This window comes from Lissotriton vulgaris, chromosome 5 (genome assembly GCF_964263255.1).
Source record: "Lissotriton vulgaris chromosome 5, aLisVul1.2, whole genome shotgun sequence".
NCBI classification, from domain to species: domain Eukaryota; kingdom Metazoa; phylum Chordata; class Amphibia; order Caudata; family Salamandridae; genus Lissotriton; species Lissotriton vulgaris.
In genome coordinates this window covers 135,131,666-136,089,953 of record NC_141693.1, presented here as the reverse complement: position 1 = coordinate 136,089,953, position 958,288 = coordinate 135,131,666, and the positions used below count along the sequence as shown (strand labels likewise).

Here is a 958,288-nt window from a genome sequence, read left to right as displayed (position 1 = left end):
GGTCCCAGAGCCGTCAACTCACCTGCAAAGAGGTAGAACAACACCCCCACAAGTGCTGAGTCTTTCTTCATTGGGCGTAAACCAGCCCTCTGGTTTGATGGAAATAGGAGTCTGAAGGAGGAGGATAGAGGAGCATGTTCTTCTGAACTTGTGAACCTGAGGAATGCAGACTGCGGCAACTTCAAATCAATTAGCAAACCAGTGAAGACAGTTCTGCTGATGGGCTTGTTTTTGTGATTATCTGATTACAGTTTGAAATATATTAACTGTGCACAACAAAGAAAGACAGACACACAGGAATAAAAGTGAATAAGGACGAAAAAGAAAGTTATTGATTCGTTGTCTCATTTTCAGGGCTCAGTATCACGGTCCAGGAATGAGAATAAGGGTTCGTCATCATACTCTGCGAATTCAGGCAGGGTGAGCTCAGTGTCACCTGACAGAGTAGAAATTCCCTCATCTATGTTGCTGGCCACCTCGTCTTCACCCGGCACGATTTCTCGTACTCTGAAATCTGGTGGTATGAGGTGCTGATTCATCTTGATCATTGTTAACCTCTCCACATTTTTGGGCGAGAGGCGGCTCCGTTTGGGAGTTACAATGCCACCAGCAGCACTGAAAACACGTTCAGAAGACACACTTGCGAGTGGGCAAGACAAGTAGTTTAAAGCCAGGTTGGTGAGCTGTGGCCACAATTCTTTTTTCCCATGCCAATACGCCAATGGGTCAGAATTAACATAGACCTCTGTTGAGTCATTCAGATAGTCCTTCACCATCGACTCAAGGTCCTCATCCAAGGTTCCTCCACTTTGCTTAGCTCTTGCTGTGCCTCTGACCTTTTGAGAACCAAACCCACGCAGAGCTAGCCAATCCTCTTCAGCCTCCAATGTTTCTGTTGTGTCTGGTGCAGATGATCCGGTTGCCGGTGTCTTTAACGGCTGAGAGGTCACTTGTGCCACAGCCACAGGTGCAGAAGTGGATTGTTTTGACTGGGGATGGCCTGCTGATGTACTGCCATTTCCTTCAATTTTCAGCCGTTCTCTTTCAAACCTCTTGGCTGACAAGGCTAGCCAATGTTTGTACTTTGGAACATGTTCATCATCAAAAGGAAAGAATGCTTGGCCTGCCAGCGCCTTTTTGTAGCGTGGATCCAGAATAGTAGCACAAATGTAATGCTCTTCTGAGTGGATCGTTTTAAGACGTTCATCACCTTGTAGGAGCTCTAATAATTTCTCAGCCAGAACAAAAGAGTCTTGATTTTTTACATCTTTTTCAAACACAGAACACACCTCCTTCAGTTGGTCCTCCAGCATGTACAACAATGGGATAGCTTTTCCCAAATTACAGTCCTCCTTGCTGACTGCACGCGTGAAGAACTCAAAAGGACGAAGCATGCGTGTCAGGCTTTGAACTATGTTCCATTGCGCCGCACCCATCCTCAGGTCCTCTGTACCCTCTGTCAAGAAATATTGATCGAGTACCGTATACTGCTCATACAGACGCTCAAGCATGTAGAAGGTTGAGTTCCAACGTGTTACCACCTCCTGGATGAGTGCTTTCACTGGCATTTGACGTTGATATAGCAGGCTTCCGGGCCTTAAAAGAATGGCTGAAATGGTTGCACATTTTTCGGCAGGTGTCCAATACTCTGTACGCTGCACTGCCTTTATTACCCAAGAATTTTTGGGCAACCAGGTTAAAACAGTGCGCCAAACACGGCACTCTGAAATAGTCACCCTTCCTCATGGCCTTAACTATATTGGCGCCATTGTCCGTGGAAACATAACCAACCTGGCGTTTTAGTGGGGACAGCCAGTTAAGGACCTTTGTGTTAAAGACATCCAAAATGTTTTCTGCTGTGTGACGTTTCTCCAAACCAAACATGGCTAGTGTTGCATGTTTCCGAGCAGCTTTAAAAACAATGTCCGTGTCAACACCTGTGTTTAGCTTTGCTTTAGCCCCTGGAAAAGAGATCCAGTGTGCAGTGATGCACATGTAATCAGAGCCTGCGCCACTGGTCCACATGTCTGTTGTCAGATGTATAGTGTGAACAGCACTCTTCTGCAAAGCTGCCCCAATCACCTTCAGAACATCTTCATGTAGTGCTGGAACTGCAACTCGGGCAAAATAGAACCGGCTAGGAACCTTCCATTTAGGGCAGAGCTCTGCCACTAATTCTAGAAAACCAACCCCTTCTACAAAAGAAAAAGGGAGAAGGTCCAGAGCTAGCATTTTAGCCAGCTTAGTGTTATACAGACGCGTCAGTGGGTGGTTGCGTTCATATTGCGCTTCTGTAAACAACATCTTTTTAATGTTGCCCTGGACCAAGGATTTAGGGGATGATGATGATATCTTCGACCCAGTTGCGCTCGCTGATGAACTTTTCCGCATTGATGTCTCACTCTCTCCCACACTCTTAGTGTGCCTCACATGGGGTGTGCTGCTGACAGGGGTACTGGGTGTAAGTGAAGTGTTTGAATCGTCTTCTTCCTCCTCGTCATCATCAGATGAAAATTCAAAGTTTTCATTACGTGCAATTCCGGCTTCCTTGACCGCCTCTAGGTGCGGAAACCATTGGACAGGGTGCGCTCTCCTAAGATGACCTCTCTGGCCTCCGGTACCATAGTTGGAACCAAACTTACCACGACTAACTCGAAGCTTACAAATGCTACAAATGGCTACGTTTTCCATTTTTGGGCAAACACTAAAGAAGTCCCAAACTGGAGACTTGAAATGTCTTTGGGGGCCGGAGGAGGCGGCGATACCGGTGGTGGTGGTCCTGCTGCTAATGCCAGATGAAGTGGAGGATGTGGATTGCCGAACTTCAGTACGTTTTGCACTTTCACCACCACGAATTGAGGTCGAGGTGAATGGAGGTCCCTTCTTGCGAGGAAGAAATATGGAAGCGGTAGGTGTTGGTGTACTAGTTAACTCCAAATGTAATGATTGTTGTGTTTCCATTTCCATTGCCTCCTCGTCGACATCATCATCACGCTCAGCAGCTTCTCGGGATAGGGTCAAAATGTCTCTTTGCTGCATGCTCGCTGGGGCTGCAGTGACCTTTATGATGACTGGATCGTCGTCGTGAGAGGCTTTATCAGCAGCAGTATCCGCCACTTCTTGTTGAGCCTCATCACACTCCATAGCTATAAGTTTTTCGACGACCTTCCTTTTACGCTTAAGTACCTTTGTCAGATCATGGTGTGCCTCACTCTCAGACGGCCGTGATGGTTCCCAATTTTCATCCAGTTCATCAGAAGGAGGTGGGCTTGAAGAAGATGTATTTCACAACAATAGTACCTCTGACACCTTGAATGAAAAGTCAATAGTATCACAGAAGTCCCTTTTATTGACGCTGCGTTATCACTCATTTAATTTTACTTTGTATTTTTTGTATATATTGGTATCCACATTCGTTTCAAAAGCTCTCCTCTTATACACAACAAATTATATGAGGTTATTACCACAAAAAACGTGTTTGTATCACAAAACATATAACTAAATCCGAGGGTCATATATCTCTACCCCAGATTTAGCACTTGTTAAAGTTTATACAGTAGGATGATTTGAAATGATTTGATTGTACCAACTAAATGAAATGTACAGATGAATTTAATTGACCGCACTGAAATTGTATATATGTTTTGTGTAAAGTTATATGTTTTGTGATACAAACACGTTTTTTGTGGTAATAACCTCATATAATTTGTTGTGTATAAGAGGAGAGCTTTTGAAACTAATGTGGATACCAATATATACAAAAAATACAAAGTAAAATTAAATGAGTGATAACGCAGAGTCAATAAAAGGGACTTCTGTGATACTATTGACTTTTCATTCATGGTGTCAGAGGTACTATTGTTGTGAAATATTGTTATAGATTCCACCTCTGATCCCCTTAACTGAATCAACCCCCCCATTACTTTAAAACTTGAAGAAGACGTAGACACCCCCCTTGATCTTTTCCTTGCTAGGGATGTAGAAGACAATGAATGATCATCAGGAGGAGTGGCTTCCTCAAATGATACCTCGGCTTGATTGTCGATTTCCTGATGTGCTCCAACTTCGGGAGGAACAACTATTGTGGGCACTTGTGACCCTCCATGCACCTCTGCTTGCGCATCTCCTTGCGCTGCCTCTCCTTCCACATGTACTTGGGCTTGTACTTGCACATGTGGTTGTTGTTGCGGCTGTGGTTGTTCAACACTTGTCAGATGAGTTACAACAACCTGTGTTGATTCAGGGACATTGCTGCTACTTTCTTGCGATGAGCCAACATCACTGGTCGATGGTGATTGGAGAAGTAGACTGACTGCCTCTGAAGCACTCAAGGGCTTTGACTTAAGTTGGCGTGGTGGTGGAGGCACTGAACCCAATGGAGCGGGGGTGCTGCTCCCAGCTTGGTCCCCAGCAGATCCTGCTGCTGCAGGCGTACTTTTTTTTTTTGCTCCCAAAAAACGTGGCGGTTGGCACACCAGCCTCCTTGGTAACTTGCTTCTTCTGCTCCTTACTAGCAACTTTCTTGCTAGAGGAGCTACGGGGAACTTTTTTTGGGGCCATCTTCTTCAGAGCAGGTCAGACAGCAGGCCGCAGTTGCACGAATTGTAGAGTTGTCTGAGGCCAGACGTGACGTCGCGTGACGTTATGCTGCACACACACACCGCTGCAGGACTTCTTCCTGGCACTGGTGGTTCTCTTGAGTCTTGCGCACCTAGAAACAATGGAAGACAGAGGAACATCAGTTCAGTTATACACCCCAAAAAAATCGAAACAAAACCCAGAAAAATCAGCACAATCCCATTCCATCCATGCCCTCCATGATGTTTAAGTTCAAGACACCCCACAGAAAGACTAGGCCCATGCTAGACTCAAATACCCCTGGTGAAAAGGCCACAAGTACAGCCCCAAAAAACGAAAATCACTGAAAAATCAGCACAATCCCAATCCATCCATGCCCTCCGTGATGTTTAAATTCAAGACAACCCACAGAAAGACTAGGCCCATGCAAGACTCACTATCCCTGGGCATAAAGGTTGAAAAGTAGGCAAAATGGTTGCAGGCCTAACAACAATGCCTGCATTCAAAATGGCCACTTGCCTCCCAGCACATGGCCAGGGCCTGTAGCAGCACTCAAAATGGCCCCCAGCCACATGGCCTGTCCCTCCCCATGAACACCCCCAAAAATCGAAAAACACTGCAAAATCAGCACAATCCCATTCCATCCATGCCCTCCATGATGTTTAAGTTCAAGACAGCCCACAGAAAGACTAGGCCCATGCTAGACTCAAATACCCCTGGTGAAAAGGCCACAAGTACAGCCCCAAAAAACGAAAATCACTGAAAAATCAGCACAATTCCATTCCATCCATGCCCTCCATGATGTTTAAGTTCAAGACACCCCACAGAAAGACTAGGCCCATGCTAGACTCAAATACCCCTGGTGAAAAGGCCACAAGTACAGCCCCAAAAAGAGAAAATCACTGAAAAATCAGCACAATCCCATTCCATCCATGCCCTCCATGATGTTTAAGTTCAAGACACCCCACAGAAAGACTAGGCCCATGCTAGACTCAAATACCCCTGGTGAAAAGGCCACAGGTACCGCCCCAAAAAACGAAAATCACTGAAAAATCAGCACAATCCCAATCTATCCATGCCCTCCATGATGTTTAAATTCAAGACAACCCACAGAAAGACTAGCCCATGCAAGACTCACTACCCCTGGGCATAAAGGTTGAAAAGTAGGCAAAATGGTTGCAGGCCTAACAACAAAGCCTGCATTCAAAATGGCCACTTGCCTCCCAGCACATGGCCAGGGCCTGTAGCAGCACTCAAAATGGCCCCAGCCACATGGCCTGTCCCTCCCCATAAACACCCCCAAAAATCGAAAAACACTGCAAAATCAGCACAATCCCATTCCATCCATGCCCTCCATGATGTTTAAGTTCAAGACAGCCCACAGAAAGACTAGGCCCATGCTAGACTCAAATACCCCTGGTGAAAAGGCAAGAAGTACAGCCCCAAAAAACGAAAATCACTGAAAAATCAGCACAATCCCATTCCATCCATGCCCTCCATTATGTTTAAGTTCAAGACACCCCACAGAAAGACTAGGCCCATGCTAGACTCAAATACCCCTGGTGAAAAGGCCACAAGTACAGCCCCAAAAAACGAAAATCACTGAAAAATCAGCACAATCCCAATCCATCCATGCCCTCCATGATGTTTAAGTTCAAGACAACCCACAGAAAGACTCAGTCCACCCACCACTGAGTACCCCTGGGCAAAAGGCCCCAAAACAGCCCAAAAATCGAAAATTCCAAAATTTTAGTTGCAGCAACTGTAATGCCCCAAACAAACTTACTTGTAAAATTTCTAATCCGACAGTGATCCAAAGAAAGTCAAAAAGGCCTCAAATCCAAATATCCAGCAGCATCCACAAAAAGTAATCCTTCCAGCTCCAGATCCAAATGAAAAGTGACCAGGAGATGGACAAAGCACTGGGAGGAGCCTGCTGGACAGGAACAGGAAGTTGAAGACTGTGGGGCACTTCCTTCCTCCCACCCCCCTTCCCCCCTCCCCAAAATGGACTCCTCGCTAAAAAAGTGCAGGCAAATGTCAACCTAAGGAGTTATTCAGATAAAAATCATCATTTCAAGAAGGTTTATGCTGCTTGCTGGTGGATTTCTTGTGCAGAATTGCAAATTTTATATTTTCGCTTGTGCGAGATTGTTGCTGCTCGCCGCATCTCAAATCTCGCAATTGCGAAGTACCGCGAGACGTGATCTCGCCGTACTCGCGTTGACAAACTCTCGCTGTGCAAGTTGGCAAGCCGCGATGATGTAATCGCGCTCGCCAAATTCCCGCGGGATCACACAGCAAGATCCAAAATGGCACAGCACTCGCAAAATATCGAGAAAAACAACTCGGCAAACGATGATAAACGCCGCGCGCCACAAAAATTGTATCACCAACGCCGCGCGCCGCAAAAAAAATCTGCTGCGTGCGAATTTGCGGATTTTGCGGGAAATTCGCAAATCTCGCGGATTGCGAATTTCCCGAAAATCCGCAAAATCTGCGAGCGTAACGGATTTTCCGCCCATACTTAGCCATAACATCAATCATTTTGATCGTGTCTAGGTCCAATCCATCGTCCATATGGATATTGAAATCACCAGCCAATATACAGTGCTCGGATCTCAGCACCAGTGCCGAGACTATCGACTGGAGCTCTTCAAAAAAGGAGCCTGTCGGTTCCGGGGGCCTATAGACTAGAAGTCCTTTAAAGGATTGATGAGGCGATAGTGCTATAGAAAAGGCAAGAGATTCACATCCCATGATAACATCCATAGGAATAGTGGTACAGGTGGCACGTTTGTTTACCACAAGTGCCACACCACCTCCCCGCCCTTTCAATCTATCTTGCCTAATGATATTGTAATCGGGGGGAATCGCTATGGCGATATCGGGGTTAGAGAACTCCCTTAGCCACGTCTCAGTCAACATCAAGCAGAGAGGCTTTTCTGTTACCAGGAGATCATAGATATCCAAAGCATGTCTGCTCAGTGATCTAGTATTTAAGAGCAGACAGAGATGCTTCACACTGTCTTCCTCCCTGTCTAATACGGTAGTCCGGGTCTTATGTGGCAGCCATCCACAGCAGGATACCGTCTCTTACCCTTAGGAACATCCCAAATTCAATCTCCACAAGCCGGACAAACCCATAATTGAAAGCACAATGCATGTAAAGAAGGAACATAGAAAAGGAAACAATGACAGATAACGAGTAAGGCTGGGCATAGTGGGTGTAGTGGGGCTTCGCGAAGTGGGCAAAAAACTACGTCCACCCACGCACTTCGCGTAGCCCCACTACGCGCCACCCGCCTCCCTCCCGCCCTCCCTAAATGCTTTAAATGAATATATAAATGAATTATAAAACCACTTACCTTGTCTGCCGCGTCCCCGGGGCTCCCGCTCGTCATCGCGCCGCCGGCGCCGCCATCTTAGATACTAATGCGCATGCGCGTCCGACTGCGCATGCGCATTTCTCACGAGAAATGTGCATGCGCGGTCGGCCGCGTATGCGCATTAGTATCCAAGACGTGCGCGCCGGCAGAGCGATGACGAGTAGGAGCCCCGGGGACGCGGCGGACAAGGTAAGTGGTTTTATAATTCATTTATATATTCATTTAAAGCATTTAGGGAGGGCGGGAGGGAGGCGGGTGGCGGGCAACTTCACTACGCCGACTTTGTGGGCGTAGTGTTGCCTGCTTCGCCTACTTTGGAAAGGGCGAAGTAGGCAACACTACGCCCACTTCGTGGGCGTAGCGAAGTTGCCCGCCCAGGGTTAATAATGATCAAGATAAAGCATGTGTAAAGAACCTAAAAGTTAACAATGTCCTGAACTTTGATTGGCAATCTCAGACAACAATCAACCAAGGAAATTGGCTTAGCGAGGTCGGTTTCAAGTGAAGGGGTCAGTTTCTTACAGTTCACTTTAGAGGCAAGAAGAGGCCTGGTTAATAAGTGCATGAACAACGAAGCCCATGCAACTTTGTTCGTTTGGCTACCTCCACGGGCCCACGGGCCAACGTGATGGCAACACAAAATGGAGGCACAGACCAAATGGAACCCATATTCGAGACAAGGTCTCTGAATACGTAATGAACTCGCTAGTTAACATGACAAATTCACTCAATATTAGCCGCACTTACTAAATACGGTATAACATCACCAAAATCGTGACGGAACCATAACCTCACGAGACAAGACAGAATTTTACAGAACCTCAGCACTCAGGCCAGGGTACTGTGCTGAGTGGGCCCCCTGCAGCTCAGTGGCCCCTTCGCACTGAGGGGGCCTATGTTACACCACTGAGGTAAGGTTATATATATTTTTTTGCAACCTTTATTTATTCATTTGCTTTTTTGTTCATCAAAAATACAGTACAATACAAACAGCCACGGAACACATTCCAGTACAACAAGGAGGGGACAATACCAACTCGGGGGTCAGGACAGCGGACAGGAGTTCCTGGCAAGCGCCAGTATTGTAGCGGAGTTAGACCCTGTCTAGTCATTCAGTTCAAATTGGCTGTCCCCCTAGCTAATACATAGGCTTTCCTCTTTTCAGTTTCTATTTTTAGTAAATTCTGGTGGTGTTTTTTCAGTGTTTTCCAGAGATTTCAATACCTTAAAAAAAACAGTGCTTTTCAGTGGTTACTCATTTTCGCGCCAAAAAAAATCAACTGAAACAGTGTTTTACCTGTGTTTATGGAACGCTTTGCTTTTATTATTGCTTTTTCCATTTTCTTCAGAAATTGTATACTGCTCTACATTTCAGAAGTTAATACAGTCATGAAATACTTTTCATTGTCCTTTGATTCTGCAGCTCCCATTTAACAAGCATTTGCAATGCAATAGGTCTCGCATTTATGCGAGTTTAAGCTATTGGCATTGTAAATGACAAAGCCTTTTATTTTATGTTTTAAAAGCGAAAACAAAACTAAAAGGCATTGTTATTTGCAATATCAACAGCTCAAACAACCATGAATGCGAGATCTATAGCATTGCATCACAAGAACAACTGCAAACTATTCAGAATGAATGCTGTTCAGTGAGCTAGCGGAAGGACCTAGAGAAACAGCAACTTTACTGTGCACATTTTTTTGGGGAACAGCAAGAACAACCATGGAAATAAAGAACATGACTCTGTGCTTCAGAAATAATGAGGAGTGAACATGCAAGCAGGCCGATCCATTTTGAACAAGATGATACTGAGATATCACTGAGGCCTAGTTAACAAAAACCAGGAAAAGATACTTTAGTACGTCACAGCAAATTTGTTTCAAATAAGATAGTACCATGTCAGTATACACAAGTAAATTCTGTTGTAAATCAACTTTCTGCACGTTGTTAATAATGCACAAAAATATAAACTGCACAAAAACTCTGCAATAGGTCACAGTAATTGGCACTGAAATAATTTAGAGTCCCTTAGAGAAGTTTCTTTACTTAATGGGTGCATACAAACATTATGTATGTAGTATGACCTCAATAAATAAATAAATCAGATCCAAAGTTTTATGCAAAGTTTTTTTGAAGTTTAATGAACATAAGTGACTTCAATACTCACAACTGCAAGTGTAGCAAAGTAAAATACGTTGCCAGCTTCACTAAGGTGTGACCAGTTCCAGACACTTGGATACAAAAGAAAACAAATCCTAATTTTGCACACACCTTTTTATCCATTCGACCTAAAAAAATGTGATTCTTAGCAGTGAAAATTGGCTTTAACTGCAGCAGACGTGGTCACCTTCAGAGCATATATTCCTCCCTTTATTCTACGTGCGAAATATTAGAACCTATAATACAATAATGCTATATTTGTTTATTAGTACTGATGGCAGTAGGTGGAGGGCACCGTTTTTAGGGAATGGGGGATTGTTTTCATTTTCTTAAGCTGGCAGAGCTGAAAAGAGGAAAAATCTTAAACTTAGGAAAGAATGAGGGAGATAAAGATAGGAAAGAGCAGTGACAAATGGACAAAGCCAGGATGAAGCATTTGCAAGAGTGAGATGAAGAGACAGCAATTGGACGGTTTGGGTAAAAAAAGAAATGAGGTGGAATGAAAAGAAGGCAGCCTCTGTATTCGGAAACTATGAACATATGGCAGGAGGGAGTAGAGCTCCTAAAAAAATGTACCTTTGTAGATAGGGTTTGTACTTATTTATAACAAATGATGTACTAGTTTGTAGATTGTTCGACTGTGGAATAAATGTATAAGGGTTAGCGGTAGACATTCTACCGCCACCCCTAAAATATATCAATAGTCGATCCCAGGTTTACACCTTGGCAAGGTACCGCATGCGCCTGTCGCCCTCCCAAAGATGGAGGCATTATTAATGATGGGTAGTATTGACTCTGTGTGAGGTTTTGGTGCGGGCACAAATATGTGGTGTGTACAGACCTGACTAACCACTCACATCTGACAAGGAGCCGATTCCAAGGTAATAACCCGGGGTGTTGATCGAGGACGCCAGTCACAGGAGCTGCTCCGCCGCAGCATGGAGTCCGCCGAGAGCAACCCACAGGTAGGCTGGAGACCCCCAGAGCCCTCCCACTGTGCTAATAGCGCCACTTTATTTCAGCGTGGACTCTGAGGCACTGTGATTTGTAGCTTTTTAAGATTGGAGACTTAGAATGGAAGAGAATTAAAGATGAGGGGACAGAGAAGGGAATGTACTGGTCGGGACGCTTCTGATTCTTATATTTGTGTATATATATAAATTATATATTGGCCTGAGTCAGTGATGGGGAGCAGAGGGAGGGTAGTGAGAACGAGAAAGTCAGACAGAGCGGAGAGACAGGAAGTAAAAGTTTGAAAAATTTAGCTTGACAGAAAGGTAAAAGAATGTGTAATTTGTAATCAACACGTAGTATGCCACTTAGATATCATTATTGGCATTTGTTGTGTGCAGGTGTGTACGTACATGTGTCTATTTGCACATTTAAAGATATTAAAAGTGTTACCCTTGATGAAATATTGAAAGGGGGTTTACTGAAAGCTTTAAACTAGTTTTGTATTACTTTGCCGTGCAGAACTCAGGCATGGATTAAATAACGAGCAGCTTTTTATTCCAAACGTGTGTAATGTTTTTAAAGGTGAAGGAAGATCTCTTTCCAAGGTGACATTGGTTTAAAACCTAACCCTGGCATCATTTTCAGGGCTTGGCAGACCCTCCTGCCTTATTTTTTTAAACAATTTTAAACATTGACGTAATCCTCAAATTACGCAAGTGAGGTTCATTGGAAGGAATAACCTCTTGCTGTATACGAGGCAGGTTATTACCAGTTGATGCCCCATTACAGATGAAGCATTAGCATTAGGGTCTGCTTTATGACACCTCGGAGTTCTCCGTTGAGGTTCTGTAAAATTCTGTCTTGTCTCGTGAGGTTATGGTTCCATCACGATTTTGGTGATGTAGTACCGTATTTAGTAAGTGCGGCTAATATGGAGGGAATTCGTCACGTTAACTAGCGAGTTCACTACGTATTCAGAGACTTTGTCTCAAATATGGGTTCCATTTTGTCCGTGCCTCCATTTTGTGTTGCCATCACTTAGGCCCGTGGGCCGGTGGAAGTAACCAAATGAACAAAGTTGCATGGGCTTCGTTGTTCATGCACTTATTAACTAGGCCTCTTCTTGACTCTAAGGTGAACTGTAAAAAACGGACCCCTTCACTTGAAACCGACCTCGCTAAGCCAATTTCCTTGGTCGATCATTGTCTGAGATTGCCAATCAAAGTTCAGGACATCTTTAACTTTTAGGTTCTTTACACATGCTTTATCTTGCTCGTTATCGGTCATTGTTTCCTTTCTATGTTTTTTCATTACATGCATTGTACTTTCAATTATGGGTTTGTCCGGCTTGTGGAGATTGGATTTGGGACATTCCTAATAATTAACCTGTGGGTTGGGACAATAAAAATTGAGGTTTTTGCTATGTGATACTTTGTTTGAAAATGTATCTTATTGGCTAGAATTTTGCGCAGTGGGTGTCCATTTGTAAAGTGAATATTGGGTATAAAAAGGGATGTTTCGCCTTACAAAATTGAACAGTTTCCTGAGTTGTACACCGTGTTGTATTTCTAGGACTTCTGTTACTAGCTGCAGCTAATAAATTTGGTCTCTGACGCCACCCAGAAGTATTCCGTGTCTCTGTATACCAAGACAGGTGAATCCGAAGACTTTGGGCGTGCCCCTGGCGCCGCTGGGTTCAAAACCTGGTTCTTCAACTGGCACCCAACGTGGGGCGATTTCAGCGGTACCGGTCCAAGACCAAAGATTATGAGGAGCTTTGTGAGGAAATTCTGGAGGAGGGCCCCCACTTCATCGACCCCTGTATGTCGAGTGTGGACCGAAGGTCTTTACTGCGAGGCTTCCCCTTTCCGACGGCTACGAAGGACTGCTGCCCTGACTGTTGCCCTGTCTTGGACCCTCTTGTGATGATTTGTAAGGCGAGACGATAGACGGTCTTCTGGTGGCGTGACAGACATTTTGGTTAAGTACAATAGGGTCGCTCCCACGACTTTGTTTGGTTTCTTGGGTTTCTTTGAATTAGTTACTGCAATTACCAAAGCCGAGGGGCTCGTATATTTGCGATTATATCATTTTTGATAACCCCTTGAAGTTTGAGGCTAGATTAGTGAGCTATAAGATGCCTGATCTTAGCAAATGTAGGAAATGGTTTTGTTGTAGTTGTAACAGGGATTCCCGATTGGAGGACTCGTGTTCGATACCTCCGGTTGGAACTCCAACTTATGAGCTCTATTCAAAGCATGGCCTGGGTCCAATTACGTTTAATAAAGTATGGATCCGCTATACAAAGAAATATGGTGTCTTACGATGTCCCCAACATGGTAGTTTTGAATCAGAGGTTTTAGATAACCTAGAAGTTGCGCTATTTCGGAAGACAGCCCGGCCAGCGATGTTTGACTCTTTCCGCCCCTGGCGTAAGGAAGCCAAACAGCGAGAAATTAAGCAAGCTAAGAGAGATAGGAAAGAAAAGAATATATCGATAATGCAAGCTGCTAGGCAGTTTAAAGAAGATGAAGAAGATCGTGCGATTGAGGTGTCAGATAGACAACATTGCATGGCCATTGACAAATGTTATCCGGCTTTGCCACCTCTTCTTCCGAATGCAACAAATGACCCTGAAAAGGATCCTTTGATGTCGCATTTGTTGAGATTACCACCCCCTTATGTGCAGAGTGCTACGGCACCTCGGCGACCCCCAGTTGTTCAACCCCCTGGTGTTGTTCAGCCACCAGCTCTTCCACAGGTGGTTCTTCCTCCATTGGCGCAGCCTTCTCTAGGGCTGCCAGCTTTGCTACCAGTTCTGCCTCAAACTCCTTTGCCTTCCTCTCCTTTGCCTTTGACTTCCTTTTCTACTGACCCTACATCTTTGTCACCTCAAAACACTTTGTCTCCTGTTCTTATGTCAACTTCTTCTCCTTCTACTCGAAAACGAATGACTGAGACTGTTGTTAGTCTTTTGTCTCCACTCTTTGGGTCACTGAATATGACCCCGGTTTCGGAACGTAAGCAGAGTCGTAGTCAGTTTCCTGGTCCCAAAGAGCTGGCAGTGTTGGATCTATTGGCCCGTAGATGTTTTTTAAATGTTTCTAGGTATAATTTACAAGCAGTTATGGATGTTTTCTTAACTTGGGATCCGCCTAAGCAACGGTATGTTTTTGATGTAATGTGTACTTTCCTTCATGAAGAATGGGAAAATAATGAGTTGGGTCTGATTCCGCAAGAAGTGCTTGATGTTCAGTCTGAATTTGCTAAAGGAACGATAGTGGGTCCCGATGTTGAGGAAGCGGTAGAGACGCTCTTGCGTTTAGGTGTAGACTTCCTTCTCAGTCGTTGTTTGAACCTGATCCTTCTGTTAGGAGGAAAGTGAAGCAGTATCCTATGAGAGAGGTTCCCCCTGTATGGAGAGAGGCAGTTGTTGCTGATCCTAATAATGGTATTGCGGCTCTACCGCTCATTTTCAGCGAGTGTGGGTACATGTTCCTTGGAAGAGAGCTGAGAAGACTTTGCCTGATCCCCATAAAAATCCTGCTGGTTACTACAAGGAGTTGTCCCAGACAGTTGATGCGTGTGCTATGAATTTAGCAGACGTGGATATGTTGTTGGGTAATGTAGTCCCTCAACCTTTGTGGGCGAAGATCCGTCACGAGGATCATTTTTTTTTGGTAAACGTTTTTTATTGCAGAACTAAATGCGCAGTACATTTATCAATATGGGATCGTAGCAGTGCAGATTTCTCCTCCTCTTATCCCCGCACCCGTTCAGTATACACAGCCATTCAGCCCACATCCCGAAGGCCGGGCGGCGTCAATTGCGTTCTCGGTGCATTGTACATTTTCTACTATATATAGTCCCCGTATGAGGCAATCTGCTGTCTGCTTTTCAACTTTTTCTCCCCATCCCCCTCTATCACCAAGCAACATTCCTCCAGCTTCGTCAGTTTTGTACCCCTGAACTTACCCTCCCCCCTCCCCCCTCAGTGTCTCTGCCTTTGCCTAGCTCTGAGTATCACGATCCTGTGGTGGTGGACAGAAGCATCTTATTGTTTACTGGATGTGTGTGTCTGGTGAGGGTACCGGCACCGCGGCCATCCCAGTTGGGTCCCCAGGTTCCTCTGGCTCCACCTCCCCTTCCTCCTCCACTGAACTATCTCGCAGTGCCTGCACCAACATTTCCCATGCCATCGCTGCCTCCCGGGCTCGCTCATCCGATCTACGACGGGCTAGTTTTTACCTGACCGTGCTCTCGCCTGCCGCCCATTTTAGAAATTTGTTCAGCCATCTCCGGTGTGTCGGCCCCGTTTTTGATTTCCATCCCTTGGTCAACTCCCTTTTAGCTAAGATTAGGCCCATGTCAATGAATTTGCTCGATATTTTATTTTTGGGTGTGTGTGGGAAACAATGTAGTATGCTGACCGCTCCATTGTACTGCAGGTCCCTATCCGCCACTTCGTTCAACGTGTTGCTAATGTCCCTCCAATAATCCTGCAGATGAGGGCAGTCCCTCAGCATATGCACTAAATCCGCTCCTATCTTATTGCATTTGGGGCACGCGCCGTCCTCTGCTCCGAAGTATTTCGCAATTTTGCTCGGGGTGAGGTAGGCCCTATGAATAATATAGATGTGTATTAGCTGGAAGCGCGCATTTCTAGTGCTCTTTCTAGCCCTCCGTACTAGTTGGGACCACGTGGTGTCCGGGATTTCCATCTGCAGGTCCGTTTCCCATTTGGCCTTCAACGCCGCAAGCGGCTGCAAGGACTCACTCAGCATTCTTGAATAGAGGCACGTTACTGCTTTGAAGGTGCCCGCCGACATCATTGTGTACTGGCAAGCCAGTGTCGTCGGTGGTTCGAGCAGTCCTTCCCCCCAATGTGCCTGAATGGCTCTCACCACAGCTGCGTGCAGTAGGTAATCCCCTCTCGGGAGATCGTAGCGCTCCTGCAATGTCTGGTATGGGGTCATCACGCCATCATCGTAGAGATCCCCCACCATCTGCAACCCTGCTTCCTCCCATAGCTGGAGCCTCGACCAATCTCCACCGTGTGGGAGTGCTGTCACCATGCCCAGTGGTATTTCGGGCGCATACGGGTGCTTGACTCCCGCTCGTTTCTGCGAGCGGTTCCAACATAATCGGAACGTCCGTTCTTCTTGGGACAGGTCTCAGAGCACTAGCTTTTGCTGCAGGGCAATATAAGCCAACACATGGCAGGGGGTGCCGTTGTCCCTTTCCTGTTCCGGTCCGCGGTAAACTCTCGCAATTTCTTGCGTAAAGGTTTGCAGTTGGGCAGCCAAATAGTAGAGTTCGAAATTTGGGACTGCTAGGCTGAAACACGCTGAAACACGCTGAACTCACCGCCCTTCTGAAAAAACCAACAGCGGACCCCACCGAACTCAAAAACTACCGCCCCATCTCGCTTCTTCCTTTCCCGGCCAAAGTCATCGAGAAAGCCGTCAACAACCAGCTCGCCGCCTTCCTCGAAGCCAACAAATCCCTCGACCCCTCACAATCTGGCTTCCGAGCAAAACACAGCACTGAGACCGCCCTCATCGCAGCAACAGACGACATTCGAACTCTACTGGACAATGGAGACACAGTCGCCCTCATCCTCCTCGACCTCTCTGCAGCATTCGACACAGTCTGCCACAGCACCCTTCTACAACGCCTCAATAACATCGGAATCCAAGGAAAAGCACTTGAATGGATCACCTCGTTCCTCACCGGAAGAACCCAGAGAGTCCGCCTTCCTCCATTCAAGTCCGAGGCCTCTGAAGTCATCTGCGGCGTACCTCAAGGATCCTCACTCAGTCCTACCCTCTTCAACGTATACATGAGCCCCCTCGCGGCCATCGCCCGCCAACACAACCTCAACATCATCTCTTACGCGGATGACACTCAACTGATCCTTTCTCTCACCAAGGACCCCAGCACCGCCAAAACTAACCTACACGAAGGAATGAAAGAAGTCGCCGAATGGATGAAACAAAGCCGTCTGAAACTGAACTCAGACAAAACAGAAGTCCTCATCTTAGGTACATCCCACTCTGCCTGGGACGACTCCTGGTGGCCGGAAGCCCTCGGAAAAGCACCCATCCCGACAGACCACGCATGGAACCTTGGCGTCATCCTGGATTCTTCACTCTCAATGAACAGACAAGTCAGCGCCGTATCCTCTTCCTGCTTCAACATTCTTCGCATGCTCAGAAAACCATTTCGCTGGATCCCCTCCGAAACAAGGAAAACAGTCACCCACGCTCTGGTCACGAGCCGACTGGACTACGGAAACACCCTCTACGCAGGTACCACCGCTAAACTCCAGAAGAAACTCCAACGAATCCAAAACGCCTCAGCCAGGCTCATATTAGACATCCCACGCAACGAACACATCTCTGGTCACCTTAAAGACCTCCACTGGCTACCCGTCAATAAGAGGATCACTTTCCGACTGCTTACCCACGCACACAAATCACTCTACGACATCGGACCAGATTGCCTCAACTCTCGACTGTCCTTCTACACCCCCTCCCGCCAACTACGTTCTTCCAGCCAAGCCTTCGCCACTGTACCTCGCATCAACAAGACCACCATGGGAGGCAGATCCTTTTCATACCTGGCTGCTAAAACATGGAACTCACTTCCCGCTTACCTTCGCCTCACCCAGAACCACCTAGCGTTCAGAAAGCAGCTTAAAACGTGGATATTTGACAAATAATCCTCCCCCCCTTCCTAAGCGCCTTGAAACCCTCTGGGTATGTAGTGCGCTATACAAATTTTATGACTTGACTTATGACTTGACTAGGCCTCCTTCGTCTCTGGGGCGGGTCAGCATTGCTAACGCAATTCTGCGTCTGCCCTTTCCCCATAAGAATGATATAATCGCCGATCTCAACTGCCGAAAAACCGCTCCAGGCACCCAAATGGGGAGAGTCCTGAAGTAGTACAGCAAGCGCGGCAAAGCTACCATTTTTAAAAGAGATACCCGACCGGCTACCGACAGAGGCAGGGTGGCCCAAAAGGACATGCTGTTCTGCAGAGCGCGGACACATCGTCCCACATTGCCGTCCAGCATGTTCGCTGGTTCGTGGTATATTCAGGCAGTCAGGTTCCCATCTAAGTAGTGGGCGGGCTGGGGGTTGCTCCTCTTCCTTCCGTAGGGGGAAGAGACAGGTTTTAGCCAAATTTACTTCTAGGCCTGACAAGGCTCCGAAGCGCGCCAGCAGTCTCTCTGCGCCCTCCACAGCTCCCTCGGCATCCTCCAAATAGAGGAGGATGTCGTCTGCATAGAGTGAGATGAAGTGCTGTACTCCTTTGAATTCCAACCCTTTATAATAGTCACCCCGCCTGGCCATCACTGCAAGAGGTTCCACCGCTAGCGCAAATAGTAGGGGAGAAAGTGCACATCCCTGTCTGGTACCCCGATTCACCTCGTACTGGTGTGAGACCAGAGTGCCAATGCCAACCCTCACTCTTGCTCTCACTGACGCGTATAATACTTTTGTCCAATTTATGTACCCTTCCCCTAGGCCGAAACTCCGCATCACTCTATATAGGTACTCCCATTCTAGGCTGTCAAAGGCCTTCTCTATGTCAACAGCCAACACGAGGGGAGTCCCTGCCCCCGGGGGTGGGTCGTCCACTAATCTGAGCAGTCTTCAGATGTTGTGCGTCATGTTACGGGTGGGTATAAATCCGGATTGGTCCTTATGGATTAGGTCTTGCATGTGGGTTAATAATCTGGAGGCCAGCACTGTGCTCAGGATCTTGTAATCTGTCGTCAACATGGATAGTGGCCTATAGGCTGCCGGGTCCGTGCTCTCCCTGCGTGGCTTTAGCAGAGGAATCATTATGGCTTCACACATTGATTGGGGGAGCCGGCCTTTATCCTTGGCTTCATTGTATAATATTTGGAGCTTTGGGGCCAATTGTTTCAGATATCGTCCGTAGAACTCAATGGGCAGTCCGTCTATACCCGGAGTTTTGTTACGTGCCATCCGCTTCACCGCTCCCCTTATTTCTGTTAACTATATTTGGCCCCCTAGGGCGTCTGCCTGTTCCTGTTCAAGCCGCGGTAACTGTAGCTCACTTAAAAAAGCGTCTATCGCCTCTCCCTGGTCCCCTAGCGCACTCTTATATAATTCCTCATAATACGACCGAAAGCTGTCTAATATATCTGGTTGCGTGCTACAGACGCGGCCCCCTTCCCCCTTCAAGGCCAAGATCGGGTGACTGCTCCTAGTGAGGTTCGCCAACCAAGCTAGGAGTGTTCCAGTTTTATCCCCTTCCGCGTGCGATTACGTTAGGTACGTTCTATAATCAAAACTGCGAAGGCGCTCCACCTCCACTGCCACCGCCTCCCTCGTTTCGCTAACCTTCCTCTGAAGCTCGGGCCGGTTGGGGCGCGCTAGTTCGGCCTCCCTCAGCATGCGCTCAGCTTTTTCTAGGTCGTCCAGCAGGGTCCTGCGCACCCCCGCATACTTCCCTATGCAGTGGCCTCTTACTATAGTTTTGAAGGCGTTCCATTCCACTGCTCTGGTAGTAGCGGTACCCTCATTCTCTACAAAGTATTGTGAAATCCTCCATTCCAGCTCCTCTCGGAAAGGTGGGTCATCTAGCGTGTCCGGCCGCAGCCGCCACGTCGGAATCCGCAATATCTCAGTCATCCAGTTCAGTGTCAGGAGTAGTGGGTTATGGTCGGATATTGTGTGCGCCAGATACTCAGTCCTGGCTACTGCAGGAAGCACCGACTGGGAGGAAAGTGTCAATGCGGACATGGAGGTCATGCAGGCTGGAGTAAAACGAGTAGTCTCGATCCGCTGGGTGTTGTGTGCGCCAAGCGTCTGTCAGTTCCCATTTTCCCTGCCAGTCTGACCTGCATCTTGCTAGCCTATGTCCTGGGGATGTATGCAGTGGTGGATGCGACCTATCTAGTACCGTGTCTGCTATGGAATTGAAGTCCCCCCATCAAGACAGGACCTGTGAGATAATTGGCTAGTTCCCCGGACAGCTTTGCAAAGTAATTTGCCTGGTCTACATTGGGTGCGTAGACACTGCTGAGTACGATGTGTCGGCCTCTAAGTTTACCCTCAACTACCACAAACCTCCCTTCAGGGTCCACTATGTGTCTGGTTACTTGAAAAGGAGTACCCGCCCTTATCCATATTAACACCCCTCTAGCAAAGGCAGAATATGTGGTGTTGAATAAGTGCCCTCTTCACCTACGCTGTAGCGCGAGTCCATCTTTCTTTGTCAGGTGGGTTTCCTGTAGAAACGCTATGTGTACCCCTCTTCGAACCAGATAAGCATGAATCTTGTGCCTCCTTGCCATAGTGTGCAGCCCCCTCACATTCCAAGACACACATTTTATCGATCCCGCATTAGCCATTGTCCCACAGTGTTCGGTTCAGTTCAATGATGTCTCGCCTCCTGGCATCAGGCGTGACACTGTTCCCTCCCCCCCCTCAGAACTTCCCCTTCGCCCCCTTCACTACGCCTTGAGTCACCCCAACTTCTCTAGGCCCCCCCCAGAACGGGACCTAACCCCAAAAGAGCTGCTCCCATCCAAACTGTGTACGAGCAAACGTGCTCACAAGTTCTTCTAATCCGCAGTCTGCACTACAGAGGCCTTATGGGCGCTAGGGAGCGTGAACTAGGCTCAAGCACTTTAAGCACAGTCCCATTCCCCCCGCCCCTCAATACGCAGTGGAACTCACGATGATCCAGTCTTACAGCTGCCTGCTCAGGTGTCCAGGCGGCGGCCCCAACAGCCTCCATTCCAGTAAGAGAGCCACTGCCCTCTCTCAGCTCCCAAGTATTTCCCCCGATGTCTGTGGCGTGATCGCTGGTCCCTTCATGCTGCCAAACTCCGATAGTTCCGTCTCTGAGCCCGTTCCCTGTTCATCCGAGCCCAAAACTCCCCCCGATTGGGCGAGCGCCGAGCCCGAGACGTCCATTACTGCCTGCAGCACCACTCTCCTCTCGTCTTCCGTCTGGGATTCCGTAGGCCTCCTGGACCCCTGTCTGCGCCCTCGGACCCTCCACGATTTCCTCACCGGTTGCCTCTGCCATTCCTCCTCCGCTCTAAACCGGGCCCCGTCCGTGCCCGCTTTGTACGTGTCCCACCAGGCCCATGCCTCCGCCGCCGTGGGAAAGAACAGTGATTTCTCGTCCACTACTGTCTGGCCAGGAAAAGGAGTGAATACTGTATGCCTTCAGTTCGCAGTTCTTTCTTGATGGAGAGGAAAGAGGCCCGCAGCTTTTGAGTCTCAAATGTGTAGTCCGGGAATAGCATGACTTTACTATTGTCCACTTGGAATGGGCCTGCTTCCCTGGCTCTTTGCAGAAGCCAGTCCCTGTCCTTATAGTGTAGCAATTTGATGACCACTGGGCGAGGTGGAAGGCCCGGTTTCGGGGGTTTGGCTGGTACTCGGTGTGCACGCTCCAGTGTGAAAAAGGGCGAGAGGCCCTCCGGGGCTACTGCCTTCTTCAGCCATTCGCTCAGGTAACCCACCATGTCCGAGCCCTCTTTTTTCTCTGGAAGGCCCACTAGGCGCACGTTGTTCCGCCGACTGCGTTTTCGGCATCCTCTGCCCGTCTCTCCAGGGTCTGTATGCGTTCTAGAGCCTCTGTGAGTCGCCCCTCCATGGTCTTGTGTGCTGGCACCATATCCTTCAAAGAATCTTCCGCAGATTTGACCCTATCCGCCAGCTTCCCGTGATCTGCCCGTAGGAACCCCAGTCCTGTCGACACTTGCTCAATGTCTTGATGTAGAGCATCTTTCGTGGCAGCGATAGCCTCCAGGATGCGATTTTACATCTGTTGTAGTTCCGTCGGGGTCTGCGGAACGTCGTCAGGCGATTCCGTGGCTGGGTTTCCGTCTCCCTTCACCCCCTTGGGCTTCCCCATCTTGTATCGGGGTGGTTGTTCTGGAGCCCAAACGAGGTTCGCTGGTGTCAGGCGCACCCCACCACGGCAACCAGGATGGCAACGGTCAGGCAGGCCTCCGTCCGAGCCTTATCTCGGGTCACTCTGGGTCTCACAGCCCTTTCACGCTCTCGCTTCCCTGCGGGGCCCGGTCAGGCTGACGCGGTGTCGGCCCTAAGCGCAGGCCCTCCTTACCGGAGCGGGCGATCTCCGTTTCCTTGCCTGTGGTCCAGCTCAGTGTTCCCCTGCTGGCGCAGTTCAGGCAGGCACCCAGGGTCCAGGGCCAGTGTACAAGCACAAGGGCGGAGGCGCGCTGGACCCTCAGCGGACCCACCGCTCCCAAGGACCCACCGCAGTCGTGAGGTACTCCCGGTTCCACAGGGAGACAGCAAGCGCCAGCGCCGAGAGGGCCCAAGAGACGCGCAGGCCGGAGGGACCACATGGCAGTCCAGGCCCGCAAGGCTCGACTAGCATAAACGTCCAGGCGGCGAGTGAGTTCCGCCGTGTGTAGTAGCCCCTCGGAGCACTAAGCTCACCTCAGGTCGTCGCCGCACCGCAGCCCCCGGGTTCCTTCAGTCTGCTTAGTAGGGAGGCAGGTCCGCCGCCACCGTGGAGTTCTTCCGAGCTCCTTAATTGTCGGCAGTGATCAAGGCCAGTGGGGCAGAGAGTTGGGGCTCGAGGTGAGGCCCCAGATTGAGTTCGGGGCTCCAATGGTGGCTCTCCGGTCCAAGCAGGAGGTGTATCCGGGTCCCCTCAGACCCCCGGTAGCCGGCAGGGCCCGGGTCCGCCGTAGGCCCCAAGCCCGGGGGTCGCGTAGTTATGCGTCCCGATGGTGGGGCACCCAGCCGGGCCAGGGCGTCACTCGCCAGTTGGTTCCCCATGCAGCTCCCTCTTCAATGCTGCCCGCAGGGTGAGCTCTATCAGCGACAGGACGCAGCCCGCTGAGGGCCCGCTGGATGCACGGGGGCGGCCGACCCCTAGGGCTAGGATCCGCTTGGGCCCAGAAGCCGGGGAGTTCCGTAGATCCTCCGGTCAGGTGAGGGGCCGCACAGAGACTCACCCGGAGCAGGGAGCCGGATCCGTGGTTCCTGGGCCGGGATGTGCCTCCGCCGAACTGAGCCGCACCGGACAGGGGTAGGCCGTGGGCACCGCCGGTCGCGCAGTCAGGGCCTCGATGCGGTCGCCATTTTGCTCGCCTCCGAGTGCACTCCTTATCACTGGTTTCCAGCCGTTTCTCAGCGGCTAGCAGGGCGCCGCCGGCTCCAAAGCATTTTTTTAAAAAAATTTTTATTTATTTATTTATTTATTTATTTATTTTTTTGTTAAACAACGGAGTTTGGTCCTGGGACTGGAGGGTAGCTGGACCTAATGATACTGGAAAACGAAGAAGATGCTAACCCTCACAATTATTTTTTCTCTAAAGATTTTAGAGAATACAAACAAGGGAAATCTTTTGTTTGTATGGGTTACTTTATTTCAACCCTTTTAGAATTTAAATCACTTTTTTAGGTATATTTTATGGGTGAGAAAAACACTTTGTACAAACATTTACAATATTTACAACTATCATGCAACTATCATACAATTGACATATATACAAATAAACCAACATTTATATACAAACTTCTTTTACAGAAAAATAGCGATTATGTATCCACAAATAATTTTTCTTTGCGGGATTTCCAACCACTCAAGTGCCCCTAAAAGGGTCAAAAACAAAAACAGGCAACAAAGAATTGAATTTTACTTTTCAATCAGTTTCAAATAACGAGTAATCAACTAAAGAATTAGTGAATCGTATATCATGAAGCCTATTTTCCGTTTGCCGACGCGTTTCGAATCTGGGGACAATCACAGATTCTCCTCAGGGCTCTTTCAATGTGGTAATCTAGAAAATAAAGGAAGCTTGTTTTAATCACTGCTAGTAGTGATTTTCGTATCCCCCTAGGTATACTGATAGTCACTAGATTATGTTACCTTCATAAATTGGTGACGCGGTCCCGTGGTCCAATTGTTCAGATGGAAATGGGGGCTGAGGGCTTTTTGGTTTTTGGCGAGGTTCTGTTAGCAAAAAATATATACAAGATGGTTACTAGACCATCCAGAGCAGCACAGTTGGTGTGGCTCTACTACTGCAAAGCTCAAATGTCCTACCTTTGGATGTTATGACGGTGAGGCTATTATTGTTCTCACACTGAAGTCGTTCTGCTCAAAGGTCAATACCGGTGATTTCTGTAACGCACAAACAAAAGTTTTGCTTAGTGGCCGTTACTCTGATATGTGTAAAAGATTGTATTTAGGGTGAAATGCGTGGCGGGACATACCTGTAGATATTAAGTTGGAGCAGGAATTGTTGACATTACTCTGAGCTAAATACCGCCGTGAACTTTACTGGAAGGCGGGAGATGCCTCCGCGGCGTGTAGAAAGGCGTGCTTCACTCGCGCTGGATTAAAAAAAGAAAATTTGTGTTGAATTGTTTATTAATGCGTAGCGCAGCGTTATCTGTGTCATTAGCTTGGGCGTCAGTGACACTCACCTCTCTCTTGGACGGCTGGACCAGGAAATGCGAACTCATTGGTGGAGAAACCGCCATGTGAGGCTCCTACATCATAGTAAACGTGCCGCTCGGCATTGTGGTTACTGTAGTTTTTCAGGAGACGGACACATCTGGGTTTTACAAGCGAGAAATCTCGGATAATGAATTCAGCCCCGTTTGGGTGCTATTGAATTTTAATATCAGGTAGGCCTCTTTTCTCAATAGGATTTGCTCAGTGTTTGTACCTGATTTGGATTGATTAATGTTAAACAACACAGTCCATTGGAACTCGTTCTCTCCATGCTTGTTGTCAATGAAATGTTGGACCAGGGGCGCAGTGAGAACTTTGTTCTTAATACGAGACCTATGTTGTGTCATACGTGTGTTGACTTGTTGGTTCGTCTTGCCCACATAAATTTTGGGACAGGGGCAAATGATAGCATAAACCACGTTTTTGGTTCTGCAATTGGTGAAACTTAAGTGGGTCCACGTCATGTTATTGTGATGGAGGGTTTTTCCTTCAATAGTTGTGTCACATGCAATGCAATTCCCGCATCTGTGGTGTCCCTCTATCGGTTTGAGGCCCCATTGAGACAATAAGTCGCTTTTAGGTTTAATTGTTCTGATATCTGCACGGACTATTTGCTGACCAATATTTTGGTTTTTCTTAAATGCAAATATAGGACGGGGAAAGGGTATTTCCAATCCTTCTAACAGATGCCAGTGTTTCAAAACCATTTGTCTTATTTTGTGGGTCTCTGCACAAAACGTCGTGACGCAGACCAAGCTCTCTAGTTCACGTTTACTTTTTGTTTCAAAGAGACATTCTCTGGGTGTACATCGGGCTCTCTTGAAAGAATGTTTCAATAATTTTTTGGGGTAACCCCGCTGAACCAATTCATCACAAAAGTGCTGCCCATGTTGCTCAAACTGTACAATCTCTGAACAGTTTCTCCGAATCCAGAGGAGTTGCCCATATGGCAAATTTGCCCTCAGGTTTCTCGGATGTGAACTGTCATAATGAAGGATGGTATTTTTATCCGTTACCTTCTTGAATAATGACGAATTTAGGGCCCCTCCAACATTTTTTATTTCTACATCAAGGAAAGTCATTTTTACATTACTTGAGTCCAGTGAAAAATGTATGTCCTGATGTCTAGTGTTTAACCACTGGTGGAAGTTACTCAACTCCGCGTGGCTCCCCTGCCACAGGAGCCACACGTCGTCAATATAACGATACCAGTGCATTATGTGTTGTTTGAAAGGGTTATTTTCCTCAACAAATCTTTTCTCGTATTCGGCCATGTATAGTACGGCCATCTCAGGGGCATAAGGGCACCCCATCGCGGTGCCCTTGATTTGCATAAAGAAATCGTCATTGAAGCGGAAATAATTCCTTTTCAATGTTATTTCAGCAAGTCTCAGTATAAAGGATGTGGGGACTCTATGAGGTCTTTCTCTAGAGTCAAGATAAAGTTCAATCACCTCTAACGCTTCGTCCTGTGGGATCTGCGTGTAGAGTGACGTCACATCCATAGTCACCATTAATTGCGATGTGTCATCAAACAAGCCACCCTCCACTTTCATTAAAAAATCAGTAGTATCCCGTAAGTAGGCTTTTACTTTTGCCACAAAGGGCTTTAAGAAAAATCCACATATTTGGACAATGGCTCGAGGCACGAATCGCACCCCGAGACGATTAGTCGTCCTGGGGGATTGGACAGATTTTTATGGATCTTGGGCAAAAAATATGCCACCGGTGTTCTCGGGAATTTTTTAATTAAGAAGTCACTTTCTTTGGGGCCCAAGAATCCACTCTCTTTGCCAATTTGAACAACCTCTAGAATTAGAGACTGTATTTGTTGTAATGGGTCTTCTGTAAGCTTTCGGTACCATTCTTGATTATTGACCTGGGACAATCCTTCTGCTAGATATTTCTCCCTTGGCCAGATGACAACGGCACCGCCCTTGTCGGCCTGCTTTATGACCACTGAGGGATCTTCCTTTAGATTTCTCAGTGCTGTCCGTTGTCCCTTTGTGATGTTTGGTTTCACAAATTTCTGCTGTTGTTCTAATTTATTGATCAATGACAACAGGATTTGTTCGAAAGCATGTACTTGTTTTGGGATGTTCTGAGTGGGTACAAAGGTGGACTTGTTTCTAAGACCCGTGGTCTCCATGTTACTGATCAAGGGTTGGTTGGCAAAAAAGACTTTCAATCTGATCTTACGACAGAATTCTATTGCTTCCAACTTGGTCTTGGTGAAATCTGTCCGTCTAGAGGGAACAAATTTTAGCCCCAGATTCAGGACTGACTCTTCTTCCCTTGACAATGTCCGAGCGGATAAATTGACTATGGTGGAGGGGCTTTTTACGATTTGTAATAATTTCTCCGGGTTCGCATTTCCCATGGTGCTTTGAATCTTACTTTTGACTGCTGGCCTTTCTCTAAAAAAGGAGTTTGTTTTTTGTTATTACCTCCTCTTGAGTCTGATCCTGATGACTCAGAAGACGAAGTCTCCGAGAAAGTTTTAAACCTATTCCTAGATCTTCCTTGGAAATTTGTAAGTGCTCCTCGAGATTCTGATTGGGAGTAAAAATCGTCTTTGAGGAAGGGATAAGCCCTCTCTAATGTAAAGGATTTCGAATCCCTTTCGTACTGGGCTGTCTTATTATTGATGGTATTATCTTTGAAATACTGTATCTCTTTATCTATTTTCTCTAAAAGAGCTTTAGAGTCAAGAACCACCTGGCTGTCCCTGATGGCCGTAGTAAGTTCCTCAATTTCTTGTAGTTCCTTCGCACAAATTCTCCGAGCTGTTTCTATGGTGTGGACCATCAAGTCCCTGCTGCACTTCGTATTTATGCAGCTAAAGCCCTTTTTATAGTCCGCATCATCAGTAAAAATTACCGGGACATTCTTCACCTGGAGCCCCCACGGGATGTTCCCACCCCTTAGGTGCTTCAGGAGAAAATGGCCGTGTAGTTCCGTACGAATCTGTTTTTTACGGAGTCTAGTCAGTTTATCAGTTTCGTTTTGCTGCTGAGCTGAAGAGCTCAAGGTGACTTCTGCAAAGGGGGATGCAGCCAACAAATTTTGAATGTGACTCTCAGAAAAAGACAGAGTGTCTTTCTCACCCATTACTTAGGAGGGACAAGGAAGTCTCTCCAAGCCGTGAGCTGAAAACAACTTAAAACATGGAAAAATCCAATGCCCTTAAAACTCTCGCGAGTGTGCACTCGCTCTAAAGTTTGTTAAACAACGGAGTTTGGTCCTGGGACTGGAGGGTAGCTGGACCTAATGATACTGGAAAACGAAGAAGATGCTAACCCTCACAATTATTTTTTCTCTAAAGATTTTAGAGAATACAAACAAGGGAAATCTTTTGTTTGTATGGGTTACTTTATTTCAACCCTTTTAGAATTTAAATCATTTTTTAGGTATATTTTATGGGTGAGAAAAACACTTTGTACAAACATTTACAATATTTACAACTATCATGCAACTATCATACAATTGACATATATACAAATAAACCAACATTTATATACAAACTTCTTTTACAGAAAAATAGCGATTATGTATCCACAAATAATTTTTCTTTGCGGGATTTCCAACCACTCAAGTGCCCCTAAAAGGGTCAAAAACAAAAACAGGCAACAAAGAATTGAATTTTACTTTTCAATCAGTTTCAAATAACGAGTAATCAACTAAAGAATTAGTGAATCGTATATCATGAAGCCTATTTTCCGTTTGCCGACGCGTTTCGAATCTGGGGACAATCACAGATTCTCCTCAGGGCTCTTTCAATGTGGTAATCTAGAAAATAAAGGAAGCTTGTTTTAATCACTGCTAGTAGTGATTTTCGTATCCCCTAGGTATACTGATAGTCACTAGATTATGTTACCTTCATAAATTGGTGACGCGGTCCCGCGGTCCAATTGTTCAGATGGAAATGGGGGCCGAGGGCTTTTTGGTTTTTGGCGAGGTTCTGTTAGCAAAAAAAATATACAAGATGGTTACTAGACAATCCAGAGCAGCACAGTTGGTGTGGCTCTACTACTGCAAAGCTCAAATGTCCTACCTTTGGATGTTATGACGGTGAGGCTATTATTGTTCTCACACTGAAGTCGTTCTGCTGAAAGGTCAATACCGGTGATTTCTGTAACGCACAAACAAAAGTTGTGCTTAGTGGCCGTTACTCTGAAATGTGTAAAAGATTGTATTTAGGGTGAAATGCGCGGCGGGACATACCTGTAGATATTAAGTTGGAGCAGGAATTGTTGACATTACTCTGAGCTAAATACCGCCGTGAACTTTACTGGAAGGCGGGAGATGCCACCGCGGCCCCAAAGCAGGCACTGGGGTCCGCGGACGGAGCTCCCCCCGAGTTTCCGGGGGTATGTCCACATGTACAGTGGATTGTATGCAGGATTAGCGGGCGGAGGTCGGGAGCCGCTTCAGGCAGCGACCATCTCCGTCGGCTGCTAGCCATGCCCCCAGTCACGAGGATCATGCGGTAGAGTTAGGAGATACGTGGGTTAATATTGTTGCTGCAGATGGTCGACAGGTAGGAGGTGCCAAACCTGAACCTTTAGTTGCAGAATTACCTGGTAGGATTATTATTTAATGAAAACCTTGATGCCTCCTATGCGAGTGAATTGGGACAAGTTAGCAGCATGCAAACAAAAGAAAGATGAGAGTGTGTCTGATTTCTTCACTAGGTTTGAGGAAACATTCATTGATCGCAGTGGTCAGGACATGAGTACAGAAGGTGGTCAAAGGTTGTTTGTAGACAAGTTTGTTTTTAATTTGCTCCCTGAACTTTGTAATAAGTTAAAGGACTCTGAGAGTTTATGGGCTGTTTCTTCCTCGGCTCAGATATTGGCTACTGCACAATATTACGAGAATAGAGATAAAGATGAGAAGGATAAAGCAGAGAAGAAGACTAAAGAATTGAAACGTGGGTTGTTTGACAGCAGGCGTATCCGCCTCGCTCTAATCAGCATCAGCAACCTTCCCAGTATCAGCAGCCTCCACAGTTTCAGAGATTGTTGCAGAAGCCTGAGTCTTTTCCTCCGCGACTTTCGCTAGGCCCTAATCAGTGTGCTCACTGTAGGGAAGAAGGTCATTTCAAGAATAGTTGCCCGATTCTGCTACAACGTACAAATGGTGTGTCTGGTCAGAGAGGTCCTGGTGGTTTTCAACAAGCGCCTAGGGGTAGAGGACGTGGTGCGTTTCCTCAGAATGAACGTTCCTTTCCCCCTCAGAATTCTATGAATTATTTTGATCAACAGAATGTTCCAATTGTTCAGTCTGCTCAGTACTACATGGATGACTATTATGTTGAAAGCGAGACTGCTGGTTTTAATGATAGCTAGGACAGCCATGGACAAATGGAGGGAGTAGTGTCAGTTCCAGTACACCAGAGTGGACCTTATGTCTTTTGGATACTGGTGCACTCTAAACTCCCTGGCGCACCTTTGTCTGGCTTGATGAATGTCTCGGTAGGATTTTCTGGCGCCCCAGTTCGTAATCCGGTTTCTAGTCCGTTGCCTCTTTCTATTGGTCCTTGTGAATTTGGCGCACCCCTTATTCTAACGACAGGTTGTGGGGAGAATCTGTTGGGTTTGGATTTGTTGAAAAGATTGCATGCAACATTACATTGTTCTCCTTCTGGAGTATATCTTAGGTTGGGTAAGAGAGTGATCTCTCCGATGTATTTGTCTAAAGATCGGCTTCCACTGGAATTGCGTTCGCTCCCTGATACTCTTTGGGCTACAGGTCCAAATGATGTTGGCCTTTTGCAGATTCCACCCTATGTTGTTACCCTCAAGTCGAATGCTAAGCTACCTCGCATTCCCCAATACAAGATCTCTAGTGATGGTGAGAGAGCTCTTTTAGCGATTATCTATGATTTGGTTGAGAAAGGTGTGATTGAAGAAACGAGAGGTAATGTGTGTAATAGTCCTGTTCTGCCTGTCCTTAAGCGTACTGATTCTTCTCAGCCACCTGTGTATCGGTTTGTGATCGACCTTCGAGAGGTCAATAAAATTGTCGTGCCACAGTTTCATGTTGTTCTGGACATTACTGCCTTATTGACTATGATCCCTGCTTCAGCTGCTTGGTTTTCTGTTATCGATCTGAAGAATGCTTTCTTTAGTATTCCGATTGCCGAAGAAAGTAGGGATATTTTTGGCTTCTCTTTAGGAGGCCGAAGCTTCCGGTTTCAGCGCGGTCCTCAAGGTTATTGTGGGAGTCCCTCCATCTATAGTCAGGCTTTGAAAACTCAGCTTGATGCTTTTGTCTTGCCTCCTGGTGCTACTCTTATACAGTATGTTGATGATTTGTTGGTCGCTGCTGATGATGAAGAGATTTGTATAGCAGTTACGCTTTCTTTGTTGCGACATTTGTCTGACCTTCAGCATAAAGTGTCACCTTCAAAGTTATAGTATTGCCGCCAAGAAGTGACCTACTTAGGTCATCTCTTGTCGAAGGAGGGAAGACGATTGACCCCAGAGCGTATTCAAGCGATTGCTCAAATGACTGTGCCATCCACACAGAGAGAGGTGCGTGCGTTTTTGGGTATCACCTCGTATTGTAGGCAGTGGATTCCGAATTTTTTGTTGTTAGCGAAACCTTTGTTGGCACTTACCCTTAAGGATACACCAAATCCTATTCCTTGGTCTGACGAATGTCAGAAGAGTTTTTCTGAGTTGCGTGATGCATTGTGTTCTGCTCCGGTGTTGGGTACTCCGGACTACAGTAAGCCTTTTACACTCTAGGTACACGAGAGAGACGGTTGTGCGTTGTCAGTGTTGACGCAACAATTTGGAGACAAGCAGCACCCATGTGCGTATTTTTCAGCTACTTTAGATCCAATAGCTAGGGCGTTGCCGAGTAGTTTGGGAGCGGCAGCGGCTGTTTCTATCCGACAGTCTGCTGGTTTGGTATTGGATAATACATTGATTGTGATGGTCCCACATGCAGTGGATACTTTATTGAATACAACAAGGATTCAGCACCTTACTAGTGCGCGTTTGTCAGGTTATGAGTTGACGCTTTTGGCTAGTCATGTGCACATTAAGCGGTACAACACGTTGAATCCAACTACATTGTTGCCGATTTCTGTAGAGACAGATGCTCAGGAATAGCATGATTGTTTTCTCCGGACAGAGGAGGAAACAAAGGGTAAAGTTGATCTGAAAGATACTCCTCTTGCGAATCCAGATGGTACCTTATGGGTAGATGGTTCATGCTATAAGCTTCCGAATGGCGAGACGACTGCAGCGTATACGGTTACGACTTTGCACGGGATTGTTGAAACTGCACGTATTGCACAGAATTCAGCTCAAGCAGCAGAGTTAATTGCACTGACGAGAGCGTGTGTGTTGTCGAAAGGAAAGAGAGTGAATGTATATACTGATAGCCAATATGCATTTGGTGTGGCCCATAGTTTTGGACGTTTGTGGAGAGAGAGAGGATTTCTTACTTCGCATGGTACAAAAATCTAGCATGGACAATTAGTGAATGAACTTCTTGAGTCACTTACTTTGCCGACACAAGTTACGATTGTGAAATGCAGTGCACATAGGAAGGTTAAGGATGATGTTGGTCGTGGTAATGCGTTTGCGGATAAAGTAGCGAGAGAAACGGCGAAAGATGTGACGAGTCGTATGTATGTTGCAGGCCCTGCTAGATGGGTTATGGCAGGAGGAATGTGTGAAGACACAATAGAAAGTGTGAAATCGATTCAGGCAGAAGCTACAGAGAAAGAATTGAGTGTGTGGAGAGAGACTACAGGAATTTTGGATTCGACTGGCTGTTGGGTTGAATTGTCGGAGCACCAGCGATGGTTGTTGCCTGATGCGTATGTGCTCCCAGTGGTTACAATGGCTCATGGATTGGCTCACATCAGTTCAAAAGGGATATGTAAGTTGTTGGCTCCAGTATGGCAGAATGCTGGAATTCCTAAATGTGCTGAGAATTTGGTTAGAAACTGCATGATTTGCTTGATACGTAATCCTGGCAAGGGAACCCCCAACTCCAGCGGGTCATTTTGCTCCTCCAACGTATCCGTTTGAGGTGTTACAGCTGGATTTTATTAAACATAGAAAGATGCAACAACCTAAAGTATGTCCTTGTGGTGGTTTGTGCCTTTTCAAGATGGATAGAGGACTACCCCCTCAAGGATAATACTGCTTTATTTACAGCCAAGGTTTTGCTCAAAGAATATTTCCCTAGGTATGGTTTGCCGAGAATGGTATGGAGTGACAACAGAAGTGAATTTGTGGGTCAGATTATGAAGAAAGTGTGTGCAGGTTTGGGAATCAGACCGAAATTTCATGCTGCGAATCATCCCCAGTCAGCTGGTGCGGTCGAGTGCTACAATGGGATTCTTAAGCTTAAATTGGCCAAGATACAAGCAAACACTGGCCTTACATGGCCCGATGCTTTGCGGTTGGCACTTTTGTCAACAAGGACGACAGTACATTCTCGTGTGGGACTTAGCCCATACAAAATTGTTTTTGGTCGCCCGGCGAATGTCTGGAGTGTGCCGAGGCCGAATGAATATAGCAACATCGAGTATCCTATGTTGGTTGATTACTTACATGACTTGACTGCTAAATTGCGTGTTCTTCACCAACAGGTGCACGATACTTTACCTTCAGCTTCTGTGGATGCAGGTCACTCGATTCAACCTGGAGATTGGACTCTCGTAAGGAATTTCCAGAGGACAAAGAATCTGGAACCGAGGTGGATGGGTCCATACCAGGTGTTATTGACAACTCGGACTGCTGTCAAGGTTTGCGGCAAGAAAAATTGGGTGCACGCCACCCATTGTAAAAGGATACCCTTACCCTTACCATATGACCAATGGGTCAGAGATGGTATTGCTGATTCCAAGACTGAAAGGGTTCCGAGATTTGTGCCTTTTAGTGACGCATGTTTTGAAATGGACTCAGTCGGAAGGTGCAGATGACGAAGTTCTGCAAGAAGCTGTGCCATTGCATTTGAGACTTGATACTACGCAGCCAGAGACGCTTTTCAAGGATCAGACGGTAAGAAAGTTATAATCTGCGGTCTCAAAAGGACAAACAAAATTCTAATGTTTTTTTGAGAATTATACTCTTTCAGACAAGAAACTTTTTTGTTCTATTTTTCTTTTTTGAGCTACCATCCGAGCTCAGCTGCAGGGTCACGGTATACGTTCTTAAGGGGTGACCCGCGTACCGACAAAAGGTCTGCGGTTCTAAGGACGTCTAGGACGCCTGGACGCACACTTAAGTGAAGAAGGAAAATTGCTGTGAGCAGCATGTTAGAGGATGGAGTTCTTTGTAACTGAGAGAGTTGTTGATCAAATGGATTTTAAGACAAGAATCTATACATTAATATGTAGCAAATGTTTTATCATATTGTGTTCTTTTATGTTTTTAAGTATCACATTAGCTTGTGTGGGTTGTATTGTTTATGCTACACCACTGAAATCTGTACCCACTTCCCAACCTATGCTTTCCTTTTCTACTGTTTCTTTGCACCAATTTTACACGTTGCCTGAACATGAACAGACAAGGAGGTCAGAATATGTTAACAATTTGTCCATACTGCTGTTGCATCAGCATCAGTTGGTAGTAAATACCACTAATTGCTGGGTTTATGGTCTTATACCTCATACGACAGATAGAGGTATGCCTTATTTGGTTTTGCCTTTTTCTTTCAATGGGTCTGTATGGGCTTTTCAGACTATGTTCATCTATGCAAATGAGGTATATCCCTTACGTTCCGTGAAAAACAATCCGAGTAATAGTGCCTTGATAAAGGGAATAGTAGATATGATTCGAGATATTGATGCATATAATGCTATCCCTAACGATGAGGTGCAGGCTTATGTTGGTTGGAACGTGACTGGATACAGTACTAGCTTGACAGAGAAGGAGAGACGAAAAAGGTCTTCCCCAATTTGGATTTTACCCCATTGAGGCCACTTTTCTTTGCAAGGTAGTGGTCGAAATCTGAGAGTTTAGCTAGGTAAGAGTGTGTGTGCTTTGTGTGTGTGCAAACCTATGTCTATTCATCTCAGACTTCTCCTCCCTTCCTGCCAGCTAAAGGCACGTATTTTGTTTGTCACGACAGAGCCTATACATGGTTGCCACCTGATTTTTCGGGAACTTGTTATGTAGCATTTTTGCTTCCCCCTACATACACTACCTATGTCTATTCATCTCAGACTTCTCCTCCCTTCCTGCCAGCTAAAGGCACGTATTTTGTTTGTCACGACAGAGCCTATACATGGTTGCCACCTGATTTTTCGGGAACTTGTTATGTAGCATTTTTGCTTCCCCCTACATACACTACTACTCCAGACTATCATAGGACAAGATATGGTAGAGGTGTCTTCGATCAGGAAGATACTGCAGCACAGGAAGTAGGAGACTTTTTCAAGGGTTTCCTACCGTTTTGGGGTCCTATGGCCAATAGTGGGAATATATGACAACTTACGAGAGTGGTTGAGGCCATTATGCTTTCCTTTTCTACTGTTTCTTTGCACCAATTTTACAAGTTGCCTGAACATGAACAGACAAGGAGGTCAGAATTTGTTAACAATTCGTTTATACAGCTGTTGCATCAGCATCAGTTGGTAGTAAATACCACTTATTGCTGGGTTTGTGGTCTTATGCCTCATACCACAGATAGAGGTATGCCTTATTTGGTTTTGCCTTTTTCTTTCAATGGGTCTGTATGGGCTTTTCAGACTATGTTCATCAATGCAAATGAGGTATATCCCTTACGTTCCGTGAAAAACAATCCGAGTAATAGTGCCTTGATAAATGGAATAATGGATATGATTCGAGATATTGATGCATATAATGCTATCCCTAAGGATGAGGTGCAGACTTACGTTGATTGGAACGTGACTGGATACAGTACTAGTTTGACAGAGAAGGAGAGACGAAAAAGGTCTTCCCCAATTTGGATTTTACCCCATTGAGGCCACTTTTCTTTGCAAGGTAGTGGTCGAAATCTGAGAGTTTAGCTAGGTAAGAGTGTGTGTGCTTTGTGTGTGTGCAAACCTATGTCTATTCATCTCAGACTTCTCCTCCCTTCCTGCCAGCTAAAGGCACGTATTTTGTTTGTCACGACAGAGCCTATACATGGTTGCCACCTGATTTTTCGAGAACTTGTTATGTAGCATTTTTGCTTCCCCCTACATACACTACCTATGTCTATTCATCTCAGACTTCTCCTCCCTTCCTGCCAGCTAAAGGCACGTATTTTGTTTGTCACGACAGAGCCTATACATGGTTGCCACCTGATTTTTCGGGAACTTGTTATGTAGCATTTTTGCTTCCCCCTACATAAACTACTACTCCAGACTATCATAGGACAAGATATGGTAGAGGTGTCTTCGATCAGGAAGATACTGCAGCACAGGAAGTAGGAGACTTTTTCAAGGGTTTCCTACCGTTTTGGGGTCCTATGGCCAATAGTGGGAATATACGACAACTTACGAGAGTGGTTGAGGCCATTATGCTTTTCTTTTCTACTGTTTCTTTGCACCAATTTTACAAGTTGCCTGAACATGAACAGACAAGGAGGTCAGAATTTGTTAACAATTCGTTTATACAGCTGTTGCATCAGCATCAGTTGGTAGTAAATACCACTTATTGCTGGGTTTGTGGTCTTATGCCTCATACCACAGATAGAGGTATGCCTTATTTGGTTTTGCCTTTTTCTTTCAATGGGTCTGTATAGGCTTTTCAGACTATGTTCATCAATGCAAATGAGGTATATCCCTTACGTTCCGTGAAAAACAATCCGAGTAATAGTGCCTTGATAAAGGGAATAATGGATATGATTCGAAATATTGATGCATATAATGCTATCCCTAAGGATGAGGTGCAGACTTACGTTGATTGGAACGTGACTGGATACAGTACTAGTTTGACAGAGAAGGAGAGACGAAAAAGGTCTCCCCCGATTTGGATTGTACCTAAGCATGAGCGAATTTTGCGAATCTGGCGTTTGCGAATTTTGCGAATTTGCAAACTCGCAATCCGCAAAATCCGCGAATTCTCGCGAATTTGCGGATTTTTATTTATTTTTTTGTTTGCAAGGATTTTTGCCAGTTCGCGAGGGTTTTGTACCAGTTCGCAATTGCGAACTTACATGTCGGCTCGCAACGGTCGCGATTATATTGTTTCTACGTCTGGTTCATCATCACTGGTTCCCAGCACTCTCTGTTTCACCCCTGCCACCCTCTGTTTCACCCATGCCACCCTCTGGTACATCAATGCCACCCTCTGGTTCATCATCACTGTAGATTATGGGGGGGGAAAGCAAGCACACCTGCCCTGCTTCAACTGACATGAATTAATTTGGGGTTGATTTATTAATGTGTCACTGTTTTAAAATTCCAGTCTGGCACCTGCTTCCTTATCTGTAATTTGCTTTCTGTTGCAGTGTAATTTTTTTTCCAGGACCTTTGTGGCCTACTTGTAGCTATTCTATGAGCCTGCTGTGAGGGTCAGAGCAGGGTCATACAATTGTTGCAACTAGCAACTGAACTCTGGAGGGGCCCCAGTCAGGAAGCACTACAGGGAATGGTTACTAATGATGAGTTTGAACTTTTGAACCTGCTGAATGCTTTCACTTTTGCAAAACTCGTTTTTCTGCAGAACAGCATTACAGCAACTGTAATGCCCCAAACAAGCTTACTTGTAAAAGTTGATTTCTAATCCAAAAGTGACCAAAGAAAGTCAAAAGGCCTCAAATCCAAAAAAGTGCAGGCAAATGTCAACCTGAGGAGTTATTCTGATAAAAATCATAATTTTCAGAAGGTCTATGCTGCTTGCTAGTGGATTTCTTGTGCAGAATTGCAATTTTTGTAATTTCGCGAGTGCGAGATTGTTGCTGCCCGCCGCACCTACATGTTCGCAATTGCGAACTTACACCGAACGCCGCAAAATTGTATCACCAAGAAAAAAAAAATCCGCTGCGTGGGATTTTGCGGATTTTCGGTAAATTTGCAAGCGTTCGCGGATTGCGAATTTACCGAAAATCTGCAAAATTCACGAGCGGAACGGATTTTACGCCCATGCTTAATTGTACCACATCGAGGCCTCTTTTGTTTGCAAGGTAGTGGTTGAAATCCGAGAGCTCAGCTAGGTAAGAGTGTGTGTGCTCAAACCTATGTTTATTCATCTCAGACTTCTCCTCCATTCGTGCCAGCTAAAGGCACGTATTTTGTTTGTCACGACAGAGCCTATACATGGTTGCCGCCTGATTTTTCGGGAACTTGTTATGTGGCATTTTTGCTTCCCCCTCCATACACTACTACTCCGGACTATCATAGGACAAGATATGGTAAAGGTGTCTTCGATCAGGAAGATACTGCAGCACAGGAAGAAGGAGACTTTTCAAGGGTATCCTACCGTTTTGGGGTCCTATGGCCAATAGCAGGAACATACGCAACTTACGAGAGTGGTTGAGGCCACTATCAATGAAACTGCAGGTGCCCTTAGTAATGTTACCGCTGAGCTTCAAGCGGATCGTCTTATGACGTTACAAAACCGTATGGTTTTTGACATTATACTTGCAGATAGAGGAGGGATATGCAAATTGATCCGATCTAGTTGCTGTGTTTTCATACCAGACAATGCCCCTACAGTATACCAAGCCATTTCTAGACTGCATAAGGTTTCTGAGTCTATTCATGTGGATGAAGGAGACTGGTTGTTGACTGGATGGTTTTGGGGACTACTGTCCAAATGGGGATGGAAGATTCTGATGTTCTTTGGTATGGTTTTAGCTATCCTCTTCTCTTGCTGTCTTTGCATCCAGTGTGGTCCCGCCATTTGTAGTCTTTGTGCTACCTTGTGTTAGCGGAGACCTGTCTCGAGAGAAGTAGAGAATAGTAGGATGATGCTCCAGCAACACCTGTAGTGTAGTTCCTAGTTTCCCACTAGGCCCTGCGCATTGGAATAACAAACAGTAGTATCGACGTGGAACTGCGGATATTCCAGGCCTCCACTGACTATGCTAAACTTAATTAGGTTGTGTTACCAACTAGCTCAGAGGTCACTGGAAACTTTCTTCTCTGCATAGGAAGTGATCAGCTTCCCTGGCACAGACAAGAAGGGATTCAGTTTTCCAACAACCGTGCAACATGACAACTTTGCTCCTCAGATCAAGAGTCAATCTCTAGGGTCGTGTGAAACAATAGACATGTATTTCACTCAGTCAGTCTAGTGCAGTTTACTTTCACGAGATGTGGAGAATAGAGACGGGCGTTTGTCAATAAAGGGTTAACATTTATTGAACAGTCTTTCTTCTCGTACAAGAGAAATGTATTGCCACAATTGCAATAATTGTTATTATAAAAAGTATGTACAGTAAGATAAGTATTGCGAAATAGAACTGTAAAAGCATTGATATGGTTTCTTAGCCATACAATGGTTTAAAAGTAATAAAACATATATACAGTCATATATACATTAGGCTAACATACTCAACTGGTGCTTCTAACTAAGCCTACCCCAGTGTGCCTGACCTAAGCCTAACACGTGGAAGGGGAGTAAGTACTTTAAGTTAAGTTGGTTTTGCCAAGGTTTGTTTCAAGAATTCTCGTCTAAGGGTTTAGTCAACACCATACCTCTGAATAGAATGATGGAGGATTGGTATCTCCTTCAGGGGTCTCTCTCGATATCCCAGTCACCCGCGAGGGTAAACCGGAAGCGCCAGGACTGGATTTCTCTGCACGAGAAAGGCAGCGGCTTCTCTTTCAGCGCGTCGAGGAAGGAGGGGGGACAGCGTCCGCGGGCAGCTGGAATCTGCTGGATGTCTTCGCAGAGGGACATCTGTTCAGCTCCTTAAGCGTACTGCACCATAGTTCGCGCTGTAGCGGCGATAATGGTAATCAGCAGCTTCACCACCACAGGATAGCAGGCTGCAGCGACAGAGTGCTAGATTTACCAACACAGGGTCATGCAGGCAGCCAGCATCAGTAGCTCGCAGCTCACAACAGCTCACAGTCGGGGATTGCTTAAGGCAACGTTGGTAATATTTATACCTGACAGGTGCCGGGTTTGACGCAAGTTTGCTGGACATAAGACGTCAATTAAAGATGTCACTAGGAAGTGATAGTTATCAGTTGCTCATTAGAGTTCCATTACTAATCAAAACATAGCAAGCGGGGATTTCCAGGTTTTTATCTTGTTGAAGAACTCGGAGTGTTATCTAGGAATATCAGATAGTGACTACTGCTCTGTCATTGCACTAATTGGTCGCAAAGGAAGTGGCAGAGGGAACTATGCTGGAATGTGGCTCTGTTCGTGTGAGGCCAGAGATGACTTTTCAGAAAATCGCACTTGAACGGTTATGCCAATATAGGGAATAAAGGGCTTTATAGCCGAATAGGGGCATAAGGTCACAGTATCGATCAGGAACCTAGATAAACACGCAACACCCACTCCACGGGTTAATGTCCATCAAAATTACTAAAACTAAGCAATTTGATGCATGTGTAACATTGCCCACCCCAAAATACATAAATGCATTCGAAATAGGCGTACTTGTAATACATGGAATTTAGGTACTGTACGTTTTTTTTTTTAAAAGCATAGAAATCATTCACAAAATTATTGCATATGAAATCAATGAACGATTATGCAAAAGGAATTACACATGAAGTATCTCTGACAGAAGAAGGGCGAGATAAATCATCACATAAAATTGTAGTGTAATAACATGTGTGCTAGAGGCTGGTGTAATGTTGTTATGTCTCTAGATGTTTTTAGAAATAGAAGTGTGAAGCTTCTGTTCTCTAAGAATAGTTTCTACGTTAAGCAAAGAATTGTTCGTGCCAAAAAGAAGGTCAATATTAGAAAAAATTGTCCAAATTCAAAAAAAATAGATTTCCAAAGCTCTTGGCAGTTTTTGTTTATCAAAACTGAAGGCCGAATTCAGAGTTCATGGGAACACTGTGTGTCGGAAAAGCTTCTAAAAGTTATTGTTTCTCTACGGGTGAGAACATCGTATCAGACAGGCTCTCAAAGAATTGGTCTACAAATTCAGGTGATAGTTCAACCAAATTAGATAGCGCTGTAACTTGGCAGGTGTGAGAATGATTGCTGTCATCGAAGGCAGGACCAGCAATGCTCACAGAACGTTGTACCTGGATGATGTTGCTTTTATCACTCGCTCCACTGTTACCACTTGGCTGTAGTACAGGAGTCTCCACGAATGCCGTCATCAGGATTGGTAGCCGCTGGGGACAACACAATGCGTGAGCCGTTATTGGACTGAGCAAAGTATCGACGTCCATTGGTACTGCTGATGGAAGTGAAAGACAGATGTCCAACACGCATTCATCGCCGCAAAGCATACACCGTAGCACAGGTAAAATGCAATTTTGCCATATCGGTCTGAATGAAAGGAACCAGGTCATGTTTAGATCTCTCAGCCTGGCCAATCCAAGGACGTTAGTTATCCTGTCCCGGTAGCGCATTGCTAGGATTGTCTCTTCCATTCCCATGGGAGCTATGTCTGAGCCGAGGCTTGCCATAACGTAGCAGGAGGGTCAAAAATAAAATCCCTGCGACGAGTCCCAAAAATAATGGTATGCCGCCAAAAATGGAGTGCACAAAATTAGGAAAGATTCCCAAAATTGCCTGGAAGGGTGTTAGCAGTCCCGTAAAGACTGTCTTAAATATGCCTGGGATGCTTGTTGCACTAGACATGTTAAGGAGTTGGCTGAACATTTCTACGAAATGCACGGGGCAATTTGTTGATAAAAGGTCATGAACCTCAGTAGCCGTCCTTGCGACTAGAAGATCATACGTCTCTTTAGATGACGTTACAGGCACTGTTGTCTGTAAAAGTACAGATTTCATTTTGCTTAATGTATCAATTCGTATAGAATAGAGATTCAGACGAGGCCAGAGGGGAGTCACTATGTCTGGAGGCCCGCTCGGAAATAATGCTTGCATACAACATTTGACCATGGACGTTACTTGTACTAGATAACTTTTCCCTGGCGTCAGGCCACAACATCTGTGATCCGTTCTAAGAATGTAACTCCCGTTTGCGCGTTGCATAAAGAAGGGCTCTATCTGAGTTGCAGGTGTGACTAGCTGGTGGCATGAAAGGTTGTTTGAATTTCCATCACATGCTCCGTGTAAATTAATACCCTGACACAAAAGTATACCGCTTAGTGAATGTTTACAATTCTCACCACTAAGAAATACATTTTTGTCACTGTCACTATAGCAAGAATGAGTGTATGGTAATTTCCATTCAGATTTTACATATCCTTTACCCAATTGTTCATACTGGCCAGCAGGTATGTATTCAAGGCACTTTTTAAATCGGAAAGTCGTTATCGGAATTGTGATAATTCCGTGTATTATCCATTCAATGACAGGACTCTCTGACATTGTCAATGGTAATCTCTCGAGTTTTTCGATGCTCAGGATTGTATAGTCTGCTCCTTTCTGTGCCAAACTGATCTGTTTATCAGTAAGGTTAAAACTGGAAAATAATGACGTTGTGTTTATCAAACGCCAAGGCACATAGCCTGAACGAAGATTTTGCAGCGTCCAGCCTAATTCTATAATAGAGCGTAATTGAGACTGGCCCTGTTGTAACATAAGCAAATCTCTGTCTATCACATCAAAGGCAGAGGATACAATATTGTCCAACGAATATATTCTGGAAGATAGAGTCATTAACCCATTGTCTACTACAGAAAGTGATTTTTCCAAATTAATATGATCAATTTCTCGTATTTTTTCAGCAGTTTCAATTTGCTTTACTTTCCAAGCCTCGTTGTAAGCAGCATAGATGCTGGTCGCTATGAAACGCTTTTGACGCTGTTTGCGTGGTCCAAGAATGAAATCGCGCAAATCAGCACCATCTTTTAGTAAAGACAAGTGTTGCTTAATTTCAGCCAGTGTGGATGTTTTTAGCCATTCAAGGCAGAGCTTCCCTACACTGTATGTTGTTATTATTCCTGGATGTTGTCTCTGGGAATATCTTGAGTCTAATCTGGTCATTTTTAAACCCTGTGTTTTGTTCAGGAATCTATCTTGACAGCTATTTGTGTCTGTAGGCCAGATTAACCACTTTTTCCAATCAGGATGTGTTCTGTTGAAGTGTAAAATTTGTGACACGTCTAACTCAATATCTGTGGTTGTATTCTCAGGTATTGGCTTTGGTATAGACGGTGTTCTAAGGTCTTTGATCTTAGCTAGGCCAAGACAAGATGTTTGGTGTATTGTGTCATTTAAAAATAACATTTGTTCTGGTATCATGCAGGTTCTAAATAGTGCTTCTATGCCTTGCACCTGCCAATCTTTTGTACCCCAAATTGTTTTCGTTTCAATATTATTTTTCCAATAATCAAAACCAAATGTCATCATTTTGTCATAAAATGCTTCTGAATATATCAATTTAGAATTTGTCAGCATTGTTTTCATTCCTGTTTTATCTAACAGTTTGTAATAAAACGTTTCTGCATCACTGGTGTTAAACCCTGAAAAATATTTGAATTTCTCAAAAAATGCTTCAGAACTGCTTTTAGGTGGTGTAGAACAATGTTCCCATTGATTATACATAAAAACATTTCTAGGCTGTGCAGATTTATGCAAGTAATGATCCCCATAGTGGGTGTAACAGAATAACTGCTCATAACTAGATGAACCTTGTAAATAATCATGATCTGTGAATCTAGCTGACATTACTAAATCAGACATCATGTCATTAATACTGTTAAAGTCCCAATCATCAGAGAATGTACTAGGTGTCACAAAGTCACTTAAGGAAACCTTTAGTTGATGAGGATACTTCAGGATTTCGACCGGACCATAGATCTCATAGTCTGTTTTCTCCCATACTACCCCACCAGGTATTGGAATTGCTGTGACATTTACTGTTGACAGTTCTCTTTTCTTCATGTGGGATGATCTGTGTGGTTTCAGGACTAGGTTGATGTTCTGACTTGCTGTGTCCATTGTAATATATTTTCCTTCAATGAATTTTCCCAAACACAGTACCATGATGAGCCAAAGCAGGAGGAAAAATACACCTAGACCGAACCAGAACTCTAGCCAAGGGGAAATAAGGTAGATTTCCTTCAGTTGAGGAAAGAGTTCCGTTGCTTTTTCTTTAAAAGACTTTTTTGTTTCTGGCATCACTTCGGGGTCGTTTTGATCTTCAGAGAAGTTGTCGAAGTTGATGAAATAACCAGAGGCAGTTCTGTCAATTGATGGGATTGTTCTTTCAATCTGTCTCTCGGTAGCACTTTCTGATGCCACATTAGTGTAGACTGGTGTTGTTTCTTGACGAACTGTTTCAATCTGTGTTTCAAGAGGCACGAGTTCCATGGTATTATTGCATAGTCCTTCATTGTGCACTGCAGGCTGATCGAATGTGATTAGTCTTTCAGTTTGAACCTCTTGGATTGTTGCAAGTTTGGGTATTCTGTTGTTTCTTGGGAGTCCACTGGGCCTACTGTTGATTATAGGCCACATGCTTGTGGTTTTACCAGATCGATGGACACGACTCTGTTCTCCTTTTTACCAGCAAGGGGCGGTAGCACAACTGATCTTGTTCCGGTGACTGCCAAGACAGGTACTGCTTTTCTGTAAGAAGGCCCAAACTCCTTCTTCACCGCGATCTTTTCTCTGACTAGATCCCCAATCTTTGGAATCCAGACAGGCCTTGCTGGGGCTGTTGCGGGTGGTGCCTCGTCAGTGGTACCTGGCTGTTGCTTTAACTTTATGTTGCTTAATGATTTTCTTGTTTCATTCAGTTCCTGTAAAACAGCCAAAAGATCCTTTACATCAAAGTTCGTTGTTTTTTCTTGTACCACTGACATCTGACTATCGAGGTCCTGGACTCGCATTCTAATTCCGAACAATAGTTCGTATGGGCTGAAACCTTTTAGAGAATTTCTTGGCATGTTGTTAAGACTAGTCTGGACACTTATTAAATGTTTGACCCACCCAGCGCCTGAACCTAATACCTTCGCTGTTATAGATTGCTTTATGCCCCGGTTTTTTCTTTCTATCACACTATTCCCTTCCGGGGTATGACGGACAAGAATACCGCAACCCAATTCCCATGCTAGCCATGGCCTCCTTATAAGCTCGAGAGCTAAAAGCAGGACCCTGGTCAGAATGGAACGTGGTAATTGCGTATATGCCGATATGGACTCGCAAATCTTTTATAACCGTTCTAGCGTCAGCCTCATTTTTTTTAGTGCTTTTCGTCTTAACTATTAATAGGACGCAGGATGGGGTGTAGGCAGCGTTACGCTCTTTCTGATTGGTAGCCGGTAGCAAGGTTCGCTACTGCGATCCCTATTACAGTTTTCACAGTTGTTTGCATATATTTGGTGTTCTACACTCATTCCCGGCCACCAGAATACTGATTGTAATTCAGTCAGTGATTCCTTGATCTCTCTGTGCCTTAGACCCAAACCCATGTGTGCGTCTGCTATTAAAAATATTCTCCTGTTCATGTTTGGAATTACTCTGTTCCCCACACCAGGGATTCGAGCAAAAGGAACGGAGTTTGCATCGATTATGTATGCATAATTGAGTGGATAGTTTACGGGTAGTGCTGCACAGTCGCCTTTTACGGTCGTTTTTACTGCTAGCATGGTTTCCCCGTCTTTATACTTATCTGTACGCTTTTTTGTGGCTACGGAAGCCGGTTTAGTTGCTTCCGCAGTGGCTGTATTAGCCAATGAATTCCCTGCAATGTGAACGCCATCACGTCGAAGACTCTGTGCGTGAATCACGTGAGTCTTTTGTAGTTCTTTGTGTAAAAGAGCTACTTGTTCCCAAAGCATTTTATGCTTTATTGTGGCACCTGTGTCATCTTTGTAGTCGTTTTCGATCCAACTCTGCAGTTTATTGTTGTAAGAGTTGACGCAAAAATGAGAATCGCACACTATAAGTGTCGGGAATTCGCGTTCTGCATTTTCGAGCGCCATCTTTAAAGATCTGATTTCAGTTCTCTGAACCGAACAGTTTCTTACAGATTCAGTTTTTGTTACTTTCGGTCTGAATTTACCGCACAGCCAACGACCTTTAATGATCGCACATGCTGCATCGTAGGATTTTCTCTCTACGTTGAAATGCTGTACAAAGCTATCTGTATATATTATACAGGCGTATTGTGGGAGAGGCAGAATTTCGATTGGCAGAGGATATTCTTCTTCATATTCTAAATCATTCAGTTCTTTGTATTGCGGGGCGAAATAGTATTTCACATATTCCGCTCCTAGAGAATCTATGCACTGTATCCATTTCGGATCCAGTGACACTGTAGGCAGGTTTACTGGGCTGAATAGCGCTTCGAAGGCGGATTCCGCTGTGAGGATATTAATCCTTTTGCCGTGTGCTAGTTCTCGTTCATTTGCTAATGCGATTTGCACTGCGTTCACAGTTCTTTCTGTGTGACTGAATGCTTTTTCTGCTTGTGTGTACAAGTGAGATTTAATTGAAATTGGTACCTTTTCTCCCTCATTAGAGGTTAGGTACGTGAATCCGCATCTTCCTTGAATGACTCGGATTACAAGATCACGTGTGTTGTCACGTGTATCTAATTTTGTTTTTGCTAACATGTCTGTTTGCAGTGATCCCAAAATTTCTGTGTGTTTTTGAGTCCAATTGATTTGTTTAAAATCAGGTTTAATTAGTTTGTAGAGAGGTTTAACCCTCTCTGCGTAATTTAGAATGTAAGTTCTTCCGAAATTCAGAAAACCTAGTATTGATTTAAATACTTCAGCGTTTTTGGAGCTTGGAGTACAGCGCACTTCTCTAAGAAGTTGTCCGCTAGGCTTTTCCCTTCACTTGATAATTCGTACCCTAAAAACAGTACTGTCAGATGGGCAATTCGGGACTTTTTAAAGTTGAATTTGTAACCCTCTGCTGCGAACCCAAGTATAATGGTGTTCACTCTTTTCAAATGAGTATCCAAGTCGTCATCTGTGAGATAAATATCATCTACGTAAGACAATGCTTCATCATCATAGATTTGTAGTAACTCTGTTACCCTAGCTGAGAATAGTCCTGGGCTGTTCTTGAACCCCTGTGGGAGTCGACAGAATTTTTTCTGTGACCCAAATGCGGAGAAAGCGGTCAAATATCTGCTTTCTGGTGCAATGTTTTGACAAAAGAAACCATTAGATATGTCTAATGTCGTTTTATATTTTTTCCTAACTATATTATTCATTAGGGCTGCACTATGCGAGTTTTGTACTGCAAAAGTTTTGCAACATGTATTAAGATGTCTGTAGTCCAAAACTAGACGATATGAATTGTCTGGCTTGGAGACAGGAAACAAAGGATTGTTCATTTGAGAGGTGCATGTTTCAATCACCCCCTGGTACTCAAGTTGATCTAAGATCTCCCTGACCTGTTTTTTAGCTTCTTGCTTTATGGGGGTAAACAGTCAAAATATCGAGTTTTTAATTTCGACCTACACTTATATCGAGTTGCTAATATCGATGGGACAGAATATCGGTGTCCAGAATATCGATGGCCAGAATATCGACCCTAAGGTAAGTAATATCGAAATTACTAATATCGATAGCATATATATCGAAATTACTAATATCGATAGCATATATATCGATGTAAGTAATTTCGATTTACTAATATGTGTTAGAAATATAAGTTAAGTATTTAAATTAATTGTTATAATATGTGTTTAATATGTTTTTATAATTTAAAAATATATAAGAGTAAATAATATGTTTTACTACCACAGCGGGTTGTGGGTTTATAGGGGAATAGGGTGGGAAGTAATTTATTTGTAATTAAATAATTATTTTTCAATGATTAATTTATTTTGCAATTAAATATTAATTGGCAATTATTTATTTTAATTGATTAATTGATTAATTAATTGATAATTTATGTATATTTTTAACTAAATTATGTTTTACTACCACAGCGGGTTGTGGGTTTATAGGGGAATAGGGTGGGAAGTAATTTATTTGTAATTAAATAATTATTTTTCAATGATTATTTTATTTTGCAATTAAATATTAATTGGCAATGATTTATTTTAATTGATTAATTGATTAATTAATTGATAATTTATGTGTATTTTTAACTAAATTATATGTTTTACTACTGGAGCGGGTTGTGGGTTTATAGGGGAATAGGGTGGGAAGTAATTTATTTGTAATATTAATTAATTTTGGGTAAAGGGGTATTTTTAGGGTTCAGGGTCAGTTTTCAGTTTTTGGGTAAAGGGGTATTTTTAGGGTTCAGGGTCAGTTTTCAGTTTTTGGGTAAAGGGGTATTTTTAGGGTTCAGGGTCAGTTTTCAGTTTTTGGGTAAAGGGGTATTTTTAGGGTTCAGGGTCAGTTTTCAGTTTTTGGGTAAAGGGGTATTTTTAGGGTTCAGGGTCAGTTTTCAGTTTTTGGGTAAAGGGGTATTTTTTGGGTTCAGGGTCAGTGTTCAGTTCTTTGGTAAAGGGGTATTTTTAGGGTTCAGGGTCAGTTTTCAGTTCTTTGGTAAAGGGGTATTTTTAGGGTTCAGGGTCAGTTTTCAGTTTATGGGTAAAGGGGTATTTTTAGGGTTCAGGGTCAGTTTTCAGTTTTTGGGTAAAGGGGTATTTTTAGGGTTCAGGGTCAGTTTTCAGTTTTTGGGTAAAGGGGTATTTTTAGGGTTCAGGGTCAGTTTTCAGTTTTTGGGTAAAGGGGTATTTTTAGGGTTCAGGGTCAGTTTTCAGTTTTTGGGTAAAGGGGTATTTTTAGGGTTCAGGGTCAGTTTTCAGTTTTTGGGTAAAGGGGTATTTTTTGGGTTCAGGGTCAGTTTTCAGTTCTTTGGTAAAGGGGTATTTTTAGGGTTCAGGGTCAGTTTTCAGTTCTTTGGTAAAGGGGTATTTTTAGGGTTCAGGGTCAGTTTTCAGTTTATGGGTAAAGGGGTATTTTTAGGGTTCAGGGTCAGTTTTCAGTTCTTTGGTAAAGGGGTATTTTTAGGGTTCAGGGTCAGTTTTCAGTTTATGGGTAAAGGGGTATTTTTAGGGTTCAGGGTCAGTTTTAGGTTTTTGGGTAAAGGGGTATTTTTAGTGTTCAGGGTCAGTTTTCCCTACTGTTGCACCCACTGGAGTGGGAATAGTAATTATTGTTAAGTAATTATATATTATATATGATTTATTATTATTTTTTATTAAATATGTATTATTATTTTTTTTAACAATTATTACATATATTTAAATATGTTTAAGTAATTATTATGTATTTACAGTTTTTTTTATGTTATTTTAAATTTTAAAAAAATCGATATATTTAACAACGATATTTTTTACATCGATATTAATTTTTCGATATTTTGGTACTTACCATGTTGTACATAGGGCGTCGATATTTTTGCTATCGATATAATTACGCCGATATTTGTGTAGGTCGAAATTCTGTCTGTCGAAATTCTGTCATAGATCCCTTTATGGGATACTGCCGTTGGGCAGTTGGTTCACTTTTTAATTGGATTTTGTGAGGAGGTGAATCCTCATCCCATCCTACATGATTTTTATACAATGCAGGTGCCTGGGCCACTGCCCATTTCCTCGCATATGTATATTTTTTGTGAATCGGTATGTGATTCGAGAAGGCAGGCATAATCACTTCTTCGCCACGAGGGCACTCCCTGACAAACTCTGGGGGCCAATCTTTTTCAGCTAACAGAATATCATAGCCTTTTGAGAGCTTATCCCAAAATAGACCCTTAATTTTCCTAGTCTTATCACCCTCCATACGCAATGTTATTTCGTATATTTTATGGGGCTCGCTAAGTCTGGCGTCGGCAGTTTCAACCTGAATGAATTCATTTGTGTCCACTGTCTCCAGATGACTCATCAAGATCTTGCGCGCTATACTGATTTCTGCTGCACTGTCCAACATTGTCAATGCCCACTCCCCGTTTTTCAACTGTGTCCTCAGTATTCTCGGCATGGTTGATTACTCTAATACTGGCTACCTTCTTTTTCTGAAATTGAGATTTTTTACTCTGAGCAGGTTCCTTGTCTTTGGACTTGGTGTGCTCTCCTGGGTCTGACCGTCCTCTTCTTTCCGAATTCTGTGGAAGAGATCGAGAGGGACGTGTATCAATACTTTGATATCTATCAGGTTTTTTCAGATTATCCCTATTTCTAAGGTTATATCTTTTCTCAGAGGGCTCCCTCTGGGGAGACTGGCGTTCTCGAGTCGGAGTTCTTTCCCTCCGTCGAGGAGACCTTCCTCTGGACTGGAAAACTTTTTCCTTGGGAGTGGATTGTTTATTTCTATTCCAGCTCTTTTTAGGAGTGTTTAAATTATTTTTAATAAATAATTTTTCAGGATTTTCGAGCAGTTGGGGCTTAACTGGTTTTCCACCCAAGCTGTCTCTACCTAATTCTTCATAGCATTTTTCTATGATTTTTGCTAGCTCAACAGGATCTTTTATATCTGTTTCCTTCAACTTCTGGCGGATCGCCGCAGATGCTGCTTCTCCTCTTATGTTGGCTAATAATATAGCCGAGACCTGCTTGAAGTCTTTCAGTAATTTCATACCTAGATTTAAAGCGGGCTCTGGACCGAATTCATTTTGAATCTGTTTTAGCACTTCTGGTATTACCGCCATAGACGGAACACCGTGTGTTTTTGTGTAGATGGAAGCAAAGACTGTACCCCAAGTGTCGCAGTCCTCCACGTGTGGTGCGATTCCCATAGGAAGGCAGATGGTCAAGATTCTGTGTTTCTCAATAGGGGTAGTATCAGGACACACTGCCTCTATTTGAGTGATTTTCTGTGCTAACCAGAAAGGAATTTGTTCCAGTTTTACGGGTGTTTTACCAAGACATGACTGTATGTTCTGTGGTGTAATTTTATTTGTGTTCCCCTGATGAGGGGTCAGCTGTGGTACATTAACAGCTGGTTGGACTGTTGCAGTCCGCAGTACATATTGGACTAATTGCCTATGTATTTTTATTAATGTTTTTAGCTGTACTAACAGCTCATCTCTAGACATTTTTACAATGTCCGGATGTGGTGTGTAGCTGGCTAGAACCGGCCACGATGCTCCTGGTCTACCTAGTGGACCGAGCCTAGTTATGTGATCATTGTGTTTTAGGGCGCCATTAAACCAGAGCAGGTGCTCTTGAAATTTAAGTGGAATTTCAATCTCCTCGAAAGGAGCGTACTCTTCCGGAGGTTTCTCTATTTTGTAATAGTGAAACTCTTTTGTTATTGCGTTTACCGCTGGAAAGTTTATCCATGAATAGAATACCTCTGTCTGCCGATACTCGTGAGCCTCTATCACGAAGACAACTGTACCACCTAGAGGTGTCAGTCCGTTCTCTATAAGTTTTAAAGTTATAGATCTTCTTAAGTGTACTGGGATGTTAATAGCATCCGGGTCTGTGTATTCGGGACCCTGCTGAGTCGCATCTACTGCGGCCCCAGGAGTTCCGTTTTCTGGCATTGTAAAAATGCAAGGTTTGCAGAGTAGGTCTCCAAGGAGACAAAGATTAGGTGCACAATATTTTGGAACACTGTATCCTTCAACGTTGAATAAACCAGAGCTTTACATAGGAATCTCTTCCTACTAAGGTCGGGCGGATTTTAACCTTTCACCCACTCCAGACGTCTATTGGAGTATTTACGGGAGAAAGGGGTGTGAAATATGCACGACTGAGTTACTCTAAAAGTCTTGCGTTAGTTTATCGCCTTACCAAACGTTTGGGCGCCATGTAGTGTAGTTCCTAGTTTCCCACTAGGCCCTGCGCATTGGAATAACATAAACAGTAGTATCGACGTGGAACTGCGGATATTCCAGGCCTCCACTGACTATGCTAAACTTAATTAGGTTGTGTTACCAACTAGCTCAGAGGTCACTGGAAACTTTCTTCTCTGCATAGGAAGTGATCAGCTTCCCTGGCACAGACAAGAAGGGATTCAGTTTTCCAACAACCGTGCAACATGACAACTTTGCTCCTCAGATCAAGAGTCAATCTCTAGGGTCGTGTGAAACAATAGAAATGTATTTCACTCAGTCAGTCTAGTGCAGTTTACTTTCACGAGATGTAGAGAATAGAGAGACGGGCGTTTGTCAATAAAGGGTTAACATTTATTGAACAGTCTTTCTTCTCGTACAAGAGAAATGTATTGCCACAATTGCAATAATTGTTATTATAAAAAGTACGTACAGTAAGATAAGTATTGCGAAATAGAACTGTAAAAGCATTGATATGGTTTCTTAGCCATACAATGGTTTAAAAGTAATAAAACATATATACAGTCATATATACATTAGGCTAACATACTCAACTGGTGCTTCTAACTAAGCCTACCCCAGTGTGCCTGACCTAAGCCTAACACGTGGAAGGGGAGTAAGTAAGTAGCTTTAAGTTAAGTTGGTTTTGCCAAGGTTTGTTTCAAGAATTCTCGTCTAAGGGTTTAGTCAACACCATACCTCTGAATAGAATGATGGAGGATTGGTATCTCCTTCAGGGGTCTCTCTCGATATCCCAGTCACCCGCGAGGGTAAACCGGAAGCGCCGGGACTGGATTTCTCTGCACGAGAAAGGCAGCAGCTTCTCTTTCAGCGCGTCGAGGAAGGAGGGGGGACAGCGTCCGCGGGCAGCTGGAATCTGCTGTATGTCTTCGCAGAGGGACGTCTGTTCAGCTCCTTAAGCGTACTGCACCATAGTTCGCGCTGTAGCGGCGATAATGGTAATCAGCAGCTTCACCACCACAGGATAGCAGGCTGCAGCGACAGAGTGCTAGATTTACCAACACAGGGTCATGCAGGCAGCCAGCATCAGTAGCTCGCAGCTCACAACAGCTCACAGTCGGGGATTGCTTAAGGCAACGTTGGTAATATTTATACCTGACAGGTGCCGGGTTTGACGCAAGTTTGCTGGACATAAGACGTCAATTAAAGATGTCACTAGGAAGTGATAGTTATCAGTTGCTCATTAGAGTTCCATTACTAATCAAAACATAGCAAGCGGGGATTTCCAGGTTTGCTAAGTTTTTATCTTGTTGAAGAACTCGGAGTGTTATCTAGGAATATCAGATAGTGACTACTGCTCTGTCATTGCACTAATTGGTCGCAAAGGAAGTGGCAGAGGGAACTATGCTGGAATGTGGCTCTGTTCGTGTGAGGCCAGAGATGACTTTTCAGAAAATCGCACTTGAACGGTTATGCCAATATAGGGAATAAAGGGCTTTATAGCCGAATAGGGGCATAAGGTCACAGTATCGATCAGGAACCTAGATAAACACGCAACACACCTTGATGATCTGATGAATATTGATATAGACCTAGATTCAGATTAACGTGAGTTTGGGTTATTGCCTACGTAATGGCAAAAGGAGGGGCTGAGGTTCTGTAAAATTCTGTCTTGTCTCGTGAGGTTATGGTTCCGTCACAATTTTGGTGATGTTGTACCGTATTTAGTAAGTGCAGCTAATATGGAGTGAATTTGTCACGTTAACTAGCGAGTTCATTACGTATTCAGAGACTTTGTCTCGAATATGGGTTCCATTTTGTCCATGCCTCCATTTTGTGTTGCCATCACGTAGGCCCGTGGAAGTAACCAAACAAACAAAGTTGCATGGGCTTCGTTGTTCATGCACTTATTAACTAGGCCTCTTCTTGACTCTAAGGTGAACTGTAAGAAACTGACCCCTTCACTTGAAACCGACCTCGCTAATCCAATTTCCTTGGTTGTTCGTTGTCTGAGATTGCCAATCAAAGTTCAGGACATCGTTAACTTTTAGGTTCTTTACACATGCTTTATCTTGCTCGTTATCTGTCATTGTTTCCTTTCTATGTTTTTTCATTACATGCATTGTACTTTCAATTATGGGTTTGTCCGGCTTGTGGAGATTGGATTTGGGACATTCCTAATAATTAACTTGTGGGTTGGGACAATGTAAATTGAGGTTTTTGCTATGTGATACTTTGTTTGAAAATTTATCTTATTGGCTAGAATTTTGCGCAGTGGGTGTGCATTTGTAAAGTGAATATTGGGTATAAAAAGGGATGTTTCGCCTTACAAAATTGAACAGTTTCCTGAGTTGTACACCGTGTTGTATTTCTAGGACTTCTGTTACTAGCTGCATCTAATAAATTTGGTCTCTGATGCCACCCAGAAGTATTCCGTGTCTCTGTATACCAAGACAGGTGAATCAGAAGACTTTGGGCATGCCCCTGGCGCCGCTGGGTTTAAAACCCGGTTCTTCACCGTGACCGCCAACACTGCGGCAACTCTCTCCTCACACCAGGGGGGCGAAGCAGGGCCCTGTAGCCCCTGCAGTGCCTGTCTTAACAACATAAAAACCTTGTTAAGGAAATGGTCTTTTTCAAGACCTGTGAAGTACTCGGGAGCGGCCTGCCGCAGTAAGAGAGCAGAGCACAACAGGTTATCTCCCCCCACGTGAGCCAGGCAGGGGGCCTGGTGTTGCTCTGGCCCTCGGGCCATTCACACCACGGCTCCCCATGTGCTGGACCGGCCCAGAAGCACTGTTTTCGCCTGAAACTTCCGCGCCAGGCACCACAGTTTATTATGCTTGGCTCCCTCAAGTGGCCAAAACCTGCAACAACAATGAAAATCAGTGACACTCAGTTTAAACCTGGTCAGCTGATTTTCATCCGGTAGGGTACTGTCAAGTAGAGTCGGTTTTAACCGAATTCCGGACAGCCTACCAATGCAGCAGATTTGTTAGTCTTAATGTCCATCCCAGTCAATTAAAGGGCAAAAGAAGAGCGAAAAACGGGGGTGTTTAAGGTGGGACCACAATCAGGAGGTGGAGGTCAGGACCAAGGAAACCAGAGGAGCCAGAACATAAATGGAACAGCCTGAACAACCTGAATGCAGTGATGGACCAAACTATCTAAATCCCAGTGGGTGGCGACCTTTATACCATTGAGTGTAGTGTACAGCTACTACAATTGTAAGTAACAAAAGTAACAGCAACGTAGATCACCAAAAATACAACTAAACCAGAACAACAGAGGCATATGCCCACATACCATATACTCATGGTAACTGGTCTCGAATGAGCCCGGCGGTAGAGGCCTCCACCCTGCGGGTCACTCCAGTCCTGGAGAGTGAGGCACGGCATATTACGCTTGCAGGCATCATGGACATTGTGATAGAAGAGCCCAGTTGTCATGTAGGACACTTTGCTGTAATTTGTTGGAGGGAAGAAATCTGCTGATATGAGGGAAGGACAGGATGATACGGGCATGTATAGCGTACATTAAGAGAGATAACGCCACAGCAGGAAGGAGGGCTAGTGACACAAGAGGGTCCAGTACCGTCCCTGGGACGAAGATGTCAGTGGCAGAATCCAGCACAACAGGGGTGGGGTGTTATACCATAACTTATACAGAGACATCCGCCAGAAACTCTCCACACACCCACTCATAGGCCTCCAACTTGTCATTAAGTTTATAGGTGAACTGTTCATGGAGCGCCACTTTGTGAAGTTCCATGAACCATTCCACATGGGTAGAGCATGAAGGCTGTCACCAATGACAGAGGGTACAGAGCTTGACGACAGCTATTGTAGGAGCTAGCCACGGGTGGCTATGAATAACCATATAAGGGACATCAGCAATATCATGTGGAAGGGCCTAGGTGGAGAGAGGGGCATACAGCATGTGAGCACTACCTTCAAAGGAGCACCCATACCTCTGTTCAGTAGGTTGACTATCTTGACAGCTCCAGAGGATGTGGTATACATCACAGTTTTCTTCCGAGCATCACCAAAGCAACTGTGGTGTAAAAGCTTTGCCTGACAGAGTCTCTTCGGGGTCCAAAACCACTCATGAGAAATCTTGAAATATAGGAATTTGAGACGGGACTCTCGGAGGACCCTGCCATAGATCTTGAAGCAGGTTCACCTAGTTCTCTTGTGTGTAGTCTCTAACTAGCATCATCTGCAATTTGGTGCACCTCTGGGCGAGAGTACAGCCAGAGTGGATTCTTTTGAGAAGTACCCCATACAGACCAGAGATCAATCACCCGATATTTGCTCCTGAGCTGTAAATATTGTAAAATGGGGTAAACTGGTAAGTCAGGGGGCCCAACGCTGGATGAAGGCAATGGGTCAGCTGTCAGTGCTTCCAGTAATTAGACTGGAAGAGTGCAAATTACGTCCTAAGCGCCGGGAAGTGCTCGAGTGTACCCTCACTGACGAAGGGATCAATGTGACACAACCCCTTACCGGACCATTGAATACAACAAAACGGGGCACCTGCGATACAAAAGACGGTGTTAGGCCACATACAAGCTTGATTGTGGAGTCACAGAAGGATGCACAGGAGTATGTGGGCCTCCTCCAACACAGTGAGATGTCACTTTTATTTAGCGTTTGATTCACCCCACACTATTTGGCGGTTTACTTTCACCCTAACGCTTTGGTTCTTCAATCAAGCACAGGCTAACACGTTCTTTTCGGGTGCTTTTTAGTTGTCTTACATCCTGCACACTTTAGGTAGAATAGACACTTATAATCGTGGTAATTCATGTAGATACTTACTTGCCTCTGTGGATCATACTTAGTTTGTTTCATTATGTTGTAGGATTCCCCTGATGAAGGATCTAGTATCCGAAATGCATTGGGATATGATGCCTATTCATACACTGTGAATTTGGATTTACCCATGATATGGAATTTCATTAAGTTTGAAGAGAATTTCATGTGGAATTAAACATGGAGAACATGATGATGAACTTGGTCTAATTTTTTGATGACATTCGGAAGAATTGATTAAAGAAACTTGTTTGTTTCACTAGAGGTTGTGCGCAGAGAGTTGGCATCTATCCTAGGTGTCACTAACCATTCATTGATTTCCACACCTTCTTGTCAGGGGGTGATATCTCTGAAGCACACCCCAAATTACTAACTTACTCACACTGAGGAGTGCGTGACCCATACCCTTTTTTTCCTCCTCCAACACCCACAACCTGGCCGCAAAAACCAGGTTGCCCAGCCAGGAATGGTGTGAGGGTCACCAGCAGCATGGTAGTGAGAGATAGCCAAGTCCTGTGAGGTGTCGCTCAATCTGCACCCACGTCGAGGTCTCCACTGAGGTGTGCCAGTAAGTAGCCAGCTGAGAGATGTGGAAGAACATGCTGCAAAGGGACATGTGTGGGGGGGCACAAACAACACACTGGGGTGCCCACCCACAGTTTAGAAGCTCTCAATCTTGGACAATGACAACTCCAGATGTCAGTTTCAATCCCCAAAAAGACGGTGAACTCTGACGGGCAGCAAACCAAGGACATCATTATATCGCAGGACTACCATCATTTTTATAGTTTGCACTCTGCCCTACATGGACAGGTTCAGGTCCAGCCGCAGTCACTCCGGAAGGAGGAGGAGGTTGTCCTCTACCATTTTTTCAAGGCCCCTAGTCAACCGCATACCAAGGTATTGGACCACCCTTCATGACCCACTGTATGTCCCAGGCACCTAGACATGCACTGGTAGAGAGGGCTTAATTCTTGGATCAGTTAATTTTGTAGCCAGAGAGGCCTGAGAAATGGTCTACAGAGGACATGACTGCTGTCAGGATGTGAGAGGTGAAGAATAATATCATCGGCATACAGGAGCCCCTTCACCTCTGTGGCACCAATGGTTAAATCATGTACCTCCCCCAAGAGACGCATGGATGCGGACAAGCATTCCAAGGCACAGTAGAGGGGAGAGCAAACAGCCATGGTGGGTGCCCCTGTGTATCTGGAACATCTCAGAAACAAAACATCTGCACATGACCTCTGCCGTGGTGGAGTTATAAAGGAACAGGACCTTTTATTTGATATTTGCTCCATGCCCCACCCTAGACATTACCCTGAAGAGGGAAGGCCACTCTACCCGATCAAAGGCCTACTCAGTGTCAAGTGAGATCACAAATATTTCTTGCTCATCATCCTGGACATGCCACAAAAGGTGGGCAAGGGTCTTTTATAGTTGCTGGAGGTACGACCCGGTATGAAACGGACCTGAAAATTGTTGCTCAATTGAGGGATACCCTTCCCCAGCCTAGCCACCAGGATTTTGGTAAAAATGTTAAGATCTACATTAATCAACTAGATCGGGTAGTAGCTGGTACAGTCCAGGGGGTGTTTTCCCTCTTTGAGGATGACAGAGATTGAGGCCTTATTGGAGATCATTCCCAGTGTACCATGGTCTGAGACCTCCTTAAATATTTTTGTCAAGAAGGGTGACAGTGCCGCTTTACCCGCCTTGTAAAATTGTCCAGGAAATCCATCTTCGCAAGGGGATTTTCAAATAGATAGTGATAATAGGGCCTGAATAATTTGGACTCCATTACCTTCTCTTCTGTAATATCACCCTCCAGCAAAGGCCATCCGTCGGCCGTGATAGAGGGTAGATGAAGTGGTGCAAGGACATCCCTGAACATAGTCGCAGAGGTGGTTAGGTCTGAGTGGCAGAGCGAGGAATAAAAAAAAGTTGAATTGGTTCACTATATCCTCGGAAAGAGTCAGGAAACCTCCAAATGCGGCTCTAAGAAACTGCCACCTGTGATTAACGCTGATGCAACTGGGCAGCAAACCGGTGTAGTTCCGTAGTTTGAGGGTCTGGATTGGTGGTTCCGAACCCGTTCAATAAAGGTCGTCGGAAATAGACGATTTTGGTGTCAGCGGACCGCAAATCACGAGTGCGGTATGTACGAGTGTTTTCACATTAATCGATCAATGAGAACACTACGTATTTAGGGATTTCGTTTGAACCCTCGGGTTCCATTTTGTGAACGGCAGCCATTTTGTGTGGTTGCCCTCACATAGGCCGATGACTACGGCCGAACGAGTCCTTGGGACACGTACACCTTAGCTGACTTCTGAATGACCTGGCCGAACTGACTCCCTTGCCCGAGGCTGACCTCGCTGAGCCAGTTCCTTGTTAAGCAGCTGGTCAGATAAAGATCAAAGAGCAGGACACGCCGAAGTTTATAGTACACTGCACCCACCTTTCTATCTTGCTTCCAATCTGTTTCTCCTCCTTCCTTTACGACATGATTACTGATTTGGGTTGAGGTTTTATGATGGATTTGTCCGGCCTGATCGAACAAGAAACTGGAATGTGCTTGGTCATTTCTGGTGGGCTGGACAACGGAAAAGGGGATTGTTGTCATGCGCTATTTTTGAAATGTCACAAACTGATTGGTCCTTTTGTATGTAATTGATGCTAATTTGGAATGTGATTTTTGGCATAAAAGACCATGCTCCGCTCATTGAATTTGTGCAGTCGCTAGCGAACCACCCGTGTTGTTCTTCGTAGACCTCTGTTCCTGGTTGTAGCCAATAAACTTTGGTCTTTGACGTCATCAAGAAGCGTCCCGTGTCTCTGTTTGACAAGGCAGGGGAACTCTAAGGCATCGGGCGTTTTCCCTGATTCCGCTAGGTTCTAAAACCTGGTCCTTCACAGGCGACCAGCTTTTTTGCCCTGATCACACTAAGCCATTGATGTTTCACTAGCGCCTTTTCGTCAGCTCCAGTATAGAGGGCATTTAGCCGAGACTTAGTCATCTCCAAGGCTCTGCAGGCAGGTTCCATTGGGGATGCCGTGTAGTGGCGATGGAGAGCTTGTACCTCAACTCTGCTCCCCGGAGGTCAGCCTGGGTCTTGTATTAGCATTGGCGGCATCCAGCATCAGGACTCCTCAGTGGGTAGCTTTCCCCACAGCCTAGAGTCCTGGGAGAGACCCCAGATCCCATGTTATCCTGTAAGTATTCATGTGCCCACGAAGGGTCTCCTTGCACTCTGGCAGAGCATAGACAAAGGCGCAATCTGTCAACATGCTTGTGGCAGAACACTCAACCCAAGGTCCAGGTCCAGCCAGACCATACTGTGATCCATCACAGCCGCCTCCAGAAATGTGCAGTCCTCTACAAAGGGTAGAAGCAGATGTTGGAGCTGTAAATTATGAATGTGCGTGAATTAGCGATCTGTGGGATGTAGGAGGCTTTAGATGTCTACAAAGGAGTGGTCAGACAAGAGGTCACTGAGAAACGCTCTATCCGTGTGTTGTTGGGGTCAGTTCTACCAGTCCCATCTAGAAACTGTCCCGAAGATAAATTCCATTCTCCTCCCAAAAGGATTGGGATGTGGCTAAAAGTCAAAAACATCCAGGAGTGGCTGGCAAAAGAGCTGGCCTTCTCAGTGTTGGGGGCACAGATCGAGCCAAGTATCAGCGTTTTAGCTGGGAAGCTGATTTTGGCATCTCTATCCCTCTGTGTCTTGAGGACTTAGCAAGAGAGAGTCTGAGGGAGCAGAATGGCCATGACACATTTCTTGGAGCGCCTTCGGGTCGCTGAGAGTGTCAGCAGATTCCAGTTGACAACTACTGTTAATCACTGTGCCCGCCCAATCCTGTTTACGTTGCAAGGATTCTTCAGGGAACAGGTGTGTTTCCTGAATAAGTGCAACATCAACCCGCAGTGACCAGAGATAATGCAGGACCTTTTTGCCCTCAATATTGTGGGTCATGCCATTGACATTCAGTGTGGCTATTGAAAGGGGCAAATGCATCGTCTAATAATCACTACAAGAGCAGCACAGTAAGGGGTGAACTCTGGGTAGTTACCCTCCGTGTTCACTGATTTGTGTTCAAGGTTATCCGGTTGACGCCAGGGAGATGTGGGCAGCAAGAGGCAGATTTCAGAAGAGGAAGGAGAGAAAGGTGGACGATGGAACAGAAAGGGGAGAAGAGAAAAGAATACACCTCTCTAGCGTCTTGAGCTAGGACCTGCACCCCATGGTGTAGATATCCCCTAGGGCCCAAGAAGGTGTCAGCAAATGTAGTATGGGGAGAAAAGGGAAGCAGTGAATGAATCAGGGCACTAGAGGGTTAGAAACCGGGGTCTCTAGTTGGCAGGGGAACGTACCCTAGTCCAAGTAGGTACCACCGCTTCCGACAGGGTAGCTAGGCGCAGAGCAGGAAGGCTATACTTCAGAGGCAAGGTGTAAAGTATTTGTGCAACACACCAACAGCTCACAGTAAAACACACACAAAAGAAAAAGACACTACACCAATGAAGTATAAAAATAAGGATATTTTTATCTAAGTTTCAGGCTGATCATTAATCAGATAAATGCAGTTTCCAGGCAAGGTCAGATCAATACAAACGAAATGAACATATGCTCAGGTCTTGCCTTGTGCAGTATAATCATAGGAGCACAGGCCTGGGTAAGTCTTTGGTAAAGGCCACTGACCATAAGGAAAGGAAATCACCAGTTCAGTCTCTTATGCCTGCTATGGGAGCACTGGCTCAGTCTCTGAGATTTGTAGGGGTTAGAAGTCCAGTGGGAACAAGTTGTGGGCTGAGATCAGGAGTTAGGGCGTCTGTGTCTCTGATTACAGTCCTGTGTCCACCACGCGCTCCGCTGTGTGTTACAAGTCAGGGATCCCCTTTGACTGAGGGGAGAGCCCCCCCCCATGCAGGAATGTGGAGAGGGAATGTGTCCCGTAGCCTCTGGGCAGAGTTAGTGCACTTTTTGCATTCCACAATACCTCTACAGGGGGGTTCAGGCTGGGATTGACACTGGGGAAGAGGAAGATAGTCCTGCTAGCAGGTAAGTGGCCCCACAATAGCCCCCGGCCCACCAGCGCTCCGGTGCAGTCCCCGGCAGGCCCGCTATTCAGGAAGACTACCCACCCGGTAAGAGGTGCCCCCCGGAGACTTAGCGCCCACCGCTAAGTCTTACCTGCTATTGGGGGTGAGACAGGTATCAGCATGGAGCCCCTCTGTTCCTCTGGGGGCTTGAACCTCACTGCGGCTGCACGGGGGAACAGGAGGGTTCTCTTAAACTCAGGCAGGGCTCTCCACTTCGCAGACGGAAAGCTGACGTCCTGCTGGGAGGTTCCTTGCACGACGGCTGCACGTCCCAGGATGATCCTGGTTGCCGGGCAGCCCTCCGACGCCAGCACCTATCCCTGCGCGGCTCTCACTATGATGCGCCTTGGATTCCCAATCCAGTCTGGCTGCCAACATGGGGGCACTTTTCAAGTCCGGCCGTGGTGCAGATACCCACGCACAGCACTGCAGGGGTGTTCCTAGTAGCTGGCCCAGCCCGGGCCAGTGGCAGTGATTTCTCTGGCACAATGCTTCACCGCAGCGACTTCAGGGGCAGCGATCTGCAAAGGGCTCCACTTGCGCCCAAGTTGGGGAAATCAACATACCCCGCACCTTTCCCCGGTCCCGGGTGGCGGTGGTGATAATGGCCCACAGCACTTCTGGCTCACAGCACCTTCAGTTCCCAGGGCAGCGGCGGTGATAAGAGAACACTGCACTAAGGGGCTGCTTCCAATGACACGCTGGGCCCCCAAGTGTCCCTTTAAACCGGCAGTCCAGATGATCACGATGCCTGCAGTGCAGAATGCAGCTATAGCGCTACAGGATAAGTCCTGGGGGCGTCGTGGTTCCAGGGGGCAGTTGGTACAATGTTGTCCTTGGAAATCCCCCACCAGGCAGGGGGACAGCCAGTAGCAGATTGTGGTGGAGACACTCTCGGGATGCTTCTTTAGGGCTCCCTAGCAGGGCAAGATCAGCAGGCAGTATGGCAGCGCAGCAGCTTGGGGCAGCAGTTCCTTAGAGCAGCCAGCCTCCTTCCCAATGGCAATCCTTCCTGGCGCAGCAGTCCTCACTCCAGCATGGATTCCTCCAGGTCCAGCAGTGTAACAAAGAAGTGAGGCCAGGACCCTCCCTTATATATCTTTCAGTATATGGGATGGAAAGTGGCAGAACTCTCTGGAAGGGTCTGGGGGCAGGGGCTTCTGGAAGAGTCCAGGGAGTTCTGGGATGTTCCCTGCCTTTCCTGACCTAGTTGTCACATTGACGAGAGACAGGCCGTTAAGGCTACAGTGGGCAGCCGATCACAGACCATCCCAGGGAAGAAGGTGTGAATCACCACTCCCACCTCCCAACCCTAGGCAGGCTATCAGTATGCCGAGGAGAGGGGGAGTCTACAGTGCCCAGGCTAAGTGCAGGCAGGAAATGGTCACCTTTCTAAAAGTGGGAGCCCTAGCGTAGTAGTGCCCAAACCCCATATATCGTTGGAAAGGTTTCCCCGCCCGAGTCCAACAAGACCAAACATGACTGACTTATTAGGTCTCTGTCAGAAATTATCCCATAAGGGGGGTTCCAATGCTAGCCTATGGAGAGTTAAGCCTTACTGCAGTAGCAGGGGCTGGTGGCAGATATGCCAGCATCACAAGGTTTTAGGGGAGAGCACCTGCACCTCAGCACTGTTTAGCAGTGGTGAGGCGCCAGAGTCCTAAGTCCAACAAAAAGGTACAGTGAAAATGGGAGGCACAAGGGCAAAAATGTAGGGGGAAGACCACCCAAAGGCTGACAGGTCCAACATAGAGCAACTGAAGAGGGTAGGTGTCCCGGGACCAACAGCCTTCAGTGACAGAGAAAGCGTACGGACAGGGAGAGTGGAACAAGGGGATCACATGTCCTTTTGGTGCCCTGGGAGTATTTACTACCATGCAGTGATTATCATCCAGTATTCCAATAAGCACGGGAACTCGTGAGTGGCTGGGGGGGGCTAATCAAGGAGGCAATGGGCTGTACCCAAAATGGAAACCCCATTGCCCGTATAACATCAACATCTTTATGCAGAACATCCACCACCTGGTTGAGGCCCATGCAATCAGATTCCCAGCACCTCATGCTGTTAGGTTTCACTGTTTCAGATGGGGTCCATGTGGATGTCTGGTGGTATCAACAGCAGAAGAAAAGGTGAGGGCATCCAAGGGGCCGTCGTGTCCATCCAGGAGTCAGCTTACATGCCTAAGAAGGTTTCCAGGTCACTAGGTTCAGTGAACTCACTAGACCTTCCATCAATAGCGGTCCACATACAGGCCAGGTCCAATTGTCTATATTTAATGTCCACGCGCCGGTGTTGGGGCCGTAGAGCAAGGAATTGCTTGCGTCTGCTGTCGGTAGCTGAAGAGTGGTCTGCTGAGATGGATATATGATCGGTATCAAAGAGCAGCAGGGTCGAGGTGTATTTTGCCACTTGTATAATGCCCCTGGCGTGTTGATGGCAGAGAAGGCAGGCAACAATTAGGCAGGAGTTGATCTGGCGCTGAGAAGCAAGAGCTGACCCTGTGAGCTCTTTAGAATTCCTGGGGTTCCAAAATGCAGAGCTCAAGAGTCTAGGAAGTACAGTCCTGAGGAGGGCCATCACGTCTTCCCCCCTCAGCACCATCAAGCACATCAAAAACTTGAATGTTGTCCCGTCTAGACTTGTCTTCCTGGTCCATGACTTTGTGGAAGAGAAAGGAAGCATCTCGGTCCCAGCACCGGAGGGCCACACCACATATTGAGATTTCACTTCGTCTACTGTTAGAAGGTGGTTCTGACACTAAGGGCCACCTGGATTTTTTGCTTTTTGAGCACCTAATTGTTGAGCTTTTACTTTGGGGGAACCTCATAATCTGGGACTCAACCACAGTGAACTCATAATGAAGGAAACTGCATGGAGATTTTACTGGTGTCCCCCTGGCTTGGCTAGGCCACTGTGCAGCAGCTGGAGTATGGGGCACCGGGCTGGTTACATGCAGACACCTGTGTACATGCGTGTGCACACGTGTGGGGGCTGGGCATGGGAGATTCCTAGCGTGCGCAGTTCAGGAGCAGGTACAAATGGAATGGTGAGGCACAACTTATGCAGAATTGGGTGGTGACATGGAATAGGCTTTATACACTGGAAAGAAACATGCCAGGGAAAGTCAGCGTGCTTTACTGTGTTTTCACTTCATTATTCCCCTATGGGGATGTGGGGCCCATGGCTAGAATGACTTCCACAAGGCCTACAGATTCCAGACATGCACTAAAGTCCATTGAAGTGGAGGTGAAAATAAGTATTCTGCAGAGTCCAACGTCATATTAGTACTCATTTTGGGTCAACCATAAATGTCATATTTCTCTGAGTCCCTGGCTGGGGTCTACCCTTGGCAGGTTAGATGATTGCCCTTTCTTCCCAGAACAAAGATCTTCCCTCTAAGGAAGGGAGATAAGTAGAGCTACAAGCCAATCCATTAACTGCTGTCGCTGGGTGCCAGGCACCAAGCTGAACCAAGGTGAAGGCAGCACTGGGGAAGGGGGCCATGTGGCCAGAGACACTGCACGACTCCATTTTGAACAACCCAAAGGCTGGACAAGAAGGAGGGAGCAGGGAAGTGATGTGTCGCTGTTTGATAGGACACACAGAGACTTACTGCCAGCTCCCTACTCAACATTTAAAAAGTACTTGCACAGGAAGAGAAGCTCTCTCGGGGTGTGGTCTGCTGAGACGGAAGGTGCTGGAGCCTGGCAATGGGCAGTTGGAAGGAGAGACTCCCTGATTGTCACCGAGGCCCCTAACAGCACCAGAAGAAGCGCCCAGGACTGGTGAGCAGGGAGCCAGTGAGGACCGCTCCCTGCAGAATGCACCCTCTTGGAGACCCGAATGGCGAAGGACAGAACTCCCAGTGGCTGGTTGATGCCACCAGGAGCAAGAAGACGCATAAATGGGGCAGATTGGACCCCCAGGGGCTGAGATATGGCCCCCGAAAGGTAGGCAACCTTTGACCCCTAGGAAGACTGACGACGAAGCGCGTGGGGCTCCGCCGCCGGTCTCAGAGATGCCCCCAGGGTGGGTCAGGTCCCGGGGGCAGCCCCAGGAAGAAGCAAAGTCGGGGTGCGCCGCCGTGCACCCCGTGAAGGTGCCCACCCTGGCCCCCGCTGAATCTGAGGCTGGGGAGTGCCGTTGCGGTCCCTGAGAAAATGTGCCCAAGGGCCCGGGACCCCATCCCCTGAAGAAAAGCTGGGTGCCAGGAGCCCACCCTGGCCCCCACGAAGAAGGGACAAGATGGGGAGCACTGCCGCGCTCCCGACGGAGCGGAGGAGGGGCTCGGGACCCCATTTCCAGGCACCAGTGAGAACGGGGAAGTGGGGGGGGGGGGGGGCGCTGTCGCGTCCCCCCCGTGAGGTTGACCTAAGGGCCCGGCCGGGACCCCATTCTCGGTTCCTGACATGTGGCTAGAGGAGGGGGGAGTGCCGTTGCACTCCCCTGAGGCCGGAGCAAGCTTCCGTGTCTGCCCGCTCCAGCGGGCAGACCACAACTGCAGGGCCAGCTTCTGTTGCAGCATGCGAGAGTGCTAGCCGGGCGGGGAGCCGGCGGGAGCAGAAAGGGGTGGGCTTCCCATGCTGCCCTCCACCGAGTGGACATGGGGTATCCTGGAAGGGACCGGGACCCCCAAGAAGAGCACAAGAGGTGTCAGGGGCCCCAGTGGGACTGGCCCCCAGAAAATCGGTGGATCAGCCGAGGGTGGGCTCACCTGGAGGTCCGGGTGGGACCAGACCCTCCCGCGAACGTCTGAAGCGGCGCGGCGCACACATCGCGGCTCTCCCCGGCACAGCCGCTCATCTAATATGCGCAGAAATCGGCATGAAGTTCCCCAGAATGCCTTGCAAGGCATTAGAAAATCAGCTGTTTTGGGTGCTCGTGGCCCCCAGAGGAGGGTGGTCACCATCATTTGTTGACGGAGAAGCATGGGGACCTGCAGGAGCAACACAGCCTCCCCCAGCCCAAAGAAGAAAAGTCCAACCCTAGGTGTCCTGGGGACTAGAAGAAATAATCCCTAAGGGCTCAGCTAGCATTAGACCATCTCCTGATCTGGAACTTTCGTTCTACCGATGGAGGTGTGTGGTGAATGTGCCAAGGGATGAAGAGCTGAGTCAGGAATGTCTAGAGAAGGGCATCCCCTGGAGGTGAAGTGGAGCAATTGCAGGAGAAGGATATTTTAATGGAATTTCTGTGACATGCATTGATTAAAGTTAATTCATTGTAAGTGGGACTGAAAGTCACATATGTAATGTGAAGTACATGTGTAAAATGGAGTCATAAGCAAAGTGGATTTAAGTGGCTAGACACTCCTGCTAGGGTGTCTGACTGTATTTACTTAATCCTGTGATCATCTGTGATGCCTTTAGGGGCTGTAATTGCAATGCATTTTTAATGATATCCAAATGTTATGATGAGTACTATCATTTTAAAGTGGTGCTTAAACATGTATTCTTGCTGCTACAGTTAGGTGAGGAACAGCCCAGACTGTTAGCCCTTAAGATGTAGAGGTGCATACTTTATGGTCATTAGGAGATGCTCAGTCAGGGTTATGTGTCACCAAGGCAAGTGTACCCATTTTTAATGCTGGTTGATGTAATGGGGGGTCGCCACTGGGATTGTGCCAGTGCGCCGGGCCCTCGTTCCAGGTTAAGTCCAACTCACTGCATTGGGGGCAAGATGATGTGCATACATGGGAGTGGTGGCACTTGACCCCACCCCACTGCGGGAGGGGTGGAGAGGTTACGCAATGTCACAAAGTAATTCAAACAGCTTATGTATATTTGTAAATTGGTGCATAGTATTGAGTAGTGTGTGTGTTTCATAAATGTACTCTTACTTTTCTAAAGTAATGTACAGACTGAACAATCAATTATTGATTGCTATTTTTGCGCACCTGCAAATGGCGATTACTAGCCCACACCTCCTCCTGTGAGTAAGCCTCAGACTGCTCTGCAATGCTACCCTCTGAGAGTCAAGCGCTACAATTCGGTGTTTGGTTCCCAGTGAAGGACAAAAGTAGTCATGTTATTTGTGCAGGCCTCACAGATGCTGCCTCGTTTTCCAACATCCACCCACTGGTCTAACGTGACCAGGTGGGAATGAAAGTTGGTCTGTTCCTGGCATAGTGACTTTGCATCCGAGCTGAGGTCAGTCATTTTTTCCATCCATAGTTGTGAGGGTGGTCCCTGTTGCATAAATCTCCTTCAGTATTGCCTCCATGGATACCGCTGTACCCACAGTCTTTTCCTCTGAGGGTGCAGGTGTGGCCTGGAGCCCGGAGCATGTGACTGCCTCCGAAAAGAGTAGTTGGAGTGCCACAGGCTCGGACTGTGGCATGTGGGGGCAAGAGAAAGACCAGCAGGCAGACTGTTGAGTAGTAGACTAAGAACAGGTCTGTGGGCAGCCAAGGCTTATCCATATCCTGAAAATAGATCCCGAACTACGCTGGGGCTCACCGTTGAGACTCAGGAGGGGTGGGGTCCCCACACATGAGGTGAATGTACAGGGCCATAGGTTGGGGGGGGCACCAGTCTCTCGTCCCTGTGTACAGGCTTGAAATGTCACCAGTTATCCACGGGATGGCAGTACAGGACCCTCAAAGCAAAATCTGTAGTGAATCCCTGGGGCGGAGGGGAAGTCAGTGTCTTATCGAGCTGAGGGTTCCCCAGTGGATCTTGTGGGAAAGTCCAAAGACCACGCAAAGTTTTGGTGGCCCACAAGCTGGATAAGGGACCACCCCAGATGATACCAGGGGTTCGAGCAGAGCCTGCAACCCAAGGTCGTGTGGGGCAGTCTCCAGGTTCCCTGTGTATGGAGCAGATGAAGGGAGGGACACAGCTCACCTTGGCAGGGCTGCTCAGACTCTTCAGGGGTATTTGCATCTCTCCTCCAGAAAGGGGAAAGGCAGTGTTGGGCCCCAGCGGTCCTTAGTATTTGCCAAAGGAGAAGCAGACCCAAATTGTTCTCTCGCGACTCAGGAGGCCATGCCTCTTGCTTGGCACTCATTAGTCACGGTACTCTCAGCAGAAGTACACTCAATACACTGAGCCAACCCTCACCTGGTCACTCCTAGGCTTCGGCTGGTGGGTAAAGGGGTCCCCAGGCATCTTACCCTCACTGGAAAGAGTGAGAGGAGGGAGAGGCCTGAATGAGCCATGCTAGTCAGTCCACTTCTTGCCATGTCCGTAGTGATTTAGGGGCCTGAAACGCACTCCAGCAGCCAACGAGGAGTCATAGGATCACCCGCCCTAGCTGAAAAGCGACCTCTAGGTCCCCTAAATTTAAATGAATAAAAAAAGCTTAACTTACCTTCGCCAGCCCGGTCCGGTTCTGCGTTGTCTCTGCTCCTCACAGGAAGCAGGCAGCCTCCCTCCCCTAAGCCAATCACAATGTTTCAAGGGCATCGTTGTGATTGGTTGGGACGTCAACCACACAGGCGTCTATGGGAAGGCCATTTTCTCCATGTAGGCTGCATGCAGCCTGCAGGGAGAAAAGGCAGAGTGCATATGACTGGTTTGGTCTGCCCTGGGCCAGGCCAAACAGTCAGCGCCCTCAAAGTGGGCAAGCCGCTCCTCCCTTGCCCTAGAGCAGGACCGCCCACACCCAACCAAACCCTTCTGCTTTCTCTCAATGCAAGCAGCAGAAACGTAAAATGGTATTCATAATACCATTTTATGTTTCTGCTTCTCGCACTGCGAGAAAGCAGTGGGGCGACACTCCTCCACCAACAGGGAGGAGCCGACCCTACCTGAGAAAGGAGCCATTGTGTGATGTTTCACTCAGTAATGGCATGTTGCACACCTTGGTTTCAGATTCTGTTTTGTTTCCACTGTCCGCTTTACTCCCAATGGTATTTTGGCTCCTGCTTGTGGATCGCTGTGTGGGGCCTTTTTGGCACGTTTTTGAGTGGCAACTTTGTGGTGTGGGTGCAGGATGTCTTGAGACCAACGAGTGTCGGAGGTAAAGTTGAGGGAGGAGGGTTTGTTCCTTTGGCAGCTTCATATGCTCATGCCGGTGTTCGGGGTCTGTGGACACAGTGGGTGCTAAAGAAGCATTTTCCGAGGCTTTTTCATCACCTGATTCAAGGGCATGAAGGGCAGGATAACAAGTTTGAGAGCAGGACAGTGGTGGGATGAAAGGTTATGGGCGAGCAGAATGAGCAAGGTTTGAGAGCCTGGAGCTCTTTACTGATGGTCAACCTTTGTAATGCGCAATTATAGAGCCCAAACTAAGAGGCGTGGTTAGCATACTTGGAATGGGCATATGTGAAGGAAAGGGGACATAGAACAACTATGGAGACCGTGGCAGTGCGGGAGGGGTTGGAGCTGCTTTTCCTGGACTATGTGAGAGTCTGATCTGTATTGTGAGTGAGCAGAGTGTGAGAGACAAAGGACAGTCACTGCCACCCACTGTCCTTGGAATCTGCAGCTTTTCCTCCCAGGACCACCAGCTGCGTCTACAGTCTTATCATGAGACTACTGTTGAGAAATCTGTTGAGGGGGTGAGCAGAACAACCCTAGGAGAGCTAAGGATGGAGGGACTAGAGTTATCCAGTAAGGGGTCTTCAGACTCCTCCTGGATATTCTCGGAAGCAGAGTTTGGCTCATCTTCTGGAGCATCACCATCCATATCCAAGTTATCCTGCTCATCTGACCTTTCTTCTTGGTAGCAATAACTGTTCCCCAAAGATTACTTCACTGTTAATAGCCAACTCTCCAAATGTCACTTTTAAATAAATCATCATAGTCTTGAGCAAGGCCTCCACACCTTCAATCATTGTATCAATAAAAATGCTCAATATTTTGGCTAGAAAAATCCTAGCATGAGGCATATTTGCTAGTTTAGTTATTTTTATAGTTTTTGTGAGACTCTCAAATAACAAATGTTTTGTGCTTTATTGCATCCCACTCACTACTCATTTGTGAGCTTCCACCCACTGTATTAATTTGTAAGCTTCACACACACAAACATTGTTTCTGGTGTTCATCACTAACAGTTCATATCTGAGCTTTGCCACACAATTCATTCTGCATATCTAACTATATCTATCTTTGGTGAGCATCTCAATTGTGTCTCTCACAGCAGGCTGTTTTACATTGGTAAGCATCTCTCTTCCACAATAACACTGTAAATCTAATTTCTGTGAGCATCCCAGACAAGGATAATTCTAATTGCAAATTTATCTTATAGCGTGTCTTATATTCTTATGCAAGATAATGCGGTTTGATTGCACTCTACGCTTATATCGTCCATCTACATTAGCGCTTCTCATAGATTAGACAACAAAAGTATTTGTATTGTTTTTTATACTTTGCGATGCACTGAGGGTTTCTCCACCCTCCAGCCTCAGGAATGCAGACGATAAACTTAGTGTTTGAGAAACTATTCTCGCTCTCCTTCCCTTGCCCTGCTACCAGGGGCTTTCAAAAGGGATCCCACTGAGTTCAATACAGAAACAGACACACATAATCCTATACCATACTCTCAGACCTGTCAGCCTTAGGAGGGACTTCCCCCAAACTTTCTTGCCTGCTTACCTTCTCTTTTTGTGATTCATTTTGTTGGCCTTAGACTCTGAGCACTTTATCTCTGCTGACCAGTGCTAAAGTGCATGTGCTTCTCCTTTAAAAATTGTAACATTGGTGTATACACAATTGCCTTTTATATTTACTTGTAAATACCTTGTACAGTGGTACACTATATACCCAGGGCCTGTAAATTAAATGCTACCAGTGGGTCTGCAGCACTGATTGTGTCACCCACACAAGTAGCCCTTTAAACATGTCTCAGGATTGCCACTGAAGAGCCTGTGTATGTAGTTTTACTGCCATGTTGACTTGGTATTAAAATCCCCTTGCCAAGCCTTAAACGTCCTTTCATCACACATACGTCACCCATAAGGTAGACCTTAGGTATCCCATGGAGCAGGGTGCTATGTTGCTAAAAGGTAGGATATGTACTTTTATGTTTTGCATCTCCTTGTAGTGAAAAACACCCACTGTCCTTGGAATCTGCAGCTTTTCCTCCCAGGACCACCAGCAATTAATTTTTAACTAATGTGAGGCCTATTCTTCTCATAGATTGACATTGAGAATTCCTTAATTCACTCTTTTAAGGTGTAATTCCTGATTAGAAAGGAGTAGCAGAGGCAGGCTTTAGAATTTTGGAATGGCAATGATAAATCCTTTTTACTGATAAGGATGGATTGCACATTACTATTTTAGATATACCACTTTTAGAAAGTGCAAAAAAAAAAAGTTTGCCTGGATCTCTACTTTTTCTAAGCCTTCATAATTTATGCTCATTAGCCAAACACATTTCTTTATGTATGTACCTCTATTTTAGTTATACCTTTTTCATTAATCTTATTTTTGTTTTTTATGCTCTTTTTTATGAAAAGGAAAAGATAGTGCATAATTTACATATATTCCAAAAATACTTTCAACCAATTTATTTACATTCAAATACATAAAACAAACTATACATATTACATCACAGTACACGCGATTATATAAAAAAACTCAATAAACCAATTGTGACCTTAAGTGCAACTCATACATTGAATAAATCAATCACATAGATTCAAAAAAGAAATCTCTATGTATCCATAAGAGCATGTAATCATTAAACAAATAATTCGTCAATATAGGACAAAAATCCCTTATTCTTCTATGCTCTTTTTGATGTGCCGACGCGTTTCGAATCTTAGGTTATCATTGCCTAGATTCTTATCAGGGCTCTCTGATTCTCTATACAAGATGTAAAAAATAAATAAAGAAAATTTAAGTGAAGGGAAATAATTTTATTCTACAAGCAATATGAATAGCTCTCAATTCTAATCTCTTAGTACCTTATAAAATGTAAATATTCCTCATTTGCTTTGTCTCATATATCGCTGTTTTTCTTGGTTGAGGGTTTCTTTTTTAGACTGGGGATTCTCTGTCTAAAGACACAGTAATTCAATCTCAGTGGTAATAACAGAAGATGCTCATCTTTATATGAATAACCTATTAGGCCATATCATACCTTCTGCACTCCCATGTTCCACATTATCACTCTTATTGCTATGGCAAAGTTAAGATGTTTCTTTTTGCTCCAATATTATTGGCCCAAACGTTTCCTATTCGCGATGGAAAAAACTTTCTTTAGTTTATATTCCTGGGCACAGAGTTTCTATTTTATGAAATATCGGTAAAATACATTTCGGGCGAGGTATTACCTTAAATTTGTTAGTTATTAGAAGTTTTGAAAAATGGATATGTTACGCTCTCGAACGTATGTCATGAGACGGCGTTCGTCTTTCTGTAACTGAACGGAAAACCGGCAATTACTGGTTTTTGCCTTGCTACTTAGTTTCTAACAGTTTAACATTTGCCACATTGTAGCGCGGACCTCGATCTTTAGCAGACTCGGGTCGCGTCACCTTTGTTTGCTTCAGAAGATTAGGATTCACGGTTCCTGCAACAAATGCAGAACATAATTTCAATTATCCCGCGAACATATTTCGGCATATTTGAATTGTACATTCAGAAATTTTGTCAAACACTCGTTTCCTTACCACCTAGTCGTGTTCCGTATTACTGTTGTTGTCCTCGATGTCGTGGCAGACATCTTGCGAGGAGGAGTTTACTTTTTTAAGGATCTCATAGATCATTACCATTGGTCACTAGTTTGCAATGCATTTTGGGGACTGTAGTGAGTGTTAAACTATGCTCAAAATGTAGACATTGATAGAGCACTGCTCCAAAAAGAGGCATATTTACTTCTAAAATTCAATAGTGCCATAACTGGTCTAAACAATATGTCAGAAATTACAAGAATATGAGGAGACCCTGGAATGCATGGTTATAAAATTCCTCTTTGTTCGAAAACTGCTAAAGAGAAGGCAGTTAAAGACAATTGTAATGCTGACAATAGGTGAAATAGCTTCATAGAAATATGTTGGGCGCCCAAAAACACAAGAGTACAATTTACTGAATTAATTGATCATAGCTGACAGATCGAGTAAAATCTAAATGATTCACGCCTTTGAATATTATAAATACAAGACCCATAATGTAATGCGAGGAATTATTAACAAGACCAGACAGGGAGGACGTGCTCTTTCGGTTATGGGCCCGCGCCTGTGGAACAACCTCCCCCTCACCCTTAGACAGTGCTCTAATCATCTAGCCTTCAGGAAAAGCCTTAAGACAACCCTATTTCAGTTTTAGTGCCGGTCAGACCTGTTCCTCTCAGCACTGCGCGGAGATACACCTTCGGGTGTGATTCCGGCGCGTTATAAACCCATAAATAAATAAATAAATAAATAAAATTTTCAACAAGAGGAGGAGATACGCCAATAAGGTTTCGGTATGAATGAAATAATGATTATAACTTGAGTGTAGTATAATATCCACTACATGCCCTAAAATGCATTGCAAACTAACGCCCAACAGTATTGGCTGTATATGGGTTAAATAATAACTACATTTTGAGCATAGTTTAACACTCACTGCATTCCCCAAAATGCATTGCAAACTAGTGACCAATGGTAATGATCTATGAGATCCTTAAAAAAGTCGATTCTTCCTCGCAAGATGTCTGCCATGAGTCGACATCGAGGACAACGAGAGTAATACGGAACACGCCTAGGAGGTAAGGAAACAAGTGTTCGGCTAAATTCCTGAATGTACAATTCAAATATGCCGAAATATGTTCATGGGATAATTGAAATTATGACCTGCGTTTGTTGCAGGAACCGTGATTTATAATCTTCTGAAGCAAACATAGGCGATGCGACCCGAGTCTGCTAAAGATCGAGATACGTGCTACAATGCGGCGAATGTTAAACTGTTAGAAACTAAGTAGCACATTTGTGCAAGTTTTTGTTTAGTGAATTTTCCGCACAGCGCCTGTTCAAAACTTCCGTGTGCATTTGACAAAAAAAAAATCACTTCCAGTGCTTGTATTTTTTACATTGTAAATGTGCTACTGTTGATATGATTGGGACACTTTTTAGCGAGTCTTTTAGTCATTACATAAAATGAATTACTTGTTAATGCACAAAATACTTATTGAATAAAAAGTGGCTATTTATTTGAGTTTTCTATTTTTATTCCTGCCTAATTTTAGACAGTTGGTGAAGAATTAAGGGTGAATATTTGGATACTAAATTATTTTCTTAATGAGAAGGTTCCTACTTTGAAGAAAAATTTATTTTCAAAATGTGTGTAATGTAGAGAGTCTTTACATGATGACTTTTAGACAGCATTTGTGCAATTTATGGTGTGTTTAAATTCAAAACATTCATAAATTAAACACTGATGTTCGAAAACATTTTTTATTTTAGTTTTTAATCAGGCGCCGCATTACAAAAAACTGCTTTTTACGTGTAAATAAGGGTTGTACAACATAAGTCGAGATAGCCCAGGCTCATGTCAAATTTTCAGTGTAACCACTATGTAAATGTGGACCCTTTAAACAGACTGTTTCTATGTTTATCTCAGGTAAACATGAGAACTAAGCAAGGATCGGGTCCTCCTTTACCTGTGTTGGGCATCCCTGATGTAATCGTAAATACCCGTTTTTACGGCTTCTTTGTGGCTTCGACTTACGCAGCGTGAACCAAACTATAATACACAAGCAGTTTTTATGAGGTAAGTTAAGGCAGCAGTCTTAAGCGCCACCTCCTGACCAAGAGAAATCATTGAAGAAATCCAGAAAAAAGATCTATTTTACAGCGCTTTATCACTGCTCACCCAGGCAAACATTTCTTTTGCCTCAGGCACGGAAAATCACTTCCAGTGCTTGTATTTTTTACATTGTAAATGTTCTACTGTTGATATTTTTGGGACAATTTTTAGCGAATCTTTTTGTCATTACATAAAATGAATTACTTGTTAATGCACAAAATACTTATTGAATAAAAAGTGGCTGTTTATTTGAGTTATAAGGTGAATATTTGGCTTCTATATTATTTTTTAATGAGACGGTTCATATTTTGAAGAAAACTTATTTTCAAAATGTGTGTAATGTAGAGGGTCTGTACATGATGACTTTTAGACAGCATTTGCGAAGTTTATTGAGTGTAAATTCAAAACATTCATAAATTAAACACTGATGTTCGTAGACATTTTTTATTTTAGTTTGTAATCAGGCGCCTCAAAAGAAAATCCAGCTTTTTACCTGTAAATAAGAGTTGTACAACATAGGTCCAGATAGCACATACTCATGTCAAATTTTCAGTGTAACCACTATGTAAATGTGGACCCTTTAGAGAGACTGTTTCTATGTTTATCTCAGGTAAACATGAGAACTAAGCAAGGATCGGGTCCTCCTTCACCTGTGTTGGGCATCCCTGATGTAAATCGTAAATACCCGAATTTACGGCTTCGTTTTTGACTCCGACATACGAAGCATGAACTAAACTATACTACACATTCAGTTTCTATGAGGCAATTGAAGGCAGCAGTCTTAAGCGCTACCTCGTGACCCAGAGAAATCATTGCAGAAATCCAGAAAAAATATCTATTTTACAGCGCTTTATCACTACTCACCCAGGCAAACATTTCTTTTGCCTCAGGCACAGAAAATCCCTACACTGTGGTCCTGTGTCCGTAATAAATCGCCTTCACTTGTCTACATAATTAAACTAAAGAAGGAGAAATGTAGCATTTGTGGAAAGAGAGACAGGAGAGACAGGCCTACTGCCTCTGCTTAGATATTACATACTTGTCCCCAGCCTCCCCCACGATTTTGTCTAAATCCCATCTGCCAATCGCTCTATCGTGGTCCTCTCCTGATACCCACTTCACCTAAAATCTAGTTAATAAACAAAAACATGTGTTATCAAAGGCAGGGAAATAACTTTAGTAACTCGAGGATGTCAGGGTGTTGATAAATCCTATTTCAGAGGGTTGGTGCGTGCAAGGTCATTCTTCACAGGACTTCGCTGCAGACAGCCACTAACGTCTTGATGAAAATGTGGTGTCTGCACTAGCAATCTGGAAACATGGCATAGGGAAGGGGCTAGGAAAGGACAGACATATTCTAATTGTGAAATAGCCTTGTTGGCCTAGACTCCAAATGGGTAAATCGACAGATGAGTCAAGGACATTCAACAAAGGTGAACTCGGGATTAGGGGTGGATGGAATATTCCGTTCCACCCGTGGAATTCTCAGAATGTTGTTGACTCTGCGTTACTCTTGTAAGGTGGACTTGCTGGCAAATTGTACCAATCAACACATGGAGGAATTTATTCTCGCACATGGCTTTGGGGGGTTAAGTTGGCGAGCGAGATTTGGCGTCCCCTAGTGCAATTTCCGGTCGCCAGTTGGACATCTGGCAAAATTTTTCCAATGTGTACGGTCACCGCCATTCACGGCCAGAAGGCTGCCACTCAAGAGGAAAATCTACTCAAGCAGCAGCAAAATCAACTCAGTTAGATACGCCCTGTTGTGCACTACATGGTGCAGTTTGCGCACATTTAGCAGTGTGGATCGCGATCCCGGTACTAAATCAAATGCGAGCAGCACAATCTGACTATTTCCACCGGTTCTGGAGACAAATTCTGTGAGTTCCGCCCACTTCTACTCAGGATACAATTTATACATTTATTCAATAACTATGAGTTCAATAGTGCTTTAGACAACCAAGGAGATGTGTGCAAGAATATGATGCTTACATGCAGATTCCCCATTATTCAGAGAAAATGTTTACTATTATCGGAACAGAACTGATTGCAACGATTAGGAATAACAATGGATCCTATCACCATTGCAACGGATGAGACCGGGCTTCTCACTCAGTCCCTAAGTTAATGGCAAGGTAACCCTAAAGTAATCTATCTAGCACAGAGGCATTTTTTGATATTGCAGAACCAAACCAACTAGCATCAAGCAACTGAGACTGGAACAGTCCAAAGAACGAGGAACAAACATTTACTCTTGGTGAATGTCTAACCAATCAATAAAGGATCAGGTCAGTGGCCATGACTCCCACTTTCAAGCCTGGTATCAAAACTACCTAGACACTTAAGCATATAGTTTCTAGTCCGTACTGATTTCTTCAAAGGTGCTACTGAGAGTAGAGTCGAGTCTAAATACCCAGGGGATTGTTACGGCCATCCCATTGAACCAAATGTACACAGGTTCAATTTTGAGAACCAATGGAAAGTGAACAGGCAATCTCTGGAGAACATTGGTGGCACCTCAAAGTTTAATGTACTGTATCTAAGAATGGGCCAGGAATATACAAATGAAGGAGGATTCCAGAAACTTCACATAGCCCAAAGATGGTAGGGGAACTCTGCTGCATTACACGCTGAACCAATCATCTTCCAGGAGGTACCTTGAGTCGAGCCAGGTGATAGGTCTGGTCACTGGAGTATTAAGAAGACATTTGGACCCTTGCCCTGCGTAGAGATTGCACATTTGGGCTGTCGGTGGAGCTGCGGGTAGAAGGGTTGGATCTTCGTAGACCCTTTGTAGAGGGTGCATGCTCTTCAGAGCTGGCTGCTAGAAGCAGTATCTACCAATATTGGAGGCAGCAGGCCCCCAACAATGGGAGGGCATTCACTCTGGATTCTGCCTACCTTTTAACCCTTGCGGGTCATACTGCTCTGCCGCGGTGCAACAATCAAACAACGTGATACACCCTTCATCAAGCTGTGATACAACAGGGGAAAATTTAGGACTGCATAGAATATAATGAACACCGCAGAACCCTAAATAATGCAAGTCCTGTCAGGAGGGCACCGGATATGTGCTATGAATGTTCAAGTCCCCACAATTCCCTAAAGGACTGGAAAAGCAAGAAAGATGAGGCAGTTGAGCAGGCAGATAGATGATGCCTACACCCCCTCAGCATACAGTTTTACCCCTGCCCGAGACCTTAGTCATCCAACTGAGAAAACCAGATTGGACAGCAAAATTGCCTATTGGTACCTAAAACACAGAAGAGGGAAATGGGGAAATTGTGATAATGCATAGAAACACATGTAGGCAAAGACCGGCTAAGGGCCAGTCCACTCATTCCTAAAATACATGTACCCCCCAAACGAACATACGGAGTGCAAGATATTTTTGAAAACCAATGCAACAGTTAAAACCGTTTGAAGAAAAACATGTTTTATTTTTAGTACAAACTGGGGGTGGGAAATTTCAAAAATGTATGTAGTAAAATTACATATGACTATTTTGGTGATTTTGTTTTTCAATAAAAAGTAACATATCCTGCCCCTCCTAAAATAATCCATAAACCACGTGCAGTTTTTTAAAAAATTTAGCAGCCACTGTTCTACCAATCCAGCAACACAAATGAACTCCCAAACAAAACCCCACTAAACCAAAAAATAGAACTTTCTTGCAAATAGGGCCCTTCCTTTCACCCAGGATAGGGCAGTGCAAAAAATAAAGACATTTTACATATTATTTTGCTACTTGTTCACTTAAATGTTCAACTTCCTCACCAAGAACTAAAATATGTACACATTTCTTCCCATCATAAAACATTGCCTTTATTATTCACAGATATATATTCAATTAGAATTAATTACACAATAATTTCAATGAGTTTCTTACAACAATAAAACACAGCTTCCTTTCAACGCAGTGGTGGCAGATTTGGCTCTTAGTTTCGACTTTCCATTGCGGTGCCAATGCCAGAAGTGTACAGTCAAAAGGCATTTTGTTGTGGCTTCCTGGCACATGCACGACAAATACCTAGAACACATTTGATACACACACCGTATTTGATACTTGAATAATTGTTAGCTTGTTGAATTTTTTTAGTTGAATTTTTGGCACTCATGAAAAAGACCTTGAGATCATGAACAATAGCAGACTTGAAACAGAACTGAAGTCTCTGTGGTGACACAACACAAAATGTGTCTATCTTTTTGGGTGGAACTGAACAAATGACTTTGACTCAATTTTCTATAAATACATGTTGGATACTCCATAGATTTGGCTAATAGATTAAAAATACATAATTAACAACATCATACAGAATGAAATTAAATCCTAACTGGAATTTTCTTTGGTAAACGGCTGTGCCATTAACAAACAAATAATAGTTTTCTTGGAGAATGCAATTGCATTTACAAATGTTTGTTGACTGTCTTAATGGCAGAATCCAGTAGAGAGAACACAACATTGCAAAATTCTTGATTTTGTATTATTTATGTAAAACCTATTGATCTTGTTCAATTGAGTTAACTACAGCTCAATCAATTACAAAATTAATTTCTCCATTCTTTATCATGTATTGAATGATATCTCGGATTTTCAATGGGGAAAGAATGCACTTTAAACTTTGTGTGTTACAGTGTACATATAGCAAGCTGTGGCTAGAAAATACATTGTAAACTAAATAACCAGTTAAGCAATGTGAGGAATAATCGATTTTACGGTAATGTGTTGCTTGACTGCTTCTATGTTTTAACACATTTAGTCATTATCTGAGGGTGAATGTCACTCTGTTGCAGCTTAACAACAGATCACAGCCTATTTCTGTAATTACAAATTGTGACTTCTATCTCAGAACTTTAGGCCATGGCATTTAGATTTCAAATACCTCAAAGATTAATAAGCTAGAACAAAAGGTTCCCTGAAAGTTCAAATTTAAGTCTTTATCAGAACAGAGGGAATCTAAAAATGTATTCCACTTGATTTTCTCTTTTTGTCAACAGATCTTTACTGAGACAGAGGGACTCACTACATGTTTGCAAAGTGGTACTGTTGTCTCACAATTCCTAATCCTTCTCTGGTTTGCATTCCATATTGTTTTCTTTCCTAGGTATAATATAAAATAAATTCACAATCCAGGGAGGAATTCCTGAACACCATCCTCTACTCCCAAAAAAGTTAAGATTCAATTAGAGATCAAATCCATTCAATAAATAAAAATTGTGAAACCCAGCTACATCATGGGAAAACAGACAGCACCCACATACCTTCATGTTTACTTGGGACATTACCCACACCTTTCACAAGCAACGCAAGAAGTTTCACTCAGTACAGCTGTACGAACAGGGTAATTACGTTTTAGTGTATGACATTAAGAAGCGTTTCAGGCATATAAGGAAAACCTTTTTTCATACATAGAAATTTTCTAATTTGCCAATCAAAATCTCTTTACATCTATTTTACTTTGCACTTCATAGTGAAGTGTTTTCTTACTTAGGAAGTTCTCCACTTCATGACTGCTTTCAACAGTTGAAACATGAAGTAACCTGGAGGAGAGGTACTGTGATAAGCATATCATTGCATCTAGTACAGTGTAAAGGTATGTACTTTCCTTTGCTTTCCAACAATATTTAAAAAACTTTCGACTTGACAGGTTTACTATTATGATAGATTTATCGATGACACTTACTGTCTTCCTCTCCTGACACTTCTTAACAAAATGAAAGACATTCTTTGTAAGACAAAAGCTTACAGAAAATTAGACAAATGCAATTGAAGGAAAGCAAAATTAAAAATGTAATTTATCTAAAGGGAAATCTGTCAGAAGTTACAAATAATGGGGTAGATGAAAAGGGAAATCTGGCAAAAGTAAAAATATTATTAGGGTGGCAACATATTTTAGTTGTTTGAAAAGAGGTTATATGCCTAACAAGGAAAATCGTCTCACATTAATTTGAAAATTGATTTGATCCTCTGAGAAATCTAGCCAAAAAGGTTAGCATTAATGACAAGGATTCCGACATAAATGGTCCTCTGCTGATTGGACGTACTGCGATTAATCTCTAGGATACATGGCCTCACAAAAAGGTTACACAATGATGTAGGGCCACTTTTCCCAAAAACACATACATTTTAGAGAGAATGGAATTACCAAGAGTCATTGCTGTTCATTTGTCATCACACCAAAGTTTGGAATGTTAGATATATTGCATCTTGCCTAAGATTAGGGTCAAAAGAAGCTATTAAGGAGTATTGTTGGAGCGAAGCCAAACACACTTGAAGGTTGTTCCAATGCTGGTGAGTGAAGTGCCATGTAAGTGCATGACGATGCAGATCACTTGAGATGAGGTACACTGTGGCTAGCATGCTTATCGATGATCACAGGAAGAAGACGGGTCTTTAAAAGATGACTAGGCTAATGGCTAACTGCACAGCAGCTGCCAAATGACACTCGCCTGTTCTTGGATATGTAAACTTCAAATGGTATTCAATGTGCATAGAAATATCACTTGTATTTTGTTACAAATGTTCTATTTAGAACGTACGCTATTAAAATTGCAGATAAACATAACTGTTGTCTTTGCATAGCACTGCTCTTTATAGAACGCCACATACAAGTTGCAGACCTTTTTAATGCACCAATTAGAAATGGTAAAATCTTGAGTCCACTGTTCAAAGATAAGAACCGGAACCACATGGATCGAACAGATCTGGATGTTTGATTGACCTCGCAACTCCACTTTGGGTTCACGCCACTTCATGTAAACTCCAAACAAGGACCGTATCATTCCAATGGACTTTCCAGGAAATAAGGTTTGCAGGACGCCATTTTGTTGTGAAGCCTCCGTCTGCAGGAGCGTACTCACTAAAGGGGACCCCCACTGTACAATTCCTACTGAAATAATTATGGTAAATTATGGTTGTTTACATGAAAAACCCACAAGAATGGCTGGAACAAGCAAGGAAGAACTTAAACTAGCTCAATTCTGTTGATTCCATTGACAATTTGTGTTAGTAATTAGCTGCCACAATCCATACCACCAAAGAATCAGATTATCTTCTGACTGTTGAGAAGGAAACCTGGGAGGAGTTTATGTCCATCATTGTAACAAATCACCAGTTCCACTGTGGACATATCCAAATCACGTTCGAAGTACACTTTTTGTAAAAGTTCATATAACCGATTTATAAATCTTATATACATGTAATACCATTGACGACCAGCATCCATCCTGTTCGGCAAACAGTTTTTACATATCTTTAAACATCTGTTCTGTTGGATTCATCAATAGTTAATACTGGAAGATTTGCAAGTCTCTTGTCTCTGGGTTGGGGCATGGGCTACTGTGCAAAGGAGTGGCTTTTCCAGGAGAAGAATGTTTATTGGCAACATGGACATCACTGCACACCTTCCTCTTCCACATATGTTGAAGGAAACCAACCAATCTGAAATGCAAATCACAATAATGTCAAATATCTCCTCTCCAAGGACATCTAAGTGGCTACATGTCAGATATTTAGGCCTGAACATTGTCACCCAACTCCCATCTCCCTAGGACATTCAACAAGACATGGTCATAATATGGGCTCCCGCATAACAAATCCTGCACTGCATTAAAAAAATTAAAAATCATAAAATTACATCATAAAACAATTATACATAACTCATGATATAGGATTCCATCTTCCCATTCATGACAAGACTTTAACCATGACCACAATTGCACCAGAGAATTTAAACTGAATCAATAACATTGCTCAATCGTATGACTATACTCAAAAGTCCATCCTGTTTTGCGGGTTTCTATATCATAATGTTCAAGCTACTCCCTTTTAGAATAGTTCCAGGTGCCAGCTTGGATGCAGAGACTTTTCTAGCGATAAATCCTGCGCCCTGGTATGTTGCACCACAAGGTTTAGAGGGGACTTCTTGCTGCTCTGGAAGTCACAGAGCGGAGCCGCATAAAAGCACAAACCTTGCACATAACGAGCATCAAGTCTAGATTTAGATCCCACTGAGGCATGATGAATGGCTTTGAGGAACATATGAATCAGGCCCTTGGGAAAATGCAAACAACTGTGGCCACTACAAAACAGATCTGGGCCAATGGCAAAACACACAATAAAACTTAAGAGAGTTTGGCCTTAAGAGAGTCTAGATGAAATACATCAGACTAGGTCACAAACCTTTCCTAGCATTCAGTATAGATGGACTTCGGGGATGGATGTGTGTCTGTCTGGCTGCAAGAATAACATCTATCACTTCAGACGATAAGTCAAAAGAATATTATTGTTGCCACTCAATCTCCATGCATTGCGACGTAGGCTACAGAGATTATGGTAGTGGGCCTCTCCTGTTGCTGAGATCCTCCTGAAGGGGAGCTGTAACAGAGGGTAAATGCTCTGGCTACCACAGAGTCTCCTGGTCCAGTCCTGGACTATTAACATAACTTAGGCCCAGTCTGTCCCGACTTTCCTACACACAAAAAAAGGCAAGTTTCCCCTTGCAGGCTCAATACATATTCCAATGGCCTTTTTGAAGGGAATTTGAGCATGCAGAAGCTGTGACACTGCACTTTCTTGATGGCAGAACATAGATCTAGCAAGGGCATGCCCCATTGATTGAAGATGTCTTGCACAACTCGTTGTCCACTAGCTGCCATCTGCTCTGGAATTCAGGGACCTTGCAAGGTAGCTGCCTATCAGAAATGTGTTCTGCTGTTCCGGACACCTCAAGAGATGAAGAATCTCCTTGCATATGATCCAGGACCCACCCCAATCCTCCAGCCACTTGTTGATGTACCACATGGTGGTGATGTTGTTCATTAGGACCTGCACCAGCCTTCCCATGATGATCTGTAGGAATGGTTTCAGCATGAAACAGATCAGCCTAAGCTCTAAAAGCGTGATATGTACCTGGCCCTCTTCTAGAAACCAGACCCCTCTGATGTCCACTTCTCCCATATTGCCCCCCTGCATCTGCCTCCCCTGCGGGGATGTGCCTGTCACAACTGTGAAGTCTAAGCAGGCAAGAGAGAGTGAGCTGCAGCAGGTCTTGATTGCACTTGATGTCCGGATATATCTCCTGTGAGATTTGGACAGCATTGGAGATGCAACCCCAGTGCTGGGCCCATTGAGGGTTTTGTATGTGCCATGTGGCGAACAAGACCTTGAGAATGCATGAGACCAGGATCACAAGCAAATCAGAACCATCATCACCAAGACCCAGGACTGACCCTAAAATGTGAGATTGGTATCCTGTAAGTCCCGGACAAACTGTAGCGATGAAACCTCCTTGAATGCTACTGTGTGCTGGACAGCCACAATGAAGGCAATCCTTTGCGTGGAGCTCAGGTGGGACAAAGGCTTGTTGATGGAAACACTAAAGAGATAACAATCCTGAATCTTGCCTGGAGGTGCTCCATGGTAGACTGTGGCAAGTCCACAGTGAGCAATATGCGAGACAAACAATGACCCCCTGATACCGTTCGATTTCCTGGGTCAGGACAAATAGCATGTGTGAGTAGATTACCCAGGCAAATTTGATTAGGAAAAACTAGCACATAACGAGTGGCTTAACCACAAGCAAGAAATATATAACACTATTGTTTGTACATATCAAAATACAGATTTAATAGATATTATAGATACATTCGATAAAATTGGTACATCATTATACACAAAAGATAAAAAAGCATTGTAGCATATGCATAACTTCAATCATATAAGTAATCTCTTAGTTAAAAATTGTTGGATGGTTTCCTGTCTGTTGTCTACGCGTTTCGACACTCTTAAAGTGCCTTCCTCAGGACTGTACCATCATGCAATTATTCAGACAGAACCGAATACAATTCAGATGTTATAGCCGATTGATGCCAAGATACCGCAAAGTTTGATATGATTATTGATGTAGACCAGATCTTACTGCATTTGTAAGACGGTTGCTTATATTTGCTGTTTTCAAGATGCACTGATCACTAAGTAGCCGATATGGTTATAGTACATGTGGTCATATGTTCGGGCGCAGGGGTAGTGTAACGCTTGCGCAACAGCTATATTTATTTATTTTCTCCTCAGCGGACCGGCTACTGCGGCGTCCCGGCGTTTTCCGTGTTTGCCTGAACACGGAAAAACGCCGGGACGCCGCAGGAGCCGGTCCGCTGAGGAGAAAATAAATAAATATAGCTGTTGTGCAAGCGTTACACTACCCCTGCGCCCAAACAGCCTACACCACTGAGACGTTGTTCCAGCCGGTGTGCCTTTCCATAACAATACAAAAACAGATTAAATCATTCTTTTAGAAACACTGGGACTAATTTTTGGCGCATATTACAGCAGGTCGTCCATTTCGAGAGATCATTTAGACATATGACCACATGTACTATAACCATATCGGCTACATAGTGAGCAGTGCATCTTGAAAACAGCAAATATAAACAACCGTCTTACAAATGCAGTAAGATCTGGTCTACATCAATAATCATATCAAACGTTGCGGTATCTTGGCATCAATCGGCTATAACATCTGAATTGTATTCGGTTCTGTCTGAATAATTGCATGATGGTACAGTCCTGAGGAAGGCACTTTAAGAGTGTTGAAACGCATAGACAACAGACAGGAAACCATCCAACAATTTTGCATATGCTACAATGCTTTTTTATCTTTTGTGTATAATGATGTACCAATTTTATCGAATGTATCTATAATATATATTACATCTGTATTTTGATATGTACAAACAATAGTGTTATATATTTCTTTCTTGTGGTTAAGCCACTCATTATGTGCTAGTTGTTCCTAATCAAGTCCACAGTGAGCAGCCAGTAGGGAAGGTACACAAACACATGTATCCGCGACCTTTGAAGATGAGCAACCGCCATCACCATCACTTTTGTTGACACCCCAGTAGCTGAAGTAAGACCGAAAGACAGCATGGCAAATTGCAAATGTTCCAACCCTACCATGAATTGCAGGTAACAACAGTTGTATTGCAGGATGTGCATATAAAAACAAACCTCCTGCACGGTCTCCAGGATCTACAGCAGATAGGATCAGGGCCAGACTGAGCATCTTGAATTTGCCCTTCTTCACAAAGGTATTTAATGGCTGGAGATTTCATACAGACCAGTAGTCTTCGTCCCAGTCAGGATAGGGAGTAGCACAAACAGCATCCCTTGCTGAACTTTGAGTTTGGCCCCTGCTCAATGGCCACCTTGGCCAGGAGGAGATTGACTTCTTGCATCAAGATAGCTGCATGGTCCGCCAAATACTTATTTGGTTATGGAGGCAATAGGAGCAGGGGATGAACTGAAAGTCAGAACATAGCCCCTTGGATACTTTCTATGACCCATCAGTCTGATGTGATGGATCTCCAGCCAGTAACAAAATATTGTATACAGTCCCCTACCAGCTGGTGGTGTCCCTGGGAGGAGAAATAAAAGTGGCGTGGGGGCCGTTGCAGAAGTGGATGAAGAGTTGACGGATAGTGGTCCCTGTTGTTTCACATGGCTTTGGGCACAAGCACGTGCTCTGTCCTGAAAGTGATGCGTTCGCTGATGCCATGGACGACTGGTGACTTTTGAAAGTGGTTGGCACACAAGTAAAAGTTAAACATGCTTATGATTGAATGTAACAATAGTAATCAGCATTAAAGCAAGGCCAGAATTGGCTAGGTCATGAAAACACAGCGGTCCATCTGAGATAGGTGGGGCTGTCTCTCTTCTTTTCAAACTCCCTGGTAGCATTATGTCTGAAGCCTGAACTGCCCATGTTAGGCTGGCCAGAGCAAAAACAAAAGTTCAGATAAATGCTCCTGGTTTTCAAAATCAATCTGAACCGCTTTAGCCCCACCCCTAATGGGGTATACATGGCAGGACGTTAGGAGAAAAAAAGGAGTGTGTCTCTGGTGTTAGGCCTTGCAGTAGGGGGGTCAACGCCCCCACATCGCTATAAAGGAACCGCATATGGCTGCAAAGGTTGACAGTGCCAGCAAGCCAAGCCACTGGGGTGACTTTGGATCATTTGAGCACAGTCAGCCTTCTCTTTATACGACTAGGTCCATTGAAGGGCATGGCCATAAGGAATGCTTGGAAACCCCCTGATAGTCCAGCTGAAAATATCCTGGCGTGCCTTCTAAGTGCTTCGCTGGTGCCAGTAGCATACCCTATGCTGTCCACACCTGTGCTGCATCTAGTCCATCCTGGATTGTTTGGTCAAGTATGTTTCTGAGGTCCTTCAGAATGGCGACACAATTTCACTGGCCATTTCCCATAAGGCATGGATGTGCCTATGGAAAAAGGCACACTGCATTCAAAGACAGTAAAGCCATGCTGGCTAAGGAAAACATTTTCTTTGCAAATAAATAAATAAATTTCCACTCCCTATCCAGGGGTTCAAAGGAAAACCCTTCTGATTGCCTTTTCCTGTCAATGCCTTTACAAGACATTTAGGCAAGCAATGGGTGTCTTGTCAAAAGAAAGTGCTTATGAGAGTATATGCAAAGGGCTTGTTAAATGGTAACAGTGGGTCAGATGAAGAAGATGGTTGAGGAATTTCAGTCAATCAATCTGATTTGGTTTCCACAGTGGGCAATTGCAGATCGAGCACATCTGCTGCTCTTCCCACTACCTTCTTCTCTTGGTGGAACAGGTGGTAACTCCGACTCGGTCACTGCCCACATCTAGCCCACTGGCATTTTACATGTCAAATTCCATTCCATCATTATTAATGAGGGGTGAGCAAATTGGGTGCCTCCCCATCATTATCACTATTTTAAGGGGCATTAGCCGTGCCCTGGACCACTTCGCAGTCAGAGCTGACGAAGGCGCCTAGTATTGGAGTTGAGCGCCAGGTCAAGGCTGAAGGCATGACTGCACAACCACTGGCGGCACTGTATTTACTTCATAGCATGAGATCGGCTCATGCTAGTTCGGGGTCAGAACTCCGCATTGGAGCTGGATCCAGTGCAGGGACCTGCATGAAACAAACTGGCATGGACCTGACTAGCCAAAGTCAGTCAATCAATCAATCAGGGAATTGTAAGCATGCTACTCACCCGTGAGGGTCTCAAGGTACTGGGCAGGGGCGGACCGCAGATCCTTTCAGTTAAAGAGCCAGGTTTTGTTAGCCTTCCTGGAGGTGTTCAGGGAGGAGGCGCATCTGATGTCGATCAGGGGCTCATTCCAGGTCTTGGCCGCGATGTTCTTGGCTGTTCTGGCTCTGCGGATGCGTGGGGTTTTGGCGAGTACGAGGTTGGCGGATCAGAGGTTTCTCTTGGGTGGGTGGAAGGAGATTCTCTCGTTCAGGTATTGGGGTCTGGTGTAGTGAAGGAATTTGTAGGCGCGGTTGATTATCTTGAAAGTGACTCTCTTCTTGATGGGGAGCCAGTGGCCTTGAGGACAGAGGTCTGTGGGGCCCAAAGGCGCACCAGACGATGCTGGTAGCAGCTGGAAAATTTGCAGCATGGGCCTCCAAGAAGACCGCAATCTACTGTGGAGTTGACGATAGCCCAGGAAATTCAAGGTGCACCAAGAACCAATGAAGGACTGGCTCAGAGTCAGAATACACCAGACCCTTGCAAGTTCTCGGCTGGTTTTCACTGGAGTTATGGAGACAAGTCCCACTTGGGTTCTGTGCACTTATGGTGAATTTTTTACTTTCACTTATCGGAAGATTTAGAGTGGGACATCACACAAGACCAACCTTTGCACATGACCATGATAGAGAACATACCAGTGACTTGATGTAGGACCGCTGTTTCAAAAAATGGGCACTTATTATTCTCAAATAAAGCTTTGACTCCTACCCCGTGACTGCCTTTGGGTGCATCACTTATTGTACCTCTTTGAGTCATGGCCAGAGCCAAGCACCATAGGCAAATGTTGTGCAGGTCTGTGACTGACATCTATTTCTTGCAATTGCTGCATGGCTTTAATCCTGCCGTTTTGGGGGACACAACCTCCTAGGCACGCCGTCTTTGCAACAAAGTTTGTATTAATTGGAAAAATAGCAAAGTTGGGAGTGGAGCTCTGGAATAGTATCTGAGGATTTGGAAAGAAAGAACTGATGTGGGTGTGCAGTGGTGGAGCTTGTATGGCGCTCCAGAGCTTCCAGGGCAGTATGAAGTCACCGGGTAGCCATATGGCACCACCTACTGGCATGTGCGGAACAATGCTGGGGACATTTCTGGATCCAGTTTGACACCAGGGAATATATTAAAGGAAAGAAATCAGTTAAAAGCATCCATTAGAAAACAAATGGAATGAAAATGCTTCAGCAGATGCTTGATTAACTAGCCTAATATTCCATGCCTTTAGAAAACGAGATAAGTATTAACTACTCTTTCTAATTAAAGTAGGAGAAAATGGCATTTTCAAATCTTCTTGAAAATACCCACCAAGGTTTGCCTTTAGTGTCTACTCAAATGCCGCTAACCTCGGGTATAACATTAGTACGAAATCGACTGATGATTGGGGGCAGCCGGCAAGGGTGATTGATTCTGGAAATATCTGCTCCATTAAGGGCCAGATCACAGTTGTTGAAACTCTACTACTTGGTTAACTCTCCTTGAAAAGCCTCTTAGATCCATCTCTTACTATTGAGCACCAGTGTGCTACAGTCCTTGGATGCAGCATCTCCTCATCATATTTCAATATCAATGCAATTCTAAATATGCAGGGAATTTTCAAAAATACACATTTTTCATTCTCCACAAACTGGACACACATGACACTAGGTACCATAATTCAATATGCATCCACTAGTAAACTTGTGTATAAACTAGTAGCATTTGATATGTTATCCCTGTGACCTTAGGCAATGGATCAGACATTGGCCAGCCACAGAGTTAAACAACTTAGAATATTACTTTGAATGCTCTGTGCCTAAAAGTGAAGCTGTAACCTGCAACTCCCCACGTTACTCACCCGTCCATTTGTCTCCCCTTTCCACCACCCCTGGTCACCACCGATCCTGCTGTAAATCTTCACCACGTCACCCTCCCGCAGGGAGAGTTCTCGCATGTCACGGGCAGCAAAGTTGTATCTTGCCACTGCAGTTCCTACAGATCGTGGTGTGAAGACTAATGGGAGGAGAGAAAAAGACCAGCAATCACACTGGTGCAAAAACAATGTACATGGTCACAAACAATGCTTAAAGGTGGTGCCTGGCAATGCAGAGATCAACCTTAATGCCACAATCCATTCTGCCTTTAAATGTAATTTCATTGATCTCAAACAGATTTAGTCATGTGAGATTACCATCTTGTACACATTGTTATTTAGGAAATGGTGGTGTGTGGCTCTGGGTAGTCAGAAGTACAGATGTGTCATTATCTAAACTTTCACAAAAGACTACTCATTGAAAATAGAGCTGGTGAAATGTGCTTTATTGTCTGTTACCAGTTCGTAAGCCCTCGCCTAGGGCTAAGACCCAGAAGTCAGGTACAGACAAATCACTGGTGCAGCAGATTAGTCAACACTGCTATCCTGTAAATAAGAACATCTGTGCAAAGCAGCTGTCACGCCATCCCTTGACCAACCATCATGAGCGGAGAAAGGTGCATTGAATCAGCCTGGAGCAAAGGAGTGAGCCGGAGGAGTTTCAATGCGGATCTCTCGTCATATATTTCATGTTTTGGTGTGGGTGTATGGTCATTGAAAGGCTGTCACCACTAGTTGCAACAGAAATGCAACCATGCACAGAGAAACTAAGGTTGTGTGTCAAAGTGCCTTGCATTATAACACCCAGGTTGAACTCTGCTAAACACGTTGCCCGGCATAAACATGAAGAGATGGAGATGGGACTTTACGATGATGAACAACAGATGCAAGAGGAACACACCACATCACTTGATGTTACTGGGCATGCTGGAGCTGATGGAATGCGGAGCACGACCAAGGTATGAACTGTTCATTCGAATGTCCTCACTTGTCCCCTCTATTTCTTGATTACATTGATTGGTTTGGTCTCCAAAACATGTTCCCTAAACCAAACAAGGATCCAAACTGGATTGTAGCAAGAGACCCATGGGTGAACATGTGCTTTAGAAATACAATTGTTATGTTAATCTATGTTTAACGTCTTGAATGAGTTACTGACAGTGGGTTCTTTACAGACATACTTTAATACCTCTTCTCCTGTTTTAGTGTTTTTCCAGGTTTATGGTTATGGTTAATTTATAGTTGCTTTGATGCAAAAACTCTAAATGCCTTTCTTTATATAACTCTTTATACTACATGGTTTGCCCACTGTCTAAGTGTTCTAAAGTTTGGCAGAAAGGGCTGGATAGCCGACTTCGATTTCCCAGGATCATGTTATTCATTTGCAGAAATTATATGAGAAAACAGCTTTACTGGTCCCAGTTCATAGACAATTGCTTAGCCACCAACACACGTCTAGACTAGAGTAGTAGCCAGCACAGGTATAAAATATCACTGTGGAATTGTAAGCACTGCCGTCATTTCGCCTGGGCCATCGAGAGCACTACCTCGCTAGTGCTGCGCATGTCCGTTGGCCGACGCGGCCCCGCCCAATCATTAGAACCCCCGCACCACAGCAGAATTTGTGCCGCGGTTAAGGAGTTCATGATAACAAAAGAGAAGCCTTGCCCCTACCTTTCAATTTCTGCTTGCAGCAACAGAACTCACTGACCCCATGAAATACCAGCTGACAAAATGCCCTTTGTTCTTTGATGTCCCCAAAGAGATTTAAAAAAATTCAAAATCTAAAAGGATGTTAAATTGTTTCGGAGCCCCAAGGCTTGATGTAGTTACTGAACGGTGTTAAGAACAGGACTAGTGGAACTCAAGACCAGGCTCAAAGTAGTTTTATAGTCATAGGTGCTTTGCTCAATACTAGAAACATTTCGAGGTCACACAGTGGAGTGGTGTGGCTCACTGGTTAGAGGCGGCAGACCCGGAAGCAGAGAACGGCCCGGGACCAGGGTTCAATTCCCGACGCGGCAGGGTCGAGGACCAGGGTCAGCGGACTCGATAATTCTCGCCTCGGTGCCTACTCTAACCAGGGATCACACTCTGGGCATTAGCTTGCCTCATCTCCACAACGGCCCCCCACAAACGCCGGGGATGCCTGGTTTCACCTTGGAGATACCCAGTAGGGACCATCTCACAGGGATAGCCAGGACGGGTTCCCCAGCGGTCTACAGCGCCACGACACCTCAGGGCAGCAGTGCGCTTTACAAGACACATTACATTACATTACAAGGCGGGGATAACAGCTTTGGGAGGATCATTTGTTTAAAACCTTTGCAGCATAAATTATTTAATTACTGTACTCCAAAGAACAAGCAGCCAATGGAAGTGAGAGGAGCCGTGAAATGCAGCCAGGCACAAGCACGTTGTGCTCGGTCTACAATAGCAGATACATAGTTGATGCTGCAAATAATTATTCATTAAATCCAGCTATTTTATGTCCACACAAACTTTTGACATAAGAATTACTTAATGAGAAACTTAAAATTCAAAGATATGTGTTGTTAGTCTATTAGTTAGCAAGGGATCTAATAATAAGTGGTTTAGAAAATCAGATTGTGCTAATGTTGACTTACTAAAAATAGCTTAGCTTAATTTTATTAAATGTCTATGGTGTATATCAATCGAAACACAAATCTCCTAAATCATTTAATCATATCATCTAAATTAGATTCTTGCCACTAAATATTGCACCCGGTTCATAAAAGCGACTTTTGTTGCTCGCAAAATGTGGTCTTACATTTATACAGAGATTTAATAGCTAATATCACCCTGCAGTGTAATATCTTCTCTTAGGGGTGGGGGGCGAGGGGCGAGTTCCCTAGCAGGTGGGGCCATCCAGAAAAGGGCTTAGATCCCCACAATACAATTTTCAATATATTACAAATATTTTTCTCGGCCTGCTCCTTTACTGGGAAGGAAGAGAGCGATAGTCTTTTAAAGAACATTCTTAAATCCATTTTCACAGGCATGAATGAGAAAGAAGCAATACCAAATTTTGTGGGACCTAAGGGAAGTTTCCACAGGGGTAAAACATTTCCTCCATAGAGGAAAAACAGAACTAATCCTTCGAATGGACATACATGGGAGTTCACAAAGGTTTTCAAGGATTACTCTCAGAAACTGGTGGCTGTCAATCCTACAATTTTGTAAACCTGCACCCTAATTTGGGAGTAAATCTATGAATGCAGAATTTCAAATCTTAAAACTGGTGGTCTATGAGCTTGAAAGAAATGATCCCACTCCTCAGGAAGCCATGGTCACAGCAAGAGGGCTCATGGTCAAGCCGTGTTGGAGAATGGACAGATCAGACGCCTTCACTTCAGCGCAGGTGCCTGGAACAAATGCTCAGGCCTGTGACATACTAGGATGAGTTAGGCCATGTTACGATCTGTCCTCCAGTTATTTATATGGCCGTGTAATGTACTGGACACAAAGTGTGTTTGTTACTGTGATTGGGTAGGGTAACTCTATGCATCAGACATTCCCTGGAAATCAACTGCACAAGAAGCAACATTGTACGAGCCATTTTGCTGTACATGGGACACTTAAAAGACATTTCGTTTTTATAATCGTTGGTATTACTAAGAAATAAGTGGGACTGTTTGCTGGCCAAAGTGACACAAGCCTACATTTTAGAGTCATATGTAATCTATATGGACCCGCGGATATTGTTGTCATCACTCTGCGTGCCGCTCTACGTGTAGTAAAGCACCATCCCATATGGGAACCAATGAATTAAATATCTTACCGTGGAATTGTATGGATTTTGTTTGTTTTGTCTACATTGCTTCTACAGATTCTTAAACGGGTATATAATGTGATGCATTACACACAAAATCTCCTGCTAGGATGTCTTGTGTACATCTAGGCTTCAAATAAAGTGTCATGAATGCTTAATATGTGATGATTATCATACAACTTGGCAAATCACCAGCACGGTGAGGTTATAACAACATAAATACAAACAACTTCCTTGTCTAATAGACAGACTGGCGTAAGAGTGGGGAATGTTATATAGACATTGTATTTAAAGTGTTGGTAGAGCACAGCATATTTTTTTTAAAGTTGAAATTGAAAAGTATAACTCAGACTTTGTTGATGATTTTGTTTAAAACAAGGTTTGTCTTTAAAAAAGTGATGTTTTATTGGTCTTTGCCCACAATATTGACAGCAGTGTTAAATGTGTAGCAATGAAGAAAAACAGAATTTTCTGGCCAAAGTTCATCTAAATACAAGGTTTCAGGGCACAGCTCATCTATAGCCTGGCTTCTAGAGATTTGGTGTTGCTCTGGCAGACTAACAAGTGGAGGTCTGTTTTCTCGCCTGTGTGTAAGACATTCAAAGCAGCTGTATCCTCTTGTCCACTTCACTCCTGACATCAGAAGGAGGGATCTGGGTGATTGCGAAGGTGGGTCATTGTACCATGTGTGTGCCCTTTAAGTTAGTTCAAAATGGAGAGTTTAAAAAGGTGAATGTTGGGAAGGATAGGAGCAGATACTCTAGCCGGGCCGCTTGGATAAAGGGGGTCTTCATGCCATCTTACAGAATCAGAAGACAGTTGCCCCCTCAGAAATAAGAGCCATCTTCCTAACAATTTGATCCTGCAAGAGCGGTCTTTGATGTGTGGACTTCAGCTGTAGAGTTGAGCTCGACAGACGCTGCCCGGCCTGCACTGGATGGTAGGATTACACACCATGGGATATTTGGGGGGAACAGAAAGCAAATCTGGAGCAGTGATGCAAGAGTAAGGGGGCCCCACGGCATTTCAAAAAACGTTGTGAAAGCGTGTGCGAGAAAGGAGGTGGGTATCAACATGGAGGTAGGCCCCAAAAGCTGATCCAGGTTTCATATGAAGATCAAAGCACAGCCCCCTGTGGCCATTGGTGGATGCCATCCAGGGTTCATTGGTGCCAGTGGTGACAGATGATGGGCACAGCCACTCGTTTTTGAGGATAGGGACTTCATTTTGGAGATCGCACTTTCAGAGCAAGAGAAAGAAAGGGGAAATTATGAGGGAGAGAAAGGAAAACAATGACTAAGGGAGAAATCCTGGATGGAAAAGGGGCTGTGAGAGAGGGTCAGAAAGTGCAGGGTGAAGAACAAAGGGGCATGAGATCGATTCAAGACTAGGCAGCCTTGGTAGATGTTAATCCCGTCATGCAGTAGAACCAGCGCTGGGTGGGTTCTGCCGCAAATCTCTGGAACCCCATCACTCATCTTTTTACACATCAAAATCAACCAGAAAAATGTTTCCTGTCTGAATCATACAGGGGATTCATTGACACATTTTAATAGAAAACTCTGTCCTGAAGAAGGTGGTTGATCCTAATCTCACCGAAACGCTGCGTCGACTTTTGTGTAGTTTTCTTGTTTTCATGATCATCAAGTGTATTACAATAATGGATTGTTTTTTTAATATGTTTTTTAAATGTTTATTTTTAAATATAATGATGAATAAAAATTGATTTGTACATTTTTAAGAAAAACCTTGTTGTCTGCATTTATGTCTCTACTACATTTACATGTCACTGTGATCTTTCTGTAATCACTATATGGCAGAGAAGTATTTTATAATTACTGCATTTCTGTGAATGTATTTATTTGGTTTAACCCCACTGAGACTACAAAGCAACACATGATCCAAATTTTTAGTTAGGGACTTATTTTACTTTCTAGGCCACTCTTTCCCGTACAACACAAAAGAGTTGTGAGGTATGGGGGCAGAATACAAAGGTAAGGGAGGGGTTAAGTCAAATCCTTATCAGACACCGGCAAGTGGCTGGCACAGGACACTGTTCCACGGCGAAAAGTGATGGAATCCTTGTGTTCACCATTAGCACCCGACATGCGACTTTTTCAATGGGCCCTTAAATGTCTTTCCTTTTCCACATGACTTTATATCATAATTGCACGGTTCTCAATCCACCTCAATATGGGCAATTGCATTGTTGTGAAAACGAGGCGCGAGCTTTAACAGGTGCAACCACGTCAGCAGCATTCGGCTGCTATTGCTAAAGTGGTCTGGGGGGAATATACATTTCACACTATTGCAGCAGCTGCTCTTCCCTAAACTTAGATGCACTTAAATACATATATTAGACATCATCGATTTCTGTTATTATTTATAAAGACACTGCATAAACCTTCGCGCTTTCTCCAAAATATGGCCAAAACAGGTCGGAGACTCTAGTAGAAAGCATGTCAGTTGGTATGGTTAATTTGCCTGATATGTGTCAACTTAACGAGTATTACAACATCAATGCCTACTCAAGAGGGAAAACTCTATGTTCAGCATAAGTGGGGGCCATATTTGCATAAACACGCCAGCACAAGCATAGTCACGAATGTATCTTAGTGTGTCTGTGTAGGATTTCTTTTGTGTCGATATTACCAATGGATCGGGAAGATTTGCAGATGGAAGGAAAATGAAAGAGGCTATGTTCCTAAATAATAAGCCTGTTCTGTTTTTCAGGAAAAGTGTGTTTTGACTAACACTGTGAGGACTATAATGGTCTGCACAACAAACTGAGCAAGATGCAAAATCTTTCTTTTCCAAATGCTTGTGAAAAGTAAGCTGCTGAACAGTCAGAGAGGACATAGATTACAGAACTGCAATTTACAATATGGCCGCTAGGTGGTAGTACACCCCCAATGAAAACACAGTGCACAAGAAAGAGATAGTACCTGACCAGAAAGGAGAGGACGAATTCTGAGAAGTAAAGTTGAGGCCCTGAGGACTAAGAAAAGAAAAGTTGTAGGAAGCGCAGGAGGCTGCAAAGAGGTTAAAGAAAACATAAAAGGTAGAGGAAGAACAGAAAGAAATTAATGAAAATAGAGAAAGGCAAGTAATCAAGCAGAACAAAATCAAAAACAGAGGAGAGGCACGCACAGCACAGAATCAAGCATCACACAATCATATCAAACCCTAAAAAAACAATGAACATTGAAAGAATCATGCTATCCCCAAAGAGAAGTGCCAAGCAAACAACCATCAAAACCAGACAACAGGCGGTAGAGCACTGCTGAACCTGCAGTCTGTTCCTGACATCGCCTTAAGGAGCAAAATACATATGTGACGTTAACACACCATTGTATTCCAGGTGGACAGTCAATAAACACTGGCACGGGTTACAGGCTACAAATTGTAACTATCTCAGCAGAGGAAGGTCTGGAGGGAGAGTATTTGTAACACATGAATTACAGCAGAGGAAAGAATAGTTCTCCTGTACCAGGAGACGTGAGGCCTGTACGGGGTTTATGCAATCAGAGTAAGAAAGAAAGCACATGAAATTAATATCCACCAATATCCCACGACACATACTGCCCGTATCATCTAAATGTGCTGCTCTTACCTGGCGACCGTGGCGAGGACCGCGCGGGAGGGCGTTCCCGCGACTTGTATGGATACTTTAACGTCGTGTCCAGCTGTTTGAAACTTTCCTTTAACGAATGAACCTGATAATATTCAACCAGTTCCTGAAAATATAAATCAGACATATTATCAGTGGAGCTAGAGGTCTCTGGAACCTCCAGGATGGACATCTGACGACATGATGATCTTTTCTTAGGTTTAATATTTAAGTTACTATCCCTCAACAAAATTAATCTACTGCCGTGCCAGGTTAATTACATCACACAATGCTATTGAGAAGCTAACCTTGCTGGCTCCACAGAACGCAGCAATCTGCTGACACCCTAAGGTGGGAGAATCTAAAGACACAATGCAGCATGCCTTTGTGCTAGAATCAGTGCACAGAGGGTCTGATCTGTAGCTTCATGAGCTGCAGTCTTTACTTCAGTAAGCCACCATCTACATCCAACAGGGCCCAGGCCACACCTTTCTCGGACCCACCTCACACCTCTGCTGAGAACCCCTCACACCTCTGTTAGCCTCATGACATACCTCAATCAGCCACAAGCCAATGTCCCCACCCAATACTGGTCACCCACATACAATACCGCCACATCTCTGGGCACTGTAAGCCAACACTCTGCTTGTCCCATACATTACGTCCACAAACCTGCACCTCTAACGTAACTCCCTTTAAAGGCTCTCTGCAGAGATCGGAGAACCCCTCCACAAAAACTGCTTATGTACATTCATCATCATATTTAATATTTTATAAATGCATACATATTTAGAGTGCATGGCGTACTTTTACAAGAATTAGGAGGACTATGTACCTAAATGAACATTAACTTAGATTTCTGTTTTATCAGTTTATGAGAAGTCTCACGACAAGACTACACCTTTGATAACTTTCATTGCTTTTCACCTGGCCTTCTAGGAATGTCATGGAAACATTCGCAGTACCACCAATAGTGCCTGGTTAAGCACTGCATCAGAACTAAAAACACAAATTCTCATGTAAATTTAACAAGAACACTAACTAATAACAGGGCCAACTTCCAATATCATTTTCCATAGGATCTAAGAAAAACATGCAAAGGGAAGGCTTGATGAGAGGGACAGATATGCCCAAGCGTGGATCCCAAGCTCACCGTGCCACTGGAACCAAACTACACCCAATAAGAACAAAATCTTGAGTTGATCGAGTTCTGTTTCAGGAAGGACCAGGCCTGGCACTTCCTGTTGGAGCAGGATCAAGAATTTTTGCATATGGCTGGGTCCACACTGAGGTGGTGATATGTGCAAAATTACAATGGAATGGGGATACGGGCAAAGTAAAAAAAATGGGAAGTCCTTTTGCATACTCCTCTAAATGAATGGTCTTCCCAAGATTGGTTTGGGCTGACAACACTGCTATGTGGTTGACTTCAATCCTCTCCAGTTTGTGCTGTGGGAGGTTTCATTTAATCAAAAATCTTAATTCAATGGTGAAACTTTCCTTGGTTCCATAAGATTTGACCTTTGCCTCACTGATAAACTACATACCCTGCTCTGTTCTTGCTTTTGCATTCTACATGCATATTTGATTTCAAAGCAATAGCACCTATCTAGACAGAGTATTGTAATTGCATTTATACTGCACTTACTACCCCTGACAAGGCATCAAAACACTTTTTCGGCAAGTAGCACGTTACTCCGGAACCCATAAAGGATTAGTGATGAATTAGTATAGTGAAATATGAAATTAATTTGAGCGGTGGGTTTGTTAGTCTGTTATTTGGATTGAGAAGGATAGTGGAGGGATAGAAGAGGGAAAAGGTTTGCATTTATTTGGTGCTTGCTATAAGTGCTCATCAATTTCCTACTTTCAAACGTGTTGAAATCTACCTTTTCCTTCTAGGTATTATTTGAATACATACTCCATATGGTAACTGCACCATTTAACATAGAATTTCTATAAAAATAAAAATTATATGAAGGCATGCTTTCCCCTTCATAGTTTGCATCTTTTATTAAAAAAAGAGGCAGCAGTGGAAAAACTAACAACCACACAAATGCCTCCCCATAAGTATGGTCAATAATAGGAACGATATTACACAGTGCAAACACAGACTTCACCCCTACTGCCGCGAGGTGCGAATATGTCCACTGCCAAAGCAAAGTTCCACTGAAGTCTGGAGTTTGTATCTATCACAGACCGAAACAGTACTTCAAAAACAACACACAAACCACCTTGGCGAAAATCACACAAAATCTAATTCCAAATAAGGCACAACATCCCTATAAGATGTAGGCATTAAAGTAATGGACCTCGGATTGTGGCTCCAAAAGGAAACAAAAATAAGCATTTGCAATGCAATAGGACTCGCATTTACGCAAGACATATTGCATTGCAAACGGGAAGGCGGGCGGTGGGCGAGAAGGCACGAATATTGGGAGTGCGTTTGGGGGGACAAGAAGGCACGGACTGCAGGAGGGGGAGAAGGCATGGGCAGTAAGAGAACCTCATTAAAAAAATAGTGCTCACAATCTAAATAATACATACCGTGCAACACTCGAAGTAAAGGGGCCAGTAGACATGGAAGGATATAAGTGACGACATGGCCGTCATAAGGAAGGACTAACAAGCCTATAAACCCATCAGAACGCAGCATTTAGGAAGGATCCAGACACAAGCCAATGGGGAAGTGGGCGGGGCTTCCCTCACGTAGTGAACTACCACAGATAAACCCCAGAGCAGCACTTGTGCGCTGGCTCGGGGCTCAACCTAAAAAAGAGGCAAGGGTAGAAATAGTCTAAAATTCTTCATTTGTTATTGAAGACCACACAGACTTAAACCACCAAAGCACTAATGTTTAAAATGTATTCAATTTTTACCACTACTGCTTTTATCAAGTTGTTGTGCTGCATGCAAAGATGGTGTTCTTGGTATGACAGACAGAGGTAAGCAGAGTATATTGCACCCATTGGCGTCCATCACTATTTGACAAATAAGGAGTGAAGAGCACCCCATATTTTATGTCGAGCCAATAATCCATCAGACTCCCAGGTTTCAGCCCTAAACTCATATCTTGCCATATCTTCAGATCTGTTGCAAGTCAATTCAGAAAAGTACTGAGCAATTTAAACACACTCTACCCAGCCCACATTCTGTGCATAGGTGCAAGATAAAGCACACAAACTAAGCAGAAAAAAAATTCTTTTTCGAAACTTACCAACAAACTTTCAAACTTTTTTGCCTCTGTGATGTAGATCCAGTTGTCCTTCTCGACAACCTTTATGTGCTTCACTTCGTCATTAAATCTGCAAAGCAAGCAAGGAAAGCAGTTAGATGAGTGTTGCACAGGTTCATGATGTTGAATCCACCATAACAATAAAAATCAATTAGATTACATGGGAATTCTTTTTATTCTACGGGATCAGCGAGTACAATTTGCTGCTTGCGGTCAATAATGGATCAAGCCGATACTCCTAGTGGCTGTCGCTCTATTCTCAAACTTACTTCCCAAGCACCTGAACATGGAACCTGCCTACAGGAGCATCGAAAACTGACAGCTCACCTATTCCTCGACACAAAATGTCACAACATAATGTCACAGTAATAACTGGAACGTATCTGCTTTAAGGCATCTGGTCTGATTTTATCTGCAAAACTGACCTTTGTTTTCTCCTCAAGCCATGTTAAGCCCTCAGTAGGACGGGGTGCAAATTCTGAGCATTATATACAACCCCCAATTGAAACAAAATGAAATACATTAAATAAAACAATGTGGTTTTAGTTGGGTCCTTTAGGAAGGACAATATCAAGGAGTTCCTAAATGAGATCTTAGACAAATACGAAAAATGGCAAAATCAATCATTCATAACAATATTCAAAGTAGCATATTTTTTTAAAAGGTTTTCCAAGTGAGTGGCAAAGCTACAACGAGTGACCAGCCAATACACAAAAAGATGGATCAAACACATGGCAGTTTTCAGTCTAAGATGATAATCCAATTAAAACTGCTACCCCGATTAGGTTAAGATAGCTCAGGGGATTTAATATGTGCAAAAGATTTGGAGCTTTGAATCCCCATTTCATCGTTTTAGGATCAAAGCAATGAGTACTACTGAGCTGGGTAATATTATCATTAGGCCTGGGCGGTGAACTTCGCTCCGTTCGTGGAGTTTGTGGAGTTTTCTGCACTCCGCGGAGCTGGCGAAGTGCGGAAAACTCTGCTTCACGATTGCGGAGTTTTTTATCCGCTCGCGATTGCGAATGGTAAGTTTTCGAGCGCCAGCTGCTGCTCGGGTAGAATTTCTACCCGAGCAGGAGGAATACTAGCACAAACTGCAGTTCACACTGCACTCCGCCACTCGTGGAACTTCGCAGAGTTTTTTTGTAACTTTGTGGAGTTCCGCGTAGCAAAACTCAGCGAACTACGGCCTGATTCAGGCTACACTAGGAACTTTACAAAAGGAATCGATGATAACTCAAAAAAAGAATTTCTGATATGAAAGATTGCAACCTTATGCATCGGGGAGGGCAAAAGGAAAAAATCCTGGGACAAATTGCAGAATACTAAATTGTTTTGACATTCATAGGAAGATATAAACCAGAGTATATACAATGTATCATGGATTGAATAGTTAAGTATATTGTAAGCATCACTGTGGAGAGCAAACTAATAATATTGTAGCTGTGCGAAAGGTTTGTTGTTGCGTGGCATAGAGTGGTTGCCTGGACCCATAACATATTAGACAAAGATTGTGCAAGGGGATCCAGGATTTTTTTTTCTCAATATGTACCTGAAGTAGCTAAGATTCTCCTTCCTAAATGAGTGTGCACACTTACGTTGTTTTTCAATGCATCCTTTCAGACCGAAAAGGGCAGACCGCGGCAATGTTATCTTATCGGCTGGAGTATCTTCTCTTAAGTGTATGTTATCAGACCAGTTTAAAGACACAGCTTCACTGCTCATTATTCTTTCCTAAGCCCCTTTATCATGGTATTCAACTGCCTATGTTCTCTTGGACTGTAAAGAAAAAGTCGGTGCAATCGGAAGTGACGAGTGAGGATAAGTGGTGATGCAAAGTTGAATTCTGAAAGCATAATTTTAATTACCAAAAGGATTTACACTTGAACGGGTTTTGTATTTTTCTTTCAGTTGTATTTGAAAATGCAAGTTCTGAATGAAGACACCTAACCTTTTGGACAAAGACATGAATACATTCTTCATGTAATGGAACCCTAGAGGAATTTCCGATTGGTGCCCTAATGGTATTTAGAAACGGACCAGTCTCAAAATCTCAAAAGTTATTGGGAAGGCAAATTCATTTCAATGAGGAGGACATTTGTGGCCTCCTCATAAAACTGGGGGGAGCCCAACCATGCTCTGCAGATGTGCCAGTAAAACTAAAGGATACAGAATCGGACATGCACCCCTCCTAGACTTCTGCAAAAGGTTTCCTTGCTGGCCTAGCCTGACTACAATCCAGGACCCCTTGCGGAGTCTCAGGACTTCCAAAAACAAAACATGAACCTGTATCCAAGGCTATCCTACTTAAGGTAGCAGCTCCCTCGGCGGCTCTGTCTGAACTGACAATGCATGTCAGTCAGCATGACCCCGGACCGCCCACCCACTTCAGAGTCTGAAGGGGGTGGGCGGTTCGGCGTCATGCTGACTGACATGCATTGTCAGACCAGGGGGTGGCACGGAGCGCACAGCAGGCAGCAGCACAAGTGCGCATGTTGGGTTTAGGGCAGAGAATTTTTCCGACCAGCTCTTTCATGTGCACTAGTGTTTGCTCTGGCTGGCAGCTGCGCATTAGGAGAGCTAGGGTTGATCAACGACGCAGCCCTTGGTATCCTAATGGGCGGCAGGGCGGCAAGTATCCCTGCTAAGCCAATCCTGGTGCTTCTGGAGCAGCGTCAGCATTGGCTGAGAGGGGTTGCCAGTGACGCGGATGTTCCTGTTGACAAGTTGAAGTCAGAGTGCCAATGCTGGAGCCCAGCCCAGGAGCAAGAGCAGCGCGGACCCGGTCAGGTAAGTTTCCATTTTATTTTTAAACTCCACTGGCCCCTACCCCCGGGCGACCCCCCCTGCCCTGCGAATATTGCAAGCCGCGACTGGTGGTTTGGCCTAAAAACACCATTTACAGCTTGAATAACGAATATTCCCCATAGTATACCTTTTGTGATGGTAATCTGAAAGCTGTCTTGGTTTTTTATTAATGAATTGTGTGTTAGTGGTGGAACTAGGGAAGTTACTCTCTCTGGAGTGAAGTAGTAAGTATGTCGCTAAAAAAAGATCAAAGCATAATGTCAGCCTTTTTATCATCCAGAACTATTTTGTGTTTCTAAGGAGGGCATGTCCCAAATTAATTTTTGCAGCAAAATATTAAATTAACTAAATGTTATTCTATTTTTAGTGTGCTGTGTTGTTACATACAGCTTCCGAGTTGGACGTGTGGACAATATGAGGCAGGAGTCCGAACAGTGGAATTGCGCTCTCAAATTTGCTTGAAAATGCACCATTTGCTCACTCTTTTTTCGAAATTTTCTCAGGGGAGAAGCCCCTCCAAGCCCCCATAGGTGGTTCAGGCTCACTTGCTTGCCGCAGCGGAGTACGACAATGATTTTACTTCCTTACCACTTTCAAATGTCACAAGCCGCCGCTAGTGCTTAGATGGTTGTGCTTTGAGTTAGTATAAGGGACCAGCTGGCTTCTCCTTTGACAGTGTATTGGCCTACATGGTGTGACAAGGTAGCGTAGTAGCTGAATCCACACACAAATCAGGAATCAGTTTCAAAAATATATTTTTCATCACTTGCTGGCTTGAAGCTATTATTCGATTAGAGGTCTATGGGAGGCAAGCGCTCTCCTCAAAGCCATGCTTTCAGCATCACCTAGACAATATCAGCTATATATATTGGAGTCTTGTTTGGAAACACACAAAGTGTCACTGGTGTGTTGGCAGAACCCAAGCACATCAGGGACATTACTAATATGAGCTCTGGAAATGTATCCCAATTGTGGGGCAGGAAACACAAACCCAATAGACATGTTGGTGATGCCAGTTCCATCATTCCCTCAACCATGAGAAAAGAGATGCCATATGCGGATAAATACCCACTGCCATGATGAAAAACGATAAGTAAGTTGCCAAAGCCTCACGACCGAAAATCCCGGACATGCACCCTCAGATGAGGCCCTGGCCACCTCTGCAGGACTCCTGTGTCTTAACCTCTTCCATGTTGATGACGGCCAGGAGCTGTCATGGCACACAGTGCTTGTGTGCTGATGACGGCTCCCGGCCGTCATGACCGCACCCGCGATCGGAATGTGCCGCACAGGAGCAGAATCGTGGCCGCGCCCAAGGGGTTAAGTGCTGGTTTGGCCCAAATATATGTCCTTGTAAACAGTTTCCATTCTCTGGAAGTGGTATTTCTAAATTTAGACAATTTCTTGTCTGCACCCTTTCTATGTTTGTTCCTGGGGTGATTGTTTATTCTGAGCCTTTATTATGCCAAACACGTTTCTCTGAAATAATATTTCCAAGTTGGTGGAGATCTTTCGACTTACCCTATGACCCACATCAAGTTTCAATATCTGACAGTACAACTCAAACACAATGCCACCAATCTCATTAATAAATATAACACATGGGGTAGCTTACTTTATGCTGACAGCATACCGCTCTGCATCATCCAGCCTCTCCCTGATTAAGTATGTGCCGGTGACGTACGACTTGAGGAGGTTGTCCGTCTGCGGTCTCTCCATGTTTCCAGCGAACCTACAGAAACAGTTTAGTTAGCTGAATACTGTGTTTCCTTCCTGCCCTTTATCCAGCTATTCACCTCTGTTCATCCACCCCTCTCCAAGAAATTTCAAGCAACATCTCCTGGCAATGTCAAGATTGAAAGAAAATCTCATTACATGTCAGCAAGCATGTGCTTAAGACCATTGAAGCAGAAAAAATGGCTATTCCATTCCCACAGCTTGCATGTTATGAAGGGATATTGGAGATAAACAATTTGAGTTTCTTCTGCAAAATAGGGAGGATGTTTTTTACTTAAAGTAATTTTCCTTGAAACAGCTTTAAATTAGTTACAAATGTATAGGTTGAAGGCGAACTGATGTTCCTTTCATGCTCTTTTTCTCTGGATGGATACCAACTCTAAACTATACTTATACCTACACAGGCATCTTATAGTTTCACGTGCATAGAATGTTCACTATTTCTTTTTGATGATCTGCTTCTACGAAGGTAGATTGCATCTTCTCTTCTGTGTGTGTATGAGTATATTGTGCTGGTACCACTTCACACCTAACACTTCATAGCCAGTGCTGAATTTGTAAAATATTAAGTGCCAGGGCTCTGACCAGGAGGCCACTGCAGCTTGCCCTACCAATCACCCTTGTCATCAATGCCAAAACAACTACTAACTATCGCTCTCGCATGTAAATGCGACAGTTTAGATTATTCCAGGTCCCCAAAGCTAAAGGTATGGCTGGAGAGGCAGGTGTTAGCAATTTTAATGCATATTGTATTCCTAAACTACTGTTGATCTGCTCATCTCTATATTAGATGAGCAGCGCCACCATGTGGTAGACTGTTGGAAGTATGGTGTCGACAATTAGCTACTGGTGCTGAGCACCAGAAACCAATTAAGTGCCGGTGCTGAGCATGGGAAAGCACCGGCTCAAATTATGCACTGTTTATAGCCATCTCCACTATATATTTTATGCAATTTGTCACAGATGTAAACAAGATTTCCAATAAACATAATGAACTGCCTCCACCTTGCAAACGTTTTTGTAAAGCGCACTGAGAACCTTAGCGTTTAGTAGCACCATCCTATGAATTAAAAAATAAAATAAATCATTAAAGCCACAAAGTATCAGCGTGCTACACAGGCTTGTTTAGAATGGAATTAAATTACCAAGGCAGTTTCCATGAACAGCAAAGAAAACATTAAAATGTGTTTATTTTGAAATCTATGCATTATTAAACAATTAAATAAAAGAAATACCAAGTCATTTTTCTGTTAATAAAATAGGGACAGTTGTTAAGCAGGAAAAGACACAAACATGAAGAGAGAGGAGCTAGGTTGGGGATTTTGGCTAGTGTATTAGACATAGGGCTGACATGGCGTCGCTTAAAGGCCGGCTCACCAGGGGTAGGCGCTGTAGTCTATTTCTCTCGATGGTGGTCTGTTGTTTCCAGGCTAAAAACGAAAAAAGTTTGCGTATTATAAGCACGTCATGTCGCGGTGACACCGCCCATCCAATGTTAGTTTTCTGCCTTGACAGCACTGAGATCTCATTGCCATTTAAGAAGCACTTCTTGGCTGATTTGTTCTAAAACACCAACTGAGCAAAGGGAATGACCAACTAATACATTAGATCCAGCACAACCAGCTGGCTTTCTTTTTTTATGAGACACACACACGTAAACACAGGTACACACTAAATCTAAATCTCTTACTTGAATGTGTTACTAAGGCGCTTTTTAGATGTCTCCTACCCACATGCCAGGACAGCAATACCTGCCTTTGCTTATAAAGGGCATGACAAAAAATGTGGCCGAAGTATTTCAAGTTCAAGTTCAGGAATTTGTATAGCGCACTACTCACCCAGAGGGTCTCAAGGCGCTTGGGGGAAGGGGGTGCATTATTTATCGAATAGCCAGGTTTTAAGTTCCTTCCTGAAGGAAATGTGGTTCTGGGTGAGGCGGAGGAGTGTGCAAGGAAATGCAAGTTTTAATCATGGCCTCAGCAAGAGTTGTAACAGGCAAGCTCTGGGCCTTAATACAAGGAAAGAGAATATTCCTGCTTTGTCAAGGCTGGGTTATAATGTAATAAACACACCATTAGGGTGCTGTGGGCACCGCTTACCCCATTGCACCTTCTGCACTAATTAAAGATACGACCCTGGCATCAGCACCATTTAAAGTTAACCCCTCTTTCAGGACAGGACGCATCACAGACCGGGCTGGACGGCCTCAAAAGAGTTACTGAAAAACATAGGTGCGCTGGGGCGGTGATTCTGCAGCCCACCCAGCTGTCCTGGGGGAGCATCACACAATTTTCATTTAGCCACCTACATGATTGGTTGCTGCAGAGAAACAATGATCTGTGTAGTGTCTAACACCCTGCAGAATAGTACATTTTCATGAGATTCTCTTCAGATCTGTCTCTACAACTTCGGCTTTGAGACAATATATTTAGAAAATAGTAAATTTAACTACATTTTTCAAACCCTGTTTATCAATGTCCAGGAGATCCTGAACCAAGCTAGTTTTTCATAATAAAATGGTTATTAAATTATGTTAATTGTTCACAGTATGTACATTTATTTTAGATGACTACCATATAACTAATTCTTCCATGTGTTGGATGCTGGCATCTTCCTCTTCGGGTGCACTGATAGAAAATCAGGCACAAAAACCTTCCAGGGGAACCACCATAACAGCACAACATTGGGTTTTCCCGGGTAGATGTGGCACTTGGTTCTGAGATATCTCCAATGTAATGAGCAGGCCCGGGCGAAATTTTAATTATACCAGAGTAATTCATTTAATTTTGGGCATTTTCTTTTTTAGACTTGGTATGCGAAATTCTACCATAACTCAGCCTCTTGCAATTAAACGTCATTTGCAATAAAACTTTAACACAAATATACCATTTGCAGTAAAAAAAAAATACCGGAAATGCACAGGAACAACAGAATGCGGTTGTTTGCGGTGCTTTTTTTCTTTTGTTTTTGCATGAAATACATTCTTACATCCATAATTGGAGCATTTTAATTTCATGTAGTTTCGCGTAATTTTGCCACAATTTTACATAACTCCGAGATAGCAAATTATGTGAATTTCGCACGTCCACAATCATGTAAAGCAATATTCACCCATGGTCAATGCTTTCGACACTAATGCAAGGTATTCCCTTTTTGCCCTGTTGTTGCTATATAAAACCCTCCACTTATTACCAAGAGAAATTTGCATATGCAAAAAAATTATACGTTTGTGTCGATTTGCATGGGACGTATGACTTAAGACCAGGCACATATACCACTGATTTTAAACATACTGCAGTACTCAGAATTAGGCTTTAAATGGATACAGAAAAGTGAGAGTTAGAGAGCACATACTTGCCATGTAGAAGGCTCACTCTAGCTACTATGTCACACATTTAAGACAGAGGGCAGCTTCCACAACGTGGCAGGCCCAGAACGTTGGCAGTGTCTGCCCCATCAGTACTTACCCTTCCATCGACAGGACATGGTTTCACAGAAGAACTTGGGAAATAGCCGGACTTCTTGGTCGGGATTAACCTTCCCTGTAGTTAGATAAAAATGACCTCAGTCAGAGGCACAAGAAGATGGTTGCTTTCGCCTCAAAACACAGCAAAGAAGACCCACAAATTTAAAACTACTGTGATCCTCAACTTTCATTGAACCTTAGGACAACGAGACATTAACTTCAATATCTTCATCAGGGAGAGAAAACTATTGAAATATGCATGCATTTTTGGCTGACCTACAGGCAACATATCACATGACATCAACTTCGCCATACCCTACAAACTACATTACCCAGACGAAAAGAACAACCAGAGTCCTCACCCTTAGAGAACAGGTTGCTTGAAGAACACATGACTCAAAAGGCAATCTTGTTAACATGCAAAAAGCTAGTAAACAATGCCCCAACACGTTAGTAAAACTGTGGGAAAAATGGAAAAAGGACATCGCAGATATGCAAGAGAACGAATGGCCTGACGCCCTGTTTTCACCTAGGTAATTAGCCATTAAGTCCCGATTGCGCCTCATGCAACTCAAAGTGCTCCAGAGAACCTACATCTCGCGCAAAGCGTTGGTGAAAATGAGTAGGTGATCATATTCACTCTGCAGAAGGGGATGCAGTCAAGAGGGAAAAAAATTTCATGTAAAGTGGGCGTGTCTCAAGATCCAGTCCTACTGGGCTAAGATAACCCCTTGCTTAAGCAGTTTATACGGAGTGGAGGTGCCATTATCGGCCAAACTATGTTTACTTAAGGTATGGGAGGTGAAAGACCTGGGAAAGGCGGAGGGAATAAGAGTGACTTTAGCACTGGTAATCGCCAAAAGATATAAAGGACGCAATTGGGGAGTGGAAATAACACCAATGCTCGGTGACTGGAAAAAAAATATGGACTGGTGCATGGTGGCAGAAAAAACGATATACCTGAATAGGGGCGGTCCTCACAAGTGGGATCGGTTCTGGGCAACTTCTGAGGACTTTTGTGTACTGCCCCAACAACTCAAGCCCAGCAAAGGGGGCTAGAAGATGGAAATGATTAAATGCCAATTGGGGGGGGAGGGGTGGTTTGATGGAAATTATGGGGAAAAGCAATACAGATAATTGATGTAATGTGCTGATATGCTTTTCGGAATGATGGTTTATCAATATGTGGTGTGTATGTATTGTTGCTGCAATACTAAATAAAAATAAGTTATAACAAAATATACATGCATTAAGCCAAATGTTTATTTCATTTATGAATTTTCATTGGAATTCCCACTTCCAACTGCAAAAGCTTTTCCTGAATATTTTTCATTTGCTGTGCATTATCAAATGAAAATTCATTTTTGTATAGAAAATATTACTTTTCATTAGGGTGCATAATGTAAATGTATATATGTACACACACATATGTGCAGAATGTAATATGCAATTTATTGCCATTGTTGATCTTGGGAAGGGGCCGTGAACCATGAGAGCCAATGGCTTGAGGAAGCGATGATGCCCTTATATCAACAATGGTAATGAACAGCATATTGCACTCAGCGCATCAACATGTACAGTTAACCATTAATGAAATTTTTTGAATAGGTGTAAACAAAGAATTGCAACCAGAACAGGATTGGTTGAACCTGTTAATTGAGATAAAACCACAATTACTAGGGTGTTAGTATAGTCCAAGTTGATTTTGTCTGTAAAGCCATAAAGTTACAAATATTAAAAAATCTAATGAAATTCAAATGTTATGGTTAAGTAAACTATCCATAACGCGCACCTCTGTCCTACACTACTTACTACTGTCATGTAGTTCCCATTAACCTGTAGGACATGCGTGTTTGTGGACAACATAAACTTTGGCTGAGGTGCCTAGACTGATTCCACGCACCCCGTAGTATGTGTTGACCAAGAGACCAGCTAGCTCACAGTGCCACCACAACCACCCCTAACCTAAACAGAGAGCGAATGGTTTCTGGCAACCACTGAACGTGACTACCCTGACCCCTCAGGGATCATGGTAACAGTTCTAAAACCCTTTCACTCAATCACTTGTGCACTCTTGTACTTAGAGACGTATACAGAGAATACACAATCGGATGTTTTCAATATATTTATTGAACCAACGTTATTCTTGTATAGATTGCATGTGCTGGGATAATCAATAGACAGAAGCATATGAAAGTGATTACAAGCACCAGAATAGTAAATAGCAGGTATAGTTCCACCATGGCACTAAGAACAGTGTATACATGCAGGCATATAAAACGAAGTGGTAATCAGACGTACTCCTATTAAGTAATTGTGTGTCTAGAGTGCATGGCCAAAAATCCCCCCAGAAGATGATTCAACCCCATTACCTTTGGGTACAGAATGTAGGACTCTGTCTTTCTTCATGAACTGAGCACCCATCGCAGAGATGTTAGGTTGCTGCTTGGATAAGCATGCAGGGACCTCATGATGTCAGCAGAAGTGTCCCCTCTGGCTAAACCCCGGAAATGCTTATTTATAATAAAAAGCAACCTCATGTAATACTTTAAATATATACATTTCCTGCTTAATAAACTCTATGGAATAAAAGCTATCATTGTTGTGAGATTATGTGTTTTTTTTTTTTATGTCGAACTTATAAGAGGTGCTACATATTTTATTAGGAAGGTGTGAGAAATAGATTCAAGCCCAATAAATCTCCCTGGATTTTTCTCTTTTTGGGCCACCCAGTTTATAGAATTCTGTCATGAGTTTCAGTCACTGTATGTTCTGCTCTTTTATAATGTATTGAGAGTGCAAACTGCCAGTACCAACCTTTTTAGATAAATTACGCTAATGTAATGATAGATTAGGAGGCTCAGGGCTGGGTACACATGAACAAGTATGCACATGCGTGTGTTTATGGGACCTGGCTGAGCACTCGCCAATCTACTCACGCCCTATGTGCCTTCGAGATCCTTGAGATCTGAGGGGCTTCATTTGGCTGTCTGTCCACGCTTTAAGTTGAGCAGAATGGGTGGCCGTTCCTTTAGGGTGCTAGCGGCAGGCTTATGGAATTCGCTCCCGGTACACATCCGAGCTCTTGAGGATTTGCTCGCCTTCAGGCAGGCGATTAAAACTTTCCTGTTTCCAGTGTCTAGTTAATTTCTTTTCTTTTATTGTGTGTTATGTTACAGCGTCTGTCAAAGCGCCAGGACGCCCCTTTGCTGGGGCAGCTGCGCGCTATAAAAATATAAATAACATAACATAACATAACATAACATGTGAAACTACAGTCTAATTCAGCCTGGAGTCTGTTGACGGGTTTGTGAAGGGGCCGGTCGCAGAAGGACCCCTTCAGGGATTGGTGCTGACCTGTGCAGGCCTTCCAATACGAGTGAGCATTATACTGAAGTATGTAGAGCGCTTTACTGTGTTATACACTACACTACATCTGCACCAAAATACCATTTCACCATACTTAGGCCTACAGAATTATGTGATGCACGGATCCCTTGGTAAACCAGGATACCAAATGCAGATCCGGCCCTTATTTCCACTTATCTGCACTCCTTGTGCCATGCAAGATGAATCACTTGTCTTTGACTCAACTCCTAATTAGATTCCGACCTTTGAATCACCCTGCTGGGCCACATTAATTACTCTGCTGGCCAACTGGAGGATCAGAGGTCACCACACAATATGGCTCTTTGCCAGTAAGAAGGCCTGATCGTGGGAGCGGAGTGGGTGGGAAGAGAAACTGCAAGAGCAAATTACTGTTCATAGTGCACCTAACTTGGGAAAGCTCAACACCACAAAATCAAATGAGAGAAACCAGACCGCCCAAGGCAGTCACAAGAGAGGAGAGGTTGTGGTGGGAAGGAACAAAGCAGTGTGGTGATTAGGGGAAGGATGTAGGTTCTCAAAGAAGATCTTTAAAAAGGCCACTTATCAGTGCCATATTGGAAATTCCCAAAATGCTGTGCAGGAGGGTTCGGACAGCGGTAGAAATGTCACTCTGGGATAGGGCAGAGGTTCCTCACTTCTAGAACTTTCCACCCCCACTTAAAAATCCCTGTACAAGGGAGAGACTTTGGAGAACAATCTGGACCTGCGGGAAGCATCGTCAGAGGAATGTCCAGCAGGTGAAGCAAAGATACTTGACCCGACTATAAAGATGAACTCAGGGGCTTTTGGTTCATTTGGCATCCAGGGACTAGAATTTGTTTCTCCGGAGCCGGTGGCGCTGCTTCCCCTACCCCCTCTGCATCAAAGTTTTGGGATGAACCTGCTGGGGGAGACTATGGAGGGGTCTGTCGGATCTTCTGTGGACTGGAGGAGTGTGACCTCCAGAAGGAGGGGTCCTCGTTTTAAGATTACATAGGTAAGTAGTCAATGGTGGCCGGGGGATCTGAAGGATGTAGAGGAGCTGTTGGTTCTGCTGAGGAAAGTACCAGGCCCAGGAGAAGAGTCGGGTATAGAGACAAGAGACAGGTCCTGTGCAAGGAAGGAGAACATTAAAAATCAAGCTCCCTCTGAAGTCTTGTTGGCTAGAGCACACAACCACTAGCAAAATGGAACTTTCCCCATGTAGTGAATCAATACAGGTATTAATGAACCACATTGTAAGAGGGGACCCTCCTTAGCGATTTTATTGGTGTGGTATTGGTTTTCTCATGATATTTTTCTGCTTTTATTAATGCGGTGATGCCTTTACAAAGTTTGCCTTTTGACAATTACACCCCATTAGATTTAGTCTACTTTAATGGGGGCATCATGGTCTTACAGTTTAGGCTTTGCTAAGGTGTGCATATATTTGTAAATAGGACATTTCTGTCCACCTTGCGCACCGTGGAATTTACTCTCGTGTTCCAGAGGATTCAGTATATCAGAAACCAAGCCAGGCCAGCCTATCACTCACAGGATGGCCAATATCACTCATTAGTTTCAGATAGCAGGTCCCATTGACCCAGTTTGTCATTACGACCAGAAGCCCCTGCAACTACACTGAGGACCATTAAGGTGTGGGATATTTGTGTGAACTTAATGTGAAATGGGCATAGTTTGAGACATTGTATCATCCTGATGGACAATGAGGAGATGTGGCCTACCGGCTAGAGAAGCCAACTCTGGAACTGGGGAAACATGTTCGATTCCTGACGTCTGCTCAACATCCTGTAATTCTGGACAAAGCACTTACTCTCCCCACGCCTAATGTAATCTGTAATGTGTGTCTAATGCAATCTAGAGCTCATGTAAAGTGCTTTAATGCCATTGGGCCAGGTGTGCAATACATTAAATTGCAGAAATAAAACTGTAAAATTAACATAAATATCACTTCATTCTGACACTGGAGAAGCATGGCAATGGCATTGCACTTTCTTCGCACAGGTAGGAAGCGCTTCTTCAGACGAACCATCTTGTGCAGTGATTGAAGCATGAGATGCCATGTGGAAGGCGGTACCTGCTCAGAGATGGAACAGGGAACGTCAGCACTTTGCGGGACTTTGTTTCATCGGTGTAAGTAATGATGTATTGAGCAGTAAAAAGAGGTCTCTGCAAAATGACTGCCCCAGGATATTATCTACTGCATTCTGTTTAAGAATCCACAGTTCATCAATCTTCAACCTTTTTACCATAGTTTGTTCCACTCTATCATTTACCTCCTTTAAGTTGACCAAAAGAGGCCATGGTCACACTTTTGACCGCTGTAATCTAAGTTAATGTTTATATAATACAACTATCTAAGTTAATATGTCCATGTTCCTTAATTTGCTTTATTCACCTCAGCAAGCTCTAAAAGAAGTAGCTGGTTCTTACTAATAATTGTTTTTGTGCAGGGACTAGGTGAACGTTTTTGGAGAGGGAGAGGTATCCTAACAGTGTAGCGAAGTAATGGCATTATTTTTGAGTCTATCAACTATTATTTTTCCACAGTCATCGCCCTGTCCAGCTGTGCTGTATGGTGCATCATTCCCTGAAACATGATGTGCATCTATCTCCCTGAATACTGTGCATTAGTATAAATCAGTCCACCACACATGGATAAACTCCTCGATATGCTCAGATGGGTACCACATTATATAAGGTTCTCTTTGCCGGCACCTTGGTACGCAGTTGTCTGTGAATAGGCGGATATGGCCACCAGTACCACCAGCAGTCCAGCAGGCTGAGTGAAAGACAAGCTAGCACCCTTACCTCCCACCACTGGGAATCTGGATCGCCTCTCAGCAGCTCAATGGCATCGCCCATCTGGAATGTAAGAACCGGTTTTCCCGGAGGTGCTGGGTTGCCATAGTAACCGTGGACTGCCACCATTTTAGGACCTGGAAAAGAATACAAGAGAGCCACAAATATAAACATGCGTTCTCACAACTTATTGCTCTACAAGATTCGTGGGGTGAATCTTTCATTCAAGGGTGGGGTGGAATGGGACGCTTAAGACCCCCCGAGAATGTGTGACATCACACAGCATGATGACATTTTACCAGAAAAAAGCCCAAGCTTTTTTATTTTATTTTTTTATTTTTCGAAAGCGTAATAACGTCATCAGAGTGGGCAGATGTGCTGCTGGACAGTGGCGTCACTAGGGTTGGTGTCACCCGGTGCGGGTAACTCATGGTGTCACCCCCTCACGACTTACCGCATGGACCTTCTCCGGTGGAACTGCACTGAATAACACAACACCAAGCATGGCACTGTGGTCACACCACACCAGACTACATGGTGGCACTGCACTGAACAACATACCAGAGCATGGCACTTCGGTCTCACAACACTGCATGGTGGCACTGCACTGAACAACACAACACCAGAGCATGGCACTGCAGTCACACCACACCGGACTGCATGGTGGCACTGCACTGAACAACATGGAACCACAACAGACAACAAGACATCACATTAATCAACAGAATGGAATATTAGAAAACATGACGTAACACTGTGCAGTATGGTACTAAAGTGCGCACAGCATGGCAGCTCCACAGAGGACTACACGACAGCACAACACAGGACAACATACAACATGGTACTGTGCTGAACAACATGACCTAATACAATGCCATAACACTAGACAACATGACACCACACAAGACAACACAACATGGCAGCATGCCACCAAGGTCAACACCAGAGATCCACATTATAGCATTGCTTTGGACAACTTAAAACATGGAGCCACAACACACAACACAACATGGACAATACACTAGAAAGTATGAAGCCACAGTGGGAAACGTGATGGCACCATATTAAACAACATGGCACAACTTTGGTTAACATGGCATCACAATGAACAGCACAGCATCACACTGGAGAGAAGGACACCACAATAGAGAAAACATTACCACACAAAACGCAATGGCCCAGCAATGGATGATATGACACCAGCTTAGCAACATGACACCACACTAGACAAAATGGCACCACTCTGGATACCCCGATGGTGCAACACTGGTCAATAGGGCACCAGACTAAACAGGGTGGTACGAAACTAAGTAATACAGACCCATAGTTGGCCTCAAGAACCCTCACTAAACCATAACACTAGACTGCACCCCATGTTCTGTGGCAGTAGTCAAGAAAAACAGCACCACGCTGCACAGGCAGGCGCAAGACTAGACTGAAAGACAATACACTGAACAAAATGGCAGCAACATACTTGACAATATGATGACAACACGGCACACTCTGGGCGAAACTAACTGCCACGTTAAAATGTTGAGAAAGCTCCTAATACAGTGCCTGAAGACTGACAAAGGAAATAGGAACGTAGCTGTTCTTAGTACAGGGGCACCGGGGCTCTGGGGTGTAAAGGGCCCAATCTTACGTCAATTGTCACTATTTTCTGCTCTCGCACACGGAGGTGGTGGTCACATTTCCTCCTGCTTGCACTAGGGCCCATAGTGTCCCACGAAAGCAACAAAAAAACTGTAAATAGCCTTTGCAAAAAGTCCAGAGTTTTAAAGCGCAGCCCTTCCTGCGGGTGGAACACACACTTGGCAATCGCTGTTTGTGGAACCCAATATCCATCTAAAACTGTTTCTTTTCTAATCACTCTGCTAATAGTCTAATCGTACGGCGTGCTGCAAAAACTGCAAGTTAATGGGTGCCCTGTCTGAGTGTATTTGCGTGCATAAAAAAAACACACACATCACGGAGGGCAAAGAGAAAGAGAGGGGGGTGGGGAGACGCAGAGGGCTCGAGCCAGCAGCATCCTGAAAGGAGCCCAGGCTGCCCCCCTCCCGCACTTCAACGAACCCCACTGCGCACCAGGACAGAAACTGGGAGGCGGGGCGGGGTTACTGTGCGCACGAGAGAGAACTTCCCACAAACTCTAGACAGATGTTGTGTGCAAGAGAGGAGGAATCTTATTGCCCCATGTATGTGCACCATACTGAGAAATACTAATATTTGCTGAGAGAAAACATTATGTTTATACAAAATAAGTTACCACAAAAACGAGGAGTCCAGTTCAAGAGTATCAATCTGCATCACGTAGGCATTTTTTCAGTCACCAACCTGCCATTCTGAAATGGCGGTACTATCCTATGAAAGGCACTGAAGTCCGATAAATTACCATCCACATGGTATACATATCGCTGTAGAAAAGTTTTAAAGAGTGTGCCAAAACTCTTGCTCAACTCACAGTGACATCTTGCCTTTTCTTTAGGCTCCACTGTGGTGATGGCTGGGCCCCTACCGTAGGGGTTCTGCAAATCGCCCAGCAGCACTCCCCTGCCGAGACCGTCTCCACTCAGTCTAAGCGCATGGTGGTGGCGCGCGTCAGAGGAGCACAACGCAGGTGCTGGCCCAGGGCCGTCATGGGTAGCGCTATAAGATTGACAGCCCTGGGACCCACAAACTGGGTACGCCGCTGCCATGCATCGCAGCATCACCACTATTATAGTAGGTGGTGCGTGCGTGCGTGCGTGGCGTGTACTGCAGTATTTGTTGTAAGCAGGTGCACTTACACAGTGCACTAATAACTGCACGTAATGGTCTGGGGCGGACCACACCCTCCCCCCCCCCCCAGCTACGCACTGCTAGTTGTCGAGTGGTGAGAGCCAGGAAGTAACTGCTGGTCCAAACTCCCGGTCCTAGACAGTGAAGCAAGCGTTATGTCCAAGAGCCCCAGTCAACTAATGCATACAGTGCTAAAATTAAAACAGCTAAGAAATCCGAAGTCTTAGTAAGTAAAAATATGATGGATTTAGCACAGATCTCTTAACTAGGAGTGAATGTTTGATTTGCTCTGCATTCCGTCCATCATCTGTGTGTCTTTTGCTAAAGGGCAATCAGGCAGTGCCCAGAGGCTGCTCTGACAGGTCAGTGTGTGGCCTGTTTTATGGTCTGCTGGGCCGACTTTTGTTATTTATTAGTTATTTAAATAATCATTGCCTACAGTGAACACAAATCCATGCAGTATTCTATATCTTGCAAAATACCTACAGAGCCAGTCTTCAGTGCTAAACTGCCCCAATTTGAAACACGGGCCGCTTTTTTTAGCTTTCTAACTGACTAATAGAGGCCGCTTTTATTTTGGTTCATGGGCATATTTTCTGCCCCATTCCAACCCTGCATGTGTTTTATTTATTTCTATTGTGCCTTTTTAAATAGCAAACTGGATTGTCGTGTCTCGCCGCCGTTATTCATTATTGCATTTGTCTTCTTCCCTCAGTTACACCAATAGTTATTACAACACACATTGTGGAACGCTTCTTAAACAAGGCGACTTGCCAACAGTTCCAGGTTGTGTTAACTCCGGGGCGCCCTTCTGTGTTCCTCCATCCTGTGTGAGTGTCGGGTGGAGGGCAGTGCATTTGCATGTGTGGGAGCGGTGCGTCCGCTTGGGGCCTTTTATGTTGATTCATCACCAGTCCAACCCTGCGACTGTCACATCGATCACAGTTGTTCCAAAATGCAAGAGAATTTGAGACAGAGAGACTGCGTAGTGCGTACTGAAATCGTGCCCATATGAAACTATTTCCTTATTCCACTGACTGCTCAGAGTCTGGGTTCCTCCTGATTATGAAGCAGGGCAGATGGGAGGCTGCAGAGCTGTTACACAGCGAAACCAGTTAGTCAGTCAGATTGGTGTCACCCCATGTGATGGGTGTCACCTGGTGCGGTCCGCACCCCCCTAGTGACGCCACTGCTGCTGGACTAACCATTTAATGTTCTGGCATCATAAGTCAATAACCCTGCAGTTTGATTATCTCAGAGGAAACAGAACAAAATATATATTATATAAACTGCTGTAAAGGAAGTTAATTAAGCTAAATTGAAAGTTTTCCACATTACATCATAACTTTACACCAAAGGTTCCTGCATCACAAACACACAACGAAGACACAAAATGTTAACACAGGGGCCAAGTTGCATGTTCGTGAAGACTGCATCATACATATCAAACCAACAGAAAAGGCCTTACCAGAGCCCATGCTGACTGGATCCTGTAACAGAAAGAAAAATGCTGGATTTAATACAAAGTAAAAAAAAGAAATATTATTCTTTGCAGATAGAAGATAGGGGCGACGTTGAAAGACAATGCAGCTGGTATTGTATGTTATCAGCACTTGTACATGGCATATCTGGCCTGGTTTCCTCTTTGTAGGGTCTTTCCGCATTGTTTCTGAGTGTCTATACCTCAGCTGATCATACGGAGTTGTGTTATTAGTTGGACAAAGTATATGCCCCAGATGTGGTGTGTATGCAAGCGATCGGATTTGATATTTTAGGATTATGGGTACTTTGAGGCATGTGTTGTATCATTGTGAAGCATCCCAAACCCAGGTATACGACACTAGAGCTGTGTGATCTGACTACAGGACAGACTGCCATGTAGGTGAAGCAGGAACCAGGTACCTGAGTTTGCAATAAAGATGATCTCTGCATGTTAGATGGGCATGGCTTCCTTGCCACACACTCAAGGAAAGACCAAGGCCCCAGCTAATTCTTATAGAAAAGGAAACTATACTTAGAAATGGCCGAGTTATGTTTGACTTTATTTCTAAAGGTCTCAAGAAGCAACTGAGACTTTTCTTGGCAGACATAAAATCCGTACAATATTTCAGCGGTACAGAGGCAAGCGGCAAAAATTAATGGTGAAGTGGATCACCCTTTAACTGGTCGATGAATATTAAAAAAATCAAGGCACCTTTGAGATCCTCTAAGTTTTAGTGCAATGAGACAAAACTGACTGATCAGGGGCCCCAGATGCTTAAAACACGCACACAATTCTCAGACCTACAACATATGGCTGTGTTCACATCTCATGATAATGAGCTATTTACAAAAATTAAAATCCACTTACGAGATCATCTGGAGCGACTGAAACACAAAATGGAACAGAATAAACTGTTAATATCAGGAGTGATTTAACATAAAATATGTTTAAACAATGAAAGAATGAACATGTCATTTGAAGCTATCTTTCAGTAGGCCAGTCCTGCCAGGCTACAGATCTAACTTTTAAACCCCTTTTTGCATTTACATCTACTAGCATTTGAATGACTGCAAACAGAAGAACTGCAATTAAAGTTACAGGGCAAGTCACCACACGTGTGCATATGGCATGATACAGTAGCTTTTTGGGGGTTCATTTTTTCTCAATTTATCATTTTAAGATGGTGGGTACCCATCTTGGTGAGATGAATTAAAAAATAAAAGGAGTTTGAAAGCACATTTAGGGAAAGGAGAGACCAGGCTGCAGCTGCTAGGGTCAGCCTAAGAAAGTTAAAATAAAATTGAAAATTAAAAGAAATACAAGGAGGGTGATGGTGCAAAAGAGTAATGCGGCTAGGAGAAGCAAATCAACACCACCAATAGGCAGCAGTGAACAGGGCAGCAGAGAAACTGAAGAGGGCAGGAGGGTATTAATAAAACTGCCAGGCAGAATGGGGATGGGTCGGGTGGTGAGAGCAATGGACGAAGTGGGATGAGAAAGCTAAACAGAGTGCAGGGGGGTAGGTGGTGATGAGAAGAAGCAGCAACACACAGGGGAGAGGGCGAGCAAGAAAACACATGCATTTCACTAAAGTGCAGAAAGAAAAAGAAAATATAGTTCCTCTAGTATATGCAGAGGAAGGATACCCGTCATCTAGTTAAAAGGATGGTGAAGGAGCTATGCTCCAAGAGAAGGGACAAACACAGAGAGAGGAAGGAAAACTACTGAATAAAAAGCAAGCAAATGAAACTGACAGGAAAGTCAAACAAAAATAAATAATGAGCTACTTCAAAGCTCACTTTAACAACTGGTATTTTCATACAATAAATCCATTCAACCAAAAACAGTTAATACTGTCTGTGACACCAAAAAGTGCAGGAGCAGCGAACTACGGAGTGCAGAATCTAAGGGAAATACGTTTTACATATCCAAGCTCCTCTTTAGATGCAACTGTCTTTGCGAAAGGCAGCTCTCTATCACAGAAGTAGGTACTGTGTGCTTTTATGGGGGTGGATGAAGATTATAGCTCTGCAAAAACTTAAAGTGTTGATAATTGTCCAGAGTCAGAAGTTCAGAGTTAGGAGTGGGTGGTCCCTTAGAAGGGCCAGAGCTGAGTTTAGAGAAGACAGTGAACACAGCAAGTACTAACTAAGGCTGCTCACAAAAACCTCCTACACAATAACATGGCCTGAAGCATTCTCCCTTAGAACACTCATGCCCCCCTTTTTTATAGTGTAATTAAGACAAAACCTCGGCAGCATCATCCTTTACTACATTTATAAGAAGATCCTGCAATTCCTTCTGCAGTTAAAAACAACACAGGCTTCGACTAACATTTATTTTTATTGTTCAACATATTTTTCCACAGTAAATACACATTACCATCCCAGAGGTATTCACCTGGTAAAAAACACAACCACATTAAATATTAATGTTACAACGTAAATGGATTAGGACCAAAAATCGCCATTGAAAACTATTTTATATTTGAATTTCGTAATTATACTTAGTTGTGCGACCCTTATTTTCTCACATATTTTATGAATATTACTTGATTAAAAAAAAAACAAGCAAGCAGGCACAACATATTTAACTTCCTGTCGAAGGCCTGGCAAATGGGAGGGAAAATATGCATTGAATCAAAGTCTAAGGGTTTTTCGCTGTTCTCAATACGGTCTTAGGCTCTGTGATTATTCTTTCTAAAACAATTATAAACCAAAATCTATATATGCAGGCTCAAAATAAATTACTTTCTCATAACATTCCACCTCTTGCTCACATGCCTAGAATCCTTCAAAATACCTTTTGACGGGAAATCCTTGCGGCCAAATTTATTAGCATAAATATTCATCAGTTTCAAACGCAAAAAGAGCTTGGCGTGAATGTTAAACACTTCCATGCGCCCCGCTAACACCCACTGTGCTGTGCTGAATCCCCATTAACGCGTAATGGCAGTGATATTTCTCACTGGCAGCCATTTTAGATAAACGAAGACACCTAAAACATAATAATGGAGGGATCTGAGGGCTCAGAGCACAACAGGAAGCTTTACTTGGCCTCATGGTCTCCAGCTTGAATCCGTGTAGGTCTTCTCAGCCATTCACCCTTCCAAGGTCGATAATAGGAGTACCATTGTGTTGTCTAACAATAAACAACTTTTATACAGCACCAAGATACTCCTCGGCGTAAATGTGCACTTCACAAATATAGTTGTTTTGATGAGAGTCCTTTTTTAACCAACATTTTAAAACATAGATGAGCATTAGACTTCGGTTTGGCGCTAGTTTCATTTTAAGGTTTAGGGCCAGTTTTAGATTTTGGGTTACAATTGGGCTAATAGCCCTGGGTAAATGAGATGTTGTTATTGTTATTAGGCTGAGGCACAGGGCATGCTGTAGGGTGAAGGTTACCATGAGTCATAGCCTCAGAACGAAGAGGTTACCTTTATTATACTGACACTGTACAGGGAGTATGCACTAGCCTTAGTTCAGGCCTAGAGTCAGTCTTACGGCTAACATTAGTCATAGGTGTGGGGCTGTAGGGCACCGTTTATTGTAGGCAGTGGTTAATTTGTAAAAAAACAAAAATGTAAATGCCGGGACTCTCGTCAGGAGGCAGCTTGCACCAGCCCATTTCTCCTGTTAGCACCGCCTAAAACAGAACCAAGTACTAACCATGAAAGTGGGGAAAGGATGTGGCATAATTGACAGAGCTGTCAACTTCGGAGCCGGGGAACCACGTTCGAGTCTCAGCGTTGGCTCAAAATCACGTAATTTCCCTGTGCCTAGCAGAAATTAAAATGTCCTTACTTGGAGCTCATGAAAAGCACCAGTGTTGATAATTAAGTGCTGGTACTGAACACCGGACACCACAGGCTCAAATTAAGCACTGATTGTAGGGTCATCTCAAAGGCTTAGGGTGAGTGTTATATTTGAATTAGACTTTTAGGACAGAGTTGGCATGAACATTAGGCTATAAGGGCAGGGGTTAGAGTAAAGCTTTAAGGTCATGGCTAGTGTTGATATAACGATGATGGCCATAGTTAGGCTTACATTTCTTTTTATTTTCCTTTATAGCCATTTCATGGTAACACTTTGGGATTATAGTCTTCCACTTTGTAATCACGTGTAGCCATTTATCTAAAGAAACAGTCAACTGCAACAGAGCAGAGCCAGTGGGTACTGGCAATCTGAAGAAGCACAAAACCTTTTGCAACCATAATTCCAAACTGGAAGGTGGTACCTTTCAACTTTGCCTGGTGTTGTGTGAGGTTTCAAAGATTGTCAAGAACCTTTTTTCACCCTCAACTGCAAAAACAGCAACATAACCTTCTGATACGCAGTTTGAATCTCTCTCCTCTTGCTCAGTTTATACCTTATTTGTCCTTTATTTAAGCACTCCATAATTTAAGAGGATAAATCTTTAGTAGAGTTCCCATAGATTAAATTTAATTGCTTTTGCCATTTTAACTCACTTAGATGTCAAGATAATTTCTTAGCTTTATATATTTCATATTCCATATGCCAACCTATACATCTCAAATATTTCCTTTTGAAAACTCTGAAATGATCTGGAAGATGTCCTCCTATGCCCCCCCTTCCTCGTGTGTTCCCTGGACAGTCCCTAGCTTGCAGACTTTGCCCACGCCAGGCTTTGCAGTAACACAAGCTAAAGGGGAGGGTTTAAAAACTTTTCGGTCCAGATTTGACGTGGTCATAGCAGTGAGCTAGCTTCAAGCTTTGTACTATATCTCTTTGGGGAACTGGAAATTGCGATCTGCAAAATCAACTGTAGCTTCATTTTAATTGCATGAACAAAATAGCAATTACAAATTAATTAATACATCAAGATGGTGTAAAATAAAGGCATAACTCTTCTAACTTGATGGGTCCTAAAGTCAGTGACATTGTTAATCCATTGTTGGATTGTAAATATACATTTAGATCAGCATTTGCTTTCCTTTCTAACCAAGATTGGTTGTCACTTTATTTCAATAGCAATAATAAAATTAATCTATATTCTAAATGCTATATCTAGTGTCTCTGCAGTGTTAAAGTAAGTATACATCTACTTTTCTTAACTCTACATCCTGGCACCTAAACCTACATAACAATGCTGTGCTAATGTAGATAATATGGGAAACAACCATTACAACGCAAGTATTACAACGCAGTGCTTTTACAACGCAAGTATTACAACGCAAGTTCAATTACAACGCATGTTTTTACAACGCATGCTGTTACAACGCAAGTGCTATTACAACGCATGTTTTTATATCGTAAATTTATATTAATGAATATAATTTTTTTTGCGAGATTTACTCAGGTATTCTTTAATTTATTTTTTGGTTTTACTATTTTTATTATAAATAATATTTAATTTTTATTTTTAAAAAATATATTATTTTTTAAAATAATACTCTGGTAATTTCTAATATTGGAAATATTGTTTTAAAAAAAATAACTAATTATTATAAATTTTCAGATGAAAATTATGGATTAAAAAATAAGTTTTTATATTTATTATATTTATTTTAGTTATTAAAATATTAAGAATTAATTTTGGTAAAATGTATTTCATTTGATGTTTATTTATTCAGTTATCTTTTTGGGAAATATTAAAATTTGAAGAAAGAAAATCATTTATATTTGTTGGAAAAATGGATATTAATAGTAGTATTAATACTCAGGTATTTATTTAGAAAATGTATATATTTATTCTATCTTTTTTTCTAGGTATTTTTTAAAATTTAATCTTTAAAAAATTTCATATGTAATGTTTAATATAAGAAATATAATTTAAAATAAAATATAATTAGCTTTATATATTAGTTTTTTTTATTTTATAAAGTAATATTCTGGACATTTTTTAAATTAAAAAAAAAATAAAAAATATTTATTTTGATTGATAAAAATATTAAAACATAATGTTATTATTTTTAGAAGTTTTACAATATTTTGCATTTTTAAAAATTGAAAGGAAAATTTTTAGATGTATTTTTTGAAATTTTCCCACGGTTTTACATTGATTACAATGAAGGCTTTAGTCCTTCATTTATTTCAATGACTACTCTATAGTAACCCGCGGAACTGAATTGTAAGGTCGAAAAACAACAGAAGCAGGATGGAGAAGATGGAAACAAGATTAGCATATTGGTAAGTGATAATAAACATGCATTTTAGTACTTATACAATAATTTAAAACGTTATATTTAATCAAAATGAAAGTGGAAAGACCATGAGTTTTTTTTAATTATTTTATTTTGTAAAAAAAATGTATAAAAAAATATATATTTTTATTTACATTTTAAATATTTTTGTAACATTTTCACTTTTCAAATAATATTTTTAATACATTTAAAGATAAATACAATAAAAGTTAAATAAATAGTCCTTTTTTTGTCTTGCTAAATTTTGATCACGTCGTTACGTTAACGTCGACGTAAGCGGCCATCTTGGATTGCATCGATTGCTGGAAGCAGCAGGAAGCTGATCTGCGCTCAAGGTAGTAAACTTTTATAACTTTATTTAAAGTAAAACATAGATACAAAATATTCTGATTCATCGTTATATCGGTGAAATATGTCAGTTTTCATAAATATGAGTATTTTTTTTTGTTACTCGAGTACTTATTATATTACTCGCGTATTAATTTGAATATCTCTATGATTTTGCGGTATTTCCGTGCAGTTTCTTACATTTCAATACACTTCCCCAACTAAAACCCCTAATTTTCCTGCATCCCGTCTCAGTATTTATTTTACTATTTTTTATAAAATTATTATTTATTTAATTTATTAAATAAATAAATTAACTGTTATTAATTTAATAATTTTTTAGAAAATCAGTGCTTTTTCGTGTAGTTTTCCCCCACATTTTAATACACTTCCCCACCCAAAACCCCTAATTTCCCTGCTTCCCGTCCCAGTATTTTTTTAACTATTTTTTTAAAATTATTTATTTATTTTAATTTATTGAATAAATAAATCGTTAAAAATGTAAATATTTTTTGGGGAAAATTATCTCGCTCAAATATGTCAATTTTCATAAATAGGAGTATTTTTATTGTTACTCGAGTATTTATTGTATTACTCGAGTATTCATTTGAATATCTATATGATTTTGCGGTATTTCCGTGCAGTTTCTTCCCCACCCAAACCCCCTAATTCCCCTGCATCCCGTCCCAGTATTAATTTCACTATTTTTAAAAAAATATTAATTTATTTAATTTATTAAATAAATAAATTAACTGTTATTAATTTAATTATTTTTTGGAAAATCAGTGCTTTTCCGTATAGTTTTTCACCACATTTTAATACACTTCCCCACCCAAAACCCCTAATTTCCCTGCATTCCGTGCCAGATTTTATATTACAAAAAAAAAATATATATATAATTTAAATGCGTTGTAATGGTATACGGTTTAATAGATTTCGTTGTATTGGCACTTTTTCATTAGTAACACTATATTGCGATGTAATAGACTTTGCGTTGTAAAAAATACGTTGTAAAAGCATGCGTTGTAGTAACATGCATTGTATCATCATAGATCCAGATAATATGGATGCAATATTTTTGTAGGTCATGCCTGGAGGCATATGCATTCCCCACAAGCTAGAAGGAACACACTACACTGCACAGGCGGCATCGTGGGCACGTCTGGACTATTTCTTCCTGTTCAGGGGGCTGTGTCCAGCCATTTCCCAAGCGCAGCACCTGACCGAACTTACTCAGACCATGCCCCTGTCAAACTTGCCTTATCCTCGGCAGATTATGGGCCTCCGCGCAGCAGTTAGAGATTACATGCTCCTATCCTACTAGCTTCAGTGTTTCGGGAGGAAGTGTGCGGCTTCTTTGTGCGAAATAAAGATTTAGTTGAGAGTGTGGAGACCATTTGGGAGGCTTTCAAAGTTACGCTTGGGGGCTATTGTATATCTAAGGGGGCTGGAGTACTCAAAGACATCATGAACACACTGCGCAAGCTGGAAATAGAACTCAAGGCGCTGTAGACGACACTAGCTAAACACCCAGATAGCACCACATGATTGAAATTCAGGGAGACACTCACAGAGTACATGTACTCGGCATGTACTCGGCATGCAGAGAATCCAGTTTCAGGGGTAGATATTGGGTGGCTCGACGGTATGGGCAGGGGGAGAGACCGGGCAAAGCCCTGGCAGACACAATTAGAAAACCACGCTATTCCAACTATGTGTTGGAACTTGAGGGGCCGGGTGAGGTGGTATACAGAGACACTGCGTACATACTTAATGCCTTTACCGCGCACTATGCTAAATTGTACACCACGCACAGGGTAGATGAGTTGGATTTGGATAGTTATTTGGGGGATGTGGCATTGGGGTGGCTGAGTGATGTGCAGCGAAAGTTTCTATGTGCCCCGTTTGAGCTTGATGAAGTGAGGGAAGCAATCATGCACATGCAGTCCGGGAGGGCCACCGGTACAGATGGCATTCCCATAGAGTTTTACAAAACTTACATCAATCAGATGGCCCCCATACTGAGTGAAGTCTACGAAGACGCTTTGGATACGGACTACCTTGTGCCTTCCATGAGGGAGGCCCTCATCATCTAACTTTTGCAGCCGGGGAAAGTACCCCCATCAGTGCGACTACTACAGGCCACTGTCTCTCCTTAATTGTGATGTTAAAATACTAGCCAAACTCATTGCCACCCGGCTCGGCTTGCTGATGGAGAATTTGATTCTGCCCGATCAATCTGGCTTTGTACCCGGAAGAGCTAGTTCCCACAACTTACGAACACTTTTCACTGTGTTAAATAACGTCTCCTCTGAACTGCCTTTGACGGCCGTCTTTTTAGATGCCAAAAAAGGCTTTTGATTCAATTGAATGGGACTATATCTTTGGGATGATGTCGCGAATGGGCTTTCCGACCCTCTTTCTCTCCTGGATGAAGTCACTGTACTGCTCGCCAGTCATGTGTCCCAGGCGTTCCCAGTCACGAGGGGCACCCGTAACGGTTGCCCTCTGTCGCCCTTACTTTTTGCGCTCGCAATTGAACCGTTAGCGGCAAAGCTGCGGCAGCACCATAAGGATAGGGCACTGCGGTGTAATATGAGGCAGATGTTAATAACCTTATATGCGGATGACATAACGCTGTATATTTGAGATCCGCAGCACAATCTAAATCCAGTCCTCAGGGAGTTCATTGTGTTTGGGAAACTTTTTGGGATTCAAATCAATTGGGGTAAGTCCTGTATTTTCCCCTGATGGCTGCGACGGTTCGCTTCCCGTTAGATTATCCGTTGGAGTGGTGTGAAGAAGAGCTGAGGTATCTGGGCATTCGTGTTCCCAGAGATAAAGACGACCTGATGCGCCTTAATTATGGCACTGCCATGACGCGCAAAACGGATAACGTCTCCCGCTGGATCACACTCCCCCACTCCATGGCGGGACGGGTGTCCCGAATTAAAATGGTGATACTACCTCAACTGCTTTTTCTGTTTTTGAATATACTGTTCCACCCGGGGACTTATTTTTGTAAAGCGCTCAAGTCTGAGCTGATGCGATTGGTATGGGGGGCAAACACCCGAGACTGCAGTGGAATGTTCTCAATAGACCCTACTCGCAAGAGGGATTTGGGGTACCCAACTTTGAATTGTATTATACCAGCGTGCAGGCCCACTATGCATACTTCTGGGTGCACCAACCAGGATATATGCCAAAAGTGGTGGCAGAGCACTGGCTCGCACATCCCGTTCCAATTTAGGGCGCGCTGTATGACACACCTGCCGTCAGGGAAAAGACGCAGACTACTGTCACCTGCACAATTGCAGCGTGGGCACACATAAGTCGGTTGTTAGACACCCCCCTGCCATATTCTCTGCTGCTGCCTCTCGTGTATCATCTCACTATGCCCCTTCTGCAAGAAGCGGCATTTCAGAATTTTTTGGAGCGTACACACATTAAAACTTGGGGGCACATGTATCATGAAGGTCAGTTTCGAAAGGTTGAGCATATTTTCCAGGGCTTGCAACAGACACCGCTTGATGTCTTTCTATACATACATCTCAGCAGGGCATCCGCTTCCTTACCCCGGACTTCCTGGCTGAGCTTCCAGGCCTGGCACTGCTGCAGCTGACTCTTAAAAGTGTGACGGCCAAGTATCACTTTTATACTGCACGGTGCACACACAGAGAGAGGAACCGCCTGCACTAGCTAGAACGCACAGGGACTCGAAATTGGGATTTGCAATGACGGACGAACAGTGGGAATACTGCTCTTTGCAAACAGAGCAGGTCTTTCCAGCAGCAGGCTACACACTACAAATGTCTACACAGATTGTATTACATCCCAGCCCGGATGCATAGGTATAAACTGAGGGATACAGATAGGTGCGACAGGTGTCGGGCCCCAGAGGCAGATTTCTTACATCTAGCCTGGGAATGGCCGGGGGTACATGACTACTGGAAGCTTGTTTTTGAGGCTCTGAATTTGATGGTAAATGTTCATATTGAGCCCACACCATTGCTAGCCCTGTTGGGATATGTTAAGCCATTGCAGGCGGCGCATCGTAAATACGTGGCCCTTGTATTACTGATGGCAAAAAGGCGGGTGGCATGCGGCAGGGGAAGGGCGCCCAAGTTCAAAGTATGGATTGACGACTTGGTGTATTGTCAGGAACAGCTCACTACATACACGGAACTATTACCAAGAACATCCAGGCCTAAAGACATTTGGGCCCCCCGAAGTGTTATTTGTTAGAGCATCCACAGAGAAGCCCCGCAACAGAGCAATAGGTGACCACATCCTGAGAAGTGCTGCACACACGCATCACCAATACATATGTGTTTCTTGAGGGGCGAAGTGCTATTGAACTAAGTTAAATGCATTGCAGTCGTAGCCGTTTGGATTGCCCGAATATGCCTGAAATGGAACACAATTGGGTTCAGTAGTATAGTACCTTATTATTGATGTAACATGTTGAAAGTATTTAGTACTACTTACGTATCTGTGGGCATGTGAGATGCCTTGATCAATTGTCTGCTAAATCTTGATGAGTAGATAAACGGTCCATTGACCTTTGCTAATTACCGATGCGCAATCAAATGCTCTCAGGCATCATGAGATGATTGTACCTATACTGTGTCTGTTATTATAAGTGTAAATGGCATACATGTGTAAATTGTTTGAAAAACAAACAAAAGTTTAAAAATATATATATTTTTGTAGGTCGATATTTCAGACAGATATTTAGATACTAAAAACACTCCCAAAATCTCCTATTCTTCACAGTTTTGTTTCAAATTCCCACAAAGACCAAAATAGGAAAAGTTCCAAAATTCGCACTATTCTTCGCAGTCACCTTCTCTCATAAAACATATGGAATGCTCAACGAGGTGTCAGTTGGGAGTCAATAGAAAGTCTGCACTGCACATTCCTTTTGAAATAAAAATCTCCCAGGACTAGACAGTGAAAAATGTTCCTATAGTAAAGGAAATGCATTTCAAAACAGAGAAAATGATTTAACTACAATGATCTCCCCGTAACAGCTGTATCAAGATCGATGCACTTACTTATTTTGCATGGGGGAATAATTTCGAGACATTCTTTATGGGCTCCAACTCCACATTTCGGACAAAGATATCCCTGATAGAACGTCCCTCTGGAAAAAAGATGCAAAGCTATCAAACTAAATAGAGGACATTAAAATTTATATCTGAAACAAATTACGTTCTCTGTAAAGCTAACCTTTTCAGCCTTTGTTTCTGTATGGAATAGATTTGTTCTGAAGGAAAACATTTTTTAAAGAAAAGAAATAAGAAACAAAGTAGTGTTAATGAAGAAGGAGGAACTAAAAACAAATAATGGTGGGTGAGTGAAGATGCAATCAGAGTTGTACAAATGAAAATAAGGAGGAAAATCTATTTAATTGGAAAAGAAAAAAGAAAAAGTGAAAAGCAAGAAAAAAGTATTAGAAATTAAAAAGTATAAAAATGTTGCTAGAGGTTTGCTATACAGACAATTTCAAAATATGTCCTCAACAATTAGTATTAAACATTTGCAAGAAACTACTTTTAAATACTATTTCGGTACAAGTTTAAGCACAAATTAAGCATATTTAAGTCATCGGCCTATAACCCAGTTTGAAAATTCAAGCCTCAGTCTTTGGTGATTTAGAAGACGACAGTGGACTTGCATTCCAATTTTAATTTTGCATTTATGTGACTCACGGCTGACAGCCAGAATAGTAAGTCACAATATCAATGCTGAGCCAGTACAAAGCAGACTAGTGTTATTTTTCCAGATGAAACAGATATCTTATTTTCAATCAAACACTTCCTTCTATTTTGAATTGCCATTCCCAGTTTCAACACAGACTACAAATGTCAGATTCCATAAAACAAATATACTGCTATCTATATCCAAGTATTACATCAATTCGACTGATCACTCATTTTTCTGACATTTAATTTAATCTATTAATATAGAAAACGAGGTTCAAAAAATAAACATAGCATGACAAAAGAGCAACAACATGGCTTATAGAGAAAGTACACAGTAAGTAAGGTGGATTTCTTAAAGCACAATTTGAACTCATTATGTGAGTAGACACCCACGAGAATTTTACCTACCTTAAAAACTTTTTGCATGCTTTGCAGTTGGTGGTTTTCTCAAAAGTGAACATCTGGAAGTTGTGGTGATTGGCATTTGCTTTATCTGGTTTAATGTTGGACCTAACATTTAAGAAAAAAAAAATCGAGAATGTGGATGCATTGTTGTTGATGATGAAAATAAATATTGGAGAACATTAAACCATCTCTCCTTCACATACAAAAGGGCATTCAAGAGATTTCTATATAATGCTCTAGTTTTCTATTCTGTACATTTTACAACAAATATCAGCTACCTGTTTGATGGAAATTAAGTAATCAATGTACAAGGCAGAATCTACTTAAGTTATGCTATTTACTTTAAAACTTACAGAAACCTGAGACTGAGGTGCTGGATTTTATTTTAAATAGTCAATGATGTTAGTATTATGCAGCACTTAAGGTTAGCTGAGTAACTGCTTGCACAAGACATGTTAAGGAGGGGTATTGACGGCTGAAATAGACACTTGTAAGACCCTGGATGGATATGATACTCCTCGTCGGACTCGATAGAAGGCTTCATGCCTGGCTGTTTACCTGTATGCCCAAGGAAGATAGGCCTTTGCCACTTCTAATTGGACCCCACACAGTACACACCTAGGGGGTGCTAAACTGTGCACGCTGTGGATTAGAACAGATGCAACATGTTTGCTTTGTGGTGCATAGTGGGTGTTGCTTTAGGTGTCCTCATGTAGCTTAACCCCTTCGATGATGGTGACAAAGGCAGCTTGTCATGGGCGTTACCTGTGCTGTGCGCATGACGAGCTGGCTTTGTCATGTAACGCGGGTTTTTTCAAATTTCAGCGCGCAGCGGGAAAACCCGCTAGCGCGCATGCGGTTAAACACCTAAAACTGTGGATATATACACTGTGTCTATTCATACACTCTCTAGAACACCTCATGCTTATGTGCACTGATGTTTAAAGCACCATGTTGGAAGTACAAATATGAACCTCACACAACTCAGTCAAGACCTTTGTGATATGATACAAAACATCCAATTCCCTTCCAACGATCAACTACAAAAACGTACCCGGGAGCCCGATGCAGATCAGAGACCTTTTATACCCCCATCAGGAGTATAAATATACATTACATAACTCCTACTACACAACACAATTTTGAGAAAAGCACATACAAAGATTCCTTACATGGCCATCTCAAACTGCTCCGTCCACCTCCTCTTCATGTCTTCTGTTTTGCAGAGAAACTGGAAACCCTGTTTCCCCTGGAGATGAATTAAATAGAATCCATAGGACCACTGTGAAGGGAACCAATAAAACAGAACATGTTTATTCTTTTAAGTATGCATACGCAACCGTTCCAGAAATTACAATTAGTTACCAAACGCATTCCTCAACCTGTCTCATATGCCCTATACGAGCGAGGGTAGCGGCATTGTTCTATATCAGGAGAGCACAGTTGTTCTTGTCCTAGCCTATACTTTTGAAAATAATTGTTAAAAGGAACACTAGTCCAACTGGTTCAATAAGAGAAAAGTAAAAACTAAAATTCTCAGAAGGCATCGATTTGATAAATGAAAGCCCAAAACGTGGAACTGCAGGTTGTTGGCACAGCAAACTCTGGAAACCTTTAATTCCCATCATTATCACCTTGGCCGCGGCGGTAATTCCACTGCGGCGCTGGGGGGGAGGGGGGGGGGGGGGGGGGGGAGGGCCGCGCAGCGCCTCCATGCTGGTGACGGAACCACTCCGTCACCAGCCACGGGCGCGCTGTGCTTGTGACGGAGTGGTTCCGTCACGGCCCCGCCCGCTCAATGGAACGCTCAGCGCAGGTGCGGAATTAATGCCACGAAGACGCGGCAGGCGTGCCGTGACGGAATCACTCCGTCACCAGCACAGTGCGTCCGAGGCTGGTGACGGAGTGGTTCCGCCACCAGCATTCTCGGGGTTAACCACAGGATAGGAGGTTCTATTTACTGCTACAGACAGGAAGGTTACGAGCAGTAGCGGCTCACCCCCCCCCCCCCCACCCCCCCCAGCGCCTTACGACCCTTGCGGGTGAGTAGCGCGCTTTACAAATTCCTGATTGATTGATTGAGTAAACTACTGCTTACAATAGGTTTACATTGGATTAAAAAAAAAAGTAGTCCCGCTCAAGAAGCAGTATTTACTCTAATAGTGCAATGCTTTTACGAGAATGCATTTTTTACACACCTCTCCTGGCTAAAATAGTGTAAATTGCAAAAAACTGAAAACATCACAAGGTACTGAATATTGAGTCTAGCCTTTCTTGTGACTGTGCTGCAGCAGTGACGTCTGCACGTCATTGGCTGTCTCATAGTAGCCCGATGTCAGTCTAACTACCCCAATTACACTTTCATCCCCTTACATCACTTTTATTTATTTCCATTTATTTATTAAACTTGTACAGCGCGGCAGCTACCCAAAAAGGGTTTTGCCGCGCTGGACGGACTAAGTGCAGGTCATAGAATATTTATACCAAAAGACAGAGCTACTGGTTATATAGCAAGGTCACAAAAGCAGGCTTGAGTGAAAAGGAGGAGAATCGAGCACAATAAGCAGTGAAAAGGTCTTTGCTTACCATTTTCCCATGAGACTAGAAGGCATAGAAGGAACAGATTGAATAGTTTTGATTAAACTCCAAGCTTACAAATCAAGGTCATGCAGATTAGCTTTTCACTCATTCCTCAGGCATGCAATCCAATATCACATATCACCAGGTAACAGCAGAAACAGGTTTTGTAAACTAATATAATACCTGCTTTTGGAAACCATGACAAAGTCTATTTAGTATTAAAGTTCTATAGATATGAATTTCAAAGAAAGATGGAAATGAGTGACTGATCCTCTGAGACCGCGAGCTATGAATGAAAAGGTTCTTTAATGCTGGGGTTTATACTGATATGCCCTGCAGTGGTTGAGGCCAAAGCTTTTGCAATTTGTAAGAATACCACACTTGCTTTTGGGTGGAAGCCAAACATTTGTAGACAATATGGGAAGAGACGTTTTAAAGGCATGGGCAAAATGGCAATTGCCCAGGGGCCCCACCTTCCAAGAGGCCCCCTGAGAAAGTTCATTTTCTCCCTAGCTCACTTCTGTGTATCTTAATCTTAAACAAATATTTCAATATTTTTAGACAAAATAGGGCTTGAATTAGCAAAGAATTGGGTAATAAAATGTAGTTATTCCAAACAGGGGCAAACAAAATATTTTGTCAGAGGCGCCTAAAATCCTGAAGATGCAAAAACAACAGTTGATGGACAGAATGCAGAACAATGTCATACATTCACCCCAGTACAGAGATCTGGGCCTAAATCCATCGTTTTTTTGCACACCACACCACGCCAGCTCAGACATTGCCATATGCAAATCAGCCTTGACCCTGTGCCTCATGGGAACAGTCCAGCCGGAACTGCCAAGCCATGTCTTCCCTGGACCAGAATCAAGCACCCTAGGAGCGGTTTCTGGCTATCAGCCGTCATCAGCCAGGATAGCTTGACTCCAGTGGTGTGGAGAGCACGGGACTCACATCTGAGCATACCCGTCCCACTTGGGGTGACAAATGCAAAAACAACAGTTGATGGACAGAATGCAGAACAATGTCATACATTCACCCCAGTACAGACATCTGGGCCTAAATCCATTGTTTTTTTGCTCACCACACCACCCCAGTTTAGACATGGCCATATGCAAATCAGCATTGACCCTTTGCCTCATGGGAACAGTCCAGCCCGAACTGCCAAGCCATGTCTTCCCTGGACCGGAATCAAGCATCCTAGGACCGGTTTCTGGCTATCAGCTGTCATCGGCCAGGATAGCTGTACTCCAGTGGCGTGGAGAGCACGGGACTCACGTCTGAGCATACCTGAAGATGGCACTGCACATGGGCCGCATTTTAGGACAAAATGAAGCAATTGGATGTTGTTGAGGCTGGAGGATGGAAGTCTTCCCCTGCCTTGAGAGTTGGTGGTAAGTTAGTGGAAAAACATTCATTTTATTTAAAATCACATATTTGTGTATTTAGGGTGTAAACATGTTGCGTGCTATACATGTCCACACAACAACTACAGAGTGCTCAATATTAGTGGCTCTATCCTTTAAGAGTGCCTTTCAGTACAGTGATACACATACAATGGCTCAGAGACAGACCATCACAACACCAGTTAAAGGTTCCCGTTAATAGTGTGTGGGGCAGGAAATATCAGAGGTATAGGAGAACTCTCTACAGCGGCTAGGTACCTTAGATGAGCAGTGGTCCCAGTCAGGCAGAAGTAGTCCAAAAGCATATTAGAAAAGAGTAATTTTGTGGCCTTTTATAAATCTAACATGGTTTTCATCACAGAGTTCGCTCCAATTCATTCCAAAGTCAGGAGCACAGTTTTTTAAGGGTCTTTCCTCTGTGTCTTGTCTTGGATCTAAGGTTAGTTCGGGTAAACAATAACAGCTGAAAACAGTAGTCCACAATCAAATCACATCCCACCAGGAAATGGGCAACGCAGCAACGATTGGCGTCCCATAATGCTCGCTAATCAAGTTATCACGGATTTCCACTTCACTGCATGACTGATCATCCAAGAAAACATTGGATGACTACCACCTTATTCTGAGAGACCACCAATTCCTCCTCCTGGAAGCTGGAACAAAATATGCATAATCGCATATAAACAGATCAGCTTAAAAATTCATCCTTCTAAGGCCAAAGGGACTCCCGTGTCCGTCTGTCAGTGAGGTCTTAGGAGCAAAAACTTCAAACACAAGACCCTCCCAAGCTTTGAAACACCCTTTGTCAGGGAATGCATCAAACCTAAGGAGCTCTAAATCTCACACAAGAACTAAACCTCCTTTCTTTGAGGACACTACTCAAACACCATCTTTCCTATCTTCATCTACACATATATGACTATGAAGATCTCCTGATTTCATCCCACTAATCAGTATCTCTCATCATTACTTGCTACATTAATATTCTTGCAGCTCCTTAATGTTTTTTGTAAAGGGCCTCTTTGGTGGAGTCTTACTACAAAAAACTTAACTACATGAAAAACAAAACAAAATGGAAGGTCCAATTTTGTAAATTAAGTGGGTCCCATTTCTTAAAGGCTTTATGCTTGGTATATATGATCTTTAACTAGATTTCATGTAATCGGATACAGTGGAGTAATTACCCAGCAGGGCGTCCGTGCTTATGCGTTGTGAGAGTCAAAACATTCTGGCCACTTAACTCCGAATTATTAGCAATTTTTACTTTTGTCGTTTTGGTAATCCACATAAATAATGTTGCAGGTGATGTTAAGATACTCATTTTTTCTTATCCCATTTTTTTAATTTAATCATTTTTCACATTGTTATATCATTTTGTTATACCATTTTATATTTCTAAAACGATGCTTGATCGCCAAATATTAGGATTTTAGTGCAGTACAAGAAATAAAAAAATTATAATAATATAAGCAGTGTATAATGGTTAAAACAATAATATACTGAGAGGTATAGAAAAAGGAAAAAAGCCAACCCTTAAATAAAATATAGGTAAAAGGTCAAAGAACTTCGAAACACCCGCATTAACTTTGGCCTGAGTTTTAATACTTCAAATATCGACTCCAGTACGTTTATGTCCACATTTGGAATAGATTTTTCTACTTCTAGTATTCACAAATATTCACAGGAGTACACATGGAAAGGTACACAAGTAGAACATTTTGAGGTGTTCTCCACTGCTTATATTTTTAGACAAGCAAAATTCCTCTTAGGTGGAAACGTCTGCATGAGTACATTTCTAGGAAAACTGCATTAGAACATAATAATCAACTGCCCCCACAATAGTAAAACATTTTCACTGTGGAGCAATACCTTTTCCTACATTCCATCAAAAAGAAGTCTATAGGCAAAGGATTATTTTCCTTTCCGTGGTGAAAACTGGGAGGAAACATCAACATTATGTATAAGCTACTCTTACGTTTTCAAACCCTGTTAAGTCACTTATTCCTAGTTTTGATAGGAAATGATTTGCATGTAATTCCAGGGTGGGAAACCTCCCGCAAAGGTATTCAGAACACCCACTATTCGGTGCCCACTGCACTTTACAGTACACTTTGCAACCAAGAACCCAGCCACTACGAATTTGCAATTTCCTTATCCTGGCTGTTTGTTTTTATTTGTGGTGTTTGATTGAAATATTCTGATTCTGTGAATGAGGATGCGATATTTGCAATCATAAATTGTTCTTTCTCCGCACCTTTGTCACAACTACCTGGTGAAAAAGCTTTGTGAATTGGGTCCTTAAAATCCTTAATTAGAATTTTTAGTAGCATCTTAAGCAGAATGTAGATTATACAGTCTTACAATAGAGAGGATGCCGACTTAACATAGATTTCCAGTATTTATTAAACATTCCATCGTATTATAAATTATTTATATTAAAGTTGTACACGGCTAAATGTTGAAAAACAAAATCCCATAAAAAGAGCTAAGTCTCAAAAACACCTGATTAAAGGATGTATTTTCCACATGTTCCAAAAACGAAACTGAGAGAGCCCTATACTCATAACGTCATTCTTGTGGGAACCATGAACAGAGAACTAATAAAGAAAATAAGTGGATCTAAATTCGTGTGGATTTTCAGAATCCTGACCAATGCGGACTGGATGGTCCAGTTAAATAGAAGTGTTATTTGTTACTATATAAACTGAGGCTACAGGTCAAAGTAAAAAAAAATACACACCGGTTAGACATGTGCGTCTTGTCGCAAAAAAAGTCATGCATAGCAAATCTCTAAATGCTTCAAAGCCTCCACTATCTGGGCATCAATCTGCAATTTCATTGATGGATTTCATGCAACAAATGTCGTACCAGTACCACTGAGGCCAACAAGTGACACGCCTGTCTTGGAAGGTGTAAGGTAGCGAGCTTATGACCAAGCCAGGATAATTTCAAACTTTATATTTGAACATAATTGGTGACAGTGGGAGCAGAAACAATAGAGTATTCAAATGTTTACCTTGACATCAAAATAGCCTGAGTGATGATATGAAAGCTAGTCCTAACTAGACTAGGTCAGAATTCCAGCTGGAAAGTCATATTTTATTTGAGCGTCAAATCAAAGTCTAGGACCTAAACAAGGAAGGTGTTGTCATGGCCAATGATTCAAAGGAAAGTTAAGTGGGTAACTAGTTTAGACTCGTTTAACTTTAACAGAGTCAGTCAAGCGAACACCAAACACAAATTTAGTCTTAACATGACCAGTCCAGCATAGTACGCCTGGTAGATACTAGTGGCTAAACAACACAAAGAAACCATGTAAACAGAACAATTACATTGATTTCTGGCATGCAAACTCCAAGAATAAATCAAGTAAAAAGAGAATATACAGATATTAAAACCAATGGGATAATTCAATGGATTAGCACACCACTGAAGAGACTGCACTATTCTCTTGGAGGCAGTTCACTATCTTGTGAACTAAGCCCAACTCATCCATTAATTTTTTATGAAATAATATGTGCATGCCAAAGTACTGAATGTTAGATTTTTTTATGTAAGAGATTTAGGAATAATAACTGGGGGGCAGCGGGTAACAGAAACAATGGGGAAAGGTTGTACAAGGGAACTAAGATGAAGAAGAAATGTTACGCCAATACATTTGGTTAGTGGTGAGTATAGGAAACTAGTGACCTACAAATGACCTTCAGACTCACAAAGAAGGGGGACACGTTTTCTCTCGTTCACAGCTTCCAGTCATGATGGATTTTCGGTAGCGTTAAGGGGGTATGTCAATGGGGATTTCTGAGATGCAATCAAAGACAACAGAGGTGGCTGCACCAACCACAGTACTGACCATATGTTCACTACACTCTGAAGATGCTGTTGCCTGGAAACGGACGGATGCAGGACAAACCACAGGAAAAGAGCTGCTAAACTCCAGATCCTGACACTCATGGCTGAGAGAATTAATGAAGTTACATATATAATCAAAACTGTTTATGCCGCAAGCTGCATAACATTAAGAAGCATATGGTGAAACGAAGTGGCTTACATGGTCCATCGTGGCATGGAAATAGTCATACCCCAGACAAACCACTTACTTGACCAGGATGATTGCACAAGGTTTATGCGATTAATTAAACTTCAGAAAACATCACTAAAATGCTATGAATGGGCCCAGAAGAGGTTTGCAGCCCGGGAATGGGATTTATTGCATCAAGCATGGTGAACGGGGGCCAGGTAATGAAGTCCAATGTGCCCCATCAGGGACCGCAAAGAGCAGCCTTAGGCATGGGAATCTCTACTCTGTTCATTAAACAACATGGCAGAAGATCCAGGAATTACGCCTTGGTTTTTAGCAAATTTAACAAATGACCAACAGTTGGCACCCCCACTCAGGGAAACAGAAATATGGCATAATTTTTAAAAAGGCGCGGAGAGGTGGTAACTAATTTGCAATTGCTGCCATTGTGAATGCCACCCATTCGAAGCAGGGAATCCCTGCCACACAGCAGAGGATGAAAGGTTAGTGTTTAAAGCCTAGCAGACCTGAGGGGAAGGTCTAGGTTTCAGGATCTTTAGTTGCCTAAAGCAGGGGCGGCCTTAGGCATGTGCAAGCTGTGCACCTGCACAGGGCCGCCAAAACAAGGGGCTGCCAAGCCAATATATCCTCTTAATATAATAATCCTCTGAGGATGAATACATATTTGCGTGGCGGCCCCTGGCAGGGATTTGGTGGCCTCCGGCTCTGCTCCACTTCCAAACACCCTTCTCCCCCCCTCACCCCCCCCCCCCCCGGCACTCTTCGGGCCCCCTACCTACGCTACCTGCCCAGGGCCGCCATGAGCCTAGAGCCGCCCCTGCCTAAATATTGCTAAAACATGTGCTAGGGCAATGATCAAATATGTAAGCTAAATGTTAGAGAGGCCAGGCCTGGCGACTCAGTCAACTCATGATACTCGTTTGAGTAATGCATCCAATTACAGGACTCTGTGTTTAACCGGATGGCCACTGCTTCAAACCATGGAAAGCACACTCAGCCCTTCATCCTTCTAAGATGAATAAAATGAGCACCATTAAGAAGGTAGCAATAAATATGTGTTATTCTGCGGCTACATGCACTAAAGGGTGAACAAGCGCTCTACGAATGCCCCTGTGTTCATGGTAAGGTTCGGACGCTTAGATGAGACTGAAAACCATAAACCTTCAAACACTTCAAAGGCATCTCCATCAAGGATTTGAAGCTCAAACTCATCTCTCACTATGCCTGCGCCATGTCTGGTGTCAACACCTCTAAAGGACGTCAACACATATCTGTGAACACCCATGCTCCAAATAAACAAAGGAGGTGGAAGCTGGACACTTCAGCACCCAAGAAGTTGCTGACAACAAACACTCCATACGCAGATAGGAAAGAAAATGGAAGAAAAAAACACCCACAAAGGTTTCATGATGACTAAAGTCACATTAGATAACACACCAACAAATGGTCACATCTGCCAAACATGAGCACTAATCCGACACCATCAATGAAGCTGCCAACAGAAGCAGAATTTTCTTAAAGACCATCAACCACTGCACGAACCCTGGCCTGTCCTTCACATCCCACACTCCACGGACAAGGGGAATCCCATCAACCTCTTCTTCAATGAAAATATACACAAGACCCCCAGCCACACCTTGAAGTTTCTAAAGAGATTCATTTACACAGTAGCCCCCCCCCCCGCCAGCTACAAATTTTGAAAGATAAAACTCGTTTATAGTCGTTTTCTTTTTCGTTAATTTAATGAGGCTTGGGGGCGGGGCCATTGTGGGGCAAGTCAGGAGGGGGAGTGGTGAGCACTACCTTCAGTGCGCATGTGGGTTTGGCCGGCCAAACCCACATTCTCAGCGAAGCGGTATCCAGTCCAGCTATATTGCTGGGTTAGAGGGCGAGCAGGCAGAGGCGCCCAGTGTCCCTGAGGGTGCAAATCCTAGGCGCTCAGGACAATCCTGACACTGCTCTCGTGCATGAGAGCAAAGTCAGGATTGGCCGCAGTAGAGGCTGGGAGCCACTGCCTGCAGCGAGCAAAAAGCAGAAGAGCGGCTTTTCGGCAGGCGCGATGCAGCAGTTACGTTATTTTTTTGTTACTGTTTTCTTCGCCCCTCCTGTCCCAGTCCCCTACCCCACCCTACCATTCCGACTGCCCACCAGCCGCTACTGCATTTACAACGTCTTAGCCAAGCAACACCAATTTGCTCATACAGGCACCTCTAGATACTAGAAGATCCCTCCAGTGTCTCTCAGCACACCTGCAGCCAGGACACTGTCAGACTGGAGATGAAGAAAGCAATATGGCTACCGGCCTTGGCCAACTATTCACCCAGGATCTGTATCAACATTTTTTGTACCCACCAGGATTGCTCAAACCTGCACACTCACTGGAAACACAAGTTTGAGTAGAGAGGCAGGAAAAAAAATCGATTGGTCGCTTATTGGAGGCTTCAATTAGAGAACTATATGCAGAGGAGAGCACTATACCTCGTCAGGGGTGGTAAGCGCTATATAAATGTAATTACAATACAATACAATAGAATATTCCCAGAAAGATAACAACGGGTTAAATATAGTGTTCGAAATTACAATAGTGTCTAGTGTAAACAACCAGAATTTTGGAGAAAGGCATAGGATTTTAAACATTTAGACCCCGAAGGCCTGGAGGATAAAATAGAAATAGTCCTGTCTTAACACAAGAAACATTCTCTTACAGAGAAGACACGGGATAAGCAGGAAAAAGTATTTTTTGAACAACAATATATCAGAATTCTTCCACTTAATGGCTGGTATTAGAAATACTTATTATAAAAGAAACCCAGGAGACACAAATAGAAGAATATTTGTCAAAGATAGGCAGCTAAACTGGCAGATCACCATTCTAAAGATTGTTTGTAAATTTCGAATGTCTTTCGGCGCAGTTTTCTAGTAATAACGTAATAACCACCTGGAATTTTTTCTCCAGCATCAATTTGGGCTTTTTTCCTGCACTGTGCAGTCGTGACACACACAGGCACCCGCCAGAGAGCCATCTGCAGACTGAGATGCACATTCTAGAACACGGTCATGCCCCAATAACCATGCCTAATAGATGCAAATAGAAAAGTCCCTGGAACAAATCTGCTTAAACATTTTTACTTCTTAACACAAACAATAGTCTGATATTGGAGACTGCACAGAAGCAGGATGAGCACTGCACAGCCAGTAGTTACAGCCTCGCACGCGCCAGTTCACCTGTCCTCAGAACAGGATCCTCATTCTGAGATGATTACTTACAAGGGGGGGGGGGGGGTAATATTAGGGCCAGTGTTCCCTATTTCGACCAGTGTCACTACCGCCAAGACCGGCTTTAGGGTAGTGCGACCGGTGCGGCCGCGCTGGGCGTTGACCTGTGGAGGGGGCACCGACCTAAGGAGGGGCGCTGTATTTAGCAATATCTTATGATAGGAGAGGTGAGGGGCACTTTTGCAGGTGGTAGTGAGTGAAGCCGAGGAGGCGGTCATGGGGCTTTTGGGCGCCAAAAGTGTTTGTCGCACCGAGCGCCAGCAGCGCTAAAGCCAGCCCTGACTACCGCAGTTACAGCCACCATGAGTTTAGCCTGGAATGGGGAATAACAGTGGGCCCCAGGAACTATTAGGCCCTCTACTGCATGCTTTAACCCAGATTCTGTGTCCTTTTCGGTGCGCATTTTAGGTCAGCCTAGTGCACCCAGTAACACCTCTAATGGTGAGTGGTAATTCTATCAAAATCATGGAAGATTACCACTTCACACAACTCAGAAATGAGGGCCATATTGTTACCAGATAACTCATGCCGCTGGGATAAAACATTGCAGGTCTGTGCTTTCCTTTTCAAATCCAGTGTTTTACATTGTGGCAGCCCAAATGGATGAAACGAGCTGATCCAACACAGCAACTCCCAGAAACCACTGATTCGTTATATTATATGCTGGTACTGAGAACCAAGTGTCCAAGTGACAGCCATCAGGCCTGCTTCCTCCAACAGCATACTGGAATCTTCAGAACCCAGGCAGCGACTTTTGGTCGAATGTTACCCTTTGCTAAGTGCTAGCCATTTAATATGTTGGACAGGAAAACAAGTACTGACCAAACATAAAATAACAAGTGATGGGATCTGAACCAGTGGTTCTAACTGGGTGTGGCAGCCAACATAGACAATGAAGGGGCAGAGCATTTAAAATAAAAAGGGCCAACCCACAAGCAGCAGTAATGGTCTTTCAAAAGCACAACATTTCACACCCATGTATTCACACCCATGTAATACAGAACTTACAATGTGGTTGGTCTCAGCTATTATTTAAATCTTAGATTAATAAAAGTGCACCCCCCCCCAAGAGGCAAGCCTCACTGGATTTAAGACTAAAAGTAATGATGTCGTACAAATACTTCTAATCCTAATTTTTGCATGTGATCATCTTAAAGTCTGCAGTCGAACAGACTTTTAGATCCTGAAACATCACAGTTGTTACACAATGCATAATGCAGTGGATCTGCAATATTAAAAAACACGGTCAACTTATATTGTGCCCGGAAAGGGGGGTGGGGCTAGACAGTCCAAGTGGTGGGATAGAGAATATAGTATACCACATTGATACTCAAAGTACGGCCCAGGGGTTGCATGACCCTCCGGAGAGTCTCAAGGCGCTGAGTGGAGGGGGGGGGGGAGGGGGGGTGGGGGGGGGGGTGTCTCGGCCAGGGCCAGTTGGGCGGAGCGGAGATGTCTGGCAGGAGTGTAGAAGGAGAGGCGGTGGTTGAGGTAAGCAGTTCCAGCATTGTGGAGCGCCTTGTAGGCGTGGGTGAGAAGTGTGAAGGTGGTTCTTTTGTTGACAGGTAGCCAGTCAAGGTCCTTCAGGTGGCCAGTGATGTGGTTGCGGCATGGGATGTTTAAGATGAGTCTGGCGGAGGTGTTCTGGATGGTCTGCAGTTTTTTTTTTTAGAGTCTGGTGGTGCTGCTGAAGTCGAATCTGCTGGTGGCCAGTGCTTTGGTGACCTTTTTCCTGGATTTGGTGGGGATCCACTTGAAGATCTTTCGAAGTAAGCAGAGTTTGTGGAAGCACAAGGATGAAACAGCGTTAATTTGGCGGTTCATTGAGATCGAGGAGTCCAGGATGCTGCCGAGGTTTTGTGTGTGGTCTGTGGTTGTGGGGAGGATTCTGAGCGCTGCGGGCCACCAAGAGTCATCCCAGGTGCAGGATGAGGACTTTGGTCTTGTCTGAGTTAAGCTGGAGGAAGAAGTCCTTCATCCAGGTGGCCACTGCCTTCATTCCCCTGTGGAGTTCCTCTTGGCGGCTGTGGGTTCGTCTGTGAGGGAGGGAATCAGCTGGATGTCGTCGGTGTAGGAGACAATGTTTAGTCCGTGGCTTCTGACGATGGCTGCAAGAGGGGCCGTGTTGATGTGTAGATGTTGAAGAGGGAGGGGCTTATAGAGGATCTCTGAGGCACCCTGCAGCTAATCTCTGTGGGTTTTGAGGGAAACGGTGGAAGTCTCACTCTATGCATTCAGCCGGTGAGGAAGGAGCAGATCCATTCTATGGCTTTGTCGCCAATGCCGGCATATCAGAGTCTTGCACAGAGGGTGTGGTGGTCAACAGCAGCACTGGGCTGCTCTTAACTCAGCAGGGCACTAACATTAAGAAATAAGTTAAATAAACAGAGAAGGCTTTTTTAAAGGTTAATTGAAGTTAAAGAAAGGAAGTAACTAGGTTATCCTGCACCGCTTATCTTTAGAAACACCTTTATATTAAAAAGCATCTTGCAGCAATAGTGTAAAAATATGATAAGGTCTCTTCAAAATTCATAAAGTGTATTTCTTTAGCATGCAGAAAGGTTTCACCTTGGTATATCTCATTATATCAGTGCACTGCGAATTATATTTTTAAAAGCGATAGCTTTCAAATATGAATTTACAAATATTCATTCTTCACCCCATCCTAGAAACAATGTCAATAGTGAACTAAGATCCAAGTCAGTTGTTAAGTGCATTCTTTCGGATGGGTTCCTATTATACATCAACAACATTATATAGTTTATTAAATCAAACAAAGGAGAAGGTTTTGTACAGTACACATCCTAAAGTCATATAGTTCAATATCCTTTTATATGTGATAATGAAGAAAAAGGCGGAAAACTGAAATAAAACAAAGGGCTAGGATCACACAATGAGGTATAGCGGGGAGTACGGGATTAATCCCAGTTTTTTTTGTTTCACATTATGCAATTCAGCCACTAAATGTATATGTTTAAGGTCCCCTACACCCACCTTACCGGTACCACCACGGATCTCCCCCGCTCCTGCCCGCCACCCTGCTGGCATCAATGCGGCCCTCGGTCACATCACAGACAAAACATTTTGGCCCCCGTGAAAATGTTTATGAGGGCCCATTGTCTAGCATCTAAGGAGGTCATGAAACTCCAGAATCACTCCCTCAGTCTCTGTTGTCCATGTAGTCTATGTACACCATCAAAGCAGAAATAGTATTATTGAGGCATCATTCATGGACACCTGTAAGCCATTGTAACTGAAAAGGTAGTAATGGCTTTGCATAGATTCCTGAAGATGTAAAATGCCCACAATGTCCATGAGAGGTAAAATGCAAAAGCTGAAAAATCTTAAAGTAGAGTAATATTCGGGAAGGAGAAGACACTGGGAATAACAAAAAAAGAACCAAAAGTAATACCTGAATATCGTGAGCCAATACAGCCATTGAATCCACTTGCTCATGAGAAGGTTATGGTGTCCACTGTGTCAAAGGCCACAAAACATTTAGGCCGAACCTGTAAATAAAGATGATCTTCCCAAAAACGACCATGGCTGTCTCCACCCCATGACAGGACCATTTATAAGATAGGGGCATCCAGATAAAGCAAACACTACACACAGACATAACCTGCACAGACAACTCCAATATAGCTTCAAGAAATACCTAAAATACCAACTTTTCAACAATAAATCAGAGCGCCACACCACAATTGAACATCCACCATTCAAGTCATGGTATGAGACATTCAACACAATGCATACGGGTTTGAAGGTTACACCAACACCACAAATACAAAGATCTCAAACACCACAGTAAGTAGGGCAACATTTACAATAGAGCAATAATGTGCTACTTCTACCAGAGCAGGGGACCAGTTTATTGAGAAAAAGAGTGAGTGGTGGATTGTCTCAGTAGGGAAGACAACGAACGCTAATGACAAAATGAGAAGGACAGCGGCAGACTCTGCAGTCAAACTGGCATCACCTGGGATATGGGTACTCGCAAACATTTGCCAAGGGGCCACAAAGTATGGTGTATGGTGTGACCGAGGGCAGAACTGATGCTAGCAGGGTGGCGGTGGGGGTCTGGGTCGGTCAAGGATTGTGTAAGGTCTAAAAAAACATCATATAAAAGGGCAAGCATTTTTTTGGCAGTTTAACAAATTCTTGCCCGTTAATGTAAAAAAAAATCTGAATATTAGTGCTCAACAACTAAACAGCAGCTCGTGCTGCTGTTCACCATGGCGGCCGCATATAAAGTTAAAGAGGGACGCAAGCAGCCCCCGGGCCGTACTTTGAGTATCATTGACCGGGGCATCGGTCAGCCAATGCTGCAGCAGAAAATTTTGGAAAGAACCGTGCCTATTTAGTGCATTCAGGAGTATTGCTTTTACTGCAATGGTCTATTTCTGGTAACACAATTCTTGCTCTCATTGGTCAACCAGGTGATTGAAAGCGCAGCGAAAGAGATGATTTTGTCCGCCTACCTTTTTGATGTCCTTGTTGGTCATGGGATCGTCCGTCATTTTATGGTAGAGCAATTCAATGATCTCCTTCAGTTCGTAATTGTAGCCTCTCCTTTTGCAGACAATCACCACTTTATCAAACAAAAATAAATACCTGAAAGAAAAAGACTTCAGTGAGTGGCTCGCCATTCAAAAACATGTGTCAGGCCATTGTACTTAAACGAGTCCCACCAGGAACAACCATTCCCCGTTTCATGTACACATCAAAAATGCCTCAACTTGTAAAAATAATTCTCACTACAAGGAGTAGTTAAAAGACCAGATGTGAAGCACCTCTCACTGCATGGTTTCAACAGATCTTGGGCTGAGTCATCATGCAATCCTCTCTTCCTCCCTGCACAGACTCATTAAAACCATATATATTTGGCATTGTGCAAAGAATGATGATTTTGAAAAGAAACAGCAAAGCATTTTTAGGTAGTGTGAATTTGTATTTTATTTCAAACAGGGCTCGATTGCGAAGCCGATGAGACGAAGCAATGTCTCAGTGGAACATATTAGTCGTCCAGTTCCAAGTTCACTGGGTGAGGATTTGCACCCAGTATTTTGTATGTTTTAACCCACAGATTCCTCTTCCTAGAAGCAGAACGAATGTTGCACAAAATCATGGCCGGAAAATAGAATAAACTTGAGGGAAAAAGCAACGATAACTTGGGGCCCTTCATATTATTCCCCATTCTGGCTGTTCAAACTAGCGATTGCATGGTACAAAGGAAGGAATACGAGTAATTCTGGCCCCAATATTCCGGTGTCCCCAGCACCTTCCAATTTGGAATCAGGCCCTGATCTTTCAATGAAATCATTTGCCATTTTCCCCCTCTTATGTCCTTGTAATTTTAAGGTAAGTACAATCCACACTATAAACAAAACTGTCTTTCTCAAAATAAATCACTTTACAAAATGATCATTTAAGATGATGAGCTTCAGATGGTGGCATCGTTCTAGCCACGCCCAAAAAGTGCACGCCTATTTATAATGGCTTACTGCACCTCACATGCGCACCTTAACCCCTTCCCACATACCCACCTATCCTGCTTTGTGTGGTTTACTATAGAGCGAACTTTCAGTTCCCCATCAATCATTGGCCGGCCAAATTCTTCCAACTTCACTTGCTGTGGAAAATGAAGAAAATGTTATTTGTTAGCCTTTTTTTAATTAAATGTTTATGTTGTATCTTTTTTAATCACAAATGAGAATTAAACTCCCATAACAAACATGATTATAGGGTAATGTTAGGTGGAGAAAGTGAGAGAAAGAACCGCACCAAGAGTCAGGCAGACGTACAGAGCAATTTGGCAAAGAAAAGTGCCAAGAACATGCATAAGAGATTAAAAAGTCCAGCTGCAGGCAATAAAATAACAATCAAACGAGGCAAGTGCTTGGTGAGCAACCTCAAGTGAAGCAATCTAGTGACAATCGAGTGGGAGACACGAGCTGCAAGAAACAAGAGAATAAGTATGGATGAAAAGAGGAAGGTTTAGGGAAAATAATGAATTCCATAAGAGATGAAGAGGCACACAGAGATGGATGGCAGAGGAAGAGACCACCAATTCATAACAAGAGGCAGATAAACTATAAAGATATAATGATCAATTTGAAGCTACTGGAGTCATTTACTTCTAAATGGCAGTTTCTTACAGTAAAGGCCAGGGCAAGTCTTTAAGGCCTTGACCTTATAGACAGATATCATACAGACTGTTCTAAGCCTAAGGCAACCACCTCGTGGAACTTACCAAGTTATCTATCGAACTCTGGAAATCACTGATTTTCTTTAATGTTTCCTTGTCCCTTTTAACTTCATTTATATACATGGACAAATCCTGCAAAGAAAACAAAAGCAACGTAAATAAATAGCAATTAAAGTTTAAAGATGCGAAAAAGTGAAAAAAACTAGAGAGGTTAACTGTAGACTTAAAATAAAGATGTCCTAATATATCACAACCAGGGTACCCTTCGATCAGCACATATAGACACAGCAAGCACATGGCATAAAATGTAGACATTTTCAGTGTTTGCATTAATTATTGAATTTTATCCGTCGATCTGCCACTTGTTCATGAAAAATGTGCAGTATGCTTTCACAAAAAAAAAACTTGAAACCTTAGTTTGTGCTCATGGTTGATTTTTCCAGGACCCCAGGCTCATGCTGCAATATCCATTTACATATTTTAAAGCAAACGTGCCCTTTTAATTATCAACAAAGCAGCTAGCACGGTTAATACCCCTAAATGACGTCAGATGCTGGATCTGTCGTTCTTTTTCCCAGCTAGACTTTTTTTATTTATTTAAAAAAAAGTCATTGTCTTATTAAAGTCCCAGCTTCAGTTTGATGGCCCCAGCCCCACAACAATGTCTGACATGCCTGTAATTAGTCCTATGAAACGCAGTATCATGATTAGCAATGCATTGATGAACAAAAGTAATACTAGCTGTTCCATAATCATCAGTACAGTCACTTGCCATGCACAGATGAGACAAACAATCAGTAGTATATAGTGAAAGCAGTCCAACGGGCAGCCTATGATGGTTAACGTGCAATTTTTAGTGTCTATGAAAAGTGGCTTGAAGATCAGCTGCAACTCAAAGAGTCTGAAAAGGTAACACTTATAAGGATAAGCCAAAAAATATTGATCCAGTGATATTTAGCTACAATTAGCTGGAGGAAGCCTGGCCGCCAATGATCAACCTTCTCGCAAGAATTTGCAGATGAACACCCCACGAAAATTCAACCCAGAAAGAAGACCCCCAGAACAATCAGCCCTTCAAACAATACACCCAGCACTGATGAGCCCCCAACATTTACCCCCCAACCTTCAGCCCCCTCTATAAAGAGCCCTCCAACACTTATTACTTTTGCCAGCATTACTCGTATTATATCTGCCTTTAATGATTATCCACACAAACCAAGATCTGCCATTTAATTAGGACATTTGTGAACATTACCCACACAAACGTCATTCACGCATCGCTCAACCATAGGCTGGTCCAGAGCATGGGTACTTTACGTCTACCAAATACTGGAGGCAGAACAATAGCCAGACACTGATGAGTCTCAGACCCATAAGAACGTTGTGGGACTGTTGTGGTTATGACTTGGTTCAATTCTAATAACAGGTGTTATTGTCATTCTAATAACCTATGCATTTCACATTGGATGGCGGTGAACTGCCTCCAATGCAATGTGACAAAAACAGAGGTCATGCTCTTTGGCAAGGCAAACATCCTTTGGTCCCCTGACTGGTGGCCAATAGATCTCGGCCCAGTACCTACATCTAAACCTCATGTAAAGAACCTTGGGGTGAAGTTGGACCAAAAGCTGACCCTGAAGGAACACACCAACTACATCGCAGGGTTGTGTTTCCACACCATTGGCCTACTCAGACGTGTCTTCCCATATCTTCCTGCCACCTATAGAAAGACACTTGTACAGGCCTTGGTGACCAGTCGCCTGGACTACTGTAACGGCCTGCTGACATTAGCAAATGCTGATGCAGTAGGTCGTTTGCAGGTGGTCCAGAACACGGCAGCAAGATTGGTCATGGGTGCACCAGCCAGGACTCCCTCCAAGCCCTTGCTGAAAGAACTGCATTGGCTCCCTATACGGCAGCGCATCAACTTTAAAATCTGCTGCACGGTTCACAAATGCCTTTATGGAGCAAGTCCTAAATATCTATCTCAATCCCTGGAGCTGTATCAGCCCAGTAGGTCTCTCCACTCAAGCAATCTAGCCCTTCTAAAACCCCCGGCCACAAAGAAGTCCAGACAAGGAGACCGGGCCTTCTCCTCAGTTGGACCTGCCCTGTGGAACAAACTTCCCACCGATGTAAGAACAACCATCAATCACCTATCCTTCAGAAAGACACTAAAAACCCTCCTCTTTCAAGAAGCGTTTCTCTCCACTTAACTTCTTAGGATGTACTACCTGATAACCCTATAGCTGGCAAAGCGCGGAGATACCCTTACGGGATTGATTCCGGCGCTATAAAAGAAATTAAAATAAAATAAAAAATAAATTTCAAGTTACTGTATATAAAAGTTGTTAATATTGTCCGGCTTCGTGGGCCTGCAGATCACAGGTGGCACTGCAAACATTTACTATGAGCATATAATAATATTTTCGACTTTGCAAACGTGTTGCTCTAACACCAGGAGAGAACGGAAAGGGCGGGAAGTTAAAATGCACACATCTCCCTTATCCTGGTTGAGATGAGCAACTATTTTTTTTAATTTCATCTCCTCTTTGAATGCCACAAAATCTGTTTAGTTTACATTTCAGATGTTCATTGTGAACTAAGAAATTCTCTCCCTGGACACGAGGGGGCAGTATGCTACAATCCACGGGAAAGGAAAACGATTTACAAACGCATGGGGAGCCTAGAAAGTGTATCCAGCAGTTATGTTATTGTACACATTCTGATCTGGTTTAGCACTGATCTCAAATAGTATTTTTACAGACCACACGCGAGGCCCGCCAGACACGTGACACACATATCTGACCAATGACTGTAGACGCTCGTGTCATATGCGACACGTGTTTTTTTCACAATTAACTCTTGCTTATGCACTTTTATGAACACCAACGTGAAAGCCTTTGTCTTTCTGCAGTATTACCCAGCAGTATATTTAGCAGTTTTGTTTTTTTCTATCAGCAGTATAATTACGCAGTTCTGTTGTATTATCTTATAGCAGTATTACTGGTGTATTTAGCAGTTCTGTTGTATTATCTTTAAGTGGTATTACCCAGCAGCATAGTTAGCAGTTCTATTGTACTAGCTTTCAGCAATAACAGGGCAAACAGTTCTGGAGCAGAAAACATGCAACTCCAGCTGTGCCGTCATTCACAGCTCTGGGAGACCAACCAAGGCGGGCCCTAGGCATCCATAGAGACAGAGCATAATGTGTACCCTCCGGCCAAGGGGGCGCTAGGGAGCCTCGTAGTAGTTTAGTAATTTGACGCCTGCCATGGACAAGGGCACAGTTACAGCAGGTACATTTCCAGAACCTTCCTTCACCAACAGCAAAAACATGACAATGGCTGTAATCCAAACAGAGTATCATAACAGTTCACTACTTCGCATCAGATTTGGTAAACAATGATAAAGTTTGTGTTAAAAAATATATATACATATATATATATTCAAGAAAGAAGTGACTCAAACAGATAGATTCACCAAAGAACAAAAATATTTTTCCACTACAACGTTTCAGCTTCCGCCTTCCTCAGGTAGTTTAAAGATGGTAAGCTCAGTGGCTGCACAGATGACACAGCTAAATTTTCAAAAAGCTATTTTTTTTAATTCAGCTGTGTCATCTGTGCAGCCACTAAGCTTACCATCTTTAAACTACCTGAGGAAGGCGGAAGCTGAAACGTTGTAGTGGAAATATATTTTTGTTCTTTGGTGAATCTATCTGTTTGAGTCACTTCTTTCTTGAATATTTTATTTCTTTGTGACTCATTGTATCCTTTGGGACCCAGATATATATATATATATATATATATATATATATATATATATATATATATATATATATATATATATATATATATATATATATATATATATAAATCGAGCAAAAGCACACCTGTGCTTCCAGCAGGCACACATAGCACGCCGTGCCTTCCAGCTTTCAATTGCCTCGTGTCCTCGAGTCTCAGCTTCTCCTTTTAATAATCACTCCATCATGCGCCCTACGCGTTTCGAGGCCCACGCCTCTTCTTCTTGGGGCTGACAAAGAAAGCAGGCTGTGTTTGCACCTTCGAAGATTTCAACTTTATTAAGTTTGAAAGCTGACGCCCTTAATGGGCGTGGCTACACGATCTTTTACAGCCAGGGTAGCTGGTTGTTGTAGTCCAGGCACAAATGTCAACAACCCTTCAGACGGGTATTCCTGGTTTCAGTGAGTTTTAAAAGTGTTTGTTAATCCCTTGAGTAGGGGGAGAATGTAGAGATTTCAGGACCCTTTTTTTGACAATTCCTATACATAGTAAATGACTAAGTATTATTATGAACCGTGTCACTATAAGAGATATGTATATGTAAACAGTTCACAGGCTTTAGAACTGCACATATATAGCAATTATCTGATTAATTTTACACACTTTATTGGCTGGCATCTCATGTAAGTTTTGTTTATGGCAACCTATTTGTGGCAGTGGCAAGGGCACTCAGCCCGAGTAACGAAGGAATTCTGCACACGTGAATGTAAAAACCTTTAATCATTCTTTGTAAATTGGAACATGTTATTTTACAAAAGGTGCAGATTTTGAACACTGCCAGGCTGCCAAAAGTGCAAATTTTGGGACTTTAATTACAATCAAGGCACTCAGCCACAATTGAGACATTCAAGCTAAAAATGTTCTTGTTTGAATTTTATGAATATGAAACCAGTGTAAAATTCATTATATCTAAAATGTCAGTGGAAATCCCACAACTAACTACATGTCCCACAATGCACAGAGTAATTACAATCACTTAAATACGGAAAGTGAAGTAGGACAATTGTTTTATGCCGCCGTGAGAAGGAACCAACAGGTTCGAAACGCGTAGGCTTGTACTTGTGCACTGAATAAATCTAAAACTTCTAATTAACGGAGTGCTGGAATAATTCTTTTGTGTAAAATATATATATATCTATATATATATATATATATATCTATATCTATATATCTATATATATATATATATTTTTTTTTTTTTCACAATAGTCTTTGACCAGTTCACAAAATGATAGCTTCCATTACTGTTCGGCAGAAAGTCGTTTGATTTTTAGACATACAATGCTTGGGAGCAGTTTAGAAATATAAAACTAAATACATAAAATTAATGCACAGTCAATAACAGGGCAAGCAGTTCTGGAGCAGAAAGCATGCAACTCCAGCCATGCTGTCATTCACGGCTCTGGGAGACCAAGGCTTCCGTTGGGACAGAGCAGCTAAAGGTGGCCGCCTAGTGGTGGTACATATAACACCACCGTTCTGCGGAATATACTTGTACAACAAACTTTATGACACCACATTAAAATCAGACATTAGGGTACTGCAACAAAGAAAGATGGATAGGAACAGTTAAAAAAAATATAATAAAAATACTAAATGAATACAGCATCACTGACGTGGCATAGAGCTGCATAGCTATACATAAGACACCTGACTTTTTATGCATGCTATATCAATTATGAGCAATGAATGGGGATGCACGGCACTGTCAGGGCCCGGGATTCTATAAGGTGAAGTGATACAGCAGAAGGGTCGGACTGGCCTACAGGGCAATCAGGCAGGGCCCGATGGGCTGATCTGAAGGATCAGTATGTAGGCCAGTTGTTTTGAGCTGTGGGCCAGTTTTGTGGCCAAATGGGCCGTTTTTTCCTGTTTATTTCGCTGATAACACCAGCAGCGGCTCACTAATGTGGGAAGCCAGCAGTACCAACCCTCCTGGGACCTCCCAGGCTTTCTTTTCGCAGATCTGCATGTAAGGTAAGTTTTATGGGTTTTTTTGTTACGTTTTGTGTGTGCATGTATATGTGCACTTGTTAGTGAGTGTTGTTAATGGGTGTGTGTGGGAATGCATGGGTAGGAGTGTAAAAGTGTGCCCCTCCTCAGCTCCCTCCCTGGTAAAACTACCATCCGCCATTGGATACGACTTTTTTTTATTTAGCTATTTGTTTCACTAACAGGGGCCGCTTTTATTTTGCTGCCTGGCCTATTTTTTTGTCCCATTCCGATCCTGGACAGCAGCTCTATGGATACACAAAGAGATGATGAAAAAAAGAAAAAGAAATCGGCTTGGGGATATGCCTTTTTTGTGCTCTGCAAGCTGTCCAAAAGCAACATATGCAAAGAGAACAGGTGATGGACGGAATGATGAACAAATCAAACATTCACTCCCAGTCACAGATCTCGATTAAATCCATTGTTTTTTTTTGGCACCATTCCATTTTAGACCCAGCCATATGCTAATCAGTCTTGTCCCTGCTCCCCATGGGAACAGTCCAGCCCGAACTGCCAGGCCAGGTCCTCCCTGGACTGGAAACAAGCATCCTGGAACCGGTTTCTGGGCATCACCCTTCATCAGCCAGGCTATCTTGAATCTGACGGCATAGAGAGCAAGGGACCCACATCTGGGCTACTTTCCCACTTAGGGCAACAAATGTAAAAGCAACATAGCATTTTGCCTGGAGCACTGCAAGTATGTGCACTATTCTTAGGGATAGGATGGTATAGGAAAGTGCATGGATTCCCGACACCATGGTTAGGAGCTATAAGCACAGCACGTTGAGATTTACTGGAACAAGATCAAGAGTTAAAGACAAGGAAGTAAAAGAACAAAAAGTGGTTGCTTTGAGGTGAAACGTCTCTCTAGGAGCACAGACTCTCCTTTGTGCCTCATTCACAATGCAGGGGGTGATCACGGCTCCCAGAAGTGGGCCAAGCCCTCTGGCAAAGGAAGCCTCCAGAAGCATCCTTTGTACTAAAGCCAGTAGACGATATTTAATTGCCTTAATTACAACCTTTGTCAATATTCCTGTGTCAGGCGGAAATCTGCTCACCTCAGACAAAGGCTTGGTCACAGAGACGAGGAAGCCCACGGGGCCGGCTCCTTCCTACAACGAAACCACTGTAGGTTTTTGTAAAACCACAGGGGACCTCATCCAGACAAACCGCTGGCACCAGCCTGGAAGTTTTGCCGGAAGAAAGCTACCAATAATGCAAGGTGAGTCGTCATCAAGCTTTAATTCGTGTACACTAGAAAAATAAAAAATAAATGAAGAAGATATTTGCAAGAACTCGTCACTTCCTTTTGATTTATGAGAAGTTGAATTCCCACTTTTAGGAGGCCCAATCAGTTCTCAAGAAAAACATTTAGGTCTCTATTTCACGCCTGGTACATTCCGGCATGTCTGACCTGCTAAAAGGTATCGGACCAAAACATCTGACTGTAGCATTTCCAGAGAAACTGATCATTTTGACACCTGTGCAAACAGTGGTAGAAAGAGGGAGAAAGGTGGGAAAACAAGCAAACACTGGGGTATATTGAGAGGTGGGGGACAGAGAGGCAGAGAGAGAGAGGAGTGAGGTAGAGAGATGTGAGGTAGAGACAGATAAGGTAGAGAGTGACGAAGAAGGGAAATGACAGAGAAGCAGAGAGAGAGGGGAGGTAGAGAGAGGGGTGTGAGGTAGAGAGAGAGATGTGAGGTAGAGAGAGAGATGTGAGGTAGAGAGAGAGATGTGAGGTAGAGAGAGATGTGAGGTAGAGAGTGATGAAGAAGGGAAATGACAGAGAAGCAGAGACAAGTGCAGGATGGTGAAAGAGTGAAAGGTGAGCTAAAAAGTGTTAGAGAGGAAGCAGAGCGGTAGTAATGGAGAGGTAAGCAGAGAGTGGTAGAGGGGGGAGGCTGTGAGAGACAGAGAGAGTGCGGTGGAGGGATACTGAGAGACATGGAAAGCAGACATAATTGAGGCAGAGACGAGATACTGAAAGAGAGTTATAGGTTACAGTGGCTAATTCGAGCCGGTGGTTTCCAGTGCTTGGCTCTGGCACTTAATCATCAACACCGGCGCTTATAGAGTGAACTCGAACCAAAGATATTGGAGCACTTTTCATGAGCACAAGTTAAGGACACATTAATTTTTGGTAGGCACGGTGAGATTCAGTGATTTACCCAGAATCACAGGATGTTCAGCCTACGTCGACACTCAAACTAAGTTCCACAGTTTCAAAGTGTGGAAGCTCTGGCCATTATGCCACACCCTCTCACCACTTGTAGGGTTTCATGGTTAGTAGTTAGTTCTGTTATAGGCAGCGTTGATAAGAGCAAAGGGCTGGTGCAAGCTGGCTTTTGACAAGAGCCCCAGCACTTTTTTTCCAAAAATTTACCACTGGGTAGGTACACAGAGCTATAGTGATAGGTAGCGAAAGGGATAGAGAGGAAGTGATGAGGTAAAAACGTGGAGAAACTAGGGAGAAACACGAGAAAGACTCCTTTTTAGGTCTCGCGCCTAGCGTTGCACTGCGCAGGAGCGCTTCGCGCAGCACGAGGCATTTAGTAATCGAAAAATGTGGTTTCAGCAGTCACCTAGGAATCGCGCACGCTCGTGCGTGTTTCCTTTTCAGCTCCCCCATTGGCCTTTGAGTGCGTCTTATTGTAAAAGACTGCACGCAATTGGCCCGAAGCACGCGCATAGCTCCTCCCATGGCCTATTGGTGTCTATTACTCGCATCAAGCGTGTAATCAACACCAATAGGCCGTGGGAGGAGCTATGATTGTGCTCACACCGGCGTGACGTGCAAGCCACTTGTGTGTGCATAGCGTAGATCTGTATTTGTATGTGCGCTTCCGCAGCAGAAGTTTGCTGAAGGCTGCACTCAACCATTGTTTTAAAATGTATTTCCATTACAATTATTCAGAGAGGTTTTGTGTACAGCTCCCATGTTTTCGCACCTGGTACGTTCTGTGTCAGGCTGCAGCCGGGGCACGTGTGCGCCGCTGCCACTGCACCCCCTTTGGACAGGCAGGGGCTGCTCGCCGGGAGGCGGGCTCGTGCTGCTGCGTCCCCCACACTCCCTCCGCCGCGGCGTCCTCCGCAGCCTCCGTATCATGGCAGCGCTGCCCGGGATTAGCGGGAGTGTTCCCGCCAGCGGTGCCTGCCGCGCAGGAGCACCATTAGCAGGACACCGGTAGCCGGAGATGGAAGATGGCGGAGAGGTGAGTGCAGTGCACCCGCCGAGGGTTGACTGCTGCAAAACATGCATTCGGCATCTCACCCATCCCCCGCTGTTGCAGCAGATGCGCGCGCCGCCTCCCCTGGACCCCCCTTCCCCTCTGCCGCCACAAATGAGCGCGCTCGTGCTGCCCGGGGACCCGCGGCTGACCCCGGGCACCGCTGACCGCCTCACCTGCAGGAGGGCGGTACGCGTGCCCCCGTCTCCCGGGGACCACAGCTGGTGCAGACCCCTCGAGCACTCGAACCCGAAACCCACCCCAGCAACCGAAATAGTGAAAATAGTGTCTCAGCAGCGAGCAGCCGAATGCCACCTGCTGAGGTCGAGCAGCGATCAACAGCTGTCAACACTGCATGCTCTGGGGGACCGGAAACCACGTCACTGTCAACATCAGGACATGTCACCTCACGGCCCAATACCGAGCCGAGGACGCGGCATTGTCCAGCCACTCAATATTACACCTCACTGTTACCATACATATTCAGGGGGAGGAGTGTACCTCACTTTCTACATTGCTCACGACAGGAGAGCCTTACAGCCGAAAACCACCCGCTAAACGGCAATATAATATAGGGGTGGGTTGGGGATCGGGAGTGAGAATGCAAAAGCACCTTATTACTGCGTAAAGCACCGGCGGGGGAACAGCAGCGATCAACAACTGTCACTATTACATGCTCGGAAAAACACCTCTCAGTCAGCATCACTCACTCAGACAAGAGCCCCTCACGGCCGTATGCCACCTGCCTGGGGGAGATCAGCCTCTACCACTGCTAATACCACATTATTTTGGGATGGGAGAGCACCTCACAGCTGAACAATACCTCATGAGGGGAGAACATCACAGCTGAATAACACCTGCTGAGAGCATCTTTCAGTCACTGTTAGTGTTACATGCAGAGGATGTAGGAGAGCACCTCACAGCGGATACCACATGCTTCAGACACTATCAGTGCTACACGGGGGAGCACCTAACAGCTGAACAACCACATGTCCAGGGGAGAGCAGCTTTCACCCACTGCCAACACCACATGCTCCGGTGGTGGTAGAGCACGCCCCAGCTGTGTTCCACCTGCTGAGGGGGAAGTAGCTACAACCACTGTCAATATTCCTGCTCGGGGATGGGAGAGTACCACACTTCTTAACACCACTTGCTGAGAGGAGAGCAGGTTCAGTCACTGCCAAGACCACGTGCTCAGGGAGTTGGAGGGCGCGTCACAGCTGTGCTCCACCTCCTGAGAGCAGAGCGGCTCAACCACTGCCAATACCACCTGTGCGCAGTGCGTGAAATGGAAAAATAGAAGTGCCAGTACTCTGTAGCAGAGTACCTGCTTGTTACTTCTGTTGTTATACCGCATGTCATATGCAGTCTGTAAGCACTATTTTCTTTAGTGAGTTTCTCCTACTGCAGGCACAACATGCTTTTCTGCACCATTCAGCGCGTCATGCACGCTTTCACTTTCATAGCAGCCCGGGACAATGGCGGCTGCTTCTTTGAAATGAAATTGTTCTCGCATTTACAAGAGTTTGAGCTATTGGCATTGTAAATTTCAATGCCTTTTATTTATGTGTTAATTATAAAAAGACTTAAAAGGCACTGACATTACAATACCATATAGCTTAAACTCTCGCAAATGCGAGACCTATTGCATTGAAAATGCTTGTTTAATTGAATTGCCATCATCTGCCTGAGAGCGCAAGAAGGGGCGTAGCTAGAGCTTGTGGCGCCCGGGGCTACCCCTCAGAGTGCCGCCCCTGAGGGGGAGGGGGGGGGGGCGGGGTGCTTGGGAAAAAGGACGGTGAGCACTTGAAAGATGTCCGAGTCTCCGAGGAGAGACACGTAGTATTGCTGCTAACAGTTACCTCGATCATGAAAGTTACATTTAGTAATTTATAAAGTTTTATATAGCGCGAACTTGAACCCGAAGGATATCAGAGCGCTTTACAATTTGAGGCAAAGGTAACAAATCAGAACATTAGTCTAACATGGGGAATCTAATGGGCATTGAGATGTTTACTCCTCTCAAAATCGGAATGGTTGTTTGTTAGAAATGGGGGTCTCTAGGTAGCAATGGCTGGCCACTGTCCAAGTGGGGACCCTTCTTCCTAAGTCAGAGTAAGGGGGCTACACCCTTTGATAACCCCTGCTCAACCCTGGGGTAGCGTAACATGAGCAGTCAGGATTCTGCTGAAGTTAAGAGGCAGAGTAAATTGTGACAGTCCCTGATAGTGAGGAGGACGGATTTAGTGTACATTTATTCGGTAATTTTCTAAAGGGTGAGTAGTTAGTTATTGTCCCCACCCCATGACCAAACGTGTTAAGCCTATTTCCCTCCTAGCTGTGTACCAGACAATTCTGTTAATCCTCCTTGTCTCTCATTGTCAAAGACATTAAGACAGCATGCTTGATGTGTGAAAACACCTGCGACAAGCGTGCGACACTGGATATTAGCCAAATACCTGAAGCCACACCAAACAAGAGAATCTTGGAACTCCAGGCTAGTTTATAATGATGAAATCTCATTGACCAAAGACAAATTTGCAGTGGTCTTAGAGTCACAAAAAAAGACAAAACATGCATATATCTACAGCTTCAAACAAACAAACGTGAACTTAAGATATGACTTTTCAAATGGTAACTATGCTCTGATTTTGCTTTGCTAGACTCCATTTTAAAGCGACAACAAAAGCTTCTAAGATTAAAGCTCCCTTTACAAATAATTGATACTCTCACTTGGTTCCAGAATCTGTGGGATCTGGGATCAGGCTCTAGAAGCCCCCAGGAAGAGTTTAATTGTTCTTAAAATGAACTGTCAGAAAAAAACACAACAACCTCTCTGCTCCATTTATTTGCAGGAAGTGATTTCAGAGCTTGGTGCTTCAGTTTCCAACATGTCCCAAGTTATCCCCTTCTGTTGAACCAAGACATGAGAGTTTAAAGAAGATTGTGTTGCTTTGAAACCTTGCTACCAGTCTCATGACTCGCTGCCTGAGGTGACAGACAGCACGGGCTCTTCTCTGATTGGCTATCCCTTGCTATTAATCACACATGCAATCCCTTAAAACTCCTCTTGCAACCCCTGGACAATTTCAGGATTGGGTGTGGGTTAACCGCCATTTTAATGAAGAGACAGAAGTAGCCAATTCCCCAGTTATTCTGTGGGCATTCAAATTCATAATTACTTTTGGTGACTTGCCTTAATTTCCACACAGATATGAGGAAGCCCCGCCCTCTACAGAGCCCGGAGTGCAGGATGCGAAGTACCATACCATTACTGACTGAGGTCACGTACCTCATAGTGACTGGATTTCACAAAGACCCCCTGCTTGGCGAAGTCGAAACTGAACACTAATCTGAGTTTATAAGGTGGCTGCTTTTTCCATCATCATCTGCAGTATTGCAGGTTTTGCAAGCCTCGAAACTGTTGTAAACATTTAAAAATGTGTCTGGATGTTGTGGGTTCAAAAACTTGTGTCTGCTGCCTTTACAAGATAAGGTCAGTATGGGAAACGTTTCGTGTACCATGTGCTGCAGAAAAAAAATAAAAGCTTAATGTAGGAGTGAAAGGCGCACAACCAACCCTGTGGTGAATCGGGGGAAGCCCAGAGTGGTGTGAAAATGTGTTTGAAAATAAACAAAATACAAATTCAAAATGTGCAGGTCTGCACTCCAATGATCACAGACTTGTGCAACAAAATCAAATACATGCTTGTGAGTCGCAAAAATAATACTGTGATCACAGGCAGGTTACAAAAACGATTTGGATCAGTAGTTGGCCAGACAAAGAATGACTACAGCAGTAGGTTGCCACAAGGCTACTGAATGCATCAGTAGTTGTTTATGAACTGTGCGGCGCCGTAAACCATTTAAGATTATTTCTGGTTGTGAACAATTCGCAAACTTAAAATTTTTTAAAGTAGAGTACTAACCGAGCAGATTACTGAGGTGAGGAGGACAGGCCGATATAAAAGTCCACTTCCTCGGTGCTGTGCCAGCTGGCCACATGGCTACAGGCTGTGTTCAGCGGATACTTTGGGCAGGAGCCAAAGTTTATCATGAAAAGTTAGAACAATTCACTGAAAAACCTTTGGCCAGGCGAAGATAGGAATAATTACTTAAAAGACAAAATATCGTGTGTGATAAAAATAATATTCTCACCTCAAATCAATTAGCTGTTTTATCGCCTGTCGCGCAGAGTGCCGCCCGCCCGCCCACAGCCACAGCCAGCCCACAGAGAGACAGTACTGAGTACTGTAAAGCCAGCTGAGCAGCAGGGCCAGGCAAAAAGAATGGTGGTGCGTGGTGCCGGTGGTCTCCTCCACACTCCTCGACACGACGGGAGGGGCGCTGGGGCGGTGAGGTGAGCGCGTAACGCGTCGCACTACGGTGAGGCGGCAAGAGGGCTGGCACAAAAAATGTTACACAGAGCCGTCATTGGTTAAGGCTGTGCGCACCGCGCACGTTACCACTGATTGACGGCCCTGTGAACGAGGCTGGGAGGAGTTGGGGGCCCCCCAACAACGCTCGGCTGCACTGCACAGTGCACACTAGTATGATTCCGAAGTCAGAACCGACATTTTACCGACATTTCTAAATTATTTATTGTGTGCTTTGCATGCTTATGCTTACTGCTTATCCTCCTTAGTGCTATAATTACTTAAGCGCCACGGCCACGGGCCACCGCACCGCCGACCGCCCTACAACTAACTGTCACTCACACAGGCCTCCGCGGCCGCAACGGGCCTCGGCCGGGCGGCCTCCTCAGCTCAGTCAGTCAGCGAGTGAGTGCCTGTGTGCCGGCCCGCCCGTGCGACCGCAGCCGCCTCAAAAAAGGTGCCGCCTGGGGCGGACCGCCCCCCCCCCCCCCGCCCCCCCATAGCGACGCGCAAGAGCTAAACAGGGGCAACCAGCATGCACACACAGCTTCTGTGAAGGATTCCAAGCTGGCAAATTAAGAAATTGTAATGATGTACCTTTTCTTCCCCCAATAACTCTCGGAGTCGGGTATCAGCGTTACTCTCTTTATTAAGTAGTAACATACAAGGAGCGCATAGCATGTCCTTCGCCCAGCCTGCTCGCGCTCTAATGCCGCGCTACGCACTGATGCCGCACTACGCACCTCGCGCCCCTACGTTGCCATACGTCACGTAGCCACGTGACGTACCACGTTAGCGCACTCACTACATATCTCCCCTTTTTCCAACAACTATATGTACAAGTCCTGGCTCATGTCATAGTCTCTGAACCTCGCTGGTGGGACCACCGCCCTGCCCCTTCTCGTCAGTCTTACCGGGGATGGGGCGGTTGTTGCTGCTTCTCCTTGACCACCACCTAGCGCAGCTGCGCTGGTCTCTCTCTGATCTCTGTCCTCTTCAGTCTGCTGCTCCCCACTCGCCTCTTGATCTTCTTGCCTTCTCTCGCCAATGTCTAGATCCTCTCCCCCATACTCACAGGGGTTATCATTGCTGTTCTCTCCTCCTTCATTTCCATTGCCTCTCCAGCGGAGTATTTTGTTGCACCTGGCCATGCGGTCCTGTGACCACACATTGCCGTCACTTAGCAAGGCCGCCCTGCCCTTGACTTCTACTACTTGCAGGGGCTTGCTGTATTTACTTTCCCCCTTTTTCTGCAATGTGGCCAGTCTTACTCTCACCCATTCTCCTTTCTCCAAAGCTGTGTCCTTCACATTCCTCCGTGCATCATAATGTTTAGTGTACACCGCTTGTGCTCTCTCCAGGTTGGCTTGCACCACTGCCGGTGACCACTCACTCTTAATTACTCTTTCTTTCCATATTCTGTTGTCCTGAGTGAAGGGCTCCCGGCCTCTAAGGATCTGGAAGGGACTGTAACCAGTGTTCGTGGGCGTTATCCGGTACGCCCACACCATGTGCCAAATCTCTGCTTCCCAGTCTTTGTTGTCTGATATCGCCGCTTGTATCGAGCCCATCACCACTCAATTAAAACGCTCCACCAAGCCATTACCCGCAGGATGATATATGGACGTGTGTTTTGCCACAATTCCGTTTCTCTGCATGAACTGAGACCATTTCTCAGACCGGAACTGAGGTCCATTGTCGCTGAGGACACACTTGGGGATGCCCTCTCTCACGAATGTCTCTGCCATGAAACTCACTATCATTTCCGTGTCCATGGTTTCTTCGATCTTCAATTCCGGCCATTTGGAATAACGATCCATCATTACACATATGTACTTCTGTATTCCTTGTGCGTTTAGCACCGGACCTAGTATGTCTATGGATAGTTCCTCCCACGGGTTTTGCGGAGGGTCTATTTTTCCCAGGGCAGGGCGTAATGGTTTCAGTGTCTTGTCTGCGCCCTGGCACCTTGGACATTCTCGAACGTGTCTTTCTGCCCTTAGGTCCATTCCGGGCCACCAATAATTCTGCTTGGCTCTTAGTTTCAACTTCCCTGCACCCAGGTGGCCTTCGTGTAACATGTCCATTAATCGAGTGATCATTTTTTCCGGAGGTATGACTCTCTCCCCTCTGTAAACAAATACGCCCTGGTCATCCATAGATAGTTCCTCTCTCACTTCGAAGTAGGGGACGAGGCTTCGCCCAGTCTTGCTTTTGTCCGGCCACCCCCGTACAATGTGTGCCTTCACTTCTTCTAGGACGGGGTCCTCTTCGTAGGCCAACTTCCATTCTTGCTTGCTTATGGACGTTTCTAGATCTTCGGTGAGTGCAACCCACTCTTCCGCCGCCTCACCGCATTCTACGTCGGTTTCCATTGCTGCCGCCCGGCTCAGGTAGTCCGCCACCTTGTTCCAATTCCCGGGGATGTGCTCCACGTCATATCGGAATTCCATCAATTTGAGCGACATTTTCGAGATCCTCGGCGTTGCATCTGCGTGTCCGCTGGATGTGAGTACCTTGAGCAAGGGCTTGTGGTCGGTCCTCAACCGGAACCTGGTGCCCCACAGGAACTGCCGAAACCGGGACATGGCCCACACCACTGCTAACATTTCTTTTTCGATCACACTGTACTTTTTTTCAGTGTCATTAAGGGTGCGGGATGCAAAGCATATTGTTTCCACTCTCCCCTGGCCGCGGTCCTGCATGAGAACTGCGCCCAGTCCTTTATCACTGGCATCCGTTGTGAGTATCGTGCTGCCTTGGGGGTCAAACCCTTGTAGAGGGATCGCCCCTGCTACTTCTCTTTTTATCCCCTCAAATTCCTGCTGGGCTTCCTCTGACCACCGGAATTCACTGTTCTCTCTGGTCAGTACCCTCATGTGATGGGTCTTCGAAGCGAAATGTTCTATGAACTTCCCATAATATTCTGCCATGCCCAGGAACGACCTGACCTCTTCTTTGTTGGCCGGTGAGGGTGCGTCGCAGATTGCCTTCACGTTTTCCCTCTTGGGGGTCACTCCTCGTGCACTTATCTCGTGGCCCAAGTACGTCACCTTTTTCATTCCTATGCGGCACTTAGCCCACTCTGCCGTGAGGCCCTTCCTTTCCAGGATACTCAATACCGCTTCTAGTTTCTTGTCATGGTCGGCTTTGTCGCGACCCATCACCAATATGTCATCTTGGAAGTATTGAACTCCCCGGACGTCCTGGAACAACTGGTGCATTAGTTTTTGGAACACCGCAGCCGCCGAGGCTAGCCCGAACGGCATGCGGCGGAATCGATAGCAACCGAAGGGAGTTATGAATGATGTCAAACTGCGACTCTCCGGGTGTAGTGCGATCTGGTGGTACGCCGATGTTAAGTCTATGGTGGAGTACCACTGAATGCCCCTTGTGCTGGCCAGCATTTCTTCTATCCGGGGGAGGGGGAACTTCTCTACCACAATGTTTTTGTTCAACTCGCGCAGGTCTACGCATAGACGGACCTTGCCGTTGGGTTTCTTCACCACCACCAACGGCGCCAGCCATTCGGCACAGGTGATTGGTTCGATGATTCCCCTCTTCTCTAGCTGCCGTAGCTCCTCCTTCACGTCTTCCCTCACTGCCAATGGAATGTTCCTCACCTTGTGGGCCACCGGCACTGCTCCTTCTCTCAGTATGATCTTGTGTGCGAATTTGTCGAGCCTTCCTACTGATCCGCCAAAGACCGTTGGGAACCCCTTCATCCACCTGTTCGTGTCCATCTCTTCTTCCGGCTCCGTCATCAATATCTGCTCCTTGCCACCTGGGTCCAGTTTGATCCCCAGGTCTCCTTGGTCGAGCCACCCCAGGACCGAAGGGCCTTTCTCGGAGACGTATAGTTTACACCTGGCCGCCCTGCCCCTGAATTCGAAGTTCAGTTTTCTGCATCCGGCCATGGGGATTCGATCTCCGTTATACGTGACGGGGCGTATGTCCAGCTTATCCAGCTCGGGGCCCAGTTGCGGAGCAAACTTCTCCTCCCATACCTTTCTTGGAATTATGGTATAGGGTGACCCCGTGTCTGCCACCACTTGGACTTCCACACCCCCTATCTTCATGTCCATGATCGGCTTCATCGTCCTCTTTCCGTCGGTGCCTCGGCTTTGGTTGTTCACGCTCAGAATTTCATCGTAAATGCAGAGGACAGTGACCACCTCCTCTTCGGTCACCTCGTTTGGCTCCTCCGCTTCCTGGTCCACGTACTTGACTGCGTTTTTGGAGGCCTTCTTCCTGCACACTTTTTCGTAATGGCCGACGATTCCACAAAACATGCATTTGGCGCGAAGCGCGGGGCACTTCCGGTCGTGCGCCTCGTGCGTCCAACTGCCGCACCTGTAGCAAGGTCGTTTATTACTTCCGGCTGGTTTGCCGGCGTGGCCTGGGCTGTTTTGCCATTTGCTCGGGCCCTTATCTGGCTGTTTCCGCGCCTGGTGATCCTTGTGAGTTTCTTCGTTGTCCACTTTGTTCACCACCCCGCTGGGCACGTTCTCTTTCTTCGTGGCCGCTGCACACCTTCGCGCCAGTTCGGCTCTCTTGACTATCACTAGTACGTCCTTGAGCGAGGTGTCTCCTGCAGCCCATAGCTTGTCCTGTACGTTCGTGCACGTGGTGTGCATCACCACCTGGTCTTTTATGAATTCGCTTTCCCAGTTTGCGTACTTGCACGGGGCCGCCAGCTTCCTTAACGCCGCCACATACTCTTCCACTGTTTCCCCGGGTAGTTGTTTCCTTTGTTGGAAGTTAAACCTGTCCACTGAGACGCATACTGAGGGTTTAAAGTGTTCCTCCAGGTCTTCCATTGCATGAGCATACACGTCGTCGTCCTCCGTCTCTCTCTTCTTAGGTACCAAGCTTTTGTAGATCCTCAGGCCTTCTGGGCCTGGGTTTAGCAGCAGTATGCGTTTCTTTCTCGGCGGTTTGAATTTCTCCTCACTTTCATCTTCCAGCACTTCTATGAAATTATCTATGTACTCTTTCCAGTCCTCCAATTTCATGAGTGGCTCCCCTGGCCTGGGAAGGAACTGGACTGGCGCTATCGCATAACCTGCTTGTGTGGTCATCTTTTCGCCCCTGGATGTGGGCAGCGTACTTTCCAGGCTTCTCGGGCTCCCTGGTGCACTGTCTTGTTCCTCCTTGTTGAGTAAGGGTGGAGGGCTGCTCCTTTCAGCCCTTTCCTGTTCAGGTGGGGTAGCCAGTGCGGTTGCCTGCGGGCCTTGACCGTGGCTGGTCTCCTGCTTCGGGTGTGTGGCGGTTCTCCGCCCTCTTGATCACCGTGCGCCCACAGTGCTCGGCTCCTCGTGCTGTTGGCTGCGTCGCGCTCCTTGTGGTGCCCGGTCAGGGTGTGGTCGCTGTGCGTTCCCTCGGGCCTTCCTCGCTCCCTCAGAGACTCCGCTCCGTTCCGCCGTTCTCCGCGTAGTCTGCGTGGTGGGGGTCGTGGGTCGTTATCCCACCCTCGTCGCCACTGTAATGATGTACCTTTTCTTCCCCCAATAACTCTCGGAGTCGGGTATCAGCGTTACTCTCTTTATTAAGTAGTAACATACAAGGAGCGCATAGCATGTCCTTCGCCCAGCCTGCTCGCGCTCTAATGCCGCGCTACGCACTGATGCCGCACTACGCACCTCGCGCTCCTACGTTGCCATACGTCACGTAGCCACGTGACGTACCACGTTAGCGCACTCACTACAAAATAATCTGTGTTTTATGCACATCTGAGGATAATTCCTGACTGGCCCCATCTTTTTCCGATTGTGCTCCTCACATGTTGGATGCCCTCGGAGGCTGCCCACTTTGCCAATGCCTTAAATCTATTCTGAACAGTGCTTACATCCACGCATTAATGCTAAAGTGGCACTATATGTATGGAATGAGACCCTGATTAAAATATGAATTAATATAACATTTTCTGCAATATGCGAAATTAGTACATAAGCACTTTATGAGTATATTTTGTAGGTCTTAACAACTCCAGTGATAAATCTCAGGAAAAGGCTTTTCACCTAGAACCCAACAAGCACATGAATGTACCAATTCAGTTAATAACTATTGATTGCTCTGTTGATGCAAAGGTTTTGAGCAGCTGTGCTTTCAGAGAGTGATTTATGTGTGGTCCCCCTCCAACGACGGTGGCTACACAATTTACCTCTCCAGACAATGCAGCTGTAAGTGGCATTTGCAAAACTACAGTCCACCTCCGTGGGGGCAGCCCTCCCAACTGGAAATGCCTTGAAGGGCGTTATTGTGCCATTCAGAACGCAAGGAGCTGAGTCAGGGCCTGGAGCAGGAGCAGGGCTCGAGTCAGGGTACCACATGGGTGGACAGCGTCCCCCCACTTATTTTACCGGGAGCTCGATAACTGGAGCAAATGGAGCCACACAGTCATTCTTTGGCCTCTCTGTGGCAAGATCGGAGCTCATTCGGAACGCTGCTCACGCGCTGGCTTCTCTGGTGCAATCACATCTAAGGGGTGAGCGAGGGGAGGCAATGAGTGATGGTGCAAGCCACCTTTCGTGACGTCACTTCCTGTCATGACGTCAGCGTCCTCCCAATTCTTTTTTTAGGACTTGTGCCCTGGCCTGGAGTAAATCATTGAGGGGAGGGTGTCCCTCCAAACTCCTGTAAAGACATTTTAAACTTCAGTGGTGTAGCTAGACCTTTCGCCGTCCGGGGCGGTCCCGGAGTTTGACGCCCAGGGCAGGTAAGAGCAGTGGGAGGTGGCCATCGTCAGACAACTTGTTCCCGGGGGTAGCCTGGGGTCGACAGAAGACGACTTATTACCGGGGTGGTTGACAGACGACTTGCTCACCTTCGCCTCCCCCAGAAAGAGTGCCGGCCGGGGCGTACCCCCTTACCCTCGCTCCCAGCTACGCCAATGCATAACTCCTTCAAAAGTTCTAACTAATCCCACTAGCTGTGATTGCCTCCACACGCATAGCAGTCCACATTTGCTCTTTCGCCTCGTGTGTGCACAACAGGATTATTTACATAAATAGTCCCCCTCCCTCGCCTTCAATGGCACCCCGATCCCTGGCTCATTACTGGGTGTTCAACAGGATGGTTCCTGAGTAGAATGGGTTAGTGCAGGCCAGGCCCTCTCAGAGGCTTTTGTGAAGGGAAGTTTGCAAACAAACTGGCCAGGCAGCCATTGATAAGTGAGACCCATCCTTCATTTATCAAAGTAAACTAAACATAAATAGATCACGGGGAGGCAAAGCAATGCTGGGGAGTACAATTGTCAATGGTGGCATTTCAATGGGAGCGCAGAGGAGAAGTAGTGAAGTTAAAAAAGTGCAATGTCATTTGTAACACAAGGAAGCAGAGTATAGCATGTTTTATCTGTTGTAAAGTATGAACACTTTTTAAACCCTTGGATATGCTATTGGTACGAGCAGTGCTAACCGTAAGGTGCACATATACATACATATGGGCATACATAAAATAGGCATAGGGGAAAAAAATCCGAGGCTAATGATTAATTCCTAGTTCCAAGAAAGGGGAACTAGGCTTTTGCAATCTACTAATAAAAACGTAATAAATAGTTCTCGTTCATTGATTCAGAAGTAGTTTCCCAAGCTGGAAATGCACACCGATAAGAGCAGAAACCGAGATTGTGCAAGGGGGGTAAAGTGGGGAGGGAATATCCTCAAATGGATGAGGGCAAATGGAAAAAGGCTTCTCCCTGGGGAAAAGTGTGCTCCTTCTGGACAAAGAATATGAATTCAAATGTGAAAATGCACACCTGCCTTGAAAGGATTGTGCCACTGTCATAATTCTGCATACAGGATACAAATTTACGAATGAGTGTTAAAGGAGTTCTACTACGGTCATAGATTTCCTTGACTACTCCCGAATGTTTTGAAAATTCATAGAAGATTGTCAATTTCCCGTAATATCGGAATAAAAGTAAGGTTGCACATCTCGGACTTTTTCCCTAACATTTGTGACTGGTCCCTGGAGGGAAGGTGTAACGGACAATGAAGTCCCCGTGTATATAATATATCAAACAATCCCCATGTATTAAATGGAGACAACTTCAGATGGCTACCGTTGAGGCCATCACTTGATGGAGGAGTGGAGGAAGGGAAGCATTGTCGGGCGACAGAGTAGGCTTGGCCTATAAAGACAATGGCATTAAAAGATGGCTGTAAGAATGGATGAAGGGGTGGATAAAAGAGGCAGGATCAGTGAAGGTAGGATGGACAGATGGAGATGACATGGAACTAGGAGGCAAAGGAGTACACACGGGGAGGATAAAATGAAGGGAGATAGATGGATGGCTGGACAAAGGGGTTCAATTGAGGGGCGGTTATAAGGATGCAGGGCTAGAAGTTGGAGTGGCCAGATAGTGGAATGATTAGAGATTAGAGAGACTGAGAAATGGATGAGTGAAATGAGAAACAACTGTAACACTTTATGGCCACGACAAGTTCTGTGGTTGGAATACAGCACACTCAGCTGAAGGATGTGAAATGCCAGGGAAGATTCTGTTGTTAAATTAAGTTGGAATTAGGAATGGCATGTGCCAAGAAGAGGGACAAATGGAAGCAACTTATATAAAGGTGTGGTTGTCTTGTGTATATATATATATATATATATATATATTTATATATATATATATAAATATATATTTTTTTTTTTCTGAACCTGTAGAACCTCACTGCAAATAAAGTTAACGTGGATTCATGGGACCCGGTGAGTGCGTTCTAATTCTCCTGTGACAAAAAGGCTGTGGCAATTAATTATCGACGTGGCTCTGTCGACGTGAGACGCACCGGGGAGAGAGCGCCAGAGGCCCGTGACTCGGAGCCATTGTGTGAGATATATATATATATATATATATATATATATACACTTTTTAAATTTTTTTATAGGACATTCCCCCAAGAGCTAATAATATAGACCTTCGTGCACACACGTCTAAATTAAAGAGGATAACCTTAAAGTTTGGTGGTTCTACAGTGTCCCAAATATTAAGATTACTTGTATTCCTACAGCAAGAAAAGTGTGGGATATACCATGACCACTTCTGTCACCAAAATAAATAATAGGATAGAAAAGAAAGGTATTGCAGGTATATCTTTCACTCCTGTAAAGCAAGAGTTAACTGCACAATGCAGCTGGACATAAGCCGCTTCTTAATAGCATAAAGTGCATATTTAAAAATCGTAATGCAAATCTAGGAGGTGGCTTCACCCTGACAACTTCAACATGAGATAGAAGCTTCTTAAAAGGTCTTTTAATTATTTGTATTAGTTAAGCCCAAATATGCATCTTTGCCTTTGATTTCCATAAACAAAAGCGGAAAAATGACTAGCAACCTTGCTAACATCAAACTCTTCGCCGTGCTGACACGCATGTGTAAATCGAGACAAAGACAAAGAGTGTAAACAGATTTAAAAAAACTGGCCAGAAAAGTCTGGAGCCAAGGTAAACAAAACAAAAACAACTACATTCTTTCAAAATCTTCTGAATAACTACCAGGCAGTCTAGGTACATAATAATCACACTGGCCAGTGGTTCTATCTTTGCAATCAGTAATAACAGTGAGTGTTTAAGTGAGATTTCTTATTTAAACATCTGAAAGGTCGATACATCATCTGAGAAATCACTTCCATTTTATCACTCGCAACCACAAAAAAATAATCCATAAACTTCTCGTGGGCGACAGCTGCGGTATCAATTGAAGAGTTTCCTAAGTGAAGCGTGTACAGCTTTCAATATATTCACACATTGGGGTAACAAACTCCAGAAAGAGTAAGTAAGAGTCACCTTTTTTGAGTACAGAAGATGAAGATGTACTAATGTGGAGCAGACAGACTCCTCATGACACTGGGTCACTTCGACTCAATTTGGAGTCTGATGTTCTTTGTTAGTCAGTCTATCGGCCAAAGTTTCAAACTAATTGGATCCAAGGCTAAGAGTTCAGTAAATGAGTGTCTAGTTCATAAAGAGAACCTATGCCGAGCAGGGTAGGCCTTTAAAAAATTGGAGCTTGAATGGAGGAGAATGCACAAGTGCTTTTCTCCCAGGAGGGGCACCATTTGTATTTTCATGGTCTGAAGAAGACAACCAGGAAAACTGTGCCTTTCTTTGCAAGGATGAGGGAGAAACAGTGACAGAATTTAGCCTTCACTAACAATTCAAGAGGGGACCTGCAAGTCTAAGTACCAGCAAGACTTGAGTGTGCTTTGGGGAGAAAGGCGTTTCTAGTAAAACAAAGTGGCAGAACCGAAAATGGTCTTTAAGTAGACCACATTGAGTAGTCATCACGCTCTGAAGTCACACACATTTCTTAGTACATTGTATTTGGAGACTTAGTACCCATATTAAAATAACAATTGACTCAATGAATCTCGAATATCAGATTCCTCTGAGGAAGTAGTAGATGGTTGCATCCATTTTATGTATAATATTGACCAGCTGACACATATTTCGCTTGGGAACACAGCATACCTAGGTGATTTTTCAAAGAATGGTATTGCAAGGATGTGAGGTTGAATGAACTGTAGTCCGTTATGATAATATAATAACATTTGGTTGTAGTATGGCCCATATAACTAGACTACTTATACACATGCCGCTCCTCTCCCACCCAAAAGAGTATTTCAGAGTGCTCAGGTCTTGGCCACTATTTATAAACGCCAAAGTGACCCAGTCCTAAAACCACTCATCCATTTGAAGCACCACTAACCTTGCCAAGGGCTAAACTACAAAGCCATGGCAACCGTCTGCTTGCAGTCCTGAGGAGGACAGACAGGTATAACAACACTTGCAAGTCATAGGCCCACCCAGGTAATAAGATGACACTCCGTGGCAACCCAGTGTGGATACACACGGCGGGTAATCAACTTTCATATATATTATATACACAATTCTTTTTATCACTGAGTCTTCTAATAAACTAATGCTTGTGAAGCCTAGCAGCTACTACACAGCAAATACCACAGCAACAAAAGAAAAGGCACTACCTGCCACCCGTTCGCACCTCCAAAGCACGTCAACCACCATATTTGGTCATGGAGGACAAACAAAAATTAAGTAAAGAGCTCTCTTACCTGCATAGCCTCCAAGGCTTCCTTCAACTGCATTTTTTCAGGGCGATCTGTAGAGTGGTTGAGGAGTTCCTAAAAAAAAAGAAAATAATAATGTGAGTTAGTAACCTCTTCAGACGGGGAATGGACCTCTTGGTACTGCTTGGGGCAGATCCGGAGTTCAAAACAACATATTACAGACTTCTAGACCATCCATGACATTGTAAGTTGGAGACTGAAAACAAACTGTAGATTGTCTGAGTAGTCAAAAGTCACAGAAGGCATACAGCTTGTACAACTGCCTCCTGGCAATTTCAGAAAGCACCCTGGCAGTAATTGCATAAGGATGTATGGCACCCCAGGCAACATATATTTTGACTGCAGGAGCCCTCCTCAGTGACGAAAAAACTGGCCATTTTTCAATCCTTTTTGGAACTAACTAATGACAGCACCCTAAATCTACTACTCCTTTACCTCGCCATATCGAGGCCCCGTGCCTTGCCTTTCATATGGGATCCCATATAGATATTCCCAGAATAATGTTTGGATGGGACTGAGTGCTACTCTACTGTATTATACCATTTCTACACTTTCCTCCTACCTCTTGCCGAGGCCCTGAAAGCGCTTTGTTGATGGTAGTGTGATTAGTACACTGCTTCACTAGCATGGGAGAAGGGTGCTTGTTAAAGTGACATTTATTAACGCAGTGTTTTAGTGTTTTGTTTGAGGCCTAAACACTGGAGCAGTGATATATATGAGCATTTAATACATGATCTGTGGGAAAAGGAAAGTGACGACAGGATGGCAAGCGGCACACACAAACTAGACATTTATTGTGGCCCGAGAGTCAACCAGGGCCTAAATTCGGGAAAACCCAGTTCTTTATTTATCTTGATAGTTGTTGAGTATATTTTTTCTCTTTGGCAATATATTCTACAGCTTGCATGTCTGTACTGAGGAGCAGCTCATACCTGGACTTTTTATTTTTCATAAAGTAATGGGGGGATTGATGGTCATTCGGTCTGCCTTGTCGGAGGTGTCTCCTTTGTTATATACGCTGAGTTTTGATATCAGGAAGTTTGGTCCTGTACCCAGAGTGCCATGCAGAGGTCAATGAAGGATATTTTCCTTGCCAATTGTAACCAGTGAAGAGCTTTGAGAGAAGGGGTGAGGTGACCCCATTTGCTTAGGTTGAGGATGTGTCTGGCAGCCCTGATCTGGATTCTTTGAGGATTGTCACTTCATTTTCAAGAGAGTCCAATATGCAGCCCATGTGCATGGTCTAGATGGGATATCACCAGGGCCCGTATCCCGTGCGAGAAGAATAGCTATAGAAAATGTGTTGACGCATTCCCCGCACATAGAACGAGTCTCCTCACTTTGATGAGTTGGGATCATAGTAAGAGTATCAAGTTCATGATCAGGTCAAGGTTTGGTTTGGAGGCAGCTCCCAGAAAACAGTTATCATTTTGCTAAGATTCATACCCGAGTATTTCAGGTTTTGAGAGCTAAGTTTAAAAAGGTTCCCCAGCATCTAAAGTTCACGCCCATTTTATACTCAGTCCAGGGGTTATGAATTTGGAGGATGTTACTTAAAAAATAAAAATAAAAATCTGAATGTTGTCAACATTGTTGTAGCACGCAAGGATGAACGGTTTTACAAAGCCAAGAATAGAGGGGCTAGGCAGACACTGAAAATCTGGGGTGCAGTTGTTGTGCCATGCAAGGTACCTATTTAACAGGTGTAGGGTAATAATTTCAAAGTGGACAGTGAGATCATTTGGGATCCTCCCTTAAAGTAGGATTTTATCCAGTTCAGCACACTGCCCTGGACACCAGCATCAGTCTTAGGGCAGAGTTCTAGAAGTTGCTATAGATAGAAATTAGTGCTCACTCAGTCATTCATCCGGGTCTGACCCTGTTGGCTCTATGTTGTTTGATGAAGGATAAATTAAGGAATTACAAAATTTATTGAGCACGAACAAATGCCCGAAGGGGTCTTGGGGCAAGTTGAAGAAAGGAAGGTGAAACTAATCTCCGATTTCTGATCAAAAAGCCAGATCTGAAAGTATCCAGAGATGGAGCTGTTTTTAGATCCATTAGTATACTATTCTAGAGTAGGGCCGTGGACCTAAAGAAGCCTGAGCCACCCGAGGCGGCGCTCTGAAAAGCAGGTACCACCAAATGTTTGGTGGAGCCAGAGCGAAGGGTCCTGCTGGGTGTGTACCATTTCAAATTTTCTCAAAATGTAAGGGGCCATGCCCATGGAGGGTCTTATAGGCCACACCTCGAGCTTTGAATGCAAATCATTGTTTGACTGGTAACCAGTGCAATTTCTTAATAGCCTCTTTTGCGGACTGGAATTTGGGAATCTTTAGCAAAAAGAGCGCTGCAGAGTTTTGCAGCATCCGAAGTTTCTTCAGTGAGATGTGGGAGAATTCGGTCTTTTGGGTAGCTTTACCTACAAGGGGACAGATCCTGGGCTGATTCTTGAGATTCGTGCAGTCAGTCCTGTCATGTAGAAAATGATCTGCTGAAGAATGATGCAGGTAGCAACTGGATAACTGAATTATATTCTAATTAGATACTTCTGCTGAGTCACCTGATGCTCCCACTCATCTATCCCACATCTGATGGAAGAAACTAATCCTTGCTTAGAAAGCATAAATTACAGGTTCAACATCAAAATACTAAACTGAGGTTCACATAGAAGGCTGTATGCCATGAATTCCTTCAACTAAGTACTTCATTAGAAAGGAGAAGGGCAGCTGTGTTCACACAGGTGCACTTGGCTTGCAACATACAGACCCTGGCCTTGTTGTGCTCCCTCTTCAAGGCTGGTGGGTTTGAGGAATGTAACATGCACGAGACCGGACAGATATTTATAAAACAGAAATTTGATCCAGAATTAAAATAAGATATTGAACTCAACTGTTTGTGTGCAGAAACTAGCAATTAACAACAGATCTATGCAGCTGCACCCTGGATTATCTTCAATCATGTATTCTACAAAAGGGATTTTGGTTGACAGGCCCAGTCTGCGATTTACTCCTTTGAGAACTGGTCAAGAGCACGAAAGCGAAACCATGAACAATGGGAATGGATCGCCTACTCGCCAAGCGGACCGTGTCAGCATGCTGAACGGAGGATGCCTCTCTCACCGCTGGGACATGTTGCTCATTTTATTAAATATATTTGTGTGAGACAAGGAAGGAAGGAATAGTTCACAAAAAATGCAACAGACATTCAATAAGATGCAGTCATTTAAGACACCTGGTGGTCATTTTACTACAGATCCATCTATAAAATGTCAAATTTGATCAAGAAACTGATGCTTCACAGTTTGGGGTAAACTTTCAGGGAAACTGAGTTAACTTTACACAAGTGCTTTTGTTCCATAGGTTTTATAGATCAGCAATTTTCCGACAGCTTTTCTGTTTACTAGGAGAGCAATTCTCTCAATCATGGCTGATTTCAACATAGATTGTCATTCACCTGCAACATTTAGGTAGGTTTCCACCATTCAGATAGAATACCTTTCTTCTGGCTGAGCTTTGATGCTCAGACTTGTATGCTTACTGATGGTTGCATGACATTACAACGAATGCCTCTACCATGCAATGCCTTTACCACACATTTATTTTTCCATGCAAGTCTTTACCACTCATATGGTTGTACAACGAATGGCAAGTATACCTCAGGTAAACGTAAATGTAAATGTAAATGTACAGGAATTTATATAGCGCAAATCACCGAGCCGTTTCTAAGCGCTTGCTTAGGGAACCCGTCCTGGTATTCCCCTGTGAGATAACCCCAGCAGGGTATCCGCAAGGTGAAAGCCAGGCATCCCGCCACGAGGGGCCGTTGTGGAGATTAAGCAAGCTATTGCCCAGAGTCACAGAGTCGGAACCCATGAATCGAGTAGGCACCGGAGCGAGAATTGTCAAGTCCATGGACATTTTTAGGACTCAAGACCCCGCCGAGCCGGGAATTGAACCCTGGTCCCGGGCTGATCTCTGCTTCCAGGGCTGCCTCCTCTAACCAGTGAGCCACACTTCGCCACTCCACAGGTAAGTGAAACATACATATATATATATATATATATATATATATATATATATATATATATATATATATATACACACACACAAACACACATATATACATATATACACACACACATATATACAATATATATATATGCACATATACCAATATATATATACACACACCTATATATATATATATATATATATATATATATATATATATATATATATATATATATATTACCTACTGGCGGTCGCCAGTAGGTATATATAGTTAGGATTTTTTCTCTATGGGACTTTTGAAAATTCTATGTCTAATAACTTTGGCGTTTGTGGACGGAATCGGCTGAAATTTCCAGGAAAATGGCGCATTTTGTTTCTGAGCAGCCCCTGAAAATTTGGGGGGTTTCCGTCAAGGGGGGGCCGAGAAAAAAGGGGGGTCCCAAAACGCGTTTTTTTCCATTCATTTTTCCATAGGGCGTTTGGCCTCACTTTTAGCTCGAACGGCTGAATGGATTTGCACGAAACTTGGCAAAATTGTAGGGACTGTTAGCCCGATGTGCCTTTGCTGGGTCTCAATATATGTGCTCCAGTGGATTTTGAGAAATTAACGTTTTTAAAAAATTATATATCTGTGACAGCGTACCGGATAGCGCACCAGTTCGCGTACTTTTCGCGTAACGGAGCTTTGCGAAGCAAAGCTGATTGGCTCTCCGGTGTCTGTCAACATTCTAAACAGTCCGTAGCGGCCGCCATCTTGTCTCTCGGTAGGATCGAGAGACAAGAGGAGGCCAAAACGAAGGGGGAAATGAAGGAAAGGGGGCAAGGTAGACCCCGTCTGACCCCCTAGGATTGATGAGAGGGATATTAAAGTGCCCCTCGGGGCCCAAAAAAAAAAAAAAAAAAAAAAAAAATCGTTTTTTTGTCGTAGAGGCGCAAATCGGTACGTGAACCGGGCAGCTAACTGGGCAGCTAACTGGGCAGCGTAACGGGAGTCTGAGGAGAAGCTGATTGGCTGTCAACTTTGTAAACAGTCCGGAGTGGCCGCCATCTTGTCTCTCTGTAGGATCGAGAGAAAAGAGATGGTGAAAAACGAAGGGGGAAATGAAGGAAAGGGGGCAGGGTAGACCCCTCCTGACCCCCTAGGATTGATGAGGGGGATATTAAAGTGCCCCGCAGGGCAAAAGGAAAAAAAAAAAATGCGATTTTTCGCTGTAGAGGCGCTTCCCGGTACACCAACCGGGCAGCTAAACGGTAGCATAACGGGAGTATGACATCTTGTGTTTTTGGAGCGTCCGGTTTGCGTACCGGGTAGTGTTCCGGTAAGCGTAACAAGGGGAAAACCAAGAGAAACAGTAAAATAAAATGTAAAGGAATAGATTTCCACCAAACTTGGCAAAATTGTAGGGACTGTTTGTTTAATGTGCCTTTGCAAGGCCTCAAGATATGTGCACGTGTGGATTTTGTCTAATTAAGGTTAAAAAATATATATATATATCTGTAAGCGTGCTCTGGCGCGCTTACGTTACGGGTTTTGTTTGCGCTGCAGAGACGATACGTCACGTTTATGTGACGCGTCATGAGGCGTCTCACGTGGCTACGTGGTACGTCACGTAATAAAGAATATATTTTACAGCTATAGATATTAGCTTTTAAAAAACCAATGAAATTCACTGAAAAAACCTTAGGTTATAGACTATATATAGTTAGGAATTTGCATTTACAAAACCTTGAAAATTCACTGAAAAAACCATGGGTTATAGACCATATATAGTTAGGGATTAGCATTTACAAAACCTTATTTTACTCGCATAAAACCATTGAAATTCGCATATATAGTTAGTTGCGCTAACTATATATCGCGCACCCGCAATCCACTGCTGATGATGTCACATATTACATCATTCATGACATGGTCAGTGACATCACTGATGACATCACTGATGACATCTCAAATGGCATCACTGATGACATCACTGATGACATGTCAAATGACATCACTGATGACATCACTGATGACATCTTAAATGACATCACTGATGACATCACTGATGACATCATTCATGTGATAATACGATGAAGCTCTTCAGACTCTAATATAACCTTAGATCCACTCAGTGTAAACAGACACTCACAGACTGTCACTCATCCATGGAGTTACTCACACACCTAGTCAGTCATGCAAAGTATCAATCACACCTCCATTTCCTCCACTATACAGTTATACACACCTTACTTATTCAAACATATACTAACACATATTTACTCTCTTATACAATCCCTGATACAAGTTCACAATGATCCACACAGCCACTCACACATTCACTGGCTCTTATGCACAGTTATTTATATATGTCAACTCTCACATGTACTGTGTTTTACATATGTACTTACTTTGACATGGTAGCACTGAGATATCCATTCACTCACCAATACACTCATGCACACAGTTAACCGCCCATACAGCTGTTTCCACATGCACTTTTGAACCCATACATCTAGTGAATCAACTGCTCACACATCTATGCACAGAGTCATACACCTCCCAGCCACCCACACACACACTCAGTCTCCCATACAAATACTTGGGCAACCAATCAATAACCCATATAGTTACTCATATAGCTACTGATCAACACATGCAGCAGTTTACAGAACAACAGACATAATGATGCACAAATTAAGACAGTTTAGTCACTAACCCATGCACTCAGTGAGACACATCTAATCACTCTCTCATACAGTCAGTCATGCACCTACTAAATCCTTCATCCAGACACTTATACATCCACTCATTCTTCAATATGTAAGACATATTTTAACTTTACAGAAACATACAGTCACTGGATGATGTCATCAGTGATGTCACTGACCATGTCATGAATGATGTAATATGTGACATCATCAGCAGTGGATTGCGGGTGCGCGATATATAGTTAGCGCAACTAACTATATATGCGAATTTCAATGGTTTTATGCGAGTAAAATAAGGTTTTGTAAATGCTAATCCCTAACTGGTCTATAACCCATGGTTTTTTCAGTGAATATATATATATATATATATATATATATATATATACACACATATACAAATATATATATACAAATAAATATATACACATATATATATATACACACATACAAATATATATTCACACAAATATATATGCACACACACACACACACACACATATATATATATATATACACACCCTTACCACCCAATACCCTTATCCACCCCTAAAATCTAAAATACCTTGACCACTCTATACCCTTACGCAACCCTAAACCACCCTCGTATCCAATGACGAATCTGAACAAAATGCATGCATCGGCCTGACCCCAAACATGTCCCTCCCAGAGAAATCAATTTTCCCCCTCCCCAAAGGCCTGTGCCTCATGTGAACGTGGACATAAAATGCCATCAATGGAACATTCTCTCCTCATCCACACAGTCAGTCCACTGGAGATGAACAATCAATCTATCACCCTTCTGCATGCAGGGTCGTGTATTCCTGGGCTCAGTCCATGCAATTGGAAGGCACACCTTCCCTGTCATTCAAGGTGATAATGTCCCTCCTCTCATTACTCCCAACCAGTGGTGTTGCCCTCCGTTAGCCTTACAAAAAACTCGCGCTCACATCCAGACACAGACATGACACCTGGTCTCGCTTGCACCAGTCGGAAAGACAACCACAGAGCGGCAACAGGGTAGAAACTAAAAACCTAGGACAGGATGGACGTGCCATGCAGGATGCAAGAAAATGCCCAGCAGCCAGACTGCTGCCAGTGCTTGATAAACCATCCTCAGTCCAAACTTCACTGCTGTTAACACACTACCGATCAGAACGGTGGGCAACTCACCTTAAAATATTTGGAGCCCAAATCTTGTTCCTTCTTCATATATTTAAGTGAACATTTCAACTTTCTACTGGCAAAAATCTGTGAAACCTCAACTGCCCTGCTAAGGATGCTCAAACCAGGCCTTTTAAAGAAGGGAGGTTAACTAACCTGTAGTAACTCTGGTACAATGACTACATTTGAAGCCAATCTGAGAGGTATTTTGGTCACCTAACAAGAACAGAAGCTTTATTTTAAAGGTTTTTGTTTCAAATCAGCAGGAAGGGCTCCTAGGCCTGGGCAAGACTAGACTGTCATGTATGTTGCTTCTATCAGGGGTGCTCACTGCCCTCTACAAGATCAAAGGTGGCATCAATGCTGACCAGGAGCAAGGAATTAAGGGGAGAGATAATGTCATTTCTCCAGCCTAGCACAAATATCCTTGCACTTGGGACATATGCCCCACACATCTTCAGTGTTTTTTGCCCCAACACTTTACGTCCCACAGACAAAATACCCGGTCTGGTCTCGAAAAACAAAGAGTGGAGCAGAGACCAATGGAAAGCCAGGGGCAGCACAGGGCCAGACAAGCATCAAGGGGAGTGGCTTTCTATGACTGCATGCCTGGAGCGAACACCTTTACTTCTACATGCAGCCACAGGATAGTGCGTACTGAATACAACTGGAGCTAAAATTGTGACGTACAGCCTCTTGCTATTCTCTTGCACTGTGCCTATAGCACAGAAAATGTAGAAAGAACCGGTGAGTGAGGTGTATCAACCCATTTTCAGCTCTTCTTTGAAACTAGGTATCCTCCAACCAGTCCGACCCAAAACGACTGCAAAATTAATAGAGTTCTTAAAAACAAATCACGGATAAAATGAACATCACAATAGCTCTAACAAAGAAACACAGCAAAGCTTCCAGTCACACCTGGTCAGGTAAAATCAGAAGAGCTTGGAAATGCTCCATACAGCAGACAGATGGGGTGAGTGTGGTTTGGCATCCACAGTTGAGGTCTGCACGCGGTCTAAATGTCTCATTTCGAAACCTCGCATGGCAGATCTTGGCCTTCATGCATCTAAGGTCACAAATATGTGTATTGCTCTGCTTGTTTCAATCACTCCTTTTCATAAGCGCTTAGAATCCATTCAGTTTGAGGAGCATGCAATACAGAGAGGGTCAATAATCAGAAGGAATAAAAACAGAAATGGAAGGATGTATCACTTACTTTTAAGAGGAGGTGATATTTCAGGACTCTCTGCATTGGTACCACTAGCAAGTCCTGCAATTTGAATTTTCCATCTTGGACTCTCAGCGTACACTCCTGAAGAAGGGCAGGAAAGAAGGTTGAGGAGGCAGACATTCAAGGGAAACAGAACATCACACATTTATAATTAGAACAACAAAGATAGCCCTGTCTAGCACAAAATCAGGCAATGATAGTGGGGTAAGATGGTATTTGATTTTGCACATTTCAGATTTCACATTACAAGCATCCCCTCCTCTCCTGTTAGGGAGGATATGCTGGCAACAAGCCACCATTGTTGTCCCTTTAAATAATTTACAGCAGTGCTTCTGTTCTGGCCTCAGCTCACCGCGGCTCCCGGCGCACCCCTAACGTACAAAGACTCAACTCTATTAAATTAGACAGAGAGCAGATCCTGCCATCACCGAGCCTGCGGTTACTATTTCATTACCGCAGAGTAATGGGTCCCACAAGCTCAACACCATTAAGGAGAAATGGATCTTGAGATAGAGCGGGTGGATGGAGTTAGAATGGGCGGGAGGGTGGAAACACACACCATCCAGCATGGAGGCCTTTCATCAGCTAAGCCTCCCGACTCTATTTAATTCCCTTATTGAGTTGTGTTTTGTCTTCTTCCTGTACAGCTCAATCAATAGGATATAATTCATATTCTATGGGGCGCATTTCCCAGCGGTATATAATAAGGGAATCCTTGATGGGAAGACAATGCAACAGAAGAATCAACACAAAATCGAGAAGCAGGAAAAAGCAACATCTTCTGGCCAATTACATTAGGAGGGTAAATTGTCTGCAGATGAGCTAGAGAATTGATACAACCAAATAGAAAAAGGCATAAAAAAAGGAAGGACAGTAAGATTTAAAAAAAAAAAAAAAAAACTGGGCATTTTACAAGTGTAGATGAAGTAACCATCTCCACTTTCCATATTTACCTCTACTTTCTGTCTAACATCATCTCGATTTGCGATCAGTCGGTCCAAACATTTCTGCGCATGCTCCATCTGGCCACAGTAATCACCATAAATCGAAAGCCTGTGAATGAAAATTGGATAGATGTAATGGCCATCGTTTGTTCAGAGCACTGGAGAGCAAAGTATACAGCTTTCCTCCTGGTTTTCAAAGCGCAGCCTCAGCACTTTTCAAGATTTCACTTACACAATTTACTCTAATTTCCCAGATTTTACTCATTTCGCACAAACGTAACTACTTTTTGCTCTGTGCGATAGCTTCGGATATCTCTCCACAGGCAGTCATTCACTGCAGGCCCCACAGATATAGCATTAATGCCTGGTTGTATGACAGAGGCATGCATGGCTAAACCACGTGTGCCTCTAACAAGCAACACGAACCACAAATGTATCTTAACCATGCATTCCTTAACCACACATGCCTTTACCATGCATTTTCGCTGTAAAGGCATAAATGGTAAGGGGGTATGCGTGGTTAAGATATGCCACTACTCCTACTCCCGCACTAGACCCTAAAATTCGAACATTCAACCTCACCCCCCTTGAGACCTAAACCTTCCCTGCCCTTAAAACGGCACCTACTCCTCCCCCTGAGGCCTAAACCATTCCCCTTACCATATACTACCACAACCCCTCTGCGCTGTCCCTAAAAGTACCCCGACCCCCTTTCTGAGCCCCAAAAACCTCCCCCTTTCCAAAAAAAAACAACTCCTTCCAGTGGCCTGAGGCCTACTACCCTGCCCCCAATTAAAAAAATGAACCCAATCCCCCCCATCTAAAATCTCCCCGCTCCTAAAAATCCCCCCCCCCACCCAAAAAAACAGGAACGGCCAGATGACATTCCACCTATTAATTCCATACCTAGATAATAGAACCATGCAGCTCCCCCTTAACAAAAGTATGATAAAAGCTGAAGAGAAAATGATTACAGGAAGGATGAAAGAAGGAAGCAAAGGAACCCAAGAAACAAAGAACTGAAGGAAGACGGGAGAGGGAAAAAGAAAGGATGCAACATATCCTTTAGCCGCTACCCCTCAATAAAGCATTCTACAAGATACACTAAATGTAAAAATCAAGTGGTCTACATGACAATACTCTGGAAGAAGGTGGAAAATGATAACAGGCAAGTACTCCTTATAAGAAAAGCGTGGCAGTCGCTGAAAAGAGAATTCCTATGGCAGAAATGCAAGGCATGCCTGTCGCCGAAGACAGGCGAGCAAAAGAATGCAACAATCCAGCAGGGCAGCCCTTTACTGCCATTTTGGCACCCCCCACCCGCCGCTCTAGTCGTTGGGGGCTCCTGTAGGAGCCCTCTAGCCAGGTCGCCACTGTGGCATCCTTCCGGTGCGCCAGGTGGTGGGAAGGCATATAGGCCTCCCCCGCCCCTCCTGGCGGTCTCTGTTCGCCAGCCACGCCGTCTCTTACCCGGCGTGTTGGCTGATGGACAGGGTACTCTGAATGTTTTAATGTTTTCCTTTTGTGTTGCAGGCGGAGTTACAGGTCGATCTGGAAGCAGACGGGTACAGTAATGGTACCTCTGCGGCAGACCGGTACAGTAAGGGTACCTCTGCGGCAGACCGGTACAGTAAGGGTACCTCTGCGCTGCACAATAGGGGTGCCAGAGCCAAAGACCAGGAGCCTCAGGGCAGGTTCCTGGAAAACCGCGACGGCACCCCGTTAGTCCTTCGGGCGGTTGGGGGCCTGACCAACCGGGGGTTTGCCCTGCTACGCTCCGCCCTGAAAAGGGCATGAGTAGAAGAGACCAACGTGCCACCTGATCCGGAAGAGGATCATCAAAGGTAGCACTGACTGGGTGTCCAACAGTGCTGGCTCACCAGGCTGGCGAGGGCAGCATAGGTTGGCACAGCTGCCCGCCCTTGATTCGCCCGTAAGATAACCCACAAAGTTGTCTTGTGTATTTATTCATTCTTGCATGCTCAGACCTGGGGTGGGAGAAGTTGCAGAAAATGGCACTAAGGCTTTACCAAAAAATGGCCGCCAAAGGGAACACTGAGGTCTTTTTTTTAAGGAGGTAGGGCGTGAAACGTTGCAGGCCTTTCATTTCCAGCATCACTGGCTAATTCCTCAAAACTGCGTGAGAAGTCGGAGTGAGGAAACCACAATGTAAGCTCGCGGTCAGGGTGTGTACAAGGTAAGTTGAAAACTAGGTTGTGTGGGTGTAGAGATTCAAAAGGCACCTTCTTTAACATAAGAAAAGCCCTCCTTTAGCAATATGTCAGTATATAAAAAAGCCCTCCTTTACGAATATGGCAGTACTGTTTGGGCATGTGCATACAGCGCTACTCACTGTGAGTGCTCGTCACTTTGGTGACTTCACAAGTCCGACCTGCATCAGGATCGTACAGGTGATGTTCTGTGCATACCGAGCCCGCCACTCATCACCAAAATATGTTGCAGCCCTCAAAACAACCAGTAGATGTATGAATAAAATTAGGTTTTATTCAAAACAGCACACAACCATTCCAGTGTGTATTCCGAAGTCAGCTCCACAACTGGCAGACTCGGAACCTAGAACGGCCAGATGGCATTCCACCTATAAATTCTAAGGGGAGGCTTCCAGCAGATTTCCCCTCTCTATCGAGCCTGAACTAAAAATTGCCTGGGAGAAAGCGACTACTTCCTCTTCAAATCCAGCCTTCCATTTTTTTTTTAAAGAAGATTACGCCAAAGACCCTGGGTGGTGCGTTTAAAGTTTGGATCCAGGTTAAGCGGAATTTAGTCATTCTGTATTACAGCGAATTTGCTCACATATGGAACTCACCATGGAATGATAGGTTGACTGCAGGATGGAGTAGATGGGACATTTATAGATGCCAGAATAACTAGATGGGGACAACCGAGGGAAACACTATCCCGGCTCACAGACAACAGGCTCTCTAAATGGGAGTTTTACCAGTTGGCGAGCTGGGCAAGTGAACAGGGGTAGGAGATGGAAATACGAAATGGGAAGAGAAACTGCAAAGTACTCTTCCTTAGAAGAAAGAGGTGTCAAAATGGTAGTGGATTCTGGTGCAACGTGAAGATGGCGCCCTTTCACTCCAAGAGGAAATGTGGAGAACAGACCTGCAGTCGCTGGAGTTAAAGCACCTGTGGCAAGTACTTTGGGCAGCTGTAAAGTCTGCACCTCTTAGGAGAAATCGTTTATTTACAACACAAAGAGAGTACTGGTCCCTGAAGAAGCTGCTGCAGCTGGGAGGCCAAAAGATGAGGAATTACAGCTGCTTTTTAATTAGTTTTAATTGTACAAAGAGAAATATGCATGACCGACCAACCAACCAACCAACATGCAGTGACCGACCAACCGACCGACATGCACTGATTAGGGTAGATCAGCACAACGCATTAGTTAGTTGGTCTGTGTTAATGGGTCAAAGCAACAGATTAGGATGTAGGAACCTTTTTTCGGCATGGTACAAATAATAAGATGGGGCGCATAATTTAACAGCGAGGATGCTGCTTGCCTGGAGGTCTGAGGATTAAAGACAAAATCAACTAAGTGAGGAGTACAGAGTTGGGCTTTGGAAACTTCTAAAAGAAATGTTGAACGAGGCCTTGATCGGGATAAGGGCCCCATCGGCATCATACAACAGATTCCTTGCTGCTAGTCTCATATGTGAACTAAAATAAAAATGTTTTTTTAAATGAACCAAGCAAGTAAATGGTAAGTGAGAAAAGCTACTACGGGACTCTACCAAGGCCCAGGAGGATAACTCTAATTGCATCACTTTCACATCTAACCTAGGGGTACTGCTCTAAGAAGAGAGAGAGTGCAGAAAGGTTGACCTAAAAAAAGCCAAGGAAGATGGACGACCTTATCCAAGCTAGAAGCAACCACAATTATTGCTCCACAGGAAAGCGGATGAAAAATGAAGACAGCTGGGCAGGGTCTTCAGAAGGTTGAATTCCACCTCCTTTGGACCACGCAAGTAGTCTGCTTCCTGTAAATTCCCTGGCAGCAAACAGAATTGAGATCTCAGGTAGACAAACAACTCTATCTTGCATCAGCTTGAATATCTCTGCACAGAAAAGCCCAGTCCACGAAAGGCACTTGGTTCAACAGCGCGAAAAGCTCACATCTTGCAAACTCTGACCAGGAAGCGTAGACAAGCTGCCACAGCGCTGAGGTTTTTTTTAATCCCAGAGTAAGTGAAAGAAAAATCACAAACCAACATGCCAAAGTTAATCTTTGTACTCAATGGTACTCAATATTCCAACTCTGTTAAAAAACCTATTACCTTCAATTATATCCCAATGTTCATTTAATGCCCATTCCTGAATGTGAGCGGCAAAGATGAATAGCACTGCAGTCACCAGTAGCCCTGTGTAAGAGGAGGGTACCACAGAGCTGTCATTCCACGCTTTGATGCTCGCACCTACAACATGCATGTTCCAATGCAAGGCATCCTACAGTATGCCTTTCCTCGTGCAGCCCAGTTAGCACTGTTCAGGAAGTGTTTAATGAACTGCAATGACATGTACTGATGTTGTTGCATTGAATTTGTTGTTTGTGGTGAAAGATTATAATGTAGCAAAATCATCATCTAATAGGTTCCTGCAGTGTGCACTATATGTCTTTTTACTCGAATATGATATAAATGTCTTTTGAGCCACGCTAGCATCCTTCCGGGAATGAAAACTTCATTAACTGAAGTGCAGTGTAAATCACTATACGCATAAAATATGCAAATGCAAAATGAAATTGTTTAGTAAAGATGTAAGAGCTGAAAAGCTTCAGTATGAAATGTTGTGCACATTAAAAGAGCATTAAAGCATGTTCTTTTCTAATGCGCAAACAGCATCAAGAAGGAGGAGGTCGAACGTCATGAAGTCCAACACCGCTGTATTAGCACGACCGCTGTCAATACTTCTTCATGGGGTCTTATTGAAATCGTAAGGTCATTGGGACTTCAGTTTGTGTATTGTCTCAGTGTGGTCAAGTTGTCGCATGACTGCAGCGCTACGGTGAGCCCAAGTACCACACTTGACCCTCCCCTTTCTTCCAAAAATGACAGTGCTGGCAATGAAGTTAAACCCCAATTGGGAGTGGGATAGGAAGAGCAGATTTTTTCAATTACGAGAACATCGCCAAGCTCTTCATTTGAGGTTGTTCACTTATTAAAGGTGGGCAGAAAACTGGACCTCCTTGCAGGGTCCTCAAATCTCATGGCTTCAAATCCCAGAAATTTTCAAACAACCAAGTTAGAGCGTACAGTTAGTTATTGATTTGGGTGCTTGTTCCAGTGGTGCCTTAGGAACGAGAAGTGGATGAACAAAAGTTAAAACCATCCCTCCAATGCTTGTAAGTGCTCCACAAACATGTAGCTTCAACACTCATCTGGTTACATATCAAACTGACTCCTCAGTGATCTAAAACTGGGTGCAAATCATGCCTTGGAGTCTCAAATCCACATATTAGTTAACAGATTTTACAGATTCCTAACCAGGTCGTACAAACCGGATACATTGGTCAGCCTTCACAAATGTTGCTGCTGCAAAAACATCCTCTTCAGTCACACCCACTGTGCCACCTGAGGCCTTGAAAAATGCTAATCTGCTTTTGTTGACAGTATCATAGTTAACCGCATAACCGCGGCGGCAATTCCGCGGCGGTTTGATTCAGTGGGCGGGGCCGCGGCGGCCAACGGACGTGCGCAGCACTACTGAGGTAGTGCTCGCGACGGCCGTTGGCCGACGTGCCCATCTAAAGGGATAACCTTGACAGATCCACCTTCGCCTAAACCTTTGGTCTCGAATCAGGATAGATAAAGCCGTACAAAAGCTGTGCTTTTATGCTCCAATACAGTCAAACTCCACCCCAATTAAGCTCAAAACATACCATTTCACTGTGCAACCTGACCTTCCACTCCACTCAGGAATCTGAACTTGGGTGTTACCAATCTGGAAGAGAGGGAGCCAATCTGAACCTTTTGTTGCAAATCTTCTGTGCAGTTCGTCCTTGGCTCCTGATAAGTTCTGCAGGAGCACCCCCACCTCAGACACCCACCAATACATAGTGAGCACTGAGGTACCACATCTAAACAATGTACGTGCATCACCACAGCAGCGTGGAGCCCAGTGCAAGGCAATGCCTCCATGTGTGCCTGCATGACCATGCCTAGACCCACTCTCAAGCCTAAAAATAAAAACCTTTTTTACCTCCAGAAACTCCCATTGTCACAGCACAGTTCAGATTCTTTTACCTTGTGATGAAAATGTCCCTCTCAAAATAAGATGTGCCTCCCATAGTGTCCACCCTTTACACAGTACAAATACATCTCAGAGACTCAACAGAAACATGAAATGAACGTGCGCTTAGCACATGTTCCTTGAGCGGTTTAATGATTAATGTAAAGTGTTGCACTTGACATCATTATTAAAGAGTGAATTCACTGAAGGATTAGAGAATTTACTCACCTTGAGTGTTTTTACCATAACTGACTGATATATTGTTTGAAGTCCTGATGAAATAGGCCATTCTTACTTAGTAGAAAATGTACTTACTATACTGATGAATTCAACTTTCATAACGCGCGCTTCAATATCTTGAATGATACTTATTGATTAGCAAACTACATAGAAGCCATCGTCATAGGAGCAGAATGTGATTTCAATTAAAATGATAAAAAGTTTATGTAATGAGTGCATTAATGCTTCACATATTTCATACATAACATTTAATTGTAGCTCCTAGCCATATTACACATGATGATTTTGAAGATTTATTGTATGTTACATGTAACGTGAATCTAATGCACAAGGAACTTATATTCATTTGTGTTTAAATGTGCACACAAACATTAAATGTGCACCATTGAGTTGATGCTTTAACTTGTCCTGAATAGGCCAGTATTTCACCATGTCACATAAATATTGTTTGGCATTTTCTGATAATGTGACATTTCTTGTAGGTATTCACAAGCATTGTTAGTTGTAGATTAGATACATTATTGCACTAGAGACAGAGCAGGAGCCTGAGAAGAAGATCTCGATGAAAGAACATGAAAAACCAAAGCATCAACTGAATGGCCTATTCCTCAAATGGTGCGATCTACCCTGTGTGTGAGAAGAATATGTCGTTCTCATGTTTGGTGTGGGATATTTCTAAATTATTACAGTCTACATGAGAAATGGATGAGAAAAATCAACCCCTGAGGATACGCACAAATGGGGTGTTACCAAACAGACTTAGTGTGTTATAACTCAGTGTTCACAAAGTTGATGTTCAGAACTCTTCCAGATGTATTTCAGAACTTTTTTTAGATTCAGATGCTTTCAGAACTCTTTAGATGCCCTTTAGATTCAAATGTCTTCCTGACCTCTTTAGACCCTTTTGATTCTTTTCTGAGGGTGGCTTAGGCTAACACTTACTTCCATGACCCAAGAAGGCTCTTAACTGAGCTTTCTGAAATGCTAACACTTTCACTACTGTTTTCACTTGTCTAGTTCAAATTACATTATGGAAATGTCTGATTTGAGACTCTAGATTTTTAGAACCACACGTTTAGGTGGAACTCTACCTTAGGTGATTTAGATTTATCCATGCATGGACAACAACACTTGTGACTCTTTTCTAAGCATCAGATACTTCTTTTAATCTTTTGTGTTGCTGTGACTGAATTGCTTGTATACCTTATATCGGTCCAACCTAATTTCTTCCACAGGTAGGGATTACATCTTGCTATTTTGTACTTCTATAACATGGTTTTAAGAGAGTCGTGTATCTTAATTTGATTTTGAATTTGAAATAAACGATCTTAACTTTGGCTACAGATTCCTTGTCCTCATTGTGTAGCCAAATGGGTTACACTGTTAATTGAATTTGCTTGATGTAAATGTTAAGTCCCCTCACCTCTCAGTGTAAGAAAAAGGTCTGTTGGAGGACCAATAGTAAGCAAGTGTGCCCAGGTTCGCATTTTCAAGGGGGCCTGAAATGAACCTCCTCAAACTCAAAGGGCTTCTCACTTTTACTGCTACCTCTCCCGCCATATTCAGCATCACCTGAGCAATGCTCATAGAGGTCACTTTAATACCAAATATGAAACTGATGAATCATCTTGCACTGACTCAATAACCTACCCACTGCCTTATGGTTATGTTATTATTAACCACTGAAACTGTATATATTACATTAATGCAATATTGTAATCACATTTATTTTACAAATGCATATAAATACAATCAAAAGAAATTCGATGAAGCATTAAAGAATTTTTGTATTCAAACATGTCAGCAGCACGAATCCTACTGTGAAAAAAGACATAAAAGCTCAAGAGAATCATCTCTAAGGGGCATATAAAAAAGCCTCGTATTCTATTTTGTGATGGTACAACAGAAAGCTTTCAATCTGATGTGTGGCATACAGACGAAGAACAATGGTTTACTCAAGGAAGAACAGCAGCTATCCAGAGTTGCAAACTAGTCATAATGTTAAACACTGTCTCTTCCTCATACCGACACGAGCTGATGTACTTGGACCCCCTCTGCAAGCACACTACAAATACCACTGTTCAATGATGTTTCATTTATGAAAAATTCTCTCATTTTTCCAAGCTCTCGCCTTTGAATTTCTTGCTTGTGAATCTTCGCTATTCCAGTCTTGGCATTTTATGAACCCCCATACCTAGTTGGCTGGCCTACGCGGTCTACTACTTTTCAGACAGTAGCCTCGTCTATAGTACGAGGTACAGCATGCTTTAAAAAACATACAAGCCATACGTAATACTACATAGAGACCCGTGGACGGGGAGAACACCACAGTTAGTTAAAGTAATGTCCTCCCGGTTGCAAACCCTTAGTACCCATTTACTGCGTTTCTTCAGATACCTTGGCTGTTGACTTATGGCCATGAATAGAAGTTATTGTAAAGAGGCTTACACCAGCTTTTAGAGTAACGAATGTGTAAATACAGGAAGCCGTAGCTGATCAGACACAGGCACGTATATTAACGATTGCTTTAAGAACAGAGGCTGGTCGGTGGGGCCTAATTGTAGAAAATGAAGGGTTCTGTTTGGAAGTCATCTGCAGTTTCTTAAAATTGTTTTAGAAGCTCATCCCAACGGCTAGATGTAGTTATGGGATGGATCAGCCTTGCCGCTAGAAACATCCCCCCAAACACCTGTGTTGGTATGTATAGGTAAAGTGCAACAAACCTGCAGGAGCACAGGTCGAAGCGAGTGGAAAATGGCACAACACAAACCACAACCTCACCACACCCTGCCACTACTACGCTACATTTTAGAAATGCCCACTACTGGTGACATTCCTTAAAATAATCACAGACCATGTACAAATCAACAAGCATATTCCTCGTCACACCTCCAGATAAATGCAGCCACTACTTACAGGAAAATCTTACTGCAAAGCTTCTGCCATTGCATTTCCAGCACTTTGATGGCTTTTTTGTGCTTTCTCGTGCAACTTTGATGCGTCCTTAAGAAATGCCACATTCCACCGCAAATAATATGAAGAAACACATTTCAATGAAGATAAAAGTTTATTTTAAACCTCTGAGGTCAGTGCGACCCTGTGGTTTTCATGATCAGAACAAATTCCAAATAGGAAAAAAAGAATAGGAAAAAACCTTTAATTTGAACTTTCATTTATGACCGGTTGATTCATATATTAAAAAAATACTGGTTATAAAATGATTTTATATGGATCAGTTCGATATTTAGGATTAACAACCAAATAGAGGGCACATTTATGATTGTAAAAAGACAAGAAGCAACTCGTTCAGCCTTTAGTGCTCTTATGGAGTAATGTAACATTTAAGATTAGATTGAATTACAGAGAAAGTCATTCTGACATTGTCCAAATCATCATCAGGAGAAGCCAAGTGGGACTTGCCAGCAGAGCATTGATGACCTTATCGACAAAGCATTACAAGCATAGGAAATGGCATTAAGAACTTGTAGCGGCAGAGCAAGGACCTCGTGCGGCACACTACTGGCAACATACGGAGGGCTTCACAGCAGCAGACCGATGACCTTCTGGAGGTCAAACAATGAGCAGAACAGCCCTCGTATGACCTTGAGCAGCAAATGGACTTCAGAGCAGCAGACTGGTGACCGTCTGGCAGTACAACAATGGCCAGGTGGAGAAGTGTAGCTCACCGATTAGAGTGGCAGACCCTGAGGCAGAGGTCTGGCCCGGGACCAGGGTTCAATCCCTGTGGCGGCAGGGTCTTGGGCTCAATGTATAATTCTCGCCTCAGTGCCTAGTCTAATCATGGGGTCCACTCTGCAACTCCGGGCAATAGCTTGCTTAATCTCCACAACGGACCCAGCAGCGCTTGGATGCCTGACTTCACCTTCGGGGTGCCCAGGAGTGGGCTCCTCACAGGAACAGACCAGTAAGGGTTCCACAGCAGTATTCGTACAGCGCTTAGAGACCCCTGGATGATAGGCGCTATACAAGTGCAAATTACATTTACATTTACATCACAATTCACTGATCACAGCATGGATTTTGATGTAAATGTTTTCAGACAGTGATGATTTATGAGTTTCATGACAAATGTACTGCTTAAAACGTATTTTACTCCTGCAAAAACCCATTCCCTAAATGTTCTATATTTTTAACTTCCTTCTTCGAAGACAGCCACTGATGTCAGCTAAATGTCCTCGTGAAGAAAGGAACATTGCAGCTTCCTGAAGTGGGCATTTGGCTGGCTTGTGATTGGCGAGGCCATCCCATCTGAGGAGACCATGTGGCAATGTTGTTGCCTTTTTCTTTCATTTTGCCAAGGTGCTTTATCAGCCCAGCATACTGGGATAAAAGAGAGACCAACTAAAGTGAAATCCGTCTTTTTGGGTCTGTTATGACTTTTAATGGTGTTAGGCCAGACCATTGGTCCTGCAATGGCAGGTCGCACCTCTCACCAGCATCTTTAAGACTTACAGGGAACAATCCTTGGCTGTCACTCAGAGACTGGGGATGTCCAGCCTTCTCATCAATAAACAGAACTGGGTTACATTTGTTAATAGGCTGATATTTCCTCTTTGGGTTTTAGGAGGACACAAGAGAATGTATCGTGATGCCTGTAATCAGTGCACACCGCGTGCTGCTGCTCGGTCGGTGCTGGAGCCTGAATGGAGGAGAATCCTGTGCCATAATCTATAACCAGCGCAAGCAACTGGTCTCCTCGTCGCTCTTCAGTGAACCCCATGGGCATTCATCCGGCTGCCTATAAAAAGGGGTGAATGCCATTTATAAGCTAGGAATTAAGCTAGAGCATCAACTGCCTTTTTGCCCTGAATCCTGTTCTCTTTCCAATTTCTCCCTTCACTGTCTCTTCACAACATCTAGCCATGTCTCCACCTACAGACACAATTGGATGTCACCTCAGCAGACTTATGCATCTACCTAATACTTCTCCGGTTAACCCACAAACCTTGGTATCTCGGTCTAGACATCAATGTATCTCCTAGTCAGGGCTGGATTGGGATCGCAAATCAGCCATGGCAATTAGGCCGACTGGCGGGAACACTGCTGCTGTGTGCGCTTTTGTTACAAGTGGCCGATAATGCAGCACTGCACCACTAACAAAAAACGGCCCCCATGGGTCCATAACCAGCCCCCACCCTTCCGGCCCACTGGGGAAAAGTGGGAAACATCCTTTACGATGCAACTTTTACCACGCAGTGCCTTTACAACGCAGTTTTTTTAAACGCAAGTCATTACAACGAATTGCGCTGGGGGCGCTGTAGGATAGGTAATAGTTTCATTTACTATCCAACACCTTCCCTACTATCCGCGGGGACTGGAGTTGGAATAGTAAATTTAACTATTCACTATCCAGCACCCGCAACGCTAGTCGTTGTAACGACTTGCGTTGAAAAACCTGCGCTGTAAAGGCATGCGTGGTAAAAGCATGCGTTGTAACAACGTACATCCGGGAAAAGTCCATTGCCCTCTACGGCCAGTCTGGCCCTGCTACTCGAGACTTACAAGCTCCAGGGTCTAGGACTCTGGTGCTCCTATTTTGACTCCGTAATGTAATTCTTGGTGGCTTAGAATAGTTGCCATCACTGCAGGGTCGATTCATTATTGTGCATCCTTGAGGCTTAGCATCACTACCAGAGGCTGGGATCCTGGCCCTTCTGGGATGGCTGCATATAGCAATACATTGGTAACACTATTACCATAAGGTGACTGTACACTTGTGTGACCTTATGCACGATCAATACACAACTGCATGTGCAATCACCTGACTGCCTAGACGCAAAACTGCATCACCTCTTACACTGTGCTTTAAATGGGCAGGTACTGAGTACCTGCACTTCTTTCATTTGAGAGGGATAGTACCTGCACTTCTCAGAACTGCTGAAATACATTTAATGGGAGAGTGCCGGCACTTCTCAGGAGCAAACAGGTATTCTAAGTAGTGGGTACTTGCACTTCCCTGCTTCCATTTAAAGCACTGTTCTTACGAATGTATGGTATGACAGACTACGTGACAGCTTGTGGCAACTGTATATAACACACACTGCATGACAAATTAAATGGCACACTAGTTACAAAATATGTGTCAACTGCAATTATCAGCATAGGAAGGTTTAACACTGCATGACAAAAACATCTAATGTAAGCTTCGCACAGAGAGGTCTGTTATGTCTAGCCAAAGTGCATCGAAACCTCGATGGTAGAAAGCGCTATATAAATGCCATTACAATACAAAGTAGAAATTCCTAATAGTGTGAATGATGCCATATAAGTCCAAACACAGAACAACTTTCACGCACATATCGCAGGAACCTTTATAAAAACTGGGCTCCCAGAGAGGAGCTTTTAACCCAATACTCAACCCGCTTCAGCACCTCATCAGGGGACACTAGGCATGGCCTGGCTGAGGAGTGTGCTTGACCTTCTTTGTTACTTTCTTTTTTGAGACACACAGTGGGCGGACCGCCCTTCCCCCATCCTATTTTTTTGTTATCCTGTTTTCTTGATTCGTTGAACCATCTCTGACCCTCTCTGTCCTCCCTCTTTCTTCCCCTATTCCCCTCTTCTGCTTCCCCCAACCCTCCTTCGCCGCTACCTCTTTGCTCCTTTATTGTTACTGCTCTATGATTTCCTCTACCCCTTGCCCAGTTATCTAATGGTGCCCCCTATGGGATGGAGTGCATTAGTGCACTGTTGTTTCTTGGGGGCAATGTCAGATATATGTTTTTTTTGGTATATGTTTTTTTCGTTCTGCGTAAGGTTGATATTCTAGTGTGTCCATTGCACTTCTTGACACCTTGGCTATTTCCTGTGTGGACCTTGAAAATAACAATAAAACGTGTACAAAAAACACTTTTGTACCTTATCAAGCAAAGTTGGTAAGTGCTATATAAACACTCATATCGTCATATTGACCATCCCGCAGCATAACGGTGAGAGCGAACGAATGAGCTCTTTGGCGTTTACAGACCAGTCATCACATGGCTGCGCATTGATGGCGGCCAGAGTGCACACCAAGAAGCAAATGTCTGCATGACCTCATGCCGGCACTGTCCCATGATGGGGAGCACAGGAAGCATCATCATAAGTCAACGCAACGGCAGCAGACTGATGACCGCAAACGGATGAGCTGGTGGGAGTGCATGGACGATGGATCTCATGGATGCACACTAATGATAAACCCGATGACGTTGTTGATTCAGAAGGATGATCCAGTGAAAGCACACAACACCACTTTGGGCAGACCTCGGCTCTGAGCATCACCGATGATGCCCAAAAAATTAACTCACCTTTGATGTGTGCGTTCTTGAGTTGTAAAGGAGGGAAGTAACATCATTAAAGAACTTGGTGTATCAGTGGGTCACCACATTGAGGAAGAAAACCAGATCTGGTAGTCGAGAATTCTCCGACATCACTCTTAAAGATTGGAAAAACCGGACGCAAACCATACAAGCTTCCCCCTCACTTCTTGAATTCCCCCTTACTTTTTTGAACTCCGCAAGAAGCCGAAGCACCGGCTCTTCGAGTAACCACACTGAGACTTAAGATTGGCTAGACTCTCACCTGCTCAGCACCGAACACCCTCCCGGGTGACAGTACATTTAAAGGATGTAGTGGGAAGAAGTTCTCATCTTGAGAAACTGGTGAAAAATGAGTGTCCAATGGGAAACTATGAGCAGATACTGACATGGGGTCCACTTTCTTCTGTTGCTTCAAAACATTTAATGTTTATCAATCTGATTCTGCCTGGAGCTCCTATCCTTTCCCAGGCACAGATACCGCTGGCAAGTCAGGGTCCTTTGTGGACATTAATCGAGAGAGATGCCACATTTACAGGATGAAATCCTGATCTCCTGGGTGACCATGGACATTTTAGGACACATTAAATAAGTAATGCTTTTGCGGCCGTACAAGACCGGCTACATTTGCTCAATTGGAAATAGTCCCATTGGGTTTGACTGACTTGTAAGAGTGATTTGTTTACTTGGCTCAGATCCATATTGAGTCTGGTTGTTTAAAAAAAAATACTCAAAGCGATTAACTGACCCGATTAGGATGATTTCATGATTTTTCTTCAAGAGAGAAGCGCAGCTGTATTATCCTCATTTTAGACTCAGTTGTAGCCTCTACTTTCTGCTGACCTGGTTTCCAAAGAAAGAGGAAAATATTGCGGTGTGATATATATGGGAAGAAAAAGAAAAAAAATGAATAATACGTAATGACTATAAATTAAATTAAATGCACATATTTGGCAACCAGCCAGGACATCATCACCCAGTGAGACAGAAAACTTGCTTGCTATGATGACAGAGGCCACAATACCTCAATATGAAGCATGGGCGGCATTCCTTTATGTTATCTTACTCCATTTTATTGGAGTGTACCAGAGTTGGCAAGCACCATGCCCCTCGTCACCGTGCTGTACATTAGTCACTACAGAAAGCCGGCGAAGCCCTGAGCAGGGAGCCGGGGCCGTTAAACGTGAACACAAAGCGGCTAAGTGAATAGGAAGATTAATGTCGCCGCCAATACCCAACGACTCCGCGGCCAATAGAGATCATTCACGGGCTCCTTTCTAGCCTGTCAGCACCTAGACCGCTTAAGAAACCGCTGCATCAATAGGAAGTCCATTCACGCCACCCGTGGACATAACCCGCGACATGCTCCCGCTACAAGCTCACGCCACAGAGCAGCAGCCATCCATCTATAGCTCATTGAAAAACCCCTTGTAAGGTAGCCATGGAGGCGGAACAAAGCACAATACTAGGTCTTGGTTCTGTGTAAGGGATGGAGAAAAGCACTGAAAATCTGACTGCAAAACCCATTCTTTCTCCTCTGACTCAAGTCTGCTCGATTGGCGAGCATTTTTCAAATTCAGCTTGTTGTAATGTAAGCCCAGTGCATGGCCAGTGCCTCAACAATGTAGGCAGTGCGAACGTTTCTGCCTCAACAATACTAACAGCCTCAGTGGTGCCTGTGCAAAGCTACAAGATGGCGGATGGCATACGACTGGAGAACAGACGTTTGGATCTAAGAATCGCTGAGGTCATTGTTTATCGCACATATCTAATACAACAAGAGAGGTACATGTTAATCCAGGAGTGGTCCTCAGTCCATGGTACCTAATGAGAAGAAGCACTAGGCTTGGGTTAATGCAACAACAAGCAGAGATCTCGCTCAATCCCCAACGATTTATACGTAACTACCCTTAGAACGAGCACACGACTCCTTGAAAGAGATAAAACAGACCGATTCTAATGGACGGCATTATTCCCCACAACATATCAATTAAGGCATTTTATAATAAAATAAGAAGGCTGGGAGAAATTCCCTAGAAGTAATTGTATCATTATAGTAAAATCAAAAGTTCTTTGCTAACTCCAGACCTAAGGAAAACATTGTCTAAAAGCAAAAATATTTCTTGTCTCAAATACCACACATTTCCATAGTAGTAGCTGGCACTGGCATCAACTACTCTCAGAGCGGACGTGCTCCTTGTTAAAGAGCAGAATGAAGTCACTTGGTACTGTTAAACAATGGATAAACTGGTCTGACCCATTGCCACATGCAGTTACACTTTTGTGGGTGGAAGGAAATTTGTAATGACACAATACTAGGCCAATAGGTGAAGAGGGCGGGCTAAAATAAGCTCCAATCATTGAGAATATTATATGTATAATTTTTATAAATTCAAAAGGTCTTGACTACCTCCAGGCCTAAAAAAGGTTTGCGTTTTAGATTGGTGCTTGAAATACTTTTGTAGCAGTAACATGACCCATCCCAGACACTTCATGGTGGTCTGAGGAACCAAGCATGCAGAAATGGCAAAGCAAAGAAGGATTTGAACAGTTGAACTCATCAGAATGAGCATTATGTTTCAAGGCATCAATGCTTAAGCACTAAAGGTTCCAGTCAAGCGCTTCTGTGTGTGAGCTAATGCATTCTGGGTTTTGTAGTCTAGGTTTGTTTCCATTGATCTAATTCACACAACAATGATTATAAGTAAAAAGTTCAAGACTGGAATCAGTGTCCGCGCTGACCTGGAATGAGGTGGCCATCCCAAGATGGGCCTGCAAGACTTCAAGAGAAGAGTTCTCTGAAGTATGTCCCTAGCTTACGGAGGCTTTGGGAAACAAGTCCTGCTGGAGACTTTAAGGAATGGCTGTGGAACTGAAGGCCTTCACCCCAGATGCAGGAGTTGGGATCTCATGGCAATAATTTGCATAAATCACTCTACTTCCTGCAACCAAGACCATTCAGAGAGTTAAACCTACAGGTCAAGCCTTAGCATTCTGGCAAGGCTAACTTAGACTTCTATCCTTCCAAGGTTGTTAAACTGAGCATTGGATCATAGTAGCAGATATTCTTTTTAAGCATCTAGGAGATAGCAAAATTATTGTAAAGACCGCTATATTAAAAAAATGTTTAATGTATAAAGTCAACTGAGTGTCGTAACTTCAGGCAGGGTTCTGCTGGAGAGGACCAAGTAGGGGCAGGAAAGCATGCAGGAAGAGATAGGCGGTAGAAAGAGCAAGTATGAAAAACTACACAAAATTGTAACCAACAAATTCCTTGTACATACATTGATAAAGGCCACAGTACCCCAACAAAAGAAGAATGTCTACAATGCGCTCATCCTAAAATGGAGTAGAACCTACAGTGAGCCATGGCGGCCGTTGCCCAACTACCCCAAGTCCTGCTTACCTCTGCCTACAATAAAATATGTTGAAGTGTCTAACTTGCATGTGTTTCTAAAAATGATGCTGGAGCATCCTTCTGATTATCCCGCTACCATCAGGGCCAAACACTATACACATCACACCACCAGGTACGACTGATAAATGCATGCATAACTATGGAGCATAAAGTCGACTGTATTTTTAATCCAAGACACAAGACGAAGGTTCGGCATCATGGCGACTGCAGGATCAGTACGGTTACACGTGTGTTACCGCGAGGATGAGGGTATGATCTACGATTGACACTGGTTGGCCACGCTGAGCTTACTGCGCAGGTAAAAATTTGATGAAAGATGGAATGCAAGAGTGCAACGCTACAACGAGCTATGAAACCAAATGTGTTGTAGACACAGAAACGGACTATAATAGGCTATGATAGGCCCTCCCACAAAACACCTGTGCACCTCCACAAAGCCCCTTACAAGATCTTGGGGCTCCCATCAACTAACCCCTGTCTACTCTAGCCAGGGTACAGCACCTCTGGCAAAAGTGCTGAATAGTTTCTGAAGCAACGACAGATCAGGGTCCAATCAGACGTTTCGGGGTACAAAAACTCACATTTAATCGTCTCTTCAAAAACAGATTTGACACACATGAATAGAGGCGGGTATGCAGGGGGTGTCCCCATTTATTTAATCTTTTTTGAGGAACATTTACAACCGAGGTCCAGTTGCAATTCGATGAAACTGTAATAGTGGCGCACGCCAGGAAGTAATGTACCTTCAGTAAGTGCCACCCTGCTCTCCCACTAACGCTGCCCCATTAGAAACCCCTCTGATTGGAAGCCGGTTGTGTAAATTCGAGGTAAGACGTGCATGTTTTTTCATCTTCATTTTACACAACTGCGGTGCGGTGGTTGCTAATCCTGCAGAAGCATCTTTCGCATCCACATTTCTTTCCAGAAGCGGCAGACGGAAAGCGCGGAGCCCAATTACTCGACTGCCAAACGTAATATGAAATAATTAAAGCCAAATTAGCCGAGATGACAGTCTCCGCTCGTCGGAAATATGTGCGAATTCTCGTCCAATTGCTGGAGCATTCACAGAACGATTCCGAGAATAGCGGAGAAAAACATAATTTGGCACCTGTGCTAAAGGATATAGCGCTTAAGTATTCAAAGCTCCCAGAAGTCGTTTCCAGCCTATAAGGGAGCTGAGGCAGGCGGCGTGTTGGGGACACTGATCTGCCCGACGTCCGGGCCTTCACCTTGGCTATGGCTGTGGCCAACCTTTGAAGGACCTCAACACAAGGGTGGGGGCAAGGGCAGGGGTGCACTGCTCACTCTAACACTGGGTTATTCCCTGGTCCGGTCAGTTTTACGCTCACCGCTGCAGCCGGACACCAGAATGTGTCCATGTGGGAAGTGACTTCCTGTTCCTTTTACTGATGCGGAGCTGGCGTAAAGGCAGCCCTCAACCAACGGGCCCGGCCCCGCAGGGCCACCAGAGCTGGAATGTATTTCCACCCCATTGGAAAATGCGCAACTGTCTGATATTCTAATCCAAATTGAAGGTGTTGACCCTCTTTCTGTATTTAAAACCCAGCGGAACAGGGTCGCTCTCTCGCCTGTATTTATACCCTCAACCCCCTTATTCTCTGGATACACACGGACTGGCATCAAGAAGCAGGTGGGTCATGCTTGTCTCGGTATTTATACTCAACTAGAACAAGCTCACCCTCTCCTCGTATATATACCCTGAACCCCCTCACTCCCTGTATACACACAGGAACCTCCTTCTCTGTATGTATACCCTGAACCGCCTCACTCCCTGTATACACACAGGAACCTCCTTCTCTGTATTCATACCCTGAACCGCCTCACTCCCTGTATACACACAGGAACCTCCTTCTCTGTATGTATACCCTGAACCGCCTCACTCCCTGTATACACACAGGAACCTCCTTCTCTGTATGTATACCCTGAACCGCCTCACTCCCTGTATACACACAGGAACCTCCTTCTCTGTATTTATACCCTGAAACCCTCATTCTCTGGAGACACACAGGAACCTCCTTCTCTGTATTCATACCCTGAAACCCTCATTCTCTGGAGACACACAGGAACCTCCTTCTCTGTATTTATACCCTGAAACCCTCATTCTCTGGAGACACACAGGAACCTCCTTCTCTGTATTCATACCCTGAAACCCTCATTCTCTGGAGACACACAGGAACCTCCTTCTCTGTATTCATACCCTGAAACCCTCATTCTCTGGAGACACACAGGAACCTCCTTCTCTGTATTTATACCCTGAAACCCTCATTCTCTGGAGACACACAGGAACCTCCTTCTCTGTATTCATACCCTGAAACCCTCATTCTCTGGAGACACACAGGAACCTCCTTCTCTGTATTCATACCCTGAAACCCTCATTCTCTGGAGACACACAGGAACCTCCTTCTCTGTATTCATACCCTGAAACCCTCATTCTCTGGAGACACACAGGAACCTCCTTCTCTGTATTTATACCCTGAAACCCTCATTCTCTGGAGACACACAGGAACCTCCTTCTCTGTATTTATACCCTGAAACCCTCATTCTCTGGAGACACACAGGAACCTCCTTCTCTGTATTCATACCCTGAAACCCTCATTCTCTGGAGACACACAGGAACCTCCTTCTCTGTATTCATACCCTGAAACCCTCATTCTCTGGAGACACACAGGAACCTCCTTCTCTGTATTCATACCCTGAAACCCTCATTCTCTGGAGACACACAGGAACCTCCTTCTCTGTATTCATACCCTGAAACCCTCATTCTCTGGAGACACACAGGAACCTCCTTCTCTGTATTCATACCCTGAAACCCTCATTCTCTGGAGACACACAGGAACCTCCTTCTCTGTATTCATACCCTGAACCCCCTCACTCCCTGTATACACACAGGAACCTCCTTCTCTGTATTTATACCCTGAACCCCCTCACTCCCTGTATACACACAGGAACCCCCTTCTCTGTATGTATACCCTGAACCGCCTCACTCCCTGTATACACACAGGAACCTCCTTCTCTGTATGTATACCCTGAACCGCCTCACTCCCTGTATACACACAGGAACCTCCTTCTCTGTATTTATACCCTGAACGCCCTCACTCCCTGTATACACACAGGAACCTCCTTCTCTGTATTTATACCCTGAAACCCTCATTCTCTGGAGACACACAGGAACCTCCTTCTCTGTATTCATACCCTGAAACCCTCATTCTCTGGAGACACACAGGAACCTCCTTCTCTGTATTTATACCCTGAAACCCTCATTCTCTGGAGACACACAGGAACCTCCTTCTCTGTATTTATACCCTGAAACCCTCATTCTCTGGAGACACACAGGAACCTCCTTCTCTGTATTTATACCCCGAAACCCTCATTCTCTGGAGATACACAGGAACCTCCTTCTCTGTATTCATACCCTGAAACCCTCATTCTCTGGAGACACACAGGAACCTCCTTCTCTGTATTCATACCCTGAAACCCTCATTCTCTGGAGACACACAGGAACCTCCTTCTCTGTATTCATACCCTGAAACCCTCATTCTCTGGAGACACACAGGAACCTCCTTCTCTGTATTTATACCCTGAAACCCTCATTCTCTGGAGACACACAGGAACCTCCTTCTCTGTATTTATACCCTGAAACCCTCATTCTCTGGAGACACACAGGAACCTCCTTCTCTGTATTTATACCCTGAAACCCTCATTCTCTGGAGACACACAGGAACCTCCTTCTCTGTATTCATACCCTGAAACCCTCATTCTCTGGAGACACACAGGAACCTCCTTCTCTGTATTCATACCCTGAAACCCTCAATCTCTGGAGACACACAGGAACCTCCTTCTCTGTATGTATACCCTGAACCCCCTCACTCCCTGCATACACACAGGAACCTCCTTCTCTGTATTTATACCCTGAACGCCCTCACTCCCTGTATACACACAGGAACCTCCTTCTCTGTATTTATACCCTGAAACCCTCATTCTCTGGAGACACACAGGAACCTCCTTCTCTGTATTCATACCCTGAAACCCTCATTCTCTGGAGACACACAGGAACCTCCTTCTCTGTATTCATACCCTGAAACCCTCATTCTCTGGAGACACACAGGAACCTCCTTCTCGGTATTTATACCCTGAATCACCTCATTCTCTGGAGACACACAGGAACCTCCTTCTCGGTATTTATACCCTGAATCACCTCATTCTCTGGAGACACACAGGAACCTCCTTCTCGGTATTTATACCCTGAAACCCTCATTCTCTGGAGACACACAGGAACCTCCTTCTCTGTATTTATACCCTGAAACCCCTCATTCTCTGGAGACACACAGGAACCTTCTTTTCTGTATTCATACCCTGAAACCCCTCATTCTCTGGAGACACACAGGAACCTCCTTCTCTGTATTCATACCCTGAACCCCCTCACTCCCTGTATACACACAGGAACCTCCTTCTCTGTATGTATACCCTGAACCGCCTCACTCCCTGTATACACACAGGAACCTCCTTCTCTGTATTTATACCCTGAACGCCCTCACTCCCTGTATACACACAGGAACCTCCTTCTCTGTATTTATACCCTGAAACCCTCATTCTCTGGAGACACACAGGAACCTCCTTCTCTGTATTCATACCCTGAAACCCTCATTCTCTGGAGACACACAGGAACCTCCTTCTCTGTATTTATACCCTGAAACCCTCATTCTTTGGAGACACACAGGAACCTCCTTCTCTGTATTCATACCCTGAAACCCTCATTCTCTGGAGACACACAGGAACCTCCTTCTCTGTATTCATACCCTGAAACCCTCATTCTCTGGAGACACACAGGAACCTCCTTCTCTGTATTCATACCCTGAAACCCTCATTCTCTGGAGACACACAGGAACCTCCTTCTCTGTATGTATACCCTGAACCCCCTCACTCCCTGCATACACACAGGAACCTCCTTCTCTGTATTTATACCCTGAACGCCCTCACTCCCTGTATACACACAGGAACCTCCTTCTCTGTATTTATACCCTGAAACCCTCATTCTCTGGAGACACACAGGAACCTCCTTCTCTGTATTCATACCCTGAAACCCTCATTCTCTGGAGACACACAGGAACCTCCTTCTCTGTATTCATACCCTGAAACCCTCATTCTCTGGAGACACACAGGAACCTCCTTCTCGGTATTTATACCCTGAATCACCTCATTCTCTGGAGACACACAGGAACCTCCTTCTCGGTATTTATACCCTGAATCACCTCATTCTCTGGAGACACACAGGAACCTCCTTCTCTGTATTCATACCCTGAAACCCTCATTCTCTGGAGACACACAGGAACCTCCTTCTCTGTATTCATACCCTGAAACCCTCATTCTCTGGAGACACACAGGAACCTCCTTCTCTGTATTTATACCCTGAAACCCCTCATTCTCTGGAGACACACAGGAACCTCCTTCTCTGTATTTATACCCTGAAACCCTCATTCTCTGGAGACACACAGGAACCTCCTTCTCTGTATTTATACCCTAAACCCCCTCACTCCCTGTATTCACACAGGAACCTCCTTCTCTGTATGTATACCCTGAACCCCCTCACTCCCTGCATACACACAGGAACCTCCTTCTCTGTTTTTATACCCTGAACCCCCTCAGTCCCTGTATACACACAGGAACCTCCTTCTCTGTATGTATACCCTGAACCCCCTCACTCCCTGTATACACACAGGAACCTCCTTCTCTGTATGTATACCCTGAACCCCCTCACTCCCTGTATACACACAGGAACCTCCTTCTCTGTATTTATACCCTGAACCCCCTCACTCCCTGTATACACACAGGAACCTCCTTCTCTGTATGTATACCCTGAACCCCCTCACTCCCAGTATACACACAGGAACCTCCTTCTCTGTATGTATACCCTGAACCCCCTCACTCCCTGTATACACACAGGAACCTCCTTCTCTGTATGTATACCCTGAACCCCCTCACTCCCTGTATACACACAGGAACCTCTTTCTCTGTATTTATACCCTGAACCCCCTCACTCCCTGTATACACACAGGAACCTCCTTCTCTGTATGTATACCCTGAACCGCCTCACTCCCTGTATACACACAGGAACCTCCTTCTCTGTATTTATACCCTGAACCCCCTCACTCCCTGTATACACACAGGAACCTCCTTCTCTGTATTTATACCCTGAACCCCCTCACTCCCTGTATACACACAGGAACCTCCTTCTCTGTATGTATACCCTGAACCCCCTCACTCCCTGTATACACACAGGAACCTCCTTCTCTGTATTTATACCCTGAACGCCCTCACTCCCTGTATACACACAGGAACCTCCTTCTCTGTATGTATACCCTGAACCCCCTCACTCCCTGTATACACACAGGAACCTCCTCCTCCGTATTTATACCCCACTAGAATATGCTCGCCTTCTGCTTCGTATTCACATGTCACATCCATCTGGGCTATAGGTGCTTTATTCTCTGTACGAACATCCTATTGAATCTTAGCATTATCTGCTACATTTGTCAACTCCACTACAACACCTGGACCTTCTTCTCAGCATTTATATCCCTCTGGAATTAACACATTATATTATCTGTATTTATTCTCCACTGTAAATGCGTGCCTTCTCTGCATGTACATGCACACCTTCTCCATATTCACACCGACAGAAACATGCGCACCTTCCCGGGATGTACACCAAATCGAACAGGTACACCTTCTTTGTATACACACAGGCAGGAATATGCACACCGTCCCTGGATGTACACCTAATGGAATATGCACAGCTTCGCTGGATGTACACCTAGTGGAATATGTACACCGTCACTGGATGTACACCTGATGGAATATGCACACTGTCACTGGATGTACACCTGATGGAATATGCACACTGTCACTGGATGTACACCTAGTGGAATATGCACACCGTCACTGGATGTACACCTAATGGAATATGCACAGCTTCACTGGATGTACACCTAATGGAATATGCACAGCTTCATTGGATGTACACCTAGTGGAATATGCACGCCTTCACTGGATGTACCCCTAATGGAATATGCACAGCTTTACTGGATGTACACCTAGTCGAATATGCACAGCTTCACTGGATGTACACCTAGTGGAATATGCACAGCTTCACTGGATGTACACCTGATGGAATATGCACGCCTTGACTGGATGTACACCTAGTCGAATATGCACAGCTTCACTGGATGTACACCTAGTGGAATATGCACAGCTTCACTGGATGTACACCTGATGGAATATGCACACCGTCACTGGATGTACAACTGATGGAATATACACACCTTCACTGGGTGTAAACATAGTCGAATATGCACGCCTTGACTGGATGTACACCTGATGGAATATGCACAGCTTCACTGGATGTACACCTAGTCGAATATGCACAGCTTCACTGGATGTACACCTAGTCGAATATGCACAGCTTCACTGGATGTACACCTGATGGAATATGCACGCCTTCACTGGATGTACACCTAGTGGAATATGCACGCCTTCACTGGATGTACACCTAGTGGAATATGCACAGCTTCACTGGATGTACACCTGATGGAATATGCACAGCTTCACTGGATGTACACCTGATGGAATATGCACAGTTTCACTGAATGTACACCTGATGGAATATGCATGCCTTCACTGGATGTACAACAGATGGAATATGCACAGCTTCACTGGATGTACACCTGATGGAATATACACAGCTTCACTGGATGTACACCTGGCGGAATATGCACTCTGTCAGGTTCGGCTTTAGGCTTCTTCGGGGCTAAGTTGAGAGTCCAATACCTGGCCCTACCAAACCACCTCAATGTTCGATATGCATTGACACGAACATATGAGATAATTCAACGGGGCGCGGGAAAGGAAGGGGACAGCGGGGAGGGAGATCTGTAACGACAAATAACAACAGATTAGCACACCCTATCTCCCTCACTCTATAAAGGGTATTCTACAGTGGTCTTCACTACCCTAGGAACCTCCCACTAAGTGTGAGTTATACCTGTAAAGGAAAATACACAAGGCTTTAATCCTAGCGGAGACACGGATGTGGAGGAGGTAGGAGGACTTGTACCCAGCTGCAAGACAAAACATACACTGTATAACATATACTGTTGTAGGAAATCCTGAATGACTAATGTATAATAGCACGTACCCTACACATACCCTGAATATTGCTTCATATCTACTTGTATGGGTACATCATAAGCCCTTCTCTCTAGACCCCTCCTGTCTCCTGCAGAAACGAAAACAAAAGAATAATAAATTCTGCTTCAAGCGGAACCTCGCCTGAAACCACCCAGGGAAAGGTTCCCCCAGAACTGACTGCAGTGTTGACTCCACACCGCTGTGCAGAATGAGTGGTTGTGCCTTGCTTCGATAAAGGAATCAATGTTTTACTCCTTCTGGGCAAATGAATAGCGAGGCTCAGTGTTTATGTGCAAGAGAGTCCCTTCGCTTTTCTTTTTGCACGTAGTATTTACAAACATATATACACTCGTGTTTGGCAAAGAAGCTGCGCAATGTCTCTGTAGCTCCTACTGCCCTGGAAATGCCAAACACGGATCTGAACCCGTGCACAAAGAAGGGAAGCAGAATTACACTCAGCCGAGTGAGCCTTCCCCGCTTTCTGAGTCAGCCGGCCGGTGTGCTGTTGGGATCGATGGAACCAACGCCTCACACCGCCACCAGAAAGCCCTTACTCACTGTTCAGAAGGACTTGGGAAACAAGTCGGATCCTACCAAAGTTCCGGAGCACCAAAACGCACGTCCCTGTAACAACGGAATTATCGGCGTCTTAGAGCGGTTGAATCCGTTCCTTTATTTCCTGGCATGCGCGCGCACTCGACGTCCTACGTGACCTACGCGCGGCATGCCGGGAAATGTAGTTTCCGTGCTCCCTGCTACCGCCCGGGATCCGTGAACAACTCGGGACATGACAGTACATCCCCCTTCACAAAGGGGCCTGACCCACCCGTGGCTTCGCAGGAAACAAACGATGGAAACGAGCCACCAACCGGGGAGCCCGTACGGCCCTAGCCGGTTCCCAGGAATCCTCCTCAGGCCCAAACCCCTTCCAGGACAGCAAGTATTGCAAGCGCCCTCTCACCCATCTAGAGTCCAAGATCTTCCGCACCTCATACTCCTTATCTTGTTGCACCCAGACAGGCAGAGGGGCCCTACGCACAGGACACTTGGAGGGTTTCAAGAGCGACACATGAAAAACCGGATGGATACGCATCTGTGCCGGTAGACGCAGACGCACAGCCACAGGGTTGACATGTTCCACCACTCGGTAGGGACCGATGTACCGGGGGTTAAACACGCTGTGTCGTTTAAACTTGATGTTTCTTGTGGACAACCACACCAGATCCCCCTTCCGATAGACCGGATTGGGTCTCCTGTGCTTGTCGGCTTGGTGCTTGTATTGTGCTTTGGCTTTGGCAAGATTCCTGCGTGTATCCAAAAGAACTTGGCGCACACGCAGCAGTCTTTCTTTCACCTCAGGTATCTTCACGTTATCGGAAGGTAACAGCATGGGGGTGAACCGGGGGTGATGCCCATAGGAACAATAGAAAGGTGAATGTAGTGTGGATGCGTGTTGGGTGCTATTGTAGGCCACCTCTGCCACCCACAACCAAGTTACCCAAGAATCGCTGCTTTCTTGTACATAACAACGGAGATACTGTTTCAAGGATTGATTTACTCTCTCCGTCTGTCCATCTGTTTGCGGATGAAAGCTCGTGGACACTGACGAGGAGATGCGTAAGGCGGCGCACCATGTTTTCCAAAATCGGGCTGTAAACTGAGATCCGCGATCAGAAACTATATCACGGGGCAGGCCATGTAGCCTTACTACGTTCACCAGTAGAAGGTGAGCTAACTGGCTAATCCTCGGGTGTACGCATGTAATGGCAGCTCTTTGAATAATCCATTAAAATCTGGTTCCAGGGACAGTAATTCCCATCTTTTATTAATGATATTTCTGATTTTGTATGATTGAGTGGTATATTGTTAGGATATCCTCTTTCCTCATATTTCTGTACTTGTCTTTCCAGAGTTTTCACACATGTTTGCGATATCCTAACAATATACTACAAGAACAGATTGTAACGGTATCCACAATGGATAGAGCGAAACTATTGCAACCACGACCAAAAACACAACAAGACAGAATGGTATTTGTAACAAAATATACCACTCAATCATACAAAATCATTAATAAAAGATGGGAATTACTGTCCCTGGAACCAGATTTTAATGGATTATTCAAAGAGCTGCCATTACATGCGTACACCCGAGGATTGAATCTAAAAGAAAAACTGAAACTCCAACATCAACCAGAAACATTTCTCACCAATAAAGGAACACTCCGGTGTCACAATTGCATCAATTGCAATAATGCAATAATAGGGAATACATGCACTCACCCAACAACAGGCAAACAGATACGCTTAAGACACACAAGTGACTGTAATACGCAAAACGTGGTGTACGGAATTAAGTGCCCATGCGGAAGGATGTATATTGGCAAGACGGAGCGTAAAATAAAAGTACGAATATCGGAACATAAAAGTCGCATTCGGAACAACTCTTTGACCTCACCACTGGTACAACATTGGATCCAAGAGAAATACAGCATATCTCAATTACGATTCCAAATTTTGGAACAAGTACATTTGAAACAAGGCATAAACAATCACCAGAAATTACTACAACGTGAATTGTTTTGGATAAAATATCTAAACACCATGATACCCACAGGTCTCAATGACAAGTATGACTTAGCATGTTTTCTATAGGGACAACCATGAACAATATTAAATCCAGGAGGGAGAGATTTTCACAATTATGAACTTATGTATCTTCCATGATTATAATGAATAACAACATTACAGAATAGGGAGATGTACTTCAGTTTTTATGATTCATGAAATATTTGTAATACTCCTGATGTGTAATTTATATGTAACCTGAAAGAGCAACTTGAATCATGAACCCATATACTGTACAATCTGATGAGAGGTTAATTAACACACCAAACCCAAACACTGTTCTCAACCTACACACCACTCAACACAACACGTGACTCGACTAGAGACAATAACATTGAGACACTCCATAGATAATTTTTCCATGGGATTAAGAGTAAAAATTATGCAGTCGGTGTCAATATAAATAGAATCACCAAAGCCTGAACGTGTCTTAGGATACTTAACTTCATAAGTCACAAAGGTGAAGGCAGTCAGCTATGTGTAACTTATCTGGATTCCAGCAACAGGACTGCGACATGGGTGTGTTTATTTATTGATGTTAATTAATAGATTCACACAAGAATAGGCGAGCAGTCAATACATTATTAGCGAAGAATACATGAACTTACTAATAACGTTAAAAAACGGTCACAATGGGGTCATTGTATTACATCAATACGTTAGTGCACCTTTTTAAGATGGCGCCCACGGACACTTAGAAGAAACGAGACATCAAGGGCTAGTCCGTTGTCAGTTGTTAACTCCGCGGAGTTGACGCGGAGTGAAGCGTAGCCATTAAAGTGAGCAACTAGTGAATACGCACGACTTAGCGATTTGCGGGAATTGTTTAAATCGGCAGAAGCACTCGACACAGGTATGGCAGCAGCGCTCAATTTAGAGCTGGGAAGTACAGTTTAAGATCACCGGCGAGGGTGATTGACCTTGTTTAATTTCGACTTTTTTAGATTTCGAACTCACAGAGCAAGACAAGGTAAACACGGCAAGCTACCGCGACCCGTTTTTCAGTTGTAATTTGATCTCAAGTTGAAACTAAGGTACAGATCTGGTTTGTTTGTTTCAGAGGTTCGAGGCACATTCAAATAAGGTATGTTGGCAATGCAGAATGTAAATAGATCGCATTAGTGCACAAGATACAGGAGTTAAGATATATTTTTTTGCCTATTTTTTCAGACAACCGTGATACTATTACTAAAGGTATGTAGGGCATGCTATGGCAAGTTATTATCCATTACACATGAACACATGGATTGATTACATATTGGCTTGTATTTGTGTTTTGAAAAGTGATATAGTGGCAAAATTGGAGGACAGGATTCAGTTGATTTAAAACAACAACCACCAGGTATGCATACATCACGGTTACATATTTATAGAACCCCCCACCTAGACATGACTTTAAATACTTACACTATGCTTTCTCACTTTCCTTTTGTAGATACTGCCCCTGATGAAGGCACACTCGAGTGCCGAAATGCATTGGGCTCATTCAAAAAATGTTGATTAAATGCATTATAATATAAGTGCCAAGTATATGCTGATAAACATGAAGTAAAAATGTATTGTGAATATATGTCACTGATGATATAGTAATGTGAATGCAGAATAATGCAACTATAGCTCATATGAAAAAAGAATATAAGCATGAAATAAAAAGACAAATGAATGGAATAAAACATAAGTGTGGTTAAAACAAAGTTGGAAGTAATAAACTACATAAAGCGCCAGGGCGCCAAGTGAACAGTGCGCGATTGGGTGGTATCTCAATTCCACCATAACCAACTTTAATACCAGGACTGACAACCCTTAACAATCGCAGCACCAGTGTACAAAATTGTTAAATTCAGAAAAATTCGGAGTGCTCCTACAACCCCCTCAGTTTCTGTAACACGGATTTGACATGGGTTATGTGCTCCTCTGTTGAATTCGAATAGACCAAGATATCGTCTATGTAAACGACTATGTGACGATCCAAAAAGTCGCGAAGAACTTCGTTGAGAAAGAATTGAAAAGCGGCCGGGGCATTGCAAAGCCCAAAGGGCATCACCAAATACTCGTAGAGTCCATACCGCGTCTTAAATGCCGTCTTCCATTCGTCACCCTGCCTAATGCGTACAAGGTGATATGCCCCACGCAGGTCCAACTTGGTATAGATACGCGCTGCACGGACTTGTTCCAGGAGTACTGGGATCAAGGGCAAGGGGTATTGATTTTTTACGGTGATGGCGTTTAATGCGCGGTAGTCGATGCAACACCTTTTTTCCCCGTTTGCTTTAGGTATGAAGAATAAGGGAGACGCTGCCGGGGATCTGGAAGGTCTAATGAATCCTAGAGCCAAATATTTATCAAGATAGTCTCTCAGGGTTTCGGTTTCGGGCAACGTCAAAGCGTAGATTCTCCCGTTGGGGATTTCAGAGCCTGGTAGGAGGTCGATGCGACAATCATAAGTTCTGTGAGGAGGGAGCTCTTCTGCCTCTTTATCACTAAAGATCACCCCAAACTCTGCATAACAAGTAGGCTAGGTTACGTCTTTTTCTGCTGCCGTGGCTATCATCTGCATTGAAGCTAAAGTGGAAGCAGGGTTCTTAGAGTTCCTGATACAGTGGTCACTGCAGTACGGAGAAAGAAACTGGATCGTTTTAGTGGTCCAACCTATGTCGGGGTCATGTTTCTGTAACCAAGGGAGACCCAGTATGATTCCATACTGTGGGGCTTCTATGATGTTGTAGGCCAGCGTTTCCTGATGATGATTACCATACACCAGTTCATATTCCATCGTGTGGTAACGTATGGGTCCTGCGTGTAATTCGTTCCCGTCAACGGCGTAAACCGTTTCTGGTGTGTTTTTGGGTACTAGAGTTACTCCTAGTCTCCGTGCTTCAGTGTAATCCATAAAACACCCCGTAGCACCGGAGTCGACCATCACATGTACCTTCTGTTGTACGCCATCTATCATCATGGACATTTGCAGAAACAGATGATTCTTCTCTGCTTCTGTTCTTGGGGAGAGCGAAGGGATGATATGTGTGCTTGAGGGCTTCCCTTCATCCGCCATCAAGCCGTGTAGTTTCCCGAATCTTTGTCTGCCACTACGGCGAGGCTTTGTCCTCCCTTGTATCTGTTGCCTTTTGGTTTCACCGGGCATTCGCGCAGGAAGTGGCCTTTCTTTCCGCAATAGAGACATAACCCTTGTTTGCGCCTATGGTCTCTCTCGCTGGTGGTTAAGGAGGCTCGCACGGCCCCTATATCCATTGCTTCGGAATGAGTAGCCGGTTTTTCGCCGCTACTGGCTTGTTCATAGGGCATCACGGTTTTGTCCTTTTTCTTATGTTCTCCTTTTCTTTCTTTCATACGATGATCCAAGCGTAAGGCGAGCTCTATCAACGCCGTGCAGGTACGGGGTTGTGGATCGATTTGAGCCAACACGTCCTTCATTTCCTCGCTAAGGCCTTGATAGAACAAAGCGGTTCTCTTGGCTTCCGGCCAATCCGTTTCGGCCACGAGTCGTCTGAAGTTGTTGAGATACGTGACAATATCGGCTTCTCCTTGTTTTAGCTTTAACAGTTCTCGGTCCGCCGTGAAGGTTTCAGCCCTCCTATCGAACGTCTTTTCGAATTCCTCTCTGAAATCATCCCAGTGATATAAGAGGGGGTCATCCCTTCTGACTATCGGAACAGCCCACTGAGCAGCTTCCTCACCTAAATATGATATTAGGAAAGCTACCCTCGCCTGATGTGTGGAAAACATTTTTGGTTTGCACATGAAGTGCATTTGGACCTGCGTCATAAACACCTGCACCTTTTTTATGTCCCCATGGTATCGTTCTGGTGGAGCTAGGGGTATTTGGGCCGGCATTTCTACCACCACCGAAGTGGTAGGGGAAGAGCCACCGGTAGCTCCCGTGGTTGTGGAGGCTAGTGGCAATCTATCCACCCTGGCCCGCAATTGAGCGTTCTCCGCTCTTGAGGCGGCTAACTCTCTATTGGACGCGGCCAGTTCTACCTGCACTAAAGCCAAAGCAGCCATGACATCCTCTAAGGTAGTCATGGCGACTCTCTGCACAGCCAAGAAGAGGTAAAATCCTTGGGCCGATAATTCTGTCAGGTTCGGCTTTAGGCTTCTTCGGGGCTAAGTTGAGAGTCCAATACCTGGCCCTACCAAACCACCTCAATGTTCGATATGCATTGACACAAACATATGAGATAATTCAACGGGGCGCGGGAAAGGAAGGGGACAGCGGGGAGGGAGATCTGTAACGACAAATAACAACAGATTAGCACACCCTATCTCCCTCACTCTATAAAGGGTATTCTACAGTGGTCTTCACTACCCTAGGAACCTCCCACTAAGTGTGAGTTATACCTGTAAAGGAAAATACACAAGGCTTTAATCCTAGCGGAGACACGGATGTGGAGGAGGTAGGAGGACTTGTACCCAGCTGCAAGACAAAACATACACTGTATAACATATACTGTTGTAGGAAATCCTGAATGACTAATGTATAATAGCACGTACCCTACACATACCCTGAATATTGCTTCATATCTACTTGTATGGGTACATCATAAGCCCTTCTCTCTAGACCCCTCCTGTCTCCTGCAGAAACGAAAACAAAAGAATAATAAATTCTGCTTCAAGCGGAACCTCGCCTGAAAACACCCAGGGAAAGGTTCCCCCAGAACTGACTGCAGTGTTGACTCCACACCGCTGTGCAGAATGAGTGGTTGTGCCTTGCTTCGATAAAGGAATCAATGTTTTACTCCTTCTGGGCAAATGAATAGCGAGGCTCAGTGTTTATGTGCAAGAGAGTCCCTTCGCTTTTCTTTTTGCACGTAGTATTTACAAACATATATACACTCGTGTTTGGCAAAGAAGCTGCGCAATGTCTCTGTAGCTCCTACTGCCCTGGAAATGCCAAACACGGATCTGAACCCGTGCACAAAGAAGGGAAGCAGAATTACACTCAGCCGAGTGAGCCTTCCCCGCTTTCTGAGTCAGCCGGCCGGTGTGCTGTTGGGATCGATGGAACCAACGCCTCACACCGCCACCAGAAAGCCCTTACTCACTGTTCAGAAGGACTTGGGAAACAAGTTGGATCCTACCAAAGTTCCGGAGCACCAAAACGCACGTCCCTGTAACAACGGAATTATCGGCGTCTTAGAGCCGTTGAATCCGTTCCTTTATTTCCTGGCATGCGCGCGCACTCGACGTCCTACGTGACCTACGCGCGGCATGCCGGGAAATGTAGTTTCCCTGCTACCGCCCGGGATCCGTGAACAACTCGGGACATGACACACACCTTCACTGGATGTACACCTAGTGGAATATGCACGCCTTCACTGGATGTACACCTAGTGGAATATGCACGCCTTCACTGGATGTACACCTGATGGAATATGCACGCCTTCACTGGATGTACACCTTGTGGAATATGCACGCCTTCACTGGATGTACACCTAATGGAATATGCACACCTTCACTGGCTGTACACCTAGTGGAATATGCACGCCTTCACTGGATGTACACCTGATGGAATATGCACGCCTTCACTGGAGGTACACCTGATGGAATATGCACAGCTTCACTGGATGTACACCTAATGGAATATGCACAGCTTCACTGGATGTACACTGGATGTGGAGATGTGGAGAAGTGTGGCTCAATGGTTAGAGTGGCAGACCCTGATGCAGAGGTCTAGCCCGGGACCAGGGTTCAATTCCCCGCCTCCGCGGGTCTTGGGCTCAAAAATTCCACGGACCTGATAATTCTCGCCTTGGTGCCTGTTCCAATCATGGAGTCCCACTCTGCAACTCTGGGCAATAGCTTGCTTAATCTCCACAACGGCCCCCACAACGCAAAGGATGCCTGGCCTCCACCTTGGGGGTGCCCAGGAGTGGACGCCTCACAGGGAAAGCCAGGATGGGTTCCACAGCGGTATTCGTACAAGCGCCTTGAGACCCTTGCGGGTGAGTAGTGCGCTATACAAGTATCAATTTACACCTAGTGGAATATGCACAGCTTCACTGGATGAACAATTAGTGGAATATGCACGCCTTCACTGGATGTACACCTAATGGAATATGCACAGCTTCACTGGATGTACACCTATTGGAATATGCACGCCTTCACTGGATGTACACCTAAAGGAATATGCACGCCTTCACTGGATGTACACCTAATGGAATATGCACGCCTTCACTGGATGTACACCTAATGGAATATGCACAGCTTCACTGGATGTACACCAGATGGAATATGCACACCTTCACTGGATGTACACCTAATGGAATATGCACGCTTTCACTGGATGTACACCTGATGGAATATGCACGCCTTCACTGGATGTACACCTAGTGGAAAATGCACGCCTTCACTGGCTGTACACCTAGTAGAATATACACGCCTTCACTGGATGTACACCTAGTGGAACATGCACGCCTTCACTGGATGTACACCTGATGGAATATGCACGCCTTCACTGGATGTACACCTGATGGAATATGCACAGCTTCACTGGATGTACACCTAATGGTATATACACAGCTTTACTGGATGTACACCTGATGGAATATGCACACCTTCACTTGATGTACACCTAATGGAATATGCACAGCTTCACTGGATGTACACCTGATGGAATATGCACACCTTCACTGGATGTACACCTAATTCAAATTCAAATTCAAATAATTTATATAGCGCGCTACATACCCAGAGGGTCTCAAGGCGCTTGGGGAAGGGTGGGGAATTATTTGTCGAATATCCAGGTTTTAAGTTGCTTTCTGAATGCTAGGTGGTTTTGAGTGAGGCGAAGGTGAATGGGAAGTGAGTTCCAGGTTTTGGCCGCCAGGTAGGAGAAGGATCTTCCTCCCATGGTGGTTTTGTTGATGCGAGGTACAGCAGCCAGGGCTTGGTTGGAGGAGCGTAGCTGGCGGGAGGGGGTGTAGAAGGAAAGTCGTGTGTTGAGGCATTCGGGTCCAAGTTCGTAAAGTGCTTTGTGTGCGTGGGTTAGGAGGCGGAATGTTATCCTCTTATTGACGGGGAGCCAGTGGAGGTTTTTCAGGTGACCAGAAATGTGGTCATTACGCGGGATGTCTAGTATGAGTCTGGCTGAAGCGTTCTGGATGTGTTAGAGTTTTTTCTGAAGTTTTGCGGTGGTACCGGCGTATAGGGTGTTTCCGTAGTCCAGTCGGCTTGTAACCAGTGCGTGGGTGACCGTTTTTCTGGTTTCGGTGGGGATCCAGCGAAATGTTTTTTTGAGCATGCGAAGAATGTTGAAGCAGGAAGATGAAACGGCGTTGACTTGTCTGGTCATCGAGAGTGAGGAGTCCAGAATGACGCCCAGGTTCCGTGCGTGGTCCGTCGGGATGGGTGCTTTTCCGAGGGACTCTGGCCACCAAGAGTCATCCCAGGCAGAGGGGGAGGTGCCTAAGATAAGGACTTCTGTTTTGTCGGAATTCAGTTTCAGACGGCTGTGCTTCATCCACTCGGCTACTTCTTTCATTCCTTCATGCAGGTTGGTTTTGGCGGTGTTAGGGTCTTTGGTGAGTGAGAGGATCAGTTGAGTGTCATCAGCGTAGGAGATGATGTTGAGGTTGTGTTGGCGTGCGATGGCCGCGAGGGGGCTCATGTATACGTTGAAGAGGGTGGGACTGAGTGAGGATCCTTGTGGCACGGCGCAAATGACTTCAGTGGCCTCTGACTTGAATGGTGGGAGGCGGACTCTCTGGGTTCTTCCGGCAAGGAACGAGGTGATCCATTCCAGTGCTTTTCCTTGGATTCCGATGTTTCTGAGGCGTTGTAACACGGTGTTATGACATGCTGCGGAGAGGTCGAGGAGGATGAGGGCGACTGTGTCTCCATTGTCCAGTAGAGTTCAAATGTCGTCTGTTGCTGCGATGAGTGCGGTCTCAGTGCTGTGTTTGGCTCGGAAGCCGGACTGTGAGGAGTCGAGGGATTTGTTGGTTTCGAGGAAGGCGGCGAGCTGGTTGTTGACAGCTTTCTCGATGACTTTGGCCGGGAATGGAAGTAGCGAGATGGGGCGGTAGTTTTTGAGTTCGGTGGGGTCCGCTGTGGGTTTTTTCAGAAGGGCGCTGAGTTCGGCGTGTTTCCAGCTTTCTGGGAATGTGCCGGAGTTGAGGGAGCAGTTGATGATGTCTCGGAGGTATGGTGCTATGATGGAGTCTGCTTTGTTGAAGATGTGGTGAGGGCATGGGTCTGTGGGGGATCCTGAGTGGATGGAGTTCATCAGGCGGATGGTGTCCTCAGTGGAGATTGCGTTCCAGTCATTAAGGATGTTCAAGGGGGGTGAAGGTACGGCGGAAGGTTGGGTGGGTTGGTCTCCGGGTTGGTTGTCGAAGCTGTTGTGGATGTCTGCGATTTTGGTCGTGGAAGAACAAAGCTAGGGAGTTGCAAAGGGCTTGAGAGGGAGTGATGTCGTTGGAGTTGGCAGTGGGATTGGTAAACTCTTTGACGATGTTGAATAATTCCTTGCTGTTGTGTGCGTTGTTGTCAAGTCGGTCTTTGAAAGCGGCTTTCTTGGCAGTCCGGATCAGTTGGTGGTGTATGCGGGTGGCGTTTTTGAAGGCGTCCCTGGTGCTGGCGTTTGGGTCTTTTTTCCAGGCCTTCTCAAGGGAGCGACAGAGTTTCTTGGATTTCTTAAGATCATTGTTGAAACAGGGGGCGTTTTTGTTGCCTAGTTTGATTTGACATTTTTTCAGGGGTGCTAGGTTGTCGGCGCTGTTGGTTAGCCATTGAGTGAGGTTAATGGCTGCTTGGTTGGCGTTCGAAGAGTGGGCAGGGGGGTTTTGAAGAAGCGATGAGGAGATCTGGTCGATGGTGATTTTGTTCCAGTTTCTTCGCAGAGTAGGTTGAGGGTGGTTGTGGGTTGTGGTCTTTTTGTAGATAAAGTGAACGCAGCTGTGGTCCGTCCAATGGAGAACTGTGGTGTGACTGAAGGAGATATGTTTGCTGGAGGTGAAGATGGGGTCGAGTGTGTGACCTGCATTGTAGGTGGGGGTATTAACAAGTTGTTTGAGTCCGAGGTTGGCGAGGTTGTCCAGGAGGGTGGTGGTGTTGCTGTCGATGCTCTTTTCCAGGTGAAAATTGAGGTCTCCCAATAGGATGTAGTCCTCGGAGGGGAGGGCGTGTGGGGTGATAAAGTCAGTGATGTCTTCACAGAATTGTGCACGGGGTCCTGGTGGTCTGTAGAGGAGGGTGCCTCTGAGTGTGGTCTTGGGGTCGGTGTGGATCTGGAAGTGAAGGTGTTCGGCGCTAGCAAGGTTGACGTCAGAGCTGGTTGAGATGCGGATGGAATTCTTATGGACGATAGCGATGCCTCCTCCTGTTTGCTTGGTGCGGTCTTTTCGAATGATTTTGTAGCCTTCCGGGATGGCGATGGTGATGTCTGGGACAGAGGAGGCGTTCATCCATGTTTCTGTTAGGAAGGCGACGTCTGGAGAGATGGTGTCTAGTAGATTCCAGAGGTCGATGGCGTGTCTGTGCACTGAGCGGGTGTTGAGCAGGATGCATTTAAGGTGGTTGGTGTCAGAAATCTGTTTGGTGTTGGTGGATGAGGAGTTGGTCTTGGTGCCGTCATACTTGCAGGAGTTGCATGTGAAGGGTCCATGGGTGTGTCCAGGTGCGGCTAGGGCGCAGTTGGGGAGTCGGCCGGGGTTAAGGGCTGAGAGGGTGGAAACGGCGTATGTAATGCGGGTGGGGTGGATGGTACGGGGGCAGGGGGTCTGGCGCTGAGCGCGGGCTTGGCGCGGACGGGCGTAGACGGGCTTACCTTTGGCGCACCTTCGGCGCAACTGGGGCGCGACCGCTGCGCGTGAACGCTGCTCGCAAAAGCATCTGTCATAAGTGGGTGGGGAAGGGGCGAGGGAGGAGCAGCTGGGAGGCGGGTGCGTGGTGGAGGGGGCGGGCTCCGGGCACAACAACAACAATAATGGCGGCTGCAACTGAAACGCCGACCGGGATGGGGAAATGCTTCAATGTGATGAGTTGGTCAGCGAGGCGCCTGGGGAGCGGAGCACACTATGCAAAGGGTCACAGCAGCAGGTAATAGGGAAAAAAAAGCGATCGGCAATGCAAGCGAGCACAGGCAATTGAAGTTGAAGAGACAATGCAGGCAAAACAATATAGGCGCTTTGAAGTACACAGAACTAATCAGTTAATGCAGGCACGGAAAAGCGCTATTGATGACAGCAAAGCAGCGCTAACGATACCCAAGTGAGCAGAGGCAGTAGTGAGCGACCGCTTCTGACGCAGTCAGGACAGTCACAGTGCTTCGGAGGGCAGGGGAGAAGCTTAGTCTCTTAGTGGGAGGGAGGAGCAGCTGAGAGGCGGGTGCGTGGTGGAGGGGGCGGGCTCCGGGCACAACAACAACAATAATGGCGGCTGCAACTGAAACGCCGACCGGGATGGGGAAATGCTTCAATGTGATTAGTTGGTCAGCGAGGCGCCTGGGGAGCGGAGCACACTATGCAAAGGGTCACAGCAGCAGGTAATAGGGAAAAAAGCGATCGGCAATGCGAGCCAGCACAGGCAATTGAAGTTGAAGAGACAATGCAGGCAAAACAATATAGGCGCTTTGAAGTACACAGAACTAATCAGTTAATGCAGGCACGGAAAAGCGCTATTGATGACAGCAAAGCAGCGCTAACGATACCCAAGTGAGCAGAGGCAGTAGTGAGCGACCGCTTCTGACGCAGTCAGGACGGTCAGAATGGAATATGCGCACCTTCACTGGATGTACACCTGATGGAATATGCACACCGTCACTGGATGTACGCCTGATGGAATATGCACACCTTCACTGGATGTACACCTAGTGGAATATGCACAGTTTCGCTGCATGTTCACCTAGAGGAATATGCAAGACCTTCACTGGATGTACACCTAATGGAATATACACAGCTTCACTGGATGTACACCTGATGGAATATGCACAACTTCACTGGATGTACAACTATTAGAATATGCACAACTTCACTGGATGTACACCTAGTGGAATATGCATGCCTTCACTGGATGTACACCTGATGGAATAAGCACAGCTTCACAGGATGCACACCTAATGGAATATGGACACTGTCACTGGATGTACACCTAGTGGAATATGCACAGCTTCACTGGATGTACACCTAGTGGAATATGCACACTGTCACTGGATGTACACCTAGTGAAATATGCACACCATCACTGGATGTACACCTAGTGGAATATGCACAGCTTCACTGGATGTACACCTAGTGGAATATGCACAACTTCACTGGATGTACACTTGATGGAATATGCACGCCTTCACTGGATGTACACCTTGTGGAATATGAACAGCTTCACTGGATGTACACCTAGTGGAATATGCACAGCTTCACTGGATGTACACCTAGTGGAATATGCACAGCTTCACTGGATGTACATACACCTAGTGGAATATGCAGGCCTTCACTGGATGTACACCTAATGGAATATGCACAGCTTCACTGGATGTACACCTAGTGGAATATGCATGCCTTCACTGGATGTACACCTAATGGAATATGCACAGCTTCACTGGATGTACACCTAGTCGAATATGCACAGCTTCACTGGATGTACACCTGATGGAATATGCACAGCTTCACTGGATGTACACCTGATGGAATATGCACAGTTTCACTGGATGTACACCTGATGGAATATGCATTCCTTCACTGGATGTACACCTAGTGGAATATGCACGCCTTCACTGGATGTACACCTAGTGGAATATGCACGCCTTCACTGGATGTACACCTGGTGGACTATGCACAGCTTCACTGGATGTACACCTGATGGAATATGCACGCCTTCACTGGATGTACACCTAGTGGACTATGCACAGCTTCACTGGATGTACACCTGATAGAATATGTACAGCTTCACAGGATGCACACCTAATGGTATATGCACGCCTTCACTGGATGTACACCTAATGGAATATGCACGCCTTTACTGGATGTACACCTAATGGAATATGCACGCCTTCACTGGATGTACACCTGATGGAATATGCACAGCTTCACTGGATGTACACCTGATGGAATATGCACACCTTCACTGGATGTACACCTAATGGAATATGCACGCCTTCACTGGATGTACAGCTAATGGAATATTCACGCCTTCACTGGATGTACACCTAATGGAATATGCACGCCTTCACTGGATGTACACCTGATGGAATATGCACGCCTTTACTGGTTGTACACCTAGTGGAATATGCACGCCTTCACTGGATGTACACCTCGTAGAATATGCACGCCTTCACTGGATGTACACCTGATGGAATATGCACACCGTCACTGGATGTACACCTGATGGAATATGCACAGCTTCACTGGATGTACACCTAGTGGAATATGCACAGCTTCACTGGATGTACACCTAGTGGAATATGCACAGCTTCACTGGATGTACACCTAGTGGAATATGCACGCCTTCATGGATGTATACCTATAGGAATATGCATGCCTTCACTGGATGTACACCTAATGGAATATGCACACCTTCACTGGATGTACACCTTATGGAATATGCACACCTTCACTGGATGTACACCTGATGAAATATGCACACCGTCACTGGATGTACACCTGATGGAATATGTACACCTGATGGAATATGCACACCTTCACTGGATGTACACCTAGTGGAATATGCACGCCTTCACTGGATGTACACCTGATGGAATAAGCACACCGTCACTGGATGTACACCTGATGGAATATGCACACCTTCACTGGATGTACACCTGATGGAATATGCACACCGTCACTGGATGTACACCTGATGGAATATGCACACCTTCACTGGATGTACAACTAGTGGAATATGCACAGCTTCACTGGATGTACACCTGATGGAATATGCACGCCTTCACTGGATGTACACCTAGTGGAATATGCACAGCTTCACTGGATGTACACCTGATGGAATATGCACAGCTTCACTGGATGTACCCCTAGTGGAATATGCACAGCTTCGCTGCATGTACACCTAGTGGAATATGCACAGCTTCACTGGATGTACACCTGATGGATTATGTACAGCTTCTCTATATACACACCAACAAGAATGTGCACACCTTCTCCATACGAACAGCCAAAGTAACATGCACACTTCTCCGCATGCACACCAAGATGGTGCACACCAAGAAGATGCACACCTTCTGATACGTACGCTACGTATTTAGTGATCTCCATCTGCACCCATAACAATACTGAATGACAATCATTGAATAACTCACCAAAAAGGACTGCTCTTTGGGGTTAAACGAAAAAGAGAAGATGGCAGCATACTGTCTCTGAACTGCACAATATGCAATCTTCCACTCAAATCCTGGCTTCCCCTGAATTGAATTGTGTGATCCGTGGCCCTTCCCTTTAGCTCACTATGTATGTATATAAATGTTTGTTATGCTTAAGTTTTAATAACAGTCAAACTATATAATTAGAGAACATGACAAAATGACACACCTTGGGTAACTTGTGCACCGTCATCGGGGCACGGCGGTATTCAAGAAGGCCTCATGTTTAAAAAATTAATACTTTTAATTAAATGAACTCAATTCAGTGATATACTTGCTTTCATTTAACTGGGTATTAAAAGGAAGAGACTCCACGAAGATGTATGTAGATTGAGCGAATTCTTCTTTATTCGATTTACAGGTTTGGAGCGGTGTGTTCCCTCGGATCACGATCACAAACAGCTGATCGAATCCACGGGAACACACACTGCAAGTACATCATTGCATTCTTATCGAACACATTCTAAATGAGATGACATGCTCAACATTCCCCCAACATCATCCCGCCCTCGTCGCCAAATGTTAAAAGGAAGAGACTCCACGAAGATGTATGTAGATTGAGCGAATTCTTCTTTATTCAATTTACAGATTTCTTAAGTCACGGTGCGGAGCAGTGTGTTCCCTCGGATCACGATCACCAACAGCTGATGGAATCCACGGGAACACACACTCCAACTACATCGTTGCATTCTTATCAAACACATTTTAAATGAGATGACATGCTCAACATTCCCTTAAGCCCCTTAAGACATCAGTCAATTAGACTGGGACAATTAGAAATGTAGAAATATATTTTTTAAAGTCTTTTCTCCTTTATTTTCTTGATATATTTTACCTTTTTCATTTACATCTTTTGATGGCTCGGTTTGTGTTGGTTTTTTAGTGTTGTTTGTGTGTTCGGTTTGTGTTGTTCGGTTTGTGCTGTTCGGTTTGTGTTGTTTTTGTTGGTACGGTTTGTGCTTCTCCTATATTTTCTTGATATTTTTCACCTTTTTTATTTAAATATTTTGATGGTTCGGTTTTGGTTCGGTCTCTTAGACCGAGCCGAGCCAAACCCTCACCCCCTTCAACTCTCCCCATGGCATCCATGTTCCCCACAAAAATGTACTTTCTACATCAGTTCGTTCTCCCTCTCAGCCCTATAAGAGAAACACCACTGGGGATCGAACCGTGATCGCTCAGGCTTCATATAAAACCCTTGTCACAACATGTGCTGCCAATTCCTGAGCACAGAGCAAAGGTAAGCCAGGTGAAGGCTGTCAATCACCCACCTCCCCACCAGTCCCACAGCGGCACGACTGCAGCTGACACGTTTCACCAGCGCGGCGCTGCGGTGCACTGACCCCGGTAGATCTGACACCCTGCCAATCTTTCTGAAGTTTTACAGTGCTGCCCCTCCCCCTCATCCCCTCGCCCCCACCTACACCCACACACACAACATACTCACTAGCATCTCTAGAGCTCTAAAACCACGTTGTGGCGACCCAACAATATGTGTGAGGGCTTTAACATCCTCGAGGATTCTACATCACGGCCCAGGAAACATCAGGTGCAAACTCAGGTAGGCAGATCACCGCTCCTTGACTGCGCAGGTAGAAATCAGTAAAACCAGGGCAGGACAACTTGAAGCTGAGAAAGTGATCATTCAAGACGGTGGCAGAAATATGTAAAACTGAGAGCGGCTGTCTCGGGACCTGCTTTGCAATGCAGAGAGGCTCCCCGCGCGCGCGGAGCTGTCACTCACCGGCTCCTCGCGCCAGCGCCCTGGGCCTGATTAATTCAGCAGTCTGCCCAGCGGGCACCGCGCGGCATTAAAAGTCATCCGCAAATACCGCTCAAAAGTGGGTCAGGAAGTTCACCTGTGCTTAGAAAACACACTTTTTTCCTGCTGCGACCTGCTCCCCCCTCTTCAAGCAGACACTCACTCAAGGACGGCTTTCACCGAATCTGAATAGGCCCCGCGCTGTCTTTTTTCATCGACTTTGCCGGACGGCCTCGTTTACACCCATTCCTTTCACAGGTGACTCAAGAGAAGGCTATGTCCAGCCGGTCTGATGATTGTTCAATGTAAATGGATTTGGTGGAAATGAGTGAATGTTTGTGAGGTCATAGACGGCCTGACGTCATGAAAGCATGCTGTCTTCTGTCCTGAATGATTGAAGAAATTGCACTAAAAATGCACCACGTAACTCACGAGATGTAGTGTTTGCACACATGAATAGTGAAAAGTGTACTAGTGAAATGAAGGGCAAGACTGGAATAAGGCGAATCTGTGAACAGGGCTTGTCCGCCCCGCGGCTGACCTGCTTGGTGACAACAGCACACCACACGTCGACAACATAGAAAAACAGTCTTCATTAAACAGATAGTTCAATCACAGCCAGATTCACCATTATACCTATAGGTCTACACCTGCACGGCACAGAAGGTCATAGTCCCTTCTGAGCCAGAACCACTGGAGCAAAGAGCCACAGAGCAAGGGTGAATAGCCCTCCTGTCTCGAACAAGACCTTGAAATGTGTGCATGTAGGTGGCTTTGGAGAACAGGAGACACTGAACCATGATCACACTTCCTGCCCAGAGTATAGAGGATTGCACTGAGGAAAGCAAACACGTAGTGTCTGGAATGCGTGAATAAATCACAGCAACTGGTAATGACTCCAGGTGCATGCAAGTCCATCGATTGGTTTACCACCAGGCAGCCCCTCAAACAGGGACCAGCCAAATGCAAATCAGCCTTGACCATGCTCCGATAGGACGAGAACAGACCAAACTGCCAGGCCAGGCCCCCTCTGAACGGGAACACAAGCAACCCTAGACCGGATTAGCGATTACAGGACCCACGTCTGAGGATACCTGTCACACTCAAGAAGCAAAAAAGTGACCGGTGGAATGACTGAATCAACCTCAGTCACTGGTAACTATGTGGGGCTGCATTCCACTCCAGCATTTTTGTGCTCACCATAATACCTCAGACAGGAACCACCCAGATGCAAATGAAGCTTAGTCCTGCTCCAGCATGAGCAATCCAGCCCAAACTGGCCGGCCAGGCCCCTCTGAACATGGCCCCCAGACACGAAACTGCAGCTGGAGTCTGCCCAGGCTGCTCTCTTGGGGGGCTGGTGTGCATGACCCAGACAGCCCTTGCAAGTGCTCGATGTTGGGGGCTCAGGAAGCTTGAAGGCTGTATCTGCATCTAAAAACCAAAGTATCCATGCCTATATGTGCATTGCATAAGGATACATTATAAAGCACATATATACCCATACAAGAGCGAAGCACAGTAAAAGAGTGAGGGAACAGAGACACCTTAAAGTGAAGCTCCCTGTAGAAGTGAATGACAGCGGTCTGATCTACACAGGGCTTCGGTTTCAGATCACAGATGTGTAGCAGGAAAAGTTCTGGCAGCCATTCTGCACCTTCTGGTTTCCAGTCTGGCAACATTGCTACTGTGGATGCTGGGTAGATCTTGATTGCCAGGTAAGAAGGTTTGAGGTCTGGGTCCATACAAAGCAGATTCAACCTACAGTCACACCTGCATTGTTCCAGTGAAAACACATGTACATTCAGTCGACCTTCTCGGGTGTGCACACAAATAGACAAAACAAGGCAACTGTAAACATCAGACAAGCTGCAGCTCATTTATAAACAAGGAAGGCTGATATGCACATTAGCAAAGGATGCTCAGAGGACGAGCACTGAGCACACCGAAGCTTAAGAGCTCGAAGGTGAAAAAGTGGCTATGACCGAGCTCCCCATGGAATCCAGCCAGTGGCAGCACCACCCGGGCGTCCAGGGACACTAGAGAATGCACCGCATCGGTCTTGTTGCTCAGATGATATAATTGGCTTCTAGGGGTATTAACAGATTTCATGAACTGCATTTATTTCTTTGTGATCTCTTACCCAAACGCTCACATTCCCACAAGATCTGTGCGAGGGCGCATACCGTGTCAGTCAAAGTGTTTGAAAATTGAGAAACTATTTTATTTAACTATTTATAACACAAAAAGTTAATTTAATTAGATCCTTTTTAGGGTTATCTTTTGACGAAGTTCCACCTTTTAAAATGAACAGACCACTTTTAGAAATACTTCTCAAATTTGCATGCCTTTGTGCGGTGACTCAAAGGTTGCTGTAGATGCAACCCACAAAAGAAGAAAAAGAAGTCATTATAATTTTTATTAACAAAATGTAACTTTAAGGGCTGAGTGAATGTTTACCTCACTGACGCCTACATAGGGGAGTAGGTTTGTATGGGATGTGCAGATGCAAATTAAATCTAGTCATCAAAAAGCTGAAGATTAGGGAATTTATTTTTATTTTGGCACAGAAAATTAATCTACCATACATGAGCCTGACAGAACTCCATTCCATTGAATGCCTTATTCCAAGTGCCCAGGCGTTGCACCAGTTTATCTGATACTTTATATGTGCCCCCCACCCCCTGAAGTTCACTTCTAGGGACACCAAAGATAGTCTGCCTAGCAGTATTTTAAACATTGCATGTAATAAAACACATAGAGAACATAATGCAGATGTATGTAATGGCCCATGCTCGCCTGGGTAATATGGGAAATTGCTGTTTTTTTCTGTCATAGACAGGGCCACTGGAATCATGCGATTCTGTGGATGTGTCGTTTTCCACATTATTATGCATTTGCGGCATAATTCATCATCTGCTGCATAAGCTACAGTTTGTAGCAAAACAAAATTTGGTTTAACTCAAACAGGAGCAAAAGTTACTGAAATCTTTTTTAGGTCTCGGTACTATCCGGTTCGTCAGAACCGGAAGTAGCGAGATCTTATCTTTCTTAGAGGGGCTCTTCATCCCGCCTCTAATTTTGGCTCTCTCCCATTGGCTGGCTTACTAAATGGAGGCCAGTCATTGCAGGAGAGAGCCGTCACTCCAAATAGGCTTCGTCCTTTTCAGATTTGGAGGTGTGTTCGGTGTGCTTCTTTCCACTTTTTATATTTACAACAAGGGGTGGTGAGGGACAGAGTCTCTGAATTAAACAGAATACTCTCACCCAGTCAAGAGATCAGGGCTAGATCCAACACCGTTTTTTAGCTCACTGCACCATCCCAGTTTCAGAACCTGGCTGTATGCAAATTAGTCTGTTCCTGTCCCAGTGCATGATGGGAACAGGGCAAACCAAACTACAAAAGCCAATTCTTACACTGGGAAGGAAACAAGCTACCGGGGACCGGTTTCTGGCATTTCAGCCTCTTCGGCCCGGCTTGCTTGAATCCTGATGGTGCAATGAGCAAGGGACTCACATCTGAGTATACCCTTCCACGCTTAGGGTGGACAAAAATATTTACAACAAGGGGTGGTGAGGGACAGAGTCTCTGAATTAAACAGAATACTCTCACCCAGTCAAGAGATCAGGGCTAGATCCAACACCGTTTTTTAGCTCACTGCACCATCCCAGTTTCAGAACCTGGCTGTATGCAAATTAGTCTGTTCCTGTCCCAGTGCATGATGGGAACAGGGCAAACCAAACTACAAAAGCCAATTCTTACACTGGGAAGGAAACAAGCTACCGGGGACCGGTTTCTGGCATTTCAGCCTCTTCGGCCCGGCTTGCTTGAATCCTGATGGTGCAATGAGCAAGGGACTCACATCTGAGTATACCCTTCCACGCTTAGGGTGGACAAAAATATTTACAACAAGGGGTGGTGAGGGACAGAGTCTCTGAATTAAACAGAATACTCTCACCCAGTCAAGAGATCAGGGCTAGATCCAACACCGTTTTTTAGCTCACTGCACCATCCCAGTTTCAGAACCTGGCTGTATGCAAATTAGTCTGTTCCTGTCCCAGTGCATGATGGGAACAGGGCAAACCAAACTACAAAAGCCAATTCTTACACTGGGAAGGAAACAAGCTACCGGGGACCGGTTTCTGGCATTTCAGCCTCTTCGGCCCGGCTTGCTTGAATCCTGATGGTGCAATGAGCAAGGGACTCACATCTGAGTATACCCTTCCACGCTTAGGGTGGACAAAAATATTTACAACAAGGGGTGGTGAGGGACAGAGTCTCTGAATTAAACAGAATACTCTCACCCAGTCAAGAGATCAGGGCTAGATCCAACACCGTTTTTTAGCTCACTGCACCATCCCAGTTTCAGAACCTGGCTGTATGCAAATTAGTCTGTTCCTGTCCCAGTGCATGATGGGAACAGGGCAAACCAAACTACAAAAGCCAATTCTTACACTGGGAAGGAAACAAGCTACCGGGGACCGGTTTCTGGCATTTCAGCCTCTTCGGCCCGGCTTGCTTGAATCCTGATGGTGCAATGAGCAAGGGACTCACATCTGAGTATACCCTTCCACGCTTAGGGTGGACAAAAATATTTACAACAAGGGGTGGTGAGGGACAGAGTCTCTGAATTAAACAGAATACTCTCACCCAGTCAAGAGATCAGGGCTAGATCCAACACCGTTTTTTAGCTCACTGCACCATCCCAGTTTCAGAACCTGGCTGTATGCAAATTAGTCTGTTCCTGTCCCAGTGCATGATGGGAACAGGGCAAACCAAACTACAAAAGCCAATTCTTACACTGGGAAGGAAACAAGCTACCGGGGACCGGTTTCTGGCATTTCAGCCTCTTCGGCCCGGCTTGCTTGAATCCTGATGGTGCAATGAGACATGAGTCCCTTTCTCACTGCTCCATCAGGATTCAAGCAAGCCGGGCCGAAGAGGCTGAAATGCCAGAAACCGGTCCCCGGTAGCTTGTCTCCTTTCTGGTAAAGAATTGGCTTGGTAGTTTAGTCTGCCCTGTTCCCATGATGCACTGGGCCAGGGACAGACTGATTTGCATATAGCCATGTTCTGAGCTGGGATGGGTCAGTGAGATAAATAACGGTGATGGATCAAGCCCTGATCTTTGGACTGGGTAAGAGTGGTCTGCTCAATTCAGACACTCTGTTCATCACCACCCCCTTTTGTAAATCGATTTTGGCCACTATAGGTGTGGCAGGGTATACTCAGACATGAGTCCCTTTCTCACTGCTCCATCAGGATTCAAGCAAGCCGGGCCGAAGAGGCTGAAATGCCAGAAACCGGTCCCCGGTAGCTTGTCTCCTTTCTGGTAAAGAATTGGCTTGGTAGTTTAGTCTGCCCTGTTCCCATGATGCACTGGGCCAGGGACAGACTGATTTGCATATAGCCATGTTCTGAGCTGGGATGGGGCAGTGAGATAAATAACGGTGATGGATCAAGCCCTGATCTTTGGACTGGGTAAGAGTGGTCTGCTCAATTCAGACACTCTGTTCATCACCACCCCCTTTTGTAAATCGATTTTGGCCACTATAGGTGTGGCAGGGTATACTCAGACATGAGTCCCTTTCTCACTGCTCCATCAGGATTCAAGCAAGCCGGGCCGAAGAGGCTGAAATGCCAGAAACCGGTCCCCGGTAGCTTGTCTCCTTTCTGGTAAAGAATTGGCTTGGTAGTTTAGTCTGCCCTGTTCCCATGATGCACTGGGCCAGGGACAGACTGATTTGCATATAGCCATGTTCTGAGCTGGGATGGGGCAGTGAGATAAATAACGGTGATGGATCAAGCCCTGATCTTTGGACTGGGTAAGAGTGGTCTGCTCAATTCAGACACTCTGTTCATCACCACCCCCTTTTGTAAATCGATTTTGGCCACTATAGGTGTGGCAGGGTATACTCAGACATGAGTCCCTTTCTCACTGCTCCATCAGGATTCAAGCAAGCCGGGCCGAAGAGGCTGAAATGCCAGAAACCGGTCCCCGGTAGCTTGTCTCCTTTCTGGTAAAGAATTGGCTTGGTAGTTTAGTCTGCCCTGTTCCCATGATGCACTGGGCCAGGGACAGACTGATTTGCATATAGCCATGTTCTGAGCTGGGATGGGGCAGTGAGATAAATAACGGTGATGGATCAAGCCCTGATCTTTGGACTGGGTAAGAGTGGTCTGCTCAATTCAGACACTCTGTTCATCACCACCCCCTTTTGTAAATCGATTTTGGCCACTATAGGTGTGGCAGGGTATACTCAGACATGAGTCCCTTTCTCACTGCTCCATCAGGATTCAAGCAAGCCGGGCCGAAGAGGCTGAAATGCCAGAAACCGGTCCCCGGTAGCTTGTCTCCTTTCTGGTAAAGAATTGGCTTGGTAGTTTAGTCTGCCCTGTTCCCATGATGCACTGGGCCAGGGACAGACTGATTTGCATATAGCCATGTTCTGAGCTGGGATGGGGCAGTGAGATAAATAACGGTGATGGATCAAGCCCTGATCTTTGGACTGGGTAAGAGTGGTCTGCTCAATTCAGACACTCTGTTCATCACTACCCCCTTTTGTAAATCTTTCCACTTTTTAGCCACGCCCACCGAACACGCCCCCAAATCTGAAAAGCTTGCCAGCCGCCATTCAATGGATTAGAGACAAAGCAAAGAGAAACGAGCCAGGCTAAACGGCAAGGGTATGTGATGAGAGGGTTGAAGGAAGGTTGGTGAGAGGTGGAAATAGGCGGTGTGTGGGAGGCAAATTAAGAGATAACGTGAGATGGACAGATACCCAGAGACAGGCGGAGGAGGGGGTAGAGTGGTGTGTGGTTAGCAAAGAGACTGCCTGAGACAAGCAAGTGGTGAATGAGGCAGAGAAGAGAGCGAACCTCACTGACCGGCTGGGGTCTTGTCAGACTCCGAACCATCCTGGTGCCCCCTCGCTGCCTCCCCCAGGTCACGTTTGCTCCTTAGAGTCGACATATCCAGTCTGGGTGAAAAGTCCAGGGTCGTCTTTAAAACAGAATAATGCACAGATGGGGCCAGCGGGGCGTCACCGAGGCCTTGAGGGGAGCGAATCGCGGAAATGGTGGCGCTTTTGTTAGGCCATTTCCCCCCCCCCCCCCCCCCCCCCCCCCGTAAGAAGTCGCCTCCTCGCCCCAGCCGGTGAGTGCTTGTTTCCCCCTGCTCCCTGTATACCCTGCTCCACCCTCATTCCCCCAATCCTCCCTCCTCCCAGTCCTCGTTAAGTATGCAGAATCGGCAGTACATCTTTTCCCGGGTCTCCCCGTCCGAGCTATTAAAGATCTGAAGATCCTTGCGTGAGGCTGCAGCCTGTGAACGCTCTGGCAATAAAAGCCTGGCAGCCCAGGGCCGATCACGGGGCTTCCCCGTGCCCTGTCCCAGGACTGCTGCGTTTCCGCAACCTCCTTCAGTGATGCAGAGGTGCCCCTAGTGCAGCGAGGGATCTCCGCCACAACCCCTAGGAAAACTTTCTAACTCTGTGGTATCCTGTTCATATCTGTCCCAGGGAAGCCCACAGCCACGCTGCTCCCATCTATGCTTCTCTTTAGGGATGTTTATGTCTGAGTGAGAGGACATGTGCAGCTGAGCGCGAGGATTGCTGCTGGGAGCCTGAAAACTTTACAGCATGCTGCTATCAAGAACTCCTCGGCTCCCCACACACACGCCTCCCAAATGAATGGCTTGCACAGCAGCCCAGCTGCTCACGTACGGGATCAGCCTACCTGATGCACAGCATCTAATAGACACGTGCGGGCTGGAGATTAGCGCAGCGCTTGCACTCTCACACTCTAGTTCAAAACATTACCGGCAGGATTGACGATAAAGGTTAATTTACTGCACTTACATATCGCTTTGTGCCTCTGAGGAGACCTGGGTGCTTCTTAGGTCTTTTGAAGTTAGTCAGCATTGTGTGATCCTGAACACATTTGTCAATCCCTTTGTTGTATATCCTCTCCCCTGTTCTGGCCAAATGTAGGAGGCTTAAGAACACAAGCATTGGCAAAGCCAATAGGTCTTGCCTTCGGGGCCTGCTGCATACCTAAATACTTATAAGGTCCCAAAGGCGAGACCTATTGGATATGCCAAGGGAGGAAGGGCGCAGTCTGACCGAGAGGGGGCATGGGGCATTCACAGCAGGAACCGCCGAGGAGGCGCTACATGGTGGGACTGAGCGCGGGAGGCGCTTCGTGTGACTGTGTAATCAACGCTCATGCCCCTGACCCCCATACCAGAGTAAGAAGGGGCGCCATGCAGTAACATAATATTAGCAACAATAACACTGTACGATATTATAATGATTAATAGCACAGCTGCCTTTACTATCAATAATGATCTGAATAATTGTAATTCAACTTTTACAATGTTTTCGTTATCGCTATAATGCGTTCCTGTAATATACAAACGTATGCCGGTAGTTTTTTTTATAAGGTGTTAAAATTGTTTGTATCTTGAGAATTAATCATAATATTATTTCATCACGATTCATCATTGTGCGCTCTCTGTGAAACCATAGCTGTATACCACGGCTTCCCCTGAAAGTTGTGTTTAAGCATCACAAATGCGCCCTCTTCCAGTCGGCCCTTTAACGGTGTCCCCCAAGCCGGGGCCTCTCGGAGTTAAACCAATATTTCTTTAAGTCAAACCCTCCCTCTGAGCCATTAGGAGGATGTGTAAATTGGTCTGAAGGGGGAGGGGCGCTGGAGGAGGGTGCGAGGGCACACAGGAATTCGGAGGCGGGGCTGGGGTTCAAAGGAGAGTCTGCCTGTTTGTGTCTCCCCCCCTTCCCTCTGAGCCCTCCCACACCCTGCAAGAACACAGACACAGCTGTGGGGGGGCTCATGGCAGAGACCTCTCACTGTAAATCCCCCTCCAGCATTCCCCCCTGCCCACCACTGCCGCAGAAAGGTGGCCCCATGTCTTTACCGCCCTTTATGTGAAGCTTATACTTTAGCACCCGGATCCTACAGCAATTCAAACCCCATGACTTCCTGCCATTGGTGCAGCAGGTGCAGTAGCACCAGAACCTCGAGGGGGCCACTGAACTCTGATAATTGCTGGATAATACGATGAAAGCGTCATTCCAATGCACCATTGTCCTTGCTCACACAAGGGCCCATGGAATCCAAGCTGCGCTACTGCCAATAGACACACCCCTCCGGGATACACGCACCTTCCATGACCGTATCTACTTTTGATGGTTTAAAGGACTCATTGAATCTCGCATCTCCCTTTTCTGTCCCGGAACATCCCATCCATTTTATCCCAGGCATGGCTGACCTCTGCTTCAAACAAAATCGGTAGTTTGAGCCCCGCACGTGTGAAAGTGACACTCCTTTCCCACAAGAATTGCATACCGCAGCCTAGACATTTAGTAGCACTTTTAAGATGTTACACTGGCTTAATTGCAAAAACAACAAGTGATGGACCGAATATGGATCAATGTCACACATTCCCCCCAGTCCAAAGATCTGGGCCCAAATCCATCGTTTTTTTGCACTCCACACCACCCTGGGTTAGACAATGGCGATATGCAAATCAGCTCTGACCCTGTTGCCCCATGGGAACAGTCCAGTCCGAACTACAAAAGGCGGTCCGGTCCTCGGATGCTTGATTCCGTTCTGGGAAGGACATCACCTGTTGTGTTTGCACACTGGCTTAAGGCACCTGCTGCAGAGATCTGTGTATGTCCAGGGTAGTTTGCATGTTTTAGGGCACAAATGCAGAGATCAGCGTATAATGTGCTAGTCAAAGTGCCGAATCCCCCCTCTCCACCGCCACCTCCACTCCCCCTTCCCTCCCTGCACCTTTACTCCCACCTCCACTGCCACTCCCTCCTTCCTCCCGACACCTCCTCTCCCCCTCCCTCCACTTCCACTCCGACCTCTACCCCCACCACCTCCACTCCTGTTTCCCTTTCCTCCACTCCCACCACCAACTCCACTCCCTCCACCTTTACTCCCACCTCCACTCCCTCCCTGCACCTCCTATCCCCTCCCTCTACTTCCACCACCCTCCCTCAACCTCCAATCTCCCACCTTCTCTTCCCCTCAATCTCTCCACCTCCCTCACTCACCCCATCTCTCCACCACCACATCCACCCTCCAACAACCACATCCTCCACCACCACAACCACCATATCTGTGTGTGTGGGGGGGGGGGGGGGGTGTCTCGGGTGTGTGTGTGTGTGTGTGTGTGTGTGTGTGTGTGTGTGTGTGTGTGTGTGTGTGTGTGTGTGTGTGTGTGTGTGTGTGTGTGTGTCTGTGTGTGTGTGTGTGTGTGTGTCTGTGTGTGTGTCTGTGTGTGTGTCTGTGTGTGTGTCTGTGTGTGTCTGTGTCTGTGTCTGCGAATACTCTCTACTACTCTCTAATGCTCACCTATTGCCATTGTAAATGACAATACCATTTATTTATGTTTTAAAAAAAATATTTAAAAAAATGTCATGAGCATTGCCAATAGCTCTACCTTTAATAATGCCGAGACCATTGCATTGTAAATGCCTGTTTTTAATTCAACAAGGGGTGGTGAGGGAAGGAAACAAGCTCCCGGGGACCGGTTTCTGGCATTACAGCCGTCTTCGGCCCGGTTTGCTTGAATCCTGATGGTGCAATGAGCAAGGGTCTCACATCTGAGAATACCCTTCCACGCTTAGGGTGGACAAAAATATTTACAACAAGGGGTGGTGAGGGACAGAGTCTCTGAATTAAGCAGAAAGCTCTCACCCAGTCAAGAGATCAGGGCTAGATCCAACACCGTTTTTTAGCTCACTGCACCATCCCAGTTTCAGAACCTGGCTGTATGCAAATTAGTCTGTTCCTGTCCCAGTGCATGATGGGAACAGGGCAAACCAAACTACAAAAGCCAATTCTTACACTGGGAAGGAAACAAGCTCCCGGGGACCGGTTTCTGGCATTACAGCCGTCTTCGGCCCGGTTTGCTTGAATCCTGATGGTGCAATGAGCAAGGGTCTCACATCTGAGAATACCCTTCCACGCTTAGGGTGGACAAAAATATTTACAACAAGGGGTGGTGAGGGACAGAGTCTCTGAATTAAGCAGAAAGCTCTCACCCAGTCAAGAGATCAGGGCTAGATCCAACACCGTTTTTTAGCTCACTGCACCATCCCAGTTTCAGAACCTGGCTGTATGCAAATTAGTCTGTTCCTGTCCCAGTGCATGATGGGAACAGGGCAAACCAAACTACAAAAGCCAATTCTTACACTGGGAAGGAAACAAGCTCCCGGGGACCGGTTTCTGGCATTACAGCCGTCTTCGGCCCGGTTTGCTTGAATCCTGATGGTGCAATGAGCAAGGGTCTCACATCTGAGAATACCCTTCCACGCTTAGGGTGGACAAAAATATTTACAACAAGGGGTGGTGAGGGACAGAGTCTCTGAATTAAGCAGAAAGCTCTCACCCAGTCAAGAGATCAGGGCTAGATCCAACACCGTTTTTTAGCTCACTGCACCATCCCAGTTTCAGAACCTGGCTGTATGCAAATTAGTCTGTTCCTGTCCCAGTGCATGATGGGAACAGGGCAAACCAAACTACAAAAGCCAATTCTTACACTGGGAAGGAAACAAGCTCCCGGGGACCGGTTTCTGGCATTACAGCCGTCTTCGGCCCGGTTTGCTTGAATCCTGATGGTGCAATGAGCAAGGGTCTCACATCTGAGAATACCCTTCCACGCTTAGGGTGGACAAAAATATTTACATGGATCAAGCCCTGATCTTTGGACTGGGTAAGAGTGGTCTGTTTAACTCAGACACTCTGTTCATCACCACCCCCTTTTTGTAAATCTTTTTTGGCCACTATAGGTGTGGCAGGGTATACTCAGACATGAGTCCCTTTCTCACTGCTCCATCAGGATTCAAGCAAGCCGGGCCGAAGAAGGCTGAAATGCCAGAAACCGGTCCCCGGTAGCTTGTCTCCTTTCTGGTGAAGAATTGGCTTGGTAGTTTAGTCTGCCCTGTTCCCATGATGCACTGGGCCAGGGACAGACTGATTTGCATATAGCCAGGTTCTGAGCTGGGATGGGGCAGTGAGATAAATAACGGTGATGGATCAAGCCCTGATCTTTGGACTGGGTAAGAGTGGTCTGTTTAACTCAGACACTCTGTTCATCACCACCCCCTTTTTGTAAATCTTTTTTGGCCACTATAGGTGTGGCAGGGTATACTCAGACATGAGTCCCTTTCTCACTGCTCCATCAGGATTCAAGCAAGCCGGGCCGAAGAAGGCTGAAATGCCAGAAACCGGTCCCCGGTAGCTTGTCTCCTTTCTGGTGAAGAATTGGCTTGGTAGTTTAGTCTGCCCTGTTCCCATGATGCACTGGGCCAGGGACAGACTGATTTGCATATAGCCAGGTTCTGAGCTGGGATGGGGCAGTGAGATAAATAACGGTGATGGATCAAGCCCTGATCTTTGGACTGGGTAAGAGTGGTCTGTTTAACTCAGACACTCTGTTCATCACCACCCCCTTTTTGTAAATCTTTTTTGGCCACTATAGGTGTGGCAGGGTATACTCAGACATGAGTCCCTTTCTCACTGCTCCATCAGGATTCAAGCAAGCCGGGCCGAAGTAGGCTGAAATGCCAGAAACCGGTCCCCGGTAGCTTGTCTCCTTTCTGGTGAAGAATTGGCTTGGTAGTTTAGTCTGCCCTGTTCCCATGATGCACTGGGCCAGGGACAGACTGATTTGCATATAGCCAGGTTCTGAGCTGGGATGGGGCAGTGAGATAAATAACGGTGATGGATCAAGCCCTGATCTTTGGACTGGGTAAGAGTGGTCTGTTTAACTCAGACACTCTGTTCATCACCACCCCCTTTTTGTAAATCTGTTTTTAATTCAAGTCATTTTTATTGAGATTTTTTAAGAGCAAAAGAGCACAGACACGGTAGATGGGGAGACATAAATGCAGTAGCGTATTGCATTCTCGATTAATCAAGGGAGGTGACAAGTAAAACGCTGGGTATGTTTATCGTATGTCTGTGAGTTGAAGGTCAGGGTACTGTTGTTTGTGGTGATGGGATCAAGGAGATGAGGGGTGAGTCTCTGCTGTGGATTACCCCAACTGATTTCATTATGAGGATAGAGAGCAAAGAAAAGAGAGGATATAGGGTAGGTGAGAGATTAGTAAGAGTAGAGCTGAGGGAGAGGTATGCCCAGTGGGGGAGGAGATTGGGGGGTGGGGGGGTGGGAGGGGTTGGGTAGGGGTGTCGGAGGGGGATTCAGCAGAAGCAGTTATAGTGATGTGACAAGCATGAAGTTCTCTAGCTTGCACAAGATTTGATCTTTCTTCCTTGATGTTCTTTTAAGGAAAAGGCTCAGGGAATTATCCGCCCTCTGTTGAAGTGCAACTATTTCCACAAAGTGTGGGGAGAAAGTGTGTATAAATCTTTCCATTCTGAGAGAATGACTTTAAGGCCGGTTGTGACATGGATGTCCCTTCCTTGTTTAGCAAGGAGTGCATGTCGGGCGGGAGGATACCCAGGGTAGTAGAGGACAGGGTTGGTGTCCAATTCAGGTTTAGAATTTGTGATATGGTTTTATTTATTTCTGCACAAAAATTAAAATTCTTAGAGGAGATGCAGCCCAGCAGCATGTGATCCAGGACTCCTGGCCCTTTTTCACAGTTCCAGCACGTATCAGATTTTTGGAGACCGAGTTTGAACAGTTTGGCTGGGTCCAGTGGAATATATGAGCCACCCAGCATCTACTCTGAGCTAAGGATGGAGTTATTTTGTTCAAGGTTCAATTCGCCCAGATGTACGACCAGTTCAGCGGTGCCACTTGAGGGCTGTTTGTATTGTGTAGGAGTGATTCCCATTTATTTTGTTTTGTTTTGGTTAGTGCAGAACTAGTAGGGGATAGGAGAGAGTAGAGTTTGGTAGCTAAGTAGCCTCCTTTGCTGTATGAGCATAGAGTACTGGGTAGATCAGAGTTGGCAGGTGATTTGTGCCTGGACATGATTGCTTTAACTTTTAAGAAGTGATAGAAGTATAGATCATTTAAGTCAAATTTGCCTTTAAGATGGGAAAAAGGTAAGGGATTGTGAGTGGTATCAAGGTCTCCTGTTACCAGTATACCTTTTTGAGCCCAAATCTCTAGAAAAATAGTTTTCCCGCCTAGTTTTAGGTGCTCCTTCTGCCATAGTGAGGCAAGAGGTGAGGGTCACATTTAGCCAGGGAGTTTGTTATCGATCTTTCTGAGGGCTTCAGCTGTGCACATAAGGATGCTTGCTGAGTGTCCTGTTATTATTTTCTTAGATGTAATAAAAGAGGTAAGGTAGAGTGGTCTAGCCAGTGCTTTTTCAATCTTGTGTCACGAAGGAGAGTTGGGAGGGAGAGCCAGAGGCTTCCCCGTTTAGTTAGGAAAGCATGCGGATATCGCCTATAATCTGGTAAATTTAGATCACCTAATGTTTTGGTTAGTCTTCGTTTCTTTACGGCAATTCTGGCTTTCGTGGATTACCATAGAAATTCAATGAGGATCACATCTATTTTGGCAAAGAAAGTGCCAGTGAGGTGTATGGGTGACATACTAATTAGAAAGTTGATAAGGGAAATAATAATCATTTTGATGGATTCTATTCTTCCCCACCATGTGATTTATCTATGGGACCAGTTATCTATGGTGTCCTTAATTTTGCTTAGGGTCATATTCTTGTTATGGTTAATGGATTCTCTAAAATTTGGCAAGAACAATAGACCAAAGTATTTTATTTTGTGGAGGGCCCATTTGAGACCATGGTCGTCAACAATGGATCTGTTACAGTGGATATTAAGAGGGAGGACCTCCGTTTTATCTTTGTTAAGACAATATCCAGAAGCCGCAGCATAATGTTGATAATGGACATTATATTAGGCAGCGCTAGATCTGCCAGGGGAGTGAACAGGAGGATATCTTCGGCACAGGCAGCTGCTTTCTGTGGGCCTGTATTGAAAGGGATACCTGGGATAGAAGGGTGCCCTCTAATTTGTATGAGGAGGGGTTCTAGTGTGAGTAGGGATAGTAGGGGAGACAGGAAGCACTCTTGTCTAGTACCTTGTTGGAGGTTATTTGTATTAGATAGAGAGCTGCTAATGTTTATTCTGGATCTTAGCTCCGTGTATACAGAGAGAATCATTTTAATAAGAGAAGAGCCTAGGATGAAGGTAGTGAGGGTGGCATGGAGGAAAGACAAGGAGACCTTATTGAAAGCTTTCGCCACGTCTAGTGCATTCTAGGCCTGGGCAGTAAATTCCATTCTGCTCGTGGAATTTGGGTAATTTGGGTAATTTCACGTTCCGCAGAGAACGCGGAATTGCCCAAAATTCCGCGATCCGCTGAATTTTTCACTTGTTTGCGGTTTCAAAATGCGTGTTCGCGAGATATTCCCCCAGAGCATGCAAACAGCATTTATAAACAGACAAATAGATCGCAAACGGGCAGAACAAGCAATTCCGCGTGCGTGCGGAACTTTTGCGTGATCACAGAGATTTTTACCGTTTCGCTGAGCTTTGCGTATCGCGACTACACAAATTTCGCCCACCTCTATTGCTATTGCACAGGCCGGGTAATCATGGTGGGGGTCTTTCTCTATTGTGCGGCTGAATAGTTTGTTATCTGTACTAAATCGGACTCTGATGAATCCTGTTTGGGAGGGGTGTATGATTTTGTTAAGTATGGGTTGCAGGCTGAGAGGAAGGATTTTCACATAAATTTTACAGTCGATATATGCCTACGGAGATGGGACGTCCATTTTTAAAAGCTACTGAAATCCAAGTGACATGTTGCTGTGCAGAAGGCCCCATGCAAAAGTTGACTGGCCAGCTTTCTGCTGTTTTAGATTATATTTATATCTTAAACTGGCACAAATTAGGTCAACCTTTTGACCAGGCCGTGTTAACTTTTTAAAAAAAAATACAAAATTATGAAGTAATTCCATCACAAAATTTGGCACATCGCGTCAAAATAATCAGCATTTTAGTGCCACCTAATTTAGCCCTTCCATGCTGCATAATTCCAATAGCCCTAGTAAAACATGTTAATTACTTGTTGAGAGGTTCACATTCAGTGTAAGAAATGCTGTCACCGTTTCAATGCATCTCGTTGGATTAAAATAAATCACATGTTCCTACAGAAGTCCTGCCCTTGTTTTATTGCACATGCAGGGAACAACATGCCGACATTTAACTATGTCAAACAGGGCTACCAAGTTTAAGTCAGTTTATGTGAGAAATTTGATTGTATACAGCAGCTAATGTAGGACATCTTCAGGCCTCACGTGTGACACTGACCAACACCTTAGGGAAAACGTTGTCTTTTACCCAAGCAGATCATTTTTATGCACACTTAGCAGGAATGTTCCCGGATTCACATCCAAGGACCCTTAGTGGGTAACTTATCCTAAGTGTGTCAGGAATTTTACCTAGCAGTATAAATTGACTTCATGTGGACCACTAACAATATCACAACTCCCCTTTCAGCAATAATTCCCTGATGGCTGCCTTCCACTATCATTACCTGCCCAATAAAATCATGTGCTTGGTCCCCTTCCTCGCAGCCCCTTAGACACTTCCTTGGTATCAACGACTGTCTTTTTATACACGAGGAAAGGACTTTATTTTGGTAACTAAAATAACCGATGCTGTTGTACATTCCTGCTGTGGGAGTTACCAGAATGAAAACACAAACTTTGTGGGTGCAATAAGGGAAAATGCTTCCATGTTCTATACGTGCACAAGAAATGATCAATTAGCCCCTACACAGTGACATCCCATTTTTCCATTTCAGCTCTGAGTTGTTAATGCATGGCATACTGATAAGTCCGGTCTATAATGGGAAAAGCAAAAAGCCAAGTGACAGGTTTAAAAAACAAGATACATCTGAAAAGAGAGAGGTTGAGAGCTCTGCTTTAGAATCCTGCAACTTAATGTGGCTATTTCAAAACTGAATTCTCTGGATTTATTTATGTAACTCGGGGGCTTTACTTTGGTTTAAAAAAGAAAATATATGAAGCACTTGTAACTACTTCAGCAATGCTGGTGAATTTCGTTTTCAACACTGTGCTTTTATTGGTATACATTTGTCAATTGATTTTAAACCATATCTATTGCATATTTCTTTTAACTTTGGCCTGGCACATTATTCAAAGTTATTCACAGTGTGCCGAGGGAAATAAGAACTCTGGGTTCCATCAGATCCTTTAATGGCAACATTATGAAATTACCTGCAATGACCAGCATTTACTGTCCTGCCTTATGATTTTCCCCTCATCAGTACATTCTTTAAACAGCTAATGTAAGAAGGAAACACTTTAGAATGTGTTCTACAGCAGTCCGTATGACCCCTAACTGATAACTTAAGTAAACAAAGACATAAAGGCAATGTTTAAATGAATACAAATTATTTCTCATAAAGTTTTACTTATCAATCCTGAGCAGACCTTTGCAGAATCTTAAAATGCGAAGCTCAGGCTGACATTTTTCTCTGGGAAAGTGGCAATCTTACCTCTACTCCAGTGAGTTCTGTGCTGCCTCTTCCCTAAAACGTGCAGTGCTCTGTGGCGGACACTCTATTTCAGGGCCCCTCACCCACTCAGGTAGGATGAGTGGCAGGCCTGAACTGAACAGAAACAAATACGCTATTTTGTTTCTTTTCAGTCCAGGGCCAGCACTTTGCTAGCTCAAAACAGGCAGCACAATGCAGAGGTTTTAGAGACACACTGACACACAGACACAGACAAGCTGAGGGGCCCCCTTCTTGTAGAGAAGACCGATGGTCCTCGCACCGCGGGGGTTGTGGGGGTGTTAGTTACGCCCGTCAAGCCCTTGTACTTGTATTCACATCTGAATCTGCGAAATGACCTTCCAAACTCCACTCACACACCCCTTAAAGGCATCCCACAACCATCTCTCATCCATGGCCTTTGAACTACTATGACCACATCAACACCATCCTCGTGGAACTCCACTGGCCCCCCTTGCCAGCCCACACTATCTTCCAATCCAGCTGCATCCTTTACAAAGACATCACCAGCAGCATCCCATGTCTCTGGATGGAAATTCACTTTCTCCAGTGGATCTTAGTAAACATGCAATTAAGTCACGATCAGACTGGAGGCAAAGAAGTAAAAAAACAGGTCTTGTCCACCTTTGCACCCAGGATCTGGAACAATATCCTTCTATCTGTTAGTTCTGCTCCAATTTAGAAAAGAGCTGAAGATGCACCTCTTTTAAGAACACAGGATCACAATGAATACACAGTCTACGTCCGCTCCTAGAACCCAGGACCTGTTCGATCATTTGTTGATCTTAAGTCCATTGGACTCTGTACCAGTGCCTTTTGTCAAGGTGTGCAATACCCACAGACTACATAAATGCACACAGACATCATTGACGTTAGGGGGGTCATCATGACCCCCACGAGGCTCTAACTCTTGAGTCTTGCCCACACTTAGCAATGGTCATAAATATCATATTAAACACCGCACTTGTGTATACATATAATCGATACATGTATGTGTGTGTATTTAATATATATATATATACCTATACATATATATATATATATATACACATATTATGATTCGCAATAAACTGCACTTTTGAATCGTGGCCACGGCTCCTGTGTGGTTTCTTCCCGGGACTGGAGGAGGGAACCTGCTGGTGAAAATCGTGCTAATATACGGGGGTGGCTACCCCTGCCGTGTGCCCGCCGAACAAGAGGCTTGGGGAATAGCCACAACTGTGTGTGTGTATATATATATATATATATATATATATATATATATATATATATATATATATATATATATATATATATATAGAGTGAGAGAGAGAGAGAGAGAGAGCGAGCAACTAAAATGTAAGTAAAAACTCTAGCGCAATTTCATTCAAAAACAATTCTGCTAATGTAATCCCAACCATTTATTAAAATAAAACAAATGGCGTAAATAACTACTAAGAACCATTGGATGTTTTCTTCCATTCAAGAAAACCATGGATTTCAGTGAACTACACATTGCTCCAGTACCCTTTCTAAGAAAGAGCACAGAACAAGGCCTACTTCCTTTGGTCTGTATAAAGACGGCAAATAAACCTCATGTGCGAAATGGTGTCTAAACTTCTCAGGCATCACCCAGTATCACTTGCCAAGCATACCTGATGGGGCAGGTTATGACACGCCCACCCTCTCATTCGTTTTACACTGGTAGGCAAGGATTATAAACAAGATGTTCCACTAACCAACTACAACATTGACATTTAGTATAGAATGCAAAATATTCCCACTTAGTGACACCTAAAGGTACCAGAACTTGTGACACTTTCCACTCACCGATCTTTGTACTCCAGAAAGACCTTCGCCAAGCTGCTTCCGCCAGACATCATCGACACATCGATGGCCTTCAGGAAGCTGTAGTGCACTTTAATGAGGTCCTAACATCCAAGAAAAAAACCAATACATTTAAAGTAAAGCAGAGTAAGGACTTCCGTTTTTAAGTGCCTTTTACTTTAATTAGCTCTATTGAACAAGTTAGGATCCCACTTAGAAATATCTCCTTTCACAGAGAAAATGTTTATTCCATAGTCTCAGCAAGGAAAATGAGAAATTCAGATACCGGGACACTCTAGCTGTGTGTTAACACCCCAGGGATGAAAAGGGGATTTTGGTAATGGAAGGCGCTGTCGAAAACGTCATGACAAGGTACAAGCACTGACAGCTGCAAAGCACGATATATCCGATGGTACAAGTAAGCACACTACAAGCAGGTAAGGGTAGGCGAGGTAACCATAAAGCCACAGAGCTCAGTCGATCTCATTCACTGAGACTGAAACATGATTGTTATTACAGATTCTAGGTTGGAGAATATAGGTCTGTGAAACTGACATTTCGCCAGTGAATTTGAGTGGTTTCCCACTGTGATCACTATTAAACTGCAAAAGGTTTATAACATTTATTCTTAAAGAAGGATATCTCCTCCACACACCCTTCTTTGCCTGAAACATTTGATGCCAAACAGATGTGTAGGAAATAAAATTGAAAAACAGATAGAAAATAATTTTATTTTTCACGCTCAAAGATTTTTTGGGCTAACTATTGGGCAAACGTTTATTCAGCACAAACCGGTTTGCAGACATTTTTTTATATGCTAGGGTACGGAGCCGGATTGATTTTGCAGGGTATTAATTTTGTGAGATGAAGGACATTTACCAAGTTTCCATCTGGATTACATGAGCTGTGCATAAGCAAGACCCTGTACTTTTACAACCCTCCCCACCGCACCCAAAAGTTATGAATGCCCTGAATTCCCAAGAGGCTACCGTGTCACTCTCCAGAGAAAGCCTGGTCTCAATGGGTTCGGAGCCATCCAATTGTCAGACTTTGCAAAGGGAGCTAGCATTTCTCCGGGACACCTCTGCTAACAGATTGACGCGGTGCGCCCTTTTCGTTTAGGTTTTTGAATTGTACATCCCATTTGTTCTTAACAATTAAGGCCAGTCAATAACAAGCCTGTCCAAGGAAGGTCCTGGAATGAAGAATGAATGACAAACCTTCAAGAAGTCAATCAGTGCCAAACTTTCAGGATATCCCTCTCATAAATGTACATCCAAATAATAAAAAAGAACTCAGTCTATGCAGAAGTTTCAGGATATCCACATAAGAAATTGACATCCAATCAATAAAGAATAACTTAGTATATGCAGAACTTTCAGGATATCCACATAAGAAATTGACATCCAATCATTCAAACGAAACCATATTTATATAGTGTGTTGTATTGCAGAAAATGAGGAATGGAAAAAACCCTCCTGGACCTAGGATGGGGATTGGTGTCCAGGTTTGCACTTGCACTTTTATTAAATGTAGACTTCTAGGTTCTGGACAGCTGGAGGCACATTTAACTGATGAACTAGATGCCGGAGTATTCTTGCTGAGCGTGCATTCAAGGGTCTGAAGATATTTGCTGTCTTACCGGTAACCCTGCAAGCTTTCTGAAATGATATCAGTACCTATATTATACCTAGTTGCGAATGGTTAGTGACCATGCATCAAGCACAATGGTAATCCTACAATTTAGAAGATTAACCTTAAGCTTTATTTTTATTTCTGGCCATGAATTGGAAAATATGAGAGATGCCGCAGTGAATAAGCAACACTGATCAACATTGAGTAGCAATGTAATGTGAGGTGAAGGCGGACTTAAATTCAACCTGCTCTGGTATGTCATCCTCAGATGCTTTTCCTTTTTGTCCCCACTCGTTGCCCCATCTGGAAACAAAGGGTCACCTAATTCCCTCAACCCACACACCACACATTGAGATGTTGCAAGGAAAGGAGGACCCTGGAAAAGTATTATGAGGTACACTAACATCAGTGCGATGGACCAGTCCAGCGAGGGGAGGAGTGGACGTTATGGAAGATTGTTGGGTGGTGGTCTGTAAAGGACTTAAGTGTATGATGCATGGGATGGAATATTACGCCAGGGCGGAAAACAATAATTCATGAATAGTGGATTCTGGGGGACGCTTAGTAAAGAGGGGAATTGGGCATTCCATATGAGATGGTGTTCACCGATATTGCCCACTAGAAAGCAAACTCGGGTAGTGGAGGGAGTCAGTGAAGGATAAGTGTGTAAGGCTTACTCTGAGATAATCCACTGATGAGAGAATAAATATTTAAACCCAGGAATGGCTGAGCAAGCAGAAGCAGAAGACAAGGTAGAGCCATTGAAGATGAAAACTGGAATGCGGACAGTGGAACTGACCCTTACAGACGAAGGGGAGAGGGAATACGTAGATCTTCTAATACATATATAGAACCAAATGAAGCACTGAGGAGATGTGGTATGGAGATAAATAGCAAGTTGTTAGGGGAGAGAGGTGTAATCAGTGGAAACGGCACTTTCCGATTTTATTGGAAGTGTACAGATCAAAAATCCCCGCAACAATATTGTATGGTATTGAACTTATTGATATGAAAAAGTGGGACTTTTGCCATAAGATAGAGGGTAAACTTCTAAGATCTCTCTCATCCCTAAACAACGCGTGTCCCTTAGCGGCCTGCAGGCTGGATTTTGGACTCAGGAGTACCTGGGTACAGGGACTATCTGCCCTTGTTAGATGGGTGGCCTGCCTTGCAGGAGCTAAGGTAGGGACAATGAGAGCTATCCTCAAAAGTGAACTACTAGGTAATTTCAATGAGTTTTCTCAACTTGTGCGTAATTTTCGAAAAGCTGTAATCCTCCTCAAATTAGATGAATCTGCTTTGTTTTTGTATTCTTCTTTACAGTTAAAATTAGTTTTAAAAGCAGCTTCATGGGACTTGTGTTTCCAGACGGATAAAAAAGTAATTTGTGGAAAAAGAAAGGTAGAACATCTCCTTGATTCCTATCTGTGGAAACTCCCTCAGCCCTATGTAAGATGGAACCTACCACATGGTATCCGTAGATTTTGGTTTCTTTTACGCTATGATTTATTACCGTTAAACCGACTGTTATCTAAATGGAATGGCTCCTCTCCTATGTGTAATTTTTGTAAAGTAAATATCCAGGACTGTATGCATGTGCTGCTGGTCTGCCCGGCGCTTCGTAAATTACGATGCAGATGGATAAAAGTAATCTGTTTGAATCTTGGCATTGTCACTTTGAACGATTTCCTGCTTGCACTTTATTCCCCCCCGAATGAAATGTTCTGTTTTTATATTTTTAACTTCTTTAAAGGGTTTTTAGCTATTTATTAATATGTCTATGGAGATGTACCTTGACTGTCCGATTTGTGTAGCTTTTTGATTCATATGTCAGTTTCGTATTTACCTGTGGATATTTTTTGTACTCTTCTTTGAGCAATGTAATGGTCGCGCTGTAACTGTTGTGTGTTATATTTTGTATATTTTATGTGGCCCTCTTTGAGAGCCAAAATCATAATAAATAAAATTGTAATTGTAATTGTATTATTGTGGAAGATGCCATTCCAGGCAGGTAAGATGATGCTATAACATAAAAAAGTAATCTGAAAGCACAGAACAGGAACTATAAAGACTGCACTGCTGGTCGGGTAACTGCATTCTGTTCAGTGGACCGAGGAGAATGGATGTGAGTAATGGAAAAATCCATTGCTATTAAAAAAAAAATCAAAAGTGTGAATTGCTACTGTTGTGCAAGAGAGTACTGGCAGAGTGGAAGAATCAATTCCCATCACATAGTATCAAAGTACAATATCTGCAGATCAACAAGTTAAAAGTAGAGATCTGCTCCCTCTGCAAGTGACACTATGCACACTACTTCCGACTGTGCAGCGTACAGGTCATAGACGCATTTTCAGTGACAGTTGGCGTGAACGCAATGTTGTTCGTCAGTGCTTTGTTTGCAATTTCAAATATTGGATACAAGAAACATCACCCCCAAGCATGGCCAGCTCAAAGCGAACAAAGAACGAAATTCAGTCGTCTCACCTCCAAATTGACGAAAATATCCAGCATCTCTTGTGGGCTGAGGATTTGCTTCAGTGGAAACATGTAGTTCTGAAAGAAGAAAGACCAGAACAGTTGTTAAGGTCCTAGAACCTGCGAATGAAGCCAAGTGTGTAGGAAAAAACACAACTGCCGCTGTCTCGCTGGTTAAACTTTTTTTTAATAGGTTGTGCAATGGTGGAGCCTATGATGATTAAAATGTGCTGTATTTGATTAGGATGTACTGCGGTTGTACCTGTTGATCAGGATGTTTTGTGGTTTTATCTGTTCATTAGAATGTGCTGAGGCTGCTGACTAGGATGTGTGGTGTTTGCGCCTGTTGATCAAGAAGTGCTGTGTTTGTGCCTGTTGATTAGCATGCGCTGTGAGTGTTTTTCCGTTGATACGGACGAGCTATTGCTGAGCCTCAGTTTGCAAAAATGTGGCAGGTAATTTCCAATGGACTTGCTGGTTTTCCTTCTCAATCCCCGTACTCTGAAGAGCGTATAAAAGCCTGCATCTAAACATTAATCCTGAATATCACACAAATGAAATGAGGGATTAACAGTCACCTTTGAAGAATAGAGAAGGGGTAATGGTGGCTAAATGTGGATGGTGGCATTTACAGCAGCAGTCGGGCTATGCTTTACTATCTGACATAACAGCATAGACTAAACAACACACGTTATTTTTAATTTATATACTGACATACTTTTAGTTACCAATTTTGTAGAAATATTTGAGGTGTTCTATTACCCTAGTCCATACTAGGGTGATTGCAAATGGGATAGATAAATGTTCTGGTCAGTTGTACAGGCGCCATCAGCTTTTTGGTGGGAGGGTTGGCTGGGGGTGGTTAGTTTTTGTTGCTTTGCATTTTGGCATGGAGGTTGGGTGGCAAACCTTGCGGACGACTCCTGGTGGCCAACAGCACTGGGGGCAGCCCCGACCCCCACCGACCAATTGGTGCAAAATGCCTCAGCTAGACTCCTACTGGCATTCCTAAATTCTGCTCCATTTCCCCATGCATCCGCCAACTGCATTGGCTACCGATTAAGAGCCGTACTAAGTTTAAGGCGTTGTGTATCGCCTACAAGGCCATTAACAACTCTGGCCCACAGTTTCTCAAACATGCCTTCAGACCACATGTAACACCTAGAACTCTTCGCTCAAAGCTCAAATTCTGCATATCTTCTTAACGTCCCAGCAACAAGAAGGGCCAACTGGGGTGACAGGTGTTTCACCATCTCCACTGCTAGACTGTGGAATGCTCTCCCCCTAAGCATCAAAACTAGTCCCTCCCTCATTACTTTTAGAAAACAACTGAAAACCTGGTTATTCACACGCTAATTGCCCTCTGTTCGTCTACTGCCCAATCCTCAGCGCCGAGACACCCCCAAGTATTTGAGCGCTCTACAAATTGCACAAACATAAACATAAACGCAACCTGGGAATCATCCTCGACTCAACGCTCTCAATGACCAAGCAAGTCAACGCCGTCCCCTCCTCCTGCTTAAACACCCTCCGCATGCTCCGCAAGATCTACAGATGGATCTAGACAGATACAAGTAAGGCAGTCACCCAGGCCCTCGTCAGCAGCAGACTCGACTACGGACACGCCCTCTACGCGGGAGCCCTGACCAAGCTCTTCAATCGACTACAACGCATCCAAAACGCCTCGGCACGACTGATCCTCGATGTACCAGGACACGGCCACATCAACCCCCACCTGAGAAACCTGCACTGGCTCCCCGTCAAAAAGAGGATATCCTTCAAGCTCCTCATCCACGCACACAAGGCACTCCACAAGACCGACCCAGCATACCTCAACAGACGGCTCTCCTTCTACACCCCCAACCACCAGCTACGCTCCGCAAACCTCTCACTCGCAACCGTCCCGCGGATCCGAAGAACAACCACCGGCAGGAGATCCTTCTCTCACCTCGCCGCAAAGACATGGAACACCCTCCCACTGAGCCTACGACAGACCCAAGACCTGCTGACCTTCAGGAGGACACTAAAGACCTGGCTGTTCGATCCGTAGCGGCCCCCACCTTCCCCCCCCCCCAGCGCCTTGAGACCCTCACGGGTATATAGTGCGCTTAACAAATGACTGATTGATTGATTGAAGGAGAAGAGTGGATGAAGCCAACTTGGACAATGATCATCAGGGGCAACTGGTAATTTACACATGGGTTGAAGACATCAAGACCTTCACTTCTATATGTGGTTGGAACTAGTAGACATGGCCATAACATACTCCTCCGGGAGCTGACTTCATCGAGGGATAAATTACATCATTCCAGGAATAGGGTTGCAGTGTCTGTAGGGCGAGGCCAAAGTACTCTTTCATTACTACAGCATTACATCCCAAAAGATCTGAATATGGTCAAAGTGTCCCTCTGCCGGAATGGGTCACTTAAACGGTTAATCACTGTCCTGGACTCAGTGGCTAGGATAACTGAGTGAGTGAAACAGAGTCTCTCGAGCTAGATGGCTGGATACTTTTGCTGTGTTAATACGGGACTTCCAACTGCCATGGGAGGCTACCTAACAGTGCTAACAAACAGCAAAGAAAGTTTTATGTTTAGTGTCCGGCAGTTCAGGTGTTGGTACCTAAATACAAAAGTCTTTACCTCTGACCCTTGATGGCCATAGGCATAGAGAACACTTCACCTACTGAACTGGAGAGCACAGCACCTCAGTTTGCTGACGAATGATTGAAGGCCGCGAATACACAGCTAAGCAGTTCCAAGCGTGCAGGCTTTGCAATACTAAACCTCAAATACAAATTCAGTACTCTGCAGAGTTTAAATCAGATTTCAGGCAAGAAGACTGCAACCACATTTATAATTCATGCCCGCTAAATTGCCAACCTCTTGTAAAATGAGATCTCTCAAGGATTACTGTAAATTTTGTATAAAGGGAGAAGTAATGTCAGGACGTGCGTGCATCAAGAAAAGAGTGCCCCCGTAGGATAAAATTCCTGTATGAAAGAATGGACTAGTGCTGCCCAAATAAGAGCACGGGTAGCCCCCATGCCAAGGGACCAAACAAAATGTAGGACAATCAAACCCGTCACTTACAACAAAGTGATAGAGGCAATGCAGGCACACCTACCGCATGATGAATCTCTAAAGAGATCCTTCTTACGGCTTCGATTGCATCAAAGAGACCAACCATGATAAAAAACATACACACCCAAAACTACAAATAATTACAAGAAACCGATCTACTTCTAGGGTTCAAGCATAATCGGATGCAACCTTTTGCGGTAGGTAGTGAAAAGTACGTTGAACAATAGATCCAAATTGAATTCCACTTTATTGTCTCGACGTGCGCGCATGAGACCTGCAATGCCCACGACAACTGTATTAAAAGGAGGGTTTTCTAGAGATTGCTTTGAAACCATGACCCCTCATTTCTGTAATAAAAACAACAACAGGGAAATAAAGAAACAGCGAAGCCCTTCAGATGGATGTCAGGGTCCTGAAGTGGAGGGCCGATCTAGTGTGGTGACAGCCGCTCATGTACCTTGAGATGCAAGAGGATGACTGGATGTTGGGTCCTCACTGAGAGGCGGCTGGATCAGAGAGGCCGGGACTGACCTGGGTGTCCCACTTGCTCCTGAGGGGTCCTTCTAGTCTCCTCAATGATGCTTCTCATCTCATACAGCATGCCTAGGTGGGTCCCTGCCACTTCTCTCCATTCAACTAAGATATGACCTGAACCCACGCATTCAGCACGTTGGATTCGCAAACTTGCAGCCAGAGCGACAGCTGCATGTAATGCTTCATTTAACAGAACGTCTTCACTCTTAACATGAGCTAGGTCTACTGGAAACATGAAATCCAGGTCTTGACCGCTTCATGCCCCCACCTCTACAACCTAACACCTGACCACCAAATGGGTGTGGCATTCATAGGGGGTGGCAATCCTACATGCTTGTGTAGGAGTTATCCCCTTAACATCAAGGTCATTCACATTTTATCTGCACTAATAATGAAATGAAAACTAAATTTATAACGTGCACTACTACCCTGAGCTGTCTATGTCTTGTAGCTCAAGTGATAGATCCTAATAGCTCAAAGGTAAGAAAGGCAGAGTCCTTAGTTTTAATTATTAAATAGCCAAGTTTTGAGAGCTTTCCGAAAGGAGAACTCGGGTTTTTAAAGGTGAGAATACATTGAATTCCAAAGTTTGGTGGTGCAGGTGATAGAGCTCCTAAACGGTGTTGGATCAAGCCCTGATCTCTTGACTGAGTATTCTGCTTAATTCAGAAACTCTGTCCATCACCACCCCCTTTTGCTTAATTGGTGATAGAGCTCCTGGCACCCTATTTTTGCCCCATAATGTACCCTGGACGCTGGCAGCGAGGCACTACTCTGTTCTATTTTAATTCAGTGCTTAGTAAGCAGTCGGGCACCATTATGGGGCAGGACAATCCCAGTCTTCGGGTCCACATGGCAGGCACTTTCATCCCCTGCCTGTGGTGCGCATGAGCGGGGGGATTAGAGATAGTACAGACATCTCGTCTCGCGAAGGTAATACCTTCTATTTATTAAGTGTGGTAGGCTATCAATGTCACAAAGGAGAGGAGAATCAGGAGAAGAAAAGGGAAAGCAGAAGACAAACTGGAGAGTCTGTCACAAGAAGTGGGAGATGGACAGCAGAAGATAGACAGCTGAAGAAAGAACAAGGAAGAAAGGCATGAAAGGAGAAAGACAAAGCACAAGTTCTCAAAGAAAAGGCAGTAAAAAAAGTTAAAAGGAAATAGTACAGCAAGGAAAGAGGGGTAAGTTGGAGAAATGAAAAAAGGCAATTTAATAATGTGAAAAAGAGAAAACTAAGGAACATGCAGGACTTAGAAGAACATCGGAGAAAGAAGGCAACAGAAGACTGAGGAGGAGAGGAAAGTAGATAGTGCATGGATTCAGCAAGAATAAATCCAGAAGGGTGTGCAAAGAAGGAAAACAGGAGTGCAGAGCAAAGACTGTCCCTCTATTTTTAAGGGAAACACAGATAGGAGACAGCAAAGTTCTCTGACATGGAAGCAAAGGCACCTGCTTAATTGACAACTGCACCGCGACTCACCTTTTGAATATCTTCAAGCGTTTTGTAGTATTTGGCCTCCGTCTCCCGGATTTCAAGCAAGCAGCAGTTCCTTTTGTCATCTTCCGTCATCCCCATTTTCTGTACCACAAAAAAGGAATTTTAGCATCCTGACGTACTGCAACATGGACTCCACTAAACCTTTCCGGTGAAATTATGCTAGAAATTGACTTATACTTTATTCTGGAAATAGGTAAAACCCACAATGCCACACTATTATTACAGTACTCGCATGCAAGTCGCTCACAAACAACCCTACCCCTGACACAAATGTGCAATGGCACCTGAATTAAACAGAACAAATATTTAGATTGCCCTTGGTGAGTTGTGTCCTCTTTGTTCCACCATAACCCTGCAGGAGTGGTTGGCTTAAATGGGCTGTCTGCATTAGAGAGAGAAAATAAAACTTCTCTAAGAGTACAATCCTGCACGGCTACCAATCACCAGCAGCAGACATTCTAGAACGTTGCTTTACTTGATAATGTGGCTAGATAAAGTATCCACCAATGAGAGCCTTACCAAAGGTAAGTAACATGCTCTACATTCCTCACCTTTACAACACACACCAAACCAGCACCTCCCCAGGTGGAGGGTCCTGCAGGACCAAACTGGTGAGAAGCACACGGTCTGCCGAATCCCAGTACCCGACCATGTAAGAGCTGCATTCGCCTGTATGTCAAACCACTGGAGTAGCCTCAAAAGGGCCAAAACTGATGAGGGAACTCTTTGGCAGGTGTCAAAAGCCCAAAGAGCTTAATGCAGCTCGACTTTCCTTAAAGTGCTCCAGGGCGGAGACAGCTTTTTCACCAAAAAGGAGGGATCCATAAAAAGGCATATCCATAAGAGATGCCTTAACATCACAAGAAAAACTTTCTGAATCTCACCCACTCATAACAATGGACCCATGCTAGACCAGACTGCACCCCCCTAAAATAAATCAGTAGTGTCCAACCCAGCTCTATTTACATATTTGGCTGCATCTTGACTATCTTGAATACCCTGAACCAGAGAAACCCTAAACTCTTCTGGAACCATTGGTAAAGTCTTGCTGGCCATGTCCTGAGGCAGGCCGGCCTTAGCGCTGGTGGTGACCGGGTTGACACGGTCGCACTGCCCTTGAGTCGGTCCTGCCTGGAGGGTATGCATATATTGTTTCAGTAATCAACTTGTGATGATCAACCTCAAAGGTAGGCTGGTCAAAGAAAATATTTGTTTCTCGAATTCCTCAATTCCCAGACCGGGCCATCTAGCACCGGTCTGATGCACCTGGCAACCTGCCTGTTCACAAGTGGATTAAGAGCAATGTTAAGGCCAGGTGCCCATCAAACTATCAGTTAGTGCCTTTTAAATGGCAGCAAAGGCTTCAAGGCAACTTGTCCAGGCTATAAAACATCAGTGTGAATATGAATTTTTCTCTGCACAGTAGGAAGTTGTAGATCCAGAACCTCCCTATGACATCTAATCACTACAGCAAAGGAAGCACTTTCTTCAGTTGGAGGCTGGGGGTGTCACACCAATCCATTACCAGGAGAAGAGTCAAGCCCAGAGGTCTTTTATAAGTCCACATACAAACTGTTGTCCTCATAATGTGATGGAAAATGCTCTCCATCATCTTCGTTGTTATCTCCTAATGTCAGCAAGCTCTGATCAGAGTCAGAAGTAAAAAGCTGCGAGACTTACTGAGGGCAGCTCTGTACAGTGAACCAGGTGGTCAGAATGAGGTCAGGATATGACTTCAGTCCGAGTTGAGACAAGTTCGTCTCAGGGTGGGACATCGGCAAAAAGTCTTCCTCGGGCACCAGCAGTATTCGGACTGGATTTGACATAGAAGCAACTAGCACCAGAAGATACCAAAAATTTGCAACAGGGCCTCTCTTTCAATCTTCTGCATTGTTGCCAAAGACTCAAGAAACTCAGAACAAATCAAAACTAATTGTGCGATTGGCACCTCCATTGGAGATCGGGTGCGAGACAGAGAGGCACCTTTATGTCCCTGCAACTTTCCTGATGATAGAGTACGGTTGGGTGGAGACGAGTCTTACTTGGCCTTTTTTGTGTTTCCACTTTGATTTGGATTTCAACGTACCAGATGACCATGTCAACAAAGAGGACCTGTAGTTGAAACTGTCTCAATAGCGGCAATGGGTCTTTGCCCTCAACTTCGAGCAGAACCAGGACTTGTGTAGCTTTTTCTGAAACGTGGTGATGTGCCGCTTCACTTCACAGTCTTGGATCACCTTTTGGGTTCATGAAGGGAAATCCTTCACATGAATTAGAGTTGTGCCCCCAAGCACAAACACCAAAGGCACACCTCGCGTGGGTCTGTCACTGACATCTGTTTCCAATAGTCACAGCACAACTTGAACCCTGCACTTTCAGGTGGAGACATTGTTTCCTTCCACACTGGATTTCAATTTTTTGCAGCCAGTCAATGTCAATCAGACAAAAAGACAGAGTTGTGCATGAAGGCATGGAAAGAAAAGAATGGATGTGGAGGCGCAGGAGTGGTGCCTTTATGGTGGTCTGCTTTGTCACTTCTGGAGCAGAACAAAACCAACGAGTAGCTGCACAACTCCACACAGCGGTGCACAGCAGCATTGCTGCGACAGCTTAAGGATCACGTTTGGAGCCTGGGGCCAGTCTAAAGGAGAGGAATCTGTATCAATCAGAAAAGGTGAATTCAAAACCTACTGTAGGTGGACTGTTATACATTGAATTAACTAAGGTCTCCACAAACTAGCTCCCTCTCCTATCACTCGATGTTTAAGAGCTTGACTTAGATGCTGTAAAGTGCTCCACTTCCTTTTGGCAAGTGGCTAGTTCATGCACATACATGCATACATACATACATGACTCAGTGGACCTGGGCACAACATTTGGTTTCACTTTGACAAGTCATTATTTTCAGTCAAATTAGTTAGATGTAACTGAACCAAGACTGAAACTCTCTAGATGTGGTAATTTGGTAAATGGAAGCCTAGCACTAAAAAAAGTGTTCTGGTGAGATGCAGTCATCTGGAGAAAACCATTACCACTACTAGACCCCACTCAAGTTTTGAGAAGGTGCCAATGTTGCCAGGCACGCTTTTGAGCTTCCTGCATCAATTCCTTATTATCCGTATGCCTAGTTTAATTTATTACCTGCTTCAAAGCATCCCTAAATGTCATCCAACAATAGACATGGCTCCTCAACCAATACTTGTAGGTAACATGTCAGATACCTAAGCACGATTGCTATACTGCCCCATCTGTCACCATTCACTACACCGATGACATCATAGGGTGGAGACACAAACAAAGGTGTGATGTCATGAACAAGGAGAACAAAGACACAAGACAGTCACTGGTTTCCTTCAGCAGGGAGCAGTAAGCCTTAGTGCTGATTACTTATGGTGTTGGTTCAAGAACTACATCCTTGTCACACAATATCTGTGTCGTAAAAGGTCTTCAGGTTGAGGGAGGTCCTACTCAGGGCCGGCATTCATCTGTGCTCCACCATCACCACAAGCCCCTCTGCCACCCCAGAAAAGCCAATTACTTAGTTAAAATTGTTCACGCTATTCTAATATCTTAGGCAAACCTGATTGTCCATGTGGATTGTGACTTTAACAAAATTAGGCAAGGTTTTCGTAATATTTTGGACATCTAGGTGAAACCTGGATGCATAGAAGGTGTTGTACCATATGGAAACAACATTTCCTGCTTCTGGGAATTATGACAGGTGGATTTATATGGCAATATATGTCACTTAATACTGTGGATATTCTAGTGTTGATAACTTAATGTGGGTTTTGCAGCATTTTAGTGATGAAGAGAGTAAAACCGGAATCTTAATTGACATCTACACCATTTGAAATGACAAAGCATATTACTTAGTCAAATGCAGACTGGCTCAAATTAACTTGGTGAGAATGATGCCTTTTGTTTTGGGTTTTTTACACAAGCCAGATGTTCTAAAACTAGAATCACCACATAATTATTGTGATAAACTTTGAAAACATTAGGCTAAGACCCCAGAGTTTCTTTTTAATCTTAATAACCACCTATGTCTTCTTTGGTTGCAGCCATCTTTCATAACAGGACCTTAGGTTGAGATTAAGGGAGACTTTTGGAATGTTTAGCAGTTCTGTTTTGAACCTAAGTTTGTCCAATTTAGGGTGCAAGCTAACCTGCTCCAGACTTGTTCTTCCAGCTCCTAACCAGGTGGAATTCCAGTTGAAAAGTGTAGTACCTTATCCACAAAGTCCTTTCGAAAACAGGAATTTCCATGGTGGTCATGTGTCTACATTTAAAGCACATTTTTATCTTTTTAGGGATTCAAAAAGAATTCCAAGAGCACCTACCAGCAGGATTGCGCAACCATGACTTGTTTGACAGACACCCTCAAATGTATAAGCATTTATTCTTTCTCCCTGTGGAGTGATGGCCTTTATATTATTTGGAAACAGATTTACTATCCCTTCCCAAACTAATGAAAAGCTATGATTGTTTCTCTAAGAGCATCACAGAAATGGTTTGACCTTGGCACGGTATGCTATCAAAACCCTGCATGCCCTCCTTTGAAGCATCAGATTCTTATTACCTTCTGCACTGATATGGAAACTGCAAGAGTACATATTTTTCAAAAAAGGCTTTCGAATGTTGGTTGGCTTTTTTGTTTGTTAAATGATGACCAAGTGAAATGTGTGTGTTTTTGTCACATGAGGTGAGATTTGGTGAAGTCAAGGTATGTCTTAGGAGGCCTTTGCAGCATGCACCACACACTGATCCTGCTAGTGGTGCCAAATGCCAGTGCCTGAGGCCTGCATGTACTACTATTATTATTGTTTAGTGCATATTAATTTGCTAAACTAATGTCTTCTCTCGAAAATAGGCAGACAGCCCCACCATGTGGTGGAGTGTAATGAAAAAATTTCAGTTTTAAAAATGAAATGCCAGTGCCTAGCACGGGCAAACTCCGGCACAAATTAAGCACTGCAGTAAAACCAAAGATCTTTTAAAAGGTGCAGTTTCTTTTGCATCAATATCAGCCTGATTCATCAATCAGATTTGCACTCGCAAAGGGCCAGATTCTCAGAATCTGGCCCTTTGCGAGTGCATTTTTTGCATTTGGGATTCATCATCCCAAATGCAAAAATCGCTATTTAGAAACTCGCAAATTTGCGAGGAATAGCATTTAAGGAATCTCTATTAGAGATTCCTTAAATGCTATTCTTGAAACATTTTAAAATTGCAAATTCGCAAATTTTGGCCGCTACTTACCGCGAGGTCAAACCTCGTGGTAAATAGCGAAAACTTAGAAAAATGCTTTTAAAAGCATTTTTCTAAGTTGCATGTTACACACACACATGTCCTTTGGACATGTGTGTGCGCAACACCTGTTGAAATGTGCATTTAAGGGATGCTACAGGGTGTCCTTTGGACACCCCTGGCACCCTTCAAATCGCTATCTTATTTGCGATTAGCAAATTGCTAATCGCAAATAAGGAATACTCCCCATTCATTCCTATGGGCCTTTTGGCCCATAGGAATGAATGGGGAGTTATTCCTTATTTGCGATTAGCAATTTGCTAATCGCAAATAAGGAATCTGTAGGAATCGCATTTTTTTTGGCTATTCCTACATGAATCCCGTTTTGAGAGCCTGTAATAGCGATTCCTTATGAATCGCTATTACAGACTCGCAAAACGGGTCTTTCATGAATCAGGCCGTATATTATTGTGTATCTGCTTGGAAGGTGCAGAATGGAAGTGTGAAAAGGTAGACATGACTTTCAATCTCAGGCCACAGAAGGTAGATCTAATTCTCTGGCTACACATATCTCAAAGGTTCAAACTGCAGAGATACCACTTAGGTTCCAGACCTCTCAGAGGTTCAGACTGCATCTATATTCTATAGCTTTCATCCATCCTCCCACTCAGTCATCAGACAGTAATAATAATGCATAAGCAATGTTATCAATACAAATGACGAATGTTTCCAACTGAGTAATAAAATATCATACCAGTGAAAACCTGATCACATCAGCAAAAAGTGGGCTGGAGTCAGTATGATTGTCATCACTTAAATATCAATTTTAAATTCAACCTCGAAAAACAGTTTTGTCCGGTACCCATCAGCTTGTCATTTTCTTAAAATGCACATTTTGCAATAAGAGCTCCTCTATAAAGTTTTGCTAAAAAACCTTGCCGCCCTCCACTCCCCCCCCCCCCCCCCCAAGGGTTCAATTATTTTAAAGTGCACACATTGTGCTCCCACCTCTAAACTTTTCTTTTTAGGTAAAATAAATCAATTATCCAAAAACGGGATATCTGTAAATAAGCTTTGCGTCCCTAAAATCACCTTTGTGAGCAATAAAGTGCATAGGACTGGCCTCAAGTACCAGCTTGTCATTTAATTGTGTATTCACAAGTAATAACCACTCCATAACAACATATCCTCCTACACATTCCCATGTATCACCATCACATACTAGGAAAGCACACGTCATTCAACGATGTCGTCCAGATGTCGAGATGGCCACATTATTATTCTTGGCATAGCCACAACTATGTGTGACGACGGGTCCTTTACACCAGGGCTACCTTATTACCACGTATGGCCTGAATTGTGTACGTGAAAAAACATCACTATGCTTAAAATGGCCACTGTAGTTCTAAGAATGTACCCAACACGTCATTGACTCCATAATGACGGAAAGGGTTGCAAGGGAGGATCACCATTAGATCTGAGAAGGCTATTTGTATGCGCTCAAGGACATCACAATGTCAACGATTGTATATATATATATATATATATATATATATATATATATATATATATATATATATATATATATATATATATATATATATATATATATATATATATATATATATATATATATATATATATATATATATATATATATATATATATATATATATATATATATATATATATATATATATATATATATATATATCTCCAAGATGGATGGCCATCATTATGGCAGTAATGGCATACGGATGGCCATCACATGGCCGGCATAAAACCAAGAAGGACCACAGTACCACGGGTGACCAACTTGTACCAAGTTCACCATCCAGTGGTGCCACCTCTTATGCTTTGGATAATAACCACTATGCCTGGGATGGCGATCAAAAAAATAGAAGCAGCGAGCCACTCCAGTGATTCTGGGGCAAAAACCGCTTGTTTTGTAGCAAGGGCTGCAACATTCCTGCGGCTTTTTGCCGTCGTCCATAAAAGTAATTCCTATGGCCACACCCAATGGTACTTATTTTATCAAATATGAAAGGACAATAAGCTGAGTAAGGCTGCAGGACGTTGATGTCCTCTCTAGGCTTCTGAGCATCTATAGCCGCTGTGGTTCAGATGCAGGACAATGCTGGGCGAGAGGGAGGGTTGAATCCTGTTGGAAGGATGGTGTTTGGAGTACTCTGAAGGGTGACAGTCATTTAGAGCTGGTGAAGGATGAAGCCCTGGTAAGTCCTATGCTAAATGCGTAATACTTAAGGACGTTTGCGGTGTTTGAAGTTCTACATCTTATGGACTACACTAGCTTGTCAAGGACCATTCTTGTGAAAATCTCCATCAACAGCATCTATAATCTTCATGTTACAAACACATTTTTGCTGAAGGCTCATTAGGCTACTAAAAAAGAAAAAATCGTTCGCGCGAGTGAGTTAGAAAAACAACAATTCTTATATTGACTCAAAAACATATTGCAGAGTTCTGTTCACAGAATCAGATGCAATCAATAAATCAACTCATTAAACGGCACAATCAATAACATCAGGAAAATGCCTACAGCGAGACTGAACCAGTCAGTTTAGTCCCATATGTGGCATAAGCTCTGCAATGAGTACGCATGATTGTCTGTATGGTGGCAAACATACAGCACAGTGTTCTGTGTCCTTGCACAGCGTGAAATTAAATGTGTTAAAAATGTAGCAACCCTATCTACAAGCTGAAATCCAGAAACGAAACCTGAAGTACAAATGAATAAATGATTTTACTCTGGAAAAAACAACAGTTTGCAAATGATACTTCCATTCATCAGTCTTTGAGTACAGTATTTCAACGTTTTGACCGCCTCAAAATTTTAACGGTCTTCTTCAGGAAACAGGGTGTTGTAAAACACCATTTAGGTCAGCAGGCTTAAGGGGAATAAATCCATACACATCCAAGAGACAAGCGGAGCAGGCAAGAGAATTCTGTGGCAAAGAAAATGGTCCAGAAAAATCTGAGGGAAACAAGGGTCGCGGACCCCGTGTACAGTACAGCGATCAGTACCTGGACCTGTCGACCATGTAGACAATTCTTAACCCACTGGGACATTATCGATTTCTACAGAGTAGACAGCAACATGACCAGCCAGGCTGAACTTCCGACCAGAAGGGAGGATAAAGATAGGGCAAAACTGGATTAAAAAATAATTTGTAATATGAGAAATTAGAAAAAGCTACAGGGCATGAAGATGTGCTTGAATAGAACCAGAATCCATTCTGCGCAGTAATGTAAGGATGCCAGATGAGTACATTGTTCTAAATCTTGTCACCAAATCAAAGTCTTTTGTCTGTAGGTCGGTGGTGGTAAAGGACAAAAATCAGCTATTCCAGGATTGTTTTGAAGAAACATGGACCACTGTATTATTGCCAGTGAGAAGAATCGTCCTGAATTTTCTATGTGGGAAAGAGCTCCATCACTTTTCATCTGCTTCTGTGAGTTCTCTTGGCACATTTAGTTGATATATAATATTTATATAGCAAAAGAGGCGAAAAATATGGTATGAAACAGAATTTTCTCATCACCAAAAAAGTGCTAACTTTTGCACTTTTCATCTTCTGCCTTGGAACTTTAACATAGGGCTTTACTTCGCAATTTGATGAGGTCCTAGGCTGGTAATGAAACTCTAAATGGAATGGCCCACCTTGATTTCCAGAAAGGTGCTGATAAATTCTACAAATTGATTATTTGCTATAAGTCTGGCCATACAGGCTGAGTAATATATGAGACTGCAGTTTCAACAACCCTCTCCCCCTACAGACCAGGGTTCACATTGCATAAGAAATCTCCCCAATTCACTGAGATAGCCAGTCTCCTGTGCTCTCACTTTCGCAGCTTTTGTAGCAGGAGTGAACTAGGAACCAAAAATGTCTAGCTCATGCGATCCAGGGGAGCCCTATCAGTGTTGCACTTAAACTAAAAGAACGCTTTAAGTTCAGGCCTGCCAGGAACCACGAGACTCATGGTTGAAGGGGACACGCCTCGCATGATCATGTAAGAGAATTTGTGAACTGGACCCCTACAAGTAATTTACCAATAAATGTACATCTTATGAAGTTTTACCCTGCTGCAATTTGGGAACTTCCTGCAGGTGCTGAGTACAATGTAACGCCTTTCAAGAATAAAATAACTACCTTGATTGTATGACGGACATAACTGCCATGTGGGCCTATGTCATGTTGCGCACCCGCAACCAGTCTGGTAGTGTCAGCAAACAATGCTCTGCATGTCCTGACCTGTAGATCCACAGTAATAATAGAGGGGAAAAGCTGTGGGTCTTGGAATTGAGAGTACTGTTGGTGCACAAGTCATGACTTGCTGATGCGCTTATCTAAGTCATAAAGCCACTTGGAAGCCAAGAATGATGAACAATGGATTCCACGACAGCTTCTTCCCACATATCTCACAAGCCTGCACAGAGCCCGAGTGTGCATGGATTCAACTGCTGCGGACTACTGATGGGGAGCAGACACAGTACTCTGAGTGACAGCTGAGGCTCCCGGAATCCACTTTCGCCTGCTCCGGAAGGCTTCTGATCCCTTCCTATATGAAGATCTAACCACGAAGGGTGGCTGCCTGCGTACATGCGAGGCCACAGATTACTGTATCCGTCAACACCCTACTCTTTCAGGCAGGCTGCTTACATGCAAAAACAAAAACCAACTCATACACATCCATTCAGCATTGTCTCACTTACCTGCATGTACCTAATCTGAGGCATGGAAAAATACAAGGAGCGGCGTTAGCAGGTTCACATGGAAGTTATGCACCATTTTGTTCAAGGCTCATGCAAAATAGCTTCATGGTGTTTTCAGCAGAAGGAACAGTTATTATTACTTTTACAAATGGCAACAAAATATGAAACTTTATCCTACACATATAATGCAAAATCCTCAACATGCCATGGCTGGAAGAGAAAACAAGCAAGCAATAACACATTCTAGATATACTTGAAGAGCAGTTTAATTTAATTGGCGCGCAGACTGTGGAATCGATGGGAGAATAAAGAAGCAGACGTTTATAGGGAAATCAATGGCGTGAATGCATCACTTGTGGCTGCTGGAAACGAATGGCCGCCTCATGCAGCCAATCAACCTCTCATGTGGAAGAGACAGTGATTCAGCGATCTCGAAACTTGTGTTCATTAATGTATGCATTTACATGGTGCCAGCTGGGAAGCAACTTCCAGTTACTTACACAAGATGGAGCAACCGAGAGGCAGACTAGATGTGTATTGAGGGGCCTGTACAATTCAGTGGAGCACACCTTGTTCAGCTTTTGTATTTATGTCGGCTTCTACAGCACTGGAAACAGAAACGTCACTTGTTTTTGCAAGGATTGGCACTGAGTGGAGCAAAATTACCATGAGTTTTTGGGCAGTTTTTCTATAGCACAAAAATGGTCCAGGGGCTTTGGAGTTCTTTACACGTGCACCATATCGGATTGTCCATGGTCAGATTTTTATTTTTTTTAAAGCGGGGGTATTAAGTGATTTGCCGAGAATCTGAGGATGGTGAGTGATGCCGAAACTCGAACCTCGTTCCCCAGTTCCAAAGACAGGAGCCCTAGCCTTTATGGAACGTTTCCTCTCATATCAAAGAGAAAAGTTCACGGTGCGACCTTGGCCTTTGAAGGATGAACAGCCTGAATGGCTCTACAACACTATAATGGTAGCCAATGTGGCACTGTTGAAGCCATCTTTTTCTTTGATACCAAATATAATAGCTTCAGGCCCTATTAACTTAGCCTACATCTAAAAACCTCCATCTTGGGATGTTTTTCTCTTTCACCGTCTGAGAAATGCTGTCCTTGCATTTCTCTATGCCCAGACGAGGTACGTGACACACTGCTTGCACAATACATTTTTATTAGCAAATAACAGATTTCGCAATATTACTCATCGCCTGCTTATGTCGCAGTTTGTATGGAAATATACCAGACCATGGCAGCTTGCATCTTGATTGACTGTCCCCAATACTGCCCATTCTGATCACATGGTTAGCTACAGTATGTGTGCATCAAATGTATCACACCTTACAAGGAGCTGTCTTGTTACAGATCTTGTCTATTGGCTGTGGGATTCATGGTGTACTATAAACTACGTATAATACTTCTTGCTACGTGTCATATGGGTGGTCTTGTGGTTTGAGTCTATAAAGTGTACCAAACTCAATAAATCTTTGGACATTCAGGCTTCTATGCTGACTGTCACCGTGTTGCACGTTAAATTGTTATTTGTTGTGGCAAATAAATATACCATCTTCTGAGCTGACAAAAAGCTGTGGTTGTGTTTGTCTTTTCTATCATTAATTATCCCTTGTATTTCAGACTCACTTCTACAGCACTATCAAAGGTCCCCAATAAATGCTTCACTTACCCAAGCATCTTGTTGGTGTCCACGGAAGAAAATAGTGACTAGTGTGACACCCTGAACTTAACTCATCTGCAATCGCTAAGAAAACCATAATAGTCCTGAATCCGGTATCCTTACCATCATGTTAAATTGGTCCAGGTAGGGCAGCCGAAAGATCTGGTGTGTCCAAAAAAGATGCTTTGTTTTCGCCAGAAGTAGTTGCTCTCCATTAGGACCCTCCATGGAATGGCAAGTTTGACGCGGCCAATCGGAACGCTTAGAATGTGGTCACTAACTACTGTTTTTAGCCTACATTTTAGGCTCAGTGATAGTGACATGAAGCAGAGAAAATGTGTCTGTGTTTATTGTGGTTACAGCTTATTGTCAAATACTGTCCCACCATTGTGTTACGATTCCCCTATATAAATACAAAGAATAGCTGAATCAATAAATGCTGTCACCCATTAACTGCTAATTTCTCTTCCCACCATTAAGGGCTATCACCTTGGAAGCATATTTGTTGGGTTGGCAGTTAACAGTAGATGGGGCCTCAACCAGTGGGCATTAATCTGTGTGTAGAAGACAAGAAGTCTTAAATAAGATTCCAGAGAAGGAATATATTCCAAAAGGAGTTTAATGGTAGGTTTCCAATCACAGGAGGAGCGCCTCATCAGCCAGGAGTCCAAGTAGCAACTGAACAAACACAACGGACACCTGGCTTCTGAGGGCGCCCCTTCATTCAAAAGAATACATGTATACATTCTGTGCATGTGCTCATACATGCGCTCACGAGATAAGAATAATTAGCACGAGAAGAGAACGACATAAGAATAACATTACACTACATCACCTTCCCCCTTATGCAAAAATACAGAAAAAGAGTAACAATAAAATAATTAAAACAATTAGAAGGAAATAAACTCGTTATATCTAGCGTCTTCTAATACGACCACTGCGACTACAAGACGGAACTGCAGGGGAAACTACAGAACCTTGTGTAGGAGAGGAATCTTTAGAGGGAGTAAGTGAAGTAGGAGTCAAACCACCATTAGATTGAACTACATTTGGTTGAAGCCAATACGACCAATCACATCCCTCCTGAGTAGATACATTTTTCCTCCTAGAAATGAGGGCTGCCTGGTCTGCAGTCAACTTTGCCAATTGTCTCACGTTCCACCAGCCTTTGTCCCCCAGAAAAACAGCGTTCTTGCTGACTTTAAGAATTTGGACAGGACTTGAAAACATAGACAAACCTTTCGCAACTTTATAGGGTTTTTTGATCATAACCCAATCCCCCACCAACATTTGAATGTCCTTCACGCTTTTTGATCTGTCAAAATTCTTTTTCATTACTGCCTGTTTCTGTTTAACCGAAAAGTCAATGTTATCCCTAATTGAAGGAAATTGATTACCCTCCACCTTCCTTAACCAAGCAGGAAATAAGGGGGAATGAAATTCCCTACCCCGCAACAATTGAAAAGGGGACACTTGAGTTGTACAATGGGGAGAGACATTATAACTCCAAATTTTCTTTTCCAAAAACTTAAAAACATCCACACCAGATGCTAGGGCCGTTTGAATTCCTTCTTTCAAAACCTTATTGCCACGCTCTACCAGTCCATTAGAAGAGGGCGAATAAAGCGCCACCTTCAGCTGCTTTACATCGTGGACTTTCAAAAATGTACACATCTTGTCAGAGACAAAATGGGTCCCATTGTCGGTCACTAAGATTCGAGGAGCTCCTTCCAACAGGAACAATCTTTCCAGAAAAGAAATGGTATTATCTGAATCCGGAGCCTCTACGAACCTATAATACATCCACTTTGAGAAATAATCGATTGCTAAGATAAGGTACCTCTTCCCTTCCGGAAGTACTTTATATGGACCGGAGAAATCTAAAGCAACCTTCTCCCAAGCCATCCCCGGAAATTGAGAAGGTTGTAACGGGGCCTGATGAGTCTTCCAATGTTTATCAGACAACAAACATTCCTCACAATTGTCCACCGTAGCCCTTACCTGGGAATCAATACCCGGCCACCAATAATGAGCTTTGATTCTCATACAAGTCTTGGTCACACCAAGGTGACCCTCATGGGCTAACTTGATAATAGTGTTTCTTAAACCACTGGGAGGAACGAACTTATCGCCTCTCAATAAAACTCCATCCTTGACCGAAAGTTCCTCTGCCACCTGAGCAAAATTCCTTAGATCCCCAGATAGGTTTCTAACCTCTGGCCAAACATTAGCGGAAAACTTCAAAGCTTGGGACAAAATACCATCTATTTCACTAGCCTCCTTCCAATCCTTTTCGGAAACAACCGAATTCCATTCCTCAACAGCGTCCACCACTGACACACACTCCACGTCTTCCTCTACCATGTCATCCTCATCATCTTTGTCCATCAACATCCTGGACAAGCAATCTGCTCTGAAGTTTTTTCCCCCAGTAATGTGCCTTAACTCAAAGTTGAATTCCTGAAGTTTAGAGACCAGTCTAGTCAGCCTAGGAGAAAGACTATTAGTACCAGAAACTTTGCTAAAAATAAATGAAAGAGGTTTATGGTCAGATAGTATCACAAACTTGCGGCCCCAGATGTACATCTTAAACTTTTGAGCCGCCCACACACAGGCCAACGCCTCCCTCTCAATTGTGCTGTAATGCTTTTCAAAATCCTTCAAAGATCTAGAGGCAAAGGCTACAGTGTGTTCTTTGCCCTCTACCTGTTGACATAACACAGCTCCAAGACCTTTCATGCTCGCGTCAACAGCAATAATGCACATGGAATCATCTCTAAACGCCTGAAGGGAACGTGCAGAAACAATCAAGTCCTTGACTTTAGCAAAAGTCTCATCTAAATCTTTGGTCCAAACAAACCTTTGACCTTTTTTAAGAAGTAACCGCAGAGGTTCCACCACCTGAGCGTACCCCTCCACGAACCTGGCGTAGTACTCTGCCAGTCCTAGAAATGAACGCAGAGCATCCTTATCACTTGGGGGTTTAGCTTCTATCAGAGCCCTAACCACAGAAAATTTAGGTCTAATGCCAGATTCCGAAATTGAATGACCCAAGTACTCCAACTCAGATACCCCGAACTTGCATTTGTCCTCTCTGACGGTCATACCTCTATTTCCCAGAATGGACAAACTTTTTTTAGTAGGATATTATGTTCATCCATTGTCTTTGCAAAAATCAAAATGTCATCCAAATATGCTTGTACCCCCACCAGATCCCCAAACAAAGAGTCCATTAACCTTTGAAAAACGCTAGCCGCTGAAGCTAACCCAAATGGAAGTCTCAGAAACTTAAAAGCTCCGAATGGCGTAACAAAGGTTGTTAACTCCTGAGAGTCTTTAGACAAGGGAATCTGATGGTAAGCGGACTTTAAGTCCAACAATGAAAACCATCTGGCTCCACCTAGATTTGCCAACAGTTCTTGAATTTTAGGGAGGGGATGACAGTCAATTTTAATGTTTTTATTGAGACCCCTGAGGTCCGCACATAGCCTGATCTCATTATTTTTCTTGCGGGCTACGACGATGGGCACAACCCATTGAGAGGATTCTGAAGGTTCTATAATTTTGTCATTAACCAAATCCTCAAGCATCTTTTTAAGTTCAGCCCTGACACTAAGAGGAACAGGGCGAACCTTATGGAAAACAGGAGATGCTCCCGGAATAAGTCTAATCTTGTGTTCTGCCCCTTTCACCAGGCCAATCTTGTTGCTAAACACATTTTTAAACTCATTTAAAAGATCAGCTCTATCAATTTTTGCATCCTCAACAAAACAGATAGGAAATTCTCGTACTTTAATTGGATTTTCATCCCCCGGGACAAGATATAGGCCCATCTTAGCGAGGTCTTTCCAACCCACAATATCTTTCCCTTTAATTGCCACATAAACCTTTGTAACAATGGATCTACCTAGGACCTCAACGTTAGCTAAGAAAAAACCTAACATGTCAATATCTTTCTCGCCGAAAGCTTTTGAATTAACATCTGATTGATTTAATTTCATATCATTTCCCCATTTATCAAAAAATGTAGAGTCCCTGAGGATAGTAATGGGAGCTCCAGAGTCGGCCATTACTTGTAACTTAACATTGTCAATTATGGCTTCACATAAAGGCCCTTTAATAGGCTCGGAATCCTCACACTCCACCATCAACATCAGATTATCAAAGTTGTCGCAACATTCATCCATGTCCACATAGTTGACCTTAACAGATTTCTTTTGGAATCTGCAAACCTTTTGAAAATGTCCCACTTTTTTGCACAAAACACAACGTTTGTTCATGGCAGGACACCCTTTAAAATTCCCAATGTGAAATTTGGATCCACACCTAAAACAAAAGTTTTGTTTATTCAGGTTACCATTAGTTTTACTTTGCCATTTCTCCTTAGTTTCTTTACTAGAAATAGCATATAGACCTTCCTCAGACGCTTCATCCGAAATAAAATTAACCTTAGTGGCAGTATCTACTGACATGGCTTTGGTAGAAGTTATTGATCTTTCAATACTAAGGCTAAGGTCAATAACTTCAGATAACGATGGATTCTTACAACTGAGAATTCTTTCTTTCACCTTGGTAGATGAACAATTGAACACGAATTGATCACGAATATAATTATCTAGCAAAGGGCCAAAATCACAGGTAATCGCTAACACCCTTAATGCCGAAATATATTCATCAATTTTTTCATCCTCCTTTTGCTTTCTTTTATAGAAATTGCGCCTCTCCAGCATGATATTAGGAGATTCTTCAAATTGCTTTTTTAATCTGGCAATAGCCTCTATATAAACATTCCACTGACTATCCCCAGAATCAGCGACTGGAGGTGGAATGGGAACCAGACTCTTAAAAATGCGTTGAGCAGCTAACCCAAGACTGCCAAAGAGAAGAGCAAACTTCCTAGGAGGGGAATAATCAGATGCGTCAATTGCCAAAATGTGATTTTCAAATAAGCCAAACCACTCAGACCATAATAAAGTAGGCTTTCCCGGTTTTTCCAGAAAAGGAGGTGGTTGGGTGACTTCCCTAACAGAAGCCATGTTCTGAGAATTAAATCGTAAATACCAGCAAATAAAATACAGAATGTGCAATATTAGAATTAGCAAATAAACGAAAATACAATGCTTGCTTCTTCACAAAAGTAAAAATGCAATAATAGCATTAGCAAATAAATGAAAGTACAGGACTCATTTCACATAAATAAAACATAAAACCTGCATTATGACACAATTTGCTGAAAAGGAAAAGAAATCATTAAATACAGCTTCCACAACTGTTAATACTTGTCTGTGAGGCGTGTGAATCGCCGAGGAAGTCACACGCAGTTGATAAAGCAAGTCGTGTGGAATATCGGTAAAGCGCAAACGCCAATGATTGAAGCTTCAGGCTTCACCAAAATGGCCGCCACACGTAGTGCGTAGCGTCGTAAGCGTGATGCGTTGCACGTATCCCAGAATTCCACGCGAAGACCAGCTTAGAGTTCCAGCTTCGCGCAAGGACGATGTGACGCCGGAGTTCTGAAGACGCGGTGCCGGTGTTCCAAGAAGACCGGTAAGCGCGCAATTTAAAATGCGGGCATCGTCGGACTTTCTTTCATTCTTCCCAATGAAAAATGTCAAAACAAACAGTCTTTAGCCTTCGATCAACGTCATCGGCACAAGGTCGGTCGAATGGAAGTGTTGAGACACCAAAATCGGATCCGCTCCTCCAAAGTGCAAATCTCGACAAAACAGTCCATTCGAAAAACAAACCACCATAGGTTGGAATGAGCGCAAAAGAATCGCTCATGTAAATCCAAATTTGACGGGAAAGATTTCTTTCTTCAAATAATAAATAAATCCCAAAAATTTAAAATCCGTCAAAATAAATTCCTTTTTGCGTGGGTCGGTGATGGAAACAATCCCGATCGTCGCCAATATGTAGAAGACAAGAAGTCTTAAATAAGATTCCAGAGAAGGAATATATTCCAAAAGGAGTTTAATGGTAGGTTTCCAATCACAGGAGGAGCGCCTCATCAGCCAGGAGTCCAAGTAGCAACTGAACAAACACAACGGACACCTGGCTCCTGAGGGCGCCCCTTCATTCAAAAGAATACATGTATACATTCTGTGCATGTGCTCATACATGCGCTCACGAGATAAGAATAATTAGCACGAGAATAGAACAACAAAGAATACAATACACTACACTGTGATTTCACATTAAGTAAAGGGAAACAAAACTTAATTAGAATATTGGATTTTTTTTAGTGCTTCATTCAGGACAATTGCACGGCAGTGCGTCATTCATAGGCCTGGTGAAATTTCTGTTATGCTGGCGTCATCTTGTGTAATTTTAAGTTGTGCGTGTTACATGAAATGATAGATATTATGCTATTACACCACATTGCCTAATTACATGCAGTGCACAGCAAACGTTTAGCGGGGGTGAGGGGGGGGGGGGGGTCACGCGAACAACGTGAACGCCTAAAGTGCGAGTAGATTCCCCCCCCACCAGTGTTTGTGTTTTTTGTGCTATTTTTAGGTGCAAAATGCATCCTCACATGCAAAATAGGCACAAGAGCATATTTCACTGTAAAATATAGCGCCTAATATCGCTTTTGCATTGCACATAATTTTATTTTATTTCACATTGTTTAATTTCACAAATGCAAATTACAAGAATCTCGTATACCCGAGTCAGTAATGGTGGCATCAATCTCCTGATCGAATACTCCAATGCTTCTCTTGCTGTCACTCATCTTTAGTTTGCAAAGCTCTGCTCTCCACTTTCCAAGGTTTCTCTTACTGTTTCTCCTCCTTTGGTTTCCAATGCTGTGATCTCAAAGGGTGACAGTCAGCAGCAGTGGCAGCCCTTCTGCTATGGGCTATATTCATCTCTGCCTCAGCAGTCGCTCCGGTGCAAACCTCTTGGAGAGGACAGTCTTAGGTGGCAAACTTTATCTAATGCTGAACTAGGGCCTAGGAAGGTCCTTTAATGGGCTTTTACTATGGCTGGATGGTGCAGAGCAAGGAACAGTTCCTCTTTGCACTGGTGGGCCAATGCTGGTCATTTTAGGAAGCTTCAAGCTCACTTTAGGACAACTGTGTCGACATTTGATTCAAGTTGAAAAACCAAACGTAGATCGGAGTTTTTTTAGGTATTTTGTAAGAGGAATCTCTGATACTGGCTTAACCAGCAGCAACATATACAGTCATATATATTAGAAAGAAAATTAAAGCAAAATACAGTCATAGAGAGAGACCTTCGCCTTCATTGGGCTTGAGGTTGGAATGCAGCCTTAAGCATCCCAACTATTTAGCACAACTTCTTTGTCTGAGTGGGAAGCCCCAGGCTGTGACGTCTAGACCATGATAATGAGAGTGGAATGTGCAGAGGAAATCCCCCTGCTGTAAGAATGGGAAATCCCAGCCAACAGGCCCACATTTCACCTTTGCCCTCAACCCTTTCTCTTCAGCACTTATCTGTAGCAACCCCAAACAGTATGACTGTAAGTTCCTTCATTACTGGAAGGCCGGCTGCAGCTACAACGGAGGTTAATTTGTAAAATAAAAAGTGCCAGGGCTCTCCTCAGGAGGCATCGCTAATAGTAGAAATGTGCTGGTGCAGACTGCCTCCTGACTCGAGCCTCACCACTTATTATTCTGGAAAAGACTTTGCCTAATGGCTACAGCTGCCTAATGGCTACAGCTGCCGATTTCGGAGCTGGGGAACCGGGTTTGAGTCTCGGCGTGCTTCAATATCCTGTGAACTCAGGGAAAATCGTGTGCCTTCCAAATAAGTGTGTCCTTAATTGGTGCTATAAGCGCTGGTGCTTATGATGAAGTGCCGGTTCTAAGTACCTGAAAGCACCTGCTCAAATTAAGCACTGACTACAAAGACATTCACTGAAGTGGGCTCAAAAGGCCAATTTATAAGGATTATGGGCACGAAGTGTGCTCAGCAGAGGTTCAAGGGAAGAGCAGGACTGGCGTCTACCCACTCAATGAGGCGCATGTGTTTATTATATCTTAACAAGGAACACAGCTGTGACCCCCTTAACCATCATCTAACTAATAGCCCTTGTGGTCTGTCTGCTGGGCACGTTCGGCAGACTGGCGAAGACTAAACGCACATCTAAGTTCATTGACTTGGCACTTCTGATGGGAAAGAAGAGGTCTAGCAGGGAACTGGAAAGCAGCTGGGGCACCTAGTGTCCTTGTAGGATATGAGATTTACTAAAATGGACCATGGTAGAGATAAATGTTCTGATGCTTACACGCAGACAAAAAAAGAGATTATACCTCCATTACACAGTGGTATACGGTCTTACTTGCACTTCAAGCCAAAACAGATGCGATGCCCCCCAACCTGGACCTGGTACATCAATGGGGACACTATGACTCGGCAAGGGACATCAGGATGCAGAAAACCAATAGCGATGGATGGGCACGGTTAAGTATGGTCTGTGGCCGAGAGACGGATATTGGTAGTGTATTTGGGGTTAGGGTGGAGAGTATCTTTACGTGCTGGAATGATGTACCGACTTTGAGATATAGTGACAGAATTGAGCGACATCATGTACTACATCGATATTAATAATGACTTTGATGCTCTGGATAAGTACAATATTTGTGAACATAATCAGATTGTAAATTTGTTTGTATACTTGACAGATCTTCGTGATCCTGATAATAGAGTGGGTTGGAGTTTTACAGCACGCTTTTTTACATTTATATTTCGGATATCAATAGCTTATATAGATTAAAATGCACTATTAACAGCTATTTAAAAAAAATAATATCCCTCTCGACCTTCTGTAATAAGGGTCAAGCAGTACTCCTCATGACACCCGCTAACAAGGATCACACAGGTACCCACTCCAGCCCTTGAAAGGGAATTCTTTTCATCAATCAGCACAAAGAGCTTAAGAAGGAGTAGCAAGAAAACACATTCTTAAGAGCATAAAGAACCTCCCCTTAGCAGGTTGTATAAGAACATCCATCATTCGAACAAAGAGCATCGGAACAGCTCCTCTTTTACAAGAGTAGTAGCTTCCAGGCGCATGTTGCTGAATGGGAATCAGGTAATGCTTTTGTGGGTTCCAGCAAACCTTCCACCCCTCCCCCCAACTTCTACTCATTTCATGTGGACTTGAGGGCCTCTCCTTGCACTCAGGGTAAGTAAATACAACCACGGCTGCAGCAGACTGAGCACCAGAAAAGAACTCTGTGCTGAGGGAACTTTCACTACAGGACAAAACGCAGGTGCAGTCCTGCTGCACTTCAGGTTGCATCTTTATCGCTGTCTGACTAACATGTACAACACCTTGGATCTAATTGTAATCAGTCAACTCCATTCAGGGTCACTAAAACGGTTAACCTTATTTTCTGTACTTTATCACTGTCTTTTCGTGGTTTTTACTAACATCTGCGTTAATACTAATTTTGCCTTATGTTATCTATGGCATCTATGGCTTTATTTGCCAAGAAGGCAGTGAATGAGGTTGTCCAGATTGAGTCTTTTAGTTTAGCCTGCATTACTAACTGGGAGCCGGTTTCTGTCTGTATATGTCTGGATGTGTGCCTTGTAGGTGCTGAGCTAAATCGTCTTAAAACCCTAGCTACTCTTTCATTCCCTCCCAGACAGATTTTTGCAGGTAGAGCAAGAAACAGACTGACAGGGAAGAGAGTAGGGGACAAGGAGAGATATGGAGAGTCAAAGGCAGAAAAGGATGGATTCGCAGGCAGAAGAGAAAACCCCTGGTGAGGGAATCTGGAAGGCTGAGAGTCTGAGAGGGAGGGCGACTCAGGGGACAGAGAAGGGCGACTCGGGGGACTGAGCTGGGCGACTCGGGGGACCGAGCTGGGCGACTCGGGGGACAGAGAAGGGCGACTCGGGGGACAGAGCTGGGCGACTCAGGGGACAGAGCTGGGCGACTCAGGGGACAGAGCTGGGCGACTCAGGGGACAGAGCTGGGCGACTCAGGGGACAGAGCTGGGCGACTCAGGGGACAGAGCTGGGCGACTCAGGGGACAGAGCTGGGCGACTCAGGGGACAGAGCTGGGCGACTCAGGGGACAGAGCTGGGCGACTCAGGGGACAGAGCTGGGCGACTCAGGGGACAGAGCTGGGCGACTCAGGGGACAGAGCTGGGCGACTCGGGGACAGAGAAAGACGACTCGGGGACAGAGAAAGACAACTTGGGGGACAGAGAAAGACAGCTTGGGGGGACAGAGAAAGACCTACAAACAGACATAAATTCTCCTAGGCAAAGAAGAGAAGATGAGAGAAATGCAATAAGATTCCAGGCCAGACCTGTCTCTCCAATTCTCTGGGATAATTTTCCCCAAAGGCCCCCTAAGGCCTTACCATAGGTTGCTGAGTTTCAATTTTGATGATGTCTTCGTATATATCATCCGCCTCATCCTCGGGTGGCACGAGGTCATATTCACTTTCACCTCCAACTTCGTGCTCGCTGCAACATGAAAAAGCACATTTAGGAGTTAGCATCTCAAGGGAAGGGGAAGACAACAAAAATCTCCAACTACAACAGTGGGAAAACCCTTGAAGACCCCCAACACCACTGCAAGACCACTCCCTAACAAAAAGCTAAAACTAACAACACATTCTTTTTTTGTGTTAGAAAAACTAGGTGCTGAAAACATTCATCTCTAAACCAGAACCTCAAGTGTGAACCTTGGGCATGGAAAGATCTTAAGAAAGGTCCAAGCAGAACTTGATATTTAGCAGTTCCTGGAGGTGTGGTGTCGTTTGAGGTTCTGGGTCTGGTATAAAGTGCTCACTCATTGGAAAATTCGTATATATATATTTTTATTGTATTTATAAAGCTTTATATAGCACGAACAGGATCCCGAAGGATACAATGTGAGTATAAAACAAATTTGTCACATTCCCCATGTGCTTGAATAAAAGTGTATGAATTAAGATGTCTATATTTTAATTAAAAAAGACATGGATAACATACACTCTTCTAAGGATCACTCTGCTAATTCTCTAGCTAAAACTTCAATAGACTCATGTTTACTCGGCATATAACCCTCTCAGTTTACTTATTAAAAACCCTCAACTCATACGGGATTACAAGAGTCCCAACCGTTTTTAATATTCATATAACGCAAATACGTGTACGACTAACATCAAAACAGTTCAATTAATTACAAGACCAGAAGCAGTGTGGTCTGTCATGCCTGCATTTAACGACTGCTAACCAGTCGTGCCTGCATTTATTGGCTACAAAACTTGCTACGCTCAGACGCAAGTACGTGACGCAATTATCAGTCTTATGAAATGCCATGAAAAACACCTTTCCTTTCCTTAATCTGACGCTAATCCTCCATGTGATGGAGATATTGGTAACTTATGCTCTCACAAATAACAGTTGGTACCACCGGTCAACAGACATGTACCACTAAAATTCTTAGCAGCAAAAGATGAGATGCTTCAGAGCCTTATGCATCCCTACAAAAGAAGAAAAAAATGTAGTCTGTGGCAGGGGACACCTACACCGAAGAAAAAAAAACCTGAGAATAAGTGGTGGTACAAGAGTGAACTCGTAAAACATAAAAGTTATGGGAGGAATATGTGCAATTTGTCCAACCACTGGCAATTGCTCGGGTAGCATTTCAACCCTTCCTTCTATTGCCAACCATGCCAGCTCAGTTTGGACCCAGCTATATGCAAATCAGTCTTGATACGTTCCAGTAGGAACAGTCCTGCCCGAACTGCAGCATCATGAATGATTTGCATATAGCTGGGTGCAAACCAAAATGGCATGGTGATCTAAAGGAGGATGAGTTGGGAAGCACCCTGAGCGACTGTCAGTGATAACATGAATTGCAAGCATCCTCCCATCACCTTCTCTGTTTTGATGAACGCTCTAAATGGCAAAGGTATGCCCAGATGTGTGCCCTGCTCACTGTGCCACTGGACACACGCTATATGCAACTGATGAGCTCCCATCAGGGCCAAACAATTCTTAGGTCACCTATGTTACAGTTCAGGGAGAAGGAGCGGACATATGTAGGTGTACAGCGAGGGACGCACCTTGAGGCAAGTGTGAATACAGGGGTATTCAGAACCCTTCTCCCATGGGGCATTGAGGACCCTACATTGGGGAATCTAAAAACCACATATTAGCTTAGAGTTAGACACATGTCGCCCTAACAAGAAGGCAATTTTTAATACTACATTGCTAAAAAAGGACCCTGTTTGTTAGTCCTGAAGAATGCTGCAGACTCATTAGAGCCATAGGCAGAAACATGTTGACAAGGTTAACAGTGGTGATGGGGTAATAGTTCCTCTAATCCCTATATCTCAAATTTTAATACCAAGTAATATATCTGACAAATAAATGCAGTTTGGGGTATTACATTGGCTTTTAATTCACTACTCACACGGGCCCCCAAAACAATTATAAGTGCTCCCTGTCTTCAGGTGTAGGCCCGCTCTCCATCAAACCGTGTTTTAAGAGAGCGAGGGCTATCCTGTGATGAAGCATGACACCTGAGGGTGTGGGAGGACAGACCTTCATATTTTTTTACATGCCCGGCACTCCTATGAAGTAGTGCTACTAGGGACACAGTAACGTAATGTAATTGATTACAACTAGTGGGTAGCTATAATTGTGTGTACACAGTTTAGGGAGGACCCGGCCTGGCAGTTCTGAAAATAAGGCTCTTGGGAAGTAGTGGGTGGCACCGTGACACCTGAGGGTGCCAGATGTGCGCTTTAGAAACATTTCATTCATTCATTCATTCAATCATTCAATGTGGAGATGAAACGCTCAGCCTATTCCATCTGTTTTTTCAAGGTTGCAAAGCCCATCTATGGCTCTGTGTCTTGCTTTGCTTTCCCCAGTAAAAGACACTCATCTGAGACACAGAATCATATAGAGGATTTTTTTTAATGGTCTGTGGCGGGGAGACAAGTTCGAATGAAAGCCGCTCATGCGTGCTGAGAGGGAGGTCAGTGGCAGACTGTGTGCAGCAGTGACCTTCAGCGGTGTACCTTTCAAGAATCAAAAGCAAGGTAGGAAAATCAAGCATCTGCAGGAAATAAGCAGAATATGACATAAAGGCATTGTCACTGAGAGAGTTTGAAAGATTAAAATGTTGCAGTGTTACAAAACGATACAGAGTGAATCACAAATGCTATAATCAGGATTGGGCCCCAGTTTCCTGGAATTTAGCAACTTCAAACGTCCACCAGCTATTGTAGCACATCACAGCGCTAAAATAAACCAGAGTCTCTACATTGTATTTAAAAAACACAAACCTAAAGTGGAATAAAACCTGAACATCTCGTTGGGCCTCTTCAGCCGATGTTCTTAGAAGTCCAACTGTGTAATAACCCAGGATGGTTTATGGTAAAAATATTTCAAGTGTACTCTGCAATTTATGAACTAAAAGATACAATAAGTCGTGGTCTGATAAAGATAGTGTAAGAATGCAGATTGTGCAAGGAGTGCTGGGCCACAATAACCACTCACTAACATCACAATTCTTAGAAGATAAATCGGGGGGGGGGGGGGCAGGGGGGGAGGAGCGCAGAACAAGTATTCAGAAAACGAGGACAACTTAAAACACTGAATACCAGAGAAAATTACATAAAACTAATCCTTCTGATTGACTAATGCAGATACCACGAAAAGATCGGATAACTGCATGTCTAGTAGAGGATGAAGATTGCCACCACCGGGCAGTCATAGAGGTGAGTTACGGAAAGGCTTTATGTGTGTCTGCGACAGGTGGGTCTTCCTGGGGATGTGTCGGTGACTGTTTTAGAGTTTGTAGCCCTGCTTCTGAAATAGGTCTAAGGGTGTCATCAGGTGTTTGGATAGGTAAGGGGAAAGAGTTGGTTCTGGTGACTGGTATGATATGGAAGTGTTCTCTGCCCCTCTTCGGTCGTCAGTGGATAGGCACAGTGCAGAGTCGAAAAGATCCCTCTTTAAATCCAAGGCCAGTGTGGGGGCTGCATTGTGTGCTATGCACAGGGCCGGCTTTAGCGCTGATGGTGCCTGGTGCGACAGTATTTGGTGGTGCCCCACCACCTCTGCCATGTATTCCCTCACTACCACCCTTTAATAGTGGCCCTCAAGTCTCTATAACCACTCTCTTTCGGAGGCATTTAATTAGTTTTATAGTGCCACTCATACCAGTGTAGGGTGCCAGAGCACTTTACATCATACACATATCAAAAGTGACAATCAATCATATGTGTTCGATTCTATGTATTGGAAATATTACATAAGACAGAGGACTACAAGGTGTAGGAGTCTCGTCATCCATATTGGCAGGCAGTATCGAGTGCTTGGTCTTGAGAAGCAGTCTCAGAATTTAAAACGTAAAACCATTGTTGGAGTTTTATATAACGCGAACTTGACCCGAAGGCATCGGGTATCGGAGCGCTTTACATGAGCACCAGTTGCGTTACATAAGGACACATTCATTTTTGTTAGGCACAGGGAGATTAAGTAATTGCCCAGAATCACAGGATGATGAGCGTCAATGCTGAAACTCAATCCCGGTTCCCCAGGTTTGAGGTCGACCGCCCTAGCCGTTAGCCTACATCCCCTCCCCCTCTTTAATAATAAGAATTGATTTCAACCCAAATGAACCCGTTTTGCAAAATTAGGATAATGAAAGACTGGGGCAAAATCAAAACACTCTAATCTATACTGTGCCGTTTGCATGCAGCTCTCTGATGACGGCTAATAGGTCACTGTTCTATATTGGATTTTAACATATAAACTGCAAGTTACAAAATAATCTCTCTGACAAAAGCAGTAACCCAGCAACCTATTTACATTATGTGCACTTTGTGATTAGCATGTTACAGGTTCTTTTCCAACAGGCATATTAACCCTCAGTGCTATGTTGCTAAATCTCCTATCTCTCTCCAGGGAGAAAATTAATCACCAAATTTATCTTGACATTTTTATTGTTGCCTGAAAATTGCTGGAGGCCAGGAACGCGGCAGCAGGTCCTTTTAAAACCACAATGCACTTGCAAACACAGGTGACACACCCTAGAGCCGGCCCTGACTGTACATAGCCTATTTATCTGATATATGTATCGGAGTAAGCCACAGGACAAGTTTTCCATTGATGATGGACGCTAGGACTTGCAATGTATGGGAAGGGATCTCTTTGTAATCACAGATGGAAGGAGGGATTTTAACAATGGCCCTGCCAAAAGAGTTAAGACTGGGGTCATGATGCTGGTTAACTGATGGCTGTAACAACAAGGGCTGTGTGGTGTATGGTGTAGGCAAATAACTTTCAGAAGTATGTGATGAGGACCAAGTAGAAAGACATCAGTTTTGAGGAACCTGCAGCCCATCCATTCTTCAAGCACACACCTCGCTTTGGTCAAGTTCTCTTGACTGATCAGCCCGCTATCCGAGATAGATTCACAACACGTCAGTATAAGAATGTAAAGTGAGGTTGTGGGGGTCCTGATGGGTCTACACACGTGTGAGGAGTACGATGGTGGCGAGTGGAGAGCCCAGAGACAGGATGAAGAGGAATGGCTTGGTTTGGGACTGTTGGGTGCAGTATTTGAGGGAGTGGAGGGTTGTGACTATAGGATGTCTGCAATGCTGGTTGTTAATGTGTTGAGTGGGGCAGTGTTAATACGTCATCCATTGAGCCAAAGAAGAAAAGCGTAGCTGGCACGCTGGAGTCAGCACTGATCAGTAGGCCATCCCATAATGATAGATGAACTGTTTTGTCCTCTGTCTAGGATGGTAGCTTATGTGCAATGGGCCTAGAATGATGCTGGCTTCTTGGCACTGTAGTGTTGAGGCGCCATAGTTAGATGGGTTTGAAGGACCAAGGGATTAGGGTCATGAGGCAAACCTATTGCAGGCGATCAGCTTAAAGGTTTTTTTATATAAGAATGTTTGGACAGAGGGTTTGCAGGCTTGGGCTAGAGGGCCGGTCATCTGACAGTGCCTGATGTCCGTCACAGGATGTCAAAGAGTGACCAGGTCGACTGCCATTTTCTGAGTAGGAAAAAACAGATCCCATGTTTGATGTGGGACACTGGTCACAAGGCAGAGAATCCTAATCTAGTGGCAGCCATTGGTAATGGATATGTGTGTCCTTGGGGGAGTAGGATGACAATTTGTGGCCTTTCGACACCTTTATCCTTGCATGTGGGCCGGATGTGGTAAAGAGAAAACGAACAGAGCTCAGTTGCATGACGAATGAAAGAGTGGAAAAGTAGCTCTGTGACAGACGAATGAAAAGATTTCCAGGTGTAGTGGAGGCAAGGTAGATGGCCACGGTCAAGCGGCTAAGAATCCCTGTGACTGGCTAGACATACTACCAGGTGTACAAAGGTCCACCTGGTGTGGTGGCAGGATTATAGTCGCCTGACGGTGCAAGAGAAAGAGACACATAAAAAAAGACCTGGAGTTAGTGTGATGGAGAATGAAAAAGTGAAAAAAGCTGTTGCCTAAGATGGTGGAACATAAGGATAAGGTCCCTGTGTGAAGGGGTGGACATTATAAAAATAAAAAAAAGAAAGCAGAACCTCACACCCCAATGTTGCCATCTATAAGCACTGAAAAATACACTGTTATTATTATTCAACTTATTGGCACTCAATTCATCAACCCTGGAAAGATGGAATGCTGAGTTGGCTTTGGCAAGATTCAAAGATTTGGCCTCCTGTTCACAACACACGTTGATGTAGATCATATACTTCTCTGCACTACCATGACGGTGGCCTGTAGTTTAAAGTGTTCATGGCTGAAGAGATAATGTTGAAAGGATAGAGAAAAATTAAATACACTCCCTGTTTTTGGTATTGATAACAGGATATTTTTTTTTAAATACACATTTTGGTGAAAACCAGGACCTATGCAAGAGCCGGTGAAGAGGTGGGCGAGGGTGAAGTGTGTGACGTCCTGGACTTGGGAAATGGCAAAACAGAAGAAGGAAAAGGGAACCAGAGGATATTTATGGGTGATATGAAAAGAGCAAGAGATGGAATAGAGAGATTGGGACTGGAAACCTGAATACCGGGAAACAGTGTACAGTAGACGGCAAGTTAATTTGAGAGGTATATTCAAAGAAAAAAATTGAATTATACCAAGCTTCAACTGAACCAATGGGTCTGGCGTTGGATACCAGCCTTTTGGCTGAGTCACTGCTTGTTTTTGTTTTGTCAGGTGTTTTGCAAATTTTTATTGTTGAGGAAGCTGCTGGTTGCCCGTCAGTCGAAATGAAAACAAACATTGGCTAAAAGGAAAAATATATTTTTTTTGTCAGACGCACACAGTGCCATATTAGTCCCTGGCACTGAAGTGAACTACTCTGGGAGCGGATGAGCACCCTGTGAAAGAGCAGAAAACTGTCATTCACAAAGATGTCAGCCAATGGCTGAGGGGAGCTGAGCCACTGTCCCATGCCATGTGCTATGGGGGGTGCATCAAAATCGTGAAAGACACAAAAACAGGTCAATGAATGATAGCTGGCTGAAAGCCCAGAAAGCAGTGCCAATGGCGGCCAGCAAAGCTCGCGGGGGGGGGGGGGGGGGGGGGGAGAGGGCTAGCCAAACAGTCATGTGTACTTAGGAATGGGTAAACAACTCCTCCCATGCCCTGCTCCAAGAGCAGAGCACTCAGTTATTATCATTTTATTTTTTCCTTCATTTGCACTGCTTAAATGCAGTGGGGCGAAACTCCTCCCCCATAACGAGGAGCCGCCACTAAGCAGTGCTTAATCGTAGAGGGTGGGGCTCACTGGCACTTATGTTTGAGGACCGGACCCTCAATCAATCATGATAAATGATTTCCTCATCAAAAATTTCTAAAGAGCAAGAGAGGGAAAAACACACAAAGGGGAAAGAAGGAGGAAGAAGGAAGAGAGATAGAAAAACCACCTCAAAGGAAGAAAGCAGGAAGTCTGCATGAGTGAAATAAAGGCTCAGGGTGTGTCTGGAAGGCGATTAAAGAGGCAGGAGGTGGATTGCGGACTACGTAGCCAGTATCTGGCACGCTGACACGTAATAATGCCGGCGGCAGGTTTCGTAAAAGAGCTTTGGGCACAAGTACTCATTCTTTTAGAAAATAAGCACTGTCTAGAAGTTTGTATATTACTTTCTTTTGGAGCACGTTTCATTGAATTTTTTACCTAAATTGCAACAAATAGAAACAGCCAGGGTTATGCAGCTGAGATGCACGACTCTGGATCTTATGCAGGTCCAATTTGTTCATGGTGTATTGGAGGAATGGACATATGGTTGACAAGAGAAGTTGGCAGCCGATTTAACCTATGGTTGGAGGGTGGGAGCGGCTAGTGGGGGAGGAGGCAGGCCTACTGTAAATGAGTGGCAGTCGATGGAATGCGATGCGATATTTAGAACTGGATACGTGAATTTGGACAATTGAGGCTGGGGTAGGCAAGTGGGCGGCGGCCTTTCGCTGTAGGGAGTACGGGTGGACTTTTGAGAGAGAGGTCGCTGTGGACAGAGGTGAAGGTACGGCAGGTGGGATTGCATCAGGGAGGTGCTTCCTCAGTGAAGGTCGGTCTCGCCTCCCCAAATATAGCATTCCAGGAGGAGGAGATGGGACTTTTACGGAGACCTCTGGATTCCTGCCGGTGTGGGGCCTTACACTCTGCCTCAGCCCACTTTAATACAGCAATGGCCCAGGCTGCAACGGAAGGAGGGATTGGGGCTTTCCAGCAGGAATGTATAAATCTCAATATTATGCATGTAATTTCAGTGAAATCAGAAGGTTTTGGCCAACATCAGCATAAAAATAAAAATGGAAAAAAAATCTGGCACCACTTAAATGGTTCCCCTAATGGTCCAGTTGAAAGCAGCTAGTCTAGGCTGCCCCTTAATGGTATCCCATGAAAAATGTGGCTCCCATGAAGAGAGGAAAAAGGGAGCAAAGGCATCAGACACAATTAGCTTGCAATTCCTGAGGAACAGGTCTATCTATACATCTAGGGGCACCCTCTGAAGTACTGCAAAGTGTGGCGCATGTGGTGGGATTACCACCAAGGATTAGGCGCCATGTCATTAACCATGAACAGGAGGCACGTTGTCTTCACCATATTCAGCTGTGTTATGCTGTTGTTGTTTGTTACAAACTCAATAAAAAAAGTGACTTCACAAAAACACTAATCCGATGTCAATAACCTGGCAAAGGCCAAAGGGACACTGAGAAGAAGAAGAAAAGAAATACCGTATGCCTGAAGGTAGAGGCACAAGAGAAACAACAGAGGAGGCATTAAAGGCCCAGCGTGTGACTGTAAAGGAGGTTCAGAGGGCCACCAGCCCCTGAGGTCCGACAGTATTTCAGTGCAGTGACAATTAACATGAAGTACTGAATATCATATTGAAAGAAAGCCCATTTTGCTAAATCTAAGGTGAATAAAAGATACATGAAGGTAAACATGATTCCGCATAACCAAGAAAGAGAAGGAATAAAAAGAAAAAGACAACAGAAAATCCTATTGCGTCCTAAAAGGTGCTTCTGTTCCCATTAAAGAGGTGGACAGTGCTGTGATCTTTCAACCTTTGACGTTTATTGGGTTTGAACAGAGCATACTACTCGAGTTAAAGGAGTGACGCTGGCTAGCTGCCATATGCATCAGTCAACGACGCGACATAGCGGTGTCTCTCTCCCCTGGTCCTTCGTGATGCAATCATACCCTCCTGGAAGTGCCGCTTGCATGGGAGGTAATCAGCACCGCCTCAACGCATGGGCACTTGTCCTTGGGCCCCATGAGCATAGGGGCTGCATTTGGTTGGAGATACCAATAAATATAAGTGTATTTTATCGATAATTTAAATTTGAATTCCTGTGAGCGGTTGTGTAGGCAGGGCCTAGTGCACTGCTTTGCCCGTGGGCCTATAATGCTGTTAGGACCCCCTGGAGGTAATATTCTATTTGTAAACATATTCCACTGCTGTCAGAAGGTGTTACAGGAGCTGTGCATGGACTGCTGCACTCCAAAGGCGTCCGGAGCTTTTGTGCAGCTACCAGCTGCATGCGTCATTAATAAGCGTCTAAGAAGGGCAACGAAGGGGCTGGCATCTCCAGGACCAGGAGACTTCGGATGGATATCAACGCTACTGTGCATCTCAGTACGAAGTGAAAACTAGAGAAAACTAGAGTAGCCTTCAGGATGACGTCAAGGCTACAAGAGACCTTGGAATGGGGTCAGGTGTACAGGGGACCTCAGAATCAGCTCACGGGTAGAGAAGAGCTTAAGATAAGCTCATGGCTACAGGAGACCTCAAAGTCAGGTCAAAGATACAGGAGAGTTTGAAATTAAATCACGGTAACAACAGACCATGGAATGAGGTCAAGGATAGAGGAGGCCTCAGAATCAGGTCAAGGCTACAGGAGACCTCAGAATCAGGTCAAGGCTACAGGAGACCTTGACTTGAGCTCTTGGCTACTGGACCCAGCCATATGCAAATCAGTCCTGACCCTGCTCCTCATGAGAACCGTCCAGCCCGAACGGCCAAGCCAGGTCCTCACTGGACTGGAAACAAGTTTCCTGGAACCAGTCCAGACCGAAATGCCAGGGTAGGTCCTCGGGCTGGACCGTTATCATGAGAAGCAGGGTCAAGACTGATTTGCATATGGCTAGGTCCAAACTGGGGTGGCATAGTGAGCAAAAGAACGATGGATTAAACCAAGATCTCTTGACTGGGAAGAGTGGTTGAAAAGTTTCAGCACTCAATTCATCATCTTGTTGTGTTTGCTATATTTTCACTAAATGGTCAAGGGTATGCCCAGGCGTGGGTCTCTTGCCCATTTTGCCACTGGATTCGAAGCTAGACTGGCTGGTGAGGGGTGATACCCTGAAACTGGTCCAAGAACTTGTTTCCGGTTTAGGGAGGACTGGGCCTGTCAGTTCGAGCTGGACTGTTTCCATGAGGAGCAGGATCAAGACTGATTTGCATAAGGTTGAGTCCAAATTGGGGTGGCATAGTGAGCAAAAGAACGACACATGAAATCCACATTGATTGACTGGGGTGAGTGGTTGAAACGTTTCAGCACTCCGTCTATCATCTTGTTGTGCTTGCTTAGAAAAAACGTCACCATGCCAGCCAATGGTAAAGTATGGGTGTGCCAACTCACTGGACCACATCACCAGCCAATCCAGCCTAATGTGAATGACTGATGAGAGTCAAATAATTGTCTTTGGTGTATCCCGTTTCCTAATGATAATGTGGAGACTAAGGTCTTAGGTAGTACAAGGCAGGCTAAGCCCAGCTTCCTGCATATAGGTAAAGTTGATATGTTTATTCTGGTGCTTTTAAAAAGTTACAAAATAGAAAAGGTAGTTGCTGGGTCTAGGTTTTCCTGGGCACCTTGTCTATGGCTAACTGATTTACCATGCAAGCAATTTTAATGGTTGAATCATCTGTGGTTTTTTTTATATATGTTAAACCCAAAACAAATTAATTGGAATTTTATACTGAAATTATGTATATTGTTTTATTGTGCTTTATTTTACTTTTATGGCATTTTACTTGCTCAATAAAGATAACAAATGGAAGTACGCCCATGCCTACCTGGTGGCGTGCACCTTCATCAGGGCTTTAATGCCGTCATATCAGACATTTTTGCGGGATCCGGGTGCTGTGTCACAACTTCAATAACGAAAGGCAGGCATTTCGGAGGTATACGATGATTCTTTATTTAGGGGTAGAACAGTGACACCCCCCGCCCCCAGTCCTCTCTCAACAGTCTTCCTCTTTTCCGCTCTATCGCCTTTTGTGCCCTTTTTTCACCCCTTATCCTCGTGTGTTGCCTCTACCTAGCTGCAGTGTCTTTGGTCAGCTAAAGCGCTAACCTGTAAGGCTGATGTCCCTCATCGAGCTGCACCAACCTGGACGAGCAAACTCACTTTCTGGCACGACCTATTTGTATTAGAAACGTTAGATGCCTCCTTAATAAATAGTATGCCAAAAAGTGATGGACAAAAAAATGTACTTAATCTCAGCCACTGGTAATTACTCAGGCATGCATCTCAGTCCATCATTATTTTGGGATGCAGCCCAGCAGTGCTTAATTTGTAAAATATTAAGTGCCAGGGCTCAGACCAGGAGGCCACTGCTGCTTGTGTCACCCATCAACCTTGTAATCGCTGCTAAAACAACTATTAACCAACTCTCTCACATGTAAATGCGTCACTTCAGATTATTCCAGGTCCCTAAAGCTGAAGGAATAGCTGGGGAGCAATGTATTAGCAATTTTAACACCTTCCATGCTCATGACGGAACCATTCGGTCATGAGTCACCGTTGGGCTGTGCTGATGACGGAATGGTTCCGTCACGACCACGCCTGTGATTGGAATGTCCAGCACAGGGCTGGAATTCCTGCCGCACGCAAGCGGTTAATGTATATTGTAGTCCTAAACTACTGTTGTTCTGCTCATCTCTAAATTAGATGAGCAGCGCCACCATGTGGTGGACTGTTCAAAGTATGGTGTTGACAATTAAGTGCCGGTGCTGAGCACCTGGAACCAATTAAGGGCCAGTGCTGAGCACCGGAAAGCACCGGCTCAAATCAAGCACTGCAGCCCAGAGCGATTACAAGTGACAGATTCATTCAAGCATTCCTTCCATCACTTTTTGAATACTTCCTTAATAAATAGAGCACACTTACATTAAAATGCATAAATAAATTCTGATCCATGAGTGGGTGGTGGGGTGACCTGAAAAAGCATGATGCCCGGTGAATAGTGAACCCCTACTACCCCCCCCCCTTGGGGGGCCCACCTGCTGACTGGCCTTTAATAATGTCAGATTCTGACCAGAGTGTGTTAGCCAGTAGGATGGCAAGACTGACCCCAACATCTTTTAGGGTGGTCATTTCTCCACACTTTTTTTCGATTCTGATCCAGGATTTTAATAATAAAATGTCGCTTTTGATTTAGGCAGATGGGTGTGTATCCACTGTTGTATTTTAGGCAAAGTCTTTGACATTAACAGCTGATTAGTTCTCGTTGATTTTGTGTGTATTTTTGCATGTCAGATGATGCCATCTGCAGTTTGTCTGTTTGTTGGAACTAATTAAAAAAATGAATTGTGGCACCGACTTAAGTGATAGAGAGAAGAAACGCATAGCACAGCAAAGAAACCGTATCACCTCTAGGCACTTCTCATTAGCAAATAATTCCATAATTAAAATGTTAATTTAAGTGCCCGAAATCAACACTGGTAATCAGTATAGAGTGTCTGATTTAGTCAATTTAAATTTCTGGAATTTCAGAAAGGGATACATCTTGCCACCCACCTAACAAAAGATAGGATTCTTCAAATCCGCACTACTCCTGACAACTCAAACTGAAAGCAGACTCCAGCCTATGACAACATCCTCAAGACCAGGGCGTGAAGGTACCCAAACTCCAATATAATAACAATAATAATAACAATAATAATTACATTTGTAGAGCGCCTGGTTACACTGGGACCAGTGTGTCCCCGCACTATTGTAGCACCTAAAAGAACCAACGACAACCGGAGCCTAGCACAAGAGCGAGTTATAACGCAGGAAACAGATGAGTCTTCAGACCTTTCCGAAAGACAGATTCAGAACACTCCAGCCGGAGAGCCTGAGGAAGCGTGTTCCATAGCTGGGCCGCCAGATAGCAAAACGAGCGGCCACCTATCCTGGCTCTCTTGATTTTGGGAACATGCACCTTACCTTTTTCACTAGACCGTAGCATTCTAGTCGATACATAGGGAGTTAGAAAATCATGCAGATACAACGGCCCCTTTCTTTGTAAAATCGGGTGAATCAACAGCGTTGAGAGGCCATTCTCACGGCAATAAAGAGTTATACAATTCTCTGTTAATTTAACACAATCGATACATTGGTAAGGCCAACAAAAAATCCATACAAATTTCTTTATCTGACTGTTGGAGCAGATGTCAGCTTCAGATACAGGACTACCAAAGTAAGGTTACCAAAGAGCGCCAGGTCATCAAGGACAAATTGCAGTTCAAGGGATTTGATTAAAACCTAATGTATTCAAAGAGTTACTGTCCAAGTTACTTTCAATTGAACTAATTAAACCACCACACATGAATACATTGACTCGTAAACAGGAAGTGCAGGAATGGCGCCTGCGTTATCCGATGACAGAGTCATGTGATAATCTTACACTTGAGGGACATTTAGAGACATCTACGGGTTTCTCGTAGTCTCACGTTTGGTGTCCGGCCTCCCAGCACATCTAACAGGTCTCTTGGGTTCCCGGAAATATTTTGTCGCCAGAGCTCTTTTCGGCCTGGTTTATCGGCACTGACTTTACTACTTCACACTGCCTACCTGTCTTTGTTCTTGATCAATCTCTTGTTCTTTGTTTTTCTCAACAGGGATTTGCAAATATTTTTGAAAAACTAGCAATCTATTTGACCGTATCCGCTGACTCATTAAGCTACATTTTTATACCTTGTTTAGTTTGGCTTCTAGACTGTTTCTTCAACTTTGATTTGTGCACCACCATTTGCACTGTCATGGTAACGCATACGATTATACTCAAATCAGTCTTCTTAGGATTAGCTTGACAGTGCAGCTGTCCGCAGGACCTATTGTTTCCATTTCCCCAAAAATATACATATAGCAGGCTTTGGCTCCACCCAGAGGAGTATTTCTCTCTCGATCCCTGCTATTGGCTGTTTGATGTATCATTCCACCTCCTACACAGTGCCTGCTTTGCAATGCTTGAGGAACTATTTCACATTTCAAAGTACACTGAATCATGGCACATTAAATGCTTTACCTCGCTGCTTTTTCTGGGTTTTTTCCAATGCAGTAGCCTTTTATAATGTTTTAATCAAGACTCAATAGGTTATTACCGGGTTAATGATGATAAGCAACAGTACCTGTAATTGCTTGTAAGAAGATCTAGTGTTCCTGCTCAGGTTGGTCATTCATTCTGTCTGCATTAGCTCCAATGTCTTATATTGGTTTTCCTTGATTTTTTTGTACAGCACTTGGCTCTAAGGTTTAACAATCGGCTACAATGTATTATTGGTCTGTAGGCAGGCAGCAGCTGTGCATGTCTTATACCTTTATTTCTCTCTTCTTACTTCCAAATAGTTTCCACAACTGCAAAGCAGGTTTACACAAATGAACAGCAGCTTTACAGGGGTCAGTCGGATGCTTCCCTTACATATTTTAATATCAGAAAGATCATCTTTTAACTTCACTGATGTTAAATCTGCTTGCTAGTGGTTTTTGTGCCAATTAATCTTCAGTATAGAAACCTCACAGGAGGTTTACCTTCCTGGTTGATGAGACCACTAAGCATAACTCTAAAAGTAGCATAAATTGTACACTTATAATAGAGTAGACAATAATGAGGACTAAAGGGAAAAGACAGAGTTGGAAATTTAGGAAGTCACTGTCAAACCTGTGACATTAGCTCATTTAACCCTTTCGATGCTGATGACGAGCTCAGCTCGTCATGATGCACGGTTGAGCTGTGCTGATGACGAGCTGAGCTCGTCATGAATAAAGTAAAATATAAATTTCCAGCACAGGACGGGAAAACTGCTAGCAGCCAAGGTGTTAAATGATTTCAATGCCCAAATGTATAATTAATGCATATTGAGGAGAGAATGTTTTTAACGTGGCACTAATAAAGTGTTCAGTTGCTGTTCCATCTGCAGAGATGCATATCCATGGCAAATCTATCAATACCTATGTTTGGACCTATTGGCTCTGCTAATGCTTTTTGCCGTTGCTGCAGAGCATCGGCAGAAAACAAACAAAATGAAAAGCTGACATGATGGAGCTGTTGTTGCCAGTTGCCTCATTCTGGAGGTGCGGGCGCGAATCACTACCCATCTGTACCTACTGAGTGACGCGGGCACCATTAAAAAATTATTTTTTATTGACCAATCAAAGGTGGTGGAGACCACTTAGATTGTTTAATGAATAAAAATGGTTAGTGCTTGAAAGCGCTTTTGATGCAGGAGCACCCGGAGCATATGACAGCTGCCGGGCCTTCTAAAAAGAAGTGCATAAAAAAATATAAATACGGGTGAAGAAGCAACAGATGATGGGGATGAGGGAAACTGAGGTGGTTGGGGATATGAACTAAAAATAAAGCTGGGTGGGAGAAGGAGGGGCAAAGCAGCGTATGAGGGAGAGAGCAACACAAACCAAGCGCTGGGTTCTGCTTGTGTTTGGTGGGTGAGAAGCAGCGCACGAAGAGGCAGCTATACAGGACACACTCTCTCAAGCGGCGGATGGATACAAGTAGTCCAGTCAAAAAGGATGGTAAAGAGGCTATGCTGCAGAAAACCATCGGCACTTTCTTTTGCTTTGGGAATGGCGGTCTCTAGAGTTTGGAATAAAATGTTCAAAGTTAAAATTTTAAAACACTGCCAATATGAGAAGCCTAGAAACATAATTTAGCGGCAAAAACATATTTTTAGGGATGGCTAAGCGAAAAAGTACATTTACCCAACGGTAAAGAACATGATTGAAGCATAGTAAGTATACACAAATGCCTCTCAGAGGAGAGCAGCGAGGCTGGACTAGTAGAAATATGCATCAGACTGCATGGGTCACACACTAGGGTCGCTGTGTCAGGATATTTGAATAGAAATAAGCGACCAACAAGCAGCATCAATTGGAAAAATGTGTCAAGACTTAAACATAACTCCACAGTGTGTGTGCAGATGGCATGCTTCCACCCCTTAACCATCACTTCCTAATCCTGTCATCCAATTACAGCCACAGTTCACACACAGCTTTAAATCTTACAGTGCCTCTTGTTTGAGACGCAAATGCAGTAATACAGCGCTATATATTGCTCCACTAAGCGACTTCCAACCTATGGGATTTGGTAAAAAAATGTATTGGATACTAACTCCGAGAGTTCATTTCACCTAAAAAAAAAAAAAAAGATTTAAAAAGCTTAACTAAAATTATCAAGATGAATAACTAACAATTTAGTAGAAACCAGTTCATAGTATGTTTTAAGTGTAAATTCTATTAATCTTGAAAATGAGTCATTTACGTTGCTTTTTCTACAAGATTTTCCACAGATACTTTATTGCCTCCTTTCCCTCTCAGCCCACATCTTGTCACTATGTGACATTTGAATATTTCAAATTGCTGTTTTTTGGGGGAGATGGTAACCTCGCCCCTGCACCTCTTTTCACTACTTTCCTCCCTCCATCCTGCCACCACATCTCTTTTTTTGTATATTTCAACACCACAAGGCCTCACTTTAACCCCTTTTCAAAAATGTGTTAATTTCCCAGTCTCCTATATCCTTTATACTGGGGTGGTGGGGGCTTCTGAACCCACATTGCTCCTCTCAACCTCTGCCCTTCTCTGCACCCCTCTAACTTTGTCTCCTACCTCTTTTTTCCTCTCTATTGATGACACTGATGTTTGCTTTAGGGTCGCCAAGTATGTATTTCTCTTGGTTTTTAAACGGTCCTGGAGTTTTCCCTTGCTCTTCTTCAAACATTTCCATTCATTTGCTTCTCTATTAAATGGGTTTTCGGTTCTGTATTTTATTTTTCTGTAAAGTTACATACTAAACATTATGGGCCAGATGGAGGTAACTTCCATTTAGCGAGTTCTTAATAGCGATTTTTACCGAATCGCTATTAAGGACTCGCTAAATGGAATGTAGGTAGGAATCTCTAAAATATTAGCGATTCCTTAACATTCCTTAATAACGAATCGGTAATTGAGATTCGTTATTAAGGAATACCTAGCCATTCATTCCTATGGGCTAGGAAATCCCATAGTAATGAATGGGAAGAGATTCACTATTAGCGATTCGGTATTCCCGAATCGCTAATAGCGGGAGCTATTTCAAGGGTGCCAGGGTGTCCAAAGGAGACCCTGTTGCACCCCTGAATGGTGCATGTGTGCACATGTGATGCACAATCAAGCCCTAAGGGCATGGATGTGTGCCACATGGCACATTTCAAAAAGCAAAGAAGTGCTTTTTGAAAGGAAATCGCTACTTACCACCAACTTGAAGTTGGTGGTAAATAGCGATTCCTTAAGGTGGAGGTGTACTGTTTTTAGTGCTACGTACATTGCATTTAAGGAGTCTGTATTTCTGATTCCTTAACTGCAAGAGCAAAATAAGGAATCGCTATTTTGCGATTCCTTATTTTGCATGTAGGTTTAACGTCACCTACATTGCACTCAGTCAAATACTGGTCAGTAACACAGAAATTTAACGAATTTCTGCTCTACCGACCGGTATTTAGCCACCTATATCTGACTCCTAGTGCCTAGAAATCATTAACTCCACATTCACACAAATTACTGTTCTTTGTGTGCTCAACACTACGTGGGTGCTGCTGATCTGAGATAACTAGAAACAGGCAGTGAGCTAGGACAGGATTGTAAAGCTCTATAATACAGCAATGCAACTCTTAATGTCAGGAAACAGAGTGAATTGAGTTTTCGACATTCCCTCCCCATTGAGAAGTTAATGATGCCTGCAGGAGAGCCTGCCTTGATGTGCAGCTCCAGCCCACCTGACAGGCTGACATATGCTAATCTGGCACGGTGCCACTCTTTAAACTGGGCCCGAGGATGCTAAAGGGGAACTGCATTGTTACTGGGAAATCAAAGCTGACATTCCACCCACAGTCCAGAAGGAAAAGTCAACTTTAAATGTCAATGTTATGGGAAGTACAAAGAGAGACATTCAGAGTGCTGCTGCAGAGAAACATTTACGATCAACATTCAGCAGCAGACACTGTACTCTTATTTTATTCTTTCATAATATTTCTATAGCGCTTTCCTACCTCCTGTCGAGGCTACAAGGCGCTTTCCCACGGGCCCAGTGAATGATCACGTCTTTAGTGTGCATGGCTGAAAAGAAAACAAGCTCCCACCCATGTGGGCTGGGCGCGGCTGGGACAGAAAACAGGCACGGAGGCAAAATTAATGTGGGCCTCTATTAGCCAATCAGATAGCTAAAATAGTGGATCATACTTGCAAATCAGGATTTGCAAGATAAGGAAACCCGCATGCATTTGTGCTTGCTGCAGGCAGGATTTTGTGGCAATATCAGAGAAATAAACTCAGACAAATGGACTTCCAGATGATGGAACAGGCCCACAGCCAGCCACAGAATTGGTCCACACAGTGTGACCTGTCAGAGCAGCCATTCCGGCAGTGCCAGATTGCCCCAGTGGTCAGTCCGGCTCAGGATATGGGTCATTAAAAGGGGGCATTCCTGACTGCAGACATTTCTGATCTGAGCTAAAGTTTGAGTCACAGATTCCAGCTATATGCAGAATATGTGGGTGTGTAAACTGTCAGAGAAACATCAATTTTATATTGTGTCTTAATTTAGAGGGAAGGGGGTTAAGTCCCTGAAAATGGCGATGGGGAGGATGCTGCACCCGGTAGAGGCCAATGGAAAATGTTTCTACCTTAATATCAGTGTACGTTTCCACAAAGCGCTTAGAAAGTGGACGTATGCAATTACTTAACAATGAGGATGTTTGCTCCCAGTTGAGAAGTTTATGTACTGCCATTGTAACATTACATCAGTTCTGTTGGGAAGCACCTGTGCGAAGCAGAGGTCAGCCCGGGACCAGGGTTCAATTCCCGACGCGGCAGGGTCTTGAGTCCTAAAATGTCCATGGACTCGACAAATCTCGCTCCGGTGCCTACGGGTTCACACTCAGCGACTCTGGGCAATAGCTTGCTTAATCTCCACAACGGCCCCCCGCGGCGGGATGCCTGGCTTTCATCTTGGGGATGCCCTGTAGGGGCTATCTCCCAGGGAAAAGCCAGGACGGGTTCCCAAGGCAAGCGCGGAGATACCCCTTCGGGGGTCGATTCAGGCGCTATATAAGAAACATAATAATAATAATAATATTGTAATTAAAGGTATAGCAATGGTGCTTGGAGGTGATGAAAGCATCCATTAAATGTGTGACAAACCTACTCAAAAGTGTGCTTGCTGATGCTATAAAACTGTAGCAAGTCAACCGAAGTGCACAGTAACCAGTACAGCAAGTTGTGAAGTGCTGGTACTATTCAACACTGGTATGTCAGCCACACTCAGAAGTGCAGGCACTGCCCATCAAAATTGTAAAAACTTAATTACATTATTTCACTTAGTGAAGGTTCCACATACCAATTATATCTGCATGACAAAGACTGGACTGAACACAAAAATGCCGTGGGACATCTTTTGATGAGCAGAAACTATGAGAGGATTCTCAGCACACGAGGAAAAATACAAATGTACCTGCTGGAGTCCTATTTGTAGATGGTCCTTTTAACTTGGCTCCACCAGTGGCTGGTGGCCTAAAGGCGATGACTCATCTTGTCCTGAGAGTACCTGTCCTGATGAGAAACAACTGCTCCTTCGCATGTTTTTCTAGACAGAAATTATCTCCATCATTTAATTTTTTTGCAGTGCATTCCAGAGGCGTGTTGCCTAAAGTGTAAAGGTGCATCTACCAGCAAACTCCATCCAGGCTTGGAAGACCTTGAGCAATGAGTGGATCATAGATCTGCGATTTAAGGTAGGTGTTTAATGCCTAAATCAATGTTAAATATAGTCTTGGTAGACGGCTTTATGCATTGGGGCGTGGTGATGGGAAGTGGCTGCTGTGGCTCTCCGTGAACCAAGGGTGCTGTACCATGGCAAGTGGAATGTTTTGCCTACCCCCGGTTTCTGTAGCCAAGCATGTATTAATATTATGTAGATGCTTTCATTAGAGCTGGCTACTGGTCAGGCCTGGGTGTAAACCACCGAAACAATAGTCTGAGAAAGAAGTGTGGATGAAGAAACTAGGCCCTCTAGGAAACCAGCAGCTCTATTTTCATCGAGATCCTGATCTAAAAAACATACAGATACAACCTTAATTTGAGCACGGGGAGAGATTTCCATTCATCCACCTTAACTTCATGGTTTCTTGGGAATGTCTACCTGGCAAGAAAGTAGGGGGTACTATCTTAAAAAAAGGTATATTGCATTGACTGATGATGTACTTTGGTCAGAGAAACTAGGAGCAGCGTCATTGGTGCAGGTAACAAAGCTTAAGTAAGAAATGGTGCAAGGATGTTGGCTATTACAAGTAATATAATATTTCTTGACTGTTAGTGCAATTTGGTACCTCAACTGCTGCCACTGCCCTACTTTGTCTAATCTACACACCACCCTCAAAAACACTACCCAATTAGTACAGAAGCTCCACAAAAAATTCCAGTCCTGGCCTATTTTAAGCTTATTAGACCTACTGATCAAAATTAGACCACCCCCTCTATTAATGTAAAGCTGATTAACTGGGAGGGGCTAAAATAAAGGAGGTGAGAAGTGCTGGTACTTATGTCATGTTGAGTTCCTGAAGCACTTTTCACTTATACAGTCTATTCTCTACCTTTCACCAGTAGAGCCCTACTTGCATTACTGCGCTTTCCTTCAGTGGTCGCTTCTCACATGAAAACAATTCTATTTCCAGCATTATTGGGATGCTATTAAAAAAGACATTTATTTTGAATGTGCATAAGAAGAACAAGAAAGGACCGAGAGTCAGATGAGAATAAACAGTTGCTATAAATCCAGGCTTTGGAGTTAAATAAAAGTGAGATAAAAAGACAGGAAGTGTAGGGTGGTGGTAGAAAGATGCATAGGATGGACCATGCGACAGGCTCTGCACTTATAGTTAGTTAGACAAATGAGGCCCTGGCTTCAGTTAATTTTAAAGATTGGCACAGAATTCGTGCTAAACAAGGCTTCGCTCAAGAATGAGGTGTGCAAACACCATGACATACACACAAAAATGTACTCAATATAAAAACATTAATCCAGACTAAATGTCAATATGTATGTGGTACAGACAATTTAACGGATGGCATAAGGATGGCATGAATATAGAAAACCGGTTTCTTTTAAAAAGATTAAAATTGTTGTAAAAAAAAATGAGGGACTTAGAAAAAAAGAACCAGAAAACAAAGATGTATTTGAAGATTTTGTGAATAACTAAAGGAAAAATAGCATCCCATATTATAAAGTACAAAAAATGAGTTTCACACAAGAGAGGATAAAAATAACCTAGGTTATGGAAGCATCATTTTAAAGTCAGCGAACGAACACCTGCTCCTGCTTGCACTGGGAAGCACATTTCATGCTCTGTTTAAGGGGAATATAATTTTAGCAGCCATTTTGGTGTCATTATCTCTGGATTAAAACTGTGGAAAAGAACATGGCGCGTTCCACCAGCTGCGCCCCGAGCGGATGAGCAAAGTCAGGTAAAATGAGCGCCTCTCCTGAGTGCGCCACGAAACCCCACGTGGAGGCCGCCATCTGTCCGCTTATCCTGCCGCACCGACGGAAAACTGGAGCCTGGCAGCCAGCATCTGCTGCGCTGCATGCAAATAGCATCGGTGGCAGGTAGACGACGTCATTTTCGTCGGATTTAGGAAGGTCTAATTGAGAGAAATTCATGAATTCACGTTTTATTGTTCTCTCAGCTTGTTTATTTACGTTAAACTTATGGAAACCCCCCACAGTTCACCCAAGATGCAACTTTCTGATTGGGGCAGGGAGCAATAGATAGAGTAGGCGAGTGTGTGCTTGTGATGTCACGGCGGAGGTCTGGCACGTGGCTAGACCACAGTAAATGGCGGAGCTGCTAACATCTGCTAGAGACAGGGTGTCCCATTCCGACTCAATCATAATTGATGTAAATAAAGAAGCGGGTTGTAAGTGCCTGCCCCAAGGCCTGGTTCTAGAGGACAAAAGGTCAAACATCAATTTTACATTTTTTTTTTACCATGTTGTAAAAGCTCAGTGATTGCAAAAAATAAATGGAGGGCGAGGCCGCCAAACTCTCAGTCAGCTGTACGTTTTTACCAAGGGGCCAATCAGCTTTGCTGGCTGAGCATCAGTGCAGAATTCACGTGGGGAGTAAAATGTTTGCAACCCCATCAAAAATACAGCCAGGCACAAAATAGCAGATGGCATTTTTTTGCCCTAAGAAAGCCCTCATCAGGAAAATGTTGAGTATGGTGCACTGATGTTAGAAAATACGGCTAGGGCTTGTGTTTTTTGTTGTTGTCCTAAGCGGTAGGTGGGTGCAGACATTTTTGGCGTCTTCCTGTTCTCTAAAGGCACTTGCTCAACATTAAACACAGAAACAGAGTCCTAGTAGAAGAGAATATCTTCACTGACAAACCCATTAAGCAATAACTGGATACTCGCAAACGTTCCCATGTAGATGCCTTCACTCAACAGGACTGATGTAAAAGATATTAAGCAGCAAGAAAAGAAATTGGTACACTGCATCCAGAACAAAACGCGATGAACCACAGTGGTGGGTCTCTGTTGAGATGGTTAAAACCGAGCAGTTGGCGATCACATAACCACACAGCGCTAGCCTCGAGCCAAAGAGGCGAATGTGAGTGGAAACGCCTTCTGGCTAAGAACCACTCAAACAAAATATTAACAGTCAATATTTAAAAAAATCAGGTAAAAATTGTTGGGATTAATCAAAAGCAGGCTCGTTCGCTAAATGCAACCAATTGTTGGTGTACATTGCGCAATGTATTACGTGGATACCACATTGGACCCATGGCTTATACTCATAACGCATTAGTCATTTCAAGTCACAACTTTAGTAGGCTTGTGCTCAGAGACACAGGAGAAGGTCTTCATCAGGACCTGAAGCAGGAGAAAGCGACCAGGAGTCTTCAGGGCATGATGACCAGGGTCACACAGTTTGAGGATGTCCCCAAGAAGGTGTCAGGAATGTGTGGGGCATAAAGATCTAGGCAGGATGCTCTAACTGCCTCACTACAAAAGCAAAACAACTTGAAGCAGGGTAAAGAAACGTTCACACTGCAGAGCTGCTCATGCCCTTTGACTGTGTTTCAGCTCTGAAGTTTGCCAAATGTGACGTAAACAAGTTCCTTTATTTGGCCAACTGTCGCTCTTCGATGGCTCCGCAACTCTCTCCTGGCAGTCCTGCGTTTCCTTCCTTCGTTTTCCCAGAAGGGGACTCTATGCCACGTGGAGACCACAGAAATAGCGCTCTTCCAAAGTTGAACTTTTGAAGTGCTTTCAACTTGAGACTTAAAGGATGTGAGACACCGCACGGGCGGCTCTCGTCTTTCTTCTCAAACCCCAGACCTACAGTGACTGCCAGCAAAAACTGTCCCAGCAATCACTGTTGCTCTAGAGCTGCACGTGTGGGGAGAGAATTGTCATGAGCAAACTTATTGAAGCTTAAAGTGTGGCTTTAGTCACACGCAAGGTGGGCTCGCATTGCTCAAACCTTTGCCTACACCACACACTTTAACATGCCCTAAACACGAACAAACATGCCTCCTTCCCTAAACAATTGCCACCCCTAAGCCCTACCTCTCAGTTCACTTTTCCATCTCTCTCTCTCCCTCTACTCTTCCTGTTGTACTTGTTACTTATTAACCCAATCTCTTCCTTAAATTCCTCACCATTGCCCCATTCACCATTTGTCCAACAACCCTGTCTCATTTTCCAAATGAACCCTGCTTCCCAGAAGGGGCTGGTGCATGCCGGAACAACAGAGGGGAGTCGTACACGGCATCCATCCGTATGTCTCACCACTTCATTCCCTTCAGCTTTGCAAAAGGTCACCAACTCCTTACTCAGTGGGTCACAGCTGGCTTCTTGGCACCTCTCCATATCCTCCTGGGAAGCTAATGCTTCTAGCTGTCTGAAAGTCCTTACTTGTCATTTTCAGCGTTTCCAACCCAGTCACTTGCACCAAGTCAAGAATCAGGTCCACATCAGGACACAGTCATTTGCCCCTCAACTCCCACAACGTGGGCATTAACTGAGTCCACTGCATGTCTCCTAGGCCATGCCATTTCAGGATGGAGTGCCCACAAATCCATATATTTCTTTCCCAGCACTCCTCGCTATCAGGCCTCTCAATAAAAAAAATCGATTTCAATCCACAGTCAAAGCTCCCCTTCTTTAATGGCTAGCAAGTAGCAAATTATTCCACACAGAGTCATTCTTAAATCTGCCTTGCCTCTATAAATCGCCCTCTTCAGTCCCAGTTGAAACCCTTCTGTGGCGGTCCCTATCCCGAAGCAATTGCTGATGAAACACCCAGGATCCCACTGTTGCTCAGAAGTATCCTCAAAGCCACCACGTACAAGGGACCCCTGTTCCCATCTCTTTGTTTCAGCCGCCTCCAGCTAGCTCTCATCAGGCACATTACTCCCACAACGAATGCTGCCTCAATACCCACAGCTCTCTACTTAGTATTACATTTCTGATGCGCATCTCTTCCCCTTGCACCGGCACCTCCTCCAGCCGCCGGCCCCTATACTCCTTCACCCCTACAATTTCCAATATCCTGAATGCTCTTATGAACATCAGAACAGTCAACATTCCCAGGCAGATGTGCACACAAATCTCACCAAGGTCACTATTCGACGCAGAATGTTCTCTGTAAGCCGCATCCTTGAGTCCCGACTCTTCCACTTCTTCCTGTCCCAGCCTTCCCATCCTCTCCAAACCAGATCTCTATCTCCCAACTCTTAGCTTCAGAAGGCGATCCCTTAAAACAGAATGTCCGCTAACTTTCCTGCAATTTTCACTGGGACAGCGCTTTCTCTCTCTGGCCTATCAGAATTTAACCAGGTTACCTGTTCTGCTTTCACTTCTGACTCTACAAACTCCCTCCATGTTTGGCGATATGAAATATTTGCTGATGTTACTTGTGATCTCTGGGCCGGTTGCCATGCCCTTACCATCCAAACCGCCACATCTTAGGCGACACAATCGCTGCTATGTCATGTCAGATTCTGGCACAAAACCACCGAATCTCACCCGCTGTGAAGCAGATACCACATTAATCCAGTACAGGAAACTGTCTTGCCCGAAACAAGATGTTCAAGCACAACCCCACCAGTTCTCTCAGCAAGTAAAACATACTGGGCATTCGTAGATAACTTGTCCACCACCTCACCGATTGATCATCTACTACAAAAGACAAAGCTGTCTTTTCTACAACTTGGTTAACATATCATTAATTCATATTGTAAAATGCAATGACTACTGCAGATTCGTTGACACATCAACAACTCATGGTGTAGAACCAATTAACATACACAAATTAACATCGTTGATCAACCGCTATGTTTGTGCATGCTAAGGGCTGTCTAAAAAGGATCATGTAAGTACTCAAATTTTATGCACATTTAAGTGTCGGGTACCTATGATGAACTATATGTCGGTGATCAGATCATTGTCATTATTTGAGATTGTCAACAGTACATTACTGATGTCACACATTAGTGATTGACACTCTGCAGTTAAGGTATAGTACCATAATTCATCAGTTCTCCAGTAATGTTCATGCTCTGTCGCCATTGCTAAGTGGATATGTTCTGATCATTCACAAGTGTATAAAAAGTTCTTCAACCTTGTTAAGGCCTTACTACCCCAATACATCACCAATCCCTGAGCCCGTAATACTCCTTACTACCTCCATATGCACTATCGACCACTGAGCACTTAAAACTCATTAGTATCCCAGACTCCTAAAGCCCCCTTACTACCTCTATACACCACCCATCCCTTAACCCTAAAAACTCCAAAACACCCCTAAAAACTGCTCATCACGGAACCCTAAAATTCACTTACCACCCTTTAAACCTAAACATTCAATTGAAATAAAAAAAATGCTTTTTAATACTATACTCCTATATTTTAAAATACATGTTTAAATAATTTAAGACCAATCTATACTTGTATATTATTTTTAATAACCAAATTTCTAATGTATTGAATAGCTCATTAATTTGTAATGTAAGGCAGGAACATACACAAATGATGAAATGTGACAGAATGGAAAACAAAAGGGAAAGAGTTATACACATGAAACAAAAAAGAACCGAGGAAATGATCACTCCCTTGGAACACAGCCTTACCATCCTTTTTGAACAGGGTGTCCTGTATCCATCTACAGCTCTGCATCAGGGATCTACTTTTCCCCCCCAACATTCCAGGGGAGTACATGTGTTTTTTGCCCCCCCCTCATGTGCTACTTCCCGCCTCACACCCCCCACTCCTCACAGTCTTCATGTTGGCGCCCCTCACCCCCAAACTGGACCACTGTTTCTCTGCCTGGCCTTTGTTTGCACTTTTTTTTATTTATTTACGCCCACTCCCACCCAGCTCCTACATAGACTTCCAACCCTCCCAGCTCAGTGGCATTACATATATATATATATATATATATATATACACACATACATATATACACACAAAAGCGATCCTTTTGATGCAAGAGAGCACTCCACAGTGTGTGCTCGGCCCCAAGGCTGGACCAGAGCCCGAAATTTCAATTTAGAACACAAGGAGGGCGGCACAACCGGATACTTATTCAGAAGCCTTTATTAGCACTTCACAAACACTCCACCGACGCGTTTCAGCCTCACGGCTTTTCTCACGGTCAGCTAGTCCTTTTTTGCTTTTCATTTTTATACTGCCCCATTTTAGCCTCAAAGTGGCATTATGGGATACGTAGTTTATAAAGCAAAACATTTAAACATACATATATATACACATATATATATATACATATATATATATATACATTGCCACAGCTTCTTCTCTCCACTTCTTACGGATCAAAGGACACGGCACAGCAGCAGTAGTTTTTAGCGTTTTATTATTTACACACCAGTGCAAACATAACGTGCAACAAAAAAGGACGGTCTACGCGTTTCGGCTCCTGCCTTCAACTGGACCATAGAGTCCCTAGGTCTAGACCTGATTTAAATAGTGTATTGTAAGTGTAAGTACCCTCTACCATTTCCATGGTCATCTTGACCAACCCGCCCAGCAGTATACACATGGCCTGTACATTTTAAAGGTATATACACAAACCTATGTACAATCAATCAGTGTAAAGTACTCTACCACATGTTCTATTCTCATCACTTTTCAGAAAATAAAGTATTTACAATATTTCTCATTTGTACATATTTGTGTTACAAAATTAACGTGAAGTACCCCTGAAATTAAAGAAAGAAGTTGAACCGGTAATTTAGATAAAGTATTCACAATTATTTACAGTATGGTCCTTCTAGTGGCATGTGGTATTCATTCATACACTGCGCAATATCAGTTGGGAGAGTGAGGGTAATTTAGCCTGATGGGTAGGGCATAGTTTGTATGTTGGTAGCCTAACGAGATGGTGATGTGGGGATCTAGAAGAAGATTGGGTGAAATTTCTATATTAAATAAGATCAGATTTCTAAGTGCCTCTATTCAACCCATTCAACTTGAAAATTATTTTTATAAAATTTAGAAAGATTCCCATGGTGAAGTACCAAAGTCATTACATCTCATTCTCATAGTACCTTACAATCTCAATTTGACAAAAAGCCACAATATCTCTCTCCTCAGTGAAAATATTGTGTGTATCGGACCATCGATATTAACCGGTTCATTATCTATATAGATTACAAAAATGTACAGTTTCCAGCATCAATTAGGTAAAGACATGATTCCTTGGAGTTCAATCTAATCAAATGACCACATTATCATTGGTTCATCAGGAAGTCACAAATGTACATGTAGTTCAGCGTCCAGATTATGGCCGAACGGTGCCTCCGTTCCCATACTCAATATCATTCGGGATTCTAGACGTCTTAGAAGTTGCAATTGATCTCCACCTCGTTCTGGTGTTTTACATAGTCTGATTCCCGAATATTTCAAAAGGGAGGTGTCACTTTGATGGTATTCAGTGAAGTGGGAGGCCATTGGGTAGCATGGGTCCTTGTTCTTGATCGCCCTTAGGTGTTGTAGTATCCTCAGTTTCAATTTATTTATAGTGCTCCCAATGTAATACTTGTCACAAGGACATTTGAGTCGATAGACAACACATTTGGATTCACATGTAATGTGGTCATAGATGGTTTCTTTTCTTCCATTTTGAAGTACATAGTGCTTGATGTTCTCCCCATGTTCACAGGCCTTACACTTATGACATTTCCAGAAGCCAGGTGTTGTCAGCCATCTCTGTTTCTTCTCCCTGCATATTCCCAAATGACTTTGCGTAAGTATGTCTCTTAGGGACGAGGTTTTTCTATATGTGATGCTCGGGTTGGCTGTCAGGCTTTCATTCAGGGTTTTGTCCATGCGCAAGGTTGCCCAGTGTTTTTTATAGGCTTTCTTTAATTGTGTGCTCTGATTGTCATATTCCACAATGATTCTAGTTGGTGTGCTACTTGAATCTGTGTCATGATCTTGGTTTCTACGCAATCTCTTATCTTTAGGTGTCAGCAATTCTTCTCTCTTCTTTAGGTGCATCCGATTTCTAGCAGAAATGATGACTCCATTTGGGTATCCCCTTTCGAGGAATCTGAGACTCATGTTGTTTATCTCTTCCTCTAGATCCTCTACTTCAGAGCAATTCCTTTTTGCCCTCAGCATTTGTCCGTATGGGATGCTCCATTTTAACCTAGTTGGGTGTCCACTGTTGGCATGCAGGATGCTGTTGCATGCAGTTGGCTTTCTGTGGATTTTGGAGCAAAGTTTGTTATTCTTGATAAATACCTCCACATCCAGGAATATCAATGATTGGGAGCTTGTAGTTGATGTGAATTTTAGAGTGAATCGATTGTTGTTCAAGGTTTCTGTGAATTTTGTTATCGATTCCTCGTCTCCATCCCAGATGACGAATAAGTCGTCTATAAAACGACACCATAGTTTAATTCTGGGTCCATCCGGGTCTTCCTGGTCTTTCCTGACCACCTCAGTTTCCCATGCCCCCATCATGATGTTCGCATATGTGGGCGCAAAAGATGTCCCCATAGCGGTGCCCTGCTTTTGGATATGTGTATATATATATATAAATACACATATACATACACATATATATATATACATACACATATATATATATACATACACATATATATACACACACATATATATACACACATACACATATATATATATACATATACACATACACATATATACACATATGCACACATATGCATATATACCTTTTGTTTTTTTAAAGAGAGCCCAGCAAGTATAATTTGCTGTCAGGCCGCTCTTTTCTAAATAATGAGCATCCAGACTATTTTTTACATCAGTTGAGACAAAGTTTATTCCTAAATGCCAGGTGTCCAATTATTTTACTGTGCTCTCTCCTTGTACACGCGTGGAGGAATTTTATGAGCCCCCTAGATTTGTTGGGTTTCTTTCATGTAAAGTACTTGCTTATTTATCCTTTCAATGTAAAGCACACAATGATTGGTAATGTTAATGGTGTTCTCGTGTCATCATTAATGCAGTTGCATAAGTACTCATGGGCTATCAACGTTTTGTTTTTCGTCTAATTATTAGAATAAAGCTGGTGGTCGCTGGTAGGAAGTTTAAGTCCCCTCCCCCCTTATCCTACCAAGATCCCTTGCTTGACCTCGCCTGATTTGTAGGGGCAGCAGCAGCCCATCTCATTATGCATGCAGATGAGGCTGAAGGGGGTTGTATTATTCATTCTCTATGCTATGCAAGTTGTGTAAACAAGCTCTCCAGTGCTTAACAATCATTGGCGCAGCCCACTGCAGAGGGCCCAGGTCCCAGGACAGAAAGGGGGACACTGCACCTTTGGCTGAGCTGTGCACAACAGCTCTTTTGCTATAACGCCAATCAGGAGGCACATTTTCTTTGGATAAGTGCTAAAAAGCAAGCTGATCAGATGTCTGTGCGTGCCCAGGTCTGGTGCCTCAGTGGACTAAAGCAGCCACCGCAGGGGCCTGTGTTCGACCTCCAATCCTAGAGGGTCCACTCAGCCTTTCATCCATTTGAGGTCGATAAAATGAGCACCATTGAGTTGGGTAACAATAAACATCTGTTATTCAGCGCCAGGACACCTTCTGGTAATCGTGTGCTTTACAAATACACCTGTTATGTTACGTTACGGTGGTCTTTCATCAGCTCTTTGCTCCCATTGTGCTCTTCTATCGCCTCACCGGATCACTCATGTGAGCACTGTACAGCTGTTCCAAGAATCTCAAAAACAGCTCTGCATGCATGTAGACCATTCTGCTACATCTAGCACTCAACCAACATAAATACAAAGGAGAAAGAAGAAAATAAGAGAACAAAAAGAGGAACAAAAAAAACAAAAAAACGAGGAAACGGTGACAGAGAAAAAAAGAATGGGAGGAACGGAAAAGCGAGCGCTACCTGAAATGTATAAAAAAAAGAAGCTGAAAAGAAACTTCAGGAAAAGAAGCAAAGTGAAAGGAGAGAAACAGAAAAAGGCGTGAATAAAATGAAGAAGCACACACAAATGATGACGTGATGGAGAATGCAAAACAAAAGAGAAAGCATTAGACACATGAAACAAAATTACAGAATGAAAAAGAATGGGGAGAGACATCAGCAAATGTGAACAGTAAAACGAGCAAGTCTTCGGACATAAATTAATAAGGGCTTGAAAGGAATGGAAGGACAACAAGGAACAAGAATGAAAATAAAGAAAACCGCATAAACCTAATCTGGTTCTGTGTCAGACAGGTTAAAATGTAGGTGAGATATCACATGCGATTACTGTACCAATTTCAGATCAGCGTGATCTGCAATTTACTGACTCTAAGCATTGTGTGGTAACGCAAGAGAGCCAAGTGGAGCATGCAGGTCATGGGGTCGAACTGCATTTAGACAACACAATGGGTTAGAGCACCTACTGCTGAAATGTGTGTTCAGCATATCACAGTGAGATAGACCAGTGCAGAGATGAAGATGTGTGTGCAACCAGTATGCCGAAGTGTCTAATCCTAGAGTAAGAAAACATTAAAATGCTAACTTTTAAAAATGCGCAAAGTGGAATGATTGGTGCATTAGTGTGCATCGGGAAAACAAAGCAACACTATACATTGCTGCAGATGTTGGGACTATTAAATGCATCCGATTATAATTGCAGTGGTCCAGTGTGCATCACTGTCTCCTTGTGGACACCGGACCACACTGTAGTAATTGGGCAAGTATGTGCATTAATGCCACTTTGGGGTTCTGATAGGGATACCGGTGGAGACAAACTTTTACTACCAAGATCCAGTTGAGCAGAACTGCATTTAAAACCCATGCACGCTACTGGCATTGGTGAGCTTGGCTAAACGTGCTTTCAAGCTTCCTTTTTGCCACGACTTATTACCAACAAAATATGCAGTCCTATGCAGATCTCTGTAACTTATATTCACCTTTAATCCGTGCTACTGCCTCCCTGTTAAAGTGAACCATTTTGTATAACTACCCCTAAAACTGCATGGGGAACCGACAACCTACCTCCTCCAATCAAATTGCCCTTAAATACTACACAGTTTAATCTAATTTTACTGGACCGGTGTACCTAAAAATGCAGTAGTTGCCAGAACATTTAAGAAAAAAGATTACTGAGGGTGAACCCCCAAACCTTTATGCCAAGGTATTGCTAAATCCAAATCCTTTCAGGTTTTCACCAATATTAATGACCAAATGTGCTTTAGAATGCATGGCTTTCCACAAACTAACTATTAGAACATGAAACACAGTACAAAGAAAAACAGAACCACCACCACCAATCCTGAAACCAAAAACCCACTCATTCAAGTGGTGCCAGGGGACGTGTGGGACATCAACAGAGGTGGGTGATGTTACTTCCTTGCAGTAGAGCCTGCAGCTCTAGCCACCATCCTTCAACTCCCCTTCACCTTCAAAGGAGCCAAATGCCGGCATTGATTTCAATGGCATCAGCCTAAAAAAAATCTCTAAATCAGCCTCTGTGGATGCTCGGAAGGTTGAAAATTATGTGGAAAGCCCGTGGTAACCTTGCCAGGCCACTAGACATGGCCTTAGCGTATAGCTCAATTTGCAGATGGACTGCCAAGAAATGCTACCCGCTTTGTGTTGTAGGTCTCACACGCGTGCATGCTCCACTATGGAGCGGGAGTGCAAAAATGCAAAGCGGGAGTGGGACCTTAAAAAAAACACCAAAGCTGTCTGGATGGGCTGCTCACGTATTGTTGTAATGGGGAAATGGATTCAGCATACGGCGAGAGAATGGGTGTTCCTATGGGAGTTCGTGCACATTAGTTACAGGATCCTGAGGGCTTACGATGTGTGAAATGAGTCGCAATTTGAGATTTCCGTACAAATCACCTGATCCATCCTTTGAAGTGCGCTCGTTTAAGAACGCGACACGTTGGTTCTCGGGTATGAATTATTAAACAACTCGTTTAGTGTTTTATCAGAGTGAAGAGCGGGAAGACAAGCACCAACCACCGTCTCACATTTTAAACAAAGATTATGGTTTCATGTCAGTGGAGTGCACAGAGCAAGAAGAACATGGCAGCCTCCATATGGAGGCAGACAGCCATGTTTTTACACCACAGTAACTTGCTGCAAGGATTCCTGGAATGTGAAAACGAGGGGATTTCTGTATCACTTCTCGAAGGGGCTCCCTCACTATCTACTTATAGCCTGGGAAAACATAGGCTTAAAAAGCGCCTGGATACCCTCACGGGTGAGAAGTGAGCACAACAACAAATCTACATAACAAAACAAAATAAAGACGACAAACACAATGACTCTGAAGCACAGCTTGCAAAAAGAAAGATTATGCGCCTTAATTAACGACCTCAATTAGTTCAGATATGCACTCGATGCCGATAATAAACACATATCCATAAATAGGCTGGGCCTGGAGACAAAGGTATTTTAACTCACTCCTGCAACAGGTGGAAATTGTGATTGGCTGGACTTGGGAATTTTGAAAAGTTGTTATTGTTGACGTCTAGATTATTGAAATGTTGTTTTCGTAGTCCGCTTTATCAGTCTATGTTTTGGCAGTCTACACTTACAAGTTTACATTTTTGCAATCTACATTCTTGTGGTTTACATTTTTGTTGACTACCTTCTGGCCTCCAGTGCTTATCTGCATGTCTATCCTACACGCTTCAAGATGGCGGCTGTTAGAACAAACATCTGACGCATCACCCATGGGAAGAACCAATGCCGAGGGCTCTCAGGCCGCAGCGGGGAGCCGTCAGATGGAGGAAGGAGCAGACACATGAAAGGCACCGCACCCTCCGCTTCACAGGGCACACGGGCACCTTCCCAGACCCCAGGAGAAAGAATGAAAAGAAACTCACTCTGCCAACTCCTCCAGGCTGCGGTAGACATCCTCCTCGTTCTCGGTGGTTTCTTCTGAGGGGAAAGACCTTCAAAGAAAGAAAAACAAATGATAAGTGCACTGGGACAGACAGGGCCTGAGAAAGGCTCTGGCACCTCAACGAGGTGTTTATTCATCAATGGTTTTGTACAGGTCAATGCTCATTATTAAAGGTGCACAGAACCCATCCCAACACTGAAACAATGGGTACCATCAGGTTATTTACTTGTATGTACAGTGCCAAGAAACAGACAATCTGGGCATAAAAGAAGTTATTATCATTATAATAGACTTGGTTTCTTTTAGATCGGCCATTGCAATGTTTCTTATGAGTAATATTTTTAAAAATGGTAAACTTGCTACAGACTGAAACAAGGCATCAATACAAAGATGGCAAAACGGTATCTTGAACTTCAGCGACACACACTTTTGTATCAAACTTTATCAAACTTATATACATAGAACATTACACGCTTGTCCCTCGGATTGATGCCACTCGTGAAGGAAGCATTGCAAATAATACTGGCCACAAAATGCTCAACGTGGTACCCATTGTCTGGGTCATAAAATAGGCCCCAGAACCAAACAAAAGTGGCCTGCATTAGCAAACCAGGTAGCTAAAAATTAATTGGCCCACGTTAGGAAATCGGCTATAAGGGACTGCATGAATTCGTACTTGCTGCAAGCAATGTTTGTAAAAACTGGCTCACCTGGCTATAACACCGGCCCACACACTGATCTGTCAGACCTGCCCATCGGTCACTGTCTGGCTGCCTAATAGGCCACTCCCACTCTTGCTGCAGCAGCCATCTTTGGAACACGATGTGCAAGTGGATTTGGTCGCCATTAGTTGCAAAGGGAACTGACGAACTTTCCTGAACAGTTTGAGGTTTTTACTAAGTTAGGCTCTCACAATTCGACCTATTCTCCAGTCACGTGCAAAACCATGCTAAGTAGGGCATGATGGAGCTAAAGGGCTGCCTTGCATACACGGGTGTGTTTGCGTGAAGAGGCCAGGGTGCGATCAAATGATGCATGAGTCAATGGTGTTTCCAACTAGCCATCTATTTTTCTGCACTACAAGGTTGCCACCTTTCGCAGAAAAAAAAACAGCCATTTGTCAATTTTCTGAGATTATTGAGGGGCCCGGCCAGCTGCTTGGATACGATTTTTTCTAATCCCCACTGTATTTTTCCATTGGCTTGGCAATCCTGCTTCTGTTTACTTCAACTTAAGAATAGCTTAGATAGCTTAGAAATGACTTTAAAGTAATTTCTTGCTGAATTTACTGTTTAAAATGTATATTTCAAAGATCGGAAACAATTTAGGCTTCGTTATTTTGCAAGCCTTGACTAAAAAATAATCAGTCATGTCAGTCAAATAGTTGCGAGGAGACAACTCTTCTTGACTTGCATGAAACTACAGTCTGCTACTATTGTATTTTCTGCCAATGACAATAGGTTCTTCGAGCTGAATTGAATAAGCGACACATCATGTGAGTGGGTGGAACGGAATAGATAGCCAACAAAAGCATTCTCTCTTAGATGTGGCATTAGCCAAGGACATTTGATTTTAATAAAAATAAACATACAATACCTATTTACTTATACAATATTTAAGTGGAGAAGTGTGGCTCAATGATTAGAGCGGCAGACCCTGATGCAGAGGTCTAGCCCGGGACCAGGGTTCAATTCCCCGCCTCGGCGGGTCTTGGGCTCAAAAATCCCACGGACCGGATAATTCTCGCCTCGGTGCCTATTCCAATCATGGAGTCCCACTCTGCAACTCTGGGCAATAGCTTGCTTAATCTCCACAACGGCCCCCACAATGCTAAGGATGCCTGGTTTCCACCTTGAGGGTGCCCAGGAGTGGACACCTCACAGGGAAAGCCAGGATGGGTTTCACAGCGGTATTTGTACAAGCGCCTTGAGACCCTTGCGGGTGAGTAGTGCGCTATACAAGTATCAATTTACATTTACAAGTAAGCCCTCTTCATCTACTGGTCTGCTGTCGGGTCATCCACATTTTGCTTCCACCCACCACAGAACACAGCAATGAGCACGTGGTCCCGCCCCTTCAGCCATATGCTTACCAGCTGAGTGACGGCAAGCTTCTCTTTCGCAATGTGCACACCTCAGAATAATTAGTCCCCTACACTGATATAATGAAGTTCCGCTGCCGTATATTATAAGAATATTGGAAGTCACTGAGGAGTTCTGTGACCATATAGCGGAAAGAGGCCGAAGGCAGAATTACTTTAAACGGTCATGAAACTCCAAGCTGACCTGCAATATGCTTAAAATATATGGCAGGGGTTGCGTTATTCCTTATAATACATGGTTATACCATCCCCTTTCCCACAAACTACTTAAATCCCTGTTCCATTGCTGTTTCATATGAAAGAGAGAGCTTGTTTGCAAACATGAAGAATACAAGTATAATCTCTAGTGCAAAATTAAACACAGCAAAATGAGTCATGATATACAGCAAAAAAAGGAGTTAGATATTTGTTGCAAGAATATATTAGAATAAGTTTAATACAAGCCAGCTTTTTTTTTTAAAGTACTGTAGCTCAGAATGTATAGACCGATTCTATCTTTTCTACAATTACCTAAACCGTGCAATTAATAAACATGTTGCCACAAATATCTCCTTTGTGCTTATCAGTGTTCATCTTCAAAATCCGGGAAGAAGGCTCAATCAGGCTGATAGTGGTAAATTCCCTAAAAGCGTCAAAAATAATATTACAAACACCGGCTTCCTCCTGCTCTCAGTTGGAGGACGTTTTCTGCTAATATGCGATATGTTTCATGTACTACAAAGCAAGAGTGCGGGACGTAGCTTGGTCAGTAAGATTGGGGGTGGTGTGAGCTTCAGGTTTTCCAACAATCAGACTGGCATATAATGTTAAAATACATTCTACAACAAACAGGGTGCATGGTAGGGGCTTAAGGTGAGAGGATGCGGATTTGTAGGAGTACTAAGTGTAATAAAATCCAATATTTTGAAAAAATTATCAACATTTGTTAGGACTTTGAAAACAGAGATGAGAGAGAGTGTGCGTGCATTTTTGTTGGTGTGGACATGCAAAAATCCCAGGTGAAATCTGACAGACACCTCACCATACCAGACTGAAGGCATCTGAACCCAAGTATTCATCAGAAAATAAATTAGAGGGGCATAACCTCCTAACCCCTGCCTCCCTGAAGCTACGCCCCTGGCAATAGTTCCTTCACCACAAGGAACAATATGTTTTTGCACGTCCATCTGCAGTCGGTATGGGCTTTTAAAGGGGGATAAGCAGTGTTGTGGTAGGTTGAGCCATGGAAGCCTCCATGTGCACCTTATTTGTGTCATTCAGCTCTGTTGATGGAAGAGGATGCTGAGTGCCATTAACAACAATTCTCTAGGTACCCGAAAGATGTTCTGGCTGCCTTTGGGAGCGAGTGCTTGGTTCCCTGTCCTTCCTCTTTTCTGTGTCAAATTTCTTGCAAGAAACCTATAAAATGCGTGGTCACCAGAAATTCAGTATCTACTTAATAATGATGCTGCATATGCAGTAACTCCTGTATATCTATGGCCTTATTCCCAGCAGTTGTCTGTTGGCGTATCACCGCTGATCGTCCCAGAAGTGCTTGATCGCGAGCACGCTTGCCAGCTCCCGCACTCTCAAGCGGATTCTCCATCACTGGAGCTCACACACCAAATCATTCATTTTCATCATATTCGACTGTACTTATCGCGTGATATTCCCCTCGCTCACATTATGATCCGCCTCCCTGGCTGCAGTTTCTTCTGCTAACCATTGAGCCCTGTTTTGAGATTCCGTCTGGAGATAAAATCAAGGGACGAGAGAGAAAATGGGTTGGAAGCGGAGAGCTTTAATGCGAGTGAACTGGTCCCGAGATGCAGAAATGTAGTAAATGGCCCACTCATCACATCTCTTGAAAGGAGCCATCTATCTCCGCCCAACGAAAGGCTCCACTCAGAGCATGTTCTATCTATGATAGACTTATGTTACATGGGGCGGATTGACCTTGATGAGGCCTGCTAAGATTGCCGCAGATATCCATCCTCTAAAAGAGGTAAAGGAAGCATAGCTGAAAATGGGCTCAAAATGGCAGTGAAGAAAACAAGCATTGGCAAAGCAAGAAGGCTGGTGATGGCTGCTGACCTTTTTGATTTGTGGATCGTTTTTTGCATGAGCGGCACGCATTGTAGAAAAACAATCTCATACGCACCCTCTAATTTCCTTATTACAGGCAATAAAGAAATGACTTAGCTGTACAATTGTAATAACTCATTGCAGTTGAGTTCTGATGTCAAAATGGCTGCTACTAGAGCCAGCAACCAAGGTGGAAGGCAGGACACCGAGCATAAGAACCAGCAGTTTAAGAAAGACAAACAAAAATTATACTTGGCTTTTCCTCCTCCTTCTCTGATTTTCAAGATTAACAGTGATGAGCACAAAGGAGGTATTTGTGGCAACCTGTTTATCAATTGCACGCTTTATGTGTTTGTAGAAAAGATCTGTCTATAAATTCTGAGCAATAGTACTTTTTTTGAAAGCTTGCTTATATTAAACTTATTCTAATATATTTTTGCAACACATACCTAACTGCTTTTTTTGCAGTATAACATAACTAATTTCTGGAGAATGTATTCAATGATAATAAATTCAGTCCGCGTGGGCAAGTAAATGGAGATCGCATTAGAATGGCAGCCGGCCTTAAAGAAGGAACCCCAGACAAGTGTATCACTACATATTTAAACTAAGGGCGCCTCTGGTCACGTGATGGTGTCACGGTCTACATTTGCTTTCTTGAAAGCAAGCTGCGGTCCTTAATGCAAGCAAGAAAAGATAGCCACCGACCTCCTGGTTTGGTAGTGAAAGTCAGCTCTAGCTGGGGTGAGGGGGCCCTCATATGCCTGCCCCTCTGTGCCACTGCACCTCTCGCACCATTGATAGCTGCATCCCTGAGACCATAGTGTGTCAGATGGCACTGTTTATTGATGGCTGCATCCCTGAGACTGTATGTTAGCTGGTAGTATTTATTGATGGCTGCATCCCTCAGACAGTAAAGGGTCAACTGGCACAGTTGATTGATAGCTGCATCCCTGAGACTGTAGTATGTCAGCTGGCACTGTTTATTCATAGCTGCATCCCTGAGACTGTAGTGTGTCAGCTGTCACTGTTTATTGATAGCTGCATCCCTGAGACCATAGTGTGTCAACTGGTACTGTTTATTGATAGCTACATCCCTGAGACTGTAGTATGTCAGCTGGCACTGTTTATTTATGGCTGCATCCCTGAGACTGTAGTTTGTCAGCTGGCACTGATTATTGATAGCTGCATCCCTGAGACCATAGCGTGTCAGGTGGCCCTGTTCATTGATGGCTGCATCCATGAGACTGTGGTATTTATTGATAGCTACATCCCTGAGACTGTAGTTTGTCAGCTGGCACTGTTCATTCCTAGCTGCATCTCTGAGACTGTAGTATGTCAGCTGGTACTGTTTATTGATGGCTGCATTCCTGAGACCGTAGTATGTCGGCTGACACTGTTTATTCATAGCTGCATCCCTGAGACTGTAGTATTTATTCATAGCTGCATCCCTGAGACTGTATGTTAGCTGGTAGTATTTATTGATGGCTGCATCCCTCAGACCGTAATGGGTCAGCTGGCACTGTTTATTTCTAGCTGCATCCCTGAGACTGTAGTATTTCAGCTGGCACTGTTACTTCCTAGCTGCGTCCCTGAGACTGTAGTATGTCAGCTGGTACTGTTTATTGATGGCTGCATTCCTGAGACTGTAGTATTTATTCATAGCTGCATCCCTGAGACTGTAGTGTGTCAGCTGGTACTTCTTATTGATGGCTATATCCCCGAGACTGCAGTTTGTCAGCTGGCATGGTTTGTAAGTGATGAAGACGCAGCCAACGTAGTGTGGTAATCAGCGGATGAGTCCCCCCACAGGGGAAAATGTGTTCTGCATGGGGGCAACACAACCATTTTGCCAGGGCATGCCACAGAAGCAGGAGAGGTTGAATGCCCAAACATACACCAATACTGCAAAATCCCTACATTCTATATCACGAACCACATTCCTCTGGACGGGGAGTTCCCTAACCATATAACAGAGTCAAAATGATCAAGAGTTCGTTTTCTTGATATTATTCGTCGTCAGGTCATCCTAGGAAAAAAGACTACTGCCAATATGTGAAATACAAAAACAAAACTTACTTTTAGCTCACTGAAGGATTTTGAGGCATTAGTGAAGTAAACATTATGGACACAAATAAGAATTCATGCAATTCATGCCCAGCCCCAGTTGACTACAGCAAACACAGCCAACAATGCATTTGGGAATTAAACTAATGCCAGTAGGTGGGACAATTGAATAAAGCATCTCTCACAGAACTAACTATACCGAGGCTCAAATCTTTGTCACCTAAATTAGCACGTGTACTCTGCTGAGTTGCAAAGTATTATTTTCACACAGAATGAAAATACGGAACATTAACAAAATGTTTAAAGACTACCAACTTGTCTTTTCTGGATTAGGTTGCTTGAAACCAAAACCCTCACCCTGCCCGTTGTGAAGTCTGTACAGCACGTGGCCCAAAGACGCAGAAGGATTTGTGACAATAAGAGAAGGCTGAACTTCAAAGGTTGGAGCAACCAGAGGTCATAGAGCAGGTGAACTGTAAAATAGTGTGGGTATCGCCTATGGTACTAGCCACGAAGCCCAAGTGACCCGAAGCTTTATGTATCTGGATAGACACTACAGAACATTGTCATCATGAAAGGATGCCACACTCACTATCATTGCTGATGACATATTGGCGGTCCTCAATTGTACCAAAGGTACTCTAAGTTGTACTTACAATCAGGCTACCATCTACTGGTACTCAGTGATGCAAGGTGCTACATCACAATCCTCTCAATCCCTGCACACCTAGGACAGTACAAAAGACAATGCTTCAGCATGTCCCCAGCCACTGAAGAATTCCAGAAAGCTATCAAGACACGCTATCAGGACTAGATGGCATCATCAACACAAGTGGTATGTACTCGCTCAATAAAAAAACAATAGAAGACTCAAACACGGCACAATGCCTGATAAAAGCCAATTGCATGTTTCACAGCAAAAAATATTAATTCTTGAAAGACAGTATCAGGTTTTTTGGATACATTATCTAATAATAGGGTATAAGTTTAGATTCATGTAAAGTTGAGAACACAGACAGTGCACCCTTTCCCCAGAATGTGTAACAGACAGACACAGCTTTCTGGGGATGATGAAATACTGTGGTCATTTCATGCCTAACAGTCATTCTAACACAACCCTTTCTCAATATCACCAAATCAGCAGCTGTAGTTTGCAAGTGGTCGTATGAACATGAATCTGCATTTAATTAAAATTAAGCAACCCTTTTGAGTGCCACAATCATGTACTGCTTGATACTAAAGCAGTGATGGAGATAATTGTAATGCTAACCCTGCAGGTCTGGGTGAAGTACTATTACAAAAACACCAGAGCAACTGATAGAGCCTCATCACATTTCGCAAGTACAGCACTTACTGACACTGAGAAACAGTACTCGCAGATAAGAAGGAAGCACTTTCTATAACTGCAATAATTTTTGTTTGACCCAATATGGCCAGGACTTCAATGTCATAACGGATACTAAATGTGTGTGCCACTATTCAGAGGACCTGATAAAAACCCACCTCCTAGAATAGAAAAATCGTCTCTCCACCTACAGAAATACCAATTTTTTGTATGATACAGGGCAGGACTGTACAATCTAGCGGACAATCACCTTTTTCACTCAGCAGTTTGCAACTACTGAGACAAAAAAAGTGCAAAAATCACAGATGACTACACATGTTTTGTGACATACACTGCCTATCCAAAGGTGATAACAGCAACAGAGGGAGCACAGACTTTGGCAGTAGATGGGTAAATTCAGCTGGTGGTTGACACTGTCCAATCTAATTTGTTGAAGAGGTTTCTTGTTGGCCTTCATAAGAAAGAAGCAACCATTTTGCTTACTCTTACTGAGTTGTGGAGGATACATGATGAGTTAAGCATATGGGTGGGTGATTTTAATATTTCATTATGTGAATTGTCATCTCAGAAAGTCTGTGGGGTTGTGAATTATGCTGGATGTGAAGATCTCCATTTTAGGCATAACTGCTATGGTGAAATGTTGTATGCATTTATTAGCACTAATGACCTAGAAATTCTGGATTTTGCTAAAGATGTAAATGGGCAGACTATTCCCACTTTTAAAAACTGGAGGACTAGCTCAGTTATCAATCATGTTATTGTTTCCTCCAGCATTAGCTCTTATTGTGTAGCCCCTAGGATCGAAGTTACAACTCTGAGCGATCACAATTATATCATCCTAGAATATTCTCTATGGAGTGAGAGTCTTGCAGCTGTGGGTCACACTGTCACTAATGTGGAACCTCATAAACCAAATGGTGTTAGAGTCAGATAAATAGGGGAAAGAGCTAATGAAGCAATAGGCTCTATTGTCACTGAATGTCTGTCACATATTACCCTTATCCTTGAAAATAATACTGACTGTGGACAGGTCTTAGCAGCCTTTGAAAATATTAACTTATCTATCGATGCAAGGATCACCAGACCAACAAGAGACAAGTGTAGAAATGGATTAGGTTGGTTTGACCACATGTGTACTAAGTTACTAACTGAGCTGAAACATGCACTTGCCAAAAAACCCAGAGACTCTACTTTAATAACTAAACTAAGAGCCGAATATAAGTATGCCTTGAAAAATAGGAGGGGTGACTTACAGCAGGAAGCTTGGGACTCTTTTAACCAAACTGCAGAGTTACACAATAGTACATTATTCTGGGCTACGGTTAATTCCCCCTTTCTCAAAGAGGATAACATACCGGAATTAACTTCTAATGTCCCTAGCGATTGCTGGGTTACACATTTTTCAAATATTTTTGGTTTCGAATGTGGCCCAGTTATTACCCCATGCAGTTGGCCTGTACTACCTCTGGATTTTACTGTCGCCAAGGTTGAACTTGGAATACGTGCTAGCAAGGGGGGGAAAGCCCAGGGACCCGATGGGGTTCCTATTGATGTTTACAGAGCTGTTCCAGAGATCTGGGGCCCTCTCCTTGCTAATGTTTTCAACGCTGCTGCATGTGTGGATGCTCCAAAAACCTGGGGGGAATCTATTATTACCCCGATCTTCAAGAAGGGCAGTAGGTCAGATGTAAAAAACTATCGCCCCATCTCCCTCCTTGACTCCTCTATAAAAATCATGAGCCGAGTCATGCTGGTTAGGCTTGAAGAGTGGGTTGATGAAAAGGGCATTCTGGCTGATATCCAGTATGGATTTAGGAAGGGAAGGGGTACACTAGACCAGTGTCTAAATCTTGACCTCATAATTGGTAAATACGTTGAAGCGAAAGGTGGTGCATTATATTTATTTATTTATTTATTTATTCAAAGTTTTATATAGCGCGAACAGGATCCTTACCGATATCAGAGCGCTTCACAAAGACAGGGGGGGGCAAAAGGAGTAAACAGAGATAATGGGAACAGTATAATAGTCAGTGACATGGTAATAACATGGATAATAAAAACAAACATAAAACCAATCCATATATGATCAGGTAAATAACATGGTAACATGGTAATAACATGATAATAACATGGTAATAACATGGTAAGTAACATGGTAAGTAACATGGTAATAACATGGATGATAAAAACAAACATAAAACCAATCCATATATGATAAGGTAAGGGAGTAGTATAGAGCAGTACAGGTCATTGGTCCGACTACACTGGCGTACAGGTGGATCAGTAAACCAACGTGTATCATATCTTGGTCGGTAGTAAGAGAGTAGCGTAATAGTGCCCCCAACAAGTCAAGTATAGTGCCAGGGGAAAGGCAGAGCAGCGGTACAAGCAATGCAGGGTCTCTGACCCAACATCTGTAGCGATCAGGAGATCTTGGCCAGAAGCATTGTTTTCACCTCTTTCTTGAAGAGTGCAGTGGAGGTGATTAGCCTTGTTTCAGGAGGGAGCGCATTCCAGATCCTGGGTGCCATTCCAGAGAAGGAGCGTTTGTAAGTTTTCGCTTTCCGAAATCTACGAGGTTTCAAGAGTAGATTTTTAGTACTCCTATTGGATCTCGAACCTCCTGATATAGACAGCTTTTGAGCGAGGTAGTTGGGTGCCTTGTGGTGCACGGCCGCGTGTGTCATAGTTGCAATTTTTAGCTGTATTCTGGCTTCAAAAGGCAGCCATTTTAGAGACTTTAGGTCTGGGGATATGTGCGAGTGCTTTCTAGAGCCAGTAATGAGTCTCGCGGCAGCGTTCAGGGAGGCTCTTAAGGGTGCTGTTGTGGATAGTGGGAGACCGCTGAGGGTCGCAATTCCGTAGTCTATTCGAGGGATGACTAGAGCTTGTACAGCAGTTTGGAAGTCTTTGGCCGGGAGGAAGGGCTTAATTTTCCTCAGCGTGTTAATTTGGAAATTAGCTGCTTTTGTGGCTTTGCTGACGTGCTGCTGCATGTCGAGCTTGGCATCGAGTGTGATGCCTAGGGATTTCGCCGAGTCCACGATGGTAGGTTGGACATTGAGTGCTGTTAGGTTGTTGAGCCAGGTTTGGGTGGTGGAGATTTTCGCCGGAGGTGAGATGAGTAGGAACTCAGTTTTTAGAGCATTCAGTTTGAGGTGATTATTGGCCAGCCAGGATTGGGTGTTAATAAGCGTGGAATTCAGCTGTTTGATATCTTCCGGGGACTGTAACTTTAGGTAGAGTTGTGTGTCATCAGCGTACATATGGAATTGAACATTGGATGCTTGAAGCAAGGTGGCGAGGGGTTCCATAACGAGGTTGAACAGTGTAGGAGAGAGGGTGGATCCTTGTGGAACCCCTAGATCTGCAGGCACAGGTGTAGATAGTACATTGTCAATCTTGAACCTCTGAGACCGGTTGTGAAGGAAAGACGAAAACCATTTGAGAACAGTTCCCGATAGCCCCATCCTAGTACTTAGTAGCCCCAACAAGTTCTCATGTTTGACCGTGTCAAATGCTGACGAGAGATCAAGAAGGATGAGGAGGCAGGACTCATTACGATCCAGAATTTGGAGGGCGTCATCAATTATGTGTGTCATAGCTGTTTCCGTGCTATGTTTCGCTCTGAAACCTGATTGATGAGGGTTGAGGAGGTCAAAATGGTCAATGTGTTTTGTTAGTTGGAGTTGGACACATTTCTCCAACAGTTTGGCCAGGGTGGGGATATTGGTGATGGGCCGATAATTGTTTAGGTCAGACGGATCAGCTGTAGGTTTCTTGAGTATAGGCGTGACTTGCCCCACCTTAAGGGAGTCTGGAATGTGTCCTTGTTGCAAAGAGCTGTTAATGATCTTGGTCCAGAGAGGGAGGAGCAAGGGGATAAAGTCTTTTACAGCATTAGCAGGTAGAGGGTCTGTGAGGTGATTAGAGGGCTTCAGAGTGCAGAGCAGTTTGTGTATAGCTTCTTCCGAGTAGGTGTCGAAGTACTGCCAGGATGCATTGTTTTTAGGTTGAGTGTCAGCCATTCTGGTGTAGTTGGAGTATCGATTTACATCCATGATGAGGTCATTTCTTATGTTGTCAGTCTTATGTTTAAAGAAAGCAGAGAAGGCTTCACAGTGTGGAGTGTCATTTGTTGTGTTATTTGATTGTGTGGGTTGTGCCTTTGTTTGGGTCTTAATTAGCTCGAACAGTTTTCTTGGCCTATTCTTCGCTTGGTCCAACTGACGGCTGAAGAAGTCCGACTTTGTGCGCTTTATTTTCCTAAAGTAGGCATTTCTCTTGTTCTTGAGCTTTTTGAGATGCAGTGCTGAAGGGTCCGATCTCCAGGTGCGCTCTGCCATTCGCATATTACGCCTTTCGTCATTGAGACTGTCATCATACCAGGGGTTAGAGATTTTGGTGGAGACTCTCTTCAGTTGCAGAGGGGCGACTTCATTGACTATTGTATTCATAGAGTCAAGGTAGTGGTCAGTCAGTGATTGAACATCTGAGGCCCCTGAAGGGGGAAGGAGGAGGTTGCCGATGTGGGGAGGTATGGTGGAGGGGTTAAGATTCTTCAAATCCCTTTTCCATGTTTTGGATTTGATTGGTTGAATAGGGTTAGGTTTAACTTTTTCGTTGATAAAGAAGGTGATAATGTGGTGATCTGACCAATCGCAGGGTAGAATCGCTTCCAATTGAATAGCGTTCTCTTTGGCAATGATGAGATCGAGTATCGCTCCTTTGTCGTGTGTTGGTTTATCACATAATTGGGTGAGGTCAAGCGCATTGAGGAAAGTTTTTAGACTATTCACTGAAGTGTCTTTCTGATCGTTCCAGCGGAGATTGAAGTCACCCAGATAGACTTGAGTGGTCTGCCGACCGGCGTTGGAAGTGATCAGGTCCATGACTTGTTGGGAGAATATGAGATTGTCACCAGGCGGGTGATAAATGAGATGTAGAGTACATACTTGTTTGCCCTCACTGATGATGTCTAGGCAGAGGAGTTCACAGGAGGAGAGGGAAGGTGAGGTGACTTGAGTAACGGAGAGGTTGCTCTTAACAATGCATGCAATTCCCCCGCCCGTCTTGCCAGGAGACCTGTCCAGCCTAATGATGTGGTAATTGGGGGGGACTAGTATGTCCATAATCGGGGTAGAGGCTTCAGTGAGCCACGTTTCCGTTAGAAAGGCTAGGTCTAGCTCCCTATTTGTGACAAGATCCGCGATGTCGGAGGAGTGTCTCTGGGCCGATCTGCAGTTTAGTAGGATGCATTTGAGTTTGGGAGAGAGAAGGGTGGTCGAGCTTTCTAGTGTGAGGGGAACTTTCCTGAGGTTGTTAGGGACGGAGCCTCTGTTGTTGAGTGTTGGGAGCCTCAGAGCGTTTGTGGGAATTGTGGGTATGGGGATGTGCGAATTGGGAGAACCTTTTACCGGACCTGGGCCATAAGAGCGTAGGAGAGAGCAAAGGTCGAGGTCCGACAAGGGGCTGAGAACACGACGGGGGCGGTGGGAGTTATTGCGAACGGGGATAGTGGACCATTGCTGGTGTCGTCGGGGGCGAGTGTATGTAGGAAGGGTGCGTCGTTTGTAAGGTAATGGGATGGTGGGAGGTTGACTGGGCTGTGAGGAGAGAAGGTCTTTGATTGCGTGGATGTCTTTTATGTTTTGCTGATCTTAGCAGCGCCTTCGATATGGTTGATCACGCCATTTTATGGCCTATCTTGTTACGGATGGGAGCCCCTGAGGGTATAATCTTCTTCCTTGCCAGGCTGTACCAAAAGCTGCAAACTTGCGTGCGCTATGGAACCAAGGGTGAATGTACCCCCAAATTTAGCGTTCGGCGCGGCATTAGACAAGGCTGTGTTTTAGCCCCGCTATTGTTTATTTTATTTATTAATGAAATTGATGGAATTTTAAAGAATGTCCAAGCTGATGCCCCTAGGTTAAAAGGTGTATGCTTACCGGTGTTATTATATGCTGACGATGCCGTGCTCCTTTCCAGAACCCATTTGGGTCTCCAACGATTGATGGATAGATTTTCGTTGTTCATTAAGGACAGGAAACTGCTCATCAATAAGGAAAAAACGCATACTATGACTTATGGGGCCAACTATAAATCTAAAGCCTTTTTTATTGATGGTAACAAGGTGCAACCAGTTGATTCATTTTGTTACCTTGGAATCACTTTCTCAAATGATAGAAAATGGACCAATGAATTTAACAATATTAGCAATAAAATGGCAAAAAGCGAACATGGTATCTTCAGATTTGCAGCAAAAATTGGGGACAGGCGAACCAGGGACATGCTGCAAATTTATCAAGCTAGATGTGCCACTATTGCACTGTATGGGGCGGCTATTTGGGGGTATAGCTATGACCATAACTTACAGTTGGAGGAAAATTCCTTCTTAAAAAAGCTTTTGTGTTTACCCACCTCTGCCACCACTATATTGATCCATCGGGAATTAGACATCAATTTCCTGACTGCTCTATTGTCCTTAAGACCACTTATGTTATGGCGCTCTATATGGCACCAGGACGAAAAGTCCCTTAATAGATCTATAATCGAGGATTGTCTTTCATTGGACATGTACAGGAAAATCCCTTGGATAAAATATGTCGCTGATTGTTTCCTGCAAATAATTAATCTTAATGTTCTGATTGACCCTAAGGCTGCTTTGACGATACCCAAAGACGAGCTGAAAGTAAAATGTATGGATAACCTGGCTAGGAAGAGAGCTTTTGCCAGTGGATCCATGTTAACAGTCACATTTTTCAGTAGATATTCCCTCACTGAAGGTTTCCCACCTTACCTATCCTTGGTGACTAGGCAATCTCACATGTTTGCCCTAACCAGACTAAGGTTTGGAATAGTACATCACTTGGTGGCTCTACCTAACCTTAAGCAACATCCCAAAGGTCCATGTTTGTGTGACGGCATATCTAAACAGAGCACCTTGCACTTTCTACTAATATGTAAACCGTACTTGAACTTTCGTATTACGTATTTAAAACCTATGTTTGTTAAAAATGGGGTATGTACAGTTGATGAGGCAATGAGTCTTATTTTTAATATGAAATCGGCTGACATTTGTTTTTATACTGCTGTGTTTTTAAACAAGTCTATCAGTGTGCGTAAAGGCATGATATTTTAATGTACTTGGTCTGTATTCTATGATATTCTTTTTACATACTGCTGCTTCATGTATTTTTTTTAATATGTGCTTTTATGGTCATTTTATATGCTCCGAATAAAGCTTCATGAATTGAATTGAATTGAGTTAAGCATATCAGACAAGGAAACATAATAGTTGTGCTGCGGGAACTGCAACATTGAGTTATACAGCTAGCAAATCGGCGAATAGCAAAAGCTTAGTTGAGGAGGATGCACAACAATTTAAGCATGTTGTGTTACACTACAACAAAGGAAGTGCACCAAGGGAGCACCAAGACATGGTGAAAACTAAGGCCCTACTCAGGGGAAAAAGTCTTGTTTCTCCATATGGAGTTGGGAGCGGAGCACAACAACTGAAGCAGGAACATGTCCTCTCACCATCACAGAGGATGTCTACATTATACCATGGTCCAGAGCTAGCAGAGATCTCTGCCTTATGCCAGATGAGCAGCTGTTGGTTTTTATTGACACCTGTTCAATATATGCTGCTTCAGTTGTTTGGCACTCCATATGACTTCTTCCACAAGGTTGTCCTTTAGGAGAAATCAGACTTTTCCCCTCCGAGTTGGGTCTTAGTTTTCAGCATGTCCTCGCGTTCCTTGGGCACACATATTTTGTTGCATCAACTACTTTTAAGAACATACAACCTAAATTAGAAAAAGTATTGACTGCATATGGTCTGTCAACAATCCTCAAAACGGACAAAGGACCTGCCTTCAAAGGAGGTACATTTCAAGAACACCTGAAAGCCTTGAGCATCAAACATCACAAAATCACTCCATGCAAAGGAGGAAGTTGAACATTTTATCGACACGTAAAACAAGGTTCTTTGCAAAGGAGTGGAGCAGAGTGAAAATCCCGAATGGGCAGTACACCGCTTCATAAGTGCATACAGGAACTCCACACTGCATGCCCCAATGCACACAAGCATCCGTTGTGCTGGGTGGTGCTCTTCATGACGCCATCCTTGCAGTATCAGAGTGGGAACCAGAGGTCCCTGCCAGTTAAGACTAAAAAAGAGTCAACGTTCACTGACCAGGTCAGCAGAGAAGGGCTAAATCCCCTGAGGTTGATGTTGGCACAAAGTGCTTTTTAGGGACAGACACTAGGAGGCAAACTTAGAACACCTTCTGAATGTGCCCTAAGGACAGTAATAGCAGTGAAGGGAACAATAAAATCTAGGACACAAAGTGAGAAACATGTGACTTGACAATGGTCTGTGAGAGTCACCCACACTGCACTCATGTTGTGTATGTTTTTAGCCTTCACCTCTGTGTGCTGTAAGCTTGTCACACAGGGAACACGAGTGTTTTGTTTATACTGAAGTCTCAGATCTTAATATTTGGTTTTTTTCCTTCACCAGGTTGGTCATGTTCTATCAGGTACTACACAAAGTATGTGTTAGGCTGGTTTAAAGAGGTAGTTTACATCATATAACCACCAGGGTGTAAATAGATTTGATTTTATAAGGTCCTGACGAATCGTCACCAAATTGATTGACTACTAAACGAGAAACATGTTGAATACACAATAGAGCGCCCTACCTGAGACACAACCTCAGACATGCGCCGTTGTCTCTTTTAATCAGGTTGGGAGACCTATTGATTAAAATTTTTTCGTTTGTACTTCCAAACCGGTTTCAAACTTCCTTCAGGTTACACACCTCCACTCACTCATCTGCAATGGTTAGGCCCCTCACCCACATGGCACCAAACGGCAATTTGGAATAAAAGATCTCCGCCAAAGATCCCTTCATAGGGAGCCCGTCAGGTATTGCAGCGCCGACCTGACGAGGAGCAGAGCTTTGATGAAGCATGACACCCAGCCGGGTGTGTGAGGGCCTCAAATTCTAAGAGGAGGAATCCACGTCCTTCTACATCACATGACCACGCAAAACCGGTTACCCTAGTTTCCCCTTGTCTCGTAATTAGGAACAGCATACTTTCTGTATCTTTACCATCTTTGCAGCGTCAGAGTGGGAACCAGAGGTCCCTGGCAAGTCAGGACTAAAAAAGAGTCAACGTTCACTGATCAGGTCAGCAGAGAAGGGCTAAATACCCTGAGATTGATGTTGGCACAAGGTGCTTTTCAGGGACAGACACCAGGAGTCAAACTTAGCACACCTTCTGAATGTGTCCTAAGGACAGGTATAGCAGTGAAGGGAACAATAAAATCTATGACACCAAGTGAGAAACACGTGACTCATAATACGTCAATGTTCAAAAAGGTGTGCCTACCACCATGGCATCCGATAGTGAGGAGAGCGACACTGAGTGAGGCTAGCTGCCAATAGAGGGACCGGCAAGAGATCAGGGAGCCCTACTTCAGCAGATGTGACTCCATCGCTCGCACCTGTGGACCAAGGTGACTCCTTACCTCCCACAATGCTAGAGGTGTTGAGAAGTGGATGAGCTCACTACTCAAAGAGGGGAGCGCCTGAGCCATCGCAGAGACCACAACACTATTAGACTCGTCATAGGGCTACAAGTGATGTATGGACCTGGTGGTCTTTAGGAATGTGCATGTTATCTCTATGATGGGGAAAGATGTAGTACACCACCCGGCGCGGTTTATTAGTAGTACATGCACAATAGCGGCAGGCTTGCGGCCAATGAGGAAATGAGCACAGAAGTTGGCGCTCACAGATCCAGGCTCCGCAAGTCAACAACAGCGGGCAGTGCATTGTTGCCTGGAGCACCACGTATGCTAAATGTCAAGCTAAAGCAATCACAGCATGTGAAGCAGCAATCTTTTAAGGTCTGGCTTGACAGTGCCGATGTCTGCAAGACCTATTGTTTCAATTCTTTAAAATATACACAAAATGTTTTTTGCCCCCGCCCAAAAGACTTTTTCTCTCTCACCTCAAGACAGTGGCTGTTTGGTAAATCATTCTTCCTGTTGTAGGGGTAGAATTGATCGGCATTGGGGATTACTTTACATCTCAAAAGTACTCTCATTTATCAAACGTTATTTATTTTTTTATCATTCATGCACTGTGTGTAGAAACTATCATTTGGATGTTTTTTTCAATGCAGCAGGCCTTTTTAAATGTTTTGGTCAGGACCCAAAAGGGAAACCAGACCCATTGTTTTTTTTTCAATGGTTGCTCTAATACATGGGTACTCACAAACGTTTTCCCGGGCTCTTTGGTGTGACCGAGGGCCGCACTGATGCCAGCAGGTGTGTAAGGTCAGTGTAGGGGAAGCAAAGCATGTATATTTAGCGGCTGAACTCAATTGCACAAATTGAAAACAGAAAACTTGGAATGAATCCCAGCTTCTTCACTTGACCAAATTGTATGACCCTGGACAATTGTTTTAATTCAATTTCCCTCCTTTTATTTCATTTTCACATGTGAGGAACTCGAAATACATGACTTCGGGATGCATTCTGTTCAAAACCATCTCCTGTGCTTGGATGTAATCACTAAGAGCATTGTTGTCAGGGTGGGGGGGCATGAACGTAAGGGTGGGGGGGCATGAACGTTTCTAAATTAATGTTTGAAAACCATCACGTTAAGAAAAATACTTCTTAGTGCACTGCTATAATTTGATTTACTAAGGTGAATTAGATCTACAGGTCAACGAAATACACTTCTTGAATTTTGAAAAGACTATCGTATTTTTACACATTTGCGGTCTTTAAAAATGAAGGTGTTCCTAAAGTTATTACCTACCCTAACTGCAATTAACCTGCAAATAAGTGCTTGCTGTATATTCAACATTTGTATTAATGTTAATGCTGAATCGAGTAAACAGCAGCCCAGGGTGTCGCATGTAAAGATCAGGAGGGCCGCATGCGGCCCCCGGGCCGTACTTTGGGTATCACTGTTATAATAGGAACATGTGTGATTTTGTAGAATGATGCAGTTTTCAGTCACCCCAGCGCCCACCTCATTGAGAAGAGGAGTTTACATTTTGCAGCACTCTCCTATGTCACACAGGATGACACAGATAAAGCAAAATGACCGCACATGTTTTGGTTGCTTTTCCCCAACCTAAGAAGCAACCGGTTGGGCCGTGCCCATGTGATGGGCATTCCAAGCAGAGCACTTTGCACTTTATGTTAATTTGTACTCTCTTCTTGCATGTTAGGGTGGCCTACCTGAAACCGATTTTTGTAAAATATGGTGTTAGAAATGTGGAGGATGCGATGAAGTTAGTTTATAATATGGATTCTCCGGATAAATGTTTTTATATTGCCACTTTTATCTCCAAATCAATCCAGATGAGAAATAGCATGCTGTTTTAAATATGTATTTATTTTAACCTGCCTTGTTTTTATTATCTACCTTTTTAAATTGTATTGTATTGTCCCATGCATTTTGCTTATGTGCTTTTATGGTCATTGTATTCTATGAACCGAATAAAGCTTCATGAATTGCATTGAATTGACAGCACATTCCAAGAATTGTATTTATTTCCCTAGACTTACAATTCACATTAATGAAGATTCGGGAACCGAATAAAAGGTCATGTGAAGGTTGTCTGACAGGAAATACTTAATATGGCTGGCGAATAACTGTCATACCTTTAAATGTACCTTAAAAACAAAGTATGTCCTCAACCCATAAAAATACCCCAACCTAAAACCTGGTACAATCTCAGGAAGTTATTTGAAAGAGAAAAAAAACCTGGAAGAAAATAAGGTTATTCATCCAGGCCCAACAGAATCAGTTCAAGAGACCGAAAAGAGCTGCTCCCTTAGAAATCAAAACACACACCACAGCTTGCCTTGCATAACAATGTTTTCCCTGCCTGGCTTCCCTCATCCTGTTCCAAGCGCTCTCCCATGCTGTGCTGGACAAACAACACTGACCAAAGAGAAGAGCCCTGCCACCTCAGGCTTCAGAAGTGAAGGCGTCGCAGGGGGAGCCGAGGAACAGCTGCAACACAAGTGTTCCATCTGAACTGAAGAACAGCACTACTATTAACACCAACCATGACCAGAATAACCTGTATTTTTAAAGAGAGCTTGATAACAAAGATTGGGATGTTTCAGGTCAATGCAATCCAGCGATAAATGCATGTAACTACCTTCCTGCTCAGGTACCTTTATTTCATCAAGCAGGGGTGTAACTTGGTCCTTAAGATGGGGGGGTGGGCTTCAGATTTTCCAACAATCAGGCTGGCACATAATGTTAAAATACATTATAAAACAAGACAAGCACACTAGAGAGGCTTAAGGGAGAGGAATGGGGCTTGTTAGGGGCACTAAGTGAGAGAAAGCACATTATTTTGTCAAATAAACAATTTTGAACATTGTTTTTTGCCTATGTGTGTAGAAATTCCTGGAGAAATCCAACAGACACCTCACCATGCCCGAATCAAGGCAGCACCCAACTATTTATCACAAAATACATTTATTAGGGGGGTGAAACACACCAAACACCCCCCCCCCCAAAGCTAAGCATCTGTCATAAAGCTTAGAAGGATGGAAGTCTAAGTTGGCCACGCCGAGGGTCATTCCTGAAGCTTACACACAGATTTCGGCAGTGAGCGCTTAACTCGCTGAGCTATCTTAGCAACGGACAGGTATTAAATAGAGACACATTTCGTAACAAGTTGCTTGTACGGGGCCCGATGCTGAAGGTACAATGTGAAATAATGTTTTTCTTTCTGGGTGTGGTTTTCTGTAGTACTGTACTTTTCGTGATCCGGGCATTTAAGGCCGTTCGGTCTCGTGCAGAGTCGACTATGGGCTGCTGGACATGTCCACATACCAATGGGTTTTAGAATTCAGTGAGTTCATGGGCGATAGTTCGCCGCATTCCTTCCAGTAGTTGGTGCGGGCTCCGTTGGGGGGGGGGGGGGGGGGGGGGGGGGGATCAGGATGTTGGGGGGAGGGAGGGCAGGTAGTTACTAAGGGTTAGGCAGGAGGCTAAAGATACTCACCACACGCAGGTGCGCCGTGGTGCAAATGTGTGGATGACGCTGTATGAGGCCTCCAAGAGGGCAGCCTTGTGGCTAACTACACGGACCGAATGCAGCACTCTCTCAAAATAAAATCCTGTTCATACAGATTCAGTTTGAGGACATGCTGCATGCAGGATTTAGAAATACCGGTTTTGTTATTTCCAGAAACAAGGAGTGACGCTTTTAGAGATGTAAATGGAACGCTTTCAAGATTCCTCGACAGCATCTTCTTTCTTTTGAGCTTCATTAAGCTTTTCCTCGAGCAGCAGGAGGCGGGCAGTGCAGCGGAGGGGGCAGCCAGCAGGGGGCGCACATCACGCTTCAACAACAAAATACCATCCGGGCTGGCACAGACAGCCTCGGGGCACGATGTCCTTTGCAGAGATGCCACTGACAGCTGGGGCTTTCGCTTCCTGTCTCAGTTAAGAGCTCAAACTCAGCAGCCACTTCCGGGTCATTGGGTCACAGGATGAGACAGTACAAGACGCACGGTACTCTGCAGTCCTAGGACGGGTGCATTTGTGAGTTGCGCGGTTTCTTCCTCTGCCAATTAGTTTGCGTTCGTTGTTTTCGTTTGTCCTCAGAAGGTAATCACGTATCTTTGGTTGGCCTCCTTACCGGGCTGAACTTCAGCTGAGGACTCCAGATGAGTATTAATGACATACTCATGTTTGATACTGTTTAATTTACTCCCTGGGTACCACAGCCCTTGCACCAGTCTTTTTTTCTGTCCTGCAACAAAGGAGTGTAAGGGAGGTTGGGATGTGGCATCAGGGTCTCCTGGTTGGTCACAACAGAAGAGGCAGTGAGTATACATTTATTGGATGGATTTGGTTCCTTTAAGGTGACGACGAAGAAATTGATGAAGAAGGTAGTGGAGTGAGTTTCAGGACTGTCAAAAGTGAGACTCACAGAATTTCTTCCAGTTTCTGTATCTCTGGCATGTTGGTTTGAGATTTTATCAGAGCAATGTAGAATGAGGTAGCATTGATGCACCCAGAGTGGTCATTGACATTACAACAGAGTGGTCCTGATCAGGGGTGAAAGTGTGGGGGGTATATGCCAAAGAGGGCTACGACAGTGGTCAAGAATCATTTCAGCATCCATGGAGACCTCTAACCCTTTGACCTCAATGCTGGGGCTAATGAATTGGTCTAGGATGCACAGTGATTGGATGGCTGGGAGGTTGGCGGTGCCTTTGGCACTAAGGAAAGCAGTTCAGCCTTGTTTCCATGAATCTGAAGGAAACTCCTTACTACTGACGATAGTAGACAGGGATTTTTCTAGGCCCAGATAATGTAAAGAGTTCTTGTTCATGCATATGTTAAGATGTGTGTTGTTAGTACAGGAGTGGTAGAGAAGGGGACTGAAGCAACTGATATTTAGCAGGAGTGGAGTAAGTAAAGAAAAACAACAGCAGTAGGATTGAGTCGTCATATGCCACAGCATGAGATGGGCTAGACAAAGAGAGGCAAACTCGGACCAGTTGAGGCAAACTGCAGAGGAAGTCTGAGACTCCAACTAGGGACTGCAGCATTGATACTCAAAGTACGGCCCGGGGGCCACATGCGGTCCCTCCTGGCCTTTACCAGCAGCCCCCTGGGTCACAGAAGCACTGGGCTGCTGTTTACTCTGCTTAGCACTAAACTTAACAAAGATGTTATATAAACGTGCAAGCATTTCTTTAAATGTTAATTGAAGTTAACACCTTGGCTGCGGCTGGAATTCCGCGCCGGTGCTGGACATTCCAATCGCGGGCGTGGTCATGACTGTTCCCAGCAGTCAATAGCACACACCCATCGTGACTCATGACGGCTGGGAGCCGTCATGAGCTCCGAAGGGGTTACAGAAAAGAAGTAACTACAGTGTCCTGAGCAACTTTATTTTTAAAGACCAGGTGCAGCAAACATGTACAAATATGATAAAGTAAATTCAAAAGTATATTTCATTAATATACAGAACTGTTTCATCTTGGTACATCAGATATCACTTGACTGAGAAGTATTTTTTCGAAGTGAAAGTTTTCAAATATGAATGTAGAACCATGCATTCCCCCTGCCACCCCACCATCCTATCAACAATGCCAATAGCGAACTAAGAGACACGTCAGTTGTTATGTGTACCCTTTGGGTGGCCTGAGTTGCTATTATACAGAAACAACATAACAGTTTATTAAATTAAACACATACGGTTTTGTACAGCACAAATCCAGAAGTCATGTATCTGGAGATCCTCTTAAATGTGATAATGAAGCAAAAGGAGGGAAAATGAAATAAAACAATTGCGTAGGATCACACAATGTGATCTGGAGGGAAAGACAGGATTGATCCAGGTGTTCTGGTTTCACTTTGTGCAATTTAGCCACTAAATGTACATGCTTCTCCTCCCGTACACCCACCTTACCTCCCTGTGTCCCTTCAATAGCCACCCTTCTGGCATTATTGTAGCCCTGGTCACATCACAGAAAACACTTTTTGGCCCCTGGGAAAATATTTGCGAGTACCCCTAGCCTACAGGGAGCTAGAGTGGTCTTGTGGTAGACTGCGTTAATCTCCATGACTGCAGTGAGGTCTGTTAGAACTTGAAGCCATGTCATATCTTGGTCTACTGCTTCAAGGCAATCATTCTAGATCTTTAGATATGCAATTCAGGTGCAGGAGCTAGGGCAGAAATCTGATTGTCTTGGGTCAAAAAGATAAGAGTGTAAGTGCAGCCCTGTACTTGGATGTCAGAAATATTTTTCAGAATCTTGGATGTGGGTGGTGGGCAGTAAATTGTTTTTCGTTGCATCGGAGAGTAGGGCCAAGCGTTGCTTGAACGTCGGTGGAAATGGCTGTGTTTAAAATGGTAGGTGGGTGAGATAAGTTATGAGTAGGGTCAGAAGAGTCAGAAGAGTCATTAAGTATTATGAGCAGTATACTGCTGCTGGCTGAGAAGCTGTATTGGAAGAATTCTAAGGATACTCTTAGAGGAAGCTTTCAGAATTGTTGTGAGAATGAATATGACGTTGATTGCTGGTTTGTTTTCTGTGTGTCTTAGTGGGTGTTGGGGTTGAACCGTCATTCATTTGGATTTTTTATTGGATTTTTGCTATTTTAGCTATTAATAAAGTTACCGGCATCTTCGAAATCGGGTAAAGAAAGATAGGGCTTAGGTGCTTGGAGAGCATCGCGAAAAGATTGCAGCACTAGTAGGTTTGGAAGTAACGTGGTGAGGTTATGTGGCATTCAGCAGACTGTGTTGCATTTTTTGAGGGTAGCGTTGGTTGGTAATCGTCGTCAGACCTAATCTACATGCAACTTTCTGGGATAAACCTGCCATTGAAGTCTCAATTCCGGAGTAACAACACAAGCAAGTTAGGGGTTCTCTATAACGCAATCACTTCTCTCAGGTGATCCCTACGTACAGAACCGTATGTCACAACCCAATCTTTATCTGAATCAGGCTGCATTAGAACAGCAGCAACACAACTTCTTGCATCAACCCCTACAATAATCCATTGCCCACTCAGAAACGTCTCCACAAACTACAGCGTGATACCCCTTAAAGTTTCCCACGTGAAGTACTCCCACAGCGGTAACAAAGAGCATTAAAGTTTTTCCTATCCGAGACCTTCTTCTCTTTTCCTTCCGAACCTTTTTAAACCTTTCACGTTCAAAAACGCATTCGCCATTGATGGATCCACAGCCCGCAAGGCTTATAAATATTTGCTGGAGGAGGGAATGTCTTTCATCAATATATAAATAGGAAACTCTACTAACACGTGTAATACAGAATAAAAAAGCAGTGTTACGCATACACTTGAATTACGCTGCCCTTTCACTGGCAAACATCACTTCATCTAAACCTAAACATAAGGGTCTGGGAAACCACTGTTTATCTATCTGACCATGAAGACATGTTGGTATTAAAAACTATGCTTACAATTTCAACTTCACACAATATACACTAAACCAGTATCTACAATTTAGTGCCAAACTAACGTATGCAGAAAGTTTTACCCAAACTCTTAATATAGATAGTATGAGCTTTCCCAATGCAATTATTCATACGTGTCCTCTGTTTTTGTTTTTAATACTGCTATCTTAATGGGTTACAGTGCAGTGTTTTTATTTTCTGATGTGCACCACCTGCTCCTAAAAACAATATTTAGATGAGAGGTGCACTCCTATTTCCTGTTCCTGTTTCTTTAGAAAAGAAAAACTTTTTGTGTATTAAATAATCTGGTAGTGCTACACCGCTACGCGTGCAGTCGACATACATGAATTAACTATCATCATATAACATGTACATAGACTAGAATGCAGTGTGCACTGTTCACTTTAACCAAATTAATTAATTTGTTAATCACAATATAAATCACAATCTGCTTATTTCTTCGTTCTAATTCATTTATTTAATCATTTGTACTATTGCTTCATTATATATGGTACCTTATTTTTAATACCTCATACATTTCCTGAACAATATAAAAAACCCAAGAGGAAGGTGCACTCAAATGAAGTCAGTAGAGAAAAGTTATTTATAAATATCTTCTTCTTTATTCAGAATATTGTTTTCTGTAAGCAAAGGCACAGCCAACGCGTTTCGTTCCCTTTGTGCCTTGGGAACTTTGTCAGGGCAAAATAGTGATATCAGGAAACGGCGATCATCATAAGCCAATGGAAATGCATGAACCAGAATAAGAACGTTCTTGACTTAAGTTGTAGCGACCCCTTGTTAGAGTATACTACAGGCTCCAGTCAGTAAAGTAGTCGTTTGCAGTCTGAATACTATTCAAGTCCCCAAGATAAGTGGTGTAGAAAAATGGATAGAAAAAAGCCAATAAGTCTTCGCCCAGATCTCTCGCTTTAGTATGGCGATAGTGTGACTAGTAATCACCAATCCGTATCCCCGGTATGGAGAATGTAGTAGGTTTAATTATGATGACCAAGACCCAACATAAGCAGAGAGTACTGCATCTGTGATAAGGTGTCAGCTTCAAGAATCTCCATCGGGAAAGGATGCTACAACTTAAGTCAAGAACGTTCTTATTCCGGTTCATGCATTTCCATCAGCTTATGATGATCGCCGTTTCCTGATATCACTATTTTGCCCTGACGAAGTTCCCAAGGCACAAAGGGAATGAAACGCGTTGGCTGTGCCTTTGCTTACAGAAAACAATATTCTTAATAAAGAAGAAGATATTTATAAATACCTTTTCTCTACTGACTTCATTTGAGTGCACCTTCCTCTTGGGTTTTTTATACTGTTGTAATTTACACATATCTAAGCAGCGGATGTTGGAAGTGGCTGCACCATCTAATATTAAGAATACATAGAACCACTGTGCTTGACCTTTGTCTGCTGCTTTATGTCTTTTGGTTTCAGATTTCCCGAACAAAAAGTTTCTAAAACAAAGTTTCATGTGCATGAAAAGGATCAGGACATACAGTTTGTTTTCGGGAAATGTATGAGTTATTAAAAATAAGGTACCATGCATAATGAACTAATAGTACAAATGATTAAATAAATTAATTAGAACAAAGAAACAAGCAGATTGTTATTCATATTGTGATTAACAAATTATTGAATTTGGTTAAAGTGAACAGGGCACACTGCATTCAAGTCTATGTACTTGTTATATGATGCCACCTGCTTCTAAAACATATAAAAATAAAATCTTTACTTCTAATAAAAGAATGTAGGTCACACAATCAGTCACTTTGCCTGCATATTTCATTACAGTGCCAACAAGCTTGTAAGTTCTGATGAATTACAAAATACTGAACTGGTGCAAAGTTAGGAGGTGGGCCGATGAAGACCACAGAGCTGGAGCAGGTGCGGTCACTTGAAGTGGTCATCCCAGGTAACAAACCAATAGATTAGGCTCTGGTCTAGAAATTCTAGTGGTGGTCAGTCCTGTAAATTATATACCCCTGGAAGGACCTCCAGCTGTAAGCTGTTCCTGTTGCATCCCAGTAGAATCATATGGCTTTCTGAAGATAAAAGGAACTGCTAAAGGTTCTGCATACAGAAGCTGCATCTTAAAACGATTTATTAGTGTCCTATTGTGTTATCAATGCATTAATAGTACAATGTCACTGTTTAATTGCTGGCCACATGTCCAACATGCAGGACCTCGTTTGCTGCAAACAGATAATGCAAAAACAATTGCAACTGGTCATCTGGAACTTCCATGAGATGCATGTAGCTGTAGACTTTAGGCTGCTCCGCGATGCCCATACAGTATGGCCGCTGTTTCTACGCTTCTGTTCTTCTTACCACGCCAGCGCCTCGAGCTCTGTGACATTTCCCTTGTTCAATCATATCACCTTCTGAGGACCTTTACCAAGTACAGAGCTTCTCTTCCACAAGAGCTCACAGGCCGTCTCTTGGAAACCACATTTTCCACTCGAGCTGGCAAGAGCATTGGATGTGATATGTTACAGGAGAATGGAAATCGTTCGACATCTTCGCTGGAGGCGGTCTGTAGGCTCACGCTAAGAAGTCAATCATACTCGGAATTTGTGATCTACATACAACCTAAGATTATGCAAGCTTGAGCAAAGCCTGCTGGGAAACAAACCTACAGTATCAGATGCTCCAGGGCATGTTTGCATCGGCAAACTCTACATTCCTGTGGTCCTTTACTCGTTTGTGCTTCTTTCCAGCATGTGTATACATGAATGCACATATCTACATCCATGTGACACAAGTTTACTGTGAACCTACCCGGTAAGGACAACAAGGGTACTGATTTTTGGAGGAAGTACCTAATGTGTGTCGATCGTTGCAGGTGGGGGGAACCGGCACGCATTTTTGAGGATTAAGATTTATTTTTGACCTAGAGTAAGAGAAGTACAGAGAGAAAAGGAAGAAGGAAGAGAAAGGTGGAAAAACACTGTGGCAAAACTACCCTGCAAGAATGAAATGAAGCGCCAAGAAACAGAGTGGGTGGGGGGGGGGGAATTAGGCGAAATCAAGACTAGGCAGCCTTAGTATTTAGCAACCCTTACATTCAGCACCCCTTCAGGAGGCTCCTAAGAACAACATTGAGCTCCTGGGACAGGTGTGGGACTGCTATACCGGAGGTCACAGACCCTGGGCAGGGATTCTGGATTTGCTAAGGTGCAGACTTATGCCCAGCCTTGCTGCTCTGGCTATAGCCGGGGGTGTCGAAGAAGGTATGGACCATACTTGTTAGGTGACATTGTACACCACCCGCAGGGTGCTGCAGGATCTTCCAGGGGTGGCTCCTCTGCTATGGCTTGGCAGTGCGGGCTGGACTGTTCCCATGAGACACAGGGTCAAGACTGATTTGCATATAGCTGTGTCTGAACTGGGGTGGCAAAGTGAGCTGAAGAATGATGATGGATTCAACTCAGATCTGTGACTGGGGTTGAGTGTCTGAAAAGTTTCAGCTCCCCGTCCATCATCTCCTTGTGTTTGCTATATTATCAGAGGCTGCCCTTCTCCTCTGCCATGTTTCTCAGATCTGAGCCTCACCTGCTGCTATGTTCTTAGCCCCTGAGCCTCACCTGCTGCTATGTTCTCAGCCCCTGAGCCTCACCTGCAGGTATGCTACCAGAGTAAACCTTCTGCTGCTGCTGTGTTTCCTCTACCTGCTGCTATGCTATCCATGGCTAGCCCAGCTGCTGTGTAATAGCCAAAGCCTCTCCTCCTGCTGTGTTGTCCGTCTGACCCTCAACTGCTACTATGCTATTAGAGGTTGGACTTCTCTTGCTGCTATGTTCTCAGCGGCTGAGCTTCACCTACTGCTGTGTCAACTGAGACTGACTCTTACCTTCTGCTATGTTTTCAAAAGAACACATTCTCCTGCTGCTATGTTATAATGTCTAAACCCCAGTCTGAGCCCCCCCCCCCCCTGCAACAATGCTCTCAGTGTTAGTTTTTCACCATAAAACATGGGGAAACCCAAGGATACAGAGGGACCAATGAGACATAATACTCTAAAGGAACAATGGGCCCAACAGGAAAGAATCAGTATTAGATTAGGTAACAAAGTTACATTATGACACAATGTCTTCATGTGAAAAATAAAAGCACATTTTATTAGCTACCAGGAGTAGTGGGTAACGTCAAAAAACAAAATATACTCAGGCAATTACTTGTATGCAAAAATGATTCAGTTTACATCCTAGACCACAGAAAGCCACAACTCTGCCCTTTCAAATGATATACACAATACAGGGTCAGTGTGCAAAGTCAACAACGTTTCGATCCTATGTCAATGTAAGGATCATCATCAGGACATTTAAAAATCAATGCCTGAGAATCAACTGCTTGATTAGTGGCAGTAGGCTCCAGGTGTCCTTGAAAAAATGCAAAGATCTCCAAGGTCCATGGGACGCCGAGGAGTTCGAGGCAAGGTGCTAAACTCGGGGCCTGTAGGGGTCAGATAACATCAAGCGCCCTGGAAGTGGTCAATGCACCTCTCGTGGGGTGTCTTGAATCTGGGTTAAACATCCAAGCATTAGAGCAAGGCGGTATTCACCTGTGAATATAAGGCCAGAGGGAGACGAATCAGGAGCTGCAGAGTCAAGCAGGCCCGTCTCGCACAATCGCGTCAGAGGCCGTAGCGACATTCAGAGCACACATTCCACCTGCCGCAACACTGCCGCAGTCTGACCTCACCTGCCGCAACACTGTCGCAGTCTGACCTCACCTGCCGCAACACTGTCGCAGTCTGACCTCACCTGCCGCTATACTGTCGCAGTTTGTCCCTCACCGGTGGACCTCACAGGTGCAATGCTATCAGTCTGTCCTCTTATAACCCCCAGGTTTTCACCCGGCTCCCTCGCCTAGCGCTTCAACTTGCGCGTGGGACACAGCTGATGAAGGCGCTGCGCGCCTCAGGCACTTCGCAGTGTTTGGGGGCATTCTGCCAGAGGAGGGATTCTCAGGCCGAACAAACGGCCTCCTCTTGGCAGACACTTCCAGCCCCTCCAGCCGTGTCCTGTCTCACCGTTTCTCACAATGAGCGCTTTGAGGCGGGTCTGGGTGAATAGCTGCTCGCGTAACTGGCTGCACCGACGAAGGGACGAGCCAGGCGTCCTCCTTGAGCCCACGCAGGACAGCGGTGAACAGCACACCGGGGTCAAACGCACCACTCGTGTGAGCCTCGAACAGCTACTGCAACTACTACCGAGGGAAGGGGTTTTCAGACGTTTTCCGCCCTCGTCCTGTTCCGCCAGTCTGCCCCCATTGTCTGTTGCTCGTCTCTGCATACCCACTTGGCGTCAATACATTTCCCAGGAGCTCAGAATAAACACAAAAAAAACACTCACGGCTGGCACAGATCAGCGCCTTCGATGCCAGTCTCAGCACAGAGCCAAAGGAATGAATGGGAGCAGCTTGGCTGTGTACCACACTTACAAGCATACCAATGGGAAGGACTTCAAAGCTTCACTGTTTACAATCTGGCATCTTCCATGAGCATTTAATGCACACCTTCATGTGCAGAAGCGCCTAGAGGCGACTCAATATGAACAAACCTTTCTAGCTTCCGAATACCATTTCTTGGCTTCAGTGTAAAGGGAAGGTCGAGTTCTCAACATTTGTTTGATGTCGATTTTTTGATGCAACCTATTTAGTAAACCTAAAATAAAGGAAATTACAGTGGTAAATGTCCTACGGTAACAAAACAAAGGCGTTTCAGTTCGTTATAGTACAAGGACACGTGCAAAGATGGGGAATGGTATGTCCAGACGTGGTTCCCATGCTCACTGTGCCACTGGATTCAAGCTAGCCTGGATGATGTGGGGTGATACCCAAAACCCGTCCCAGGATACTTGTTTCCAGTCCAGAGAGGACCTGGCTTGGCAGTTCGGGCTGGGCTGTTCCCATGAGGAACACGGTCAAGACTGATTTGCATATGGCTGGGTCCAAACTGGGTTGGTATGGTGAGCAAAAGAAGGATAGATTAAACCCAGATCCTTGTGACTGGGGGTGAATGTCTGCATTGTTCAACATTCCGTCCATCTTTTGTTCCTTTTGCTTTTGTCGCCCTAAGTATGAAGGCAGTGGGTAGGGTATACTCAGACGTGGGTCCCATGGTCACTGCGCCACTGGATTCAAGCTAGCCTGGCTGATGAGGGATGATAACCCAGAAACCAGTCCCAGGATGCTTGTTTCCGGTCCAGGGAGGACCTGGCTTGGCAGTTCGGACTGAACTGTTCCCATGGAGAGCAGGGTCAGGACTGATTTGCATATGGCTGGGTCCAAACTGGAATGGATTTAGGTCCAGTTCTCTGTACTGGTGGTGAATATGTTCAGCATTTCGTCCATCATTTTTTTGTGTTGCAAAGACACAGCATTCACACACACAAAAACTGACACAGATCACACGCATGCAAATCTGCAGGCAGACAAAGATATATACAGACAACGATGGGCACACATACAAACACATCTGCAGGCACCCACACACAGCAAATAGGCGCCCACGCACAAAAATCTACCAGAGACCACAGGGCATCTAGTGGCCCGGAGACTGGGTGAGGGGAAACTGCCTTTACAGCTAGATTCTTACCTTGTTAAGCCTTTACAACGCATTTTTTATCCCAGATGTTTTTACCACAAATATGCATTTAAAACGCATGCCAATGCAACGCATTTAAGGTAAGTTGGGGATGGGGGGAGGGGGTCTGCACCCACAAATACATTGATTTCAAACATCAAAACAATGTGTGGTATTGGCATGCGTGTTACATGCATTTTCACAGTAGAAACATGCGCGCTAAAAATGTGTGTGGAAGGCATGCAAAGTAATTGCGTGCGATGTACCATCGTACAACCCTAGGAGAGATGTCATATTCTACACACGCACAGCAGTTTATGCTGCTGTCAGGTAATTTACAGGTGCTAGATGTGACCAAAGACTGGAAAGGAAGGAAGGAGGAGGCAACCCAGTGTATGGGCGATGGTAGCGGACCTTGGGCATCTGGCTGGCAAGGAGAATACAGGAGAGGTAAGTAGGGTACAGGAGAGGGAAAGTGGGGTCAGAGGAGGCTAGGTGCTTTTAAAGAAGGGGCCAATCACTATAAGGAACCTATTTACAGAGAGTGAGGTATGGCAGACTGTTAGAGATATGTAAGAACAAGCCGACAAGAGTAAGATACACGTCCATAAACAAACATACAGAAGCTGACACACACATACTGTGAAACTACAGACACATATGCAATACCACACAACACACGTAAAGTCACAGAGCACATAACAAGCACAAATTCAGAATGTATGGCTGCAGGATGGAAGTTATGCCGCCATTAAATTTTTATATCCTTCGCTAACAAAATCAAAGTTGATGTAGCGTAAATATTGCTATTAGTGCCCAAACAGGTGTTGGGTTCTCTCTAGAGAAGTCACTTTTAAAGTGTGATACAATGATATAGTTATCATTAGGGTACAAGCAACGGGTACACACCGCTAGACGGCGTCCACCCACTATTTTCACAGGGTGGACGCCGCCCCTCCTTGCCGATAACTTTGTGCCCCAGTAAAATAAACTGAACTTGTCCCAGTGTAATTTCTGACACCGTTACACATTCAGCAGCGCCTACAGTAACTGCTTTCTGTTCTCACAGTGACGTGCAGGCGGGGATGGGGCTTTTTAAAATATCTGGGACAAAGGCCTGGTTAGCCGCTTAACCTCGGCGGCAATTCCACCACGGTGCGGCAGTTTGAGTGGGCGGGGCCGTGTCAGCCAATAGATGTGCGCAGCACTACGCAGGTAGTGCTCGCAATGACCGTTGGCCGACGCACGCATCGAAGGGCGTTGAAAGGGCTAGCAGAACTCCTTCTGTTTTAGTAAAATCCTGCCTGTGAGCACTCTGAAGCCTCACTCCTAGATTCCAATGCAATAGAGGGTAAAAATGCACACAGTGGGATCAGTGTCCTCCCGCTTCCCTGATCACTTGCACCAACTGCAATTGCACATTGCCCAGGCTCATGTACCAAAATGCTAGCCTCATAACCGCAAAAAAGCTAAAAGATATGAGATGGGGAAATACGGCGATTAAGTGCATGATGCTTACAGCCAGATCTCTAGTGAAGCGCACCATAGAGTGCGCGGACTTAATTGAGGAAAGAGGTATTAAAATGGTGTTTATTACAGAAACGTGGACTGACGAAGCCTCAGGTCCTAACATTGTTAAGGCAACACCTCCTGGGTTTCTATGTCACACCTTAAACGGACCAGTCAGGAAAGGAGGGAGGCGTAGCCATAATTTATCACAACTCACTGAAGGCGGGTTTTTGCACAGTTTCTAACTCAACCTGTGGGGTGCTCTCCTTCAGCCTCTCTGTCTGATCACCATATTTTTAAGGGTATCTTACAATACAGACCCCCTGGGTCCAAACACAACTTTCTTGCGTCTATTGGGAATCCGCTGGAAGTAGGTCTGTGTTTTGACTCCTTCACGATCCTGGGTGATTTCAACTACCATTCTGGAAGCACTCCTGCATCTGGACACATTGGCTCTCGTTGATATGATGAAGAGTGGGGACCTCATTCAACAGGTGACATGATCCACGCACATAACAGGGGGCACACTCTCGATGGTATCTTTTCAAACCATCCACAGCTACATGTACGGGCGTGGTACCCCTTACATGGAACAATCATGCAGCTGTACTATTCAAACTGACCTATCCCGTTCACGGTGTCGGCAAGGGGGGCACTAAGAGCCAAATTGAGAGCAGGGCATGGAATAGAATTGAGGGCAAAGACCTAGAGATGGCGCTTACAGCAACGGCTGGTCCATTACCTATAGGAATAGATGAGGCAACCACCTTTAACACAGACTGGGTGGGAACAGCATGCAACAAACTAGCCCCTATAAAACTCCGATTTCCCAAAAGATCTCACCCAACAGCGCCCTGGTATACGGAGGAGCTGAGGACACAGAAACTCGTGTGGAAAACCCTCGAGCGGAATTGGAGGAAAGGATATGAGGAGTCAGATAGAAAGATATATAAACAAAGTCTTGCCTCTTACAAGCTACTGATTTTCAATGCTACGAAAAGCTTTTTCACAAATCAAATGAGTTTAGCAAAAAATTCAGCAAAATAAAAATTTTAAACTCTCAAATCTAGTCTTCCCCCATCCAGCAAAAATCGAGTCTAATCAAGAACTATGCGAGGACATCGCGAGGTTCTTCCTGAATAAGGTGGAGGCCATTTTTTCAGCATTTAACCTCTCAGGTTCTGCAGAGCCTGAGGTTCTGCCAGGAGGAATAAGGCCAACTAAGGACCCCACCCATGTCTTTGACAGATTTGCCGATATATCACTAACAGATACAAAGAAACTTCTCTTGGCAGCAAGATCAGGTCCCCCCTTTGATCCCTGCCCGGTCAAGGTGATTAAACTCCTCCGACTCCTGTAGCTCTTGCACTCACCTCCCTTTTTAATGCAATTTTTGAAACAGGGCATTTCCCAAAACTGTGGAAATTCACTTCGGTATTACCCCTGCTAAAGATACCGAGTCTTGATTCGAAGGATCCAAATAGCTTTCGACAGCTATCCCAACTTCCGCTACCAGAAAAAATGATTGAGAAGGCAATGAATGTGCAACTCAGCACCTTCCTACGTGATAACCAAGTGTTGGACCCCACGCAATACGGTTTTAGAGAAAGTCACAGTACAGAGTCAGCACTAATTTAATCCACAGAAGAGATTATGGAAGCCCTGGATAAGGAAGGTAAGGCCGCCATGGTTCTGTTCAACCTGTCGGCAGCCTTTGATAGGGTCCATCATGACTTACTGATGGACCGTTTGTTGGCATGCGGGGTTCAAGGTAAAGCTTGGAAGCTCCTAAAATCATTTTTATCTGGGCATTCACGAATAGTCGCACTGGATAAATTTCACTCTAAACCTTTTACCCTGCCTTGAAGAATGCCACAGGGGTCTTCGTCAGCCCCCCACTGTTTAATGTGTATGTCTAATAACTTGCCTCACTGATCATCTCCTTTGATTTTAATCTGACTTCCTACGCCAATGACACATAGATCGTTGTGTCACTGCGGACAGGTCAGGGAAATGAACTAGATTATCAGTTCCACAACTGTATGGAGGCTGTGGGGAGGTGGATGACACAAAATTGCCTACAATTAAATTCAGGCATGACAGATGTCATCCGTTTTGGGAATGACGGAAACTTTTGGACCCCTAACATGTGGCCAATAACACTGGGCACTCTTCCTACATCTTCAAGGAAGGTAAAAAACGTAGGCATCATGGTTGATGACAAGCTTAACTTTGGTGATCAGATCAATACATTGTCATCTGCCACTTTCCATGTGCTTAGGATGATCAAATTCTCCCCTTTCTACCGGCTGACAGCCAGGGTACAGTGTTCACGGCGCTTGTCCTGTCTAGGCTCGATTAATGTAATGGCCTCTATCTGAACCTACATGAATGCTTCATGAACAAACTCCAACTGCTGCAAAACACGGCAGCGAGATTGCTGTCGAGCACAACTAAATTTGCGTCCATCTCCAAGGGAATTAGTAAACTTCACTGGCTGCCGGTCAGGAAACGTGTGTGCGCTTTAAAACCCTGTGTACAGTTTTCAAGGAATAGGCCCCGAGTACCGGAAACAGAATATTCAATGATACTGACCTAAAAGGACCCTGTGTTCCATGTAAGCCAAGTTGGTGAGAGTACCACTCATCAGTTGTGCTTGAGGGCCATAAACTAGGGGTTCAAGAAAAACTGCAGACCTCTGACTCTGAAGGGTTGCGCTGCTACTTTCTGTGATGGTACGTGCAATATAACGTACAGTAATGTCACGTGCCATGCTGTCACTTGCATTCTTCCTAACGTGGTTAGTCTCCCCACTTCTTTCATGAGGACGTATGCCCTGGTTACCATGCCCATTCAATCATTGCCCTCTGCCGAATGATCACCCGTCAGTAACAATAATGTGAGCGGAGCATGCCACTTCATTCCTTTGCCCCTCTGCTATAACCCCACACACGTAGAACTGCTATTCAACACCTTCATGTTTTTTAGCGTTAACATTTAACATGCACAAGTTTGCAAGTCCACACCATCTACACCAACTGTATTCGGTTCCTTTAAAAAAAAAAAATAAAAAAAAAATTGCTATCGCAAGAAATGTTTCATCAAAATGCTTTCTGCACGAAATCTCTATGTTTCTACCTCTGCCAGCAGACCACCAGTGAAAACAGAAGGTTGTAAAGTAACTTTGAAGAGATGAACATTCCATTCATGAGCTAGTACACCTCTGTTTCTCAACCAATCACCAAACAACTTTCCACACCAGCCCACCTGCTCCCTTCTTGATATAGATTGTAGGTAATAATGTGACACAAATGGCACATGCACCCTAAAGTCAACCATAAAATAACACATTCTAAACCATTCCCCTGCCTGTTGAGATGTGAGGTATGTATGTTTGCGCAGTGCAAGCTGGCAAATCAAGGAACACCGTTAGTGCAATTTAAAGGGCTGTGAAAGAAATTTCGACTCCAGTCAAATTAATAACCAAAGGCAGAATTGGATTCGCTTGTTTCATAACTATTCTGGAGTAAGAGCATTTTGATTCAAAGTTGGTTGAAATATAACTTTCGCTTGCAAAGTTTGCAAACTGTACAGACCCTTAAATCGCATGCAATAGCCCCCTTAGACATCCCATTGGCAGTATAAAGACCATGTGAACAAAGGGATGGATTTGGGGCCCAGCCACGCGGATTTTGTCAGAGTGGATCAAAGTCTAACAATAATAACAAGAAAATTGGATGAATATGGGTCAATAGAGAGATACTGATCTGGGCTCATATTGGATTAAATGAAAATATTTGAAGGAATGAAGCTAATAATGAAAACCCGGAGGCACACACTGTTGATTACAACTCCTTCAAAAAAAATAATATTCATATGTTCATAATGCATCCGAAAAATAAATAAAAAAAGAATGCGTTATCAATAGTCCTCTTGCTCCCATGTGCTAGACCTCGAAGGGTCGGCCACACCTACCATTGAAGCATGTAATAAATCCTGTCTAATCATTACAGACACAGTCAGCACCTAGTTTATTAAAGAAAAAAGTGTATCATCCAAAGGTTTGTTGATAAGCCTGTGACAGCATTATTGAAGATCGGGGGGGGGGGGGGGGGGGGGGGGGGCTGAATACCAAGGCTGTGTAATCTTGATTCCACCTAATGCCTCTTTAATCCACCACCAGAAACTCCATTCCTCTTTATCTCACGTTTTCAAGGTATTTTTTATTCCTATTTTCTCCGTTTGTCATTGTTTTTCTGTCTTTCTCTTCCCACTTTCCTCCTCTTCCGCCTTTTGTGTTTTTATCTCTCTTGCGCCCAAAAATGAGAGCCGGTGGGCCCCTTCTGCAACCAGTGGCTCAAATTAAGCACTGGAGGTAGAACCTAAGATCATGGATCAGTAGTGAAAACAGGAAATACAATCTCTGAACCTGTGAGGTGCCACCTACAACCACCAGGGTAAGGTGACGAACCCCAACAATGTGTAATACAGGGGTGCCCAGATACCGCTAGACAGGCCAGTGGCAGCGCCATGGCAGGGAAACAAATGGTCGTCTTTGAGATAAGATGAAGGGAGGTTTTTTTATATATATTCTGTCCCAAAATATTTAAGAAGTCAGCAACCAATTGATTTTCAGAGACAAACTAAAAAGGATTTTTAAAAAAGGCTTTTTTTGTACCAAAAAATACAGGGCTATGGCGGATTGGATGGCTGTGAATGTCAAGACTCAAAAATTGGAACCCATTGTAAGCCAAAATCCCAGCTTTGCTTCTCCAAAAGCTACAATCCAGTTGTTCTCTAGAAAAAGGATTATTGATCCACAGCCAGTAAGTCCATCTACTTGCTCCCCTCAGTGCATCACCACTGCATGGCTAATGATTATTTGATTGCCATGGTTGTGCCATTCAGGCCTGAACGCACACATTAAAGTGCAACTGCTCCGCCCTCGATGACATCCTTGGTCTTTTTCTCTATTTGCAACTTTTGGTCAAAATTCACTAAAAACGACCGCTATGGAGGGAATCCTTCTAGGTCTTCGGGATCCCTGCCTAGAATATCAGACCAGAGCCGATAAAGCCATTATGTGGACCTGTATAAGCGCAGCGAAGGTAACAATCGCGGCAGCCTGGCAGAAGAAGACAGCTCCTTCACTCTCTGTGTGGCACTCACCACTATGGAAACTCCTTTGCTTGGAAAGGATGACGGATATATTCTGCGACGATTACAAAAGTTTTGAATATAAATGGGGTCCCTTAGTTGCCTTCCTTACGAAGGGCCTGCCTTTAGCAGTGTGCCCCCCATCGATCAGAGACATGCATCTATTCCAATTTTAACATACAACCAGTCCTAAGTTCTTACACAATGTCACCGCCAACCACCTAGTTACTGGGGGGAGGGGGAGGGTTAGGGAACTGGGGGTTCTTTAGGTTTAGTCGGTTAGATTATATCCTTTCCTAGGAGTGCGTTCCTAGTTGGAAGGTCCAAATGTAAGCGGGTCACAGCACAATGGTTCTCGACCACCTATTTGAGGGACTATGTCATGTTGTGCCTGGGACTTTTTATGATACTTTACGGCTCAATATAGACTCTCTTTCATCCGACGGGTACAGCAATGTTCACACCAACGCCCTCCACCTGGCTATCTTGTGACAATGTGCATTACATTCTATGATACTGATATTTTGGTTGTTGTGACCCTTACGATTTCTGTTTTATGAAATGGCATTAAACATATGTTTGAGAAAAAAAATCACAAAAAAATGCAACACAAAAATCAATCACTGGAAATCAGTGTATTTGACAGAAAAACTATTAGTCTCAATAGTTCAAATAAAATGAATGGATTTCCTATAATGAAGCTGGCAAATAGGATGGCTTTGTTAACTCACTTCCTTAGCAGCTACAATTTTAGATGCATGGTTAAAACGTCTCTTTACTCAGCGAAAACAAAGTATGCATTAGAACATTAAAACCATCATGAAGTAAAGCATGCTTTATAAATTTAACTATAATAAGTATAATTTTGGAGAGGATGTAGCCTTATGGCTAGTGCGGTCGACCTCAAAGCTGGGGAACCGGGTTTGAGTCTCGGCAACAACGCTCAACATCCTGTGATTCTGGGAAAATCACTTAATCTCCCCGTGCCTAGCAAAAATGAATGTGTCCTCATGTAATGAAACTGGGGCTCAATGTAAAGTGCTCTGATACCAGGGCCGGACTGGGAACCGAAACCGGCCCTGGCAAACTGCTCGGCCTGCTCCCCCTCCAGGGGGGAGGGGGTGCGGCCGAGCTGTTTTCTAGGGCCGGTTTCGGCCGATTTTGTTACCCGCGGCTGATATTCCCGGCCCCCGGTAACGAAAACGGCCCCCAGGGGCCCAAAACCGGCCCCCACCCGTGCGGCCCACCGGGGAAAGGCCCGGTGCCCGCTGGGGTCAGTCCGGCCCTGTCTGATACCCAAAGTCTCAGGTCTAGTTTGTGCAATATAAAACTCTAAAAAATTAAAATACATTTAAAATAACAATCCACACACTTGCAGGCCCAGATTTCCTAGGCTACCATCTTTTCGCTAAGCTCTCCAAGTTGCCATGATTAACCATGGGCAGAAGATGCTGTCCACATGTGCAAGACCAGGCCCTTGCCACACAGAGTACCCCACTGGTCCAGTGGTATAGGCATGCTTCAGAGGACTTCCTGAACAGCCTGGGCTATTCTCATGAAGTCCAAACTCCCACAAAAAAACTTCAACAAGTTTCTTAAGTGTATTTTCGTACTATTGATTACAATAGATTTTCAATGACATAACCTAGTGTTACACCTGAGCGCCAGTGAGCGGTACCAGACCTGATACAATGTTTGGCAGCCTACTCAGCAAACCCCAAAATACAAGACTGTATTCTCTACTGATGATGGTCAATAAACCAGAAACACGTGTCTAGAGATCAGCACTATCTGCGCCAACCTTGACGAAATACTCGAAAATATCGGAGTGAGCTACAAGAGACTGCATTTCCAAGAATGCCAGGGGCGAACCTTGCCTGAGAGGTCAGCGGTGTGCTCCCACATCCTGTTGTCTATAGTGTTACGTATAAACCACACCTAAAGGGTCTAAAGCAGGTCTGATTAATCAAATGGTGCTGTAGTGTGACACACGGTTCATGCCTTCCCACACTGCCACACGGGTGAAGAGGCACAATCATACAGTGAGCAGAAAACACTTGCAGAGAAAGGGATTCCAGCAGGTGTGAACGCTCCACACAGCTGAACTCCAAATAAAACCTCATTAGGACAAAGAAGGTGAGAAAGGATGAATTTCATATTGCTGTGGGGAAGGAGCTGTATGGCTGTGTTGGCTCCACTCCCATTGTCCCTCCCCCCTATCTCACTGTATACTCAAATGGTGAAATATATTCTTAGGCGGACAGGTTTACTGTTGGTCAGCAGCGGCTCCTTATCAGGGGCTAGTGGGTGCAGTCCCATGCAGGGGGTCATGGACACTGCTGGTGCACAGGTCAACCCTCTCTGAATTGTCTCCAGGCTCCTGATGACAGGAGGGGGCTGAAACTTGATCCAGCTACAAAGTGATGTTTCAAAATAAAATTCTCTGCAGTTGGATGTCTGGATTGTGTGTGTCTGAGGGGCATTGTTCAACTACAAACTCCTCACACAGGCACAATCAATTTTATTTTGCAGACATACTGCACATGCCTCAGGCAACACAGTTTATCTGCTAAAATGTGGTTGTCAGGGTGCACATCAGTGCATCTCTTTAGCCAATGAAAAGCCAGACAGAGCAGAAGTGGCAGGATCCCAAGGACTATCCCACCTTCATAGAAGGTGGTGCCTCCAGTCCTATCGAGAAGATGTGAGAGGGACGGACTAGGGTCTTTCCCTTTTCAAGCCCGCCCTTGGTGCTCCGTCTGGCCACTTGTTGGGAATCGGGGCTTCTAGTTCCAAAGCCCAGCACCAGATTCCTGCTCTGCTGCTTTGTAGCATCAGAGTTCCTGCGAAGTAAGCAAGGTAAGCACAAAAATGCTATTTCTCTATGCACGTGTGTATATTTGTGAGTGATTGAGAGTGAAAGGGATTTAGTGAAAAAAGTGAGTAAGAATCTGAGTTTGAATGTGTATATACAAGTGAGAGTGAATGTGTTGAACAAGTAGTTGACTGGAATGTCTGAGACTGAGTGGAAGTGAGTCATGGGTGTAGCCATCAATTGTTCCGCAGGTGCAGCTGCACCAGGACCCAGGCTGTGAATGTGTGAATGAGAACCAGTGTGTATAAGTATGTTTGTGTGTGAGTAACAGTGAGTGGGAGTGAGTATGTGATGTGTGAGTTAGAGTGAATGAAGTGCAAAAGTAAATGCGAGACAGATTCAGTACGAGTGAGGCAGACTTTTTTTTTTAAATGGGGTTAACTCCTAGCCGGTGTTACACCCTACCATTTTCAAAGATCGCCAGCCTCAACTGCAGTTGATGCCCTAAACAAATGTTTTGTTTTTGCCCAACTCTTTGGTAGTCATTTTGTCAACCTTTAGAGGATGAAAGGCTGCGTGAACTTGCTCCATGAATTAGTCCACTGAGCCATCAGGGCGGACATGCCACATAGAGGAGTACACACATTCCAGAATAACTGTGTGCAAAGGAAAATTATTTGTTTGACCAACAACCCTGGTGCCACTGAGGGCACTCTGCCCTTCCCATGTAGGCATAACAGACCAGCCTGGCCAAGCCCTCTGGGTCACACCTTTGTTATCTAAATCCCTACATACCATCGGCCCCATTTTTAGGTCTCGCCTGGCATTAGCAGCACACATGTGCTGCCCTCGTAATGCGAGGGCTTCTTGGAATCGATACGGTTCCAGAAGTCCTGTGTCTGCTCCGCCTGCAAGTTCCATTGGCGTGCGTCGTTTCTCGTCATTACTTATGCTAAACATACTTCTTTGATTGCACCAGAGGGTTTTTAGTCCCTCCTAGTTGCCAACCTGTCCGTTTTTGGCCCCGCCCACAAGGATTGGATCTTTTACTTGTGGCGGGAGACATTGTCTCTTAATTCGCTGCAAAGCACTTTTTAGGTTTCGCTGGGGAACGGAGCCTTTAGGCTCCGCCTCCAGAGAAATCTCTTGATTACAGTAAGCACTCTGGAATACGCCCCCTGTCCCATTGGCTAGCTCCATAAATGGAGGCTAGCCATTGGAACAGAGAGGCGTCCGTCATGGCCGGAGGAGACTCGGGGCGTTCCCGAGATTCTTTGGCTTTGGCGACGTCACGCGACGCCGGGAACGCCCCCGAATCTGGTCCGGCCGGGCCGTGCTTGCTGCTGTCCTGCCTTGTGTCCCTCCTCCCGCCGTCCCCCCTCCCCTCGCTGTCCTGTGCACGTTTCCCGCCTCCCTCCCGCCGTTCGTGTCCTCTCCCGCCCCCTCCCGCCCCCTGTGTCCTCTCCAGCCCCCCTCCCGCCGTCCTTTCCTCTCCCGCCCCCCCCGTGTCCTCGTAGGTGCTGCCGCCATTTTTTTTTTTTTTTTTAATCATCTGCCGGTGAGGATCGTCATTTCTCGTCACAAAAGAACACTAAAAAAACGATGAAATATCATGCATGGTATAACTGGGAACTTGCTGTCTACGGATGGGTATTTAAAGCTGGGCTTTATTGAAAATAAAACAAACGCTGGGACATACAGCATGAAATGAAATAAAAAGTTTATCGCGCGACGCCTCAATAATAGCATCCAAACGAGATCTGTGCTGAAAGTAAAGCCTGCGTCGCTGAAGGGAGCCACAGCTCCGTACAAACAGTTCGAGGACGCTAAACATGCGCCCCTGCGACCCGTTGCAAAATGGCCAATCTTTTGATTTTTGTTTTGACTTGTTCCGGGATAGACTGGGATTTACACCGGATGTAGCACTTCGTGGTATTTCCGGGTTGTGGGCGGGTCCGGAAGTGCAGTAGCGGGTGCAGGGCGGGGCTGTTACAGTTTCACTTCTCCGGATACCGAGCTTAGAACAGAAGCTGCAGTCATGGGAACCCGAGACGACGAGTATGACTACCTTTTCAACGGCAAGTGGGGGTATTGATGGAGACAACCAATTCTACACGTATGGTTATTTTCTCCTTAAGAAGGTGTGATTGTTAGTCTAAATAGGGTGGGAGATTGCATAGAGGAAAGGGTATTGACTCTTATTCTGACTATGGGTAGGTCGGATGGGTCTGTTGGCTGATGAGTATTATCTGCTCGAAGGGGCGAGAGTAAAAATGGCAGTCTGTCACTGGGCGCACAGAACAGCTACTGTCACTGTCGCTTCAGATGGTGCAATGCCTTGTTGTAATGACTGACGTTTTAGAGTCGGTTAAGTGAAAAGGGACCTGCCCGCGATTTGTGCTACGATTCAACCAGGAAGGAGGAAATGAGGTACTGTAATAACGAGTACTAGCATTATATTTAGAGGGACTGGAGATGCCCCTTTTTTTCGGGACAAAGAAAATGGCATTAGTGTCCAATTGGTGTCGATAGGCTATTGGCCCAAGTATATAATCTTCGGGTCTATTGGAAGTTTCTGGTATTAAAATTTGGTACTTTCTTGATAAAAAGTTAAATGTATCACCGTGTGATAGTTGAGGAGAAAGGGTCTGGGACGTGGGGAGTGGATCTCTGGGATGCTCTGTCTTTACAGCCCCCACCTGTCTACTTCAAAGTAACAACCTTCAACTTTTCGTCAGGTGTAGTAAGCTCCAGATAAAAGCAATTTAAACCTCCCGTGTCCTAGTGACGTTAACAGAGCTCCGTTGTGTGAAGCAATCAGACCTACGCTTGAAACCTGTTCTGTGAAGACTTTCCAGCTCATCGCGTTGATTTGCCTAGTCATTGTGTGATGAAGTGTGAATCCGCGCGAGTTGACAAGTTGTGTATTGTTATAGATGGGTACCTATTACTTGGGGCTTATTTTGTACTCGGGCACTCTGACAGCTCCCCACCAAAAATATGAACGCCCTCTTTAACTATTTTCAGTCGACCCCTGCTTTTGGGAAACATTAGTATATGCTTAGTTCATTACTTATGCGTTTCTAAGATGATGTGCTTTGACAATACACCATGAATTTTGGTGGAGCCCTAAGTATCACTGAAGTTCAGCCTTAAAAGGATAGTGGGGGTATTTCTGACTTTAGGAGGCGGGCCCGGGTGTGTTTCTCTGAGGCGGCAACGCTTCACCTTTTGGCTGAAGAGGAGTGTCTCCAGCATGTTTGGACTGGATATCGGACTTAACAGCGGTTAATGGTTCGGGGAAGGCTCATCTGACTCCACAGGGCAGGGCGAGCAGCAACACATTGCAAATACTTTCAAATTGGACAATGCTGCGCGCCGTCTCCTCTCATTTCCTCGCGTGGCACTGGAAATTGACGTGGCTGTGACCTTACACTAGTCCCCGTTGTGCGAGAAGGGTGGGCGGGTGAGGGCGAGTTCCAGGAGGCCTCCTGACTGAGTTCATGTACTTTGTAGACCCCCACCCCCGTCAAGTTTAGTTGCGCCACTGGAAGATGAAGGACACGTTAACAAGTTGTGTGTCTGTCTTGTATGAGGATACAGGTACCAGTTTGAGCGACTGATGTTGTCATCTCCCCATCCACAAAGTGATCGAGCACGGTCCGGATCGGGCTTGTATTTGGGCAAAACTGCATGGTATAAGAGTATAATGGGAGGTGGCATGCACAACACTGCCTTTCTTTTCTTTTCTTTACTTTACTATATTCGATGTTATCCAATTAAGATCATAAAAGTACAGAAAACAACTACAAAAGCAACAACAATCGATATACAATCCCCATGCAGCCCACGTTCCTGTATTGCCCTCCTTCAACTCTTCTCCCCCGCTTTCTTTCTTTTTAATTAATGCACTCCTTCAATGCTCGCCCACCCCTCGCAGTCCTTATACAGCATTTTAAAAATGAATATTACATTTGCTGGTGGGCCTGGCAACTCCGGTTTGCTACTAGCCACTACGTTTCCAGAAAAGGCACTTCGATCGAATAGAATTTTTTTTACACATATTTTCTGCAGCAAGTGGCGTTCACCATCTTGGATCTGTAAATTAAACAAGCATTTACAATGCAAAGGTTTCGCCTTTGGAAAAGTTAGAGCTATTGCCATTGTAAATGACAATGCCATTTATTTATCTGTTTTCAAAACCAACACATAAATAAAAAGTTTGTCATTCACAATGCCAATAGCTCAAACTTTTCCAAAGGCGAAACCGTTGCATTGTAAATGCTTGTTTCTTTTCTTACTAAGCCACTCTCACTGCAGGCACGACGTGCTTTTTTATCGGAGCATTGCGCTTTAAATTTTAAATACGCTCCGTTCTCCCCTACCCTCCCCCACTGCACGAACGCCTGCAAGGCGGGCGCTGTCGGGTCTTGGGCTCAAAATTCCACGGACCTGATAATTTTCGCCTCAGTGCCTATTCCAATCATGGAGTCCCACTCTGCAACTCTGGGCAATAGCTTGCTTAATCTCCACAACGGCCCCCACAACGCTAAGGATGCCTGGCCTCCACCTTGGGGGTGCCCAGGAGTGGGCGCCTCACATGGAAAGCCAGGATGGGTTCCACAGCGGTATTCGTACAAGCGCCTTGAGACCCTTGCGGGTGAGTAGTGCGCTATACAAGTATCAATTTACAATTTTTTTTAAAATATAATTTACATACTTAAATGGCAGTCTTGTTTCTTTTCATTAGCGCTCTGCCAAAGCGAGCCTTCCTTTTCACCCAGGAAGCGCTGCGCTTCATCTGACCCCTGCATTGCACTGAAGATGTTTAATATTGTTAGATAATATTATTTCTGTGCTTTCTGGTGTTGCATGCTGTCGCCCAACCCCCTCCCGATTCGCAGCTTGACCGGTCACCCACCCCTCTTGCTCCTCGCTCCTTACTTTGCACACGATTGAGATGCACTAACAACCGAGCACAAACTCAAAACCTTGCACATGGACAGAGCGCCTTGCTTGGCTTTCTGGGAGTGCCGGCTGCACTCGTGTCTTCTGACATGCCAAGGGAAGTGACATGGGTGAAAAAAGAAAGGGCATACCACTCTGCTAGCAGCCGCTTCCCTCGCTTCATCTAAATCCTTTCAAACCAAAACATGTGCGTTCTTGTTTTCAGAGCTCGTATGCTGTCACGATAGTGGGGGGAAGCCTAACGCTGTGGTGTTTGCATTGAAAGTTCTGTTTTTCTCAGCCGCCACCGAGGTCGAGCCTGAAAGCTGCTTGTGTGAGCCTATATTTTCTCCGAGCATTATGAACACTTAGCCACAAAGCAAGTCTTGGCTGCAGCGCCCCGCTCACTCCTCTTCCACGGTCCCTCCCTCGCCTTCCATAGGAACTAATTCACCCTTTACAATCAGAAACCCTTCTCTGCTTGCTTCCCTCCCCTCCCCCAACAGCATGAGGAGGACAGCCTTTTCTGGTGGAATCGGAATTTGCATTAAAAGAAAACGTGAAAAATCAAATACGTTTTAAAAGATTAATAATAGATACTATGTTACATCTTCCAAATGCAGCGAGCTTAGACATTAACCCTACTAAGTAAAATAAGTTTAAATCTAAGTGTGTTTACCTCTTGAGTCTACAAAAATTTACGCTACAGCGCCAAGACCTTTAAATTGTATGTTTTTTCTTTATTTATTACTTCTTGATTTCACAAAAGAGCGCGACGCCCGCTAGGCCCACCGCGCTCATTTTTTAAATTTCTTTCTTTTGTCGCGGCTTCTACTTCAGGGTCACCACGCCCTGTTTTTTTTTTTTTACTTTAACACTGAGCGCAGCGCCCACATAAAGGACACTGCGCTGCGCTCAGTGTTAAAGTTTGAAAAAAAACAAGCGCAGTGTCCTTCAAGTGGTGCTGTGCTCTGTTTTTAAACTGAAGCATTTGCAAGGCAATCGTACCAATTGCATTGCAAATGCTTGTTATAGGACTTGTATCCTGATCCTACCCTCAACATCTTCATATGCAGATCAGGGGATTAGCGAAGGACGAGCATAAACTCGAAACCTTAGACATGGACAGAGCGCCTTGCTTGGCTTTCTGGGAGTGCCAGCTGCCCTTGTGTCTTCTAAGATTTAAGGGAAGTGCCATGGGTGGAAAAAGAAACAAGCATTAAAAATGCAAGCGGTCTCCCCTTTCATTACGTTAAGGCCATTTGCTTTGCTATACAATACCATTAGCAAAGCAAATGGCTTTAACTTAATCAAATGCAAGACCTATTGCATTTTCAATGCTTGTTTTCAGTGTTTCAGACTTCCGAGTACAATGGTAGGCAGCTCAGACTTGTGGGCATTCACACGGGCACGGAGGTAATGCGCTGTAACTCTACAGCGAGCTCATCATTGCTATCTTTAGCAGCGGCACGCTCTGACGAGCATCCTAATGTCTTCAGGTAAATGTCATGCCTCCAGCCTGTGGGGAGGAAAGCCAATCTGGAGCGGGTCATTAATAAGAGTCTAGTGCACTACAGGGAGCACTGGAAATACCAGCTCCGATTTGTTTATCGCCTCACGTACTCTGTCAGAAAACAACAACTATATTTGTCATGCACCAGCCCATTTCTCTAGGAGGCGTGGTGTCTTGCTGTCTCCACAGCACCAAATGGAATGGGGAGCCAGCAAGGCCTCGGAGGCGCCAAAGCTGAGCTCTTTGCCAGAAATCAACGCACAAGGTTACGCATGGCGTAGGCGTATGGCGTGCCGTCAAAACCAACAAACAACGCTACGAGCGTATTACACCCTGCAGCCAATGATTACAGCCCATGCTTGTCACATTAAAATAGAGCCTGCGGGAGGATCCCGCCAATCAAAGGGCGATGTGCCAAGCATGCTTCAAGTCAGAGGAGGATGTTATTTAACTATTCTAGCAGTTTTTTAAGTCATATGCTATCACTGTTTGGTGACATCAAGGCTCTATTGTGTCTAAAAAAAAAAGATAGGTAAATGAAGGTGCAGACAGAGTAGTAATAACCAATAGGCTGGCCCGGTTCTGCAAGGGGCACAATTCGCCCTATTTGCTGGTCGTGTGAAGGGAGCAATTTTCTTTCTTGTATCTAAGACCTGGTGACCTGACCTTGCTATGCCATTGGATAGAGTTGAAGTTAGAATCCAATCAGTTTGGGTGTCGCGCTTGTCCAATGTTATTTGGCCTCGTCCGCTGTCTTGGGTGTGCCCGTCCACAGTATATTTGTACTGCTCATATTAGAGGCATTTTCTGAATAGAATGTAGTCCAGTCCTATCTTCAGATGTGGGGTTGGGGCATTGATCCATTGTGGGTCCTGGACTCCCAAGATCAGACTTAAGGATCATTGTTGGGTGATGTTGATCATCACTGATCAGAGATCCTTGGGTAGTAGGTGGTGGAGACCTCATCTTTGTTCCAGTAAGCTTGGTGCGGGGTGCAGAAACCAATTCAGTACATAATACTTCGTCCTTTTCAAATGTTCAAAATCAAACATCTTGTTATACAGACTAACGTCGGAATCAAAAGTCACCAGCGCAGGAACAGGAACTGTGATCAGGCAACTGAATTACCTTTATTACAACACCTTACACACGGTTTCATCAAACTAGTTGCTTCCAAGAACAAGTTGAGAAGACCAAATTCCATAATTTTAAATAAATAAACAGTTCCTTTACTGAGGTGAAATGTAATTTTTTAATTGAAATTACCTGAATTTTAAAATAACTTTTTGTGAAAGCCTAGAATGGTTGGCAGTACAAATTAATGTAAATACTGTTTTCAAACCTCACATGTCAAGAAGCATGGAGGAGTGTTAAGATTGGGGGGCTTTAAAGGAGATTTAGGAGTGAGATAGAAAGTGTGTTTGTGTGTCCATGTGTGTGTCTTTCTTTCAGGCTTTCACAGACTTATGCACCTTGGGGGAACATTGGAAGGGGCGGACTGGAGAGCATGGTCGGGGGTTGGAGGGGAGGCGGTCACCTGTACCTGGAACAAAACACACATAGGGCTTCTGAACTTTGAACCGATAAGAAGAGGTTGTAAATTTGATACTGAAATTTAATTAGTGCAGAGCTTCCACACATGAGATGAAAATCCACTGATATTAGCTCTTCATTAGGTACCCTTATGAACAGAGTCAATATTGTGTGACACGCGGTGGCACCGTGTGAGTTGGCACGTCAGATTTTATGTTGTCATTTTGTTTACCCAGATCCCCTCATTGCACCATGAATGGAATATGGTGTTAGGTTAGTTTCATCACAAACTTCAAAGTGGAACACTGCTTTCAGGGCATATATATTCGGCTGATTCTACAATCAAATGCCCAGTTGCTTCTTGAGAGAACGAGAGTGGACAATCATAACTTTTGAAAGCTCCAAGTCCTTTTTGCAAGTGAAACTCAATTTGCATCTGTCAAAGAACTTCTCATGGAAAGACCAGATTCAATGACCATCCTGACAAAAAAGGGTAAAGACTGAGGGCCAGATGTACATAGGTTTGTGCTTTTGATGACACAATGGAAAATTTTTCGACTTAATATTTGGATAGTCGCAAACAGCTATGTACTACAGTGTGTTTTACATTGTTTGCGATTCCAAGTGGGTCGTAAATTGACCTACCTTATTAATATTAATGAGGTAGGTCGCAATTCGCGACCCATGGGAATAGCTAAAATCCCAGGGATGGTGGCCTGCTGGGGCAGGCAGACCACCACGTCTATGATTTCTTATAAATAAAAAAAACTTTTTTTTTAAATGCAGCCCGTTTTCCTTAAAGGAAAATGGGATGTGTTTCCAAAACAAAAATGAAAAGTGTTCTTTTTAAGAGTAGGTAGTTGTCTGTAGGACTACTGCCTGCTCATAAAAAAAGTTTTTACAACCATTCACAAGGGGGAAGGGGTACCTTGGGGACCTCTTCCCATTTGAGAATTGGTTACCACCTACTTGAAGTAGGCAGTAAAATGTGAATGTTTTGTAACTGCATTTCGGTCGCAAAACATTCAAACATACCACTGTGAGTCGCTATTAGGAAGGGACACCCTTAACACGCCCTTTCCTAATACCGAATCTATAACCCATTTTGGGATTCAGTAGTAGGTTACTGAATCAGAAAATACGGTTTGGTACATAGGAAAAATATTTTTTTCTTTTTGCAAATGGCCTGATTGTGTGAATTGGGCCAATTGCAAGCTGAAAAAAGCATTGTACAGCTGGCCCTCAATCTTTAAGTTTATGCTCAGGTAGTCATTCATAAAACAGTTGTGGTGGTGACAACTACAACTAGACATGTTGCATTTAAGGTAGGAGTTCCCTAAACTCTTAATTTGAGGCAGCTGTATTTTAAGACTATTCCAACCATACAGTACGACTGCATAAAATCTGTCAAGATGATACATTGTGGAGTAGTGTGGCTCACTGGTTAGAGGCGGCAGACCCGTAAGCAGAGAACGGCCCGGGACCAGGGTTCAATTCCCGACGCAGCAGGGTCGTGGACCAGGGTCAAAAGGGACTCGATAATTCTCGCCTCGGTGCCCACTCTAACCAGGGAACACACTCGGCAACTCTGGGCATTAAGCTTGCCTCATCTCTACAACGGCCCCCCTCAGACGTCGGGGATGCCTGGTTTCACCCTGGAGATACCCAGAAAGGGACCATCTCACAGGGAAAACCAGGACGGGTTCCCCAGCAGTCTTCAGCGCCAGGATACTCCATGGAGTCGCAGTGCGCTTTACAAGTACACCCACATTTACATTTACATTTACATTTACTGTTCCGGAATATAGGGTAGAGAAATGGGAATATAGGTGTACCCAGAGACAAAGTAGAGAGGGATCAATGGGATTGAATTTAGCACCTACAAAGTCATGACTTTATAGTTATTCACCAAAAATCCCAAAATTTACTCACATCCAATTTGTGCACCCAACATTAGTGCTAAAGTACATTGGAGGCAGGTGTACAATTTGAGCTCATCGATGCATCTAACAAACTCATATATTCAAGGGATGCTCTGGAAGGCTTTTTTTCTGCATGAAAAATAAACATTGACAAAGCTAATAGATCTTGCCTTTTGGAATTGCCAATGCATACCTATTGGCTTTGCCATTGCTTTTTAGGTTGAGCCTGGGCAGCCCATGCACTGCGAGGCATACTGTATTCAAGTATGGACTTAAAGGTTCACCCACTCTGCACCCATATTTTCCATTGGCTTGTGTCATTGTCCTTTGTAAATGCTTGCTTCTGATTCATTAATAGGCTTGTTAGTACCACTTTCTCTTTATTTGTAACCTCCTAGGAGGACATTTAGTTTGTAAGCACTATTTTCTTTAATGTGTTTCTCCTACTGCAGGTACGACATGCTTTCCTGAAACATTCAGAAAAGGGGGTGGTGATGAACAGAGTGTCTGAATTAAGCAGACCACTCTTACCCAGTCCAAAGATCAGGGCTTAATCCATCACCGTTATTTAGCTCACTGCACCATCCCAGCTCAGAACCTGGCTACATGCAAATTAGTCTGTTCCTGTCCCAGTGCATGATGGGAACAGGGCAAACCAAACTACCAAGCCAATTCTTATACTGGGAAGGAAACAAGCTTCCGGGGACCGGTTTCTGGCATTTCAGCTGTCGTCGGCCCATGATGCACTGGGCCAAGGACAGACTAATTTGCATATAGCCAGGTTCTGAGCTGGGATGGTGCAGTGAGCTAAATAACGGTGATGGATCAAGCCCTGATCTTTGGACTGGGTAAGAGTGGTCAGCTTAATTCAGTCACTCTGTTCATCACCGCCCCCTTTTCTGAATCGTTTTTGGCCACTATAGGTGTGGCAGGGTATACTCAGACATGAGTCCCTTGCTCACTGTACCATCAGGATTCAAGCAAGCCGGGCCGACGACGGCTGAAATGCCAGAAACCGGTCCCCGGAAGCTTGTCTCCTTTCTGGTGAAGAATTGGCTTGGTAGTTTGGTCTGCCCTGTTCCCATGATGCACTGGGCCAGGGACAGACTAATTTGCATATAGCCAGGTTCTGAGCTGGGATGGTGCAGTGAGCTAAATAACGGTGATGGATCAAGCCCTGATCTTTGGACTGGGTAAGAGTGGCCTGCTTAATTCAGACACTCTGTTCATCACCACCCCCTTTTCTGAATCGTTTTTGGCCACTATAGGTGTGGCAGGGTATACTCAGACATGAGTCCCTTGCTCACTGCACCATCAGGATTCAAGCAAGCCGGGCCGACGACGGCTGAAATGCCAGAAACCGGTCCCCGGAAGCTTGTCTCCTTTCTGGTGAAGAATTGGCTTGGTAGTTTGGTCTGCCCTGTTCCCATGATGCACTGGGCCAGGGACAGACTCATTTGCATATAGCCAGGTTCTGAGCTGGGATGGTGCAGTGAGCTAAAAAACGGTGATGGATCAAGCCCTGATCTTTGGACTGGGTAAGAGTGGTCTGCTTAATTCAGACACTCTGTTCATCACCACCCCCTTTTCTGAATCCTTTTGTCCACCATAAGCGTGGAAGGGTATACTCAGATGTGAGTCCCTTGCTCATTGCACCATCAGGATTCAAGCAAGCCGGGCCGACAACGGCTGAAATGCCAGAAACCTGTCCCCGGAAGCTTGTTTCCTTCCCAGTATAAGAATTGGCTTGGTAGTTTGGTTTGCCCTGTTCCCATCATGCACTGGTACAGGAACAGACTAATTTGCATGTAGCCAGGTTCTGAGCTGGGATGGTGCAGTGAGCTAAAAAACGGTGATGGATCAAGCCCTGATCTTTGGACTGGGTAAGAGTGGTCTGCTTAATTCAGACACTCTGTTCATCACCACCCCCCTTTTCTGAATCATCTTCCTGAAACATTCAGCGCGCCATGCAGGCGTTCACTTTCCAAGCAGCCCTGGACAATGGTGGTTGCTTCTTTGAATTGAAATAGGTTTCACATTTACTAAGGTTTGAGCTATTGGCATTGTAAATGACAAATCATTTTATTTATGTGTTAATTATCAAAACAGATAAATAAAAGGCATTGTCTTTTACAATGCCAATAATCTCCTAGAAATTATTCATCTGAAAAGAAAGGAAACTTTGAGAACTCAAAGACAAAGTTGTGGCAATTCCTGACGAAGGTGTAATTTACGCCGAAACACGCGAAGACTTAACTACTGCCACGTTCATGGTTTTTAATGTATTTTTATGAAGAGAAATTATGTTTTGAATAAATTCAACACTGTTGGTATTTTTATAATGAAGATGATTATTATGAAGATTAAATAATTTGAAATAATATTGTACATGTTCTGATCTGTTACACTGAGTTTTACACTATAGAGTGATACAATTACTTGTTGAGTTGCCTAGGAGTTTATTTTCTACTGCATATCTACCCTATCCTAGGAATTGTTTTACCAATTTTTCAGGGTGTCCTTGTTAACCACACCAGTAAGCAAATTAGGATCATCATACATACATTGTTTCAAAACGTCGGTAGCTGTGTGATCACCCTACTGGGGACCCTTAATATAGCCTTATAGCCCGCCGTAGAGGGCTATACCGGCTATTAAAGGCCCTCTCCAGCGTTAAAGGCCCCGAGCCGAAGGCGAGGGCCTTTAACAAGGGAGAGGGACTTTAATAGCGGTATAGCCCATCTACGAAGGGCTATAAGGCTATTAGAACATTCTGTCCTCTAGTGACAGAATGTTCTAACAAAAAAACAAAGCCTTTTGGGAGCGTGAGGGGATTGGACTCCCCTCAGGTTCCCTGAAGCCTTTGTTCACAGCCAGAGCTGTGAACAAAGAAACATTGGAATGTTGGAGCTCCAGGCTTATACCAGCCATTATAAGCCCGGAGCACTCCATTGTTTTCAATGGAGCTCCCAACATTCCAATGTTCTAATACAGTTTTTATAACACAGAGTGGCAATTTGCAGGTTTCTTGCATAAGCAGATCTTTTTGTACTATCCCGGACCAATCTTAGGTACAACATTTCTGATAAACGGATGGCCTTTGTACAGTTACACAATTTGCAAAAACGTAAACATTTGGGTGGGATGAACTTTCCAGATTTTACGAAATATCATTCCCTATTTGACTTTAAACAACAGTGGCCACCAAGAGATGGTAGTACTAACCTTCCTGTGTGGTGGAAATTGGGGGACTTACTATAGCCTTATAGCCCGCCGTAGAGGGCTATACCAGCTATTAAAGGCCCTCTCCAGCGTTAAAGGCCCCGAGCCGAAGGCGAGGGCCTTTAACAAGGGAGAGGGACTTTAATAGCGGTATAGCCCATCTACGAAGGGCTATAAGGCTATTAGAACATTCTGTCACCAGAGGGCAGAATGTTCTAACAAAAAAACAAAGCCTTTTGGAAGTGTGAGGGGATTGGAACCCCCTCAGGCTCCCTGAAGCCTTTGTTCACAGCCAGAGCTGTGAACAAAGAAACATTGGAATGTTGGAGCTCCAGGCTTATACCAGCCATTATAAGCTTGGCGCACTCCATTGTTTTCAATGGAGCTCCCAACATTCCAATGTTCTAATAATACTTCTATTTAATTTCAGGTGTATGATTCATATTTCACAGCCTCCTAAGTCCTTCTCCTCTCGTATTATCAAGTTAATTAATCTAGCAAAACCTTTTCTCCCAACTTACTACTGGCATTTAGCACCATATTGTTAAAGCAAAATGCCGCCTTGTGTTCACAATGGATGCATCATTGTATTTTGCGCTAAGAAACAGCACTAAATGCAGCAGAAAAAGAATAGCGAGCCCAAGGATCATCTTGCGCTCTCTAAATGTGTTCTTGCAGTAGGATTTCCCCCTACCAAATTAATCTGAACTACGCAAGCAGGAGTAATCCTATAATTATCAGTAATTCCATGTCAAAGAGAAATGCAGAATTACCGAAATTACCCTGATTACTTCGGTATAATCGAAATTTTGCCAAGGCCTATACATAATAAAAGGCACTACTGACAATATAAGTACAACCCCCCCCCCCCCCTCCACAAACTTGTATTCCAAGCAATACATCATGTAGTTTTATCAAGGAAAGAAGGCTTTTAACATCTTGAAAATACTTTCTCACAAAAGATTTTGAAAATATTGATTGGTATTTCCTGAGGGAAAGAGGTAAAGGGTACCACGTTTTTAAGGCTGCTTCAGAGAAAAGGAATGTCAAGGTTTGTTTTTCAAAGTTTTGTCAACATCTAGTCATAGAATTCTTTTGGTTCTAGAAGCAAAGTCACCTTTTGATATCTTTAGTAATTTCAACAGCTGAGGTGCTCTGCCTGGTACATTGCAGAAGAGCATGCAAGAAGGGCACTGCCTCATAATTTTACTGATTCTTGGACCTACCACTGAGAATATGTATTTCCAAGATTATGGATCCGTTGAGACAACCTTATTTATCTAATGGTGGTTAGCAAGGGGTGAGGAACCCAGTTAGACCCTTGAGGGCTTGGGTAATTAAATGAAAGGGTAGAGAGGCCTTCAAGGGATATATTTCATAGGAGAGATGAATAATTCAATATATTTGGGATAAAGTTAAATATCCAGTGAATCAATCAAATGATACAGTGCATACAATCAGTTTTGGAAAACACATAAAGACATCTAGACATAAAAGCAACAAAGCAACAAAACACGAGGGTGTATCAAAAAAAGGAATTTTATCAAAGATTTCATTAGGTCAGCAGTAAATCAAAAAAGCAGGTCAGGAAATGCTGATTAGAATAGCATAGTGGCAAATAATCAATAATGCAGCAAAACCTAGAGAAGACATCTATCTCCAAAACAAAAAGTGAGTCAAACACAATAGAGATAAGATGTAGGTCGACGTTTCGGTCTCTCTACAACATAGTTATCGAGACCATCTTCAGGACTGTAGTCATAAAAACACTGCTGTAAGCTGTGCTGTAATCTGTAACATAAATATTAACAAATTACAAGTCTATTCTATTTAAAAACCATTACTCCATACACCCAAGTGACAAACCTAACTACGAAAAAACGTGACTTATTACACACTAGACATAGCTGACAATATCAACATATTTAGACTACAAGAATACATAACTCACTTAGAATGGACAGACACTATGTATAGGATACAAAACTAAACAATATATATCTACATTGTAACATTTGCAAACGAACATACTTCGAGCAGAATTCATAATTAGTGATCAGCTTACATTATCAGGCTTATTATAGAGACCATTAAGAAGCCTATCTTTATGTTGGGCTAATGTAAACCAGCAAATCAAGTATAAGTTATCAAGTCAATGGAAACATCGAGTATTAGAGTCTTAGCTTGCACATCACAAGTATGTCGCTATCTTACTTTCAAAAAAGCCCAAGAGAATGAAGTTATAGTAGCTAGGACCGATCCATTATGTGCAATGATTAATCAATGTGGATGTTTCACAAACGTACCTAGTTAAAATCGGTTGCCACAATGTTGGTCTCAATTTTGAAATTGCGCGTAGGACACCAGAAGGCTGCCTGTATAAAGAACCACGTGCTTAATATGTATAGCGTGGCAAGGAAATGCAAAAATGGCACATAGTATGGAGAAATTTTTACTCACTGGAGGAAATGCGTGCACCTAAAAAGTGCAGCTCAAAGATAATTCGATTTTGGATGACAGGTGACTCAGCAGATGAAGTCTGAATATGTAAGGGGAACAACTATCAGTATAGTGTCATTTAAGAAGTTCTATTGGTTATTTCTAACCTTGATTAAACCTACCTCTATAGCATGGAAGGTGTGGACCGTGGTTTCTTTATTAACGTTTAAAATATGCGCACATCGAAATTCAATCTGCAAAGAAAGGGACCTGCTTAGTCAAGTATGAGCATAAATGAACGGTTTGGAAGTTAATAGAAGCACTCAGAAGAGCATAGCTACCTTGCGAGTAGACGCAAATGTCCAGTGGTAATTACTAGGCGATTTATCAGTCTCTTTGCGTGGTATTCTGTAAGAGTCAAAATATACCGAAAGCTCAGTATCACAGTCTGTGGAGAGACCTAGATGAGCGATTTAACACTAGCCTAAAGTAGCGCGTGGGGCTTACCTTGTATTTGAACACACGGATCAAAATCTGTTCGACAGGGAACACGGGAAAACCGAGTTAGCCGCGAGCAGTAAACCTCCCTATTTGAAGCTTGGTTTAAAGCGCGAAGTAGGACTAAGCGCATGTCTGTTATTGCCTAAATTTTTAAGCGCCATCTTGGAAAGGGTGATATACGAGGGGCGCGAGTTTGTGACAGAACAAAATGTTTTAACCTTTAAAAAGTATTATCGACTATTAGGGTAGAATCCTAAGGGTCAGGCGTTTTTTATATGACCTAATTGAAGTGCCAGTTAATTCCACATGCAAATGGAAAAAAACGAAAAAACGGAACGTATTGGCGATAATGCTTTTAAATGTATATACTGCAGGAGGGAAATGGAAAAATAACAAAGATAGGTTGGTAAAACATCCACATTTGAACATTTAATAAAGACACAGTCTCAGTAAACATGTCAAAAAGGAATTATCTGCGTGTTTTAAGAGTTTAAGAGGTGAATCATGACAGGTACCAGAACCACATATTAGGTTCAAGCAAGTTGTCTAAGGTAGGACAGCAAGAGCATGCCATTCAGTGGCGGAATTCAAACCCCTTCTGACAGTATCAGTCAGACAGATTAGTTTCCCTTCTCTTAATGAGAGAATTCTGTCGACATTGTTCTGGCGTGCATTGGGTCGAATGACTTCTAGCACCCACCAAAGCATGTCGGTTTCTTTGTGCCCCATTCGAAGATAATGTTCGACCAGTGGGGCATTTTCCTTCTTGCATCGAATCCGTGATTGGTGTTGCAAGATACGTTTTTTGATAGGCTGTATCGTTTTGCCTAAATAATGCAATGAGCAAGGGCATTGAATGCAGTACACCACATTGGTGGTGTTGCAGTTGGAAAAATACTTGGCACAAAATTTGATGCCATTGATCGTGCATGTTTTCATAGTTATTGTGGTTGTGCAAGCTGCACAGTTATTGCATTTGTGGTGGCCAGTTAAAGGGACAAGTTGTTTCATATTATCTACGACATTCTCTCGGGTGGTGTTTTCATATGCATGGATAAGTCTGTCCTGTAGGTTAGTTCCACGTTTAAACGTGAACAATGGTTTCTGGGCAAATTCTGGTAAGGAGCGGAGTAGACTCCATTGTTTGGAAACAATTTTCTTAATCGCGTTTGAGTGTGTTCCAAACGTTGATACACACACTATGTTAACCTTCTTTTCTTGTTTGTTCCCAGTTAGTAATGACTGGCGATCATTGTACCAGGCCCTTTTCATAGATTTTCGTAGCAGTCTAGATGGATAACCTCTTAATCGGAGTTTTTCTTTCAGTTTGCGTGCTTCACAGAAATAATCGTCCTTATATGTACAGTTCCGTCGTAGACGGAGAAATTGTCCAAACGGTAATCCGTCTTTAAGGGCCTGAGGATGGTGACTCGTGTAGCGTAGTAAAGTGTTCCTAGCTGTCTTTTTGGTAAAGAGACTTGTATAGAGAAGGTTATTTGAGTCTACTTTAATCATGATGTCTAGGAAAGGCATTTCAGCAGTGTTTTGTTCAAGGGTGAATTGTAGATGCGTGTTCCTGGAATTGAGCCATTCATGAAACTGGAGGAGCTGATCAGCCGATCCTCCCCACACCATGAACACGTCATCTATGTAACGTAGCCACTTCAGTATGTTACTAGAATAGGGATTAGAAGAATGCCAAATATGTTGGTCCTCAAAGTTGGCAACATAAATGTTCGCTATGTCAGGGGCAAAAATAGCACCCATAGCTACGCCTTTTCGCTGTAAATAGAACATGTTTTGGTACAAGAAGAAGTTTTCGCACAAGGGAATTCTAATGCACTCCATGATAAAGGAGGACGGAACAGGGTGTGGTCTGGGTCTGGATTCTAAAAGTGTGTATAATAGTTCCAATACTTCAGTCTGTGGAATGTTTGTGTATAAACTTTCAATATCCATCGTTACGAGTATATTGAAAGCAGGATCAAAAGAAAAGTTCTCAACTTCATTTATCACAGCTGTTGTGTCTCTTATGTATGATGGGCGTTCTATCGCAAAAGGGCGAATGAAAAAGTCAGAGTATGTTGCCAGTGGTTTCAGGATAGAGTTACAGCCCGAAACGATGGGGCGCCCTGGTGGATTTATAAGATCTTTATGCACCTTAGGGAGCATATATATTGCTGGTATTGTCGGTGTTTTATTTACCAGGAAGGCAGCCTCCTTTTCGTTCAACCAACCACCTTCTAGTCCCAATTTACTTAGGGCTTGAATTTCTACTGTCAGTCTTTTGGTTGGGTTGCTGGCAAGTTTCTGGTAATGAGTAGGGTTTGAGAGTTGTCTCATCATCTCTAGGTCATATTTAGATCTTTCCCACAAAACTATGCCACCGCCTTTGTCTGCGGGTTTTAGCACAGTTTGGGGTAGGTTCTGGAGGGTTTGTAGTGCCAATTGATGTTCTTTAGGTAGATTCGATTTATATCTACAGGATTTTTGAAAGAGAGACTCAATTTCGATAAGTGTAGCATTTTCGAAAGTGATTATGTCTTTGTGTATCATTGTGTTAGATGGGTAAAAGGTGGAAGGATTTCTCAAACCCGTAAATCCTTTGTTGGGATCTGTTGTTGAATTTGCAAAGAAATTTTTAAGCCGCACAGTTCTAAAGAAGCGGTATAGTTCCAATTTGGTCTGGAACAGATCATTCTTGTATGTGGGGACAAAACTGAGTCCATTTGACAGGACTGCCACTTCCTGTTCAGATAGATTGTGTGATGACAAGTTGAAAATGGGTATCGTTTGATCCTCATTTACCACTCGTAGTATTGATTGCGGGTCCGACGGAACCCTGGGGTATATTGTCTGCGGTACCATCCCCGCCTCGATTGTTGAGGTCTCCCTGGTGGTCTGGAGCCTCGTTGGTCCTGTCCTAAAAAAGGCTGATGCGATGTGGAAGGTTGTTGGTCCTGTTGGTGATGGTTAGTGTTAAAGGATCTTTCACTGCCTGATTCAGAACCAGTATCTGAAAAATTAACCCTTTTGGTTGACTGTTGATTGGGACCTTGAGAGGTATAAAAATCCTTTCTCAAGTATGGATACGTTCTTTCTTTGTTGTATCTCTTGATATCGTTCTGGAGTTTATCGCACTTTTTCTGGGAATTAAACTCCTCAAATTCTTTGATCGTTTGTTGAATTTTGTCTAATAGGAGTTTGCTATTAGGGATTGAGCTATCTCCTGAGATTTTACTTTCTAGGGATTGGATCTCTTTCGTCAGTATTTGTACTTGGCGAAGTGCAGTTTCTATGCTCAGAACCATCCAGGTTCTTGAGCATCTGTTTGCAGAGTAACTAAAGCCGATTTTAAACTGTTCGTCATCTACAAATATAATTGGTACATTGCGTATTTGTAGACCCGTTGGTATAATATTTGCGTTCAGGCAATCAGTCAAGAACTTCGCATGTAATTCTGTGCGAACAAGCTTCTTCTTCAGTCTCTCTAGTTGATTGAGATCTGAGTCGAGTGGAACATTGACATTAGGTCCTTTGTTCCCCAAGAGGGAGGGACCGGATGCAACCTTAAGAATATATTCGTCCGAGTACACCAGAGTTTCTGCCTCAGACATGGACTTAGCTAAAAAGTTTTACCAAACAAAACCACCGGTTAAAGTGACTCACAACAGGCATACGCCTGCGCGAAATATTGGTTAGCAAGGGGTGAGGAACCCAGTTAGACCCTTGAGGGCTTGGGTAATTAAATGAAAGGGTAGAGAGGCCTTCAAGGGATATATTTCATAGGAGAGATGAATAATTCAATATATTTGGGATAAAGTTAAATATCCAGTGAATCAATCAAATGATACAGTGCATACAATCAGTTTTGGAAAACACATAAAGACATCTAGACATAAAAGCAACAAAGCAACAAAACACGAGGGTGTATCAAAAAAAGGAATTTTATCAAAGATTTCATTAGGTCAGCAGTAAATCAAAAAAGCAGGTCAGGAAATGCTGATTAGAATAGCATAGTGGCAAATAATCAATAATGCAGCAAAACCTAGAGAAGACATCTATCTCCAAAACAAAAAGTGAGTCAAACACAATAGAGATAAGATGTAGGTCGACGTTTCGGTCTCTCTACAACATAGTTATCGAGACCATCTTCAGGACTGTAGTCATAAAAACACTGCTGTAAGCTGTGCTGTAATCTGTAACATAAATATTAACAAATTACAAGTCTATTCTATTTAAAAACCATTACTCCATACACCCAAGTGACAAACCTAACTACGAAAAAACGTGACTTATTACACACTAGACATAGCTGACAATATCAACATATTTAGACTACAAGAATACATAACTCACTTAGAATGGACAGACACTATGTATAGGATACAAAACTAAACAATATATATCTACATTGTAACATTTGCAAACGAACATACTTCGAGCAGAATTCATAATTAGTGATCAGCTTACATTATCAGGCTTATTATAGAGACCATTAAGAAGCCTATCTTTATGTTGGGCTAATGTAAACCAGCAAATCAAGTATAAGTTATCAAGTCAATGGAAACATCGAGTATTAGAGTCTTAGCTTGCACATCACAAGTATGTCGCTATCTTACTTTCAAAAAAGCCCAAGAGAATGAAGTTATAGTAGCTAGGACCGATCCATTATGTGCAATGATTAATCAATGTGGATGTTTCACAAACGTACCTAGTTAAAATCGGTTGCCACAATGTTGGTCTCAATTTTGAAATTGCGCGTAGGACACCAGAAGGCTGCCTGTATAAAGAACCACGTGCTTAATATGTATAGCGTGGCAAGGAAATGCAAAAATGGCACATAGTATGGAGAAATTTTTACTCACTGGAGGAAATGCGTGCACCTAAAAAGTGCAGCTCAAAGATAATTCGATTTTGGATGACAGGTGACTCAGCAAAACGATACAGCCTATCAAAAAACGTATCTTGCAACACCAATCACGGATTCGATGCAAGAAGGAAAATGCCCCACTGGTCGAACATTATCTTCGAATGGGGCACAAAGAAACCGACATGCTTTGGTGGGTGCTAGAAGTCATTCGACCCAATGCACGCCAGAACAATGTCGACAGAATTCTCTCATTAAGAGAAGGGAAACTAATCTGTCTGACTGATACTGTCAGAAGGGGTTTGAATTCCGCCACTGAATGGCATGCTCTTGCTGTCCTACCTTAGACAACTTGCTTGAACCTAATATGTGGTTCTGGTACCTGTCATGATTCACCTCTTAAACTCTTAAAACACGCAGATAATTCCTTTTTGACATGTTTACTGAGACTGTGTCTTTATTAAATGTTCAAATGTGGATGTTTTACCAACCTATCTTTAAGTTATTTTTCCATTTCCCTCCTGCAGTATATACATTTAAAAGCATTATCGCCAATACGTTCCGTTTTTTCGGTTTTTTCCATTTGCATGTGGAATTAACTGGCACTTCAATTAGGTCATATAAAAAACGCCTGACCCTTAGGATTCTACCCTAATAGTCGATAATACTTTTTAAAGGTTAAAACATTTTGTTCTGTCACAAACTCGCGCCCCTCGTATATCACCCTTTCCAAGATGGCGCTTAAAAATTTAGGCAATAACAGACATGCGCTTAGTCCTACTTCGCGCTTTAAACCAAGCTTCAAATAGGGAGGTTTACTGCTCGCGGCTAACTCGGTTTTCCCGTGTTCCCTGTCGAACAGATTTTGATCCGTGTGTTCAAATACAAGGTAAGCCCCACGCGCTACTTTAGGCTAGTGTTAAATCGCTCATCTAAGTCTCTCCACAGACTGTGATACTGAGCTTTCGGTATATTTTGACTCTTACAGAATACCACGCAAAGAGACTGATAAATCGCCTAGTAATTACCACTGGACATTTGCGTCTACTCGCAAGGTAGCTATGCTCTTCTGAGTGCTTCTATTAACTTCCAAACCGTTCATTTATGCTCATACTTGACTAAGCAGGTCCCTTTCTTTGCAGATTGAATTTCGATGTGCGCATATTTTAAACGTTAATAAAGAAACCACGGTCCACACCTTCCATGCTATAGAGGTAGGTTTAATCAAGGTTAGAAATAACCAATAGAACTTCTTAAATGACACTATACTGATAGTTGTTCCCCTTACATATTCAGACTTCATCTGCTGAGTCACCTGTCATCCAAAATCGAATTATCTTTGAGCTGCACTTTTTAGGTGCACGCATTTCCTCCAGTGAGTAAAAATTTCTCCATACTATGTGCCATTTTTGCATTTCCTTGCCACGCTATACATATTAAGCACGTGGTTCTTTATACAGGCAGCCTTCTGGTGTCCTACGCGCAATTTCAAAATTGAGACCAACATTGTGGCAACCGATTTTAACTAGGTACGTTTGTGAAACATCCACATTGATTAATCATTGCACATAATGGATCGGTCCTAGCTACTATAACTTCATTCTCTTGGGCTTTTTTGAAAGTAAGATAGCGACATACTTGTGATGTGCAAGCTAAGACTCTAATACTCGATGTTTCCATTGACTTGATAACTTATACTTGATTTGCTGGTTTACATTAGCCCAACATAAAGATAGGCTTCTTAATGGTCTCTATAATAAGCCTGATAATGTAAGCTGATCACTAATTATGAATTCTGCTCGAAGTATGTTCGTTTGCAAATGTTACAATGTAGATATATATTGTTTAGTTTTGTATCCTATACATAGTGTCTGTCCATTCTAAGTGAGTTATGTATTCTTGTAGTCTAAATATGTTGATATTGTCAGCTATGTCTAGTGTGTAATAAGTCACGTTTTTTCGTAGTTAGGTTTGTCACTTGGGTGTATGGAGTAATGGTTTTTAAATAGAATAGACTTGTAATTTGTTAATATTTATGTTACAGATTACAGCACAGCTTACAGCAGTGTTTTTATGACTACAGTCCTGAAGATGGTCTCGATAACTATGTTGTAGAGAGACCGAAACGTCGACCTACATCTTATCTCTATTGTGTTTGACTCACTTTTTGTTTTGGAGATAGATGTCTTCTCTAGGTTTTGCTGCATTATTGATTATTTGCCACTATGCTATTCTAATCAGCATTTCCTGACCTGCTTTTTTGATTTACTGCTGACCTAATGAAATCTTTGATAAAATTCCTTTTTTTGATACACCCTCGTGTTTTGTTGCTTTGTTGCTTTTATGTCTAGATGTCTTTATGTGTTTTCCAAAACTGATTGTATGCACTGTATCATTTGATTGATTCACTGGATATTTAACTTTATCCCAAATATATTGAATTATTCATCTCTCCTATGAAATATATCCCTTGAAGGCCTCTCTACCCTTTCATTTAATTACCCAAGCCCTCAAGGGTCTAACTGGGTTCCTCACCCCTTGCTAACCAATATTTCGCGCAGGCGTATGCCTGTTGTGAGTCACTTTAACCGGTGGTTTTGTTTGGTAAAACTTTTTAGCTAAGTCCATGTCTGAGGCAGAAACTCTGGTGTACTCGGACGAATATATTCTTAAGGTTGCATCCGGTCCCTCCCTCTTGGGGAACAAAGGACCTAATGTCAATGTTCCACTCGACTCAGATCTCAATCAACTAGAGAGACTGAAGAAGAAGCTTGTTCGCACAGAATTACATGCGAAGTTCTTGACTGATTGCCTGAACGCAAATATTATACCAACGGGTCTACAAATACGCAATGTACCAATTATATTTGTAGATGACAAACAGTTTAAAATCGGCTTTAGTTACTCTGCAAACAGATGCTCAAGAACCTGGATGGTTCTGAGCATAGAAACTGCACTTCGCCAAGTACAAATACTGACGAAAGAGATCCAATCCCTAGAAAGTAAAATCTCAGGAGATAGCTCAATCCCTAATAGCAAACTCCTATTAGACAAAATTCAACAAACGATCAAAGAATTTGAGGAGTTTAATTCCCAGAAAAAGTGCGATAAACTCCAGAACGATATCAAGAGATACAACAAAGAAAGAACGTATCCATACTTGAGAAAGGATTTTTATACCTCTCAAGGTCCCAATCAACAGTCAACCAAAAGGGTTAATTTTTCAGATACTGGTTCTGAATCAGGCAGTGAAAGATCCTTTAACACTAACCATCACCAACAGGACCAACAACCTTCCACATCGCATCAGCCTTTTTTAGGACAGGACCAACGAGGCTCCAGACCACCAGGGAGACCTCAACAATCGAGGCGGGGATGGTACCGCAGACAATATACCCCAGGGTTCCGTCGGACCCGCAATCAATACTACGAGTGGTAAATGAGGATCAAACGATACCCATTTTCAACTTGTCATCACACAATCTATCTGAACAGGAAGTGGCAGTCCTGTCAAATGGACTCAGTTTTGTCCCCACATACAAGAATGATCTGTTCCAGACCAAATTGGAACTATACCGCTTCTTTAGAACTGTGCGGCTTAAAAATTTCTTTGCAAATTCAACAACAGATCCCAACAAAGGATTTACGGGTTTGAGAAATCCTTCCACCTTTTACCCATCTAACACAATGATACACAAAGACATAATCACTTTCGAAAATGCTACACTTATCGAAATTGAGTCTCTCTTTCAAAAATCCTGTAGATATAAATCGAATCTACCTAAAGAACATCAATTGGCACTACAAACCCTCCAGAACCTACCCCAAACTGTGCTAAAACCCGCAGACAAAGGCGGTGGCATAGTTTTGTGGGAAAGATCTAAATATGACCTAGAGATGATGAGACAACTCTCAAACCCTACTCATTACCAGAAACTTGCCAGCAACCCAACCAAAAGACTGACAGTAGAAATTCAAGCCCTAAGTAAATTGGGACTAGAAGGTGGTTGGTTGAACGAAAAGGAGGCTGCCTTCCTGGTAAATAAAACACCGACAATACCAGCAATATATATGCTCCCTAAGGTGCATAAAGATCTTATAAATCCACCAGGGCGCCCCATCGTTTCGGGCTGTAACTCTATCCTGAAACCACTGGCAACATACTCTGACTTTTTCATTCGCCCTTTTGCGATAGAACGCCCATCATACATAAGAGACACAACAGCTGTGATAAATGAAGTTGAGAACTTTTCTTTTGATCCTGCTTTCAATATACTCGTAACGATGGATATTGAAAGTTTATACACAAACATTCCACAGACTGAAGTATTGGAACTATTATACACACTTTTAGAATCCAGACCCAGACCACACCCTGTTCCGTCCTCCTTTATCATGGAGTGCATTAGAATTCCCTTGTGCGAAAACTTCTTCTTGTACCAAAACATGTTCTATTTACAGCGAAAAGGCGTAGCTATGGGTGCTATTTTTGCCCCTGACATAGCGAACATTTATGTTGCCAACTTTGAGGACCAACATATTTGGCATTCTTCTAATCCCTATTCTAGTAACATACTGAAGTGGCTACGTTACATAGATGACGTGTTCATGGTGTGGGGAGGATCGGCTGATCAGCTCCTCCAGTTTCATGAATGGCTCAATTCCAGGAACACGCATCTACAATTCACCCTTGAACAAAACACTGCTGAAATGCCTTTCCTAGACATCATGATTAAAGTAGACTCAAATAACCTTCTCTATACAAGTCTCTTTACCAAAAAGACAGCTAGGAACACTTTACTACGCTACACGAGTCACCATCCTCAGGCCCTTAAAGACGGATTACCGTTTGGACAATTTCTCCGTCTACGACGGAACTGTACATATAAGGACGATTATTTCTGTGAAGCACGCAAACTGAAAGAAAAACTCCGATTAAGAGGTTATCCATCTAGACTGCTACGAAAATCTATGAAAAGGGCCTGGTACAATGATCGCCAGTCATTACTAACTGGGAACAAACAAGAAAAGAAGGTTAACATAGTGTGTGTATCAACGTTTGGAACACACTCAAACGCGATTAAGAAAATTGTTTCCAAACAATGGAGTCTACTCCGCTCCTTACCAGAATTTGCCCAGAAACCATTGTTCACGTTTAAACGTGGAACTAACCTACAGGACAGACTTATCCATGCATATGAAAACACCACCCGAGAGAATGTCGTAGATAATATGAAACAACTTGTCCCTTTAACTGGCCACCACAAATGCAATAACTGTGCAGCTTGCACAACCACAATAACTATGAAAACATGCACGATCAATGGCATCAAATTTTGTGCCAAGTATTTTTCCAACTGCAACACCACCAATGTGGTGTACTGCATTCAATGCCCTTGCTCATTGCATTATTTAGGCAAAACGATACAGCCTATCAAAAAACGTATCTTGCAACACCAATCACGGATTCGATGCAAGAAGGAAAATGCCCCACTGGTCGAACATTATCTTCGAATGGGGCACAAAGAAACCGACATGCTTTGGTGGGTGCTAGAAGTCATTCGACCCAATGCACGCCAGAACAATGTCGACAGGATTCTCTCATTAAGAGAAGGGAAACTAATCTGTCTGACTGATACTGTCAGAAGGGGTTTGAATTCCGCCACTGAATGGCATGCTCTTGCTGTCCTACCTTAGACAACTTGCTTGAACCTAATATGTGGTTCTGGTACCTGTCATGATTCACCTCTTAAACTCTTAAAACACGCAGATAATTCCTTTTTGACATGTTTACTGAGACTGTGTCTTTATTAAATGTTCAAATGTGGATGTTTTACCAACCTATCTTTAAGTTATTTTTCCATTTCCCTCCTGCAGTATATACATTTAAAAGCATTATCGCCAATACGTTCCGTTTTTTCGGTTTTTTCCATTTGCATGTGGAATTAACTGGCACTTCAATTAGGTCATATAAAAAACGCCTGACCCTTAGGATTCTACCCTAATAGTCGATAATACTTTTTAAAGGTTAAAACATTTTGTTCTGTCACAAACTCGCGCCCCTCGTATATCACCCTTTCCAAGATGGCGCTTAAAAATTTAGGCAATAACAGACATGCGCTTAGTCCTACTTCGCGCTTTAAACCAAGCTTCAAATAGGGAGGTTTACTGCTCGCGGCTAACTCGGTTTTCCCGTGTTCCCTGTCGAACAGATTTTGATCCGTGTGTTCAAATACAAGGTAAGCCCCACGCGCTACTTTAGGCTAGTGTTAAATCGCTCATCTAGGTCTCTCCACAGACTGTGATACTGAGCTTTCGGTATATTTTGACTCTTACAGAATACCACGCAAAGAGACTGATAAATCGCCTAGTAATTACCACTGGACATTTGCGTCTACTCGCAAGGTAGCTATGCTCTTCTGAGTGCTTCTATTAACTTCCAAACCGTTCATTTATGCTCATACTTGACTAAGCAGGTCCCTTTCTTTGCAGATTGAATTTCGATGTGCGCATATTTTAAACGTTAATAAAGAAACCACGGTCCACACCTTCCATGCTATAGAGGTAGGTTTAATCAAGGTTAGAAATAACCAATAGAACTTCTTAAATGACACTATACTGATAGTTGTTCCCCTTACATATTCAGACTTCATCTGCTGAGTCACCTGTCATCCAAAATCGAATTATCTTTGAGCTGCACTTTTTAGGTGCACGCATTTCCTCCAGTGAGTAAAAATTTCTCCATACTATGTGCCATTTTTGCATTTCCTTGCCACGCTATACATATTAAGCACGTGGTTCTTTATACAGGCAGCCTTCTGGTGTCCTACGCGCAATTTCAAAATTGAGACCAACATTGTGGCAACCGATTTTAACTAGGTACGTTTGTGAAACATCCACATTGATTAATCATTGCACATAATGGATCGGTCCTAGCTACTATAACTTCATTCTCTTGGGCTTTTTTGAAAGTAAGATAGCGACATACTTGTGATGTGCAAGCTAAGACTCTAATACTCGATGTTTCCATTGACTTGATAACTTATACTTGATTTGCTGGTTTACATTAGCCCAACATAAAGATAGGCTTCTTAATGGTCTCTATAATAAGCCTGATAATGTAAGCTGATCACTAATTATGAATTCTGCTCGAAGTATGTTCGTTTGCAAATGTTACAATGTAGATATATATTGTTTAGTTTTGTATCCTATACATAGTGTCTGTCCATTCTAAGTGAGTTATGTATTCTTGTAGTCTAAATATGTTGATATTGTCAGCTATGTCTAGTGTGTAATAAGTCACGTTTTTTCGTAGTTAGGTTTGTCACTTGGGTGTATGGAGTAATGGTTTTTAAATAGAATAGACTTGTAATTTGTTAATATTTATGTTACAGATTACAGCACAGCTTACAGCAATGTTTTTATGACTACAGTCCTGAAGATGGTCTCGATAACTATGTTGTAGAGAGACCGAAACGTCGACCTACATCTTATCTCTATTGTGTTTGACTCACTTTTTGTTTTGGAGATAGATGTCTTCTCTAGGTTTTGCTGCATTATTGATTATTTGCCACTATGCTATTCTAATCAGCATTTCCTGACCTGCTTTTTTGATTTACTGCTGACCTAATGAAATCTTTGATAAAATTCCTTTTTTTGATACACCCTCGTGTTTTGTTGCTTTGTTGCTTTTATGTCTAGATGTCTTTATGTGTTTTCCAAAACTGATTGTATGCACTGTATCATTTGATTGATTCACTGGATATTTAACTTTATCCCAAATATATTGAATTATTCATCTCTCCTATGAAATATATCCCTTGAAGGCCTCTTATTTATCTAAGACACCTGCAGATAAGGAAAGCTTAAAGTATAGCGGACAACTTAATCTCTTCGCTTACAGTCACCCGAACGCGGCACGCTCTATTGTTAAGACGGAAAGCTTAGCATTCTGAGTTTACCCCTGAAGGTAGCAGATAGGGTTTCTCAGTCTTCCTCCATTCAGCTGTCTGTCAAACATGGTTCTAGGGTGGATGATGCTCTTCAGCAAGACTTGCCCTCATCCTGACCCCGACACGTCGCAAAGTAAAGCAGACCACCTCCGCTCGAGGGATCTCGCCACCGAGACCCCTAGGCCATCGCAGCTTTGAAAACTGACAGGTCGCCACAAGTCCCAAACCTGCAATGGTGATCTCCTCTGACAGCGCTACACAAAGCTCAGACTCACAGCACCGAAAGGCAGTAATGTCATCCAAGGCATGACATGTCATACAAGATCCTTCTTTTTTCCCTCCAATTTTTTATTGCCATTTCAAAACAAAACAGGATATGTTCAGCATGTAAATATCATCATTCAAAAAATACACGATATATTTGAAGATAAATCAAGTAGAAAAATGGGAGAACAAAGAACATTCAAGTATATCAATGACATGTTTATGAGAACTATCATTTCAACATAACTTTTGAATACACCAAACAACACATAAGGTGGACAGAACTACCAGGGTACCAATATCCCTAAAATATATATGGGGTATCTATGTTATAACTGACATAGATCCAGAAAGGGGCCCCAAATACAATCAAATAGTTGCAAGTTAATCATTTTCTCAAATTTTGCCACTTCATACATATCTTCATGCCATCCTTATTTTCTTTTACACAGACTTGTAAGTGGTGAGGGTCCGATCGCTGTAATAAAACAATTAAAAGTGATGTACAGAAAGTTTGATACACTCTATGACAGTATGGCTAACTGAGCTCACAAGCTCAAATCCCGTATCAGTGACTCAGGCTTCCATCCTTCTGAAGAGTGTAAATTGAGCAATTGGCTAATATTAACTACTGTTCTTTAGAACATGTAGATACCGCTGCAGTGCAGTACGAAAGTTACTATGTGCACAGTTCATCCGCAGATGACATACTGTTGTGTACGAAGGACTGTGCAGTAGGCACCATCTGAACGCGGACCAGGAGGAACCAATGAATAGCGGACACCCACACCCATCAGTAACTACTGAACTATAAATGTGAATGTTTAGTCGAAGCAATAGGCTCATTAAATGGTTTTTATCATTTTGTACACCTATGGATATGTGAGGGTGGGGAAGTATTAATAGGTCATTTTCAACTCAAATTGTTGGGCAAATTCAGAAGACCTCTCCACACCTCTGTTCCCTTCTTAAAGAGTGTGTCCTCTGCCTCTGTTCTAACAGGGGATATTCACAAACATATTGCACACACACTATTGCACAAAATCAAAACACGAGCATCCACAATTTGCCGTCAATTCTTAAAAATAGATTTTTTTTCTCTACAGATCTGTCTATAACACTAGATTTGTATGTTGCAGACCAGTGTGCAATTATGTATTTCTCTTATGCAAAGTATAGGATGGTATAGGCTAAAGTAGGCTAAGACTTAGTAAGACGAATCCCAAGAAGTATCCTCTGAAAAAAACTGGATATGCGTGCCATTACTGATGCACCCACATATGCATATGATTCCACAGCTGCAGCCAGAGAGCGATGGCACGCTGAGACGCCACGTGCCACGGCTGTCTATTAGGGCCGGATCCATGTCGCATTCTGATGGTCATCATTGGCTATGTAAATGATTATTGCTTCCAATCCTGTGTGCATTTATATCATGTGGAAATCCCAAAACCAAGCACTGATCTGATCCCTGTGGTCCTACACTGACACGCACGGTTTATGCCACAATTACCCAGGGTGCATTTCAGGCCGTTCTGTGATAAACGGGCCAGTCGGACGATAAGTAGCCATGCTGGCAAGTAACCTGCATGAATACAACTGTTCTTTGCAAGTATTTCAGTTGCTTTGTTATGTGTTGAGTGGGCACTCAAAGGCTCGCGCCAACATAGGTTTCAGGGACAGGTACTTCGCATTGTGAATAGAAATATGGAAGTGTGCGGCCTGTGCCACAAGACAAAGGGGGCATAATGCTCCTCTAACAAAAGGTATACAACTGTGTAGCGTAAACAATGTGCCATCAACTGATCGGGAGTAGGTTTTGTACACTATGGGCATGAAGAAGAATTCTGGGCTCTCTGAGAAAAGTATTGATAATTATATGTTGTCCAACAGAAGGTGTGATGCATCGCGTTAGATACGTGGAGGCGGTGTCTGCTCTGCAAAAGTCCAACTAAGCCAAATACATTGTTACAACGGTTTCAGTCGTTCGGCAATCTATCAGATGGGCGCCATATATTAGCGGCTCCCAATGTAACTTCAATCCGCAGGAAATGGTAACTAATATAATAAAATATAACATAATATAATATAACATAGTATAATGTAATTTTGTATAAAATAATATAGTATACCATGGTATAATATAATAGAACATAATATAATAAAACAATGTAATAGAACATAATTTATTACGATATAATATAATACAATATAATATAATTTCTTCATGGCCTATAAATTATCCATTAATTGGATACTTTCTATATAAGAATAAGCATATTACTCATTCAAAGGTGTTGCATCGCTGCACTAACTAAGATATTAGAGATTGTGATGAATGAATGGGTGGCATAATTGATATTTCCAATGAGTAATATTTAACCCCCTCCATGCTCATGACGAACCCCAGCCGTCATGCACTACGGTGCTCGTGTGCTGATGACGGCTGGGGTTCGTCATGGCCCGCCCCTGTTCGTGCTGTTTACAGCACACCAGGGGAATCGCGGCCGCATCGAAGGGGTTACAGGGGCTACTAATACTATGGAGGGTACATTTCGTATGCTGTACTGGTCATATATGTAGCATTAAAGTGACAGTACTAAGGTGACCCAAAGACTTGGAGCCTGATTCCCAAAGAATGTTAAAATTATAGGCAGAAATCTCCCCTTCCACCCTGACAAAAATGTCATGCTTTTTGGAATTCACAAACATTCACAGACGTACGCATGGACAGGTACGGCAGGCGAAGGTTTCCCTGTGTATACCTAGTAAGGTCTTATGACATACCATCACGATCCTAGTCCCGCTGTACAGGGTTTCCAACAGTGGGGAACCTCACACAGGGAAGAATAGATTTCCCTGTGAAAAAACTCATCCTTTTTTCTCCATAGGGAAAATATGTTTTCCTCCAGGAGAAATCTTTTTCTGAAGTCACTACCAAATATGGGGTGATCCATTCACCTTCCCACCCAATAAATGGCTTTACACCAGCCCGCGGCTGGGGTGAAAAGGTCAAGGTTCAAAGGATGGCGAGGAGAATGAAAGAAGCTTGTGAATTGCTACAAACATACATTTGTGGACGATTACAATCTTACAAGGCTAGCAGGGCCGTTTCTGCCATTAGGCAAGACTAGGCTGCCGCCTAGGGCGGCAAAAGGGGGAGGGCGGCAAAAAGCAGGAGTTTGGGATTGCCTTTCACTTTCTTGTAACAGCTTAGGGATGCAGAGGAGAAAGTTAAACGCAGTCCGTCTTGTCACCGTGACCCCAAAGATGTTTCTAAAGTAAAGGGAGAGCAACAATTCATTTGCGTTGCTGTTGTTTATCTTTGGTGGCTCGGAAATTATGGTTAGGCTGGGCTCATCACGCTGCTATTTGGGGGCGATCAGTGGAGCGAATCGGAAAGAAATAACAGTGTTCTGGGGAGGGAACTAAAGGTGCCGTATCAAGACAGCATCGGATTCGATAAATATAATAGCTTCTAATTCTATTTTCAGGGCCCTAGGGAGGTGCCAACTGAACTCAGTACTACGCGTTCCACTGCAATTAAGATATACTGCATCGGCTATGGAGCCATGGCCTTCTTTAATAAACATCAAGCGCCTCGACGACCTCTCTACTAACCTCTGCATAAAATAGTAATCAGACCTGGCATATGCCGGCTCAGCAGCAGGTGTGCAATAAGCGGTAACTTATGGTCTGAAGAGCAAAATTAAATCCCTGGTCAATAAAATAACAAAAGCTAAAAGAGGTACAAGTCTGTTTGAGTTATTATACATATTCCAACAGTCCTGTACTAGTGGCAATTCTTGTGTGAGGTTCTTTAGCCTGTTAGAAAAAAAAGTTCAGCAGGTGTAAACTGCTTCCTGTTTACAGATACAAGACTTCACCAAATTGGCACTCTGCCACAGCCTGTTTTGCTCAATTCCACCATATCTAAAGACCAGCCCAAAAACGAATGTACTCTGTAGAACTCTACCCCTTTTATACCTTTCAGAATCATGCTTCCGTAGGTAGTTGATTTTTCATGCAAAATTCCTCTTAGCCCACGAGTGCAGCACGAACAAAATGCTGCTTTTGGTTTTTGTGATAAATTGTGCCCACCCCTAGTTAATTTGAAGCAGACTGTGCATTTGTAATTTATCCAATTACATTTTTTCTTCCCTTAACACGTGCCAGTCCACTAGTGGATAAAGTTTTACATTTCCCTTTGAATTTCTGAACTCAACATCCAGAAGGGCGGATGTTTTACACTTAGACCACTAGATGAAATATGGAGTGGCTTCTGGTGAACCATAGGGCCTATTTCTTGTCTTGCTAGCCAGGTCTAAAGTATTCATTGGCTATCATATATCCATGGGCATATATATCCAATGATCGTGCTATTCTGTCCAATTACAGCCCCAATGTCCAGTTACTGCCTCAATACCAGCCACAGCACCACATGAAAAGGCACAACTATGTACGAAAGGCACAGCGATCAGGAACAGCATTGATGCTAGGAGTGCAGGTTTCAATCATATTCAATTTATAGACTTCTCCTATAAGGGCTCAGGGAGATTCTCTACTGGGAAAATGTTTTATGATATGGGGTCAAATTTTACACTGATTGGCTCAATAGCCATTGGTGTGCCAAGCCAGTGCAGCCTGACGCTCCCAAGGCGTGCACCCCATTTATTCAAAATGGGCAGTGGATACACTGTGTATGTAAATTGGTGCACCCAATATGAATTGGGTGTATTCCCTTATGTTAACAATTACATATAGTATGCCAGTGCCATAATTGTGCCAATAATTACTTTACATATGCCATTGCCAGAAATGTGTAATTTCAACTCACAAAAACACGTGCTCACATGTTCACACAGATACACATTCTCTCTCACAAACACACACACACACGCACTCACTGTCTCTCTCACACATACAGTTTTTTGCAACTTTTCTGGCTTCAGCTGCCAGCATCAATACACTACTGCTCCTCAGCTGCTGTTGCATGGACCCTCAGGCAGCATGCAGTTACTTCCAGGCTCTGGCTCGGAGGCAGGTAACTGAAAGCTGACATCTGTCTGTCTTCACTGCGCAGAGTTCAGTTTTTCACTTCTAGATGTTCTCTGTACCCTCTTACATCATGTCACAGGATCGTGTGAGGTCAGTGAGGCGCCTGACCTCACCCTTTGAGGAGATGGAAGATGATGAGATGACAGCCTGGTATAGGGATGGGCCAGTCACCAAGGCCAGTCTACTCTGCAGCAAAACAAGCAGAGTTGCCACTGTCACTGGCAGTTGAAGATCTCAAAGAGTGCTAAACGAATTTGTTGGAAGAGAACGAATGAAAGTGTATAGAGGGTGAGAAACTGCAGAGGCCTGGATGACAGGGGGAGAGAGTGATGGTTGTAAAAGGGGGGGGCATTTTTCAATTCTCGCCTAGGGCGGCAAAACACCTAGAAACGGCCCTGAAGGCTAGTTATGACTTGTAACCAGCAGCAGCCCGTCCCTCGGGGGCTGAGGTCCCCAACGTTTTCCCAGAAAGAAGAGTGCGTGTCAGGCTGAACAAAGGTCAACCTGGCGGCCAGGAGCTAGACCTTTGCAAAATGTGCAGGCGCCTGGCTGCCTGAACTGAACTTTACCAGGCTGAAGATTCAACAGCCCTGAGGGCAGGACCTCCTCAGCCTGTCAAAAATGCCCGAGGCCCTCCCTCGCATGATGAGGGAAAGTGTCACCCATTGCCTCGGACCAGGGCACTTCAGTTTTAAGGCCAGAATTGCCCAGGGACGTGTGTCAATCAGTAACACCTCCTCTCAGAGTGGGGTGGGGTGGGGTCAGCAGTCTCAGTGACCCCATCCTACTCTGTGACAAGGTTGGGACTGCTGCCTTCCCTCATTGGCTGACCTGCCAAGGCTTGGGACTGCCGGCTTCCCTCATTGGCTGACCTTAAGTCGACAGTCCGAACCCTCAAGGCTTTCCTCTCGGATATCTGCATGTAAGGTACGTTTTTATTTTTTAAATGTTTGGTGCGTGTGTGCGTGTATGCGCGCGTGTGCGTGTGTGTGTGTGTGTGTGTGAATGCATGGCTGTGAGTTATGTGTGCTCCTCTCGCTGTTAAAATTACCATCCACCACCGCTTGTAACACCCATCTTCCCACCCCTTCAGTGGGACTAATGGGTATAGGGAAATCTTCGCCAGTGGCGGCAAGCTTTGCATATGTAAATGGGTTTACGCTTCCCAGGAATCCCTTTGAGAATTCTTGACAAGCATAAATCAGGTACATTTGGTTTGAAACTTGTGTTTGTGAATAGGACCCAGAGGGTGTATATATAACACACAGACAAAAAACTTTAAAAAAAAAAAGTGTTATTTTGGGATTGACTTGGCTGCATCAATGAATGGAGCAGCAGATCACACACCAGAACCTCCCCGGAATTTACAGACTCTGACAGACAAATGGCATAATTCGGAACAGCTTTTGCTGGAAAGCTGCTCAGTGCAGCTTTGAGAGGATTCAGCCACATAGAAGAAACCTGGATAATGAGATTAGCAACAGATTACTTTACAGACAGCTCAGTGCGGGCCAGACTGCTTCAGAGGCACTGTCCCCATAAACCTCTTACAGAAGTTCCATTGACCCGCGCCACTCCATGCCATCATGACCTGGACAGCATTTGATATTGTGTGTTACTGTGTGGGACGAACCTTGAGCCTATAAATACCAAGCTGTACACATATAAACAATGAGGTAAAATATACTAGTTGCTTCTTCATCCAATAATCTATGTACCAACACGCCATGACCAATCTGACATAGGTTACCAATCAAATATGGTAGTCGCCTTTTTAAGAGAAAATTAACAATACCGTTCAACATATTTCTGGCCTTTTGTCCACTCTGTCAGAAATAGTTTAGCGAACTCTTGAGTATTTTTGAATTGGCTTTACTTGGATTTCTTAAATGTAAGAGAAAATAGCATTTGCAATGCAATAGGTCTCGAATTTGCGAGAGTTTGAGCTATTGGCCTTGTAAATGACAATGCCTTTTATTTCGCTGTTGGTTTTTAAAACAGATAAATAAAATGCTTTGTCATTTACAATGCCAATAGCTTAAACTCTCGCAAATGCAAGAACTATTGCATTGCAAATGCTGGTTTGTAAAAGCGCCCCATGCAGCACTTTCACTTTAATATCCGCCAAGCCCCTTTCTTTAAATGAGACTCGCCTAAAGAAAGGTGCGCGGCCGTCATTAAAGCGAAAGTGCAGAATGGGGTGCTTTTACAAATAAAAAACATTTGTTTGTCAAGTTGGCAAACAAATGTTTCTTTTTTTGTAAAAGCACCCCTTTTCCGCTGTCCATACCTGAATACAGCATGTCTCGCAGAGCAGCCATTGCCAAGGCTCAACCTAAAAAGTAATGTTACATTTTCTCGAGGTTCTATCTTTCTTTTGTTTTTTTAATTCCTTGATATAAAATACTGATATGTGTAAAATAAAATCCAGGTGGTTACATTATATGTACTTGCAATTACTCAGCCCAGCACACTCCGCGAGGAGTCTTGAGTGGGAAATGCCCCACTCAGTGTTCTGGTTCTTCATTCCCAGGGGGGAGTCCATGGCAGACATGAGCTCTTCTGCTGTGGGAGTGTACACGACAGATGGAAGCAGCATGCTACCTTGTATGACATCATGCATGGGCGTCAGATACTGCCTTTAATTCCCAGGCAATAGCTAATTCAACTTTTACCAAAGCTACAGAGCCCGCAATCTACACCAAAAAGAGACAGACAAACCAACATCAAATCCTCACATCTCCACTCTTCCATCTGGATTTGCTCCTCTCCATCACAGGGTCAAAGAAAACCCACATGTCCCTAGTGGTCCACAGCCTTTTTACACCAGACCAGGCAACACAGAATCCAGACTTACATTATACCTTCACCACAGTCATCCTTTTCTGTGATGATCCTTAAATGGCTGAAAAGCAGTGTGAGTGGTACACAAAGGAATCCGCATAAAATAAAATAAAAAAATCTACCCTACCTTCTGAGTATCCGGTTAAGGATGCTCGATGACTTGCACCTGCAATACAACTGCAGGTACCTAATGATGATGTATGTGCACATTCTCTAGAATTGCAATACAGGCCTCAATTCCTGGCTGAATCAGCGAGTGCTGGAGACAGTCAGAAATCCATCTACCCGGCTGGGTTCCATTCGCAGGACCGGACTGGGAACCACAACCGGCCCTGGCAAAGTGCTCGGCCGCCCCCCTCTCCACTCAGGGGGGAGGGGGGTTCTTTGGAGGTGCCGACAAGCTTTTTGCCGGAGCCGGTTTTTGGACGATTTTGGTACAGGGCCGATTTTGCAGCAAAAAGGGCCCCCAGAGGCCCAAAACTAGCCCCCAACCGTGCGGCGCACCAGGAGATTACCCAGTGCCCTCTATGGCCAGTCCGGCCCTGTCCATACAGGAATTTTTTAGGTCTGGTTAAAGACAGCTTTTAGTATGGAAAACCTAATGTCATCAATTCTTCAAAAAAAAGTGCGCTTGAAATACAGAGGTTTTCGGTCAGCCCTTGCAACCACTGACATTCATGTGTTATTCATGCTTTGTCATTGCTTGGATGGGCTGTCCATCAATCCCGTGGGATTTTGAAGATGGCTACATGGCCCATTTGTGCCCCCAATGGGTTTGCTGATGGGACATCAAGTGCTCCTCTGACTCCAGATGCAAAAGAACATGCAGCTAGGAAATTATGTCAGTGGGTGTTTTCCATGTATTTATTTTGCTGAAACAACACCATTTTAATTGCTGATTTATGACGTTTTATTTAGGAACTGTGTTATTTTAATGCCGTCACCAACTTCGAAGGGACAGTGCTATTGAACAATCGTGCTTCTGCGTTCAATTGTATTGCATTGCTGTCATGACAGCGTCTTTTTAGATTTACAGATTTTTTTGCTCAATATTGGCAAACCCAAAGAGTTGCGTACACACATGCTTTTTCTTAAATATACACCACAAACACTGGGCCTTTGTCAAAAGTATCTGCTATGCAATATTTTCCTATGTGCATTTTTTGTTAACCTGTTTTTTGTTAACCACTTAAATGCAAGATTCATCTTCTAGCTACTTCCCATCAGCCTCTTCCTTGGTGGTGCAGCGTATGCAAATGTTCAGTAAAAAGGGCCCTAATCCCAGCTACGATATTATTGTAGACATGATTTTGCTTCATTAGGGGGTTTTATTTCCAAGGTGGACAGCTGGGGACCAAACACACAAAGTCACCCAACAATACCCAAACAGTACCCCTAACAAAAAGTCAGGTCTGTTGGCTTTTCCAGTGCTTCTATATCTACATCATTTACCCTGGGGTAGGCCTGGATCTGATCTTGCTGGCAATAAAGGCTTTGCCAATAGTTTCGTGGGGATACCCTATATTAAATAGGTTAATGTTTAGAAGAGGAGTCAAGCAAATGTGGGGTCCAGACCTTTCCTTGACGTGGCCAGCTCCACCTACCCTTACATGGTGTGTCTGCTGATGCAGCAATTTGCCGTATCTGCATTAGAACTTTTGGGAATCACACTGAGTGGGAGTAATCTCTTTCTGGACTCCTTTCTCCCAGGTCAAACCATTTCAGTGCTTAATTTGAGCTGGTGTTTTCCGGCGCTCAGCACTGGCACTTAATCATAAACAGCAGCAATTTTCATGAGCACCAGTTAAGGACACATTAATTTACAGGGAGATTAAGTGATTTGTCCAGATTCACAAGATGTTGAGCAGACGCCAAGACGCAAACCTGGTTCCCCAGCTTTGAAGTTGGCAGCTCTGGCCATTATGCTACATTCTCTCCACACTTTGATGGTTAGTAGTTGCTTTTATTTTAGGCAACGCTAACAGAAGAAATGGGCTGGTGCAAGCTGTCTCTTGACAAGAGCCCCAGTACTTTACTTTTATTTATTTTATTTCTTTTACAAATTAACCATTGTACCATTCCCTTTGCTTTTCCCAAAAGTCCTATAAAGACTGTGGCTACAAAGACACATTGCTCTGTAGGCTTGGTTTCCTGGTTTCCCGGAGACAATCCTTCTAAGTCTACACAGTGACACTCCAGTGTCTTATACGGCCCTAAAATCACCAATAAAAATGGTCTGCAGTAGTCTGGATGAAAAAATGATACCTTGAGTGCTTGTCTTCGTGCAATGTAAGTGAACTCTGAGTGACTTTAGATGGCAAATTAACCCCGGAAAGAACTGCTGCTTATCTGCGTCAGCTCACCTGGACAAGTGGCCACTGCAACCTTAGTGAAATAACATGAAGTCCCCTGTGGCAGCAGGAATATCATCAAGTCAGGATTCTGACAAGAACTTGCCTGGCCACTTCAAGCAATCTTCCCATCCTAGACAAAGTGGCATTTTGCTCCCTGTCCCATTCAGATCTCTTGGCACGAGGCCCACATTACACTGGTAGAGCTGGTACTTTGGTGTAGTTTCGGTGTGAGCCTGTTTGTTTCTGAGGAAGTGCTGAATGACCATGCCTGGTTGTGGGAATGATACACAAAACTGTCTCCATTAAACAAAATTGTATTCCTATGGGGCCGTTTACGATGTTGTTCGGAAACTGGTCCGAACTAATCAGTCTCAGAATTGTTTCTGAACTAATTGAGTCCTGCGAGTCCGAACGACCGGTTACTATGCTTTCCAGCACATAGATTACTATGCTTTCCAGCACACAGGCTCCTATCACAGTCAATGAGAGTCGGACTCGCATTGACTTCAATGGGAGCCTGTATTCTCAACCAGAACACAGGCTTCCATTGAATAAAGGGGTGTTTGGGGAAATAACGTAAGTCAAAAAGTAATTCCCTTTGGGCGAATTCACCTAATACATAGGTACTTACTCACATGAAATGAACTGACCAATACAAAACATATAACAGGAAGCAATGAAAACAAGTGCAAAAATTCAAAACATGTGAAAACACTATGGAAAATTAAATATAAAACAATTTATTAGCATACATTACATCAATTAAAAGTTGGGAAACACATACAAGATGGAACAGTATTTAAAAATAAACATTCCATTAAAAAAGGAAAGGAGCTACAGGGAGACAGGACTAAACTCAAACAATAATTTTGAATTTTCCTTAATTTGTAATCCCAAATTTGCTCCTTTAGCATCGACGCGTTTCGGCGGTTAACTCAATTAATGCCGCCTTCATCAGGACAGTAAATACAAATGTTTCCCAATGTTTCTCAGATAAAAATGATCTCTATCTCATAAGGGGTATGCTGCTTCCTTGTAGAAAGGTAGAGATACTCGTCCTGCGAGTTATCTTCCTGATCTAGATAGACCTCTAGGTTAAAAATGGTAACAAGTACATATTCGTACTTTCAATAGTGGCGCATCCAGCATAATAGCTGACAGAAAAAAGTTAAAATTGCTGCGTCCAATACACGCGGTAGTGGTGTTTTCAATGACGGACCCACTCGAGAATTGAGCAATTGACGTGGATATCAGGGTTCCAGTAAGATACCCAGGACACGAGGGGAATTTCTCTACGTAGACCCTGTTCACCGATATTTCAGGCGTCCCGCGTGTTTATCCTCACGTCCTACCGATAGGACGTGAGGATAAACACTGGAACCCTGATATCCACGTCAATTGCTCAATTCTCGAGTGGGTCCGTCATTGAAAACACCACTACCGCGTGTATTGGACGCAGCAATTTTAACTTTTTTCTGTCAGCTATTATGCTAGATGCGCCACTATTGAAAGTACGAATATGTACTTGTTACCATTTTTAACCCAGAGGTTTATCTAGATCAGGAAGATAACTCGCAGGACGAGTATCTCTACCTTTCTACAAGGAGGCAGCATACCCCTTATGAGATAGAGATCATTTTTATCTGAGAAACATTGGGAAACATTTGTATTTACTGTCCTGATGAAGGCGGCATTAATTGAGTTAACCGCCGAAACGCGTCGATGCTAAAGGAGCAAATTTGGGATTACAAATAAAGGAAAATTCAAAATTATTGTTTGAGTTTAGTCCTGTCTCCCTGTAGCTCCTTTCCTTTTTCAATGGAATGTTTATTTTTAAATACTGTTCCGTCTTGTATGTGTTTCCCAACTTTTAATTGATGTAATGTATGCTAATAAATTGTTTTATATTTAATTTTCCATAGTGTTTTCACATGTATTGAATTTTTGCACTTGTTTTCATTGCTTCCTGTTATATGTTTTGTATTGGTCAGTTCATTTCATGTGAGTAAGTACCTATGTATTAGGTGAATTCGCCCAAAGGGAATTACTTTTTGACTTACGTCATTTGTGGAACCCTATCCCTTTGGTTTCTGGGGTCCCTCTCTCTTTTACTAGAGGTGTTTGGGGACAACCTTGCATCCTGTGGCGGGCACCCCATGGTGCCTGCCACATTGTGCATGGTTGGGAAGAGGGGTCCACTGGGTACCCCCATGGGCCCCAATTGGATGCCCCCAAGACAGATTCTGACAGCCATTTCGTGTTGGGCAGACCGAATTGGAAGGACTGTCCGAATTGGTCATCGTAATCGCTCCTTTGGAAACTGTGTATATAGAGCTATACGATTCGGCTCCGAAAGACTCAGGCTGTCTGAATGCCTTGAGGAACTGATTCAGTCTGCCCAAACATTTTCTGGGAATCATAATTGGTCGTTGGGAAATGTATACGATTCGTTCGGGAATAAGGGTTCTAAATCGGATTCTGCAATATTGAATCTCATTCGGAGCCTTTTCCGTACGACATCTTAATCAGCCGCTTAGTCTGCAATTTCTGTAGCCATTTATCACCCCAACCATGCTGTTGCTTCCATTACAGGCCTCATAGCGTAAGAGACTGTACGACTACACCAGGCAACTGCTGTTGTTTAAATATTATTCATCTAAATGATTCAGTCTGGAAATTCCATCACATACTTTTCATTTTATTTGAACTCGGCTCATTTCTTGTACTGTTCCCTCACTCCTCATAACAGAAGTCTAGTGATCTGACTCATACTCCCAAGGAAGGCAAGTAGCTCCATTTACTTGAATATAGGTGAAGCCAACATCAGCTGAATGTGAGCCAAAACAAGCAATCCAGAGAGCCTCAAAGAGGGGCTGGATCTACTTTACTTCCAGAATTAAGAATGCTTCATTTTGTCTGACTAGTCTAAACTTACCCGGTGATCCTTCCGCCTGTTACGTTTATATAGCAAGTCTCAGAGCTTGTACATCTGTGAAGGATTTCACACACTAATGATTAAACAATGTTTTTAACATTTTCAATTAGGTGTTATTATGCTTTTTTGCAACTTTTGGGGTTTTATGAAGTCGAATAAAGAATGTGTCTGACTGACTAAATAAAGTGAGATTGTGACCCTGTTTGGAACCCCTCAATAGTGTTAGAAGGAAAGAAATGTGCAAATGCACTATCTTGGGGCAAAGAGCTAAAAAAGCTGAAAACTATGGTAATGTGTCTTAGGGTTGATTCCTGATAAGGGTGTGATGTAACACTTCTCTTCACATAATCAATCTATCAATCAATCAATATCTCTATGGTCAGCATTCATTTATTCATTCTAATTAAACTGAGGTGCCCAATATTGGCCCACAATCTATTCTGGACTTGAAGAATCTAAAAATAACCACAGAGTATATAAATAATGCCCATTTAAAACTGAATCAAAATTTATCTCATGTGGATAGCTTAAGTATTTACGGACCAACGTAGCAAATCCCAGGTACAGACTAGTGGTGCAAAGCGACTCTGTAGCATCCTGTCAATCACATCCAGTGGCAATGATCCCCTTAAGGTACACAGTCGATTCTGAATGTGGAAATTCTAAATAATGTTGGACATTATCCAGAAAATGATGTGAGCCGAATGTCTTCCACCCTTCTCATTCTGCAAATTTGGTGGATTATTGAATTCAGACTGGTCAACTGAAATAAGCATCCATCATTTGGAATGTTTACAGACTGATACACTAATTTACATTGCAATGAAGGTCAAATGAAATGGTTTAACCTTTTGCTCACTTTGAATTCCCAGCTCACTAGCATTGCATGTGAAATGAGTAAAGGTATTAAATATTTAAATTGGGCAATTAGAATTCAAATTGATCTTGTAGAATGTCATTGAAAAACATCGTTCAAACTACCCAGAAAATGTATGAATTTTGCTGTTGAACACTAATTATACAGACAGCAGATTTTGCTAATAAAAACGTGAATGGTCCCAATTATGAGTAGTTTAAAATGTGAAAAATGTTGCAGATACAAATTCAATTTGAAAAACGTTTTATGGAAAAAAATTAAGATTATTTCGTTACTTGTAGCACACGATTTTACATTAGTGATGTACATTTTGCTGACCTTAATTTCCAAATGAATAAAAGCTGCATTTTGAATTTTAACATTAAACACGGTGACCTGATCTGCACCCACACATATTTTTCTGAGTCAGATGCTTGGACAACGTAGAAACAAACTGATTCTAAAAGATTATTACAGGCATATCTTGCCAGCTGAAATCAAAAGGTAGACGTGTGATAGGTAACTCATTCAACTGATCACCGTTTACTTTAATAAATGTACCTAGTTAGACAAATGCTGTGTTGTTATACTAGCAAATAATGGTGATTTAAAAGGCAATAAAATAAGTGTTAAATGCAATATCTTGAATCAATATCTTTAAGTCTTACCTGATTCCCTTGTTTACAGCAATGCTGTGATAGGAGAGGCGTGATATGGCAGATATGACCTATAAATAGAAAGCAAAACACATTTGTAATCCATGAGCAAAAGGAAGTGCATAATAAAAACACTGTATTTTACAAGACAAAAATGCAGTATCCTGGTAGAACCTCAACAATACACGTCACTGCAATGACAGGCAATTCCACACGCTGTGATCATGTAATATTGGAATTTGGAGTTAACTGGTGCAGCCATTGTAATGATGAAGGGAAACCAAGCAACAGTTCCAGTCAACGAGTAAAAAGTAGCCATCGATAGCAAGGGTTTGAAATGGCTGAGCCAACCTTAAAACAGTAATGGGCTAAACCTCATGAAGACATTAAACAAGTTTGAAATGTCATAATTTTTAGCATTGCTCTGGTCGCAATTATTTATTTTATCTAAGAACTATTATTTAGGCACCGAACAATTTTCGTTATGCATGTATAATGAAATTAGCGTAATTTCACATAACTCTTGGTATGCAAAAGTCCAAAAAGTACCTTATTACGCAACATCATGTATGAGCTGTTCGTGGAAATAATGTCCTGCAAGCGCAAGTAACAACGCAAACGATATAATGCGAGCGGCTGAAGTTCAGTGTTTTGGGTTTTTTTAAGCTATTTTTTTTTTTTTTGCGTGAAATGCATCCGCGTGCCCAGAGTGGATATGAGTACGCATTTCATGTAAAAAGACAGTGCCAAATGCCTAGTTTGTATTTAACATAATTGAGTGTTATTTCTTCAAAATATCACGTAATTACACAAAAGCAAATTACACAGATTTTGCATACTCAGTACGACTAATTACATATCCTCCATACTTCCGGGTATATTTAAATGTTCATGTTAGATACTATATCGTATCATACTATGGTCTGCCAGCAAATCCTTCCAACTCCACGATTTCATCCCAACAAGCACTGAGGCCGGGCATTCTCAGTCCTAACAACACAGCTACTGGAGTGACTTGGAATGACTAGTGCACAGAACGCACTGAGCATCAGCCAAAAAAAGAAATTGAAATCCTTACTCATATTAGGATAAGTTTTGGGTTCACTATGCCACTTGAAGCGCCTATGGACACTTGGGAGCTAATGCGCTTGCAAAATGCAGGCATTTCAAAATAAATGAATGTTTAGCAGATTCAACAATTCTATGAAAAAGCACCACTTTTCAGCAATTTGCAAATAAGAAATGTAAGCAGAATCTCGTCATTTGATAATGGCGGTGAAAGAGTCCCAAAGGAGCTGAAAGGTTGTTGAAAAGGCCTTTTGCAGTGACGGCTACAGTCCACAGCTGCCGAGGGACTGGAGTAAAGTGTAGATTTATCCGCTGGCTCTGCCTTTTTAGTCGTTCCATGAATCGAATTCTAGTGTTGGTGCTTTCAGAGTGTGGAACTCCAAGTCCCATAATGCACAGTGCTATTGAGTTTACAGCCAGTGCTGTCTCAATATACCACATAACACTGCCAACTGAAGGACCGGTTCCTGCAGTTTCTTCCAGTTGTTATCCCCCTGCATCAACACACAGCTCTGGATGCCCCCCTCTCCCCCCAACACACCACGATGACTGTCTGTGCTATTGAGCCGGAATACTAGAGCGTAGACCTTAGGGTGAAGGTGCAGCGTATGCATAGTGCCTTAGGGTGACGGTGCAGCGTATGCACTGTGTCTTGGGGTGACAGTGCAGTGTATGTACTGTGTCTTGGGTTTACGGTGCAGTGTAAGTACTGTGCATTAGGGTGATGGTGCAGTGTATGCACTGTGTCTTAGGGTGATGGTGCAGCGTATGCACTGTGTCTTGGGGTGACGGTGCAGTGTATGCACTGTGCCGGTGGGCGATGGTGCATGGATGCACAGTGTCTTGGGGTGATAGTGCAGTGTGTGTACTGTGTCTTGGGGTGACGGTGCAGCATATGCACTGTTTCTTAGGGTGTTGGTGCAGTGAATGCATTGTGCCTTAGGGCGACAGTGCAGCGTATGCACTGTGTCTTAGGGTGTTGGTGCAGTGAATGCATTGTGCCTTAGGGCGACAGTGCAGCGTATGCACTGTGTCTTGGGGTGACGGTGCAGTGTATGCACAGTGCCTTAGGATGATGGTGCAGTTTATGCACAGTGCCTTAGGGTGACGGTGCAGCATATGCAGTGCCTTGGGGTGACGGTGCAGTGTATGCACAGCGCCTCAGGGTGACGGTGCAGCGTATGCACAGTGCCTTAGGGTGACGCTGCAGTGTATGTACTGTGTCTTGGGGTGACGGTGCAGCGTATGCACTGTGTCTTGGGGTGACGGTGTAGCGTATGCACAGTGCCTTAGGGTGACAGTGCAGCGTATGCACAGTGCCTTAGGGTGATGTTGCAGTGTATGCACAGTGTTGTGGGGTGACGGTGCAGTGTACAGCGGTCTCTTTCAACTGATCAAACAGAGGCAAAGCCCATCGGTTGACTTTTTTGTTCCAAAAACTATGTAATTGTTCACAAAATATTTGTGACGGGAAGACAGGGAAGCAGTTTAGATAGGGGAAATCTTATTGAAGTATTTTGGGAAGCAGTTTAGATAGGGGAAATGTTATTGAAGTATTTATTTATTTTTACAGCTTATAGAGCGCTTTGTTACTCCAACGGAGTGTCCCCACGCTAAACACCAGTAAGTACCCAGCAACTGGCCTGAGACCACCCCCTCCCCCCACCTTGCAGTATGGGCCCCCCTATGGAACAGCTACCTATGGCCTATTTAGATCCATCCGGATGACAGCGGAATAGCCACGTTTTACGTTTTTTCCGAAACAAAGTCTCCGACGGGTACTTCCTTAGGTCAACAGGGAGGTTATTCCAGGCATTCGCCGCAAGGAATCCAAAGGAACTCCCACCTGCCCTTACATTCCGAACCCTAGGCACAATCAACTTTGCCGTGTCCAATGACCTTAGGCAGCGTGCAGGTCTATAGGCGGTAAGAAGGGGGTGCAAGAAGGGGGTCCCTTGCTTATTGAAGATCCTGTACCTGAAACACAAGGCCTTAAACGTAACTCTGGCCTGTATGGGGAGCCAGTGTAATTTCCTCCGAGCCTCTCTGACAGAGGCCCATCTAGGAATGTTCAAAATTAGGCGGGCTGCAGCATTCTGAACCTTCTGCAGGAAGTAGAGATTTTTTTAGGTGACCCCTAGGTACAAGATGTTACAGTAGTCTAAATGTGACGTAACAAGGGCCTGTATAATCGTACGTCTAGCCTCTACTGGGAGAAAATCCAAGATTTTTCTCAGCATCCTCAAAATGCCGAAACAGGCACCAGCAACCACTGATATCTGTTCGGAGAATGAAAGAGTCATTAAACCACACTCCTAGATTCTTTACAAGTCATTACACGTCATTTATTTTTGATGTGCAAATCCTATCTGACACAAACACTGAAATGAGGAAAAATATACATGCAATGCTTCAAGCTGATGTTCCATCTATTTTGAAACACACTCGCTATAAATATATATGCAGTTGGTATAGGTTTGTGGGTTAAGGTGCCTACTTTAGACATATGTGAGCATTCTATTAATCCCGGATTTGAATTCGTGCAGATCGATTTAGCGGGTCATCCTTTGAAGGTCGATAAAATTATTGAGCTAAGGTGCCTCAACAAAGTATTCAACCTCACTGAAGCCTGTGACCAGCTGGGATACAGTTTGGGTTTGATGACACTTCTTAAAATCTGCACTGGTGAAGCAGCCACCCTCAGCCCTCACAAGAGCTGTGAGCACGCAGCATCTCAGGCCACCATCTGCTCTCCATGTTTCTTTGCTTTCCATGTTTAACTTTAACCCATCTTTCGTCTGAATATCCGCTTTTAACATCACAGTCCATTGCTTTTCTCAGCACCAAAAACTACCATCCAAGCCTCAAAAGAGCACTGCTAAAGGGGTGACTGGCCACCTAGATTGCAACGCCCTGATGAAGTCCACAGGCAGTGGACGAAACACATTGGCTGTTTCTATCCTGTGAAAAATAAAGGACACTTGGGAAACAAGAATGTTGTGAATTGGACTAATTAGTTATGCAAATGTTCTTATGCAGTACACGTCACATTGGTGGACAGAAAGTAAATATTGAGGACGTGTCCTGTAGTATGTTGTGCTCTGCTCCTCCACATTAAGTCTAACCCCTAAGGAGGCACATCTCGAAATTTCTTGTTTCAAGGAACCAAGCTTTTGGATTATTAAGTTTATTTCTTTCTGTTAATATTCTTGTGAAGCCTTACAGGATTCAGGAACGGGATTTCTGGCTCTTCCGGATATCACAGGTTTCTGGACAGGAAATGCCAGAGAGTATAGGGCCTTGTGTGTGATACATGCCAATTTAAAAGACGGTCCTGCCCTGGCCTGGATTGCTAGTTTTCTCTCTAATCGCACCTTCCAAGTCTTTTCCTCCACTTCTGTTTCCTCCATCTTTACCTCCCCTCAGGGTGTTCCCCAGGGGTCTATTCTCAGTCCTCTTTTTTTCAATCTTTATGTGAGACCTCTTGCTTTCTTGGCAGAGCAAGCAGGCCTCACAATCTATTCTTACGCAGACGACACGCAAATCGTCTACTCGCTTTCCACTAATAAACATCTCCCCACGTCTTCCCTGCAGTCTGGACTAAAACATATCTCCAACTGGATGCACAGACATAAATTAAAACTAAATGGTGACAAAACAGAGCTGCTCCTATTTGGTCCAAATACATCGCTCTGGGGCCCGCAACACTGGCCTCTTCAGATGGGCCCCTTACCCACCCCTTCAGCCACAGCCCGCAACCTTGGGGTCCTTCTTGACAACCAGCTGTCACTGAAGCAACATGTTGTAAAAGTCTCTGCCACCTGTACCACCATCATCAGGTGGCTGAGAAAAATCACGTGGATGCTTCCAGCTGATACCCTGAGGACCGTGGTCCAGGCCCTTGTCACTTCACGTATGGACTACGGGAACATTCTACTTCTGGGCGCCTGTAAGGAGGTAATAAAGAAATTTCAGGTGGTTCAGAACATGGCAGTTCGCCTTATCTGCAACTTACCTGTCAGGTCCTCGGCCGCCATCCATCTGCGCAAGCTGCATTGGCTGCGACTTGAGAGCCGAGTAAAATTTAAAGCCCTCTGCATAATGCACCACATCAAAATGGGTAAAGCTCCGAAATATTTGTCCTCTTTGGTGTAGCAATATGTCCCCTCCCGTACGTTGAGATCTTCCACACAAAACAAGTTTCAGATCCCCCGCGTCAACAGAGTCAAAATGGGCGGTCGCTCGTTCGCTTTACTGGCACCCTCCCTATGGAACTCCATGCCTCAATCCTTGCGATCTGAAATCTGTTACCTGACATTCCGTAAAGGAATTAAGACCTGGCTTTTTAATACTTAACATGCATGCTCATAGTCTCCTAAACTTAGCTCATCTTCTGTTTGCTTTAGCGCCGGGAAACCTCCGGGTAGCTGCGCGCTCAATAAATGCAATTATAATAATAATAATAATAATAATAATAATAATTTAAGTTGGATTCTGGCCTCAAGAGAAAGCCAGTTCAGAGCTTTCAGGTGCGGAGAAATATGGCCAGATTTTCTTGACCCTGTTAATAGTCTGGCGGCTGCATAGAGGCAGGCTTTCAGTAGGGCCCGGAAGGTCTTGGGTAGGCCTGAGAGCGTAGAGGAGCCATATTCCAGTCTATAGATGACTAGTGACTTGACTGCCATTTTTAGGTCGGGAGTGTTGAGGAAAGGCTTCAGTTTAATTAGGTAGCTCAGGTGAAATCTGGCTGAATTGGCATTTGATGTTGTCACGCATGTTCAAACTGCAGTCAAGGGTTATACCAAGGGATTTGGCAGAGTCCACTATAGTTGGTGGGCAGTTTAAAGCTGTGATCGCCTTGATCCATTCCTGAATGTCAAGGTTGGTATTGAGTGAGGAGATTAGGAGACATTAAGTTTTTGTTCGCGTTAAGTTGGAGCTGGTTAGAGGTGAGCCATTGGACAGTCAATTTCAAGGCCTTATTCAGGGGGAGAATCTCCTCAGGAGAAGAGATTTTTATGTAGATCTGGGATTCGTCAGCATACATGTGGTAGGAGATATTTGCGGTGCAAACTACTTGGGCTAGCGTTCGAGGTAATGGTTGAAGAGGGTGGGGGACAGGGTTGATTCTTGGGGGACTTCAACCGTGATTGAAGAGGGAGCGGATAGGTTACCTTTGATTAGGAAAATCTGTGCCCGGTTTTGGAAGAAGGACCTAAACCATTCAAGAACGGGGCCATCCAGTCCCATCCTGAGTTTGAGGCGTTCAAGTAGTTCTTCGTGGTTGACTGTATCGAAAGCCGAGGATAGATCTAGGAGGATTAGGAGACAGGTTTTGCCTTGTTCAAAGGGCTTGAAGGGCATCATCCACGATGTGGAGAATGGTTGTTTCAGTGGTGTGCCCAGGTCCGAATCCGGATTGGAAGTCATCTAGTAGGTGGAAGTTGGTGATGTGTTGACTCAGCTGCTATTGCACACATTTATCCAGAACTTTAGCTAAGAGTGGGATATTGGATATAGGTCTAAAGTTGTCAGAGGAAGCAGGATCCAGCAAAGGTTTTTTTTAGGAATGGGAGGGCTCGGTCGGCTTTGAAAGCGGCAGGTATCGACCCCTGTAGTAGGGAAGCATTCATTATTGCAGTCCAACTAGGAATGATGGATTGAGCGGTGGCTGCTAGGCAGTTGGAGGGGAGTGCGTCATTAAAGTGGTTGTTCGGGTTTAGGGAGGATATAATTTTCGAGATGGAGTGTTCGTCATACACTTTGAAGTTGGTCCAGTGCGCTTAGTTTTTAGGTGATGCCTGGGGGTGCAGCGCAGGGGGAGTGGGAAGAACCAGAAGGGGTTGGGAAGTTTAATATTACAACACCACGTGCTACAATTGCAAAATGGCTCAGTGAGTTAAGTGTCGCTGCTGTGCGTTTCGTGTGAGCCACAGGTCACTCATTCAAGGTCTGCTTTACACAACCCTCCCTATTATCCTAACAAGGTCGACAAATTGATTATCATTAAACAGGTAATAGTGTTATTTGTTGTTTGTGTGCAGAAATTCCTTTATGTAGATCTATATAAAAACGTGTTATTTTTAGTACAATTACTTTTTGGCATTATTCAGAAAAGCCATTAAAACAGAACTTAGGGTTCAGTGCTGCACGATAAGGCGGAATTTTAGGAGGTAAAACGTACTAGTACTTCCATATCCAGGTCCTTCAATCTGATACTCCAAGATCCCCACCATGCACTGCCACAGCAAAAATATTCTACACTAGTAAGTGCTTCATGGATTCTATGAACCCTCTATGCTGGCCTGGGCCCATCGAGATCAAATGTAGTTTCACCACGGGCATGTTGCCTCACACTCCCTGGTTACCCCGTAGGATGTGAATGTACAGGATTCAGGAACCCTCTATGCTGCCTGGATCCACCAAGATCACACACTTGCCCACACTCATTGGGTACCCTGTAGGATGTGGGAGTAAGGTTTCATCTGGGCCTCTCAAGGCAGTAAATGTGCACTGTCCTGTGGCCTTCCTTGATGACAAGACCTATTAAAGAGGGTAAGTGCTTTGTCTGTCTGAATGTGCCCAGGACCTTGCAGATTTGCCCGCTAGGAAAGTTCTCCTGTTGTGATGCTCTGCAATTTACAGCCTTATGCTGGGCTTCTCCACTGCACAGAACTAATGCCACTTTGGTTTAGCTAATGCCATCCGGAGTCCACAGGGAGCGCAGAGAGGAGCAATGGAGAAGGACTCTGGAAAGTCAAATCCCTTAAAAACAAGTTAAATTTACCAAACGAGCAGAAAGCAACCTACTGACCTAAAAAAGCACAAGCCGCCGGCAGGGCTGCTCCGGGTGCCATGACGCTCTTTTCTGAGATGTGAGGTGACAGGGGGAAAAAAACGCCAGGATTCAGAAGTCGCTCTTCCGCCTGCCTCCACCATCTGCCAAAACAACAGACCTGTCTTCTTGCAACAGCCTCGAGGTCTTTGCCAGGATCAGATGCAATTTGGAGAATATTAAGCTCAAAAAATTGTTTTTGGTTTCATAAAGTATGCTACAGATGGGAAGCAGTACAGAAAATACAAGTTACATGCCGATTAACTGTTAATAAGCTACTCGACCAGAGGCAAGGATCTTTAGTTTCTTAAATCGGCCATAGATATTAATTTCCCACTTTTCCTAGGAAGAGAACTAATCCAGTTCTTTCTGGTGAGGAACAACAATTCTTTTTTTGCTCACTTTTGGTAACACGAGCGATGTTTGCATTTTTAAGCATGCCCAGTTATGGTAGATAAAAATATTGAGCCATGGGCAGTTAAAGAATTTTATTTAAGATGACTGATTTATATAGCTTCTTTGTAGGGGTAGAGATCAAAGTTGCATGGACACACATTTGAAAAACATTCATTTGTTCATGGTTCACACTTTGGGAGTATCTGACTTTCAATACAACAAAAATGGAAGCTAGTAGGCAAGATGCCAGGCTGAAAGATCTTACTTTATTGTTTATTTATAACTTTTTTCAAAAGCACTATACATATACTGTCAGCTACTGCACAGGGCTGAGGATGGGACAAGAAAAAAAGTCAGTTTAATAAGGTAGAGGAAGTTAGAGGTCGATCATATGGGAGAGTAATTGGGTTGGGTGCTATTAGGTCGTGACCCCTGTCACAAATTTAGCAAACAATATCCCAGTCAATAGGATTTCGTTTGGTGTCACTATCGCCTGAAAAGTACAAAACAGTATCAGCATACTAGAGGCATCATTGAATACCAATATTGGCCCTTCTTTCCTGGACAAGGCCCTCTCCTTGCTAGCCCAACCCCTTTCCCATAATATGCTTTTCCAGAAGGTTGTTTATCTCTTTTCACCTGTATGTGTACTTGCCAAATTTACGAATCGCCATGTCGGTGCACTGGACACAGTTGTACAAAAACATTATGATGAACCAGATGAATTAACTAGAATCAGGCGATGAGTCTGTGGGGTCCAGAGTTGAATATCAAGGAGGTAAAATTATCATAAACAGGTTTGGTATGGGGTGATAGGAAATTAGGGATATTGAGCCAAAGTTCGAAAAAGCACCCTAAATTCCGAGGAAAGGAAGAGCAAGACCATGGATATACACTACGCAAGGACCGCAGAATTTGAGTCTGGTGGCAGCAGCCAATGAGAAATTAGAAGCCACTGTCAAGATGTGAGAGTACAAATAGGGTTTTTGTGTTTGTCAAAGTAATAAAGAGTTTTCTGCTTTGGCACTTTAGCTTTCTTTTATATAAAATGCAGTTTTAGATTTTTTGCTCAAAATCAGTTCCAGTGATTTCTGAAAACAGGGAACTCATACCCAAATTAGTTCCCTGTGGTGAAATCCCCACCTAAGGCGGGTGTTGTTTAAAATTCTATGAGGGTTCTCGAATTCTTCCCCTCCCGAAGTGGACATTTAATTTTTTTTGCTTTCCTGGCCGGTAAGTCATCTGTCTCTTCAGGAAAAATTGGTAACGAGACAGGGTGGTGACGGTGCAGAGTGGTAATGAGGCTGACTGAAAGGGGCAGGCAGCAACCCAAATAAAAAGCCGTATGGTGCTTCTGCTGGCCACCTAAATGTTTAGATCCAGCTTTTTCCCCCTTAGGTGTAGATTTCTTTTCTCATTTTTATGGGGTAATACCATACTCCAAATCACTCTTCTTTCCTTTTTTTAAATGTGTGGTTCGCCCCTCTTCACTCTTTCAAGCAGGATGGTGCGGGTGTCTTGGTAATAAAAAGGCAGAAGACAGGAAAAAACTAGAAGGGAAGAAGGTCAAAAAGAGGACAGCAAAAAATATACTTTCTCAGAAATCCATTTAATATTTTTAAAATTCAATAAAATCAAGATTATGGTTTATATATGTTTGACTTCAGGTGCCTATTCTTCAAATGAGTGAAATGGCAGGGTCAAACTCGCATATTAACAAGCATTGATAAACTTATGTGGTTTGATTTACATTTTCATTACTGCCTAAAAATGAAGTTAGACCAGCTGTTAAAAACACATTTAAAAAAAAGAATACTTTATGCTTTAAATAATTTGAGATGTGATAAATCAGTGTAAAGTAAGATAGCCCTTCATGCATTGCAACGCAGGCCCTCTAAAGGAGGTGGGACGATGCATCGAATAACCATTAGCCTGAGGTGAGCGGGAAGTACGCATTTGGTAGGAGCTAAAACCCACTCAATCTAGGGTTTCTAGACAGCTGTGCTGGTATGCCAGACCTAAAAATAGCTCCAGTTCAAACTGCAAATTGTGCACCTGTGTGTGGATTCCACGCTTATGCAGGACACGTCAAAGGAGATGTTTTGTTTGCTACAACCCTCATTGTTGAGCGAGACAAACCACCATCCGGGGGGTTGGTGGGGCACATTGTTCAGCTTTTACCATAGTTCAGACAAGGAAGTGCTGTAAGGCAAGCTCCTCACCCTCCAACTACTACTCTCTTTGCCGATTGTGTACGTGTTGTAGATAGTGCTGCTCTGAGGAATGCACCAGGGCAGGAACCATTCTACATCAGTAGGGAACGAACACCAGCATAGACTGGAAGCGACCAGGCTTTGACGATAAAGAGCCCTCCCCTCAACACATCTTGGCAATCACCTTCATTTTCTGCTTTTTCAGCAAACCTAGTGCTTTCAATGGGCCGGTACTGTCTGGTACGGAGTACCAGCACTTTTTTATATTGAGTGGGAAAGTACTGGCACTTCAAGAGAAATGCTATACTTTTAATTAGAGAGTACCGGCACTTCTCAGAAACAAGCAGATACTCTGGTACAGAGTACCTGCACTTCTATCTTTCCATTTCAAGCACTGAGCAAACCGCCATTAATGTGGTGTCATTTTGATTGTCTGGTGAGAAGGAAATGTGCAATTACAAATACCACCTTCCTCTACGCCGTTGGTTAGAAAACTGAACTTAAGACTCCTTTGTGGTACGCGGTGCACTGACCGCTCTGCACTCACCCTCAGTGAGTGGCTTCGGATCTCCAGGGGTAGCACTGGTCTGGAGGCCTGCGGGTGTGAGGGGTGATTGAGACACAATACAGCTCACAAGTGGCACCCAATATCACACTGCTCTGTGCTGTCAATCGGTTATGTTATTGATTTTTTGTTAAACGTTCATGTAGCATTTCATGGCTTCTTGGCAATAGACGCTGAATAAGAGGCAGCCCAGAGGACCTACTTACCAAATTATTTTATTGAGGAATGAGCTGTTCTTCTTCAGTATTTTCCTAAGTGAAGATCTTTTGGGGCCCTTATATAAAAGGTAAGATAGTTCCAGAGGTTGGAGGCCTAAACTGAGCGCACTCTGCTTCCATGCACATCTTTCAGTCACTTGGAATTTCTACGGTTTACCCCTGAATCCAGGCAGTAATACAGTTCACGGCGTAGTAGATGTATCGAAAACAAAATTGTGCCCAATAATATGGCTTTTCACAAACTAATGCGGAAGACCACCTAACCCCTGTGACCATGTTTCCAGCCCCTTGCTTTCTCTCTACAAATAATTGTATCTGGTACTTTTATTCCCATTAATTCAGGTAAAGTGGCCCGTGACTTTGACTCTCAGACTACTTTTGTTGGTTAAATGAAATCTGATGATAGAAACAAGGCATCCCGGTAACAGTCAACTGGTCACACTAACCTACCCTGCCCGAGCAAGCGTCCTGACTGCAAAGTACATTGCTTGCTACTGCTAAGTTGCTTGACTCCTCAAACTTCTCTGTATGAGATACCATTATGTTCGGTTTAAATGCATCTGATTACCTGAGATGCAGCATAATCCTGCTAGGGCTCATAGGGAGTGCTTGTAAAAAGCAACAACTTAACCTTCATGTATTGGCTCTTCCACTCTGAGCAGGGTTGGGCTCACAATATGCATTGGGTACATAGAACGAGTTGACCCTGTTTAATAGAGCATCTGAAGCACTGCCTGTTAGCGGTCTTCACTAGAGGGGTAGATGCTGGAATTAATGCTCCCCACAAAATCTGGTTTCCGTAGTCAACTCTCCTGTTGTTCGAGAGTGCAGGAACCTGAGGAACTCAGAACCATCAAAGACTTGGCGCTCTCTTGCAACAGGCAGGGTCTTCAATCTGCTGACTGGATCCTGCAACAAACCACAGGTATTGGCTAGTTTCAACAACACCAAGAAACAACAAACAATCAGCATATACACAAACTGTTTATTAACCCCTTGTGTGCTTCGGACGGCACGCCGCCCACTAAAAAAAAAGCCTGCACAGCGCGAAAATTCACGCAGCACGGAACGGGTTAAAATCAAAATAAAACAACTGATTCAAAAGTCCAAACAGCTCTGCTCATCTTCCAATCTTTTTCCTATTCTGCTGTGGCCTGTGTAGAAGACTGGGATACGATTCCTCTCATTGTGCCTGGCAAAATTCAGAAAAAAATTGCTCCTTTCCAGAAATCAAGGAATTCGATCAGGACATGACCTCTTTAGAGTCCAACTAAAGAAAGTGGCCCAATCACTTCCCGCTCTGCAGGCCTTCATCTCTCCAACCATACTCCCCATTCCCACCTAGCCTTAACGGGACAGCCTTGGCTTTCATCCTTCTAAGATCTTTTAAATGAACACCATGCAGAATGGGAGCTATAAAAAACAAGCATTTGCAATACAATAGGTCTCGCATTGCTGAAAGTTTGAGCTATTGACATTGCTAATAATAATGCAACACAAATAGCTCAAGCTTTCAGCAATGCAAGACCTATTGTATTGCAAATGCATAGTTTTTTTAAGGGGGGTTATCTGGCCTCCATTTAGTACAGTGGATGTATGTGTGTGGATATTACACAGAGCAAACCTTATGATGGCGCCATGGAGCACAGTGCATTGTCACGGTAAGAGACTACAATGTGTGATAGGAACGTTACTGGTGTGTGGAGTATTGCTGTTACATCTGATGTACACACAAGAGTTGTGCGGGTAGAACACAAATGTAGGGAGCGCATGTATTACCCTGAGGTTGATGGTAACCAACTGTGCAATCTGCTTTATCGAAAGTGTCTGTGATGTGATCAAGGTGGAGGTCCTTGGATGAGTAAGTGCCTCCACACCAGACTGCTGGGGTTCAGAGGTCTTTCAACAAGATAATGCATGACTCCTGACATGATGCACAGATGGACGGGGTGCACCAAGGGAGCAAAAATGTTTGGCAAAGGAATATACGTCATGGCTCAGTGAGAATGAAGGTGCACTGTAGCTCCGCCACACAGGTCCCCTCTGGCAACAGGAGGGAAATTTAACATCAAACAATTTGAACTTGAAAATAACTCAAACAGCAGGGCGGACAGCACAATAACATTCAGGCGACGGAGACGAGTTAAAGGCAGGGAAGAACAAAGCAGAGAGAAGTGCACGCAAACAAGGGAAGATGCAGCTTAGATGATTGGGTAAGGGAAGAGGGGGCATGCAGCAATGGTTGGGGGGATACAGCGAGGAGCGGCACTGAGCGGTTGAAAGGCAGCCATGGACAGAAAGGGAAAATACAAGACAGAACTGGAGCCACAGAGAGAAGATCAGTAGCGAGAGACTATCTTCAGCAATCCCGGTCTAAGAAATAAAGTTCAAAGTGAAGATCAGTAAAACCAAACTGAGCATTAACTGAGAAGGGAACTGAAACCGGCAGGAGTGCAATGCAAGAAAGGGACTGATGTGTGTGGGCGGGGAGGGCGAGAGACTCACGCTCATCACACTATGAAGCAGTCGTGGTCCTCTCTAGGCACTCCACAATGGGTGTAAGCAGCACTCGTGCTTTAGCTTTACACATCTTAAGCTAAAGTGCGGGTGCCGCGATTGGTACAAAGGTAAAGAAATAGAAAAATATATATGTAGATTTCTACACTTTTGAACCGATCGTGGCACCAGCGCTTCGTTTTAGCCGTGATCATAACAAAAGTAAACCAATAGAGGAAAAATTGCAGTGAGGTGCTTTTTTCTATTTATTTATTTTTGTAACAATGGCAGCACCGGATCTTTAGCGTTAAACATTTTAATCTAAAGCGCGGGTGCCACAATAGCTTTGAAAGTAAACAAATAGAAAAAAAAGTTCTCTTTCTTTACTTTTTAAGTAATTGCGGCACCCCGCTATAGCTTAAGATGTTAAAAGCTAAAGCTTGGGTGCTTCCAATGAAAGAAAATTGATAAATATGAAAAAACATGCAGCCGCATTCAGCATCGCGAATAACAAAAATTTACAGCCGCCAATATATCAAGGCGTGCCCCGCTGGTTACATGAAGAAGAAAAAACGCATTGAGGGAGAGCGTTGGAAAGTCATTCAACAAAATAGTGCTCCCAGGTTGTAATTAAAACTTACTGACTCACAACACATGTAACAGGGGTTGTCCTCATGGGAGGTTACAAGAATAGAAAAGGTGGTACTACAGAAGGACTACTAAGCCTATTGACCATTTCATTTCATTTCATTTTGGAATTTTGTAAAGCGCTTGGTAACGCACACCGGCGTGTCCCCGCGCTGAAGAGAACCTGGAAGAGAGTCAGAGGATTATAACAATGCTAGGCGGAAGAGATAGGTTTTGAGGGTTTTGCGAAATTTAGTCTCAGAAGGTTCGAGACGCATTTCAGTGGGGAGCAAATTCCAATTCTTGGCTGCAAGGAGCCTGAAAGATCTACCTCCCATCCGAGATTTACGGATTTTGGGGACAACAGCCAGACCCATCCCAGAGGATCTGAGCAGCCGCTCAGGTCTGTAGGGAGTAATAAGGCTGTTCACCATTTACAAAGGCCAGTGACAGGAGCCAGTTAACCGCATGCGCGCTACGGGTTTTCCCGCTGTGCGCTGAAATTTGAAAATCGCGCGGTTTGAGACAAAGCCAGCTCGTCATCCGCGTAGCGCAGGTAACGCCCATGACGAGCTGGCTTTGTCATCCGCAGCGAAGGGGTTAAAAAGACGAGTATAAAGTAGGCAGAGCTTCAACTCCATACCTGAATACAGCATGTCTCAAAGAGACAGCACAAACGCTGCCTAGGCGAGACCTAAAATATAGTATCAAACCCTTTGTATATCTCCCTTAATTTTACTTAGAAAAGCAAAAATGTGCACCTAGTATGATAAATATGATCACTGAATCAGACCTGACAATTTTTCCTTTAATAAAATTCCCTGCTTTCAATTCAAATTCAATTTCCTGCTCAAAAAAATATACTATTACGACACATTGTTTCTTTAAGTTTGTAAGTGTAGGGTTAGCGGTGGAAACATGGGTGGTGCTAGGGAGGGCGCAGTGCAAGGCTACTGTGGAAGTGGTGAACAGACAGATATGGTGGCTGTGTGAATATTCACAAACATTTCCAGCACATCAACCTTGCTGACAGGCAGCCCATCTTGAGCACAATCTACAGGAGCCAGCACTGAGGAGGTGGGTAGGCCCTGAATTATACTGCATTTTGGAATAGGTATTAATCTAAGCGAAGTTGTAAATCTACACAAATTTAGGAGTGTACCTACGACTTTCAAAACGTTTTGGTTGGTCTGGCTCAGAATTATCTAGATGTTCGGTGGGAGTCTGCTGAGTGTAATAAAAGAGCGGTGACTAAATGAGGATAGGAAAGACGAGCCAAGAGTCATCAGATAAGAATAAACAGAACTAAAGAATGTAACAAAGGAATTGGGGAGCAGAGACAAGAGTAAGAGCAGACAGGCAGTCCATGAGAATAAGAGCGAGCAGACAAGAGAGCTGAGAGCGCTGCAGAGGGGGGGCGGAATGAGACAGATGGGGAGCGCAGAGCGGCTGATGAAAGAGTGCCCGGCGAAATGCTAAATGCAACGAGAAGAGAGAGGGGCGCAGAAGGCGGGGAAGGGGGGGGGGGGTAGTAAGAAAAGCAAAAGGAGCTAGAATGACGCGGGAGCAGCTTGGCTGCCTGCGCCCTGCAGTGGGGTGCGCGGCACGGTGCCAGGCTCACACTTGAACTAGCCGAGCTGCAGTGGGCCTCTCCGAAGCCCCGTGCCCTGCTGGGAGCACCGCGCGGCGTTACGCAAACAGCATGGCGGCTCGCGAGCTCATTAGGCACAGAATTAGCAAGCGCGGCTCGCGCCTCCCCTGCAGCTACGCGGAGGGTGGCGGGCCCGGCCTGCTTCCGTCCAACGCGCTGTGGAGGAGGCCTGTACGTGCCTTGGGCGTCGAGCACGTACGCACGGCACAGGCACAATACGCACGGTACACGCCGCCTCGCGCCCCTCTCAACACCGTCTCTGGCCCGAGGTCCAGCGCACGTGCGGCTCCAGCTGTTCCAAGAAGAATGAAAGACCCGCCTCTCTCTTCCTGGCTGGCGAAATGCATGATGGGAGGACACCCCAGCCATTCCTTACCTGCAGGGTGCCACCATAACACTTCAAAGTGACAGCAGGCGAGACTTGAAATGTTTCTAAAATATCTGCTTCTTTTAGACGATTGTAAAAGAGGTGAAGAATCATATGAATGCATTATACAGGCCGCGCCACATGGTCACGGGTTCAAATCCACCAGGTCCACTCAGCCTTTCATACTTTTGAGGTTGATAAAATGAGTATCAATCAGTTCTGTAACCAACTTCATTTATCTGTCATTAGGGCCAAGATACCCCCCTACAGAGGGGACATGCATTGCACAAATGCCTCCATTAGTTTATGTTAACCAAGTCAGCTGAGTGAGCAAAGTAAGGTGCACCGGAGTTACCCAAACTTAGCAGTGGCAAATCAGTGCCAGTGGAATGAGACACACTTTAGAGCGAGGAAAAGGGTGCACATAGCAAAAAAAAAATAGCAACAAATGAGGAGTTCATCACTAATGGTGTAATAAACAGATGTATCCGAGCGTAGTCGTGTATCTACCCCACACTGTTTCTGCCTACCATCCCTACACACATGTATCGGCGGCACAGAGATCTATGGCAGTACAGGCCACAACCAGTGCAAACGGTACATGGCCATGTGTACACCCACTGCCCCACACTAACTCCTGCCAACTAAAGAAAGTCTTGCAGAGACATGAGCTTTTAGCACTTGCAACTTTTCTGACTCAAAATGTGGTTTTCCAGAAAATCTTTCCTCTACACACTCAGCACAATGTTTAGTGACTGCTGTGAGTGCAGGTATGACCCTTAGGGCAAAGGGGAACTGGTCCATATTTTATTTTTGTTTTGCAGTTTTGTTTTGTGTGAACTCTGCCCATGAGCATTGGGGCACTTTACATGAGCACCCGTTACATTACAAAGGTCAGATCTAAATATTAAAATCATAAAGAGATTGGGCGATTTGCCCGGAATCACAGGATATTGAGTGGATGCTGGGACTCGAACCTGGCTCTCCAGTCTGCAGTTCCAAACACCACAGCTCTGACCGTAAACGCCACATCCCGCCTATTCTTGATGCTATGAAGCAATAAAGGGGGGTAAGGGCTCTGTACCTAGGTTAGTCCTAATGGGACACACTGCACATCCAATTCTAGCAGGGGAGCATCACTAGGATGTGGTTATCTCCTCCCCCCTTTCCCCCCCACCATGTCACCCTGCAGGCAATGTGGCTGTCTGCGCAACCTCTTTCAGATGATCCTAACAGCGTAGTTCTCTGCTTTCCTGCGAGCTGTACACAGAGTACCAGAGAATTACTCGGCCTGGCTCTTACCAACCACAGAAGGAGGCTCATGTACGAGGCAGCGGCGCTAAAGAAAGCAGACATAATTAGATAGGATGGTGCTTTGAATCCCAGCGGAAGTCATCCATCCTCTCTAACAGGCTCCCGCCGGACAGTTAAGAAATCAGTAGGCAGGCAATGTTTGCCGTCATATTCCTGCAGCTTCAATATCTCTATTAGATCTCTTAAAGGAGCCATGCAGAGGAGAGAACAAATATTACTGTTATACAGTCCTGATCTGTATCAATTTTCAACAGCAGCAGGCATTCCAGAATGTTCCTTTGTTTGATTGTTATACAGTCCTGATCCGTGTCAATTTTCAACAACAGCAGGCATTCCAGAATGTTCCTTTGTTTGATTGTTATACAGTCCTGATCTGTGTCAATTTTCAACAGCTGCAGGCATTCCAGAATGTTCCTTTGTTTGATATTGCATGCTATGGTTTTGAGTCCTATTGTGATATTATTCACAGGATGACCCCGTTAAATGTTTGAGGGCTTTCCTAACAGGTTCAGAGTACAGGCTCTGTGTTTCAATTAAACCTTTAATAGGGACAAGGCTACCAGAGCTCTTTCCCACAGAGGAACATGGAACGTATTATGGTTGATGCAAAGGAAGTAGGCTTGTGCCCATTATCCTGAGTGTGGCTTGATCATGACCACTGACGATCATGTGTACATCCACACCAGTCCATGTCTGGAATGACTTTATCCCAAATCTTTGAGATACAGAATACACTGAAGACACGGGCCACAAAAATATATCCTTTTAAAGGGGAAGAATTTCTTTCTTGCTACTGCAGTCAAAAGGGTGCAGAGATGGGAGTGGTGCGTCTTTATTCCAACTCCTGTTCAATACCAAAGCTCACCCTCTTAGATATCCCACTGGTGTAGGATGTCAACTATGTACCGCTAATGCTCTGCTTTAGCTAGAAGTCTCAGGTGAGTACAGTCATGACGCAATCCTGCTCGTTTCCATTATGGGCACAACCAGGAACTTTGGGAAAATAAGCCAATGCTGCTGAAACCTTTATAGCATGGAGTATAACCTTCCAGCCAAAGTCTGCCTCTTTCTACAAAACCCTAATGCAGCTATTTCTCCTCAAACAGAACTACGGACAAAGACATTCTTACTTTTACGTTATGTTATGTTGACCGCAGTGGGTTAGGATAAACTCAGTACCAGGCACTGGTTTTAGACACGCCTCTTAGGCATTGTCTTCATAACATAGCAAAGCGTTACTCACGTCAGTGCTCTCGCACCATGGGAATGATCAGTCAATTGATGTAAGCTAGTCGCCCTCCTTTGGGCCATACGGGTACAGTAGGTGTGAAGTTGTTTCACTGGAGCAGATTTGATTTACTCCCGGCAACCTGGTTCAAATACACCTTTCTGACAAAGTCTCTGCCTCTCATAAAAGTATGAGGATCTAGTGCCTACCCCAGTTAATCACCAATCACAAAAAAATATATTCTGTACCTTGATCACACCTCTCCGCTTATAAAAGACAATCTATTTGGGGGTGTTTCATCAAATTCGGAATGCTATTTTTTTTACTCTTCTGCCAGCCTCTCTCAATCTTATTTTCTCACAATACTGAATGTGACTTCTCAAGAAAGCCATTTCTGTGCCATATTTTTTGTAACCTACATGTTGCGCTCACGCCAGACATGTTGAGTATTAAGGGAGAAGACCCATTATGATGACAACAACCCAACCAAGTATGAAAACAGAGGTGGCTTGGTTCAACTTCCCTTAGTCTCCCAAAGCTTTCTAAAAATATATAATTGACAACATTGGCCATCTACATGGTCCCCACCACAAAATAAATGGCTTCTGGGTGCTTTAATAATATCTTCTGATAGCGTGGTCAATACCTTTATATAGCTGTAAAGGGCTGAATTAAAGTATAGACCTATTTCAAAAGGATATTCCTTCTACACGCTGACATTTGTTTCATATACTCCAATACAAAAGCCTTTCGTACAGCGGCAGCACGAGAAGGCAAAGGGTTAAACCCACGTCACAGCGCTCTCTCCTCAGCGCTCCTTGGTGGAGAAAGGCTGCGTCAAGCCGTGTATCTATTAAAAAGCACTAAGTGAACAAGTGCTTTCACCTCTCGAGATAATAAGGTTAAAGCCTTACACAGGCGGGGATAATTTAGATGCCCTTCCTGAGGGAAGAAAATTAGCGGCTGGGAGAGGATTGGAGAGAATAGCCTGGGAGGATCTTTCTGATGGAGCATGAAAACATCACAAACATGCTGGCAAAGGGAAACCATACCAAGCAGGCATACGGCACGCTCACTAGGATACAACAGACATAGAAGAGAGACTTTAAACAGGCGAATAAAGCGGGGTTTACATGAATTCATCAATATCTTACTAGACATAGCGATGGTAGGGTGCACGGTCAGTAGACCTTGCCTTTTGAAGCTATAAGAAAGGGATATTCGAGTCTTCTTATGGGGTAGGGGGTCTGAGATTAATCAAAGGTATGATTAGAAGCACCATACACCGTAATGTAATTCTGGCGTCAAGTTCTAAAGGACTGTATGAAATGCTATTTCTAAGTCTATCTTACTCAGTGGAGCTAATTCAATAGAAATCAGAAGGCTGTGACACTGCTCATTGTAGCAGGTCATCATTACACACAAGGCAGCCGCATTAACTTTGAGCTGGAAGGCCCTACCTTTGGTAGGTGAAACTTTCTGAACGAGTAATCGAAGCAGGAACGCTATGAAGAAGCCCACCCTGTGCACATAGGGCAGGGTGCAGAAGAGATGCAACTTTAGCCAAAAATAAACTATCATTGGACGTCCTCTTTATACTAGAAAAAGAAATGGAATTCAGGGCTACTGCAAGGGTTTGTGACCTGAATGACGAAATGAAATATACAAGGTGCCTAGAGTCAAACTGATACCCTGCCTGCCTAGGGTGACCAGATCTTGAGAACCAAAAACCACGACCTGTTGCAAAAATAGAAGAAGGACTACAATTTTACATCAACTGTGCTGTGCAGAAAGACATCTCTTAGCAACATAGGAACAAAGAAGAAGCACTACGAAAATAAATAAAATGTAATTTATACAACCAGCATCCTACCTGCTAATTAAATGGATTCCTTTTAACAGTTGCTAACTAGCACAACTTTGGAACAGCCAATAAGAGCTTATCACTGGTTTCAGTTGGCCCAGTCTAAAAACCGAGACATGAGCCAAAATTGCTGAAATCTGCCGGGACAGTTGGTGAAAAACCGGGACTGTCTGGGCAAATCCGGGACGCCCGCCTGGTCACCCTATCCCTGCCCCAACTCTCCCACCTTCCAAATTACTGTAGTAAAGCTCCATTATGCAGCCATGGGAAGAGTATGATAAGTCTTTGCTTAGTAACACAACATTTTTACCAGTCCCTTTACTTAAATTATTCCGCGTTCATAAGGGCAGCAAACTTTACACATTGTGTTCCTTTCTTGTAGCACGTGAACTAAAAAGGAGTCACCTGCAGAAGGGCGAGCAAAGCACAATATGGTGGAAATTGTGAAATAAATCAGAACGGGACAGTAAAGAACTGATGAGGAATGAAAAATCTAGGGAAATAAAGGAAATTTAGGGACCCAAAAAAATATTAGGCGTGGTAACAAAAAGTAGGGGTAAAAAGAGCAGACATTCGCAAATCAAGCAGGTCTGGTATTGGCTACGAGCTGCTTGTCTTTGCCAAAGCTTGTGTTGTTTAGTCATGGCTTTCGCAAAACTCCTCTGCTTGGAGGGCTTCTGGACCCTCAACTATATTAAAAAAAAAACAGTGCCTAAAAATATATATGTATTTCATCTCAAACACCACACATTGGCATTGTAACTCGCGACACTCAAGGGAACTACTGTGTGAATGTGCTCCTTGTGCAAGAGAAGAATGTCGTCACTCAGTGAAATTAGCCAATGGGTGAAGTGGGCTGGTCAAGTGCTGTATTCCTGAGTGGGTGGAAGAAAATGTGAATGACTTCATAACAGGCCAAAGGATGCACAAGGCTGACTGAAAGCCCAAATAAGAAAGCATATGTTATCCTTTTTGTAAAATTAAATGGTCTTGGCTAATGCTAGACCTAAAAATCAGGGATGACTAAAAAAAAACGTTAAAATCAAGGGGCAAATAAAAGGAAGTAAGGGGGTGGAAAGAAGGAATGGAAAATAAGGGTTGATACAAAGAAAAAGTGAGGGCCACAAGGGAAGAAAATAAGGGGGGACACTAGAAAACAATCTTATGAGAAAACAAAATACGTGGATGTCAATGAGAAGCAATTGTGGCGTCAGTGACATGAAATCAGAGGGTGACCAAAAAGGGGGGGGGGGCTTAATACATGAAAATCATGGATAACAGTGTAAGAGAGTTTGAGGGCAACAATGAAAGCTGTATCAGGCGCGTCGCTAAAGGACTAATCATGGGCTGGCTACTTCAAGGGGCGTGGGCAGACTGGCTCCATACAGCTGGCATACATGCCAATAGACTCGATTCGGTTGGGAGACTACCGATTTTTCAAGCCAAAAATAGCTTTATTTTAGCTGTCTCCAGCCTGAAATTGCATTTTCTACAATAGAAGACAATGGGGAATTTTCATTCTCCCGATTTTTTATTTTAAATCTCCCCCGTCGCTGTCCTAAAATGTTGGCATATATGAGCTGGTGAGATATATGCAGCTGTCTCCCCTCCTCTCTGGCTGTGGGGTCCAGTTGAACCCCCTATGCACAGATGAGCTTCCCACCCGGAGCAGCGCAGATTGTGGCGGGAACTTCACGGAGTTGAAACAGGTGAACGCGGATGGGTGGGAGCAGGCAGGGTGCCCTCTGCGGCCGGGCACCGGTGAGAACCGACGCGCAGCGGGCGCCTGCTCCCAGGCACCGGCTGGCACCTGACGATTAGACGAGGAGCTTGCGATAAAGGGAGGTATTCAGAGCCTGAGGGGGCCTTTGAAGCAGCATGCCGCTGCCCCTGCCTGCCCCCTCCCCCCCCCCCGCGAGCATCAATATTTGATCACTGGCCTTTGCAGACTTCCTGGAGTGCACAGTGGGTTCTTATCGGAGCCTTATGGGCCGCACATCAGACACTGTATCTTTAAGGGGGAGGGGCGCCCTCTGACCTCCTAGGCCCAGCCCTGCGCTGCACTGGCCATTCTCGACTATCAGGACCAGGCTCAAATGTCACTGCCCGGAAATTGAAGTCACATAGTCTGTAAATGTTATCCTCTGCTTTCTGTGCAGCAGGATACAAACCATACAGATGGGGAGGCAAGGGGGCTACAGCTGCAGTGGCGGCACCTCCGCTGTGGCGGAGGAGCGCCACCCCCTCTGCTTTTAAGCAGTGCAAAGAAGCATAAAATGATAATACCTTCATGCTTGTGACGTGTTCTGCTGCTTTGTGGGTGGGCAAGGCTACCCTGCTCACACTCCTAAGTGCGCATGACTGGTTTGGCCGGCCATCTGGGGCCACTCAAAACAGTCATGCACCACGCGGGCTGCAATACAGCCTGCATGGAGAACAAGCCCAGGCTCCCATAGCCTGGTTGAGCGTCCAACCAGGATGCTCAAAACCAATCTCAACGCTGCATTGCAGCGTTGGGATTGGTTAGAGGGGCCTGGCTGTCCCTCCGTCCGGAGAAGCGCAAAAACAACAATCGATGGACAGAATGCAGAACAATGTCCAGAGAAGAGCAGCAGCGAAGAAGCGGGACCCGGCACAACGGTAAGTTTATTTTTTACTTTATTTTTTTTTAAACAAAATATGCGCAAGCCTTCCACCCCCATGTGACTGGCCATGCCCGCCACCCACAAGCCATGCCGGCCGCGACTTCACAGCTGCTTCTTAACACCACAACTGGAGGCGACAATGCAGCTTAGTAGAGAGTTGGAGTTCACTCTGCTTGGAAGCTTGGGGGATTTAAGGAAAATGATCAGAATAAAACAGGAAATTGCACAGACGGCCTTAAGTATAAAGGTAATGCAATCCTTCTTCTAGAGATTACTAGAGGTGTTTAAATTTGCCCTGTACCTACAAACAGCCAATATTTTACAGCATAGCTGTTTAATCAACCATTCCCGGATGCCACAGGTGCATAGGGCGATCAGCAGGGCCTGGTCTTCTCACTTCACACAACAGTAACCCAGACACACGTGTTCACGAGTGGGAAATACTTATAAGTCAACAACTGTCTTACTTTTCCAGCTAACAATGGCTAACAGAGTCACCTGGCCCAGATGTTGACATATAATGCGCTGTATCATAAATCCCACGTATTCCTAGAGTTTCCAAGTACGGCCATGCCGGATCGAGAAAATACAGAATGCTGGGGCATATTACCAAGCAATAGCGATAATTATCCCTATTGCTTGGTTAGAGACAAAAATTTACTGCTGAGCTGCGGCGATTTTTACCGCAAATAAACCTTGGTATTACCAAGGTTTATCGCAAATGCAATAAAAATCGCCGCAATGCATGAATATCGCTGAAAAGTCAGCGATATTCATGCATTACCGAGCTAATGCTCTTAGCCAGGTTATCCACCTCCTATTGGATAACATGGCTAAGAACTGCTCAGGGCAGGTGTTAGGTTTTGGAGATATTCACGCTTAGCGCGAATATCTCCAAAAGTTGGTAATAGGAGATAGCGATGTTAGCGACTGTTTTCGGTCGCTAACATCTTGGCACGCCCACTTTGCATGTCATTAGTGATAAATATCACTGACATGCAATGTGGGGCCCAAGATGGTCGCTATCTCCTACTAGCTGTCTCTAACTGGTGTTAGCGACAGCTAGGTAATAAGGAGATCATTTTATCTCTGCTTTCTTGGCTTTTAAAGCCAAAAAAGCGGAGATAACCCCCTTTGATAATATGCCCCGCTATCTCTCCATGTCCACAGGCTGAAGTCGTGCGCAACTCCAGCATCCTATGACATGGTCCCCCAAGGCTTAGAGACCCTGCCTGTGTTACAAAGACTTGTCTCTTTAACAAGCATTGGCAAAGCCAACAGGTCTGGCTTCCATTTTGAGTCAGGGCAAAAAAAGCATATAAAAAAGATTGTGTTCTACATTCATTACTTCTATGAGGTAAACAATTCAATGTGAAACGATTCAGTATACCTTTTTGAGATGTGAGATAGTGCTTCGGGTATTGAAATGCAAGCACTTCATTGGATGCAGAATGATTCAACAAAAGAGGCAATAGCAGGTGAGGGACAGAAGTACCCCCCCCCGTGGGGAGCCAAACCCCCTCTATGCTTATTCTAAAGCAATAATAGGTCATGTGGACAGCTGCACTATCAAGTCAGACTTAAAAATTGCGGTAAAGGTCTCAGACGGTGCCCACATATGTAGGACACAAATATAGGAGTGTGTCTGAAGGGTGTCCAGCCAGCAGCAACTCTGATGCAAAAAGAGGTGGGAAAAATCTACGCAAAACAAAAAATAATTTCAAAAGTGAATGCACTTTGGAAAAAAAAGGTGAAACAACTTGAAATGGAACAGCAAGAGCCATCATGTGATCACCAAGGAAGGAATAGCAGGGGAGACGACAGCTGGTTTGTTTACACACACACACACATGGGGAGAAGAAAAATTGTTTCTTAGGTAGAAAGGGCCACACAGCTACTAGAAAGCTCCCATTATTTAAAGCTGTGATAAAGATGAGTGGGCAGAGAAGAAACTGTTAAATAGCAATAAGGACAGCCCAGTCCGTTAACGCACCTACTGCAAGGAAGTTCCAACAAGGTGTCAAATTAGGCTCCCATAAATCTGTCTGCAGGAAGCTTACCAAGGGGGTGCCACAGGGCTCATGTTTGAGCCCCACGTTATTCAACATATATATGGCCCCCCTGGCAGAGATTATTAGATCTCACGGGTTCTCACCAATCTCTTACGCTGACGACACTCAGCTGCTTTTCCCCTTTCAAACCATTACACCTGCAGTCATGCAATCTTTCCAAGACGGTATGAGAGCGGTGGCAGGTTGGATGGCCCAGAACTTCCTCCAATGCAACGTGACCAAAACAGAGGTCATGCTGTTTGGAGGGGCCACCCTGCTCTGGTCCCCGGAATGGTGGCCACCTGAGCTTGGACCTGTCCCAGCGCCCAAACAAACCATCAAAAACCTGGGGGTACGCCTAGACCAAACTCTGGTTATGAAAGATCACGTCAGCCAGGTTACGGGAACGTGTTTCCGTACAATTGGTCTTTTACGGCGTATCTTCCCTTTCCTTCCAAACACCCATAGGAAGACGCTGGTTCAGGCACTAGTTCTTGGACGGGTGGACTATTGTAATAGTCTACTCATTTCCGCCAACCAGGAACAACTGCGCAGACTGCAGGTGGTACAGAACACCGCGGCAAGACTCATCCTGAATGCCCCCCCCCCGCACCCCTTCCCGTCCCCTCCTCTCCCACCTTCACTGGCTCCCAGTGCAACAGCGGGTACATTTTAAACTCTGCTGCATCATGCATAAATGTATCTACGGGTCTGGTCCCAAATATCTGAAAGATATCTTCCTTCCCTACTCTCCTGGACGCACTCTACGCTCCAGCAACACTATGCTGCTATATGTACCTAAAGTAAACAGAGCGAGACAGGGTGGCCGTGCCCCCTCCCTTAAAGGTCCAGTGCTGTGGAATTCCCTCCCCCCCCAGCTAAGACAAACTTCTAACCTTCTCAATTTTAGAAAGAAATTGAAAACCTACCTATTCACACAGAATTAATTTAGCCTCCCCCCTGCCTTTCCCTATCTATAGTTTTGCTTATCTCACTCAGAAGCCACGCGCGGAGATACCCCTTCGGGGCTGATTCACGCGCGCTACAAGACTATAAATAAATAAATGATGGGTCTACGATGAAGTAAGACTAGGACACCATCAGAGGCCCACCACCAGTGGAAAGACAGACTGCACCTGCAAACAAGGATGGACAGGGGGGGGGGCAAATGGAAGTTGTGAGTAACATTTTCAGATCCTGAGGAGCGGGCCGACCATACTCAATGTTATCGCAAGTTGACTATCAGAAAAGTCTGCTGTCCCCAGCATAGTTAGAAGAAGGTGATGTAGCGCTATGTGGCCATCCTTCATTAATGAACATGGGAAGAGAAATACTCTCCCTTGTGCCAAAAGTGTCAGCATCCAAACATTGGCCTTCGAATGTAGCGTGTGGAGAGCATTACCACTTTTTCCATTTCACGCATGCCACAGCAGAGACATACGATTCAGAAAAGGGGGTGGTGATGAACAGAGTATATGAATTAAGCAGACCACTCTTACCCAGTCCAAAGATCAGGGCTTGATCCATCACCGTTATTTATCTCACTGCCCCATCCCAGCTCAGAACCTGGCTATATGCAAATCAGTCTGTCCCTGGCCCAGTGCATCATGGGAACAGGGCAGAATTGACTCCACACCTGTGAGTTTTAAATGTTGAGGTTTTTATGTTATGTTTGATGGCTCTACCATTTGTAACTGAAGACTAAGGGGGTCATTAGGATCGCGGACGGACTTGAGTCCGTCCGCGACCCCAGAGCATGAGGGAACGTCCGCATGGGCTGCGGCGTTCCCTCTGTGCAGATTAGGATGTGACCGCCAGGGTGGCGGTCACATCCTCTATTTTTAACATTGCTGCGGGTGGAGCTTCAAGCTGCACCCGCAGCAATGTTAAAAATGCATGCACAGCATTTGCGTGCACAAAGCGGCAGGCACCGCGCGGTGCCTGCTGCATTGTGCACGCAAATGCAGGGGGGTACCATAGGTACCCCCCATGTGCATCCCCCACCCCCCACTACACCTAGGGGGCCCGCAATGGGCCCCTGCAGTGCAGTTACACATGCTTTTCCACGGCGGAAAAGCCGCTGCGGAAAAGCATGTTTCCATGCACATCCTAATCTGGCTGAAGGTGTCTAAGAGACACCTTCACCATTTTAGTGCTTTTCCGCCGCGGTTGTAAGCCAGCCGCGGCGGAAAAGCTGCGGACCTAAACCATGACCCACCAGCCATCCTAATGTGGCGGTGGGTCCTGGTGTGTCCGCAGAGGATTTTCCGCATCCTCCGGGCCGGCGGTGGCTTCCGCCGGCCCGGAGGATGCGGAAAATCCTCCATCCTAATGACCCCCTAAGTGTGCTTTTTTCTCATTTGGTGAAAGCTTCAATATGGGGCCCAATGTAACTTTTTTATTTAGTCTGTTTTCTATTTCTCACTTAGTGCACTGTACATGTGGCATTACACAGCCTTTTCTGGTCATATAATCAAGGCCTTTTGGCTGAAACAGGTCATCAGTAGCCGAAAAAAACACATGATATGTTGCACTCATTCTTGAGTGAAACTACGGGCATGGAGCATCCTGTAATTTGGCACACCAAGGAAAAAGAAAAGCGAAGCACAACTCGCTACCACACTGGCTTTAATGTGTCTCAGAAATGGCAGTACATCCATCCTATATATAAACACACACACATACATACATATATATATATATATGTTTTTCCGGATCTGCTGGCAGCTGCCATGCTTCTGAACAAAGGCCATGGCGGTGGAGTCAGCAATCTCCCCAAAGTTATCCTATTAATTTGTTCTGCTCCCCGCTTCCGCGAAGGACTGCCAACATTCCGGAGTCTTCAATCAGGCTTGATGACGATGTTGGAACTACAGACCACGAGAGAATATCTGGATGAAATAGATGTCATGAAAGCAAAGCCAAGCGCGGCCACAGTGCTCATCAAGCGCAAACGCATCACGAACCAAAGATAATTTCACAACTCTCCAGCTTCTCTCCTTCACATTTTGAACAGCTCCAATAATCAAATTGAATGCAGTAAATCAACCTTTTTAGGTCTCAGACCATAGGCTGCGCTTGCGCAGTCTCGCTCCGAGATTTAATGTTTCTTAGTATGGGGGCTTGAACCCGCCCCTCTTCTCCATTGGCTGGCTTCCGAAACAGGGGCCAGTCATTGGAGGAGAGGGGCGTCACTCCGTTCAGGCCCCGTCTTTTTCGGATTCGGGGCGTGTTTTTTGCAGTTTAACGCTGTGACGCCATCCGTCACTCAACAGCAAAAAACTATCCCCGAATGCGAAAATGTCGGCGCTTTTCTGATGCCATTTCTGCCCACCCGCTGCCGCAAGAAGTCAAGAAGCTGCAGAGTCCTCCGGTGAGTGCTTGCTCTCCTGCCCCCTCGTTGCTTGTGCTTGCTGTCCTGCCCCCCTTGTTGCTTGTGCTTGCTGTCCTGCCCCCCTCGTTGCTTGTGCTTGCTGTCCTGCCCCCCCTCGTTGCTCGTGCTTGCTGTCCTGCCCCCTTGTTGCTCCTGCTTGCTCTCCTGCCCCCCTTGTTGCTTGTGCTTGCTCTCCTGCCCCCTCGTTGCTTGTGCTTGCTGTCCTGCCCCCCTCGTTGCTAGTGCTTGCTGTCCTGCCCCCTCATTGCTTGTGCTTGCTGTCCTGCCCCCCTCGTTGCTTGTGCTTGCTGTCCTGCCCCCCTCATTGCTTGTGCTGCCCCCCTCATTGCTTGTGCTTGCTGTCCTGCCTCCTCGTTGCTCGGGCTTGCTCTCCTGCCCCCCTCATTGCTTCTGCTTGCTGTCTTGCCCCCTCGTTGCTTGTGCTTGCTGTGCTGCCCCCTCATTGCTTGTGCTTGCTCTCCTGCCCCTCCTCGTTGCTTGTGCTTGCTGTCCTGCCCCCTCGTTGCTCCTGCTTGCTCTCCTGCCCCCCTCGACGCTTGTGCTTGCTGTCCTGCCCCCTCGTTGCTTGTGCTTGCTCTCCTGCCACCCTCGTTGCTCGCGCTTGCTCTCCTGACCCCCTTGTTGCTTGTGCTTTCTCTCCTGCCCCCCTCGTTGCTTGTGCTTGCTCTCCTGCCCCCACTCGTTGCTTGTGCTTGCTTGTCCTGCCCCTCGTTGCTCGTGCTTGCTCTCCTGCCCCCCTTGTTGCTTCTGCTTGCTGTCCTGCCCCCTCGTTGCTTGTGCTTGCTCTCCTGCCCCCTTGTTGCTTGTGCTTGCTCTCCTGCCCCCTCGTTGCTTGTGCTTGCTCTCCTGCCCCCTCGTTGCTTGTGCCTGCTCCCCTGCCCCCTTGTTGCTTGTGCTTGCTCTCCTGCCCCCCCTCGCTGGTTGTGCTTGCTCTACTGCCCCCCCCCCCCTCGCTGGTTGTGCTTGCTCTCCTGCCCCCTTGTGCTTGCTGTCCAGCCCCCTCGTTGCTTGTGCTTGCTGTCCTGCCCCCTTGTTGCTTGTGCTTGATATCCTGCCCCCTTGTTGCTTGCGCTTGCTCTCCTGCCCCCCCCCTCTTGTTGCTAGTGCTTGCTGTCCTGCCCCCTCGTTGCTTGTGCTTGCTGTCCTGCCCCCTCGTTCGTTGTGCTTGCTCTCCTGCCCTGCTATTGGCATTGTAAATGACAATGTCATTTATTTATGTTTTTTTTAAAACAAACAAATAGAAATAATGTCATGAGCAATGCCAATAGCTCTAACTTTAAGAATGCCGAGACCATTGCATTGTAATGCTTGTTCTTTTACTCCAGCAAATCAGCGTTCTCCAAACAAAACAAACAGAGTCACTCTGCAAGTACACCCAAGGAAAGAGTCCGTTTTTTTTGCCTTTGCCAAGTCATTGTGGACAGGCGGAAGTGCTGTGGAAAAATACAAAACACATGCGCTACAAAAAACTCTTTAAATAGAGTTTGGGCCTGGCATTGTCTTGAACACGTGTGCACTCAAAGAACAGAAGCCTAAGTAAGTTTCAAAGTAGTCAGGCATAAATAAAAACAAGCATTGACAAAGCTAGTAGGCCCAGGGCGGTGTGAGTAGTGAAAACTTTGCACTTGCTGACCACAAATGTGTTTTTTTGTTGTTAATTGTATAAAGGAATTACAACAATTATCTTTTTAATAAGGTAGTGTATTTAACCCGGACCGAACATGAGTTTATGTATTTTTAGATTTTGTGCAGGGAGATACCAAAAGACGAAGACGAGCAGAAAATCGAGCACCCTTCTTGATCTTTTACAAACAACTGGAAATTGTCAGCCATGGATGGACTTGGTGGTATTATGGCCCCCAATCTGCATCTATTATCTGTGAGATTAGCAGATGACATGCTATTTAGGGAAATATCCAAAGAATAGCAGTGGCGGCGCCTTCGCTATGCCAGAAAAGCATTATCCCCCAACACCCCCACCACAACCCCACCCCACCAGTGGCCTCAAAATGTGAAAAATAATATGATAAAACGTTTTTACTATTGTTTTCGTTTTCCTTTCCTGCCGCATCTATTGGACGAGCCATCACGGAGGGAGGGGGCAGTCACAGGAGGAGTAGTGGCATTATACTCAGTGCGCATGACGGTTTGGCTGGCTGTCTCAGGACGGCCAAACCGTCCTGCCCACTGACATACCCCCAACCCGAGCTGCATTTCCGGGTGGAGAGAAGAGCATGCATAGGCTCTCAGTCCCCTTTGGAGCAGAAAACAAGGCCATGCAGGCCAATACCAGCGCTTCTCTCATGAATGAGAGAAGATCTGGGATTGGTCTCAGCGGAGTCTGGGAGACTCAGCAGAAAGGAGAAGAGTGGCGATCGGCGACGAGAAGGTAAGTTCTTTTTTTTCTTTATTTATGTTACCTGTCAGTCCTCCTCACATCCCAAGCCCCACCAATCTGCCATGAGAGCAACCGCTACTGGACTATAGAAGATATAGCATAGTTTGTCATAGTTCTCTTGAATTATTTTAGCAAAAGGTCATTGTCAAAATGATCAAACACGCCAGACCTATAATTAAGATGTAAGCTGGTCTTGCTTCCCGCTTCTGACCTGCCCTACAGTCTCAGAGCACCTACTTTCTACTGTGGACCGAGCCCTTCTTCGTGTGAGATTGTGAGTGTGAATGTTTGTGCAAGGCACACTGGATTTGGGCACGTCACCTTCTGAAGGTGGCAACCAAGCACCATAAACCACACCACAGCACAGAATGATGTTTATAAAGACTCTGCAAGTTTTATGCTGCGTCCCATCAGGTTCCTGCACGGGTACACGGGTTGGCAAAAGCTGGGTTTCAAGCAGTGTGTATTGGAGATTTTCAAAGGCTCCAATGGACTCGAAGGAATAAGGAATTAGGCTATCAAAAATAAAGCTTGCTTGGTCGGCCAGCTTTACGGAAAACATAAAAGAAACTTTAATTATGAAAGCAAACTCAAGAAATTTGAGGATTTCGCAATACTTCAATTCCAAGAAATGTTTTGCTATATTTCAGTCACACAATAAGTAGTTGTGATCCATGGGGGCTTGGCTCGAACATAAATGTCTTGTTGAAGGCATTTTCTCCTGAAATCAGTCTCCTACCAGTATTGCTTGTCACTTTCTGACGCGAGGTATGCAAACGCTTGAAATTTTCATGCAAGATAACAGCCAAGGAAACTGTGAGTAATGCAGGTAATATTGGGTAATTTTCTAGAAACATGCATATTTCTCAACACAACTGAAGCCCACCTCCATCCCTGAAGTCCCCCTGTAGTAGGCAGCCACTTTCTGATTCTGATTGTTCCAGTTTCTCACTTCTAACAGGATGCGGGGTTCCAAAGTAGGAGTCCCCTATCTCAGGTCTGACAGGAAAGTATTTGGAATTCAGTGTGCCCTACATCTGAAGGCTTGCGCAGCAGGGTGAGAGCCTATGCAATTGGCTAAGCGAAGAGAAGATAACTGCATTAGATAATCACATTATTCCCTACTAAATGTGTGCACAGAAAAGTAAATCATTCATTCTGATTGGTTGATTCAAGAAAGCCAAATATGAGCATCCTTTAGCATCATTCAAAGAAGCACGCTGAAAGCTGGATGGAAAAAGGAGGCATATATATTTGTTTCAAAATGAGCAAACAATATGGACATACGAGTTGTGAACACTGTATATAGAGCAAACACAAAGCAATCTCCTTCTTCAGCATTTAGAGTAGTGCCAATGTCTTCTGGGTGTAAGGAAACTAGATTTCCTGGTTGGTCAGTCACTGTAAAAGGCATTTAGGGCTGGTGCAGTGCTAAACACATATCAGCTTTCAGGCCATCTAAAACACAAAAAAGGAATTCGCCTTTAACTTATGTATATAATAATCTGATCTTCTTACAGTTTAAGCATTTACAAAACCAATAGTTCTCGCTGTTTGGCTCCACAATATAGAACTACTGGTTCAGCATAAGCCAAAAAATGGTTATTGGTTTATTGTCGAAGATAATCAGCATAAAAAAAAAAAAACCACCAAAAAAAAGACTTACAAAATTGTGATGATCTGTATGCTAGCAGTATTATGATGCATGCACATGTATATGTCGTCACAAGCACAAACATAAGCAGCAGCCATCTTGTTTTCTTTTTTACCATTCAAAGATGGCAGAGGACCATCTTGGAGAGGTAAATTAAAACATAAAAACGCCCTAAAGCACTTTTTTTTTAGGAAGGAGTACATGGCAGCTACCAGGCCTCACAAATAAGAAAAAAAGGTTTTAAAAATGAATGCAGAGGGATATGGGCAACAGTGGAGCTGGTGGTGGGTCTGTGAGGAGAAGTAAACGCTGGGGAGTGGGGAAGAAACAATGGAGTGCCATGGTGGGGTGGCAGTTGTCTTTCAATAAAAAGAAACTAGATAAAGCCAAATGGAACAGGCGTGGGAAGCAACGGATGACCTTGAATGGGGGAGAGCAAGACAGACCGGAAGGGTGGGGATGTGTGGTGGAAAACATAACAAAAGTTAGAAAACACACACTTCCATGGAGTTCTGGAAACAAAAGGAAAAAAAATATAGTGGAGCTGTGGAAGGATACAAACCATCCAGTCAAATAGATGGTAAAGAAGCTATGTTCCAGAGGAGGAACAAACACAACAAGAGGAAGGAAAGCCATTGAATAAAATGCAATCAATAAGATAGGCAGGAAATCCAACAAATGGTAGGCAATGGCTAGCCAAAAGTCTACTATAACAGGCGCGGCTCCTCCATTAGGGTGGGGGAGTGTCGCCCCACTGCTTTCTCGCAATGCGAGAAGCAGAAACATAAAATGGTACTTTAAATACCATTTTATGTTTCTGCGTCTCGCGCTGCGAGAAAGCAGAAGGATATGCCTGGTTTGGGCAGGTGGATGGGCGGGTGTTTCAGGGAGGACTGGCTTGCCCAATGCTATGGGCTCTGACTGTTTGGTTGGCCATCTGGGTCCGACCAAACCAATGATGCACACTCTGCATTTTCTCTACGTAGGCTGCATGCAGCTTACATAGAGAAAATGGCCTCCCTAAAGGCGCCCGGCCGGGCGCCGTCCGCGCCAATCACAACACTGCCATTGCAGAATTGTGATTGGCTGAGGGGAGGGAGGATGCCTGCCTCCTGTTACTACTGAACGTGGGACGCGGCCATGAGCGGAGGCAGCACGGGACTCAGTAAGGTACGTTTTTAGAATTTTATTTAAATTCCCCTCCCCGCGTGACCCTCCAACTGTGAGTCATGTGAGCCACGACTGTACTCTAAGAGTTGGTATTGTCCAGAACAGGCCATTAAAAAAGTCTGCAACTAGACCTAAAAAAACTAAATATTAATTAAACTCCCAGTAAAAGTTATTAAAATTCAGTGAGAACTACAATATCAGGTGGCAATTCGCTCAATTAATGGCATGAACAAGCTGACTTGAGAACATTTTACATCGTGTCACATACTGTGGAAGATGTTTTAACCTCTTGCATGCTCATGACAAGGTGAGCTCGTCATGTATAATGGGAATCATGCAAATGCAGCGCAGGAGGGGAAAAGCCTTAGCAGCCAAGTAGTTAAGAATGCTCAATACAAACTCAAAACCAATGCCAAATTTAGCAGCGAGTGAAAAAAATCAATATCTGCATTATACTCTTCTATTTCTGACTTATCAGTACGCTCAGTCCAACTGGCTCCTGGAAAGAGGCAGGGCCTACATCAGATTCCAAACATGCATTTCAACCTTTTTACTTTCCAATGTTGGAAGCGACACAAGGCTCTTTAGTCTGTGGTCAGTCTTCCGAGCTCAGCACGTCAATGACTGATACCCAGGCAAAGACACTGGAGATATAAAAATATTAAACTTCGCAAAGTCCACAAGGCGCAGATTAACAAAGGCAGAGTTTGTCAAGGAGTTAGGGGTGCAAAAAGAGGAAATTCATTATGTTGAACAAATATCTTCCTTCATCGCTCGAACACTCCTATTCAGCTAGAGGATAAGTCTTCCGCACTGACCTTTGGAAGAGAAAGGAAATCTGCTAGAATGCCCTTTAGGTGGCGAGTTATTAATGTTCTGCACACCTGAAGGTTAGAGTGAAATGAAAGAGTAAAACTTCACTTCTAGTGCTTCAAAAATCACAGGGGAGCACTTAGATCTCCTTTGCTGGGAATACACAAGAAGCTCCTCTACCTGTATTTTAAAAATAGTAAATGAACATTTAATAATGCGTTAAACGATCTTTTTTTTCTGCCTGTATAAACATGGCCGATGCACACGCAACATCTCTAGAGTGGATTTTTTTCACTTTTGCAGAGTCTTGGAGAGGTATATGTCCTTTACAAAAGGCTTCTGAAGCAGAGTTGACAGCACTATACTTATAATAGTAGAACTTCCTGTTATGAGGCGGGACTTCCTGTTTCAAAAGATTTCTCGTTGCTGCAAAAGCTCTCACAGAAGCAATCCATCTCTTGGGGTAAATCTAATGACCTGGGTATTGTGAAGGTTAGAATGAGGAGTGTACGACATTGCCCATCTCTGTCATGCCTCAAGAAACCGGAATCCTTCATTCATAACAGAAATCCCAAAACACGAAGGGCACCTAGGTCTGCGCCGGTTGCTTTTATGAAAAGTGACTACCCAATAAGCGGGTTCCATGAAGCATGGATGGGGCGGTCACACAACAAGGGAGACTTCAGACAAGAAAAATTGATTTGAGGCTGAAAAGTGTGTTTCTAGCCTTTTTTTTGCTCAAGGGACGTGTTGTAATTTGCATACTGATTTTTGGTAGGACCAATTTAATGCCATAATCGTAATTATTTTTTAATTTCCACTGTGGGTGCAGTTCATTCTCGATACCATCTTGGGGTTTAAAGATGTGGCACAAATATCAAGAAAACTTTTTATCTCACAATATATTGGTGTTAGCTCAGGGAGCGTGGGGTGTTTTAACCAAATTGCTGCCTCCGGTATCAGGAAATCTGCCTTTTAATTCGGCATTTGGTTCGTAACCAAAACTAGGCGACAGTGGGCACGTCTCTTTAATCTCCAAGTGCCTCTGCGCCCTATTTAGCCAAAAGAAAAGGTCTTCGAGAAGCGTGAGGATTTTGCCCCTCGCCCTCAACTCGAAAGAGTCTTACTTTGTTAATTTGCGCCTTGTAAAATGCACTTTTTAAAAGTAACTGCACTTTGCTACTTAGACCAGAGTTCTTCAATGCCGGCCCTGGAAGGCCGGATCCATGCCAGGTTTTAAAACTACTACATTTATCTAAATGTGGATATGCTAAAAAGCTAGCAAGGGGATCCGGCCCTCCAGGACCGATTTTGGAGAACCCTGGTTCAGACTGTAAAGGGCCTAGAAGCAATTTCAGTTTGTGGTGTTGCGGCTTAGGGGACCCAAGCATCAACCGCAGAATCAATTAATCTGGAGAACAACTGCTGGGCCTATTTAAGATTTTATCCTTCGAAGGTCGCTATGCATTACCACTCATTTGTAGAAAAGTAACAGCTGTTGTGTCAGGGCACCCCCTTAATACTGTTTGTATAATACAGCTCACATGTCATAGTGGCGCGATGAATGGGCGTTCCCCACACGATTAGCGCCAATTAAGAACATGAATCTAATTACCACCACCCACGTGAACCTTAAAAGGTCAGCCTAGTTAATGATAGATGCGTTATCCTGGCGACGAGGCTCGCGTCTCCCTTACTATGCATGTCAGCAGGCGCAAACCAATAGCCCCCATCTGCCCTGCCAGCTGATGCCGTCACGTGGGCAGGCAGGAAGAGGCGGGCAGGCTGTCCTGATGTTCCTGCGGACACTGGCCGTCATCTGGCCAGTTAATGGGCTCCGGTAGCAAAGCACACATCCATGTCCCCAGATGTCCCATTCTCTTCGAATTAGGGATGCTCCCCGTCTGGGAGGGCGCGGATGGTACCCAGAGGAGGCGGGATGCTGCCGAGAGGCAGGGATGCCTCAGAAATATCTTGATTCACGCGGGGGGGGGGGGGGGGGAGGGCTCAGTTTAACAGCTAGACTCTGCACTTTGTTAATATCATTCTTAACCACAAAAGGGCTAATAAGGGAGCTTAATTTAGTCTGGGGCCATGGGAGCTCTTCCCAGGGGTAGTTTGTCACAGCAACGTGTGCCACAAGTCACTAGAGATTCTTGTGCCAGCATGGACCCTAGACACAATTTGAGAATAGCGTCCATGGGCTCACAAACTATAGGATGTGCACGTCTGGGAGGGCAACAAAACCACGCGGCACAATGAGACTTGGGAGGCTCTCTTCTACAAAGAGTACAAATGCGGACAGCCAAGTAGCACGACTTCTGAGGATGCCCACGGTGAAAGCCACACACTGCCACCGCCATACATCGCTTTCAAAAGCAGGGTGTGTTGAGACTTATCATCACAGTGGCTACCTCACCCCCACATTCACCCGCCCCCGCATGTATATCTAATGCTATCCCCACCACCCGTATATCTTATGCACCCCCCATTTGCATAGCGCCTTCTACCGCTGCGAAAACCACCCAGCACGTTGCCTTCATCAGCATTGAGCGTCCACTCCACCCCTTCAAGCTACATTCTTCTGAAGACAAGTCAACATCATTTTATAAATCCCCAAGAGGGCTAAAGAAGGCCGTGCTCGTTCAACAATTTTGAGAGACTCCGATCTTAGACAAAAAAAAGAAAAAACACTTTTGGGGCCTCACCTGCGATTCTGAATCACTGGAAAAGTCTGGGTAGAATCACCTGAGCCAGTAAGACGCTGCGCTCCTCCGGTCTGTAAAGGAGAGGGGGTCCTCGTGGACAATGTCTGAGCGCACAGCATTCCCCCCCCCCCCCCCCCCCGCCTCCTCTTTGGGGTCAAGTCACTCCATGGAGGTCTGACCAGGGACCAGTACATTTAATGAGTGTCCTCTTTTTGCAGGTAAAGCAATGAGGCTGGTTGAGAAGCAATTTATATAGCGCTTCACACCCCTGGGCAGGCGCCGAAGCACTTGTAAGTGTGAGAGGAGCTCTACATGTAAGAGTGTGCAGGGGCGTGTCTCTACCATTGATGTAGCAGGTGCAGTGGCACCGGGGCACAATGAACCCTGGTCATGCTGTACTGTACTACCCCGGGAGCCGTCACAGCAGATATTTGTCTGGCTTGCAGCAGGCCCCAGGGAATCCTTGTTACACTACTGGCAGTGTGCCTCTCTCGTGAGGCCTACAAGAGTAGTGTGTAGAAGTTGTGTATGCGAGTGTTGAAAAATGTGTATATGTAGTTGCTGCCATTAATGCGTTTCCACACGTTTTACTATATTTTATGTAATCATTTATATGTATCTTTTTATGTGGACCTCATTGGAGTTCCAAATCTTTAATAAATATTGAATTGAATTGTGTACCAGAGTCCGACAATCTGTTACAGCGCTTTGCTTTGTCGCTGTACCAATGCATGAACTTGAAGCAAAAAAAGTGAGGACTTGGATGCTTCAGCATAAAAAACAGGTGTATGGCTGAATAATGACACCCGTGGCAAAATAATATATGGTACACAAGCCACTGCAACGGGTTGTTGAAGATTTAAGGGAAACAGGAACTTGTATTCACATCACCATTCATTCTCCCGGTCAGAGGTAAATGGGGCAAAGTGTCACACTCATTGTGGTATGACAGGGACATTATAGCTAAACACATACCTGTGAGGCATTCCACATTCAAAGGGTGTTTCCTGCTCTTGTGCAAGACACAAACATTCCTTGTAGGGAAAAAAAGAGAGCACTTCCTCCTTAAGTCCCAAGCACGCCACGACACCAATCTCACACGGGGCCTATTTAAACATATCTACATGCACGTCTGTGCACTGAGATGACCTATCTCTGCAGAGTTTCGGCCCAGGTTTGATTATTTAGTGGCCCTTCAACAGCACACTATGCAGCATGCGCGTGCAGTTTTTTTTTTTTAAGTTAGAGCCCGATTCCACAAGTCCAAAACTGATCATGCAGGAAAACTACTGCAGAGACGTCGATTTGTTCAAACTTTAAGGATGGCCGAACCCACCGACATTAATATGTGCGTCAAGCATGGATGTCATGTTACATTGAAAAACGGGGGGCTCAAACGGGATAAGGGCAAGAGGGTAACAAGATTGTCTTTTCATTTAAAAATTAGAGCGAAGGGTTAGTCAGAGCTTCCAGAGGAAGGCCACTTGATGTGGAAACACCTAGAAGTTCCCTTTCGTACCTCTGTGGGTGTTGGAACCACGTCAAAGAGGTGCTGGCATCTATTCATTTTATGCAGCTATTTACTTTTTAAATTGAAGACTTTAAAGCAAAATGGATGCTTATGTCTGACTTTCAAAGTAAAAAAAGCATTCTCTTGTATTTTTAGAGAATGTGTTTCCGTATTAAAAGAAAGCCCCACTCCGATCTGGAACAGGCCTTTGCAGTAATGGGAAATAATTATATTTTTGCACATTGCACGGCAGGAATGGAAACAGGCAGAAATCAGCTGTTTTAGCTTTTGAAAAATGAAATAATCAATACAATGCGTTTGCAATAATACTTCTATCTGATCGTAACTGCGATTTAATTATTAAAACGAATATCGTGTTTTATATACCGCTCTGTGCACCTCGCATCCGCCTTTGCAAAGTGTTGTAAATAACTGAAGCGAGGATTACCAAATTTAATGGTACTCAAGTTTTCCATTTTAGAAAGAATGAAAGGTGGTTCTGCCATTCGGGATGGGTGTCAGTCATGCAGGGGTTGGAACTCGTAGCATCTGACCTTAATACATTTCAAGAGGAATCGGAATAGGATGAACAGACAGGGGCGTGGCTATCAATGGTCCAAGCAGGTACAGTGGCACCGGGGCCGAGGTATGCGAGAGGCTCCCAACCCCCAATTAGTGCCTGCTTTATGCTATCGAACCGGAGGCGGGGCCCACATCTTTTGCTTGCTTTAGGGCCTATAGCAGTTTTGCAATACAACTGGCAAAGGGGAATCGAAGGGTGTCTGCCTGTTGGCTAACATTATGGTAGTTGGTTATCAAGTTGGTTACAGGGCCATATTTTTAACCCCATTCAAAAGGGCATCGTTTATGGCGCTGCTTTGGGAGGCAAAACATGACGAGGGGCGAGGCTGGTCGTAAAATGTACAGTAGGCCTGGGCTGCCACAGCCGCTCCAAAGAAGAACATCTTTTAAGAATGGAAGGAGTTCTAAGGTTTTCAGGGGTCTGTCCGAGTCAACAGCTGGAGCCGACCGAATACACCCGGCCTCTGCCACCAATGAGGTTGCCTGCTTGAGTCGAAGGCAGGTCCGAGCCTCCTGGAGGCATCGACAGGGCAGATGTGCTAGAGGCCCCAGCCGGCATAGGTGTACTGTGCGGCCCATGACCCACAGCTGGGGTCAAAGCTGGACAACTGGCCCCCCTGACCCAGGAAGGAATAACCAAATTAATCAGTCAATTCAATTTGATCTTTATTCGGTTATTTGCATATAACCATAAAAGCACAATTTAATATACATTATAAAAACAATTTAATAAAAGAGACCACATTGTCCACAGGAATAAAATACAATTAGTTTGGAGATGAATATATACAACAATAAGTACAACCATATCAAGCGTTATCCCTCCATGCTGATTCTAAATTTTAGGGCTAATTTTAAAAAACTGATTACAAATAAAGTGCATTCGTTATTTAGCATCTTTATATGACAAAGTGCGGGTTTAATCTGAGTAAAATTCAGTCTTTTAAGAAGGGGCTTAAGGTAAGCCCTCCGGGGAATATCATAAAAAGGGCAAAAGAATAAAAAGTGCACCAAATCCTGCGGAGACCCACAGTCGCAGCCGCAGGTAGGTAACACTTGGCCTTGGTGGCTGCCTCTTGGAACGGCTAGCAGTAAGTGGAAGAGGTTCAGCCGAAACCTAATTAACAATAAACGGTCAAAGCTCGACATTGGCCAAGACAGGTATGGTTCCATGCTTAGTGTGGTTTGTATGACAACATAGTTTCTATTGCTGTTTTTGTTTAAGTCCACCTCCTCCCGCTGGAATAGCTGTGAAAGAAAGAAAGTGTTTTTCACAAACTTTACATCGGTTACAGTAATTGAGTCGGGATTTGAGAAAAGTTCCGGGCGCCCCAATGCAGTAAAACAATTTTTTTAATATTTGAGCCACGGGATTTTTAACATGCTATCCCATGTCAGTGCTTCTCTCAGGAGCTGGTGGTTTAACGGGAGGTCTTTGTTTAGCCAGCATTTCAGCCAGAATGTTAAAGGCCGAAGTGCGATGGTATCTCCTAAGTAAGGGGAACCTAACTCCTCATGAACTATAAAATTGGCAGTTCCTCTTGGAACCCCCAAAAGCTGTTTCAAGAAGTTGTTTTCTGCTACCACCAAGTCCTTAACATTTGTGTGCCCCCATAACTCGCTTCCGTAGCAACCTATTGCCAGGCTCTTGGCCTGATATACTTTTAACAAAGCGGCAATTGGGCGTTTCCCCATTTTCCTCAAAAAATTAAAAATTGCTGCTTTTGCCCTTGTTATCTCCCTTTTTTTCTTCTGTACAGCGGGCCCCATTTCAGTTGATTATCAAACAGGACCCCCAAGTATGAGAAGGTTTTAGTCATGGGAATCTTCTCCCCGTTTACATGAAATGAAAACTCCTTCTTATGTGCTGTACCTACATTCATAACGAAAGATTTTGAGTTATTAATGGAGAGATCCCGATATTTCATAAATGTAAAAAAAAGTGTTGAGCAGCAGTTGAAGCCCTTTTGCGGTCCTTGCCAACAAGACAACAAGACGGCGTCGTCCGCATAAAGTAAAACAGGTAACCCTTTACGTCCAACAAAGGGATAGTCAGCACATGTTTTTAAGAGGGTACGTTCCAGATTATTGATGTATAAATTAAAAAGAAACGGGGCCAGGATGCAACCCTGTCTTACACCCCGGTGTACTCCAAATGCCCTGGTCACCTTCAGGTCCTGGGTGTATCGCACGTTAGCTCGGGTGTCCTGGTGTAGATCCGCCAGGAAATTGACCAGGGTCTGCTCCACCCCCATATTTCTCATAGCCTCCCATAATTTGCCCTTATTGACACAGTCGAATGCTTAAGAGAGGTCCATAAAAGCCATATGGACTGTGCCCTGACGTGCCAACGTATATTTTCCTAACACCATGTATAGGTTGAGACACTGGGAGATGGTGGAGGCACTAAAGTGAAGACATCGAGAGCACAGGAGTACCAGACATGGCTTCTGGAGCAGTATTTACCGAAGCGTGCCCACGGGAACACCATCTAAAAGAGACATGTTGAGAGAGATTTATGAAGGCGGGTCGGCCCTGTACTGAATGAGAGCGTAAAGCAAGAGGGAAGTGTGCCGTCGAGCGGTGCCTGGAGCCTTTAAGAGTGGTGTGAGTAGGAAGGTGTAAACGCAGCACAGGGCTCTGACAGTGTGAGCAGCACTCTCCCTGGGAGATGGAAGGTGTGCATCAGAGTGATGTGAGTGTGTGCGCTCTGAGAATGTGTGCACTCTCCCTGGGAGATGGGAGGTTTGCAGCAGAGTGATGTGAGTGTGTGCCTTCTGAGAGTGTCTGCACTCTCCCTGGGAGATGGAAGGTTTGCAGTTGAGTGCTGTGAGCGTGTGAGCTCTATCACTGGCAGATGGAGTTTGAGCACTCTGAATAGGGATGTATGGTGCGCAGTAAAGTGTTCCAAGAGTGTGAGCTCCTTACTGGGAGCGTGGAAGGTGTGCAGTATGTGCTGTGAGCTCTTTGACTAGGAGATGGAAGGTGCCTAGTAGAGTATTATGAGTGTGTGTGCACTCTCCCTGGGAGATGGAAGGTGTGCAGCAGAATGTTCTCGCAGTATAAGCTCTCCGACTAGGAGATAGACGGTGTGGAGTGCAGTGATGTGAGCGTGGAGCACTATCACTGTCAGATGGAAGGTGTGCAGCAGGGTGCGCTCAGTTTGGGCACTCTGAATGGGGATTATGGTACGCAGTAAAGTGTTCTCAGAGTGCGAGGACTCTGTAAAATGACAGGTGTGCAGGAGAGAGCAGCTCTCTCACTGGGGGATGGAAGGAGTGCAGTAAAGTGTTCTCAGTGTGACGACTGTAAAAGGACAGGTGTGCAGGAGTGCCCTGAGTGTGTGAGTGCTCTGCCAAGTGTCAGTCAGGGAGCTCATAAGGGGAAGAGCTGAACGGAGGCGTACACCGACGCCTTAGCTGGGGTTGCACATGCAACTCTCTCGAGCTTGAACATGAACATTTAAATAGACACCTTGGTCTGTACCATCTCTAATTCTACATGCACACAGTGAAAGGCGTTGCACTTGCAAGGTGGACTTGAACAGCGAGCCTCTGACCCTCGCACGACAACAGCCGCCAGTGGCCCACCCAGGCTGGCCCAGGCCCCCCGCAGTGCAATGAAGTGAGCTGGGCATGCGCATGGACTTTCAATTCTGGACTCCAGATTACAAATCTACCGAACAAAGATGGCAAATGCTTTGAAATTCTTTTTTTTAAAGTTTAAGTTTATTACAGAAAGCGTAGAGATGCAACAATTGATACATGCGCATGAATGCTTTGCCATTCTAAACCACGCTGGTGAAGCGGGCGAGGTTATGAGCTAAGACATGTAGCATCTTGAAGAAGGAAACGTCTCCAGGAGCCTTGAGTGGTTCCTGAGCACAAAGGTTTGATTCAAAGCTGTAATGATATATGCGCATGCTGCAAAGTAATGCAAAGGTAAATATTAACACCGGTCTACCATAGGAGCGCGGGTGACATAATGCAGATTTTCTATAGCAACCTACAGGGAAGTGTAGATTCTATTAAAGATGCAAAGGTAGCGCTATTCATCTTTTGCTCTCACTCAGCAGCTAGAAAAAAGGAACAAATCACAGAGATGAACTTGTCCTTGAAGCCAAGAAGAAATCCTCCAGCTTCAAATCCCCACGCGCCTTGTGTCACCTCCTTCCATTGTCTAACGTTGCCATCCCAGCAGCCTATCCACACAAGTCACAGGAGAAAGGTGTGTCCAGAGGCAGCACACCGTGCTGCTCAGTGCTGTGTTTATTGAATGAAGACACTCCCTGGACAACAACCTCCGCTCTGCAGAATGTCTGATGGCCAGTTCCACTCTCCGGGGGTCTGTACAATCCCGTAAGCGAACATTGCACCAGCCAAGACAAACCTAAACACATCTTCCTTTCTTCAAACACAATACAATAAACCTCGATTTGACTTTATAAATAACTGCTTACCACCAGTTGGCTTTATTTTCAGTCTTATTTACTTGCTTCTTAATCAATGGCTTTCTTTCCTCTTCTTGTGTATGTCCCACCCTGGAGCATAGTCTCTTTGTCATTCTTAAGAATGGATGACTCCTCTCCTTCCACAACTTTTACTGAACTAATTTTTTCTTTTTCTTTAAGTACTCAATGGGAGTGCATGTGTTTTCCGGTTCGCACCTGTGTGCGGCTTCCACTCTCCTCAAATACCCGCCCCTGTGCTCCGAGTTGCTTCCTCTTCTCCCCACATGCTCCCCCTCTCATGTTCTTCTCTTGTTCCATATCGCGGCCACAACCCCACGCACTTAGAGTTGCTCTCTCCTCCTCCCACACTGTTCATTCCTCCCACTCCCTGATATATATATTTTAAATGTTCCCCCATCTCGTCCATTGCTTCTCCCACCCACTGCCCATCGCTTCCCCAATCTGCTCACCCTCCTGCATCTCCTGGGCTCTTTCACCCATCCGAGTCTTTAAAAAACTGTTTTATTTTACATTTTGGTGAGGGTCTGTCAGCTGCCGTTTGCTAAAGGGTCGCTCCACCTTCACAAAAGCAGCTTCACGAAAATACTTAAACCATTTCTTTTTACTGCATCCGCCATCTTGGCACAGTAAATCGGTAAATAAAATGGCACCAGTGTCCTTTTGTAGTTGTGCGCATGTATGCAGTGACACGTGTGAGCATGCATTCATCACCATCACACAAGCATGTGCCTAAGTCGCACTCATGTTCGTGTTCATGTAATTGCACCTTTTTTTTGCTGATGTTGCACAGCATTGGCGAATAGCATTGGCAAACCCAATAGGTCAAGAAGTCCAGATCTATTCACTTTACAAACTGAGTTTAACTAAGCCATCTAAACCATTCATCCACTAAGACATGGCCTCATCTCTTCTGAATTTATTCCTTTCGAGTCACGCCTTCACTTTCACACTTTTTCCGGTCTTTCCATATTTCTTTTGTCGGCATTAATAAGGATTACCCTCCTGCTTTTCTTGCACTTTACTCTTTATCCGGACTGCCCAAGCCATACCTCCCAAGAATTGTTCCTGCTTCAACCACGATGTGTCTTTGCCTTCACTCCTCCTCTCCTCCATCACCCACCCGCCCCGTTCTCAGTTTCTTGACTCACCCTGGGCCCATCAAACCAAACCCCACTCTGTTATATGTCTGAGCTCGTTGACTTCTTTTTCTTTGTCCTGTTGAATGTAAGGTAATGCAGGTCTTCTCTTGTTCCATATACTAATAATCCAGGTTTCAGTGTGCATATAACAATAGATATATTAATGTATGCATAAATAATTCTTGCCAACGTCACATAATTCTTTCCTACCCTTAGCACTCCCCTTAGATCCACCTAAACTGACCTGCAACTGTCCTTGGTTCTCAGATTCTCAACTTTGATCACATCCCCAAATTTACACTCTACCTCTCTCACACCCGTTGTCTCATCATTATACTCTTGAAGCTTTCCTTGCAGTTCTCGCATTCCCTTCATTTGGTTTTCACATCCACCACCTCTTGAACTTCTCCTGCAGCCAACCCTGTCAGCATGAGGGAGGAACCAGATCTGGGCCAGTTGGACTCCAGATCCCAGCTTAAAGCTCGCCTTAATCTTCAGCGGCACATTAAATACGCTGCACATGTAGTCGTTTGCTAATAGATTGGCAAATACCACTAAGAACAGCTAATCCAGGACCCGACCCACCCAGCAGAGATCCAGAGAGTCCTCCATGTCAACATTCCACTAGCCAAGAAAAATCACAACACGCAGCCAAACAACCTCAAAGCCAGTCTTCATGCTTCATGTGGATTTGATGTCAGGACTGAAGGAAGACCAGCAAACGAATCCTTTAATTTCTCTGGGAGGGGCCCCAAAAGAAATTAAAATGCAAAACACTTCTTGATCTACTGATAGGAGTGCATTGCTTCATGAACAATTAATTGCTCAATCTCACCCAACTGCCACTTGCAAGTGTGTTGTGAGGGACTTGGTGGGATAGAAGTTGGCTTTTAAAAAATCAGAACTTTCCTGCAAACTAGAAGAGCCGTCTGTATTCTTTGTCACGACCAAACTCTCAAACTACGCTAGTTTGAACCTCTAAAGTCACCCTTCAGACCATCTGGGCTATAGGCTTAAAAATATTTCTTGAAAATCGAATCATTAAACCAGCCTGTTACCTGCACAATGTTCTCTGATTTAAGGGTTGTGCAATACATGATTAGAGGGCGCAGGCCCCTGACCGGGTGGGAGCCAAAACCTGCTGTGTACAGAACCGCTCAGATCTACCCGAGGACAGCGCAGGCAGTAGCTTGATGGAAATAAATGACTGATCCATCTATAGAAACTTAAGTTACATAGGCCATGCATCATAACAATTGAGGCTTCAAACTACACACACATTTGGATGCAAAGAAAATATTGGATATACATACTCTGAGTTCCTGTATATTTAAAAAGGCTACTTCATCTGTAGTGAAAGTTTTGATGGAAATATTCAGTACAATCATGTCTGACACCAGTTTACCCAAAAACCAAACCCAAAGGATATTCAACAGAGAAAGGCAGCTACTTTGAATCAGGGGTTGGGCTAGCTCCTCAGAGTTTCAGAGAACCCTTCGGGGCCTGGGGAAGATGGAATTGGAGAGTTCTCAACAAGGTAAAAACCATGTTTGCACCACCCATCACAGGTGTATCAACACTGTTGAAGACCTTTACCTTTTGACCTGTGCAGTCACACTGGATATCATGAGCAAACGTGGAGAGGCAGTATGGAGGTACCAACTTCTTTCTGGTAAGACAGAATCTCTGTCTTCCATGAAGGCATCCTGTTGGCTACCACACTGAAATAATCCGGCCATGACCCGAATCTAACTCTGTGTGCTTGTGCTAGACATTCTTTGCAAGGTGTATGGTGAACTATGCTTCATTCCTTCAAGGGGATTGGTGCGCCAATCTGCAGAGATGCCGCATGTGTTCAAGAAAATACAAGACTCAACTTGACAAATTTCTTCACAATAGATATCCTGAAAGCTCCAAGCAGATGATAAGTAAATTTCACTCCTCTGAAGACCACTGCACTCAGTGAGCCCCCAGCCTTCGAACTGACATCCGACTATCATAATTTAGGGCATACTCCAGCACATACAATCCAACCACGACCTTATTTCTAGCAGAAAAACCAGGCTCTTCTTGGCCTTTTTTAGTCACTTGATTGTCAGGAAGTATCTCACGAATAGGATATGAAAGGGCAAGGAAAGGGACCCACAACACGGGTGAATTCTCAGGGAGTCAGCCTGAATTCATCCTTCTTTGTTCTCACCTTTAATTTCAAAGACTGGATTCCGCTCTGAACGCTAGCGGCTGATCAGGCCTCTCATTGTATATCAGGAACTCCAGGTCCTTGAGCAAGTCATTGGGGAGATCTTAATATCACCCTTTAAGACTTTCTAGTCCTAGAATATTCGACATCACGCTTTCTAGAGAGAGCACAACCTTGTTTGTCCTCACCCATGAAATAGGAGAAACCTGTGATAACAGGGTATATATTAGGAAATGTAAAGTATACATTCTTTAGATCGGAGCAAGACAGGCAATATTACAGTAGTAAAATATTTTCCATTTCATATGGTGGAACATCAGCAAGCACCTTGTCCAGTCACAAGATGCATCTCAGCACACTCTTTTGATTTTACAAAAAGTGCCAAAAAGTTTGGTTACACACACTATTGTAGTGAAGAACAGATTATTATATGACCCTCTTCTTTTGTAGAATTCACAACTTGTTGCTTACAAAGTGCCTCTCTTCTTATGAAATATGAATTGAAAAAGGGAGGTGAAGCTGGACAAAGCTGCCCGAACAATCTAAATGAAAATGTGTAGATCTGAGGGACCCAGGCATCCCATGCAACTGTTCTTCCCTTGTAAATAACAAGCATTTACAATGCAATGGTCTCGGCAATATTATAGGTAGAGCTACTGGCATTGCTCATTATTATTTTTTTCTGTATCCCTAAATAAATGGCATTGTCATTTGTATTGGCAATAGCTTATTTGCTTGCATATGCGAGACCTATTGCATTAGCAGAGAGAGAGTGAGGTAGTGAGATAGAGATAGAGTGAGGTAGTGACAGAGAGAGAGAGTGGGGTAGTGAATTAGAGATAGAGTGAGGTAGTGAGAGAGAGTGAGGTAGATAGTGAGTGAGGTAGTGAGAGAGAGTGAGGTAGTGAAAGAGTGAGTTAGTGAGGGAGAGGGATGTTTTGAGGTAGTGGGATAGAAACAGAGAGTTATGTTGTAAGGTAGTGAGAGAGTGAAAGTGAGTTAGTGAGATAGAAAGAGAGAGAGTGAGGTAGTGAGATAGTGAGTGAGGTAGTGATCTAGAGAGTGAGTTAGAGAGAGAGAGAGTGAGTGAAGTTGTGAGGTAGTGAGATATAGAGTGGGGTAGTGAGAGAGTGTGGTAGGTACGTTTTGAGAGAGAGACGTTGTGAGATAGTGAGGTAGTGAGATTGATAGAGTGGAGTAGTGAGGTAGAGAGAGTGAGGTAGTGATAGAGAGAGTGAGGTAGTGAGAGAGAGAGTGAGTGAGGTAGTCCAAGAGTGAGTTTGTGAGGGATAGTGTTGTTAGAGGTAGTGAAATAGAAATAGAGAGTGAGGTTGTGAGGTAGTGAGCTGGAGAGAGAGTGAGGTAGTGAAAGAGATATTGAAAGTGAATTAGTGAGATAGAAAGAGAGTGTGAGGTAGTGAGATATAGAGAGAGTGAGGTATTGAGAGAGAGAGTGAAGTTGTGAGGTAGTGAGATAGAGATTGAGGTAGTGAGTGAGGTATTGAGGCTTTGATAGAGTGAGTTGTGAGTTAGTGAGATAGATTTAGTGGAGTAGTGATGTTGAGAGAGGGAGGTAGTTAGAGAGAGGGAGTGAGGTAGGTAGTGATGGAGAGAGTGAGGTAGTGAAAGTGAGATAGGCTGTTCAGCGTGAGCAGTCATTTCTGCACAAAGCGCCAAAAGGGCTTTGCTCAAAGCCTATAAAACAGTAGAAAATTAAAGAGAATAATACACTTAGGCACAATTTAAAAACCAATGACATAAAAAGTAGAAGGAAAGCACAAAGATAGCAATTTTCATTTAGATGTACAAGGTGAGCTCCATATTCCTGTTAAATTATGCCATCTCGAATCCTTCACCACCTGTTGGCTAAGGAGCATTACAGGACTAAAAGCAATTTCAAAACTGGATGCCTTAAGCGCCATTAACATTAGGAATGGAATGTGGAGGATGGGAAAAGCAATCTGAATGTTTCCTCGGTTCTACCAATATATAGGCCCCCTTAAAAAGTTGTTTGAGGCGTGGCCTGACTGACAATGCAGTAGGACGCACGTCGAGGGAGCCCTGGGCCGCCGCCAGCATCTTTAGCGATCTTAAGCAGCTCGATAGCAGCGGGGGGGCCACGACTCGGCTCCCCATATGGCGGAAGTACCTGGGTGGCGGAGCTGAGCCATGCTGACCCCCGGAACCGGCGGGGTGTGACGAGAACGGACCCAGCGGATGAGCGCGCTGCCCTGCCGGGTCGTGGTTGTCATCTTGGAGATCGGGGCCTTCTGGGCCCTGGTGTGAGTGGACAGTGTCGGTATCCTGCGAAGGCCCCCTCCCGCGCGACCTCTACCCTCAAGCAAGCCCAGAGGTTCCCGGCAGTTCCAGCTCTCCCCTCCTCCGCCTCGCTGCAGCCCTGGGCCCCGACCCTGCAAGTAACCGCATTAACAGAAGCGTTAATGAGATGGAGCTAAGAGGTGCTGTGTCCATCTCCTGAGCTCCGCACAGCGACTTCCAAATCAAACGTCTCCCGAGTCCCTCGCTATACTGCCCCCCGTGAGGAGTCCTCTCTCTCACCACCTTCACACAGACACCAGCTGTGGTCCGAAACCCCAAGTCCCCTTGTCCTGCGCCCTCCCACATTTACCTCTCCCACTCTTCACCTCTGTATACCCCACCCCACTGCATCTCTCACCCACTCACTGAAGACTCGCAGCGCATTAAAAAATAAATTCCTATGATGGTTCACAGCTGAGGCTCTACCATACCAAGGCTCTTTTCATACTGCCACCATTACTATCACAAACAGATGATTCAACCACTAGACAGCAAAAGGAGAATTCTCTGTGTCCACTCGAGGGCCGTATTAGGTGTAAGCGAAAATGTGTGTGAGCCGTTTACGCTGTGCTGCACGACGAAGCACAGAAAGTGTCCTTGGAACTTGAATGGTGGTGTAAGTATTGTGAATACCTGGAATAAAGTTGCAGTTGGTTTTCTGATATTGTGGTATTTTATAGACTTATTATTTATTGTGTTCTATAAGGAGCAACAACGTTAGGGCTGTAGGGTGACAAGGCGTCCCGGATTTGGCGGGACAGTCACAGTTTTTCACAATGGAATATACAAGGTAGCCTCATTTGGTGACTGAAATAATTAGACTTTTTAGCCGGTACGTGTGAGTGACCCTAATAATACCCAACTCAACATTTGGGCTCAAGCGCGAGCAAAGTGCTGTTGTAGTCCCTTGACTATGTCGAGGGCAGAAGTCGATAGTAAAATTTAAGTTCAGCTTGTTGACACACGCACGTGCTGTGGTAGGAGTTCGGGGAGCTGTAGTGAGGCAACGACTAACCCCCCTAGAGGTAACTCCAATGTGTGTTTTTTTTGTTCTCTGCTGCCGGACGCTGCTCGCATGTTACTTAACACAGTAATAAACAAACTCTTCATTTTTTTTTTAATTATACGATACGATTTGAGATTGAACTCTAATGCTGACAGAGTACTGCTGGCAGTGTCCGACTCTTACGTGGAGGACTGGAAGACTCCAGATCACTGTTGCCATGGCAAAGTTGCCACCTGGTGAAGAATCGGATCCACAAACAGCGGGAGGGGGGCGGGAGGGGGGACAGCGGTAGCCAAGAACAGCGGGAGGGTGCGGGAGGGGGGACAGCGGTAGCCAAGAACAACGGGAGGGGGGGACAGCGGGAGCCACGAAGAGCGGGAGGGGGCGGGAGCTACAAACAGCGGGAGCCACGAAGAGCGGGAGGGGGCGGGAGCTACAAACAGCGGGAGCAGGCGACCTACCACAGCGGGAGTTCACAATGGAATATACAAGGTAGCCTCATTTGGTGACTGAAATAATTAGACTTTTAAGCCGGTACGTGTGAGTGACCCTAATAATACCCAACTCAACATTTGGGCTCAAGCGCGAGCAAAGTGCCGTTGTAGTCCCTTGACTATGTCGAGGGCAGAAGTCGATAGTAAAATTTAAGTTCAGCTTGTTGACACACGCACGCGGAGTTCGGGGAGCTGTAGTGAGGCAACAACTAACCCCCCCTACAGGTAACTCCAATGTGTGTTTTTTTTGTTCTCTGCTGCCGGACGCTGCTCGCATGTTACTTAACACAGTAATAAACAAACTCTTCATTTTTTTTTTAATTATAGTATACGATTTGAGATTGAACTCTAATGCTGACAGAGTACTGCTGGCAGTGTCCGACTCTTATGTGGAGGACTGGAAGACTCCAGATTACTGTTGCCATGGCAAAGTTGCCACCTGGTGAAGAATCGGATCCACGAACAGCGGGAGGGGGGCAGGAGGGGGGACAGCGATAGCCAAGAACAGCGGGAGGGGGCGGGAGGGGGGACAGCGGTAGCCAAGAACAGCGGGAGGGTGCGGGAGGGAGGACAGCGGTAGCCAAGAACAGCGGGAGGGGGCGGAAGGGGGGACAGCGGGAGCCACGAAGAGCGGGAGGGGGCGGGAGCTACAAACAGCGGGAGCAGGCGACCTACCACAGCGGGAGCCACGAACAGCGGGAGGGGGGGGGGGACAGCGGGAGGGGGCGGGAGCTACGAACAGCATGAGCAAGCAACCTACCTCATCTTACTGTGCTGAAAAATGGCGCCCATAAGCTTCCAATATTTTTCGGATTTGGGGGCGTGGTTTTGCTGTACTGAGTGACGGACGACGTCACAGGGCTAAAGAATGCAAAAAATCACGCCCCCAAATCCGAAAAAGACGGGGCTTGTTTGAAGTGACACATCTCTCCTCCAATGGCTGGCCTCCGTTTAGGAAGCCAGCCAATGAAGGAGAGAGAGGGCAGGGAGGCGGGACCTTCTGCGCTACTAAGAATCATTAAATCTCATGCCTAAGACTGCGCAAGCGCAGCCTTTTAGGCCTTCGACCTAAAAAGTGCTATCTCCTCCTGCCAAAGGAAGCGGTATTCACAGGTGAGGAAACAACTTCCATCCTAGGGTTTCACTGGCACTTCCCCTTTCTACATCTGCGGTGTCAGGGTATCCACATCCTTGTACCCACATACTTGCTAAAAGGCAGAAATATCTTAAACCCCCTTCAACAAACTGATCCGAGGATAACAGATATTCAGTGTTTGTGTTTCACCTTGCCTGATGGAAATCCAAGTTATGTGTGCCAATGGTCCTTTTCTGCCCCAAGAGTAATACTGCGAGAACTAATATAACAAACATCTTTTTTTAAAAGTCTACTTTAATATAAGGGGAGCTCAAAAAAACTTGAAAATGGTGACGGCTGTCAGATGGTCATTCATTGGGTTCTAGAAAAGCAGACCAAAGTGCAAATTGCGGGACAGTTTTTTGAGACTGACACAAGAGAGGATCCAGAGCTTTATTTATCTTATAGAATAATCTAAAATTCTCCAAACTGTAAGGCTAGACAATTCAGCAAGGCAGTTCACTGCACTTCTGTTCTAAATTCCTAAAAACAAACAGAACGTTTTATAGAAACACCATCAAGCTCTCTCTCATTAGCACTCTCAAAGAAGTGGAAACTCCCTCCCTCCCTCCCTCCCTCATATGCTGGCAGTGTGTGCAATCCTCGGGATGAAGGTCAGCGGTGTTGAGTGTTGTGTTGGATCGGGGTGTGTACGTTACAGTGGCACTTGTATACATGCGGGGAATTCTTTAGAGAAAAGGGTTTTCCCAAATCATCGAATAAGTTACCAAAGCAGAATCTATGGTGGAATAAAAGCACTGCTTCCTCGTCACAAAGTCTCACGCAGTTCAGACACAGAGCAACTCTAAGCCTATAAAGTAATGTACTGCAACAATGGTGGAGGTCAGGGAGAGGATTACACAGTTTAGGCTATGGTGACATAAAAAGAATGTACTGTAGCACTGGGTGGGGAAGGGGACAGGAGGGAGGTTGGGGAGAGGTTTACACTGTGCAATGTTTAGCACTATCACAAGAATGTGCTATACCAATGGTGGAAGTCAGAGTGTGGTTGTCACGATCGCGATCCCAATAACAGACCACTAGACACATGCCCACAGCATCAACTTTGACCACTGCCTCAACTCGCCACACGTTCCAGTGGACAGATTTGGTATGGCAAAGCCAGACCAAGGCAATTTGTGAGCTGGAGCGCAGCCAAGGCAATGAAACGTTGAAATAATTGCCAGGTCAATGGAGTGGTTGCGTTACTAGTGTTTTTTTCTTTTATTCAGTTCTAGTTGCTATGTTTCTGGAGAGATATAGTTAGATTTGAGGGTGTTAAGTGGAGAGTTACCAAAAGGGTAAAAAACTTGCACCCGTCATTCTAAGAGAAGCAACAATTTTAACCTGGTGGTTGTACAGAAAAGAGGGCCAATGAAACCGTTCTGCTGCGGTCAGAGCCACAAACCCTTTTATGCTGCCTTGTATCTCCAAGCCACCATGGATTGCCATTTGGGGTGTCCTACAATAATAGATTCATGGATAATACCATATGAGGGTATCAACTTCTCAAGACTCGGAGAAGCTACTGGGCCACCTCCAGAAACCCAAGAATCCATACAGTGGACACATTCCCTGAGCACTACTGCCCCCGTGCTGCAACAGACGGTGAACACAAAAAAGAGAACTGGAAATGGTGAACGCACTATTGCGCTAGTGTAAAGTTTGGAAAAAAGGCATACGTTGAGCTGGGAGGTGGAACGGGCTATGAAGCTGTTGCAGTTGCATCCCGACGCGTTTCAGTTTTATAGATACTGGGTCGTCCCAAAATGGAGAGCTAAAGCAAATGTTCAACAAAGTCACTAACCACATTACGTCGCACCTAGAGCCCCCGCTTGACCTCACGGAAGCTGGTGCTAAATGCCCGGACCAGCCTCACAATGTGTATATTAATGCCGGAGAAAAGCTTAAAGGCAGTAGTCCCTGGACAAGAAAGCAGGAACATGACTTCCTATCCGATTTCAAGTTCATTATTGACTGGGTTTATTGAAGGAGGTAGAAACATTGCGAGGCTCACATGCAGAGCACGGCTGTTAAAGCCAGCTTCCAAGAAAACGCTTAAATCCGGTATTATCCCTAATACCCATTGATCTAGGTCTGTACGTAGAAGGCGTATCAAAGGTAAATGCTATGGATTTTCACATACATTCAAGGATGAAGCTCAAGGCGCATAATGAACACATTTCACACAGACCCAAAACCCTCAGAAGCATACTAAAATCTCAAAATAAAAAAGTCAGTTCTTATTAGGAAATTGATTGGTCAATTGAAACTATCAAGGCACAAAGAGTGATATACATCAAACAAAAATGTATATAATTTAAAGCATGGAGTAGAGAGTATACATTTAGACGTTTTACAATGCATTTGGATTGCATTTAGTCGTATTTTTACATAATTCAATCAATCAGTAGTACTGCTCAACATTTGTGTCAACATTTCAATCCCAATGACAAAAACTTGACTGGGAAAATATGTGGTGTGGTTATCAAACCTCAACCAAATTCATTGAAATACTATTTGCCTTTTGTGATGCTCCAACAAATGTAAAGAAAAAAAATCTAAATAATTACTATTTAAAAGACAATCGGTTCGCAATTTGCTTAAGGCCTATTCTATTTTTTCATGTTTCTTTACAAATGACTGGTAACACAGTAATGCTTCAAGTTTATTTAACCCACTTTCTCAAATACCTGCAAATTCCTTCAGTTAATGGTCACAGCAATATGAGCTGTTGGTAAAGTAGGTGCGATACGTGCATTGTGAATTGCAAATTAACTCACCAAATATTAACTGCAGTAATTTATTGTTGTGAGAGATCTTAGTAGTTCATTGTTTGATATTGTAAATCCTCCTTTGTCCTCGTAAGCCCAGACAAGTTGAATGTTATTAGGAAACATATAGCTCACATTTGCACAAATTCTTACCAGTACTGAGGATGTATGACAACGTTCTAGGATTTTCCCAGTTATTTGGAATGGTGATGCAGTGCAGAAGAAGATGATGCAGTGTCCAGGACCACAAGCCAGTGCTGAGGACCAGGAGCTGGTGCAAAGAGCGGGTGCGGAGGACCACGAGCGGGTGCGGAGGACCCCGAACGGGTGCTGAGGACCCCGAGTGGGTGCGGAGGACCAGGAGCGGGTGCAGAGGACCAGGAGCGGGTGCAGAGGACCAGGAGTGGGTGCAGAGGACCAGGAGCGGGTGCAGAGGACCAGGAGCGGGTGCGGAGGACCACAAGACAGTGCCCAGGACCACAAGCCAGTGTGGAGGACCAGTAGCGGGTGTAGAGAACCACGAGCCAGTGCCCAGGACCACGAGCCAGTGCAGAGGACCTCGAACCAGTGCCCAGGACCACGAGCCAGTGCCCAGGACCACGAGCCAGTGCCCAGGACCACGAGCCAGTGCCCAGGACCACGAGCCAGTGCAGAGGACCACGAGCCAGTGCAGAGGACCACGAGCCAGTGCCCAGGACCACGAGCCAGTGCCCAGGACCACGAGCCAGTGCCCAGGACCACGAGCCAGTGCAGAGGACCTCGAACCACTGCCCAGGACCACGAGCCAGTGCCCAGGACCACGAGCCAGTGCCCAGGACCACGAGCCAGTGCCCAGGACCACGAGCCAGTGCCCAGGACCACGAGCCAGTGCAGAGGACCACGAGCCAGTGCAGAGGACCACGAGCCAGTGCCCAGGACCACGAGCCAGTGCCCAGGACCACGAGCCAGTGCCCAGGACCACGAGCCAGTGCAGAGGACCACGAGCCAGTGCAGAGGACCACGAGCCAGTGCAGAGGACCTCGAACCAGTGCAGAGGTCCTCGAGCCAGTACAGAGGAGCACAAGCCACTGCCCAGGACCACGGGCCAGTGCAGAGGACGTCGAACCAGTGCTCAATGCTATGAATGATGAGACAGTGGAAAAAAAAACCTAGTGCTGAAGACACCAATCTGGCAAGATCACCAGTTAAGCCCACAACACCAAGGACATAGAACCCAGGGTCTGAGCTTTTTTTGGCAGATTGTTTTCAATTTTGCTACTTCAATTAGATCAGCATAGGTGAACTAGGAGCCAATCCCTTAGGGTATTAGACGGAAATGGAATACACGCACATTAGGTCCTTGTTGCCATGGATTCATCCCCTAACCTCGCAATCCAATGCGGAGGGTGACGTTGAAGTTCTAAAGGCAATGTTCGTGATCCAGTGCGAAATAAAATGATGGCAATCCAGTAATGATGGCAAAAACAATGATCCAGTGCTGAGGAAGATTATCATTATGTACTGTGGCTTTTTTGAATTTAGCAACTAAGGTAAGGTCAGGATTGTAGTCATTTCTGGACCTAGGACCACCTAAAAACAGGTAAACTCCCACAAGTTTGCATGTTTACGAGCACTCTTACTTTTTGCATGTTAGTGTCCCATCCTGGAATTGCACGCCAGTATCCCACTGTAAAGGCCAATTTCCTGGTGGGAACTGGATGAATGGGAAGTCACGGTCGAAAAAGCGAGAGAACATCTCCATATTTATTCTGAAATGTTAGGAAAAGAGTTTCTCAACAGAATATGTTTTTATCTACCGGGGAAAAAAAATTTAATGATCAATTGCACCGGATTTGAACAGAGGGTTCTTCACGCAGGTAGAAAATATGCATGCATACGTTTTAAGTACCTGGAAAACCTACGGTTGGTGTCTTTTAGTGCTCTTGCAATCTTTGTGAGTCCCATGAGCTTGGAAATTTGCTCCAAACGTAGGCGTAGTCCTACAAGAGGATATTTCCAATTTATTTTCACTTGGACTTTGCGAATTGGGCCCATTACGATGGCCAAAATATTATATGACAAAAAAACATTAGTTTGAAGAGATGAACGATATTTAAATGGGTCAATAAATCAGTTAAGGAAGGCTTGAATTGCACACTGAACTGCTTCAAGACACTACATACAGGGCCCATGCGGTGGAAGATGTCACACAGTATCTCTAAAAAAAAACTACCCAAGCTGATATCATCAGACAAAGGAACATCCTAGAATACTCACAGCTGGTAATTGTTAGCAGTGCACGACTGGGTAAAGAGAACTACTCTAGGGCGGTCGACCTCGAATCTGGGGAACTGGGTTCGAGTCTCGGCAATGACGCTCAACATCCTGTGATTCTGGGCAAATCACGTATTCTCCCTGTGCCTAACAAAAATGAATGTCAAGTCAAGTCAAGTCAATAGATTTATATAGCGCGCTACATACCCAGAGGGTCTCAAGGCGCTTGAAGAAGGGTGGGGAATTACTTGTCAAATATCCACGTTTTAAGTTGCTTTCTGAATGCTAGGTGGTTCTGAGTAAGGCGAAGGTGAGTGGGAAGTGAGTTCCAGGTTTTAGCTGCCAGGTAGGAGAAGGATCTACCTCCCATGGTGGTTTTGTTGATGCGAGGTACAGTGGCAAGGGCTTGGTTGGAGGATCGTAGCTGGCGGGAGGGGGTGTAGAAGGACAGTTGTGTGTTGAGGCATTCGGGTCCGATTTTGTAGAGTGCTTTGTGTGCGTGGGTTAGGAGGCGGAAAGTAATCCTCTTATTGACGGGGAGCCAGTGGAGGTTTTTCAGGTGACCAGAGATGTGTTCTTTACGCGGGATGTCTAATATGAGCCTGGCTGAAGCGTTCTGGATGCGTTGGAGTTTTTTCTGGAGTTTTGCGGTGGTACCGGCGTAGAGGGTGTTTCCGTAGTCCAGTCGGCTCGTGACCAGTGCGTGGGTGACCGTTTTTCTAGTTTCGGTGGGGATCCAGCGAAATGTTTTTTTGAGCATGCGAAGAATGTTGAAGCAAGATGAAGAAACGGCGTTGACTTGTCTGTTCATCGAGAGTGAGGAATCCAGGATGACGCCAGGTTCCGTGCATGGTCCGTCGGGATGGGTGCTTTTCCAAGGGCCTCTGGCCACCAAGAGTCATCCCAGGCGGAGGGGGAGGTGCCTAGGATGAGGACTTCTGTTTTGTCTGAGTTCAGTTTCAGACGGCTGTGCTTCATCCATTCGGCTACTTCTTTCATTCCTTCATGCAGGTTGGTTTTGGCAGTGTTAGGGTCTCTGGTGAGTGATAGGATCAGTTGAGTGTCATCGGCGTAGGAGATGATGTTGAGGTTGTGTTGGCGTGCGATGACCGCGAGGGGGCTCATGTATACGTTGAAGAGGGTGGGGCTGAGTGAAGATCCTTGTGGTACGCCGCAGATGACTTCAGTGGCCTCTGACTTGAATGGTGGAAGGCGGACTCTCTGGGTTCTTCCGGTGAGGAACAAGGTGATCCATTCCAGTGCTTTTCCTTGGATTCCGACGTTTCTGAGGCGCTGTAAAAGGGTGCTATGACAGACCGTGTCGAAGGCTGCGGAGAGGTCGAGGAGGATGAGGGCGACTGTGTCTCCATTGTCCAGTAGAGTTCGAATGTCGTCTGTTGCTGCGATGAGGGCGGTTTCAGTGCTGTGCTTGGCTCGGAAGCCGGACTGTGAGTAGTCGAGGGATTTGTTGGTTTCGAGGAAGGCGGCGAGCTGGTTGTTGACCGCTTTCTCGATGACTTTGGCCGGGAATGGAAGGAGTGAGATAGGGCGGTAGTTTTTGAGTTCGGTGGGGTCAGCTGTGGGTTTCTTCAGGAGGGCGCTGAGTTCGGCATGTTTCCAGCTTTCCGGGAAGGTTGCGGAGTTGAGGGAGCAGTTGATGACGTCTCGGAGGTGCGGTGCTATAATGGAGTCTGCTTTGTTAAAGATGTGGTGAGGGCATGGGTCTGTGGGGGATCCTGAGTGGATAGAGTTCATCAGACGGATGGTGTCCTCAGTGGAGATTGGGTTCCAGTCATTGAGGATGTTCAAGGGAGGTGGGGGTCCTGCAGAGGGTTGGGTGGGTTGGTCTTCGGGTCGGTTGTCGAAGCTGTTGTGGATGTCTGCAATTTTGTTGTGGAAGAATGAGGCTAGGGAGTCGCAGAGGGCTTGAGAGGGGGTGATGTCGTTGGAGTTGGCTGAGGGGTTGGTAAACTCCTTGACGATGTTGAATAATTCCTTGCTGTTGTGGGCGTTGCTATCTAGTCGGTCCTTGAAAGCGGCTTTCTTGGCATTCCGGATCAGTTGGTGGTGTATGCGGGTGGCGTTTTTGAAGGCGTCCTTGGTGCTGGTGGTTGGGTCTTTTTTCCAGGCCTTCTCAAGGGAGCGACAGAGTTTCTTGGATTTCTTAAGATCATCGTTGAACCAGGAGGCCTTCTTGCTGCCTAGTTTGATTTGTCGTTTTTTCAGTGGTGCTAGGATGTCAGCGCTGTTGGATAACCATTGGGTGAGGTTGGTGGCTGCTTGGTCGGGGTTTGAGGAGTGGGCGGGGGGGTTTTGAAGAAGCGATGAGGAGATCTGGTCGATGGTGATTTTGTTCCAGTTTCTTCGCAGAGTGGGTTGGGGGTGGTTGTTGGATGTGGACTTGTTGTAGGTAAAGTGAACGCAGCTGTTGTCAGTCCAAAGGAGAGCTGTGGTGTGGCTGAAGGAGACATGTTTGCTGGAGGTGAAGATAGGGTCGAGTGTGTGACCTGCGATGTGGGTGGGGGTAGTGACAAGTTGTTTAAGTCTGAGGTTGGCGAGGTTGTCCAAAAGGGTGGTGGTGTTGCGGTCGTTGTTCTTCTCAAGGTGAAAGTTGAGGTCTCCCAAAAGGATGTAATCCTCGGAGGGGAGCGCGTGTGGAGTGATGAAGTCCGTGATGTCTTCACTAAATTGTGCGCGGGGTCCTGGTGGCCTGTAAAGGAGGGTGCCTCTGAGTGTGGTCTTGGGGTCGATGTGGATCTGGAAGTGAAGGTGTTCAGTGTTGGCGAGATTGACGTCTGAGCTGGTTGAGATGCGGATGGATTTCTTATGGACGATAGCGATGCCTCCTCCTGTTTGGCCGGTACGGTCCTTGCGAATGATCTTGTAGCCTTCCGGGATGGCAATGGTGATGTCTGGGGCTGATGTGGCGTTCATCCATGTTTCTGTTAGGAAGGCGACGTCCGGAGAGATGGTGTCTAGTAGATTCCAGAGGTCGATGGCGTGCCTGTGGACCGAACGGGTGTTGAGCAGGATGCATTGTAGGTGGTTGGGGTAGGATATCTGTTGTGTGTTCGTAGATGAGGAGTTGTTCTTGGTGCCGTCGAACTTGCAGGAGTTGCAAGAGAAGGGTCCATGGGTGTGTCCAGGAGCGGCTTGGACGCAGTTGGGGGAACGGCCGGGGTTAAGGGCTAGGAGGGTGGTGGCATCGTAAGTAATGCGGGAGGGGTGGGCATTACGAGGACCAGGGGGTCTGGCGCTGGGCGCGGTCCAGGCGCGGACGGGCGTAGACGGGCTTACCTTTGGCGCACCTTCGGCGCGGGCGCAGCGCGTGGACGCTGCGCGTTGGGACATCAGGCATAAATGAAATTCGGAGGGGGCGGAGCGTGGGAGGGTCAGCTGGGAGGCGGGGTCTGGGAGGAGACACGGGAAAAATACAAACAATCTGAAATGGCCGCCCGGTGATAAAACGAAACTGGGGCACAGCCGGAGCTACACTCAATGAATACAGATACTAAGTTCCCAAAAAGACGCTTCAACCACAGTTACATCAGCCGCTATGAACAGTGAAATACTATTAAGCAATGCGAGCATAGACGATGGCAGGCGCTCAACCTTAATGCGTTAATTAATAACAAGCAATGCGATCAAAAAACGATACCTATTGCAGTTAAATCAGCTGTGACAGGGCGGAAGGCAGCAGGTATCAGGGCAGTCAATGCAGGCAGCGAGGAGGAGGCTTCCGATTTTGCGAGAGGAGCGCTGGGGGAGCGACCGTAATGGAGGGAATCCATGTAATGCAACTGGTGCTATGTAAAGCGCTACGATACCTTATTCGGGTCAAGTTCGCACTATATAAAACTCTGTAAAATTAAAACAAAAAAAATACTTTTATTCTATTGGATGGACCCTTGAAACAAAACGATTTCGGTTACCCTGTACTGGAGAACACACAGTTACGAGAAGAAAGCTCTAGTGCTCTGCATGGCTTGGGAGGAACTTTAAACTGGGAAAATAACTGCATATCCAATATACTTGAGAATAACGTGCAGGTTGAAAAATGACTGTGCAAACATGCATGCATTATTTTATAAACCTTTAATACCTTTTTTATCAAATAAATGAGCGTGATGATAATTAAACTGGAGTTTTATTCAGGACCAGAGAAAAAGACAGAGAGATAATTTGCAAAGACATTTCTGTCACAAACTTACATTTACAGTCGAAAATATCTCCATTTACACCAGCCAAGAATGCCAAGCTCAGCTTGTGAGTCCAGCCATCTGGATGTAATCGGTCTGATATATGCTCTCAATGGAATCCATGTTTAGGGTACACTTTAGCGCCCACCTGGAAGGAAGCCCTCCAGGGTCCAAGTCACACACACGCCTTGAAGGCTGAAGTCCTGGATTCGGACCCTTGGCTCGATTCCTGGCTTCTACACTTGAAAACAAGCCTGTGACTGGGTAAAATCTCCATTTCTCTCCTTCTACAAGTGCAAAGAAGTGTAATGCAAAATCTGGGCCACTCTTTGTATAAGACCCCAATGTAAAATGTTATTGCACCCTAAGCTTAGTTAACTGTCCCTTAAAGCAGAAAGATATACAAGTCCAACAAGGCGTAGGCTTTACATCTACTAGACCGTGCCCTGGAAAGAGTGCGTTTAAAGGGCGCTGATGCTTGGCCTACAGGGTGGGCCCGCAGCCTAACTTGCCCTCACAGGACTGAGGTCTGATGGAGTGTGCCCAGTTCACAGACTCCAGCTCGGAGAATGAATAACGATCGGAGAATTGCAAAGCCTTCGAAGGATGAAATCAAATGGAGTTCTGCTTCTTACGCTCAGAAGCAATTTATTATTTGACCCACAGTGAAACTGCATACATCAGCCAAATGTACATACTGCCATCACCTTCTGCGTATGTGTAATGAAGCCGAGAAGCAATGAGACTGCGCTGAGCGTCTGCCAAGGTGAAGGCCAAGGAGAGAGGCAGGAGACGAAACCTTTGCGTCTGAGCAGACCCAAGGTCTTAGAAAGGTGCTTTGCACAGGGTGCATTTCTGGTGCATGAAGGCACACCTCTACAGCATCTTTGGTGTGTACAATATGGGTGCATGAAAATACCACATGCAAACTTTTCTGGCATGCTCAACATGGATGCACGAAGACACGTTACTATATTTGTTCTTGATCATGCTATGCAGAGGCGTCATGCATGCTCCGCTCTAGAATTTCTGACGTGCACTGTATGGGTAGAGTAAACTACGCTGCTGGATGACACTTTATGGATGCATCCACATACAAGCATCTCTGACGTGCACTGTATGGCTACAAGAAGCTACACTGTTGGTTGACACTATATGGAAGCATTTCTGGAGCTCACTATAAGGATGCATTCATATACATTCTATTTTGATGCACTAAGACATACAGCTCATACACTTCGAATGCACACCAGATGTGTGTTCTTTTATATCAAGACCCTCTGCAGATCACATTCATGAAGACAAGCTACTGAAGCAGCCAAGACTTGGGCAACTTTGATTAATCGCAGAGCCCCGGATGTAGAACGAGGAGACTCCCAACCAAAGCTCTAACACATTTTAATTCTATGATCAGTCTTTTGCTCCTCCCACAAATTCTGCAGCTGGGAGTTTTAGTTATGAAGATGAATAGCCCCTCAGGCAGGGGTCAGAGTGCACTATGGGGGCCGACTGTCGCCAACCCACGGCACACAGACCCGCTGCTGTGTATAAATATGGAAAAAATAGTCTCCACTCTTGGAATGGACAATTGGGGATGTCAAGCCGAACTGACTGCTTAATATTTCCCTGGCATGGGGAATAAATCTGAATATCTTGACGGTATGTGGCTCCAACTGCGAGCTGTCGCCGCGGCCGGATACTGCCCATTAGCGCGATTTACCGCCCATCAGCCAGCAGTGTGCAGAGGGAAATAAGGTGGCACTCGGGGCTATGCTAATTTTCAGACACAGAAATGGGAGGCTATTTATAAGTTACTATTTCGTTTGTGCCTGGCGTCTGTATCCACAGTTCCCTTCATTTCACGTCCCTGTGACTTGGCCGAGGCAGCACAACATTCTCAAAATTTCGCCCTGTGGCCCTGTTGGTCCGTCAAGTTAACAGAGCTAAAATTAAGAGTAGTTAATTGCCCACCCTGCCCTTATGTATGAAAGGAAAAATCAAGGGTGCATAGTAAAGGGAAGGGCAATTAAAGGTTAATGTCTACCTTCATGTAGACAATATAGATATTATGGCCCAGTTCTTCGCCACCCCCATTCTTGAGCCTTGTTCGAGCTTTCTATGAACTTAGAAGCCAGGCACAGAACCGTAGGTAAGGACAGCATTTTAAACCATTTGATTGGCTGTGCCAATCTCAGCCATTTAGACCTGGGGCTAAATATCTCCTTTCTAGCTCTTGCACTCACGTTTTCCATTTAGAAGCATTGTAACATTTGTTCATTTTAGCCCACACAATGGTACTATTGTCTCTGACTCACCTTGTGATGACTTATTGCACACACCAGAATGTGTATGTTGGTGGTAGAGATTTCAGAGTCAGCAGTCCTGATTGGACCACTACGTATGCGACCTACTAGGTCGCATACGGATCTCCACGACAGATCAAGTCGCTGGACCATCAGACCAGTCGCCGAAGGGAGGTGTTTTCTTTGATCGACAGTAGAAAACTCTGGTGGGAGATAGGATAGGATGGAAGGCAAATGCAGCCACTGCAGTCAGGAGTCGCAATGTCAACTTTGATAACCAACTGCAAGGCAGATGAACGCAGCGTGGCCCAATGGGGGCAGGCTACTTCTAAGACCCTCTCCTACTCCAAGGGCAGGAAACAGCCAGGAAGGTCAAGACGATTTACCAAGGATGGCGAAAAGAACCTAAAAAGCCCTTTAATTGCCATACATGCAATTACACATAGGTCCCAATTGGCTGCTGCATACGATAGATCAAGATATCTGTACATTTTAGCTTTGATTGAGTTTAAATTGTTATGACGTATGCATTTAAAGCATGGATTATCGATGGGGAGGCGCACCACAGCACTTCTGAGAGTTTCGGTGCTTTATTCTCAACGGAGAATGGTCTTTCTCAGGTTGTCACTCAGCTGCGTTGAAACTCTCCGGCTCAGACAAGAATGACTACCGCTGTGGCTGCTGCAGTGTTCTAAGAGTGTCAACAAAACGTGCACTGTACACCAGTGATTTAAATGGAAAAGTAGAAGTGCTGGTACTCCGTGACAGACAATACCTGCCCATTTAATGCACTGCTGGGCACAGTCTATGACAGAAATCACATAACACAGAGTCTTAAAAGAAAGAGTTATTAAAAGTAATGGCGTAGACAAGATATCAAAGTAACCCAGACTTCTACGATTATAGGCAGAAGGTGTTGGAGGATGAGGAGGAGAGGAGCAGCATGGAAGAGAAACTGGTGAAAGGATAAATGAAGACAAGAGAGGGAAGGCCTGAATGGGTTAAAGGACATTGGTTAAAGTGGCAAGAGGGGAAATAATAGATAGGGAGGAGAAGGCAGAGAAAAGACACCCGAAGAATAAGGTAGAGTGGAATAACAGAGGCAAGAGAAAGCAGGGAAATGATATTTCAAGAAGAACGTTTAGAGAACAAGGTGATGGAAGAGAAAGTGAATAAAGGATTTCAGAAAAGAGGGAAGCCATGCAACCAGGGCCTCTGGAATTATGCAATAGTGCGGCTGTGGCGATTTTTGCATAATTATGCATTTGCCACATAATCTGTAGATTTTAACTCAAAAAGGTTTTACAGCTCAAACGATTCAAAAGTTACTAAAAACGCAGCAGCACTGGCTGCCATGCTGTGGAAGGCCTTTTGCAAAGGTGAGCTGGTCATCTTTTTGTTGCTTATTGTTATATTTGGGTATTAAACTAGTACTAATGAGGTGCACAGAGCGCCTGGAAAGTGTTAACAAGTGTAAAAAGTACATAACAATTAAATAATACTATTAAAAATATGCTGCATTATGCTACATAATTTGCTTTTTCTTGCCGCATAATTTGCTCAACCCTGCCTCTAACTTGGCCCTCTCCTACCGCATAATTCCAGTGGCCCTGCATAGAATGCAGCTATTGAAGAGCAAGGGCAGAAATGTCAAAGGGAAAAGAACCGAAATCAGAAAAATAAAGAGATGAGAATTCAGAAGATTATGAGATTACATGAGGGTACTGATGTAAATAGGAAAATTAATAAAAAGAAGAATAAGAACAGTGTGAGAAAGGAGAGAAGAGATGAAATATGTTGAGGGATGAGAGGTGCAGGGAAGACAGCCAAAAGAAAATTGTAGAATGAATTAAAAAAAAGATGGAATGGGATTACAGGCCAAAGACAATCCAGAACGAGGAAGAGGAAAAAGATTATGACAGTTGGACTGACTACGGGTAAAAACAACACAACGAAGATTAGAGTGAAGTAGGGTATCTCTTTTGTGTCTAGAAATCTGTTTTGCCCTTCTGTCCACACATCCTGCTAATAACAGGTCACAAAACAGAGTCCCAGCCCGAGCATCCGACTGCAATGCGGTATTGATCAGGATTTCAGAAAAATGTGTAACTTGTTAGGGACCTTTAGCAGTTTTGCAGCATCACACCAACACATCGAGACCTCTACTGACTCTCGCGTCCCATCCATATCACCTTCGATTCAATCTGCATAATCTATAAAACAATATATGGTGACGCTCCTCCATACCTGGCATAAAAAACCAAGACTTTTGGAAGGCAACGAAAAACCTGCAGGATCACCAGACTAGAAGCAAAGAAATAGAAACCCAGATGCCAGACTTTCTAGTAACAAGGTATGGAGTGCTGTCCAAATCCACCAAGTTCCACCTTTCCTTTACTGTAGGGGGAAAAAAACTCCACCCTCAAAAAATTCCTCCTTGCTCTCTGACCTCTCTACTACCTGATGTTCCATAAATCACAACCACAAGCCAAGCTGCCTCCATACCCTATCATCACGTCACCCCCTGTCTCTTTTCTGTACAGTGCTTGATAGCCAGGTTCATCCTATATAAAACCACATACAAGCATGCATGTTTACATGATCATGCTGAGGCCACACCCACTACATGGACAATGGTCAAGTGATCCCTATCAACCTCCACTGTAGAAGGTCTTCAAAGCAGAGCCATCGCGGCTGCTGGGAATAGGTTCAGCTGAATTAGCTCTTCAGACCTGTAGTCAACAGACAAAGTTGTGTTGGATGCCCTAAGTGCAGAAGGGCCAGGCTGCATGTAGATGGGCTCACTAGAGCTGGACAGTCTTTAGAACATGCACAATGAAGGTCAGATACCCTTGTCAGCATGACTGAGATATTGGCCAATATACAACACCCAGGTGGATATTTGAATCTAAGGGCACAAGGCTCAGGGAGATCAGATGAACCCATCATCTGATCCACAAATGATCTGTAGAAAAGGTTCACAAAGGGAGGCGGTGCTCTGGACCAGGACACATTTCTGAAATGGATCATCTGGTGGCAAACTGGAGGCGCATGACGCAAATGTTTTAGACACATTTGTAGACAAAAGGACATCTGTGCAAAATGAAATATACTGTTAAAGCCAAACTTTTGAAAAATAGACTAAGAGGCAGAGACGATCAGAAAAAGAGGGTGTTCATGGTATCAAAGATGTTTTCTTCCTCCTTTTTAGAGATGTAAATCCATACACCAGTGGAAGGCAGCGTGCATGAGTGTGGATCAGTCTGAACTGCATCATGGTATAGAAAATGGGTGAATTCAAAGACAAACTTCAAGAAGCGTGGTTTGATTAGAAAATAAGCCTTACAAAAGTCATTTTGGCTTTGTCAATGCTTGTTATGTTAGGGTTGTTGCAAAACGTTTTTGTTGAGGTAGGTGCCTCACCTTCCTAAGTCTAAAAACAAACAAATTGACAAAAAAATACGTTCGGTCTCAAGGAGCATACCTTCCCCTGGTAATTAAGAGAACTAGTTTGTGTGGCGATAGGTTCCTTGTGAAGGGCAGAATGATGTCACTCACACTGAAGTTAGCCAATGGCTGCAATGGGCTGATCTAAATGTGAATGATAATAACAGACCAATGGGTGAAGAGGACAGGCTGAAAGCCCTTATATCGAACCATAGAATACTTGCAGTAAAATCAAAAGGCTTTGGCTAAAGCCAGGTCTAAAACAGACCAAACTGCCCACATAAGAAAAAGCTATGCTAGAAACAAAGTCTAGAAAGTCAGTTTACGTTTTAACGAGTTTCGTTGGATTTGCAGCTCGAAGGCTTATTGCGCATGAACGCAACACTGTGTGAGAAGGTCTAAAACCTCACTCGAGAAGCCGACCTACAGCTTCACCGCGTTTATTTTTCCATTCCAGCAGCATGGTAAGGGTACAGCATCCAAAATAAGCAGCAGTATTTGTTGAAATCACTTTATATTAACCACAAAGGAAGGAGAGCTAGGGTTGCATAGGAAGGGAGGATGTGTTCCTTGGTTCCTGTGGGCAGCAGATCCGTCTGCAGTTTTGTCTCACTAGTGTAAAGAGGAACTGTTCTGTTTAACTCCGGCAAGGAGGGACCAGAAGATGTGCAGTGCTCTGTCAGAACCTGGTCATGTGCCCAACACTTGAGGGGGTTAATAAAGTAGATGCATACCACAATATTGTAGGAAAGGTGATTTGATCTATCCGCAGACAATAGTGGTAGGTTGATGCATGCATCTCAAAGATAGAGGAGGGTTGTAAGGATGCGTGTACATGTCATGTACGGGTCACATGCAAAGAGCAGTTTATGGCATGTAATGTGCAGAACAACACAACCTTAAGCAACCAACACACCACATCCTAAAACAACCACCATATCACATCCTCAACCAACCAATACACCACATCCTCAATCAACCAACACACCACATCCTCAATCAACCAACACACCACATCCTCAATCAACAAACACACCACATCCTCAATCAACCAACACACCACATCCTCAATCAATCAACCAACACACCGCATCCTCAATCAACAAACACACCGCATCCTCAATCAACAAACACACCACATCCTCAATCAACCAACACACCACATCCTCAATCAACAAACACACCACATCCTCAATCAACCAACACACCACACCCTCAATCAACAAACACACCACATCCTCAATCAACCAACACACCGCATCCTCAATCAACAAACACACCACATCCTCAATCAACAAACACACCACATCCTCAATCAACCAACACACCACATCCTCAATCAACCAACATACTACATCCTCATACAACCATCACACCATATCCTCAAACAACCTACACACACCCTCAAGCAACCAACACACCACATCCTCAAGCAACCAACACACCACATCCTCAAGCAACCAAAACACCACATCCTCAAGCAACCAAAACACCACATCCCCAAAACACCACATCCTCAAGTAGCCAACACACCACATCCTCCAGCAGCCAACACACGACATCCTCAAGCAACCAACACACCACACCCTCAAGCAACCAACACACCACCATCTCGAGCAACCAACACAATACTGACCTCAAAGATGTCAGGAGGCCAAATAATCCAACTTCCTTGACCCAGTAAAGATTTGCAACAATGTGCTCTCCCAAATCAACACAATTTTCCCACATAACTAGCAAAACATCAAAAGGCACCAGTACTCAAAGACGAGATGATATCCAACAGCAGAAAACATAATCAAAAATACTATATTCTCCATATGTATTTCACTAATGCCATAACTTAGCATATAGTGAATGCAGAGCAACATAAACATCTCATCCAATCAGCACAATAACAAAAGTTCAAAAGTAGCAACCACAAATGAAAACGTACTTAACATTCAAAAAATATACACACAAATAATTATAGTTATGGACTTAAACACAACTAAGAAGACCAGGCTGCAACCATACACTGTCTCCTGGTTGTCTCTGGGATGCTGCAAACAGTAGATCCCAATATAACACCCTGGAAGTCAAAACAATAAAATAAACAGTGAAGTCCTTCAGCTCCCCCAACCTAAATACAAATTCACACACTGCAAAGTTAAAATACTACAATGGACCTCAGTCACAACCCACTCGCACAGCAGTCCAGCAGCAAACCAAAGGGATCTTCGCAATCCAATAAACAACAGACAAAGCAAACATAATACAAAGTGGAGAAGTGTGGCTCAAGGGTTAGAGGCGGCAGACCCGGAAGCTGAGATCGGCCCTGGACCAAGGTTCAATTCCCTGCCCCGACGGGGGTTGGGCTCAATAATTCCACGGACTCGATAATTCTCGCTCCGGTGCCTACTCGACTCACGGGTTCACACTCTGCGACTCTGGGCAATAGCTTGCTTAATCTCCACAAACGGCCCCTCGCGGCGGGATGCCTGGCTTTTACCTTGTGGATACCCTGCCGGGGTATCTCACAGGGGAATACCAGGACGGGTTCCCTAAGCAAGCGCATAGATGCCTGCGATGTGGGCGATTTGCGCTATATAAATACATGTACATTTACATTTACATGTTACCCAACAAAAATTACAGTCAATCAACATACAAATTGTGCTGCTTATGAAACAGAATACATTGAGATCCCAAGTCCGGCCAACAAGAAATCCCAGAACTCTGTGGGACAAAGAGACCGCAGCTCTATAAGACTGTCAATGGCAGAAAATGTGGCAATGCAAATCCTGATCACATAATGTAAGAAGTGCTTAGAAATAGTAGAGGTGCAGTAAGGAGCCATGTATCTTTACCCATTAGGGATTGGCAGGGAGATGCATGACTCGCACAAAGTGTAATGTGGGAACGTAAATAAACACTGAATGTGAACAAGCTGAAGGGCCAATTATTTCACACTTGCAAATATAGTGAGTGGTGTGCTGTTTTTTGTTTTCCCTTCTGGGTCAACTTTGGACTTTGGCGACCCTACCTGAACAAATGCCAAAAACAACATGTGGTAGCAAAACAATGATAACACAAATAGGTAACCCCCGCTTCCCGGAAGGTTACGAATGCTTGAAAGCTGTTTTGTAATGGGTTCTGAGAATTAAAGGCACAGAAAAGGCACCCGGAAGTGCCCGCCAGTTCATTGTTCCTTTTGTTCAACAGAGGAAGGGGAACTCCAAGTTACCTGGGGAGGCAACCAAGTAAAATAAAAACATACTTTTATGGAGTGGGACATTAGAAAGTGGGCAACAGCAAAAAACATCAGTGCCAGAAAAGTCGTGTAAAAAACTACAACAACAAAGTAACCCCTTTTTGTATTTTATGGAATAATAGAATTGCTACAAATACTTTAGGATTAGTTCTAATTATTATATTTTGAACAAGTTGAGATCCATTTAATCCAGTTTGTTATCTAACTAACAAAATTCCTTACCTGGTTAGCACTCCTACAGCAAACCTATATAAGCGTGGGATTTACTAATTAATTAGTGTCAAAGCGATGCTCTTATTGGCCTCCATTCCACAAAGGTCTGCACCGATTAATTATATACTGTAACATTCACTGCAGAGTCCTACAGAACCTGTACAGCTGCTCTAGTCATGCACTGTGCACTTGTGCACTTGCATTCACCCAAATCTTTCATTTAAAGTGACAAGCTTTACGATTTTACCACAAAAACAATATTGCTGTAATGTTAACTGCTCTTTTATAGCGCAGCAACTCACTCCCGAAGCAGTATCTCAGCGCTTGCTACTCAATGGCGGCACAGAGAAACTAGAACAGCCAGGTTTTAAATAATTTTTGGGACTTTGGAAGATCCAAGCATGAACTAATATGCAAAGGGAGTTTGTTCCAGTGGAATGGGACCAGGTAAGAGAAGGAACGGCCTTCAAAACTGGCAGTGCAAATCTGAACCTTTTCGATGCTGATGACAGAACCGCTCCGTCATCAGCCGCGGTAGCGCTGTGCTGATGACGGAGCGGTTCCGTCATGACCCGCTCGCCGCGCGGATTCCGCGCCTGCGCTGGGCGTTCAATTGAACGGGCGGGGCCATGACGGAATCGCTCCGTCATGAGCACAGCTCAACCGAGGCTGGTGACGGAGCGGTTCCGTCACCAGCATGGGCGTGCCGCGCGGCCACCCCGCCCCCTTAATACGGCGGCGGAATAGCCGCCGCAGCGAAGGTGTTAAAAAGTGTTTTGTTAGAGGACCTGGGTAACCGGGTGGAGTCTGGAATGGAGACAGGAGGGTATGATTGCCTGAGAGCTTTGTGGGCCAATCAGCACAGCTTGAAAAAGACGCGTTTTCTGATGGGCAGCCAGTGTAAAGCTTTCAAGAGAGGATCGTGCGGGGAGGTAGCTTTAGAAGGATAAATGAATGCTTTAGAATAAATAAGATATGCTCACCTAATGCGAAGCATTTTATTTCTATTAGTACAAGTTTTACAAATGTACACACATGAATTGTGAGGAGCTAATGATCAGCGGAAATTGTAATTTCACAGATGAACAGATCCCAAATAGGTCAAATATTTCAAGGCAGTGAGAAAAATAAGTCCCTCCTGATCTACAATCTTCATCAACTTTGAAAGATTCATAAAGGTCAAGTGATCAATCATCAATACACGTTCCTAGCTAGAGTTTTTAATAAACACTGAAGAATAAACATTCCTAATGAGAAATGGTTTCTACAGTCAATGCACAGCACACACCGCGTGATCAGAGAATGAAAGATGAATCGTGCTCTATGGCAGTGCAACACACACATCTTTTTCTAGTGAGGAAACAAGCAAAATGGTGTGATTGATAAAAAAGAATGGGGTGACTTCTAAAATGCAACAGCTTGCAATAAGAGTGAATAACAAAGTTTCATATAAAGGCAGATTTGCTTCTACTTAAATAAAGTCTACAAAAAAGCAAATGACAGCATTACTAGAACAACTTTGATATGACTCAGTGAAATAAGTTAATTCCAGATATGTTAAATATTGACTTGCTCTGGTGTACATTAAAGGGGAACTTCATTCGTTTGTAACTTGAATTCCTTTGGTCCATCATCAGATTGTGAGATGGGTATATTATTTTTAGGTTGAGTCTATAAGACAGCGCAAGCTGTCTGGATGCAAAAACCTAATGTCAGCTTATCAAAATCTTACAGTGGCTTAAAGCCCGCCCATTTCTTATGATTGATTGGGATCACTGTTGCTCTCATTTGGTTGCCCCTTATTCAATGGCTTGCATTATCCATCTTTTGTTTGTAGCTCCCCTGGAACTGAGGGGCTTTATTTGTGACCTTCCACTGCTCACCTTTAGGAAACTGCTTTCTTTTTGTTAAAGCGTTCTAAGAGAGTTCATGTATTTTCCAGCTGTCGCCCTCGTTTGCTTCTCTCTTCCTGCTCCATGTTGCACTCTCTTGTCCGTCAGCTTTTACTCCCCCAGTCTGCTCTCTCATTTCTTTTTGTTTAAGCACTCCACAAGCGCATGTGTTTAGTAGCTGTCTTCCTTGTGTGCTTCCGTCTCCCTCCATGTTGCTCTGTCTCATCTGTGTGCTTCTCTTCCCCCACCCAGCACGCTGCGTTGCTTTGTTATGTTATTGGCATTTGTAACTCGCACGGCGACTCAAGAGTGTCCTGGCGCAGCAACCAACAAGCAACCTACAACTGAGCGAAGCACAGCTTAATTAAACAGCAGAGTCTCTAGATGCTTCTTGAAGAACCTAAGGTCTTGAGTGTTCCGAAGTTCGAAAGGAAGAGCATTCCAGGCTACAGCGGCATTAAAAGAGAGAGAGCTGCCCTCATGCGAGAGAGACGAAAGCGGGGAACCACAACTAAACGGTGCACTGCAGAGCGCAGTTGTCTCTTGGGCTCGTAACAGCTAAAAGCCTTCTAAGATAGAGCAGCCCCGTTCCATACAGCGCTCCATGCGCAAGAGGGAGGGCATTAAACAGGACACGACTGGCCACAGGAAGCCAGTGAAGGTCCCAAGATGTTGTTTCATACTAGATCTTCTAAAAGTGCCAAGCAAAACTCTCACTGCCACATTTTGTATTGTTTGTAGCTTTTTAAGTTGGTAGCCCGGCAAGCCAAAGTACAGTGCATTGGCCTAATTAATGAGAAATAGGATAAGGGCTCGTGTCACCATCTCCTTTGCAGATCTAGGCAGCAGAGGCCTAGATCTTTTGCCTTTGTGCCTCTGCTGTGTTCTCCTCACTCTCCTTGTATTGTCCCCCCACCTTCTTTCTACTCCTGCTCCTCCATTACCATCACCTGCTTGTTAAATACAAAAATTAGGCGAAAGGCAGCACTTTTATTCCCTTGCATCAGAGGTCCAGCACATGGCCAGCCCACATTGAAGGATCCTCAGATAGGTAGCTGGACCACGAAGGCTGAGCTCATTACCTTTGTGCTGTAGAATTACGCATTTCCAAGTGGTTACGGAGACCCTTCGTCATTCAACAGTAAAGGTGTCTTGCTAGAGACCCAGGACAATAGAAGCCATGAGTTGACTGACTCCGGTTCCTGAGGTACAGCCCGTCTGAATGTAATGGGCCAATGCAGGACCAATGAATCTTTCCCAACATGGCAAGTGATTCAAAGTTTATAGCCATTTACCTTGGAGCCACAAATCCCGAGGACAGGCCCACATTGCAGTGTCCTGGGGCACAGAAACATTGAAAAAGGGGCTTGTAGAACCACAAAATATTAGCGCAAGTAGCTGATAAATTGACATCTGAAGTGCTAGGAAACCCAAATATTTGTAACAACGGGATGTGAAACTGGCTTTTAACCCGTTCACTGCTTCTGCCGGCCAACGGCCATTGCGAGGACTACCTCCGTAGTACAGCGCACGTCCGTAAGCCGACGCGGCCCCCGCCCACTCTTCAAAGCGGCCGCGGTAAACAGATTAATCAGTTAACATTTAAATGTTGCACTTTTACTTATTATTTGAAAAGCACAGAAAAAGCACAAATTGACGGTGCTGTAAAACATTCCCTGACTGTGAAATCAGAATCTGCCTCCTGGTAGGGAGCCACAATAACTTAACAAGCATCTGCAATGCAATAGGTCTCACAGTTACGTGAGTTTGAGCAATTGGCATTGTAAATGACAAAGCCTTAAATTTATGTTTTGGATTTTAAACATAAATAAAAGGCATTGTCATTTACAATGCCAATAGCTTAAGCTCTCGCAAATGCAAGCCATATTGCATTCCAAATGCTTGTTTAAAAGTGCATGTGTTGGTGGTTGGTTGCTGCAAACAGAAGGTAGCAAAAGGAACACAGACGGGGAGGGTGTGTGGAAGGAAAACTGAGGGTGCGGGTGTGGGGAAGCAAAAATGATGGTGTGGTGGGGGAAGGGACACGGAGGGCATAGGGAGGCAAATGACAGACAGAGCAAGGGGGTGGGCAGGAAGAGAAAAGCAAATGAGGTAGAGCAACGTTAAGATGGAGGTGAAAGAACTCCCTTTACAGGTAATCTGAGCCGAGGAACAAATCGCGGCGAGCTGCCACTTTGTAACTGGAGAACTGCTCAGTAAAGCGCTCCAATACCTTCCGGTCGGGTCCGCACTTGCGGGCGAGTGTGTCCGAAGAGACATTTGCAGCCAAAGAGTTTCTTTCTTTTTTGGATCCACTTTACAGAGGAACACATGGAGAAAAGAGGGTAAGAGCCCTTTGTTGAAGTCTTGGTTTTTAGCAAATGAGCGGAGGAGCAAACCTAAGGCCTATTCATGTTGTTCGGAAAAAAAACACGCCAGATCTAGCAGAATTTACATGACACACCTTTGACCTCCCTAAAGACATCAGTGAGTTGCTCCCTTCTGTCGCCCATGGCCCTGAGGAGCTCACCCCGTTGGTGGTCACAACTGCGCATGAGATATCCTCCTGCAGTAAGAGAAACTCATTAAAGAAAACAGTGCTTACAGAGTAAAGAAGACGTACCGTGTAACAAACGAAGTAAAAGGGCCAGTCCTCATGGGAGGTTACAGATGAAGACAAGGCGGTACTAAGGAGGGACTAACAAACCTATTAACGAATTAGATGCCAGCATTTAAGAAGGACAATGACACAAGCCAATGACAAATATGGGCGGAGAGCGGGCGGGGCATAAAGTAAATACTCCAATAGAGCACAGTACGCAGAGCAGCGCATGCGTGGCCAAGGCTCGACCTACGAAAATCCCATATAAAAAACTGTCCGCACTTGCTTTAGATGCAGCTAGCTGCTGAAAGAAATTAAAACCAGTGCCATACCTGGCTGAAGAACATTATTCTATTCAATATTTCTTCAACAATTAGGTCTAGGAACGCCAGAGTCTCAACTTTCTATTCTACTATTCTTTTTAAGTAGTCACCATGAACGGCTATGGATATTTATTGCATGTGTGATATCTAACTATGTTCTGCTTCATCAGGCTCCACCTTACCTCCCATGAGATAGACCTCAAAAGCTCCAGCGAGTGTTTCAAGATAGTCAATTGGGCTTTGGAGATCAAGTGTCCACATTACAAGAATTCCAAGCAAACCACATCCTGGTCATTAGGGTAAAAACCTGACTCTTTCCTCCCCCCCAACCCCCCCATTTTTTCGATAGTTCAAGGCGTGGGGCCAGCATTACATTAAGACCACTGAAGACAGGTCAGATTACAATAAACAGCCTTATTGATGAGGGCCGAGGATGACCCTAATTGCAAACTGACATGGAGTCGAATAGGTGGTGGCACTTTAAGATTGTGGCAAGAAAGCCAAAACATCTCATTTATTCAGCGATAGATGCAGCTCCTGCTGGTTCTAAGTGCTGCAAGTAACATAAATTACTGTTTCATATATCAGAGCACTCAATTCACCCACCTCAGAAAATGGGAAGGCTGAGCCCGCCTCAAACTCATAAGATCTATAACACCACATATGTCTGCATTGGGCATTCAGATCACCGAGCCTTCCTGCCAGACTCTGCTAAGTAACGTTACTTGGATTTTGTATAGTGCCATGTGCGCCAATCCCTTGGCCGCCTGTGGTCTGCAGCTTAACAGTTTTCAAAGAAAAGAGTTTCATGCAGTTGGTGGACTTGGCCGGCATATCCCTTTCAAGCTACTGTTACTGCATATTACAGCTAAGTTTGAGAAAAATTAGCTTTTTTGATCTGGGAAAGAAGTGAAAAAACACAATTCTGAAAGAAATTCTAAACAAAAATGAAGTGTATCACTCACACAATTTCCCTGCATATCTTGCTGCGGGCCAGGCATTTAAGAAAGACTGGATGTAAAGTCATAACACTGCTCAAAGGGTTCAAGGGGCCTAGATTCTTAATTCGAAGGCTTATTGCTGCAGTTACCCTTGTTGGTGACCTGAGTTCAAGCCAGCTGTCTTCTGGAGATGCTGGGATCAGGGTACAATATTTGATATAGACCCTTAACTTACTATACAATCTGGACTGCAGGCTACCCCTCGCTGATGCGTCTCTTAAGGCTGAAATAAGTCTAAGGCGCATATGTTTCTGTTCAAATGGGACTTGTCCAATCAGAGTGAGCGAAGCTGCCTCTTTTGAGGTGTTGCCATGACTGATTTGCTTAAGGTTGATTTTCCTTGCAATAGGAGATGAACAGAAAAACAAAGCAGTAGAAAGCTGCCTCGAGTAATTACCAGGGGCTACAATTGATTAAAGCATCTCCGCACACCAGTTTTTTGTTGTGCAAATACAGAAAACTATCAAACGTTCTTTCGCAAGAAAGTAGGGTGCCATAATAGGCTAAAGCATATCTTAACTTCTGGAAAACAAGAACAAGCAAGATTCAAATGAAGGCGGCTAATAAGGTTGGACGCCGTCGTGATCCCCAACCCTGCAATGGGAATATATAAGCATGACAATGCAGAGCCCAGTGAGCTGGTGATGGAATCAAATGGATGGGGCTGAGATGCACGCTGAGCTACAAATGAAAAAGAAAATAGAAGGATGCAATATTCACATAATTTCAGCATAGGTGTCCCGACATCAGTACCGGTCACATAACGAAATGGTTTTGAAATGGCTGACTAGGGATAAGGTTTGATATAATGATGCCCTCCATAGTAGGAGCACAAATCTCCCAATGTTCTTCCCCCCTTAATGAAACTGGTATTTCATGGATCTGGCAGGGAAAGTGTGTATGGCACCTGTCAGTGGATACACAGAACCGAGTGCCAGCCCGACATCTTCTCACGTTCACTCACAAGGAAGAGGCAATATTGGTCAGAACAGACACAGATCCATTCGAAGAAGTATGGGTATGAAAGTTTCATCTAATTTAGGATTGACAGGTGGGAGGATATTTAAATACAACGCACACACATTCTGACCCTATCTAAGAAACTAAAAGATGGAGGTTTATTCTAAAGGCCCAATGAACCTTCACTTCTCTTTCTGATGGCACAAGTTCAAGGGGACACCCCCATGCCAGTTTTAAAGGTATGCAACTGGGGTGCACTAATTGACAAACACCCTTCCCTTCAATCCCTCCTCCCCCAAAGTGAGTATGGTCATGAAGCCAGAATGTTACCACTTATGGCTGGGTTTAAGGGTATCTCTTTGACAATGGTCTCCCCCAAAAATCTATGCTGTTCCTTGGTGCGCTCGTATCCAGCCGGACCACATTGGCATAACGAAGGCCTCTGCTGTGCGGGGGCCGAGCTCCAAGAGGCCCCCTCAGCACAATAGCCTGGCTTTGAGAGCTCCTTAGAGAGTCAGGTGGGAGTGGGGGGGGGCCTCCATGTACTTTGCAGAAGGGCCCCCCTAAAGTTTTGTTATGCCACTTCTGGACCACTACCAAGACATCTACTCTGGGATGCAAAAAAGACACTAGGCTGAGCTCTTATTTGGAAGACTATGCCCACATCAAGCCTGTCCATAGGGCACTCTACTGCCTTCTGGACAAAAGGAGATCAGAACTCAAGAAACCTTCACCCTACAAGTCACTCCACAGACATCAAGGAGGCCGATACTGGCCTCCATGAACTCACTGGCCATCTACCGGCTAACACGAACAATTAACGGCAGATCTCTCCTCATACATGCACCCACCCTCGGAAATGCATTTCATTCACCCAATAAACTTAAAGAGAACTTCCTGAAATATAGGTGGCGTCAACAGATACAAAGAACACACCGACTAGGCACCCAAGAGGCAAATCTGACCTTCAGCACAGGTCCATATCCATGCAAACCTCTAGTTCCATGCCTTACCCTGCCCTTGTCTCTATACGCTCCTATGTAGAAGACTTCTAACAAACCCATAATTGCAAGAAGTCAGAGTGCAGACAACACGTCAGACGACAAACAGCCGAAACACCGCTATCGCTTTATGAAGCAGGTTTGTTGAGATGATACTGCACCTACGATTGGCAGCTGCTAAAACTACGACTGTCTGTAGATCAATAACAGAAGCGAAGGAATATGTGGTCTGTTGGTTGTATACTCAGGGCGTGGTGTATTGTGACCACATTGTGTTGCATTGTGTGTTCAAAGTGTGTCCTGTGTGTAGTGCACTGTGTGTCTTTACAGTGTGTGCCTGTGCCAGTGTGTGAGTTCCTATGTTGCTCATGTCCATGTCTGTCTGTGCCCATAACACCACAACAGTAACTTAAATAAGCTCATTCACAAGAGTGAAGAACATTGGCAAATGCAGGAATCTGGACCTCCCAGCACCGAGATGTTCCCAAGATAACAAACCGAAGTATTAATGGAATTTGTCTAACTTTAGTAAACAGCTAAGCTCAGCCAAAGGCCCCAGGAGTTCCCTGAACTTTGAGCTCCTGCCCAGGAAATACAGCAACTCCAGGAGCCGAAGGACAGGAAAAACTGCATTCTGCTGGGAAACAAATGAAGACCCAAGACGGAGATACCCGTAAAAGGAAAAGGCTGACTGGGCTAAGGGTTACTACTGGCAGGCTTCCTCAGAAGGTGGGGTCTTCAAGAGGCTGGAAAGACTTACTACCAATCTGGAGTCTTCGAGGCGCTGGTGAGACTTAGTAAAAAGTTGTCGTCCTCAAGAGACTGGAAGGCCTGTGCAAGGGTGATGTTGGGAGCGAGGTGGTGTCGCGTAGAAGCATTTGTGTAATCTCACCTGTTTTGTGAATCACACTTCGGTAACTCGGACCCAAATCTACCAGAATTTGACCCACTGGGGTGGCATGGGGAGCAAAAGAATGATGGATTTAACCCAGATCTCTTGACTGGGGGTGAATGTTTTCATTTGTTCTGCATTCCGTCCATCAATAGTGTGTCTTTTGTTTTCTCGCCCTAAGTGCGCCAGTTATGCCCAGACGTGGGTCCTGGGCTCACTGTGCCACTGGAATCAAGCTATCCTGGCTGAAGAGGGGTGAAACCCCAAAACCGGTCCTAGGATGCTTGTTTCTGGTCCAGGGAGGACCTGGCTTGGCAGTTCGGACTGGACTGTTCCCATGAGGCACAGGGTCAAGTCTGATTTGCATATGGCTCGGTTCAAACTGGAATGGCGTGGTGAGAAAAATAATGATGGATTTAGGCCCAGATCTCTTTACTGGGGGTGAATGTTTTGATTTGTTCTGCATTCCGTCCATCAATTGTGTGTCTTCCACTTTCCCAGCAGGCCTCTCTACCTGCCCGGACACTGCGATGACTTCTCCTGGATTCCTTTTAGGCACCGCAGACAGGAAACCAGACAGGAAACCAGACACAGCATGCAGCATAGCCTACAAAGACGGGCAAGAAACAAAATGTGGTCCCGGTATCAAGTACCTAATCCAACGGAGACAGGAAACCAGCCGTATATGTGATGTTATGGTAGAAGAATAAAAGCGCCCGCCAAAAACTCATGCAATTTAAGTGAAGAAGATATACATTTACAACGCAAACACATTTAACAGCCTCCTTGACTAGTTCAAGTTCAAGTTCTGCAATTTGTATAGCGCACTACTCACCCAGAGGGTCTCAAGGCGCTTGAGGGAGGGAGGTGCTTTACTTATCGAATATCCAAGTTTTTAGTTGCTTTCTGAAGGAGAGGTGGTGTGGGGAGGGAATTCCAGGTTTTGGCCGCTAAGTAGGAGAAGGATCTACCCCCCATGGTGGATCTGTGGATGCGCGGAATTGCGGCGAGGGATTGATCGGACGATCGTAGTTGGCGGGAGGGGGTGTAGAAGGAAAGTCGCGTGTTGAGGCATTCGGGTCCTAGGTCGTAGAGGGCTTTGTGTGCGTGGGTAAGGAGACGGAACGTTATTCTCTTGTTGACAGGGAGCCAGTGGAGGTCTTTCAGGTGGTCGGAGATGTGAGCTTGTCGAGGGATGTCCAAAATGTGTCTGGCTGAGGCGTTTTGGATGCGTTGGAGTTTTTTCTGTAGTTTGGTTGTGGTTCCGGCGTAGAGGGTGTTTCCGTAATCCAGTCGGCTTGTGACCAGTGCGTGGGTGACCGTTTTTCTTGTTTCGGTGGGGATCCAACTGAATATTTTTTTGAGCATGCATAGGATGTTGAAGCATGATGATGAGACGGCGTTGACTTGTCTGGTCATCGAGAGGGAGGAGTCCAGGATGAAGCCCAGGTTACGTGCGTGGTCCATGGGTCTGGGTGCGGTTCCCAGAGCCGGTGGCCATCATGAGTCATCCCAGGCAGAAGGGGATGACCCTAAGATGAGGACTTCCGTTTTGTCCGAGTTTAGTTTTAGGCGGCTGTTCTTCATCCACTCGGCTACTTCTTTCATTCCTTCGTGTAAATTGGTTTTGGCGGTTTGGCGGTTACCTCTGTGATTGTTGACCATCATGTAATACTAATAAACTGCACAATTGGAGTACCAGTCATGTACTATAATACTGCAGTGACCATCATAAAGAGATTATTTACTGTTTACATCTGAACAAAAAATCCCCCGCCGTATGAATGCAGCTTTGGAGGGAGAAATTTGCAGACCATTGCATGATCAGAGAAAATATAACCTACCCCTGCACAATGCTCTTATACTTCCAAGGACGGGACACAATAGAAGGCTGATTACTCAACCATACACTCAATCGCTCAACAGCTGCCCCTCAATGTGGGATTTAAATGTAACTACATCACCAAGCCGGAGTCGGCTAAGGACCAACATCGGTCCTACACGGATCTACGCATCTGCCCACAGCATCCATGCAACACAAAACCAAGAACCTATTAGGCCAAAAAAGGACTTGTGGCGGATGTGATTGGCCTTCATATGGTCTTCAATCCAATTTCAAAGAGAATGAAAAATCCCATCAATCTAGTCATTCACACCATTTTGTTCAGTTTCCTTATAAACCCCCAGACCTGTGTCAAATGTCTTTATTAATTTTCTCTTCCCCAAGATCACTTTTTCATTTAAGACTAGGGGGATTGCAAAGTTTTTTCTTCGTCAGAAAGTTTCCTAAGTTCCTAATTTTCACCTTGTGCAAAGTTTACAACGCTTCCCGAATTACTTCCACCTGTATTACTGTTTTTAAAGACATCCTGTGATCATTTTCACTCTGCAGTTTTTTTCAATCTTCAAGATTAATGCTAAGAAAGCTTAATGCACAATCCATATGCATCGGAGAGCACCGTTTCCCGCGAAGCTCGTCTTTTGCCGGCACATTTACATCAAATAATGACATACTATACAAAATGTTGCAAAAGTCACGAATTTCATGCATATGTGAAAAATGTCACAAATAATTCCGTACTTCTTCCCAAGCTTGAAAAATGCAATAATCCTAAACCGTGTTCTCTCCTATTTGAGCGGATGCTGGAGTTTAGTGCATGGCGCTGGCTTCAAACGTCCTTGCCCTCAAGGGCGCAGGGAGCCTCTGCTCCACCTGAACACACGGCGGCGCCACAGGTTGACTTCCTGCCCAGAGAAGCCATGGGCAGCGCAACATCTGCGCTGAGTGAATTAACCGGACTTAATTTCTGTCCCCTTCCGCCGCCAGCCATTTTCCACAGCTTCGCCGACCCTCGAATAGAGAAACAGTTCTGAGAAATCACACTTGCAGAGCGAGTCAGACGTGAACTGTGCGGCCATTAGAGGGTGACACGCACGGTTCACCGCGGCAGCGGGGGTTTACAGCGCCTGGACGAAGGGCCCTGGGCGCAATCAGCGCCTCTCGCTGCATAACCGCATTCGACAGGGCAGCTCCACGGACAACGTAATGATTACATTTTTAAATAGAGGGCTATTTATATTCTGTACTGCGCCGAGACCACAAAGAGACACAGAGCTCGACAAAGAGGCGCTTTACTTGTTAGTTGCTGCTGAATGCAGCAGGTTGCATGGGACGTGTCTGCTGGAGACTCGACACTGCACCTACTTAGTATATTTTCAGTATATTTAAATATTGCTTGATAAAAGTGTTTAATATTCTGATCTCAGGCAGTGTCTCTCTAAATCTGTGACATTTATTACATATCTCCGTCGATTTCCCAGGTATATTATCACTACTCTCCGAGCTCACATTTATGAGTTACGAGATTTTCTCCTTTTTTTGACGTTTCCACAAAAGCATCTATGTGGAAAGATTAACGTTTGATGTGAAGGTGACTGATTACCGTGTAGATTCTCACCTTACTGATACCACAGCGAAATGTTTGTTTATATGTTCACTATTGTTTGATGTCATGGTGAACTATTGCCTTCTGTGTGATCATTACGGTCTGCTGTGATAAGTGAAATGTTCCTTTATATGTTCACTATTGCCTGACATCACATTGAAACGCTTCCTTATGTGTGAATATTACTGTCTGGTGTGCTAAGTGAAATGTCCTTTATATGTTCACTATTGCCTGACATCACATTGAAACGCTTCCTTATGTGTGAATATTACTGTCTGGTGTGATAAGTGAAATGTTCCTTCCTATGTTCACTATTGCCTGACGTCACATTGAAACGCATCCTTATGTGTGAATATTACTGTCTGGTGTGATAAGTGAAATGTTCCTTTCTATGTTCACTATTGCCTGACGTCACATTGAAACGCATCCTTATGTGTGAATATTACTGTCTGGTGTGATAAGTGAAATGTTCCTTTCTATGTTCACTATTGCCTGACTTCACATTGAAACGCATCCTTATGTGTGAATATTACTGTCTGGTGTGATAAGTGAAATGTTCCTTTCTATGTTCACTATTGCCTGACGTCACATTGAAACGCATCCTTATGTGTGAATATTACTGTCTGGTGTGATAAGTGAAATGTTCCTTTCTATGTTCACTATTGCCTGACTTCACATTGAAATGCATCCTTATGTGTGAATATTACTGTCTGGTGTGATAAGTGAAATGTTCCTTTCTATGTTCACTATTGCCTGACGTCACATTGAAACGCATCCTTATGTGTGAATATTACTGTCTGGTGTGATAAGTGAAATGTTCCTTTCTATGTTCACTATTGCCTGACGTCACATTGAAACGCTTCCTTATGTGTGAATATTACTGTCTGGTGTGCTAAGTGAAATGTTCCTTTATATGTTCACTATTGCCTGACATCACATTGAAACGCTTCCTTATGTGTGAATATTACTGTCTGGTGTGATAAGTGAAATGTTCCTTTATATGTTCACTATTGCCTGACGTCACATTGAAACGCTTCCTTATGTGTGAATATTACTGTCTGGTGTGCTAAGTGAAATGTTCCTTTATATGTTCACTATTGCCTGACATCACATTGAAACGCTTCCTTATGTGTGAATATTACTGTCTGGTGTGATAAGTGAAATGTTCCTTTATATGTTCACTATTGCCTGACGTCACATTGAAACGCTTCCTTATGTGTGAATATTACTGTCTGGTGTGATAAGTGAAATGTTCCTTTCTATGTTCACTATTGCCTGACGTCACATTGAAACACATCCTTATGTGTGAATATTACTGTCTGGTGTGATAAGTGAAATGTTCCTTTCTATGTTCACTATTGCCTGACGTCACATTGAAACGCATCCTTATGTGTGAATATTACTGTCTGGTGTGATAAGTGAAATGTTCCTTTCTATGTTCACTATTGCCTGACTTCACATTGAAACGCATCCTTATGTGTGAATATTACTGTCTGGTGTGATAAGTGAAATGTTCCTTTCTATGTTCACTATTGCCTGACGTCACATTGAAACGCATCCTTATGTGTGAATATTACTGTCTGGTGTGATAAGTGAAATGTTCCTTTCTATGTTCACTATTGCCTGACTTCACATTGAAACGCTTCCTTATGTGTGAATATTACTGTCTGGTGTGATAAGCGAAATGTTCCTTTATATGTTCACTATTGCCGACGTCACATTGAAACGCTTCCTTATGTGTGAATATTACTGTCTGGTGTGATAAGTGAAATGTTCCTTTATATGTTCACTATTCACATTGAAACGCTTCCTTATGTGTGAATATTACTGTCTGGTGTGATAAGTGAAATGTTCCTTTCTATGTTCACTATTGCCTGACGTCACATTGAAACGCATCCTTATGTGTGAATATTACTGTCTGGTGTGATAAGTGAAATGTTCCTTTCTATGTTCACTATTGCCTGACGTCACATTGAAACGCATCCTTATGTGTGAATATTACTGTCTGGTGTGATAAGCGCGATGTTTCTCTGTATCTCGGCTAGGCCCTGACTTCATAGAGGAATAAAAGCTGTCCTTCACGCTGCTGGTGAAAGGTGTCAAGTGACATGGTTTCTGCTACACAATGTATATTGTATAAGAGAAAATACGTAGTACAAAGAAGAAAGTAAACTATAATGTTCTAGAGATCAAAGTATCAGCCTCATAACTGGAAAAGTAGGGGTGCTTAGATCTTCCACAAGGATGAGTCTGGTTTTATACCGAGAGCAACCTGCAGGCAGCGAGGGGGCTTTTCTTAGTTTCACTTCAGGCCGGCAACAAAGGACTGATTTAAAGGGCCAACAGCCTTTCTTTTGTTCACTATCATCCAGGCTTGGAGATATTCTGAGCCGAACACCTAGATGCCAATGCAACGGAAGGAACAAAGGCGCACAGCTTGTCACTTCACAAGTATTTTAAGAGTAACTAGGACTTGGAAGCAAGTTTTTGACTTTGTCCAGCCCATTCCCCCTCCCCATGTAAGAGATGTGCATGTACTTTAAGATTAATCTGTGTGTATAAGTAATTACACTAATAATTAATTAAATCACACCTAATCATTTTTTTTTTTTACTTCTCCTAATGCGTTACTCATCCCAGTGCAGGGTGTCGGAGTGCTTTACATCACACACAGAGACACAATAAATTGTATAAGAATGGAACAGCCTCCCACTCCACATCAGAGCCGCCCGCTCTCTCCTTCAACTCTGCAAGAAGCTGAGGCCCTGGCTTTTCAATTAATCAACATACCACAGGCATGCAGCTCCATGATGCTGTTAAATACATTACTGTGCTACATTAGAAGGATTGCAGCTCTTTAACCGGAAGTAAGAAAATTACCTGTGTCAGTAGTAACCCACTAACCTTTCCATATAAAATACAAATCCGTGATCTGTTGTTACACTACCGTGCTTTGCAGCAGACACAATAACGCTCTGTGCCACTTTATTAGCCAAAACACATATCTTTCCCATAACTAGAATAACCACCAGAGTGATTTTATTGCTAATATTATGCCCTCAAAATTGGCAGGCACATGAAGATCTATGCAGCAGGTGTCTTAAACTATGTAAGATATTCTAAAGTCCAGCCTCTTTGTGATCAATTAAGTGATCTAGGAACAGATTTGCGGTCACATTTGTTCTTGTTGCCAATTTCTTTCCAGCAGATTTATTTTTAAATAAATACATATGTTGACTGTCAGAGACTGCTTTTTCAAGTCCCGCCCCTTGTGACTCCACCCCCTTTCCCCTGCCCCACAATTTATGAAATCCCAGAGTCAACGTTTTTCCAATTCCAGAACTGATAGTGTAGTACTTTAGGAGTGCATCTAGGGAATAGAGATCTGTACAGACTGCAATAGCACAGCCTACCACAAGAGGGCAGACCTTTTTGCACAGCCTCAGGAAAGGCGTCCATCTTGGTAGAGTAGAGATGGCTACTTTTTAAGGCAATTTCCATTGAAAATGAGGCGTTGAAAAGATGAGGGCATTGGGAAGACATGGCAGTGGTCCTGGAAATTGGGTGGCTGGAGATGCTCTGTCGCATTTGCCACTGGCAGTTCTAGGCTACGCTAAATTAGCACGCATTGGGGCAAGGCCTGACATAATCTAACCCTGACCACTGTCCAAATAGTAGAAGACGAGTGGGAAAGAGGCACTGTAGATTTGATATGGACAGGAGGGGATCTCTCCCCCAAGCACACCAGGACGATTATGTTAGTGCTAGATTAAATGTGCTTATAAATTACAGTTAACCTGAATTTTATGAGATTATCCAATAATTTTGTGCCATTGGAACACCCCATTCAAATCCAACTTCTCCATCTCAAGAACTCTCGTCTAGTTGAATGCATAAATGAATGAATATGTTTGTTTGTATAAGTTAACTAAAACCATTGCATTACAAAGAAATAAAAACATTTTTGTGCAATATATTATTATTAAGTTAAATGTACTTGCTAGCGTAACAGCTACCCAAAAAGGGTTTCCCGGCGCGGTGAGTGAACAGCAAAGAGACGGGAAAGAACTACTGGCCGAAGAGCCAAGTCTTCAGAGACTTGTGGAAGAGGAGAAGGTAGAAAGTTGGTAGAATGTGAATATTTGGTGCCAACGATTGACTTTGGTCTTGTTTACAAGATTGCGTTTGACCCTTGCACTATGGCGCTTCAGTGACATCCAGGGCTACTTTTGTTACCGTTCCTCTCCTTTAGAGCTGTTCCTCATGTAAACTGCTAGTGCAGTTGGTTTATTTAAAGTGAAACAGGACTACAGCTTCTAGAATGCCTGTGATTGATAAATTAAAGATAGAACTGAGTAATGGTTCTCCTGATGTCAAGCAGCTCCCAGTCAACATTTCTAAACCACTGGTGCCTTACAGCTCGGCTCTTTTCATCAAGCAACCCGATATATGAAAATAAACAGATGATGCATCGCGAACACTCTACTACATTGACCAGAGTCCTTAGGGGCGACACCGCCGGTGTGTGAGTAGTGTGCGACCCCACCCCCATTTGAAAATAAACACACAGCCCTGGGAGCTTTTCTATTTAAAATTTAAAACCAAAGCATTTGTTTCTGCCCATTCTATTAGTGATTTTTGAGGTACCAGCTTTTGATTAATTGTCAAAATCATATAATCAGAAATGTGGACGTTGTCCCCGCCATGCAAGCATTGACCTGTTGTCAGTTTAGGAGACCCAAAATACTGCAGTCTGGTGATGTCACGCACCCTCCTGCAGTCTTTTCTTGATTCCATATGGACGAGATTCACTAGATCCTGCAGGGGCCAGTTCTAGGCCTAGGAGAAGAACCCTGGGCATACATTCATAGAAAAGCCATTTCGAGCTTTCATTACACCTCTGAAGTTGATGGTCCATAGGGGTCGCGAAGGGAGGAGGGTAGACTGGCAATGGAAGGATAGAAACGGAGGAGTTGGATGCGAGTTGTAGAGAGGAGGAGAGAAGAAACAGTGAGAAGAAAAGAGAGGAAGAGGAGAAATGCAAGTATGCTGTAAAAATGAGAAGCTAGGGATGGAATCCCTGATGGGAGTAGGCAGTGTGCTCTCGCCCTATCACAGCACAGCTGCTGTCACTGATCTGCTCTCATCAGGACCACACACTCCATCCCGCTCAAAGCGCAGCACTTCACGTTTGAGGAGCTCCTGCTGCAATAAACACGTTCTCTTTCCCGAGCCCCGCTAATCCTCGGAGCCAGGCGCACACCCACACATCTAAAATAAATAACAAATGACCTCGCACAATAAATTCTGAATGGGAAAGTGGTGATGTTTTTGTTTCTCCCAAGAGCTGTCAATCCGATTAAGCAAACAGATGCTCGGCGGCAAGGCTGACTTAATTGGCTGAACACCAGCGTCAATTAACCAGCATCATCTGGTTCGGAGGGGCGGGCCCTGAGAGCCGCGCCAGACGCACCCGGCCAGCCTTGCAGGGGCCTGGTGTCATTTCTGACCACGCCAACGCCCTCTTTCCTGCTTTTGTGTTTATGACGCTAACCCCGGGGGAATGGACCAGTGGGAGCAGCTCCCCCTCCTCTGGCCCCCGTGCAGAAGGGGTTAACTACCTGAGGGGGGCTATCACAAGCTCATGAATATTCACAATAGAAATAAGCATTGGCAAAGCCAATGCGTCTCGCCTTTTAGAACTATTGGTTTTCTGACGCTTTGTGTAAAAAAACAAAAAATGCACCTTACTCCCCCCTCTTCGGCCCTGTTCTGTGGGTTACAATGGTAAACTGAGCCCTAATGCTATCGGGGAAAATGCAACCCTATGTTCTTTTTCATAGTAAGAGTGCCCTAACTGGGGTCCGGTGCCCACTCACAGTGGGTGGGGGAGGGGACTCCTGTGCTGTGAAACTGGCAGTTAAAACTAGAGAAGAAACACTCCTTACCAAGGTGCCCACTACCTGGAAAAACAATAAATGTTTGCAATGGTTAATCGCCAACTATAAAGGCTGCTCTGAAGCCAGTGTAGCTTTAAATTAATGGAGTCATTCAACGTACATGGTGATAAATATTTATTCTTTTTGAGAGGCAATATATGCGTCTGTTAAAAGGAGTGCGCCTTTTTAATGAGCATATGACTTTCTTTCACTCTAGATATAGTCTGAATGCTTGTCAATGAAATGAAAATGTTTAAACCACTTGTTATTTCTTAAATAGTATTTTGTAGCAGCATGTTTTACAGTGTGATACAATTTAAAATAATGACACACACAGTGCTTTCTGTCGCAGACTAGGGCCTTGTAGCACTATAAACAATTCATTATTCCTCACTGAACCAATCAGGATTTAATTCTGAGACTCACTGGTCACACACAAAGACATCTGCAGTGATCACATTAGCCAACTGAGGCTTCATAAGGTAAAAGAGTATGATTAGCTCAACGCACATTTATTTTTCATTTGAGGTGTGTGAATGTTTTGATATGCAGTTACCAAAAGGTGAACAAAAATCAATAAAATGCTGATTTGTCTCTTCTTTTTAGCCATCTTTGACCCAGACTTCATACTTACTGACTCTGCCCCTTCTCACTCAGTAGCACCACCCTCACACTATATCTTATGGGCTTTAACTGTTGCATGTAAATGAAGACAGCCTAGAAATGTGCCGTTAGAGCTTCCAGGCTATCTTCATTCACATATGATTGCAGACCCATTTGCACCCCCCACCCCGGGAACACATCCACGGCGCCCCACACTTTGAAGACCTCGGATCCACCGCCACGAGATGGTAGGAGGCAATCTAAGAGCAGTAAACAACTAACATATTTAAAGGTAAGCAACAGCAGCCTCCCAGCAGCAAATTGCAGCTGCTGGGGACGTACATACAAATAAAAAATAAAGATTTTTTTAAAGTAAAGACTGCCACAAAAAGGATGGAGGGGCAAAAGATAGGGGCCGGGTGAAGCCACAGGGACAGAGCAGGTGGCAAGGGCATGGGAAACAGGAGCAACCTGGCAACAAGAAGCAACTTTTAGGCTGTACATAACATTTTAAAGAAACCGTATTTGTGAGGACCCCCACAGGAAAAGAAGTTCATCAATGAGGCACCGGAAGCTGGACCCCAGGGGAAAAAAATAAATTACAAATAAAGTAAAAAGGGAAGAGAAGGTAAAGTACTGGACGAGCTGGGGTGGTGAGAGAGTAACACAGAGCAGGAGGTGGCGGTGTCGAGGGTAAGCAAGATATGATGGAGATAGCTAGAAAACACATGCACTCTCACGGAGGGAAAGAAGTATTTCTCTACATTTGAACAGCAGAAGTCGACCAATCAGAAGGATGGTGACAAGACTATGCTCCAGGGGCAGGGTTAACACAAGAAGAGGAAGGCAAGTCACTGAAAAAGAAACAAGCTGATGAGAGTGACAAAGACAAGCAATGGGCTGGCGTGAAGCCCACTGCACGTTTTTGGTGGGGTCCATAAGAGAGTTTGCCGCCCGACACCTAAAAAGGGCCACAACTTGGAGGCAAGAATGCCTACAGATATGATGAATAACTCTGTTCTATGCTCAGTGCCAGCAGACAGCAAAATATCTCGACCAAATCTCTGCAAGACAAAGACATATACGGCACGCACAGCATAACAAGCATTGACAAAGCCAATCATTTTGCAATTTTGCATAGTGACTGACTTGGATTTCATTTACCTTTTAATGCACGTAAGGGAGCAGCTATCAGTATTGCAGCACCTGCAGTCCGAGGGGCCCACAGCACCCCAACTTCATATGTCTTTTAATACCCACCTTGGGAAAAGAGGCCTATTTTCCTGACTGCATGAGGGCCCATGGGAAACACCACTGAATGCATGTTTACCAAACCTACCTATACATACATTACACATGTATTTATTAAACAGCTCATACGGCATGTAATATCCTCTGTATTCCTTTCTAAGTTTCTTGCAGGTTACCATGGAGATACCTGCCCATAAAGAGGAACGAGGCCAAAGGCAGCATTTCTTTATAAGGTCACTGAAGTCAGAAGAAATACTTTAATCCTTCGAATACATGCTCACAGCTTCCTCCTGCCATCAGTTTATTTACATCCTTGGTCCCTTGCTCGTTCAAATGAAGGAGAATCTATGGTTGCTGAAATGTGGACTTAGGAATATGTATTGCGGAAATCAATGTTTTTCACTTGCTTGTAATTGCTTGCGAGGCCATGTTTTGAGCAGTTGAATGTAAGTCACTCTAAAATAGGCCTGTTGTAATCCTTCAAACAGATTCCTGTGTTCTTGTAATGCTTGTAATGAACTCTAGTTGACCAAAATCACTGAGAATTTTTGTGAAATATAGTTAAGAAAAAGTGACTATAAGCTCTTCTATTATTTATTGAAACAGCAGTTGAAATTCTGTTGAGTGACCCCCCTTTCACACCATCTGCTAGCTCTGGCAGGAGGCGTTTTGATTTCAGAGATCAGTTTCAGTTTGATTTCAGAGATCAAATATGACCCCTGGAGACACTTCCTTCTTTTGTCTTTAGCCTAAAGCTGTCTGCCAAACTCCACCCAAATCCAAACAAGATTGCACCTCTACAGACGAGGTCAAAATTTGAATATGTATGAACACGCTATTTCTATGCACTACACGGGGACATAGACGAGCATAAAGTCAACCAGTGACCGGAGAGGTAGCTGGATCATGGCCGGTTGATGTGTTGTGATGCAGTGTTCCTTAGAGAGGTGCATCTTCAACTCTTTCCTAAATTGCACCAGGGTTGGGGCATTCCTGGTGGATCCAGGGATGCTGTTCCAGATGATCTTGGGTGCATAGATGGAAGAGCTACAGTGCCCTTTTTTTTAAATACACTTTTTAGTCTGAAGTCTGCTGGTGTCCTGGCCAGGAGTGTCAAGAGCCACAGAGATGGTGAGCTTGTTTGCAAGATAAGCAGGGGTGCTTGTCGTGATGGATTTAACAATGATGCGGCTGGTTCTGAAGGTAGTGCGGACCACGATGGCGAGCCAAAGAAGTTCCATGAGGATGGAGGCAGTGATGTGGTCATATTTCTTCCGGCTCTGGATGAGATGTGCTGCTAGAGTCAGATACTAAGGGGTTCCAGTACTTTACAATCCGCTCTCCTACATAACCTGACTGTTCCAGCCCGGGAAGAAGCTAGACTGGCCGGCAGATCATTTTCAGTGGAGGCAGCCGCCTCCAAATGTCATAAAGCGATAGAAAGCTGCCTCTGCCTTCTTAAGACCCACAGCAAGTAATTCTGAGTTTGGAACATTAATATTTGCACACTGTCACGAGGCTTCGTGCTATGCATGCTGCATAACACCCCCCCCCCCCTCCCCCAAACAAAAGCCTAAAAAATATAGCCCCAGCCCTGCACAACAGTCTAGCACATTGTGTTTATTCTTTAAATGCTTCACCAGGAAGCGCTTTAAGGTTCGAGGCATCGGCGCTTACAGAGATGGAGGGTGTTTCAAGGACTGGGTGCCCTCTCGAACAACCACAGCTCTGAGAAGAACAAGTGTCTCTGGTGTAGGGTCGAGTTTGCATGAGTGCAGTCACACAACAAAACATTTCCAGGACAATGAAGGCGTTATTCTTTCCACCCGGGTAATTTACAAGTAAGTGTTTCAGGATTGTTTCCTGCTGCACTCAAAAGCACTTGATCTGCCCGAGATTTAAACACCAGATGAGAAGAACATTATTTTTTTAATAGAAAAATATAACAAAATATAACAGTCAATATCTGAAAGTTGACCAGATCACTTTGGTAAAACATCCGACGTATATGTTGCTGTCTGTGTAGAGCGTTTTCAATAACGTTTCATCCACCTACCTGGGAACGTTTATGTAACTTTAAAAGAAGTGGCAAGTATGCCAAATTCGTGTTTAAATGGAATATGCAGGGGCCAAAAAAAGCCACCTACTTCCAGTGGCCCAGAGGACAATGCTAGTTACTCTGAAAACCAAAGTGGATTTTTACTATTCAATGGATCAACAAACAAACCCTCGCTTGCAACATTCACACCTTCACGCTGTCCCCTTATAGGCGAGGGGCAAAGGACAGATATATCCCCAAACACCACTAGGCTCTGTTGGTTGAACCCTGCCATGAACGGCTTAGAGGAAAGTTTAACCCCGCGCATCATCAGAGTGGTTCTCAAACTGCAGCAACATTGGGAATGTCACAATACAAATTACATTTTTATGCAACAAAGAAAAAAATAATTCAACCTGCCAATTAACACATTCTTATGTTTACAAAAAAACAACTAAAAAGATGTTTAAAAAAAAATAAAAAAAATTTAGCACATCCTTGATCACTGTGATAACTGTGAAAACACACATCACCCAGGATTTCTCTTTGTCAAGAAGGATCTTATCAAGGGTCGTCATGATGGTTTCTCTCAAGCCCATGGACATTACGTGCTTTTCATCCCACCGTTGACCCGCTCCTGGTTTTATCATCGAGAAAAAGTGCAGCAAACATAAGAGGAGGCCCCTCTACAAGGCATCACAAGAGACACATAAATAAAAAGAAACTCTGTAATGGAACCCCACAGTGACAACAGGAGAGGAGCACACCCAAGATGCACAGGCAAAGATGCAGAGGCAAAGATGCACACAGGCACAATGTGTGGGGCCGTCAACAGCCCCTGCGGGAGCACAGGCTGTGATCAAGGTAAATTCAGCAGCACCCGTGAGTGATGAAGACTACACGGTGTCCATAGGTACAGCAATGAGCACAGTAGGTGGGCCTGTAGTATCCACGCACCCCAGGCTGCAGGCCATCAAATCACCCCCTTGCATAGACACAGAACCACACTACATTTGGATGTCTACTCCCTGCATAGGATCTCAAAGTGCTCAAGCGACTAAACTAACGCATTTCTTCGCTCTATGAAACACCGGCAAAAATTAACACTAGTGCAGTGCTTTGGAGGAAGTGCAGGGTGCTTGATCTTGCTAAGGGGATCTCATCTCCCAGGCCCTGGGATACTGGAACCCAGGGGCCTCTCTCTGGGAGCGAAGGTGGTCAGAGAAGCCCAACCACCACTGACACCGACAGCCACTTCAATGCAAACAGGCACTGATGCCACTGGTTCACACTGACTCACTGATGGGGAGATTGGTTCTCATTGCACAGACAGTGCTCACTGCTAAACACGTGACTCTGGTCATTAGTACAATGGTTAGAGCGGCAGACCCTGATGCAGAGGTCTAGCCCGGGACCAGGGTTCAATTCCCCGCCTCGGTGGGCATTGGGCTCAAAATTCCACGAACCTGATAATTCTCGCCTCGGTGCCTATTCCAATCATGGGTCCCACACTGCAACTCCGGGCAATAGCTTGCTTAATCTCCACAACGGCCCCCACAACGCTAAGGATGCCTGGCCTCCACCTTGGGGGTGCCCAGGAGTGTCGCCTCACAGGGAAAGCCAGGATGGGTTCCACAGCGGTATTCGTACAAGTGCCCTGAGACCCTTGCGGGTGAGTAGTGCGCTATACAAGTATCAATTTACATTTACATTAGTGAGCACTCATGATACTGGTAACTGATTCAGCTGCATCACTGAGATACGGCTCACTGACTATTGCTCAAATCATAGAGTTATAGCAAGTGGTCTGTGCATTGTCTTTAATTTCTTAGTAAGGGCTGGTGTGGCTATATAGAAAAACATGCAAGACTCAAAAAGTGATTAATGGCAAAACAATTTTTTTTAAAAGTGTTTGGAGCCCTAACATGGCATAATGTAAAAAAATGGATTTGTGGAACAATGCGTGCCCTCTTTTACACTAACCTTTACTCACTATAGTAAGATGGAAGGCTTACTGGCTCAAACATGTATGAGCTGACCCAGTGTGTGCTGTGCACTTGCGCGGTTGTGGGCACTCAACTCGCCACCCACCCAGTCAGGCCGCATGCAGCTCACACCTCTTAGCACCGGCTGCAGGTCCCGCGTTGCTTCCCGGCCCTGGGTCTGTCATAGCAAGAGCAGCGAGTCAATGACAGCGCCAGCTACATGGAGAGGTCTGTCAATGATGGTGGACTGGAGCAGGGCTCAAATCGGGGTACCCTGGCACAGGAGGCTGGTCTGTCATCTTCAGGTGGGCTAACAAAATGCTTAGAGGAGATAAAGGGATGGATGACCTCCTCTTCCCTTAAGCTCAATGGGGACAAAACAGAGCTGATGCTCTTGGGTCCCACAAACCCCACCTTTTTCAACTCCCTGTGGCCCCCTTGTCTTGGTGCTCCCCCAATACCCAAGGACAATATTAAGAGCCTTGGGGTTTGGCTGGGCAAAACCCTCTCTTTCAAAACCCAGGCTACAAAACTCTCGGCTACCTGCTTTGGACTTCTTAGAATGTTGAAGAAAGTCCTCCCTCTTTTACCTGTGGAGGCAAAGCAGGTGGCCATTCAAGGTTTGATTCAGTCCCGTTTAGTCTTCAACAATGTCCTTTATCTCGGCGCCCCGGAATACACCTTGCGCAAACTACAGGTAGTTCAGAATTGTGCGGCTCGCACGCTGCTCCAGCTGCCACGCAGACAGTCAGCCAAGCCTGATTGAACAGTCTGCATTGGCTACCGGTGCGACAAAGAATCACCTTTAAGGCCATGTGTATTATTCACCAAGCCTTTTGGGACACAGGACCGGTGATTGTCCGGGACCTAGTAAAACAGTACCAACCTAGTAGAAACCTCTGCTCTAGCCAGGCATGTATGGCCATAGTCCCTAGAATAAAAAGGCAAGAGCTGGCGGTAGGACGTTCACCTATAATGCCGCCGAGCTATGGAACTCACTTCCTCTTCAACTTAGGTCCAACTCCAACCTTTCCTCCTTTCGAAAACAGTTGAAGACTTTTTTGTTTAATGCCCCTCATTAATTTCTCAGTAACTTTCCTCTGTCAAGCAATTTATTCTGGCCTCTAGCGCTTGGACGCCTCTGGGCAGCTATCGCGCTCTATAAATTTACATTTCATTTCATTTAATTCACGCGGGTGGACGGCGTCCCCCCACTTATTTTACCGGGGGAACGCCATTCCCCCTGTCAAACAGCTGGACTTCACTCTTTGGCCTCTCTGGGACGAGGAGCTCGGCACCTTTCGTGAAGTCACTTCCTGTTGTGACGTCACTTCGTTGACAGCGTCCCCCCACTTCTTTTTTCAGGACTTTTGCCCTGGTCTGGAGCATGGGTACTCGCAAACATTTGCCCGGGAACACAAAATACGGTCTTTCGTGTGACCGAGGGCCGCACTGATGCCAGCAGGGTGGCAGTAAAGGGGGTCCGGGTAGGTGGGGGATTGTGTAAGGAGGTCTAAAAAAATGTTAAGTTAACAGGCAAGCATTTATTAGCATTTAACTGCAGGTTGAGAAATGCTTGCCCGTTTAACATTTTTTTCTTAATATTATTGCTCAGCAACTAAACAGCATCTACTGCTGCTGTTCACCGGCGGGGGCTCATGTAAAGGTCAAGAGAGCCGCAAGCGGCCCCGGGACGAACTTTGAGTTTCACTGGTCTAGAGGGTGGACAGGGCAGCTGTACTGTCAGTGCAGGCAGGTGGAACGGTGTACCAGGCCCATCAGAGGGGATGGGGTAAATGATATTTACGTTTACCCCCTGATTATTTGAGGGTTTGTTTGTGTAACAGGCCATGTGTATGTGGTTTCGTGTGTGTTTGTCTTTGTGTTGTATCTGGGTTTGTTTTGGTGCTGTGTGCCCAAATGTGCTTGCCAGAGTCTGTATGCCTTAGTCTGTCTTTCATTTTACTTGTCTGTCTGTTGAGATGAGACATGGCCTGGTGGCTGGAGTTGCAGTCTTTAGAAGCTGGAGATCCAGGCCAGAAAACCAGGCTCGGCGCTGGCTACACATTGTGTGACTCAATGAAAATCACTTCTTCTCCCTTTGCATAAAAATATGAAATGGATGTATGACGTTACAATGCAGGCTATTACAACGCCTGCCTTTACAACGCGGTTTTTACATCGCATACCTTTACAACGCATAGCGCTTAGAGGTGATGGATAGTGAAAAGTTTAATTTTCTATTCCAACTCCAGTCCCCGTGGACACTAGGGAAGGTGTTGGGATAGAAAATTAAACTTATTCCCTATCCTAGAGCGCCCTCAGCGCAATGCGTTGTAATGGTTTGCGTTGTAATGACCGCGTTGTAATGGTAGTGCGTTGTAAAAGTTTCGTTGTAAAGGCTGTTTACCATATGAAATGTAATGCGTGGAATGCATTTGTGTAATCACCTGTTGAATTATATGTATGGATTGTCTCCCAGCCCTTCTCGCCCATGTAGTGTAGGGCGCTCCATGGCTTCCTAGTTAGATTGGCTCCATATAATTATGTATACATACATCTGTATGTGCCTGCCGGCAAACCTGTCTATCCTGTATCCAGTGACGGTCTGCTATTGAGTTTGTTAATTTATGGTAAAAAGAAAAGTGCTGTTTGCCGGGGGATTACACAAGCGGAGAAAATGTGTATTCCGGCACCTTGTGAACATCTGATAAAAATGTGATTTGCTGTGGAAACTGAGCAAATATATGCATTGCTGTTAGAGGGGATGAGCCACTAAAAGCCGCAGTTGGGCTCGAACAGGAAGCCTGGCTCTGGCTCAGCTCGAGGTCCTCCTGGAACCACGAGCCAAAAATGAGCAGACAATGTGGCCTACGGGCTACAACCAGGGAAGGACTGGCCTTAGCGGGCATCAGGAGTCAGCCCGGGAAGCTGTGGGGGCGGGTTTTGTAGCGATGCTGCACAGGGCCCGACTGGCCATAGCGGGCACCGGGCAAGCCAGATTTGGACCCCTGGGGCCGTTTTTGTTACAGGGCCGTCCCTGTACCAAAATCGTCCAAAAACCGGCCCCGTCTAAGAGCTCTGCGGCATCCACAACCCCCCCTCTCCCCGCTCCCCCACCCCCAGTGGGGATGGGGGGCAGCCGAGCACTTTGCCAGGGCCGGTTGTGGTTTCCAGTCCGGCCCTGATGCTGCAATATCGGACCCCAATAACAAAAGCAGCAGTGCTGGGGGCCGGCTTTGTTAAGCAGCAGTGCTTCACGTTTGCCGACCCCCCAGCCCTGTGTGTGGGGGCTGGTCTGACAAAATTGCCAGGGCTGGTCCGGGTTCCCAGCCCGGCCCTGGCTACAACTGTTGACCATGCACAATGGGGACAAGGTTCGAATCTGTGCCTCGACTCAGCACCGCTTTGCCGAAAACATAACAACAGCATAACCTAGTCCGTGTATGTTGTGAAGTGTTTTATGTCCTTGGACAAGAATTGCAATGTTAAAAAATGTCAAATTTCGAATTCGAATCTTTTTGTCACCCACACTCTAATCACATACACCAAGCATGAAGGACAAAGCCCTAACCTTTGATGTCAGAAAAAGATATCCATCCAGTGCCTGAATAGCAAAGTGTGAAACCAGAAAATCTGGAATCAATCCCCACTTCACTGCTTGACTAAACTGTGTGATCCTAGACAAATATTTGATTTCAGCGAGCCCTTTTTTGTTCACATTCACATATGAGAGTGCCTTAAAATTCGTGAGCTCAGCATGTGTGCTGTACAAAAACATCTCGTGTTTGATTTTAGTGGCCTATAACGTTTCTCCATCTATAATACGAATATAGGCCACATATAGGGTGCATTTTTTAAATTTCAAAGTACTTTATTGATTTTCAAGAAGAACAATATAAAGAATAATACTTTAACAGGGTTAGCATATCTTATGTGTAAGGTAAACATATGAGGTATAGAAACAAAGTGAGGTTATTACGCCTCTGAGACTATCAAGAGATTAACCCAAGTGATCAATTGAGAAAGAAGAAAGAGAGGCAGAAAGAAAGGAAAAGGAGAAGAGAAAGAGGAAAAGAAAAGGAGGAACAAAGGCTAGTCGAACGATAGAGTGCATTTGACAAGTACCTTACCTTTTATCTCACTAATGGCATTGTCGTCAGGGCAGGGACAGGAATGTTTTTCAGTGCATATTTAAAAACTCTCACTTTTAATAAATGTCTCTCAATGCACACATATAAACTAAATGTTCTAAAGTGAAATGTTTCTGAGTGTTCAATATATACATTTTTCGAATTTATAACAGACTATTATGTTTGTTGCATGATTTACAAATATTTTCAAGGATTGGCTTGTGCATGAACTCTTAAAGCCAGAGCAGACCCTTGGTTCAGCTGTCCGTGTTAATTTGTTGGCTCGCCCACCCCTAGTTACTGTGCCTAAGTGTGGGAAAAGATCGGAATGTCACAGCATTTTGGTCATGTAAATATGTGCATCCGTGCTTTGATCAACATTCTGCAGTATAGACATTGGGCAAATGTGCATTACTCTAATATTGTGAAGACATGACAACGACGTTTATTACCAAGCGCTGAGGAAATTGAACACATATGAGCATTACTGCAGCAATATGCGAATGGCAACAGTGGAGCATTAATGTAGCTTTTGGAAACTGCATGCACCTGCTTTGCTTCATCATTACGCAAATATATGCATTACTGCAGGGTTGTGCAAACAGCAATACATGCGCGATACTGCTGCAATGTGGAACCTTGTCGCGGGTTCTCATGGATGCACTGATGGAGAGTAAAGCATTGGTGTGCATCAGTTGCATGTATTACGACTATGGAAGTCAAGTACCCTACCCTATAGGGCTGTTTGTTCCGTCCTATTTTAATTTATGCCTTTGGTCAAATGTGATAAATAAAATGCCCCTTATTAGCCCAGAAAGAATTGGGAGATATGGGGTCGGCCCTTTGGGGGGAATATATAAATATTATTCAGTTATCCTGAACTGGTTGGTAGAACTTCCACTACAACACGCTTGGAGGACAAACATCACCTTAAGGTTCATCCTTGGAATATTGTCTTTAATTTTAAATTCTATTCCGGTGTGACCAATATTACTAGTCTTGCCTGTATAAAAAGTGTTTAGAATGCATTGTAGATCCATTTTTTTCTAATTGATTGATTGGGAAGAAACCCTAAGGTTCCTAAACCAAATGATCTCTGGTCCTACCCAATTTACACTACTGCTACTGATCCAATATGATTTTAAAAATCCATTAAATCCCACGAATTATGCCTAAAAACCTTAAAACACGACATCTCAAATTCTGAAATCTTGACCCTGCCCTCACATAGGACAGGAGGATAAATGATGGCTTGGGGCATTTCCTTTCCTTGGCATAGGGCTGCAGTAATCTTGCAAATCAGTCAACTCAGGTCTCAGAACAGGTTGAAAATCAAAAAGGAATATGCGCACGAGCACACGGTCGCTCTGTCCTATATGCATGGTCTATCAGCTAGGTGTACTCTACTGCTTTGTAAGAAACCAACCAGATTTAGGTCCAAGGGCCCACTGGTAGATAACTTATCTCTACCCCCTTCCAAGACCCCGTTCTTCTTCACTAATTGTAACGTAAGACACACAGCAGGAGCTGGTCCGGTTATTTAAAAGCGGCTGTGGTTAAAGTGCATCTCACAAAGAGGCGGGTGACCTCCGGCATCATCACGGGTGATCCCTGCAGTGACCATGAACATGGATCTCAGAGGCCACATACAAAGATCTAAAGTATAATCTATCTGCTTTGGAACTATCATATGTGACTAAAGGAGAGAACAGTAATCCAGCCTGGACCAGGCACTCCTGGGTGTTGGCTGTTACTCTTCTAGGGTGGGGCTACATGGAGTGTGCTACCCTCCAAGTTATGAGGGATGACAGCTTTGCTTCGCCCATGTAAAATCACCCAGCTACAAGTGTGGCGCGGAAGACCTTGGAACGAGAATCAGAAGAAGGGGTGAAAGGTTTTTTCCCCAGCAACGTTTTGCAAAATTTCTAATTTTTGCAGTTTGGAACTTTTTGGGAGTTTCCTGGGTTATCAATTCCTGCGCCAAGTTGTGCCCTGCAAAGCAAGATCAGTTTTGCTCTAATCGAACCAAATCAAGCTGGAAAATGTATGCAGAATGTTTCTGTGCAAGATTGCCTTTTGCAAAGTTTTATGTGCATAATGGCATTGTGGATTAGATTTTGTGCGCACTGTTATTTTGGCAATATTAAAAAAGAGGCCTACGGCAAATTATCAAAAGTCACGATTCTCAGAGAGACGAGAAAAGCAAAAAACTTTAAGTGTTAAAGATATCCACAGAACTTTGCAAAAGGTACCAACAACTTCACACACCTCTATTTAGGACCCACATGGAAGAGGAAGAACAGTAGCTTGAGTGGAAGACTCTGTTAGATAAGTCCAAGTTTACAAAAGAGGTATTGAGGACTCTAAGAGAAGGATCAGGATTCTAGGGTGGAGCATATCTTTAGATACGCCTCTCTACGGTTAATGATGTGTATGGAACTGAGAGAGCAGATTCGAGGCACGTGTAGTTTGATGAGCCTCTCCAAGTCATTAAACGCTCTGGAACATGGACCAAGTTGATAGAGAAGAACATACCAACAGGTAAACCATCCCAAGGCTAGAGAGCGGCACCTAAGAGTCTAGAAGTAAAGTGGCGATGCTCGTAGAACACAAAGCAAAGTAAGTTAAGCGGAACAACGCCTTGTTAGAGCTGCTCCAAGTTGGCAGGAAGGCTGAATGCAGGTGGATCTCTGCAGGTGTGGCAGTTTATGACAAACAAGCACCAGCTAGCTAGTGTAACAGTGTCAATCAATCAGCATTTCTCTAGCGCCGCACTGTCACCCCTAGGGGTATCTAGGTACTGAGCATCTCAGTCAAAGAGCCAGGTTTCGAGATTCTTTCTGAAGACCGCTTGGGAGGGTGCTGTTTGAAGATGGAGGAGAAGATCATTCCTGGTTTTGGTGGAGATATAGGAAAAGAAGTGGCCCCCGCTGCGATGGATCCGGGGGCTGGCGGGGGTTGCACAGGCTAGTGCGGAGGAGCACAGGTGTCTTGCGGGTTGATGGAAATTCAATCGATGGTCGATGTAGGCCGGTCCTTGATCGTGTAGAGCTAGTTAGGCATGCAGGAAGATATTAAACTTGCATCTCTTCTGGGTGGGGAGCCAGTGGAGGTGTCTGAGATGGGGGGGTGATCTGGATCATTTCGGGGAGGTTCAGGATGAGTCTGGCTGCTATATTTTGTATGGTCTGAAGTTGTCTGAGTAGCTGAGCGGAGATGCCGGCGCAGAGAGCGTTGTCGTATCCCAGGTGGCTGGTGATGATGGCCTGAGTGACGGTTTTTCTGTTATCGGCTGGGATCCATCGGTAGATTCTGCCGAGCATGCTAATGGTGTGGAAGCAGGAAGAGGCAACTGCGTTGACTTGCCGTTTAATGGTCAGTTGGCTGGAGAGGATGATGCTGAGGTTGCACGCATGATCTGCCAGTGTTTACGAGACACTTGCCCACTCCGTCACCAAGTGTAACTGCATGCTCTCCCCCCTCTCACTAGGTGCAACAGTGTTTCTGTTCCTCCTACTCTGACAGACAGAAGGGGCATTTTCTTTATCAAGAGAGAACCTCTTAGCAATGTCAGTGTGCAGTACAGCTATCCAACCTCCCACCAGGCAGAACTCTTAAAGCTGCGCACTTATCACATGACAGCCTGTCCTGCCCCTGTCCAACCACTCACAAGTGGTGTGCCGGCGTCTTCTCTTCCCATGCCCTACAATTCACTAATGTCTAAGCAGGTGCCACCAGCCTTTTCTCATTATAACATAATGAACATATTTGCAAAGAGCACGTTCACCTTTGGTTCTCTTGGTGCTGAAACAACAGATGCTTATTGTTACCTGTCTCAACGAACCTAATTTTCCGTCCTCGGAAGGATGAAAGGCAGATTGCACACTCTGGGAGTTAAACCTGTGACCATGACACCAAACATAGATGTCTAGAGTGCAAGTGTGTCATGCCACTGTCCAACAGGTCGTCATGTGAGACCTCTGCTCACCTTTAGAAAAATTCAGATGTGGTCCAGCTCACCTGCTCGGTAGATAACCCAACCCTACTCAGTGTGTTTCTCTCTCTTTCTCCGCCAACCCTCATCAAACTCCACAATGAAGAAGTTGGCTCCATAGAAAATCTCAGTTAGTGTATTAGTAAATGTCTGTGGATCCAGGAGCCCTATCTTTTACCCAATGATTCCACAGTCAACAAAGTGGGACTGTGGACAAATTACTTTCTTCCACTGTGCTTCAGTTCAATTATTTCAAAAACCTGGCACATTAGATACGGGTGAACCCCATCGCTATGTGCTAGATCCATTACTGGACATTTGCAGCTTATGGTAATTACACAGTCACCTCCCTGCTCTGCAGTTCTAACTGCCCTTCACAATGAATAGTCATTACTGCACCTTTTGTAAGTTTCAGTCGATGATTGATTATTTTAATTCACCCGCTCTTCCTAGGACTCTTCTGTTGCGCACTGTAATTGCCTCGTGCTTTGATATGCTCCCCACTTGCCCTTTCCACTGAGCTCTCTAAATGCATTGCGGCGCTTTGTCGTCCATGCCTATAGATTTTACTACGCAGCACTGCCGGATCGCCACAGCATGCATTTACATTTACATGTTTCCACTTCTGGACTCCCGTGAAGAAATATATTGTTTAATTTTCGAACCAATCTTCAAGTGCCTCAAAGACACAAGGATGGGACACTTTGTTAAGAATACGTCAATGCTCTCCGCAGGACTAACACAAAGAATGCGTTGTGTGGCATCTGTACCATCCTTTGGGGCGGGAGGAGAAGGGCCTGCCTCTCTAATTTCACAGTGGGTGTGCACAACTCTGATGTGACAACAGACTTACTAGAAGGCAAAATGGATCCTCAGCAGTATATGATTTTATTATTTTTTCCCTATGATTTATTCATGGAATCCAATTTTCAGTATACATCTTGTTCCAATGCAGCTCTTTGTCATATTCATCTAGTATTTTTTTTATACGTGACCTTCAATTGTAGTGAAATAAAAAGTTTGCTCTCCTCTACACTAAAGTGGTGCAATATTGAGATGCTCTAATAGCCTGATGTGGGAAGTCCAATGTTGGACCACATCGGTTGGCTCAATGGCTGATTTTCAGGGTAACCTATGCAAATGACCTTAATGTAGCCAATCCTGGCACATTTATTAGACATGGAGAAATGGGTCCACCAATCCCTACCTATGCTAGGAATCTCTGACTTGCTGAGACACCTACAAAAAGAAGGTTGGATCCATGGAAGAAAGATTAGGTCACCATTGAATATGTAGAGGAACTCCAATTGGACTCGTTGTATACACAGTTATCTTAATTGAATTTCCTGAAAATCTGCTATTAGAAATGGTGTTCTGGTGAAAAATAATCTGACAATTAAAAGGCAACAAACCTAATTAACACAAATATAGGGAACAACATAATTAAAGGAAGGTGCACCCTCTAATTTAATAATCAGATTAAAGGCCAACTAACCTATTATGGTCCCATAGATTTGGGAACAATTCGTGATGGCTAAATCCAACAGCGCATTAAAACTACACAAGAAGTTAAGAATAGGAAAGTGTACGGATAACGGCATCCAACCCACTGAGAATAAGAACCAACATTAGATTACACGTTTCTTTAACTAAAATGATTTTATGTGATGACCTGCAGCAGAAGAAGAGATGGAAAAAGCATAACCTTATAACTATAGCCCCGATGCAAAGTTAATTATGAGTGTAAACCAATAATAATGCATGATCAACTATTAATTGAGATCTGAGCACATGTTGTAATTGAATTTTTATAGCGCTTCAGGCCTCTGAAGAGCGCTGAAGCACAGCTGAAGGAGTGACAGGGATATTCTGTGCAAACTCAATGGCTTCAAGTTGGGTTTTTATTGATGCTCTTTCTTTTATGTGGACAATTTAGCAACACTCGCAGCCTAAAAATGCTCCCTGGAGACACAGACGTACAAGAGCGAAACACATGTCAGCTAGAATTGCCTACAGTAGGAGAAATCCTGAAGGTTAAATGAAGGGCACTACAAAGAAGTAGTGTAAAAGGAATTCAATGAGAGGAGATATTAAATGATACAGGACTTCAATAAAAAAAATCTAAATTGTACAAATGTAAACAAAAAATTAAAATGGAATTTTCAAGTAGTAAAAAGCTCAATAAAACATTACCCATTGAGAATAAATCTGAGAATGAGAGCAAAAATGTTGAATGAAACATATGCATGCTAGACTTGCATTCATTTTTTCAAAAAACATTCTGGACAAACGCTAACTCCAGAGGAACAAGTAAACCAGTTCCTATGAGTGAAGTCGGCAACAAGTAGGAAAATGCAAAAAGATACGTGCAAAATATTGCAGAGAGATCGCTAATAGGGTAGAATGTCCTTAAATATTTGAATACAAGCCTGAAAATATTGCCTTGATCTGGATCTGGATCTCCCAAGCCTACACTTTGCAAGACTTGGTTCAAGGTTCTGGTTATTCACAAGGAGAGTGAGCACCAATGGGCAATACAGGTCACTACCTGGAACTACGAGTGAAGCAAATGGTGCCGCGTTTTTTAAGAAGGACCTGAACCATTACTTGGCCTCTACTCCAGCCCACCCAATGTTGGCACTTATTGAAACTTGGGCAAAGGAAGATAAGGCGATGTGCTCAGAATCCCACTGTTCGATCTAGCGGAGAAGCCGGGATTATTACTCCAATATCCTGGCTCCACAGTTTTCAGCTTGGAAACAAAGACACTTCCCCCACAGGCATCCACAGCACTTCTCATACAGAAGACCATGTAAACCACCACCCATCCCAACCCCAGGACCACTCGTGCCACTGCTGAAGCACAACCAGGCAAACCATCCCTCATTGTGCCACCCGTAGCCACTTAATACGCAAGGTGAAGGAATTTACAGTATCAAACAGAAAAACGAAATGTAGCTCCCATTTAATGCAGGAATATTTAGTCAGTTGCGGAATATATCATCTTAAAATTAAACCGTGTCATCTTGGTATTTGTTATGACTTTCTGCCTCTTAAAACTTTTTTTCAGTCCAATAAAACGAGCACTGGCAATGGCAATTAGACTGGCTGTAGTGTGCCAATGTAAGTAAACACATACCTTCACAATTATGACCATCTGTTAAGGCCAGTGTTTACATGCGTTACATGCACAAACATGTTTTATCGCTAGCCCGTCCATGTGGATAAAGTTTGTAAAAAGGATGTCTTTCTTTATAAAATGTGTGTAGAAGATAAAGAGCTGCATATACCATGCCTTATAATGTCCGAGGTCTCTTTTCAGATGTAAACTAGTTCAGCATGCAAATGAAAGCATGTTTTGGAAGCGGAAGAATACACCTTACAGCCAATAGCATTACGAGAGAGGGTAACACTCGTCTGGGTGGAGGCCATGCTCACTCTATGTATATTTTAAAGAATTGGTAACAATAGGCCATCAGATAGCTGCACCGTGAAACCAGACCCTGGAACAGCTACCCCTCAAATTATAAAACAGAAAGCGAGAAATGATAGCCTGGCTTTGACACCATAAACCAGCGACACAATAGGGACCTGCTCTGAACATATAGTTAGTTACCCATAATTGTTTCCATTTTGGTAACTTACAATTCTACCAAAGGACTGTGTGATGAACCCGAAAAGTCCTTGATTCTCACTTCTGGCAAAGAGCACACAGTAAAAGGTTTCACAGTTCACTCAGTAGATCCACAGTAGTCAGTAGATGCACGAAAACATAACACCAGAATTCTCTCATTGAATTTGTGGGCCAAAATCTGTCTTTTCAGTTTTTCTTCAAGCCGGAGACCCATCATTGGATAAAACAAAGATCGAGGGCCGCTACAATAGAAAACATCTTTAGCGACAAGTTTTAAGTAAAGGAAAAACAGCACCATGGAGGAAGACAGAAGGACTACTGTACACTACAAAATGGTGTCCAGTGCGAAGAAACTAGTGGTGGCCAAGGATGTGGGGCAAACACTACTCCGGCAGGGCACACAGGGCATCAAAGAAAGATGAAAAGTCGCAGATGTCAAATTCTCATATTTTGATTCACACGACCAAATGAAATAAAACTTTCTTCAGCTGTGCAACATTTCTTTCTTGAGTTTCCAAGAAAGCAAGATGTCTAGGATAGCCGCAATTTTTTTAACATACAACCAGTGGTCATTCCGAAATGTAGGCCTATTGAGTACTAACAGAAGGGAAATGATGCAGTGTATGCCGTTCTCTGTTTTATTGCATTTGAAGTTGTATTACCTACTGACCTCCGTAAAGTGCCTGGTAGCCACTTCTGGCCAGGTTTGGGATAAGGAAAATTATAAATTAATATAATTGATGCTTCAAAGACCCCTTGGGTGCCTAAGGAGGTTGCCATACAGCCCAATATGAGGGTCATGTTATGTAGTAATCTGCAACAGAGCCAAATGCCACAATAAAGGGTTAGTGGCAGAATGGAGCTGCGTTAGAGGTAGAAATGAAGAGGGGTCGCTTTGCACAAAATTTGGGTGTATAACCATATCCAGTCATTTTATTTTTTAGAATATGGTGGTTCCAAGCTCCATCTTAGGCAATACAGGGGGTGTCTGGGGTAGGGATCCTTAATCTGCCCAAATACAAACTGACCCATTTATGCTTCCAGGTTAATGTTGACCCAACAAGATGGAGTCTTAAAATGGGCCCCCCCCGAGTGCTGGATGTTGATGGGTGTTTGAAGGGAAAGACCGCTGAAATTGTCATATATGAAGGTCGAGACTGCCCTACAAAGCTTTGTGTTGGGATGGTTGGGAAATGCTCAAATCCTGGGTCCAGGAGGCACGTAAATTGGTGGAATGTTCATTCGGTACTAGGACGGCAAACTCCAGTTGAACTTGGCACAGAAATGTTTGATTAGTAAGCTAACCCTGTAACAACGGTTGTGATTGTATTCTTTATAGAAATAAGAAAAAAACAAAAAAAAGGGAAAAAAAGTAATTTGATTTCTCTAGCCAACTGACAAAGTTATCTCGTTATTAGTTTTTTTTTTTTTCGCATGTTCCTTTTTTTTGCATGTTCCTATCCTTTAAAAGTATAAAAGAAAAAATCTTTAAACAAAAATATTCAGAGCTGAGGAAGTTTCACTTTACTCCTACTTTCACAATTGGTAAGGTACAGAAAATTTAGGTTTTTTAGTTAATGAGAATGTATTTCTTTTGTGTATAAACTGGCTAAAGCACTATGTACTTATCGAAGTGATCTAATTACATCTTGCGCTCTACTGTCGGAATCCTCGCTACGGAAAATGAAAACCAGATCCGTAACCAAGGAGCCACATAGGTGAGGTTCTGTATCTCCTTGAAGGAAATACTTGCAAGGTTGGACAAGATGAGCGGGAGACAGTTCCTCAAGATCAGCCAGCCTTCCAAAGTTACAGAGTGACCCCAAATTACGAGGACCTACCTGTAGAGTTCCCTTCTTTGTTGGCCAACATCAACTGCGTCGTGAAACTTCACACTATTTGTTTTTTAATGTGCCAACAAGAGTTATGATTTGATGACATAGTATCTTACTGCATGGATAGAACGCCCTTTTGCAAATGCTCAGAGTATGGTATTTGGTACCAATGCAACAATATATATTTATGACCATGTTTCAAAAGAGGCCTTGATTTGAAGGCCATCCTTAAATTGTAAACATGGAACTACAAGTCCCTGCATCCAAAGTGCAGTTGGCCTATATAAACCACTATTGAATGAGCGTGCTCCTAGGGGTGACACGTGGCCATGTGTGATCTGGAACTGTGTGGTAAAGATGGATAACATACAGGTGGCAAAATGGGTGGAATTGGCCATTCTTAGAGTGTTTTCACATCGGCCAGTGGAGAGTGAGGTTTGTCCCAGATAAGCATTCGTTATTGTTTTATTAACGCCCCCACAGTACTTTTCCACCTCTCATTGTGTTTTATAAAAGTACAGACCAGTGCATCGCTGGCTATCCGACAAATAAAGAAAAAGAACGCACACCAGTGACGCCCCACGCACCACGCACGGATGGCTCAAAGAGGCAGAAAACCACAAAACTTCTTGAAAAATACGTGTCCGCACCTCGTGCCGTCAGACGTGCGTCCTGCTGGATGGACACTTGGACAGATGGACTCTGCAAGGCCAGAGAGCTCACCGTCCGATCTCGCAATAATGAATGAACCGACGATGTGCGCTTCTCGGATACTCCTTTTAAAACTGCTTTTGAGTCACCTCTGCTCTTCATTACCGCTGCGTTTTTGTTGTTTCAAGTTTAATTTTGCTTTTACCCGTACGTGAACTCGTGAACCGGGTGCTATCGAATGACGTACTTCTACAAATTCACTAATTAAAACCGCGGATTCATTAACAACAAAGCATTACACTAAATCTCTACACAGAAACTGAGCACATATCCGCGGGTGTAAAACTTGGCTTGACCCCTCTTTTAACTATACAATGTTTAACTTCTGCCTGCTTCCCGCTTGTTTCCATGGAAACCAAATTCCCTCCTTTCACGTATGTTTTTGAGGCAGCGTCACGCGGACTGCGGAAATCTTAATCCTTGGCGTTGTACTTTACGATTTAATTAGAATAGAGTTTAAATTAGGATTTAATAGACATTTGTGGGACGGGGATGGGAGGGCTGGTTCTCATGGTTACCATTAACAACAAGCCTCCCCGAGTGGACAAGGCTGGGTGCACCTTACTCTGTGCCGGCTCCTAAAACCTCAGTCCCTCCGTCTCTGCCCTGCACGTGACGTCTGTTCAGGGGTCCACACTCCCTCCAACTCCCCTAACACTCAAAGTTCCTGCTCTGTGGCCCAGAAGAATCCACGTCAACACTTGCGTCACTCTGCCTTGGCCACAACTCATGTTGCATTTCTTATAAATGCGTAGAGATTCTGGAGTGTCCCCAAAATTATATTATAGAAAGAAAGAGAAAAAATAAAATTTGATTCACGTTGGAAAACCACTAGAATATGTGCAACACCTGATGAGTTTGAGTAGAGCCCTGTGTGAGATCACAGAGGTCCAGTAGTCTGATTTTGGCACTTATGCGACAATAACAGACCCATGCATGTGAGCACACACCGTGGGGCAGCTCTTACAATGTTTAGCCAGTCACCAACTGACGTCAAGAAAAACAAGCATTGGCAAAGGAAACAGGTCTCACCTTTGGGACTTTTTAGCTTTGCCAGTGCCTTGAGGCGATGCTGTGCAGAATGACCAAAATCACAAAAATAAGCTGCGTTGCCACAGCCACGTCATTTGCTAGGCACGTGTATACAGGAAGATGTGCACATGCATCATTACTTATGTGCACCCTTAAGACGACGCAGGCCCATTTTTCTTAATCCAAGATGGACTGGTAGATAAAAAAAAAAATTAAGTGAGTACTGCTAGCTCAAAAACACTTTTTATTGAGAAGAAGTGACAGTATTTTTGCTACCTGTTCCTCGCCATCCTAAAAATAAAAAAAGTTTAAAAAATGTCAATTTTAAGAGGAAAATAAAGATTGTTGGCTTTTTGGGCAATTGAGGAATTGGTGGAGAGAAGTAACATGGGGTGAATGGGAGAAGCCACACACACAAGAGAGCAACATAAGGGAGGGGGGGAAATCACACAAGCGAGACAGCAAATGGAGCGTTGGGGCAGGCATTTGGCAGTTGGGAGAAGCGCACGAGGAAGAGAGCTGTAAAAACACATGCATTCTCATGAAACAGTTAAGAAGAAAGAAAGTTGCTCCCTAAAAGTGAGCAGTGGAAAGATAGAAGAGATAGAAGCAAGCCAATCAGAGAGCTGGTAAAGACGCTATGCTATGCTCCAGGTGAGTGGCAAATTCAAGATGGATAATCTGGTACATGAAATAAGAGCCAAGCACATGAGAGGGACAATGAAAACAACCAATGGGCCGCTGTAAGCCCCTGTAAGTTCTCGGTAAGCCCACAATAGGTCTTTTACAATTGGACAGCTGGCGCGGTCTGCTAGACTTGACTGAAAAATCAGAATTTAAAGAAACGGAGCACTACAATTTTGTAGTGTCGGGCAAATAAACACCATTGTGATGTCAGTGTGAGCACATCCTTTGATATCACTCTTGCTCTGATGTCAGTCTGCACAGCTCTTTCCTCGGTACCACACAACAGAGGCATCATTACAGGCTGCCTTAGCCACCTCTACATCACTGTATGAAGTACAGTCATTTTAGCGGATGGTTGAAGATGCTATCACGACTATCATGGCGTTCACTTGATCCGTATCTGATGGTGGTACATCTACGTTGATACAAAAATCAGGGCACTCCATGTTAGATTTAATTTGGAGCTCAAAGGTAACACGGACCAGAGGTGCAGCCCTACAGGTAGACATGCTCGATCTTCCTGCCCCTACACGAAGACCATTGAATGGCACCTCACACAAACACTGGTGACATCAAGACTAGACAACTCCAACATTGTGTATACATGCATATGCAAAGTACATGGGCAAAAAACTGCAGAGAATACAGAACAAGGCCATCTGGCTAAGCCTCGACTTGAACAAAGATGTTTGTATTAGAAAGGAACTTGAAATTAACCCACTGGTTCCCAATGGAACATAAGTTCAAATTCAAGATGATGTGTGCCCTGTGCATAGATCTCTGGGCTAATACCTCTGGCCGCCTTCTTGTGACTGGCTAAAAACCTTTCCTGCAACATCAGTCTCAATCACCCTCCTCTATCTGTAAGGTCAACTGTAGACGGATCAAGCATTGAGGCCAAACGTGCCCTGGCACCATGCTCTAACTGTGGAAGCCATTTAACCCATCATCGAGGTCCCACAGAAATATCTCTCCGGCAGGAATGACCTGCAGATAGCGCTGTTCATGCAAGTCCTTGGATTCTAGACTCACAGTGCTGAAGTTTCCTATCCCTCTTATGTAGGGACCAGGCCGTTACATTGTAATGACACAAGAACCTTAAGGGACTTAACCAGCAAACTTGTGTCAGACACAGCTAGGTAGGTGGACACCCACCGCAGGGCAGCTACTTACTCGTTATCCATCACCAGATCTTTAACCACATCAGCGCCTGGAGCGAATTTTCACGCTGTGCTGAACGTTCTTAAGAACGGGCGTGGTCATGACGGAACCGCTCCGTCATGAGCGTCGAAGGGGTTAATAAGAACTATCCCAAACACCGTCTGATCTCAGTCGGTCAACGCTGGTCATGACAGTGTTCTGAAGTGTCTAGGAGGCAACGCGCGAGCGCTCAACAAGTAAATAAACATACACTTATAAACATATATATTGAACATGAGAAAGGACGGCCAGTTATCAGGTTTTGTTGGTGTTGTTGTTGAGGTCTGCTTCCAATCATTAGTTGCACACGACCCTCCTCTACATTTTGTAGAGCAAAGATAATAATTTGGTAAAATTTAGAACTAGACAAGAAGTCAGTAACACAAAGAAAAGACAAAAACTCACCTTAATACTAACTCCGAAGAAACAAGCACTGGTAAAGTCTACTGGTCTGGGTTTAACATGCTAACATATAAATCAAGGGTATATTAAAGGTAGGCAAGAAAAGAAAGATGGACTGTGTTGAAAACTTCCTAGATGTAAAGTGATCTCTTCAGCAGTGCAATGCAAGCATCAGACAGTAGACGGAAGGATACACCAAATAGCCAACAGCAATAGGCGACAGATGAATCCTCCCGTGGGTGGAGTCATAATATAACTGATAACGTTTGAAAAAGCTGGGGCAAAAAAATCAGTGGTTGAAAAGACAGGAGCGAAAACCCACGCCCTGTATATTGGAAGCAGTTCTATTGGGTGATGTTGATTTGTATAGCGCACTAATCATCCGAGACGGTATCCAGGCGCAATAGGTCAGCTTGATAGAGGCACAAAACAGCTGCTTCATAGGTATGGGGAGCAAATCCTCACATTACACGGTCCGGGTAATGCAGGAGGAGGTTTCATGAAGGTGGCCTTCCCCCAGAGGCCACTAAGAGCAAGGTGCAGCAGCGCGTCTATTAGTCCATACTACTAACACGAAACTGGTGTATGCCTAATGAGGGTATTTTGGACCAGGGGCTTGCATTTCTCTTCTTTGATTAGTCTGTGATCCTGGGCATATTGCTTTCCCGCCCTGCATTTCTCTTATCTATGAAATGCAAAATAGATATATCTATCCTCCAGTATTAAGCACCTTGAAAACTGTGGCGGGATTGTACCAGCCACCTGGCTGGGAAAAAGCCACTCAGAGAAATAAATGCCCAGTTTCCTTCAGATGTGTTTCCCTGACCCACCTCTTTGTCTTCCATCCTCTCGTTTACAGTCAGTACTTTGCGTATCCCAGATGCTCTCTGTGTAGAGTTCTGTTCTGCATACGTCAGTGATGGGACATAGTTTTGACCCTTTTCCTCGGTGCTGTCAAGAGTCCAGACCTTGTATCGGACTTGGAATGGAGACGGCCACGCATTATGGGACACTGCATGCCCTGAAGCATTGGGGAAAAACATCAAGAGTAGTCGATGGATCAAAGTTAAAAAAAAACCTACAGAAGCTTAAAGCTGGCCATTCATCATGCCCACTGGCTGACAACAAATGACCGATGGAACCCATTTGCATGGCCATGGCAGCGCATTAATGAACGCCCTTTACGAGGCCAGCATGAGAAGAACCAAAGAGCCAACATCTGAATTCGACAGCAGGCACTCCCGCTTAATTCTGCATTACCTATGCTGGCAATGACGCGACAGTACGAATTTCAATTATGCATGGGAGTGATGCGCAGCTGTGCAACAGGTGTGCCCGACAGGGCGCTGCAGTCAGCGGGTTTAAGGGATGGATGCGAGAGCTTGTCCAATGAGCTAATGTGGTCTTGGATATTACTAGCAATAGTGCTGAAGTGAAATGCAGGTTTTTAGATCTCATGCCTTGCAGTTCTAGCAAGAGCATCTGAACAAAAACAGGGAAAAAAAGACACAATGTCACAACTCTCATCAGTAACAAGTGTAGACCACAGCCAGAGGCAGCAATGTCCTCATGCATCACAGTAGCTAGGGACAGGAAATAATTTTTTGTTTTCCAGACAACAGGAAAGTTAGAGACAAAAATGCTGCTGTATTAGTATCCAAGGCACATTAATCATTTGGAAAACTGCTAGTTAAGTTATGTAGAACTATACCACTAATCATCCTCTTCTGCACTTTTCTGGATTAAGTAAACTAGAACTGGCAGGGCCAAGAGGTCTAGCATTGGCTACAAACTTCTGAGTTAACAATGTACCACGGGACTACGTTTTGTGTGTGAGTGCATAGAGTGCAAGAAGAGAATGCTGTCACTCACAGAGAGGTGGGCCAATGGCTGAAGTGTATATAGGAAGAGTGGTCCCAGTATTTATAACATCGCAAGTGTCTCAGTGATCAAGGCAATTCAAATAAAACACAACTAATCAAGACGAATCGAAATGGTTTTTTTCAAACAGTGTTAATTAATCACACTGAGATTAGTTCAAAAGAACATTTCAAAAGTAGAAAATAACATATTGATCAATTAGATCCACAATTTGCCTTATTGCAGTGCCCAGGGAAAAGGGGGGTTTGGGGGAGTGGTAGTGATGAGGTAGTGGGATGGAAGAGAGTGTAAATCACAATAAATCACAGGCAATGGTCAATCATATGCCGTAATACATGAATTACATGCATCCAAAAGTACATAATGTCTGTACTGATATGCCATGTAACATTTAGAACACTCAGTAATTCAAGTACGGTAGGTTGAACTGGCATCCGAAGGGCCTTACACTGCACACGAACACACCTGGATAGATTTGTACTCATTTTTGTTCCCTTTGAGTTAGAAACATTTATTTGGATTAAAATCTGTAGATTATGCAGCAGATGATGGATTATGTGGCAACTGCGGCAAATCCATAATTATGTTAAAAACAAAATAAAAGCTGCAGCCACTTAGAAACACATAATTCTAGTGGCGCTGCTCATGATAGAACAACAACACTACATTTAAATGGCGGAACAGCATTCTTCTCTTTAGCAAACACCCCAGGTCTTGTATCTTGTGTTGTCACCACTGATTCCTTTTGTTTTCGTTTTCCTCCAGTCCCCTTTGACCCACTACACATGGCACTGCTTGGAAACTAGTTTAAAAGACCAGGGAATAAGTTCCATAACTAAAACACACTAAAAAAACACCAACACTCACGCACATCCACTAAATTATGTTCTATATAGAACCCATCAAGTTAAAGAAAACATGCAAACAGGCGGGAAAACTGGCAAGATTACTCACTTGACAATTAAATTAGCCATTTTAATAATAAAACAATCTGCCAAAAATTAATCACAGTCCTCCAAGTTCACATTTTTCCCCAGGAATTTTTGCAAGCCCAGCACTGATGTGTGACTAACTGCAATATCATTCAGGGTTAATTACAAAATCATGCAGAACTGAATGGCCTGGGAGAGGGGGACTGGATTTAGGATAACACTTGTGGGTCATACACAGAAAAACATACTTTCCTTCCTTCTCACGGAGGGGCTCCGTGTTTTCTGAAGATAACCCTGGCCATGCTTCACAAATTGTGTTACATTGTAGTTAAGAAGTGTTATTACTACATACTTTCAAAGATGAAAGGAGCATTATAGCCACGGTGCCTGCATTTATGCGGCTGCATCCTTTTCCGTATAATTATAGAATTGCTGAATTTGCCACATAATCCACTATGTTCTGTATAATTTGCAGCTTTCATAATTAAATGGTTCTAGCTCAAACTGACCAATAGTTGCTAAACAAAAAGCACCACACGTAGTTCCATGTAGTGACAGAGACTTTGCAATGGTTAACCAGTCACCTACTAGTTACCGATTGGTGATATCACATGTTAAATGGGACTAATTAAGCCCAACTATTAATAATTCTTAAAATGACAAAACAACAGAATAATACTATTACAGATTATGGCGTTTTACGCTGCACTATTTACTTTCTCTTGGCGCATAATTTTGTCAACCCTACAGCAAAATGTTGTCCTCTTCTCCTGCACAATTCCAGGTGCTCCAATTACAGTTTGTTCTTAAAACATCTTTTGCAAATATCAAACGCACCAATATTGGTCAGGAAATGACCAAAAATGAGTACACGGCTCCTCACTGTGTGCGTGACATGCCACAGGAACCACCAAGAGAGACGATGTCCCAGCAATCAACACACATTGACCCATAAAGACAATGAAACATCACTATGGCCAAATTATAATCAGAAAATGTGTATCGCACAGTGGCATTAAATGCTGCTGAATTTTGTGAGATAGCATCACATATTGATTACCAGTACCACATATTTTTTATCAGTGCCACATAATATTTAATATTAAGTTTAGTAGGAGATTACAACCATGTTTAGATCAAAGCCAGACCGGTCCTCGACATCCCCCACCGCAACCACATGACACAACACCTCCGACAACTCCACTGGCTCCCGGTCAACAAGAGAATCACCTTCAAGCTCCTCACACAAGCCGACAAAGCTCTCCACAACATAGGACAAGCATACCTGAACCACCGCCTCGCTTTCCACGTACCCACCAGGCAACTCTGTTTCACCCATCGCGCCCGAGTCTCCGTCCCCAGGATCAACAAGACCCGAACTGTAGGAAGTTCCTTCTCCTACCTCACCGCCAAGACCTGGAACACCCTGCCCCTCCACCTCAGACAATCCGCGTCGCTGACACAGTTCAGGAAGAACCTCAAGACCTGGCTCTTCTACTGAACCTCTACTTCCAGAGAGATAAGCAGTCTGTCCCCTGCCCCCTCACCCAGCACCTTGAGTCCCTGTCGGGGAGAAGCTGTGCTTTACAAACCCCTGATAGATTGATTGAAAGCAGCAAAGGGTGAGAAAAATCTGCATATATTCGGTTTTCAGGATTCAACTTGAACTGGTGCACAGACAATCCGACCTGGACATCCTTGGGAACTTGACGAAGCGGGTGATGTCATTGGGGAAGGAAAGTGCTAGCAAATGAGAAAGAGGGTAAAAACGATGTCCTACCACTGACATATATAAAGCAAAATACAACACGGAGAGCATTCTGGGATGTGCAAACTAGTGGCTATGAATGAGAGGAAGATAGAGAAGGCGGTGGGAAAAACATCTGAGAGAAACCGACTATTCTTTTCTCTGACTTTTTACAAAGCAGGTGGCTTGTAAATTCCTGCTCCGTTTTTATTTTTTTTATAAGATGCTTAATACTGGTGGTTAGATAGGTCTCCTCTGGATGCCTTAAATAAGAGAACTGAGACTCAGGGAGGTAAAGAGATATGTTCAGGAGGACCACAGACTCCTCCAAGTAGAATAATGCACATCTCTGGAAAAAAAACTCCCAATTTTACATGTTATCTGCTGCAATTACCCATGCACCCATTTCATGTGAGTAGTATGGACTAACAGACACTCTGCTGCACTTTGCTCTTAATAGCCTCTGGGGGAATGCCACCTTTCATTAAAAGTTCCACGTGCTGCATTACTTGGACCTGTAGTCAGAGAGGATTTGCCCACACAGTTGCTCCCCCATACAAGTCAGCAATTTTCTGTTACAGCCAGATCTCCAAACGAAAACACAAATTTCCTTAGAAATACATCCAACAAGAGCAGTATTGTCTCTACCCGGCGGCACAGGTGTTATGTGCGGAGTATAAATACAATCGCACTCAACCTTCTAATGGTTCTACTGAACAGAAACCATAAATTCAAACAAAAAAATATTTGCAAAAAGGGAGTGCTTAAGAAGCCCAAAAACAAATTGTAACCTAAATGTAAATTAACTCAACACAATGTCAGTCCAAATTCGTATTCCAATCGTGCAACTTCTTCTTTCAGGGCCAGACAATGCACAAAAATATCTTGGGAAGTCAAGTATTATTACAAATTTGGCTTGATGTAGTGATCATCCAAACACTGCGATTCTTCTCATAAATTTTAATATAATGCAGGAGCCACAGCATATTTCAAAGCAAACATGCTTTATTCTTTACAAAATCCGACAGTAGCCCAGCCAACAAGTTTCGTCCCTAACAGGGACTTCATCAGGACTGTAAACAAATAATACGCACAACATCTAAATTCAGATGAAAAGCCGGCATGTGCAAATTCAAATTTACAATAAAAGACGTACAATGGCTCCCACCACCCAAATAAAACATCAGTTGTTATTCCTTAGCACGGAACAGGCTATTGAGCGAGAAATTACCTCACCCGGGAGCTATAAGAGCTGGACAGGCTGTGCAGCAGAACCAAGGTGGGCCTGGCATGATGAATGATGGGTGCTGGAGCTCACATGGACTGGGCTCAAGGAATCCGGTGGACCATGCATCATCACAACTGAGGTGGGTAGCGCATTAGGACTCCGATAGATAGCTCATCCGGTCTAAAATACAACCAGGGCCACTGGAATTATGCGCTAGTAGAGCACAAAATGATGTGGCAAAGTTTACTAAATTATGCGTCAAGAAAAGCCAAATTATGCAGCACAATGTGGCACATATTTTTTATAGCATTACATCATTATATTTAAATTTGTTCACATGGTATTACTGTCTGAGCACAAATGTTACCTCATTATCACCAACTCAACAACAAAATACAGAAATAAGCAGCTGTAAGATGGCCTTCCACTACGTGCAAACACGTTGCCACGTTTTTAGTAACTTTTGATCTGTTTGATTTAGAAACAATTTTTGGGGTTAAAATCTGCAGATTATGCGGTAGATGGTGCATTATGTGGCAAAGGCGGCAAATCCATAATTATGCAAAAAATATCTGCAGCCTCAGAAATGCATGATTCCAGTGGCCGCGAGTACAACACAAATATTTATTGGATGGAAAGCAAACTACAAAAACACTGGGCATCCGGAACAGGGTAGGCCAGGCATCAGGACGCAGGTGTAACAGTGGTCGGTGGCGCAAAGCTCAAGGACGAGGTGCCTGACCAGAGCTCTATGGGGTCTACACATATACACATAGCTCTCTGGCATCACACTACAAGAATAACAAAGGGGCATGACTTCCAGGTATGGATTGCAAAGAACTTTAACGCCAGCGTTGCCTACCAGGATTCACATTCAAAGCTAGGGCCAGGTGGAAGTGGCCGATGTAGGTCTGGCTAAAGGGGCCATGAGGCCGCAGGAGTTCGCACTATCAGACCAGAATGCTAAATAACTAAAATGAAAAAAAGTTTGCTCAGTGTGTAACCTAGATTCCCCAAAATAATCTTTCGAAAAGCCGGCACATGCTTTTCGCTGATTACATAATTTTGTTTTTACATATTCCACCGCATTTCCTATTTTTGAATCCTGTAAGCTCCCAGGGCATTATCTGTCAGAGAGTTACTTCCAGCCCACCTGGTTTAAATAAGATCAGCTGAAACATCTGTCTCCTTGGATTATCCAGCTGCCTGACTCCCAGCCGGGCCTGGAACCACCCACGAGCAATGCCCGGATGAGAGATGCCCTGACGAGACACGTGAAACCGACAGAAGCCCAGGCAGGGGCCGAGGTGTGAGGCTCGGGACCTCGAGAGCACCAAAGTAAAGGCAAAGGTGAGATACGAGAAAAGCTAATACTCTGTGAAAGGGTGAAAAGTGGATGAACCACAGAAAAGAGCAGTCGAATACACAGACAGCTGGAAACAAGTATTTGCAATGCAATAGGTCTCGCATTAGGAAAGTTTGAGCTATTAGTATTGTAAATGACAAATGTTGTATTTATGTGTTGGTTTTGAAAATAGCTAAATTAATAGCTTTGTCATTTACAATTCCAATAGTTTTAACTTTCGCAAATGTGACACCTATAGCATTTGTAATGCAATATGTGTTGTATTTATGTGACTTAGATGTATTGATATTACAAATAACAATGGCTTTTAATTTTTTTAAATAATTAATACTTAAATAAAAGTTAGTGTAATTTATAATGGCAATAGCTTAAACTTTTGTAAATAACTCATGAAGATTATGTTCAGTGTATTTTATTGTGACGAAAATCCAAGAACAGAAGTGAAATATTAACATCTTTTTGTGACTTTTGTGCTAAAGCTTGAAACATTGAAAGAACATATTTGAACTAGTTGTTGTTGAATGGTTGCACAGATTGATGCTGTGGTGGAGCTGAGTGATGTGGTGGTGACGAGTGATGCTGTGGCGTTCAGTGATGCTGTGGTAACGCATAGTGATGTTGTTGTGCCCCCGAGTGATGCTGTGGTGGTGCTGAGTTATGCTTTGGTGATGCGATGGATAGAGTGAGTGCGAAAGATAGATAGAGGGGAGGGCGATAGATAGATAGAGGGGGAGGGCGATTGATAGATGGAGGGAGGGCGATTGATAGATGGAGGGAGGGCGATTGATAGATGGAGGGAGGGCGATAGATAGAGGGAGGGAGGGCGATTGATAGATGGAGGGAGGGCGATAGATAGAGGGAGGGAGGGCGATAGATAGAGGGAGGGAGGGCGATAGATAGAGGGCGATAGAGGGCGATAGATGGAGGGAGGGCGATAGATGGAAGGAGGGCGATAGATAGATGGAGGGAGGGCGATAGATAGATGGAGGGAAGGTGATAGATAGATAGAGGGAAGGTGATAGATAAAGGGAGGGTGATGGAGTTAGGGAGGGCGATAGAGTTAGGGAGGGCGATAGAGTTAGGGAGGGCGATAGATAGAGGGCGATAGATAGAGGGAGGGCGATAGATAGAGGGAGGGCGATAGATAGAGTGAGGGAGGGCGGTAGATAGAGGGAGGGCGAGAGATAGATGGAGGGAGGGCAATCGATAGAGGGAGGGAGGGCGATAAATAGAGGGAGGGCGATAGATAGATAAAGGGAGGGAGGGAGGGGGATAGAGTGAGGGAGGGTGATAGATAGAGTGAGGGAGGGCGATAGATAGAGTGAGGGAGGGCGATAGATAGAGCGAGGAAGGGCGATACATAGAGGGAGGGAGGGTGATAGATAGAGTGAGGGAGGGCGAAAGAGTGAGGGAAGGCGGTAGAGTGAGTGAAGGCGGTAGAGTGAGGGCCAAAACACCGACCTTTCAGACCAGCCCTTCTGGAACTGTTCGGTTGTCCAGTAGGCCAGTCTCATCCTGCATGGGAAGTAATCTCAGCCCTGTGAAGTTTTTTGAAAGCTGTCCAATTTTTCTTTTTGCGTGTGATGTATCGAACAAGCCTGCTTCTGTGAGTTTCATGCTTGTGTGAAAGAGGTGTTCTGTTCTCCCACGTAAACTGGTGTTACTTTTATCAAATTTGGTGGCACTCAGTTTATCAACTCTGAAAGGATGAAATGCTGATTTGGCCGTGCTGGGAATGATACTTATTGTCTGGAAGTCACACAAACAAACGTCAGCAGCAAGCGACTGACTCACAGGTCATTCATTAAAACACATATTCATTGAAGCATCCATTCCATCGACTCTAGCACCTCAACTTGATGGACGGCGGTCACTAGAGGGGAGAGCACTGAGTGGGGTTTGAATGCATAAATAATTGAGTGCAGGGACAGGGTAAACTTTAATTCCATTAAAGCTCTAAAATACATTGAAACCACCTTGAGCACTGGTTAAATCTTACGCTTAGCAGCCTGCTGTATTTAAGCTTACTGTTGAAAATGGCTGACTACCTGCTAGCACTCAGAGGTGACCTTGCTGTTCAAATACAAGAAAAAACAAGAACAAACGTTGCGTAGGCAATGGTCCTATGGCAGGGGAGGAGGCGCAAGAGGGATGGGCTCAAGGGGAGGCCTTTAAAGGGGAATTTTCCAGGACTGCAGGAGGCTCAATGGAGGCAATGGAATTGGGGGGGGGGGGGGGGGGGGTGAGGGGGGGGGCGGTCAGAGGTTGGGAGCACGAGGTTTGTGCAAGAAAGGAAGGAGGGTCAGTGTCTCAGGGCGAACGGACGTGCAATTTTATTTATGTTAATTGATGCGTTTTTATATAGCGCAGACTTTACCCGAGGGTGTCAGAGCACGTCACGAATAGGAACAATAGTGTGGCTTGTGGCGTTGTTTGATGAGGCCTTCTGTGCATGAGTGCGCCAGTAAAGACAACCAGAAGGAAAGGCAGGATAAAGGCACAATCCTTTGAAGTCTGATGGGGGGGCAGGCGGGGGAGGGGCTTGGGAGATGATTCCTTTGAAGTCTGATGCCGAGGTTCAGACAAATGGTGGTGTGCGAGCGGCTTTCTTTGAAGGCTGATGTGAGGCATGGTGTGGGATGTGGCTGGTGATGATGTGCCGGCGCCTGGATCACATGAACTGTACGCGATCCGCAGCTAGGTAGACTTTTTGGACTGCTTACTATAATCTCGCCTATTCAATCCCTGCGGGATAGAATAGGCGAGACCTAAAAAGGCGACCAACGTGCACAGCAGGACAGCCAAAATGTGATTTTGATTTTCAGAGGCAAATGTGTCTCCTTTCTCAGAGATTCGAACGTCTGCCCTCTCACTGGGAGATTAAATTTACCTTTTTACAGACAAGGGAAGCTTGTTTTCACCTACAGGAATTGTCGGCCATTTAACAGGTAGAAAATACTTTCACAGGCAGTGAGTGCACACCATTTTGAGACAGAAAACTTTCACCCCTTATAGACCACGACCGCCCACCCTCTGTGAAAGGAAATGCCCAGCATCTATGACATGCTCATCTTAACCTTGCAATGTCAAAACCCACTAGGCTGGGTGGGCTATTAACTGCAACTGCTATTAATGAATTGACAAATCATCCCCTTTGGTATCGCTTTGTTCGCCTTAAGTTGGCAGGGTATGCCCGGACGTGGGTCTCTTGCTCACTTTGCCACTGGATTCAAGCTAGCCTGGCTGATGACGGCTGATTAGCCAGAAACCGGTCCCAGGATGCTTGTTTCCGGTCCAGGGAAGACAGGGCTTGGTAGTTCGGGCTGGACTGTTCCCATGAGGCACAGGGTCAGACTGATTTGCATATGGCCATGTCTGTACAGGGGTGGTGGGTGGAGTGAGCTAAAGAAAGATGATGGGTTAAACCCAGATCAGTTGACTAGGGGGTGAGTGTTTGATTTGCTCCAGCGCTCCGTCCATCATCCCCTTTGGTATAGCCTCTATGACATGCGCATCTTAAACTTGCAATGTCAAAACCCACAAGGCTGGGTGGGCTATTCACTGCAGCTGCTATTAATGAATTGACAATTCTTTCTACAGGATTATTTCCTGGTGCCATCTTTTGGTAAAAATGTAACCACTTTAATTGTGGTTATTTTATTGATCACTATAGGGGTCTACTCTGAGTAAAAGTTTAAAGGACCATTTAGCATTCACAGGCCATTGGTTGGGTTCTGCAAACACATGATAGTTGGTGGACATTAAATTGCTAAAAGAGACAAGTAGACGAAGTGGTGTCTTGGTTCGTCGGTAAAATTGTGTTATTCCCATCCATAGCCCAGAGTCATCATTGCGACTTAAGAAAACTTAGATCCTAAGACCAAAGTCAACTGACCCTTGGCTGTGATCCTGGCCAGAAGATCCTCTCCACAAGCACTTCCTTACCTGTAGATGACCTTCACCTGAACTCCATAGCGACAGTGGTCTGTATCACACTAGAAAGACCACCAACACAAGAAACATACCCGAGAGGCCAGGTTATGGAGATGCAATATTTGTATCTGTCTACGGTACACCGCCTCAAGCAGCCTCTTCACAGCGAGCTTAAGTAGATATTACTGAACAATAAATAGCCTGGCATTTTGTAGAGTGTTTGAGAAGCAAACCTAGGTAAACGCCTGCCCGGTAGAGCGGGGCCTGGCTGCCCGCCAGATGTGCTGCCACGGTTGTTGCTACTGTTATATCGGAGAAAGCAGAATCACTAAGACCTTAAGCCTCTGGAGCTCAGCTTTCGGTCTTTGCCTCTCACCAGAGGGAAAGTCCCATATTTCTAGAATTCGCTAAGCATAGGAAGGTTTTTTTACACACTGTTCAACCAAGTGTATTAAGGTAGGAGGCTTTTATCTCCTAGTGGAAATTAAATCAAATTAAAATAACACTTTTCTAATTTAGATAAAAATTAACTGTTGAGATAGGAAAATGTGTCAGAAAATGTGAGACAGACAACTGCTCTAATAAATTATGAAACTATGACTGCGGGCAACACAGATTGCACAAATGCATCCTGAGATTCCCCCAGCAGCCATGAACCTACCTCCCTATGACTAAGGACATTGCACCTATGAGCCCAAAAACATGTTCCTCATGAGCAGGAACACTCTTCTCGAGTCGAGAAAAACTGCTCATGAGTCATGAAAAACTGCCCAAGAGTCGTGAAAAACTGCCCAAGAGTCGTGAAAAACTGCCCAAGAGTCGTGAAAAACTGCTCAAGAGTCGTGAAAAACTGCTCATGAGTCGTGAAAAACTGCTCATGAGTCGTGAAAAACTGCTCATGAGTCGTGAAAAACTGCTCTACAGTGGAACTGAAAAATACTGCTCTCCATAAACCAAGAAAAACGTTCAATAAGCCTAGAAAAACTGCTTCCCATTAGCAGAGAAAAGCCCCCATTCATGAGTGGAAAGTTGTACAATAAAAAAACAAACAAGCATTTCAATAGAATGTAAGATATCCTCCATGAAAACATAACTGCTCCCATGTAAAGTTACCCTACCTTAGCAGGAAAAGAAATACCCCATCCTAGGAAATAGTGTTATCTCGTGAGCTTGTACAGTTGGCTCCATGGCAGAGCCATGACGCGTAACCCATGAGCCTTGAGATCAGGGATAGCATGCTTGCATCAGTTGCTATAAAGGTCAAATGTCTTTGGCATCATTATGACCTCACTCATTTTCACTCACTGGTTTAGGTCCATAGGAGAGACCCAAGCAGTATAAGAAATACAAACTGGTGGGAACGTGGAGGAAGGGGATATGAAAGGAACATTTATATTTCTATATTAATTTATTTCATGTATTTAATGCGATTTTATATAGCGCAAACTTTACCCAAAGGTGTCAGAGAGCTTTACAAAAGAACCAGTTCTATTACATAAGGACTTCGGAGAACATGAATTACATAAAAGATACAAACAGAAAAACACTAAATTCACATAGGAATGGTAGTGAATAAATACGTCTACTACAGATACTAGTGGTTAGAGTTGCATATATACATGTTGAAAATTCACTCAAGATTACATTTTAAAAAGGGATTAGGGTTGGACAATTCTATATTAAAATTTACAGCGCATGACATTCTTGCCTTTGTTCAGCCAGGCGTTCAGGTGGTGTTGCACTTATGGGCAATGGTCTTGGGTCTGTAGGGATCCCCCAGGTGGAGATGGCCGTGGGGGTAGAAGGCCAGGGTGGTGGTGGTCGGAGGCACCATACTGGATCCCTAGGCTGATCTTGAGGTCATTCTGGGCTCCATCTTGTGGAAGGAGGATGACGCACAGGGCAGGCGATCTGTATTAGAGGTCAACGAATTCAGTGGTGGATTACGGCCTGTGACAGGAGTGGAGAAAGCCAGGCTCAGGCATAAGCATGTGCCGGATGTTTAGGGATGCATGCAACAACTACCATGCAGAAGTGATAGTTGTGAAACCAAGCCTGATCCACAGTAGGTTCAGAGTCATCAGAACAATGAGGGTCGAGATGAAGAAATCCGGTACCCTCCGAGCTGTGGGCGAAGCTCTTTTTTACATAAATCACAGGTCATGTTTTCCACCGTGCTTCTTCCTGTCCGTTTCTGATCTAACCAATTAATAATTTCAGAAATAAATGCAGCTTTTGAAGCATGCTACCTGTACACAGACTTTCAAGCAACATGACAATGTGAAAACTGTCTTAGCCCATAAACCAGTCTGGATCTGGTACAACACATAACATAACATAACAGGTGTATTTGTAAAGCGCACGTTCACCCCAGCAACGGGGTATCTTGGCATTGAAATAACAGATGTATATTGTTACCCAACTCAGTGATACTCATTTTATCGACCTCAAATGGATGAAAGACTGAGTGGACCCACCGGGATTTGAACCTGTGACCATGAGGTCAAACACAGGCCCCTGCAGTGGATCCATTAGTCCACTGAGCCACCAGACCCGGCTAGGAAAGAAGCAGAGGCCCAAACAGGCAAGAAAAAATTATAAGGAAATTATCTAAGGACTTTCTTACTTGGGACACTCTAGTAAGGTCAAAGCTTTTTTTTTTCTCCATTTTTAAAAATTATGTTTCTACGTCCTTCCCACCACCTGTGATTCTCACCCAACTTCACTGCCACAGGGTTGTTACATGTCAACCTGCACCGCAACCACCCCCTATGTTTCTCAAATACTCATCACAGCCCTGATACCTTCAACTATTCAATTCTCACATAGCCCAACCAACGCCCTTGATCTCGAACACCCGTCATGTCACATGATTCAGGGCAGGCTCTAGGCTCATGGTGGCCCTGTGCAGGGAGCGTAGGTGGGGGCCCCGGAAGAGGGGGTCCAGACCGTGGGGACAGAGGGAACATATATCAAGGTAAGTAGATAGCACACCCCCAAAACTCCAAAAGAAGAAGCAAAGCAGCGCAACCCCAAAAATGCAAAAGAAGAAGTAAAGGAGCACACCCCCAAAAATGCAAAAGAAGAAGTAAGGGAGCACACCCCCAAAAAGCCAAAAGAAGAAGCAAAGGAGCACACCGCCAAAAATCCAAAAGAAAAAGCAAAGGAGCACACCCCAAAAAATTCAAAAGAAGAAGCCACGGAGGATTTCTAGAATTTGCATGGCACTGGAATATGAGCATATTTTAAGTTGGTCCATGCATACATGAGCATAAAATGTGAGTGCTGCCACTGAAAAGCCTTTTTTTCTGAACTAAACTGGGGGATGCTGTACTGACTGAAACTGACAGCAGACTTGGGGTCAGAGCTATTTCCTAAGCTAGAAAAATAGATGCAAGCACTGTCAAAATAAAACATAAATAAATAATATATCCATCCTGTAGGGGATGGTGTGCATAGATGATAGGCTAAGCGACTTTGGAAACGTGAATATGTTTACATTCAAAGGTTCTGTGATAAGGATTGCCTAAGCCGTTGTTGCACAGAGAGGCAGGCTGTCTTTTAGTGCGTAGCAATGAAAAAGCAATGATGTGGTAAAGAATTCAGTTCATGCGTCCTGGACTGTGGAAAAAGTTCAAACAAGGTGCACTTCTGAGTCTCACGAAAGTGGACAAATCTCGTCCAGCCGGAAGACACCTCTCGATTCTCACAGCGGCACGAGCCAAGCCCACAACAAGCGACACATATGTGGATGGCTGGCGGCTGATCCAACTGCTCAAGTGAAGTCACACATGCAAAGGGGCTGTAGACAGTCTGAGTTATCTGGTAACGTCGCCTCGTTTCACAACTACAGGTTCACTGTTCACCAGACTAGAGTGCGCAGCGCCATTCACAGACTGCAGGGGAACAGTACAGATGCCTTTTCTCGCACATCCACAACGTAATTTGTTAACTTTAAAAGTGCATGTGTGTGACATACATGCATGCGACTCATGTCGGTTCTGACTCGAGAGGATTTAAGGAAAGCCTGCCCCTGCTGCGTGGAGAGCTTGTGTGTGTGTGTGTTTGTATGTGTGTGCTACCTATGCAAAGCAAGCAGCCTTTCCGAAAGGACAAACGGATAATATACACTTTGCACGTTAAATCGAGGTCGGGTACGTCATACAATGTGAAAGCATTCGATACACCAGCTTCACATTGCCAGTAAAATATTAACACATCAAAACACAACGACAATATTGCAATGCAAACTTATATACGCCCTTTCTACTCGTATTCAGTCTGTCTGTCCTATTTAATAATGTACTGCGATTTCTCTCTCTCTCTCGTACCTCGCCTGTCCCTCAAAAGAAACATAAAACGTATGTAATAGCTACGGGAGGGGGTGGGGGTGGGGGGGACTCACTGTGTCAGGGCTTGGAACTTACTTAGTATTGGAAGCCGGAGCCGGAGCCGGAGGCCGCCAAATCCTGCCAGGGGGCCGCCAGTGCCACGATGTTCATTGATCCGATCATCGTCGTGGCGGCCCCTGGGGTTTAGCGGCCCTGTGCAGGTGCACACTTTGCACATGCCTAGGGCCGGCCCTGCATGATTCTTCAAGCACCCCCCCTCTGCCCACCGTTGCCAGTGACTCAAGACCACAGCACGATTCTTGAATATCACTGCGCACGACGCTTGAATGTTTGCGCCACTACTAAGATTCCTGAATGGCCTACCACCTCCCATGGTTCTTGAAGACCACCACCACCACCTCCTGTGATTCTTGGATGCCCCACCACCTCCCATGATTCTCAAAATGCCCCACCACCTCCCATGATTTTTTAAATGCTCCACCATCTCCCGCGATTTCCGAATGCCCTCACCATGGTTCTGGCTTCGTAAAGCGTAGACTCCCACCATGAATGTTTGCATCACCTCTTGTGATTCCCAGGCCCAGACTCTCTGGCGCGTGACTCCCGCGCGCCCCCACCACAGCCCGTGATGACAGTCTCCAGTCCTCCGCGGTTCTTGCAAGCGGCCAGCGCCGTCCACGCGTGAAAATGTATTTTGTTCATTATTTGCTCAGATCCGCCAATTTGGAAGTCCATGAGCTCATGAGAGGCTGATTGCATTTCTATCTGATCGGGTCAGGGGGCGCGGGTCCGGGAGCATCAGCATTTCTTGCTGTTTGCACCGCGGTTTTAATGCTCCGGGCACGGAGACGTTTGGAAAGGATGCATTGTTTCAATCGGCGAGCGGACTGTAACCAGTCATTAACCGCGGAATGACGCCAGCTGGGTAGAAACGGGAATAAAGGCCACGTTTAGGGAGACTCAACATAATTTTCGGATAGCAAAATGGCTACTAGGTTCATACACGTAAGAAAAGGGTGGTTGGGTATCACTGAAAGCGGTTGCTCACCAGGCTTCTTTTCCACACTTTGTCATAAACCAAAGAGTGCAAGTACTGGCTGCAGATGGGATGCCCTATTATGCCTATGCAAGTACTGGCTGCAGGGTGAGATGCCCTCTTATGCATATGCAAGTACTGGCCGCAGGGTGAGATGCCCACTTTCGCCTTTGCAAGTACTGGCTGCAGGGTGAGATGCCCTCTTACGCCTTTGCAAGTACTGGCTGCAGGGTGAGATGCCCTCTTATGCATATGCAAGTACTGGCCGCAGGGTGAGATGCCCACTTACGCCTTTGCAAGTACTGGCTGCAGGGTGAGATACCCTCTTATGCCTATGCAAGTACTGGCCGCAGGGTGAGATGCACTCTTATGCATACGCAAGTATTGGCTGCAGGGTGAGATGCCCTCTTATGCCTATGCAAGTACTGGCTGCAGGGTGAGATACCCTCTTATGCCTATGCAAGTACTGGCTGCAGGGTGAGTTGCCCTCTTATGCATATGCAAGTACTGGCCGCAGGGTGAGATGCCCACTTACGCCTTTGCAAGTACTGGCTGCAGGGTGAGATGGCCTCTTATGCATATGCAAGTACTGGCTGCAGGGTGAGATGCCCACTTACGCCTTTGCAAGTACTGGCTGCAGGGTGAGATGCCCTCTTATGCCTATGCAAGTACTGGCTGCAGGGTGAGATGCCCTCTTATGCATATGCAAGTACTGGCCGCTGGGTGAGATGCCTACTTACGCCTTTGCAAGTACTGGCTGCAGGGTGAGATGCCCTCTTACGCCTTTGCAAGTACTGGCTGCAGGGTGAGATGCCCTCTTATGCATATGCAAGTACTGGCCGCAGGGTGAGATGCCCACTTACGCCTTTGCAAGTACTGGCTGCACGGTGAGATACCCTCATATGCCTATGCAAGTACTGGCCGCAGGGTGAGATGCACTCTTATGCATACGCAAGTATTGGCTGCAGGGTGAGATGCCATCTTATGCCTATGCAAGTACTGGCTGCAGGGTGAGATACCCTCTTATGCCTATGCAAGTACTGGCTGCAGGGTGATATGCCCTCTTATGCCTATGCAAGTACTGGCCGTAGGGTGAGATACCCTCTTATGCCTATGCAAGTACTGGCCTGTGGGTGAGATGCTCTCTTATGCCTATGCAAGCATTGGCTGCAGGGTGAGATGCCCAATTATGCCTATGCAAGTATTGGCTGCAGGGTGAGATACCCTCTTATGCCTATGCAAGTACTGGCAGCAGGGTGAGATGCACTCTTATGCATACGCAAGTATTGGCTGGAGGGTGAGATGCCCTCTTATGCCTATGCAAGTACTGGCTGCAGGGTGAGATACCCTCTTATGCCTATGCAAGTACTGGCTGCAGGGTGAGATGCCCTCTTATGGCTATGCAAGTACTGGCCTGCGGGTGAGATGCCCTCCTATGCCTATGCAAGTACTGGCCTGCGGGTGGAATGCGATGCCCTCTTATGCCTATGCAAGTATTGGCTGCAGAGTGAGATGCCCTCTTATTTCTATGCAAGTACTGGCCACAGGGTGAGATGTGATGCCCTCTTATGCCTATGCAAGTACTGGCCGCAGGGTGAGATGCCCTCTTATGCCTATGCAAGTATTGGCTGCAGAGCGAGATGCCCTCTTATGCCTATGCAAGTACTGGCCTGCGGGTGAGATGCCCTCTTATGCCTATACAAGTACTAGCGGCAGGGGGAAATGCCCTCTTATGCCTATGCAAGTACTGGCCGCAGGGTGAGATGCCCTCTTATGCCTATGCAAGTATGGCCGCAGGGCGAGATGCCCTCTTATGCCTATGCAAGTACTGGCCGCAGGGTGAGAGGCCCTCTTATGCCTATGCAAGTACTGGCCGCAGGGTGAGATGCCCTCTTATGCCTATGCAAGTACTGGCCGCAGGCGAGATGCCCCCCTCTTATGCCTATGCAAGTACTGGCCGCAGGGCGAGATGCCCTCTTATGCCTATGCAAGTACTGGCCGCAGGGTGAGATGCCCTCTCATGCCTATGCAAGTACTGGCTGCAGGGTGAGATGCCCTCATGCCTATGCAAGTACTGGCTGCAGGGTGAGATGCCCTCTTATGCCTATGCAAGTATCGGCTGCAGGGTAATATGCCCTCTTATGCCTATGTAAGTATTGGCTGCAGGGTGAGATGCCCTCTTATGCCTATGCAAGTATCGGCTGCAGGGTGATATGCCCTCTTATGCCTAAGCAAGTACTGGCTGCAGGGTGAGATACCCTCTTATGGCTATACAAGTACTGGCCGTAGAGTGAGAAGCCCTCTTATGCCTATGCAAGTACTGGCTGCAGGGCGAGATACCCTCTTATGCCTATGCAAGTACTGTCCTGCGGGTGAGATGCCCTTTTATGCCTATGCAAGTATTGGCTGCAGGGTGAGATGCACTCTTATGCATACGCAAGTATTGGCTGCAGGGTGAGATGCCCTCTTATGCCTATGCAAGTACTGGCTGCAGGGTGAGATACCCTCTTATGCCTATGCAAGTACTGGCTGCAGGGTGAGATGCTCTCTTATGGCTATGCAAGTACTGGCCTGCAGGTGAGATGCCCTCCTATGCCTATGCAAGTACTGGCCTGCGGGTGAGATGCGATGCCCTCTTATTCCTATGCAAGTATTGGCTGCAGAGTGAGATGCCCTCTTATTTCTATGCAAGTACTGGCCGCAGGGTGAGATGCGATGCCCTCTTATGCCTATGCAAGTGCTGGCCGCAGGGTGAGATGCCCTCTTATGCCTATGCAAGTATTGGCTGCAGAGCGAGATGCCCTCTTATGCCTATGCAAGTACTGGCCTGCGGGTGAGATGCCCTCTTATGCCTATGCAAGTACTGGCCGCTGGGTGAGGTGCCCTCTTATGCCTATGCAAGTACTGGCCGCAGGGTGAGATGCCCTCTTATGCCTATGCAAGTACTGGTTGGCTGGCCTGCGGGGGAGATGCCCTCTTATGCCTATGCAAGTACTGGCCGCAGGGTGAGATGCCCTCTTATGCCTATGCAAGTACTGGCCGCAGGGCGAGATGCCCTCTTATGCCTATGCAAGTACTGGCCGCAGGGTGAGATGCCCTCTTATGCCTATGCAAGTACTGGCCGCAGGGTGAGGTGCCCTCTTATGCCTATGCAAGTACTGGTTGGAGGGTGAGGTGCCCTCTTATGCCTATGCAAGTACTGGCCGCAGGGTGAGATGCCCTCTTATGCCTATGCAAGTACTGGTTGGCTGGCCTGCGGGGGAGATGCCCTCTTATGCCTATGCAAGTACTGGCTGCAGGGTGAGATGCCCTCTTATCCCTGTGTCCATGTATGGTACGCATATATACAGCTAGGAAGGTGGAAGATTACACAAAACACGAATCCTTGAATCAACTGAGATTATTCACTAGGGTTAGCTGTATTAAGGGTGAAATTATAATATATACAAATCTCCCAGGAACGCTTCTGGCTCGGTGCATATCGAGTACACAAACACGCGATTTGAAAATTAGTCTCAAACGCTGAAATTAAGCAAGAATCCAAGGGATGTATTTTACCACAAGAAAACTACAAATCCCTTTAATACTAGGTTACAACCTAACACAAGACAAATAAGTGATGGAGCTGGACACACACACAAGTCACAGAAGTGCAAATACAAGAGCTGCTTGAACGAGGCATTCTTACTGCTTCCTCAACACAGAGGAGCTTTGGGGTGTCGGCACCACGAAAGAATAGATGCTTACCCAGGAGGATGCAGGCGTTTATCCCAAAAGTTAACCTAGTACTAAACCAACAGTTATTTCCTTACATAATAACCTCTGTCTCGGCTCGCTAAACAAAGGGTAAACAAGGTTAGCCACCGCCTCTAGTCCCCTAAAGCCTTATAGACAACAAGTTAGGTGAGACTTTTAAGGGGTGGTCTTTTAAAACGTTGAGCACCACATAAATGAGGCGACAGTGAACACACCAGAGATGAAAGACGATGTTGGTGGTTAGAGCCAATGAAGAAGATGTCCTATGAGCAGTGTCTCCTTACCTACAAACATATGGTATTGTGAGATGCATCCGAAGATATTGTGCCCTTCAGGCTTTTTAGGACTAACCTTGTTGTGTGATTAATCCCTACAGGACGTGATACCAGGTTAGAGCCTGTTGTGTCACGGCAAACCAGTTTAACCTTAGCTATCACTACAGCGCACTGTACACAACACAGGGTTATGGTAGGTACCAACCAAGACAGCCCATCGATCCAGCAACCTGTTACCGCCCAACAAACTACTGAAATAAGCAACTTCAACCCAACTATAGCCAAACTGCTGAAATAATACACTTCCAATCCAGTGACTATTGGCAGCCTACCCAAGTACTGAAATTGGGCAAACTCAATCCACTGAGAGTCGGTCAAACACACTAAATGATGAACCAGGTCGCCACTGCCCATCAACATTAATAGGATGATCCACCTCCGTCCTCACAACCGCTAAAACGCCTGCCATGGTTCACCCTCAAACCCACACGAGGAGATCGGTGAGAGGCAAGGCCACATCAGGTATTCACAGGGGTTTGATTTGGTGGTAAACACGATGCAGGGAGGCATTAGAAGCTTGGGTGGTTTTTAAATCATGTGTAATCGGGAGTTTCAGGTCAACGCTTGGATCTGCACGTTATGTATGTCTTACACGGAAATGCACATTTTAGATTAACACAACGTAGGTTTAGGTTTGTTGTTGAAACAGAAGGTTTTACGACCGGAAGGATCACAGGATTGATTTTTGATTATATTATATGGGTACCCGAAGTATAGGAATGTGATTGGTGTTGATTTGAGGATTCTGCTGATTTATTTAAGAAAAGCGGGAAGAGATATGTGGGACATTAATTTTGTATTACATTGGCTGTTAAATACATGAGGCTGATATATATTTTTATTAAACACAGGTACCCCTGACGAAGGTTATTGGACCGAAATGAATTGGGTGTGATGTTATTGAATGATTCGGAGGACCCGATATTCGCATATGTTCATGTATAGGCCTGGAAGGACAATCATGGAACAATTAAAATGCATAAGACTATCGAATTTCGTATCTTTTGACGTGATGGATAAACTTGGAATAAATAATAAAAAGGATCAAATTGGACATACTATGGTCAATGTGTATTAATTTGAATACTAAAGTTCATACAGCAGTGCAACTCAACGTTGACCCGCAAACCGCGGGGCACCATTTTTTCTTGACACCTTCAAACCAGCCAACATCGACCACCTGCCTAAACATTGGTGTGCTGTTTTTCAACTTCAACAGCCTATCAAGTTATTAAAAGGAGTTGCATTCCACCTAGCACACACCTGAGAACCCCTTAAAGTGCTGTAAATGGTGCTTTTCCAGTCTAGGTACCATTCACAACCTATCAAATTATGATAAACCGCTCATCGCCCTCCACCTCCCACAACTGAAATTGCCATGCAGTCTACAATACCACAACAACCCCACGCATGCCACCGGCAGCTACCACCAACTTCTAATCCAGTAATAGGACACGATGCACCTGTGACCAAAAACAATGCACCAATTACAAGCAATAACATCAATCAAAACATGGAGCCCTTAACTCATTAAAACGCCTCTCTTCCTCTGCCCCCCCCCCAGTCAAGTAAAGAGAAAGGCAGCTGCAGGTCTTGCATCAAATGGTTTTTAATTAGAATTCCATCCAGAAACAGCACGAAAATCTGAATTCACATTCAGATGTAAATGAGCAATCTTCATTGCAGCCCGAGGACGCAACCTTCTGCAAAGCAGCAGAAGGCAGTCTGAGATCATTGCTAGCATTACATCCTGCAAATCATTTATTTTTTCAAAAGTAAAGTTACAGCGATGCAAATCTCATTCCCTGAAATGATGTTGCCAGCTGTTGGTACTTGTTTGTCTCCGACTTTATATTACAAAGTCACTGACATTTCCTCAGGCATCCCCAGTGACTGCTTAAAAATAATGTTGGCTAAAACATCTCAGCGCTTCCTGATTGGTTATAAATACCAACTTCAGGGCAGAGGACACTTCCTGGTAAGTGCGCAGACAGGATTAGTGCCAAGGTTGGGTAAAATAGCTCTTAGTTTGCTTGCGTGCGTGCTGTGGATTAAAAGAAGTCTATTTTTCTTGCCTTCTGTAGGTATTTGCCACTCTCACTAGGTGGCACTCTAAGACTGCGGCCTTACTCACCTTACGGAATCACCAGCACTGCTCACAGGTGACTGCAGTCACCAGAACGATTATACCACATAATAACGGCAGAGAGTTGGATATAAAGTAGTTCAGGCTGTGCCTCTTGCAGCGTTCCCTCATTTTGCTAGCGCACATGCTGAAATTCATTGTGGAAAATGTTCTTTTGGAGTTAATTTCCTATATGAAAGGGAGCCCAAAAACAACAATAGGCAAAAAGAAGTCTAATGTTGCATTTTTCAGCCCCCATAATGGAGCCATACTTCCCCAACCAATCCCATTCCTTTGTCTATATGTGCGCCGGTGGACTGCGAGTGTAGTTTTGGTAGCAGAGCTTAAATTCTATGGTTGCACTGTTCATCCCTCCGGACTTCTCTCCCTTGGATACTCCCGACACGGCCCTCTCCAAATACAATGCGGCCTTGAATACTGCAGTCAATCTTATTGCCCCTCTAAGACTCTGCAATCAGCGGTGTAATCGTAGGCAGGAACCATGGTACTCCGACTCACTGCGTGCAGAAAAGAAAGCATGTAGGAAGTTGGAGAAGGCCTGGAGGATCTCCCACAGTGTGGTAGATAAATCCCGCTACCACTCTGCTTTGAGATCCTACCATAGAAATATCAGAGCTGCCCGCAAAACCCATATTGTTTTCCAACTATCTGAGGCTGGTAATGACCCTAAAATATTGTATCAGGTTCTTCGTACCTTTACCAACCCCATCGCGTGCGACAGCCCAGAGACGGTGTCCCAACAATTGTGCGATGATACTGCTGGGTTTTTTGCAAATAAAATCGACACTATTTACCAAAATATTGCCAAAGCCACCACCTTGGTTGATATTGAGGATTCCTCGCCTAGCTCGAAACTCGGAACAGCTGGCCTTGGCCCTCTGGCACTGTCCGCTATCCCCGAGATCAGTCTGGATGATGTCAACTCACTGATTGGGACGATTAAATCGGGCAGCCCGGCGGACCTTGTTCCCGCCCGAGTGATGCATCTTATAGGGAATGCTCTGAGTCCCACCATTCAGATGGTGATTAATCGTTCCCTCTCTGAAGGATTGGTCCCTCTGGAGTGGAAAAAGGCCCTGGTTAAGCCCATAAGAAAAAACACCTCTATTCCCTGGTCGGATATGACCAACCTGAGGCCTATCTCCCTTTTGCCGTTTGTCGGCAAAATCATGGAGAAACATGTTAATCTTAACCTCTCCAGTTATATAGAGCAGATCGGCTGTCTGGACCACTCTCAGTCAGGGTTCAGACCTAGGTATAGTACCGAGACGGCTCTGCTTTCCGTCACGGATACCATACGTATGTCTCTGGACAAGGGTCTTTCTGTGGTGTTGGTGCTGTTGGACTTGTCCGCAGCATTCAACACCATATCCCATACCATTCTCCTAACAAGATTAAAGGAGATCGGCATAAAGAAATCTGCCCTGGCATGGTTCACCAGCTTCCTTGCAGATCGCACCCAGCAGGTTAATATGGGATCCTTCAGTTCCATTTCCACCAAAATCACCAGAGGAGTCCCGCAGGGCTCCTGTCTCAGCCCCACGTTATTTAACGTTTATGTCTCCTCTTTAGCAGATACTATGAGGTCTTTTGGGTTTTCACCCATTTCATACGCTGATGATACACAGCTGTTGTTTACCTTTAAGACCTTTACCCCGGAGGTAAGGCAAGCTTTCTCGAATGGCATGACTGCGGTCTCCGGTTGGATGGCCAGGAACTTTCTCCAGTGCAATGTGGGGAAGTCGGAAGTCATGCTGTTCGGGGAAGCAAAAATTCTGTGGACCCCTGACTGGTGGCCTACGAGTTTGGGAGTGGTACCTTCCCCCAAACAGGTGGTGAAAAATCTGGGGGTCCGTCTGGACCATGACCTCAATCTTGTACATCATGCCAACACCACGGTGGGGTCTTGTTTTCATATCATCAGCCTCCTCCGAAAAGTGTTTCCTCTTCTCCCTGACAGCACAAGGAAGACCTTGGTCCAGGCCCTCGTACTGAGTCGCCTCGACTATTGCAATGGTCTTCTTTTAGCGGCCAACGAAGGAGTGCTCAACAAACTTCAAGTGGTTCAGAACACCGCGGCACGCTTGGTGACAAATGCCCCCCCCAGAACATCATCTCTGCCCCTTCTCAAAAAGCTCCACTGGCTTTCTATCCGGAGACGGGTGGAATTTAAGACCTGCTGTGTGGTTCACAAAGGTCTCCATAATCTAGGACCGCTCTATCTGGCCGAAAAATTTGTTCATCATCATCCCCTTCGTAATTTACGGTCCAGTAATCAGCTGCTACTACAGATTCCACGACATAACAAGACCAGACAGGGAGGACGTGCTCTTTCTGTTATGGGTCCGCGCCTGTGGAACAACCTCCCCCTCTCCCTTAGACAGTGCTCTAGTCATCTAGCCGTCAGGAAAAGTCTTAAGACAACCCTATTTCAGCTTTAGTGCCTGCTAGACCTGTTTCATTTCAGCACTGCGCGGAGATACACCTTCGGGTGTGATTCCGGCGCGTTATAAACCTATAAATAAATAAATGCATCACAAAGTGTTGTGCCTCTCATCTTAATGTTATCACAGTTTCTTAAGCTTAGAGTGTTATGCCAGCATGTATTCTGTATTCTCTTACCTGTATGGTTCCATGTTCTGCATTCTGATCCTGGCGGTTGCTGAGGCAGGATGGTTGATACTTGTACTGCTGTGCTTCCTGAATAAACTCACCTTATACCTGCTCCTGGACCACGACTCTTCTCTTCATTTTGGCGACGCTTCGGCCCTTCACGTCTTCGAGGAGTCTCTGCTGTTCCTGGAGAACTGTTTGGCTACACTTCATTCCTCTCTGCTGGTTGGCGTTTCCTGGTTGACTCTCGCTTAGCGCTTGCCCTTCACAGCGTTTGCCGCTCCGGTATTTCCTTTGAAACCGGCAACCCAAGGTACTGTTTCTTCATTTTTGGGGGTTTTGGCGGTGTCGCTGTGCGCTCGAGCACACAGCACAAGGCACACAGCGCGAGCGATACAGTGCGAATGTTCTCAAGCGCCATTCCTTTGTGCGAGCGCGAGAACTCTTCAGAGCGCGTGAACTCTTCAGCGCGTCTCCGCGCGTCTCCTGATTGCTGTGCCAGAGACGCTGTATGCGCGCTGACGTCATCGCGCATTGCGTCTGGCGGCTATTTTGGGACCTTTCTTCGTTTTTGCCAACCACGCATGAAAACTGCCTCATTAACATTGCCGTTTTGCCAACCACGGTTTATTTCAACTGGCAAAACAACTTTATTGTACTAGATATTTTTTTTTTTTAGCACAGTTTATGACAAAAGCCTTTATTTAATACAAATACAAGCCAATGTATTATAATACGTTCCTGTTCAAATACAAATACAAGCCAAAGTATTATAATACGTTCCTGTTCACCTGCCTCAGCTTTAATCCGCAAATTAAATACGCAATATATATACGTATACAATTTACATGGCTACCACTGCCAACCATACAATTTCTCCTCCACCTGCCTTTCTCATTGAAGGAGAGATTCCCACTACGGAATGGGAAGAGTGGCTATAATTTTTCGAAAATTATCTTGAAGCCATAGATGGTCTTAGGTTTCCTGCGACCAGGAAGAAGGCTATCTTATTAAACTCCTTAGGCAAAGCAGGACAACATGTTTTCACATTTCTGCCAGAACTCCTAAATGATGATGGTGAGCCTATTGATAACCCCTACAATGAAGCAAAATTGAGGTTAGAAAAATATTTTGGAAAGCAAATTAATATCGTCATGCAAAGACACAAATTTTATACTGCTCCCCAGAAAGGCAAAGAAACAGTTGATCAAATGGTTGCTCGCTTAAGAGAATTATCTCTGAAATGTGACTTTGGAGCTATGGCGGACCAGATGATTCGAGATCAACTGATAGTACAATGTAAAAACAAGCGCATGCAGCAAAAACTTTGGGCAGCCAAGAACCCTACATTGTTGGAAGCCATCACAATTGCTAAAGTCGTCGAGGAATCTGATAAATGCATGGAAGAGATGCGGCTTCTTGAAATAAAGAAGGAAGAGACTGTCAACATTGTCTCCAAGTCTGATAAAGAACCAGCTTCAAATGTTGATAGATTTAACTCTAAACCTAAAACTTTTCTTCCCAAGTCTAGGTCTGTTTCTAATAATCCTGGTGGGAAGGTGAAATTTGTGGGTTGTTTTCGTTGTGGTGATATGTCTCATGCTGCCGATTTTCAGGGTTGTTTTGCTAGAGACAAAACCTGCCGTAAGTGTGGTAAGCGTGGTCACATTAGCAAAGTGTGCAAATCACCTGCATTTAATAGAGTTAATTTTGTTGAAGATGATGCTTCCTCTCAAGAAATGTTCTTATGTGTGGACGGTGATGCTGATGATGACAATACTCATTTTGTCTTACAGAGGCCAAGAGCTTCTTTTATCCTCAACGATGTTCCTGTTACTCTCATGGTTGATCCAGGCTCAATGTTTTCCATTATACCTTACAGTATGTATAAGGAGCATTGGCCATCTGTACCACTTTTACACAGTGATTTTATGCCAAAAAGTTATACAGGAAAAGTAATTAAATTGAAGGGGGTCATGGATACTTCTTTCCAATTTAAGGGGAGATCTGCTTTGGGCAAGGTTTTCATTTCTGAAGAAGGCCCAGCAATTCTTGGGTGGTTACAACAGTATGATTTACATATTATTCTTGACCCAAGATCTGATGATGTGGTACTTGCAGTCGATGATTTCTACAACGTTGAAAATGTCCTTTCTAAATTCACTGACGTTTTCCGTCCTACTTTGGGTAAATTGAAAGGTTACTTACATGAAATTAAGGTTAAAGAAAATGCTTCCCCAGTTAGACATGCTTTAAGAAGAATCCCCATTGCTGTTAGGAAGGAGGTAAAGGAAATGCTTGATGACATGCAAAAGCAAGACATAATTGAACCAGTGGAAGCTTCTGAGTGGCTTTCGCCAGTTGTAGTCACACAGAAAAAGGACGGTAAGCTCCGTTTTTGTGTTGACCTTCGTTCTCTTAATCAGAACATTATAGTTGACAAATTTCCTTTGCCCAACATTTCAGAAATGGTTCTGTTAATGGACAAGGTTAGATTCTTTAGTAAATTAGACCTAAGGTCCGCCTATCATCAAGTTGTGTTACACCGTGACTCCAAAAAGTTTACTGCTTTTGTTACCATTGAAGGGGTGTTTCAATTTAAAAGGTTGCCTTTTGGCCAAGCCTCTGCGGCAAGCGTTTTTCAACGCATGATGCATTCCCTTTTCAAAGACTTAAAGCATGTCCACTTCTTCCAAGATGACATCTTGATTACAGGCATAGATGAGCTTGAACACAATTCTAATTTGTCGAAAGTTTTACAAATTTTATCAACTGCTGGTCTTACTTTGAGAAAAGACAAATGTCAGTTCTTGTTAACCGAAATTGACTACTTGGGGTACACTATTTCTCAGAATGGTGTTAGGCCAAAGGAAGATCTTCTAAAAGCAATCAAGTGTGCCCCTATTCCCACTGACAAAGACCAACTCAAGTCGTTTCTTGGTTTAGTGGAGTACTACTCGAAATTTGTTCCTAATTTCTCACATAAAACTGAACCTTTACGAACATTACTTAGGAAAGGTGTGCATTTCGAGTGGGGAACTCAACAGTCTCAAGCTTTTGAACTGGTTAAAAGTGATATTATCAATGCAGGCATTTTGACAACTTTTGAACCAGGTAGGGATACTTATGTTACAGTTGATGCAAGTGCATATGGTATTGGTGCTGTGTTGTCTCAGAGGTGTGGAGGAAGTGAGAAAACTGTGGCGTTTGCTTCTCGCTGCCTCAATTCCTCTGAGCGTAACTACGCTGTCATCGAGCGAGAGGCTCTAGCCGCTGTATGGGGCGTTTCGCACTTTCGTACCTATCTGTGGGGTACGGTGTTTTGTCTAAGAACTGACCATAAGCCCCTTCTCAAAATTCTGTCACCGGGTGGGGCTAATAATGGTTCTCCCCGCCTGATGAAGTTTGCTGCCAAGTTACAGGACTATACTTATAAATTAGAGTACATTTCTGGTTGGAGGAACACACAAGCGGACTGCTTATCACGTCTTCCTGTCTTTTCGGAGTATGTTGGTGAGGATTTGGAGGATGAGAGTGTCTGTTTAATTGCTGCCTTTGAGGACGTTTGTTCTTCTGAGTTTCACTCTATCTCTAGAGAAGAATGGCATCAAGCCGTCTTGGAGGATACTGATTTTGGTGAGTTGGTTGATGCTATCCGTTTGGGATGGAGAAGGGAAGGGAATGTTAAACCTTCTCTGCGTCCCTTTGTCAAATTACAAGAAGAGTTGAGTTTGGGTGTTTCCGATGATTTGGTGTTACGTGGTGAGAGGTTTGTTCCACCATCCTCTCTTAGGAGGAAAGTTTTTTGTTTAGCTCATGAGGGACATCTCGGGCAAAACATGACTCTTAAGAGGATAAAAAAAAACTTTTGGTGGCCTGGAGTTGACGATGATGTGCGTAGGTGGGTTAAGTCTTGTCTTCTGTGTAAAGAGAGTGAAAAGAGGTTGAAGATCTCCTCTCCTCCACAGGGCTCCATTGTCAGCTCTTGCGTCATGCCTTGGGATAAGTTATGTTTAGATTTCACTGGCCCCATGGATTCCTTACCTGCTGAATGTAGGTTTGCTTTAGTGCTCGTTGATGTATCCTCTAGGTGGTTGTGTGTAGAGTTTATGAGGAATATCACCACTGATGCTGTTATAAAGCAGTTAAGGTCTTTATTTCTTAAGGAAAGTTTTCCGAAAATCCTTGTTACAGATAATGGCACCCAACTCACGTCGTCCTCTATGCATTCCTTCTTAGCCAATCATGGAATTCAACACATTTGCACTTCCCTTTACAACCCCCAGGGTAATGGTTTGGTGGAACGGATGAATCGTTTGATTAAGGGTACAGTTGTCGGTGCAAGGACAAAAGGATGTACGCAGGGCGGTGGAAGATATGGTGTGGTCTTACAATACCACAGCCCATGGAGTTACTGATTTGGTCCCGTTTGAATGCATGCGTGGCAGAACTCCCAGAACCAAGCTAGTCCCGCAGTGGCTATGGGAAGGAAATGTTGCTTCTAAGGTAGTTCCTGGAAAAGTGGGGAGAGTTGAAGTGGGCGACTTGGTCAAAATCAAGTTGGGGCGTAGGGAGTTTGGCATGAATAAGTTTTCCGATCCCATGAGGGTTAAGGAAGTACATAAATGGCATGTTGTGCTAGAGAACGGGCAAAATTGGAATTTCCGCAGGATTGCCTTGTACGCCAAGAAGGAGGTTTCTGATGGGGAAGTGGTTGAGCAATCTTCCAGGGATGTGTCCTTGAGGGGTGACTCTCTTCTCGGGGGTTCCCAAGTTGCTTCAGGTCCTTCTCAGGGCACCTTTCAGTTGCCAGACTCTTTCCCTGTTACACCCACTTGTTCTAAGAAATTTTCTTCTGTTCCTGGGTCTTCACAAGGAGTGCCCTCTAGTTTGGGTCGCACTTCTTATGGAAGAACTCTTCGTGTTCCTAAGAAATTTGACGAATTTGTAAGATATTGATTTTTTTTTTCTTATTCTCTGTTCTTCTTCTCTCTTCTCTTTCTTCTCTTCTTTTGTTGTTCTTTCTCTTCTTCCTTTCTTGTTTTTTTTTTAGTGTTTTTTTTTTCTCTTTAAGGGGAGGAGATATGTTGTGCCTCTCATCTTAATGTTATCACAGTTTCTTAAGCTTAGAGTGTTATGCCAGCATGTATTCTGTATTCTCTTACCTGTATGGTTCCATGTTCTGCATTCTGATCCTGGCGGTTGCTGAGGCAGGATGGTTGATACTTGTACTGCTGTGCTTCCTGAATAAACTCACCTTATACCTGCTCCTGGACCACGACTCTTCTCTTCACAAAGCAATGCTACTAAAATCCTGGCACAAAGCAACAGAAATCTCCAGATTGGGGAGGTGGTTTAAGGTGGGTGAGCAAATGGAGAGTCCAACGGTGCAGAGGGAGATACTATGTGCAAAGTAAGGGGATGGGAAACACGCTAATGACCGATCTGGACACAAGAATGAGGAAAGTCTATACAATCCTGTCTGATGTCTGGTTGTGAGCAAAAAAACAATGGACTAAACCTAGATCTGTGACTGGGGGTGAATGTTTGATTTGTTCAGCATTCTGTCCATCATCTGTTCTTTTTGCATTTGTCGCAAGTGGGAAGGGTGTGCCCAGACGCGGGTCCTGTGCTAACTGCGCCACTAGATTCAATCTAGCCTGGCTGATGAGGGGTGATACCCCTAAACAGGTCCCAGTATGCTTGTTTCCGGTCAAGGAAGGATCTGGCCTGGCCGTTAGGGCTGGGCTGTTCTCTTACGGTGCCCCTTTCCAAGTGAATGCTGAACATGGGCCTTGGGCGCGCCCAGTCACCTCTCCCCCACAATGTGACTGCCTCAGTCACTCACTATATGGAATGTCTTTACCCCAGCCCTATAGTTTTTAGATGAGTAGTGCTCATTACTTCTTGCCCTTTCTCTTGAAACTTTCCATGAAGTGTAGATTGTTCTGACTCTGGGAGAGGAAGAGGATTTTTAAAAGTTGCCTACAGTCTACTTTGCAGGAAACCTGGTCCTGAACCCTCATATTTTGTTCCCTAGGTGTCAAGATGGCCTCCCACCATCACCCAGATGTGCTCGGGCCCCAGTGAGTCCGGAGAGCTTGTGTTGCTCTCAAGGGCCACTACAAAAAGCTATTTCACGTGGTTTAAGCAGTGTATAAACTAGGCCTGGGCGAAGCACTACGCTACGCTCGCGTAGTTTGCGCAACTTGGCACTACGCGAGCTGCACGTAGCACAGTGCGAATACGCGTAGCGTAGAGTAGTGCAGCGGTCATTTTTTGCTTGCTCGCGGTCCTCAATGTCAAGTTGGCGACCTCGAGCAAGCAAAATGACATCCTGGCGAAACTTTTTCCTCGTTCGCAATCAGCAACATCAAGTTGCCGATCACGAGCGTGGAAAATAAACCTCCCTGCAAGATACTCAACGCGGGGAGGTCTGCTTTCTCATTGCGAGTGGTCGCGTATGCTCGCGACCGCTTGTGATGAGAAACTACCAGTCCGCGTTGAGAAAGCTGCCGCTCGAGGAAAAATCTCCTTGAGCAGCAGAAAACTACAGCTTGCACTGGGCAAGATGCTGTTTTCAATGATTGCACAGTGCCGGATGCTTGTCTGCTCTGTGCAATCATTGAAAACGGTATCTTGCACAGTGCGAACATGCTGCTACGCAGTTCGTGTAGTGCTACGCGTAGCACTACTTCGCAAACTACGCCCAGCCCTATATAAACTGCTGCTGTGTTAAGACGATCAATTGGCCTCGGTCAATCAGCTTTCATTGAAATTTCAGGTCATGAACTGGTTCACGAGTCCAACCAACCACACATAAAAACAACTGGACAGGTTACACAAAATCAAAGAAAACACACAAAAGGCAGTGGGCGCTCTTAGATATAATCCTAAGTGGCATGTCGGGCGGATGAACGTTTCTGAGGGTAGTGCTTTTCAGAAACCAGATCCTGGGGCACCCCCAGAATGTGGCGAGGGGACCCACGACTCTAGTAGCTCACAGACAGTTATTTACTTTGCGTTACACTGGATTTCTGCTTCCGCTCTGTCCTGCTGGAACTTCCGGAACAGTGCGTCTGACACTAGCCGGTTCATCTGATAACAGGATCCGGGTACTTGCAGTTCATCTATCACCTGTTCTCGGCAAGCCGACGCGCTCCGTGGTCATTCAGGTGTGCACGAGACATAAATCCTCATGGAAGCGAGTTTAATGGAGTGTCGCCAGAGCGAGGCTGGAGAGGGCTGTTCATTCACGCGCCCACCGCCACAGGGCAGGTGGAGGGGGGGGGGGAGGACGTATCCAAGGCGTGCTCAGAAGACTGGTCAAGTGGAACTTCCGGGTTATCATAGCAACAGAAGAGAGAACTGCGTGAATGCCGAGGCTATTTCAGGCATGCACTAATGAGCCAATTATAACACCACTTTTAGTAATCATACTATTACTGACGCGAAACCACGTGCGGTCAGTTAATATTCCACAGAACTTAACTGGAAAAAAGTTAAGCTTATAGACTAGTTAGGTGGGGACGGGAGTCTTTACAGACTAGTCGAGATTACAAACGTAGTAGGGCTTAGGAGGGCCTTGGGGACTGCAGGCCGGATACACATGCGTACAAGGTAAACATGAGTAGCGTAGGAACTCAAACCAAATCAAAAATGCACAGGTAGCATTTGAGGCCCAATCAGGATTGAAGACCAGACAAAGTTGCAAACATGATGCTTGGCAGCCTAATAGGCATTGGAGACCAAATCGGACACGCGAAGATAGCACTATGCCCAACGGGGTTTGATGGTGCGAATATGCACTGAATGGTCACCCAGCCTGGGAAGAAGGGGCCTGGGCACCTAGTATGGGTGAAGATGCAGAGGGAGCCCTCGGTGGCCAGTAGGATTGGAGATGCTTAGTGGCGCTGTAGGAGGCAGCAGTGCACAGGGGTCCAACAGGAACTGAAGGTTCCCCCGAAACAAGTAAAGGTGGTGCTAAGGGGGCCAATAAGGAATAAAGGCCAGACAAACATGCAAATATGAAGCTTGATTGCCCAAGAAGGATGAAGGGCCAGTCAAACCTGCAAAGTTAGTGGCTAGGAGCATATAAGGAGCTGAAAGTGAATCTTATATGAATGGCTTTAATATACATCGTAGATAAGTCGAACCGGCATAGGTGGTGCTCAAGCTTCCAATAGAGACACATCAGTGGCTTCTAGAGCACAATATGAATTGTTTAGAAACCAAACACTGATGCAAAGTTGTCTCTCATGCGTCTATCAATAAATATCGGTCTTCCAGAAACACAAAGCTATGCATTGCCCCATCACTTTCAGCCATAGGGTTTTTGCATAACTAAAAAGGCCCTGACCTGTTGATGGGTCGAACACTAAGCATGAACACGGGAGGGACAAACACAAATCTATCTCAATCGAAAGGACAAGGTAGACTTATTGCTGTCAGAGCAAGGAGGCTTTACTGTTCTCAGAGTAATGGACTCCTCTGAAGATGCAAAAGAGCACCAGGTGCCTACATAGCTGAAGAGAATGATACCTGTGTCTCCTGCGGCCCCGGATAAGGCCGCAGATCAGCAATCACGAGCGATGGGTCACAGACAAAAAGAACTTCCATAGCCTCCAGATGGCTTACTGGGTGGTTGGTGGCACAACAACTGGATCTCAACACATTAGAGGGAGACACATGGGAGGGAGTCAGCTGGAGTCGACAGAGAGGGCTTTAGTTCTAAAGAAGTCCCTCATGGAGTTCAATGGAAGCACCAACTGGAGGCGGTAGCACATAACCAGCTAATAGCATTAGGTGAGAGATGAATGCTCCACTGGGCTCAGCCAATAGATGGGAAAGGTTTGTTGAAGAAAGTCATTGGCTGAAAGGGGAGAGCACAAAGCCCACTCAAGGTCTATTTGTAGCAGTATGTCTGTTTGACAGCTATGCTATGTCAACACCCAGGCCTAAAAATGCTTACTTTCTTTATGCAATGCATCAATGAGAGAAATAATTTAATATGTGATGTTTCAGATTATCACATGTTAACTAGTTCCTCGTGCATTATAACACAAGCAATCCATAAAAGGTGAAATGATACACCAGCTGCCAAGTGGTAAGAAGTGAGAGGGAAATTCTCCACTGAGGGGAACCACGGGCCACCATATGTATGCAATAGATTAAGCAGCCTGCTGTACTGTCAAGCCAAACATAACTACAATGAACATATTGTACCCTTCTTGCAGTCGAGCACTACTGTGGTCTACACACAAGAATCAATACTAGTTCCTGAACCCACCATGGCCACTGTGTGTACACTCACACAGTATCTCTAAATATTGAGCATGAAACGTGTATTCCTTGCCAAACACCAACTGAAAAGCCTTTACATCTGCAAACCAGACCATACTCTCTTCCTAAGCTCCCTTAAAAGATTTCCAATGATTGCTCCAGGAGTGCCCGTCACTGCCAGCCCCAAACCACTGACCTCTAAAGGACTCCTACCCACAGCCAAGATGGCTGCTGAACTGGCACATATTGACCTATGTTCAACTCTGTCTTCAGCGTGCTGGGGGTGAGCACTACTAAGTGAACGCGTGCCTGACAGTACAACAACACAAACCAGGGCAGCTCACACACCTGAAGCTTTCATTGCCACTAATAAGTGATGCTAAAAAAAGCAGCACTTCCCCAGCTGTGGACGAACACAGCCAATTCATCAGGTTTCGCCGTTAACAATCTGTCACAAACAAACAGGTGTTCATTAACGTCGCAAAGGCCAAGCTGTAAAGATCCTTTTATCGGAGGGCAGGGGCAGAGTGAATCAATCGGTTCAGGGCAGTTAATAATTAAGTGAACAGGGTTTATGAAAACACTGGGCCATCTTTATAGGAAGAACAGGTTGATAATTACAGAATACATCTGTTGCACTGTAGCAGGCTGGGGTGCAGCTGGGACTAGACACAGTTAAAGGGGGCAGGCAGAGGCCACAGTATAAAATAACTTTACCCACGCATAGACCCCTTCAGTGGGGGGCTGTGAGGAGATGGTGGGACAAGGTGTGCGTCTGTGTGTGTGGTGGGGGAGGGGTAATTTTTCATAACTGCGAAAATGTTGCCAACTTGTGAACATTGGATAGACATGGTTGAAAAAATGATCGTCTATTAGCAGACAGATTGGCTCAGTAAATTGAATGGTACCTTCTGAAATATGCAGTATTCTCTACAGTCACAACTTTATTCTTGTAAAGGTCAACTCAGCCTTCCATCCTGTAGATGTCTATAAATTGGATAGCATTAAACTGGGTGAGGGGTGAAATGCAGGCCATTGCTACGCGGGTGAGGCGGGCAACCATTCAAGGTGGCCAATTCAGCCCAGCGTCAAATACTAACTGTGAGATATAACAGACACCAGGGCCCTTCATCACATTCTGCAGGGGGCACCATCATTTTGCCAGTGGCTAGTTTGTGCCAGTAGCATTATTTTTGCATTTATTGACAGGCCACGATATTGCATTATTATATGAATGGAGAATCACACGAATGGAGAACCACAATAATTCCTGGCTGGAGTTAATATAGTCTGGCCGGACTGAGACCTTAGGTATTAAATATCAGAGGGATAGCTGAATGAGCTAGCCGTGCCCACTGGAACAAAGAGGTGATTGGCAGGTCAAGTTCGAACTCTAGCAAGAAAGGTCTGTAAATTCTCCACTATGAACGAGTAATAGTAATATCTGTTATTTACAGCAATTAGAAACCACAGCCCTGCTGTATTAAGTTCAGTGGCGGCCGACACCGAGAAATACTGGCAAGGAATGGGGGTAAGGTGGAGAGCCAGCGGTAAGTAGGCGGAGTGAGCACGCAGCAGGGGGGTAATGATAAAAAGAAGAAATACATGAACCACTTACATGGTGCTGCCAGCCGCCTAGCGCTCCTCTGCTGCAGTTCCTGTGCCAGAAGTCCCTGGGCCAGCATCACAACTCTCATCCAATCCCGGAACGCTCTCAAGCATGAGAGAGAGCAGCGTAGGGATTGGCTGGAGCATGCTGGTTTGACGCTCAGCTGAGGACAGGGAGTCTGTGCTGTTTCTCCAACCAGGCTGTTCAATAGATTTTGATTGTAAAAACCTAAATGTGCATGTGTGTTTGGCTGTCTAAGATAGCCAGCCAAACACACATGCACACTGAGAAGTGCACCAGCCAGTCCTCCTCCCTGCTCCCATGCCCAGGCTCCACCTCTCCTCCCTCGCTCACTTTGCCACTGGATTCAAGATAGCCTGGCTGAAGACGGCTGGAATGCCAGAAACCGGTCCTCGGAAGCTTGTTTCCGGTCCAGGGAAGACATGGCTTGGCAGTTCGGGCTGGACTGTTCCCATGAGGCACAGGGTCAGACTGATTTGCATATAGCCATGTCTGAACTGGGGTGGCAGAGTGGGCTAAAGAACGGTGATGGATTAAACCCTGATATTTTGACTGGGTGTGAGTGTTTGATTGATTCAGATGCTCCGTCCATCACCACCCCCTTTTGTTCCACCTCTCCCTCCACCCGCTGCCTCACAGCCAGCAGCTAAAAAATAAAACAATAGTAAGATATTGTTTTATTATTCAGCTGCTGGCTCTGAGACAGTGGGGTGACGCTCCTCCGCCCTTGCGGAGGAGCCGCCTCTGATGAAGCACTACATAAAAAACAAGCTAGTAATAAAGAGTGTGATAACATTCTGGCATGTCATCCTCAGAGCGCTTGATACCAATGTTACAATTTCTAGCGATTTTGTGCATTCCTGTTGGAAATCACTTCTATGGTTCTTGATAAAGATTTTTTTAAATAAATGAGTCTGTTTTGTGGCAGTGAGAGTAGAGAACCATGCAACAGGGTTAGTGTGGTTTCGGTAAGGGACAGGATGTTCAAACTTGACCTGTCATAGCAGCATTTGTCAAAGAAAATGATGGATATCCCCCTTCCCAAAATGCAACTGTCACGCCGCTTTTCACACAATTCAATTGTCACACCTCTTTCTTAAGTGCTCCTTGTGGGTGAGTACCTGCTCTTTGGGAGCCTTTCAGTAGCTTTATGAGGTACGGTCCACTCCCTGCATCCAGCGAGTGATGTCTTGCAAGTTGCAAGCCCCCCCAGCAACTGATTTTACACTAAGACTGGAGGGTAGCATTATGTGTAAGGCTTATTTGCTACGCCTCTGAAGCTATCATCAGTAAACATCAGCAAAATACATTCTAGAATTAGAGCCAACATCCAGTCCATAGAAGCCCACAGACATGAGAATCCATTCTGTTTTCTTTACTGATCCTCAACAGTATTCTCTTTGATACTCTATAGGTTAAATTTTTTTATTTACTTGCTTGATATATTTATTTACTTGTATTTCCAGTTTTTCATGGAAAGTTTGGTTTGCTCGATGGGGGTGGAAATTCCCAATTTAGAGAAGTTTAAAAAGATTTTTTTTTAATTAGACTGCATTCAGGTTTTGGTTTACAAAGATGAGTATTGAAAAAAATGGAGGAAACCGTTTGACTACTGGTGACGGACAGGTTAGGTGTGTGCCGTTGCGCTTACTATAATTTCTGCTTCATTGACGGTCAGCGTTCAAAGTATGCACTGACAGCTGAGGTAACCTTTATCGACTTGTGATAAGCATTACACTCATCTGTTTTGCTCAGTGCTCCAATTTATTCTTTGTTGGGCTGAAGCTAGTAAGGTGAAAAAAGAAAGAAATTTCATGTTTCCCTATACTAATTCCCCACTAATCCTGTTTGAGTTCCGGAATAGCGTGCTACCTTAAAAAAAAAAGCACTTCAACACTTCATCAGTGGTACAACGCACTACATAAATGAAAACCCTTCCTTCCTCTATCACTCCACTATCCTTTTTCAATCCAAATAAAAAACTCGCATGTTCACCGCTCAAATTAATTTCATATCTCCCTATACTAATTCACCACTAATCCTCTTTGGGTTCTGGATTAGCGTGCTACTTGTCGAAAAAGTGCTTTGAAGCCTCGTCAGTGGTAGTAAGTGCTATATAAATACAATTAAAATTTAGAATTGAGATAAATGACTAGTTTAAACAAAAAAATATTTTATATTCTGTACTGACAAACATGTTGCATTACATTCTCTGGAGTTTTTTAATTTGGTATCAATATAGTTTACTGTCTAAAAAATGCTACATAACGTCATTACAATATGGAAAAGGAGGAACATGTTTCAAATGAGGTCGTTCAAGAGGAAACTATTAGAATGCTGAAGGCCATCTTGAGACTTCCTGACTGGACAGTCAAGATGATAAAGGCAGAGAGCTTCAACCTATATTAAACAATGGTATGTGTTCCATACGAACACTGGCAAGTGTAACAGGGCTTCCATTCAGGCATTGTTTCTGGGTCCTCTTCATTACAAAGCTTTCCAGCGTTTCAAAGATGCAAGTTCCTGGAAAGATCTATGATATGGGGGATCAGGTTCCTCTGACAGAGGAAGTAAGAGAGAGGTTGCTTTAGGGGCTAGAAAATTTGGAAACCTGAACAGCTGGCCGATTTCTGGAAAGCCCCCAGATTTTGGAATAGAGTCGAATGCACGTCTGTATGGTTGCGGGGCCTCATTTGGACTGTATATAGCCGTTTAGAAATTGTGGCAGGTTTGTTTGCCTAAAGAGTTTAAAGAAAACATTGGACAGATGCAATGGTGTGTTACGAATGCACAATGCGTGAGTGGTGCAGTATATAAATCAACAAGAGGGCAGCAGATCACAATCTGACAGTTAGTGCGGATTTATGCTGTTTCGGTTTGGAATAGTCAAGCAGATTAGATTTTGATTTGATTTGATTGATTTGATTTGTCCATTTCTAAAGCGCACGAATGCCCGAAGGTGTCTTGGCGCTATGAATTGTCCGGATTCCGGGGCAAGTCTGGAGTTATTAAAATTTATGCGGTGAATAACCAGGTCTTGATTCTCTTTCTGAAAATCTCCAGGGTTGGGCAGTTTTTTATGTCAAGTGGTAGTGAGTTCCATGTCCGTGCTGCATGCACGAGGAAGCTTCTTCCTCCCCAGTTTGATCGTTTGAACTTGGGTATCGTTATTAGTTTTTTTTCACCTGATCTGAGAGGCCTTGATGGTTCGTAGTGCTTTAGGTGAGTTTTCAGGAAGTGAGGGCCTTTGCCCTGCAGTGCCCTGTAGGTCAAGCATAGTGCTTTAAACTTGACTCTTTTGGCTACAAGTAGCCAGTGGAGTATCTCTAGTTTATGACTGATAGGCTGAAACTTTGGGATTTCAAGTATCAGTCGTGCCGCTGCATTCTGGAGTCGCTGCATTTTTTCCATGATTTTTACTCTGGCTCCGGCATACAGTGCGTTACCGTAGTCCAGTCGAGATAGTGCTAGGGCTGTCACTACAGTTCTGCGTGTGTCTTGAGGTAGGTATGGGAGTATTTTTCTGATCATTTTCAGTATCAGCCAAAAAGACGATGCCAGTTTGTTTACTTGGGCTTCGTATGTTAGTTTGGTGTCTATCATGACTCCCAAGTTTTTGGCTTTCTCTGAGGGTTCTGGTCTTGTTCCCAGTTCAGGGGACCACCAGTCTGGGGACCAGATATCGGCGTTGCTTCCTAGAATCATTACCTCACTGAGTCCCCACTATTTGAGAGATTACAGTAATTGAAGTCTCAATCAAGCACGTTTTTGCAGGCTGCAGGAAATTTGGGGACATATATGTAGAAATATATGTGGACTTTTTTTAGTTGCATCTGATGAGTCAGTTGGTGAGCTATTTCAGCTGGAGGCCTGTTTTGGAGTCAAAAGCAGTAGACGCTTTCCAGCAGGGGGATCAAAGGCTATTTCTTTCCTCCCTGTGCTATAATTCAAAAAGTCATTTTGATGGTTGAACATGAGGTGTCAGTGCTACTTACTTTGTTTTGGGTACCTCAACACTGGTTCCCAGCAGTGATGGAGTTAGCAGTGGAAAAGCCATTGTTAATGCAAACTTTGTCAGATTACCTTATAGGGTCGTAAGGAGAAAAGCATCCTTTTGTGACCAGCAGGTCCCTGAACCTTCATGCATGGGGAATATCCAGGCAGGAAGAGAGTTTGAAGGCCTTTCCAACAAGTCTTTATATCTGTTCTGTGTTCCTGGAGTCCAGGACTCTCTGGAAAGTTCCAGAGGGGCACTGGTATGTTGGTGCATGGAAAGGGCTTTGTATTCCTTCAAGATATCTGCTGTAGATTTGTCAATTTTTTTATCTACATTATGTAGTAAGGTTTTAAGCTACAGAGCGATTCATTGATATCGGTCAGCAGTGGCAGCCGGTCTCAAAATGATCGCGGGTAGGTCTCCTAGTAAGGGTGTTTTGGTTTGCTGTGTTATTAAAGGCATTAGGTCACGTAGGCCTCCAAAACCTCATTATAGCACTTCGTGGGATGTTAGTTTATTGTACTTCATTTGTTTCAGATGAGTAGGAGATGATAGAGCACTTGAAGTAATACATTTTACAGTCATGAAGGAAGTTATTTTTCATGTGGCACAATGAACTAAGATTATGGCATTGTCAATTTTGTAATCCTAGGTTTGTTGATTATCTAGAAATCTGTGTTGTCAGATGTGTGAAAGAATATTAAACAAGGATGAGTCGTTTTAGATGTGATGAAATTCATCAGTTTTTACTGTATTACGTGAAGCAATTGGATCCAGTTTCATCTGCAACTATTGCAAGATGGGTTAAGATGGTCTTGAGTGAGGCTGGAGTGGGTCTGAGTATGTTTAGTGTTCATTCAGTAAAGGGTGCAATTGCAAGTAAATTGCTCCTGTCTGGTGGACAAGTAAAGGAGATATTGAAGGCAGCTAATTGGTGTAATGCTGGTGGTTTGTGAGCATGCTTCTAGTGTGGCTCTTAATGGCTTTCTGCATGCATAATGCTAGTCTTCAGTCTTGATGTGAAATGTTGATTTTACACATGAGTCTCAAGAGAGAATCTAGATTTCATTAAAAGCACAAAGGTGCCACCCTTATCCCTCCCAACCAGCTAAATGGGTGGAGCTGCAAGGTTTTGCTGGCTTAGTTGCATAGTTTTAGCTCACTCAGACACTGTTTGTTATTTCATATTTTTTATTAATAGTTGCTCAGTGATTTCATTAATACAGTACGGATGGGGAGTTCAGGATTTTGTTCCACAGGAAGTCTTGGAGCAGAAGAAAGAGGCTGGGTTCTAATGTCATTGGGCTTATATGGACTGGCTCTGATTCTAGAATGTTGGGTTTACTTTACTTTTAACAGCTGCGAACAGCTGGCAAATACAAGTCTCCTGCATAATGCTAGGTTAGGCGCCTTTAATGACATTTAAAATCTGAAAGGTGATCTCAGAGGGATCCAGAGGCCCAGGATGGCCGAGAGCTCAGGGTGGGGACCACTTTGCTTTTTACGGACCCTTAAACATGAGCCAGGCAAGAATCATGGGTCAAAGGACAACAAATGATATCTCAACTTTAATTAGGAGTTTTGAGGATATAACTTTACCTTAAAACTCCCATTTGGATTATTTCTCAAACCATCAGAGTTAAATTAAAAACAAAGCTGGGCGAGGTTAAAAAATGAACTGTAAGACCCCCAACTCTCGCATAACCGCAAGAATACACGTTTGATTACTGAAACATTTTTCCGTTGACTCATATTATGAAAGAGGTCAGCCCATACACAGTTTCAAGAGCAAAGGTCCAAAAACCACAGATTAAAACTTGATTGTCACACGCTTTCTTTGAGGACTGCTATTATTGAAGGATTCGTCTTCATTGAAAAAGACTCGCTTCTGTAGAGGGCTTCATACCATATGTAGGTACAGACCACCATATTGAACATTTGTGATTCACAGGTCAGCGCGACAGGACCGCTTGTGATTAACACCAGCTCCAGAGTTCCTCGTCACCGTCTTCATACACGTCTCTCTGTATCATCAACACAGTAACAGTGCTCGGCGATCCATAGAGTGCCAGCCTTCGCTCTCACTTGGGTACCCGGCTGGGTGTCCTTGTGAGTATCTTGTTTTCCATTTCCTCCTTCACCCACTGTTGGCACGTACACCTCACGCGGCTAGGCATTCTACCTGCCCGATGTCCTTAAATCCACAGGTCCTAATGAGACCCTAGATCACATATGGGGTCAAAACGTCGTCGACAACAAAAGAAAGCAAACTATTAAAAGCGCGCATTATTGTATACAGCCGCTATATATTATGTATTGAGTTGCTAAATGGTCGACTTTTGTGAAAACTTTGGAAACCTTATAAAATACTGTCACAATTATGTCACCGATATTTTAGGATCCTATTTCTCACTGGGGACACTAAGCACATTTTTGTTTTTCATTGTATATACAATTTTGTTTGTAAAATATAACATATGATTGTATCAAACTAAAACCATAGGTGTATGTGGTTTCTTCACCTTCTGAAATCCTTTTAACTCTTCTGTTGCGATTGTGCACATTATTATCTATATTGATTCTATTATTCCCCAGGAACCACTGCTTCTAACAATAATTCACTGTGTGAGGGGCAGTGAGGTTTTAGGGAAGACTGTGGTTTTGCAGGCAGATACTTCTGTGCCCATCTGCACTTGAATGGTAACATCTGCATTTCAAGAACAAAGGTCCAAAAACCACAGATTAAAACGTGATTTTTTAAAAACTTTAGTTCTGGCCCATTATGAGATCCGACACATTCACCCAGTCCTAGCTTTTAAGGTACCTGTATCTTGCATTCTGGAACTTGTGATTTTTTTTAACACTGTCACGAGGGACTCAAATCCAAGCATGCAAAATGTTGGAGGCTAAAAAGCTGTGGGCGGTTGAAGGAGTGCTGCAGGATACAGGATCGCACGAATGGTGCATTTTTACATTTTGCAAAGCGGAATAGGCCACTATGAATATTATTACTGTTCACCTGTTTTAGGGGAGTGCACAGTTCCATGCACATCATGTGTGAAAACATATATTGACAATGCCATTTGAACTGACTTTAGGGTAGAGATGAATGTCTTTTATCAGTCTTCACTTACAGGCAAGACAGGTGTACAACCTTTTCTAAAACAACACAAGGCAAATCGGTACAGGTGGCTAAGACAAGGCAAGTTGTTTTTTCGATTCTGTGGTAAATTGAAGCCTATTGCGGTGACACGTCACGGACCTGCTTCCACCTGCCACAGATGAAAAACGAAGTCTAAGGCAGCGACTGACCCGCAAACTGCCATTTCCTAAGCAATTGGTGCAGTTCATACGGTTCTACTAGGCGATGCCTGGAAACACGAACTGCACGAATCGCACAAAACACCAGTAATCCGCCTGTTTCATCTGTTGCGTGGATTCGGGTGCTCTTATAGTTCACTTTGCAAGGGCGGCTCCTCATCAGTAGTGGAGGAGCATCGCCCGCCTGCTGCAGCGCTGCAGGCACACACCAACAAATAGAATAGCATGGAAATGCCACGCCATTTTATTTACTACCGGCTTGCGCCAATGTGAGGTCAGGCGCCGGGGCTGAATCCGGCATTGTAGTATTACAGTTGCCCCTGCAGGGTGCATGTCGGGTTGGCCAGCTCTCTTGCTACGGTCAGCACAACATGCGCACTGTAGACCCAGCAATCCAAAGGCTGTGAAACAGTCAGGGGATTGCTGGCACAGGCCCCCAGCCTGAAAATGAGTGCTGGATCAGCCTGCTCCCACCATATCCTGGAGCTGCTCTCAAGAAGGCCTGTTCACGGGCCTGGCTGGGTGGTTCTGTCCACGCGAGGTGCATTGAACCTGATGCAGTTGGGGCGGGAGGGTGCAGATTGATCAGTGGTCTCTTAAATGTCTGCATGAACTTCATAAATCTTCCTGTCAGGATGGGGGGTTCAGCCAATCACGGCAGGTCCAGAGCAAGGAACTGTGGTTTTAAAATGGCTGGTCTTTCTTGCCGTGGGACCGGACAAACACAGGGAAAATGCAGGAGTATTCCCTCACAAGACTCACAAATCCATAACAACCTGCATGAAAGTTAACCCGATTTATCGATAGGCATTATTCTGTCTACTGCCTTTCTATTTAAATTGTCATCTCACCAAGTCGCAGCGCCCCTCAGCACATGCCTGCCACCTTTCTCTCTACTATACTTCAGTAGGCCAATAATGCCCCTCCTTACAAATCATAAAACTCCACATAGGCACATAGGGCTGAGTGATGTGCAATGCTAAGTGCGCATGTCGGTTTGGACAGCTGTCTTAGGCCGGCCAAATAAACATGTGCAGTTAGTTGTCTCCAACCCAGCTGTATTGCACAGCCCGGCTGGCGAAACAGCACAGACTCCCTGTGCTGGAGGCGGAGCGAGCGTTAAACCAGCCCTCTCAGGCCAATCCCTGAGCTGCTCTCATGCTTGGTAATAGCATGAGAGCAGCGCTGGGATTCGATGGGGAGTCTCTGATGCTGTGCCAGGGACTGCTGGGAGCAGAAAATAGAGGTGTACAGAGGTGCGAAAGGGGCCGGCAGCATCAGGTACGTTTTGCTTATTTATTATTAAACCCCCTGCGCTCCTCCCCTGTGCTCCCCCCTCATCCCCTCCACCCGCCCCATCACTTTTTATTTGTGTCAGACACCGCTGCAAGGGTACTAAGCACTATGGAAACCACATAATCCTGCTTCACTCTTCCCAACTTATATTCAAAATTGGGCTATGTGAAGGGGCGGCTCCTCCATTTGAGCGAAGATTGTCGCCCCAAAAGCACCAGAGCTGAAAAATAAAATGGTAATAAAGTGAATTTATTTTTATTTTTTTGTGCCAGATCACACTCGATACAAGCCAGCGCCACTGCCCATGTGACCCCTGGCCAACCAATAATTGTGTGTCCCTGGCTCCTCTGATGGTCAACACTTCACCTTTCCCAACATTACAGGGGCAAGCTTCTTTCATCACATTCACAGGCGCCTCTCTGCTGATAGTTTTTTTTTATCAGCAGAAAATGAGCACACACCAGAAAATGGAAAAACATTACCAGTGCTCACTCATCCCACAGACAGGAGCACCGTGACAGTGTGTTTGAAATCAATTTACGTGCCTGACTTCCAGGTTGTTAAATTATATATGACTCTTCACTTATTCATGCTGTCAGACACCAGCTTTTACGGTTGCAACTTTGATGCGGTGTGTCACTGATTTCTCGCCGCGGAATGACTGCGCTGCCTGCTAGGCCCACACGCGCAGTGCAAGATACCTCCATGACAGCCGTGGGTGAGACACCGCAGAGCAGAACACGTTACACACAGACACATGTAACTGAGTTGTGCAGCATGTGTGCAAGATTTCCCTCTGACCCAGAGTGAAGGGGAAACTGACTAAGGAAAGGAAAATGGTGCCTGCTGCAAGTGGCAACAGTTCTGGGCTGGTTTCACCTGGAGAGAAAAGTGTGCAGGTAGATTAGTCTGGGAGAGAAATGTTTAGGTGTCGCTTGAGACTGTGCACATCCGCTGTCGCCAATATCTTTTCTAAAAAAAACAACAGCTTAAAACGGGCTTAGAGCCCACCAGTTACTTATCAATACTTACCACTGGTTGGCCTCCATGTCAAGCGTTTCCTTTCTTTTTAACCCTTTGCATGCATCGGACATCACAGTGGGCGCGTGCGGAGGACGGCCGGGGGCCGTCCGAACCACGCCCAGTCATAAATCACCCGCACCGCGGCACAATTCACGCCGCGGTCAAAAGGTTAATGGTTAGTGCCTTTTGCTTCCACTCAGGGATTCAGTCTTTGTTCCTGTCGGGGAGCATGGACCTAGCACAGCTTCCTGTTTGTGGCCAGTGCCCTTCCACTGGTTGTACGCTCCTTCAGGTACTTTTTTTTTTCTTCTCTTTTTTTTTTTTTACTTTTCACCTTGCAATCCCCCTGCCCTCCCACAGAGCTCCCTTGTTTTGCACCTCTCTCGCCATGTCCTCCACCTGATGTTTGTTTCTGCTCCCTCTTCCATGCATGTCCCTGGTGGCACCTTGTTGTGCCGATCAATATTGCACAGCAGCGCAGGCTGCTGAGCAACATTAATCACCACCTGTTCAGTGCTAAGTTCAGAACACAGATGAATTTCAACAGAGCACTGTCATAGCGTGGAGCGCCCATCCATGTATGTAAACCTACATTTATTGACAAACTTTTCTGCTCCAGCCTTGTGGGCAAGGCCGGAATGGGAACCAAAACCGGCCCTGGCAAAGTGCTTGGCCAGCCCCCCAGGGGGTGCGGCCGGTTTCGGCCAATTTCGTTATAGCAGCCGATATTGCAGAATGGCCCTGTAACAAAATTAGCCCCCAGGGGCCCAAAACTGGCCTCCAATCCTGGCGGCTCACCGTACAAGAAAACATTGGTCCGGCTTTAACAAACTGCATTTATTTACAGCTGAAAACCCCATAGTGCCCAAGTGAAGACCAATAGGCCAGGAAGGCGAGGTGGGTGCATCAGCTTTATTGGGACGTTGGTTAAACCACAGACATGGAGACATGGACTGGTGCAAAGTGATAAAATAGCAAGTTTTTTTGTGCTAGGAGAATCCGTAGTGTTTGGTTGAAATGAATCCAAGCTTATAAATGAATAAAGGCAGCTTTACAACTGAACCCATGTCCATGCATGCCTCCTACTTTTTTTTAAAGCATTTTATATACAGTGAACTCAACCCGGAGGGATTGGAGCTCTTTGCATGAACACCAGTTCCATTACACAAGGTCACACCGAATCTCGAACCTGGCTCCCCAGTTCCAAAGTCAGCAGCTCTGGCCATAGATCCATACCCTCTCACTACAAAGTGCTTTCTAACCGAAAAGATGTCCGCCATCTTCCCTCAAGACACAAGCATTGGCAGAGCCAATAGGTTTCGTCTATGCAAGATCTATTGGCTTTGTCATGGTTTTTTTAGGCTTAGAATAAAGAAAAAAAACGCTCTAATGTGGTCAGTATTTACTGAATCACAGCAAAACTTTTTTCTTGTCCCTTCAAAATCAGTCCTGAGTTAGAAAAATGAATAAGCTCCTCCCTTTTCAAAAAAAGAACAGCAATGCTTTATTATCATTTCATGAATTGTGTTAAAAAGTCTGTGTGACACAAAACCCAGTTCTCAAACACTGAACAGAACTAGGTTACAAAAGCCCACAGCTTTCAGCACCTGCATCAGTCTATTGTGGACTGCATCAGGCTTGGCTTTCTAAAAGACAACAATATTGAAAAAAACAGGTGCATAAATATAATAAAGTAAAGTAAAAACTGCTAGGATTAAAAATGCTGATCACAGAAATGCCTTTTGTGTACTCCCTGTATTACAAACTTGACTATGTCTAAGCCTCCCTCTGGATTTTGAAAAGCAGGCACTTCTGACAAGTAGTCAGCCCTGCTCTGCAAGGAAACACAGCGAGAGGACATGATGCCACGGCCTGTCCTTTCCCATCACCATCCAGTGTGTTTTAACTCTTGTAGGCGTTACTGAGAGTCGATGACTCTTGCTAAGAGTGGGGCGAAACAGGTTGCTTTGCAATAGGTCTTGCATTTGCAAGAGTTTAAGCTATTGGCATTGTAAATGACAATGCCTTTTATTGATCAGTTTTGATAATTAACACATAAATAAAAGGCATTGTCCCTTACAATGCAAATAGCTCAAACTCTTGTAGATGCAAGACCTATTTCACTTCCAAGAAGCGGACACCATTGTCCTGGGCTGCTTGGAAAGTAAAAGCATGCATGGCGCGCTGATTGTTGCAGGAAAGCATGTCGTGCCTGCAGTAGCAGAAACTCATTAAAGAAAATAGTGCTTACAGACTAAATAAGATGTCCATGTAACACTATAAGTAAAAGGGCCAGTCCTCATATGACACTACAAATGAAGACAAAACAGTACTAAGGAGGGACTAACAAGCCTATTAATGAATCAGAAGCCAGCATTTATGGTATGTTAAGTTTGAAAAATTTATTACGCGCTCAGCTACTCGTGAGTGTCCCGGCGCGGAACCCTAGGGAATGGCAGCAGGCTTCACATAAACAGATGCGTCTTCAGTTTTTTCTTGAATACACACTTGAATACAGGCCCAGAGGAAGGACATTCCAAGCAACTGCCGCTTTGACTGAGAAGGAACAGCCCCCTTTCCTCTGACGAATAAAGTGCGAGACCTGGGCCAGAAGTAAGGACAAGGAGCGCAGAGAACGCGTAGGAGCATAAAAAGAAACGCGCTTCTGTAAATACAGAGGGCCATGCCCGTGAAGTGCACGGTGTGCCATGACCAATGTCTTGAATTTCACCCTGGCAGCCAGGGGCAGCCAATGATACAATCGTAGCTGGAGATGAACACTATCCCTGGATGACAGACCCGATAAAAGTCTGGCTGCGGTATTCTGTACCACCTGAAGCCTTCTCAGCCAGTAGCCAGGAATACCGGCGAAGAGGGCATTCGCGTAATCCAGCCGCAACAGGATCAATGCGCAATTGATTCTTTGCCTTTCAGCCGAAGCCAGGGGGGGGGAAAGCATCTGAAAGATTTCAATAAGGCGAAAAAGCCAGCGGCCAGCTTCTTAATATGGTTCGCGAAAGAGAGATCTTCGTCGAACCCCAATGTTTTTTGCTGGCTGCCCAGTGGAGGTGGTACATGGGAACTACGGTGGCCAGAGCTGTTGTCTATAATTTACAGGGAATGTACCGAAGAGTAAGATCTCTGATTTCCCCTCATTACATTTAAGCTGTACCTCTGACAACCACTTAAAAATAGATGACAGGCAGTGTGGGACCCGGCGCACAGAATCTTCCCCTTTTGCCCAGGTGAAAAGCAACTGAGTGTCATCCGCATAGGCCAGCACCTTAGCCCCCAACGTCTCCGCTAAATATAGCAGGGGAGTCATATAGATATTAAATAGAAGGGGAGTTAGGGAAGAGCCCTGCGGGACACCCGTTGTGACAGACTGCGAAGTGGAAGAACACGGAGGAATCCATACCTGCTTAGACCGCCCCTTCAAAAAAGAGCGGTGCCATCCCCACACAGCACCCGAAAGCCCTATCCTGGCCAAGCGGGACATGAGCAAAGAGTGAGGGACCGTATTCAACGCGGCTGAGAGGTCAAGCAAAATGAGTGCCGCCCTCCCGCTTGCATCCAAACAGTCCCGAGTGGCCTCTGCCACCTCGACCAGTACTGTTTCCATGCTGTGTGACTGCCGGGACCCAGATTGTGCTAGGTGAAGCAGTCCCTCCTTTTCCACATAGTCAGTTAGCTGTTTATTAACGGCCTTCTCGCAAACCTTAGCCAGAGCAGGAAGAAGAGAAATAGGCTGATAGTTCACTGGGCAGCGAGGGTCAAGAGACTGCTTTTTCAAAAGAGGCAAGAGTTTTGCCTTCATCCAAGCCTCAGGGATCACCGCTGTCTGAAGGAAAAGATTGATAATGGTATTCACTTCCTCGATAACAACCTCAGCCGAAGATGCCAATAACCTCGCAGAGCAGGGGTCTGCAGGTGATCCTGATTTTAAACTTTTCAACAGTTTCAGGCAATCAGGCAATCCAAAGAATCAACGGTCTTTATGAAGGACAATGACACCAGCCAATGACAAATATGGACGGAGAGTGGGCAGGGCTTCAAGTCCATACTCGAATACAGCAAGCCTTACTGCGCAGCCACTAAAGAAAGGAGCAGGGCCACCTTTAAAGTGTTCTTGCATTTGCGAAAGTTTGAGCTATTGGCATTAAAAATAACAATGAATTTTATGTATGTGTTGCTTTGAAAAACACATAAATAAATGGCATTGTCATTTACAATGCCAATAGCTTAAACGCTCACAAATGCGTGACCTATTGCATTAAAAATGCTTGTTCTATACCCTACATTTTAATCCAGGTCTTTCCTTTGCTTTTATTCTCCCTAACTGTATCTTGGACTGTAAATGGAATGAAAACGTCCTTGTTCCTAGGAAGTTTGTCCAGTTTGTATGAAACATATTCTACCACTACTATAGCCTTGTGGCGCTGTCAGAGTGTGGTACAGCTTCACACCAGGGATTCAAGGATTCCATCTCACACTAGAGTTTGCCATCTGGTTGCTTTAATCGAATCATCGGCGTTGTAAATGTTCATCTTCACTTTACATGCAAGACTTAGCGGCAAGTGCATCATACCGGGTAGCAATGCTGGTGCACAGGGCTGGAAATCTTTGCCAATTTGTGTATGTGCCATATAGACAAACTGGTATGTGCATTACCTGGCTAGTAGTGTGCACATGTACATGTCATAGGATTAGATAAGTATGCACACTGCCTGGCTGGTGGAAAGTGTGCAAAGGTAGTTCAGAGTGTGGTGGTCTGATGAAGACCCAGAGTATCCCTTTAATAGAATGTGATTTGTTGTCTGGGTGTTTAGCATATTATGTCTTGCAGTGGAATGGTGCATGTTTTTGTGAAGAATGAGGCGCAGTGAAATCTAACGGAGTACGTCTGTTGTCTGTATGGAGAGGGTGTCGGTGGTGTTTGTTTTCATTCAATGTGGTTTGCTGTTTGCATTGTAATGTGCAACTGGTTTGGGTATCATTTTATTCATTTGCCACTGCACTGGCTCGCACTGGGTACATCGCGAGGGTGGAGGCGGGGCTGAATCCTGAAAATGAAGGATGACAACACTGGTCTACAGTGGGCATGTGGGATTGGCTGTCCGTCTTGCAACGTGCAAACACAACAGGTGATGGACCGAATGTGGATCAATGTCACACACTCACCCCAGTCCAAAGATCTGGGCCCAAATCCATTGTTTTTTTGCACTCCACACCACCCTGGGTTAGACAATGGCGATATGCAAATCAGCTCTGACCCTGTGCCCCATGGGAACAGTCCAGTCCGAACTACAAAAGCCATGTCCTTCCCAGAACGGAATCAAGCATCCGAGGACCGGACCGGTTTCGAGGTAACACCTCTCATCAGCCCGGCTAGCTTGACTCCAGTGGTGTGGAGTGCCTGGGACCCACGTCTGGGCATCCCCAGCGCACTTAGGGCGGAATATGCAAACACAACAGGTGATGGACCGAATGTGGATCAATGTCACACACTCACCCCAGTCCAAAGATCTGGGCCCAAATCCATCGTTTTTTTGCACTCCACACACTCTGGGAAAGATATGGCTGTTTAGTTCGGACTGGACTGTTCCCATGGGGCACAGGATCAGAGCTGATTTGCATAAACCATTATCTAACCCAGGGTGGTGTGTAGTGCAAAAAACGATGGATTTAGGCCCAGATCCTTGTACTGGGGTGAATGTAAAACATTGATCTACATTCTGTCCATCAAATTGTTTTTTGTAATTTTGTCCGTCTTGCAACGGGCCATCCCGACATGCGCACTGTAGACCCAGCAATCCAAAGGCTGTGAAACAGCCAGGGGATTGCTGGCACAGGTCCCCAGCCTCAAAATAAGTGCTGAGTGAGTCTGCTCCTACCAATCTTGGAGCTGCTTTCACACTATGAGAGCAGCTCCAGGATTGGTTGGAATTGCGTACCTGAAGCAGGCAATAAGTTCTTGCTTTTCCTGCTCGTGGACAGTAAACTGAAATGCTGTACGGGTTGGTCTCAGGAAATATGGTGAGTCATGCACGTTCGCACCTCACCATTTTTTATTTAAGCGAGCCACCACTGGTGATTCCCACCTACAGGTGCTATCTGACCTGTGTGGTGCTCTGACTTGTGTGTTCTGCTTTACCTAGAGTTTGTCAAGAGTTTGTCATCTTGTGTGAGAGATAAATAGAACCCTAACAAATTAGGTTTGCTTTTGAACCTTCTACAGCAAGTCTTCTACATCCACAGTGACCAAAGGTCACTCTCACGCCAGGGTCAGTCACTCACAAGCCCTGTCTCTATTTTCTTCACATTCTAGTACTCTTATGCAAGAATATAATTTCAAGAAAGCAGCGGGAAAGCATACGTAGGCCAGCTCCTTAAACCTGAACAGGGATAACTTAAAGGATCGCTTGATAAACAATTGGGTGAAGGGTGGTGAAGGGATGGCACCTGGGGAAAGGACCCTAGGGGATACATAACCCTCGCATGTGCCTATTCTGCGGAGACCCCTAATCTCCATACTTACCGGCCCCCGCATACTGCTGCTGCCGAAGGTGGGAAATAATGTCAGCCAACAAAGCCTGGTATTAGTAGTGGTCGTTGTTGGCCGCAGTTTATTAATAACCAAAGACATATTAATAACACAAACTGGTATCAAGCAATCTTCCATTTTTGAACATTACTCATCAATCATAATTGGCATATTACACATTATGACACCCTCTTCTAGTAGCAGGTGTCAGTCTCTTTGTGCCCTCCTTAGTTCGAAAATGGGGCTTGTACACAACCAGTTTGTTGTCAGTCTATTGGTGCTCCAGTGGTTGGTTGCCCACGCCTTCTGCGTGTTGTGGAGGGGAGCTTTACGCTTTCCAGTCGGGAGTTAGGTCCCCAGCTCGCTACCAAATTGCGCCCTGCCGTCCGGCCGGGTCTGGGCCGCGAGTGCCGTCTCCTCCTGCTACTCCCCTCCTTTATGCCGCCACGTCACCCTGCCGTGCGGCATTCAAAAGTGAGTGGCCATCCTCTTACACACCGCCCGCCGGTGTGTTTTCTTAGCCAACCAGTGTAGGATTTCCGCCACGCCACAGGGAGGCGCACGTCTCACTGCGGCTCCCCCCCTGCACCTGGTTCGTGGCTCCCACCTTTCTCCATCTTTCCTTTTTTTTTTTTTGGTTGCAACCTGCGAGTGACATTGCACCCCACAAGTTATCCCAAAACACCTTCATCCTTTTTTCGGATAGGTGTACCCCGTCTTGCCCATAGAGCTCTGGGCGGCCCGGGTGGATGAGGCCGTGCCGAACTGATTCCAGGCCATTGGCGAGGCAGAACTTGTGCATTGCCACGTTTAGCTTCCTCCTTGCGTTGTCGACGGCCTTGTTGGAATCGGCGCCTCTCCAATGTTTCCTGCTGATCATTTCGGACCAGACCACCGTCGTGGGTCCCAGCCACGCAGCTGTCTTGGTGAGATCCCTTTGGATGGCTTGCCCGACAGCTTTTCGCCCTAGCCGGGTCTGGTCATTGCCCCCGAGGTGGATGATCAGGACGTCAGGCAACCAGGCCAAATCTGCCATGAGGCCGTCCAGCGTCGGCAGTAGCTGCTCCCATCTCATGCCTGGCTGCCCTATCCACCTGATGTACGTCGCTTTGGGCCTGCGTATGCTGCGGTCCCCCTGCCGCCACCAAGACTCCATCCGGGACACGAATGAGTGCCCCACCACCCAGACCAGCTGCGGGCGTCCCCCTGTCGAGAGAAAGCATTCCGTTAGGTGGCTTTTACTGCGCACCGTGTGCATTCAAGAGAGGGCGGGGGGGTGTGTTGTCACCCTGCCGTGCGGCATCCCAAGGCAACTCCCTCTCCTTCCCCCCCCCCCCACCTTCGGGGGTTTCTCTCCCTTTTGTTTTCTTTTTTTTTTTTATACGAGGTGAGGGCGTATGTACGACTTGTACGCCCTGGAGCGCCATCTGCCCACTGCCTGGATCCTGTCCTCTGGCATGCCATGCTGCGATGCCGAGGTTGCTGCGCCGATCCTGAAAGAGTGAGAGGCAAACGAAGCCGCGCAATACCCGGCTTTACCAAGGCCTTGGCGCATTATGGCTGTAAACTGGAACTTGCTCAGGTTCCTCCCGTCCTTATGTATGAAGAGAGGGCCATCGCCAGCTGGTCGAGCCCCCATGTACCTGAACAACCAGCATACCGCGCAGAGCCCCGACTCTGGTATGCAATGGAGACATATCGTCGTCCCCCTCCTTGCCCTGTCCGTTTTGGACTGTCTCAGTGTTAACTCCCCTGCCCTCTCCATTGGTTTAATGTCTCTTGCCTGCAGGCATTGCTGCGCTGGGCCCGACTTGCTGGGGGCTACCAATTCGCTGACACGGAATGCTCCGAAGAACGCCGTCGTGAAAGCCGCCCTAAATAGCAGCAGCTCGTACTCATCCGATATTAAGCCTGTGAGGGCTCCAAGGAGCTGCCCCAGTTTGGCAAAATCGATGGGACGCCTGTTGTCCTTTTTTCCTTCAACCCTCCTCCAGCCTTTTAAGGCCGTCTTTAGATAGGCCGAGGTAGTGGGGTCCTCGCCTGTGTAAAGCCTCGCAAAATGGGCAATGGCGGACAAATGCGCCTGGGCCCATGATCTCGTTTTTCTCGACTCGAATGCCCATTGCACGAATTTCTCGACCGCTGTGCGAGTCTTTGCCCTGTTTTCCAGCGATTTTAGGCCCCCAACTTTCATTACTGTGCCCGCGTATGTCCTGTATCTTCTGCTAGCTTCTGCGGTAAGTGATTGCCCTACTAGCCATGATAAGTCTACTCCCCCAGGTCCCAAAGGGACGATGGAAAGGGGGTCATCTCCTTGTCCGCCCCGGGCACCAGTTCTCTGAAGCGCTTCATTTGGGACCGTGAGAGTGCGTCTGCTGCCGAGTTCTCTGCCCCTGGCACGTGGCGTGCTTTCAGCTCCAGGTTCCCTTCCAGCTGTAATTTAATTAGCCGTCGCATTAGCCTCAGCATGTCCGGGCATCTCGCTGCGCCTCTGTTAATGGCCTGCACCACTCCCATGTTATCTGACCAAAGGGTGAGTTTCAGGTTTTTTATTTTCTCGCTCCAAATGGTCAGTGCCACAATGATTGGGAACAGCTCGAGAAACGTGATGTTCCTGGTGAGCCCCTGCGCATGCCACTCGTCTGGCCAATGGCTGGCGCAGCAGCTGTTTCCCAGGACCGCGCCGAAGCCAAGGCTTCCAGCCGCGTCTGTGTAAAGGGCTATCTGTTCGGCCGTTACCCAACCTGCTCTCCAAATCAGCACCCCGTTGAAATCCTGTAGGAACTCGTCCCACACCCGCAGGTCCTGTTTCACGCCTGCGCTCAGCCTGATGTGGTGGTGCTTGTGGGTGACGCCGGCCGTTAGCCCTGTTAGGCGCCTTGAAAATACCCTGGCGGGCGGGATTACCCGAGCCGCGAAGTTGAGTCTACCTATCACTCGCTGGATCTCCCTCAGGGTGGCCTTGTCCCGACCCCGTAGCTTCGATACTTCCTCGCGAAATTCCTTTACTTTGCCTGGGGGCAGCCTGGCCGTTCCCGCTATAGAGTCCAACTCTATGCCCAGGAACGTGAGACTTGTGGTCGGGCTTGTAGTTTTTTCCTTTGCGAGGGGGACCCCTAGGGACCTGGCTAGCTCCTCGAAGGCTGCCAATGTGCTTGCGCACACTGCGGAACCTGCCGGGCCCGTGAACAGAAAATCGTCTAAGTAGTGCAGTTTCCCCCCTTCCTGGTGCCGGTCATGCAGCGCCCATTCTAAAAAGGTGGCGAACTGCTCGAAGTATGCGCATGATATCGCGCATCCCATGGGCATGGCTTTGTCAATGAACACGTCCTCTCCCCATTGGAAACCCAGTAAGTGGAAACTGGAAGGGTGGACCGGCAATAGTCGGAACGCGGATTCAATATCGGCTTTCGCCATAAGGGCCCCTCTGCCTCCGCCTTCACCAGCTCGATTGCGTCGTCGACTGACGCATAGCCCACTGAGCAAGCTTCGGGGTCGATACCGTCGTTCACGAAGGAACCTTCCGGAAACGAAAGGTGGTGTATCAGCCTGAATTGACCTTGTTCTTTCTTGGGGACCACGCCTAGCGGGGAGATGACTATGACTCCTTGTAATTCCTTTGGGATAGGGCCCTCAACTCTGCCCAGTTTCACTTCTTTCTCAATCTTGGCGCCTTGCCGACTTCAGGTTGCTCGCCCCCGCCGAGGGGAGCGGGCCATGGAATGGAATAACAAAGCCTTGCTCGAAGCCCTCTACCAGTGACCTGGCCTCTGCTTTGTTCGGGTATTTGTTTGTTAATCTGCGCAGCTGTTGTGTAATAATGGGGGATCTGGCCAGCTGGCGCCTACAAATGTCCACCAGTCCCCTCTTTTCCCCTGCGTTGGGGCTAACGCTTCTTGCTCTTTTCTCTCTTCTCCCTTTTCGCCTCGTGTTTGGAACCTTTGCATGCGGCGGTGGCATGTTTGCCCCCGCAGCTAGCGCATGTGTGTTGAAACTTACAAGACGAGCCCCATGAGCAGTCCCCCGCCTCGTATCTCCAACAGATCGCCTTAGTTGCGGTTGGGGAGTATGATCTCCCGTTCGACCGCCTTTGATAAGAACCACTCTTCCCTTTTTGGTATGAGCTCCGAAAGGGCTGGTCGCCTTTTCCGGCCCAGGTCCTAAAGTCTTTGGCTGTGAGCATCTTGTGGATGAAACCGGAGACATTCTCCTCATTCCACTCCATTTCGGGGTGCCTCTGCATTTTTAATCTAAACCCTTTATCGTATTCTAGCCAGGCATCCCCCGGGAACTGCCTCTGTGCTAGGTGGATATTGGCCTCGTACAGCCACAAGTCAGCCGCGCAATGGGGGAACCTCTCCACTATAATGCACGCCATGATTCTGAAGGCGTCTAACCAATTTTCGAAACTGCGCTCTTTTCTGGCCCCACGCCTTTCTCTCCTATCCTCCTCTTTCCTGTCGCACGTGGTTAGATCAAGTCCCTCTAGCTGTATTTCAAGCAGCGAAAATATGTCAATGAATTCTTTGCGCCATATCCTCTCTTTTACCGCTAGGGGGATGAGACATGCCAAGCCGTTGGCTTTCGTAGTCAGGGACGCCGGGCCGGGGGATGGCCTGATGTAATGATCGTTGACTACCCCACTCGGAGGTGGGCTTCCTGAAACGGGGCCGTAACCCCAACCGGGTAGCGGGGAAATCTGTTCCCCCTCGGCGGACAAGCTTACCTGCTCCTGCACTCTTGTCTGACGGGCCCACCCCGGGTCGACCATATGCCACGTGAGACCTGCCGCTTCCTCCGCGCGCTACTCCCTAGGCCCTGGTACCCCTTGCCCTGTGCCATTAAGTAGCCCCGGCGCCAGTGATTTTAGACATTCCCTTACGATGTTGCTAATATGCTCACCCTTTTTCTTTTTGTCGGTCGACTCGCCCTGTTCGCTGCCCTCTGGCCTCGGCGTAAGAGGTTTCTGTCGCACCTTCCTCGGAGGGTTCCTCTTCGATGTTCTCTTCATCGGCGTGTTTTTCAGCTTCTTGGGTGCGGAAGGCCCTGGTTCTTCGTCCGCCTGTTCCACCGGTCTGTTCTCTTTCCCTTTGCCCAGGTGAGGGTGAAGCCAGTCGTCGCCGTGGATGGCCGATAACTCGCGGATCTTCATCAGTACCTCCGCCATCTCGTCCGGCTGGCCTTCCGACATGTCGTGAGTCTCTGCGCACTTGTGTGTGGCTTCTTAGTTTCTCGCGTCTGCGTCAGGCCATCTGCTGGGGGCACAGCTGACTGCGTGTGCTTATTCCGAGCCCTGAGCTTGCCGCGGTCTTTACCTGTTGTTGCTTCGGGGGAGCTGGCACGGCGCGCCGCGCTCCGTAAGGCGTCCTCGGTGATGATGACCTGGATCTTCCACCGGAGTCCCACCGTCTTCCTGCTCCGTCCTTCGCCGCGTCGCCTCTCTTCTTCAGTCGTTCTTCAGTCGTTGTTGCTGTCGCGCCGTTCTCCCAGCTCCTCGAATGCGATGTGCTTCTGCTGGGAGGGCGGCGTCGCTTAAATCCTCCTGAGCCCTCCATGCAGGCCTCAGGTGAGTCCCCCTGATTGGGGGGTTCAAACAAAGCCAGGTTGACCATTGGACGTCCTTTGGGGGCGCCAGGTCAACAGGTCACTTCCGGTCGGGTGGCTGGTGCGCACCCCGTTTCCGCTGGTTCCTATGCGCATCGAAGCGCCCAGAACCAGTTTTTCCCCGCTGGTGGCACCACGAGGGTTATGGCGCCGGCCTTCGAGCCTCCCCCACCCTTCGGGCGGGTGCGGCGGCCTCTGCAAATTCCTGAATAATTCAAGTGTAGAGTACGACAAACTCTTTCCAGGAAGGGGCCTGCAAAGCTCCATGTGGATCAAGTAGCTTACCTGGTTCTTTTCTTTTGACCTATGCGAATAGATGTTTCCTTCCCACTAGGAGTCCACTTGTTCTGGTCTGGGCTTTCCTTTTACACATTGTTTTCAAGTGTCTTAGTTTAATTGGTTTGATAGAAGCAAACCAACATTACAACCCAGTGGCATAATATGAAATGGTTGAGCCGTCCTACAGAATGTGAAGCGGGGCCCTTAAGGCTCCCATATCGCACAGATATTCACTGGCCTTGCTACCACAAACACTGCCTGCAACAAGACCGAATGCATGCATTCTCCAATACCTTGCAAAGCACCTACACAGCATGTTTTTACACGTTCAAAACTTCCCTGGTTTGGAAACGTGGCCTACTTATATTTTGGTGCCTAGGCATATTTTCTGTCTTTGTCCAACCATTGGTACAAATGGCACAAGCGCACTTTACAGATGTGGGTAACACAACATAGGCAGAGGCGGTGGTCCGTCGTATGACTGCAGACTTAGGTGTTGGAAACCAGGGTTCGAGCCTCGAGGTCGCGTCCACATCCTGTGATTCTGGGCAAATCACTTAATCTCCCCCGGGCCTGAATGTGTAATGTAAATACGATGCTCATGTAAAGCGCTCCAAATACCTACGGGTCGAGTTTGCGCTATATAAATATGCAACAAAAAAACATAGCACAGCTAAATGCACTCTAAAGAGCTGACCCAGATTATCCTCCAAAAGCTCTCCTCCTTTTGACTTCTGCCCGCAAATACACCTTGTTCTGCCTCCTTCCGCTCTCATCATAGTCTCCAAAGGCGCAAAATACACAGAAAGGTGACATCTTGGCATCAAACGGACAATAAATACACACATCGACCAGTTTGCAGTTCAAGTTATTTTGCAAACTCTGTAGCCAACACGAGTCTGTATCAGAAACCTAGGGCGAAGTATTACTCATCACCGGTTTGTACTTACCCTATATCATCCACAGTGCTGACGAACCAAAAAGAAAATCACAGCTCAGACAGTGTGAGCGGTGGTAAGGGCTCCAGCCGCCGCGGGCTATGTCAATAGACAAGGTGGAAAGTGCCCAAGCCAGAGTACATGGGTGTCAACAGAAACACGGTAAGTACTCGAGTCTCATTGAGCTGTGTCAACTGCAGGGGTGGAATGCTCTCAAGTCTGTGTACACCTGTGTCAACAGAAGCATGGTAAGTACTCAAACTACACTGAGCTATGTCAAGTGGCAGAGGTGGGAAGCTCTCAAGCCCGTGTAGACCTGTGTCAACAGAAACACGGTAAGTACTCGAGCCGCATTGAGCTGTGTCAACTGGCAAAGGTGGGAAGCGCTCAAGCAGGTGCAGAGCTTTGCCAATCAGGGGAGATTGACACTTAATGTAAGCGTGAGTGCAGAGCCAAATTACATGTGGTTCGGAAAAGGCCTCAAAACTCAACTACTCTTCATCACTTTTACCTGAAAAACCCACAACAGGGAAAGTCACAGAAAAAATATCTGAGTAGACACCCTACCCAACCCCTGGAGCCAAATGGAGTCCATCTTCTTCCATCTATTCAATATTCAATTTTTATTTTATTTTAGCACTCCTTAAGTATCCACAAGGCACCAAAATGGATTTATAAAACTTTTAAAAAAGAAAAAGGAGCATGAATTGAAACAGTCTTTATGACAACAGTGCAGATAATAGCGACTACTTTGAGGTCTGGCTTGGTGAACGGTGTCTGCAAGAGTCTTGGTGACTATCCAAGCGGTTGTGAGATATGAAGCTTTTAATGCCACATTGGGAGTGTTTTATTTCCTGGGAGTAGGAGAAGAAGACAGAGTATTTTTTTTTTTATATTTGAAGATGTGACGATTTTTTTTTATTGCACATGAAAAAAAAAAAAAAAAAAGTAGTGCCGGGTTTGTAGCTCGAATAAATAGGAAAATCGAGCCAGAATGACAACAAAGAATATTTATGAGGCACATTAACATACAGTGAATTTCAGTGAAAATTATTTGCATATTTGCTGGCCATTTCGAAAAATAAACCGAATTTCACTGTTCGGTGGGCTATCAATCCCAGCTCAATTTTTACTTTTAACATTTGAACCCGGTGGTGGCAAAAAAAAAGTCTAACAGTAGAGCCAAGGGCCATACGCACTGTGGAAGAAGGGAGGTGTTACTCTGTACCTTGTGACTTGAAGTTTAATGGAAGAAAATGTGACCTTTAATGTCCGGAACCAACACTAGATGGCAGGAGTGAGCAAAGCATGTGTATCCACAGCAACACATGCCATGAACAGCAAGTTAAGTAGATAGCATAGTTATTAAGAGGAAGCTCTAGCAAGAAACGATTAAACGTCCTAGACCATATAAAGAATACCCTCCAGCAAGACTCAACCCCGCCGCAATGGGGTGGGCAAGTGGCTATGCTGTGCACCCCTACTACGCCAGCACACTGCCCAAAAGCCCCAGCACAGGTTGGGCTCTGCAACCCTTCCAATGCTCAGTTTGAGCCAAGATCAGGTACTCCACAGCCAGAGTAAGACAGTAAACATTTATTGCTGCTTTTAGGAATTGAGTGACTTAGGAAAGCAGCCAGCTGGTCTCCACCCAGACTGGTTGAGCTATATAGATGATGGGGGGAGTTCTGTAGATGACGTGGTTGGGTTGTAGAGGATGTGGTTGGGTTCTGTAGATTATGTGGTTGAATTCTATAGATGATGTGGTTGAGTACTAGAGATGATGTGGTTGAGTTCTGTTGATGATGGGGTTGAATTCTATAGATGATGTGTTGAGCTCTGTAGATGATGTGGTCGAGTGCTAGAGAGGATGCAGTTGGTCTGCTACAGTTTTAAGCTTGAGTAATGATAGAGGTTGATGCTGTTTATTATTTCTAGCAGTGTTGTTCTTCAGTTTTTCATGTTGGCGGGCCCCTAAAAGTACCTCAGATTCAGCCTGTAAAAATATAAAATACTTTACAGGCTATCCACTGAAACCAGGATTGTATTTATATCCAAGTGCTCAACATATCCGTCCACGTATGGTTATGGAAGGGTATGTCTTAAAAATAAGCTGGTAAGATATACTCCTAGTAGAGACTGCGTTCAACTAACCTCAGGCGGTTACAAATGCAGAAGTTCTCCAGGATTAGGACAGGCTGTCGCACTTTTACTGCTGTATCCCCAACATCGCATGTTTCAATCTTATCTACTTTAGACTTTATTTCTTTCAAGGGAATATTAAAAACTTGGCTTGGTCCCACTTTTGTATTTTTTAGCAGTTCTCATCCAAGGGTAGGCTCATCCCGTATTAGCGCCATTAAATCCAGGGGGTTTAGGAGCATTCTACACACAATAAAATAAAAGAAAGATAAATGACCTTTGCCGTCGGGGTGCCTGTGCTTGGATTTTGAGGCTGGGTCTATACGTTTATGTTCAGGGGCAGTCTCTAGTTTGCTGTTGTGGAGATTTGGAGATTTCTCATAGCTTGATATGAGGGGTGCTTCATACATAGCTTTCTCTTGTTTTAGGTCTATGGTTGTATGTCTGGGAGAGTGGAGAGGGGTTCTGTCATTTGGTTCCTGGGTCTTCTGTCTCATAGCAGGGTTGTCTGTTCTCATCAATCTCTATGAGTGAGACCAGGCATGAGTCTGGGGTCACGACTGGGGTAGTACCTTAGAAATCAGTGTGCGTAGGATGTAATCGCCTGTGACTCACACAAGAACAGCTTCTAATGCAAGAACTCAGCGTCATGAAATGAATTTGAACTTGCTTGCTGTCACTTTCAATCTGTCCACAGCGATTACACAATGATCATACTAACCCGCAGCTTGCCGTCAACAAGAGTCCACGAAGGAGAGAACTGGAGACACACGTAGGATTTGAAACAACAAAAAATATCTCTTTTCAGTTAAGCTGTGGTGGAGTGAGCTACCTCCTGGTGTTGCTGCACATTGTAAAGGTTCTGTGCTAAGGAGACCCACTGGCTGGGAGTAACACCGCTACGTCCACTGGTCTTTTGTAAGCAAGGCGTGCATGAGCTCCAGGGAAGAACATGTTTTGGGCAGCTGCACCTGCAGGGGGCGCAAGATTATCCAACAAGTAGAAAAAAAGTGTCCATTGCCAAGGGTTCAAATGTGGGAGGATGGACAATTTGTCACTGATTCTTGTACCATCCCTGGCAACAGTTTGCTTCAAAACAGTCCGATGAATGGGAACTGGGCTGTAGAGTCATTGGTCAATGACATTTCATGGTTTTTATGATTATCAAAGTGTTTAAAGTCATGAGGAGGTGAAGTACCGCAAATCTAAGGTGCAACATGACTCCACGCAGGAAAACAAGCATTTTCAGCATTGCTTTGCTGCTTGGCCAAAAGAAACAAAAAGGGGAAATAAAAGGAAAAAAAGCCAAGGGGACAGCAGTAATTTGCATCCTGGCCAACACAAAATCAAAAGATTAGACAAAAGAATGGTAAAGAGGGTATACCGCAGGGGACAGAAGCACACAAGAAGAGGCAGGCAAGCCAACAAAAAGGAAACAAGGACATTTGTGACAATAAAGCCATCCAATAGAAAACAAGGGGCAGGCTCTAAGCCCACTGTAAGTTCTTGGTAAGTCCACAATAGGTCTTTCGCAACCAGACAACTTACCTTGCAGAGAGACCTAAAAAGTGCATTCCAAGACGCTAGACTGCAGAGAGCTGCATTCCCACATGCCCCCCCAAAAACATGTATGGTCTTCCGCAAGATAGAACAAAAGCAACCTCAGCAATACTTCCTCCTAGACAATAACTTGTCTAATTTGAGTGTTCACAGTAAAGAAAGTCAACTACTGTTAATTTTTTTTACATAAAACCAACAACAGAAAGTCATCAGATACAACAGTGTAAACTAAAAAGGTTCAAATATGCTTTAAATGTTTAATACTTTCACTAGGAGGGAGAAGCTTATATATCAAAAAGAAGGGATGCAGTCAGAGCAAGAGAAAGTGTTGCGGTAAAGTAGGGGGGGGTGGAATGTGGCAACGCAAAATAGTATTAGCAGATGTTGCATAAGAGAAAAATAGGATGATACAGCAGAGTGGTGGAAATCAAAGCCCTATAGTAGCAGAGTGTGAGTAGTAGAGTGGTAGGAGGTTATAGAGTTCTGGGGGAGAAGAAAATCTAGTAGAGAGGCAGAAAGTCATAAAGTGGAATGCAGTTGTTAATCCAGTAGAGTGGTAGTATCTGATGTAGTAGCATGTGGAAGTAGTAGAGCCGCAGACAGTGCTAGTGTACAGTGCTAGATATGAATGTAGTAGAGTGTCTGAGTTCTGTGGTAGAGGTTATTGCTGCACAGGATAATATAATATATTGCAGAGGTTAATTCAGCTGAGCGGTTGAAGGTGATATAGTACAGTGTAGATGTTAATGCAGTAGAGCGGTAGATGGTGCCAGCAGAGTGTGGAAGATAAGCAGTAGTGTGGTTGAGTAATGTGCTAGAAGTTAATGCAGCAGAGTGAAGAAAGTGATATAGTAGAGTTCAGAAGGTAATTTTTTTTTTAAAGCGGTAGAAGGTGATATAGTGGACTGTAGCAGTTATTGCCATAGAGTGGTATAATACGGTGTAGACAATAATGCTGTAGAAGGTTAGAAGGTGATAGAGTCCAGTGATAGAAATGAAGGAGTCAGAGTGCAGTGGTAGACATTAATGCAGTAGAGTGGTAGAAGGTAATGTAGTAGATTGTAGACGTTACTGCAGTAGAACGGTGGAAGGGGACATTGTACTGTGGTAGACGTAAAAGTCGTTGAATGTAATCTATTCGATTGAAGCCATTATTGCTGCAGAGTGGTAGAAAGTGATATAGCAGAGTGTAGAAGTTAATAAAGTAGAGCAGTATAAGGTGTTATAGTAGATTGTGGCAGTTATTGCCATAGAGCGGTCGAAGGGACATTGTGCTGTAGTAGATGTTAATGCCGTAGAATGGTAGAAGGAGATAGACTCCGTTGATACAAAATGAATTAGGCAGAGTGCAGGGGCAGCTATTAATGCAGTAGAGTGGTGGAAGGTAATGTAATAGAGTGCAGACGTTGAGGTAGAGCGGTAGAAGGTAATCTAGTATATTGTAGCAGTTATTGCCGTAGAGCAGTAGAAGGGGACATTGTACTGTGGAAGACATTAATGCAGTAGAGTCGTAGAAGATGTTATAGTAGAGTACAGACGTTAAGGAGGTGGAGCGGTAGAAGGTAATCTAGTAGATTGTAGCAGTTATTGCCGTAGAGCAGTAGAAGGGGACATTGTACTGTGGAAGACATTAATGCAGTAGAGTCGTAGAAGATGTTATAGTAGAGTACAGACGTTAAGGAGGTGGAGCGGTAGAAGGTAATCTAGTAGATTGTAGCAGTTATTGCCGTAGAGCGGTAGAAGGGGACATTGTACTGTGGTGGACATTAATGCAGTAGAGTGGTAGAAGGCGATATAGTAGAGTGAAGACGTTAAGGAGGTGGAGCCGTAGAAGGTAATCTAGTAGATTGTAGCAGTTATTGCAGTAGAGCGGTAGAAGGGGACATTGTACTGTGGTAGACATTAATGCAGTAGGGCGGTAGAAGGTGAAATAGAAGATTTTAAATGTTACTGCAGTAGAATGGTGGACGAGGACATTGTACAGTGGTAGACGTTAATGCAGCAGAGTGGTAGAAAATGATAGTTTAAGGCGATAGATAATAATACAGTAGAGCGGTAGAAGGTGATAGTGTCCATTGACAGAAGTTAATGTGATGCTGTACACTGGTGAAAGTCGATGCAGTCGATTGGTGTAGGCACTGAAAGCAAGAATTGATTTAGAAGAATGAGAGAATATGGTAGAGTAGAAGAGATGCAGTGGAGTAGAAATACAAAAAGAAAAAACAGTGTGATACTGTGAGGCTCAGTGATGCAACCAAATGACAGGAAGTAAATTAAGAGTTCGAATAAGACATGGCCTGACAATCATGCGTAAGAAGTACAAGCGTAGAAGCAACACAGTAAAGTGAAAAGAACAATACGTAGAAATGGTATCAGAATGTTATGCATTGGGGCAGTCTTGTTAAAGAGTTGAATGATGTAATGAAGGACAGTGGTCCTCGGTGATGCAGCAGCATAAAGTAGTGAGGCAGAATATTATTTATTTTTTATTTATTTACTTTTTACATTTTTACATTTTAAACAAGACCAAATGGTATCTGCAAGCTTTACACATACCCAACAGTTGAGAAGATATCACCTACAAAGAACTGAATGTTGCTGTATGAAATGATATAGAATCAATGAACCTAAGGCAAATAACTTTTTGTTTAATTCATAACAAAACAGGGTTAGACATGTCATTATGAGGAATGATGCAACGAGGTGTCTGAATTGAATAGAATGGAAGAGTTTAGAGGGCAACAAACATTTGCAATGAAGACATGCAGTAAACTAGTACACATAAAAGACATGGCACCGAGTAGGACTTGCAAGGTATGACACAATATTGTGGTACTGAGTGATTCAGTGGGACAGGAGTATTGATTCAGCAAAATAGGTAGACCATGGAACAGGTAACTGGTGTACAAAGTACTATAGATTTAAATATTAAAAAATCATTGATTCTTCTGCAGGACCACCTGAAAATGGTGTAAACATTACCTTGTCCTAAGATTCTAAGAGATGGCCTAGAGCCGCTAGTACCCTCTCCCACCAGGAATAGAGGTACAATAACCTAAAATATCTGCTCCCACCATACAGGTCCACTGAGTAATAAAAGCTAATGAGGGACATATGTGTTCCCTCTTTTTTTCATCTTGAGACACTTTGATTGGAGGGACAAGGTTCTGGTGACAAAGATCTGGTCATATACCCGCTTTATGTGTTAACTCAGGAATACCATGTGCAAAGTGTGAAGAAAAAGAATGGTACTGTGAGTGCGTTTGGAACTTTTTATGGGGGAAGGAATATCGGTTGAATGATTCAGAAAAGACCTTAGTTTACAACTAAGAGTACCTTTCAGAAGTTCCTTTGTATTTTTCTACTCTTTACAACTGCAAAGAAAACTTAAGTCAAAGTGAATATTCATTGAAACTTGCTGCAGCACGTACATGTAATTTGTAAACAATGGGAATTCATAAAAAAAGTGCTTCTTAAGATCCAGACTTATTACAGAGGTTACAGAAAGAAAGAGCAAATAAGTAAATGATGTCGGCAAGGAATAGTAAGTGTAGAATGCATTAAGGAATAAGAATTTAACACGTTATTAATGCCAACGCACTGGTCAATCACATTAGGAAATGTAGGAAAGTTCTTAGTGTACCAGCGAAGAGACGAGACCAATAAAGGTTGCAACCCTACTTGGAAGTGATTTTCTTCAACAAATACTTTTGTGTGGTTTGTCCAAGTCCTTTTCTAACACAGTGTAGTCTAGCTTGTTGTGACAAACATATCCAAAAATGTTTTAAAACTGCACCATTTTATTCATTGTTCCTGGACTGCCAGATTAGCCCCCGCCAAATGGATTCCTGAACTGGGGGTTGATGCGGTTGGGGACCCAAGGGGGCGCCTGAGTTCAAGTACCTTTAAAGCAGGAAATTGGTTTTAATGTCATCGTGATGCTCTGAATTCCGCATAATCACTGGATTACCCCCGCTATACATACCTTGACATTAACCAGCATTCTGGGATTTGCAGTTCACAGGTACCATGTGACCTGCAACAGGTGAGCTTAGGCATTTGCTTTGGGGCAGAGCGGACCACAACCAATGGTGGCAGGACATTGAAATAGACGATGACGTGCACACCTCCTGAATACTGCTGGCGCTGAGGAAGGCTTACCTAGCCTAAAAGCATTTGCCGTTGCTGTACAGTTTTGAATAAAGATGCCTCCATGGTTTCCTGTACTGCGGCCTCTTCTCTTTCTTTGGAGGAGTTTCCTGTGATGTTCCTCATACATGTACAGAATCTCCTTAAAAGACAAACCTACTCTTATCCCATTATAGTCATTGCTCTTTTATTAAAATGTTTTAATTAAATGAATACATTAATTAATTTTTAAAATAATTAAAATGTATCCATGTATTCATTGCCCTTAAATTAAAATTACATTTATATTAATTTTTAACAAGCTGAAGTACCCTCATATGTTAATATGTTACTAGCAGAAGGTAAGAGCCAACCTATCCCTAATCTTCCACCTCCAGGATTCCTTAAATGTGAACCTTTGTTCCTACCGTGGAAGATTGTAAACCATGGTCTACAGCCCCAAACGTATGCACACAGACAACTTCTACAGAAAGATCCAGGAGACGGTAATTAGCACGGCCAGGCTGCCCAACGTAAGACATAAGACAACTAATATTTAACGGAGAGGATCCTGCAGAGGTGAGATGCCTGCCGAGTATGAGCAAGCAAGTAGCCCTCATCTCTTGAACCAAGGGCAATTATTCAAGATTATGTGCCTTCCTGAATGCTAATCTTGCTTCGTAATCGAAAGTCAGAGCAGCGGTCAATAATGAACTCTGTGAGGTCCAGCTTCTATGTAAATATTTGTCGTTTGTTCAGCCCTAGGCCGGCCAGATCAATGCTGTCGAACAACACACACAAGAATATTGAGTTAGCTATTCCCTGAAACACCGCAATAGAGTTCCAAAACACGGCCTCCTCCGTCAATGGGAATCAAGCACCAAGTACATATGAAGGAGCCATGACTGGCGTTGCCAACCGAATAAGAACACCGACAGTCAACGGACATAGGATGCCTTGATCAACTTTCGGCTGAACCACAAATCCTCGACCGGTGAGAAACCAGCATCTTTTCATGCTTACTATCCTAGCCCAGCTTTCCCTCAAGATTTTAGTAGTCTTTTTGAAGCAGAAAAGGGAGCCAACATAGGTGCAATTCTAACTTGTAGGGCATGACTCTAATACAGTAACTGTGTATTACCAAGCACTCCGTCTTTAGGCTCAGGGATGAGAGACAAGATCTGACTTACTTCAGATACAACAATTAAACATAACCTAAATAGTAGGTTATGTTTAATTGTATAATGCGCTAATCACCCGTGAGGGTAGCCACTCGCTACGCAGGAGGGTAGGCGACGGTCTCCCTGGTGCGTTTATTCAAAGAGCCAAGTGTTCGGCTTCTTGCGGAATTCAAGAAGCGACGAGGAGGCTCTGATGTGATGCGGGAGGTCATTCCATGCCTACGTAGAGCACAAGTGCCCAACAATTAAGATGGAAAAGCAAAAGTTACTCCTCGAATTCCAGTGGGTAGGTGGGTACACCCTCAGGGCATCATCAAACCCAGTCTGACAACCTTGTAGCACTTAAGGGGATGCCTCTCTCAGTCATTCAACAGCACCACTGGTACAGCTGGAGAAAGGATCTGTTTACTTTGCCACATTTTAAGAGCACTTTATAGCTCCTGGTCATCATTTCTGATCACCTATCATAGTCAGTTGAGTTATTTGACCACACAATAGTGACCAGATGACGCGTGGTCATTGTACTACAAAACTTGACCCCAATATTACATTTTAGGCATTACCACTGCAGTCCTTGAGGGAGGGGACAGCTCTCGCTGAAGCATCGGTATCTGCTTCTTTCTCCTAGTACAGGGCATTTCAATGTTTTTCTCTATCTTCTGGAGACATCATGACCCCCTCATTACAGATGGACCCTCCAGGCGACCAGCCCTGGGAACATCTTTTGTAGAGAAGTTGTTTCTGTCGCAATTGTGTCACATTAGGAGGTTGATTCAGAAGAGCATTTATGAGTATTGGCAGTAGTAATACAGGAGTATTTTTACGCACTCTTATAAGATTTTGTAAATCAGCCCCAAAGCGCCAACTCCCTATTAGTAAAAGTTCAAACAGGGCACACTCCTTTCTATTTCTATATAAATATTCTGTGAGTATTATAGTTTTAAATGCTGTTGGGGCAAGTAATAACTGCATGTAAGAATATGTAAAATAATACCACAGGAGTATTACTTTACATACTCGAAAACTACACTCCGAGATTGTTATACAGCTGATAACTTGGAGGCTTCCTTGCTGGGGGTGTGCATATAATTCCTGTTTTTAACATGTCTCACACTTTGAAATGTAATCTCCCCGTAGCATTTAACCTCGCCTTTTATAGAATCATGGTTGTTACAAATCGCTTTGGCCATTTTTTATTTTTTTTACACAGTGTCACGGTGGCCTATTGTAGTTTTTGTGAACGTTTATTTTCTCAGCTAATTTGAGATTCCTTTCTGCTACTGTGCTAAATTTGTAGTGTTCTCTTTTAAGGGCTAACCACATTTTGAAGGGCTTGGCTTTAAACCTCAAAAATGTATTTGCTTTATGGGTTCTGTGGTAAAAAGTTTGCTTGTACATGCTGTTTGAATTAAACAGGAAGTCTTAAGATAGGTATGGCCGATGAAGCTCCGGGAGGTCAAATCCATGTCAAGTTTTCAAGATCGCTTTTCAATTAGATTTATTGTATGTTAAAGTATCTTACATGGAAATCCAGAAACTATTGCCTGGATCCATCAATTCATGGCCCACATTAAACATCTCTGCCTTACAGCAACGTGATAGTTACAATTCCAGAAAAATAAAAATAAATCGTATCTTAGAGGCCAAGAATGGAATGGGCACACAGCGTGATTCATCCTTGCGTCCACCGCTTCTGGATCCCACTCACTCAAGACCAATGCACATTGCCGTGTCAGTACACGGAAACTTTGATAACATCTGCTGCAGCTGTTCTAAGCTTCTTGTGTTCCAGTTGCCATTAGTGTGGAACAGGAGTGTTCAGAAAACATCCAGACTAATGTCAGAATTTCACGATTTTGTTGCAAAATAAAGTGACTTTCAAGTAATCCAAATGGAACTTATTTTGAACATATTTACAAAGACAGTGGTCACCCTAAAAATCACTGCATGAATGTGACCGTCCTGGACATATCTTGGCCACCTCGAACTAGAAATTGGGATAAGCGCAAAATACATGTGCGTCGATGCAGCTAGGTTGTTCTTTAATTCTAAAGTAAGAACTGCAACAAATCAAAGCTGCTTTTTCAATATTCAATCGCTACCCACGACCATCACTCGTCTGACATGTGTGGACATTTTGTGAAGCCCGATTTGAAGTTACACACAACATCATTAAGTTGACTTTAATTAAATAATTGATAAGAACCTGCTTCAAACACCTTCATTTTTACTGATTAAATTCTGTATTTGTAATACAGAAAAAATATCGGTTTAAAACGCTGACAGCGCTTGTTACTTATAGGAAAGTAATAATTGGATAAACGCTTCGAAAGTTTGCATCCAGGGCCTGTCCTTCAAGGAGGAAATCAACCCACACACAAAACCAGAAAAAAGTATGGTGGATGGATACAAATCCCTTTGTTTAAACACTATCTACCAGTGACGTTTTCTGTCTGATTCGCGTTTTTGGGGGTTTTTTGGTGCTATTTTTTGCAATGACTGTAATTATCAATTGACAATATCAAGGCATGAGCGGTGATGAGACAGTGGGGGGGGGGTTGGGGGGAGAGGCTGTTTTTTATTTGTATATTGATTCAACCAAGCAAATTATTTCTAATTTAATAAGCTGGGCTGCACACAGGTGAGCCACTCCGAGGTAACTACAGTTGCTTACGAGCTACTAGTTCGAGACCCTTGAGCTAAACTGTGCTCTGGAAACTGTAATCTCCCCTATTGTGCATCTTTTCCGAGGACCAGTTTATAAATACAGAGTGGGACTTCTTGACTGGAATCCGAACTAATTTACAGACCCTAGAGGGGCTACATTTGTTTTCCGAGCTGGTACTGTAACACCAGCCACATAAATCAATGCTCGTCGTTGCAGGCGGCATTTTCAGGGTCTTCTGTCAATTAGTAAATAAATAACAAATATAATGAGGTATGTCAGGACTGGAGATGGATAAAGCGACAGGGGCTGAGGAAAGCGACAGGGGCTGAGGAAAGCGACAGGGGCTGAGGAAAGCGACAGGGGCTGAGGAAAGCGTCAGGGGCTGAGGAAAGCGACAGGGGCTGAGGAAAGCGACAGGGGCTGAGGAAAGCGACAGGGGCTGAGGAAAGCGTCAGGTGCTGGGGAAAGCGACAGGGGATGGAGAAAGCGTCGTCAGGGGCTGGGGAAAGCGTGAGGCGATGGAGAAAGCGTCGTCAGGGGCTGGGGAAAGCGTGAGGCGATGGGGAAAGCGGCGTCAGGGGCTGGGGAAAGCGGCGTCAGGGGCTGGGGAAAGCGGCGTCAGGGGCTGGGGAAAGCGGCGTCAGGGGCTGGGGAAAGCGGCGTCAGGGGCTGGGGAAAGCGGCGTCAGGGGCTGGGGAAAGCGGCGTCAGGGGCTGGGGAAAGCGGCGTCAGGGGCTGGGGAAAGCGGCGTCAGGGGCTGGGGAAAGCGTCGTCAGGGGCTGGGGAAAGCGTCGTCAGGGGCTGGGGAAAGCGTCGTCAGGGGCTGGGGAAAGCGTCGTCAGGGGCTGGGGAAAGCGACGTCAGGGGCTGGGGAAAGCGATGTCAAGGGCTGGGGAAAGCGACGTCAGGGGCTGGGGAAAGCGACGTCAGGGGCTGGGGAAAGCGACGTCAGGGGCTGGGGAAAGCGACGTCAGGGGCTGGGGAAAGCGACGTCAGGGGCTGGGGAAAGCGACGTCAGGGGCTGGGGAAAGCGACGTCAGGGGCTGGGGAAAGCGACGTCAGGGGCTGGGGAAAGCGACGTCAGGGGCTGGGGAAAGCGTCAGGGGCTGGGGAAAGCGTCAGGGGCTGGGGAAAGCGTCAGGGGCTGGGGAAAGCGTCAGGGGCTGGGGAAAGCGTCAGGGGCTGGGGAAAGCGCCAGGGGCTGGGGAAAGCGCCAGGGGCTGGGGAAAGCGTCAGGGGCTGGGGAAAGCGTCAGGGGCTGGGGAAAGCGTCAGGGGCTGGGGAAAGCGCCAGGGGCTGGGGAAAGCGCCAGGGGCTGGGGAAAGCGCCAGGGGCTGGGGAAAGCGTCAGGGGCTGGGGAAAGCGTCAGGGGCTGGGGAAAGCGTCAGGGGCTGGGGAAAGCGTCAGGGGCTGGGGAAAGCGTCAGGGGCTGGGGAAAGCGTCAGGGGCTGAGGAAAGCGTCAGGGGCTGGGGAAAGCGTCAGGGGCTGGGGAAAGCGTCAGGGGCTGGGGAAAGCGTCAGGGGCTGGGGAAAGCGTCAGGGGCTGGAGAAATGGGTGTCCTTCCCAGCAGCAGGTCTGCAGTGGCCGCAGTGATGGGGAGAGAGAAGAATCCTAGCAGAGGGCAGCCAATGGGCCTGGGGAGGAGTACGAGTGGGCACAGCCATGCCCGGCCTCCCTAGTGACCCGAATGTAGGAGCTAATGCAGGCATTCCCAAATCTGTGGGTGGAGACCTCAGTGGGCGTCATAAGAAGGTTGTGATGTGGCCACATAAAGGTCACTAGCATCCAGTAGCAGCCCATCCCCTGCAAAAGTGGGGGGCGCGCCAAGCAAGGGAGGTGGGGAGGGTTTGGGGAAAAAAAGCAAAAAAATTCAAACATAAAAATAGATATACCTTAACGCTGCCACTGCCGTTTTCCGCCGGGCTTCGGATCTTCCTGCTTCTGGCTCTGGGACTGGGCACAGGCTCCCAGCCTGCGCTGCAGCCAATCCTGAAGCTGCTCTCGCATGAGAGCACCTTCAGGATTGGCCAGAGCATTGGCAACTTGCGCTCCCAGGCAGACTGGGATCCTGTGCCTGCTCTCCCCAACCCCAGAAACACAGTTGAGTCTGGAGAGAGCTTTACTGCGCATGAGAGTTTGGCCGGCCTGAGACGGCAGGCCAAACATCTCATGTGCAGTGAAGTGAGTGGCCACCACTCTCCCGCCGGCAGCTTCACCCCCTTGGCCCGCTCCCAAGGTTCGTCCAGGTGATTAAAATAAAATAAAACAATAACAAATCGGGTTTAAACCCCGTTTTATTATCATTTTATGTACCGTGGTGGCAGGGCGGGCGCGCGTTCCTCTGCTCTGATGGAGCTGCCGCCACTAGAAGTATCTTAATAATATTGACAGTAATGAGTGATGGCTGTGGAGTCCACTTAGCTCAGTGGGTTAATGCTACCAGATATCAATGCAACCTACAAGTCAGCCTTTCAAATCCCAAGAGGGGACAGACTCATTCTTTCATCCTTCCAAGGCCGATACTATGAGCAGTATTCAGTTGGGCAATAGGAGCATCTGGCAGTGCACATTAAAATCACTATTAATAATCAAAACACCAAGTCGAGTGGTGACATCAATGAATACAACCCTGGCTTGTGTTTATAAGCACATTGATGGGTACCAAGTACACCAACTGCTTCTATGATGGACCTCAACCATCCAGTACAGGTGGCTGCAGTGGCATGGCGGTGGGTTTCTAAAAGTCTCTAGAAACGGTCTAGAACCGAGTCCTGGTGCCAGGGATGCGGCCAAGCAGGACTCTTAGTCGCAGGAAGAAGCACATTCTGAGGCCTTTGGAGACAACACTCCAAAGTCTGTTTTTCATTTCATACTGAGAACTCAGGCTGAACAATATCCAGTGTGAGCAGCGCAACCTTGTTTACTGCTTGCATTCCTGTGCCCTTTGCCTTAATTTACTCAGCATCAGCTCCAGCTCTCTGAGCAGTTAAAAAAGAAAAAAGAAAATGATAATATTGCAACTTGCTCAGTTTTAAGTGCGGGCGGGTCTGGGCTGTGCAGAGCAGGGGGAGGAGTAGTGGCACTCTCTAAGTTCAAATGACTGTTTAGCCGCTCCCTCCATCCACCCACCCATCCCCGCCTCACCACTCCCGTTCGGTTGCAGCCGCCACTGCCAGTATTCAACACCTCAAAACTAAAGAAAATTCAAGACTAGGTGAGCTAATCATGCCTGACCTGAGACCACTTGCCATCACTGACCAAATTAAGGTAAAAGCATTTTTTATTGCTCAAAATATTTTATTGAATATAATCAAGACAAATAATTAGACATATACAAAACATGGTACCGTAACTATATGGAACAAATCCAGAAACTTTTAAGAGAGAGATAACAACAATAAAAACAAAGGTAAATTTCGAGTGCAGCCGCGTCAAGAGTCTAAAAAACACTTATTTTTGGAGTGTGCAAAGTTGGTGATGTATAATTCTCAAACTTTTTTGTTTTTTTGTTAGAATTTCACAATATTGGGAGAAAAAAACACAGCACACCCTACTTTTTGCGCACAATAAAACATTTTTCCATCAAAAGTTTCCTATAAAACATGTTTTTTACAGGAACTTGTATCAAAGGTTGGTCACTTTCATAAACTGGATCAATTACAATGTCGCACAATCTGGTTCTTTTTACCCCATCTGTAAATTTCACCTCCCACAGTCTTCAGTAAGCAGCATCAGCGGAGAGCGTTTCACTTCACCACAGGGATTGTGGAAGCGGGTGTGGTGGAAGGAACCAGGACCCCGTTGGGGTCATCAAAGGCGGTCTTAGTGGACCAGGATCATTTGCAAATGATGCACCCGGTTTTGTTTTCACTAATCTTTACACAAAAATACAGGCAGAGAACAAGGTTTCCTTATCTGTATATATTTAAAATAATAATTTAATAAAAAAGAACAGAGATTAAGGAATGTTTGAGTGTTTCTCCTAACAGTTAATAATCATGTCAGTCAGCCGAGTAGCTGGACATCTGTACAGCTGGAGGAGCTTAAAAGCAGACCCAACTTTATAACAAAGCTGCAGATGTAGACGTAAAAAACGTAAAATTTGTAGTGAAGTGCATTATTTTAGTATATAAAGCGTCTGAAAACACTAAAACCCTGTGAAATTTCATTTTGTATATATCAAAATAATACATGTAGATAAATACCAATATACTAAGTAATAAATACGAATAAATGCAGAGAATTAATTCAGTAAATCTATGACACTATTTATACGTCTCCCACGCGTGCACGCACCTGCATGCCACAGAGTGAAGGGCATAGTGCTCTGCGACTCACCAGAGGCAGCAAGGCACTATAAATGCAATAACAACCAAGGTGTCAGTTTTAGAAATGCAGGCAGAGGGAATACGTGTCGGTACAATGTAGGCTGCTAAAGTTGAACAGGGGTCACATCAAAGAAAATCTCCTGGAGACGTGTTTTAAACAAATAACCTTAATAAAAACAAATGCAGCCCTACTCAATAAGAACCAGGGCATTTAAACAATATAAAAAAAGACAGTGGTCCATATTGGAATTATAAATGTATTCTTGATTTAAAAGTAAGCACAATCGCAGAATGAGGATGTTGAAAGATGTAGATGTAAACAAAGAACCAGAAAAGACTCTACCTTTAGGCGGATACAGCATGAAAAATATAAAGGCGAACGAGAAAAGCTAATTCCATGCTTTGAATGTGGAAAGAGAATGTTTTGAGAGTTTACACCACCGGTATTTAATGAAAGGTAATGCGAATTCCCAAAGACTTGTGTGCTTTGTTTTATTTTAAGATTGATGGCAGGAGTAAGAAGTGGAGACGTGGGGGGTGCGACCTTCTGATGACAATGGTCCCCGGGGCCCTACGCCCTGTCAGAGACGGAGGACGTGCCAGGGCCCTCAAGGTGGTGGCAGCGGTGGGTGGTGTTGCGACCTATCAGCACTGCACATTTTATCAGAGAGTCAGAGTGGAGGGGAGGGGGGAGGGGCAGAGCTCCTTTACATCAGAGTGCATTCTCTGAGCTAATATTACTTTCTTCTCCTAACTATGGCTTATGCAATTACTTGCTAATTCACATATGTGGCCAACACAGCGCCTGCTGGATTGATTGCTGAAAACCATAAAGAAGTTTATGGGGAAAATAAAGGTTGAGGGAACTATCTTTGTGTTGCAAAATGTTGCATTTGATAAGGGTGCACATTTAGACCTGTTCTTTAAAATCAGGGTCACTGTACCCTGACTCACTACTAAACTGCAGTGATTGTCAGTGGCGACAGGTTTACAAAGTAAGGCATCTAACTATACAGGCTGTTCGAGCAGGAATTGTATATTTTAGGTGGAATTCACGTTTGCTTGAGAGGGCAATAAAAACCTGTTCATTCGGACTATTCTCAAAAGGATGATCTGGGGGCCAATTTACTGAGTTTCCAAAGAGCTCTCAATAGAACCTGGTCAGAAAGTGTTAACTGTAGTAATATATGGCCAATATTACAAGACATGGAAGTGTTTAGGAGTCTAGAGGCACTAGTAGATGGTCACCTGTTAGGTGTACATGTGCATACCTAGGAAATTTTAATTCGCCCCTTCCATATTCCTCATTTCACACTCGCTCTCTCCTTCCCCTCACTCTTCTCCCCTCCCAAATAGTCACCCCCTGACATGGAGCGTCATAAAACTTCACTTAAATATTGGGGGTTTAGAAAGAGGACTATGCAGAAAGGAAAAATAAGGTTTACTTTTTCAGGAGCCTCCCTTCCATCTCTCTTCATACCAATGGTGGAGAAGTGTGGCTCACTGGTTAGAGCAGGCAGACCCTGAAGCAGAGATCAGACCCGGGACCAGGGTTCAATTCCCGACGCGGCAGGGTCTTGAGCTCAAATGTCCACGGACTCGATAATTCTCGCTTCGGTGCCTGACCTAATCATGGGTTCACACTCTGCAACTCTGGGCATTAAGCTTGCTTAATCTCCACAACGGCCCCCTGCGGCGGGATGCCTGGCTTTCACCTTGGGGATGCCCTGTAGGGGCTATCTCACAGGGAAAAGCCAGGACGGGTTCCCAAGGCAAGCGCTTAGAGACCCCTGGGTGATAAGCGCTATATAAATCCAATATACAATACAATACAATACAATACAATGGTAGAAAGAGAGGCAGGTTTCACAATGTCTGCCACCATACACTAATGGGACACTACTGATGGGAACAACTTCATCGTGTGCAACGATTGGCCAAAACATCAATACGGACAGCGGATCTTCAGCTCATTGTTTTATGTATGAAAGATGAATATGTGTGTAGCTTCTTTGAATATTTTATAGCAGACCAATGTAATGCACAGTGGGCCATAAAGGATGTCACTGCATGTCATATGCTGCCTTGGACTCTCTAGAGTTGTGCCCCGCGCCTCACCAAACCCTGTGTGTCCTGCAGAATCGCTTTCCGCACATACTTTGGGACCCACCATTTCTTAATCGGAGAGTAGTAATGGAGTAGGGCCATAACAGTCATTTTGGCCCTCAAGTCAAGTTATTTTTTTAAGCTCAATCAACCATGTAGCTGAATCCCAGTTGACTGGGCTCAGCAGGGGCAGCCCCAGCAATGGTGGAAGTAATCGAACACGTATGTAGCCTATGCCTAGAAACAGGTCTTCGTCGGAGACTTAACCACAGCCTGTAATAGACTGTTCCAAGTCGCTTTAATCTTACAGCCCCTGCATTAGGCAGTGGGCCATCATCCATCTTGTAGGTGGAAGAGATGAATTTAATAACTGTTCGATGAGCTCAGACTGGCGAGGAGTTGCTTCATAATGCACCCGTGAACGGCTGTACGACGAGCGAGTCTTCCGTGCCAGATTTGTGTCAGTCAGCGGTGTAATGAAAAGGAGAAGTCGGATTGATGCTCAAGACGAAAAGCCGAGCAGTGCAGAACCTGTAATGCAGCTGTCAATCAAACACTGGAAAACAATAAAGAAAATAATGACAATTACCAGGCTGAAGGCTATCATTTCCTGCAGGAAAGCACCCTCCCGCTCTCCCCATGCCGCGCCATGCATATGGAGAAGGCGGTATCGCCACCTTATCTCAGGAGCTCCATAGAGGCTGCAATGTGGAATCGTTAGATCCCTGCAGAGGCCTTGCTGCTCACAATGGCGCCGACTCCAAACGCGAGGCCGCCTAAGCTAGGCCCAGATGATCTTTCAATTTTCTGTGCCTGTGAGCCTGATCCTAATCGCCCAAGCCTGAAGAAGGAGAGATGGAGGGAGATTTGGATATGTCACAAGAACAAAATCCCAGGTCGGCATCCTGGCTCAGCCGCAGCCATTCGCACAATGGCGTGGGCAGGCGTGGAACCAATCAGAACCTTGGATTGGGGATGAGGGGAGCTTACAGACAATGTACCATAAATGACATTTACTAGGGGGTTGAGCACTGAGAACTTAGCACAGGCTTCAGGAAAACCTGCAGGATGGGATGTTCCAGAGAGAGAGGCTGGGAGAGGCCGCAGCCTGGAAGCCAGGGTCTTCCGGTCTGAAACAGGATCACAGTCCTGGTGGAGAAGGAATAAAAGATGGGAGAAAACAACACTGAGAAAGAGAGACAGTGAGATAAGGAGACAATGACAAAGAGAGAGGGAGACACCGACTCTGAGACAAGGAGATACCTTGACTTAGACAGGAAGAAAGCAAAACAGAGAGACAGACACTGAGACAACTAGATATTGACACTGGAGCGGGAAGACAGACAGACAGAGAAACACTGAGATAGAGAGACACCGAGAGAGCGAGACACACTGAGAAAGGGAGACATTGAAAGAGGCAGCAGCAACACAGAGAGGGAGACACTAAGATCGGAAACATCAACATTAGAGAGGAAAACACTGAGTGGGAGTCATCAACACGAGCAGGGAGACACACACACTGAGGAAGGGAGACACTAACACAAGAACGGGGAGACTTTGAGACAGAGAGGGAGAGAAAGACGCGAAGGGAAAATAGAGAGCGAGAGAGACTAACTCAGAGCGAGGGAGACACGGACACGGAGAGATGGACACTAAGAGTTACATTGACACTGAGACAGGGAGAAGCCAACACAGAGCGGGAGACATCAACATTGAGAAAGGGAGAAAACAACATTGAGACGGAAAAAACGACACTGAGACAGGGAGAAATAGAGATAAGGAGACACTGACAAAGAGAGAGGGAGACACATACTCTGAGACGAGGAGATACCGAAACGCAGGCAGGGAAAACACACTGGGAGAGAGACGCAGACACTGGAGCAGGGAGAGACGGACACTGAGACAGGTAGACACCAAGATAGGGAGACGTAGGTTAGGCGACACGGTCACTAACATGGAGTAGGAGACACCAAGACTGAGACAGGAAGACACTGACACAGTGAGACACCCACACTAACACGAGGATACACAGAATCAAGGAAACTCCAAGACTGAGACAGGGAGACAGAGAGAGAGAGACAGAGAGAGAGAGACAGAGCGAGAGACAGAGACAGAGAGAGAGACAGAGACAAAGAGAGAGAGAGAGAGAGAGAGAGAGAGAGAGAGAGAGAGAGAGAGAGAGAGAGAGAGAGAGAGAGAGAGAGAGAGAGAGAGAGAGAGAGAGAGAGAGAGAGAGAGAGAGACAGACAGACAGACAGACAGGGAGACAGAGACAGACGGGAGAGAGAGAGAGACAGGGAGACAGAAAGAGACAGAGACAGAGAGTGTGAGAGAGAGAGAGAGAGACAGACAGGAAGACAGAGACAGACGGAGGAGAGAGAGAGAGAGACAGAGACAGAGAGAGAGAGAGAGAGACAGGGAGAGAGAGAGAGAGAGGGGGGGGGGGTGAGAGAGAGACCACAAATGCTGGGGCATACAGAAAGAGGCAGTAACACTAACATTGACACACAGGGCCAGTTATAGTGCGGGTGGTGCCCTGTGCGACAATTTTTGGTGCCCCCACCCCACATGACCGCCTCCTCGGATTCGCTCACAACCACCAGGCAAAAGTGCCCCTCATGTCTCCAATCATAAGATATTGCTAAATAAAGTGCCCCCCACACCTCTGAAGTGTGTGTCCCCTCCACAGCTCAGTGCCCAGTGTGGCTGCACCAGTCGCACTGCCCTGGACACACAAAAGATGAGGGAACCGCAAGCATGGACGCTGGGCAGACTGACAGGGGACACAGGATACAAATGGACTCAGGTAGCAAAAGCACTCACACCCCCTCACACGTTTCCAGAGACACAACTGTGCATGGTGCATTGTGTAAATAGGGACCAAACCAATGTCAACCACCAAGCTGGAACACAGGCTGTGCCTCACCGAGGTTTAGGCCTAATTGGTTAGAACAGTAAGAAAAGATGTAACATCACTGAGGTGGACACCAGGGACTAACCAATATTTAAAGCCATGTTGTGACAAGTTTAAAGGGCCCGAGCACACACAATAATGGAACACTAGGGGCCATATGTATGAAACTTTGGTTTCGCGATTCTCAAATAGCGATTTTTAGAGAATCGCTATTTGAGAATCACAAAACGCTATGCATGCAGGATTTGCAAATAATTTTGCGAATCCCACATATTCCTTAATTGCGAATTGCAATTTGCGATTAAGGAATACCTCCCCATTCATTCCTTTGGGCCTAAAAGATTATAGGAATGAATGGGAAGACATTCTAAACTTGCGATTCTCAATTTGAGAATCGCAAATTGAGAATGCAATTTCAAGGGTGCCAAGGTATCAAAAGGACGCCCTGTTGCACCCCTAAAATGTACATGTGTGCACATGTGGCACACAGACCTGCCCTAAAGGCAGGTATGTGCGCCACATGGCACTTTAAAAATGCAAAAAAGTGTATTTTTCAAAGAAATCGCAAATTACCACCAACTTGAAGTTGGTGATAATTTGCGATTCCTTAAGGCCAAATTGCTCTTTTTCTGTGCTTCTTACATTGCATTTAAGGAATCGCAATTTGCGATTCCTTAACCCCTTAGCCGTGGGGGTTATTTCCCCGTGGAGCGGGGGGGGGGGAGGAGGGGCCACGCGGGGCGCCGTGGTGCTTATGACGCTCGTCATGAGGCACAGTGGAGCTGTGCTCATGACGAGCTGAGGTCGTCATGACTTCGCCCACTCCCGTGGAACGTCCGCACAGGCGTGGAATTCGCCACGCGGGGGAGTAGCGCGCCGTTATGACGAGCCCAGCTTGTCATGAGCACAGCTCCACTGTGCCTCATGACGAGCTGGGCTCGTCATTAGCAGGCAAGGGTTAATTGCAATTGCAAAATAAGGAATCACAATTTGGAATGATATATGGCCCTAGGTTGCTTTCTACGCACTGTCTGATCAAGTAAAGATGAACAAACTACACCTGTCGAGTGAGACGGAGAGGGGCCTGTTTGATAAAGGAGTAGGGGAGGACAGACCTTCCTTGGTTGGACCTTGGCTTGGAAATGTGACAGATTAAAAAAAAATAGTTTAATATATGCCCGTTTGTGATGTAGTTTTAAAATTACAATTGTAAAGTGCTGTGGAATAAAATATACAAGGAACCAGGACTGCAAGGTAGAGGGAGAAAAAAAACGTGTCAAGGAGATGAGAAAACAGTGGCAAGGACACACGGAGGCTAACACAGAACAGGGACTGTAAGACAGAATCCGGAAGTAGAGGCTTCACACACTAGCAAAGTCTCTCTGGATGGTGGGAACAGGGACGGACAGACAGGCTCGAGAACTGTTACCAGGCGAACGAGGAAACCACACAGGCTCCCGGGGAGACAGAGGTGGGCAACCACTCCCCCCGCATCCCCTTTCATATTAATATATAGCTTGAAAATGGCGAGATATTTCTGCATCTGCTGTTCAGCAACTAGCAGGCGTTTATCCTGCAGTAAAATCCATCACGGGCCTTTCCAACCCAGTCAGGCAAAGCTCTGGGAGCAATTTGCTGACGCAAAACACATCAACCTGAAATCTGATTACGCAGACGATGCCGGTGGCGTCTCAAAGGCCTAATGTAAGCTCAGCCTCCCGCGGAAGCGCACGGTGCAATCCACAGAACTCACGCGGAAAGCAAAGAAAGACTTTAAAAGCAAAGGTCACAGAAAGAGGCTTATTGGAGCAGAGAGGCCACCGTCGTTGGCTCTTGTCGCCTGTTTCACAAGAGTCCTCATTAAAAGGAGTGGGCGAAAGTGCTCTCAGCACTGCCTGGTGCTTTCATATTAATGACTTCAGAGAATCAGCCTGTGACCCCGGGGTCAAGTGATGAGAAACCAGGTCAAGAGGTGGTACAGCATGAGAAACATTTGCTGACCTCCAGCCCTTGAATACCAGGGCGAAAATCTCAAGACATGTGAGGGTCACACATATATGTAAACTTCCAGTTTTTAAGGCCAATTATATCTGCCTCGCCGGTCCCATCTGTTAAAAGATTAGTAAACAGAAACATACACCGTTTGAATTATTAATTTGTGTTTATGTTGTATCAAAATGTTTCACAGGCTGTTTAAACATACAAATAGTAAATGTGCATATATAAAGAGGTTTGGATCAGCCGTCTTCACCCACTAGTCTAACTGTTATTCACATTTTGCTCCCACTCATCATAGCAAGAGTGTTCACACATATTTTCTCAAAAAGTATGGTCTCTGGTGTGGCCAAGGACCGCATTGATGGTCGTAGGGCAGGCCTGACGGGGGCTGAGGGTGTGGGGGGTTTGTAGGTGGGCATAGGTGAAGCAAAGCATGTACATGCTATGGTCAGTGTTATTTTGAGTTTCATTCAATGCTGTCCACTAAAGTAAACCCCTAGACTCCACAAGAGTCCTAGATGTGGCAATGCTGTGTAATGCTGTATCTGCAGCGCTATGCCTCTACCTGGCCTCGTGGTAAGCCTTCTCTGATTGCTATCGCAACCCTGACCAAGTCAAGCAAACAAAAGGAAGAAACTTGATTCCTGAATTGGAATCAAATAGAAGAGCACAACGCAAACCAGAAAACTTGAGATCAATCCCAGCTTCCCCACTTAAATTATGTGATCCATGGCAATTGTTTTATTTCACTTTGCCTCCCTTTTCTTCATTATCCCATTTAAGAGGCCCTACAAATATATGAGCTATTATGTGTGTTGTACAGAACTTTCTCTTGTGTTTGATTTAATTAACTATAATGTTGTCCATGTATAATAACAAGGCCACCCAGAGGGGTCCACATGACAACTGGCCTGCCTCTTAGTTCACTAATGGCGTCGTTGTCAGGATGGGGGAGGCTTGAATGTTTATATGTTCATGTTTGAAAACCATCACTTTTGAAAAATGCTTCTCAATGCAATGCTATTATCTGATGCACTAAGGTGAAACGCTTCTGCATGCTAATGAAATATACTTTTAGAAATTTTCAAGAGACCGTTATAATTTTACACATTTATTGCAAGATGTCTTTAAAAATTAGGGTATTCCTAAGATTAAGTGGTGCAGCACCTCTTTTTTTCTCTTTTTTTTTTAACTGTAGTTAACTGTAAATAAATGTTTGCCCTTTATTCTAACATCTTTCTGAATGTTGGTGCTCTATCCAGTAAAGAGCAGACCACTGCTGCTGTTCAGGAGGGGGCTGCATGTAAAGGTCAGGAGATCCATAAGCACCCCCCGACCCCCCCCCCCCCCCCCCCCCCCCCCCCGGCGGTGCTTTGAGTATGACTGCATCATAGCAAACGGCATGTGTCAGCGGGTCAGTCAGCCCACTTCAGTGAATGGCTTTTTTGCACTGTGAGTGACAGCATGGTCCTAAAGCCACGTGCACATCCGCCTAAAAAGAAGTTCACCTCAGGGCCACTGCAGGTTGGGCAATAATTTCCCAGTGATTTTTTCATTCCCTCGTCTATTTTTGTAAATTTATTTTTTAGGTCATCCTTGTGCTATTAAACCATGTCTTCAGGTTAATGTGATTCATACCAATGGTACCTCTTCTTCACATCAGTTAGAATCATATTATCCAACGATGTGCATTAAAACCAAAAATATATTTAAGCATATCTGCCTGCTAGGAATGACAGCGCCTGTGCTATTGATATTATGTGAAATCTTGCCCAATGGTAATTACTGTTTTTTACTTTTTTTTATTGTGAGGGAATGGCTAAAACAGTTAGATCGTGCCTTTTTTTTTTTACATATACGTGCAATTAAAAAAATAAATCACTGTTCCAGCTGCAAAGGTCAGCCATTTTGTCTTAGAAAATGCATACTTTTATTCAGCTCATAATAGTGTAACATTTTGTGGGCACTCTCGATGCTGTCAGGTAAGGGAAGTGAGGTAGAAACAGACGAGGCGATTTTCCTACATTCACAAAATCAGTGGCCAATAGACCAGCAAGTAGGAGTACTCTGATCTCCTAGTTCACTACAATTAACAATTTTGGCAAAATATCCCTTTGCGTAAATGGGTAAAAATTCTGAATTAACGCGCTCTCAAATATACATATAATCATAGACCACTCAAAAGCAGTTTTAAAGATCACAGTAGTGCAGGCAAAATGATCAATAAAAATATATAGATATATATATATACAGTATATAATGTTCCTATGCATGTTATAATTTTATATACGTATATACACACACATATACACATGCACACACATATATTTTTTAAAACCCCATAGCAATAATTAACCTGTCATGCGAGAATACCTGCCAAGTTATGTTGTGATTATCAAACTTACTGAGTACGTACTCACGACTAACTTGTGTTTTTAAATGTGAATCCTGCTTTAATGCATTAGGCATCTTTATTATAATGTAATATATTAAAATGCTAAAAAAAGATTTTTGATAGTCATATGCATCTTTTTGCAGCTTGTTTTTTTATACCTGGACTTCAAATGAAAAAAAACCTTGCATGCCACTTCACCAAGCATAAACAAAACTCATGTCACATTAATTCTGTAAACCTGAAGATATATTACACACATTCTCACGCGCATTCCCATAAGCCCAGCAGGCACTGATGTAAATGTGTGTATTCATGTTCATTAAATATTATCAATCCTGAAGTCTGCGGGGATCCCTAGTTTGAATTAACTCAGCGCGACGGGGTCTCGCCAGAAAGCGCCCAAGAGAGGCGGTGATATGATCAGAGAACACATTAACAAGTCACTGAGAACATATTAGCTCATCCATTCGATTACACCAAAAATTCTGGGATGGACTCTTGCTTTCTTGGCTTTACTGGTGAAAGAACAAAGTTTCTTGTATTTTTAGGAAAGATGGGAAAAAATGCAAATGGCCGATTTCTCTAGCACGCTTCCCCCACTGGAGTTAAGCATCAGGGATGTTTAAGGCCTGAGGGTACCTCTTCTGTCCCTGTGTGTCCCTTTAAGGGAGGACATCCAGGAAGGTCTGAAGGCCACTATGCCAAGAGTGGAGATGGAGCTACGTTGGACCGTCGGGAACATCAACGAGATGCGATGTATACAAACGCAAATAAGCAAATTTATTCAAACTGCATAAAACCTAAATAGGAAGACTGGGGGAGAAATATATAGGGCTGGTTTGGAGTGCAGGGGACAGCTTCAAATAACAAATGTATTTCTAACTGCATACACCAACTCAGAAATTAGAAGTGTATGAGAAAAAACTTTACGTGCATGAGCAGATCCAACAGACTCGTTGGGCTTCAACAATGACCCCAACTGATCCTTCTGAATTGTATCCCTCTACCCAAGCTTCCACCAGATACAACTCACATCTTCCTCATCCCATCTCCATATCCGTCTAATCTGTGCCTTAATCTCCTCACTGTAGTAGCCATGCACTTTGAGACTTGCAAATATTCTACCCCATCTATGTCTGCCCAAACTTTGCTCCTCCCCGCCTGCTCCCTGAACTCTGCCAGCTTCCTCTCCATGGCAGCATCTGATGTTGAGGGTTGAAGAGTCCTACCGGGTCGCCTAACAATGGCAGTCTAACTGCAGTCCACATCGGATTTAGCAGAGCCGGAAGTAAAAAGATGAACAGCACCTCTGGAAATGAGGATTCTACCAGACCTTTTTCAGTGCCCCTTATACACACAAAAATGGGGTACGAAGGGCTTAAATCTCAGGTCCTAAATATATTTGAAATAAATAGGTAAATAAATAATGAACTCAATCAGCATTTGTAGAGCACGGTACCGTCACCCCTGGGGGTATCTGGGAGCTGGGGTGTGAGGTCTCCGCTGAAAAGGCTACCGGTTCTGGAACCGGTAGCAAGAGGGAAGAAATGAGCAGAAAAAGGCAAAAGAAAGGCCGGAAAGATGAGCAGAAAAAGGAAGAAGAGAGGGAAGAAAAACAAGCAGAAAGGGCAGAAAAACAAGCAAAAAAAGACAAAACAGAGGGCGGAAAACCAAGCAAAAAAAGACAAAACAGAGGGCGGAAAAACAAGCAGAAAAGTAAAACAGAGCAGAAGAGGGCAAAACTGAGGGCAGAAAAACGATCTGAAAAGTCAAAATGGAGGGCAGAACAATTAGCAGACAAGGAAGAAGAGAAGGAAGAAAAACAAGCAGAAAGGGCAAAACAGAGGGCAGAAATACAAGCAATAAAAAGACAAAGCAGAGGGCGGAAATAGAAGCAGAAAATTAAAACAGAGCAGAAGAGGCCAAAACTAAGGGCAGAAAAACTATCCGAAAAGTCAAAATGGAGGGCAGAACAATTAGCAGAAAAGGCAAAACAGAGGGCAGAAAATCAAGCAGAAAAAAGCAAAACAGAGGGCAGAAAAACAAGCAAGAAAGCGAAAGAGCAGGAAACTAGCAGAGCAAGCCCAAACAGAGGGCAGCAGGTAGAGAGAAGGCAGAGGGTAGTGGACTGCGAGTAGATTCGAGTTGAAGTCTGTAACCTGCTTCATCTCATAGGTTGCTGGACACTAGAGAAGACAGATGGAGAAGGGAGAAGCAGTCACAGGTGCAACCGCGTCATTGTTCATGCAGGGTTTGAAGGACAAACTGCACTGACCTGCAGTTTCCATCTCTGAAACAGGGGACCTACAGGCCTAGTGGATGGATGATGCTTAAAGATGTAAGCACCTCCACCTTTACCAATGCAGCATGGGCAACTGGCACCCAAACGTGTAATTTAGAAACAGTGGCATGATATCCGAGTGAAGGAGTGACACTGGACTAGTGCCACAGGCTAGAATGACTGTGGAGAGGGCAAAATGAGCACTCTCCGATAGCGCAGTGTAGAAGAAGTCATTAAGAGGGAAACATCTGGGGCGTTATCCAAGCTGAAAGCAATAAAAGGCACATTTTATCATCATTACTCACAAGAGGAAGTGTGAATATGCAGACCTGCCAACTCACACGGTGCCACCGTGTAACATGCGATATCGGCTCTCATCACACGTTCACCTGATGAGAAGCCGATACCACACGATGGATAGGAAAACTAGCTCAAAACCACTGTAATTAGTGGTTTTCCAGCTCGTTTTCCAAGGCTTAGAACTGCATACATCCATTAACCCCTTCCGTGCTCCTGTCGGCCGTTGGCTGTCGCGAGCACTACCTGGCTGGTGCTGCGAAGGGGCAACGGCCGACACGGCCCCGCCCACTCTGTAGAACGCCTGCACTGCGCCAAAATAACGGCCGTGGTAAACAGGTTAATGGGTGTGAAAACAACCCAGGACAAGTTTATTTTTTTGGGGAGAAGGGTGCATGTGGAGTGGGGTGGGGGCAAAAGTGCCTCTTAGGTACTTCTCGGCACAAAGCCCTGCTCCCTCCAAGGTCCCGCCCCCCTCCTCAGACACCAGATATGGCACGTGCTAACCTTTCCAAAGCAATAATGTCTGGGAAGCCCATTCAGATCCCAAGGCAGTTACCGCCCATTCCGATTGATCCGTACTTAGCAATGCTACTGCACACAGGATGTGGCTCATTCTGTGCATCTCAATATAACCTCTAACCTGGAACTCATGAGCATACTCATGATGCTCTGGAAGTTGCTCACTAATGTAAATCTAATTGAAGAGCTTTACGAGTCGCAATTGTGTTGTGTCCATGAAGCCTCAGTGACAATGGTGTCACCTCTGACGGTGTTAAAGGGACGAAACAGTAAAAAGTACTTACTCAAACTTACATCATCACCAATCACAGACAACAAGGGGTCTGGAATGTCTCTTTGTTTGATAACGTCTGGTTTGGTTGTAAAAATCTACTGCAACATCATTTACCAGATGATCCTTTGACTGGGTGTGAGTGTTTGATTGATTCAGATGCTCCGTCCATCACCACCCCCTTTTGTACCGCTTTTGGCAGCCATAAGTGTGGCAGGGTATGCTCAGACGTGAGTCCCTTGCTCACTTTGCCACTGGATTCAAGCAAGCCCGGCTGAAGACAGCTGGAATGCCAGAAACCGGTCCTCGGAAGCTTGTTTCCGGTCCAAGGAAGACATGGCTTGGCAGTTCGGCTGGACTGTTCCCATGAGGCACAGGGTCAGACTGATTTGCATATAGCCATGTCTGAACTGGGGTGACAGAGTGGGCTAAAGAACGGTGATGGATTAAACCCAGATATTTTGACTGGGTGTGAGTGTTTGATTGATTCAGATGCTCTGTCCATCACCACCCCCTTTTGTACCGCTCTTAGGTACTTCTCGGCACAAAGCCCTGCTCCCTCCAAGGTCCCGCCCCCCTCCTCAGACACCAGATATGGCACGTCAAATCTACCTTTAATCCTTCTAAAGTCAATATAAACAGGCACCATTGCAGATATGGCATAACAAATTATGCCAATAGGCCTGGCTTATGAATGAAATAAATAAATTGTATAGAGCATGACAGCTGTTTGAGCAGGGGGGACCCGGCTTTTGTAAGTCAAAAGTAAGTAAAAAGTCTAATTAAGATTTACAAAGAGGGGTACAGGGGGAGCAACCACAGTTCTTTTAAAAGGTGGATTTTTAGCGGGGCTCCTAACATGAAAGTGCCTTTTGTGTAAATAATGGGTGTAGGGTCAGTAAGTTATCATACATGCTTACTGCCACTCTTCTTTGCACTCAGGCAACTATTTACCCATCAGTGGCTAATTCTCCCATTCTCCTACTGACACAACCACAATAAAACGCACACACAAAATCAATAACTCTCTTTTAATTTATTTTATGTAAGTACAAAAAGCACAATAAATAGGTCAGGCCAACTGCATTTATCATAAATTTCATAATAAACAGATCACATCAATGGTATCAGAAATATTTTTTCCAAGTGAACTAATCAGGCCTCTAGCTGTTATTGCTTTTTTTCCAGTCCAGGGAAGACATGGCTTGGCAGTTCAGGCTGGACTGTTCCCATGAGGCACAGGGTCAAGACTGATTTGCATACAGGTGTGTCTGAACTGGGGTGGCAAAGTGAGCTAAAGCATGATTATGGATTCAACCCAGATCTGTGACTGGGGGTGAGTGTTTCAAAAGTTTCAGCGCTCCGTCCATCATCTCCTTGTGTTTGCTTTGTTCGCTTTAAGTTGGCAGGGTATGCCCAGACGTGGGTCCCTTGCTCACTTTACCACTGGATTCAAGCTAGCCTGGCTGATGAGGGCTGTTAGCCCAAAACCAGTCCCAGGATGCTTGTTTCTGGTGCAGGGAAGACATGGCTTGGCAGTTCGGGCTGGACTGTTCCCATGAGGCACAGGGTCAAGACCGATTTGCATATAGCTGTGTCTGAACTGGGGTGGCAAAGTGAGCTAAAGAACGATGATGGATTCAACCCAGATCTGTGACTGGGGGTGAGTGAAAAGTTTCAGCACTCCGTCATCATCTCCTTGAGTTTGCATCATTGGCTTGGTACCATAACCAACTGTGGCCTGTACTGAACTTAAACTTACCCGCACAACAACCATCGGGCATACATTCATAAAATGACACCGTATTAAAAATTACTGTTGGCAAAGCAAAATATTATCCCACTTAAGAAAGCCTAACAAGGTTATTCAGTCTTTCCAAATCAGACTTTACCCTTGATATTAGGGGGGAGATATTATTTTCTACAACTTTATCTAGATCTGATGAAATAGCCACCCCTAAATAAACTGCAGTGGTAACCACCCGTGAGTCATTGCAGCTAGAGTGGGCATTTTCTACAATCTGCGTCTTTGATCTATTAAGACTATATCCGGAGACTTGTCCAAACAGCTCAGCTTCGACTTCCACCTCTCTGATTGACAAAAGAGGAGCTGGGGTAAGTATTGCCACGTCATCGGCGTAGGCAAGTGTTTTAACCACACATCCATTCACCCTCATGGGAGAAATAAGTAGATTGAGTTCGAGCCTACGCAGGAGTGGCTCTAGGTACAGTGCAAACAACAGTGGGGATGAGGGGCACCCTTGCCTCGTCCCTCTCCCAATTTTAACAGCTGCCGATTACCCTCTGTTAACTCTAATTTTAGCCGTAGGTTCATTATATAACGCCTGTATAGCCCTAATAAATCCTTCTCCAATACCGCACCATCTCATAGTCTGCCATAAGTAATCCCAGGAGACCCTAGCGAATGCCTTATCAGCATCTAAAAATAGCGCTGCCATAGGGTCTCCCAGGACACCTGCCGCATCAAACATGGTAACAACCGTCCTAATATGCTGCGTTGTCCCTTTACCGGGAATAAATCCATGTTGTGCTGGATTTACCAAATTCTCAATAATCCCTGACAACCTTGTGGCTAATATTTTGGAATATACTTTAACATCAGCGTTCATCAATGTTATCGGCCTATAAGACCCCGTGGCTTTTGGATCCTTCCCCTTTTTCAAAATTACAATAATATCCGCCCCCCCCCCCAATGATTGGGGGATCGACTCCCCTTTTTGTGCCATAACCATGATAACCTACACCTATCCTTGGTAGGTACTACTAATATTATTAAAATGTTAATCCTCCTCAAGTTTCTTTATTTATTTTGATCTATCCCACTTTTTTTTAAATTAAATGGTTCAACTCACTAGAGATTATTTTGAATAGATTTATCTGGGCGCAGGGTAAGACCAGGAGGGCTTACAGATTTATGTCTTTACCGAGAGAGAGAGGGGGGTGGGGGGCACCTGATTTTAGAATGTATTATTTTGCCGCTGCCTTACAATATATGCAGGGGTTAATAGGGGGGGTGGTAATGAGCAAAAAGTGACAACTATGTCTACAGAAGTCTACGCGGCTGTTTTAGGAGAGGAAGCAGAAAACTGCTTCTTAAACTGCACGGAATATGGGTACTATAAGAGGACCAGATTTAAAACACTTAATGCAGCAGTTAGGATTTGGAATGCTTTTCTAAAAAAGACAGGTCTTGGAAGATTTAATAGATATACCAGGCTGTATAAGAATAGGTCATTCCCGGCGGCAGTCTTCGCTGATGGTACAATGGCTAGATGGGCTGAAAGGGAAATGGTACAGATCGGTGATTTGAGAGATACGAAAGGGATAGCACAGTTTGCAGACCTTACGGCGAAATATGGTATCGATAGGAGGTCGTTTTTTAAATACCTGCAGGTTAGGAGCTTTTTGAGTAATAAACAAGGAGGGCCTGCAGGGTATCAAAGAAATGAAATTATGGAGAAAATACAGGTATCTGCGGATTGCACAATCAGGTCTTTGTATGCATGTCTGTTGAAAGGGAAAGCAGATGATATGGAAAGGTATTGTAACAAATGGGTAGATAAATTGAGCATTCCGAATGAAATATTCCAGGAGTCACTTGAATTGGCCCGTACGGTATTGTGCTCTGCTCCTCTTCAATCCCAGCATTATAAAACTCTGTACTTATTATATTTTACCCCAGCGAGAATAGCCAAATGGGAAGGTACTACTGGTATCACCTGCCCGAAGTGTAACTCCCTGGAGGCAGATATTGTGCATGTAATTTGCTACTTGCCCCCAATTGCACAGCCTGATTAGAAATATAGAACACTTTTTAGATGGGTCATTGGATATTCAAATAACTCTAACCCCCTCATTGTTGTTGTTGGGGATAGGCCCAGATGGGGGAAATACGCATGGAGAATTTATCTTTGTGGCCGCTGCAGTATATAGATTGACCATAGCCAGGGCATGGCTCGATAGAAACCCACCTGCTATGCAAAACTGGCTGGCTAACTTATTAGCGGCTTATAATCTGGAGAAACCTATATATGCTCGGAAAGGTGTGAGGGGTAAGATGCGAGGATTGAGAATTTGGGAACCTATATCCAGGTGGAAAGATAGCATGGGTCCGCATTAAGATTCTTATTGTAATGCAGAGCTAAAAGTTGTACTGTATACATATAATGATTTACTTCTTTATTTTGTAACTTATGATTGATATGAAATGTTCAAAATGTACAATGTGCACAGTTTGGAAAAATAAAAAGATATTAAAAAAAAAGAAAGCCTAACAAGGATTCTGACAGCACAAATCTTCTATAAGCTCCGTTTATCAGAGGTAATAACCAGCACCTAAACCCTGACCTACTATGTTAATCGGTAAGATTTCATGTAACAAAATACCTATCTGCAGGCTTTAATACGGAATAATAGCAACCTACCCTTAAATACCTTATGTCTTAACATATGTTTTTCACTTTCGAGGTTAATGGCCTGCCTTTATCATCACTTTCCATTATAAACAATCAGGCCTATAACCTTTATCATTTGCTTATCACCATTATGACCAACTCTGACCTATTTTGCTGGTCATAAACTTTCCTGCAAGGCAACAATCAGCTATGCTACAATAAAATTCCACATATGTACAAAATGCAGTTGTCAAAGCAATATACATTCCCTACTAATTTAGCATAATAAGGGTTACCGTAGTGCAAAATGTCTATCCCCATGCGTTCCTTGGGTGGGTCACCAACACCAAAATTCCTACCTTCTAAAGTAATCTACAATATTCAGTGTAAAAAAAAAACATGCCCACAGGCTTACAGTCCACCCTTTGGCACATGCTTTTCACAATAAGTAAGATTCACTTGGTTTGTCATAACCTTTCATTATGAACAGAAGACACCTAAGGAATTTGGCATAACTTTACCACTGCACCAATAAGGTCTCTGGCCTTTACCAATGGCCTTACACTAGGTACAACACAGACATAATGAAGTGTGAACAAGCTGCCAACCACCAGGCATACAGTTATAAAATTGCAAACAAGTACAAAATTATACTTGGTAAAAACTAAGTACAACCCCTTTCACTAGGTCCTACCCAGAACAACAGTGAAATTCTACTCCCAGGGTTTGTTAGAGTAGGTGACCAACACCAAAACTCATACCTACTATGGTAATCTGTGAGATTACATGTAACCAAATACCTTTCCACACTCAGTACACTATAGACTGTAAGAGGTCTATTTACCACATGCTTTTCACAATAACTAAACCAGGCCTACTGCCTTTGTAATAACTTTTCATACTAAGCAGACAGACCTATGCCCTCTGGTATAACATTTCCTTGCACACCAATAAAGCCTATAGCTGTTGTCATTAGCTCGTTGCCATAACCAACTCAGGTTTACTGTACCGAGCATAACCTCTTCCTCAAAGCAACCAGCAAAGATCTAGACAGAACATTGTAAAAGCGTACAAAATTACAGCTGATAAAACAAAATACTATCTCTCCTAACAGGGCTTAACAAGAAATATTGTAGAGCATATTTTCTATCCCCCCCCAGTTTGTTCGGGTGGGTCACCATTACCAAAACGCTGGTGTAATTCCATGAAACAAAACATCTGCCTATAGGCTTTAGCATACAGTGAAAAGAGTCTGTTCTTAAATCCTATTATCTTTAACATATGCTCTTCACAATAAAGAGGTCAGGCTGACTGGCTTTGTCATAACGTTTCATAAACAACACCAATGAATGCTAAAGTGAATTTTCCTACTGAACAGATAAAGCCTTTATACCTTATCCAACACCACGCTATTTAAGGGAAGAGAAACCGGCAACAATCATGTATATAGTTACAAAATAGTAAATTGGTGGGAAAAAAAACAGTTTGAAGAACAATATACAACGCATGTCAACAGGGTCTAACAAGCCTCACCTCAGTGAAAACCCCCAGAGGTTGTCAGAACGGGTTACCAACGCCAAGACCCTTGCCTACGATGGGAATATGTGAGATGACATGCAACAAAACACCTGTTTACAGCCTGTAATACAATGTGATAAAATACAGCTCTATTACTTGCTTCAACAAATGCTTTTACACGTAGTAAACTAGACAAGCCACCTTTCTAAAAAAGTTTCAAAATAAGCAAACTAGACCTATAGCATCGGGCAACACGTTTCCAGTCCACCTAGCAGGCCCATAGCTTGTCACCATAACCAACTCAGGCCTACAGTTTTGAGCAGATGCACCGATAAGAGGAGGATTAGGAGTTATTTCCTGAACTCCACGGTGAGGGTGGCAGTCTCAGCTGTGCGGTAGGTGGACACTGCTCCAGAGGAAAGGAGCAAGAGTGAAGATGGCTCGTTGCCTTATTTACTCCTCCTTTCTTTAAAGCGCAGTTGGATGGCGGTGTGAGTACAGCCACTTTGCCCGCTAAGCAATTAGAATTTTGGTTGGACTTGACTTTGTAAATGTTGCTTTAAGTCTTGCACTTGATGTGTGTCTTGGCGGGGGAGCCAAAGTTGTCTTTGAAGAGTAGAGAGTAATCTTGTCATTTTTCTTTTTTCCAGTGATGTTTTTGTTTGTTGTTTTATCACCATAGATACTTCCTAAATTCATTATGTCAGAATACCCATCCTCTAGTAAACTGATGACTCAGTTCCCTTAGTCCTCCTGGAAGGAGCACTCCAGGCGTTAGAGGCTCTTATAAACACAACAGGAAATCATTCCCAGCAAATTTAACTAAAGCGAACAAACAAGTCAAATATAGTGGTCATGACAGTTGAGCCTCATAAAGCAAAGTTCACAGCAGGACTCTCTATTGTTGGCAACAAAAAAACATGAAGCGAAATGGAACAACATCCAGAGGGCCTGGAGTCTTAAAGGACACATCAATGTGCCTGAGCTATGAGAATGACCTAAAATTGAAAATGCTAAATTGTAGTGGAAGGCATGAAAGCCAGACTGGAGGCAAGCTGACAGCCCACGAGCACCGCAGAGTGAGTACAGAGACCCATACACAATGAAAGAATAGGAGAGAGGATGGAGCAAAACATCACTGACAACTGCTGCAGAAATTCCAACACCCCACGACAATCAACCTTCTGGATTAAGCAAGAAATATAGACAAGATTGAAACACCGAGAATTTCAGGAGACTGGTGCGCACAAAAAGGCCTCTGGTAAACTTTGGCAGCAAGATCTCAACAGAGAGAATTCAGAATGTGGGCTTACAGTAAAAAGGTTAAAGTCCACACCTTGGACGGAGATAGTATAGAAAAGCCATCCACAGTAGCTCACAACCTTACAATAAACAGAGGAAGCAAGATGGATCACACAGACAAAAAGAGGCAAAGCCTTCAGAGGGGAGCCAGGAGCTGGAAGATGAATGCCACCTTGAAATGTATGTGACTAAGAAGAGAATCCGTGGGAGCCTGGCCATCAATCTATTCGGTGTTGATGTATTTGTTTTGTCCCCTAAGACCAGGATTCAAAATGCAGTGTACAAAATTAGATTCAGTAACGGAACCGGTTATTAAACTGCATGACTGAGCGCTTGTGAATTCAAACTTAGGACCACGCCCTCATCGCCACCTCTTCTGCCCAGGGATGCATGCAGAAGGGTCTTTCTTGGGCCAGTCGTAAATAATCCCAACAGTCCATCCGGAGCCATCTTATCCATGGTCCCTCTGCAGCACACCTGAACCAAGGATTCTTATCTTCAAGCACCCACCCTCTCGCACAGATTCTTGCAGCCAGACCGACTCACTACACCCCTCCATTGGGTACTGCACGAAGGACTGTGGTCTCCCAGGAGTGCTGGTTCACCCCAAGATTTGCTGGATCTTGCCGGGACCACAGGATCAGCGGCACCCAAAGGAAACCTAAATTGCAACTTCTGCGCTTTAGGCCGGTCCAAGAAGATGTCTTCGGCAGCCAGACCACTCATCCTTGAAAACCCAGTCTGAGTGTGGGGTGCACTGAGCTCTGTGGCTTGCACCAGTACTCAAACCTGGATACCACTATACTCAACAGAGCTAGGTCCCTAATCCTTGATAACGATGTCAATACACTTAATATTAACCCAAGTAAAGGAAAAGTACATATCTTTTCACTTTCAGCTAGAGTGTGAACAATACCCACAGACCCATCAGAACGCTTCATAGAAGGGAGAGATCTCAGCACGAAAGTGAGAAGTGCTCACAGAGTTACTCAAGTTAATTCTTTGGGGTCATTGTTGACTCACAGATGAAGCTTCTTCCATGAACCATGGCCGAGGCAGGTGGGCTTAGGACACTTTGTGAAAAGAGCACAGACCTTTGTAGGTACTGGATTAAGAGGGTTCACACTTTAGGCAGGGAGCCTCGGGAGGAAGCGTAGTGCTAAGGATTCTTTTTTAATTGGGGTCTCCAGATCAAGAGTTGGTTTATCATGAAGGAAAGAGTGGTCATCAAAACACTTTAATAGATTTACTATGTATTGTGCGATAGTAATTGAAAAGTCAATCTAATGCCATTGGTTTGGCCTCTTGGCGCTACAGCTCCTTGGTTCCAAGAGACCATTTGGATGCCTATAGCCTATTTTGCAAAGGAATCGCGCTTTTCAGGAGCGCCCTGTGGCCATAGGCGCTAGAAGCTGAGAGGCATTTGAAAATTGAACTACTTGACAATCTTGCTGGGGTTCATTCAGGGAGTGTGAAAGGATTGACTGTAGGTTGTCAATTTTGTTAACACAACAAAATGTAAATATCTATAAAGGAACTGTGTACATTTCAAAATATATCAGCAGTTAGGAAAAACGGAGAACATTTTTGTAATTCAGAAGTGGGATGGATACAAAGATTTTATTGGGATTAAGACACTTTACTTTGTGATGTACAAAAGATAAATATTAGCTGAAAGCCAATAGCTACACCTTATTTTTTGTGCACTATATAGTTTTACAGTACAACTGAATTTTTGTGCACTTGAAAATGTGCTCTTTGTAGATAACAGTGCGATAGCTCACAATACGTTCTAAAACCTTACAAATATTCCCATAATTTATATAGCAGAATTTGTGCCAAAAATAGTGAGGTGCCAGAAGATGGCACTAGACTACGGTTTTGCATTACCCAAGAGCAGATTCAAGTTGACACAAACCTTTCTTGTTTATATGAACTATGAGATACAAAGAAAGCATGGAGTAGAGCAAAGAATATTTGGAATGGTTTAATAAGGTATTTCTGATTACTTGAACATATTCCCACTAGGAATGAGATACCAGCATTAACAGCCTAAAATATAACTTGTAGAGAATAAAATACTTCATCATCAAAGCCTCATCAAGCCCCTTGTCTAGTAGGGCTTTGGCTGGGCCCACTAAACTTTATATCCAATGCGGAGTGCTAGTGAGAAGAGCCAGCCATCTAAGGCTTAAAAGGCACACCTGGCTTGATATGGAACAGCTGTGAGAGAAGGTTGGTCTCCTGAGACTAGGGATAGGAAAGGAAAAGCCAAAGCATTCTTGGGCAAATCTGAAATCCACCAGATGACAGAACCCAACAATCTTTAGATAGTTCTTGAGATGAAACTTATGGTCTAATGTGGCGCGCAATAGGACACACGCGTTCTAGAGAGGTGTCAGAACTTAATCTTTGCCTAGACTGGATGGCCGCAAAATACTAATTTTACTATTTACAAGAAGCTGCACTTGTGAAGGTGGTGTGCAATTTACAAGGGCTAAAATCCTGTGAAGAAACTGTGCACTAACTATTGGTTGAGTTACAGTCCTGTGTGAAGATAACTGTGCAGCCACGTGCGCAAACCATAAACAAGTGCAGGTGAGAGGCAAACACCGGCGCAGTATTAAAAATCTCCCATGGCCCGTCAAATGCTGTCAATGGCTGTTGCTCTAAAACCTTCAGCTAATGGCCCAAGTGGACTGATCACTGAGTTAAAGGTGAAACAATTTTATTAAATAGAGTTTTTTTTCTGCTAAGGTCCAGTTGGACACTAGACATGAAATGTTAAGGAAGAGGTCCCAAGAGGCCAAGTAAGGATCAATATCGAAGAGGTCCAGCACGCATCGCCAGCGCCCACCAATGGAACGCGCCCTGTAGGGTTCGGAGTACGCTGAAAGGAACCCATCGATTGTCGGACTGTAAACCACACCTCCTAAAATGGACATCAAAGCGACCAGACAGAGCCATTCTGACAGCGATCGATCGCGACCTAAGCAGGAAGCATCGCGCCCAATAGTTATTACATGGAGAGAGTGCGCGCGCCGCTGAATGAAGTAATATTGAGCAAACAAAGAGTGAGCTATTGATGAAAGCACTGCCCAGGGGAGAAGCTCCAGACATAAAATCTGATATCATCACAGCAGGAATATCCAGCCTGTAAATATTGCAGTCAGCGGCTGATAGCTTCATGTACTACATTAAAAGGCATAAACACTGGCCCGCTTTACCTCAGGTGACCTCCAGATTTAAATAGTAGTCAAACCAAGTTAGGAGTCTGTAATTATTGCATTATTTAGGGTTTTCTGTCCTACTAAGGGTGGTCTCTAAGGGCTGGTACATTTATAATGTTACATTTGTTTACGAGCCGCCCTCAGACTGGGCAAGCAGTGAACACTGCACTCAGCCAAGTGCACTTCACGTGTAGAGGTATTCATGAATCCTGAAAGTATGAGCGGTAGTTCAAGCCTGCCCTCACCGGAGAACACTACGCATCTCTGGGCGCAAGATCTGCATTTAAATATCCCCTCTGCTTGTGTCGGTGGGGCCGGGTTGCCTGGTACAGCATCCCTCAAGGGTCAATTCTTAAAGGAGCAGGGGAGGCATCAGTGCTGATGGAGCACCTTGATGCCTACTCTTAAAATGCCATGATGGTATGGAACATGCAGACCCAAACTACACTTTGCATCACTGTGGTTGTGGCCGGCACTCCTGTGGGACTGGTAAACATGGAACCTTGGAGAGGGCCTGCAGAAATAATGCTGAACAGTGAATAAAGGAGGCGGGTGTGTGCAGTGGGGACCTAGAATGAGGGGCCAAAAAATATATGTCAGAAAAAGGGTACTGTAGGGAAAACAGCTAAAAAAAAAGAAGAATCTGCACTAAGTGCACTGGCATGGGTAACCACACAAACAGGCTTTGGTAAGGTAAGTTGGCTTCCAATGATGGAAAAATTAACCTCTGCTTTTGCACTAATAGATCCCTGTGAACAGATCACAGTGCTCAAAAGGCATTCATCCGGTAGGACGAAGCCGGAATCACGCTTGGCTTTCACAACGCTGGCAATAGAACGAACGCGTCCTTAGCACGCATTCATTCAGCACACAAGCTGTTACGGCGGGGGCGCATCGGTGGAATGGTGTTGGATTTAAAGTCCAACATCTTCCCTACTGTTGCGCAGACTGGAGTTGGAATATTAAATGATCCTATTCCGAAATCCAGCGCCCCTCTAAGGCAAGTTTGTAGAACGACTCGCGTGATGAACTAATGTGTACTAACGACACGTTTGTTCTAGTGACGACATGATGAAGGCATGCGTGCTAAACGCATTCGGGATTCCATCGTACATTCTGCTCAACACACTGCTGTGAATTTCTTTATTACACTGATTTCAATAGGTCAACTTCCATCAATATGGAAGTGTTCTGAAAGATAAGATGGGAAGGTTAAACAGCCCAGCGATTCAGAGGATGCCCAGTCGCTCGGTGACCACGTAAGAGGGGCACATCATCAAATGTGCCACCCCAATTACACCTCCAGAAATACCTTGGGCAACATCGGCCAGTGCTTCTCCTCGGAGGGTCCACATACATACGCACACCATTCCTTAGAGTGACCTCAGCCCGGCTCAGCGAAGCCGCCAATAGAACTTGAGCTAAGAGAAAGTATGAGACTTCCGCTGCTCTCGATTGGACCTTAGCAAGTAGTATGGCTTCCACTCATATCACATCTAAGGGACAGCATGATGTGCGTCTACTACGGTGTACATAGGACTGTACTCGAGCAGGTTGGTTCCCGGTACTCTAGCTAGGCCTTGGAAATAATACAATTTTGACTATTCTCTCATGGGTAAGAGGGGAATTATTTCCACTACTCTCTATTGGACACTCTCATCAATCTCTACTGGTTGAGGAACGATGACTTCTATTACTCACGTCTCTCCAGAGTGGGATAGAGCGGGATCCCGATTGTACCCTCTCCTGTGTAGGATACAATTGGATTGTGGAATGAGATAGAGGTTGAGTTCCATCATGAGCTAAATTCAGATGGCTTCCACATTCCCTCTGGAAATGACAGAGAAGGATTATTTACATATTTAATTCCAGGCATGCTCTAGTAACATGTTTTCCCTATGGGCACCTGGGTGGAACACTACAGGATTTTGTCTATACTCTGTTCTGGGTGGAATTTATTTGTATTCTCTTCTAGTTGAAATAGAACAGGGTGGATTTTTCCATAACCCCTAATGAGCCGGCGATAGTAGAATTGTCCCATATTCTCTCCTGGGAGAGATGGAATAAGGTTGTATCTACGCTCTCTTCTGAGCAGTTAGGGCAGCTTCCTTCCACGGAGTAGATCCAGCGTGGGGCTGAACTACCATGGAGGCCATTAGCAACCAGTACCTAAAATCCATCACTATCCGTGGAGGCCAAGGCCCTGGAAGTAATTCCGCCCAGAGTGTACCCCACAAGATGAGGAGACTGGCCCTTATGGTTTCCAGCACACTGAGGCTACAGACTGGTGGAAAATCTCTACAAAAAGATATTGAATTAAAAAAAATACAGACTTACACTTAACCAGCCTGTGCTACAAACATAACACAAAAGATGCGTACAGTCCTCGATCTCGGTCAATGAAATATATGAGACACCACCCTACGTGGTTAAAGAAATAATCTAAAAATTGCTGTCAATCAAAGTGTGCAGAAGGCTGTCAGCCGACTATTTCCTGCCGTGTGGAAAGGGGTCTGCGCTTCCAGAAGAGAAGAAACACATAACATTATTTTTTAGTGGTTCAATAAATCCAATTCCCAAAGCGACCATTCGCCCACTGGCTTTCCTCTCTCATTAAAGTGCGCCTTCTACAGAAGCTAACTGCAAAGACCAGAAAGCGGGGCTGTCACTGCCTGATGGAGCGCACGGTGTCTGCCTGCAGGCTTCACAAACTGGGGATTTTTTACTGGGGCCATAGCTTCCTGCACCAGATTGTTCAATATTTGCAAAACCTTCTTATCTCCAACTCCCCGAAGGTTGCAGATCCGTCAGTACAAGGCTAACCCTTTCTTAGAGCATCAAAGCAGCATTTTGGGCAAAGGAACCTGCTTGTCTTCGTGTACCATCGAGGGCTTCATTTATAGAATCTGCAGTGGGACTCTGAGTATTGTAGAACCGGAGTAGGGACTACATGAGCGATGCTTGGCTTACAGAATCTGCTGTGTGTCTACATGAGCGATGCTTGGCTTACAGAATCTGCTGTGTGTCTACATGAGCGATGCTTGGCTTACAGAATCTGCTGTGTGTCTACATGAGCGATGCTTGGCTTACAGAATCTGCTGTGTGTCTACATGAGCGATGCTTGGCTTACAGAATCTTCTATGTCTACATGAGCGATGCTTGGCTTACAGAATCTGCTGTGTGTCTACATGACAGATGCTTGGCTTACAGAATCTGCTGTGTGTCTACACGAGTGATGCTTTGATTACAGAATCTACTGTGTGTCTACACGAGCGACACGTGGCTTACAGAATCTCCTGTGTGTCTACACAATCGATGCTTGCTTTACAGAATCTGCTGTGTGTCTACATGAGCGATGCTTGGCTTACAGAATCTGTGGTGTGTCTACATGAGAGAGGCTTGATTTACAGAATCTGCGGTGCAACTACTTGCGTAACGCATGGTTTATAGAATCTCCTGTGTGTCTACACAATCGATGCTTGCTTTACAGAATCTGCTGTGTGTCTACAGGAGCGATGCTTTGATTACAGAATCTCCTGTGTGTCTACACGAGCGATGCTTGCTTTACAGAACCTGCTGTGTGTCTACACGAGCAATGCTTGCTTTACAGAACCTGCTGTGTGTCTACACGAGCAATGCTTGGTTTACAGAATCTGGTGTGCAACTACATGAGCAATGCATGGTTTATAGAATCTGGTGTGCAACTACATGAGCAGTGCATGGTTTACAGACTCTGGTGTGCAACTACATGAGCAGTGCATGGTTTACAGAATCTGGTGTGTAACTACATGAGCAATGCATGGTTTATAGAATCTGCTGTGTGTCTACATAACCAATGCTAGGCTTACAGAATCTGCTGTGTGTCTACATGACCAAGGCTTGGCTTACAAAATCTGCTGTGTGTCTACACGAGCGATGCATGGTTTACAGAATCTGCTGTGCAAGTACATGAGCGTTGCTTCGCTTACAGAATCTGCTGTGTGTCTACGTGAGCGATGCTTCACCTACAGAATCTGTTGTGTGTCTACATGACCGATGCTTCACTTACAGAATCTGCTGTGTGTCTACATGACCGATGCTAGGCCAACAGAATCTGCTGTGTATCTACATGACCGAAGCTTAGCTTACAGAATCTGCTGTGTCTACATGAGAGAGGCTTGATTTACAGAATCTGCTGTGCAACTACATGAGTAACGCATGGTTTATAGAGTCTACTGTGTCGCTACATGAGCAATGCTTGGCTTACAGAATCTGTTGTGTGTCTACAAGAGAGGTGCTTTGATTACAGAATCTGCTGTGTGTCTACAGGAGCGATGCTTTGATCACAGAATCTCTGTGTGTCTACACGAGCGCTGCTTTGATTACAGAATCTCTGTGTGTCTACACGAGCGCTGCTTGGATTACAGAATATGCTGTGTGTCTACATGACCGATGCCTGGTTTATAGAATCCTCTGACTACATGAGAGATGCCTGGCTTACAGAATCTGCTGACTACATGTGCGATGCTTGGTTTAAAGAATCTGCTGGGTTACTACACAAGCAATGCTTGGTATAAAGAAATGGATGTGACAATGGCAACGTAAAAGAAGTGATGGCATTGGCTGGGTGAAACTACACATCAAGCTTAGTTAAAAGATTCTCGTCCATGACTATATAAAAAGTAAGGTTGTTCAGGTTTTCTGAATGAGTAAATTATCTCTGGGTTACATGATCAGCTGCATACCACACAAATGAGATTTAGTGAGTGGAAGATCCTGTGTACTTACACATACTACCCCTCCTGGGGTTTAGGCCGTCAACCAGGACTCTCCAGCCATCTTTGTCCTGGGCTTTTCTTTAAATTGGAGTCCAGGTGTAACCCATCTCCTTGCAGTCAGCCTCGAGGCCTTGACACTAGGTGTTTCTTGGCGTTCCTGTTTTCCTTTTCCCTTGAAGGTTCCAGGTGAGGACTTGTCTGGTGGTGTTTGATGCTGGCTTGTGGAGGGTATGCCCTACCCAGCCCCAGCATCTTTTCATGATGTGTTTCATGGTCTTGGAGTTGGAAAGTCTACTGCCATAGGTTGTTGGTGCTGATGATGATTGGCCAGTGTATTTGGAGGATTTTCCTCAGACTGGTCTTGGTGAAGGCCTGGAATTTGTTGGTGGTGGTCACTGTTGTCTTCCAAGTTTTTGCTCTATAAAGAAGGCCTGATTTGATGTTGGTGTTAAAAAGCCTGAGTTTGGTTTGCAGCGTTAGGAACTTGGAGCTCCAGATCTTCTTCAGCTGAATGAAGGCAGCACTTGCTTTGCCGACACTTCTGTGATGTCCATGGCTGTGCCGCCCTGCTTGACTATGACACTGCCCAGGCAGGGGAAGGCCTCAACCTCTTCCAGTGCATCCCCTGCAAGAGTGACTGCAGTTGTACTGGCTGTGTTACCCTTCATCATCTTGGTTTTTCCCCAATGGATGTTGAGGCCAAGATGTGCCTATACGGCTGCCACTTTGTCAGTCTTCTCTTACATCCGCAGATGGCTATGGGAAGGTAATCACTTTGTCTGCAGAGTCCAGGTCATCGAGCTGCGTCCAAGTTGTCCACTGGATCTCACGTCTTTTCCTTGCTATAGATGTCTTCATGATCGAGTCTATGGCCAACAGAAAGAGAAAAGGTGAGAGCAAACAACTCTGGAGGACTCCGCTACTCACTTTGAAGGCTTAGATGAGTTGTCCTCCATGAACTATCTTGCAGGTCATTTACTCATAAGATTGCCTGATGATTCTCACACGTTTATTTGGCACACTGTAGTAGCAGAGGAGTTTCCAAAGGTTCTCTCTGTCCACCCTATTGAAAGGCTTCTCATAGTTGATGAAGTTTACACAGAGGGGGGAGTTCAATTCCATGAACTGATCAATTATGATACACAGTGTTGCAATCTGGCCGGTGCAGGATCCTACTTTGCAAAAGACAGCTTGCTGGTCTTGCAACTGAGCATCAGCTTATTCCTTTATTCTGTCCAGGATGACTCTGTTAAACTCTGCCCGGCGTTGATAGAAGCGTTATCCCTCTATAGTTTGTGCAGTTACTCAGGTCACCTTTCTTGGGAATCCTGATCAGATATCCCTCCTTTCAGTCTGATGGCACCTTTCCTCTTCCTAAATCCTTCCTAACATGGGGTAGAGCATGCCTTGAGATAGACATCACCATACTGATGGGGACCTCAATGCCAAGATTGGAAGTGACAACACTGGGTACGAGGAAGTCATGGGCAACCATGGCCTTGTCAACATGAACGAGAATGGTGAAAGGCTCACAGATCTCTGTGCCCGAACACTATGGTGATAGGCGGTAGTGCATTTCCACACAAAAGAATAGACCAAGCAATTTGGGTGTCACTGCACCATTCAACAGACAATCAGATCCACAATGTCTGCATTGTCAAGACATTCTGAAGGTCCCTGCAGGATGTTAGAGTGATGAGAGGAACGGCTGTGGTGTCAGACCATCCCCTTATCATGGCCAGGCTAAAGCTGAACAGAGCATGGATGGAACCGACAAACCAAAGCCAACGATATAGCACCACCCTCCTCAAACAAGCACAGAAACTGAGTAAATGCTCAGTCACCCTCAGTAACAATTTTCAAGTCCTGCAAGAACTAGAAGACTACAGAGACACAATATAAATCCAGTGGGGGAAGATCAAAGAAACAGTGACATCAACCTGTCAGGAAATAATAGGTCCTAGAAAACACCAGCATAAGGAATGGATCTCCACCAAAACTCTGCAAAATCCAAGCGAGAAAGAAAAAGAAAGCTGCAGTCAACAGTAGATGAACAAGAGCGGACAAAGTGAAAGCCAAGGCGAATACACCAAAACCAACAAGGAAGAAAAGAGGAGCTTAAGAGCAGACTAGCAAAGATCAATCGATGGCCTTGCCACAGAAGCCCAGGAATTAATCATGAATTACTTATTCAAAAAGACTTATTTAACATAAAATCCCATGGTGTAGTACACAAAAAGCATTTATTTCAACATTGTTGTAGCATTATGATTAACACTAAAGCATTAGAAAACATAAAGAAGGACCAATTACTTCATTGGATCAGAAGAGGACTGAAGGACATAAGTCTCAAAAGTTTTCTTATATAACAACGTTATGTGAGGACAATTCTTAAGCATACAGTATATATTGAGTATTTACATAGTGCGCTCAAAGTGACAAGGAAAGGGAGACAGTTAGGTGGGTTGGGGGTGAATGGGTAGAAGTGAGGACTAGGTAAAGGGTGTTGTGACCTTAAAACAATCACAGTGGTTTGAAATGCAACCTTTACAGACTAATTTAGTTCATTAGTTCCGTTCTATTCTTTAACATAGGGTCCGTATTAATCAGTGGGTTGCTTCTTATGTTAAGAAGATCAGATGCAATCAAGTCTACGTTTCGACCCCTGGATTCAGGGTTGATTGGAGCCTCAGGCTGGGGTCTTCATCAGGACAAGGAGGAGCTGGAGCGCTTCATATAAGGCCGTCCAGTGGCCTATTGAGGATGCGACCGGGCAGCGCTGATACAAGCAACTTTCCTGACTCAGCTCCGAGGACACGCTATAATCGAGTAACGAAGAAGATTAATCCATTATACCCGGACGCAACTTGATCCGAAATTGTGTATCTTTGATTGGATAACCATTGACGCCCCAGCTTCCTACACCATTATGGAACCGACGCAGGTCCATCCTCAATAGGCCACTGGACGGCCTTATATGAAGCGCTCCAGCTCCTCCTTGTCCTGATGAAGACCCCAGCCTGAGGCTCCAATCAACCCTGAATCCAGGGGTCGAAACGTAGACTTGATTGCATCTGATCTTCTTAACATAGGAAGCAACCCACTGATTAATACGGACCCTATGTTAAAGAATAGAACGGAACTAATGAACTAAATTAGTCTGTAAAGGTTGCATTTCAAACCACTGTGATTGTTTTAAGGTCACAACACCCTTTACCTAGTCCTCACTTCTACCCATTCACCCCCAACCCACCTAACTGTCTCCCTTTCCTTGTCACTTTGAGCGCACTATGTAAATACTCAATATATACTGTATGCTTAAGAATTGTCCTCACATAACGTTGTTATATAAGAAAACTTTTGAGACTTATGTCCTTCAGTCCTCTTCTGATCCAATGAAGTAATTGGTCCTTCTTTATGTTTTCTAATGCTTTAGTGTTAATCATAATGCTACAACAATGTTGAAATAAATGCTTTTTGTGTACTACACCTTGGGATTTTATGTTAAATAAGACTTTTTGAATAAGTAATTCATGATTAATTCTTGACTAGAATCCATAGAACCTGACCATTATATACGTACTTATGTTCACTGACCCAGGTCAGATAGTTCTTAGGGTATACCCCATTGTTAACTCACTACAGAAGCCCAGGAAGCAGCAATACATGGAAACATTAAAGAACTCTAAAACATAACAAGGAAACTCTCTGGCAGATATAGCAAGCCAGAGAGACCTGTTAAGGACAAAGCTGGGAAGACAATCATAGGTAACGAAGGCCAACAACAAAGATGGGTGGAGCACTTTAAAGAACTGCTGAACCAGCCTGTACTGCCATCTCCACCAGGCATTCAGCAAGATGACAAGGACTTGCCAATCAACTGCAGTAGACCAACCAAGGAAGAAACACTGCCAGCCATCAAACATCTGAGAAATGGGAAGGCAGCAGGATCAGACAACATTCCTTCAGAGGCACTGAATGCAGACATTGATCCATGCTGTGTAACACAGTGAATAAAAGTTTGGTTGATACAATTTGCTGTTTGACTATGAAAACCAAGTTTGATTGATGGCATGTGCTGTGTAACTTGAAAGAAGCTGATGGAATCTGCGGCGTGACTATGTGAGCATAACTTGGTTGATGGTATCTGCTAGGTATAAGAAATATGATTATTTTTTGGGGTGGGTGAATGCCCACTTCAGGGAAAAATACTAATCCTTGTCATTGTGAACCCTTAAATCAACAAATAAACCTAAGTTCAAACCCCTGTTAGTTATGGCATGAAACAGACAGGCTTAACTTGGAGTAATGTGGAAAGTATTAACCTAGTACCAGAGCAGTAATAGAATTACAATGCAAAACAATAAAAATCCCAAACTGAATTTGAAAACCAGAGTACAATTTAATAAACTAAATAATACCCTAACGACAAGCATCCAATAAGTGGAACCAGAGATATGAATTTTAAAGTTTTAAGTAGAAATAGCATGAAAAAGCGCTAATTATAATCAATGGTTGCGGACGACCAGGAACTAGGTGCAATTTAAGGTGGACTGCGATGGAGCAAGGGTTTGATACACCAACCAGATTCATCCTCGTCAAAGATTTTACTTTCTGACTTAGTCTTAAGTCCCAATCAAACAAAGGAGTAACATTCTGAACCCCCCCCCCCACCCCGGATCACAGGGGAGGCATTTAGAAACGCAAAGTCTGCCAGGGAGAGGCAGACAGCAAGGTCCAGTCCAGGTCCATATGCCACTGTTCAGCTGGGTACTTCCAGGAAGAGGCATCTTGCAGCTTGTTATCTCTCTTTAGCCACACAGGAGGTCAGCCAATTGGCACTCTGGAGTCCAGGTCTTTGCCCTGGATACCAGAAGGAATAAGTCTGATTCTTCATGGCTCCTCTCAGGGCCCACACAGCAGGTCCAGTGAACTTCTGTTCTTCTGCAGGTCTAGAAATGGTTCTGAAGTGGGTGCCTGGAGTGTCCATATTTATGTCTGGAACCTGCCAAGGGGTACTGTGCTTCTGGGCCCGCTCTAACCAATGGGGTTAGACTTCCCAAATCCAACCCTACCTACTTTTTCACTAGTTCCTGTTTGCCTTACTACAAACAGGAACAAAACACCATGTGTCAAGAAATGTTCAAGATAGTGAAAGTCTTCTGCCGCACTACGTGTGGGCTCTGAGGGTTGGAGGTTTGTTTGTGGTGTGGACTATGGTAATCCTAGTGTTCATCCACACCCAAAACTAAAATCCAGTTTGAGGCAACAGACTAAGATAGGACAAAAGCATGGTCCTCCGGTAGCAAACAGTGGATGCATAGGAATTGTCTTGGTATACTGTTATTTCCTTATCAAATGTTACCTTTGGTGTTATATGTGGCTCAATGACCTTTCAAGCAGGATTTGGCACTGTGCTGTCAAAAGGAGGCCCACAGCCTCTGCCCTGCATATTCTGCTGAAATCCGAGGAGTAATTTTTGATCATTCAGGTCTCCTATTGTATGCTCAAATTTCTCACCCTTTTTATACCTATGCAATGCTAATCACTGGATGGAAGAAGATGGAGGTCCAATGTAAATTTGCCCACATGAACTTCAGGAAAGGAAATTGTAACTTTCTAAAAGTTACTTTTTCTTAGTATTTATTAAAAATCTGACAACCATTGAATATGACTTCATAAACAGTGCTTGGCTTTTAAAATCTGTAGCGCCACCGAGTAAAGTGAGCTTGTATTATACCATCAACAGTATGGCTGCATGAACCAAGCTTAGTTTATAGAATCTATTGTATGACTCCATGAACTAAGTTGGATTTATAACAGCTGCCTGACCTCATACACTAAAGTTAGTTTACAGAATTTGCTGCCCTCCTCAGACAAGACTGGGTTATAGAATTTGCAGCATGAATGTAATACAACCGGTTAGATGGAATCAGCAGTGCGACACTGCAAATCTTCAGAGGAACACAACACAACACGCATTTATAAAATGCACACTCACCCAGAGGGGCATCTTGTCACTGAATAACAGATACTTACTGCTACCCAACTCAATGGTACTCATTGTATCAGCCACTGAAGGATGAAAACTGAGTGGACCTACTGGGAATCGAACTTGTGACCATAAGAAGATACACAGATCCCTGCAGTGAATGGGTTCATCTACTGAGCCATAATAAGACACCATACAGGAGAACAAACCCGATTCAGGTGGGAGACTGACGATTTTTGAAGCAAATGTGGCTCTATTTTGCTTTTCTCCCTCCTAAAAATGCCTTTGCATCAACAGAAGTCAATGAGGGAAATACATTAACCCGATATTTTTTTTTTAATCTCCCACTTTCCTAGTATAAAATTGTGACATGTATGAGACACATGATAATGAAAGGTTTGTAGTTTCTGTTTTACGAGGCTGGGCTCACAGCCCGAACCAGTGCATGTAAGAGATACTGGAGTCTTCAAGCCAACACACAGGTTCATAAAAGATAATAATTTCAGGTGGAATCCTGCCAAGTGGTGCAGACAACCATATGGCTGTTAAATGTTATTTAATGAATGCATGCAATTGCCCACATTGGGAAAAGACGGGAGCTGCCACCTGCGGTGGGGGAGGGGCACGGCTTGGACCCCAGGAGTGCCCACTGTTTTCGAGGGAGGTGGATTTGCAATTCCTGCTCCCTCCCTGCCAAGATATTTTCTACTTCCGGGCCTTTACACTGTACAATGAACTGAAAGCCACGTGTCCAGGGTTTCATAATATATTCCCTTAAGGCTGGAGCGCATACATGACATGAGCAGCTCATAACAACGCACCGGTGCAGGAGTGTAATTGGTAATACAAACAAGCGCCCAGGGTCTTCGAGGCACTGCGCTGGCAGTTCTCTCGCATTAACAGTGTCAGGCAGGCGGTGTACCCCTCAATATGGCCAGGGACTGCCGGAGGACCCCCACCCTTCCGTTAACCAACATTATTACCAGGACGTGAGAGGGTTTTCTTTGGAAGGCGGGGGATCTTTCGACCCCCCGGCTGTATTTATTAAAACATACAAAATAACTCAAAATTGAAATAAACAATATTTACACAATTACGCATAAAAATTTTACAATTGATATATACAGGTATTCAGATGGCTAACCTTAACATATTTCTAGTACAAGGTATTTCCTATCCGAAACTAACCTATCAATTCACATTATACAATAGTTAATTTTCTGCGTACCTATTTGTGCCTACGACAAGGTCAATAACTGGTGTCTGATCCTTATCACTAAACCACGCCCAACTGAAGGAGTGCGCATGCGCAGGAGAGCCCGTTTACCCTGGGGGCACATCCCCTCCCCGGTTGCCCTTGTACGCCCTATTTAACCACGTCCTCCTGTCGGAGTGCGCATGCGCAGGAGGGCCTGTTTACCATGGGGGCACATCCCCTCCCTGGTTACCCCCGTACGCTTTATTAATCACGCCTTTCATCGAAGTGCGCATGCGCATAGGGCCCGCTTACCGTGAGGGTACTTTGGCCCCCCGGTTAACCCTGTACACTACATTAACTCCATTAAAGGGGGCCCTTGCATCTCTGCGCCGTTTACTGCCGTCATTGAGCACGGGCGGGGTGGCCAACCAGCCTAGAGAAAGTGTGACTCTCCCCTCCCCGCACCCATGTAGCCAACCAGTTGTAACTGCCCCTGGAGTTCTATGGCAGGCCGTGGCGCGCAGGAGTCAAAGAGGCAGACTCTCGCGCTCCACGGCCTTTTAACCCTTTCATCGGCCAGCCCAGATCTAACCGGCCTGGCCTTTGTTCCCTTCGTGACCCGGAAGTGACTCAGTCACTTCCGGGTCACCAGGGGACCAGGGGCGAGTGGGGACTGGCGCGCCCCGCCATAACTGCAGCGGGGCCGATGTCGGCCCCGCCTTTCCTTTCTCACAGGGCCCTCACAGAACCCCGCACTCCCATTCACACGCCCCAGAGGCACAGTGTACGCATTCAGGAACAGCGTTTACTGCATCGGTGCAGCAGGCTTCTTTTCGAGCGCAGCATCTGGGTCTGATGAAAAGGTCACACATAGTGCGACTTCATCACGTGGGTAGAGAAGCGCTACAATATTAGACAGGGGAGAGAGACCCTGTCAAACGAAACAGTGGTGCGTGGAGAGGAAGCAGGGGGTGGTATCGCAGCTCTGGCACAAAAGTAACAAGCAGAATATTGAGAATGCACCACAATGCTGTAAGAAGAACCTCCTTGACAAAGCCTGGCGGGCGTGCAATGAATAGTTCTTAATCTGCAGTGCACAGCACATGCGTCAGGCTGCTGCAGCAGTGGGTGGCTACTCACACGCAGGACTGCGACAGCCCAGGCAGCAATAGTGCAGTGCACATTTACACACGCAGACAGGGGCAGCAGTGGTGCAGTACACATTTACACAGGCATAACAGGCGCAGCAGCAGTACAGTACACATGGATAGCAACAGCCCAGGCAGCAATAGTGCAGTACACATTTACACACACAGAACAGACACAGCAGGGGCAGCAACAGTACAGTACACATTTACAGACGCAAAACAGGAACAGCACGGGCAGCAGCAGTGCAGTACACATTTACACACGCAGGACAGACAGCACGGGCAGCAGCAGTGCAGTACACATTTACACACACAGGGCAGGGGTAGCAGTGGTGCAGTACACATTTACACAAGCATAACAGGCGCAGCACGGGCAGCAGCAGTACAGTACACATGGATAGCAACGGCCCAGGCAGCAATAGTGCAGTACACAATTACACACGCAGAACAGACACAGCAGGGGCAGCATCAGGGCATTGAGAATTTACACAAGTAGCGCAAGCACAGGAAGCAGCAGGGCCATACACATTTACACAAGCGGCACAGGCAGCAACAGTGCAGGCATGACCAACATGTAGCGAACAGGTACAGCGCGGGCAGAAACAGTGCAGTACACATTTATACACGCAGAAAACACACTTCACCGCTTTTGGCATGGCCAAAAGCAGTGAAGTACACACTTACACATGCAGAACATGCACAGCACGAGCAGCACCAGTGCAATACATATTTAGAACAGGCACTTCACGGACAGCAGCAGAGCAATACACACTTACACATGCAGAACAGGCGCAGCATTGGCAGCCCCAATGGAATGCACATTTAAACATGCAGAACAGGCACTGCACAGGCAGCAGCAGAGCAATACATGTTTACACGCGCAGAACAGGAACAGCAAGGGCACCAGCGGTGCTTTTGTGCATTTACACATGCAGAACAAGCACAGCACGGGCAGTCGCGGGCCATCCACATTTACACAAGCAATACAGACACAGCTTAGACTGCAACAGTGCAGGCGTGACCAACACGTAGCAAACAGGCACAGCACAGGCAGAAGCCGTGCAATATCTATTTACACATGCAGAAGAGGCACTTCATGGGCAGCAGCACTGCAGGCGTAACCTGCGCACAGACATCAGCAATGTGTATCCATTTACACATGTAGAACAAACAACACCAGCAGCAGCAGTGCAATATCTACTTTATCCATTCACACATGCAGAACAGGCACAACACGGTCAGTAACAGTGGTGCTGTAACCTGCGCACAGAGCAGAAGCGCAGGCCTAACGGGGCACAATTCACATACACAGCCTAGGCAGCAGCAGTGCAGGAGCAGCACGGCTACCACAGAAGAGAGGCTAAAGAGGAGAGAAGCCGCACACAGGACAGCGAGGTGGTAGCAATCCCACACAATCTTAGTACATCTGCCTTTTGTATTCACTCAATCCCCGCTGCCTCAGTATCGTGCATGCTTCATACCACTGCCCACCATCATACTAAGCATTACTTTGTACCATACATGATGCAGGGATCATGCAAATGCCATTCTTTGCTGCGGTGTGAAGCACTGCATTGGACGCATATGTGCTGCAGCAGTATGCACTGCATAGGAAGCATTTACTCTGCGGCATTATGCACTGCAATGAAAGCATGTATGCTGCAGCATGATGCATGGTATTGAAAGCATGTGTGCTGTGGTAAGAAGGACTGCATTGGGTGCATGTGTGCTGCTGCAAGATGCACTGCATAGGAAGCATTTACACTGCGGCATTATCCACTGCAATGAAAGCATGTATGCTGCAGCATGATGCATGGAATTAACACATATGCTGTGGTGTGATAGACTGCACTAGATCCATGTGTATGTGGCATGATGCACAGCATTGGATGCATGTGTGCTGTTCTATAATGACAGCAGTGGCTGCATGTGTGCTGTTCTATAATGACAGAAGTGGCTGCATGTGTGCTGTTCTATAGTGACAGCAGTGGATGCATGTGTGCTGGAGCATGGTGCACTCCATAGAAAGCACATATTCTGTGACATGATGAACTGCATTGGACGCATGTATGCTGTGTCATGAGGCTCTGTATTGGATGCATGAGTGCTGCAGCATGATACCATGCATAAGAAGTATGTAATCAGAAGCACAATGCACTGCATAGGAAGCATATAATCTGCTGCATGATGCACTGCATTGGAAGCATGTATGCTGCATGATGCATGTATGCTGCAGCATGATGCATGGCAATGGACGTATGTGTGCTGTTGCATGATGCATGGCATTGGACATGTGTGCTGTGGCATGCTGCATGGCATTGGACGCATGTGCGCTGTTCTATAATGCACAGCACTGGATGCATGTGTGCTGGAGCACGGTGCACTGCATAATAAGCATATAATCTGAGACATGATGCACTGCATTGGACGCATGTATGTTGCAGTATGCTGCTCTGTATTGGACACCAGGGCGGGACTGGCTGTAGCAGGCACCAGACGTTTCCCCGGTGGGCCACCAGGCAGGGGGACGGTTTTGAGCAGCGGGGGCCATGTTTGTTACCAGGGCCAGCAATATCGGCCCCCTGTAACAAAATCGGCCGAAACCGGCCCTAGCAAACTGCTCGGCCGCACCCCGCCTTACCCCTCCCCCGGGCCGGCCGAGCAGTTTTGCCAGGGCTGTTACGGTTCCCAGTCCGGCCCTGTGGACTTCCGGTTTTCCAACAACCACGCAGGCATACAATTTTAAAATACATTATACGACAAGCAAGGTGCATGAGAGGGGTTTAAGGGACAGTGGAAAGGGAGAGTAATGCAGATTAGTAAGGTACTGAGGGAAAACACAATATTTTGTAAACTATCTAACATTGTTTAAGTCTTTCAAAACTATGTGTGTGCTTTTTTGTCTGTGTGCATGTCAAAATTTCTGGTGAAATCCCAACTGAAAGCTCCTGTACCCAACTATTTAGCAGAAAATGCACTTATTAGGGGGTGTAACACCCCCTGAAGCTAATCCACTGGCCCCATGATGAACCATGCCACCAAAGTGATGGGTGTGTGTCACTGTCCTGAAAAGCATCATGTCCTTCCGATTTACATAAAATCAGATGAAAACCCAATTGTTCGCAACCTTCCCCGTAATTGGGGTATCCTGGGTGTATTTTTTCATGTTCTTCCTGATTTCATATACCTAGTAATTGTTGATTTCAAACACTAAGTGGTTCTTGATTTAATGTACCCGGAGATCCCTGACTAATGCACCTGATGGTTCCTGTTTTCCTAACCCTGGTAATTCTTCATTTCATAACCAAGTGACTCTTGATTTAGAGCACCTTCTGCTTCCCGATTTCAATATCTAGTCATTCTTGATTTCATCCACGAAGCTGCGCTTGATTTATTGCACCAAGTGATTCCAGCCTTGTACACCAGATTCTTGCAAATTTCATAACATAGCAATTCTTGATTTCATTCATCAAGTTACTCTTGATAGACGCTATCAGGAGTTTTCTGAATTCATACACATAGTAATTTTTTATTTCCTAACCCTAGTGACTCTTGATTTAATGCCCCTAGTGCTTCCTAAATTAATACACCTGGTAATTTTCGATTTCCCAACCCCAGCGAATCTTGATTTAATGCACCTGGTGCCTCCTGAATTGATGCACCTGGTAATTTTTGATTTCCCAACCCCAGTGAATCTTGATTTAATGCACCTGGTGCTTCCTGAATTGATGCACCTGGTAATTTTTGATTTCCTAAACCTTGTGACTCTTGATGTAATGTACCTGGTGCTTCCTGAATTGATGCACCTGGTAATTTTCGATTTCCCAACCCCAGTGACTCTTGATTTAATGTACCTGGTGCTTCCTGAATTGATGCACCTGGTAATTTTCGATTTCCCAACCCCAGTGAATCTTGATTTAATGCACCTGGTGCTTCCTGAATTGATGCACCTGGTAATTTTTGATTTCCTAAACCTTGTGACTCTTGATGTAATGTACCTGGTGCTTCCTGAATTGATGCACCTGGTAATTTTCGATTTCCCAACCCCAGTGACTCTTGATTTAATGTACCTGGTGCTTCCTGAATTGATGCACCTGGTAATTTTCGATTTCCCAACCCCAGTGAATCTTTATTTAATGCACCTGGTGCTTCCTGAATTGATGCACCTGGTAATTTTCGATTTCCTAACTCTAGTGACTCTTGATGTAATGTACCTGGTGCTTCCTGAATTGATGCACCTGGTAATTTTCGATTTCCCAACCCCAGTGACTCTTGATTTAATGTACCTGGTGCTTCCTGAATTGATGCACCTGGTAATTTTCGATTTCCCAACCCCAGTGAATCTTTATTTAATGCACCTGGTGCTTCCTGAATTGATGCACCTGGTAATTTTCGATTTCCTAACTCTAGTGACTCTTGATGTAATGTACCTGGTGCTTCCTGAATTGATGCACCTGGTAATTTTCGATTTCCCAACCCGGGTGAATCTTGATTTAATGTACCTGGTGCTTCCTGAATTGATGAGCCTGGTAATTTTCGATTTCCTAACTCTAGTGACTCTTGATTTGATGTACCTGGTGCTTCCTGAATTGATGAACCTGGTCAATTTTCGATTTCCTAACTCTAGTGACTCTTGATTTAATGTACCTGGTGCTTCCTGAATTGATGCACCTGGTAATTTTTGATTTCCTAACTCTAGTGACTCTTGATTCAATGTACCTGGTGCTTCCTGATTTCATACACCTCATCATTCTTCATTTCATCCACCAAGTGACTCTTGAAGGCACCAATTCTTCCTGATTTCCTTCTCAGGATAACACCCTATTTGATTTCGCAACACTGAAATGCTGAGCACAACCTAACGTTTCACCTGATGGCATTGACCAGACATACCACAACATCACCATGCTGTCCGAACGAATATATATGTGCCACATGTACGGTATGGACTATAAAGGAATGTGAACATGTGTACATGTAACACAGGCCTTCTCATGAAGTAACTGGTTTAGATTCCTTCTCTCCAAGCATAACAAGGAGCCAGAACCGTACCGATAGTTCTGCTTGCAATTCAGGAACAGTAATCTGCAATCCCAGGAGTCCAAACACAACCTTTTTGCACTCAGATAACAGTGGCGGCTAATAGGGAACTGTGGTGGGGAAGGTGTGAGGGGTTTAGGAAAAAAAGAAAATAAAGAAAACTTAGCTGCTGGCCGCCGCAACCAGCCGCAGCCTCTCCCACAACGCAGGAAACAGGAAGCACCGAGAATCCTGTGACCAATTATGACGCTGCCTTGCAGCAGCGTTGTGATTGATCTGAGCGCTGTGGTTCAGCGCTCAGAAAGGGACTGCAAGGCTGTGCATGTTCTCCACACAGTCTGTGCAATACATCTGGTGGAGAACATGCAAAGTGTGCATGACGGTTCGGCTGGCCTGAGACGGCGGGCCAAACCGTCATGTGCACTTAAGGTACAGCAACTACGCCTCCTCCCTCAACGTCACAGGAGCCCATCTCCACCCCTCCCTAACCGAAAATGGCTGCAATACTAAAAATAAAATTATACTAATATTCCGTTACTATTATTTGATTTTTCCTTTAACCTGCTTTAAAGTAGTGGGGCTACACTCCACCTTAGCTGAGGAGCCGCCACTGTCAGATAATATGAAAAACTTCACACACATAGTAACAGAGCTGGATAATCTGAACTCCTTAAGAATGCTTCAGATGTGTCCGAAAATCTAATTCCCGACGGGTGCTAGTTGGCACGATTCACATTTACGTTGTAATGCATGGCTCCCATAGGAAGCCTCTATAATTTACACCAGGTTTTAAATCTGGTATATATATAACTGCAATGATGTAGCAACATGTGATAACAAAACTCATTACCTACTGTAGCTACACCACAAAAGTCTTCCAGGCCAGGCTGACAGGGCTCTCTGGGAGTCTGTCTATGCAGCGCTGCAGGTCTGCTTTGACTGAAAGCAGAAAGCAGAGCTGCAGCAGGGGGAAGGAAGGCAGGGAAGATGGTTGGTGTTGGTTAGGGAAGTAGGTAAGGCATTATTTTCCACATTTGGGTCAAGGATGAGAGGCCATGTTATGCATGGCTCTTGCATTACTCCTTTGCCTAGGCCTATCTGGTATAAGGAGGGGCAGATGATTTTAGGAGCCATACATTACATAAAATTACAGATAAGTAAATAAATGACGGGGACAATCCACCTCTCGTAGTTGAGAACAAACATCTCCAGCTCCAAAACTATCATGCTAGAGCACACAGATATATCCTGCACCACTGCTCCCATAAGCAGGACTCAAAGCTCCCCTTGCTTCCCTTTTCTGCAAACCCAGAACACAACCATCCCTTGCGTCCCTATTCTGCAAATCCAGGACACAAAGATCCCTTGCTCCTACACTCTTCACATCCAGAACATAAAGATCCCATGCTCCTACACTCTTCAAATCCAGAACACAAAGATCCCTTGATTCTACAAACTTCAAATTCAGAACACAGAGATACCTTGCTTCTACACGCGTCTAATCCAGAATGCAAAGATCCCCTTGCTTCTACACTCTTCACATCCAGAATGCAAAGATCCCCTTGCTTCCCTATTCTGCAAATCCAGAACACAAAGATCCCTTGCTTCTAAACACGTCAAATCCAGAACACAAAGATTCCTTGCTTCTATAAACTTAAAATCCAGAACACATACAGGTACATGCATCAATCTCTGCATTTGCGATTCCTTAATTGCGATTTTTAAGGAATCGCAATTAAGGAATTGCAAATGCCTATGCATTAAGAAATCGCTAAATAAATTGAGATTTCTTAAAATTCCTTAATTGCGATTAGCATTTTGCGAATCGCAATTAAGGAATCCCTTCCCATTCATTCCTATGGGCCTAGAGGCCCATAGGAATGAATGGGAAGACAATCTCAATTTGCGATTCGCAATTAGCGAATCGCAAATTGAGATTGCGATTTCAAGGGTGCAGGGGTGTCCAAAGGACACCCTGTTGCACCCCTGAAATCAAACAATGCACATATGTTGTGTACACACATGCCCTAAGGGCATGTGTGTGCACAACATGAAAGTTAAAAAAATGCACAAAATTGCATATTTCTAACATTTCGCAAAATTACCATGAGGTCCAACCTCATGGTAATTTTTTCTCTCTAATTGCGAAATCGCAATTTTTTTCAGTTTCATGCATTGCTTTTAAGGAATCGCAAAATTGCGATTCCTTAAAAGCAATCGCACTTTAAAAGATCGCAAAAATAGCGATTTCTTCACTTTCAGGATAATGCATCCCAAATAGTGATTTAGGAATCGCAAACGGCCGAATTTTGCGATTCGCACCGTTTGCAATTCCTAAATCGCTTGATGCATGTGCCTGATAGATCCTTTGCTTCTACACTCTTCACATCCAGAACACAAAGACCCTTTGTTTCTAGAAACTTCACATCCAGAACACAAAAATCCCTTGCTTCTACAAACTTCACATCCAGAACACAAAGATCCCTTGCTTATACAAACTTCAAATCCAGAACACAAAGATCCCTTGCTTCTCCAAACTTCAAATCCAGAACACAAAGATCCCTTGCTTCTACCCTCTTCACATCCAGAACAAAAAGATCATTTGCTTCTACACTCTTCACGTCCAGAACACAAATATCCTTTGCTTCTACACTCTTCAAATCCAGAACACAAATACCCCTTGCTTCTACACTCTTCACATCCAGAACAAAAAGATCATTTGCTTCAACACTCTTCACGTCCAGAACACAAAGATTCTTTGCTTCTACACTCTTCAAATCCAGAACACAAATACCCCTTGCTTCTACACTCTTCACATCCAGAACATAAAGATCCTTTGCTTCTACACTCTTCACATCCAGAGCACAAAGATCATTTGCTTCTACAAACTTCACATCCAGAACACAAAGATCCCTTGCTTCTACCCTCTTCACATCCAGAACAAAAAGATCATTTGCTTCTACACTCTTCACGTCCAGAACACAAATATCCTTTGCTTCTACACTCTTCAAATCCAGAACACAAATACCCCTTGCTTCTACACTCTTCACATCCAGAACAAAAAGATCATTTGCTTCAACACTCTTCACGTCCAGAACACAAAGATTCTTTGCTTCTACACTCTTCAAATCCAGAACACAAATACCCCTTGCTTCTACACTCTTCACATCCAGAACATAAAGATCCTTTGCTTCTACACTCTTCACATCCAGAGCACAAAGATCATTTGCTTCTACAAACTTCACATCCAGAACACAAAGATCCTTTGCTTCTATACTCTTCACATCCAGAACACAAAGATCCTTTGCTTCTACACTCTTCAAATCCAGAACACAAAGATCCCTTGCTTCTATACTCTTCACATCCAGAACACAAAGATCCTTTGCTTCTACACTCTTCACATCCAGAACACAAAGATCCCTTGCTTCTACAAACTTCAAATCCAGAATACAAAGATCCCTTGCTTCTATATTCTTCACATCCAGGACACAAAGATCCTTTGCTTCTACACTCTTCACATCCAGGACACAAAGATCTTTTGCTTCTACACTCTTCACATCCAGAACACAAAGATCCTTTGCTTCTACACTCTTCACATCCAGAACACAAAGATCTCTTGCTTCTACAAACTTCAAATCCAGAACACAAAGATCTCTTGCTTCTACAAACTTCAAATCCAGAATACAAAAGATCCCTTGCTTCTATATTCTTCACATCCAGAGCATAAAGATCATTTGCTTCTACACTCTTCACATCCAGAACACAAAGATCCCTTGCTTCTACACTCTTCACATCCAGAATACAAAGATCCCTTGCTTCTACACTCTTCACATCCAGAACACAACGTTTCCTTGCTTCTACACTCTTCCCATCTAGAACACAAAGATCCCTTGCTTCTACACGCTTCACATCCACAACACAAAGATCCTTTGCTTCTACAAACTTCAAATCCAGAACACAAAGATTCCTTGCTTCTACACTCTTTCTTCTAATTCAGAATACACAGATGCCCTGCTTCCACTCTTCTAACCGGAAACACAAAGAGCCCCCCTGATTCTATACTCTTCCAATCTAAGATACAAAAATCCCTGTTCTTCCAATACTCCTGTAATCCAGAACACAAATCTACCCCTGTATCCATTTTCTTTGAATCCAGAACGCAAAATAGACTTGGCTACTTATCTCATACTCTAGTTCACAAGAACCCGGCACTCCACTAGTCCCATATTCCAGAATAAGATTTCTTGCACCACTACCTTCAGACACCAACCACAAATAAACTCTGCTCCTGCACTCTCATATTCCAGAAAAACAAGCTCCCCGAGCTCACTTATTCAAGAACACAGAAGATTACAGGTTCCATGAGACATTTTCCCCAAAATCAATCTGAAAAGATCCCTTTTGGAAAAAAACATCTTTTGCAGTGACATATTTTGTCTGTGTAGTGTGTTCTTTTGACATACACATCTTTCCATGAAATTTGATCTACTCTCAGGCACACCAGATATACAGGTTTATGTTTTATAATGTTTCAATGTTATTGTTATTTGGGAGAAAGCCACTCAAACCCACACCTAATTCATATATTTAATTTTCTTTTTCTATTGTATATATATATATATATATATATATATATATATATATATATATATATATATATATATATATATATATATGCTATTTTATGGTTTATTTATTTAGGGTGGTGTAGGCCCAAGCCTGTTTTGTCATATGCTTTACATACCTATTTATTTATAGACATATTTATTCATAATATATATCCCTACTCCTTCTATTTTAACTATGTATACTTGGATATGCATTTGCTGTTCCAAAATATTCATATATTTTAAATTGGTTGCAAAATGTTCTTCAGTGAAACTTAATACATATTACTTTTTTGGAAATGTTTTCCAAAGAGAAGTACATATTTTTAGGCTAAAAGTTGATTATGTGCCATAGAATGCAATGATTATTTTGGTCTACGGTGTTATGGTAAAGCAATGCTATTGTAAAAGGTGTTTCTGAAAAGTAATTTTTGTAAGAGATGTTTTGGAAAATTATGTTATCACATGCTATCAGATTCCCTGCCCCACTAACACCACGCACTGTTATAGGTGTATGGTCCCACTACTTTCATAATTCAGAACACAAAGACCTCCCTACTTTCATTTCCCTGAACGCAACAAAATCTGACTCACTTTTCTCATGTTGAACGATCCCTCAGAGACCTCAGAATACAAAGGTTCTTGCTCCTCTGGTCTCATACCGCAGGAATACAAGGAACCACTAAATTAACACTCATTTAGTGGAAGACAAAGGTCCTCTGGTCTGCTATACAAGCATCTTCACTCATAATCCAAAATGCAAGAATCTACTAAAACCAAAGCCCATGCTTCTAAATCTGCCCTTAAAAATCAACAAACTCTTGAAATGAAGTGTCACTGGAAGCCCTGAGGCCAGTGAGGGTCCTTTTCCGAGTCCAAAGCCTTATGTTGTGTTGGTGTGCAGGTGGTAACTCCAACCCAGGTTCAGCTTTTGATTCTCCGGGGAGTTCATGAGATTCTAACAACTTTACAGTGGTTCAATTTCAGTGTGACCAAGACTAATCAGATGATCTCCAGCTCAGGTCAAACTATGGTCCACTCTAAACATTCCACTTCTGTATCCAACTCCCAGACGTTGCCTAGCAGCGAGTGAAAGGACGAACAGTCGGATGAGATAAGCACCTCCGTTTACTGACTCGACTATGGGTAAAACTGCTTTGGAAGGCAGAGGCTTTCATTTATCCAGAGCAGGACAAATCAACCATGACCTTAACTGAGGTTCAATCAAAACTTATTTAGGCAAAATAGAAACTACCTTGGACTCGCCGAGGAAGCGAGTGCAGAACTGTATGCTGTAATTTTAAAGAAGAGCACATATGGCAAAGAAGCCCACCTCTCAAGGCACTCGCTTTAGCCTAGGACATTATTTTCTCTGCATAGGTGGTTTCAGATACATACTCTCTTCCCCTTTCAGTCCTTTACAACAAGACACACACTAACTGTGAAAGGATTGGCTCAAGTCATTTAACACAATGTGTTTACCAAGTAGGTTAATAGCAGACTGAAGTGTTTCTCAATCCAACATCCACCATGTGGTCTTGCACTGTACTCACCTGGAAAAACAATTTACAGACAACAGACAAGACACAACATACCTCATCAGTTAAACTCTACCTTCTGCTGGTGCCACGTATAGCACCAAAGTGGTTCCACTTTGGTCTCAACTTACCAACAAACTTAAGGACCATCTTCAGTTCAGGAAAGCTCACTAGACTATCTTTTTGGAAGATCATTTATTCTCTCCTCTTCCTACGTTCTGGCACCGGTGCACCAAGACAGGCTGCAGATCACACTGAACATCCATCATTAGATCACCTCATCACTTTCACATCCTCTCTTGGGATTCCTTCCCCAACCAATGTCTTGTGTCACTACCCCTATTGCTTTCCAGGACCCCTCATCCTTTACGTTCATCAGACACTTCTTTCCCCCAGTCCTCCCCTGTTGCGAGTGCTGCTCCAATGGTTAGTTCTGCTGAAGCACCTTTTCCTAGTTATCTTCTGCCTCCCGCGCTCCTGACCAGTTACATCCTGCACCTTGTGGCAAGTCACTTCTTCCATCAGCAAGCATACTACTCCCTTCACTGCCCCATGGCAGGATCCTAAGGGCTGGCAACACCCACTATTGTTCAAATTGGGTGAAACTGAGGCAATTTCCACCACTGTCAATTCCCACATGAATATTGAATTTGACATCAATAATCACTTCTCCATTTCTAATTAAAAAAATAAGACCACAAGAGGAGGAGATTTTCCAGGACCCTGAATCTATCATTCTGTTAAAGACCAAAGCTATATTTAAAGGCGACTGCTTGATACCCTGGTCAAAATAAATCCTAAATTACAATATTTAGGGCGCCTGAGAACCTGGCTCCCCACCATATGCAGAGAGAAATATAAATTACATATTACTTTTAAAAATCTGCTGCTCTCTCAGTGTAGAATGCTCTATTGAATTGAATTTATTAACTGTTCGATTAATTAAAATAATTGCAGTAAAAAAAAAAGTAAAAAAGAAAGAATGCATAATGGATTCCCGTAGAAAACAGGCCACAAATTAAGCTAAAATTCTGTTAAGAAGAATTGTCCCGCGAAGGCAACGCCTCCAGTGTCTTCTCATTTCACAAGCTTTCCACGCGTGGTTCATCCATATTTAAAATGCCTGATAGCACTTACTCCTCACTTGGAATAGTTTTCCAGGACAAGATTCGATGACAAATGAGCAGGTTCAACCAGCCAGAGCAGGAGTTGGACATTTTTGGGAAAAGGTGGCAGATATTTAGGTTTCTATGTTTTTCTGTTCCAACTCCACCCTTCATCCTGATGATATTGCGGCTAACTAGGCTCACAGACGGCATCTATTTAGTGAGAAAGCAAGGCTGGGGTCACAACTCTCCCGTCATCTTTTGGGTTGAGGGGAAATAGGTTTCCTCTGACCTGGGATCAGGGCCGGACTGGGAACCAAAACCGGCCCCGGCAAAGTGCTCGGCCACCCCCCCTGGAGGGAGGTTGGGGGAGCGACTGAGCTCTTGCCGGGGCCAGTTTTCGGCCGATTTTCCAGCTATGCTGCATAAACGGCCTTGTAACAAAAACAGCCCACAGGGGCCCAAAACCGGCCCCCACCCTTGCGGCGCACCGGGGGATTGCCCGGTGTCCGCAACGGCCAGGGCTCTGACTGGGATGTGTAGTAACGACAATGGGATGCTTTCTCTAACCGTCAATCAGGAAGCTGTATTTTCAAGGGCTTGCTTTAGACCTCCAATGCGCATAGAAAATCTCTGCCCTGAGTGTAGCCATTGTACTTCTGAGTGGTGGCGGCGAAGAGAACCCAGGGGTGTAGAAGAGCGAACTACAACAGGAGCCTCCTGACAATAACGCCCTATAAACTTCCCAAATACATCAAAATGGTTATAAAAAGTCCCTTTTCTCCAATTCAGCTCTTCCCGACTATAACATTGTGTTCTGGATGTGAAGAGTGTAGAAGCAAGGGATCTTTGTGTTCTGGATGTGAAGAGTGTAGAAGCAAGGGATCTTTCTGTTTTGGATTTGAAGAGTGTAGGAGCAAAGGATCTTTGTGTCCTGGATTTGCAGAATAGGGACGAAAGGGATGGTTGTGTTCTGGGTTTGTAGAAAAGGGAAGCAAGGGGAGCTTGACGCAGGGCCTTGCCGCAGGCTGAAGGCCGGGCATGTCGTGGGATTGTCTGCCTGCAGGGGACTGGATGCAGGGCCTGGCCACAGGCTGAAGGCCGGTCTCGGCGTGCGGATGTCTATATGTATTCTAACAAAATATGATTTTATATTGCTGCACTTTTGCGGCTAGCTGAATGTAACAATTGTGTGTTCAGTGCATTTTTCAACAATATGAGTATAACAATAGTGGCAAACCCTGTTGGGAACAGGAAGCCTTCTAGCACTAGATCATTAGAGATGAATATAATCCAGGCTGCAGAACCTGTTTTTGTGTTTGCCGGGTCGTTACATTCGACTGTGATGGAGAATGGGTCAATGCACTATTGAGATTCCAAGCTACTGGAACTGGAAATCTCTGAGAGCGAGTTCCAATCCTGGCCAGAAGCCACAGCACTGAATACTGCAGACTGGTGCATTTATCAGAGCCAGTGGCGGCATGTACTTTTGACAGGGAGGGGGCAGTCTGGGAACAAATTCACCCATGTACACAAAAACACACTCATCCATAACACACATGCACAAACATCCATTAACAACACTCGCTCCCAAATATTCATGCATGCATGCACTAAACCTTAAACATAACATCATCCTTACCTGTGCAGTTCTACCTCAGAGCTCCAAGAAGGGTTGGGACTGCTGCCTTCCAATGAGGAATGCATAAGTCCCTCCCTCTTCACAGAGTAGAATGGGGTCAGTGAGACTGCCGACCCCACACCGATCTGTGACGAGGTGTCAGTGATTTACACTCGGTCCTGGGCACATCAGTGTTTAGAACTGAAGCACCCAGGCCTGGGCCAATCAGTGATGCTCCCCCTCGCCACAAAGGAGGGGTGGGCTCGATGTGATTTGCCAGGCTACGGTGGCCAAAAGGAGAGGGACATGTCCCCTCAGCCCATTAGGGCGGGCCGCGGCCGATCGGAACAGTGTTGTGAGAGAGGCTGTCTAGGTGGGATTCAAAGAATCCGCCAGTTTCTAAACCATGACAAGGAAACTACAGAATAACATGACAATCAACTGAAAGTAAACCCAGGCACTTGGCTCCATCAGATGGTGGGGATACAGTATTGTCCATATGACAACTATTTATTCCAGACACCCACGGCATATAGCACTAGAACCCAAACTGTGGCTAGCACACTACACTTGGAACTGAATACAAATATGGAAATCTCTGCTACAAAATCCACAAACACCACACACATTGTAAATCACCTGATATTAATGTAATGAACAACTAAAAGCAACACAGGGAGACGCATTAACACAGATTGTACTAAACAGTTGTGTCGTTGGATCTGCTCCTCATTTAAACATCTTCACAAGCTTCTGTACATTCATTTCAGAGTAAAAATTGAACAGTAGGAGTGCTCCATGCAAAGATTCCCTCAATTTTCTTTGTTGTAGTTTCATTATCGTGCCCTCAAAGTAACATTGTTGCATGAATTTGGTACCCAGTCAGTCTACCAAAGCATGAGAGATCCAATACTGTACTGGGACATTTGTATAGCGCTTCATACCACTGACAAGGCTGCAAAGCACTACACTTTTCAATAGTTCCAGGGTGCCCCTGAAGAGGTTTGTGATTGAAAGGGTCAGACCTATGTGGCATATGTTGGTTGGGTGTGTGAGAATCGAGGACTTGTCGTGCAGTGAGTGCGGGAGTCGGCCCAGACACACTTACCAACATACCTGCTTGGCACATATGGTAGCCTGCATCTTGTATTTTAATGATGACACGACCAATGTATTTAATTCCTTCCTGAATTGTCTGGGCCGAGATGCAGGTTCTGAAAGTTACAGTCGTTTGTTAATGAAAGAATTGTCAGTAATGGGTAAGTCTTGAATGCAGGAATCTAAGCTTCTGTTGAAGGAAGAGAGGTCCATCCGTGGCCTTCCCTGTGAGCTATGGACATTGGCTTAAAGGTGATCCATGGTAAAAGGTCTTTAGGACACAACGCATGGTTCTCTTTCCTGCTTTTGTTGAAGATGCTCAAAATTAAAACAAGGTGATCACCATTTTATTGGGTAATCAATAAAGCAAATCACAGAATGATCTAGCTGTTAGAAAGACAGATCTTTAATGCTTCTTAAACTCTGCAGCAGATTTAGATTCTGCCTTTCACTTCTGCATTTACAAAGCAAATGTATTTACCAACGGCGATACTACGCCGCCAATGACTCTATAAGGCGTTACACGGCACCACTCATTACACCTCGGAAAATACCTCTGGACTGCTACCAATGAGCAATTTGCAAGTCATAGTTGTGCAACCAGTGAGCAAATTCCAGGCAGGTGAGACAAAGAATGTTTGAAAGCTGTCCTATTTCCTTCTTCCGGATATGTTCAGTGGTAACTAACATTTAAGATTCCTGCAAGGCACCCGCGTGTGTCTAAATAACAGTACAACACGTACATGCCCAAAGCACCCAACGCATCTCATCTGGAAAAGGGCGGTTAAAGCTCTTTGACCCGTAGATTTCAGTACAGTGCTCACTATGATGCTAGCATTATGGCGCCGGACTGGCCAGCCGGGCAAGCGGGCAATCCCCTGGGAGGTCGGAGCCCTAGAAGGCCACTTAGAGGCCGGTTTTGGTCTCCAGGAGTGGTGGTGCACATTACGCAAGCCCGGCTGCAACTTGCAAGAGTTGCTCTGGTTCTAGTGCACATTAGCACGTTTATACACAGGGCTGAATTCATCATTTTTGCTAGGGCTGTTTTAAATTCCCAGTCCGGCCCTGGTGGCAGTGAATGTTGTCAGATTCAAAGTACTGAAGCTTCACACCCACCTCTTATCCAATAGCATAATGTAGTAAAAATATAAATCAACAATAAATACAAAAAATCAAACTCACTCTTCCAGAGCCGTCTCTTTCATAGTTTGCAAAACAAAGCCAGCCAAATCCTTCAAATAGTACTGCTTTTGTCCAGACAGCAGGTCTTCTGACCAGAGAAGCAGGACCCACAGCTGTCCGCTAATACATTTTGTTTATCAATTCACATCATGAGATGAGCGCGGCATAACGATCCAAGACACAGCTTTTTATCCATGATCGAGTGAGGTTTACTCCTGGAAATCCAGGTGCATGTCACACGTAAGTTAGGAGTAAGCCTCACCCACGTCATGTTTATGGAACACCTATGTCAAGAGTATGACACACATAAATCAGGAGTATGCCATATCTACTCACAGACAAACTTTGCAAATTGGGCCATTATATCAAAGCCACCAATAATCTCCTAATCGATCAGAGCTTACATCATCATCGTAGCAAAGAGCACTGAACCTTGAGGTTCGATGACAATGTGGAATGTGCATTGTATAAAATGCACCACACATCTGTAAAGCCTAATAAGGTCTGCTCCATTCATTTTTTAGGTCTGGCTTAACAGCAAAGCTGTCTGCAGGACGTATTATTACATAGTCTTTAAAATACACAGAGTGCAATTGACTCTACCAAGAGGGGTAATTCTGGTTCAAATTGACCTACAGGCTGTTTGGTGTATCATTCTGCCAAAGTAGTGCTTGTGCTGCAACAAAAAAGGGACTATTTTACACCTCCAAAGTACACTGAATCATCACACATTAAATTAATTTCCCCACATATGCACTGTGTACAGAAACCTATCCTAATAATATATATATTTTTTCATGGCAGAAGTCAGGACTCAAAACACAGACCAGGCCTGTTGCTTTTTCAATGTTTGTTGCATATTGCATGGTGCAAGCTGAAATTGTGTATTCTAAAAAGGCTAGTTCCCATCCTCCACGTCACGTGCTCCTGTTAGCCACAGAAGCAGAGGGTTTTTATGCCCTGGATAAATTATCTTAATGTATCTTTTCCCTCCCTCCGCCCAGCCTCCTATATTTAGCAGGAAGCCGCCAGTCCTCCCTGGAGGGTTCCGCCATTTCTTGCCGCTGTGCTTCGCGGTCTCAAGCTCCCGCGGGAGCCGGGGGGAAGATAGCAGTATTGAGTAAAATTGGTCGTTCGCTAAATTTCCTGCCGACAGCAACACTGGTCTACTTGTTGAGTTTCACACATTTTACCAAAGCAACATTAGTATCACACATGTGTGGCTGTGTTGAAACCGCTAGCGATACCCGCGCGTGTTCCATATACCCCACACACTCCAAATCAGGATTGAAGACGCTTCAGATCCCATGTGATTTTTCTTTACATATTACATGCTGTGATCTTTTAAATGTCCTGATTTAGTAACAGGATCTAGAGGGATCTGGAGGCAAAACGAACCCCCTGAAAACTGAACAGCTTGTACAGGTGGGCCAAGGCCCCAAGAGCCATGGAATGGACCATAACACATCAGTTGTATATTTTGAGTATAGAAAAGCCTGGTCAGCTCCCTGGGACTAGAATGGTATGGGTGGTGGAGACCAATCTGTCGTCTGATCGGGTCCGGTCGTTCGCCCCAAGGATCACAAAAACCCAATAGGCTTACAGCAAAACCCATTAAACAAAGGTGTTAAATCCCATTACCCAAACACCTACCTTCACCTGGAGTACAAGGCGGAGCACTGTCGATCACCAACAGAGGGGACCGAACTGATCTTTTAGAAGATATAATTCATAATAGTTAGCATTTCCAGAGAAGGCCATCAGAAGTTAGCTACCTAAACAAGAAAACAGACAGATGACCAGATGTCCTAAAAGTGGGGAAACGAGGTTGCCAGTCCGGAGAACTTTTTCACAACTGCATGTGTCCGATACCCAAATGGACTGGTTCAACTTTTAGGCACCAGTGGGCAAAACGATACGGACAACATGTGAGGGTAAATGTCTTCTGCTCCCAAATGTGCCCTTTTCAGACATAGAAATAGATGGCTCTGTCCTCGACCTCTGCTTGAAAAATCCTGCATCTTATTCCAGCCTGTACTTGGAAAACAGATCTACACTTCCTGTTGAAGGCAGAACCTAAACCTCCGCTCTTGCCACCAGAGCCACTCATGGTGTCATTAAAGTATCTTGCTATGCTTGTAAATGTGTCTGGTCAAGAGCAAGGTGAGATTTTCTCTGCAGATTTACCAAGCATTGACAAAGTGAATAGGTTTCATCGTGTTAACCTACTGACTTAGCAAATGCATTTTTATGAGGCGGAGCAGCATTAGCAAAAACAAACAAGCATTGGCAAAGTAAATAAGCTTCTCCTATACAGGAGATATTGGCTTTGGCAATGTGTTTTAGGCATGCTGAACACAAATGTGACTGCTGTACAGCATGGCTAAAATTGGGAGGGGTTGGGGAGGATTGTAGAGGAATGGGGTAGATTGAAGTGGGTTATAGTACAGCATACTGGATTAAAGTAGAGGAGGAAGCTAGCAGGGAGGTGAGGGAGATTGGGGTAGACCGGAGAGGTGGATTAGAGTATAATAGGGTGGAGTGGGGTAGGTATGGAGTATGGTGGAGCGGATTAGTGTGTAGTAGATTGGAATGGGGTTGAATGAAGTAGGATAAATTGGGGTTGGCTTGAATGGGGTAGATTGGGGTAGGGTGGAGTGGTTTAGAGTGGGATAGAGTGGAGTGAGATGCTGGGGGTGTAGTGGGTAGGTCGGGCTAGATTAGAGGTGTGTAGATTGGGGTGGAGTGGGATAGATTGGGGTTGAATGGAGTGGGTTAGATTAGAGTGTAAATGGAGTGGGTAGAGTGTGGTAGATTGGAGTGGGGTAGATTAGGGTAGATTGTAGTGGGTTGGAGTGTGGTAGTGTGCAGTGGGGTAGAGTGGAGTGTGGTGCAAAGGGGAAGAGTGGGGTATGGTAGACTGGGGTATAGTGGAGTGGGCTAGAGAGAAGTGTAGTTGTGTAGATTGGAGTGTTGTAGATTGGGGTACAGTGGATGTCACGGTGGCCTGATGTATGCCCATATCAGAACCAGGAATAACAAACAAGAAGGAGCTATTTTGCGGAGGCAGCATGAACCACAAGGACAACCGTAGTTGTATTGGGGTAATTCTTACCACTACAATATGGCCACCATTGTTGCAAGACACCCCATCCAATATGGCCACCATGTTTGCAGGACTTTGAACTCAGCAGAACAGAAAGTGAACTTATTGGTCAGCAATTTACAGAGTCAAAAGAGTGGGCGGCGTCTGCTATTCTCAATCCTTCGTCTCGTCGGCCCTAATGGTCTGCGGTGTTGACGTTGTTCCTGTAATTCTTTGGTGCCGTTGTCCTGTAATCCTTCATGGACATTGTTCCTGTATACTGCAATGCAGTTCAAGCTAAGTTGGACTCTTGTTCAGGGAGTGTTGTTCTTTGCGGTCGGGGTGGGTGGCAAGCAATCTGAGTGTTGCCGCTTTTGAACACCTTTGCATTGCAGGAATATCATGCTGTATTGGACGGCTCTGTGCCGTGTTTATTTATTGACTGTTCGTGACTGCTCTGTGTTCAGCAGGAAACAACCATCACAACACAACTTTCACAACGCACTACCATTACAACGAAACGTTTACAATGCAAGATCCATTACAACGCATGCTATTACAACGCATGTCATTACAACATAAGTATGTATAAGTAAGTAATTTAAATAATATTAATTTAATTTAATTTTCTTAAATTAATTTAATTATTTTCATTTAATTTAATTTTAATTAAATTTAAATGTAATTTATTTTAATTAAACCCCCTGGAGTTAGAATAGTAATTTTAACCCCTACAGTATCCATTACTTACCCTACTATTACACCTCCCTGGAGTTAGAATAGTAATTTTAACCCCTACACTATCCAACACTTACCCTACTATTACACCCCTCTGGAGTTAGAATAGTAATTTTAACCCCTACACTATCCAACACTTACTGTACTATTACAGTCCCATGGAGTTAGAATAGTAAATTAAAATATATATTTTTTAAATTAATTAATGAAAAAAATAATACACATTTTTGTAATTAAACTAAAATTAAATACTTACCTATACTTACGTTGTAATGGAATGAGTTGTAATAGCATCTACATTGTAATGGCATGCGTTGTAATGAATTTTGCGTTGTAAAAGTTGCGTTGTGATGGTATGTGTTGTGAATGTATGCGTTGTAACGTCATACATTCGTGTTCAGCAGATATTCTATTGGATTTCAAATGTACGTTTATGCTGGACTTGGATCCCTAAACATGAACATGGAAGACATGACTCTAATTAACTTCTTTTTAATATAGCTGTTAGTACATGTATTCTGTTGGAATTGCATTACGTTAACCTTTGTGTTCTGGGTGAGAAAGACTTATATGAGAAGTTGAATGTCAGGTTTAATTCTCCAGCGATAAATTGAATTATTGTCTTCTTTTCTCAAATCTACCTTCTTAGTGTATATATACTACATTCTTCCACCTCCCATTAACCACTTAGTGTTTTGGGGCTTTTATACTCTGAGGTGGAATTGCCGGAAGTTGGGATTTTGGGAGGTTTTGTTTCTGAGGATCGATGGAGCTGACAGTGAAGTGGGTGGAGGTGGTTAGAGTGGGGGCACGGTCTATTGTGAGGGGATGAAGTGCGTATATAATTATAGCAGGGGATATTAACTTGTTCACAACTTGATTATTTGCGCTTTTAAAAAAAGCGCTATGGAGGGAGCAGCAGGCAGGACGAGGGGGGAGAAATAGTACCACCACATCAGGAGCCCCAGAGGGGCGCTGATTACGTTTCATTTATCTGTGCTTGGTCCCTGCTCTGCAGAAAGGATAAGAAATGACGTTTGGCCAGCACTGGCCAATTAACGGGGCTGCAAAGCAGAGGGACGCTGCAGCCAACAAATGATGAGCAACAGGAGGGTTCCAAGCTCTTTTTGTACATTATAGTGTCTTGAAAGCGAGACGCATTCACCAGCGCATGCACTCGCAGGCTCGACCCTAAAGCAAGGAATAAAGGAAAGGCACAATGCAGCAGAGGTAGCGTCATTGCATATGGGTGTCCATATGTGATGAAGTATACTAATGCACGCATCACCATGCAAGCACGCCTACAGAATGACGCGGGCACTATTTGTTTTGTATTTTTATTTACAGATTCAAGGCAGCAGATGCCACTTGTATCATTTATAGCAAAGCGCTTTTTGCAATGGGAGCGGGGCAGCAGTAAACGGCGCCTGCCATATTCTTGAAAAACAAAATATTATATTATATTATATTATATTATATATATATATATATATATATATATATATATATATATATATATATATATATATATATATATATATATATATATATATATATATATATATATATATATATATATAAGCAAAACCTTCTCCGTCAGCAAGAAGTAGAGGCCACACAGGGGTCTGTGGAGGGATCTTTAATGCCAAAACAAAAACATAATAAGGGCGAATGCATTTCGGCATGGAATGAGCCTTCGTCAGCGCCAAATGGTTTATGCAGGAGGCGGGCAGCAGTGCCGGTTTAAATACCTAGTCCCCTCCTGTAGGTGAAAACCAGCTCCACCCCCGGACAGCACGTGATGTGATTTGCTGCTGATAACACCATGTGGGACGTCCAATGCATCAATACCACAAGTCCCAGAGTGCTGTAGGCCGGTCTGGTAAAGCAACGGGGGTAGATAACAATTAAGCTGGTCAATGTCACCAAAAATTGCAAGGCAGATACCTCCTCCGCTCCCCAAACTGCACCAACCACAAAGTTCCGGCAGTCCATTTTGCAGGGGCGGAACCTGAAATCCCATGTGCCCGATGTGGAGTACAATAACTCCAACACTGCAGTCCTTCTTGCCGAATCCGAGGGTGGGTATATATATATATATATATATAAATATATATATATATTTTTTAATGACTGCTAGGGTGGGAAAGCAATGTAGGAGTAGGTGGGGGAGCAAATATGAGTGGGGGTTGTCGAGGTAACAATGGAGACCCACAAAAGTATATTTTGGACTGTAGAGAGGCTTAGCAGCAAGCAGTAGCTGCTGGTTCCTTCAAAAACAATCAAAATGGAAGCATTCATTTTAAAGATTGTGGGGGGAGGGGTGCAACAGAGAAGCGGGTGCGGGTGAAGGGAAAGTTACCGAGCAAGTATGTGGGGAGGAAGCAGCACACGAGAGGAAGCATGACATAATTGACTCTCATGAAGGGGTGAATGAAAAAAAGTCGTTCTAAAATGTGAGCGGTGGAATTATAAAAGTTAACTAATAAAAAAAATGGTAAAGAGGCCATGCTCCAGAGGAGGGACAAACGAAATAAAAGGAATGCAAGCCACTCAATAAGAAGAAATCAATTAAAGCCAAGCAATGGTAAGAAATATTCAAACTCTTAGCCCTCTGCATGTTTTTTAGGTCGAGGATGGTCAGTGCATGTGCTGCTCTGCGAGGCATGCTGTATTGAGGAATGAACTACAAGCTCTGCCCTTTTCCAGACCATTTTTTTAAATTGGCTCCCGTTACAGTCCTTTAAAAATCGTTGCTTTTCATTCGTGAATTGGCTTACAAGTCCCTCCTTAGTACCGCCTTGTCTTCATTTGTAACCTCCCATAACGACTGGACTTTTTATTTGCGGTCTTACACGGTCTGCTTTATCTAGCCGTGAGCGCTATTTTCTTTGATAGTAATTAATGTAAAGTGAACAGAAGGCACACCTGCTTTAGCAATGGCGGACGTTTTTTGAGGGGGTATTTCAGCACACTATGCGCGCTTTCACTTAATGGGAATCAGCTATAATATACACCCACTCCCCAACCCACTGCACAGATGCTGTGCGAAGCGGGCTCTGTTAATTTGCCAAAACTGTTTTTAGTAACTCAGCACTATAATTTGAGATATGCTCAGTTCCTTGCCCACTGCACAGACGCCCACATATTTTTTTTTTAGAAGCGTTTTTTCCGGCGAGTAGCACACTAATCTGGAACCCATAAAGGATTAGTGGTGAATTAGTATAGTGAAATATGAAGTTAATTTGCAAGGTGGATATGTTAGTCTGTTATTTGGATTTAAAAATTTAAAGGAGTAGTCGAAGGATAGAAGAGGGAAGGATTTAGACATTTTATTTTTGTTTGTTTTGGAGGTCATAGCAGTAGGAGGAGGCTTGGAATGAGTAAAAGGGATGTGGAGGGAAGAGTTTAGAAAGGCTTGTTTTGGGTGATCGGAATAGTAAAAGAGGCATGAGATGATGCAAGGAGGGGTAGAGTAGGGAAGAGTTTCGAAAGAGTTATTTTGGGGATGATAGTAGTGCTATGGGGTTTGGGATGAATGAGAGAGCGGAGGTAGAGGATATATTCATAGAGGTAGAGGGTGAGGAATAGGGTAGTGCATTGGAAAGAGTAGTAGAAAGAGATTTGTGATGAGTCAGATTTGAGGTAGGGGATATACTGAAAGAGGTATAGGGTGAGAAATAGGGTATTGCATTGGATATGTTGAATTCGAAGAAAAGTAATAAATATATAGATCCATAAGTGCAAGAAAGGTATATAGATGCATAAAGGAAGTAAGTATATGTAAATTAAAGAAGCATTAAATAAACTCCGGCTTTCAAGTGTTGTTGTACTTAAAATTAATTTGATTTATTATACATATATATATATATACACACATACATATATGTATATATATATGTATATATATAATATATATATATATGTATCGTAGCTCCTTTTCTCTCGTATTTCTCAAAGAAAAACAGCACTCACGGGAGGAGGATCAACGATTTTATTTTCGACCCTCTGAGCACCAGACGCGTTTCGGCTACTGCCTTTGTCAGTGGTACCATACATACATATATATATATATATATTTGCAATTCAATAGTGAAGCAATTGTACATAGTTATGAATGACGCCCAACTTATTAGTGCTGCACTAGGAAAGGCTAAATGTCCTACTTAGTGGCTGTATGCTAATAAAAAAATGCACTTCAAAGAAAATAACATATGTTTATCCAAGAATTTCAGTCACTCCCTTGGTGTGGTCCTTTGAGCTATTTTAACAATGTTATGTCCTTTTGTACTGATGTCTTTGCACATTATGTTCTGTCTGTTGGGTGGGATTTACTGTATGTAACACATTTACAATTTACTTCTTGTAAAGTGCAAAGAGACGACGGACAAAGAAAAAAGAAAATACATATTTAGCCTGTTGAGGATTCAAGTCAGCAAAACAAGAGTTCTCGCATATTTATGAGCTGCGACATCACGGAGAGATGAGCTGAAGACAGAAATTGCACAACAAAATCTTCTTAGTCAAAATGTTATTAGGAGCCTTCAGATGGAGCCTAATTCTAACTTAATTTCTACAAACAGAAACAAAATTAAAGGCATTAAGTCCAAAGGCTCGGGACAGTCTGACCCGTAGGTGACCGCCCTGTTCAACGAACAGGAAGTGGCCAGAACAAAAACAGGAAAAGGGCAGGTGAGGAGAGCAGACAGCAGTAAACACTACAGCAGGGCAATGTAATCACAGATGCTGTTAGGACTCCAAAGAGGAGAACAAGTTACGCCATTTACTTCTGCGAGATCCTTCCTCCGACTCTAAATAACAGAGACTGGTTCATCTTATGATTGACCTTTTTAGACAATACCTATCCTATAGAACATTGAGGTCCTATTTAAGTCTTCACCATCGGATCCATGCCAGATTTTTAGGATAACCTCAGGCAACGTAAACTAACTTCATTTAGAATCTTTGTGTCTAAATGTATACTTTCTGAATATCCAGAAGATATGTCTTTGATCTGGCTCACCTGGACCCTGCTGATACAGATTAACACAGCTATGATATTACTAAGTGACTTGAGGGGGCGGGAGGTTCTGGGGGTTGCAAGCTTATCAATTTCCCGAGCTGCAGTTCACACTTTCGGGGGAGACGGTCTTACTAACCTCAGAGACATGCTGCAGGAAGCCCTACCCAGAAAGGCCAGTTGTCCAGAAGGCATGGTGCGGCTCTCAAGAAGATGCAAGAGGTATCGGGCCAGGTTCTTGAACCTAAAGGCTCCACCCTTTAGAACTCACTACCATCCAGGATACATCCTGCAGGAAGTACTAACTATACGTGAAGACAAACCTCTTCCATCCAGCATACGGCCTTCACTCTACCCTAATTTACTAATATTTCCCTATCAACCTCTCCCGCGAATCAGAAAAAGCATAATTTAATTGCAAACATGGGTATGTAGCAGTTAGTATGGAAACCAATGGTTCTCTAACTAACATACGGTCAAGATCGGCCCTAAAAGTATTGGTTTTCATGCACAGTTTCTTGCCATTACACCTTTCTGGTGGAAAGGAGACCGTTTTTTGGACCACCTGGCCGAATGCAGTTTTAAAGCAGCCACACTAACTCGCCTGGACCCATGTGTACTCACCGCCCATTTTCATGGTTGTGCTTCCCTGTCGGTTTTACGCGGGAGGGATCCAGTCATGACCTGCTTACATTTCCTGGAGAGACTGTTCTCCCTTCCATTACAACTGGGGAATGGTCACTATAGCGCCTCAAGACCCTCACGGGTAATTTGCTGCACTTTATAAATGATTGACTGACTACAGTGAAGAAGCCTCATGGATGGGCGAACGCCATCTCCAGTCACTGAAATGCAGTTTTCTTGGTGCAAAAGATCCCCCGTCGAGGATGTTATTTTCAGCAGAAGGGAGGAAGGGAAAAGCTAAGAACCATTCTGAAATGTGCACAACATTTCCACTCGTGGCCGTTGGAGAGGATAGGGGCCCACGGTGGTCTTAGAAGTATTTCCCTTGTGCCAAGCGTTGATGCTCTGGATTTGTGGACAGGACCCACTGTGAAGTACTGGCTGGGGACTACTCTACAACTTGGAGAACTGCAATTGGTATTGTTGCTAATGCCAAATGATAGGTTACCTTCCCATAACGGATTAACTGAATGCCACAAATCTTTCATAGCACATCAGCGCTGTCCTTATATTTCCCCATCTCTACGGTTGGAGAACAGTCTCTAGCTACAGTTATGAGACACCTGGAGCCGCAAACTCAAAGCCTTCATGGTATAACTCTCAATAGGTTTGCAGATAAACGTGAACGGCAAATCAGTGTGCCATTTGCACTTTCATAACCCACTAGAGGTGCCTTAGGGGAGGTGTCATGGCACCAAATGGCAACAGTTTTTTATTGATTGCTTCCACCATATGGTGCACCTGTTGGATTTAACTGAGAGTTTCTTTGGCTTATGCCAGTGGTCCTTTTGGAATAGCTCCACCTAAAGGTAAGAGTGGGTACTGCTCCTCAAGGAAGCTGAGCACGTGGCAGGGGCATTCTGCATCTTCGCAGCAGTCTCTCTCAACTCTTTGAAGAACCTAAACAGCACCATAATAAAATGGCAAGTCTGTAATGCAAGGCTGAAACTGTGAACGCACTAACACCAACCAAAACTGGATTACAAAAGCAAAAGCAATGTATAAGTGTTACAGAAATGCACGCTGTTTGCAAATGGCGGTCTCTGAAACATGGCAGCGTGCACAACGGCCCACAGTATCATCATCCGCTCTATCCAATGGCTGCCTTTGCGAGTGGCTGTAGCCATGCGCATCTCAATTCTATCTTGTGCAGACTTCTGACGTTCTGTCTGCATAAGGAACCACAAGCGCATGAATTTTCTTAATGAACTAAAGTGATAATCACATTAATTTGGCTGCCTTTGATAGGTGCCAGCTCCAATTTACAACAAGGACCCTGGAGCCGCCAAGCAAGCTTCTGGGCACGCAGATACTCTGCACGGTGCCTGTGGCATCGCTGGTGCCCTTTGAAAATCCAGTGTTCGGTGGTGGAGCGCCACACGTTGTGGTGTTAGTATCAGAGACCCTAGGGTACGTCCAAGTGGCAGCATTGTGACGCCACAAAGAGTACAAACATGAACAACTTAGGATTGTAATGGGCTGTGGTGCATTGTGCAGAGGATCGTGGCAGTGGGTGACAGGTGGAGAGAGGACGCACAGAGGACCCTGGCATTTCAGAGGGCACATATGAAGGACAAGGAGCGCAAGGAGATGGCAGAAGGCGTGCCACACCCCCAGGAAAGAGTGGCTGAATGCAGTTGGTGTTACTCCGCTTATACAACTGACCAGCGATACTTCTAAAGAGATTACAGAGTGGCTTAACTGCACACGTGGACAGATAAAAATGTGCCCCTTTCAATTAAAATAAGTAATTAAAAAAAGAGGCAGAAAATTTAGACTTTGAGATCACAGACAGAGTGTGATGGTAAAGGTTAGAAAGGTAGCAATTGTCACCTCAAGCGGCCGATGGAATCACTAGGCGTGGCTGGATCTATAAGTTGTAATCTATAATAATTGAAAATGCGATGAAAATAGACGCGAGTTGGGGTGCTTTTCGTGAATATTATGAGGGGTGATCCGAAAGGAATTGCTTATCATTTATTTATTTTATTTAATTTTTGACTAATGGCCTAAGTTTTCTCCCTTTGTATGTATGTAAGTGTATATTATATAAGGATGTATGTAATCTTGCTGCTGTGAAATTATAAATAAAAATAGGAAAAAAAGAAAATAGACGCGAGTAAATGATGCTGCTGAACTTGCGGAACTAAAGGGAAACAGGGTTAGGTGATTGAAAAGTCTGGGGAATACCACGGGGCACACTAAAAAGGAAGCATCAACTGGAGAGAAGGAAAGAACAAACACAGATCTGTTTGAAGACGACACTTTATGGATAGTATGAAATTGATTCGATAGAAAATGAAAGTACCATCCACCAATGGTTTATGCAAGCCCAGCGCATTAATAATGTATGAAAATTGCTTAAAAGTCAACTGTTCATGTGTACTGTCTGAAAGATAATATTTGTCCTCCTATAGGTCTTGGACCATGAGGTTCCTCCTTCCATGAGACATTAAGGTGCCCAGGGATTGGCAAAGCACACAGGTGTATGGTTGGGTGTGAGTCTTTTAGCTTTGTCAATGCTTGTTTGGCTTTGTCCTGGTTTATGTAAAACTATATTAATGAAGGACCTGCTGGGCCTCGTCAATAAAAAATTAAAACATTGGCTACAGGCAAAAAAATAATTTTGGTCTAAAAAAGAACACACCGACATAGAAGGCCCTGGCACTGAAAGGAACTACTTTGTGTGCGGATGTGCTCCTGGTGAAAGAGCAGAGTAAGGTTAGTCAACGCCTGAAGTGCCTCATATTTGCCAGTGCTGCTGGGTCATCTTTAAAGAGGAAAGACAGTTTTGGAGAGAAGCACCCGGCTAACCAGATGAACTATCGCTTCACACGGGATCACTAGGTTTGACCCTTCGGCAATGCACGGCTAATCATACCAAAATGCATTGGTCAATTGTTTCTGCACAAATATTAATTTTTACTAGGACCTCCCAGAAACAGGGTCATTTCACCGGTTGGGTTGTCGAGAGGCTGTAACATCGTGGCCACGAGACGGAAGCTCGACTAGCTTGTCACACAGAGGATTATGGGAAATTAGTTTGGAGATGACCATGGCTAGTCGCAGAATCAAAACCAAGATCTTCCATGAGTAACCAATTTACAGTCCCACCTATGACACCTGATTGACCCCTAGAGTATTTTGGCTCCATGAGCGCGCGTCCCTGGTACCCTCCTACTCAGAGGCGTGGGGAACGGCAGTATGGGGGATTTACCACAAATACTCCCTTTGCAGCACCTGCTCTGCAATCCTGTAGGCGCAGGTCTATGCCGTATATGGTCAGAAAGCCAAATTTAAGAGCAGTATTCACGTTGAGCATTCTGAAAATATATATTTCTTTTAATTCAAAAAGGGACCGTGAGCCTTCGCTTCGTCCCAACTTCAGCAAGTGCTTTATGAAAATCTTGAGGTGCTGCCAATGGGGTTCTGTGGAAATAACAGAAGAGAAACCTGACCGCGAGATGTGGTTTCCGGTCAATCTTTGTCTAAAATGGCTGACATGAGGGCAGCAGATCCCAGCTGCGGAGCAAAGTGAAATCCCTCAAGCTAAGCAACACATTAATTCAAAGTATTGTGTTATTGCAGATTCCAGGGATCCAAGGAATGAAGCAGGGAGTTAAAAACGGAACATGATATTAAAATAGTCTAAACTAAGAAAAAGGGTATAAATGCCAAGTTACATGTGATATCTAATGAAGGTCGTTCAATGCAATTAATAATGCACTCAAGAGGGTCATATGTTAGAGGTCTCCCAATACCTGGTTCAGCTCACACACAGTTTGGGTTTCACGTCTTTACCAGTCTTGCCTTGGTTCAACTCAAGTTCCGGAAGCCTACACCTACTCCTAACCACAGCCGCTGCCAAAAACACCAGCTCCTGCCGTGCCTCACATACATGCAGTCAGCCTACCCACCAGTGCTCCCAAGGGCTGCCTACAGCACCCACTCCTGGCTTACCTCACATCCTCTCAGGCACTGGGCAACCGCCAATCACTCCTGCATCCAGCAGCTGCTAGTAGCACCCGCTCCTAGCTTACCTCACATCCGCTCGGGCACTGGACAACTGCCAACCGCTCCTGCTCCCAGCGGCTGCTGGAAGCACCCGCTCCTGGCTTACCTCACATCCGCTCAGGCAGTCTGCATCCACCGCCGCTGCCAGAAGCTGAAGGAGGCCCCAGCTTCTGGCTTACCTTACACCGTTCAGGCCGCCTACACCCACCTCTGCTCCCAACACCTGACAGAAGCACCGCTCTGGCTTCCCCGGCATCCACTCAAGCATTTGGCAGCCTCCACCTGCCACTGCTCCCAGTAGCTATCAGGAGCACCTGGTACTGGCTCATCTCAAATCCTGTCCGGATATGGACCTGTGATTCATCAGGTGGGAAGGCCAAGAGGGGAAGGAATTGAGGACCTCAAAACCTAATACGAATTTTGGGCCAGTGCACCTCAAACCAAAGAGAAAATACAATAGGGGCGTAGGACCAGAGAATAATACAAATGTGTTTGTGCCTTCCTTAGGTCCAAGAAGTCGTGGTTTCAATATCAGGGACCTGGAAATGTGAAGCCCTCGCAACGTGTGGAGATATCCATAAAAGAAACTAACTCCTTCAGTATACACACCTTTCAAACTATTGCGTCACAAAGAAGGGTAAAGTCTGCCAATGGTTGCGGGCATTCCACTGAAATTAATGGAGGAGAACACATTATGAACATGTATGAAGGAATGGGGGGTCTGCAGGGCTGCTGACCTAACTGAAGTCCACAAGACGTATTTGACATGGTGGGAGTGTGAAGAAGGGGAGAGGATGTAGCCTGAGGTTAGAGCAGTCAACCTCGAAGGTCGGGAAATGGGTTCTAGTCTCGGCAATGACATTCAGCATGCTGTTAATCGGGGCAAATCACTTAATCTCCCCGTGCCTAACAAAAATGAATGTGTCCATCTGTAACAAAACTGGTGCTCATGTAAAGCACTCCAATACCCGATAGGGTCTAGTTCGCGCTATATAACACTCGAAAAAAATGTTTACAAAAAGAATGATTCCAAGCGTGCAAGTCTCCAAATTAGGCTGAGCTGAGAAATATGTGTGTTTGCAAACCCGATTCCAGACAATAGGCTACCTTTGGTCCGCAATTGCAGAGGAGCGTCGCCCCAGTGGCTTAGAGCCACCAGCTAAAAAATAATCAGTATTTTACTATTGTTTTATTTTTAATCTACTGGCTGAGCCAGCGTGTGAAGGGGGGGGACGTGGTCGGGCCATGGGAGGGACGAGAAGCGTAGTGGTGTGTGCACTACAAAGTGCGCCTGTCTGTTTGGCCGGCCGTCTTAGGCTGGCCAAACAGACATGCGCAGTTAGGTTTCTTCAACCCAGTTGTATTGCACAGCCAGGTTGGAGAAACAGCACAGACTCCCTGTACCTGTGGGATCGTTAAACCAGCCCCCTCAAGCCAATGCCTGCGCTGCTCTCATGAGATTCCAACAGGGAGTCTCTGATGCTGCCCCAGTGTCTGCTGGGACCAGAAAGCAGCAAAACGCCTTGGTGCAAGGCGGCGGGCAGCTTCAGGTAAGGCATTTTTACTATTAATCCCCCCCACCCTCTCCCGCCCACCCGCCGCTGCTCCCCTCCACCCGCCTCACCACTTTGTGTTTGTGTCGGCCATCGCTAAGTTTAATAGAGACTACATTCAGTAATTCTACAAGATCCCACACCCTGTTCTCATTTCATTACAATTTTTGTACCTTGTTGCCAGCACAGCCTCCTCACTGGACCATCAAGATGCAAGTGTCCCTGCTTCCTGTTTGGTTTGCTGATTCAATTCCCAAAGAATGTTATGACACTAGACAATGCCCCATACACAGGTTCTGTTCCTCTCTCCAACAGTTCCCCAGTCGTCTCAGTGTGCCACAGAAGGGAAGATGGGTAAACTTGAGAAAGATCATGGTATTTAACTTCCTATCATCTTCATTTTGAGAAGCACTTTGGACATCTTCTGAAACTAGGCTGTCTCTAGTGCCTGGTGGCACCTCTTACAGAGTACGTTAGACGCGGTGAACAGGCTCTGCTTCAAGAACCATTGCACAGGAGTTTTTTTGGACATCTTCTGAGACTAGATTGTCTCTAGTGCCTGGAGGGCACCTCTTACAAAGTACGCTAGACGCGGTGAACAGGCTCTGCTCCAAAAACCATTGTACAAGAGTTTCTAACAATCCAGCAATGAGGAACAATTGTCTGCAGTGCTACTGTCCCTTAGGAGTGCAATTTGCACTGGATCCTAACCATGCACCAAGGTGTAAGGTATGTACAATCAGATCACGTGGCACATCTCAGCGTTCTGGCCACCCTGCTCTGCATTATCTGGAGACACCAAGACCCAAACAGTCCTGAAGACAGCTAATGAACGAACAGCACAGCTCTGGGGCTCAAGACATGACAGCCTGATGAGTGCTCTCAGCCTAAAAACTATTTCCTGTCTCTAATCTCTTGCCCATCACCAGAAAAAAATGAAAAGAGGAACAAATGAAACAAAGTGAAGCAACTAATTAAAATGATGTCTAATTAGCATATTAAGTTAATCAATTTGTGCCTTCTTTAATCCGGCCCTCAGTTAATTAAATTTTAATTTGCCAGTCATTTTTTAATTTCAGGCGATGGTAATTACTGGACGTCTGCTGAGGAAAGGAGAACTGCAACTTCTCTCGGAGGCAATAAAATTCTAAAGAAAGTAGGCAATCTGTATTAAAAACACTGATAAAAACCCTCCGCTACACTTAAATGTGTCTCTCAGTATATCTTTATATGCGAGCGGGCCCAGAGCAAAGCATCTCTAGCGAAAAACAGCCGCCACTATCACCATCACTAGGGGTGTGCGGCATTGCAACGTTTTTCTTCCGCAAACTTCCCATAATTCTGGCGAACTTTATCAGTACTACCGGTAGTTTTCCATTTTGCACAGAAAAGCTAAAAGACAAATTTTAAAAAAGGAGGAAATTGCGCGAACAATCGGTAGGCCAATAATACGCATCCATGAGAGACTTCATTGAAATTACAAAAACTTTGCAGACCCCTAATCACCGCTCCATGTCAGACCCCAGGAGAGTGTTGGCATTCAGTTCCCTGTCCTATGCCTTAAGGTAAACCATTGAACATAACTTTACACTGAGCCATTATTCGTCCCATTCCTATTAATACCTGCAAGCCTAAAGCCTTAGCCTACATATAATTGATAAACTGTGTAAAGACAAATATGAAATTGAGTACACTTTTGACTGGTGGGTAAACCATAAAGACCAGGACTGCTGGAATGGTGTTCAAATCAAGGAATGTGGTGTTACCTAAAAACAAATTGGTGAAGTTAACTTAGTATCACTAGGTGAGTGAGATCTACCAATTAGTGACTGTAATGTTGTCTACATATCAGTCAGCGATGTGTGGTTTACAAAGCACAAGTATGTTGTGCGCTCTTCAGATCAGAATTGTGGAGGGCTCTAAAGATAAAGTCTTGTGATAAAAGAGCATGAATACTTGAATGATGATCTGTGCCGGTCTGAACATTTGAAACAAAGAGGTCAATTCTAGAAATGCAAGAAGACCAAAACATTTCCTCTCTAAACTTCATCAGAATTTTCTCAAATGTTCATAAATTTACAAAGTATGCAAAGAGTGTTATTTCAATTTTTGAGAAAATAAATTGTGCAAGATTTTTTTGGGGGGGGGGGATATATCAGAAAAGCAGCACAATTTGTTAAAGAAATAAAACAAAATAAGGGGATTTTTTTGCAGGAAATTTATTCTCCAAAAATTGCTTCATGATAATTTTCAAACACAAATGAAGTTTTGTTAAATTTACAAACCAATTCAGGGCTTGTGAAGTAAAAATACATAATCTTTGCAGTCGAAATTATCATTGTGTACTTCCATTGATACGAGTAAAACCAACAGTATAGAAATAGGTTTAAATTTGACCTCAATATGGAATTTACAAAATTCCACACAGAAATCTCCCAATCTTAAAGAATTAAACGAATATGCCCTCTTCTCTACCTCTATGCCAGATAAAGTTGTCCTGGAAGTATGGGTGTAAAGTATTCTTTGCACTTTAAAAACTATTCTGCTTCTGTTTTTCCTCCATGATGAAACTCCTTCAACTTTATTCCTGACTAACAGGAAGGAGCACTTCTCGTGGTTTCATGGAGGGAATCGTCATGAAAACGTGTTGTTGTTCACATTATCCTGCATGGCCAACCCTGGTGAGCGCCACTGTGCTCCACTTTTCCAATCCCCAACCTGATTTATTCATGCGAAGCAGCCAATCAAGTAGGCAGACTATTTTGCTTGAGGTAATTGGATTTTCGCAAGGAAATTCTAATTCTCTCAATGAGGTTGTGTCTTTTGCATACAAAATTTGTGTTTTGTAATGCCCATAGGGGACTCCTACGGATATTAAAAGCTTTATGGGTTGGGCCCGCTTTTCTCCCAGTTGAGCTACTATATCCCAGTGGCATAATTACTCTGCTCTCAACCGGAAAACTACCCAGGGAAGGCATCAGGCACTATGAAGTTAAACTGTGAATTTGTTTTATGTAGCGTTATGGAATATATAACTACCGCTCATAGTCCTGGCACATACATTCGGATCATCAAATTGTAATTGAAAATTGTATTTACATAGCGCTTGCTACCACTGACGAGGTGTTGAAGCACTTTGTAGAAAATAGCATGCTACTCCGGAACTCAAGATTAGGGGCCAGATGTAGGTAAATGGCATTTACTGTTTCGTAAATACTGAATTTTGCCGATTCGGTATTTGAGGCCCATAGGAACCAATGGCAATTACCGAATCTGTAAATACCGATTCGGTAAAATTACCGAAGTGACAAGGGGAACAGGGTGTCACTTTGACACCCTGTTGCACCCCTGATTCAGGCTTGTGTGCCATGTGACACACATACATGCCCTTAGGGTATGTCTGTGTGCCACTTGGCACAGGTGTACATGCACAGATGTGCATGTACACAGGAATTCGTTATTTACCATGCAATAGTATTACATGGTAAATAACGAATTCTTAGGGGCCTGTGGCACTGTTTGCAGAGCCACCTACATATAGATTTACCGATTCGGTAAATTTATTGATTCTGTAAAATTTAGGCCTCCTACATCTCAATCACCAAATACCGGTCGGTAACGGCCGAAATCGGCCGTTACCGACCGGTATTTGGTGACCTACATCTGGCCCTTGATGTCAAAAGGCAGTAGATTAGTAAAATGGGATTGCTCTTTCCTAGTAGAATTTGTTGTGGTAAGTTTACGTATGTGCTCCTGCGATCTCATGAATTTACTCTTATGTGCTGAATAAGGATAGATTAATTTAGGTGGATCAGTAAAAGGATGAGGAGAAATGTTACTGAGAGTGCCTTGTTGGCTGGATGAATGGGATAGAAAGAGGGAAGTCGTTGGCGGTAAGTTTGAGAGTCCAGCGTAGTCAGAAGTGGGATAAGTTAAAGAGTGGAGGGACAGGCTCAGTGATTTTATAAAGAAACTAAAAAAATAAATACTATGTATTTTCAAGAATAAATCATTGATAACAACAGTTATAGGCAGTTGATTTATACATTTTGTGGGTACAGCGTTTAGCACATTTATGTATTCGCCCCATAATTTGCAGATTTTCCAAAAACTACTGTTTCTAGCTCAAACGGGTGAAACTCCAGCCAGAGAGTCTGCCACATAATTTGAATGTTTTGCATATAATATAACGCCCTGGCTGCAGACTGTCCAGATGATGAGGGACACTGGTGGGGCTGACCAGGGCGCTGCTTATGTTGTCTTTTCTGTAAAATTAAGTCTTTTCCAATAGTTACCAGTACTTTTCTCTTTGTAGGTTCTTCAATTCTTTCAAACGCAGACTCTTTTCTTCACACGTAGGTTCTTTTAAATACAGACTTATCTTTTGAAGGTTCCTTAATTCTTTTCTTTTCCTGCACGCTTTAGGTTCTTTTGTAAATCGGCTCTCTCCTGTAGATTGTATGTTCTCCAAGCGTCGCCAAAAAATGTTGTAATTAATGAAGTCCTTGAGCCAGGCATATCTAACACGCTGGTATTAATTAAGCTTAGTTCCAAGTTAGGTTTCAAGTAAATAAGTAAAGATGACAAAAGCCCCACCAGGAGCAGCCTCCCTGCTGCTCAGCCTGCATCCACCAACTGCCACTCCACACATCTCCAGACCCCAAGCCTCCGTGACATCACACACATCTAACATTCCAAACATAGTCAAGTACATCAGCACTCACTCTGGCTGAGCAGTAGGGAAGAGACAAGTAAGTTATAACAAATGTATATAGCCTTTTCACAAAATGTTGCCCTCCATGCCACATAATCCTAGCAGCCCCGACAATGCCAAAACTCTACAGAGTGGTTTGGGGAATTTTCACCACGATGATGGCATCCATATTTCAAAATGAACCGTAAAATATTTTCTGTAGTTCACGGTTCCCTATGAAATGTGAGTTTTTATACCACTGCAATATGTGCAATAAACCAATAAGTAACAACCCCTAATAGCACATTATTCAATAAAACCTATTCAAACCAATATATAATACTATGATGATAGTTGTCTCATTGCTAGTGTTGGTGGTGAAGTGGTGTGTATTTATGTAAATTGTCATTGTGTTACATCAAAGGTGAGCTCATGAGCATTGCTTGTGGTGTGCAAGTTACGGCGTGCATTCCTGTTGAAGTAGATATGGATTGCAGAGTTAATTATGACCTCCCAATTTCAGTGTTGTTTTGTTTTTAATGCATAACTATAACTGTACTTTAATTGATTTTAAGTCAATTTTGAAGAGTTTTTAAACATATGTTTAGTTGTTATAACCAAGGCTAATCATAACTGCGCTTTACGCTAGATTGTTCCAGTTAATATATACACATGTGTGAATAGTGATACACAGCTGACAACTAGAATGTGCTTGGTACAAGCACTCCCTGAACTTACCTACACTGAAGCGGTCATGCCATGTTTCTCTTTGTTGAACACTGTACTTATGACTATATGTCTGTGTATTTACATGAACTCAGTGTGAGAGTAATAGTCCTGACTCATGGACCAGAGCCCAAGGAAGGGACTCGAGATTCTTTACAGGAGGCAGAAAACAGCAACCGGGAGTCCTATCTTTTGGAAATGCAGGTTTTTCAGGTTTTTATGGCGTGGGATGACCAGATCATGAGAGTGTACTTGGGAAAGGTCCCTATTTTAGTTCTCTCTTTATCCTGATTTAACAGAGATGGAGTCCTGCGTCTGCTAGAACAAGCATTTGCAATGCAATTGGTCTTGCATTTGCGAGAGTTTAAGCTATTGGAATGTAAATGACAAGACCTTTTACTTATCTGTTTTGATAATTAACACATAAAAAAGGCATTGTCATTTACAATGCCAACAGCTAAAACTCTTGTACATATGAGACCTATTTCATTTCAAAGAAATGGCCATTTCCCAGACTGCTTGCTTGGAAAGTTAAAGTAGCCTGGTGCAGGAAAGCATGTGGGGCCTGAAGTAGGAGAAACTAAAGAAAAGAGTGCTTACAGACTAAATAAGACATACAGTGTAACTACTTAAGTAAAAGGGCCAGTCCTCATGGAAGGTTACAAATAAAGACAAGGAGGTACTAATGATGGGCTAATAAACCTATTAACGAATCAGAAGCCAGCATTTACAAAGGACATTGACAGAAACCAATGATAAAGGAGCAGCCGCCTTTTCCCAGGCTGCATGGAAAGTGAAAGCATGCATAGAGTGCTAATGCAGGACAGCATGTGGTACCTGCAGTAGGAGAAACTCTTTAAAGAAACTAGTCCTTACAGACTAAATAAGACATACCGTGTAACAACTAAATCAGTTACAAAGGACATTGACACAAACCAATGACAAAGATGGGCGGCGAGTGGGCGGGGCTTCAAGTCCATACTCGCATACAGTATGCCTCGCAGAGCATGCGCTGCCCAAGCTCGACCTAAAAAAAAAGGGTAGCATGGAAGGATGCTTGCAATCACACCCACAGGATACCTCTAAATATAAAAAAAATAGGCTGCACCATATGATATGACCCCATACTATGCATCAATATTAATTCTGGATTTCGTTTTTCCAGTTAGTCTTCTGGCGTCAGGCACAGCTGGTACGGAGTGGAAATGCCTCCCTCAGAAGCTCTGTGCTGAGATCGGCGCCATCTTGACAGAGTACTTGGCAGGTCTCCAGTTTCGGTCACAGAAAGTTGCTGCATACAGTCAGCAGCGGGCTCTCTGGAAGCATTTCAATGTCACCTCCTGAATTCCAACCCCTCTCGTCTGGCAAACACCAAACAATCCTTAAACAGCCCAAGAACGAGTACTGCAAAGAAGCAATCCTATAGTATTGTTTCAATGGACGCCAGTGCAAGCAGGAAATTTGAGTTAAATAACTGCTAGTTGGAGAGTCAAGTACGGCAGTAGTCCTATTTCAATGTGCCCCTCAGACCTCTGGGCCCCGGTGCCACTGCACCTGCGGCTCCAATGGCAGCCACACCCCTGCGAAGAACCAAGGAATGGTGGACAGTCCCAAGCGCAACAAGCTCCACCCACCTATCTTTAGCTTCTACTGTGTTTTACTTTTTGCAAAATAGAAACATTGGCAAGAGCTTTTTTTTATCCAAAGTTTTTAGATGTTGACATAGGTCAGTGTCAATTGAGGTCCCCTGGCTGGTACTTCCATGTTAGACATTCTTGGCAAGCATTGCTCTGTGGCTCAGCATCCTGCCATCCCTGGAACACTCCTAAAACAGATGACAAACAGGCGCTACACAACCGATCCAGGCGCTCTATGGAGCAAGATGGGGGTACATATACCAAAAAAATAGCAAGAACTGTAGAAAAACGTAATGGCCGACTCCTGCATTTCTCCTTTCACGCGCACTACTTCCTGCCAATATTGTAATAAAAAAAAGAAATCCAATCTTCTGCACTGTGCCTTTTCTTGTCACGGCCTCGCGCAAGAAAGCAGAACTCCAAGAACTCCTGTAAGCCGAGATGCCCCACGCCCACTCGAAGGACTACAAGACACAGGCTTCATTCATGACCCGCTGTACATGACTAACAGAGGATCACCCGGCAGAGCCAGCACAGACGCTGGCACAGAGGGAACTGGCAATATGGGGCAGTCTTAGGAAAGGTCAGCAGCTCATGTGCAAGGCTGGAACAATGCAGGCTGTGTGGACACATGGAAAGGAAGCGCCACACCCTCGTCCAGGCTCTGATGAAGAATACCTGGCTGTGGCAACTCTCTTGGCACATCTGCGGGTGCTGCAGTAGCCCTGCATTTAAAAATATGTGCGGTAAAACGTAGTTGTGTGGCAAGGAAGAGAATGTATTTGGAGCAAGAGGTGGTTTAAGGTGCAAGGGGGAAGCGCAGGGCGCAAGGAGAGACAGCAGAGTGAAATTGGGGGCAAACTTCTCATATACACATGTGCACAAACACACCCACAATCAATACAGCACACAGTGGAGGCCGGCACTGATCCAGGGGCGGGGCAAAGGGGGTAAATAAAAAATGCCGCACCCTCCTCCTCGTGTCTCTCCTTCCTCTGGCCGGAACAGGAAGGCCACCAGAAACACCCAGGCTCCCCTGAGCCAATCTCAACGCTCCAATGAGGGCACCGAGCAATCCCCCGGTGCGCCGCACGGGTGGGGGCCGGTTTTGGGCCTCTGGGGGCCGTTTTTGCAGCATAGCTGCAAAATCGGCCCTGTACCAAAATCGGCCGAAAACCTAAGAGCTTGGCGGCACCTCCAACCCCCCTAGTGGGGGTGGGGGGAGGAGGTAAGGGCAGCCAAGCACTTTGCCAGGGCTGGGTGTGGTTCTCAGTCCGGCCCTGCTGGGCATGTTCTCCACCAAGGCTGTAATGCAGCCTGGGCAGAGAGCATGCTATGCGTGCATGAATGTTTGGCCGTCCCAAGACAGCCGGCCAAACATTCATGCGCACGTAGGGAGTGAAAAAGACTCCTCCCCTCCTCTGCTCAATCAGCAGAGCAGCCCGCCCTGCTTCCCAAAGCTGCTGCACCCACAACAATAACAAATAAAATGATAATAGCATTGAGTTATCATCATTTTCTTTTTTATTATACTGCTGAATAGCAGTGGGTGCCGCTCACGGACTGCTGCCGTTTCCGGGCACTGAGGGCAGGTCGTCGTGGGATCCCTGCGCTGTGTCAGCGCTCACTCTCCCTGTGTGTGGTGCTCGAAGGGGAAAGGTCTCTGTGTGAAGCAGACGCCGAGGGACTGCGAGGTCCAGCAGGCTCTCTGCCTACCCAGCTGCTGCCTCTTCCCTCGGCGTTCCCGCCCCCCCGCCTTGAACATTTAAAATACCTATCGCGGCCCCCGCTCCGCGGGAGCCGCTCAGGGACTGCTGCTGTTTCCGGGCACTGAGGGCAGGTCGTCGTGGGATCCCTGCGCTGTGTCAGCGCTCACTCTCCCTGTGTGTGGTGCTCGAAGGGGAAAGGACTCTGTGTGAAGCAGACGCCGAGGGACTGCGAGGTCCAGCAGGCTCTCTGCCTACCCAGCTGCTGCCTCTTCCCTCGGCGTTCCCGCCCCCTCGCCAGTAGTGATTTAATTTCGATCCCTTTCCCGCGACGCGGGACGCGCGCGGGACAAAGCCCGGGCAAAGGGCGGGCCCTCCACGGCCCTCAAAGGCCGGAAAAGGACAGGACGGGCCACCCCCCTTGGCTGCCACATTGTAGGCATACTATATAGTAGGTAAAGACCCCCTGTAAGATTCCAGTGTTCCTATTAGTGGACTCTTTCTCACATCAAGGCCCTACATTCCTATACCACCATGAACCATTTCACCTACGAAGACAGCAGTGGGCAAACGTGCTCCCTGCTAGATGAGCTGAATCTCCTCTGCAAAACCACATATGCCTCATTGGATACTCCCATTCTGCCCAAAAATGTTAGTTTACTTTCACATAAGGCTTCACCTCGAGATCCATCCATATTGGATAATAAATTCTGCTGTCCGAATACACAAAGCAATGAGTCCCCTCTGATCCCATCTCCATCCACTGCAAACTCCCCAACGATCCCTCTGTCTGCGGAGTTTCCAGAAGCCATAGCACCCCCTTCCCAACTGCAATTAATACCCATTATCGAACAACTGCTTACTTCTATGATAGCACCCCTATTAGAAAAAATGAACCTGTTAGGGGAACGGCTTTCCGTGATAGAGAAAGCCATTATGTTAAATCCGCTGGTTGGCAAGCATAGTGCTACAACCAATTGCCCTAAAACTTCCCCTACACATCCAGGCTCAAAACCTCCTGTGCAGTATAAAAGGCATCAAATAAAACCCACTGGCCCTACTGCTTCAGAGCAACAAACACCTAATGTCCCCACTAAAGTTTCCCTCCCACAGCTGACCGCACCGAGAGTAGGTCAAAATAAAACTAATTCTATCCATTTACCTCCGGAAGCGGCCCCATACGTGTGCATCCTTGCGGGTGTACCTTCTCTGCCACCGGGAAAAATTGAGAGACAATATGATTTAGTCAATAAAACCAAATTTTGGCTCTCAAAAAATAGACCATTGCCTCCCAATTTATACGGAGTAATAAGGAGTGTTAGAAGGGTTGGTTGGCTGGGCTCTCTTCCCAAAGACGTTGCGGGGGACCTGGTACTCGTGAGATTCAGGGATCGAAACATAGTACCTTATTTGAAATCCTGCCCGCCTCGAGTAAGAGACGGCCCAATATCAATATGGGACTTACATGACTTTTACCCCATAATCCCGTGCTTTCCCCCCTGAATATCTGGATATGTAACAAAGGCTAACCATGAACTCCTGTGTTTAAATCACGAACCCCTTTGATACTGCCATAATCTTAGAGCGGAAAATAACTTTCTATGTCAGGGACCCTTACTTACTGTACGCTGGTCATTTAAAATGTTTTTTTATTGTAAATTGTATTTTATCATGAACTTTTATGGTTTTGTTTTTCAAAAGCCGAATAAAGTATATTTGATTTGATTTGATTTGAATAGCAGTGGGAAGATGCTCCTCCGCCTTGTTATGTTATGTTACATTGGCTGTGATCTTACTATGAAGGCTCAGGTCAGCTTTGTGGTCTCAGCATGTTTTTATCATCTGCGTAAAATTATGAAAATTAGTAGGTTCCTTTCCACAGAGGCCCTGACCCAGGTGGTCCTGGCATTGGTCATTTCGCGTATCGATTACACCAACTCCCTCTATGTGGGCATTCCTGCTTATTAAGCACTCCGCCTGCAAGGTGCTCAGAATCAAGCGGCCAGGCTCATTCTTGGTCAGCCTACGCACTGTCACGTGAAGCCTTTATTGAAGAGTCTGTATTGGCTTCCTATTCTCCAACGATGCCTGTTTAAGCTGGGTTGCACCATTCATAAAGCCCTGTCAGGACACGGCCCGCCTTCATTGCACTTAATATCCAGCTGTACCTCCCATCTCGCGATCTACGCTCCTCCAATAAGAACCTTCTGGTGTCCCATGCCTTTAAACGGAAGAAACATGATGGCCTTAGATATACGACCCTGGCTCCTCAGTTTTGGAACACTCTTCCCCCTACTCTACGCATGACAGACTCGTATACCCAATTCAGGAAATCACTCAAAACCTGGCTTTTCTCCCACGCATATGACTGATACTCATTCTCTGTTTGGCACAGCGTCCGTTCCTGTTCATAGCTCCAAGAAACCGTCTGGTGAACGTGCGCTCAAGAAATACAGTTTAACATAACACAGGGAAGTGCAGTGTGAGGGCCATCAAACAGCAGAGCTGTAGGCAGCTCTTCACAGCAGGGTAAAGACAATCTCACTGCACTCAGGGGTGCACTAGGCTAGAAGGTGTGAGGCTGGTCGAGTACACATGATCTTGATCTAAGAGGAGGTGTGGAAGTATCCAAGTAGATGCATGGGCCTTGAGCACACAAGGAGCAGGGCAGTGCCCACACATGGAGAGCTCTGGGTCCAGATGGGACAGAGATCAGCAGGAGCTGCATGGGCCACAGGCGGGGACAAATTCTTGAAGCAGAGAGACACCAGGTATCTGTCAAACGTGATATTGCAACAGGAGCTGCTTCAGGGCAGAGGGGAGTCATACCAGCTCATCTAGCAGACTGCTTGGCATTAGAAGAATGCAAGGTTCAAGCATCATTCAACGTTTTTAAAGCATTACACAGTCACTATGCAAGAACGCAATCCACAGCTGACAGGTTGTGCTGTCCCCAGTTTACTGCATCACTCCTTCCCTCTACATCATCTCCAATGACCTCTCTGTGGACCCAGAGCCAAGACACTGAGTGTTGATAAGCGACTGCTGATACTTCTTTCTCCTTTTACCCTCATAAGTGCAGGCAGCCAAAGGGTGGATGCATAACTGGATCGATGCAGAAACAGAGGCGGTCACAGTGTAGTTCTACCTTCCTGGCTCATCTTAGGTCCTATGCCCTTGAGCAACAATAAGTGGGTTTTGTCAGAAATGACCTTAAGGACTCCCGAAGGTTCACCTGAGACTTAGTCATCTTCGGGACAGACTCCTGTCCTTATGAAGCAAGATACAGGACCACTTCTGGTCTTTAAGATGGAGGGCCTGGGAACATCATAATGAGGAAGAGAGTAGAAGGTTCTACTCTACAGTCTGTCCTCATGTCTTGTGAATCTGCACAGAAATCCACATCACTGCACAAGCCTGGAGCCTCCTGCTCTGTTCTCAGTCGACTTTCAATTTCCCACTATTCCAGCCACACTTCTCTACTCAATGAACACTGGACATGTGCATCAGAGACAACCACCACAGCTCTACTTGATGGATATTATAAATGTGAATCCTAGGAAACTGCTAGAGAGCTGTGCCAGGGCATCAGAGACACCACAGCTCTACTCAATGAACATTGTAAATGTGCATCAGAGACAACCACCGCAGCTCTCCTTAATACATTTTATAAATGTGGCTCCCAGGTAACTGCTACAGAGCTGTGCATGGGCATCAGAGACAACCACCACAGCTCTCCTTAATGAATATTATAAATGTGCATCACGGGCAACCACTACAGAGCTGCACATGTGCAGAGACAACCACTACAGCTAAACTTAATGGATATTATAAATGTGCATCCTGGGCAACCGCTAAGGAGCTGTGCATATGCATCAGAGACAAACACCACAGCTCTACTCAATGAACACTGTACATGTGCATCAGAGACAACCACCACAGCTCTACTTGAAGGATATTATGAATGTGCATCATAGGCAACCGCTACAGAGCTCTGCATGTGCTTAAGAGTAAGCATGGGCGGAAAATCCGTTTCGCTCGCGGATTTTGCGGATTTTCGGTAAATTCGCAATCCGCGAGATTCGCGAATCTCCCGCAAAATCCGCAAATCCGCGAGCAGCGGATTTTGCTCGCACTGCTCGCACTGTTCGCGTGAGTTCGCAGCTTCCCAGTACAACTTCGCGCCCCGCGAATAAGTGCAAAATTGCAGAAATACGATCTTAGCAAAACTGAAACTACTTACCAGGTTCAAAAGTTCAGGCTCATCATTAGTAGCCATTTCCTGTAGTGCTTCCTGAGGGGCCCCTCCAGAGTTCAGTTGCCAGTTGCAACTATTATGTGACCCTGCTCTGAACCTCAGAATAGTTACACATATGCCACAAAGGTCCTGAATTACAGCTAAGGGAGACAAGCAGGAGCCAGGCTGGAAGTTCAAATCCATTAATCAGCCCCTAATTCATTATTGTCAGTTGGGGCAGGGCAGGTGTTGTAACTAATTTTGCAACAATGAAAGCACTTAGCAAGTGCAAAAGATCACTAATCAGGAAGCACTAAGGAAGCAGGTGCCAGCTAAAAAAATATTCTGTGACACATTAATCAGCCCCAAATTAATTCAGGTCACTTGAGGCAGGGAAGGTGTGCTTGCGTTGCCACAATAATGTACACTGACTGGACAACCAGAGGGTGCTGTGATGAAACAGAGGGTGGCATGGGTGGGCCAGAGGGTGGCATGAGTAGTCAGAGAGTGGCAGTGGTGACAGAGAGTGGCAGTGATGAAGAAGAGTGTCCCAAACAGGCTGGACACGTAGAAACAACAAGTTCGCGAAACTTGCGACCCGACAGGTAAGTTCGCAATTTGCGAAAGTGTACAAAACCCTCGCGAACTGGCAGAAACCCGCGCAAACACAAAAAAAAAAAAATCCGCAAATTCGCGAGAATTCGCAGATTTTGCGGATTGCGAGTTCGCAAATCCGCAAAATTCGCGAACGCGAGATTCGCAAAATTTGCCCATGCTTACTTAAGAGACAACTACCGCAGCTCTACTTCATGGATATTATAAATGTGCATTCCAGGCAACCACCACAGAGCTACTGAATGAACACCGAACATGTGCATCAGAGACAACCACCACAGCTCCACTTAAAGGATATTATAAATGTGCATCGCAGGCAACCGGTACAGCATTACTCAATGAACAAGGTGCATTACACACAACCGCTACAGCATTACCAAATGAACCCTGCGCATGTGTATTGCACACAAGCTCTACTCAATGAACACTGTGCATGTTCATTACACACAACAGCTACAGCTCTACTAAATAAACACTGTGCATCGTAGTCGACTGGCACAGCACTACTCAATGGACACTGCAAACGTGCTTCACAGACAACCCCCGTTAGACATTGGAGAGAGGAAACTAGAGACAAGGGCACACACAAGACATATGAATCACATTTCCTTGGAGCAAAGATAGAGCCCTTGCTACACTAAACCAGTGTTGGATTTTACCTTAAGGCCAAAGCTCGGTGCATTCCTGTCCCCTTGCGGGTCAATGAAACAATCTTTCCAAGTGCCAAGACGTCCTCACCAGGAGAAGGAGAAATGGATGAATGCTTCATGCCGCCCTTCCAGGTCTTAGGGATCACACGAGTATAAGCACAATAAACGTAGACTAGAGCATTGAGCATGGCTGGGACCTAGACATAGGCTCAGCTACCCTATGGCAGGGTACAGGCAAGCATTAACCGTGTGCATTCTCATGACCCCGCGGTCTTGTCTGATCAAGTGACATCATTACCGTGTGGATTCCAGGGGGCGTATTACAGACGGTGCCCCGGGGGCGCAACAGCCATTTGCACCCCCTTTGCACGGCCCTCGGGGCACTTTGGTATTGCAGATGGAGCCGCAGATGCTTGTGCGGACCCTTCAGGAATACGATAGCGCTGGAGCACATAAAGCGCCAGCGCTATCTTCAGAGGGCGTTCCTTCATTTGTGTGGGGCGTGCCCCCTGCAAATGAGGGAATCGCTTGCCTCTGCACCCACGCCATATTACAGACGTGGGTACAGTGGCAAAGAAGCTCTCAGGAGGCGCTCAACCTCAACATCATCTCCTACGCTGATGACACTCAACTGATCCTCTCACTCACCGAAGACCCGACCACCGCCAAAACCAACCTACATGAAGGAATGAAAGAAGTTGCCGAGTGGATGAAGCACAGCCGTCTGAAACTGAACTCAGACAAAACAGAAGTCCTTATCCTAGGTACCTCTCCCTCCGCCTGGGACGACTCTTGGTGGCCAGAGGCCCTTGGAAAAGCTCCCATCCCGACGGACCACGCACGGAACCTAGGCGTCATCCTGGACTCCTCTCTCTCGATGAACAGACAAGTCAACGCCGTTTCATCATCTTGCTTCAACATTCTTCGCATGCTCAAAAAAACATTTCGCTGGATCCCCACCGAAACCAGAAAAACGGTCACCCACGCACTGGTCACGAGTCGCCTAGACTACGGGAACACCCTGTACGCCGGCACCACCGCTAAACTTCAGAAAAAATTCCAACGCATCCAGAACGCATCAGCCAGACTCATACTAGACATCCCGCGTAACGACCACATATCTGGTCACCTGAAAGACCTCCACTGGCTCTCCGTCAATAAGAGGATAACATTCCGCCTCCTAACCCACGCACACAAAGCACTTTACGAACTTGGACCCGAATGCCTCAACACTCGACTTTCCTTCTACACCCTCCCCCCCCCCCCGCCAGCTACGCTCCTCCAACCAAGCCCTTGCCACTGTACCTCGCATCAACAAGACTAATATGGGAGGAAGATCCTTCTCCTACTTGGCAGCTAAAACCTGGAACTCACTTCCCACTCACCTTCGCCTCACTCAGAACCATCTAGCATTTAGAAAGCAACTGAAAACCTGGATATTCTACAAGTAATTCCCCACCCCATCTAGTGCCTTGAGACCCTCTGGGTATGTAGTGCGCTATATAAATTATTTGACTTGACTTGACTTGACTGTGGGTGTGCTCTCCAATTGTAGCCCTCTGGCATGGAAAGGGGTGCAATGGACTCCCAGACATCCCTTTGCAAGCGGGTGCAATGAATGCAGGGAAGGCAGCCCTGCCACCGCTTACCCAGTGAGCCCATATGTGGATAACGAGCATTTTGAAATTTACAGCCTGTCAAATTGTCAGGTTAAAAAAAGTAACAGCAACCTTTAAAGCCCTTTTGTGGCAATCCTTGGCATAAGGATCCATTTAAAATGGGGTTTTTAATGCACACGTTTTTTTTAACCAGCTGCTTACTTAGTCTCAAGCGTTAGCTGCTGGCACTCACTCCAATTTAAAGAGCTTCGATGATATATATTTTTAAGATTTTTATTACTTTAACATCCTAGCAGGCTTTTTTTCACTGTCTGGTACCCAGGTTTAAATCTCCTTTCCCTTAACTGCTCATCCTGGTCCTTTACTTCTTCCTTCTGGGAAGAACTTCAAACTTATCCTTTTTCCCTTCCTTATCCTTGATGACTTTATTGTTATTGAACCTTTCACTGTTATTGATTTCCTGTAGGTTGCAATCCTATTTCTACAAAGTAACTCATGTTTATTTTGGACTTTATAGAGCACCCAGAGGTCTATAAACAGCAGACCTTCAAATGAAACATTGACCCTATCCAGAGCTGTTGATAGGATTCTTTGGATCCCAACACACACGTTAACTGACCTCATCAATATCTTATTGTGCCTGGTTTCTTGTTCAGTTCCTGGTCGGATTCAGCCATGTCAAAGTTTCCACATAAAACATCAACATGGCATAAGATTTTATATACAGATCATGAGGCAAAGCTGTAGAAAATATGCAAAGCTGTAGAAAATATGCAATGGTCATAACGGGCACAAATGATACCCAATGCATTACTAATCTAACAGCTTCCTGGGATCACTGACTTGAGTGGAGTGGTGTGGCTCACTGGTTAGAGGCGGCAGACCCGGAAGCAGAGAACGGCCTGGGACCAGGGTTCAATTCCCGACAGGGCAGGGTCGTGGACCAGGGTCAGTGGACTTGTTAATTCTCGCCTCGTGCCTACTCTAACCAGGGATCACACTCGGCAACTCTGGGCATTAGCTTGCCTCATCTCTACAACGGCCCCCCACATTCGCCGGGGATGCCTGGTTTCACCTTTGAGGTACCCAGTAGGGACCATCTCACATGGATAGCCAGGACGGGTTCCCCAGCAGTCTACAGCGCCACGTCGCCTCAGGGCAGCAGTGCGCTTTACAAGGCACACACATTACATTAGCGGAGGTCACCGGTTCTTCGGGTGTCTCAAACCCAACACAGGATCACAGAGTCAGACAGAACTAGTCATCCAGTAGGGATCCAGTGTCTCAAGCCCCTCATCCAATGAACAGCAGACAAGCATTGCTCAAGCCAATGCATGGCCACCGCGCTTCTGCACCAATAGCAGTATAGCTGGTTGGTGGTGAGCTTCTCTATGCCACCAAATCTGATCAACCTCACCATAATTCGAGGACAGAACAGCTATTTTCATCCTAAGGCATGATTTCGCGTATTCCAAAGTTTTACAAATGTGTTAACACATCCTGTAAATTTATGCTAAATAGTCTTCGATGGTAAACAATATCATACAAATCATTATAACAATTGCTGCAGTTGCAAGAGTGACCCAGCTTCCCTCTGCGTGATTCGCAGCAGATGCCAATGCACAATTCATAGTTGGCTCTTCATTAAGGAGTAAGAGTGTCAATCGGAGGAAGCAGCATCAGTCTGCAAGCAGAAGGGCCAGCGTGCCATGCTTGCACCCTGCAGAGGATTGCTATGAGTGGGCTGGCCGAATGGAAAGCATAAACTACCCACAATCCATAGGTCTGACTACACGCTATTACAATATGTTTGCTTTAGCACTAGTATGCCAAACATTAGGAATATTCTCCTGGCACCTAAAAGAGCCCAGGGCTAGAGCCCCTGGATGTTTGTGTTGAGAACAGCTGTCAGCAAGAGAAAGCGAAAGAGAGAAGTAAGTGAGGAGAGAGAGAAGTGAGAGAGAGAGGGGGGGGGGGAGAGAGAGAGGTGAAAGTGAAATGAGAGAGGGAGTGAAGAAAGAGCAAAAAGAGAGAGAAGTGAGTCAGAGACGAGAGAGTGAGTGAAAAGAGATAGAGTGAAGAGAGAGAAGTGAGAGAAGTCGATAGAGTGAAGAGAAAAAAGTGAGGAGAGAGAACCGAGAGGAGAGAAGTGAGAAGCAAGAGGAGAGGAAAATGTGCGTCTGTCTGTGTGTGTGTGTGTGTGTGTATATATATATATATATATATCTCCACAACTTTTCCCACAAGGGAAAAAAACGGGTCGCACAACCAGCTGGAGTTTTAACAGCAATCTCCTTTTATTCTCAAAATGCACAGGGCAAAATAGCGCATTTGATCTACGGTTTCGGTGTGTCGCCACCTTGCTCACGATCACCGGGTTTGCCCTGCCCATGTTCATTTATAAACATTCTTTTTTAAGTATTAAGTCACTTCCTGTCACATTTTAACCAAGGATTCTGGTCCTTGTAGTTTTCATGGTTGTTTTAACAAAATTCAAACTTATTAGTGCACCAAACAAAATTGAATTAAACGGTTATTGTTTTACTTTTAATAATCCTTTCAACTGTTCTATGATAGTCTCTCAGCGCCTTCCAATAGGCTTACAAGCTTGATTATGGACTTCTCCCAAGAGAGTGAAAAAATAGGCAAGATTTTAAGAAGAAATTGGAAACTGTTACAGTTGGGCAACACAGTGAAGGAAATTGTCGGAACTCATCCAACCATAACATATAGACGTGCTAAAAACTTGAAGGAAAACTGTTTTTGTTTTTATTTTTATGTATTTTTTTTATATAAATATTTTAGTTCATTTTTCATTCCATTTGATATACTTTATATAGGCATTTGACATTTTACAAACATGAATACATATACAAAAAAAACCATAAGACTGTAAGACAAATACAACAAAATTTTCAGTCGATGTAACAATGAGGTAGGCGAAGAATACATAAAATAAAAACAATTTTTTGTATACATGGTTTTGATTTGTTTATTAATTTACAGAAAGTCGCTTCAATATTGAATAATTTAATGGGCAGTTAACTATTTGTTTGCTAGAGAGAGTTCTCTCTCTTTTCCCAATTTGTTTATTTGTTCCCTACGACTAGCAAACTTAGTAACTGTAGGGGTCCCCTGTTTTCCAAATACCACATATACATATATACATATATATTTGTAGTTGCAGAATAAAGCAGGCACAGGAAGGACAGAAAATGTCCTGGCCCTTGGTGCTACTCCATTGACTGCAGTAGCTTCCAGTCCCCTGCAGGATTCATGTTCTTTTAATGTATCACGACTTGAGGTTCCCCATTATCATTGTTTCGGGATCTTGCATACAAAGAATAATGCAAGATGTGCACTCCTCATTGAAGAGCATGAAGAAAAGACACTAAAAAGGAAATACAGGCTGATGATGCTCAGAAACAAACCGCTGCGCGGTAGCAACCAGTTGCTAGATTTACAGACATCCTTTTAATGTTGCTTTCACCCGGCAATGATTGCATTTTAATAGGTAATTAGTAAGAATGGAGAGCTCTCTCAGGCAACAGCCTATCACTTATACACACACCATTAAGGATGGCGCGAACTGATGAACCGCAGAGAGTGGAAATCTGGAGATGGTTAGATCCACCAGCAGTAAAAGGCGCAAAGGACTCTTGCAGGACAGGTGGCGGCGGCTCAACGGGGAGCGCCGCGCGCGCCCCTCCATCCAGACCCCGCTACCTGCGTGTCTCACTATTATTAGTATGGGGAGGAAACATGGAAGCACACCAGAGTAGGTAACGATGATTCATTGCACCACAAAAAACAAATTAAAATGACATTGCTAGGACTGGTGGCAATAAACCAAAGTGACAGATTAATTTAAAGCTCAGGCTCCTCATTGAAGGCAGGATGTAAAGGAAACACTTTCAGATTCTATCAGCAAAACAAAAGCCAAATTAAACAAAGAAAGAAAGAAAAAGGCCAAACAAATCTGTATGCCAGTCTACTACGAGGCCCATAAGAAGACTGCTGGGGTGTTTCTGGTCATCTTGAATTTCAGAGATGAGGTGTAGTCATTAGATGAGACGCCACGCCCAATTAAATCTTTACAGTGCATCTGAAAGAATAAGCAGACCTCACTGAATCCATAGAGTCTGTCAAAAGGAATAGTAGCACTTGGGTGATCCTATACAATCTATTGGAAACAGAAGTCACAAATGACTGCAGGTTTCTGCTTTTTAGAACACGTGAAGTACGGGGTGCTTCCGACACAGCATGGAGGACTTCACAGAACGATGATCAGGCAGTCAATTGGGCAAATACATTGCGGCAGCCCAGTTATGCGCTCTTACCCCTCCGATCCACATCAGAGCCACAATTTTACAGGGAAAGCTTACATAACCAAAACAAGGCGCCTCATTTCTTTGGCCTGATCTGGGAAGTTAAAGTGGATGAGTCTACAATGTCAAGCATGATTCCATCAAATTAGACTTTTCTATTATTCTTTCTTTAACTGCAAACAGAATAAGCGCCCCCCTCCCCCATTTTAAGGTCTCGCTTATGCAGCGCATGCGCGGTCCCTTCGAGACGTGCTGTATCTGGAATACGGGATTTAATCAATGCCCACTTTCCAATTGGCTCCCTTTACTGTCCTATGCAAATGGCTGCTTTCCATTGGTTAATAAGCTCAGTAGCCCCTCCTTTTCTACGTCTGTAACCTCCCATGAGCACTACTCCCCCTGTTACATGTGCTGTTACTACGTATGTTATTCATAAGTTTCGGAGCACTCTTTTTCCTTTTTGCTTGTTTAATGTCAGGAATTGCACGCACCCATGCTTGCGCCCTCTTCGGCAGCAGATGCCTCCTCCTCCCTCCTGCTTTTCAAACACATGGACATCAATGCCCTTATGTTTTGGATTTACAGCTTTTTATTTTGTGGCTTGCACTCCTGCTTTTTAAACGCACAGCCAACAATGTGCATATCATATTTAGTCATCTTTAGGATTTGCGGCTTTATATTTTGTGGGCTGCACGCTCATTGTGGCCAGTGGGGGTACACACAAACTCACATCGAGGGGGATCAACAGTCGCTGTGCGGCAAAATCATGTGACCCGCAGCCTACTTGCATCATGCTGCGCTTTAACTTTAACAATGGTGGCCACGCGCCTTTCTGGACATGGACCAGCAGCGTTTACTCCAGAGCCAGGTGCTAAATAGGTTCCTTGTTTTTAAAGCAGCGCAGCGTGCCGCACTTTATCTTATGTTTTTTAAAAGCAGATTCAGCTTCAACCATGGCGGTCGCGCCTTTGTTTTCTCCTGCGTGACTCGCCCAACTCGGTTTGTCCTCCACTCCCTCAAACCCACTCCCCTTCCATGTCACAGTCCCCCATCCCCAACTCTTTCCCCATCTGACACACTTCCCATCCCGCTCTCCTACACTGACCCACACCCATGCACAAATAATGATTTCTTGCAAGTTTCCTTGTACTGCCGTATGTTGGCCACCTCCACTTAAGTGGAGCTGGGTTGTGGTCTATTCCGGCAACATGTTTGTGCCGTGCTGCGGGGAAGGTAAGTAGAAACAGTAAACAACACACGTGGACAACTTGGAGTCCCTGTCAACATTGTTCGAGTCGGGTGTGCTCTGCATGAATATTCCAAAAAGCAGCTAGCTTTCCCACCCACTGGCGCCTCCCTGATTCCACATAAATCACACATCATATGAAGGAAAATGGCAGCCTGTGACACAGTGCAGCGGTCTCTATATTTCCAAAGGCCCCGCATGCCTTATGACGGCAGGGTTGCTTTACAGGGCCCTCGGGGGTCGTTTCTGTAAGCTTCTGACCCTTTCCTTTCCGTAATTACACTGCTGATGCTCTGCTAGAAGGATTGAGCTTTGCAGAACTTTGTCGAGTTGAACAACTTATTGGACGTTTGGACGTCTCAGCAGCCGCAGTACAGCTTATAAGGCACAGGCCGGAATTCTACACTTCTACGTAGTTCACAGAAAGTACTCCCTGGTTGGGAGCTGGTGTGCAAGTGCAGGCACGTGGGGGTGTAGGTTTAAAGGGGTCTGTTCCTTTCCCGTCACTTTTGGTACAAGACCGTGTGCACATGGCTAACGAAAAACCTGTTGCACTAACACACATTTCTGCTATGAGGCATTGATGCATAATATAGTGTTTTGTAAGACTTCATTACTAAGATTCCCAAAACAACTGTGTTGTTTAAAAGAACCAGTTGCCTGAGCAAGTATGATTATTTGACCAGACACAGCTCTGTTCGAAGGCTTTGGAGAATTTACCAAACTTGTATCCGATCTGTCACCGAAAACTCGCGTCCCTTTTCAATTCTGTATTCCTCTGAGGTAAACACTGCTCTTCATGTGTTGGGCTAGAGACTCAGTAGTTCACAGGTAAAAAGTATAGTACTGTCATCACAGGAGGGACATCTGCGGAAGGTTGGTGGCGTCTGTTTTACGCTTTGCCCCTTCGTTCTAGGAGAGCATCATTCCATATGATCCATGGGAACAAGCAGGGTACACTGGTCCAATTGTGGTGCCTCCCTCTGATTGGTTTTCTAATATGAATCAAGCACCCATCATTAAGTGGCACATGTACACAAAGGCTGCAACAGCAGATATCCACATACTAGGATAGTGGGACATTGTTTCCATAAAGTGTCAGACAATGTAGCTTCTGTAACTTGTATTGCGTTTGCACTGTTTACTGAATTTTATTAGTATTAAAATCTTGTAAAATTGTTGGAGTTACTCGAGACACACAATAGGATGAAAAAGAACTTATTTGTTGGGCTTTATTTGTTTTGATGTATAAAGGCTCTCTTTCCAGTCATCTTACGCACGTGTGCATACACATGCACACACGCACACACACACACACACTTTCTCTGGGTTTGTCTCGGACAGCATAGCTCATTTGTGTTAGTGAGGCTGTTAGGCTACAGACGAAGTTATTTTCCGTTTCTCTTGTGCAAATTTGTACCTTTAAAAGGGAGGTGTTGTGAGGTCGAGCCTGGGCATCTCATGCTCTGCTCTGCAAGGCATGCTGTATTCAGTCTATGGGTATTCAGCACGCCCATCCCTTTCTTGCTGGTTGGTTACCCAGCTTATAATTGAGCCTTTCCGAGCATGAGTAAGGCATTTCTTTACCAGCTGCCCTTGTCTCTGCGATCCTGCCCCTTTTTGTTGTGACATAGATTGCCCTGCTCTTCTCTGCTGTCCTCCTAACAAGAGCAGTGGCATCTTTATGGCTCTCCTAACAAAACTACAACCTGGAGTACAGTGTGGACAATTACAACTGCCTGCCTCGTGCCATTTTAATGTACAACCACATCACATTCCGTCTACTGCCCCTCAATCAGTATCTAGTCAATTAAAGCATACCCCGGATTTCAACTTTAAAACACCGCTGAGCCATGTCCCACTTGATGGCATAAAAGTGTTGACCCTGTGCCAACTGATTGGAGACCTAAGACCTACTGCCTGGAGCAGCCTGTCACTTACGCGGACTGCTTTTGTGATTGAGGGTCATGTGATGGCTTAGCTGAGTGCCTTAATGATTTTTTAAGTGCTGAACTTATACAGTAAACTTCCTTTTTAGTGGATCTACGTGACTCACTAAGTAATGAGCATGCTGTACAAAGTTCTACAAAAAGAGACACACAACGGAGTTCTTTGTTTTATTATGGTGGGAGGCATATACTTACCAAGTGCATTAGTGTTTGGCCGTTTAAATCATACATTATGTAATTTTAAAAAGTATTATTTATAGGCATTTGTGTGCCATGGAAGGCAGCCGACAACCGTTCACCACATTATTTAACACCACTAGGTACCGCAGGATGTGCTAGATCTCATGAGAAGCCATGATTGGAGAGTCCTGTGATATGAACACATTAGGATGAAAACTCAAAACTCTACATTTTGTGTTCCTACGCTGCAGCACAAAAGGCAACCTTGAAAATTGCAATTTCTTACACCCCCAGTATTGCATTCATCTGGGTTCTAAAGATCGGGCAGACTGAAGGCACTATGAGGTCCACACAGCACTAAATTTGTATGAATCACTACAGATGGATTGTTCCTTTGCCATGGTACCAATGCTGCTGTACCAAGAACTCACTGCTTATATACGATGATATAAGTGCTCCTATACGATACCATTGCCCCGTACCATGATACGATGTCATCATTGCACCGGTATGATGAAGCCTTTGCTCCTATACAATGTTCACCAGTGCACGATTACCATGTCACCATCAAAGTCTATAAGTAGCATGATGTGATCAGCTTGGAAACTTCCAATCCACATTTCCACATTGTACTGCTCCGACTGACATCATCCCATTAAGATGCATGGCGGGCGGAGGACTCACATCTACTCTGAGTGAGTGAGGAACGTTCTTGAAAGGCGGCAAGACAGAGGTAGAGTTGTTTCACTATAAAGATAGTGTCACCCCGAAACCGCTCTGCATATTAATGTAACTGTTTGAATCTTGACAATTTGTGATGGTCTCCTCTATGGGCGCTCACAAAGGTAAATAAAGGTGATTGGTGGTTACAACACAGTCTTCTTTCAAGTATTCTCTTTCCACAACTGGGGGTGAGCCCCCGGGTGTCTTCATAAACTAAAGATCTACCATCTGAGAATAAGCCAGTGTGACACAACTTGTGCAATACCAAGCAGATTCGATCCCTTGTTTGAGTGTAACACTGGGCAAAAAAAAGTGAAAAATTCTTTCATTAAAAATCTTGTGTAGCAATCACAAGATATAAAAGGTTTTTTTCCAAGACTTCGTATACCCTCTTCCAGATCATCACACTGCAAAAATGTGCAAAAGCTAAAAGCATTGTAAATTGATGTTACCTGCAGAGATAAAGACCATGAAACTCAATGTACGCATAATAACAGTTTTCAATTTCACCTATGCCGCCATTGGATCGCAGGGAACTTCAAACACACTTCCGGTTCTGTGGCTTCCCTGAGTGTTCTAGACAGAGGTGTACTAAACCTGCATGTCCAGCTCTGGAGACATCTGCCTTCACACAGGTTTGAATAATTGTAGATGGATGTTAATGGAATATGCATTCAGGGCAGTGACCTGCTGAGCCTGCCCTAACAAGGGGGGATAAATGTGACAGAAAGAGAAGGCGGCACGGACCCTCTATCGCAGGTTGTGTTCACTCCCTACTGCACAGCACCTGGAATACTTTGATGCTGCAAACTAGCTGCGTAAATTTGGTAATTAAAGACTTTACCAGATTCAATCATCTTTATCAACTGGGAGGTCCTATAACATTTACTCACCGCAAAAATAAATTTGCATGAAATTTCATGGTTTTACAATCCACAAAGTGCACTTGGAATCCAAGGATATCACTTCTGGGATATCTCAGATGACCTAGAGCATAAATAATCCCCCACGCCACCCCTTTCTTAGGATTTTACCCATTCAGAATGTCCCCTGAATGATCAATATTTCACAGGGTCCAAGAGGTTATTCAGAAGCCAGTGGGAGGCCTGGATCTGAATGGTTCATTGTGTTTCTATCTCTCTCTGGTTCACTTGGCGCCACATTCATGGCTCATCCGGACACTGAGATCCAGTGTGCAGGCAGCCGCCTGGGCTATGTGTCACCGCCATTTCACAACTTCAAAAAAAACTACGGATTCAGTTCAGTCTAACCTGAAGCAGATAAATTATTGAAGAGGACATAAAATATTAACAGAATTGTATCTGAATGCTATGACAGCCTCTCTGATCTAAAATGTGAGCTATAAAGAGCAGATGATTAAACTTAAATATATATGTAAACTGAAGAGATGAACATTGAACTAAAAGGTTCAGTAGGCAAAATCTTATGATTTATTGCTGAATTCAGGCTAAAAGTGCATCTGATCTCATTTCGTGGAAATGACAACATGGATTCGAGGTTGAGGATAAGTGAAAGAGAGATCTTGTAATGCTTTAGATCTTACACATTTTCGACATGCTTTGACCGTAAGCCACATTTCTATGATTCTCATATTACTGGGCACTACTTTAGCTGAAGGTTGAATCAAAAAAGGCAAGGTAAGATGCTTCTCAGGGTCCATAAAGGGGATTATGTTACAGGCAAAGAGAAGAAACTCTGGCAGGGCACAATGACTCCACTGGCTGCTCGCCAGCCTTCCTTGTGGAAAGTGATACCTGCACACTCAGAAGCTAGCCAGCCGACTCAAAATTATTTACCACTCTCCGTCCTTCCATTATCCACCTAATAACTCAATAGCCAAATCATCAGGATTTGGAACTCTTCACCCTTCCACCATGTGATCAGTAGGTAGCCACTGACTCGCCCAATTCTTATCACTCTCCAGTCTAACTGTTCACTCAATGGGTAAGATTTACTTGCCCATTACTCGCCACTTTCCATCCTTTCGCTAGCCACATAACAGGTGGCCAGCAACTTCATTATTATTCCCCTCACTCCATCCTTCCTTTGTATACTCGCCTACCGCCAGTTGTCCATGCCCTCATTGGCTACCTTTCATTGCTACCCAACCAGCACCCTTACTGAATGGATACACAATTGCATACCTTCATGGCCGGAATAAGGATATCTTATGCACTCAAGGGTTACACAGTCGATGGACCACCATTCATCAAAAGCCATAGTCCCCTGAAAAGCAATCAATTTACATGCTCAAAGGTGGGAGTCTGTTGACGATTATCGACCACACGTTATGGCCCTCTTCAACCACCATCCGTTATCTACTCAACGGTTACACAAGCTCTTGGCCATCAATGGTCACATATCACCACTCCAGGAGCCAGCCAGCCATAATCTTCTCAGTAGCCATCTAATTGCTCTCTCTGAGCTACTTGAAGAAGATATGGATTTAGCAGAACACTGCTGACATACCAGCTGCTGCTTGCTTTCTTAGCTGAATGTGGTGTTGTGTTCATAGTGGAAGGATGGGTACAGAGAATACAGGCACATAAGATTCTCCCGCCCTGCCCAGCACTGGGAGGAGGCCATCCCGACTGCAGAATAGAGATGTTGCGAGGCCTCTATTGCATGCAGGATTTTCTTTTCAGCATAGAAATGTTCCTTTAATGAAAAATATCTTTAAAATAATGTTTTGTAAGCAAAGTTAATTTTCTTCACACAAGATGTATTTTTTGGCACTTGATGTAGCACAGTGTTCACCTAAAAGGGTCATCTTTTTACACCATCTATTTAAATTTACAGAATAAATGCAAGCCCAGTAGTAACATGGGTCGCATTAGTCCGAGTATGGTTTGCGGCGTAAAGCACTATTGATATGGGCATTATGGTAGTATTTTCACTACAATTTGCAAGATGAACCCATGAGGCAATCAACGACAAGAGGGTGGCCCACAACCACAACTAGTAGATAAATGGAGGAGCAAGGGTACCAGACAGACAAAACCAGGGATGCCAACAGGGCAAACCAGGGAACCCAACAAGCTAATACAAAGAGATGCACATATAAAGCAAGGAGACATACAAGTCAAAGCAGCAAGGCTGGTGTGCAATAGCAGAGACACTGAAGTGCAAAAGCAGGGACTCATACAGAGGCACACACAAGTAAAAGCAAATGAGATGGGCAGGTAGGAGCTGAGTGATGTCCACATAAAAGCAGAACAACCACCAGGCAAGGGCTTGGAGACATACAGGATAAAGTAGGCAGACGCACTGGTGAAAGCAGAGGAACCCACCAGTAAGAACAGGGAGATACGCCACTAATCACACCAGTAATAGCAAGGAGACCAACAGACTAACACAAGGAGCTGTGCATGTAATAGCAGGGAGACGCACAGGCATAACCAGGGAGGGGCACAAGTAAAAGCACTGAGATGCCTAGGTAAAAGCATCACTCACAGCAAGGAGACAAACAATCTGACACAAGGTGATGTGCATGTAATAGCGAGGAGACGTACAGGCAGAACCAGTGAGATGCACAGGTAAAAGCACAGCATTGAGGTGCATAGATAAAACTATCCCTAACAGCAAGGAGACCAACAGACTAAAACAAGGAGACGTGCAGGTAAAAGCACCGAGATGGATAGGTAAAAGCATTACTCACAGCAAGAAGACCAACAGACTAACACAAGGTGATGTGCAGACAATAGCAGAGAGCTGTACAAGTAAATGCAACAAGGCTAACGGAGCAGAGGCTGATTCAACCCGGCATCGCCTGTGCGGTATACCGAATATTAAAAAAGACAAGGCAGTAGAAACCAGTCGTAAACAATGCTTGCTAAGAAAAGGGACAGTAAAAAAACATAGTGGAGCCATCGCTTAATTAGTTTTGGGAACTGTGAGCAGTTTCTGACCTATGAAGAAACAACTGCAAGATATTTATTCTTAGGGCCAGCTGAGACAACCATGTTGGTGGGTTTTTCCCGGCATATTCACAGAAAAGGATGAGATGTGCGACTTATAGATTAGAGAAATCCAATCAATCTGATTGTTGGATCAGTCAGAAGATTTGACCAGTGACATACTCAGTGGAACTGTGATTTTCTAAGTGTTAGAATAATTTTGTCCTGAAGAAGACAGGGGTGAAATTGCGGCCCGAAACACTGAGTTTGATTTCAAATCCTGCCGAGCAATCTAGCTCCAAGTTATATTCAAATGCAACAGATATATTATTAATCAAAAATTAAATAACATGTTTTGACAGCAAAAGTCCAAATTCACATCACATAAGCGTACAGACACCCGAATCTTGGAGTACGTCAATCCGTATTTAGATGTCAAATTTCAAGAGTCAATCCAGTTTCTCAAGTCTTTTTATTCCGAAGTATGTTCCCAATTTCAAAGTTCATTCCAAAAATCAAAATTCAAGTTTCACAAAACGTCCACTGCAGCCAACACGTGTTTCGTTGAGCATTTATCTCATGCCAACCAACTTCCTCAGGGCTGCAAGCCAAATTAATACAAAATATAAGCTCAAGTAATAGCAATTCTCATTAATAGTAACAGACCATAAAATACAAAGATGAGTTGTGTAACAAAAACCACCACTTGTGTGAGATAAAAGACACAGTACCTTCATTTTATGTGACAGGTCATGGTCATTAATATAACATGTGGATCCCGGTGTCAAATTATATACAACAACAAAGCATTCTGGTATATCGCCAAATTCGAGTTAGGGATATACCAGAATGCTTTGTTGTTGTATATAATTTGACACCGGGATCCACATGTTATATTAATGACCATGACCTGTCACATAAAATGAAGGTACTAAATACGGATTGACGTACTCCAAGATTCGGGTGTCTGTACGCTTATGTGATGTGAATTTGGACTTTTGCTGTCAAAACATGTTATTTAATTTTTGATTAATAATATATCTGTTGCATTTGAATATAACTTGGAGCTAGATTGCTCGGCAGGATTTGAAATCAAATTCCCCACCTGGACCATTCCAGGACTATTAAGGAAGACTGGTAACCTTCCTTCCAGCCTAGTAGCAGTCGCTGAAATACATTTTGAAACCTTACATTAGCCTTACTCACAGCTGTGCGCCCTTAGTCCATGTTACCAATTTTGCTTGTGTATTAGCCGAAACACTGAGTCCTCAAATCCTAAGACTACTGTTTAAAAAATAAGTCTCACTTGAAGAAAGTTTATAGTCACAATGATGTATTGATGTTAACTAACAGAATCTAAATGAAAGTTCGATTGTGTTTGATGAATGGTATGAGTGAGGGTGAAATAACTGGTTGCTCCCACAAAATGAACAAGGACTGTATTATAAGTTCCATCTGTGCAATAGGTTCCCCACTTCATCATTACTGTTTTTGACATATATCCTAATGTAGTAACTGCAGAATGGCTCCGTCACTTTGTCACGCTTTTGCAGAGCGTTTGGTATTCTTTAACCAAGAAGTAAGAGGAAACACAACTATATGTTATTGTTATGCAACAGTGCCACACATCCCTACTTGCATATTTTATTTTCATTGCAATTTCTAAAGATATAAAAGAAAAACATCTGGATTGCTGGATTTATGGCTTGACTTTTAAGCAGATGCCTTTAGGTTATGAGTAATCACTCCACAGAAAGGGTGGGGATGGTGAAATATGTGCATTCATTGCATTCATAAAACAAGGTGAGAGTTGCAGGAAGATGAATGACAGGCTTCGCTGTGAAGGCAGAGTAAGGCCCGCCGTCCGTGACATGTACATTTGGCAGAAAAAAGGAGACTAAATGGTTGAGATTAGGAAGACTTTGCAGGTGAAGGGAGTAAGGGAATCCATTCAGTTATAGATGTAGAACTTCCAGGGGTCTCCAACCTTTTCAGTACTGAGAGATACTTGTGTTCAATGAAAAGCACTGAGAGCTACTAATATTATCAGTGTTGTATCATTTCAATTTTTTGTATGTATATTTATTCAACCAGGCAAACGTTTTTTAACTTAATAAGCTACCCTGCACACAGGTGAGCTACTCGGAGGTAGCTTAAGAGCTACAGTAGCTCACGAGCTACTGGAAGTGGCTTAGAAAGGGGTGTGTGGTGGGTGCGGGCCGCCCCAAGTGTCATCACTGAGGGGGGTGACAAAATGGCATAAATATGTGTTTTAAGCAAATTTTTGCCATTTTGTCAAGCCGGGGGTGACAAGAAATTTTCCACACCAGGTACCACCTGACCTTGCTACGCCACTGGCTGGAGACCTCTGTGACGTCTGGCCAATGTACAAAGCCGTTTTGCAGTCACAGACACTGCGATTAGATAATCACAGGTGTGCAATCCCAAAATATTTTTTTGTCACGTACTAACCTCATTTTGTGAGTCAGAAAAGCGTTTTCGACATGAAAAATGGGCTAACAGACCCATACCGTACCATCACCTGTCAGGGGTGGGGAAAAGGGGTCTCTTATACTAAATGTGAATCGGGATGGAGTGCATCAATGTTCTGTGACCACAACTGTGGTCGCAAACCATTGTAAAGTCACTCACTCTTCAAAGGAGGTGGTAACCAATTCACAACTGTTGAACAGCTTCGCCTCTGGGATTCTGGACAGGTAACCTTTTTCTGGCCGGTCTTTTCATGCATCAGGCTCATAGTCTGACTGTATGGGGTCGCCAACCAAATAGCGGGCTAAATCTGCCACAGATAACGGCCATTGATACTTTTTTTTGGGGGGGGGGGGGGACACCAAAGAACAGCATGCTGCAGGGGAATACATAGTCAGGTGCACAAATAGGTTCCAAAGAATAGAATCAATAAGTATGAATGAGATCCTTTCCTCAAGAATTAAAACTGAACTGTAGGAAACCTCACACATATCCTGCCCATATTTAGCAGAAAATTGCAAAACACATAGTGAAAATATAATCAATCTATAGCTTCCCAGCTGCCAACTTTGCTATTCTTATATAACTAGTAAGCAAGAAGTTATATTCCAAAAAAACAAGCACTACCAAAGCCAAGTGTGAATGGGCACTGGTTGAGTTATTTTGAATGAAGAGAGGGGGAAGAGGGAGGATGATGAAGCAGCAGAGAAAGATAGCAAGAGAGAGGGATAAAATAATCCTCCTTATACACTGCAATGTACGGTCTGATGTCAGCAGTGGAAGGATTCATGACATCCAATCAAAACACAGCGAGGCCGAAATGCTCCTGGGCCAGACAATCACAAAGATAGAGGGGGAAATAATTGAATCTGGAGCAGGAAAGTGAGAAAGGCAAGAAATACTTTAAATCGCGAGAAGGGAGCTCACCCACAGCCCACTCGAAGTAATGTTTTGCTCACAATATGTCTCCAACAACACACAGCTAAGGCAAGACCAAATAATAAGGTATTCTGCAATACAATCCTACAAAGAGTGGGTATAATATTTTAAGCACTAGAAGATTTGTAACCACGGCTTGGAAGTGCTACTGGGACAGAACACAATTACTGACAAAGGGCATGAAAGACAAAGGACATAAAAGACAGAGGTTGAAAACAGGGTCAGCTGGAAGTTCTGAGAAAAGAATTTACAGCTAATGCTTAGAAGAGCTGGGTAGCTAATAGGCAACACGTGTGTGGATTTAAACTTGTGACTTTTTCAACAACAACAGAAACGCTTTTGTAAAAGTGAAAGGTAAAACTGACAGGAAATACATTGTGCTCGAATATAAGAATAAAATCAGTAGCCCAAGGCAATGGTGTTCAGCCAGTGAGAGGGGGGCGGTGACAGGGCCCAGAAGAAAAAGGGAAAAAGAAAGCCAACCAATTCAGTGAAGAAACCGTGAGACAATATAGAAAAGAAATAAACGCATGGCACCATTGGGAAAAGAAAACCTGCCAGCATACACGATAAAAGAAATGAATACTGAAAGCACCACCTTCAAGATATATTTGAAGACGCTTCCGTGTAGAGCCTGGGTGGACAACAAGGAGGGTGCTGTCCCACAAAATCATGTTTCAGCCAATTTACACACATTCGATCACAGAATTATTACTTTAAGTTGTCTGAGACACCAAAACAAATTGGATCATGTATCATTAAATTGCCCATAAAACAAACATCTTTTTTTTTTAAGTTTGAAGTTTATTGAAATATAAAGAAACAAAGACAGAAAATGAAGAAACAATCAAAGGTTATGAGAAAATGAGAGTAATCCTACATATGAACGCAGTACATTTTGGAAACTGAAGCATAAAATATGAATAAATAAGCAATGAGAATGAGGAACATAGGAGGGTGAGGAGACATCTTTAAAAATATGAAAATAGATTAAAAATATGATAAAACATTTGCTGTAAATAACAATATGATAATCGAATAAATTAAGGTAATGCATTTATGGAGGTTTACAAACTTCAACCGTACGTATTGGAAGTGGAGGAGGAGGTTTAGCAACTGAGGATAGATAGTCAGTGAGGGGAAGCCATAAGAGATCACGTTTGATTGCTAAGGAGATAGGAGAGACAAAATTAGTGTCAAGTCGGTGATTAAAGCACACTGCATTCCACCATGCAGTAAAAGAAACATCCCTAGCTTGTTTCCAATGCGATGTGATATGGTGGAAAGCAATGGCTATGCATAAGTCAAGTAATTTGTGGTTGGAGTTGGACTCAACAAAGGTGGGAGATAGGGAACCTAAGAAAATGTGTGAAATGGAGAATGAAACCGTAAATTTAAAAATTTTTTGTAGCTGGGACCAAACTAAGTGCCAGAAACGTAATATAGGGGGACATTCAAATAGCATGTGTTTCAAATCAGCTGAAATGGACGTGCAGGACCAACAAGTAGATGGAGTGTCTGGGGAAAAGGAAGACAGGAGCAACGGGGTGAATAATAAACGATTATAAATAAAGAATAAGGTTTGTGTGGTATTTGCAGCCCTGGATGTACTGTGAATCTTGGACCAAATTTTGTCCCATAAAATGGTGGACCACGTGTGAGAGAAATCTTCTTCCCAAGCCAACTCAACCTTAGATTTTGAACGATCAACAGAGGATTGTAGAGATTTATAAATAAATGATGCAGAAAGAGATTGATCAATAGCATTAGAAATCGATAGATAAGTGGTAGGGATAGAGTTAGAGGTTGGGAGAGAAGAAAGATATTGAGTAAGGGATGGGAGTATCGATAAATATTGTTTACGGGATGAGGCAGGTAACGAGAATTGAGTTTGAAGATCTTGGAAAGAAAGAGGCTGATTATCTGAGAGAAGTTGTGAGATCCATTTTAGACCAAGGGAATGCCAGGATTTCCAATATAAGGAACGGTTGCGAATTTTGAGGAATTTATTATGCCAGATAGGTTGAGCGTGGGTGGAGGAGGCAGATGGGTAGGTGGATACTAAGTATGGACGAAGAAGAGAGCAAGAGTGAGAAATGATGGGGGAACATAAGGATGACACCTTAGAGGTAAAGGATAGGACTTCTCGAAAATCGTAAGGATGCAGAAGAGAAGATTCTAATGTGAGCCAAAGGGGAGGAATGCGAGGAAGATCTGAAGAGAGCCATCTCATAGATTGTTTTAATGAAAATGCGTTATGATATGACTTAAAGTGGGGGAACTTGACACCACCAAGGGATTTGTCTTTTTTCAGGGAAGAGAGTGCAATCCGAGATTTTTTGCCTTTCCATAAAAATTTTAATAGAAGGGAGTCTATCGATTTGAAGTAATGATCTGGAATACGGATGGGAATCATGGAAACAGAATAGAGGACTAGGGGTGCTAACATCATTTTGATGGAATCTAGCCGGCCCCACCAAGAAAGGAACAGAGGATTCCAACGTGTTATTGATGTATTGATTTTGTGAGAAAGAGATTCGAAATTAAATTTAATAGTGTCTGGAATACGGGGGGCAAACCAGATACCCAAGTATTTAATCTTTGTGGGTTGCCATGAAAAACCAGAAGAATCAAAGAGATGTTTTTGGCAAAGGGGGTTTAAAGGCAAAATTTCACATTTATCAATGTTAAGACGATATCCTGATACTGTAGAAAAAGAAGAAACTTGGCCAAGGAAGGAAGGTAGAGTTGTTTGAGGATTTGAGCAGTAAAATAAAATGTCGTCAGCGTATACAGACAGTTTAGCTTGTTGTTGAGTACCATATTGGAAACCAGTAATCGTGTCATCAAGTCTAATCTTAGTTAGAAAGGGTTCTAGGGCTATAATAAATAATAAAGGAGACAGTGGACATCCTTGACGAACCCCTCTTTGGAGAGGAAAGTAATCGGAAATCATACCATTTGCGAAGATTGAAGCATGGGGGCTGGAGTATAGTAGAGAAATTAGAGAAATAAATTTAGGGGGGAAGCCAAACCAATGGAGAGCTTGGAACATAAAGTCCCATCCAATTCTATCGAATGCTTTTTCAGCGTCAAGGGAGATAGCCGCAAGGGGGGAGGAAAGGGATGGAGCTTTACTCAGGATATTAAAAAAGACACGAGAATTATCTGATGATAGGCGACCCTTGACGAAGCCGGATTGTTCAGGACCTATAAGATCAGGTAATAAGGGGTCAAGTCGGAGAGCCATAATTTTGGCGAAAATTTTATAATCAGTGTTTACTAGTGATATGGGGCGGTAATTCTTACAAAGGGTATGATCTTTATCTGGTTTAGGTATTAAACAAATCAATGCTTCTTGGAAAGTTCCTTGAGAGGATCCGGAGGCCGCAAAGGATTGGAATAGGGAATGCAATTTTGGGAGAAGAAGAGAGGAGAAATGGTTATAAAATTCAATGGTAAAACCATCGGGCCCTGGGGCTTTACCTCGACGGAGAATAGAAATTGCATGAGAAATTTCCGATTTGGTGATGTCCAGGTCCAATGAGTGAAAGTCAAGATGGGAAGATTCTGGAGGAGGGATGTTTTGAAAATACGAAGTAAGATCTTGAGGGTCAGGAATAGATTCTGGGGTATATAGATTCTGGTAAAAGGAAACAAATTGAGCAAGTATGTCTTTATCTTTGAAGAAAGATACTCCATTTGGGTTTTGCAAGGATTCAATTTTTGTACGTTCTTTACGTATTTTAAGGTAGTTAGCTAGAAGTTTGCCCATCTTGTTTTGTCCGCCGTAGTAGCGGGAATTGCATTTTAGAAGAGAGTTAGAGGCGGCGTTGGTGGTGAATTTATTGAATTCAAATTTGGCTGCGATTAATTCACGTAAAGAAGCTTCAGAGTTTGAGTTATAGTATGCATATTCCAATTTCTTAATTTTATCCAAGAGTTGAGTTGACTTAGAGATTGATTGTTTTTTCTTTTGGGAAACGAAATTAATAATAAAACCTCGTGCAGCTGCTTTGTACGAGTCCCAAATCATGACAAAGGGGGAATCAGGAAGATGGTTATGTGTAAAAAATTCAGTGGAAAATTGTTTAAATTGGGTGCAAAACTTAGAATCAAGAAGTAGGGAATTATTAAATCTCCAACGGCCTGAATGAGGGGAGTAGGGAAGAAGATCAATGTCTACAAAAACGGGGGCATGGTCGGAAATTAGGATGGAGCCTATATCTGAATGAAGGGCGAGTTGGGCCAGTGGTTTGCTAAGAAAAAGATAATCAATACGCGATTGGGAGTGATGTGTGGGGGAATAAAAAGAATATTCTCTGAGGTCAGGGTTACAAAGCCTCCAAATGTCAACTAATGCATTATTCTGTATAGATGAGATAAACTGGGTGTGCATCTTGGAAGGAACAAATTTAACTTTTGAATTTCTATCAATAAAGGGGTCAAAAACTTGGTTACAGTCACCACCAAGAATAACGTATTGGTCATTGAGGGTAACAAGTTTGTCCGAAATAGCAGGCCAGAACATTTTATCAACACCAGTTGGGGCATAAACATTGAAAATAACTAGAGGTATTTTATCTATAAGAAGATTAACAATTACCCAACGACCATCATCGTCACACTCTTGAGATACAATTGAAACATTTAACTTTTTGTGACAGAGTATAACAGTACCATTTTTCTTACCTACAGCAGGTGAATAGAGAACATGACCCACCCAACATCTTTTAAGTTTAGTAGCCTCTGAATCTGTGAGGTGGGACTCTTGAAGAAGGGCTACATCTGTTTTAAGTCTGGTTAAATGCGTTAAAACTCGTTGACGTTTAATGGGGTTATTTAACCCCTTAACATTCCAGGTGACTACGCGGAATGTAGATTAGCATGAGAATGATATAAAGGAAAAGATAAGGTAGGATAAAAAGGTAGATGAGAAGTGTTGAGGAAAATAGTAAGATTACAAGAACAGATGTACGAGAGAGATAGAGAGAAAAGGTGAGAGTAAGAAAAATATGAGAGATAGAAAAGAGTATAAAAGAAGAGAAGAGAGCAAGGCAAGAGAAGAGACATTACAACAAATACAAATGAGAACTGGGGTGTGACGACGCCAGAAGAGGACGACATCAACAACAGAAACTCACGTCATCGAACACCGGAGGAACCAGCTTAGGATCAATTGAAGGAAGCAGAAAACTACACCGGGATGGGGAACAAAAGGAGAAAATCTGTGATGAGACAAAAAATGGAGGAGAGACGTTAGGAATACATAAGCACGCTAACTGTAGGGACTACGCAACATTATAACATAATAAACAAGGAAAATATGTGAACAATAGGATATGGGAAGTCGATACTAGGCACAGTAGGGAAACAAAAGGATAAATACTCAATCAATCAAGAAGACTCATGAATTATTAAACTGGTCTGGCAGTGTCCATGTTGATGGTTTCATGATGACGAAGGAATTCTTCAAGGACTTGTGGATCTTCAAAAGTCGTCGTCTTTTCTTTATACGTAACCTTGAAGAGGCAAGGATGTAGGAGACCGAATCTGGCACCAAGGTCGCGCAGTCGTGGTCGCAGATCAAGAAATTGTTTCCTTCGGTCAGCTGTCACTTTGGCTACATCTTGAGATAAATACAGACGATGACCTTCCCAAATAATCTGTTTCTTTGCCTTGGCTGCCGAAAGAACTTGAAGTAAATCGGTATATTGTAGGAAGAGCATGATGACTCCACGTGGTTTGGAGGAAACTCTCGGACCCAGTCTATGTGCACGTTGAATATTAAGAGTGACAGAAGATGGAAGGTCTAGAATTTTCGGTAAAAAGGTTTGGAAGAAGGAGGTTGGATTAGACCCTTCGGTGAGCTCTGGAAGATTGTAAAGGCGTAGGTTATTGCGACGATTTCTATTTTCCAACTCTTCTGTCTGTCGCCTTAAGAGAGAGACATCCTTCTCCAAAGTAGAAATTCTAGAACAAGAAGATTGAAGAGCCTCCGTTGATTGTTCCACTAACAGGACTCTGGATTCGAGAGTGGACCATTTATCGTGAAGAAATTGCAATGTTTTGGTTGTTTCAGCCATAAAGGGTTTAAGAGCTCGGAGTTCTTCCAGAATGAGATCCATGGATGCGGAAGATGGGTCAGAACCTGGAGATGGAGGATCTTTCTTGTGACGCTTCGTGGAGCCAGGTTGTGGAAGTTTACTGGTGACAGTAGCCTTAGGTATTGCCCCACGAGTGATATCCGTTTTAGAAGGAATAGTGTCCTCCATGACGGGTGACGCTGAGTCAGAGTCAGAGGAAAGAGGCAATTTGGTTTTGGAAGCCGTGAGCTTGAGAGTGCGCAGTTTCCCCATAAATGATATGGGAAATAAATAATAATGTGCCTGTGGACTGCGTAGAAATAGGTTATGTGAAGACGGCGCTCTTAAACTGAGAAAATAGCAGTGTTTGGAAGGTAGAGCTCAAAGACAGTGATGTCAGGGCCGTGTACACATGTGAAGAAAAATGCGTCACACAAGGACATCAATAAAATAACACAGCTGGAATTACACTGCATATGGTGCATAATACAGGGGAAACCGTTTGCATCATGTAGAAGAGTTGATAGAAATTATTGGGGGTAGCCAGAAACAAACGGTGTCCTGTTTAATGACTGTCATTGAAGAGCGGCGTCCAAATGAGGAAAAAAGCTTGAAAATAGCATTAGTGTGGAGAAATCCTGAAGAAAAGAATGTATCAAAGGCTGAAAAGCGCCAACATGAAGAATTAGCCACTGAGGAGCAGGAACAGCCTAAATTTCATCATTGCTGTTTTGAGCGCGTTTCACCTGTAGAGCGTCGCACTTTGGCGCTGGTTTTCCGCTGACAGAATCAAAGACGTGGCAGAGTCGATAGAAAATGGCGGCCGCTGGGAAGCGCGCCGCGTTATTCACGCAGAAATTGCATTTAAGCGGAGCAGAGGGTCGCAGGCGGTATCAGTCTGCTCACCTCATGCTCCGACGTGTGGAAATGCAGTCGGCGTCCAGAATGGTGCAGCAGGAGAGGAGAGAGCCGCTGGTGTCGGCGCTCGACGTCCGGAGCTCCGCAGTTAAGCCGCCATCTTGTGCGGCGCTCAAGCCACGCCCCCCTAAAACAAACATCTGACTTTTTGTGACACAGCTCTGTGGATTCTCAGTTTTTACAGATTTTACACTATTTTAATCCTACCCCCACCTCTTTGCTTTACTTGCACGTTCTTTGTTATGTGCTTGGGGGTAGAAAAAATAAAAAAAACTGACAATGTGTGATCCATCTTTGTCACCACAAGCTAATTAAATAGAAGGAGCCGGCTCGTCTTCCCAGCGACTAGAAGTGACACATAAGAACACAAGGCGCTTGAGTCCTAATGTCACACACTGAAGGCATCGCTTTCAAGAGTTGGCTCAAAGCGGGTTTGGGTGATAAGGCCCCGCCATCGATAATAAAGCGGGTCAATTGCTTCACTGGCTATCTTAGCACACCCCGCTTCATTGTCCTTGCCAAATAGCGACAAAAAGCAGTCTTGCATGTACAATGCCCCAGCAGGTACACAGATGTACTCTGTGACATGTGTGCACATACGCAGCTCTGCTTCACTGCACACTCTACCGGAGTCAAGAAAATGACCTCTCAAGAACAGCGTGCGAGGATAAGATGGACTGCGAACAAGGTGGCAGCACGTGACTGGTGGTGGCGACCTTGAAATGGGCCATACTTCATCGAGGGATATTTGTGGTCCTTCCTGTCCAAATGTGCATGCTTCGATGAAATCCACTCCGGAATGGAAATCCAGTCCTTGATCCAGGATTGTCCGGGTACACAAGCCTACAAAAAATCTAATTTAAGTAGCAAACAAAAAAAAAATCAATCCAGCTCATAATCAGCTATTAAAAAATTTCTAATAATAACATGCACCCCACAGGCCGCCTCATTGTAGGTCAACTTCAGCACACACGGAAACTAGTCGAAGGGGAAGTGATCTGCACCTGGGGAGGACACAACACGTGATCTCTCAATGACTTTGTGAAGGTGGGCGCAGTGGGCCAGGCTAGCTTCATTCCACGGTAGGTTTGCTCTTCTTTATGGACCGTTAATAATTAAGCTTGCAGTTTCCTCCTCAGAGATGCTCCGAGTGCATGGCTTGGTCCGATGCCCACCTCCCGTATTCTAGGTCATGGAGTTTATGGGTCGCGTCAAGCCTGTGTCTTCCTGTTTCAACCTTCAAGAAAGTAGTCTCCTCTGCATCTCTTTATGCTCTTTGTTAACTGGGCCTCTGTTGTGCGCCCTTCTTGCGATCCATTGGAGCTCTGCCTAGCTTTTATTTTAGGAGATAGTGTGCATAGGTTTTGCTGCAGCTTTCCTGAGGTTCTCCAACCCTTCCTTGGGCCTAGACAATTCCCGGGGAACGAAGATTAGTTTGCAAGGATTAGGTAGTTTTAGTAAAGTTCAATCTAGTTTCCCTCTTTCTCCAAGGACCTTTGCCTAGTCGGCTAGTCTTAGTTTACAGGCGCCTCCCTGAAGTTGTATTTCACGAGGTTAATGCTGGTGGCACAGACAGTTTTGAAAAATCTTTAAAGACTTTATCTCAGCTCATTTGAAGTTAGATAGTGAAACTCAATCATCAGCATTTGAGGTGCTTGTCCAGTTAGTTATCCTGAATGAGGTCATAAAACTACTGTTGTGCAAGATCTCCGTTCATGCATCGATCGGGGATCCGTTTTCTTTATTTGGTTCTAGCAAAACTCAATGGGAGAAAGTTGGCCAAGGTTTCTTCTGTGCCTCTGATTCTGAGGATTATTGTTGGTTTACTGTCACCACTTGCTGTTTGCATGAACACACAGGTCTTTGTGGGAAACCCTTCACTGTGGCCAGTGCCCTCCTGGGGCAACACGCCCAAAGTATTCCAATACCGGACAACTCTCCGCTGGATCTTTAAACAAGGTCATGAGCCAGGGGGCAAAATGATGCTCATGGTTCCTGGGAAGCCCAACTGCACTTCCACTCCTGCCCATGAAAGGACGAGGAACATTGCTGCCATCATGGGTGATGACGGGTATCTATCTGGGCTGGAGGATGCAGGAAATCCAGCAAAGCCTTGACCTCGAGATGAGTTTGGGGATATTTGTCTCTCACTCTTTCAACAATCTTTCCTCCATCTGGCAGATATGCACAAAGAGCAGTAACCAGCCAGCAATGGAGTCCAAACGAGGAATCGAAGTCCAAGAAACCACGACTCTTTCTCCAGGTCTGCGATTTTATGCTTTTGTAACCAAGCCCCAAGGAAACTCCTCCAAGCCACTGTAATGAAGTAAATGCTATGCTTAAAAGAGGAGGCAGGGCGAGGACCAGTACAAAAACCAACAGAAATAAAAGGCAAACTTAAAAAAAAAATCAAAGTGAAGCATTCAGAGCTACAGGACATAAATAAGATATTTTTCTAAGAGGAGATACAGATTTCAGGGAAATTGCAATATACTTTTGATGGATTGCTTTTTTAGCCCTCTATGTGGACGTCATTCTAACAGTCTATGATCCATTTATGAAACAGAATAAGGTGTGGCATGGAGATAGTGTGAACAAATTGGAAATAGGAGATAACCATGTGAAAAAATGGAACTCACCACCACTTTCAGATCCCATCTAAAGTGAACCCACAGAATGGGTCGTTAGGACGACTGGGATCAGGTCTGACATGTCAGAAAAAGAAAGGCGTGGAGGGGGAAGGGGAGATCTCAACGCCATTGGGTATGAGAAGACATCTGCAAAAGTAATAAGGCAGAAGAACTCACAATATCTAGCAGCAGCAGTGGCCCATCCATAAGGGCAGAGGGACTACGGCCCGCCAGGACGCTTCAGTTTTAACCGCTATAGTGCCCAGGGAGAGTGTCAATCACCAACACCTCCTAACAGAGCGGGTGGGGTCAGCAATCTCCCTGACTCCCTGACTCCATACTACTCTGTGTCGAGGGAGAGACTGCTGCCACCCATCAATGGTTGACCTAAATATCAGCCATCGAGGGAAGGCAGCAGTTCCAACCCTCCTAGCACCTCTGAGGCTTGCCTCCTCCGAGAGCTGCAACAGTCAAGTGTTGGGTTTTAATTGAATGTTTGGTGTGTGCATGTATGTAGGAGTGTGTGTGTGAATGTATATAGGAGTGTGTGTGTGTACGCATGTATGTAGGAGTGTCTGTACGCATGTGCGTTTGTGCCTGCTTGTGTGCACACGTGTGTATGTGCACGTGTGTGCGTGCATGCGTGTGTATGTGTGTGTCTCTCACCCCCTCTGAGCTGTACTTACCGGCCGCCTTTGCCTAGAAGCAAAGATCAGTTTTATGTATATTAAAGATTGAGCTATACAGAGTGAGGGGCAAAGGTCAGGCAGGCCGGACATACATTGCCTGTCAGCAGCGGCCCTGTGTTTAATGCTCCTCTTGCATCGATCGGCAGGTTGTTCGGCACTTACAATTGCTTCATGACACTTCAAGGTCACATCATGTCCTACGTGGAGAAGTGTGGCTCAGGAGTTAGAGGCGGCAGACCCGGAAGCTGAGATCGGCCTTGGACCAGGGTTCAATTCCCCGCCTCGACGGGGGTTGGGCTCAATAATTCCACGGACTTGATCATTCTCGCTCCAGTGCCTACTCAACTCATGGGTTCACACTCTGCGACTCTGGGCAATAGCTTGCTTAATCTCCACAATGGCCCCTCGCGGCGGGATGCCTGGCTTTCACCTTGTGGATACCCTGCCGGGGTATCTCACAGGGGAATACCAGGACAGGTTGCCTAAGCAAGCGCATAGATGCCTGCGATGTGGGCGATTTGCGCTATATAAATACATGTACATTTACATTTACGTCATAGAGATGCCATTATCCAAACAGTGCTGGCTCATAGGACAAAGAACAGATGTCTTGTAAACAATCACATGGTGCGACAGCAATACATGAAACCATTTAATTTTGGGCTAAAACATCACAAATGTTGTAAACGCTGATATGTTGTCCAGCTTCAATTGAGCTGTTCCTGCCTGGTCTCATTTTGTCTTTCTTTTAAGTTAGAGCAAAGAGCGAGGGAGGGGACTAAGCGCTCCGAAGCAGCCTCTAAGCAGCGTGTAGCACGTAAACAATCACCAGACGATAACCAAATAGCAGTGATGTCAGAAGAGCCTCGAGCCATTACTCGTAGAAAAAATGCTGGATCGATCCCTACAGAGGTTGGAAGCAAAACCCCCGTGAGCCTCCGTCCTCCGGAATTCACAACCCAGTCTCAGCCGCGGTCTGCCCAAAGTGCACCGAACACACGCCAGCTTCCGGCTGCCAAAGTCCATGCAGGTTTACAACGCTCCACAGATGACAAGCATTCCAGATGAGGTCTGGGGATTGAGCCAAACAGACGGCGCCATCTGCTGCGAGAGCATGCCACCAGGGGCAGCCTGTCACCCATGCCATGATCTGCGCACGTATATGAAACTGACAAGAGCATTCCCCGCCCTTCCTCCCCATCCCCAGACCTAGACCAAGAGCCCCCTTTGAGACCACGATTAGTTACAATAACTAAGGAGGTCTGTTTCCAAGGGAAGAGGTGCAGGTTTGTGATGAAACCAACTAGAAATTCAAATTGAATTTGCAAATTCTATTGGACAGATCCAATCAGTGGCCTTAGGAACCAATTTACTGGGTCCAAATATTGCAAACACAGTTTTCATTCAATTAGCAAATAATGTAATGCGCCAATAGCCCAGTACGTTGAGTCAAAACAAAAAAATACAAGGGTCATCGAAAGTGAAACTTACAAAAATGTTCACATCACTTAGGGGGTAGCCTCACAAGGTGTTTGTCCATGACGTTGTACATCTTGTACATCTCAAATATTTTCTGAGGAGAGATTGCATCCCTGACAAGGACAAGCCCTTCTGTTTCATTATGTGTGATTGATTTTAAGTGTGTCAGTCCACAGTGTGAATACCGAGGCCTGGGACTAAACAAATGTCGAGGGTTCTGTATGGGGGATAGATTGAATCAACTGGGAGAAGGTGGAGGACTAAACTAATGCATGAAATACAGTGTCCGTGAAGGCCTGAGCTGTGCCTGTAATACAGTGCGAGGGAAGGCCTGAACCAGCGCAAGAAATCCAGTATGCGGGAAGGCCTGAACCAACACAAGAATTACAGTATGAGGGAAGGCCTGAACCAACACAAGAATTACAGTATGAGGGAAGGCCTGAACCAACACAAGAATTACAGTATGAGGGAAGACCTGAACCAACACAAGAATTACAGTATGAGGGAAGGCCTGAACCAACAGAAAAAATACATTATGAGGGAAGACCTGAACCAACACAAGAATTACAGTATGAGGGAAGGCCTGAACCAAGACAAGAATTACAGTATGAGGGAAGGCCTGAACCAACACAAGAATTACAGTATGAGGGAAGGGCTGAACCAACACAAGAATTACAGTATGAGGGAAGGCCTGAACCAACAGAAAAAATACATTATGAGGGAAGACCTGAACCAACACAAGAATTACAGTATGAGGGAAGGCCTGAACCAAGACAAGAATTACAGTATGAGGGAAGGCCTGAACCAACACAAGAATTACAGTATGAGGGAAGGCCTGAACCAACAGAAAAAATACATTATGAGGGAAGACCTGAACCAACACAAGAATTACAGTATGAGGGAAGGCCTGAACCAAGACAAGAATTACAGTATGAGGGAAGGCCTGAACCAACAGAAATACAATATGAGGGAAGGCCTGAACCAAGACAAGAATTACAGTATGAGGGAAGGCCTGAACCAACAGAAATACAGTATGAGGGAAGGCCTGAACCAATGCAAGAATTACAGTATGTGGGAAGGCCTTAATCAACGCAAAAAAAATATTGTCCAGGGTGGCCTGAACAAATGCAACAAATACAGTCTAAGGGAATGACCTTAAACAAAGCAAGAAACAGAGTGTGACGTAAGGCTTGAATCAATACAAAACCTTCATGTGAATAAAGGACTGAACCAATGTAAAAGAATGTGGGAAGGAAGGGTTAAACCAGTGCAAGGTGTACCAGCAAGAGAAGGACTGAGCCAATGGAAAACTATCTTACAGGTTAGGAAGGATTAATCTAATGGAAGAACTAATTTGAGGAGTGGGGAAGACTGAACAAATCTAGGCTATTCTGTGTAGGACATCCTTTCTCCAGTATGATGGAAAGCTGGGAGTAATGCAATGCACGCTGATGGGTATAGGTGGTGGGGTCGGGGTGTAGGGGTGTGTGAGAGAGACAGAGAACAAAAGAGAGAGCGACAGAGAGGGTGGGAGGGAGAGAGGCAGGGTGTGTGGGTGGGAGAGAGGCAGGGTGTGTCGGTGGGAGAGAGGCAGGGTGTGTGGGTGGGAGAGAGGCAGGGTGTGTGGGTGGGAGAGAGGCAGGGTGTGCGGGTGGGAGAGAGGCAGGGTGTGCGGGTGGGAGAGAGGCAGGGTGTGCGGGTGGGAGAGAGGAAGGGTGTGCGGGTGGGAGAGAGGCACGGTGTGCGGGTGGGAGAGAGGCAGGGTGTGTGGGTGGGAGAGAGGCAGGGTGTGTGGGAGGGAGAGAGGAAGGGTGTGTGGGTGGGAGGGAGAGAGGAAGGGTGTGTGGGTGGGAGGGAGAGAGGCAGGGTGTGTGGGTGGGAGGGAGAGAGGCAGGGTGTGTGGGTGGGAGGGAGAGAGGCAGGGTGTGTGGGTGGGAGGGAGAGAGGCAGGGTGAGTGGGTGGGAGAGAGGCACGGTGTGTGGGTGGGAGAGAGGCACAGTGTGTGGGTGGGAGAGAGGCACGGTGTGTGGGAGGGAGAGAGGAAGGGTGTGTGGGTGGGAGAGAGGCAGGGTGTGTGGGTGGGAGAGAGGCAGGGTGTGTGGGTGGGAGAGAGGCAGGGTGTGTGGGTGGGAGAGAGGCAGGGTGTGTGGGTGGGAGAGAGGCAGGGTGTGTGGGTGGGAGAGAGGCAGGGTGTGTGGGTGGGAGAGAGGCAGGGTGTGTGGGTGGGAGAGAGGCAGGGTGTGTGGGTGGGAGAGAGGCAGGGTGTGTGGGTGGGAGAGAGGCAGGGTGTGTGGATGGGAGAGAGGCAGGGTGTGCGGGTGGGAGAGAGGCAGGGTGTGCGGGTGGGAGAGAGGCAGGGTGTGCGGGTGGGAGAGAGGAAGGGTGTGCGGGTGGGAGAGAGGCACGGTGTGCGGGTGGGAGAGAGGCACGGTGTGTGGGTGGGAGAGAGGCAGGGTGTGTGGGTGGGAGAGAGGCAGGGTGTGTGGGAGGGAGAGAGGAAGGGTGTGTGGGTGGGAGGGAGAGAGGCAGGGTGTGTGGGTGGGAGGGAGAGAGGCAGGGTGTGTGGGAGGGAGAGAGGCAGGGTGTGTGGGTGGGAGGGAGAGAGGCAGGGTGAGTGGGTGGGAGAGAGGCAGGGTGAGTGGGTGGGAGAGAGGCACGGTGTGTGGGTGGGAGAGAGGCACAGTGTGTGGGTGGGAGAGAGGCACGGTGTGTGGGAGGGAGAGAGGAAGGGTGTGTGGGAGGGAGAGAGGAAGGGTGTGTGGGTGGGAGAGAGGCACGGCGTGTGGGTGGGAGAGAGGCACGGTGTGTGGGTGGGAGAGAGGCAGGGTGTGTGGGTGGGAGAGAGGCAGGGTGTGTGGGTGGGAGAGAGGCACGGTGTGCAGGTGGGAGAGAGGCAGGGTGTGTGGGTGGGAGAGAGGCAGGGTGTGTGGGTGGGAGAGAGGCAGGGTGTGTGGGTGGGAGAGAGGCAGGGTGTGTGGGTGGGAGAGAGGCAGGGTGTGTGGGTGGGAGAGAGGCAGGGTGTGTGGATGGGAGAGAGGCAGGGTGTGCGGGTGGGAGAGAGGCAGGGTGTGCGGGTGGGAGAGAGGCAGGGTGTGCGGGTGGGAGAGAGGAAGGGTGTGCGGGTGGGAGAGAGGCACGGTGTGCGGGTGGGAGAGAGGCACGGTGTGTGGGTGGGAGAGAGGCAGGGTGTGTGGGTGGGAGAGAGGCAGGGTGTGTGGGAGGGAGAGAGGAAGGGTGTGTGGGTGGGAGGGAGAGAGGCAGGGTGTGTGGGTGGGAGGGAGAGAGGCAGGGTGTGTGGGAGGGAGAGAGGCAGGGTGTGTGGGTGGGAGGGAGAGAGGCAGGGTGAGTGGGTGGGAGAGAGGCAGGGTGAGTGGGTGGGAGAGAGGCACGGTGTGTGGGTGGGAGAGAGGCACAGTGTGTGGGTGGGAGAGAGGCACGGTGTGTGGGAGGGAGAGAGGAAGGGTGTGTGGGAGGGAGAGAGGAAGGGTGTGTGGGTGGGAGAGAGGCACGGCGTGTGGGTGGGAGAGAGGCACGGTGTGTGGGTGGGAGAGAGGCAGGGTGTGTGGGTGGGAGAGAGGCAGGGTGTGTGGGTGGGAGAGAGGCACGGTGTGCAGGTGGGAGAGAGGAAGGGTGTGCGGGTGGGAGAGAGGCACGGTGTGTGGGTGGGAGAGAGGCAGGGTGTGTGGGTGGGAGAGAGGCACGGTGTGTGGGTGGGAGAGAGGCACGGTGTGTGGGTGGGAGAGAGGCAGGGTGTGTGGGTGGGAGAGAGGCAGGGTGTGTGGGTGGGAGAGAGGCAGGGTGTGTGGGTGGGAGAGAGGCAGGGTGTGTGGGTGGGAGAGAGGCAGGGTGTGTGGATGGGAGAGAGGCACGGTGTGTGGGTGGGAGAGAGGCAGGGTGTGTGGGTGGGAGAGAGGCACGGTGTGTGGGTGGGAGAGAGGCACGGTGTGTGGGTGGGAGAGAGGCAGGGTGTGTGGGTGGGAGAGAGGCAGGGTGAGTGGGTGGGAGAGAGGCACGGTGTGTGGGTGGGAGAGAGGCACAGTGTGTGGGTGGGAGAGAGGCACGGTGTGTGGGAGGGAGAGAGGAAGGGTGTGTGGGAGGGAGAGAGGAAGGGTGTGTGGGTGGGAGAGAGGCACGGCGTGTGGGTGGGAGAGAGGCACGGTGTGTGGGTGGGAGAGAGGCAGGGTGTGTGGGTGGGAGAGAGGCAGGGTGTGTGGGTGGGAGAGAGGCACGGTGTGCAGGTGGGAGAGAGGAAGGGTGTGCGGGTGGGAGAGAGGCACGGTGTGTGGGTGGGAGAGAGGCAGGGTGTGTGGGTGGGAGAGAGGCACGGTGTGTGGGTGGGAGAGAGGCACGGTGTGTGGGTGGGAGAGAGGCAGGGTGTGTGGGTGGGAGAGAGGCAGGGTGTGTGGGTGGGAGAGAGGCAGGGTGTGTGGGTGGGAGAGAGGCAGGGTGTGTGGGTGGGAGAGAGGCAGGGTGTGTGGATGGGAGAGAGGCACGGTGTGTGGGTGGGAGAGAGGCAGGGTGTGTGGGTGGGAGAGAGGCACGGTGTGTGGGTGGGAGAGAGGCACGGTGTGTGGGTGGGAGAGAGGCAGGGTGTGTGGGTGGGAGAGAGGCAGGGTGTGTGGGTGGGAGAGAGGCAGGGTGTGTGGGTGGGAGAGAGGCAGGGTGTGTGGGAGGGAGAGAGGCCGGGTGCGTGGGAGGGAGAGAGGCAGGGTGTGTGGGAGGGAGAGAGGCAGGGTGTGCGAGTGGGAGAGAGGCAGGGTGTGTGGGTGGGAGAGAGGCACGGTGTGCAGGTGGGAGAGAGGAAGGGTGTGCGGGTGGGAGAGAGGCAGGGTGTGTGGGTGGGAGAGAGGCAGTGTGTGTGGGTGGGAGAAAGGCAGGGTGTGTGGGAGGGAGAGAGGAAGGGTGTGTGGGAGGGAGAGAAGAAGGGTGTGTGGGTGGGAGAGAGGCAGGGTGTGTGGGTGGGAGAGAGGCAGGGTGTGTGGGTGGGAGAGAGGCACGGTGTGTGGGTGGGAGAGAGGCACAGTGTGTGGGTGGGAGAGAGGCACAGTGTGTGGGTGGGAGAGAGGCACAGTGTGTGGGTGGGAGAGAGGCACAGTGTGTGGGTGGGAGAGAGGCACAGTGTGTGGGTGGGAGAGAGGTACAGTGTGTGGGTGGGAGAGAGGCACAGTGTGTGGGTGGGAGAGAGGCAGGGAGTGTGGGTGGGTGAGAGGCAGGGTGTGTGGGTGGGAGAGAGGCAGGGTGTGTGGGTGGGAGAGAGGCAGGGTGTGTGGGTGGGAGAGAGGCAGGGTGTGTGGGTGGGAGAGAGGCAGGGTGTGTGGGTGGGTGTGTAAACCAATTCAAGTTATACCGTGTTGAGAGGCACAGTGTGTGGGTGGGAGAGAGGTACAGTGTGTGGGTGGGAGAGAGGCACAGTGTGTGGGTGGGAGAGAGGCAGGGTGTGTGGGTGGGAGAGAGGCAGGGTGTGTGGGTGGGAGAGAGGCAGGGTGTGTGGGTGGGAGAGAGGCAGGGTGTGTGGATGGGAGAGAGGCACGGTGTGTGGGTGGGAGAGAGGCAGGGTGTGTGGGTGGGAGAGAGGCACGGTGTGTGGGTGGGAGAGAGGCACGGTGTGTGGGTGGGAGAGAGGCAGGGTGTGTGGGTGGGAGAGAGGCAGGGTGTGTGGGTGGGAGAGAGGCAGGGTGTGTGGGTGGGAGAGAGGCAGGGTGTGTGGGAGGGAGAGAGGCCGGGTGCGTGGGAGGGAGAGAGGCAGGGTGTGTGGGAGGGAGAGAGGCAGGGTGTGCGAGTGGGAGAGAGGCAGGGTGTGTGGGTGGGAGAGAGGCACGGTGTGCAGGTGGGAGAGAGGAAGGGTGTGCGGGTGGGAGAGAGGCAGGGTGTGTGGGTGGGAGAGAGGCAGTGTGTGTGGGTGGGAGAAAGGCAGGGTGTGTGGGAGGGAGAGAGGAAGGGTGTGTGGGAGGGAGAGAAGAAGGGTGTGTGGGTGGGAGAGAGGCAGGGTGTGTGGGTGGGAGAGAGGCAGGGTGTGTGGGTGGGAGAGAGGCACGGTGTGTGGGTGGGAGAGAGGCACAGTGTGTGGGTGGGAGAGAGGCACAGTGTGTGGGTGGGAGAGAGGCACAGTGTGTGGGTGGGAGAGAGGCACAGTGTGTGGGTGGGAGAGAGGCACAGTGTGTGGGTGGGAGAGAGGTACAGTGTGTGGGTGGGAGAGAGGCACAGTGTGTGGGTGGGAGAGAGGCAGGGAGTGTGGGTGGGTGAGAGGCAGGGTGTGTGGGTGGGAGAGAGGCAGGGTGTGTGGGTGGGAGAGAGGCAGGGTGTGTGGGTGGGAGAGAGGCAGGGTGTGTGGGTGGGAGAGAGGCAGGGTGTGTGGGTGGGAGAGAGGCAGGGTGTGTGGGTGGGTGTGTAAACCAATTCAAGTTATACCGTGTTGAGGGGCAGCAGCAAATAATGGACAGAAAACTGTGGGTGGAGGACTAACGTAAAGAAAGGAATACTATTGGAGGATCTCATATTCATTGTAAGAACTACTCTGCGGGGAAGAATCAAAGCACAGAAGTCATTTATATAGATGGGCTAAAGCAAGGAATAATGTACGAGTCACTGAGCCAACCCTGGGAAAACTGTGGCAGGAGATCTGAACAAATGCATGGAATGGTGTCAGGAGATAATGGCAAGAGCAGCAAATAAAACACGGTGTGGAGGCGGCTAGAAGAGGTGCGATCAATACGGTGGAGAGAGGAGTTAACCAATAGAAGGAATATTCAACCCTACTATTGGTGTAGTACTCCTGGCAGAGTTCCAGGAATTGAGAAGTAAGCCACGACAAGAGTATGTCAGACCTACTACAAACAAAATCATTGTGAATCTGGGCCCACTGCGTCAGGTGGCACAGGCTCCTCATCAGTACTGCATAAGAGAAGGACCCCACTAAAACCAATGACTACGGTGTCTGACGAGGTTGAACCATGCGGCGCATCACGGGTAGGAATAAACTGTTTACACAACAAGTACAAAACTGCTGGAGAAGGCACTTACAAGATACGAATAAAAGGGGAGTGATAAAGCTCATTTGATTTAATTTGATGGGTAAGGGCTGGAGAAGTGTGGCTCACTGGTTAGATGCGGCAGACCCTGAGGCAGAGGTCCGGCCTGGGATCAGGGTTCAATTCCGGCCTCGGCTGGTCTTGGGCTCAATGTCCACGGACTCGATAATTCTCGCCTCGTTGCCTACTCTAATGATAGGTCCCACTCTGCAACTCTGGGCAACAGCTTGCTTAATCTCCACAATGGCCCCAACAGCGCTGGGATACCTGGCTTCACCTTGGGGGTGCCCAAGATGGGGCATCTCACAGGGAAAGCCAGGACGGGTTCCACAGCGGTATACAGCGCCAGGATGCCCCGAGATGGGGAGACAGTGCGCTTTACAAGTATACACACATTTACACATTTACATTTACTTAACACAAACTGAGGGAAAATGACCAAACTACTTGAAGAATATTGTCAGTGCAGGCGGAGACCAACTAAAGAACTCTGAGGACAGAGCACGATACTAACACGTGGGAACACTAAGTGGCAAGGACAACCCAAAAGTAAGAAATCCAGCGTTACACACACCATGGTAGAAAGACTACACCAAGGTTAAAGGCGTAAATGGACAAATGAACCAATGAAAGTACCACTGAGCGGGCATGTCAGGACTCGTAAAATAAGACTGATAGGCGAGACCAGGGACGGGCAAAAAACACGGGTGAGAAGGGACGACCACCCGAAATACATAACACTGAGGGAATATTTTGGAGGAAGTGGGGAAATTAACTTGCAATAAATACCTTCTGTATGTCTGAGACCCCTCTTTAACTGTTCTGAATAAATTAACCATAATTCACAGCACAACTACTGCAACATACTCACCAGCCGACTATCCCTTTGCACTGCATGTTGCTTTCAAGTGGCCAAGAGGCCGTACCGTTGATGAAAAGCAAAATGTGGAAAAAATTAAAATGTAGGAATTCTCAAACCCAATGACTAATTTTGCAAAAGCAAAGTTCTAGACAAACAGACAGACAGACAGACACACACACACACAGAGACACACACACACATACACTTCCAAACCAAGGGTGAAGCAGCTCTTGTAGCTTTGATTAATAAGAGCCAAGTTTAGTCTAACCCTGGCTGCCGGAAACACTCCAGTGACTCATGGGTCAAAGAGTCACAACGTCTGGGATTGGTCTGCAGGAGCGGGAAGGTCACCACGAGGTTCATACGCAGACTTCGGAATCTCCACCAAAATTCTATTAGAAAGAAGCCACAAATCCCAGGTCTAAAACTCCGAAGACTGCAAAAATTCATAACTAAAAACACACACACATGCAGCTAGGCTACAGCCTGATCCATGCGGATAGCACCGTTTAAAACCACAAAGTATTTTTTATAAAGTTTGAAAAGTATGATCTTCGCAGCCATAAAAGCAAGGAGAGAAGACTTGTATGCGATAGTCTCAAGGCGATGGCATCACACAACTAGTACAGCATGGGTCGCATCAATCTATACCACAGTCTTTTATATTATTGGTAAAAGGTTTTGTTACAAGAAGGTGGAACCACAAATCTGAAACACATCACATGATTGCTGGGAAAGGACTCGTCACAGAAAACAAAGTCAAGACCCTGTGCCAATCTGGTAAGGTCCATGGGTGTGATCAACGCTGATACTGCACAGCGTGTTGAGATCTTGACGCACCTGCATCCATCTAATGTGTATACCCCTCCACATGCATCCATTGCAAACAAAATGTATACAGCAAGTGCTTTGAGGCACTGACTCGACAAGCAAAAGGGAGAGCTGTAGCAATACGGATAGCATCGATGGAATGCACCAACAAGTGAATGAATATTCACAATCTTAGAACATTTCTGCACTTGATTTTGCAGGAGAATGCCCCTTCTGCAGCATTGTTGGGCTTCTCCCCAAAGATAACACATATACCAGGTAACAAATATGGCCAGACCTCACCTGGTCATCGGTGCCAGGGTGCTTAAATGGCAGAGGGCGGTGGATTAACTAGGCGCCTAGAACCCTTTCCGAGGCACAATATGGTCGCAAACGCAAAAGTTATGGGCTTCTTCAACGTTACGACAGAGACATCTGTTCACACCCACAGCAGGGCCATCTTTGCTAAACACACAGTCTGGGTCCACGCGCCTTTCAGAGACGATAAAGAACAGATGTGCTCTGCAATCATTACATATAGCCAGGCCTATCACCAACATAAAAAAAATAACGACACATGGTGAGCATCATCTATCTGTTTGCTGCCCTCGGAATGTACACAGTAGAAGGCCTGCGAGCATCTCTTGCGTATAAGCAACCACCTGGCAATGTCGCATCACTGTGTACCCAGAGCAATCCAACGCAAAGCACAGAAAATAACAAGTCACAACCAAACCACTGTGCAAGTACACCCACACAAAATGACTGAATCTGTCAATAGCATTTGTATTTTAATAGTCAGTTACTATTAAAATACAAGTTTTTAGAATTTTTTAGAAGTTTTTAGAATTTTCAACAGCCCAACAAAATAATGAACTTTCAGTGAACAGGTACTAAGTTCAACAAATTTAGGGTTTGATTGTCTGACGGACAGTCCACTTTTTTTTAACCAGAATTGTTCTTCCATTTTCCTTTGACTTGTGTACCAAGTGGACATGACATCAATTTCTGCTTTCCCAAGATCCAAAGTGAACTTAGAAGATGAAGGCCAACGTAAATGGGGCCTAGAACACCTCCATATACACCCATTTAAGAGAGTCCTGCTCCATCACACATAATCACACTGACAGCCATGAATAAAGCAGCCTTACCTTTCCAAAATCCCGCACGTCGAAAAGATCGAAGGGATCAAATAGATCAGCGGTCCGTAGGCCAAACTTGTCGTGACACACTTTTAAGAATGTCCGGATGTTCTTCAAGCATAAAAACTGTTAGGGGCGAGAGAAGCAAATAGGAAAGATTAAGTATATACAAGCCAAGGCCTTCTCACAACAAGAAATTTGCATTTCAATCCTACATCATCAGAAACGGATACCCAGAGAGATGCTGATAATCCCACAGCGAGCAAACGCATCATTCCACCCCGCGCCTTCTCAAGCCCGCCGCACACAGGTAATTGGAGCTCTCAAGCTACACCAGCTCTCGCACAAGAAACATCTTAAAACATTTGATGAAATTCAGAAAATAATCTATTTCACATCTTCTGGAGAGGAAGAGGGATTAGTTAGTGCGCAGAAGCCTCCACAACAAGTGCAGATCTAACTCAAGGATATTTTAATTTCACGATTAAGCAAATAATGAATAATTCAGGGTTGGGAGCGCGCAGCAGGTGACTCCAGAATGCTCCATTTTTCGAGGATTCAACTCCTGCCAAAATAAACTCTTCAGATCTCTGCTCAGTGGGGCTTTCGAAGCCGCGCGGAAAAACGAGGGGAGACAGCGGACGGGGAGACCGGCTGAATTATTCAGTTGGACCGGCTAATTCTAAGGTGCATTGTCAGAGGTCTACAAAACTAGGACGCCAATCGCTGAAGCTCAACTGGTCACTGAAAAGGGACATCCCAGCCTACATTCACCTCCACAGTCACTTCATGGGGACATCCACCCTGGGTGCTTTCTAGGCTCCACCAGTCTTGGTCGATCTCAATGCTCATCCCCCACGGACGCTAATATGGTGCATTGAATGATGCATGATACGGACATACGATAATGATACAGTATATGACATATATGATAATAATGTAGAATAATTCTATGTAATGTGACAATGATAGAATGAGATAATATTATATGGGAATAATGTATACAATGAGGGGATATAATGTATATGTTACATAATTCGATATGATATATGCCATAATAAAAGATGCACTATATGTGAAGTGAAATGTGATACGATATACGGAATGTGAAGTGAAAGAATGTGTTAAAAGATGATGCAATATAAGGTGTGATATATTACAACATATGACATGATCTATGTGTGGTGTTACATTAGTTTAGTGCAATTTACATTGTCCACATTCTGTCATTGATATAGCACACCAGTTCCTTGGAATGTCAAGAGTTCACGTTCCAAACATGCCTGCGATTTACATCAAAGTAGTTCATTAAAGAAGACATAATGCAAGTTTGAATGAGTAAAAGAATGAGATATTGCAAAAGCTTAAAGGGGATATCTAGTGCACCAAAAATAACCATCCCTATTTACCCAGTTTTGGATTGCCAACCATGGGCATTCTAGGATACTGCTCTGGTTGATGGCACCTGCTGTAGTTTAGAGGGCCGGTTGCATCAATCATTGCATGGTCCTTTCAACATTTTAACATCAAGAGACATATGTATCAAAAAAATGAGTTTTGCAATTCTCAAACTGCGACTTTTAGCGAATTGCAATTAGTGAATTGCAAAAAGCAATGTATTTAGGATTTGCTAAAAATTTTGCGAATCCTACATAGTCCTTATTTGCGAATCGCAAATTGAGATTCGCAATTAAGAAATACCTTCCCATTCATTCCTAGGGGCTAGGACACCCAAAGGAATAAATGGGAAGACATTCTCAATTTGCGATTACCAATTAGAGAATCACAAATTGAGAATGCAATTTCAAGGTTGCCAAACGGGCACCCTGTTGCACCCCTGAAATATGCACGTGTGCACATTTTGCGCACATACACGCCCTAAGTGCATGTATGTTCGACATAGGTCACTTCTAAAAAGTCAAAAAGGTGTTTTTTTTTTAAAGAAAATCGTAAATTACCACCAACTTGAAGTTTTTGCAATTCCTTAAGGCCAAATGGTAAATTTCTGGTGCTTCCAGAATTGCATTTGAGGAATCGCAATTTGCAATTCCTTAAATGCATTCGCAAAATAGAGAATCACAAATTTTGCAATTCTGTATTTTGCGATGGCCTTTTGGGATGATACATCCCAAAAGGCTTTTTCCAATTCGCTAACAGGCCGATTATGGGAATAGGCCTGTTTGCAAACGGAAAAAGGCTTGATAACTATGGCCCTATAAGTTTAATTGGTTAGATTTGGGACTTTCAAGGGATTCACAAAAATCACTAGTGATTTGCATGGAAATCTATGCAAATCAAACATTGCCATGTTTCTATGCATACCCCTCCTCTATACTTACTGCTGTGGACGGTCCACAGGACACACCAACCACAGGATAAATTAAAAGCATGGTGAAAATATTATGAACTCAATGTCATCTAGATGGAAAAAGCTTTTCCTCCTACTAGCTCCTAGAAATCTTGGGGTCTATGGGTGTGTTTCACATCCAGTAAACACACAGTTTAAATCTGTGAAACTAAATATAGGGGTGCTAAATGGGAGCGGAAAATAATTAGAAAAAACTGTGGATACCCACAAAGGTTGAATGTTCACTTCCTTCCCAATGGCAACTCTTCTGCCCTACCACAGGAAAACCCAATGCTCAGATTGCGGTCTACTGTGTAATGTGAACGTGTTCCCTCAGGAGGCCTTTTATCTCTGAAAACAGACTTATTATTAACCAACTCACTGGCCGCACTTGTATTACATAAGCATCTGTAAAGTGCACGTTGACTCCAAAGGGCATCTTAGCACTCTATAACAGATGTTTACCATTACTCAACAGAATTCACTTTATCCACCTCAGATAGGTGGAGTGGTCTTAGTGGGATTCAAGCCTGTGACCATGAGGTCAAGCACAGCTCCCTGCAATGGATACATTAGTACACTGAGCCACTAGTATTGGAGTATCAACCTTAGAAGGATGAAAGGCTGTGAAACCCCACAGTATTCAAATCAGTGACCACACAGTTCTGTTGGAGTTGTTTTAGGCCACACAGCCACTAGCCCAGTCTCTGTTCTACTATCTTACTTTTCTCTGTGATAGATGGATTTTTGTATAAGGTTAAATCTGTTCATTAGGATTTTTTTCTGACCACAAAAGTGGATGGTAGTTGAGTAAAAATATTTTGTGAACTGAGGCATAAACATCTGGGAATCCAAAGGACAAGGTAATGGAAGAAGGAGGCTTGTGGAAAAATGTCTACTTCCAAGGACAATCATGAACACCAGTTTTGATTACAGTTATTATGGGGTGGCTTGACAGTGCAGCTGTTGCCAAACAATTATATGAGAGCCACAAGGAAAGGGACTTTGGTCCGCCCACATGTTGGGAGCCAGGGGTACGCCTTGATTGGGCAGAAGTTGTGGGCTTCCACAAAAAAGTGTGTCCCCTCCACATATCTATGATCATTTTGTTTACTTATCTAGCTGCCAGAGCTTGAATTTTCATGGATAAACAGATGACATTGTAATGCTATCAAAGTGTCTTATATTACTTAATATTTAATGGAGTTTTTCGATGGCAGCAGTACAGGTGGATGGAAGACAGTTTAAACCTACATGGATGTTTAGGTCTGGTTGAGACTGCAACGGTCACCTGACATTTTAACCTACACCAATATTTTTCTACAGTGCTTTGCTCCCACACAAATGCATACCCATTCCCATACATACTGCCTACAATGCTTCACATTACCATACAACATTCCTATAAAGCCAGGCCTATTGGCATTGCCAATGCTTGTTTCTTCTCTTTAAACAATTTTGGTCCCCATCTTATTTTGAGTCACCTGACTTTATAGACAGAATTCTCAAATTGCCTCCAAAGTCACTCTTTTCCCTGCGGTGTAGCACCTGAGAGATTAGTAACGGCTCCATGTAAGGTCTCAGACTGGGATTCACAGCGATTCAGGAGTGGACGGTAAAAGTTAATTGTACCAGATGTCTTCCCAAATTTCTGTGTAAAGATGGACATCTCATTCTCGATTACCTCCTAAATCCAGTCCCACCTTTGCAGCTCTCTCTGTAGCATTTCATTTATGTTCCACAAGAAAAAAGGCTAACAATGGACTTTGGATTCTCAAAAAGGTTGTGGGTAGCAGGAGAGATATCACATGCCCGTTGAATCCTGCTGCATCCCACCATTCATCCCTTCTCGCACCCTTGGCACCTCAACGGCATCATGCAATGTGCACACAGGCTAAGGGAGCAGCAAGGTGTGAACACTATAGGCAGAAAATAAGGCTTTTAGAACCCTGCAAGCAAGGCCTGTGGTGCCTTCATGAGGCATGAGACCCGGTGAGGCGGGGCATGCAAAGTGCATCAGGGGTAAGCCGGGGTAGCTCCTACCGCTAAATAGTCCTACTTCAAATTCATGAACAGAACACGGTCTGAAAAAAGTGCCTCTTCATTTAAACAATCATTGGCAAGGCCAGTGGAGGCCGAAACACATATAAAAAGTGGTGTGGTAGGTGGAAGGAGCGCAGGGGGGCGAGTAGATGGGTGTAAAAATAAATCAATGTAACTTACCTGATGCTGCTACATGTCTCACACTTTGGTGCTCCTCTACTTCTTGCCCCCAGCAGTCCTTGGGACAGCATCAGGGACTCCCCATTGAATTCCCATGCTGCTCTCATTTAATATCACCATGCATGAAAGCAGCGCTTGGATTGGCCCGAGAGGGCTGGTTTAACACTCGCTCAGGCGCGGGGAGTCTGTGCTTTTTCTCCAACCCGGCTGTGCAATACAGCTGGGTTGGAGAAACCTAACTGCTCATGTCTGTTTGGCCGGCCTAAGACGACCATCCAAACAGACATGCGCGCTTAGCAGTGCACATCACTCTGTCCTATCTGCCATGGCCCGGCCTCGCTCCTCCCTACACACACTGGCTCAACCAGCAGCTGGAAAATAAAACAACAAAATATTGTTTTATTTTTCAGCTGCTGGCTCTGAGCCAGTGGGCCACGCTTCTCCGCCACTGCAGAGGGGCCGCTGCAGGCCAAAGCCAATAGGTGCTCCTAGCTGGCAAGTTTCCAAGGTCCAGGAGTGATGTGCTATTGCAGTCAGGGTGTTTTCCTTGGAATTCTAGGACTTGCAGTCCTGTTTTATAATGGGAGAAAACAAGACCACATGTCGCAGAATTCAAAGTAAAAATCTGGACTGGGGAGAACATCACGCATGAACCTGATCATTTTATTTTGCACGTTTTGAGGCTGGCAGGGGGACGATGTTCCTCCGGTAATAGTGGAAGAGCTGCCACTGATAATACATACTTTGGTGTTGATGTATTATCGACTAAACAAATGAGGACGAACCCACTATGTCGGAATGGTGCAATCACTATTATGGTTAGTACATGGACCCATTAGGTGTGTTTAAAAGACCCCTCACACAACAAACTGGTTGGTGTCATGCTCCAACATTGGGGTCCCAACCGGGTAGCCGAATGCCCCCCCCCCCCGTTGTGCTACAACGCCTGATTGCAGCAGAGCTGGTGTGGTGTGAATGTGTGATGTGATGTGAATTGTTCTTAAAAATTTCTGAGAATCCTTGCCTGTAAACTTCATCAGTGGCGGCTCAGGATATGGTTAAAAAATGTGTGATGCAACTCGTAGGAAATTATTGTCCTTAGTTGTCTATGTGAGTGGTCTACATGTTTCAGCCCGCAAAAAAGTATATGGTAGGGGCTTTCTTCAGGACTGGCTAGTGAGGCTAGTGAATGGCAAAAGTGGAAAGTGCCACGTGAAAAAAGTGAAATATCTACACATGCGCTAAGGTGTGTGGTCTCAGTGTCAACGTACTTACAGACACTTGTAAAAACACTATGTTAAGGTTTAGGGCAGCTGATAGAGGCTCGGGAGGGGTCTCACCTGGTGTCCCAATTTGGATGTGATCAGAGTATAACTTTGGGCTGGACTGGGTAATAGGTCTTTTTTATCATTCAAATAGGTTGCTGAAACATAACGCCGATTTCCATCACGGAAAGACTCAATATTATTGATAAAAAATGTATATATATATATATATTGCCAGATTGATTCACGAAATAGTTTAATCAAATGACACCTATATTGAAGATAAAAGAAAAGGCAAGTTGATACATCAGAATTGTCATGAAGATGTACGGCAAAAGAGTGAAGAACAATAAATATATAAGAAGAGGAAAGAAAAGAAATGAGTAAAGAAATGAAGCGAGTAAAGAAATGAGGAAAGGAAAGGAAACAAGGAGGAAAGAAAAGAGTACAGAGAAGGGAAAAGAAAAGGAGATTGTCTATCGGTCATCGGAATAGGTAAAATAGGACACATGAAGGCCCTTCAAACAGTGATGAAGTAGATGGACAGAGAAACTGAAAAGACCAGAAGGCCAGCAAGTGCACAGAAGGGCACCAGAAGTTATCTTCAAGAGCAGACACTGATTCACAGACACACAAAATGGACTATCAATTAGAAAAGGAGAAAAGCAGGCTAGGACTCTCTCTTCCACTACTAATTCAGTTTTTTAAGTGCCAGACCTGGTGGTTAGTGATGTCAAAAGTCAATCACAAACAGAGCCACTGAGCTCCCATCCATTATATTCACTAAGAGTGACTGAACATCAAGTCGTGAAATCTACCCGACCCTGTTGGTCTAAAACCCGACCAGCAGCCATGTAAAAGGCGTTTTGCCTCTGAGGAAGGTTTGCAATTTAATAATGGCTGCTTTCTCTGGTATTTTAAGATGCAATGGGCCACTCGTCATAGGGCTGTTGCTGCTACAATTAAAGGGCTCTAGGGAGGATGTCAGCCAGCCTTGCTTCAGGGAATAAAGGAACACACCTGCATTGAGGCGAACAAAAGAAGATGCTTCACAGGCATAAAGAGGGCAAAGGGCTCTGGCATCATGGACCAGTCAGCCTTTTAAGGATGATAACCACGTGACTGCACGCTGACGCCACGTGCACTGCTGCACAAGGTCATTAAATAGGAATGTGTATTGAGGCAGAATCTCACGGAAGACGTGTATACACGAAGGCACCTCCTGGAAGCCACTGGGTGAACCCTGTCCTGTTTTTAAGCAGACCTGTCATCGCAGGCAACAGCACATTGGCCCTCATCCCAAGTGCGGTTACCTGTAGTGCAAAAACATGGCAGTTTCCTGCACAAATGTTGCCATGTGACACGTCACAATCTGTATGTAAAAGCCCCAAATCAGCCCACGTTTGGCAGCTCAGACGAGAGGAAGTGTGCGCTGTTACCACATTGTCCAGCCATCATGAGGTTTGGAAGTCAGAATGGGATGGTAACTTTACACCCTAATAGTGCACAGAAGGCAGATCTCTATACCGCCTCGCCTTGCAGGCAGTTATCTAGCAGGGTAGGTAGTACTGCACCACATAACTGGCCATTTGTAATGAGGGCCGCCGGTCTTCAACACCGCGTTTTCAATGAACATGCAACACCCTTGCAATGAATTTACATTTCTTGTTGTTGACCTCCGGTTCACGGGGGTGTGTCTCTTGAATACTAATCTGACAATAGACAACTCTGTTAGGCCACAAGGGCCTTTCTCATAGCGCCAGCTCATCCCCTATGGCTGAGAAGCGTCACCTCCGTCCCCCCCCCCCCCCTACTCCGCCGCCAGTGGGCAAAAAAAATAAAAATAAAAGCAAGCGTTTATTATCGTTTTATTTTGGCTGTCAGAGCCGAGGCTTGCGGGCGGAGCCAAAGATGACAGGCTGGTGGAGGAGTGTTCTGTAATGTGATCCGTGCGCATGGCGGTTTGGCCCGACGTCTCAGGGTGGCTAAACCGTCATGCGCACTGAAGCGCTCTCCAACCCCAGCAGCATTGCTGGGTTGGAGAGAGCAGGCACAGGCGACCTGTGTACCTGGGAGTGCAATCCTACTGCTGCTTCCATGCAGTCTCAGGAATGGCCGCAGGGGATTCTGGGAGTCTGTGCCTGCAGTGCACAGAGCCTGATCGGAGTATGGATCTTGGTAAGATATTTTTTTTAATTTTGTTATCCGTCCCCCAGTCCTCCATCCCGCCTCCCCACGACTCTTTGCCAAGATACCAGCTGCTACTAGGCCATTGCAAACAAAGCTTCACACCTATTGGGCAACATTTGACAGGTTCATTTGTTACCACGGCTGAGGAAAAGGGAAGGACGCTATCTGTGCAGGCTCCATGTGAATGCGGAAGTCGTGCACCATACCTGCACAGCCACAGCTACTTGCATGAATGATTCATGTACGGCATCTTGTAGGGTGACATGCCAGAGCTTAACGTTTCAGTGATTTTCTACAGGTGTAAAGTGGTCTTCAGCAGCACATTGACAGGCAGTGAATAGGGAACCCGAGCAAACAGCAATGGCTTCTGACAGGATATCAAGCACATTGTGGAAGAGGATGATACCACAGGGTCCACAGCTATGTTTAGCAGAGTGAACACTCTTAGGACAAAGGTTAAAGCCACCGCAGCAGCTATGCTGGTTACTCATTCTCTCGAAGCAGAGCGCTAAAGTTTCAGGCTGTTTGTTTAGAAGACTCAAACTGGGGAGGACTTCAGGAAATGCCGCGACTTCACATCTGGTCTGCGGATACCGCAAGTGAACGGAACAAGTAAATATGTATATGTACCTGGGATTATCAGGTCAGACAAGGTTTCAAGGACCTTAGTTATTGCAATTGGGATGAAGGAGATTCCTTCCCATGTTCCTCTAGTCCACCAGCCTCAAAAACTCACGAAAACCAGAAGATTCATCAAGGCCTTCCGTAGGTAGCTGTCAATGAGTTGGGAAATATTTATTTACTATCCTTGCAAAGTTTTACAGAAATATTTGCAACTTTGGCCACGAGTGAATAGAGAAAATCTGCAAAATGTAAACTTGCAGAGAAAAATGTGAAAAGAAACAACATAACATGCACTGAAAAGCTTCACTAAAGGAAAACCTCCAGAGAAATACTTTGCACTTAGATTCCAGCTTGGTTCGGTTCAGAAATTATCTCACAAGGCACATAAATCTTCACGCGGGCAAATATTAACCATGAAACGTGGCAAATGAACAACTTTGCAAAGCTTTGCAGGTGAAAATAGGAGACTTTGCACACCCCTGGTGGGAAGGCAGCACTGAGGTCTCCTGAAGTCCTTTACCTTTTAGATTTAACTAAATTCACATAAAAAGGGTATTTACATTTTTATATTTTCATGAACAATCGATGTGCACCCTTAGAACATTCATTTAATGGTAATGTGGCGTGCACTGGTTCATGTCTCTTAGTGTGTCTGACACATCAATTGTGAGCCAACATTTGTACTTTTACGAACTGAGGCTGCATGGGACTTGCAGGCGGTGCTTAATTTGTAAAAACAGAAACCAGTGGCCCGCCGACAGCTTTTCTCAGGAGCCCTCCACCGGGGATGCTGAATGCCAGCTTTGTCACATCCTGAGGCAGCCTAGTCTGGATTTCACCTCATGCCTCTACACTTCCAGTCTCACTAGTTCCTCCAGGCGCTTTTAAATCGCTTCATTCTCCCTTTGTCACTATTTTCTCATCTTTCTCTTCGTCCTTATGTCTTCCTTTTCTGCTTCACTCTCCGGTTCCAAGTCTGATGATGTAAAATAAGCCTGAATTTTGCAGTAATGAAGAGGTTAGGCTCACCTCGTACGCAGAAAGCTTAGATGTTTCAGGTAGTAAAGTGAAAAGGATGCTGAGCAGGCCTCTGTGAAAGATGGACACTTGGACAATGAAGGACAAAAGTTTTCTTTACAAACGACTGTTTTTAGAGGGATGCACGATACCATCTCAGCTCGGCTTCAGAAGCCTCCAGAAGACAAGTGAAGTCTGCATGTATTACTCCATGTCAAGCCTGGAAGACGTTTCACATCCAAAGAGCACCCCTTCTGAATGGGAATGAAATTAAAGGATTTTTAAAATGCCTCTCTCAGTTTCCTGAATTTAATTGGTTGCAAACAGTAGCTTGAATTACTCAAGGAGACAATTTGTTTCACCACAAACTCAGGCAATGTTACTACTACGTTTTCTGCGTAGACCTACATTGGCGCCAACTCTCGAGCAATGCTGTAGGGTTAGTCCGTTTGGAACCAAGACCTTTCGACTCTCTTCCTGCCCGTCTCCATTGGCATCCTGCCCTGTGGAGCTTGGTTTGTGCCCTCAGAGTCCATCAACCCATTAAAATAGCCCCTTGCTTTGCATTTAAGCGCAACACCTGACCTGCAGGTAAGTATTACACCTGCCTGGGATCCTGGCATCAACGAGTCTCCAGATTTGTTCCCACTTCCAGGTTTAAGAGCAAGAGGTTCCTCCTTGTCTCAAGGTGAGAAGCACATCCCGGGCAAGGAGCAGATCCCACCACTGAGGGATCGCACTCCGGTGACCACTCAGGAGTACCTAAGCCCAACTATCTCCCATATCGCATACTCACCCTGTCAAAGCAATCAATAGTGACCCCTAGGGGGAGGTGCCCAGGAGCAGACAGTGTCAGGGGGTTCCAGAGCTTGGGGTCTGATGCCTCAAGTGATTGAGCACCATACTTCGGTCATCTGAATGATTGTTGCTGGATCCGGTGGGAAGAGCGGGGCAGTATTTGCAGACATTAGAGCCTTTGTACATGCAGGTCTTACAAACACCAGCCTGATTTTTCAGGCACTGCTACCAATACAAGGCCTTTCTTGGAAAGCAAAATACAAAACGTTGTAAGAGTCTCAGGAAATTAGAAGGTGGTCCCTGCCTAATTCAGGTATCGGGGATATACGGTCTCACCATTTTAAAATCCATGTGATAGCCATTAACCCAAACACAACAAAAAGCCGACAAGGGCTTCTAGTCACCCAAACCTACTATGAATGTAAACGGGATAACAATCGTCAGCAAAATTCAAGGGGCCTTTATGCACACCATTCACTCGGCAAAGGCAAACCATGTATAACACAAGTAAGCCAATAGCTGAAGAGGGCTGACCCCAAACCGGCTCTTTCTGTACTTCTTATTGTACTTTGATGCCATAAGATCAGCAGCACAGCTGAAGCTGCCTGTAACCACCTCTGATGAGCAGGCATGGCGTTGCCACAAAGACTAATCGACAACAGCATTATTAGCACCACAGTACACACCAGCATAGGTGCGCTACAGAGCATATGCAAGTTCCAAGCGGAGGAAAGGTAAGGACTAGTGTCACTTGCAGACAAGTGCAGTGAACTGTAGGTACTGTACTACTTTTAATTGTACTTTACATAATATAGAGCTGTATAGCCCTGACCAGGCAAAAAAACTGTACTGGAGATGGAGGACATCCTACTCTATATGCTACTCTTGGTTGAGAGCATGTGGGTGTGTAGAAGGGCCTAAATGGCAAGTGTGGCGCATTCACAGCAGATGTGGTACCATCAGCAGAAGATCAGCACTCAGAGCAGAACAACAAGGATAAGGAACCGTCTAATGTCTTATTTAAGGATTCTGGAAAAGTTCTGCAAAAATATTCCGGACACACAAAACGACTGATTCCTAAATAGTTCATCCTTCTCCATCTATAGTGATGACTGTCCAAAGGCGTTAAGGCCCATTATCACAGGACAGGCATTACGACAAAGTAAAATCACAGTTCTAGAGAACACGCCAAATGCAATGCTCCAAAGAAAACAAGCATTGACAAAGTAAATCGATCTCACCTACGAGACCAGAGGTACGGGCTTTGTCAATATTTACCTCCAGTTTGGCAGAGAGTTTGGTAGGTCAAAGATTTCCTAGTGTGGATGCCTTTTACTCTGCAGATAGCTCTGTCTCTGCCATCACCTAAGGGGCCATATATTTACTCGAATTGGGTCAGATTTTAGGTATCTTCAGGTATACCCTACACTTTAAGGGTGATTTCTTGATATTGGGTATTGTTGTTAAATACCGCTAATATAACCCCAATCATGGGTAGATTAGGTTACATGGTCCTGACGAATTACCGAGATGCCAAGGGACTTTATATGGCGAGAAACATGCTGACCGACATTTTCCCTTTCCTGTGAGCTGTACCGGATCAATGTCTCCGAAACAGCCACCATTTGTTTTTACTTATAACAAGAGTTCTCAGGTGTTTAAACCTTTTAATGTCTTTCTTAGTTATTTGCATACCACACACACCAATCTACACACACTGCACATCGACTCACACTTCATCACAGCATCTTATTTCAAAAGACCTCTGGCAACAAAAACAAAAAAACCTTGAGTGGTCCATTGGGCATTGCAGCACTGGCCCAGCGAGGAGCTGCCCAATGATGAAACATGACACCCATCTGGGTGAGTGAGGGCTCTTGCTTCTGAGCACTCAGATTCCCCCTGATCTGCTTACTCAGACCTCTCACAACCTACTACTTGATCGGTTTCCTTTCTTGATTCTTTAAGGAACTGCATACTCCATTTGTATACTTCGTCAATATGTACTCATGTTGTACAGCTGTGCAGCATGGCTGAAAGTTAAAAAAAAAAGTGCTTTGATGCACGCAGGGGAAGATAACACAGAGGGCAGTGGCAAGGCAATATGCAAATTAAGCGTGTGGAGAAATAAATTGTTTAACGTTACTGCTTCACAGCAATTTTACGTTATGGCAGGTGGGGAAAAGCAATATCACTGGGAGAGGTAGAGGGGCGAGTAACAAACTGGATGAGTGACCAAAGGTGAGGGAAAGCAACAACAACGGGGTGGGAGAGAGCGGGGGCAAGCAACAACACTGGGATGGGAGGGAGGGAGCGTGGCAAGCAACAACACTAGGGTGGGAGAGTGTGGGGGCAAGCAAAAACACTTGCAAGCTACAACACTAGTGTGGGAGTGGGGCAAGCAACAACACTTAGTGGGCAAGCAACAACACTAGGGTGGAGAGTGTGGGGGCAAGCAAAAACACTTGCAAGCTAAGACACTAGTGAGGGAGTGGGGCAAGCAACAACACTTAGTGGGCAAGCAACAACACTAGGGTGGGTGGGAGGTTCACGTGTGCAAGCAACAGCACCAGGGTGGATGAGAGTCAGCGAGGGCAAGCAACAGCACCAGGGTGGATGAGAGTCAGCGAGGGCAAGCAACAGCACCAGGGTGGGTGGGAAGGAGCGGGGAGAGCAACAACACCAGGGTGGGTGGAAGGGAATGGGGGCAAGCAACAACAACAGGGTATTAGGGAGGGAGCAGGGAAAAGCAACAACAATAGAGTTGCAGGGAGGGAGCAAGGGCAAGCATAAACACAGGGGTTGGGGGCAATAAACAATATGTGAGATGGAGGGGTCCAAGAGGGAGTAACCAACAACACGGTCGAGGGAGGGGGAGAAGTATATAAGGGAGCCAGCTGACAAAAATACTCTTTGTTTAAGCACTCTATCAAAGAAAAAAGTTGCACCTATAAGAATAAGCAGTGTAAGGACACAAATAATGTGCCCGTGCTCCAGGTGAGAGACAAACACATAAAGAGGAAAGCAGTCTATAGCAGTTGACCAAAAAGGAGCAAGCGAAGGAAAGCGACAATGAAGCCAACAAATGGCAAGCAATGAGCGATCTCTAAGCCTACTGATAGGATACAAAAGGAATCCAAGAGACAGTGCACGTGCTGTCTAGTGGAAACCTAAAACTGTTTAAATTTCTTTCTATTAAAGATTCCCTCTTCTTTCAGTATTATAAACAAGTTGCTTTTAAATATCTCCATTTCTCTATCGTTAGGTCTACATACCTCAAAAACATGCTATCACCCACTTCAATGGAACTCCTTTATCGACCACTGATAGAACAGAAACTAAGCGTTCCCTGCAATTACGCCGGCATGCAATCTTTAAGTAAGATGCATATCCCTACAGAAGGTGCATTAACCAGCCTGTTCTCCCAGCCAGCCATTTACCTAGTTTGCTAATGGCAGACAATCTCGAACCCTGGGTAACACCATTTTTTAACTAGGGGTTTTACTGATTATCATGGCAGACGCAAATTCCAAATTTTAAGAAAAAATAAAAATGTATGTTTAATGATACAGTTGGCGCTAAAAAAGTGCTTTATACATTACATTTATTGTTAATGTATCTGTAATGTGTGGGTATGCTCAGAGAATGATGGTGGATGCTTTCAGTAAGGGTGCATTTTACAATTGGAAATTATCAATAGAGCAGTGTAGCAAAAAGTGGAAAATAAAGCTTTCTTTACCACGATCACCATTCATCATTGAGATTTCTTTAATTTTACAATCAGTGAAAGATACAGTGCCTTGGGTAGAATGCCTTCACGAAGGGATCGGAATTAGCTCTGTTGCACTCAACCCATCTCCCAGCGAAGGGGATAAGAGGCATGTTTACACAATTCTGTGTGCCATGAAAGTTGGCAGGCCTGCCCAGAGGAAACGAGCAGAAGCCTGGACGCAAGAGCGGAAACCATAGGGCTGGATTTGATATTTGGACTCTATCTGAAGCAGATGCTACCTCCGGCTACTTCCAGGTCCCTGGAAGTGTTCAATGCGGTCCATTTAATGCAGAGCAGATCACAACTTGTCAGCACTGCTGCTGATGTGAGCCAGTGAGATCACCTGCAAAATAAAAGCATTACAGGCCTCACCACCCTGAGGAGCAGTCTGCTATCCCTGTGAAACAGCTGTTTAATGCACCAGACAATGGCCCCGATGCTCTGGGTCACCTGCACGGGAGGCTGCACCAACTGAACACAAAGGAACCATATGACAACATTGACTCCACTGGGAGGCCTCTCTGCAGCAGGGCCACAGGCTGGGTGAGAACTCTGCCTTCACCGCAGGCTAACAGGCCGAGGGCTTCGGAGGTCACCAATGTACATTTTCACCACATGCAACTCCAATGTAGCGCCGTATTATGGAGATAGGTTTGGGCCAGAGAAGGTATGAGTGCTACTGAGTGTTGCAGGGTAGAGTGCTAGTAGCATCATGTGTGAGGTCGCTAAACAAAACTATGCCAGAAGGCGCTGATGAACGAATAGCATTTATTTATTTTAATAATGTGGCATGGCTCTTGCATTCCCCAGTCATACCCACATTATTTAGTTCCATTTAATATATTTAAGTGTTCTCTAGCAAGCGTATGAAGATGTGTGTGCATAGTTAGTTACTAAAGGCTTATAGAGTCTTGGTTCGTGGAACAGAAACATTTTGATCTCTTCGGGTGGGTTTGAGTGCGGCAAGGTTGGTCCAGATCATGGGAGCCTCAAGAGAGATGCATCATTCCCTCCGCTGTGCATGTGGGTGCAAATGTGCTGCATGATGCTTTCGGGACAAAGATAGGTCTGAGGAGTCTACTGGATATAGGTGGGTATATATTTTTACAAAGAGAGGCCAGGACACATGAAACATGAAACATCATCCTGAGCAGGATCAGTGTTTGGACTAATGACATGTAGAAGATATTTAATATGGTGCTATGGAGTATCTAATCTTAGTGACTACTTCAAGGCTGGTTACGGCAGTCTAGACTTTAATCGGTGGCCAACCTGGCATTGAGAAATTCCAAGTACGGGGTGTTGGGTTATTTTGTGGCACCACAGTCAGATGAAGATTTGAGTTCAAATAAGGAAGAGGTCTTGATAAGCTGTCTCATCTTGAAGAATGCTCCTTCATGACGGCGTTGACCTCAAGCTAAGCTTACCAGTGGTTGTTGAGTGAGGTGAGGGCGATGGATAGTGTTTAAACAAAACAGACCAAATGGATATGACGACTATCTATTAAATGGAGAGATAAACATGAAAGAGTGCAGTTATTTTGCACAATACTTCTTGAACCCACACAGCGTCAATAGCTAAAGCTCGGTCCGAAATTCCCAGGTTGGTAGCCTGTTATTTCAGTCACTGGAAGACCTTACCCTCCCTTGAGGAAACCACCAGAGATGCTGACCCCAGGAACAGCTACCAAGTGACTAGATCGATGCTCTAGGAATGAGTCCTACAGCGAGGGCTTTCCTCATCTCTAGTCCCTTCTGGTCCAAATTCTCAACCAGTTTCCAGTAAAAGTGCCACTACAAGCAAAATGTCCCAAAAACGTGGTCATGATGAATGGGCAGGTGGGGACAAATTGAAGACCTACTCAGTCCTTCTAAATGCATAATTTTTTCTATTCAGGAGGGGAACAAAGAAAAAACAAATGTCAAAGTCTGGGCTTGTGGTGTGGGACTGCAAATCTATTGCCCCTCTAGAAGATGGTAGGTGAGAACCAAAAACTTTCAGAAGGCCAACGTCTTGGTGATAAACTATCCTTAATAGCGACCCTTGACCCCGTTTCGAAGCAGGTCGCCCTCCACGCCGCGCAGCTCCACCTGACTGTGCCCGTTCCCCTGTGACCAGCCGCTGCTTCTGAGGGTGTTCGAGGCCCGCCACCACCAGCAGGCTACCACCTGCGCCTCATCTCTGGTGACCAGTGGTAGGCCTTAGGTTTGCTCTGTGCCTGCTCACTTTTTGCCTGTGACCGCTGTTTTAGCATTGCTTTTTGTATTGCTTTGTTACTGTATTTGCCTTGTGCCACTTGTTCCCTGCCTTTGCCTGTGCTTGCTTCCCCCCTCTGTGCCCGTTCCCTCGCCGTTCCCGCTACCCCCCGATGCATCCCCTGCAGCCCCACCCCCCTACCCCCATTGCTCTGTGCCCACTCACATTTTACCTGTGACAGCTGTTTTTGTATTGCTTTTTGTATTGCTTTGTGAATGTATTTGCCTTGTGCCACTTGTTCCCTGCCTTTGCCTTTGCTGGTTTCTTCCCTCTGTGCCAGTTCCCCCGCCGATCCCGCTCCTCGCCGCTGCGTCCCCTGCAGCCCTGCCCCCCGCCCCCATTGGTCCACTCCCCCCACTGAGCTGCTCCTCCCTCCCACCTCCCCTTCTTATGGCGGCCGCGCCGCTGGCGCGCCAACGGCGCACCAAAGGCAAGCCCGTCTGCGCCCGTCCGCGCCTGGACCGAGCCCAGCGCCAGAACCCCTGGCCCGCTCCTCGCCGCTGCGTCCCCTGCAGCCCCGCCCCCCGCCCCCATTGGTTCACTCCCCCCACCCAGCTGCTCCTCCCTCCCACCTCCCCTTCTTATGGCGGCCGCGCCGCTGGCACGCCAACGGCGCGCCAAAGGCAAGCCCGTCTGTGCCCGTCCGCGCCTGGACCGAGCCCAGCGCCAGAACCCCTGGCCACCGGAGACACCTCTGCACCCGACTGCACGACGAAGGCAGCACCCTCCACGCACTCAAGCCCGGACGAGAACACACCTGCTACCGGGCCACACCGAAGCGCACCAACGGGCCCATCACCTGCCGGAACTGCAGCTTCACCAGAATCCAGCCCGCCAAACCGTCAAGCAAAGATCCAAACCACCTCCAATGCATCCTCTTCAACACCCGCTTCGCTCGCAAACACGCCATCGAACTCTGGGACCTCCTCGACTCAACCACCCCGACGTCGCCTTCCTGACGGAGACCTGGCTGAACACCACCTCAGCACCAGATATCGTCATAGCCATCTCAGAAGGCTACAAGATCTCCCGCAGAGACCACACCTACGGAGTGGGAGATGGTATCACCATCGTCCACAAGAACACCATCAGAGTCTCGACCAACACCGACGACACCCTCAACACCGCCGAGCACCTGCACTTCCAGATACACACCGACCCCAACACCACCCTCAGAGGAACCCTCGTCTACAGACCACCCGGACCAGACCACAGTTCAGCGACTCCATCGCCGACCTCATCAGCAACACGCCCTCGCCTCTACGGACTACATCCTCCTTGGGGACCTGAACTTCCACCTCGAAGACAACAACGATGCCAACACCACCGCCCTAATCGACAACCTCGCCAACCTAAGACTCAGACAGCTCGTAACAACACCTACCCACGCCGCTAGACACACGCTTGATCCCATCTTTTCCGCAAGTCCCCACGTCTCCTTCAACATCACCACCAAACCCCACTGGACTGACCACAGATCCACTTCACCTTCAGGAAACCCACCATGCACCACCGCACCCAACAGATGCCACACCGCTGCTGGGACAATGTCACCGAAGACCAACTGACCGCCACCCTCGCCCTGATACCACCCCCTGACCTCACCGACCAAGACACCGCCGCCCTCATCCTCAAACAGTGGATCAACCACTGCGCCGACACCTTCGCTCCACTCAGGAACCCCGCCGCCAACCACTCCAGCAAAAAAGCTACATGGTTCACCGAAGACCTCCAGGCCTCCAAGCGCACCTGTCGAAAACTGGAGAAGAACTGGCTCCGTAAACGAACACCAAACAGCTATACGGCCCACAAGATCGCCAACCATAGACACCACCAACTCATCAGGACCACCAAGAGGACCGCTTTCAAGGACAGACTGGACAGCAACGCACACAACAGCAAAGAGCTCTTCAGCATTGTGAAAGAATTCTCCAACCCCAACTCCAACACTAACGACATTCCCCCTTCTCAAGACCTGTGCGACTTACTGGCCACCTTCTTCCACCGCAAGATCACCGACATCCACAACAGCTTCAACGCCACGACCCCCACATCCATCGCCGAGCCCACCACCCCTGCCAACACCATCCGCACCAGCCGCCTGACCGCCTGGTCCAACGTCAGCGACGAAGATACCATCAAGACCATGAACTCCATACACTCCGGATCCCCGTCTGACCCATGCCCACACCACGTCTTCAACAAAGCCAGCCCAGCCATCGCCCCCCACCTCCGGAAAACGATCAACATCTCCTTCGAGACAGCAGCCTTCCCAGAAAGCTGGAAGCACGCCGAGATCAACGCCTTAATAAAGAAACCCAAGGCGGACCCCAAGGACCTCAAGAATTTCCGGCCCATCTCGCTGCTCCCGTTAAAGGTGAAAGTCACAGAGAAAATTGTCAACAGACAACTGACCCGGTACCTCGAAGACAACAACATCCTGGACCCATCCCAGTCCGGCTTCCGCAGCAACCACACCACCGAAACAGCCCTCATTGCCGCCACCGGCAACATCAGGACCCTGATGGACAAAGGAGAAACAGCCTCCCTCATCCTTCTGGACCTTTCAGCCGCCTTCGACAGGTCTGCAACCGCACCCTAACAGCACGCCTCCAAGATGCCGGAATCCAAGAGGAGGCCCAGGCCTGGACCACATCCTTCCTCTCCGGCAGAACCCAGAGCGTCCGCCCCCCACCCTTCCGCTCAAAGACCACCGAGATCATCTGCGGCGTACCTCAAGGATCCTCTCTCAGCCCAAAGCTGTTCAATATCTTCATGGCTTCACTCGCCCACGTCGCCCGTCAGCACAGCCTCAACATAATCTCCCTCACCGACGACACCCAGCTGATCATCTCCCTCACCGAAGACCCTCTCACCGCCAAAGCCAACCTCCACAGGGGAATGAAGGTCATCGCCGAATGGATGAAGGACAGCAGGCTGAAGCTGAATTCTGACAAGATGGAGGTCCTCATCCTCGGCTCCACCCCCTCAGCCTGGGAAGACTACTGGTGGCCTGCCTCGCTGGGAACAGCCCCAGCACCCACAAACCACGCACGCAACCTGGGGGTCATCCTCAACTCCACTCTCTCCATGACCAAGCCGTCTCCACATCCTGCTTCAACACCCTCCAAATGCTCCGCAGGATCTTCAAGTGGATCCCCTCCGAAACGAGAAAAAACTTCACTCAGGCTCTCGTGACCAGTAGGCTGGAGTATGGAAACGCCCTCTACGCAGGAACAACAACCAAGCTCCTGAGACGGCTGCAACGCATCCAGAACGCCTCAGCACGACTGGTCCTCGACATCCCCCGACGCAACCACATCACCCCCCACCTGAGAGACCTACACTCGCTCCCCATCAACAAGAATATAACCTTCAAACTCCTCATCCACGCACACAAAGCCCTACACAACACCAGACCAGCATAGCTCAACGGACGACTCTGCTTCTACACCACCACCCGCAGCCTCCGCTCAGCCAGCCTCGCCCTCTTCCCACGTATCCGGAAAACTACCGCCGGCGGCAGATCCTTCTCCCACCTCGCAGCCAAGACCTGGAACACCCTCCCCACCAACCTACGACAGACCCAAGACCTGCTGACCTTCAGAAGACTTCTGCAAAAACAACAGTTGATGTACAGAATACAGAACAAGGTCATACATTCACCCCAGTACAGAGATCTGGGCCTAAATCCATCGTTTTTTTGCACTCCACACCACCCCAAGTTCAGACATGGCCATATGCAAATCAGCCTTGACCCTGTCTGTGCCTCATGGGAACAGTCCAGCCCGAGCTGTATGACATTGTTCTGCATTCTGACCATCAACTCTTGTTTTTGCACTTCAAAAAACTTCTCAAGACCTGGCTCTTCGATCAGTAGCAGCTACCCCCTTGACCCCAGCGCCTTGACACCCTCACAGGTATGTAGTGCGCTCTACAAATTCCTTGATTGATTGATTGATAGCTGCCAGCATTTCATGTGCTTGTCGGGTTCTACTCTGAGAACCTGCAATAACAATGAATAGTAAGGTCCTTTTCTTATGGGTCCTTTAGATTCCCTGCGGCCCTTCTCCAAGAAACACATTTTGGACCCCCATCTTTCTAGGGATTAACTGGCACTCGTCTATACCTTGACCATAGTCTTGAATATTTCTTCTCAGAAGATGCAAAGTCCTATATGGAGAATGTACTTCTCTCTACACAGGGTCTGTCTACCCTGTGTCACGAAAGGATAGGAAGCTTCTGTGAGAGAGCTTATATCAAGGTGCCTACCATATGCAGATGAGCATGCATACTGCTTTCTGAGCCCTCTTCAGACTGCTTGAGAAGATTGGTACATGTCATAGCAGTCCAGCAGAGGACACGTCCAGTAGAGTTTCGAAAGTACACACACTCTTGTGGATTTGCACCTTCTGTTGTGTGTCAGAAAGGGGAGGCTGTCACAAACATGCAAGCCCTGAGAACACGTGCTCGAGGTCAGAGATGCACAGCCATGCGCAACATTCCTGTGAGGGAGATATTTCACGAAGTGTCTGTCCGCATAGACAGCACATTTACTAGATTGACCACTCGCCAAGTGAATGTGTTATATTTGGTTGTTGTAGGGGAAAATACTGCTCTTAACCCGTTTGCCGCTGCTGCGATTTCGCGGCAGTGTGGCACTTCCGCAAAATGGGCGGGGTCGCGTCGGCCGTTGGACGTGCGCAGCACTATGAAGGTAGTGCTTGCAACGGGCTATGGCCGACCGGAGCACTTAAGGGGTTAATGCACCCACCTAAGCATGGCCAGCCCATTAACTTCAGTAGTTTTCAACATTCTTGGCTTATTATAGGGTATAACGTTCTACAGCCTGCCATGTGGCATGTATTGTAAAATGGCTATTTAAGTGTTCCAAAAGAAGATATCAATTTAGCATGGGGTCCTCATGGCCTCATATGCAGGACATCCCAACTCGGATGTTGGAATCTCCATAGAACACCTAAGAGGAGCTTGGCCATCGAGACTACTACACTGCTCCACCTCACCACGCATGCCTGAAGACTTTTGAATCCATTCTGAAAATCTCATGAGATGTAGGCTCCCACTGTCTCACCAGTAGATAAACGTCTACGATTATCGAATAAAATCCACCCCCATAGCACTTCAACACAGATCTGGGGGGCCTGCAGGAAAGGCCACAAGATACCACCAACACAGCACAAACTTCGGTTGAGGGAATACAGTATAAAGGAAAGGCACACCAACACTAGAGGTATGAGTAAAGGCAACTTGCTGGTTTGCCTCAATGCCGCGACTGGTGCGCTTTACAGTACAACAATGAATTAAATTAGCTGCTCCAATCCCCATGACCAACTGCTTCCTAGTTCGAGATATATGCCACAGCTCAGGATTATCAACCTTCAGTTTAGATAACACCACCTGCAAAACAGATGGCTTTCCACAAACTACATAAGCAACATATTGTGAGGTTCTGCGCATGCCTTGAAGATGTAGTAAATTCCAATTAGACCCCTGATCGTGTGGCAGAAAAGTCACAATCTAGACCCACCACACCAACTAAATTACAATCAGAACAGAAGTTGGGTTGCAACCAATGGATGAATTCGGTGTTGCAATGCCAATGCTTCAATGTTTCAATGTTTCAATTCTTGACCAAACAATGGGGTGAGAAGTCACAATGCCTCTTCCCTTCTGGGGGCACCGGGGCGGGAGGCAGGAGTCAGGACTCTTGTTCAAACCAAGAGGGACTAGCAATCACAGAGTGGATGGATGCAAGTAGATGCAGTGCATACGTTTGAGACTGTCGGCAACTGAACACGTAGAAACAACACAACAATACAGAAGTGGGCAGTGAGACTTGGTGTGAGGTAGTTGGTCCTTCTGTGTACTTTGTTGCACTCTATCCACCTGCTGTTTCACCTTCTCCCTGTGGTACCCACCATTCCCGCATCCATTGCCGGGAGTAAGGGCTGCAGTCATGTTGGTAGGAGATGAACTAAAGGTGGTCAATAGTCCCCCAGCAACCAGATATATACACCTCATCCTTAGCGGTCACACATACAATAACGTTCAACAACAGACCCATACACCCAATAAGACGGATCACTGCATCCTTCCTTTGTAGGCAAAAGAAAGAAGTAGGCATTGGCACTAGGAGCAGGCCATTCATCCATGTCCATGTATATGAACCAGATGGTCACCTACGGTGTCAAGTTACATGAGGTACCACATTTTCTGAAAAAAATATCAAACTAAAGAAACAGTCAATTAAAAATAAAAATTGCAGAGTTAATGATTTTGGGGTGCCAGTCTCGGGCAGCTTGTCTAGGGTCATTAAAGATGAACCCTGGTGCAACTCTACCATTTCCAGAGGTGGCATCTCTAACAGGAAATCCCATGAGAACCACCGTCAGGGGACAACAGAACATCCGAGCTCACTGGCAGAGAACAGACTAAACATTGGGGGCTAGACACATGCATCTGGAAGGCGACCTGAGCCCGGAAGGAATGTGAAATCAAGAGTTAGAACCAATCATTATATAAAAATGAAAGCGCTGCGACTCCAAGGATGTAGATCCAAGGTATGGTCATCATTGCTTCTGGCACAGACCATGTAACAGGGCCCGCGCCTCTTCATGTCAGGACCAGACTCTGCGTCAACAGCACATCTGGCCGCGCATGAGATGTGGGTGGGAAACAGGGCCTTGGCAAGTGGTCCCAACACACAAAAAATGTGTTTCAAGACTTGTCTACCGGTACTTCCCAGCAGCCAATCACCCACTTAGGTTGCAAAAGCACTTTTCCTGCGAGCAGAGCCGTTTGATTAAAAACAGAGGCTGAAAAGTCTCAGCAAGTTCCACTCAAACAGCCTGTGGCGGCCTCCGTTCTTCGAAAAGGAAGAGAAGAAACACGAGCAGGAATGGAGACCTCTGCTCCTAACATTGGTTATTCCACCCATTCTTGAAATTTGGCCAAATTTTGGGCTTCCGACCACAACTATGGCGGTTCCTCGACTGACAGTGCTGTATTTGGACTATGAACTTTCCTAGAAAGTTACCCTCCGGTGTTGCTGTTGTGTGAATCACTGGGATTACGGAGGGGTGGGGTGATGTGGGCGAGACACTGCTTCTCGGGCCAAGAATCAAGCGTTCCAATCCCAGTTACGCATGGGGGCGTCTGTGTGATCTTGAGCACATCGCAGTTTTACCCAACCTCGTTCAGCCAACAAGAAATCTGTGTGGGGAATGATAGTAATGCCAAGATCCTAATGATATGTGCAGAGCTGAGTGTAAACACATGTGAAAGACGTTCAATTTTCAGCAGCTACTCAAAAATAAAACACAGAGTGCACAGCTACATCTAAGACTAAGTAAGACATACAAATTACATGCAGGCTGGTCATTAGACTCAGACGCGGCCAATTGCAGTGGGCGTAACTACCTGAAAACATGGACTGCTCATAACAGCCAAGGGTGATGCGGTTCAAGACCAGGAGTAAGATATGCTCACCAAAACTCAAAACCAGCAAAAGATATGTTCACTAAATCATTCATTCAAGAAATCTTTATTTCGGCAATATACCATAAAAGAATGCAAAAGCGTATAAAAAAAGACAATATACATGGATGACAATCCAATTAATTATAGCAATACAGAATAAATTCCCCAGAATTTTCCAAATGGAAACAATTAAAAAAAGAACTTTTTCCAGTTAATACCGTTAGTATACACCACTATAGGCGAAAGCACAATAAATAATTTAGTAAAAAAAACAATAAAATAATAATTTACAAGATTTAGAAAAGAGGACAATATTTTCAATTGTTCACTAAATCTATCACCCTTGCTACTACTTCCCTGCTGCTTCAATGCTACACCGATCCTCTCCTAGACGGTCACCGCCTACAACTAACCGCTCTGACAACCAAGGCGTGCTACAGGGCCCATCAAAGGTTAGGAATACACTTCATAAATGCTTGTAAGAAAAATTAACAAGGGTGAAAAACATCATAAATGTGGTAACATTGCAAACAATGATATCCAATCTGGAAGCAATAAAAACCTTCCACATGCCACGAACTCCTAGACCGGAAGTGTTCATTCCTAGAGCGGAAGTGCTCATTCAGCAGCTGAAAGAGGTGTGATCCAGTGGCTAAGTTAAAGACGGTGCTGTTGGGAACCAAGCCCTGTGCGCAGAGGGTGTTCTTGACATTTCAGAAAGTGCCACATGGATCTTTTTTCTATAAGTCGATTGGGCAAGTACATTCGAAATTTGAAGTGGCCTCGTTTGCTTGGGAGCTCGAGTCCATCCTCTTCGGACCGCGCTTCTTCCCATTATGGAACATGCACCAGTCGGTGCCACATTCATTCCCAGCGAGGTGGGAAATGTATGGATCATCAAAGGAATGGTTTACAGAAGGCGCTCTCTGGATGGAGTCGAGGAAGATCCTAGGGAACTTCTGGGGCACCTACAGCCCTCTGGGAAGGCCAGAACGTTTGATGTGAGCATGTGCACTCAGCGATAAGCCTTTGAATGAGATCCTTCAACGATCCACTCGTCACCGACACCAACACACACACAAAGAGAAGCCAGAAACGACCACCTCAATTCACGAGGGAGTGATACTCACTACATTGTAGGCGCATCGAACAACAGTGCTGTAAAATACTGCAAATTGTGCAATCAGCAGTACACAGCAGCTTAGCCGCTTTACACTAGTGCATCCTGCCTGCAAGATCCAGCGGTTTGCCGGTTTCTGTCAAATCTGTCTAATCCCAACATTTTCAAAGGAAACTACTTTTGTGTTATAAGGCAAACGGTCTAATCTTTCTGTGGTTGACTACCCTCACCTACAAAACTAGTAAGTATTTACAAATATTCCACACACCAGTGTCATAAATTACACTACATTTACATTTTGCAGTTTACAAGGTCATACAGCTGCCCAGAGAAGCTGTCATCACCTCCTTCAGTTTGGGATGCAACACCCAGCATCCTACCAACAAAAGCAACAGCCACAGCCAAAACCTTCCTCAGAATTATGCAATGTAAGCATTTTAGTTAGTTGCATATTGACATGAAAAAGGGAGTGGCTGGGTCAGTCGCGGACAGCAACATCAAATTACTCATGATTACAACCCCCAACAGCAGGCTGGCTGTTAGTCAGAGGCAGACTAGATGGGGGTTGCAAGAGATGTTTATACAGGGTCTGGGATAACAGGGATTGGTTCTTCTGGGCAGTGGGGAGGGTTCAATGTTTCTCCATCTTGCTATCAGGGAAACTCCACAAACCTTCCATATTGCAAAACAGCCATCAGGCTCCCCATCTGCACCCCTACTTCAAGAGCGATTCAACCTCCCGCTGCAAATCCCCTACAAATTAGACAGGGGAGCACCATTAATCTATGTTGTGACTCAAAACATAATGATGTGGTGCAGCCTCTTCCAGGAACAGGCAAGGAACTCCCTTGCCTGAAAGTCCCTCCCTGGACTCCATCCCCGACTGAGAACCCGACTCGATTCGAATGCGCACAGTGTGGCGAAGCTACATCATACACCTGCCTCGCGGAGTGCGGCTCTTGAGGCGTAATGAGAAATGAGAGGCCGCGACTAATGCTTTCCCGCCCACCTCCTGAGGTCGGGAGAATCCCTGCCAAGGAGGAATTAAAGCCGAACAGATCATTCTTTGTGGCGGGAAACGCTCTCCCTCTTAATGCGGTGCATGAAAAAGAAGTGTACCTGACTGTTGGCAGAGCAGCCACTGAACATAGTTATTAACTCAACAAAAAGCTCTTAAGATATGGAGAGCAGCATTTGGATGGCTTCAGAAACGTTTAGGTTCTTTACGGCGAAACGAGCCTAAACAAGCAAAGCAGATATTGCCAAGTTTTACACCGTCAAGGCAAGTTCAACGCGGCTAATTCAGGGTTCTGCATTATTGTCATTTCTAGTCCCTTCTGCAATGAAGGATCAGATTACGTTTAAAAGTTGTCAAAGGAGAATCAGAGGTACAAAGAACCCAGTTTGAAGTGGATCTTCTGGCGTCTTCAGAAACCGTCAACTGGTAGCCATTTCCAGGTGTTGCTGTGGTCCCTGGCAATTTGTAGGTTTCCTCACTTATGAGTTCTATTACACTTCTGTTTCATGGAGATGATGTACCACAGAGATGCATTACCCAAAGGCTTGATCCGTACCGTCATGAATATGGTGATGATGTCCAGAACCAGGTCTCATTCCAAGGTGACCCGGGGATTACTTGTTAGGCTGAGGTAATGAGCTAGATGAAGAGGATTTCAAGCAAGAGAGGCGCAGTGACTCTGGGATTGGACAAGCATTGCCGGCGTTGGAGTTGTCTTGCCCGGTGAACCCAGGGAAAGCCAATGTGTCATCCTTGATCATAATCTAAACATGCATGTCCACGTTATTGCTACAGTGACTCGTAGGATATTCTATATAAAGACATTTAGAAGGCAGGCAATCCCACAATTAGCGAGAGACTTCTTAGCTGGTGTTACTAGAAAAGCAGTCCCGTGACCATTTGGCAAGTAGGTCTACATCAACGAAGGGAAGACCATATCAGAATTTAGCTCGTCTCTGGTAGTCAGGTCATTTGTGGTTTTTTGGTTTAAATTATTCTGAGTAATTGGTAAGTACTATAGCCTTATAGCCTGCTGCCAAGGGTTATACCCGCTGTTAAAGTTCCTGAGCCATAGGCAAGGGTCTATAATGAGGGAGAGGGGATTTAACCACTGGGATAGTTCAAGTCAGAAGGGCTATAAGGCTATTAAATCATTCAACTCACCAAGGGAAAAATGTGCCACATTAAAGAGAGAGAAACAGAAAGACAAACTTTAGAATGTTGGAGCAGACTGTGTGTACCACTCATTATTAGCCATGAGCCATTTTATTGCCTTCAGGAGGAGCTCTCAACATTCCAATTTTCTAATACAAAATGATTACAGGACTGCGCCTAGAAGTGGAACCAGAAACCAGGACTTCTACTGAAGAATGATGCCAAGGTTAAAAACCCGTTGACAAAAGAGAAACAAGACGGTGTCACATGAAATACTAAGAAGGATTTGTAATAGATAAATTGACAAGACACTTTAAAAGGCATTAGGGATGATCTCTATGAACCAGTGAGCTCATAGATGTTGAGGCCTGAACAACAACAGTCAACAGTACCACAAGATCGCTTCCTGAACATGGGATAACCGTATCTTCTGTGGCAAAGTCGGCGAGAAAGTCACCTATTTGGCAATCTACTGCCGCATCAAACGAGGAAGGATCCTAAGACTGCCTAGAAGTAGAAGGGAGGCAGGTAACAATGCTGTTGGCAGATAAAGTGGCAGATAGAGGGGTAGGAGGGATACTGTTTATAGGGGGTAGGGCGAAGGAGCATCTTTGGCTAATAGGGAATGGTTGGTTGGCGTAAGGATGGCACCAATCATACTATCAGCTAATCAAGTCGCTCCATTCAGAGAAAAGGCTGTAGGAGAGATACAGGTTGGATGGTTTGATTAGTCACTTAACATTTCCCTCTCCATTTCATGCATCAGGACTCAAGCAAACCACTGGGTCAAGGGAACTTCCTTAATACGGGAGTGGTAGACTGCAAGGAATGAAGACATTTTCACCAGCACCTTGGAGACAAAATAACCTTAAAACTTTTGTTGAGTAACTTTGTATATTGTTGCAGATACTATCATTATTTTGAGGCAATGTCTCCATGGGAATATTTTGTATTGTGCAAACTGAATAAATCCTTTCCAAAGCAGTCATGGTCTGAAGTCCTAACTTCAGGAGACTATACAACCTCATACGAGAGAGCATCAATCAAGGTCCAAGGTTCTCCATCCCAATCAAACGTTTCATCAATAGACCAGGAGGGATACTATTCTCTGCGAGGGAGCTTTAGACGTCATCATTTACATTGTCTATTTAATTATATGACGAGCTGTAAATAATGTATATTCTGCTTCCAGTGAAACACTTTGAGTGCATGCAATGTACACATTCACCAATTGCTTACTCAATTATGCAAATGTACAATAAATAATCATGAATATTTAAGTAACCCATTAGATTGCTTGAAAGAGGTCCGTGAAGAAGCATGAAAACAATGGTTTGAGGAGGGAATGCCCTTGCCTTCAGCTTAGTAGGAGAGTGTCCTATAGAGCATTGCAGTGCAGATAGCTACTAGCCCTAGTCTGTGGTTAAGGAGCCCTCCAGTCTTGACCACAGTGACAATGCAGGAAGTGACGTGGGGCTACTTCCTTTTATTCTCACAAATAAAACCACTGTGTGGAGCACTCTATTAGGCTACCCTTCACAGCTGAACGGAGAGTGGTGCTCAGGGTGTCTTCAGGTAGCCGACTAAGACCTTAACACGTCCAAAATGCCTTGAGGCCTGTGGAGGGTGCTCGCCTTTGAGTCAGAACATGGTCTAATATAGCCTTATAGCTTGCTGTAGCGGGATATACCGGCTATTAAAGACCCGCTTCTGGGTTAAAAAGGCCTGAGACGAAGGCGAGGGACTTTAACAAGGGACAGGACTGTAATAGCCGGTATAGCCCTGCTACGAAGGGCTATAAGGCTATTAAAAAGGCTATGACAAAGAAAACAAAGGCTTCTCGAAACTCGAGGGGAATTAAATCCCTTCGAGCTCCGAGAGGCCTTTGTAAAACATTGGAATGTTGCTCTGCGGGCCTTTGCCAGCCCGTAGAAGCAGGGAGCACTCCATTGAGTAGAATGAAGCTACCAACATTCCAATGTGTAGAACATCTTCCATTTAGAAAACAACTTAAGACCTTCTTATTCCAACACTAGAACGGATGCTAAACTGGTTCTTCCCCAAACATATGCTGTAGATGCCTAAAGGTGCGGAGATACTCCTCCGGGAGTCGAATCTAGCGCAGTACAAACCTGCAAATAAATAAATAAATGTTCTTTTTTTTAAGTTTGATTTATAGAGGAGAAGAAAAAGGGGGAAGGAGGGAAGGGTACAGGGAGAGAAGAGTTACAGTAAGCGGATCAAAGAAATAAACAATGTAATAACAATAACAATTTCATAAAAAAGTAAGCATTACAAGCATGAAAAGTTATGAACATATCATTAAAAAGCAATACCATAAGTAAAACATAGTATATTAAGACTTAATAGTTATAAGTATAGTTATAAGTAATCAAGTAAAAAGAGAAAACAGATAATGAGCAATTCATGGGGGTTTGCGAACTTCGACTATTTCAGGTGTAGGAGAGGGATGAACAGGGGCAGAGGAAGAGAGGTATATAAATAAATGTTCTAATAACGAGGAATGAAAAGGTCTTGTAGAACAGATTATCTTCGATCCACAGTATGAGTATGTATGCTGCAGTGGTACTTAACCCTTTCAGTCCTGTGTATACACAAAACTCATTGTTGCCTGCGGCAACTATCCTTCAGTCTTTAAGATAAAGATGCATTCTGTTGCTATGGTGATGAGATGAACACTCAACTGTTTTTGGTGACCCGCACTATGTCAGACCACCCCTCTGCCACTAGGATAGGGCTGAGCCTCATTAATAAGAGTAAGGACCATACTAAATCCTCAGTAGAATACCACCCAACCAATGACAGGAACCAGTTTCATCACTGGCTGAGAGAGCTCAATAGCGCTTAATCGCTATTGCAACTTCCTAGCACTGTGTAGTATCTGTAATGTGACAAGCCAACACTGTTCAGAATAAGTCTATACAGGAATAATTAGTTCCAGTTGAGGTCCACAGTATAAGTAAACCTTAGAAGAAAGCCCTTGTACGAAACGTGTAGGATGACAAATAACACAATTAACACGATAAATGATATATTAAAAAATAAATACATGAAAACGAAGGGAATGTAGTCGCTTTTGTTGTACTCTTTAAGATCCTGAAAACCCATGGGGACACCCAGGAGGTGAGTGGGCAATTAGAAAACCCTAAGCAAGAAAAGATTAGGATCAATTCTCTTCCCACTAGCATGCCGACCATATCCCTTCAACACCCCAATGACTGGCCTGCGTACTGCATCCACCACATACCAGGATGGAAGCCCAGTTTGGTCAGGCATGCAATCTTAGAGCCCTGTGACTCTGACTCAGCAACTCCCACTCAGTTTGGCATGAATCAGCACTTTATTGGAGAATGGACTCATCTGTGTCAATCATGGGACAGAAGAGCTAGTTTCTTAGAAAGTAACGATAGTTTCTTGCACTGAATATTGATCTCTACTAATCCACGTGACCCTCCCCCGCCAGCCCCATAAAAGCAGGACTTTTTAAATATTCTTCTGACGACGAGAAGCCAGAACCTATAATGTGGCAGTCCCATGAGCCAGGAAGAAGGTTTCATTGCAGTGGTGGAGCCAGACTGTGCAGCTACTCTTTTGATGTAATTCTCTTTTACAATAGTTCACGTGTGACTGGAGGGCAGTGCGTTCTTCAAGCACTGCTCTCAAGAAACACATATGTTATTTTTTACTGTCACAAAATATTTATTCTAAGCTACCTTTCTTAGCGTTAGCGAAAATGCAGAAAGATGAGAAAAGTATGAGGTTTTGGCAATAATTCCTTGGGGCAAAATATTTTGCACAAGCAAGTGAGGTAAACAACAGTGACAGCTACACCATATTTGAAAAACAGCTGAAAACATTCAGGGGCACCAGGATTCACAACTATAAATGGATCTCACAAGACAGAGTTAATATATGCAAGTATTTACCAGAAAGAAAATATACATTTGCACTTTTCAGGATGGAGAAATAACTCATTTCCTGCCATGATTCCACCAATCGGCTGGGTCTAGATGAAGCGATCTGCCTAGTTCGGGGAGCTGGGCTGGCCATTCTGTCGCTCTGGCATTTCCCCAGTAGGAAGCGGGCTAGGGGGCTACCTTCAGAGCAGCATCAGCGGACCTGGCCCTACCACCCTCCCCAGTGACCCATTCTAGTTGCGTTTTCATGCAGTGCCCGGCCATTTTGAACATTTGCCTAGGACTGATGTTGCTTTCCAGCCCAGCCCTGATAGTTCTATATTTTTCTTGGGAGTGGGTGGGGTGGCTGGCACTGGCAGATGAGGTGGGGGGTTGGTGTACATAGAATCCTAATTAATGCGCTGCATGTCACATGCACAAACCTGCTGGATCTCGATGAAAAATTGAAGTGCTTCGTTCTCATGATTCGCACAGCAGTTTGCCAGGCAGCTGCACAGACATAAAGACCCATGGCAGCTCCAAGCAGCGAGTATGATTCGATAGCCCATTTAACAGCTGAAAGGGATAACTCAGTTGGAAGCTCTTACGACGACTCGCTGTAATTTCATCACGTTGAGTCAATCTCTGATGATTTCACATGGTGGTTTTCTCAGGGCAGTCACCAGCTCAGTCTCCACATGCCCGATGGCTTCCTGGGCCAGTGGTTAATTTGTGAAAAAATAAGTGCTGGGGCTCTCGTCAGGACGCAGCTTGCACCAGCCCGTCGATCCTATTAGTGCCGCCTATAACAGAACTAACTACTAACCATGAAACCCTACAAGTGGGGGAGAGGGTGTGGCGTAACAATCATAGCTGCCTACTGTGGAGTTAGCCAAGCAGGTTTAAGTCTCGACGTAGGCACAACATCCTGTGATTCTGGGTAAATCATTTAATCTCTCCGTACCTACCAAAAATGAATGTGTCCCTCACTGGTGCTCATGAAAAGCGCTCCAATACCTTTAGGTCCAGTTTGTGCTTTAAGCTCCGGTGTTGACGATTAAGTGCCGGTGCTGAGCACCAGAAACCACCGACTCACATTAAGCACTGGTAACAATTAGCCAGGCACAGTTTGTCTACCTTCTCCTATATCCCCAAGTGTCTCTATGTTGCTCTTCCCGGTTCTGGATTTTATTGCCATATTTAAACGTGTCATAGTCTGAAAAATGAAGTCAAGAAACCTAAGTTTTCCCTTTTAATTGAATGAAATACAAAAAACCTGTAAAATCAAATATATCAACATTAACAGTAGCATGTGAAATGCATCCAAGTATTTAATTTGCAGAAATATGTTTTCTATTGGTATTTATTGGACATTTGGCCTTCCTGTGGAGTCACTCAGATATTTTTCTGATCCCTATTTTTTATTGTCCATATACCTCTGTGCACTATACCACTGTTAACCAGTGTAAGGTGCTTATACACCGGTTTGGTTTATTTGATTTACACATAAGTCCCCAGTAAGTGGTACCAAGCCTGCCTAGGGCCTTTAAATTAAATGCTACCAGTGGCCTGCAGCTCTCATCGTGCCACCCACTGCAGTAGCACTGTAAAACCTGTCTCCAGGCCTACCATTGTAGCATTGCTGTACAGTATAAAAACTGTAAATTTGACCTGTCAATATAGCCCTTTTTGACAGGACTAAACCTTCCTTTTAAAGTTTAATATGTCACCCCTAAGTAGATCCTATTTCCCATAAGGCAACATGTATGGTATTTAAAAATAGGACATGTAAAACTTTAATGTTTTAAATATGCACAGCCAGGCTACAGAGGGTAGGCCTTCAGTCATATGTGCATTGTCACTGCAGTGGGTGGCACAGTGGATGCTGTGGCCCACAAGTGACATTTACCTTACAGACCCTGGGTACTATTTGTATCATATGCTAAATAATTGTAGATAAGTTAAATATGCCAATAAGGGATATGCCAATTTCATCGTGTTGAAAGCGAGAGCACAGGCATTTTTCCACTGGTTAGCAGGGGTAAAGTACAGAGAGTTGTAAAGCCAGCAAAAACAGTCAAGGCAAACACCTGGGGGTGCACTGTGAAAATGGTGGTCATTTCCAACATGCAAAAACAACAGTTAATGGACAGAATGCAGAACAATGTCATACATTCACCCCAGTACAGAGATCGTGGCCTAAATCCATTGTTTTTTGCACCCCACACCACCCCAGTTCAGACATGGCTAGATGCAAATCAGCCTTGACCCTGTGCCTCATGGGAACAGTCCAGACCGAACTGCCAAGCCATGTCTTTCCTGGACCGGAATCAAGCATCCAAGGACCGGTTTCTGGCTATCAGCCGTCTTCAGCCAGGATAGCTTGACTCCAGTGGTGTGGAGAGCATGGGACTCACGTCTGAGCATACCCATCCCACTCGGGGTGACAAATGCAAAAACAACAGTTGATGGACAGAATGCAGAACAATGTCATACATTCACCCCAGTAAAGAGATCTGGGCCTAAATCCATCGTTTTTTTGCACTCCACCCCACCCCAGTTCAGACATGGATATATGCAAATCAGTCATTTCCAACAGCCAGCATTTGTTATAGTGGCCGCTGTGGATAATGCAAAAAGATTTGAATTTAATCTTTGAATCCATTTTGAGACGGAGGAGCGCTTTGGGAGCTGTTTTGTCAGGATCAAACTTACCTAAGTCCAGGCACATCTTGGTGGCTTGCTTGTGTAGTCTCTGGAGTGTATGCGTCAAATGTTCGACAGGCCTTTTTGTATCGCATTACAATATAGTCTAAGCATCCCACAACATGACGTCTTCTTAGTTCAATTTCGTGAGAGACTTGCACAGCAGAGGGTATTTTAGAGAGCAAGGAGGGGTTTTTGGGGGTGAATGAGAGGTTGTAGTTAAATACAGTGACTAGGTCTTACCTTTATGTAATTTAGGGAGTAGAATTTAGACTGAAGGGCCACTGGCATTGCGGAAAGGCAGTGTTTTGTTCTCTATTATTAGGATTTCTGTTTCAATTCGGATTGGGCAATGCCACCTTTCTCTCATTCAGTGATGCACGTAATCTATGTAGTTTTAATATAGTAGGTCGTCTGAGTCGTTCTCTAGACAGACGTCTAGAGGTTCAAGTACACCTGAAAGGGAATCTGGTGTTTAATCTGGTGCTTAATCAAAAGTCTACCCATAGTCAAGTAGGGCACTATGTACACCCTCTGGTGATGGCTCCTTAACAAATAGCAAGCAAAAACCAAAGATTTAATGAATGAACAGTAAACACTCACAGGAAGGAGGAATTCTTTAAATATTGGGCTCCCTATAGCGGCATGGAGGATCTGCTTCCATTTCCTAAAAAGTAGATGGAAGACCAAGAAAAGAATATGAAGGGGCGGGGAAAGACAAATTAGTAATTTCCCTCTACTTTTTACTTAGTACGGTTGTTGAACACAGACACCAGCCGCCCTGAGGCAGCAATCTGGGACATCGACATTACTGAGCAGAATGACGGCAAGTTCATCGTTTGACAAGTGGATGTCAATGCGCGTAAATGCTTCGATAATGGAATGCATCTACGGGCAAATCAATCACAGCGCAGCACGAATGTCGGCTTTGACGAGACAGTAATAAGTGCAGAGATACTTTGGCTATGCCCACAGAGATATTATTGACCAGTATTCTGAAGGAACCAGGCCTGAGCGTAAACAAAGGAATAGCCCTTACAATGGGTAAGACCTTGGTGAATAGACATTGTACACCTGCTTGGATGTTGATGGTCTTTGCTTGAGGGGTTAAAGTTGAATTTCTGTGAAAAATAATATGTTGATTTAGCTCTCTCTAAGGATAAAGAGATTGGCTCTGCTAATTAGTAAGTGTGTGACTGGGTGTGAGGGACACATAGGGAGTCACACTAATAGCCTTATAACTCACAAGTTGCAGGATTTTTCACCTGCTAGCTGCTATTTCCCGTCATTATCTGCCATAACCTATGCACACAGATACAGAACTGTGAGAAATGGCGAAATCAGCGGTTTATGCCCTAAGCAGAATACAAGTATGCATAATTATTTCCCTGAATTTCAGGTCTACCAGAGTTCACCAAAAGTGCAAATGAGGTACATGAAACTAGCTGGAAGAGTAGGCCTCTGTCTGCGTGTAGTGGGTGAGACAGACAGAGGCTAGATGCAGCGTTATTGAGCATACATTCTGGGGCATAAACTGTTGATAATTGCCCCTTCCCACGTCATGTGCCTTCAGCATGGTGAAGCTAGTTATTCGATTGAAATGTCCCCTCAACGACAGATAATAATCCCTAAAACGTTTAGTTGCATGTAGGGTTCACGAAAAGCTTAGATGACACAGCCTGAGGAAATGGGGGAATCAAGGAAAATGAAGCAATAAATCATAAAGGATTCCACAAACAGGGTAAGAACTCATTACAGAAGAGGACACAGAGCTGATTTAACTGAAACTCTCTGAACACTGCATTGTAATGTGTTAAAGTGCTCCATAGCCAGCTGAGAGCTGAAGTAAGATAAAATAATAAATTCATCTTATCCCATTTCATCTTCTCCCTTGGACCTAGACTTGTCCATTGGGTCTACATAGAGCAACTAATATTATCCGTTTGGATCTGACCGAGTTAAGAATATCTCAACGGAGCCAAGAGGCACAGAAAGCGGACTATGCGATAACACCCTGGACATCGCCGAACCTGCCACCTACCACCCTCCATGCTCTGAACGTCTCAAGTGCATCTTCAACCTCACCTACAACGACTTCCACAGGGTGCTCAAGGTCTTTCAGGTAAATATCATCCACACTGATGTCACCTACCCCCAACACGCCCAGAGATAGACCACCATCGCCATGGATGTGCATGAATGGTCGTATCCTGCAGCTTGTTTCCTCCAGGGACAATCGAGTACACTAATCAACGACGTTAGGGTTTGCTAGTGAAGAGTTGAATTCTGCTATGTTTGCTTGACTCTACATTGAGACAGACTACAGTCCTGAAGGTCTCCCAGCCGCTGGCTCCTAGTTGGTCTTCTGCAACACTGAACAGCAAATTGGCATGTGCGAAGAGCGGTGACGCCAAGTGAAGGAAGGTGCCAACGTTGTAGGTCATGCTAGAATGTCTTCAATGGTGCGTTTATGGTGAAGAGAAAGTCCCTGCGTGAAGTGCTGAATGTAGACAGGCTGGTGTGTAAGAGATCTGTGCTAGAAGTGTCCATGAGAGAAGAGTGAGCATGAAAGTGAGTGAGCGTGAAAGTGAGTGAGCGTGAAAGTGATTGAGCGTGAAAGTGAGTGAGCGTGAAAGTGAGTGAGCGTGAAAGTGAGTGAGCAGTGAAAGTGAGTGAACGTGAAAGAGGCTGAGTGTGTTAGATAGATAGATAGATAGATAGATAGATAGATAGATAGATAGATAGATAGATAGATAGATAGATAGATAGATAGATAGATAGATAGATACATAGATACATAGATACATAGATACATAGATAGATGCTCTTGTTGCGTTCCACCCTGGCAGCTCTCTTCCCCTTTGGTATTTAGATGCTGCTTGCTTGAGTCCTTTATGTTTTTTAGGGCTGGCCCCCGCCACCACTCTGTGAATAGGCATTAGGACAAATCCACATCAAATTCAGAGAGCCACTACTTCAGTGTGCTGGCCACGCACAAAGAAGCTGAATCATACAGGTATTGGCAGTCATATTTAGGGAGGGAGGGTGTACCTATAAGGCAGCCACCTTACGACCCTATGAGCAAGAGTAGCAAATTTGGATCACACTGCCTTTTGGATGGAGGACCAAGAGATAACAAGCCTTGGCAAAGCCAATAGGTCTGGTGTTGGCCGCCAGGCTTTTGTCTTATCAATGCTCGTTTTGTCTTGTCATGGCTGTTGCAAAACATTATTGTTAAGGAAGCCGCTGGTTCCTCATCAAGCTAAAAAAAAATAGACACACATTTGCTTAACGCAAGCATTTTTTTGGAGGGGTCTCAAAATGCAAATGCTGCCAAAGCAGTGCCCGACATTTAGGGAAACTACTCTGTGTGGATGTGTTCCTTCCGAAAGGGCAGAACTCTCTCATTCACAGTGAAGGTAGCCAATGGCCAAGGGGCCTGATCCACTGCCACATGCTGCAATGGGTAGAAGAAAAATGTGAATGACAATAACAGACCAATGGATGAAGATGGCATCTAAAATGCCCCTAAAACTAAGTATCTTACACATATAATTTTAGGAAAAAAGTCAAACTGTATTGGCTAACGCCATATCTACAAACGCACTTTAACCTCTGGCACGGGTGAGCTTTGCGCCGTCCTGTATCAAAGCGTGCAAAAGCCATCATAGACCAGTGAATGCCAGTGATTCAGAAGGCGTATATCTGCATTGTGTATAGAGAGTCAGACATACTCAAAATTCATTCAGTGTAGAGAAATGTGCCTGGTCAGTGAATCTGCTCACAGAGGCGCGAAATGAGCATTGCGGGGTGGGGACACCTGCAACCTTGAAACACCAGGTTTGGGGGTTCTCATGAGATGAGTCTTGTGGGGACAGTTCCGTCCGGCTCACAGTTCATATGTATTCTTCTCCAGGCAATGGGGGTCGCAGGGGGGGAATAGTGGGGACTAAATCCATGTCAAGGGTGGAAAACGGGAGCTAGCCCTGAAATTGTAGTGGAAGGTATTTAGACACCGCAAAACTGTTTTGCCCTTAATAAATAAAATGAGCATTTGCAATGCAATAGGTCTCGCATGAACGCAAGTTTAAGCTACTGGCATTGTAAATGAAAATGCCTTATATTTATATGTTAAAAACCTAACATAAATAAAAGGCATTGTCAAGGCATTGTCATTTGTAATGCCAATAGCTCAAACACGCGTAAATGCGAGACCTATTGCATTGCAAATGCTTGTGTACGACTGGTGACGGGGAGGACCTGCCTCGGGGGCTGGGCTGTCAAGCTGTCTCTTTTGTGACTGCGCTACTGCAAATATTAGCCAGGGATTACAGCCTTGCTCTCTCCCTGTCCCCGGGGCCCGGTGTATTAAAACATACAGGTGTGTAGATGATTTCACCTAAAATGCGTGGCTCTTGCCTCTTGAAATACCGCTTACTTTTGTTTCATGCTCGCTTTCAAAGCATTATTTTGTGTTGTATGTTTGTATAGCGCACACCACATTGCTTCTAGGCACTAGTGAAAGGCAACATTTGGAACAACCATCTCAGAGTACCTAAAAATGTATTGTGCTTCCATAGTTGGGGACAGCACAAAAAATCCTTTTTTTGTCAAGAGATCTTCTTGTATTGCTGGCTGAATTAACTTAAACTTCAAATGGCAAATCGCAAGCTTGCCTTCAGCCTACACATAGCACAAGTAACAAACGACTCAGTTGCCAAGAGCTCCAATGTAGAATACCACAAACTATGGCCGCAAACATCTTCGAAGTAAGTAGGAATAGAGTAGAAACATATCTATGAGCGTGACTTATCAAATTTTTTTTTTGCCATCAGCACTAAGCATGCTGGGATTTGTAGGCCCGTACTTATATTAGGGTAACTGAAAATGCACGTGCCAGCATCTTCAATTCTTTCACTGAAAAGTCAGCACTGACTTTTTACTGGCATCCAAGTGACACCAGTCCATTGCATAGCTACCAAGTGGCCCCAATTATGTGTGGCACATGCATTCTGGGATTTCTGTTTTTATTATAAAATAAGATAGTTTGAAAAATCCGATTAGGCACATTATTGTTGATTTTAATTAAAAAAAAAAAAAGGGACTGGCTGAAGGTGCAACGCATGATACAGGGACCCTTGAAAGCACTGGGGCAATGGATAGCTACGCATACACACTCAAAGCCAAGAGACACCACTATCAAAACGTTTTATGTACACAACACCGCGCTTGTTGTTCATTTACTGATCCCGTAGCCGCACTCACGCTTTAGCTGTAAACGTCATAAGCTAAAGCGCGGGTGCCGCAATGGCTTAAAAAGTAAGGAAATAGAAAAATATTTTTTCTATTTCTTTATTTTTTAAGCAACTGCAGCATTCGAACTTTAGCTTACAATGTTTACAGCTAAAGCGCGAGTGCAGCTACGGGATCAGTAAATGAACAAGCGCGGCGTTATGTACATAAAACGTATACGCGCGACCCATGAACTGGGAAGCTAGGTAAAACCAATGGTATGCATGCGCTGAAAATTAATAAAAATCAATAAAGTTAACATTTGTTAAGAAAAACAGGATTAATCAGGGGTAGGGTGGGTGGGGGATTGAGATAATACTGAGCGCCCGTTTTGTTGAAGTGAAAGCCGGCGCCCGTGTGCTGTCTGCAGTAAGAGAAAATAAATAAAGTTGTGTTTACAGACTTAAGAAGACATAATGTGTAACAACCGAAGTAAAAGGGCCAGTCTCCATGGGAGGTTACAAATAAAGACAATGCGGTACTAGGGATGGACTAGCAAGCCTATTTACAAATCAGAATCTAGCATTTACGAAGGACAATGTCACAAGCCAAAAACAAATACGGGCGGCGAGTGGGCGGGTCTTCTATTCAATACTCCACTGTCGCAGGGATTCCGTGCTCATACAGAACTGTGCATAGAGGCTTGGAACCTCAGTGAATTAGGGTGTGCCAAAACTCACCTTAGTACCCAAAAATCCCCTACCAGACTAGCTACAGTGTCTCATTGGTTATCACAAACTCCCAATGCTTAGACAAACCAGAACATGGCCTTAGTACACCTCAGGTAACGTTATACAATCATTTCAATCCAGAACAAGGAGTAAAAGAGGACACGTACATATTTGAAATGTTTATTCACTAATGCAGTATTCTCAAATGCAGTATCTTAGCTAATACAAGCAAACATATTATAAGAAACAAAGTAATCAGCATAGTCACTAGTCCATAGAACACAAACGGTGAAAGCATGGGATTATGCTAAAATGAATAGGGTTTAACAAAACCTAATTCTCACCCTCCCTAGCTAGTATATTATATTATATCTAAGAAGGTCTCTTTGGGTTTTAGCAGGGCAGCCCCATACCTCAAGATCCCAGTGGTAAGGGACCACATCATCAGCCACCAGCTCTCTGCATGCGAAGCACCATCAAGTGTGTGTGTATGTTCTTGTTCAAAGCAATATAAAACGCGCCTAAAGCCAGAACTTGGCTGCAGCTGCATGTATGTTATGTCTAGGAACGTGCAAAGATCAGTGCTCACAACAACCACTGTGTTGAGATATCCTTGAAGGTTTCTGCACTCACTGTACAGACACAGCTCTCCATGCAAGGCTGATATCAGAGTAACAACATATTATTCTCGCATGAATCAAAACATTCTACTAGACTCAAAGTTAAGGCAACAGCTATGTGTTGTGTGCAAAAGCAGCAGAAAGGTAAAATGGTGTTTAAACTCCTAAAAAGCTCATGCTAACTTAACACAGCATACAGGCTATATATATCTATATGACACCACTACAACAAGTCTAGCAGAGCAGAGCATGTGCGCGGACTCTAGGCTCGACCTAAAAAACTATTGAAGCGCAATCTAACTTTTGCACTTCATTTCCATAGCAGAAATGTAGACCTTTGCTGCATTTCCTTACAGAAGTACGCCTGAAAACTTGTGACTGTTGCATGTTCACAGTATTATTCATATAATTCTATAGAATTACAAAATGGACGCCAGATGTAAGACTATGAGGTAATATAATGTCTGCCCTAGACTTTTGTGAGTTTAGCCCCATGTGTGTAAACCAGTCTCTGGCAGTTTCAGTATGCATCTGAGAAGCCTTCTGCACCTTAGTAGTAGATATCTGTCGCAAAAGTGCTTAGGTGACTTGTCAGTGGTATGAAGCGCTATATAAATGCAGCAACAATACAATGTATCCTGTGCTTGATGGGATCGTGTGGTTCCTTTTAACTCTCACAATTAGTGGAGGGACTGTAAACATTAGCATTTTTATATAAGAGTTGAGGGTTCAATGAACAGAGTTGAGTGAAGCTGCGGGAAGGCTCTTAGAGGGAAAAGTTAAATGATAGGAATTACCATACCATTGTATTGGTCCACACACATTGTGTGTAGGAGTGTGGTTGGAATTTATTATGCAATATGTTTTGGGTCTAGGCAGGTGTGCGTCAGTGCATTATAGCCAACCTATCTTTTGTTTACGATTAAAAAGAACATTTGTACTCTGTGGTCACCTCATGCAAGTCTGTGATTCAGAGCCGAATTGTGTATTCAAATAGGTTTTTCTCTAATTTACCCAGTAAAAATATCCGGGGGGGTGCATTACTCCTTTAAGGCTGAAGAAGTTCAACCCAAACCAACTTACCGAAAATGGGAAACAACCGCAAGCGTTCACTAGCGTGGAGCAGCAAAAAAAAAACAGCTAGCCCATGGGCACTGTGGCAGCACTGACTCATCTGGCTACGGTTGCCATAGAACTCTGTGCTGCCATGGGCCCCATCAGGATCTGACTGGGACTGAAAATAAAAATGCCCCCGATTAGTTAAATAGAAAAATGTGTGGCCCTTGTCTGAAAATCTGGGCAGTTTTTAACTCGTAAAGACACGCTGTATTAGCAGGGGCGGCTCCTCCATGTGGGCGGAGGAGCATCGCCCCACTGCTTTCTCACAGTGCGAGAAGCACAAACATTAAATGGTAATAACTTTTAGGTATTGCCATTTTATGTTTCCTTTGCCGGCGAGCGGGTGGGCGGGGCTGCTCTGCTTACTGAGCAGGGTAGGGGTGTAGTGGTTTGCCCACTCCTGAGTGCGCAATGACTGTTTAGTCAGCCCTCTTGGGCAGCCCAAACAAATCATGCACACTTTTCCCTTCTCCATGCAGGCTACATTGCATGGAGACCATGTCCACTTCTCGACTCCCTGGCTAACCGCCGTGTCACGGCATTGCAGCATTGTGATTGGCTAAGGGGAGGGAGCCTGGCTGCCTGCTTCCTGTCGGAAGCAGAAGAGTAGGACCAGAGAGGACGTGGGACCCGGCCTCGAGGTAAGTTTTTTTTTTGTTAGGACACCTGTGCGTGACCTCTGCGACACCCCTCCCCCGCAAGCACCCCCGACCTGCGAGCCATTGCCGGCCGCAACTGTGTATTAGTATGGAGGCACAGAAGACTGCATGGTTTTGAGCTTACTACAGGCAAATGTTTGTTTTAACAGCAAGAAAATTAACAGTAAAAACCGGCCCGGAGACCATAAAAAAGGCTTGCAACAGCCAAAAACCAGCCCAGTTCTGACTTGTCGCATTCAGAAAGCATTCTGGGATTGGTAGTATTGGTTCACCTCGAATCAAGTTTGTTTTAATTTTAAAGCACAAAAGTGAGAATAAACAAAGTCTAAACCAGGAGACTTACTGAAAGGCTAACACGCGTGTGTGTTTAAAAAGTTGTATTATGTACACGTCTCTAAGCAATGCATGATATGAGGGGGATCTCCCCGGGTTCGGACCGACATAGTAAAATATGAGGAATTTGTCCAGGTGTCATATTCCGACAGCAGCACATGCACATTGTCTGCCTTCTGTTCCAAGCAGCAACCATGATGCAGAGAAGGGGCTTTCTTATTTTCATTTCAAGCTGAGCCCAAAACAAAGGCCTAATTTAAAGGGACAGCTTTTCTATTTTTCAGGTATCATCCTGAATTGGAGCCATCTGGAGCCTAAAACCTAGATGCCAATGCAATGGAGGGAAACAAAGGGGGACATATTATCCCTTCACAAGTAATATGGATAAACTATGATCTGGAGGCAGGTTTTTTGAACTTGTTCAACCCCCTATGTAAGATATGTGCATGTACTGGGGGAATGCCAGATATCTGTGTGCAGGAGTATTAAACAAATAACGATTTAAATGGCTCTCACTAAATTATTTTGTATTTAATTCTTTTATAACTCAACTTACCCCAGTGTAGGATTTCAAAGCACTTTAAATGGCTCACTTGTTAGAGAAGGCAGACCTGAAAGCAGAGGTCAGCCCGGGACCAGGGTTCAATTCCCGGCTCGGCGGGGTCTTGAGTCCTAAAATGTCCATGGACTCGACAATTCTCGCTCCGGTGCCTACTTGATTCATGGGTTCACACTCTGCGAGTCTGGGCAATAGCTTGCTTAATCTCCACAACGGCCCCTTGCGGCGGGATGCCTGGCTTTCACCTTGCGGATACCCTGCTGGGGTATCTCACAGGGGAATACCAGGACGGGTTCCCTAAGCAAGCGCCTTGATGCCTTCGGGTGATATGTGCGCTATATAAATCACAATACATGCATACATTAAATCGCACAGACCATAAACCCTGCATGTTTGAAATCAATGTACAGGCAATGTTTCATAAGATAGTGAGGGTTATATGGTGGGTGACTTTTATTGCCCACAAATATGATTGGAATGCAGGTTATAAGTGAATGGTTATGGTCAGGAGAAACACAAACTCAGGATTTAAATGCATATTTCTTGTTTTTGCATTTGTCACCCCGAGTGGGACGGGTATGCCCAGACGTGGGCACCGTGCTCTCCATGCCACTGGAGTCAAGCGATCCTGGCTGATGAGGGGGTGAAACCCCTACACCAGTCCTAATATGCTTGATTGCAGTCCAGGGAGGGCCTGGCTTGGCAGTTCGGGCTGGACTGTTCCCATTGGGTGCAGGGTCAAGACTGATTTGCATATGGCTGGGTTCAAACTGGAATGGCATGGTGAGCAAAAAACAATGGAATTAGGCCCGGATCTCTGTACTGGGGTTGAATGTATGACTTTGGTCTGCGTTCTGTCCATCAATTGTTCTTTTTTCATTTGTCACTCCGAGTGGAACAGGTATGCCCAGACGTGGGTCCCGTGCTCTCCATGCCAGTGGAGTCAAGATCCTGGCTGATCAGGGGTGAAACCCCTACACCAGTCCTAGGATCCTTGATTCCAGTCCAGGGAGAACCTGGCTTGGCAGTTCGGGCTGGACTGTTCCCATTGGGCGCGGGGTCAAGACTGATTTGCATTTGGCTGGGTTCAAATTGGAATGGCATGGTGAGCAAAAAACGATGGATTTAGGCCCAGATCTCTGTACTGGGGTGAATGTATGGCATTGTTCTGCATTATGTCCATCAATTATTTTTGCATTAGGACTTAAAACGTAATCAAGGTTATCTGTACTAACTTTATACCTATTCGGAGGAATCCATTTTTACAAACTTAGAATAACTGACTGAGAAAAAATACAATCAAGATCTAAACACATGACTTGCAGTTTGCCTGCAGCTCCTTGATGCCGGTTCATAGCTCGCTGTGCTATATTAGAGAGAATGCAGTTTAAAAACTATAAATAACATAAGGATCTCTGTGGCAAAAGCCATATGCCAATTACCTATAATAATAATAATATTAATCCACATTTGTAAAGTGCAAACAATCACCCGTAAGGGTCTCTAGGCGCTGGGGGCCGTCGGGAAGATTAAGCAAGCTATTGCCCAGAGTCATATGGTGCTGGGCTAATCTGCCGCCGGAACAGGGGAGCGAACCGTGATCCCCAGATTCCAGCGTCAGTCGCCCTGGCCGCGGCGCCACACCTCTCACCTCACACCTATCTACATGATGTGTTTGGTAGCAGCCACAATAACCACCTATGCTGCTTTATCAGTATCAAAACTGTGATGGGACGACAGAGAACTCTCCCACAACTGCATTAACCACCAGAGTTATCTTACCGTTCCTATAATCCCCTGATATTTGCTGGGCACACAAAGCTATATTCAGCAGGTGTATTAACCCTTTGCAGCCTCTTTGTGACCAATTAAATAAGATAGGACAAATTTCCAGTAAATCTGTTCTGGATGTCAATACATTTGCAGTAGATTTTTCAAGAGTAAACGTAAAAATTGACTGTCGAACTCCGCTTTTTTGTGACTGCCCTTTGTAGGTCCAGCTCCTTGCCTACCACAGCGTGACCACCAATGTATGGGTTCCATAAATTTTTTCCAATTCTAGAACTGGCTCAAGGTAAAGCAATAGAATATGCACACGCAACCAAGTCCCCGAATGCATAGCGCTGTTTCTTAAAAAAAAAAAAAAACTAGGGTCAGCTGTGGTCACCCTAAGGACATGCGAACAGTAGCAACTCCAAATTATAATGCCCTTGTAGAGAAAGTCACTCAACCGCAATCGCTTATAGGCGGTGCTTAATTTGTAATAATTATAGTAATTAGCGCAGGAGACCAGAGTTTCTCCAGAGTCAGTTGACAGTGCTGAAAGTCAGGTCTTTGCCAAATAGCAGGGCTGGCTAGTCTTCACTCCACCTTATGGTGCTTTCTTCATCTCCCTACACTTCCGGTCTCTAAACATCACTGTTACGGGTACTTACCCACCCCCCTGCGTTGTCAAATGTGTCACTATTTTCTTCTCCTCTTCTCTAACTATTGTCTCTCAATCTTCTTCTCCTAGAAATAAAGTTTGATGAAGAAAAATGGGTCCCGTCATATCCCGAAAAATAAAGTCCACCGCCCCCCTGCAACACATCAGCACATACTAAACACCACTTCCGAGTGTTGGATAGATGTGTGATGGGCACCGTTCTTGGACTGCACAGGCGGCCCGGATATCCGCCCTGTGTGTCCAGTTCGCCCATGGAGCGTGCGTCACAGACCAGCGTCCTCCCGCTCAAAGACTCCGTTCTACGAGCGTGTAAGCCAGGAGCAGGGGCTGCGCGGGGAACAGACGTCTACATCCCTTCCTGGGCCCAGGCCAAGTCCCGCAGCCCGGAAATGCCTTCAGTGGAGAGGATAGAAAACGGGCTGCTGGGGAGGATGTTTATACAGCTCACTGCAGCGTGCCAAGACCTCGGGAGAGCCCCACGCAGCCCCTGCCCGGATCACTGCTTCCACTTCTGCGAGCTGAAATGGTGCAGCCTCGAAGGGAGCTTTTCCCAGGGTGAAGACGGGCCTTTGGGCCCACATGTTCAAATCACACCAGATTCAATGTCGCACAAGTGCTCTCCTGTGACGTCTCACCTGCAGCCACTCTCTTCGACACTACTGCACATTGCATCCTGGGACTTGTAGTTTAGCGTTCCCCATTATTTATTTATTTATTTATTTATTTAATGGTTTTGTAAAGCGCGTAGTAACTCAGAGAGCATCCCAGCGCTGACCTGCTTCTCCAGGGGTTTCTGCCGTCTGATGAGATTATGTTTGAGGGAAAAGGAGAGTCTTTAGAGTTTTCCTGAACTGGAGGTAGTTCGGTTCTGTCCTAAGTCTTCGTGGTAGGTGGTTCCAATGTTTGGCCGTGTGGACCGAGAAACGGCGGCCACCGGTCTTGGCTTTTTTGACTCTGGGAACTGAGATAAGATTTTCTCCACTAGACCGGAGATCTCTCTCCGCCTTGTAGGGGATTAGGAGTTCTTTGAGAAGGGGGGGGCCGTTATTGTTGAGGGTTTTGTGGGCCAAGCAGAGGGCCTTGAAGACGACCCTTTCTCTAACTGGGAGCCAGTGGAGAGACTTAAGAGCCGGCCTGGCAGAGGATCTTGCCGGTGTGCCCGTGAGTAGGCGGGCGGCGGCGTTTTGGACTTTCTGCAGCGTGTTCAGGGTGGCTTCGGGAGCTCCCAGGTAGATGGCGTTACAGTAGTCCAATCTTGCCAGAATTAGACCCTGAATGAGGAGCCTCCTTGCGGTTTCGGGGAGCAAGAGGAAGATCTTCCTGCAGGCTCTGAGTAGACCAAAGCATGTCCCTACTGTACTTTTTGCCTGAGTTTTAAAGCTCATGTCCCTCTCGATCCACACATCTAGGCTCTTGACCTCTTCCTTGGGTGCGGGAGGGTCACCTAGGCAGCTGGGCCAAAGGTGAAGTGGCAGGGAGGGCCCCTTGTGACCCATCAAGAGTATCTCAGTCTTGGACCCGTTCAGCTTCAGCGATGAGGGATTCATCCATCGGTGGACTTCGAAGAGGCAGCTGTGAAGATCAGAGGGGGCGTGGTGGGGGTGTGAAAGGGTTACGACCAACTGAGTGTCGTCGGCGTAGTTAATAATTGACACGCCGAACGAACTGACCCTCTTCTCCAGTGGGGCCATGTACACGTTGAATAACGTAGGGCTCAGGGATGAGCCCTGCGGTACTCCGCACCGGAGGGGGATAATAGGTGAGTGGCTGTCATTTTCCCGCACCTGGAAGGAACGTCCTGATAAGAAGGAGTTTAGCCACTTCAAGGCCGTACCCTTTAGTCCAGTTTCTCCCAGTCGGTGGATTAGGGTGGGATGGTCTACAGTGTCGAAGGCCGCACTGAGGTCCAGGAGGATCACTGCCACTGATCCTCCCGTGTCCAGAATGCTTCTGGCCTTCTCCACTGCTGCCAGGAGGGCGATGTCCGTGCCCTGACCTGGACGGAACCCTGTCGGGGAGACCCCTAATAGGTTGTTGCTCTCTAGGTAAAGTGATAATTGCTTGTTCACCAGCTTCTCCGCGATCTTGCTATTTCCTGGGAGAAGGGAGATGGGCCTGTAGTTGGAGAAGTCCTGCGGGTCTAAGGAGGGTTTTTTTAAAAGGCCTTTAACTGCTGCCGCTTTCCAGCTGGGGGGGACTATGCCCTCCGAAAGAGAGGAGTTAATTAGAGCCGTGAGGGGAGGGATGATGGTGCTCGACACTTTTTTCAGGAAGCGGAGGGGTGCAGGGTCGAGGGGGAGCCACTTTTAATTGAGGCCAGAGTTGCCCCTACCTCTTCCGTTGTTACAGGGCCAAAGACGTCCAGGGAGGGTTGGGGGCTAGCAGACAGCAGGGGGGGATTAGTGGTGGTGATGGTGAGATCCTGATCCGTGTGGGCCGTTTCGGCGGGGGGTATAGTAAGGAGAATTTTTTGAATCTTCTCGTCAAAGAAGGTGGCTAAGTTGTTACATTTGGTTTCAGCTTCTTTGGGATCGAGAGGTTTAAGTGGGGGGTCGGGGGCGTGGAGGAGTTCTTTAAGAACAGAATAGGTTTCGTGAGCCGAGCAGGCAGCGTTTTTAATTCTGTTCTCGTAGAAACCGATTTTAGTGTTGCGGAGCTCTTTTTTGTAGGATTTTACAGAGGTACGGAATGTTTCTTTTTTTTCCTCTGTTTTTTCGTTCCTCCAGATGCGTTCATTCCTTTTACAAGCCTTACGCAAAAGGTTGAGTTACAAACCAAGTGTCTTGAGTATCAGCATGCAAAACCTTATCGACTGAAGCCCTTGGATTGGTTGAATGCCGTTGCTTCTCCTCCGCTATGGCGGAGGAGCGTCGCCCCACTGCTTTTAATCAGTGCAAATAAAGGAAACATAAAATCATAACTTTGAGTTGTCATTATTTTAGGCTTCCGTGCTTCTTTGTGGGCGGGCGGGGCTGCTTCGCTCTCGGAGCAGGGGAGGAGTGTTTTGCCCACTCCTAAGTGCACATGACTGTTTGGCCGGCCTCACGCAGGCTGTATTACAGCCTGCGTGGAGAGCGAGCCGGACCCCCATTCCCATGGTGAGTGATAAACCGGAACACTCAGACCAATCACAACGTTGCATTGCAGAGCTGTGAATGGTCAGGGGAGCTTATCTGTGCTTCCTGTTCCTGGAGTCCGACAGAGGAGGCAGGAGCAGAGACGCGAGACCTGGCGACAAGGTATGCGTTTTTTTTATTTTTTTTATTTGTACACTGCGCCCTCCCTGTGCGCCCCTGCCTGCCTCGCCACCCACGAGCAGTGCCGGCTGCCACTGGTTGAATGGGGTACACATAACAAGCGGTTAGGGGTGCCGTGGTCTTCAATCAACACCAGAGAAGCTGAAAAGCAAGATGGTAATCAGTGCGCTTCTTAAAACACCGCTGAATGAGCAAACACGGGCAAAGTGAACAGGTCTCGCCAACACGAACTATTGGCTTTGTCAATGTCTTATAACCCTGTTGTACAGCAGCACAGCTGCTGTGCAACACGACAAAGTTAGTAACAAAAAATTTTAAGCCGCTAACGATGCCAGTGCTGGCTGCGTCTTAGCACTTTTTTTTCTAGAGGGACGGGAGGGTGGAAGGGGGCAAGCAACAATGCAGTACGGGCAAGAGAGGTAATTAAGAGGCACGCATCAATGCTAGGCGCTCTGGGGCAAGCAAGAGGACAGGAAGGGGAAGCAACATAATGGGCAGGAGAGGGAGGGAGGGGGCAAGATGAAAGAAAAAAAGTGCTATGAAGCGATCAGCAATTTTTTTCCATGTCGTGGTGGGAGGGCAAGAGGGGACACACATGCCGACGATGGTGTACTATTCTCCATGGAATAGAAATGGCTGAGAAAACTTTACGATTATAATTATTATAATAGGTGAAACACAAAACAAACTCACATTACAATACCTGTTGACATTGACAATGTATGGTGTCAAAAGTAGTGGATAGTTTACAAGGAGACAATTTGCAGATCAAAATGTCTGCCAGGTTTCTCTGACAATAAGGGGTTGGATGCGTTGGGGATCATTGCTCTGCATGAGTTTGTGGAAAGGTGTCTTGGTAATTGGAGGCAATTATTTGTTTCACCGACAGCCAGTTCAAAAAAAAAAAGCTGAAGCTTGGAATATGTACATTATATTTATCATGGGAAGAACGAAACCTGTAGAAAACAAGAGATTAAATTCAGCCACAAAAGCAAAGGAGAATTCTGATTACAAATGAGTTTACAAATTAAATGTTAGGGTGCCAGAAAAAATACAGTGGTGCTCTCTGATAGATGCAGGAGGGCAGTTTGTGTCTCGCTTTACCTCTCCCATCCTTACAGATGGGCTGTTCTATCTCGCTGGATGCCTGTGATGTGAGAGGGCGCAAGTACTAAGGTGGGCGGGTGAGCAAGGGGAAGCAAGTAATGTCACCGGTAGGTGGAAAAAACATCATGGAGAGGGGTGGGGAGGCGAATGGGAGGGTGGTGGGGAAGCAACATCTCAGAGAGGGTGAGAGGGAGCAAGCAACATCACGGAGAGGGTAGGGGGATGCAAGCAATATCATGGAGATTGGAAGCAAGGGACACAGAGACATGTGGATGAAGGGGACAGCCTGCAAACACATGCACTCTATTAGAGTGCTGCAACTTTAAGAAAAAAGTAGCTCCAAAATCTGGAGCAGTGGAAGGGCACTGGGCAAAGAAACAGTACTTGGGCCATGCTCCAGAGAGGGGACAAACAGGAAGTGAAACTGGCTGACACGGACTAATGAGAAGCAAGGAAATAAGAGCGACTATGAAGCCAACCAATGGTAAATAATGGAAGGGCTCCAAGTCCACTGCATGCGTTGTTTTAAGCAAGACCTAAAAAGGAAAAGAAGTGACTCACCTTCATGAAATTGGGCCAGCTGGCAGCTAGGCAGCACTAAAAGATGGATGTGCAATAAACAAAACTTGGCTCACAGTTTGTGGAAGTCAAAGTAAAGCTATTAATAAACAATCTAGTAACTACAAATATCCTTGCTCACTTTGCCACTGGATTCAAGCTAGCCGGTTAATGAGGGCTGTTAGCCCGAAACCAGTCCCAGGATGCTTGTTTCCGGTCCAGGGAAGGCATGGCTTGGCAGTTCAGGCTGGACTGTTCCCATGAGGCACAAGGTCAAGACTGATTTGCATATAGCTGTGTCTGACCTGGGTGGCGAAGTGAGCTAAAGAACGATGATGGATTCAACCCAGATCTGTGACTGGGGGTGAGTGTCTGAAAAGTTTAAGCGCTCCGTCCATCATCTCTTTAGGTTTGCTTGATTCATTAAAGAAATGAAAGACCACTTGATAAACTTACTGTTTTAATTTCAACTCTATTTGTCATTAAAGTAACTGAATTTAGACTTGCAGCTAGTGTGTATGAATATATATATATATATATATACATATATACATATATATATATATATATATATATATATATATATGTATATATATATGTATATATATAGCAAGAGATATACAGAGATCTGAGGGTGACCCTGATTTGGCCAAACATTTCATGACCTCCTCAGTCAGTCGTTATTGTTGTAAATCTACTCAATGAGCACACTACATTTCCATTCTGCTTCTCTAGCATGCTAGACACAACTACGTCGGATGGGGCTATTGTTGGTAGCTTGAGTTTTTTAGAATCTAACAATGATCTAATTGATAAACTGATCTGACATTAGACCTGCAATGATCTGTTATGTCAAAACCTTCATACCCGCCCACTCACCACCCAGAGATAATATTGACCATAATCGAATGGGCCATAGGGATGCTGGCATAGTGAAGACTGATACTGCTGCCAATATACTGGTTGCAACTAATGTTGAAGCGACCTTTGGTGCTACCCCGGGTTTGAAGGTTGCAAATAAGGGTCGCCCAGTGTCAGTTCCTAGGGGGCCAATGAGTGCACATGTTATGCTATATTAGATGTATTTTTATAGTGCCCGACTCACTAGGGGGCATCTTGGCACTTGCATAGAGAAGAAGGCTGAAAGGTGGGAAACCGGAGTCAAGATTACTGCAGAGATCCAAAACAGGAAGGCTTCTAATTGTTTCCTAAAGATACTGTTCGAGGTACATTCTCGTAGAGCAATGGGCAGTTGGTTCCAGTACCGTGGAGAAAGCTTTGCCCCCTGTGCGACTAAGAAGCATTTGGGGGACCTTTAGTAGAGCTAGTGCGTTAGATCTGAGATTTCGACAGGATACACCTTTAGTGAATTTCTTTTGCAGCTAGTTGGGACCTTTGCCGTTTAAGGCATTATAGGTGAGGCAGCAGATTTTGAAGCTGGATCGCTTCCTCACAGGTAACCAGTGAAGCTCTCTCAGCAAGGAACCTGAGGGAGAGCCTGCCGGGCGATTTAGAATCATTCTTGCTGCGGTGTTCTGAATCACCCGCAATTTAGCATCAGTCCAGTACTGATTATTTGGCCCCTTCCTCGGACTGTACACCCTACATGGTTGTTTTGGTAACTGTGCTCACGCTTAAGGCTACTGTTAGTTAAGAAACAAAGTGCCTCATTGTCTGACCACAAGGGGAAGGGCTGATAGGAGTATTAATGGCCAATTTAATACGGCACTCTGAACAGAGTGGGTAGGGCGGGCCCCAAAACTTCCCAAGGTGTTTGCATAGGAATAGGTTTTTTTATACAGACCATGCACTGCCCACAATCGGAGTACATCAGGGTTTACCCCATCTTTGCGTAATCAAAGACATCATAGGTTTCACTCTAGGCTAGCTAACACAAAGATTATGCCTATTCCCCTCGTGAACAGATTTGCGGTACTTACTACACTTGAGAAGGGGGACTGACTACCCCTCACCCGCTGCATTGAGGTAAATGCTTTGCAGGGGAAAAAAGGGGATCCCCCTCTTACAAGGGATTTTGTAGTCGGCCCGCTTAGTTTTCGGTCTTGGAATATAGCTGGGCTTGAGGAGAAGGTTAGCGATCAAATTTGCTAGATCTTATGTGACAATATATCATTTTGGCCCATCATGCAACTTGAGCAAGTAAAAATACCTCCTTCCTAGATGGCTTTGCTACTTTTTTCCATCCAGCTATTCCATCGCCTTGCAGGCAGGCTACGGTAGTGGAGGAAGGTGTATTTTAATCTCTCTGTCTCTGAATTGATTAAAAGAAGACGTGGAGACCAATTCCCTTAACCTCAAAGAGGTCCTTCTCACCTTTCCTGATAAATCACACCATCTTGTTCTAAATATTTATAGCTCAAATGGCCATGTGGCATGCTCTGATGCTATTGCCTCTTCGGGCCTGGCCAATGAGAATTTGAAGACACACTCCCCACAATCTGGCCCAAAATATCTCTCTTTCATTCCAATAGAAATTGAGGGTGATTTTAATATTCATCCCTGTAAAAATGTTAGCCAGATGTTTCAGGACTAAGTTTTGAGGGATGAATGTTCTAGCACTCATTTTGAGCACACCTCTCAAGGGGAACAGGCAAACTTTTTAGTGCAATCCTTAAATCTGGTTAGACCAAGCTCTTTGGGGGACTCTACATTTGTAAGCAGTATCTGCGAACCAGTAGTGGATTACATTCTATTCTCTTCATCCCTATTACACGTTTTGGTTCAGTATAGGGTATTAGAGTCTGGTTGGAGTGAGCATAACACTTTGGTGTTATCACTAAAGGTTTTACATCAGAAGCAGCCTTTACCGGCCCCTTCCTCTTCACATCTTGTGCCTATAGACCAGGGCAGAAAGCTGAAATGGTCAAAAGTGTTCCTAGAGGAGCTTCTTGGAAATTTGCTCTGCCAGAGGAGTAGTGAGTTTGGTTGTAGCCTTAACTTTGATTCTGAGCCAGAAGGCATCCTGAAGGCTTCTTCTGTATACTTTGGGAAAGCGTGAGGGATGCCCTTATTGTTCCCAGTAGAGAGCATACCGTCTCCAGGCCAGAACACCGGTTTGACCAGGCCTACTCAAAAGCTCATCATGATTTACAGAAGGCCCTCAAACGCGCACGCCTAGGGTTAGAGAGGAGGTGAGATTCTTAAGCTGCCTGTATCAGAAGGCTATCAAGAACAGGAAAGACTCTCTAAAAGACGATGCCTGGGATCAGTTTATGAGTGTTTGTGATTGCCATGATGGCACCACCTTTTAGAGGGTCATTAATAGTCCATTTTTAGAACCTGAGGTTGGGACTATTTTATTTCTATGACAGAAGAAAAATGGTTTGACCACTTCTCTTACATATATTCTTTGGAGCCCAGTCCTGATCCCCCTCCCCAGTCTACCACCTTGAATTTGAATCTTTCATTTTCGGTCACTTAAGTTGCGGGGCAATCAGGAGTTTGGCTAGAAATAAAGTCCCGGACCCTGATGGATTGCCTGCAGATCTCTTCAGGAGCGATCCTCTCATTTGGGCACCCCTATTAACACCATCCATGCTGCTGACGAGCTCAGCTCGTCATGGATTACAGTGGAGCTGCACTCATGACGAGCTGAGCTCGTCATGGCCGTTGGAACGTTCGCACGCGGGGCTAATTTCCCTGCTGTGCTGAACGTTCCAAAAACGGGTGCGGCCGTGACGAGCTCAGCTTGTCATGAGGACAGCTCCGCTGTACTCCATGACGATCTGAGCTCGTCTCCAGCATGGGGGCGCTGCGCGCAGCCCCCTTTCCCCGCACAGGAGGTGAAAAACCCCTGCCGCGAAGGGGTTAACTAAAGTATTAAATGCTGCTGGGTTACATGGTTGGTCGAGCTCATGGGCGCTATATCTATCAATGCTGCTATTTTTTAAAAGGGGCAACTGAGCCGACCCAAGTTGTTATAGCCGCATTTCCTTGATTGATACAACTCTCAAGGTCTTCGGTTCGGTGATCTGGAAAGGCTATCCCGATGACCAAAGAGAATAACATAATATCTGATTTACAGTATGGGTTCACGCCTGCTTTAATTGCCATCGACCAGTGACTGAACCCATATCTAAAAAGTACACTACGTCCAAAAAAGGCACCCTCTTTTTAAGTTGTATGGGTCTCACCTCAGTAGTAGACCGGGTAAATCGCACCAAAATGTGGACCATGATGGTGTCACGGGGGTAGACTCAACATTTCTGTCCTCTTTGGGGAACATACACAGGAATATGTCTGCATCTGTAGGTGCGGCCTAGATGCAGTGTTAATAGATGAGAAATGTGATGTTTCCCACAGAACGATACTAGTTCTGCTTTATGCAGACAATGCCGCCCTCATGTCGAGGATGGCTGAGGGGAGGCAATTATTACTAGACACCTTCTCAGACTTTATGGATCACTTAGATCGTTCTATAAATCATACGAAATCGTATGTACTGGTTGTTAGTGCTAAGCCCACTAAACACAAAGCCCTTTTGTGCAACAAACTTAATATTGTACAAGTACACACCTCAAACTATCTTGGTGTTCTATTTGATGATAGGAACACAAGGGGTCCCCTTCTCACATCCAAAAGATTTTGCAGGAAGGCTGGGCAGGAAACCAATTAAGCCCCTCCCTCAGGTCTAAAGGGCCAAATGCGTATCTGTTACAACTTTAGGCAGTGATATTTGGGAGTACAAGGATTCAGGTTGAGGAGAATAGATTTTACAGATGTTTACTGGCGGTCTCACAAAGTACCTCAACATTTGTGGTTCATGAAAACTGGGTCTTAAATTCAACTCTGATACCATCTCATCAAGACCTTTGCTACAGTGGATTTCGGTGTGGTATAAAAGCAAGCTAACCCTTGGCAGAGTGTTTATTAGGGATTGCCTTTCCCTGGACAATGCAAGAGGTTTTGCTTAGCTTGGTAAAATAAAATCAGAATTTGTCAGCCTAGGTTGCCCAGATTTATATCTTAGCCCTGAAAAGATCACTACAGCAGTCTACGAGTGTGTAAAACACACCTTTACCGCCCGCGCTACAGCCACAAGAGAAAGTATCGAGCTACAGAAATCTGCCACACATGATTTTTGTTTTTAAAAAACAAAAATCATTAATCATAACAGAACCATATCTCATGTGGGTGACTAATGCTTATCATCGTCAATTAATGACTAGTTTTAGGTTAAATCTCTTGGTCAACTGGTCAGCTTTCCTTAGGGTTGGCTTGCCCGGGGTACTTTTGGCCCCTGTGAGTGTGATATCTCTTCAGGCCAGACTTTCGCTCACTTTGTATTATTTTGTTCACACTTTACCTGGCCTAGAAGACAATTCGTAAAGATCTAAAATTCACACAGGTGAGGCCTGCTATGTTGCATCTTCTTATGCTTAGGAATGTTCACACCTGTGTATGAGTAGCCAATTCTTTTGAGCTGTGTAATTAAGCTTCAGGAGGCATGGACTTAATGTTATCTGGGGTTTGGTTTGAGGGATGCAAAATAAAGGTGTGATCTTAGGTTTATTCAGTTAGAGCCGGTGGAGTTAGTAGAGGCCCCTCTGTATTATTTGAAACGATCAAGGCCTCCTCTTATGTTTGACCTAGAACTGTAATCAAGTTTATAATGATCCAAGCGTGGGTCGGATTTTATAATATGTGCTCAGTGAAGTTTTATTAGAATCTGTTTTATACTATGCTTTTATGTTTGTATGTTTTATTTGTATCTTTTATGGTTATATTTTAACCTAATAAACATTTATACTACTACTGCTTTCCTTTGTCATCATCGCACCTTCACCTCCGTCCCATTCCCACCCGTGCCACAGTCCAGCAGTAAGTGGCATTTTACTGCCAAGTGTCGTAGCTTTGCGCCACAAAATCCATTCGGAACAGTACTTTAAATTGAAATATAGTAGTGTAGCTACTCACGCCGCAGAGTGCCTGCTAGCTGGTGAGACGTGCCAGTACTCTCCCATTACACGCACTGCAGCAGTGCTGAGAAGTGCAAGTACTCCGTTTCAATGTAAAGAAGTGCGAGTACTAAGTGCCGGACAGTACCTGCCCATTTAAAGAACTTTGTTTTATGGAATGAAAAAAATTTTTCCGCCATAAATGAATTGCGTCACTATCTCTTGCTCATGAAAAAATAATTCCCTATCACGAAGATGCTCCTTGCACCTCATTGCGTCCATCCAATCTTTGCTGCATTCTCGAGCCACTCTTAAAATTCTGGAGGAAACAGGCTCCATGCATGTGGCTGTACGGTATGTCTGTGGGCAGTCTTGGATTGTAAACCGACTGATTGCTACCCACTGAGGTTTAATGCTCCCTGTTTATGAAGGGGAAGAGAAACTACAAGTCCCAGAATGCACGGTGCTGTCAAAAAGCCAGCAATGGCTACAGAGATGCAGCAACTAGAGACATACAAATATATACAGCAGCAAGGAGAGCAAGCAGCGCCAGAGCAGCAGGCGTGAACTAGTACAGCTGCCCATGCATCAACTTTGCTCTGTGTTAGAGTGTGTTGTAAAAATGTTACACGGTCACCAAAACAAAACTACTGGCTTTGTCATCGGCAGTCGGTGAAGAAGGCCTCAAATCGGGCTGGTTGAAGTTCTCTGCCGATAGGAAGGCGCCACGAAGCTCCCCTGACTGTATTTTGCAGGTCGATGTTACGGCCTAAGTCTGAACTCCAAGAGATTTCACCGCTCGTGCACACGTCTCCGTGCGGCACTAGCGCCCTGAAGCAAGAAAAAGTGTACCCATACCCGCTGTAAGCACCACCCAGCACAAAAGCCAAGCCCTTCGCCAGGCATTAAGATGAACAAGGGGCCTTGTCTACATCCCCTGCGATGTCACGAGGCAGAAGAGGGAAACTCGTAGCAATAATTACCAGCTTCTTTGTGGCAGCCTGCGGCTTCCGTCAGGTTAAATAACACACTGTATCTGCACCGCTTAACTTTTATGACACGGCCGTCGAGGCTGATAACTATAATAACGGCCCTGTGAAAGGTGAACGGCTCATACCATTGTCTGGCGTCAGATCCCCAGTTATTATAAAGTAACTCAGCTGTCCTTGGGATGTGAAATGTCTACACACTGGGAACATCTCTTCTAGACACTAGGCCTGCCCTTTGTTATATTTAATAACTTCCATGAAGGGTCCATGTTTTCAGCATGCTGCTTGGGCTGGGCGTGCATACTGTGTTACAGGACTGTCAGTCGGTAGAGTTGGTTTCCATAGTAACAGCGAACGACCAAACTCTTATGAAACAGCAGCAACTTTGCGGCTCTCATGAGATCAGTTACCAGGCTTTTTTTTAACATTATATTTTGTGTAGGGGAAGTAAGGGAGGTCATGAACCGTCCATCATTCCAGCCAGAAGTCAGTCAAGCTTCCACGAATGAGGTAACTCACAGGTAACTCACTGAGCTATTCTGCTAGCTGCAGGCAGGACGCCGGGTCTGGGCTGCGCAGGAGGGCTGCGGTGGCCGAGGCAGCTCAGAGGCGTTGACATCTAGAAGAAATGTCTGCAACTGGGCAATCAGGATGTCCGGGTGAGTCGAAGACAGATGTTCGGGCATCAACACCCGCGCCAATGTTTTATTTTAATTATAGATTTTTATGCAATTCTACCACAATCTTCAATACCCAGCCCAGCCCTGTGCAGGGGCGCACATACAGGAACAATACTCTGCCTTTGATGAGGCACGCACGCCCATATTCACCCCCAATAATCTGTCCTTTGCTCAATACGGATTTTTAAAGCAAGGCTAATCACCTGATAGGGTTTCTAGGCGCTTGCAGGTCCCGGAGGCGCACACACCTATGACCCCCATAACATAAAGTATTGGATGAGGCACAAACACCTATTCACATTTACAGAGAACCTCACTAATCTGGCCTTTCGATGAGGCACACCTACAATAATATTTAATCATTTTTGCGATGATGAGACGCCTACCCATCTTTATTAACGCCCAATAATCTGTTCTTTAATACTATTCAATGGCCTATCCTCTGATGAGGCGCACACACACACCTGTAATACGATATAAGTTTCCGCTCTTTGATGAGCGACACCTAAAATAATCCTCAATCGCATGTCCTTTGATGGGACACACAGTAATATCCAATATTCTGTACTTCGAAATGGCATGAACACAATAATACTCGAAAACATGTCACCTGCTTCGGTACCCATGCCAAGAGGCCGCTCTGTGTAGTGAAACACATGCAAAGGACATTTAGGCCCGGATAATGAGTCAGATGGTGCAGAATTATCCAATGGAAGTCCACTCAGGCTGAACTTGGGGTTTCCAGGTGGTCATTTCAGCCAGTAAAATTACATTAGGCTGTGGGAGAAGCAGCCACCAAGCTTCATCCATGATTTTTTTTCTTCTGGCCTGGGAGGGGCATTCAGAGCTCCCCCCTTACAAAACTCTACCCGTCCCTTCCCTTCGGTCCTCCACAAAACTCCTTCCTCCACCCCTACCACTCGGAGGTCTCCTCCTACCTTGCTCACCTCCTCAAAACAGATCGTACATGTAAGCATGAAATCCCATGGAATTATGAATTCCATGTGGTTTTAGGAGCAGTACATTCATTTTCCCATGGAAAATTCCACCTCCATGGAATTCAAATCCTAATTACACAGCAGTGGTGTGGGGTTACTGCACGGGAATGTGCATTTTACATGCAGATTTTCCACAGGACCAGAACAGTGCAACTCTTAATCAGGCTCTCAAAGTTGTGAAAGTAATAATAAGAAAAAAGAGAACACAATCTATAGAAGACATGCGTTGCAAGGGAAAAAACAAGCATTGACAAATCAAATAGATATGACGTTGGCCTCCAGATTTTTGGCTTCGTCACTGCTTGTTATGTTTTTCAAAAACTTTAGTGGTCTGAGAGTTGCCAGGCCCTTGCCAATATAAAAAAAATGGTCTCAAAGCATAAATATTCTTTTGGCTTCAAAAAGCGTGCATTGCTATAGTAGTTCCTGGCATTGAAGTGAACTACCTTTTGTGCAGATGTGCTCCCTGTGAAAGTGAATGCAACCCTTTATGATTGAAGTTAGCAAAAGCCATTAGTGGGCTGACCTATGGCCATCTGATGTTTGCTGTATTGGGCGGAAGAAAAATGTGAATGATGCAACAGCAGACCAAGGCCAATGGATGGAAGGCGCTGGCTGAAAATCCCTATAAGTAAGTGAGCGTATGTGTGTATATATATATATATATATATATATATATATATATATACACATATATACACACACATATATATATATATATATGTGTGTGTGTGTGTGATATATATATATATATATATATACACACACACATATTATATACACAAACATGCGGAAGTGTATTTTTTGGGCAGATGTGCACAAGTGCAAGAAAGGAAACCTGGCACTCACATTGTAAAGTGTCAATGGCTGAAACATGCTGATCCATTGTCTCCATGCTGTAGGATGCGGTGGGTGCAGCCAGAATGTGAATGACACTTGAACAAACCAACGGATGAAGAGAACTGACCAAAAGCTCATAATATATATATATATTTGTAGTGAATGTTTACCAGAGGTTTCATGTTTGTAAATCAGACAAAATAGGTCAAACACTGAATTTTTCACAGTTTTGAATTTTTTTGCAAGGTATTTCACTTCTCGAACAAATACAAGTGTTAGATGATGTATAACATTTCCTTTTTGTTTCAGAGCTAGTAAAGGGAAAAAAATATTTTTACAATGACATTGCTCCTCTCAGAGCACTGATCGGCTCACCTGGCAAGCTCAACCTAACAGGTCAATCTGTGATACAAAAAATCTACAAAGGAATCTTCCACAGTGTGCGACAATTCTCATTGGCAAGGTACAAGCCTGTCAGCCAAAAGTTACACTGCGACACATACCACTTAATTTTCCTCATTTTCATTTTTTTATGTGTCTTGTTAAACATGCTCGTTCGTCTCAGTGTGCCACAAAAAGAGCCCGTTTTATAATGCATAGTTTTAATTTCCTTACTTACTATGCACTTTGCATGTTACTAAATAATACTCATTGTTGCATAAAACACATTTTAAACACTAGCAAATCATCCCCAACAGAACCACATCATTTTCAAAACATTGACAGACATGTTTGCAGTCTCAGGCAAACAATGAATACTAGACAGATGACTCACATATCTTTCTAACTAGTACCAAAATCAATTGATAAATCATGTAATATAAAAAAAACGTAACAAGTAACGTGTAATTTGGGCCTATATTGCCATATTGGGGCTCAGGTAACATTTATGAACTACTCTGGCTTCGCCCTCATGGTTTTTAAACGCCACCTGAATAGAATCATGATTTTTGGAACACATGAGGCTGGCAAGACAGCTCAAGCTAATGTTACACCAGACCTAACAAAGTGTATGTAGGAAATAAGAATGCATACACTGAAACGAGACTAATGAGAAGCTTAATAGAAATGACAGTCATCAGCACAGTCTCCCCCCTACTCACCCTCTCTATAAAGTTTTTCTGCCTCTCTCCCACCTCCCATCTCATAAAATTACTCTTGGGAGGGCGTATTAATACACAACTCTGGCTGCAAACAAAAGTAGTCCCAAGAAGCAGGCCTCGCTGCATGGGACCTTGATTAGGAACATGGGATCAAAGCCAACACCGATTTCCAAAATGGTTTTGGAAAGCTGGTTGTGATCTCTTCTGCCAACAAACCAGAAATCTTCCGAACTCAAAATACAAGACACAGGTTAAAATAAATGAGGCAGTGGCACTATTTGCAAAAACAGAAACCCTGCTGGTGCCCTTGTAAGTAGTCTGGAGTTTTCCAGCTCGTGCTGTAATCAAACCTAGTATTTTTGTTGAAACCTCTGTTGGTATTTTGTGTCGGCTGGTTTGCGGTTCAGGAGCCAGGAATATGCAGTGGCTTGTAGTAGTCCCCTTTGAGTGCTTGGGTATACACGATCCTAGCAATTTAGGAAGCCTGACGCAACCTGCCACCCACACCGATGTTCGAAAAAGTCATTAAGTACTCCCCAGATCAACCTATACTGCAAAGCACACAGACTCCATGTGTGCACCGAGCTACAGGAAAATAAATACATGAACATGACATTTGTGAAACTTTACACTGATGAGGTTTAAAATACACTCCCCGCTGCTTTCGAATGAGGCTAAACAACAAAGCTGCGGAAAGGGCAACTTTAGGACACAATGCAGTTACAACTGTTCTCTAGAACTGTACCGCCATAATTACTTGCATAAAACACCTCATGGTTTTGCGCCTTGGCTACCCGGGACCACAAAGCATTCACAGCATCCCAAAATGTTGCTGAGTAACATTTTCTGTTCTAGCCCAACCCCTCACATACAGATGTCTACACTAAGTCTTAAGCTGCACAATTCTTGTTCGGTTTCCCTGATTCCCTGTGGAGAAGTGTGGCTCACTGGTTAGAGGAGGCAGACCTGGAAGCAGAGGTCAGACCCGGGACCAGGGTTCAATTCCCGGCTCAGCGGGGTCTTGAGTCCTAAAATGTCCACGGACTCGACAATTCTCGCTCCAATGCCTACTTGATTCACGGGTTCACAATCTGCGACTCTGGGCAATAGCTTGCTTAATCTCCACAACGGCCCCTCGCGGCGGGATGCCTGGCTTTCACCTTGTGGATACCCTGCCGGGGTTATCTCACAGGAGAATACCAGGACTGGATCCCTAAGCAAGCGCTTAGAGACCAGTTGGTGATTTGCGCTATATAAATTCCTGTACATTTACATTTACATTTACACCCATTGGTAGATATCCGACCACAGCCCATAAGCAACAATACATGTTCCCTGGAACATTTGCTCCATGCCTGTCCCACTTCACCTACATCCGCACAGAGGAGTGAACCTCTGCTTGCTGCATCTCCTGCACCAATGCCAGCAAGCACAACCCCTGGAGCCCTCTCCAGCCGCCCTTCTCCTTCGGTCTTCTAAATGCTGCTCATCTGCAACTCCACCCTTTTCCAGATCTGCTCAACCAATCCGCCATCATTCCATCATGTGCAGCGACTGCACATACAACCTGGAGTCTGTACAATCAGTAGTCTTTCTTCTATGTCTATGTTGCCAAGGACAAGTAGTAACATTGTGGGCAAAGCAAACGCATATCAATATATCAACAAAGGACCTGCCTAAACCTTAACTGCACACCCACTTACGAGCCCTAATGCAGAACTGATTGGGCTCGAGTGCTGCGAGAGGGAAATGCAAGGTTGTTCACGTGGTCACCCGATACAAAGACTAATGCTGTCCGTTTTTGCACCAGAGAGGGTGGTGTGGATTAAACAGTGGGGAATACACATCATGAAAAGGTACGCTTTTCTAAATTGTATACGTTAACAGAGCAGAACATGCTTTTGCACAAAAACCTTTTTAAAACTCTCAAGGGTCGCGATTAGCTACAAAACTAACAAACAAGAGCTCATTATTTCACCTGACTAGCTGGGTGGGGCTCTCTGTTCTTGCATGCTGCGATTATTCTTTTTGAAAAGCAGTAGAGTAAGTAAAACGCACACAAGAACAACCCCAAAGCTTATTTGGATTGTAAATGTAGTGTACTTTGTAGGAGTGGCGTGGCGAGCCGGCAGTGGCGTGCCCCATGGTGTGGAGCACAACACGCGCAGAACAACTGAAAGTGCACTCCAAAGCTGGCCTTGTGTTTCGGTGCAGCTCAGAAATGAGTGAGCAGCTTTTGAGAAATTCTGGCGTACCCCAAGGAGGTAAGAGTAAAGCACCCACATGCTTTGAATGAACGACAACCAAGTGGTTCTGTGGTTTCGTTAACAGAAATAGTTGTTTTTTTTTATATTAAAAATTATTTTCATTTAAGGATGAAGCATTTCTACAAGGAATGCTGGACACTATGATTGCACATGTGGTCTTTAAAGGCAGAATGGTTAGAGAGAGAGATGTGAATGTGGTTAGTGATGTGTGGGCCCACATGTGCTATACTCAGTGCTTTAAATGGGCTTGTACTGTCCAGTACGGAGTACCGGCACCTTTTTATTTTGAGGAGGAGAATACCGGCACTTCTGAAGAGAAATGCAATACTTTTAATTAGAGAGTACCGGCACTTATCAGAAACAAGCAGGTACTCTGGTACAGAGTACCTGCACTTTTATTTTTCCATTTCAAGCACTGGCTATACTTGGAGGGCAGAGGAGGGCTACATGCTGTAAAATTGCAGTCTCATGACACTTAGGGAGCCGGAAGAAGTGGGAACAACGTTGGACTCAGGAAGTCATGCGTAATCTTGAAGCAGCCATTAATGAAAGGTTCCTGGTGCATGACCATGATGTTCTTGAGTAGACCCTTGATGGCAAGGCTTGTCCTTTCTCCTTCATTGGAAAGATCTTTGTTTTGAAGCCCAAAAGTCATTGCTCGAACTCAGGAGGGATGTGGTCTGCGGAAGAAAGTTCTGGCTTTGCATGCTAAGTCAGAGAAGGCGAGACAACAAGCTGGGTGGAAGAGTTGTAATCTTTCAGATCTCAGCAGAAGGGGAAAGTAGATCCAGAGGCAGAACCCCAGGAAGTAGAGAGATCTGCTGTTAAATATTTACATTTTAGATAAAGCGGATTGCCCATAGGTTTGCAAATGATGATCTCAGATGCCCTGGTGGTTGGTCGGGCTGGAAGAATTGAATACGGTATCCTGGAGGGGCTGGTGGAAATTTGAATTACCAATCTGTGATCTCTCTTTGATCGGGAGCCAGTGCAGTAACTCGAGGTGATCAATGAGCATGGATCTACAGATCATCAAGGCAATGTGAATTTGGATCCCACGCATCTTAACGTTTTATTTTTAATTTTTTAATTTTTTTATCAGAGGCCCGAGAGGTGTTGCAGCAAAAGTCCAAATGGCAAGAACCAGAGAGTATTTGGGATAAACAGTGAGAAGTGGAGGGCTGAAATGAGAGTGGTGTGATTTCTAACCAGGAAAAAGTGAGCAGTGAGACAGGCTACAAAACCAAAGAGCAGCGTCTGACTTTGGGCTGTTAAGATAAAGCGTTGTTTTTGCATTCATTGTCCAGAGTGAGCTTCCAGATAACAACTCCTACTCAAACCACTGCTCCAAAAAAATAAAAAATATTACTCCTTCTCCCACCCTCCTCTCTTCTACAGGATGTCCCACAATCCTCTATCATATAGAACACTCTCTTTAACCTATAAACAGAATGATAACAGTACTTACGTTGTAATAAATAAAGTTTTTCTTAGAAGCTCCGCCACTGGTGCTGGAGAATGCCAGGGTTAACTAGATTTAATTCCACGTCAGGCATCTTTCTTCCACCACCTTCCGCTTCCTGTATCATTATTTCATTTTTGCAGTTTTGATTCTCATCCCTGCTTTCTCCATGTGCACTCTTTACTTAATTGTCTCTTCTTCTGTCTTTGCCCTTTTCCACCTTCCTTTCTCTTTCTTAAAGTCATGAGAGAAAAAAAATGAGTCCTGGTCTACAAAAATGAGGCCAGTGCCCACCGCTTGCAGCCACCTGCACACATCAGAATGCAGCTTTCCATGATCTTTCATGTGGCTGCAAGGTTAGACTCAAGAAGCAGAAGGTCTGACCATATTGCGCCATCCCCACCCTCCCTCAAGTGGCTTCCCGCCATTGTAGGGGCACGTTTAAACTGGTCTGAATAGTATATACAACGTAACATTCAGAAACCCCTAACATACCGGCTCACAAACTCACCATGTCAGGCAATCCTGTTCCCTTGGAGCTCTGACAATTTCCTCAAAACTTCTAGAACAAAACGAGACTCCAGCATGCTTTATCAGACCACACTCTGGAGTTCATAAAAACCCATCAATGCCATCATCAGAACCAATCCCTCCTACTGAAGCTCAATAAGGAGCTGAAACCCTTCTACCTCAAGGGCACTGCCACCTTTGACCTTCCATAGGATCCTGTTTTACGCCTGCTGCTTGTCGCCGTTTCCTGCGGTGATCCCTGTGATGGCTGCTCCTCTCCCTGCGTCTATCAGCGCTCCTGACCTGCACATATGTGAATTTCTTGCTGTTGATGCACTGTTCCTTCAGTCTTGTTTTCCACTCTTTGTTGCCACGTTCTTCTTGATTATGAACCATTTTGCAAGTACTGACACGGTCATCGATGTATATTTGTAAAGCGCACTTCTACCCATCTGGGAGTCTGATACACACAATGTAGATCTGTAAATAAATAAACTGAAACAATGTCCCTCAGAAGCTCCCTCCAGTAAGGTGGTTCAGAGCATGTTGTGTTGTCCGTGTTTTATCCAACTAGTGGTAAAGAGATGAGTGAACAGCCTCCGGGGACTCCAAAGCTGTGGTATACACCTGTTACAACGCAACTTTTACAACTACCTACTATTACAACGCAACTTTTACAACGCATACCATTACAACGCATTGCGCTGGGGGGCGCTCTAGGATAGGGAATACGTTTAATTTACTATCCAACACCTTCCCTAGTGTCCACGGGGACTGGAGTTGGAATAGTAAATTATACTTACCACTATCCAGCACCTCTAAGCGCTATGCGTTGTAATGGTATACGTTGTAATGGTCGCGTTGTAATGGTAGGTAGTTGTAATGGTATGCGTTGTAACGTCATACATCCAAAGCTGTGGTCATCAGTGACGGTGCAGTGTATACAAGATCCATTACACATACATATTGCATATATTTGCAGTTTAAGGAGGCTTTCGAGGAATCATGCCACAATGCATCTTTCAACCCCCAACAGACGTCATCAGACAAAGCAACGTTCTAGACAGGCTATTGTTCTCGATTGTTAGCAGCAGGATTGGTCGGGGAGAAGTATTTATTTACTTAAGATGGCTCCCATGAGGCACGGGTATGCGAAGTACTCTGTACAAAATCAGATTGTTGCATTGACCCCGGTCGGAGGTCATCACTATAGCACACGAGGTAAGAGGGGAGTATTATTTTACAGGAGCTACATGTGTGCACCCACACTGCAAGGGATGTGAGTAATCGCATGACGTCATTGACCAATACTAGTACGGTCATTTCAAAAAGTAGTCACAACAATGGAGACTTACATACACACCGCAAGAGTTACTTAGCTTCAGCCCTCCCCTGACCTGTGGACACTCACTCACAGTCACAGCACTGATGCTCAACCCAGCAGCCGCACATCGCAGAATCATTCCCAGGCCAGCCCTAGAGAGGGATTGCGAGCACAGGCGCCAGTCCCAGCTAGAGAAGCACGTGCCCGGTCACTGAGCCGAGGTGTGTTCGCAGTGTTGTGGTAAGTGGGCTCCTTTTTGACTGCCCAGTTTAAAACTCTGCACCACAAGGCAGAGAGACCCCTTGACTGGAGACAGAGACTCAGAGTGAAAAGAGTGACACAGGCGCCCTGTTAGCAGTTTTCAAAGGGACGTCTGTGCTTGCTGCCAATTTTGAAACCATCCAATATGTGCTTCGTTGTTCCTCAGCCCCTCCCTCTCCTGACCCCCTCCCACCAGACAGAAGGCCCACCGAAGGCGCTACACAAAGAGCGCGGCCCTCCGCGCATCCTCGAGTGCTCTGACTAAACTCGAGGCGCTGCGGGTTCCCATCAACCCCCTGGTGCCCCGGCCCGGGCTGACAACTGAGTCACTGCGGCCAGACTGAGACTCCCACCCGGAGCCGGCGTGAACTCACTGGCGCGAGGCTGGGGCTCGCTGCGGGGGGCGCTGTTCACATCGGTGGGACCGGGTGACTGACCGCACAGCGTGCGTCACCCGAGCACGTGACCTGGGAGCAGCACGTACACGCAGGGCCACCCACATAGCGTATTCGAGGGGAGTCAAAGCAGAGGGTGTGGCGTACTGTTCAGAGCTGCAGACGGTGGCACTAGGGATCTAGGTTCCAGTCTAAGCGTCGCCTCAGCATCCAGTGATTCTGGGCACATGACTTAATATTCCTGAGCCAAAAGAAACTAAAAGATGAATGTGCCCTTGTGTAATGTCACTGGTGCTCATGTAAAGCCCTCCTGGTCGAGTTCGCGCCATATAAAAATAGGAAGAAAAAGGAATTATAGTTCCCAGTAGCTCGTACTATTTTGTAAACAGTCTGGAAGATTGGGAAAGAAAAGCCCCCAAGCATGCTGCGCGTAGAACGATGTGAGCAGGTGCTCTGCTGGGAAACGAACTGCTGGGAAGAGGCCAACGAAAGGAGCTGTGTGCAGAGGCCTGCAAACGTGCTGGCCATGGGAAGACACCGAACCCCAAAAACACCCTGAATTAAGGCCCGACCATGTAAGTCTGCTGAAGGATCAGCCGTAAAGACTGCTGAGTTGGCATGGTAGAGCTGCTATGGGGCTTAGGGGAATGCTGCGGACCTGGATGAATGGCACACTCATCCACACGGCTCAAGGCAGTGCAGGGGAGCCCTGGCTGGCTGTGGGGTGTCCCCACGAACAACATGACAAGAGAGCCGAGGACTGTCCACCCACCCTGGAGTATCACGTGACTGTTACAACTTTGAAGACTCCGCGGACCTTTCTTCAAGTATCCATCACAGAAACCACACGCCCCAGCTCTTCTGACTGCTGATTTCAAATGTTCACCCTAAATTGAGCAGTCCAAAGGGGCTGCAGCCCCCGTTGATGGCATTCTGGAGGAAGGTACTACTTTCTAGCACCAGCCTTTATCGAGTTCCACGTGTCTCCTTTATTTTCTCTGCGGGGCTGGAGTTGTAACCTTTGTTCTCTGGCTCCCACTCGTCATTTTTGCAGTACTTTGCTTGGTAAAGTGTTGTCCTTTCAGCCAAGTTTGTTCTGGCCTTAATTTATTGTCCAGCTGTTTTGTGGCTTGGTTGAGCAACTGCTTGTAAGTCCTCATGCTTTTCCTCCAAGAATGCCCTCGCTGCTCCCACTTAGATCGGAAAGGCGAGGCAAATACCCTAAGAAACCCGGTTTACCACAGTGGACGGGACTGTGGACCTTTATCCAGCCCCCTTCTTACACAAAGGTTGCATGTGTTGTAGTTTTACTACCTCTGGGTGCCTTGCTTCTGTATCTCAAAAGATACAGACCTCTGATTACCTCCAACGAGAGTGAAACACGTGTCTGAGTTGCTTTTGTTATCAGTCGGTTCCTTGATTTGCATTTTACTAGTCCAAAAACTAATACTTTACCTGGAATGTTGAGCATCCGGGTCAAGGCCTTGTCTAGTATACAGATAGAGTTCCAACAGGGTTAGAAATAGCAACATGGGTCTGTCACTGCCTAATGGATGCAATTAACTTGGAGCACTCTCTGAAAAAAATTGAGTTTCTGAGAAATTCGAGGTTGTCCTAGTAAGTTTCACATATTTTATACAGTGCATCACCCTAGGGATGATTGGGCCTGATGTGGGAGGTTGTATCATTTCTGTTGTTCAATGGGTGATCTCAGAATACGTTGCCCTCAAAAGTCCCACTTTGTAGCACGCTCGTAGGAGTGTGTCACTGTGATGTGCTGCAAAGTGACCACCTCACTCCTTGCCAGCACCTTCCACAGTCCACTTATTGGACATTGTGTATTTCTCAACGACCACAGGATGAGCTTTGTAGCTTCACTCCCGATCCTCCGAGACGTCTCCCGCATGGGAAACTTCCATTAATATCAATATGGTTTCCCAATAAGTCAACTGGAACCCCATATAAAAGTTCCAACAAACTAGGAAAATAAAGCCCCCCTTATGCTAGAGATGCAATGAATGACCTTTCTTGTTGGGCTACACTTTGTGAATTCCTTATAAATGGAATTCGTGTCCAGCACAGATCAATGCAATGAGGAAAGAACAATATTACAAAGCCTGGAGCTTATAAAGAAGTAACTAATGCTGCAGCAGGGGGTACACCTTCAGATGCACTAGAGGGGAGGTTGCCACTAACATTTCAGAGGGCACACAGAAGAGTGGGAATGTTTATACTAAACATTGGCTCGAGCATCACCCTATGTGGGAAGCTTCTCAGAGTGGGCCCCACTGTGTTCGTTCTGAGGAGTAAGTACACATTTTCACCAGGGGTGAGCGAAATTCTCGTAATTTTCCTTTTTTATTATTACGCTAAATTTGAGAAATAACATACAAAACGCACATCTGGCCTTTTGTGCTTTATTTTAGCTTGAAGTGCTTTCTCATGTCCAAAACTGGCAACGACACACTTCACCATAAAAATATAGCGCATAACAAACAAATGCCTCAACCAAGTACCGCTCGTGTTCTGTACGTTTGCATTCTTACGGTGCTCCTTGGAGGGGAGTTTTTACTTGAGCGAGCCTCTACTATGCAATTTTACGTAATGTTGATTTTTTGGGAATTTAACGAGAAAAAAAACATAACATGAAATGGCAGACATTATTTCAACACGCCGGCGTAATTGAAATTTCACGCAGGCCTAGTTTCACCCTGACTCCCGAGTCTCCCCTGTACCAGCACACCAAGAGATCCATGCTAGAACAGGTTGCATTGATGGATACGCCAGCAGCAGCGATGTACACCTGATGCCAGCCTGGCATCGGAGCCAGCGGGAGGATCTGTGCCACCAACTCTACCTTTCACTTAAATGAATCACACCCTTTGGTCTCAGGGGCTCTATGAGCGCAGTTTTCCTAATTACACACCATTAACAAGTGCCGGCTGTCACTCGGAGGTCAGTGATGCTGCTTCCAAGGCACACCCGTTTCTCATTTATTGAAGATAGAAAGCCTGGCCTTCCCCCAGGGAAAGCAAAGCCCTGCATTTGAACAAAGAAGGAAATCATGAGAACTGGAGCAGCAACAACCAAGCAACGCCTTGCTACCTACAACAGAGTGACAGGGAACTCGGCATTGTCCTTACCAGTAATCTCAATTACACAGTCTTTCCTTCCTTGTTACATTCGTTTAAGATGAGGACTGACTAGGCATTGTTCTTACCAGTAATCTCAATTACAGTCTGTTCTTCCTTGTTACATTCGTTTAAGATGAGGACTGACTAGGCATTGTTCTTACCAGTAACCTCAATTACACTCTGTTCTTTCTTGTTACATTCGTTTAAGATGAGGACTGACTAGGCATTGTTCTTACCAGTAATCCCAATTACAGTCTGTTCTTCCTTGTTACATTCACACAAGGTACTGCTTTTACCAGTAATCTCAATTACACAGTCTGTTCTTCCCTGTTACATTCGTTGAAGGCGAGGACTGACTAGGCATCGTTCTTACCAGTAATCTTAATTACAGCCTGTTCTTCCTTGTTACATTCGCTGAAGGTGAGAAATTATTAGGCACTGCTCTAACCAGTAATCTCAATTACACAGTCTGTTCTTCCCTTTTACATTCGTTGAGGAGGGCTGACTAGGCATCGTTCTTACCAGTACTTAATTACAGCCTGTTCTTCCTTGTTACATTCGCACAGGGCGTGGACTGACCACAGAGTTGTGACTGGAACAGAGAATATAAACGCCGCTCATCCACATGCCTTTATCAAATGTTGTTTTCACGCCCGTGACAGCCCACAGAGGCCCTGAAGATTAATAGCGTCGTGAACACGGCAGAAACATTACACGCATCCACTTCTGGGACTCGGCCACAATTACTCAGCTCCGATTGCGCTTTCTTTTAGCCATAAAATACAATTTAGCCACCTTTTTATGGGGGAGGGGGGAGCATTTTAAATGGGGTGTGATGGATGCATCTCTCCCGGCAGACTCTTTACTTAGTCGGGGAGGGGGGAGGGGGCAGGTGTCGGGGGAGGGGCGCCTGCAGGGTAATTTGTGAGGACAGTGTCAGAAGAATTAGAAGCAGGTACATCAGGCAACGATGACTTTTAATCACATTTATATACGTCGCGAGCTCAGATCTATAGCAAGGGACAACAGGGGCATTTCCTTACTTACTAAACAGGACCCGATGTATAAACAGGCTCTGTGAATGTGAGAGGCAGGCTCTGTGAATGTGAGAGACAGGCTCTGTGAATGTGAGAGGCCTGCCCTATGAATGTGAGAGGCAGGCTCTGTGAATGTGCGAGGCAGGCTCTGTGAATGTGCGAGGCAGGCTCTGTGAATGTGCGAGGCAGGCTCTGTGAATGAGAGAGGCAGGCTCTGTGAATGTGCGAGGCAGGCTCTGAGAATGAGAGAGGCAGGCTCTGTGAATGTGAAAGACATGCTCTGTGAATGTGCGAGGCAGGCTCTGTGAATGTGAGAGGCCTGCTCTGTGAATGTGCAAGGCAGGCTCTGTGAATGTGCGAGGCAGGCTCTGTGAATGTGCGAGGCCTGCTCTGTGAATGTGAGAGGCCTGCTCTGTGAATGTGAGAGGCCTGCTCTGTGAATGTGAGAGGCCTGCTCTGTGAATGTGAGAGGCAGGCTCTGTGAATGAGAGAGGCAGGCTCTGTGAATGTGAAAGACATGCTCTGTGAATGTGCGAGGCAGGCTCTGTGAATGGGCGAGGCAGGCTCTGTGAATGTGCGAGGCAGGCTCTGTGAATGTGAAAGACATGCTCTGTGAATGTGCGAGGCAGGCTCTGTGAATGTGAGAGGCCTGCTCTGTGAATGTGCAAGGCAGGCTCTGTGAATGTGCGAGGCAGGCTCTGTGAATGTGCGAGGCAGGCTCTGTGAATGTGCGAGGCAGGCTCTGTGAATGTGCGAGGCAGGCTCTGTGAATGTGAAAGACATGCTCTGTGAATGTGCGAGGCAGGCTCTGTGAATGTGAGAGGCCTGCTCTGTGAATGTGCGAGGCAGGCTCTGTGAATGTGCGAGGCAGGCTCTGTGAATGTGAGAGGCATGCTCTGTGAATGTGCGAGGCAGGCTCTGTGAATGTGAGAGGCCTGCCCTGTGAATGTGAGAGGCAGGCTCTGTGAATGAGAGAGGGAGGCTCTGTGAATGAGAGAGGCAGGCTCTGTGAATGAGAGAGGCAGGCTCTGTGAATGTGAAAGACATGCTCTGTGAATGTGCGAGGCAGGCTCTGTGAATGTGCGAGGCAGGCTCTGTGAATGTGCGAGGCAGGCTCTGTGAATGTGAGAGGCCTGCTCTGTGAATGTGCAAGGCAGGCTCTGTGAATGTGCGAGGCAGGCTCTGTGAATGTGCGAGGCAGGCTCTGTGAATGTGCAAGGCAGGCTCTGTGAATGTGCGAGGCAGGCTCTGTGAATGTGCGAGGCAGGCTCTGTGAATGTGAGAGGCCTGCTCTGTGAATGTGAGAGGCCTGCTCTGTGAATGTGCGAGGCAGGCTCTGTGACTGTGCGAGGCAGGCTCTGTGAATGTGAGAGGCATGCTCTGTGAATGTGAGAGGCATGCTCTGTGAATGTGAGAGGCAGGCTCTGTGAATGTGCGAGGCAGGCTCTGTGAATGTGCGAGGCAGGCTCTGTGAATGTGCGAGGCAGGCTCTGTGAATGTGAGAGACAGGCTCTGTGAATGTGCAAGGCAGGCTCTGTGAATGTGAGAGACAGGCTCTGTGAATGTGCGAGGCAGGCTCTGTGAATGTGCGAGGCAGGCTCTGTGAATGTGCAAGGCGTGCTCTGTGAATGTGAGAGGCATGCTCTGTGAATGTGCGAGGCAGGCTCTGTGAATGTGCGAGGCCTGCTCTGTGAATGTGCGAGGCGGGCTCTGTGAATGTGCGAGGCAGGCTCTGTGAATGTCAGAGGCCTGCTCTGTGAATGTGAGAGGCAGGCTCTGTGAATGTGCGAGGCAGGCTCTGTGAATGTGAGAGGCATGCTCTGTGAATGTGCGAGGCAGGCTCTGTGAATGTGCGAGGCCTGCTCTGTGAATGTGCGAGGCGGGCTCTGTGAATGTGCGAGGCAGGCTCTGTGAATGTCAGAGGCCTGCTCTGTGAATGTGAGAGGCAGGCTCTGTGAATGTGCGAGGCAGGCTCTGTGAATGTGAGAGGGAGGCTCTGTGAATGTGAGAGGCAGGCTCTGTGAATGTGCGAGGCAGGCTCTGTGAATGTGCAAAGCAGGCTCTGTGAATGTGCGAGGCAGGCTCTGTGAATGAGAGAGGCAGGCTCTGTGAATGTGAAAGACATGCTCTGTGAATGTGCGAGGCAGGCTCTGTGAATGTGCGAGGCAGGCTCTGTGAATGTGCGAGGCAGGCTCTGTGAATGTGCGAGGCAGGCTCTGTGAATGTGCGAGGCAGGCTCTGTGAATGTGAGAGGCAGGCTCTGTGAATGTGAGAGGCATGCTCTGTGAATGTGCACGGCAGGCTCTGTGAATGTGCGAGGCCTGCTCTGTGAATGTGCGAGGTCTACTCTGTGAATGTGCGAGGCAGGCTCTGTGAATGAGAGAGGCAGGCTCTGTGAATGTGAGAGGCATGCTCTGTGAATGTGCACGGCAGGCTCTGTGAATGTGCGAGGCAGGCTCTGTGAATGTGAGAGACAGGCTCTGTGAATGTGCAAGGCAGGCTCTGTGAATGTGAGAGGCATGCTCTCCTCTGTGAATGTGCGAGGCAGGCTCTGTGAATGTGCAAGGCAGGCTCTGTGAATGTGCGAGGCAGGCTCTGTGAATGTGAGAGGCCTGCTCTGTGAATGTGAGAGGCAGGCTCTGTGAATGTGCGAGGCAGGCTCTGTGAATGTGAGAGGCATGCTCTGTGAATGTGCGAGGCAGGCTCTGTGAATGTGAGAGGCCTGCCCTGTGAATGTGAGAGGCAGGCTCTGTGAATGAGAGAGGGAGGCTCTGTGAATGAGAGAGGCAGGCTCTGTGAATGAGAGAGGCAGGCTCTGTGAATGTGAAAGACATGCTCTGTGAATGTGCGAGGCAGGCTCTGTGAATGTGCGAGGCAGGCTCTGTGAATGTGCGAGGCAGGCTCTGTGAATGTGAGAGGCCTGCTCTGTGAATGTGCAAGGCAGGCTCTGTGAATGTGCGAGGCAGGCTCTGTGAATGTGCGAGGCAGGCTCTGTGAATGTGCAAGGCAGGCTCTGTGAATGTGCGAGGCAGGCTCTGTGAATGTGCGAGGCAGGCTCTGTGAATGTGAGAGGCCTGCTCTGTGAATGTGAGAGGCCTGCTCTGTGAATGTGCGAGGCAGGCTCTGTGAATGTGCGAGGCAGGCTCTGTGAATGTGAGAGGCATGCTCTGTGAATGTGAGAGGCATGCTCTGTGAATGTGAGAGGCAGGCTCTGTGAATGTGCGAGGCAGGCTCTGTGAATGTGCGAGGCAGGCTCTGTGAATGTGCGAGGCAGGGTCTGTGAATGTGAGAGACAGGCTCTGTGAATGTGCAAGGCAGGCTCTGTGAATGTGAGAGACAGGCTCTGTGAATGTGCGAGGCAGGCTCTGTGAATGTGCGAGGCAGGCTCTGTGAATGTGCGAGGCAGGCTCTGTGAATGTGCAAGGCGTGCTCTGTGAATGTGAGAGGCATGCTCTGTGAATGTGCGAGGCAGGCTCTGTGAATGTGCGAGGCCTGCTCTGTGAATGTGCGAGGCGGGCTCTGTGAATGTGCGAGGCAGGCTCTGTGAATGTCAGAGGCCTGCTCTGTGAATGTGAGAGGCAGGCTCTGTGAATGTGCGAGGCAGGCTCTGTGAATGTGAGAGGCATGCTCTGTGAATGTGCGAGGCAGGCTCTGTGAATGTGCGAGGCCTGCTCTGTGAATGTGCGAGGCGGGCTCTGTGAATGTGCGAGGCAGGCTCTGTGAATGTCAGAGGCCTGCTCTGTGAATGTGAGAGGCAGGCTCTGTGAATGTGCGAGGGAGGCTCTGAATGTGAGAGGCAGGCTCTGTGAATGTGCGAGGCAGGCTCTGTGAATGTGCGAGGCAGGCTCTGTGAATGTGCGAGGCAGGCTCTGTGAATGTGCGAGGCAGGCTCTGTGAATGTGCGAGGCAGGCTCTGTGAATGAGAGAGGCAGGCTCTGTGAATGTGAAAGACATGCTCTGTGAATGTGCGAGGCAGGCTCTGTGAATGTGCGAGGCAGGCTCTGTGAATGTGCGAGGCAGGCTCTGTGAATGTGCGAGGCAGGCTCTGTGAATGTGCGAGGCAGGCTCTGTGAATGTGCGAGGCAGGCTCTGTGAATGTGAGAGGCAGGCTCTGTGAATGTGAGAGGCATGCTCTGTGAATGTGCACGGCAGGCTCTGTGAATGTGCGAGGCCTGCTCTGTGAATGTGCGAGGTCTACTCTGTGAATGTGCGAGGCAGGCTCTGTGAATGAGAGAGGCAGGCTCTGTGAATGTGAGAGGCATGCTCTGTGAATGTGCACGGCAGGCTCTGTGAATGTGCGAGGCAGGCTCTGTGAATGTGAGAGACAGGCTCTGTGAATGTGCAAGGCAGGCTCTGTGAATGTGAGAGGCATGCTCTCCTCTGGGAATGTGCGAGGCAGGCTCTGTGAATGTGCAAGGCAGGCTCTGTGAATGTGAGAGGCAGGCTCTGTGAATGTGCGAGGCAGGCTCTGTGAATGTGCGAGGCAGGCTCTGTGAATGTGAGAGGCAGGCTCTGTGAATGTGAGAGGCAGGCTCTGTGAATGTGAGAGGCAGGCTCTGTGAATGTGCAAGGCCTGCCCTGTGAATGTGCAAGGCAGGCTCTGTGAATGTGAGAGGCAGGCTCTGTGAATGTGAGAGACAGGCTCTGTGAATGTGCAAGGCAGGCTCTGTGAATGTGAGAGACAGGCTCTGTGAATGTGCGAGGCAGACTCTGTGAATGTGCGAGGCAGGCTCTGTGAATGTGCAAGGCGTGCTCTGTGAATGTGAGAGGCATGCTCTGTGAATGTGCGAGGCAGGCTCTGTGAATGTGCGAGGCCTGCTCTGTGAATGTGCGAGGCGGGCTCTGTGAATGTGCGAGGCAGGCTCTGTGAATGTCAGAGGCCTGCTCTGTGAATGTGAGAGGCAGGCTCTGTGAATGTGCGAGGCAGGCTCTGTGAATGTGAGAGGCATGCTCTGTGAATGTGCGAGGCAGGCTCTGTGAATGTGCGAGGCCTGCTCTGTGAATGTGCGAGGCGGGCTCTGTGAATGTGCGAGGCAGGCTCTGTGAATGTCAGAGGCCTGCTCTGTGAATGTGAGAGGCCTGCTCTGTGAATGTGAGAGGCAGGCTCTGTGAATGTGCAAGGCAGGCTCTGTGAATGTGAGAGGCCTGCTCTGTGAATGTGCAAGGCAGGCTCTGTGAATGTGCGAGGCAGGCTCTGTGAATGTGCGAGGCAGGCTCTGTGAATGTGAGAGGCATGCTCTGTGAATGTGAGAGGCAGGCTCTGTGAATGTGCGAGGCAGGCTCTGTGAATGTGCGAGGCCTACTCTGTGAATGTGAGAGGCATGCTCTGTGAATGTGCACGGCAGGCTCTGTGAATGTGCGAGGCAGGCTCTGTGAATGCGAGAGACAGGCTCTGTGAATGTGCAAGGCAGGCTCTGTGAATGTGAGAGGCATGCTCTCCTCTGTGAATGTGCGAGGCAGGCTCTGTGAATGTGCAAGGCAGGCTCTGTGAATGTGAGAGGCAGGCTCTGTGAATGTGCGAGGCAGGCTCTGTGAATGTGCGAGGCAGGCTCTGTGAATGTGAGAGGCAGGCTCTGTGAATGTGAGAGGCAGGCTCTGTGAATGTGAGAGGCAGGCTCTGTGAATGTGCAAGGCCTGCCCTGTGAATGTGCAAGGCAGGCTCTGTGAATGTGAGAGGCAGGCTCTGTGAATGTGCAAGGCAGGCTCTGTGAATGTGCAAGGCAGGCTCTGTGAATGTGCAAGGCAGGCTCTGTGAATGTGCGAGGCAGGCTCTGTGAATGTGAGAGGCAGGCTCTGTGAATGTGAGAGGCCTGCTCTGTGAATGTGGGAGGCAGGCTCTGTGAATGTGCGAGGCAGGCTCTGTGAATGTGAGAGGCAGGCTCTGTGAATGTGAGAGGCAGGCTCTGTGAATGTGAGAGGCCTGCTCTGTGAATGTGAGAGGCCTGCTCTGTGAATGTGAGAGGCAGGCTCTGTGAATGTGAGAGGCAGGCTCTGTGAATGTGCACGGCAGGCTCTGAGAATGTGCACGGCAGGCTCTGTGAATGTGCGCGGCAGGCTCTGTGAATGTGCACGGCAGGCTCTGTGAATGTGCGAGGCAGGCTCTGTGAATGTGAGAGGCAGGCTCTGTGAATGTGAGAGGCAGGCTCTGTGAATGTGCGAGGCAGGCTCTGTGAATGTGAGAGGCCTGCTCTGTGAATGTGCGAGGCAGGCTCTGAGAATGTGAGAGGCCTGCTCTGTGAATGTGCGAGGCAGGCTCTGTGAATGTCCGAGGCATGCTCTGTGAATGTGAGAGGCCTGCTCTGTGAATGTGCGAGGCATGCTCTGTGAATGTGAGAGGCAGGCTCTTTGAATGTGCGAGGCAGGCTCTGTGAATGTGCGAGGCAGGCTCTGTGAATGTGCGAGGCAGGCTCTGTGAATGTGCGAGGCAGGCTCTGTGAATGTGCGAGGCCTACTCTGTGAATGTGCGAGGCAGGCTCTGTGAATGTGCGAGGCCTACTCTGTGAATGTGAGAGGCAGGCTCTGTGAATGTGCGAGGCAGGCTCTGAGAATGTGAGAGGCAGGCTCTGTGAATGTGAGAGGCAGGCTCTGTGAATGTGCGAGGCAGGCTCTGTGAATGTGCGAGGCAGGCTCTGTGAATGTGCGAGGCAGTCTCTGTGAATGTGAGAGGCAGGCTCTGTGAATGTGAGAGACAGGCTCTGTGAATGTGCGAGGCAGGCTCTGTGAATGTGCGAGGCAGGCTCTGTGAATGTGCGAGGCAGGCTCTGTGAATGTGCGAGGCAGGCTCTGTGAATGTGAGAGGCAGGCTCTGTGAATGTGCGAGGCAGGCTCTGTGAATGTGCGAGGCCTACTCTGTGAATGTGCGAGGCAGGCTCTGTGAATGTGCGAGGCCTACTCTGTGAATGTGAGAGGCAGGCTCTGTGAATGTGCGACTGCGAGGCAGGCTCTGAGAATGTGAGAGGCAGGCTCTGTGAATGTGAGAGGCAGTGTTAGACGGGACCTGAAGGGTCGGCCGAGGACAAGGGGAGAGGTCTCCGGGGAGAGCCGTCTCCAGCGATCGTACAGACAAGTAACTTCCCCCCCACAGAATAGGCACCACACAAGGATAAGATTTAACGTTCTTTATAAGCAATCTTGAAGTACGGTAGAATGGTACAAGGAGGTCTGGACCCAGGGGTCCCCTCGATTCTAGTCTCTTGGCTGGGAAAGGGGTAGCGGGACAGTCTTATTACCAATCTGGTAGTTACGATGAGATGATGGGTAGCTCACAATCCTCGAGCTCGGCGTTCTTGAAGGACGGGTTGCGGCAGCGCCAGCAGATCCCGGAGTGGTCGAAGGTGGCAACGGTCCGCGGCAGCGCCAGCAGGTCCAGACGAAGATGGTAGTTACAACGGGTCGCGGCAGCGCCAGCAGGTCCCAACGAAGATGGTAGTTACAACGGATCGCGGCAGCGCCAGCAGGTCCCAACGAAGATGGTAGAGTGCAGAGGGCCGCGGCAGCGCCAGCGGCAGGACGACAGTTCACAAGGCAGGGCTGCGGCAGCGCCAGCAGTCCGTCAAGGATGAGTTCTTCTTGGTGTCTCTCGACTCCAGGATACAACTGCCTTCCTGCTCTGGAGCTGCCCCAGTTATAGGTCTGGCGGCCTTTGATGTCCGGACCCTCGCACTTGGAGGTCGGGAGGTCCGGGATGAGGGAGTCCAGACACCCAGCAGGGGGGTGGAGCCAGCGCCCGGGGAGGCTGGGGGCGATCGGCACCTGGCGGGGGAGAGCCATCGACACTTCTTCCTCCCATTGACCTGCCAAGTGGTCCGTTCACCTCCTGGGTGGATGGTGGTGCCGGGCTGTCGGGGCCTGGCCAGGCCCAGGGTTGGGGTCGAGCTGAGGCCACGCGGCCTCGTGGTGCCGCGTCTAAGATGGCGGCCGGGCCGGGCAAGGGTGCTGACGGTGGCCCGGGCCAAGGATACAGAGATGTCCGGGAGCAGGGGTCCCGTAGGGGACGGTTTGCGAGTTGCTTCGGTGGGTAGCACCTGGAGAGCCGGTGCCCGGGCCCTGTCGTGCGGGGAGGGAGCGAGCCCTTCATGTGGCCTGTCCAACATGCGTCCCCCCCCAGCTGAAGGCGGGGAGAGTCACCCATCTTCTTGGGGACTTTCCTCGTCGAGGCGGAAAAAGCGTGACAGGCCATCCGCGTTGGCGTGATCCAGCCCAGGGCGGTGCTCCACAGTGAAGTCCATCCCCTGCAGGGAGATGGACCATCGCAGCAGCTTGGGATTCTCCCCCCGCATCTGCATTAACCATTGCAGGGGGCGATGATCTGTTTGCACCCGAAAGTGGGTACCGAAGAGGTAGGGCCGGAGCTTCTTGAGGGCCCACACTACTGCGAAGGCCTCCCTCTTGATGGTGCTCCAGCGCTGTTCCCGGTCAAGTAGGCGTCGGCTGATGAAGGCCACTGGTTGGTCGACTCCCTCGGGGTTCAGTTGGGAGAGGACGGCCCCAATGCCGTGGTCGGAGGCATCAGTCTGGACGATGAACTCTCGGCTGTAGTCGGGAGCCTGGAGCACAGGGGCGGTGCACATGGCGGCCTTCAGCTTCTCGAAGGCCGCTTGACAGTCAGGAGTCCAGTTGACTCTTTTTGGCTGGTTCTTGGATGTAAGTGCCGTGAGGGGCCCCACAATGCTGCCATAGTCCTTCACAAACCGCCGGTAGTATCCGGTGAGCCCCAAGAAGGCTCGGACTTCGGTTTGGGTGAGGGGTGGTTGCCAGGACTGGATGGCAGCGATCTTGAGCTGGAGGGGGGCCACCAGACCGCTCCCCACTTGGTGTCCGAGGTAGGTCACGGACCCCTGGCCAATCTGGCATTTGCTGGCCTTGATTGTGAGGCCGGCCTGTTGGAGGACCTGCAGGACCTCTCGGAGGTGGTTGAGGTGGTCTGACCAGTGGCGGCTGTACACTGCGATATCGTCCAGGTAGGCGGCGCTGAAATCTTCGAGGCCCGCCAATACCTGGTTCACCAGCCGCTGGAAAGTGGCTGGAGCATTTTTCATGCCGAATGGCATCACTTTGAATTGGTAGTGGCCATCCGGGGTGGAGAAAGCGGATCGTTCTTGGGCCCTGGGGGTGAGGCCGATCTGCCAGTATCCCGCTGTCAGGTCGAAGATGCTGAGGTAGCGGGCAGCCCCCATGCGGTCGATCAACTCATCTGCTCGGGGAATGGGGTGAGCGTCGGTTCGGGTGACAGCATTCAGACCCCGATAGTCAACACAGAATCGGAGCTCAGGGGTGGTGCCGGGGGCAGCAGCTTTGGGGACCAGTACGACTGGGCTGGCCCAGGGGCTGTCCGAGGGTTCGATGACTTCGAGGGTGAGCATCTTGGAGACTTCAGCTTGGATGCAGGCACGTACCCGATCTGGCACGCGGTACGCCCGATGTCTGATGGGGGGGACTGTCCCCCGTGTTCACGTCATGTAGGCACCAGGGGGTGACCCCTGGGGTGAGGGAAAAGAGAGCTGCGAACTGCAGCAGGAGCGCCCGACAGTCTTGGCGCTGCTCTGAGGTCAGGGCCTCTGACAGCCGGACCCCGTCTACCGAACCATCCTTTTCACGTGTCCTCAGTAGGTCGGGGAGGGGCTCGGAGTCTTCTTCTGTCCCACTGTCTGTAGCCATCAATAGGCTGAGCTCCGAGCGCACAAAGTGAGGCTTCAGTCTGTTGGCGTGGAGGACCCGGAGGGGGTTCCGGGAAGATTCCATGTCGATGAGATAGGTGACGGGGCTCTTGCGCTCGACCACCTTGAAGGGCCCCGTCCACTTATCTTGCAGGGCACAAGGTTCGGTGGGGGACATCACCCATACTTGCTGGCCAGGTACGAACTCTATGGATGAGGCGTTCTGATCGTACCATTTCTTCATGTCCTCCTGACTGGCTTCAAGATTGGCTTTGGCGATTTCTCGGAACCGCCTGGTCTGATTGCGGAGGGTCAGGAGGTACTTGTAGACGTCTGGAGGGGTTTTCAGGGGGGCCATCTCCCAACCTTCCTTGACTAGGCTGAGGGGCCCTCGAACAGGGTACCCGTACAAGAGTTCGAAGGGGCTGAAGCCGAGGGACTTCTGAGGGACTTCTCGGTAGGCAAAGAGGAGGCACGGGAGGAGCACATCCCACTGGCGGCGGAGGGGCTCTTCCAACCCCATAATCATTCCCTTGAGTGTACGGTTGAACCGCTCAACCAGTCCGTTTCCTTGCGGGTGATAGGGGGTTGTGAATCGGTAGGTGACCCCGCACTGCTGCCAGAGGGATTTCATGTATTTCGAAATGAAGTTCGTACCTCTGTCGCTGACGACTTCCCGGGGGAAGCCCACTCGGGAGAAGATCCCCATTAAGGCTCGGCCGACCACCGGTGCAGTTACAGTTCGAAGGGGGATGGCCTCGGGATAGCGGGTGGCATGGTCCACCAGTACCAGGATAAAACGATGTCCTTGTGCGGTTCGGGGGTCCAGGGGCCCCACAATGTCTATTCCCACTTTTTCGAACGGGGTGGTAACCACTGGAAAGGGCTGCAGGGGTGCCTTGAGTTTGCGGCCGCTCTTCCCGCTGGCCTGACAAGTGGGACAAGACCGTCAGTGGTTGAGCACGTCATTTCTCATTTTGGGCCAGTAAAAGTGGGTCACCAGGCGGTTGTAGGTTTTGTCCTGACCCAAGTGTCCGGCCAGGGGGAAATCGTGGGCCAAGTTCAGCAGGAAGTCTCTAAAACGGAGGGGCACCACTAACACTCGACTGGCCCCCAACTCGGCGATTCTCTGTTCACTGTACAATAGATCATTGTCCCAATAGATCCAGTGGGCCCCGGCGGTATCTCCCGCGCTCTGGGTGAGGGCTTGTTGTCGTAGTCCCTCGAGGGAGGGACATGTCTTCTGTTCTTGGCGGAATTGCTCCTGTGTGGGTCCCCCTTCTTGACGCCACTGAGCCAGGTCTGGGAGATCCTGGGGCTGAACGAGTTCTTCTTGGGTTTGTTCTGGGGGGGTCGACGGGGTCAGCGTCCCCCACCGGAGCGATCGGGGGAGGAGGTGCTGGCCATTCGGGTTCTTCTGGTCGGGGGATGGTGCGGGCCGCCATGGACCGGGTGGTTACGCACGCCCAGTCTGGAAGGCCCAACATCCCCAGGTGTTCTATTCTTTCTACGGCAGCCCATGGGGAACTCTCGAGATCGTTCCCCAGGAGACAGTCCACGGGGGCATCATCGCGGACCGTCACCTTCAGCATACCGGATACTCCTCCCCACTCGAAGGGGACACATGCTCTCTGAATTGTCGGCTGACCGGACGGGGCAGAGAATGTTCGGTATTATTTGCTCGGGGGTCACCAGGTGACAGCCGACGGCCGTCACACTGGCCCCTGTGTCACGTAGGGCTTCGGCCTTGTGCCCATTGATGCTCACCCACTGACTATACTTTCTGGTGTTGGCGGGTAGGGGAGCCCGCGGGACCATGTCACTCCCCCCCAGGCACGCCAGGACCATGGCGGCTGGCTCCCACTCTTGTTGCTCGTGTTCGTACTCTTCCTGGTCCTCGGAGACTTGCTCTTCCCCGAGGGCGGCGGCCGCTACCTGGCGGGGCCTCGGGGTCTGGTTCTGTGGACAGTTCGGGTCATTGGCGTAGTGACCGACTCGCTGGCATCGGTGACACGTAACATTGGCTCTGAACCCCGGGCGCATCGGGGGGTTGCCCCTGTTGGCCGGGGGCGGGGTGCTGGTGGCGGGAGCGGCCAGGACGGTGTCTTTCCCCCGGCCCTGGCCTCCTCCTCCTCCTCGGGGGCGGTGATGGCCTTGGTTGTTCCTGTTCTGCTCGGTCGGGCCACCCCGGCCCACTCGGGTGCTCTCCCATCGGTCAGCCTCGGCGGCGAGCTGCCGTGGATCAGTCATTTTACTGTCGAGGAGGTGCTGCCTGAGCTCGACAAAGCAGTTATTGGAGAGGTGCTCCCACACAACAAGGTTAAAAAGCTGCTCGTAGGTCGTTACGTTGCTCCCCTTGATCCACCCCTCGAGGGCTCGGCTGAAATAGTTCACAATTGAACACAAAGAAGACCGAGGTGATGGTGGTGGGTAAGCAACCTGGATGGTGGAATGACAACTGGTGGCCCCCCGAGCTAGGAACGATTCCTTCTCCTGCCATCGAGATAAAAAATCTCGGGGTTTGGCTGGACCCTACATTGAGCTTCATCTGCCAAACTAAGAGGGTGGCTGCCTCCTGTTTCGGCATAATCAGGGGTATCAGGCCGGTGCTTACATTTTTCGACGCCCCCACTAGACAGCTTGTAGTCCAGGCCTCGATCCTATCCAGGATAGATTATGCCAGTGTCTTACTAGCAGGTACGAACAAGGCAGAACTCATGCGGCTACAACGAGTGCAGAATGCTGCCGCAAGAGCGGTACTAGGATTGCCTCATCGTTGCTCGGCGTCTAGAGCATTGCAATCGCTCCACTGGCTGCCTGTCGCTCGCCGGATCGAGTTCAAGGTGCTCTGCCTAGCTTTTAAAATTTTGAAAGGTATGGCTCCACCTATTTTGAGGAATTTACTGACCCCATATGTTCCTTCTCGATCCTTGAGATCGATGGGTCAGAATTTGGCTGTTGTTCCACGCTTTCTGCTGAGCAGGATGGGTGGCCGCTCCTTCCGGGTAGTGGCGGCCAAATTGTGGAACTCTTCCCAGTGAAATCCGAGCTATGGAGGACTTACTGCTATTCAGACGTGCCATCAAAACTTTTCTTTTTAACTAATTTTTCCTGACTCTGCTGCGTTCTATGATGTTGTGTTTATCTCTCCTGGCGCCAGGACGCCCCTTTGCTGGGGCAGCTGTGCGCGTTACAAGAACCAATAACATAACATAACATATTCCACCCAAGTTGTACCCGGGATTCGGGTGCAGTCGCGGAACCTCTGGCGGTACATTTCGGGTGTCAGCCCATATCGAGTGAGGAGGGCGGCCTTCATGTGATCATAGGACGTCATTTGGTGATCCGGGAGCTGTAACAGGGCATCACGGCCTTCGTTGACGAAGCTCCCCCATAGACCGGCTCCCCAGTCACTTCGATCGATCCGGTGAGAGGACATGGCGATCTCATAGGCCTTGAACCACTGCTGTATGTCGTCGTTTCGGTAGAACTCTCGGACGACATCTTTGGGAATGTGGACCTTTGATTCTGAAGTTCCTGGGGTGCGTGGTCGCTCGGGCACCCCCAGGTCCTTGCCTTGCTTACGTAGTTCTATTTCGGCTAGTTTGCGCTCGTGTTCATACGCCAGTCTTTTTTCTTCAAGCTCTCTTTGTCTTTGTTTTTCCTCCCGCTCTTCTCGGAGCCGTAAGTGTTCTAGGTTCAATTTTTGTTCCGCTAGTTTTAGTTCTCCATCCATTTTGAGCCGTGCCAACTCCAATTCATGCAGTCTGGTTTTCTCTCGCTCTTGGATCTCTTCTCGGGAGAGACCCGCTCTCCTTTCCTCGGAAGGAGCGGGGTTAGTTTCCGGGGCTTCGCTGTGTTGGTCCCGGGGACCAGCGGTGTTTACCTCTGCCCATGCTTCTAGGGCGTGTTTAAAGTCATCTTTTGTGCTCAGACCGGTGGTAGCAATGCCCAGTTCTATACAAAATTGTTTTAATTCTCGATGGTTGTACTCCTCCAGTTTGTCCATTTGGAATTTCTCTGTAGACCCGCTCTCTTGGGCCGGCATTGTGGTTTAGTCGTGGGGTGAGTTGCTTTCTGTGCGATTATGCGTTGGTTCGGATCGCGCCGCTGGCCACCAATGTTAGACGGGACCTGAAGGGTCGGCCGAGGACAAGGGGAGAGGTCTCCGGGGAGAGCCGTCTCCAGCGATCGTACAGACAAGTAACTTCCCCCCCAAAGAATAGGCACCACACAAGGATAAGATTTAACGTTCTTTATAAGCAATCTTGAAGTACGGTAGAATGGTACAAGGAGGTCTGGACCCAGGGGTCCCCTCGATTCTAGTCTCTTGGCTGGGAAAGGGGTAGCGGGACAGTCTTATTACCAATCTGGTAGTTACGATGAGATGATGGGTAGCTCACAATCCTCGAGCTCGGCGTTCTTGAAGGACGGGTTGCGGCAGCGCCAGCAGATCCCGGAGTGGTCGAAGGTGGCAACGGTCCGCGGCAGCGCCAGCAGGTCCCGACGAAGATGGTAGTTACAACGGGTCGCGGCAGCGCCAGCAGGTCCCAACGAAGATGGTAGTTACAACGGATCGCGGCAGCGCCAGCAGGTCCCAACGAAGATGGTAGAGTGCAGAGGGCCGCGGCAGCGCCAGCGGCAGGACGACAGTTCACAAGGCAGGGCTGCGGCAGCGCCAGCAGTCCGTCAAGGATGAGTTCTTCTCGGTGTCTCTCGACTCCATGATACAACTGCCTTCCTGCTCTGGAGCTGCCCCAGTTATAGGTCTGGCGGCCTTTGATGTCCGGACCCTCGCACTTGGAGGTCGGGAGGTCCGGGATGAGGGAGTCCAGACACCCAGCAGGGGGGTGGAGCCAGCGCCCGGGGAGGCTGGGGGCGATCGGCACCTGGCGGGGGAGAGCCATCGACACTTCTTCCTCCCATTGACCTGCCAAGTGGTCCGTTCACCTCCTGGGTGGATGGTGGTGCCGGGCTGTCGGGGCCTGGCCAGGCCCAGGGTTGGGGTCGAGCTGAGGCCACGCGGCCTCGTGGTGCCGCGTCTAAGATGGCGGCCGGGCCGGGCAAGGGTGCTGACGGTGGCCCGGGCCAAGGATACAGAGATGTCCGGGAGCAGGGGTCCCGTAGGGGACGGTTTGCGAGTTGCTTCGGTGGGTAGCACCTGGAGAGCCGGTGCCCGGGCCCTGTCGTGCGGGGAGGGAGCGAGCCCTTCATGTGGCCTGTCCAACAGGCAGACTCTGTGAATGTGCGAGGCAGGCTCTGTGAATGTGCGAGGCAGGCTCTGTGAATGTGCGAGGCAGGCTCTGTGAATGTGCGAGGCAGTCTCTGTGAATGTGAGAGACAGGCTCTGTGAATGTGCGAGGCAGGCTTTGCAAAGGTAAGAGGGGAGCCGTGCTTTCTGAAGATGGGAGGAATACTTTCATAGGGTGAAAGGCATACTTTGTGACGGTAAGAGACATGCTTTCTGAGGATGAAAGGCGTGGTTTGTGAAGGTGGGAGATATGCTTAATGGACTTAAGAGACATACTTTGCGATGAGGAGAGGCATGCTTTGCGAGGGTGTGATTTTATATAGGAAACAGTGGTTCCAGTGGCGCAATTAATGTATGATCAATCATCATTACACAATGAGTAATAACAATATGAAGGTTTCTGGGGATGTAGGAGGGAAAAACAAGGCTCATAAACACCAAATGTATATCATCATAGAGATTGTATTTTGCGAGACAGGTTGCTTAAATATTTACTTTTTACACATAGTGTTTTGAAAGGTGCAAAGGTGTCCCAAGTGTAGAGTGTGAACGAAGAGGTAGTTGAGCATACAGTTAAGTGACAACAAGTGACAGTTCTATACACGGTTTCTACAGGGGATGGTTTACAAGGGAAAGGGAAAATGACCAACTAAGCAATTATCAAAGAATGTTCACAATGACTATTTTAAATCATAGACACTGGTTGTATGGTTCATTCCCATAAAAGGATGGAGGGTCTCGTCAGGACTCGGGAGGTGTGGGGCATCTGGAAGAAACCGGCTCAGTGGCTCAGTGATCAAAAGTGCCGACCATGCGTGAGATAAGGAAGTTGGGTCACATCAATCCGACCCAGACAGACTGCAAGTAGCGATCGCGCGACTCCCCAGGCATCATCCTGGTATGCCACAATACCTTGCTTATTATAGCTACAACAGCGGTACACACCCTCATCCATCCTGGTGATACCTACCCTGATACCCTGCCATCGAGCAATCATCCTCGTCCTCGATCCTGCCACTCACAGTGTACCCGGCCGGGTCCACTGTAAGTAACTCCAACTTCCTTATCTCACGTGACTTCATCACAATGAGAAGATGAAGCACTCTGGCACCACAGACCAAGGAGCAGTAGGAGGTGGATCGGCTCACTTGATCATTTCACCCACACAGGCTGCAATGTCTTTGGCACATTTTCCTAACACTGAGTGGGGGCACCTCATACTAGCTCATGCACCAACCAGTGCACCCAGACATAAATGAGGACATGGATGAGAAACATCCTGCCACTAGTACACAGGGGACACATAAAAGGGCACAAGGAAACTCCCAGAAGGGAACACAACTGTTAACAATGGGACAGGAAGACCGATACACTCACAAGTTGGTTAGGAAGAAAGACAAGGTTATATTTACCAGCGACGGCTCCTCCGTTAAGGCGCAGGAGCGTCGGCCCTCCTGCTGTGCAGCAGATAAACAAAGAAATAAAATGGTTCTTACCATTTTATTATTCTCTGTGCCACTGGCCGCGTAAACGCGAGTTTGATGGTGGCGGTGGGGCAGATTCTTGTAGATTGCAGTATGACATCTGCAGGTGCTCAGTGCGCATTTCAGATTGGCCGGCTGTCTACACGAGTCACAGGAGGGGACTACTTCGTCACACCATTTGGTGCATAAAAATACCTGAAGTTGCTGTTCGGGCTGGCATCAACCACCAGCATATTTCAAAAGCTCATGGAAAATCTGTTTGGCAATCTTAGGAGGGTGCAGAACTATCAGGATGATGTCTTGATATTTGCAGACACCATGGAAGAATAGAATCACATTTTGAAACAAGTGCTAATCCATTGTACTTTGCACACGTGGGTTCGTATCCCATCCTCGTCGCCAATGTGTAATAATGGGCAGGACTCTGGGAAGTAAGAAAGGAGTAATTTTATTCCAAGGTCTGCAGCCTGTGACCGGCCAGCTGAGATCCCAACAGTGTATGGCTTAGCTGTTGAAGGAATCCATGCTCACCACTCGTAGAGCACACGTGAGACACAAACGCAAACAACTTCAAGTAATAACAAATGCGCAAGGACGCACCTCAAGATTAACAATGCGCTTGTCGCCTGCACATCACGATTAACCACGCAACAGGCTTGTTATATACTCACTAAAGCCCTCAGTCTCTAAATCAGGGCTGTGTTAATCTGCTCCAACAAATCCTGGAGCTGCTGTCATGCTGAAAAAAGAATGAGAGCAGCTCCAGGATTGGTTGGATTAGCATGCAGGAAGTTAACCACCTTTCACCTTTTTCCTGCTCGTCGTCTGGGATAGGAGAGACACTGGCCAGCAGCATATTGGTGAGTTTTTCTGCACCACGCCCCACCGATATTTAATGGAACGTGCACGGACACGTTGACAATGAGTACATGGACCCAAAGATAAAACAGAGTGATACTTAAAGAGTTAAACACCGTCACATGATGCAGGACTTGACTAACCATATGGGATACAGAGAAACTTACTAATAGATTGAGGACCATGGGGCTGCCTTCAGGGATGGATGGGTGGCTGGATGAAGTGATCACGAGCTATCAAGCCTGACAAACGACTCTGAATGAACACACAAAGCTTTCTTGATGATAAGTATGTAATTTTCCCCTTCATCCACATTATCCTAACTCAGTACAAATTGGGGCTGGGCTGAACACATTTTTCTGGACTCCTTTTAGATCCCAGTCAACCACTATGAATATGTACGCGGGGACACAGAATTCCTGGACACCAGGGCATAGAATTACAAAGACAGTGAGACATGAAACATTCATAGGATTGGGAAAACACAGATCTGTGTGAATAAGTATAGCCACTGGTGTACACACGCAGACAGGGAGACACAAACTGGAGGAAGGCACACTAATCAACACAATGTGATATCTCAATCATGGGGGGGATATACCATCATATCTCAGAAACATCCAGGGCCGGACTGGCCGTAGCGGGCACCGTGCAATCCCCCGGTGCGTCGCAAGGGTGGCGGGCCGGTTTGGTGCCCCTGAGGGCCGTTTTTGTTATAGGGCCGTTTTTACAACAGCTGCAAAATCAGCACTGTAACAAAATCGGCCGAAAACCGGCCCCAGCAAAGCGCTCGGTGGCACCTCCAACCCCCCCAAGCGGGGGGGGGGGGGGGGGCCGTCCGAGCACTTTGCCAGGCCCGGTTTTGGTTCCCAGTTCGGCCCTGGAAACATCAAGACGTTTCAAACATGCTGGATATGCTGGAAAAATGGAACTAAAACTACAATTTACAAAACTGAGACATAAATGCATAGCTCAGCACCAAATAAATTGAAAATATTCCTGTCAGTGTGTTCTGCTCCAGTCTCCCTGAATATGAACATACCTATCAATAGAATCTGCAGAATACCACTGACTTTGAGCCAACAATACAGCAATCTCAATTAAGATTATTAATAACTCCTCCCCCTGCTTCACCCACTCTCCCTTCCTCACTTCACTCCTTTTTACGCACTACACCAAAAGCTGCTGCTATCTACAAATACCTCCACACTGGTGAGTCTCCCAGACCTAAATCCAAGGTGGAGGAATGTTGGGAGCACGACTTGTCTGTGTCCTGGTCAGTTTCCTTTTGGGACAAAATCTGGAACAAGATCCGTAAATCCTCGAGAGCGGCAACCCTTACACAGAATTTGTTTTTTATTTACAACAGACTTCTCTTTACACCCTTTGACCTTCACAAACGCTTTCCTAACACTCCCCACACATGTTGGTCTTGTTCATCACCACAAGCTACTTTATTTCACATGTTATTTTTATGCACTCCTGTCCGTAGTTTTTGGTTACAGGTTTGGGCTCAAATTAATTTGATTTTCCACACTTGCATCCCTTTTTCTCACACACACGTTTTCATGGGCAGCCTTTCCCCTTGCTGGGACAACGTTGATCTAAAGCCTCAGATTGTTGACTTACTACTGGCCCCTGCCTTCCAACAAATAACGGTCAATTGGAAAGACTTCTCCAATATTTCCTTCAAGGCGTGGTGGTTTAATGTCTGCCATAATCATAGACTTGACACTGCTTATGTTTTTCCGGCATGTATGGCTACAAAACGCATGGACTTATGGATTCCTGTCACGCTTTATTTGGACTCATGTACTAAATGTCTGTTTCACCCACCACCTTCGCAACAGGAAGTCCTCAAACCTCCTTAATTGCTCGATGCATTCCACTTTTTCTCCATTGTACCACTTTATTATTCCTTTCGAATGTTTTCATGCTTATTATGTTTGTTGCTTAACATACCTTTCCTTTACCTTTTCCTTTTTCTTTTCTCTAGCACCCAGATTTACCTTCTCATAATATCTGCATATGTATGATTGTTTTATTCTGCTCATAGTTTTTAAGTCAATATTCCAATGTACTTTGTTTTGACACCTGGTTTTTCTCTTGTCATTACCAAATAAAATGTTCTTGAACTTAAAAAAGATTATTAATAACATTTTTAGCTACCAATCCGGGAGAGGTTTGAAGACCTAAGAAGGGAATTATATTAGGTGCGGTGCATTTTCCTTGCCTATGTTCTTTGTAGCAATCTTTAGGATTTCTTCATTGAAGATATTTTGCAGTAATGTCTTTTGTCTTCTGAGCTGAGATCATTTGACAAGATTGCTGATGTGGTCATCACTAGGTGGGGGCTACCAACAACATCTGTTGAACCAACGAGTTTGGTGAGAAGTATTACCTAGCATCCTCTGGAATGCTTGATTACAAGACATTTCTCTGGGCGCCTAAACCTTCTACGATTTGCCTCCAAAACATGAAAAATAAGCATTTGGAATGCTATAGCACTCGCATTTGCGAAAGTTTGAGCTATTGGCATTGTAAATGACAGTGACTTTTATTTATGTTTTGAAAACCTGCAAGCGGTGCCTAAACATGCACTTTGTACTTCTAATTGTTGATTAAGAGAGGCAAGCCTGGCATTAACTGCGCCTCTTTTACTGCCAGCCTTGCTTCACGTTAGCAACCATTATAACTTAAAGTACAAAGTGCGTGTTTAGGCACCGCTTGCAGGTTTTCAAAACATAAATAAAAGTCACTGTCATTTACAATGCCAATAGCTCAAACTTTCGCAAATGATAGACCTATTGCACTGCAAATGCTTGTTTTTTTAGTCTCCGAGTCAACACCGAGGGATAAGTGAGCATGGAAGTCTCCTTAATAACAAAGCTGCAGTCCTTGCTGAGGTGTAGGGTGAACGCTATGGGTGTAGTGTAGTAACATTTACAGGCTTGGGTTCTGGTAATGTGATTTAAATAAACAAGCACAAGGGAAAAAGGAAAGGCTGGTAGTGGGGAGCAGAGAGAGAGAGAGCCCACGACATGTAAAGGAGTATTGGGGGATTGGGAATCAACCTTGGGACCGGCTTAAGACCTGGGGTTTAGTACTTCAGACACGGATCCTGTAATTCTGATCCAATCACTACAACTCCCTAACTTTAAATGCGGCGCAGAGTAGTAGCTCAGTCACTTTAAGATGGTAGGTAGAAGCCAGCAGACTACTTTTGGCTAAAATACACACAAAAGTACTTGCCAAAAAACAAAACGACTACACTTGGCATTAAGACACAGCCGTCGCTTTTTGTTGCCTTCTTTGCTCTGGTACAAGCCGCCGCGCTATTTACTCCAAATACATAGGTAAAAATATACAAGATATATCAGAGCGCTTCACATAAACAGCAGTTGCATTACATGGGCACATTCGCCTTTTTTAGGCACGGGGAGATGAAGTGATTTGCCCAGAATCACAGAATGTTTGAGCGTCCCGCCAGACTCGAACCTGGCTCCACAGCTTCCTCCTGGTTATGAGCCTTGGGCTCAGTAGAAGGCGGCGCTGAAGAGCGACGCGCAGACATATCAAAAGGCGAGCCGACACAGCATGCTTCCACACTGAAAAACACCGGAGCGTTGATGGTGGTGTTTAAAAGCACCCATCAATCGTTCATTCATTCATTCATTCACGGACTCAACCGCTACTTTCTAGAAACCAAACTGGTTTATATAGATGTTTAAATAGTGGAGCTACTCACCCCCGGGAATGAGTTCAGACCCTCGAGCGCAGCTGCCAACACTGCAGGTTACATCTCTGAGAAAAACAAGCCCGGTCTAACTCTAAAAACTGATGCGAAAATCTGCAGCTGGAGATATGTTCTTAAACATACAGTGTGCAACTGATAATCATTTCCAAAGTGTGGTCTATCAGAGTACTCCTGCCTTTGTGCAATAAAAAGCTACACATTTTGATGTGCCATCATCAACACAACGGATTTCAACCACATTAACTTTCACATTAATGTCCGATCCATATAAGCAAAGATAGCAATGACCGACAATCAATATTTGGAGGTTCCGTACTAGAAGGTAGATAAGGGCATACAAGACTATCCACATGACACAATCTGAGAAAGCCTGAGTGTGCTAACATAAACTGGGTGTCGTGATTTCAGATATTTACTACTACAAATTCAGATATTTACCAATACGAAAGTGCCAAGCTCTCAGTGAATCCCGTACCCAGCAGAGACCAATTCGACGGCCAGAACCCAGACAACTCACCACTTGTTCCGGAAAGGCCTGAGAACAATCTCCAGTGTCCATGCTTTCATTAAAAGAGAGAGTTTATGGCTGACCCAGTACAAAATCCGCTGCGTGAAGAAAACACCTGGGGATAGTGCTAGCGCAGCTTGCACCCCGCAGCCCTGCCCGCTGACGTGTCGTCGGGTTAAGTTTTTAGTTAGACCGGAATGGTTACTAAAAGGAAGAGAGATTGAGGAGCCTGGATGGCATTGCGCTTTCACTTTAACAATAGATGCCACCCCACACAGCATTCGCGGGGTCGGCCGGCAGCTATTGTTAAAGTAAAAGCGCGATGCAAATATAAACAAGCGGCTGCCTTTGCCAAAACCGACTGAAAGAAAATAGTGCTTTCCGACTAATGAAAGAGACCGTATGACGCCGCAAGTAAAATATCCAGTCCTGATGGGCGGTCACAAAAGGAGACAGGGCGGTAACAAGGAGGGACTAAGAAGCCTTGTACTGAATCGGAAGCCAGCGTTTACCAAGGACAATGACACCAGCCAATGAAAAATATGGGGCGGGGCTTCCACACCACTTCTAAAACATACCCTACTTCAGCATGCCTCGCAGAGCGAACAGCGCATGCGCTGCAACGCTAGGCTCGACCTAAAAATCCTTTTCAAGTGCAGTGTTTTTCTAGGACAAGCCAACAATGTTTCTTCCGTCTTTTTTTTTTTTACTTACTACTTGTAGAGAATTGATTTTAACCATGTGTACTCCCAGTTTATCTGTGAGCCATTTATTAACATTGTTTTCAATGAGACTTTTCCCTCAGTTTTGAAAGTTTTAGGGATGGAACATATGGCAACGTTTCTAGTACCTCACAACCAATTTTTTTACTTTTTTTGGTCCATACATATTTTCTTAGGATGAATTATCAGATTCAGAGCTCTAAATGTTTCAGAATTTGTAACCTCCATCCTTTTGGTATTCCCCAATTAGTCACTTATACAGTACTCTAATTGCAGAACCTTTTGAGGTTACGTTTTCAAAGTCTCCGTAATTCCCAGTTTCCAGGTAGCTTGGCACTACTATCACAGTGGGAAGATGCATTTTGAAGGAATGACTGTTCTTCCAGTATCTGTTTATAATATGGTATATACAAGAATGTAGTGTTTGTTGCTTGATTGCGTTCACAGTCAGGTGATGCTACATCAGTCTTGTTTGTTTTCACTGTGGCTCCCACGTTCTTTGAGTTTATCATTTTTGGGGCCACCAGGTTGGTTGGCGGGCCGTGGTTCGGTTCTGGAGGTGTGGAATCGGGCTCTGCGAGAACCAATTTTACCAAAGCAGGCGAACGAGAAGGAATCTCCTCTCCCTCTTTCTTAGATCTCTCCAGTATCTTACCTTTCAAACCACAATGAAATGTAAGACCCTTCACATTTTTGCTGGCAAGTTTCTCCTCTACACACCAGTGAAAAATCACGTCTTCTTCCTCAAATAGGCGAATGACTCCTGCAAACCCCCTCTTCCCAAGATCTTCTCCCTCCAGACACACCACCAAACTGATCTAAGGCTCTTAACTCAAGTCAACAAACTCTCTAAGCAACTCCAATGGATACCGCACTGCACTGGCCTCTCCTGGAAAATCCTTCATGAGCGGCCTATACGATGAATTATTGGCACAAGTGATCTAGTTCCAGCCTTTGGTGTTTTTTTCTTCACTCATAATAATTGAAAACTTTACTGTGTTGTTGCTCTTGCTTCCTTGCACTGGGGGATCGATTAACTTTGCGGTGTGCACATTAATACAATTTATCAATTAAATTGCAGAGGTAGCTCAGGTTTTTCAAATAGTCCGAAAGCAGTGGTCAGACAGACAACTATTTCTCAATAAAAAGTATGTAAAAAGTTACGGACTGAAATTATAAATCCCTCTGAAGAGTATAGAAGGTATAGCAGGCAGGTGAGACGGGGCTAGGCATAAGATCACGGTCTACACATTGCTCCGGCCAAACTAGGAATTGGTTCCCCCAATCAGGGGTGTCCACTATAGGCCGATGATCGCCTGAGCAAAGTCAGATTACCAGGATAACCAAGGACCATGTAAATGAATTCTATTTAGGTTTGGTATTTACACCTTTATCTGCTGTGAATATTATGAAAATCTGGCACTAATTAGATCTATCCTTGCACAGATTTTGCTTACAATTATGTATCTTGGTACTTGAAAATATTGAGGGAGGGAAAAGGAAGTGAGAGATTAAAGAAACGTGGTGGCTCAACTCAGCCACCCCTCAGAGACAAATGTAATGTTATTGATGGATGGAAGAAGTGTTGTAGTTCTATTAGAGAACTTTCTAGAATGCAATGCAGCATCATATGGGTTTATACATATTCGACCAGTGCCTTTACACATTGTTAAAATAGCTTTAATAAACTAAAAGAAAAGTCATCAGTAGGTTATAAATAACAAGCGCTGCAAATGCCAATATGTCTGCATTTTCTTAAGCCAATAGTTTGACAACCGTGTCTGTTGCCCATGGTTGTCCAAAAACAAAAATTCCTTTCTGAAGCAACACTTTGGACTAGAACAATATGGAAGCTGGGAGCACGGACCCTTTGCTGAACACACTACATTAGCAGAGTGAAGCTGTACTTCCTTTGAGGAAAAGGATTATGATAAGAAGTCAGAAGATGAAGTCTAAAGTCCAAGTTGTTAGCGGTGAACCTAAAAGGCATACATAGGATCATTTTTCTCAGTAGATTAGATACCTCTGACAAAGTTCGAATTTTTGTTACCTCTTTACGAAAGCCTGTGTGTGCCCATATTTAATTTGAGAACAAAAAAAATATGTAAATATATCATAAAATCAAAGTAAAACAAATGAACACGCAAATGCAAATAGCACTGTGTCTTTATGGCAGGCTATTGCATTCAAATAGCAGACATTCCTTAAAAAAATAAAACACAAATTAAAATGTCATGACATTAGTTAAGTAAATGCGTCAAAGAGCACACCCTGGCCATAATGTAACAAAAGATCACTTGATGTCCCATAACCAAAACCTACTGGGAACACAAATATGACAATGCAACTATCTGTGAAATGTCCTGGCCTTGATGGGCAGACCATACAACCAGCGGCAAACTAAGAAAAACACAAAACAGCCAATGATGAAGGAAGCTGGCCAAAGCTCTCACTCTCTCTCACTCTCTTTCTGTCTCTCTCTCTCTGTACTACTTATTGTATTTTTTTCTGAACTAGAGCCCGCTTTAGCTGAGTCGCCAGCCTCATGTAATCACAAATGTTTGTAATATAAATGCATACATTTATATTAACATACAGAGTGGCTTGCGGTCCGCTGTCTACATCCCCTGGTCTGTTTAAGTGCCATTCGCAGTTTGCTTCCACACCCACAGCATAGGGCGGTCGCTCAGCCCACTTCGGCTGGGGGGCAGGTCCTTTATTTTTATTACGTTTTTTCAAATACCGTGCACCTTATTTTTGGTCACCTGCTGCAACTGTACGTTTTCTGTCTATTTTCTAAATATTTTTCTTTGCAAACATAGGCTCACCATCCTTAGCAGCATGTTTACTTTTATTACATTTAATTTCCATTGCATGTGCTTGCAAAACATATATAAATTAAAAAAAACTGTGCATCTCTCTTACCGTTCTACCTTGAAGAAGTGCTGACATGTCCGTTAAAACGTGATTTCCATGCATTATAAGAATCCAGAGGGATTAAAAAAAACAGCTGGGAAAGTGAAAACCTAAAGGAGTTTTGGCATTAATCTAATCTAAATAATATGTACGTTATGAAAAGAAGCTTAAGCATTCCTTTAATCTAAGCACCGTGTATTCTGTATAAAGGGACCACTGCACGGTCAGATCGGACCCCTCCTCTATATTCTGCTTAAATAAATACTTTCAGTATGCCGGGGGCTTAATGGACTAGGAAAATAATTCCCTGATTATTGAAGCCAAATTATCCTTACACGAAGATTTTTAAAATTAAAACAATATTCCTAAAGCTAATTTTAATGCCAGAATCTCTGCGTGCTGTCAAGAAATGATTCCAAATGACAGCCAAGCATGAATTTGGAAGAAGGAGGCCAATTTTCACCCGTCCATCAGACTCCTGAGACGCTAAAGCATTTCAATAGTAAAGGTTTAGTAAAGAGCTGAACTGCTACACCTAATGGACACCGTTTATCATTATTTTCATGTTGTTTACCATATATAAGCCTGTGTAACTTAGTATTTAATCACACACTGGTTAGCTCACGCCCACAAGTCTAACAGCAACAGTCCTTGTGAATTGAGAATTATTGGGAGTCCAAGAGGACTATGTTATTGTCTGCCTAGGGTGTTACAAACATGTTTCGGACCCATTCCGTAGGTGTGAAGGCCTGCCCCTCGACTGTACTGCTTGTTGTAACTAGATCATAAGAGTGTGAGGAAATTAAGTACTTGTGGATTAGTATTTCAATTGCTTGGTTTAAAATCTAGAAGATCCAAGTGTAATCCAGGTTTCCTCACTTGACCACATTGTGTGATCCTAGGCAGATTACTCCATACAGGAAATTAGCACACTACCCAAAGGGACAAAGGTAGGAGCATTACAACCAAGCTAGGGACATGTATACAACGAGATATAGTTAACTGGGCCTTATATTTTATGTTCACAGTAGTATCTATGCACATGGCCACTGGCGGAAGGCATGGAGGGAAGTTAACAGTGCAGAGAGTCCCTCATTCCTGGGGCAAATAAAGAGAAGATTAAAGTGCCAGGTCCTTAAATTATACTATTATAGCTTGATTCAGCCACGAACTTTGAAAGAAATAAGTGATGCTGCACTTAATTTTTGGCCACTGCTTCTGAGACGAAACCTGTTGGCTAAAAGAAGGGGGGGGGTCAATGTACAGACCCTGTTTGAAACTACTTACATTGCACACTTCAAAAGGATGTTCGTCTTACCTTTTGCTTAAAAATTGCGATACATTTTTGTGTTTTGTTTTAGCCATGTCGTAGCTTTTTAACGCTCAGAATATATCAAAAGAGATGAAAACATGCGTGGGCTTGTTGAAATTGACGTTGTTCGAAATTTTTAAGTCTGTCCTCCTCAACTTCAGTTAAGGTTTCTTCAAACTCTGAAAGTAAAGGCTGCAAATGTTAAATTATGAGAAAAAAGGATTCTCCAAAAGTAGATTTTGTGTAAAAAAAAAAAACTCGCTTTTAGTGCAAGTATTCCCGTACATAGGTTTTGTAATAAAATTCTTAGCCAATCAAAGTTTGGTTAAGTTTAGGAAACCATTCCATCTTCATGAAGCTTGCAGACCAACAGAGTGATTTAAATTTCACCCCGTCCTTCCTTTAAAGCACCAGCCGATGTTTCTTTCTTAATACTTAAATTTTAGTGAGTACGATTTCTGAAGAAGAGCCTGCTTTCTTCCTTAAAATGTGTTCACACACATAGATACTGGTCTGTATGATTTGTTTTGCCTGCAGGGTAGCTCAGTGAGCTGAACACCTCGCTGCTGCAACAGGCAGTGACCGCGAGTCAGGAGTTCAAGTTCCAACAACGTGAAATCATTCCTCAGGCCTTTCGAGGTCAGCAAAGGGAGCACCATTAAAATAGATAAAAGTAACATTTGCTGTTTACAGCTCATACAATTGCAGAAATGCGGCCTGCAGGTATTTTAAAGACCACGAGCGGTGCCTATTATCTCTTGCAGGCCCATTTACAAAACAGGCTCTTTTCAACCGGTGTCAAATTGTTGTGGGAATACACAAGGTTAGACAAGGGAGTCTGATCAATGGTGCTCAGAAAGCAGGCAGAAATTCCACAGACGAGAGAGATTTCCAGGATTACCTACGAGGAGTGCACGTTTTCCATTCAGATTATTTACATGGAATTTATCTACTGTGGCTATCCGGATGGTCTGGCCGGATTCCTTCTCTTAAAATGCTCGTAAGTCCCCTCTGGCTTAAAGGGACAAAAACCATCTTGATATGGAATGAATACTCAAGACATCTCCGGTTTGGGATTTCCTTAACCGAGCTCCACACTCTGTTGTCGATCGAGAAATAAACTAAAAGGGAAATTGCCCCGTGTATCCATCGGCAAAGCGCTTGAGAGCCTCTTTGGGGGTAAGAAGCGCTGGCATGCCTCCATTCATGCACACAACCAATTCAACCTGCCAGTGATGTCCTTTCCAATGCGTGTGTTTGACCATTGGTGAGAATGTTACGGTATGTTATTATTCTAAAACTTTAAGGATTGAATTTAATCCCACTTCCTCCACAGTGCAGAGCACTCTTCCCTCACCCCTCAGATCTGGCCGAAAGCAATCGGCTCTAAATACAATTCGTCCAATCCGGCCATGAACAGTGACGTTTTTAGTCCGGGTGTTAAAGGAAGGCACGAAAATCTGAACACACAATCTTGCCCGTTGGCACCTATGCTGACAAAGTATTACTGTCCTTTGTGGCAAATCCATCTGCGAACGAGTACCCCGCAAAACCAAACGCATCTTACTGCACAAAACCGCATAGCAGGGCTCTAAATATCGTGAAATAAAGCAAGCGTGTTCGACAAACCATTCAGCAACAGAACCCTTTTATCAGGGCTGGTGCTACATTAAGACAACTGGAGACAGCAGCCTTCTAGTGCACCCACAAATAGCCACTAGAGTGCATTCGGTTGCAAAACATGATCTGAAAAGGCTTAGTTTCTAAGGAAACGGGAGTACACAAACAGTGAAATTATATTTTACCGGCCCTTATAAAATATTGCCAATGGTGATTAAAAGCAGAATCGAAAATGGATTACTGTATAACAGTTCGCGCGGGACTTCAAAAGCAGATATGTAGGTAACAAACAAATCCGAACTATGAAGTCTGGATGCAATTAGAAGTGATGTCCTTCCCCTCACCCCTCTAAACAGAAAACGACTTTTGTTGCCAGTGACTGCCAGAATAAGGCACAAAGTTGACGCAGAGACAAAACTGAGCAAAAAGACTCCCTCTCACATGCAAGAAAATTACCTGATCAGGTATGTGCCCCTCTCATGTTGGAAAAATCCAGCAAACTCAACAGAGGGCCCAAAGAAGGAAAGGGCAAGTATCTCTTGAACCCCTTCCTATTCATTTAAAATAAAAAGTGCCTTTCAAATAATGAAACTAGAGTAAACTGTAGCAGGAGACCAGAGGGACGGCAAAGGAGTCTCGAAATGGGGGGAGAGGCAGCCATCTTGTAAAAGGCGATTGCCACTTTTTGTGGTAGGAAGTTTCCACTCTACAAGCAATCTTTAACATGACTTTTGGATGAATCTTCATTTCACAAAATTACTTAAGCATGCGGGCTCTGTCAAGTTCATCCTACTCGGATTCTAAAACTGGTTTCTGTCCTAAACCCACATTTAAGGGATTGAATGTTCGGTCTTCCGGTTCCTTTTCTGAAGCAGCCAGGGCGGCAGTCAGCACTAGCCTGGCCAAACCTAGAATAGAACTTCCCTAGGGTCACTGTAAACACAGCCCAAAAGTGCGCTGTTCACTTGAGCTGGTTGTATGGAGGTTATTTATTCAAAGCAATTTAGAAGTGTTATAAAATGCAAATGTTCGCGCTTAAGGAGTGTGTTTTTGTTTTGTTTAGTGGTTTTAACTTGCTCCAGAATCAAAAATTTCAGTTGGGCTACAGTGTGATTTTTCTCCATGAAATGTGCTGCCACGGTGGATTTCACATTTTTGGTGCGGATGTTACTCTTGTGTTCCAAAATACGAGTTCGTATTTTTCTCTCTGTGTGGCCGATGTAGCTGAGGCCACATGGGCACTTCAACATGTAAATGACGTTAGCAGAGTTGCATGTGGCGTTGACTTTTAGTTTGATTTGGTGGCCTTTCATGGGATGGTTGGTGACGTTCCCTGGTATTATGTTGTGGCAATTACTACAATTAAAACATGGCAATAATCCCTTGTAGGTTGAAATTTCCGTTTGATCTTTCGGTCTTGTAAGTATCTCTTTCAAGTTGCGACCTCCGGTGTAAGCAAAGATCGGTTTTTGTGCAAAAATGTGGTTGAAGTCTGCTTCTGTGCTTAACAGCGGCCAATGTTTTAGGATGATTTGCCTGAATTGATTGCTGGCGGTGGTGTTGACACAACTAGCATTTGGGTATTTTCTTTTTTGGTCTTAGTGCGTAACAGGTCTTCTCGCTTGGTCATCTTACATCGGGTTGCTGCTTTTTCCAGTATTCCAGTACCTCCTGAGGGTATCCTCGTGTCTTGAATTTTTGCAACATTAATCTTTGTTGTTCATCGCTTTCAGATGTTTGAGATACTATTCGTTTAACTCTCAGGAGTTGAGAATAGGGTAGGTTCAGTTTGAGACCAGGTCTATGAAAGCTTTGGAAATGCAGTATAGAATTGCGATCTGTGGATTTTCTGAAGATGGTAGTAGAGAATTTATTCCCGAGTTAATGTATGGCTACATCCAAAAAGTGAATGATGTTTTCATCAAAATTCCATGTGAACTGGATGCTGAGCTCGTCATGACCGTTGGAACGTTCACACGCGAGGATAATTTCCCCGCTGTGCTGAATGTTCCAAAACTGGTGTGCTTGTGACGAGCTTTGCTCGTCACGAGTGCAGCTCCACTGTGCCTCATGACGAGCCGAGCTCATCACAAGCACAGCGGCGCAGCGCGCGGCTCCCTCTCCCCCCACACAGCAGGTGAAAACGCCCCGCAAAGAAGGGGTTAAAGAGCATTACATCACAATGCATTTAAGCCAATGAACTAGCTGCTTCTCCTACCAGTTGCTGACTTTATGCTCGTCTCTGACCCTCTATAGTACTCCGTTACCTTTTAACTAGGTTCGCACTATAGAAATGCCCTCATACTAGATAAATGTCAGAACCTTCAGTCCTCCTTCCAATCCAACAGTTGTGGGTGAAACCTCAATATAAAGTACTCTGCCAGTGGGAAGGCAAGTGGCCACAGCCTCTAATGCGACCAATCCGGGGCGTAGCTTAGTCGGTGAGGATCAGGGATTGTAAATCTGAAAATGACCAACTATCTCTGCAGTGCTCCCAACTAAAAATATGGTGCAGCGACCCGGGTCTGCAGGGCTGAACAATAGACATTGGGAGGGGAGAGGAGAGGATATGGCTGTTAAGAGTGCCAAATAACGGGGCGGTGATAGTCTGAAAAGTAATGGAAATTCTTGAAGCCCTTCGAGTCTAGGGCATTATTGAGAGTTGTACAGAATGAGCTTTGATAACAGCTGATGAAGAGTGTTGGGTGGGAACAAACTACAGGACCCTTGTCACTTGCAGTTTACAGTTTCTGATCCCAATGATGTAATCCACAATTTGAGCGTCTGCTGCATTGACCGGTTTGTAACAACTTTAAGGTCACAGTTGGGGAGATGTGTGCATGCATGTGAGTGTTCCGCGTGTTGGTGCATGCATGTCTATAATATCTTGCAACTTTCCTAATTTCTCATTACGCACTTGGTATTTAGAATGAACCCGACTAAAAGGAACAGTGAAGTGCCAGAGAGAACCTGTTTAGAGCAGAAGAAAGGACATCTGAGGCGGTAAGAGGTGCTGTTAAAAAAACCGTATCATCTGTGGCGGAGTCAAAAAAATAGAACAATATGAAGAGGAGGGGAATAGCTAAATCCGATGAATCAGAAGGTAACTATCTTGGCAGCAGTTCACCCACTCAGCTCTTTAACGAAGACGCCCTCCAAAATGTGTATGAAAAGAAAAGCTAGTGTGAGTATTACAGGTTAGAAGCCTGCAGGTCATCAGTGCTAACAAGGCTCCAGGAAAGTATGACCATAGACATGGAAGGAGTCTCATTCTTGGTATGATAGCTACTTTCCTCTGAAAAGCATAAAAGTACAAGGAGGGATGGATGCGGTGTGCTGCTGTCCTGTTCAACCAATCCACATCACTTCCCCTCCATAGAAACAGAAGAGCTACTGAGCAGAGGACCATTGGCATTTACCCTGCTCTCACCTCCCCAGCATGGCAAAGAGGTTTTGAAATAGTTTATAAGAAACCAAGTACCTGAGAGAAATAGACAAGTGAACGCTTCACTTAGGACAAAAAGGGCAAGAAGCAGTTTTACTTATCAAAGGGTTCTCCGAATCCGATTCTGTAAGAGTCCTTAGATCTCGGGATGGCCTACTAAATATCTTTGTTATTAGATGCCAAGGGGTGAGTGGGAGGAAGATGGAGCGGCTGGTCAAAGCAAGTTCTTCACAGGTTAAGAGGGCATGTACCTGTGTGAGGGACAGGGACATGTGTTGTATTTATGAACCCTAGTGAAACCCAACTCAGACACCGCAAACCCCAACTCAGGGTCTCCAGACCCAACGAGGAACTGGAAAATACATTTATTGGGGTGGGGGGGGGGGGGGGGGGGTTCACTACACCACTGCAAACACAGACACTGCAGCATCTACCCGAATCCCACTTCCATAGCAAAAGACAGCCATAACCTAGATGCAGTGGCCCTCAGATCCCCAGACAAAGGGTTAATGCAGCTGCTGCACTATTGATAATTACACCCCGGCTGTATGCTTATTTTATGATCACAGGGAGCACGCTCTCAGCTACAGAGATTTCATATAGCTAAGTATCTAGAGCCTAAACACAACGGTAATGAAATCGGATGTGTCCAGAAAGCAATCTTGATCCCAATATTGTGGTCTGAGGTGAAAAGACGAGATGAAATGGTGGCATTTTAATTAATTCAAACAAACTGCATTTTCAGTACGAGTTCTCGTTATATTTTCAATAGCACTTCACATAAAGCACCGCTCAACCTCCCGACTTAAAACTGCAGGTTGGATAAAAGTTGCTAGACCCTTCAATGTCATCCATTGAGCAAATTAATCATTTTAGTTAACACTGTTTGCTTGTACATTAAACTCAAGAGATTGGTGACCTATATAGAGCCATGGCTTGAATGTGTAGGTAAAATAGGTGGTAAACATCAGTCACCCCGCATGTTGTCACAACGCGGTCGTCAGAACGACCGCGTTGTAACAACGCAATCCCATTACCCCGCAAGTCGTTACGACGACTTGCGGAGGGGGGGGGGAGAGAAGGTGTTGGATTTAAAATTCAAAACCTTCCCTACTGTCCGCACAGACTGGAGTTGAAATAGTAAATTATACTATTCCAACATCTAGCGCCCCCCTCCGCAAGTCGTTGTAACAACGCAATACCATTACCCGGCAATTTGTTACAACGTGGTCGTTGTAACGACCACGTTGTAACAACATGCGGGGGAGGGAAAGCAGGAAAAGGGGGCATATTCAAAATAGGCAAATTAATCCCCATATGGAACACTGCCCCTAATGTCGCAGAGAGTCGCAACTTCTACAATGAGCCTTCGTCACCGAATGAAAATAAATGCAGAGCGATTAGAATGGACCGCCTTGAAGAAGTACGACTTAAACAAATAGACTATGATCCTAAAAAAATGTTAATAACCTTTGCATTCAACAGGAGCGCCGCTTTACTCATGGGTACTCACAGAGTAAGAGAAAAGAGGTGCTCCGCGACGGACCCTGGAAAGATCCGAAAACCTCGTCCTCTCCTGGTGCTGTGCAGGAGGGAGTACCAGCTGTGCCAAAAACCTTGAGGGTTTTAATATCCTTGGCCTAAATGCAGGGACCCTATACACATTTTTAGAAAAGGACCCAACCTTTGGTTTTGTTCTATATTTTATACTAAGGATGAACATTTTGCTTTTTCTGCAGAGTTTTTTTGGCCTTTAATTGCAAAACGTGATAAACAAGCAATCTTTTTCAAAATTCTGCACATTTTTGTGCAGATAAAATGATCTACTTTGGTGGCACTGTGGAATCCAATCTAATTTGCATACGCTTGCACCATATTTTAATGAGAGCACCCACTCCCTCCCCTCATGTCTTTCTTACTCCCATATTAAACGCTGCCATAGAGAAATATCACGTACTTCGGAGCAGCAGCTGGGAGACAAGCAACAAATAAAATCCAAGTTATGAAAAAATCAAAAGACCTGTTAAGTATGGACTAGGCCTCCCGGCAGAAGCCCATGAAATAGCAGGAGAGATGAAGGAACGGTCTGCTGTGGTGCAGTCATGTGCAAGCGCAATGCAGCACAATCTTCTTTACAATATAGTGACACAGTCTGCAGTGCATGAGGTTACACAACAATGTACAGCAAGCAGTAGGACCAAAGTCCAAGGCAGGGCCGGCTTTAGCACTGGTGGCGCCCAGCGAGACAGTGTTTGTTGTTAATATTATTATTGAATTTTGTACCGCGCACGGTTACCCAGGGGCATCCCAGCGCCTATAGAAACCAGGAGCAGGCTACTAATAAAGGGCAGAAGAGCTACAATTATTCTGGAAAAAGATACGTTTTCAGATGTTTACGGAACCTGAGAAGGTTTGGTTCGGAGCGCAGTGAGAGTGGGAGGGAGTTCCAGGCGCGCGCTGTATGGATAGAAAAGCTCCTGCCACCTGAACGGGCTCTCCTAATTCTTTTTGTCTGAAGGAGGTGTTTGTTGTCAGAGCGTAAAGCTCTTGTGGGCTTATAGGGCCGAATCATGTCCTTCAGAATAGCTGGTCCTTTCCCCTGTATGCTCTTGTGGGCAATGCAGAGGGCCTTAAAGGTAACTCTCTCTCTGACAGGGAGCCAATGGAGTGCTCTTAAAGCAGTCCTGGCTGACTGCCTGGCCGGAACGTTCCGCAGCAGCCTTGCTGCTGCGTTCTGCACTTGTTGCAGGATCTTAAACGTAGACTCTGGCGCTCCAAGAAAGAGTGCATTACTGTAGTCCAGGCGTGAGATGATTAAGCCTTGGACTAACAGCTTCCGGGAGAGCTCAGGCAGCAGGGGGAGAACCTTACGGGCCGACCGGAGCATTCCATAACACACGCCAGCGGTCTTCTTGGCGTGTGTCCTAAAGGACAAATCCGGCTCCAGCCAGACCCCCAGGCTCTTAATCTCCTTCTTTGGGTCGGGCGGGGTGCCCATGTAGTTGGGCCAGCTGCTCTGCGAGAGGGCAAAACTTGACTGGCCCAAGATCATCAGCTCAGTTTTTGATCCGTTCAATTTGAGCGATGACCTGGACATCCAATCAAACACCTCTCTCAAGCATAAATGGAGCGTCTCCGGTTCTTTCTCCAGCTGTGTCAGACTCACCACTAGCTGGGTGTCATCCACATAGCTTATGGTCTTAAAGCCAAACGGAGACACCACACCCTCCAGGGGTGCCATATACACGTTAAATAACGTGGGGCTCAGGGATGAGCCCTGGGGCACCCCGCAGTGAAGTGGGAGGGGAGGGGATTTTGCGTTTCCTTCCCAGACTTCGAAGGTACGCCCCTCCAGAAAGGAGGCCAACCATTCCAGGGCCACTCCTGTGACACCCGACTCAGCTAGACGTTGTATCAGCACCCCATGGTTGACGGTATCGAAGGCCGCACTGAGGTCCAGGAGGATCACTGCCACTGACCCCCCTGCGTCCAAAGTGCTTCTGGCCTCCTCTACCACTGCTAGCAGAGCCGTGTCAGTTCCATGACCCGGTCGAAATCCCGTCTGGGAGTCCCTCAACCGGCCATTCTCCTCAAGAAAGTTGGATAACCGATGGTTCGCCAACCTCTCGGCGATCTTACTAACTCCTGGTAACAAGGAGATGGGCCTGAAGTTGGCCAGGTTCTGCGGGTCCAAGCCAGGCTTCTTCAGAAGCGCTTTGACGACCGCACTTTTCCAATCAGGCGGCACAGTCCCATGAGTGAACGAGAGATTGACCAAATCGGTCAAGGGCTCTCCTATCGCCAAGGCGGCCTGCTTTAAGTACCGCATTGGGACTGGGTCCCGAGGTGAGCCACTTTTCAGGCTCCCGAGGACCTTCAGTACTTCGCCTGAGGATACAGGGCCAAATGACGTCAGTAGATTTTCCGACATGCTGAGGTCCTCAGAAGGGGCCAATGTTGGCACCCCCCTGATGACCTCCTCCTCCACAGATTCTCTCACTACCACCCTTTAGCAGTGTCCCCCCAAGTCTCCATAACCACTCTCTCTCAGATTAATTTAGTTTTATAGCGCCACTCATACCAGTGTAGGGTGTCAGAGCACTTTACACCACAGAGACAATGAATCAGGTGTGTATAATTCAGGGTATAGGAAATGTTACATAAAACAGAGGAATGCAACGTGTAGGAGTCGCATGTCATGCATACTGGTAGGCAGTGTAGTTTAAGAGTGCTTGGTCTGCAGAAGCACAAACTCAGAATTTTAAACTTAACACAATGGTTGGGGGTTCTTTTTAATAATAACAATTTACCTACCCACATGAACCCTTTTGACAACATTAAGGTAATAAAAGACTGGGGAAAAAATCATAGCGCTTGCAGTTTACATGCAGCTTTTTAATGACAGTTAACAGCTCACTGTTCAATATTAGGATTTTAACTTATAAACTGCAGGTAAGAAAAGGATCTCTCTGACCAAAGTACTAACCGACAGAACCAGTTACATTATATGCACTTTGTGATCTGCATAGTACATGTTCTTTGCAGCAGGCATATTAACCCTCTGCGCTACCTTATGATGAGACAAAACTTCCACTAGACAATACTCTGATCTCTCTCCAGGAAGAACATTAATCATCAGAGTTATTGTGACATTTTTGTTGTTGTCTGAAAATTGTTGAAGGCGAGGAAAGCAGCACCAGGGGCTTTTAAAACCATGATATGCTTGCAAAGACGGTGCCCTCTCCCCTTCCAAAGTCAGCGCCCAGTGCGGTGGTACCAGTTGCACCGCCCTAGAGCCGGCCCTGTGCCAAGGATCCGTGTATTTAGAGAAAGGTTGCCAGCAAACACTCCATTCTGATACTTGCGTTGCCAGGTGCGTCCAGGTTGTCCATCCAGTATCCGATCTTTACCCCTTCACGGGCAGGGGCACTTCATACATATATAAAAAGCAGTTGCATAGGGCACCAGTTGCTGATAACATGCCCAGAGTCACCCCCGCTCCACCGTTTCTTTCTCTATTCCACTTCTACACTCTTTCCAGCTCATTCCTTTTATAGGGCTGGCCTACAGACAGCTTTTGGAGACGACCTATTGTGGACAATATCAGTACTTACAATGGGCTTTGGACCAGCCCATTGCTTACCACGGATTTACTTTCTTGATAATATCAATTTTTTGTTTCTTAGTCGATGCCTTTCCTTCTCCTTGTCCTGCGTTTACCCTCCCCTAAAGATAGCTTCCATACCATCCTTTTGATTGGATGACGTGTATCCTTCAGCAGGTCATATTCAGGAACTATTTTTTTTCTTTTCCTTGCAGCTCTCCAAGGGAGTGCATGTTTTCTTGCTCACTCTCTTGTGCACTAGTTTGACTCTCAAATATCAAAGCCGCTCCACATTGTTCCCTCCTCCCTCCCAGATCGTCCGTTGCTTCTAACACCCCCTCCCCAATCAGCTTTTTCCACTTTTTATGTTTGATTCCCCCGCCTCAAGATACTCCATTGCCACCCCTTCCACTTGCCCTCTGCCATTGCCTTCTCTCCCCACCTAATCTTCCATTGCAGCTCCCCACCTCTATTTTTTAGATTTTTAGGTTTCGGCTACCGTTGCACTGCGTAAGCAGTGGGCGGAGCCGAAATCTTATGTGTGTAGTATGGGGGCCTGAACACGCCCCTCTTCTCCATTGGCTGGCCTCGTAAATGCTGGCCAGCCATTGAAGGAGAGGAGCGTCACTCAGTTCAGGGCCTGCCTTGACGCGACTCGGGGGCATTTCTGGGTCTTTTTTTAAGTCCCGCCCTCTCCTCTTCCCATTGGCTGGAATTTTACCTTGCAGCCAATGGGAAGGGGAGAGGGCGAAAAACACGCCCGAATCGCATATTGACCTTGTTATTACAATACTCTTGAGCGGGAGCGGACCAAGGTCCCGTCTACGGGGAGGAGGCGAGGGGCTAAATTTGATCCTTACACTCGGGCGGGAACACGGGGGGCGGTGCGGAAGGGCAGCAGAGGTGTCACAGTTGCGCGCATTCTCCATAGGCCGCGCGCGCTGAATCCGACATTGTACCCAGGAGGTTGTCTCCTGTGGGCTTCCGTCGGCGTGTTGTACTGCCTGCCTACTCCCCTCCCTTCCTGCGCGCCTTTTCCCTGTCTGTCCCGGCGATGCGCGAGGAGGAAACCATGCAGGGGAGCGCAACTTTGAGCTGCGGATACAGTGGCGCAAGTGATTCAGAGCTTTTATGTTGGTACAGTGCCTTGGTTGGTGGAGGGAAATAATCTCACGTGCAGTGTACTTCCGGGTGGGGCAAATGTTTATGATTTCCGCGAACTTCGCTCACTCACCCATCCATGTCTTTTGTGAATTGTCCCATGTATACGCGTGCCGAGCCCACTTTTGATGTTTTGATCTTAGTTTTAGACCCATTCCACTAACGGAGTTTCTTCCCTACAAGAAGACTACATGCAAGAAGTTTTCAAGCCGGAAAAGCAAAAAAAATCAAACCATCACGGCCTGCACTCTGGTGTTTTCCTCTAAAACTCTAGTAACCCGGTTGATAGAGCAGTAGTATAAGGAGGTGTAGGTAATGTTTTCTAGCAGTACAAGAGTATGGCGCAAACCTTGGCAAATGGTAGAAGAGTGCAACTTCATATACCTGAGTAATGCCAGCATAAGCAATGTTCAGGTGCGCCCTGGTATTATATTTGCTTCTTTCACTTGGCCGAGGTAAAAACATAAAGCATTGAAATGAACATTACCGATGTGTATCTCTTTCTTAATACGAACAGGCAGATATACTAACTGTTAAGTGAGGCACATGCATCAGCTGGGTGTAGTGCAGCCGGTCTATCTCTCCCCACTCTTTGTGATTTTCTTCCTCTCTGTTCGCTTTTCTTGCTCTTACTCTCCTTGCTCACACTCCTTTCTGTCCTCTTTTCTCATCCACCTTACTTTCATAATAGGCTCTCGTACACTCTTCTGTCTGCTTTTCGCCCATTGCTTTTTCTTCTCTTCCTTTCATTCTCTTTTCACCTGTCATTTCCCTATTTGGTTCACTCTCCTTAGTAGCGTTTTCTCATACCTGTTCAACCTTCTCTCGCCCTTCTGTGCTTTCCTTTCGCTGGTTACTTTGGTATCTCTCCATCCTTTCTGTGCCTTTTGATTTGCCTTTCTCATCCCTTCATCCTCACTCCTCCATTTTATTTCTCACTAGTGAAAGCTTTTGCAACTATAATTCTGGACCGTACTGGTAGATTGCTTCATGCACCACCTCAAAAACTGGTGAAGCACAGGTAAAAAAAAAAAAAAACACAGCAGACCACTGAATGGAGCACAGAGCTCTGCAGTTGACAAAAATGGAAACCCACCCACACAGAGGCCTTCCTAGTCTCCCAATAGACCACAAATGAAAGCCCTAGTGGCCCTTTTTGGATACAATATTGCCTCAGCACCAAGAAACAAACCGATTTCTTTACGGAGAGTACATTGCATTATTCTCTTAAACAAGGGATGCTCTATCTAGAACCAAGTTTGGGCTGTGTGGGGGTGTAGGTAATTGTGAGAGATTACACTGGCCACTTGGCTTTTACTTTCTCCTTGTGGTGTATTATATTTGGATTTGTATAGAGCTTACTAATGTCTAGGTTATTGTTTGGTGGTGAAAGCTGTTGCCCCTGCTGCAGCGGAACAAACTTTGGGAGAGTGTTGACCTCTGCCCGCGCACCTATGGCACGGACAGGCACCCAATGACGCGCTTCCGCTCGTACCACAGGAAGAGTTGGTTGCGTGGGTTTAGTCACTGAGCAAATGAAATGTGTCCTTTTGGTAAACAACCACACATAATGTTAATGTGGAGCACTTCCAGAGTCCGAGCCTCGTATTTCTCATGGCGCTTAAATTATGCTTGCTATTGCCAGTCGGCGTTACTCATGTTATCGCCCCTTGGGTGATGAAAGGCTGAGTAACACTCAAGGGGTTCGGACTCTTGCAGCATGCAGCTCACCGGCTGCTGTTCATCACGGTCATGTTTCTTGAGATGTTAAGTTGTCTTATTTCGACAGCTAGAAAGATGTCCTGGTGATTTGGGGGTGCGAGCTGGGCACTGCCGCGGAAGCTGCAGGCAGGAGCCAGTCAAGTGCTGGCATTGCCACCCCTGCGCCAAGGGGTCTGGGACCAAGGGCGGCCCTCGTGCACGGCTGTGCTTGCTTCCCTGCCACCTGGCTGTGCTTGCTTCCCTGCCCCCTCGCTGTGCTTGCTTCCCTGCCCCCTCGCAGTGCTAGCTTCCCTGCCCCCTCGCTGTGCTTGCTTGCCTGCCCCCTCGCTGTGCTTGCTCTCCTGAATGTGTGTGTGGCTTTGGGTGGGTGTGTGTGGCTCTGGGTGGGGGTGTGTGGCTCTGGGTGGGTGTGTGGGGGTCTGTGTGTGTGTGTGTGGGTCTGTGTGTGTGTGTGTGTGTGTGTGTGGGTCTGTGTGTTTTTGTGTGGCATTTGCCAGAGATTAAACTATTGGCATTGTAAATGACAATGCCATTTATTTATCTGTTTTCAAAACCAACACATAAATACAAATTTTGTCATTTACAATGCCAATAGCTCAAACTTTTCAAAAGGCGAAACCATTGCATTGTAAATGCTTGTTTAAAAAGTTTTTTTTATTTTTTTTTATTTACCGCTTCAAGATAGGCATCAACCATCCTGGAATGGTATATAAAAAAGTAAACACAATGGTGGCCACATCATACCGTGTGCACATGCATGGGGATCTATGCGAGCTGTTATGTCATCAGGCTGGGCGCCGTAGTATCATGCACATACGCAATTATGCCGGATGGCACAAACTGTAGGTCATGGAACTTTTTTTTTTTGCTGATGCAGTACAGTATCAGGAAAAAGCATTGACAAAGTTAATAGGTCTGCTTTGGCAGCCAAAATGCACAATCTACTGGCTTGGCCTATGCTTGCTTAATTTAATTACTGTATGTATCTCTGCTATGTGGTACTGAAAGCAGGCGCGCGCACTCATTGTACATTTCCCTCGAACCTATTCAGAGGTTATGACTACTCCTTCGGGGTCATATTGTGGCTTCTAGTGTATAAGAAAACTCCATTATTGCTGAAAATGCATCCTTTCTGCACTGCAATTACTTCCCTTAGACCTTGTAAAGTCCCTATCATGTCCCAGTCCTTCCATCGTAATCATAGTTGAATTCTGCAGGCATTCATTCATCTTCGGATCTGCGGTTAAACTAAGCACCATGTTGTCCGCCCATCTCTGGACTGCGTCCAATCTAGACAGAGCTCCAGGAAGTGAAAAAAGAGCATTCATCTTTGGCTGAAGTAGGCACAGGTGTGGTATTTACCAAGGCTTTCTCTGTAGATATGTATACACAGTAGTTGTGAAGTAATACAGCTTGCTCCCAGAAGAAAGCGTCAAGTTAAGATACTTGCAAACAGATGCTGTCAGCATTCTAGCTCTGGTGACAGGCACTCACTCCACAGGGCAACTGACATGAGGGCTCTGACAGCCACTGATGTACCAGGGAGTGTCCTCATTACAAACCTGGGAGGCAGCCATGTTTGAAACAACTCCGAAAAGGCACTCTCTCTGCTACTTGGATAGAGGGTTTCGGAGCCTGGAACCGGCGCTGGGTCTGGTGGCTCAGTGGACTAATGCGTCCACTGCAGGGGCCTGTGTTTGAACTCATGGTCACAGGTTCAAATCCCGGCGGGTCCACTCAGCCGTTCATCCATCTGAGGTCGATAAAATGAGTACCATTGAGTTGGGTAACAATAAATATCTGTTATTCAGCGCCAAGAGACTTCATTGGGGTGAATGTTCGCTTTACAAATACACGTTATGTTATGTTATGTTGTCGTCTAGTGGCCAAGGTGCCAACTTTTGAGACTTGGGTTTGAATCCCTGCTTTGCCGCTTGACTGAAAATCGTGTGATTGTAGGTAAATCACATAATGACCATGTGCTTATAAATGTAAATATGCGAACTGAAACTGTACATTTGTCACATATAATGCATTTATGTAAAATCACACTTAATGGACATATTTTATATTGTTTCCAAACGTTCTCTCTTATGCAGACTTCCACTATATCTCAGCCAGAAAGGAAATTGGTTCTTGTGGTTTCAGCTTCCGGAAATTTGGAGCAACTAAGACTTACTGTTTGGTGGATTTTGTGGAGTGTGACAGGGATAACTGCTACCAGCCTGGAATGTGTGTGCAACTTGTCTCTTGCTATGAACCAGTCCAAGCATGGCATCCACCAGGCACTTGCCTCTTTTTGCGAGCCAGTTGAAGCATGGTATCTATATGGCACATACCTTGTTAATATCTATTCCACCCGCTGTGGGTTGCACCACCAGAGATCATTAGTACAAATATAAATGCAATCAATAAAGAATGTCCATGAATTGTTGTTTACTTTTTTTGTCTCTTCTTTATTTTTTTGTCTCTGCCTAATGAAAATTGAATAAAGAAGAGACAAAAAATGAAACAACAATTCATGGACATTCTTTATTGATTGCATTTATATTTGTACTAATGATCTCTGGTGGTGCAACCCACAGCGGGTGGAATTTTTATTGTTTCTTCTAAACAAATTGCCTCTTGGGAGCACAGGGGCAGTGGTAGTGCACACCATAGGAGCCAACAGCTCTGCATTCATCATATAATTGAGACGGGCGGGCCTAAGGCCAGTAGAGAGGTGTGGCACACTCAAAATTCCCTTTTTTGGGTGTTGAGTTGAGTTGTTCAACAATTGGGCTATACTTGTTAATATCTAGTCCAAGCATGGCCTCTACAGGAAACGTGCCTCTTGTCATGGCCTACTTCTAGCATGTCATCCACAGGACACTCATCTCTTGTTATGAATCAGTTTAAGCATGGCACGCCACTCTGGTTAATGCCCAGTACGAGCATAGTATCTACATGGCACGTGCCCCTTTTTATCCACAAGTCCAAGAATAGCATCTACAAGCCTCTTCCTAGGGCTTCGTCCAAGCGTGACATCTACATGGCATTTGCGTCTTGTTATGACCTAGACGAAACATAGAACCTACAAAGCACTCACCTCTTATGACCATGTTCATGCATGGCATCAACATGGCACCTACCCCTTGTTATGACCTAGTAGGAACATAGAACCTACAAAGCACTCAGCCCTTATGACCAAGTCCAAGCATGGCATCTACATGGGACTGGCCACTTGTTATCATCGAGTCCAGGCATGGCATCTACATGGCACATGCCTCTTGTTTTGATCCAGATCGAGCACAGCTGCTACACAGTACTCATTTTCTTGCTCACAGACTCTTCTAAAGTACTATATTTGAGTGCATGTGCCCTTGTTCCGAGCACGTCTCTTTATCCTTGGTCGACAGCTACATAGACAACATGAATAATATACAAAGCCCCAGTGTATGTGAAGGACACAGACCTTTGGACTCAATGTACTGTTCCAGTATTAGTTTTATTAAAGTGTGTGTGTGGGGGTGGGGGTGGGGGGGGTACAGTGTGCCTAAAAGCGCAGGCAAGTTATCCAATGGTGTCTAATGGGCCCTACTAGGTTCATCATAGGTGGCCGGAGTTATAATATCAACACGTTTCGACCTAAACCTCTTATAGGGTCTTCTATGGACAGGCAGAAGCATAGATGCCAACCTACCCTGATCTATGCAAAATAAGCTGCTCCAGACCAGGATTTTTCTTTCAATTATGACCATGTTTTGTAATGGAATAAACAAGACTACAAGTGTTAAATTTCCAAGAAAAAACCTGGACTGAAGCTGCTAGCCATCCATGCGACAGGGACACTAACTTAGCAAGGGTGCACATGGTCCACCATTTTGCGGAAATGATTCAAGTTTTCCTAGTGATAACTGATCTCAATCTCGAAACCTTGGATTGGGAACCCTCTAAGGCAAATCCTCTTTTTTTCAGGGGGCAGGGTATGACTCATTTGGGGTGGGGGAATGACTCATTTGGGGTGTCACTTTCTTGAAGTGCTTCATGGGACTCCATGGCTAGGCCACAGGGCCAGGATTTCCTTGGGCCACCACTCAGAGCGTTTCTCTGCTCTCGTAGCCTCGCTTTGGCGGTGGCGCCTCGGATGGGATTATTATTCTGGCAAGAGACATATTCAATCATTGACAATAACGTGATACTCGCCTCCCTCATCAGAATAATTTAATATTCAGAACTTTTACAGTTTTAACTGAAATCGTAAATACAAACAACTGTGAATAAAAAATACGTTTGCCTTCGAGCTGTCTCTTTTTAACGAATTCCATCCAGTTCAAGGAAAAAACGCATGTTGTTTTATTGAAAATCACAGCGTATGCTAATGTCCCACTGAGATGAGAACCCCAAGTGCGAGCAGGCGCCTTGTCTGCTTATGAAAAACAGACATCTCCTCTGCTTTTTTTTTTTTAAAGAGACAAATGCAATGATGCAAAAAGGTAATTTCATTAACACTGCTTGCACCGCCGACGGCCAAAGATGCATGCGGGAGCATTAATTTGTAAAATGGAAACAAACGTCCTCCGTCAGAATGCACCGCCAGGCAGAAAGGCGACGCTTCACCGGGGAAGAAAGACTCCAAACCTGCTTTTATTATGCCTGGGCCTGGCAGAAGCTGCCACAAAGATATATTACTTACCCTAGGCATTGAGTGGGCTTTATGCCCGCCCCCTTTCAGCCATTGGCTTTTCTCAAGCAGCCTCTTTCAGCCAGCGACTTTAGACTTTGTCAGTCACTTCTTGGCTCAGCCCAGTGGCGTGTCCATTTTTTTCAACCAATACTGTTGTCTGTTTGGTGTATTCTTCCACCTCCAGTCTAGTCAGGGGCACAACTAGAGCCAAATTTCAGGGAGTGCTAATACTTCCAGCAATGTAGAACCACATTTGGGGGGGCTCTAAAACTTCCAGCAATTTAGAGCCAACTTTCGGTGGGGGGGCGGCTAATACTCCCAGCAATGTAGAGCCAATTTTCGGGGGGCTAATAATTCCAGCAATGGAGCCAAATTTCAGGGCGGGGGGGCTAATACTTCCAGCAACGTGTCTGTGTATAATGTAACTGGTACAAAAGTGCCTCATTACCTTGGGGTGGAGTTTGAGCTGTATAAACCTGCAAAAGAACAATGCCTAAGATTACTTTTCAGGAAATGCATTCTCACACTCTGGCAGCAAAAGTAACTGGCAGCTTTAAGGAATAATCAGAGTGGAAATGCAGGGGCTCTAGGAATGGGTGGAAAAACAGCAAAGCCTCCTTATCAAGTAAATGGTCTTTTAAAGACCTGTGAAGTACTCGGGTGCAACTGCGATAAGATGTCAGCCCAGCCAGTTCACAGCAGCTCAAGAAGTGTCTGTGTGTGTCCGGGAAGCTGTCTCAGCCCGGGCTGACGCACACGATGGGGGGAAGGGGGGGGGGGGGGAGTGGGCTGAAGCCCTTTGAGCCCTATGGGCGGTATGTGCCTGACTCTAGTGCTTGCATTGAATGCATGAGGGGCTACTTTACAACTACAGCCCAGTCTGCTCTCTCCTGTGAGGATTTGTGCTGCACCCAGTAGACACTGAAGTTTCTTTACTTCAGGAGTGCCACCGTTCACTTCTTCTGAACGGGCTACCTACCACTGGGCAGTTCATCTGAAAACTGGTAGCAAACCTCCTGGACAAGCTAAAGCAACCCGTAACATTGACACTCCAGCCTTCCAAATGAATTTTAAAACATGGCTGCCAACGCCAGCCAATAACCAAAGTAAGCCATGGGAAATGATGGGATTAACACTCAAACAAGAACACAGCAGCAATTGATAAGCTTGGCACAGAGATAATATACATGCTGCAGAAATCTCAGCTAACCTGCAGCACACAAGGTTTAAACCTTGTTGGGCCGACCCAGCCTTTCATGTTTCTGAGATCAATAAACTGGGTACTCAGGAGTTTTCCAACTGTAATCCATACTATTTATAGCACTCCAATATGTCGATGGAGTCTCATCGTCATAATAAAAAACAAAACAATGCAGCCCTTATTCTATAACCCTGATTCAGGCCAAGCAGGAGTCTGAGCCCTTAGCAGAGCTACAACATTTGTGATAATAACACACTTCCCCTTCCCCCATATAAACATCACCATGTGCAACCTGGTGGAATTTGTATCTGCAAAATACTGAACATTCAGAGGTTTGCATTAAGGTGTGGGGGAAATGTGATAATACAGCACGTCCTCCCCAGTACGAGGTGCGAACTTGACATGGTGAGGTAATACCGCAGGGGACGGTAATACCGTGGGGGAAGGTAATATCGCAGGGGGGGGAAGGTAATACCGTGGGGAGGAAGGTAATACCGCAGGTAGTGGGGAGGTAATACCGTAGGGGGTGGGGAGGTAATACCGCAGGGGGGAAGGTAATACCGCAGGGGGGAAGGTAATACCGCAGGGGGAGGTAGGTAATACCACAGGGGAAGGAAGGTAATACCACAGGGGAAGGAAGGTAATACCACAGGAGAAGGAAGGTAATACCGCAGGGGAAGGAAGGTAATACCGCAGGGGAAGGAAGGTAATACCGCAGGGGGAGGTAATACCAAGGGGGAAGGAAGGTAATACCACAGGGGAAGGAAATACCGATCCAGGCATTGAGAATAAGAAAATAGTCATATTTTTTTCTTTAAGAAAATTAGGATGGTTTGAGTGAAACATACACCAAGATGTAGTAAAGACAAAAACATAGATGAGACATGTGTAACTGGGTTTGATCCCAGCGGGGCCTGCTCTAATAAGATGTAAAAAAAATTAAATGCGATTATTTATATTCTATTCAGTTTGGGTCAAGTGTACTTTGTTCTTAGCAGAAAACACGACGAATGGATCTGGTAATGAGCCATAAATCACTCTACTACATCAAAAGAGGCTGGAACAAGGGCGAGCGCCAGGGATCTCTGATCACACATGTCTTTCAATAATACATGTATCTGGAAAAGTGTCTTTCAACTGGTGCATGTGGCTTCTGGTGAGGCACTGAGGGGGGTCTCATCTTCCGCAGCCACTGCAGAAGGCAAAGCTCTTTGAGTGGCTATTATAAGCCACGGCTACCATGACAGGTCTATGAAACGCTGGACTGCTCATTAATATAAACACAATTCTAAAATACCGGATGTGAGCTGCGCTACAACCCCGCAGTGAGCGTATGCTTTGGGGTGAAAACTGTCTGCCAGGGTGCTTAACATCATCGCGCAATAACTACACTCCACGCTGTTACTTGAAGCGTAAAAGGACATTTATTAGGACAAGGTTGCAATCATTTAGACTTATTAACAGTACATCAATGCATGAAATATACGTTTCCATCCCATACCCATGCATTCTCCATTCTGCCTTTCCAAAACCCTCTCACCTGTCAGACTCTTCACCCACTCACTCGATAACCTACTTCCTCTCCCCATTCTCACCTTCACTTGCCCTCCAAGCATCCTCTGTTGACTTTGCCTTTATTGCTCATTGCCTCCCGTGCCCCACTATCAGTCACCTGTGTACCGTTCTCCCCCACCCGAGGGGTGGATCCGCCCGTATGTGACTCCCCACCTCTCCAAAGTACTGTAACGCCTCTGCTCCGCAACCTGCCCTAAACTGGCACCCCAGACCTCAAAATCAACCCGGTCCTTCCGTGAACCTGTAGGGTGGGCGGGTGGACAGACTTAAACGTCCTCCCGGTGGTGCTCAGGTGTCAGGAAGAGGCCGAATCTTCCTCTCCTGACACCTTATATGCCCTCCCCAATCCCACCTCTTCCTTTAACCCCTGTAGTCCCGCCCTCCACCTTGTCCTTCCGTTCATTGCGCGAAAACCCCGCAGGAAGACTGGTCTGCGACCTTACTTCCCCCGGGGGCCGCAATGCTGCCTTCAAGCGCTCCAGCCCAGGGCCGGTCTGGGAACAAAAAGCAGCCCAGGCAAAAACCAGGCGAATTAGCACTTTCAGACCTGGATCATGGCAGCCCGGAAATCAGACACTCGGCCAGTAGTCCACCACGGAAATGACAGAGTGCCCACATGGCCAGTCCAGCGCTACTCAAGGCACTAGAGCAGCCCTAACGATGAGAGCTGTGTTTGCACAGCACAAACCACCCCTTCCATGGTGCTGCATTTGGTATGACCCAAGACCGCTATTTCAAGCAAACCGTGCAATAATGTGTAAGGCAAAAAAGGCCCAGAATGTTGGGGATAAATGTGGGAACCGGGGCAGCAACATATTTTCACGCTTTTCAAATTCGATAAGGGTTCAATGGGGTAGTAAGGTTATTATCTAGGGAATAATGCACCCTGGAATAAATTATAACTGCATTCTCAATAGAACCACCAGTTATGACAGTAAGTAGAATGGAGGCTTAAGTGTGAAGTTTGCCAAATGTTTGGGGTTCACAAAGCATGCTGTGAATACTTCTGGCACCCACACAACGCCCCATTTACCGCCCTAATCCTACAATTAGGAGCAGTAGAAAATCCCTAATACTGGCTGGTTTTCATCACTTACTGCTTGAAACTATTTATTGAGATTTATAAGAATCAGCATACTAAATTTAGAATCGTGAACATTTGAGATGTGAAATAGTCCCTCATGCATTCCAATGGAAGTACTTTTAGCAAGGAGGAATGATACACCTAACACCAAACATATCTATACCGCCCATGTACCACAAAAGGTGCAGCCACTGAGCAAACCATCTTGCACCACCTGAGGAAGGCAGAAGCTGAAATGTAGTGGAAATATATTTTTGTTCTTTGTTTGAGTCACTTCTTCTTCCTTGAATATTTTATGTCTTTGTGACTCATTGCATCCTTCAGGATATTTGGGCTGGCATGTGTGTGTATTATATATATATATATATATATATATATATATATATATATATATATATATATACACACACACACACACACACACACAAATACACATAAAAAGATTTGGGGAATGTTTTGACGAAATGATGCCGCTTATTTGTTCGTGTTGTGCCAATTCAGGAATGTCCCCTTTTACCACTCTTTATGGGTTTATATGTGGAGAGAGGTTTGTGTATATGGGGCTTGGGGTGTCTAAACGTGAAGTCACAAACTTGTAGCAGATATGTAGGAGGCATAGAGCTGCCATTGCACATAAGCGTCCTTGCCTCCGTCAGATAGGTACCCCATGTGAACGCAGGGGCATGTCATTTGCACAGTCGAAAAATTCAAATATTAGACCTCTCAGGAACACATGCAAAATGAACTCAACAGTCTTCATTGGTGGCTCTAGGACTGACATTATTTCCACCATCTAGTCCCTCCCATCATGCAATACTGGTGAGCAGACTCTTTAGGGGTCGCCAACATGTTCCCACGAAAGTCTCCCAGACCACAGTGGTGACATGCTTGGTGTACGGTCAACAGTAGTGCTGGACCTCAGTATAGCAAAGCATCTCTACATTGCTACAGTATGGCAAGTTGAAGACTCGCCAGTAAGAGTGGGAAAAGTAGAATTCTACCAGGGTAAGTAGACGAAATGCAGGATTGTTTAACCTCCTAAAATTCTGAATATTGTTTTAATTTCATATCTGGTGACCTACTCCCACTCCGTGGGAAGTTCAACCTCAAGAAGAGATTTTTCAAGGCGTATTTCAAGAATATTTACTGAAACATAAATCTGTTAATTTAGAGTTTTGTTTTTTTATCTCCAGAAGAATCGTTTTTCCAGCAATTTCGATAAAAATGTGAGATTTTACATAAAATGTAATTAAACCCTTTGAAGCGAAGACTCACAGTTTTGCATACCATGAAGTCCATGCAATGAGGGCTGATTTTGACAAAAAAACGGAACCAGTTATGTACGAAAGCCCTGGACATGTCCCACTTCATCACTAGTCCTTTCCCTTCTTGCGTGATGGGAGCGAGTTCCCAAAGCCAGCATTTCGGGGCAGGATTCTGATGCGGGTCCCTTTTTGGACTCTACACGGTAGCGGCCATGAGGGAGGCCAAGACACGTACTCCTCGCCTTCAGTGATTTGATTTGCAAGACCCACCTGCACCTCGTCTAGGAGAAGGTAAAAGCTCCAGAGAGCCACACTCGAGACTGGTGATTACTCAACCGGGTGCAGGGCTTTCAGATGTACCTTGAAAGCTTTATAGCCGCCTGGGCTTGTAATACCTTTCATATGTCATGTCGGCTCCTCCACGCAGCGCTCCAATTTATAGAAACAAGCTCTGATGCTGAATATTTATTAAGTGAGGCAGGGAGTCCCATCGCTCTTTTCAAGTACAGGGCATGAAAGAAAAGCCCAAAAATAAATTGCATGGATTGGGAGGCCCGGAGCCAGAATTGATGCGTGGCGGGCGGTTTGTGCTGCACACCATGCTGCGATGCTTCCTTGATCGCCTAGTACTGGGTCTCGGCTCCATCCTGGAAGCCATGCTGGCCCTCCATCCTCAACATAATAAGGTATCCCCCCTTACATGCCTATTGGCATCTCATAGCTTTGTTTCCGCCATTCATAAAAGACTTTCGGAGTACCACCTCAGCAGAAAAACAGCTCAGAATATCATATTCGGGGGACTTTATGGGAGCCTTCCAACCAAGAGAAAGCGCTTGTAATAGTAGGTAAGTCTCTGTAATAACTGCAGGAGGCTGAAGGAGAAGCGATACTTACCTCACTGGAGCGGCAAAGGATGTTGATGGACACATTGGTTAGGGAGACGCTGGTACACGCTTCTGGTCCGAAGATTATGTGGTTATATATCTATAAAGAGGTATTTGTAGAGAACAAACTTAGCTTGGAGGCAACAAAGTGTTAAGTAAGGACGTGGACCAAGTGCTACATTTCAGGATCATTTAAAAAGAATCAGATGCTCGTCGTAACATGAGTCGATGGTAGTGTTGCCTACATGGATTAAAAACTACTTTCTATATTGCAGTATTTTTGGGGCACTTCAGATTCTGCCAGTGATGTTGCTGCATCCAAATTTTTGTTTTCAGCCTGGCAACGCCCTGGCTTCTGGTGAGAAGCTGTCCCCCCTCAGGTGGCTACATTTTCAGCCAGGCACACCTCCAAATGGTTTGACATGTCCTTCGCACACACTTCTTTTCCTTTGATCTAGCGAATCAGGCACTCTCCAGAGAATGATTTCTCAGCACCATCAAGAAGTGGACATGCTTTATTCAGACTTCTCAATGACATTCCCCTCTGACCCACCACCAGCCCGGGGCCTTCTGGATTGACAAAGTGATTACTTGCAATGTTGGGTTTAGGAACGTGAGCTACAGTCCTACTTAATAAAAATCAAAAATAATAATCTAGGAGGTCAATATCAGGGTAGTCAGTTCCATGAAGACCATTTGAGCCCGGAAAGCAGCACTCTGATCCTTTTGGGACCCCTCAACCATAAACTGCCCACCCTTAGTAGACAACCCAATCCAACTCTTACATGACCGCAGTTTTCAGGTTTCTCAGCAACCATACTATTCCGGGAGCTTTAAGCTGGCCCTAAGGGTCCCGCAGGGCTCCATACTCAGCCCCACACTCTTTAATCTCTACATCACCCCATTGGCAGAGATTATTGGAAAATTTGGCATCAGTGTCGTGTCATATGCTGATGGCACACAGCTGGTGGTGTCATTGATACAAGCCCACAATGAGGCAGCCATCAACTTCTCGACTTGCCTACAAAAACTGACGTTGTGGATTTCGAACAACTGTTTGAAACTTAATGGTAATAAAACAGAAGTGCTAGTGGTAGGCAGAGCCCCCTCGATTTGGTCCTCATAATGGTGGCCTCAGACTCTAGGACCGACCCCACCCCCCAGCGAACAGGTTAGGAACCTCGGGATGTGGCTGGACACTAAACTATCCTTTGAGAGCCACACCAGGCGGGTGGCAGGGAAATGTTTTGGGGTAATGCAAGGACTCCGGAAGACACTTGATGTACTTCCTGTGACAGCTAGGAAAACCATGGTCCACGCTCTGGTGACATCACTTTTGAACTACGGGAACGCCCTCTATCTGGGGGCAAGTAGCAAATGTATGCAAAGACTCCAATACATTCAGAACACAGCAGCTCGCCTCGTTCTAATGCTACCCAGGAGAGCTCCCTCTAACCAGGCCCTAGCATCCCTTCACTGGCTTCCGGGGAGGGAAAGAATTATCTTCAAAGCCCTGTGTGTTAGTCCCCACATCCTACAGAGGAAAGGGCCTACTTATCTTCATGATTTACTCACTCCCTACACTCCGACCCTCCAGCTGAGATCAAGTGGGACGGGGCAGGTTAGTATCCCAGCCATCAGAAGAGAAAGAATGAGTGGGCGATGCTTTCGTTTCCTGGCGGCCAAACACTGGAATAATCTTCCCCTGGGTCTTCGGATGGAGCCTTCGGAGACACTCTTTCGGAAAAAACTCAAGACTTGGCTCTTTCCATCCTTAGGTCTTCCCTTCTAACTGTTGCACTGTACTTCTCCTAACGAGGTCTTTGATGCCGCAGCACGGGGACGCACTAGTTAGGGTAGCCATGCACTTTATAATTTTTTTATTTATTAATATTATTATTAATATTATTATTATAAGGCTGGCATTTGAAGGGAAGAAGAGTCTTCTCAGCAGAGAGCTTTAAACTGTGGAATTCCCTGACCTGGCATATTCTAAAACTCGAATATTAATACATATTTTCACAAGAGTCGACTCCTGGTTGGCAGAGTTGCCCTGGATGCCCCTGGCCATGCTCTGGCAGATGCTACAAGTGACCATTCCCCAGCTGGCACTGACATCACTGGCCCGTTCCCCACCAGAGGTGTTCTAGGACTAGCACAATTTCCCAACCCAAGTCAGCATCGGTGCACCTGCCACCGGAACCGTACGAGGCATTCAGTTGTGATCCAGATGTGACTCTCCCTCCACATGTGTTGTTACCGTGTCCAATGACTCACAGGGGGCCACAGGAATAATGTTTTAAACAAAAGAGTAGTGTGTCGTATGTGAGACAGGAGTCGCCTGGCCTAAAATCCAACGACTTCACTAACTCATATGCGATCCCAGGGCCATTTCCATAATTTTATCAACATCCAAGGATGAAAGACTACATTTTAGTATTCTAACCTGCGAGTTGTCCTGGCAGGTCTCTGACAAACCTGCCCTTCATCCCTTCCTTCCATGTTCACAATTCAAGAATTATAGCTTCCCTCTTTTCTTACATTTGCCCAGGTCCCATTCTTACCTACAGCGTGAAAATGCGCCTTCGGCACTGCAATAGATCGATGCCTCGGGACGCGTGTCATGGGTACCATCTTTATCATGTATTCGCCTTGTAACCCACGGCACATCATATTTTAGGGTGTTCATTGAGAAGTAGACATCCCAGAATGCAAAGCTGTGTTGATTAACAAGCCTGGCCTGGCTTAAGGGTTTCCACACCAGATGGGGCCAATTGGTGAATTTTCAGATTAGAATGCGAAGCACAAACAGGAAAATTGATGTATTCGTGGAGAACAGAAGGCGCGATCCATCACTGTAATACGAAGGGTCATGCATATTTCACACTTCTCAGTGCTATGGTCCATCGCTGTAATACGAAGGGTCATGCATTTTTGGTCCTTCATTGTAATACGAGGGGTCATGCATATTTCACACTTTGCGATGCCATTTCACTGTGGATTCCCCGCCTGGGGCCCTTTCAGAGCAGACTGGCAATGAAGGGTTTATGTGCGATGCTGTTTCCTGAATTGTTAACCGTGGTCCCGCTTGTAAAGTACCATGCCGCATTTCTTATTCTCTGCAGGCCACATGAAGCCAGAAGTAAGACTCCGCGTCCTTTTGGGGCTCTGCACGCGCTCCACCCCATTACACAACCCGGAAAACTCTAGGCGCTGCCTGCTCCTCTTCTGTTTCCCTCTGGCTTTCCCCTTTCAATGACCTCTACAAGACCTGCGGTTGCCCAATCGGAAGTGTTTTTTTACTGTGACCTTTGACTGTGAACCCCATACTTTGCAACAAGCCGTGGAGCAGACTCTTACTCAAAAACCCCTCTGGCACCACAGGCTAATTTGTTCAGACGACACTTGCAAATTGCACAAAAAGCCTGTCGGTCGGCTTTGTCTCTGTTTTCTAAGCGAACGATTTGTATCATGCATGTGCTGAATGCAGTCAGCAACAAAGACTGCAAACATGGACTGTACCTGGTTTCTACATTTACCTGGAGAGGAACCCTGCACCTCAGGATGGCAGGGTGCCAAGGGCTGGGCATATTCTTCCCAGAGCATTCAAACACCATCTAGAGAGGTCCCCAATTTTCTCAGCACCTCAGGAAAACCCCATTAGGCTTGCAGCAAATCCCCAATGCTGTGGCGGTAGAGTACCTGATGTTCGGAGGACTGATAGACTGAGGCCCACCCCGGAGTGCTCTTAGGCCCAACCAAGTCACCGGTCTAGAGAAATCTATACCCTGATTCCGGTCTGGCATCCTTTGTCTTATTAAGTATGGGTCCACATACCCAAAAGTGATAGACGGAGGCATCAGAGAATCCAGAGTGTGCCACCAGTGAAGCTGAAAACCATGATTATGCTCCACCAACATATAGACCCTCCACTGGTTGCGGCTCGTGAGTACGGTGATCCTTAAGGGTACAAGTATCACTCACAAGACCTTTATGGCCAAGGTCTGCAGTTTTTGAAAGAAGACAACTTTGTGTGGTTCTCCAAAGGCCCAAGATTGGCTTTCCTTTGCCAGACACTAGCTCCACGTTTTAATCTAACTATGACGGACAGAAGTTAGTATTCTGATCAAGCACCAGAAATGCATTCCATGCGGCCAACTACCAGCCAAATACAGAACTTCTATTTTCAGAGGAGATCTGAAATTAGTTGATCTGTCATGCGTACCTCAGCTACTCAGTCTCAAATCTTGATGTCTTATTATAGTCGTTTTGAGTTTAGAGAGCCAAGACCTTTAGAAAATGTGCAGGTTCTAAACAATGAATAAAATTACACTTATTTACCTCTTTCACCACAACAAAACAGAGGTGAGGCAAACCTGCCATTGAGCAATCAAGCCAATAATTAAGAGTCCTCGGCTAAGGAGTCAACCTTCTTGAAGCTGCCATGAATGCACAGGGGTACTTACCTCCCCTGAAGCCAATCCTTATCTGTTGACGTTCTCCGGAACACTGCTTGTCGGTAGTTAGTGTATCGCATGCGAACCCAGGTTGGCGCTTGCAGCCACTTAGCGCAGCTTTCCAACCATTGCAATTTAACACAGATTAATCTTTTAAAGTAGGTTTGCCTTCTGTGTTAACTAATTTTAGTCGGTGGTTGAGGACGTCTCTGACAGTCACGGTTTAATTATAATAACATGCAGCCAGGAGCTTTCGAAAATATAGTTTAAAAAAAGACAGCAGGACAACTTTTCATAGTGTCACTTTTTGTGCATTCATCAGAGAAGATAAAGGGTGCGGGATGTCACTTCCTGTGATGTCAATAGAACGCGCCGCTTCTGCCTGAGGTGCCATTGGGTACAGGGGGAGTCAGTCAAAGGCTTTGTGATGTCACTTCTGCTGACATATGATGTTGTTGAATAAACGGCCCCGGTAATTAGCGGATGCAATAGTCTGCGAGTCACTTCTTAGTTAGGTAGTAATTAGCAATTAACTCGTATACAATTTATTGAGGTCAAAATCCACTATTTAATCACCCAGCATCCTGACAGTTCACTGACAATCTGTGGAACCTCCCTGCTTAAAAATGTAGCACCCTGGGGTAGGATCAACGCCACACCGGTTTAGAGCTTATACTATTGCAAAAGAAAGGATTTAATACGGATTTTCAAACACATGGCCTGTTTCCTCTGTTCACAATGCCCCATCAGCCTGATACCTCTCGTGACTTTTTCCTAGAACCCGCAGCTTCCTATTTTAATTGGTTCAATGTAAATTGACCTGCTTAGAATCATATTCTGAGAAAACAAGCCGGCCTCATAAGCAGCTTTACGCCTGCTTAGCATTCAGATTTCCGAGTAGAGGTTTTTGGTAGGCACGACCCCGCTGGAACCCCTCAGTAATCCCTTTATGTTTAAATCACGACCCTCTGCCGTGAATGAATAGAAGGGATTTTTCAGCACTTAATAAGGAAGCAAAGCAATATACATATATTTTCGTAAAACATACAAAAGTGGGAAGGAAAACATTTAAGGCACTGTGGTTTCTGTAATGTTGGTATTCTCCCCCACAGGACACTCAGACACAAGGAGGTTGTGTAGAATTCCGTTTATTCTCCTTTACACGCAGGATACAAGCTAAGGGCGCCGAGCGTCTAACTGTGTTAAGCTCCGGTCGCCAACTGCCGTTTCCTAACGTTCGCGCCTTTACTTTTGCTCTTCTGCGCATGCGCGCCTATCCCGCTCTAGCCTACGGCGTAACGCGTCATCACGTGTACGCCCGTAGACTAGAGCGCACACCACATATCTCCCCCCTTTACCAACACAAAGTATAACATTTCCCCCCAACGGTAAGTGTCCTCCAACTGTGAACATAGTCTATGTGGGGCGCCCAGGGGGGCCGGCACCAAGCTAGTGTCCGTCCATCACAAAGTCACTATAACGAGAGGGCACTACAACTGCCCTTCCGCTGCGGGTGTGTCTTACCGGCATGTTCTCTCAAGCCTCTGTCTCTCCTTGGGACACCCCAGCTTCTCTCACGTCTGTACCCTGCTCCGCATTCGCTTGTATTCCTCCTCCGTCAGTCGGCCTGGCTCTCAGGACAACTTCTTCATTGTCCTCACCTGCACCTTCCCCTTGGTTGTCTGTGCCGAACTCAGAAAGAGGTCTAACCTCCTGGTGATCCATGCATCTATCGACTTCTTCAGCCTTGGGCCAGACTAGTATTTTGTTGACTCTGGCCATGCGATCTTGCGACCAGACCTTGCCATCACTGAGGAGAGCCGCCCTGCCACGCACCTCCTTGACTTGTAGCGGCTGGCTGAATTTGCTTTCGCCCTTCTTTTGTAGGGTGGGGAGTTTGATCCTAACCCACTCCCCTTCTTCCAGCGCTATTTCCTTCGTGCTGCGTCGCTTGTCATAGTGTGCTGCATAGATCTTCTGGGCCTTCTCCAGATTGTGCTGCACCACGGCTGGGGACCACTTGCTGGTGATGGTCTTCTCCCTCCATGCCACGTTGTCCCGGGTGAAGGGATGCCGTCCTCTTAACACTTGGAACGGACTATACCCCACTACAGAGGGCGTTATCCGGTAGGCCCATATCATGTTCATCATTTCCACCTCCCAGTCCTTTCCTTGCGATATGGCTGCCTGGATGGAGCCCATGAGCACTCTATTGAACCTTTCGACCTGGCCGTTGCAAGCTGGATGGTACACGGCAGTGTGTCTCACCTCGATCCCGTTCCTCTTCATGTATCTCCCCCACTTGTCCGACACAAATTGCGGTCCATTGTCGCTGAGGATGGTTTTGGGTATTCCCTCTCTGAGGAACACCCCGGTTAGGAACTTCAAGATCGTGTCTGTGTCCATCGACTCTTGTATGTCCACTTCTGGCCACTTAGAATACTTGTCTATTAACACACAGATGTACTTATTCACGCCTCTACTGTCCAGGACGGGCCCCAGAATATCTATGGCCACATCCTCCCAGGGGCCATGCGGGGTGTCGAACTTCCCCAGTGCAGGTCGGAGTGGGCGGAGCACCTTGTCCGCTCCTTGGCACTGTCCGCACTCCCGCACTTGTCTCTCGATGTGGGCATCCATTCCTGGCCACCAATACATCTGTTTGACCAACGCCTTGGTTTTCACTATGCCCAGATGCCCCTCGTGGAGCACTTTCAGCAGTCGGGGTATTAGAGTCACTGGGGGCACCACTCTCTCTCCTCTGTACAAGAATATCCCCGAGTCACTCAGGGACAATTCTTCTCTCATCTCATAGAAACGTCGGACACCCTCCGTTAGCTTCTTCTTGTCCGGCCACCCCAACGTGAGATGTTTCCTTACTTCCATCTTCTCCTCATCGAGCTCGTAAGCCGCCTGCCATTCCTGCGCACTGATGGATGACTCATGATCCTCCATGCTGGCGACCATCTCCTCTGTGTCCGGGGTCTCTTCCGGCGCCTCTTCCATGGCCGATGCCCGGCTGAGGTAATCAGCTACCCTGTTCTGCGTACCTGGAAGGTATTCTACATCGTATGTATAATCTAGCAACTTCAGGGTCATTTTCGCTATTCTCGGGGTGGCTGTGTCATGGCCTGATGACGTCAATACTTTGATAAGTGGCTTGTGATCCGTCTGGAGCCTGAATCTCGTGCCCCATATGAACTGACGAAATTTGCTCAACGCCCACGTGACCGCCAGCATCTCCTTTTCAATTACGCTGTACCTTTGTTCCGTCGGGGACAGCGCCCGGGATGCAAAACTGATGGTTTCTTTGGTTCCGTCCTCCCTTTCCTGCGCCAAGACAGCCCCCAAGCCCTTGTCGCTTGCGTCTGTTGTTACCATAGTCTTGCCTGTGGGGACATACCCCTGCAGTGGGATGGCATGGCTGATACAGTCTTTAATGGACTCAAATTCGGACTGGGCCTCCTTATCCCATTCGAATTTTGTATTGTGCCTGGTTAGTTGTCTCATCCTGTACGTTCTCGTGGCAAAATGTCTGACAAACTTGCTGTAATACTCGGCCATTCCCAGGAATGACCGCACTTCCTCTTTGGTAGTTGGGGCTTTGGCGTCCTTTATTGCCTTCACATTTTGCTCCTTCGGCGAGATGCCATGCGTTCCTATCTCGTGCCCTAGGTAGGTCACTGAGCGAGACCCAATTCTGCACTTGCTCCATTCCGCCGTCAGTCCTTTGCCTTGCAGCACTCCCAGCACTTGATGTAGTTTCTTGTCGTGATCGCCTTTGTCGGAGCCCATCACTAGGATGTCGTCTTGGAAGTATTGCACTCCCGAGATGTCCTTAAACAACCTGTGCATCAACTTCTGGAAAACGGCCGCAGCGGATGCCAGGCCGAAGGGCATTCTCCTGAATTGGTAGCATCCAAAGGGCGTTATGAAGGCTGTGTACTTCCTGCTCGACGGGTGGAGTTCTATCTGGTAGTATGCAGACGTGAGGTCTATGGTGGAAAAGTGGGTAATGCCTTTCGTCCTTGCTAGCATCTCCTCTATTCTGGGGAGCGGGAACCTCTCCACTATGAGGTTTTTGTTAAGCTCCCTCAGGTCCACACAGAGCCGGACCTTACCATTGGGCTTTTTAACCACTACCAAGGGCGATAGCCATTCCGCACTGTCCACTGGCTCGATGATATCCAGCTCTTCCAACTTCCGTAGTTCCTGGCGCACTGCCTCACTCGTGGATATCGGTATGTTCCGGACCTTATGCACTACTGGTACTGCTCCCTCCTTAAGGACCATTTTATGCACGAATTTGTCCAGTTTGCCAACCGTGCCCTCAAAAACCTTGGGGTATGCTGCTTTCCAGTCTTCCTCCCTCGAGAGGGGCCATTCGTCTGTTAGCAGGATCTGTTCTTTCCCTCCAGGATTGAGTATGATGCCGAGATCACCTGCGTCTCTCCATCCTAGGACGGATGGGCCCTTTTCCGCTACATACAGGGTGCACGTGGCTGACCGTCCTCTGAATTCGAACTCCAAGTCCCTGCATCCTACCAGTGGAATGGAATCCTCGGTATACGAGATGGGTCTGATGTCCGGCGGCTCTAGGTCGGGTCCTAAGACTGGCGCGAAATCCTCTTCCCATATCGATCTTTGCACTATGGTCCAGGGGGACCCCGAATCCACGGCCACATATACTTTGACGCCCCCGATGCGCATGTCGGTGCGGGGCTTATCCCTTCGCTTCCCGGATACGTCCAGCACTTGATCCTCTATGCATAGCACCAGGTCATCTTCTTCCTGGTCGTCATCTTCACTTACGTTGGCCGTGGCCGCGTCGATGCACTTGACCGTGGACTTCGTCCCTTTCTTTCGGCAGACCTTTTCAAAGTGACCGGTCAACCCGCAGAATGAGCACCTGGCGCGAAACGCGGGGCAACGCCTGTCCTGGGCCGCGTGCGCTGCACTGCCACATCTGTAGCACGCAAATTTCGTTCCCTGGCTGGGGCGAGGCATCTGCTTCCCCGACCCTCTTGTGTCCTTCTTCGGGTCTCCGTAGGTGCTTTTGGGCTTGCTGGATTGTGGCGCCTCATCAATCTTGTTGATCATCTGTCTCGGCCCACTTTCTCTTTTTGCCGCGTCTGCGCCTCTCTTCGGCATTTCCGCCTTCTTGACCATCGCCACGACTTCTTTCAGGGTTGTTTCATTCATCGCCCATAGCTTGTCTTGGACTGCTCTGCTGGTGGTGTGCATCACAATTTGGTCTTTGATGTATTCGTCCTGCAGGTTCCCATACCTACATGTGATTGCTAGCCGGCGGAGAGCTGCCACGTAGTCATCAATGGATTCTCCTGCCTCTTGTTTTCTCTGTTGGAAGTTATAGCGGTCTATCGAGACGCAAACTGCTGGGCGGTAATGGCTGTCCAGGTCGTCCAGTGCGTTCACAAAGACGTCCGTCTCCGCCGCACCCCTCTCTTTGGGCACCAGGTTCTTGAACACCCTGACCCCTTCTGGGCCTAAGTTGTGGAGCAACAGCCGCTTTTTTCTTTCCGGCTTGTATTCCCCTTCGCTCTCATCTTCCAGGGCTTCAATGTAATTGAGGAAATATTCCTTCCAGTCTTCCCATTTTAGTTGGGGCTCACCTGGCCTGGTGAGGAACGGGACTGGTGCCATTAGGGCTGACGCCTGATTCACCATTCTGGCTTCGCCTCTAGGTCCTCCTTCCTGGGCCCTTTGGGTAGGCTCACCGGACGCTCCTGCGCTCTCTGCCGTGTCACCTTGACCCCTTGGGCTACCTGGGGTATTGTCCCTCGTAGTGTGCGCTGTCTGCGCTGTCCTCCCCCCTTCCTCTGGCTTGGGGGTGTCTCCCTTGGTTGCCAGGTTGCTGCCTGGGGGCTCCTGGGGTCTTGGGCCACACTAACCTGGCTTGTGAGGTTGGTGTTTTGTTCCTGGCCGTGCTGCTGCGCTGCTGCCACGCCCTTGCTCTTCCTTGCAGGTCCTGTGCCTTCACAGGCTCGTGGGTGTGGGCTGTGGGGGGGTTTTAATTTCCTTGCCGTCGCCCCTGCACCTGGTGGTGTCCGGATCTCAGCCTCGTCGCCACTGTAATGTTGGTATTCTCCCCCACAGGACACTCAGACACAAGGAGGTTGTGTAGAAATCCGTTTATTCTCCTTTACACGCAGGATACAAGCTAAGGGCGCCGAGCGTCTAACTGTGTTAAGCTCCGGTCGCCAACTGCCGTTTCCTAACGTTCGCGCCTTTACTTTTGCTCTTCTGCGCATGCGCGCCTATCCCGCTCTAGCCTACGGCGTAACGCGTCATCACGTGTACGCCCGTAGACTAGAGCGCACACCACAGTTTCTCCGAATTCTATAATTTCCGCCAAATATTTGAAAGCGTCTTTTGACAAAGTGAGTGTGCGCCATTGTAGACAAAGACCCATTGTGTTACTCAGTCACATCCTTGAAGGAAGCAGAGATGAGACATGGAAATATTAAAGCCTGAAAGAACTCTATATCCTCCAAAGAAAGATGGTAAGAGGAGCACATCTCTGAACAGCACAAGTTCCATACAGTTGTTAACGAACCAAACCCACAGCAATATTAGCTTCACCCACTTTGTTATTAAACTGAATGGAACCAAAACGTGCTGTCTTTTCCAAGCTTCTATGTTCTACTTCATTGGCAGGCACCTGACTTAAAATGGGGGGTCAGACAACAACTACTATTTTACCCCGTAAGTGCGGGGAACGTTCAGCGGTCGTCGCGTGCACTACCTCGCTAGTGCTGCGCACGTCTGCTGAACGTTCCAATCTCATTCGCTCAATGGAACGTTCCGCACTAGCGTGGAATATTTTCAGCGGTGGCAACGGGTTAAAGCCCATCAGCAACCAACAAATGCCAACACAACCACATGAAAAAGCCCCTGCTACTATTTAAAGCACATGTTCTAGCAACAGCAATCATTTTAAGCACATCAACGACCTATGGCTAGTGCTTAACCACATGAATCAGTCACTGCTACCAATTAAGCACATCACCTATCAACAGCTACCATTTCAAACACAAGAGACCACATCTGCCACCATTTAAGTACACGACCAAAACTATCATAATACCCATGCACTATACAACTGAACCCCATTTACCACTGCACAGCGATACGTTTTGAACTGGTTCAACTAAATTAATTGACCAGATTCTACTTTTTTTTATTTTTATTTCAAAGAGTTTTATTGAAGATATTTTATAATACAGTACAGTGGTAATGCGGGGGTGATACAGGTGAGATACAAATGCCTTGTGGTTACATTAGGCATCACCGCAGGGTAGGCTGATATTGGTAGTTGACGTATCTGTAGGCCACAAGAGAAGGGAAAGGAAGAGTGAAGAGAGAGTAGGAAATAGAGGATAGGGAGGGGACGGGGGACCGACCTTTAACATGGTGGTTCTCCTCTAGCACCCCTGAGGAAGGTTACCCAGTTGACCCAGCTCTTAAAAGTCGCCTTGCCTGTGTTCTTCCAGTTCGCTAAGATTGTTTTTACTGCCGCTGTGAGTAGGAGGTCAACCAGTTCCCTGTCTTCCTTGGATTCTAGATCTGGGGCCATGAATACGGTGGCTAGCCCTACGAGTCCTTGCTGTATGTTTTTCCCCACTACTGTGCTGATGAAGTCGCTCATCTTGCTCCAAAAGGACCTGACTTTCGAGCAGTCGTAGATGAGGTGGGCAAGATCCCCCTTTGCTTTATTGCAATTCCAGCATGTGTCACTCTCTAATAAGTTAGCTGAAGAAGCCTTTTGCTCGCTTGTTTCAGCCTTTCTAGGAAGGTGAATCCTTCACATTTAAAATCAAATTATCCTAAATTTCAAAATATATTTTCAACCCAAAATACACCCAAACTCAGACAAACTGCCTGCCCCCTTTTGAGACTTAATTAATTAAACCACATCATCCTCACCCTTTGTAAATTAAACAGAAGGAGGCTGGTGCGGGCAGGATTCTTTGTCTCACTAAAAAAGCATCTTTTAGAAGCATCTTTGCAAATAGGTTCAAACCATATTCCTTTCCAACAAGAAGAGAAATTAAAACCTTGGCCACAGCCAGTCACCTTAGTAACACACTGTCTGTTCATTCACTGGCATCATTGACAGCAGCAAAACGTAGGAGTGGATACAGACAAATTTGATGTAAACAATAAGTTAATTTCGAGTTATATGTTGATCTTGCTAATGGGGGCAGGGCAGGTATTATTTACGAGCAGACCAAGCCTTTAAACCTCCAAACATCTCCATCATGAAGTACATACACAACAAGAGACTGATAGCCAGGCCACCGGCCAGGGCTCGCTTCAATACGATAGGGGAAAAAGAAGTACACAATTGTATCATGAATGGTTGGTGTTCTAGAAGTGGGGTTGGCTATCAATACAACCCCATATAAGGCCCTTCTATGACTGTAAATAGAAAGTTGTGAGCACTCGAGTCCAAAGCAGAGTCAAACATCCAATCCCAGGGTTGCAAATTATTTAGTACACTTTAATCCAATTCATCAATTCAAGCGAAAGGGAAAATTTCTGTAGATCCAATTGAAAAGGCAGCAATACAAAGTAGTCTGCCACTTTAGAGATTATATATGTGAGGGTTGCAGATACGGCGCACAGAACGTGGATACCCCATATTAGATATTCATTGTTTCTACGTTATATCAGCCCTGAAGAAGTCACAATTTGCTATTCGACGAAACATATGTTGGCTGAGAGTCTAATTACATAAGAAGTCAATAAGTAGAGATGGGTCTTAATTATTCTACTTGATGAGCTACAGCCGACAATGGATTTCTCTTAAATAATCAAGAGAATCAAGTATTTAACGCCACAGATTCATAGGTTTCGGAGAATCATAATATCCGCACGCATCTCTTCGAAATGTGCATAGTGCCATCACAGACATCCAGCTGTGCCGCTGATTACCAGTAAGAGACAGGTGGAGAGTTTACTGCAAAAAAAATTACAGAACAGTACATTGTTTACCCGTAATAATCATTTGCACCAAACACCATACCCTGTAAATTACAGTAGTTCACAATATTTCAGAAACAATTTGCTTTCATTGAAATTAGAAGAAATGTACACACACAAAAAGGCAGCTTTCCATACTAACACCGAAAGTAGTTTGCTTACATCACTGGTACCTGCAACAGAAGAGCGTCTTGGAGTAAGGGTTGTCAACGAACAGTTTGAGGATTATTGGAAGGTACACGTGTTATATTAAAACAAGAAATGGTGAGCCAGTATACCTGGCCTGCAGTTTAAACCCGGACTAAAACAATTATAAAAGCAGGCTACAGTGAGAAATTCAAACAGACAACCAGTGTTTTCGAAATGGAATGCATCTATGAAAAGACACAATTTAACCCTTTTGCTGCGGCGGCTATTTCGCCACAGCGCTAACGGGGCGGGGCGGCCACGGGGCGGCCGCATGCTGGTGACAGAACCGCTCCGTCACCAGCCGCGGTTGTGCTGTGCTGGTGACGGAGCGGTTCCGTCATGACCCGCCCCGCTCAATACAACTGCCGCGCACGCGCAAAATCAGCGCCGCGCAGGCGCGGCGGCCGGGCCATGACGGAACCGCTCCGTCATCAGCACAGCCCAACCGTAGCTGATGACGGAGCGGTTCCGTCATCAGCAGGGGAGGGGTTAATGTGTGGGTAATAAGATTTAAAATAGTCCCTCATCGATTGCAAAGCAAGGCAGGACGTGGAATGATACACCATACAGCCAATAGCATGAGGTGAGAGAAAACTACTACTCTGAGCAGAGCTGAAAACCACTATGTAATTTTTAAAGCATTGGTAACAATAGGTATCCAGACAGCTAAAAAGTAAACTACCACATCTTGCACATTAAAGGCTTTCGTTGCTACACATACATTGGCCTCTCATAGGCACATCATTCAATAATAGATGACACCGAATGTATCTGTAAGTGTGCCCTTCACGTGCGGCCCCATGGGAACTCATGATGGTATAAACCTTACAAGGAAGAAGCTGCTAGCTCCAACCACCTGCATCTCCCACTAGCCTTCAGGCTGTTTTCACCTGGACTCCAGGAACCACAGACCGTTCAGTGGCTGGGGTTTGCTCACAGCATTATTTAGATGGTTGCTTGTTTTGTAATAATGTGCTGCATTCGCTTTAAATTCAGATCCTGCCCTCTGAAGAGACCTGCAGAGTTGTCCAGTCATAGTATTTCTTTCATTTCCATGACCACCCAAGCGAGCATCTGAAAGCGACAGAACATAAGGTAATGGAGGTCCCCAGTATAGATCTTTCTAGCACTCTCCAAAAAGCAAGGACATTGAAACAAACAAATCAAAAGCAGGGAAGTGGTTTTTAATCCCACAAGAGAAGTATACAAGAGGTTGCACGCTTACGCTCGACCTAAAAAGCACGTCTTTTGATGCAAAGCACAACCTGGCAACACTTGCTTTGGGGTCAGCAGACAATGTGTGTTTCCCACAAAATCTATCTCACTAATAAAGATTTGGTCCAATTCTATGGATTATAAGACTTCCAGGACACTGGTTCATATCCATCCTAGAAGGGCAGTACTGGAATGAAATTAATTGGTTTGGTACCCAACAAGAACCAACCGCATGGTCTCCATACACCTTTTACAATAAAATTTCTATTACAATTAGCCTCAATGCTCACCGGACAGTACATTGGAGACCAAAGACTGATTGGATAGCACCAACAAGCATTATCGACTGACTGAAAGAGGTCAAATCACAGAAACAACCCGCCCCTTGCATCTAGGGGACCAGGCTGAAGCAGCACAAAGACACTGCACTAATTTATGCACAGATAGAATTGCATTTTACAGTACCAGATAAAGTAGAAACGAAACTTTCAATCCATGGTAATTGTATAGTTAAATATTTCCAAAAAAAAGCACCTTGCATAATTATGGGAGCTGTTCAAATCACTCAATACACATTGACCTTACATTAAAGAGAAGGTGCTTGTATTCTGTGATGTGCCACATCGAGACCTACAATTGTGTGGGAGGCTCTATGTGACCAAGGAGCATGACCGGGGTTAATTGAGAGAAGGAACCTGGACTATTTGAAAATGTAAAGCTTCATCACACAATATGGATTTCCAACATAGACGTTTAATAGGGAACAGCTTCACAGTGACCTGCAGAACATTACATCAGCTTGAGATAGTAACAAGGACATTATTGCCATGAAATGTGGAGGCCTTGCGGAAATGGTTTCTCACCCTGAAATTTGACCCAAATCCAGGAGGTTTGGGGACAAATCCCAAAACATGCCAGGCTTCTGGGCTTTTAAATGTCACTGAACATATGTCTGGAGCAGAGACAGAGGGAGAAAGGACTTCCTGTTAATGGTTCAGCATGGAAAAGGAGGCAGCCATTGGAACCGCGTTTTGCATTGTTTATTTCCTAAAAGAGGCAGCCAATTTCCTCATCAATGAGCAAAGAGAGGATTTCCTCATCCATTTCCCCCTTCAGACACCCTCCTGCCTTCTGACTCGGGGGACATGTAGCAATCTTCATTAGCTGTTTTCGATGTGCTCCATCGACGCGCGGACGCCTAGCCGCAGATCTATCACATGACGTGCAGATCGATAGCGGAGCACACGAGGTAGGATTCCATTATTCAGCCCCGACATGGAGCCGAATCCTTAAGGGATGTGGGACTGGCAGTTCACGCCCCAGTACTATTCCTGGGCCGATACATCCGTCAGCTCCACCGAGTCCCGCCTCCACCTTCAGTGATGTGGCAGACTTCAAACATCCTTCAGTTTTCCCAACCTCACTTCCAGAAATCTATACAAGCTCATGAACATCACCTCTCACAGCCTCTACTCTTGGGTATAAACCTGGCCCACATAACCATAAGTTCCCCGAACCTCAACTTCAGTGCTGCAGCCACCCACAAATCGTTTACCACTCTTAACCTACAATCCATGTAAGTCAGTAAAACATCTGGCATAATATGCATATCCAAACAATTTAGGGGGGGGTATTTTTTCGTCAGTGGAGAAGTCCATACAATGGTGGAATCATACCGCCAACCACCTGGATCTCAGGGGATCCGAGCGGTAAAATCTTAATGCCCTCACACACCGGGAAGAGTGTCATACTTCATCATAGGTCGATTCTCGTCAAGCCGGCGCTGCAAGGCCTGACGGACCTTGAGGCTCTTCATCAGAGATCTTCTGATCTGTAAATGCCGTTGGATGAGTGCATGAGGGGGAACCGTGCGGAAGATAGGGTAGTGATCCAGGTGGTTGGCTTTGTGATTCCACCATTCTGTGGACTTTTCAACTGACGAGGAACTACTCCCGCTAAAGTGTTTGGCAAACAGTTTTCAAGGTGGAGCATGGGTGTGGAACCTCCTTAAATATTGAGCTCTTCCTCCCTCTCTTGATGTCCCAGTGTCCGCTCCTGTATAAACCTGGTCCACAGATCCATACGTTCTTCCAAACTCTACTTTGAGTGATAGAGCTGGCCCATGAACCCCTCACCTCTCCCAAACCGCAATCCTCAGTGACTTACCTGGGCCCGTACATCCACCTGCTGCCCATCAAAACAATCTCATATACATGGGGTTTGATTTACAAGTTAGAACTATGAGAAATGTGGTTACATTTCCTGGAGCGGTCGAGGTACTTTAACTGTCTGTAATGTGTTCGGCTGGAGACTTCCATCTGCATGTCATATGTATATAGCGGTGTTGGGAAGCAAGTAGGGGACTACATTTTCAAGTGATATGTGAAGAAAATGGGGCACAGGAGTGGGAAATCACTGAAGCTTCATGTAACCTTGCTGTGCCACGGGGTACTTCCATTGTTTAGTGCACATCTGTTTAGGCTAGGTCGAATCATTCTTTTAATGTAAATATCCACCCTGCCATCTTGGAATATGAGCCAATGTATCTGCATTATTTTAATGATCTTCAAACTTGCAGGCATAATCACAATGCAGGGATAGACAGAGGGCTCCAGGAGAGAGGGTCACAGGTGATCTGCCAATGTGGTCTTCTAGTGCTGCAAAGACACACATGGCTAGGCCTCATGCCACGGTGTGGTCATGATACTGGCAATCACCTTAGACCAGCCCAGGCAGGAGTAAGGGTGGCCCTGGCCATAGCCACTTTAGATCTGTACATTTCTGCCAAGAAGAAGCACTGGGCGAGCAGCACCAATGGGCGTGATGAGCAGCCACCCTCGCCAACTTCCATTGGTTTTCTCACCATCCGTCGAATATCAGGAAGAGTGCAGGATTGCAACCATTCAATGCCAGCCGAATAGACCTGCATGAAAGGGGCATGCCGTGTGAAGCCAGCATAAGTGGCAGTAGCACACCCTGCAGCTTAACTTGTAGCCATAGTGTGAACCAGCGGCCGAAGAGCATTTTTTTTTTCAAAGTATGGGAACTGTGATGCTCAATGCAACAGGGTGGGGTCAGTGAGCGTGAGGGCGGAGTCAACAGTGTGGCTAAAAAATGTTTTTTAAAAAAAATAAATAAATTTAAAAAAAATAAAAAAATAGAACTTTTTGGGTCTTTCACCGTTAGGTAGCTACATATAGAATAATGCGCTGCTTAAATGAAAAATACATTTAAAACTGTTGTTAGTAAGAAATGCAGTATGGTACATTATGAAACCTCTATTAGTTAATGCACTGCAGCGGCCTACGTATAACCAGAGAGACACAGAATTAATTCTTGGTTGGTGCAGTGGAGATTACTGACTTATTTTTTTTAGTGCTACAAGGTCAAAGCCTGCGGCAGAAAGCGCTGTGAATATGGAAGTCACTATTTTAAACTTACATTACATACAGTATAAGATAGACTGCTACAAAATTAGTGAAATTTTTAAGATAAAATGCTGCTTTCAAAACATAGATTATGGTAATACCCAGACTGTGCGTAGTGCAATTGTTTGACAGAACTGTCCCTTTATCAGCTCATTGGGGGTAGTGCCCACTATATAGATACAATTACAATTAAAAGCACACACTTCACAGCTCAGTTGCACTACCGTTCCAAAATAATCTTTGTCATCACAAAGCTTCGAGTGACTCGATCAAGCCGGTACCGGCTCCCGAGCACCCTTTACATTGGCAGATGACCCTTTATGTTTGCAGATGAACTTGTTGTGCACATTTGCATTTGCATCCATGCAGGCAGCTTGGCAGGGAGGCTTGTTTGTCTGTTTGCCCTGCCATGGTCTCACAGCACAGGAGAGTCACTGCACTTCAGATGAAGAATTTAAACTATTGGAATTAACCTCCCTGGGACGGTTGTCTTTTTACAAAAAAGTAAGGGAATGTGTTTTCATAAATCAGAAAAGCAGGGGCACCTCGCAGCTCTCCGATCCAGCCTACTTTGACCTCTGGTGTGAACCCACCACTTCCCTGTAGGTCACAACCACCAGCGCTCGAGGCTGCCATCAGGGCTATGAAGGAGGCTAACATATAGCTAACAGGTAAACCCTGTGCGTTTTCTACGGTGTGCCTGCCTTATGTATGAGGGAGACTTGCATTACCTCTGCCTGGGCAGCGCCTGTGAGTATTCTACGGTGTGCCTGCCTTATGTATGAGGGAGCCTCGCATTACCGCTGCCTGGGCAGCGCCTGTGAGTTTTCTACGGTGTGCCTGCCTTATGTATGAGGGAGGCTCCCATTACCTCTGCCTGGGCAGTGCTATGCGTTTTCTATGCTGTGCCTGGCTAGTGTCATCCTAAGGATTTTGGGGGGCCCCGGGCAGGACATTTTTTGGGGCTCCTTTATGGAATAAATATGAATGTTATTGCCCATTTCCTTTAAACTACGTTTCTATGATACCAAACAATACGCATTCATCTGTCGAATATTAACACGGTCGCAAAAATGTGTTGAGATACGTCTGGCCCTGGACGCTGGTTAGAGAGACGGAGCCAGAACCAGAGGGAGGGAAGAGAGCTCTGGAGAGAGACATAGATCCCACCGTGTTCAAACGGAGAGAAAGTTCACTTTCCCGGGGGGGCCTTTGGAAGCTGGGGCCCCAGCCACGTGCCCACGCCTTAAACCCTCTCTTCTGTATAACGGGGGCTTGCACTACTGCCGCTTGTCCCGTTTCATGAAGGTTGTGAACTTTGAATACGTTCTTCCACAACGCAGAAGAGAAAACGATTGCATGTTATCCAACAGTGTTTATTTTGCATTAGAAAGGGCTGAGAATGACCTGCTTTCTAAGTTACCCATTTTGTGACTGACCTCTGTGGGAAATCTCACCCCCCTGCACGTCGCCTCTGGCCCACGCGCCGTACAATAATCTCGGGTTCTGTTTGCAGACACGCACCGAGCGGGAAGTAAAGGACGTTTGGTGTGATTTTCCCTTTCATGGCACCACCTTCGGTTTTCTTTACCGTTTTGTTCCGGGTTCTGAACTGCGTCTGCTTTATATGCCGTGTAAATTAACAATATAAGGCGTTTCTCTGTCCCATTAAAAGAACAAACAGGCTGCGCAGCTGAGCAATGCTCGGTGGGAGGGTGGGGGAGGGGCGGGCGCCGGTGACGCGGCCCGGACGAGCGCGCGCAATAAGTACATCGATCGTAAAAGATCTTTTAATTACCCTGCTTTTGATTACATCCAAGTGAAAGGAGGGGCCCAGCGGAGACCCTTTCCCGTTGCACCACCAACCCCCACAGTGACGTCCCGGCGAGAAATGCATGACCCCACGGGGCGCACTCGGGCAGCAGATGCTGCGTGCCTTATGCCTTCGCCCTTCCTTATGACCCAAAACACGCACCCACCCCCCTTGCGTAGGGGCCAGGTACCTCTCGTCATTGAGACGCCCCTTGTTGTGTTTCTAGCTCAGCTTCATTCAACAAGCAATCGTACATTAAATATATATGAGATATGAAATAATAGTGTGGGTTTCTGAATATGATAGTACACATCTCCATAGGTTTCTCAAGGATGCTACTTAATTGCTGGAGAATGAAGGGGGTGGCTAAAGTTGGAGTCAGGGAGCCTAGAAGCGCTCTAGCTCCTGCATCATACAGGTCAACATGTTGCTGCTAATGGTGATAAATAGCACATTCTAGTCTGCTCTACCTGCGTATATGGTTCATCCCATGGAATTTTTCATGAATATATGTTTTTTTTAACGATTAAACCAAGACCAGGGTGCAATGGGTTAAATGTGCATAACAGTTACATCATATTAAAGAGGCCACGTGACTTTTAGAGAGACATGGTTCCCTGTGTAACAGTCCTTGCAATGTGCAATCTGTGAGGCAGAAAACTATTTTCCCATGTCAATTCTGCGGTACTGTTGTAATAAAATGGACTGTGACGCTGTAGTCATAAATGTGTGAAGGCCGTGCGTTAGAAGTTCCGTTGTTGCATAAAAATAATGATGGAACCACATTTATTTCACTGCAGCGACAGACAATGGTACCTAGATGACGTGGGTGCACGTGGTTGGCCATCGCCTTCTTTACATGCATCTCCATGTAGAATTAATAAACGGATATAACCTGGGAGGCTCACCACCACTCCCCAGCCGAGGTTTACATACGTGCGGACCGCCTGGTATAAGGCGCTATATGAATGTAGCACTAGCAAATCACTAAACCATCTTTCAAAGCTCACGGGCGTCCAGGATCCTGCTGAGCGGCACAAAGAGCACGCGCTCTTCGCCCATCCCCCTTCAAGCGGGACTAGCGACCAGAGCCTCCCTCGAGGCGCTTTACTTTACCCTCACAGCTCAAGAATACGACTGAATGTATTCAGATCAGATGCTCGGGTGGTGATAGGCAGATGCGTCACGCCTCGCGCCGCAGCGCACCGCCGGGCAGGGCGACTGTCATCATGACTCATAATCACAAAATAAAAACATAGGGTGAGGCTGCCTGCTGAGGGGATGCTGAGGGGATACTGGGACCACGTGCCGTGACGAGTTCAATGATCGGCGTCGGACTCTGTGTTTACTCTAACCAGATTCATACACGGGTGTGAGCTCAGAGTTTATTTACAAAGACCGAATAAGTGAACCGGAAAGGGCGGGTCCTCGACTGACAGACCAGAAGCATGCAGAGCAACGGCGCCGGAAGTGAGGACTGACCACTGGTCTATTTTACCGGGAGACCAGAGTTTCTCAGCGGCATCTGGACCAGATGTGTGATCTAGGACTTCAAGGCTGCCTCTTGACATTTGGTCTTTTGTCTTGTCGAGCAAAAATGGGCATTTTTAGAAATAAGTCCGAAGCATCCTGTCCTTTAGTTTTGAAACTTTCCTACTTTATCAACCAAAGGGCTCCAGTATGCCCCCTGGTGAGCAGGAGTGTCACACCGCAGTGTGTCCATTCAGCCTTTGACCTGTTTGCAAAGACGCTAAAAATAGCAGTAAGTGTGACAGCCCTCTGTGCTCAAGTGGTTACCAGCTCAACATTAACTCAACAAGCATAGGTTATTCAGAGTCCCAAACAACATCCATTGATGTTCAGGTGTGCTATTTTCACCAGTGATCACTAGCCAAGCTGCTTCCCTCAATTACATGTGGCCAGTTAGCATTTTGTTAATAGCCTCAAACATATCAACTGCTGAACCTACAAGCGAATTTTTCAGATCCCAGCGCATACACAAAACATCCTGGTGCGACTGGAATTTGGGTTGAATAAACAAAACTACGAGCATTGGGCAATGTTCGTGCGGTATTACCAAGGGGTTTGTGCGGCCCATCGAACACAATGAAGTCAACCCTGAAAATGATCTTTCTGGAAGCCAATAATTCATGGAGCAAAGGCCTGAAAACTGCCTGCACTGCATTACAGCTTGACATGACCGAACAGCATGATCTGACCTATCAGCCTGGTACACTAAAATGTATATTGGAAAAACAAGTTAGAGCATTATCCAGGGAAGAAGATATGAAGGAGTTGAATCGTTCCAAAAGTAACATTGGGATACTTGGAAGCTCCTATGAAGATCGGTTATGGCAACCATTCCTCGACGCTGCATTAAACAAGATAATTTTAAAGCAAATCTTAACAGTGAGGCTTATGGCATTGCAGATAAAACATATCAACAGGCGCTGGAAATCCCTAGAGGCGATTACCACCTGCAGACTATGCCACCAGCATGAAGAATCCATGGTCCATTTGGTCTGCATGCCATTGCCTAAAACACGCACATCGCACTTTACTAAGGCCATTGTTTTTAAAATATGGGACACGTAATTGCAAGGGTGCCATGAAACTTGTTTAGCCTGGAGACACCGATGGAATTGGCTAGGTTCGCCAAATTTGTATATAAAGTTAAAAAACGTTTAAGCAACTCACCTTGCACTTCAGAACTTCAAGACTGCACTTTGGGCATGCCGAGACTTTGATTTGTATGCTGTGACAAGCTGTATCTATTTTGCACTTTATTGGAATCTGTCTTCCAAAACAGGTCTTTTGAAAGCCTTGAATTCTTAATGGACACATGGGTTTTAATGTTTTTATTATTTATGATCTGTATTTTTAGGATTTGTTTTACAGGATGTAGTGCATCCAAATTTGTAGCAGTTAATGATGACTACTATAGCAAGCAAGTTCAGTGGATATTTTATAGGACACTTTTTGTAACAATTTTTGTTAATTAATACAATAAAATATATTCGATTCGATTCACTGGGTCTATGCCAGGTCTTGTAGACCACTCTGCCTACAGGAAAGCACACCCCCTGGATGCGGAGCAGTGGTGTACGCTATGTCTGGTAGATGGGTCCCACCTACTCGCTTCAAGCCACTATGAACTCTCCGAACAACTTCCTGATGCCAGACCTGGGACCAGGAGTAACACATTCTTGGAGCCTTGCTAGTTGTGGCTGGGGTGAGGTATAAGAACCTCAGGCCCTTATTGCTTTAAGTGCCACTTCCCAACTAACCCTCTCCCTCCACCCCTCCCCCGAGAGCATTTTATATGTGGGCGCTGCTAGTTAACTACTCACTCAGACCCTTCAGATGGCTGGCTGATGGTTAACCCATCTGATAAGTACATCATGTGGTTGGCTTGATTTTATTGAATTTGGCTTCCACTTTAGGGAGTTTTGGATGCGTCTGTGTAAGGGAGGCAGTATTGCTTGCTCTCTTTCACCTTTCTTTAGTGAACACTCACATGCATTCGTCACTGAAGGCAGCTAACTTGCATTATTTCATAAACTAGGCATGTCACTGGCTCCCGAAGAGGGGACTCGCGGTCCAAGATGTGATGGATGAGGGGGCGAGACTTCACCAATGAATCTACACTTTACAGGCACAGATGATGTTTAAGGTTGCCGCAGGGCTGCCTCCAAATGACATCCTTCTCGCAACCAGTTTTTTTAGGATGATAATGCTACCTCAAAGATGGTTTCTCGATTTCTTTGGGTGTAAACCACACGACCCAAATATATTTCCAGCAAAAGAATTCTTGAGAGGTAATACACTCGGGTGGGGGGGGATGACCTCTGGGCCAGTTTGAGAATATCTGGTCCCTTGTGCAGTGAAGAGGACGATGGAGCAGTGAGGAAAGGCATGTGATACAACCTCCTTACTGTAGTTTATACCGGTGTGGCATTAAAAAACAGAAGCCCCGGGAGAAGGGACCAGCTGCCTCGGTGCCTGCATAGCTTTATGAACCGCTGAGGTAGCAATAAAAAACCGTGGACGAAAATGTTAACATGCATCGATCGCAAACTGGCTATAATACAACCCACTAACTGTTTGAATTCCCCGGATTTAAGAAAACAGTGTTTTAAAGCCAATATTTTACTATCAAAACATGTAATTTTCAGCTTCACGCTGTTCTAGACTGGAGCTCTGGCAGCCTCGCGCGATCCCAATCAGCGAGTCTTAATTACAGAGAATGCCTGGCCACAATAAATCTGGTTAAAATACAAATTATATCAAGAGTCAGACAGGCATAGGCCCTTTTATTGCCTAGCCATGTTTGAAGCTGGATGTCGGAAAAGCAACCAAAAATGTCCTTAAAACAGAGTTGGAGTAAAACAGAGTAAATTGACACTCCAATTGAAAATTTCCTATGTCAAATCTTTCTATGTAAAGTTCCCTTACATGTCTTATATAAGGAGATTGCCACAGAGTATGCAGTTTCGGGCAAGGGCATTACCACTTTTTAGGTCTCGCCTAGACGAAAGCAAAAGCGAAGCTTTTGCTGTCTATGCGAGACAACTTATGTTGCCACTTTTCTGGGAATGATGTGGACATCAGACTGTTACGAGCTTTTTCTGCTGTAGTCAGGCTGTCACGAGCTTCTCCTTTGGAGATTTGACCTCGTGAGCGCGCCTTGACTGCATCTAATGGGCCGTGCGCTTCCTTTAGTCAGTTTCACTTTGTTTCATTTCAAAGTGCAGGCGTCAATGTGTCTGGTAGTTGTTCATGTGGAGTGCCTTCTGAGTTCGTGAGCGGGCCTTGACTGCATCTAATGTGTGTGGCTTTTTTTTTCAACGTGGCCCGGGCGCTTGCTTCAGTCAGTTTCGCTTTTAAGGTGCAGGCGTCAATGGGTCTGGTACTTGTTTTATTTCCATTTAATGCTCTTTGGAACAACAATTTTATATTACTTGTGTGTATTACCACTGGCCAGAATTTCAAAGACTTATATTCACGCAGGTGAAATAATACTATTGTGATTAGGGCCGATTTTTGGAGTCTGACCGTTCAGAGTGCAGAGTGGAGCTTCAGAGTGGAGCTTCAGAGTGGAGCTTCAGAGTGGAGCTTCAGAGTGGAGCTTCAAAAGCTCCAGAGTGGAGCTTCAGAGTGGAGCTTCAGAGTGGAGCTTCAGAGTGGAGCTTCAGAGTGGAGCTTCAGAGTGGAGCTTCAGAGTGCAGAGTGGAGCTTCCGAGTGGAGCTTCAGAGTGCAGAGTGGAGCTTCCGAGTGGAGCTTCAGAGTGCAGAGTGGAGCTTCCGAGTGGAGCTTCAGAGTGCAGAGTGGAGCTTCCGAGTGGAGCTTCAGAGTGCAGAGTGGAGCTTCCGAGTGAAGCTTCCGAGTGGAGCTTCCGAGTGGAGCTTCAGAGTGCAGAGTGGAGCTTCCGAGTGGAGCTTCAGAGTGCAGAGTGGAGCTTCCGAGTGGAGCTTCAGAGTGCAGAGTGGAGCTTCCGAGTGGAGCTTCAGAGTGCAGCTTCAGAGTGCAGAGTGGAGCTTCAGAGTGGAGCTTCAGAGTGCAGAGTGGAGCTTCAGAGTGGAGCTTCAGAGTGCAGAGTGGAGCTTCAGAGTGGAGCTTCAGAGTGCAGAGTGGAGCTTCAGAGTGGAGCTTCAGAGTGCAGAGTGGAGCTTCAGAGTAGAGCTTCAGAGTGCTGAGTGGAGCTTCAGAGTGGAGCTTCAGAGTGGAGCTTCAGAGTGGAGCTTCAGAGTGCAGAGTGGAGCTTCAGAGTGGAGCTTCAGAGTGCAGAGTGGAGCTTCAGAGTGGAGCTTCAGAGTGGAGCTTCAGAGTGCAGAGTGGAGCTTCAGAGTGGAGCTTCAGAGTGCAGAGTGGAGCTTCAGAGTGGAGCTTCAGAGTGCAGAGTGGAGCTGCAGAGTGGAGCTGCAGAGTGGAGCTTCAGAGTGGAGCTTCAGAGTGGAGCTTCAGAGTGGAGCTTCAGAGTGCAGCTTCAGAGTGCAGCTTCAGAGTGGAGCTTCAGAGTGGAGCTTCAGAGTGGAGCTTCAGAGTGGAGCTTCAGAGTGGAGCTTCAGAGTGGAGCTTCAGAATGCAGATTCAGAGTGGAGCTTCAGAGTGCAGATTCAGAGTGCAGAGTGGAGCTTCAGAGTGGAGCTTCAGAGTGGAGCTTTAGAGTGGAGCTTTAGAGTGGAGCTTTAGAGTGGAGCTTTAGAGTGGAGCTTTAGAGTGGAGCTTTAGAGTGGAGCTTTAGAGTGCAGATTCAGAGTGGAGCTTTAGAGTGGAGCTTTAGAGTGGAGCTTTAGAGTGGAGCTTCAGAGTGCAGATTCAGAGTGGAGCTTCAGAATGCAGCTTCAGAGTGGAGCTTCAGAGTGCAGAGTGGAGCTGCAGAGTGCAGAGTGGAGCTTCCGAGTGGAGCTTCCGAGTGGAGCTTCCGAGTGGAGCTTCCGAGTGGAGCTTCAGAGTGCAGAGTGGAGCTTCCGAGTGGAGCTTCAGAGTGCAGAGTGGAGCTTCCGAGTGGAGCTTCAGAGTGCAGAGTGGAGCTTCCGAGTGGAGCTTCAGAGTGCAGCTTCAGAGTGCAGAGTGGAGCTTCAGAGTGGAGCTTTAGAGTGGAGCTTTAGAGTGGAGCTTCAGAGTGGAGCTTTAGAGTGGAGCTTTAGAGTGGAGCTTTAGAGTGGAGCTTTAGAGTGGAGCTTCAGAGTGGAGCTTCAGAGTGGAGCTTCAGAGTGGAGCTTCAGAGTGGAGCTTCAGAGTGGAGCTTCAGAGTGGAGCTTCAGAGTGGAGCTTCAGAGTGCAGAGTGGAGCTTCAGAGTGCAGAGTGGAGCTTCAGAGTGCAGAGTGGAGCTTCAGAGTGCAGAGTGGAGCTTCAGAGTGCAGAGTGGAGCTTCAGAGTGCAGAGTGGAGCTTCAGAGTGCAGAGTGGAGCTTCAGAATGCAGAGTGGAGCTTCAGAATGCAGAGTGGAGCTTCAGAGTGTCAAGAGCAATGCCAATAGCTCTAACTTTAACAAAGGCAAAACCATTGCATTGTAAATGCTTGTTATTTTACCGAATCACATGCTCATGCTGCTGCCTGGTTTGTCTACATGCACACAGGCAGAATCACTCGGTACAAAATGGCTCCTGTTCACTCGTCAGTACGGTCTTGCGCCGCCCCACCTTCCCCCTGCCAAATACATTCATTCCAAATACTGCTTATTTTCATATCAGACTGACTTCTCACATCTGGGATAGCAGGGGCACCTTCCACAGTGATTAGTGCTTCACAAAAAATAATTCTCGGCTAGCGCTCAGAAGCCTTGAAGCTTTGATTGAATGACACTGCAGTTTGATGCCCCGCTCGTTTTTTGATGCTATGCGTTCCAGACACTGATTTTATTAAGACTCACTTGGAGCTCTAAACTGTCACTTGATCTTTCTTTGGGTCATTTCGTTTGCCCGGAAGGACTAACATATCTGTGAAACCCTCTTCTTTTATAGTTTGAGCATCGTCTTCGTTTAGCAGGATAACATTATACATTTGAAAATACAAATATCCGGGAAGAGCAGAGAGCAAATCTCCGCGATGTTGGGCATTCTCCTATCATAAAGGAAGCGTGTTGGTGGGACCTGTGGCATCTAACGCATCATTTAACCCTATATGCGTGGGCACCTACCACAATAATGTATAGGATGAGTTTGTTCCGTTCCCGTTTTTAATTTGATGTAAAACTCAAATCACTGCACACTCTCTACTACACACTCTCTACTACACACTCTCTACTACACACTCTCTACTACAGTCACTACTCTCTACTACACACTCCCTACTACAGTCACTACTCTCTACTACACATTCTGCTACACACTCTCTACTACAGTCACTACTCTCTGCTACGCACTCTACTCTCTACTACACTCTACTACACACTCTCTACTACACACTCTACTACACACTCTCTACTACAGTCACTACTCTCTGCTACGCACTCTACTCTCTACTACACACTCTACTACACACTCTACTACACACTCTCTACTACAGTCGCTACTCTCTACTACACACTGTACTACACACTCTACTACAGTCACTACTCTCTACTACACACTACTACACACTCTCTACTACAGTCACTACTCTCTACTACACACTCACTACACACTCACTACTACAGCCACTACTCTCTTCGACACACTCTATACTAGACACTCTCTACTACACACTATCTACTACAGTCACTACTCTCTACTACACACTGTACTACACACTCTACTACAGTCACTACTCTCTACTACACACTACTACACACTCTCTACTACAGTCACTACTCTCTACTACACACTCTACTACACACTCACTACACACTCACTACTACAGCCACTACTCTCTTCGACACACTCTATACTAGACACTCTCTACTACACACTATCTACTACAGTCACTACTTACTACACTCTCTACTACACACTCTACTACACACTCTACATTACACACTCTCTACTACACACTCTACACTACACACTCTACACTACACACTCTACACTACACACTCTACACTACACACTCTACACTACACACTCTACACTACACACTCTACACTACACACTCTACACTACACACTCTACACTACACACTCTACACTACACACTCTACACTACACACTCTACACTACACACTCTACACTACACACTCTACACTACACACTCTACACTACACACTCTACACTACACACTCTACACTACACACTCTACACTACACACTCTACACTACACACTCTACACTACACACTCTACACTACACACTCTACACTACACACTCTACTACACACTCTACTACACACTCTGCTACACACACGCTCTACTACACACTCTACTACACACCCTCTACTACTCTCTACTACTCTACTACACATTCTCTACTACTCTACTACACACTCACTACTTTCTACTACACTCTACTACAGACTCTCCACTCTCTACTCCACACTCTCTACTCCACACTCTCTACTTCAATCTCTCTACCTCAATCTCTCTAATTCAATCTCTCTAATTCAATCTCTCTAATTCAATCTCTCTACCTCAATCTCTCTACCTCAATCTCTCTACCTCAATCTCTCTACTTCAATCTCTCTACTTCACATTCTGTATTACACACTCTTTACTACACACTCACCACTCTACTACACACTCACCACTCTACTACACACTCACTAGTCTCTACTGCTCACTCTCTACTACACACTCTCTACTACACACTCTCTACTACACACTCTCTACTACACACTCTCTACTCTCTACTACACACTCACTACTCTCTACTACACACTCACTACTCTCTACTACACACTCACTACTACACACTCTACTACTCACTACTCTCTACTCACTCTCTACTACTCACTACTACTCTCTCTACTACTCTCTACTACTCTCTCTACTACTCACTCTCTACTACTCACTCTCTACTACTCACTCTCTACTGCTCATGACAATGCCATTTATTTATCTGTTTCCAAAACCAACACATAAATAAAACATTTGTCATTTACAATGCCAAAAGCGCTAACTTTTGCAAAGGCGAGACCGTTGCATTGTAAATGCTTGTTTGTTTCCAGGAGTCAAAGCTTATTGTCCATTTCAAACGGTAGGCACCTCAAACTAAACATAGCTGAAGACAACACTCAAAGAAAATGAAAACTCATATGGCAAACTCCCATTCCGGCTCTGCTGCAGACCCACCTATCTGGAACTCAGCCGAAACGTTATGTGAACAAGATTTTATCCTCTCCGGCAAGAAATTGATAATATTGAAATTCAATTGCAATCAGTTCCTAGCCCTTCCCTAATGTTTTCACTAACATTGCACCCTGTTTCTCTAAACCCAAAACTCTGAACACCCCATCCCCCGCTGCAGTTTAAATCCCTACCTTGATTACCTGTCCCTGATCCTCACAGTAATGTCAATAACAGGTTCAAACGCTGAACTAAGACAGACATCTTCAATCATGCGACAACTGCTAACAATGAGACCTGTGTTTTAATGTAAATCTTTAGACCCCAGTACAAAGCACTCGATGATCGCCGTCTCACCAGCTTATTTCAGGCTGGACTGACACTTCCATGGAAGAGGCACCACAGAGCAATGTGAAATAAATGTACAGATGTTGACAATGAACAGAGCCATTTTGTCCTGTTCACTCTCATCGGGTATAGAGACGGCATTCAACTACATTAACTTCTAAGTATGAAGGATAAGCCGTGTAAGAAGTCGCTGTGTCCTGTACTAAGAAACTGTGGTTTATCAGACCATGTACCCTGTAGTTAACACAGTCTGCTCCTCCTGCTAATCGCAGCTTCTGCCTCATTTTTAAACCATGTCACAACAGTTCCAGAAATCTATATCTATATCTATCTATACTACTATTATAAAGAGAGAACTGTGTCCTTTGAGCCAGGTAAACTCAAAAAGTACACCACCAATCGCAACACCCAATACAGCGTTGGAAAGGGGGGGTCCAGTAGATGGACATAGGCTATAAAAAAATAAAAATAAACATTATTTAAAAAATAAACAATTAAAAAAAGTAGTCCCTAAGAAGTAGCGCCGGCCGTGTGTGCTAACAACGTGCGTGCTGACATCATTGGAGGACAGGAACGCGAGGAGGAGCGGACAACAGCGCGGGGAGGAGCGGAAAACTTAGCCAGACTGGAGGGAATGAGGTACGTGAACTGCGGGGAAGAGCGGTGAAGTAAGGCGGACTGGAGCGGAATGGAGGACAACAGCGCATGGAGGAGCGGAGAACGTAGCAAGACTGCAGCGCAATGAGGTATGTGAAACATGGGGAGGAGCGGTAAGTGAGGCGGAATGGAGCGGGATAGCAGACTGCAGCGGGGCGTGTAGACTGGCTTAGTGTAGTGGGGGCGGTGAAGTGAGGCGGACTGGAGCAGGGGCCTGGGTTTGTGCGACTGGGAGCAAGCGCTGATGTAATGTGCACGCAAGCCTGAAATGCTGCCCCCAGCCCCCTTCTGCCCCGGGAAAAGCTGGGGCGGGCTGCTAGTTATTTTATAAATGACTGGCCCAGAAGACCTGTACAAATCACAACACGATGACAGTCCTTATGTCATAAACACATGGAGTGTGGTAAATAAAAAGCTAGTTATTTACGCCGTTTTCGGAATTTCTATAATTACCCAAGAAAATGATAATGCATAAAATGAGGAGCAGAGTCCGTGGTCTTCGAGTTGAAAAGGGTTTTATTCCAGAACTCGAGTTAAGGGAGAGCTCCTTCACCAAGCGGGTTCAGGAGTAGTCTACTTTGCTTGAAACATAACAGCACTTATATACAGTTCGAGTACAATCAAAAAGAAGGAGTTTCCCTTAGACTTGATTCAATCAAAGACATAGCATGCTTGTTCTCGTTTAAAGAATAACCTGAATAGCATTTACACATAGACAAACATATTGCATCGGGGTGATTGTGGTGACAAGTTACAGAGTTGCTAGTATCTGAGGACAGAGAATCGAGGCATTGTCACTGGGTCATTTCTGTCGGAAAGGTAAAGAGGACGAGGCATTGTGCATCCTTTACTTCGTACACAGGGGCTGTGAGGTCTCACAATGGTATGTGTGTGCAGCGGGGAAGAAGGAGAATGGGCTGTAATAAACTATTCTTCTTCGTGGCTGTCTCGTGTGCTTGATTAGGTTTTCCCTTGGTTGTTAACCCAACCCGTGGCTGTCCGCGCAAACTAGGAAATCATTGACGAGCGAGAGCTGCAAGAGGGGGTACGACGGGGTTTTGTGCTTGAAGTAGGAGAATCGGCTTGCCTGGTCGATGTCAGGGTGGATAGGGTGCGTGATGGGACACCAGGGAAAAAGGGAGCTTTTTAGTCAATTTCCACAAGAGGAAGAATAACCCTTTAAAGTACAATCAGCAAAGACTGACATTATGACCTGTGGAAAATGGCATAGGTTCCAGTCTACCACCATGTGGGCTAAGGAACTTCAAGCCCCTCCAACATCATCAAGAGAAGTTAGAAACTCAGGAGGAATCGTGGATTCAGACCTAGCCTTGATACTGCATGCTAACATCACAAAGAGTGCCTTCTACACAAAAAAAACACACTGTCACAACATCCCATACCTTTCATACCAACATAAACTGCAAGCTACCCTCACAGTCATCATCTCCAAGCTTGATATGCCTACAGCCCACACCTCAGAGACCATCATTCATCAAATGCAAAATACAACTCATCCAAAATGCTGCCACAAGAATTCTCCACCCAAAATAACAAATGATTCCAGTCCTGCAATTGCTCAATTGACTACCTATCATTAGAAGGGCAATTTTCAAGGCACTCAGCATTGTGGCAGCCACGTTTGCACCACTTATCATATCACCTAACCATGAGATATCTGTAGGAGGCACTGCTTTCTCAGTATAAGCCACCCAATTCTGGAACTCATAACCAGTCAACATTAAAAGTACTCAGGAGCATATGCACTTCTGAAGAGAGTTGGAAACATGGCTATTTCCTGAGATAACTGCACCCTGGCAACAGAGCCCATAGATAACTGCATCACCCACACCCTGGCAACAGAGCCCAGAAAACAATCACACTCTCAAGCGCAATCCTCAATTTACAGCCCACAAACTGGAAACAACTCGGCCAGTGAACTGTTTTCGATATGCAGGAAAGGTAAGAGAGGCTGTCCTATAGTTCACCATGGCATTATGTAGTTATGTACTTTCTTACAGAACAGTTATGGTCGACAATAACACTAAGACCATTGCAACTTACACTTCTTACACTTACACTTCTTAAATTCACATAGGACAAACCTGTTATGAGGGTCACCAGCACTATACAGCCAAAAAACCACCATCACCAATGAACAGGCATGCAATAAATGAAGCGATCTGACACACGTTGCTGAACAATTCAGGACACTTTAATATAGTACACCACTACAGCTCCCAAATATCTATACAATATGACCACTTCTATGCGCTTCACAAGAACACTTAGATGTGACATGATGAAAAATACCCATCAAAATAGATCTCGCCCCTTCGGTCTTCCTCCAACCATGCCAGCTCTACACAACATCTCAGATTGGACAGCACAGCACAGTAACCAACCAAGCAGACTATATCACATGAAATACCATAAAGGGACCTGCAGAGTTGTTTGGTCAAACCTACCAGCATATGGAAAACCATAAAACTGAGCATCTGTCCCTCATACTCCACCATTCCCCACACGGCTACACGCTGCGTTCCATAACACGATACCTGCACCTCTGTGGTCATCACACATGGAATGGAAACAATCCCCACACGAGAATAAGATCAAAACAAAGACAAGATCCTTCCAACCACACACCCTGCACAGTGTAGCGTGCTACCCATGTAGACAAGCGCTTCAGCACCCCATATAGGGGTAGTAAGCGCTATATAGATGCTGTTAAATAATACCCAAATGAGGCACTAAAAGAATAGCTAAAAAGTAGCTAGATCCCCAGTGTCGGCCGCCATAGAAAGAACTTGGGGGGGGGGGGCAGGGGATGGATGGACAGGGGGGGGGGGGGCGAGGGACATGGAAGGGATGGGGAAAATAATAATTTCTAAAAAATGTACATTTCCTTTTGCTGCCTCCGACACCCACCTTGGTGCTCTCACAGCAGTCTCTGGGAAAGCAGGCTCCCTACCCAAACCAGACGCTGCTCTCATTCTATGAGAGCAACGCCAGGATTGGTCTGAGCAACCTGCTCTGCCTCTCAGACAGTCCCTGGGAGTATGCATCTTTTCTTCAACCCAGCTGTGAACACAGATGGATTGGAGAAATAGAAATGCGCATGTCTGTTTGGCCGCCCTAAGATTGCCGACCATACTTAGAAGTGCGCATGTAAGTGCCCACCATTCCTCCCGGCCCGCCCTGCACGCATGCCTAAACCAGTCACAAAAAATTAATTGATGTTGTTTTATTAATATTTTCTTTTTCTGTCACCGACTGATGAGTGGGGCAACGCTCCTCCGCCATTGCGGAGGAGCCGCCCCTGTAGAGTCTCATTCAATTTTGCAATAATAATTTGCCTCGGGAGCAGCTAGGGATCCACTTACTGAATGCAAGCTCCGGACACTAAAGAATCTAACACACAGGTGTATACTTCACCATCTTTTACCCAAGCACGATTTATTAGCAACGATATTTGTGGGAGAATGTGGTGTCAAAGGATGAATGGACTCACCAGAAATCTCTGTTGTTAGAGAGCTGGATTTCTCAAAAGGAGAAGAAAGCTTTATCGGGTAATGCTGCTAGAGCAGCATCTCACTATGAAACTACAAGTATGTGAATTACTTTCTAGTAAGCGTTTTGTATCGAGGCAACTGGGGGTTAATGTATTTGTAACTGTAGGGAAATTTTGCAATGACGTGAAGTTATTTGCAGAGGCTCAGTCTAGCTGTCCTAGCGCACAGACCACAAGAATGCACTTCAGCCACAAGAGTTACACCCTCCTGCCTCTAATTTTACAAGAAAGGGCACAACTTTGTGCAGGGTCGTGTTTTGGGGACTGTGTTAGCCAGTGCTTTAATTTGCCAGTGATTACAGGTGGGACTCACCAGTACTCATTGTTTTCAGACTGGCACTTATCCTTTCTCAGCAGACTTGACATAGAGCAAGAGAGAGAAAAATACAAAAGGAGGAAAGAAGAAGGAAACGAAAGATGGGAAAAAAAACAATGACAAAGAAAGAGAGCAGGAATGGAAAAGAATGGAAAGGACGAGCATAAGAGGCAGGGTGTGTCTGATGAGGGGTGAAAGAGGCAGGCGGTGGAGTCAAGACTACACAGCCTTGGCATTTGTTACCCTTGGTTTTCCAAGGCCAGTTGCGGCTCTTGAGCAAGACATTGGACCCAGGCTCTGGCAGCACACACGGTTTATAATATTGCTGGCTTACACTGTATAGAAGTCACATACTAAATCTACTTGGCACCAACTAGAGAGGACTCTCGAAGAACGCTCGGTAAACCTGGTGCTGTTCAATCACAAATGATTAAATGCCAAACTAGTACAAAGCTGATGCACAAACTGCCTAGAATCAAAAATAAATCTGAGCAACTTAGGGCAAACTTTCATGTAAGGACAGAGATCACTCTACTGGCATGATGGAGTCCATGACCTTGACTGAACACACTGGACTGTTTCAAAAGAAGTCCCGAGCTTCATTGGGCAATATAACAGCTTAACAAGACACTGTAAGGTCACAGAACGAGCCATCCAGCTGCTCTCCTATTACAGGCTGGTGATGTGAACTCCAGCTGGCTGCACTGCAGTCTACAAGCCTCGTTTTCATGTTCTGCAAAGAAATCGGTGGAAGGAGAAAGACATCTTGCTGAAGGGGTTCATGCACATCCCGTGTTGCAGCGACAGCCTGTTTTACAGGGCACTACTTGTTTTCTCCCCCCAATTACAAAGCTGCATAAAGGATGAGAAGCCCCAAGGCCGGGACTGAGGCAGTATTCTCAAAGTCGGCTTTAGTGTTGGCGGTGTTTGGTGCGACCTTCTCTGCTGGTGCGATCCCACCACAGATGACCTCCTTCATCATGGATACCCTCATTACCACCAACCAATGGTGCTCTTCATCTCTCCTTGGTCCCTCCCCCACTTTTATTTTATAGCGCTTCTCATCCCAATGTAGAGAGTCAGAGCACTTTACACCACAAACATATTATACAGAGACAATAAGTCCTACAAGTGTGTAAATTAATGTTACTCAGGACAATGAGGACAATAGAGCAAGCGTGGTTTTGTGATGCCAAGTATGAGTTTTATATTGGGAGGGAACCCTTCCAGGACAAATCCTATGCACTGCCAAAGTTGGAAAGAATTGGAGAAAGTAAATATTTTCTCCATATTTTCACCTGCCTTGAGGAGATGCAACTCCTCTTCTACCAAAGCGTGTGGGTGGGGAGTAGCGTCAAACTCCAGGGTGGGTGCAAGGGAAAATTCCATTTCCACTCATGGTATGCGTGCTTGACGTAAAGTAGTGCATAGTGCTCCATTGTGGTGCTTCGGGCTACTGGCCAATGCAGGTCAGGATTTGCAACGGAAATGAAGCCCCAAAACAAATGTGCTGCCAGCTTTGCATCACTTTTGTGATGTAAATCAGGCGCAAAATGTTAGTAAATCACCCCCCATAAACTCAGTAGTTTATTTGTAACCCAATGATTGGGGGTGTCATTCCAATAAAACTGAATTTACATAAAGGAAGGAGCCCTTTTAGCAAATTTAGAAGAACAAAATTAAGGGGAAAGAACAATAAGGTTGTAATCCTATGCCTTTCAGTTTGCTTGCGGCGCATTGATGGACAGTTCATAGCTCAATGTGCTATATTAGAAGGATTGTAACTCATGAACTCTAGGTAATAAAAGGACATCTGTGAAAAAAGCAGTAAACCACAGAGCTACCTACATAAAATACTAATCGGTGATCTGCATGTTGCTAAGTACCAGAGATATCATGGCCCTTGCAATAATCTCCTGAAAAATGTCTCGCACACACAAATCTTTGCAGATGTCTCTTATCTTGTCTCAGCCTGTCATGACAAGGGCGGGCGCCCCTTCGACCTTGGACCCCGGTGCGATGCACAGGTCACACCCTCTGAAGCAAATACTGCTCTGGCCCAAGCCTGGTTCAAACTAACTAGTCTTTTACACCTACTGTTGCATTAATTGTAAATAAGGGCTAAAAAAAATCCCAACTTGTTGGCATAACAGGACTGGCTGGAGGTGTTCCATGACATGGGCAACTTATCAGCTGCATGACTTTTCAAGGTCCCTGAGAAACACAAAGGAGAGCCATGCTGAAGTAATCGCAAAGGAAACCCAGGGACCAATCAGAACACGCAGGTCCAAATCTACAGATAACATACAGATAGGATAAGCCTAGTGGAAATAACCTGCCCCTCAGTTGAGCCACCCTTGCAACACTCACTACAGTCAGCGACAAGGATATTGCTCACAAACAACTAATAGCTGATACTGCAGCCATCTTTCCTTGGCTGCTGTCATTCCCCCTTCCTTTCTACCACTCTGTCATTTGTTCACACTCAAGAGCTTCAGGCAGGCATACAGAACTATTTACAAACGCCAAAATTGGCCAGGAATTACGAATTGTGGATCTTCCACTGAAAACTCTTTGGCACAGGTTTAGGCTGGGTGTATCCCTCCCCCTGGCAGAAGTCTACACTGCAGGGCAATTTACAGTAAGTCAACAACAATTAAGTGTATAGAGTAGAATGTGCAGCATGTTTGCAATATCCCTGTAAAAACACAATTATCTCAAACTCCATTAATTTACTACCCAGTCTGCTGAGTTCAGCAAAAATACGCGCTGTAGCTCGAGCGAATGAGAAGTCCCACAAATGGACCTGCCAAGTCGTGTTTTAACATCACTGTGTCAACTCGCAGACAAAGTGAATTCCCGGCACCCCTTGGGAAGCATCTTATTTCGAGGTATGTACATTGGTAATGGCCTGATCGCAAGTTCAAAACAACACGAGATCCAGACACATAGGAGTGAGCTCTTTTCTACTGCTTTATCTGCATTAAATCGGTGCAGGTGCCCAAAGTTTTTCTCAGGAGCCAGTCACCGGTGATGCTGAATTCCAAAGTTGACAGATACCAAGGCTGCCCAATCTTGATTCCAACTTGTGCCTCTTTCTCCCACCCCTCCACTTCCTGCCACCTCATTGTTTCCAGGTCATTTCACCCTTTGACAGTGATTTCCTATGTTTCTCTTCCACCTTCTAGCCTAATTTTTCTGCCTCCCGTGCTCTGGGTCTAAGTCTGATCATGACAATAAAGTTGTGGTCCATAAATATGAGTGTGTGTGCCCACTGGCTGTAGACACCACCACAAATTAAGCATCTTTCTTTACAAATGGTATTGTCACTTCACAACAAAATGCTCGGTTGCTCGAATATTAGCCTATTTTGCTGTTCAAGAAATAAGTGCCAAGAAGTTGAAATTAAATAAAATGACACCATGACGTATGTAAGCAGTGTGACAAACTCGCTAGATGCAGAAGGCAGTTACAGTTGACACAATGCAATATACTCGAAGGCCTACATTGAAGACAGTTTACAAATGAGGCGTTCCCCTCTAACTTCTGTCATATGAAAACAGTTTCTAGGGATATTCCTTTGAAGTGTGTGTTTTGACTTTCCTTTAATAAACTACACAATCTAGTTTAATGGGAAGATGCGACATAACAGCAGAAATACCGATGAACACCGGTTCAAGTCCTGGCGTCGAATCAACATCTTGCGATTCTGGGTAAACATTGAATCTTCCAGTGTCTAAAAACAAATGAAAAACCCCTACCTTCTGGAATACGACCTTGTGGTCACTGAAGCACCCCAATGCTCGGGTCAAGATCGTGCTATATAAAACTAATAAAATAAATAAAAAATAGTACTTCACGGATATTTGAAAAGCTCCTTTCAAGGGTATTTTCAAGACAGGCCCCATTGATATTTTAGTGAGAAACCGTGCGCCTCTCACTAACAGCCAGAATGCTACAAAAAATGCAAATTGATCTTCTTTTTTTCTGTCAATTACGGGTATCCCGTGCCCCAATTCCTCCCCCTCCTTTCCCAGCAGTGAAAGTGGAAGGTTAGCTACCTGCCAGTTCAGGATCCGTGTGAGGTGCATGGCCACGCCTTCTCCGTGACACTGACAGCTGAATTTTGTAAACGCTGCATCCCAGCCGGTCCCAATTATATTTTCTTGTTTCTGTCTTCCTCTATTGATGCAACAATATGTTTACAATTTGCAAAGCGCTTTAGCTCCTGCTCAGGGCCACGACTAAGCCATCTACAACGCACAAGTAGACAAATGTTTTAAAAAAACGATTAGCTGGGGGTGTGGGGATGGACCAATCAAATGCCCCAACGCATTTTTCATGTTATGTAGAATAAATGTATATCAAAGTGGTAACAGCGGCTGTTTTTGTTTGCCCAGTACCCGCACCGCACCGCACCCCACCCCAAGAGGGCAGAACTGTGCTGTTCCTCATGACACGAGGGTTGCCACGTCGCACAATGTCAGAAGATACAAGCAGCAACCTATGCCGATAGGTGAACGGAAGACTACAAGTCCCAGAATGCATCAGCTTATAAAACAAATGCCAATGATGGATGCATGGTTCCACCAAGTACATGACAACTACAATGAGAAGATAGCGTGTCACTCAACCAAAGCTCGGGTAGACATTTAAATGCAGAAATGAAACAAAACAATGGGTTGGAAAAAAAGCAGCTTTTCATTTTAACGTATATTTGTATTTAAAGAATAGAAAATTGATCTAATAGGGTAGGCAGATACCTATGGATGACCTACCCAAAAAGCGGCTACCCATCCACCATATGATGGATGTGCACCTCGAGAGCAGACCCCGCCCACATTATGGCTCCTCCCTCTGACCCCTACCACAGCATCTCAGAGTGCAACCTGGCAAGCATGAAGGTTACGCAAGCACCATGCAAACCTTACGTTAACTTCGTTTATACAGCCCAAAATCACAGAGGGCTCTCAGCGCTGAGCGGACAATCACAGCGTGGAACGATGCCAAGGTTTCGATTTCTTTCAGAAACTCGATGCGCGTGGGAGGCCAGTCCGCACTTATACGGCGGCCACGGAGGAGGCCTGACGCCTCTCCTCGCCAAGCAGACTTAGCTGGTACACAGTATCCCATACCAAATAAATACACCTTTATCTCCGTTTCCATGCACACATTGTGTGTGGATTCTAAAGGACTTGTTCTTTCATCCTTTAGCACTAATCTAAGAGATCGCCAGCGCACTGAAGGCCGCTTCCGACATAACAAGCACTACATAGACACAAATGATAACCCTAAGCTGACTCTCCTCAAAGTGCTGGCTTCAAATTCAGATTTTTAGTTATATACATAAGCAAAAAAGATGACACAGAAAAACACAAACAGTAGTTCATGGCTTGTGTTGATCACAAGACTAACAAGAACCTCCCAACCCCAATCACATTAACATTTCTACGGTGACGTTTCAATTCTTCCCCCCCCCCCCAATCACCACAAACATATACACTTGTGGATCCTTAATCCAAAGAGTTTAACTCCTGTAACCTGCCCGGAGGGTTCGTGTGCAGCTTCCAGGATCGACACTGGCCCCGTGTAGCACCGATTTTACAGACTATTACCTGCATTATTTGTGTTTTTGACCGTGCTGGGTGCATTCCAAGGCTTTTAAAGTAAGTTTTAATGTAACGTCTAGTTTCGGATATTTTGGTGTGCCCGGTTTGTATTGTGCCGGTCTTATTTTGGCCTGCGCCTAGAAGCCGAGTTGCAAGCATTACTGTGCATTGAAGTAAATAAACAACACGAAATTTAGGTTTAGTGTCAGAGAACGGACCCTACGCCGCCTCTTTCTAAATATACATCTATTTTAATTGGCTGTGTGGTCTTGTCTTGAGTAGATATTGGATACATTTCTCACGAAAAATGAACCAGTGACCCAAATGAGGCCTTCTCAATCCCACCCAAAACTCACCTGGGACATCTGAGGCCGGAAGTTGATGTCCTTCAGTTCAATAGATCCGGGTGAAAGGTTATGGAGCAGCTGGCAGAGGAGAACACCATCCCTCAGGGCTTGTGCAAGGTCGAAGACAACCGCTGAGGGCCACACCACGCGATGGTCAGGAGGTAAAACCTTACAGTCGATGAGCCAGCGGCCGCACTGCCGCCACTCCTCCATGGTGGCGGCAAGAAGACGCAGTTGACCACAAGGCACCCAACACGCAAGCCTTGACCCAGCAGGAGGACACCCAGGCACTACTCTATGCACCCTAGCGTACCCACTTGGAGTTCCCCGTTCCACTTGCGTTCAACCACAAAGAGCTGATGTAGATATGTTGGTCACCCAAGTCTAGCCGTCACTCACAAGAGATGGGTCTCTCAGGTGCAAACCCCCTTAACAAAGCCACCTCCTTGTCTGTCACTGAACCCATAGGGAGCAAACTTCCTCCCCACCAGGACAAGTGCTTGGGTTACCTTGCCCCTATTGAAGCCACCAAGTGTGATAGGAAGATAGATTTTCAACCAAAAGTGACTGTCCTCAAGTGTGAGTTCACTCACCTAGGTTCTTACTTGCTAAGACCACATTAGCCCCAACCAGATCCACGCGTGATACACGCAAAAGGCTCTCCACTTACAACTTCCAGCTCCCAAGGGGACCCACGTTAACTTACTCCACTCTCCTGGCTAGAAGGCTACTTGTCTTTCCCTAAAGCCATCCACTGGTGGCACATCCCACGCACTGCAACTAACCCTAGGCCCCAAGAGGTCACGTCCCTGGGAAACCCCTTCTACGCTCCAGTTACCCCTACCCAACAACGTACCACTGCCCCAGCCTAATTTGCAAAACTCCAGGTCCCCTGCCACCCTTCCCCAGAGCCCCTGGGTGTGCCTTCTATTGTAGTAAAAGAAATTGATATTCCTCAGTCGGCTGGAAACGGTGACCTTTCTGCGCCTGGGAAACTATCCAATCCGTGCTGAAAGGAGGGTACACCGCGCGAGGCTCCGCGAATCCAAGGGTGGTGGTTCGGAGGACAGGCCAGAATTGACGTAGTCGCATGCGGCTATTCCAAGAGTAATGACGGCTGGCGTGCAGGTTGTGTGGCTGCTGCGGCGTTAATACTCCATAGGCTGCAGAGGGAAGTATACTAGAGACAAGCGCTCAGAAGCCAAGGGGGCTTGTAATCAGCGCTAGTGGGTGAGCTTCTGTAGTGCGCTTGAGTGTCCTGGTCTTGCAGCTGGACTTAGGGGGTCACCCAATCTCTCCAGAGGGCGGGGGAGCTGTTCCGTTGGCCAGGGCTTGAGGTCACTTTTTCCTGCGACCAAGAGACTGTGTGAATGGTTCCTGGAGCCAGGGGCTGGACTGGAGGGACCCGCTCCTGCAGCCAGGGGATGGACTGCCCTGTTCCTGCAGCCGGAGTGTGAGGTCACCTCACCTGTTCCTGGGGCTGAACTTGAGCGCCCTGTACCTGCAGCCGGGGTTCGATGCCACTTGTCCCTGCAGCCAGCGGCTGGAATGGAGTGCCCTGCTCCTGCAGCCCTGGGTGGAGGTCACTGTTCCTGCAGCCGGGGTTCGATCGGCCTGCCCTGCTCCTGCAGTCCCGGGTGGATGTCACTTTTCCTGCAGCGGGTGCAGGGTGGCTGCCTCCTGCCTCCGGAGATTCTGCTCACTTGCTCCTGCAGCTCGACCCAGGGCAGAGTCAATGCACACAAGACACACGGATCCTTGCAAGCAGTCCTGTCAGAAGGGTGGGATCAGGACGGACCCAGAGGCGCTGGCACAGACCCTGAGCCCGGGCAGATCTGGGGCTGACCCCGGCCCCCCGCGCTCACCGCCTCCTCGGGCCAGCCGTGAGCATCTCCAGCGGGCGGCGCTGCCGGGCGTCCCATGCAAGAGCCAACAAAAGAAGCAGTACTTGTGCCGCGGCGCGGGGCTCCTCGTGCCGCCGAGCCCTTCCCTCTCCGCGGCTCCACTCCGTCTCCCGCGGGGTCTGCACGCCGTCCCTGCCCGGCACTGCCCTCCTCAGCGCCGACTGGCTATGTCCTCGCGCGCTGGGGGCACCAGCAGCGGCTCCAGCGGGATGCGCGCGAGCCGGCCCGGGCTGGAGGGAGGGAGCGCGCGCGAGGGGCGGGGCCACGTGCACGGGGCGGGGCGTCCGACGGGAAGGAAACGGGACTGGCTGCTTCTGGCTCCTGCTGCTGAATGCTGCTCTGGCTCCGGGCGGCGGGGCAGTGTGCTGCTGAATGCTGGTGCTGGAGGCGGTGCTGCTGAATGCTGCTTGTGACTGGTGCTGCTGTTGTATGCTGCTTTTGACTAGTGCTGCTACTGCTGAATGCTGCTTGTGACAGGTGCTGCTGCTGAATGCTACTTCTGACGGATGCTGCTGTTGTATGCTGCTTTTGACTAGTGCTGCTACTGCTGAATGCTGCTTGTGACTGGTGCTGCTGCTGAATGCTACTTCTGACGGATGCTGCTGTTGTATGCTGTTTCTGGCTGGTGCTGGAGGCGGTGGTGCTCCTGCTGAATGCTGCTTGTGATTGGTGCTGCTGCTGAATGCTACTTCCGACTGGTGCTGCTGTTGTATGTTGCTTTTGACTAGTGCTGATGCTACTGAATGCTGCTTGTGGCTGGTGCTGCTGCTACTGAATGCTGCTTGTGACTGGTGCTGCTGTTGAATGCTACTTCTGACTGGTGCTGCTGTTGTATGCTGTTTCTGGCTGGTGCTGGAGGCGGTGGTGCTCCTGCTGAATGCTGCGTGTGACTGGTGCTGCTGCTGAATGCTGCTTCTGTCTGGTGCTGGAGGCAGTGCTGCTGCTGCTGAATGCTGTTTCTGCCTGTTTCTGCTGCTAAATGTTGCTTGTGACTGGTGCTGAATACTGCTTCTGGCTGGTGCTGGAGGCAGTAGTGCTGCTGCTGACTGGTTCTGCTGCTTAATGATGCCTCTGGTTCCTGCTGAATGCTGATAGTGTTGCTTCTGCTGCTGCTGGTGTTCGGTGCTGCTTATTGCTAAAGGCTGTCACTTGTTTCTGACGCTAGGGGCTATTTCTGGATGTTAATGCTAGCAGGGGCTGTTGCAAACGGGTGCAGCTTCAGCGAGGCTGCTTCTGGCTCTGGGTGACAGCTTCGATTGGTGCAGCAGGTACAGTGGCACCGTGACCCAGAGGAGTCCACTGAACCCTGAGTATTGGTGTAGTTCACGGTTCAAACAGGGGCCAGTGACCCATTCCTTCCCTGCACCAGGGCCCTCAACACGCTGGCTGCTCCACTGGTGGCATTGCTGCGGAATGCTGCTGACTTTGTTTCTGATGCTGAATGCTGCTGCCGTGTTCTGGTTCTTCATGGCTGATGCTGGCCAATGCTTGCTTCTGAGAAAGCTAGACATTTTATAGGGAGACCCGAGCCAGATATCATAACACAAGCAGAGCAAGCTTCATTTTTGTCTTGTAAATAGCGCAACAAACGTTATATAAAAATATGATAAAATCTCTTAAAAATTTGAGAACGTATTCTTTGTTAACACGTGGAAGCGTTTCACTTTAGTTCATAAGACTGCATCGCTGCCTTGAGTGGCATTCATTTGAAGTGACAGTTTCTAAACATGAAATTAGACATTTATATCCCTCTCTATACTTCCCTAACTATAGTATTAGTGAACGAGACACCAGTTACAGAGTAACAGAGGTGCGCGCTGAGGGAATTGCAATCTGCACAGCTACTACTAGCCTTTTTAGCCAAATTATTTGCAATAACGCCGGTTTTTAAAAAACGTATTTTAATTGTTTGCCTTAGAATTCTATTGCCTCCTCCCTACATTTCCGCCGTAAGTCTTACCTTGCCCCCTACTCCCTGGTCCGCCGCGGGTGTTCCCGTTTGTGCGGAGGGAGATCCGGGCTAAATTATTAAGATCTGCGTGGACGCCATTTTAGGTGTGAGGGTCAGCGGTATAGTCGCTCGCCCCACTCAGGAAACCGCATAAAAGCAATGACGACCCGGACGTGCAGCGGACGCGCAGCTGGCGTGCTGAAGGTGTGCCAAAGGCAAGCCCGTCTGCGCCCGTCCGCGGCCGGCCTGGGCCAGAGGCCACAGACCCTGCTCCACGCGCTGGCCAGCGGCTACAGTATAGTTTGGACGATCTCTGCCGCCTGGATGCCCCATTGAAGGGAGTATGCAAACATTCCATCTCACCCTATAACAGTTCGCCTACGTGTCCTCACTGTAGCTTCCATCTAAGTAAAAACCTTTCACCCCTCCAACTAATCCACAGAGATACAAGATGTTTCTGTTGAATTGTAGATCTCTGCCTAGACACTCCAACAAAATCTCCATTCTTCTCAAAGAAGAATTACCGGAGTTGGTATTTTTCACAGAGACTTGGCTTAACCCTAATTCTGATCCTGACCTCATCCAGGCTCTGCCTAGGGGCTACTCCTTCATGAGTTTGGACCGTCCTGTAGGGAACGGGGGCGGGATTGCCATTATTTACAAACACAATCTAACCTGCCAAATACTGGGCAGTCCTGTCCCAGACTGTGAGAACGTCGCGTTCTCTATTGAGTTCGGCCCTGCCCTTACTTTTTCAGGTATTCTAATATATAGACCCCCTGGCCCCCACTGGACTTCTGCAAATCTCTCCCAGACCTGGCTACAAATTTAGCCAGCTCCTCTGCTAATTTTTCTGTATTGGGGTATTTTAACCTGCATTTTGATGACCTTCTACAGACCTCGGCGACAGAACTTATCAAGGACCTAGCGGTTTTCCAACTCTCACTAAAAATTAGTAAACCCACCCATGCAAAGGGCCATTTACTAGACCCCATCTTCTCGAATCTGGACGCTCTAGTAGGGGAAAACCCTATACCTCTACCATGGTCGTCACCCTTTCTTATACCTTTCTCATAGTCGTCACCCTACAGAACAACGTGTAGAACACCCCCTATTCAAGAACAAGGCCCTGGTCCAAACTATCATTGGATAAATGGAATACAGTTCATGAAGAAACCAAACCGACCTCCTCACTAGACGTAGTCACGGCCAATGATAACTTTAATAACTGGCTTCAAAAATCCTTGGATGCTCTTATTCCCGAAAAAAGTATGAAAACTAAGACAAGAAACACCAAAAAGCCTTGGTATACAGCTGTACTACGAGGCCTAAAGCAGAACTGTAAAAAAATTGAGAGAGCCTGGAGGAAAAGTTTTTCCTCAGACTCGAACAAAAAATATAGAGACAGCATTTACCTCTATAAAGCGGAAATCAGAGCATCACAGGCTGCCTTCAATGAAAATAAAATCGTAGCCACACCTAATTCCACTCGTGAGATCTTCAACATTGTGTAAACTCTCTCAAAGATTCCCCCTCACCTATCTCTCCTGATACCTCAGGAGCACAGTGTGACAAACTAGCAGAATTCTTCTCATCTAAAATTGAAACCATTTTCTCCTCATTTCCCCCTATGACTAAAGACCTCACACTCCATTCATTCGGTAAAAATCATCCCAGCCTGGATTCTATTCCGGCAATGGAAATGCCAGAACTAGAAAAATTGTTCTCCAAAGTAAAAAGTGGATCACCCAAAGACCCTGCCCCACTACGGATGCTCACCCAGGTAGCAGGTGTAGTTTTCTCTGTGATTTTAGATCTAATTAACGCCTCACTGTCCTCAGGGGTGGTCCCCCCGCGTGGTCGGAAGCCATGGTAACGGCCCTGCTGAAGAAACCTAGCCTAGACCCTTCCCCTTTAGGAAATTACCGTCCCATCTCCCTACTTCCAGTGATAAGTAAAATCACTGAAAAATATTTTAATTCGATACTTTCCTCTTTTTTGGAGACCCACAATCTTCTCCACCAGACACAGACAGGTTTCCGCCCACTACAGGTTACTGAAACAGCCCTGATCTCAGTAGTGGAAGAATCAAGGAAAATAGTTGACCACCGGCGGGACCGCAGTGGTACTGCTTCTTGACCTCAGCGCGGCATTCAATACCGTAAACCATCAGTAAAATAGGTATCACCTGAACTGCTCTGGCCTGGCTCCAGTCGTTCCTAGACAACAGATCCTTCCAAGTGTTTCAAAACGAGGTGACTTCCAAAATAACTTCCCTCCGCTGCGGAGTGCCTCAGGGATCTTCCCTGAGCCCTACTTTATTTAGTGTGTACACCCGCACACTCGCAGAAGCAGTTCTTCCCTTTGGAATCCACATAGTCACCTATGCGGATGACACGCAGCTGGTGATTGGGCTTAATAAAGAGGAAAGCCTTTCTCCGTGTCTTCACGCCTGTCTGGAGGAGATTGCAACCTGGATGAGGAATTCCTTTTTAAAATTAAACGGGGAAAAGAGTGTAATCATGGTCCTGGGTAATCGCTCCCCAATTGATATGAAAGAAATATGGCCCACCTCCCTAGGTCTGGCTCCCACTCCTAAAACTCAGCTAAAGAGTCTGGGTGTTTGGTTAGACCAAGACCTGTCATTCAAATCCCAGGCACGGAAGACCACAGCTTCATTCTATGGTGTCCTGCAAATGACTCGTAAAATTCTCCCCATTCTGCCGTTCTGGGCCAGAAAAATCATGGTCCAGGCACTCGTCCTGTACCGGCTGGACTACGCAAATGCGCTTTATTTGCGGACCCCGGTGTCTACGCTCGCCAGGCTGCAAACCATCCAGAAACTGGCCGCCAGATTGTTGTTGGACATTCCCAAACATCAGTCAGCCAAACCAGCTCTGAAGTCCCTTCATTGGCTCCCTGTACAAGAAAGAATTCAATTCCAATCCTTATTCATCGCCCATAAATCTCTGTTTAATACAGGCCCTTCCAACCTGAACAATATCATTCAGTCCTATGAGCCCAACAGAAGTCTTCGATCTAAAACCTTGAACCTGGCTACCATCCCTAGGATCAAAAAGGCCAGAAGTGGAGGTCGACAATTCCTGCTTAATGCCGCCAGACTCTGGAACACCCTCCCTCACCATCTGCGAGCAGAACCCAATCATCTTTCTTTTCGCAGAGCTCTAAAAACTTTACTGTTCCCTTAAATCTGGCCTGACACTTCTTTTACCGTTACTGCAAGCACTGGGATGCCTCCGGGTAGCCATGCGCTATATAAATACTGCTCAATTTCAATTCCAATTTCAAGTATCCACTATTTGTGGCCCAAGTTATTATAGACAGACTAACAGAGCGATCTAATAAAACATCTACGGGAGAGGTTTCTGTACTGCAAACAACTTGAACGAATGCATGTCAAGGCGCTCTCAAATGATAAAAAGCAAAATGTGGCAAAGAGAAATAAGGCGATTGCCATGGATCACACCATTTGGTCAAGTGAGGAAGCTGGGATTTATCCCTGGTTGCCTGTTTTCACATTGTGTAATTTAGGCATAGATGTCTCTTTGTCTTGCCCAGTTTAACATATAATCTTAATAGTTTGAGGAGCTACACCAATGTGTACATATACCTTTAACCTGCTAATTCAAATTAAAACAAAAGTCTTTCTAAGAAAAAAAATACAAAGTGGAAAGAATGTTCATTTCACCTGCTTCACCTAACATAACAAAGAGATCGATTTCAGGAGAAGCTCAATACAATTGCTTACCCTACAAAACTAAGGCCCCGGAGAGCCGAAGGAGTGTTTGCATGACACAAGTGAAGTACAGAGGTCAGTTACCAATGGACAGCCACACAGAGCCCACACCCTGTGAGCTTATTTTTTAATTCCGCCAGTTATGGAGGCAACATTTTAGTCATGCACACCTTCAGAACCTTGTGGCAGGCTGTGGAGTTCCTCAGAGAAAAGTCACTAGCATACCACCCCTCTCAGAGCACTCTCACAGCACTCTTCAGGGCCTTTGCTATCAGCCCATCGACAAAATGAATATGGCACATCGCTGGGTGGCGGTCCTCTGCTGCAGAAGTGGCGGGGCGTGGGGCGGTGCGGACTCTGTTGTTTTAGGTCTGACAGTGGGCAGCAGAAGCCACATAAAGGATTGACTCACTTTTGGATCAATGACCGAAGAGCCCCTTGCAGACATCTGACATCAGTCTGCCTCAAGCCTTCAGTGGCTCCCACCTGCCCTTCTGATGCTTCCTGAGGCTGGGCGGTGCTGATGCAGACTGGTACTGGCTGTGCATTTTCTTACTGATGGCTGGTGCTCCTCGTGCTGACACTGACTTTGCCAAGTCACACATATTTTATTTAGCAATGAAAAAGAATAACAATGCAATGGTTAAAACTCCTCACGAATCTTATAGTGTCTTGCAGCCAACTGTGAAATATTATAATATAAAAACCCTAGGCAGTAATTAAAACTAATTTGGACCCCTTGCAGATTAGACACCACTATACATATTCATAATTTACACTGTGTTTCTAAATCCCAATTTACTGTCAAAATATGCAAGCAGTCTTGAAATTAATTGATCGGTAAAATCATTTGAACAGTACTTTTCTGTGTGTTCTGTTGAGCGTATCCCAGGGATGACTGATGCTTTTGTACACTGCTGCCTCTGGTTGCTGACATTGTCTGAAATGTGCTGGCTGTCATATATTTTGTTTGTGACTTTCCTGTCCATGTCAACTCATTTCTTTCTTATTGATTTTTATTTGCTTAAACAGTTAATATTCCGCCTAGGCCGCTGCAAAGCCTTCTACAAGTGGTGGCAGGAGGGGAAGATGGTTGCTGGTGTTTGTTTAGTGCTGGCTGTTGAGGGCACTGATTTTTCCAGCTCCTGATGTCGCTGCTGGTACCAGCTCCTGATGATTATGACTATTGCTTCTGGCTGCTGAAGCCAGCGGATGCTTCTAGCTACAGATGCCTGCTGACGCCATAGGCTGCCGATGCATCTGTCTGTTAGTACTCGTTGAGGCTTCTGGCTGCTGTTAATGCTGACTGATGCGAAGGGCTGCTGAAGGTAGATGATGTTTCTGAATGCTTACACTACTAACTACTGGTGCTGGTTGACTTCTAATTGATGCCTCTGGCTGTTGAGGCCGAGGGTGCTTTACCACTGATGCATCTAACTGTAGATGGTGGCTGATGCGTCTGGTGCAGGCTGATGCGTCTGGTGCAGGCTGATGCGTCTGGTGCAGGCTGATGCGTCTGGTGCTGGCTGATGCGTCTGGTGCTGGCTGATGCACGGGGTGCAGGCTGATGCGTCTGGTGCAGGCTGATGCGTCTGGTGCTGGCTGATGCGTCTGGTGCTGGCTGATGCGCGGGGTGCAGGCTGATGCGTCTGGTGCAGGCTGATGCGTCTGGTGCAGGCTGATGCGTCTGGTGCTGGCTGATGCGTCTGGTGCAGGCTGATGCGTCTGGTGCAGGCTGATGCGTCTGGTGCAGGCGGATGTGTCTGGTGCAGGCTGATGCGTCTGGTGCTGGCTGATGCGCGGGGTGCAGGCTGATGCGTCTAGTGCTGGCTGATGCGTCTGATGCTGGCTGATGCGCGGGGTGCAGGCTGATGCGTCTGGTGCAGACTGATGCGTCTGATGCTGGCTGATGCGCCTGGTGCAGGCTGATGCGTCTGGTGCAGGCTGATGCGTCTGGTGCAGGCTGATGTGTCTGGTGCAGGCTGATGTGTCTGGTGCAGGCTGATGCGTCTGGTGCTGGCTGATGCGCGGGGTGCAGGCTGATGCGTCTGGTGCAGGCTGATGCGTCTGGTGCAGGCTAATGCGTCTGGTGCAGGCTGATGCGTCTGGTGCAGGCTGATGCGTCTGGTGCTGGCCGATGCGTCTGGTGCTGGCCGATGTGTCTGGTGCTGGCCGATGCGTCTGGTGCTGGCCGATGCGTCTGGTGCTGGCCGATGCGTCTGGTGCTGGCCGATGCGTCTGGTGCTGGCTGATGCGTCTGGTGCTGGCTGATGCGTCTGGTGCTGGCTGATGCGTCTGGTGCAGGCTGATGCGTCTGGTGCAGGCTGATGCGTCTGGTGCTGGCTGATGCGTCTGGTGCTGGCTGATGCGTCTGGTGCTGGCTGATGCGTCTGGTGCAGGCTGATGCATCAGGTGCAGGCTGATGCATCTAGCTACAGATGCTGGCTGGTGCATCTTGTGCTGGCTGATGGGTCTGGTGCAGGCTTCTGCCTCTGGTGCAGACTGATGTGTCTGGTGCAGGCTGATGCGTCTGGTGCTGGCTGATGCGTCTGGTGCAGGCTGATGTGTCTGGTGCTGGCTGATGCGTCTGGTGCTGGCTGATGAGTCTGGTGCTGGCCGATGTGTCTGGTGCTGGCCGATGTGTCTGGTGCTGGCCGATGCGTCTGGTGCTGGCCGATGCGTCTGGTGCTGGCTGATGCATCTGGTGCTGGCTGATGCATCTGGTGCAGGCTGATGCATCAGGTGCAGGCTGATGCATCTAGCTACAGATGCTGGCTGGTGCATCTTGTGCTGGCTGATGGGTCTGGTGCAGGCTGCTGCCTCTGGTGCAGACTGATGTGTCTGGTGCAGGCTGATGCGTCTGGTGCTGGCTGATGCGTCTGGTGCAGGCTGATGTGTCTTGTGCTGGCTGATGCGTCTGGTGCTGGCTGATGCGTCTGGTGCTGGCCGATGTGTCTGGTGCTGGCCGATGTGTCTGGTGCTGGCCGATGCGTCTGGTGCTGGCCGATGTGTCTGGGGCTGGCCGATGTGTCTGGTGCTGGCCGATGCGTCTGGTGCTGGCCGATGTGTCTGGGGCTGGCCGATGTGTCTGGTGCTGGCTGATGCGTCTGGTGCTGGCCGATGTGTCTGGTGTTAGCCGATGTGTCTGGTGCTGGCCGATGTGTCTGGTGCTGGCCGATGTGTCTGGTGGCCGATGTGTCTGGTGCTGGCCGATGTGTCTGCTGGCCGATGCGTCTGGTGCTGGCTGATGCGTCTGGTGCTGGCTGATGCGTCTGGTGCTAGCTGATGCGTCTGGTGCTGGCTGATGCGTCTGGTGCAGGCTCATGCGTCTGGTGCTGGCCGATGCGTCTGGTGCTGGCCGATGTGTCTGGTGCTGGCTGATGTGTCTGGTGCTGGCCGATGTGTCTGGTGCTGGCCGATGCGTCTGGTGCTGGCTGATGCGTCTGGTGCTGGCTGATGCGCGGGGTGCAGGCTGATGCGTCTGGTGCTGGCCGATGCGTCTGGTGCTGGCCGATGCGTCTGGTGCTGGCTGATGCGTCTGGTGCTGGCTGATGCGTCTGGTGCTGGCTGATGCGTCTGGTGCAGGCTGATGCGTCTGGTGCAGGCTGATGCGTCTGGTGCAGGCTGATGCGTCTGGTGCTGGCTGATGCGTCTGGTGCTGGCTGATGCGTCTGGTGCTGGCTGATGCGTCTGGTGCAGGCTGATGTGTCTGGTGCTGGCTGATGCGTCTGGTGCTGGCTGATGCGTCTGGTGCAGACTGATGTGTCTGGTGCAGGCTGATGCGTCTGGTGCTGGCTGATGCGTCTGGTGCAGGCTGATGTGTCTGGTGCTGGCTGATGCGTCTGGTGCTGGCTGATGAGTCTGGTGCTGGCCGATGTGTCTGGTGCTGGCCGATGTGTCTGGTGCTGGCCGATGCGTCTGGTGCTGGCTGATGCGTCTGGTGCAGGCTGATGCATCAGGTGCAGGCTGATGCGTCTGGTGCTGGCTGATGCGTCTGGTGCTGGCTGATGCGTCTGGTGCAGGCTGATGCATCAGGTGCAGGCTGATGCATCTAGCTACAGATGCTGGCTGGTGCATCTTGTGCTGGCTGATGGGTCTGGTGCAGGCTGCTGCCTCTGGTGCAGACTGATGTGTCTGGTGCTGGCTGATGCGTCTGGTGCAGGCTGATGTGTCTGGTGCTGGCTGATGCGTCTGGTGCTGGCTGATGAGTCTGGTGCTGGCCAATGTGTCTGGTGCTGGCCGATGCGTCTGGTGCTGGCTGATGCGTCTGGTGCAGGCTGATGCATCAGGTGCAGGCTGATGCATCTAGCTACAGATGCTGGCTGGTGCATCTTGTGCTGGCTGATGGGTCTGGTGCAGGCTGCTGCCTCTGGTGCAGACTGATGTGTCTGGTGCAGGCTGATGCGTCTGGTGCTGGCTGATGCGTCTGGTGCAGGCTGATGTGTCTTGTGCTGGCTGATGCGTCTGGTGCTGGCTGATGAGTCTGGTGCTGGCCGATGTGTCTGGTGCTGGCCGATGTGTCTGGGGCTGGCCGATGTGTCTGGTGCTGGCCGATGCGTCTGGTGCTGGCCGATGTGTCTGGGGCTGGCCGATGTGTCTGGTGCTGGCTGATGCGTCTGGTGCTGGCCGATGTGTCTGGGGCTGGCCGATGTGTCTGGTGCTGGCCGATGTGTCTGGTGCTGGCCGATGTGTCTGGTGGCCGATGTGTCTGGTGCTGGCCGATGTGTCTGCTGGCCGATGCGTCTGGTGCTGGCTGATGCGTCTGGTGCTGGCTGATGCGTCTGGTGCTAGCTGATGCGTCTGGTGCTGGCTGATGCGTCTGGTGCAGGCTCATGCGTCTGGTGCTGGCCGATGCGTCTGGTGCTGGCCGATGTGTCTGGTGCTGGCTGATGTGTCTGGTGCTGGCCGATGTGTCTGGTGCTGGCCGATGCGTCTGGTGCTGGCTGATGCGTCTGGTGCTGGCTGATGCGCGGGGTGCAGGCTGATGCGTCTGGTGCTGGCCGATGCGTCTGGTGCTGGCCGATGCGTCTGGTGCTGGCTGATGCGTCTGGTGCTGGCTGATGCGTCTGGTGCTGGCTGATGCGTCTGGTGCAGGCTGATGCGTCTGGTGCAGGCTGATGCGTCTGGTGCAGGCTGATGCGTCTGGTGCTGGCTGATGCGTCTGGTGCTGGCTGATGCGTCTGGTGCTGGCTGATGCGTCTGGTGCAGGCTGATGCATCAGGTGCAGGCTGATGCATCTAGCTACAGATGCTGGCTGGTGCATCTTGTGCTGGCTGATGGGTCTGGTGCAGGCTGCTGCCTCTGGTGCAGACTGATGTGTCTGGTGCTGGCTGATGCGTCTGGTGCAGGCTGATGTGTCTGGTGCTGGCTGATGCGTCTGGTGCTGGCTGATGAGTCTGGTGCTGGCCAATGTGTCTGGTGCTGGCCGATGCGTCTGGTGCTGGCTGATGCGTCTGGTGCAGGCTGATGCATCAGGTGCAGGCTGATGCATCTAGCTACAGATGCTGGCTGGTGCATCTTGTGCTGGCTGGTGGGTCTGGTGCAGGCTGCTGCCTCTGGTGCAGACTGATGTGTCTGGTGCAGGCTGATGCGTCTGGTGCTGGCTGATGCGTCTGGTGCAGGCTGATGTGTCTTGTGCTGGCTGATGCGTCTGGTGCTGGCTGATGAGTCTGGTGCTGGCCGATGTGTCTGGTGCTGGCCGATGTGTCTGGTGCTGGCCGATGCGTCTGGTGCTGGCCGATGTGTCTGGGGCTGGCCGATGTGTCTGGTGCTGGCCGATGCGTCTGGTGCTGGCCGATGTGTCTGGGGCTGGCCGATGTGTCTGGTGCTGGCCGATGTGTCTGGTGCTGGCTGATGCGTCTGGGGCTGGCCGATGTGTCTGGTGCTGGCCGATGTGTCTGGTGCTGGCCGATGTGTCTGGGGCTGGCCGATGTGTCTGGTGCTGGCCGATGTGTCTGGTGCTGGCTGATGCGTCTGGGGCTGGCCGATGTGTCTGGTGCTGGCCGATGTGTCTGGTGCTGGCCGATGTGTCTGGTGCTGGCCGATGTGTCTGCTGGCCGATGCGTCTGGTGCTGGCTGATGCGTCTGGTGCTGGCTGATGCGTCTGGTGCTGGCTGATGCGTCTGGTGCTGGCTGATGTGTCTGGTGCAGGCTCATGCGTCTGGTGCTGGCCGATGCGTCTGGTGCTGGCCGATGTGTCTGGTGCTGGCTGATGTGTCTGGTGCTGGCTGATGTGTCTGGTGCTGGCTGATGCATCTGGTGCTGGCTGATGCGTCTGGTGCAGGCTGATGCGTCTGGTGCAGGCTGATGCGTCTGGTGCTGGCTGATGCGTCTGGTGCTGGCTGATGCGTCTGGTGCTGGCTGATGCGTCTGGTGCAGGCTGATGCGTCTGGTCCTGGCTGATGCTTCTGATGCTGATCTTAGCTCTTACCTCTGGATGCAGAAATGTACTGATGTTTCTAAGTGCTGATACGTTTGCTGCTGATGTCAGCTGATGCTTGTGACTGCTCATGCTGCTGCTTGGCTGATTATTCTGTCAAACCTTGCTGTTCATCACTGATGCATGTGACGGGGAGTCCTCTGGCTGCTGTTGCATGATTCCTTGGACTGACAATGCTAGCTGATGCTTCTGGATGTTGATTCTGGTGGCTATTAATTGAGGCTGTTCCAGTTGACCTAACGCTGCTTCCCTGGCTATAGCTGGCAGCCAGCGGAAGCAACCAGAAGCAGAATCCATCGGCCTGTGCCACAGGCACGCAATCCTGCTGTTGAATGCTGCTGTATACTGCTGCCTGATTGTAATTTACGATGCTCGTAGGCACTGATTTATTTTAAACAACTCACCATCATTTGTCATTTTTACTTATGTTTCCCCCCCTTTTCTCACTCACTTCATTACAAAAAAAGCAATTTCTCTATTGCCTGATCACTAAGATTTGAAGCTATTGCAATGGTTAGGATTACATTGTGACTCTACAAAACTGGAACAAAGTGTTTACAGTCCGAGGCCTTTCTTATACGAACAAGGCTACATCATTTCTCTACTTCAATTGACGAAGTCGAAGAAAGCAACCACTACAGCTCCCAAAATGCATTTGTTTTTAAATGAAAACTCAGGCCTCACTTCCTGGTGTTCCAGTGACATGAAACCTGCTTGTTCCTGGTTTTATCTGTTATGTCCCCTGTAGATGTCCCTGGTTGGAGTTCTCTAGAACTGAAGGCAGCTTGTGCATCCCTATATACTGTCTGGCTCTCCAGCTCAGGCAAGTGAGAGGTTTGGAGGTTCACTTGACCAAGACTCTCCAACCTAAACATTTGCGATTGAGTGTGTAACACTGCTTTTAAACCTACAGACACATCTCAGGCATCACTCTATGGACTGGCTCATCCTAGGCGATTTCCTAGCCACTGATGTTCGAAGCGGATGCTTCATAGATCTCAAGTTCCCATCTCAGGTGTGAGTTGTTCTTCCGCTCCACTACACTACAGCCTGTTCTGAAGGTTGTAGTCACACATTTGAAATACACTAAAGTTTTCACTTTATTTTCTTCTATCAGATCAATTCCAACACCGGAGGTCACCTATAATATTCATAAGCATCGCAGTACCCCTGGCCACCCCATGCTGATAAAGATGCACTAATTGTAAGCGCAATCGGGTGCAAACGCCACCTGGGGAAATACCCTTACAAGGCGGTATTGAGTTGCTTTTGTGTGTGATTCCTGCCTATGTGGAACACCATAGGAACATTGTCTTTGTGGTGAGCTGTTCCGCAATGTCCTTCGCTTGTTACCCTGATTTCCCCGCGCTCTTCCCGCCAGGATTTACTTGGCTGGAACCGTGTGTGCAAGGAGGTCAGGACCAAGCGCAACGCAAGCAGAACACCTGACTTGAAATTGGCGCAGCCACTGTTTCTGCCCAATTTTAAAACCAGCCCAGCATTCAGAATGAGCCTGAAAGAGTTACCGCCGCTTCAATACGTAATAAAAGGGAGAGAAATGTTACTTTTTCAGATTCATTTCATCCAACTAGCGACGAAACACGTGTTGGCGGGAACAACTGGAATAAAGAAAAAAAGTCTAAGAAGAATTATTGCTGCTGTGTTGGATACTTAATGTCATGAACATAATATAATTGGTTTATGTGTGCTAGGACATTGCAACAATTGTTTAGGATCTCATGCTGAGATTTGACTGATGGGGTTGTGGATGATAAGCCCCTCCCTAAGCACCATAACAGACTAGATCCAGATCCAGAATAGAATACAAGGGGAAGCGCCACTATCACTAGAATACACATATCACTCAGTGAACTTGTTCAGATTCATTTCATGTAAAATTCCTGTGACATATTACAGTCATTAGCTAGGGAGGAAATATCCAATGAGCTGTCTGCTTTCATTCTCCGGCCTGCTCTAAAAACAGGTTCTGGGGCTTGGAAAAAACCCTAGCTTGGATTAGGCTCACAGAAGAAACTGATGTATTTACCTGCTGGCCAATGGTCCAGGATAATATATATTTCTTTGTTTTTTATTGGGTTAAATTGTTTTGCGAGTACAAGGCCCAAGAGCGTCACAAAAGATTAAGCTTGTAAAGAAGTGCATACAATGACATAAGCAAAATGGAGCAGAGAGAAAGCAACATTGTACAAGAACAAGTTGATTAATGCAAAACTAATAAATACATAATACTAAAAAAGAGCCTATGCACATAATTTCACCTAGTAGGCCCTTGTTTATTTACCTGAAAAGAGACAGTACCCCACAAAGCAAAAGAAGGAGAATAGTGCATGTAGGGTAGAGTATCCGAGCAGGGGCGTAGCCTCAAGGGGGTGTATGGGATGTAACACCCCCGAAATTAATGCATTCTTGGCTTGGTAGTTTGGTTTCAGGGCCCTGAGTCTGGTCTACTATGTGCTGGGTTTTCTCACTTTGTACCAAGAATAAAAGACAAAACAGTGAAACATGATGTTAGAAGAGAGAGAGAGAGAGAGAGAGAGAGAGACCTCTTTGACGTCAGGTGGCTGAATTTCAAAATGTAATTGGAATAACCCCAGACCATTACTGGGTTCCCTGCTTCTCCAAACTGTGTGATCCTAGGCAAACATTTCATTTAACTAATCTTCCTTTTTCTTTATCTCCTATGAAAGCAATTTTACACACATAAGTTTAGGATGTGTGCCGTACAAGCATCTCTTATGTACGATTTAAGAGCCCATAATGTTGCTCTATCTATAATGAGGATCTAGCCACATTTAGGGTTTGCATGAATACTGACTTACCTCCTAATTTACTTTTGGGACGGGACGCTGGGGTGAGGGGGGCAGCCATTAATATTTCTAAGTATGAATTTAAAATGCGATCACTTTTTTAAAATGTCTGTTTATGCAGTGATATAATCTTATGTACTAAGGTGAAACGCCTCCGCAAGAAATGCACTTTATTGGGCTTTGAAGAGCCTGAATCACATTTTTGTATATACATGCCAAACGTTTTCATTGCTTGGCTTGTGCCTGGACTCTTGGAGCCAAGCCAGACCCGGTTCGGCTCGCCCAATTCATTTGCTGCATGCCCACCTCTCTTTGCAGGCTCGGCTTAGTACAGTGGCAGTCAGTCACTTGATAAAATGATTTGTAAAAGTGAGGGCTGAAAACATGGAGCCCCGCCAGTGCTTAATTTGTAAAATAATAAGTGCCAGGGCCCTGACCAGGAGGCCACTGCAGCTTGCACCACCCATTGCCCCTTCATTACTGCCAACGATGGTACCAATACAACTACTAACCATTTCTCGCCGCTGCAAGTGCGACTGTTCAGAATATTCCCCGAAGCTAAAGGAATGGAATGGCTGGGGAGGCAGGTATTAGTATTTTTGAATGTATATTGTATTTAAAACAACCATCGTTCAGCTCATCTCTAAATTAGATGAGCAGCACCACAATGTGGCAGAGTCATAAGTGTGCTGTTGACAAGTGCCGGTGCCGGACACCGGAAACACCAGCTCAAATTATGCACTGCGCCCTGCCCACATGCACCAATTTGACATCTCTACAATGCAGGCTTCTCATATCAGAGACAAAGAAGAACGCGTGCAGTGAAAATACATTTAAAATAAGTGATTATAGAGCACTGACTGCAGGCCGGTGTGTTGTATGTGACTGTAATCATGAGTTCTGAGGGGAAACTACAAGACTCAGTTGGGGTGGGCAGGGGCATGGCTTCGGTGGGGGTGTTTTGAGTGTGACCAATAAATGTATTCTTGGCTTGGTAGTTGGGTCTGGGGGTTATGTGCATGTCGGTTTTTCTCTTCATTCTCATTTCAACTAGGAATATTTAACTTGTTCATTGTTAGGTGCAGAATCTATATATAGTTAGAAAAAGAATTTTGAACACACAGAAAATAAGCAGTCCTACAAAAAAGTAGTCCAAACTTATATTCTTTAATATAGTCTTCAAGTGGCCAACACATGTTTTGTCACTGAGGCATCACGCCTTCAACTTCATCAGGGCTTCAATTGGGAATTAACCAGTATTTACTACAATAAACAAATCTAGGTTGTATTCAAGAATTATTGATTGGGAATTGTATCCCTTTATTTCCGAACGGAGAGCCCTCCCGAGTCCCAGCATCAAGTCGCCCATCGGTATGGGAATAGTTGACTTGGAGTCAGTTCTGTCTGTCTGTCTGTCTCTCTGGCTGTCTATCTGTCTGCCTGCCTGCCTGTCTGCCAAATAAACAAACAAGCAAGCAATCTCCCCGTCTTCCTATTACTCTGTATGTCTGTCTTGCAAACCTATCTATCTATGTATCTTGCAAGATTGTTTGCTCGGGAAATTGTGCATTTGGGAAAACACTGGTTAAAAAAGGAAACCCATAATTTTTAATATGTCCATTCTTATCTTAATGCAAGAGCAGTTTTCTGCGTACAACTTAAACAAAAGAACCATAAAAGTTACTCTGCTGCTGCCTGGCACGTGGGTGGGTAATAATTTATCGAGAGATACTTTGTAAAACCTTGTAGAAGCGATATGAAAGATGGGCACTTTTTCTCTTACATTGATTGAACTGGGGTGATTTTCAGCCGAGATCCCTGCAGTCCTAGCAACCGAAAAGGGTTCTAAGCAGGTCACGCATGGGCCACGGAGATCCAGCCAGAATTTCGGAGAACACAGCCGCATGGCTGAATGTGGCAAGGAACAGGTGTGGTGCTCTGGACTGTATCTCCCCCTGGTGGAGAAACTGAAGATTACATTTAACTGAATGACAACTGCAGTTCAAGAAGGAACATCATTTTCCTCTTACCTTGTAAAAAACAGTCCGGTACAGTATTTTTGAACCGAAACGATAATTTTAAAACTCGTCAGCTTAGATGGCTTCCAGAGGGGGGAGGAGGGCCTTTCCATCAGACCCATGAATCACCGCCTTTTCCTACAGGCGACAGAGGTCAGGAGCGCCAGTGCTCAAGTTTACCGCGTGAACAGCCTTTCACCAGCAGTGCTGGTATACGCTATCTTTTTTTGGGAAACCCGCTATTTTAATGAGTTAAAAGGTTTCATTTATAAAAAGTTAACTAAAACAAATAAACAGTTACGTGACAGATACATTGCCTGCACCTATACACCAACAATATTAGAGCAATTCATATCAGTTCAGTTCATGGTAAGTGAGCATTGACGCTTCCGCGATGAGTTAAAATGGAATCAAACAATATACATCAAGGGTCATAAACTAAAAGGCTCGTTTCTAAATCTGCCCAGCACGTGGGCAGCGGAGCGCCGCACAAGAACAAGACACGGTAAGAACCTGAGTACCAGCAGAACTGAGGGGGCAGGATACTGTGCGTCACCCTTCCATCTTCAGGTGTAACAGGACAGGTGGGTTTAAGCCCTATAGGTTCAAAGTAAGACCCATCCCAGCAGCGTCATAAGGATAGAGCTCGGAAGCCCCAAGAGTTCCACATGAGTCTCTGAAGGTTATCACAATCATGGTGGGAAGTGGAAAGCCAACAGGAGCAGTATGCGCTAAAGCGGGTAGGTCCTTTACAACACCCACCTGTCTAAAGGCCACATTGAGAAGGTCACATGCGGCCAGAGCTGTGGCCAAACATTTCAAGGACTCCTGCATGGATTTCCACAGGAATTTGTGGTTAAAAACACGACCTGGTTAATTATACCAACCACTATCTCTAGCTTACCTAGACAGAGACCAGTTATCACACGTTTTTCTCAAGCTAAACCCCAAAACCTGGGGGCATATTATCAAGGGGGTTTATCTCTGCTTTTTTGGCTTTAAAAGCCAAGAAAGCGGAGATAAAATTATCTCCCTATTACCTTGCTGTCGCTAACACCAGTTAGCGACAGCTAGTAGGAGATAGCGACCATCTTGGGCCCCACTTTGCATGTCAGTGATATTTATCGCTAATGACATGCAAAGTGGGCGTGCCAAGATGTTAGCGACTGAAAACAGTCGCTAACATCGCTATCTCCTATTACCAACTTTTGGAGATATTCGCGCTAAGCGCGAATATCTCCAAAAGCTAACACCTGCCCCTGAGCAGTTCTTGGCCATGTTATCCAATGGGAGGTGGATAACATGGCAAGGAGCATTAGCTCGCTAATGCATGAATATCGCTGACTTTTCAGGGATATTCATGCATTGCGGCGATTTTTATCGCATTTGCGATAAACCTTGGTAATTCCAAGGTTTATTTGCGGTAAAAATCGCCGCAGCTCAGCGGTAAATTTTTGTCTCTAACCAAGCAATAGCGATAACTATCGCTATTGCTTGGTAATATGCTCCCTGGACTTTCCACTACGTCAGAAGCAACACTGCAACCATTGGCAGTTGTATACCTTGCTGCAGCTCCATCGAATTGACGTCAACGACAATACATTATCAACAAAAGTAGAGAAGGGATCCGTTGATTAACAACTTAGGTGAGAATCTTCTAACCCCCACAGTGGCAGCAAATTCTCTGAAGGAGATGTTTTAATTTAGAGGTGAACATCGGCTCTGCCCTGTGAGGGGAATAGACCCTCGCTGCACTGCTCAATAGTAGCACACGTGGGCTCAAATGAATCCTCTGTAATACTGATACATTTTAAGTTATTTATTCTTGCTGTGTATAATTTCACTCTCTTCACATTGTTCTTCATATTTGTCAACTTCATAAGTTTCATCTTGATTCAATTTTGAAGATATATAATATCATTCAGAAATCGCGTTACTCACCCAAGAAATAACATTGTGTTCTCAATACATTTCGGACTGGTTGGTCCATCATCAGAGGGATACGCTTGCTAAATTATACATAAACCATAAATTTAAATGAAACAGAAAATGCATTTATCAATAAATCAATTAGGAGCCTCAAAATTCACATCAAAGCGCTTGATGTGAGAGCTAATAACCAATGGACAGTGGTTTCATCAATAGATGTGTCATGGTGTGTCATTAGTAGCTATAACTTCCACCCACCAGTTAGCGGTGCAGAAAATTAGCAGTATTTGCTACAACCAAACCCTCATATTGCCATCAAAATTGAAATCACAGATTATTATTGTGTTAAACGTTTGAGGGCATCTGGTGATATATAGAGGTATGGATATCCTGCGCAAAACTATCGTGCGTTCCATATGTAATAGACACAGCCCTGCCTGTTTCCCACAAAACATTCCCAGAACCAACAAAAATGTGAACAGCATGCCAAGAACATGTCATCGAAGTCTTGTGTGCAACTGAATGCTGTGCCCTGTTGTGTGATAATAAAGAGGCTTTCCCTTTGGAAAAAACATATATGTAAAAAAATGACACTAAGTTCAATATATAGCACTTCCAATAAAGCAACAAATTACTTATCATCTGTCATAACACGAAACAGGACCCGGCATTCGGTTTCACATGAGTAATTGTTGAGAAGCTCTTGGCATGCGCTTCAAATTTTTGGTTCTGGGAATGTTTAGTCGAAGCACAGGGCGATGTCCATCACACATGGAACGCACATCTGTTTAGCACAGCATATTCAGACCAATTTGTACCACCAAATGCCCCCCTGTTTCTAAAGCAATAATGGCCAGCAATTTCCATCTTGACAGTCGCATGTGGGTTCCGCTGCCACACTTAATGCTAATACTCTACACCATCAACCGTCAGCCAAATATGTTGTCTTATGTTTCAATCTTCTAAGATCTATGTGGGAAGAACGATCGGAGCATTACCCCCTCATGGGTTCTCCCAGTCCCAGTCCTAACAACGCGAGGCAGTCCTGCCTCCACCAAGCCAATCACAACGCCAGTATTCAAAGTTTACATAAGCCCCTCCCACCTACCGCCATGCATGTTTTTTTTCTGCTCCAACGGCGGTCGGAACGCTGGTGCTCCCGGTTCCTGTTTCTGTTTTTCTTCAGGACGGTGTCGTGAGTGTTTCATTTGCAGTTTTATGCTTCTGCATTATTTTACTGTGTGAATTTCACAGGAGTATTTTATTTGCAGTTTTTTACTTCTGCATTGTTTCCTGTGGGTTTTTCTCTCTGCGCAGCCGCTCCGGTCCCCCGGTCAGTCGCGCTCCTGTTCTGGGGTCAGGGACTCTCCCCGTTCATGTGCTGGGCTGGGGCGGGGAGTTTTCATGGTGTCCAGGCCCCGGGTCGTTCCGGCGCTGTGGTTGTAGTGCAGCGTCCGGCCCCCACGGTCATGGTCTTTTGACCTGGGGCTGTGGGTGGAGACTACAGGGCTGCCCTTGTAATTTTCACCGGTCTCACGTTGTGTGATTTAGTGATTGGGGGCAGTGTTGCTTGGAGGTTGATGGGCACTTCCTTTGTTGTGTGGTGAGTTCCTGTTTCGTTCGATTGCTCGGGTTCGCTCACCATGTGTGAAGGGTCGTCTTCATCTGTGCCTGCCTGGGCTGTTTCCATGCGGCATAGTTTCCTGGTTCTGCAGGTGGATGTAATTTTTGCAGATTCTGGGGTTGCGCTGAATACTGTGAAGGTCTACTGGTGTTCACGAGATCTTCCTGCCTATGCTGTCCAATTACCTGGGTTGATAATGTTTCAATCTGTGCTTTTACACAGTTGTTGGTATTGGCTGCCCAGTCTGCGCTGCCAGGGCCTGCGGTGCGTTGTCCTGAGGATAGGTCTTTATTAGGGTGATGCTGGGTTGTGGCCCTAGATCCCTGGATGTTGTGGGGTTTTCCGCACAGTTTGTTTCCTCTGTGGTGGTTGACCTTTTCCTTCCATGTTGTCCTGTTGGATATCCTGTCTGATGCATGGCTTGCGGCAGATACGCAGGGTTTTCCTCATTTCTGGGATGGCGGTTTCGCCTGGCCGACTTTGTCTCTCACTTTCCTGCATTTCCATGTGTTTCTTCTTCTTTTACGGTGCGTGCTGGCTCTTGTTCAGCCTGTACTTCACTGTCCCTTCTCATCAGTTGTGTGGAGTTTGGCTGTTTTGAAGGACCGGGTTTTAGAACCCAGTGGCGTCAGGGAGAACGCCTGATACCTTTGAGTTCCCCTGTCTTGGCAAACAGAGACACGGGATACTTCTTGATGATGTCAAAGACCAAAGTTTATTGGTTGCAACCAGGAACAGAGATCTACGAAGCACACACGGGTGGTTCGCCAGAGACTGCACAAATTCAACAAGCGGAGCATGGTCTTTTATGCCAAAAATCAAGCCTCAGGCAACATTTCAAATTAGCATTAGGTGCATACAAACTGACCAATGACAGTGTAACATTTTGAAAGTAGCGTATGACGACAATCTCAGACAATCCCATCTTCCGTTCTCCAGCCCACCAGAAATGACCAAGCAAATTCCAAGTTTCCTGTTCGATCAGGCCGGACAAACCCATCATAAAACCTTCAACCCAAATCAATGATTATGTCGTAAAGGAAAGGCAGAAACAGATTGGAAGTGAGATAGAAAGGTGGGAGCAGTGTGCCATAAACTCGGGCACGTCCTGCTCTTTGATGTTAATCAGACCAGCTGCTGAACAAGGAACTGACTTAACGAGGTCGGCCTTGGGCAAGGAGTCAGTTCGGCCAGGTCACTGAAAGGTCAGCTAAGGCATACGTGTCTCAAGGACTTGTTCAGCCACAGTTATCGGGCCAATGTTAGGGCAACCATACAAAATGGCTGCCGTACACAAAATGGAACCCGGATGTTCAAACTAAATCCTCGAATACAGAGTGTTCTCCTATATCGATTCATACGAAAACACTCAGACACGCTACACTCGCCATTTGCGGTCTGCTGACACCAAAAGCGTCCATTTCCGACGACTTTTGTCATTCGCAAACCACGGAACTACAGACCCTCCTTTTGCCCTTACATAGGCAACAGACCCAAACCCATGTCAATCTGAATCCGGATCTATATTCATCAGATCATCGATATGTTGCTGTAGCATCATGCTATTACTTAGTACCTTTCTCTGGACAGGTCTCCTTATACACGAAGTAGTACAGAGGCCACAAATCGTAGGAGCACACTGCACACAGAGGCAGAACATGAAAAGGATAGCTAAGACCATCCCAATGACCATCAGAATCTTCCAACCCCAAGTGGATATCAATCCCCATAACCATCCCATCAACGACCAATCTCCTTTGTCCAAATGGACAGAATCGGAGATCTTATGTAGCTTGGAAATGGCCTGGAAGACTGATGGAGCATTGTCTGGAATGAAAACGCAGCAGCTCGATTGAATCAGCTTACAAACTCCACCTCGATCTGCTAGTATGACATCAAGGGCAACTCTATTTTGGAGTGTCATAAGTCTATCCGACTGGAGCTCAGCAGTCAGGTTACCAAGGGCACCGGCAGTTTCGACTATGGTGGACTCAACCACTCTCGTCAACTGGTGAATATTCCTACTGTTAGCCATCGGTCCCCAGAACGGCAGAAAACCCTTAAAGAAATCTTCCAATTATTTTCCTTCAGTGTCTTCCTGACTAAAGACACCTCTAGAAACTCTTGTCTTATGGTACTCTGCCGCAGCTGTAAAAGTGGGAGGTAACAGAAAGGAAACAAAACATGTGCCCGAAAAGTCAGGGGGCAACCATGTATACGCTTTGTCGTAGCAAACAAAGTAGGTACTCTTAGCAGCTAAAAACGCTGGGGAAGACTGAGACGCAAATACATAAGACTCAGTGCAGACACTCTTCCCTAACTGAGCTCTGGGATTCTTGCCATTACCCTGCAGACAATAGTGGCCCTGATGCGGCACTATCCAAATCGGTGGAGAACTCTTCGCTCGCTGGTTAACACTCAGACTAACTCCATATCCAGTAACGTTCCAACCAATGTAGGCTAGTGTCTCATCTCTCGGGATAGTTTCATACGAGCTAATCCCGCTAATCATGTCGACAATGCCTTTAACTAGAGCACTATTTTTCGGGTTGTCTTTCAGTGAGCATTGAGGGTAGACACTATGGGCATAGATAAACATCGTTCTAAAAGCCCAAATAGAACCATTTGAACTAAAGTGTAAAACTAAATACGGAATACCCTTATTGGTCGTATGGGGCATCAAACCACAAATCCAGCAGTTTGTCATGTTCATCACTAACTGGTGTTGATGCAAAAGTTGGATGAAGGAATTGTTAGCAAATTCCAATCATCTAACTACCTCATGCTCAGGCAAAGGATGAAAAGAATGAGAAGAAATAGTAGGTGGAGGTGTAGGTTGCACAGTGGGATTAAACGTCATTTTAAAAGAAAATGTTACATAACCAACTATAAATATCATCAAGCTCAATAGTAAAAACACACATGGAATCAAAAAACTTTTCTTTGATATGATTTTACGTATTCGTTTTCTAAAAGTTATTGTCTGTACAGGCCTCTCCAACTCAAAGAAATCCATCCTAAACTAAATGTGCTGCCCGCGGTGGTAGGTTGATTCTGCTATGGAATGCTTCTGTCAACCCAGGAAGACTCCCTTAGGCCACCAGAACCTTCGACCTAGTGTCTCAGGCTTGCACTCCCCAGACTTGTAGCAACCGCGACCCTAGCAGCAAGAACCGGATGGCGGTTCAAGAAAAACAAAAATGAGTAGATCCTTGGTGGAGAGTTAACCTGCAAACAGAAAAATCATAAAAACTTTATCAATCTTTATTTATTTGTCCATGACTCTCGGTCGCAAATTATAGCGACATTTTCCAGATAACTCTTGATCCGTAAATAGAAGTTGAGGCTCTGTAGTGTTCAACCGATCCGCAAGGGTACATACAAGGGGCACTGATTCTTGTAGAATATCGTCGCTCTCTTTCTCTGAGTTTGTTCCAATCAGTCGAGCATCGCTGAATGGTAAGAAAAGTGGTACAACTTCAGTCTCAGAGTCTGCAAGTCCCTCCTGGACCCACTTATCGTAAGGTAAAGGCAAAGGTGCCCGCTTAGTATGCACTCCGTGGATCCAGTTTCGCTTGCCTCGCACTCGGACCGCAGATCGCGTTGACAGGAGCACCTGGAAAGGTCCTGTCCAACGGGGCTGTTCGTTTTTGGTCCGCTGGAAGTTGCGCACAAAGACCCACGAGCCAGGTTCAATAGAATGGCCTGGATCCTCTGAAGCTTGTGGAAGGCTGTCATGCACCTGTTGGTGTAAAACACTCATTTTAGTTGTCAGTTCACGCAAGTAATCAAGCAACACGGGGTGCTCAAGGTCACTAAACTTGGTTGGTCTTGGTACTCCCCAAATATTCGCCGGGCGACCAAACACAACCTCATACGGACTCAAACCCATTCGTGAATGCACAGTCATTCTCGTAGACAGAAGTGCTAATGGCAAGGCATCTGGCCATTGCAAACCAGTGCTCGCTTGGATTTTGGCCAATTTTAATTTAAGAGTACCATTATAGCACTCGACTAAACCAGCTTATTGGGGGTGATTTGCAGCGTGGAATTTCTGCCTAATTCCTAGACCCTCACACACTCTCTTCATAACTTGACCCACAAATTCACTCCCATTATCACTCCAGATAATTCTCGGCATTCCAAACCTCGAGAAAAATTCTTTTATCAAAACCTTCGCTGTGGACAGGGCAGTATTGTCCTTAAGGGGGTAAGCTTCTACCCATCTAGAAAAAGAGCAAACAACCACCAAAACATATTTTAAGTTGTTGCATCTCTCCATATGGATAAAATCTAGCTGCAAAGCCTCGAACGGATACGTAGGAGGAGCAAAATGACCAGCTGGTATTGGAGTTCCCTTACCAGGATTATGCCTCAAACACACCATACAGTTCTTAACCAAATTCTCTGCACATTTGGGAATCCTCACATTCTGCCAAACCGGAACCAACAACTTGCAAATCCCTTTCACGCTGATATGTGCCATTCCATGAGCCATTGTAACAACTGGAAGCACATACGCATCAGGCAACAACCATCTCTGATGTTCTGACAGATCCGTCCAACAACCATTCGAATCCAATCTACCCTTGCTCTCTCTCCCTTCATTCAACTCTTTCTCAGTGGCTTCAGCTTGAATGGATTTCACACTCTCAATCGTATCTTCACACATACTCTTCTCTGGAACCCATCTCGCTGGACCCGCAACATACATTCGGCTCATCACGTTTCTTGTAGTTTCTTTCGCAACTTCATCCGCAAACGCATTACCACGACCAACATCATCCGTAACCTTTTTATGGGCACTGCATTTCACGATCGCTACTTGCAATGGTAATGTAAGAGATTCAAGAAGTTCATTCACCAATTGTCCATGCTGGATCTTCGTCCCATGTGAGGTTAAAAATCCACGTTCACGCCACAAACGTCCAAAACTATGAGCCACGCCAAAGGCGTATTGGCTATCAGTATACACATTCACTCGTTTTCCTTTTGCCAACACACATGCTCTCGTTAAGGCAATCAGCTCTGCTGCTTGCGCTGAATTATGTGGGATACGTGCAGCTTCAACAATCTTATGCAAAGTCGTAACAGCATATGCTGCAGTCGTATCACCATTCGGCAACTTAAAGCACGACCCATCAACCCACAAAGTACCATCACAGTCAGGAAGAGGAGTATCTCGGAGATCTACTCTCCCTTTCGTCTCTTCTTCAGTTGTTAAAAAACAATCATGTTGTTGTACACTATCCTCATCTGTCTCAACTGAAATCGGCATCAACGTGGCTGGGTTTAGGGTATTACACCTCTTTATGTGCACATGACTCGCTAACAATGTCAGCTCATACCCAGACAACCAAGCACTAGTTAAGTGCTGTGTCTTCGTACGATTCAACAAGGTATCCACTGCATGTGGAACCATTACCACTAACGTGTTGTCCATAACCAAACCAGCAGACTGTTGCATTGAAACAGCCACTGCCGCTGTGGCTCTCAAGCAACTCGGCAACGCTCTAGCTACTGGATCTAAGGTCGACGAAAAGTACGCACATGGGCGTTGCTTATCGCCAAACTGTTGAGTCAACACTGACAATGCACATCCCTCTCTCTCGTGAACGTACAATGTGAAAGGTTTACTGTAGTCGGGAGTACCAAACACAGGAGCCGAACACAACGCGTTGCGTAGTTCGGAAAAGCTCTTCTGACATTCGTCAGTCCAAGGAATAGGATTTGGAGTATCCTTAACAGTAAGTGCTATCAAAGGCTTCACTAGCAGAGAAAAATTAGGAATCCACTGTCTACAGTACGACGTAATACCCAAAAACGCACATACTTCTCTCTGTGTCATAGGAACACTCATTTTGGCAATAGCCTGGATTCTTTCTGGGGTCTGTTTCCTTCCCTCCTTCGATAAGAGGTGACCTAAGTAGGTTACTTCTTGTCGACAAAATTGCAACTTTGAGAGAGAAACTTTGTGATGACAATCAGACAAATGACGTAATAACGACAAAGTGGCTTCTCTAAAAATCTCCATAGTATCGGTGGCGACTAGCAAATCATCGACATACTGAATAAGGGCTGCACCTTCAGGTAGAATCAATAGATCAAGTTGTGTCTTTAAGGCTTGACTATAGATCGATGGACTCTCACAATAGCCTTGAGGAGCGCGTTTAAAGCGAAAACTTCGTCCTCCTAAAGAGAATCCAAAGATGTCTCTACTCTCCATGGCAATCGGGATGCTGAAGAAAGCCTTCTTCAAATCAATCAACGAAAACCAGGTGGCAGAAGCTGGAATCAGAGTCAGTTCAGTTCAATTCTTTTATTCGATTAACCGTTTTGTCAATCATAAAAAGTACATCATAGTTAAACAATACATCATAAAATCACAATTGTTATTGATACATTTTAGGAATACAGTTTTTGTTCATTTACAGAACTAGTACTGATAATCAGGCAAAATTCATTTCCAGAGTTTTACGAATGGCTATACAAGTTTTCAAGAACACAGCTAAATTCTTTGCCACATATTGCGAATCGAGCTGTTGCAAGGCTAAAAACGCCGGGCGACAGGTCCTCAACCCCATTTGGCGCAGCAAAGGTAGAACCCAGCGCCTGCGTGGTACTGCATAGTAGTGACAAAACAGTACTACGTGCATTGTTGTTTGGGGGGAGACCTTGTCGCATGGACATTTATCCAAATCGTATGACCAGATTAACATTTTAGGAAAGGTAACTAAACGAAAAAACAAATTAAACCGAAACCTCGTTAATAGGTACTTTTCATAGTTGGATATGTGATACGATAAATATGGTTGTATACCTAGAGACATCTGAACCATCAAAATATGGGCATTAGATTGTTTAGATACTTCACCGGACATACGGAGTTCCCTTAGGTGAGTAAGACAGTGATCTTTCAGGGTTTTTCTACTCATCTCAGTGATGGCTGAAGGCTCGATGATGTACTGGGTAAGGTCAAGGTCTTTCAGGAAATTGACCACGTAAAACAGCCATGGGATGTTTTTCCAGGCCGACATCTCGAGACAATCTGAGATCAGGGCACGCGTAAGGTGACACTGGGGCTTTGTCCATATGCGGTGCCATAGGAGCATTGGTTGACACCTAACATAATCTGTTAAATAGTCTATCCCAAGCTCTATATGGCATCCAAAAGAGGGGGCGCTCCGCGGGAGAGCCAGGAGATATTTTACGAAGCCATTTTGGATTTTTTGTAGTTCATCTGTTTTTACGTAGCCCCAAACCCCGGCTCCGTATGTGGCGATGCTCAGGCATTTTGCTTGGTGGATTTTAAGCAGTACTGAGGGAGATGGTTTACCCATTTTTCTGGAAAAGGAGACGAGGGCAGAAGTTGCACGTTGGTAGAGCAATCTTCTATTTACCATCGCCCTTTTCCATGATAATTTATCGTCTACAAGGATGCCCAAGTAGGGGTATTCCGTAACGCGTTCCAGTTTTGATTGGTCTATGCAAAGATGTTTCGAGCTTTTTACCTTGGGCCCTGATTGCATGACAAAGGTCTTGGTCTTATTGACCTTTAGCCCAAGTGAAAGCATAAAAGTGCAATATTTGTCTAGCTGTTTCTGAAGCTGCACTAGGGTCCTAGCAAAAATTACGGAGTCGTCCGCATAGAGGAGTGCTGGTATCGGGCGCTTATTGATGGTAGGTAGATCCCGGCTCCCCTCTAGCATGGCCGCTTCCAGGCCGTTGGTATATAAGTTAAATAAAAAGGGGGCGAGGACGCAGCCTTGTCTTACTCCGCGGTTTATTGGAAAAGATGGTGTCAACTCTCCACCAGTACCAAATCTTACGCGAGCCGATGCGCCAGTATAAAGCTCCCGCAAGAATTTGAGAAGAGGTGGGTCAACACCCAACTTGTCCAAAATGGACCACAGCTTAGCATGGATTACACAATCAAACGCCGCGCTGAGGTCTACGTAGACCATAAAAAGGTTTCCCCGTTTAACTCCAGCATATTTCCCTATTAGAAGAGTTAGGTTTAGCGCTTGTTCGACAGTGCCCAGTCCCTCCCGGAATCCATACTGTAGGTCCGTTAAGATTTTCTTTTCTGTCGCCCAGTCCTGAAGGCGGTCCAAGATTAAACGGCCCGCGACTTTACCCAGTGAATCCAGGAGGGAGATGGGCCTGTAACACGCAGGGTTATTTCTCTCACCTTTTTTAAAGATTGGGAGCAGTATGGAGGAGGACCAAGAGTCCAAAAGTCCATCTTTTAATACTGCAGCGATTAGCTGGGTGATTATGGGAGACCACAACTCGATGTTTAAAAGAAATATATCTAGTGGTGCTCCATCAGGGCCAGGGGCTTTTCCGGCTTTTGAAGAAGATAGTGCGCTTATAACTTCATCAAGAGAGAAGTTAAGGTCAATAGGATATTCCCCTTTCTCAATGGGCTCGGGTACAAAGTTGGGATGAGCGACACTTTCTGCGATGGGGTCACTAAAGATTTTAGAATAGTGAGACACCCACTTGTCCGCAGACACAGCTACATCCAAATATTGATGAGAACTACCCTCGCTCAGGAAGGGAGATTTTACCGTCTTCCAAAATAGAATGTTGTCTTTTCTATTACAACTCTCGTGTAATTGGGCCCATAAATCGTTCTTATGGTCTCTCCTACAGCTATGCTGAGCCTGCTTATATTCAAGTCTTAGTTTAGCTATTTTTACTTGGTCTCTAATTGGATTATGTAGCTCTTTTTTTAAGGCGTTTAAAGCTTTTCTGCAAGCCGTATTGAACCAGCCTGGCTCCTTGGAACAGCCTGGTTTACGGGTTCGAAAGAGGACCTTCTGGATGACTTTCAGAATTTCCCCAAAACTGGTGATAATTTGCGCTGGGGAGGATGTCTCATTTAAACATGTATTAATCCAAGGGAGTGCATTTGAGATCACAGAAGTTGATGTTTCAACTGGTTCAATTCTTGACCATTTCACACAGTACCCATTATTTTTGGCCATGGACAATGTTTCTTGGGCCAGAAGGCTTTTCTTAAGAGGTTGAGGTGCACTCATAGGTAGAGATAGCACTATTGTGTTAGGGAAATGGTCTCCAGAAATTTCAGATCCTGTGCTAAACTGGGAAACAGTACCCTTTAATGAATAAGAGTATAATATAAAATCTATGGTGCTAAAACAACCCCTACCATGAAAAGTGGGATTAAATTCCACGGGGGGGGTCGGTAAGTTCATTAGCAAAAGTCAGTTCCAATGACATTAGACTACCATTAAAAGAATCTCCTACAGAGGAGTGAGTAAAATGTGTCATAGGGCAATCGTTTTCGTCTAGGAGGCCACAGTCAGATTTCATATAGTGGGAACACAATTGTGCGTTGAAATCCCCTCCCCAGATTACATTACATGTGGTTGATGCAAACCTTGCACATAGATCGCCTACATAAAGTGAAATTTCAGAGACAATTTTAACACATTCTACAGGTAAAAGATTATTATAAAAATTAATAAAACAATATGACATACCATTTTTGAAAGTAATCAAAAGAATCTGGTAATACAAAGAAGTACACTGAAGGGAAATTTTCTTAACTACAAGCTTATTGGATACATATACCGCAAGACCCCCCTTTGGTCTGCCATGTATTGAGGGACTAGCGGGAGAGTGGAATGTTACATAACCTTGTATGTGCGGTGGATCAGTTATCCATGTCTCCTGAAAGCACATTATCGTATGAGAGGTAGCAAAAGCCAACCATGATGCCGATAGCATCCTGGGTCGCAGACCAGCTACGTTCCAGAATAATATCGGCAGTGAGGTGGTCACTGGTGGTCCGTTGGCAAATGCTACCCGTCCATTATGGAGTAGTTTGCCTTGTGTTGAACTCGAGACAGTGCTAGGAGACAGGGGCAAACTTTCATGATCATTAACACACAGGTTGTTGGAATGAGGGTAAGGCTGAGAGCCAACATGTTGGGAGGTACAAACATCCTCTAAAACAGTTAACATAACTGGTAATGGTGGGGACGTAAGTATGGGCGACAGTTTTTGGATGACAGAGGAAATTACTGGCATCGGGGGTGGGGACTCTAAAGTGGAGGAGTTCTCATCGGCCAGGACTTTGGCTGTTGGTGGTCAGTCCACCATCTCTAAACAGTCAAACCTGTTAAACGTAGGGACTCCTCTCCAATCCGAAGAAGGCATGATGTTTCTGCCTCCTTGTTCTTGCCAGTTTATCCAGTCCGCGTTTCTATGCCGGTTCCCTACCTGAGTCCAGTTCCACTCAGGGGCCGGTGGAAGGAGATTGGCTGGGGGGTAGAAGAAAGCTAACCTTTTCGTGCCAATTCCTTCCGAAGAGGTTTGGGCACCCCATGGGCAGATATATTCTACGGTTTGGGGGTCTTCGAAAGTTATTATGATACAATCGCCTGGGATGGTTTTTTCTCCTTCCCTACCCAGGGAACTCTACGGACTGAGACAACGCCGTTGTTGACAAATGGGGGAAGTGGTCGATTCAACGACAACCAATGAAGAACCTTATTTTTTAAGGACCAACCGGGTTCCTCAGAGTTGACATGCAACGCTGGAACCCCGGTCATAATAACTACGTACGGTGTTGCTTCTGGAGGGAGGTGAGCTGAGCGGGGGGCATTGCGCCTTATGTTGTAGGCCGCGTTTTTATTGACTGGTGTTTTAGCTGCGGGGCGTGCTGGTGGTGGACCGGTAGAGGTGGCCTTTTGTACAGGGGGACCGGGCAAGGAAGGGATAACAGGTTGTTTTGTAACTAGATTAGATGAAGTTTGTTGTGGGTTGAGGCTGGTTGTGTGAGCAGGTTTCTGATGAACCACCGCTGTGGTAGTCACCACTTTGGGAACTTGTAGAATTTGCTTGGGGAGAGTGGCCCCCGACTTTGTCGGTTTTGAAATAGGATTTGAAATAGGTATTGAATTAGGTTGCCGGTTCAATGGAGCTGCAGGCATGGTGGTCGTTCTATTGTTAGTTTTTAATTCAATTGTCAATGTAGCTAGTGATTTCTCAATCTTAAATAGAGCCGATTTAATGGGGTTAAGATGAAATTTAATTAGAGCCTCTATGGAGGCTAAAATAGGCGTATCTTGCGGCAGAGAGGTTCGCCCGTTGCCTGTGGTACCTTCCGGGACAGTGCTACGATTGTCAGATGAAAGATCAATTATTTCTGGCAGCGTTAAGATGTTCGGCTGATTTAAAAATTTCCGGTAATGGTAAAGGCTGAGTTAATAAAAGTGAATCATCGTTAAATTGGGGCTGAAGAACCTGTTGCGAGTCAGTAGTATTCGGGGGAGGGTTATTATTATCTTTTTGCCCCTTTCTGTTTTTCGGGATTGCACCTTCCCGTTGGCCCCTAGTATTCGGGGATAGAGGATTCTCCTCCAAGTTGGTAAAAAGTATAGGAGTTCTCTCGATCGATCTTGAGGGGTGAGGTGTAGAAAGCTGGGATATTTGTGTTACCGAAAGGTCAATAGATACTGATAAATCCACTGTCCCTGGTACTGACGGAGTTTCATATTGAGAGTCAGGCACCAAGGGACGTTGTGGTGTTAAAGCAGAGGCCAGTAGGCCCAATGAAGAGCGCCTGGCCATAGCTAGATCTTGAGAAACCCTTCTCTCTAATAATAACACACCTTGGTTAATAGCATCATTAGCTTTTGCAATGAATTGATCTATAGGACCTATGATCTGGGCAGCATGCGCAGCTTTACTATTTAGGGTGATTCTAGGAGACATGCTTATACAATACGATAAAGACAAATACACAACCAGAAATAATATGAGGAAATCAAGAAGTCCTGAATGAACAGTGACAGATGTGGAAAAATGTTAGTGAGGTGGCCCAGTCCAGTCTTACCCGGTCTGTAACGGGCTAGAACGGGCCCGCCCTTGGCCCGGGCTTCGCCCGGCGTCCCGCGAGACGGGGGTGACGTGCTATTTCAGCGCCTCCTGGCGCGCTCGTGATGCGGAGTGCGCCGCTCGAAATGCTGGGGGTTGTAGTTTTCGTTCCCCCCCCCGTCCCACGCTCCACTCGGCTGCCGGGACTCCTAGATGGCAAGGGAGTCAGGCAGCGGGAGGCGGGAGTGCACTCTACCGAGGGCGATGTAAGCAGGCAAAGCAGGTAGGCGTCTGGGCACAGTGGCGGCAAGAGGCTTGCAGAAGTCAAATGGTTCCCCCCCCTCGACTGGGGTGACGCGCTATTTCAGCGCCTCCTGGCGCGCTGGTGATGCGGAGTGCGCCGCTCGAGATGCTGGGGGTTGTAGTTTTCGTTCCCCCCCCCCCGTCCCACGCTCCACTCGGCTGCCGGGACTCCTAGATGGCAAGGGAGTCAGGCAGCGGGAGGCGGGAGTGCACTCTACCGAGGGCGATGTAAGCAGGCAAAGCAGGTAGGCGTCTGGGCACAGTGGCGGCAAGAGGCTTGCAGAAGTCAAATGGAGTCAATAATGCAGTAATGTCAGGCACAACAGGAAATTGCGGAACAACAATCTTGTTCACTTAACGAAGATCGATAACAAATCTATATACAGGAGGCTGTGAAGGATCAGTTCTCTTTAAAACAGACAAAACAGGACTTTTGCACACGTTACCTCTCGTCTCTTCAATGACACCCTTGTCGATCAGATCATAAATAATCGCTAAAAGTGCACGCTCACCATCACTCGAGATACGATATTGTGGAATGTGCGGTAACTTTCGCCTTCAGTGTCACAACATATGGGGGAATGTCTAATAGACCCACATCATTCAGACCCGTATCCCACAGTGAATCCGGTAACAGAGACAATTCAGATGGAAGACTATCTTTCGACACGTACATCAGAGAGATCACACTCTCACCCAAAGTAAGATGTACTCCTGATGGAGAACAGTACAATGTCGCATACAATCTCTTCAATAAATCCAATCCCAACAAATTCTCATTACAACCTGTAGTCAAAAGAAGGGATGCTTCAAATTTACGAGGACCAACAGAAAGAGGCAATGGAGTAGAAATCGGATTCGTAACGGGGGCGCCAGAAAAACCTACAGAAACATTATTTAAGCCAGACAAAGGTGCGCCAGGGAGTTTAGAATGCGTAATAGAACTCTTTGTAGCACCATTATCTAGCAGAAAAGGCTCTGACACACCTGATGCAATCACTTCAACATAGGGTCCACTCTGATCTTCTGGAACTGAAACAACTCCCTCTCTTTGTCCGTGGCTGTCCTAACAATCATTACCGTTTGCTTCGTCACCTTCAACATAATAATCATCTACATAATATTGTGCTGTCCTACCAGATGAATTCTGCTGTTGATCAAAACTATTCATCAAATTCTGCGGAGACAAAGGACATACATTCTGTCCGCGACCTCTACCTCTAGGCGCTCGTTGAGCACCTCTACCTCTTACACCAGAAGCACCATTCGTTCGTTGTAGCAAAACCGGACAACTATTCTTGTAGTGACCCTCTTCTTTACAATACGCACACTGATTAGGCCCATACGGAAACGCTGTTGAGAAGACTCGTTCCTTGGCGAGTTTCTCGAATACTGCTGAGGTTGCTGATAATCACGCTGACTATTAACGCGGGGTGAATAAGCTTGTTGTAGAAGAACTTTAGTCTTCAATTCCTTAGTCTTCTTATCCGCTTTCTCTAACTCATCCTTACGTCTATTTTCATAATACTGAGCCGTAGCTAAAATCTGTGCCGACGTGGAAACAGGCCAAGCACTCTCAGAATCCTTCAACTTAGTGCACAACTCGGGAAGAAGATTATGTACAAATTTGTCAACGAATAATCTCTGGCCACCCTCGGTAGCGATATCCTGACCACTATGATAGACAAAAGTTTCTTCGAAACGCGTGAAAAAATCAGACACTGTCTCATCTTTCTTCTGCTTACATGCAGACAACTTGTCCCAATTAACACGCACTTCGGGCATCAAAGTTTTCCTAAAATTAATTATCCTACCAGGAAGTTCTGTGATAAGATCTTCAGGTTTAGCACCTCCAACTTGTCTGTCGTTCGCAGCGACAAGATTAACCCACGTAGCACCCAATTCATTATCATGATCCGTATGTCGAATGACATTCCAGATGGGCTGTGGAACAACATTCCCAAACAACATGTCTATGTCCGCCAAATTCATGACGCACAAACCCACAGTTTGAGTGAGCTCTTTATAATATCCCGCAGGATTTTTCCGTGGATCAGGTAAAGTCTGCTTAAGTGCTAGGACTTCAGCACGCTTCCAAGGAACATGTACCCACACTCGCTGAAAGTGCGCATCAACATTTCCATCTTGAGGTCTCCAAACCGGAGGAACCTCTCGCATCGGATACTGACACGCTTGTCTCCTAACTGACGAATCAGGCTCAAACAGTCGTTCAGAAGGAGCATCATTTCGAAACGATAATAACGTCGACACCGCTCTCTCGATGTCGGGGAGACTCACAATCGTCCCTTTCGCAAATTCGGAATGCACTCGACACAACTTTTCAGGAGCTCTACCCACTTCGTCCATCCATTGTTCATGGAGGAACACACACATCATCTCAAAAACATACCGTTGCTTTGGTGCTTTCCATTGCTGAAAAACATCCATAATACCCCCAAGATCGTACTGGGATGTACACGTAACCCATCTACGTGCCATGTGGTCCAAAACCACACGCTCATCCACATCAGGCAATTTCCTACGCGATTGTCTTCGCTCATCCACAGGAGACATACCCAATTGGCCCAACAAAGGAGAAAAGAAACCAGAAACAGCAGCAGTCATTCGCTGTCTAGTAGAAGGAGAAGATGAAAGAATAAGGGAAGACGGAACGATAGTAGAAGAATCCAGTCGGAACAGAAGGAGTATTATAGACAGTAGCAGACAAAGGTGGAGGCAAAGTTGGCGGCCCCTGAGGAGGCTGCGCCAAAGGGACAGTAGCCAGCGGAAGAGGGGCTGGCTGTGGAGGAACTACAAGAGACACAATAACCGGATGTTGTACAGCCACCACTGGAGCGGTGGTGCCGTAGCATTCTGTGCATAGGGTGGTGGTGAAGTTAACAGATGCGACATTAAAGGATCTTTTGCAAGATCTTCTTCGTCTTTCTGCTCTTTAGGCGGCAAGACTGGGTAGCATCTATCTCCCGCTAACTTCCTCACTCTAAGCATCTGTTCACTTTCCTGCTCTTCCTCATTGTCTCTATACGCAATAGCAGCTTGTACCATTGACATACCTCGTTCTCGCTTATTCTTCTTCGCTAATTTCATTTCTTTCTGTTTAGCTTCTTTGCGCCATATGCGGAAAGAGTCAAACATCTCCGGCCGGGCTTTCTTCTTGAACAATTTCACTTCAAGATTGTCTAGAATCTCAGTTTCAAAACTACCGTAATGGGGCCACTGTAGGACACCGTCATTCTTTGTATATTTTACCCAGACCTCATTATAACTAATAGGGCCCATACCATGCTTCACATATAAGTCATATGTAGGAGTTCCGATCGGAGGAACCGGACACGAATCCTCTAACCGGGAATCCCTAGATGAACCACAACCAAACAATTTTCTAAGGCTGCTAAAACCAGGCATCTTGCACACTAGTCTAGCTTCAAACAACAAGGGAAATCTCAAAACGATAGTCTCGTGAATACACGAATCCCTTGGCTTTGGGGCCTGCAGGTACCAAATCAAAGCGATCCACTAAAGGGATACCAAAACAAACTAAGACTAGGAGACGCTCCACTTATACTTAACTGAAATGTCGATGGCGTCACCAGAAGACCCGTCAATCGTCTCGCTCTACAAACGTCTAAGGCTCCAAAACAGGGCGACAGTCAGGGTAGCAGTCCTTCGTAGCCGCTGGAAAGCGGGAAACCTCGCAGCAAAGACTTTCGGACCACGACGACATACAGGGGTCGATGAAGTGGCTGGCCTTCCTCCAGAATTTTCACACAAAGCTTCTCACGAACCTCTGGCTTGGACCGGTACCGCTGAAGTCGCCTCACGTTGGGCGCCAACTGAAGGACCGGGTTTTAGAACCCAGTGGCGTCAGGGAGAACGCCTGATAACTTTGAGTTCCCCTGTCTTGACAAACAGAGACACGGGATACTTCTTGATGACGTCAAAGACCAAAGTTTATTGGTTGCAACCAGGAACAGAGATCTACGAAGCACACACGGGTGGTTCACCATAGACTGCACAAATTCAACAAGCGGAGCATGGTCTTTTATGCCAAAAATCAAACCTCAGGCAACATTTAAAATTAGCATTAGGTGCATACAAACTGACCAATGACAGTGTAACATTTTGAAAGTAGCGTATGACGACAATCTCAGACAATCCCATCTTCCGTTGTCCAGCCCACCAGAAATGACCAAGCAAATTCCAAGTTTCCTGTTCGATCAGGCCGGACAAACCCATCATAAAACCTTCAACCCAAATCAATGATTATGTCGTAAAGGAAAGGCAGAAACAGATTGAAAGTGAGATAGAAAGGTGGGAGCAGTGTACCATAAACTCGGGCACGTCCTGCTCTTTGATCTTAATCAGACCAGCTGCTGAACAAGGAACTGGCTTAACGAGGTCGGCCTCGGGCAAGGAGTCAGTTCGGCCAGGTCACTGAAAAGTCAGCTAAGGCATACGTGTCTCAAGGACTCGTTCGGCCACAGTTATCGGGCCTATGTTAGGGCAACCATACAAAATGGCTGCCGTACACAAAATGGAACCCTGAGGTTCAAACTAAATCCTCGAATACAGAGTGTTCTCCTATATCGATTCATACGAAAACACTCAGACATGCTACACTCGCCATTTGCGGTCTGCTGACACCAAAATCGTCAATTTCCAACGACTTTTGTTGAACGGGTTCGGAACCATCGAACCTCATTCGTAAACCACTGAACTACAGTTTACGGGCCTTCCTTCCTGTCTTGGCTTGATGGGTTGAGTCTTCTCCTCGGCTGACGTGGCACTGGCGTCTTGGTCCACTGTCTGTTTTTCTGTGGCTCCTTGGCTTTTTGGCTCCCTCTACTGATAGTCTGTGTGGTGGTGCTCTGTCTTCCTCTCGGCCCTTTCGTGGTCGGGGGTGTGGGGGAGGCTGTGTTCCGTTTGGTTCCCAGCATCTGTTGCGCCTACGGCTGCCCCTGGGTGTTGGTCATCCGGGGCTTTGGGTATTGTTGTGCCCTGGGAGGGGGGTCTCTGTGACCTGGTGGTTGCGGTTGCATCTCTTTTTCTTTGGGTCTGTGTCCCACTCCTGGTGTTCATCTGGGAGTGGGTTCCCTGTCTCCGTTGCTGTTTTTGTTACGGTTTTGGGGGCTCGGATCCGTTGTTCCTGGCTTGTTGGTCCGGTCTGCTTTCCGACTGGTGGGTCCTGTCGGTCTTTGCTCTTGGTTTCCGGATGCCTTTCCGGGCTTTCCCCCTTTTTGGGCTGTTTTCACGGTTGCTCCATTGTCCTTTGACCTGTGTTGCATTTACCTTCTTCTTTGGGCGTCGGTCTGTTTTTGTCTCCGGGCGCTATTGTGCTGGTTTCGGTGGCGGAGCGGGGCCAAGGTTCCTCTTCCTCTTTGTTCTTGGTCCTGGCGCCCGTTGGTTCCTTTCTGCATGGTTCTGTGTCCCGGGACTTTATACCATTTGGTGCCGCTGGTCAGTTGTTCCCCTTGCAGTCTGTCATTCCCCTCTTCCTGGTGGGTGTTTTTTTGGCGTTTTTTTTTGGGCTTCCCTGGATTTGGGTGTTGTCTGTTTTTCACGTTCCATCCGTCTGGCTGGTCCGCGGTTCCTGCGGTTTGCTGTGGATGGGTTCCTTTCTCTGTTTCGGTTGCTGCCTTTCGGCCTCTCTCCTGCTCCCCAGGTTTTTTTTCCGCGGTGCTGGCTCCTGCTGTGCAGGTTTTTTGCTGGTTGGCGGTTCCGCCCTGCTTGCACCTGTTCTTCTATGTTATGCAGTATCAGGTCTGGTCCATACCTGGGTGGGTGACCGCCTGGGGGGTGCTGTTGGCTTTTCCCTACGTGGCTTTTGTCCGGTTTCTGCTTCCACCCTCCTTGTGGCTGTTCTGGCGATGGTGGCGTTGTGGCCTTGCTCCGGTTTCTGGGGTTCGTTGTGGTTGTGACCATTTTTCTTCTGGTTTCTGTTCGGGGCCTTCAGTTTCTCGGGCCTGTTTGTCACTATGCAGGGGCCTGTTTTCACTCTCCGGCTCAGTTCTCTTCCCTGTTGGCTCTTTTGTGGGCCCTGCTGGCTCGCCCTTCTGCCCTTTGGGGTTGGTTGCGGTTCCAGGAGGTGGTGGCTGCCTCCACGGCTGTGGTTTGTTGGGTTTGCCTGTTCCTCCTGTCCTTGATGTTTCTTCTGATTGGCTCCTTGGGTCCTTTTCCGTGCAGGTTACATGGCTCTGGTTCCTCTATCCCCTGTTCTGGTTCCTACTTTGGCCAGGTGGCTTTGCTCTCCCGACCTGATGTTTGGGGTGCGTTTTCAGCTCCCTTCTCTCCTCTTGTTGTCCTTGGACGCCTGTCCTTGGGATTGCAAAAGGGGGTGGTGATGGACGGAGCATCTGAATCAATCAAACACTCACACCCAGTCAAAAGATCTGGGTTTAATCCATCACCGTTCTTTAGCCCACTCTGCCACCCCAGTTCAGACATGGCTATATGCAAATCAGTCTGACCCTGTGCCTCATGGGAACAGTCCAGCCCGAACTGCCAAGCCATGTCTTCCCTGGACCGGACACAAGCTTCCGAGGACCGGTTTCTGGCGTTCCAGCCGTCTTCAGCCCGGCTTGCTTGAATCCAATGGCAAAGTGAACAAGGGACTCACGTCTGAGCATACCCTGCCACACTAATGGCGGCCAAAAGCGGTACAAAAGGGGGTGGTGATGGAGGGAGCATCTGAATCAATCAAACACTCACACCCAATCAAAAGATCTGGGTTTAATCCATCACCGTTCTTTAGCCCACTCTGCCACCCCAGTTCAGACATGGCTATATCCAAATCAGTCTGACCCTGTGCCTCATGGGAACAGACCAGCCCGAACTGCCAAGCCATGTCTTCCCTGGACCGGAAACAAGCTTCCGAGGACCGGTTTCTGGCATTCCAGCCGTCTTCAGCCCGGCTTGCTTGAATCCAGTGGCAAAGTGAGCAAGGGACTCACGTCTGAGCATACCCTGCCACACTAATGGCGGCCAAAAGCGGTACAAAAGGGGGTGGTGATGGACGGAGCATTTGAATCAATCAAACACTCACACCCAGTCAAAAGATCTGGGTTTAATCCATCACCGTTCTTTAGCCCACTCTGCCACTGGGCTACTGGACACTGAGCTCTTGCTGGTAGCTGAGTTGTTCTGGTTGTCTGCTACGTGGCTTTTTTTGCTGGCTATCACCTCCGCTCATCGGTTGGGTGTGTTGGGTGCCTTGGGTGCTTTGCTCGTCTCGTTTCTTTTCCCTATTGGGAGTTCCTGCCGGATTGGGTTGGTTTGTGGCTTGTTCCAGCCTTTCTGCCTGTGGTTTCTTCCCGTTTCCTTTGGCAGCCGGAGGTGATTCTTCCTGTTTTGCCTGCTGGGGGGTCCCTTGTTCCCCCTTCCTTGGTGGTTCGCTGGACTCTCCGGTTTTTCCCACCTTCGTTCCCTGGTGTTTTTCTGTTTTCTCCTGCCCTGTTTGTCTCCTGTGGAGGTGTGACTTGGGGTATATGGGTTTCCGGTTCTGAGGTTGGTCAGACTGCCTTTTCGGTCCTTTGGGTCTGCCTCCTCCGTCTCTGGTGCTGGGTCGGTAGACACGTTCTGTGCCTGCTTCCTGGGCTGGGGCGGCAGAAGTTTTCTATCCGGGAGTTTGTTGGGCAGCCACCCACTGTCCCATCTAATATCTGTGCTACCTTCTTGGCTTGTTGTTTTACATGCCTCTGATGGCTTTTTTTCTGTTGGCGTCTTCGACGTTGCTGTTCATTGATCTTTACTGATTTGTACTCTGCGGTTTTTGTTGGTTCTCTGCTTGTGAGTTTCTCACGTTGTTAGGACTGGGACGAGGAGGATCCATGAGGGGGTAATGTCTTATTACTTACCGGTAATCTTCATTACCCCGATTAGGGTCCTCCCTGTCCTGTACCCTCCAGCCCTCCCGCTGTGTTTGTGTCGGAGTCTTGTTGATAACAGGCATGGCGGTAGGTGGGAGGGGCTTATGTAACCTTTGAATACTGGCGTTGTGATTGGCTGGGTGGAGGCAGGACTGCCTCACGTTGTTAGGACTGGGACGGGGAGAACCCTAATCGTGGTAATGAAGATTACCGGTAAGTAATAAGACATTATGCAATAGGATATCAGAACACTTAAGAGCTATGAAACGGGGGGTGAGATATTCATTGTCTTCACAATTTATGACGTGAAGCAAAAGTATCACTTGCTGATTTTCAAATTGAAGGTATTGAAGTATTACATATTGATCCTAGGAGTGGAAATAGGGAACTGAAACTATGACAAACCGTAGCAAGATGGATCATGAAACTAGGGGCAGTTGACAGAGGTCTGAATAGTGACCTTGAAGTTCAGTACTTTCTGAAGGGATTGATAATCTTATTAGCAAGTGACGCATTAACCAGTTTCAGATTGAAGATATGGGCTTTGCTTCCTCCACTTGCCTTTAAAATGCATACTTAAAGACACTTCATATTGACTACATTAAGTCCTATGGAATTTCGAAATTTTGTCTGATCATATTGCCACTATATGTTGTGAACATACTTACATTGGTACAACAGTTATTATACAGTAGCCTTTAATCCTTGTGATAGCTCACTGTACTGGACACAAACCAAATTTGACTATTCCATATTATATATAAACATCTCGGTAGAGCCGTGAGATCTCACTGACAAATCTTTTTGAATAGGCGACTTAATGCTATGGCTTATATTAGTTAGGTTGAAGTACCCCCCAACAGAAGTGTAAAGTTCTGCCTATTTAGGTACATCATTGTAGTCCCTTGAGTTGTCTGGCTTGATTTACATTATGAATTAGTAATTGACTTAAGAGACTCCTTATAGTTGCTTTTAACATTATATTATATATCTAATAGGTAGGATACCCTATCTGTGTTTAAATTGGATTTACATAGCAACTACTAGCTTGACGAGTCATTGCAGCATTTTACGGCGAGTAGGACACCACCCAGGAGCCCAAAGTTAGTCATGAGTCTAATAATAATGGAGGTTATTTTTGCATGCATTCATTCCAGGTTTTCTGTGGTATATTATCGACAAATATGTGATCATTTGAGGGTGCTAGGTGAGAAATTGATTGCTGGAATTAATAGATAGTTGTGGTTTCCAAAAAGTGCTTAAGATGAATAGCAAGAAATTTAGAGTTATTTATATACAGGTGAGGCAAGCAAAAGGTAGAAGGGAAGAGATGCTTTAAGAAATAAAAAGGGATAGAAGTAAAACTTCAAGTGAATGTCAGTTTGTCATGCAGGATTTTAAGGAATAGAACAAGTTAAGAATTATTGCAAGCAATTTGTGGATGTAAATCTGTTGAAAGAAACAGTTTTAAATTGCGCTGCTAAGGAATGTAGATTACACAATCTTTCTAGTGGCACTGTGGTAAGACACAGATACCTCCCACAGTAACAAAGGAAACCCAGTGCTTGTTGAGACCCATGCACATTCCATTACCCGCAATTACAAGTTAGGGACCCTCCCTCCAAAGACCCTTCTATGTACCTACTATAGCAGTATAATCAGTACTATAAAGAATTATTACAGTTTATGCAAATCATATGCACCGTATATAAATTATACGCATAACATAAAAGATGTTATATAAGCACCCACCAACTTAAAATTATACCAAGGCAATTGGTAAACACATTGCAGCAATCATTAGTATATTCAGTAAATGTTTAATACATGGTTCGGAAGGTGCTGTCTTCAGCATCCACCTGAAGAGCACCACCACAGAGACGTCTGAGGTCCCATTCAACTTCCAGCATCCACCTTGCCTTGTAGTGGTTCATATCAGCTCAGTACCTACTAGGTACTGTTGCGTAAACTGTGTCATTTGCTCTGCTCTGCAAGGTTTGTTTTCACATCCACAGGTGACACTAGTGAACTTAGTTCAACACACCAGCGCTGAATGTAAAAAACTGGTTAATCTAGCCCCAGGGAGCCCTACATAAATGAGGGGGTGTCAATGCTTCTGCATTACTAACAGGGAGAAGTGGTAATCCACACACTTGCACAATAATGATTTACACACTCAAAGATCACTATAAATGAATTACGTATTTCAACATATTTATTATCGAAAAATTGTTATCTTAAATTGCAGAGCTCTAGTGCACATAATATTGGTAACATCACAGATGATAATAAAAAGCAGCTAAGCTTTTCAATAACATTGAAAACAGGTGAAAATCATAACATCACAGCTTAGAAACTTAGAAGCCCTTACACCCTCCCTGTGCAATCTCTAAGTGCTATGCTAGTTCTAGCAGTTGAATAAATAATTGCTGAGTTTCGGAGGTGGTAGTCAAGCACTAGGAGATTGCGTCTGTGCAAGAACACAATCTTGGCACCAGTTCGTAAAAGCCAGAATTGATTGCTTCAGTGAGCCTCGGGGAGTGTTGCTGGAGGCTTCTTCTGTCGAGATGGAATCTGGTGACGTGCTCATCTGGATCTGTGATCTGCGTCTGTGACCTGAGTGAAATTTCTCTCTTCTTAAGATTGATGAGTAGTGGTCCTTAAATACTAAATTATCTTCAGGGATAAAAACCTCTGACATTGTTTCAGGAATGTTTGATACAGATTACAGGTGCCAGAAGAAGTATTTTAGACACATCTTTAAGAAAATGGGGGATGCAGGGCCATCAATTTGGGCATGCCTGACCCTATCATGGGATTTCATCAGGACAGGTTCGCCTCCACGCAATACGATATGCGCACTGCAGTTCTTGCTGTCCTTGGAGTTCGGGGTCTCTAGATGTGGGGGGGGGGGGGCGGTTCTGTTGAGGCACTGTAGTTCAGTCGAAGAGCCTGGTCTTGATGTCCTTCCTGAATTGAGGCAGTGATGGTGATTGCCTGAGGTGGAGAGACAGGGTGTTCCAGGTCTTTGCTGTGAGGTAGTACGAGGATCTTGGGATACGTGGGATGATAGCCCGGGCCAGTTAGGCAGAGCGGAGGTCTCTGGTGGGTCCTTGGAATGCGAGGCGGTGGTTGAGGTACGCAGGTCCCGCGATGTGTAGGGCTTTGTAGGCGTGTGTGAGGAGCTTGAAGGTGATTCTTTTGTTGATTGGGAGCCAGTGGAGGTCTCTGAGGTGGCTGGTGAGGTGGGTGCGGTGAGGGATGTTGAGGATGAGACTGACAGAGGCGTTCTCCATGTTCTGCAATTTCTTAAGGAATTTCTGGGTGATGCCGGCATAGAGTGCGTTGCCGTAGTCAATTCTGCTGCTGATGAGTGCCTGGGTGACCGTCTTTCTGGAATCAATGGGGGTCCATTTGAAGATCTTTCAGAGCAGGCGTAACATGTGGAAGGAAGCAGGATGATGAGACGGTGGTGAGCGAGGAGTCCAGAAGGATGCTCAGGTTTCGTGCGTGGTCTGTGGGTGTGGGGGAGATTCCAAGTGCTGTCCCAGAAAGAAGGGGTGGAGCCCATGATGAGAACTTTGGTCTTCTCTGAGTTGAACTTGAGGCAGCTGTTCTTCATCCAGGTGGCGACAGCCTTCATCCAGTCGTGAAAGTTGTTCTTAGAGGCTGTTGGTTCACTGGTGAGGGAGAGAATCAGCTGGGTGTCATTGGCGTAGGAGACAATGTTTTTTTTGGGGAGTTTTATATAGCGCTAACTAGACTCAAAGTTATCAGAGCGCTTTACATGAGCACCAGCTGTGTTACAGACGGATACAATAATTTTTCATTTTTTTTGTTAGGCACGTGGAGATTAAGTGATTTGCCCAGAATCACTGGCTGTTAAGCGTCCCTGCCGAGACTTGAACCCGGTTCCCCAGCTTCAAGGCCAACTGCTCTAGCTGTTAAGCCCCATCCTCTGTGTTGAGTCCGTGGTTCCTGATGATGGCTGAGAGCGGGCCATGTAGATGTTGAAAAGCGTGGGGCTCAGGGAGAAACCCTGAGGCACTTCACAGCTGATCTCTGTGGGCTCCGAGAGGAACGGATGAAGTATGACTCTCTGTGTTCGATTGGTGAGGAAGGATCAGATCCATTCCAGGACTTTGTCACGGATGACAGTGTCATGGAGTCTTGTGCATAGGGTCCGGTGTGAGATGGTATTGAAGGCGGCTGAGGGATCTAGGAGAATGAGTGTTGCAGTTTCACCTCGGTCGATGAGGGCGTGGCCATTGTCTGTGTTGGCAAGGATGGCGGTCTCAGTACTGTGGTTGCTTCAGAAGCCAGATTGGGAGAGGTCCAGGATGTGATTTGCTTCAATGAGCTCATAGAGTTGGGCGATAATAGCCTTCTCGATGACCTGGGCTAGGAAGGGGAGAAGCGAGGTGGTTCCAAAGTTCTTGAGGTCCGTCATGTCGGCAGAGGGTTTCTTCACCAAGTTCTTTACAGACTTCCGGTAAGGTGTTGGAGTTGATGGAGCAGTTGATGGCGCAGCATAGTTCAGGGGCAATGGTGGTGCCTTTTCAGTTGAAGATGTGTTGTGGACAGGGATCCGAGGGTGCTCCAGAGTGGATGTTCTTCATGATCTTGAGGGTGTCATCCTCTGGGAGGGGGTCCAGCTAAGTAGGGTCTGTTGGTGTCCAGCGTCGTATGGTGCAGTGGTTGTGGGTGGGGGAGTCTTGGGTATTCGGGCTGTCAAAGCTGTCATATATCTCCCTGATCTTGCTGTGGAAGTAGGTGCAGAGGTTGGTTCAGAGGTCTTGGGAGGGGAGAGGTCTGCTATATTTGAGCTGGGTCTGGCGATTTCTTTAACCACTCTGAAATGTTCCTTGCTGTTGAGTGCGTTGGCGTTGATCCTTTCTCGGAGGGCAGCTTTCTTCATTATTCTGATGAGGTGGTGGTGTGTGGTGACAGCGGTCTTGAAGACTGAGTGATCTTCCGGGATCTTGCTGCTCCTCCATCTCTTCTCAAACCATCTACAGGTGCATCTGGACTCATGAAGGGCGGGAGAGAACCAGCTGGCTTTCTTGAAGTGTCACTTGCTTGGGGCTTTCTTCAGGGGAGCTAAAGTGTTGGTGCAGTCAGAGATCCATCGGTGGAGGTTGCTTGCTGCAGTGTTGGCGTCTGTTCATGTCGGTGGGGGGGTTTCACTGAGGGTGGTGGTGAGTTGTTCTTTGGTGACCTAGCTTCTGTGAGGATAGCGTGGTGGGCTTGGTGGTGTATTGTGAGTTTGGTGAAGGCAAAGTGGACGCAGCGGTGGTCGGTCCACTGGTGTGGCTGAAGGTGATGTTGTCACTGGCGGAGAATATGGTGTTGAGCGTGTGTCCTGCTGAGTGGGTTGGGAAGGTGACCAGTTGTTTGGGTCCGACAGGGTTGACGTATTCCAGCAGGGACGAGGTGTTTTTGTCATTGGAGTGGTCCAGGTGAAAGTTGAGGTCGTCGAGGAGGATGTACTCTCTGGAGGAGAGAGCATAGGGTGTCATGAAGTCGATGATGGATTCTCTGAAGGATGGGTGGGGTCCAGGGGGTCTGTAGATGAGGGTGCCGTGGAGGGTGGTGTTCGGGCTGGTCTGGATCTGGAGTGGTGGTGCTCCATGTTGGCTGAAAGGTTGTCCGCGTGGGTAGTGAGGTGAAGGCTGCTTTTGTGTACAATGGCAATGCCTCCCCTAGTTTGTTGATACAATCCTTGTGGATGATCTTGTAGTCGTCCGAGATAGCGGCGGCAATGCCTGTGGGGGGGGGGGGATAGGTGGGGTGCATCCACATTTCTGTGAGGAAGGCAATATCGTGGTCAATGGAGTCAAGCAGGTCCACGATCTCCATGGAGTGTTTGTGGATGGAGTGTGTGTTGAGCGGGATGCAGTTGAGGCAGTAAGGTTCGGTTTTTGACGGTCGTGCGGTGGGTGGAGCTGGTGTGCGGTCGCAGTTGAAGCTGCAGCTACAGTTCTGACAGGAATAAGGGCCTTGGGTGTCCATCAGCAATGCCCGATGGCAGGCGGTGTGGCATCCAGTGTTGAGAGCGTGGTGGCGTCGTAGGGCTGGATAGTCCAAGAACCAGCATCCATGGCGCTGGGGATGGTCCAGGCATGGACGAGTGCAGACAGGCTTGCCTTTGGCACGCCTTTGGCATGCTAGCGGTGCAGCTGTACAGCGGCCGCCATAAGTAGTATGATGGCAGGGCTGTACAACTGGGAGGTAGGAAAGCGGGAAGCGATGCTGGAGGGGGGTGGGGCTGCGGGGCCCAGCAGGGGCTGTGGTTCCGTGGTCCCGAATTGGGTTCGACAGTTCCGAACCTGATTTATAAAGATCGTCGGAAATGGATGATTTTGGTCTCAATAGACCGAAAAAGGCGAGTGTAACGTGTCTTCGTATGAACCGATATAGGAGAACACTCTGTATTCGAGGATTTAGTCTGAACCTTTGGGTTCCATTTTGTATGTGGCAGCCATTTTGTGTGGTTGCCCTAACATAGGCCCGACGACTGCAGCCGAGAAGTCCTTGAGACACGTACGCCTTAGCTGACTTCTGTTTGACCTGGCCGAACTGGCTCCTTGCCTGGGGCGAATCCCGCTGAGCCAGTTCCTTATTCAGCAGCTGGCCTAATAAAGATCAAAGGGCAGGACGTGTCCTACTTTATGGTACACCGTTCCCACTCCTCTATCTCCTTTCCATCTGTTTCTGCTTTTCCTTTACGACTTGATCATCGATCTGGGTTGAAAGGTTTTATGATGGGTTTGTCCGGCCTGATCGAACAGGAAACCAAGCATGTGTGCGATCGTTTTTGGTGGGCTGGACAACGGAAAATGGGATTGTCTTTGACTGTCGTCATTTGCTACTTTTGAAATGCTACGTTGCTATTGGTCAGTTTGTATACACCAAATGTAAATTGTAATGCTGCCTGAGGCACGATTTTCGGCATAAAAGACCGAGCTCCGTTTAACTAAGTGTGCAGTCTCTGACGAACTACCCGTGTGTACTTCGTAGATCTCTGTCCCTGGTTGCAACCAATAAACTTTGGTCTTTGACGTCATCAAGAAGTATCCCGTGTCTCTGTTTGCCAAGACAGGGGAATCCGGGTCTTTGGGTGTTGCCCAGACACCGCTGGGTTACCGGATTAGTACCGATTCTGAAAAACCCAGTACCTCAATTGGCGGCCAACGTGGGGCGACTTCAGCGGTACCGGTCCAAGCTAGAGGTTCGTGAGGAGCTTCGTGAGAAAATTCTGGAGGAAGGCCAGCCACTTCATCGACCCCTGTATGTCGTCGTGGTCCGAAAGTCTTTGCTGCGAGGTTTCCCGCTTTCCGACGGCTACGAAGGACTGATGCCCTGACTGTCACCCTGTTTTGGAGCCTTAGACGTTTGTAGAGCGAGACGATTGACGGGTCTTCTGGTGACGCCATCGACAACTCAGTTAAGTATAAACGGAGCGTCTCCTAGTCCTTAGTTTGTTTTGTATCCTTTAGTGGATAGCTTTGATTTGGTACCTGCAGGCCCCAAAGCCAAGGGATTCATGTATTCACGAGATTATCGATTTTAGATACCCCTTGTTGTTTGAAGCTAGACTAGTGAGCAAGATGCCTGGTTTTAGCAGTCTTAGGAATTTGTTTAGTTGTGGTACTTTGAGGGATTCCCGGTTAGAGGATTCGTGTCTGGTTCCTCCGATTGGAACTCCTACCTACGACCTATATGTGAAGCATGGCGTGGGTCCTATTAGCTATAATGAGATTTGGGTTAAATACACGAAGAATGACGGTGTCCTACAGTGGCCCCGTTATGGTAGTTTTGAGACAGAAGTCTTGGATAACCTTGAAGTGAAGTTGTTCAAGAAGAAAGCCCGGCCGGCGATGTTTGACTCTTTCCGTATATGGCGCAAAGAAGCCAAACAGAAAGAAATTAAGTTAGCGAAGAAAAATAAGAAGGGTATGTCTATGGCGCAAGCTGCCATTGCATACAGAGATAATGAAAAAGAGCAGGAAAGTGAGCAGATGCTTAGAGTGAGAAAGTTAGCGGTAGACAGATGCTACCCAGTCTTGCCGTCTAAAGAGCAGAAAGACAAGAAGGATCTTGTGAAAGACCCTTTAGTGTCGCATTTGTTAAATTCACCGCCACCTTATGTGCAGAATGCTACGGCACCACCGCCACCGGTCGTGGCCGTGCAAGTGCCGGTTACTTTGCCTCCTGTGATTCCTCCACAGCCAGCTCCTTTGTTGGCTACTGTCCCTTTGGTGCAGCCTTCTCAGGGGCCGCCAACTTTGTCTCTTCCTGCTACTACTGCCTCTATGCCTGTTCCGACTATGAATTCTTCTATTACTGTTTCGTCTCCTCTTGTCCTTCCGACTACTCCCTCTCCTAGACAGCGGATGACCGCTGCTTTTTCTGGTTTCTTGACTCCTTGGTTGGGACAATTGGGTATGTCTCCTGTGAATGAGCATAGACAGCTACATAGCCAATTGCCTGATACAGATGAGCGAGTGATTTTGGATCATATGGCATGCAGATGGGTGACATATAAGTCCCAGTACGATCTAGAGGGTATTATGGATGTTTTCCGGCAATGGGAAGCACCAAAGCAGCGTTATGTTTTTGAACTTATGTGTGCGTTCCTCCATGAACAATGGACGGACGAAGTGGGTAAAGCTCCTGAAGAGCTGTTCCGGTTGCGTTCCGAGTTTGCTAGAGGAACGATTGTGAGTCTACATGACATCGAGAAAGCGATGTCGATGTTACTGTCGCTTCGTGGAGAGGTGTGGCTCACTGGTTAGAGGCGGCAGACCCGAGTGCAGAGAACGGCCCGGGACCAGGGTTCGATTCCCGACGCGGCAGGGTCTTGGACCAGGATCAGCGGACTGATAATTCTCGCATCGGTGCCTACTCCGACCAGGGAGCACACTCGGCAACTCTGGGCATTAGCTTGCCTCATCTCCACAACGGCCCCACACAAACGCCGGGGATGCCTGGTTTCACCTTGGAGACCCCCAGGAGGGACTATCTCACAGGGAAAGCCAGGACGGGTTCCCCAGCGGTCTATAGCGCTACGAGGCCTCCGGGTAGCAGTGCGCTTTACAAGACACAACAATTTACAATTTCGAAGCAATGTCCCTACTGAATGGCTGTTTGAGCCAGATTTGTCAGTTAGGAGACATGCGCGTCAATATCCAATGCGAGAGGTTCCTCCAGTATGGAGACCTGCTGATGCTGCTGCTCAGCCACCTGTTTTAGCGCACTTTCAGCGAGTGTGGGTTCATGTTCCATGGAATCGTGCAGAAGTTTTAGCACTTAAGCAGACTTTACCAGATCCGCGAAAGAATCCTGCGGGATAATATAAAGAGCTTACGCAAACTGTGAGTACGTGCGTCATGAATTTGGCGGACATAGACATGCTGTTTGGGAATGTTGTTCCACAGCCCATCTGTAATGTCATTCGACATACAGATCATGATAATGAATTGGGTGATTCGTGGGTGAATCTTGTTGCGGCAGATGATAGACAAGTTGGAGGTGCTAAGCCTGAAAATCTTATTACTGAACTTCCTGGTAGAATTATTACTTTCATGAAGACTCTGATGCCTGAAGTCCGTGTTAGTTGGGACAAATTGTCTGCATGTAAGCAGAAGAAAGATGAGTCTGTTTCGGACTTTTTCTCGCGCTTTGAAGAAACTTTTGTTGACCACAGTGGTCAGGATATGGCTACCGAGGGTGGCCAGAGATTATTCGTTGATAAATTCGTGCACAATCTCCTTCCTGAGTTGTGTACCAAGTTGAAGGATTCCAAAAGTGCTTGGCCTGTTTCTACTTTGGTTAGACAAAAAGAGAGTTTTCCCTAACAAACCCAGAAAGGACTGGGAAATATTGTAGCAAAAAAAGGGGGTTCCTTTCCGTGGTTCTTAGATGCCACGATCATAAATACAAAGTAAGCATGAGATCTACATGTCCTGCAAGTAGCTTAATAGTAGTCGGTTGTTCATACATAAAATATACATAGAACGTATACCGAATATCACTCTTTATACACAGGTCTATCAAGGAAACACAAAGACCCATAAAAGTGGATAAGGTCACTCTATCCCCAGGATTAAGACTGGTACCGCTAATTGAAAACTGCTAAAGATGTAAGGAATTTGTCACTTGTAATATAGACACCGTTAGAATTTAAAAAAACTTTTCTGTAATGTAATTTAAATCCCTCACTGAATGTATACTAATCTATTGTCCATATACTTTGTAGATTCAAGAATTTTAATGTAGTCCTGAGGAAGGTGTGCCATCGATCTAAACACCGAAACGCGTCGACAATTTTGGCTACTTTTAACCCCTTTTTTATATGCAATTGTGTTGAATTATATTGTAATGTGAATAACTATGATCTATGTAATCTTTTATGTGCATAATTTCTGCTTATACAATGTTATTTGACTAAGTGTGTTTTTTTAATAAATATGATTTTAATGATGATTAAGTTTTTTTGATATAATTTATGGGACATTTAGTATATATACACTTGAGGACAGAAAAGTCTAGGTGTCTTACTCTACAAAGTACATTGCACACGCATCTAAGAACCACGGAAAGGAACCCCCTTTTTTTGCTGTTTCTACTTTGGCGCAGATTCTTGCTACGGCTCAGTATTACGAGAATAGGCGTAAGGATGAGTTAGAGAAGGCGGATAAGAAGACTAAGGAATTGAAGACTTAAGTTCTTCTACAACAAGCTTATCCACCCCGTGTTAATAATCAGCGTGATTATCAGCAATCACCACAGTATTCGAGGGACTGGCAAAGAGACGAGACTCCTCAACAGCGTATTCAGTATGGGCCTAATCAGTGTGCGTATTGTAGAGAAGAGGGTCATTACAAAAACAGTTGTCCGGTTCTGTTGCAACATGCAAATAATGCTCCTGGTGTTAGAGGTAGAGGTGCTCAACAAGCGCCTAGAGGTAGAGGTCGCTGACAGAACGCGCGCCCTTTGCCTCCGCAGAATTCAATGAACAGTTTTGATCAACAGCAGAATTCGTCTGGTAGGTCTACACAGTACTACGTAGACGATTACTATGTTGAAGGTGACGAGGAGCAAGGTAATAATTGTTAGGACAGCCATGGACAAAGAGAGGGAGTTGTTTCAGTTCCGGTAGATCAGAGTGGACCCTACATGGAAGTGATTGCATCAGGTGTGTCAGAGCCTTTTCTGCTAGACACTGGTGCTACAAAGAGTTCTATTATGCATTCCAAACTCCCTGGCGCACCTTTGTCTGGCTTTAATAATGTTTCTATAGGTTTTTCTGGCGCCCCTGTTACGAATTGGATTTCCGTTCCATTGCCACTTTCTGTTGGTCCTTGTAGGTTTGAAGCACCCCTTCTTTTGACTACAGGTTGTAATGAGAACTTGTTAGGTTTGGACTTGTTGAAGAGATTGTATGCAACTTTGTACTGTTCTCCGTCAGGAGTACATCTTACTTTGGGTGAGAATGTGATCTCTCCAATATATCTCTCGAAAGATTGTCTCCCACCTGAATTGTCTTCGCTACCAGATTCATTGTGGGCTACGGGTCCAAATGATGTGGGCCTTTGAGACATTCCCCCATATGTTGTGACATTGAAGGCGAATGCTCAGTTACAGCGCATTCCACAATATCGTATTTCAAGTGATGGTGAACGAGCGCTTTTGGCGATCATTTATGATTTGATTGACAAGGGTGTTATTGAAGAGACACGAGGTAATGTGTGTAATAGTCCTGTTTTGCCTGTCCTGAAGAGAACTGATTCTTCACAACCTCCTGTATATAGGTTCGTTATCGACCTTCGTGAAGTGAACAAAATTGTTGTTCCGCAATTCCCTGTTGTGCCAGACATTACTGCATTATTGACATTGATTCCAGCTTCTGCCACTTGGTTTTCGGTGATCGATTTGAAGAATGCTTTCTTCAGCATTCCGATTGCCATAGAGAGTAGAGATATCTTTGGATTCTCTTTAGGAGGACGAAGCTTCTGCTTTAAGCTCGCTCCTCAAGGCTATTGCGAGAGTCCATCGATTTACAGTCAAGCTTTGAAGACGCAACTTGACTTGTTAGCTTTTCCTGAAGGTGCAGCCCTTATTCAGTATGTTGACGATTTGTTGGTCCCTGCTGACACTGAAGACATATGTAAGGATGCCACTGTGTCCTTGTTGTCTCACTTATCTGATTGCCATCATAAAGTTTCTCTCTCGAAATTACAATTCTGTCGCCAAGAAGTTACCTATTTAGGTCACCTCTTATCGAAGGAGGGAAGGAAACTGACCCCAGAAAGAATTCAGACTATCGCGAGAATGAGTGTCCCTACGACACAGAGAGAAGTACAAGCGTTTTTGGGTATTACGTCGTACTGTAGACAGTGGATCCCAAATTTTTCTCTTTTAGCGAAGCCTTTGCTAGCTCTTACTGTTAAGGATACTCCAAATCCGATTCCTTGGACTGATGAATGCCAGAAGAGTTTCTCCGAATTACACAATGCGTTGTGTTCGGCTCCTGTGTTGGGTCCTCCCGACTACAGTAAGCCTTACACATTGTATGTCCACGAGAGAGAGGGATGTGCATTATCGGTGTTTACTCAGCAGTTTGGCGGGAAGCAACGCCCATGTGCGTACTTTTCATCGACTTTAGATCCTGTAGCTAGAGCGTTGCCGAGTTGCTTGAGAGCTACAGCGGCAGCGGCTGTTTCGATTCGACAATCTGCAGGTTTGGTTATGGATAACACGTTAGTGGTCATGGTTCCACATGCAGTGGATACCTTGTTGAATCGTACGAAGACACAGCACTTAACTAGTGCTCGGTTGTCAGGGTATGAACTTACGTTGTTAGCGAGCCATGTGCAGATCAAGAGGTGCAATGTTTTGAATCCGGCTACATTATTGCCGATTTCACTTGAAACAGATGATGATAGTGAAGAGCAACACAATTGTTTTCTAAGAACCGAAGACGAGACCAAAGGGAGAATAGATTAGAGGGATACTCCTCTTCCTGACTGTGATGATGCTTTGTGGGTTGACGGATCGTGTTTTAAATTAACGAATGGCGATACAACTGCAGCATACGCTGTGACGACTTTGCATACGGTCGTTGAAGCTGCACGTATCCCACATAATTCCGCACAAGCGGCTGAACTGATTGCACTTACGAGAGCATGTGTGTTGGCGAAAGGAAAACGAATGAATGTGTACACAGATAGTCAGTATGCGTTTGGTGTGGCTCCTAGCTTTGGACGATTGTGGCGTGAACGTGGGTTTTTGACATCGCATGGGACGAAAATCCTGCATGGACAGTTGGTGAATGAACTCCTTGAATCTCTTACGTTACCTTTGCAAATAGCGATTGTGAAATGCAGTGCCCATAAAAAGGTTACGGATGATGTTGGCTGTGGTAATGCGTTTGCGGATGAGGTTGCGAAAGAAACTGCTAGGAACGTGATGAGTCGAATGTATGTTGTGGGTCCGGCGAGATGGGTTCCAGAGAAGAGTATGTGTGATGACACCATTGAGAGCGTGAAAATTATTCAGAGTGAGGCTACAGAGAAAGAGTTGGATGAATGGAGAGAGAGTAAGGGTAGATTGGACTCGAATGGCTGTTGGACTGATTTGTCCGAACATCAGAGATGGTTGTTGCCTAATGCATATGTGCTTCCAGTTGTTACAATGGCACATGGAATGGCACACATTAGTGTGAAAGGGATTTACAAGTTGTTGGCTCCGGTTTGGCAGAATGTAGGGATCCCCAGATGTGCAGAGAATTTAGTTAAGAATTGTATGATGTGTTTGATGCATAATCCTAGTAAGGGAACTCCAACACCAGCTGGTCATTTTGCTCCTCCTACGTATCCGTTCGAGGCTTTGCAGCTAGATTTTATTCATATGGAAAGATGCAACAACTTAAAGTATGTGTTAGTGGTTGTTTGCTCTTTTTCTAGATGGGTAGAAGCTTACCCCCTTAAGGACAATACTGCTTTGTCCACAGCGAAAGTTTTGATAAAAGAGTTTTTCCCGAGATTCGGAATGCCGAGAATCATCTGGAGTGATAATGGAAGTGAATTTGTGGGTCAAGTGATGAAGAGAGTGTGTGAGGGTCTCGGGATTAGGCAGAAATTCCACGCTGCAAATCATCCCCAATCAGCTGGTTTAGTCGAGTGCTAAAATGGCACCCTTAAGTTAAAATTGGCCAAAATTCAAGAAAGCACTGGTTTACAATGGCCAGATGCCTTGCCATTAGCACTTTTGTCCACCCGAATGACTGTGCATTCAAGAATGGGTTTGAGTCCAAACGAAGTTGTGTTTGGTCGCCTGGCGAATATTTGGGGCGTACCAAGACCGACGAGGTTTAGTGACCTCGAATACCTGTTTTGCTTGACTATCTGCGTGAATTGACAACTACAATGAGTGTTTTACGCCAACAGGTACACAATAGTCTTCCTCAAGCTACAGAGGATCCTGGTCACTCCCTTAAACCCGGTACATGGGTTTTTGTCCGGAATTTCCAGAGTACGAAGAACGAGCAACCCCGGTGGACTGGGCCCTATCAGGTCCTTCTGTCGACGAGATCTGCAGTGCGAGTGCGTGGAAAGCGTAACTGGATTCACGGCTCGCACACCAAAAAGGCACCTTTGCCTTTGCCTTATGACAAGTGGGTCCAGGAAGGTCTTGGAGATTCTGAGACAGAGACAGTACCGCGATTCTTGCCGTTCAGCGATGCCCGTTTGATTGGAACTAGTTCATAAAAGGAGAGCGATAGAATTTTACAAGCATCAATACCTCCTGCAGAGCGATTGGACACTACAGAGCCTCACCTTTTGTTTACTTATCAAGAACAATCTGGAAAAGATCGATATAATCTGAGATCGAGAATTACGGACAAATAAAGATATTAATAACGTTTTTTTTTTTTTTTTTACTGTTTGCAGGTTAACTCTCCACCAAGGATCTACTCATTTTTGTTTTTCTTGAAATGCCATCCGGTTCTTGCTGCTAGGGTCGCGGTTGCTACCAGTCTTGGGAGTGTAAGCCTGAGACACTAGGTCAAGGGTTCTGTTGGCCCGAGGCAGCCTTCCTGGGTGCAGCAGAGGCACTCTCAAGCAGAATCAACCAACCACCGCGGGCAGCGCCTTTAGTTTAGGATGGATTTCTTTGAGTTGGAGAGACCTGTACAGACATTGACTTTCAGAAAACGTATATGTAAGATAATGTCGAAGAAATGCTTTTTGATACCGTGTTTGCTTTTGCTATTGAGTTTCATAATATTCATAGCTGGTTATGTAGCATTTGTTTTTAAAATGACGTCTAATTCCACTGTGCAACCTACACCTTCACCTACTATTTCTTCTCATTCTTTCCACCCTTTGCCCGAATATGAGGTAGTCAGACGTTTGGAATTTTCTAATAATTCTTTCATACAGCTTTTGCACCAGCATCAGTTAGTGATTAATACCACGAACTGCTGGATTTGTGGTTTGATGCCTCATACAACTGATAAAGGTATTCCTTATTTAGTTTTGCCCTTCAGTCTAAATGGTTCAATTTGAGCTTGCAGAACCATGTTCATCTATGCCATTAGTGTCCACCCCTTACGTTCACCGAAAGACAATCCAAAGAATAATCCACTAGCTAGAGGTATAGTCGACATGATCAAAGGGACTAATGCAGTTGAGACTATTCCGAAAGATGAGAGGCTACCATATAGTGGTTGGAACGTCACTGGATATGGAGTTAGTCTGAGTATTAACCAGCGAGCGAAAAGTCCTCTACCGATCGATTTAGTGCCCCATAAAGGCTACTATTGTCTGCAGGGCAACGGTAAAAATCCGAAGGCTCAGTTAGGGAAGAGTGTTTGCGCTGAGACTTATATGTTTCCATCTCAGTCTTCCCCAGCGTTCTTAGCTGCTAAGGGTACCTACTTTGTTTGCTATGACAAAGCGTATACATGGTTGCCCCCTCGACATCTCGGGCACATGTTTTGTTTCCTTTCTGTTACCCCCCACTTTTACAGCTGCGGCAGACTATCATAAGACGAGAGTTGCTAGAGGTGTCTTTAGCCAAGAAGACACTGCAGGTCAAGAATTGGGAGATTTCGTTAAGGGTTTTCTGCCGTTTTGGGGACCTATGGCTAACAGCAGGAATATTCGTCAGCTTACAAGAGTGGTTGAGTCCACCATAGTTGAGACCGCCGGTGCCTTTGGTAACTTGACTGCTGAGCTCCAGTCGGATAGACTTATGACACTTCAGAATAGAGTTGCCCTAGACGTTATTCTAGCAGATCGAGGTGGAGTATGTAGATTGATTCAATCAAGCAGCTGTGTTTTTATTCCAGACAACGCTCCATCAGTCTTCCAGGCCATTTCCAAATTGCACAAAATCTCTGATTCTGCCCATCTGGACAAAGGAGATTGGTCTTTGATGGGATGGTTATGGGGATTGATATCCACTTGGGGTTGAAAGATTTTGATGGTCATTGGGATGGTCTTAGCAATCCTGTTCATGTTCTGTCTCTGTGTACAGCGTGCTCCGGCTATTTGTGGCCTTTGTGCTACTTTGTGTGAACCGGAAACCTGTCCGGAGAGAGATGCATAGTAATAGGATGATGCTACAGCAGCATATCGATGACCTGATGAATATAGATCCGGATTCAGAATAAATTGGGTCTGGGTTTATTGCCTATGATAGGGCAAAGGGAGGGGCTGTGGTTCCGTGGTCCCGAATTGGGTTCGACAGTTCCGAACCCGATTTATAAAGATCGCCGGAAATGGATGATTTTGGTCTCAAAAGACCGAAAAAGGCGAGTGTAACGTTTCTGAGTGTTTTCGTATGAACCGATATAGGAGAACACTCTGTATTCGAGGATTTAGTCTGAACCTTTCGGTTCCATTTTGTATGTGGCAGCCATTTTGTGTGGTTGCCCTAACATAGGCCCGACGACTGCGGCCGAGAAGTCCTTGAGACACGTACGCCTTAGCTGACTTCTGTTTGACCTGGCCAAACTGGCTCCTTGCCTGGGGCGAATCCCGCTGAGCCAGTTCCTTATTCAGCAGCTGGCCTGATAAAGATCAAAGGGCAGGACGTGTCCTACTTTATGGTACACCGTTCCCACTCCTCTATCTCCTTTCCATCTGTTTCTGCTTTTCCTTTACGACTTGATCATCGATCTGGGTTGAAGAGTTTTATGATGGGTTTGTCCGGCCTGATCGAACAGGAAACCAAGCATGTGTGCGATCGTTTTTGGTGGTCTGGACAACGGAAAATGGGATTGTCTTTGACTGTCGTCATTTGCTACTTTTGAAATGCTACGTTGCTATTGGTCAGTTTGTATACACCAAATGTAAATTGTAATGCTGCCTGAGGCACGATTTTCGGCATAAAAGACCGAGCTCCGTTTATCTAAGTGTGCAGTCTCTGACGAACTATCCGTGTGTACTTCGTAGATCTCTGTCCCTGGTTGCAACCAATAAACTTTGGTCTTTGACGTCATCAAGAAGTATCCTGTGTCTCTGTTTGCCAAGACAGGGGAATCCGGGGTCTTTGGGTGTTGCCCTGACACGGCTGGGTTACCGGATTAGTACTGGTTCTGAAAAACCCAGTACCTCAGGGCATGAGGAAAAAAGATGCAAAACGAGGCAAGAGAGCAGAAGCAGAAAAAGAGCAAAAACAGTAAAAAAAAAAAAATGAAACAGAGAAGGAAAAGGAAAAATAGATCAGAAGGCAGAGTGACAGAGGGCAGAGCAGTGGCAGAGCAGAGAAGCTCCCCACTGGACCACCAGGGATGAGGCACAGGCGGGTGCCTGCGGGTGGAGGAGGGCCTCGAACTCTGACCAGCAAGGGTCAGAGAGAGCAACTACCTTGGCTAATTTCTCTGATATGAAATGTGTCCTATGTGGGGGTTTGCACACACCAAGACACCAAACAAGGAAGGTCTCAGCTTGTGCAAGTTACTCCAACAGGGCCCTGGACTCTGCAGCATTTCACTGAGTTTTCCAGTAACTCTGTGGAATTCCACGGAGCACACCTCCGCAAGCTCCAATCAGGCCTAGTTATTATTTGAAGGACTTCTTACTCTCTCGGTTTTAGGAATGATAAGAACGATAAGTGCGAATGACATTGGTGTTATTAGTGTTTATACCAGACATGACAGTGATTCGGGAGGAAAGCAGGAGAAGTGTTGTCGGACTTTGTGGACTTTATGTAATCCCCATGGCTTTTAAGCTTGAATGTTACTTCACAGGGATGTATTACATTGATGGGGATATTTGTTAGGGTGTAACATAACCCATGCTCTCCATTCTTGCGTTATTCCATGGGTAAATAAAATGGAGACTCCCATTGTCTAAGATGGCACCCTTCATTACCTAAGATGGATTCGGGGCCAAAGGTAAACAAACTGAAATAGAGGCTATAGCTAAAATGGAACCTGCCCTGTATTTTTTTAAGAACATAAAACTAACAAAAAGAAGCCTAAAAGCAAGTGATTAAAATACCTAAACTAATAGAGTTATGGATGAAAACAGTCATGAGATTTATGACATTCCCAAAATAAATTCTAAGCTAAATAGTCACTAAATTATGTCTGAATGTGTTTTGATTGCTCTTGTTTCTCAGGGATATTCATTAGAAATTTACAGAATAAAAGCACATGCCAGAAACATGCATTTGATGGAACAGCAATTCCTCACCTCTTACATGTTCAATAATAGATATCTTCAAACTGAAATGTGCAACATCATAGGTGAGAATATAAACAAGGGTATTATGCTCCATGAAAAATGAACGGGAACTAAATTAATTTTTTATTTTCTAATAGGGCCTGGGGAGGGGCGGCCGACCAGCGGGAGGATTTTGGCCGGGGGGGGGAGGGGGAAGTGGGGGGAGGGCAGCCAGCACCTCAGTGGGCTGGTTGGGCTACTTGGGATCCTTTTGGGCTGGTTGGGCTGGCTTTGGGCTTCACCTGGGCTGGATTTGGGCTACACTTGGGCTGGGGGAGTACATAAACGGACATTTTAGGAGACTGCCCACCATTGTATTTGGGATTTATGGATTTAAGTTCAGCTTTTGATTTTGTTAATCGTTCCCGCTTATGGTCTGTTTTGCTAAATTATGGGTTAGATGAGTCACTTGTTAATTTTTAGCCCACCTACATAGTGACTTGAAAGCCCGCGTCCGAATAAATAATGACGGTGACGTCTCAGGGGACATTTTAATTGGCAGGGGGGTCAGACAAGGCTGTGTCCTGGCCCCCCTGCTTTTTATTGTGTACATAAATGAATTGAGCAACTCTTTGTCTAAATTGACTAGTGATGTCCCGAATATTAACAGAAAACCACTTCCCGCACTTCTTTACGCGGATGATACGGTACTTATGGGCCGTACACCCAATGCATTACGCACTTTAATAACAGGCTTTATTTTATATATGGGCGACCTTGGTCTATGCACTAATTTTAGCAAATCTTTTATAATGTCCTGTGGCCCAAAAAAACATAAAATCTGTCATATTGTTTCAGGGAATAATGTTTTAGCACTTTCCCTTACTTAGGTCTGTTGTTCTCAGATTCTGGATCTTGGCAGCCGCATGTTGTCAGTGGGAGGAACAAAATGGGCAAAGCCATCAATTCCATTATTAGCCTCCGCCAACCCAAACACGCCGAGGTTATAATACCACTGCTACAAATTTACAAAACCCAATGTCTACCAACAGGAACCTATGGTGCAGAGGTGTGGGGCTATTCGAATTGTACCAACATACAGACCGAAGAGAATAGATTCTGTAGAAAGGTTCTGAGGGGGGTCATTTCTGCTCCAAATTATGTTTGTCATAGGGAATTGAATCTCCCATATGTAGAGGATTTTATAAGATCTAGGCCCGCCTTGTTTTGGTTGAAAATATGGCAGAATCCTGCTGCCTCTTTAACCCGTGAAATTATAACGGATTGTTTAAAATGCGAGGGGGCTAATCACATACCCTGGCTCAGAGCAGTAGAGAAAAGCTTAGTAAGTGTGGAGAAGGGGCATCTATTTTCATCACCCCTACCTATTGACTGCTCACATAAGAACCTAGTAAAAAGGGCTTTGTATGACCAGTACAGAAAGGAGAGGGAAATGACCGAGCTTGTAAAGCCTACTATTATAAAGTATATCCCCCTTCTTGAAACATTTGGTAAGTTTAACAATATGCCTCAGGGCTACTTGCGGACAAAATTGGGCAGATGGAATAGGAGTTTGTTGTTTCGCTTTAGGGACGGGAGCATTAAAAATCTACTCTGCTTCCCATTAGGCTTTAATAGAAATTTGGAAAATTTAAGCTGTCCCTGTAATTTAGGTGGTAAACAAAGCCTTTTACACTTTATGTTTTTCTGTGGTTTTTATGTAAAATATACCAAACATTACCTAATTCCATATTTTAGAGAGAATGCCCTGATGGATTTTAACTTAGCATTTAGAGATTTATTGATGCTAGGTACTGATGATGTAATCTTCAGAGTTAGCTGCTTTTTCCAATCCGCTGTTCGTTCTCGAGCAACAATGAATATGGTCTGATAAAGTTTGCACTGTTTTTGCATAGTTTGAACTCTTGTATATTTGCACTAGCGACTGTATTTTTGCACATATTATAGTTAATTAGTTTGTGTATTGCCTCTATCGTAGTATAAGCCTGGCTAAACATATTATACATTGTATTTTAAAATAATGCCACTGGAAGGCTATTTTATTAAATCAATTGTGCCACCTTTTATCAGCTTTTTAAATGATTGTTTTATTGCTTTTATTAGGATGAATTGTTGTGATGTACCTGTACTTTTATGGGTATTTTTTTATATCCGAATAAAGATCTTTTGACTTTGACTTTGAAAGTCTTTAACTTTCCAATGAAAACTAAGCTCCTTGCAGGAAAAACAATTTTTTTGCTGCAACAGGTTAAAATACCTCTTTCGGAATTTAGGTCGTAACAAGCTCTTTTCAATTTGCCAATGCGTATAATCTATCAAATCTATTTTTGTACCAAGGAACACTATTAAAACAATCTTTTTCTTGAGGAAAATTATAATAATATTACAATGTTTCTTTGTTTTTGCACAGTTAACGTGTAGGCGTAATGTGAAATTAATCATTGCCTAGAATCATATGTAAGTATCTTGAAGCCATAGGGTTTCACATTAAAATCACATACAGGCAAATTGAAAACACCATTCTGAATGATTTCAGTTAAATTACTCTCAGTAATGTTTTCTTTCCAATACTTGCAGCCTTGGACAGTAACAGTTGCAACAAGCTGTGCAGTGTAACTGAGTCCGTGAGTGTTAATCGTGTTCAATTGGATTTCTCAGAGGTTTTTCTCTTGTTTATGTGTAACAAAAAGCAGTTGCGCTTGAAAGGTCTCCAAAAAAGGGCAACCCAGTAACCCTGGGACCTAGTTAGGATCAGTTATAAAGATACAAATGGTCCCTATGGGGAAGTGAAGCCATTGACATCCTCTGCAATAGTGTACAAAACACCTTCACTAGTACGGTTTAGATTGCAATATACAATTTTATTGTTATTTCACAATGAGATTGTCTTGTTACAAAAAAGAACACTGTTTTACGAATCAATTGGTAGGTTAAGGTGCTCCTAAGAGTGTGATGGCGCAGTGAAAGTTATCTAGTGAATGATTTGTGTGCAAGTGCCATACATTATAGTATTTACATTTGACTGATATCTGACATTTATATTGAAAAGCAAACACTCCCAATGGGAGTGTTGAGATCCTAGATTAATAAAAAAAAAAAGTCCACTGTAGCAGTTGTCTTTTGACATTTCGACCCCCAAAACGCAATTATTTAGAGAAGGGTCATCATCAGGACGGAAAATATATAGAGGAAACATCAAGGGATTGTAGCAATGGATCTCACAATCGATGACTTATATATCAATATTTCAAGAAAAAATCTAAAAAGTAGCTCACATACGAATTGGCATACAATGGTCTGTCTCAAGATATCCCACAATCAAGGCTGAATCTGTCAATTCAGTAATGAATGCATCAATGTGGCTTGCATATGATCAGGCAAGCAGCCCGGGGAAGAAGTTCTGGTACTAGCTTGTACGGTTCAAAAGATATAGTGCCCAGGTGATTTGGAAAAGTATCACCAGAATTCAAGTGGTTGTGGGTATTGAACTATGTGCACGCTGCAAAGTTCTCTTGCTAGCAAAGGCCTTGGATGGGGATGCCATATGGTGCAAATTCAGGTAGTAGAATGGATGCATTTGTCATCTGTACAAAATACCCACAAATGCCATTTAATGGGGTTCTATATGTGGAGAGCACTGGTGGGGGCTCATGGTGGGGGCTCTTATTAACCGCGGTCTGCAAAGTTGAATGATAAAAGTTTCCCTCAAAGTTAGATGTTTTAAGTCTGTCTTAAGTCTGTCTTAAGTCTGTCTTAAGTCAAATTTAAGACAAAATCCTAACTTTACTACTACTAAATGCCTTCTGTGAATACGAAAAGTAGAAGGACAGACTTAAAACAGACTTAACACAGACTTAAGACAGACTTAGGACAGACTTAAGACAGACTTAAGACAAAATCCTAACTTTACTACTAATAAATGCCTTCTGTGAATACCAAAAGTAGTACGTTTAGGATTTTGTCTTAAGTTAGTTCTGTGAATCGGGCCCATTGTATCAATCCCGAAAGAGGGAGATATGGGAGCCAATAGTTTTAATAATAGTTTATCTCAGGTTGCAGCCTGGATGCAAGGAAACTGTTTAAAACTAAACACATAAAAAAGGAAGTCATTCTGTTTGGGATGAACACTCAGATCTGAAACAATACATGATGGCTAGCTGATTTTGGCCCAGTACCCTCCCCGGTCCAAAAGGTAAATAACCTAGGACAGTGGTTCCCAAAATGTTGACTCCTGAGGACCCCATTGAGTCACCACTTGAAGCCGGGGACCCCCAAGCAATTTGTAGGATTTAAATTTCAAACATTAAAACAGAAATTAAAAAAATAATTTACACACGTGTGCACACAAAACAAATACTCAAATTACTAATGATTTTAGGGGCATATTTACAAACCTTATCATCATGGGAACATCACTTTTTGCGACCTTCTGGTGGTGATAGGGGCCTCGCCTTATTTACAAGGCAGCGTTAAGCCACTTAACGTGGCTTGACGGTCCTTAAATATATGACCCCCTTTCACCCAATGCTAAGCGGGAAAGGCGTGGGCAGTGAGTGTTGCGGTGGGCGTTTCCCCTGCAACACCTATTGATTTTGACGCTGCCCCCTATTTACAAGGGCAGCGTAAATGGGAGGCAGCACCAAAATTAAGACCAGGGAAAACCTGTTCTTAACTCGGCGAAACAAGGAAAAATGCTTTATTTCTCCTCGCTTTTGCAAAACGCCTAGGTTTGTTTATGTTCAGGAAGGTGACCCTTCCTGCACACCAGCAATCTTTGAAAAAAAAAAGACATTTTGTAACTTCCATGTGTACTGCATTAAGCAGCACACATAGAAGTGACAAAACAACATTTCAAGATTGTTTATGTGCAGGAAGGGGGACCTTCCTGTACATAAACAATGTTCCCCTGTTAAGAGTAGCGCCAGCGCAGGGCTGCACCATATTCTTGTAAATATGGTGCAGCCCTGCGTTTCTGAAATGGCAGAGTGTGTTGTTAAGCCAAGGAGGCTCACTCTCCGCCACTTCTGTTGTATTTTATATTGAAAGAATTTTCAAGAAAACGAAAAAAGTTAATGGGAAGGTTTGTGCTGCACCTCCGTGACTAACTTTTCAATGGTTGGTTTTATTTTGCAGTACGAGGGTCCTGCTCCTGCCAGGGCCAGACTGGAAACCCAAAGCAGCCCTGGCAAATGATTTCAGACCAGTTCCCATACGGTGCACACCAAGTGCAGGGAGTGAGCCTGGCCACTACAAAGGAGGCTTTAGGAAACAATGGTGCAGTCTACAACACAATTATCATTATATCTTGAATTGTATTAGCTTTTTAAAGAATAGTAAATCAAGACCTGACTATGCACCAGAATACGACAATCTTTCTGGGGGTCCTTCAATGATTCCCTCACTAACACCCTCCTACAGTGCCTCTCATCTCTCCATAGCCCCTCTGTCACATGTATTTCATTTGCCTTATAGCATCTCTCATACCATTGTAGGATGTTAGAGCACTTTACATCACACACATATAGAGACAGTGAATCATACGTGTAAATCAGTGTATAGAAAATGTTACATAAGGCAAAGGGGACTACAAGGTGTAGGGTTCACAGGCCATCCATACTGGTAGGCATTTTTAAAGAGCGCTTGGTCTGGAGAGGCACAAACTCAGGATTCAGAACATAACACAGTGGTTAGCATTGACTTTAACAATACAAATTTATTTCTAACCAAATAAACCTTTGTAGCAGCACCAGGATAATGAAATACTTGGAAAAAACATAAGTCACTAACTCGTACCTTGCAGTTTGCAAGCAGCTGTTTGATGACAGTTTATAGGTCACTTTGCTAGATTACGATTGTCACTTATGAACGGCACAGTAACAAAATAATCTCTCTGACAAAAGCAGTAACCCACTGACCTTTGCATATAAAATACTATTTTTTTAAATGCATGGTACACGTTCTTTGCAGTAGGCATATTAACCCTCTGTGCCAGGGCCGTTTCTAGTTGTTTTGACGCCCTAGGCGCGAATTGAAAAATGTCGCCCCCTCCTGTGTCGGGGTTTTTTTGCTTTTAAAGTTATAGCAAAAGCACAGAACAGTATTGCGACAAGTCTGGGAAACATCACAGGATTTGCCTCCCTGGGCACATCCTGTTCTTGCGCTCGGCTGGGGTCAGGGATTCATGTACAAACAGCTGCAGTTTGAACCCAAGACACATGTTTACCAAGTGGAGCCCCAGGGCTAAGAAACACTACATGGCTTGGAGGGGGCAGTGAGAGGAGGGGGTGAAGGTGACCTAAATATGTCCCAAATGCTCAGAAACACTTGTCAAACACAAATGAAAGACCATCAAATATAAACTTTATGTAACTGTCAAGTGCCAGGAAGCGCCTTCAAAAAACGAACTTTGCTCGCAAAACTACATGTCCCAGAATCCTTGGCACAGTGGGAGGAGGGTAAAAGGGGAAGTCTGAGGAAGCTGTGCGTCGGATATTCTGGTTCCGGACCCGGTGTGGAGAGTTGCGTGTTGTTGGAGTTCCTGTTTGCTGTTTCCTTGTGCCCAGTTTCCTGTTCGTTCACTCAGCATCGTTGTTTTCCGCTGCTGTGCCTTCTCTTCACCGGCTCGTGTGGGGGATTACGAGTTGCTGTACTGTTCTGGTGATTCCGTTGATCTAACACGCATAGGAGGCGGCGTGTGTAACACTGGGCGTGTTTGCGGTGTAAAGAACTGTTCTTTCACTACTTGTGTGGAAAAAACGAGGTGTTTCGTTTTTGGGTGTTCACTACTCGGCGTCCCCGTTGGCTGAGCCTTTTTGCACCGGCTCGTGCGGGGAACGCCCAGATCGTGTTCCCTCCTTCGGCGCCCCTGTTGGCTGAGCCTTCTTGCACCGGCTCGTGCAGGGTGCGCCACGTCCCAACGCTTGTTTTCTCATTCGGCGTCCCCGTTGGCTGAGCCTTCTTGCACCGGCTCGTGCGGGGAACGCCTGCAGGTTCCTACTCATTCGGTGCCCCTGTTGGCAGAGCCTTCTTGCACCGGCTCGTGCAGGGTGCGCCACGTTCCTGTTTGGCCAGACCTGAGGTTCTTATATCAGGTACTGTGATTTCTATATTAAGGGTGTCGTAACCCACTCTATTTTCTTTACTTCCCGAATCTTGGTACAGTAGAATTCTTTGGTCCTTGCATTGGGATATTGAAACGTACTCAGCCACCATCAGTATATGCCTGGTATGTACTTAGTATTATTCTTACATAAGCATCAGGAAGGTCATATCCGCGCTAAGCAATCATCTGCTTGTGTATTACAGGTGGAGTTTATATACGCTTCATACCTATACCTCGGACCAGATAGTAGGGGAAGAGAAGTATCTTCAGGGCCTACTTTTAGTTTGTTTACAGGTATAAAGTACAGGGGTTCTTTGAGTATTGTTGTCTACTACTCCATGAAAAGATACGATCATTATTTTCTCTTTTGTCGTTACAGTTCTCCCTCCCTGCTGTTCCCTTCCTTTCCTTCCTGTTTATTATTTTGTCCTTCTGCCCTCGCTTGATCCTTCCTGGACCCAGGCTATAATAGCCTTCTGGGTTCGGTTAGATCAGGAGGTGGCCCTGTTCACATCAACCTGCTGATTCCGAGGACTGGGAAGATAACAGTAACTGACATTAACTCCAAATTGTTTCATCCAGAAGTCCTAGCTGGGGAGCCCCATCAGATTAGGCATGTCTGCTTCCTCGGGATTGGGCAGGTGCATTTTGTCGATCTGTCCACTTCAGCTGGCCCCCACTCCAAAATTGCGCCCATGAGGATTACAGCTTTGAGCTGCCTGTGCCAGGGTGGGAGTGAGCCCTATTGTAAATTTCTGAGACACATGGAAGGGCCTAAAGCGAGGCCAGATTTATACCCAATGCCCGTTTACTTTTTGCAGTTTTTTAAAGGCAACCTCGACCCAAAGGTATCAGAGCCTTTACATGAGCTCCACTTATGTTAGACAATGACACATTCATTTTGGTAGGCACTGGGAGGTTAGGTGATTTGCCCGAATCACAGGATGTTCAGCCAATGCGGAGGCTCAAACCTTTTCACCAGCTCCTATGTTGGCATCTCTGGCCCTTACCCCACATCCTCTCCCCTTGGCACCAGACGCTGGGCTAAAAAGGGGGAGACGTTGATCCAAAAATTAAACAACTGATCAGAAGCACATTTTCAAGACAACTCCATTAAAAATAACATTTCTGGTTGAAATAAACTTCATATTGTTTACCACAGAAGCCCTAGGCAGCGCTAAGAAATGAAGCCTGTCTCTAGTGCTTTCGCAGGACCGGGCACATCCGTCTTCTGCAGCGTTGCACGTGCTACATTAGATAAGTCAAAACTGCCACTGGACAAAACTCTCATCTCACTCCAGCAGGGACATTAATCACTGACGTTATCTTCTTGACACTTATTGCTCTTTGAAAACTGCTAATTAAACAAGATACTTTGCAGTGATTTTAAAACTGCTGCCTGCGGACCCCATTATTATTATTATTATTATGTTTTTTATATAGCGCCAGAATCGACCCCCAAAGGGGTATCTCCGCGCTTGCCTTGGGAACCCGTCCTGGCTTTTCCCTGTGAGATAGCCCCTACAGGGCATCCCCAAGGTGAAAGCCAGGCATCCCGCCGCGGGGGGGTCGTTGTGGAGATTAAGCAAGCTTAATGCCCAGAGTTGCAGAGTGTGAACCCATGATTAGGCCAGGCACCGAAGCGAGAATTATCAAGTCCATGGACATTTGAGCTCAAGACCCTGCCGCGTCGGGAATCGAACCCTGGTCCTGGGTCTGACCTCTGCTTCAGGGTCTGCCTGCTCTAACCAGTGAGCCCCACTTCTCCACATGGGAATGTTTAAGGGACCCCTGGGGGTCCGCGAACCACAGTTTTGGAAACACTGACCTAGGACATCTATTCAATGAAAATCTAAGCTTTTTAGGTCAGAGCAAATATTGAAGATCTAAAAAAACAACTTGATGAATTTAGAATGCCTATTTTTCAGAAATGTATACCTTTTTGGGATCACTCATGGGTTTCACACCAGTTTCCGGTAAAAACTGGAAGCAGGTTGACAGCACAAAAATAGGTAACATAGGTTACATCTTTGAAAAATGCCAAAACTGTGGTAGAAAAATAGGTTTTTTGATTCAGCTCCAACTGTTCTTGAAAGCTGAGAAGAAGGTGACTTCAGCAAAGTAAACCTTTTGTTGATGCTATTTTTAAGTTAAAAAACAGACAGTTTTTGTGGAGCACTTATTTCCTATTTTTCCCCAAACCCCTAAAATTCTGCTCTTATTTGTCTATTTTCTCGGTCTCCTCAAGAGGATGAAGGACCAGGTTTTTAGAACCTAGCGGCGCCAGGGAAAATGCCCGATGCCTTCGAGTTCCCCTGCCTTGGCAAACAGAGACACGGGACGCTTCTTGATGACGTCAAAGACCAAAGTTTATTGGCTGCGACCAGGAACAGAGATCTACGAAGCACAACAGGGGTGGTTCGCTAGAGACTGCACAAATTCAATGAGCGGAGCATGGTCTTTTATGCCAAAAATCACATTCCAAAGTAGCATCAGTTACATAGAAACTAGCCAATCACATGGTGACATTTCAAACATATCGCATGACGACAAACCCACTTTACGTTGTCCAGCCCACCAGAAATGACCAAGCACATTCCATTTTCTTGTTCAATCAGGCCGGACAAACCCATCATAAAACCTCAACCCAAATCAGTGATTATGTCGTAAAGGAAGGAGCAGAAACAGATTGAGAGCAAAATAGAAAGGTGGGTGCAGTCTGCTGTAAACTTCGGCATGTCCTGCTCTTTGATCTTTATCTGACCAGCTGCTTAACAAGGAACTGGCTCAGAGAGGTCAGCCTCGGGCAAGGGAGTCAGTTCGGCCAGGTCATTCAGAAGTCAGCTAAGGTGTACGTGTCCCAAGTACTCGCTTGGCCGTAGTCATCGGCCTATGTGAGGGCAACCACACAAAATGGCTGCCGTTCACAAAATGGAACCCGAAGGTTAAAACGAAATCCTTGAATACATGTTCTCATTGATCAATTAATGCAAAAACACTCGAACATACCGCACTCATGATTTGCGGTCCGCTGACACCAAAATCGTCTATTTCCGACGACCTTTATTAAACGGGTTCGGGACCACCGAACCTCAGACCCTCAAACTACGGAACTACAGACCCTCCTTTTGCCCTTACATAGGCAATAGACCCAAACCCATGTCAATCTGAATCTGGATCTATATTCATCAGATCATCGATATGTTGCTGTAGCATCATCCTAGTACTTAGTACCTCTCTCTGGACAGGTCTCCTTGCACACAAAGTAGCACAAAGGCCACAAATAGCAGGAGCACACTGTACACAGAGACAGAACAGGAAAAGGACAGCTAAGACCATCCCAATGACCATCAGAATCTTCCATCCCCAAGTGGATATCAATCCCCAGAACCATCCCATCAACGACCAATCTCCTTTGTCTATATGGACAGAATCAGAGATCTTATGTAATTTGGAAATGGTCTGGAAGACTGACGGAGCGTTGTCTGGAATGAAAACGCAGTAGCTCGATTGTATCAGTTTACATACTCCACCTCGGTCTGCTAGTATGACATCAAGAGCAACTCTATTCTGAAGTGTCATAAGTCTATCCGACTGGAGCTCTGCAGTCAAGTTACTAAGGGCACCAGCAGTTTCGACTATGGTGGATTCAACCACTCTCGTCAACTGGCGAATATTCCTGCTGTTAGCCATCGGTCCCCAGAATGGCAGAAAACCCTTAAAGAAATCTCCCAACTCTTGCCCTGCAGTGTCTTCTTGACTGAAAACACCTCTAGCAACTCTCGTCTTATGGTAATCTGCCGCAGCTGTAAAAGTGGGAGGCAACAGGAAGGAAACAAAACATGTGCCCGAAAAGTCAGGGGGCAACCATGTATACGCTTTGTCATAGCAAACAAAATAAGTACCCTTAGCGGCTAGAAATGCTGGGGAAGTCTGAGACGTAAATACGTAGGTGTCAGTACAAACGCTCTTCCCTAGCTGAGCTCTCGGATTCTTGCCATTACCCTGCAGACAATAGCGACCCTGATGGGGCACTATCCAAATCGGTGGAGAAGTTTTCGCTCGCTGGTTAACACTCAGACTAACTCCATATCCAGTAACGTCCCAACCACTATATGGTTGTTTCTCATCCTTCGGAATAGTCTCAACTGCATTAGTTCCTTTAACCATATGGACTATGCCTCTAGCTACAGCACTATTCTTCGGATTGTCCTTCGCTGAACGTTGGGGATAGGCACTATGGGCATAGATGAACATCGTTCAGTAAGCCCAAATAGAACCATTTAAGCTGAAAGGCAAAACCAAGTACGGAATACCTTTATCTGTCGTATGGGGCATTAGACCACAAATCCAACAATTCGTTGTGTTCATAACTAACTGGTGTTGGTGCAAAAGTTGAATAAAGGAATTATTGGCAAATTCCAGTCGTCTAACTACCTCGTGTTCAGGCAAAGGGTGAAAAGAATGAGAAGAAATAGTAGGTGGAGGTGTAGGTTGCACAGTGGGAATAAACGTCACTTTAAAAGAGAATGTCACATAACCAATTAAAAATATCATTAAACTCAATAGCAAAAACAAACACAGTATTACATTTTTTTTCCATGTTATTAGTTTGTGTATCTTATTCTTGAAATTCATTGACCTTACAGGTCTCTTCAACTCGAAGAAATCCATCCTAACTAAATATGCTGCTCGCGATGGTAGGGTGTTCTATGCTAAGGAATGCCTCTGTCAACCCAGGGCAACTCCCTTAGGCCAACCAGAACCTTCGACCTATTGTCTCAGGCTTGCACTCCAAAGACTTATCAACCGCGACCCTACAGCTGAACCCGGATGGCGGTTCGAAAAACAAAAATGAGTAGATCCTCGGTGGAGAGTTAACCTGTAAACAGAAAAATCATAAAAACTTCATTTATTTCTTTATTAGTCCCACGACTCTTGGTCGCAAATTATAACGATCTTTCCCAGGTAATATTTGTTCCTTAAATAGGAGCTCAGGCTCAGTAGTGTTCAATCGATTCAAAGGAGGCACAGCTTCTTGCAAAAGATCGTCACTTTCTTTCTCAGAGTTTGTTCCAATCAAACGGGCATTGCTGAATGGCAAAAATCGTGGCACAGTTTCTGTTTCAGAGTCTGGGAGTCCTTCCTGGACCCACCGGTCATACGGTAAGGGCAATGGAGCCCGTTTGCAGTGTACGCCGTGGATCCAGTGTTTTTTGCCTTGCACTCGAACTGCAGAACGTGTAGACAGGAGAACTAGATGTGGTCCTGTCCAACAGGGCTGATCGTTCTTGCTTCACTGAAAGTTCTTAATGAAGATCCAATTGCAGGGTTCAATGGCGTGACCTGGATCTTCAGAAGCTTGTGGCAAACTGTCATAAACCTGTTGGTGTAAAACACGCAGTTTAGCCGTCAGTTCATGCAGGTAATCAAGCAACACAGGGTACTCAAGGTCACTGAACTTTGTTGGTCTTGGTACGCCCCAAATATTCGCCGGGCGACCAAACACAACCTCATACGGACTCAAACCCATTCGCGAATGCACAGTCATTCTTGTGGACAGGAGCGCTAAAGGCAAAGCATCTGGCCATTGTAAACCAGAGCTCGCTTGGATTTTGGCCAACTTTAACTTCAAAGTGCCATTATAGCACTCGACTAAACCAGCTGATTGGGGGTGATTTGCAGCATGGAACTTCTGCCGGATTCCTAATCCCTCGCATACTCTCTTCATCACTTGACTCACAAATTCACTCCCATTGTCACTCCAGATAATTCTCGGCAAACCAAATCTCGGGAAAAATTCCTTGATTAGGGCTTTCGCTGTGGACAAGGCAGTATTGTCCTTCAAAGGGTAAGCTTCCACCCATCTAGAGAAGGAGCAAACAACCACCAAAACATATTTCAGGTTGTTGCACCTCTCCATGTGGATAAAATCTAGCTGCAAAGCCTCGAACGGATACGTAGGAGGAGCAAAATGACCAGCTGGTGTTGGAGTTCCCTTACCAGGATTGTACATCAAACACACCATACAGTTCTAAACCAAATTCTCTGCACATTTGGGGAATCCCTGTATTCTGCCAAACCGGAGCCAACAACTTGCAAATCCCTTTCACGCTGATATGTGCCATCCCATGAGCCATTGTAACAACTGGAAGCACATACGCGTCAGGTAACAACCATCTTTGATGCTCAGACAAATCAGTCTAACAACCCTTACTTTCTCTCCATTCATTTAACTCTCTCTCTGTAGCTTCAGCTTGGATGGATTTCACACTCTCGATCGTATCTTCACACATACTTTTCTCTGGAACCCATCTCGCCGGACCTGCAACATACATTCGACTCATCACATTTCTCGCAGTTTCTTTCGCAACTTCATTCGCAAACGCATTTCCGCGACCAACATCATCCGTCACTTTCTTATGGGCACTGCATTTCACAATCGCTACTTGCAATGGCAAAGTAAGTGATTCAAGGAGCTCATTCACCAACTGCCAACACACATGCTCTTGTTAATGCAATCAACTCTGCTGCTTGGGCTGAATTATGTGGGATACGTGCAGCTTCAACAATCGTATCCAAAGTCGTAACAGCATATGCTGCAGTCGTATCACCATTCGGCAACTTAAAGCACGAACCATCAACCCACAAAGTACCATATCATCTGGCTCAACTGAAATTGGCAACAACGTGGCTGAATTCAACGTGTTGCATCGTTTAATGTGCACATGACTCGCTAACAAGGTCAACTCGTAACCCGACAACCGAGCACTAGTTAAGTGCTGTGTCTTGGTACGGTTCAACAAGGTATCCACTGCATGTGGAACCATTACGATTAATGTGTTGTCCATAACCAAACCAGCAGACTGTCGAATTGAAACAGCCGCTGCCGCTGTAGCTCTCAAGCAACTCGGCAACGCTCTAGCTACCGGATCTAAAGTCGACGGAAAATACGCACATGGACGTTGCTTATCGCCAAATTGTTGAGTCAACACTGACAATGCATATCCCTCTCTCTCATGGACATACAGTGTGAAAGGCTTACTGTAGTCAGGGGTACCCAACACAGGAGCCGAACACAACGCATTTCGTAACTCAGAAAAGTTCTTCTGACATTCGTCAGTCCAAGGAATAGGATTTGGAGTATCCTTAACAGTAAGAGCTATCAAAGGCTTCGCTAGCAAAGAAAAATTAGGAATCCACTGTCTACAGTATGACGTAATACTCAAAAACGCACGTACTTCTCTCTGCGTCGTAGGAACGCTCATTTTCGCAATCGCCTGAATTCTCTCTGGGGTCAGTTTCCTTCCCTCCTTTGATAAGAGGTGACCTAAGTAGATTACCTCTTGTCGATAACATTGCAACTTGGAGAGAGAAACTTTGTGATGAAAATCAGACAAGTGGCGTAACAACGACAAAGTAGCTTCTCTACAAATCTCTTCATTGTCGGCAGCAACTAGCAAATCGTCAACATATTGAATAAGGGTAGCACCATCTGGTAAAACCAACAGATCAAGTTGTGTTTTCAAAGCTTGACTATAGATCGATGGACTCTCGCAATAGCCTTGAGGAGCGCGCTTAAAGCGGAAACTTCGTCCTCCTAAAGAGAATCCAAAGATATCTCTACTCTCCATGGCAATCGGGATGCTAAAGAAAGCGTTCTTCAAGTCAATCACTGAAAACCATGTGGTTGTAGCCGGAATCAGAGTCAACAAAGCGGTAATATCAGGCACAACAGGAAATTGTGGAACGACGATCTTGTTCACTTCGCGAAGATCGATCACAAACCTATATACAGGAGGCTGTGAAGAATCAGTTCTCTTCAGAACAGGCAAAACAGGACTATTACACACATTACCTCTCGTTTCCTCAATTACACCCTTTTCGATCAGATCATAAATGATCACCAAAGGTGCACGCTCACCATCACTCGAGATTCGGTACTGTGGAATGCGCGGTAACTTAGCATTCGCCTTCAGTGTCACATCATATGGAGGAATCTCCAAGAGGCCTACATCATTCGGACCAGTAGCCCACAATGTATCTGGTAAAGAAGACAATTCAGGTGGAAGTCCATCTTTCGATATGTACATCGGAGAGATCACTCTCTCACCCAACGTAAGATGTACTCCTGACGGAGAACAATACAACGTGGCATACAATCTCTTCAATAAATCCAATCCCAACAAGTTCTCACCACAACCTGTAGTCAAAATGAGGGGTGCTTCAAATTTACCAGGACCAACAAAAAGAGACAACGGAGTAGAAATCGGATTCGTAACCGGGGCGCCAGAAAAACCTACAGAAACATTCTCAAAGCCAGACAAAGGTGCGCCAGGGAGTTTAGAGTGCATTATAGAACTCTTTGTAGCACCAGTATCTAACAGAAAAGGCTCTGACACACCTGATGCAATCACTTCAACATAAGGTCCACTCTGATCTACTGGAACTGAAACAACTCCCTCTCTTTGTCCATGGCTGTCCTAGCAATCATTACCATCCACTTCCTCACCTTTGACATAGTAATCATCCATATAGTACTGTGCTGTCCTACCAGACGAACCCTGCTGCTGATCAAAACTATTCATTGAGTTCTGTGGAGGCAAAGAACGCCCATTCTGTCCGCGACCTCTACCTCTAGGCACTTGTTGAGCAACTCGACCTCTCACACCAGAAGCACCATTTGTGCACTGCAACAAAACTGGACAACTATTCTTGAAATGGCCCTCTTCTCTACAATACGCACACTGATTAGGCCCATACGGAAAACGCTGTTGAGAAGACTCGTTCCTTTGCGAGTTTCTCGAATATTGCTGATTCTGCTGATAATCGCGTTGATTATTAGTACGGGGTGGATAAGCTTGTTGTAGAAGAACTTTAGTCTTCAATTCCTTAGTCTTCTTATACGCTTTCTCTATCTCGTCTTTGTACCTATTTTCATAGTACTGGGCCGTAGCCAAAATCTGCACTGACGTGGAAACAGCCCAAGCACTTTCAGAATCTTTCAACTTAGTGCACAACTCGGGAAGCATATTATGCACAAATTTGTCGACGGACAATCTCTGGCAACCTTCGGTAGCCATGTCCTGACAACTATGATCCACAAATGTCTCTTCGAACCGCGTGAAAAAGTCAGACACAGTTTCATCTTTCTTCTGTTTGCATGCAGACAACTTGTCCCAATTGACACGCACTTCAGGCATCAAAGTCTTCATATAAGTAATAATCCTACCAGGGGGTTCAGTAATGATATCCTCAGGCTTAGCACCTCCTACTTGTCTATCATTCGCAGCACGAAAATTAACCCATGTATTGCCCAATTCTTGGTCATGATCCGTATGTCGAATCGTACCCCAAATAGGCTGTGGAACAACATTTCCAAACAACATATCTATGTCTGCTAAGTTCATGATACATGAACCCACAGTCTGAGTGAGCTCTTTATAATATCCCGCCGGATTTTTGCGCGGATCAGGCAAAGTCTGCTTAAGCGCTAAGACATCAGCACGCTTCCAGGGAACATGTACCTAGACACGCTGAAAATGTGCAGCAACAGGTGGAACAGCATTTGCATCAGCAGGTCTCCAAACTGGAGGAACCTCACGCATCGGATATTGGCGCGCTTTTCTCCCTAGTGACGAATCGGATTCAAACAGTCGCTCAGAAGGAGTGTCACTACGAAACGACAAGATAGCCGCAACTGCTCTCCCAACATCATGAGGACCCACAACGGTCCCTTTCGGTACAACTCATTAGGAGCTTTACCTACTTCTTCAACCCATTGTTCATGGAGGAACGCACACATCATCTCAAAGACGTACCGCTGCTTTGGTGCTTCCCATTGAAGGAAGACATCCATAACACCCTCAAGATCATACTGAGAAGCGTACGTAATCCATTTACGCGCCAACTGATCCAAAACTGTACTCTCATCTGTATCAGGCAACTGACTACGTGATTGTCTACGCTCATTAACAGGGGACATACCCAATTGTCCCAACAAAGGAGAAAAGAAACCAGAAACTGCAGCAGTCATTCTCTGTCTGGCAGAAGGAGAAGGTGAAAGAATAAGAGAAGACGGAACGATAGTAGAAGAATCCAAAGTCGGAACAGAAGGAGTATTATAGATAGGCGTAGGAGTAGCAGACGAAGAAGGAGGCAAAGTTGGCGGCCCCTGAGGAGGCTGCGCCAAAGGAATAGTAGCCAACGGAAAAGGAGCTGGCTGTGGAGGAATTGCAGGTGGCACGACAACCGGAGGTTGCACAACTACAACTGGTGGCGGTGGTGCCGTAGCATTCTGTGCATAAGGGGGTGGCGAACTCAATAGATGCGACATTAAAGGATCTTTCGCAAGATCCTTCTTTTCTTCCTGCTCTTTACGCGGCGAAACTGGGTAGCATTTATCTACCTCTAACTTCCTATTCCTAAGCATCTGTTCGCTCTCTTGCTCTTCCTCATTATCCCTATACGCTATAGCAGCTTGCACCATTGACAAACCTTGTTCTCGTTTATTCTTCTTCGCTAATTTGATTTTTTTTCTGTTTGGCTTCTTTGCGCCATATGCGGAAAGAGTCAAACATTGCCAGCCGGGCTTTCTTTTTGAACAGTTTAACTTCGAGGTTATCTAGAATCTCAGTTTCAAAACTACCGTAACGGGGCCACTGTAGAACACCGTCTTTCTTCGTATATTTTACCCAGATATCATTATAACTAATAGGGCCCACACCATGCTTCACATAAAGATCATATGTAGGAGTTCCAATCGGAGGAACCAGACACGAATCCTCTAACCGGGAATCCTTAGAACAACCACAACCAAATATCTTTCCAAGTCTGCTAAGACCAGGCATCTTCTCTCACTAGTCTAGCTTCAAACTTCAAGGGAAATCTAAAAACGATAGCCTCGTGAATACACAAGTCCCTTGGCTTTGGGGCCTGCAGGTACCAAATCAAAGCGATCCACAAAGGGATACCAAAACAAACTAAGGACTGGGGGGCGCTCCACTCATACTTAACTGAAATGTCGATGGAGTCACCAGAAGACCCGTCTATCGTCTCGCTCTACAAATCGTCTACGGCTCCAAGACAGGGCGACAGTCAGGGCAGCAGTCCTTCGTAGCCGTCGGAAAGCGGGGAACCTCGCAGCAAAGACTTTCGGACCACGACGACATACAGGGGTCGATGAAGTGGCAGGCCTTGCTCCAGAATTTTCACACGAAGCTCTCCACGATCTTCGGGCTTGGACCTGTACCGCTGAAGTCGCCCCACGTTGGGCGCCAACTGAAAGACAAGGTTTTTAGAACCTAGCGGCGCCAGGGAAAACACCCGATGCCTTTGACTTCCCCTGCCTTGGCAAACAGAGACACGGGACGCTTCTTGATGACGTCAAAGACCAAAGTTTATTGGCTGCAACCAGGAACAGAGATCTACGAAGCACAACACGGGTGGTTCGCTAGAGACTGCACAAATTCAATGAGTGGAGCATGGTCTTTTATGCCAAAAATCACATTCCAAAGTAGCATCAGTTACATAGAAACTAACCAATCACATGGTGACATTTCAAACATATCGCATGACGACAAACCCACTTTCCGTTGTCCAGCCCACCAGAAATGACCAAGCACATTCCATTTTCTTGTTCGATCAGGCCGGACAAACCCATCATAAAACCTCAACCCAAATCAGTGATTATGTCGTAAAGGAAGGAGCAGAAACAGATTGAGAGCAAGATATAAAGGTGGGTGCAGTGTGCTGTAAACTTCGGCATGTCCTGCTCTTTGATCTTTATCTGACCAGCTGCTTAACAGGGGACTGGCTCAGCGAGGTCAGCCTCAGGCAAGGGAGTCAGTTTGGCCAGGTCATTCAGAAGTCAGCTAAGGTGTACGTGTCCCAAGGACTCGCTTGGCCATAGTCATCGGCCTATGTGAGGGCAGCCACACAAAATAGCTGCCGTTCACAAAATGGAACCCGAAGGTTCAAACGAAATCCCTGAATACATAGTGTTCTCATTGATCGATTAATGCGAAAACACTCGAATGAGGTGACTAAATTCTGAGGGGCAGATTTACAATAAACTGATGCATCTGTATAGATATGTCAGTTTCCCTGTGCCTTCGTGAAAAAACCCTTGCCCCACCATAGATGCGCCGCATTGTAAATACGGAGCACTATGGCGCATGAAATGACGGATGCGTCACAAATTCTGAAGCATCTGTTGGCAGAAAAGTCACACATTGCTGAAGTCGTGTCGCAAGCACAACACAATTCCAGTAATGCGTGTTGTAGCCTATTCCCAATACACCGTGTCACTCCTTACGTCTGCTTCAAGCAGGCGTAAGGTTTTGAACCAGTGGTGTCCTAAAAGTCACGTAGTGAAATCTTGTAGATTTCACTGCGTCACTTTTATAAGGTTTTCCTGCATGGCAACGCCTACCCTGCATACATTGTACTTGACGCAGGTATAATGTCACGCAGGGTTCTACAATGAGGCACATCTCCCTAAAAGCGTTACATTGTAAATTTGCTGCATTTTTTACGCCGCAGCTGTGTCACAAATATGATGCACCGAGAGTGCAAAAGTGTTGCAAGGGGCTTGTAAATCTGCCCCTGAGAGTGGTTTTACATGTACAATGGTTTAGCTCCATAGCATCATGAATGCTGCATAAGGACTGTAAGGACTGGGCCTCAGGCGAGATTAGACACATTCCTTCCACATGATAGCGGCTTCTGAGGCAGCTGCAGCAGTTATGTCTAAAAATGAAAAAATTAATGTAGGGCTTTGGAAGTCAACAAGATTTAAGCAATGCTTAGCCTATAAATAAATTATCACAAGGACTTCGAGCCCTTGCTAAGGCTTTGGGTCACATTGTGTCCACACTAAGGGTATTTGGATAGAAGGGGTCTTCGGACAGACAAAAAGATATGAGCTGAATAGGGAAGGGCAGAATGTGCTTAGGTATGAATGAGAAACATTAGGGTACGATATGATTACAAGGCTTTCATTTTCCTGAAACCCAATGTCAGACTCTGTTCAGGGGGCCACACAGCAGATGGGGCTCCTAGGCCTAAATTGTGGTAGTACGCAACTGGTGTATTACAGTCTGTCCTACTAAGGCCGCGCAAACTGGGCCAAGAACAATTCTTTCTACACTTAAATCTTAGGGGCCATGAGAGTGAGCAGACCAAGTCTTCTCAGGATCGTAGGGGCACATGCATCAAACATTTTACTGATCGCAAACGGACCTATTAGCAGAATTGGCCTTTTTGCGACGGGAAAAATTTATTTTCTGATGCATGTACCTGTTAGCATTCGCAATATAGGTAATCACATTTTTTTGCGAATGCATTTAGGGAATCGCATTTTGCGTGTAGCATCTTCAAGTAGATGGTAATTTGTGTATGCATGGAAAAATGCATTTTTCAATGCACTATGTAGCACACACATGCCTTTTGGCCATGTCTGTGCTACACATGTGCAAACTTACCTTTTTTGGGGTGGTGCTTCATGGGGGCCTTAGCCCCTCAGGCAACCATGAATTTGCAATCGCAATTTGAGATGACCAATTTGGTAAACGCAAATTGCGAATGCATTCCCATTCATTCCTATGGACCTGCAGGCCCATAGGAATGAATGGGAATGCATTCCCTAATAACGATTTTCAATTTGGGAATCGGTATTAGGGAATGTTAAGGTTTCGCAAAATTATTTGCGAATCCTTCATGCATAGGCATTTGCTATTTCCAAATAGCGAATCTTTAAAATTCGCTATTTGGTAATCGCAAATGGTAACCTTGATGCATGTGCCTCATAGTGTTGAGAGCGAGACCCGAGAACCCATTTCCAGCACTGTAGACGGCAGGTGATATCACTTCATCTCTGGGAGACTGGCAATCAGCAGACACCAACTCTGGTCATACAATAGTTCTTTGAGCATTCTGCAGAGCCCACCCTTCTTTGGACCATATGGGGTGATTTGTATCACACTTTTAAATGCATTGTCTCAATGGGGGATGTGGATCTATTGACTAACTTCAGAACCAGTTTGGGTGGTTCTTTTTCAAGTGTCAGCAGGCTGCTCTGAAGACATGAGAGTGTCATTGGAGAACAAAAAACACAAAGAATGAAAATCTTAGTATAAGAAACACGGGGAGACCTAATAGTTTGAAAAAATATACTTTCTTTTATATATATTTTGTTGAAAAAGGAGTACAAATGGTTAAAAGCAATTCAGCAAGCAATCATGGAGAGAAGCAAAAATCATATTGTCCTAACAATACATGACTGTAAATCTATTCCAAATTAATTATCAGTAACAAATCCCTAAATGAGAATATGTATTGCATTCAAATCACAAATTTTCTTGGATATAGATGGAGAAGTCGACATTACGGTCTGTTCTGCGGTAGTCCCTTAGACCATCTTCAGGACGAGCAAAGTTATAGCTGACAAAATGACTCCTATTTGAATATAATGCAACATGTTACATTAAGTTTATAAACTAAGTATATTACAAATACCAAAAACATTCAAAAACTAAGGGACCCATGTATCAGAAAAAGAAATGTGATAAAGAAAATCAAGAAGTGCAGATATCCAATACGTGCACTGGCCGGGGGAATCATATGACACCACCACCACCTTTTGTGTAGATGTGGTAACACAAGTACCACTTACTTTCTCATAGAGGTGGAACACTGTCTAGTACCAGATGCTAAATCTATGGTTACTGCTGCAGAAGCGTTTACTATCAAAAAGAGAGTGACAAAACAATCTTATGAAGTCAGTTGGAATGATTATTCTCAATACCATTGTGCTCAAATGAAGAGTCACATACCTGCTTTTGAGGAAAATTAGTTTCCCATATTTATTTCTTTTAGCCTGGATCGGTCTGAATGCAGATAAGGTGAGTGTAGAGTGCTGTATTAATTGGCACTATCTATAACAACATACCATAAATGTTTCACATTATGGCTGGATGTAATAAATATGGTGACTGAGCATGACGTGGCTGAGATAGTTCTATTCTATAATGGATTACGAAACATTCTAGAGTAGCTGGCTTTCAAAACATGCCCCCAACGAAATATCCAGAAATTTTTAACAGTCTAGGAAAAAATAAACGAATTTAGACTTGAAATTTACTTAGTCTATATAGCAACTAGCTTAAGGAATGCTCATATCTCACTGTATCTAATTAGACCGATGGCTACACAGTGATTGAAAAAGCTATGGCCAAAATAAACATAATGATTCTTTACATATGCAGCCCTATTGTTCGTGTTACTCTCAATAATCATTATGCAGCAGGACTAAGGTGTACCGTCTGTCCAGAATCCATTAAGATTAAAATATGTATCTTGCCGTTGTTATCGGCAGATTCCAAAAACATGTATGGCCACAAATGAGTGGTCGTCTTATGGAAAACGTTATCGGAATGTTGTTTAAATTAAAAAGCCGACACAGTTGGCACTGCTAACTTGTGAATGAAGAAAAAATAAAATATAACCGCGCGCACATGATTAACAATTGTGCATCCGCACTCGTGCCTACCAAACATAAGAGGTCTGTTGAACTAGGGCCTCTAAGAATAGGCACTAAATGTGCACTTAAAAAACGACCCGAAAAGCGCTGCCTAGTTTAACAAACTGTTGCTGAAAAGCCTATTGTGGGTTTTTAAACAAGGGTCACTGTTGGCTACGTATTCTATATTGCTGGATACACATGATAGTCAATATCGGGGCGAGAGTACTAGCAGTCTAACGTCGGGTCCGCCTCTGGAGTGTCCGCCAATTTGTCCGCGAGATCTGGTCGGGGACACTCCGAGCGCAAGCGAGCGCGAACGTCCTTATCAAAAGGGCGACGAATGTGCGTCTGTACATAATCAGCCACCTCAAGGGAGGGAAGCCAGGCCGAAGAATTGGGATGAATTATATCGTCTGGATCAAAGGTTAACACCTGGGGAATGGAGGGGGCATCCACGAAATGCTCCTTGCGAGCCTTCTTCTTAGGTGGTGGAGCCACAGGGTCAGAAGAAGTATCCGTGGACGAGGATGCGTCAGTCATGGGAGAATCAGGTGGCGCCTGTTTAGGCGTAGAAGTCTTAGAAGAGGACAGAGACTTCGCCAATTTAACAAAATCTGCCATGTGTGGATTTTTTGGTGACTTCTTTGAACGTCCTGACTTAGGCAACCAACCTTGCTGAGAGGCATATTCGGACAAATGCCTTTTGAGAGGGGCAATAGCGGAAAGTAAAGCTTGATCCACATACTCAGCCCCCAATGAGCCTGCGGGCTCTTCCTCAGCATAATAACGAGAGTCTTCATCCTCATAATAGTCACCCATTGTGACCTGAAAACAGGTAATAAGCCCAAAGGAGGAGAAGCAAGAGGTATGAACACCCAAAGGGCAATGCAGGGGGAGTGTACACCCCAAAGCAAACCAAACACTGCAGGAACTAACCTGTCAAGAATTATGTAAAGTGTGGAGGGAGGGCTGGCTGCAACACTCTAGGCAAAGCCTATTCCAAAATTTTACAACCCTCGTTCTATGAATGAACCAGGGCGTGAGGGGCCTAACGGCCTGGCAGGTGGGCAAAGGCTGAAAACCAAATCACTGAACTCCTGATGGAGAAAGCTTGAAATGCGCCGTGAAACTCCTCACAAAATTCTCCTCAGCGAAGGAAAATGAAGCGCAATTCCACCGGCAGCCACTTAAGCAATGTGACAGGTTGGAACTGCGCATGCGCAACAAGCGTGCCAGTTGAAAATGAGAGACGCGCGAGAAGGACGCGCGTCTCTCAGCCCCTTCTCCCGCTCCACTGAAAAGTAGCAGGCGCAGAGAGCCTGCAACCAGGGGGTGAGCACACGCCCCCGAAGCCACGCCGACAAGCGGCGAAAGAAATAACCAAAATAAGGTAACGCGCACCTAGTAGCAGCGCAAGCAAAGGAACCGGAGAAGGTCAATTTTGCATATAACAACAGCGCGAAACTAACTAACGAGCGCACAAGTAAAATAACAAAGCTCAATATAAGTAGAATGAAAAGTGCACTTAACTGGCTGCAGAGCAGCAAAGATAGAGGAAGTTGTGACCTCTATGACTCTTTTTATACTGTTTATGTACTCTATGGTCACCCAGGGTTTATGGGTAATGTAGTTTTCGTTTACTGTGTTTTGATTGGCTGCTGTGTTTCAGTAAAGAAATTGAGATAAGCATAATGGGAGCCTCCGTCCTGACATAGAATTGTTAATCATGTGCGCGCGGTTATATTTGATTTTTTCTTCATTCACAAGTTAGCAGTGCCAACTGTATCGGCTTTTTATTTAAACAACATTCCGATAACGTTTTCCATAAGATGACCACTCATTTGTGGCCATACATGTTTTCGGAATCTGCCGATAACAATGGCTAGTTACATATTTTAATCTTAATGGATTCTGGACAGACGGTACACCTTAGTCCAGCTGCATAATGATTATTAGGAATTACACAAACAATAGGGCTGTATTTCTAAAGAATCATTATGTTTATTTTGGCCATAGCTTTTTCAATCACTGTGTAGCCATCGGTCTAATTAGATACAGTGAGATATGAGCATTCCTTAAGCTATTTGCTATATAGACTAAGTAAATTTCAAGTCTAAATTTGTTTATTTTTTCCTAGACTGTTAAAAATGTCTGGATATTTCGTTGGGGGCAAGTTTTGAAAGCCAAACAGCCACATCTACACAAAAGGTGGTGGAGGTGTCATTTGATTCCCCCGACTAGTGCACGAATTGGATATCTGCGCTTCTTGATTTTCTTTATCACAGTTCTTTTTCTTAATCACGGGTCCCTTCGTTTTTGAATGTTTTTGATGTTTTTAATATACTTTGTTTATAAACTTAATGAAATATGTTGCATTATGTTCAAAGAGGACTCATTTTGTCAGCTATAACTTTGCTCGTCCTGAAGATGGTCTGAGGGACTACCGCAGAACAGACCGAAACGTCGACTTCTTCATCTATTTCCAAGAAAATTTGTGATTTGAATGCAATACATATTCTCATTTAGAGATTTGATACTAATAATTAATTTGGAATAGATTTACAGTCATGTATTGTTAGGACAATTTGATTTTTGCTTCTCTCCATGACTGCTTGCTGAATTGCTTTTAACCATTTGTACTCCTTTTTCAACAAAATATATATAAAAGAAAGTATATTTTTTCAAACTATTAGGTCTCCCATGTTTCTTATACTAAGAATTTCATTCTTTGTGTTTTTTGTTGTCTAATTACACTCTGGTTTCTGTTCCATCAGGACTAACACCTGGATTTATCTTTGAATAATCTGAAACTACTACGAAAGCAAATCCCTTGTAGGCCTCTTTTACTATTTACATTGTTGCCCAAGCCTCCAAGGGTATATTGGATTCCCTTAACTATTGATTGCTCTGAAGACATAGCCTTTTTGTAAAGTGATGATTCTCACAGTAGGTAGGACTGGAGCAAAAGCACCCCAATATGGGCACAATGAAATGTGAGGCATATGTACCTGGCTGTCAGCAGTCTTCCTGTAGCAGTAATCAAGGAAAGACAAAGGAAGAGGCCTGATCTAGAAAGATCCTCACCTTAACAAACAGAAGCTACGGGCCCACTCTTCAACCCTACCATCATCCAAATGGCCGTACTCTGGAAGGACTAATCAGCAATCACCTGTTACATGTTTTCAGCAAATTTCCAAGGTTAGTCTCTTTACCCTCCCCGATCACTTGAGTCTCTGGGTTTCCACCTTTCAGCTTCAGGGGAACAGGCAATACACCACCTCTGCCTGGCGAAGTCATGCCTGTGTTATGATTCCATCGTTCTGCCGCTGGGGAGGCTGTACATAGACCATCTGCAGCCTGGAAATTGCCATTAAAACTCATCCAAAGTCTCTCTATGACACCTGCATGCTTCCCATTTTATCTTTTATACAATTGAAAACCTAAATTTGTTTCCATGGACTTCAGGTTCCATAATGCACCACCAAGTTTTCAATAAGACCTGAAATTTGCTACCCATTGCCTTCTACGGGAGTACTCCAGCTGTTCCTCAGCACTGGATTTTCTCCTCCAGGACATGTGAGACAATTGAATTGAACACACCTGTCACCAGTCATGTGACTCTGCCCTAAGCTTTCTGGCTCCCACTTTGTGGAATTCCCTCCCTATTTCTCTCAGACTATGCCCCAGTTATGTTCATTTTCGTAAACTTCTTAAAACTCACTTCTTCCAGCTAGACTATTGAGTTTATTCTGCTGCACTGTTTACCCGCAATTGTCTTTGAGTGCCATGAAACCATTTTGGTGACCGTGCGCGGTATAAATGTTTTTAACTTAACATAACATAACATAACATAACATAACATAACTGTTTGAAACCTGCCATTTGCTGAAGCTCCTTGTTCGTGCATTGGAATCAGTTCCTCTGTGTATCGGGCCTCTTGTTGCTTAGTTTCTGATCAAGTTCCTGTCTTGCTTCAGCCAAAGCTTATGGCCTGTTCCTGCACAGCCTGCTACAGATTTTCCCAACCCTGCTTTGCGTTTGCATACTCCCTTGTCTGCTTTTTTCTACAGTCTGGTTCAGACCCTAGGATGCTCCCTTTCTAATTGTTCCTAGTCTGTTCCTTTCCCCCCCTTACGTATTCCTTTTGCTTCTATGATAGATCTTGTATTTATCCTCAGTCACTGAGATTTTTCCCCTAGTTTATGTTCTCATTCTCAGTGATTCTTATGCTGCCTCTAGTTCCCTTGAAGTTCTAGTCTCTTACTTGTTCCATTCCTAGAATCCTTGTGCTTGTGTTTGTTTTCCCATGAATACCGTGCTCCTGACTATTTGTTACTGCTCCTAGGTGCCTTTCTAGTGCTTGCTCTGCACTTTCCTCTTGGGCTTCAGTGTCTGATAAGTGTACTATTGGTCCTCACTTGTGTATGTGTGTATTTGTTTTTACAGGAGTGGCTCCTGGTTTCCCCGAGGCAATTCATGACCCATCCTTTGTCTTGTAGTGCCTTATCCATGACAGTGTGCCACTTCTATTTTTCTTAGGAATTGCCACTGTTTTTCCAGCTGGACCCATAACGGCTTGTCTCGTGTATGTGAGTACAGATACAGATTCACTCCTGCTGCCTCCTTTCTATGGGGCTTGCAGGGTGACTATATGTAAGAGTAATCTGCACAGAGGCATTGACCTTCCCTGTTGCTGTGATGTTTATGAGAGCGCGTTTGGTGTGGTGTGGTCCCTTTAGATTCACAGCGCAACACAGGTTGTGGACCATGCATTGTCAGATAGTGTAGGCCTCTGTCCACATGTTAGATTGGCATGACACCAGGCTGAAAATAAACTCCAGGATACCAGATAGTTGAATAAGGATGCCACCCAGGGTCGGAGGTCCCTTTTGTCTTTAACCAGCACAGGGGCAATATTAGGTCCCCACGTCTGTGGCTCTGATTTGGCCACCCATATCTTCTGGTATCTAAATCCCTCATCCGCAGACCAAACTCCTGCTTCCACCTCTGCACGTCCGCAGAGATCTGCAGCTTGAAAAAACATAGATTTATTTGTTTACTCAAAGCTCAGCCCATTTCCCAACTTCTGATAGTATACTTTCTAGGTGTGGGGTTGTGGACCTGGTTTGTAGATCACAAATCATTTTTAAAAAATCTTCATAACAGTCTTGGAAGTAAAGCTTTGAAACTGACACCGCTACTATTTGGTGTGATTGGAGATGATGGCTGGTAATAATTGTTTTTGCTTCCATGATACTGTTGGTATGTTTAGGGAGCAGTGAAGGGTCCACGGCCAGGGTGACTGACGCTGGAATCTGGGGTGCACCGTTCGATCCCTGGCGCCGGTGTCAGATTAGCCCAGCACCATGTGACTCTGGGCAATAGCTTGCTTAATCTTCCCGACGGCCCCCAGCGCCTAGAGACCCTTACGGGTGGTTGTTTGCGCTTTACAAATGTGGATTATTATTATTATTATTATGTAAGCCCTTCTTGCCCCCCATCACTTGGCATTTTCCAGGTTTTCTCTGTTGCAACTTGCTCACATCAAGAGGTACCCATAGCAACACTGGTAGCATCTGGAATCAGCTGAGATGAGCATAGTCTGGCTTATACCAGAGACGTGAAAGGGATTATTATTATTATTATTATGTAAGCCCTTCTTGCCCCCCATCACTTGGCATTTTCCAGGTTTTCTCTGTTGCAACTTGCTCACATCAAGAGGTACCCATAGCAACACTGGTAGCATCTGGAATCAGCTGAGATGAGCATAGTCTGGCTTATACCAGAGACGTGAAAGGGAAAAGGCGGACAACGAATTCAATCTGCCGCCGCCAAGCTGGCTCTTGGCTGGACGAGGAGGTCTTCGGCCACAGCAGCTCTGGCCGAGCTACATTGGCTACCCTTAAAACAGCGTGTGGCATTCAAGTCCCTCTGCATTGTCTTTAAGGCTCTGCATGGACTCGGGCCCAAACCTCTGCAAGCCTTGTTTCTGTGGTACACTCCCACCAGAGACTTACGCTCATCTTCGGCCTGTCTGGTAAAGGTGCCCAGATTTAATAAAGCCAGAACCGGGGGCAGATCCTTCAGGGTTGCAGCGGCCAAGTTATGGAACAGCCTGCCCATTGACATACGCCAGATCTCACAACTTCTTCCATTTAGGAAACGCATCAAGACCTGGCTTTTCCCCTAATAAATTGCCCGTCCGACAGTTATTCCGGTTATCCGTCAGCAGAGTATTCTCCAGCGCCAGGAAGCCTGCAAGGTATCAGCCGCGCTTTACAAATACTCAAAATAATAAATAAATAAATAAGCTGGGATCGTGCTACGGAATGGCATTCTCTGCTGATGATGACGCGGGCCTATGAAGAATTTACAATTCAAAATATGTAAAGCGAGTGTCACAGTGGTCCCTTGATGTAGCGGTGTTTCATGTGTTTCTACTGCCATGCTTGTACAGGCAACTGAAAAAGGCATGCACTGGGCATTCACCCAAAAGAGGTAACACATTGTATTACAAGAACAAGTGCTTAAATTTAAAATCTAGTCCTACAGACTTTTATTCAAGAATGTGCATCCTGAAAAAAGGTGCCGGTATAAAAAAAGTTGGTTATTTGGAGGCCCAGTCTTATGAAAAGAGAAGTGAAGATGGAAGATAAGAACATTTTAGAATATTGAGGTAAAATAAGGAAACAAACCTGTCGAAAGACAGAAAAGGACCCCAAGATATCCTCAAAAGGTGCCGATGAGATGTAAGAAATTGAAAAGGCAAAAAAGACAGAGGGGCATATGTAGGTAATTTCTATTTTGCGATTCCTAAATAGCGATTTTTAAGGAATCACTATTTGAGAATAGCAAAATGGAATGTAGGTAAAAATTCACAATTTTTTTGCGTATCTCTAACATTCCTTATTTGCGATTAGTAAATTGCGAATCGCAATTAAGGAATGAGTGTCCCATTCCTTCCTATGGGCCAAAAGGCCCATAGGAATGAATGGGGATACATTCTCAGATGGCGATTTTCAGTGTGAAAATCGCAATTTGAGAATCGCAATTCCAAGGGTGCCAGGGTGTCCAAAGGAATGTGCCTGTAAGTACATGTGGCACACATACATTCCCTAAGGGCATGTCTGTGCGCCACATGGCACTTTGAATTTAAAAAAAAATTTCATTTTTGAAGGAAATCGCAAAATACCATCTACTTGATGTAGGTGGTATTTTGCGATTCCTTATGCAAAAATCGCAATTTTTAAAGCACCCCTACATAGCATTTAAGGAATCGCAAAATTGCGATTCCTTAAATGCTATATGCAAAATGAGGAATCGCAATTTTTGCGATTCCTTGTTTTGCTAAGTGGCACCTACATATCAAAACACTGTCTTCGATTCGCAAACGCAGAAATTCGCCGAATTTCGGCATTTGCGAATCACAAACGGCTACCTACATATGCCCCAGAATGAGAAGAGACGGCAGAAAAAGGGGATATGGATGAGGAACACGGCTATTGGGTCAAAACAAGGCAGATGGAAAATGTAAATTAGAACTTTCTCCAGGCTAACCACCAACCCAAATTTGATCTTGTTCAGACTTCTACGGGCACAAACAGGCTTTTATATGACTTGGGATTTGCCTGACAGGGGTTCCTTTGCCCTGATATTATACCAGGTTCTAATCCTTCCTAGGACGACCTAAAGATAACTCCACATCGTAGGTTCAGTACTCGACATCTGAGTTTGTCATTCCCTTTTGAAGATAGAAAGGGGCACACTGATTAGCAAGACTGGAAAACGAGACAAAATCTAAAGGTCTTCTTCATTCTATTCTGACATATACATTTGAAAACCCTGT

The 958,288-nt window shown here is 45.2% G+C and overlaps 1 protein-coding gene across 2 annotated transcripts; it reads right to left on the bottom strand.

Annotated features, from left to right (window-relative positions):
• Window positions 1–78,680: 78,680 nt before the first annotated feature.
• Window positions 78,681–868,256, bottom strand: VAV2 (vav guanine nucleotide exchange factor 2). 2 transcript variants are annotated; one of them, XM_086921069.1, is made up of 28 exons: window positions 866,631–868,256; window positions 704,334–704,450; window positions 395,626–395,684; window positions 311,072–311,140; window positions 277,270–277,375; window positions 255,250–255,348; window positions 250,159–250,227; window positions 246,043–246,143; window positions 183,568–183,667; window positions 182,600–182,695; window positions 173,504–173,572; window positions 149,067–149,153; window positions 148,360–148,445; window positions 147,295–147,427; window positions 132,682–132,791; window positions 131,513–131,614; window positions 130,454–130,542; window positions 119,768–119,784; window positions 118,886–118,907; window positions 114,649–114,776; window positions 108,470–108,544; window positions 106,380–106,432; window positions 104,881–104,997; window positions 100,437–100,524; window positions 97,223–97,346; window positions 96,555–96,641; window positions 89,802–89,956; window positions 78,681–82,322 (listed from the first exon to the last, which is right to left on the bottom strand). In XM_086921069.1, exons 1-28 carry the CDS (start codon window positions 866,832–866,834, stop codon window positions 82,275–82,277), a joined length of 2,610 nt encoding a protein of 869 aa, XP_086777195.1. In that variant the 5' UTR covers window positions 866,835–868,256; the 3' UTR covers window positions 78,681–82,274. The 2 variants fall into 2 exon arrangements, with proteins under 2 accessions (XP_086777195.1, XP_086777196.1); XM_086921070.1 differs by lacking the exon at window positions 96,555–96,641.
• Between the last annotated feature and the right edge of the window lie 90,032 nt (window positions 868,257–958,288).

What these genes read in the sequence shown, in the direction of transcription:
- VAV2 (XM_086921069.1), bottom strand. Translation starts at nt 866,834, where the DNA reads ATGGAGGAGTGGCGGCAGTGCGGCCGCTGGCTCATCGACTGTAAGGTT. An exon ending in AATATCACCTCCTCTTAAAA is followed by an intron (nt 173,573 to 182,599) that starts GTAAGTGATACA and finishes CTTTTTTTTTAG; the next exon opens with GAACTCCTCAACCACTCTAC. An exon ending in CAGATTCCCAGTGGTGGGAG is followed by an intron (nt 108,545 to 114,648) that starts GTAAGGGTGCTA and finishes ATCTAACTACAG; the next exon opens with GGAAGGTTAATCCCGACCAA.